This window comes from Anabrus simplex, chromosome 1 (genome assembly GCF_040414725.1).
Source record: "Anabrus simplex isolate iqAnaSimp1 chromosome 1, ASM4041472v1, whole genome shotgun sequence".
Taxonomy (NCBI): Eukaryota; Metazoa; Arthropoda; class Insecta; order Orthoptera; family Tettigoniidae; genus Anabrus; species Anabrus simplex.
In genome coordinates, this window is record NC_090265.1 from 400,732,890 (window position 1) to 401,774,786 (window position 1,041,897).

General features: G+C 39.2%; 2 protein-coding genes across 2 annotated transcripts; one reads left to right on the forward strand and one right to left on the reverse strand.

Annotated features, from left to right (window-relative positions):
* The first annotated feature begins 241,056 nt into the window (after positions 1–241,056).
* Positions 241,057–749,733, forward strand: mus101 (mutagen-sensitive 101). The gene is made up of 26 exons (XM_068224988.1): positions 241,057–241,216; positions 294,404–294,521; positions 298,823–298,962; positions 332,498–332,630; positions 342,328–342,435; positions 353,484–353,685; positions 375,571–375,792; positions 390,539–390,709; positions 409,185–409,267; positions 428,960–429,123; positions 469,568–469,700; positions 494,621–494,771; positions 511,989–512,153; positions 525,814–525,998; positions 549,226–549,392; positions 568,079–568,290; positions 578,330–578,784; positions 583,965–584,033; positions 598,616–598,747; positions 618,363–618,412; positions 649,658–649,833; positions 650,014–650,060; positions 693,136–693,192; positions 711,911–712,111; positions 740,675–740,907; positions 749,355–749,733. The coding sequence occupies exons 2-26, from the start codon at positions 294,414–294,416 to the stop codon at positions 749,563–749,565; spliced, it is 3,975 nt and encodes a 1,324-aa protein (XP_068081089.1). The 5' UTR covers positions 241,057–241,216; positions 294,404–294,413; the 3' UTR covers positions 749,566–749,733.
* A 128,236-nt stretch (positions 749,734–877,969) lies between these two features.
* LOC136866581 (protein takeout) lies at positions 877,970–976,964 on the reverse strand. The gene is made up of 6 exons (XM_067143680.2): positions 976,872–976,964; positions 950,276–950,368; positions 913,902–914,049; positions 899,647–899,780; positions 885,287–885,439; positions 877,970–879,457 (listed from the first exon to the last, which is right to left on the reverse strand). Exons 1-6 carry the CDS (start codon positions 976,948–976,950, stop codon positions 879,306–879,308), a joined length of 759 nt encoding a protein of 252 aa, XP_066999781.2. The 5' UTR covers positions 976,951–976,964; the 3' UTR covers positions 877,970–879,305.
* Positions 976,965–1,041,897: the final 64,933 nt, after the last annotated feature.

Sequence of the window (1,041,897 nt, forward strand, 5' to 3'; positions counted from 1 at the left end):
AATCTGGGGATGGTCTACTTCAACTACCAGAGGTAAAATGTCATCTCCAATGTTTGTAGTTGTAAGTGTCCGAAGGTGAAGCAGCGAAGAATCTGCATTCGAGTGCATTAGCTGTTCTTTATAAACTTCATTGCGGTCAAGACGTTTTCGCATGCGTCTATGCTGCAGAGCTTCGATGATGTTTCACACAAAATTTACAAAGGTTTGGAAATTATTTATTTTAAAGGAGTTTGCGTAGTATAAAGGAAACCGTCGCCTTGCACATTACACAATTCATATCGAAGTGGAAGTTCTTGTTCTTCGATGGCGGGTCCAAGAGAATCTGAATAGCTGGATACTGCATTTAAGTTCTTCAGTGTTCTTTTTTCTTTACTCATTGTTTTACGTCGTACTGACACAGCTGGTCGACGATGGGGTAGAAAATAGTTGGGATCGGAAAAGAAGCACCCGTGGTCTTAAGATGTATTTGCCTGGTGTGAAAATTAGAAATCATGGAAAAACCATTTTCAGGACTCCGACAGCAAGTTTCGAGCGCACTATCTCCCGAATGCAAGCTTACAGTTACATGAACCAATCCGTTCGGTCTTTAAATTAGGGGTCGTAAGTTGCATCCCCAGAGCCTCTGTGGTTCAGGTGGTAGCGCCCTGGACCCTCACCGCTGGGTTCCGTGGTTCAAATTCCGGTCACTCCATGTGAGATTTGTGCTGCACAAAGTGGAGGCGGGGTAGATTTTCCTCCGGGTTCTCTGCTTTTCCCTGTCATCTTTCATTCCAGCAGCACTCTCCAGTATCATTTCATTTCATCTGTCAGTCATTAATAATTTCCCCAGAGGAGTGCGACAGGCTTCGGCAACCGGCACAATTCCTATCCTCGCCGCTAGATGGGGGCTTCATTCATTCCCCTGACCCGGGTGAATGACTGGAAACAGGCTGTGGATTTTCAAGTTGCATTCCCAGGTAAAAATATCCCATAAGTTGCGTCCTATCTTTACCTACGGATAAGTACGTTGCGTTCTGTGGTCCTCCAGCGTTAGGGGTGTCCATGCGCATTAATTAATGTATTTATTTATGTGTTTTTGTATTCAGTTATTACTTAATGAACTGTATTACTTAACAGTAATATCTCATAGGTATATAGAACATGTATAAACTGAGTGTGTCAAGAACAGCATACAGAATTACAAGCAAACATTCTTCTTCTCAATTACTGACCTTAACACTGGAAAGTTTTGTACATGTTAGTGATATGGTTAAAAAGTGTGTAATTCAGTTTTATATTAAAATGTCTGTACAACCCATGGGCACATTGTCACTTAAAATGATTAAGCTACATTTGGGTTTTATTGGACTGTAGTCTTGAATTTTGTAGTTGAAGTGCGAGCGTTTGCTTCTGCAGCAACGTTTACATAATTGTGATACTTCTTGATGATATATTTGTATCTCATTGGATGCCATATCGTACACTGACTGACAGAGCAAATGCAACACCAAGAAGGAGTGGTCAGAACTTTATGCCAATTGCAGGGTAGACTGACGTCACTGAGGTATGCTCATGATGTGAAATGCGCCGCTGTGCTGCGCACGTAGCGAACGATAAATGGGACACGGCGTTGGCGAATGGCCCACTTCGTACCGTGATTTCTCAGCCGACAGTCATTGTAGAACGTGTTGTCGTATGCCACAGGACACGTGTATAGCTAAGAATGCCAGGCCGCCGTCAACGGAGGCATTTCCAGCAGACAGACGACTTTACGAGGGGTATGGTGATCGGGCTGAGAAGGGCAGGTTGGTCGCTTCGTCAAATCGTAGCCGATACCCTGTGGCGAAGATGGTTGGCGCAGGGACATGTGGCACGTGCGAGGGGTCCAGGCGCAGCCCGAGTGACGTCAGCACGCGAGGATCGGCGCATCCGCCGCCAAGCGGTGGCAGCCCCGCACGCCACGTCAACCGCCATTCTTCAGCATGTGCAAGACACCCTGGCTGTTCCAATATCGACCAGAACAAGTTCCCGTCGATTGGTTGAAGGAGGCCTGCACTCCCGGCGTCCGCTCACAAGACTACCATTGACTCCACAGCATAGACGTGCACGCCTGGCATGGTGCCGGGCTAGAGCGACTTGGATGAGGGAATGGCGGAACGTCGTGTTCTCCGATGAGTCACGCTTCTGTTCTGTCAGTGATAGTCACCGCAGACGCGTGTGGCGTCGGCGTGGAGAAAGGTCAAATCCGGCAGAAACTGTGGAGCGCCCTACCGCTAGACAACGTGGCATCATGGTTTGGGGCGCTATTGCGTATGATTCCACGTCACCTCTAGTGCGTATTCAAGGCACGTTAAATGCCCACCGCTACGTGCAGCATGTGCTGCGGCCGGTGGCACTCCCGTACCTTCAGGGGCTGCCCAATGCTCTGTTTCAGCAGGATAATGCCCGCCCACACACTGCTCGCATCTCCCAACAGGCTCTACGAGGTGTACAGATGCTTCCGTGGCCAGCATACTCTCCGGATCTCTCACCAATCGAACACGTGTGGGATCTCATTGGACGCCGTTTGCAAACTCTGCCCCAGCCTCGTACGGACGACCAACTGTGGCAAATGGTTGACAGAGAATGGAGAACCATCCCTCAGGACACCATCCGCACTCTTATTGACTCTGTACCTCGACGTGTTTCTGCGTGCATCGCCGCTCGCGGTGGTCCTACATCCTACTGAGTCGATGCCGTGCGCATTGTGTAACCTGCATATCGGTTCGAAATAAACATCAATTATTCGTCCGTGCCGTCTCTGTTTTTTCCCCAACTTTCATCCCTTTCGAACCACTCCTTCTTGGTGTTGCATTTGCTCTGTCAGTCAGTGTATATGAATCGGATTAGATTGCATTTAGCCAGCTTATGTAGAGCTGGGAATATTCTCCTCTTCGGCTGTTACGACGCAACGTGCTACGCATGAAGTAGGGATTCAGAATAGTTGATACTTAGCTTGTTAAAAATGTTGGTACACACCTTGTGGGATGCATCTTACCTGCTCCCCTTTATATCTGGTGCTACTCTTCTCCCTGATTTCTTGAATATTTGCACTGAATTACTCCTAGAGAGGAGGTGGATTGGTACATGGATTATAACTGAACGATTTCGCTACACATTTCGGGTCACGTAGCTGTGATTTTGCATTCGAGAGATAGTGGGTTCGAACTGGAGTCCCCAGTGACCGCGTAAGAAGGTTATAGAATAAGATAGTCTGACATCCTGCTATATCGGCAAACCGCCAAACAATCCTGTCAAGCGATGTTGTCTAGTATAACAGAGCATGGAAGACCTGGCCAAGACTGGTTATTCTCAGTTCTTTCTGTCTGTGTGTAATGTGTCCCTTCTGTTTCACCACCACCACCACCACCACCACAGCTTTTTGCAAGTTGCTTTACGTCACACCGACACAGATAGGTCTTACGGCGACGTTGGGACAAGAAGTGGCTTGGAGTGGGAAGGAAGCAGTCGTGGTCTTAATTAAGGTACAGCCATTTACCTGGTGTGAAAAGGGGAAAACATGGAAAACCATCTTCAGGGCTGCTGACAGTGGGGTTCGAACCCACAATCTCCCGTATACTGAATACTGACCGCACATAAGCGACTGCAGCTGTCAAGCTCCGTAACAACATAGTCATACGGTAGGACCTATGGTGTTTCTTTCTGTTTTCATTGCCATTCTTAGTGAGAAAATCACTTAGTTTCAATAATTATACAACGGTCGTTAATTTAAATAGTAATATAATAATTTTCAATATTTAAATAATTCAAAACACGAGCATATCCCCTCCCCCCGACACACACACAGCTTATAACACTAATCTTACAGTGGCGAGTCACGAATTGGAAATGCCTACGGACAAAGTCTGTACACCTCAAGAAAAGCTTGGAATCGTTGCGTGAGAACTAGTACATGTAAGAGGAAAATTAAAATTTTACACCGGAAGGAAAGAAAGAAACATACAAAATCATAAAAATGACCCGGAAGTATTAAGAATGGGTCTCTTATAATGAAATAGCTCAGCTAATTTGAAAGTAACATTAGTTTTGTCCATATTAGTTACGCGATACTCTACCGCCGCATTTGTCTATAATTTGTTAATTATGCGGTGTTTTCTAAGCGACGGAATACATAGGGGTAAGGCTGGTCAGCTATAAAAAATTCGGCGGAGTGCAGCCGTCACCTCATGATTACTGATCGGCCGAAGCAGAATCAAGTTTCTGTAGGACTACAGTTCGAATTCCATTGTTGGCAGCCCTGGAAGTGGTTTGCCGTGGTTTTTCATTTGCACATCAGGAACATTCCGGGGTTGTACAGTCACATCCTTCCTAGTACTACCCCTGTCCTATCCCATCGCCGCCATAACAGCTATCTGAGTCAATGCGACTTAAAAAATAGCAAACATCGATTATTCGATGATAAAAAATATTTTATTACTGACTTCAAAATCAAATAGATTTATGTTATTTCTTTCTCCACGGTATCAAACAAGAGCTCGCCGTTTCTTCATTTGTAGGGTAAACAATTTTAAGTACAGAGCACTGAAATACATAGTAAGTATAACGAGAATGTTGGGTAATTTTTAAACTTCTGCTTGCCGTAATTCCACTCAGTAATATTCCTCATGCGTTGCAAAGTACGTAACTATGTTTTCAGAGCACGTTGCCCCTTATATTTCAAAAGTATCTCAAATTATTTTTACCCCGTTACTATATGAGAAGCGTATTTCCGAAAAGGTACCAAATCCACAAATAATTCAAAATTATGCCGGAGAGAAGCAGCACAATGGTATGTGTTAATACAGTAAGGAATACCTGCAAACAAACTGGGAATAATGGCCCGGTAGATCGTAAGAAATGTTGGGTGAGTGTAACGAATCGCAAGAAACGGCTTGCTTTCGCCAAATAACATATATTTAAGGACGAGGACTTCTGGAATAAGGTCATATTATTGGTCAAAAGCAAATACAACATATTTGGGTCAGATGGCAGGAGAATGGTTTGGCGGAAGAAAAATATGTAGATGCATCCGCAGAACCTTGTGCCCACAGTGAAACGCGGTCGGGGATTCCTCATGGTGTGGAGGCGCATAAGTGCAGCAGGTGTAGGACAATTACACATCATAGAAGGAACAATGGATCACATGATGTGCATAAATATTTTAAAGAAAAATTTCAACACTAGTGCCGAAAATTTGGGTCTGCAAGCCACGTACATCTTCCAACAGGGCAACGATCCGAAGCGCACAGCTCTAAATACTAAGCTGTGTCTATTATACAACACCACAAAACGTCCGGCTCCATGGCTAAATGATAGCGTGCTGGCCTTTGGCCGCAGGGGTCCCGGGTTCGATTCCCGGTAGGGTCGGGAATTTTAACCATCATTGATTAATTTCGCTGGCACGAGGACTGGGTGTATGTATCGTCTTCATAATTTCTTCTTCATCACGACGCGCAGGTCGCCTACGCGCGTCAAATCAAAAGACCTGCACCTGGCGAGCCGAACATGTCCTCGGACACTGCCGACACTAAAATCCATACGCCATTTCATTTCATGTCACCACAAAACAACTCAATACACCCCCTCAGAGGCCCGATATGAACCCAATAGAACACCTGTGGAAAGCACTGGAAGATAACATCAGGAAACGGCGAATTTCCAACAATAATGACTTGAAACAAGCTCTGCAAGACGAATGGTGCAAAATTCTATCCTCCACCACGAATAACTTGGTCCGCTCCATGCCGCGAAGATTTCAAGCAGTCATTTCTGCAAAGGGAAACCCTACCAAGTATTAATTTATTTTGTTGTGTACAGAATGGACGAATACAATATGATCTGGTGAAAAAGTGCATTTTTACGTTTTGCTATATTTGTTAAGGCTTAGAATGTATTTTTGTTTTTGTTTTGCAATAGTAATGATAAATAGACACATGTTCTACAGACGTGATCGTTTGATTGCTTATTTTTGTCTTCCCTTGTCCTATAGACGTATTTCTTTCTCATAAATGCAAATAGACGAAAACTTTTCGGAGCCACTGTAAGTGTGCCTAGTATTGAATTCATCCAAAAACTCAGTGTAAACCTGATGTACAGCATACCTAGAATTCTATGGAAGCCTGGCCGGTACCACTGAAATATCTCTATAATTTGTGCTTGAGTTACCGCTAATTTATCTGAAATATGACTTTTTATATTTGTTAGTTCTACTGATTAATCGATAAGTATCAGCTCCTGTGAACTGGCTGTACTCTAGCTGCCTCTCAACTTCAATATTTCGTCTTACTCTGCTAGGTAATATATGATCAGGTAATATATGACTAAATTTTAATTAACTTTGTCCGTTAATCGCCAAATATGTCACCAGAAATATTTTCCATAGCTTCATTATACGTCATTCAGTGCCCTTTAAAAATCCGACTTCCTCTGCCGCGTTAGAACCTGCGGGATCCGGTACAGGGCGTACTTGGTTTCATTTCCGGCTGGCTCGGTGACTAATTGTTTGTTTGATTTAAAACACACCTCGACATTTACACAACACAACACAACACAACACACTGCCAACCGTAATGAAAATGCGTAATAGTTGAATGCATCCCTCCAAACAGCGTGGTGAATACGGAGGGCACTAGGCTATAAAACTGGGTGAAGTTCATGGGTGCGACACAGATTGTATTCAGCACCCCATCAGCGTGGGGGTAAAGCGGCAGTTAATAATAATAATAATAATAATAATAATAATAATAATAATAATAATAATAATAAAAATTTGCTATTTGTTTTACGTCGCACCGACACAGATAGGTCTTATGGCGACGGTGGGATAGGGAAGGCTTAGGAGTGGGAAGGAAGCGGCCGTGGCCTTAATTAAGGTAGACCCCCAGCATTTGCCTGGTGTGAAAATGGGAAACTACGGAAAACCATCTTCAGGGCTGCCGACAGTGGGGTTCGAACCCACTATCTCTCGGATGTAAGCTCACAGCTGCGCACCCCTAAACGCATGGTCAACTCTCCCGGTAATAATAATAATAGTGATAATAATAATAATAATAATAATAATAATAATAATAATAATCCCATTTTCACACCAGGCATATGCCTAGCTGCACCTTAATTAAGACAAATACACTACCATCCCAATCCTATCAGTTTCCCATCATTGTGTTGCCGAAATCCTTCGATGGGTTAGTGCGACGTTAAACCACAAACAAACAAACAAACAAACAAACAAACAAACAAACAAACAAACAAACAAATAAATAAATAAATAAATAAATAAATAAATAAATAAATAAATAAATAAATAAATAAATAAATAAATAATACTAATAAGTTGGCCAGATCGCTGTGGGCTTATTTTTGGAAGATAGTGAGTTCGAATCCCATACTGTCGCCAGCCCTATAGTTGGTTTGCGTGGTTTACCATTTTCACACCAGGAACACCTGTACCTTGATTAAGGCCACGGTCGCTTTTTTCCTATCACATCGTCAGCGAAAAAGACCTATCTGAATCGGTGAGACGTAAAACAAATATAAACAAAATGTCGTTGAATATTTCACAGTTTAAAATATATTGCTCGTGTTTAACGATGGTGGAGAGTACCATAGTTATCTAAGAATAGTATTACGTTTCAGGAGAATATAACAACAAACTTACTGGATTTTGTAACTGATTTACACTAGAGTGATTCTGAAATCAAACTGAATTCCTGACCCATCGAGCACAGCCACCAGTGTGATATAGCTATAAATAGACTGTAGTTCCTTTCCAGCTAGGCTATTTGTTTCACTTCCAACTCACACAGGTCTTATGGCGACGATGGGAAGAAAGCGACCATGGCCTTAAGTAAGATACAACTCTAGCATTTGCCTGGTGTGAAAATGGGAAACCACGGAAAACCGTCTTCTTGGCTATCGACAGGGTGGTTCGAGCCCACTACCTCCCGAAAGCAAGTTCACAGCTACGTGACCCTAACCGCGTAACCAACTCTCTCGGAATAAATACAGTATAGTTTCTTCTATACTTGATACAGTGACATTTCCAGAAAAGGTATTCTATTCCCCGATATGGTCACACATTTCTCTTCGGAATGGCATCAAGATAACAACGGTTTGTAGCATGTCGAGGTCTCATTACTATAACGACAGTTGCAACGTATCATACTACCACATGTTGAGACGTTACGCCTCGTAATTATAGGTAGCGATTTTGAATCTTTAATTTTCGAGATCGTGCAGACCTTTTTAATTTTTGTGCCCCACTCTGTTTTCATCAACACTGACCAGACATCTGCTGGCATTTCTGGAACAACGCGCTTGGAAGTGGGAGTTATTGCACATTCTGCAGAGGCGTTTCGAAGCCAAGAATTAAGAGGCCATATGTTTCATACACGATAAGTATTGGATAAACAGCTGGTAGATAATACAATTGGCCTTCAGTTTCATATTCACGTTAAGATTACACAACATCGATTATGTTTCAAATGTTAGGGGAACACAGAAAATGATTTGTTTTGAAAGTGAAGACGCTACCCAGGGTTATACTTAGGAGTAATAGCTGGGTAGTGACGTTAAACCCATCTAACCAATACTAAATCGAATGGCAGAAAATGACCACAGTTACGCAGCTAACACCTTTATTATGCCATACTGTTTTCTACATAAAGCACGATTATGTGCCCTATGAACATGCGAATTATCTAGTAAAAGATAAGATCTTGTTTCAAACATTTTAATTACTAACCGCCACACAGTATCTTATAAAACCACTGGAGATATATTGCAGCAGGAATTATCCTCCGATACTTCTGGGAATCCATGAACTGTTGACTCAGGGTTTGCTGACTATGGTACAGAGGTATTAAAGGCCTGCTATGGATGAAATTTCGTTTCTAAGGCTGGTGAGCCTTTTTCTAATCGCTATGTTGTTGCTCATGTTAAACAAAGAGGCCCTAAATTGTTGTCTATTTAAAGTCCACATTGTATTCCTATGATGTACCCTTTAACTTTTTCATTTGCTGGGTCGGGCTGAGTGCCTAGTCAGTTGAGGCGATGACCTTAGGATTCTAACTTGGCAGGTTCGATAGTGGCTCAGTCCGGTGATGTTTGAAGGCGCTCAAATACGTCACCATCGTTCTAGTAGATTTACTGGCCCGTAAAGGATGTCCTGCCGGATAACATTCCGGCACCTCGATGTCCCCGAACACCGTGAAAACTAGTTAGTGGCACGTAAAATTATTATTATTATTATTATTATTATTATTATTATTATTATTATTATTATTATTATTATTATTATTATTATTATTATTATTATTATTACAAGCGAATGGACCACTAAGGATCACGCTACAACATTTCTTTCTCTTCGTGCGGAGTTTTCTCTGTGCCCAATACTCCTTCATGCGTTCGCTGGCCTGCTTCCGTTGTTCACCTGTCCAGGCTCTTCCGGTCTTCTTAGTTCTTCCTGCGGCTTGAACACCTTCCAAATTCTTCACTGTGTTCCTAAACGTATTCCTTTCTAACAGCTGGTCTTCCAAGATGCTTAACCTTTCCATACATATCCTTCCTCGTTGCCTTAATTCATGCTGTAGTGTTCTTTTTCTTTTTCTTCTTCTTCTTCTTTATTATTATTATTATTATTATTATTATTATTATTATTATTATTATTATTCCATTTAATGAGTAAGACTGAGATAAGGAACTCAGATATAATGGTATCAAACGTCAAATGAATGGAACTAATCATGCTTCAGTTCCTTGGCTCCAGACTTGCAGTTACGGAAGAACTTACCCTCATTCACATCAATGAAAATAACTATTCAGCAGTATTTAATGGATCACTGCACAAGAGCTGAGGCACAAATATTTCCATACTATCATGTACCCGCGGTTTCGCACGCGTTAGTTAATTCAACCAATAGATGTTTCTAAACCATTTATTTAGAAAATAAAAACTTTATACTTATTAACAGTCGTCGTTTTAACATAAATTGTATGAATTACATTATTTTATTTTTAATTATATTTTTACTTTCATTGCTTAAGATACCGGGTTGGTGGTTGATAAAAACAAACAATATAAAATACCACATTATATTAAAATAAAGCTATTTTTCCCTATAGAGTTTTCGGATAAACTATATTGAGTGTCCTTCTATTTGGAGCTAAGATGTATAGCGTGTTTGCCTTTCCAACTCCTGAACAACCCACGTACAGTTGAGCATGGGAGAAGCACGGTTATCGAGTCCTACATCTTCAAATGATTATCCTTGTGCCTTGTTGATGCACATAGCGAAACTCAAAACGAACGGAAAACAAATTGAAACGGTATATCCGAAGAGATGATTTGAGTCCGAGGAATGAATACCACCTCGCCCGCGGTATGTCATGTCATAATGGTCGCTTCAATAATATTCTACAGCAGTTTCTTGACTCAGAGTAGCGTTTCGTTGCTGAGGGAAAGAGGATTCATATTCCTGAGAAGGATAATCGGTGCCACAATCGTCCGCTCCAAGATGTTCGAGGGTACTCAGGTGACTCTAAGTTGTTCAAAAGCTTTGTCGTGCAGTTTACAGCTTTATCTCTATTACATGCCGTGTCGACAGACCTGCACATTTCTAGAACACCGAATAATTATTTTAAAAGTTACTTGGTGATGACGTTGACAACTTCATATCTTGGAGCAAGAATTGCTTTTTGACACAACCATTCAAGGTCGGTGAAATGCTGTGCCCACGTATGTTCAAAATTTCAGATCTCTGCATGCCGTAGATTTGGCTGGGCATTGGACACATACACACACACACACACACAAACACTTCCGGTTATCACGGACTGAATATGGCACCTCGTGTCGGGGGCTTGCTTTGCCATGGACTTAAAATGGCACCTTGACTGATATATGTATTACTATTCCTTGTTTATTATTGTATGTCCTATGAACTATATGTTTCCTCTAAATAAAACAACAAAATATAAGATTGAGTTAGTTGAAAGAAAATACTGTTCACGTTTTATTGTTGGTATAGTGAAATCCTCGTATTCCATAAAAATTTAGATAACAAAATAAATAATTAAAACTTATGTAAATAATTAATGAAAACGGGTATTTACCTGTTATATATTCATCTAAGAACACGCCTAGGTTAAAAATTTCAGCCATAGATTTGAATGGGCATCACACACACACACACGCGCGCGCGTGCTCTCTCTTCCTATTATTATTATTATTATTATTATTATTATTATTATTATTATTATTATTATTATTATTATTATTATTATTATTGTTATAGATTTGCGTCAAAATCGAAAAACTTGTGAGTCGCTCTGTCGTTAATCGTGCTCGTCATGAAGACGTAATGATAGGAGGATTGCTATCTTGCTTTCATTTTAAGGGAGTCGTAGACACATGCAGGAGCGATATCAAGATGCTGTGACAAGACTGAAGAAATGCGGTAAACCGGGCGAGTTGGCCGTACGGTTAGGGGCGCGCAGCTGTGAGCTCGCATCCGGGAGATAGGGGGTTCGAATACCACTGTCGGCAGCCCTGAAGATGGTTTTCCGTGGTTTCCCATTTTCACACCAGGAAAATGCTGGGACTGTACCTTAATTAAGGCCACGGCCGCTTCCTTCAAATTACTAGGCCATTCCTGTCCCATCGTCGCCATAAGATCTATGTGCGTCGGTGCGACGTAAAGCAAATAGCAGAAATGCGGTAACCCCGATGTTTTTTTTTAACTTTTAGTCCACCTTCAATCCCCATTGGTCTGACATATCTTCGTCCTAAAGCCTAATGAAACACACTTTTATAGACCAGTCATAATTTTTCGGGGTTGTGATTTTAAATGAAAGCAACTCAAATATGATATTATACATATACATATACATACATTTATTGAACATAACAGGCGACTTCGCCCCTATACATGTTCCCATGCAATAATAATAATAATAATAATAATAATAATAATAATAATAATAATAATAATAATAATAATAATAATAATAATAATAATAATAATAATAATGATAAAATGAATAATAAATAATAATAATAATAAAATGGATAATAATAATAATAATAATAATAATAATAATAATAATAATAATAAGGATAATAATAATAAGAATAATTAGCAGTCATTAGCTGAAGCAGTTCACTCACTCTGTGTTCATCCAGTGTCCTTATTATGCTCTGTACTTGCGTCACATTCTTGTTACTGACCTACACCTGATCCATAATCAAACAACAACACTCAGCATTTCAGCACTTGCATTCCATCTAACTTTAAAACAAACAGACCATGCAATCCTGTCCTCTTACCCAACTCCACCTAACTAAGTACTCAGTCCCTATATTCCCTGATCCATTAGAATTTTAACATACTATCCCCTTCCCTTATACAGATAACTATTCCACCCCCCTATTCCCCTGCCCACCCTCTAACTCACTCTCCTTCATTTTACTCTCGCAGGCCTTTTTTGTCGCACAAAAATACCTGTTCAATTCACCCCCTTTTTCCCATTGTTTAATAATCCATCTCAGTATTGCGTTCTCATCCCCTCTCCCCAATATTTCCCGATGCTCGGCACTCAATAATCCATGTCTTAACCCCCTCGTTACCTCACAGTCTCTTAGCAAGTGAAACTCATCATTTACATCTCCACAAAGTACACACCTTGTCTTATCCCTCCCCTGTAACCAGCCTGTATTCCTTGGCAAACCTAAAAGCCACCACATCATCCCATATCGTTTTGACCTATCGACGTATCTAATATTCAACCCTGCTATCTCCTCTATTTTCGTCAAAACAGTCAGCGAATTTCTTAGTCTGCTTTCCCCCAATAATTTCTGCCTATGGATATCTCTAATTCTCCTTTCCAGTATATTCATCCCTCTCACTTCTGTCCTTGACCAAACCTCCCCCCACAGGTGTCCTAATCCTATCCTCTCCAAATATCCCTTTATTTTTTCTAACCATCCACCCTTATACATGCTCTTAAATTGCTGTACATATGCTGCCTGTAAAACTCTCCCACCTTCCTGTCTTTTTAAATTCATCCAGTATCTAACTATTCTTTTCACACCCTCTGATTCCAAATCCTCCCCACACATTAATTCCGCCCCTACATTTGCTGTACACCTCGGTAAGCCCATCACTAACTTAGCAAAACTACTAACAATCCTTCTTAGTTCCTCTCTTTTCTCATCCAGCCCCCAAACTTCTGCTCCGTATAATACCCTCCCAACGATTACCGACCTGAACACGAGTCTCAGTGTTTTATAACTGATCCCCGGGTACTTGAGTAGCAAATTTCTGACTGAGGCTAAGGCTGCCAATCCTCTATATTTCACTCTTTTGATCTGGTCACTCCAAGTTCCTTTATCATTAAAAATAACTCCTAGATATTCCAACTTCCTTACCTGTTCCAATCTTTCTCCCTGAATTACCCAATTCCCTTCTATCTTTCTTCTTTTGTCCACCTGTACTACCAATATTTTAGACTTATTTCCATTAATTTTCAATCCCCATTTCCTCGCAAATAGCGTCACTGACTCTAAGGCCCTATTCATCGCCCCTGAAGTAAGCGTCATCAATAACACATCATCCGCAAATATCAGTCCTGGTACTTCCATACCATTAATTACTGGTACAGCCCAATTTTCTGCCCCAAACCCCTCTAAAATATCGTTAATAAATAAAATAAACAGTATTGGCGATAACTTGCATCCTTGTTTTAAACCCACCTTGGACTCTAATGGTCCACTCAGTCTCCCTTCTCCCAATTTTACACAAAACCTGACGTTCCTATATATTCCTTCCACTGCCCTCAACATCTTCTCCGAAATCCCTAACCTACCTAATTTCTCTAGTAGGGCCTCTCTATTCACCTTGTCAAAAGCTTTCTCAAAATCTATTGCTGCTACATAAACCGTGCTTCTAGCCATATTCTTATACTTTTCTAAAATAGTCTTTACTATCATTATATTATCCACTGTTCTTTTCTTTTTCCTAAATCCCCCTTGGTAATCTGTCAAAATTTCATTTTCTTCCGCCCACCCGCTTATTCTGTTCGCTAGCACCCCAGTATATATTTTACTCAAAGAATCCAACAGAGATATACCTCTATAACTGTTCACATTGTTCCTACTACCCTTCCCCTTGTATATAGGGCATATAATTCCTGTTTCCCATTCCTTAGGGTAATTTCCTCCCTCAAATATCCTATTGAATAGTTTAACCATGCCCTCTATCATTATCTCATTTTTACTAATTTCCTTCCAAAACTTGTTATTTATACCATTACACCCCCCGGCCGACTTCGCTCTGGCTCTGCTTATCACTCTCCGGATTTCCTCTCTTGTGATTTCTTTATCCAGGTCATAAATTGCCACTCCCCTATTCCTCCAAATTACTTCTTCTCCCGAACCTCTCCATCTATCACCCCCCTTTTTTCCTAGTAATTCATCAAAGTGCCTGACCCATTGCACTTCCTCAATACTCATTCTCTCTATATTCCTTCCACCCTTAATAATTCTATTAATCTTATCCCAAACTCTCTCAAAATTGTTTGTCTTGCAGTCATTATTTATGGCTTCCATTTGTTCCTCTAACCACGTCTTTTTTGTCTCAGAGATTTTCTTTTTATACTCCTTCCTCAATCTACAGAAAAACTCCCTTTCTTGGCTCCCACCTTTCCTTCTATATTCTCCTAACGCGTCCATCACCTTCCTCCGCAATCCTTCACACTCCCTATTAAACCATTCTTCTCCCTCTTTCTTATTTCCTTTTCTAGCTTTCACCTTCTGCGCTATCATCTTTATTGGATGTAGCAACAATTCCAAGGCTTTATCAGTATTATTCTCTTCTAACGCCCCTTCCCACCCATATTTCAGAAGATGTAGCTCCTCCTTTACTACCCTATTCCAATCCCGGCCCACCTTCTCTGTCCATTTATACTTATTATAACCACTCCCTCGTTTGTCATTTGTCTCATCTTCCTTCATTGTACACTTCTCTTCCTCCCTTTTCAGCATAACCCTCACCGGGAAATGGTGTGATTCAATCCATTCTCCTATTTCCATACTTACAACTTCCTCAATCATCCCTTCCGAACTTAAAACCATATCTATCACACTACCCCCTTTCTCCGTAACATATGTCAATTTCCCCGTCCTGTCACCCTCTATCCACCCATTCAGAATATACAAATTTCCCACAGCACACATCTCTAGGAGCTTCTCTCCATAACTATTTGTAATTTTGTCCTCACTCCTTCTACTTTCCAACAAACACATTCCATCCTCCCTACTATAAACTGGGCTCTGTTCTCCTATTCTCGCATTCCAATCCCCAAATAACAACATATCCTCCTCACCTGGATGCATTCCCCTTATCCTACCAATATCCACCAATAACTCTTCAAAAAAATATTTATTTGCATATGCTGAATTACTAGGGTGGCAGTAAACAAAAGCTAGATTTATTTTCTTCCTCCTTCCCTCACTCCCTCCCAAATTCAATCTCAGCCATATGGTTTCCATCATATCGGTCTCTATATCCTCTACTCTTTCACTAATTTCTTCCCTAATTAGAACTATCATCCCTCCTGGTGCTCGTCCCTTATTCCTCTCTTTTCTTCTATATTTATATTTTATCTCAAACCCCTTCCATGAAATCTCCCTCCCTGTTTCCAACCACGTCTCCAAGAGTGCCACAACATCAAAACTTTCAATTTCTTCCCGAACTTTCTTGTTTCCTAATTTGTTCCTTAATCCCTCAATATTCACACATCCTATCTTCCAATATAGTTATAGCTTTCCCTCCCTCCCTTCTAGGTCCCCCCCTCTATTCTTACTTCTAGTATTTATCGACCTCTCTTCCTCTGTATCCTCCATCCCTTTACGTACTTTTCCCCATATGTCTTTTAAGCTCTTACTTCTGACTTTACTCATAATTTTTTTACCTTCTTGTCGATCTGTCTCCTCTTGACCTTTCTTGTTCACTACACCACTGCACCCTGCTCTCACCCCTTCTTGCTGCTCACCCCCACTCACCCCCTCACTATTTTGGACTTCTGAATCCACCTTCCTTTGTCCTTTCTTGCTCACTGCACCTCTACACTCTACTCTCCCAGTTACTTGCTGCTCACTCTCACCGTCCACTTCACTATCTTGATCTTCTGTCTCCCGGCTGCACTGCCCATTTTCTTCCGAGATGCTCTGCTCTCCTGCCACGTCCCTCCTCCTCTTCTTTTCTTCTTTCTTCTTCCCATCTTGCCTTGTCCTCTCACCACCCTCAACCCTCTCGTTTTTGTCCATTTCCTTTAGCTTCGTCACTGAATGTACTCTAACCCATCGCCCGTTTGTCACCTCCAACCTCAGACCTCTTATTCGGGCCTTTAGCCCCTGGTTCCTCGCTCTCCAAAGGTGCCTATTCAATATCTTCATATTTTCACTTCCTTCTCTTCCTATGTCTCCTTTCACCCCTATTTTCAGTCCTTGTAAATTCTTGCTGTTCCTTAACACAGATTCTGCCATTAAGGTTGAGAAAAATTTAACCCTAATTGGCCTCCGGCCTTTGATTTTACCAACTCTCTCTACATCATCTATGTCTAACTCACTAAAGTTAATCTTCATTGCATCACGTATAACTTCCACCACCTTATATATCAGCTCAATCTTGCTCTCTCTCGCCCCTTCCTCAACTCCATATATAAATATGGCTTTTTTCAATCTCTCCTGCCTGTACCCCTCCGCTTCTTTCTTCATCTTCATCACCTCCTCTTTCAGATGTTTCACTTCCCCTCTCAATAACTCGATTTCTTTCTCATTATTGACCACTCTCCTGCTCGATTCCTCTGTCTTCGTTTCAAGCCATTTCTTCATGTTCCCTATCTCCTTTCTCTGCTCCTCCATCATGTCCTTTATTTCCTGCACCTTATCCCATTGACACTTTTCCTGCATAACTTCACTTACAACCACCCTGAGTGCGGCCAAATCCTCCGTACTATATTTTCCACTGGTATTTGGGCCTGGGTTTACTTCCACCCCCCCAATAACCAGTAGCACTGCTATCACTGTCACCACCAGCACCGCTTCACTCATTTTCAATCCGTCCGTACTTAGCACCAATCCACTCCTGGTCTCCTTCTTCTGCCTTGCCTGCCATTTCCCAATAGCGGCCCGGTACTGTTCAATGCCGACCATGTTTACAGCACGCACTTCACTACGCAACCTCTCTCCTCGACCGCTCGAGCTAGACTCCAAATATGATATTTTTAAGAAGCATGTCATGGGTAAGGTCGAAACTTACGTATCATTCACTGCATTTCGGAAAAGAGGTTTGTGCATTGTGATGTGCTTCTAATACTGGAAGAGAAACAATAAATCGCGATAGTTTTATGTTCCGAGATATCTGATACAGAATAGTTTCCAAGTCAGTATAACAACATAATATGATGCCTGATTTATGGTCCCTGTGGAGAACTATGTACAAACGACCCGGCATGAAAAATGAAATTTGCTTCAAAGGTTATCCTAAAAAAATTCAAAATATAACTTCAGACAATGCGAACGGCTTTTTTTTTATCGATGGCGTGATTAAAAATACCCATCAAATAGATAATAGGATACTGTGCTGTACAATGTTAAAATACAAATTTAACGCACATATATTGCAAATGTAGAAATATGTTCTGGTGTTAAGTCTTTCTAGTTGGCGCTCATGGGTGACCTGCACATCTGGGTATGTAGTGATGATAATTTTCTGTACATCTTGCCTTTGCTACGACTTAAAAAGGTACAGGGACAAACATTTCATAAACTTGGAATTGATTTATCCCGGTGTGTGTTTTAGTAATGGGCAGTTATACAATACGTTGCATTCAGCACAGTGAAAGAAGCAATAGATGTAAAAGTCGAGGTTGTTCCATCATCAGATCAGGGACAGTTTTCCAATTACGATAGATAGTATACAAAATATTGTACTGTAATATTGAACACCTTAGTGATTAGAATCAGCCTTTCCGATGCATTACACTTCTGAATCCTCATAAATTCTCCAGGAACCTAAAAGGTTGCTGCAAAAATATATTCAGAGTATACTTTTACCATCATCATCATCATCATCATCATCGTCGTTGTTGTTGCTACAGGCTGATAGTTTGTTATTTAATTGATATCAATAACACTATCAGATAAATCGATGGCCGGGAACGAAAGGGTTACAATCCATCATTTTTCAGGAGAAGAGTTTAAAGTTTTAGCAGTTTAAAGCATTGCCCGTCAAAAACACACCTTTTACACATTTTTTATGAAGATTGGTGTGTACGTAGTTATATAATTTATTATAGTCTAATTTGAAAGAGATTCACAACTCAAAATAACCATTTCGAATTAAAGAAACCGTTAGAAATGCTTCCTGGCATGAATACATTAGATTTTTCATTGTAACACTTTATGATGTTGGAGAGGTCAAAATAAGCTATACATTGATGGCAAAATATCAAAAAGGCATTTTCCCAAGTTATAACCCTTTCGTTCTCAGCCATAGAAATATATACATAAAAGCCTGGTTACAAAAAATCAGTACGTGCGAGGAATATTCTGGCCTTTATTTGGATCTAGGGTGATGTCAGTATCCTGAAAATACGTAAATTTTCGAGGCAATGAATTAATCAATCGTAGACTAGTGTTTTTGAAGAATGCATATATAAAGCAATTTATGATACAATAAAATAAGACTCTCTTCAGTTTCAGATGGTCCAAAACTCGGGAAAGGGAGTTATGTTGTGGAAATCATCTCATTAGTTTCGTATGATATATGACTGTTCCAGCTAATGAAAGACTCTAACGGTTATGTAATTGTACTGCTGTACCTACTCGATAACATTCAGTGCTACTCTGCCTCCTTTACAGTATATAGTCTAAGATACCGAAGGTGGTTGCGGAGGAAATTTAATAAAAATTCCGACATATTGTTGAATTCAGTAATTTTAATTTTCCGATCTACTGATATATTAGCATAACTGGAAGTTCGTTTGAAAGCGAGGTTCATCCAGCAGCTGCCAGGAACCGGATTATTTTTTTATCGATTACTGCGACACTACCAGGCCCGAGTATTGATCCCAGAGAGGCGGGGTCTGAACCCGGGGCTGTCGCGTCGTCTCGCTCTCCTGCTCAACAGAGCGGGCGGGATTGGGACTGCTCGCAGGTCGTACATTTTTAAAACCACTCCTCTTTGCTATGAGATGATGAAATATGTTTTAATTGTATTTTTGTCCCGGAAACGATAAATGATGTAATGATATAATTGCGTTTACTTCTTTCATTTATGTTTTATCCGGTTCCATGGCTAAATGGTTAGCATGCTGGCCTTTGGTCACGGGGGTCCCAGGTTCGAGTCCCGACAGGGTCAGGAATTTTAACCATAATGGGTCAATTCCCCTGCCACGGGGAAGGGTGTAAGTGCCGTCTTCATCATCATGTCATCCTCATCACGCATGCGGTTCGCCTACGGGTGTCAAACCGAAAGACCTGCATCAGGCCTCTCCGGAGGCCACCGCCATTAAATTACATTTATGTTCTATTCGTATGAAAGATGCACGTCAGGTGTTCACACCAAATAATCATATGTAATGTTATAATATTTTAATAAGAATAAACTAATACAAATATTTTTATCTGGGAGGTGTTTGTATATTAAGTGTAAAATGGGCACTATCGAATTGTTTGTGAATTATATGGAACATTGTAGGATCAATTACGAAAGTGTGAGTCCCCTTCTCTTATTTTATTTCACTCTCTTATTTTAGGTTACCTAAATCAATGTGCTGTATATAACCGCTGCTTCTTAATGGCAGTTCACCATCCATGTAGCTCAGTCGGTTAGTTGTTCAAAGTTACAATGTTTAATACTAGGACGTTCGAGTGTCGTATAAGGGCCGTTTTCCCCAAATGAGTTTATTTTAATCTGGTTAAATTCTGAGTTTAAACTAACATTCATTTTCCCCATATTGGTTTAAACTTTGTTTCAAGTTTAAACTTGGTTCAAAGTTAAACCATCTATATTGTAGGTTTAAACTGATGTTTATATTCAACCTTCTTGACATTTTATTAACGTATCTGTTATTTTCCTAATAGAAGGGTAAGTTTTGACGACCAGTACTGCAGCACTTTAACAGAAAACGTACTAAAATTACAGTAGAACGTAGTATGAGCATTAAAAAAATGGAAGAATGTATTGAAGTCTTTGGTTAAATAGGAAATCATTTTGATATTCAAGTGAGGTTAAGAAGCCACATTCCAACGAAAGTCTACAATCTTGTAAAATCGGATGTAACGGAGCGAACAGAAAGGATTGTCTAGTATCAAAGGATTCATTTAAAACGTCATCATCATCATCATCTGTTTACCCTCCAGGTTCGGTTTTTCCCTCGGACTGAGCGAGGGATCCCACCTCTACCGCCTCAAGGGCAGTGTCCTGGAGCTTCAGACTCTTGGTCGGGGATACAACTGGGGAGTATGACCAGTACCTCGCCCAGGCGGCCTCACCTGCTATGCTGAACAGGGGCCTTGTGGAGATTGGAAGGGATAGGCAAGGATGAGGGAAGGAAGCGGCCGTGGCCTTAAGTTAGGTACCATCCCGGCATTCGCCTGGAGGAGAAGTGGGAAACCACGGAAAACCACTTCGAGGATGGCTGAGGTGGGAATCGAACCCACCTCTACTCAGTTGACCTCCCGAGGCTGAGTGGACCCCGTTCCAGCCCTCGTACCACTTTTCAAATTTCGTGGCAGAGCCGGGAATCGAACCCGGGCCTCCGGGGGTGGCAGCTAATCACGCTAACCACTACACCACAGAGGCGGACCATTTAAAACGTCAACTGCACGAAATAATGCTATTCCGCTAGAAGCAATGATTCTGGTTGCTTTAAGATATTATGCAGCAGGCAATTTTCTCATTAACAACGGGGACTACAGGCCTTAAATTGCAGTCTTTTTATAATATTATATAAAATACTGTTGGTAGTATAAATATTGTAACGTGAAGCATTAAATATTCGTAGATAAAAGCTGTAATACGTCCATTCCCTTTGTGGTGTCTGGTGGCTGTGGTCGTTAAAGCGTTAAGTTAGCATTGTCCGAAGCTGTGATTAGACGGTTCGTATCCAGTTCGTCAAAAATATTTTTACCATAAGAATGTTGGCCGGCACGGTAGAAGAGGTGGTGGTGTACAATTTCTAATAACTAGATCATATATTTATAGGAACAGAAAAATAATAAAATGTTTCATCGTAACTATTGCCAGCATACCAGCAATAGAAACATTATTGCTATAGGGAGAAGAGTATTATGCATACAGTGCGACATACCGCGAACTTGGTTATGTTATAAACAAATATAGAATCAAGTAATACATCTCCTAATAATACATCCTCAGTGGTCTGTCTGCTGGATCCGAGGTTTGTGAGATTGATCCGGGCCGAGGGTGATGGATTTTAATAGGAGATTGATCCCGAGCATGCTTGGAATTTGTTTACTTTAAATTCACATAAATGTTGATTTTCTGAGGAAAGGAATACCGTATTGCTGAAAGACCAGGATTTTAATATCTCAACGTTCCCGTGTGTTCCGTAAAACAATATAGACATCAAAAGACACATATTAGGCCCACGTTAGGCCTAAAGCATGACAGAGAAAAATAAGAAATAAAAGTGCGTTCCAAGAAATTGTAGACAGCAATGGCTAAAATTGTACGACACAACACTTCGCACAAATGTAAACAATGTATTTATCAGTAAAGCTAATATCCCGCCGAATTTCTTCTTTATTCACTAAGTACGACAGCATTAATTCGCCACAAACAGCTGATATTAATACAAAAATGTCGGTCATTGAATTACTTCGCTCTGATTGGCCAATTTCAATCGACCATGCCTTCGACTATTCCTTCAGTGCAGTCAACGCTAGCGCGAACTTGACATCATTAATTTAAACGGGCGAGCTGTCGTTTAAACTAAACGAGTGTCAGAAATTGGTGGAGAAAATGGACGCAAGTTTACACTAGGTTCTAAAGTTAAACGGGTTTAATTTATACCAGGTTTAACTCGATTTGGAGAAAATGGACCTAAGAGTATCTAAATACAAGAGATGCACTAATGGATTTATTGGTTTAGGAACTTATCTGCAGGACAAAACGAAGCCCTGTATTCTGCTAAGAATGAGTATTGTAAAAGCAAGCAAGCTTTTGGTTTTACGTAACTCTTAATATCGTGATCATAAGTACAGGACCTCCAGTTTTCTGTGGAATCCGAACCACAGAGACGTTCATTTTAATTTCAAAAATTCCACATCCAATGCCCGGAATTTGAACCGTGGCCTCCTTGATGCCACTCGGCTATCAAGCTCTGAATTAGATTATCGTGTAAGAGATGGTAAACGAATAGCACTCTTATCATGATGATCGTAAGACACATGGTAGTTGAGGCCATACGATTATTATCATCATCATCATCTCATCATCATAAGATGTAACCATCAATGCAATAGTCTTCGAGAACGGTTAAGAAAAGCGATACGAACATGACTTTCACAAAATTTAATATTTTAATAGAAAATGAAAAGAACATTTATGTCTCTTACTTGTGTTGTGACAGAATTGTACCCGTTGCTGGCAATTTATGGCGATAAAGGGGATGATTACCTTTGTCAGTAAGATGCTTCAGCTCTAGGTACTTTTATTCAGAAATTCAAACCTGTAAGTGCCGTTCTGAGGAGAACTGATCTCAAGAAATAATCAGCAACAGTGAAATTTAAGATCGGTTCAATGAATAGATGAAAATGAATAAAGAATGCCCTAAGATTTTCATGACGAACAAGTGGCTACACGGTTTGGTCACGTAGCTATCACCTTGCATTCGGGATATAGTGGGTTCAAACCACAATCTCAGCAGCTCTGAAGATGTTTTCCGTGGTGTCCAATTTTCACACCAGGAAAATGCTGGAGCTGCACCTTAATATTAAGGCCATGGCCGCTTCCTTCCCACTCCTAGTCCTTTCCTATCGCATCGTCACCATTAAGACCTATATGTGTCGGTGCGACGTAAAGCAAATTGTAAAATGAAACAATTGAAAAAATCGTGAAATTCTGAGAAGGATCTTTGAAATACAGTGGAACTTCTAGTGAAGTAAATACTGCTTGACTGAAAAAAAGTATTCATGTAGAACACGGTAACACGTTTTACGATGTGGAGCACATTGATTACATTCTAATATGTATTTGAATATATTTAAATGTATCTTGCATGTTTTCACGTTGATCAACAATATGTTAAAAATTGAAGTAGATTAAAAATAGGCCTTCTAAGTATCATAATTAGGTTCAATGTTTGTGAATGGCGCAATGATGGGAGATTTTCTAGCCTGTACATGAAATAGTTTACTCTGAAATATTAAATTTAGTGTCATACTTCGTTTTCATCTCGGATTGGATGTACACACGTTCATTTTTATTTTTCTTCGTTTATGTTTACTCGTTTGTCTGTTATTTCATCACATGAAAACATATGAACATAGTATTACGAAACTCAGTACTTAGCCAAAAGAAAGGAGCGATTATAACTTCGGCAAAATAATAATATTTATTTGTGGGGAGTGGAATGGCAGTTTAGAGATGGGTTTGAAAATAATTGATAAATTATATACAGTACTTAACTTCAATCCTATCGAAGAAGTTTGGATAAAATGTGCTACAAAGTATAAGTTCAGATTCTTTACCCTTGTTATATATTCAGCACTTGATTAAGAACGGAGATACTAACGATTTATATTTTGTTTCTGACGTGCATTGTGTTATGTACGATGCTATTATGAATGTGAGTTTTTCTTTTCTTAATTATCTACATTATAAACACATTTTAAAGAAATGTCTCGGGTCTGGTGGTAGGTTGTGGAATTGTCTTTCACGGAGAGTCACGAACTTCACTTCTTTTAAAGGATCTTCCTGGGATTTCCTCGTAAATGTGTAGCCACCTTGTATGAATGCATGGGCGGATGTGAGAATAAATGATATAGTGCTTTCATTTTTTGCTAGTGGTTGAACGTAACACTAACACATTGAAGTTTTCCGGCGACGCAAGGACGGGAAAGGCTAGGATTGGGAAGAAATTGGTTGTGGCTTTGATTAAGGTACAACCTCAGCATTTGCCTGGTGTGAAAATGGGAAACCACAGAAAACCATATTCAGGGCAGCCGACGTTGGGATAGTACTTAAGTATTTCCATGTACGAGGGCTGTTTTTTCAACTTCCGATGGGCTATAAAAAGGACACATAGACATAACAAAATTATTTTATCACTCAAGTTTAGTAGTTTCATACTTCTTTTTCCACATAATTGCCAAAACAATTTAGGCATTTCTTGTATCGTGACACCAGTATTCCGATGCACTCTGCAAAGAAGTCTGCCACCAGTGAAGCAATGTGCGTCTGGACAACCTCCTGAAGTTCTTCGTTTGTCAGCCACAGATGGAGGTTTATGATCAGTGAACTTCTTACAGCAATCCCAGACATTTTATGGTCATCTCTGTACACAATTGTGACTTAACAGGAAACTTGGTTCACGTTGGGTCCCACCGATGTTGACTGAAGATCACACAACTCTGCGAATGGCGTCAGCCGCAATGTTTCTCGCGTTTTACCATAGTGAGGGGGAAGGCTTTTTAAAGTCTGTCGTTATTGGCAATGAAACTTGAGTCCTGTATGACACTCAGGAAAATAAAGAACAGTCTAAGCAGTGGATGCATCATTTTCCTCCAAACCAGCCAAAAAAGTTTAAATTGACACTGAGGAACAGGAAAACGAACAATAAAGGAGTCTTGCTGATGGACTTTATGGAGCAGGAGGCTATCCTAATGCACATTACCTCGCTGACGACAGACTTCTTTGCAGAGGGCATCGGAAAGCTGGTGTCACGATGCGACAAATGTCTAAATCGTTTTGACGATTATGTGCAAAAATAAGTATTAAACTACTAAATTTTTGTGATAAAATCATTTTGTTATGTCAATGTGTCTTTTTGTTACAGCTCACCGGAGGTGAAAAAACCAGCCTTCGTGTAATTGTAATACGACGTTCCAAGTACGTAGACCATCAGTCTGCTACGAGTTATACATGTTATATTATACGTTACTTATTTTTATTATAGTTAGTATCACCTCAGTAATCTAGTTACGTACAGAACTATGTTTTAGTCTAAAAGTTACTATTTTCTGGATTTTTAAACTACAGATTGCATGTTGAAAGCTCTTCTCCACTATCATCATCAGCTTATTTATTTAATCCAACCTGTACTTTAGAATGTGGTAAGTGTAAAAGAGTTCTAACTTAGCAATTTGTAAAGGCCTAAATAAATAAATAAATAAATAAATAAATAAATAAATAAATAAATAAATAAATAAATAAATAAATAAATAAATAAATAAATAAATAAATAAATAAATAAATAAATAAATAAATAAATAAATAAATAAATAAATAAATAAATAAATAAATAAATAAATAAATAAATAAATAATATGTGGAACGTAATGGGGTAATAAATAATTCATGAATATCGAAATGAAGGGAGAGATTATGGAAGGTGAGATTTTTAGATGTAAGTATTATTTATTCCTTAGTTCCGTTTCTTGATATGGGTTCAGGGATAAGATGAGTTGGATTTATAGCCTATGACATGTTTCTACGGCCATGTCCTTCCTGAAGCCAACATCAGTTGAAGAGCTAATTAAGATTAAATGAATGATGGAAAAAGAAATTGTATAAGGAAGTCGAAGGAATCGGCTGTGGTCTATGAATAAGAAGTGTCCCGGCATTTTTGTGGAAGTGAAAATGGGAAGCCACAGAAATCTATTCTCAGAGCTGCCGACGGGGTTCAAACCCACGCGTCTCCAGAATGCAGAGCTTGGTTCAATAACCGCAGCTCGATTCTAGATTTACCCATTTTTTAATTACAACTTGGCTAATCAGGACTGATTTAAGATTTTTGATTCAGTGATTGAATGAAACTGGAATATTAATTATCATTTCCGCTGTAATTAGTCCTGCGCATTTACTAGTAAAACTACTTTTTTCTTCTTCTTCTTCTTTGTTTGCTACTCGTTTAAGGTCGCAATAACTCAAATACTAAAGACAGCGTAGGAAAGGGCCGTGGCCTTAATTTGGGGAAGAACCCTACTATTTGTTGAAGACGAAGCATCAGGCAATGGCTTAAATGATTCTTGCATGTATCATACGACTGTTCGACATTTTTTAAACATGTATCGGGTATATTTGAAGGACATTTTTAATTTCATGAATTTTAGAAGTTCGAACATAATTTCAACCACCTTATACATTGTTTGTATGTTGCAATTTAATTTGAGTTCAAATTAAATTTCTCAATTAGTAGTATCAGTACCGAGCGAGTTAGCTGCGTGATATGGGTCATACAGCTGTGAGCTTGTATTCAGGAGTTAGTGGGTTGGGACCTCACCACTGGTGGGCCTAAATATGTTTTCTCCGTGGTTTCCCATTTTCACTGCCGGAAAATATTGAGGCTTGACCTTAATTTAGGCCACGTCACTTACCTAGCTTATCGTCGCCAAAAACCTATTTGAGTTAGTGCAACGTTAAACAACTAGCAAAACAACAAAACAAGAGGAAAGTATTATCACTGCCTGGTGGATGATAGTTAAACCAGCCAACGTCCCCCCCACCCTCCACCGAACGATACGGGTATACTGAACCGTTCTGTTCATGGACCAATAGTATAGATTTTAGTATTGGATATTGGGATTACATAAGACCACCCACGAAGTCATTGTCTTATAGTATATTTCATAAAAGAGTCCAGAAGAAGCGTTCTTGTGTGAATAGAGCTAGAGCGTCATTATGAGAAATCTCCAGAACCTCATTAAAGGGAGTTATGTCCCAAGCCAAGCCTCTTAATGAAGATTGGGGACGCTTCCCGGATCCCGGCAAAACTTACCTTCGGAGGGAAGAAAGAAGTAAAGTAATATCTTTGATTACGGAAGAGTTGCATTGGATTTGATAAAAGAATTGCAACCTGCATAATTTCTGTTTAATTTTGATATGCATTAGGGCTGCAATCATAAATGCATTCGTTAAATAGGGTACTTGACGTGCTTTGTGCGGGAAAACTTCGAGTCGCGGGCGCGCGTATCCTGCACGCGATTAAACGGCGTGGTTACGCTACCCTGATTATAAAAGCAAGGCCGCCTGGTACATCAGCCTCATTCTTTGACCGTAAGGCTGCTTGAACGAAGTCGTCATGCTGCGTGTCGGTACTGCGAACAACATTTTATCTTCGAGCTGCACATACAACTAGTACTACTGAACCTGCGAGGAAGTAAGTAATCAACTTGCATATTCAGCTAAATTCTTGATGTTACCTGTGTTGATATGCTATGGTGAGATGAGGTACTGCCTATAATAGACTGATGAACTAGTAGCTTCATGTTTCTGTGAGTTCAAGTTGTAACTGACGTAATGCTAGAATAAATATAGGCTCAGGGTAGTTCTTCCAGAACTACATGTTGTCCGAGTGGATAGAATAACAGTGTTACTAAGAGTGGTGAAGAAACTATAGTGTACCAGGTTTAAATTTCTGAACAAGACTTGGTCAATGTAACGTGTGAGACACGATAGCAGTGGAAACAGGCATCGAGTCTGGACAGTCTGTACTAAATGAATTTGTTTTCAGTTACCCCTGCATCAAGCCAGAACGAGCTTTTACATCATCATTGCGAGGAAGCCACAACCGGAGCTGAAGCCGACACGACAACGGGAATCGATCCAGGAACGTTGGCGTACCTGATCAGCGCGACGTCGAAGGGGACATCTAAGGAGCTGTACGAAGGACTCACGCAAGATAGAATGTCTCCAAGTGTTCACCAGTATCTGCTGCAACCGTCGCAGTTTGTCATGATGTGGTAAATTCAGTGGTCCACAGGGAGGGCCGCTCCGTCATGTCATCAATCACCTAAGGTCAGAGCTTTCCAATTCTGTTTCAAGCATGTCATTTAAATTTAGATAGGAATAGGGGGGCCGTCAGTCAACAGGTTAGTTATGGTAGGAAAATTCTTGGTAATAAAGAGCTAGGCCTCAAGCTCGAACCCCGTAAATTAGGGTAGATGATAGTTTGTAGATTCCTCGTTGGTGTGTTTATATTTCATTTCGATAGTATTATATTAGCGTACGTGTTATCTTCATGGGTCAGGTCGAACTCCCTTGGTCATAGTAGGTTAGTCTAACAGGCAGGCCCTATTTATTGTGTCGCGTTCAGGCATTTGTCTCTGCAGACGTAGGCTGTATAATTGAGACCAGGATTCAACCCGTAATTCACCCAGCTTTACTGACAGGGCGAGCGAGTCCGAATGTTTGAGAGATGTGAGCATTATGCATGTAGCTGACTGTATGTATTGATATGAGAAAGCCCAGCACAGTTTGAGAGTGTATTGGATGCATTGGAGGTGCCTTATTATGGCCATGTGACTATCGCTTACTGATTATATGAGAAAGCCCAGCACAGTTTGAGAGTGTATTGGATGCATTGGAGGTGCCTTATTATGGCCATGTGACTATCGCTTACTGATTTATGTCTTTGTGTTATCAAGGTTGAGCCCATGGGAGGCGGAATTAAGATTTGTTATATTGCTGGTGATATTGAGATGAGGGCGGATAGCCCAGGTGTATTTAAAAGAGTGCTTTTAGCAGCCAGCTGAGCTCGTAAATTATGTGGACTGCCGCTTGTCAAGCGTTGGAATGGTGAGGGTTGTTGTGCCTGACGTCACAATCTTGGAACTTGGTTATATTGCTGTCTGCAGCTTGTCGAGTGTGTATGGGGGAGGAGACGACTTTGATGTTTTGAACGCAGGGAGAGATTTTTTTTGTTCTGTGTGTTCTACTTTAATTTTAACACTGGCCCGTTTGATATTGACTCCTTGGATATGTTGGTTGTGTTCTTTTTATATTGTTTGTATATGAATATTATATGCCTTACTCTTCATGGGACTAGGGTTCGTGACCGAGTCAGGACACGGTACATTATGTGTTTATTTTTGTTTGCACCGGGGTTCGATGGTACGAGGCATAGTAAATTTTATGGGAATTACTGTTAGATGTGTATTTCAGCAGATATCCATTTTTCTAGATTTCATTACTTACACAATTGTAACATGCTTGTTACAGCACAGCTGTTTCGTGAAGGCAGTGAACTGGTTGTCATCGGCTCAACGTTATCTTTACCCAAGCATTTTGAAAGCTCTTACATTTGTAAATAGTTTTGTTTATGTAATAAATCCCTGATTGTTAAACTTTGAATGCAGCGATGTTTTCTGTTAGATATTTTTTTATTTTAATTTAGCTGATTCTTACCTGATTAGTCACATATCCTAGTGTTTTATCTTAATGTTGCCCATTGTTCACCCATGTTATCCCTGAGAAGTGCTCTATTGTATGATGAGCGAGGATGTGTGTTCAGGTAAGACTATGTGCACAAGCTCACGTTTGTGAGAGTTCTTTCACTACTGTACTCTGGGTTCGAGACCGGCTTTCGCCTGGCCGGAACCATAGAGTCCTGTAGGGCACAATACAGTGAGAAATTTAAAGTCCAGTACGAAGTATGTAATACAAAATAAATAAATAAATAAATAAATAAATAAATAAATAAATAAATAAATAAATAAATAAATAAATAAATAAATAAATAAATAAATAAATAAATAAATCAGGTGAACCAATTCAAATATTTTGGGAGAAATTATTCAGCCCACTGGTTTAAACCGGGAAGCAAATAAAGAAAGAATTTACAAGTTACAGAAAGCTTACAGGATCACTTGGAACAGGTACAATAAAAAAATCAATATCTGGGGAAGCAAAACTTAAACACTACAACACAGTAATCAAACATGAAGCGTTGTATGCTTCAGAAACCTTAATCATTGGTTGGGTCTCTAACCAAAGACAAAGAAAAACATTAAAGGTAAATCTTAAGAAAAAAATTAGCCCAGTTTGTATGGAGCAAATATGGAGGAAAAAATCATCCCAGAAAATATATTGTCATTCTGGAAAAATATCTCATACTTTTCGGAGAAGACGATTGAAATGTTATGGACACATTATCAGAATGAACACTAACAGACTAAGTAAAATAAATCTCAACTTAGCCCTTTCATCTAAAACCAAGAACAGCTGGCTTCGTGAAAATGAAACAGATCTCCAGGAAATCAACATCTCGGAAGACATTGTACAGGACAGATGTAAATTCAGAACCAAAATCGAGAACCACCAGTTTGAAGGCAAATCCAACGGAAGAACGAAGGGAGAAACTCAGCGAGAGGATGATGGGATTTTGGGAGGAGAAGAAGGCCAACACATCAGCTAAGGCTGGTTCAATCGAGCTCCTAAGTAGGGCATAACGATATAAAAATCAATCATCAATCAATCGTCAGTCATAAATAGTTTAGCTAGTCTTTTCTTAAACGATTTCAAAGAACTTGGAAATGGCTGGAACGTTTCACGTGCGCGTGAAGTACACAGTGTTGCTGAACAAGAAGTTCGTAGCCCCTAAAATGAAAGTAAACCAACAATAAACCCTGCTGTGATGTTAACCACATTCAAGATCCTCAGAATGTAAGTATATTCATATTTTAATACAGTACTTAACCCTCCACAGGATACCTCATACTTGAAAAATAACTGTATTTATCAGTTTCTGTCGAGAAATCCCAATATAATATCTTGATGATTTTTCCATTTTTCCTTATCATTCCCTATTACCATCTCTTAGTTGACTTTCATTCTTATGAATCTGTTCTATATTTACTTTCAATTTTCATCCACTTATCTATAGAATCCAGTACATTAATACAATAAATGTTCCCTTGTATTACATTAAAAGCATATACCGTCACACTTGAAGGATATTAGTGTCTGACTTCTGATGATCCTGAAAATTACTGCAACTCCCTTTGATTATTGCTTGTCAATTTATTCCTAAGTCCTTAATTATGGTAATTTCTGAGCAAGAATTTTCTTCAAATTTACTATGTATCTAGCATGTTCCTTTACATAGCCTCTTTAATACTTGCAAATTCCTCATCAGTTCAGAAAATGCGCTAATTCTGTTTCTTATTAGGCATATTTTGCTTTCCTTCAACTAATAAATATTTATTTTACTATCGTTTTTATATACGTCATACGTATTCACTATATATTTTTCTCCCTAAGGTAAAATTACTTCATATATTGTGTACAAATCGGAATCAATGCCATATCTCAGGCCTTCATTTAAATTTAAGACGATTGAAATGTTATGGACACATTATCAGAATGAACAGTAACAGACTAACTAAAAGAATTCTCAACCTGGCCCTTTCATCTAAAACCAAGAACAGCTAGCTTCGTGAAAATGAAACAGATCTCCAGGAATTCAATTTTTTTGTATCTTTGAAGCAATCATATATTTGGTTCTAATTGAGGTACGGTGTTCGTTTTGCCCTAAGAACACTCAGTGGATCACGTTCTTTCATTTCAGCTCTTAACTATTCAAATTGGTTCATTCTGAGTAAAGTTATGAGTGCACATTAAATTTGACGTCTCATTTCTTCAACATTGTGAAGTTATTATAATCGATTTTTTAAATTTCAATTACCATTTCCTGATTTCCTTTTCACCTTTTAATAATTTTCAGAAGAGAGTGTATGCTTGCTAAATGCAGTTATATAGGATTAAATGAATATTGTGGTTGTACTACAAGCATAACTATTCTGACACATGCAAAGTATTAAGTTCAATCTAGATCAGGGCCTCTCAAACGTCCAAAATCTCAAGCGCGCAAATCGAGGCGCAAGAGCTCCGTGCACTGTGCATCGCTCCCGCTGGACAAGGCTCGGACCAACGCTTCGTCTCTGCGCTACTCGGCTAAGCTCGGCTCAATTCGGCTCGGATTTGGAGCGCTACGCAGCAGGTGAGGAAGAAGGAGACAGGGGGAGCGAGCGAGACAGGAGTAGGGAAAGAGAGAGACGGCGCTATTGCTCCAAATCGAGGAGTGGGGGGGCCTGCACTCTGGTCAACCAAGCGAAGTCGTCTTTTGCACCGTGCACAGTGCATGCACCAAGCGCATGCACCCTGAGAGGCCCTGATCTAGATGAACGTAAGGTCGTGAATTCATAATGAATATAAACACTAGTTGAGGCTGAAAACTATTATCAAATTTCTTCCCTCTAATTTTAGATGAAACATTACTATAGAATAATGAGCAACAAGATAAGTCAACCATACAGCAATACACGCGTTGCAGGGTCCTGTCACTTAAGGCTAGTGATAGTGACGATGATGTTCAGAATTTAAAAAACTTAAGTCATACTGACACAAAATGTGAAGTAAATTCAGATATGCATACAGCACAAATAAAGGCTAATAAAATGCATGATACAATTACTCACTTCTAAAACCATGGTATCAGTTCATTATGACACTATTCGACAGCTTTTATTTTAATTTATTTGTATTAATCTGTCTGAAATTATATGTGACTCCTCAGGATCCAGATTACCACAAGAAGTCTATAAATGAATATCCTTCATCTATATATTAAAAAAAGTATGAAAACTAAAGTCAGTCAGTCCGGCCATTCTATCCGGTCGATTTCCTTCATTTTTGTTTTAACTGAAAGGTATTCATGCACAAATTTGTCATCAGGTACTATAAATCACTTAACTTCCACCTTCCTCAAATTATTTCATTTTTTCAGTTTTTTGTATCATTTAAGCAATCATATCTTTGGTTCTAATTGAGGTACGGAGTTAGTTTTGACCTAAGAACACTCAGTGGATCAGATTATTTCATTTAAGCTCTTAACTATTCAAATTGGTTCATTCTGAGCAAAGTTATGAGTGCACATTAAATTTGACGTCTCATTTCTTCAACATTTTTTCTCATTGAACCAATCATATCTTTCGTTCTAATTGAGGTACGCAGTTCGTTTTGGTCTAAAACGCTCAGTGGATCAAGCGCTTTCTTTTGAGGTAATAACTACTTACATTGGTAGATTATGAGAATAGTTATGAGTACATTTGTCTCCATGACGAAGATCTTTGAAGGACTTTTTAATAGTTCGGCGCGTAGTGTTGTTCCAAGGAACGTTTAATTCAATTTCTTTGTGTAATGTATTTTCAAGTGTTTTCTTGACACAATATTACATTCTATTACTGAAGCAGATCATGTGCTTTACTTCATTAAGTCGGAACTTTGCAAATACATCCGTGAGGATAGTAACGAACAACACCATACTTTGTACATTGCGGGCGGAGCCAGCGGGAAACTGCTAGTAACTTATGAATAAAGGAAGTGAAATATTCGTATCAAAAAGAATAAAGGAATAAGAATAAGTTACCTGAAGATAAACGAAGGGACACTTCCCTGACAATTTTAAATAAAGAAATATATCGTCGCTGCCGGGACAAAACCCCCTATGTAAAATATTTTAGCTTAGAACTTTGGCCGGTAAGGTTCTGTCATCTAAGGTGCAATATTGTGTGAATATTGCCACGGTATTCTCGCTCTTCATAATGTATGTGCTGCGGGTCAGTATATCTCCAAAAATATTATCACATAGGAGGTTTCGTCCCGGCAACGACGATATGCAGGCATGATATTGCATAATGTTTGCTAACCATTCTGTTATTTGATTTATGATAATGCTTATTTTGTTAGTACTTTGCATGTTTTATGATACACGTGTATATGAAGATTGTTACATTTTCAAGCTCTCAAAATGTTACTAAAGCAATATATCAGCCTCTGCTCAGGTGCCTTGGTAAATAAATTAAACACATGTTTACGACGAACGCATGTTGGGAAACATAATGAATGGCACTGATCATAGAAATGCTTCGTGGAAAGTTAATATGAATAAATATTGATAGTCAGTATTGTACCCGACATAGTCAGTCTGCGAACACGAGACACCCCAGGGGTGCTCAGTTCGGTGGCTGTAGGCTTATAAAATAAATGAATGTGGCAGGATTATCATAGGGTTCATCGAATAAGCACGTTCCAGGTATAGAACAAATATGACACTTTTATTTAATTAAATGAAACATTGGCCATCCTGAAGTCTGTGATTATGACTATGATCACTACGTTATGGAATTTAATATGGCTCTTGATGTAACAAACCTAGGCGCAAACAAATGGGATGGTACACGGTAGTTGTTTCCCTAACATTCTAACAGAGTATTTACATAGTTAAATTTTTTATCGTCTTTAAAGTTATTAAATTATTTATTTATTTAAAGTTGAATTAAAAATTGTCATTCAGAAAAATGAGGTCTGGGCCAAGCCTTCATCGACAATCTGGAAAAATGCAGTAATTGTAAGAATGAATATAATAAAGAAATATCCAAGATTCAAAAAGTTAACAATTATAACAAAAATAAAATTTACAGTCGTTATCTTAACAATTTTGTAATTATAAAAATGAAAAGTTGAATTTGCCTTGGTTTTCTCTAAGTTAATCCGAGACGTCGGATATACCTGTTCACGTCATCTCACATCTCTTTTCGTGAGAATTAATACTGAACTTTAAGCATCTGATCAATCATTAAACAAAATAAAACGCCTTCTGGGCTTGCGAACGTAAGTAAATGGGGAGAATATCATCCATGTGGAAATCCCGTCCACTATCAATCGATAATATCAAAGTGTCACATATTTTCAGAACAGAACACATAGAAAATAATTCTCTAACTACTAACAAATTACTACTTCTACAGCTAACTACGGAAATTATCAAGAAGACTGTGATTACTAAGAAGAAAATATCTACATTATGTACATGTCGACGAGTGTCGATCAACCGTATTACTCTCCTGTTAACAGATTTATTGAGTTCCAGCAAGATTGAGTTACCTCATGAGAGCGAAAAATTGTATCGACGAATGAGCTGGCATAGTCACGAATCAAATATTATTTAGATATTTCGTCGAAGACCTGTTCTTCAGACCTAAGGCCTTCTCGAACATTCACCTGTACCTTCTACTTGAAATTATTGAATCACTTGAGAAAAGTTGGGATATTCCCACGAATTAAGAAGTACATCGATTAACATGGACTTTCATTTTCTTCATCTGAAGACACTAATATGAGACTACACTGCATTCATCTCGAATAATCCATTAACATGTGAAAAGCTCAGTTTCACGAAGATTCATGTTATGCGCAATTATTCCATATACTCTACACGTACAGTGTACCACAATGACGACTCTAACTTGTCGCACCCTAATCTCAAATATGTGTAACCACGAAATATCAGGACCTACCATCGTCCTACAAATACATAATATCCACTTAAATGTGTCTCGATGATCAATTACTCCAATTAATTATCACATACCCCAATGCACATATTCACATTAAATTCGTACATAGAATTCAGACTCAATATCCCGATGACACGTTATCTCAAACACGAGGTACAAGTAGAAGTTCCATTACAAGGAAAATATTGAAAATATGGACAAAATATCCTACCATTAAATCCATCGGACATAAATTAATTCATATTCGTGACGAAATTCACTCAATAAGCAAAGATGGTGCCGATAACACATGGATAACTCTATCAGAACCCTCGCTGTCAAATTCATGGCCACATGGTCATTAAGTAATCGCATGTGTCAGTTTTACGACATATTCGAGCAAATATACAACCATAAAATGTGTCAAAATAGCTTACTAAGAAGAAAGAAAGAATAGAACAAAACTACATAGAACAGATATAAATGAGACGTAATCGACTTAACTTAAGGAGAAATCTTCACGTCTGGAAGTCTGGGTTCTCAATCAGCCATGCTAGGATGAAAGAATCTGCATCCCGACGCCGCCGACGGTTGTCGAAGGTTTAGAACTTCATGGTGAAGCACTGGTAATCCATAATGCGAAGTTCCGTCCTCTTCTGGAAATGATCACGTCCACGTCTTCCGCGTCCACTCGTGAGAAAGCTGAAACTTACACAAAGTGCTTTAGAATAAACTCCAAACACACACGTAACTGTATTTTGGAAATGACACGTACTTAAGGGATTAATATCTGCACGTTCGGCGTCTGATCACAGCACTGTTCTGAGTTGAATACAATTATCAGAGGTGTAGAGCACAGGAGTGAAGCCACTGTTCTTGACGACAGTATCCACGACGTTCCACGTTGAAAATCTTGCTGTCAAGGGCTCTGAGCGACTGACGATGATAGTCCAGGAACACGTCAGTGTGTGTGAGAGTGAGTACTCGTATCACATGACTTAAATATCGTGTCTGGTGCACCTGCACGGAAGTAAAGTCAATTTAGGTACTAAATTCTTCTACCATATGAACACACAACTTCATCACCATTTTAGCCACAAGGTCGTGTAAATTATTTCAAAAATTTTAGTTTTCAATTTATATCCTCTAAATGTGCTATTATTTATCCAGTTTATTTTAATTTAATCCTTGAGCCTTCCGTAATTATGCACGTCGCCACCAAAGATATTATAAGTATTTCATTCATATCGTTCCTCGCAATTACAAGTGACACACACTGGCCTCCTTCTTTCTTTCGCCAACCTTCATTTTTTTAAATTTTTATTCTGTTAGCCGACCGGCCGCCCTCTTCACGTAAAAAAACTCGTTCTCGTCCTCGCCCAAGGTCGCGCACACCCCATCTCGCCGACAAGCGAACACAAGCCAGACCAACACCTGTCAGTCAGCTGTGGCCTCACGGTCACAGTATTATCCGACTTAATGTTTTAAACGTTTATTAGTTAAAAATATTTGATAAATTTCGTATATTGTTTTCAGGATAATAAATGAAAGAGGCAGAGCCCACTTAACTCTGGTTGTGGTAGGGGTAAATGGATGGATAGGTTTATGTAGCGATTAAGTAATGTTGCTAGATTTACTTCCCTACTTTCCCTATAAATACTAGTTTTTGGAGATGTCGAGTTGCTGGAAAATTATCTTTATCTATCGATATGAAGCTGGAATATTTGAGCACTTTCAAATCCTACTGGACTGAGCTGGTATCTCAGGCTCAGAAAGCAATCGCTTATTTAGTGATTAATTCCCTTTATGTGGCTACCTCCTATCAACTGTTTTGCACTCGAAGAGTAGGCCTATGCAGCAAACGACTACGATGGCTTTAACCACCTAAAACAGACGAAAGCAATTTATTTATTTATTTATTTATTTACACTGACTGACAGAGCAAATGCAACACCAAGAAGGAGTGGTCAGAATTGTATGCCAATTGCAGGGTAGACTGACGTCACTGAGGTATGCTCATGATGTGAAATGCGCCGCTGTGCTGCGCACGTAGCGAACGATAAATGGGACACGGCGTTGGCGAATGGCCCACTTCGTACCGTGATTTCTCAACCGACAGTCATTGTAGAACGTGTTGTCGTGTGCCACAGGACACGTGTTTAGCTAAGAATGCCAGGCCGCCGTCAACGGAGGCATTTCCAGCAGACAGACGACTTTACGAGGGGTATGGTGATCGGGCTGAGAAGGGCAGGTTGGTCGCTTCGTCAAATCGCAGCCGATACCCATAGGGATGTGTCCACGGTGCAGCGCCTGTGGCGACGATGGTTGGCGCAGGGACATGTGGCACGTGCGAGGGGTCCAGGCGCAGCCCGAGTGACGTCAGCACGCGAGGATCGGCGCATCCGCCGCCAAGCGGTGGCAGCCCCGCACGCCACGTCAACCGCCATTCTTCAGCATGTGCAAGACACCCTGGCTGTTCCAATATCGACCAGAACAATTTCCCGTCGATTGGTTGAAGGAGGCCTGCACTCCCGGCGTCCGCTCAGAAGACTACCATTGACTCCACAGCATAGACGTGCACGCCTGGCATGGTGCCGGGCTAGAGCGACTTGGATGAGGGAATGGCGGAACGTCGTGTTCTCCGATGAGTCACGCTTCTGTTCTGTCAGTGATAGTCACCGCAGACGAGTGTGGCGTCGGCGTGGAGAAAGGTCAAATCCGGCAGTAATTGTGGAGCGCCCTACCGCTAGACAACGCGGCATCATGGTTTGGGGCGCTATTGCGTATGATTCCATGTCACCTCTAGTGCGTATTCAAGGCACGTTAAATGCCCACCGCTACGTGCAGCATGTGCTGCGGCCGGTGGCACTCCCGTACCATCAGGGGCTGCCCAATGCTCTGTGTCAGCAGGATAATGCCCGCCCACACACTGCTCGCATCTCCCAACAGGCTCTACGAGGTGTACAGATGCTTCCGTGGCCAGCGTACTCTCCGGATCTCTCACCAATCGAACACGTGTGGGATCTCATTGGACGCCGTTTGCAAACTCTGCCCCAGCCTCGTACGGACGACCAACTGTGGCAAATGGTTGACAGAGAATGGAGAACCATCCCTCAGGACACCATCCGCACTCTTATTGACTCTGTACCTCGACGTGTTTCTGCGTGCATCGCCGCTCGCGGTGGTCCTACATCCTACTGAGTCGATGCCGTGCGCATTGTGTAACCTGCATATCGGTTTGAAATAAACATCAATTATTCGTCCGTGCCGTCTCTGTTTTTTCCCCAACTTTCATCCCTTTCGAACCACTCCTCCTTGGTGTTGCATTTGCTCTGTCAGTCAGTGTATTTATTTATTTATTTATTTATTTATTTATTTATTTATTTATTTATTTATTTATGTGTTATAAAAATGACCCGCTCCATCGCTAGGTGGTTAGCATGCTGGCCTTTGGTCCAACGAGTCTCAGGTTCGATTCCCGGCTGGTTTGGGGATTTTAACTTTCAGTAGCCTATGTTCGTGCCGTCTTCAGCATTAGCGTTCATCTTCACAGACGTGCTGGTCTCCTAAACGGCGTCAAATCGAAAGACATCCTACGTAGACCACACTCCATTATTATTATTATTATTATTATTATTATTATTATTATTATTATTATTATTATTATTATTATTATTATTATTATTATTATTATTATTATTATTATGTCCGACTCGTTGGCTGAATGGTCAACGTACTGGCCTTTGGTTCAGAGGGTCCCGGGTTCGATTCCCGGCTGGGTCGGGGATTTTAACCTTCATTGATTAATTCCAATGGCCCGGGGCTGGGTGTTTGTGCTGTTCCCAACATCCCTGCAACTCACACGCCATGACGACTCGTTCATGAAATCATAGGATATTTACGCTGAGTGAAATGGCAGTTTAGGGGAAGGTCTAAAATTTATTTCTCAAATATTTATGTTATTATTGGTCCTATCGATAAATACTACATAACTAAAGTTATATATTAAGATATAATTTGTATGAAATAATACATGTTGTTGTATTTCATTAAATCTCTAATATACTTATTTTCCCAAGTATTTATGGTGAATGAGATTTCTGATTTTCTTGGCCAATATGAGTATTAAACACTTTGTTTTAATTCTTCCTCTTCTCTTGGTGGATTGCCTGAAGTTGCGTGTAGCACTCTCGTTTTCTTCTGATGTTATAGATCAATCTTCTGGAATTTTGGGATTTTCTTCACGTAATTTTCGCTGTATATCGGCAATTGGATTACAGATTCTTGTTGGTCTTCTCCTAGATGAGTTTCTTTCTTTCACAGCGATGATTTAATGCGATATTTTATCCTTCTAGCTTACTTGCGCGTGTCTCTCAGAAAAAGCGCTTCAGAAGTCATTTTTTCTTTTTGTTATTTCAACAATCCTGCTCCCGTTTCATGGTCATTTACACGACCAGTATGATTATATGCCTTCTGCTATGATATTAATCTGGACTTCAGTGACATTGTGTACTTATTTATTCCGTTTGATGCCGCCGCCGGCCATTGTATTTATTTCGGTCTCCTTAATATTTCCATTTTATTACTAGCGTAATAGTACAGTATGTATGTCTGTATGTATGTACGCGCATCACGAGAAAATGGCTGAAGATAATTTAATAAAAATGTAAAGTCGTGGAATGAGTCGCTACAATCTAGATCACAAATAATTTTATTCACGCTCAGTGAAATGGCAGTTTAGGGGAAGGTCTAAAATGTATTTCTCAAATATTTATGTTATTATTGGTCCTATTGATAAATACTACATAACTAAAGTTATATATTATTAAATTTCCGCTCATTTATGTCTTATACATTTTTACCGTACCGGCTATGGTAAGAGAGATATTCCTGAATTTGAATTTTTGTTGCTAAGTCTATATCAGCGCCGAGCCACGAGAAAATGGGTGAACAGAATTTAATGAAAATCGGTATGTATAAGGAACTACAGTCTACGCTATAAATAATTGTATTCATCCTGGTTGAAATGGTAGTTTAGGGGAAGGTGCCTAAAATTTAAGTTTGAATTACCTATGTTATTGGTCATATCGAAAAGTGCTACATGAAATTTATGGATAATAAAATTTCCAGTCATTTATGTCTTATTATGTTTTAGCGTACCGACTATGATAAGACTGGTGTTGGTGGTGATTATTGTTTTAAGAGGAAGTACAACTAGGCAACCATCCTCTAATCGGAGAGGAAAAATGGAAGAGGTCTCTAACACTTCGAAAGAAAGAAGGACTTACTTTACATTTGATGCCCTAATATCACAGAGTCGGAAGAAAACTAAATGGCCTACAATATCGAAAGATCATAAAACTGGTCAATAATATTAAACTGACCATTGTTTGTTGTGTTGTGCCTTGCGTCTTCTGCTGGCTTTAATCTACGATAGATGGGGTTACTGATGCGTACCGAGTATAACCTCCTGCTTGAATATTGACGGGAAGAATCTCTTCTTTAGCATGACATTTCTCTGGTTCATAAATTTGCTGATAGCTAATAGTACCTAATACACTGTTATATCATAAAATTCCAGCTATTCGATCCCTACGCTGGGGCACTGGTTGTAATGAGCAGTGTGCACACTTAACGAAATAATGGGAGATGAGTGTTCACGGCTGTCTGGGGCCTGGTAATTCAAGCTCTGGACCTTTGAACTGTTAGGTCGGCACCGTAGTACTGTTCGTTAAAAGTGAGAAAATGTGCAGTTTTTTATTTGATCAAGTATTTATATAGTAGCATTGCTTTTAATTGCGGCCTTCCCACTGACGCCGTTGTAATGACCTTTGTTGACTTCAGTTGGGAAATTCATAAAGACAGTATTTCTAAGGATTAAAGCGGCAGGTGGAGAGTGAGCGTCTGCCATTATAATGAAAAATGCCCAACTCGATTCTGACTGGCAGTAGACAAGTGGACCTATCATCATAATGAAAACTCCCCAGCTTGATTGTGACTGTTAGTAGGCAGCCGTCCTCACATGAGAAAAGACGTATGGTGACTCCCCGTCGCGTTTCTGGGGTGACGTTAAGAGCTATGCAATTGAATGCAATCTTACTCACAACATGTACACTACTTACGAGAATTCTGTATGCAGTGTAGATTTCCGTAGCGGAGCACGGGTACATCAGCTAGTCTATCTATATTATTGCTCAGAGCCACCATTCACTGTAAGAAACAAAACTATATGACTTGATGGCTAGAATGTTCAGCAATAAATTACGATTCTCTCACAGATTACAAAAAATATCCGATTATTTCGATAGGTGCTATGACTGTTGTTCGTCAGTATTATTCAGCGTTGAAATAGAAAGATGAATATAAAGGAATGTACTGTCTAAATGGTAAAGTTAAATAAATAAAATTATTACACCTACCGAACCACTGAATTCTCTCTTTAAAGGCGAACATGCTAAACACAAAGATTTCAAGCGCAATATACGTAATTACAATAACGCTTTCCAAATTACATCATTTAAAAGTCGTCAGGTTGTTGAAAGTGGTTTTATGTCAACATTTAAAGTGTAAGGACAGGTTTACCATCTGGCTGGCAGTCTACTACCATGTCGAACTGATGAACTCAAGTTTGTGGAATTTTACTTCGTTGTAGATCCTGAAACGCAAGTTAAAGGTCGATCTAACATAAATTGTCTACAACCCTTGGATGGTGCTTTGGTCAGATCTTTGCAAGATATGTTGCACTCGAATAACCTGGACATACCATCATTCAAAACAGCCATTAAAAGTGTGCATCCAAACGTATCGGATTACAATGTAGTCATTCACGTCAATAGGGTACCTGTAGGCAAACACCAAGGACACTACAATGCTCCAACTACGAGTGAAGTACTCGTTGTAATTGCTGGACAAGACTGACTGACCTGGCTGACTGACTGACTGACTGACTGACTGACTGACTGACTGACTGACTGACTGACTGACTGACTGACTGACTGATCCAAAACTACTGGATATAAAAAATAAAGTTTGGAGATACATTTATATTAGAGTGTAGGTGCTTACTAAGGGAAGATTTTTGGATATTCCGTCGCTAAGGTGGTGAAAAGGGAGGTGAATTGTTTAAATGAGTATATATCTCAAAAACTTAAAAGTTTACAGGCGCAGAAATTGGTATTTTGAATCTTCTTCAAAAATAAAGAAACACGTTTTTTTATTTTCAGAAAATCCGACTAAGGGGGGTGTAAAAAGGGGGGTTGAAAATATTTTATGAAGATACTTATATCTCAAAAACTGAAGAAGTTACATACATGAAAATTGGTATTTAGTATCTCTTTTTAAAGCAAAGAAACATATTTTTGTTTTGGAAAATCCAATTAATGGGGGGTGAAAAGGAGTGACAAAGGGGGTGAATATTTTTTAAAAGACTGTAACTACAGTACGGTATATCTCAGAAACCTAGCAAGTTACAGACATGAAGATTGGTATTTGGAATATCCTGTAAAAGTAAAGAAACATAGGTAATTTGTTTTCGGAAAATCCACTTAAGAGGAATTGAATAAAGGGGTTGATTATTAAAATGAACATTTCTACAGTGAAAATTAGAATTTTTATCTCAAATATAAAAAGTCATGTATTTTCTCGTTTTAGGACAAAAACTTAAGGAGGTGATAGAATTGAAAAATTAATTGCATTCTTTGTATGGGTATACTTATATCTCAAAAACTAAAGATGTTGCAGACGTAGAAATTGGTATTTGGAATCTCTTTAAAAATGAAGAAACACATATATGTGTGTGGGGGTGGAGTTGTCAACTTAAGAGGCGATGAAAAAAAAGAGTTGAATGCTTTTTTTATGAAGATACTTACGTCTCAATAAACTGAAGATGTTACAGACGTCAAAATTGGTATTTGGAATCTCCTTTAAAAATAAAGAATTTTGGGGGGAAAATCAACTTGGGGAGCGGACTGAAAAAGGAGTTGAATTATTTTTATAAGGATGCATATATTTTAAAAACTGAAGATAATACAGTCATGATAATCGGTATTTGGAAGCTCCTTTATAAATAAAGAAACACGTATTTTTTGTTTTCGGAAAATTCCTCTAAGGGGAAAGGGTGAAAGGGAGTGAAATAAATTGAATTATTTAATGGGGATACATATATCTCAAGAACTGAAGGTTACAGACGTGAAAATTGGTATTTGGAAACAAGCATTTGCGGGGGGTGGGGGGAATCAACTTAACAGGCGGAGGCAGGGTGTGGCTGTGTCAAAAAAGAATTAATGCCCATTTATGAGGATACTTATATCTTTAAAAAGACTGAAGATGTTACAGCCATTAACATTTTTATTTGGGATCTTCTTTAAAAATAAAGGAACACGTCTTATTTTTTTTCAAGTATTCCACTTAAGGGGGTGAAGGAATTGAAAAATTAGTTGAATTATTTGTATGACGATCCAAAAACCAAACCAAACCCCTTGGCACTACAGCCCTTGAAGGGCCTGGGCCTACCAAGCGACCGCTGCTCAGCCCAAAGGCCTGCAGATTACGAGGTGCCGTGTGGTCAGCACGACGAATCCTCTCGACCGTTATTCTTGGCTTTCGAGACCGGTTTGTATGACGATACTTATATCTAAAAATAACGAAATATGTTACAGACGTGAAAACTGGTATTTGGAATTTCTTTTAAAAATAAAAAAACACGAAAGTTTTGTTTTCAGAAAATTGACTTAGAGAGAGGGGTTGAAAATGTGTAAAGAAGGAGTTGAATTTCGTTTATGAAGATATTTATATCTAAAAAATTGAAGCTGTTACAGACGTGAAAGTTGGTGTTTCTCTTTTAAAAATACAGAAACACGTATTTTTTGTTTTCGGAAAATCCGCTTAAGGGGGAGAGGGATGGAAAGAAGTGAAGAGGAAGTTTAATTCTTTTTATGAGGATACTTATATCTCGAAAACTGAAGATATTACAGACGTTAAAAATTGTATTTTGAATCTCCTTTAAAAAAAGGAACACGTACTTTTGTTTTCGAAAAATCCGCTTAAAGGGCTGAAAAGGATTGAAAAACTGGGTGAATATTACAAATGAGTACCGGTATATCTGCAGTATATGCCCAAAACTTAACATGTTACAGACAAAAACCTTAGTACTTGGAAAGTCCTTTAAAAGTAGAAAAAGATGAACTCGTTTTGTTTTCGGAAAAGGCACTTAAACGGGGGTGATAAGAACTGAAAAAGACTGAATTATTTTTATGAGGATACGTATATCTCAAACACTGAAGATGTTACAGACAAGAAAATTGGTATTTGGAATCTCCTTCAAAAATTCTTCTTCTTCTTCTTCTTCTTCTTCCTAATCTGTTTACCCTCCAGGGTTTGTTTTTCGCTCGGACTCAGCGAGGGATCCCACCTCTATCGCCTCAAGGGCAGTGTCCGGGAGCGTGAGAGTTTGGGTCGGGGGATACAACTGGGGAGGAGGACCAGTACCTAGCCCAGGCGGCCTAACCTGCTATGCTGAACAGGGGCCTTGTGAGGGGATGGGAAGATTGGAAGGGATAGACAAGGAAGAGGGAAGGAAGCGGCCGTGGCCTTAAGTAAGGTATCATCCCGGCATTACCGAGCTCGATAGCTGCAGTCGCTTAAGTGCGGCCAGTATCCAGTAATCGGGAGATAGTGGGTTCGAACCCCACTGTCGGCAGCCCTGAAGATGGTTTTCCGTGGTTTCCCATTTTCACACCAGGCAAATGTTGGGGCTGTGCCTTAATTAAGGCCACGGCCGCTTCCTTTCCATTCCTTGGCCTTTCCCATCCCATCGTTGCCATAAGACATACCTGTGTCGGTGCGACGTAGAGCAAAATAGCATCCCGGCATTTGCTGGAGGAGAAGTAGGAAACCACGGAAAACCACTTCGAGAATGGCTGAGGTGGAAATCGAACCCATCTCTACTCTACCTCCCGAGGCTGAGTAGATTGCGTTCCAGCCCTCGTACCACTTTTCAAATTTCCTGGCAGAACCGGGAATTGAACCCGGGCCTCCGGGAGTGGCAGCTAATCACACTAACCACTACATCACAGACCAAAAACACGTATTTTTTTCTGCTTGAGAGAAGACACAAACGTGGTTTACAAAGTGTTTCTAAGGTAATAGAAACTCAATTTTTCTGTGAGATTTTATACTTTGGGGATTTTCAGATAATGTCGTAGTACAGTGCCGAGGAACGAATATTTTTATCAAACTACGAAATCCACGCAAGCGAAGCTGCTAGTTGTAATATAAGTCAGCAAAGCCCTAAGTCGTTCATCATTTAATATTAGCTGTACCACAAACTCATCAAACTTTCGATTTTTAAAATTTTTGATATAGGACATTATTTTGACGCGACGTGCATTCAGGGCCCTAACGATAACCACCATGAAAGTAAATCGTATCTCTCAAGCACTCTATATACAGTGTGATTACCGGGCGAGTTGACCGTGCGGTTAGGGTCACACAGCTGTGAGCTAGCATCTAGGAGGAACGGGCGAGTTGGCCGTGCGCGTAGAGGTGCGCGGCTGTGAGCTTGCATCCGGGAGATCGTGGGTTCGAGCCCCACTGTCGGCAGCCCTGAAGATGGTTTTCCGTGGTTTCCCATTTTCACATCAGGCAAATGCTGGAGCTGTACCTTAATTAAGGCCACGGAAGCTTCCTTCCAACTCCTAGGCCTTTCCTATCCCATCGTCGCCATAAGACCTATCTGTGTCGGTGCGACGTAAAGCAAATAGCATCTGGGAGATAGTGGGTTCGAACCCCACTGTCGGCAGCCGTGAAGATGGTTTTCTGTGGTTTCCCATTATCACACCAGGCAAATGCTGGGGCTGTACCTTAATTAAGGTCACGGCAAAATAGCAACAACAAAAAATACACTGTGATTCAGCAGCCCCTTCCAATATCGTCTGCTGCAGCCCAACTAACGTGCACGTGGTTATAGGGGTGCTAATCCGCTGTAGGCGTACTGTATGGTACTAATGTTCAGTGAGCACAATTTGCACACGATGGCCTGAGGAGAAGTGGGAAACCACGGAAAACGACTTCGAGGAGATCTGAGGAGGAAAACGAACCCCCTCTACTCAGTTGACCTCCCGAGGCTGAGTGGACCCCATTCCATTCCTCGTACCACTTTTCAAATTTCGTGGCAGAGCCGGGAACCAAACCCAGGCCTCCGTTGGTGGCAGCTAATCACACTAACCGCTACACCACAGAGGCGGACGGTTTCTATTCTACGGACATAAAATGTGATCATTTTTCTCAATGTTACTAACGTATTTTTATGTTTCAGATTTGATGTTGAAAATATGTTGCACTTCGATGAATATTCATTGTAATTCACTTGAAAACAAACGAAAATATATAATTCGAACTGGTAATTACATACAATTTGTTATAAAAGGAATTTTATATCTCCTTCAATATTCCTATGACAATCCATCACAGCATGGACAATACGAGTGTTGGTGCGCCATCTTTTATGAACTACAAAATTATTGTAGGTAATACGTATTACGATACACCCGGTAGCTGATATAACAATAATAAACTCGAGAAAACTATAATCAATTATTGTCACAGAATTCTTCCCCTTTATCTATAATTAGCCCAAGATTTATATTTTAAATCATATTATAACATAAAAATTAAAAATGCATTTCAGGATATAGTGCTAAATTCTTAGGCTATATATAATTTTTATTTCTCCACTTTTGTTTTACTTCCGCCTTTTATGCATATTACTTGGAAGTTGAATACAAGGAATTAAAATATTAAGAAATCTAATTTCACGTAGTGCAAAAATTATCTCTTCTGATTTCTACGAGCAAACTATTTTATAAAATTATTTGATATTCCTATCGTATTTATCGTAAAGACTGTCCTATCTTTCTTGTGATAGAGGGTATGCCATTCCTAATGAGCTTTGGTATTTTTCCTACCAGTATGAAGTTTAGTCCTACAGAAGGACAATGTGCCTATAGTGCTCTTAGTTTTTGAAATATAAGTACAGTAAAATCTCATTTATCTGTACCTCAGTAAGCCGAACTTCGCGAATATGGCCAGGAAAAAATGAGATACAGTTCAACCACATTTGTACGTTATTCACTTCTGCGTATTTTGCAGTTATATGCTACAATTTTTAGGCCTTTAACTTCGTCCATTAATGTTTATCCCAACTATAGTTTTTTCGGTTATATGTTTTCTTATTAATACGTCACATCTGCCTAGTCCCCATGAACAAAACATATTGATTTACTTACTCATTTACACGTTATGCAGTAGTGAGGATCTGAGAGCCACGGAGAGAAAATTTACAAGATATAATCCCAATGAATTCAATAAGTAGACGATTTTGAGATAACCTCTTTGACACTACCTGCGGGTAAAAGGGTCACCGTCGACAACGCGTTAGGCGAGGCGACAGTAGAAGCCGGCGCTCCGTGTATTTACGGCATGCATTATCGTTGCGCACGTGTATATAACGTCTAGTGTATGATTGTGTGAAAAAATCAAAGAAGCAAAGAAAAATTGATGAATGTAAAGCACCAGTACTCTTGCTGTATGCATGTACTGTACAGTACTGTACGCGAAATACTGCAGTGTGTGTGTTTGTTTCATTGATTGCTTTCCTACACAACAGTTTCAGTAATAATGCAATAACACAGTTTCATTTCCATAAGAAAATTCATTTTTACGTTTTCTCTTTTATACATCATTTTAAATGTCTTCCTTTAAAAACATATAACTGAGGTTCATCTGTACATGTGAAACCTTAGAATATAAAATTTAAGACTGGCTGGAAGTTAACAGTCGCATCTGTTATATGCCTCTGTGACGTTTGAGAATATTTACCCATTGCTGTGGATTCACACTATACTTAGTTTCTACTAAACTGTAGTATAAAATGGATCTCAATCTTGTATTTTTAAGGTACTGTATTTTACTGAACTAACGTGCCATCATTATGCCACTGAGTGAGATAATTTCTCGACAGAAATACAAACATAAGGGCTTTCCTTTTCACGGAAAATTAGCATTAAGAAGAAAACGTTAACTTAATTTTGCCAAAATATAATGTGGAAAACGAAACCTATTAAATGAAGCGAATTAGAATGCCTTCGGAACAAACACAAGTTAGTGGGACGTAAGAAAACCAATAACATTTTTAGAACAAACCCAAGATGATGTGGTTTACCCAACTACGTTCGAGTCTGTCAGCTGTCAGGGGAATTGAAATTCAAGCTACCACAGAATAACAGTTAAAAATAAACTTTCCATAGAGTTTAGGTTAGCCTTTCAGATTTAGAAGGCGCAATAACATAGTGAATATTTTTCTAGACCCATGCCCTGTAAATGTATCAAAATAAATATGTTTTTTCTGGTATAAGAGGAGTTTTAATACAATTTCTATTCTATTTCTATTGTTCTTTAGAGGTTGTTTCAGTTACGTTCTACCGTTTCAATTAATTCAATCTTCACATGTCCCAAAATAAAATCTTACGTACTAAGTTTAAAGCAACCACAAAACTCGCTTCTCGTGGACAATATGTAGTTGTCTTCAAATTGAATCATACATACACTTCCAAAAATTCCTGAGTTTTACTTCTGCGTTGTAAAATATGTATGTACCACAGTCACTTTCATATTGTCAAAGCCAAGTATAAGACAGAGAAGACCGAGCTCGATAGCTGCAGTCGCATAAGTGCGGCCAGTATCCAGTATTCAGTTTAAGATGCTGGAATATTTCCTTCAATTCTTTTTTCAGTGACGTTATCCACAACAGCAGCACGAAATTCATCGAACAGATTGTTTTGTCAACTACAGTAACTTAGGTAAGAAATGTTCTGCTCTGCATTATAGAACTTTATAACTTAGTAGTTTTTGATCTGTAGATTAAAAGAATGCCTTTGCTGGCAAGACCTAGTGTTTGCAGTGCACTATGTCTTCTGGTGAAGGCTATAATAAATTTGTTACTTTCATTCATCTGTCTCAGTATTCTTGGCTTTGGCAACATGAAAGTGACGGGTGATGCTAGTACGGTAATTCCAATCCGTATGCAGCCGGATCCCTGTTATAAATGGTGTGAAAATGTTGCTCATAGGGTAGGCTGGTGCGAGCATTTCAGTGGGCTTGGCAGACTGTTGTGTAACAGCAACTTCTGGCTCAGTGAGAAAATCAACAGGAAACTACCCCACTCCTCATTTCCCTAGTACGCTTCTTGAGTGACGCCTGGGCCACGTATGACGGATGATGGCGGAGCTTTAAGGTCCAAACCAGCCTCCGGGCTGAGCACTCAACAAATTAAAAGGAAAATTGTACCATTATTGGAGTACAAGCAATGATGAAGTGTCCTGAGTACTAGAGAGGCTACACCTACTTCAGTTGTCCACCTCCGCTCTGCCATTCTTTGAGACCCAGGCTCGATTCCTGGTACTGTCAGAAATTTAATAATGACGGGAGGACTCTTATATGATTTAAAAGGCACATGCACTTCACCTCCATTGGGTATATGCCTCAAAGAAGCTGCACCTCCTCGGTACGAGGACACGAATTTTCATCTTTACAGCCGACGAAAAGGCTGAATGAAGGTGACTGCTTTCAGTGCCTGTGTTCGATCCTTAGTCCACCTAGTAGCCCACCTCCCGATATTATGCTTCATATCGTCTAGGTATGTCAGAAAACTGTAATAGTGAATACATCCCTTTGCATAGGCTGGGCGTCAGGAATGGCTTCCGACTGTAAGACTGATCTTAATCCACATTTGTGCTGACTCCCAAATAACTGGAAAAAGGTCAATAAATTAGGAGCAAAGCAAAGCAAAGCAGTCACCTCCGTACAGGCCATGAAGGCCCTTGGAGGAGTGGAAGGTAAAGGCTTCCACCATTGTTAACATCGGCACTTGATGGGGTAGAGTGTTTAGCTCTACGCCCTGCCGCCTTTGCTCCCAGGGATTAACCTGGTACTCATTTTTGGTGTAGGCTGAGTGAACCTCAGGGCCATATGCACCTCCGAAAGTGGAAATCTCGTTTCTTAAATTTTACGACTTCCTGACGGGGATTCGAACCCACGTCCTTCCGGCAATAAATTAGGAGATTTGGATATTTTTGGAATTGCCTTTCAGGTGACCTGCGTACCAATTTAGATGCTCTAATTAAAGTGCCATCTAGCAGCAAAAGTGAAACTCTACTACACGGTTTTTAAGGCTGTGTAGTTATTTTTTTCATGTGGATGCTGAGTGGCCTACCAGAGTAAAGGAACATGTCAATAATTATGACATGAAGTGTCATTATTTTTACTTATCCTTCAAAAACTGGCTACCTCGGTCTTGGGTTCATGAATCAATCACTCTTCCCTTAAACCACTGAAGCATCTTAGGTAGATTGAAGGAAATTTACACTAAACAACATAATACTTGGTTAAATAGCGAACATGAGGGAGAAAATGATACGAAAGATATCAAGTCCTTTACGTACATTGATGAAGATATTTACAATTTCAATTATTGACTGACTTTCAGTTCAAAGTGACTCAACACTAAGGTTATCAGTTCTGGTAAATATGAGTGAAGAACATCCCGTACACTCAAATAATGTCTGAATACGAAAAGGGTCATGAAAGATGAAATACGGGACTGAAAGATAATGTGGAAGTCGGACTGATATCTATTTAACGTATCTTCATTTACTTCACTTTGAGGGGGTTTAAACATAACTCCGTGCAGTTAGCGTTCCGCTGAACAAAATTCTGATGTCCTAAAATCTAGCAATTGGAGAAATGAAAAAGGAATAACATTATTATTATTATTATTATTATTATTATTATTATTATTATTATTATTATTATTATTATTATTATTATTATTATTAGATTATATGAACTAACTGTGGACTACGAAATTTATTCAAAACATTTGAAGGTTAGGTTGTTGAGGCTTCGTGTACTTTTCCGAGAGGTTTCTTCCTTGCCCATATCCCTCAGGTTATTTGGTTTTGTTGTTGTAGTTGTTGTTGGTTATCTTCTTCTCATTTCTTTCGTCTCAATTTTTTTCTTAAACTCGGTTCTGTCATGTGTTAGTGTTTCAGGGGACTTTAAAGTTCCAACCTTGTTTGAGCTGTTTGTGCTAAAGCGATGTTATACCCTGACGTATGCTGGTTAGTCTTTATTCTTCTACCTGCCTAAGTGATTATAAAAATTATTATATGTCTGTTTATTGTACAATGAACCAATAAAGGCAGATCTTATGGCGACGATGAGAGTGCACAAATGTAGGGCTGGGAAGAAAGGACCGCAGCCTTATGTAAGGTGCAGCCCAAGTATTTGCCTGATACGAAAACGGGAAACTACGGGAAACCATCTTCAGGGCTGCCGACAGTGGAGTTCGAACCAATTATTTCCCGCTGACAGCTACGTAACACAAACTTCGTGAACAACTTGCTTGTTATTATTAGTAATATTTAACAGTGCTGTAATTTTCTCCTGAAACGAAGTTCTTAATCGTGCCGTTAAGTCAACTATAACGATAATTTAGCATTTAATGACTCTGCAATTGTAATCAATATCATGGCTCCGTGGTCATCGCCCATGCTTTACCACCTGTGGGCCCTGGATATAATTTTATTTAGCTGAAAAGAATTAACAGTCGGTGGTCCTTAAAGGCTCTATGACTAATTTTCAACCATTTCCAATCCGGTGAACCGAAACAATATCTAAGCACCCGACTACCGTACCCCTCATTTGTGAGAAAGTAAAAGTTAAAAGAAAGTAAAAATAGACATACTGAAGGCCGACAATCCCCCTCTTCCTGTAATATCTGAGCCTCGGCCCCCGATACCCAAGCACTATGACGGCTCAGATCCCCCTACACGTGTCGACATGACTCAGCACCACTTGGCTTGGCGTGGCGTGGTCGGCTACGAGTACAATACTTACCAAATTAAGTTTCTAGGAAATCAGTGCTGTGTTAGGCAGATTGCTTGTTCCTGCTACATATTTATCATATATAGCTCACTCTAACCCTCAATAAAGTTCCTCTACTCATTGCAATCGATGTCACACGTTGAAAAACGTTTTAACGAAAATGTTGAGGCTTAATTGTTGGTTTATTAATCAATGTGAACATACGTGCAAGAATAGAAATATTGTTTATCAGTAGTTCACTTTGTTTAATACGCTACACGACTGATCATAGATGAACACATATATGAAGAGTAAGAATCTTACTGCCGGGCTGAGTGGCTCAGACGGTTAAGGCGCTGGCCTTCTAACACCAACTTGGCAGGTTCGATCCTGGCTCAGTCCGGTGGTATTTGAAGGTGCTCAAATACGACAACCTCGTGTCGTTAGATTTACTGGCACGTAAAAGAACTCCTGCGGGACTAAATTCCGGCACCTCGGTGTCTCCGAAGACCGTAAAAGTTGTTAGTGGGACGTAAAGCAAATAACATTATTATTATTATTATTATTATTATTATTATTATTATTATTATTATTATTATTATTATTATTAAGAATCTTGCTTCTCTCAATATCTGCACTGATTTTAGTTCTGTTTATTACAGAAACATGTTCAGTCCACACCCGATTAATTTTACAATAAAATAACCCAGCCTTTTGATAATAATAATAATAATAATAATAATAATAATCTTTAATCTTCAGCTGTGAGCTTGCATTCGGGAGATAGTGAATTCTAACCCCACTGTCGGCAGCCCCGAAGATGGTTTCCATGCTTTCCCTTTTTTACACCAGGCAAATGCTGGGGTTGTACCATAATCAAGGCCACGGCAACTTCCTTCACACTCTGGAATGTGCACACGTACATCCCTGATCTCGATCATTTTGGACATTCCTTTCACCACTTCTAACCCCCATCCTGATTGGGAATGAAGTTTGGCTCAAACGGCATCCAGAGTGTCACGGTTCATCTCAGCTACCCGAAGACTATGAACTCGGCACTAATATCGGCCATTTTTCGGATTTTTACATTTCACCCCTTTCTTTAGGGGTACTAGGGGCTTCTTGTCCCTACAATAATTTTTCCAGATAGTAAGTTTGTTTGAGAAATACACACACACATATACTTGGACTATAAAAACTACACGTGTGACAGATGGAGCAATCTGCACACTGTTACAAAAAAGAAATAGTGACTTGGAGGATTTAGCTGGGTTTGTAACTCAGTGTTTTAGAGTACCAATACCTTCCCGTTCATGATGTCTGTTATCAATTAGAATACACCAAATTGAAGCTTGTCCATGTAGGTTAAAAGACATCAAAGTTTAAAGTCAATAGATATTTTGCACTCGTTCTTCAGTGGGTTAAAACCTATTATATTTTTAGTGTCTCAACCGTTTCATTACTAGGTTTACCATCATAGTGTGAGGTGCCAGCACACGTTAGCACCATCAGGGCCGTTCATTGTGTAATCATAATCATGCTCAATGGGTACTGAACATTAGGAATTGTTTAATACTTCGAAACGAAGGCAACAAGTTATGTTTCACAGTTCTCATGAGAGTGGAGGAAATTGGCACCTTAATTTATTTTTAGACATTCAAAATTATGTTATAAATATAATTTGAACAATTTTATCATGCATTTACATGTATCCAGTAATTTAAAATATCAGCTTGTTGTTCCCTTTTGCTGTGGGGCTGTCGATATATTTTAGTACAACGTAGGCCTATGTGATTCTACTTTTTATAATACGTGATGGGTAGTTGTTCGCGAAGCGTTTTCATACGTACAACGGCGATTTTTCCTATGTTGTTATATTTATCACGTTAAATTATCACCGTTGGTATGATACGAGTATGATCCATGTTTTTCTATCACGGTCTGAGTATTGGAGTCGGGGGTGGGAGAATGTTCTATTTCGATAATTGAAACATCAAAGTCGATTTGCTAAATTTCGTACGATTAAACACTTCTTTCCACATTCGCCAATATCGATGATAATTTGAAATGTATGTTGGAGAGACGTAACAGATTTTGCTCGGGATCTCTGATTACTCCTGGTGATCCCATAAAACTACATATCACCCCCTGTGAGTGGGGGACGCAGATGAAGAATACACCCACGGAATCCCCTGTCTGTCGTAAGAGGCGACTAAAAGGGGTCCAAGGGGCTCTCAACTTGGGAGTGTGGGTTGGCGACTACGGGGCCCTTAGCTGAGTCCTGGTATTGCGTCCACTTACTTGTGCCAGGCTCCTCACTTTCGTCTATCCTGTCTGACCTCCATTGGTCAACTCTTGTTCTTTTCCGACCCCGACGGTATTATATTATTCGAGGCTTAGGGAATATTTCATTTTCACGCCCTTTGTGGCCCTTGCCTTTCTTTGTCCGTTACTTCATTTTTCGAAGTGACGGATCACTACTTTTTTCTTCTTTCTTCCCTTTGTCTACCCCCTGTGGGTGGGGGACGCAGACGAATAATACACCCACGGTATCCCCTGCCTGTCGTAGGAGGCGACTAAAAGGGGCGACCAAGGGATGATTGGATTAGAACCATGAAACTACTTGTGATTAGTACCACCATGCGGGGAACACCATGGGTCGCTATTACTTGCACGTAGTACCACTATGTTTGGTACCAAATAGGTTTTTGATTAGTAGCAATCAGTAGCACCGTGCGGTCAGGCTTTTACGGTACCTGTGATTAGTAGCACTATATGAGCGACCCCAGGGTTCTGGCTTGCCTATGATTAGTACCCACTATATAAGGAACACCACGGGATAGTAGGAGTCCCTGTGGTTAGTACACTTATGTGATGAAAACCATAGGTTTCCGTTGCCTGTAAATGGCGCCGCTATGCGTGAAACACCATAGGTCTGTATTACATATGTGAATTTCATTACCTGTGAGTAGTACCATAATGTGTGGAATACCGCGAGTCTACCTTTCATTAGTACCGCACCATGTCAAATACCATGGTTCCACTTTCCAAGCGATAAGTACCATTATGAGAGGCCGATGACCTATATTTTGGACCCCTTTAGCTTGCAAGCATCATCGGTTCATTATTGAGCTATAGAAGCAGTCCCTTGGTCAGTATTATTATTGTTTTCCGTCAGTTTCTGAGACTGAACCATTGCGGATCGTCTCCACTGATTGTTTTAACTTCATATCCACCCGTTCATTTTTCGTCCTCCCGCTTTGAATTCTGGTCAGTGGAGGATTTTTGATTTTTATTTTGTCATTGCATTTCGTCTCATTTCGTACCATCAGGGGCCGATGACCTAGATGTTAGGCCCCTTAAAACAACAAGCATCATCATCATCATCGATAACGATTAATTTATTGGCATCTAAAGGCAAAGTAAAGTTATCTCCGTACAGGCTATGAAGGCCCTGAAAGGGAGGAAAGATAAAGGCTTCCACTATCCCTAGCCTCGGCGCTTTGTGGGGTACAGTGGTTAACACTACGCCCGGCCGCCTTTGCACCCAAGAATTAATCTGGTACTCATTTTTGGTGTAGACTGAGTGAACCTGAGGGCCATGTGCACCTCCAGAAGTGGAAATTTCGTTTCTTAAATTTTTCGACTTCCTGACAGGGAATCGAAGCCACCTCCTTCCGGGTGAACCGAGCACGCCTTACTGCCTCGGCCACGCAGCCCCTTTATTTGTACCTAACGAATCGTTTTCGAGAGTCTTCTGTATGGAATTTGGAGTCAACAGTGCAGGATTCAGTGCACCGAAAGAGGGAAACTGACTCGTGAAATTATCACGAATGAAATCATCACTTCTCTAGAGTATGACGAAATAAAGGAGCCCTGTGTATGTTTCTCAGCACCGAGCAAGTGGCCGCGCGGTTTGGGTCACGCACCTATGAGCTTGCAATCGGGAGATAGTGGGTTCAAGCCCTACTGTCGTCAGCCCTGAAGATGGTTTTCCGTGGTTTCCCATTTTCACACCTTAATTAAGGCCATGGTCGCTCCCCTCCCAATCCTAGCCCTTTCGTATAAGACCTGTTGGTATCGGTATGACGTAAAGAAAATTGTAAAAACAAAAGTATCTCAATCATGGCCATCCATCAATACTTCACATCACATTCTCTACGGTTGTTAGGTAACATCGTGTCACACATTTTATGACGCACATTTTCCGATGACCCCCAGAAATAAGATATATTTATGTCAAAGCATATTAACAGGTGTTATGTCCGGCTCCATGGTTAAATGGTTACCGTGCTGGCCTTTGGTCGTCCCGGGTTCGATTGCCATTTCATCCCCATCACGACGCGCAGGTCGCCTACGGGAGTCAAATGAAAAGACCTGCACCTGGCGAGCCTAAGTTCTCGGACACATCCCGGCAGTAAAAGCTATACGCCATTTCATTTCAACAGGTGTTATCAGGCAATTCCGTCACACATATTGAGAAGGCCAGTTTGATGATCAAGATATCATAATCTTAAAACGGACAAAAATGGACTTATCTTGTTCTCCCCATTTGATCTTCATATGGTCTGTGATGTTGAAATTCATTCATAATAACAAGTTAACAGGAAAGAATTAACGAGGACAATCGGTATATATTACAAAGACTTAGCTCATGGCTCCCGTGACCAATCTGGTATAAGAATATCAAGAACTTCAGTCAATCAACAGCTGTCTATCGCCACAATGTTATCGCTTTCATGTTATTATTTTATTTTCATCGCACTTGTTTTTACATAAATTAATCAGAATAGTGGACTGAAACATCTTCAATAATAAATTTGGTCTCAGACCACACAATTAACAAGATATAGCTGTGTTACTCTGAAGGAGCCGACATATTGGGAGACTGGGGCTTGAAGATTTCAAACGCAGAAATATTCCGTGCTGAAAGTTTTTTTCTATATAGATTATGAAGATGTATGTGGTTGATATGTTTAATATGTTTAATATTTGTGCATTCTTTTTATCATTACTTATTCAATTTTGAAGTTATTCGCGAAATAGTCCAAATAAATACAAGTCGAACTCCACATTCTCTCTAGATACATTCTGGAGCTGTCGTTATATTACTAGAGATAAATCATGGTAGACTGCGCTAGAGAATTGTAGATTAAGATTAATCTTGATTTCCCGTATAATAGAATCCATTTCTTATTAACTTTGAGGAATCTCTCCTCGAACGCTTGATAATTAGCCCACCTGAGTTTACCTCACGATGAATTCTGTAATATAAAACCATAATTATGCTATATACCAAAGGACAACCCCTTGATTTACTGCAATATACCAGAAAAAGTTCAAAATGATCAGGCAGAGTTTCAGAAACCAGGTGGTGGATTACAAACATTCCCAGGATCTGAAATGTACTCCGAACACATCTTTGTGGTCATGAGATACTGACTGAAATAGTAAAAAATGAATAATACCCAGGAGATAGGATATAGAAAATTTGTTGAAAATCAAAGAGAGGGGAAATTTTGAAAGAATGTAATGCACAGCGACTTACTAGAGAGAGAGAGAGAGAGAGAGAGAGCGTGGAAACCCCAAAAGGTGAATAATAGACATTTCTAAGAAATTAGTTGAAGAAAAGTAAACTTACATCCTCATCCCGAGGTGGTGCAGCTCTTTTCAGGCACAATGGAGGTGACATGCGCGTGCCATTTTAACAATATAAGCCTATTGACCCTCCAACCATTCTTAAATCTTTGTCTGGACCTGGAATCGAACTCGGCCCACTGAGGACAACAGCTAAAACTGTTAACCGTTACGCTACGGAAGTGGACAGGAATGAGGTAAGGAAACCTAATGAAACTATTGGTAGAAAAGTAAGATCAAAGAGGAGTTAAATGTATGGAAGAGAATCGTTGACAATAATTGGTGCAGACAGAAAGGTAATTTGAATGGTGGTTTGACAGAAGAATGTTAAAAGTGAGGTCAACAACTATATCGCCATCAAATGTATATAAAAAATATGCTGAGAGGAGAATGATTTAGTTAAATTAGGCCACAAGAAAAGGGATAGACCGATGGGACATACCTTGAGACTCCCTCAGCTTGTTCGATTAGTGTAAGTGGTGGCAATCGTAAGACATAAATATGACGAAGATATAACTCTGAAGGACGTAAAATATATAAAACAGACGAAGTTATTAAAACAAACGTTTAGCAGTAATCTATATAAATAAAGTTCTAGAGGGTCCGCTGTCTGTAATTTCCTTTGTTTTGCCAATTTTTCAGATATTTACCCCTTTTAGGTCAACTTAGGACCATATCAGTGGGTTTTTTTTATTTTTCGTGTCTGTTTGTTCCACCATCACGGCGAAACGACTGGATAGATCTCAACCAAACTTCATATTTAGAGCATACTCATCTCGAGGAAGGTTTTGATATGAATATGACTTTCAAATGTCTGAACAGACGGGGGATTTATAGGAAAACCAGAACAGTTTTCTTCCATTATCTCTTATACTATTGATTTGCTGTAAAATCTGTAGGCTATATGTGAAACGTATCTTCATTATAAAAATCTTCTGTTATGTACATAATTTCGCTTACTCTTCAAATGACGGAGAAACTATTTTCTACGGGTCTCATGCTCTGGACTGAGTGCCCGATAGACCAACAACGAACCTGCAGGTTACCATGGCAACGTCTCTGACTGCTTTCCAGCAGGAAAGTAACATATTGCCATTTTCGTCATCATTCCTGTGAACTCGTGGTTGTTCCTTGGGTAGAAAGCAAGATAGACGTTAATCGGCCATTTTGCGTGATATTGGTGGAATACCGTTGGAGGTTACAATTTTATTGTCCTCGAATAGCACTAAGGGGCGTTGTTAATATTCGAGCCGTACCGCGGAGTGTAGCCCATTATTTCACACCGTAAGGTACTTTCTGGTATTTATCATTTTTACTGTATTTCTATTCTACTTCTGTTTTCCGCTTTAGTTTCTTGCCTCTGCCTTGCCTCTTTAGGCTTACGTCATCCTCTTATCTGTTTATCTAAGAATCCATGCGCTTTCTTATAACCGTAACTCATACTGTCACAATTTATTGAGGATTATTTTATTTTCCAATACATCCACTTGGTATTTACGTATTTGCCCTATCCGACTATCCTCAGTTATAATCCAATCTCCAATTAATTTCAGCTCCCTTTACTGTATTAATTTCTTCCTTAATTTATCTGTATGTATGCAATTGCTAATCCCAAAACCTGGACACTCTGTTCTTTGAGTAAAAATTCCATGCTGTTCAAGCGTATAACTTTTGGCCCCGGAAGATATCGAAATATGGATGCATTTTAATGACGGTGCAGACCTTCATTTCGGGGTAGTTTTTCTAAACGGTAAGTCGTATTACAAAACTGATAGCACAATTGCAGTTCAATTTGGAGTGATGTACAGGTATGGTCCTATGATTCATTGTCGTGTTTCGATTGTTGTTACGTTAGATAGCGCTACATTTCTTGATTATAATCAAATAGCTCCAACTCGATTGTGACTGGCATTAGGAAAAGGGGCCTGTATTTGTAATGGAAACTCCATCTCTACTGTGAATGGTTGCAAAGTGAGTAGAAACTCTCGAACTCGATTGTGATGGTGGTAGGGAATGTGGCCTGCCATTATTATCAAAACTTCCCCAATGCCTACCTTACATCGAGAAATATTGCATGGCTTCCTCCCTGTTTTGTTTTCCGGATAGCGCTAAGAGACATGCATTTTAAGACAGTAATTTACGGAGAAATCCGTATACAATGTAGAATACCGTAGTAAGCACAGGTACATTTGCTGGTATATATATAAATGTCGTTTTATGTATGTATGTATGTATGTATGTATGTATGTATGTATGTATGTATGTATGTATGTATGTATGTATGTATGTATTACATCTCCTCCTAAACCAACGGAGCGTTTTACATCAAACTTGGTACACATACGACTTAGTATCAGGAGACGAACCGCGTGTGAGTAAGACACCCCCAAGTAACGTTAGGAGCGGGGGGCGAGGAGGTGAAATATAAAAAATATTCGAAAATAGTGTCGAATCCATACTTTTCGGGGTCGCTGAGATGAACAGTGACACTCCGGAATTTTTTGTTTTTTAAAGTCCAAGTTCAGCCCAATTTGGAGTGGGGGACGAAGGGGGAGTGATATATCAAAATAATTGAAGATAATGTCGAATCCATACTTTGCGGGGTCGCTGAAATGAATAGTGACACTCCGGAATTTTTTTAAGTCCAAGTTCATCCCTCTTTGGAGTGGGGGGGAGGGGGGATGATATATATGATCGAAAATAGTGTCGAATCCATACTATTCGGGGTCGCTGAGATGAATGGTGACACTCTGGATTTTTAAAGTCCAAGTTCAGTCCCCTTTGGGAGGGGGACGAGCGGGAATGATATTTAAAAATAATCGAAAATAGTGTCGAATCCATACTTTTCGGTGTCGCTGGGATGAATAGTGACAGTCCGGAATTTTTTAAATTTCAAGTTCAGCCCCCTTTGGAGTAGGGGGCGAGGGGGGATTGATATATACAAATAATCGAAAATAGTGTCGAATCCATACTTTTCGTTGTCGCTGAGATGAATAGTGGCACTCCGGACTTTTTCCAAGTTCAGTCTCCTGTTGGGTAGGGAGTGAGGAGGGGGAGTGATACATAAAACAATCGAAAATAGTGTCGAATCCATACTTTTTGGGATCGCTGAGATGAATAGCGAAAGTCCGGGTTTTTTATAAGTTCAAGTCCAGCCCCGATTGAGGTGGGGGTGAGAGGGGAGTGAGATAAAAAATTAATCAAAAGTAGTGTCTAATCGGTAGTTGTCGGGATCGCTGAGATACCTGATGTATGGGTAAGAAATCATTTGCAGTTACATTTTAACCATTCCATTTTAAGATCTTTTAGCCTTCGAAGGTGTGGAGGATGAATGTTGGATAAAACTGGTAGCCACTCGAGTGGCGTGGATTTGAGAGTACCTGATATTGTCCTCATTGTATCATTTAACTGGACATCAACTTTTCCTATGTGTGTACTGTTGATCCATACGGGACTAAAATATTCAGCAACCGAATATACTAAAGCGGGAGCAGTTGTACGAAGAACAGTCGCAGTTGCTCCCCAACTTGCACCGCAGAGTTTGTGAAGGATGTTGATTTTAGCTGCTGTTCTGCAGAGATGTTATCTGTATGTCAAAGAGCGGTCCAGTACAACACTCAGATATCTTGGTTGAGGGTAATACTTTAGCAGTTGACTTCTGAATATTGTACTTGAGGAATGTAGTGGGCCCTCCTATTATCCAGATGAAAGGCGTTGACCTCTGTTTTGCTGGTGGTGGGTTTCAATCGCCAAGTGTTAAAATAGCTGTCCAGTGTTAGGAGAACTCGGGTGAAATTGTTTCAGCAGTCTCAAAGTCTGTGGACTGTCAGGGCTATGTTATAATAAGCATATATGAACTTTCTGCAAGCAGTAGGTGGAAGATCTGCAGTGTAGAGATTGCAGAGAAGTGGAGCAAGAACTGAGCCCTGTGGTAATCCATCATTTAATCTATAGGAACTGATTATGTTACCATTTAGGTGTACTTCAATTAGTCGGTATCTGAGCATGCTGTTGATCAGTGAAGCTAATGCTTGCAAGGAATTATTGTCAGAAACTTCAGGATCATTCCTTTCAGCCATACTGTATAGTATGCTGACGACAGGTCTACAAACACTGCAAAGGTTTTCTGTTTTTCTTCAAAACCCTGTTCAATGTGAGTGACTAGTGCTAAAACCTGATCGCAGCAACTTCTTTCAGGTCTGAAACCTGCCTGTTTGACTGGAATGTGCTCTAGTACAGTAGCTAAGATTCGGTTATAAATCAATCACTCTAATAGTTTACTGTATAACAGATACTCAGTAGGGCAATAGGTCGGTAATCTTCCGCTCTGCATCCGCTTTTACCAGGTTTTAGTTTGGCAACAATTTTACTTCTTTTAAGAAGAGATGGAAGGTATTCCTTTCCTTAACATGTCACTAAAGAATTTGGCAAGCCAATCCAGAGTTCTAAGACCACAGTGTTTCAGAAATTTAGAGTAAATACAATCCAAGCCTGCTGCTTTTCCTGATTTTGTTTCCTTCAGAGCATGAGAAATCTCCAAGACAGAGAATTATTCTGAAAACCGAGAGTTTGTTTCTGCTCTAGATAGATTGGTCTTCATCTCATTTATGATTCGTATTGTTTCATTCTTGTTTATGTCTATTTGTTTTAGCTAACCCAACAATTCTCCTTGCTACCTGTTCAGGATTAATTTTTGGGGTCTTTCTACAGTAGTTTGGGGTACTACTGTTCAGCTTCCTAAGCAGGGACCATGCCTTCCTGCTGGAATGTTGGAAGTTCATACTATATGTCAAAGTATCCCATTTCTCTTTCCTGTCAGAGTCTAAGCAGTGTAATAAATCATCAGCGACCTCCGTCTGATTGCTGAGTTGGTATTCTTCACAAAGTTCATTACACTTTGTACTCCATCCTTGGATATAGTCTTTCCTAAATCCTCTGGAGATATTATTCTTTTCTATAATGCATATCGGCCCAGTAAAACGTGTATAATTTTCAAGAACAGGTGGTATCCATTGGATATTGCGTTCCATCTCACTGGTGAAAGAATCCCAATTAGCTTTTGTAAAGTTCCACCTACGGACAGGGTTAGATCGTACAATTGGAAATTCAATGCCAATTTTTTTAAACTGGTCTATGCTGGCTTCGTGGATAATTGTCCAGTACTTTCCTTCTACACGGGAGCAGTCTACCTTGTGCGTCTTTGGAAACAAAACAAAGGTCTGGGTTATAATCCTTATTGCATCTAGTGGAATGAAAGTTTCCCTTTTCTTTGGTATCATACACAAGAAAGACATCTTCAACCTCTGCCCATTCTAGTACACTATCACCATCTAAATTGGTATAATTATATCCCCAGAGCATATGATGGCTGTTGAAATCTTCTGGGATGACAGTAGGGCACTATATGTTCTGAATAGTTCCATTAACCCAGATTGGGTAGGTGGTTTATAGATGTTAATAACCTCTGTGCCAGCAATCCTAGTTTTGATGGTGAACATATTATTATCAGAGGTTGTACTTAGGGCTTCCACCTGTTCAATGTTGTTCTTAGCGTAAGTTGCTGAGCCATAGCTCTTACGGAAAGTAGCTGAAATAAGGCTGTATCCTGGTATTTTGCATATGGACAGTAGCTGATTCAGTTCTTCACAATGAGTTTCCTGTAAGAGTACTACATCCAATTGGTCGTCATTCAGCACTCTTGTAAGTATATCGCTGACCAATTTGCTTATGCCCTTAATATTTAATTGCAGTATTGTCAGGGAATGTCCTAGTTTGTTGTTGTTTGGCTCTGAGAAGAGCCGTTTGTGGTCATGATTGCAGTTGTGTTGTATCCTCTAATTGCTGGGACATCCGCAAGGAAATTATTTTGGTCCAGAAAAATATAAGACAGCAAAACGGCAGATCACATATTAATGTGCCGTTCATTGTTCAAGAAAAATACAACCAAATAGCTCTACGGCAAATGAACATTCGATATGATTGAACTAGTGCAAAATTATAGGCAGGAGTTAATCTCATATCTTAAGTCGGACTTAGACTGACACTAGAGTGATGTATAAAAAATCAGGTATTAATATCGGAGAAATAAAAGTCATAATAGGAGACAACAATCAGTCATCGTATACCAATAGATAATTAGAAAATGATTATGCAGGTGTATATACCTGTAAATATTTTAAATGGTGAATGCAGTATTTCTTTCATTGTAATGGAATACGATATGCTGTAAATTGATTTCTAAAAAACTCATACAAACATGATATTGCTAGTTATGTGGATAGTTTGTTATAACACAACGTGGGAGATGGGTGTGAATGTGGACGAGGAGGAGATTTGAATTCACTTTTTTTTATTTAACTGCATATATCAATATTTGACGTGGATAGTTCTGTATTTCGTGTTTTCATATTTGGTACAGAATTTCTTGCAAGTTGCTTTACGTCGCACCGACACAGATGGGTCTTATGGCGACGATGGGCCAGGAAAGTGCTAGGAGTGGGAAGGAAGCGGCCGTGCCTTAATTAAGGCCATTTGCCTGGTGTGAAAATGGGAAACCACGGACAACCATCTTCAGGGCTGACGACAGTGGGGTTCTAACCCACTATCTCCCGAATACTGGATACTGGCCGCACTTAAGCGGCTGCAGCTATCGAGCTCGGTGTCCAGAATTTCAACTTGTGCAATGTGATGGTTGGGATGTATTTCAAAATTTATTTAATTTCATACTTTCCAGTCATTGGTGAAGAATTTGTGTCTCTACCTCTTGTACAGCTACCCACATTCTATTTTCGGCTAGTTCAAGGATTTTAATCCTGATCTGAGATTTCGAACAGGATTCACCCAGTCTTCGTAAAATCAACTGAGGAGCTGTTTCATGTGGCGACGAATCCAGTCAAGAAAGCCAAGTAATGTGGCTGTCAAAGCATCATCTGACCAAATTACACACGATATGTAAACCATTTGACAGGGTAGCAGAGTTGCTTGGGCGTTGATTTCCTTTTTTAGTTTAGTTTAGTTCTCTCTGGTCTACGTTTTTTCATTTAGCTACCTTCTCCTTTTAATAATAATAATAATAATAATAATAATAATAATAATAATAATAATAATAATAATAATAATAATAATAATAATAACATATATACATACATACATACATTATCATTATAGACTGTTATGCCCTTCAGCGTTCAGTCTGCAAGCCTCTGAGAATTTACTAAACGTCGTCACAATCCTCGATTTGCAAGTAGTGTTGTGGCCTCATTTAGTTCTATACCTCTTTAAATCGTTAGAAACCGAGTCTAACCATCGTCGTCTTGGTCTCCCTCTACTTCTCTTACCCTCCATAACAGAGTCCATTACCGAGCTCGATAGCTGCAGTCGCTTAAGTGCGGCCAGTATCCAGTATTCGGGAGATAGTAGGTTCGAATCTCACTGTCGGCAGCCCTGAAAATGGTTTTCCGTGGTTTCCCATTTTCACACCAGGCAAATGCTGGGGCTGTACCTTAATTAAGGCCATGGCCGCTTCCTTCCCACTCCTAGCCCTTTCCTGTCCCATCGTCGCCATAAGACCTATGCGTGTCGGTGCGACGTAAAGCAACTAGCAAAAAAACAGAGTCCATTATTCTCCTAGGTAACCTATCCTCCTCCATTCGCCTCACATGACCCCACCACCGAAGCCGGTTTATGCGTACAGCTTCATCCATCGAGTTCATTCCTAAATTAGCCTTTATCTCCTCATTCCGTGTACCCTCCTGCCATTGTTCCCACCTGTTTGTACCAGCAATCATTCTCGCTACTTTCATGTCTGTTACTTCTAACTTATGAATAAGATATCCTGAGTCCACCCAGCTTTCGCTCCCGTAAAGCAAAGTTGGTCTGAAAACAGACCGGTGTAAAGATAGTTTCGTCTGGGAGCTCACTTCCTTCTTACAGAATACTGCTGATCGCAACTGCGAGCTCACTGCATTAGCTTTGCTACAACTTGATTCAATCTCACTTACTATATTACCATCCTGGGAGAACACACAACCTAAATACTTGAAATTATCGACCTGTTCTAGCTTTGTATCACCAATCTGACATTCGATTCTGTTGAATTTCTTACCTACCGACATCAATTTAGTCTTCAAGAGGCTAATTTTCATACCATACTCATTGCACCTTCAAGTTCCAAGATATTAGACTGCAGGCTTTCGGCACAATCTGCCATTAAGACCAAGTCGTCAGCATAGGCCAAACTGCTTACTACATTTCCACCTAACTGAATCCCTCCCTGCCATTTTATACCTTTCAGCAGGTGATCCATGTAAACTACGAACAGCAAAGGTGAAAGATTACAGCCTTGTCTAATTCCTGTAAGTACCCTGAACCAAGAACTCATTCTACCATCAATTCTCACTGAAGCCCAATTGTCAACATAAATGCCTTTGACTGATTTTAATAATCTACCTTTAATTCCATAGTCCCCCAGTATGGCGAACATCTTTACCCTCGGTACCCTGCCATATGCTTTCTCTAGATCTACGAAACATAAACACAACTGCCTATTCCTCTCGTAGCATTTTTCAATTACCTGGCGCATACTGAAAATCTGATCCTGACAGCCTCTCTGTGGTCTGAAACCACACTGGTTTTCATCCAACTTCCTCTCAACGACTGATCGCACCCTCCCTTCCAAGATGCCAGTGAATACTTTGCCTGGTATACTAATCAATGAGATACCTCGATAGTTGTTGCAATCCTTCCTGTTCCCTTGCTTACAGATAGGTGCAATTACTGCTTTTGTCCAATCTGAAGGTACCTTACCAACACTCCACGCTAATTTTACTACTCTATGAAGCCATTTCATCCCTGCCTTCCCACTGTACTTCACCATTTCAGGTCTAATTTCATCTATTCCTGCTGTCTTATGACAATGGAGTTTATTTACTATCCTTTCCACTTCCTCAAGCATAATTTCACCAACATCATTTTCCTCCTCCCCATGAGCTTGGCTGTTTGCAACACCACCATGATGATTTCCTTTTACATTGAGAAGATGTTCAAAATATTCCCTCCACCTCTCCAGTGATTCCTTGGGATCTATTATGAGTTCACCTGAATTACTCAAAACACTGTTCATTTCCTTTTTCCCTCCCTTCCTAAGATTCTTTATTACTGTCCAGAAAGGTTTCCCTGCTGCTTGACCTAGCCTTTCCAGGTTATTACCAAAATCTTCCCATGACTTCTTTTTGGATTCAACAACTATTTGTTTCGCTCTGTTTCTTTCATCTACGTACCAATCCCTGTCTGCTTTGGCCCTTGTTTACTACTACTAGCTAGGGGCTTTACGTCGCACCGACACAGATAGGTCTTCTGGCGACGATGGGATAGGAAAGGCCTAGGAGTTGGAAGGAAGCGGCCGTGGCCTTAATTAAGGTACAGCCCCAGCATTTGCCTGGTGTGAAAATGGGAAACCACGGAAAACAATCTTCAGGGCTGCCGATAGTGGGATTCGAACCTACTATCTCCCGGATGCAAGCTCACAGCCGCGCGCCTCTACGAGCACGGCCAACTCGCCCGGTGGCCCTTGTTTGGAGCCATTTCTGTTAAGCCTTCTTTTTACCTTTACAGGCTGCTCTCACGTCATCATTCCACCAAGATGTTCGCCTTTTCCCATCTTTACACACAGTTGTTCCTAGGCATTCCCTTGCTGTTTCTATTACAGCACCCCTGTATGCCATCCATTCACTTTCTATATCCTGAACCTGCTTACTGTCTGCTGTTCGAAACTTCTCACTAATTATATCCATGTACTTCTGTCTAATTTCCTCGTCCTGGAGACTTTCTACCCTTATTCGTTTGCGGACAGATTTCACTTTCTCTACCCTAGGCCTAGAGATACTTAGTTCACTACAGATCAGATAGTGGTCTGTATCATCGAAAAATCCGCGAAAAACTCGTACATTCCTAACAGATTTCCTGAATTCAAAGTCTGTTAAGATATAGTCTATTATGGATCTGGTACCCCTAGCCTCCCATGTGTAGCGGTGAATAGCCTTATGCTTGAAGAATGTATTCGTAACAGCTAAACCCATACTAACACAGAAGTCCAGCAAACGCTTCCCATTCCCATTAGCTTCCATATCTTCCCCACATTTACCAATCACCCTTTCGTATCCTTCAGTTCTATTCCCAACTCTCGCATTGAAATCGCCCAATAGCACTATTCTATCCTTGCTGTTGACCCTGACCACGATGTCACTCAATGCTTTATAAAACTTGTCAACTTCATCCTCATCTGCACCCTCACATGGTGAATACACGGACACAATTCTTGTCCTAATTCCTCCCACTGACAAATCTACCCACATCATTCACTCATTTACGTGCCTAACAGAAACTATGTTGCGTGCAATTGTATTCCTGATAAAGAGCCCTACCCCAGACTCTGCCCTTCCCTTTCTAACACCCGTCACGTACACTTTATAATCTCCTATCTCTTCCTCATTATCTCCCCTTACCCGAATATCACTTACTCCTAGCACATCCAGATGCATCCTCTTTGCTGACTCAGCCAGTTCTACCTTCTATCTTCCATAAGCCCCATTAATATTGATAGCTCCCCATCGAATTCCATTTCGTTCGCCAAGTTGTTTCCAAGGAGTCCCTCGCCTGTCAAATGGGAGTGGGACTCCATTACTCCCTTAGGTCCGAGGCTTGCTTAAAGTGTTCTGAGCTCGGTAAATTCATGAAGCAGGATGCTGCCCTACTTGCACATAGTCCAAGTGAGGATCTCTCCTCTAACGGGTTATGGACCACCGGTGAATTGTATAGTCCTAGCCGCCTGAGCACAAGGAGGGCCACGACTCAGAATATGTCCGAGATGCCCACTCCCATTCCATAGCAACTGGTATCCCGACTCTCAGGACCACTTACTAGGCCACTCAGCCGTTGCCCATGGTTCACGAACTAGGACGTGACTACAGTAACCCACAAACATGAACCACTAATAATAATAATAATAATAATAATAATAATAATAATAATAATAATAATAATAATAATAATAATAATAATAATAATAATAATAATAATCTTCCGCTTTTCTCACACCTGTAGGGTGGCTGGTGTGAAATGCATCGCACATGTGGAGTTGGCCCAGTTTTACGACCGGGCGCCCTCCTGGCGCCAACCCTTTTGGAGGGATTTATTCACAGTTGAGTGTTTCTGGGGTAATTGGTAGTGTCCTGTCCTTTCTGAATATGAAGAGGAGAGTGTCGGAACAAACTAACAGCCAGTCCCCGAGCCAGAAGAATTAATCAGACGCGATTAAAATTCCCGACCCGGCCGTGAATCGAACCCGGTCCATCTGAACCGAAGACCTCAAGGCTGATTGTTCAGCCGAATAATAATAATAATAATAATAATAATAATAATAATAATAATAATAATAATAATAATAATAATAATAATTTCCTGGAAACAGAGATAGGACGGATAGAAAGGATCAAGAAGTTCAAGTACCTTGGTGAGACGATACAGGAGAATGGATTAGAAAAAGCTGCAGTGGAAGATCGGATCTCAAAATGGAGAGAGCTTACGGCTTGACAAAAAACATTTCCAATAAGAAGTGCTTATCCTGGAATTCCAAATTAAAACATTACAACACCATGGTCAAAACAGAATGCCTGTATGCCAGTGAATGCCTGTTCATGAACTACAAGCTGGAGAAGCTAGAGGTCCTGGAAAGAAGAATCCTCAGAAAAATTATGGGAGCTGTCCAAACTGAAAGCGGATGGAAACTTCGGAGCAGCAAAGAAGTTTACCAGAAGGTAGAAAGAATCTCAGAGACCATGAAGGAAAGGAAGCTGGCGTTTCTTGGTCATCTGTACAGAATGAACGCAAACTGACTTATCAAACAGATATTTGATTACTTCTGGAGAAAAAAGGCCGCTACAGCATGGATTAATGAAACGAAGAAGACCAGCTGTTAGAAAGGAATACGTTTAGGAACACAGTAAAGAATTTGGAAGGTGTTCAAGCCGCAGGAAGTTGCAAGAAGCCCGGAAGAGCCTGGACAAATGAACAACGGAAGCAGGCCAGCGAACGCATGAAGGAGTATTGGACACAGAGAAAACTCCGCACGAAGACAAAGAAATGAAGTTGTAGCGTGATCCTTGGCGGTCCATTCGCTTGTAAATATTATTATTATTAATAATAATAATAATAATAATAATAATAATAATAATAATAATAATAATAATAATAATAATAAAATCCTTAAACACTATTTCGAATTAGTAAAGGCTGTCCTCAAGAGATAATATTTTTCAACGCTGCGATTTGTCGAGGCAGACAATCCTGTTGTTCTGTCTCTTAAAACAACGACAGCGATGACTACCATCACATGACGGGCTGAGTGGCTCAGACGGTTGAGGCGCTGGCCTTCTGACCCCAACTTGGCAGGTTCGATCCTGGCTCAGTCCAGTGGTATTTGAAGGTGCTTAAATACGTCAGCCTCGTGTCGGTAGATTTACTGGCACGTAAAATAACTCCTGATGGACTAAATTCCGGCACCTCGGCCTCTCCGAAAATCTTAAAAGTAGTTAGTGGGACGTAAAGGCAATAACATTATTATTAACCACCACCACCACCACCACCACCACCACCACCACAACAACAACAACAGTCGCCATTTATCACGATCCAGGATATCAACTGCTTTGTCAGTTCTTGATCCTAGTCGTGATAAGATTAGAACATTACGAATGTGGCTGGAACGGGTCTGACCGAGCTTCGCGAGGACTAGTAAAACGTAGCCTGACTGATGAAGTTTTAGTTCAAGGTATGAAGTGTTTGACGAATTATGTGCCGTTGTGTTGACAACACTATCACCGTAATAAACAAGCTATTTGTTGGAGGCAAAGAGCTAATATATCACATTTCACTCATACTCCTAGCTTCTGGTTGAATTGCCGGCGTAGTGGTCTTCGTGTTCAAAGAATTCCGGTTTCGATTCCCAACCGGGTCTGGGATTTTAGCCATGTCAAGTTAACTCCTTTGGCTCTATGACTGAGTGTTTGTGATAGTACTCATTTACACAACACAGCACATTACCAATAATCACAGAGGCACGCAGTAGTCGAATATATCCCTCTACGTAGAGGTCTGGAAAGACATCCGACCGCAAAAACTGATAACCTCACCATTATGTGGGAAAAGCAATACAGAAAGGAGAATCATACCGTTAGCATAAATAATCTGTAGGGAAACACTTGTTCTGAGGAATCAACATTTTAATTGACAGATTGCTTAATTTTTAGTAGCCTCTACTTTGTTTTGGACACTTCCACCTAATCAACACTTACAAATTGTGTTATACAACTTTATTCTATCTCTTTTACAGTAGAACTAGTTTCGGTTTATTGTTTAAACCAGGTTCAGATGCAATAATAAACTTAAGAACCATAAATTACAAACTATAAACAGTGATAAAAATTCTATATTATAAGTTTACATTACTTTTATTGGTGATGTCTTCAAGAATTAAAAAACACAATTTAAATGTCCATTTTGCAACAAAAAAAATTGATGTCCTGAAAATTTGCGAAAACACATTAAAATACAGTTTAAAACCTTAATCTTCACTCGATGTTTTACACCATTTTTAATGATAACTACTAAAGTTTTGCGCTACTCATTTGAATCTTCAAATCAAAGTAGCCTCTTGTTTATACTGTAATGTCGCCGATGGATAAGTGTGAATGTATAAAAACAATTATCTAAAATACAAAATACGTAAGAGGCAACAATCTCCCCTATAGCCTTGTTTTTGATTTGGGTACATTAGTTTTAAACCTACTAGCAGTTTGAGTGTTGTCAACGGTAGAAGTCCTCGAGAAATGTCTTGTTGTTTCATAAGTTAAATGCACCAGAATGAAAATGGGAAAACAGACCAAGTTTTTTCATTGGATTTCTCTAAGAATGAATGTTCTTTCTGGTTTTGACCTTCGTGCCGGTGTGTTACAAGATGACCGACTGCTGAAAATCATAAATTATGAGAATGCCTAAAGTTTATCATTTTGATATTCATCTAATATGCTTCGTTGAAAGTAAAGGTGGTCGTGGAATGAGCTTGTCAGAACGTAAATTCTAGCTCTGCGCACGGAAGTGGTATCTCAGACACCAAAAACCTTAAACAACTCCTCTTAAACATAAATTACTTGCTCAAGTAAATTTTCTGGGGAGACTTGTCAGAAGGAATCTAGCTAGTGAGTACTAGCATGCTGTTCTTAAAGAACTGGTTTGTATTCACGGTCCGAATTAACATGTAGAGGGTCAGCCTGGGGGTCATGATGGGGCCATACCGAGGTCACATTGAGTGCACCTGGCGGGCGAACCTCCCACTACACAACACAACGCAACACGAGGCACCAAACAGGTTTCATTTCTATAGTGCATGTACTGTAACAGAAAGAAGAAATCTAATTAGACACTAAGAGTGTACCCTCGTATTGACAGTATCCGCGGGGAACAACTTAATCCGTCTTCAGGAGTCTGTTTCTACACAGTAGTGGCCTTACAGGGAGACACAAGGTTCAATTGAAATGACGATCATAACACAATATTCTTAGTACTTCGGTAGCCGTTGAAATGGTCGCGTTTATTTCCGAACCGACTGATGTTGATTGTAACCCAATGTTCGAGTTTGACCACAGCAATGTCGTAGAATATTGTCCCAATAGCACGATCAGGAAGAAAAGGTGAGCACGAACTCTTGAGTCTAACAGTCTAGATGCGGATTTTTTTTTTTTTTTTTTTTTTTTTTTTTGCTAGTGGCTTAACGTCGCACCGACACAGAGGTCTTATGGCGACGATGGGACAGGAAAGGCCTAGGAGTTGGAAGAAAGCGGCCGTGGCCTTAATTAAGGTACAGTCCCAGCATTTGCCTGGTGTGAAAATGGGAAACCACGGAAAACCATCTTCAGGGCTGCCGACAGTGGGATTCGAACCCACTATCTCCCAGATGCAACTAGCTGCTGTTTAAACACCTTGGCTGTATTGGTTAGCCGGCCCCGTGGTGTAGGGATAGCGTGTTTGCCTCTTACCCGGAGGCCGCAGGTTCGATTCCCGGCCAAGTCAGGGATTTTTACTTGGACCTGAGGACTGGTTCGAGGTCCACTCAGCCTACGTGATTAGAATTGAGGAGCTGTCTGACGGTGAGATAGCGGCCCCGATCTAGGAAGTCAAGAATAACGGCCGAGAGGATTCGTCGTGCTGACCACACGACACCTCGTAACCTGCAGGCCTTCGGACTGAGCAGCGGTCGCTTGGTAGGCCAAGGCCCTTCAAGGGCTGTAGTGCCATGGTTTTTTTTTTCTTTTTGGCTGTATTGGTTAGCTGTCTGTTAGGTCATCAGCCCAGAGGCTGGTTGGATCCTCAAATAGCACCATCAAAGGCTATGAAGTTATTGGAAAACCAGTCTGGCCCAGCGGTGTAGGGGGCAAGGCGTCCGCCTGTCACCCGTCGGCCCCGGGTTCGATTCCCGGCTGGGTCAGGGATTTTTTAATTGTAAATGATTAGGCCTAACACCCCTGGCTTGGAGATTGGTTGTTTGTGTCGTCCTTAACATTCCTTTCCTCACATTCAACTCTCTACACTTCCTCCATTCCAATTACATGCATGTTCATATCACATGGTGCAAGTAGGGGCAAAAGATCTCTATAGGTCGACGCCCCGAACAAATAGCATTTTTTTTAATGTTGGAAAACCACAAAAACCAACGGCAGCGCCAAACTGAGGCTTACTAGGCAAGATGATGAGTGAGGTAGTTTGCCACAACTTTCCTCACTGAGTTTGACAGTGCTATTGTAGCACGACTAACCCTATGAGCAACACCTTTTATAACAAACAGACGCGTGCTCCGAATGCCATTACTCAGCACCACTCATACCCCAGCAGGTTCCATATTGTCGCAGCCATGGATGAGACTGAGACTTTGGTGGAAGCTACATTTTGTTCTAGCCTGTGCCAAGGGATGGATGCAAATGGTTAGCGTTACAGAACCGTACTTCCTCAACATTTTTCAGCTTACATTGACCAGTGGATGATACAATAAAACAGTCACCAGTACCATAATTGACTGTTGTTTCTGCTGGTGCTTGATCTACGAGGACTGGGGCATTTTATTGCGTGCCCCATACACTGAAAGGGAATTTTCAATTTAAATTTATTAGTCGCAAAGAGAAGCAAGCTTGTAGCTTTACGTGGCCCTTGATATCTGACCATTCTACATGGAATCATTTCAAAAATCTCACATTGGTTGAGTGGTATTTGAACCGTGAGGACCCAGCGAAAATATGAATTTGTTTTACAAGCCACTTTTACTAGTTATAATTTGCCACTGAAACTAATGACCCCCCCCCCCCTTAATGTAACGTCCTCATTTAGTGCAATATACAATGATATATAAAGAAAGTGGTACAGAAACTTAAAGTAAACATAAATATTAACTTACAGAAACAGTAGAACATAATATGTTTCATTAATCATGGAAAATCTAAATACTGTAATTAAAAGTTATATTTTGAACTGATTAAAGGACTTAAAATATAATTTACCGAGCTCGATAGCTGCAGTCGCTTAAGTGCGGCCAGTATCCAGTATTCGGGAGATAGTAGGTTCGAACCCCACTGTCGGTAGCCCTGAAGATGGTTTTCCGTGGTTTCCCATTTTCACACCAGGCAAATGCTGGGGATGTACCTTAATTAAGGCCACGGCCGCTTCCTTCCCACTCCCAGCCCTTCCCTGTCCCATCGTCGCCATAAGACCTATCTGTGTCTGTGTGACGTAAAGCAACTAGCAAAATATATATATATAATTTACAACTGGTTAATCTCAAGTATTACAATAGTTACAGAGATTCGAATGGGTTAACTTGTTTAATATTAAGAACTATATTGATAATGGACAAGTGGAGGTTGTTTCGTTTTCTTACTGCAAAATGTAAGGAATCTATTCTCAAGAAAGATAGACTAAAACCATTAAAGCAAAATTAGCTGGACTGCAGACAATTATGCTGTCGTGAACACAGTACGGTAAACATAAAAACTATTTATGAACTGATGTCAACGGTTCAAATGTATGTATGATACTCAGTTAATGCATGTACTTACTAAGAACAGTTAAGGTTGTCCAGAAACCAATTTGTTAATTGTTTTTTTTTACAGATGTAATTTTAGCAGAATTCGAAAATTTCTTATCAAAAATATTAAAAAGCCGTAATGCCGTACAGAGGTACGATTCCTTGAATTTGACAGTACATTGGATGTGAATCTCAAGTGTGGATTTTGTTTATCTCTTTTATCATGGATGGCGTTCATTAATGTGAGTAATTAGAGATAACATGGGATCTCGGTGAGAGAGAAAGCGTGCATGGTATCAGAACTGGTACGTCGTAGGTGACAGGATACTTGAATGTTAGTCCAACAATGGAGCCTGACTGATGATGGTATAAAATCAAATGCGATGCGAAGTTTAGCTATAATGAAGCGTAATTAAGCAGTAATTATACTTATTTACGAACCGAGATAGGTATTGGTACAATAATGAAAATGCCATAAAATTTAGCTGTAAATGATGATATTTCTACTAATGTTAGCTGTCCTTACATGTACTTAAACATGTTTGTGGTTCTTGATATAGAAATCCGTTAAGCAAAAACGTAAACGACAATATGCACATTGGATGAGTTACGCACTTGTGCAGTTGCGAGTTGAACGATTCTAATCTTCAGTCTCCCAGATAACATTGTCAGGAATATCAAAGGTATCACATTCAACTGGAAATGTAGATTTTTCAGGCATATTTAATCTTGATATTGAATATGGGGGGCACTGAAGTGATTATGGATAAGCGAATGAAGGTTGATCATATCGTTACGTCTCTGGAAGTCATCATCATTGTCGAGTAAAACCCGCTCACAGAAATGTTTGGCGAACTTCTTCCATTGACGAAAAAGTGAAAATGAAAATGAAAACCTACAACCTGTTTTCCAGTCTTTGACCGGGTCAGAGATGTAATGAATGAACCATATATAGGCTAGTATTACAATGGGGTCGCCACTCCCAAGGTGATTTATTAATGACTGATAAATGCTATGAAATGATAATGGAGAGTGTTGCTGGAATGAAAGATGACAGGGAAAACCGGAGTATCCGGAGAAAAACCTGTCCCGCCTCCGCTTTCTCCAGCACAAATTTCACATGGAGTGACCGGGATTTGAACCACGGTATCCAGCGGTGAGAGGCCGACGCGCTGCTGACGAAAAAGTACGCATCCAAAAGTTGAACAAGGGTAATTACACCAGGAAGTACACGTCGAAAAGTTGAACAAGGGAAGTTACACCAGGTGGAATGGCTTTTACCTGTACATGCTTATCTGGAATTGCGAACAGATTTTGTTGATGGAATGAAAATGATTCTAGAACCAGACAACATGTCCCAATATTGGAGGAGGGAAAGTTATCACACCATTGTTCAAGAATACTCTTTTCCACTTTGCCTGATTTTTAACAAGTTATATAACGTATATAGGAGGTCGGATCATGTTCTGTTGCCCAAAGGGACCAAATGTGCCACTCATTTCACGTAAGACAATGAGACATTGAGAGAAAAGTTTACCTACTATGGATACAATGGGCTGAATTGTATTTTCTTCTTCTACCGCTTTTCCCCACATCTGTTGTGTCGCGGGTGCGAACTATGTCGCACATGCGGATATGGCCCTGTTTACGGCCGGATGCCCTTCCTGACGCCAACACTGTATGAAGGGATGCAATCACTATTGCGTGTTTTTGTGGCGGTTGGTAGTGTAGTGTGTTGTCTGAATATGGAGAGGGAAGTGTTGGGACGAATACATACACCCAGTCCCCGAGCCAGAAGAATTAATTAGACGCGATTAAAAGGCCCAACCTGGCCGGGAATCGAACCAGGGATCCTCCGAACAGAAGGCATCAATGCTGACCATTCAGCCAATGATTCGGACAATGGGCTGAATTGTATACGAATGTGATATTCCAAAAGTTTATTTCACTCCGACAATCGCGTCTCGTTCACTGATGCTAGGTAGTGTAAGGTCCCTGTGAATTCCATAATTAAATCCAATTCAGTCGGCATTCATAATTTCAGCTGATGAATAATGAGAAACTTTCTTGTCAGTGAATTCAATAGCAGATGCAATCTCAGAAATTTTAATATCTTCTTGTGAATGAGCATGTTTGGTACAAAAAAATCTTGTGAGCTGCCTTGAAATGACACACCCTGGTCGTTCCATCTTTGAAGTCAGTCAGTTCAAGCGCTCTAGCTTTGTATTCGTCCACAATCTTATAACAGTAACATGCACAGCCATTAGATCAGCCCTTGCCGCTTGGAAATTAGATCACACGTACTTCAGTTTCTGACGTTTCATTCCTTGTTGTTCATAATATCTCTGATCACGAGATAGATAGATGCTGTCTTTGATCATTCTGAAGTGATGCTTGATTGTTTTCCATAAATATCCATTGTTTTTAGCTTTAATTACCTTTTTGATATGATCAAAGGAACATAGTATTTAGTTAGATCATCATTCACAGGCTCATGAACAGGCTCGACAACAGTAGTTTCCTCGGAAGGTATTTGCACCTGCTGATAATGGTATAAAATCGCATACGATGGAAATTTCGCTGTAATCAATGCTTATTGGACCAATTATTAGCACGTTTGTGGGTCTTGATGTAGAAATCTGTTAAGCAAAAACGTAAACAAAAAATAAGCACATTGTATGAATGATGCCTTTGTGCAGTTGGGAGTTGAGCAACTCAAATCTCCAGAGTCCCAGATAGCAATGTCAGGAGCATCAAAAAAGTCGCATTCAAGTTAAAATGTAGCTTTCTTCCAGACAAACTAAATCATGTTATTGAATATGGGGGTACTGAACTGATTATGAAAGTTTCTTGACATGAAGTTTCTTGATCAAACTGAAAGTAGTGTTTGCAGTTGTTTTCTTCCTGGTGTACTTTACACGAGGAAGACAGTAATTGTAAACCCTCCAACATCTTATTTATGTTAATTTTCATTGTTAAAAATACAAACACAAACGCACAATCTCAAGAATGAACTATTTATAGATCACAGTATACATAACAAACGTAAACAACTATTTTGGAGCCAGGCAGAGTGCAGTGTCACAGGAGTGTGCTGCTGCACTCAAGCATTACGTCTGCTTATCTGTAGCGAACGAGTCAGAACAGGCAATTAAATCTTACATTACTGCCATCTAGTGGATCATTTATGCCTATTTACCAAAGATGAAATTAATTCCAGCCAGCACTTCGCGAATGTTCCTTGTAAGATTCAGCGTCCAACAAATTAGTCAACTTCGAATTTCAACATCTAATACTTCTTCACAGAAAAGTAACTGTTAACACATACACTAATGTAAAGGTAAAGCTCAGGTAAAGTAGTGTGATTAAGCAGTCAGTTCGAGTTTAGTTCATTTAACAAAAGTATACAGCTGGCCTCCGAAAAACGACGTTTTACCAAAAACAAAACGTTGAATGTAATAAGGATTTTGAAATCGCTTTACAGTTCTTTAGAGTTCTTCAATCGATCTTGTTGTATGTCCGGCGCTCCCTTCTCGCTCCGCCAGCCAGCTGCACGCGCGCCTGTGTATCATTCTGCTAGCTTCGACGCGCAGCCCTCAGTGCGCGTGCCTGACCATCGAGTGTACTATAAATAGGAGCTCCCTGCCTGCTCACTTGCCCACTTGCCCCGGTGTCCAGCTCCAGAATACACCCTACGTCGAGCACGGAGGCTACTCCTCTTGAAAATGTGCTTCGACCAGGTGGACTGAATTTCTGGCAGTACGAGGTTTCACCTCTGGTCACCGCTCCCTTTCCTGTTTCCGCTGCCTATGTTCCGTAATTCTTTTACAAGCCATTTTCATTCCCTAATTTATGCAAGCTTCCTTAGTTTCGCTAGGTGGAATTTCTTCAATCAATTGAACTTGCTTTTTAGGAATTCAGGCACTTCAACAAACAAGGACTCTCATGAACATTTATGTTAGTGTGCCAGATAGTTCTCGACTATCAACGTGTCAATTCACAAAGACTATCTTTTCAAGATAGAAGTGTATATAAAGACTGCAAACCTGTACATATTGTATAAAGACAGACTTTTCTCAAGATTCAATATTCCTTTTTGCTTCAAAATAAATTTCAGTTATTTGTGTAAATATTATAAAGTGAAGCAATAAAAGTTGTGTTTTGTAAACTTCAACCTTGGTTACAACACAACTCTATGGCGACGAGGTAAAAAAGCACCAAAATACAATTCATCGACCCCAGTTGCCAACTCTATAGCAACGAGGTACACACGAAACCAACACTACAATTCAACGGGCCCAGTTGTCAACTCTACGGCGACGTGCTTAACCACAACGACACTCCCACCAGTTCTGACACACAGCTTACCTTACTCTTTCTTGCACGCATCTCACAATGGCTACTGCGGAACAACTCGCTACGGTCTTCCAAGCCTTACAACAGCAACAACAACAGTTTATGCAACAACAACAGGCAGCATTAATTCAGGCTATTCAAGCTCTTTCTGTCTCTACACAGCCATCAGCTATTCCTCCGTTCTCTGCTTTTGATCCGGCTAAGGAAGAATGGTCAGTTTATTTAGCCCGCTTGCAACAGCATTTCATCTGCCATTCTGTCACAGATGATCAACGCCGCCGCGCAATATTTCTTAGTTCGGTTGGCAATGCTACGTGTGAATTACTACGTAACTTAAGTCCAGAAGAACACTTATCTGAGGTACCCTTCACGCAGCTCTTGGCCCGTCTCACGGAACACTATACCAAAGCTCCTCACATAGTGGCTGCTCGCTATAAATTTTTTCAGAGCAGAAAGCAACCCCATCAGACACATACTGAATGGATAACTGAATTGCGTGGTCTAGCTAAACCCTGCCAGTTCATCTGCTCCAAGGACGGTTGTGGTTCATCCTACACTGATTCTCTCATTCGGGACATGATAATTTTACATACTCCTGAAGACAAAATACGTTTTGACGCTGTCAAGCAGAGTAACCCTTCTTTAGAAGACGTCCAGCGTATTGCTACGGTTTATGAGCTTACTACCAAGACTGCCGCAGCCATAGCTTCTCCACACGAAGTTGCACAAGTCTCGCCTCAGGCCCGCAAGTCCTCTGCTACAGTGAACCGTACGGATAAGGCGCTCTCCACCAAGCATTCTCGCCAGGTTCCCTCTCGTAATGCTACACGGAAGCCCAATTCTAAAAGCCCCTCGAAACTCCTGCCTTCCTGCCGAGGTTGTTTCAAGCATCATGAACGTCGTGACTGTCGTTTTTTCAAAGCTACTTGTGAACGATGTAATAAACTTGGACACATTCAGACTGTCTGTCAAAGTTCGCTCCGCCCTGCTAAGACTACTGCAGCGCGCCGGAAGCATATACAGCCCCGCCAAGACATGGAAGTTGATCAGATCAATCTTATTCTTCCCACAAAGGATTCTCACAAAATCATCATTCCTCTCTCATTCTCTGATCGATCTGTCGATTTTCAATTAGACACTGGATCACCTGTCTCTATTATTAACCTGACTACTTACCACGACTTAGGTTCACCTTCATGCTCTCCAGCTGACATCCAGCTCGTGACATTTAACAAGAAGAAAATTGACATCAAAGGTCAAATTAAGCTTCAGGCTAGTTATAAAGGAATTCAGAAGGCCATTCCTCTTCTCGTCGTTAACAACTACACTGCATCAAACATTATGGGCATGGATCTATTTAACTTCTTTGGTTTCCAGATACATGACAACATTAACGTCGTATCTACATTGCATCCTACTTCTGACGTTACCGCTCTCCTAGCGCAGTTTCCTGAAGTCTTCGACTCTCAGCTCGGAACAGCAAAAGACTATACAGCTCACATACAGCTGAAATCCGGAGCTAAGCCTCGCTTTCTCAAAGCACGTCCAGTACCCCTAGCACTTCAAGACCAGGTCACGAAAGAATTAGAAAGATGGATACAAACTGGAATTGTAGTACCAGTTACTTCTAGTCAATGGGCTACTCCACTCGTGGTAATCAAGAAACCTGATGGTAATGTTCGACTTTGTGGCGATTTTCGATCTACAGTCAACGCACAACTCGAAACCGATATCTTTCCTATTCCACGTCCAGAAGACTTATTCCGTCGTCTCTCTGGTGGACAATTCTTCTCTCGAGTTGATCTTAAAGAAGCATATCTCCAGCTACTTTTAGACGAAGAATCTAAGAAATTTCTCACACTCAACACTCCTCTCGGACTGCTCCAGCTCCAGCGGCTCCCATTCGGTGTTTCATCCTCAGCGGCTATTTTCAGCGCTATTTGGCTCAACTCACCGCCTCAATTCCCGGTTGTGCTAACTACCTGGATGATATTATTGTTACTGGAAAAGATCATCAGGAACATCTAACCAATCTCCGCCTTCTTCTCCAGAAATTGAAAGACAATGGCCTACGAGCGAATCTCGCTAAATGTACCTTCTTTCAGCCTCAAGTTCACTACCTCGGACATATACTTGATAAGAATGGAATTCGTCCTAGTCTACAGAATGTCTCCGCGATAGTAAACATGCCAGCACCTCAGAACCTCAAGCAGCTTCAGTCCTTCATAGGCAAAGCGAACTATTATAATAAGTTCATTCCACGCTTCGCTACAGTGGCAGCTCCATTAAACGCTCTACGTAAAAAAGGTGTTAAGTTTCAATGGACTCCGCAATGCCAACAGGCATGGAAAACAATCAACAACGCCTTAATTCAAGCTATACAACTCACTCATTTTCAGCCCGACAAGATCATCACGCTAGCTACTGACGCTTCAGACTATGGTGTCGGTGCCGTTCTCTCCCAGAAGGATCGTCATGGACAAGAACGCCCCATCGCCTTCGCTTCGAAAACACTTAATGACCATCAACGTCGATACTCACAGATAGAGAAAGAAGCTTTAGCCATCATCTTTGGTATTCGCCGTTTCAATGAATATCTTTATGGCAACCATTTCCTGATCATTACCGATCATAAGCCTCTCGTACACTTATTCCATCCTGGTAATAAGATCCCAGAGAATTCCCTCAGAAAGCTTCAAAGATGGTCCATGTTCCTTTCTGATTATTCCTATCAGATTGTATATCGAGCCACATCCCAGCATTGTAATGCTGATGCCCTCTCCCGCTTACTCGTTGGTCCTGATACTGCCTTCGATTCTCAAGAATCTGAATGTCTTCAGTTGGACATAGAACTTGAAGATACTGTATCCAGTTTTCCTATTGATGCTACCTGCATAGCTAAAGCTACGGATAAGGACAGTACACTTGCTACTGTACGTACTTACATCCGCAACGGTTGGCCTCTTCAGAGCACACTTCCTGCCCACCTGGCACCTTATCATCGTATGCAGCATCGTCTTACGACTCGTGCCGGAGTTGTACTACTAGAAGCAGGCACCATCTTCCGAGTGGTTATCCCACTTAGCCTACAGAAACAAGTTCTAGAGTTATTACACCAAAGCCATTGGGGTATTTCCAGGACAAAGCAACTCGCCCGTCAACACTGCTACTGGCCCGGTATTGATGCCGCCATCGAAAAGCTAATACGTCATTGTGAGCAATGTCAAACGAATCAGAACGCCCCGTCTTCTGCTCTTGCTTCATGGCCTCCTGCTACTACTCCATGGGAACGAGTTCACATCGATTTCGCAGGTCCTTTCCTCAATTCCATGTGGTTAATAGTCATCGATTCACTGTCAAACTTTCCATATGTAGTGGATATGCATTCGACTACTACAACCGAAGCTACCATTCGTGCTCTCCAGAAAATCTTTACTACAGAAGGTTTACCGCAAGTACTCATTTCGGACAACGGACCTCAATTTACAGCTACTGCTTTTCAGAACTTTTGTACACATAATGGCATTCGTCATATCCTAGCACCACCTTTTCACCCTCAATCTAATGGTGAAGCTGAACGCTTCGTACAAACATTTAAAAGAAGTATGAAGAAAGCTGTCTCTTCAGGCTTAACCAAAGACCAAGCCTTGCTCCAACTCTTAAACAACTACAGAACTCTACCCGGCGCTGATAATATCACTCCTGCACAGAAGCTCCATGGACGACCTCACAGAACTTTACTTTCTCTGTTACAGCCTCTTCCGGCCCAGCATAAGACCTCACCAACGAAGTTCTCCCTCAACGACAAGGTCTACACCAGGACATTCAAATCCAACCCACTCTGGATACCTGGAGTCATCTGCAGATCTTTGGGTCATCGTCTCTACGAGATACAAACTACGGAGAAACGTATCTGCCGCCATCAAGATCAGATACGTCTGCGCTACCGCCCCTGTCCAGCTATTGATGCTATTGCTAAACCAGATAAATCTATTGCTGAACGCGCTTTAGATCATTTAATAACAATGGGTTCCTTTCAGGACGAGACAGCGCCACTCCGCCCAGTTCCAGCTCCGGACAATACAACAGAGATCTCAGCAGCTCCGCCCCAGCATCGCAGTCGCCGCCAGCGCCACCGCCGTTTCACGCCGTACCGGCGCATTTAGGAGGGGAGGGTGTTGTATGTCCGGCGCTCCCTTCTCGCTCCGCCAGCCAGCTGCACGCGCGCCTGTGTATCATTCTGCTAGCTTCGACGCGCAGCCCTCAGTGCGCGTGCCTGACCATCGAGTGTACTATAAATAGGAGCTCCCTGCCTGCTCACTTGCCCACTTGCCCCGGTGTCCAGCTCCAGAATACACCCTACGTCGAGCACGGAGGCTACTCCTCTTGAAAATGTGCTTCGACCAGGTGGACTGAATTTCTGGCAGTACGAGGTTTCACCTCTGGTCACCGCTCCCTTTCCTGTTTCCGCTGCCTATGTTCCGTAATTCTTTTACAAGCCATTTTCATTCCCTAATTTATGCAAGCTTCCTTAGTTTCGCTAGGTGGAATTTCTTCAATCAATTGAACTTGCTTTTTAGGAATTCAGGCACTTCAACAAACAAGGACTCTCATGAACATTTATGTTAGTGTGCCAGATAGTTCTCGACTATCAACGTGTCAATTCACAAAGACTATCTTTTCAAGATAGAAGTGTATATAAAGACTGCAAACCTGTACATATTGTATAAAGACAGACTTTTCTCAAGATTCAATATTCCTTTTTGCTTCAAAATAAATTTCAGTTATTTGTGTAAATATTATAAAGTGAAGCAATAAAAGTTGTGTTTTGTAAACTTCAACCTTGGTTACAACAGATCTTTCTAAACAAACACCATCGTCCTAATCATTCTCATCAGTCGTTTTACTCACTGCTGAGCGTTATGATCACATTTTTTGCTATCTTAGTATGACATCCTTGACGAGGCGTCGCCGCCAAGAGTGGTCTTCATTTCTTCGTAGTTTAAGGTTGAAATGTACGCTGATGATCTTTGTTTGACCGAACCATCTACCTACTGCTCTTCCTCGAAGTGTTATAGTTTATAAAACATTTTCCAAATCCCGTCCTTCCCTCCTCGACGTGTACCCAAAGAACTGGAGGTAGCTTTCACTCACAAAGAAATAGAGTGGTTTTGTGATGATTCATTCTTCCATGAGGGATACGTTTGTTCCTTTTGGTCATGCTACTTGTAAAATTCTCCTCCGACACTGCATCTACAAGGCATCAATTTGACTCGTGTCGTGCCTTTACGCACCAGGTCTCACGGCCGTGCAAAAAGGAGAATCGTAACTTACTCCCAAGCTATCATCGCTAAGTCTTTGCCGTCTCCTCTGACCGTTCTAGTGGACAAAGTAGTAAAAGTCATAAACCATTTGAAATCACAATTCATAAATTCGCGACTTTTTTCTTTCTTTCTTTCTTTCTTTCTTTATTTATTTATTTATTTATTTATTTATTTATTTATTTACATTTTGTATCAGGAAATGGGATCTGAATACACTAGACTTCTGCTACATACAGAAGTAAAGTTGAAATGCATTCATAAACGTTAAGTCGGATTTCTGAACGTAAGGAGTACCTAGGCTTACACGAATTTTTAATAACTGAAGGACTGGGTGCAGATTGTGAACGAGTATCTGAAATGTTCGTTCCCTTGAAGAAGTTGAACAGAAAGATGGAAGGTAAGAATAGTTTGAAGAAGGATTTGTGACTGAGTTATATTTCTGGATACAATGCGTTGTAAGTGAATTGTCCGAGACGGTTTAGACTGTATGGTCACAAAGTAATAATAGATCCCGTTGAAAAAATATTGGAGAAATAGTTCAAGAATTATGTTGGAGAGAACGTTGAAGATTTCAGCTGGGTTTTTGATCTGTTAATTTAGAATTTAAAGCTTCTTTTGCTTAATATACAAGAGGAATGAGAATATTCAAAAGCAGACATATTGAAATTACAATTTCCTAGAGTGTCATTAGATAGAGGGGCTGCCTGGCCGAGGCGGCAAAGGCGTGCTCGGTTCGCCCGGAAGGACGTGGGTTCGAATCCCCGTCAGGAAGTCGTAAGATTTAAGAAACGAGATTTCCACTTCCGGAGGTGCATATGGCCCTGAGGTTCACTCAGCCTACACCAAAAATGAGTACCTGGTTAATTCCTAGGGGCAAAGGCGGGCGGGCGTAGAGCTAACCACTCTACCCCATCACGTGCCGAGGTTAACAATGGGGGAAGCCTTTACCTTCCACTCCTCCAAGGGCCTTCACGGCCTGTACGGAGGTTGCTTTGCTTGGCGTTGTCATTAGATAGGCGTACATTTACTTTGCCAATTAGTTATCGTAGTTTTACGTCCGCATGTACAAAACGAACTGATGAAGATCATTTCTTGCAGTAGACCACCGAAATCACCCTGAGATGTGATTCAAGGGAAGAACCCATTTTCTGCACCGTTGTTTACATGTCCTTTTCATGTACATAGTTCCCAGGAGCAAAGCAAGAGATGTTTGGAGTAAAATGAATTCCGTTACCACGTTGTTTGATTCCATTGAGGTATTAAAATATAAAACTGCGACATAGCCGAAAACCCTATTTCACCGGGCGAGTTGGCCATGCGGTTAGGGGCGCGCAGCTGTGAGCTTGCATCCGGGAGATAGTGGGTTCGAACCCCACTATCGGCAGCCCTGAAGATGGTTTTCCATGGTTTCCCATTTTCACACTAGGCAAATGCTGGGGCTGTATATTAATTAAGGCCACGGCCGTTTCCTTCCATCTGCTAGGCCTTTCCTATCCCATCGTCGCCATAAGACATATCTGTGTCGGTGCGACGTAAAGCTAATAGCCAAAACATAGTTAAAACAGGCAGTCACGATAGTAACAGTCAGAGTACGTAATACTACGTAAACTTTCTTTCTCTTGCTTTCATTCCGCGCCATTTACCAGCCATTTTCATATTATAATAATAATAATAATAATAATAATAATAATAATAATAATAATAATAATAATAATAATAATAATAATAATGTATATCTGCCTTTGCTGGCAATATGTACTGTTTACAGTGCACTATGTTCTCTGGTACGGGCTATATCAAATGTGTTACTTTCATTGACCTGTCTCAGTCTTATCCTTGACTTTGACAGTATGAAAGTGACTGAGGTATGAGCGATGCTAGTAATGCCGTTCCTCATGCAGCCAGTCCCTGTTATGGATGGTGTGAAAATATCTCTCATAGGGTCGGTTGGTGCATGCATTTCAGTGGGCTTAGCAAACTGATATGTAATAGCAACTTCGGGCTCAGTGAGTAAAGCAACGGGAAACTACCTCACTCCTCATTTTCCTAGTACTCCTGTTCAGTGACACCTAGGCTATTTATGACAGATATTGGCGGAGCTGTGGAGGATCAAACCAGCCTTTGGGCTGAATACCCAACATACACAATAATGCTATGTGCTTTACGTCCCACTAACTACTTTTTGCGGTTTTCAGAGACGCCGAGGTGCCGGAATTTTGTCCCGCAGGAGTTTTTTACGTGCCAGTAAATCTACCGACACGAAGCTGATGTATTTGAGCACCTTCAAATATCACCGGACTGAGCCAGGATCGAACCTGTCAAGTTGGGGTCAGAAAGCCAGCGCCTCAACCGTCTGAGCCACTCAGCCCAGCTTTCATAAAAATCATATTCTTCCTGGCCTTTTCTCAAGGTCGGCACTTCGCGGGGATTTAGTCCCGCTTTGCAGCCGGATGCCTTTCCTGACTCCATCCTTATGTGGAGTTACTACGTGCTCCCCTGCTAGTAGTGTGATGTGTTGTATCTAAATGAAGAAGTGTGTTAATACTAACACAAACACGCAGCCTTCGAGCTAGAGGAATTAACTAGACACATTACACACAATAAACCTCGTGATGATTCCGTATTTACTTATAAATTATGAAAATTGACTACTAAGGGAAAATTGTATTTTGTCCACCTTTCAATACAATATTGAGAAAACTATATGTAAATAATGGAAAGCTTTTTATTGCTTTTTATTTACTTATGGCGTGCAGTTTTCTCAATATATTGAAAGGTGGACAAAATGCAATTTTCTCTTAGGATTCAATTTATACAACTAGACACTTTTAAAATCCCTAGTCCAGCCGAGAATCGAAGCCGGGGCCCTCTGAATGCCACTATGCTGATCATTCGGCAAAGGACCAGGACTTTACCTTCATACAATAACACGCTTGAGATAAGCAATCGGTGCTATTATATTTGTTGCTTCGTGTAGGAGACTCGCATACTCAGCATGGTGTGAAGTCTTGTTTGATAATACCACTGTGATATCTGTCGGGGACAGTATTGGGACGTATTGGGCTGTACTATGCTAAGTTTGTCCCAGTATTTACCTGGAAATTAAGAAAATGCAGAACTCTACTTCTAGATTGACTGAGAGTAAGATTTTGACCGCCTTCTCTTCTCAGTTGTGTTACAGTGTACAGTGTGCATCCTGTCTCACTCTTTCAAACCAGTTTCTAATCGTAAAAGAACACGAAATCGAACCCAGGTCAATAGGTGGGAAGACAATTAAAATGGACTTCCGAGTGGGATAGTCACCGGCTTCTCAACAAGGCGCCAGGCTGAGTGGCTCAGACGATTGAGGCGCTGACCTTCTCACCCAAACTTGGCAGGTTCGATCCTGGATCAGACCGATAATATTGGAAGGTGCTCAAATACATCAGCCTCGTGTCGGTAAATTTACTGGCACGTAAAATAACTCCTGCGGGACTAAATTCCGGCACCTCGGCGTCTCCGAAAATCGCAAAAGTAGTTAGTGGGACGTAAAGCAAATAACATTATTATTATTATCTCAACAAGGCGACCGTGGTTTGAATCCTACCCACATGTGGAATTTTTGGAATGAAATGTCACCTCTGTAATACAACGTTTCAAACAGTTTTCTTAATGTGTCAGTAATATTTCTACAGAATTCTCATTAAGTTGATCGCGATCCGAATCACCAGTGTGATGATGGGTATTTTTCCCTTTGGTTCGGATTCTAGATAAAAACAGCCAGTCACGATATTAACAGTTAGACTACGTAATACTGGCTATGATCGTGATATCAATAGACCTTACTTCCCGAGCTTCTTAATTGGTGAAAGTAATGATTGCCTCCAAAAATCTATAAATATTAACAAATGATTTAAGAGAGTAATCAGAAGACAACCAATACAATAAGGCGAGAAAGGGAATACCCAATTAGGAAATTAAATCTCAATTTGTGAAGTTACTTGTAACGGTGAAGATTACCGGTGACATAGAACAGATTGCAGACGAGAACCAGTAAATGATATCCTTTAATGCCACGTAGTTAGTATTTGTTTATCTTAGTTTTTGTACTCAACTAAGCACGAACTCGCACACACACACACACACACACACACACACACACACACACACACACACACACACCCATGTCCAGGGACAAGCTAGAGTCGACAGCCGAACTTGTGCTCTCATTTGAAGCCAACACCTTATCCCCAAGCTAGATTCAAACCTTTTTAATTAGGAACACGGGGAAATAAAATCATGTGACTTTAAGGAACATTTTTCAAGAAATATTCAGTAATCTGTTGTTTCGTATGTTGCTTAATAATGCATGTTGTATTGGTAATAATAACACGATTATATCACCCGATCGCAATATTTCAATGCTGACGATGCGCTGTACTACACGCACAAATAAGCAATGAATATTTGGAAAAAAGTTCAATGAGGAATGCTTTATTTGCTAATGGTTTGACGTCGCACTAATTCATCGAAGGTTTTTGATGACGCAAGGATGAGAAAGTGCTAGGATTGGTCTTAATTAAGGTACAAAGCCAGCATTTGCCTGATGTGAAAATGGGAAACCACGAAAAACCGTCTTCAGGGCTGCCGATGGTGGGATCCAAACCCACCATATCCCGAATGCAGTCCCACAGCTACTAGCCCCTAACTATCGTCCGCTATTTTACCTTGGACTGATCAGTTGACTTTAATTAATTTCGTTCTGCTCTGTGAGAAATAAAGTTGTAGGAAATATTATGTGCATAAAATGATACCTTTTGTTCAGTTTGTGACTGCACTAATGGCAAAACCAGAACAGAGGATATATTGTATATACTGTAACGGTTCAAATCCCATTAAAAGGTAATATCTGTATTTTATTATTATTATTATTGCATCTGTGATATTATTATTATTATTATTATTATTATTATTATTATTATTATTATTGTATTATTATTATTATGTCCGTATTATTATTATTATTATTATTATTATTTTATCTGTGAGATTACTATTATTTTGTTATAATTATTATTCAGTTCCATTATGCAATGCTTGTCGCTTGCGTATTTGTAATTGAGTGGATGCATATATACGTATATGTAGATTAACATTAAATACCTGTACAGTGAGAGTTTCGATATATCAGATGTGGATGTTACTTTGTTATATTGTGCTATACTGCTGACATTTCTGCCAAGTCATCGCTACGTCATGGCTACGTCATCGTGAGTTTTTAGCAATGCGCTCAGAGACTCAGCCGCCCCGGGGGATTTCACCATTACATGCAATAGTTTGAGGCGTTGTGGGAGTATGTCATTGTTATTTCTGGAGATTACGTAGCTGTGTCAACTAACGTCTATAAAAGGTGGATGCATATTGTAGCGTCAGTCATTAGTTAAACGGAAGCTGAACAATGAAGAAGTCTACGAGATGAAGAGGCCTCAGTCGGTCAGTCAACGAGTGTGAACGAGAGATGGAGAAGACTCAGTGAGCCACTAATTATTGGTCATTGAGAGAGTGAGGCCAAAGTTGGTCAGTCACTTAGTTGAAGACACGGACGCAAGGGCTTACCATGGAGTCAGAGATGGATACCACCTGCCATGAGGTAATGCCATATTGACTTACAAAGAAGTCAGATGATATGGAGAAGAAACAGTCACAAGGATGTATCACCAAGTTAGGCGTGACACATCTACAGTAAACACCAGATCAAAGGAATACGTCGTAATTACACTCAAAGTGTTGAAGGTACAGTCAAGTGAATCAGTGAGGGAAATATTTCGTATAAATTGTTAAATGTCCGGTCAAGAAGAATTCAAATTCATGCCTAGTTTCTTTCAGTTGCAATGTCATAATTTCATATTCTCATCTGTTTTATCGCAACAAGACTCACTATTTTTATATATTATTTAAAGAATATATTTTGTTCTATCAAACGAATTCATAGTTTTATTTCAATGGCAGTAAAATATCTTAACCTCAAAATTAATGGGGAAACCGAACGCCAATCTCCTTTTCCCAGAACTTATATGGTATGTTGTCAAAAGTAAGCTTATTACCCCACACCCTGTTAGTTTAGTTAGTAATAAATGTTAAGAATATTTATAAGATGTTACGCAGCATAATTACCACTAAACCTATTGAAAGAGAATGTGAAATCTAAAGAAAAACGTTCTGTTTCTCCAGTAAACATAGTTAAGTCGGATATACGAGGTTTTCATTCTTAGGTGTCGACACTATCATTTTATTTCAAACCCATATTCTTATTTTGACCAAAGGTAAAATAGTGGACGGACATTCAACTGTCCTCATACTAACCACTGAGTGACCAGCGTAGTACCTTTCATTTCATATGGTGCTGGGTTCGATTCCAGGATGGGCCGAGGATTTTAGCCATGTTTGGTTAATTAATTTGGCTCGGGGTCTGGATGATTATGATCATCTTCATGTACATACCAAGCACCATAGAAAGAAGACTCAATAGTGAATATATTCCTCCATATAGGGTTGATATCAGGAAAGACACCCGGTGGTAAAACCAAGTTTAATCCACATTAGTCCACCAAAATAATTGGGAAAAGGCCAGGAAAGAGTAGAAGAAGAAGAATAAATAAGAAAAATACAAACAGGTGAGCCATTATCAAACAAACTCTTACCAAATCTAATTCATCGGTGAAATTTATAGGCAAAATCTCCGGATCCTTTGATATTAAGACAGGTGTTCGACAGGGCGATGGACTCTTACCCATTCTTTTCAAGCACGTCCTTGTAAAGGCCATCCGTGATTGGAGAAACAAAACCCTGAATAATCGTATTAGACTGGACACTGGATCCAAAGCAACGAACATCGACTGCCTTGCTTTTGCAGATGATTTAGTCCTAATGACCTCAAAATCGCCCATCCAATATTACAAGAAGTAAGTTTAGCTGAAGTTGCAGGACACAAGATTTCCTTTGAAAAAAAAGGAGATATCGATGTCTTACCTACCAAATATGGAAACGTTGCACTCATTTTAAGTATCTTGGAGAGATCATTTCCTATAATGCATGAGAGAAAGAAACCCTGAAATATTCGGCCAATCGCCTTACTTACCAGTCCCGGTGGACCTCATGGCAGGCCGAACACCGACACTACACCTAAATAGTACGTCATGAAGCCCTATATGTCGCTGAGTGCTTGACCCTCACTCACTACAGTGAGATAGAGAGAACCCGAATTAAAGAGAGGAAATTGCTATGAAAGGTCCTCGGCCCACGAGGGTGAATTGTGTTATATGCAGAACTGTACTCTAAATGATATACAGTTATCTTACTCTAAGGTCTAACACCATAATATCGACCAGAATTCTTGATCTTCTCATGATCTGAAAATGTACCAATCCACTGGAAACTTCAGCGAAGGAGGATCTGACCTGTGCCCCTGAGGCACTGGCTCAAGAAAGATGTAAGTTCAGGACCTGGATACATGTGATAAAGGATCTTCTAGAAAGAGCTGCTACAAAGTTATGTGAAGAACACAGAACTGCATTCTTCACCAAGATGAAGGAGTACTAGAAATCCAGAAAGGATGACAAATGTTAACCACATCAAAACGACATTTAATAATAATAATAATAATAATAATAATCTCACTGAAAGTCAAGGCTAATTGGATAATTGAAATTGAAAAGGACCTTCAAGAAATCAGCATAACAGGTGAAATTATTTGTGACAGGCCTAGCTGTAGAACGTTAGTGAACGAACATAATTTTGCTGTAAAACTACCACTGCATGGACGGAAGAACGGAAGAAAAAACACCGCGAGAGGATGAACAGATTCTGGAAAAAGAAGAAAGCAAATTCATCTGCTAAATAAGTTCAATCGCGCTTCTTAGTTGGGCACAACCTTGTTGAAAAATAAAATAATAATAAATATGTGACCCATGTTCTTCAAAGTGAACGGGCAAAATACATTAATATGCAAATTATTTCTTTTTTATAGATTTATCAAACACCTACTGTACGTTTCTTCAAGTATGAATAGACGTGTTTTGTTCCTACGCGCATGTAGGAAAAGATTCGAACCGGGTAAAAAAATGTTTACGTTTGTGTACTTACTACTTTTGCTTTCGAAGTCCAATTACGAAACCCCAACCTCCAACTCTGGATTTTTTAATTTTCTATGGATACTGGGATTATCATGGTCTCTCGTATACAGTTTTAAAAACCTAGTGTGCCTGGAAGTCCCTCATTAACTCCTGTCTAGGCCGGGCTCAGTGGCTCACACGTTTGACGTACCGGTACTCGCCTTCTGACCCCAACTTGGCAGGTTCGGTCCTGGCTCAGACCGATAATATTTTAAGGTGCTCAAATACGTCAGCCTCGTGTCGGTAGATTCACTGGCATGTAAAAACTAAAGACTTCTGGACTAAATTCCGGCACCTCGGCGTCTCCGAAAACCGTCAAAGTAGTTAGTGGGACGTAGAGCCAATAACATTATTTTTACCTCCTGTCTACTTTAATTTTTATACCTACCTTTATACATCACTACACTTCGATTTCCATCATATCAAAATATGATCAGTTAATATACGAAATATCAAATAATCCACTTGATAAATGCAGACTTGTGACACATTTAAATATGATAAATGATTATTTACACATAACCTGTAAATTTTAGTTTTATGACCCGTCTACAGTTAGAGATACATAGAGATTAAAATTACGGCTAAAAACATCATATCCCAGGGATTTTATACAATAATAATGTTTAGAAGCTGCATATCCGTGGCAGTAAAGGCGTGCTCGGTTCATCCGCAAAGGTTCGATTTCCCATCACGAAGTCGGAAGACGTAAGGAACGAGATTTTCACTCAGCCTGCAACAAATATGAGTACCAGGTTAATTCCCACTTACTGTCCAATTTTTGTTTAGTGGAATCCTGTACCTTTCGGCCTTCGTGGCTGGTATGGGGATAGTTTTGCTTTGCTAATAATAATGTTTAATATCCAATCTAACTGATAATGGTAAACAGATTCTGGGAAAGCAAAGTCATATCCGTACAGGCCATGAAGGTCCTCAGAAGGGTGGAAGGTAAAGGCTTCCACTATCCGTAACCTCGGCACTTGGTGGGTAGAGTGTTTAGCTCTACGCCCGGGCACTCTTGCCCCCAGGAATATCTGGTAGTCATATTTGAATGTTGAATGAGTGAACCTCAGGGCCATGCGCACCTCCGGAAATCCCTTTTCTTAAATTTTTCTACTTCCTTACGGTGAATCGAACGCACGTCCTTCCGGGTGAACCAAGAAAGCCTTTACCGCCTCGGCCAGGCAGTTCTTCAACTGATTCTTGGGGTCACAAAATTGCGCCCTGCAGAAGTTCTTTTAACATGTCGAAGCTAGCTATAGCGCTATCGTATTTGAATGATCTCAAAAGCTAAAAACCTCAGTTGGGAACAGCACAACGACTAACTGAATGCATCACTAAGGTTTATAGTTAGGTCCTTATAAATTTTTCGGTCCAGTTTTTTCTATATTATTTAGAAAGACCATCAGTACACTTAGAAGTGTATGACCACAAGGATTCTGAAATAATATTATAATAATTTTATAGTACATCGGTAAAACAAATGTACACCGATCATAAAAAGTGTTTTGCGTCACCTAGGACCAAAGAGTTCGTGACTCTTTACAAAAAGAAAAGAAAATCGAAAGAGAGATACAGAGCTATATCTGCGTTATTTACTGCCCAACAAAACAACAAATGATGATGATGATGCTTGTTGTTTAAAGGGGCCTAACATCGAGGTCATCGGCCCCAAAACAACAAATAAAAGTCTCTATAACAATACCGCTTTGTTTCCTTAATTTGAGTTCCTGAATATAAAACACACCACAGTATCGGGTAACATGTCCCCTTGCATTGGTGCATGCCTGAACGTATTGGTACACTGGCCACTAGTTCATCAAGGTAATGTTTGTCCAGATTGTCCCACGCCTCTATGGTGATTCGACGTAGATCTCGTAGAGAGGTTGGTGGTTCGTGACGTCCAGGCACGTTCTATAGGATTCATATCCGGAAAATACGGCAGCCACTCTAATCGAACGATATCGTGATCACGGAAGATGTCATTAACGAGAACTACACAATCGATGCGTACATTATCGTCCATTAAGACAAATTATCCTCCAAAATGCTGGCAATACAATGTCCCTATTGGTCGGAAGATATCGTCCGTATATCGTACAGCCCTGCATGATTAGGATTGGCGAACAGTGGCCCCACCCAGAATCATCAGAGAATCACCACCTTGTTGCACGTGTTGGACAGTGTGTCTGAACCGCGAAGCCTGGCCCGATTGCCTTCAATCACAATGCCGACGATCGTCAGGAACAAGGCTTATGCGACACTCATCGGTGAAAAGAACTTAATGCCAATTCTGAAGAGCCATTCAGAATAATGTTGGGCCCATCTGTACCGCGCCCCAGGATGTCTAGGTCTGAGAGCTCGTCCTCGCCATAGGTATCGAGAGTGAAGATGTGTGTTCGTCGTGCGACCTATTTCTCGCAGTTCGAGTTGAAACGTGGCGACCTGTGGCTGCCCGAATATCATTATTCAGCATGGTGGCATTGGCTTCAGGGTTCCTCTGAGTTCAAATTCGAAAATAACTGCCATAGATTGCAGTCGCAACCCCTGGACGACCTGCGCGAGGGAAATAATCAACAATTCGTATTTTCCTGTACCACTTCCCTGTTCGAACAACATTACTTTCATTACGACCCACATATCGAGCAACTGTCCTTATTGACCATCCTTCTTGGCATAACGTGATTATGTGTACACGTTTACATGTCGACAACGCACGTCATGCCATCCAAGACGCTTACTACACTGCTTAGAAGACACCTCTTATGTACCCTCACTAGTGCCACAACTTCAGCTAAAATGCTATCTCCCATTTCAGTGTGGCGTCCCGCCGCCTATGGGTTGGGATATATGTAGTTGTGTGGTTAAAAGCATTCTAAGCGTCGTGTTTCCAGTCTGCATAGGACATGTCACGATAGCAAAATTAAATGACACGCAGGGGAGATTTGTTCTAGTGGAAGCCATTCTTTTTCAGCTTGGACTTTGTTGACTTATAACTGTTAAGTTCTTCAATCTGTCGAAACTAATTTATGAATAAATAAAATGAAGAAAATTCCTGAAAGAAAATATTTAACAAAGGAATATACCTCAAAAAGAAAGCATGTAAAAACGGACTATGTCTGAAAGAGAAAACATTTAACAACGGACTATACCTGAAAAAAGAAAATATTTAACAACGGACTATACTTGAGAATAATTACGGAGTATACCTGAGAAAAAAATTAACAACGGACTAAACCCGAGAAAGACAAAACAACGGACTATGCCTGAAAAAGGAAATATTTAACAACGGACTATATCTCAAAAAGAAAATATTTAACAATGGACTATACCTGAAAAGGAAATAATTTAACAACGGACTATACCTGAAAGAGAACATATTTAACAACCGATTGTTCTTGAAAAGAAAATATTTAACATCGGACTATACCTGAAAAGGAAATCATTTAACAATGGACTATACCTGAAAGAGAAAATATATAACGGATTATACCGGGAAAGGAAATCATTTAACAACGGACTATGCCTGAAGAGGGAAATATTTAACAATGGACTATACATGAAAGAGAAATCATTTAACAACGGACTATACCTGAAAGAGAAAATATTAAACAGAGGACTATATCTGAATAAGCAACAACCATTTAACAACGGATAATATTCGAAAAAGAAACAACATTCCGTTTCTATTTCAGGTATAATACGTTTTTAAGAATTTTGTATTTTCTAAATTTTATTAAATCGTAAATTAGTTTCGACGTACTGTAGAACCTAACAGTTGAAGGTTACACCAGGGTGATGTCAAACTCTTTTTGATATGAGTGTGTAGCAAACGGTAATTAGCAACAACAAAAACAAAAAAAGAAGTCTAGAAAGACTTACAAACTTTTCTTTTCAATTACAGGAAGGTACAGGTACAGGAAGGGGCCGTTGCTGAATTAAGGTACAGTCCTAGCATTTGTCTGGTGAGAAAAGAGAAACCATGGACAACCATCTTCAAGGCTGCCGACAGTGGGGTTCGAACCCACTATCTCCTGAATACTGGACAGTGGCCGCACTTAAGCGACTGCAGTTATCAAGCTCGGTTACAAACATACAGCATGCCCCCATAACATTCTGAAGAGAAAATAGTTACAATTTATTATAAATAAATATACTATAATTCAATAGAAAAACAAACCTAAAAAAAGAAAATATTGAGAAATGAACCAATGTAAATTTTTGATAACCTGTGTTTTGTTGGAAATACAATCCCTAGTGAATGTTTAGCCAGGCTGACTCTCTCAGACGGTAGAATCGATGGCCTTCTGATCCCAAGTTGGCAGGTTCGATCTCGGCGCTGTCCTATGTTATTTCAAGGTGCTCAGCATCGTGTCAGTAGATTTACCGGCACATGAAATAACTGCGGAAAATTCTGGCACCTCGTCGTCGCCGAAAACCGTAAAAGTATTTAGTAGGACGTAAATATATTATTATTCCTTTGTATTCGGTTCATCATCATCATCATCATCATCTGTTTACCCTCCAGGTTCGGTTTTTCCCTCGGACTCAGCGAGGAATCCCACCTCTACCGCCTCAAGGGAAGTGTCCTGGAGCTTCAGACTCTTGGTTGGGGATACAACTGGGAAGTATGACCAGTACCTCGCCCAGGCGGCCTCACCTGCTATGATGAACAGGGGCCTCGGAGGGGGATGGGAAGATTGGAAGGGATAGACAAGGATGAGGGAAGGAAGCGGCCGTGGCCTTAAGTTAGGTACCATCCCGGCATTCACCTGGAGGTGAAGTGGGAAACCACGGAAAACCACTTCGAGGATGGCTGAGGTGGGAATCGAACCCACCTCTACTCAGTTGACCTCCCGAGGCTGAGTGGACCCCGTTCCAGCCCTCGTACCACTTTTCAAATTTCGTGGCAGAGCCGGGAATCGAACCCGGACCTCCGGGGGTGGCAGCTAATCACGCTAACCACTACACCACAGAGGCGGCTTATTCGGTTCATTTGAAAGAAAATGTTAATGAAAGAAGACTCTTACAGTACATGCAAATAAACTATGTTAAACACTTACAGGCAATATTTGTTTCATTGTGGATTAGCGGCTCCCAGACCGAGTACCTCAGGTTCCAAACCTAACGAACTGAAATAGGACCTCAATAAGTCTAGCATGTGGCAACCGACCACAAAACCTAGCCAAAACCATCAACGTGAGAATGTGACTCTTTTCAATATTCTTAACGCAATCATAGATAAATAATCAAAACTAATAACAACCTTTTAGAAATATTCGCAATAAGACCGGCATATTGTGAGGCCATACTTTCAGTGAACAAGGCTCTGAAATTACAGTTAAGCGGTTCAGTTCTGGACTACGACAAATCCTGATTGCTATTTTAAGTGTATTTTTCTCTGGGTTTTCTTTACATAATTTAGGAAAAAATTGGAGTGATTTTTAAACCTGATGCATGGTTTCGAATTTAGAGCTAAAAATATCCCAGAAACACTCACTGTACTGGATCCTAGAAAAAGAAGAACATAGGAAGTTAAGCAATAATCACATAATTAATGATAAAGTTTGCGTCATTCATATGTCTTAAAACGAAGCAACAGCAAAATAAACTGTATGCGGTAGTTTATATATCGTATTAGAATACTCGGTTTTCCCTTATTCTGGCCCAAAATAGCTCAAATCCCAATGGCTAAATGTTACGTGTTTCAAATGTTGAAATATCTTGTAAAGATAGATAACTATGTTTTATACAAAGATATGTAATATTATGTTAATTAACAGTGTAGTGTTTAATACACACTATTTAACTTATCGGATAAAGGTGATCTTGTGTAAATAAATATGTTTTACCCCACGACTATGAAAGTAAAAAAAATAATGCCCTTTCCTTTTTCCTAAATTCATTACAGACCGCTCACAGTAACAAGCAAAAGAAACAAACTGTTACAGAGTTATGTTGCTAGGTTCACTTTGTACACCGGACTTAACAGCAGTTTGCTGGCGGCTGGGCGGGCTTCGAGTCTGGGTCATAGCTCTATGCGGGCACCGTGCCGCGACTAAACAGGTCATAACGGGGAACTGTCTGAGTGCTCGGTACTCCCAGGTAGGTTAAAAAGTGAGTTTAACAACATGCGCTGCTGATCTTGTACAGAGAGATCTGGTTGAAAAAGGCCCAGGGCAGACTGGACTACCACAATTTGATGACATTTTCAAATGTTTGATTTTATTTTATTAATGCATTATTCTGGAAAGATGGCCCTCTTACACATAACGAGACTAATCTAACACTAAACACAAAATTGTGTGTGTGTGTGTGTGTGTGTGTGTGTGTGTGTGTGTGTGTGTGTGTGTGTGTGTGTGTGTGTGCTGATTGGTATAGCATATCAGTAATGAATAATATGTAGCTAAATTGTTCATAGGCTAGAAGTGTAAAAACATGTAAATTAATCTGTTTAATAAATAAATAAATAAATAAATAAATAAATACTGTTAGTGGTTAGTTGAACATTTTAAAGTACGTATAATGGTATTCTAAAAATGAACATAGGCCTAAAACTAATACCTTTGTTTTCCTTAGATGAATTTGGAGAGAGAGAGAGAGAGAAAGACCAGATAAGTTGAATTTTCAAGTATATTAATTACTCATTAAAAGTACATAGAAGAATGAATTAACTTCGACATAAAAATATTTTAACTAATAATTAATAGCCTATGTGCAATTATGAACAGTATAAGACGTTATTTGACTCGGAGAACGTAATATAGTACGAAACTTTAAATATAGGAAATAAATTTACTGAATATTATAAAAGTTGCAAATGCTTTCTAAAAGTTCGAGAACTTCGTTTAAATCCAGTATTATTTCAGAAACTTCTTTTGCTATTCTTATAAATAAAATCATTTATATACATTCAAGTTCTATTCCAGAAATGAAATATTATTGCAATGCTAATATGTTTGTATGTTTTAACGGACATCCAGAATGTTTCGGGTTGCAAACCCGTCCATTGCATTACATATATAATGGTAATGTGTATTTATTTATTTATTTATTTATTTATTTATTTATTTATTTATTTATTTATTTATTTAAAATAATTAATATCAATCATTTCATTATAAAAATAACCAATAACAGAGTATTCGTAGTTTTATACCACCTAAAGCAAATCTTTCAATGTGGTATATTACATAGAGTGAAACCATTCATGTTTACCTGTCATTTCGAAAATTACTGCAATGATAGTTGATAATACAACTTACTCAACATATTTAGACTGATGACTTCACGGCCCGTAATTGATGATAAGATTTTGGGCTTTCTCCGTGTCAGAAAACAAGGTGAAATTCTTTACCATTCGTCTTTTGCAAGTTCTCTGCGAAACGTAAAGAAGTCCACCCTTATTTTCTGACACGTCAAAAGTCCAAAAGCTTATAATCATGTCTACTCAAAATGTTATTTCAGAATTAGTACAAAGTAACTAATTTTGTTTTGGTCTTAATATATTTATAGAAATACAATATGATTTAAAAATACCGGCTCCCTGGCTAAATGAGTAGCGTACTGGCCTTTAGTTCAGAGAGTCCTGGATTCGATTCCCAGTCGGGCCGAAGTTTTAAACTTTGTGTGGTTAATTCCTCTGACCTGAGATCTGGGCGTTTGTGAACGTATTAAAACACTTATTTTCACCTAGATATAACACACCACACTACTAACCACCATAAAAACAAGGCATACTGAATACATCTTTCCGCAAAGTGATGGCGTAGGGAAGGGCATAAAGCCATAAATAAACACCGAGTGCCAATTCCAATAAATTGAAAAAATACTAGGAAGAATTATAATATAAATTGTACATTTTATTTTATGTATCTGGCCCAAGATATTTGGGTTTTCTGAATGGCACAGAATAGTGCACAATCATTTTCTTCTTTATGAAATACACGAGCAGTTAAAGACTGAATCAGTCTACAAATACATGCAGGCTGCTGAAGTAAAAGGCTACAAATTAAGTACTATGTGCGCCACACAGATGTGTCGAACTATGGGGACAAAATATTTGACAATGCACGTCTCGACTTCACCTTGTAGCTTTTTGTCGAACCTATATTTCTACCGCCAGTTTACAAATGAGTTTAGAATTTCACCCCTCACTCTAAAGAAGAGGAAAGCAACGGGAAACTACCTCACTCCTCATTTCCCTAGTATGCCTCTTCAGTGACGCCTAGGTTATTTATGACAGCTGTTGGCGGAGCTGCAAAGGATCAGACCAGCCTTCGGGCTGAATACCCAACATACATACACTAAAGAATAGACCCGTCACAACAATCTGCCTTAGATTATATGATTGTAGGAAAAAGGAGACGCAAGCTTAATGGTCTTTTTTTTTCCTTATTAACGTGGTGCACAGTTGAAAATAGCATTATCAAAAATATCATTACTGTCATTATCTGTAAACATATTTGTACAGTATAAGAAAAACTACTTGAATATGCTTGAGGGTGTTATAAATGAGCTATTTAATTTGTTTTGAAGAAAAAATTAAAGCTCCCTATCAATTGTACTGGTACGTATAAATATATGTTTCATATGACCTATACTGTATATTTCAGAGCTTAGTCGATTTCATTTTTTTTATTTCTGCACCATGAGAAAAAATCTGATGCTTTCAATCGTTTCTGAGAGTTTGACTGCGTTCATTCAGTTTTTGTGGAGGTATATTATATAAATTCGGTGTAAAATATAAATTACAGTGTGCCTGAATTTGTGAGAGTTTCCTTATTATTTTCTGGTCCCATACCTGTAATTAATTACTTTGAGTCTATTTTTATTAGAAATATACTTACATATTACAATAGTGTAGAGTTGTTAAGCATTAAGGACATTTTCTACAATCTATAACCTAATACTTGTGTACAGTCTGTGTTTCTTCAATATTACACCCAAAAGGATTATGAACTTTCTGACGTTTCTTTAGTGTAGGCCCTACACTGAGACGCCGGTCTGAGTGGTTCAGACGGTTGAGGTGCTGGCCTTCTGACCTCAACTTCAAGTCCAGGGACTGCCTATGAAACCTACATTTTAAGTAAAATGAAAAGAGAAAGCCCTACATTAAAGTTGAAAAACGCAGGTCGACTTAACCGTTACATGCTAAGAGGAAATGCTGGAATCATCCTTATCTTCAAACTTGTGTGAAGCTTTGATATCTTCGAACATTCCACTCTGGAAATTTAACAATATTAAACTGAGAAATTTCTTAAAAGATATACGGGCCGTGTAATTCCGGATGAGTCTACTCTGAGAAAGAACCATGTATCCCAATGCTATGACGATACGATAAGGAATATCAGAGAAGAAGTCTGCGGAAACAAAATATTCGTTTCAATCGATGAAACCAGTGATGCAAAGGGCCGTTACGTTTCCAGTGTTATCGTGGGTACGTTAGAAATAGGCCTGGAAAAATGTTTCTGCTCACGACTGAAGTTCTGCAATTTGTGAACCATTCTACAATATGTCGCCCCTTCGATAAAGCTATGGGCCTGCTATGGCCTGAGGGTGTAAGGTATTATGATGTTCTGCACTTTGTGACTGACGCAGTGACTTACACAGTTAAAGTTGTCAATGCAATCAAAGGATTTACTCAAAAATGGTACATGTAACCTGCCTAGCTCACGCTTTTCATACAGTGGCCGAAGTAGTCATATCAAATTTCCCTGAAGTTGACAAGCTTGTGTCCCTAACTAAGAAGGTATTTACTGAGGCTCCATCACACAGGGAATTTTTAAGATCCCAAGCACCCGACATTCCATTACCACCGCATACTTGCATCACACGGTGCGGTACGTGGATCGACGCCTGTATTTACTATTGTGACCACTTTCAAACAGTGAAGCATGTAATAGATTCTTTCGACGTACAAGATGACAAAGCCATTCATATGGCTCAAGAATTGTTTTCGGATACGCAAATGGAGGGAAAACTAGCGTGCATCAAAGTAAATTTCAGTTCCTTGTCATCAATTATTACACGTCTTGAGGAGAGAGGAGAGGCTCTAGAGAAAATGATCAGTTTAGTCAGAACAGCCACAGACGAATTAAAATGCATTCCTGGCGATTCTGGTGTGGCAGTGTCAGACAAACTGAAACGTGTTCTTGACAAGAACTCGGGTTTTAATGTTTTGTGCTCTATCTCTCTGGTTTTGGCGGGTGAAGATTTCAGCATTATTGGCATAGAAGAAGAACTTACATCCAGTGATCTAGTGCACTTCAAGTATACTGCAACAGCACCCGACGTTGAAATGAGCTTTTCAAAGTACAAGAACGTGCTGGTCAACATTCGTAGTTCTTTTTCCTGTGAGAATCTACGAATGGTCACGGTCATCTGGGTAAGCCTGTATAGCCTGTCATGTATTTTAAGTGCACATTTTTCTTATTACCTCTAATCTGATAAAGAATTCAAGTACATAACGGCGAAATTCTCTCTTTTTTGTTCTTCAGATGTTGCCTTAAAGTTCGATATACCATGAAGTGTTATTTTCCTTGAAGGAAAGAACACAGAACTTGGAGGGCCAAACAATAGACTGAAATAATAACCAGTATTTGTGTGCAAAAAATTCTTATTTGTCAAATAATAATTAAATAATATTAGGTACCCATTACAATAATTTCAACATACAATGACGTAATCTGTTTGCATTTTTGTTTCATGAAATTATGTCAGTTTCGTTCAAATTTTTAGGTCAGTTTTTTAAGTTTCCGGGTCAAATGATGGGATATTAAGTCATTTTATAGGCAATTTTTAAACATTTTTAGGTCATCAAAATCCGGACCCTGCTTATGAGTGATGCATATTTTAGATAGGCCCCTAATATTATTTACGGAGAAGTTAAGGCTTATTCTGATAGTGATGCCAGATATTTAGACGGCATGTTTCGTCTAATGAATGTCCAAATGTCTGTGGCCATGTCAAGATGCCATTCTATCTGAAACGGAAGAAGTAGTGTGTGCAAAGAAGTTAAAGAATGACGTCTTGCCAACATTGAAATATACAAGGATAAAACAAAATATAAAAATCGAAGGTTTTTTTTTTTTTTTTTTTTTTTTTGCTATTTGCTTTTACGTCGCACCGACACAGATAGGTCTTATGTCGACGATGGGATAGGAAAGGCCTAGGAGTGGGAAGGAAGCAGCCGTGGCCATCTTCTCCAGGCAAATGCCGGGATGGTACCTAACTTAAGGCCATGGCCGTTTCCTTCCCTCTTCCTTGAATATCTCCCGGAAGGCCCCTGTTCAACATAGCAGGTGAGGCCGCCTGGGCGAAGTACTAGTCATCCTCCCCAGTTGTATCCCAGGCCCAGAATCTGAAACTCCAGCACACTGCCCTTGAGGCGGTAGAGATGGGTTCCCTCGCTGAGTCCGAGGGAAAAACCGAACCTGGAGGGTAAACAGATAAATGAGAAGAAGAAGAAGAAGAAGAAATTTAGAATTAATTAAATTACGTCTACATGATAATATGGACAGGAATAAATTTCATGCTGTAGCAGGTCAGAATGGATTACGAGTATCAAGTACCCTCTTGTCCAAAGGACGGTTTTGCTATGAGATTTGCATACACATTAGAAGTACAGCCTGTTGTAACAGTAATGTTTATGCAATGCTGCCTATAAACATACTCGATTACATTCTAGCCTATTACTGCATGAAATTCCTATTCCTAAAACAATTGCAGAAACGAGGCAAACCTCACTTGTCGCATTTGTTAAATAATTCCTAGTAAAGATACACTCTTCTTTTACAGAGGAAAATCTTCTTTAATGAATTTTTATCAGAAATTTTGAGAATCGCTGTGCGTTAAATGGGAAAATAACGACAGGTTCAGTAAGTACGCATAGAGATGTGAGTAATAAGACCACCCAATACATTATCAGCTCGCATTAGGATTTTTTTAAAAATATTTGTTCGTGGCGTCGACTTCTGTAGATCTTTTGCCACTACTTTCAACACATGATAGGAACCTGCGTGTAATTGCGGAAGTGTATAGTGTTGATTGTGAGGAAAGGAAGGTTAAGGACGGCACAAACACCCAGTACCCAGGCCAGGGATATAAATCATTTACAATTAAAAAACCCCGACCCGGCCGGGAATCGACAGGTGGGCTCATTGCCCCCTACGCCACGGAGCCGGACTCGCATTAGGATACTTTTAAGGGTACTTAATCTTAGGCAGTCACGATTTTCAAAAGATATCATTGTTACCAAATCTATACTCAGTTGAAATTGCGTAGATACAAAGTATAACCATTTCTTTTTTTTTTGACCCTACACTTTACCTCAAAGTTTCTCAGAGAACCCGGTACACCTCTGTTAATAAACAGTGAAATCGAGATTTAATTGCATGTCGTCTTCTCTGTTTCAGTTCACGAGAGTCGCTGTGCTAAGCTGACCCTGCCTACTGTAGTGATCGGAAGTCGTTTTCCTCTTCCTGTATTTTGAAACTACACTAGTGTCCAAAAGTTAAACATAACTTACCCTTAAGCAGGGCAACAGGGAATAGACCGCAAATCGCACGACGTATGCACATACCAACCTTACGTGTTCTTTCTGTATAGGAAAGGAGTGTTCCCTGCTTTGACTAGCGGCGTAACCACAAGGTAAACACAGCCAGTGCCTGCACCCCATATTTCCTCAGTCGTGTTTGCCCTATTATAGCGTGCGGTGTGTAGCCTCGTGGTGAACGTGACAACATAATGGCACAACGACGCCATTTAGACCCCGTTTTGCAGGGTAGAATACTCGGCCGCATGGAAGCAGACCAGACACACACCAAAGTTACAGTATCCTTGAATGTGCCACAAAGTGTCATTTCCAGGCTTTGGAGACGATTTCGAGACACGGGAGATGTTAGTCGGAGGCCAGTACCAGGTCAACCAAGGGTAATCACCCCACAGCAGGACCGATATCTGGCCTTAACCGCCCGACGAAATCGGAGTGCACCTGCAAGACAATTTTCGGCAGAGCTTGCAGCCGTCTCAGGGGTTGCAGTTTCCCGGTAAACTGTGTACCGGAGGCTCAGAACAGCAGGGCTGTTTGCCCGACGTCCAGCAGTGTGTGTCCCGCTCACTCCAGTACAAAGACGGGTCCGTTTACTGTGGAGCCGTCAACATCGAAACTGGACCATGAATGAATGGAGGCATGTGCTCTTCACAGATGAAGCCCGCTTCAGTTTGCTGAACGATCCCAGTCGCACATTAATCTGGAGAGAACCGGGTAGCCGATACAACCACAGGAACATCGTGGAACGGGACTAGTATGGTGGTAGTGGCGTCATAGTGTGGAGCGGCATCATGTTGAATGGCCGTACGGACCTGCACATCTTCATAGGTGTTCCGAGGAACACTTTTAACGCTCGGAGATACAGGGATGAGGTACTGAAACCACATTTTCGACTCTTCAGAGGTGCGGTTGGTCCAGACTTCCTCTTAATGGACGATAATACCCGATCGCACCGCACTGCTCTGGGGGATTAATTTCTGGCTGGGGAAGACATTCATCGCATGGACTGCTCAATGAGGTCTGCGGATCTAAATCCTATATAACATGTCTGGGATGCATTGGGGAAGCGAATTGCATCCCGTCAGCCTCCACCAAGGACCCTCCAAGACCTTCGCATTGCCCTTTCGGAGGAATGGGATCGACTGCCACAAGAGCTCTTGGACCACCTGATAGAGAGCATGCTACGTCGCTGCGAACCATGTGTGGCCGTTAGGGGTAACCATACACCCTATTAACAGCATATTTTGTTGTGGAAGACATTGCCAAGTTTTGTTAGTTGTTGTCAAAGGTGTACCTTAGCTATCAGAGCCTTTCTGACCCCGTTTTTTTTTTTTTTTTTTTTTTTTTTTTTGACATTTGGTGTGTGATTCAGCTTCCGTTTCTTCAGCAATCCGTCTGACATTCCTATCAGGCGGTATGGCCTCGTTTAGTGATTATGCTTAACTTTTGGACACTAGTGTATTATAAATGTTTGGTGGCCGGGCTGAGTGCCTCAGACGGTTGAGGCGCTTGCCTTCTGATCCCAACTTGGCAGATTCGATCCTGCTCAGTCCGGTGTTATTTGAAGGTGCTCAAATACGTCAGCCTCGTGTCGGTAGATTTACTGGCACGTAAAAGAACTCCCGTGGGAATAAATTCCGGCAGCTCGACACCTCCGAAAACCGTAAAAGTAGTAAGTGGGACGTTAAGCCAATAACATTATTATTAAATGTTTGGTGGATGACAAATAATCCTAAATCATGGACCAAAAGTTGCATTTTTAAATTGTTTATTTCCTTTCTAGAATATAGCCTACTTCCTTATTTAATACTATGGAAAATAGTCTCCACTATTCCAAAACATGTATTTGTACACATGGTTTATCATAAGTGAAGAACTGTTGACGAGATATTGCATGATAGTGAATTTAACAGTGTACTCTAGACTTTTTTTTTCATGACAGTATTAGTGCAAAAAGATTAGAAGAATGAATATGAAAGGCGAGGATTAAGGGAAAAGTATTTTCTGAAGGAATATGTTAGAAACTCTAGAATATTTTCTTGATATCCTTTAATCACTGAAGCAAAATTATCATGAAAATATTCAATGAGGTGGGGAATTTATAATGCAAGCCTGATTTATATGCAAAAATGTAATATGCAAAGTTGATTAAATGCTTCCGGCCACTTGGTGCAGGGATAGCACGCCTGTCTCTTACCTGGAGGCCCAGGGTTCGATTCCCAGCCACGTCAGGGATTTTTGCCCTGATCTGAGAGCTGGTTTGAGGTCCACGTGATTAAAATTCGGGGAGATATCTGACGGTGAAATAGCGGTCCCAGTCTAGAAAACCAAGAGATGACCGAAAGGATTCGTTGCGCTGCCCAGGCGTCACCTCACAGCCTGCAAGCATTCGAGCTCAGTAGCGGTCGCTTGTAGACCAAGGTTCGCCAGGGCTGTTGCGTCGTGGCGTTTGTTTGTTGATCTAACAATTAAAGTTAATTTAAAAATTTGAACTTTATTTCATAAACGGCAATAAATGCATGTAGCAGTGTAGTTTTTGAGCTGTAAAAAGTTGAATCTTACAAAAAATTCACCTGCTTAAACCTCTTCCGTTTTCTCTCCTATTAGAGAGCCATAGCAACTATTGTGTGACCTTAGCTATGATATGAAATTGTGCTTCCATTTTGATTTGACATGTAAATCACCTGCGTGTCAATTTCAATTTTCTTCACCAGATGGCAAAGAAATCGAAACTCCATTGGACTATTTATTATTGTGTTTCAATTATTTTTTTCGGATCAACACCTAATATGTAAGCGGAGATCTGTTACATGCCAGTATCGTACGGCATGAAGTGTCGAATGGACATGCCTTTTCTGCCCTTCAACATTCCGATTAATCTTCCAGAGAGTCGATATTAAGGTTCCAGAAGTCAACTCTCTTCTAGGAATCCACGGAGAGATCTGATGTTGTGTTGAAGCAATACAACACAGTTCAAATGCTTTGGAGCAGTGCATTGTCTTATTGTAGCTTCGATGACATCCCGCTCAGTAACGGTCCTAAAGGCTATACAAAACTGTCTACATTAAAAAATAAATTGCTCACTTAAATAAGATACACGAAATATTTGGTTCTCACATCATCACGGGATAAACATAAATAGCACGTTGAATTTAATAATATAATTGTACCCTTCAACGTTTGGTTTATCCTTTAATAGAGCTAATGTCAAAACGTATTAAAGAGTTAGAGTTAGTATCGTCAATAAGGCGTTAATACATCATCATCATCATCTGTTTACCCTCCAGGTTCGGTTTTTCCCTCGGACTTAGCGAAGGATCCCACCTCTACCGCCTCAAGGGCAGTGTCCTGGAGCTTCAGACTCTTGGTCGGGGGATACAACTGGGGAGTATGACCAGTACCTCGCTCAGGCGGCCTCACCTGCTATGCTGAACAGGGGCCTTGGGGAGGGATGGGAAGACTGGATGGGATAGGCAAGGAAGAGGGAAGGAAGCGGCCGTGGCCTTAAGTTAGGTACCATCCCGGCATTTGCCTGGAGGAGAAGTGGGAAACCACGGAAAACCACTTCCAGGATGGCTGAGGTGGGAATCGAACCCACCTCTACTAAGTTGACCTCCCGAGGCTGAGTGGACCCTGTTCCAGCCCTCGTACCACTTTTCAAATTTCGTGGCAGAGCCGGGAATCGAACCCGGACCTCCGGGGGTGGCAGCTAATCACGCTAACCACTACACCACAGAAGCGGCGGCGTTAATACAAACAAAATTAACAAAACAAGATATTTGCACAACATAACTGCTTCTCCTCCGTACTCTTTACAAATTGGTATTTTTCTTGGAAGTATTCTGTTAAACACATTAATTTTTGCTTATTTTGGTGCCAAAAACTGACTGAAGTAACGTAGTAGAGCACCCACAGTATATTTATTTTGATATGCATATTCAAATTATGGTGTATATATATATATATATATATATATATCCCTTATTGAAGGAGATTTCCCTACCAATGCACTAATTCGTTTAGCATCACTGAACTAAAGGAGTTGATCGGTCTCTCATAAGAAAGCAGCCAAATGATTTAATTTGAACCTTAACTTCCACGTTTTAGTTCCGTATGATTTCTCGAAATATCTTCACATCAGTAAAATGTACCTAGGATGATATCCCATTTCTATAAAACAGAACTGCCGTTACAATTAAAACGAAATTCCGTGTGAACTAAAATATATAGAATGAAATGAGAATGGCTATATTCAAAACAAATACCTTGAATTAGAGAACGACTGTTATGTGCTGTACTTGCAAGTATTGCACTGCTCTGTGATCTCAGGTATTACGCTGCAACACGCTCATATGTTTGCCCAGACACATCTCTGGTGAAATACAGTACACAAGAACCTCGCTTATCCGAATTAAGTAGAACCGGAACTGATCCGGATTATCGAAAATCCGCAAAAACTAAAAGAACGATTACAGTGCTTGTTATATAATCTGTTAATATAAGTTGTACAGTAATACCTTTATTGAAATTAACAAAACATATAAGAAAACTTTTGTTACATTTACGACTCTGTTTTAGCAGTAAAGTAATGTGTTGTTGTTGGTTTTTTTTTTTTTTTCTGTTTAACATTTGTATAGCTTTTGCGCGCAGAACGATCACGAAGACGTTTTCCTAACACCAGTTCTGGCAGTGTGGTTTCAGTTTGAGATTCAGTTTGTCCAGCTGCGTCGTTGCCTCTCCATGAGTCATTGCTTCTTCTGATGGAGCACCGATTTCATTTTCGAATTCACCATCACAAGAGGCAATAATTTCTTCATCTGGCATTATGCCGTAGCCTGAATTACAGTCAAGTTTCAATCAGTCATTTACGTCGTTCTCATCTAGGTGCAAGCATCCGGGAATGCGTGCCCCCCGTAAAAGGAATGCTCTACAAGTAAAAATAAATGTTTATTATTTTTGATCCGGATTAATGAGGGCCGGATAAACGAGGTTCTTGTGTGACAGTGCACTTCGTCTTCTGTTGTGGACTAAAACGTGTTCATTATTTTCATCAATTGTCTCAGTCTCATATTTGGCTTTGACACTATAAAAGTGTTTGAGGTATGAGTGATGGTAGTCCTTCTGCAACCACTCCCTGTATGAAGATGTCGCTCATACGGTCGACTGGTGTACGCATTTTGGTGAGCCTGGCAGACGGGTACGTAACAGACCTTCTGGCAACGTGATACTACTTCAATCTTCATTTCCCTAGTAGGCCTCTTCATGGACGCCTAGGCTATCTCCGAAGCTGATCGTGGAGTTGTTGGGAATTCTGTCTTCTGAGCCCCAGATGGCGGGTTCGATCCCAGCTCAGTTCAGTGGTATGTAAAGTGCCCAAATGCGTGAACTTCGTGTCGGTAGATTTACTGGCACGTATATACAAATTCCTGTGGGCATATCAGCATCTCAGAAAACCGTAAAATGTAGTTAGTGGGACATTGAACGAATAACAGTATTATCTAAGAATCACTTCTTTTTTTACCTGTAGGTTGATTTATAGTGTTATCTAGACGAAAACACGTTCACATCTTTCCTCTAAAAGCAGACTGCGGCAGTCCCGCCGGGTGTTGGGAAGTAGTAGTTCAGAAACTTTGTTCTAGGATGTTTAGTGCATTTGCTAGATGAAAAGAATTCTCTCCAAGAGCTCTATTGATCAACCACTTGTACATAAACTGTGCAGTCTGAAGAGGTATTGTGTTTCTAAGCGCTGGCATAATGAGTCGAATATTGTTCGACTAACAAAGCTAGAGTGCAGCTTTCATTGAAGTCGCACAAACAGGGCACACACATCATGGGCTCTACTGGAGCGTTTAATTGCTTTCATGAGAGCTTGCGTCATAGTGCACTAGAAAATTCTATTTCCAAGGATTGAATGGCAAGATTAAGTAGATGTTTTTATATTTAACGAGGAAATGACTCCTTTTAATATTTCAACTTTCCAAGTCGGCGGGAATGGAGAGATAAAATAGCTTCTGAGATTGATCCTACCACACTAGGAAATATATTCAAGAGGGAATACGTCTGTATCGTGTATGGTGTATAAATGTGAAACTGATGGAGAACTGACTAAACTAGAAGGCATCATATGCCGTAGGCCTAATCAGCTTGTAGTTGGGTGGGTGCTATAATCCTTACAATTGGAAAGTATTCTGCAATAATCAACCATCCCCAGGAGCATGACATAGAGATTTTGATGGTTAATGTTTTATTTTATTAAATTTTGTTATATAGAGACATGCTATTAACTCCCAAATAACTTGATTGATTGATTGATAGATAGATATTTATTGTAATAATTAATTCCTACAAGCCAAAGGTTCATTCAGAGGAATTGTATAATGAATAATATATTCAATGGCGGATCTCACAAACTCCGATATGCTTACAATGATAAAATCTGGTGACTAAACAGTAAAAGTAGAGACATCGATAAAGAAAGCGTTATAAATTAATTAATCCTTACCATTCTATAGTTCCATTAATTATACTAAGATACTTAAGGTATTTCGTTCTAAAATTGAGTAACAATGCATACGATGATTGACAGAGGAAGTGGTTGTTTTTAACAAACGCCTATTTATAGTATATACATTGTTCTATGATGTATCTGTTCCATAAATTTTCCTTTGGATTTCGTTTGAAACTTTTTAAAATAGATGCTATTTTTACATCAGCGGGAGGATTGCTGTATGGTTGAATTGCTGAACATTTACAACTATTCTTCCCATACTCTGAAGAGTGGATGTGGTGGAAGTCCAAATCATCAGCATGTGTAGTTTGATACCTTTGGCTGTCTGAATCAATTAATAAATTAGTGTTGTGAAATGTTATGTTTCTTTTTATGTTATACATTAGTATGACAGAACTAAGCTCTGTAATTATTCTGAGAGGTAGAATTTTGGTCTGAATGTACAGGTCTTTTACTGGGGTGTATAATGGTAAATTAAATATGCCCCTTATTGCCTTTTTTTTGTATCACCATTAATTCGTTTAGGGAAAACTTTATGCAATGTGACGAAATTCCACATAAGTATTGCGAGTGGCTATGTACTAGTGAACAATAGAGTTGTAGGAGGAGGAGGTGTTTCGGGATTAAACAACTAAGTATTTTTAGTAACCCAACAACTAGGGTGGTTTTCCTAGTTATGTGTTCTACGTGATCATTTAATTTCAGGTTCTCATCAATAATTAAACCAAGACATTTCAATTTATTTACTTTTTCTCTTTCAGTATCGTTTACGAATAATTTATCGCAATTAGTTTGAAGTATTTTGCGTTTGGAAATAATTATGTAGCCTATTTAGTTTTCTGCAGATTCATTGTCAATTTGTTACAATGCTACAAGTGTAAGAGAGTGAGTACGTCCTGATGCATGTTTACTAAAACGGTGTCCTCATTTTCGCCTGTATAGAAGATAGTGGTGTCATCAGCATATAATGTGATGTAGCCATTTAGAATACACGATTAAATATAATTTATGTACATGAGAAATAAAACCGGACCTAATATGGAACCTTGTGGGGGCCATAATTGGCAGAATTCGAGTAATTATTCGCAGTAACAAGTTGCTGTCGTCCTCTTAAATGATTTCAAACCATTTCAGGGAAATACCACGAATTCCGGCCTTTTCAAATGTACTTAAGAGAATTCTGTCATCAACAGTATCAAAAGCTTTGATAATATCTATAAATAAGCCTGCTGCAATGTTTTTTTTATCTACGGTGGACTGAAAACTTATAATGATATTAACAGTAGCTACCTCAGTACTAGATCTCTCTCTGAACTCACATAGACCCTTATAGAAGAAATTCTTTTTGTTTAGAAAAGTCTTTTCTTCACAATTATTTCCATAATTTTCGAAACAATTGATAAAATAGAGATTGGCCTATAATCACTTAGATTTTGTCTATTCCCTTCCTTAAACATAGGTATCACTTTAGCTATTTTTGTTTATTGGGTATTATACCAGTAGTCAGGGAATCATTAATGATTTCTACCAGTAATCCTCTTATTGGATCCTTTGCTTTTTATGTTAGTGAGGTAGTAATGTGATCTATTCCGCAGCCTTTCATATTTTTAAAGTTAGTTATAATGGACTTTACTTCTGCTACATCCGTTGGGTACGGGTAAAGGGATCCAAGACTTGCATATTCAGGAAAAGACCTAATATAAAAAGGAGTTGTATGAGTCACACAGTACCTGTGTATCAGTTATTAAACTGCCTTTAATTTCAAGCGTGGTATACAAGATATTCATTACTTTTTTATTATGAATGAATTCATTCATTAATTTCCATGTGTGTTTAGGATTGTTATTATGAGATTCGAATTGGTTTGAGTAGTAGTCAAATTTGAGTCTTCTTTTAAAATTAGTTACTGTATTTCTACATCTGCATTATTGTTGCCTCAGAAGCATGCTGGTCTTGTGAGTAGGATGTTTGAGTTTAGCATCTAAGCAGTCTTGTCTCTTTATAAGGGTAAGAAGGTCATCAGTTACCCACGGAATTTTGCTAGGCTTGTTTATGCCCATTAATGTTGTGTTATGTTTATTAGGACAGCCCGTTTAATTGTCCTTTTGTTGTATTTGGTGAATGAATGAATCATACATTATATCTATGTGACAATTGTTCCCATTATATGTATCTGCATTGTATACAAAGGTGTTCTTATAGGAATATGAATAGCGTAACAGGGAAGATAATGACACAAATTGATTATTGTTTTAAATTTACTTCTGAAGAACATTAATGAATTAAGACGGGAGAGTTATGACATCTGTGCAATTCAGCTAACCATTCCAAGGTTTTATAGACATAGAAATTAACTAAAACAAATTGAAACGTAATAAACATTTAATTAAATGATGATAAATGGAATATTCAAGTAATATTTCACAAATGAAAATTGAATTTAATGTTTAATAGCAATTGATGATAATGCTTGTTGTTTAAAGGGCCTAACATCTAGGTCATCGGCTTTAATACGATGTAAGTGGTTCCAAGCTACTTCAGATAGTATTTTACAGACATAGACTATAGATTTACTGTAATACATTTGTTGTGTACCCCTTACTCCCGTTTATTGATACGGGGTCGAGGTGAGATGAATTAATATGGCGTATTTTTACGGCCAGACGTCCTTCCTGACGTCAAACTCAGTTGAGGAGCTAATGAAGATGAAATGAATGATTGTGGATGAAATAGGATAAGAAGTTGGAAGGAATCTGCTGTGGCCTATGAATAGGAACTGCCCTGGCATTTGCCTGGAAGTGAAAATGGAAAACCACAGAAAAACCATTCTCAGGATAGCCGACGGTGGGATTCAAACCTACTCGTCTTCCGAATGCAGAGCTTGTCTACATAGCCGTAGCGCGTTAACATGCGCCAACCACTCCGCTCGGTCTAAATTTTATTTAATATTAAATTAATTATAATTAGTTATTTTTCTAAGCCTGGTGGCCATGAACGTTAAGGTGTCAAGCCTGTATGGTCTGACTCCATGATTAGCCGGTCTGAGTCCCGTTAGACGAAACAAATTACACCATCAGACTGTTGGCCGGAGAGGTGGTGGTATACAATTTCTAATCACTAGAAAGTCTGGATTCATTGTCTTACTCTCCGCAGTGTCCATGTGACGCTGTTGGTAGTTATTCACCCGTCCGATAGAGACGTTAAGCCTTGAGCAGACCCCTTGGTGCTATTCGTAAGGAGTAGGCGATGAGCGGACTGTAGGTCTCATCTTCTTCCTACTTTCATATAATACATCATATATTTTATCTCATTAACTCTTCTGATGTGATTGATGTCAGAAAGGACATCCAGTCGTAACAATTCCCTACGAAAATAGATTTCGTGTCATACCCAACCCCGTAACAAAACGGGACAAGGTTTGGACATACATACAATGAATGTTCTAACACTGTACTCTTATATCAGGGAATAATATGGCGTTATATGAAAGATCAGGGTAATAGAGTTCTTGTAGCAAAGTCTTCAATTCCTGACCACTCAGGATGATATCTAATGTTGGACATCTCGGGATATGCCGTTTTAACTGGATAAAATCTTGACAACTGTGCATAAGGTAATTAATTCTGTTTATGAGTGGAATATGTCTAGCAAAGGCACGTTTAGTTCACCCGGAATAACATGAGTTCTATTTGCCGCCAAGAAACCAATAAAAATTAGCTATGTGATTTCAAATTCTGGATAGACACGTGGTTCTGGAGTTTACTCAGCTTACTACAGAAATAAGTATAGGATAATTTTTGAAACCACCGACTCGGATCCATTTGGCAGGACTCGTCGCTCGTCAGTACCTGGTCGGGCTCTAGACTAGAATCAGATAAAGTAGTTTATGATTTTTATACTCACATGTACAGTATTTTTGAACAAGTTTGGCATTTCGACAACATGTTATGGGGAGGTTAGCATAATGATATAAGTACAAAAGATCATCCTGTATTCTATGTAACCATTCTTACAAATCCATGGGGAGAGCTACTGTACTCGCAGGAGACCTTAGAGAACAGAGCAAGATGATCTGTTAAGGATATAGAAATTTGTTCATTTAACCTTCTTTGTAAGGAAATTAAATGGAATGTGCTGGTATTTCTTGGGTATAGCGTATTGTTAGCTTCCTTACGAATGATGTTATGTGCTACAAATTTAATTTTGCAGTAAATTAGGCTTATATGATTATAGCAAGCTGTTTTTATTATTACCCCTTAAGAAAATACAATTCACTGCCTTAAAATACAGTAAGTACTGTTTCGAGCTGTCAGTATAGAAATGGCTTGGAATGGCATTGATAGACGAATAAGCTTGAGGGGAGTTTTTAAAAGTAGGAAAACATCAAGAAATGAAGATAAAGGTGGAATTCAAGAGGACAAACTGGGACAAATACTTGTTTATAGGAAGAGGAATTAGAGACAGGAATAATTTATCATGGGAGAGATGTTTGAAAAATGTCTAACTTTTTTGAAAAATGAGACTACGTAAACAAAGGCAAAAAAATGATTGCACAGGTCAATATCGAATTTGGGTAAGATACACTCCCAAATATTGAACTTAACTGGAAAGTAATAGCACCATTCTTCGATCTAGAAAGGAAAGGCAGGTGTGAGTGTGTTTGTTTGTTTGTTTGTTTGTTTGTTTGTTTGTTTGTTTGTTTGTTTGTTTTGTTGAACATTCTGAGTTCACCATTGAAGTGGCTCAAGAAGAAATATGTGGAACTTCTGTGGACATTAAAGTCCCTGAAAGAATTGAGGTTGAAGCTGCTGAAGTAACTGTGAAATCTCAATGTGTAATGGATACTCTCAGGCCAGCGTCAGGTGCAGAAAACTCTTAGCGAAACGTCATTAAGTGTTGAGTGTAGTGGTACCTCAGACATTTTAACGGCTGTGTTCTTAAATGAAAATAAAAAGTATGAAAATGTTAATTCCCAGCCAATATGTCTTAGGAGTGATTCCATTAGTGAAGACACGTTTGTCTTAGCTTTGATGAAGAAATTTAAAAAGTATTGTAAGCATCTATTTGAGATAGTGAACATACTGGATGAAGATCATTACAATGCAGCTGTCCTGAAACCTTTGAATAGGCTGCAAAATGTGTATGTAAGGGCCGAGTAAAGGACTGTAGTTCTTGGTCTGGATCGTACTGTGGAGAAGTTACCTTCCCCATTGATATATGGCTTAGAAACTAACAAAAGATATCAATTTTCATGTTCACTTGATGTACCCTTTTGAGTAATCTGTTACCACGCCTGTGTAAAATGATTTCTTTCCACTTGTCCGACTCGTTGTCATGTTATACAACCCGCCAGTACCACTTACTAAACTCTAAGTATGTTTATAAATAATTGTAAGTAATAAAAAAACTGGTAGCTGCAGTTAAGCAGTGTTATTATTTGGATGTCAACTATTGATACATCATCCTGTCAACCACTGAAAATTTCAGAAGTCAGAGTGTCAACTACTGACTCAGATCAGAGCACTGAGTAATTTTATATTTCTCCTTTCTTAGCAAACGCAATGTATTTGATAAGAGGTGGTAAAGGTATGCTCAGTTCGTCCAGAAGAAATGAGAACCTGTTTGATTCCTGCGGACATAAGCGGCCGGGCATAGAACTCTAGCCCACTCAGTACTCGAGGATACGGATATTTGAAAAGTCTTTATTTTACACGTTTTCAGGGTTGTTAATGACCTTTACGGACATGACGAAAGGCGAAATGTAATACCATCCTATATAAATCTATGTTATCAAAGAACCAAGTGGTGTGTGTTTTTTTGCTCTAGTAGAGCCATATGACGTGTAGAAAGATCACAAATATTTTACTATTCATCTTACTTTGATAATAATATAATATAATATAATAATGGCGTATGGCCTCCGGAGAGGCCTGGTGCAGGTCTTTTTCTAGTAGACGGCCTATTAGGATAACCCTAATGATGCATTGTATTGAGTTGGCAGCTTAAAATCCATAGTTCAATGACCTAGATTCTTCTATGGATCAGATCTCAAGATCACGGGTTCAATCACAGCAGAGGTACAGCAGTCGGATTGATGGAGGGTGGAACTAACTCCATCACTCCATGTCGTATGATGTTGGCATTTTCTGTAAAATATCTCCAGTGATAGTCTAACTTATTTGTGTTTACCCGACAGAATGAATTTAAAAAACAGGCGCATATCCCAGTAAAGTTCCGGTTCTCTATAACCTAAAAGGCGTCAAATTAAACTGCGCCACAGTACCTTAGGTGTTATTATTATTATTATTATTATTATTATACCTAAAACTTGGGGTGAGATGAGCATGCTCTTATTTGTCTGCAAAAGACCCCGTGCAAGGAAATCTGCATCATGTAAATTAAGATTTGTTTGCAAACCAGAAATCCTTAACTATTAAATAGGCTACATAAGTGTCAATATTACAGGAGGCAAGCACCAAGTTCAAATTGGTTGTCAGCTTGTTATGTGGGTTGGTTAAAAGACAAAGTGTCTCCATTGAACATGTTGACAATATACTGTACAAGGACAAGTGGATCTCGTCGAGGCGTTCGAGAACCTTTCAGTTGCTCTTCACAGCATCCAGAGGCCTCTTAGCACCCGGTCCCTAAATACTCGTTATAAAGCTTGTCAGATTACTATAACGACAGTGTGTCAAAGTCGAGCTGCGTTTCAACACATGTCGATCAAGTGGCGTGTCTACCCTGAAGGAGTGGAGTTCAAACATAGGCTCAGGAAAAGTGTCTTAAAGAACAGAAGGCTTTGTATACGAGTTCTTCAACCCATGTTTATATTCATTTCAACGGCAACGGATACATATGAGTTCACATTTTCACACCAGGTGAATGCCATTGGTCGGTACGCTCCATCTTCTGTGAGTGAACGTAGTAGAATACATCCACGGTATTTCCTGTCGGCGTAAGATATGTGCTCCTGAGTGTGGATGTGGATCTACTGCTCCCTTAATTGAGTCTAATATTGTTTCCACTTGTCCGACTCGTTGGCTGAATGGTCAGCGTATTGCCCTTCTGTTTAGAGGAGGGATTTTAATCACTTCTAATAAATTCTTCTGGCTCGGGGATTGGGCGTTTGTGTCTGTTCCAACACTCCCCTCTTCATATTCAGATAACAGAAACACGCAATAGTGATTACATCCCTCCACATAGGATTGGCGTCGGGATGGGCATCCGGCCGTAAAACAGGGTCAAATCCACATATCCGACAAAGTTTGCATCTGCGACCCCACAGGTGTAGGAAAATCTGTAGAACAAGAAGAAGAAAAGATTGCTTCCACTTATTTGCGACAGGCCCTCCACTATCAACTTTGAACCCAACGCTATTAGATTTGCGAGGATTTACTGTCGGATTCAAAATTATGCAGAATCGAGTTTAAACCTCTTTAAATATTGAACGAGTGGGCCGAACTCAACTTAAAGTGCACAAAAATGTACCTACATTCTTTCTGAGTTTAAAAATGCTGTAGAATATGTTGACATGTAATACGTCTATGCTGTAGTTCTGGTGAGCGCTAGAGAGACATGGCATTATTAAAATAGAAAAAATTTCAAGACTACACGTACGACGATAGTGTTCAATATATGATCTTTAAAGAAGGACCAATATATCCGGCAACAAGAATCTGACTTATATGTATCGTCATCAGCTGATGCAATAGTATTGCCATCTTGAGGTACTGAAATCGCCGTACCGCGTGGCCAACAGTTAGTATAGGTCTAGACTCTTGTGTGGTAGCACATCATGTGAGATGCGAATTGATTCTTCTCAATGGGTTCTATAATTACACGGCAAAATAAAGTCAAATAGTAAACATTTTAGAACACTGCGATGCGAAGAGGTGAGGCAGATTTCTTTCTTTCGTAAAATGTCGCTAGACAATGTATAGACAATAGACGGATTAGCCATTATCGAAAAAGTATTCAACATATTAGAGTAGCTTGTCAGAATTCCAGAATTACCAATTATACCCCGTGGTGTAGGGGTAGCGTGCCTGCCTCTTTCCTGGAGGTCCCGGGTTCGATTCCCGGCCAGGCCAGGGATTTTTACCTGGATCTGAGGGCTGTTTCGAGGTCGACTCAGTCTACGTGATTAGAATTGAGGAGCTATCTGACGTGAGGTAGCAACCCGGGTCTAGAAAGCCAAGAATAACGGCCAAGAGAATTCGTCGTGCTGACCACACGACACCTCGTAATCTGTAGGCCTTCGAGCTGATCAGCGGTCGTCTGGTAGGCCAAGACCCTTCAGGGTTGTAGTACCATGGGGTTAGTTTGGTTGAATGGGTTATAGGGAAGCGTTGAGTTACAATAATAAGAAAATATCGAAAATATTGAAATAAAACAGTGCTGATTTTCGTATTATTATTTGCGTATGGACCCTTTTGGATCACGCAGTGCTTTTATGATTCGCCTTGCTGGTCTTCCATATGGCTTTCATTTTATATACTCCAGTCTGTTTGAATTTATCTGTAGCATTGACTGAGTGTGATAGAATAAGACCCAGGTTGTTTATGATTGAGAAACTGATGAATATAATATGTTTCTTGAGGGCTTTGGCTATTTCAGAATTCATAGATCTCCTTAAACTTGTCCTGTCATATAATTATTTTAAATTTGACAACAAAATATAGCAGCAGCAAGATGGTTTAGCTATGCGATCTATTTTCATCAATGACATGCAGAAAAGGACACCCACTTTAAATTAAAATTTATTATCACAGATATGTGGATGACACCTTAATCCTATTCAATGGGAGTAAATAAGAACTCGATCAACTATGCCTGCTATACAACTTACACTGCACATCAATTTCACGATAGAACATGAAATCAACATCCAGCCTCACCATCACAATCACAGATGAGACACACAAGCTCAAAAGCATCAGCAACCGCTAAAACCATACATAACTCCTCATGCCACCCAACTTCACAAGAAAATGGCAACATTTCGAGCTAAGCTGCACAGAGTATTAAAACTACCATTACCTGAAGAGCGTAGTACTAAAGAAATTCAATTCATAAAGCAAATGACCACAAAAAAATGGATACAATCTATTTATGATAAAATGCTTAGAAATATCAGGAAGAAAACAGGAGGAGGAAACCCATGCACCGAGCTTGGTAGCTGCAGTCGCTTAAGTACGACCAGCATTCAGTATTCGGGAGACAGTGGGTTCGAGCCTTCAAGATGGCTTTCCGTGTTTTCCCATCTCCACACCAGACAAATGCTGGGGATGTACCTTAATTAAGGCCACGACCACTTCCTTCCCAGTCCTAACCCTTTCCTATCCCATCGTCTCCATAAGACCTGACTGTATCTATGCGACGTAAAACAATTTGTTAATAAATGGAAAAACAACACATACAGTATCACAGCATACCATTCATACAGGTGTGTCCTCTCAGATATATACCCTACAGTTGCTGCTAAGTTTAATATTGTTTTCAAACATTCATTTTCAGTGTTATCATAGAGCATGTGTTTAGGAGCTATTAATTGATTTCTATAAATTTAAATAGTTTCTAAAATATTCAATTTTATTTCTTTTGAATGTCTGTGTAATATGGTGAGAGAATTTTGTATATTTGATACTTCATGTCCTGTGTCATTACCTGAAAAGCGTAGTATTATAGACATCAATTAATAGATCCTCAACACATGCTCTATGATAACATTGAAAATGAAGGTTTGAAAACAATATTAAACTTAAGCAGCAACTGTAGGGTATATACCATACCAATTAGCAGAGCCCTCAAGAAACATAATATACTCATATATTCTCAACCATAAACAACCTGGGTCATGTTCTATCACAGTCAATACTAGCGAAAAATTCAAACAGACTGGTGTACAGTATATAAAATCACATGTAAAAATTGTGAATGTGTTTACCTTAGACAAATTGGAAGAGAATTTAACATCAGATTTTATGAACACCTGTAGCACTTCGGCTACATAGTCTAAGCATGAAAAATCAGCAGTTGCTGCACATCTACATGACACAGGATATGAAGTATCAAATATACAACATTCTCTCACCATATTACACAGACATTCAAAAGGGATAAAATTGAATATTTTAGAAACTCTGTACATTTATAGACATCAATTATTACATCCTCAACACATGCTCTATGATAACATTGAAAATGAATGTTTGAAAACAATATTAAACTTCAGCAGCAACTGTAGGCTATGTTTCTGAGAAGGCACACAACAGTAATTGACCCAACATAGCAAAGCAAAGTCACCTCCGTACAGGCCATGAAGGCCCTGGGAGGAGTGGAAGGTAAAGGCTTCCACCATTGTTAACCTCGGCACATGATGGGGTAGAGTGGTTAGCTCTACGCCCGGCCGCCTTTGCCCCCAGGAATTAACCTGGTACTCATTTTTGGTGTAGGCTGAGTAAACCTCAGGGCCATATGCACCTCCGGAAGTGGAAATCTCGTTTCTTAAATGTTACGACTTCCTGACGGGGATTCGAACCCACGTCCTTCCAATTGACCCAACATAGATGTAAAAGATTTACGATGAACATAGCCCCTACTCTTAAATGAAATAGTTTAATATTAGTTGAAAACAATAACACTGTGTATCAAATAGAGCAACAATGAGACACCACCTACCGATGGAGCCTAGACTCTGAAATGCTCTGTGGAGGTAAGACATTTAATAAAAATTGTGATTGGCAATTTAATTATTCGTAAAGAATTAATTCACAGTCACGAACAAGGCCTACATAAAACCATGGTTACGTTTAAGATTAAACTATTCTTTCCTCATAATCTTTATGCTTCAACGCTCAACGACTAATATTTCTTATCCGTTCTGGATATTGGCTGTATTTATGGTGATCATGGTCTAGCTGGTTGATTCCCGAAATAATTCATCACATGACGTACCAAGTCATTTTCTGGGATCCTGTAGCCAAGAATGCGGTGTTTTTCTGGACCTTATTCCTAAAGATCTTCCCTTCATCACAAGTAGGAGTATGCGGTACTTCTTGTGTCTCATAACTAAAATGTCCCCGCCTCCTCTCCTCAATATATTTAAGACGTTATTTTTCTCTATCAATCAGATGTAATACTTCGACGTTGGTTACGTTGTCCACCCATGGAATACTTAATAACTGTGGAAAGACCCACGTTTTAAAAACTCCAATCCTCTTTTCAGATACTTTGATCAATTATCATATTCCAAGCGTCAGCACCATATACAAGCACCAGGAACACCTGACAGCTAGCACTTCTGATCTTCATATCGAGGGTAAGGTCATAGCAGCACAGCAGATGACGTATGTTAGTGAAGGTGGACCTAGCTTCTCCTGTATTTTCTTTTACTTCTTATTCCAACCATACGTAATTATACACTTTGGTTTAACATTATTTCTTATTTCTGCTCGTCCATCAATAATACCTTCTTGCTATTGCCATTTATTCACAAAAGAAATTGGGTCATGACGTAAAGAATTTCTATGTTGATGTTGAGATCTGCGTATCTGTGTTCGTTTGATTGACAAATTTAGATTGCGTGTTATATTTTAGTGTTCTGAAGTGTTCTGAGTACTTTAGTTTGAAATGTCGACTGGTTTGTCCAATATGGAATTTTTGGCCTACCCTGCATTTGAGTATGACAACACCACCAGGCAAGTTATACCTGACTGTGCGCTAATTGTTGTTTCTGGCTTCATGATCAATAAATACTAATAACAGCATGATCTTAGTTATTTTCCAGATGTGTTTCGGTCAGGAGAAATCTGATAACGGCTGGAGTGCAATTCGTCGGAGTACTTGGCACTGTACGATGGCAGACTTCAGACTCACTTTTACTTGCTGTATGTGGGCCAAGTGTGAGTCTGTGCCAATGACCACGCTCGAAGTTCGTTCGTCTCTACAATATTTTATTCCTTTAAAATGATGTTCAGCATTTTAACCCTATCTTACGAGAATAATCACGGCATTATTATTATTATTATTATTATTATTATTATTATTATTATTATTATTATTATTATTATTATTATTTACACCTTGAATGGCTATATGATAGTTTTTGTTGAGATCATCGAATATAGCTCTCTGCCCCACTAATTAAATTTCATAGGAGAAATTAGAATTTTTAATAGTTCAGTAGAGACAATACGTGACACTTCCGGATTTAGCCTTGTTAAAATAGGAGACAATTTGCAAGTGGCGCTTCTAGTGGCTTGACCTGGAAATTTGCGCTAAATTGAAATATCAATGGAACAGCATGTACGGAAATGGATAAATAAATTACGTCTAGAAAGAAAGTGTCATTAAGATATTAACTTCAAAGTTGGTAAAACAATTCTGGATAAACAAATGAAGAATAATTTACCAGGTTATTATTTAAAGACTGAAATTAGACATATAATCAAGGTGTGAAATGGATTGCTGTGAAATGGCTTGGTCTTACATTTATGCACTACTTGTTTTAGCGTTAGCATTCCTGTCCGAACTTTTACGGCTAGATATTTATTTTTCTCATTTAAAAAATTGTATCATCACATTAAGATGCTCTTCAATAAAAATATTGGCACATCCCTTACACACATGATTCAATTAATTAACACTTAACTTGAAGCCTACTAACAGAAAGAAAATCTATAAATTTAGCCTCAAAAACATTCAAAATTTCCCTATAACCAATACTTGCCATCACATTAGTTTAAAGCAAATTTCCATTATCATTTTGTTTCAACAAAATATGTAGGCTACATTTCTTAAGTCACCCATGTTTTCTTCAGTGCTTGACAACGCATTGCGGCATTCCAAACGGAGTAACTTGGAACACAAGTAGCCACACACATATGCACATGCATCTTCCTGAATTAAATCAAAACCCACAGTTCGTACCTAGGCCCTAAAACACATCGGTATTGAAGGTCAACTGCTACACTATACAATCAAATAAGCTTATTATATTGTAAGCCAGTTAAAATATGGGTCGCGCAGTTCAGAAGTTTAGGAACTACTATAAAAATGTCGTGTTACTTGAAGAATATGTATGCAAACACAATATTTACTTACATTTTCTTGTCACGAGGGAAACGGAAGAAAGACCACGAATCCTTCTGCACTTCATAGTTATTGCAGCCATACACAGCACATATCTTTCCACTAATGTTGAGAGGAGATATAAAGGAATAACACACGCTACTATTTACTTATGTCGACTTACTGCAAACGCATAAATATCGCCAAAAACTTCACAAAAAAATACACGTGCTCTTATGACAGAATCATTAACTCCAGGTTACTCCGCTAGAGATAACTCTAATCGCTGTCCCTCGATATCTTGCAGAGTGTCGCGTATTGTCTCTACTGTATTTGGTCTCATGGCCATGAGCATCTACTGTATATTTATGTTAATATTAATATAATTTTACAGCAGTATGCACTTTGTACAGTATTTATATTCTTATAGTCAACATGAGATACTGTATTCAGGGATTATATTCATGTTATAGATGCTGCAGACGTGAATTTATAATGGTATTATTGCATTATTATTATTATTATTATTATTATTATTATTATTATTATTATTATTATTATTATTATTATTATTATTATTACATGTGAAAGCCTCCGTGGCTCAGGCGGCAGCGCGCCGGCCTCTCGCCGGCTCAGCGTGGTTCAAATCCCGGCCACTCTATGTGAGATTTGTGCTGGACAAAGCGGAGGCGGGACAGGTTTTTCTCCGGGTACTCCAGTTTTCCCGTCATCTTTCATTCCAGCAACACTCTCCAATATAATTTCATTTCATCTGCCATTCATTAATCATTGCCCCAGAGGAGTGCGACACAATTCCTAACCTCGCCGCTAGATGGGGGCTTCATTCATTCCATTCCTGACCCGGTCGAATGACTGTAAACAGGCTGTGAATTTTCATTTTCATTATTACATATAAGGTACTTCATGATCGCCACTCGCATATGCAATATTTAGTGCGAATACACTTTCGTGTGATAAGTGTAGACCTATCGATAAGTTGTAGCCTATGTATTGATAATAAATTGAGGCTAAGATTGGGAAAGAAACAGTCGTTACATATTATTCCGACATCCATCTGGAAGCCCTGAGGGAAATCGGTCTTACTGATGCCGAGAGCGGAATTTTTAAACCACGTCTCCGTTAAATAATTAAGGACTATTTATATTACTAATGTGTTGTACATGTAGAATGGTAGTACTACGTTATTCAACGTCCATCAGTCTGTGTGAATGAGTTAACCACCTCTATAATCTTCTGTTCCTAACTATCACCATGACTTCTCCTGCACTATTCTCTGCGTTAATCGTCCATCTGCTTCCGTCGTCACCCAGTCAAATTGTGTGACGGGTTGTGGCGATCGCGAGACTCTGCCTACGTCTGGTATTTCTTCGATTTACTTATGCTAGGCCCCTCTCTTTCATTTTAATAATCTCTCTTGATCGACTTTTGTTCTCTTCTGACTCCGAATGTATTCATTTTCACACCTTTCATTAACCTTCCGTTTATTTTGCTGATACCTTCTTTCCTCGATATGCTGGAACTCTTCCACTTTTTCTCTGTTTAATGTTAAGAGGGATATGGTTGCCTTGTACTTCCTCTTAAAAGAATAATCAGCAACACGACCAGAGTTGGTGATATTATCGTCGGTTTTCTCTTGTAAACAACTACTACTGCCATTTTGACCGACTCTGTTCGTCTCCAAGAGTAATCTACTTGCCTCAAAATCGATTTGTATTCAGAGCGTGATCCAAATTGTTCACCTCTAACCCGACATATCATCATCATTATCATCATCAACAACAACAATAACAACATCATCATCATTACGTCGCCTTATCGAATATCAGTCTTGTCGGAAAAATAAAGTTCTTATCCAGTTTGTTTTATCTCCACCACTTATCCACTCAATCATCGTCGTGACCCACCCGTGTCCCGTTTGCTTGAGCCATTCTTAATCAAGTCCACTAATTGTAATCTGTATTTTTCTTTACTTTTCTTTCCATCCATACGGAATTATGCACTTGGGTTCGACATTATTGTTTCTTCTTTCTGCTTCATTAATAAAACCAAAAACCTTCCTCCTTTTAATCCCATCTATTCATTGTTCACCTCTAACCCGACAGATCATCATCATCATCATCATCATCATCATCATCATCACCATTACCATTATCATCACATCGTATAAAGTGCGTTTTAATCGCGATCTTGATATCGGAGACAAGACATGTTAGTTGGATAGAACAACCGTGTCCTTTATAGCTGACGTAAAGATTTTCTATGTTCATGTCGGCATTTGCGTATTTTTGTTCTGTTGGTTGAAAAATTTAGAGTATATTTTAGTGCTCTAACTACATTGGTTTGAAATTTCGGCTGGTTTGTAATTCCGTTGTGGAATTTGGGGCATTCCCTGCATTTGATTGTGACAACACCAGGCAAATAATACATGTTTGTGTGCCAATTGTTACGCCTGGCTTGAATTTTGTTCAAGAGTTTTGTTATTGCTCTTGTTATTCACCCTAATTTTCTAAGTTTTCAGGCAAGTTTTTGTGGTGTATTGAAATATATTAGTGTGAAATGGGTCTATTGGATGAGTAGTTTGTGTTTTTGCCTTGGAGACTATGATTGTAATTAGCAATTTGTGTGTGGGTTTTTTGTTTGTTTTCCACACAGTAATTTTCTGTGGAGAGTGGTGTGTTGTTGTATCTGTGTGACGTGAATTGAAAAATTCACCCCCCTTTTCACCCTCCCATTAATTGGATTTTCAAAAAACAAATAAATACGTGTTGCCGAACGCTTGTGTTGCGTTGCAGATCAAGATATTGGTTATAGTAGATTTTCTTCACATCTTGAATTTATTCTTCTAGTCGTTGTCCATCGTGATAGCAAATTCTACGAAGATGATTGATTTTTTGGATTCGTATTCTGCTGGGCACTGTATATTCTGTAACTTCTTGAAGAGAGGGAGCAATTTTGCACATTATCTGTTGTTTTTGTATAGTAGGATAACGCCATCAACATGCTGGAACTAGCAGCCTACATTATATTATGTGCGTGTGTGCTTGTTTGTTGTAGTAGTAGAAGAAGAAGAATAATTTTAGTGTGTTGTAGAAATATCTTAAAGCATCCCTTAAATACATGAGCCCAATTAGACTGGAAGTATTATTTTTGTGGCGTGTTCTTTTGGTATGATGTTTTTTTTCAACGTGTTTTTCAGTATCTCTAATATTTCGCCATTAGGTAGGCTATATTGCCGTATAGCTAAGTTACATGATGCCGTTTCCTCTTATGACTTTCTCCATGGATATGACTATTTGGTAGGCTCACGTATGTGTATGTATGTAGTTGATGACTGCTCGTGTTTGTATAGTTTATCTCGTTTAAGTAGTTTATGCTGGGCATTTAGTGAATGTGCAGTAGGGCGTCAGGAAATGTTTGTTTCGCTCAAGGATTATTTTAAATTGTTGGGTTGTTTTCAAGTGTTTACGATCACATCATAGAAAGTGTATTTTAATCGCGATCTTGCTATCGGAGACATGTTATTACATAGGATAACCATCCCCAAACGGCTAAAAGTACATCAGCAAGGTAACTTACTGTATTTATTGTTGGAGATAATAGTGTAGGATGACAAAGATGTAAAATTATTGTACACCGTAAGAATTCGAATCGTAAAACTGCTGGATAAACTATTGTAAGACACAAAATCGGAGAAGTTGCTTGTAAGTTATAAGCCTAAATTCCTAAAAAAATAAGTACCGCGAAATTTCAAATTCCATTTTTCACGAAAAATCCTGAGGATTTTCTCCAGAATAAATATGTTGCATTTTCTAATGACTTTAAATTTCTGAGTGAGATATATCTTACTGATAATTGTCTCAGTAATAACGGTAGGGCATTAGGTTTTAGGTTATTAGGACGCAGGAAATAATTACAGTAAATAAATTAGGAACAACCAAATAACACAGTGGTAAATACTCTGAAAACAAGATACTAAGAAATGTATTCGTCAAATTAATACAAACGGAATGTTATTTCATTTATTTTATTTTGCGTTGGACAGACAGCTAATAAAGACCCTATTAATTTTACGATTATGTCCATATAATTGTGTCAAAACGACCGTAAAAATGTAAATATAAACCAATTAAGAGGGTAAGGGAAATTATAAATACAAGGAAATCGAAAGTACTGCGAAAAATGTACACATATGGCGGTCGAAATAGCTGTTAGTGTCCCTCCCGGCCAACGATATCAAGAACAGAAGTAAACGAAAATAAAAACTGGCAAACCATAATGAGAAATGACCTTCACCGATGACAGAAATTTGCATGCACATAAAAGTTGAAACAAAGACGTTATTAATCACAGGATACAGCCAACTGGATCTTTTTCTAAAGGAAGAAAACTTTTGATATCGTAATCATAGCCATTTTCATTTCAAAATATCCCACATGTAGGCTAAATACAGTACCAAGGTTTGAACCACGGCTGCTTTAGAGAGAATCATGTGACGATTTATCTCGCATCGGTAGAACGGTCACGCTAATGAACTCCTCCGGTACCTCTGAATACCATAAAAACAGGTAATGGGCCATAAAACCAATAATAATAATAATAATAATAATAATAATAATAATAATAATAATAATAATAATAATAATAATAATAATAATAATAATGTTAGCTCTACGTGCCTCATTTCTAGACATCCCACATCGCATTTTCACAGCCATTTAATCTACGTATAGACTATGGTACTTCAACGTTGCGGCTATAAGTACTTTCAGAGTTCATATTATGGGAGAGCGTCAAGAAAGCCAATAATAACGGTCGAGAGGATTCGTCGCACTGACCACGAGTCACCTCGTAATCCACAGGCCTTCGGCCTGAGTAGCGGTCACTTGGTGGGCGAAGAATCAACAAGACGTTTTCACCAGATTAGCTTCCTTTAATTCATATAATCAATAGCACTGGTCATAACACTTTGTCTTGTAGATCAGATTAATTTTAGAGACGTTTATTATATAGATTCCGAATATAGCACTGATTTGCCAAAATTGGCTCTAAGAAGCCCTGAAGACGGTTTTACATGGTTTCCCATTTTCACACCAGGCAAATGCTGGGGCTGTACCTTAATTAAGGCCACGGCCGCTTCCTTCCAACTCCTAGGCCTTTCCTATCTCATCGTCGCCATAAGACCTATCTGTGTCGGTGCGACGTAAAGCCACCAGAAAAAAATAGTTTTAATTATTATTAATGCCTTAGTGAAAACCTTGTAGACGCCAGAAAATTAAGTACCCTATGGCCCATGATTCATAAATCGAAGGAAATTTATTATAAACCTATGCAATATTAAACAATACGTACTGTATAGAAATAATATATATAATTCCTAATACCATTGTATTCAGTACATTTATAGGAATTATTACAATATAAAATTGTCGATTTATGATTTCCTTCTATGTGGGCCATCAGAACATCACGTTGAAGTCTCCAGCAGTAGTCTGTCATAATAATTACGTCTGTCTCATTTGCCTTGATACCTTTCCTCAAGCACCTTAATGACTTGTTGGAACCCCTCCCACTGTTCCTCGCTGAAATAACCAAGACTTTATGGAAATCTTTGGAAGTGGCTATGAAGGTAGTTTACCTTAAGGATCTTTTCTTTTTTTGCTAGTTGCTTTACGTCGCACCGACACAGATAGGTTTTATGGCGACGATGGGACAGGAAAGGGCTAGGAGTGGGAAGGAAGCGGCCGTGGCCTTAATTAAGGTACAGCGCCAGTATTTGCCTGGTGTGAAAATGGGAAACCACGGAAAACCATTTTCAGGGCTGTCGACAGTGGGTTCGAACCTACTATCTCCCGAATACTGGATACTGGCCGCACTTAAGCGACTGCACCTATCGAGCTCGGTAAGGATCATATTATCACCGACATTTTTAATTCTGGGAGCATGTTTTGTACTCATTATTAGTAATTTTGTGCTTTATAATACTAGACAACCATGGCAATGATGCTCTAGGCAGAAGTTTCAATATCGGTCATGCAGTTTGTGAAATTTGAATCGTTGGTGAGTTTACGAATTTGAGTGCCATCAAATAGGCTATTCCTGATTTTCATTTTTCCAGCATTTTCATTGTGAAGGTATCTAGGAATATATTTGAAGCAATCGCCAACTTCATTCAGCGCCTAACAAATTGTTTCATCAGCCCTACTTTATAATGAGCTGAGGGAGGATGATTTTTGGAATATTAATAGAAAGAGAAAAATGAATTTTTCAAATATTTGCATGAATAAATATGCAAAACAATAATAGAATAAGGTTGATAAAATACCGTGTTTTTGCGTAAAATCTCAAATTCGGAATCTTCTATTACAAAAACTGGAGCCAATTCGACGCAATTAAAATCATTTCTGAATGCATCACCGCCGAAACACAATAAATTCTTTCACACGTCCTAAAGGTTTTTTTTTTCCAGCTCTGTAAGCATGGCAGTCTCATTGTTATCGTACGTCAAGCTTCGATCAACTTTCACCTTCAGTATCTCTTCATTTTCCTTTTAATTCCCTCACACTCAATATTGAACATTTTGCAAGTCCCCTCGTGTGGTGTAGGGGTTCGATTCTCTCCTCAGCTGTGAATTTAAGACTGGTTTCAGGAACCGGAACAGGACAAACTCAGCCCCACTTACAGTGTCACAATCATCTACTCTGTGGTTAAACTACTTGTTTCACCCCTCCCCACCGACACCTTACGTAGTCCCTTTGTCAATGTTTATAGTATTACTTCAGAATATGCTATTGCACCAGTCCTTTAAGTTCTAGAGCAGACTGATAGATAACCATCACTCCAGGTGAATTATGGGATGCACAAGGCCATGGCCTCTCCGATACGTAGCCCATATTTGTGGTTAGGGGTCAATTTTCATTTTCTAATACGGACACTAAAGTCACTCATTCCCCACATTTGGCCGATTATCTCTACATGATGCAATGTATGTCGAGTTCACAGCCTGAAGACTGGTTGGATCCTCGCGATATCTACCATCATTTGTCATAATTAGCCTAGGAAAAACTGAAGTGGAGTGCCAGAGAATGGTACAATGCCGACATCAATATTTTTCAGTTTGGTTTAGAGCTAGTGCAACTGTGTTCTTGTGAAAAGTGCTGGCACTGATTTCATAACAATTTCGGTAGGGGTGTCATGTAACACAAATAGATGAGGAGAGGCTACCTAGAGCAATAGTGGCAGGTACGAGAAGTAAAGGATGGTCTAGGTGACCATGATTTAAATCTTCCTTTAATGATCTCCAGGTTTTAAAAAAATCGTGGAATTCACAGTCCAAATAAAAGGCAATGCAAACACGTCATACACAACACGATACAGTACGGTAAAGCAGTCGATAATGAAAATGTATGAAATATACTTGTATACCGGGTAGCCCGTCCTCCATTTATTATTTAGCTTTATGTAACCCAATCAACAATAAATTTATCCCGCCTGTGTGTCAGCAAAGTAAAGGTGGCATGGACCTAGAAAAGGAAAAACGACTACGACATTCTACAAACATGCGATTTATTGCTCCTTAAAGTAATACCTGTACCGGTAATAGATCGCATTTATAGGTTATGCCACGTGATCTGTAATGGTAGAAAGTCGAACGTCGTAAACCGTGATTGAAAACTCTGGCGCGGATATTAACTTTTCGAGGTGGAAGGGACTACACTTCTAACGAGTATCATGTCTGTTGTCTTTGTGGTTTAGTCAATAATGTGCCGGTCATCTGCGGTACCTGATTATCGGTAGTGTAGTGGTTAAGCATGTTTTCTTTTATTTTTTCAACGACAGATCGTACCCCATCGTAATGGGGACACACTGTGTATCCACGCTTACTGGGTCACATTACAGCATTTCTCCATTCACTCAAGATGTATGCCAGAGACCAGTACGTTGGTGAATTGTTAATTAGTGGAGAAATAAGGCAGAACGGCTTCGAGTCGCAACACCTGTATGACGAGCGATTTCCTGACAGAAGACTACCGACTACCAACCATACGTGCCGAAACCTTGATCGACGATTGCGGTCAGCAGGGATACCTGGAAGGGTACCTTCAGTCAGAGATGCTCCTTTAACATCTGGTCCAAAGGAAGAGTCTTTGCCGGGAGGTTCGATCCTGGCTCAGTCCGGTGGTATTTCAAGGTGCTCAAATACGTCAGCCTCGTGTCGGTAGATTTACTGACACCTAAAAGAACTCCTGGGGAAATAAATTCCGGCACCTCGGCGCCTCGGAAAACTGTAAAAGTACTTAGTGGGACGTAAAACCAATGACATGATTATTATTGAAGAGTCTGTTTTAGATGCTGTCCGGAATAATCCCTGCATTAGTATTCGGACACTTCCACGACAGATCAACATCAGCCGATCGTCTGTTATGCGTATATTGGATAGTCTATCAATACATTTCACACGTGACATCTGCAATTACACCAGCAGCTTCACGGACGTGATTTCGATATTCGAATAATATTGTTACGTGCTCAAGCGACCGTCAGCCTTGTCACAGCCCCTTCGATATTACCTGAAAGGGGATGACTAAGCCAGCTCGGGAAACTTCCCAGCCCGCCCGAGGCCTTCCTGTACTGTTCACTTCATCTAGTTTCTCTATGCGATTTCTGGAAGATACGACAGGAAAGTTCGATCTCCAACCGAACCCTGAATGTTTCAGTGGCCACAAGGCCCCTGCGAGCGAGTGGTTGTTGTGGTGACGGAGAGACCAGTGAGTAGATGGACTGGAGACGACGGAACGGAACACGTGTACTACCTGAGAGTTCTGTGTGTTTGTGTATTTCTGTGAACAGAGGATCTCCGTGAGCCAGCGAGGAAACTCGCTATCGTGAGGGCGAGGATAAATAGACCTGTGTTAATGTTCGCTGTTGTATCGTCCTGCTGTTGAATACCGTTGAGCTGCATGTGACCGTATGAATTACTGGACTATCTGTGGAGTTGAACCAACGAACAGTCGTCGTGTGTCGAGTGGCCCGTAGTCCTGTGTTCAGATCTCGCGGTCTACACAGCTGCTGCATGAGGCGACTGGACTTGGGGAAGTGAAAGTAAGGATTAAGTATCCCCAGTCCCCAGGTGGAGTAACGGGCTGGACCGCGTGCTGCGCCGTAAGGAAGAGCAATTTGTAAATAGACAGTAATTAGTAAGTGTGGCCATTCATAGCTGATTAGAATTGTGTGTGTGTGTGTGTGTGTGTGTGTGTGTGTGTGTGTGTGTGTGTGTGTGTGTGTGTGTATTTACTAGGTCGTCCTGAAATAAATTTAATGAAACGGATGGAGTTTTATTCATAACAATATTCTGTCAATGCGCATTACGCAGTGTGACCAATAATAACGCAGCCTTTTTGTCAAGAGTCCTGTTTTCAGATGAATCATGACTTCAGACAAAAATGGCACTGTGAATTGGCACAAGATACTCTGTTGGAGTACGGAGAATACCCTATGGGTAAGATAGGGCGCATTACTAGCGCAGTGGGGAGTAAATGTCTAGTCCGAAATCTTGGGTGACTACCTAATCGGACCATATTTCTTTGACGGTCATTTGACGGAAGCACGCTACCTTCATTTTCTTCAAAATTAACTCACACGGTTGCTGGAGAACGTGCCACTCACTACTCGACCGATTGCGAATGTGGTTTCAGCAGGAGGGAGCCCCACCTCACGGATCAGTAGTCGTCCGGAACCATCTTCATGCTTCATATGTAATAAATGAATAGGGAAGGGAGGACCTGTTCCCTAAATTGCCTGATCACCCGATCTTACGCCACTTGACGTTTCCCTGTGGGGTCACTTACAGTATGCTCAGGAAGCTGATGCTCCTGGGCTCCTTCGGCAACTGATCTCCGAGCCATACCAAGCTGTTACAACTAAACGAGCAAGAGTGTCTGATCAATGTAGTGATGAAATCTGTATAAACCAAGGTGGTCAACATTCAGGCACTTGCTACGCTGATTATGCAGGGTATCTTACTTTTTACCAACAGATCACCATGTCGTAGTCCAACCTGGCAACTGGTAACGTAACATCCGATAAAAAAAGGCCCATTTCATGACTAAATACTGAAGATTTGCCTATGTGGCCATGTCACATCCACTATAAATGACATGAACCGACAAAAACGAGTACCAGCCTGGGAACTGAACCTGTTTCCTGGCAGCCACTTAGCGACCTCAGCTATGGAAGCCGTACTACTACTACTAAGAAACGTTTTCATTCCTCCCCTGAAGGGGGAGGCGGGCCTCTTAGACGGTGACGCCGTCTCTCAGGCTGGGAGATTTGTTACGGTGAAGGAGATGTGCGGAGAAGGTGAGGGGGTGGGCGGCCGTGGCGTACACTACGAACTGTCCCGGCATTTGCCTTAGTGCAGGAGAATGGAAAACCACGGAAAACCATTCTCAGGACAGCCGACGGGTGGGGCCAGGCGTGAAGTCCGGCACTGTGCCCCAGACCCGTCTATCGAATGCAGAAGCGTAGAGCCACGGTAGAGCCGTGGGCAACTTTCCTCTGCTCGGTTGGCCGGTCAGAGTGTAGAACTGTTGGAGCACGGACAAGCCGTGGCCTCTTAAGGGACGAAACCCACTCTGCATCTACCGACCACGGTAGCCGTGGTGTATGACGGATTTGTATGGAATCTGTTCGTACTCTTATTAGACACTTCCTGTCCAACCGTAGCCCAGTGTTATTCGGTTTGAACATTGAAATAACATTGGAGTAATGATTTCATCTAAGTTAAGTTGGTATATTCTTGAGCATGAATTCAACGGTATCTTAACTGCGGTAAGGCAATATAGGATCAGGTACCAATGTTTTTAAATTGTCTGTTTAGGTTGTCTATAATAGAATATACGAGTTCACTGGGTTGCGTAGGCCTATCACCAAAAAGTAAATACATATAAGTAGGCCTATATACAGTAAGTAGGTCTATATTCATACTGAACTACTGAGCACAGACCTATATTTAATATTAGGCATATATGATTAAGCCTACATACATTTAAAAGCATCCCTGTGGCATTTTTACCTCATTGAAATCTTTGACCTGCTAAAATATGTTATTCATCAATAATTGCAGTAAGTTTAGACATTTAATGGAAGAGAGTAACGAAGAAAAGTTGCCGCTAGTTTCTTAGAATTCAAAACAGCCTATATTCCTGAGCGCCAGGACTAAAAGAGTTACTTCCGTGGAAATTACAAACGTGGAAAAGGAAATAAACGAAAGAAGAATAATGTAAACAGACTAGAAAGGAAAGTAAATAATCTTGTTATAAGCCTTCATTATTGAAAATTTCAAGTCAAATTTGTCTTAATGTCTTTTCAATTTTATGTTTGTCTAGAAGCCATGCTTTACAGTGTTGACTTATTGACAGTAAGAATAGCGTGAAATGAGTTGCAGTCGGTTGAATCCATATTATTATTATTATTATTATTATTATTATTATTATTATTATTATTATTATTATTATTATTATTATTATTATTATTATTATTAGTAATGACAGAAGGACACAGCCGATTGGACTTTTTTCCTAAGAAAGGAAGGAACCTTGTAGTTAACGTCACTGTTTTGGGCCTATATCGTGATTACATTCTTAAACGTGACTTTTAATTTTGAAAACCCTGCAGTATTCGAACATCAGTCGGCTTAGTGAGAAGTTTATAACAATATTCTCCTCTCTACCCACAGCCAGGCCAAGTGGCTCAGATGGTAGATCGCTGGCATTTTGAGTCCAAATTGGTGGGTTATATCACGGCTCAGTCCGTCTGTCTTATGTCGGTAGATTTACCGGCACGAAAAAGAATTCCTTCGGGACAACATTCTGGCACCTCGGAGTCTCCGTAAGGAGTAAAAGTCGGGCCGAAATAGTTGGACGTTATGAAATTTCCCACAAAGTACCGTAGCTGTTTTCAGTGTTATACCTAACGAAGTATTTCGGTAAATAATTGTTGGTGTCTTATGTTGTTGTTTGGGTCATCAGTCCATAGACTGGCTTGATGGACCTTTCCGCGTTATCCTATTCTGTACTAACCTTCATGTTTAACGCAACTACTACATCTATATGCCCTATCTCCTCTAATCTGCTTGTCATATTCCTACTTTGGTCAACCACTACCGTTCTTACCGCCTACACTTCCTTCAAAAAACCAACTGAAGTCCTGGGTGTCTTAATATATGTCCTATCGTTATATTTCTTCTTTGGGTCAAATTTCGCCAGATCGATCTCCTCTCACCAATTCGATTCTGTACGCTGTTTCTTCATTCCTGATTCGATCTACCCATCTCACCTACATTCTTCCGTAACACCACATTTCAAAAGCTTAGGCCTATATTCTATTTCTTTCTGAGCTAGTTATCGTCCATGTTTCACTTCCACGCTACAGACGAAAGTCTTCAAAAACATATTTCGTATTCCTAGACTATATTCTATCATGCTCGAAGTGAGCAAATTTCTCTTGTTAAGAAAGGCCTTCATTGCGTGTGCTAGTCTGCATTTCATGTCCTCCTTACTTCTGCCATCGTAGGTTATTTAATTACCCAAGTAACAATATTCACCTATTTCCTTTAAGACTTCATTTCCTATTCTAGTATTTCCTGCATCAGCTGACTTCGTTCGACTGCACTCCATTATCCAATTAAATCGTCTCAAAAACACCAGTGTGCCATAATTCTGTCGTGAGCTGAATCATGACTCCTACGCCGGACTGAGTGGTTCAAACGGTTGAGGCGCTGAACCCCAATTCGGCAGGTTCGATCCCGGCTCAGTCCGGTGGTATTTGAAGGTGCTCATATACTTCAGCCTCGTGCCGGTAGATTTACTGACACGTAAAAGAACTCCTGCGGGACTAAATTCCGGCACCTCGGCGTCTCCGAAAACCGTAAAAGTAATTAGTGGGGCATAAAGCAAAATAACATTATTATTATTATTATGCGTGAATGGTCCCTTTCGGAACACACGAAGCTTTATTTATGATTTCGTTTGCGGAGGATCCAGGATGCTTTCATCTGTTGACGAAAGATCCTCTTCCTTTCTTCCGTCCTCTTGGTACCTGCTCTTTTTGGTACTTCATTCTCTGGAGTAACTTCTCACTAGTCAATTTTCTTTCTATATATATTTCGATTCAAAATTTCTTCAGGTTGAATTTGTGCGTTCTTCATGTCCGCTTTTGTTTGTTGTATCCAAGGGAAATTCTTCAGTTTATCAACTCTTTCAAGAACTTGGTGGGTTAGTCTGGTTTCTGGAAGCCTCTTAACATGTCCATAAAATTTCAGCCTTCTTTTCCTGAGGTCTGCCGCAATAACCTATTAGATAATATTTCTGTGGATTTCCGGGTTTGGAGTCGGTACCTTTCTCCCGTGTGTCTTGGTCCTAAATTTTCCTCATGATTTTTTGCTCTTCTTTTAGGATATTTTCCAGCTCGCCCTTTTTATGAAGCGTATAAAGCCTCAGGTTTGGTTACAGTATTGTAATGTTTAATCTTAACGTGGAGAGACATATATTTTTTGTTGTAGATTTCTCTTGTTCTTCCATATGCTCTTCTGAGTTTTTGGACACGGTTGTTTTGGGCTATTTTTTCTTGTCCGGTTAGTTCGAGGATTTCTCCCAGGTATTTGAGGTATTATTATTATTATTATTATTATTATTATTATTATTATTATTATTATTATTATTATTAACTCCTACGTACCTACAAAGTGGGAATTGTGTGAATAAAGGAGCTTGTAAATTCAGCACCGATTATCTCTCAATAGGCCTATAGGCCTTATTCACAATAACAGTGATAGGTCCACTTATGACTAGACTATCTTGCATAAAATACGTGATGGAAACAAATATCGTCTAATAAAAAATATTGCACGACTACTACTATACTATGAATTCCTTGAGTTGTCTAGATCCCTAAGTAGTATATTCTGTGAGTGAGTGGCCAACAATGTTTCTCGTCACTGAACCAAGCTCTCGGTAAAATGGGTTTGTTGCAATAAAAATCCCCTTTAAGGACTATTGAGGAAGATATTGAATTGAACTGAATATTATTGCATCACCCAGAAAATCTTTTGACATTATTTCTCAATTCGTCTTAAAAATATGGAACTAATAAACGGAAGGACGAGTGCCATTCTACAACGCACATCTTACGATTAGTGTGAGAACTATGGTATTTTGTGATGCTGAATTCATGATAAATATTTGTGTGCTGGTTGGAATAGAATAGACAGATTTATTAAAATAAATTGTCTGTCCACCCAACGAAGTTGATCGCAAGAAGTAGTACACAAAAGGTACCAAACCAAAAAAAAAAAAAAAAACAATCCCCACGGCACTTAACGCCCTTGAAAGGGCCTTGGCCTGCCCAACGACCGCTGCTCAGCCGGAAGGCCTGCAGATTACGAGGGGTCGTGTGGTTAGCACGACACATCCTCTCGGCCGTTATTCTGGGCTTTCGAGACCGGGGCCGCCATCTCACCGTCAGATAGCTCCTCAATGATAATCACGTAGGCTGATTGGACCTCGAACCAGCCCCCAGGTGGAGAGAAAAATCCCGGACACAAAAGGTAGGCAAGTGAAATTTAACATTAAATTTGAAATGCATGACATTTCCTAAGCAAAGAGGGTAAACTTTAGCAGGCCTAATAGCTTTAACACCGGGCGAGTTGGCCGTGCGGTTAGGAGCGCGCAGCTGTGAGATAGTGGGTTCGAACCCCACTGTCGGCAGCTTTCAAGATGGTTTTCCGTGGTTTCCCATTTTCACACCAGGCAAATGCTGGGGCTGTACCTTAATAAGGCCACGGCCGCTCCCTTCCCAGTCCTAGCCCTTTCCTATCCCACCGTCGCCATAAGATATTTCTGTGTCGGTGCGACGTAAAGCAAGTAGCAAAAAAAAAAAGCTTAAACAGAGGTGGAAATAGCAATAACAGTAACCGAAGAGTGTAACATTTTAAAATGATTTCAAAGTAATTATTTAAAAATGATGTTACAGTATATATCCAAATCAAAATCTGGAAATAGATTATGCAAATGTTCCAATGGCATAATGTTACTCAATATAGTATGTGCCAAAGAAAAATGGTAAATAATGTTAACATCCACATTCAAATACGTCAGCAACTTGTTGCCTGTCCTAAGCCTGAATATGATTTAAAGAGAGAAGGAAGTGGTTTCTCAAGCCTGAAGCCTACCATCTTAAAACTTTCAAGAAAGCACACGCTCAGATAGGTCCTGTGTCTCAACGTGAACGAAGTAATAAGGGAACACGCTCGGTTTTCCACCACTCTCTGAAAAGGCGCGATACCTAATCAATAAAGAGTTCTTCCTGATCTAAAGTGCAATCATTTCAAAATAAAAGGAGAAGAAGAAGAAGGAGAAATGTTAAGAATTTTGAGGAAACCATACTTGAATTTCGATACTGTACCCTAATTTAAGAAAAGACCAGGTAAACGAACGACTTGGGCGACAGCCCTAAATGCAGGTCAGAGATGACTGATTGAACGGGAATAGTAGGGGTACTAAGAAAGCTACAGCAGTTAATGACAGATCTTTCCAAACCCTTGTTTTTTATCGATGTCATGTGTTCGAGGGTTAAATATTGATGTTTTGTGTCTAACTATTTCTTTTGTAATACACGTATATTATTATTAGGGCCCGGATTTTTAAAAATGCATATGCGCATATGCAAATGCATATTTCGAACGTTACTGCATATTTTGAGCGTTAGTGCATATAGGGACATATTTTTCTCTTATGTGTGCTCGATTACCTAAGATTTCTGAACAAAATGAAAAATTGAATAACCTTTGTATGTTGTACATCCTTTGACAACATGAGAAGCCTTCCCTGATCAAGGAAAACGCTTTCAGTGTCGCAATACAAGCTGGTAGACGGATAATGACGCTTTTCGCAATTATAGCTATTTCCTTCTTTCTGACATTACTCTTTCCTCCTCCTTACAGTAGCCTCCCGAGATTTGCTTAAACAAGTGCGTTCATCTGTTAACTTGCTCTTCGTCTGCTGCAGTATTTCACCTGATCAAACTGTAAAAATGCCTGAATTTTTACCAGAAGAATGTTCTGAGCAGTCAGTGTCAATATTCAAGTATTACCCATCTACGTCCGTCGACGTAGATCGATAATTTTCAGCGTAAATTAATTCTGGCCGACAACAGAAAGTTATTGACTCCTGAAAACATTGAAAAACTGTTGGAACTTACTGACATGCATCATTTTCCAAGGAATTAAACATGTTTATCAATTTAACAAAGAGTTAAAATTAAATAATGCGTCTGGTAATTGTATTTTATTTTATTTTTAGTGCATATTTTCGTGCATATTTAAAACATTTTTAGTGCATATGAGCATGCATATTTTCGGAGTTTTTAGTGCATACGAATCCGGGCCTTAGTTATTATAGACAGTATGACTTTCTCCCTTCAGTCTGCAAGTTTCTCTGAATGAAGGATATGCTTCCATATTTCTCTATCTGCAATTAGAACTTTGCCTCTCCAGTCTAATGTTTTGAAGTACCGGTACCGTAACTAGAAATCGAAACTAACCATTGTCTTTTAGAACTAGAGTAAACTAAAGCATCTACTTACGGACCCTTGGAGGAGGGAAGGCATTAGTCTATCTTTAACCTCGGAACTACTGAGATAGATCTATACCCTCCCAACTTTGCCTCCAGGAATTAACCTCGTACTCACTTTTGATGGAGGCTGAGTGAATCTCCAGGTTAGGCACCTCTCCAGAATTGGAAATCTCGTTTCTAAATGTTTCGACTTCCTGACGGGGAATCGAACCCACATCCTTCCGGATGAACCACCTTTACATAAAGGTACCCTATGAGCAAATATTACTAAATTTTGATATGAAAAAATTGGAGTACGGTATCAAAGACAGATGCATGATATGAAATTTTCATACAAAAGTGTAAATGTAACAATTGATAATCCGGTGTTTTTAATCTTACTACTCCTCAATTTCAATGTCTCCCGTATTGCATCAGAGTCAGTCGCAGCATTTAAGAACCCTGTTGCAAGAGCTGCTTCGCTCAACAATTCACATTTGTATAGTCTGTACAGTGTGCATAACAGAGGTTTTAATAAAAACCAGAGCTTAGATTACAGTACTCCTCTCCACCAATGTATGATCAGTTTCAGAATTGGCATAATCTTGCCATAGTTAACGGAAATGTCGCCTGACTCTAGCACTGGAAATTTCAGTATAGACCTATACTGTAGATAATTAATGATAATATTGTGTGAATTGATAGATTAGTTGTTAGTAGCCTACGTTAGTAAGAAGTTTTTCAGTTTGTAACAAATATAGTGTATAACGTATGTTCGTTCTGTCCGGTTAATTTAGTTATGTTTGATATAAAACAGATAATTCATGTAATATACCCAACTTATTTGTTGAAAAGTACTATGTTCGACAGATAGCACCAATAATCAGTGAAGGTACAATGTAATTGAGGTCCCTAATAAGCACTGTTGTGTACGAAGGATAAATACTTGCTTGCTTGTTGTTTTAAGGGGCCTAACATCGAAGGTCATCGGCCCGAAGGATAAATTAATTAATTAATTAATTAATTACGGTAATTAATCAATTAAAAATAGGGACTAGGCAGCCTCTGCCTTTTAGGTCTCCTTCAGATGATGTTACCTTTCATGGTCTAGTCCATTTACTATATTATTTTTAAATATTTACATAATTTATTCGAAATAAAACTTTGTTAAGTAATTAATGTTGGTTACTTTTTACATTGATCGGATTCAATGTCCGTTTGTGTCCTTAATTACGTTTCATCAGTGACGCTTGCTTGTTTGTTTCTCTTTTATTTAACTAGGGGAGTCCTAGTTCGCCAGGGTTAGCACAACCATCTTAGTAGTTACCCCCACAGGGGCGGGGTCAGGAGCAATTCCACCCCGCAACAGCTCCGCCTATTGGAGGGAGGAGCTTGAAGTAGATCCCGCCCAGACCAGTGTACTTAAAGGGTCTAGTTTCTGGGGATATTCAACAAAAAAGGAATACGAGTTTCAAAGCATAGAGCGAAATGAATAACGAGCAAATATTTTTCTAGCTGGCAGGTTTTCAAAGTGAAGCCTCCTTCATCAAATATATGAAGCAATGATAGAAAAAGCTTTCTGCATTCATCCTTCTCGTAAGCGATTCATCACAAACTATTTCAATACCGTAGTGAATTTGCATCCCCATTGAGTACGCCTCAGAAACTACCATACAATAAAATATACACAGCGGCTTCTTTGTGAAGGAAACCTGCTGTATGTTAATGCCTATAACGGCAAGTGCATTTTAAAGAATGGTGAAGAATTTCTCCCTCCCAATAATACACGTTTGCAAGTAGATTATTCTTATTTCATTCGTGATTTTTAATATTCTTAGCAGCCTCTGATCATCTAGGAGAAAGTCAAAAACGTTTTTACGTTAAGCATTTCTATCTATTTCAGCCTACGCTTAAAAATAAAAAAGAATTATGACGATATGTATTCAAAAAGGGCCCTCAGGCTACGAAATAATGGGCGAGATTAAGTTCAAATCCTATGCCTGCTAAAAATATGTTTCTAAAGGCGATGGACTTGTCGACGCAACCACAATCCCCGTCTTCAGCTTCGTACATAATCTCCTGCTTGGTGGTATACCAAAGATTTAACATCAGATTTTAAAGGTAGACTACTTTCCAGAATATTTTCTTCAGCATAATTGGTCTAGAGTAGCCTAATAAACGAACTATAGGATTGTGAATGACTTCAAAAAGACCTCGACAATATTGTAAGATCGACAGCATAATAATAATAATAATAATAATAATAATAATAATAATAATAATAATAATAATAATAATAGTATGTCCTCCGGAACAAAGCGGAGGCGGGACAGGTTTTTCTCCGAGTACTCCGGTTTTCCCTGTCATCTTTCATTCCAGCAAAACTCTCCAATGTAATTTCATTTCATCCGTCATTCATTAATCATTGCCCCAGAGGAGTGTGACAGGTTTCGGCAGCCGGCACAATTCCTATCCTCGCCGCTAGATTGGGGGCTTCATTCATTCTATTTCTGACCCGGTCGAATGACTTAGGCTTTAGGCGATCTGCGCGTCTGTGAAAAAGGAGCCCTACCTATGATGAATTGTAGGCTAATGCTGAAGACGGCACAAACACCCAGCCCGGAAACCATTGGAATTAACCAGTGAAGATTAAAATCGCCGATACGGGCGGGAATCGAAGGCCAGCACGCTAACCATTTTGCCATGGAGCCGGACAATGATGTGATGGTAAACGGGGAGAAAAGTTAAGTTATGAACTTCACCAAGAGGCAGAGTCCCTGTCAGTTTTAGTTACCGTATTGATGGGGTGAAGTACCTCATGATGGCACTGTTTCCTTCTTTTCTTCTTAAAAAAATGTGCTTTACGTCGCACCGACACAGATATGGCGACGATGGGTTAGGAAAGGCCTAGGAGTGGAAAGGAAGCGGCTGTGGCATTAATTAAGGTACAGCCCCATTTGCCTAGTGTGAAAATGGGAAACCACGGAAAAACATCTTCAGGGCTGCCGAGAGTGGAGTTCAATCTCCCGGATGCAAGCTCACAGCTGCGCATCCCTAACTGCATAGCCGACTGGCCCGGTATGACCACTGTTAGTACCTAGGTGTTAATTTAAGGCAAGATCTCCATTCGGGTAATCACATTAACGAGATCGTAAATAAAGGTTACGGATCTCTTCATGTGGTTGTAAGAGTATTTAGGGGTCCTAGTAAGGATGTAAAGGAGGGTATGGTTTGTTTATGGGATCCACACTATGACTACCTAGGCCTACTTGATACGAGAATTGGAAAAGACTCAAAGGAAAGCAGCACGATTTGTTCTGGTTGATTTCCGACAAGAGAGCAGTGTTACGAAAGTGTTACAGACTTTGGACTGGGAAGACTTGAGCGTAAGGAGACGAGCTACTCGACTAAGCGGTATATTCCGAGCTCTCAGTGGAGAGATGGCGTGGAGTGACATTATCAGACGAATTAGCGTTAATGGAGTTATTAAAAGTAGGAAAGATCAAAATTTACGAAGATAAAGTTGGAATTCAAGAGATCAAATTGTGGCAAATATTCGTTTCGATTATTGGATTTGGATCATTTACCACAGGAGACGTTTGACAGATTTCCAACTTCTTTGAAATAAGGAATTTGGCCATCCTTTTCCCCATCATCGTGAGTAACCCTACGCCTCACTTGCTTTAGATTTCGTTCAAGAGGCTTTCATTAGATTTGGCTTTCAGCCCATCTAATCGGCGGATCATTAAATAATAAGTTAATGTTATTGGTTTAAGTCCACTAACTACTTTTACGGTTTTCGGAGACGCCCAAGTGCTGGAGTCTTGTCCCGCAGTACAAAAGTGCCAAGTAAATATACCAACACGAGTCTGGCGTATTTGAGCGCCTTCAGATAAGTACCACCGGACTGAACCAGGATCAAACCTGTCGAGCTGGGCTCAGAGGTCCAACGCTGTAACGTCTGACCTACTCATCCCGGCAAAATAAAGATCTATTCCCCTAATGTCTGTCATATTAGAGTAAATGGAAGGACGGATGTAGTACCAGGCTTACATCTTATTGACAAAAATCGGAACAATGTTTCAAATTAATACTAATTTAATTTCACGTGTCAATTTCTAGCCGGATGCAGCCCTTGTAATGCAGACCCTCCGATGACGTAGGGCGGCATCTGCCAAGTGTAGGTAACTGCGTGTTATTGTGGTGGAGGATAGTGTTATGTGTGGTGTGTGAGTTGCAGGGATGTTGGGGACAGCACAAACACCCACTCCCCGAACCAAGGGAATTAACCATTTAAGGTTAAAATCTCCGACCTGGCCGGGAATCGAACCCGGAACCCTCTGGAGGAAAGGCCAGCACGCTAACCATTCAGCCATGGAGCCGGACTCAAATTAAGGCTGATAGTTATTTAATAAAGAATCATTAGTACTGTAGTATACTTCTCTCCCAATAGGTTTAGCGTCATGAAGGGCACCCGGCAGTAAAAATGGGTTTACTTCATATGTACGCCACTCGTCGACCCCACCAGGATGTTGGAAAAGCAGTAGAATTTAGACGAGTACCGAACTTCTGCGATATGAAGGCTGCATATCAAGATTCGTAACGTCATAAATAAGAGTTGGAATAGGTTTAAGGAATATTTATCGGTAGGCCTATAGAAACAATTGACTTTTATATACAAACTAGTGTAGTACCCGGCACTGCGGAGTAGACCTACTTTATGAAATGTTTATCTGTAGTTATTAGGCCCACCTGTTAGGCTAATTGTGTGTGAAGTGGATATTTGTAGGTTTCTTTGTTGTGACATTGATTGGTATTTCACGAACTATTTTGTAGTTTTAGAATTATTGTTATGCGTGTAATTTTAAGTCCTGTTTTTTAGATTATTTTCTTTCGCGTTAAACTTCGGCCTTGTAAGAGCCCAGATTGTCTGGGAAGTACGTAATCCTTTCAAATAAATAATACACTTAAGCGATAACTGTATGTATTTACGTGTCGTGCTACAGGTAACTTATGGCGTACACGATTCTAACTGTCTTCGGGGCCGTCGCCAATAAGCCTAGCGACCCCGAAACTATCTATTCGACACCAATATAGGTCGTTTTCGAATATGTTTACATTTCACCCCGTCCCCCAAAAGTGCGAGGGGTGTCTTACCCTCACCGTATTTCTTTCCAAATAGTAAGTTAAGTGACATGCTTACCAAGTTTGGTTGCCAGCTATGCTATAACATACAGTACAGTACCTCCATAATGTAGGATATTTTAGACACTTTTTCATACAATTCTTAACATTAAAGGCAGTGTATATCAGCACACATTAAAATATTTTAATTCAAAACCGGTTTCCGGAAGCTTAGTTCCATCAACAGTGAATATACAAAATTGAAATATTAAGATCCACATAATTGTATCGTCTTGATTTTAAAATGTAGAGGCCAGTTGTGCTTATGACAGGAATTACGGAACATGCCGACTCAGCTGCGGAATGACCGCACAGCCACCAGCTCGGTAGCGAATTTAAACTAGGAACGTTGACCCTAAATGACGAAGACCAAAGTCCAGGGAAAGCAACAGGAGAAGTAGCAAATGCTGGGGATGGATCTTAAATAAGGCCATGGCGGTTTCCTTCCCAGTCCTAACCATGTCCTGCTTTATCGACGACGACCTTGAACCGACAGCAAAGGAAAAGAAATGATTTGATCAACTTTTCCCGTTTATGTTTTGAACTGTAGGGTATAGTGTGGGATAACTTTGTTCCTCTTATCATCACAGTGAGAAGCCGAGAATAGCAGTAGGCCCTAACTGTTCGCAAACATTAAATTTGTAATATGATATGATCTTTCGAACATAGCCCCTGTATTATTCTTTGTCCTGATTGTAAGGGGAGAGGTACTTTGCGAAACTCTGTCCTGGAGTACTCCAACAGGAAGTTCGAAAACAAAATACTTACAGCTATCGTCATTGTGCTAAGCGGTAAAATATTCCTCACTTTTACTTGTTGAGTACACCAGGATCTGTGTTAAATATAGTAGTTCTGCCGGTCAGTTCTTCACTAACTTAGTTCTTGATTCTGGTCAGGGTGAAATGAGCGAAGGAGAAGATGCAGAACCATTTGCTACGTCGATACAATAGGTTTATTATTAAGGTAATAGTAGCCATAATCTGGTCTCAACTACCTAGGCGCATTCTATTTTTACTTGACAGAATTTAAGCTACCTGTGATGATAACAGGTACAAAGTTATCCCACACTATAGCCATGCCGACATGCCAGAAGTAATGGTAAGATATAAGGGTCTAGCATCGGGTAGGCCTTCCTCTTGTCCAACGAAGAGAGGCAACTCGCGTGGCATCGATTCCACAAGTACCGAGCGAGTTGGCCGTGCGGTTAGGATAGCGTAGCTGTGAGCTTGCATTCGAGAGATAGTGGGTTCCAAGCCCACCTTCGGCAGTTTTGAATAGGCCTATGGTTTTCCGTGGTTTCCCATTTTCACACCAGGCAAGTACTGGAGACCTTAATTAAGTCCACAGCCACTACCTTCTCAATCCTAACACTTCCCCATACTTGTGTGGCCGAAAATCTTCGATGTGTTAGTGGGTCGTTAAACCACTACCGTAGCAAAAAAAAAAAGGAAAGTTTCTACAAGTGGATGAAATATCTCTGGAGGGATATTGACCCATGTCCTATGGAGGTAGCTACACACAGGATCTTGAGTGCAAATGGATCTCTCCACCACATCCTATACATGTTCGTTGGAGTTCATATCTGGCGAAAGAGGTGGCCAGAGCCATCATCGAAACTCTCCAGAATGCTTTTCGAACCAAATCTACGCCGATAACACAGTGTATTGCAATGCTGGAATATCGCCCATTTCCACTATGTTTTATCCATACGAGCAGTATTTGCAATTATAGCTGGATTTATTCAATATCCTTCACATCCACATTCAATGCAGATGCATACCGAGCAGGTCTGGGCACTTCGAAGACGTCACGCTACAGTGGCACAATCGGCAATTATCTCTGCATACAGCTAGCTCTCCATGACTTTTGACACGACAGGTATTATAACCAGCCTGCAAGTGATCACCAAGCCGTTCAACGTAGCGGTCAATGCTCAGTGACCTATTTTTTAATATTGTTTTACAATTTGCTTTATGTCGCACCGACACAGATAGGTCTAGATAGGTCTTATGGCGACGGTGGGGCTAGGAGTGGGAAGGAAGCGGCCGTGGCCTTAATTTAGGTACAGCCCCAGCATTTGTCTGGTGTGAAAATGGGAAACCACGGAAAAAACATTTTCAGGGCTGCCGACAGTGGGGTTCGAACACACTAACTCCCGAATACTGGATACTGGCCGCACTAAAGCGACTGCAGCTATCGAGTTCGGTAGTGACCTATTTTGTGAACCAGCCGACTCAGCCCACGTCATGTTTTGATGCGTGGCCTATAGAAAGAGGAATCTGAAAGAAACGTAAAGGGAGGATTAGGCAAATTGCCGAAGGAGAAAGAATTGAATATCGTGAGGTTAGAAACACATCAAAACGGTGTGCATTAGCATCTTTCGTCAGCACATTCGACGTTATTTTTCACCAGTCTTCAATGAATTTTCTGAGAGGAGATACAGCATATCGTTACTGGGGGCATTCCGCTGTGACTTTGAAAATGTCTAATCATATAGATAACCATAAGCTTGTAAGGACTGTCCTCCAACATTAAGGTTATGCTTCTTTTATTATGAGATAACCTTTAATGAAAAAAATAGCCACATAAAATGTAATTTATTGTTCACTTAAGAATATGCTATATTTTTAACACGCATGCTTATATTTTCAAGGACACGAGATTTTGACAAGTAATTGTGCTTCCAATTTAAATATTGTGCTAATACTATTGGCCTACATGGGCTCATTTGGGTGTTCAGTAATATCCAGAAGTCGTCTCCAAAGATTTTCAATGAGAAGTAACTTACTATACTGCAATATTGTTTTTAAATACACAGAGCATCATGCTGTCAGATTATTTTAGGGTATATTTTTGTGCTTTTTTTAATGGTGCTTGTTTAATAAGTGGCTGAGGAAGTCCCAGAGAAAGGGATGAAACATGTCACGCTAGATTTTAATTGCATTTTAGCAAGTAAATACCGGTACATTGTTTATAGTACTGAAAATGGAATTTCCTTCAAAATATCTATATCTATATATAAAATAAGAGTTTTTGTCTGTATTGCTTAGAATTTGAAAATAATGGTATTTCTGTATCGGTCATGTCCATTGTAACAAGGAAATGCACTTTTTACTTTTCCGTAATTTATGTATGTATGTATGTATGTATGTATGTATGTATGTATGTATGTATGTATGTATGTATCTATGTATGTATGTATGTATGTATGTGCACGCATCACAATAAAACGGCTGAAGAGAATTTAATGAAAATTGGTATGTAAAGTCGGGGTATGAACCACTACAATCTAGACTATAAATCATTTTATAGTATACTATTGGTGAAATGGTAGTTTAGGGGAAGGCCTAAAATTTAATTCTCAAATATTTATATTATTAGTGGTCCTTTCGATAAATAATACTGCACCCGTCCACCTCCCGAGTCCCAGACTAGCATTTATCTCAGGGGTGTCGGTTCATTATTTAAATCATCAAATATAAATATAACGGCATAATAGAACACGGGGATGAACGGAGCAACTTAAAATTAAAAGGGGGAAGGCTCGATTGTAACTTGAATTTAAGGACTCCATGATAGGACTAGGAAGTGACTATTACTTTAAAAAGGGCATCATCTAACTACAATAAAAAGATTATGAGAGTGGTTTCCTTTGAAATAATTTGCCAGAAGGAGCGGTTTATTACGCCATTTGACGTATAAAACTTTGATACACGTGGCAACAATATTTGAATTTACACACATGTTACATATATAAATCACTTGCCATACCGCAAGTGGTATCAATATCTTGCTGCGTTGCTTCTGAAATAAAATGACATTTTGGAGGTATAATTTACGGATCGATTCCATTTGAATCGAACCGTTACTCAAGGATATAGCTTCCTTCTATCGGGAGCCCGAGCATAACCCATGTTACGGTCGGCTTCCCGATTTAACTAAGATGATGTACTCCGGCTATATACATTTTTCCGAGACCGGTACTCGGGCTGGGTAATGTTTCTCGTGAAGTGCGAAAACTGGATTCCACGGACAGTTCCTATCTTACGATATCCAGCTGATACCATACCAATGAATTAGCATTTACATTTTATTTACATGTGATCTGAATTGTCACCAGTTAGCCTCAGTAGACTACTGACACAGATGAGATAACGAGAAGCGGTGGGAAATACCGTGGCCATGGCCCCCCTCGCATCGCGAGCGAAGTAAACAAACACGCAAGTATGACTGTCACATCGTCCCGTACGGAAACCGTACAATAACGCGGTAAAAGAAATGATTCTAATATTATCACTCTCATTATTCAACATACGAATAGAGGGACGTTGTCACCAAATAATTTAATCCACAAAATTATCATCCTGGAAATTATTATTATTATTATTATTATTATTATTATTATTATTATTATTATTATTATTATTATGCAACGGTTCCTGGCACTGTCACGTTTGATTAATATCGTCATTATTATGCGGGATGCAAACACAAATGGTTATTACTGTTATTATTATTATTATATCCCTCTCGTGGTTATTATTATTATTAATGAATAGGTGACCCAAGATATTATTATTGTTATTCACGTCACTTAAGAGGTTATTATTATTAATGGACCGGTCACTTCCGCCAAATTATATATTAAGATATCGGTCGCAATTACAAATTAATTCACTGATCAACCAACGACATCATTACAGTTATTATTATGACAATTATTATTAATCCGACCGCGGTGATTTAACATCGTCCTTACATTGTTATTATTATCGGTTGCATATTCTCAATTAGATTCCCGTTTAACATCGTTATCAACGCTCAATTAATTAAGGCGGTCCAATCCTTTATCTGCAATATTTATTATTATTATTATCACGACATCATGATTGTCCTCACTCGTTATTACAATGAATACAATATACGACCATTTCTGTGGAATCTGAACTCTCATTATCCTTAGATCCGTTGTATCTCAACGAATAACTGTGCAGTCTATTTATTTCGTACATGCTGTCACGGGTTCGAATTCTACCCGCTGCGTAACTCAGTATTTCTCTGTGACACTGCCCGTACATTTTACACTCATATCAATATCCTAAGTGTCTCTCGTACGGAATTTATTTTCCTCTCTATCTCGATTCATTTATTTCTCACAGAATTATCAACTGACTTATTTATTCATTTCTGACATCGTACGACCTTTTATTATCTGACTGCAGATTCTTTCACATATTCTATTTCATTTTGATCTACGCTTTAGTTCATTCTCCACAAATAATCGTAACATCTTGAAATTATATTTACCAAAATTTGACAATCATGGTCTCGTAATATTAGCACTACATGTTCCGGCTAATGAATCGCAACTTCAAAACGCGACATTTATACGTAAAAAAAATTGGACCGTAATTTAAACCACACGTTCATTAACATGTACGGATTATTAACACCGATCTACATTTGAATATTATTAATCGATCAAATTAAGTTATCACGCACTTTAATTCCAAATTAAAACGACCTCCCGTCATTAAATGATTCCCAATAAACTCAACACTTGATCACATAAATTATTATTATCTCCAAATCACATAAAAAAATATCTTCTTTAAAAAAAATTTATATTATTTATTTATTATTATTATTAATATTTAAAAAAAATAATAATTTCGCCTGTAATACGGTAGTCCACTCTTATTATGTTTAACGCATAACCCCTTTTACAAATTCAATTTATTCTGGCACTAATCACTCCAGATATGATTTACTTGGAAATTATTATATTAATCGCATCTCACAAATTTAACAACTTCACTTTGAAAATATGACCATATTAATTTCAACAAAACACTCTTGGTATGGCGAAGCTGGATTTTCCTTCCATGTCATTAAATGGCTCGTTAAAATTGACAAAACATAAAAGCACATATCGGGTCTTATTTAACTAGCATAATCAAAATCAAATGTAAAGAAAATTATCGACTACAAAGAAAATATGAATGCATGCATGACTTAACGTACTACACTATATATACAAATTTACATCTCCAACAAACTGAATACATAAAAGACCCGATTATTTACATTATTATGATTTACTACTGTCCGTGCTACAAATTTAGGATGGGGTCGTTAAGCGACCCATCTTGTTACAGAAGGTAACCAAGTATAATCAAATTATTCCCATTTTTCCCCTCACGATAACATTTCCCAAATATATTTTACAGTTTAGTACTCATCTTAGTTATCGGTATTCCATTGCAGCTTTGCAGACGAGAGGCTTCATCCAGCCCCTCTCTGCGTTTTACTCCTCCATCCTTGATGGCGTAGTTTCACAAAAGATTTCCTGGCACATTATTATTTTACACTCATATCTTGATTACCACAAACCTTCACCATTTACTACGTTAACACTGTATACTTTAATTTGGATACAACAAATTTCTATCCTAGACCCAAGAATATAATATATTTACACTATTTAATCTTCGTCCACCTACCGCACAATGGACCTGGACACGTACGACGAGGTGTCAACTATTTCGCCCGTCGCGATACGCCCGATTTATACGGCATTCTTGACGTGTTCATTACATCGGTTCGGTATAGCTAAGTACAGGCTACTACTTCCTTAAAGTACTGTTCGTCACACAGTCTATTATGTACGTACTTATAGTGATATATTTTACACTACTCTCTTGCAGGGTAATTACTTTACGTCACTGATTATTCATAAATAAAAAAAAACACTATCCTACGTTAACTATTTCCAGATTTAACATGTTGCTTGAGCGCGATCACACTTTACAAACACTGGCGGATGCTCGCGCCATTAAATGACTGTACGTCCGTAGAATTCTAAGTTACCGGCGACCAACAGTTCAGCTCCCGATATTCAATTCACGTGTGCTGGCGATCGTCAATTCAGCTCCAACGATTCAAGACAAGTGGCTGGCGATGATCAATTCAGCTCCGTATATATGGATGAAGCCTTTTTCCCGCGGATTTGTTGACGTCATACCCCTGAGGGAGGGGGTGGATTTTTAATATCGGTACTTGCACTCCGAATTGGAAGTTAAAATTTACATCAAATTAATCCACTCCGCTAGCATATCTGCTGGATAAAATATGAACTCCAGGTGATCACAGATTTAGGAGATATGGGTGGATTTCGCTCCTCACATTTCGCGCCTTCGTAAGCGTCCCTGACAACGTGGTCTTCTTTCAGCCAATGAGATTCAAGCTGTCCGGTTTCCAAGAAATCCAGCCTTCAATTTAATTAATTTGCCAATAAGTATTGATTATTTTTCCATGCGTGACATCTAATAAATTCATTACATCCATCCGCGTACTCATATTAATTTATTACTGATTACTTTTGTAGTTACGAAAATATCTCATCCATCATTCCTTAAGATGGTATCACTGAGTCTCCCATCAAATTTTTACTATTGGCCGGCAAGCGGTCACGTGATTTAAATCTCCACCTGCTCGAACTTAGGCTAGCGAACGTACACTCAGCCGTTGTAATTTTCCATGAGGTCATGGAATTTCCGTCCTACCAAAAATATCCCAAGGTCTTACTCATGTGGTGAGTTTTCTTTGTATGACTCTCCCCCCTTCCTCTTTCTGACCAAGACTTATTTGTGGACTCTGTATTTCCTTGTACGCCAACTAATGATATTCCCTGCTGTGAAGTAGCTAAAAGTTGTCGGGTTGAGCTAATCCGTCAGGCTCCAGTCTGTCGTCCTTCCTTCGCTCTGATTTCGACATTACCTAAACGAAATATTTTCAAATACACTCCTCTGTATTTCAATAAATGTACCATATTATTTTACCGATCAAATCATGACTGACTATGGGCCTAAGTCACTCGGGTTCATCTTCCTCTTGCCCAGGTAAAAAAAAATCTAGTGAGTATCATGAGATTTTTTTTTTTTATGATGTGTCCATATCATCACTATCATGATTTGACATCGGATCCTCTGTTCTGCGACGGCTGTTGATTTCGTCTCTCAACATCTGGTTCCTGAACCTTAATTCCTCGTTCTGTCTTTCGATTTCATGGATCGTATTGACAAATTCCTGCACGTCGCTGTCTATCTCTCCACACTCTGGACATGGCCTTGCTTCAATTGGTGTACGGATTACTTGGACTTCTTCTTCCCTTCCGTCATCTTCTTCATCCCCTTCTTCGACATCATCTTCTTCCGGCTCCTCATCTGCTTCCTCTCGTTCATCCTCTGCTTCCCTGTGGTCTGCTGGCGTGTGGTACAGCTTTAAATTTGCAGCGTTATAGATGTTCTCTGAACTTCCATCCAAGCTCTGAACTTTGTAAGCATTGTTGTCATAAGTTTGTATAATCTTGAAAGGTCCCACGAACAATTTGCAAAACTTGTGGTACACCTTCTGCTCTGGGTTAGATACACTAGGCTTCTTTACTAGAACGAGCTCGCCAACCCTCAACGGACGGTGGAATCGCTTATTCCTCAGCCTTCTCAATCGTCGTTCTGCTTGTGCCTCCAAATGTTCCCGTGTCTTTCTGATACAAATTTCGCTGGATACGCGTGGATCTACAGGACATGCTACTGCATCGTGCCATGGCCTGGCCGGATATCTGTTAAAGTGAACCACTTCCGGTATCTGTCCTGTTGCTTCGTGGATCGTGGTGTTAATACATTTAGTTATAATGGGCACCACGTCAATCCACCGCCAATGTGCCTCGGAACAATAGATCCTGCAGAATTTTGCAATCTCTCGCATGATCCTCTCTGATGGATTCGATTCGGGATGGCGAATCGAACTAAGTACATGCTGAATGTCTAGTTGTCGTAATTGATTTGCAAACGCAGCAGATGTGAACTGACTACCATGATCAGTAAGGATCTTCTTAGGCTTCCCCATCTGTGGAATGATATGTGAAGTAATTCCTCGTAGTACAGTTTTAGAATTTGCCTTTTGCAGCGGATACAAGGCTACCAATTTAGAGAATACATCTAAACTAACAAGGATGAATTGATTTCCCCTACGGGCCTTGGGGAGTGGTCCGTACAGGTCCATTGCGAATATCTCGCGGGGTTCAGTAGGTAACAGTGGGCGCGGAGATTGCTTAAGTAAGTACGGATTAGGTTTAATCCTTTGGCAGACGTCACATGATCGTAGTACATTTCGGACTGTTTGGTTCATCTTGGCCCACACGAATGTCTCTTGGATAGTTGCCAAGACCTTCCCTATACCTCCGTGTCCAATGACCCGGTGTACATGGTTGACTACCGGTACTTGCATTTCAGATGGTATGACTATGCGAAGTTTCGTGTGTTCCTCATCCAAAAACTTATGAAGAACCCCATTCAAATAATGGTAGCTCGCTGATAATTTACTAGCTCTGTCATACTGTGGATTGTCTGGCTGCAATGTTTTGTTAAAGAACTCTATCATCAAGTTAGTGAACCCATCTCTCTTCTGTATCGCTCCGATGTCCTTCAGATTCCTTAAGACCTCCTGGTCCTCTTCTATCAACTCAATTTGGTGGATTACGACTTCCTCCGGGTTCGGATGTCGACTCAACGTGTCTGCCAAAATATTGAGTTTCCCGGGGCAATGTTCGACTGTTAGATCAAATTGCTGGATAAATAATGCCCAACGGCTAACCCTCTCGCTTGCCATATTGGTTTTCATAATGAACGTCAGCGCTTTGTGATCGGTACGGATAACAATCTGAAAACCATACACGATCTTCTTCCAATACTGCAAAGCGCTCACGATAGACAGCATTTCCAATTCTGTGATAGTGTACTTTATCTCATGCTTCCGCAATTTCCGGCTCATGAATGCAATATAGGTTTTTATGCTTGGATCATTGGGGTTTTCCTGCAGTAATACGGCTCCTATACCTATGGTTGAGGCATCTGTTTGAATTATGAATTTGAGGCTAAAATCCGGGTATCCGAGCTTAACATTATGCAGTAATCGTTGCTTGGTCTGAGCGAACGCCTCATCACAATTATGGTCCCACTTCCATCGATTATTTTTCTTAAGCAGGTCCTGCAATGGTGCTACTACGGTTGTGTAATCGGGGCAATGATCAGCGAAGAACTGACACATTCCAAGGAACTGCCGAACATGTTTTACTTTAGTAGGCTTAGGAAACATCCTAATGGCCTCAATTTTGACTGGGTTTGGTCGCACACCATCTCCATCTACAAGGTGACCCAAAAATAACACCTCCTTCTGACAAAAATGTGATTTCGATAGGTTGACCTTGAAGTTATGCCTTCCTAAATCGGTGAGGACTTCATTAATATTTTCCAAGTGTTCCGAAAGTGTTCTTGTAGCTACCAAGATATCATCCACATACATGATAGTCGCCTCTTTGACCTTTGGACTTAGATTGCGGTCAAGAGCTCGAATGAGAACCGAACCCGCATTCTTAATACCGAATGGGAGACGATTAAAAACATAAGTCTGTTGATCGAATAAGAATCCCGTCAACAACTTAGATTTAGCTTCCAACAGTATATGATGAAACGATGACGTCAGGTCAAAAGTGGTAAAATATTCCATATCTTTAAATCTCTTCAAGATCTCTTTAATAGGCGGGGCCTGCTCATACTCTGGGACTAATCTCTCGTTGATAGCACGTGCATCAAGGCAAATGCGCACTGATCCGTCCGGTTTCCTTACTATCACTAAAGGATTCAAAAATGGCGTCGGTGACTTCGATATCAATCCACTTGCTTCCATTTCTCTAATAGCTTCGCGGACTTGGGGATAGAATTTCTCGGCAATTGGATATAATTTCTTCTTATACGGGGACCAATCATTCACGTTTAATTCGTATTCAAAATTTTCAATTTTTCCAGGTTTTGAGCCAAACGTGTCGCTATGCTTTGTTAAAATTTTGAATAAATCTTCCTTCCCCTCGGGACCTATTACAGCTGCATTAACTTTATCTGCTATAACCTTCCCACAGTTGATTTCACCTTCCTGCAATTCTGCCGCAAATAGCTTATAATCATCAGAGGTCACATGATCATCCGTCTCACTCATGACACTTTCGTCCGTCCTAAGCGGATTCACGACTTCGGTGTTCCAAATTTCTTCATGCTCTCCTATCTCCGACTGAGGGTTCATGGTTGTATCCTCAATACCTTCCCTGTGCTTAAATCTGACAGAGTTATCCCCCATATCAATCACCGCCTGGTATTCAGTCATAAAATCGGCCCCTAGGATCAAGTTATAGTTGATTTTATTCATGATAATAAATGTATGAGCAAATTTTGAATTTCCAATTTCGATGTCCAATAATGCCTGGTTCTTACATATGACGGATTTATCCGGGATAATTCCACGAATCTTCAAATTTGAAACTGGGATAATCGGGATGTTTACTTTGGATTGTAGTTCATTTAACAGAACTTGGGATACTACTGATACGCTGGCGCCTGTATCAATGAGTGATCGAACCCTCACGTGGTTGATCCTAGTGTATATCACTGGTAGTCTCTTAATTTCCTTTGAAATTTGGATTTCGGGATCGTCAATTAATTCGTCAGAGGTCACAACCCATGTATCGACCTCTGCGATGATCCATTCTTCAGTTAAAATTCGGCGTTTTTTTTTTCGCCCCGAGCCGTTCTTCAGATTCGAACGTCGGTGCATTCGGGTTTAGGTCGCTGCCCCCTTTCCTTGCTCTTTGGAATTGCAAGCTCTCCGCTCCTGTCGCTTCCTCATCACGGCCTCGATCATGGATCGCCTCCTTCCATTTTCTCTTGTTCAGCTCTTCTATGTACCGCCTAGACTCTTGGTATCTGTCATCCTTCTCTTGACGAGATCCTCCCTGGTAATATCTCGGGTTCCCTTGATTCCTAGCTGGATACGGCCTGTAATTACTTCTCTGGCATCCACGGTATCCCCTGTCGGCTCGAAAATTTCCTTGGTTTGTTTGCCGGTTGCCTTCCGCAAAATTCCTTGGTCTCGTCCATTGTCGCGGCTTCCACTCCGTATTATATGCTCGACGAGGTTCTGGATCAGTACTAGTTCCCTGGTTCTTCGTACTAGTGGTCTTCGGTTCGATTGTCCGTTCGATATTATTCACCTGTTGGTCCCTGCTCCTAATTTGTCTTGGGTTCGAATGATGCGTTGTGAGGTCTAATTGACGTAATAAAGCCTCCGCATCGACAGCTGTCTGGACATTTGACGCTATCATCATTCGTTGGACCTCGAATGGCAATTGCTTTCCAATGGCGCTAATCAATTCTGTTTCGCTCATTGGATTATCAAGCTCCCGTAGCTTGTGGAATTGTGCCACAAAGTAATCAGAGAATTTCGTTGGTGAAGATGTTGCATATCGTCTGGAGTATACTTCCAGCCTTAACTCCTGCTGTTCCTGAATACTCCAGAACTTTTGGAGAAAAGCCCGCCGAAATCCTTCAAAATCTTCAAAAGTATACAAGAAAGCCCTGAACCATACAGCTGGTGCTCCGTCTAGGAATTTCTCGACTGTTCGCAGTTGTCGCTCTACTGGTATTTTATTCTCACTTATATAACTGGCGATTTCCCGGATGAAACCTTTCGGGGTGACATGCCCACGGGCATCGAACTTTGGTGGCTTGTCATCAGACATCTTAATGACGTGTACCACCGATGTCGGGATAGCATTTGATGACGTAGACGACCCATCTCTGTTTTCAAACTTGAAACCGTGTGTATCAGCATGGGATAGGCCTCCTTTCTTATGAATCCCCTGGTTATCATGGGGTTCGTATTCGCGATATTGGAGGTTAAAATCTTGGCTAGACGCTGATGGTTCCAACCTAGCTTTCAACATCTCCAAGTCTTTTCGGATGTCATCCATTCCGTCGGGATTACAACTTGACATTTCTTTTGTGCCGGAATTTTGCCCATTATACGCCTTGCATTGTTCTAATAGGCGAACTTCCGTGTCGGCAAATGATTGGCCCTGTTCAATTAAGTCTTCCGTCCGCTGGAATAACGCTAAGTTTGCGTCTTCGCACTTAGTTATTCTCTGGCTACGGTCTTCTAAATTTATAGTTAGTTCTTCGACTTTGTTTTTCAGTCCTGCTACGATGACAAGTGTACGTGCGGCTTCCCCACGTAACTCGTTCATGCCCTTGTCATGCTTGTCCAAGGTGCCAGCTATCTGCGCGCATTTTTCTTCTACTTGTCCCCGGACGATGTCATTCTCCTTCCTACACTCATCCCGAATTTCCTCTATGTGTGATTCTATGTCTTTTTTATCAGTTAATCGCAGAGCGGCGAGTTCCTTGACACTAGCGTTCAATTTTTCCTTAATTTCTGCGCGTTCCATTTGAGCCTCACCTCTAACGCGGTCAACCTTTTCATTAACGATGGTAATGTACGCATCCATGTGCACTTTTAATTCGTCTTTCGCGAAGTGACATGCTTCCTGGACTTGAGTTAATTTGTCCCTAAGTTCCTGTCCCATCGCTACGCTCGCGGCCTGAACTGCATCTATTTGTGCCTTGAGTTCTGATTTATTTATTTCACACGCAGCCTGTACTCGGTCGATCTTATTCTCTAGTGAAACACTCGCAGCCTGTACTTGGTCGATTTTGTCAACAAGTTCATGTTTAGCTGAAACATTATCGGCCTGCATTTGATCAACTTTATTTTCTAATGAAACACTATTAGCCTGTACTTGGTCTACTTTATTTATGATTTTGTCATTTGTCTGCTTAACTGAAACGCTATCGGCCTGTAATTGATCTAACCTACGTTCCATTGGACCAATACTTGCAGCCAATGCTTGCATTAAGTCCTCTAACGTGAGAGCTTTCACCTCTCCCTGTCCTTCTACCAATATGTCCTGGGATTGCTCCCCACCGTCGTCAGACATTATAACTTTTCTTGAGAAAGCAAAAGGGCCGATCGGCCTCTCACCTTGCTGCACACGAAGGAATACGCTATTGGGTCTAGGCCCTATCCTATGACATTATACCCCTACACTAACTTTCATTTAACAAAAAAAAATTTTTGACTTTAAAACTTGTTTACATTTGCCGGTCATTCAACTTGAATGCTGGCTTGCGCCTAAGATTTCACAATAAACCGCTCCAATATAACAACAACAACAACATTAAAAAAAAACAACGATGAAGTGGGAAATCTCCTGCCCTGAAATACGTTAATTTTAATTTATACCATCTCAACCTCTTTTTAACTAATAACTTGAACTGGTGCTCAGTAATATTTTTACCATTTCAAGCCTTCCTAAACAGCTGTTTATAATATTCATCTCATGTCCACTGACATTTAAATGGAGTCCTGAATTACCAAAATAATATTAAATTTCATATGGGAAAAGAGAAACATCGAATCTTCGAGCTTATTGAATTTTGAATCATTGCCAAACTTGAAGAGATTAGCAATGGATTATAATAATACACTAGTCAAATCTAGCTCCGTTCGAAAGTAACCTTACTCTAGCATGATACTACGTTACAAGTGAACACACACTTGACCGTGATGCGGTCATCAATTAATAAAAAATCAAAAATTTAAAAATATAAAATTTAAAAAAAAAAGTATAAAAATATAAAAATTGATTAGCAATAAAATTGGCCTCTCTGCCGTTCTTAAAGCAACACTTTGCCGTTCTTAAAGCCCCACTTTGGGCCAGCCATTTTGCACCCGTCCACCTCCCGAGTCCCAGACTAGCATTTATCTCAGGGGTGTCGGTTCATTATTTAAATCATCAAATATAAATATAACGGCATAATAGAACACGGGGATGAACGGAGCAACTTAAAATTAAAAGGGGGAAGGCTCGATTGTAACTTGAATTTAAGGACTCCATGATAGGACTAGGAAGTGACTATTACTTTAAAAAGGGCATCATCTAACTACAATAAAAAGATTATGAGAGTGGTTTCCTTTGAAATAATTTGCCAGAAGGAGCGGTTTATTACGCCATTTGACGTATAAAACTTTGATACACGTGGCAACAATATTTGAATTTACACACATGTTACATATATAAATCACTTGCCATACCGCAAGTGGTATCAATATCTTGCTGCGTTGCTTCTGAAATAAAATGACATTTTGGAGGTATAATTTACGGATCGATTCCATTTGAATCGAACCGTTACTCAAGGATATAGCTTCCTTCTATCGGGAGCCCGAGCATAACCCATGTTACGGTCGGCTTCCCGATTTAACTAAGATGATGTACTCCGGCTATATACATTTTTCCGAGACCGGTACTCGGGCTGGGTAATGTTTCTCGTGAAGTGCGAAAACTGGATTCCACGGACAGTTCCTATCTTACGATATCCAGCTGATACCATACCAATGAATTAGCATTTACATTTTATTTACATGTGATCTGAATTGTCACCAGTTAGCCTCAGTAGACTACTGACACAGATGAGATAACGAGAAGCGGTGGGAAATACCGTGGCCATGGCCCCCCTCGCATCGCGAGCGAAGTAAACAAACACGCAAGTATGACTGTCACATCGTCCCGTACGGAAACCGTACAATAACGCGGTAAAAGAAATGATTCTAATATTATCACTCTCATTATTCAACATACGAATAGAGGGACGTTGTCACCAAATAATTTAATCCACAAAATTATCATCCTGGAAATTATTATTATTATTATTATTATTATTATTATTATTATTATTATTATTATTATGCAACGGTTCCTGGCACTGTCACGTTTGATTAATATCGTCATTATTATGCGGGATGCAAACACAAATGGTTATTACTGTTATTATTATTATTATATCCCTCTCGTGGTTATTATTATTATTAATGAATAGGTGACCCAAGATATTATTATTGTTATTCACGTCACTTAAGAGGTTATTATTATTAATGGACCGGTCACTTCCGCCAAATTATATATTAAGATATCGGTCGCAATTACAAATTAATTCACTGATCAACCAACGACATCATTACAGTTATTATTATGACAATTATTATTAATCCGACCGCGGTGATTTAACATCGTCCTTACATTGTTATTATTATCGGTTGCATATTCTCAATTAGATTCCCGTTTAACATCGTTATCAACGCTCAATTAATTAAGGCGGTCCAATCCTTTATCTGCAATATTTATTATTATTATTATCACGACATCATGATTGTCCTCACTCGTTATTACAATGAATACAATATACGACCATTTCTGTGGAATCTGAACTCTCATTATCCTTAGATCCGTTGTATCTCAACGAATAACTGTGCAGTCTATTTATTTCGTACATGCTGTCACGGGTTCGAATTCTACCCGCTGCGTAACTCAGTATTTCTCTGTGACACTGCCCGTACATTTTACACTCATATCAATATCCTAAGTGTCTCTCGTACGGAATTTATTTTCCTCTCTATCTCGATTCATTTATTTCTCACAGAATTATCAACTGACTTATTTATTCATTTCTGACATCGTACGACCTTTTATTATCTGACTGCAGATTCTTTCACACATTCTATTTCATTTTGATCTACGCTTTAGTTCATTCTCCACAAATAATCGTAACATCTTGAAATTATATTTACCAAAATTTGACAATCATGGTCTCGTAATATTAGCACTACATGTTCCGGCTAATGAATCGCAACTTCAAAACGCGACATTTATACGTAAAAAAAATTGGACCGTAATTTAAACCACACGTTCATTAACATGTACGGATTATTAACACCGATCTACATTTGAATATTATTAATCGATCAAATTAAGTTATCACGCACTTTAATTCCAAATTAAAACGACCTCCCGTCATTAAATGATTCCCAATAAACTCAACACTTGATCACATAAATTATTATTATCTCCAAATCACATAAAAAAATATCTTCTTTAAAAAAAATTTATATTATTTATTTATTATTATTATTAATATTTAAAAAAAATAATAATTTCGCCTGTAATACGGTAGTCCACTCTTATTATGTTTAACGCATAACCCCTTTTACAAATTCAATTTATTCTGGCACTAATCACTCCAGATATGATTTACTTGGAAATTATTATATTAATCGCATCTCACAAATTTAACAACTTCACTTTGAAAATATGACCATATTAATTTCAACAAAACACTCTTGGTATGGCGAAGCTGGATTTTCCTTCCATGTCATTAAATGGCTCGTTAAAATTGACAAAACATAAAAGCACATATCGGGTCTTATTTAACTAGCATAATCAAAATCAAATGTAAAGAAAATTATCGACTACAAAGAAAATATGAATGCATGCATGACTTAACGTACTACACTATATATACAAATTTACATCTCCAACAAACTGAATACATAAAAGACCCGATTATTTACATTATTATGATTTACTACTGTCCGTGCTACAAATTTAGGATGGGGTCGTTAAGCGACCCATCTTGTTACAGAAGGTAACCAAGTATAATCAAATTATTCCCATTTTTCCCCTCACGATAACATTTCCCAAATATATTTTACAGTTTAGTACTCATCTTAGTTATCGGTATTCCATTGCAGCTTTGCAGACGAGAGGCTTCATCCAGCCCCTCTCTGCGTTTTACTCCTCCATCCTTGATGGCGTAGTTTCACAAAAGATTTCCTGGCACATTATTATTTTACACTCATATCTTGATTACCACAAACCTTCACCATTTACTACGTTAACACTGTATACTTTAATTTGGATACAACAAATTTCTATCCTAGACCCAAGAATATAATATATTTACACTATTTAATCTTCGTCCACCTACCGCACAATGGACCTGGACACGTACGACGAGGTGTCAACTATTTCGCCCGTCGCGATACGCCCGATTTATACGGCATTCTTGACGTGTTCATTACATCGGTTCGGTATAGCTAAGTACAGGCTACTACTTCCTTAAAGTACTGTTCGTCACACAGTCTATTATGTACGTACTTATAGTGATATATTTTACACTACTCTCTTGCAGGGTAATTACTTTACGTCACTGATTATTCATAAATAAATAAAAACACTATCCTACGTTAACTATTTCCAGATTTAACATGTTGCTTGAGCGCGATCACACTTTACAAACACTGGCGGATGCTCGCGCCATTAAATGACTGTACGTCCGTAGAATTCTAAGTTACCGGCGACCAACAGTTCAGCTCCCGATATTCAATTCACGTGTGCTGGCGACCGTCAATTCAGCTCCAACGATTCAAGACAAGTGGCTGGCGATGATCAATTCAGCTCCGTATATATGGATGAAGCCTTTTTCCCGCGGATTTGTTGACGTCATACCCCTGAGGGAGGGGGTGGATTTTTAATATCGGTACTTGCACTCCGAATTGGAAGTTAAAATTTACATCAAATTAATCCACTCCGCTAGCATATCTGCTGGATAAAATATGAACTCCAGGTGATCACAGATTTAGGAGATATGGGTGGATTTCGCTCCTCACATTTCGCGCCTTCGTAAGCGTCCCTGACAACGTGGTCTTCTTTCAGCCAATGAGATTCAAGCTGTCCGGTTTCCAAGAAATCCAGCCTTCAATTTAATTAATTTGCCAATAAGTATTGATTATTTTTCCATGCGTGACATCTAATAAATTCATTACATCCATCCGCGTACTCATATTAATTTATTACTGATTACTTTTGTAGTTACGAAAATATCTCATCCATCATTCCTTAAGATGGTATCACTGAGTCTCCCATCAAATTTTTACTATTGGCCGGCAAGCGGTCACGTGATTTAAATCTCCACCTGCTCGAACTTAGGCTAGCGAACGTACACTCAGCCGTTGTAATTTTCCATGAGGTCATGGAATTTCCGTCCTACCAAAAATATCCCAAGGTCTTACTCATGTGGTGAGTTTTCTTTGTATGACTCTCCCCCCTTCCTCTTTCTGACCAAGACTTATTTGTGGACTCTGTATTTCCTTGTACGCCAACTAATGATATTCCCTGCTGTGAAGTAGCTAAAAGTTGTCGGGTTGAGCTAATCCGTCAGGCTCCAGTCTGTCGTCCTTCCTTCGCTCTGATTTCGACATTACCTAAACGAAATATTTTCAAATACACTCCTCTGTATTTCAATAAATGTACCATATTATTTTACCGATCAAATCATGACTGACTATGGGCCTAAGTCACTCGGGTTCAATACATAACTAAAGTTATATAGAATTAAATTTCCGATCATTTATATCTTATACATTTTAGCGTACCGGCTATGATAACACAGATATTCATGAATTTGTATTTTTGTTGCCAATTCCTTATCAACGCCGAGCCACGAGAAAATGGGTTAACAGAATTTAATGAAAATCGGTATAGGCCTATAGAGTCTGGGAATAAGAAACTACAGTCTAGGCTATGAACAATTTTATTCACCCTGGATGAAGTTGTAGTTTAGGGAAGGCGCCTGAAATTTAATTTTTAATTACCTATGTTATTGGTCTTATCGAAAATTACTACATAACAAAAGTTATAGGGAATACAATTTTTCGATCATTTATTCAATTTTACCGTACCGACTATGATAAGTGTGGTATTTCAGAGTCGGAAGAAAACTAAATATGAAGGCCTACAATATCGAAAGCGCATAACATTTAGCAACAATAACATTACATTGACCATTGTTTGTTGTGATGTTCTTTGTCTCTTATACTTCCACTCAGCTCCGATAGATGGAATTACTGCTGCGTACCAAGTATAACAGCCTGACTGAATATTGGCGGGAAATGGCTGGGGAGTTATAAAACTTCCTTCTTTAGCATGCCACTCCTCTGGTTCATATATTTTCTGATACTGCTGGTACGCAACATACTGGTTCATCATAGTATTTCAGTTATTCACTCCCTACTCTGACACGCTATTTTGAATGAGCACGTAAGGCAGAGGCACACTTAGCAGCAGCAGTAGTAGTAGTAGTAGGACCTGGTTTAGAACTACAATTTAGGCCTATTCCAAATTATAGGACCACAATTCACTAAATAACTCAAAATTCAAACCGGAAAAGAGCCGTTTCTTAATAAAAGCTTCTTCTTCTTCACTTCTATTAAATTCTACATTAATTTTATTCCAAATTAGCAGTGAAGAGGGCGTTTCTGCTCTGGCGTGGAGGAAACATTTGCCTCCAAGTCAGATAGATTTTTCCGCCGCCAGTGTATTGAATTGAGATTTTCCGACTCATCGGATACTCCTAGGGAGCAGATTAGTAAAAAGACATAGTTTTTGCCCTGGGAGTCTCCACTATTCGCCTCTCTCCCCCTCCCACGAAAAAAAGACGAAGAGTGTTCACGGATCATGGCTGTCTGCGGCTTGGTCATTCCAGCTCTGGAACTTTGGATTGTCAGATCGGCAGCGTTCGTTAAAAGTGAGAAAATTTGATAGACTATTTCATATGAAAGCATTGCTTTTAATAGCGCCATTCCTACTGACGCCATTGTAATGACCTATATTCATTTCAGTTGGGAAAACCACTAAGACAGTCTTTCTGAGGATGTAAAAAGACAGGTGGAGTGTGAGTGTCTGACATTATAATGAAAACCTCCCCAACTTGATTGTGACTGTTGCTAGGCAAGACGACCTACCTTTAGAATGATAATGCCCTAACCCAGTTTTCATATGAGAAAAGACGTTTGGTGAATTCCCCGTCGCGTTTCTAGGGTGACGTTAAGAGCTATGCAATTTAATACAATCTTGCTCACGACGTTTACACCACCTAACCTAGAATTCTGTTTACAAGGTGGAATTCCGTAGCGAAGCACGGGTACATCAGCTAGTCTATATATAAAAAGTAAGAGTATTGTCTGTACATTGCTCAGAATTTGTCCACAGTAACAAGGAAGTTCACTTTTCTATTTTCCTTCATCTCTGTCTGTATGCATGTATGCACATCACGACAAAATGGCCGAAGAGAGAATTTAATGAAGATCGGTATCTAAAGTCGGAGAATGAGGCACTTCAATCTAGTCTATGTTATAAATAATTGTATTCATGCTGAATAAAATGGTAGTTCAAAGGAAGGCCTAAAATGTAATTCTCAAACATCTATGTTATTAGTGGTCCTGCCGATAAATAGGCCTACCACATAACTAAAGTTATATAGAATTAAATTTCCGATCATTTATGTCTTATGCATTTTTACCGTAGCCTACAGGTATTTCATGAATTTAGACTTATATTGCTTAGTCCATATCAATGTCGAGCGTTGCTAACATGGAAATATTGTTCACTCGGATTAACTGGCCGATGGTTTTTGTCATGATTATCTTAAGGTGTAAAACCGTGTGGTCATCGGTGCATATCGCCAAGGAAAATTGTGATTATAAATAAATGAAAATATAAATGAGAAAAACGTAAATGAACGATCGCTTGAAGAATGAGACAAGAGGATTCATGAAAGAATACCCTAATATCACAAAGTCGAAAGAAAACTAAATGTGACGCCCTACAATATCGAAAGCCCATAAAACTGATTAGCAATAACAATAACATTACATTGGCCATTGTTGTGATGTGCTTTGTCTCTTCTTCTGCCACCCACCTCCGATAGATGGGAATACTGCTGCGTCCCGAGTAAAACAGTCTGCCTGAATACTGGCGGAGTTAGATAACTTTGCACCTGCTATATGATATACCCGTCAACTACGGGTACTGCAGCTAGTTTGAAATATTCTGAGGCCTAATCACTGTCAATAAGGGCATTTAATGATGACATTTATTTCATGCAATGACAATATTTAGGTAAAGAAATTACAAACATTTACAACTTACAACTAACTACCGTAAGAGGTGTCCGGATACATGGCATGCTGGCCTTTAGTCACAGGGGACCCGGGTTCAATTCCCGGCAGGGTCGGGAATTTCACCCATAATTGGTTAATTTCGCTGGCACGGGGGCTGGGTGTATGTGTCGTCTTCATCATCTTTCATCCTCATTACGACGCGCAGGTCGCCTGCGGGGGTCAAATCAACAGACCTGCATCTGGCGAGCCGAACATGTCCGGCTCACAAGTGAAGAGTGCGGGTTGGCAACCACATTGTTCCCCAGCTGTCTCACAATGTTACCACTTGCTTGAGGCAGCCTCCTTGCTTTAACCCTTCCTATTTGACTTTCCTCGGTTACTCTTGTTTTGTTCCCGTCCCGACGGTGTTAGGTTTGCGAGGCCTACGGTGTCTTCGCTACCTTCATTCCTCAAAGTGTCGGACCTCTTCCTTTTTCGATTCCGAATGATGATCATCATCGATGCACGGCTGAAGATTGTATACTATTTTGCGATTGGATAGTGGAGATTTAAAATGATCATTTCATGGATTAATGACATTATAACCACCCGTACGCTATGTTTTCACGGTATAAGTATGTAGACATCGTTGAATGAACACAGTGTTTTACTTGCCAGATATACTGTGCTGACTAGCAATGCGTCGCTAAAGAATGAAGTTCTTGGGACGTAATTGAGTAAAAGTAATGGGATTACTTGTTGCGATTCCTTTCTTAGAATGTTTATTTTTAATCGTTTCTTTTTACAAAGTATATTTTTTACTCGCTATTTACTTCTTGAAATAAAATTCTAATTGTTACATTCTAGTAACTGATAAATATCGCAAGGAAACAAACGGGAAAGAAAGTAATTTATGATGAACATAACCTGTTAAGTTCTATTACACTAGAACCAGTAGTAGCTTCCCCAGAGCTAGATGAGGTACATTCCTACCTCTCCATTATCGTACTTCCAAAGACAGCATACTTAACCGTGTATCACTGCTGGAGATGTTCTTAAAATTAAACACAGGTACCTTATTCCTTCAAGTGCCCCTGTAGGAAGTCTTTTCGTAAATGTAAATATAGACTTTACCCCAAAGAGATCATGGCTTAGCGGTGCGAATTTTAAGAAAGTTAAAGTAGGTGAGAAATTATTTGAAACGCTAAATTCACATACTAAGATAAAAATGACGGGAAAGAATTATTTCGAAAGTTCCATGGTATCATGTTTAGTCACAATGATAATAACCACTTAATATATCTACCTTCTTCTTTATCTGTTTACCCTCCAGGGTCGGTTTTTTTCCCCGGACTCAGCGAGGGATCCCACCTCCACCGTCTCAAGGGCAGTGTCCTGGAGCTTCAGACTCTTGGTCGTGGGATACAACTGGGGAGGATGACCAGTACCTCACCCAGGTGGCCTCACCTGCTATGCTGAACAGAGGCATTGCGGGGGATGGGAAGATTGGAAGGGATAGGCAAGGAAGAGGGAAGGAAGCGGCCGTGGACTTAAGTTAGGTACTGAGCCGAACTAGGGAAAAATTTTCTTGCCATGAGTGGGCGACTACCTTTTTCCTGAATCGAACGCTTAGTCCCGCGGCGTCTTTCTCCTTTCGAGCTCTACGAGTGGGTAACAATTTTTTTTCTTTAACCGTTCCTCCTCAGCAATCAAGAAAATTCAATGTTCGAACAATATCTCAGGGAATAAGTTACATCAGCATTTTTTTTTTTTTACCGTGAATCCGACTGGGATTACCATCTCTACCTTTCATTATATACGAACATCGATTGGAATATTTGGTCATGAAGACTCGGTTTCAAACTCAATTAATTACCATCATCAGGTAAGATATTACCTTAAATTAATCTTATAATCTATAAATAATATAAAATCACTTAAACTCTAAATTATTAATATTTATTCAAAATTATATCATATTTTCAGATGAGCTAAATGTTTTCTAAATATTTTGTATGTACATTGGTATTTCATCCAAACAAAAAAAAATCTTGAAATCGTCCTTGAAGTCCATGATCATTAATCAAAAACTACCTCATTATTGCCTATGGTCTCATCCTACCAAATAAATCTTCTAAAATTTTTCATGGATTTTGTTCGATGAATTCATCCTGTCTTATTATGAATTACAATCTATCTTCATATTCTCATTCTCTTATTTAAAAAAATATAATTGTATAGTTCTTTATATTGACATTTAGAAATTAATTAGATTAATGAATTAGCTTGAAATTGTGTAAATGACACACCAAGAGTAAAATAAAAGTGAAACTCTTTTATGAATAAAGTCAAATTCTCGTGAAATATAAGATTCTACTGTTAAGCTCCAGCAGAATGTCGAGTTCTGACATACATCCAGTTTCGGTTATTGATATTTTACAAAGTTTCAAACTTAAGAATCCGAGAATATTTTTTTTCTGTTTTCTTTTTTTTAACTTTTGGTAAGTAAGCTTAATTATCTGTCTGGGCTCTTCAACTAACTTTATCTTTCAGAAAACACACGCAGAATAAGAAATGTTTCATGACTGTAGCTCGTAATAGCTACCTACGTTAATATATATATAAACACACACACATATATATATCATTATTCATGACTAGATGTGATCAGAATATTCCTATGAAACCTGTAAAATCTTCAAGATAGACTCAACACCTTTGCATTCAGGTTATAATATGTCGCACCGCTTAATAAATTCAATTATATGTTTGCAATAAGTCAAGGAATACCTTAGATGACAGTTCCTAAGCCATTAATAGTGATTAGCTAACATTACGATGAAACTAATTTCATACCTGCCGACACTAATCTAGTGTTTCAGCTTAAATCAACTTAAATATCAAATAGGATGTGGAAATTTTCTTTGAGGTTGCCATAATAGCCTGAATTGTAGGTTAATTGAGATTAATTTCCGATGACCATACTTCATTAACATCCTGTAAACCCATCTTCAATTTGCCAATACGTCACATATAGATTATTCGAGGTTACGTCGCTTTAAGCATTAAATAAAACCTTAATTCTACACTGCGTTACATACACTCTCATTAATTACTTATACGTGAGATTCTTTCCTCAAACGACCTTCCATTTATTATCATTCCCCAAACAAATATTCAAGGATATCTATTATTTATTATTCGCACTCCCTATCTCATATTTCCATCATATCCTTACATCACCGCATACATAAATTTCATTTGATCTATTCAATGTAACGCTCGATTTGAATAATTCTATATCCCAATGAAATTACAATATTATGGATCGACAACATCTATTTCTGACAATATGCACTTGATTTGTCAAAATATATATATATATAAATATAACACATATTTACTCACGTTTGGCAATAAGTTGGTATTAATGATGATCTTGGTAACCTACGATTCGATATGCATTACCGGTATTTACTCACTCCAAGTACATTTGAACAGCTTGATTATGGCATAACACTTTGAAAATCGACTGACAAGACGTTATTATTGTGCTTCATTGGCGAATGCGACATTTCCTACATATGGAAGTTCTTATCTGCTTTTGAAGATTACCAAACCCCTTCATCTGAACAGCACTATCAATACGTTCGCGATGAAACTATCTTTATAAGTCATCTCTCGAAGATACATCGATCCATTCCTTACATCAACACAACCAACAAATTACTACATGATACTACACAAATATCTACTTTTGAAAAATACAGCTTTTAAACTTATCTTATTCTGCCTGTGTTTTGGGCTGGGACTGCTGTAATTTCGTCCTCTTATGTGGCGATCATCTCTGGTTTATATCTGCGGCATCTCCGAGTCTTGATCGCTGGACTTGTGTTGTCGGGCAAGGCCGGTTCGGTTCCCGTCTGTCGCCAATCCCATCTCCATCTAGCAGGCCATCACAGCGTTATCACGTACATGCATGAAAAACATAGACAAATATAACATTAATTCCACGGTCTCCATAGTTATAAAGCCTTCTTATATTCTTTAGGTTCTTATGAGGAGAATATGATGACGTAAATTCAACTATTGCAGTTTTAACGACACGAATGGTGGCTTAAATACTGTCAGGTTAATGTTAAAATGCTTCAAGATATCATTTTCATAGAAATCTACTTCAATAAACTTTCATCGATCCTCAGTTCAACCCTGCTTTCCGTTCAGTCGTCTTCTTCATTTCATGCAGTGTAATTTGCCTATGACCCTATATCTTTACGAGAAATATAGCATTTGGACTTCGCATTTTTGTTAATTCTTCCGATAATTTTAGTATCTTCTCTCTAAAATCTGCTATTTCTTTATATAGTAGCTTCTTAAAATCTTCTGTGTATATTCTTCCTTTTTACGATCTTTGAGTGTTCCTACTGTTGGTTTATAGTGAACTTTTCTTATATCACGGTTACCTGGATTCCGTTTGCCTGTATATTTTCCCTTATCAATCAATCAATCAATCAATCAATACTGATCTGCATTTAGGGCAGTCGCCCAGGTGGCAGAGTCCCTATCTGTTGCTTTCCTAGCCTTTTCCGAAATGATTTCAAGGAAATTGGAAATTTATTGAACATCTCCCTTGGTAAGTTATTCCAATCCCTAACTCCCCTTCCTATAAATGAATATTTGCCCCAGTTTGTCCTCTTGAATTCCAGCTTTATCTTCATATCGTGATCTTTCCTACTTTTATAAACGCCATTCAAACCTATTCGTCTACTAATGTCATTCCACGCCATCTCTCCGCTGACAGCTCGGAACATACCACTTAGTCGAGCAGCTCTTCTTCTTTCTCTCAATTCTTCCCAACCCAAACATTGCAACATTTTTGTAACGCTACTCTTTTGTCGGAAATCACCCAGAACAAATCGAGCTGCCACATGGATTCCATTAGTCTGTATTTCATTACTTCGAACTTTCTGCCGCACGATTTACGGAACTTTACCGCTTTTCTCGGCAAATGACGATTTCAATTCCCTGTTACTTTTTTATCAAAAATTTTATATTTAGGGTAATGAAATGGTACAGTACCTACCATCCCGGCACTTGCCTGGAGGAGAAGTGGGAAACCACGGAAAACCACTTCCAGGATGGCTACCCACCTCTACTCAGTTGACCTCCCGAGGCTGAGTGGACCCCGTTCCAGGCCTCGTACCACTTTTCAAATTTCGTGGCAGAACCGGGAATCGAACCCGGCCCTCCGGGGATGGCAGCTAATCACACTAACCACTATTCCACAGAGGCGGACTAATATCTCTATGCTAAAATAAATACTAAATTAAGTGATATATTTTTCTTGCAAAAGTTTGTACCACTCCAGCTCCACACGAACAAAAGAATATGCCAGTGACTTGCTGAGGACTGGTGTTCTGGGAAGTAGTTGTAATCTTACTGATTACTTGTTGAAAAAGTAATATGTAACTGTAATTAAGTAAAACATTTCCCAGCCCATTTACTTCTTTCTTGTACTTTTCTCATCACTGGAGACCTGTACGTAACCAAATCTGATTTTGCTGGAGAGAAAAAAAATCTGTCCTATGTTTGAAAATTGAAAACAAAATTGTACCGATTACAAATTACGATTTAAATGTTATAATAATTATATTGATTAGTACAAAACGTTGTTCTATGATTTTCATTTTGCTCTTCATTTTGCTACAGGAGATATCTGTAGACAATAGTCATAACATACCAAATACGAGCGGGCGGTGTTGATTCATTTTAAGCAATTCTATTGATACATTTTTATGTGGTCTTCGTAGAGGAACGCGGAAGCTTCTCATAGACTCAATGAAACAATAAAATAAAATTTTGTAAAAATTACAGACACAAAGTCTCCATTCTTAAACGACGAATGCATACAATCTTGAAACTAAAGCTCCATATCATGTGAAACTTTTTGATGATAATAATAATATCATGAATAAAAATATATAAATAAAATTACTCAAAACTTAATAAAATTAATAAGCATAATTAACCGAAATGTCCGTAGTATGGGCGCCAGAGTTCACCAGAATGGATCCCTCGAATTTAGATAAGAGCATGATAAACTGTATATCCCAGGGCGTGTACATAATGCTGCGTACTGGTACATCTGCTGCAGGCCTTACCTAACCTCCTGAAAACGACTAAATAGGTAGGAACTGCACCTAGGTTCATCAATAACACTGATTCTAAAATAGCTAACTATATTCTTAACAAATTCCGTGCATGAGCACCTCATCAACATACAACATTATACATATAATACACACATAAAATATTGCTGGAAGACTCCATATTTACAACAACAACAATAATAATGAAAATCCTGGGAAAACGAAAGCGAGAACTAAGTTACCATTTGTAAATAGTCCGATGAACAATGTACATGTATGAAGATAAATACCCTTCACTGTCTCTATATCAATTCGACTTACCGATTCTCATAATCGGCAGTTATCACATCACACAGATACTGTACCTTGTACTACTGTGTTCACATATTTTAACACTTGTTTTAAAGATATATACACACGTCTGTCGATCCTCAACATATAAATTTATGGAAAGTCTGAGATAGCTTTCACCAACATATAATGCTAGGCCGCCACAAGTGCTACCATACTTAATGCGCAAGCACTCTCCACAATCAGCCACTTTCCACGAACATAACAAGACTACGTTCCACGAACGTTTGAAGTCCAGTCCATTGCAGCCGTGTCACTCCAGTACCGTGTATCAGCACCACTTCCTTCCCGTACAGTGCGTCAGTTGTAGTTGTAGTTATCTTCCTTCTCGTTCCTTTACAATCACCCTTACAATGTTTCTTACAATGTCCCCAGTTGCCGCCGTATGATCAACCTTTATAGACATCAACATCCCCCTCCTCTCAGATGATACGTCTGGATTGGTGCTTGCCCACCAATCATGAGTGATCTCTAGTCAAGACCAAGCCCTGAACTACTTCTTCCTCCCAAGACAATAACAAACTCTCGGGAGTTTTACATGAATCACCAAACTTCCCTGGTACAACAACAAGCTCATCTCATCAGGCTGGGATATATACATGACTAATGGAATTTCCTGACACAAGTACATCACAACACACACTGGGGTAGCCAGATGACTCATTCAAATTACCAGAGTTATTAAAGCAATGTTTTCCCACTCGTGCAAAACAAATTACTCATACCTACATATGTGGATATCTTCCAGCTTACCAATATAAATGGCAAAATATATAAATGAAATACTACTACTACTACTACTACTACTACTAATACTAATAATAATAATAATAATAATAATAATAATAATAAATCGAATACTGACAATAATATCTCTTCCTTCTCGTTCCTTTACCTTCACCTTTACAATCACCCTTACAATGTTCTATACAATGTTCCTGGTTGCCGCCGTATCATCAACCTTTATAGACATCAACATCCCCCTCCTCTCAGATGATACGTCTGGATTGGTGCTTGCCCACCAATCATGAGCGAACCTCTTGTCAAGACCAAGCCCTGAACTACTTCTTCCTCCCAAGACAATAACAAACTCTCGGGAGTTTTACATGAATCATCAAATTTCCCTGGTACAACAACAAGCTCATCTCATCAGGCTGGGATATATACATGACTCATGAATTTCCCGACACAAGTACATCACAACAGACACTGGGGTAGCCATATGACTCATTCGAATTACCAGAGTTATTAAAGCAATGTTTTCCCACTCGTGCAAAACAAATTACTCATACCTACATATGTGGATATCTTCCACCTTATAAATATAAATGACAAAACATACAAATGAAATACCTATAATAATAATAATAATAATAATAAATCGAATACTGACAATAATATCTCTACCTTCTACGTATAATTCGGGGGTGTGATATATGTACTATCACATAACGCCCCCTTGGTGAATCGATGATATCACATATTATGATTCACCATAAAACAGAACTTCATACGTAACCTTATAATGGCATAACTGAACACATAATTTACTGTAATAATGATACATACATTGCGTCTACTGCATTGTATTCGCACACACGAATTACAATTTGTCCAAACAATAATAATAATAATAATAATAATAATAATATGTCTATGTACACACAACTCTGATTGTTTCATATACCATAGAACACAATCTCTTTTTGCTACTGTACACATACATTAAAATTGGTAATATATACATCCAAGGTGCAGATCCTATCTCTTATATCTGCGAAGGCTATAGATATTAAATGTCCCAAGGACCTTATTTTCAGCGGTTAGGAGCCTATAAGCACACTTGCCTATTCTACTGTCCACAGTATATGGACCCTAATATAAATGAAAAAACTATACATAAACTTAACATCAGCATCGATAAGGGAGGAATGCGTACAGTAATAAAATCTAAATAAATCTAGAATCCACTCTATCTCACACACAAACATTCATCCCATTCGGTCACACAAGAATTATACAAACTTTCATTCTGAACATTCATAACCAAGAAATCCCTCTTTCTGAAATGCGCGGGAATCTCACAATCTTTACTCCTCCACAAAACCATAATTAATGCAAGCAAACAGATCACATACTTTTTCACACATTCCACATCGATATCATTCAACACGTCATTCAAATCATTCACACAACTCTCAGTCTTAAATGAAACATTACACATACGCTTGGATAGACTTTCTTTCATCTCACGCACACTTCCATTCTCACTTACGCTCACTCTATTACTAAAATTCTTACCATAATACACATCGAAATTGCTGTCATTACTACTTAATGACCCAACAATTAATCCATCTTCACCACCTTTCATATCAGCTACTACTTGCACCACTTTCATGCCAACAACACTGCTACTTTCGACTCTCTTATCAGAAGTTTCATTAATCTCAAAGTCACCATTTTCACACATAATGGTCCTAACTTTACTCTCCTCACTTACACTTAAATCAACAAAAACATCCTCATGATGTATACTCCGTAAACACTTTTCACTCACAAAACAACCTTCATCAACTTCACAAAAAAATTCACTTTCAATTTCAGAAACTTCCACAAGATTACCGATCGCAACACCGCTATTACCATCACCACTAGCACAAAGTAAGACATCCGACACATCCTTCTTACTTTCATCACGCCCCCTATTCTCAAAATCTCTCTGAACACAAAGCACATGGTCATACAATAATTCCTCTTTCACGTCCACCTCGTAACTTACCTGTTTCATCGCGTGAATAGGAATTTCGGTATCGGACTGCCTATCTGACCCAACTAAGAAGTCCGATTCCGGTTTAAATTACTTGACGTGGACTGTTCACTGTTATCATTTCGCGGCACTTGATCTGGAGGTCTTTGATCCGTACGCCCCCTACTTCCTGATTCCCCTTGATTAGGTCTTCTGCCATAATATTCCTGGTGATTACCTCCTTGATTAGAATGTCTGTTTCCCCTTCCGGAATTACCACCCTGATTCCCTTGCCTAGAATGACTGAAATTTTGATTATTCCTATCTCCCCCTAGCTGATTACCTTGTCTCCCATTATCCCCGTAATTCCTACCTTCACTTTGCCTAGTCCTCCCCTGCCCTTCCAAAGCATCAAACCTCTCTAACAGCTGCTCTAATTCCTTAATCGTAACAATATTCTGCATACATGCAGCTAATCCGACCTTCTCAGGAAAATGCCTCAACATCTGGCGGACTGTATCTCTCTCCGATGCTAGACCTTCAATATTCTGGCTGATCAGAACATGCGCCAAGAAATATTCCGTCATAGACACACCTTCCTGAGGTCTATATTTGCCAAATAGCACGCGATCTCTTTCCCTTCCCTGAATAGCATCACTCCAAAATTTAGAACTAAATTTCTCCCTAAATTCCTCCAAACTCGAAATGCCCTGTCTATAAACTTGAAACCAAGATCTCGCTTCTCCAACAAATGCAATATCCAACATCTCATCAACCATACTCCACTCGATCAAACCATCGTCAAGATTCTTGGAAAACCGTTTCTCCACCGTTTTCAAGAATTCCATCGGATTAAACTGCCGACCATTAAACTTGGGTAATTCAGAGTCCTTCGTACAAGATACGTACCTATTACATATGCTGCTACCTACTTGGATTTGACTGATCTGCTGCTTTAACTTTACATGACATGCTTTAATTCCTTCTCCAACTACCATTCTGGCATTTCCTTCTACTGACTTGAGGTCATCTTTTACCGACTTAAGGTCTTTCTCCAATTTCTCATCCTTCTCATCTATACGCTTCGCTAAAACGTTCTGATTGGATTTAATTCTATCTATTTCTTCTACTTTATCTTCCACTATTTTTATTCTCTTATCACATTCCTTGCTGTTTTCAACAAATTCTTTCCTAACTACATTAAATCGGCATTCAATTTTCTCAGTCAATTCCAAGCATTGAGCTTCTACCTTATTACTGACTTCCTGAATTTCCCTGCTTTGATGGTCAAACTTCTGGTTTAATTTGTCTATTCTACCATTCACAGCACTACTTAAACTATCAATTTTACTAGACAATTCAATACTAGCTAAATTTAACTCTGCACTCTGCTTCTCAATCTTACTGGACAGCTCCGTACTAACTGAATTTAATTCACTATTGATACTGTATATTTCATTACTTATAAAACTCAGTTCACTCTTCAACTCTTTACTCTGACTATCAATCTTATTGGATAATTCACCCTTCAACTCTTCGTTCTTACTAAGAAGCAACTGAAGCATACTACGAATAGAAGCCTCCTCTTGATCCCCTACATTCTGAATTTGAGATGGGTTACCCGGTTCCTCACCTATCGTTACCGATTGATCTTTCCTACTATCAGCCATTTCGCTTTTCTCACTTAAATTAGATAAACTCAATGTGGTGGAATTCTTTTGATTTCTCTTATCCTGATTCATAGTACCAACAACTTTAACAACCTCTCTACTTCTCAATTTTATAATACTCGACTCGCTACAACATTTCTTCATATTCCAACATACATATCACGTACATATAAAACACTTTACTGACATCGTTTGTAGAATTCCATCCACACCTGACAAGTGCACCTACGCTTATAAGCCTAACAGATGTACCAATCATTCAGCCCCACGTTGGGCGCCAATTGAAACTTTTTGATGATAATAATAATAATATCATGAATAAAAATATATAAATAAAATTACTCAAAAACTTAATAAAATTAATAAGCATAATTAACCGAAATGTCCGTAGTATGGGCGCCAGAGTTCACCAGAATGGATCCCTCGAATTTAGATAAGAGCATGATAAACTGTATATCCCAGGGCGTGTACATAATGCTGCGTACTGGTACATCTGCTGCAGGCCTTACCTAACCTCCTGAAAACGACTAAATAGGTAGGAACTGCACCTAGGTTCATCAATAACACTGATTCTAAAATAGCTAACTATATTCTTAACAAATTCCGTGCATGAGCACCTCATCAACATACAACATTATACATATAATACACACATAAAATATTGCTGGAAGACTCCATATTTACAACAACAACAATAATAATGAAAATCCTGGGAAAACGAAAGCGAGAACTAAGTTACCATTTGTAAATAGTCCGATGAACAATGTACATGTATGAAGATAAATACCCTTCACTGTCTCTATATCAATTCGACTTACCGATTCTCATAATCGGCAGTTATCACATCACACAGATACTGTACCTTGTACTACTGTGTTCACATATTTTAACACTTGTTTTAAAGATATATACACACGTCTGTCGATCCTCAACATATAAATTTATGGAAAGTCTGAGATAGCTTTCACCAACATATAATGCTAGGCCGCCACAAGTGCTACCATACTTAATGCGCAAGCACTCTCCACAATCAGCCACTTTCCACGAACATAACAAGACTACGTTCCACGAACGTTTGAAGTCCAGTCCATTGCAGCCGTGTCACTCCAGTACCGTGTATCAGCACCACTTCCTTCCCGTACAGTGCGTCAGTTGTAGTTGTAGTTATCTTCCTTCTCGTTCCTTTACAATCACCCTTACAATGTTTCTTACAATGTCCCCAGTTGCCGCCGTATGATCAACCTTTATAGACATCAACATCCCCCTCCTCTCAGATGATACGTCTGGATTGGTGCTTGCCCACCAATCATGAGTGATCTCTAGTCAAGACCAAGCCCTGAACTACTTCTTCCTCCCAAGACAATAACAAACTCTCGGGAGTTTTACATGAATCACCAAACTTCCCTGGTACAACAACAAGCTCATCTCATCAGGCTGGGATATATACATGACTAATGGAATTTCCTGACACAAGTACATCACAACACACACTGGGGTAGCCAGATGACTCATTCAAATTACCAGAGTTATTAAAGCAATGTTTTCCCACTCGTGCAAAACAAATTACTCATACCTACATATGTGGATATCTTCCAGCTTATAAATATAAATGACAAAACATACAAATGAAATACCGATAATAATAATAATAATAAATCGAATACTGACAATAATATCTCTACCTTCTACATATAATTCGGGTGTGTGATATATGTACTATCACACATGTTCAAATGTTCACACTGAAAGCAAAATGTGTTATTCGTAGCAAAGGGTGGTGATTTTACCGCTGATCTTTATATATAGGCCTAGACTACTAATATTATCGAGTTTGAGAGTTTTTTAATATGGGGTGTAATCTTGGGAACCACTAAGCCGATTTCAATAATTCTTCACCTGTAGAAATCTTACTCTTTCCACATTAGGGCTTATACTATTTGGCAGCTTATCAGGGGAGCAGCTGGATTTTTTTATGTAGAGCAAGTCAGAAAAATAGTGCGTCCGGGACTCTCAAAAGTGAATAAGTGCCTGAACTATTAATTATACCCTACATTAAAATGCGGAGCCCACCAAGTGAAAATTCAATTTCTTAGAATACAAAAAAGCCGGTGTCCATTTTCTTCCTATCTGTAGTAGTTTACCCGGAAAAGTGTTGTGTGTTTTGCTGCATGTAACATAGTCTTATAACAACATAGTTCAGGATTTAGAACTAAATTTTCAATAATAATAATAATAATAATAATAATAATAATAATAATAATAATAATAATAATAATAAAAATGGATTAACAATCCTTACGACGATTTCTTAGAATACAAAAAAGCTGGTGTCCATTTTCTTCCTAACTGTAGCAGTTTACCAGGAAAATTGTTGTGTGTTTTGCTGCATGTAGTCTTATAACAACATAGTTCAGGATTTAGAACTAAATTTTCAATAATAATAGTAATAATAATAATAATAATAATAATAATAATAATAATAATAATAATAATAATAATAATAATAATAATAATAATAATAATAATAACGGATTAACAACCCTTACGATGAGAGTGAATCAGACATCAGTGATTCACTCGCCCCGGGCTCATGCCCCTCAGCTAAAATCAACCATGAATGTAGCATGATGGAAACAACAGCAACAAAGCAACTACCTCAGGCCTGAGCTGACAACAGCAAAGATAAACCTGGTCATTCGGATTCTGGGGGACCAGGACATCATGCTGGGAAGATTCGGAGCTTCCCAAAACTCCTCAAACCTAAGGAAACCAAATTCATTGGTACACTTATCGCACAGACGCTGACCAAAATAGGGAAACTCAAGACAGTCACGGATACCTGTGACAGATTTCGGATCCTCATACTTGCAATACAAGAAACACGATTTCGCGACTCCGATCATGTTGACTCCGGTGGTTACCGCTTCTACAAAGGGAATCCAGCAACAGAAGTGCCAAATAGCAACCTATATATGTTGGGAACTGAATTCCTGGTACACAATAGTATCCAGAACTCTGTGATAGACTTCACGTCACCTTCAGAACGCCTCTCTTTGCTCACAGTTAAATGCGCCAATAAAATCTATACACTAATTAATGCTCACGCTCCAGTCAACAGTGAACCTGACAAAAACAAGGTTGAGAAATTTTGGTCACAACTCGAACGGGCACTTACCGAGATCCCTCAGCATCATGTAAAAATCCTCCTTGGAGATTTTAATGCGCAAATCGGCAGAGAAAAGGAACACAGGCATATCACTGGATGTTTCTACGCACACAAAAAGTCTAACGCAAATGGACACCGTTTAATCAACACATGTGGAATGGCAAACCACCAGCTGATGTCCACACACTTTAAGATACCTCCACGAAAAATGACCACATGGAAATCGCCAATCAGTCACCTAGGCGAATACCAGATTGACCACGTAGCAATTACCAGAAAGTTTTCCCCAGAAATTATGAACGTCAGGGTACGAAAAGGTTATGTAGAGTCAGACCACCACCTCTCACAAATTAAAATCCGTTTCAGACCCAATCGAAGGAAATACCAAAAACCTACAATCGCACGCATCGACCCATATTATCTGTAAAAACATGGGTTCGCACAGTCATTGCGGGCAAATGCAAAATCATGGGATGCTCTTCTTGAGACTATCCAAGAATCATTTAGGAAACTTGGCCAATCACCCCGTAAACGGAAATATAGATGGTGGACTTCGGATTGTGACAGAGCACTGGAAACACGTATGCGAGCCTAGAAGAACTGGCACAGTCATCAAACACCAGAGAATTGGCATATCTATTCAGAAACTCAGAAGTAAATGTCCACAAGACTCAGGCGAATTAAACGTGCATAGCAAAACAAAATATTAGAGGAGATCGACATTGACTTCAATCGTAATAACACAAGAAGTTTCTACAAAACCTTTCGCGAAGAGCTGACCAGCTACAAGCCACCCACTCCTTATTTTCACCGCCCTGACGGAACTCTCGAGACCAACTCAAAGGCTAACTGTGACATCTTCAAACAACACTTCAAAAAGTTACACAACTGCGAACCACCTACTGAGAAACTCCACTTCCACATACCCACTCCAAAAGCCAGATTCACTTCCACCGACTCATCTCGAAAACAATAAAGTACCAGGAGAAAATGGTGTAATTACCGAGATGCTGAAGATTGGGGGGATAAAATGATCGACCAATTACAAGTCATCATTGCGAACATATGGGAAAGTGGACTTATACCTGTAGATTGGAAAACTGCCCTGATCCATCCACTGCCTAAGAAAAGCAACAAGATGGATTCAAATAACTACCGAGGTACAGTATTTCTCTTCTGCCAATAGCATACAAAATTCTTTCACGTGCTCTGCTTACCAGATTGGAACAACAGACAGAAGATGCGATCACCGGATACCAGGCGGGCTTCCGTCCACATCGATTGTGCGTGGAACAGATCTGCAACCTTATGATGATACGTACAGTGGTCACTTTCGTATATTTAAAAAAAAAAAAAGCATAAACTCAATAGACCGTGTTACCCTGTTCAATGTTCTTCGAGAATACGGTGTTGATAAGAAAACAGTCACGTTAATCCAACAAACCTTAACAGATACAACCTTTAAGGTGAAGTTTATAGGTGAAATCTCTCCACCCTTTGAAATCAAAACAGGCGTTAGACAAGGTGATGGATTGTCCCCACTTCTGTTCAACCTAGTACTGATCCAATGGCAACCACAAGGAATACATACAGACAAAAGATCAACACCCATAAATTTGCACCCAAGAATCCATCTGAGAAAATCTTGAAACTCAAAAACTCAAGAACACAAGAAAGACGACAGGCCCATAGCGAACGGATGAGGAAGTTTTGGGAAGATAAGAAGAACAAGAAGATGAATAATACCAGTGCTATTTAATGGTTCCACGTACTCCTTAGGGGGCTAAACGAATGTATATAATAATAATAATAATAATAATAATAATGTTGGTTTTACGTCCCACTAACTACATATTGATGGTGTTAGGAGATGCCGAGATGCCCGAATTTTGTCCCAAAAATTATTTTACGTGCCAGTAAGTCTACCGCCATGGGGCTGGCGTATTTGAACACCTTCAAATATCTCTGGACTGAGCAAGGATCGAACCTGTCAAGTTGGGCTCAGAAGACCAGCGCTCTACCGTGTGAGCTACTTAGGCCGACATTCCTTCAAAAAACTAATCATATGAACTTTCTTTACAACTATAATGGTTCGCCAGAAAACTGCAATTTTACCGTGTTAAAGGAACATTTTTTGCATGCAGCCCAGGGCACTCGAACGTCTAGCGTAGTAGTAATTAAGAATGGAAATTGTCGTTGGTATCCATCAATAGAGCAAGTTCAATAATCGTTAAGGCCTATACGTTTTCGTGGCATATGAAAGAAAACGTAAGATCAAAGGAAATCTAGGCCTGGGACCTTTGGTAACAATCAACGAGTCTGTTATTAAAATACGCATTTTTCTAAATTACGTTGCGATCAACGAAGTTTAATCGTTGTCAGGAATGAATAGCTGCATAAAATTCTGTAAAAATATGTATGTTAACAAGTTTTTGTGTGTCAAGTTACAACTTCTGTTTCTTCCTCTTTGAATCAGTCGTGTTTTTTGCGATACAAGCGTGAGATTAGTTGAGTTCGGGAAACAAGCAAGGATAGTACAAATTGTTATTTTTCGTAAATTCCCGGAAAAAAAAAAAAAGCTCCGCTATGAGTGATTAAATGTACCAGAGCTCTATTGCTGGATAGGGCCAGACAATGATCAGTTTCCAGTGAGGTACAATCCCTGGTTACCTGTATGTATGTATGTATGTATGTATGTATGTATGTGTGTATGTATGTATGTATGTGTGTATGATGATGATGATGATGGTACATATATACATACCGAGTGAACTGGCTACGCGGGTAAAGTCTCATAGCTGTGAGTTTTCCATTCCGTGGTCGGTAGATGCAGAGCGGGTCTCGGCCAATAAGTCACCACGGCTGGTTCATGGTCCAACAGCTCTGCACTTTGACAGGCCAACCGAGCAGAGGAGGGGTGGCCACGGCTCTACCGTGGCTCTACGCCTCTGCATTCGGGAGGCGGGACGTAAAGAATTTCACCTTATTTTCTTGACACGGCATAAGCCCAAAAGCCTATTCAGTATCATGAATGTAAACTTATAATATTTCAGAAATCATGGACTCTCTCTGCATTCTTTGATAGTGAAGTGAAAGGGATAAAATGCAAGTGTCGCACTACTACTTCATTGTTAACGAAAATGTTGCCACCTTTGGGCTGGGAAGACTTTGGAGTAAGGAAAGGAGAGGCTCGACTAAGATGTATGTAACGAGCTGTCAGTGGAGAGATGGCAAGGAATGATATTAGTAGAAGAATAAGCTTGAGCGGAACTTTTAAAAGTAGGAAAGATCATAATATGAAAATAAATTTTGAATTCAAGACGTCAAAATAGGGAAAATATTCATTTATAGGACGAGGAGTAAACGAATGAAAATCCACAGCCTGTTTCCAGTCATTCGACCGGGTCAGGAATGGTAATGAATGAAGCCCCCATCTAGCGGCGAGGATAGGAATTGTGCCGGCTGCCGAAGCCTGTCGCACTCACGAGGAGTAAATCATTGGGATAATTTATCAAGGGAAATGTTCGATACATTTCAGAAAAGTCTAGGTAAACAATTGATAGGGAATCTACCACCTGGGCGACAGCAGATCATTGATTGATTGATTGATTGATTGATTGATTGATTGATTGATTGATTGATTGATTGATTGATTGATTGATTGATTGATTGATTGATTGATTGATTGATTGATTGATTGATTGATTGATTGATTGATTGATTGATTGATTGAATGAATAATTGCAACGAAATATCAAAGCGATCTCCGTACTATGTATAAAGGCCCTTGGAGGAGCGGAAAGGAACCGTGGCACTAAGTGTGATGGAACGGTTAGGTCTATGTTTGGCAGGTAATTAACCAGGTAACCATTCCCGATGTACACTGACTGAGCAAATGTCATGGGATAGCGGAGCACTGATGCGCAGGTGTGTTGTCTGCGCACCACACGCCCCCTATGCCAGCGGCAGTTGTATAGGAGACCTTGTGTGCATTGGCTGTGCATGTGACAGGTGTAACATGGAACGTCGTCGTGAGCTGACACCGTTCGAACGGGGTATGGTTGTCGGTGCCCGACAGATGGAAAGTGCGATTTCGGAAGTGGTGCGGGAATTCGGCTTCATACGATCAACCGTGTCCAGGGTGTATCGTGAATGATCGAATGCGAGTGTCACCGTCCACAACAGACGAACGACCGGCCGTCCAGCCACCCTCGATGACCGTGACTGGCGACATCTGAGACGGATTGTCGATAGTGACAGACGAGACACCTTGCAACAAATCACGGCTCAATTCAACACAGGCCGTGCTAGACACGTCTCCCAGTGGACAATCCGTAGGAACATGTGTTCTATGGGGTATGGGAGCCGGCGCCGCACACGGGTGCCACTGTTATCCCAATGTCATCGGGCACAACGACGCGCATTTGTCGCCAGTCGCCAGGGATGGCCACTGGAACAATGGCGTAACGTGATATGGTCGGACGAATCAAGATTTCAACTGCACCATGCCGATGGGAGGCACCGTGTGTGGCGCAGACCACATGAAGCGATGGATCCCGCCTGCCTCGAAAGTGTGGTCCAGGGCGCTGGTGTCTCTGTTATGGTCTGGGGTGCATTTTCCTGGTATGGAATGGGCCCTTTAGTTGTTCTGGAAGAGACTTTGAATGGTACACGGTATGTTGAGCTGCTCGGAGACCATCTCCACCATTTTCGGTCTTCCAGCGCCTAGACGGATCTGCGGTGTTTCAAGACGATAACGCCCCGCCACATCGCTCCCACGTCGCCCGATAACGTTTCCAGGAACATGCAGCGGAGGTCGAACGACTGCCATGGCCACCCAGGAGCCCCGATATGAACCCTATCGAGCATATCTGGGATGTCCTGGAACGCAGGCTCTGTGGCATGGATCCTACACCCACGAACAGACCAGCATTGGGGGCCGCTCTGCAAACGATTTGGTGTCAGCTGCGTCCAGAGGACTACCAGGGACTTGTCGACTCACTTCCACGGGGTCTCACTGCAGTTCGTAGGGCCAGAGGAGGCCCCACACACTATTAAGTGACTATCCCATGACATTTGCTAAGTCAGTGTAGTTTGAACGAATCCCATGGTCGTGTGCCTTGCCAGGATTGGAAGTCTTGTTTCAAAATTTGCCGACGTAGCCCGCCTAGTAGCCATGATCGTTAAGTTGTCAAGTCTATTTGGTCTGACACCGTGTTAGACGCTTTGAGTCCCGTTGTGTAAAAGAAATAACTACCAGCATATTGACCGACAGGATACGAGAGGTGGTGATATGCAATTTATAATCACTAGATCGCGTGCCAAAAGTCTTGATTCAATTCTAAACCTCTCCGCATTGTTCAAATGAAGTGAGGGTGTACGGCGGTGTTAATGGTGATCCGTCCGTTGGATGGAGACGTTAAGCGTTGAGCAAACCCCTTGATGTTACTCGACAGGATTAAGCTATGTGCCGACACCGGGTTTATATCTCTCTACCTCATTATCATCCCACATCCAGACGCGCAGGTCACCCATGGTGTCAAATAGGAAGACTTGCATCAGGCGAGCAGAATATGTCCTCGGAACTCCTGGCACTAAAAGCTATATGTAAATAATAATTTTCCCAAGTTCTAAGGTGGAATAGAACCCATGCCTTTACCACCTCGGCTGTCCGACCAGAACTAAATTATTCTTGATGGATGCCAAATAATATAAACTATATCCATCATCATCATCATCCGACTCGTTGGCTGAATGGTCAGCGTACTGGCCTTCGATTCAGAGGGTCCCGCGTTCGATTCTCGGCCTGGTCGGGGATTTTAACCTTCATTGGTTAATTCCAGTGGCTTGGGGGCTGGGTGTTCGTGCTATCCCAACATCCCTGCAACTCACACACCACACACAACACTATCCTCCACCACAATAACACGCATTTACCTACACATTACAAATGCAGCACACCCTCATCGGAGGGTCTGCCTTACAAGGGCTGCACTCGGCTAGAAAAAGCCACACGAAATTAAAAACCACCTCGACTAGGAAATCAGATCACTATTTATAAATTAGATTTTCAATAGAAAGTGAAGAAAGTTAATAATGTTGTAAGCCATTAATGTCCTCAGCTTTGCTTGAACACGATCGTGATTAATAATATGCACAAAGGAATGCCATTATCCAGATATCGATAAAACGAAAAGTAATTAAGCGTTAGACAGGGGTTATTAATATTTAATTCATAATTAGACGTGTTAATTACTTCCTTCCTTTTTGGTGTACATGTAATGGTAACGTGCAGATGCATAATTTACTTGACGGCGACGGTATCATATTAACGAAGCATTGCTGTTGCAGGGTAAAACTTGCCTTACACTCAGGTCTTCCACCTGCTTCAGCAGCTTACCAGAGCAAAGAGATGACTGTTAGTAAAACAGGCTGTTTCTTTCCATTCCACGTTAACATACAGTACCCTAGCTAAAGCAAACTGTCACTTCGCTAATCTTCAGCCGTGTACACAATGGACGCGGCTTTGTCCGCATTTAAATCAGACTTGTGCACTCTTGGTAATAACAGAGAACAATCCAATAATATCCCATCACACTCCCTATCAAATTTCAAATTTCATTCCTGTCCTCACCCTCTACATCAATCAGCGTGTAAAAGACCGTAGCCAGGGAACATTTAGGGATGTCAACTCTCGCAGAAAATAAATCCATACACTACCAGTGTCTCAAATTTTCACACAGGTGGAGTAGGGTTTGGAGGACGGATTATTTCTTTTTGATACCTGATACAGCCGCAAATAACAATCATAAATAACAAAATAACAAAAACCGTAGTTATATTTCCCACGCGTTATTAACAAGCGCATCACACAGAATATGCCTTTATATTTTGTTTATGGTTTTGTCCATCGGTGTGCTATCAGTTACGCAATCGGTTTTTATTGAACAGCTAGCAGTTACCCGTGGCTTCGCTCGCGTCGATTTCGTAATTTGATAAAAGTAATCGTTCCACGGCACTGTACTAAGACATTATCTGAAAATCCCTAAAGTATAAGAACTCACCGAAAAATAGAGTTTCATTTACCCCAGAAACTCTTTATTAATCACGTTTGAGGTATTGACACAGAAATGTATATGTGAGAAACAGTCTTGTCTCAAGTCGAAAAAATACACGTTTATTTATTTTTAAAGGAGATTCCAAATACCAATTTCCATGTCTGTAACATTTTAATTTTTTAAGATATAAGTACCCTCATAAAACATAACTCAACTCACTTTTCAACTTCCTTTCAACCCGTTAAGTGCCTTTTCCGAAAACAAAAACGTACCTGTATTTTTAAAGGACTTCCCAACTACGAAGTTTCTTGTCTCTAACATGTTAAGTTCTTGACATATACTGTAGATATACCGGTAATAATTTTAAAAATTCACCCGTTTTTTAATTCGTTTCAGCCCCTTAAATGGATTTTCCGAAACCAAAAACATACGTGTTCCTTTATTTTTAAAGGAGATTCCAAATACCAATTTTCACGTCTGTAACTTTCAGTTTTTGAGATATAAGTTTCTCCATAAAAAGAATTCAACGTTTCTCACTTCCTTTCTCATTCCCCCCTTAAATGAATTTTCCGAAAACAAAAAATACGTGTTTCTTTATTTATAAAAACTTCCAAACACCATTTATCACGACTCTAACATCTTCAGTTTTGATATGCATTTATCCTCATTAAAAAAAATTCAAATCCTCCCCCCTCCCTCCCAAGTTGATTTTCCCTCAAAAATGCGTGATTGTGTATTTTTAAAAGATATTCTACTTACCTGTTTTAGCGTCAGTAATATCTTCAAATTTTTTAGATATAAGTACCCTCATACAAATAATTCAATTAATTTTTCAATTCTTTCACCCCTTACATGGATTTTCCGAAAACAAAAGAATCCGTGTTTTTTAATTTTTAAAGGAGATTCCAAATACCAATTTTCACTTCTGCAACATCTTTAGTTTTTGAGATATAAGCATCCTCATACAAAGAATTCAACTCTTTTTCAATTCCTTCGCCCCCTTTAAGTGGATTTTCCTAGAAAAAGAAATACGTATTTCTTTATTTTTAAAGAAGACTCCAAATACCTACCATTTTTCACGTCTGTAACATCTTCAGTTTTTGAGATATCATTATCCTAATAAAAATTCACCCCTGTTCAATCAATTTCTTTATTTTTAAAAGATTAAAGAGTATTATGCATACAGTACTATACTATGCGCACCTTTTAGTGATAGATGGACACCCTAGTGCTGAATCGGTCGACCTCGGTTATCTTCGAGATTCTTACTGGCAACCTTTGAAACACAAACTAAGAATCGCTTATGCATCGCTGTGCGACATATGGCGTACACTTTAAGTACTCGTACTGTTGTTTTTTACACAGCAAAGCCAAACTATCGAATTCATGCTAGGAACAAGATTCGCATCGTGATATGTTATATAATGTTATATAATGTGTGTATGACATGTGTATGTTGGCTTAAGTTAATAAAGATTTAGAAAATTCATATCGATCAATCATATTTTCGATTCAATTCAGATTTTATTTCCATTCAGTTGGCAGTATTACCGGAACCGGCAGTGCTCCCTCCTTACTCCTCAACCCAGTACAAAAATATATCACTAAAAAGTGTGTGCACTATACATACCGCAAACTACAAAGGTCATGTTATAAACGAGTATAGGATCAAGTAATACATCTCCAAATAATACATCCTCACTGGTCTGTCTGCTGGATCCGAGGTTTGCGAGATTGATCCCGGCCAAGGGCGATGGATTTTAATAAGAGATAAATTTCGAGCATGCTTGGAATTTGTTTACTTGAAAGACACATAAATGTTGATTTTATGAGGAAAATAATATTGCTAAGAGACCAGGATTTTAATATTTCAACGTTTCCGTGTGTTTCGTAAGTCAACACAGACATCAAAAAACACGTATTAGGCCCACGGTACTTGTTTATGTTAAAGCATGTTATAGAATAGGAAATAAAAGTGCTCTCCAAGAAATTGTAGACGACAATGCGTAAATTATACACACAACACTTCGCACAAATGTAAACTATTTATCAGTAGAGATAATATCCCGCTGAATTTCTACTTTATTCACTACGTACGATAGCATTAATTCGCCACAAACACCTGATATTAATACAAAAATCTCGGTCATTGAATTACCTGGCTCTGATTGACCAATTCCAATCGACCATGCCTTCGACTATTCTTTCAGTGCAGCCAACGCTAGCGCAGACTTGACATCATTAGTTTAATTTGGCGAGCTGTCGTTTAAAATAAACGAGTGTCAGAAATTGGTGGAGAAAATGGACGCAGGTTTAAACTAAGTACCAAAGTTAAACGGGTGTAATTTATACCAGGTTTAACTCGATTAGGAGAAAATGGCCCTAAATCTACGTAGGCGTAAATTGTGAAATTACCAAAGCTCATCAAAAAATCAGTGTTAAGATGTCAGATGCATTGTACTGTATGTACGGTACTGTTAAAAGGGTGAAAGTTATTAAGAATTTCAATATTTATCTTATTCTGTAAATGAAACTAATTATAATCTAATTGAAATTGGTACCTAACGTTTGATTTTCTAGTTTGATTTTCAGGTCGTCTACGGGTGTCAAATCAAAAGACCTGCACCTGGCGAGCCGAAGTCCTGGGACACCTCCCGGCACTAAAAGCCATACGTCATCTCATTTTCAAGGAATATACCGGTATTTTAGTACATATGTAACTATTCCGCATCAGTACTACTCGTCAGTCACAGCCTTTAAGGCAACGTCTAGAAACGAAACATTATGTAGATCTATCAGTTGTTAAAATTGATTGCTTTTTAACTTTTCTGTCATTATAATGCTGTGATATTCTATGGATTCTGCATGCAACAGATATTGACTAATGCAACTGGGACTATTAGATCATCTGGTACATCTATAAAACTGGTAATAATAATAATAATAATAATAATAATAATAATAATAATAATAATAATAATAATAATAATAATAATAATAATAATAATAATAATAATAATAATGCCACAATTCTCCTCTTTATGCTGTCTTTTTTCAATTTGCTTTAGGCCTACGTCGCATCGACAGACAGGTCATATGGCGACGATGGATTAGGAAATTGCTAGGAGTGCGAAGGAAGCCACTGTGGCCTTAATTAAGCATTTGCCTGGTGTGAAAATGGGAAACCACAGAAAACTATTTTTAGGGCAGCTGACAATGGGGTTCGAACTCACTACCTCCCGAATGAAAACTGATAGCTACGTGACCCAAACCATGCAGCCACTTACTTGATACTTTCCATTTGTTAGTAGCCTAATCCTGGTATCCTACTGTATAGTCTGCATTAGCCTACATCTTCCCCACCTTTCGGGGTCTTCCTTGAATTCACTTTCCAATTACTTTACCTTCGAAAATGTTCATTATAAATTTGTTGTATCTTAGTAGGGCCTATATGGTACCAGGCCGGCATCTTGGTGTAGGGGTAGCGTGCCTGCCTCTTACCGGGAGGCCCCGGGTTCGATTCCCGGCCAGGTTAGGGATTTTTAGCTAGACCTGATGGTTGGTTCGAGGTCCACTCAGCCTACGTGCTTAGAATTGAGGAACTATCTGACGGTGAGATAGCGGCCCCGGTCTAGAAAGCCAAGAATAACGGCCGAGAGGATTCGTCGCTTCGTAGGCCAAGGCCCTTCAAGGGCTGTAGTGCCATGAGGTTTGGTTTGGTTTGGCTCATATGACACCAGAGTTTTGCTTCGCTTTTCTATATTCTTTCTGTAAGACTTTTTCTTTTGTTTACTGCATCTGTTCAGCTACAATTTTTCGGCATTCTTTTCCATAGGGCTATCCACATTTGTCTGTCATAATAATAATAATAATAATAATAATAATAATAATAATAATAATAATAATAATAATAATAATAATAATAATAATAATAATAATTTGTTTCATCTGCGATTCCGCTATTGAGTTTGAGTCTCCCACGACAACCTCACATACACAATCTAATGAAAAAATACAAAATGACCTCAGAGTGAAAAACTCGCTTCTTGTAGCTCAGACTACCGTGGAAGAAAAGAACAATGAAGCACGGAGCAAAGTGAAGAGAGGGAGATTCTATTGGAGAATGATCTCGTTTAGTGCAGGAAATCCAAACGCACTTGCGTAAGGGGATGATGGACCAGTTCAACAGCTGACCGTATACAAAGAACTTCCTGGTTCGTGTTTACTGAGATTGATTTCCGGGAACTGCAATGGAATGCTGTTTCTACCACCTCATTGACTACTGCTATCTAAGAACTAAAAAACAAAAAACAAAATAGCCTCAGCAAAATATACTTTAAGTGGTACCCGAGAAAGGGATCAATCTGAGAGCAGGTGGAAGGGCACTTCGGTGAAGCGGCTTCATCGAAAGCATCAAATCAGAAGAGGAGCTGGCTTGTCTAGTGTTGATAAAGAGGAGCAGCATGAAGCAATAAGAAGCAAAAGTACATTAAGAAAATTTCTCCAATTTTATTAATTGCTTGAAAAGAAACAGAGAAATGAGAATACTAAATTAGGAATCATTAATTCTGCGATTTACTTTACAAACATCCAATAGAGTGTTATACAACAGACTCGCAAATACATGATTTGAACTTGTATTTTAATTATATACAATTTGCATGTATAGGCCTACATACAGTGATGTAACAATTATTTAAATCTCGAACTAGTGCTTTACCAACATATCCAATACTTCTTTGATTCGCTAACGGTGAACATCTCGAGCTGCAGTCAAGTAAGGCGAATGTTTACATGTGAGGAATACACCAGCTGTAGCGTGCATTGTAGCATAGAATAGGAAGCATAGTAGGCCTTAATACTTGTTATCAGAACAAGGAAGTGTGTGACCTCCCCCACGAAGAAATGTACGAAACCTTGAGAAAATGTTGCAAACGAAGTACAATGACCATGTACAAAGTAAGGAACTTCGCAGTCACTCCAATGGCAGGACTTTATTGCAACAATAATGCAGTGAAAACCCCTGGTATATATGGAAGCCCGCCACTTTTCATGTTTAGAAAACACACTACACCACCACAGAAACTCGCAAATCGAAGTCTTTGTCAGAAAAAGCTTTCGGTAAGAGTGATGTTTGTTTTTCCCGACTACAAATCAAATAGAACTAAAGATACCTGAACTTAGGATTTCGAAATGTTAAAGCCACTGTTGGGTAGATTATTTTACCATTAGAACAACCTTTGGTGGTGTATGTTTCTAAGATCTTATAAAACGCGTTTTCCGGATCAATTCTCAGCTTCTTGAAGACATAGGCCTATCCACACTTTCCCCCAAGTTTCTGATAACAGTATCTGCACAACACGAATACCTAGAGCCTCGTGTCTGTACCAAAGATGCTCTTTACTTTTCACCCGTTTGTGTAAAGGTTTGGTTTGCAGCCATTTCATATTCTAGTCTAGTCTAGTTGATAATGAATGCCATAATCTCTTTAATATTGTTATGTGTGATGTATTCCCTTATCTCCTAGACTAAGTCTTCATCTTTTTTTTTCAACGGTCTTCCTCTTCATTAGCTTCACGTCTTATTGCGAATTTCGTTATCTCATTTGAAGATACACTGACGTTTAAATGTAGCCACAAATTCACAGCAACCTTTGAAATCTGATATCTCAGAACAAGTTGCACGTTTTTGCACCTATGTTTCTTTATGCCAGTTATGTAAATATATCCCTTCTGTTGTGCGAGGATTAATTAGGCCTATTATTCGTACGCATATTTTCATGTTATTGCCGAGTTTCGTCTTTCTCTACACAGGTAATAATGTGATGGTTACTACTATTCTCGTTTTTTTTTTTACAGCAGACAGCTGATGTAAGTTAGAGCTGCCGTTTATTGTCTTTCTTCAGTCCCTGTATGTATGTTTAGTCCTCAGCTCGAAGGCTGGTTGGATCCTCAACACCTCCGCCATCAGCTGTCATAGATGGCCTAGGCATCACTGAAGAGGCGTACTAGGGAAATGAGGAGTGAGGTAGTTTCCCGTTGCTTTCCTCACTGAGCCAGAAGTTGCTATTACATATCAGTCTGCCAAGCCCACTGAAATGCATGCACCAACCGACCTTATGAGCAATATTTTCACACCATTCATAGCAGGGACTGGCTGCAGAAGGAATGGCATTACTAGCATCGCTCATACCTCAGTCACTTTCATTTTGTCAAAGCCAAGAATAAAGCTGAGACAGATCAATGAAAGTAACAAGATTGCTCTAGCCCATACCAGAAGACATAGTGCACTGTAAACACTAGGTCCGGCCAGCAAAGGCATCTTCAGTCCCTATCGGAAGATAATTATAATTCTCATACCGAAGTGAGTCACCTTCTAAGGTCAAAATGTTACCAGTAACATACTCTTCTCAATGAAAAATGAAAACCTACAACCTGTTTTCCAGTCATTGACCGGGTCAGGGATGGAATGAATGAAACATATATAGGCTGTTATTACAATGGGGTCGCCACTTCCAAGGTGATTTATTAATGAGTGATAAATGGTATGAAATGATAATGGAGAGTGTTGCTGGAATGAAAGATGACAGGGAAAACCGGAGTACCCGGAGAAAAACCTGTCCCGCCTCTGCTTTGTCTAGCACAAATCTCACATGGAGTCACCGGGATTTGAACCACGGTATCCAGCGGTGACAGGCCGATGCGCTGCCGTCTGAGCCACGTAGGCTCCACTCTTCTCAATATTGCATACAATTCCTTTCTTCAGCCTGGCTGTCTTTTTATTTTCCGTGGGGGTCTTGCTTTCAGAGGATGAACTTCGGCGTACGAATTACATAGTTTCATGATTTTGGAGCTCTATTTACCCACTCCGTAATTACAAGCTCAATATCCTCGAGCTGAAGCTTACATACTCGTCGCCATATCATGGAAATATCATGAAGCTTCCCGCACTACGTAACCTTGGCTTAGATCCCGACATCCTGACAACTGGAAGTATAGAAGATTTGCTGGCTTGAATACTTACCAGGTGTTGCAAATTGTTGCCAGTATCATGACATCGGAGTTGACTGCAAAGTTCTTCATTTTGCATCAGTCCATGGACGTTTTCTTCTCTCCGAAGCACATTTGATCAAATTAATGTCCACGTTGTGTAAGGACGTTAAAATCAGATGTATATGCAAAGAAGGAAAACCCCAAGTATACGTATAATGCCTATGTATAGAAAAGAGATGCAGAGATTTCATTTTGATTATGATGATGATGATTATGATGATGCTTGTTTAAAGGGGCCTATCTTCGGAGGTCATCGGCCCCAGATTTCATTTCAAGAAAATGGTTTGAGACTCGCTCATATGATAGCAAAATGTGTGAATGCGAATGCATCTTCAAATGGCCATCAGGCTTAATTTTAACTCGCTGTTTTGTCTGTTAGTCTTCATTCTTCTGGTTGCCCTATTTTTATTTCCTACATACTTTACTGTAATATTTGTGAAAAAATGTTCGATTGGTTTTGTAGCATCAACTGAACTTTTACTTTATATTCTCCACGAACCTGCTATGCTGGCGTAGCAGGGGGAGAGGTGATACTCCCACGTGGCGCGTCCCAGGTGGCGGACAGGGGGATCCTAACCGGCTTGCCGGTGGACTTGAGGGAAATAAAATACCTCTTGCGGACCAAATACACAACCCCTGTGGATGGGGGACGCCGACGAAGAATACACCCACGGTATCCCCTGCCTGTCGTAAGAGGCGACTAAAAGGGGTGACCAAGTGTAACGGTTCAAATCCCGTTACAAGATATTATTATTATTATTATTATTATTATTATTATTATTATTATTATTATTATTATTATTATTATGTCCGTATTATTATTATTTTATCTATGAGATTACTATTATTTTGTTATAATTATTATTTATAATTGAGTGTATGCATATATACGTATATGTAGATTAACATTAAATACCTGTAGGCCTACAGTGAGAGTTTCGATGTATCAGATGTTGGATGTGACGTTGTTATATTGTGCTATACTGGCGATTCTGCCAAGTCATCGCCACGTCATGGCTACGTCATCGTGAGCTTTTAGCATTTCGCTCAGAGAGTCGGCCGCCCCAGGGGATTTCACCATTACATGCAACGGTTTGAGGCATTGTGGGAGTATGTCATTGTTATTTTTGGAGATTACGTAGCTGTGTCAACCAACGTCTATAAAAGGTGGATGCATATTGTAGCGTCAGTCATTATTTAAACGGAAGCAGTACAGTGAAGAAGTCTACTAGATGAAGATGCCTCAGTCGGTCAGTCAACGAGTGTGAACGAGAGATGGAGAAGACTCAGTGAGCCATTAATCATTGGTCATTGAGAGAGTGAGGCCAAAGGTTGGTCGGTCACTTAGTTGAAGACACGGACGCAAGGGCTTACCATGGAGTCAGAGAGGGATACCACCTACTATGAGGTAATACCATATTGACTTACAAAGAAGTTAGATGATATGGAGAAGAAGCAGTCACAAGGATGTATCACCAAGTTAGGCGTGACACATCTACAGTAAACACCAGATCAAAGGAATACGTCGTAATTACACTCAAAGTGTTGAAGGTACAGTCAAGTGAATCAGTGAGGGAAATATTTCGTATAAATTGTTAAATGTCCGGTCAAGAAGAATTCAAATTCATGCCTAGTTTCTTTCAGTTGCAATGTCATAATTTCATATTCTCATCTGTCTTATCGCAACAAGACTCACTATTTTTTTAATATATTATTTAAAGAATATATTTTGTTCTATCAAACGAATTCATAGTTTTATTTCAATGACAGTAAAATATCTTAACCTCAAAATTAATAGGGAAACCGAACGCCAATCTCCTTTTCCTAGAACTTATATGGTATGTTGTCAAACGTAAGCTTATTACCCGCCACCCTAGAGATAGTCAAGAGTCTCATTCTATTATTGCTGCACCGAGTGACAGCTGGCGCCCTTCAAATAACGTATGTGTAAGTAAGCAGGTAACAAGTGTGAGTACAAGGTCCGACGAGTGTGTATTTTATTTAATGAATAATTTTCATAATTTTCATAATTTTCATGTTAAATGCAGATATTCAGATTTTTCAGTTTAAATCCAGATTTATATATGTTTCAAAAGTTAGTCAGACAGTTAGGAAAGTCTCACAAGGGATGATTGTCTTGGAACCATGAAACTACTTGTAATTAGTACCACTACGCGGAGAGCATCGTGGGTCGCTTTTACTTGCGCGTAGTACCACTATATTAGGTACCGAATAGGTTTGTGATTAGTAGCACACAGGAGCACCGTGCGGTCGGCTTTTGCAGTACCTGTGATTAGTACCACCATATGAGTAGGACCATGAGATGATAGCTACGATGGTTCTGCCTTGCCTGTGATTAGTACCCACTATATGAGGAACACGACGGGATAGGAGAAGGTCCCTGTGGTTAGTACTCTTATGTGATGAACACCATAGGTTTGCGTTGCCTGTAAATGGCGCCTCAAAATGAAAAAACATAGGTCTGTATTATATGTCGGATTTCATAACCTCTGAGTAGTACAATAATGTGTGGGATATCGCAAGTCTCTGCTACTTTTGATTAGTACCGCAACAGGACAGATACCATGGTTCTACTTTCCTAGCGATCAGTACTGTTCTGAGGGGCCAATAACTTGGATTTTGGACCCCCTTTAGACTGCAAGCATCATCGTTTCAGTGTTATGCTATAGGCCTAGCAGCAGTCCCTTGGTCAGTAATCCTATTCTTTTACGTCAGTTTGTGTGAATGTAAAGTATTGCGGGTCGCATCCACTGATTGTTTTAAATTCAAATCCATCCATTCATTCTTCGTTCTCACGCTTTGAATTCTGATCAGTGGAGAATTTGTCTTTTAATTTGTAATTCCATTTCGTCTCATTTAGTACCATTAGGGGCCGATGACCTCGATGTTAGGCCACTTTAAACAACAATCATCATCATACTTTATATTCTTACGATTTCACAGTTTTCTTCATTGACGAAACTTATAATTTTCATAATTTTATTTCTAACCTTATAATCGATAGTTTTTGTATTACCTGTTATTTTAATATTCTATTTCTGTTCACATTATGTACAGTATCTTCCTCTTTCTTCTTTTCCTACCGCTGTTCCCACACCTGTGGGGTCGCGGGTGCGAACTGCGTCGCACATATGGATTTGGCCCTACTTTACGGCCGGATGCCCTTCTTGACGCCAACCATATATGGAGGGATGTAATCACTATTGCGTGTTTCTGTGGTGATTGGTAGTGTAGTGTGTTGTGTGAATATGAAGAGGAGAGCGTTGGAACGGACACAAACAGCCAGTCCCCGAGCCAGGAGAGTTAATCAGAAGCGATTAAAATTTCCGACCCGGCTGGGAATCGAACCCGGGACCTTCTGAACCGAAGGTCAGTACGCTGACCATTCAATATGTATAATGTCATTAATTTTCGCCTCATCAACACTTTCGGACTTTCTTTCTAATTCTAGTTTTGTAATTAATTACGTGGTTTATTGTTTTGTATGTTTTACCTTCCACACAAGTATGACTTCTTTATGTAGTACGGAAAATCCTCATGATTGCAATTGAGAGACCGGGCACGCACGCACCTGTGAGCTTGCATCCGAGAGATAGTGGATTCGAGCCCCACTGTCGGCAGTCCTGAAAATGGTTTTCCGTGGTTTCCCATTTCCACACCAGGCAAATGCTTGAGCTGTACCTTAATTAAGGCCACGGACGCTACCTTCCCAATCTTAGCCCTTTCTCATCCTTGCGTCACCGAAAACATTCTGTGTGTTAGTGCGACATATATTCTTCCATCCACGCCCACAAGGATGTATTATTACTTCTTTATTTCGTCTTCCTTCTTTCTTAATCTGTTTACCGTGCAGGTTTGGTTTTTCCCTTGGAGGACCAGTATTCGCCCAGGCGGCCTCACCTGCTATGCTGAACCGGGGCCTTGTTAGGGGATGGGAAGATTGGAAGGGATAGACAAGGAAGAGGGAAGGAAGAGGCCGTGGTCTTAAGTTAGGTACCATCCCGACATTTGCCTGGAGAAGAAACGGGAAACCACGGAAAATCACTTCGAGGATAGCTGAGGTGGGAATCGAACCCCCTCTACTCAGTTGACCTCCGCAAATCAGTGGACCCCGTTACAGCCATCGTACCACTTTTCAAATTTCGTGGCAGAGCCGTGAATCGAACCCGGGCCTCCGAGGGTGGCAGCTAATCACACTAACCATTACACCACAGAGGCCGGTATTATTATTATTATTATTATTATTATTATTATTATTATTATTATTATTATTATTATTATTATTATTATTATTATTATTAATCTGCTTACCCTCCAGGGTCAGTTTTTCCCTCGGACTAAGCGAGAGATCCCACCTCTACCACCTCAAAGGCAGTGTCCTGGAGCTTCAGACTCTGGGTCGGGGGATACAACCGGAGAGGATGACCAGTACCTCGCCCAGGCGGCCTTACTTGCTATGCTGAGCAGGGGCCTTGCGGGGGGATGGAAGATAGGAAGGAATAGACAAGGAAGAGGGAAGGAAGCGGCCGTGGCCTTAGATAGGTACCATCCCGGTATTTGCCTGGAGGATAAGTGGGAAACCACGGAAACCACTTCCAGGATGGCTACCCACCTCTACTCAGTTGACTTCCCGAGACTGAGTGGACCCCGTTCCAGCCCTCGTACCACTTTTCAAATTTCGTGGCAGAGCCGGGAATCGAACCCGGGCCTCCGGGGGTGGCAGCTAATCACACTAACCACTACACCACAGAGGCGGAAAATAATAATAATAATATTTTTTTTTTGCTAGGGGCTTTACGTCGCACCGACACAGATAGGTCTTATGGCGACGATGGGATGGGAAAGGCCTAGGAGTTGGAAGGAAGCGGCCGTGGCCTTAATTAAGGTACAGCCCCAGCATTTGCCTGGTGTGAAAATGGGAAACCACGGAAAACCATCTTCAGGGCTGCCGATAGTGGGATTCGAACCTACTATCTCCCGGATGCAAGCTCACAGCCGCGCGCCTCTACGCGCACGGCCAACTCGCCCGGTAATAATAATTTAGAATAAATATTCAATCAATATACTGTACAGTACGAGCGAGCTAAAAGTATCACAGCATTAAAGAGAACTATTCCCTCATTAGGCTTTCTTATCCCTCATTTGCATTCCAATTACAGGAAGCAGGGCTATATTGTACGGCTTATCGGAAACGGACATGAAATTCTTGTTTAAAATGTAATTCTTTACTTAATTTGCAATTAAAACAAATGACTCTCTGTCCTGAGCTATTTCGATCACAATCATTTTTCATCATCTTCTGTTTCGTGTGCTTCATCTATTACTGGTCTGCACGTAATATTTCCAAGGCAGCAATAAATTTACAAGTATGGAACCTGTTAACTTAACGTCACGCGATTGTTAATTGCTACTCCGTAATTGGCTCCAGCCTTCTTGGATCTAACTTGTCTGATTGTGCACACTGATGCAGTTATTACGGGTAAAAATATAGGAAGAAACGAGAAAAAGCAGATGAAAGGAGAAGATAGTGATTTTCGAAATATCGGGATTCCGGGCTGAATGACTCAGAAGGTAGAATGATGGATTTCTGAGCGCACGTTAGCAGGTTCGATTCTAGCTCAGTTGGGTGGTATTTTATTGCTCAAATTCGTCAACATCGTGTGAGTAAATTTACCGGCACAAAATGAAAATCCTACCGTGCAAAATTTCGGCATTTAAACATCGTAAAAATTGATGGTGAGTCATAAAACCCATGATTATATTAGTGTTACCCAAATGAAACTGAGGCTTAGTATAAGCGTCGTTATAGTAGAAAGAGAATATTACGCATGCGTCGATGGATGATGTATGCCATCAGGAAGAAATCCGGTATCGTCGGAAAGGTTTGTTTTTTTTTTTTTTTTTTTTTTTTTTTTGCATCTGGGCGAGGTACTGGTCATCCTTCCCAGTTGTATCCCCCGACCCAGAGTCTAAAGCTCCAGGACACTGCCTTTGAGGCGGTAGAGGTGGGATCCCTCGCTTAGTCCGAGGGAAAAACTGACCCTGGAGGGTAAGCAGATTCATAATAATAATAATAATAATATAATAATAATAATAATAATAATAATAATAATAATAATACCGGCCCCTGTGGTGTAATGGTTAGTGTGATTAGCTGCCACCCTCGGAGGCCCGAGTTCGATTCACGGCCCACTCAGCCAGTGAATCGTGTACGGGATTAATTTATTTCACATGTTACTGTTGGGATGCAAGAGAAATGGATTCATCTTCTCGTTACAATGGTTCACATCAGTAGGCCGTGGAACAAAAGGACATGGAGTGGAATTGTTGTGGTAGGGTGAGATCGATACCAGCTGAAGGTTTTAAATCCGCAATACAATATCTGAGAGGAATCCATACAATTCGAGGTAGGCAAACTGGTCACTTTTGTTGAGAATTTACGTAAGAGTATGTGGCAATTGGTATCCCAAAGACAATTATTACATTTTTAGTAGGCAAGTAGTGCAAGCAAAGTGGTGCGGACATCAAAAGAATGTGTGATTGAGATCAGCACTACATTAGCGGAATCGTGAACATAAAGGGGATCGACGTACTTGCATTTTGCGAAGGTATTGAGGGAAACAGCCGTGAAAAAATTTCATTCTTGCGATTGCTCTGATAAATTAGTCCGAGTAGGGACGTTTAAGGTGCCAAAGTACATTCGGAACATCTGTATGAATAGTGACGTTGTGTTTTTCACGTTGTTGGGCGGTATTATGCCACTAGTTTTCCTACGCAGTCAGTTGCCGTCGACGAAGCAAGATGTAAACACATGCTGGAACTGCAGTGTATAAGTCTATTAGCCTTCAGTAGCAACTGACGGTACTACTTGTCTGCTACTCCTTTCCCTGCGATTCCAAAATAAACTTTTTCCCACACAAATTTAACTTTCTTTCCCTGCGTCTCAATTCGTTGTAACTCTTCGGTATAATCCTGTACACGATGATCAAGGATGATTTTCCTGTATTAGTATTTGTAGGCTCTGCAATGTTGATGTGGAATCGGACACCACGAAAATAAACCGCTCAGACCGAGTTGTAGCGTATCGTAGGACCACCAGAATGGGTATAAGCTCAGCCGTAAAATGGGTACTGTCGGAGGTAGCATGAATTTACCACATACATACACACATACATACATTATCATTAAAGACTGTTATGCCTTTCAGCGTTCAGTCTGGACGCCTCTGTGAATTTACTAAACGTCGCCACAATCCTCTATTTACAACTAGTGCTGTGGCCTCATTTAGTTCTATACCTCTTATCTTTAAATCGTTAGAAACTGAGTCTAACCATCGTCGCCTTGGTTTCCCTCTACTTCTCTTACCCTCCACAACAGAGTCCATTATTCTCCTATATGTCTTTTCACGAGAGTTTAATCCTGATGTAAACATGGTATGTCCACGCATCGCCAAAGAAAGAGCTGTGATTCGCTGAGCGTATAGTACCGATGTGTACCCCGTCAACATCTCGTATTCGGACGTACAGGTCTCCGCATCACATACGCAACAGTGCGATGATCTGAACTTCTGAATAAACGATTATACCTGGATTCTGTTCATTTAGTTTATTGAACACATTCACGATGCACTCCCTATGGTCACTTCTGAGCGGTTTTCCTCTTTTGTGCTTCACTACACGCGATGGTCCTACCTCTTGCTCCATTTCTCTCACTACGAACGCTGACACTGCTGCTGCAAGATGCAACATCTTATCTCCACACTGTACACCTTGGGTCTTTCCCTCACTACGAGAAGAGTTCCTGCATTACACCACGCCTTGTGCCTTCATTTCTCGTTATCTAATCACTATTTTATTAAAACAAAACCATATATATACCGGTATATATGACAAGCATATTTTAATTTGATTACATACTCTCCCAAACTCTCTAAATGTAATAAACTAAAAATAAATACGAGGTACTACTTTTCTTCAAGCTCACATACAGTCGAGTGAGTGCGACGCTTGCTTCTCCAATCAAGTACGTCCATGTTCACGTGCATAGGCAAGATGCTCCGCCTATTTGTTTACATCAGGATTCAACTCTCGTGAAAAGCGGTATAGGTAACCTATCCTCCTCCATTCGCCTCGCATGACCCCACCACCGAAGACGGTTTATGCGTACAGCTTCATCCATCGAGTTCATTCCTAAATTAGCCTTTATCTCCTCATTCCGAGTACCCTCCTGCCATTGTTCCCACCTGTTCGTACCAGCAATCATTCTCGCTACTTTCATGTCTGTTACTTCTAACTTATGAATAAGATACCCCGAGTCCACCCAGCTCTCACTCCCGTAAAGCAAAGTTGGTCTGAAAACAGACCGATGTAAAGATAGTTTTGTCTGGGAGCTGACTTCCTTCTTACAGAATACTGTTGATCACAACTGCGAGCTCACTGCATTAGCTTTACTACACCTTGATTCAATCTCACTTACTATGTTACCATCCTGGGAGAACACACAACCTAAATGCTTGATATACAGTGGTGGTCAAAATAATAGAGCCACCTGGCAAAGGTTTGGAATAAAGTGCAAATTTATTACTAGACATGTTTGTACTATGATGGAAACAAAATTTTACGTTGTACAGGAACCATTACAACAGAGTCACATTGTACCACAGTCAGTTATATAGATAACACAACTCAAACGAATCAATAATATTCAAAATAATACCAGACCACAGGGTCAAAAAAATAGAGCCAATTGACACAAATACTTTGTACTTGATCTCAGTCTTATGAAATTTACAGGAACAGTCGTTTTTGCATAGGAGTGCATCAGTACTTCGTGGGTAACCCTTATTTTTGAGGATTGCCCTGCACCTCTTACCCATAGAGTCGACTAAACGCCTGCATTCGTCGCTGCTGATCGCATACATGGCTCTCTGGATTTCTTCCCAAAGTTTATCTAAAGATGTAGCTTTTGAGCGGTCAATTCTCTTGTCTACGATCTCCCGTAAGTTCTCAATGGGTGATGCTTCAGGGGGTTGAGGTGGCCACTCTAATACTTCGATATGGTGATCTTGAAAAAACTGCCTTATGATCCTTGCAGTATGCCTTGGATCGTTATCGTGCTGAAATTTCCATTTCAGTGGCATTTCCTCTTCAGCATAAGGCAGCATCACATTCGCCAAGATGTCTTTGTACATTTCTACGTTCATTATGCCGTTGATACGGTGTACTGGACCAATGCCGTACCATGAAAAACATCCCCATACTGTAACCCTTCCGCCACCGTATTTCACAGTTTTTAAAGTGTACTTGTGATTAAATTCCTGGTTAGGTGGGAAGCGCACCTAGACTTTTCCGTTGGAGGCAAACCTATTATACTTGGATTCCTCGGACCAAACGATGTTCCTCCACCAAATATTAGGTTTTTGTTTATTTGTCCGGGCGAAGGCCAACCTTTTCCGAAGATTAGCTTTTGAAACATGTGGCTTCTGTCTCGCAATGCGTCCATAAAATCTTGCGGATCTCAGTCGTCTTTGAATCGTTGAGGTTGATGGTTGAACATCATTTTTGTCGCTAAACAAAATGGCTTTTAGTCGTGGTGTTGACAAAAATGGGCCTTTCTTTACTTCCCTAGTGATGAGTCTGTCTACGCGAGGGGTAGTTACACGAGGGCGCCCCCTGTTCTCCACCTGCGGCTTTGTTTGTTTTGCCAGTCTAATGGCGTTCTGGACTCGTGTTCGCGAAATGTGTAAATCTTTGGCTATTTGATTCATGGACATCCCAGCTTTGCTCTGCCCATCTAGAAGAATGTAAACAAAACCAAACGTCAACTTACATACAAAATAATATTGAGTGGAGGTTTGTTGACAAATAATATCGCTAGCCCCCAAAACAACTGCAAAACATCAATTTGAACTTGACTTCTATAAAACGGCTCTATTATTTTGACCCATGAGATTCTTACCTTTGTGCTTCTTTTCGCACGTCTAGCTCAAACGCTTTCTTTCGCACGTCTACAGATAGCAGCGACGTCTTTCCTGATGTTGTCTAAAAGGGACTGACAACACGGCACTCGTGGAGATTTTGCGATCTAATAGATATCCTAGTTCTTAATCCCGTCAATAGAGGTGGCTCTATTATTGTGACCGCCACTGTATATATAATATAAACGTTTACCGGTCCTAATGGATGAATATATCAACTTCAGTGGTTTTCAGAAGTGTTATTATTATATCCAACCCAAGACATATTATCCGGGCATGGGGTTCTATTATTCCTCGTCTTTAAGACCTTGATCAGTTCTTGAAGCTCAAATGGACGAAGCAGTGGATGCAACTTTTCATCATGGACATTGCAAGGTATATGAGCTGGAGCAGATGCCAGTTGTCGCAGTACCGGTATGTCTTGGCATTGTATTGTACTGAATTAGTAAATTGCTGGCAGTTATGAGAGTTTCGAAAACGACGAATATTCCGCCACAACATAATAGGAGAGATGGAGAGCCGATGACCTTCGATGTTAGGCCCCTTAAAAGAACAAGCAAGGAGAGATAGAGGAGTGAGATACAATATTGGCGCGAACACTGTTGCTTTTTAAGTTTGAATAAGCGTTTTGCATTCTCTTGAGTTTGTTGTAGGATGAGGAAGTTAACATCAGAAACGTCCTGTTTGTACTGATGAAGTGCCTCATGCCTGTCATGCAACGCAGCTTGACATTCTTTATCCCGCCTGAAAAGTATTCGAAAGCCGTAAATTAGTCAGTGGAACGTAGACCTAGCAATATTATTATAAACCCGTGGTGCTACAGTCCATCAGGATCTTGGCTTGAAAGACGACTGCTGTGCAATCACATGGCCTGCGGATACTGGAGTGCCATATGATATTTACGTATTCTTCACATCCAGCTGTCCTCAGATATTATCCTGTCTTCAGTTACAGTCAACTTCCTTTCTTAAATGTTATAATTTCAGGCTTCATTATCGTATTCTCCCAGGATATGTAAACTCACAAGATATGTATTATTATTATTATTATTATTATTATTATTATTGTTGTTGTTGTTGTTGTTGTCTGACTCCTTCGTTGAATAGTCAGCGTCGAGGCCGTCTGTTCAGAGGATTCTCGGTTCGATTCCAGGTCGGGTCAGAACTTTTAATAGCGTCTGGTTAATTCCTCTGATTCAGAACTGGAATTCCTCTTAGTTGACTGAGGATGTGTATGTAGGTGTTTGTTGACACATTTGCATAAAATTTGGTTTCAAAGAAAAACCAAAGCACTTCATCCTTACGAGCTTGTCAGTGTCCTGACCTTGACCAGTGGCCACAGATCAGACAGCTGAAGCCGGAGTCCATTTACCGTAGCATGGACAGTTCCTTTTTGCTCCTTTCGTAGCCAACAGTGCGTCGGTTACCGATCCAAGTAATTACCACGCCCAGTGTTGCTTAACCTCAGGTATCTCACGGGATTGGCCATTGATTGCGGTAGCTTGGTAGATCTTAAAATTCACCAACCTCATGTCATTATCAATAAGTTCGAGAAATCATCCGCGAGATGGAAAAAGTCGGTTGATCTCCAACAGTCTCGTCATTGTCAAGAAACCTGATGGGTCGTTGAGTTTGTCTAGACGCACGACAACTCAGTGAGAAATTTATACCCGAACGGAACTGGGTATTTCTGTTCATCCCAATACACTCCTCTCAATATACATGAAATACATCACCTAGAGAGAGACTGCGTCGTTTGGGTCACGTAGCTATCAGCTTGCATTCGAGAGATAGTGGATTCGAACCCCACTGTCGGCAGTTCTGAAGACTGTTTTTCATGTTTTGCCATTTTCACAACAAGAAAATGCTACTGCTGTACCTTAATTAAGGCCGCGGTTGCTTCTTCCCACTCCTAGCCATTCCCTATCCCATCGCCGCCATAAGACCTATCTGCGTCGGTGTGACGCAAAGGAAATTGAAAAAACCACCCACATCACATCACCAGCCACCACAGAAAGACGCAATAGTGAATACAGCCGTCCACATAGGGTTGATGTCAGAAAGGGCATCGTGCTGTAAAATAGAGTCAAATCAATATGTACGACTCAGTTCGCATCCACGACCCCAACAGGGTGTGGAAAAAGCGACATAATAATAATAATAATAATAATAATAATAATAATAATAATAATAATAATAATAATAATAATAATAATAATAATAATAATAATAATAATAATAATAATACCGAGCTCGATAGCTACAGTCGCTTAAGTGCGGCCAGTATCCATTATTCGGGAGATAGTAGGTTCGAACCCCACTGTCGGCAACCCTGAAGATGGTTTTCCGTGGTTTCCCATTTTCATCCCAGGCAAATGCTGGGGCTGTGCCTTAATTAAGGCCACGGCTGCTTCCTTCCCATTCCAAGGCCTTTCCTGTCCCATCGTCGCCTTAAGACCTATCTGTGTCGGCGCGACGTAAAGCAACTAGCAAAAAATAATAAAGTAAACTCGTGTCATCATCCTGAGGTGGTGCAGCTCTTTTCATTTACACCCCCAATGGAGGTAAGCTGCATGTACCATTTCAACCACATACCAGCCCTCCCGCCATTCTTAAATTTCTGGCAGTACCGGGAATCGAAACCGGGCCCCCGAGGACGGCAGATAATAACACTAACTGTTACGCTACAGAGGCGTACATAATAATAATAGTAATAATAATAATAATAATAATAATAATAATAATAATAATAATAATAATAATAATAATAATAATAATAATAATAGGGCCTAAACCAGCCAAAATGTCAGAAGACTTTTTTCCTTAAAAGGAGGTAGCAAAGGTTAGCAATGACTTAACTTCCACTTAAATATGCATCTGGTGTAAAACATACCTATATACGATAAGTGTAACTTTTCATTTATCAGTGAGTTACAAAAACTTACAATTTCTGCACTGTTAATAATGTATCTTGGTCAATCTTATTTTTAGCCCTCTACAAAACCCCTTCCACTTAATAACCAAGCTACATCTATGTCTCTCGTCGTTCAGTCTGTAAGTCTAAATGAACTAAACGCCTCTACAGTCCTCCATTTTCAGCTAGCCTTGTGACCTCGTTTAGTGCTCTTATCTTACTTTTTCTTTACAATTTGCTTTAAGTCGCACCGACACAGGTAGGTCTTTAGAGACGATGGGATAGAAAAGGGCTAGGAATGGAAAGGAAGCGGCCGTAGACTTAATTAAGGTACAGCCCTAGCATTTGGCTGGTGTGAAAATGTAAAACCAAGAGAAACAATCTTAAGGGCTGCCGACAGTGGGGTCCGAACCTACTGTCTCCCGAATGCAACCTGATAGGTACGTGACCCAAAGTGCGCAGCCACTTGCTCGGGAGTTTAATAATCGTACCTTGGTCTCCCTATGCTCCTCTTGCCCTTCTTGCCGAGTCTATTACTTGTATTTTCCTTCCCCTGTTTGGCGTAAGAGACGATTAAATGGGGACTCCAAGTACTTTCAAATAGGGAGCATGGATTGGTGACTAAAGGGCCGCTAACAGTCTGGCATTGTTTCCACGTATTCTAAACTTCTCATATTCATGTTTTTACTCTGGCTTCCCTTGGTCCGGCCTTGTTCTCTTCCAACTCCGTTGGTATTCGGTTACGAAACCTACGAAGTTTTTCTTTTCACGCCCTTTGCTGTCCTTTATTTCTTCTGTCAGTAACCTCTTATTTCGGAGGGTGGGACTTCTTCGACTTTTTCTCTGATTAGTGTAAAGAGAGGATGGTTGTCTACTTGTACTTCCTCTTAAAACAATAATCACAACCATCACTTCCATTCGCCTCACATGACTCCACCGCAGAAGCGGATTGCTATATGTTTGCAGCTACACTAGTGTCCAAAAGTTAAGCGTAATCACTAAACAAGGCCATACCGCCTGATAGGAATGTCAGACGAATTGCTGAACTAACGGAAGCTGAATCATACACCATATATCACATAACTTGTCCAAAAAAAAAAAACAGTGTCAGAAAGGTTCTGATAGCTAAGGTACACCTTTGACAACAACTATCAAAACTTGGCAATGTCTTCCACAACAAAATGCTGAATAGGGTGTATGGTTTCTCCTAATGGCAACACATGCTTTGCAGTGACGTGACATGCTCTCTATCAGATAGTCCAAGAGCTCTTGTTGCAGCCGATCCCATTCCTCCGAAAGGGCAATGCGAAGGTCATGGAGGGTCCTTGGTGGAGGCTGACGGGATGCAGTTCGCCTCCCCAATGCATCGCAGGCATGTTCTATAGGATTCAGATCCGCAGACCACGTTTGACAATCCATGCGATGAATGTCTTCCTCAGCCAGATATTCATCCATCAGAGCAGCGCGGTGCGGTCGGGCATTATCGTCCAGTAAGAGGAAGTCTGGACCGACCGCACCTCAGGAGAGTCGAACATGTGATCTCAGTACCTCATCCCTGTATCTCCGAGCGGTAACAGTGTTCTTCGGACCACCTATGAAGATGTGTAGGTCCGTACGGCCATTCAACATGATGCCGCCCCACACCATGACGCCACCACCACCATACTGGTCCCGTTCCACGATGTTCCTGTGGTTGTATCGGCAGCCGGGTTCTCTCCAGATTAATGTGCGACGGGAATCGTTCTGCAAACTGAAGCGGGATTCATCTGTGATGAGCACATGCCTCCATTCATTCATGGTTCAGTTTCGATGTTGACGACTCCACAGTAAACGGGCCCGTCTCTTTGCTGGAGTGAGCACACCGCTGGACGTCGGGCAAACAGCCCTGCTGTACTGAGTCTCCGATACACAGTATGCCGGGAAACGGCAACCCCCGAGACGGCTGTAAGTTCCGCCGACAATTGTCTTGCAGGTGCACTCCGAATCCGTCGGGCGGTTAAGGCCAGATATCGGTCCTGCTGTGGGGTGGTTACCTCTGGTCGACCTGGTATTGGCCTACGACTAGCATCTCTTGTGTCTCGAAATCGTCTCCAAAGCCTGGAAATAACACGTTGTGACACATTCAAGGCTACGGCGACTTAAGTCTGTGTCTGGCCTGCTTGCAGGCGGCCGAGTATTCTACCCTGCAAAACGGGATCCAAATGGCGTCGTTGTGCCATTGTGTTGTCACGTTCACCACGAGGCTGCACTCCGCACACTATAACAGGGCAAACATGACTGAGGGAATATGGGGCGCAGGCACTGGCTGTGTTTACCTTGTGGTTACGCCGCTAGTAAAAAAGCAGGGAACACTCCTTTCCTATACAGAGCGAACACGTAAGGTTGGTAGGTGCAAATATCGTGCGATTTGTGGTCTATTTCCTGTTGCCCTGCATACTCGTAACTTTTGGACACTAGTATACAGTCACTCCCATAAATATTCGGCCACTGATAAAATCCGCGAAAAAGTTATGACAATAACGCACCCATGAGCCGAATGTGAAACCAAAGGTGTCCAAGTTATGAAAATACATTTGGTTGCTTAGGCCGAAGAGAAATCACGGAACATTGATGTACAGTATGCTGTAAAAGAAAGGGCATAGTGGACATGGGTGAAATGACACGCCTCAAATATATTCGGTCACCCGAAAAGGCCGGGATTGCCGTTGTTTTCATTGACAGAGAGAGGGCAGATAGCGTTGCAAAACGTTCAGTTCAGGAGTGCGGTGACGCGAGACACGTCGTACAGAAATTATTTTGCTGCAGTGTTGCCGAATGGTATCAAATGGGGTGCAAAAAACAACACAATGCCACTTTTGAAGAACGCCAGCTCGTGATATTCCATCGTGCTCGAGGTAAATCGCATAGAAAGATATCGCAGATGCTTAACATAACCAGAACAACAATTGGAGATATAATAAGACGATGCAAAAATGAAGACAGAATTGTTTCAATTTCCCAGGCAGGCAGACTAAGAAGGCTGACACAACGAGAGGAGCGGTTGTGCTTCAGAATGGAAAACGAAATCCGAAAATTAGTGCTCCGAAACTGGCAGCAGCTGTTTTAGAGGAGTGTGGAAAGAAAGTGGGTACTGATACCGTGCGAAGAGCACTGCGAAGGACTGAGTTCTTTCGGAGAAGAGCTAGGAAGAAACCATACATTAGTGCAGTAAATAAAAACAAGCGGCTAGAGTTCGCAAAAATCTTCGTACGCAAACCCAGTGCTTGGTGGGAGGATGTATTATTTGTTGATGAGTCAAAGTTCAACGTCTTCAGGTCCGATGGAAAGCAATTTTTGTGGTGGAAACGTCATGAGGAACTGAGAACTAGCAATTTACAAGCAACGGGAAAAAAATTGTGGAGGAAGAGCAATCGTGTAGGGATGTGTAGCATCGAACGGGGTTGGTGCACTGAGTTTCATTGAAGACACTTCGACAAAAAAGGGGGCATTTGGCTATCCTCAAAAACAATTTGCGTAAATTTGTGGAACAACTTGGTATACAGTGTACTTTCAAGTTCTACCAAGATATCGACCTCAAGCACAAGTCGTAACTTGTCAGGGAGTGGCTGTTGTACAACTGCCCGAAGGTCTTGAAACTCCACCACAATCACTCGACCTGAACCCCATCGAGAAGGTATGGAGTCGAATGAAGGCAGCTCTGCAATTGCGGCGGCCAAGTTCCTTCAGAGACTTGAAGAGGAGACTGCTAAAAGAATGGGCGGCATTAAGCCCTGATTACATCAAGAAAGTTATCGCCAGTATGCCGAATCGACTGGAATAGGTCCTAAAACATCAAGGTGGACCTACAAAGTACTGAATGTGTAACACTGTTGTGAATTATGTGAGTTTATGTTGCTTTTTGTATAGTAGCCGAATATTTTTGAGGTGGCACTGGAATTATTGCTTTTATTTAATGTACGACAGAGGGCGTACTAATGACTGTCAGAAGATTTTGAATTACATCACAATGTTTGTATAACGTGTTACTATGTTTTCCTACATGTTTCGTTGTATTAAACGTTATCATTATAGTGTAAGAATAACTACCCAATAAAAGTGTGTGAAAAATCAGACTGACCGAATATTTATGGGAGTAACTGTACATCCATCGAGTTCATTTCTACTTTTAGCATTCATCTTCCAGTTTCCAGCACCCTCCTGCTATTGATCCCACCTGTTTGTATCAGCAAACTCACTACTTTGTTACTTCCAACATTTGAATACCTATATCCTGAGTCCACTTAACTCTCACTTCCTTCTGAAAATGGACCAATGTCATGATAATTTCGTCCGAGAGTTGACTTCATTGTTACAGAATACCGCTCATCACAATACTGAAAGCTCACTGTATTAGTTTTTCTAAACGCTGATTCGATAACGCTTCGTACACTACCATCCTGTTGTGTTTGGGTCACCAGTCCATGGATTGGTTTAATGCAGCTTCCATGCCAGCCTATCCTGTGCTAACTTCTTCATTTCTACGTTACAGCTACATTTTGGCATGTTCACACCGTGGTCTACCCCTACCGTTCTTACCGCCTACACTTCCCTCGAAAACCAACTGAACAAGTCCGGGCTGAGTGACTCAGACGGTTGAGGCGCTGGCCTCCTGACCCCAACTTGACAGGTTCGATCCTGGCTCAGTCCGGTGGTATTTGAAGAAGCTCAAATACGCCGCCCTCGTGTCAGTAGATTTACTGGCACGTAAAAGAACTCACGCGGGGCAAAATTCCGGCACCTCGGCTCCTCCGAAAATCGAACAAGTAGTTAGTGGGACGTAAGGTAATAACATTATTATTAAACATGTTTCCTACCATATTATCTCTTTCTGTGGTCGAATTTCGCAAATCATTTTCTTCTCACCAATTCAGTATCTCTTCATTCGTTATTCGATCTATCCATCTCACCTTCACTTCCATACATTTCCACACTCCAGACGATTCAAAAACATCTTTCTAATTCCTATAACAATGGTCGAAGTACTCAAAATGATCCAACCGTCATCCCGTTTCTCTGCGACCGGATGCCCTTCCTGGCGGCAACCTCATGAGGAGTTATTGAGATGAAATGAATCACGTGTTATATCATAGTGCGGAGCGAGTTGCCGTGCGGTTAGGGACGTGTAGCTGTCAGCTTGCATTCGAGAAATAGTGGGTTCGAACCCCATTGTCGGCAACCCTGAAGATGGTTTTCCGTGGTTTCCCATCTTCACGCCAGGCAAATACTGGGGCTGTACCTTAATTAAGGCCACGACCGCTTCCTTCCCATTCCTAGCCCTTTCCTGACCTATCGTCGCCATAAGATCTATCTTTGTCGATTCGACGCAGAGCCAGTTATAAGATATATGTATATTATAGAGTGAAGGGAGAGGGTGAAACCCATTGCTGGCAATAAGGATTAACGTCCTCATGTGATGGACGAAATCACCATCAACAGCGTCATATGTCCTCACTCCATATGGACACTGTGGAGAGGTTTAGAATGGAATCCAGGCTTTTGGCTCGCAATCGAGTGATTATAAACTGTATACCACCACCTCTTAGCCTGCCAGCCAGCATTCTTCTTCTTCTTCTTCTAGCCTATTTCAATCCACTGCTAGATATAGGCCTCTTCCATATGCTTCCATCGTCTTCGGTCTTGAGCCACTTGGAACCAGCGTGTTCCAGCCAACAGCTTTATGTCGTCGAGCCATCTCTTGTGGGGTCTTTCCAATGCCTCTCTTATGTTCCCATGGTCTCCAGTGAACAATCCTAGAGGTCCACCTGTTGTAGTCTTGTCGAGCTACGTGTCCTACCCATTACCATTTTAGTCTTGCTACTCTCTCTAGGATGTCTGTTAAATTAGTTATTCTCCTGATGTCCTCTGAACGGATCTTATCCCTAAGGCTGATCCCTAGCATCTGTCGCTCCATGGCTCGTTGTGTTCGCTGAAGCTTGCGAGCACTTTCCTTCGTCAGAGTCGTCGTTTCCAGACCGTAAGTAGCAACTGGCAACACGCACGTGTTATAAACCTTGGTCTTCAGGTTAACTGGAATATCTTTGCTGGTGAGGATGAATCTTAGTTTTCGGAATGCTGTCCAACTAATACCTATTCTGCGAGGAATTTCTGCACGTTGGTTGTCTTTTCCAAGTTTTATCTTGTGTCCAAGATAGATGTACTCATCGACAGCTTCTATATATTGGTTTCCCATTTTAAGTGGTTGACTGTCAGTATTTTTGTTTTATTGATGTTCATTTCCAAACCAATCTTAGGCAGTTTTTAATTCTTGGATCATGCTTTCTAGCTCATCTAGATTTTCAATTATGAGCACAATGTCATCGGCAAAACGCAGGTGGTTCAAATATAACCCGTTGATTTTTATTCCTTTATTATCCCAATGAAGGGTTTTGAATACATCTTCTAAGGCAAGGGTAAACAGCTTTGGAGAGTGTGTCACCGTGTCGAACTCCTTTGCCAACTGGGATTTTATTGGTGATGAGGTCTTCGTCCACTCTGACTACCATTGTTGCTTGATCATAAATGTTTTCCAGGATCTTTATATATCTTTAGTTTATCATGGCATTTTGAAGTGCCTTCATGATTGCCCAAATCTCCACTGAGTCAAAAGCTTTTTAATAATCAACGAAGGCCAGATGAATCTTGATGTTGTACTCAGTGGTTTTCTCAAGAAGAAGACGAATAGTCTGGATATGTTCAACAGTTGAGAAACCTTTACAAAATCCCGCTTGCTCGGCAGGTTGATAAAAATCCAGTTCTCTTGTGAGGCGGTTGGTTACAATTTTAGTCAGGAGCTTGTAAAGGTGTGATAACAAACTCACAGGACGATAATTCTCTAAATTTTCCTTATCACCTTTCTTGAAGAGAAGTACCACTTCAGCATTATGATGGTGAATTTTCTTCGACAATGAGACTCGAACCGGCTAACCACGGTGTCAGTCCACACAGATGATGATGATGATGATGATGATGATGATGATGATGATGATAATAATAATAATAATAGGTAATAACGTTTTACGTCCCACAAACTACTTACCGGAGACGCCAAGGTGCCGGTATTTTGTCCCGCAGGAGTTCTTTAACGAGACTGCCTTATTTAAGCACCTTCAAATACCACCAGACTCGAGCTCAGAAGGCCAGCGCTCTACCACCTGAACAACACAACCCGGCATCAACCTAATGTCCGACTCCATGGCCTTTCGTTACAGGGGTACCGGGAATTTTAACCATAATTGGTTAATTTCATTGGTACAGGGACGGGGTGTATGTGTTGTCTTCACATTTCATCCTCATCACGACACGCAGGTCGCCTACGGACGTCAAATCGAAAGACCTGCATCTGGCGAGCCGAACTTGTCCTCGGACACTCCCGGCACTAAAAGCCATACGCAATTTCATCAAGCTAACTATCAATGACTGTAAATAAATGAGCCTGATTGCTGAGATCCTCCAAGAAGTTAAGTGGAGATTTGTCTGATACTTAATTTTCCATTAACATATTTACGTCCTGGCCACAATACGATTTCTTCGTGTGTTATGACCGGAACCGGTAACTCTTATGTAATATGTGATCACAATCACGAATAGAAAAATGAAATTCCACAGCCTTTTTCCAGTCATTCGACCGTGCCACAAATGGAATAAATGAAGCTCCCATCTAGCTGCAAGGATCGGAATTGTGACGTCTGCCGAAGCGTGTCGCACTCCTCTGGGGCAATGGTTAATGAGTCACAGATGGAATGATATTGGAGAGTGTTGCTGGAATGAAATATGACAGGGAAAAACCGGAGTACCCGGAGAAAAACATGTCCCGCCTCCGCTTTGTCCAGCACAAATCTCACATAGGGTGACCGGGATTTGAACCACGGAACCCAGCGGTGAGAGGCCGGCGCGCAGCCGCCTGAGCCACGGAGCACATGTTCATTTTTAAGAAATTCTACTAAAATAGAGAGTCGAACAATGGACCTTGCATAACGTAACCACATATTTCGTTGTTTAAATATTTGAACCATAGTAGAAGCATAACATGACACATTTACTTACATTTTTTACAGCTTATTCTTCCAGTTACAGGGCAGCCGGGTGAAGTGGAAATGGTAATGTGTCACAACTCTGGAAAAAAATAAATGAAATTCTCATGTTTAGATTGATGCTTTTATGGCTCGTAATTGTAGACATGATAATAAGCTTTTGTGCTTATGTCGTGTCAAGAAAACACATCTCGACTGTTCGCGAGGAAGACTTCAATCACCAGCCGATATTTTCTTCTTAACACGCGCAGCATTCTGTGAAACGTAAATAATTTCACATTGTTTTCTTGACATGACAAAAGCCCAACAGCTTATTATAATGTCTAAAATTAAATTCTCGTTCGACGCATTACTTATGGAGCTGTCTGTACTACGTTACCAGTAAACGCTACCACTTTTACACGAATTCATCAAATCGGTTTTTTCTTTTTTTTCTTCTCCCTGTTTGTTTCCTGCAGCTGGAGGAGAGAGGCAGTCTGCACTTCTCCTGCTCCTCGGGAAACCGGTTTGAATCACCCGAGGAACGTCTTCCCGCCGTACAGTTCATGCGAACAGATCTGCAAACATTGCCCTCTATTGCAATACCGTATTAGCATCAACTGTTTCGAAATGTCAGGATTATGTCTGTAACTGAAGGAAATGTGGGGACAACGTATGTATAATGAGGTGCATATTGAAAAATATACTTAGTTGAAAGTCGGTGTATAGTTTTGTCAATGATTTAAAGATGGGAAAATCTTTATTGCAGCCCTCTCTTCAAAGCTGTCAAGTTGCAATACGAAGTAAATATATATGTTTAATATTTTGTGGAAATTATATTGTGAAAATCATAGTAGGCCTATTATTCTTTTTCCGAGAGTTGACTAATCATTAGATAATTATTATAATTTTAATAAATGTCCGCCTCTGTGGTGTAGTGGTTAGTGTGATTAGCTGCCACCCCCGCAGGACCGGGTTCGATTCCTGGCTTTGCCACGAAATTTGAAAACTGGTACATGGGCTGGAACGGGGTCCACTCTGCCTCGGGAGGTCAACTGAGTAGAGGTGGGTTCGATTCCCACCTCAGCCATTCTGGAAGTGGTTTTCCGTGGTCTCCCACTTCTCCTCCAGGCAAATGCCGGGATGTTACCTAACTTAAGGACACGGCCGCTTCCTTCCTTATCTATCCCTTCCAATATTCCCATCCCCCTGCAAGGCCCCTGTTCAACATAGCAGGTGAGGACGCCTGGGCGAGGTACTGGTCATCCTCCCCAATTGTATCCCCCAACGCAGAGTCTGAAGCTCCAGGACACTGCCCTTGAGGCGGTAGAGGTGGGCTCCCTCTCTGAGTCCGAGGAAAAAACTGACCCTGGAGGGTAAGCAGATTAAGAAACAATAATGATAATAATAATAATAATAATTGCTACGGTGTATTGTGAATGTGCAGAGGTGAAAGAAGGTACTGGGATGAACAGGTCTCAACTTACGAAATTAAAGTTAATTTAAAATTTTACAAGGTTATATTTTCTTTTCAAGATTAAGAAATAACAAGTATAACAGGAACTCATTTGTATATCCACAAGTTAAGAAAGTACAATTACAGTTTATTAATGGATTTTGGGCTTCGAGCCGCAGATTCACAATTCTTGAGCAATTAGCCCCACTTTACTAATACACCAGGTTCAACAAAGGGGCAGAAAACCCCAATCATACCACGGAGCATTTGCTCCCAATTACCCAGTTAAGCCTACTTGAGGCACACAGAAACCAACTTTAAGAAAGAGCAACCCGCTCTCAAAGTTCGAGCCTATCAAAGGCCACACCAAACTCCACCTTCAGGCTGACCTCCAAGCACATGAAAACAGGGGTAAAAATACCCAACCTACTGAGGCCTATTCCATAAAGAAACAGGACAATTACATGGCCCCCAAAATACCAACTTGAGAGGAGGCGTAACTGCACTCCTAATACATTTCTTTAAAACCTATTTGGCATTAGGCCAAACTACCATTAGGCCATACTACGGAGGCGACACGATTGAAAAATTTTATGACATTACAAGTAGAAGGGAAACGGTTATAAAAACGTAGTCACCTCAAAACAAAATGAATGGGAGCTCGAGAGGGTTAGGCACTCTCTATCCCAATTTGTAGTTAAAGAGACAGAATTTATACCAAGTGTCTTTTACATTTTAAATATAGGTTACATGAGGAAAGTTTCGAACCCGCCCCGAGGGTTAAACTGCTGAGCTGGCAAGAAAATAAGTTATAAAACGGCCATTACCTGGTGGTTGAACTGCTGCCCGAAGAAAGAGGTGCTTCCCGCCCCCTGCTACATAATTACACAAGGAAAGATGTTACTGAAGTGGCCCCGAGACCAGAAAAACAGCAGTTTATATACCCTCGCGGAAAATTCGAGACGTTTCATGAATGAGAACCCACACCCCCCTCAACTTTATTGTCTAGGGTCAAGCAACATATCCATATCGGAGAAGACACACATTATTGGTTAAAAATTAATTAAAGAAATTCGGGATTGGCTAAATTCAAAACAAGCGGAAAGAGAAGGATTATACTGCCAACCCAAAAATGACTGAAAGAAATTTAACAACGAACAAACTTATGAACACAAAATTTCTAAAAAAAAACCCAGTTCCTTCACTTCGCACCAGGGTGCACGATTGTAGTTCTTCAGTAGTGCCATCTAGAAGAGAATGTTCACACTCCTCACTACAGAGAAAACAAATATAAATCGAAAAAGACACAGTTCAGAACTCTTCAAAATTTACAATAGCGACATCTTCTGAGAAACTTTAGAATTAACATGGTTGTTAAAGTTCAGGCTTCCTCCAGTAGAGGAGTTCCAACTGGCGCCATGTTTGAATTAGCGGAGCGGAGGTGTACCGCCCGGTACAATAATAATAATAATAATAATAATAATAATAATAATAATAATAATAATAATAATAATAATAATAATAATAATAATAATAATAATAATAATAATAATAATAATAATAATAATAATATAATAATATGATTTCGACTACCGTGTGCAGGCATTTTGATTTGACGCCATTTATGCCACCCACATGTTAGTTTCGACGTTCTCTATCACATGACAATGAAACATTTCTCTGTTGGTATGCATTTTAATTAATTTTTGTCGGGTAAATATCATATGTGTTACCAGATATATTTTACATGCTGACATCGTACGATATTCCCGAATGGATTTCTTTCCTCCTTTCAAAAATACGACTACCTCTGCCGAGTTTGAAACCGTGGTCTTTGGATCCGGAGTCCGACTCTTTACAACTGGTCCATAAATGAAGCAAAAGGAATTGAAAGTATTCAATCTATTTAGGAATTTTTAATCGTGAAATTGTCAGTGTTTCGTCCAAGTATGATGGCGGGCTCATCAACTAAAATACCACACCTCTCAAATACGCTGGCGGTTAGTGCCTCGTTGGTTTTTATATTTACATGTCGGGAAATTTATGGATAAATTGATAATGATGATGATATTGATAATGATGATGATGATGATGATGATGATATTGATAAATGATGATGATGATCTAGGTCATCAGCCCCATGGAAAAATTAATGTAAATGGGAAGCTAATAAGATAGCTTATGATGGGGAATGCGTTCTTCTTTTTATCTGAATTCCTTCCTGACTGCTGTTATTACTACGTTCACTTTGGATACTTTAATATCTATTTCGTCTACTTAACGAATCACTGTTTTGAATAGACTCAGATATGAAAGCAAAGCAATCAAGCTTGTAATTTTTACCTAGGCCTAACTGTTCATACCGTCATCATAGCAACAGCGTCTCCTATTTTGCGTGGAATCCCGATCCAAAGGGATGTGAAATTTCACTTCAAAAATCTCACATGTATTAGCCGGAATTCAAACTGAAACTGTCTTGATAAGCCAATAATTATGCCTTTCAGCTATCGTGCTCCGCAGTTAGAAATGCACTTATCATTTTTTCTAGAAAAATACCATTACACATACAGCTCCTTAACGGGACGTGCCCTGTCAGACAGATGGCTTTCAATACTAGTGTGTTACGTGGTCAGCATGATTCAGTTGAAATGAGGAGGCTGAGTGAGCCTAGTTCAAATCCTCCGTCCCGGATTAAAATCGCAGGATTGGACTGGCCGGGAATCAAACGCAGAGCCTTCGGGTAAGAAGCAGATATGCTACCTTCACACCACGGAGCTGGCTTATTTTCTTAATGATAATTGAATAGTAAATATAATAACTAAATAATTATATCATCTTAATATTATTAAGTTTAGTTCCGTAATTGAAAGGAATTTGATTCCTAATAACTCTACATTTTAACACTATAACTATCAAATTTGATGGATTTTGTGTATCATATTAGTCACAAGCTAGACGTAACAAGCGTTATGGGGTATCGGGAATGATTGCTGGTACTAACAGGAGGAAATAATGGCAGGTAGATATTATTAAAGAAGGGACTGTTAGAAACGATTACATTGTATGAAACTGTGTATGAATAGCCTTAGTTGACGGATCATACGAGGCGAATAGAGGAGAGGGAAAAAAAGGTCTTGTTGGTAAACAGTAAGAAGAATCGAGGACATAAATACCAGGTCAGAGACTCTGTATATCTTGATTTCAGTCTAAGAGACAAAAATGCAGAAGAGGCTATCTGTTAATACATGTTAATGAAAGCACATGTTTCTTTACAGAAACACTGAATAGCATGTATCTACCTAAGTGCGAGGCTATTCAGGACGTGAGATCGGAAGGAAGGAAGGAAGGAAGGAAGGAAGGAAGGAAGGAAGGAAGGAAGGAAGGAAGGAAGGAAGGAAGGAAGGACATCAAGTACCTTTCTGTGGATTGAGTGACACATTACCTTCTTCTCTACATAAGCACCACCTTTGTTTAAACACTTGTCGCATGGGGACAACTTTTGTATGCCTGTGTCATTCAGTCTGCCGCCAAATTCTCGAACTACGATGTAACCGTCGTCTGACGCGTAGCGTCGTTATCAAACCGTTGTCTTGCCAGAAATCTGTTTACTTGGAGGATGAAATGAAAGTCGCTGTGAGTAAGATACGTGCTATGTGGGGGATGGTCAAAGATATCTGACCCGAATTGCTGCAGAAGAGCCTGCGTGTTTCTCGCTGTATGAGGCCGGGCACTGTCGTGCAAGAACGCTATTCCTGCACTCAGATTTCCACGTCACTTATGAAATCTCTGCCACCGACAGTTTCCTAGCGTGTAAAAACCTTTTAACTGCTATTTTCAGGGAGAGGACCAGTACCTCGACCAGGCGGCCTCACCTGCTATGCTGAACAGGGGCCTTGTGGGGGTTTGGGGAGATTGAAAGAGATAGACGAGGAAGTGGGAAGGAAGCTGCCGTGGCCTTGACTTAGGTACCATCCCGGCATTTGCCTGGAGGAGAAGTGGGGAACCACGGAAAACCACTTCGAGGATGGCTGAAGTGGGACCCCTACTCACTTGACCTTCCGAGGCTGAGTGGACCCGTTCCAGCCCTCGTACCACTTTTCAAATTCTGTAGCAGAGCCGGGAATCGAACCTGGGCCTCCATAGGGTGGCAGCTAATCACTCTAACCACTACACCACAGAGGCAGAACGTAGTCTTTCACAAAATATATAAATAACAATAACGAATGTTTTTGTAACATATACCTATTTGAATTAAGTGTTATAGTTTTTTGATTACTTGGCTGAATGGTCAGCGTAGAGGCCTTCGGTTGAGAGGGTCCCGGGTTCGATTCCCGGCCGGGTCAGGGATTTTCATCATGTGTTATTAATTCTTTTGGCTGCGGGACTAGTGGTTTGCATTTGTTCCAACACTCTTCTTTTCATATTCAGACAACACACTACACTACCAAACACCACAGAAACACGCAATAGTGATTACATCACTCCACAAAGGGTTGGCGTCAAGAATCAATCATTCAGTCATCAATGATCTCCGTTTAGGGTTGTCGTCCAGGTGGCAGATTTCCTATCAATTTATCGAACATTTCCCTTGACATTCATTCCAATCCCGTACTCCTCGTCGCATAAATGATTATTTGCCCTAATTTGTCCTCTTGAATTCCACTTTTTCTTCATATAGTAATCTTTCCTACTTTTAAAAGCTCCGTTCAAGATTATTCCACACCATCTCTTCACTGACAGCTCGAACATACCGTATAGTCGAGCATCTCATATCCTTATTCCCAAGTCTTCCTAGCCCAAGTTTTGCAAAATGTTCGTTGTCTAACCGTTGTCTTGCCAGAAATCTATTTACTTGGAGGAAGAGATGAAAGTCGCTGTGAGTAAGATCCGTGCTATATGGGGGGTGGTCAAAGATGTCCGACACGTATAGCTGCAGAAGAACCTGCGTGTTTCTCGCTGTACGAGGCCGGGCACTGTCGTGCAAGAACGCTATTCTCAACTCAAATCTTGCTGCTTTCCTCTGGATCTCTTCCAGTTCTCGTATCAAGTTTTCCTGGTGTGGGTCCCATCACTGGAACCATGCTCTAATCGGGGGTATTACCAAAGACTTATTCGCCCTCTCCTTCACATTCTTACTACAACCCCTAAATACTTCCATAAATACCGGTATGTGAAGAGATCTGTATATGCACATATGCAATACGGTCGGCACCCGCGAAAAAGTGGAATAATAATAATAAGAAGAAAAAGTGTTATAGTTTATTGGTGTGTGGAGATGAATAGATTTTAAACAGTTTATATTCGGCAATATAGTTACGTATATTAATAATTAAAGATTTGCTGACGACACTACTCTCCATGCCAGCAGCGAAGATTAACTTGCTGACTTACTAGCTAGAGTAAAAAATGTGAGCACAGTGCATGGACTAAACATGAACATTAGTAAGTCCAAAGTAATGATAAATGACCGAGGAGCACACATACGGATCACAGGTTAATTAAGGGGGCTGGAGGTAGTGCACGATTTTGGATCTTGGATCAACTAACGTTCACATGAGAATTTGTGAGGCGGAAAGCAGACAACCGTTGAATTTAGGGAGAGTTGTTATGAAGAATATATCCAGGTATGGATATAACAAACAACACAAAGGTCAGACTTGTTGAAGCTCTTGTTCTCACCGTATTTCTATATGATTGTGAAACATGGATCCTTAAGGCCAGAGACATATAACACATTAGCGCGTTCGAGATGTCTTGACGCAGAATGTTGCGTGTACAGTGGAATGAAAGAAGAAGGAATATGGTCACCATTGAGCAACTCAGCACCTCCAAACATTTTCCTTCCCGTGTCAATCAGAAGATCCTTCAGTTCTTCGGTCACATCACGAGAAGAGATCACACGTCCATAGGTTTAACCTCATATTACCCTACACGTGACCTCTGGGTGGTGCTAAGAGAGCAACAACATTGGCCGCTGGACCCAAAGCTCTGCTGTGTGGATATCCCACAAATTCAGAGTATTCATCAACTCAATACGAGAAAAATGATTTAAATCGTAAATGGCTCTTTTCAGAGCCCCACTGAAAATCATGATCCTACTCTAAACATTCTGCAGCTCAACATCGAAGGAGCAAGTCGAACAAAAAGTGACTATCTAACAAAAATATTGACTAACCACAAGGTGGATATTGTTCTTCTGCAAGAGACCCACTGTGAGAACCAGGACCATCTTTATGCCAGATGTAGGATTCCCGGATACACTGTGCTTAATGCAACGTTTCATAAACAGTACGGAACAGCAACATATGTAAAAAATGATATAGAGGAAACTAAAATAATAAGCACAAATACTGATTGCAAATACAGAAATTGTAAACATCTACAAACCACCTTGTCAACCTTTGAGCCTAAACGAGACCATCCTGAACATACAGAAACCAGCCGTAATCCTTGATGATTTTAACAGTCAGAACACTAAATGGGGCTATAACTATAAAAACAAAGAGGGGCAAGATGTGTCTGAATGGGCTGATGCCGAAGATCTTTATCTATTGTTTGATGCCAAAGAAAAGAGCTCTTTCCACTCTACTAGATGGAATAAGGGCTATAACCCTGATCTGTGTTTTGTATCAAAAGATTCTCTTGGAAGACCTTTACACTGCACTAAGAAAATTCTGAACAACTTTCCTCGAAGTCAACACAGGCCAGTGCTTGTCAAAGTCGGTCTAGAAATACCTGTCATCAGATCAGTCCCACGTCCTCGCTGGAATTTTTCCAAAGCCAACTGGTCTAAATTCACCAGCGACCTGGAACATAATGTACAGTGGACTCCTCCTACAACAGGAAATTACGAGCGCTTTGTCAAACTAACATCCGTCATCGCGAAAAAACATATCCCAAGTGGATACAGGAAGGATTATATTCCTGGATGGAAACCAAAATGCAAAGAGCTATATGAGTAATATATGTTCAGTAGTGACCCCGAAATTGCAGATGAATTGATTCAGCCTCTAGATTCATCTAGAAAAGAAAAATGGTTCAGTCTCGTGGAAAATATGAGTTTTAAACATTCCAGTCGGAAAGCACGGTCACTTCTAAGGAAACTTGGCAACAGCACTGCCAAATTCGGTCCCAAGAGCTCTAAGATAAAACCAAACGAGGTGGCAAACAGATTAGTTAGTCTGACAAGAAAACTGTCGGTACAAAGAAGAAAGAGCCAAAAAGAATTCAATAAGAGTTAAAATCGAGGATAACCCAAGCCAAAGCAGTCTCTTAGTTTTCCACTGATTCCAGAATTCCTTATACATTGTGGTCCCCGAACAATCGAATGGCTTGCCAAATTGATCTTCAACATATATACAGCAGATCTACCTTCAACTAATGCTAGGAAGTTTATATATACGCTGATGACATTTGCTTGACAGCCCAGTCTGGTGATTTTGCCGGAGCAGAATCCACACTCACTAAAAATCTCTGCAGAATAGATAATTATTTTAAAACGTGGCGACTGAAACCAAACATAACAAAAACAGAGGTCAGCTGCTTTCATTTGAGCAATAAACAAGCCAATTATGTCCCTCAGGTTCAATTCAGAGGTCATATTCTGAAGTTCAGCCCACATCCAAAATATCTAGGCTTTTCCTTGGATCGATCCTTGACTTACAGCGAACATGTACGCAAAACATCAGCCAAGATCAAAACCCGCAATAACATCCTGCACAAACTCACAGGAACAATCTGGGGCCCATCTGCATCCACCCTTCGAACTATAGCACTTGCGTTAGTATACCCAGTAGCCGAATACTGCTGCCCAGTATGACTCAACTGTGCCCATACAAAGAAGATAGACACTCAGTTAAACGATACAATGAGGACTATATTAGGAATCATCCAATCCACACCTCTGGATTGGTTACCAGTTCTTTCAAATATTCCACCTCCTCATCTCCGAAGACAAATGGCACTGAAGAAAGAATGGCTTAAATGTTGTGATAATCCTCTCCTACCAATGCATCAAGACTGCTTACATGAATATCTCAGGCTGAAATCTAGGAACCTTTCTTGGTTAGTAGGAAAGAGGCTAGCCCAAGATGAATTTCATACTAACACTGCCTGGCGCGATGGGTGGGCAACTTCAAACCCTGACAGATTAGGTCTAATTTCGGATCCAGTTGTGCAACCTCCTGGTTTCAACTTACCCAGAAATATTTTGTCATCACTTAATCGGATCAGATCTCAACATGGCAGATGCAACTTCTGGAAACACAAGTGGAAGATTATCAGTGACCCTTATTGCGACTGCTTTGACGTGCCTCAGACCGTTCAACATATCGTCACAGAGTGCTCACTCCGAAGATTTTTTTGCTAGTTGCTTTACGTCGCACCGACACAGATAGGTCTTATGGCGACGATGGGACAGGGGATGGCTAGGAGTGGGAAGGAAGTGGCCGTGGCCTTAATTAAGGTACAGCCCCAGCATTTGCCTGGTGTGAAAATGGGAAACCACGGAAAACCATTTTCAGGGCTGCCGACAGTGGGGTTCGAACCTACTATCTCGCGAATACTGGATACTGGCCGCACTTAAGCGACTACAGCTATCGAGCTCGGTACTCCGAAGATTCAGTGGGACAATAAAGGACATTCACGAAGCCAGTGATGAAGCTGTGAGTTGGATAACAAAACTGATCATTCAGCTTTAGCAGCAATGCAGATATTGATGAGTTGAAATGTACAAATATTGTTTGTTTTATTACGTACTTGTTCTGTGTGTATAGATGAAACAATTTTTATTCTTTAATTGTACATATTTGTAAATAACCAAATTGTAACAATGTATCCTCATGCCATACGAAATATACAAATATATACTAGAAGAGAGAGTGAAAATCTTGAGAACTGTATCATGCAAGGGAAGGTGGAAGGCGTAAGACCACGGGAAGGACAGCGTGCAGATGGATTGACCCTGATTTACCTCTTCAGCAGACCTTAAGAAGAACTGAAAACCGTACAGGATAGAGAAGCGTGGTTAATGGGGCCATGTCGCTCAGCAATGGGTAAAACGACTATTGATGATGATACTTATGTAAGTAGAAATAATGTGGTAAATGTAAATTTGCTGAATAATAAAACTTATTCATTTATTTATTCATTTGTGTTCACAATTTACACACATCAAAATGTTTGCATTACCCCTGTATGTCAGTTCATTGTGTTGCTGCCTTGGATTGTCCTATTTAGACTAGAAAAACGAGCCTTAACATGTTTTGTAAACATCAACAGCACGTACCTCAACCCACAGGCAGAACGCCACGCTCAAATACGGTGCAGTATTTCAGTTGAAGTTGTTGCACTAGTGAGGAAGCAGTGGTGTGTCCTAAGCAGTGTAGTGAGTGCCTAGGATGACAAGACGTACAATGTAGACATGTGAACATGTACGCATAATCACATTATGTCAAGAAGGATGGTTAACAAGTGCACGTGGTCGACGTGTGGGACGTAATCAACGTGGTGTGGTTCGAACACTGAAGAGGTATCGGGAGACAGCAACTTGCCTCGTAATGATCATCGAAGGACTACGACTGTAGTCGATAACCGTTAAGTTCGAATTTAAGCTCGGAGGAAATCTAATTTCAATGCCAATATGCAGAATAATTATAATCTTCGGGCAGCCACAGTCGCCGCGTTTCAACTAAAACTGTGATAAACAGGTCGCTCGAGGCTCAACTTCACTCTCGACGCCCATACCTAGGCTCAGCTCTTAAATCTAGACATTATGGGTCAGATGGGCCCAACATTATGCTGAATGGTATCTTCAGAATCAGAATAAAACCGTTTACACCGATGAGTGGCGCATAATCCTGGTTCCTGATGATCGTCAGCGACGTATTTGGAGGCAATCTGGACAGGTTTCACGTCTCAAACACACCGTCCAGCACATGCAGCAAGGTGGTGGTTCTCTGATGTTTTGGGGGTGGTATTGTGTGGTGGAGAAATCGCAATAACAATTTTAAGGCGAGAAATGGAAAAGATATGGGAACGTCATTCCTAGTTATGAAGGGCAATGGAACGGCTGTAAAATACATGGACGACGTTCTCCGACACATAGTGACACCGAACCGACAACATTTTGGAAGGGAATTTGTCTTAAGGGACGATGATGCGGGCATCTAACATTCTGTTTCCGTCAACTACTGCCATCGTGATAACGATTTTACTCGTCTAGAGTACCCAGACTGTTCCCGGACATGATTCCTATCGATCATGCACGGGGTAAATTTAAAGAAGGCTGTTTATGGACTTCACGACCCACAAACCACTCTGCGAGTTCTATGCCGAATCACCATTGAGGAGTGAGACTTTTTGGACCAACATAATATTGATGGACTAGTGGACAGAATGCCAAGACGAATTCCGGCATGCATTAAAGCAATATGACAGCTTAGCCGGTGTGTGCTGTATTCAGTAATTGAAATTGAAAAAGCAAAGCAGTCTTAATGTCGAGGATCCTCATTTGTTGTTTTCAGGGCAACATATAATGCTCATATGGCACCTCTGTATGTGTGTTTCGTTTTATATAAAGAGTCAGTAACACGTTAGCCCGAGGTGATGCAAAACGTATTTTGATGTATAGAATATTAACCCTTTCTTACTGGAGTTTTCTCTATGGAAACAACAGTGTTAGTGTTAGCAACGTATTAGTGAACACATTTATACGACTATTTCAAGAAAAAGATACTGAAATATCCTTACAAAACTATGTCAAAAGGCAACATTAGGTAGGTACTTACTGCAGAAATGAAAAGAAATCACCTCATCTACAAGTTTAAAAAATATTTGTTGACGGATAGACTTGAAGAATGAAGCGATAATTTTAATACAAATGAGTCAAAATACGTACATTGGTCACCAATTTTACTAACATTACAACAATAATAATAATAATAATAAATAGAAAAGATATGGGAAATGGAGGTAATCCATGAAGACTGAAAAAAGCTATCATTCATCCTCTACACCAAAAAGGTGATAGAGCAGATCCTACGAACTGCCGCGGCATTTCCGTCGCACCTGTAACATATATGACACTCTCTGAAGCACTACAGAGGAGACTTGTGGAACAAGTGGATCACCAGCTAGGCGAGTATCAAGCGGGATTTAGGAAGGGAAGATCATGCGTTAATCAAATCTGAGTTTGAAACGTGTATTAGAGAATCATCTCTCAAAGGATCTGACAGTGGTTTTTGTAGACCGTATGATTCAGTCGACAGGGAAGTGCTATTCAATATAGTTGTGGAATTTGGAATCAACGCCAAAACAACGGCAATTATTAAGCAGACTTTAGCTGGGACACATTCGAAGGTTTAGTTCGTGGGAGAGATCACCAAGCAGTTCGAAATTAAAACAGGAGTCCCACAGGGTGATGGATTGTCACCAATTCTTTTCAACTGTGTGTTGGAGAAGATTATCCGGGAATGGGAAAAAAAACTGGACAGAAAAGGATTACTTAACCAACAATACATTGGAGGGTCAAAAAGTGGTGTCATGATTAATTGCCTTGCCTTTGCTGATGACATTACGCTGCTCTCTAGGAATACTGACATAGCAATAATACAGCTGAATGTACTGAAACTACAAGCAGATAAAGCAGGACTACAGATTTCTTTCTAAAAACTAAATATATAACAAACTTCAAAATAGCCCCTCGGTACCTGAAGACAGAACACGGTAAAATAGAAAGAGTTGATAGCTTTATGTACTTGGGTGAAATAGTGCAATTGAAAAATAATGAAAGAGAAGCAAACAACACCAGACGGGAGAAGATTGCTGCGGCTTTTCGTAGGACATATCCTATATACAAGAAGAAAACCATCTCCAGACGAGCTAAACTAAGGCACTACAATACAGTGATTAAAACGGAATAACTATATGCTAGTGAATGCCTCCATATGACAGGGAAAACGGGACTGCGAGAAGCTGAGAAATTCGAAAGAAAGATCCTTCACAAAATAATGGGTCCAAAGATGTGGATGGACAGTACAGGTTGCGAGGAAGGGAAGAAGTTTACCGTGACAACGATAGGCTAACTGAGTCCATGAGAAAACGGAGACTTAAATTCTATGGGCATTTATTTAGAACGGATGAGAAGAGACTAACGAAAATATTTTTCACAATATTAGACAGAAGACCTAAAGTGTCGGACAAATGGTTCAGGAAGGTGAGAAAGGATCTCAAACAGGTGGTACTCAAACAGAACAAAGTTGAGGTCAGTGATCGATAAATTCCAGGGATTCCATGACGAACCAGAACTTAACCGTGGGTGGACGGAAGAAAGAAGACAGGCTGTCAGAGAAAGGATACTTAAGTTTTGGGCTGTAAAGAAGGCATCCAGAAACATGTAACTGTTACCTAACGTGGTCTTTAATGGCTGTAAACAAAATATAATAATAATAATAATAATAATAATAATAATAATAATAATAAAATAATAGTAATAATAGCATTACTTGTTACGGAGATTTCCGTGGAACAGAAGCGTGAGGGATGAATGGCTGGACAAAGCATAGGACTCCCATTTCGTACAGGAATGTCATTTACAAAGTTTTGGGGATAGGCTAGCCTTTCAAATTAAAGTCCCGAAGCAGAGGGAAAATATAAATTTATACCGTTAGAAGAAGAATCCGTAGCTTCTAGATACAAGCTACTAAGAGAGTAATCGAACCCTTAATGTTAAGGTTACCTTTACATCAAAAGGTCTCGTACCCTCCAACAATTTTACATATGATAACTTATATATGCTCATTATGGTCCAGGAAATAACATTAATGGCTTTGAGTCAAACACCAAACTGCATAGGGGCACTGGACGGAAAACACGTCAGAATTGAAAAATTTCCCAATACAAGTTCCACTTATTTTAATTATAAATCGTACAAATCTATTATATTACTGGCTTCCTGTGATGCCGACGGTTTAATAACGACCATTGAAACTGGATTTGCTGGAAGAAACAGTGATGGAGGCATGATTCTTGTTTCCGCAATGAGACATTGGATCACGCATGGCCTTGACATCACTGCCCCCTCACCATTAAGATACTCTCTTCATTCTTCTCTCGGATTGTCTTTCCATCTTTTCCCTTAGCAGTCGGTTTATTTATTCATCATTGGGTCTCGGTTCATTTATATCCACTAATACTTTATCCCATGGTATTTCTGGGTATTCATTGTTGTGTACGACACTTTGTATTTGTTCGGTAGATTCATGTATCGTATAATTGATGCTCTCCTCTATTACTTGAATAATATCTATCCGTTTCCAATGACAGTCTGAGCAGTAGATACGACAGAACTTAGAGAGTTATCTCATACATTTCTCTGCAGGATTGGGTGACGGATGTGTTACTGAACGTAATATGTGTTTGATACCTAGCTCTTGCATTACCTCGCGGAACTGCGTTGTTGTAAACTGAGTATCCCTGTCTGTTAGAATCTTATCCGGCTTCCCCATTCTTGGCAACATTCCTTCCTTTTGTTATACATCTCAGTACCTGTATCGAGGTGGCCCTCTGAATCCGTTATAACGAAATGTACTTGGAAAATCCATCCATAACCACGACGATGAATTTACGTTCTTTTTCCGCTGTGGGTAATTTTCCAAAAATATCGACAGCATATATTTTCCTTGCCTTCGTTGGCAATATTGCGATTGGTTGGTGCTTACTTTATAAGGTATTATACTTGGTTCTTTGACAAGTGTCACAAATTCTGATTATATCCTTGACCAGCTTTCTTAATCCTTTCCAAGTAAATCCTTCGAGGATCATTTTCGTTACCTTATCAACAACCCCGTGTCCAGTAATCCTATGGGTATGCCAGACTATTTCTCTTTGCAATCCTGATTTATTACGATACGCATCTTATTTTTTCTTTATTTACGTATTTCGCTAACATTCCGTCTCTTAATACGTATGTGCGTGTCACACTTATTTCTCTGCTGTCATCAGGGTTACTCTCTTCCAACTCCCTTGTAATATGGGTTAATTTTTCATCTTATCTCTGTAATAAGCTTATATGTTGTAATCTCTCTAATAATTCGACATGTTGTATTAATTCGATATGCTGGATCATTTCTTCCTCCTCCATGGGATTTCTACTTAATACATCCACTAGTATAATATCTTTCCCACTGCAATGCTCTTTTTTTAGAATTGTTGAGTAAACAACATCCATCATGTAATTCTTCCGCTCGTCAAGCCCGCTTTTAGTCCAAATGTTAGGGTCTTATGATATGTTCTTATAACAAGTGGATAACTGTGTATAATTTTTCTCCACTGCTGCTCAGCTTATATTATAGCTATAAGTTCTTGTTCCATCGTAGTATAATTTTATTCATGACTTCTCGGCTTTCTGCTGGTAAATGCTAAATATGTAAGCTTCATTGTGTTTTCCTTATCTTGGGGTACTTACATGCACCAATCCCCACAACACAAGCATCCGTTTGTATTATACATTCTTTTTCATAATCCGGTTATCCTAGTTTTAACCTACTTACCATCAGGTCTATCGTCACCAGAAACGCTCGTTCGGTTTCATCGTTCCACTTCTAGTTGTTGTTTATTTTGAGCAACTCAAGCAATGGTGCTACTAGATCGGTATAACCTTGACAGCGATCAGCGAAAAACTGTGTTATGCCTAAAATTGTCGCACCCGTTTAATTTTATTTGGGCGAGGAAATCACAAGTTGCCTTAATGTTTACAGTATTCGGTCATATCCCATCTCCATCTATGATATGTCCAAAATAATGTTTGTTCTTGGCAAAATTTTGACTTTGGTTTATTTTAAAACCCGTGTTTTTAAATTTTTCAGTAATTTCGCTAGTTTTTCGTAATGGTCGTCGAATGTTCTTGTTGCAAACACCAGGTCATCCACAAAACAGGTTACAAAGTCTTTAATCTCTGATGTTAAATTTCTATCCAGTGCTCGTATTAATACAGAACAGCTATTTTTAAGTCCAAACGGCAATCTTCAGTATGCGCACGTTTGGTTGTCGAACATGAAACCTGTTAATAAACTTGACTTTTCTTCTACAGTAGAACGATGTGGTGAATTGATGATGTAAAATCCATGCTCGTAAAATACTTCATATCCTTAAATTACTTCACAATATCCGTTATCTTCGCTACCTCATCATACTCAGGGATTCATTTTTCATTCAGTTGTCTCGCATCTAGACGTATCCTTAAGCTTCCATTGAGTTTTTTTACAATTATAAGGGGATTAAGATTTTTGTTTTGATTATTATGCCATCATTTAACATTTCCTGAATTAACTGTTTAACTTCTTGGAAGTGTTTCTCTGGGATGTCATACAATTTTTCCCTATATGGAGTCCAGTCGTTAACCAACAGCTTGTACTTAAAAATTGGGATTGCCGATTTATTTTGGAATATTTCCGAATAATGTTTTAGGATTCCAGACAATTTCATTTTCTCCGCTGAAGAAATTTTGGTTTCTGCGATACAACTCGATAAACATAATCTTTTCAATGGTATTCATTATCTCTTCCTCTATAATATCAATATCACTTTACCCTTTATCTTGAATTAAGCCGTCCTTCACATTATTATGCACCTCATTTCCTTCTATTATCATATGCACATGTTCTCGTTTAACTTAATTCTTTCTTTTATCTCTTTGCCTTCATATTCGTTAATAGGAAACTTAATATCCTGTTTCTTCATGTCGATTGTCATACCAGTAGCTATCATAAAGCCTATTCCCAGTATTATATTATATTTAATCCTGCTTGATTCTTCCTACCCCGATCTTCAGATATGTCTGTATTTTACATTCTACTGATTTGTCTGGGATTATTCCTCGAATTTTGATCTTCAACACCGGAATTGTTGCTAGCTTAAACTCTTGATTAATTTTATTGAATAAAGCTTGAGACATTACGCTTACGCTGACCCCAGAATCAATTAAGCAATGCGTTTTCATCTCGCTTATTCTTACGATAATGATGGGTAGATTAAATTGCTGCTTTTTCATATTAGTAGTATGATCTTCCATTAACTCCCGCGAACCTATTTCCCACGATTCAATTTGCTCGATCCTCCAACTTGAAATTTTGTCATTCTTTTTATACATAACATTTTCTAACTCCCTACTTATTCTAGAATTGACATTTTTATTTGTCTCAGGATTAATATCGAAAGATTGAACTATTGCCTCTTTTCTTGTCGTTCTTTGCGTTTTTAAGACTGCAACTCGAGACTTTCCGCTCCTTCTCCACTGACATTTTGATCTTTAATGGCATTTTTCCAATTTTCTTTATTTTGAATGGCATCTCGAAGATCTTGTACGTACTTTCTGTTTTGATATTCTCTTCCTTTGTAACCTCCTTACTCTCTACTTTCGTATATGGGATTTCCTCTATAATTGGCCCTGTCTCTGTTCATTCGAAATTGACTGTTAGGTCTATAATACGGCACACATCTGCTGTTCCCGCTATATCTCTCGCCGATTTGATTTTCGTTCCTGCACTGGCATCTTGTTTCTTCTCTTCTTCTCTTTTCTCTCTCAATCCATTCCTTCCTTTCTTTAGGGTTTCTAGGATTTCCGCTTTGTTCTCCTGGCATGTTCCTACCAGTGTCCTCATGAATTAACTTATTGATCGTTTCTGCGCCATTTGGACTCATTATCCTGCTCGTAGTGTGTATCAAGGTCATATCAAGTTGTCTCAAAATATTCCCGATTTCAGTTGCCGATTCTACATTGGCGGCTGCCAGTAACCTCTGTACATCTGATGAAAACTGTTTTTGAGTAGTTTTCATGGCTCCCAATTCACTTGGTGCTGAGTCTAGGTTCTGAAATATGTGAAAATGATAAGCGAAATAGTCACTGTAACGTGTCTGCTCCGTCGATGCGTACATGTTGGAACATAATATTAGTCTCAGGTTTTGATGTACTTCCGAGTTCCAAAAATTTATTTTTAGAAAAGCGATCTTAAACTCTTCGTAATCGTGGAATGTATATTTAAACGCCTGATACCACAGGTTGGAATTTGAATTGAGGTGTTTTTCAATATCTCTCAACATTTTGTCTTCAGGTATTTTGCTTTCCTTTCTAACATCTCACGAAGGAATCTTTTAGGTGATATCGTTGTCGTATTGTTAAAATGTTTTGGCCGGTCGTCGTTTCTATGATACATATTATCGCCGGGTTTGCATTATTGCTCCCCATTAACATATTATTACATTGACTAGCCTCGGCCGCTATCGTAGATTTCGGTTCCCTCTCAGCCATGTGCAATTCCACAACCCTTTGTCTGTCATTACAATTTGAAATAACCGACTTTGTTACCTGGTCCTGGTATCTTCTTTTCTGAATCTCTTTCTGGATTTGCTTTAGCATCTCTTCTGTTTTATTTATTCTTTCCTCAGCTTAATTCCTATTTCTTTCTATGTCCTCCTTCATTATGCCTAATTTATCTCCTATTTGGTCACAGGCTACTATAAAATTGACCTCCATCTATCATTTCCTGATACTGATCCAATTTTTCTTTAAACTCAATTTTCAGCGCTTCTATGTTCTCAGTTAATCTTTTAATTTCTTACTCCTTTAAATTCTGAATATAGTTTCTATTTTCTGATACCTCTTCCCTGACCTTCTTCATTTCTTCATATATCATCAATTTTATTTTCCATAGCTTCGATTATTTACTTCGTAATTTCGTGATGTCATTCTTGATTTCTCTTCTAATGTTTCCAATTTCCATCTTCATAATTTCCTTCTGTCTTTCCATATTTCTCATTTCTTCCATATGTTTCTGTTGCAATTCTTCTTCCTTTTGTTTTCCCCTTCTTATATTCCTAATTTCTTCCGTCTGTTTTGTTGTAATTCTTGTTGCATGTTTGTTATTTCTTCGTTTTGTGTTTTAATATTTTTTTCAAGATTCATTTCTGATCTTCATTTGCCTTCTCTATCCTTTCTCGATTATTTCTTATCACTTCATCCATTTTTTGTAACTTCTCGGCCTACTCCTTTTGATATTCCTCGAACTGCGTTCGCATCTGGCTGAGGTTTGACATATTTAGTCCCTGAATAGTTTAATTATTTTAAAGTACTCTAAATTTATTAACTTTCCCTAATACAGTATCATATCAATTCGTTTCTAATTCTTTTAAATAATTGGGTTGATTGTCCGGAGTCCACCCCACTGACTCACGTTTACTATACCAAATTATGGAAGTAACTGTCCTAAGTCTCTCATGCAACTTTTAGTTCATTTCAATATTCAATATGATTATTCATAGATACTCCTTTAAAACAGTACGTATATTACTTCTTCCAGTATTCTACCCTATAGGATCATAAAATTAAAGTTTTATGCTATTATATACATTAAATGTTTAAGTGTAGCTGCCGCAATAATTTTGTTCTTCTTTTTCAAATATATATTGTTTCAATGTTTGATATTAATTATTTCTTCTCATCCATCTTGCCATCGTTCTCTTCGAATTCCCCATTTGGAAATCAATTTTCTTTATATCTTGTCTTTCTCTTCATTCTGCTTCACATTGAGAAATCAATTTTTCTTTATATCTATCCATTCCTTTCAAGTTCAAACTTGAGGCATTAATTTTTCTTTACTTTATATGCGTACGTGTCTCCGTCTCTTCTGTTTTCATTTTGGGCCGTCAATATTTTATCTCTTTGGGTCTTCTTTTCAAGTCTGACGTTTTCTTTATATGAGCCTTGCGCATGAGAAAACTCCAGTCAACTCTTATCCCAGGATAATTATCGTAGTTATATTTTGACGCGATTTCAAGAAGACGCCGATACGTAATCAACTATCTCGTCAATTTATCATAAATATTGATTGACGTCTCTACCTAACGTATCATTTCAAAATATTGGATTAAACTATTAGAACTAAGATATAGTTGTATAGTATTCCAGTAAGCTATGAATAACACCTCAATGTATCTTAATACTATGCTTTATTGAGAAAATATGATGGATAATAGAAGAATGTAATCTAAATGGATTGAAGATACAAAATTAATTAATTAATTTGATTTTAACAGATCAATCATTGGCGTATCATTTTTATATTCATTGCTTGTTACTTTAATTTCTTACTGAAATGAACTAATATTTCTTTTTCTCATTACATTTCATAATTAAAAGGAAACAATGGAATAATTGCAAATTATCGTGGTTAAAAATTTGGATACCTTTAGCAATTAATCATATCACTATACCTTTTTGATAATTCTAACTGTAATTCTCCTTTTATTTCTTAGGCCAGTTACTTTCCTTCATTTATATACGTCGTTTCATCAAAATAGCTTCAGGAAAAAATTGGTTTCATATCTGCATAGGAAACATAGACTAATATTCATTTAAGATAATAACATTATTTGTCACTACAGTACATCATGTGTCAACTTAGTCTCCAACTTAAATAAAACATACATCATAAACAACTAAACAAATTCTCAACTACATTGAAAATTCAAAATATGACTATAAGCGACTCGTCTAAATATTACGGAATACTATGTTTAACGATATCAAATGACTTTTATTCAATTGATATTACTGGTAAGAAGTAGCATTATCTACTGAATAACTATAAACTCCTGCCATAATTAATATTTCAGAATATGTTACTTTATTGTAGGAATACTATGTTGAGATAATCATCTAAATAAATAATACTCCTTACCAGGACTCATTTCGATGATCTATTCCTGTCACACTATTATATAAGTACCACGTCATGTTGTCATTATTGTATGATATGGATTTTCACTCAAAGAAATATTGTTACTGCTTCATAAATACAATCGATCCGAGCTCGCGTTAATATTATCTACTTTCTCTTCAAATATTTCACTTACATTCATTATATTGCGCCGGTTTTCAGTATGAACTCATTGAAATCGTATCTTGAAGTCAATTATATTTATTCTCTAAAGAATGGACTAGGAAATAAATCTTATACAGCGAACGGAGATAAAGCCCGGGATTGAGGTGCAAGTGTTTTGTACGAGAGGTTAAAATGCCAACCCTGCCATAAATTTTCTCGAGGACTGACCGGGAAGAACAAGAAGAAAGACAATTGACCGTGAGGAAACAATACACTCGATTTCCAGCTTCACGGTTAAAAGTAGTGTGACTGAAGTGTCCTAAAAAATTGAAAAGGAACGCAATTGAGCCAAGTGATAAAGTCACAACAGATCTGAACTAACGTCAAAAATAGCACACAGAAAACACACACACACACACACACACACACACACACACACACACACACACACACACACACACACACACACACACACACACACACATATGACACCTGGCATTGCATGACAACATTCACTAAATAGTAGTCATTTACAAACGTCGCTTGTCTTCACATGGGTCTCCGGCAGGCTGGTATTTACCTGGAATGGGGGATCCTTGCATAATTGATTGACAGGTTTCGTCTTTCCCTTCGGTTTGCGCGCACCAGCCAGTTCACACAGCAGCTTCAGTGCAGACAGGTTTGAACACACGAGCTTTGGCAGTCAGGACACACGACGACTATTCACTTGGCTCGACACCAGACAAAACTGATAACCTGCAGATTTAACTCACACTGCTCCACATAGTGAACTACTCAACACACATCACTCGATACCAACCACTAACAACGACATAACGGAGTTAAACGTAATAATGGATCAAGTGAAACATACCGAACAAATTGATTTATTATTATTATTATTATTATTATTATTATTATTATTATTATTATTATTATTATTATTATTATTATTATTATTATTATTATTATTAATTAAAAGACCAGAAAACAGTAAATCGTGCAAACTTCATCCTGAGTCCAAGACGATGTACCAAAAACCAAGCAGAGTTAAACGTAATAATAGACAAGCCCAGAATAATAACTGTAAATCGAGAATTTCACCCAGAATCCAAGACAATTTTTAATGTAATAATAGATTAAGTGAAACACACAGTGGCGTATACTGAGATTAAGACGTGGGCTACCATTAGACTTAGGTTACCCCTTTTCGATGGTTGGTTTGGTGAACACCAAGCCTTCAGCTTTTTCAGTTGCTGCCAGTAGCCAAGGGAGAAGCCTGCTGAGATGTCACAAGTTATTAACTTGCCCTCTGCCACTGCCATTGCTCAATCCCTGAAGTACGTCCCTCTAAAAATTCAAATCATCAACCCTTGCCGCCAAACGCTAGGAAGTAGAACGCGGTAAAAATTCAAATTCGCTAGGGAGTAGTGCGCAAGAAATTCAAATCGCCGGCTATTACCACCATTCCAATAGTTTAGTTGAATGCTGACAGATGGCACATACAAAACACATCTTTAGTGCTCATACGGCTATTACTGAAATCGAGAATCCTTAGCGCTCCTTACAAGCATTCCCTTTGCTTACAAGCTGTGCAGTAAAGAAGGTTTGCAGCGAGGAATCCAGGCGGCCGAGTGTTGGACTCGTATACGCTGCTCTTTGTATACGCTACTCTTTCTTTCTTCCGTATAGAAATTCTTTGACAGATGAGATACCGTTTTATTCCTTGGTTTTTCGGGACTATTTATTATTTACTCCTTGATATTGTTCTTGGCGGTTAAATCTTAATTGAAGTCAATGTCGCAAAGTATAAACACATAAGATTAAATGTAGTTTTTTGGATGTAAATATACCGTAGTGCATAGTTAAAAAAAAAAAAAACATCATTATTGAGCAACTGTGACGAAATTTTGTGATTTTGACGTGAATGCTGTTACGGAGGTGACATAACCTTAGTGAGTAAATAATCGATCTTGTTCCTTGATGTGGTCATTGGATGAGTGCTGTGAATTAAAGGTTGCACCCGCAACACTATACGAAATGATTAATACTTCTGTTAGAAACTTCGTCTTTATTTCAGTTGTTGAATTGTAATGATTCCCAAGCTGTAAAATTCCTACCAGTTGAGTAGGCCTATTAGTATTTGTTGAACGTTATGTGGTAAAATGTTGGTGGGTTTTAAGTGTTAATCTTTTTTTCTACCTTGGGCCAGTGTGATAATGGATTGTTGGTATTTTGTGTGCCCTCTTGTATAAGATTAGGAAGAGTTTTCTGATGTGTAGGCTGTTCTTTATTTTTGCTCTCTCTTTCCCTTTTTTTACAGACAGTATATTTACAAAACACCTACTGTGACATTCCCTACGACTGTGGAGAATGAACTAATCAGCAGACATTCAGACTTTATTTTTAAATATAGACCTAGAATTGCTGATTAACAAAAATTACATCCACATTTTATTAATTCAATATTGGTTAGGGGCCTAAATGTGTTATGAGCCAGCAAGCAAACATGAAACTTGGCTGCACCGAATTTGATAACAGTAATACGGATGACAATTCAGTTTTCTATAAAAAGGTCCATTCCAGTAATAAGTATGAATAGTTAATTTGTGACAAGAAGGTCCCAGTGATAAGTTTGTTTGTTTTACGATGAAGTACAGGCGATTTGTAATTGCGTATGATACTGCTGTATTAATTTTATATTTGAAAGTCTGTTTGAATGTTGGATTCATAGGAAAACGTTTTATGATAACTTGAAGGAGCAGAGAGGAGAGATACTTTATTAATGCTTGCCAGAGACTCACTAACCTGCCCCTGGAAGTAGTTGTTCTTATGTAGAAGAATTTAAAACTGGGACTATAAATATATTTGCAGCCATTTTCTATATTACTATTGGTCAGTTTGGGTCATCTGTCATGAAGACCGTCTCCGGTAGAGCTCACATCAGTTCCCGCAAGTTTACATGGTGTGCCCCCATAACTGTACATTTTGTCATTTTGTCACTTTCTAACAGGACTCCAGGGAATGATAAAGAGGTCCCCATTGCTTTTCACTAGCTGGACCTAACCAATTCAGTCACATAGTCTTGTCACTATCCCACTCTGGGTGGGGGCGGTAGAATAACATCCACGGTATTATCCCTGCCCATCGTAAGAGGCGACTAAAAGGGGCCTCAGCGGCTCTCAACTTGGGAGTGGGGATTGGCAACCACGGGGCGAGGAGCTGAGTCCTGGCATTGCTTCCACTTGTGTCAGGCTCCTCACTTTCATCTATCCTGTCCAACCTCCCGTGGTCATCTCTCATTCTTTTCTGACCCGACGGAATTAGAGCACTCGAGGCCTAGGGAGTCGCTCATTTTCATGCCCTTCGTGGCCCTTGTCTTTCTTTGACTGACCGATACCTTCATTTTTTGAAGTTTCGGATTGTGTCCATTTTCTCTCTCTGATTAGTGTTATATAGAGGATGGTTGCCTAGTTTTTATTTCCTCTTAAAACAATCACCACCATCACCACCACCACCACCACTCTTGTCACTACCCGGACCTAACTTGTCCAGACCATATCTTAACCTATCCAGAGGGGTCGATGACCTTAGATGTTAGGCCCCTTTAAACAACAAGCATCATCATCAACCTATCCATACTAATGGCCTTGTCCAGATCAATATTTTATAGCTTTAATATAGCCTATCTTTCATCATATTTAATGTTATTCAGTTGCTGTGTATAATGCGCAGATGTTGACAAGCTTGTGAGCTCATTAGAGCTGTCGTGTTGGATCTTTTAACCTAGCCTATACTGAATGGACGTGTACGGAAGTTTAACCAACTGTTGATTTTGCCATTTTACCTTTCTTTTTATCATACATTGTACATGTTGAAAATGGCCTTTGAACAGAAACTGTCAGAAATGAAGTTGTAGACTTTTTAAATTCCCTTTTCATCTATCAGGCCTTTTCCCTTTTCTAGTTGGGTTCTGCTCTCCTAGTTGTATGTTACCAGTGGAGTGTTCTGTTCCTTGTTGTCAATATATCTTTGTTTGTTGCTTTCAGGTCTTTATTTACCAACAACATCCATGTTAGTTGGGGTCTGATAGGACCTCTTGGTGCTGAATTGAGATTTAGCACTTTCTTAGTCGTGTAGTCATCCAGTCTTTCCATCACATGTCCATACCATTGTATCTGTAATTCAGAAATGGTCTTATTTTAAAACTACCCCTTACTTAATTGTTTGGAATTTTGTCCACAATTTAGCATTCTCATTTCAGTGATGTGTAGCATATCTGCTGGTTGCTTTTTAAGGGGCCAGCATTCTGCACCATATGTCAAAGCAGGTCGTGCTGCTTTCTTGTAGATTATTTCTTTGTAATTCATCAGGATTCTCCTTTCACAAAAGATCTATGCTAACTTTCTCCATTTCCACCATCCTATATTCATCCATTGATTTGATTTCAGGTTAGTGTTTAAAAGCTTGCTGCCTAAATATTTAAAGGTATCACCAGATTTAATACATTGGCAACTATGAGACCTGTCAATGTCACACCAACTCTCCATTCATTTTCTTTTTGCTACTTGTTTAACGTCGTACTAACACATCAAAGGTTTTAGGCGACGGAGGGATGGAAAAGGGCTAGGATTACGAAGGTAGAGGCTGTAGCCTAAATTGAAGTACAGCCCTAGCATTTGCGTGTTATGATACTGGGGAACTATAGAAAACAATCTTTCTGACTTTTCATTTCTGTTACAAGTAACTTATCTCATGTTTGTTCCGTTTTGAACGGTGAGACCTGCTGCCTGATCTCATGCATTGTATATAATGGAGCTGGACCATGAGTTGTGCACAGATTATGGTTTTGTACTTTCTAGTTCGTCTGTACAGATGGCAAACTAACTTCTTGTAATGTGGGACATGCAAGGGGTACATAGGAGATAAGATAATTAAGAGATTACCGTATTCAATACGCAATGTCCATGTCTTAAAGCCCTTTATAAGAGAAAATACATACAAATATAAGAATAGAAAAATGCTTTGACTAGTAGTCCGATATTTTAGGTTACCTAACTAGCCCTGTATAAATGATGAGTGCTAAAGTTACATCTGTCTATTTATTTTGTTTTGTGTTTTTTTCCATTGCAGTTTATTTCCACCAGTATCAAATTAATGATTTCATTACTAATTATACCTTTGAGTATCTTCACAACATTACCTTTGATCGAAACAAACTACTGCATAAAGACAATAAATTTCAGTGAGGTTGGTGGTGGGTTAGAGAGTGTGCGCTGATCCTGTGCTTTACTTGTGGACGATATGACTCGCTGGGTGGTCTCAGCACACAGTGCACCTTGACACCTCAAGGCCGTACTTCGATGTATTATAGTATCTAATATATCCATTAGAGATCAGGTATCCCTGAATTTTTATTTCATTCCTAATGATTAAACTCGGAAAACAATATGTTGTCATCAGCGTGTTGAGCAGAGTGTTTCGAAGGTTCATTGTGTATTGGTTGTTGCTGTGTGAATAATTGCAATATATTTATTTTGTCTTTTGCCTGCTGATTGTCAGTGGTTGTTTTCAGAAGTGATCTCCATTTCTCCAATGTATCTTGGAGGGTCATTGGGTCACAACTTATGAAAACTATGTCATTTGCATATAAGATATGCCAAGGAGTAGGTGGTTGTATGTTAACAGTCGGGTAGTTCATTACAAGGTTGAAGAGTAAAGGAGTGATCCTTGATAAACCCCCATTTTTTGCTTCAAATTCGTCATTAATACCAGCTGAACATCACATTTTTGTTGTGACTTTGTTGTATATGTCCCACAATTTTCATGTAATGTTCAAGTACGTTGTAAGATCGCAATGCCTGTCATATGAGTGCTACTAGTGCACAATCAAATGCCTTTTTCAGGTCAGTGTATATCATGTGTAAATCTTCCTTGTTGTCTCTTTGCTTTTCCATCAGCATCCAAATTGTATGAATGGCATCGGTAGTTTGATTTTCCTGCAGCAAGTCCGCATTGGTTTCCAGTAACTTTGGCTAAGAGCAACAGCCTTTTTTTTTATTTCTCTTTCCCAGGTTTTGAAAGTGTGGGGAATCAGTTTTATCGCCCGATAATTTCCATCGAGTCTTATGTCACCTTTGTTCTTGTAGAATGGGACCAGATAGCTCTTGTCTCCATTCCTTGGTATACCATCACCGGGAATTTTAGTAAATAAGTTTGTCAAAAAGGTTATCCCTGCTGCCTTAATTTGTTCTATAGCTCAACTGCTGTATAATCAGGACCAGTAGCATTATTGGGGGCATCCCACTGACTTCTCTGTCCCTTTGACTGGGGTCAGTTTATCAAATGGATCCTGTTAAAATGTTTTATTTAGCATTTATGAGGAGTACATTTTTCACTTTTTGTTTATATCTTCATGTTAGAGGATGTCGTCCTCCATTCTTAATATGCACTGTCTGACAAAAAAGTTAAGCACCCAGGAGGAGTGGTTGAAAGTGAATGAAACTACATATGCTGAAAGATTGTGTGCCTTTATTGAACTGATTACAATATCGGATACAAGAGACAAGGCTGTTGGCAGTTACAGGTGGAATGTTGGTGCCAGGTCAGCAGGGTGTTGTCCCCCTGCGGTTCAGAATGGTGTCAAACAGCCTTTGGATCCTCTACTGAGGCAGGTTTTTCCACAGTTGTTGCAGCTGTCCCTCATGATCCTGCAGGTTGGTACTGGGACATAGTCCCCTTCCAATGTCATCCCACACGTGTTCAGTGATGGAGAGGTCCGGGGATCTTGCTGGCCACAGGAGGACCTCAAGGACCTCAACATGCTCTAGGCAGTCCATAGATACACGTGCTGTGTGTGGACGTGCATTATCTTGTTGGAACACTGTCCCAGGGTGCTGTGCCGTAAGGGGTAGGATGTGTGGACACAGAATATCGGTGACGTATCGCTGTGCCATCAGAGTCTGCTGAAGCACTATTAGAAGTGACTTGAACGCATATTCTATGGCTCTCCACACCGTGATGCCAGGGATTACGCCTGTGTGTGTATGGGCAGGATCTTCCATCTGCACTTGACGTTGCCAAACCCACACATGATGGTCATTGGAAGTTATGGAGAAGCGGGACTCATCACAGAACATGATGCGATGCCAGTCATCCTCTGTCCATGCCTCCCAGGCAAGGCACGACTGCAAACGCAGGCGTTAGTGTTCTGATGTCAATGGCAACCGATGCATGGGGTAGTAGGACCCCAATCTGGCAGATGACAGTCGTTGAGAGACTGTGCGGGAACTCACAGAATTACAAGTAACAACTCTCATTATTGTTCCGTATTGAAGATGACGTTAGGCATAGATATCAAGGATAATTTAATAAAAAACCACCCATTCAATACTTTCCACGTTTAATGTGGTTATTATCTACATGATTTTATGTAGACTTATTTGGTCAGGTACATGTTTCACCCATTATTTTGGGCATCTTCAGCCTGTAAACAACCTTTAGGTCAAGGTTTGGGACCTTTTTAACCAATATAAACATACCTATATATACACTATATACAACATATACATTATATACAAAATATACAAACATAAGTTAATACAGTTAAGTTTTTTGGTCCTAATCTATCTAATATGGAAAATGTCCAAAACTAAAATGGATCTTCTTTTCGGTGAAGAGGATTGGATATCGGGGTTTATGTGACCCCTGTAACATATTAAGTTCTTGACGTATCGTGTCTGGTGACAGGATGTGTCGTCACCAATAAGTGGAGATTTGAACTGATTGTAGGTTGGTCAAGATTGAAAATATAAATTTAAATGTGTTTTAACTTGGCAGTTCTATTCTGGTTAACTTAAAATGTTCAAAACTAAAAATAAAATGAAACGGATCTTCTTTTTTGAGAAGGGGTTGTATAAAAACTGGAGCTTGTTTGACCCACGATTTTCATTTTCATGTTCTTGACGTAACTAATATTTAAATGTGTTGTCATGCACAAGTGGAGATTTAAAAGCCGATTGTTGTAGGTAGACTGGTCAAAAACGTTGTGAATGAAACTGTTAGCGTCTTGACTTTGGGTCTCATGTAACGTCAAGGAATTGACAAGAGTACAATATTTAGCTGTTTCATAGTTTTTGGCTGCTGCTTAATTGGGAAGAAACATCCTAGACACTTGATACAGTCTTGTGTGAAAATTGTTCCCGTTGATGTGTTGCTTGGTCTTTGGGAGGGATCTTAAGAATATCTGTAATGAAGTAGAAAAATAATTATGAATTAAAAATTTTGAGTATGCGTTGTGATAAAATGTATTAAATTAACACCTCTTAACTGTAAAATGACTTACTTGTTCAGTTAATACTAGATGGACCTGTCTGTTCCGGCAGCGCCTGTCTTATCACCATTTCTACTCCTGGTGTTGTACTGGTGCGGTAATGGAGGGGCGGGGCATGGAGGGAGAGTGGGGGTAGGCTGGTCTATGGGCGTGTGTGCTGTTGCTGGAGGGGAGTTTCTAGAAGCAATATGGGCGGGTTTAACTTTTGGCATGATGGATGAAGCATTTGAATGTGGAGATTTAAATAATTGAGGGATTTTGTTTTGATCTGAATTCACGATATTAATTAATCTAGGTGTTAATTCGTACAAAGGATTTTTAATTTCATTGACGTCGTTGAGATTTTTATTTTTATTGTAGGTTTGGTCTAAAAAGATGTGTAGGTTTTCCAGTTCATTCATTAATTTCCCTTTACCTATGCTTCTAATGATGGTAAGATCTTTCTCTATGGATGTAAAGTGATGGCCCGTTTCTCTCATATGTTGGCTCATCGCTGAGTACTTATTGTGTTTTTGAGCGTTATAATGTTCCAGATATCTCGTGTTAAAGCTGCGGCCAGTCTGTCCGATATAAGAAAAATCACATTGTGTACATGTTAGTTTATATATGCCGGACCTAGAATAATGGTTGCTATTGTGATTGACCTTGTTGTGGTTAAAAAATATGTTTCGATTAGTGTTAACTGTCCTGAAGGCTATATTGATATTGTGCTTCTTTAAAGTATTTGCGATCTGATGGACGGCTGGGTTGTTATATGTAAATGTGGCGAAACTAGTTTTTTTAGGTTTTTCTGGGATGAGGTTAGTGGACAATTTAATTTTGATTTTATTAATCAAACGGTTGACCATATCTATTTTAAACCCGTTGGGTTGAGCAAGATTCCTTATGTACTTCAGTTCAATTTTTAAATTGTTGGGAGAAAGAGGAATTTTTAAAGCTCTATAAATTAAATTATAGAAAGAGGCTTGTTTTTGGGACTTGGGGTGTAGGGATGAATTCATAATAGTTAAGGGAGAGTGACGAGATCTTGGAGTCCCTAAACAAAATTGACCCCAATATTAAGTTTACTAAAGAGGATGAGGTTAGGAACTCATTAAACTTTTTGGACTTAACTATTACACGCGGACATAATACCTTCGATTTTCGAATATACAGGAAACCTACACACTCTCCCTTAACTATTATGAATTCATCCCTACACCCCAAGTCCCAAAAACAAGCCTCTTTCTATAATTTAATTTATAGAGCTTTAAAAATTCCTCTTTCTCCCAACAATTTAAAAATTGAACTGAAGTACATAAGGAATCTTGCTCAACTCAACGGGTTTAAAATAGATATGGTCAACCGTTTGATTAATAAAATCAAAATTAAATTGTCCACTAACCTCATCCCAGAAAAACCTAAAAAAAACTAGTTTCGCCACATTTACATATAACAACCCAGCCGTCCATCAGATCGCAAATACTTTAAAGAAGCACAATATCAATATAGCCTTCAGGACAGTTAACACTAATCGAAACATATTTTTTAACCACAACAAGGTCAATCACAATAGCAACCATTATTCTAGGTCCAGCATATATAAACTAACATGTACACAATGTGATTTTTCTTATATCGGACAGACTGGCCGCAGCTTTAACACGAGATATCTGGAACATTATAACGCTCAAAAACACAATAAGTACTCAGCGATGAGCCAACATATGAGAGAAACGGGCCATCACTTTACATCCATAGAGAAAGATCTTACCATCATTAGAAGCATAGGTAAAGGGAAATTAATGAATGAACTGGAAAACCTACACATCTTTTTAGACCAAACCTACAATAAAAATAAAAATCTCAACGACGTCAATGAAATTAAAAATCCTTTGTACGAATTAACACCTAGATTAATTAATATCGTGAATTCAGATCAAAACAAAATCCCTCAATTATTTAAATCTCTACATTCAAATGCTTCATCCATCATGCCAAAAGTTAAACCCGCCCATATTGCTTCTAGAAACTCCCCTCCAGCAACAGCACACACGCCCATAGACCAGCCTACCCCCACTCTCCCTCCATGCCCCGCCCCTCCATTACCGCACCAGTACAACACCAGGAGTAGAAATGGTGATAAGACAGGCGCTGCCGGAACAGACAGGTCCATCTAGTATTAACTGAACAAGTAAGTCATTTTACAGTTAAGAGGTGTTAATTTAATACATTTTATCACAACGCATACTCAAAATTTTTAATTCATAATTATTTTTCTACTTCATTACAGATATTCTTAAGATCCCTCCCAAAGACCAAGCAACACATCAACGGGAACAATTTTCACACAAGACTGTATCAAGTGTCTAGGATGTTTCTTCCCAATTAAGCAGCAGCCAAAAACTATGAAACAGCTAAATATTGTACTCTTGTCAATTCCTTGACGTTACATGAGACCCAAAGTCAAGACGCTAACAGTTTCATTCACAACGTTTTTGACCAGTCTACCTACAACAATCGGCTTTTAAATCTCCACTTGTGCATGACAACACATTTAAATATTAGTTACGTCAAGAACATGAAAATGAAAATCGTGGGTCAAACAAGCTCCAGTTTTAATACAACCCCTTCTCAAAAAAGAAGATCCGTTTCATTTTATTTTTAGTTTTGAACATTTTAAGTTAACCAGAATAGAACTGCCAAGTTAAAACACATTTAAATTTATATTTTCAATCTTGACCAACCTACAATCAGTTCAAATCTCCACTTATTGTTGATGACACATCCTGTCACCAGACACGATACGTCAAGAACTTAATATGTTACAGGGGTCACATAAACCCCGATATCCAATCCTCTTCACCGAAAAGAAGATCCATTTTAGTTTTGGACATTTTCCATATTAGATAGATTAGGACCAAAAAACTTAACTGTATTAACTTATGTTTGTATATTTTGTATATAATGTATATGTTGTATATAGTGTATATATAGGTATGTTTATATTGGTTAAAAAGGTCCCAAACCTTGACCTAAAGGTTGTTTACAGGCTGAAGATGCCCAAAATAATGGGTGAAACATGTACCTGACCAAATAAGTCTACATAAAATCATGTAGATAATAACCACATTAAACGTGGAAAGTATTGAATAGGTGGTTTTTTATTAAATTATCCTTGATATCTATGCCTAACTCATAGAATATTGTAGAGTCTCTAGTACATGTTTGCGGATGGTGGGTGCTGAAGTTATGGGATCCTGCAATGCTTGGTGCACCATACTCCTTGATTGACCCGAACCTGCATGATGTGATTGGGTGACCTCATGTACCCATTGAGTCTAACATCGGGCTGCTGTGACATCTGAATGGCCCATATGCTTGGCACTTGCATGATACGACCAATCAACCTCATGCAGTCCCACCATGCGGCCTCTGTCAAAGCTGTCAGTGGATGGACAGGCTGTTTAATGCGTCTACGAGGCATCGCAGGTGCTTTGAACTGTACGTAGTCCTCTTTGCACGTCGTGTTTAACTATCTAACTCACAGCAGCTGACTGGTAACAACTTATCAACAACAGAACTGTACCATCACAAATGCACTGTGGTGTGCGTTCTACACATTACAGATACTTATAAATCTAATCATTTATTCACACATCAATGGGATAATATTGGACCATTCCTTCTGGGTGCTTAACTTTTTTTGTCGGGCAGTGTATTTGATTACTTTTGTGTCTTGGGATTCGCAGTGTGTCTGTTTTACAATGTTAAATAGCCTAGTTGTTTGGTCTTCGGGAGCTTTAGACAATGTATCATAAAAGATCTTCCTGCTAGTAGCCTTTACCTGTGCTACTGTATATTTTGGCTCTTTCTGTGCATATTGGTAAGCAATGTAATCCTCTTCACTACAGTACTAGTTTGTTGCCAGGCCTTGACTGGAGTTTTTCCCTCTTTTATGTGGATCTTTTCTGAACTTCTGCTATCAACTTTTCATATCTATTATCATTTTAGTTCGTAAAGTTTTAGAGTTCTATCATCATTTTTTAGTTTTCAATGACAAACTGGCCATGGCCCTAATACTTGTTGCATAATAATTTACAGAGTCAGCATGGCTGGTAAACTGGTACCTTGTCAACTTAAAAACATAAGGTACTAACACTAAAGTAATTAAATACAACTAATATAAAAGGTATCACACCCCTATTTTAGGTAGGGAAAATATTTAAAAAGATACTAGGAAAGAGAATGAGAAGAAAGAATTTAAAAAGGTACTAGAAAAGAGAATGATAAGAAAGATGGAAGGACAATTACAGGACAAGCAATATCTGTGGCTTTCAAAGTAGAAGATCAACACTAGACCCCATCTTTAATGTGAGTCAGTTAATGGAGAAACATAGGGAATACAGTACTTAGAGATACGATGATGACATTCCTGGATTTAGAAAAGGCTTACAATGCAATGGAAAGAATTTAGAGAAAGAAAATATGTGCAAGCAGTGTATAAAAATTGTTTTAGCAGTGTCCAGGCTCATGTGAGGAGGACAGAGTGGTTTTGGAATGAAAGTGTACTACAACAATGAATTGTGCTGTTCCCATTGTTATTAACCCTCAAGTACTGAGGTCCGGTCACCGAGATCACTACGCCACGGTTGACTTTATATATCTAGAAACTCCGCTGTTGCAGTAACTTGTGTTGCTAGCTACCTTATCATTGGGTTCTGAAAATAACTTCAACCCCTGTAGTATGACCGTAACAATTTCAAGGTTACACGCAGTCGTCTTTGATGTTCAGGAAGTGGCCTGTGAGACCAGAGCTCAGTATTTACGTTATCAGTGGATGTGAACTGTCTCAGCGATCGGTCATCATTCATCGCATGCAAGCGGTCCGTGAAACCAGATCTTGCTATTTTATTTATCAATGAGTGTGAAGCAAACAGTTTCATTGATAACACTTAATGACTTCATGAAGGAGGTTTATGGTACAAACAGTCCTGCAGGAACTAGTGTCACAAATAATACTGTTTTGGATACTTCCAGGGCATGTGTTACAAGTGAAAGCTTTGCTAAAGTTGTGCAGGAGTGGTTTGAAGAGGACTGTAGTGATGGAGACAGTTGTGAAGACATCACTATTCATAGTGATCATAGTTCGGACTCGGAAAATAGTGAAAATCATGAGGAAGTGGTTGTTAGTGCAGTGAACGATGAGATGGAAGAAAATAGTGTGAGTGAATCTGCTGATGAAAGTAATAGTGACACAGTTCAACGTCGTCATTATTACTGGAAGAATCAGTATAAATGGTCATCAAAACCCTGAGTCCCTAAGCGTTCTCAGACACTGAAACACAATATTTTGAGACTCCCAGCTTTACTATATGCAGCTTGAAGCTGATCCCGTATCTGTATGGAATCTTCTTATAACGAATGATATTCTTGGTATCATTCTTTGATGGACAAATGTAAAGCTTACCAGAGAGAGAAGGAGGTGCAAATCACAGACAGACTTGAGAAATGTAGATATGATGGAGCTGAAAGCCTTTATAGGTTTGTTATTTTACTCTGCAGCTTTCAAATTCAATCATGGAAGCACAGTCATTTTTTGCGAATGATGGTGCCGGGAGGGAAATATTCTGCTGCGTGATGAGTAAAAAGATTGGAAACTCTTCTTTCAAACCTTAGATTTGACATCCCTGATGACAGAAGTGAATGCAGAGAGATCGATCCTACAGCAGCAATTTATAAGGTATTTAATGCATTTGTCAGGAACTGTCAAAGTGCGTTCAGTGTTGGATCCTCTGCATGTATTGATGAGATGCTGGTCAGCTTCAGGGGGAGGTGTAGATTCAAGATGTATATTCCCAGTAAGCCGTGCAAGTATGGACTAAAACTAATGTGCCTTACTGACGCTAGGAACAATTACTTCTACATTGAGTACATCTACTGTGGTAAGAACTCGGACAGGTTAACACTAAGAAGAAATACCAATATAAATGGTCCGTTATTGGACATTATAAATTTTCCAGCTAACTCATTCTTGGTTGCCAGCGTTTCGCCCTCGTGTGCTAGGGTGGGCTCATCAGTTGGTACCTAGCACACCTACCAATACGCTGGCTAGTGCATACCGTGGAGGCCACTGCGTAGGCTAACTGGAGCCACCGGCAGTGCCAATGCACTAAGAGACTTTGTCTCATCAGCAAAAATTGATGCCTGCTTGGTCATCAGATTATATAGATGTTGATTCCCATAGGGAATCTGAAATATTTGTCCTGAATGAGTAAATTTATAATACCAATATAAATGGTCCGTTATTGGACATTATAAATTTTCCAGCTAACTCATTCTTGGTTGCCAGCGTTTCGCCCCTCGTGTGCTAGGGTGGGCTCATCAGTTGGTACCTAGCACACCTACCAATACGCTGGCTAGTGCATACCGTGGAGGCCACTGCGTAGGCTAACTGGAGCCACCGGCAGTGCCAATGCACTAAGAGACTTTGTCTCATCAGCAAAAATTGATGCCTGCTTGGCCATCAGATTATATAGATGTTGATTCCCATAGGGAATCTGAAATATTTGTCCTGAATGAGTAAATTTGTAATACCAATATAAATGGTCCGTTATTGGACATTATAAATTTTCCAGCTAACTCATTCTTGGTTGCCAGCGTTTCGCCCTCGTGTGCTAGGGTGGGCTCATCAGTTGATACCTAGCACACCTACCAATACGCTGGCTAGTGCATACCGTGGAGGCCACTGCGTAGGCTAACTGGAGCCACCGGCAGTGCCAATGCACTAAGAGACTTTGTCTCATCAGCAAAAATTGATGCCTGCTTGGCCATCAGATTATATAGATGTTGATTCCCATAGGGAATCTGAAATATTTGTCCTGAATGAGTAAATTTATAATACCAATATAAATGGTCCGTTATTGGACATTATAAATTTTCCAGCTAACTCATTCTTGGTTGCCAGCGTTTCGCCCTCGTGTGCTAGGGTGGGCTCATCAACGAGGGCGAAACGCTGGCAACCAAGAATGAGTTAGCTGGAAAATTTATAATGTCCAATAACGGACCATTTATATTGGTATTATAAATTTACTCATTCAGGACAAATATTTCAGATTCCCTATGGGAATCAACATCTATATAATCTGATGGCCAAGCAGGCATCAATTTTTGCTGATGAGACAAAGTCTCTTAGTGCATTGGCACTGCCGGTGGCTCCAGTTAGCCTACGCAGTGGCCTCCACGGTATGCACTAGCCAGCGTATTGGTAAGTGTGCTAGGTACCAACTGATGAGCCCACCCTAGCACACGAGGGGCGAAACGCTGGCAACCAAGAATGAGTTAGCTGGAAAATTTATAATGTCCAATAACGGACCATTTATATTGGTATTATAAATTTACTCATTCAGGACAAATATTTCAGATTCCCTATGGGAATCAACATCTATATAATCTGATGGCCAAGCAGGCATCAATTTTTGCTGATGAGACAAAGTCTCTTAGTGCATTGACACTGCCGGTGGCTCCAGTTAGCCTACGCAGTGGCCTCCACGGTATGCACTAGCCAGCGTATTGGTAGGTGTGCTAGGTACCAACTGATGAGCCCACCCTAGCACACGAGGGCGAAACGCTGGCAACCAAGAATGAGTTAGGTGGAAAATTTATAATGTCCAATAACGGACCATTTATATTGGTATTATAAATTTACTCATTCAGGACAAATATTTCAGATTCCCTATGGGAATCAACATCTATATAAACTAAGAAGAAAGTCGTCTTTTGAAACCTACTCAAGCAGTACTTCTACTCAGTGCTCCTCTATACGGATCAAACAGAAATATTACTGTTGCCATTGATGCTTTCACTGTAGATAACTGGTTTGGTTCAATAGAAGTCGTGAAGTGTCTGAAAGACAAGAAACGTACATATGTAAGAACTCTCAAAAAGAATAAACGGGAAATTCCACCGGCATTTTTGTCATCAAAGACAAGAGAATGTCAATTCGGATTTACCAGAGACATTACTTCGGTATCAGAAGTCCCAACGAAGGGGTGAGCTGTGATTCTTGTATCTTCTATGCACCACGACAGTGCAATTGATGCTGAGACTAATAAGTCTGAAATTACAATGTACTATAACTGCAACAAAGGTGGCGTAGATGCCTTGGATGAAAAGTGTGTGGTTTATTGCACTGGATGGCACACACCGTGGAGGTCCATGGCTATTTTCCTACAGGGTCCTAGACATCAGTGCTGTCAATGCCTTTGTCATGAACAGTGCCTTCGAGGATAATCCTGTGAACACCAGGTTAGAATTTATGTTAGATCTTGCCTCATCTCCTGTGAAACCGCAGATGGAAAGAAGAGTGAACGATGTTCATCTCATATTCAAGTTGAGAGCTTGCATCCACAGAGTATAAGAATGCCTGAAGAAGAACCACAACCCTCAAATGTAAAGTTGTATAAAAGAAAAACGTGTTACCTGTGTAATCCAAAAAGAAAAGGAAAACTTCATACTTGTGCCACGGTTGCAAGAAACCAATTTATTTGGAGTGCGCTAGTAAAGTATGTACTCGCTGCATTCAGCACTAATAGAAATGAAGACGTAAGTTTCTGCCTTGCACATTTTTCCATGTTAATAATTTTCATTAATTTCCACCATTTCTGGTTAGTCATGACTGTGTTCTAAGTGAGTGCAGTAGAGTTTTTCATGTTACTTAGTGATATATCGTATTATTCCTTACTTCCTTTATTGATGTAATTTTTTTTTCTGTTGCTACCTTTCGTCATAGGCCTAATTAAAAAGATTTGTCATCAAGTGGTAGATTATTCCATTACTATTTGCTTATTTCCCCATCAGGAGAGGTCACTGTTGATTACTGGAAACGTTACTGGACAATGTCGGAATTTAGACCTATACATGTATTAGCCTAAAATGTAAAACACTTTTGGCAGTCTCGCTGACCGGACCTCGTGGTTAGTGTTACAAATCAAGACCTCGGTTCTTAAGGGTTAATAATAATGGTTATGGACGAAATTGTGAAGGAGAACATGGAGGTGAAGGTAATGAATGCTGTTTGTAGATGATATTGTGGTGTGGTGAGCAAACAGAGGAAGTACAAGGCTAACTCGACATGTTGAGTGAGACTATTGAAAATTATGGAATGGAATTCGGCATGGAAAAGAGGAAGACAGGGGTGTTGATTAGAGAATCAAGGGAGGGGAAAGGAATTATAAAAAGAGAGGGTAAAAATTCAGTAACTGCGCCACAAGTTTTATAACATTATAATGGATTTGAAATAGTACAAATACCTTGTAGAGGAGAGATGTGTTCACTGCGACAGCCAGGCCTGCCCACCGGCCCCCAGAGGTACATTTACTTTTATAACTTAATATAATTTAGCACCTGCCATTCTTCATTGCTGAAGCCTGCAGTAGCATTTCCATTGGCTGACAGACAATCAGATATGATGTCATTCCCATCAATCAAGTCAGATGAATTCCTTTACCAACCCGTACACAATAAAAACACAACTAATGGTTTTGTCACTGGCCGGACCTAAGCAGTCCAGGCCAATGGATTTGTCACCAGCCCAAATGATAATTTAATTCAGCTTTTCGTCACTGTCCAACATAGAATATGCTGCTATTACCCTATGGAATGGTAGAGGCCTAACAACCGCTTAGCAGCCCTAACCTGGGGCTTATTGCCCCCAGGCCCCCTTTGCTTGATCACAGTCCAATGGTTTTGTCACTAACTAGACCTAACCAATCCAGACCAATGGCTTTGTTGGTAGCGCAAATGATAAATTAAAGTTCAAGAGTTGGAAGCCTTGTGGACCAATCAGTCAAGTCAGTTTTGAGAAGTCCGCGAGAAAGAAACAAAGGACGGTGCAATCGCGCCTGTATGTCTCCTGAAAAAGTGGCGCACTAACTGAACTTACGCCAAATAAAGGGACAAAACCTTGAAATTGTATGGCCCCCTCTAGGGACACCATAACCTTGATGTCGGTGTGGGGGCTTGTGTGCTGCTGGTTGATCCCGAGGGCTGTGCCAGCTCAGGGTTACTCATGCTTGATTGGCCTTGGTGTAGGGCCAGACTAATAAGGTATCCCCCGAGTTGCCTGAGAGGTGTCTGTGGTCTTTATTCTTCGTTACTATTTCTAACCTTCTATTCTCACCTTCTTAAATTTCATTCCTCTTCATGTCTGGCCACCCTCTCTGCCTTGGGTAGAATAGGTTAGTATGGAGGTTTTATCCTCCCCCAGTCACAGTTTCAGGTCATGGCGTGGTGATGCATGGCTACTGGAAGAGTAGTTGTTAGCAACCCTGTCCATGTACCGGGTGCCCTCTGGAGTATATAGTCTGCCTTTGGCACATCAAGGCTCTGTCTAAGGTCGACCTCCTTATCCCGGTTACTTGTGGGACTGAAAATGGAACCTCTCTCTTCTCTCTCTTCTATTTCAGAGGGTGGCACCCTTCAAAAAACGGCATCAAAAATAGGTAAAAAAACATTAGCGGTATACTCCAGTTCCAGTTGATTATCTAAGTGACGAACGTCTTCCTCGATTCCTGGTTGCTTCCAGGGTGTATGGTAAAGGTTTCCTTGACGAATGTCCATTTATGATCAGCAATTCAATCGAAGAAATTGTTGCTGGTGAAGTCGATGAGATGCGCAAGCTCCGCGATGGATCCGTACTTATCAAGACATCTATCGCTGAATAGTCCAGACGGCTACTTAAAGTCAAGTTATTTGGAAAGGTAGAGGTGGAAATCGAGAAGCACCAATCCCTGAACTTCTGCAAGGGAGTTGTATTCCACAGGGATTTGGTTATGTCTTCCGAGGATACTATGATCCAGTACGTAGCACATCGGGGTGTAACCAACATGAAGAAGTTGAAGAGGCGCGTGGGTGATAAGCTGCTCAGTATGGGTGCTTTCATCCTTCCTTCGACGCTGAGACTGTACCTGAATGGATAAAAGTGGCAATGTATCGTCTGACTGTTCGTCTGTATATTCCAGCACCAATGAGGTGTTATAACTGTCAAAAGTTTGGCCACACCTCATTGCGATGTACTGTACAGGTACGATGACCTGTAAAATGTGTGGGAAGTGCGAGCATGCTGAGGTTGACTGCACACCACTACCTGTGTGCATCAACTGCCTGGGTCGCATGCTCCAATCTCAAAGTAGTGCCCCATATTCAAGCAGGAAAAGAAGATCCAGGAGATAAAAACGCTGGATTTGTCTTCCAGATGCCTGCAGGAAGTTCAGATCCATGACTACTCTGGAGTTCTCCATCTCCTTTGCTAAGAAGGTCGCGAAAGTGCGGATCACGCCAGAGTCTTTTGTACGGAACATCAGTGCAGATAACTCATTGACAAGTCATGGTCACCAAGAACAACTCACATGTAAGGAAACTGGAGATACAAGGAATGTGGCAGAAATAACTGGAACATCAAAATATGTGGTATTGCTGACGGTGCCTGGGAAGGGCCCTTCTCATGAATGTTCGGCTGGGAAGTCCTCCCTCACTAGGGCGGGGAGAAAGACTTTCCCAAATAGGGTTGGAAAAGCCCAGACCAACCAGGAGGAGAAGGGGAAGACCAAGACCTACCCTAAGAAATTGGAGAAACAGCCCTCTCCAACCCTGTTGGAGATCACAGGATCTCGGAGAAAGACCGGCAAGCCATCCGCCAAGTCTCCTCTAAAGAAAATGGAAGCGACGGGCAAGGGTGAGAGGCCCCGATGGTCTCTTGCTTGATCACTTTCAGGAGAACCAAGTTCTCCTGAGAAGGTTCACTGTTCCCAATCAGCTAGATCACCATCCTCTGCTGAGGAGACAATGGAGACTGAACCACTCATTGTAGTAGATGATGTTAATGACAGAAAGGATGACGACAAAAAGGGCAGAAAATGGCAGGTAGTTGATCGAAAGAAGGGCAAACAGTTGTATTTTTCCAGTTCTCGATTTGTTTCTTTTGTACCCGTTTTCCTAGGTAGTAACAATTAAAAATAGGAGAGGATTTCCACCAATCAATACTTATTTATTGCATATATTAAACTACAGGACCGGTTTTGACCTCATATACAAGGTCATCTTCAGCTGAACCATACATACATATTTATATAATGAAGCTTTGATTAAGATTGTGTTGTCTGGAGAAGACGTGCCCCATTTGTATGTGACTAAATGTACATCATCATCATCATATGCATTCCTTTAACAACACAATCTTAATCAAAGCTTCATTATATAAATATGTATGTATGGTTCAGCTGAAGATGACCTTGTATATGAGGTCGAAACCGGTCCTGTAGTTTAATATATGCAATAAATAAGTATTGATTGGTGGAAATCCTCTCCTATTTTTAATTGTGCAATTCGTCAATACGGAAATGAAGATTATAGATTACGATTCCTAGGTAGTGTCGGGCTTGTCCATAGGAAATCCCGCATACAGGTTCTGGGCCTACAAAATGTGTTTCTGCCCTCTCCTGGCCAGTTTATCTGCCTTTTCATTTCCTTCTATACCTGCATGCCCTGGTACCCATATTATTTTAACAGTGTTGTACTTTGAGAGCTTCAGGAGAAGTGAATGGCAATACCAGACAATTCTGGATATTATCCGGACTGCTTCTAGTGCCTTAATTTGTGCTTGGCTGTCCGTAAAAATGAAAATGTTCTTATCCCTATAGTTCATTTTCACATGGTAGTGTCCTGTCAACAGTCCTACTACCGATCTTATATTTTCTCTGCTGAGTTCCAACAGTTCAGTCAATAAATCAATCAAACAATCAATCAATACTGATCTCATTTAGGGCAGTTGCGCAGGTGGCAGATTCCCTATCTGTTGTTATCCTAGCCTTTCCTTAAATGATTTCAATGAGATTGGAAATTATTGAAAATCTCCCTTAGTAAGTTATCCCAACCCCCTAACTCCCCTTCCTATAAATTAATATTTGCCCCAATTTGTCCTCTTGAATTACAACTTTACCTTCATATTGTGATCTTTCCTACTTTTAAAGACACCACTCAAACTTGTTTGTCTACTAGTGTAATTCAACATCATCTCTCCACAGACAGCTCGGAACATACCCCATACCACTTAGTCGAGCAGCTCGTCTTCTTTCATCCAAGTCTTACCAGCCCAAACTTTGCAACATTTTTGTAGTGCTACTCTTTTGTCGGAAATCATCCAGAACAAATCGACGTGCTTTTCTCTGGATTTTTCCAGTTCTTGAATCAAGTAATCCTGGTGAGGGTCCCATATAGTGGAACCATACTCTATTTGGCGTCTTACCAAAGACTTGTATGCCCTCTCCTTTACATCCTTATTACAACCCTGAAACACTCTCACAACCATGTGCAGAGATCTGTATCCTTTATTTACAATCCCATTTATGTGATTACTGCAATGAAGATCTTTCCTTATATTTACACCCGGATACTTAAAATGATCCCCAAAAGGAACTTTCACCAAGCTTGATAGTTGCAGTCGCTTAAGTGCGGCCAGTATCCAGTATTCGGGAGATAGTAGGTTCAAACCCCACTGTCAGCAGCCCTGAAAGTGGTTTTCCGTGGTTTCCCATTTTCGTACCAGGCAAATGCTGTACCTTAATTAAGGCTACGGCCGCTTCCTTCCCACTCTTAGCTAGCCCTTCCCTGTCCCATCGTCGCCATAAGACCTATCTGTGTCGGTGCAACGTAAAGCAAAAAAAAAAAAAGAACTTTCACCCCACCAATGCAGTAAATAAAACTGAGAGGACTTTTCCTATTTGTGAAACTCACAACCTGACTTTTAACACCGTTTATCATCATACCATTGACTGCTGTCCATCTCACAACATTATCAAGGTCACGTTGCAGTTGCTCGCAATCTTGTAACATTTATTATTCTATACAGGATAACATCATCTGCAAAAAGCCTTACCTCTGATTCCACTCCTTTACTCATATCATTTATGTATATAAGAAAACATAAAGGTCCAATAATACTACCTTGAGGAATTCCCCTCTTAATTATTACAGGGTCAGATAAAGCTTCGCCTACTCTACTTCTCTGAGATCTATTTTCTAGAAATATAGCAACCCATTCAGTCACTCTTTTGTCTAGTCATATTGCACTCATTTTTGCCAATAGTCTCCCATGATCCACCCTATCAAAACTTTAGGCAGTCAATCGCGATACAGTCAATTTGACCTCCTGAATCCAAGGTATCTGCTATATCTGGCTGGAATCCTACAAGCTGAGCTTCAGTGGAATAACCTTTCCTAAAAATGAACTGCCTTCTATCGAACCAATTATAAATTTCGCAAACCAACCGAACGGCTCCTGGACCAGATAAAATCCACAATCAAATGCTTAAGCATTTGGGTGACAGATGTGTCAAAGATATCCTACCCTATACAACAGCATATGGAGTGAGGGTGTGTTTCCATCTCAGTGGCGTGAGGAAATTGTTATATCAATTCCCAGGCCAGGTAAAGATCCAAAAATTCTGGATAATTATAGGCCAATATGCCTCTGAATAGGCCTTTGTAAGCTGTTTGAAAGGATGGTTACCCGGCGTCTTGTGTGGGCCGTGGAAAAGGAAGGTCTCTTATCTAACTACCAGTGTGGGTTTCGCTTTCATTGGTCTGCCACTGATCATCTGGTCAGACCGAAGAGTGCCATTCAGGAGGCTTTTCTCTGGTAGGAACACCTAGTCGCCGTTTTTTTTTGACCTGGAGAAAGCTTACAATACTACCTGGAGATATGGGATTCTGTCCACACTACCCCAGTGGGGATTTCGGGGAAATTTGCCAATGTTTATTGAGAACTTAATGTTCCTTCAGCTGTTTCGAGTCCTAGTAGGGAATGCATTTCCTGAACATTACGTTCAGAAAAATGTAGTACCTCAGGGATCAGTACTGAGAAAACCCGACAGATGGGCCCTGCAACATGGTTTTCTATTTTTAGTGGCGAAAACCTCAGTTGTACACTTCTGTCGGCGTCGGCTTGTGCATCCTGAACCAGAGCTCCGCTTGCGAAACATTGTCTCACCAGTGGTAGATACCTGCAGATTCCTGGTTCTCCTTATTGATAAGAGACTAACGTGGCAGCGCCACATCTGTCAGTTGAAGGTTGCCTGCATGAAGAGACTTAACGTGCTTAAGTTTCTCAGCGGCACTTCATCGGGGGCTGACCGTGCGGTGCTATTGCGATTTTACACGATAACTGTCCTCTCCCGAATTGACTATGGAAGAGCGGCTTTTGGCTCAGCATCAAAATCTACGCGGAGCCTTTTAGGTCGTATTTATTATAGTGGAGTTAGGCTGGCAACGGGAGCTTTCCGTACTAGCCCCATTCCCAGCCTACTCGCTGAAGCAGGAGTTCCACCTTTACGAATAAGGAGGCAGCAGTTACTCCTCATGTACGCTGGCAAAATTTGTGAAATGCCGCTACATCCAAGCTGTCAGTGCATCTTTAGTACCCAATCCGCCAGAGGTACCAAGACCAGCCGAATGCGTCACAGCAGGTTGGGTTTCGTATTTATAGCTTGTGTCGTGATTTGAATATAGATATCGGTCGTTGTCTTCAACAAACTTTTAGCGAGGTATCTCCGTGGTTAGTTCCACGACCGGATATACATCTAGATCTTCCCCGTTTATCGGTGGTATTTCCAGGACTTTGTTCACCAGTATCCGGCTCCGAGACATATCTTCACAGATGGATCTAAAACTGGAGAAAATGTTCATTGCTCTTTCGTCACCGATGACATGAACACAAAGATCTCGCTTCCTAGTGTATGTAGCGTGTGTACTTTGGAGCTTCATAAGCCATCTTAGAAGCTCTGCAGTTTGCACTGGCTGACGAAAGAAGCCACTTTCTTATATGTACCGACTCGTTAAGCTCTCTGCAGTCTATTGAAGCCTGTTTCTCGCAACATCCACTGGTGCAGCAGATTAATGCCCTTCTAGCCAGGTTAAGTGATGGTGGCACCAGAATCACTTTCGCGTGGCTTCCAAGCAAAGTTGTGATTGCGGGAATCGAACTTGTGGATGAAGCTGCAAAGGAAGCAGTACGTTTACCTCCAAGACCTATCAATGTACCCGCTAAAGATATTTCTTCTCAACTACATCAAACCTTCTTGGCGTCCTGGGAATCGGAGTGGCTAGCTATCTGAACTCCCAACAAGCTGAGAGCAATTAAGAAGACAACTACCGTGTGGCAGTCCTCTTTCCGGCCTTCACGGAGAGAGGCCATAGTATTGTGGAGGCTGAGGATAGGTCATAGATGATCTGTGCACTCTTATCTCCTAAAGAGGGAAGACCTTCCAGTGTGTTCTTGTGGTGCTGACTTCACCGTGGCCCACATCCTCACAGAGTGCACCGATCTCTCTGGCCTGAGACGGAGCCTCGGCCTACAGGAAACACTCGAATGCATACTAGCCGATGACGCGACTACTGCTGATCTCGTCTTTCCCTTTATATGCAACAGTGGATTAATCAAGGGTATGTAAATTACAAGTGTACTGTTACTCAGGGAACACACGTTCCCTTTTGATTCGTCAGTATTTTTTCAGCCTAATTTAACAAAAAATTGTTTTATTTTGTACTGCGTTTCCAAATTCCTTGGTTGAATAAATAATTTTGTTTTATTTTAAATTTCTTTTCCTCTAATTTGTTCAAAGAGGATGATTAGCTAGTTGTATTTCCTCCTAAAACACACACCACCACCACCACCACCACCACCACCACCACCTTGAAATTGTGGAGACCTTGCAGTACTTGGGAAGTGAACTGATGCAGGATGCAGGGCTGGACTTGGAGATCAATAAAAGGATTCCGCAAGGATATGTGTCCTACCAGAGTGTGTGAAACCTGGTGTGATGAAAAGAAGTACCAGTGAAGTGTAGATATATACTACTATCCAATACCGACTTATGCATCAGGTAATTGGGCACTGATAAAAAGATACGAGAATAGAAACCAAGCCAGTAAAATTAAAGACTAGAAAGGTCAGAGTAAGAAATGAGGACATCACGAAGGAAATCAGAGGGGAAAAGCTTCACAACATAATGGAGAGGGATGAACGTAGATGGTTTGGACATGTTAAGAGAATGGAAGGGAGGATGATGTCAAAACTGATTATGGATACCCAGATGGAGGGAGGGCAAGAAGGAGATCTACACTAAGGTGGTAAAAAATGATAAAGAATTCTATAATTAGAACAAACCTGGATTGGATGCAGTTGGGAGGAACAATGGTGGTTGGATAGAAGAAGATGGAAAGCCCTTTCCAACCTGGTGGGAGTTGGATGAGAGAAATTATGATTATCAATACAAGATTCAAATCAGGAGAGTCCTGGCCAAACTGGGAGAAATGTTCTACTTAGCCTATTGATGTATATTTATTGTGAATGATTAAAGGTGTGTAACATCTGTTTTCTCCATAAGATTGTTGAAAGCTTTTGCCTGATTGATGACTTCTTTAAAATAAATGTACTGTATATTGAATACTCCACGTTGGCAGTTAATTCTGCTTTATTTTATATTTTTCTGTTTTGCACTAGTAGGCCTATGTTGCAAGTAGGTTTACAGTAATTCTCTTTCACAAAACCATGACAAAAGTATACATAACAAAATATGGCAGTTTTGACAGAAGAGCTTTATTTAAAGCAAACATAATGAAGAGAAAAAAACTCTGTTGCACTATATACAATGGTACTTACGTTTACAACTGTTAAGGTTATTATACCAGTAATTTTTTGAGAAGATTGTTCTTTGTCAAGGTATGTACCACATACAGTACAATGAAACTATACACCAACTCAACCATCAAGCAAATAGGAAACAAAATCAGAATCAGCTTTCCAAGTGATTCTAACATTGGTATTCTGACATGTTGTACAACAGGAGTACTGAACAAGTTAGCCATGTGATTAGGGTCACATGGCTGTCAGATTGTATTTGGGAGATGGTGGGTTCAAATCCCACCACCGGCAGCATTGAAGATGGTTTGCCGTGGTTTCCCATTTTCACACCTGGCAAATGCTTGGGGCTGTAGGGCCTATCTTAATTAATGCCACAGCTGCTTTCTTCCCAATCCTAGCCCTTTCCCATCCTTGTCACTGAAAACCTTCAATGTGTTGGTGCAATGTTAAATCACTAGCATACACCTTTCAGCATCCAGTCTGCAAGAATCTGTGAATTTTCAAAATATTCCTTCCATCTGTCCATTGATACCCTGGGATCTATTATGAGTTCACCTGATTTACTCAGAACACTATTTTCTCCCCTTTTAAAAGGTTTCCCTGCCTCTTGACCTAGCCTTTCCAGGTTATTACCAAAATCTTTGCATGACTTCTTGGATTCAACAATTATTTGTTTTGCTATGTTTCTTTCATCTAGGTACAATTCCCTGTCTACATCAGTCCTTGTTTGAAGCAATTTCTGATACAACCTTTTACATTTACAAGCTGCTCTTACTTTATCATTCCATCAAGGTGTTCGCTTTCTTCCATCTTTACGCACGGTTGTTCCTAGGCATTCCCTTGCTGTTTCTACTACAGCATCCCTGTAGGCCACCTGTTCTATTTCTATATCCTGAAGCTGCTTACTGTTTATTGTTTGGAAGTTTTTACTAATCATATCCATGTACCTCTGTTTAATTTCCTTGTCCTGGAGATTTTCTACCCTTATTCGTTTGCAGACAGATATTACTTTGTATATGTTAGGCCTAGAGATACTTAGTTCATTATAGATCAGATAGTGGTCTGCATCATTAAAACATCCCCAGTGCATATTCCTAGTAGATTTCCTGAATTCAAAGTCGTTTATGATATAGTCGTATTATGGATCTGGTGCTCCTACCTCGTGTGTTTCAGTGAATAGCCTTATGCTTCAGAATATATTATAACTGCTAATCCTATACTAGCGCAGAAGTCCAGCAAATGTGTCCCATTCCTATTTGCTTCCATATCTTCCCCACATTTGTCCATCACCTTTTTGTATCCTTCAATTCTGTTTCCTATCACACATTAGCACTATCCTATCCTTGATTTTGACCCTGACTATGATGTCACACAGTGCTTCATAAAACTTGTCATTGGGGCCGATGACCTTCGATGTTAGGCCCCTTTAAACAACAAGCATCATCATCAAAACTTGTCATATTCATCCTCATCAGCGCCTTGACATGGTGAGTATACTGAGAAAATTCTCATCCTAATTCCTTCCAACAGCTAAATCTGCCCACACAATGTGCTCATTTACGCGCCTAAGAGAAACTATGATGCGTGCAGTGGTATTCTTAATGAGTCCTTCCTATCCCATCATCGCCATAAGACCTAGGCCTATCTGTGTTGGCATGATGTAAAGCAACTTGTCAAAAAAAAAAAGTAGTTCTGCAATCAAGCGAGTTGGCTGTGCAGTTAGGCTCGCGTAGCTGTGAGCTTGCATTCAGGAGATGGTGGGTTCGAATCCCACTTTTGGGAGCCCGGAAGATGGTTTTCCGTGGATTCCCATTTTACCTCCAGGCAAATGCTGGATCTGTACCTTAATTAAGGTCATGGCCACTAACTTCCCAACCCTAGCCCTTTCCCATCCTCCATCGCCGAAAACCTTCAGTGTGTTAGTGCAGTGCATTAAACCACTAGCAAAAAAAAAAAAAAAAAAAAATCTGCATTGTCAGACGCATGATCCCATGTATGTCAAATATGAGATCCTAGAGAGGGTCTGGTGAGCACAAAAGCAGTTGAAGCCACTTTGACCACAAGTGATGACATTTCGTATCGCCCAAGATGTGATCTACGGGATTTATGTTTGTAACTTAGGCAGACTAAACCAAGTGTCAGTTAAGTATGACTGGTGGTCAATTATCGCAAAATCCAACTGAAACTAGATCATCCTATCAGGATAATGCTTTCTGAAATTCAGAACAATAATATTTTGCATGATAATCAAATATTGATCAAAATATAGATTAATCTGAAATAATGATGCTACTCCAGTTGTTATCTTCATTCAACTCTAGGCCGATAAAACGTATTGCCTTGAGAAAGAACCTACTTTTTAACTGTTCTCTGGCAACCGAAGCTTGTATAATGTAATCAGCTGTGTGGGTGTTCAGAGAATATCCCAGGAAAGAGAGGTTTCCTGTACTGGTATCTGTGATCTAGCCGTCTTCTTCTCAGGAATAGGAGGCCGTACACCTGTCCCTTGAAGCTGACCATTTTTCTCTGTCACTGCCACTGGCATTTGCAAATGAAAGCAAACTGAGATGAAATGCAGTTTGCAATTTCTACTTCAGGAACTCTGAAACAACCACACTGAATGAGAGCTAGGATGTGCTTCCTTTGAGTCTATGCATAATGGGGTATTGTGCCAAGAATGACAAGGTTTTCCTCATCGTGCTGAGATGCGCTCCAAATAATTGGTGATAGGCTTATTTTGACTGTACAACCATTAAACTGTTGGTACAGCTGTACAACTACATAGGTAAAAATATGTTACATAGGGTGGACTGAAACTTCTCTGATTGTGCAGCAGTCCAAAATGGAATCAAATTTCCACTGCAGAGTTGGTATAGCATGCAATGTTTGATTTCTGTACCATCAACCAGGGGTGACACGAAAACTGACAAATATTTAAATATTTTCATTGGATTATTATTGTTTATGGTTTGGTATTTTGGATAGACAGTCTTCATGTTTAATGATGACACTTAAGTAATTGTCAACTTTTCTCGTCTTCAGCAATGCTGGTGTGAAAAAACATGAGACTGATAGTAACCACTGGCAGTACATGGGTGATACTGAGCGAGTTGGCCATGCAGTGTTGTGTAGCTGTGAACTTGCATTTGGGAGGTGATGGGTTTGAATCCCACCATCGGAAGCCCTGAAGATGGTTTTCTGTGGTTCCCCATTTTCACACCAGGCAAATGCTGGGGCTGTACCTTAAGGCCATGGCTGTTACCTTTCCAAACAAAGTCGTTTTCCATCCTTGAATTGCTGAAAATCTTGTATGTGTTCGTGCGAAGTTAAATCACTAGCAGAGAAGAGAATATGTGGGTGATACCATTTACATACTTTTCTTTTACTGAAATTTGTTTCAAGTCTGAAATGTAAATGAATTCAGTCAGTAATCCAGGTTTTTCAAGTTAGTCTTGTAGTAATTAATAACATTAGTAGGACCCCATAGAGGGACTTCGTCCAAGTGGAGAAATACTCAGCCAATGAAGTAGTACATGTGACAGCTGTTCTGACCCTTTTTATGTTTTCACCAAATTGCACACTTTATTCCTTGTTTCTTCCAAGAAACTTTCCTGGCCCATTGTCATTGAATTGTTTTTCCTCATTCTTCCTATCCTTTTGAGATAGCTCTGAACTACATTTCAGATATCATTATATTAATGTAACAGACACAAAACTACTTTTTAACACTTTTATTGTGTACATATAGAGCATACCAACTTATTTCAGTGCTTTTGGTTAGATGCTTAACGTTCCTAAATTGACAGAATTCACTCCATTAGACATGTATACAGGGTTATAATTACATCTTTCATCTGGCCAACCTTCCTTTTTGTATTTGCCCTTTCTGATCTATCTAGAATTTGTAAGCTACAAAATAGTTAAAGATGACAAATACGAAATTCTAGGTGTAAGGCTCATTTCTAAAGATAATAGGCAACTTGATATCTTCAGAGTGTACAGACCGGGAAAGGGTAGTGCTAAAAGTATATAGGAAAATATTTAATATTTATTTCCACCTATTCAACACAATAAAAGATGTTGGCATTTAAGTTAAACATTTTTGAAATGTGAAACATGTTTTGCCTCTTACTGTGAGGCATCTTCAGTCACTAATCAAAACATTATTTTTGTCAGACAACATTTCCAAACATTCTACAGTTATTATAAAAATATTCATGAAATAACTAAAAATCTTATATAATGATAAAATTCATGTGTAGTTCACTTGATGAATAGGACGTCATTAGATGGTACAGTAGTACAGATGACGGCTTGAAGCCTTAGTCAATATTAGATTTTTAATACATAGTGCAAGGCAAATAAAATCATTTCATTGAAAATACACAATACATTTAGGTGATATTAAAATAGTAGATTCTTAGATGGTATACTTAAAAATGGAGGTATCATATAATTATAAGTGACAGTTGATGGCTTAAAGCCGTAGTCAGAGTTTGAAGTATAAGTAAAATAACTTGCTAATGTATAGCAAATGAATATGAAAAAGATTACATTGATGAATATAAAATGTAAAGGAAAAACATTCCAAATGCCGGGCAATTGTTATTGACGTTAGTGTATATTTGCCCGTAATGTATGATGGTCAACAGTTCATAGGTTATTTATAGATTGGTTCAGCAAGATTGTGTTGACATGAAGTTTATAGTTGGCTTAAATTTATTTTAAGTCATCTGAGTAAGTTTGTAGAGATGATGATGAGCTATTATTCTCGACGTTGGTATGGTTTTGACACGAAGGTTGAATGGCTGTTGTTTTCTTATCTGATTGACAATATATTTTCAAAACGTTGATATTGGAAATTTTATATTATTGAAGAATGTTGTGGAAATTTTGTTGGGGCTGTTGAAATAATGTGATTGGTTGGTTCTATGGCGTTGTTGGCCCGTTTGACTTGTTGTGTGAATCGTTGTCAGGATACTAGTGGTCGCTAACGTTAGTATCCTGACGATGATTCACACACGAAGTCAAACGGGCCAACAACGCCATAGAACCAACCAATCACAACATTATTTCAACAGCCCCATCAAAATTTCCACAACATTCTTCAATAATATAAAATTTCCAATATCAACGTTTTGAAAATATATTGTCAATCAGATAAGGAAACGACAGCCATTCAACCTTCGTGTCAAAGCCATACCAACGTAGAGAATAATAGCTCATCATCATCATCTCTACAAACTTACTCAGATGACTTAAAATAAATTTAAGCCAACTATAAACTTTGTGTCAACACAATCTTGCTGAACCAATTTATAAATAACCTATGAACTGTTGACCATTAAACATTACGGGCAAATATACACTAACGCCAGTAACAATTGCCCGGCATTTGGAATGTTTTTCCTTTACACTTTATATTCATCAATGTAATCTTTTTCATATTCATTTACTATATATTAGCAAGTTATTTTACTTATACTTCAAACTCTGACTACGGCTTTAAGCCATCAATTATCACTTATAATTATATGATACCTCCATTTTTAAGTATACCATCTACGAATCTACTATTTTAATATCATTTAAATGTATTGTATATTTTCAATGAAATGATTTTATATGCCTTCCACTATGTATTAAAAATCTAATATTGACTATGGCTTCAAGCCATCATCTGTATTACTGTACCATCTAATGACGTCCTATTCATCAAGTGAACTACACATCAGTTTTATCATTATATATGATTTTTAGTTATTTCATGAACATTTTTATAATAACTGTAAAATGTTTGGAAATGTTGTCTGACAAAAATAATAAGATTTTGATTAACGACTGAAGATGCCTCACAGTAAGAGGCGAAACACGATTCACATTTGAAAAATGTTTTAACTTAAATGCCAACATCTTTTATTGTATTGAATAGGTGGAAATAAATATTCAATATTTTCCTATATACTTTATGAAACTTTCAATACGGACAAAAATAATTTTCATCACTTGTAATAAAGGGTAGTGCTGACGTTGATTCAGAATTATTTGATAAGATAATCGGCTATCTGGGAAACGACATGGAAGGGAATGTGATTGTAGCGGGATATCTCAATTTACCAAATGTCAGTTGGGAAGGTAATGCGAACAACAGGAAGCATGACCAACAAATTGGCAAATAAGTTAATATGGGAAGGACAGCTGATTCAGAAAGTGATGGAACCAACCAGAGGGAAGAATATACTGGACGTGGTGCTGGTAAAACCAGATGAGCTCTATAGAAAAACCGAAGTAATAGATGGTCCATAACCCGTTAGAGGAGAGATCCTCACTTGGATTATGTGTAAGTAGGGTAGCATCCTGCTTCATGAATATACCGAGCTCAGAACATTTTAAGCAAGCCTCGGACCTATGGGAGTAACGGACTCCCACTCCCATTTGACAGGCGAGGGACTCCTTGGAAACAACTTGGCGAACAAAATGGAATTCGATGGGGAGCTATCAATATTAATGGGGCTTATGGAAGAAAGAAAGTAGAACTGGCTGAGCCAGCAAAGAGGATGCATCTGGATGTGCTAGGAGTAAGTGATATTCGGGTAAGGGGAGATAACGAGGAAGATATAGGAGATTATAAAGTGTACTTGACGGGTGTTAGAAAGGGAAGGGCAGAGTCTGGGGTAGGGCTCTTTATCAGGAATACCATTGCACGCAACATAGTTTCTGTTAGGCACGTAAATGAGCGAATGATGTGGGTAGATTTGTCATTTGGAGGAATTAGTACTAGAATTGTGTCTGTGTATTCACCATGTGAGGGTGCAGATGAGGATGAAGTTGACAAGTTTTATGAAGCATTGAGTGACGTCGTGGTCAGGGTCAACAGCAAGGATAGAATAGTGCTAATGGGCGATTTCAATGCGAGAGTTGGGAATAGAATTGAAGCATACGAAAGGGTGATTGGTAAATGTGGGGAAGATATGGAAGCTAATGGGAATGGGAAGTGTTTGCTGGACTTCTGTGCTAGTATGGGTTTAGCTGTTACGAATACATTCTTCAAGCATAAGGCTATTCACTGCTACACATGGGAGGCTAGGGGTACCAGATCCATAATAGACTATATCTTAACAGACTTTGAATTCAGGAAATCTGTTAGGAATATACGAGTTTTTCGATGTTACAGACCATTATCTGATCTGTAGTGAACTAAGTATCTCTAGGCCTAGGGTAGTGAAAGTGAAATCTGTCTACAAACGAATAAGGGTAGAAAATCTCCAGGACGAGAACATTAGACGGAAGTACATGGAAATGATGGATATGATTAGTGAGAAGTTTCGAACAGTAGACAGTAAGCAGGTTCAGGATATAGAAAGTGAATGGGTGGCATACAGGGATGCTGTAGTAGAAACAGCAAGGGAATGCCTAGGAACAACTGTATGTAAAGGTGGGAAAAGGCGAACATCTTGGTGGAATGATGAAGTGAAAGCAGCTTGTAAACGTAAAAAGAAGGCTTATCAGAAATGGCTCCAAACAAGGGCGGAGGCGGACAGGGAGTTGTACGTGGATGAAAGAAACAGCGAAACAAATAGTTGTTGAATCCAAAAAGAAGTCCTGGGAAGATTTTGGTAACAACCTGGAAAGGCTAGGTCAAGCAGCAGGGAAACCTTTCTGGACAGTAATAAAGAATCTTAGGAAGGAAGGGAAAAAGGAAATGAACAGTGTTTTGAGTAAGTCAGGTGAACTCATACTAGATCCCAGGGAATCACTGGAGAGGTGGGGGGAATATTTTGTACATCTCAATGTAAAAGGAAATCATCCTGGTGGTGTTGTGAACAGCCAAGCTCATGGGCAGGAGGAAAATGATATTGGTGAAATTATGCTTGAGGAAGTGGAAAGGATGGTAAATAAACTCCATTGTCATAAGGCAGCAGGAATAGATGAAATTAGACCTGAAATGGTGAAGTATAGTGGGAAGGCAGGGATGGAATGGCTTCATAGAGTAGTAAAATTAGCATGGAGTGTTGGTAAGGTACCTTCAGATTGGGCAAAAGCAGTAATTGCACCTATCTATAAGCAAGGGAACAGGAAGGATTGCAACAACTATCGAGGTATCTCATTGATTAGTATACCAGGCAAAGTATTCACTGGCATCTTGGAAGGGAGGGTGCGATCAGTCGTTGAGAGGAAGCTGGATGAAAACCAGTGTGGTTTCAGACCACAGAGAGGCTGTCAGGATCAGATTTTCAGTATGTGCCAGGTAATTGAAAAATGCTACGAGAGGAATAGGCAGTTGTGTTTATATAATAAAATTCTTCCGGGCTGTTATGCCGTGGTCCACTCCTCTCGCTTCTCCCAGACGTTTCGACTACCACAGCAGTATGACATAGATGTTGATTCCCATAGGGAATCTGAAATATTTGTCCTGAATGAGTAAATTTATAATACCAATATAAATGGTCTGTTATTGGACATTATAAATTTTCAAGCTAACTCATTCTTGGTTGCCAGCACACGAGGGCGAAACGCTGGCAACCAAGAATGAGTTAGCTTGAAAATTTATAATGTCCAATAACAGACCATTTATATTGGTATTACCACAGCAGTAGTCGAAACGTCTGGGAGAAGCGAGAGGAGTGGACCACGGCATAACAGCCCGGAAGAATTTTATTATATTGACACCGGCCGTGAAAGCCTTCATACTTTAAAGTTGTGTTTATGTTTTGTAGTTCTAGAGAAAGCATATGACAGGGTACCGAGGGAAAAGATGTTCGCCATTCTGGGGGACTATGGAATTAAAGGCAGATTATTAAAAGCAATCAAAGGCATTTATGTTGACAATTGGGCTTCAGTGAGAATTGATGGTAGAATGAGTTCTTTGTTCAGGGTACTTACAGGGGTTAGACAAGGCTGTAATCTTTCACCTTTGCTGTTCGTAGTTTACATGGATCATCTGCTGAAAGGTATAAAATGGCAGGGAGGGATTCAGTTAGGTGGAAATGTAGTAAGCAGTCTGGCGTATGCTGACGATTTGGTCTTAATGGCAGATTGTGCCGAAAGCCTACAGTCTAATATCTTGGAACTAGAAAATAGGTGCAATGAGTATGGTATGAAAATTGGCCTCTCGAAGACTAAATTGATGTCAGTAGGTAAGAAATTCAACAGAATTGAATGTCAGATCATTGATACAAAGCTAGAACACGTCAATAATTTCAAGTATTTAGGTTGTATGTTCTCCCAGGATGGTAATATAGTAAGTGAGATTGAATCAAGGTGTCGTAAAGCTAATTCAGTGAGCTCGCAGCTGCGATCAACAGTATTCTGTAAGAAGGAAGTGAGCTCCCAGGCGAAACTATCTTTACATCGGTCTGTTTTCAGACCAACTTTGCTTTACGGGAGCGAAAGCTGGGTGGGCTCAGGATACCTTATTCATAAGTTAGAAGTAACAGACATGAAAGTAGCAAGAATGATTGCTGGGACAAACAGGTGGGAACAATGACAGGAGGGTACTCGGAATGAGGAGATAAAGGCTAATTTAGGAATGAACTCGATGGATGAAGCTGTACGCATAAACCGGCTTCGGTGGTGGGGTCATGTGAGGCGAATGGAGGAGGATAGGTTACCTAGGAGAATAATGGACTCTACTATGGACGGTAGAAGAAGTAGAGGTAGACCAAGACGACAGTGGTTAGACTCAGTTTCTAACGATTTAAAGATAAGAGGTATAGAACTAAATGAGGCCACAACACTAGTTGCAAATCGAGGATTGTGGCGACGTTTAGTAAATTCACAGAGGCTTGCAGACTGAACGTTGAAAGGCATAACAGTCTATAATGATAATGTATGTATGTATGTAGATGGTATTAGTGATTATGAAGCTGTTTCCGTCGTCGTTAAAAATAAATGTGATAGAAAGGAAGATCTTAAAAGTAGGACTATTAGGCAGTACCGTGTGGCTGATAAAGCAGGCATGAGGGAGTTTAAAAAAAAGTAACTATGTTCGGTGGAAAACAATAAATGAAATTGTAAACAGACTCTGGGATGTGTTTAAAGCAATTGTTGAGGAATGTGAAAATAGGTTTGTACCTTTAAAGGTGGTAAGGAATGGTAAAGACCCACTTTATTATAACAGAGAAATAAAAAGACTAAGAAGGGGTGCAGATTCGAAAGAAATATAGGTAGAAATGGATGTGGAAGTAAGGAGAAATTGAAGGAATTAACTAGGAAATTAAATCTAGCGAAGAAATCAGCTAAGGATAACATGATGGCAAGCATAATTGGCAGTCATACAAATTTTAGTGAAAAATGGAAGGGTATGGATAGGTATTTTAAGGCAGATACAGGTTCCAAGAAGGACATTCCATGAATCATTAGTGAACAAGGGGAGTGTGTATGTGAGGATCTTCAAAAGGCAGAAGTATTCAGTCAATAGTATGTAAAGATTGTTGGTTACAAGGATGTCAGTTAAAGGAGGTGATTAATGCTAAAGAAGTATTAAATTTTACCTATGATAATAACATTTACAATAAGATAAAAAGGGTGAAATCTAGAAAAGCAGCTGGAATTGATAAGATTTCTGGGAATGTACTAAAGACAATGGGTTGGGATATAGTACCATATCTGAAGTACTTATTTGGTTATTGTTTGCATGAAGGAGCTATACCAAATGAGTGGAGAGTTTCTATGTAGCCCCTCTGTACAAGGGAAAGGGTGATAGACATAAAGCTGAAAATTGCAGGCCATTCAGTTTGACATGCGTTGCATGTAAGCTTTGGGAAAGCATTCTTTCTGATTATATTAGATATGTTTGCAAAATTATTAACAAGTTCGTTAGAAGGCAGTTTGGGTTTAGGAAAGGTCATTCCACTGAAGCTCAACTTGTAGGATTCTAGCAAGATTTTAGCAGATATCTTGGATTCAGGAGGTCAAATAGACTGTATCGCAATTGACCTATCTAAGGCATTTGATAGGGTGGATCATGGAAGACTACTGGGAAAAATGAGTGCAATTGGACTAGACAAAAGAGTGACTGAATGGGTTGCTATATTTCTAGAAATTAGATCTCAGAGAATTAGAGTACCTAGACGAAGTTTTATCTGACCCTGTAATAATTAAAAGGGGCATTTCTTAAGGCAGTATTATTGGACCTTTGATGTTTTCTTATATATATAAATGAAATCAGCTAAGGGTAACATGGTGGCAAGCATGGGATCAGAGATAAGGCTTTTTGCAGATGAGGTTATTCTCTATAGAGTAATGAATAAGTTACAAGGATATAAGGAAAGATATTAATTGGGGTAATCACATAAATGGGACTATATATAAAGGGTACAGATCTCTGCACATGGTTGTGAGAGTGTTTGAGGGTTGTAATAAGGATGTAAAGGAGAGGGCATACAAGTCTTTGGTAAGACCCCAAATAGAGTATGGTTCCACTATATGGGACCCTCACCAGGATTACTTGATTCAAGAACTGGAAAAATCCAGAGAAAAGCAGCTCGATTTGTTCTGGATGATTTCCGACAAAAGAGTAGCGCTACAAAAATGTTGCAAAGTTTGGGCTGGGAAGGCTTGGATGAAAGAAGACGAGCTGCTCGACTAAGTGGTATGGGGTATGTTCCGAGCTGTCTGTGGAGAGATGTCGTTGAATTACACTTGAAGACAAACAAGTTTTAGTGGTGTCTTTAAAAGTCTTTAAATGCAGATCACCAGTGATTGATTGATTGATTGATTGATCCTACAGAGTAGTAATAATTTTTCATTCAGACTAACATCAGATTTGTATTGTGTAGCTGTCAGCTTACGTTCAGGAGATAGTGGGTTTGAACCCCACTGTCGACAGCCCTGAAGATGGTTCTCTGTGGTTTCCCAATTTCACACCAGGCAAATATTGGGGCTGTTTCTTAATTAAGGTCATGGTTGCTTCCCTTTTCTATCCTATCATTACCGTAAAACCGTCTGTCAGTGCAGTGTACTGCAAATTAGGAAAGAAAGAAAGAAAAAAGACTATAAACTTAAACATCAAACCAAACACATTTTATTTTATTTTAACCCTTATGGTCTATTTTGGTCCATATTGACTTTTATCTAATAATCACAACACTGAAAAACCAACCGGGCGAGTCAGTCATGTGGTTAGGAGCGCGCAGCGTTGAGCTTGCATTTGGGAGATAGTGGGTTAGATTTCCACCTTCGACAGCCCTGAAAATGGTTTTCCGTAGGTTCCCTTTTTCACACCAGGCAAATGCAGGAGCTGTACCTTAATTAAGGCAATGGCTTCTACCTTCCCATTCATAGCCTTCATTTATTTATTTATTTATTTATTTATTTATTTATTTATTTATTTATTCATTTAGTTACAGGTACAGACCGAATAACAAGGAATGCAAGTGTTAAATACATTAACCCTGGATCACTAATCTCTTCCACGACAAATATAATCACTAAATATTCGTTGGTGGTACCACAAATGAAACCACCAATATCTGCAATAATTGTTGGCTTTATGCACATAATAAAAGTAAACCATAACTTGAGTTATACAAGCACAGTTTTTTATTTTTGATGTCCTAAAAGTAATTATTACATGGATCGCACTTGTTCGATTCTTGGTCTCTGCAAATCTCCATCGTATCTAATATACTCAGAAAAAGACTTTCAGTACTTTCAAAAGAAAATTGCACACATTTTCTTTCACTCTGTTCTGGATTCAATCTCTCTACCGCTGCATTTTCTCCAAAAACATCAATCAGCATCACAATGCAAACAGCAAATTTCCTTATGAAATTAAACACTGGATCATGTTTTTTTTAAAAATCAACAGCTTGGATGACAAGTGGATTTGTGTCCTACTTTAAACCTGTCTTATTAATATTTGCAAATGATGATTCACTTGAAGATCTGTCTATTTGCTCTTAACTAGCTACATATCGCTTAAACACTATATTCAGGTATTTAATTGGTGGTCACCACGTACTGCCCGACTGCAAGCAGTGCAAAAGAAGCGAATTATTCTCTGCAACTTTGAAGGGGAGAAGGCACATATTTTTATTGTTGTAGGGTTGCTCATTTCCAGGCTTGCGCATTTGTGTAGTTCTGCATTTATTTTTAGTATTTCACTTAACATTGCTCTCAACCAAATTGGCTGTGTAAGGCGGTGCTGAAGGTGAGGTGTAATCACATCATCACTCAGCTGCTGTGCATAGTCCGTTCGCAAGACTGGTTTTCCTCCTCTTCTCAAAATACTGCAGTAGTATTTTATGTAACCATTGACAAGGAACATGTTGATTATATAGAAATAAATACAAGGAAGGCAGTGTTGGGTCTTTCTTTTACAGTCCATACTCATGTTATTACTAACCATTCATTCCTCAGACAACAGCAGCAATCTACTGTTATCCATATTCATTATGTGACCAAAAAATTTAATTCTCCTCTTTGTGATCGTGTCTAACAGCCTTTCATTTTACTCATCCTTGTATAGATCTTTATTCCTCCTATATTTAAACTCTCCTTCCTTCGTTTTCAATCATCATCATCATTTCCCATTATCCAGCTATAGCCATGTAGGGGCAAATATGGTTCCTTTCCACTTTCTTCGGTCTTTCCACCACTTCTCCTCCAGCACTGTGTCCCAGTCCAGGTTTCTTTCTCTAATACTCTTTGGATTGTATCCTTCCATCTCAATCATGGTCGTCCACGGCCTCTCCTTCCTTGCATTTGCATTTCCATCACATTTTTTGGCATTCTTTTGTCACTCATTCACTTTATGTGCCCATACCATCTTAATCGGCTCTTCTCTATTTTGTCATTCATTTTTTCCACTTCAATTTCTTCCCGGATTTTCTCATTCCTCATTTTGTCTCTTCTGTATCATACTCCTCAAGAACTTCATTTTGGCTGCCTGTATTCGACTCTCATCCTTCTATGCCATTGTACAAGTTTCTGCTCCGTAAGTTGTTCTGGGTACATAATACATCTTGTACATAGTTTCCTCTGCTTCCGTTGGCACATCTTTGTCCCATAACATGTTTCTTACACTATGAAAGAAACAACTTCCAGCTTGAATCCTCTTACTAATCTCAGCATCCAGTCGAGCATTCTCCATTAATTCACTCCCCAGGTATTTGAATGTTTCCACTACTTTCAGGGGCTTGTCCGTAAGTCTAATCTGACCTTTCCCTTGAACCCTTCTAGTCATAATAAGAGTTTTACTCTTTTCTACACTTATTTTCAATCCGCATTCTTTGATCTTCCCATTCACCACATTCAAATGTTCTTGAACCTTCCTGTCGTCTTCTCCCGAAATCACAATATCATCTGCAAATAACATGTTCTTTTTCTTCCTCCATATGCTTCTTTTGCTGTTCTCTTGATGTCATCCATTACTATTGTAAACAGGATTGGTGGTAGAACACTTCCCTGTCTCAGCCCACTAGTTATTTTGAACCAACTTGTCCTGCCAACTTGGACATGTTATATAAAATAGCTTTGCTTTTGGGATTTACATAATCTCTGGAAATTCTACTGATAAATCCTACCACTTTATAAGCTTTTGCAACAGTTTAAATTATATGCCTTGAAATGTTAATCTGAAATCAAACTTGACACCAAGATATTTATATGATTTTAATACAGTTAGTTCCGTGTTTAAAATCTGATACTTAGATACTTCCGACTGGTTCATAGTATAGGCCTATCTTAGGATGGAACATTTATGTTAAAATCCAGGTGATTAAATTGAAATGCGTAATGTTATTTAGATCTTGTAATAATTTGCAGTCACTTTCCTCTCGAATCTTCTTCTTTTCCTACCGCTTTTTCCCACACCTGTGGAGTCGCGGGTGCGAACTGTGTCGCATGTGTGGATTTGGCCCTGTTTTATGGCCGGATGCCCTTCCTGACACAACCCTATATGGAGGGATGTTATCACCATTGCGTGTTTCTGTGCTGGTTGGTAGTGTAGTCTTTCCTCTCGAATACTTCTAAATATTTTAAAATCATCAGCATATAATAAGATATTTGAATTTGTGACAGATTTTTGTAGGTCATTGGTTAGCAGGAGGAATAACAAAGGTCTGAGGTAGAACATTAAGGTACACACTCATGATCTTGGATGAACACAAATTGATGTCTGTCACAGAGATATGAGGGAATAATTTCCCGTAGGATTGGCAGTCTAGCTCTTCCATTATTTACCCTATGTAGTCCAGTCCGGGCCTGCCTGTATAGTTTCTTCCCTCCACAGAATCTTCCAAAATTATGGTCAGTAGACTTCCATGCCTGATTACCGTATGCGTCTAATCTGTATATTCCTCCTTTTCCACATGTACTGTGTCAAACATGGTTGCTAACTCTATCCAGGATATCTTCAGCATTCTTTTGAAACACCATAACGTGAATGCTCTGACCCTTCTATCTGTCACCCCTAGCGTCCAGGTCTCACTTTCCTAGACAAACACGCTCCACACGTTTTGTCACGTTGTTTTCTTAGTCTCACGTTGATGCTAGACGTGAATAGCTTAACTTTATTAAACAATGCTTTCTTGCTCGGTTAATTCTGCTAACCAGGTCTATTTTACTTCTACTGTCAGCTGTTATTGTGCTTTCTAAGTTAGTAAACTCTTTCATGTTTTTTACATTGTTCCCATGCAGATTTCTTTCAACTTCAGTATGGTGCCTGCTTACCATAAGTATCCCTGTCTTGTCTGTATTAATTTTCATGTTGTATCCAGTTAGAAAGGTATTATCCATTACTTCCAACATTTTATTTAACTCCTCCTTGCTCTCTGCTATTATGGCAACATCATCAGCAAACCTAAGCACATCTATTTTCTCTCCTTGGATCTTAATCCCTCCTCTTTCCCTTAGTTTCTCTCTTATCTCATCTAGAGTTTTCTGAATATACCTGATGTAAAATATAGGTGAGAGGGCACATCCCTGTCTTACACATTGATGTTTGCTTCTTGATCATGTCTGCCTCATCTGATTGCAGCCACTTCTCTGTAGACTGCAGGTGACTCATCTTCCCTGTACTTGACTCCTGCTTCTCTTAGCATTTGAAACAACTGGCACTACTCAACCATGTCAAATGCTTTCTGTAGATCAACAAATGCTACATATGTGTCCTCGCCCTGCCTTTGATGTTTCTCCAGCACTAGCCTTAACGACCGTTTTACATCCCTTGTGCCTCTTCCTTCCTAAAACCAACAACAGAACCAACAAGAACAACAGATAGGGAATCTGCCACCTGGGCGACTGCCTTAAATGCAGATCAGTAGTGATTGATTGATTGAACCAAATTGATCTTCATTGATCAAAGTGTCTAAGACTAAACTCTCTTTTTAAGGTTATGACCGTTAGTAATTTAGAAGCATGTGATATTAAACTGATGGTGCAGTATTGTTCATACCTTTTTAATGAGGCCTTTTTTGGTATTGCAACAAGTAAGCACTTCTTGAAGTCCACAGGAATGCCTGCAGTTTCACATATCTGGCATACTAGTACATATAATGCTTCCTGCTGCTTTGATCAGTTCAGTTGGGATATTATCAATGCCTGGAGCTTTCTTATCTTTCGTTCTGGTCACTGCCAGACTGAATTCTTCCCTCAAAATTTTGTCTCCATTATCTTCATCTACTTCCTCACAAGATTCCAACATACCTAAGGTTGGCACATTTCTTCCTCAATATAGCTCCAGATACTCCTGCCTCCTTCCCCTTTCTCATCCTCTTCATATAAAAGTGCTCTATCTTCAGCCTCACTCACCCTCCTGATTCTTTTGTTTGCCAAGGAAATCCCTTACACTGGTATTTCCAGCTTTAATCTTTCCATTCATCATCTGCTCTTCAACTTCTTTATACTTTTTCTGTAAGAATGTTTCTTTTGCCTGCTTACACTTCCTGTTTATTTCTTCCATTACAGCCCTTTATGTCATCCATCTTTGTCAGGTGCATGTTTCTTGAGATCCCTGTGTAGATTTATGAGATCACCCTTCTTTTGCAATCCATTCCTTCCTAGCCGACTGTTTCTCCTTCCCAGTATATATCTTTAAAAGACATCAGTTCACAAACCGTGAATGACCTCAAGGATTCTCAGTTCTTACAATTAAGGCAATGATAGCCGAAAATATTAAAATTCTTAGACGGAAAGGAAACACTAAGTGATCTTTCATTTAGGTCTAGTTATAAGTGATGATTTAAAATTGTCACTGTATAATAATTTCCACTATAATTTTTTCCAAATTTGTGTTCTTGGTTTCCAAGTTTTTTCAAGATTTCGCATGTATGCTTAGGTACTCTGCCTCTGTGGACTTTTCAAAACCATTCTTTTTCCAGTCTTCGACACTATTCCTAAACCCATTCTACTTGTATATTGTATTCTTCAATTTTTGAAAGGAAAAGTGGAAGGCACTTTATTAAAAATACAAAAATAGTCCTATAATTGAGTGCTTCCTAGACTTAATCATCGGTTGATGTCTAACTTTGGAATTTTAAAAGGGTAGAGGTTGGGAAGACAGGGTAAATGTTTAAGGATTTTAACTGTGAAACAATCATCAAACATGGTTTGATGGTGCCGGGTGGAATGGGGACTGGATGATCCATGTTATGTATTTTGTAGGAACTGTGATGGTTGCTAGATTGTTGGTATTTTAATGCATTAGCACCTACAGTTGCCATATGGTTATAAATATCGCTGTTCTTATAAGTTTTGCTTTTCTGTGCTTGTAATGTGTATGAATACAAGTTGGTTATGCGTTCCAAGTTCATTTTTATTATTTCATCATCAGAGAAGAAATTATAGGAGGATGTTCATGTAGCAGATGTCCTGAGCCTTGTCAACAGGATAAATGTATTGACAGGACAGATTCAACCATAATACTATTTTAAGCAGTTTTTAATAAGAACAGTCATGCGGAAGATCTGCACACCAATTTCTAGGTTAGAGGAAGATGAAATAGCAGCTTTTTGTTAAACTCTGCATGCTGTATCAATTATACACATCCTTCAAATGGCCATTGTCTTGTATATTGTAACTGTCTCATCACTGTGGAGATAGTGAGGTGTATTTTAATCTTATCTATTTTATATGACTTCGAGATTCACAGGCAAGTTATGCCTGATAGTGTAATGATATCCTTTACTGCAGTGGAATGTAGATTATCCAAACTAATTAATTTAATTGTTTGGAAAATCTAAACTAGAAACTGCAGAGTGCATAAAATTTAATTATATCTCTAACATAATATTAGCATTGCTGTGTACCAGTAATATCTTTCAACTTCTTTGCTCAGGTTGTGGAAAGGGTTAAAAGTAGTTAAAATGTATTTTGCGTATAACTTAGTTTTTAGCAAATGCAAGAAACTTTGCATAGAGGTAATCATATTTCTGTTGACCAGAGTGTATTCAAAGTATTTACAAAATTATCTTTAGTCTTTTTTTCCCTGGATTAAACTAATGTATAGTGGCACTTCTTAGAATTTATTTTTTAGAAAAGCAAGAATGCTTTCTTGGAGGTTCTCTGCTTGTTGTGGACATCAGGGAACTTGCTTCTTATAGTGTTTTCAGTTTCTCAGTTCCCTTTTGGTCCATAGGTTGAATCATGACAGTGACATTCAATGGAAAGTATTTAAGGCAATTGTTAACTTCATTCAAAATTTCAATTGATTGATTTTTAATTTTGTGTCAGTTTAGAGCACATAACTAGTACAAAACATAACTTAGCATAACACGACACTTCGGTCAACATTTAAAACTAAAAAATTGTTCCCGCTTGTTTAAGTCAACGATTGACATTTTAGAAGAGAGCTGTTACCCATTATACTGTATTTATGAACAGTATCTAAGCTTTATTATTTTATAGTGATGGACAGAGTACTAGGTAGTGTGGCTGAAAGGATTGGAGAAGATAAAGTGAAAGCAATGCTGTTTGCAGACAGTCTGATGATATGGGGTGACAGTGACAAAAACAGCTGGATACATAAGAAGTAGTATGGCATATGAAATACACTTCTCAGTAACGAAGAGTGAAGTAGTCATCAAACTCAAATTAGGAATAGACCAGATTCGGAAATAACATGTGAAAGAGAGAAACTACAGACAGTAGACAGTTTTAAATATTTGAGAAGCATCATTGAGATAAGTGGGAGAAACAGGAAGGGAATAATGAATGGGGCAGAAAGACAGACCAATTCTTTAAGTGTATAAGAGGTTTAATGTGGAGCAGAGAAATGCCACGGAGGTGCAGTGAAATTTTATGTAATACCTGCTGTGCTCCCTTACTTACTTACTTATGCATCATAGACAAGGGCAACAAAGGAAAGAGTTAAAGTAGGGTAAAGGCCTGTGAGATGAAGTTCCTTAAAAGAAGGATTGGAGTGACAAGATTGGACGGATGGAGAAATGGAAGCATGATAGAGGCTGTGAAAGAGGAATCTGTCATAGGAGAATAGAAAAATCAAGATTTCAGTGGTATGGGCATATACGGTTAATGTATGAAGAAAAAGTGCCAAGAAGGATATTCACTGTGAGAGAATGGAGGGAAAGAAACTTGCAGAAAGACCAAGAGACAGATGGCTGCTAGGAGTTAAGGAGGGTGAAGAGGCCAGAGGATTGACAGTATGAAACAGCATTGACGACCTTCGAAAATTGAAAAACTGTACAGAAATTATGAATAAATATTCTTTAACGTAAACCCATACGGTGCTGAACACTACATTCACAGAATGCATGCAATAATATCAAACAGCAATTGGGAACATGCATCATTTTCAAAAATATTTTTTTTGAAAAGTACACCAACGAAATAGTACGTAAACGTATTACATTGTGGTATGTTGCCTTGTTTTCTACCATTAAAAAAATATTTAATAGTGCCTTTCCGCAAGGCGAGTGAAACGGCCTCTGACGTAAGCGGCGCGCTGTGACGTCACGATCCAGTACCGCATGGAGCTCTGCCAGCCGTTGTGCATCAGCCGTTGCTAAAAGCCGATCGTTTATTATTCATGATCGCGAATAACTTCGAAATGACAGAAGAAAGGTTCAAAACAGCACAGTCAGACAATCTACCATGTGTAGATGTCATCATTCTTGAAAAATGTGACTTTTGTGGCCGCAGAAATTAGCGGATAACAAGCAAGTTTGTAAGTGGCGTCTTTTATATATGTGCAATGTACTGTAACCCATAGTATTAGGATAACAACGAACCTGGATAGATATCACATCACTTTCAATATTTCCTTCTGGACTGATTCCCCTATTAAAGAATAACATTACATTTTCGGGCTTTCAGCATTAGTAAAGTAAGAAATCGGATTTCAGCACTAACATAAACATATAGGTAGCATTATAGCACTAGTCCGCTTCTGTGGTGTAGTGGTTAATGTGTGCCACTTCCGGAAACGGTTTCGATTCCCGGCTCTGCCATGAAAGTTGAAAACAAATAGTACGAGGGCTGGAACGGGGTCTACTCAGCCTCGGGAGGTCAACTGAGTAGAAGGGTTTCGAATCCCACCTCAGCCATCCTCGAAGTGGTTTCTCGTATTTTCCTACTTCTCCTCCAGGCACCTAAGGCCACGGCCGTTTCCTTCCCTCTTCCTTGTCTATCCATTCCGATCCTCCCATCCTCCAACAAGGCCCCTGTTGAGCATAACAGGTGAGGCCGCCTGGGCGAGGTAATGGCCCTCCTCACCAGTTTCATCACCATACTCACAGTCTCACGTTCCAGGACACTGCCCTTGAAGTGGTAGAGGTGAAATCCCTCGCTGAGTCCGAGAGAAAACCAACCCTGAAGGATAAACTGATTAAGAAAGAAAGAAAGAAAGAAAGAAAGAAAGAAAGAAAGAAAGAAAGAAAGAAAGAAAGAAAGATCATAGTACTGTAGGTCTATAACCTATCATTTCTAAAAAAATATATATTTATGGTTGGGGCAACTGGCCTACCCACTTCCGGGGCCCATGAAAGAGAATTAAATATCTTGGTGGAGGGAAAAAGTTAAACATGATGAAGATAAATATGACTTCATCTAGTTTTCACAAGTTGGGCTGAGTGGTTCAGACGGTTGAGGTGCTGGCCTTCTGACCCCAACTTGGCAGGTTCGATCCTGGTTCAGTCCGGTGGTAGTTGAAGGTGCTCAAATACGTCAGCCTCGTGTCGGTAGATTTACTGGCACGTAAAAGAACTCCTGCAGGACTAAATTCCTGCACATCGGCGTCTCCGAAAATCGTAGAAGTAGTTAGCGGGGCGTGAAGCCAATAACATTAATTACATTTGGCTTTTAACAAGCTGAGCATATCAGGAAAGAAAAGTGTCCTGGTGACATTTTAGTCGCTCAATACAGGAATGTCTTTGGGTGCTGTGACTTTTTTTTTTGTCTTTGCTGTTTGCTTTACGTCACACCGTCACATATAGGTCTTTTGGCGACGATGGGACAGGAAAGGCCTAGGAATGGGAACAAAGCGGCCGTGGCCTTAGGTACAGCCTCAGCATTTGCCTGGTGTGAAAATGGGAAACCACGGAAAACCATCTTCAGGGCTGCCAGCAGTGGGGTTCAAAACCTTCTATCTCCCGGATGCGAGCTCACAGTTGCGCGCTCCTAACCGCACGGCCAACTCGCGCGGTATTTTTACCCTTCGGTTTATTGACTTGGCTTGTATAACCTAAAACTTAGGCCAAGTTGGATAATATTTTAAACACCTACATCACTATTTTCACCTGTGTGCAATTATGTTATTTATTTCATTAATATTATGATAATTATTATAATTGAGCATTGTTAACTTATAAGACCCCAACAAACAAGCATTGGTTTTGTGTTGAGTTATACATTTGTTAAATTCACGTTGTTTCCTTTCATGATGTACACGCCTATTCTTTGTTACATTATAGACTATTTAGATATAGCCTAAATTTCTTTACCAATTAAGGTATGTATTCACGTTTCGGACCAAAATCAGTACTATTTTATCAATGTTTTTGAAATTTTTACAATGAAATACTTGCATTTACAGAAGATATTTACACTATAAAAATTTCACACTTAAGGTACCGTTTCCTAAATAATTGACAAAAACTCCAAAATTTTGCATACATTTCCAAAAATCATAGCTTTCTGGAAAATAGTTCAATTCCAATTATTTTTGCGCATAATGTATCCTAATAATGCATATAATGTGATGAACTAAACAGAATTTAAGAATTTATTGATATCATATTTTTTATAATATATTTTGCATGGCGGTCAAAATTTTAGAATATTTAGATTTGTTTTTTCATTTGGTACCTTTTTATTATAGTCTTATTTATTATTATGTTTAGTTCAAAACATTCTACTTTTAATAAGCTTCAATTTGACATATCAATGTATTCTATAACTTAAAATTTGATGACGTTATGATTTTTTGAAATATGAAAACTCTGGAGAAATTCACTGTGTGGAAAATTGAACTTGAATCTTGGAAGTTTATTTCGGGATTGAAATTACTTACTTTGGCTAATTAAAACCCTCCTGACGCATAAGGGCCGGCCCAGTCGTGTGGGGGTAGTGTACCTACCTCTTACCCGGAGGCCCCGGGTTCGATTCCCGGCCAGATCAGGGAATTTTACCTGGACCTGAGGGCTGGTTCGAGATCCACTCAGCTTACGTGATTAGAATTGAGGAGCTACCTGACGGTGAGATAGCGGTCCCGGACTAGAAAGCCAAGAATAACGGCAGAGAGGATGCTTCATGCTAACCACACGACACCTCGAAATCCGCAGGCCTTCGGGCTGAGCAGCGGTCGCTTGGTAGGCCAACGCCCTTCAAGGGCTGTAGTGCCAGTGGGTTTGGTTTGGTTTGATGCATAAGTAGGTCCCTCTTATTGTAGTATTTTGTCCTCTTTGAATCGTTTTCTTCCTCAGATATTTTCAGTGGTAACTTCAGCCAGAATCTTGACATGTTCAGTATATACTGCAGGTGCGGGCAGTGAAGGTAAATTCAAAATATACGAAAATTTTCTTGCTTCACTTCGCCCACGACCATTGAAGCGCATCCCGTACACAATTCTTCTATTAGCTTCAGGAATATGACCAATTCTCCTTGATGTACACTGAGGTTCAGATTGAAAATCACTACTACTACTACTACACACCAAACTAACAAAAAAATCCCAATTTGTTTACAGAAGTTTTTCAGCGATATTGATCCACATTTCATACAGACAGGACATACCAGCAAAGATAACATTTTTTCTACACATTTCACACTAAATATAATGTTAAAACTACCTTGAGAATCACCACAATTACTGTCATAATGCGAAGTAGAAAGTTTTAGACTCAGAAGCACTACTGACATTGGGAAGTTTATTTTTATTGTTCTCATTTTGGACTACTGTCTCAGTAATATTTCGTTTATTCATTGTATACTTATTTCCATAGCAACGACGCTTTCTTTTATAGCCACTATGTCTATTACTACCCATTATTCACTTAGCAGAAGTTAGTTACTCGATATAAACACAAATAGCACAGCACATGGCATTCATAGTTGGATTGCACAGCATTTATGCAAGATTCAACATTCCTTCTCCAGAGATATCTCATATGACAACCAATGCTATCTTTTGGTTCACAAAGGCACTACATGGGGAAAGACCAGTGCAATGTATTGAAATATAATTATGTAGAAAAATCTGCTTGAGTATGGAAAGCTAGTGAATGTTAGCACCTGACCACGCCCCCGGAGCAGAGAAATCATGAATGCAGTGGTCCATTTAAATGCAATTTACGGCCTTTCTGCATGTCTCAGGTCAATGATACTTACATATTTGGAAACTAAAAATTACAGGCTTTCATTTGACATCAAAATCCAAATATTGATTATTTTGACCTAAATCGCAGTTTCAAACGTGAATACATACCTTAAGCTCTTCAATAAAGACATACATAACTGTCCCATGCCAAGATATATTGGTAGAATTAGAGCTGTCAAAATGGTTCATAACCCCTTTGATTTATTATCTTGACATGGATCACCCAAAACATAGGTTAGGTTTGGAGAATACTTTAATAATCAGCATTATTTAATGCACTGTTTATTACTTTCATATTCCAAGATGTAATTGAAGCATTTAAATAAAGCATCATACATTAAAATTTAAAGTTTTACCACTAGAACAGCTGACATGGAAAAATGATTTGAAAATTCAAACAAATTCATCTTACGTTAAAATCTTCAAAAAAATAAACTGTAGACTTTTCCGATATATCACCAGCATTTTTCCGGCTCGCCAAAATCCATTTCTCCCTAGTTTTAGCGTCTTTGGAACATGTATAAACAATTTGTTTGGTATGGTATGCGATGTGCTATTGCACATCGGAACTCTACACCATTTATAAGTTTTCTGCCTCACTGTCTGCGCAGGATTCATTTTAAGTCTAAAATATACCACTCAGATTATTATCCGATGTATAGACCTCGAATTTAATCATACTAGACACTAACGTAAAGTAGAAATAGGCGAAGTGTATCCTGCTTCTCACAGCGCACTATGTGTTATTTCGTCTGCTAATTCAGTCAACCTGTACGATGACGTCAGACCAATGAGATCGCGTACTTGCGTGACGTGACATTTTCGTAGATTTTTATCATGTTTGGAGTTATTATTTGTACATTCTGATCACATTTTTGAATTCTGCACGAAATTTTGAATCAGATTAGCATATTTTTAATTAAAACCCCGGATCATGCATGTTCCCTATTATAGGAATAGGAAATTCCTGTTTTAGAATGCTGTAAATGGTCCATGGTTCTAAAGAGTATATTGTGTTCCACGAAAACCCCCACGAATTTTATTTTTGCACTGTTTGTTAATTTCTGAACACTTGCTATGTTAGTCTCTTTATTGAAAACAGCCTTGAATTTGCTTTTGATGGGTAACGGATACAGCCTTCATGCTTAATTCTGAGATAAATGCCACGTTTCAAACCTTATACTTTGCCCTGACCTCACATGTTGGATCAGTATGCAACCATTTGTTATACTCTTCTATATTTTCTCACAGTTGCCTGTACTTTTGTTTCCTTCTGGGTGTTTTAACAGAAAGTTTTTTTTTGTTTTTTTGTTTCGTTTTGAAGGATCTGCTTCAGAAATGAACACCATCTTTATTTATTTAACATAATTTATTAACATAATTAATACATGGTAAGCTCAGTCACACGAAACTGAAACACTGCACTGTCATGCAGAAGAATTTTTAAGTACATCACAGTATTACTCACAGGAATGACAAAATAGCATTATCCATAAAATTTACAGTTAGATGCTGCACTGTTACCCGTTTGATGTTACACCCTACTTCACATTTTTAATGGCTGGTTAAGAAATGATTGCCAGAGTTCGGTGTGAGCTGATTCAAGAGTGTGACAGTGAACGTAATATACAGGACTAAGAGATCCACATTTGATAAAGTTTGAAGTAGGGTAATCCTGGCAGCAGAGTGAGACAGAAAGTCCTTCATGTCAGATTATGCAGACGTATCATTGGACAATATGAAATCAGCTCAGACGTGAACCACAGCATTCAGAGCTTGGGAATCCCCTAGAGAAATGGAGGTCACCTCATACATATCCAGGAAATGAGGGATGTTCAAACAAGAGGAAAAAAACATTCTGCATAAAATCGTAAAATTTCCAGTAATAAAAAAAATCTTCACTTAAAACTTTTGCAGAACTGTATATAATGCTATGGCTTGACATTCACACCATACATCGTACCTAGAGGACTGAAACTGTAAATGTATGGTTGGTAATGCTGGTAAGGAATAAAGGAATAATGAGAATTTTTAAAATAGGCATGGTTCATGTTTGTGGGTTACTGTAGTCACGTCCTAGTTCGTGAACCATGGGCAACGGCTGAGTGGCCTAGTAAGTGGTCCTGAGAGTCGGGATACCAGTTGCTATGGAATGGGAGTGGGCATCTCGGACATATTCTGAGTCGTGGCCCTCCTTGTGCTCAGGCGGCTAGGACTACACAATTCACCGGTGGTCCATAACCCGTTAAGGGAGAGATCCTCACTTGGACTATGTGCAAGTAGGGCAGCATCCTGCTTCATGAATTTACCGAGCTCAGAACACTTTAAGTAAGACTCGGACCTATGGGAGTAATGAAGTCCCACTCCCATTTGACAGGCGAGGGACTCCTTGGAAACAACTTGGCGAACGAAATGGAATTCGATGGGGAGCTATCAATATTAATGGGGCTTATGGAAGAAAGAAGGTAGAACTTGCTGAGACAGCAAAGAGGATGCATCTGGATGTGCTAGGAGTAAGTGATATTCGGGTAAGGGGAGATAATGAGGAAGAGATAGGAGATTATAAAGTGTACTTGACGGGTGTTAGAAAGGGAAGGGCAGAGTCTGGGGTAGGGCTCTTTATCAGGAATACCATTGCACGCAACATAGTTTCTGTTAGGCACGAAAGTGAGCGAATGATGTGGGTAGATTTGTCAGTGGGAGGAATTAGGACAAGAATTGTGTCCGTGTATTCACCATGTGAGGGTGCAGATGAGGATGAAGTTGACAAGTTTTATGAAGCATTGAGTGACGTCGTGGTCAGGGTCAACAGCAAGGATAGAATAGTGCTAATGGGCGATTTCAATGCGAGAGTTGGGAATAGAACTGAAGGATACGAAAGGGTGATTGGTAAATGTGGGGAAGATATGGAAGCTAATGGGAATGGGAAGCGTTTGCTGGACTTCTGTGCTAGTATGGGTTTAGCTGTTACGAATACATTCTTCAAGCATAAGGCTATTCACCGCTACACATGGGAGGCTAGGGGTTCCAGATCCATAAGACTATATCTTAACAGACTTTGAATTCAGGAAATCTTTTAGGATTGTACGAGTTTTTTGGGGATTTTTCGATGATACAGACCATTATCTGATCTGTAGTGAACTAAGTATCTCTAGGCCTAGGGTAGAGAAAGTGAAATCTGTCTGCAAACGAATAAGGGTAGAAAATCTCCAGGACGAGGAAATTAGACAGAAGTACATGGATATGATTAGTGAGAAGTTTCGAACAGTAGACAATAAGCAGGTTCAGGATATAGAAAGAGAATGGGTGGCATACAGGGATGCTGTAGTAGAAACAGCAAGGGAATGCCTAGGAACAACTGTGTGTAAAGATGGGAAAAGGCGAACATCTTGGTGGAATGATGAAGTGAGAGCAGCCTGTAAACGTAAAAAGAAGGCTGATCAGAAATGGCTCCAAACAAGGGCCGATGAAAGAAACAGAGCGAAACAAATAGTTGTTGAATCCAAAAAGAAGTCTTGGGAAGATTTTGGTAATAACCTGGAAAGGCTAGGTCAAGCAGCAGGGAAACCTTTCTGGACAGTAATAAAGAATCTTAGGAAGGGAGGGAAAAAAGAAATGAACAGTGTTTTGAGTAATTCAGGTGAACTCATAACAGATCCCAGGGAATCACTGGAGAGGTGGAGGGAATATTTTGAACATATTCTCAATGTAAAAGGAAATCATCATTGTGGTGTTGCAAACAGTCAAGCTCATGGGGGGGAGGAAAATGATGTTGGTGAAATTATGCTTGAGGAAGTGGAAAGGATAGTAAATAAACTCCATTGTCATAAGGCAGCAGGAATAGATGAAATTAGACCTGAAATGGTGAAGTATAGTGGGAAGGCAGGGATGAAATGGCTTCATAGAGTAGTCAAATTAGCGTGGAGTGTTGGTAAGGTACCTTCAGATTGGACAAAAGCAGTAATTGCACCTATCTATAAGCAAGGGAACAGGAAGGATTGCAACAACTATCGAGGTATCTCATTGATTAGTATACCAGGCAAAGTATTCACAGGCATCTTGGAAGGGAGGGTGCGATCAGTCGTTGAGAGGAAGTTGGATGAAAACCAGTGTGGTTTCAGACCATAGAGAGGCTGTCAGGATCTGATTTTCAGTATGTGCCAGGTAATTGAAAAATGCTATGAGAGGAATAGGCAGTTGTGTTTATGTTTCGTAGATCTAGAGAAAGCATATGACAGGGTACCGAGGGAAAAGATGTTCGCTATACTGGGGGACTATGGAATTAAAGGTAGATTATTAAAATCAATCAAAGGCATTTATGTTGACAATTGGGCTTCAGTGAGAATTGATGGTAGAATGAGTTCTTGGTTCAGGGTACTTACAGGAGTTAGACAAGGCTGTAATCTTTCACCTTTGCTGTTTGTAGTTTACATGGATCATATGCTGAAAGGTATAAAATGGCAGAGAGGGATTCAGTTAGGTGGAAATGTAGTAAGCAGCCTGGCCTATGCTGACGACTTGGTCTTAATGGCAGACTGTGCCGAAAGCCTGCAGTCTAACATCTTGGAACTTGAAAGTAGGTGCAATGAGTATGGTATGAAAATTAGCCTCTCGAAGACTAAATTGATGTCAGTAGGTAAGAAATCCAACAGAATTGAATGTCAGATTGGTGATACAAAGCTAGAACAGGTCGATAATTTCAAGTATTTAGGTTGTGTGTTTTCCCAGGATGGTAATATAGTAAGTGAGATTGAATCAAGGTGTAGTAAAGCTAATGCAGTGAGCTCGCAGTTGCGATCAGCAGTATTCTGTAAGAAGGAAGTCAGCTCCCAGACGAAACTATCTTTACATCGGTCTGTTTTCAGACCAACTTTGCTTTATGGGAGCGAAAGCTGGGTGGACTCAGGATATCTTATTCATAAGTTAGAAGTAACAGACATGAAAGTAGCAAGAATGATTGCTGGTACAAGCAGGTGGGAACAATGGCAGGAGGGAACTCGGAATGAGGATATAAAGGCTAATTTAGGAATGAACTCGATGGATGAAGCTGTACGCATAAACCGGCTTCGGTGGTGGGGTCATGTGAGGCGAATGGAGGAGGATAGGTTACCTAGGAGAATAATGGACTCTGTTATGGAGGGTAAGAGAAGTAGAGGGAGACCAAGACAACGATGGTTAGACTCTGTTTCTAACGATTTAAAGATAAGAGGTATAGAACTAAATGAAGCCACAACACTAGTTGCAAATCGAGGATTGTGGCGACGTTTAGTAAATTCTCAGAGGCTTGCAGACTGAACGCTGAAATGCATAACAGTCTATAATGATAATGTATGTATGTATGTATGTATGTATGTTAAAATAGGCTTTTGCAGGTACTGTATTATATCTAAAGAAAACACATTGTTGGTAGGCCTACACTGTACTGTAGGTTTTAGAAGAGGAATATGCTAAAAAGTAAAACAAAGAAGTGGTGTCAGCTACTTGAAGTTTTGGATGGCTGATGTTTGGAAAATCAACATTCCACTGTATTTGCAAAGCTTTTATAAATAAATAAGATGTGAATTTATTTGCAGATCTTCAGAGATGTCTTCTATTCCAAGTCAAGAAGAAGAAACAAGTGTATATTTTATTGTACCAAAAAAATATGGTGATGAAGAACAGTGCAGTGGTGATATAAAGTTGGCATTTCAGGTGAGTTCCAAGTATTCAGCTAATTCTGTAATCTTAAATAGATCACTGGCACTCCATTGTTTCCTGCCTCTACCTGTAAGTCTTTTCCCTCTAACTCCCAGTTGAAGTATCGACTTTGGATAATTCTTCCTCCCTCGCTTGGGAGCCCATACCACCTCAGTCTTCTTTGTTCTGTTCTCTCCTCTCTCATACTCCGCATACACCTAGATTTTCTTGTAAAATTTATTGGAGTATTTATATTTACTCAATATTTACAGGAAGATTGAAGGTGTTAGATAATAATAATAATAATAATAATAATAATGTTAATTTTTTTTATGACACACTAATTACTTTTACGGTTTTCGGAGACGCCAGAGTATTGTCCCGTGGGAGTTCTTTTTTGTGCTGGTAAATCTACCGACATGGGGCTGAGGTATTTGAGCCCCTTCAAATAACACTGGACTGAGCCAGGATCAAACCTGCCAACTTGGACAGAAAGCCAGTGCCTTAACCACCTGAGCCACTCAGCCGGGTGAAAATGTTAGATGTTATATTTTATTGCAATGTTTAATGTCGTGCAGTCTAGCCAGCACATGCAGTTAGATCCAAATTTGTTAATAGCTATTTAAAGTTATTATTACTTGGAAAGGTATGCAAATATGCTGAATCATTAGAAATAGAAGACTGTATCTGGTATTTGAAATTGTCTGTTGTAACTACTTCTAGCGTGATTTTTTTTTTTTTCGGTTATGGTAGTTAAAACATGTTTCTTTTAAGGACGGTCTCCACTGATTAACATTTAACACCAACATGTTAAATTTAACATGTTACAATTGACATGTATATTTTGATTGTGTCTTCCAATCGACTTTGCATGTTAACTCAGAATGTTGAGGTTAACGCTTTTAACATGTCAAGTCAATTCGTTGTTCGTGAGATGTCGGCACAGCTTCGGCAACTTCCGTGCTGTATCCATGCCAACAGATAGCGTAGACGACGCAAATGACATGCTTCTTCTGAAGCACGATTACAGTTACAACGCACTGCAACGCTCATTCTCTTTGTTACAAGCTACAAATACAGTACATGCATGTGTGTCGTTCTCTCTGCACTACACTAAAAATTTTAGTCAGAAATGGAGTGGAGCAGGGAAGATTACTCTGGACTTAATTAATGATATAATAGAAAGGCCTTGTTTGCAGGATGTTTCATCAAAGGAATGCAGAGATAAAGCGAAGAAAGATGACAGTTTCCAGGAACTCGAAATTATCTATAAATGTTCCTGCAAGTGCATTGAAAAATAACTAGCGTCCCTCCGCTCCCAGTACAGCCGAAAGTTCAAAATTTCAGAAAAGGAAGTCAAATAGGATATTTGGTTTTTCAGAATGACTTCTCATAAACATTTTGAGAGACAGTGCCGAACTTGGCGTGTGTTGTGCTACTATTCAGAATATTGCGCCTTACTTCATATAAGTGACTGACCTACTTCTTCTAGATTTTACGATTTAAAATCGCACAGTGCCAATCCCCATTATCTTATATTGCTTCTTCAACTGTTTTTGTGAAAGACTCATTCTTTAATTTCTTATTTACCTATGCATTGTTTTTTGCATTTTATTCGGCTGATGATGACCCAGATTGGGGTCAAAACCGGTACAACTTCCGCTTATAATTAAATAGGAATGTAACACTACATTTCTTATTTACTTGTATTGAATAGATTGAACTACGTAATTTGTTATTTCAGTTTAATTGTGATACAGTTCAGTATGGAACATCATGAAATTTTTATCTTTAGATGCACTGATAGGCGGCCATAGATGTTTCCAAGACTTTATAATTGTCATTTCACTAACTTGATCCCATGCAGATGCGATCATATAAATAATGTCCTCCAAATTTATTGATATCAATACCGAAATTACGTTATATTCCCCTCTTCTTCAATTACTTTGCTGAGCAGCTGCCTCCTGTATAACCACTTGATGTTTTCCAGTACACCCTGGTCCATTGGTTACAACAAAGCTGTTACATTAGGTGGCAAGAATTTCAATCGGATATCACCACTGACCAACTCTTCTACTCCTGGATGTGACGGCGCATTGCCAATGAACAAAATGGCCTTCAGTGGCAAACCTTGTTTCGTTAAAAACCTTTTTTACGTTTGGCACAAAGTCTTCTTGGAGCCAGTTTTTGAAAGTTACACTGTTCATCCATGCATTCTGTTGGGATGTGTAAGAAATTAGCAAGGCAGATCGATTCACATTTTTAAGAGCAGGTGGATTTCTTTATTTCCCTATTAACAGGGGAGGAAATGTATGTCCTCCAGATGCATTGGCACATGCCATAATTGTAATGCGATCTTTATTTCTTTTATAACCCCTTGCCAATTCATCTAATTTAGACGCTAGTGTCTTATTTGGTAGCATGCAATAAAACAACCCAATTTCATCGGTGTTATATATCTGATCTGGCTTTAAGTTATCAGTCGCTGAAAGCTGGCGTATGCCTCGATGAGCTCTCCACCTTTCCAACCAATCCTGAGTATCTGTGAAGTTAGGATCTCCATGTTGCTAGCTTGCTGTTTAAACTAAGTGTCTTTTCGTGTAAAATTGGCCCTGAAATCGGAACACCATGCTCTCTTTTTTCACTAAACCACATGAATAATGCGTCAATTAGAGATTCATTTATTTCCTTACTGTGGGACGATTCTTCAAACTATCTTTCGTCATTTTAAAGCATTGGCCTTCAATTTCTTTTCGGTTTTTCTTCCAATCAAACACAGTTGAAGTCCCTACACCATAGTCTACAGCAATATTTTTCAGAAGTTCTCCTTTGTCCAGCTTCTTTAATGCTTCTGACTTTTTGTTCATGGAAACAACCACTTTCTTCTGTTTTGAGGCCATTTCACACTCACTCAAACAATACTTCACAGGAAAATACTGTAGCTGTACAATGTGGTGTTAACCTTCAGCTACTGATGTGGTCTCTCACAGACTGCTGGATATGATAACTCATTCCCTTCCTCTTTTATCGCCTTAAGCAATCGCACAGCGGGTCATTATTGAGCAACGATGTGAACCCAAGATAACAGCGTCTGCAGTAGCGGATGAGTGTCATAGACTACATGTCAGCAGGACCGTCATTAAAAAAGTAATTGATGAAGTGACTAAACAGTGTTTACTTAGCGGCATAGCTCTGCGTGCTGAGGCATGTTAGCAGTGCATTGCATTTAAAAGAGTGTGGGTTCAAATCCCACCTCGGCCATCCTGGGAATGGTTTTCCATGGTTTCCCATTCTCAATTCCAGGCGAATACTGGGATGCTACCTTTGATAGACTGTGGCCGAATTACTTCCAATTCCTGTCCTTACCTATCCTTGGCAGAAAAGACATTCAAGAAGAGTCTACCCCTAAAATAAATATTGTACACGTCAAAATAAATTTTATTGTTTTTGATCGGATAAACCGGAGATGCGGATCAATGAAGGCCAGATAAATGAGGTTCTTGTGTATATGTATCATGAAAACATATTCTTACGCCAGTAGAGAAATAACATTCTCGCTATAAGTTTACATGGAAATAGCCTCTCTGAAGTTTAATCGGACGTGAGAAAATATAAACTAACCTTTGAAATCAGTGATGTGCACTGCCATAATTTGAGGTGTATCACTTTCTTACTTAATTTCAGTGTAGAGTATTTAAGCAGTTGTTTATTTAGCCTTTATTTCTAACGAGTTAACAACTGCTATCGGACACATTATCTACACATTTGTTACGAAAACCTGTCTCTTTCATTTCCATTTTTCTTTACGGAACAGCAGTCGACGGGTATTACTAATCGACTCCGACATCGCCTTTGAATGACAACGAGAGAGCTCACAAGTGGACATAGCGAGGAAATGATCCCGAAGATGATTGATCGCACGGAATATAATCGCTGGGTGCATAAATGTCGGTAATGGGAAAAGATAGTGCACACGTAATTGCTTGCAATAACGGACGTTCCAGTGATAGGGCTCTTGCTGTAACCGAAGGATAATGCACAGTTTAATATAGGAATTTTGAAGGGACAGCCAAAAACTGTCGTTATAATGGAGTTCTCGTTGTATACCGTACTCGTTACTTCAGACTTCTACTGTACTTAAATAGATTACCAGTTTATTAATGCCAAAACTTTGACAATGATTCTTGCTAATACTTTCAAGAAACTGTGAGGATGTGAACTATTATTATTGCTTGTAATATATACATGTAGTTTGTGTATGTAGCATTGCCTGGTAGGTTAGGTAGTAATTCAGTTTTGTTTGATTTCTGCAGAGCTGTGTGGAGCATGATTTGTGTCCAGAATGGATTACTGAAGACTCAGCTCTAAAGCTTCAACCAGTCAAGAAAGATGTATTTGTTTTTGAAGAATTTGTTGGAAATGCATTTAATTATTTAAGGAAATTCAAATCTCTGTAAGTACTGTTCTTATCTAATTTAAAGATTTTGTGAGCTATGACCTTGGATATTTTGTGCCAAACAACAACAACAACAACAACAACTACAATAACAGAAACAATAATAAATATAATAATAATAATAATAATAATAATAATAATAATAATAATAATAATAATAATAATACTGATGCAAGTGTAATGGACTAGTATAACTTGGAAACAATATTCTCTAACCCATGGGTAAATAATGGAAATATTGAGCTTGATTTATTATTATTGTTAGTATTATTATTGTGACTTATGAAGTGTGGCTGTGAAGTTGTTTACATCTATTAGTATTTTTATTATTATTATTTACGTAGTTGTGTATGTTGGGTATTCAGCCCGAAGGCTGGTTTGATCCTCTACAGCTCCACCAACAGCTGCCATAAATAGCTTAGGTGTCACTGAAGAGGCATACTAGGGGAAGTGAGGAGCGAGGTAGTTTCCTGTTGCTTTCCTCACCGAGCCAGAAGTTGCTATTGCATATCAGTCTGCCCTGCCAAGCCCACTGAAATGCATGCACCAACCGACCCTATGAGAGATATTTTCACACCATTCATAACAGGGACTGGCTGCATCAGGAATGACATTACTGTAATCGCTCATACCTCGGTCACTTTCATATTGCCAAATATGACTGGGACAGGTCAATGAAAGTAACAAATTTATTCTAACCCATACCAGAAGACATAGTGCACTGTAAACACTACATCCTACCAGCAAAGGCATTTTACGCAGTTATGGACGGATTTATTTGGTGTAAATCATGATCGTATTATTTGAGAGGTTATGTCAGTAAACATCTGCTGTATGTATATTACTACGATTTTATCTAATGTAAGAACACTTAATTAACAGTATATAATTTATTATTATGATGTATAAATCCACTGCAATGTTGCGCAACACACAGTAATAGTCCAGAACAATGTATCTTTGGAACTAGAGAGTTACAAAAAATTCCATTCTTTGTAAATAAGTTATTGGAGACTGATAAAGATGTTGATTCCCATAGGGAACCTTAAATATTTGTTCCGAATGAGTAAATTTATAATACCAATATAGTTCGTCCGTTATAGGGCATTATAAATTTTCCAGCTAACTCATTCCCGGTTGCCAGCGTTTCACCCCAGTGTGCTAAGTTGGGCTCATCAGTTGGTAAATAGCACACCCACCAAGACACATGGCTAGTGCATATCATGGAATGAGTTAGCTGGGAAATTTGTAATGTCCAATAATGGACCAACTATATTGGTATTATTGGAGAATCTATAAATTACGAGAAAACATGTGTCATATTCTTCTAGAAGCCTGCCCAGGCAGTGTATATAAAAAGGCAGTCTTGAGGGTTGAGTGGAGTTTTTTTCGTGACAGTTATGAATGCAGGTCGTTAAGTGAGTATGTGAATTTGGTATGTTGGTAGTTGGTTGACATGCTAGTGTTGCAGTCTCCAGTCTTCTTCTTATTCTTTGTAACAGCGTTTTGTTCGAGAACTTAGTAGTCAAGTGTTCAAAATGGTGGTTTATTGATGTGTATGTATAATGTATATATAAGTTGTAAATAAAATAGTGTACACAATTGACTGCATTTCATGTGTACGTCTTTGTGGATACAGTAATAATACTATAAATTATTTCATATATAACATTAGCCTATATTCAAAATCTAGAAAGTTTGAGGGAGATAATTAGGATTCTCACAGATGACAGGACCTCAAACAACGTACTGCGTACTTTAGGTGTACAAAAGGGATGGGAAGGAAAGGGGAAGTTGTAGAAGATGGGTGGGCTAATGTTTTAAGGGGGAGGAAAGGGTAAAGGGCTCTATTCAAGGCAGAGTTCTGGATTGGCATTAGTGAGAAATTTATATGAGTCACTGAAGGTAGAACACCTGAGGGAAGATGAGGAACAGGGAACTGTTCCAGAGGACGGCAGAAGTAGGAGGAAAGGGAAATGTAGAGGATAGGAAAAGGGTTATGGAACAGGATCATGGGAATGGAGGGGTGAAGGGAGAAAAGTAGATTCTGCAGACATTAGCAAAGATAAGGTAGACCAGGATGGGAGGGGATTGAATGAGGTTGGTGGGGTTGAAGCTCTGGTCACGGGGGACTCCATTGTTAGGTATGTGGAGAACATGTGGAGAGAAAGGAGCTAGGGTAGTTTGCTATCTATTAATTTTGTTAAGGCAAATTTTGAAAAGTAGTAGTAGTAGTAGAGGATAAGGAGAAGGTGGTAGTTTTTGATGGTACAAACAATGTAAGGCAATCAAGGATGTGTGAGATCTAATTAACACAGCAGAGAAGAAATTTTTATCAGTGGAACACTGTGTAGGCAGGATACTGACTGGAAGGTGATTGGTGATTCAAATGGGACTATGGAGTGAGTATGTGGGGATCTGGGAGTGAAATTTGTAGAGTAAGGCCACGGCCGCTCCTTCCAATTCCTAGGCCGTTCCTATCCCATCGTCGCCATAAGACCTATCTGTGTCGGTGCGACGTAAAGCAACTAGCAAAAAAAACCAACAAGCATCATCATCAAGAAATTTGTAGACCCTAATGGGTGGATAGGGGGTAGACATCTAGGAGTTTTTTTAGAAGGGTTATAGAGAGTTACGTTCAGGGAAAAGAGGTGGACTAGGAAGCAGTGATAAGATTACAGGGATTACATAAAAATGTTAATGTTAAACTGTAGAAGTATTGTACAGAAAGGAATGAAATTAAGTAATTGACTAGATATAGGGTAGGGTGGGGCTATTTTGAATCATTGGGTTATTCAGATCAAAATAAACATTTTGTCCACTGTGCACTCAGGAAGTGCATGTCAGGAGTTATTGCGAGCCAGAAGGGTGTGTTGTAGGTGTGGGAAGGAGGCCTAATATGCCACCCACAATCACAACCATCATATTTCATTTGCAACATTATGGACTGTTCACATTTTAGTAGAATGTTTTAGATGGGGCTATTTGAATCATCTTTCACAGGCTATTTGAATCAGTATTTTTCAATAAGTTATATGTGTTCCATATGGAAATAATGGTTTATTTTACTTTAGTCTTCAGTACTACAAAACACTAACAAGACTATGTCCCGCATAACATGTTCTTAAGTGAGCTTAAATTAATCTGTAATTGTTTATCTGAAAAAGTCTTGGAAAAACAGTAATTATGCTTCTTACGCATCATTTATGTTTAGATAATATTCTTTAACACTGCTCATATGAATAATACAGTATATTAACTATTAGTACCTCTTATTGTTTCTCACATGGTGAATGCTCCCGTTGCACGCTTCTATAATGCACTGCACCCCTCACAACGAGAAAGGTGTTCAGATAGTATTAAGTCTAAGCCATTATTAAAATGCAGCGTGGGCTGTGCATCACGTTGTACTTCGAGTCAGAATCATTCAAGATACGCGAATGAATATGTTGTGGGAAGTATGAAACTTGTTACTGTGAGGCTGGTGTTAGAGCAAGTAAAAGAAAGCAGTTTACTTGCAGGAAACGTGCTTAGTGATCTGAGAACGGTAGGAAAACACTTATGTGAAGAAACTTATTTTCAGCGTGTTTGTTACTAGTTGTACGGACCTTAAGTGATAGAAACTGGGTGATCCAAGTGACCTGTGATCTTATTTACCCCACAGTATTGTAAAAGTGAGCTTTTGCAGTAGGTGTAATTTTTATATTTTTGCTTGTAAATAAATCAGTCCTTCGCTCTAATTGTTGCATCATTTGTTGCCCGAAACTACAGAGTACTAGACTGTATTTTGACATCACAGAAAATTTGCTTTTACATGCACTTCCGTTCATTTAAGTCTGAAATGATTCAAATAGCCCCACCCTACCCTATATTTATGAGATATTGCAATAGCAGTTAAATTGTAGCTGAGAAGTGATATTATGGATGTGGAAATTTTCTCATGGACCTCATAGAGACAGGTTAAGAATTGTAGGAGGGGTATTATTCATACTGGTGAAAGAAGATTTTGTAAGCTATGAAAAAGTTAAGGATGTGAAACATGAAATTTTAGGTGTAAGGCTCATCTCTGAAGATAATAGGCATCTTGATGCTTTTTGGGGTGTACAGACCTGGAAAGGGTGGCGCTGATGCTAATGCAGAATGATTGGACGAGATAATCAGGTATGAGGGAAATGACATGGAGAGGAACGTGATTGTAGCAGGTGATCTCAATTCACCAAATGTCAATTGGGAAGGTAATGCGAATGATAGGAACCATGACCAACAAATGGTAAATAAGTTAATATGGAAAGGACAGCTGATTCAGAAAGTGATGGAACCAACTGGAGGGAAGAATATTCTGGACGTGGTGCTGGTAAATCCAGATGAGCTCTCTAGAGAAACTGAATTAATAGATGGTATAAGTGATCATGAAGCTGTTTTCGTCGTAGTTTAACTCTTTGAGCGCCAAGGGATGATTTTTCATTCCTCCGTGAACTCGCCGAAAGTGCTAGGAATGATATTTCATCCCTCATGCAGACTCGTTTAGAGGCCATCGTAGTTTTTCCTTTTCCGTTAGATAGTAGCACATATCAGTATATTCTTATCAAGGAAGGTGTGTAGTCTCCAAATTTACCACTAGGAGCAGCATAAAGTTATTAGTTTTCTTGTGACAATTTAAAAATGTGAATGTCGGGTCTGCACATCTTGTGCACTTGTCAACAGTGAAGGCGGGCTTACAGGATGACTTATTTACAAACGATGATGATCTAACTAATTACATACATAGTTTAGGGAATGACTATGATTATGTTGAGTAAGAAAGTGAACTGGACTTCATAATAGTTTTGAAAATGCTTCTAGTGAGGTTATAGTCACTGAGTGTGATTCTGAAAACGATTTTGTACGTGGAACTCTGCCAATTGCCATGATTAGAGATAATTCAGAAAGTAACAAAGATTTCCATGGTAATATTGGTATTAACAATATCACGCATTGCCATTATTCAGTGACGTTACCCCAGATAGTGCTTTAACATACTAACCGTCTCACCCTTTCCTCGAGTTACCGAAACATGCCCCTCCTCATGATGCTGATCCCATAGCTTATATTTTGATTTTTATGACATATTATCACTCCAAATAACACAATTTTACCCAAAATGACAGTCAAAAGGCTGTACTACAAGAAATACCATCAGTTAGTATATAATACTGATTTTTAGAACTACATATTTGCCTTTAAATGTGAATTTTCATTAATTGAATTTTAAATTATTAAATTCATGATTTAGTTTAATTTTAACTATAAGTGTTTTTAGGTATAAAGTGCCATTAATTAAAAGGGGCAGTCAGTTTATATAACAGAAAGAAGTTTCACTGATAGTGGGTATAGTTGGCGGCGAGTGAGAGTAACTGTGTGTTTTTTCTCTGTGTTCTTTTAGGAGTTTTAGTGTCAAAACAAGTAGTGTGCGCAAAAGAATATAGTGATGTTCATCTAGATGATCCAGCCAGTGATTCCATGTGTTGTGAAATGCTCGAAAGTAAGTCTGTTCAATATAAACGGCTTTGTTTTTATTCCACGTGCTACGGCGGCTGCTGGCGTACCCAGGCCTCCCTTACCGGAAGTATACGACTCGCCGTCTCAAGATTGAATGTACCTCAGGTTGGAAACTGGTTGACTGCCGTTCGTCAGTTTCATTTTCCTTCACTGCCGACTGCAAACCTCCCATGCATTCTTGTAGCACCAGCTTCAGTTCCAGCCTCCAGTAAATTATCTCGGTTTTCTTCTCGGTCTACTTTAAGTTTGTTGTTGACATTCCTACTGTTAGCTGGTGATGTGGAGATAAACCCGGGACCCGCGACGGATAGTGCGATCTCAGTTTACCATCAGAATATCTGCTCTCTTAAAAACAAAATTACTGACTGTGAGCTCTACCTACAAGAACTATCTTCTTTCGATATTGTCGCCTTCTCTGAAAGTTGGTTAACTGACTGTTTCAGACACGGAAATCCCTCTTTCCAAAGAGTTTTCCATTTTCAGAACGGACCGTGGATCTCGGGGCGGGGGAGTTCTCCTGGCCGTTAAATCCAAATGGCATGCTAACCAACGTACTGATTTAAGTAGTGACTCCGAAGCCATTTGGGTAGAAGTGAAATTTCAGCATTCCAAATATCTATTTGCTTGTTTTTACAGGCCACCTCGATCAACCCTCAATTATTCTGAAAATTTTCTCTCTTCTGTAATGAAAGCCATTAATCTGAATCCTAATGTAATTATATTAGGCGACTTTAACCTCTCTATTTCTTGGAATTCCCCTGCTCATGGTGTCCCTTCTAATAGCCTTGACAAGTGGTATCTCGACCATTATATTACGGGCCTAGGCCTCCAACAGTACGTCCTTGAGAACACCTGCGGGGATAGTCTTCTTGACTACCTGCTCTGCTCCGTTGAGCCTTCCGTTATTTCTGTGGCACGAAATATTTTTAAATCGAACCACAAGTCTGTAGAGGCAACATTCTCTGTTGCCCCTCCCCGCCCCCCCGAAATGTCATCGACCCTTTACCAGGAACTGTGTACCCTTGTGGCGAAAGGTTGATTGGCAGGCTGTCAATCACACCCTCTCTCTTCTACCCTGGCACTTGCTGCAAGTGGGTGAAGTGCAAGAAGCAGTGGACCTGTTCTATGACTGGACTCGTGCTGTGATCCGTGACCTTGTTCCCACTCGTAAAACATCCGCCAGATGCCCACCTTGGAAGAAAAGTGACACCAAAATTGCAGAAATTAATAAAACGAAAGCCTGGAAAGACTGGAAAAGGTCACCTTCTGAAGCCAGCTAAAAAACTTTTTCTGACCTTCGCAAACACCATAAACAGCTTCTAAAACGGGATTACCAGGACTACATAAACTCTGCCTGCCTAGAAGTGAGAAGTAATAGTAAAAGATTCTGGTCTCTGATAAACAGCAGGAAAAATACAAAGCGTGTGCCAGACACAGTGACTTGGGGTGATAATTTAGCCAGTGGTAGTAATAGACCAGAAATTTTCAACGATTACTTTGCGTCTAATTTTGTTGCACCTGTTCAGTTCCCAGATTTTCCATCTATTGATTCTGTTCCTTCTCATAGTCTCAGTAACCTTTCCACCTCTGAGTCAGAAGTCTATTCGTTACTTTCCTCCCTCCCAGAAAATAAACCTACTGGTCCGGATGGTATCAGTCCTGTCTTCCTTAAGAATACCGCTTCGACTCTTGCCCATCCTATTGCTGTTATATTTAACCGTTGCTTCTTAGCCGGCTACTTTCCTGACGACTGGAAAATCGCTAACATCACTCCGGTTTTTAAAAGTGGAAAGAGGTCTGATGTCAGAAACTATCGTCCGATTTCTATATTACCCACTCTGTCGCTCATCTGTGAAAAGATTATCCACCAGCGCCTTCTTTCTTTCACACTTCCTTCTATATCGTCCCAGCAGCATGGTTTTCTTCCTGGTAGCTCCTGCCTAACTAATCTGGCTGTTCTTCTCCATCGTGCAACATCTGCTCTTAACGCTGGTTCTCAACTGGACGTGTGCTACATTGATATTGCTAAGGCTTTTGATACCGTAGACCACGCACTTCTTTCCTATAAACTCTCAGAACGTTTTAATATCCATGGTCGCTTGCTAACTCTCCTGCAGAGCTTCCTCAATACCAGAACTCAGCGTGTGGTTCTTGATGGGTTCAGTTCGACTCTTGTTATGGTACATTCTGGCGTCCCACAGGGCAGTGTCCTAGGTCCGCTTCTTTTTGTCTTATTTATTGACGATCTCATTAATTCTATATCCTCCGTTTCTTGTGAAATTCTACTATTTGCAGATGACTGTAAAATATTCAAACAAATCGATTCTTTATCTGACGTAAACTCCTTACAGAGTGGGCTTAATTCACTCTCTGAATGGTGCTCCACATGGCATCTTAAGCCTAATCCTGCCAAGTGTTCCTCTATTTCGATCACGCTTCGTAAATCCCCTATTCTCAGTAAATACTCCCTCCACGGTAACCCGTTCCCAACTCTAGCAGAACAAAATGACTTAGGAGTGATGTTTGACAGTAAATTGTTATTTATCCCCCATATACAAAAGATAACCGCGCGAGCAATGTCACTTCTCGGTTTGTTGTATAGATTTTCTGACATCACCGATATCCACGCCCTCCGAGCCTACTATGTATCTTGCATCCTACCGATTATTGAATTCGCGTCTCCCATTTGGTCTACCTCTTCACCCACTAATCTGAATCATATTGACCGTGTGCAGTCATTCTTCTGTGCCATTGTTAGAGCCAGAGTATCTGATTGTCGAAACTTGAGCAGTAATCAGATACTAGACAAGTTAAACCTTCACCCGTTATCTAGTCGCAGGAAAGTAGCCGACCTTAGATTCCTATATAACGCTGTTAATGGTTTATTTCGTTCTCCTCAACCTGCATCCTTCTTTATCATACATGTTCCAACTCGTTACTCGTTACGCCCCTTCATATTCCGTATTCCCGCCTCTCTCTCGTTCAAAGAAGTTTATTTATCCGCATACCAACCCTCCTTAACTCTTTATCTTCTGACAGGAACTTGGACGTTTTTTCTTTGTATGCCTCCTTTAATCGATTCTTCCTTAACTTAACCTAGTTCATTTTCTTCATATTCCTTTTTTCTCTTCTCATTGCTGTCCTCTCTTTTGTACATAATATAATATTTATTTTTTACTGTGCTATACCATTACTTAAGTGTTATGTCTGTATTTATCTTACTGTGCCTAGCTATAAGTTCTTCTCTTCGTTTTACGTTCAACAATTTTTCTCGTTTCTTTAGCCTTTATTTTTTGTTTTTGTTATGTTGTGTCTCTAATTATGTTAGTTTTTAATTTTTTCCTCTATATTTATCGTTAGATTTTTTTTCGTCATTATTCTTCCACTTTTCTTTATGCTTGCCTTGTGCTACTCTATTGTAAATATGTATTTCATTGCGGAACTCTGTAATTCGGCTTCTCGCTGTTTTGGTTTCCCAAATAAATAAATAAATAAATTGAGAGCGCGAAGATTTTTTCCTAGAGAAAATCGCACAAAAAGTGGGTGGCCGTATTGGTTAAACAAATACGCACGGTACTGAGAGGGTTAATCATTTAAAGAAGAAAAGGAAAGAAGAAAGAGAAAAACCTTGAAGATCTTAAATTTATTTAGGTATTCTCATTCAGTATTATTAAAATATTAACATTTTATGTAATGATAGTTTTCATAATATTTCACTGATGTTTATTCATTGATATGGTGAATTATCATATAAAACTTATTTAAAATTTTGGGCTAAATGAAAGATATTGTTATATTGTATTTATTCTTTGATTGGACTTCACTGGTGAAGGGAATGTTCCATGTTCCTGAAACATGTATTAATAAATCATTTTCAGTTATAAAAGCTGTATTGCAAAGGTGGACCAAACACTAAAAAAAAAAAAAAAAAAAAAGCTATTTATTTCGGGTGTCGACCTAGAAAGATCTTTTGCCCCTACTTTGCGCCGTTTATAATGAACCTGCGTGTATTTGGAATTTGCGGAAATGTAAAGTGTTGAACGTGAGGAAAGGAATGTTAAGGACGACACAAACACCTAGTCCCCAGGCCAGGTATATTAATCATTTACAATTAAAAAACCCCTGACCCGTCCGGGAATTAAACCCGGTGATACAGATGTTGATTCCCATAGGGAATCTGTAATATTTGTTTCGAATGAGTTAATTTGTAATACCAATATAAATATTCTGTTATTGGACATTATAAATTTTCCAGCTAACTCATTCCTGATTGCCAGCGTTTCGCCCCTGTGTGCTAGGCTGGTATTAATCGAACCCGGGGCCGTCGGGTGACAGGCGGCCGCGTTGCGCCCTACACCGTGGGGCCGGACGAACAAACACTTACTATTTTAAATAGTTTTAATAGTCAAAAATAAATGTGAGAGAAAGGAAAGTTTTAAAATTAGGACTATTACCCAGTACCATATGGTTGATAAGGTAGGCATGAGAGAGTTTCTAAAAAGTAATTGTGATGTGTGGAAAACATTAAAAATGTAAACGGTCTGTGGGAAGGGTTTAAAGTAGTTGTTGAGGAATGTGGAAACAGATATGTTAGGTGGTAAGGAATGGTAAAGATCTGGTATATTATAACAGAAGTAGAGAGACTGATGGAAAGAAATAGAAATGGTTGTGGAAAAATTTGAAGGAACGTACTAGGAATTTGAATTTGGTGAAGAAGTCAGTTAAGGATAACATGATGGCAAGCATAATTGGCAGTTTTACAAATATTAGTGAAAAGTGGAAAAGTATATACAGGATGTCCGAGAAGTCCCCATACCCTAGTTTCATATTATTATTTTGTTATATTATGGCATGGACAATTGAGTTTGTATAATTGGGGAATTCAATAGTTGTTTTATTGGTATTGGTATCCCTGCTGCTAGCGTTGTTGTTCAGTCTCACCATTTCAGTTGTTAAGTCATGGCGGACGTGAGCGGACACAGCTACACTGTTGAGGAGCGATTAGTGGCGCGTGTGTGGGTGCACGAACGAGCATATACGGGGTAAACAATGACAGTGATAATGAGTGCATTTAGAGATCGCTTTGGCAAACCCCCACCTCGTAAAGCTACTCTGCTTGATTGGGAGAAACATGTGTTTGCTTCAGACAGTATCAAAGACAGGCCGCGTTGTGGACATAAGAAGACATGGGAAGAAACGTGTGCCACTGTCGCTCAATTGAGCAGTCTCCATTGAAATCCATTCGCAAAAGAACAGCTGAACTTCAAGTACCACTGTCAACAATGCATGACCACATTAAAAGAGATTAGAAAATGAAAGGTTTTAGGCCGATGCATGTGAATGAATTATCTGACAATGACATGAAGCAATGAGTTGTAGCCTTCCGTGCTTTGTTGGCACAATTCCCAACTGCTGTGTCTCGTTCAAGAGTGTTATTTTCTGATGAATGTGTGATATATTGCAGTTCACATAGGAGGAATGTGGTTTTCTGGTCTAAGGAAAATCTTTATTATGTGCAAGAGTTGGAAAGGAACCCCCCCTCATGTTACGGTATGGGCCAGGATATCATCACGTCATTTGTGCAGACCGTATTTTTTTGATGGGTATGTGAATGGAAAATCTAATTTGCATATGTTACAATCTTGGTTAGTATCTCAGCTTCAAGACAAGGGAATCATGGGTCATGTGTGGTTACAGCAGGATGGGACTCCAGCACATTTTGCTATTCAGGTGTGCGAGTTCCTTGATGAACAATTTCAAGGCCGCTGGATCTCCAGCCCCGTTGAAATGGCCACCACGAAGCCCGGACCTTACCACGCTTGACAACTCAACGGTCAATGTCAGTACACAACTAATGAAGAATTGCGCCAAAGTGTGGAGGAAGCCTTTCGTTCCATAACTCCTGAGATGCTCCGCAAGATGTCAATGAGGACTTGGGGACGGATAGAACTCTCTGTAAGGCATGATGGTGCACATACAGATTCCCTGGATTCATAGTTTTTATATTTAAGTACTCCACTATAATATGAAACGTATGAAACTAGGGGTACGGGGACTTCTCAGACATTCTGTATAAGTGCTCTACGGCAGAAACAGATTCCAAAAAAAGAATCCAGGAATCATGAATGAGTAAGGGCAGTGTATATATGAGGATTTACAGAAAGCAGAAGTATTTAGTCAGCAGTATGTAAAGATTGTTGATTGCAAGGATAATCTCCAGATAGAGGAGGTGACTAATATTAGAAGTATTGGAATTTACTTATGACTAGCTGTAGTACCCTGTTCTGCTCGGGTACCTTCTTTTAAATCTCCATTGGACGCGCCTCATTTCTTAACGCCGCTGGTCGCGGGTGATTGGAGCGCTCACCAGTAATGTAATATGATTTTTTGAGGCCTTTATTGTTATTATTTTTGGTGTTATTATTTTAATTTTGATACTTGTTTATTCTTTAATTATTTTTTTGTTGATAGGTTAAGTACAATATTCATTGAAACAGAATACACATATTTATTGCAAACACCATGGTAAAGTATTTAATGCTACATGTGCCATTTTTAAATACATTTTTCTTACTATTCTACATGTGAAATATATGTTTACATATTTTACAGCAAATAAATAGGAATCTAACACTGCACAATGAATAACTACAAATTGCAATAAAAGTTATTGTTGCAAAATGCATAATTAACTTTCCAATCAAGTTAACACTGATAAATGCTTTCTTTTTTTTTTTTTTTTTTTTCGACCATGCATGCTGTGTTGTGGACTTGGGGTACATTTAGTCACTGTCTTCCATGCCTATCTCAGCACTCCCAGGGCACCTCTGACAGATACTGACAGTGTGTTGACCCCATATTGGGAGCTGGCATTTACTGCATCTTGTCATTGTTTTTTGATTCTTCTTCTTCGGGCAGTAGGCACATTTCGCCCTAGCTTGGTCTAGTTGTGGCAAAGTTGTCAGCTTTCTTGTGGTAGCCCAAGGTTTTGTTGCATTCTCATTCGAAGATCTGAATGAATGCCACTAGTAGAAGCTCTCCTTGCCGCGTGATTCTTGGTCAGATCTAAAGCCAATGTTTTCAAGAACTTTCATGTCATCTCTTCATTCGTGTTGTTTCGGAAAATGATTTGGGCATTGATTCCTCCTATATCCAGTAATGTGAAAAATATACGAAGAGGCCATCGATAGCACATCCATGCTACGGTGTACAGAGTTTTCAGCTTGTCTACTACATCCACCCCTCCCTTGATAAGGTTGTAAAACTAATGACTGTAGGCTTCCTCAAGTCACCAGAAGATTCATCGATCTTGTCAGAATTGTGCATACTTGGTATTAGTTTCACGTTCCTGTATTTTCATGGTACGTAGGATACTAACAAAGCATCCTCCCCGAATGCAAACAGACTAGAGTTTACTTCCCTTTGCCTAGTGTTCACAATTTCTGTTGGGATTGCAGTCTTGTTCTTTCTGATGGTAGCAACAACAGTAAGATTGTCATTTCTCAGCAGGTCATTCACTAGCTCCACTGAAGAGAACCAGTTGTCCCTCGTTATATTACGCCCAGTGTTTTTTATTGGTTCTGTCAATTTTTTCACTATAGCACTTGGTCTGTTATCAGTAGATACGAGAATTATAGGCACTAAAAACTGTTAAAATAGGCAGTCATATAGGCTCTTAAATTAGCCAAAATAGGCATGTAAATAGGCACTAACGTATAAAATAGGCAACAAAATAGGCATGAAAAAATACTTATAATTTAATAACACACTCAATTACTATAAAAGGAATTTGCAAGCAACTTTTCAATGTTTTCCAGCAACAATCTTATTCTCCTGTCGGGCAGACTGTTTTGTACTGACAGAAAGATGTCGCAACATCACAGGAAGTGACTGGAAAAAACTTCAATGAAGCCACTTCATCTGGTTTTAGTTCAACTGCTTCATCTACCTCCCCTCGTAGCACCCTGACTACTTTTACCGTCGCTTTCCATCATTGATTCTGCTGCAGGACTCTTATGGAACGTTTTGCTGACAGCGGCTACCTTCCCAGAGGTTCGGTCTAAACATCTCCTGACTTCTTTCACAACCCTAAATGACACCACCAGGGGAAACCACTCTTCTCCAATCCGGTGACTGCTCCCGGCAGCTTGTTGAAGTTTGAAGGTGCTCCATTTTATGCAGGGGGATATTAGCTCTCACCATTGCAGTGCACAGGTCTATAGAAAATTGTTGTTGGTCGCTGTTTACAGTGGACAGGTAGAAAAGCTGCGATGACATCACTTTCTGTACTCGTGTCAAATGCATCGCAGTATTTCTGTGTTGATCTATATGGTATCTTTTCACATTTGATCTTAAAAATAATAAAATTGACTTACATTACAATGTTCCCAAATCTTAAATTTCTACAGGTGGACTAATTGGCAATAATGCATAGTATAATCATGCATTTGTTTCATAAAAAAAAGAAAAAGGCTATTAGAGGTGATGTTTCTAGAAGTACAAGATATTCAAGTAGGAACAAGAGAATTCGTAATTTACATGGAAATATGTCCTCAGAAATGTTCAGTTATAATGTGGCAGTTTCCTGTCCAGTTCACCGGGCGAAAAAATAATAAAAATGACGTGAAATAATACCTGAGTAGCGTAGAGGGGAGGTCCTTCCTATATGATTGCCAGGGACTCGCCAAGCTGCCCCTAGCTGTATTGTTACTTATATAGGAGAATTAAAATGGAGGCACTAAAAATCTCAGATTTGTGAACATTTTATATGTTGCTATTCGTCGGCTTTGGTCAGCCGGGTCAACTGCCATGAAGACTATTTTCTGTTGCCTGCAATAGATCCTGCATCATGTGTGCCCACAAGGCTGCCAGCCTCTTTGAAAATTAGAAAGCCGCGTGATTTGAAACTGTCGTGGCATGCGCCCATAACCTTAGTTTTCGTCAGAGTTTAGCAAGACTCTAGGTGGGATGCTAGAGCTTACCCACCCCAGACTCTTTTTGCTTGCCCCTCCCCGCCAGCACAACGGTTACTAACCGGACCTTACCAATCCAGACCAACGGTCTTTTCACTGGTCTGATCTTGTAAAGATAGTCTTTGCAGTCTTGTAAAACACGCTGTCACATCGTTCAAGCCGTACCACCCTGTATGTCTAGCCTCTGTGACACCGTCATAGCGGCACCACATTCGATCTCCATCCTTTGTTTCGCGAAGGCTTAGCGGAAGCGTAATAGAGTTCACTAGAGCCTACACATAGCACTAGTGAAAGTTACTAAAGATTTTCAAAAAATTAAATTTCAGTTTTAGTTCGCGTCTGTGGTGTAGTAGTTAGCGTGATTAGTCGCCACCCACGGAGGCCCGGGTTCGATTTCCGGCTCTGCCACGAAATTCGAAAAGTGGCACGTGGGCTGGAACGGGGTCCACTCGGCTTTGGGGGGTCAACTGAGTAGAGGTGGGTTTGATTCCCACCTCAACCATCCTCGAAGTGGTTTTCCGTGGTTTCCCACTTCTCCTCCAGAGAAATGCCGGGATGTTATCTACGATAACTTAAGAACGCGGCCAATTCCTTCCCTCTTCTTTGCCTGTCCCTTCCAATCTTCCCATGCCTTCACAAGGCCCGTTTAGCACAGAAGGTTTGGGCCAGGTACTAGTCCTCCTCCCCAGTTGTATCCCCCAACCAAAGTCTCGTGCTACAGGACACTGCCCTTGAGACAGTAGAGGTGGGATCGTTCGCTGAGCCCCAGGGAAAAACCTACCCTAGAGGGTAAATAGATTAAGAAAGAAAGAAAGAAAGAAAGAAAGAAAGAAAACATTTCAGTTGTGAATCTCTATTTTTACAGGAAATGAATCAGAGTTTAAAATACCGATTTTTAATATTCATCCACTCTGTGCGTTCTAACTCCTCGTTTAGTAATTAAATGATTATTTAAATTTTAGCAATATAAGTTATTGAAAGTTCACGACTAATACAGCATTGAAACAAAACAACTTTCCACAATACGTAATTTAATAGGCCTATAAATGCTACAATGCAATGCGATCGTAGTTCAGTCACAAAAAAGGATAAAAGTAACAAATGAACTTTCCTCCTTACAGCAAGCTTGGCAGAAGACTACCCTTCCATCCGTAGTGAAATTGGGATCACCTGTGATCCACCGCTTCAGCCAGTAGGACTTCGACGATTTTTCTTTGCAATTAAGTTACAATTCTTTTTGCGTCACGCCGACACAGATAGGTCTTATGGTGCCAAAGGTATGGGGAAGGTCTAGGAGTGGGAAGGAAGCGAGCGTGGCATTAATTAAGGTACATCCCCAGCATTTGCCTGGTGTGAAAATGGAAAACCACGGAAAAACCTCGTCAGGGCTGCCAACAGTGGGGCTCGAACCCACTATCTCCCGGATGCAAGCTCACAGCTGCACGCCCCTAAGCGCACAGCCAACTCGCCTGGTGATTTTTCTTTGGGCATTGCCACAGACACACTACTTCTTCACAATAAATCACAACACGTTCTGAAGATAAAGCGTAGCGTACAACAGTTCACATAGAGAAGGAGGTATAAGGGATATGGGTTGTGCAACGTAGTTCGACATTGTCAAATTGTTCCTTGTTTCTCCTGATGGAAATTTCCCAAGAACTATTTCTGGTAACTTCCGGGAATTTCCATTTTTGTTCATGGTGCAAACAGATCTTGAGAAATGAGAAGGTAATTCTGTCGAGCACATCAGATACTGGAAGAAAATCGGCTTCTTTAAAATAGATTAAAAAGGCATCAAATAGGCAAATATACTCAAAATAGGTACAAACCCCTGAAATAGGCATTTATAGGCACTATAAAACCAACGAAATCTAGCTTAAAGGACCCCCAAATGGATTTACGGTATATCTCAAAAGCCTACGTTTCTGAACACAGGAATAAAATAGGCAAATAGGCAAATTCCCGTCTCTAGTTATCGGTAACAAATGGCCCATCCGGTTGAACTCCAGGGTAGGTCTCCATATTTGAGGTGTAAAACATCTGTGAATCCACCATGGCAAAAATCTTGAGACCATACTTTGCTGGCTTCTCTGCCATATACTGCCTGAAACTGCACTGCCCTCGAAAAGACTCGAGCATCTCATTAACTGTGACGTACTCTCCTACAGAATAGCAAACAATGCAGCGCTGTACAAAGCCCTAAAATATTTCTTGTATCGCTGCCAATTTATCGACATATTTCCTTTCATTTCTCGTCTGAGCATCATCAAATCGGAGACATCTCAAAAGTAAGTAAAATCTCCGGTATGACATCACTAGACGAAATATTTCTGGAGCTGTCCCATCCGTCGTCCACAAATCTTCAACATTTTGATGAGAGGACTTCATCACACCGGATAAGTAAAGTGATCCTATAAGAGTCCTGATTTCATCAATGTTGGTATCCGCAGCATCCCTCTCCCGAGAATAATTAGCTCTCGTAATGCGTAAGCGAACATTCGTATGAAACACAATTTTCTCCAACACAATGTCTGGGAAGTAGAGAGCCCACAATTCACATACCGTCTTCGCATTCTGTGCAACGCGTGTAACACCTGGTGGATGAATCACGATGTTTCTTTTCTTCCTATGTTTGTTGGGTTGAGGGGGATGAATATTCCACAGAGTAACGTCACCAACATATTGAGGAGCAGGCTCGACTGGCTGATGAGGAACGGCTTCGTCCCCAGAAACATCAGATGCGCTGTCGTGATCGCTGTCGTGATCGCTGTTGGCGGGTTGCTCTGTATCTGAGTACTCAGAATCTTCATTATTGCCTTCAGCTAAGAGAACTGCTTCATCATCCGACTCCTCTAATAACCAATTACAAATCATGGAATCTTGATTCATGACTTGTAGGCTAATATGATAAGAAGAATGTTGAAATTGAAAAAAAATGTAACGCTAATGGTCGCTGTTGAGCGACTCCCTCACTTATAATGCACACTGGTCATTAACAATGCCTGGTTGCTAATGAAAGTCATGCCGCACCTTACAACCTTGTTGAACTTGCTCAGGAACATTCCAAAGGTCAGCTAGTCGGTGATTAAGAAGTATAGTGCTACTTAGCTTCGCACGGCACATCTTTAAAAAGGAAGGTGAGCGCTGCGCTCACCCTGCTGCCAACGGAGGGTTAATGTTTAATTTTTGGATTTGTGTTAACTGTTTGAAATTATTATTCTTTTTGTAGATTTGTTCAATGTGACATTGACTGCGAGTTTACAAACTCTTTTGTAGATCTAGAGTTAATGTTATGTGTTTAATTTTAAGTTTTTAGTTTGGGATTATAATTTTGCGTTAAACTACAGTATTGAACCCTTGAACTTACCATTCCATCGTTGGTCGGCCACAGCTGCTGCAGTAGAGCAATATAGAACTCTTAAATCTTGGGGTCGTAGCGGGAATATTTCGGTCACGATCTTAACCAAACGATGGGGTTCAGAAGAGAGCCTAACTACTTGAAATGAGGAGCAAATATGTGCTTACTAACTTTTATTGAATCAATTAACTGCACAAAAAAAAAATTATTTATATAAAATCCTTGATCAAGAAAAAATTTAATTATGTGACGTTTCAAACGCAGTCACATTGCATAGCGTTTGTTTTATTAGTTACAGTTTCGAAGAATTTTCTTTTGAGAAAAGTAGGAATGTCACAGATTAGTGGACAGCGAAAACTAGAAAAATGGAAAGAAAACCTGAAAAACGGGCACCTATTGATCCAAACGATAACTGAGAATTAATCCACACGATCCGTGGAAAATCTGACCTTCAACAAATAGAATTCCAGATTTACTCTTAATTACGGTTATCCACCAGTCAAATACCCTGTCGGATATGGAAACACCCGCCGAATGGACCCTTAATTGAACCAAATTGACCATCAGTTGCTTTGGATAGGTTGCGAAACATTACTGGAAAGCATGGTGTTCACTACAAGTTAACAGCAGCATTTACAATTAAAAATAAAATTTCACCATGTACTGTTATCTCGTGACACCCTTAAGTTATAGAATAATCCCGATGCTGAAACGTGCGTCACCCAAACAGCTGTTCAGAAGGAACAAACAATTCGATCCAAGAGGATCTTACGTTAGGTCGTTCTGAAGGAACAAAACTGTGAAATGCAGGAAACACTTATTCATCATGCATTTAGAAGAAATGCCAAACACTGAAGTTAAATAAAAATGGTAAATCACTTGAAAATTTTTCTTACAAAACCAACTTTCAGGTTATAAACGATTACGTTAAGTTTAATAAAATTACAAGTCCACATGGTAAAATAAAATAAAAAATTTAGGAATTCTTTCCTTTGCAACGACTACCATTACAGATCCATCTACTTATTGTTTGTCCCAACAAAATAACTACAAAGTTATTGATCGACCACAATAAACTACGTATTATAAAAATGAAAGAACAACAAAAATTGAAAAATAAAATATATTCCTGGCTGACAAATCGAACCCGCATTCGTAACTCAAGTCTCACGTAAATAAACTAAGTGTCAACACGCACACTAGCAAAGCAATCGGACATCAGAATGACAAAACAATTAAGTCCATAACTAAAATAAAATACTGAAGTTCAATGAACTCAAACACGCGTGGCACACTTCAATAAATATTCAATCACCGTTAGCTCAGTACCCAATATTGCCACTAGTGGTTCCATAATCTTAGCTAAACACCTTCCAGGTGGTAAGGGCTGTGCGCAAAACATGGCCTCAATATTACTTAGCTAACACTCTTCGCATTGCATACACTACTGCAGACGCTACCATCACTCAAGTCACTTCACAAAAACACCTAATCTAAGATTTGAGTATATACAGCCGACATCCTAAACCTATTGTCACCGAGCTTGATAGCTGCAGTTGCTTAAGTGCGGCCAGTATCCAGTAATCGGGAGATAGTGGGTTCGAGCCCCCTGTCGGCAGCCCTGAAGATGGTTTTCCGTGGTTTCCCATTTTCACTCCAGGCAAATGCTGGGGCTGTACCTTAATGAAGGCCATGGCTGCTTCCTTCCAATTCTTAGGCGTTTCCTATCCCCTCGTCGCCATAAGACCTATCTGTGTCGGCGCGACGTGAAGCAAATAGGAAAAAAACCCTATTGTCGGGCCTACCTAATGTATACACACCCTAACACTAACTTCTATGTACACACACACCTTCCTTAACCTATCGTTGAGCGTAAACTGGGACGTCTTATCAGTATACTCCTAGGATAACATGTGGCGTCCTAAATCTATTGTCGAGCGTAAACTGGGTTGTCTGCGCTTCCTCTAGAATGTCAGGCGAAATCGTAACTTCAAACACACTCTTAGATATTTTAGCTCTAAACCTTGTCGAAATTAATAGCACACAATGAAACAAATCTTGCCACAGAATGAACACAAGTTGGGAAATGTAACTAAGTCCCTATCTTGTTAACAAAACGTGAAATTGAAAAATAAATAACGCGTGGCAAGCAATCCATAACTCAAACACGATCTCGACATGCGCAATGAAGTTTGGAAAAATAATAATGACTTTCAACACACGTCTAACATTACGTGAATATCGTCAAAACAGTAATCATCACCAACGCAAAAATCCACGCTGTAACTCTAGGGTGAGGCCCAAACTTTGCCTACTATCTCACTGTTCCAAATATCCATATCCATAAACCATTCAGTGAGGTGAAATTCAATGAATCTACACAGCCAAACTATCGCTTTAATAACATCCAATATCTCATCCCACAATGTTTCTGATTTAATGATAAATTACCATCTCATAATATATGAAATTTACTGAGTGGAAATTTGTTATAACAGTCAAATCATCAACCGTGTATTCAGAATGCTCTTTTACCCTTGAGGTCGCCTGTAATGTTCATTATACTGACTTTACGTAAACTCGTCACTTGGACTTAACTGCCAAGAGCTACAATCTTCAACAGAAATGGTTTTTCACTGGGGATCTTAACTTGAAATCTTAATGTGTGTCGGAGAGCTCTCATTTCGAACCAACCTTAACTCGGTCAGCTGTTCCAGATTGTTAGTGGAATATACTACAGCCTGCCCCAGAAATATCACATTTAATATACAGCTTGTCTCAAAAATTCTTCGCCATCAGCAGATATAGCCTGTCTCCAAAATTCATCCTCATCGTCTCTCACGGCGGCATTACACATGAAATACAGGCTTCCTCTGCCTTCAACATCTATGCAACTCTTATCTCAACATATCATTCCGGCACAATCCATTTTTTTTGCTTCAAAACTTTTTCAAACCTCAATCCTCTTGTGACAAACAACTTTTATAAAAATCCTTTTTCATTTATTTTTACTACAACTTTCGGACCTCAGGAATACAACAACACACCATGATTTCCCATATCACCGACATACACGATGTCACAAAATTACCTTCCCACGAAAAAAACATAACTTTATCAGACTTCACTGGATTTCGAGACAACGCAAATCTTACTGAACATAACTGTTAAATACACTTTTAACATAGAAAAATTTTATCCTGCAGAAATTATTATTATTATTATTTCGACAAAAATTTTCTGAACTCATACGATATTCGAAATTAGGGCATTCACCGCGACTACATTATCGTTGTCACCTTCCTGACTTTACTCAAACTTGAATATTATCTCAAAGAATATTAACACATTATTTAAACTTCCCATTTTATAATTTCTCAACATGAATTTTACAGCTCTGAAGAGTTTCACACGACGACCAGAAATGTAACACATTTGCCTGATCATTATCAAATGTTAATCCGACACACGCATTGAAAATGTATTGGGACAAACAAATTCTAAGTACAACATTGATAAAAATATAGTCACAGACCTGTAATTATAGCCGCCTTGGAGATTCTGGCCGCATTTAGCCAACCTATCTCGTGCTTAGCCTTTCATGGCTATATTTGACATCATCTTCTTATATATATCTTAAGCCTACAGATTTTTACAGTAGGTGTCGATTAACACTGCAAATACCGCACTTTCTTCACGTTTAACATGCGACGAGCACGCGTCTTAAATGGCGACTGCCACAGTTTTCCCAGGACCCTGCTTTCGTTCACACTACTGCTGGCCAGGTGTTCCAAACAGATAAGAAAATCAGACCTCACTGCTAGCCTCCAGACTTTCCGTTTACAAATATCAAACACATATGCATTTGTAATACGGAGAGAAACTCAGCTACGTATTTTAACCAAATATCTAAACCTTCAAAGTTTTCATCGGCGGCAGTTCAGGAAAATTTCTATCACCTTCCATTAATATTCTGCTTGAACCATTGACACAAATATATAACAAAGTACTTTCAGAACAAAACCCCGCACTTTCTTGCAGACGAGCGACGTGGGTTTCATCGTTCAAACCATCAGACAGAGTGTGAAAAATAGGCAGAGGGAGGGGTTTCTTTTGTACCCTCTGGGAGGGGCGCCACCCTATCCACGAGGCTCGGTTTTGCAATCTGCTAATTCCACATCCACTGGACCAATTTTCTTGAAATTTATTCCATACATTCGGACATATTTATAATTCACCATGGTGTTAATTTCATATTTTTCCCTTACGTGCAAGGGGCATAATGAATTATTTCTGCCCTGGAGTTTCGCGGCTTTTCTTCATGAAAATGACCTCGCCACGTGTCGCCGATCCGCGAGTAGGACGCAAATGTTCCCCCAGGCTTAACTGCATTTATATTTACCCTGGGGATTCTATCTTCACATACGGTTTATAAATAATTTAGATCATTTATTCCTGGATATATCATGTCGCCAAAATCTCTTGTTATGAAGGATTTTTTGAAATTGACAAATTATTCATTACTCGAGGTCCACCGAAGTGTCCCGGCATTTCACGAGCTCGCGGCTCTCTTGTCACGGAGAGTTCGTTCCCACGAGACAGAGGCTCTTGAAATAAAAACATGGCTACTCCCAAAAAAGTTGTTCGTAGCTGAAATAAATATTTGGAATTATTATTATAGTTTTAATTGTAGAATTATGGGTTCAGTATAACCCCTATTTTGAGTGACCTCGATTTAGCGTAAATCCATATTAAACAGAAGAAATTTCAAGTCCCGAAAATCTGTCCAGTAGTTTTTGAGCCCATTTGAGCCGAACAAACAAATATTAATTTTTATATATTAGAGTAACAAAGATATTTACAGTAAGATACAAATGCTCACAACTAGAAGAGCAACTGGAATTGATAAGATTTCTTAGGATATACTAAAGGCAGTGCGTTGAGATATACAGTAGTACCATATCTGAAGTACCTAGGTGGTTACTGTTTGCACGAAAGAGAGCTATACCAAATGAATGGGGAGTTGCCTTAGTAGTCCCTTTGTATAAAGAAAAGAGTGATAAACATAAAACCGATAGTTTCAGGCCAGTTGGCTTGAGATATGTTTCATGTAAGCTGTGGGAAACCATTCTTTCTGATTATCTTAGACATGTCTGCAAAATTACTAAGTGGTTTGATAGAAAGCAGTTTGGGTTTAGGAAAAGTTATTCTGCTGAAGCTTAACTGGTAGGATTCCAGCAAGATATAACAGATATTTTAGATTCAGTAGGTCAAATGGACTTTGTTGCTGTTGACGTATGTAAACTATTTGATAGGGTAGGTCAGTGGTATTCAAACTTTTTAGTTGGCTTACCAAGAAAATCCAATTTATTTTATCTTCATACCCCTGAAGTACAAGTATATTGTGATTATACCGGAAATAACAAATTATTGTTGCTGTATGCCTGATAATATTAACCATCTTCTGAAGCTTATCCCGCCTGCTCAGGGTCCCTGCTCGTACTGAGGCACGAAAGAGTTATGGCTGAGATTTAAGCTTGCATGCCCTTCCTGCACTATGGGATTCTCAATTGAAAATCCCACCCCAGCAACACGGGGAATCAAACCAAGGCATCACCACATCATTTAGCCTATGGGCTTTAATGTCCCAATTTTTAATGCGTACCTGTGTGTTTTAATTTCTTCAGGGAATGCTGTGTGTTAACACTACTTAGCACCATCAGATCAGTGCGTATTTTGCATGTCAAAATCTAGAGGGCTTAAAAAATATTTCCCCTCTTCAGCTGATAGTTTAAGATTAATTTTCAATTATGTGTAAATTATTCTACATTAAGTAGTTGAAGATGTCCCAAATTAAGGGACGAAACATGTACTCATTTATATCTTAGTAAACTAATTTCGCTGATTGTATGTATTGGAAAGGTGGACTATTACATCTCTTGTTTGAATATCAGTACGAAATCAAATATGAAATGCTGTATTTACTCGCCTGTTAGGCCCCCCTTTTCCCCACTTTTACAGCCAAAAAATGTAAAAGTGTGGGGGGGGGGGTGTCCAATATGTGATAACCTCAAATTTTGTGCAGTGAACACATGACTTCTAGGCTATAAAGAGCTATAAATTGTACATGCAAACATTCTACACTGTTCTTTAACAAACCTATGAATGTATTTGAGTTATACTGGGCATTTTCGTTGGGAGGCAGTATTTCTAAATGTAAAAAGTCAATAAATGGTGAACACAACTTTTAGGCCTGCATATCTGTTAGGTCATCAGCCCAGAGGAAACCCCAAAAACCAATGGCAGCACCAAAATGAGGCGTACTAGGCAATATGAGGAGTGAGGTAGTTTGCCATTGCTTTCCTCACTGGGTCAGAAAGTACTATTGCAGCACGACTGACCCTATGAGCAGTACCTTTCATAACACTCAGATGCACTAGTCATGCTCTGAATGTCATTACTCAGCACTGCCCATACCCCAGCAACTTCCATATTGTCACAGCCATGGATGTTGACTGGGACTTCGGTGGAAGCTACACTGTACTCTGGCCTGTGCCAAGAGATGGATGCAAAAAAAAGTACTGTATCCATCAAGAAATGACAGCAGGCATATAAAGTAAATATCCGTTTTAGTTACTCATATCACGTATTTCGTTTCATCTCATTAATTCCTCTGATGAGGTTGACGCCAGGAAGGGCATACGGTCGTTAAAACTTTCTACAAAGATTCGTCTCACTTCATACTTGACCCCCTAGGGTATCTTCTTATCATATTATGCAATATTGATATAAAATAACTCAATGGCCAGTCATTTGTTTCTGTCAGTTGAGCAATAAGCCTACCACACAGTAAACCTGATTACTGCTTTCATTTTAATTGTCTTGAGCCGCTTGGTCATGGCTAACTTCTTGCTTGCTACCGGTGTGTCGTCATTCCAAGTGACGTCATCTTCACTGCTATCTCGTCACCCATGCCTTGCATTCGAGACCGAGAGCGTTCAAGGTCCCGTCTTTTTGAACCTTTTAAAAACAGTTTCGTTCCCGACTATGGAGTCCAAACTGTGTGAAGCTATTCTCAAATTGTTTTTGGAGATGGTCTCTGATATTCCCAGCTGGTGTAAGTGTTGCAGAAGCCACTCCTTCTGAGTAAAGCTGTGTTGTTGAAAGCATATCAAACCACCAGCTGATAACTAGCGTGTGTTAAGAGTTGTATTTCCGAATGTAATATATAGTGACTGGAACCATTCTTTTGATAACTGCGGCTGTTGAAAGCCAGACCCTTATTTTTAAGTATATTTCATGCCTGTTCTCTACATTTATGACGTCACGATTCACCTAAACATCTGTAAATGAGATAAGAGGGACTGCATTGTTTAGGTTAGGTATTGCCAGGATAGTACCAAAAGTTCCACGATGGAAAGAATAAAAATAACAGGAAAGTTTGCCACTTTTATGGATATCTACAGGTGTGGCGGTAATGCTTTTATTATTATAATGTTTAATTTTGTAATTTCGTTATCTCCCATTTTTTAAAATTAAAGCATACCCTAATATGTTTTGTTTGGCATCTCCAAAAATCGATGAAAGTAGGTGAGGACATAAAAAAATCAATATTATTATAAATCAATATTATTATAATTTGTTAGGTATATTGGTGAGTAAAACAATTGTGATGGGATAACGTTTTAAACCTACATCTCTCCCAAAAAAACCTATATTAGCCCGAGTTACGAGATATTAAATGATCACTTTGTTAATGATCTCGCTTGCCTATAGTAATAGGCCTAGCAACAACCGTGAATATTTCTTAACTAAAGTAAACTTGTTTCCTCATCCCACGGTGGTCCAGCTCTTTTTTTAGACAGGGCCTCAGTGGAAGGGAGTTGCCTGTACCATTTTTACCTCAAATCAACCTTCCTCCCATTTGTAAATCTCTGGCAATACGTTACCGGGAATAAACTCATGCTTCCGAGAATGGCAGCCAATTGTGCTAACCATTATGCTGGCAGACATTCTTGACTACAAAACACAATACTGATGTGGGCTTGCAATGCGCGGGTCGGACACAAAACTATTCAGCTATTTGTGCAACGTAATCCGACCTACATTACGAAACACAGATGTGCCGCATGACTTTGACGCATGTTTTCATTGCGTGGGTCGTATGAACGAAACTATTCACAAATTTGTGTGATGTCATCAGAGCTGCATAAGGCTTGTACCTGCTTTGAATCATAATCGTTGTTCTTTTCTGACGAATTACATTGGGGGGTCTTATATGCAAGATTTATTTTTTCATCTCGAAAAGCCAAGGAGGGTCTAATACGCATGGGGGTCTTATACACAAGTAAATGTATATTTTATGTAATCAAACCAAGGTCGTTGGGATGCCAGGCAAGCAGCACCATCCTGTTCTCCAATATGACAGGAATGTATTGGATATATGTATATCATCGCTGGGCAGAGGAAATCTTCCGGAGTAAACTTTATAGAAGAAGCCCAAAACTGAGTGGTGAGCAATGGCTGAAGAACTTTTCCTGCCATTTCAGTAGTTAATGATAGCTCAGTTATTCGACCATTGGAAACTTCTGTTCCCTTCACAAGACTGTGTATCACCGGCTTTGAGAGGTTGCTCTGTATGCTCGGCGACCTGCCAGATACATTCTCCTTACACAAAGGCACTGGATGGCTCGTTGAATGTGGTGTCGTGCTCATCTTGATTGGACCCATAAACAGTGGGGTAGTGTCCTGTTCATGGATGAGTCACGCGTTAGCCTGGAGAGTGACTCTCACTATCTGTTCATCTGGCGCGCCCCTGGGACACATTACGATCCTGCCTATATTGTGGAAAGGGACCGATACAGCAGCGCCAGTATTCACTACTGGGGCGGTATCACGTTAGGAGCACGTAGTCCACTGCCTCTGTTTCCTAGGGATACTGTAATGGGTGCTGTCTATGACATCCTGTAACAGTACGTGCAGCTTTTACATGGTGCATATGGACCTAGTTTCCATCTCATGGACGATAATGCATGCCGACACACTGGCCTGGTGGGTGAGTACCTGCAACGTGAGGACATTGCACGTCTAGAGTGGTCAGCTCACTCCCCAGACTTAAACATGCATGGAACACTCTAGGTTGAAGGATTACAGCCCTAACACTGCCACCACAGACCATTGTTGATCTACAAAGTGCTTGTCCAGCAGTGGGATGCGTTACTGCAAACCCTGCTGGACAACCTGATCCAGAGTATGGGGAGCTGTTGTGCATCCTATATTGCCATACAAGGTTATAAGGTCATCACGTCCCCTATTGACATTCTGTATGCCACCGGTGGGGCAATACCACGCATGGTCATTTCCACCCACTGTCCATGTCTGGTTTCCTGTATACCTGTTATCAGTAACCTTGTGTCACGAGTCATATTGTTGCCAGGGCACCTTTTAGAGCACCTTTGTCTTACTATGGATCTCAAAGATCCCTCAACTTATGGACGAGTTTATATCCAAGTATAATTATTAATGGAACAATTACTATTGTACTATATACACTTCTACTGAAGAAAAATTGAAGTGAATGAGTGGATTTTGAAAAAAAAAAAAGGGGGGGGGGGCAGTGCTGAATAAATAAGCATATTTACATACCTAGTCAATGGGATTGATGGGCTAGTTTCAATGAAGCTAGGTGGTTTATGCTTGGACAAATGCTGGTGACTGCAAGGATAAGGACTGGTTCAGGATTCAAGCAATTTGTGTGTTTGTTTTTTGAGTTGTGAGCACTGAGAAGCCTTGTTCACAGAGATACGTTGATGGAAATGGAAGAAGTTTGGAAATATCAATGTCACTCAGTTCTGTGAATTCTTTGCCTGCTGAAGTCCAGAAGTCACTGATTGACTTGTCTTCATAGGATGACTTCAATGACCTGTCAACCGATGTTTCAATTAAATCCTACTTCAGTTTGAGTGGAAGTTCAGATTATTGATTGTCATGAATTCTTGTATTTCTTCTTGGTTCAGTTTGCTATGTTTCTTTAAGTTTATTTCACAGGTTTCAATGACAGGAATGCTAGGATACATATTATGTCAAAAGAGTGGATAGAATAGTGTGATTGAATCTTAATGTCTTTGATTTTGTTAACTAATTCTGTAGTATTTCTATAGATTTTTTTAACCAGAAAACCATAATTTCTATTGTATAATCTCTGGATGAATTGAGATACCTTATATAGAGAACTAGGTCTAAGGTTAATAATGGGTTGCATTGGTATGCCGACTTTCTGGATTTTGGATAATGCTTTTGCTTTTGGTAATCCTGGGTTCATATTACTGGGTTTTAGACATTCTTGATTGTTTAATAGGAATGATGTGTTTTTGAAATTTTGTTTCAAATTTTGTTGGATGCTGAGTATGGGATCTTTTTTAACTGTGTTAAATGAACTGTTGGAAAAAATTTGCTTCGTTTTGTAAATCTCATTTTTATTAATAATGACTATGGAATTACCTTTATCTGCTTTGGTGATGATGAGGATTTGTTATGGATTTGTTTTTGAGGAATTAAATTGTTATGGTTGGTAATTTTTTTGTAAGTTAATGATGTTATAACTTACTTCGTTTTAGCTTTGAATCTGACCTCGTCTTGTTTGTCTAAGGGAAGTTTACTGATAGCTAATTCATTTTCTATTGTAGTAATGATGATGTTATTTAGTTTAATGGGTTTGGGCCAGTTATGTGTTTATGATTCTTGCTCAATATTGTGGTTTCAATATCATTAAGAGCAACATTTGTTAAGTCAGTAGTTAGAGGGTGAAATTTCTGTAATGTGGTGTTAGTGGTTCGTGTCATGTGTTTGAACTTGGGAATGGATGCTGCACCTTTCAATTTATTCAATTTTCTGTCCAAACCTTGCTGTTTACGGGACAAGATGCGTAGTAGTTTTTGATTTACATGTAATTGAAAAGAATCCTATTGAAGTTTGGGTACATTTTTTTGTGACTTCTAAATGGGTTAAGACAAAGAATGTTACAAGTGTTTATTAATTTCCACATATTCAATACAAGGTGAGTTCTTGTGATTAAGAATTATATCTTGTCATATTAATTACAGGGACGTGTTTCGCCCATTATATGGGCATCATTCGCCTTAATCTCATACCTGTAGGATAAAAATCAGGATCCTGATTGTTCTTAATCGAAGTTCTGAAGAAAAAAATACATATCATAAAGTTGAGATACTTGTTGTAGGTAGTTGTTTAACATTTATGTACTAAAATAGTCTAAAAGATGAAAGAGTAGGATGACTGTTGTTACAACACTCGTACCATAAAATCTTTTTTTAAACTTTACAATCAGTCCTTATTTATAACATTTAAGAATGTCAATGGCTAAAACTGTGATATCAGGTTGCATGTTGTAAGTTGTATATGAACACTTTTTTGGTGCGTTAAATGGAACCTGGTTAAAGGTGCTCCATAGTGGTTGAGTGCGTAAAATTTTAATTAGAACATGAACTGCTTGATCTTTAGATAATGATGTAGAAAAGCATTTTAGATCACTGTTAGTGGAGGTTAAGTTGTAAAGCTGTTAGACTCTTGAAGTTGTTAGGGCTGTTAATCTCGTATGATAAGATGTTCGTTGCAGAAGTGAGGAAGGGTTCTCGACTGTGTGTAGCCATATTAATCTTAGCTTGAAGATGTGACTGCGGCTTCTTATATTGATAGTTGAAAGGGAATACTCAGGTTTGATGTAGATTAGAGCTTGGATGTTGACTTTTACTACTGAGGAATGTGTGGTGTATTGTCTGTAATGAGAGGAGAGTAAAATACTTAGGAATATTAAAGAAAGGATGAGTTTAAAGAAAAATGTTGTGTGTATATTCACTTACCCCTTCGACTGTTAAGATGTTGATCAGTTGCTATGGCAGCGTTGGAATGGCTGACGCTTGCGCTTCTAGTGTTGTATTGATGTGAGATTGGGGGGGGGTGGGGTGGATGGGAGGGTTGCGGGAAGATTGTGGGGGCAGACAGTGGGGGAGTCATGTTTATTTAAGTAGTAGGGGTCCATGATGATGATTTAAGATTGTTAAGAATGTTGTTAAATAAATAAATAAATTTATTGTTTCCAATAATTTGGGTAAAATCTCGTGTAAAGGATTTTTGACTTCACTTATATCATTGAGGTTTAGATTTTTGTTGTAGTATTGGTCTAAATATATATGTAAATGTTTTCTAGTTCATTCATCTAATTCTCTTTACCTACTCTTTTAATTATGTAAGGTCCTATTCTATAGTTGTGAATTGATGCCTTGTCTCCTTCATATGGGAACTCATAGCTGAAAATTTGTTGTGCTTGTTGGCATTATAGTGCTCCAAGTACCTTGTGTGAAAACTCGGGCCTGTTTGCCCGATAAACGAGACGTCATATTGTGTGCATGTGAGCCTGAGCCTGAGTAAATGTTACTGTTTGAATTGACTGTGTTGTGATTGAAAAATAATTTCTGGTTATTGTTTGTTGTTTTAAAGGCTATACTGGTGTTTTCTTTTTAAATGGGGTTTGAGACCTGGTAAATACCTGGATTGTTGTAGGTGAAGGTAACAAACTTGGATTTTTTGGGTCTGTCAGTGATGAGGTTTGTTGCTAATTTGAGTTTGACCTTGTTGATTAAACGGTTAATCATTTCTGGTTTATACCCATTTATTTTTGCCAAATTCTTAATATGATTGAGTTCTGTTTTTAGGTTCTTAGGTGATAGAGGGATTTTTAGGGCTCTGTAAACTAAACTGTAAAAGGTAGCCAGTTTATGGGAGTTAGGATGTGATGATGAATTTTTGATTGTTATTGGGGTGTGAGTAGGTTTCCTATATATTTGGAAATCAAAACTGTTATTACATGTTCCTGTGACATCTAGGAAATTTAAGGATCCATTGACCTCATCCTCTTTGGTGAACTTAATATTATAGTCAATGTTATTTAAAAAATCTGAAATTTTGTTGCTATTATTGAGTTCTTTATTGATTATTACGAACGTATCATCCACGTACCGAAGCCACAAGCTGAGGCCTTTTATTCTTGTCGTTATTTTATGATTTTCTAATGAATCCATATAGATGTCAGCCATGATGCCTGATAAGGGATCTCTCATAACCAGGCCATCTTGGTGGTAAATTAATAAACACTTGTAACATTCTTTGTCTTAACGTAGATTTCAATATGGACCCAAAATGAGAATTGTAACGTGCGATATTCTAAATGGATCTCATATAGCTTATGATTGAGGAAGACTTCATCCTGTACGGAAACTTTATTTTATCCCTGAGCCATATTTTATTGGTTAGGACTTGTGTTCTAGTAGGGTGAATTGAAATTCTGTGTCCCTTTTGAGCGGTTTTCAAGAAATTTGGATTTAAGTTTGATGTCTTGCACTGTTTCAAAAAGTCTCTATCTTTGCCAATTTGATCTATTCTGATCTTTAGGTCTAAATAATGGTAGGTGGTGTTTCTTGCTTGGTTAGCTTCAGTATCATAGAATAAGATAATTTATGTATTGACAAATATTCACAATTATAAGAATTGAAGGAAGGTCCACCTATTCAATACAAATTAATATTTGATGTAAGTTATATTTACATTAAATACATTATGGGACTGGTTTCGACCTGTTAAGGGTCATCCTCAGCCATTACAACTAAAATTGACAATATACACTGAGTGACCAAAAGTCATGGGAAGTCACTGAATGTGATGTTAATAACAAGTTGCTCCTCCACAAGCCCCCAAAATAGCAACAATACAGTGAGGCATTGACTCGACAAGGTATTGGAATCATTCTTTAGGGATCTGGACCCACCTGTCTCGCACTGCTACCCGCAATTGGTCTTATGTAGTTGGTGCGGGGTTCATGGAGCGTACACCAACATCAACAGCATCCCCCTGCCTGTCGTGAGAGGCGAATAGAAGGGGCGACCAAGGGATGATTGAATTAGAACCATGAAACTACTGTTGATTCGTACCATCATGCGAGGAACACCATGGGTTGCCTGTACTTGCGAGTAGTACCACTAAATTCGGTACGAAATAGGTTTGTGATTAGTAGCAGTAAAGAGACTGGCCAGGTGGGTTTCCAGTACCCGTGCGTCGTACCCATGTGAGCAACACCGCGGGTCTGGGTGTAGCCTGTGTGTTGTACCACTATATGAGCGGCACCGTGGGTCTGCGTTGCCTGTGATTAGTACTCCCTATGTGAGGAACACCACGGGGCCCTTGGGACCGGCACCCGTTACTAGTACACCTAGGTGAGCAAACTCATCGGTTTGCATTGGCTGTGAGTGGCGCTATTGTGTGGGAATCACCATAGGTCTGCGTTACCTGTACGAAGTACAATACTTGTGAGTAGTACCATCTTGTGTGGAACACCGTGAGTCTTCGCTATTTTTGATTAGTACCCAAACATGACAAATACCATGGTTCTACTTTACTCGCGACATGTACCATTTTGTGGGGCCTTAGATGTGGATTTTCATCCCTTTAGACATCAAGCATCTTTGTGCTTTAACAGTGGTCCCTTGGTCAGTAATACTATTATTTACGATCTTTTTTGAGCCTGATCCACTGATTTTTTTTTTTTTTTGTTGGGTTCATGTCCATTCATTCTTCATGACATTTTTAAAATTTTATTTTTGTCAGTGGATGAATTTGAATTTTTTTGCTATTTCATTTAATACCATTAGGGGCCGATGACCTCGATGTTAGGCCCCTTTAAACAACAAGCATCATCATCATCAACAGCATCCCAAAAATGCTTGATTGGATTAAGATCGGGGGATCTAGGTGGCCAATCCATGGTTGTAATTTCACTAGAGTGCTCCTCCAACCACCTGCGTACCACCACAGAGCAGTGAAATGGTGCATTGTCCTGTTGAAACATGGCATCTTCATCAAGGTATTCTAGGACCAGAAAGGGATGCAGATGGTCTGAAAGGATGTCCACATAATATGCACCTGTCGGTGCTCTAGTTTTCTGAATTTTTTTGAGGGGGAAGACTGAAATATGTTTATGACATGTCTCTTTCTTCTGATTTTTGGATATGCTGTGTTTTATGTTCTTTACTTTGTGTAGGAGGCCGTCTGATTGTAATATCATAGTAACCATTGAAAACTGCTGGTTACCATATGGTTGTATTTCTTCATTGTAATCTCCTGTGAAGAACAGTCAGTGTGTTGTTCTGTCAGACTGCTGAATGCTTAGTGGTTTGAAGCATTGTGATTCAGGGTGTCAATCCTTGTGGACGTAGTAAAGGGTATCATGAATTTTATGTTTCTGATGGCTATCTTTCAATATTGTAAAGTCTAGGAAACCAAATGTTATGTTCTTTTCATATTCTACTTTAGGTTTTAGTGTTCATATGAGTTTTATTTTTATTAATATGTTTTTACAGTACAGCCTCATTGTTTGTTTTTGTTTTATTGACCAAATTCAGTTTTGCTTAACTTTTATTCTTTGATAATGTCATTTGAAAATAAAGTTGGACAAAGAAAATGTAGAAGAGGTAAGGATATAAAGGACCCAAATGCAGTAGTTTAAAATGGCTCTTCCTTCATATTTTTCTTAGCCATTTTGATTTATTGCTTATATTCTGCCTTTATTTGACAATCACACTCTCTTCTTTAGTAGAATCGTGGGTGCCCGCTGTATTTTGGCTTGTCTGATAGAAGGCACGCCTATACCTGATGGAGTTTCCCCTGTCTTCACAGTTGCTATGCGGGGACTTATTGTTACTAGTACAGCATTTGATGAGCAGATCAAGGTAAGAGGAAGTTGTTTTCTGAAGTTCATATATTCACCTTATTACAGTCAAGTGAACCTAAGTGTGTGTATTCTTATGTAATGTAGGAGCGCCCTTGGAGATACTGTGTTCATGAGCATTTTCCAATACAAGTTATTATACAGGACTCCAAATAGTCTGTTCCAAAGTTTTTTTGTTGCTAAAACTAGTTAAAATTACTTGATAATTTTTTATCTAAAAAATGGAAGCATTATGTACAAAGCACTTAACTTGTTCATAGACTCTCATAATTTATGTCGTATATGTCACCACTGTGTGTATATTACTTTCCCATGTTTTCACTTTCATGTGTCACATATGAACTTGAACATTCCTCTTTGAACACACCAAGCAATTTTGGTTTCCTTTCGGGTAGAGTCCTGGTTTCATTAGACTTTCAGGTTCTAAATCAAATTCTGAAGACAGCTGATTCATCAATGACTAGAACAGTGTTCTGTGAACTTAAGACTGAGTATGCCAGAAAATAACTTACTTTTCAAATCATTATCATTGTTTTAAAATAAAAAATAATAGGCTATTCTAAGTGCAGCATCCAGAAAATCAGCGAACATTGGGGTGTAATGAAAATGACAATGGGGGGATTGACATCTTGTGCATATGGCTTGCAGATTAAATAGTAAGTCCCAAAAATTTTGATGAATTCCACTTCTGTCTGCATTATCTTGATATTTTTTATCTGTGTCAATAACACAGCAATTTGAAGTAAGACTCTGCAAGTCAAGCAATTATAAGAGCTAGTTTTGTCAGCTAATGTGACACAGAGAGCAAGGAGAGTATGCTAGAGCAGACAGTGAACGTGTTGTTGCTATCTCTCTCCCTTCACCATGAACAACTTTGTCTCTAGCACTTGCCATTACATAACACACAGATGTAATATAATTCTACTTACGAAGAATGTACAGGGGAAGAAATGTGCTAACTGCTATGCTGAAATCTCCTGAGAGTAGATACTAACGGCCATAATCTTAAATTGGGTTGAGTATAAGATAGACACTGATCACTGAAGATCAGTTTGGTTTTAGGAAAGGAGGCGGCGCAAGGGATGCAATACTGTCATTAACGCTAGTGCTGAAGTTCTAGAGAAAGGATTTGACAAGGTTGAATGGTGCCAGTTGTTTCAAATGCTAAGAGAAGCAGAAGTGAAATACAGGGACAGACAAGTCGTCTGGAGTCTCTACAAAGAAGTGGCTGTGATTCGAAATGAGCAGTAAGCACTCTCAGGCTCAGTTGGGCTTTTACAGGTCCTACCAAAAGTTAAAGCACACCTGAACACAATTGATGTCCTTAAACTTTTAGTCTCAGGCGTACGATTGTTTACGGGGAACTAGAACATATTTAGGGGAACATTTGCTGAAATTTTCATTAAAATATCGTTCTTTATTTGTTTCGAAGTTACTATGTTTTTAATGTACTAATAGTTGGAAAGAAAATAGCTATTTTTTTAATACTTGAGGAGCTTTGGACAGTACAATATGGGGATTGCATTAATAATCTTTGTTACGGAGAAACACAGATACCTGAACAATATTTATAATTGTAATAGAACAACTGAATATGTTTCCATTTAAAAATATCCCCCGTTTAATAACTCACAATAGAACCACAGAAAGTGTGAAGAGAACTAATATTCCTTGACCTTGGCTGGACAGGAGGCCCCTGAATCTACAGATCGTTTTTATGTTACGTTGTACTGTAGATATCCTGCTACACCGTAACACACAAATGATCTCGGTAGCTTGAGGAGCCTCCTGTCTGTCCAAGGTCAAATAATGTTTGTTTTTTTACCAATTTCTATGGTTCTGTTGCGAGCTATAAAACGGAAGACATTTTAAAATGTATATATATTCTGTTTCTCTATTACAGTTATAAATATTCTATAGATGTCTGTGTTTTCTCCACAACACTATCCAGATCTCCTCAAGTATTTAAAAAAAAAAAGAAAAAAAGCTGATTTCTTTCCAGTTATTATAAACAAGAACTTCATTAACTTCGAAACAAAGAACTATATTTTAATGAAAATTTCAGCAAATGTTACTCTAAATATGTTCTAGTTTCCTGTAAACAATCGTATACCTCAGACTAAAAGTTTAAGGACAGGAATCATGTTCATGAAATATGCAGGAGTCATTAAACTTTTGGTAGGACCTGTATGTGTGTCTGCCAGCCAAGCTAGGCTTGCATCATGCGACAACACAGTAGAGCTAGGCTGGGCTTGTTACATCACGAGGGCCACATCAAGGCAGTTAGGCTAACAGGGCTTGGTTTCCTTTACAGGCTGGGATTGCAAGGGCTGGCATACTGGCCAGGCTGGCTGAGCGGCGATTACTAGCGTCCTGTGTTCACTAGCAGTTTGCACCTTTCCTTTCTGAGTTAAACAAAAGAAACATTTGGTATTGTTTTGTAAGCAATGAAGTTGTAATAATCAAGATTGACCTCCGTCATAATCTAAGGATTGCGTTCTAGCTCTTCATCCATGTCAAGTGCGATTCCCGGTACAAGATGATCGAACCAAAGGAACACGTTTTGTATTGTTGGATTGCTGTCTCCTAAATTATTTGTGGCTTTGTAAGGTTCTAGGTTGTAAATTTAGTCACTCATGAATTCTTTATTGATTGCTTCTAGTTTGTTTCTAACTTTTTCTTTCTCTCTTTTGCCTACAATTAAAGCCGATAGGACCTCAATCATTTTACCATACTGGTTATGTATAGATTTTAGCATGATCAGCTTATTATTCTGTCTTGTTTGTACATCCTGATACTGATTATGCTCGACAGGACTAACTAAACCTATACGTTTGAAATAGGTCACAGCTTTCTGTGTTTTATTACTTATGTATTCTACATTCTGCACCTGAGAATTAACACCTTAAGTGCCACATATGCAGTAAAAAAATTCCATCCAAGCCTTTTTTTTTTTTTTTTTTTCCACTATAGAGTGTAAAGTAGTGCATCTTATTACAGAAATGTACCATTTAGTCATCTTGGGCCAAAATCGTAGTCATAACATTGTGTCACCATGTATCCCAGCACAGTTCTCACCTTCCTGACACACTGGTATATGTCTGCCTCATTAGCTCATGAACTACTAAAGAATAAAACTCATATGTTTGGAAAATTGAAATCTAATCGGAAGTATAATCCAACCGATGTTACTAAAAGGACTTTAGCAAGAGAAGAGACAAGAGCCCATGAAAGTAACACTGGTGTGGTTGTTAAAAAATGGCATGATAAAAGAGATGTGTTAATTTTGACAACTATAATAATAATAATAATAATAATAATAATAATAATAATAATAGTAATAGTAATAATAATGGTGTATGGCCTCCGGAGAGGCCTGGTGCAGGTCTTTTTCCAATAGACGGCCTATTTGGCGACATGCATGTCTGTGAAGACGAGGGTCTTACCTAGTATGATTTCTAATGTTGAATACGCCATACACACCCAGCCCCCTTAGCCATTGGAATTAACCAGTTAAGGTTAAAATCCCCGACCCGGCCGGGAATTGAACCCGGGACCCCCGAACCAAAGGCCAGTACGCTGACCATTCAGCCAATGAGTCGGACATTTTGACAACTAAACACACTGGTGAGATGGTCACTATTCAGAGGAGGGATGGTGAAGTGCAAAAATCATGGTGTGTTATGGAGTATAACAAATGCAAATCGTACATCGATTTATCAGATCATAAAAAGAGCTATAGTACTTCCCTGAGACGGGGAGTAAAATGGTACAGAAAAAAAGCTTTAGAGATATTGATCGGCACAAGTATAGTAAGTGCCATCTATATTTCCAATCAACTTGGGAATAAGAGTATATCTGTTACCCAGTTCAAAGAGAACATTGTTGAACAGTTAACAGTTACCGGTATCAAAGATCTTCACATTCCCCCCACAAGTACCAAAAAAAAAAAACAGGTATTACCCCACCGACTGGAGGATGTAGGCTGGCAGGGAAGACGAAGATGCAGTAAATGTTATGAAGAGATCCATTGGAAATCAGGAAGGCAATATGCCATGAGGAAGACTCTACAGTCTAAGTTCAAATGAGCAGCCTGTGAAAATTTCTTCTGTTTGGACTGTTTCTTCAAAGTACACAGATTTGTAGTGTAATTGTGAAACACAGTTTGAATTATATTTCTTCAGAAAGTCTAATTCGTTATACTTTAAATTCATATGCAGAAAGTGTACCAATTTGTGGTGTGATTGCAAATGAGACAGTTACAAATACTGTATTTTTTCTAGGAAGTTCATGTGATTTTTATGTCCTATGTTTTCAATTCGTCTATAGCTCCTGATATAAGACAATGAACAATGAATACACTATACAGTACAATCTTTTCTTATTTGTGCACATGACACGATCTGAAAACAATAAATAATGTCATCATAATTTATTTATTGTGGTTTATATAATACAGTGACGTACAGGCTACGTGGTGCCACATCGGACTTGCAGATGAACAGGCCAAGAATAGATTCATGACGGACTGGCCACCTACTTTCGTTTAACATACGTTTACATGTCAAGTGTGATGACAGTGTGGCACCATGTGGCCTGAGACTTGGAGAGTGCGCGTGAGTCCACAGTGGACTCATGCGGCCCGAATGGCATTAAGCTCTGTGAGTCAACGTTGGTCTCACGTGGCACTCAAGGTGTTAAGAAAATCATCTTGGAGTATGTGCCACAAAACTGTATTTAAACAATGCTCTACACAAGGTATTCACATAAAGCCTTTCTGAACTGCTACAGCCTTCCTAATATTCACACCTTGATCTGTTACAAACTTGTAAATCTGGAAGCTGGCAGCTGAATTTCTAACCCAGCACACTGAGTGGTAACTTCTTTCACAATGTTTTCAGCAGACTTGGGAGTGTTGGGGAAGAGGCAGGTTAAAGGGTCTCTGTTTTTTATTGTCCACTCATTAATGTAGTGAACCTTAAGGGAATGAAAATGATTTTTTGTAATCATCCATCCACATGTTTGTAGTTGGAGCACATTGCATCACAAATGTCCGATATTGTAGAGTGACGAATATTATCGGCCATTTCATGACTTCGCCGTGAAACGGTCGTCTGGTACAGTAGCCCCTTAGACCCATTTACTTTACTAAAGTTATTTTCTATATTCAATTTTGTTCTACCATTTGAAACACTGTACCTCATTTAACATTGACAGGGTGTAAGTTTATGGTACACATTTTAACACAAGCCTCTGTTATGTTATGTTTCATAGAGCTAGGGATAACTCGACTGCATGCAGTACTCATCGGACTCGAAGGAGAATGATTGCAGTTAATGCCTTGCTAATGTGCTGGAGCTTCATAAGAGACACTGTCCTATTTTGCATTGTACAAATTCTGTTTTCTGTCTCTTGTCATTAGTAAAATAAGATCGTTCCCGTACTTCATCCTTCCTAACACTTTTCTTTTAATGCATTTATGGACAGCCTTTAGAATGATAGTGCTGTTTTTATTATATGTTTCCAATTATTTTAAGACACATTAAATCAAATTCCTACCTTTAAAGGCTCCACTCAAGTTTGTTCATCTGTTAATCCCATTCCATGCTCTCTCCCCTCTGATAGCTAGGACATTCATAAATTTACGACTATTTGCATATTAGACTTCATTAAGGTTTCATTTTAAGAATACCAAAACTATTGTCAACCATTTCGCTCACCATTTGAAACACATTTCCAACATCATCTTCATATTCATATGTATTTTAATTACAATCAGGTACCTAATTAATTAACTTTCAGATTGAGATTAGGCTGAAGATGCCCTTAATTAAAGGGTGAAACATGTCCCTATAGTTTTTTTTACAGATTTAATTCTTTATTAACATCTCTTTTTATGTACTGAATAGGTGGAATAATTAAACTTTATTATTTATTTGACTTCATTGTACATTTCAATACAGACCAAAATATGAGAATTATATCATGTAACATTACCGCTTAGTCGAGCAGCTTGTCTCCTTACTCCAAGTCTTCCCAGACCGAAGTTTGGAATAGTTTCATAACACTACTTTATTGTTGTTGAAAATCACGCAGAACAAGCCTAGCTGTTTTCCTTTGGATCTCTTCCAGTTCTTGGGTCAAGTAATCCTGGTGTGGGTCCCATACACTGGAACCATACTCTAATTGGGGTCATACCAGAGGTTTATACACCCTCTCCTTTACATTCTTACTACCTTCCCTAAGCACCCTCATAACCATACAAAGCGATCTGTAACCTTTCTTTACAACCTCTTGAATATGTTTTCCCCAATGAAGATCTATCCTGACATTAATACCTTAGTACTAAAAGTGACCCCTGTGAAGTACTTTCACCCCATTATCACTGTCATTTAAACTGAGAGGGCTTTTCCTCTTGGTGAAATTTACAACCTGACTTTTCATCCTACTTACCATCTTACCATTATCTGATGAAATAGCAACCTTCGTCTAGAACGTTAAGAATAACAAAAGAGAGGATTATTCACGCTGACCCATGTACCTCTTAATCTTCAGGCCTTTGGTCTGAGCAGTGTTTGCTTGGTAGGCCAAGGACCATCAGCGATGTAGTGCGTGGGGTTCGGTTATGTTTTTTGATGATCCTTGTTTAAAGAGGTACACATAAAATAAGTACAAAATTTTAATCCACCTTCTCAATACTTAACAATCATGCGATGTTTACAAAAACATTACAATGTGCTATTACAAGGTACTAGTTTCGGTCCTATAAGGACCATCATCAGCCTAGCCAGGATACATAAGTAAATACCATAGTCCTAAAACAGAGTTATGCGGTGAGATGAAAGATGAAAGAATGGACTGGGGATGTGGTGGAATGATATACATATAAAATGGTGAATATATGAACTGTTGTAGATGTAGCAATGTTATGTTGATCAGTGACAAATAAAATCTTTTGATATATGTCTCATAAAATTACAATATTTATCAACAATTATCTCAAAATTGAATAAAATAAGCTCTATTTGATGAATTGTCTAAGGTTGCACATTTAAAAATTTGGTTATGCCGGATTTTAAACAATGTCCAATGTTTCTGTTGAGTTCTAGAAGATATGAAGTTCAACATTGGCGCAGAGGGAATTATTTTGTCCAATAAATCAACAACAGAGGTTAAATGTTGATAAAACTGTTGGACATATCTTGTGGTAAATTGAAATCTTGCTGTGTTACAAAGGAGTATTCCCACTAACACTCTGTTAGTTACACTCAACCGGCAAGCTTGTTTCACATTGTGCAAGGTTCATTTGGTTCCTATTGGTCCGAGGATGGTGATAGTGTTGCTGATTTTCCACACGTTCTCGTCCTTCCTTGAACTTTTTATGCCAGGCAGACACACGTGTCCTTGACAGTTGATCACCAAACTGTGCAGTCAATCTCTGGCCAATTTCCACCACTGTGACTCCTTCATGAGCAAGAAATTATATAATTATATATTGCGCAGTGGAGGGGTGCAACTGTTGCTTTGACATCTTGAGTGTTACTGATGAAACGGTTGGAAATATCTAACAGCACGCTCTCCCCAATCCTAACGGTTCCACCTATGCATAGCAGGAGCGCGGGGCCAGTCTACCAACTGTTGATGCTCAGGAACAAAAGTCCCATTTATATTTGATCGACCTTCGTATCAATTGTTATTAACTGAATCAATTTACACAACTATCATACAAACTTTTTATCAATTAATATCGAGAAACGATACCTTCAAGACATGAAAAGTGTGATGTAAATTTTTCCCATTCTTTTCTGTTTTCATAAAACTTTTTTTATATGAGTTATAACTGAAAAATTAAATTGACAGGAGAGAATGCGCAAAATGTGTCTTTCCTTTTCCTTTCATTTCTCTTTGAATTTCACTCTGCGCAAGTTGAAGAGAACAAATCTGCATTAATCGTTGAGGTTATAGGACACATGGCTATGAATGTCCATTGAGGGCTTGGTAATGTTATGGATTACTTGCTGCAGGTTCATTGACAGTGGTTTGCAAATTTTGTAATAGTAGAGTTGCGTGAGAAAAGGACGATATTGTGCGACGTGTTAAAAAATGAAAAAAAAAAAGGGGATGAAAAAATTCTACCGCAGTTGCTGGTCCATCTCGATCTCAGATAAACCAGATTTCTATAATGGTGCAACTGGACAGCAGCAAACACTGGAAAATTTTCGAAGACTGCGTCTCAAAAAGAATAAAATAAAACTAAAATAATGCTACAAGTCCTTATCATGATTTTAAAAAATGCTGATATTCAGAAAATAGAGACATTTTAATAATGCATGTTAATGTTAATAAAAAGATGTTAATTTTTCCAGTCCCTCGCCATTAGCAGAGATTAAAAGTATGTGTTAGGTGATATCATAACCACAAAGACGCCCACACGGGATGCTGTCAGTTCTGTACACTATTTTATTTACAAATTATATACACATTACACACACATTTATGAACCTCCATTTTGACAAACATTTGACTGCTACCTTAGTATGTCAACCGATTATCAATGCAACAAAACACAACATGAGTTCACTTGACTAACGACTTTCACTAGCTATTCTCGCTAACAACTCGAATCCAACCCCCAAGACAGCCTCTTTATACACATTGCCTGGCCAGGCTTCTAGAAAAGTATGATACAACATGTTTTCTCGTAATTTCTAGAGTCTCTAATAACCTATTTACAAATGGATGGAATGTTCTTTAACTCCCTAGTGACAAAGATACGTTGTTCTGGACTATTACCCTGTGTTGCACAACATTACATTGGATTTTTACATAATATTTACAGGTAATAATAAATTATATACATAACTATTAATTACGTGTTCTTACATTAAATAAACTCTTACTAATACACATAGCCTACAGCAGACATGTCTTGACATAACCTCACATGTTTTGTTACACAAGATACAAATAATAAATGATGATATATATAACTACGTAAATAATAATAATAATAATAATAATAATAATAATAATAATAATAATAATAATAATAATAATAATAATAATAATAATAATATTAATAATAATAACAACAACAACAACACCTACTAATCGAGCTCAATATTTCTACTATTTACCCATGGGTTTAGATAATTGTTTCCAAGTTACACTAGTCCATTACACTTGCATCATTGAATAAGTCCAAAAAATATAAAATGTGTATGTTATTGTCTTGCTCCAATTAATTTGCATGGGATCGTGCTTTATATGTAATGAGTTTTACCGAAATGTTTCGAAAGCCAGTGTGGGAATGGGGAAAGAGAGGAATTACATGTGGTGTTAATTTCGATTTATTAAATAATAAAGTAAAATTTGTAAAATTGCAATTCTTTATGTACTGTAGAATTTCATGAGTCATTTGATGACAAACTTGGATACTTTTTCATAAATATAGCAACTGTGAAATTTAATATGGATGCTATTTGAACATTTCCTTCTTGTAAGGAATGGAATTTCAGTCTGGTATCGTGTTTCTTATGGCATAAACCCAAAAGAATATTACGTCTAATCTTTGCTCACCTACTTATTCCCCCATGCCCTTTCATATAGTAAAGCGCACGTATGTTTTCCTTCTTACAAAAAATATAAGATGGATGTTCAAAGTGTTTCTAATTTTATAATTTTTCATTTCTTTCTAGAAATCACTAATGGAAAAAATAGAATTCATGGGAGGCGTATACACTGCTAAATTTCGACAGACTGTAACTCATGTTGTAGCAAAGGCAGTCGGAACAACAAAGTGTGAGGTAAGTCTAATGTTATGAGCATGTTACTGATAAAACAGTTGGTTACTGTCTCCAGTTTCACTGAGATGGCTCCCCAGAATTTACAATTTTGCAGCCAAAGCTTGTTCAGTCATTGCTGACTTTTGAACAGGATGTGTTGCCTGTTTCTGCATGACTGTTATGTTCATAAACACAAGTCTGATATTGATCTTAATAATGTTATTTGCTTTACGTGCCACTAACTACTTTTTAAGGTCTTCTGAGACGCTGAGGTGCCGGAATTTAGTCCCGCAGGAGTTCTTTTATGTGCCAGTAAATCTACCGACACAGGGCTGTCATATTTGAGCACCTTCAAATACCACCGGACTGAGCCAGGATCGAACCTGCCAAGTTGGGGTTAGAAGGCCAGCGCCTTAACCGTCTGAGCCACAATATTGATCTTAAGTAGCATGTGTATCCATTGCCTAAAAGGAAGTTTTAAAAAGTCTTGTAGGAGAGTTTTAATAGCATATACATGCAAATAATCAACTTTCTAATTTTAGAGGGACCGGGCGAGTTGGCCATGCGCGTAGAGGCGCCCGGCTGTGAGCTTGCATCTGGAAGATAGTGGGTTTGAATCCCACTATTGGCAGCTCTGAAGATGGTTTTCCGTGGTTTCCCATTTTCACACCAGGCAAATGCTGGGGCTGTACCTTAATTAAGGCCACGGCCGCTTCCTTCCAACTCTTAGGCCTTTCCTACCCCATCGTTGCCATAAGACCTGTCTGTGTCGGTGCGACGTAAAGCCCCTAGCAAAAAAAAAAAAAAAATTGTAGAGGGGGGAATTTTGAAGAAGGTAAAAAAAGAAAAACTAATAATATAGCTTCAATTTGTTCTATGACTGCCTGTCTTCTGAGTCAGTTGACCTAGATCGCCACTGTTTCTAGAAATTAGGTGATTAGTGTAGTGTTGTCTGCAAATGCCAGACGGTCTTTTTCTCTCTTGTGACCCAGGTAGACCCCACTCTGGACAACCAAATTGACGAGTTCCGTGTACCATTCTCTTCCAGCTGTTTGAAGGACACAGTTGAAGTGGAATGGGGAAATTCTGTCGCCTTGTCTGACCCAAGTTTTGATATGGAAAGTTTCCAAGATTTTGCCTCCGAATTTAACTATGGAGTGTGTGCCATTTAGAGTTTGTAGAATGAGTTTTTGGTTTTTGTTGTCTAGTCCTAGTTCCTCAAGAATTTTACCAAGGGTTTGTCTGTCCATGAGTCGTAGGCCTTCCTAAAATCAACTAATCAAATACACCTTATGGCTTCTTTTCTTGGAGTAGGCAAGTAGGTTGCAGATTTGCTCAGCACACGATTGACTCTTCCTGAAGTCTCCAGTTGACTGTCCAGTTGACTTTCTGCCTTTGTTATTAAGACCTTAGTCAGAATCTTGTACGTTATTGGGAGGAGAGAGATCTTGTTTTTTGTGAAGAGGGAGGAGAAGGTGAGGTCCACTCAGATGACAACTTCTGCATTTTCCAGATGTTCTGAATGATCTGAGCAAACTTGTTCACTGTCTTGGTACCAGCACACTTCCAAAGTTTGGCAACAGTGGAGTTCTCTCTAGTGTCATTCTTGAGTAGCTAGATGATTTGGTTAACTTCTACTGAAGGAAATTATGAGTCTGGGTTTGGTGTTGATTGCTAGTAGTTCAGATAGGAAGTCATTTGTGCACCAAGTTTGTTTAACAATTATACTGGAACATGCACACATACATCCATAATCTTGGTCTTTTGTCCCCCTGTGGTATCACCTGCCTGTCGTAAGAGGTGACTAAAAGGGGCCCCAAGGGCTCTGAACTTTGGAGCGTGGGTTGGCGACCACGGGGCCCTTAGCTAAGTTCCCCCTGTGGGTGGGGGCGGTAGAATAACACCCATGGTATTCCCTGCCTGTCGTAAGAGGTGACTAAAAGGGGCCTCAGGGGCTCTGTACTTTGGAGTGTGGGTTGGCAACCATGGGGTCCTCAGCTGAGTCTTGGCATTGCTTCCACTTGTGCCACGCTCCTCACTTTCATCTATCCTATCTGACCTCCCTTGGTCAACTCTTGTTCTTTTCCGACCCCGACGCTATTAGTTTTGCGAGGGCTAGGGAGTCTTTCATTTTCACGCCCTTCGTGGCCCTTGTTTTTCTTTGGCCGATACCTTCATTTTTCGAAGTGTCGGATCCCTTCCATTTTTCTCTCTGATTAGTGTTATATAGAGGATGGTTGCCTAGTTGTACTTCCTCTTAAAACAATAATCACCACCACCATCTTGGTCTTTTGGACATTCATTCTCTTTCAGCAATTCTCAAACTCTATTTCGACTGCGGCTGAACTATGACTTTTAAGGCATTAAGGGTGTCACAGTTCATCTCCAGCCCCCCAAACCATGGATTTGGCACTGATATAGGTCTTTTTCAATTATTTTAATATTTCACCCCGTCCCCTAGGGGTGTCTTACCCCCACAGTAATATTTCCAGATAGTAGGTTACATATGTACTCAGTTCAGTTGAGAGCTATGCTGGAGCATACACACATTCATCCATAATCTCAGTAATTTTGGACAGTTTTTCACCCCTTCTTGCTCCCATGCTGAATGGGGCTAAACATTGACTAAAACAGCATCCAGTGTGTCACTATTCATCTCAGCGAACCCGAAAACTATGGATTCTACGTTATTGGTTTTCTATTTTTTAACATTTCACCTCTTTCTACCCCTGCCGCTAGGGGTGCCTTACTCTGACAGTAATTTTTCTAGGTAGTATGTCATGTATTACCAAGTTTAGTTGAGAGCTGTGCTGGAACATGCACGCATTCATCCAAAATTTCAGTCATTTTGGACATTTTTTTTTTTTTTACCCTTGTAATTCCCATTGTGATTAGGGCTGAACTTCTATACACGACGTCCAGAGTGTTACATTTCATCTTAGCAACACCAAAAACTAATGATTTGATGCTAATATGGATCTTTTTAAATTATTTTTCATTTCACCCTTCCCCTAGGAGTACTGGGGGTATCTGCCCACGCAGTATTTTTTTCCCCCAGATAGTAAGTTATATTTGTACCGAGTTTGGTTGAGAGCTATGCTGGAACACACATACATCCATAATCTGTTGTTTTTAGGCATTTTCTTCTCACCCCCTATCCTGAGGGGGCTGAAATTTGACTTGAACGACAACCTGAGTGTCACCGTTAATCTAAGTGACTCCGAAAGCTATGGATTCGACACTTTATAATGCCACCCCCTTCCCACTCCCACCCTTAGGGATGCTACGGGTGTCATATCCCCACAGTGTTTGTCTCCAGATAGTAAGTCCTAAGTGCACCATATTTTTTGAAATTGCTGCAGTAGTTTAGCAAGAGGTGTGGAAATGTACTTCATAAAACATGGTGGCATGTTCCCATCCTCCTAGCATTTCTTAAGAGACTATCACGATACCGAGTAAGTCGCTGTTGCCTAGCAACATTCTGTCCTTCAAGGCAAATCCAATTTTAGTGCAGGTTTGTAATTGAATTAATTATATAAAATTACTCATCATAAAAATTACCTATCAGGTTTTGTTTAAACCAGTTCCTAAACCCTGTCAGAAGTATTAAGAACAAATTGTGAAATTTTCAGTAAAACTGGTCTAGTGGTTTTCGAGTCCATTGAAAAGAAAGAAACAAACAAACAAATAAAGAAGCATAGTATCACTTTAAGATTTCATAGATTTCTGCTTTTAGAATGTTTGTTTAGTTTGGATGATGTTCAAGGATATAGTATGAGATGACTAATAAATTAAAAGGTTTAATCTTTTTCTTGCTTCCTCTCTTACCAGTTTGTTACTTGTGGAGTTGTAAACTACCTCTGTGTATCAGTGTAGAGTGTCAGCCTTCAGATTCCAGGATCACAGGTTCAAACGTGGCAGAGGCAGTTGGATTTTTGAAGGGTGGAGTCCATTTGGCACCCAGTTTTATGTGATGTCAGCATGTAAACAATCTCAGGTGATACATCTGATGTTCACCCAGCAAAATGAATTTAAAAAGCTTAGCCATAGTTTGCCCAACTGAGAGCTGTTTTATCTCTAGAGTAAAATGGAACATGAATGAAATCAAATTGAAATGCCTGCACACGGTTATTATTGGTTACGTGGAGGTAAGACGGTGATGGCAATCATTGTTTTAAGAGGAAGTTCAACTAGGCAGGCAACCATCCTCTACGTAACACTAATCATAGAGAAAAGATGGAAGGGATCTGACACTTCGAAACATAAAGATATTGGCCAAGGAAAGACACTAGTCACAAAGGGTATGAAAATGAAAGACTCCGTAGGCCTCGAATGCTCTAATAGTGTTGGGATTGGAAAAAAACAAGAGTTGACCAAGGAAGGTCGAATAGGATAGATGAAATTGAGGAGCCTGGCACAAGTAAGTGGAAGCAATGCCAGGACTCAGCTGAGGACCCCATGGTCACCAGCTTATGCTGCCAAGTTGAGAGTCACTGGGGCCCCTTTTAGTCACCTCTTATGGCAGGTATGGGATACGGTTTTATTCCATCACCCCCACTCACAGGCGTTCGTGGAGGTAAGATGGGTGAATATTTGTGTGTGTTTGTTTTGTTTGATGTTTTCATACATAATTGATATACTGTATGTCATTAGAAGGTGAAATGTCATATGGCTTTTAGTGCTGCGATATCCCAGGACGGGTTCGGCTCGCCAGATGCAGGTCTTTTTATTTGACGCCCGTAGGAGACCTACGCGTTGTGATGAGGATGAAATTATGATGAAGACAACACATACTGTATACCCAGCCCCCGTGCCAGAGAAATTAACAAATGATGGTTAAAATTACCGACCTTACCGGGAATCGAACTCGTGACCCCTGTGACCAAAGGCCAGCACGCTAATCATTTAGCCATGGGGCCGGACAGAGCTAAATACTCTTCTACGGGGTGGCGCACAAATAGTTGACACATTTAATTTTAGAATAACAAATTTATTTTTCACAGAACACTAATGAAATTTTAGACACAGGTAGCTTGGATCCTGGAAATACATTTCACTATATCACATATTCAATGTGGCCTCCACTGCAGCGGACAACCTCTTCGAGATGAGTACCCATGTTTCTGATGACTTTGTGGGACAGGTCTTCTCATGTATTTCACTGCAGAGCTGCACAGTTTGAGCAAGCATTTCCATGCGGCTTTGAGATCTTTAAGCGAAGAGTTTTTCTTTTCAAATAGCCCCATAAAAAGAAATCACAAGAATTTAAATCAGGGCTTAAAGGAGGCCAGAATAATCTGCCATTATTGTTGTACTGTGGCTAACGATGAGACATTACACGATCACCAAATACTCCCCTCAAAAACTTAAGAACATCGTTAGCTGTGTGAGGTGTTGCATGATCGTGCATAAACCACTGCATATGGATAGAGAGTTCTGTAACAAGAAGTTCAGGCATAAATTCAATCTGAAGAAAAATGGTCCAATCAACCCATGACTTGACAGAGGCTACCCACACACTCACTTTCTTCCCATACGTGGTTTTTTTTCTTGAATAATGTCCGGTTTTTCTGTAGCCCAAAACCACACATTTGGTTTATTATTTGCCCTGTTGAGATGAAAATAGGCTTCATCAGAGAACCGAGTGTTAAATAGTACTTCATCTTTATCTTGAGTCCATAAGCTGTACTGCAATCTCTTCTGTCTCTGAAGACCTGTCAGCTTGTGTAGTAGGCTGCAGTCATTTTGTACGGGTACAGTTGAAGGTCACCGTGTAACTCTTTGAACTGAACGGTGCGATATTCCACTTTCTCTTGAGCTCGTCGTTTTGACTTGTGTGGGTTGCGTTGCATGGCGACCCTCGGCGAAGCGATGTTTTCAGGAGACCGAACTGCTAGTGCACATGGTCGCTTTTTTTTCCTTCCCTCTGCCTTGTTCTTCAAATTTTCTGTATAATCGAAGGATGGTGTTCCTTGCTGGTGACCACCTAGTCTGAAATAGAGCTCAAAATTTTGTGTGTGTCGCCGTAACACTTTGATTCGCAATGAAAGATAAATGTTTTGGTGCGCTGCCGAACGGAGAGTCAGCTGCGGTCGGCCATGGCAGAAAGCTCACTGGAATGCAGGCATTCAGAGACAAAGCAGCATTTTCATCTCTACAGTTATTTCCATGAAATAGGGAAGGTGTGCGCCAAATTTAAACAACATAATACATAAGTTGCACTTTATACTTGCTTTTCAAATGTGTCGACTATTCGTGCGCCGCCCTGTAGTATTTGTAGTATTATTTACAGCTGTATCAATTCATTTCGTTGGCTTTCAGATAAATTTATCATAGATAAGTGATCAAGCAGGACTATAGGTTATAATGTTGCACCTAAGAACATACGATACCAAAGGAAAGGATTTACTGCCATCGTGGTTTAGTCATGGCCAGTTAGATTCATGATGGCAGAGGCAGAAGGTCAGAGAGATCCATCAGAGTTTTCTCTCACATCAGAATAGCCTCAAAAATGGTGGAAATTTAGCTGAATGTGCAAGTTTTGGAACATGGAAACATATGCAATGACTCAAGTGTTCATTGGGAGGAGGAGTGAGGAAATGAACTTGACTGCTGACATCAATCAGCAGATAATGGAGGATCAACGCAGAGAGGAAGAACATCTTGAGACTGCCCAGGCATTGGTGAAAAGCATTCTGTTTAAGAATCTGAAAATAGAAATTCAGAGGAAGCTCTTGATGCTGGAGCAGCATGCAGGACATCCTGGAAGAGAGCTAGGGAAAATCTACAACAGAAATCAACAGCTATAGAGATGGATGAATTGTTTGTGACGCCATTAGTGACAGTGGAGTAAGCATTCGATGAGTTTGCAAAACACAAACTGGGGCAATTCTTCTTGAGTTCAATAAAGCCACACTAAATGAGAATGGGGACAATTTTAATGAATGTCTGAGAGATATTCTTGGCCGAGATGGTGTTTGATCCCTCCTGTACTACCTTGGAAATTCATGACGTGGACAGTGTGACCACTGTTTTAGATGTAGAGGAAGATGTAAGATGGGATCTTAGGAGTTTTGAAGGAGAACTTAAAAGTTTCAACTACAAATCCGAACAGCAGAGTGCAGAAACTTGCCATTATAGAGATTGAAGATAAGGAGTCTCAGAACTCTTGAAAATTAATATAGGATGGCTATATTGTAGAATTTAAAAAAGGATCATGGTGTTTTGTTGCTTTCGATGTTTATCAAATGGGCATCGTGCACGAAATTGCGAAGTCGCAGATGGAAGCAAGCTTTGTTTTAAGTGTGGACACAGCGCTGTAGGTTGCAAAGTAAAGCCACAATGTATAATTTGTACAGACATGGATGTTGAAGTTAGCACCGGGCGAATTGGCCGTACAGTTAGGGGCGCGCAGCTGTGAGGTTGCATCCGGGAGATAGTGGGTTCGAACACCACTTTCGGCAGCCCTGAAGATGGTTTTCCGTGGTTTTCCATTTTCACACCAGGCAAATGCTGGGGCTGTACCGTAAAAGAGCAATCAGAAGCAACTTCAATAATGTCAACATTCTAATTATAACATTTTAAAATAAAATGTTCAAAATTTCCCGCCTTTTTAACAATATATCACGGTTTTCTTCATAACTCTCTTACTGATTCACAGAAATTATGATTTTTGCAGAGTTTCCTCCCATGATGTTGTACAACAATCTGTACCTCATTCAGATCAATAGGATTTAAATTCAATTTTATATAACATTTCTATTTAAAAAGCTATTAGTATTTTCTGGCGCTCAGAATAAAAACGCGACAAAATTCCAAATCACAGTATGTTGATAATTGAGGTTCATTTTGTAGCTGGAGTTTTGATACACCTTAAAAAAGGAAAAGTACAAAAATTCTTATAAACTTGGAATTTATAAGGGAAACGGTGATATACTGTTAAAAAGGCAGGAAATTTTGAATATTTTATTTTAAAATATTAAAATTATTAAAATTCTGACATTATTGAAGTTGCTTCTGGTTGCCAGGAAGCATGCCAATACTGGGATATGTGCAGCAATTGTCAACAACAATTGTAGCATATTTAACAATCGAATGAATATTAACGTATTTTTTTCCTTTGTTAAGCTGGGTCTTCCCCCTTGGCCACGGCTGCTTCCTTCCCACTCCTAGCTCTTTCCTATCCCATCGTCGCCATAAGACCTATCTGTGTCTGTGCGACGTAAACAAACTGGTAGTTGAAGTTAGCCGGACTGAGTAGCTCAGACGGTTGAGGCGCTGGCCCTCTGTCTCCCAACTTGGCAGGTTCGATCCTGGCTCAGTCCGGTGGTATTTGAAGGTGCTCAAATACGTCAGCCCCATGTTGGTAGCTTGACCGGCACTAAATTGCAGCACCTTGGCGTCTCCGAAAACCGTAAAAGTAGTTAGTGGGACATAAAGCCAATAACATTATTATTATTAATATTATTACCGAGCTTGATAGCTGCAGTCGCTTAAGTGCGGCCAATATCCGGTATTCGGGAAATAGTGGGTTCGAACCCCACTGTCGGCAGCTCTGAAGATGGTTTTCCGTGGTTTCCCATTTTCACACCAGGCAAATGCTAGGGCTGTACCTTAATTAAGGCCATGGGGCTTCCTTCCCACTCCTAGCCCTTTACTGTCCTATCATCGCCAAAAGACCTATCTGTGTCGGTGCGACGTAAAGCCAATAGCAAAAGCTCTTAATATTATTATTATTATTATTATTATTATTATTATTATTATTAAGAAGAAGAAGCCAATTGAAATCATGTTCCTCATTCAGGAGCGTGCATAGTGTTTTGTGAAGCTATTGAAAAGGGTAAGATAAGCAGTAAATGATGCAGATTATTCAGGCAAATATTCACAGGAGTCGAACTGCCAGTAATCTTTTGATGCAGAATACCTTTGAGATAGGAGTTGGTATTTTTCTCCTCAGTGAACAATATCAGGACAGGGACCAGCCAGGATGGTTCGTGGATAATCTTGAGACAGCTGCAATTTGGATGAAGATGGTGATGATTAAGATGATTTTATTGTTATTATTCTTCTTCTTCTTATATATGTATATTTTTGTGATGTTAGTGAAGAGGGTGGTAGTGCAAACTACAGAAGATTCCACTGTACTAAATGGAAGGGATACTGAACAAATTGACGTAAATAAAACAAGTAATTACTAATATTACTGTATTGACACGAATAATGCCTGCATATTTAAAAAAAAAATATTGGGGTGCAGGTTTTATTTGCGTCATGGTTGGCAAGTTTTCGATATTGGATGTACAGTTATGCTTTGTGTAACTGCAGATGGAAGAAAACTGCCCCATATGTCCTGTGTACATGGAAAATAATTCAGACTTTAAATTTAAAACTGCATTTACATTTTTTAAGAAACAGTATTTTACAAAGTAATTCTAATTCAAAATTTCCCCGTGTCATGATAGAATGAGTCTTCCGGAATGTGCAAGGGTAGCTTTCTGCACTTTCTTTCACTTAGGTGTGTCGACAGTGTGTTTCATAGTTGCTAAGTTCGAGTGAAATCGTAATTCTTTTAATTCAGCGTTTTAAGGAACACCATAATATCATGTAACAGGCATTGTGCGGAGAAGCAGAATCAGCGAACACTGGCGATGCCCACAGCTGGCGAAAAAGCGTGGCTCATAATTGAAATCGGTTCGTACGCACCAAGCAGTACTGTCATTGCCAAAGAAACTGCATTGTTTTTATATATGCCTAACCAAAACAGACATTTTAAAAGGAGCTGGGATCACTGTACTGTGTTGCAATGCAGACAGAAGCGAAAGACTTCCTCTCCTCATCATAGGAAAGCTCGATAAGCCACGATGTTTTAAGGGCGTCGGGGACTTTCCATGCAAGTACAAGGCATTTAAAAATGCAAACAGTACAGTAATCCAAAAATATAAAGCACTTGCACAGGGGAACCAGCACAATATGTCCTCATCTTTAAATCATGTTTCTTTTTTTCTTTCGTTGGCTGAGGTTATATTTGCCACTGAGTTAACCAAGTGCATTATTTGAATGCTATAAATGCACCTTGTTGGGTACATTTTGGATTTTTTTCCAAGGCATTTGAAAGGTTTAAACTGTGAATCAGTGTTAGTTGCATGCAGTAACGGGTCGTAAATATTTTGTGACGCGGCAAGGGTTTGCATTTCTGAAGTACAAGTTGGCAGTTTCGAAATCATGTAATTCCAGGTCAGATTTTTGCGTACCAAAGAGTTTGAGTTAACGAGGTTTTACTGTATAGCAAACTAACATCAGTGTTTGCCGGTGTGTCCATTTTAAGTGTTTACATTTCACAAAAAGAATTAATCACCAGTGGTCGTGTTAATATCCAAATAAAAAGTGACCGCGTGTGAAAAGTGTTTTAGATATGGAGTGTGATGAATTTGTAAGTAATTTAGGAGAGGATTCTAGTGATGCAAGAGACAACAAATCATCCGATCAACAGGGAATCTTGCCTATTGCAAGTTCAGATTAATAAAATACCTAGGCCTACTTGCTTATTTTCATGGGAAATATATTTAAAGCAGTGATAATGTATTTGTATCATCTCAGATATATTCAGGCAGAGCAGGTCTATCCATAAATTTACACGTTCATATTTGCGTCAAGACCACGTGGACTTCGCGGAGTGATATGAAATGTTTGTTTATGCCTACTTTACTCCTTCATTGGAAGGAATGTTAGTTCATTTCATTTTTTTCAAAATGATCCATCCTAAAATTAGGTTGCGGGGATTATTCGCGTAAATATGGTAAATAACAGCCGTGACACAACAAGGGCAGATTTGCAAAGGTTGCTTGAAACTGCAAAGTTATGGACTACGTAGTGTCACATGATACAAACAGTTGAGAATGTTCATGCCAGTTGACTGGTGGCATGAAAAGTGGTGGTGGTGGTGGTGGTGGTGGTGGTGGTGGTGGCAGGGAATGTAGCTTTATTATTTCTTAATTTAATGTGCTGAAAAATTGCCATTATTTGTTTCTTGTTAATCGATGTTAAAATGAAATGTGCGTTTTCTGTTGCAGATAGCTACAAAAAATGGTGTTCCTATAATGACAGAAGATTGGGTATCTTGTGTATGGGAAGCTAGTCAACAAAGGAATGTTCATGCCACTGATGATGAATTCATTAAATACAAATGTCCCATTTTTCATGGACTCGTGATCACATGTTCTGGTCTTCCTCGTAAGGAGAAGGAAGCAGTAAAGGAACTCATTTCAAAAAATGGTATGCACCAACATTTTAATTTGAAGTTATGTCCTTTTAAAAGTCATGTTCGACTGCTGTCGCCACCATCATCAGTCTGTAGAGACTGGTTTATACAGATCTTGCTACCCTGTTGTTCTCTGATCCCTTTGACTGCATGGTATGTAACTACTGTAATCTGTCTACTTGAATCTTTTTAATTGTATTTAGCTTTTGATTTCTCGCTCCTCCCCCCCCCCCCACTCTCTCTCTAGGAGCACTATGACCTTGATGTCGATGATGTCTTATAGAGCCTGAGTGCTGTGTCAGCTCAGGGGCTTACCCATGCAGAATTGACCTCGGAGTAGACCCAGACTAACAACGTGTTCCCAGAGTTGCTTGAGAGATGTCTTTGCTCTTTTTTCTTCAATTCCAGTCTTTTCTATCCTAACCTCGTTAATTTTCATTTCTCTGATTGTGTAGCCAGCCTCTCTGCCTTGGGTAGACTGTTTGTCTTCTGAGTGAGAGCATGTGTGTGGATGTTTCATCCTTCACCGCCGTGCTGAGTGACTCAGACGGTTGAGGCACTGGCCTTCTGGCTCCAACTTGGCAGGTTCGATCCTGGCTCAGTCCGGTGGTATTTGAAGGTGCTCAAATACGCCAGCCTCGTGTTGGTAGATTTACTGGCAACTGTGGGACTAAATCCCGGCACCTCGGCATCTCCGAAAACGGTAAAAGTAATTATTTGGACGTAAAGCCACTAACATTATTCATCCTTCACCCATCACAATTTACAGATCATGGCTACTGGGAGAGTAGTCGCTAGCAGTCCACCTGCAGATACAAGATGACCTCTGGAATAAAACCTGACCTCAGCATGCAGAGTTTTGCTAGGAGTTGATCGTATGTTTCCCTAGCTACTTATGGGACCATGAATGGAACCTGGGGATCTTTATTTTAATTTACATAAGGCTGCCATCCTTAAAGTGGCAAAGGGTGGCACTTCAAAGCAGTGTCCAAAAAATAAGGGAAAGAGAAATGTATACGTCAAATGCTTTCAGCACAGAATGTGAAGAATGGGTACCTTGATTTCTGGTCGCTCTCAGGGTCGACGGTCAGGAGTTTTCTCCCCGAAAATTCTTTCTTTATCAGCAGTTCAGTTGAAGCTATTGATCACGGTGCAGTAGAGGAAATGAGGAGATAATGGATCTGTACTCATTAAGACGACGTCAGCTGGACAAAGTAAACAGTTAATGGAGGCTATAATGTTTGGTACTGTGACTGTCAAAATCGAGAAGCACAAATCCTTGAACTCTTGCAAAGGAGTTATATTTTTCAGGGACTTGATAAAGGCTTCCCATGGTGATATGATTAGGAACCTTGCACGTTGGGGTGTTACCGTCATGAAGAGGTTAAACAGCTGTGTCAGTGATAAGCTGCTCAATACGGGCACTCTCATAGTTGCCATGTACTGTTCAGCTTTTCGGCAATACATATCAGCTCTTAATTATGTGTTACAATTGCCAGAAATTCGGCTGCACCTCATTACATTGCGGGATACTATCCTCATTTTTCCGTATTGAAAGTCAGTTAAAGTAGAACAATAAAAGTTTGTTTTCCACCTATTCAATACTTTATAATTTTATGATTTTATAATTACGTATAAAGTATTGAATAGGTGGAAAACAAATTTTTATTGTTCTACTTTTCCACCTCATTACGTTGTCAAAGTTTGACGACCTGTAAACTGTGTGGAAAATGTGAGCTTGATGGTGTCGAGTGTACACTTCTGCCTATGTGCGTCAACTGGCGGGGTGTGCATGCTCCCATTTCTAAGGTATGTCCCCCAGTCAGGCAGGAGAAAATGATCCAGGGGATCAAAGCTCTATAATAAGCTTTTTTATTCAAAGGCCTGGAGGAAGTTCAAATCTGTGGCTGCTCTGGATTTCTCCTTCTCCTTTGCCAATAAAGTCGTGTAAGTACATGCCAGAGAACCTTGTCCCTGGAGTTAAAACCTAAATCTTTAAGTAGCCAAGAACGAAGAAAAATGGAAATGAAGCAAAATGATGGTCCCAAGAGGGTATCTGTACCTCCTCGGAAACCTGTTTGTGCATCATTGCTAATGTCATCCAGAAAGAGCTCTTCCTCAGGCATGTTCGGCTAGGAAGTCCTCTCCTACTGGGGCAGGAGTGGAATTTAACCAATGCCTACAATAAAGAGGATGAGAAGTGGAAGCCCCAGCGCTCCCCTCAAAAGTTGGAAAAGCAGCCTTCTGCAACATAAGTGCAGGTCACTATATTCCAGGGAAACCCGGCAAACCATTTGCTGGCTCTCCACCAAAAAGGTAGGAAATGGCAGAAAGGAGTGAGAGGCCCTGATGGCCTCATGCTCGATACCTTTCTGAGGAACCTAGTTCTCCAGGGAAGAAGGCCCATCGTTCCCAATCAAATGGCTCACTATCCATGGAGTGCTCAGTCGCCGTGTCTCTCTTGCCTGAGGAAATAATGTAAACTGAACCCCTCATCATGGACGGTGATATGACAATGATGCCGGAAAATGGCAGGTAGCTGGCCAAAAGAACAACAAGCAATTGTCCTAATTTTGATGTGTTACACATTCGGATAATGACACTGTTGCAGTAATAGCTATACTTGTCGCCTTGTTCAGTTGATATCTGTCTCTGTGGCCATCATAGTCTGTCTACAGGAATCTCATCCGAGACCTGGATACATCACGACTATGAGGGGATTTCATATTTACTCCATGGACAGAGTAGTTGTGGATGGCTGGGCAACTGGGGGTCATTTGTACCCTAGTGTGTTCTCGCATCTTCAGTGACGAAGTACCGCTATTAACTCAGCTGGATGCATTTGCAGTTCATGCTCCATAGCCATGATTTTCACGTGCATGAACTCTAAAATTGAATTGCTCAGTTACCTCCACTTTTCCTCTTGCTGGGAGATATGAACATCCCTAACATCCCTGGGGCCACCGACTTCTTTCGCCGGGGGGGGGGGATTCTGGAACGATATATCCACCAGTTCAATCTTTTTGTGCTCAACACAGGGTACCTATACACTTCAGCAGCACAAATGGCACATTCTCCCATCTGGACGTTGCCTTGTGCAGCTGTGTGCTAATTCCCCTGTTACGTTGGCAAGTACACAATGACCTCTGTAATAATGACCTTATCGTCGCCGTAAGACCTACCTGTGTCGGTGCGACGTAAAACAACTAGCAAAAAAAAATATATAAAAAAAATAATGACCTCTTCCTGATACTTTTCACACGCTTGAATCAAAAGTCTGAAAAACCGAAGCACTGGTAGCACTGGTTTCTTCAGTGGGCTAATTGGCCAGAGTTTTCAAAACCCGCAGTGATGGCCGAAGAGGTGCTGGGGTGCTCATTGCCGAGTTACGCCATCTCACAATAATCAGGAATACGGGCAAAGGTAAACTTTTGAAGAATTAGAGAGTATATACATTTTCTTGGACAAAACATGTAATAAAGATCGTAATCTTAATGACGACACGTAAGTCAGAAGTCTGCTATATATTTTAACGCCAATTTATTAAATACGGTCAGTCCAAGCCATAGTAAAGTCCTTCAGATATTTAAATCCTTAGATTTAAAAACTCTCAGTCTGGTGGTATTTGAAGGTGCTCAAATACGACAGCCTCGTGTCGGTAGATTTACTGGCACGTAAAAGAACTCCTGCGGGACTAAATTCTGGCACCTCGGCGTCTCCGAAGACCTTAAAAAGTAGTTAGTGGGACGTAAAGCAAATAACATTATTATTATTAGATTTAAAAACTCCCTCTATTTCACTAAATACCGACCCCACACTTGCTCTTCCAAATAACGCCCCTCCTATAGTGACAACAGCACGTGAAGCTCCGCCTACCCCCTCTTCCCCTCAGCATTCCCCAGCACCTCTACCGTATCGATACAACACTAGAGGTAGGAACTCCAAACAGACTGATGCTGCAGATACATTAGAACATACGTTACATTTGGAGAATGAGTAAGTACCCATTATTCAACAAATAGTTTTCAGTGATATACACTCGGCCTTATTACCCGCTGTCAAGTTTGCTTTTTGTTTTGTTCCAGAATGACTACATTGTTTACTACGGACTTCCACATCTACATGGGGCATTTCTGTTTACACAAAGTTGTCATTTAGACCTACCCTCTTTTATTGAGTAATTTTAGTAGCATTTCCGACAAATGCTTCAATGTTTAGTAGCGCTTCTCAGCATACTACGATTTTTATCCAACATTCCAAGATGTCTTAATCCATACCACCTCCAGTTCGACTACATATTTTCATCCTATTTTAAATAATAGACTTCAACCTCATCAAATACTGTGTGCCCATTGCATTTTCAGATGTATTACAAAATGGCGTCAAGTAAATGTATGGACCACACAGGCCAAGATTGTATCCAAGAGAATTGCAAGATATAAGTATATTAGGAGGCCATGACTATCTTGGGACGTACACTTTTAAAAGGCTGTGAAGAACAGAGCAATATCAAATGAATTGTTTAAAAAAAACAAGTAAAATATTATATATTATTAATATTCTCACTTACAAAATTGAGCTGAAGACGATAGGAAGCAAGTCGTTACTACTACGTCGGAAACGAGGAATAGTTACGATTATATCGGAATTTCAGAAGTATTACTGCTTCTGAATAAGAAAATATGGCAAGACACTTACTATAGTACAGTAAAAAGTAAAAGGACGGCGTAAAATACGAGTATTTTATTTAAATACATTCGCCAGTAGAGCTGATACGTAATATAGCAACACATCGGAGCTCATTAACTAGAAGTGTTGAAAGAAGAGAAAGATATGCAAAAATCATTCCTTGAGAAGAAGAATTAAGGAATAATTAAGTTTTTAGAAGATGAATAATTTAAAATAAGGAGATACTTCGAAGACAAGACTGTAGATACAAAGCAAATATAGATAACTGATTGTCCATAGCACAACGAAAAATAATAGAATACTTTAGAGGAAAATATTATTTTAAGAAATCTTCAAAAATGAATGGTTACTCTTGTCAAATTTGTTTGATATTGACAGCTGCAGTATGAAGAAGATGATGTCCTGCTAAACTCGAGATGGACCAACCTGGAGGGAGATATGATCCAGCCAGTAGACCAGACCTGATGTGAGAGGACTCCAGCCGAACCACAGACCGTGGCCAGTTGTGACCAGCAATGTGATGGAGAAAGAGAGCTACAGTCGGCTTACTTGATGAATGACGAACAAAGTCTTACTATAAACATATTAATCTTAATTTAGCTAGGCATGTGCATGTATTATAGATTACTATAAGTGTGAGATACTTAGAAGTGCAAGTGATACAGTGAAGTGATATGTGAATACATATAGTTAGTTGATATTATATTTAGCATGTAACTAGATCGATATCTCGAAGGAAATGGCTGTGCATTAATCAAGTGGATAATCATAGTAATTAAGATTATGAGGAGGAAGGTAGACTGTCGAACAGCTAAATATGAATATTTGCATTATGTTAAATATTATCTACGGATATCGTGAAGTCATTCAGGTTAAGATTACGTCACAAATGGATGGTATGAGAAGAAGTGAGATGTATATACGAGTTATTCCTTGTCAAATAACGTTACTAGATGCATGAATGAAATATTAAGGTTAAGCATCGATATAAGAGAAGAGAATTGATCCAGTATTAATGCAAAGAAGAACAATACGTCTTAATAAATGTATTTATGTAGGAAGAGGTTATGAGTTATGAAATGTGGTATTGATAATGATGATATTGAATTGATTGAAGGTTAAACAGTTGAGAATGAAGTTACGTGAAGTAATTTTAGAAAGGTAATGCAAATTTAGGTGCTAACAAGCTGTAAATATGCTTGGTAAATGTTGAGATATTCATAGAAGGATCAAATAAGCGATGGAAGCACAATGAAGGATACTCATCGTGGGAATAACATAATGCAAGGTATGAATGGTGGATATATGTGGTTTTTGAGAATAAATGGTTACCATAATGTCAAATACAGCTGTTGATGTTAGAATATTTGTAAAATATGACATATTCTCATAATATGTATGCAATGAAAGATATATTAAGTCGATATAGCCATCATGAACAACGTAGATAAATAATATCGGGATATCATGATGAAAATATTTGCGGAGTCACTTGGACAAGCTTGATATAATAAATATGAGCCTAGTGAGTGAGTGTATGCATATTGAGCCATATAGTAGCGAATCAAGAATTATTTGTTTAGAAATGTGTTGTAGGTTATTTCTATATTTTTGAGTGGAGATTAATAATTTACTTAATATTTTAGATGAGAGGCTAGGATGTTAGGAGCCTAGATTTTTTGGTAGGCATTAGGGATAGTAATCTTAGCCCGTCAATCATCAGAAAACATTTCTACGCCAGTGAATGAATTAAATAACAAAGTCAGATTGCAAATATAAAAAAATTTATCAATTTTTAAGGACATATGTGAGTTTTAATTTCAATGTTATTGTGCTATTGATATGAATCATGAATTTTCTTTCAAGTTAATTATTTATTTACACGGCAACTGAATAATTGAATTAATTCTCAGACATGATGAAATGTTAAAAGAGACAAGTTCATTTCAGAACCAATGAATTCATTTTATTATTTTGTTATTAAGCCAGTGCTGACTTATATAAGATATTGTGAACAGTGATTGATTTCAAACGTTGATGATGGAATTTATAACAATTCGAGTTCTCTATTCATTCATGATCAATTTAATAAATGTTTTCATTTAATATTTTCTTAATTGAGTGAGTTTTAATTTGTAGAGTTTGGTTGTAGATAGACTTAGTTGATAAGATATTTTCATACGATTTTCTTCGCATTTTTGCGGTGAATGAATGATTCATTCGAGAATGCGATAGGATGGAGACGTTCATCGATAATTGTCGCGTGCAGTCCCGGTCTCCTTCTTGGAGCTCATGTTAATTTAAGTCTAAAAAGAAAATGAGATATTTTTCTTCTAAGAAGAAATGCCCTGAGATTACATCTGACTGTCAGGAAATCCTACTGAGTCGTACCTGGACGCGGGAAGAGCGCAACTGTATCTTTTAATTGTACTATTCATGTGTTCATGTGAAGCCTTGGTTTTGATAATCTGTTCCCCAGGCATGATATACCGTATAATCTTGAACACCATCCGCCACCGAATAAGACCCGCACCCTTATTTTAAAAGAACAAAATATAAAAAAAATGAAGTCAAAATGATTTACAGTACAGTCTTTACTAACACACATCAAATGATTAGAAAATACAAATAAAAGTTAATAAACATTTCCAGAACAATATCCAACGAGTTCCTTTGCAATCTCTAATGCCTTTAGCTGACACATTTCGGCTGACACACTATATCCCAATTCCTGCCTTTCTGTCGCATGTTTATAAAGTTTTTTTTCAATTTCTGGAAACTGTACACTCAGTCCACGAAAAGCTGTACGATCACAACTACATGTTAATAACACATTTTTATTCTTTCTCCAATCTCGAATACACGACTCGTCAATATCGTACTTCCTACCAGCGGCAAATTTCTAATAATTTCGGCTTCCCGAACTACTTTCAGTTTCTCAATCGCAGTAAATGATCGCAAACGCTTTGTGGAATTCATGTTGATACTCCAAGAACGTGCGTAAGACTGACGCCAAGTGTGGAAGTGGCGTATACTGAGAGCGGAGAGAGCATTGTTGCCAAGCCGCGCCGGTGGTGATGCCCGATTTATGCGCATTCGGAAAGATAAATTTCCCAAAATTTTAAATTAAGACCCGCACCCAGTTTTGGAAGCAATATTTTTGATAAAAACAGTGCGGGTGGTATTCGAGATTATACGGTATATTTTTCAAGTTTTTTATCAAGAAGATCCATTTCAGTGTCAGACATAGATTATTTTTACAATACAATGTGACACAATTACTTTTAGATGAACGCTTTAATTTTTCAAAGTGATTTTAGTATGTGTATTTACTTTATTCAATATTTTTGTGCTGTAATTATTATGCAATCACAGTATCAATAACATTAAGTGTTCATCAATATGTTTTATATAATTTGTTAAGATTCCTCAGACCAGTGTGTGTTTTAAGATTGAAGGAGGCTGGTGATGCCCAATAAAAAGTGGGCGAAACATGTACCTTCAAAATTCTGGTAATTTTTATGTGTATTTGACCACACAATAGTGGAATAAGTTGTATCGAATAGGTGGTATTAAAAATTACTCCTTGTGGAACCTTTGTGATTAGCTATTTTCAGTATGGAATAATGACGAGAATAATAGTTTGTAATGTTAGCCACTATGTCAAGTGTTCCTGGCACCACTGCATCCCTGACTGTAAGATCAAGAAGAAGAGGAAGAAGAAATAATTTAATTTTATTAAAATATATGTTCAAATTCTTAATTTATAACTTTTTAAAAATACGTTATAAATACGTGACCACCTAATGCAACTAACTATATTTCAACCAATTATTAATTGCAAATACATTCAGTAGTTTTGCCATTTATTTGTTATGTGGAACAAAAGTTCATGTGTGACTAAATATGGAACTCTAAGTGCGTGACTAATGCAGGGTTAATTGATGAGCTTCCTGGAATAATGTTGTAAGCGCCACTTAATAAAATGTTGAAAAATGAAGGAAAACTGTGGAAGCATCAAATTTTGATAGTTTAAAGAAATTTTGTCATCGTGGGACAATGGATTTTTAAACACACATGTGCTAATTTACACAAAATATATGTAAAACAAAGAAGTAAACTAAATTCTTCCATGTCTTCAGTGAAGTAATGTTGTATAACCACCAAGTGGATTACAAAATAGTATGAACACTTCAATCACGGTTTTTAATGTAAAATTATGCTTGTTGTAATTACACCATGACACTAATTGCTACACAAATCAAATGAACAGTTCAAGTACACATTAAACTCCATAACAACATTTTTAGGGGAATATTATTTTCAGACAAGGCATACTGTGCATGAATGTCAAAATGTTTCTTTCATACACTTAGTGTTGCTACACATTACTGCGCAGGCAAATCTAAGTAAAACTTTCTAGCACTTTCATGTGGTATATAATTTGTCACTGAGACAAGATCCCTCTTTTTGCCAAAGTGATTGGTAGGGGATGTTCATATATAATCGTCCTAGTTGATTGGGTGTTGGCAGGCAAGTTTTCCATGTGATATAAATGTTTAATAGGCCTGTTCTTCACTGGTTTCTTGGTGGAATGTGTTGTCCAAGTTTGAAGAACGTGTGATACACTTGTTTGTACAGACACTGGTTCATCACGTGAGATTTGAAGCCACATTACTTTTGTGATTTTCAGCCCTGCATTTTGTTGAATACTTTCTTCCACTCTTATGAAGAGTCTGGAGAGTCTGAAGTGTTCTTGTGTCATGAAGCACTCTGTGAATGGGTTCTTTTTACAAGCCCGAATAATGAGTTCAACCCAGTCAAATGAAGCGTACACCAAAGCTGTTTTTCTTCATTTGCTCAATGAAAGCAAAGTAGCGATCACATGGCAGAAAGCTGTGACTGCTACACAAAAATTTCTGATTGACCTCGGTGAAGTATTTCAGTTGTATCAGATAGTATAGCAAACTAAATACTTTCCGGTTATTGTTCTGGCCTACACATCTGTCAGACCAGATTATCAGCTTTCTTTCAATGCCATTCTGAAGAGGTTTGAAAGTGTCTACCACATATTTCAGTATACATGATGCAATTTCAGAAGATCCACACACGTCTTCTGTTTCATGCCACAGAAACATTGTTGCCTTGTCACTACCGGCATCAAGAACGCAGAAGTTGTAACTAGCATATTATCGTTGCTAAAACACATTACTGTGACACAAAGTAGCAGTATATAACACATGCTGCAAGTCGATATGTAAAACATCCAAAGACTGGCTTACTTTTGCAGCTTCACTATCTTCTGTTAACCTAGTATAAGACATTTCAGCTCTGCTTTGGTGTGCAGAACATTTATTGTGCAGATGGTTTATCTCATTTTCATTATCTCCATTAACAATACTAACAAAATACCAGTCACAAGCGGCACATGTATCCGACCATGGCACTCCAAACTTTAAATTGAAGTCGGTATGAAAAACTTCCCTATACAGATGAAGCCTAACATTAGTCTCAGGGTATTTTTCCGTAAACAAATTGTGCATTTTCTTTACTGATAGTTCTGCAGGTAAATATTGCCTTCAAGTTTTCTCCCTACTGTAATGATTATCTTGCAGTGGTAATGACCTGATGCAGTGCCAAATTAATTCTTTATCCTCATCAGGTATTCTGTGAGATCTGTTATAATGGGTGCCTCGCAGGTCTTTCAGATCTGAATTTGTTTTAATTTTGAACCCCCTGTGGGTGGGGGATGCAGACGAAGAATACAGCCACAGCATCCCCTGCCTGACGTAAGAGGCAATTAAAAGGGGCGACCAAGGGATGGTTGTATTAGAACCATGAAACCACTTGTGATTAGTACCACCACACGGGGAACATCATGGGTTGCTTTTACTTGCGCGTAGTACCACTATGATACCACTGTGATAGGTACCAAATAGGTTTGTGATTAGTAGCAACAGTGTGTGTAGCCGGCTTCTACAGTACCTGGTATTAGTACCACTTTAGGAGCAACACCATGGGTTCTGGCTTGCCTATGATTAATACCCACTATATGAGGACCCCACGGGATAGTGTTGGTCCCTGTAGTTAGTACACGTATGTGATGAACACCATAGGTATGCGTTGCCTGTAAATGGTGCTGCAATGTGCAAAACACCATATTTCTGTATTCTATGTGTGAATTTCATTACCTGTGAGTACTACCATACTGTGTGGAATGCCGCGAGTCGACGCTGTTTTTGATTAGTGCCACAACATGACAAATACCATGGTTCTACTTTCTTAGCAATAAGTACAATTATGAGGGGCCGACGACTTGGATTTTGGATCAGTTTAGACTAAAAGCATCATTGATTAAGTATTATGCTATAGACGCAGTCCCTTGGTCACCCTTGGTCAGTAATACTATTGTTTCACGTCAGTTTCTGTGAATGCGAGACATTGAGGGTCGGATCCACTGATTGTTTTAACTTCATATCCATCCATTCATTCTTCGTCCTCACACTTTGAATTCTGGTCAGTAGAGGATTTTGGACTTTTAATTTGTCATACTGTTTCACCTCATTTCGTACCATTAGGCACCGATGACCTAGATGTTAGGCCCCTTTAAACAACAAGCATCGTCATCATCGATTTAATTTTGTTCTGTATAACCTGAAGTCATCTGGGTGTAACAGCATACATATCGTAAAGCACCTTCTGACAAAGTGGAATACCTTTAGCTTGTTCTATGCAAATGAAATAATTAAAGGCACAGTGCCTCTTGGAAACAGATTCTTGTACCCTTCTTCGCTTTATCAGTTGGATTTCCATGCATTTGTTTGCTATAAAAGCTGTTTGTCCATCATATGACATTTTATAGGATTCTAAAAATGCCATTTCCTTTTGTTCTGGTGTGAGAGTGTGTCACTGTAATATAGCAGCTTTATATTCACATACTCTAGCCTGAGATAAGTGAGTAAGGTGTCAGGAATAATGTTACTTGTATTTACGTACGCATATCTTGTTCAAAAGTGTTTTTATTATTTTTAGAGATTTGTTGATTTAAAAATCAAAATGTGGTGTTTTGTGTTTTTATAATTTTCTCAGGAAAAAAGTTAAAATTTGAAAAGCAGTCAGGTTTGTACAATAAGTGCATTTAAAAACACACAAAATTAGTAAAATATAAAGTAAAACAAAAAACAAAAAAACAAGATAGTGGGTAAACCGTTAAATGTGGCAATGGAAGAATGAGAAAATACTTACAAGGGAGTCTCATTTTTATTTTACACTAGCTGATGTACCCGTGCTTCGCTACGGAATTCTACATTGTATACAGAATTCTAGGTTAGGTAGTGTACATGTTGTGAGCAAGCTTGTATTAAATTGCATAGCTCTTAATGTTACGCTAGAAACGCGACTGGGAAGTTAGCAAACATCTTTTCTCATATGAAGACTGAGTTAGGGAATTTTCACTGTAGTGTTACACCCGCTCGCATACCATCAGTCGCAATCAGGTTGGGTAGCTTTCATTATAATGGTAGACACTCACTCTCCACCTGCCTTTTTACATCCTCAAAAAGACTGTCTTACTGGTTTTCCCAACTGTAACGAACATACATTACAGTGACGTCAGTAGGAGTGGCGCGATTAAAAGCAATGCTTTCATATGAAATACTCGATCAAATGAAAAACCACACATTTTCTCACAGGACTAAGCTGCTGATCTAACAGTGCAAAGTTCCAGAGCTGGAATGACCAAGCCGCAGATAGATATGTGCCGTGAACATCCTTCGTCCCCTTTCGGCGGGAGGGGGTCGAATAGTGGTGACTCCGAGAGCAAAAACTATGCCCTTTTACTAATCTGTTTCCTAGGAGTACCCGATGAATTGGAAAGCATCAATTCACTACACTAGCGGCGGAAAAATCTATCTGACTTGGAGGCTAATTTTTCCTCCAAGCCAGATGAGAAACCCCCTCTTCACTGCTAATTTGGAATAAAATGAATGTAGAATTTAATGAAAATGAAGAGGAAAAAGCTTTTCTTAAGAAACGGCTCTTTTCAGGATTGAATTTTGAGTTATTTAGTGAATTGTGGTGGTATAATTTGGAATAGGCCTAAATTGTTATTTTAGACCAGGTCATACTATTACCAATATAATGGTCCGTTATTGGACATTATAAATTTTCCAGCTAACTCATTCCTGGTTGCCTGCGTTTCGCCCTCGTTTGTTAAGTTGGGCTCATCAGTTGGGACTTAGCACACCTCCCAAGACGCAAGGCTAGTGCATACCATGGAGGCCACTGCATAGGCTACTTGAAGCCACCAGCAGTGCCAATGCACTATGAGAGCTATGTCTCATTTCCAAAAATTGATGCCTGCCTGGCCATCAGATGATATAGATGTTGATTCCCATAGGGAACTTAAAATATTTGTCCTGAATGAGTAAATTTATAATACCAATATAATGGGGAGGTGTGCTAAGTCCCAACTGATGAGCCCAACTTAACACTCGAGGGTGAAATGCAGGCAACCAAGAATGAGTTAGCTGGAAAATTTATAATGTCCAATAACGGACCATTATATTGGTATTATAAATTTACTCATTCAGGACAAATATTTAAGTTCCCTATGGGAATCAACATCTATATCATCATACTACTACTCCAAGTGACCCTCTGCCTGATGTATCCCCACTGCTCGTTCAAAACAGCTCGTCAGAGTAGGGATCGAATTGCTGGAATACTATGATGAACCAGTGTGTTATGTACCAGCTGTATCAGGAAATGTATGAACCAGAGGAATGGCATGCTAAAGTTTTCTAACTCCCCAGCTATTTTCTGCCAATATTCAGTCAGGCTGTTATGCTCGGTACGCAGCAGTAATACCATCTATCAAAGTTGAGAGGCAGCATAAGAGACAAAAAACATACAACAAGCAATGGTCAATGTAATATTATTGTTGATCAAGCGGCCGTGAACTTAATTAAGGTACAGCCCTAGCATTTGCGTGGTGTGAAAATGGGGAACCACGGAAAACCATTTTCAGGGCTGCTGACATTGGGTTTCGAACCTACCATCTCCCGAATACTGGATACTGGCCGCACTTAAGCGACTGCAGCTATCGAGCTCGGTATGCACTTTTCATATTGTAGGCTTTCACATTTAGTTTTCTTCCAACTCTGAAATACCACTCTTATCATAGTCGGTACGGTAAAACTGAATAATAGATGACCGGAATTGTATTCTCTATAACCTTTGTGTGGTACTTTTCGATAGGATGAATAACATAGGTATTTAAAAATTACATTTTAGGTGCCTTTCCCTAAACTACAATTTCATCCAGGGTGAATAAAATTGTTTATAGCTTAGACTGTAGTTTCTTATTCCCCGACTCTGTATACCGATTTTCATTAAATTCTGTTTACCCATTTTCTCGTAGCTCTGTGTTGATATGGACTTAGCAAGAAAAATACAAATTCACAAATATTTGTGTTATGATAGCCAGAACAGTAAAAATGTATAAGACATAAATGGTGGGAAATTTAATTCTATATAACTTTAGTTATGTAGTATTTATCGATATGACCACTAATAATTTGAGAATTCAATTTTTCGCCTTGTACTAAACCACCATTTCTCTCAGCGTGAATTAAATGATTTATATCCTAGATTGTAGTGGCTCCTTCTCTGACTCTGCATACCAATTTTCAATGAGATAGGGCTACTAATAATGTAAATATTTAAGAATTAAATTTTAGGCCTTCCCCTAAACTACCATTTCAATCAGCGTGAATAAAATTATTTTCATTGAATTCTCTTTAGCCGTTTTCTAGTGATGCATGTACATACGTACATACATACATACTGACAGACATTACGGAAAATCAAAAGTACATTTCCTTGTTACTGTGGACATGACCGATACAGAAATAGCGTTCTTGTCAAGTTCTGAGCAATGTACAGACAAAACTCTTATTTTCTATTCTGGGTGAAGCGTAATTCGCGCACTCGGGTGTTGCAGCACGACTCTTCACATGCCAGCAATAAAAAAATGTCTCTTACAAATTTTCGTCTTGCGACTATATCCAGCAGAAAAACGACGTTGAAGAGTAGCAATCTGGCAACACTCTAACCACATGTAGGGTAACTACCTCTGCCAGCAGAAGTTAGTCGTACTGTAGAGTTGGTGCAGTGGATAGAGTTTTGGGTTAGCATGCAGGAGGTCGAGTGGTCGATCCTGGGTTGAGGCGTAGGTTTTTTATTTTGTAAATGTAGTCCAGGTGGTATGGTATCTGGCATCTTAATCGTCAACAGCGATTGCAGTGGGTCCTCTAGAAACCATGTGCACTTACATACTACGATCCTAGAAATGGACGAACAATCGTTTTCGTTGGTCAACTTTGAAAGGCGCCCTTTCCACATCGTGGGCGTGAATTTATTCGTACCACTTCATCTCCTAGATGTGAAACCTGTGTTCTTTGCACCCTCCTCCAATGGTCCCATAGATTAGTACCAACTATTATTCTTGCCTCGTTCAAGTCCATTACCTTTCGTTAGGGCCTTACGTTACCAGTAGGCCTAGCAACGTGCTCTGCGAATAATGTCCAAACTCAGTTACAATTTGTATGTGTTATCACCATGGGCCCAATAATTCTGCTTTTCAACATTGCGTCTGGTAACCGCATGCTGTTTAGTACGTATCTCAATGCATTATTATTATTATTATTATTATTATTATTAATATTATTATATCGATGGGATTGTGGAAACACCATGTCTATTACTGTTAGGGAAACAGTGTAATTCAAAACCGACCATTTCACCATTTAACCATTTCGGGATGAATCATGCAGAACAATATCTGTCAGAGAGGTAATGCGTGTTAGGTGGAACAGCGCGCAGGACTGACAGCGTGTTTAGTACATAGTGTATGCGCTATCCACCAGACAGGGACTAGTGGCGAGCGCCCACGACAGACTCCAATGTACATGCGTACACGTATCGAATGTCCGTCTTATAAACTTCTAAACCACTGTGGCACACGTATGGCATACACTAACGATGAATATGTGGATATGCTTCTGGTCCTTTCTGCATCTGATAACTGGGCTGGTGTTGCCGCTCATGAATATGCTGCTAGATATCCTCGTCGACGCCATCCAGATAAAAATGTGTTTCGTCGTCTGGAGGTCCGCCTTCGGGAGTCAGGTTATCTCCTTCCACCATCACGTGACAGAGGTCGTCCACGGACTTGCCGTACTCCAGCTACTGAGGAAGCTATTCTGGAGGTCATACACCAAGAACTTCAGCGAAGTACACGTAGCGTAGGAAGGCAGCTGCGTGTCTCGCAACACATGGTCGTTAACGTGCTGCATGAGCATGGGCTGCACCCCTATCATTATTCTTGCACGCAACACCTGCATCCTGCAGATCGCCATCAGCGGGTGCAATTCTGTGAATGGTTCCAACAACAACAGGAAGCCAACGATGACTTTGTGAACACGGTACTATGGTCGGATGAAGCAGCATTCATTCGTGAGGGTGTCTTCAATTTGCACAATGTCTACCATTGGTGTGAGGTTAATCCACTCGTCACTCGCGACCGTGGATATCAAGTTCGCTTTGGTATCAACGTCTGGGCCGGAATATTGGGCGACAGGTGTCTGGGCCCCTACATGTTGCCTCACCGGTTGACTGCACGAAGGTATCATGCATTCCTCTCAAACTATCTGCCTGATGCACTGGAAGATGTTCCACTACATGTTCGGCAGAGGATATGGTTCCAGCATGATGGTGCACCTCCACACTCTGGAAGTAATGTGCGACAGTATTCGGTCAGAACATTTCCAGGGAAATGGCTTGGACATGGAGGTCTAGTTGTATGGCCACCGCGTTCATCTGACCTAACTCCCCTGGATTTCTTCCTGTGGGGACACCTGAAGGAGCACATGTACTCTACTCCACCGACAAATGTGGAAGAATTGGTAGCGCGTGTTCATGCTGCTTTTGTTATTGTGGACACAGCTATGCTGCGAAGGGTCCAGAGCTGTATGATCCGGCAGGTTGCGCAATATTTTGACGTGCTGGGAGGTCGCTTTGAGCATCTGTTATTCTGAGGACAACGTATTCTGTTGTGAAGGTCATGCGGTCATTAATATGGACAGCATTAGTGCTAATGTGCTACATCTGCGTGATCATATTACATGTAGTATGGTGGCATCTCCGAAAACCTTAAAAAGTAGTTCGTGGGACGTGAAACAAATAACATTATTATTATTACACATGTAGTATGTAAATGACAAGTAGATGTTGTGTTATTGTACTGTGCTATCATCTTTAGCATATCAAAAGTGATATTGTTTGTGTAGTTATTCTGTCCTATCACGGGTCATTTGTTTCAGCTTATTAGTCTAACCAGGTTTTGCTTGTTTCAGCATTACAAAATGTTGTAAATGTAGGATACATGTGACCTCAGAAACGGTGTCTTACTGTATTACAGTCGGTAATGTCAGATGGAAATTAGCAAATAAAAAATGCGCCTCAACCCAGGATCGAACCATCGACCTCCTGCATGCCAACCAAAAACTCTACCCACTGTACCAGCTGTACAGCACGACGAGAACGTGCTGACAGCGGTAGTTACCCTACATATGGTTACAGTGTTGCCAGATTGCTACTCTTCAACGTCCGTTTTCTACCGGATGTACTCGCAAGACGAAAATTTGTAAGAGACATTTTTTTATTGCTGGCATGTGAGGAGTCGCGCTGCGACGCCCGAGTGCGCGAATTACGCTTCACCCTGTATATATATACACCTTCATGCAGCATCTCAAAACATATTTTAATTGAATACAAGTTACCCTTCTCAGTTTTATCGGAATACTGCAGTGAAATAATTGAAAATAGATTGTGGTCAGAGTATCAGCATTTGCAGCTGTCAATCGTGACCTCCTATCGCTTAGTATGAGACTATATTTTGAAAACGACCTTTCGGAATCCACATTTGAACATGGATACCACACACATTTCAATGCAGCAGTTGCATAGTATCAGTGTGCAAGCCTTATCCCATGAGGATCTCTGGAACATTCACATAATCTTCTTGCGCAGTTGGTTCTTGATGGCAGTCAGATGAATGCTGTGATCCTCTAAATGAGACTCCATCCTCTTAAAAAATGGGGCATCCCCTTCTTGAACTGGAGCAGTTCTGTAAGAGATATGGTTCTTAGGTGCATGCTGAGGATCAAACAAAGACCCAATGGCTTCTACGAGCTTCCTGGCTGGATCCGTGGTCCTTAAAGTCCTGATTTTTACTAGAGTTGACTGCGCAACACACGTAAGCTTGGACTGAACCATTATCTTCATCTGTTTTAAGTTCTGGAGGATCATCTGGTTGAATAGTCCACCATCGCCTAATAGCTTGAGCTTCACCTCAAGGTCATCTAGCTTCCTATCGAGTACATGAATTCAAGGGCACCCATACCCAGGGGCAAGGGGGTCAAAAATCTAATGTAGTCAGGTGTTTTTCTTTCAAGAAAATGATTTAAAATTTGGTATTACGTAGAAGTTGTAGAACCGTTCCCACCAACAGGCAGGGGATACCGTGGGTGTTATTCTACCGCCATTCATTTTCCCAATTTTTTTAAATACTACGTACCCCCAGGTCTAGGCCCGCCCCCTCTATAAACTGTCAAATGGGTGCCTGCGCATTTATTGCTGGGTACATAGATCCCTTCTAAGAAATTAAGCAAGTCCATAAGAGAAGCACCAACAACAGAAACATACACTGCTTGTAATTTTATGATTTGTATTGTTGAAGTCTATGTTTGTTGGAAAAATTTGACCCCAGAATTTGAATCTTCCAGTGTTTTGAAAAATGCTACCAGATCTTCCACATATGTGGCTATTGGCATTGCAGCCTTAAACCAGGAATTCCATCTTGTACACACAGGCTTGGGGAAAGCCAGAATTTTATCCTCTTGTTCTGTGTTTTCATATTTCTCTCTTAGAAATGCGGTGTAGTTGCCTTTTTTTTTTTTTTTTTGCATATTTAAGAAGGTATTCTTTGTAAATACAATGAGCCATGAAAACCTACGTTCATTTCTTAGGTATTCTTTGTCTTTGCTGTACACGTTCAATTCGGCCAGTTCGTTTTCAAATATGCAGCCGATAAGGTTGACTGTATGAGCCCAGCACTGGACATGATTTACTTTTTCAGCCAGTCCTTGAAGAGTAGTTTTACATTTTAGCCATGTAGTGTGCAGATCCATAACTACTGCCACTACACGCTGTTCAATTTTGTAGAAGGAAATTATAAATCTTTCATTCTTATATTCTTCAAGTTTGACTGTGGCAGAAACTGCTACCTTTGGCATTTTAAAACCCAATTTTGCGATGCCGAGTAACAAACACTGTTATCACACGGTTGATTGTAATAACATGCCAGTACCGTATAATGTCGTAACCACACGCAAAATGTGTTTCTGAATTCCTTTCATAATATTTAAATTACGTCGCATCTCATCTCTGCTTTACTGCTAAGTTCAGAACTACCCCGACGAACATGTTGTCGCCAACTGATTCTCACAAATAACACATTAGCTTTGATGATAATGCACAGTTTGCACACTATTCAATTATATAGAATTCTCTACTTTCAATTACACTCACTACCGATGTAACAGGAGGCAAACGTAGTTTCCAATTTGAACAACAATGACGTAACTCTTTGGAAATAGTCGGCCAAACGATTCATGCCACGATAGAACCACTTTCAGCACTTCTCTTAGAAATGCGGTGTAGTTGCTTTTTGCATATTGAAGAAGGTATTCTTTGTCTTTACTGTACACTGCTGCGATCCAAGACCTACTCCAGTTGCCATGTAACAAGACTTTCGACACTATATCATAGTATTGATTGCCCTTCGTGAAACGATACAATCGATCATTCTTGAATTTACACCAAACAAATTTGAATATCGACTTGTGGACAATATTATTTGGAGTGGTGCGGGAAAAAATTAGGAAAATGTTTTTATTTTGCAGATTGTTGTGTTTGCGGTGTTATTCACAAAATTTGCATTATTTTGCGATTTAAATCACTCCTAAACAACACGAAACTTGTAAATACATGAAAATAAAGCCATCTTCTTCCTCTCTTTCCTAGCGTTTAGTCCTACATTGGTGCAGGGTCTGCTTTTAAACATGCCATCCTCCACTTCCTGCGATCAAGGGCGTTAGCTTCAGTGATGCCCAGAAGATGCACGTCTTCCTTGATGCAGTCGAGCCATTGCTTCTTGGGATGACCTCGGGATCAGGAACTTCCGGGATCAAATTGGAGGGCTGTATGCATTATTGAGTCTGCAGAGCTTCGGATGACAGGACCATACCATCTAAGTCATGCTTCTCGCATCTTCTCTGGGATAGGTGCCACTCCCAATTGCCTTCGGACATCTTCATTTCTGAGCTGGGTCTTGTAAGATCTAGTGACCAATGTAACATTTTCATCTCAATACCATGTAGAACCTGCTCGTGCTTCTTAGTTGTAGGCCAACATTCCGACCCATAGAGTGCAACTGGTTGGACCATGAATTTGTAGACTATTCCTTTCAGGCAGGTGGGAATTTTCTTGTCGCATAGCACGCCACTTCAGCCATGTAGTATTTACTCGTGCTCGGGTGTCTGGTAATGTCTTTCTGTCTGAAGTGATGAGTGATCTAAGGTATTTAAATTGGTTGGCTTTAAATGGGTCTTGCCCGTCGATGTGAATACTACCAGCAGTCCACAAGCTACATTGCACATACTCTGTTTTAGTGATGTTAAGGCGCAAGCCATATTTCCCTAAACGGTCTTTCCGAATTTGCAGGAGACTTTCCAGATTCCTTCGGGACTGATCCTAACCTCTAAATTTGATTTTTCATGTTATCGTTAATTAACAAAAACTAACACTTCTGCTTATGAATTATGTGTACAATTTTCAGAATAAATGTCTAGGGAAAGCCATTGAAAATAAAGAATAAGGGATAAACAACATTAATCCACTTACTGGGTTAGGTTTGGATTTCTCTAACACCATTTCTCCTTCTATATGATTTTCCGCTGCTCTTCAGAACGTTCCTTTTGTTATCCTTTCATTTTTTAACATTTATGGTTTTTTTCTTGCTTTTGTTTAACATTTTCAAAATGCCTGGAGACACACATATCTCGGAGGAATCAGTCATCTTGTGCGGATATCCAACATTATTCCAAGCATACCAACATTTGAGCAACGATTATATGAACTAGTTCACGTACTGCCACAAGAGTGCAGTAGTAAGTAAGGTTATAGATAAATAACCTTAATCCATTTAAACATCGCGTTCACAAAATGTTACATAAAATCAACTTCATGGTCCTTATCGGACTTTAACAGATTCACAACTAAGTATTTTTTTTATTTACCACCTTGTTGACACTTTCTCTCAAAGCACTGATATTTTGTCAGTGTATGAATTTTTCATTTAAACAGTGTTATGTGGCTGAAGATGTTAATAATATACGAAACACGTACCACTTTTAACCAATAAGTTGCCTTAAGCAACTAATATATCGACAAAGTGGAAAGTTATGAATTTGACAAAATGTGGCCCAACATTATTTGAGGGAAGTCTTCAGTTTTGTTTAGTCTTTATGATGTTGTCTCCTGTCAATCATTTGCCAAGTATGCTGTGACAGGGAAGCTTCTAGTTTTATCTCTCTCTCTTAATGCTGTCTAGTTATCAGTTACAAGAGTCAAGGCAACTTCTTATTATTATTCTTTTTCTTTTTCTTCTTTTTATTCTGCTTCTTCTATTTTTATTTGCTCAGCTGCTGAAATGTTAGTCTTTAGATCTGGTGTATTTAGGGCATCTCACATATCAGTTGTAATTTTCTGTTCTCACTAAGAGATTGTGCAATCTTTTATCAGCAAATCCAGACAGATTAGAATAGAGAGAGAGAGGATTTCAGGCATTTAACCAAGTTTTTAAAGTCTCCAGACCTCGGATGGGTTCTAATTGATCATCTGTACATGAACCTAGCACACTGATCACTTTGTATGAACCCCTTCTAAAATAAAATTACAGTAAATTTCAGGTTTATTTATAAAGCATAATTTTGTATAACAATTCATCATACTTGCTTGTTGTTTATTATACTATTAGGAGTATATGTTATTTCTTGGTTCATTCCTAATTTTATGTATTATTTCAGGAGGAGAATTTAGTGGGGCACTTGAAAGTGAACGTACGAAGGTTTTACTCATTTCTGAGCCTGCTGGTGATAAATTCAAGTATGCTCAGCGCTGGAATTTGCCTTGCCTATTACCATCGTGGATTCATGATAGTGTGAAAGCAGGACATGCATTATCTATTGAAGACTATCGTTTGAAAGTTGAAATGAGGAAGTGCTCAACACCGGAGAAAAATAAATCCAGTAAGTTTCTCTTAGCATATATGTTTGTATAAATACATGATATAATAATGAAGTAATTCTCCCAGTATTGTTTTTTTTCTTGTATTGACAGTCATTGATTAATCCCAAATCTGGCTGTATCAGTAACATGACAAGCCCATCTGGTGGCCATGATTATTAAGGCGTCAAGTCTCTAGTGTCTGACGCTGTGGTTAGCCAGTTGGAGTCCCATTTATGAAAAACATTTCACTATCAGAATGTTGGCTGGCACGGTAGGAGAGGTGGTGGTATACAATCTCTAATCACTAGATCGTATGCCAAAAACATGGATTCAATTCCAAACCTCTCCGCAATGTTCATATGAGGTGAGGGTATCAATGACACTGGTGACCTCTCTGTTTTTCGACTGAAGAAGGCTATTTGCTGAAACTGGGTTTCTCTCTCTCTCTCTCTCTCTCTCTCTCTCTCTCTCTCCAGGGCTTGGATTTCTATGGCCTAAAATCTCTTGAAATATGCATGCATTTATGCCCCCAAAATTAACAAAATATGACCTGAAGCCCTGAAAATATGACCTAAAAATGAAAAATATTTAACAGTTACAGATGAAATAATTCATATCTTTAATCCTTCATTTTCAATAGAATTGCATTGGATGGTGACATGCAGTTGCAAGTGGTCAGACTTGAAGGATCTCTGATCGTCAGCAAGTAGAGCCTTGTTTTGGAGAAAGTTCTTTCCACATTGCAGGGCGTAATGGGAATATACTTGAACAAAGTCAAATCATTAGCGGAAAGTTCTGGTTCATTTTAGTCAACATTTGCTTCGTTTCCACAAAGAATGTTAGCAACTTTACACAGTGTTGTATATCCTGGATTTTGTTCAAGCGTACATCATAATATTTTCCTCAGCTTGTCTGCTACTTCACCTTCTGGTCTCAATAACTCACCTTCAATGTGCTTCACACAATTGCATGCTCCCAGTTTCAAGGTGGGTGATAGATTTTTATATTGCTGGGAATGTTGGAAATACCTGAAAAAGAAAACATTAACAGGCTATACCTGAAAATGATACAATTAAAAACAGAATTTCTCCCGGTGTTGTGTTTTGCTCATTGATGACACAGTTGCTGGTTGATCCCAGATCTGGCAGAATTAATAATATGGCAAGTCTGCCTCCTGGTCATGATCGTTAGGGCGTCAAGTCTGTGTGGTTTGACGCTGTGGTTAACCATTCGAGCCCAGTTTATGGAAAAAAAATTCAATGGTATCTTGTTCGGGTATAATCTGTTAATAAATTATTTCCTGTTCAGGTATTTTTTAAATTTGTGTTATACTGAAATAGTTTCCGCAGACTGAATAACCTGATAGTTATAAATTATTGAAAATCTTAATCTCACTGTTGTTTGTGCAGTAGTTGTTTGCAGCATCAAGCCAAGTCCCCAAGAATATTAGAATGGCCTGTACTGGAAGGGACAGTGATGGCGCCTCTCCTTAGAACTGTTCTCAAAGCAGAGCCTTAATAAATATCTTCTTGCTGATTGGTTAATTTGTCCACCTCTTGGCAGTTCCCTTGAACCTCTTTAACCACACTATGTAGGCTATATGTGAAACAAGTTACAGTACGTACACCATTTGAGATATACAAAATTTGAAGACCTCCTTCTGATTTTACCATGTAAGGAGCAGCATCCATTATGAAAATGAGCACATTCTCTCCTTCCTACTATACATGGCCGCAGCAGATTCATTGCAGTGTTAAAAACGACAATGATGGAGTTGTTCACTCTATCCAACACCTCACACAACAACAGAAATATTTCTCCAGGCTAGTCATGTTTAACCCTTTGCCGCATCTAACGCTCCAGAGCGCTCGAGTTGTGTGACTCACCTGCTGTACTGAATGCTCCAAAGCGCTTGTCATGTGATCATTCGAGGTGTGTAGACAGAAATATTCAAGGGTCTTCTGAAACCGTGCTGCATTCCCATAATTCAGCAAGCTCTCAGCACCTTATTGACAGTCTTTCCTGTGTGTATTTTACAAGCAGACCTGGTACCTGTGAGTTACCTAAATGCGTTGTTAACTTTAATGAGTTTCCGGAAACTTAAATCCAGATTTATAAGCGCTAATAAACAGTACAGTTATCGTCATGTCGAGTATTTCTCGTCCTCAAATAGGTTCTATGCAAATGTTTTTAGGGTTATTTTGGTAATACCTAGTTACATGTGCTAGCAGAAGTTTTCTACAGTGAAAAATGGTTGGCAAATATGAACACAGTTATCTCAATCAATCTGATTCAACATGTAATAATCTCTCATAATATGAATATATGTACAGTCTAATAATGTAAAGATATGCTTTTTATTATTATTCACAGTACACGGACATCGTCTTAAATTTCACTTTGATCGTCGTCGTCAGTAAAATTATAAAAATACACAGCAATTACCAAACAGATCACTTTTCACTGATGCAGAACACAACAAGCGTAAACAAAAATAATCATATAAATGAAAACGTGCAGCACACTTTGGAACCTATCATTCCGGCACTGATGATGCAATATCCATTTGTTTTCGCTGCAGCTGTTGCAGATATTTTTAGTAGATTGCAAACAAACCAAAAACTTCTACTTAAAATACGCATATACTGTTTTTTCTCTTCAAGGATGCTGGACATGTATGGGAAAATTGCCGTTTCTTCAGTTTTCTTCTGTATCTCGGCACTTAGTCTTATGTGCAAATTGTTGCTTGTTCCTGCTCGGATCTCTCGGGAACTCGTTCATTTATTGTTCTTCTTTGACATAATTTGACCTGATCAGATGCCAAATCCTTTATGAATTCCAATTCCAGTTTTTTCCGGGCTTTCGTGGCACAACATGAACAGCACGAAAGCATTATAAACTGCGATCGCAAATAGTCAAAAGAAAATAGCCATATCACTAAATTTTTCATTAGTAGTTCCCTAATGTATTCCTCGAACTGAGAATTTTTAGTTCTTAATAACTCCAATGGACTAATAATTTGAGGTGTTTTACACTGACTATGCAACGTGCATTGACAAAAATACTAGGTACTGTCGTAACTGCTGACGTGAAGTCCACTTGAGAATGTCAATGGATCGTAGCGAACTAACCCTGGCTCAGGGTGTGAAGTGTGTTGACACAGATAAGAAAGTAACATAAACTACATCTCCCTGCAAGATTTTTAATTAAATACGTCCATATGTTTATGTTTATTGGGAGTCTATGAGACCTCACGTCACCGATTAAAGGATATAATAACGTTTAAAAAAAGGCAATGAAAAATCAATATTTATTATTCAGCAGGCTTATATTAAATGCATACTGGTTCCTAAGATTATTTAGTACAAATATAGATATTAATTAATGGTAAATACTCCATAATTTCAGATTTGGTGTTCACTAACTGTTGGTGAGACTCATGATTCAAAGCCTGACGAAAGAAATCTTAACATTATAGCTACACTGAAAGATCAATTTGAGCCTGATGAAAATCCGTTTGATTTGAGTTCTGTTTCATTTGACGATTCATTTCCCGTATTGGAAGATACATGTACAGTAGAGGTGTCATGCTCTGAGTAGATTGTAACCTCTGAACAGCTGGGATAGATGACGCCATACAAGTGGAATCGGCGACTAAAGCCAGTGATAACGTGGAAGTAAACGTACTGACCGAAATATTGTCGACTCCAGCACACCCAAGAACGTTAAAACTACAATGAATGACTGTAAATATTCTATAACCAGTTCATTATCACTTACTAATGTTTACGAAACTAATATAAGACCTTGTATGAAATGGTATGGAGTGGTGCCTCATACCGGTATTTGTTGGAATCACCTCTTAACATAGATACCTGCCGTTACCAGTCGTTGCAGAGATAACTGTGAAGAAGCCGATAACTGTTGTCTTGGAAACTCATTTTAAACGTATCACCATGTCAAGTCACTGATACTCATCTACAGATAACTGTCATTCCAGAAACCAGCCACTAGTAAATAACTACAGTATTTCAGTTAGAGATTATTCATATTTGAGTTCACACCATGCCGTCTATTTATCGTGGAGTAATATTAAAAGGCTTGAAAGAATGCGAATTTGGAGGTACATTATAAATTAGTGGAGATGGTGAACTTCCTTTTAAAGGTTCAGAATAATATTGTGATGAATGTAGTAGTGATAATGTTTCCGAGAACCATGAAAATTATAAACAAATATTGTGTGAAGACCAAGGGACAGGGCTACAGAGAAATATTAGCGATAATGTTATTAGTGATAATCGTTCTGATGAACTGGAAACATGGGAACCGGGTGAGTTGGCTGTGCGGTCAGGGGCGTGCGGCTGTGAGCTTGCATCTGGGAGATAATGTGTTCGAATCCCACTTTCGACAGCCCTGAAGATGGTTTTCCGTCGTTTCCCATTTTCACACCAGGCTGTATCTTAATTAAGGCCACGGCCGCTTCCTTCCAACTCCTAGGCCTTTCCTGTCCCATCGTCGCCATAAGACCTATCTGTGTCCGTGCAGGTGCAACGTAAGAAGCAACTATCAAAAAATAAAATAAAAAATAAAGCAACTAGAAATTTGGGAACACAATGCTGGTCCAAATCATGACTCACCTTCCAGGAGTTCATAAAAATATATTTTTTCAATTATTTATGGGATGAGAGCCTGTAGTAAAGTAGACAATTATTCATGCCTAATATTTAAAAAGAAAAACTGACACTTGATGATACCTGATAAAACATTACTCTGATGATATAAGGGCACAGAGTATATAGGTATTCCAATTTCTATGGGTTTGGTTTATAAATTGATGATGACTTCCTAAGAGACTTTTGCGTGTGCCCATTAGTAAGGCAGGCAATGACACCAAAATGGTTTAGGAAACTTGAGCAATATTTATATTCAAAATTAGTGTGAGTACAAATATATACACACTGATAACTTGGAAACAAAATCCACAAGAAATTACATTTATATCTTTATTTATTTGACTTCTGTATATATTTTTTTAAAAGAGTGGCATTTATACTGCCGTGTCGATTGTTATATTAATGCCCCTGTCAGAAAACATGGTAAATCTGGCCAGGCAGCCGCCCGTAAATGGGGGAAATGGGGAACAGCAAAGTGAAGAGTGTCTACAATAATATTTGCCACATATCTACCATCATTGTCAGTGGTTTTATTTAAGGAGACACATGTTTTATTGCTGCTGACAATATTTCTTATTTTGTTTATTGTATCATCAAAACAGGAAGTCAGATAGTTCTTTCTTTATGTAGACTTGCAGGAAATGGGATAAGTCCTGTACTTTTCTAAGAACTTTTGGAAACTAGGTACCGGTACTTCTATACAGTATAAAGAAATATTTGATGGAACTATCATTTCACAAAGATGCTTAGAATATTAAGATGTATTGTCCAATGTAGATGAACTGCTGTGTGACTTCTCAAAAAGCAGTTGCTGTCTACTTTCGATGGCTATTTCTGTGTTTACACAGGCTTTGTTTTTAGCAGTATTGTGATGTTGTTGCACTGTAAAACACTTCTCACCTGTCATTTTCACCTTGTCCATTTTACAGAATAAAATATTATTCATGCTCCAACTAATGATAAAAAAAAGTCCAGACATATCTTCGATGAATACGGGAAAAAAATTGATAAACTCTTGAATATTTTGTGCATCTACAGAATGGTGTGTTAATGAAGCTATGTAATATAGAGAGAGACTTTCAAAGGTGGTTAAATGAAGAAGTTATATCATGTTCAAGATCATGCTCTCACATCTCTGCACAGTATTTAAAAATACAATTTACTGTTGGTCTTTTATAGCTATTGTTGAGAGTTAAGGAGAATTTCCTGTTGTGTATGTTTATCAGGAACTCAAGGTAGACTTCATTAGTTAGTCGGAACATAGAAAGAATAATGAACTCTTCTCAGAAGAACTCTTTAAGGTTTCACCTTACTTTTTCCTGCCTGCTGGCTCTTTAGAAATGTGTACGCGTGCGTTTTGTCTTCAGGAATCATTCAAAGCAAAAATTTTCGCACTGCAAGTTGTGTGGTTAAGCTTATTTTCAATATGTACAACTTTTGCTTTCTCAACGATGCATTTGTTTCTACATTCGTCCCTATTTTTATCTCCTCGTAAGATGTGTATTGTTTAATGTAACACCTTGTGTAAAAAATTGGGTTAAATATAGGAGTTATATCATGTTCAAGTTCATGCTTTCACGTCTCTGCACAATATTCAAAATGAAATTAACCGTTGGTCTTTATAGCTATTGTTGAGAGTGAAGGAGAATTTCCTGTTGTCTATGTTTATCAGGAACTCAAGGGAGACTTCATTAGTTAGTCGGAACATAGAAAAAATGATGAACTCTTCTCAGAAGATCTCTTTAAGGTTTCACTTTACTTTTTCCTGCCTGCTGGCTCTTCAGAAATGTGTGCGCGTGTGTTTTATATTCAGGAATCATTCAAGACGAATATTTTCGCACTGCAAGATGTGTGGTTAAGGTTATTTTTAATATGTATAACTTTCCCTGTTTTTATCTCCTTGTAAGATGTGTATTGTTTAATTTCCTATTGTGTATGTTTATCAGGAACTCAAGGGAGACTTCATTAGTTAGTCGGAACATAGAAAGAATGATGAACTCTTCTCAGAAGAACTCTTAAGGTTTCACTTTACTTTTTCCTGCCTGCTGGCTCTTTAGAAGTGTGTGCGCGTGCGTTTTGTATTCAGGAATCATTCAAGGCAAATATTTTCGCACTGCAAGTTGTGTGGTTAAGCTTATTTTTAATATGTATAACTTCTGCTTTCTCAACGATGTATGTGTTTCTACATTCGTCCCTGTTTTTATCTCCTCGTAAGATGTGTATTATTTAATATAACACCTTGTGTAAAAAATTGGGTTAAAAGAAGGAGTTATATCATGTTCAAGATCATGCTTTCACGTCTCTGCACAATATTTAAAATGAAATTTACCGTTGGTCTTTATAGCTATTGTTGAGAGTGAAGGAGAATTTCCTGTTGTGTATGTTTATCAGGAACTCAAGGGAGACTTCATTAGTTAGTCGGAACACAGAAAAAATGATGAACTCTTCTCAGAAGAACTCTTAAGGTTTCACTTTACTTTGTCCTGCCTGCTGGCTCTTCAGAAATGTGTGCGCGTGTGTTTTATATTCAGGAATCATTCAAGAAGAATACTTTTGCACTGCAAGATGTGTGGTTAAGGTTATTTTTAATATGTTTAACTTTTGCTTTCTCAACGATTCATTTGTTTCTATATTCGTCCCTGTTTTTATCTCCTTGTAAGATGTGTATTGTTTAATGTAACGCTTTGTGTAATATAAATGCCTACATGCTGGCCTATTTCCCACATTTTGGCTGATGATGACGCAAAAGAGCGTCGAAACTAGTTCCAAGTGCAAATACATGTTATAAATAAACTATAACATTTTTGTATTGAAAAGGTGGACCCTTTTAAGTTTTCCTATCTTCCAAACTCTTGAATAGTCTAAAATACTATTGAAACATATTATTTTATTTGGTGCAACTGTAATGACAGGACCAAATGGCGAGTGCTTGTGAAGCACCCCTGGGAAAATGGAGTTTGTGGATGTGGATGATGATGATGATGATGATGAAGAGGAATTACCCATACGCAGTTAAAATCACCAACCCAGAATCCTCTGAACCAAAAACCACGATGGCAGCCATTTACCCAAGGAATGGATAATTCTTTTTATTGAGTACCAACACAAAATTTTCCTGCTCATTTTGCTACTTTTGCATTCTATACAGATTTTGAGGAAATTTCAAATCGTACAAATCATAAATCTCAATGCTCTAAGGCAGAGTGGAACCCTACCCAATCCCTCACATCAGTCTCTGATTTGTAGGAGAGCTGGATTTAGAACCAGGATAACATAATCATGAAGGTCATCTACTGGATATACGAAGAAGGAATAATTATTTGAACCCTTTCGTGAATTAGGATAGCTGGTACAGAGTAAAAAAAAGCCCTGAAACGTGCAAAAATGAGACAGTGATAGAATAAAAACTGTACAATTCTATATAATACATCTTTACATAAATACCGACATAAACAAAGGAAGATAAATTTAAATACAAGAGAAGAAACAGGAAAGAGCAAGAAGATGTCTAGTTTCTTGTTGATCTCTACACAACACTGGCATGGAATATCTGACCTGCGTGACCCTGTCCCACGGCCTAGTTTCACTTTCCACATACATCTCAGTTTGATAATAAATTTACGAATCGCAAACCAGAACTTAGACTCCCTGATAAATCATTTCGGAATTTAACATACAAAGTTTTACTCCACATTTCTTGACACTCATAAATGCACCTCCCTTCCAAAATCACATGCTAGACAGCATTTACAATTTTAACAATGGAGACCTACGAATCTCTCTAACACATACAAGTTTCACGTACTTGGAAACGTAGGTGGCACGGCATTATTGCACAACTCTGCACTCTATTAGTGAAATTAACAGAATATCTCAAATATAATTTCCACTTCACCTTAGCAAATAGGAGTATCAGAACATGTCAAGTCTTCCAACAGACATAATTAAATGGTTCTGAACTCTAACAAACGACTTTGAAAATTTCATGAAATACAATTTTGTCGGCTTCTCCCTCTAAATGAATGTTTAAACACAGATACAACTGAAATAACACAGTCCTTTTACAAATATCATTCTGCCCTCATGAAATATATTAACTTATACACACACACAAAACATCGCTTCCCTCAGTGATTACCCAGGAAATACAAAATCATGTCGTACATTCCTGACGTTGCAACATAAACAAATAGATGACCTAAATTTGTTACAATATTTACAAGACACGGTGACATAAAAGTTCAGTCTACCGCTAATGTGTAGTCCGGGCAGATAATAATGTGGTCGATTGACATAGAAAGATGCTATCACTTCTATGCTACTCTTTTTAATGTTGACATACTCACCTCTAAGTTGTTTTATTATCTGCAGTAAAATTTGTTTCTTCTCAGCAAATACATTTATCTTTCTCTCTTTGAATACAATAGCTCATAATATTTTTAGTTACATCCAATGGGAGTGGCTGCAGTTGTCAGTGGAAATTTCTGAGAAATGGAAATTCATGTTCCTCATGAATCTCAGTGCTCTGTGGCAAAGTGTAACCCTTCCCAATCCCTTAAACCAGGCCATAATTTGTAGAAGAGCTGGATTTAGAACCAAGGCAACATAATCATGAAGATCTTCATATATGAAGAAGGGTTCATTTGAAATTTCCTTAAAAATCTATATAAAATGCAAACATATAAAACTGAGCAGGAAAAGAAACAACTTCAAATTTTGTGTGTAGTTATTCAGTAAAAAGAATCGTCCAGCGATTTCAAGTGCGCTTCCGCAGAGCGACGCTAGTGGAGCCTAACACCAATGCTACACAGTCAGCTGCTTTAACAAAGGTTATGCTGTTGCTCAAATACCCAGATATAACACCCAATTGTTTAGATTTATGAATAATAATGCTGTCAGAGTGTTATAATTAATATTTTTAGTCCCCATATACATAGAAATATCTTTGGACTTTTAGACATGATTCTGTACTGTATAGGCTTTTGGGCTTATGCCGTGTCAAGAAAATAAGGTGCAATTCTTTACGTTTTGCTGAGAACTGTGCTCTGCGTCATCAGAAGAAAATCTTGACTGTCCACGAGAAAGGCTTCTTAGACAATGACTTTTTGAAATTTAGACGTTATAATACAGTAGAAGTGGAAATGTCAAGAATTTCACCTTATTTTCTTGACATGGCATAAGCCCAAAAGCCTGTACAGTATCATGTCTATTATAAATATGGGCTTTGAAAGCATCATTGGCAACATCTTTGGACTTTCATAAGGGAACATACATGATAGAATAAAATGGAATACCATGAAATGCGAAAGCATTATAATCCTTTAGCCTACATAATTAAAAAATGACTTTGTAAACAGAGTTCATAACACATTATACGTACACCAGATTGCAAATAACACTGTCATTTTTCTCAAATAAAGCAAAGGAAGTAAATTACTCACTAAAAACTAGTTTGAGGCCCAATTTGATAGTTTATGAGTTGGCAGCAGATTGTCGAGCTTGAAGATCTCTGCGTATTTCTCATGCTCTGAAGAATCGGCACTTTAAGCAGTGATACACCAGTTTAGGAATAATGTCCAAAGTGTGTTCAGTACAGCAGCCAGTTCCTGCTGGCGCAACTGAAATCGCCTCAGCGGAGTTGAGACACTTATAAAAAATATCGCCCCACATTGACCTAGACAAGCTTAGTTTTTCATTGATTTTATTTTCAGTCTGAAGAAGAATGTCACACACACTTTTAGAGGGATGTGTTGGAAATCTCGTGGCATTGCCAGATTCATAATCTTTCATTTCCTTAAGAACTGAAAAATCACTTTCACTTTCATGATGGAGAGAACGGACACAGGATATACACTTGATAAATTTTGAGGATTGCCTAACAACATACCTAGCCACATGTTAAGCACTTTTCAATCGAAGGATTGGGAATGAGGCTCAACTCCGGCACATCACTTTTCCAATCTTCAATATTTAAACAGTATTAAATAACTAATTTTTCTTTTATGGAAGTTTCCACTGACTTTTTTTACAGTATTGTTGCGCACTTTCGCATTTTGGGCCAACATTCACATCTGATTTACAAAGGACTTCAACACTAATTCCCTTTTTTGGCTCTGAGTTTCCTCCAGGTTATAGTGCTTATTTTACAGGAACATATATACATTGTAGTAAATGCAAATGAAGAAAATTTATTGTGGATGAATTGTTATCCGAAATGAGTGAATGCATGATTCCAAAGTGTTGCTCCAAGGGATTCTGACCGGGCGAGTTGGCCGTGCGTGTAGAGGCGCGCGGCTGTGAGCTTGCATCCGGGAGATAGTAGGTTCGAATCCCACTATCGGCAGCCCTGAAGATGGTTTTCCGTGGTTTCCCATTTTCACACCAGGCAAATGCTGGGGCTGTACCTTAATTAAGGCCACGGCCGCTTCCTTCCAACTCCTAGGCCTTTCCTATCCCATCGTCGCCATAAGACCTATCTGTGTCGGTGCGACGTAAAGCCCCTAGCAAAAAAAAAAAGGGATTCTGAGTGAATTTTCCTGTCAATACATATGCGTTACCTCTTTCCCAGAGCCACTTGCTCATCTCTAATATAATTTGAAGTGTTACCATTAAGAATTCCATGGTCTTAGATGAGGCATATGTGTTTTAGAGCTTGAAGAAACGTGAGTACAGTTCTGTGGGATGATGAGATTTTATAGAGAGCCTTGGAAGGTATGAGTGCATTGACTGCATCAGAAACATTGTGTTCAAGTCACTTGTAAATGCCTCAGTTTCCTCACTGCCCACAAATCCTGTCAGTCCCATCCTTTGGTGACCGTATCGCTGAATAGTTGAAATGCTAGCTTGGCATTCAGTCTTCGAAAGGTGGAAGGATCTAAATAAGCTCTTGTCAGCTTGGAGCAAGCTCTAAGTCTTGCATATCCAGAGAGATTTTCCTTAAACAGTTCCTTATAAAATTCAAAATAGATATTTTTGCTATTGTAAGATAGTCCTAAGGTAAATGGCCAGGTTTGTAATATGGCCAATAGGTAGTGTAGGGCGTAGCTCATAAGGTAAATGAATGATGGCACTAGCATGGTCTCCCAGATGTGTCTTAAGGGTTCTGGGTAATTGCTGCTGATGGGGAGCGAATGAAGTGTGGTCGAGCTGCCACTATCTGTAGTGGATGCTGTATGGAGAATGCACTTCTTATTTCACTCTGGTAAGTATGCGCTTGTTCTCATATCTTATCAACACTTAACTATAATTGTTTGTTTGCCTGGTAGTGCAGTTTTCTACACTGATTCACGTAGAGATATCGAGATTTAATTTTCTTTAACAAGTCATTAAATATGTAGGGCTGTTTTAAAAATTGACCTTGTAAATATGGCCAGTCTTGGCCATAATAAGAGCAGGTGGTCATATTAGCTGCATTATAGTGCAAAAAGTTTATTTGAAGCTAAGAAAGAGACCAGGAAGAATGGTAAACTAGCTACCAATAAGAAAGGTAGTCCTAAGACTGTATGCAAGCTAAGGGGAATGCTGTCCCCAAGAAAACTTCATTAAAACGGACTCTGAGCTGGTACTGTACGATGATGGTATTTGAAAGATGTGTGGTGATACATTTGGCATTTGCTGAAGAAAATTAATCAGAAGATCACACAGAAGAGATCTGTTCCTTTGTCATCTATTGGAGTTAAAATGAAACGTCAAAATTGATAAGCAGGTAGACTAAATAACGTCAAATAAAAATGTACTGTTCTGTATGCTGTGAAGATGTAGTGCAAGATATGAGACTTTGTTCTGTCTGTGGAAATTGTGTTCATGAATTGTATGTTGGGACTTACTAAGGAAGACAGACTTTTTTATTTGTCCTAGGTGCTTAAATGGATGTCAACAGAAAGGAATATACATTTAAAGATATTTCCATTTTAAAAATTTGATTCCTAAAGACGTAATAAAGTAATAATTTTTAAAATGAGTTATGTAGTGGTTTATTAATAAATAAAAATACAAAGTAGTTTTTATTATTAATATTCATGATAATTTCCACTAAATATACATTTCACAGCAGTTAAAAGTTGAAAAAATTGCATTTAATGACATACTGAACATTGGTGGCCATATTAACTTCATATGCTTTATGGCACAAAGTAAGACGTATGATAAAGATTTTCTTTCCTGTGGGTCTGATTTTATGAAATGCTTGATTATTTTGCTTCGTATTAGAAAGAATCCAAAGTATTTTGTCCCACAAAGAGTTTATACAAATTCTTCAAAATGGTGCCACGAAAATTTCACAAAGTGATGGCCATATTTTCATCACTTACCTTTCTTTATAGTGGAAAAGTTTCTTATACATTTATATTCACAAAATCTGAAAAAGGCCAGATCTTCCATTTTACATCTGCTGGATTCAGAATATAACATTGTGCTTGATTTTTCTTCCCACTAATTCCTAAAGTTTCCCAGGCTTTCTTATTTAACTATAACTACCATCACATGTGAAACTTACTACTCTCACTCCATTCTTCTCTAGCTGCAGAAAAACCTGAATTAGAATTTTAGCAAGTATATCTCCTGGAGTAGCATTTCTGCTTGAATAAATGGTGATAGGTTGTGCCCAGTTCTACAAAAGTAGTACAGACATAAAAACTAGTGCATGATTTTTCATCTGATTCTTTGACAATCTGGAGTTAGTTCACCTAAATCGACCAAGCCATTTACTTTCTCTTAGTTTAACCTCTTTGAATATAAACACTCCGTACCATTTATTCTCGTTCATTTCATTATCAAAATAATCTGAACTATCACTTATACAATGGGAATTTACGTCTTAGGAACTTCTAAGTCCTTTGCAGAGTTTTTCAAAAGGCTTTGTGAGGGGAGAGTTAACAGATTATGTCACAGGCAGTGCCTATATCCTTTAGGTGATACTATTGTACCTCATATCATTGGGAGATTTTACTTAATATAGAGTCTATAATAATTTTCTGCTTCTTACTAAGAAACAATCTTTAAAAAAAAATTGTCTTCTTAATCTGTCCCTGTAGGAAATTAATTGTAGCTTTGGCCCAGGAAAGATTGCATTTAGCTGGCAGTAATTATGAATTGCACTCTTTAGTCACTTTTGAGAGACAGTATTGGCTTTTTGGCATCGGTAAGAGAACTAGACTGGCTCTGAATTTGAATGCAACTAGGCTGAACTTGAACTTCACTGCTTACTGTTGTCATCACTGCTTTATTCACAATGTGGTTCTTGTTTCTTGTCCTTTTTATACTGTCTTCATTCCTTTTCCTACTGGGTGCCTCTTTACTTCAGTGGATAGATATTTCGGTAAATTTTGAAAAAAATATGATGTTCAACTCCTGTTTTAAATTTCCTCTTTACATGAACAAGTTCCACGTTTTCACCATTCACTCTAAAAACAATCCGCCTTTGTAATTAAATCTGCCGAAAAATGCACGTCACAGATTCTCCGTATGGCCGAAAGGTTTATCTTTCTGTTGAATAACTCTCGTCCACTTTGCAGACAGGTTATTTTTTTTTAGCAGTATAAAAATAATAGTTACCATCACGCTTTCTTTCATAACCCACACACACAAAAGGCACTGCACAGATACTATCACAGACTATCGGGAAATATTAAAACAAAAAAATTTCCTCGATAGACATTAAAATTATCACCATGACTTAATGCACGCGCGCTATTACCTTCGTCGGCAACTTGGCACACGTACTGTTGCAGATGGTGCCTCACAACTGCAGTGCCACACTCCAGCGGGGACACTTAACTACAATGCTGAGTGAGCGGAGCGATCACACTAGTATTCTATTTGTAATGGTAAAAGTATATTAGTTAAAAAGTGACAGTGTAACTTAAAACTATTGTAGATTAGTATCATATTCTCATTTTATTGCAAATTGCATAGATTTCATTGGTGTACTGTAATTTTATATGTAGATATTGAGTTGTATAACAGAAATCTGCACAAATGTAATATTCTCTTAGGGTAGATTGTTGTGGGTACTGGGTGGTGTTTTATTAGAAGAGATATGGTACTTTCTAAGTTGTATTTCTCAGTTAAAACTGATTTAATTTCTTTGTTGCAGAATTTCTTCCAGACTTTTCAGTAATGAGTTCAATCCAGAGTAGTGAGAAGTACGTTGATGAAACGTTACTAAACAGTACAGAAGCAAATGTGTATTCTCTAAGACCTTCTGGACGGATGTCTGTTAATGCACAGGAAGATGGTCCTCCGAAATCATCTGGACGAATATCAGGTAATATAACGAAAAGTTGAAATGTCTTATATCTTCCTTTGTGAAATTAATTTTTACAAACCAAGCTAACAATGTTTTTAGCAATTCTGTCTACCCTGGATTCCTTGGAAATAACTTGGTTGTACAAAATTCAATTTGGTGGGGTGCTGTTAATATCATTGTGATTTATAGAAGAATGAGAAAGTAGAACCTTACTTTCTTGCTCTCTCATAATCTGATTATAATACCATGAGTATTCTTCTGGAACTATTTTGACTTCCTCTTGTATATCATCCTGTTTTCATTTTTAATCCACGATCCTACTACGCGGGCGTAGCAGGGGGAGAGGCGATACTCCCACGTGGCACGTCCCAGGTGGCGGATAGGGGTGTCCTACCCGGCTTACCGGCGGACTTGAGGGAAATAAAATACCTCTCGCGGACCAAACACACAACCCCCTGTGGGTGGGGGACGCAGGTGAAGAATACACTCACAGTATCTCCAACCTGTCGTAAGAGGCGACTAAAAGGAGAACCATGAAACTCCTTGTGATTAGTACCACCACGCGGGGAACACCATGGGTCGCTTTTACTTGCACGTAGTACCACTATGTTAGGTATGAAATAGGTTTGTGATTAGTAGCAAACGAGGGCGCGACGGCTTTTACAGTACCTGTGATAAGTAACACTATATGAGAGACCCCATGGGATGAAGGAACTCATGGTTTTGGCTTGCCTATGATTAGTACCCACTATATGAGCAACACCACAGGATAGTATGAGTCCCTGTGGTTAGTACACTTAGGTGGGGCTCGAACCCACGATCTCCCGAATACTGGATACTGGCCGCACTTAAGCGACTGCAGCTATCAAGCTCGGTAGTAATTGAAGATATGAGTAATAATCGGTAATACTGTGTCGATGACATGTTTTATGAAGCCTATAGGAATGTGATCTGCTCCTTTTGCTTGAGGTTTAATGAAATTTAAGACTTGTTTTACTTCGTTTATATTGGCAGTTCGCAATGAGAATGTTGGTTCAATATTCAAGTAATTGCCATCTTCGTGTAACAGGAATCTGGATTGGGATCGAGTTTCTTTGATTTGTTTACCAGTGAAATGAGAGTTGAGTGTGTCCAGCGATATTGTTGGAATATGAGAATTTTTCATATTCCTCTTGGTTTTTTTTCTGATATATTTAAATTTACTGTTTTTAATTAATTGTTTCATTTTGTTCCATAGACGACAGTATTGTTCAAAATCCGTTTGCTCTTTTGTTGCTCTGTACTGGTGAAACAAAGCTTCACGGTGGGCCATTGTTGCTTTTATCTCGGTGTTTAACCACGGAGCGGGAGAGCGAGAAACCCTTGCCTGCAGAATGGGAGCATGCTTGTCATAGAGTCCTAACAATAAGGAGTTAAATAGATGTACTTTCAAGTTCACGTCGTGCAATTGCCATATATAACTTAATGATACTGAAGCCTCCACCTTATCAATACATTTATTGTACATGTATCAATACATGTATTGATAAGGTGGAAGCTTCAGTATCATTCTTATGTTGTAGCTACAATCAATACGGAAATGAAGCTAATAGATTATGATATTACAATTGCCGTATGTCGTCCCAAGGCAAATTATATGTGTCATATTGTAGTAGAGTTAAGTCTATATTTTTCATGTCTCTGTAGTTTACATACTTAGCTTTACACTTCGGCATCCGCAGTGAGTAGCACGGATAGATAAGATCGTGTGTAGAGATACCAGGGACAGAGATTTGTCTGTGCTTGACAGCCTTATGGAGATTATTTGTTACTAAGTAGTCAGTTAGAGTGTGGGTTGAGCCGTTACGTGTGTGTACGTGATTAGTTGCATCTAATGGTAAGATGGCCATGTCCATTGAAATGAACAGTCTGTGAATTCGGTCCGAGTCACTAGTCTGGGTCAGGAGATTTATGTTAACCCTCTTAGTGCCAGGCCCGATTGCTCACAGTATGCCAAGAGTGCCAGACAGATTTAGAGAATTTTGCAGGTTCTCACTCTGTGGACTATATAGTTCACAAATATTAAAACTATGACTTGAAATTTTTATTAAATGTTAACAAGAAGACATTCTTACTGCGGAACAAAATTACATCACTAAAATGCTCTTGGGTATTTTGAAAAAAAATATTTTCCAAACAATTTCAAAACACCAAAAATTAAAAATCAGAAACAAAACAGAAAAACACAGAAAATTCAACTCAACGGGAAATATTGATGACTTCTTTGAAATGTCCTATTTTAGATTAATAAACATGTAAAGTTTTACATTTTTATCTTCAATAGTTTAAGAGTTATGTACAATGGTATCGTAATATACAATTGGCATGTTCAACAATGGGATCGAACCTGTCACATGGGTTGTAGTCACGGTGACCAGATGGTGATACATTATCATTGTTCACAAGATGAAAGAATCTCAAGATCAATTGGAATCTGTTTCTTGAGAGCATATTTCCAAACCACGGAATATAACGGGAGTTTTTGACCCAATAAGAAAATATGCTCGGCCAAAAAAACAGCAATGAAAGCCTTCATTTCAGTCAATGTAACCGGGCGCCACTGCTGTGCTCTGGCATATGGCGACAAGACATGATTTCTCATATCTGCTTGTCTCTGTAGTTATGAGATTCAATAATTGAACCATGAAAAATAAAATAAAAATACGCTATTGGTTTGCGTCTGACGAAGGGGCGTGTCTCGGGCTAGGAGTATCATAATAATCAGGTTAGGGTTGGTATTTTGCATCTTGACCTAATTGAATTTCACGGAAAACAGGAAATTGTTGCTGTTGGATATTGTTACAGCCGTCATCATCATCAGTACTCTCACTCAGACGGTCATTACCACTTCCAATGTTTACATTCGGACAATGAGCACGTGGTTGAGTGTTTACAGAAAACTCGCCGTTATCACTCCCAATAACACTTTCACTTTACCTTCCTCACTTGTTGGAGGAATGAATTCCTCATCAGAGTCTTCATCATCCCCTTCTTCATTTAAAATATTAAGATATACAGCCAGTTTGTCATCGTTAACAAAATAACTTCCCCCGCTAGTCGCCATTTTACTCACGCGGCATGGAGATCATACGTCGTAGATGAAAACGGACTTTAGAAATTCAATGCATGATAGCGAATGAATTTACGCACTATCTAGCGGCGTAGTTAAAATCTAATGACAATTATCTATGGACTCGACACATAAGATGTTGCAATCTGTCGGCCCAAGTTGTACTAACTCGTATAGAATTGCACGCTACCCAAACAACGATATATCGTGGTTGGCACTTTACGCGTATATACGAAACAACGATATATCGTTGTCTGGCTCTCTACAGGTTAAATCACCAAAGATTATGATGTGTTCGTAACCTGGTTTAAGTTTCAGCAGATCCGCTTCAAGTGCGTCTATATTACTTACCTTGGGTCGCGTATATGCTACTACTATCTACACCTTCTGGTGGTTGACAATTGCCTCAAGGAACATATATTCATTATGCAGGGTGTCATTGGGGGAATATTTACACATTATTTTGCTCTTAATGTCGTCCTTACAGTACACTGAAACACCACCACCTCGTTTACCTGCGCGGTCATTCCTGTACAAAGTATACCCATCAATTTTTACAAGTACGGAACTGTTAGTCAACCAATTTTCACTCAGACCGATTAAATGTATATTTGTATCAGTAATTATATGACATGGGAAAAACTATTTCCACAATGTATCCAACAAGGCACATTTACAGTATTCAAATAATGCACATGGATAACTCACTGGCAAACATAACCTACTCACTGAAAAGAAAAAAGAAAAAAATTAGATTCAAAGACCAGGAGAAATGTATGCTGGCTTTCCTCTGCAAATGCTTTATTCGTTGGATTAATGTACTGTATGCATTTTAGATGCCTTGTACTTTCACCAGAGTACCCGATGGTCTTAAAACATCGTTGCTTATCGAACATTCCTATGACGAGGGAGGGAAGTAGGAAGTCTCTCGCTTCCGTTTGTATTGCAACACAGGACAGTGACTCTATCCTTGTACGATTTCCCACCATGGCACTTCTCTCATAATTCAGAAATGCCAAACCTTGCTGTGTTACAAAGTATTGTAAGACCCATTAATGCATACAATCACCTCGAATCACAGTCTAAACCTTTCAAATGCCATGGGGAAAAAAAAAAAAAAAAAAAAAACAAGGTGCATTCACATTATTCAAATAAAGCAGTTGGATAAATTACTGAAAAAAAAAAAAAAAAAAAAAACAAGACTTAAAGGCGAGGACGAATTACGCTGGCTCCCCTGTGCAAGTACTTTATTTCTTGGATTACTGTACCGTTTTCCATTTTTAGATGCCTTTTACTTGCATGGGAGATAGATAGATAGATAACGAATGGTTAAGCCCTGCCTTTGCAGAGCTCCACATGTAGGTCTCTGAGGACCCTTTGTGTCCCTTAAACGGGTTTGCCTAGTCCAGCCCTAGTGCTCCTATGAAGGATACCAGTGTCCGGATGTTGGCATTCCTGATGTCTTCCAGGTTCACAAAGTGTGAGCCAAGATATCGATGTCTAGTGCTTGCAAGAGCTCGCACTGACACAACACACATGCGTGGAGGTCTCTTCCTCCCTACCGCACCTTCTACACATCGGATCTTGACTGATTTTTGTGATGTTTAGGTGTCTGTGTAAGGTATTGTGGCTTGTCAACAGTCCAATTACCATTTGTATTCTAGTCCTATTCAAATTTATTAGGACCTTTTTATATCTTTGGCTGGGCCCTTTGATAAGTTCATTTGCCTGCCTTGCTGTGGTTAACCTTTTCCAAATGTCTAAGTGGGACTGGTTTGTCTGCTGGGACATTACCAGTTTCACACTTCGGAGTGATACTCCCAGGAAGGGCTCTGGTCCTATGAAAGGACCTTTTGAGCCCTGTTTCGCTAGTTTTTCAGCTTCTTCATTTCCACTGATTCCTGTGTGCCCAAGAACCCATAACAGGGTAACTGGGCTAAGTTCACACAGATTATGTGACATCCTTTGGCACTCCCGTACCATTTTGGATGATGATCTAACTGCACATAGTGCTTTTTAACGCTGCCTGGCTGTTGCTGCAAATAGTGATGCATTTTCTACGCCCAGGCATGTTCCATACATGTACAGCACTGGCCAGTATTGCATATACTTCGGTCTGGAAAACAGTAGCATATTTACCCATGGGAAGGGAGAGCCTTGTCTTAGGCCCCCAGACCCCGGCGCCCGTGCCCGTCTCTGTCCGCGAACCATCTGTGTACCATGTACAGCCCACAGACTTAAGATGGGACCCAGCATCCGTGATCCACTCCTCCCTCGTGGGTATCACCACTGTGAACTTATAGTTCAGATAAAAAACTAGGCTTCATCAGGTCCCCGATCATCATTGTCGTACCGAGCTCGATAGCTGCAGTCGCTTAAGTGTGGCCAGTATCCAGTAATCGGAAGATCGTGGGTTTGAGCCCCACTGTTGGCAGCCCTGAAGATGGTTTTCCGTGGTTTCCCATTTTCACATCAGGCAAATGCCGGGGCTGTACCTTAATTAAGGCCACGGCCGCATCCTTCCACTTCCTAGGCATTTCCCATCCCATCGTCGCCATAAGACCTATCTGTGTCAGTGCGACGTAAAGCAAATAGCATCATTGTCGTAGGCCAGGTCTGGTGAAGCCTTGTAAGAATAGAAGCATGACCTCTATTTGGATTCTTGAAAGACCATCCTCCGAGTGAGCAGAAGCGGTAAGCACTCATTCCTACCATCTCCTTAACATATAAATGTAAGGGGGGAAGGCATAGGATGGCCTCTATTGCACATAATGGTGTAGTATCCAGTTCCCCTGTTATTCCTAGACACGCAAGTCTTTGGACACTGTTTAACTTGGTGGTCACAGTTTTGCTCTCAGAACCTGGCTACCAGACTAAAGATGCGTAGGTGATCATGGGCCATACAATAGAAATATAAAGCCATTGGACCACCCTAGGTCATAGGCCCCAAGTCTTACTGACGGCCCTGCGACAGGCCCACACAATCTTGCGAGCCTTGTCCGCCTTATGGTCTATATGTGTTTTCCAACTCGGTCTTGCCTCAGGGATTACCCCTGGGTACTTGACTGAGGTTATCTTAACTAACTTTTTCCCAAATGACAGTCCGTTTAGCCTTCTCCTCCTGGTAAACACCACGAGCTCCGTTTTGTCGGGATTGACTGACAAGTCCGTATCATGGCACCATCTTTCCACCCTGCGTAGGGAGCTCTGTACGAGCTCTGAAACCGTACTGGGGAAATTTCCTACCTCCATCAGGCTAATGTCATCTGCATAGCCTTGGGCATAAATTCCTCCAACATTTAACCTGGTAAGTAGTTCATCCACTACCAGGCACCATAATGTTGGTGATAATACCCCTCCCTGTGGACACCCCCTGTCTATATTAGCTCTCAACATTACTGCGTTGCAGTCGCTTAAGTGCGGCCAGTATCCAGTATTTGGGAGGTAGTGAGTTCGAGCCTTACTGTCGGCAGCGCTGAAGATGGTTTTCCATGTTTTCCCATTTTCACACCAGGCAAATGCTGGGGCTGTACCTTAATTAAGGCCACAGCCGCTTCCTTCCCACTTCTAGCCCTTCCCTGTCCCATCATCGCCATAAGACCTAACTATGTCAGTGCGACGTAAAGCAACTTGCAAAATATTACTGCGTTGAGGGTAAACAGAACATGACTGCCCTGCAGTGAGGCCATAATCCATCTTATGAGCATCCTACTCACGGCTCTTCTCTCTAGACTAAGTTCTATGGAGCCCAAAGAGGGGGAGTAGTTAAAGACCCTTCTATATCTAGGAATACCACCATAGTAAGTTGTTGCTGACCCAAGGCACTCTCCTGCCTGGAAACAAGCTGGTGTAATGCCGTCTCAACCGATTTCCCTGATTGGTATGCATGTTGATGAGAATGCAGGGGACAATCTCTTAATACTTTCTCCCTGATATGCCTATCCACCAGTCTTTCCAAAGTCTTAAGAAAAAAAGACATTAGACTAATGGGTCTATAATCCTTAGGTCTAGTATATGATGACCTTCCGGGTTTAGGTATGTACACTACCTTTGCCTGACGCCACAAGGAGTACACGTTTGCCACGGTGGGACAGGCTCTAAAAATTCTGACCAGGTGTGGTATAAGGACCACTCCCGCTTCCTGAAGAAGCGCTGGGAAGATCCCATCCATTCCTGGACTTTTATAAGGGGCAAAAGATTCTAATGCCCACTTCACCCTTCTTGGGGTAACAATCTCTGTGGCTTCCTTCCAACCACTTCTATTGGGTCAGAAGTATCCGCTCGATTCTGCTTCACTATTCGTGACTACTGAACCTGGAAAATGGGCATCAAGCAATAAGCTCAGGGTCTCCCCCTCTGTGGATGTATATCCACCCGAGGGAGTCTCCAATGAGCCCAGCCTTGCCCCTCCATCCAAAGTTAGAATTTTATGAAGCCTTGCCGCTTCATGTTGACTCTCAATGGAGTCGCAAAACTGTCTCCAGGATTTCCTAGAAGTCTTTTTGACTTCTGACTTGTACTTCCTTTGTAATTCTTTGTAAGAATCTAACTTGCATGGAAACATTGTGGCTTATCGAACTTTCTTATGATGAGGCGAGGGAGTCGTTCGCTTCCATCTGCACTACAACACAGTACAGTGACCCCATCTCCTTTAAAGCCAGAAGTCCATTTGATCTCAGCATTAAACAAAAGATGCAGTTTCATCGACATTGACAATATTGCAATTTATAAACTTCATTATATAGGTCCATATTGATGCAACTTAATTTAGTGACAATATTGTTTGGTGCGTACGAATTGATTATAATTATGAGCCATACTTTTTTGCCAACTGCCGGCATCGCCAGTGTTCACGGATTCTGTTTCTCCGCACAGTGTCTGCTACGCGATATTGTGGCATTCCTTAAAACGCTGAATACTAATGAATTATGATTTCACTCAAACTTAGCAACTGTGAAACACACTGTAGACATACTGAAGCAAGTTAAAGTGTGGAAAGCTACCCCCTGCACATTCTGGAAGATGCGTTCTATTGTGACGCTGAGGAAGTTTGAATTGAAATTACTCTGTTAAATACAATTTTAAAAAAAATGTAAAGGCAGTTTTGAATTAAAAGTCTGAATTGTTTTCCGTTTAAATATAACATATGGGGCAGTTTTCTTCCATTCGCGGTTACACAAAGCATAACTGTACACCCATCGTCGAAAGCTACGTGAACCAGGAGTGTGTTGCCAACCTTGACTCACATAAAATCTGCACTCCAAGTTCATACCTCAAATTTCTTTAAAAAATATGTGGGGCTATTTGCGTAAATACAGTATCTCTTATTTCTTTAAATTGTGCCCTTCTGGCAGAGAGGATGACCTGCAAAAATATGTTGATACTTTACTGGGATGCTAAGTCAAATAATTCCCCCTTCAGTATCAAATTCTGAATGAAACCAAACTTGATGTAAAATGGGTTGCCACTGTAATATGTTAGGCTAATACAAAAATTGTTTAAATTCAGCATGAGAGATGGTAAATGAGGTACTTCTACAGGAAAAGATAGAAAAATCAAGGCTGCAGTGGTATGGACAAGTTAAGAGAATGGGAGGAGAAAGGATACCTGTACTGCAGATCATGTACCAAACAATAATGGTGTCTTTCTTCTGACAGCAGCTTTACCTTTGTTAATCCTGTAATGGTTTTCATCTATGAAGCGTCTCTTGAATGGCAGGAATTTTGATGTGAAATTTTTCTAGCATATCTGTGGGTTGTTTTAGTTTTCCAAGTTTGAAGAGAGTGCTTGCATTGAGAGTGCCAATGTTGTGTTTGCAAAGAGATTTAGAGAAGCTCCGACTTTTCTCCTCATGATGTTCCTGGTCACCCAGAATCCGATGACCAGGAAAGTTCAGTGCGTTGACTGCGGCCTGGGGTAGCGGATTTGTTTCCTTTTGTTCCATCATGATTACTTCAAGTTGAAGTTAGTTGTGGTGATCTTTAATAAAGAAATATAAGAGTTTTGTCTGTACATTGCTCAGAATTTGAAAATAATGGTGTTTCTGCATCGGTCATGTCCATAGTAACAAGAAAATGCACTTTTTACTTTTCCGTAATTTCTGTCTGTTTGTCTGTCTGTCTGTCTGTATGTATGTACACGCATCACGAGAAAACGGTTGAAGAGAATTTAATGAAAATCGGTATGTGAAGTCGGGGGATGAGCCTCTACAATCTAGGCTATAAATCATTTTACTCACGCTGAGTGAAATGGTAGTTTAGGGGAAGGCCTAAAATTGAATTCTCAACTATTCATGTTATTAGTGGTCTAATGAAAATCGGTATGTGAAGTTGGGGGATGAGCCTCTACAATCTAGGCTATAAATCATTTTACTCACACTGAGTGAAATGGTAGTTTAGGGGAAGGCCTAAAATTGAATTCTCAAATATTTATGTTATTATTGATCGTATTTTAAAGAAAATGGGTATGCAAAGTTGGGGAATAAATTGCTACAATCTAGGCTGTCAATAATTGTATTCGCACTGAGAAAAATGGTAGTTTAGGGGAAGGCCTAAAATTTAATTCTCAAATATTGTTGTTAATAGTAGTCCTATCTTGATGAACCTCCTCTGCGAACCATGTGACCTTGCCGCGGTGGGGAGGCTTGCGTGTCCCAATGATGCAGATTGCCGAGCCGCAGGTGCAACCATATCGGATGGGTATCTGTTGAGAGACCAGACTAACGAATGGTTCATCGAAAGGGGGGTAGCAGCCTTTCGGTAGTTGCAAGGGCGGCAGTCTAGATGATTGACTGATACGGCCTTGTAATAATACTCAACATGGCTTAGCTGTGTTGATACTGCTACACGGCTGAAAGCGACGGGAAACTACAGCCGTAACTACCTCCCGAGGACATGCAGCTCTCTCTGTATGAATGATGTACTGCTGATGGCTTCCTCCCGGGTAAAATATTCCGGAGTTAAACTAGTCCCCCATTCGGATCTCCGGGTGGGGACTTCACGAGAGGGGGCGATCATCAGGAAGATGGATACTGACATTCTGCGAGTCGGAGCGTGAAATGTTAGAAGTTTGAATCGTTGTGGTAGGTTAGAGAATCTGAAAAGGGAGATGGATAGGCTAAAGTTAGATGTAGTTGGTATAAGTGAAGTACGTTGGCAGGAAGATCGGGATTTTTGGTCAGGCGACTATCGAATAATCAACACGAAATCAAACAGGGGAAATGCAGGAGTTGGTTTAATAATGAATAAGAAAATTGGGCAGCGGGTAACCTACTACGACCAGCATAGTGAAAGAATTATTGTCGTTAAGATAGACACCAAACCAACGCCCACCACAATAGTGCAGGTCTATATGCCTACTAGTTCAGCGGATGATGAAGAAATTGAAAGAATATATGAGGAGATAGAAGATTTAATACAATATGTAAAAGGTGATGAGAATTTAATTGTGATGGGAGACTGGAATGCAGTGGTAGGCCAAGGAAGAGAAGGTAGTACAGTAGGAGAATTCGGATTGGGACAAAGGAATGAAAGAGGAAGTCGGCTGGTTGAATTCTGCACTGATCATAATTTAGTCCTTGCCAATACTTGGTTCAAACACCACAAACGACGGTTGTATACGTGGACGAGACCTGGAGACACTGGAAGGTATCAAATAGACTTCATTATGATTAGGCAGAGATTCGGAAACCAGATGTTGGATTGCAAAACTTTCCCAGGAGCAGACGTGGACTCTGACCACAACTTGTTGGTTATGAAATGCCATCTGAAGTTGAAGAAATTGAAGAAAGGAAAGAATGCAAAAAGATGGGATCTAGACAAGTTGAAAGAAAAGAGTGTGAGGGATTGTTTCAAGGAACATGTTGCACAAGGACTAAGTGAAAAGGCTGAAGGAAACACTATAGAGGAAGAGTGGAGAGTCATGAAAAATGAAGTCAGTAGGGCTGCTGAAGAAATGTTAGGAAGGAAGAAAAGATCAACTAAGAATCAGTGGATAACTCAGGAGATACTAGACCTGATTGATGAACGACGAAAATACAAGAATGCTAGAAATGAAGAGGGCAGAAAAGAATACAGGTGACTAAAGAATCAAGTGGATAGAAAGTGCAAGGCAGCTAAGGAAGAATGGTTGAAGGAGAAGTGCAAGGATGTCGAAGGCTGTATGGTCCTGGGAAAGGTAGATGCTGCATACAGGAAAATCAAGGAAACCTTTGGAGAAAGGAAATCTAGGTGCATGAATATTAAGAGCTCAGATGGAAAGCCACTTCTAGGGAAAGAAGACAAAGGAGAAAGATGGCAGGAGCATATCCAACAGTTGTATCAAGGTAAAGATGTAGATAATTTGGCTCTGGAACATGAAGAGGCTGTTGATGCTGATGAAATGGGAGACCCAATTTTGAGGTCAGAGTTTGACAGAGCTACGAGTGACCTAAATAGGAGTAAGGCACCTGGAATTGATTATATTCCCTCTGAATTACTGACTGCCTTAGGAGAAACCAGCATGGCAAGGTTATTTCATTTAGTGTGCAAGATGTATGAGACAGGAGAAGTCCCATCCGATTTTCGGCAGAATGTTGTTATACCTATTCCCAAGAAAGCCGGTGCTGACAGGTGTGAAAACTACCGCACCATTAGTTTAGTATCTCATGCCTGCAAAATTTTAACACGTATTATTTACAGAAGAATGGAAAAACAAGTTGAAGCTGAGTTGGGAGAAGATCAATTTGGCTTCAGAAGAAAAGTAGGAACACGTGAAGCAATCCTGACTTTACGTCTGATCTTAGAGGATCGAATCAAGAAGGACAAGCCCACGTACATGGCATTCGTAGATCTAGAAAAGGCATTCGATAATGTTGATTGGACCAAGCTTTTTATGATTCTGAAGATGATAGGGATCAGATACCGAGAACGAAGAATTATCTACAATCTGTATAAAAATCAGTCAGCAGTGATAAGAATCGAGGGCTTTGAAAAAGAAGCAGCAATCCAGAAAGGAGTGAGGCAAGGCTGCAGTTTGTCCCCTCTCCTTTTCAATGTTTACATAGAACAGGCAGTAAGGGAAATCAAAGGGAAATTTGGAAAGGGAATCACAGTCCAAGGAGAGGAAATCAAAACCTTGAGATTTGCCGATGATATTGTTATTTTATCTGAGACTGCAGAAGATCTCGAAGTTGCTGAATGGTATGGACGAAGTCTTGGGTAAGGAGTACAAGATGAAAATAAATAAGTCCAAAACAAAAGTAATGGAGTGCAGTCGAACGAAGGCAGGTGATGTAGGAAATATTAGATTAGGAAACAAAGTCTTAAAGGAAGTAGATGAATATCGTTACTTGGGTAGTAAAATAACTAACGATGGCAGAAGTAAGAAGGACATAAAATGCAGACTAGCACAAGCAAGGAAGAGCTTTCTTAAGAAAAGAAATTTGCTCACTTCAAACATTGATATCGGAATTAGAAAGATGTTTTTGAAGACTTTTGTGTGGAGCGTGGCATTGTATGGAAGTGAAACATGGACGATAACTAGCTCAGAAAGAAAGAGAATAGAAGCTTTTGAAATGTCGTGTTACAGAAGAATGCTGAAGGTGAGACGGATAGATCAAATCACGAATGAAGAGATACTGAATCGAATTGGTGAGAGGAGATCGATTTGGCTAAATTTGACGAGAAGAAGAGATAGAATGATAGGACACATCTTAAGACACCCAGGACTTGTTCAGTTAGTTTTTGAAGGAAGTGTAGGTGGTAAGAACGGTAGGGGTAGACCAAGGTATGAATATGACAAGCAGATTAGAGCAGATGTAGGATGCAATAGTTACGTAGAAATGAAAATGTTAGCACAGGATAGGGTGGCATGGAGGGCTGCATCAAACCAGTCTATGGACTGATGACACAAACGACAACAACAACAACATCATCTTGATGAAAATCGGTATGCAAAGTCAGGAAATAAGTCGCTATAGTCTAGGCTGTAAATTATTTTATTCACGCTGAGTGAAATGGTAGTTTAGGAGAAGGCGTAAAATGTAATTCTCAAATATTTCTTATTAGAGGTGTAATCGATGAATGCTACATAACTAAGGTAATATAGTATTTAATTTCCTATTATTCATGTCTTATACATTGTTACCGTACTGGCTATGATCACAAAGATATTCATGAATTTGGATTTTTGTTACTAAGTCCATATCAGCGCCAAGTAACGAGAAAATGGGTAAACAGTATTTAATGAAAATCGGTATGTAAAGTCAGAGAATAAGAAACTTCAGTTTATGGTATAAAATATTTTACAAATCACAGAGTCGAAAGAGAACTAAATGTGTAGGCCTACAATATAGAAAGCTCATAACTTTGATCAACAATAACATTACATTGACCATTGTTTGTCATGATATGCTTTGTGTCTTCTGTTGCTCCTCATCTCCGGTAGATAGGATTACTGCTGCGTACAGAGTATTTTTATTTGATTTACGTCGCACCGACATAGATAGGTTTTATGGCAACGATGAGGTAGGAAAGGACTAGGAGTGCCTTAGGTCTAATTAAGGTACAGGCCCAGCATTTGACTGGTGTGAAAGTGGGAAACCACGGAATACAATCTTCAGCGCTGCCGACAATGGGGGTTCGAATCCACTATCTCTCGGATGCAAGCTCACAGCTGCGCACCGCTAACCACACGGTCAACTCGCCCAGTCGTACAGAGTGTAACAGCCTGCCTGAATATTGATGGGAAGTAGCTGGGGAGTTAGATAACTTTCTTCTTTAGCATGCCGTTCCCCTGGTTTATAAATTTTCTGATAGTACTGGTACGTAACACACTGGATCATCATAGCATTCGGGCTATTCAATCCCTACTCTGAGGCACTGATTGGAATGAACAGTGTGCATATTTAGCGGAATAATGGCAGATGAGTGTTCATGGCAATCTGCGGCCTGGTCATCCCAGCTCTGGAACTTTGGACTATTAGATTGGCACCGTAATCTAACCGCAGCACTGTTCGTTAAAAGTGATAAAACGTGCGACTTTCCATTTGATCGAGTATTTTATATGATAGCATTGCTTTTAATCGCTACATTAATACTTACGTTTTTGTAATGACCTGTGTTGATTTCAGTAAGGAAAACCACAAAGTCAGTCTTTCTGAGAATCCCGTAGCGAGGCATGGGTACATCAGCTAGTCTTTAATAAAGATCACGGTAATTACAGACTTGATTGTTGAGGTCATGCCATATTTCACTGCTGCACCAACTAGGTGAATGGACGCAGACCACTATACTGCTAATAATAAGAGTTGGCGTCTGACATTTCTTAGAGCGAGGTCCGTTTACTGCCTGCCGAGGCGGGATGAAGGGAGTGGCTGTGTGGTTGCTATGGAAACGAGGGTGGGGCGACTGCGGTTGCCATGGAGATAAAACTTCAGGGCAGCTCGTCTTGCTGGGAGTTGCCAAACCTGTCACTGTCACTGATAAGAACCTGATTGTTTGTGTAAGAGTGATCGCAAATGGGACGACACAGCCTGGCCAGGTAGTCTACAACAGATCACAGCGGTCAGAATGAACGAGGGAACAAGTGAGCCGGAAGCGAGGGATAATGCTGGAATGTGGCAACATCGTGAAATGGCACGTGCAGTGCTCCTCCCTCCAACCTTACCTGTCAGACGCCAACTTTAGTTAAGTCTAGTATAGTCACTGGGTACCAGAACAGACACTAGTGGATTTTTTGACGTTGTGTGTTTGGTCCGCGAGAGCTATTTTATTTCACTCAAGTCTGCCGGCAAGCCGGTGAGGACTCCCCCAATCTGCCACCTGGGATGAGCCACATCGGAGTATCACTTCTCCGCCTCCTACGACACCGTAGTAAGTTCGTGGTTAATACATTACATTATTAATTAAATTGTGGAGTTTTAATATTTAGTAAATCAGGGGTTCAAACCATCATACGGTTACAATACACTTTCTGAAACAAATTTTATTTGGAGCCTTATATTTTGGAGTAGTGGGTTTTAAAACATTGTTTTCTTGTCACACTCTTTGACCATGAATTATTTGATGGTCACACTCGGCCATATGTGGAGAGAATGACTTTGGCTGCCATCTTGGAACACAACAACTCACTTAGACCGACTCGAGTCGAAATTCAAAGATGCAAGTTTTAACATTTGTTCTACCTATATTCACCTCTAGATTTTAATTTTCTCTTCATTAGCAGGCAATTTCACATTTTTTTCCTTATCAATAACTAGGCTATCAGAAAACAAATATGCACCATGCTAATCAACTTCACACGATTGTGTTCCTGATCCGTATCATGCAACAAATATTTGCTACCCTTCACTGTATCGCTCAAAACACAATAACTTTCTAACTTATGACTGGTATGCAAAATATAAGCACAATAAAGCTCACTGAGTTATTCAACAATCTCACTGCTAACCAGCGAGCAAATTTGAACTTTCGTTAGGCTAATGGTTTGCTCTGTGATGTTCAGGAATTCGAGGTCTCTTCCTGTTATCACGCAACTTTCCCTAACCTGCCTTTTGTGGTGAGGACTCTTGTCTGTGTTGGAAATCACATTCCTTTTGCAAGAACATTTTCAGGGCTAGGAAGGATGTGATCGTACTAAGCAGTAATAGTGAAAATATGTGACTCGATAAGTGAGATAGTGTGGTGATAACCAGGACTTCGAATTTACAATATGCTAAGCAAGAAAATATCTTAGTTAGGACCGTACGAATGAGGTGTCACTGTTTTACCATATTTACCAGCATAATTTTCCCACCCATAATATTGAAAAATATGACAAAAATAAAACTTCGCATAATTTTCCTGCCATGATTATGTAGAAGTTTTCCATCATCATTAACTTTTCTATTGTTTGTTATTTCGTGTGGCTATTTCTAGCCGAGTGCAGCCCGTGTAAGGCATACCCTCCGATGAGGGTGGGTGGCATCTGCCACGTGTATGTAACTGTGTGTTATTGTGGCGGGGGATAGTGTTATGTGTGATGTGTGAGTTGCAGGAATGTTGGGGACAGCACAAATACCCAGCCCCCCGAGTCATGGGAATGAACCAATGAAGGTTAAAATTCCCAACACGGCCGGGAATCGAACCCAGGACCCTCTAAACCGAAGGTCTGTACACTGACCTTTCAGCCAACGAGTCAGACACTTTTTCATTACTGTATTATTTTGCAAAATCTGTGGTCATGAAAACATTAAAGCGTTTGTAAATTTAACATTCATCCATTAAATAATTTGTATCACTCAAAACACAATAAATTTCTAACTTATGACTGGAATGCAAAATATAAGCACAATAAAGCTCACACACGCACCTGATAGTATATGCAGGCTGGCTCACTTAACTGTTCACCTCTTCTTCTAAACATTTTGAGACACAGTGCCGAACTTTTCGTGTGTTGTGCTACTCTTCAAAAGATTGCGCATTACTACATATAAGTGACTGACCTACTTCCAGATTTTACAATATAAAATCGCGCAGTGCTAATCCCCATTATCTTATATTGCTTCTTCAACTGTTTTTGTGAAAGACTCATCCTTTAATTTCTTGTTTTCCTATGCATTGTTTTTGTATTTTTATTCGGCTGATGATGACCCAGATTGGGGTCGAAACCGGTACCGCTTCCGCTTATAATTAAGTAAGAATGTAACACTACATTTCTTATTTACTTGTATTGAATAGGTTGAACTACGTTATTTGTTATTTCAATTTAATTGCGGTACAGTTCAATACGGAACATCATGAAATTTTTATCTTTAAATACTAGCCGAAGACACGACTATTGCTGATCTTGTCATCTGCTTTGTGTGTGACAGTGGATTAATCAAGAGTATATAAATTACAAGTGTACTGTTACTGAGGGAATGCACGCATGTTCCCTTTTGATTCGTTAGTAATTTTTCGGCCTAAATAAATTATTTTTTGTTTTATTTTGTACTGCGTTTCCAAATTCCTTTGTTGAATACATAATTTTGTTTTTATTTTAAATTTATTTTCTACTAATTTGTTCAGAGAGGATGATTACCTTGTTATACTTCCTCTTAAAACAAAAATTTACCACCACCACCACCACTGTTCTGGTTCCCACCTAATATAACAAGTATCGTTTTCACATTCAAATCATAGTATAGGTACTTTTTAATGTATCTTTGATCGTGCATATGGAAAAGGCTGACAGCTTGTACACCATAGCAAGATTTGTGTCACTTCTAGATGCAGTGAACTGAATTGGAGGATTGGACTGGCTGTAAAGCAAATTAAGGCAGAAACGGTGAAGAAGTAGTTGAGCAAAGTGGGGTTTGGAGAGAGTGATAATACAGGTGATGGAACAAATGAAGCTCTTGAAAATGTATCATCAATAACTAACTTGTGTCAAGTAAGAAACATTCCCTGTGAAGCAGAGAACTTTATTCGAAGTGATGAACAATACATCACAACTCTTTCGAAACAGCTACAGCCCTTTTAGCAGTGAGGTAAGCCAAGAAAGAGAAGGAGACTAGCGACAAGATGAAGATCAAAACTAGGTTCAAACCCACAAACAGACCCTACAGTGCATTAGTGACATAAAGCAATTTGCCATTACATCTAACTCTTCCATGCTTCTTGAACTAATGTACTTAGTTCAGGACTGCATTCAGAGACGTTAGAAAGAAGAGGAAACAAGTTTCTTTGTTTGATCTCTGGAAGAAAGCTTAGTGTTGTGAAGTACAGTACATTGTGTTGTGATGGAAATAAGTGAGTGTTGTGAAATAGTGTAATATAGTGTTGTGATACTGTGTATCATACTGTATGTAATAATAAAGCACAGTAATAATAATAATAAATAAATCAATGTACTACATCATTACGTACATCAATCTTGATAGCTGAGTGTCATGTGTAGACAGATTCAGGTAAGCTCTAAATAATATTTTATAACACTGTGTATTGTATCACGTTTTGTTTGGTGATTGATGTTTGCAGCAACAAAAAGAATGATTTTTGAGTAATCTAGAATCATGTCTAATTTGGAAAAGAAATTAGATTCTTGCGATTCTGCTTCAAGGAAGTTTTACTGGTGGTTGGGATTATGGTGATTGTTGTTTTAAGAGGGAGTACAACTAGGTAACAATTCTAGAGGAAGTTTTACTATACAGTAGTTATTTGCTGCCTGGTTGGCTCATTTTACATTACTGACATGTAGGTAGCAAGCAGAGCAATATTGAGCTAAAGGATTAGCAGTGTTCATGAATTTTAAGGGGGCTAGTGCACCACTGTGTATTACTGGTAATTGAAAGTGCTGTCTGTATTCAGGTCTAAGTTCATAATTTATTTTTTAAGAGTATTTCAAGTTCTGGTTATTTGATTTGTGTTTTGTATGCTGTTGCAGATGTTGATAAGTATATGGACATGGTTGACAAGCTGGATTTAACAGAAGCAAAAAAAGCAAAAATATTTTTGGATGGATGCAATGTAAGTACCAGATAATTTATTTTGTGTTTGCCAGTGTTAAGTAAATTGCTTCTTTACTGTAGCTGCAAGGTATTTCATGATTATGGTCAAGTAGGTTTTTGGAGATGTTCAAGTAGCAAAGGCTGGGGCACTAGCACTATCTCTCAAATGCAAGCTTATAGCTATGTGACCACGAATGCATCACCAACTCGGATGATGTTTGAATTGGGTCTGCTTTAGTTCAAACTACCATGTACAGATCACAAGGAGTTTTAAGGAGGTTCAATAATACAAATGCATATTACGGTACCAATGAATTACACAGTCACCACCATCACCACCATCTCTTTGCTCTAGCAAGCTGGGTGCAATTGTGTACGAGCCTCCTCCAGTTTGTCCTGTCCGTCCACAGATGTACTGTATAATCCTGAATACTTCCCGCCACCGAATAAGACCCGCACCCTAAATTTGAGACGACAAAATATGGAAAAAAATCAAATAACTTACATACCTATTTAATTTTCTTAAAAAGTACCGCAAATATAAATTCAAATAGCTTACAATTAATAAAATCATCACAAAAATCATAAATAAAATTGGTCCAATACTCAGATCATTCGCAATTCACCCTGGTCATCTGCAGTTTCATCACAGGAACTTTCACCGCTGGCATCTTCCTACAAATAGTCGTCCTCACTACCGTCCACTGAATTTGAAATTCCACATTTCTTAAAGCTTTTGGACACTGGATCGTTGGGAATGCACGCCCATGGGGTCTTGATCCAGCTGTATATTAGTCCCACTTTAAGCCTCTTCACTCGTCCGGTTGGTGTTAACGCGTGATCACCATCAGACATCCATTCGGTGTACAGCTGTTTCATTGGAATTTTGAAAGGCCGGTTCACGCACACATCCAACAGCTGTAGAATAGAAGTGAGTTCTCCGGGAATTATCGCAAAGTCGGTTTTTCCTTTCCTCATCATATCTTTTACGGCGTCAGTTGTATGTCCTCAAGGAACTGTCCAACACGAGCATGTTTCGTTTTTGTAAAAAAGCTCCCAGGTGACGTTGCCAAACGCACTTCATCCAGTCCTCAACTGACGCACTGTCCATCCAGCTGGACTCGTGTGTTCTAACAGTAACACCGGATGACAAGTTTCCTTTCGGAATTGTTTTCCTTTTCAGAACAACATATGGAGGGAGTTTGGTTCCATCCGCTAATACACACAACATCACCGTACATCGTTGCTTTTCGTTACCACCTTTTCGGATGGTTACACTTTTAGAACCCTTCGTATCCACTGTATTTTCCAACGGCATTTCCAAATAGACAGGTGTCTGGTTAGCATTCCCAGTTTGCGATAGCAAATAAGAATTTTGCTTCCTCAGATGAATAACGTGACGCTGAAAGGCTGTTAATTTTTCTTCATACGCCCCAGGGAGACGGCGTGAAATATATGTACGTTTCCGAAAGCACAATCCCTTTCTCCAATGAAAGTTTCGGATCCATCCGCGGCTTGCAGTAAAACCCTGTGTTTTGAGTTCTTTTGAGATCTCTAGTGCTCGACAAGAATAATTAAAGAACCACCTAATTGATACTTTTTTTTTTTTGCGTTGGGCAAAATTAAATAAACATTATCACTCACAAAACATGTTTCAACCACTTAGTGGTCATCATCAGCTGTATAAGGAAAGTTAGATGAAAAATATTGGACAATAAGCACAATCATTAATCTTTAGGTTATGGAAAAAATATTTGCTGTGTTGATTGACTGGTAAAAGTTCTTTGGTACCTTCTTAGTTAAAAGTGGCAGTCATCTGGTTAGGGCAGCTTGCCTTACGTTATATATCATATCTTAGAAAGATGTTTAATCTGTGCTGCCTTGGGGATCTGTCTTTGTGCACAACCTAGTGTAGTAGCGATGTGACACGGTTTGATTGTTCGTGCAATCCATAGGAGAAAAGGGAAGTGGAATTGTGTCGTCATCTAGTACGTCACATGAGGGAGGAGGGAGACTTAGCTGTGCTTCCGCGACGTCGTGCTTGATTATTTAACTTGTTCGTCTTACTTGTCTTCTGTCAATCCATTCCATATATTTACTGATGTGCTCGTATAAGAGGTTTTTTTGCTCATTCATTTCGTTAAGATTCCATTCCCCGTTCTCTAATTTATCAAGAAGAATGTGGATGTTTTCTAGGTTGTTCATTAACGTCCCTTTATTGATCTTACTTATGATTTGAAGGTCTTGTTTGATATTAGTGAATTTGTGGTTCGCTTCTTTCATATGAGCTCCCATAGCAGAGAATCTTCTGTACTTCTCTGCATTGACGTGTTCCTGATATCTAATTATGAAGTTCCTTCTTGATTGTCCCACATATGTTTTTTTACACTGAGTACATTTCAACTTATAAATGCCAGATTCTTGGAAATCGTCATCTTGGAAGTTTATTGGCTCTATTGTGATTAAAGAATCTATGTTTCGTATTGTTTTTGCTTGAAATGCTACTTTGGTGTTGTATTAAACAAATTCATGATTTCGTAAATCCTCGGGTTATTAAAGGTGAATTTGACATACCTCTTAGTCTTTTCTGATTGCTGCTTAAGTTTAATTTGTTGTTGATATTTGCATTTAGAGATGATTTTGTTGATGAATTTCAGACTGAAACCATTATGCAGGGCTTGTTGAAGAATGAAAGTTCTTTCTTCCTGTCAGTTTCTGTTAGCGGTATTTCAAAGGCCCTGTTGCCGAAACTATAGTAAGCAGATTTCTTTTGTGAAATGGGATGTAAAGAATTGCTTTTTATTGTGGTCATCTTTCTAAGATATGATATATAACGTGAGGCAAGCATTCCTAACCAGATGACCGCCATTTTTAACTAAGAAGATACCAAAGAACTTTTACCAGTCAAACAATCAACACAGCAAATATTTTTTCCATAACCTAAAGATTAACGATTGTGCTTATTGTCCAATATTTTTAATCTAAGTTTCCTTATACAGCTGATGATGACCATTAAGTGGTCGAAATATGTTCTGTGAGTGATAATGTTTATTTAATTTTGCCCAACGCAAAAAATAAAGTATCGACTAGGTGGTTCTTTAATTATTCTTATTGATTATACTTATCGATACAGTCATGAAGTGGACTACTTGCAATATCTCTAGTGCTTTCAATTGACACATTTCACTAGAAACACCACATCCTAACTCACGGTTTTCTATCACAAATTTATGGAGTCGTTCTTCAATTTCCGGGAACACTGCACTCCGTCCGTGGAATGCTCTGCGATCACTGTTACTTTTTTATTTTTCCTTCTTCTTCCGCCAATCACAAAACACGATTCATCAATATCGTACTTTCTGTCAACAGCACGATTTCCATATATTTCAGCTTCGCTTACAACTTTTAAGTTTCTCACGCACAGTAAATGACCGCAGACACAGCTTTGAATCCATCGCTTACTATCGAGGCAGCATTTTCATGGGGCAGATACGGAATTATCCTGGAGATATTTATGCATAACAGATACAGAATTCGAATGTGAGCGAGGTAGACTTCCTTAACCAACAGTCTCGACTCTCACAAAGTATGATATCCCGCGAGATCAGCTATTCGCGCACCCAGCATGCCAGTAACACTTGTGAAACAAATGACGATCAAGCATCCACAGCAGTGGCTTTCGTATTTACTGCATATTTTCCCATATTTTTTGATTTACTGTATTTCATTACCTTACATTTCGCGTTTACATGCCACTGTAACCATATTGAGAGAAAATCGATCTTGTTTTCTAGAACGCAACTAAAACACAATAAGACGTGAATGCCCATTTACGTGTGGTATATTGAGTACGTTAACCGTATTCAAATCTGTTTCACTACTCCATGTAAACGTAGTAAATATTTACGATAATGAATGGCTTGAATACGACCCGCACCCAAGATTTAGAACCAATATTTTTAGGAAAAAAGTGCGGGTGGTATTCGGGATTATACGATAGTTCATGTATGTAAGGCCAGTTTACATCTGTAATTTCATGGCTCCCAAACATCATGCGCCTTCCTCTTGGTTTCTTCCTAGGAATACTGTGGTCAAAATATGCTCGAGGATTTCTGTGGAGACCCATCCTTTCATGTGACTGTACCATTGCAATCTCTTCATTCTATTGTCTCCAGCAAGCTTCTTTCCAATTCAAGCTGCTGTCAGATATCTACATTCCTTATTTTATCCATTTTTTTATTTTAGTAGACAAGAACAGAGGAACTTAATTTCCGTTGCCTGAAGATGACTCTGTTGATCCAGTGAGTGTTGCTTCTTCCAGACCATACACCAATACAGGTTTCAGATATATTTTGTACAAGCTGATCTTGGAAACTAACGGAAATGTTTCATCCCAAAGTACGTGCAGCGCGATAGAATGTGGAAGCTCTCTGTATTTTGTTGCTAATCTCTTTATGTATGTTATTGTCTGAAGACATAACATTACCTAGATACTGGAAGTTGTCTACAATATCCATCTTCTTATTTCCAATTCTTAGATGAACAGTTAGAGAGTTTCTACTCATCACCAAGCTGTCTTGGTTTTGCTGATTTTGAGAGGTAAGGTTGTAAAGTTTCATGGCAAAGTTCTAGTCTAGCTTGTACTTCTGCTTCCATCTCGCCCCATACCATTACATCATCAGCAAAAACCAGAGCATTAGTTGTTGGATCCTTTGTTTCACCTTCTTTGTAAATTTCATCCATCACTTGAAGTTCATAAGCAATGTGACAGTCTTGTACACTCCTGCTGTGAGCGTTGAAATCAAATATAATGATGTTGAATTAATGGATAAGAACGAGTTAAGGGACTTGATTCAACACATTAAATCTTGAGGGTTGCCTTGTTATATTGTGATAAAAAGGATCTTGAAGGATGCAGCTTGTGTACAGTTGTTGCTGGGCAAGGAATAACATGCTTTTGTTTTATCGGCACGTCCAAAGGTGGATAGCGACATATATTAACTTCTAAGATATATATTGAAGGACCTAAGTTCCTCAGTTCGATGTAGATATATGAAGTCTATAGAAAAAAGGAAAATTAGTAAGAAATAAAAACGGGGGAAATTGGTAAGTTAAAAAACAAGTAATATTATGAGACTCACCTTGTTCAGCTTGCTGTGGAGGCTAGACATGTTTAGAGGAGCTAAAAATGAAGTATAAGTGGAAGTAAGGACAGATAATGAACAGAGGTAGGAGAAGGGGGAGGGATTAAGGGATGTGGGGGTAAGGGGAGTTGTCTAAGGTGGATGAGGGGGGTGTTGTGATAGGGGCAAGTAGCGCGAGAAGGTGTTGTGTATGTCGTGAAAGATCGACCGCCTACTTGTCAACTGGAAGCTTTTAAAAACCAAGATAAAGAAGTCAAAAAGGATGTTCGGTTACTCAGATACGTCATTAAGGCTTAGGTTAGGATTAAAAAATTGATCGAGGTGTATAAAACAGTTTTCAGTGATATCAAGAAGAGGACCTTTGTTTAGGACACTGAGAATTTCAGCATTGGTTCCTGAAAAAGATTACGTGACACAAATATTCCTCAGCACGATTATATCATAAAAGAAAATCCAAACAAAACATCGCAATATTAAAATCTTTTATACTGCAACAACCGCAGTGACATGGATGGATAAAATAGAAGAAAATCATCACGAAGTATAGGCCACTAAAATAAAACAAAGGCCCTCTTCTTGATATCACTGAAAACTGTTTTATACACCTGATGCTTACTTCAAACGTATTTTGCTAGCTTCTCTAGCCTCTCGCCGGGCTTCTGAAATGTTGGTCCTGGCCGTTGGAGTTCCATTGTTTCCTTGTTCTGCTTTGTGTACGTCATGTCGAAATCCCTCCTTATAAACATAGCTGGCGAGCAAATTGACCTGGGCTCAAAGCTTCCTGTAGAAATTGCGATGTGTACTGAGGAATGCGGATGTTCCTTGCCAGTTACCAAGACTTAATAAAAATGAAATATACTCAGTACATTCAAATAAATGACATTAATTAAATGAGCACTTAAATAAGGGCTCAGTATGTACAGACATGCAAGCCTTTAGATGTTGTGTATGTAGATCATCATCATCATCATCATCATCCTCATCCAGATATTACCAAGTATTACCTTCTACAATGAAATGTTCTACAGCAAGTTTAGATGATGAAATGCATAATGTGGCTGGTGGGGAAGTTGTCCTACTTTTCGCACAACTATTTTAACATCGACAGGACATCTCTGATTAGCAGATGCTTTTCCCAATCCATTCCTCCCAATAAATTTAATTCCCAAACTGTTGTCCTCAAGATGTGGATTCCTGATTAAAACATTAGCAAACATGCTTGTTCCAAATTCAATAAAAATGTAACGTTATGGCCAGTGGAAAGGAATTACAGCTGTATATCGTCATCAAGGAAAGTTTTGAAAGTGCTGGACAGTTTCTGATTGGGAACAAACAGTAAATCACACATTTTTTTCTATTTTATTTATTACGAGTTCAGCTACCCAGTATTGATGGGAAGGCACAGATTTGCACGTAACATAGCTAATAATAATAATAATAATAGTAATGATGTTGTGGCCTCCAGAGAGTCGACACCCGTAGGTGACCTATGTGTCTGTTAGGATGTCTGCATTCAGGCCAGTCTCACGTTCCGAAGCATTGTCAGACACCCTAGACATGGACTGTTGTTTATAAGCTTTGAACAATGATTTTCCAAGTGTTGCTCATTTTTGGTGGCTATAGTAAAAGGCATCAACTCTCAAAAGTTTTGCATCCTTGACTCTAAATAAGTTCCAGTTAATGGTATATCATGTGACTTAATTGGCAAAATCATAGACTGCGAAGGAGAAAATGCATGAAAGAAAGAGTGCATAATATCACTCAAAGAAAGGAGGGTTCAGGTTTCAAGATTAGCACTCCCATATGTATGGAGAAATTAAGACAGGTAATTGGAAATTTGAAAATAATTTATTACAGGAAAATATCTGAGAACAACCAGATTGGACATATATGTAAATACCATGTGGATGTATTCGAAAAATGAAATATTACTCACTAAATACTGATCATACGAGTTACTGATTTTTGAAAGAGGTAACAGAGGAAAAATTCAGGCGCAGGGCTTGTTAACTATTCAGATAAGATGATGATTGGTGGTTTTATTACTTAAGCAAAAAGAGGCAAGGAAGAATCGATAAATTAAAGCGGAAAAAAGAAGTAGAGGAGGAATACAGTAACAAGTATAGCAATTGCCAGAAAACTCCTTACACTGTGAAATAATGGGCTACACTCCACAGTACTATTCAAATATTAAGAACCACATTTAGCACTATGCGAAGACGATTATAATCTGTAACGGTATTCTTCAAATATCCCACGAAATAGCTGCTCGATTCCTCTCTTGCCTACTACCAAACGAACAATCACGAGTTTATAGGAATGAAGACGAAAATGGCATTACATTACTTCCCAGCTGGCAAACAGACTGAAACATTGTCATGGCAACCGGTATATTTGCTGTCAGTCTGCGAGCATGTTTGTCACTCGTGGTAGAACATAAAACCAGTAGTAAACGGTATTTTTCTCAGTCATTTGAAGAGTAAGCAAAGTTTTGTGCAGAACAAAAATTGTTGAAAATGAAGGGATGTTTCACAAATAGTCTCCAGATTTTACAGAAAATCAGTAGTAAATGAGAAAATACGAAGGGGTACCCAATAACAACCGGAATGACATTGCCGTGGGCGAAGCTTGTGTAGTACACATTTGTGCTGCTAGGCGTGTATAGCGCAACTCATTGCCAGTTCAGTGCCGCCTGTATTGTCGACCTGGCTTGTTCTGTTCATGTGCAGTGATTTTTTTTTTTGCTAGTGCTGTTTTGTTTTTGTTTCATTTTTTATGATGGCACGTTTAAGTGAACAATGTGCAGCTGTGAAATTTTGTTTTCTGCTCTGTAAAAATGCTGCTGAAACTGTTTTAATGTTAAAAACGGCTTACAAAGATGACGCTATGGGAACAACTCAAGTGTACAAGTCGTTTGCTCGGTTTAAAGATGGAGACATGTCGATTGATGACAAAACCTCTTTCTGGACATCCATCAACTGCCCGAATCGAGGAACATCTTGAAAAAATTTGAGAGCTTGTGTTCTCAGATCGCCGTCAGACAGTTGGTCAACTGTCAGAGATTAGTGGGTTATCTTGGAGCTCGGTTCAGTGAATTTTAACGGAAGATTCGGGAATTAAAAGGGTTGCTGCCGAGTTTGTTCCTCGGGTTCTGACTGACAATAAAAAAGAACGTTGAGTTGAAACGTCGTGTTTTGAAACAACAGCTTGAAACTGATCCAGATTTTCTGTCAAAGCTCATGGATCACATTGCATTTAAGTGTCCTTTATGTGCTTATAGAGGCTCTATAGAGGACCTACACTGTGTCTCAAGCGAAGCTCTTTTCTGGCTCTCAACTTTTGATATGGAATTTTAGTTATGAACTTGAGATGGTAGTTGTACATATTGTATATAATATTGTATTCATCATACGCTGTTTAGGGGTAGGCAGGAATATCATTCTTCAAAAGCTGGCGGGTGCATCCTGGGGTGCTAATGCTCAAATCCTGAGATCCACTGCTGTTTCACTTTCTTATTCCATTGCTGAATATTGCTGCTCAACCTGGCTTAACAGTGTTCACACTGGACTAGTAGACACCTAGCTAAGCCAAGCAATTCATATCATTATAGGATGCATCCGACCAACTAACACACACTCGCTTCCCACCCTAAGGCTGGTTTCACACCAAACACGTCCAGTTACATCAAGCCCGTCCAGTCACGTCTAGTCCGTCAACAGGAAAATCCAACATGGAAATCTCCCTTTGTTTTAGGCTACCACAGCTATATTTCATTCACACAGACCACGCCTGAGTGAAGTCAAGGTTAAACCAGTCCCGTCAAGTGGAAGAGGAACCAAACTGGGCTTGATTCTGATGCATCAGTCCAGTTCAGTCTTATTGCTTTAACAACACGAGTCACATTCTGAGCAGTGTAGTTATTTAGCGGTTTTTCCTTCTTTCGTTTTGTGCATGAATCTGGAAAAATAGATTGCGAAAAACTAATTGAACTAGTGAGAGAACAAGAGGAGCTTTACAATGTGCGCACCCAAATCACCGCAAAAGGGATATGATAGCTGCCATGTGGAAGGAAATAAGAGATCAGCTGAAAACTTCTGGTGAGTAAAAAAAAAAAAAAAAATTAATAATACCTTTTATTTCAAATATTTTTAACAATACCTTTCATAATTCATGTCAGTGTTTTCTGTGTTTTTAAACTGGAAAAATAAAAAAAAATGTAGGTTAAACAAACTGACACAAATTAGCAACCAATGCAGTCATTTTGCCAAGGCACAGATCCTGCTGGCGAGATGAAATAGTTTTTCAATGATTCCCTGATTTTCATGGCTTCACAAGTACCTCTTCGATCGGAAGTTGGATGGATAGCGGGAAACTCGTTCACTTCTTTCATATCTTCAAGAAATCGATTTTTGAACACATTATCCCCTTCATTTTGTCAAATATAGTTATGTAAAACACAAGCACTTCAAATCGATGCCTCAGTCAGTTTTACATCAGTTGCAATTTGTTTCTCGAAAATACCAAACTTTTTTGCCAGTATGCCGAAAGCACATTCAATAGTGCGACATCTAACTGAAAGCCTGTAGTTAAATATGCATTTAGAAAAATCGTGTTGTCTTCTCGCATACGGTCTCATTAAATTGGAGTGAAGCGGGAAGGTTTCGTCACCAACTAAATAAAATGGGATTGTCACAGTTGTTCCAGGTATTTCTTGAGGACTAGGAATATGTAGTTTATTGCGTACAAATGCCTTTCCCATAGACGACTCATTGCAAATGCTGCTGTCATTATTTCGGCCATAACCTCCAACATCAATCATTATAAAGTTGCTCTTTGAGTCAGCGATGACCATTAAAACAAGTGAGTGAAAATGTTTGTAATTGAAATACTGAGAACCTGCTTGTGGAGGACATTGAATGGCACAATGTTTCCCATCTATGCTGCCAATGCAGTTAGGAATTTGACACATTTTACTGAATGATTCTGCAATCCTGAGCCAGTCCTGAGACGTTAGTACAGCCATACATATCGGTTGTAGAATGTTCCATATTGCTTCATTCAGGTCCGAAACGATGCCATGAACGATGCCCCCACTTGAAAGGTGTAGCTGAGGGATGTGAAACTTTCCCCAGTTGCCAAATATCTGAAAATAACAAATATAATGTAATAAAGCTAGTAGTAGCAATTAAAATATTAAAAACAACTAAAAGGATAACTGAAACTAATACAATAAATAATATAATAAAATAATACTTAAATAGTCAAAAAATATTTTTTAATAGATTTATTACATTATAATCTTTATTGATTATTGATATCATTGTTCCAGATGTGGAGGCGAAAAACAAATGGCATAACCTAAGAAGCAATTTCATGAGGGAGCGACGTAAACTAAAGTCGGCAATTTCAGGGTCTGAGGCAGACGGGGCACTAGTCAGTTTGCCATTCTTCATTGTGATGTCATCTTTGGATGAAAGCTTTCGAATGAGGAAAAGCAAAGGAAATGATCCAGACAAAAGTGAAAGCGAAGAGACAGCGACGATTGGGACTGCCCATGAAATTGGAAATTTGCAAGTAGCAAGCAATAACTGTGTGACTCCTACAGAAATCCATGCCAGTTGTGATACCTCAGGTGACCCACAGCTACAAGTCAGACCGGGAAATTCAAGGTCCACTGCTGAAACTACCGTGTCAAGGGGGAAGGAACGGAAGCAAACTACTTCTGAAGATGAGGTAGACAGGCGATAATAGAACAATAGAGAAATTGTCGTCGGCTGCTGGGGACAATAACGACCCAGATCTATTATTTTTCAAACGTTTGCTGCCACAAATCATACTATTGAACTTAAATGAGAACTTGAGTTATAAAGTCGAGGTCGCCCAACTTCTTCTGCGCAAACACCAGCCAGTTGTCGTCCTTCACCTTCCTGCGAATCATTCCAATCTTTGACCTCTAGTACTTACAAAGAAACCGGCAATTTGCAAGATCAACACATAGATCAATTGTTCTCTTTCCCCAACACTATTATGAACAACAACAACAACAGCAGCAACCCCCTAAGTAATAAAACACTCCTCCTTGAACTCAGCAGTTAGTAGTTTTTTTTCTTTCATACAATTTTCTTAAATGTTTGTGCGTTGTAGTTATGTTGTAATTATAATTATGTTAAAATCATTTGTATTGAAATTAATTTGTGTGGTGTAATAAATACTAATTTGCATTAAAAGTTGTATTTGTGTTAACTTACCTTAAAAATATTGCTAGCCGAAGTCCTGGTTGTATGGCCTTTTGGTAATTAGTGTTTTGCTTTTCAACTTCCTTCGAATGAGGTCATTAATCTTCACAAAACTTTCATATCTCATTCGGAAAAAAATATAAAAATTGAACGTATCGTCCACAAAGTCGGGAAACAAATGAGAGAAGGCACCATAGATATCCCTCCTGAAATTAATACGATGAACCCACAATCGCGATCTTATTTTTTAATTTTTTTCGGCGAACTATCTGGCGCGAAACTATAAGTTTAACTAGCTCACCTTTCATTTCCAAGGCAGAAGGAAAACTGAATTCTATCCACACCTTGTCCTTTCTTCTGGGGATGTGACTGTACTAGACGTGCTTGGTTTGAAACCACAGGACTTAACTAGACGGGCTTGGGCTTGGCCTTGACGGACCTAGATGTACCCGGACGTGACTGGATTGATTTGTAAAGACTTCCTTGGTGTGAAACCAGCCTAAGCCACATACCATCTCCATCCCTAAGATCACAGTCACTGCTTAACTTATGGAAGAAAATAGAAAACATCATTCTGACATAGCAGCTTCTCCAGCTAAACGACTGAAATCCAGACACCCTTCTTGGCGTACTGCAATGAATCTACAGGACACCTCCTTTAATGTATCGGACGCCTGGAAAGAACAATTGCAACAGCAATCCTCGTTACCACATCATTACTTCATTGAGAACCACTGCATGTGCCCAGGTGGATTTTATCCTTCCCATGCGGCAATGGAGAATGCTAAACCAAATTCGGACCGGCCAAGGTAGATGTGGAGCCACACTCTTCAAATGGGGATGGAAGACATCACTGCAATGTGACTGTGGAGAAGTGGAGCAGACAGTGGATCACATTGCATTTGAGTGTCCCTTACATGCTTGTAGAGGCTCTATAGAGTACTTACACTGTGTCTCAAGCAAAGCTCTTTTCTGGCTCTCAACTTTTGATATGGAACTTCAGTTATGAACTTGAAATGGTAGTTGTACATATTGCATATAAAATTGTATTCATCATATGCTAAGTAAATAAATAAATAAATAAATAAATAAATAAATAAATAAATTACAAATGTTTCGAACCGTGGAAGCACTGGTGGGACAAATGTATTAGTTGTAATGTGGAGTCACACTCTTCAAATGGGGATGGAAGACATCACCGCAATGTGACTGTGGAGAAGTGGAGCAGAAAAATTTGAAGATATGTACCTTTTTAAAAATAATTCAGTATTTTTTTGGTACCCTCTCGTATCATATAACTCTTTTGGTCTTCATAGAAATCCCCAGACTTTTCAGTGATTTTAAAATCAAATGCATATCAAAACCTACTCCTAGATGATTAGACTCTGAATATGAAATTTGGTCGTGATCTATCCAGCCATTTCCCCATGATTGTGGAACAGACAGACTCAAAATCTAAAAACCACTGATAAGTTCTTGAGTTGGCCTAAAATGGATAAATTTTCTTTAAAAAAAATGGCAAAATAAAACAAAATTAAACACAGCAGTACTACAACTGTATTTTTATAGGTGTATTCAGTTCCACCAAAAAAGTTTAGAGGTAGGCTGGAATTTAATGATTATAATTCATTTTCCCCATATTCTTAGGTAGTTTTGTGTTTTTTTCTATTTCTTTATGTAGCTACTTAATGGTACACCAATGTATTTAGGTAGGGTTTTGCATATTGTAAGGAAGAGAAGGGCTTGAAATGGAAAAGTAACTACTGCAACTTTAACTAAAGCCTGCTGTGAATATGGAAAAATCATGAGACAAGGTAGAGGGGAGGATAGGTACAAACACACAGATAATGAACAAAATTGCAATCTCTTCTCCTTATTGTTGAACTTCTCAATCTTAACATTTATCTGGGCTTCAGTTCAGTATCTAGTTGGTCATAAACATAATTGAGTGTATTAAGGGGATGTGGAGAAATGGTTGGAGAAGAGCTGAGATTGATGAGGAGAGAGCTATTGAAGATGTGGAGATTTTCCTTGACCTTTGATGTATTCACAAAGACGCACACAAAATGCTCTGTTGCGTACACTAGTTTATTTACAAATTATTACACAAATTCTATTTACATCCTCTATACACATGCGCTATTGACCTGCCATCATGAAACAAAACACTACTACGAAAGAATAAGAAGAGACTGCAGCAAATGCATGTCAACTACCAATCCAACAAAACCAATTCACATGCTTGACTTGCTAATATGACTTCCACACAAGTCTCATCAAAACAATTCCTGTTAAACAACAACTCTCACTCACAAAACTGCCTTTCTATGTATATTGCCTGGCCAGGCTTCTAGAAGGATATACATAACATGTTTTTCTCGTAAATTTGCGATTTTCCAATAGGCTAGTTATAATGGTTTTTTTTTTTTTTTTTGCTTTACGTCGCACCGACACAGGTAGGTCTTATGGCGACGATGGGATAGGAAAGGCCTAGGAATGGGAAACAACGGAAATACATCTTCAGGGCTGCCGACAGTGGGATTTGAACCCACTATCTCCTGGATGCAAGCTCACAGCTGCGCTCCCCTAATGGCGTGGCCAACTCTCCCAGTAGTTATAATGTAAAGAAGCTTCTACAACTATCTAGTGCCAAAGATACGTTATTCTGGATATTACAGTGTGTTGAACAATGTTACATTGGATTATACATCATAAAATTATATACAGGTAATAATAAATTATATACTATTAGTTACGTGTTCTTACATTAAATAAACTCAGTATATACAGGGTGAAGCATAATTTGCGCACTCGGGCGTCGCAGCGCGACTCCTCACATGCCAGCAATAAAAAAATGTCTCTTACAAAATTTCGTCTTGTGAGTATATCCGGCAGAAAAACGACGTTGAAGAGTAGCAATCTGGCAACACTGTAACCACATGTAGGGTAACTACCTCTGTCAGCAGAAGTTAGTCGCACTGTACAGTTGGTGCAGTGGATAGAGTTTTGGGTTAGCATGCAGGAGGTCGAGTGGTCGATTCTGGGCTGAGGCGTATGTTTTTTATTTCGTAAATGTAGTCCAGGTGGTGTGGTATCTGGCATCTTAATCGTCAACAGCGATTGCAGTGGGGTCCTCTAGAAACCATTCGCACTTACATACTACGATCCTAGAAATGGAAGAACAATCGTTTTCATTGGTCAGCTTTGAAAGGCGTGGGCGTGAATTTATTCGCACCACTTCATCTACTAGATGTGTAACCTGTTTCTTTCAGCTGTCTGTTTCTTATTAGTCTAACCAGGTATTTGTTGTTTCAGCGTTACAAAATGTTGTAAATGTAGGATACATGTGACCTCAGAAACGGTGTCTTACTGTATTACAGTCGGTAATGTCAGATGGAAATTAGCAAATAAAAAATGCTCCTCAACCCAGGATCGAACCATCGACCTCCTGCATGCCAACCAAAAACTCTACCCACTGCACCAACTGTACGGCACGACGAGAACGTGCTGACAGCGGTAGTTACCCTACATATGGTTACAGTGTTGCCAGATTGCTACTCTTCAACGTCCGTTTTCTCCCGGATATACTCACAAGACGAAATTTTGTAAGAGACATTTTTTTATTGCTGGCATGTGAGGAGTCGCGCTGCGACGCCCGAGTGCGCGAATTACGCTTCACCCTGTATACAGCACGTTTCATGACACCTCACAAATAATACGATCGTCCGTACATAACTATGTAAATAATAATACCAATACTAAATGGATATAATCACTTCATAGCCATATTTCACAAGTCATAATGATGATAATAATAATAATAATTCAAGTTTGATATTGGCATCATTTACTCATGGGTTATAGAATATTGTTTTTAAGTTATACCAGTCTATTACACTTGCATCACCTTTTATGTTCATCCTTTTCTTCCCTATATGTTGTTTGCTCTTCCCATACTGAGATGTGACCGTGTTTTTCCAGCTCTCCCTGTGTATCAGTGGTAGTACTGATACGTCAGCCTCTGATCCCAGCATTGCTGGTTCAAACTCAGCAGGGTAGTTTGATTTTTCAAGGGTGGTAAAAGTTCATTCAATACTCGATGTCTTACATTGTCGGCATGTGATTACATGACAAAATTAATTAAAACTCCTCCATAGATCATCCAACAGGTCCTGTATTCTCTACCATCTGGTAGAGTAAAAGGGAATGTTGAAATTGACGTGGAGGCAGTCTAAATGATGTCAAAGTAAAATGCCTGCCCATGATTACTACGGCCATGTGATTATTATTACCTGTTTTTATTGTGTTTATCCTAATTTGTGTGCCTATTCATGTTCCTACCTTTCTGTGAATGCCTTGATTAGTCACTTTTTTCCCCCTCCTTACCATTACTTACAGTGTAGGGTATCTAAGTAAGATATGTGTCTAAGATAGCAAGGTTGAGACGGTGAAGAAAACACACACTGGTTAAGGGGAAATTAAAAGCCCTATGCTTATAATGTTAAATTTACCATATTGATGACCCATTTTCTCATAAACTAGTTCAGGTAGAGACTTGAAATTTTTAATGAAGATTATTGAGTACTTATGATGTACACTGATCTACACTCAATATGATAGCTTACTTGGGAAATATGTTTCAATTTTTTTTTACAAATTACTTTTTTTTTCCAAAAATTTGGAACGTTTATTTACATAACTCCCAAGATATAAAAGCAATTTACATGAGTGTAGATCCATTGTACTAACAGATGTTACTTAGCTATATCTGAAGATTTCAAGTGTCTATCTGTTATAGTTTCTGAGATAATGGATCATTTGTACAAGAAAAACATGTTTTTCAGAAATGAGGATTTAAAACTTACACACATGATTATAGTAATAAATGTTCATACAATAACTAGAAGCACCCTGCTCCATAGTCTGGATCCTGTTTCTTATCTTCCACACCAAGTTTATTGTTTCTTCTTTCTCTCCTAGCTCTTTTGGTCATGTTCTGAGCTGCAATTTCTGCCTTTTGTGTCCGTAATCGATCCAGGTCTTTGAAACATCTGACAGTATTTTTAATTATTCAAACGCCAAGTTCCTGTAGGACTTTATTATGTCGTTTCTTGAACATTCCCTTTGATTTAGTCATTGTTGTAGAATATACAAATCTAAGTAACTTACTAATGTTTCACACCACAACCAAATAATATTGAAAGTAAAAATACTGAGAAGGTACACACTCATTATGACAAATATAAAAAAATGTCCTCCATTACTGTTTTGGCAATCCTGCCAACCTAAAATGAATATACCATGTTACCTGTTTTGGCAATCCTGCCAACCTAAAATAAATGAATATACCATGTCTTCACTTTCTACATAAAATACTTTCTGAGACAAGCTTTAGAAAAAAATGTTGCAGTATGGTGTGCCTCACAGATAAAAATGAAGCATTGTAAGCCATATTTCAATATTATTTTTAAAATATTTAGATCCATCATAATTTAACAAATGATACAACAAAATGAGCAGAAAAGACCCTGCTATAACTTGAGGCAAAAAAAAAAAAAGAGAAAGTCATATTTTCACCAGAATGGCTTTTAACCTTCCCTTAAGCACAATGGCTATCACATGTGATTAGGAGGAATGACAGCTTTGACTGACTGACTACTGTGCATACCGTGGAGGCCACTCCGCAGGCCACTTGGAGCCACCGGCAGCGCCAGTGCACTTGAGAGATTTTGTCTCATTACCAAAAATTGATGCCTGTCTGGCCATTAGATGATATAGAATTTGATTCCCATAGAGAACCTGAAATATTTGTCCCGAATGATTAAATTTATGTAGTAATATAAATAGTCCGTTATTGGACGTTATAAATCCTTCAGCCAATCCACTCCTGGCCGCCAGCGCCCCACCCCAGTGTGCTAAGTTGAGTTCATCAGTTGGCAAATAGCACACCCACCAAGACGCATGGCTAGTGCATACTGTGGAGGCCACTGCGCAGGCCACTTGAGCCATTGTTTTTATCAGTAACATTCTGCTGATGAACTTAATACCTTGCTTCTCTAGTACATATGTTAAAATGTTAGTATTGTACTTACCAGCCCTCTGTGTTTATCCCCGTTCGGTATTTACTGGAAGGAACTAGTGAATCAACTGGGAGTTCTCAGCTGAGGGATATAGTGACATCCTCTCTCCGCTATTGTTATCCCCATCTGGATTCCCCATGCACCTTCTGGAACATGAAACTGGAATATTCCCAGTCCGGCCGAGCCCCAACGATTCTAGTATTCAATCATCAGGATATAAAAAGGAGGCTGGGCCGATGACCTTAGATGATAGGCCCCTTTAAAAACAAGCATCATCATCACAACAAGCAAAAAGGAGGTTGGCCGCAAACAGTCAGTAGTTTTAGTGGGATGGCAGTAGTGCTGGCTATCATCATTGTCGGTGTGGAGTGCTGAGCTTTGTCTGTGTGTGCTGCCTTGGAGTACTGAGTGGAGTACTGGGCGTGTACTGCCTTATAATACTGAGCATAGTACTGTGTTCTGCCTTGGAGTACTGAACGGAGTACCGTGTGTGCTGCCTTGGAGTACGGTGTCTATACTGTCATGAACTGTAGACCAACATGGAGTCCGTGTGCGAAACAGTTGGTGTGAGTAGAGTGGTGCAGGTATGTTATGAGCAGTATTGTAGTGCTCATTAACACTGTTGAGTTTGCTATTATGCGACCACTGTTTAGTCATAATTTTTGAATAGTCCACTGTGAGGAGCAGCCACATGAATTGACTGTGTTGATTGTGTGGGCGGCAGACCTCCACTGAAGTTGAGCGAAGGATCAGTCATATGTTGTGGTGCTCAGCAGCTCTGTGTTCAAACCTGTCTTTGTGCAGCTGTGGTGTGTGAAGTGATGAAGCGCGTGGAGCGAAAGTGAAAGGTAAAGCCTGTTAGGATTACAGCCCTTTTCAGGCAAAGGCAGCCTAGCTCAAGCCTGCTGTGAGAGACTTGTAAATGGACAGCATTATTTGAATGTGGTCATTCATGGTTGAATATAATTTTGTGTGTATATGTATGTGTGTGTGTGTTCTAACTGGGTCATAATGAATTAGATTGTTGAAACAGACAGTGTTTTATTTGTAACGGTGTAAGAGAATGTGTAATATGTTGCACTCCACATGTAATCCACCAGATATACAGTAAAACTTGCTCAAAACGGAATCGCAAGGGAACACTTTTTTTTTTTTTTTTCCCTCTCCGAATTAGACAAGTTTCTGCATTACACCTATATATATATTGCCTTAAAGTAACAATCACCACTGTTGTTACATAAAACATAATACAGTCTACAGTACTTTAAAGTATTATTTAGAGCTTACCTGTATCTGTCTATGCATGACATTCACCTATCCAGATTGATGTACGTAGTACTTTAGTACACAGAACAGTTAATTACTATTGAGTTTTTAACTATATACAGTATGATACACAGTATATGTTTTTTTTATACTATCACAACAGTATATTACACTATTTCACAACATTGTATATATACTCCTTAAACTTATTTCTATCACGATACTCTATACAGTATGTCACAACATAAAGCTTTCTTCCACAGATCAAACAAAGAAACTTGTTTCCTCTTCTTTCTAATCATGGCTTTCTGAATGCAGTTCTGAGCTGAGTACATTCGTTCAAGAAGAATGGAAGAGTTAGATATAATGGCAAATTGCTTTGTCACAAAAGCACTGTGGGCCTCTTCATGGGTTCGAATCTTGTTTTTGATCTTATTCTTCTTCTTATTATTATTCTTCGTCAGTTAGAATGAAGTTCTCTGCCTGTCAGGGAACATTTCTTGCTTGACACAAGTTGGATACTGCTGATGGGTTTTCACACACTTCATTCATTCCCCCATCCGTGTTACCACTCTCTCCAAACATGTGCATCAGTTTGTCCAGACAATGCCATCGATCACACAACCACCTGAAGTGGACAATCGTATGTAGGACTACATTAGTTCTTAATATTTTCCACATTGTACAAGTAGATTTTAAAGAATTATTGTATTTTTAGTTTCTATATCCATGTTGAGGAAATTTCACATTATACAAAAGTAAGAACATTATAATGCCATAATCTTCGCGATGACTGAGAGAAAGGAGACAAGTTTCCACTTTATTCAAGTTCCGCTTTTAGCATGTTTTACTGTATGAGGAATTTGTATGCTCTACAAGATATAACCTATGTGTGGTTGGTGGAAATTAGTGGGTAATTGTTAATGGTCTAAATTGTTTACTAAATCCAAATCTTATTTAACTGACGAGTTTCATATTTAATTAGGTTTACTTGTCTGGATTTAATGCTGAGAGGACAGAGAAGCTGCGGCGGGTTCTAAATGGTGGTGGAGCGACGAGGTTTAATGAAATTTCTGATGCCGTGACTCATGTCATTCTTGGAGAATTTGTTGCTTCAGATATAAAACTACTGAAGGAGAGTGGTCTTAGGTGAGTGTTTTTTGTTGTTATTCCTGTTCCATTCTGAACAGAAAAGTTATAGCTTTCTTTTTGTTAATGTTGTAATTTTTATGGTAGTTTTTATATGTTAATTTTAGTTTCATTGTACAAATCCTTAAAGTAAATTTAGGGATACTGCTACAGGGTAATATAGCAGTTCTTGGCTGTATACTTCCATCAATAGTCTATCAGACTCACCTCGTCATATTTTGTGCTGTTTGCTCTTTCATTTTCTTTTTTTTCAGGAACATCTTCTATTTATGCTCATGAATACCATCTCTTTATAATATAATGGCTTCGTTCATTATCATATTAGTCATTATTCATTATTATGCGCTTTATTTTCACATTGTTACGCTGACACCCAGATTGAGTCTAATGGACTCGCAAGTATTGTTTGGGCCATCTAGAATATATTGGCAGTATTCTGTTGGCTGTTCTGTTGCGGCAGTGTGCTAGTTTCTCAAATAATAACTGGCTCTTACAAGCAACCATTCATTCAAGAAGAGTAAGGAGAAGCTGACAGAATCTGAAATTGGTGTGATTTTAGATAGGGAGGATGATTCGAATGAAGGTGTTTTCAGTGAAGACAAATCAGACTATATACCAGAAAGTGATGAAAATGGCAGTGAGGAGGGAGAATCATCTCACGAGGGAACACATACATGTGTTTCACTCGGATTCGGTTGAAATTTGGTAGGAATATTCGTGGGAGGCAGTAGAATGCTAAGGTCAAAACTGCTTGTCCCCAGTGCCAGTTTAAACGCCAAAATAGAACAAATAAATAGTCGTAAAATTAGAAGTGCCGTGGGAGTATCTGGGTGTGGCGGAGAGGGAGGGAGGAGCGAAGCAACGGATGTGAGCAGCGTATAGTCAAGCTGCTCGCTCAAAACAAACAAACTACAAAATACCTGTAAAAAAGACACATTATTAAACAGCGCTATTAAACAAATCAGATTCTATCAAGTCTCACTCAGATATTTAGAAATAATGTTTATTTCTGTTTAATATTTAGGAACTTAAATTCTGGAACTTATCTTACTAACATCCTGATTTGTCTCCACCCCAGCATTAACTGCGAGGTGTTTGGATAACCGTTGCTCAGTCATTGGCATGGGTCCAATATCTGTAGTTTGTTAACCTACATTCACCACGTCACATCCCTTCCCCTGCCACATCATGCCCCTCTCCTTGTCACGTCATCGACACGTTTATATTTATTCCTGTTGTTGATATTATTATTATTATTGTTACCGTGTTTTTGTGGTAGGTAGAGGTGAAAGAAGGTGCGGGGAGTGAACAGGTCTCAGGCTACGAAATTAAAGTGAATTTAAAATTTAACAAGGTTATATTTTCTTTTCAAAATTAAGAAATAACATGAATGGCAGGTACAGAGTAGCAAGGTAACAAATTACAAATACAGTATTCACAAGATTTGGGCTTCGAGCCTCTTGGGCAATCAGCCCGACCTTACTCCAAAATAAGTTTTAACAGAGGGGCAGAAAACCCCATTGATGCTCAGGAGCACTTGCTCCAAATTACCCAGAAAAGCCTCCTCGAGGCATACAACACTCAATTTTCAAAAGGAGCCACTCGCTCTCGACCTTAAGCCTGTCAAAGGCCACACCAAACTCCACCTTCAAGTTGTCCTCTAAGGACATATACACAGGGGTAACGTACCTAACCTACTGAGGTCTATTAAGTGAGAAAAAGGTTAATTACTTGACCTCTAAAATAACAATTGAGAGGAGGCAATCTGCACTCCTAATACACTGTTTAAAACCTACTTGGCACTAGGCCGTTAATGCAAGGGCTAATCCCATACTAAAGAGGTGACTTTTAGAAGGAACCAATTTACGTTACATTAGAAGGGAAGAAACGGTTGTGAAAATAAGTTCACCTCAATGCAATATGAGTGGGAGATCGAGAGGGTTAAGCACTCTCTATCCCAATATGTAGTTTTGAAAGAGAATAGAGGCTAAGAGTCTTTACATTTTAGGGAATGTTACATGGTAGAAACGCTTCGGACCCGCCCCGAGAGTTAAACTGCTGAGCTAGCAAGAAAGGAAGTTATTAAAAGGCCATTACCTTGGTGTTGAACTGCTCCCCGAAGAAAGAGGCGCTTCCCGCCCCCTGCTATGTACTTTACACACTGAAAGATGGTACTGAAGTGGCACCGAGACCCGAAAATCAGCAGTTTATATACTCTCGCGGAAAGTTCGAGGCGTTTTTGGAATGAGAACACCCTCCCACAAGGATTTTATTGGTTCATCAAGAAACCCCCTACACAATACGAAGAAGAAACATATTATTGGTTGAAAATTAATTCGAGAAATTCGGGATTGGCTAAATTCAAAACAAGGGGAAAGAAAGGGTTAAAATTGCCAACTTAAACAATGACTAAAAGAAATTTAGCAAAGAACAAACTTTTGAAATTAAATTTTCTCAACAAAAACAGTTCTTTCACTTCGCACTAGGGTGCACCGTTGTAGTTCTTCAGTAGTGTCCTCTAGAAGAGAATGTTCACACTTCTTACTACAAGCAAAACAAAAATACATCGAAAACAACACAGTTCAGAAACTTCAAAATTTCCAAGTAGTGGCATCTTCAAGGTAACTTGAAAATTAATACATAAGACAAAGTTCAGACTTCTCCCAGTAGGGGAGTTTCAACTGGCGCAAAGTTTAAATAAGCGGCGTGGAGGTGTACCGCCCGGTACAGACCTCCCTCCCCCAAAAGTTCCTCCAAGGGGGTAACACGGAAGAACATACACTTTTGTTTGAAAACAAGGTCCAAGTTATGATGTTGCTATGGAGATTAATTGCAGAAGCATTTATCAAAATAGTGAAAATTTGATTTGATCCAGTTTCAAAAATTCTCGTAGTAACTACTGAAGTAATGTCTTTATGTTTGTAGAAGTTGAATTCAGAAGAAAAACTTTTAATACTTGAAAGTGAAGAAAAATTTTCAAAGTCCACCAAATATTGCTGTTGAATTCCCAAGTGTAGTAATTGCTGATAGTAAATGTCCATGTAGTTGATTAAATATTTCGATGTTGATTAAGTTGGATGGCCAGACCGGCCGTTGCAGCTTACGTCCAAAGGCGGCCGCTCGGACCCCTCAAGTACCCTGAGATACCGCTCGCCCGCACTATGAGGGGAGCAGTGGTGTTGAAGCACGCCACGCTCGCGGTGAACATATACAGGCTGCGGGCAAGTAGCAGGTCGTGCGCCTCACATCAGCCTTGGCCGGGAGGAGGGCTCCGGCTCGCCGTACACTGGTCGACCTCGCTGGAGGAGAGGGGGCCCTTCCTCTATTCCAGCAGCGGTACGGCGCCGCGCGGCTGCGGGGGCACTGAAATATTAAAGCTAGGCGGCAGAATTTTGTTGGACCATCATCTTTTCTGAGGGCACAGGCTTTGTGGAGAGGTTGAGGGGCCAGCGGCGTGCAGATATCCATGGCATTTTATATAAGCAAGCCACAGTGTGTGGAGCAGGAGACGGGAGCGTGGTAATGGCCGTGGTAAGGACAGAATGGCAGTTTAACGGTTCGGGACAGGTTTTACAAAAATGCTTACATATAAAACAAAATATTATAGAAGGGGCAGAATGCCTTAAAAGTGAAAACTCAAAAAAAAAATATAACCTTCATATTCCTTTCAAAATAATATGAAGCAAGTTAACACAGAAATTACACCGGTTTCACCTGGGACAGGTGAACCCTAAATATCCTCTCGGTGGCTGGATTGCTTAATAACAACGTAACCGGCGTAAGGAAATCAAGAATGACACACGGCCCATGAAATCTGGGAGCAAGCTTGCCCACGGGAACAAAATTCTTGACCATCACTTGGTCGCCTACCTTCAAATTGGTGGGTCTCCGTCCACGATCATATCTTTCCCTAACCTTTTCATGAGACACCTTAAGATTGGCTTTAGCTTTCTTCCAAAGATCTTTGATATTATCCGGATCTATTGTCTCAGGTAGAATGTCACTCAGAGACCAGAGGTTAGAGAGCGGCGTGTTGGGAACAAACTTGAACATCAAAGAGGCTGGAGTAAATTTATGTGATTCATGAACCGCCGAATTCAAAGCAAAAGCTAACCAATGCAGGGACGTGTCCCACCTGGAATGATCTTCATGATGATAGGCAATAAGCGCGGACCTGAGATTACGGTTAACCCGTTCAGCCAGAGATGGTTGAGGATAATAAGCAGAAGTAGTTACATGAGAGATGGACAAGTCAAAACAGAATTTACAAAAAAAGTTTGATGTGAACGCCTTAGCATTATCAGACACAATATATTGGCACGGACCAAAAGAAGCAAAAATAGAATTTAGGCAAGTAATGGTGGACTGAGCGGTAGCCAGCTTAGTCGGAAATAACCAGGAAAATCTTGTAAAACCATCTACGCATACAAAGATGAACTTGTTAGCATTTCCCTTCGACTGGGGGAAGTGTCATACATAATCAATATACAGGCGTTCCATGGGGCGCGACGCTTGATGAGAAGACAAAAGGCCTACCTTGGTGGACATGGTAGGTTTACTAAGCAAACAGGATTTACAAGCCTTTACTAGTTCACGGATTTCACCGTCCTTACCCTTCCAGGTGAACATTTCACGAATCTTCTCACGAGTTTTAAAGATGCCTAGGTGCCCTCCTAATGGGGTCTCATGATAATACTTGAAGATCATAGGTACAAGAACAGCTGGAACGACAACTTTCATCATCTTATCATGCCTCGATGGGCAACATAAAACACCATTCCTCAGAGCATAAGGGACGACATGTTCCCCCGAAGAAAGGGTTTCCATTATCGGAGCCAGCGTCGGATCTTCACGTTGGTATTTCTCGATATCCCTAAAGAGCATGGGAGCATCTGTTAAGATGCCATTAACATCAGATAGCATGGACTCGGGAGGTGAAGAACTATCGACCGGATCATTGGTCTCGACCTCGTTAGAAAACATACGGCTGAGTCCATCAGCAACAACATTTTCGGTCCCTCGGATATGCCTCACATCAAATTGGAAGGCAGAAATACGGATGGCCCAACGGGCTATACGACCAGTACGACGCGGCCTACCTAAGACCCAGCTTAAGGCTTGATTATCTGTCTCCAGGTCGAATTTGACATGTTCCAGATAGAGACGGAACTTTTCTAAGGCAAATAAGACTGCCAAACCTTCGAGCTCATAGATGGAATACTTAGCTTCTTGAGCCGATAGAGTCCTAGATGCATAGGCGATGGGTCGCCTCCCTAGTTCAGTCTCTTGAAGAAGGACTGCAGCTACTGCTGACGACGACGCGTCAGTTTGGACAATGAATTTCTTTGAGAAATCAGGCATAGCAAGGACAGGGGCATTACAGAGAGCTAATTTAAGATCTTCAAAAGCGGCTTGTTGAGAAGGTCCCCACTCGAATTTGATGCCTTTCCTACGAAGAAGGTTCAAGGGCGCCGCTCTATTAGCGAAGTTAGGAATAAACTTTCTGAAGAAATTCACCATACCAATGAACCTGGCGATACCTTTGATGTCCTTAGGGGGTTTAAAATCACGGATGGCCTGTGTTCTCGAATGATCGACTGCAACACCATCAGGTGACACAATATGCCCTAGGAATGACATAGAGGGCTTAGCAAAGGCAACCTTGGACAACTTAACAGTTAACCCAGCCTTACGAAGGCGATTGAGAACTTCTCGCAGATGATCTAGATGTTCTTCAAAGGTCTCCGAAAATACGACGACATCATCCAAGTAGTGATACAAGTACTCAAATTTGATGTCGGAGAAGACCCTATCTAGCAGCCTAGTGAGTACAGCTGCTCCCGTGGGGAGCCCGAAAGGCACGCGGTTGTATTCGTATAAATTCCAGTCCGTGTCAAACGCTGTAAGATGTTTAGACTCTTCCGCTAGGGGAATTTGATTGTAGGCCTGATTCAAATCCAAGATGGTGAAGAACTTGGCCTTACGGAACCATGAAAAACAAGAATGAAGGTCGGGAAGGGGCACAGATTGTAACACCACCTTCCGATTGAGAGCCCTATAATCAATGACAGGCCTGAAGCCCCCTTGGGGTTTCGGGACCAGAAAAATAGGTGACGAATACGCCGACTTAGAGGGCCTAATAATACCATCCTTCAACATCTGATCGATGATTTCTTTCAGAGCCTTCATTTTAGGTGGAGATAGCCTATAAGGTGGAAGACGGACAGGAATTGAATCCGTGACCTCAATTTTGTATTCAATAAGGTCAGTAACACCAAGAGTATCAGAGAACACCTCTGGAAATGACTGACATAATTTACGAATACTATCAGCCTGCTCCTCAGGTAGATGTCTAAGGTCTAACAACATCTCATCCTGGGTAGGCGAAATAGATGAACATGATACAGAATTACACTTTAACAAGGGGATTTTACAATTGGACGCAAATTTGAATGTGCACGACTTACTCTGAAGATCGAGCACAAGACCAGTGTGACAAATAAAGTCAGCTCCCAATATGATAGGGCAAGACAGGTGCTTAGCCACAAACAATTTGATTTTCCATGTAAATTTAAAAATACGAATTTTGACATTTACAGAACCTAGAATTTCCAATGGAGATGAATTAGCCGAAAGATATTGAACAGGGGATGAGTCATAGTCAGGTAGTTTACAAACAGATTTCAATTTAGAATACCATTGGTCCGAAATAATAGAAAAAACACTGCCTGAATCTAATAGAGCTGTTATTGGTTCGTTATTTAACTCAATCTTAAGAAAAGGAACAGGTGCGGGGGTATCCGCCGCAATCCTAAGACACTCTTTAGGGCATTCAAAAGATGAATTTGCAGAGTGAACGTTCCCTGAAGTTTTGATCCGTTTACCAGGGGCTGAGCCTCGGAAAGATGGATTAGTCGACTCAGCCGCAGCCACTAGTCACTTTTTATTAGTGACATTGGTGGAAGTTGCACCAGAAGTTGAGCAGGAGGGGGTGCTATTTGAATTTGGGCAATTCTTGGCGATATGTGAGAAAGCCCCACATTTAAAACAGCCTTGTCATGAGCCAGCCCCATTATTTGCCCTACTAGATTTGATCAATGGACACTTGTTGCGAAGATGGTCAGGCGACCCGCAAGCATAACATTTACGGGGTGTGACTGGTCGGCAAGGTGGAGGTCGAGGATTACTAAACGAAGGAGGGGGTTCTTTCGCGACACGCAAGGAATCGGCGTATCTAACTCCTTCCGCTGAGACGGCCAATGCTTCAAGTTCAGAGAAAGTTTGCGGGCACGCCGCGAAACATAAATATGACCTATAAGATGGTGAAATTCCTTCTACAATAGCCTGTACGATCTGGTCTTCCGGAAAATGAAGCACAAAAACCCTAGTATAAAACTTAATGTCTTGTATGAAATCCGCCAGATTTTCGTCCAATCTCTGTACACGATAATAGTACTTCTGAATCAGAGATGACCTCGCGCGGGCAGGAATAAAATTTGCAAGCAAGTGTGCATGAAAATCTTCAATAGATGACTGTTCAGCTATGGCTCTTACTATTTTGTCAGAGAGAATACCAATAGCATAAGGATAGATGATTTGCAATATTTGACATGGAGAAAGAGAAAAAACAAGGGCATGATCCTGAAATTCAACTAAAAACCTTAAGAAAGAAATAACTTCACTGGTGGTGTTGACAGAAAACTTCGAGATACCTCTGAGCAACATTGCCAGTGGATGAGGCAAACTGCTGAACCCAGGTGACATCGTCGGTAAAGGTTTAAGTGGCAAAGAAGCTAATTCAGAACGTACATTATTCAATGAGTTACGGCGTTCAGACTCGTTGTCCAATGGGGCAGAGATAGTTTGAGCAGCAACGGTTATCCTATTGACTTCTCCCTTAGGAGGCTCTTCCTCACTACCTACATTCACCGTGGTGGGTTGATCGATTTTGGGAGGAACTTCCCCAGTTAACAATTGAGTTACCTTATTAGATAATTCAGAAATATTTTCAAGCACCGTACTAGCCTCCTTCCTCTGAACGTCATTCAACTTTAGAGACAACAGATCGTTAACTCTATTTGAAAAATGAAATAGCCTGGCTTGCACACGCTTAATTTGATTAGGAGAAGGATCATTTTCATCAAAAAAACTAACTACAGATGCTAGCCCAGTAATATTCTCGATGATCGTGGAAAGAGAGTCGTCAATTTCTTTGTCTCCCAAAGTGGGGATGGAAATGGGCAAATCAAGGGACTCTCTAAGCCTGTTTGTGTCTACTGCAACCGTGCCTCCAGATTCTACATTTCTAATAGTCAATTCATAGATCAACTCCTCCTTGCGCAAATAGTTAAGATGGAGGACATCGCGAGGGCCGGGCATGATGACAGAACAATTTTGAAAAAGGAAAATTTAAAAATTCCAGCAACTGAGAAAATTGTTAGAGTTGGAATCAAAACAATGTTTAGCCGTCGAAGGGGCTAAATTGAGACCCATTCAACCACGCTTTGCTACCACTTGTTACCGTGTTTTTGTGGTAGGTAGAGGTGAAAGAAGGTGCGGGGGGTGAACAGGTCTCAGGCTACAAAATTAAAGTGAATTTAAAATTTAACAAGGTTATATTTTCTTTTCAAAATTAAGAAATAACATGAATGGCAGGTACAGAGTAGCAAGGTAACAAATTACAAATACAGTATTCACAAGATTTGGGCTTCGAGCCTCTTGGGCAATCAGCCCGACCTTACTCCAAAATAAGTTTTAACAGAGGGGCAGAAAACCCCATTGATGCTCAGGAGCACTTGCTCCAAATTACCCAGAAAAGCCTCCTCGAGGCATACAACACTCAATTTTCAAAAGGAGCCACTCGCTCTCGACCTTAAGCCTGTCAAAGGCCACACCAAACTCCACCTTCAAGTTGTCCTCTAAGGACATATACACAGGGGTAACGTACCTAACCTACTGAGGTCTATTAAGTGAGAAAAAGGTTAATTACTTGACCTCTAAAATAACAATTGAGAGGAGGCAATCTGCACTCCTAATACACTGTTTAAAACCTACTTGGCACTAGGCCGTTAATGCAAGGGCTAATCCCATACTAAAGAGGTGACTTTTAGAAGGAACCAATTTACGTTACATTAGAAGGGAAGAAACGGTTGTGAAAATAAGTTCACCTCAATGCAATATGAGTGGGAGATCGAGAGGGTTAAGCACTCTCTATCCCAATATGTAGTTTTGAAAGAGAATAGAGGCTAAGAGTCTTTACATTTTAGGGAATGTTACATGGTAGAAACGCTTCGGACCCGCCCCGAGAGTTAAACTGCTGAGCTAGCAAGAAAGGAAGTTATTAAAAGGCCATTACCTTGGTGTTGAACTGCTCCCCGAAGAAAGAGGCGCTTCCCGCCCCCTGCTATGTACTTTACACACTGAAAGATGGTACTGAAGTGGCACCGAGACCCGAAAATCAGCAGTTTATATACTCTCGCGGAAAGTTCGAGGCGTTTTTGGAATGAGAACACCCTCCCACAAGGATTTTATTGGTTCATCAAGAAACCCCCTACACAATACGAAGAAGAAACATATTGGTTGAAAATTAATTCGAGAAATTCGGGATTGGCTAAATTCAAAACAAGGGGAAAGAAAGGGTTAAAATTGCCAACTTAAACAATGACTAAAAGAAATTTAGCAAAGAACAAACTTTTGAAATTAAATTTTCTCAACAAAACAGTTCTTTCACTTCGCACTAGGGTGCACCGTTGTAGTTCTTCAGTAGTGTCCTCTAGAAGAAAATGTTCACACTTCTTACTACAAGCAAAACAAAAATACATCGAAAACAACACAGTTCAGAAACTTCAAAATTTCCAAGTAGTGGCATCTTCAGGGTAACTTGAAAATTAATACATAAGACAAAGTTCAGACTTCTCCCAGTAGGGGAGTTTCAACTGGCGCAAAGTTTAGATAAGCGGCGTGGAGGTGTACCGCCCGGTACAGTTATTATTATTATTATTATTATTATTATTATTATTATTATTATTATTATTATTATTATTATTATTATTAATATTTCAGTTCTTTATGTAAACTATGCTAGGGTTCTTAGTGAGCACCTTAATGAACATGTAATTTACATTTATGTGAATGGCTTAATATTTTTTTATTACCATCAGTTTATTTATTTTATTGATTTATTTTGGGATACTCTAATGAGCTTTCTTAACAGGTTGGTTAGTTTTTCTTTAATTTTCACTTTTGTTTTTGTAATGTAGGCTATGTTTACATGAACAGCTTTTGTAAAACTTTATTCGACCCCAGGCGATTTGGCCGTGCGGTTAGGGTCGCGCAAGTGTGAGCTTGCATTCAGGAGATAGTGGGTTTGAGCCCCACTGTCTTCAGCCCCGAAGATGGTTTTCCATCTTTTGCTATTTTCACACCAGGCTGTATCTTACGGCCACGGCCGCTTCCTTCCCTCTCCTAGCCCTTTCCTATCCCATCGTCACCATAAGACCTATTCGTGTCGGTGTGACATAAAGCAAAACATAAAACAAAAAGACTATGTTTGTAGTTTTTATTATTATTAAGGGGTAGTCTAATGAGCTTTTTAACGGAACGTTTACCTTTCCTTCAATTTTCCGTTGTGTAGTTTTACATTTACGTGAACTGCTTTTGTTGAATTATATTCATAGTTTTTATTATCATCTTTTTTTTTTTTTTTTTTGTGAGATTTTATTTTATTTCAAGATCGTCTTGAGTGGCGAGGACAGTGCGTATGTTTTGGAGAACTTATTGCAGATAAGGATATCCTAACTCACATTTACATTAGCACTTAATGAATCCCACAGGAGGTAATCTCTGACTTAAACGCCTGGAATGTGGGTTGGGATATTCTTATAAGTTGTAAGTTCTCCAAAACTTAACAGTCTTTGCCAATCGAGACAATCTTTAAATAGATTATCAGGTATCACTAAAATAAAATATCACAAAGACTCTAAAAGAAAAAATGATGATAATAATCTATCTATATATATATAAAAAAGTGTTTGTCTGTCTGTGCGCGATGCCCAGCAAAATCTACAGCACATAGATATCTGAAATTTTGAACATAGGTACCGTAGTTGGAAAGGGGTCCGAATGCACCTCGAAGCCGGAATTTTCATTTTCGCTTTCGTTGGTGAGTTATGAACGAAAAAACATCGGAAAATCTGCATTGGGATATGACAATCCAACGTACTGTCACCAAGATTAAATGCATAAGAGTCGCTGTCGCTAGGCAACGTACATAAGATAGGTAGAGAACACAATATTCAAGGAGCCATTTTATGTCCAGGACGTAGGAAGCTGTTTTTGGTCTTATATGGTGGGAGGGCATATGACGGTGTTGATGATTCGTCCGTCGGATCGGGACGTTAAGTCTTGAGCTATTCGAGAGGAGGGGCATATGTGCCGGCGCCGGGTTTCATCCTCTTCATTCTTGCTATCATATATCATGTCATTCATTTCTTTCAACAAGCCCCGATGTTCTACACAGTTACAAGTCTATCGACCATCGAAAGACTTGGAGTCACCTGGAGTACCCTCGAACATCTTAGAGCAGACGATTGTGGCACCAATTATCCTTCTTAAGAATAAGAATCCTGCCCTCTGCAATGAACACGACTCTGAAACTGATGACTAATATTATTGAAGCCATTCTCATTATTGGGCATGCCGCAGGCGAAGTAATATTCATTCCTCGGATTCGAATAATTTCTTCGGATATACAGTTTAATTTTAGATGTCTGTAGTGTTCAAAATAAAATTTCTCTATGTAGTAATAAAGCAAGCATAATCTTCTTCTTCTTATATATAAAAATGGATGTATGCATGTATGTGCGTATGTAAATGACACATCTCCTCCTAAACTACTGGAGCAATTTCATCCAAACTTGGTACACTTATGACTTACTATCTGGAGATGAGCACTGTGGGGGTAAGCCATCCGTAGCTCTCTTAGGGGTGGGGTCGGGGGGGGGCAAGGTATAAAAATAAACGAAAAAAGTGCCGAATCCACAGTTTTCGGGGTGCTGAGATGAACAGTGACACTCCCCATTTTTCAAATGTCATAAAGGGGGGAGTAGTATATAAAATTAAACAAAAATAATGTCGAGTACATAGTTTTCGGGGGTCGCCGAAGTGAATTGTATACTCTGGATTTTTAGTATCAGGAGACAAACAACGTGGGGGTAAGAAAGCCCATAAACCCTTAGGGGTGGGGGAGCGAGGGGGGTCATATAAACAAATTAACGAAAATACTGTCGAATCCATACCTTTTGGGATCGCTGAGATGAATAGGGACACTCCGGATTTTTTTAAAAGTTTAAGTTGAACCCCCTTTGGGGTTGGGGGAGGGGGAGTGATATATAAAATTAAACGAAAATAATGTCGAGTACATAGTTTTCGGGGGTCGCCGAAGTGAATTGTATACTCTGGATTTTTAGTATCAGGAGACAAACCCCGTGGGGGTAAGACAGCCCAGTAACCCTTAGGGGCAATAGGGGGCGAGGAGGCTGAGATATAAAAATCATCGAAAATAGTGTCGAATCCATACTTTTCGGGGTCGCTGAGATGAACAGTGACACTCTGGAATTTTTTAAAGTCCAAATTCACCCCCCTTCGTGGTGGGGGGCGATGGGAGAGTGATATATAGAAATAATAGTGTCGAATACATAGTCGCTGAGGTGAATAGTGACACTCCGAATTTTTAGTATCAGGAGACGAACCACATGGGGGTAAAACACCCCAGAAACCCTTAGGGGCAGGAGGGGGGTCAAGGGGACTGAGATATACAAATCATCGAAAGTAGTGTCGAATCCATACTTTTCGGGGTTGCTGAGATGAATAGTAACATTCCGGATGTTTAAAGTCTAACTTCAGCCCCCTTTGGCATAGGGGGTGAGAAAGGGTGAAAAAATAAATGGTCACAAATGACCGAGATAATGGATGTGTGTTTGTTCCAGTATGACTTTCAAGTATGACTTACTACCTGGAAAATGTACTGTGGGAGTAAGACGCCCCTACAACCAATAGGGAAGCAGGTAAAATATTATCCACACTAATAAATGGAAGTCTGTTTGGCGCAATATATATATAATATATATAAATTAAGGCATAAAAATGAAAACAGACGTAAATTAGTGAGACCATTCTAGGCATCTTAGAAATTTAAAACTTGGTACCAGGCAACGTGATGACTTCAGGATCCCTGGAAAAATCTCAAATTCTCATAATTCTCTGAGGGGTACATGCTGGAAGTTTCAAACCTGCATAAGAACACAGTCGGTGATATTTATCCAGAACCTACAGGTTTTATGGGCTTAAAAAGTCCTGATTTTTAACCCACTCCCCTATATCAAGATCGCAGCACAATCTCCCAGACAAGTTAGAAAATTGAAATTTTGCAAATTTATAGCTTTTAGCATGTAACCGACGGAAAATTTACGAGATGTTGAAAAATTTTATTTTTTACCCTAGAAAAATATCCAAATATGGAGGCAATTTTAGTCCTTCCTTTCGATGTATTTCGTGGCTAAATGGTAAGTCGTATCACAAAACGGATGGCACAATCTCCATTCAATTTGGAGTGATCTACAACTTCGGTCCTATGACCTTTTGTCGTATCTCTATCCCTTATACATTAAATATTTCTCTATTTCTGGATTTACCTAAATTTTGCACTTTGTACACGTACAATTAACGGTTTGATTCACTTATAGGAAATATGGGAACATCAAATTCTACACGATATTGGCCCACCCAGTAGCCATATGTGGGCCAAATTCTATGTTTGAAGCTGTCGCATAAGTATCTGAAAAGTAATGCACTGTGTGAAAATCTTACACAGATTTCACTCTATTCAACGTTTCTAAAACATAATGAATTGAGGTAGACAAGTGCACCTGTCGTTATCATCACAACTCCACAACTTACACTTTACATTGGAAACATCGTTTGCGGACCTCCCTATGCTTTTTCTCGGATAACGCCAATTTACATGCAATTTAAAAATTATTATTAACTTCATGTACAGTAATTTACTTCGATATCTGTATACAATCTGGAATACCGTAGCGAAGCACGGGTACAATTGAAGACATGCTCGGAAAAACGCGCTAACCCACACTTTAATAAAATGGAGAAAATTTGAGATTTGTGAATGAGGCTGAAAACCCAAGATCTTTTGTCTCTTGTATTTAACCCAATATGGTCCCTGGAGGATAACCCGATATCACAAAAGGTAGCTCTCGTATCGGACAGCAGATGGCAGCACATAACTCAAATATTTTAATTTTGAGGGTTAGCCCGTTTTTCCGGGCATGTCTTCAATTGCTAGTATTATATAAAATAAGAGTTTTGTCTGTACATTGCTCAAAATTTGAAAAGAATGGTATTTCTGTATCGGTCATGTCCATAGTAACAAGGAAATGCAATTTTTACTTTTCCATAATTTCTGTCTGTCTGTCTGTCTGTCTGTCTGTCTGTCTGCCTGCCTGTATGTATGTATGTATGTATGTATGTATGTATGTATGTACACGCATCACGAGAAAACAGCTGAAGAGAATTTAATGAAAATCGGTATGTGAAGTCGCGGGATGAGCCACTACAATCTAGGCTACAAATAATTGGATTCACGCTGAGTGAAATGGTAATTTAGAGGAAGGCCTAAAATTTAATTCACAAATATTTATATTATTAGTGGTCCTATCGATAAATACTACATAACAAAAGTTATATAGAATTCAATTTCTGATCATTTATGTTGTACATTGTTACCGTACCGGCTTTGATAACACAGATATTCATGAATTTGTATTTTTGTTGCTAAGTCCATATCAACGCCGAGCCACAAGAAAATGGGTTAACAGAATTTAATGAAAGCTGGTGTACCACAATTCACTAAATAACTCAAAATTCAACACTGAAAAAAGCCATTTCTTAAGAAAAGCTTTTTCGTATTCACTTTTATTAAATTCTACATTCATTTTATTCCAAATTAGCAGTGAAGAGGGGGTTTCTCTTCTGGCTTGGCGGAAAAATTTACCCCAAGTCAGATAGATTCTTCCGCCGCTTGTGTAGTGAACTGAGATTTTCCGACTCATTGGGTACTCCTAGGAAACAGATGGGTAAAAAGGCATACGTTTTGCCCTGGGAGTCTCCACCATTCGACACCCCCACCCGGCCGACATAAGACGAAGTGTGTTCACGGATCACGCCTGTCTGCAGCTTGGTCATTCCAGCTCTGGAACTTTGGACTGTTAAATCGGCAGCGTAGTACTGTTCGTTAACAGTGAGAAAATATATGGTTTTTCATTTGCGTATTTCTTATGAAAGCATGCTTTTAATCGCGCCATTCCTACTGACGTCATTGTAATGACCTATGTTCATTTTAGTTGGGAAAACTACTAAGACAGTCTTTTTGAGGATGTAAAAAGGCAGGTGGTGAGTGAGTGTCTGCCATTATAATGAAAACCCCCCAACCTGATTGTGACTGCTGGTAGGCAATGGGGACTACCATTACAATGAAAATTCCCCTAACCCAGTCTTCATATGAGAAAAGACATTTGGTGACTTTCCCTATCACGTTTCTAGAATAATGTTAAGTGCTATGCAATTTAATATAATCTTGCTTACAACGTGTACACTACCTAACCGAGAATTCTGTATACAGTGTAGAATTCCGTAGCAAAGCACGGGTATATCAGCTAGTAAAATCTATGAATAGAGTTCCACAAAAGCAGTTCATGTAAACGTAAATTACACAACGGAAATATAAAGGAAAACTAAACAATCCGATAAAAAGGCTATTTAAACTACCCCTTAATAATAATAATAATAAAAACTATGAATATAGTTCAATGAAAGCTGTTCATGTAAACGTAGCCTAAATTACAAAAAAAGTGAAAATTAAAGTAACGCTAACCAAACCATTAACAAAGGTCATTAGACTATCCCAAAATAAATCAATAAAATATATAAATTTTCGTTAATAAAAAAAATATTAAGCCATTAAACGTAAATTACATGCCCATTAAGATGCCCATTAAGGACCTTTGCTTAGATTACATAAAGAATTGAAATACGAGAATCGATGATGATGATGATGATGATGATGATGATGATGATGATGATGGTAAGAATAAAAATATGAATACAGCTCCACGAAAGCAGTTCACGTAAACGTAATTTACATCAGAAAATTGAGGGAAAATTAAACAATCCGTTAAAAGGCTTGTTAGACTACCCCTTAATAATAATAAAAACTAAGGATATAGATCTGCGAAAGCTGTTCATGAAAACATAGCCTAAATTATAAAAACAAAAAGTACATAAAAGCTAACCAAACCATGAACAAAGGTCATTAGACTATCCCAAAATAAATAAATTGTAGGCAATAAAAAAATTAATCTATTCATGTAAACGTAACCTACATGTTCATTAAGGCGTTCCATAAGAACCCTTGCGTAGTTTACATATGATGATGATGATGATGATGATGATGATATAAATTACATGACAAGGAGAGGGACATGATGTGGCAGGGGAAGGGACATGACATGGCGAAAATAGGCCAACATACTATGGAAATTGGGCCCATGCCAATGATAGAGCAAAGGTTAAACAGACACCTCGCAGTTAATGCTGGAGTTGAGAAATCAGGACGTTATTAAGATAAGTTCTAGAATTTAAGTTCCTAAACATTAAACAGAGATAAACATAAATATTATTTCTAAATATTTGAGTGTGACTTGATAGAATCTGATGATGATCTTTTAAGAATGAAACATGCCATTCTTTGTTTAATAGTGTATATTTTGTCCCTTTTTTAATAATGTGTTTTTTTCAGGTATCTTGTAGTATAATATATCTCATATTTAACCTGTGTTGTGTGTTCAACAGACTGAAGAGCTTTTAAGTTACGTTTAGTTGTAGGTAAATGCAATAGCGACTTTTTGGAAAAGTGGTCTCGCGAAGAAATCCGCTCAGATATTCGATTTCTGTGGGCAAAACATGTCTCAGCGGGTGAAATTCGCCAGCTGCTGGTAGAGGTTTATGGAGAGACTGTAATATCTTGTCAGCATGTCACAGAAAGGCATTGAAAGTTTGAGGCCGGTAACATGATCCTCCTGTTGTCCTGAATCAGCTCCTCTATGCGAGCTGTGTTCAAATCCGTTGATGGCGTGCTGAGTCTGCCACCACAATCCCCGTCAGTGACTGTCGAGGCATCAATTTTTGGTAACGAGACAAAGTCACTCATCATTTTTCACCTTTATTGCCAAACATAAAAAATGGATAAGCAGAATGAGAAGAATGATTAACTTGCAGCAAAAATATGCACAGACCTTGTAATTGCCTAAGCTCATTCATTTCATTTTAATTTCCCCTTTGTCCAGCTTCCGCTGGGTCGGGGTGTTGATGGCACTTCTCCACTGTTGCCTCTCCTTCCACCAGTTCAGTAATTATATTCCAGTCCAGTCTCCTCTTTCTTATCCTGTTCTTGACAGAGTGCATCCATCTTGCTCTGGGCCTCCCTCTTGTCCTCTTTTCTTCTATTCTAGTATCCAACACTTGTTTTGGTATCTTTCCCTTGTCTGTCCTCATAACATGTCCAAACCATCTCAATTTATTCTTCTTCATCCCATCACTTTTTTTTTTTTACTCCGATCTCTTTTCTGACCTCCTTGTCTTCCCTACCATACTCGTCAGGAACTTAATCTCACTGGCCTGAATTTTACTCTCATTTCTTGCTATCAAAGTCCAAGTCTCTGTTGCATACATTAATATAGCGGTGTAGTAGGCCTACATCTTGTACATTATCCCTTTAAATTTCATAAGAACTTCTCTGTTCCACACCATATTCCTTACATTCTGGCAGAATGTACTTCCTGCTTGTACCCTTTTGTTGATCTCCTTATTATCCAGCCATGCATCTTGCATTATTTCACTTCACAAATATTTGAAGTATCCAAACAACTTCAAGGTTTAGTTCCCTGATACTGATGATTCCTTTTCATTCTCTTTCTCCTCTTGTCATCACCACTGTTTTGCTCTACTCCATACTGATTTTCATACCATATTTCTCAATATTGTCATTTAAAACCTCTTAACAGGATTGCACTTCTGTATTGTTGACTCCCCAGATCACTATGTCATCTGCAAACAACAATATTTTCATATCTTGCGTTTGTTTCTGTTAGAATTTCATCGATAACTATTATAAACATAAGTAGAGGTCAATACACTTCCCTATCTTAGTCCAGTTTGGTTTTTAAACCAATCTCTTCTCCCCACTGGCGTCTGGACACAAGTGGAACAATTCTTATACATGATATAGTCTTTTGGGCTTATGCCATGTCAATAAAATAAGGTGAAATTCTTTACTGTGTTCTGCGTCATCAGAAGAAAATCTCGACTGTCCATGAGAAAGGCTTCTTAAACAATGAGATTTTTAATTTAGACGTTATAATAGAAGTGCAAATGGTGCGTTCATTTGTTCATGTTTTACGATACCTGAAGTAGCAGAGTGGAAAGATCCTTATTTTATGCTTGCAAGGGATTCCGCAGCTCATCCCAAGAAGTTTTCTTCTTACTTGTATCGAGGAATCGAAAGGAAAATAGCGTACAACATTGCCCATATAAGTAATTATCAAATGTGTCCTCTTCCTTGATGGACTCTTTAATATTCTTAAATATTCTATGTGCTAATAAGATTGAACTAACATGGATATAGATTGAGGTGAAGTGCAAGCAGTGGTTAAGTTGGAAACTACAAACATGCCTTCATCGAACTCTGGTAAAAATATTATGCATGTAATAAGATTGGATGAATAGTGAATGAAAATTGAGGTTGTGGAGTATAAGCAGTGAACACAGCTCAGGATGTAAAGCGATGACAATAGTTGTTGGTGTATTTATTTACATGTTATGGTCTCACTCATGCGGAAATGTATTTTATGATAACAGGATTGAGCGAACTGTGAATGAAAGTTGACGTTATGTAATTAAACCTCACATGTGGCGCGTGTAGTAAATATCAGTTTTGCACCGATTAATGACTATGGGACATAAACTTGAAATTTAAAGTAAAAGCATATGAAACAGTTAACTGCATCCTGAACACCAAAACGAACTGACTACCAATTTAATTAATAATGCTAAATTATTAACAAGAAAGAAACTCATAATAATAATAATAATAATAATAATAATAAGCAAATTCACTGGCATGGTACGATCACCATTACACATAAATAAACTGAGAGCTCTTCCTGCACAGGCCAGGCTGAGTGGCTCAGACGATTGAGGTGCTGGCCTTCTGACCCCAACTTGGCAGGTTCAATCATGGCTCAATCCAGCAGTATTTGAAGGGCGTCAAATATGTCAGCCTCGTGTCAGTAGATTTACTGACACGTAAAAGAACATATAAATAATGCACAGTAGAGGTTTCCACCTATTCAGTACTAAGTTGGATTTACAATATTTACATTACATGGGACTAGTTTCAACCCTACTCTGGGTCATCATCAGCCTTATTAAAACATACACAAAATATATGGCAAAATCCTAAAACATGTTTTCTAGCAGTAAGAGTCTTATGAAAAATGTAATTTTACAATATGAAGTGTGGTTGAAATGTTGCAAATGAAAATGAAATATTACGTGTGATGTAGGGGAGTAATAATTAATACAAGTACATTATACATGCTAAGAATTCTGGAACAAAAGTACAGATAAGGTGCTCTGTGTTGTTAAAATTTATAGACTCATGGAATTCAGTAGGTCCTGGTGATACATAACACAGTCCAACAATATGAAGTTCATAACTCTTAACGTAAAAGAACTCCTGCGGGACTAAATTTCGGCATGTCGGTATCTCCGAAAACCATAAAAGTAGTTAGTGGGACATAAAGCCAATAACATTAACTTCCTGCACGTGGGTCGGATGTTAGGTAAATTAATGTAGCCATGGTTGTTCCCACGGTTGACTAATGTACAAGTATTGATTAAGAATTGAAACTTAACTGCTTTTTGAAGTTAAAAGTGAAGCTAAATGACATTAGATGACGTACATGTAAAGTTTATACTTTAGGAAAAAGAAAGCTGTTCCAACTAATTTCCCAAGTGTTTTTATTTACTTTGTCTCCCAGTTCATTTCAGATACAGTTAAGTAATAATTTTCTAATAGAAGAGTCCCTATATTGAGTATGTTGTACTGTACTTGTAAAAGTATTGCAAGAAATTTTCTTTTCAACTTAAAATGACTATAATCCAGGCTGAAAACTAGATCCGATATGGGGAGGATTTAAAAACTTCTCACTACTGGTGCTCGGTTGAAGATTGCGCATGAAGCTAGCTGAAAGCAATGTTCTTTACAAATATTAATACATACATACATGCATGCATGCATGCATACATACATACATACATACATACATACATACATACATACATACATACATACATACCTGGTGTATTTTCATTATGGACTGTTATACCTTTCAGCGTTCAGTCTTCCAGGCTCTGAATTTACAAACTGCCGGCACAGTCCTCTATAACTAGTTCTGTGGCCTCGTTTAGTTCTATACCTCTTATCTTTAAATCGTTAGAAACACAGTCTAACCGTTGTTGTCTTGGTTGTCCTCTACTTTTCTTACCCCCCATAAGTCTACATTATTCTCCTAGGTAATTTATCCTTCTCCATTCGCCTCACATGACCTCACCACCAAAGCCAGTGTATGCATGCAGTTTCATCCATCGGGTTCATTCCTAACTTACCCTTTATCTCCTCATTTCAAGCACCCTCCTGCCATTGTTCCTGCCTTTCTGTACCAGCAATCGTTTTCACTACTTTGATGTGTTACTTCTAACTTATAAATAAGATATCCTGAGTCCACCCAGCTTTCACTCCCATAAAGCAAAGTTGGTCTGAAACAGGTGTAAAGATAGTTTCGTCCAGGAGCTGACTTCCTGCTTCCAGAATACTGTTGATTCACAACTGTGTTCTCACTGCATTATGTTTGCTGCACCTTGATTCAACCTCACTTAACTATACTACCACCGTGGGAGAATACACATCCTAGACACTTGAAATTCTTTACCTGTTCCAGCTTTGTATCCCCAATCTGGCATTCAGTTCTCTTGGATTTCGTACTTACTGATAGCAATTTAGTCTTGGAAAGGCTAATTTTCATACCATACTCATTGCACTTATTTTGTTTTCAAGTTCCAAGATATCAGACCGCAGGCTTTTGGCACAATCTGTTATTAAAACCAAGTTATAAGCATAGGCCAAACTCATTACTACATTTTCACCTAAATGAATTCCTCCCTGCCACTTACTACCTTTCAATAGATGATCCATGTTAACTATGAACAACAAAGGTGAATGATTATAGCCTTGTCTAACCCCTGTAAATAACTTGAACCAAGAAGTCTTTCTACCATCAGTTCTCATGCAGCCTAATTGTGAACATAAATGCTTTTTTATTTTAATAATCTACCCTTGATCCCATAGTTCCCCAGTATGACAAACATCTTTCCCCTCAGTACTCTGTCATGTGCCTTGTCTAGATCTACAAAACAACTGTTTATCCTCTCGCAGCATTTTTCAGTTACCTGGGGCCTGACAGTTCCTGACCACACTGGTTTTTGTCCAACTTACTCTCAGCCACTGATGGCACCTTCTTTCCAAAATCCCTTGCCTGGTATACTGATCAATGAGATACCTCAATAGTTATTGCAATCCTTCCTGTTTCCTTGAGTATAGATGTGTGCAATTACTGCTTTTGTACAAACAGAGGCTACTTTACTAATAATCCATGCTTATCTTATGTGAACCCATTTCATCTCTGCCATCCCAATATATTTAACCATTTTGGGTCTAATTTCATCTATTATTCCTTCTGCTGTAGTGGCGTTTATTTACCATCCTTTCCACTTCCTTTAGCCTCAACATAATTTTCCTCCTCCTCATGAACTCTGTTGTACAAAGTGTCACTAGGAAGATTTCCCTTTATGTTGAGAAGATTTTCAAAACGTTTCTTCCACTTTTCCAGTAATTTTCTGGGATCTATTATTAGTTAACCAGATTTACCCAACACACTGTTCATTTCCTTTTTCCCTTTCTTTATTACTGCCCAGAAAGGTTTCCCTGCTGCTTGACTTGCCTAACCCATGTAAGTACCTTGAACCAAGAAGTCTTTCTACCATCAGTTCTCATGCAGCCCAATTGTGAACATAAATGCTTTTCGATTTTAATAATCTACCCTGATCCCATAGTTCCCCAGTACGACAAACATCTTTTCCTTCAGTACTCTGCCATGTACTTTATCTATATCTACAAAACATAAACATAACTGTTTATTCCTCTTGCAGCATTTTTCAATTACCTGGAGCCTGACAGCTCCTGAAATTTATTACAAAAATCTTCCCACAACTTCTTGGATTCAATAACTGTTTCTCTCTGTTTCTTTTATGAGTGTACCATTCCCTGTCTGCATCAGTCCTTGTTTTGAACCATTTCTGATATGTCTTCTTTTTACATTTATGTTCACTTCATCATTCCATCAAAATGTTCACCTTTTCCATTTTTACACACAGTTGTTCCTAGGCATTCCCTTGCTGTTTCTACTATAGCATCCGTGTATGCCACCCATTTACTATTATATCCGAAACCTGGTTACTGTCCATGGTTTGGAATTTTTCACTAATCATATCCATGTAGTATAATTTCCTCATCCTGGAGATTTTCTACCTATATTTTTTGCAGACAGATTTCACTTGCTCTGTCCTAGGCCTAGAGATACTTAGTTCACTGCAGATCAGATAGTGGTCCGCACCATTGAAAAATCCCCGGAAAACCTGCACATTCCTAACATATTTCCTGAATTCAAAGTCGATTATGATATATAGTCTGTTATGGATTTGGTGCCCCTACCCTCTCATGTGTAGCAGTGAATAGCATTTATACTTGAATGTATAGGTAACTGCTAATGCCATAATAGCACAGAATTCCAACAAATGCTTCCCATTGCTATTGGCTGCCACATCTTGCCCATGTTTACCAATCATGCTTTCATATCCTTCAGTTCTATTTCCAAATCTTGCATTGAAATCGCCCATTAGCACTATCCTATCCTTGCTGTTGACCCTGATTATGATGGGTGATTTCCGACAAAAGAGTAGCGTTACAAAAATGTTGCAGTGTTTGGGTTGGGAAGAATTGAGAGAAAGAAGAAGAGCTGCTCGACTAAGTGGTATGTCTCAAGTATTATTACAATATTATAAGTCCACCTGTTCAATACAATACAATATGATCCACTATTTCATATGGTCAAATATTTTTTTATACATAATACATAAAAGTCAAAGGTACATGTTTCACCCTCCTTACGCAGTCTTTATGATATTATAAAAATATGGATCCATTTTAGTTTTAAACTCTCAAAATTTCATGTTTAATCACGTTTTAATCTTCAAAACTGTTAATTCACTCTCTTTTAACATACTTTGGTGCATTATCGTTGTTTTAGATGTTATTGTATAATGTTTTACGAAATCATTTTTCAACATTTTAACCTATAATTTATAAGTATATGTATTATTTTTAAGATTGATATAGGCTGATGATGCCCGTCAGGAGGGTGAAACATGTACCTTTGACTTTTATGTATTATGTATAAAAAAATATTTGACCATATGAAATAGTGGATCATATTGTATTGTATTGAACAGGTGGACTTATAATATTGTAATAATACTTGAGACATACGTGAACTTCAATACGGAACCAAAATGAGAATAGTTACTTGTAAGTGGTATGTTCCGAGCTGTCAGCGGAGAGATGGCGTGGAATGACATTAGTAGACGAATAAGTTTGAATGGTGTTTATAAAAGTAGGAAAGATTACAATATGAAGATAAAGTTGGAATTCAAGAGGACAAACTGGGGCAAATATTCATTTATAGGAAGGGGAGTTAGGGATTGAAATAACTTACCAAGGGAGATGTTCAATAAATTTCCAATTTCTTTGAAATCATTTAGGAAAAGGCTAGGAAAGCAACAGATAGGGAATTTGCCACCTGGGCGACTGCCCTAAATGCAGATCAGTTTTGATTGATTGATTGATTGATTGATTATGCTAAAAGATAAGAACGGAGAGATGGCACATAATAATAAAGATAATACACAAATTCTAGCAGACACATTCAATAAATTATTGAATTGTGAAGAACCAAAAGAACTACTTGATATAAACACAGACATGCCCATTAAAACTCCACCAGAAAATATCGATCCACCCAGCTTTGATGAAGTTAATCAAGTCATTAAAGAACTGAAAAATTATAAAGCTTGTGGTGAAGACCAAACATTTGCCGAGTTGTGGAAAAATGCAGCGGAATCAATTAGAGAATCACTTCACCAATGTTTGATTCAAATTTGGTATGATGAAAAATTACCGGACCATTGGACAACTGCAGTAATCCACCCTTTACACAAAAGAAAGGAGATAGAACAAATCCTGATAACTATAGAGGAATATCACTCCTGGATGGTACTTATAAAATATTCTCGCGAATAATTTACAATCAGTGCAAATATCAACTGAAAAAAGAATTAGGAAAGTACCAGGGAGGATTTTGACCATGGTGTAGTTGTCCAGATCAAATCATAACACTAAAATTATTAATGGACATCTACAAAAGAAGACAGAAACAAATGATTATCACTTTCATTACTTTCAGATGATTGCATTCACCCACCTTTAGTATTAAAAATATTACAAAATTTTGTATTACATCCTAAATTAGTTAAAATGATAAGCTTAACGTTAACAAACACTAAATCAAAGGTGAAGTTTAGAGGAGAATTATCCAAAGCATTCACAATCAGAACAGGACTAAGACAAGGTGATGTACTGTCACCACTTTTGTTTAATTGTACTCTGGAATACTTGATGAGAGAATGGTATAACGACAATAACAAAAATATAAAAATTGGATACACGAAAGATGAAATTAACCTAAATTGCTTAGGATTTGCAGATGATCTGGCACTACTAGCTAATAACCGTAATGAAGCTCGGAATCAAATGACAAGTCTCCAAACTATTGCTGAAAAAATAGGATTAACCGTTTCATTTGAAAAAACTAAAATAATGGCAATAGATCCCCTTTTAATAAGCAGTGTTCTGATATGTGGGAAAGAAATAGAAATTGTAAGACAGTTTAAATACCTTGGAGAAACTATAACGTACAATTTAAATGAAAAAATTTCTTGGTCATAGAGAACAAATAAATTATCCAGAGCCCAAAAAGTAATGAGAAATACACACAACAAGAAATGTTTGCCAATAAATACAAAATTGAAACATTATAAGACTGTAGTCCAACCTGAAATAACTTATGGAAGTGAAACATTATTTAAACTAAACCAAAAGAATAAGAATAAGTTCCTTCTCAACCCTTAATCTCTGTTCTATGATTTGTTCCATTATTTTGAGTGCATGAAATAGAAGAGTGATGCCTCTTTGGTTGCTGGGTTTCTGTCTGTTTTCTTTCTTAAATAGAGGGACAATAACTCCTTTAGTCCAGTCTTTGGGTAGCTTTCCTTCTTTCCAAATGATCTTTCTAGGAGTCAAAACAACCATTACAATCTTTGTACTCCAGCAGCCTTGATCATGTCGGCCCTCACCTCATCTGTGCCCGTTGCCTTGGCTGCACTCATGTTCTTTAGAGCATTTTCCACTTCCATCCCTGTTATAGGGCCCTCCATATTTTGAATATTTTCTTTTACTGTTATCTCCTGTTGTTCTACTTAAATTTTCTTTTTAATTTTTCAAAATACTGTCCCATCTCATCTCATGTTTCAGTCTTCTTTCTCCAGGGCCTTTATTCCTTTATAGTCTTTTTCTTACTTCTCACCATTTGATATATCAGTTACTTGTTGTTCTTGCTGTCCTCTTCTAGTTTCTATGGAAATTTAGTCCAGGTTTTCTCTGTCTCATTAGAAATGATTCTTTTCACTGTAAGTTTCAGAGGTCTGTACAGCTGACAGAGTTCTCCTAACTTATCTTCATCTTCATTCCTTGCCACACCTTTCTGACATTCTCTCTTAGTTTAATTTCATTTCTCTCCTTTATTGCTGTTTGGACAGTTTCGTACAATCATGAGATTTCCTTCTCTCTTACTCTGCTACTTGTTTTGCCAACAATAGTGATTGCAGTGTCCACCAGAGTTTTCTTAAATCCAATCCATTCTTCCTCATATGTTCCTGGTTTACATTTGGGCAGTTGGTCTCTAATTTTCATCTGGTATTCAGACTTCTTTGATGTTTTTTTTCTTCTTTCAAATTCTTAAACTTTTATTATTATGGGTTTATGCCTATTATTATTCTTTTGTTGACGTGATGTTTACAAAGGTGGCTACTAGTAACATGAGGACGCTACCTAGACTTTCTCCTGGCAGCACTTTCACATCTCTAATAATTGTTCCAGCCTTTTTTTGTTCATTGACATAGTCAGAGATTTCTGTTCTCCATTCTGGCTGTACCTTGTGATCTTACAGCTTAGTTGCTTTTTGAACCAGGTGTTCGTGATTACTAGGTTGTTTCGTGATGCAGAAATCAAGGAGACATTCACCCTTGTGGTACGTATTTCCATATTTCAAATCAAATCAAATCAAAATCTCTTTATTTGCAAATGAGGTGTCTACCTCGGTGGCAAATGGTACACTAAAATACATTATTGTCAAGCACTAAATATTAAATTAACAAGAGAAGAAAATTTTCCTATAATACAATAATATACAATTTACGCTAACAATTTTTTCTATTAAACAGCTCATCCTTAATAAATTTATATTGTTTCCAAAATTCTACTTATAATATCTCCTGTACTACTTACAAATATAGTCAACTGATATACAGTATGTGGAATTACTTCAAATGACACTGTACAACTGGTATAAGATTAAAATTTACATTGCATTTATTTACTTTTTTTTCCCCCCCCCTTTACCCATTCTGGAACCTAAGTAGCATAACGACCTGCTGCGTCTTAACCAGAGCCCCTTTTGCCACCACTTTTCAGAGTTCCTGAAGAGCCTTCATAGCTACCGTAGCGGTCCCAAGGCCCTCGAAGTCCCCACTGTACTTTACCCCTATAGGCAGTCCCCTACTTTGGCTGTCCATACTCCTTAGACCAGGGGATGGAATTAATTTATTCACACACATTTTTTATTTACATTAACCTGCACTAGTCGAATGCACTCTAACATTTCATTTATTTTCTCTGTTGCTGTTTATTCTCTTCTTGAATATCTGTACAGATTTTGGAAAAGGATCAAACACTACCCCTGGTAAACTGTTCCACTCCTGCGCACCCTTCCGAATGAATGAAAATTTACCCCAATCGCTTCTGCTAAAATTCCTTATTTTATATTTGTGGTCAGTCCTGCCGATATAATTATTTTCCAACTGAAGCCTCTCACGGATATCTCCCCATGCTGCTTCTCTTGTATAGGCTCTATATAATCCTGTAAGTCTAGTTTTCTCCCTTCTCTTACTTAAAGTTTCCCACCCTAGTTCCTTTAACATTTCTGATTCACTACTCTTTCTCCTGAAATCCCCTGTTACAAATCTTGCTGCTTTCCTCTGCACACTATCTATTTCTTTTATTAGGTATTCTTGGTGAGGATCCCAAACACTGTTTGCATATTCCAATAATGGACGAACCATACTTAGGTAACTTTTCTCTTTTAATTCTTTGTTGCATCCTTTAAGTAGCCTCATTATGGCATGTAACGATCTGTATGCTTTCCCAACAATGTCATCAATATGACCCTTCCAGTGCAAATTACTTTCAAATCTTACACCTAAGTATTTGCACTTGCCATCTTTTGGGATAACTACCCCATCCAAAGTATATTCAAATTCAGTATTAAAACTCCTGTTTGTAAATGTTGTAACAGTTGATTTGCCTCCATTAACCTTCATATTATTCTCTTCAACCCATTGTTGGATACTCTCAAGGTCCCTTTGTAATTCTGAACAGTCCTCAATGGTATTTATTTCTCTATAAACAATTGTATCATCTGCATGCAATCTTATTTGTGATGTTATATTATTCCCTAGATCATTTACATATATTAAGAAAAGTAACGGACCGATTATACTACCCTGTGCAATTCCCTCCCAAACTTTCTCTTCCTGCGATACGTTATTTCCTACTTTGACTTTCTGAACCCTTGAATTTAGAAATGTTTTTACCAAACGTCCAATCCTGTTCCTTCCAATTTCTTTAATAATATTCCATGTTCCACTCTATCAAAGGCTTTGGAAAGATCTATGGCTATGCAATCTAACTGGCCTCCTGAATCCAACTGATCTGATATGTCCTGCTGAAATCCCACCAGTTGTGCCTCACAAGAAATTATTTTTCTAAATCCATACTGGCTCCTCATGAACCAATTTTTATCATCACACATCCCTCTGATGTACTTTGATATTAAACTCTCCAGTATTTTACAGACTATACTGGTCAGGCTGATTGGTCTGTGGTTCTCCAGTTTCCTTTTATCACACTTTCCTTTATAAATTGGTATTATTATAGATTCCTTCCATTCCTTTGGTATTACACTATTATTTATGACATAGTCAAAGAGAAATTTTAAATAAGGCACTATGTACCACCCCATTGTCTTTAACACCTCCCCAGTAATTTGATCACTTCCTGCTGCTTTTCCTTGCTGAAGCAGTTGGATTTCTCTGAAAATATCTTCATTTGTGAATGAGAACCTTCTTGTTTCCCTCTGTGTCCCTCCCTCTGTATCTTCTGATTCGGTTTCCAACTCCTGACAATCATCTACTGAATCTCTGAATTCCCTACTAAAGAGGGAGTATCCATGAGGACCGATCACTACCTCATATCCTGTCCTTACAGTTCCCACCTGAGCATTTTACGTCTTCCATAACAAGATTTTTATCTTGTTAAACATGGTCCTCTAATTCTTGAAGAAAGTCATCTTTCTCTTCGTTACTACACCCTGTCTGTGGAGCATAAACCTGAACAATAATTGGGTATTTTTGTTGATTTCAAGTCATAAAATCACCCCCTGCTGTGCAAGCAAAGGGCCATAAGATCAATCATATGCTGATATATTTGCAAGCCGGAGGGTATCTGTTGTCCGTCTCAGCTTTAGTGTCCTTCAGATGTCGCTGCAGTGCTAGCGTGCACGTGCCAAAGTCAGTGTTGTGCGGTATATGTAAACCTGTTTAGCTGTTGTTTGTGTAGTATTCACAAGCGTGCAACTGCAGTAATGGCAAAGAAAATTGAACTCTACTGGGAACTCTATATTATGGCATACCTGCCAACCCTTCCGATTTACCCGGAAACTTTCCGGTTTTTAACTCGTCTTCCGATTTTCCGATTTATTTTCACATCTTCCTATTTTTGACCAATATAACCTCTAGTACGGCCAATACTCTTCCCCTATGATAAAAGATAAATTCTTATGTGCTTGTTTAATTTACGAAACCTCATTTTTAAGCGTATTTATTTGATGCTTTATTTCATGAGTGTTTCCTGCTCACCACAGCAGCGTGTGGACTTAATACAGCTGGGGATTCGGGGCGGCAATCGTCCTGCAAGCAAGAGAGGCTAGCGCGCGCTGGCGACTCAGTTAATCCGGACGAAAGAAAGAATTTCTTATTGTGTTGTTCGCGCGCTGTAAACTTCGTTTCTGTGCGTAGTTTCGTCGGAGTTGTAGGCCACGTGTTTTTTCTTGCATCTCTATGCTTTCCCCCTCTGTCAAAGTTGTATGTTAATACTGTATGGGACACATTGAATTGTTTTGTATGTGGTAGTTTAGCGTATTTAAGTGCATAATTTTAATGAGTTGAATGTTTTTAAGGGTGTTGTGTCAGTGACAGTTTCTGGTATTTTCTTTTCTCGTAATGGCAAAAAAATATAACAAAGGTTATCTGCAAGTGTTCAGAGATACCTATAAATTTCCGTTCATGTTACCGCCTGATAAAGGAAACTACCGTATTTTCTCACGTAATTAACGCCCTTTCACAATTTACGCATCCCAATATTTTTGGGTCCAAAGTGGAGAAAAAGAAATGGTCACTTATTTGACGCACCCACAACTTCAGACATCCATTACGCAGCTCCGGATGCTTTCCGAAATAAATAGTATGTCAACTACTCAAGTAGCAGGCTTCCTATTGCGAAAACGGGCATTCCGAATACAGGGCAATGTGCTGTTATTAGTCGTTAGGAAATCCCACTGCCCTAGTTTTAGGAGTGTTTTGGGTACGGGACATTCTGTGATCTCAAACTTGTCAGTCCACAGTATTCGAGTAATACTGGATCATCCAAACTCGCGGTGATCAGTTACGCTGAAACATACGGGAATAGGGCAGCAAGTCTTCAGTGTCCAAATGAAACGTGCGTTACCGCGGTAACAGATGTGCACTTCAAGCCGCCAACAACTCTCGCAAAGCATTTCGCGGACCAAAAAGCGGCAAGTTTCCGCATGTAGAAGAGGATCTGTTTAATTATATGATTTTGTTACGCAACGTTGGATAAGCCATTTCTCACGTAATGCTGTACTGTATTTTAAAGAATGAGAAATAGCTGCTGCACATGGAATCAGTGTCTCTGATATGAAGGTTAGCCGAGGCTTGATTAATTTTATGAAGAGATATGGACTTTCCTTCGACGAAGAACAACATTGTGCCAAAAAATGACGAATGATTTTAATCATTTTCATCGCTTTGTGATTGAGAAGCGTAAAGTGAAGGAATATTAGATCTCCTGTATAAGAACCGCAGGTCAGACGCCAGTCAGTTTCCATATGCGACAAAGTCGAACAATCGATAAGAAAGGAACATCGTACGCGCTACTGTAAGCAAAAAAAACAACGATGTACTGCAATGCTTGCTGTAACAGCTGATGGCAAAAATCTTACAACTTACATTGTTCTAAAATGAAAAACAATGCGTAAAGCAAAATTTCCGAGAGTGATCCACGTTCGTATTCAAGAAAAAGGGTGGATGGTCACATCACTCGTACAAGATTGGATACGAACGGTTTGGGGTAATGTAGCAGGGTCCCTCCTTCGATGACCATATTTTATGTAGCCTATCTTTAAAATGTAAATGAATTGTTAATAATTGGTAAATATCTGAATTCCTTGAATAATTTACGCATTTGAAGTTTTCGCCTGTATTTTTCGTCAAAAAAAAAAGCGTTATTTACGCGAGAAAATACGGTATTATGCATTTTGTTGTGTGTGTCGGTGTGACAAATATTATTCGTACGTAAGTGTTATAAATGAGAATGATTAGGTACATTTTCTTGTAACCATTTTTATATTTTCTTAGTTTAAGATTTTAAATTTAATGGTCAATTCGCATTGCAACTATAGGATATGTATGCCTTTTATCCTGACCTTTTTTTCACCTAGACCGTGGTGGATTATATGTGATGAAATCCAAGAATTTAAAAAATCTTCCTATTTTTGGTTTCTAAAAGTTGGCAGGTATGTTATGGCCCTTCATGATGCAAGCCATAGCTATTGTTTCATTATTGAAGCTTACAAGAAGTAGAATTTTACAGTGTCAAAGGAAGGGACCAGCTGTAAGCTGAACAAGACAGGAAAGACTCTCAGAGGATTAATTCTGAAACGCAAGAAACAGGCAAACCCATGACCTGCAACAAACCTTTATTTTAGAGGTCGTGTGGAAGGTCAAGACCCTTATCTCTGCCACCAATCCGGCAATACAACGATCCATTGCAAATAAGTTTGGGGCGTCTTTAAAAGCTGTTAAACCGAGCGAGATGGCCACGCGGTTAGGGGTGAGCAGCTGTGAGTTTGCATCCGGGAGATAGTGGGTTCGAACCCCACTGTCAGCAGCCCTAAAGATGGTTTTACTTGGTTTCCCTTTTCACACCAGGCAAATGCTGGGTCTGAACCTTAAATAAGGCGACAGCCGCTTCCTTCCCACTCCTGTCTCTTCCCTTTCCCATCATTGTCAAAAGACCTATCTGTGTCGGTGTGATGTAAAACAACTTATTTAAAAAAAAAAACTGTTGACAATATTATCAACCAGGATTTGAACTTGAAATGTAAAAAGAGCAGGTTTCACTAGTTATATTGATCATCGCGTTGCAGAACTGTGCACAAACAGTAGAAAACTCTATGAGAATCATCCGGCACAAGAACGATGGTGACACAGAGATGCCAACTACTACGGATTTTCCATAGTTTCTACGATTTTCTCACTTATACTGTGGCAATACGGAAGTGGTACTGATTATTACAGGTTTCACAAAATCAAAATGCTTTTATAAGTTCTTCATTTTGCCTCTGAACATTAAAGAAAAACAGAAACTTTCCATAAACAGGAGACTTGCTGTTAGAGAACAATTAATGCAAAAAATGACTAGGTAACAACATTTGTCTACAAACTTTAACACGGAGCATAACATTCAGTAGCATTCTTTCATGAATGCAGATTCCCAGCCTATGTGCTCAGTTTCTGTTCTGATTTAGTAATTGCCGTGCTGATTAACATTTCTGTTGCCTGGTTTTGTTGCAGTTTTATGTCGTATTGTGCAAACATTCATTCCATTGAAGTAAAGAGCAATGTTAAATAAAAATAGCAAGATGTGTAAAAGTAAAAAAAAAAACCACGAAGAGCCGAGCGACTGTAGAAAAAACGATTGGTGAAGAATCGGTATTCCTGAAAGTAGTACACGGAAATGTTTTCATGCCCGGCACCATTGAAATTTTACCAAGGCACGTGTTTTGTGATTCAGATTTATGATTTTTCAGTTAGCACAGAGGACGCGATGACTGTCCACACCATGTGAATTCTTAAAATAAAAAAATGATGTGTGTGGATGCACCGACGAGCAACGCAGGATGCTACAAAAAGTGACAATAATTGTGTCACAGAGGCTGAATATTATTTTTTGCGTTTCTTGGCTGAACATAACCTTCCCTTATCTGTAGCAGCTATGAACAACCATTTTGTAGGTTGGAGTTCCTGGTCACATTAGTGGAAGTGTGTGTCTAAGCGACTGCAATAAACCTGGTGCAATTTACTACTGGTTGAAAGGTGAAAAAGGTAATCAAAATGGTAAGAATCTTTTTCCAGGCATTTTATGGTTATCATTGGATATTGTTACAATGGGAACTTCAGCTATTCACTGTGTAGCTCTAAAGGCCAAAGTTACTGTCAAACTGAAGTCCTGACTCCAATTTAGCACTTTGAGATCCTGGCTCTGTATGATTACAGACATCTTGTGAGGGGGTCAAGATAAGGTGTCATATGTCTGGTTCGATCCTCCTACTGTTAGAGGGAATGGAAAAAAAAACAGAAATAGGCCTATATTCTATACCCTTCAGAGACATTCCAGTGAAATCACCTCTATGATTCCCCCATGGACTTTTGTGCGTTTGGACTTCTGGAAAGGGCATTGGGAAAAAGGCGTCCATATACTGTGGAAGGCTTATGGAAAGCCTGTAAGGAAGAGTGGAAAAAGATGAACATGGTTGTGTTCCGTAGGAGTCTTCTTCAATGGCAATTGAAGCGCAGAGCTATAGCTCGTATGAAGCGACATCGGGTGGAGCAGGATCAGTGGTGGAGATTCTTTTCTTTTTTTTTTTCCTAAGGTACGACACTAGATCGTAAATTGTAACAACACATCATTCCGTGGTGGGATAGCAATTCAAAATACAAGATTAATATCACAAAAACAGAGCTATAGCTCGTATGAAGCGACATCGGGTGGAGCAGGATCAGTGGTGGAGATTCTTTTCTTTTTTTTTCCTAAGGTACGACACTAGATCGTAAATTGTAACAACACATCATTCCGTGGTGGGATAGCAATTCAAAATACAAGATTAATATCACAAAAACTTTTTTGTAGAAATGTCGCTAGAGTGCAAAGGCTAGTCTTGAAGGTTAATAATTGAATATTTATTTAGCACAGTGTGCATAACCGGCCCCACGGTGTGGGGGTAGCATGCCTGCCTCTTATCCGGAGGTCCCGGGTTTGATTTCCAGCCGGGTCAAGGTTTTTTTACCCGGATCTGAGGGCTGGTCCGGGGTCCACTCAGCCTATGTGAATCTGATGGTGAGATGGCGGCCCCGGTCCAGAAAGCCAAGAATAACAGCCAAGAGGATTCGTCGTGCCGACCACATGACACCTTCTAGCTGAGCAGCGGTTGCTTGGTAGGCCAAAGCCCTTCGGGGCTCTTGTGCCTTGGGGGCGCGGGGGGGAGTACAACGTACATATATAATATAATGTGAAATCTACACAAGCATTACATACTTTATGTAATATCCATAGATATATAGTGGATCATGTACATCATTCACAATTCTTTCACCTCTCTTTAGCAAATGCACTGAGAGATTGTGTTCTGTTGGAACAGGTCATTAAGTGATAACGAGAACAGGGCATGTCACAAAATTGGCTGACACAGTAATCGCTTGGGGTGTGAAATCTATTCATCAGACATGTTTTTCCCATGGAACCCATGGATGGTAAAGCATGTGTATATGTGGCATGATTTGTATTTAGGCTCTCTCCAAGCGCTAGTCTTTGCTACTTCCGCGTTAAAGAACTGTGCTGGTATTTGTTGTGCTTTGTAGTCTTTCTTCTAGTACCATATGAATAATAACACAGTAAAGGTTTCCACCTATTCAATACTAATATGTATTTACAATATTTTAAATTACTTGGAACTAGTTTCGACCCACCTAGGGGTCATCATCAGCCATATTAAAGCATAAACAACTCTTGTCGAATCCTAAAACATGTTATTATTTTTAACGGTAATAATCTTATAGATTTATAATTTATAAAGTGAAGTGTGGTAATGAAATGAGAAATGTTAGTATGGTACAGGTGAGTAGTAATTAATAATTATACGAGGAATATACATACTAAGAAGTTTGGAACAAAGTACAAATGGGGTGCTTAGTGTTGTAAAAATTATATACTCATGGATATCAGTAGTCCTTGTACTAAAGAATACAATGTAAAATGACACATATAAAAATATATACAAGTATGTAACAAAGTCTGGAGAGTAAAAAGTGATATTCTTTTTATGCAGAGTCAGCTTGACACTGATCAGCTTAAGCAGAGAAATTAGGCATTTGGTGTATTAAAGCTGTGTTGATCGGCAGCATTGTTGATTGTTGGACATGAAGTTATTTTTGAATTTCTGGTTAAGAAGAAGGTGGATACTGCGCGTGGATATATTAATTCTCAGTTCTTAGCGGAAACCAAATTGGACCTGTTAAAATGGAGAAAGCCAGTAAAAAACAAAGAACACGGAGATAGGAAAAGGTTACCATAAAGTGAAAGGACGCTTACCTTGCGCTGCGGTGTGTGTAGTTTAGCTGATGGTGTGCGACTGGTGGCGGGAAGAGAAATGTGGGCAGAGAGGAGGGCAGGCGCGTGCGGGTTAGGAGGAGGATTAGGAAGAGTTTGGGTGGCTTGGGGCGACAAGGGGGGTGGGAGGGGGGCCTTAAGGCGGGTCTGAAGGGTGCGGGAGAAAGGATAATTGTCTCGGAAAAATACCTTTGATTAAACTTAGGATTGAGTTTTGGTTGGCTGCATTATTGTTTCTGAGGAAAGTGATAAATAGATCGAAGAGTATGTTGGGTTTCTCTGAGATTTCATTGAGATTGTGACTGGCGTTGAAGTATTGGTCTAGGTGTGTGTAGTAATTTTCCATTATGTTGAGTAAAGGGCCCTTGTTTGCTAATTCGAGGATGTCCATGTCCTGTTCGATATTGGTAAAATTATGGTTATAATCTTGCATGTTTGGCCGATGGCTGAAAACCTGTTGTATTTTATTGCGTTAGTGTGTTCGTGGTATCTGGTATTGAAGTTTCTTCCGGTTTGTCCAGTGTAGGATTTTTTGCAGGTGTTGCATTTGATCCTATAAACTCCTGATTTTTACAACACTAAGCACCCCATTTGTACTTTGTTCCAAACTTCTTAGTATGTATATTCCTCGTATAATTATTAATTACCACTCACCTGTACCATACTAACATTTCTCATTTCATTACCACACTTCACTTTATAAATTATAAATCCATAAGATTATTACCGTTAAAAATAATAACATGTTTTAGGATTCGACAAGAGTTGTTTATGCTTTAATATGGCTGATGATGACCCCTAGGTGGGTCGAAACTAGTTCCATGTAATTTAACATATTGTAAATACATATTAGTATTGAATAGGTGGAAACCTTTACTGTGTTATTATTCATATGTTATTCTCAGTTCAATACGGACCAACAACATGAAATTCATAACCCTTGATTTATTCTAGTACCTCGAAGAAAAATGATTTCGTAGCCATTGCATATGTGAATCAGTTTTCTGTATATTTTGAAGTATGAAGAATTCGTTTCAGAAATCTGGCTATTATATTTTCCAGTCTTCTCAAGTTTGGAGCAGTAAATTTTCATCTTATAAACTTGATACCATACATTATTACTGGTGCAATTTTAAGTTTGAATAGAGTCATTGTGGTATCTTGATAGATGCCAGAGCTTTATTTGCTGCTGCAGTTTTATCTTGTACATGCAGTGTGAAGCTTGAGCATGTAGTTTGGAGCATGATTCCTGAGTATTTAAACAATGGTATGATTCCCATATTGTGTTACAAGTTATAAATCTCATCGTTGGGTCCGTATTGAGCAATGTATACTTTCCTAAAAGAATTTTTATTTCTTGAGCCCATCTTTTCAATACATTGATTTTTAAATTATTGATTTACATAAATATTTTTATATTATTGCTATGTCATAAGCAGGACATGTTTCGCCTATTTTTTAGGCATCTTCAGCTGCTGTTCCTACTACCTAAGATCAAAATAGTCAGGACCCTGGATTTTGTTTAATAATAATTAATAATTGTATGTCCTGAGCTATCGTGTGCAGACATTTCAATTTGACGCCATCTGGCTGTCTGCTCATCAATTTCGACGTTCCGTTTTACTTTAGGCCCACTAGATGGCAGCCCGAGTAAACCGAAACTCTTTTGAGCGTCTATGGCTGAGATTTTTAATGAATTTTGTCGAGTAAACACCAAATATGTCACCAGAGATCTTTTACATGCCGACATCGTACGACGTGGAGTGTCGAATGGACTTTTCTCCGCCCTTCAAAAATCCGACTTCCTCTGCCAGGTTTGAACCCGCTATCTTGGGATCCGGAGGCCGACACTCTACCACTGATCCACAGAGGCAGCTATTTTGTTTAATAAAATACATAAAATGGTTAAGCTGACATGTATTGTTTTAACTAAAACTATTTTTGTGTTTATTATCATCTGGCTGATGTGGATAGTTATGACTAGTGAATTGTTTTAATAAGTACCCTATATAAAAATATTTAGTTTGTATATAGTTGCTCTGTAAATCAATAAAATAAGAATTCTACGAATTGTGTGCAGTTGCAGGTGAACACATCTGTTGTTTTAAGTTTCCCTCCCTTTCTGAATTTTATTACCTTTGTTTCGGTATTGTTAATGCTAGGCAAGTTACAATCTGCCCATTTCTGGAGGTTGTAGAGTGTTAACTGAGCGATGGTGTGGCCTCGAGCCAGCAAAACCACGTCATCTGCATACATTTAAGCTTTACCTCTGATGTCTGTAGTGCATTTACAATGTCTGCTGTCATGAGGTTGAATAAAATAGGGCTCATTGGGTCCCCTTGCAAAACTCCTCCTGTCTGTGTTAATTGCGGTGTGGTAGTAATTCCATTGTAAATTTTCACATAATTTAATTGAGTGTGACCTTTATCATCTCTGCTTCAGGCTCCAAGTTGGCCATGGTTTGCTCGAGTTTCTCAATAAGAATTTTCCTGTGAATGCTATCGAAAGCTTTGGCATAATCGATGAAGATGACATCGAGAGGAGTGATAACATACTATATATTTCCTCAGACTTCCCCAGTGGTTTGTAATGTTGATTCTCCTTTCATGAATCCAAACTGCAGTGGGTGTATCTCTTTCACTAACCTTGGACTAATATGATGTAATAAAAGTTTTTAGAATAGTTTGAAAATGTTACATTAAAGTACTATTCCTTGATGTGAGCTGGGGTCCTCCTTATTTCCTTTGCCTTTATATAAGGAAATGCTATTAGATTGTCTCCATAGTCGAGGAATTCTTTTACTCTTCAAGCATTCATTAAATAATACCGTCAGTACATCTAAAATGTCTAACCTTGAATTTACTGTACCTAGCACTGTTATTAAAGGGAGCATATTATCCGCACACTTTATCTTGGTGCATTTACACCCTAGTGCTGAATCGGTCGACCTCGGTGATCTTCAAGATTTGTACTGGCAACTTTTGAAACACAAACTGTGAATCGCTTAAGCATCGTTGTGCGACATCTGGTGTACACTTTACATACTAGTACTGTTGTTGTTTACACAACAAAGCCAAAGTATAGAATTCACCTTAGGAACAAGATTCGCATCGAGAAATGTTTTATAATGTGTATGTGACTTAGTTGTTGGCTTAAGATGATAACGGTTTAGAGATTTCATATCGATCGATCATATTCTCGATTCAATTCAGATTTCATTTTCATTCAGTTGGCAGCACCAGGCAGCACTATTGATACGGGGACAGCTCCCTCCTTACTCCTCACCCCCATACACAAATGCACCAAGATAAAGTGTGCGGATAATACTATGAACATAAAAGAAAAATGGGGGGGGGGGAAATAAAACAAAAATAAACTACAATGAAGTAGTATTCATTAAGAAAAGATCAAAAGCAAATAACATGAAGGCATATAATAAGAAAGCGTAAAGGCAAAGAGAACCGTGGACATAAGCAATGTTGGAAGTAAATAATATACATTAGCAAAATAAGCAGCAAATCAAAGACAAGCATCTAAGAAAGCAGGTGAAATTGCAGAGGCCAAAATTTTTAAGTTACTGATTGTGGAAATATATTGTACCAGGAAGTGCCCATACCTTTTAGCTTGAAGAGCATGAGACTGAACGCAGGGCATGTACAGCACATTCAATTGGAGCGGGTACAGGGAGTGAGAGGGTTTTTTTCTGAATGAGGTTCATATATTTTAAAACTGTTCGTTTATTATGCAAAGTCGGATCATATCACCTCAGTACAATTGTAGTTAGGTTTGGCAGAATGTTATTCTTTCCTGCTTCTGGCGACGTCCTGCGTTGTACCACTACTCCTCCCGTCCTCAACACAGAACAATTCTCGGTACCATGGGACCACATATCAATCCCATGAAGACAGCTGTGGACTGGCTTGAGGCTGTAGAAATTCTAGACAATCTGGAAGGTCTCGGAGGTCTTGAGGTTCAAATCGCAGGGTTTGCTCACTTGGAATGACTTGCGAATGTTTGTGGCCATCATGATAAAGTTAATAGATATTGTGCAAATACACGCCTAAGTCCTCTGGACTTGTTGGATGGATGAGTAATGAGGTGTAATTTAGAAATGACTTTCACTGTTCCATGAAGGGATTAAAGAAATGCTGGTACACTGTGCTGAATATCAATGAAATCGAACATGAGACACTTCTTTAATGTGTCTTGCGCTGGTCCTCTGACTTGAGACAAAATTAAAGAAATGAAGTTATATTCTTGCAGCCTAATGTTCATGAAATCAAACCTGCACACTTCCTAACATAACTTGCAATTAACTCATACCGTGAGCTTGCTTGCTTGCTTGCTTGCAGAATTTTGTAATTTCAATCCCTTTGCCAAGAAATGTAAGAATAATTCAAAAATTAATGATTCAGGTTAGAGCTAAATTATTACAGTTGTAGGTTTGATTGGCCCTTTAATAATTTTTTGTAAATTAATTCAAAAGACGTAATGGAGCATAACTCTAAGTTACTCTGAAATCTGATGTTGGGAAATTTACAACTAAAAATTAGTACAAAGTAGCATCACACAAATCAACTTGTATGCAAGATGAAAAGTTAGAACTTTACAAGCAAATTATGCAACATTTTCTTTACAAAGTATATTAAACATATTGAAAAATAGAAAATAGAATGGAAAATGAAAGCAACGGAGAGTAATCAAGATCTTCGGTTCCTTGTCCAAGTTCTTGAAGAATTTTGTTTACTTAAATAGCGGACTCTTAAGAATTTTAAATGATTGAGCAAGAGAAGGTAGTTACTGAGAGAGTAAGGTGATTGTAACTTTAGAACTTATCCTATACATGTGCTTGAATAAGGTGTTTGATGCAATGAGAGGATTTTATTTTTTAATTTTTTCCATTTTTATAATAAACTGTTTAGATATTATAGGTATAAATGACTTTCTTTCTTTCTTTCTTTCTTTCTTTAAGTCTGTTATTTTCAATGATTGCTCCATTTCCAGACCTCATGTGGTGACTGTTGAGTGGCTTCTCCAAAGTATCAAACTACGAAGTCCTGCCCCTGAGGAACAGTTTTCTTGTTTTGAGCATTCTTTGTCACCACGTGCCGAACCACCTTCACCACTTAGCAAAAAGGTTGGTATTGCTCTGTCCTACTATAAAGTAATTTTAAAAAGAAATTAGAAACTAGAACACGCCTGTAATCCTCAATCATCAGCAAAGTTGCAATACTGCACATCTGCAATCTAACAAATATAGAATGAAAGAAATGGGGAAACAGACAGAAATACAGGCATTATATGAACCACTAATTAAAAGATAGCAAAGAACTAATCCTGGAATAATTTGAAATTCCTGCAAAACGTTTCAGTTACACAGTATTAACATATCTTTGGATCAGGGATAGAGTGCTGAACTGGTGATTCCTAGGTCAGCAGATGGGATCTGATTTTTAAAGGATGGAGAGAGGTTCATTCAACACTCCATGTCATATGATATTGGCTTGTAAAAGATATCTGGCAACACATTTGGTGTTTACTCGACAAAATTATTAAATCTGAGCCATAGATCGCCCAACAGAGATCCACTTGTCTGCCACCTGCTAAGGCAGTGTTTCTCAAACTGGTTCGTCTACCCCTAAGAATGCTTCTGAGATTTAATGGGGTATGCAACCAGCCCTCAAGGAAAAATTTGAAGAAAAATTAGTCTGGAAAGATACGAAGAAAGTTAAACATATACAGTAGTAGTCCACTGTAGCGAGTACTGCATATAATGAGAACCCCGTTATAATGGACATTTTTTGCTGTCCCTTCAAAATTCCTATATTAAACTGTTGTTGTTGTTAAAAAATGGTATTATCCTTCGGATACAGCGAGAGTCCTATCACTAACACATCAGTTATTACGAGTGATTGAACGCACATGATTTTTTCCGTTACCGGTATTTTATGTCCCCCAGCGATTATGTTACATGCGATCGATTACCTTCTCTATTGTTTCCTCGCTATTTCCACTAGCGAGTTCTCTCATCAAAATTCAAAGACGATGTCAGAGTCGATTAGTAATATCCGTCGACTGTTGTTCCGTAACGAAAATTTTAAATGAAACAGGGCATATTTCGTAATAAATGCGTAAATCTGTCCGATAACAGTTGTTAACTTGTTAAAAATAAAGGCTGACTAAATGATCGCTTAATTTTAATGTGAAATACTGCAATTGAGTAAGAATGGGATACACCTCGAGATATGGCAGAGTGCATAATTGATTTCAGAGGTTAGTTTATATTTTCTCACATCTGGTTAAATTACAGAAAGGCTATCATCGTGTAAATTTATAGTGAGAAGATTATAATTTTTCTACTGGCACTTGAAGTGTGTTTTCATCATACGTATAGTATGGTTAAGTTAGGATAGGTGATTCTGTTTGAATAAGAAAACTGAAACATTTGCCGCAAAATGCGATCGATCATCTTCGGTGCTGTATAGTTTTCTCACTATGTGCATTTGCAAGCTCTCTCGTAGGCATTCTAAGGTGATGTTGGAGTCGATTAGTAATACCTGTCGACTGCTGTTCTCTAAAGAAAATTCGAAATGAAAGAGGATAACACGTTTTCGTAATAAATGCGTAAATAACGTGACTGATAGCAGTTGTCAACTCATTAAAAATGAAGGCTGAAGTAAACGATCGCTATTGAACATTTTAGAGGAATTTGCCAAACTCGGACTGAAACAAAGTCCAAATTAAATTTATGGGAGAGATCTCAGATAAATTTGAAATGAAAACCGGCATCAGGCGGGGAGATGGGCTTTCCCCGATTCTGGTCAATATCGTCCTGGAAAAGGTAATAAGAGTATGAGAAGAAAGACTTAAGGAAAGGGGACGCCATCATGATAAGACTAGGTTCAAAGCACAAAGGGGTTGGTGTAAACTGTTTGATCTTTGCTGATGATATAGCAATCCTCTCTGGAAGTATAGAGACTGCCTTAGAGCCAATCAACCATCTGAAAGAAAGCAGGAAAAGTAGGACTTCAGATATCTTTTGAGAAGACTAAATTCATTTCAGATATTAGGAATTCACCCACAGCGCTAAAAACACAGTACAGGAAAATCATCAAGGTTAATAAATTTAAATATCTATGTGAAATAATTCAGGTTAATGGACTCGATAAGGAAGCAAGCAGATCAAGAGCAAGAAAACTGGAACTAGCAGACCAACTGACTAAAGATACCTACAATAAGAAGAATCTCTCAAGGAAAATTAAAATCAAACACTACAACACTGTAATCAAACCAGAGAGTCTGTGTGCCACAGAATGCATGTTCTCTATGAAAACTGTTAAAATAGAAGAGATGGAGATGAAAGGAAAATATTGAGGAAAATGTGGGGGGCTTTAAAATGCTAGGACACCCTCTCTCCACGTGTCATAAATATGGAGGGCCCTTGTACTGGGTTATGGGTGAAGTCCTCAACGGCATCTACAGCGGACAAGATGAACTCCGGTATGGTGGAGATGGCGGAAGGGGCAAACCCGTAGCGTCTGTACTCCAGAGGAGCAGCTATAAAAGGCGTCTGTCTCCATGTTAGGGGCGGCCTAATTTTGAACCTGGCAGTAGTATAAAATGCCTTTGGATGTGGGGAGCCCATCGTAACAATAGCCTATATGGATAAAACAGATATGGTGCTTCGGAAAAGGTTAGGGCATACCCTGCTAAAACCGACGCGCGACTCTTTGGGTGTTGGGGGAACTGTGAGAAGTGGCCAACCAGCACCAGATTACATCAAGATTGTGACAGTAAATGTCCTAACACTGACGGGAAAGACAGAAGAACTGGTTGACTTCATGAAAGAAAAAGATATAGCCATACTTGGACTGTGTGAGATCAAGAAGAGGGGTATGGGAGAGATTCCGTTGAAAGAAGAATACTGCTATATTACAACGAAAAGGATACAGGCTGTATTACAGCGGAGGATCTGAAGCAAAAAATGGAGTGGCTATCTTACTTGAGGTGTCCAGAAGCAAAACTCTGTGAGTGCACGAAAACATTTTTTTTTTTTCAGGAAGCATGAAAAACGTCTTACTTCCTTTGGCTGGCAGATATTCATCAAGATTCCTTTTCATTGTAGATTTATATTCACTTAGGGACTATTTTTCTGACAATCTTTAAAATATTGGGGTTTTATTTTTTTAGTTATTATCTAAAATGGTTTGGATTCGCAACCTTGCAAGTCCTGTCCTGTTCCATCGAAATTACACAGGCAACTCATCGTCTTTTGGATGAATTTCAAACTCTGAGTCATCCTCTGCATTGTTCGCAGCTGATTGAGAATCGATCAGATTCTTATAGAAAGCAAGGTTCTCGATTTCTTCCCTAGTCTCGCCGAAATGTTTTCCTAAGCAGAAAATCAGTGTCCCTAACTTCCACTTCCTTTAAGACTTTTCCACTCAGAATAGCATTCGGCTTCACAGACGAGTAGGCTTTGCCTCGTCTGCATATCCCTCTCCCTTCACCAGCGTCCATTCTGTAGGCCACTTCACTCTTAACAGTGCGTTTCCGTGTTTACTCCTGGTGATCACAACCCTTTATACAGGAGCAAATTTGAAGTGTCGCTGACCACAGGGCTTGATGACATCAGCAACTGCATCTTTCCAACACCGATTGACAGCATCTGCTCCCTGTTGTAAAACTGGGTACTCACTTGGTAATATGACAGTAACATTTGACCTGAGAACTTTTTCTATTCAACCAAAAATTCTATCGGGTGGTAAAAAAGAATATCCAACCATTGGATAGAAGATCTTCACCTGTTTAACACTGACTGGAGCTTCTTGTTTTGCCCTCAACAGTTGCCCAACATTAGGTGGATGGTGTGGATGCCATTCAGATCTGTTGATGTTAACCTGTGATGCACACAGGACACAATTTCATTAGATCCCTTTACAAAATTGGTTTCTTTCCACGTGTAAATAAACGTATTTCCCTGGTTTTGCCGCGCACATGATTGGCCTTGGCAGATCATAAAATTGTACACATACATTTGGCGTGTATAATAAGCACTTTGATCTCAACTTCGACAATGTAAGCTTTCTGGCAATGAAATGTGAAGGTTATTTCTCCATTGTCCTCAACTTTCAGTTTATCATAAAAAGCTTTTACCTTAGCTTTGTGTAAAGCAAGTTGTGTCGTCAGCTCTTGTTTTTTCACCTCATCTTCACCTGATCGCATTTGCTTTATTTGTTGCTCTAAACTGATACACACTGAGCAGCAGTCGGTTTCTGAGGAAGAGAAACTGATATTATAATCAGATACCAAGATAGGCCTGAAAAACTCGTACGTAACATTATCTACAGTTTTCTCTGGATCATCATTAAACATTTTCCAGAGCTTTGAAATTGATAATTCACTGGACATAAACAATCCAGTAATATTTCTTCCATGGCAATAGTGTGACTGAGCTGGTTTCAGCCTTTCAATAAACCCTTTGACAGCGCCCTCTTTTCCCTGATAACTATTTGCCATTGCATAAAATGAATTTCATTATAAAGCCCGTATTGTCATAAATATACTTTAAAGGTATGGATGGTCAAATGTTCCACCTTTACAATACTATAAGTTTTATTATTTAAATAACATTTTTAAAAAATATAACGGAACATGTTTCATCTATCTTGTAGATATCATCAGCCGAAAAGTTTTAAGATCAAGCACAAAGGACAAGGACAAAAAACAGCACATTAAAATCATTCGGTTTGTCGAATGCGTCAGTTAAAATAGTGAAGAATGTGCTGGAATGTTCTGAGCATAACACTTGAGTACTGTTAAAAGTGAAATTAAGAAATTGTACACATGAGATGATTCAATAAAATTGGTATTGAAGTTCTTCTTGACTTGACTTGACATACAGTATTCTGATGTGTCGGTAAAACTTGATGATAAGGAGCACAATGTTTAGTTCTAGTAGAATAAAGACGATCGATAAACATGTGATAAACATGAGTGAGGATTCCAGTAAAAAGATATTGAGATCGTCTTATTGGCGTGATGATGTTGACAATTCTTGTTAAGAAATTAGGTGGACTATCTGATCGTAATATCGTATGTAGAATGCCTTAATACCGTATTTCCCGGCATAATCGGCGCACTTTTTATACCAAAATTTTCGAAAAAATAGTAGGGTGCGACCATTATATGAAGAATTTTTAATACCAGTATTTGTATTACTCAAAAAGTGTATTTAGAACTAAATTGTATTTTATACAAATTTAAGATGCACGTAATACTCGCGTTTATACATCAAAATAATTAAAATAGTCTAAAACAAAATTCATAATTATTCACAACAATTCGGCGAACGTTTTTCCAACCTGAAAATAAAAATGAACGTATTAAGTTAATTGTCATTAGTTTGAGTATTAAAGTTAAAATATTATACTTGCAAAAAATTTTCACTTTGTTGTGAAATACGGACTTACCGGTACACAATTTATTCCAAATCTTCTGTGTCGCTATCGCAGGTTTCGGTATCTGATGCGCCATCCTCGCCGCTGTTAATACCAGTATCAGATTCTTCGTCTCTGTCACACTTTGTCATCTTCGGATCCGTCTAGTGCATTCGAAATCCCAGTCCTTTTGAAGCTCTTGGAGACTAGTTCAGGTGGTATAAGATCCCAACTCTTCATCACCCACGAGCATAACAAGTCCAAGGGTGGATGCCTGATATTTCCAGCGGGCGTCAATTGCTGATCGCCGCTCATCATCCACTCGTAAAATCGACGTAAGTTGTCTTGAAAGGGTTTATTAATACATATGTCTAGTTGCTGCAAGGCAGATGTTAGGCCACCAGAAATGACTATCTGTTGTGTCTTATTTTTACTGAGAAGTTGCTTCACTTCGTTCACAAGGTGACCTCGGAAACTATCTAAAACAAGCAGAGCTGGTTGTTTTAGTAGTGCACCGGGTCTTCTATCCCACACAGTTTTAACCCAGTCCTTCATGAGTTCTACGTCCATCCAACCCTTTGGTTGCACTCGTACATGAATTCCACGGGGAAACTGTATATTCTTAGGCATCATTTTCCTCTTGAAAATGATCTAAGGCGGCAACTTTCTTCCGTCAGCTGTAATGGCTGGCATTGCCGTGCATCGCAACTTCTCACTACCGCTGGTTTTCATTAATACACTCCGTGATCCTTTTAGCGCGATAGTGCTGTTGCGAGGCATATCAAAAAAGATTTGAGTCTGTTCGGCATTACTGATTTGATAAAGCAAGTACGAAGTTTCCTTGCGCAAACATATGACAAATCGGTGAAAATTTATGATCTTGTCCGTGTAATCAGCAGGCAACTTTCGGCTTAGTGTTCTCCTTCGCACTGACAGATTGTGTCGTCGCATGAACCCCTTAATCCACCCACGACTCGCCTTAAACTGAGTTATGTTGTGTTTGCGCGCTACCTCCCGTCCCTTAATGTGTAACATTTCATATGATACACTGCAGCCTTTGCTGGGTATTTCATTGACGTACATAAACACTTCTTCGTCAATTATAGGAAACTTCGCTGTTTTAGGACCTCTAAACGCGTGTCTAGAAGAGTTTGTGCTTTTCAGCTTGTTTTTTAATTTCCGCCAGTCACGCACCAACTTTTCACTCACTGAAAATTTTCTTTCTGCAGCTTTGTTCCCGTGCTGTTCAGTGAAGGCAATTACGCTTAGCTTGAAGCCCGCAGAATAGTTTCTATATTTACCCATAATCACTTATAAATGCTTCACACGTTAATGTTTTGCAACATAAATAACTTTCCGTAATTGTTCACTATTAAAACAAATTATTTCTACAAACACCCCAAACACAAATTAAAAACTTAAATTCTCATGCACACATTTCTACAGTAATCATATCTGTCACAAACAAATAAATGCATTTGTGATCTGTCCATTCCAGCGCAGCCAATACTGTTAGGCAGCAAGGAAGCATGCAGCAATTTGTTACCAGTTGAGCTCGTTGGTTGCGACACACTAGTGCACTTGCACAAAGCTCACAAACCAGAGCACGGGCGTCTTCATACATCGCTCTAGCTAACGCGGTGTAGATCTACTGTAGTTGAACGCGTTCCGAGACATCAGTAACAAACATTCATTTTTCAATTTCTTTTAAACATACGGTAATTAGTTAAAAGAAATAAATTTCATAATGATAGATCCGTATTGAACTGTGATTACAATAGAGTAAATTAATATATTATTTTGGGTCCACCTTTTCAATACAAAATGTAAACAGTTTAAATTACATAGGGACTAGTTTCGACCTAGTAATAGGTCATCATCAGCCTGAAGTAAATTAAAGCGTAAATATCGAAGAAGAAATAAACAATGTAAACACAAGTACAGTCTTTTTAAAAGTACATACCATGTGGGATATTGAGCAGCAATATATTAAAAATAATAACTCTTCCAATTGACGAAGCACTGAGCGGAAGTTATGTTGTTTATTTATGAATAAAGTTCAGTGCGCCGTATAGCATTAAAAGTCCAGTGTGCACTAAAAGATGTTATAAAGAAGAATTATCAGTTGAATGCTGGCTTCTTGAGTTTGCTGTTGTATATTCGAAGAAGTTACATCATTTTTTTAAGGTATTCATAGACGTCAAAACACATGGATGTAACATGTAACAGTTTTGGCAGGCATTTCATAGATAGGATAGTCAGAAAAATTGTTAACAAATCACACCCTTCTCAGAGAAACAAAAAAGAAAACTGATAACTACGCCACATTCACATTGAATAAATTGAATCACTTTATCAATTATTTCAATAACTGTAACATTCACTCACACCAATAATAGGATTTACGAAATCACCAATATTCTTAAGAAACATAATGTCAATATTGCCTTTAAAACAGTCAACAATAATACTAATTTATTTTATAACCAGCATAAAATCAATAACATTGTGAATAAATACAACAAATCAGGTGTATATAAGTTTAATTGCAACCAATGTTCCGCGAGCTACATTGGGCAAACCGGAAGAAGTTTTTTAATTAGATAAAAAGAACATGTTCACGCCACCAAGCACAAAAAACTCCGCCATGAGCATTCATATAACAGAGTCCAATCATTCCTTCACTTCCATAGAACAGGACTTAAAAATTCTTTATTTTCATAACAAGGGCAATTTATTCAACGTTTTAGAAAACATTTTTATTAATATAGACCAAAAATGCAATCCTGCTTACAATTTCAATGACATTTCAGAAACTGTGAACCTAATTTTCGAGGCATTGCTCAACAGTTCCTATTTTGACAAACCTTCTAACAAGCTTCCACGCAGTCGCTTCCCGCCTATTGGTTCCAGCCTTCCCCTACTCTCCCCTTTTACCAGCTCCCATCACACACGGCCTCCATAGTTCGCCTCCAGTTAGTTACAAACATCCATACCACGGTGAGATAGTCATTCTTGGGTAGGCGAGAATGTAAGTAATCAGATGTGCCGCATTTTATTTTCATTCATTCTTCTTTTGTATTACAAGATAATTGAAAAACTTGCCTACTTTTAACGTTAATAATAACCTTCATTCTCGGTCTAGGGCCCTCCGCTGCACATTCTACATACGATCTTACGCCTAATTTCTTAACAAGAATTGTCAACATCATCACGCCAATAAGACAATCTCAGTATCTTCTTACTGGAATCCTCACTCATGTTTATCACATATTTATCGATCGTCTTTATTCTACTTTAACTAAACATTGTGCTCCTTATCAAGTTTTTACCGACACATGGGAATGTTGGGTATTCAGCCCGAAGGCTGGTTTGATCCTCTGCAGCTCCGTCAACACCTGTCATAAATAGCCTAGGCGTCACTGAAGAGGCGTACTAGGGCAATGAGGAGTAAGGTAGTTTCCCGTTGCTTTCCTCACTGAGCCAGCCGTTGCTATTACATATCAGTCTGCCAAGCCCACTGAAATGCATGCACCAACCGACTCTATGAGCGATATTTTCACACCATTCATTACAGGGACTGGCTGCTTAAAGAATGGTATTACTAGCATCACTCATACCTCAGTCACTTTCAAATTGTCAAAGCCAAGGATGAGACTGAGACAGGTCAATGAAAGTAACAAATTTGATATAGCCCATACCAGAAGACATAGTGCACTGTAAACACTACATCTCGCCAGCAAAGGCATACATCGGAATAGTGTATGTCAATACATCACCATCAAGTCTGTTACCGTGTTTTAGTGGTAGGTAGAGGTGAAAGAAGGTGCGGGCGTGAACGGGTCTCAAACTACGGAATCAAAGTTAATGTAAAATTTAACAAGGTTATATTTTCTTTTCAAAAACAAAGAAATAACAAGCATGGCAGGTACAAGGTAGCAAGTCCAAAGGGTAGTTACAATATTTACAGGATTTGGGCTTCGCGCCCTGACTTCACAATGCTTGGGCAATCAGCTCAGTTTTACCCCAAACACAAGTTTCAACAGAGGGGCAGAAAACCCCATTCATGCCTAGGAGTCCTTGCTCCAAATTACACTGAAAAGCCTCCACGAGGCATACAACACTCAATTTTCAAAAGAGCCACACGCTCTCAACTTTAAGCCTCTCAAAGGCCACACCAAACTCCACCTTCGAGTTGTCCTCACTGGACATAGACACAGGGGTAAAATACCCAACCTACTGAGGTCTATTAAATGAAAAGGGGCAATTACATGACCTCTAAAATAACAATTTGAGAGGAGGCGATCTGCACTCCTAATACACTTGTTTTTAAAACCTAATCTGGCTCTAGGCCACTAATGCTAGGGCTAATCCCATACTACAGAGGTGACTTTAGAAAAGAGCAATTTGTTTTACGTTAACGAAGAATAGGTTGAGAAAATAAGTTCACCTCAAAACAATGTGAGTGGGAGCTCGAGAGGGTTAGCACTCTCTATCCCAATATGCAGCTTTAAAAGAGAATAGATGAAAAGATTGGTTACATTTTAGGAAAAGGTTACATGGTGGAAACGCTTCGAACCCGCTCCGAGAGTTAAACTGCCAACCTAGCAAGAAAAGAAGTTATTAAGAGGCCATTACCTGGTGTAGAACAGCTGGAGAAGAAAGAGGCGCTTCCCGCCCCCTGCTATGTACTTTACACACTGAAAGATGGAACAGAAGTGGCCCGGAGACCCAAAAATCAGCAGTTTAAATACTCTCGCGGAAGGTTCTAGGCGTTTTAGGGAAGAGAACACCCGCCCACAATCACTTTATTGGCTAGGGTACAGAAACATATCCAAGTTGGGGGAAGATACATCGGATTGGTCGGAAATTACTAAAAGAAATTCGGGATTGGATAAATCTAAAACAAGGGGAAAAAGAGGGGTATACAGCCAACTTAAACAATAACAGAAAGAAATTTAACAAGAAACAACCTTTTGAAATAAGAACTTCTCCAAAAAAAATAGTTCTTTCACTCCGCACTAGGGTGCACTATTGTTGATCTTCAGTAGTGTCCTCTAGAAGAGAAAGTTCACACTTCTTACTACAAGCAAAACAAAAATACGTTGAAAATGACACAGTTCAAAAACTCCAAAATTTCCAGGTAGAGACATCTTCTGAGAAACTTGAAAATTAATACTGTCCATAAAGTTCAGACTTCCTCCAGCAGAGGAGTTTCAACAGGCGCACATTTTAAATTAGCGGTGTGGAGGTGTACCGCCCGGTACAAAGTCAAGAAGGATTTTAATACTAATTTTATTGAATCATCTCATGTGTACAATTTTTTAATTTCACTTTTAACAGTACTCAAGTGTTATGCTCAGAACATTCCAGCACATTCTTCACTATTTTAACTGACGCATTCGGCACTCCGAATTATTTTAATGTGTTGTTTTTTGTCCTTGTGCTTTGTGCTTGATCTTAAAACTTTTCGGCTGATGATGTCTAGAAGATAGATGAAACATGTTCCATTATATTTTTAAAAAATGTTATTTAAATAATTAAATAATAAAACTTTTAGTACTGTAAAGGTGGAACATTTGACCATACCTTTAAAGAAAAACCAAAACTATTTGCCATTCGGTCTCCACCTCTTCTTTCAACTGGAGCATCTCCTGTTTCGAAGTACCGCTTACAGGCTCTCTGTACTGTTATTGGTGATACACCGAGAACACTGATGAACATCTTCTGGCACACACACAATTGTCCATTTTGGTTACCTACTATCATATGTGGTAAGTAAGTAGTACCTAATGGAAGTACTTATGTTATCCCTGGAGTCCGCTGTTCCTACCCGCCGCTGCCTCGCTGATTTGACTGCTGTGTGTATAAGTATAAACTTATCCTGTTGAATTTTGTCTGGGACTTCATGAAAGGCTTGATGTGCTCTCCTTATATCCTGCATTGATAATATTTCACACTGGTATGCTGATGAAGTCCCATGCTTGCAGTGAGATCGAACCGAAAACCCACTTGAAGAACATCTAGAAAAGAGCAGTTCCAGTAAGGAGAAAACCTAGATAATTATTTCAGATATTCATGTACAGCATTTTACAAAATACATGATTACTAAATGCCTCATTTTTAGTCCATTGGAGGAAATCCTTCCTGTTTGTGGCCATATGAAGCAACCACTTTTGACATTAACTTAAAATCTAATACATCATAGTGTAATATGCAGTTTACAGATAATGCTGCTAAATGAAGTTCTCATTATTTCCATGCAGTGGAATAGCGCGAAATATTACCGTTAACGATTTATCCTTACCTCATGTGTTTTGCTTTGTTCCTCTTCCAGTCAGTAGGATTTGCTAATTTCTTACAGCCTTTCTCCCTTGGAACTCTTTGTACACGTATTCCATTATTAAACTCCATTATTGTGGAGGAAATGATAACACAATGTTTATATTTTGCCCAACAAAAACACTGGAAACTTTCTTAATGCATTCACGAACAAGCCAAGAAAAGCATGCGCCAATATGACTAGTTAACAACTGGCTTACTACTGTGCCTTCTTGTTTCATGGCTGTGTGCAGTGGGGCCAACTTGACACAAGCTCAGAACTAACATCCAGGGAGAAAAAAGCTTGGAAAATAGTATTATTCAAACGCAGGATACAGTGTGTGTTAAGCTAGATTTGCACCTGCAAACCATCTTAACCCGTATGTGCCCACTGTCGACATTTGTCGACGTTAGTCGACGTTAATATCTGAATATTGTCGATCTTATATCGGTAAACCTGAATAATATTTTTGAGCTGCATTGTTTACAGTTCATAGTTTGATACTTACTGCATAGCACGAAAACAAGAATCACTCGTTTTCGCGCCATATATCATGGCTGCGTATGAAATATCATTCCGTATACACTCAAGAGGATGAAGCTTCCGTCGCGGTGAGTAATATTTTCTTATAATATTGTTACAGTTGAAAGTAAGATCGGACTGTTGTGGTAAACGTAATAACGAAACATGCCTTTAACAGGTTTTGAATTCATTTATGGCTGATTTATAGTTGCTTTTGTCTAATAGAGCAAAAAATTTCCACGTCGACATATGTCGACAGTGGGCGCGAATGGGACTGCCTCAGTACTGATATACAATTTTCATTTATTCTTCTCAGAGTGACCGTCGAGCAGATCGTAATCATCCTAGAGGAATCACAAAACATCCTAGTTGCTAATATATGCATAGAACAACCTGAAAATGCTTTCCATAGTGACGGGGCTAGCGATGATGAGTCTTGTGGAGATATTTACAGACTCTCTGGTAATCATCTCCGGGCTGATGCTGAACTAGTGTGTACAAAAATAAGTGAAAATGGTACAATGGTAATGCTGAAATGAAATACATAACAGTAATTCAGCCAGCATGTATAATTCTGCATAATATGCACATGGGGAGCGTCGATCAATTGGATCAAAATGTATCTTGTTACCGCATCAACATCAAAATCAAGAAATGGTACTGGCCTCTAATTGTGTTCCTTCTGAACGTCTCCATGGACAATGCATGGCAACTTTACCGTTTGACCCCAATTTAGACCTTCTCGGCTTCACACGCTACATCGTTAGGACATATATCCTATCTCGTGCTGCTACACGCCCTAATGCATGAAGACCGAGTGTGAAAGTATCTTCACGCGTGTTGCGAGAAGTGCGTTCCGGTACCTCGAAACAAGAGGGAAATAAGTGCGGTGCGCTCACTGTGGTAAGGCTGCCAAGAAACAGTGCAAAAATGTAACATTAGCCGCCACGTCCTTTGCTTCGAGTCATTTCACTCACGCTAAACCAGACTGGATGAAGAGAAGCAGAGTGTAACCTCAAAACGCAGACTAAACTGTTTTGAAATTCTACTCGTAGTTTTACTTTTTTGCTATTTTCAGAGTGATCATACTTGCTCAAAATTTGGTATTGTGTGTATAACAAGTACTATAAACATACGAATATTGTCCTTTTGTTTTGAAACAGTATGCATTCTAAATTGAGACGAAACCGTTCCTCATTTATGTTTTGAATCATGTTTTTTAAATATTTTCTGCTTATTCAACACTTATGTGACTAATATTCACTAACTGATTAATTATTACATTCATATAAGCTTAAAATGCGAAGAAAAGTTCCTTTTTTGAGCATGTCTCTTGCCCTACCAGTTCATGCTCACTGTCGACATATGTCAACACGGTAAATCTCCGCGAAAATGTGTTAATGAAACCTAAAATCATCATAAGCCTTTCATTTAGGTTACAAATATCTGTACTTACAAAATATATCACAATATTCCACGGAAAAATAATTTGGGCAGATATGGGTAAATTAATGGCGCTTGGTAAGGATACACCAAGTTCTGCTTCTTTATGATGAAAATGGATTCACTCAATTTTATCTTTGCAAACAGAAGTGAATACACACACTTTTGCATCTGTAGGCTGTTTTCAGGGTGCAATTTAAAGCAGACGGAAGCAGTTTTCCTTGAGTTATAAGGGCCTTATAACAGACGACAGCATAGGGAATAAAATGGTGGCATCAACTCGTTTTCAAGCAAAAGTGGATTTACTGCATTTTGCATCTGGACGCCTCACTTAAAAAAGAAATCCAAGAATATGTGGAATCTACAAAATGCGTCAGCGATAGGATGATGGTGATGAGACTCCAGTTTGAGAATGGCATGAAAGATCTATTTCAGTTGTATGCCCCACAAACGGGTTGCATAGATGAACATCTAGAGGACTTTTTAGTGGAAGTGGGGAGACAGATTGAAGATAAGGAAGTGCTATTGATGGGAGATCTAAATGCACAAGTTGGAATGGAAAGACAAGGAAATGAAGATGTTGTAGAGCCCTTTGGATATGGAAATGTAAATCCAGAAGGTGAGTTGTTGGTGGATTTTTGCATGAGGAACCAAATGATTGTTGGTAACACCTGATTTAAGAAGAACAACAATCAGAAGATTACAATGTATGGTTGGGGAGACAGACGAACAAAGACCATGATTGATTATATAATGATAGAGAAAGAACACTGGAAGAGCCTTTTAGATGTTAGTCATGCCTGAAGAAGCCTTTGGTGGAGATCATAGATTTGTGATAGGAAAACTGAAAGTGGGAAAGATTGAAAAAGAAACTCATTAAGAAGAGAGAAAAGAATTAAAGCATGGAAGTTGAAGCAGAAAAGCATACAAGAAGAATTTCAAAGGGAAATAATGGAGATCAGGAATGTTGAAGATGAATGGAAAAGATTTAAGGAAGCTCTGGTTGGATTTGCAGAAAATGGCAGAACACGTATGTGGCAGAACACCAGGAAATGTGAAAGACAAAGAGACACATTGGTGGAATGATAGGGTAAAGATTAAAGTGAAAGAAAAGAAAATGGCATGGAAAGCATGGAAAACATCTAAGACTGAAGAAAGTAGAAGAAAATATGTGGAGGCAAAGAATTTGGCCAACAAAGTAGTGGAGGAGGAAAAGAGGGAAAGCTGGCTCTTATTCACACAGAAATTGAGAGATGATATGTAGGACAGCAAGAAATTATTGTATAGTATCTTAAGCAACAAAAAAGAAAGATCAAGTAAACACCAGATTTGTGAAGGATGAATGCGCCATAATATTAACAAAGCCAGAAGAAATAAGAAATAGATGGCAAGAGTATTTTCAGAAGTTGCTGAACATGAGAACTAATGACAGTCATTCAATAGACAACCAGGAAAGGCAATTAGTTGATGAAGAAATGGATAAAGAAATTACAATGAATGAAATATTGAAATGGCAGTAAGAAAGATGAAGAATGGAAAAACTGCTGGAATAGATGAAATTTCAGTGGAGACGACAAAGGCAGCTGGTGCTGTAGGTCTGCAGTGTACATATCGAGTTCTCAGGATTGTCTGGGAGAATAAGGAGGTCCGTGAGGATTGGCAAAAAGGAATAATCATCCCAATTTTCAAGAAAGGTGATAAGAAAGTATTGAAGAACTACAGGGGAATTACGCTGATATCCCATGTTGCTAACATAATGGAGAGGATACTGGAAAGTAGGATAAGGTTGAGGTTTGAAAATCAGATACAGGTAAACCAGTTTGGTTTCAGAAGTGGAAGGTCAACAATAGAGCCCATTTTCATTATGAGACAAGTAATGGAAAAGCAATGGGAGAATGGGAATGATATGATGCATTGACATGGAAAAAGGCATATGACAGTGTCCCCAGGACTAAAGTTTGGAACAGCCTGGTGCAAAAAGAAATTGGACAGAGATTAATGAAAATGATCATGGCATTGTATGAGGAATGTTGTAGTTGCGTACAAACACAAGTTGGCAGGACAAGTTTGTTCAAAATCACTAGTTTACAATTTTAATGGATGACATCATGAGAACAGCAAACGCAGCATATGGAGAAGAGAAATGAACATGTTATTTGCAGATGATATTGTGATTTGGGGAGAAGAGGACATGCAGGTTCAAGAACAGTTGGATGTGGTGAATGGGAATATCGAAGAATGTGGATTGAAAATAAGTGTAGAAAAGAGTAAAACTCCTGTTATGACTAGAGGGGAGAAAGAAGGGAAAAGTCAGATTAGACTTGCAGACAAGCCCCTGGAAGTAGTGTAGACGTTCAGATACCCGGGGAGTGAATTAATGGAGAATGCTGGACTGGATGCTGAAATGAGTAAGAGGATTTAAGCTGGAAGCTGTTTCTGTCATAGTGTAAGAAACATGTTATGGGACAAAAATGAGCCAATGGAAGCAAATGAAACTATGAACAAGATGTGTTACGTACTCATAACAACTAACGGAGCAGAAACTTGGACATTGACAAAGAAGGACGAGAGTCGAATACAGACAGAGAATGAAGTTCTTGAGGAGTATGAAGCAGAAGAGTAGAAGAGACAAAATAAGGAATGAGAAAATCTGGGAAGAAATTGGAGTGGAAAAAATGAATGATAGAATAGAGCCGACTAAGATAGTTTGGGCACATAAAGCAAAAGAGTGATGAAAGAATGCCAAAAAAGGTGATGAAAATGCAAATGCAAGGAAGGAGAGGCTGCGGACGACCGCGATTGAAATGGAAGGACACAATCCAACGCAGTATTAGAGTAAGAAACCTGGACTGGGACACAGTGTTGGAGGAGGAGTGGTGGAAAGACCGAAGAAAGTGGAGAGGAATCATATTTGCTCCTACCCGGCTATAGCTGGATAATGGGAAATGATGATGATGGTGGTGGTGGTGGTTGAAAACGATGGAGGGAGAGTTTAGGTATAGGAGGAATAAAGGTCTATACAAGGATGAATAAAATGAAAGCCTGATAGACACGATCAGAAAGAGGAGAATTAAATTTTTTGGTCACATAAATGAGTGTTTAACCATGTTTACAAGAGGAAGAATGGCAACCAGTGGATCCAAGGAGTAAAAGAAGAGATAACAGAGATTGAAATATCAGACAATGTAATACAAGATAGAACCATTTTCAGAAGATTGATACAAAATTTCAAGTGTTTCCAGCAAAAGGACAAGAGGAACGTTAATAATAATAATATCTTAACACAAGAGAGGAGGAAACAGCAAAGTGAAGGATGAAGAACTATTGGAAGTCAAGAAAAGAAGGATTAAGATGAAACCACTGGGTTACTTTCCGTGGTCCTTAGATGGCCAAAATCAAAGAAAGAGGAAGAAAGTTTCTTTAGGTTTGCCACATATGCATCAGAACTAATGGTGCTTGTAAAGGCAATACAGTTTGTAGCAACACCAGTCACTCAGCCACTACAGACCATTGCAGTCCGCCTGCCTTGTGCGGGCACACTAAAGAAGCCAGGAAAAGAGCATTTGTCTAGCGCACAGTCAGGTTGCCTGTTCGTGACTTGTCCCGGCGTGATCCGGCAAAACTATACCTGGCACGACTGGTACCTGCTGTGTGCACCTCAATAGGCGACTGGTCCTCTATGGAGTTTGACCGTTCCAGTGCTTCTCATCCCAACCTACCTGCCAAATTAGCCAGCACAACCAAGGAATATGGACAACCCTTGTGGATTGAGTAGCTGGGGCCCATATTGTGATTTCACCCAACCTTTGACCGTTACCTTCAATCAAAACCTAAAACATGACCAAACCAATTACTTTGTTATAGCCTGCCCCAATCTTGAAAATGACTTACTACATTTCAGAAAAATGCTCGCCACCAAATTCCGACCCTACACCCACCTCATCCACGAGAACAAACCCACCTCATCCACCGCATCCAAAAACACGGAGTATTCTACTTCCTTTTTACCAATCATCCAACCTACAATCAAGAAATTGACAGCATCCTAACCAGCAACAAACTCAGCTTCCAATTTCACGAAAACCAAACCCCAGTACAAGAAGAAACACCTGAGGAAGAGGCAGAAGAAGAGGAGGAACAACATGACTTTGAACACCCCTTCTACTACACCAGGCATAATACACCCTTTCTTACATCTCAGAAATGTGACATCCTTCTGCTACCCCTAACAACTCCAGGTCCCATTCCACTCACCCGCAAAACCATAATTGAAACTGTTCAGCCCATCATCAGCCGGTATATTGCAGTTATTGAGGAGGCACATAACTGTCATCTCCTCATCACCCCAATCAAAAATAAATTCATCCCTGATATTCTCAACACCCTACAAAAGGCAGGTATCCCAACTCCAATCAAAATCCATCCAGTAACCACTGAAACAACAGAATCATCCTCTCCAACGTTCCCTCCCCTTCCCGCCCTCTCACTCCACCATCCACGTCCACCAAGAACACGCAGACAGACGGGACAGAGGCAGAAACTATCCTGGAAACAGCCTCTAACCTACCCGCATGCACTGACACACAACATACCCCCCCTCCCCCCTCAAACAACCACCGAGCCCGGGCGTGGGATCTCATCAGCCCCACCACCGAGCACGGAAACACAGCACAAATACACTCAGACTAAGAGCAGGCGTAAAAAACCTGCTCCCAAGTCCAATCATACACCAGCACCTCACTCAACTACAGGAACTCGAACCCGTCACCCCCCAGACCCACACTTGTAACTCAGTGCTTTAACTGCCTCAAACTTCACCACTCAGCTGCCAATTGCACTGAATCTACCCGCTGTAATAGGTGTGGTGGTTCTCACCGCCACACTACTTGTACGGTACCACGGGACCAGGCGAGGTGTGCGAACTGCCAAGGCAGCCACGCCGCCTCGTTCCCTGGATGCCCCTTCATCAAGGGGGCAGTTAAGGCACACCACAGACACTCACGACACTTATTCACTCACAGCACACCAGTCCCTCCTCACTCGAACCCAGGACCTAACACTCCAGAACAACCCATCCAGTCAAACCAGGACATCTCAACCTTAATCAACCTTTTACTTCTCAAACTCCTTACAACCCAGAATCAGATTACAAATCCCATGCCCACTAGACAGCTCATCGTTAATTAATCCCCCCTCCCGCCAAGAAGAACCATGCCAAGTACTAGTCCTCACTTCCTAAGCACTGGAACTCGGGTACAGCCGAGGCGGTGTGCCAACAACTGCACATATCAGATGCTAATTACTTTTCAAAATTTAACACCTGAATGCTGTTTCTTCACTTAACATCCGCAATAGCTACTATTTATTATACAAAATAGTATGCTGCGAACGTAAATACGATGTAGCGTTGCAGATCTCCGAAAGCAACACCAGCTACGCAAGCCCTATAATAACAGGGTGAGCAACATCGTACACACAATAACTGTGCTAGCCATGATCACTGAATGAAAGATTCGCCAGGCAACCAACACAATTACAACACTACCACTCAGACGCACCACACATACACATACACACATACAGACAGTTAAGCAACATCGGGAGTGGTCACCCACTGGATGGGTGACCACAACACTCACACGTACCTAAACCTACAACACGATATCAACCAATATACAAGAATGTAACACACAACTGACAAATTATTTTGTATTAGAATAACACACAACTGCATAAATAACATTAAAGGCCGACAGAGGAGTCTCGAAGAGACACCGGTATCGGCATAACACAAACACCTATCTCTGGAGATAGGTGTACCATACTGAAACCTGGGCGAAATACAGTTTGTAGCAAATAGTTGATATGGGGTGGAGAAGAAGGCCATTCAGAACGGTTTCATTACTTGTGGCTACAAAAGTTCAGGCGCTGGAAATTTGCAAGACACAATCCATGAATCAAATTACACACGTGGAAGAATTTTGGTCATATATGAACTCTTGCAGTGCTAAGATAGAAATGAGAATATGGGTATCATTACCAAAATTGTAGCTGAAATGGCTGACTAATGGTACTACTGATAACACTCGAGACAACACTGATCAGTATTGATGAATATTGCGCACCACTATCTAAACATACCGGGTAGTACATGGAAACTTTAAGACACTATTTCTTACAAAAAGAAATATGACAGCAATACTATTAATATGTTGAAAATTGGTTCTCATTTTCTCAGATCTGAATGTGTTCATGTTCATGGTTCATGTATGTGGGTTACTGTAGTCACGTCCTAGTTCGTGAACCATGGGCAACGGCTGAGTGGCCTAGCAAGTGGTCCTGAGAGTCGGAATACCAGTTGCTATGGAATGGGAGTGGGCATCTCGGACATATTCTGAGTCGTGGCCCTCCTTGTGCTCAGGCGGCTAGGACTACACAATTCACCGGTGGTCCATAACCCGTTAGAGGAGAGATCCTCACTTGGACTATGTGCAAGTAGGGCAGCATCCTGCTTCATGAATTTACCGAGCTCAGAACACTTTAAGCAAGCCTCGGACCTATGGGAGTAATGGAGTCCCACTCCCATTTGACAGGCGAGGGACTCCTTGGAAACAACTTGGCGAATGAAATGGAATTCGATGGGGAGCTATCAATATTAATGGGGCTTATGGAAGAAAGAAGGTAGAACTTGCTGAGTCAGCAAAGAGGATGCATCTGGATGTGCTAGGAGTAAGTGATATTTGGGTAAGGGGAGATAAGGAGGAAGAGATAGGAGATTATAAAGTGTACTTGACGGGTGTTAGAAAGGGAAGGGCAGAGTCTGGGGTAGGGCTCTTTATCAGGAATACCATTGCACGCAACATAGTTTCTGTTAGGCACGAAAGTGAGCGAATGATGTGGGTAGATTTGTCGGTGGGAGGAATTAGGACAAGAATTGTGTCCGTGTATTCACCATGTGAGGGTGCAGATGAGGATGAAGATGACAAGTTTTATGAAGCATTGAGTGACGTCGTGGTCAGGGTCAACAGCAAGGATAGAATAGTGCTAATGGGCGATTTCAATGCGAGAGTTGGGAATAGAACTGAAGGATACAAAAGGGTGATTGGTAAATGTGGGGAAGATATGGAAGCTAATGGGAATGGGAAGCGTTTGCTGGACTTCTGTGCTAGTATGGGTTTAGCTGTTATGAATACATTCTTCAAGCATAAGGCTATTCACCGCTTCACATGGGAGGCTAGGGGTACCAGATCCATAATAGACTATATCTTAACAGACTTTGAATTCAGGAAATCTTTTAGGAATGTACGAGTTTTTTGGGGATTTTTCGATGATACAGACCATTATCTGATCTGTAGTGAACTAAGTATCTCTAGGCCTAGGGTAGAGAAAGTGAAATCTGTCTGCAAACGAATAAGGGTAGAAAATCTCCAGGACGAGGAAATTAGACAGAAGTACATGAATATGATTAGTGAGAAGTTTCGAACAGTAGACAGTAAGCAGGTTCAGGATATAGAAAGTGAATGGGTGGCATACAGGGATGCTGTAGTAGAAACAGCAAGGGAATGCCTAGGAACAACTGTGTGTAAAGATGGGAAAAGGCAAACATCTTGGTGGAATGATGAAGTGAGAGCAGCCTGTAAACGTAAAAAGAAGGCTTATCAGAAATGGCTCTAAACAAGGGCCGAGGCAGACAGGGATTTGTACGTAGATGAAAGGAACAGAGCGAAACAAATAGTTGTTGAATCCAAAAAGAATGTCATGGGAAGATTTTGGTAATAACCTGGAAAGGCTAGGTCAAGCAGCAGGGAAACCTTTCTGGACAGTAATAAAGAATCTTAGGAAGGGAGGGAAAAAGGAAATGAACAGTGTTTTGAGTAATTCAGGTGAACTCATAACAGATCCCAGGGAATCACTGGAGAGGTGGAGGGAATATTTTGAACATCTTCTCAATGTAAAAGGAAATCATCATGGTGGTGTTGCAAACAGTCAAGCTCATGGGGAGGAGGAAAATGATGTTGGTGAAATTATGCTTGAGGAAGTGGAAAGGATAGTAAATAAACTCCATTGTCATAAGGCAGCAGGAATAGATGAAATTAGACCTGAAATGGTGAAGTATAGTGGGAAGGCAGGGATGAAATGGCTTCATAGAGTAGTCAAATTAGCGTGGAGTGTTGGTAAGGTACCTTCAGATTGGACAAAAGCAGTAATTGCACCTATCTATAAGCAAGGGAACAGGAAGGATTGCAACAACTATCGAGGTATCTCATTGATTAGTATACCAGGCAAAGTATTCACAGGCATCTTGGAAGGGAGGGTGCGATCAGTCGTTGAGAGGAAGTTGGATGAAAACCAGTGTGGTTTCAGACCACAGAGAGGCTGTCAGGATCTGATTTTCAGTTTGCGCCAGGTAATTGAAAAATGCTACGAGAGGAATAGGCAGTTGTGTTTATGTTTCGTAGATCTAGAGAAAGCATATGACAGGGTACCGAGGGAAAAGATGTTCACTATACTGGGGGACTATGGAATTAAAGGTAGATTATTAAAATCAATCAAAGGCATTTATGTTGACAATTGGGCTTCAGTGAGAATTGATGGTAGAATGAGTTCTTGGTTCAGGGTACTTACAGGAGTTAGACAAGGCTGTAATCTTTCACCTTTGCTGTTTGTAGTTTACATGGATCATATGCTGAAAGGTATAAAATGGCAGGGAGGGATTCAGTTAGGTGGAAATGTAGTAAGCAGCCTGGCCTATGCTGACGACTTGGTCTTAATGGCAGACTGTGCCGAAAGCCTGCAGTCTAACATCTTGGAACTTGAAAATAGTTGCAATGAGTATGGTATGAAAATTAGCCTCTCGAAGACTAAATTGATGTCAGTAGGTAAGAAATCCAACAGAATTGAATATCAAATTGGTGATACAAAGCTAGAACAGGTCAATAATTTCAAGTATTTAGGTTGTGTGTTTTCCCAGGATGGTAATGTAGTAAGTGAGATTGAATCAAGGTGTAGTAAAGCTAATGCAGTGAGCTCGCAGTTGCGATCAGCAGTATTCTGTAAGAAGGAAGTCAGCTCCCAGACGAAACTATCTTTACATCGGTCTGTTTTCAGACCAACTTTGCTTTATGGGAGCGAAAGCTGGGTGGACTCAGGATATCTTATTCATAAATTAGAAGTAACAGACATGAAAGTAGCAAGAATGATTGCTCTTACAAACAGGTGGGAACAATGGCAGGAGGGAACTCAGAATGAGGAGATAAAAGCTAATTTAGGAATGAACTCGATGGATGAAACTGTACGCATTTTCACACCAGGCAAATGCTGGGGCTGTACCTTAATTAAGGCCACGGCCGCTTCCTTCCAACTCCTAGGCCTTTCCTATCCCATCGTCGCCATAAGACCTATCTGTGTCGGTACGACGTAAAGCCCCTAGCAAAAAAAAAGAAACTGTACGCATAAACTGGCTTCAGTGGTGGGGTCATGTGAGGCAAATTGAGGAGGATAGGTTACCTAGGAGAATAATGGACTCTGTTATTGAGGGTAAGAGAAGTAGAGGGAGACCAAGACGACGATGGTTAGACTCTGTTTCTAACGATTTAAAGATAAGAGGTATAGAACTAAATGAGGCCACAACACTAGTTGCAAATCGAGGATTGTGGCGACGTTTAGTAAATTCTCAGAGGCTTGCAGACTGAACGCTGAAATGCATAACAGTCTATAATGATAATGTATGTATGTATGTATGTATGTATGAATGTGTTACAAAATACAAATTGCTTTTAATTTGTTGTGTCTGAAGATTTTGTCTGTATGTAGAAATTTCTTGCGTTCCTGATTAATGCATATTTATATTCATTTTTAAAAATCTGAGACTGCAGAAGGTCTCGAAGTTGCTGAATGGTATGGATGAAGTCTTGGGTAAGGAGTACAAGATGAAAATAAATAAGTCCAAAACAAAAGTAATGGAGTGCAGTCGAACGAAGGCAGGTGATGTAGGAAATATTAGATTAGGAAATGAAGTCTTAAAGGAAGTAGATGAATATTGTTACTTGGGTAGTAAAATAACTAACGATGGCAGAAGTAAGGAGGACATAAAATGCAGACTAGCACAAGCAAGGAAGAGCTTTCTTAAGAAAAGAAATTTACTCACTTCAAACATTGATATAGGAATTAGAAAGATGTTTTTGAAGACTCTCATGTGGAGCGTGGCATTGTATGGAAGTGAAACATGGACGATAACTTGCTCAGAAAGAAAGAGAATAGAAGCTTTTGAAATGTGGTGTTACAGAAGAATGCTGAAGGTGAGATGGATAGATCGAATCACGAATGAAGAGATACTGAATCGAATTTGTGAGAAGAGATCGATTTGGCTAAATTTGACGAGAAGAAGAGATAGAATGATAGGACACATCTTAAGACACCCAGGACTTGTTCAGTTGGTTTTTGAAGGAAGTGTAGGTGGTAAGAACGGTAGGGCTAGACCAAGGTATGAATATGACAAGCAGATTAGAGCAGATGTAGGATGCAATAGTTACGTAGAAATGAAAAGGTTAGCACAGGATAGAGTGGCATGGAGAGCTGCATCAAACCAGTCTATCGACTGATGACTCAAACAACATATTCATTTTGTTCCATAGTGTCTTCTTATATGTAATTTCAGTACTCGAAGTATTCTGCAATTTATTTAAGTACTAATTTCTCCTATGCTCCATGAGAGTAAAGTATGGTTTATAGGACGAGTGGGTTTTTACGACCAACTTAGCAGATCTGGATATGGTCTCATTACCAGAATGTGCTGTGTATGTTGACAGTTTTGATCATCATTATACTTTCAAGACTATAACAGCTGCTGAGCATCAACTGAATCAAGTCTCATCGGAATTTGAATAGATCATGGCATATAATTTTTGTCATTAGGATCTGGCCTGTCCAGTTTTGTTGAAAACTGACAGAAATGCGAGTTACACATACTGTAAGTGTTAGTCCTCTTAAGCTAAGATGTTGAATATCATGGAGTACCTTTTGCTGCATTCCGTGGGCTGACTGCATAGCTTGTCTAATTTTATGTCTCCAATTTTTGGTTTTATGATTGTGTGGTGTATAGTGTAGCTCATGTATAGGTCTTACAAAGACTAGTGAAAATGCATAACAGTTAAATGTATTATGATAATGTTTCTAATGCTCTATTGTCTTCTGTTACATTGCCTTGATGTTGCTGTTCTCTACTTCTTCTTATACAGCATAATATATTTTTACTTTAATTATTCTTTATATTAAAAAATACAATTTGTAAATGGTTGAATATTTATATTGAATTTCTGTATTTTGCTGCAGGGTCTTCAGCTGTTGCAGAGTGCACCTAGTCCCAGCATACGTCCCCTTAACATTGATTCTGAACCACAAGCAACTGATCTGGTGAAGCCACCATCAGCAACTGTAAAGCCTAATGAATTGGTTCAGCAGTATCTACTGTCAAGTCAGTCAGGTGATTTTTGTTTTATACTGGTCATCATCACCTGGAGCATTTTCCAACCATAGGCTAGATCTGCTTGAAACATAAGCCTCTCCAGCATTTTCTGTCCATCCACCATTTCTTTTCTGTCACTGTCATTCAGTTCCCTCTTCTTGCCTCGATGTTCTTCTTTACACCTTTCAGCTATCTGTCCCTCGGTCTTCCTGTAGGTTCCTTCAACTCCATTTCTAACATCTTTCTTGGTATCCTCTCTTCTCCCATTCTCTTAACATTTTCATACCACTGCAACCTTGATTTTTCTATCTTTTCCTGTAGGGGTACCTCGTTTACAATTTCCCAAACTCTCTCATTCCTTACTCTGTCCATTCTTGTTAAACCTACTCAACACCCTTTGAAACTTCATTTCCACGGCTTGTATTCTACTTTTATCCCTCTCTTTCATCATCCACGTTTCTGATCCATACGTCAAAATCAGCACAAAATAAGTTTTGTAGATAATTCCTTTACATCTCTGTGGTACATTTGTGTTCCATATTAATTCTCCCACACTCTTAAAGAATCCACGTACCCACCTTTCTCTTATTGATTTCCATCCTGTTTCCTCCATTTTCTTCAATTCCACTTCCCAGGTATTTAAAGCTTTCAGCTCTTTTCAGCTGCTAGATTTTTAAAGAATTGTGGCGCAACCAATGCAATCCATGCTGCACGGCTCTTGATTAAAAAGCATCGTGAGAAGAACAAGCCGATCCATCTAGCTTTCCTGGACCTTGAGAAGGCCTTTGATCGCATACCGCATGACCTGATATGGCTAGCACTGCGAGAGCATGGCATACCAGAATACCTTGTCAGTTGGTTCAGCTGCTTTATGTAGACCCATGGAGCTATGTTCTAACTGCCGTAGGAGCATCCAGCGACTTTCCCATCACTGTTGGTGTTCAACAAGGTTCAGCGCTATCGCTGCTCTTGTTCATTCTAGTGATGGACACTGTAACAGCAGACCTGCACAGTTCTATGCCATGGATGCTTCTCTATGCAGACGATGTCATGTTGGCCCCTGAGACCTAGGCTGATTTGTAGTGCAAATCCAAGAATGGAGTGATCGTCTGGTGCAATATGGCCTGGGTCTAAATGAAAAGAAGACTGAATGTATGACATCAGATCCACAAGCAATCAGAATCATTCAGGTTGAAGTATCCACAAAGACGTACACAAAATGCTGTCAGTTTGTACACTTATTTACTCACAATTATTTACAAATTAAAAACACATAACCTTAATCACTGCCGTCGCACACAAAACACTTCAGTCCGGAAATATCAACAAACTACCATATTAACAACTGCCTATCACTAAGCACATGCCAGTAAATCTACCGACACGAGGCTGACATATTTGAACACCTTCAGATACCACCGGACTCAGCCAGGATCGAACCTACCAAGTTGGGTTCAGAAGGCCTGCACCTCAACCGCCTGAGCCACTCATTACGGCGCCCCCTTCATACTATCATAAATACTGTACTTCAATAAATATTTATGGGATCAGAAAAATAATAAAAGTGGTTTCATGCTTGCTAGTAAACTAGTAATAAAATAACTTGAAATTAAATAGTTAAGAATGTTTCATCCCAACTATTGCCAGCATACCAGCAATAGAAATATTAATTTTATAGGCAGAAGAATATTATGCATACAGCTCTACATACCACAAACTAGGTTATGTTATAAATGAGTATAGAATCAAGTACAGTGGAACTCTGTTAAGAAGTTTTTCAAGGGAAAAAAAAAAAAAAGAGCTTCTTAAGCAGGAAACTTCTTAAAAGGGGTAATGCCCGAAAACTTATTCTGTACTTTGACATACATGTGAAACTCACAGCTAACAGATTTCCTTGTTTCTGAACAGTACCGAAATAGGCTGATATATAAGAGCTGCTAAAAGAAAGCCACAATATAAATACAGTATTAGATTATCATGACATGTATTTTTAGAGATAAAGTAAAATACTGTAATTGAACATATTGTATTATATAAAACCTTGCACAAGAGATAAAAGAAATACTAAGAACATTAAAACGGTAGATGGCGTTACGTAAATTCCATACTGCATTAGACATTCAATACATTTCCAAACACAAAAGTCTAGGCTCCTACTTGGAAAAGAAATTGTCCAGGGTTTACTGTTTTTAGGTGTTTACTGCTTTCTTGAACTATAAACCACCGAGCTGGATAGCTGCAGTTGCTCAAGTGCGGCCAGTATTCAGTATTTGGGAGAGTGGGTTTGAACCCCACTGTCAGCAGCCCTGAAGATGGTTTTCCGTGGTTTCCCATTTTCACACAAGGCAAATGCTGGGGCTGTACCTTAATTAAGGCCACGGCCACTTTCTTCCCATTCCTAGCCCTTTCGTGTCCCATCGTCGCCGTAAGACCTATCTGTGACGGTGCGACGTAAAGCAACTTGCAAAGAAAAACAAAAAACAAAGAGGGACTATAAACCTCTCCATTTCCCACATTGCTTTCCATATGTTCTGAGGCACACTGACTGAACCTTCCATAAACCGCTTCAGTTTTTCACACCCCCCGACATCTACTTCAAGTTAACGGCAGCAGACGGGACATCGGCAACTTATTCTTAGAGATTCTTAGAACCTATGCATAGGCCTATATCGCCCCTGCATTCCTACTAGTTGTCACGGCCACAGGCGTAGTTTCTGGCTGTTTCGCAAGTACCGTATGGACAAGCCGATATTGAGTTTATTTTCCTGCTTTAATTCTCTTCATGCTAAAGGTAATGAAGAAAAGAAAAGCAGGTTCAAAGTTACAGAAATGAGTGCATGGGAAAGTATTGGGTGATAAAGGTGCAGTAGCAACACTAGCACATCTAAACGTAAACAGTTTCTTTCCCCGCGAAAATTTTATTTCATGTCTCCTCATCCTTGTGCTGCGTTCTAATAATGCGATGTAATAATTACGAGTGACACAATAATGCAATGTTTAGCTCGTACAAAGGTAAAAATAAAAATAACTTTCAATTTTATGCCAACACGTGGTATCGCAATGCCTTTGAGTGCGTGTATCCGCGTGTATCAGGCGCAGGCCCTCTCTCTCACCAACACCCAGCTGGTTATCAACATTCGTTCAACTTCGTAGACGACCGGGATTTTTTGGCCGGTTGTTTGCCGGGATAATATGTATTAGCTGGCAAGTCGGCTGTTTCCTGCATAGAGTCGGGATGTTCCTTTGTTTTGTAATAGTTTATTCACCTAACTACTAATGGACTTGAAAATCTTATCAGTTTAGTTCCAAAACGTAATTTCCTCTACGACAAGACCCATAAGCATTATTGCAACAACAACGTAAGAGAGAATGTATGGAAGGAAATAAGCAAGGGAATGAAAACAGGTTAGAATATTTGATTTTGTAATAGATTAGGTCTATACAGTACTTTATTTCGCAATTGTTGTTGACCTTATTTCAGAATCATATTATCATGTTGTAGTCCATATACAGTACAGTACAGTATGTCAGTACGATAATTGACATGGCTTGTAATGTACAGTATTTACCGTGAACAATTTTGTAAGTGACATTCCCTGCGGTTGTCGTTCATGTATTCCTAACAAACAGTATGGTGATGCATAAGAAGCTGCTTTGTTGTGGACAAATACATTTTTCGGTTTTTAATTAATGTTGATGCCACCTCGATTAATGACTTCACCCTGAAGCGGCACGCGACTTACTGCATTAATGTTTTATCAAACCATCCATTGCGTGCCTTGTGTTTCCCCTGTAGATTCCCATTTGATTCAATTCTGCTTGATGTATATGGTTGAGTGGAAATTGCGACTGATAGGTTCGATTCGATTCCACAAGGTGAGGATGAGCATCTGGTATTGGTGTTGTCATAGCGTGATGTCATATGGCCTTGGCAAGCCCGGAGAGGCTCCATGACAGGTGCAAATGGTCTAACACAGGGTTCAACTTGCACAGGGACTGGAGGGTTCTAACCATGAGCTGCTTGAGCGGACGTTTTCTATCTCAAGGGGCTCTAAAATTTGAACTGTTTAACTGGGAAATATATTTACGACAGAACACTTTAAGTGGGATAAATATACATATATCTTAATGCAACCGACCAAGGGACCAAGAATATCACACTTCTTAGGCGGGAAAACTTCTTATGCGGGAAACTTCTTAACCGAGTTTCACTGTAATACATCTCCAAATAATAAATCCTCACTGGTCTGTCTGCTGGACCCGAGGTTTGCGAGATTGATCCCAGTCAAGGGCGATGGATTTTAATAGGAGATATGTCTCGAGCATGCTTTGAATTTGTTTACTTGAAATTCACATAAATGTTGATTTTCTGAGGAAGAGAATATTGCTAAAAGACTAGGATTAAAATATTTTAGTGTTCCCATGTGTTTCATAAGACAATACAGACATCAAAAAACACGTATTAAGCCCATGATACTTGTTTATGGTAAAGCATGTTAGAGAATAATCAGAAATAAAAGTGCTCTCCAAGAAATTGTAGACAACAATGGGTAAAATTATACGACACAACACTTCACACAAATGTAAACTATTTATTTATCAGTAGAGCTAATATCCCGCTAAATTTCTACTTTATTCACTACGTACGATACCATTAATTTGCCACAAACAGCTGATATTAATACAAAAATGTCGTTCATTGAATTACTTGGCTCTGATTAGCCAAATCCAATCGACCATGCCTTTGACTATGCTTTCAGTGCAGCCAGCGCTAGTGCAGACTTCACATCATTAGTTTAAACGGGCAAGATGTCGTTTAAAGTAAACAAGTGTCAGAAATTGGTGAAGAAAATGAACGTAGGTTTAAACTAGGTACTAAAGCGGGTTTAATTTACACCAGGTTTAACTTGATTTGGAGAAAATGGCCCTGAGAAAGAAGAAAAGGAAGATAGAAATTAGAATAACAAATAGAATGTGTCTGTTAAATGGGTTGTGATCTATTGTGTGTGTGTGTGTTACTTATGTGCGAGCTGGATATGTCATTGAGCATAGTCGGGAGCGTGCTGCAAACTGATGCGTGTATGTCATGTAGCTGTTGTAGCATTAAGATTGAGAGGTGGTGGGGAGGGGGAATCAGCTTGTGGAGGGGGTGGGGTGTGTATTTTGTGGGGTGTGTCGATAGGTGCAGTTGCTTAATTGTGGCCAGTTTCCGGTATTTGGGAGATAGTAGGTTCGAATCCCACTGTCGGCCGCCCTGAAAATGGTTTTCCTCCGTGGTTTCCCATTTTAACACCAGGCAGGTGCTGGGGCTGTACCTTAATTTTTTTTTTGCTATTTGTTTTACGTCGCACCGACACAGATAGGTCTTATGGCGACGATGGGATAGGAAAGGCCTAGGAGTGGGAAGGAAGCGGTCTTGGCCTTAATTAAGGTACAGCCCCAGCATTTGCCTGGTGTGAAAATGGGAAACCACGGAAAACCATCTTCAGGGCTGCCGACAGTGGGGTTCGAACCTACTCCACGGCCATTTCCTTCCCACTCCTAGCCCTCTCCTGTCCCGTTGTCGCCATAAGACCCATCTGTGTCGATGTGTCGTAAAGCAAGTAGGAAAAAAAAAGGAAAAAAGATATCATATGATGCTAGAATGAGGTGTTGCTCAATTTTCAGCTCTTTAGTGATGTTACAGAATTGTATTGAATTTCGTACAGATTTCTTGGCAAAGAAGGTGTAATGTTTTTTGAGAATTGTTTGTATGTGGCATGATAATTTGTAAGTCGGGCTTGATATATAATTTATAACAGGCCTCATGGGTACTTTACCGGAATCTTTGTGGATTTTAGAGTATGCCTTCACAGTCGTCAGTTTAGGATTCATTATGGTCAGCTTTGCAGTTTCTTGCTCACAACGCACACACACACGCACATGCACACACACACACACACACAGTTTGACTTTACCTCGGTAGAATACAAGTATGATGAGAGGAGCTCTCGCACTTACTATTTCAATAGGTTATACACTGCAACTTATGCCTCAACAAGATATCTTAGTATAAATGAGCATAGCGCTTGTAAAACAAGTACAGAACCTCATATTTACTGAACATAACGTTTCCCGCATATTTACGGCCCAACAATGCACCTTTGTATCTACCCTGCACAACCGTTGGACATAATGCTGGCATTGCAGCATAAGATATTTGAACTTGACACAGTGATATCAGTGTCACTTTAAACTTTAAGAATTGTTTCCCATTTTAAACATTATAGCAATAGATAATTTTTTTTGGAATATATGGCATTCATAGGACTCCAGGATGATAAAGCCTTTTAACTTCAAAAACTGTACCATATGTATATATTTTGACATTAAGCATTACATTTTATTAGAATAGTGGCATTCTTGTTTAATGTTAGTAATGTTTTATTCTGTACAGTCTAAATTGAATAAGCAGGCTCATCAACAGCTGACGGTGACCTATTTAACAGGTTGAAACCGGTACTGTGTTTTAATGGAATTTAAATTATTAGACACTTTGTATAATAAAGTATTGATTAGGTGGAAAACTCTCATCCTTCATACTTGTGTGGTCAAACTATCAATACGGACAATGAAGCTGATAGATTATAGTTATGGCAGAGTTCTGTCAACAATCGTACTACCCATGTTATATTTTCTCTGCTGAGTTTCAACAGTTCTTTAGTATGCTTCTTGTTTGGTCCTTTTATCAGGTCCTTTGCAAGCCTGCATCCTGGAGTATTTTTCCAGTTCACCATTTGTTTCTTTCATACCCATTTTCCTATGTAGTGTCGGGCTTGACCTTAGGAAATCCTGCATACAGGTTCTGGCCGGCAGAATATGTTTCTGCCTCTTTTCTGGCCAGTTTATCTGCCTTTTCATTTCCTTCTATACCTGCATGCCCTGGTATCCATATTATTTTGATAGTGTTGTACTTTGAGAGCTTCAGGAGAAGTGAATGGCAATACCAGACAATTCTGATATTATCCGGAATGCTTCTAGTGCCTTAATGGGCACTTGGCTGTCCGTAAAAATGAAAATGTTCTTATTCCTATAGTTCATTTTCAGATTTTATTCAAGATATGTTGTGATAGGTATCACTTCAGCTTGAAAGACTGTAGTGTGTTTGCCTAGGCTCATATGGATTCATCTCTCAGGTCTTCCCGTGTTGATTCCTCCTCCTGTGCCCTCTACAGTCTTTGAGCCATCAGTCCAGCACACTAAATCTTCTTTTTTAGTATTATATTTTTTGATATCCCAGTCTTCTTTTTTTATTATCTGGGTCTCAAATGGTTTTTCAAAGTTGTACTTTGGTATCATATGATCAGAAGGTATCTTGTTATTATTCTGTTAATTTTACAGTGCCCTAGATTGGGTCTTTGTGCATTCCAACACACTGATTGTGCCAATCTATATGAACTCATTCTAGCCTGTCCTTTTATGAAATTGCATAGTGATGGGAGGTCTAGTAAAGTATTCAAGGCTTCTGTTGGCGTAGTTCTTATAGCCCCAGTTATTGCTATGCATGCCCTTCTCTGTAGGCTATCCAATTTACTGCTGACTTTTCTTTGACTTACTTTCTGCCACCAGATGATTGCAGCATAGGTCATCAAAGGTCTAATGATCATTGTGTATATCCACATTACCATTGATAGTCTTAGGCCCCTTATCTACCCGGCGGCTCTTTTACATGCATACAGCAAGTTCTTGGCCTGGGTTATGTTCCATTCTATATGTGGATTCCAGGTTAGATTTTTATCTAACACTACACTTAGGTGCAGTACCTGTTCTTCCATATATATATATCTTGTCCAGAGAGCTTCAGTGATCTCTCTCCATCTAATTTTCTCCTTGTGAAAGGGACCAGAGCTATCTTGTTCAGGTTGACTGATAGTTGTTCTTCCTGACACCAGTTCTCCACAAGGTTAAGTGATCTTTGCATGGGGTCCTGGATAACACTCATCACCTTACCTTATACCTCAATCATTAGGTCATCTGCATATCCTTGTGTATAAAAGCCCTGTTCATTGAGCATAGCTATGATTTTATTCACCACGAGGTTCCACAACAGAGACAAAAGAACTCCTCCCTGAGCACAACCTCGGGTGGCCCTAACCGTCAGCATTTCTTCAAACAGGGTTGCTTTTATCTTCCTTCCGCCTAACATGGATTTAATCCATTTGACGACGGTTTTATTCACCTTGCCCTTTTCCAATGATTTGTTCATAGAGTCATAGGTTGTATTGCTGAAGGCTCCTTCCATATCTAGAAATGCCGCCAGTGCAATTTCTTTATATTCTAGGCTTCCCTCTGGTTTACAAACCAACTGGTGGAGTGCTACTTCAGTGGATCTCCCAGGTCTATATGCAAACTGATTTTCATGTAACGTTGAGTTCAGTTGCACCGTTCTTCTGATATATTTATCCAGAATTTTCTCCATTGCTTTCAGCATGAAGGAGGTTAAACATAATGGTCTGTATGCTTTGGCTTGGGCATAATTTGCCCTTCCAGGCTTAGATATGAATACTGCTTTAGCTTCAGACCACAATTTCGGCACGTACCCTAAAGCTAGACTAGCTCTGAAAAGGTCTGTCAGGGCATTGAAGAGTATGTCCCATCCTTCCTGTAGGAGTATCGGAAGTATCTCATCTGGCCCCAGGGCCATAGGATGAAACGTGTCGATTGCCCTTTTTTTTTGCCTATACGTCGCACCGACACACATGTCTTATGGCGACAATGGGACAGGAAAGGGCTGGGAGTGGGAAGGAAGCAGCCGTGGCCTTAATTAAGGTACAGCTCCAGTATTTGCCTGGTGTGAATATGGGAAACCACGGAAAACCATCTTCAGGGCTGCTAACAGTGGGGTTCGAATTCACTATCACCCGAATACTGGATACTCATCACACTTAAGCGTCTGCAGCTATCGAGCTCGGTGATTGCCCATTTTATATGGTCATGTTTTATTATTCTGTTGGCACAGTTCCAGTCTTCTCTTCGAGCTCCGGTCTCTGTTCCAACCGTTTCTTCTTCTGTCATCTCCTCACCCTCAGGAAAGTGACACGCCATTAGAATCTCCAGCGTGTCCCTACTCGCCTGTGTAAATGACCCATCTGGTTTCTCCAGTGTCCCTACTTGATTTATATGGGTTGCTTTCAGAACCTTCTGGAGCCTTGCTGTTTCATTGTTTTATTCCGCTTTGTCACAGAACAGTCTCCAAGATTTTCTTTTTGCTTTGCGTATCTCTAGATTATACTCAGTGAGTTTCCTTAAATATACATCCCACGTACCATTTCTAGGTGATATTCTATACAACATCCTAACCTCTTTGTTCATTTTGGCTAGTTTGTTGTTCCACCACCTTACTTTTTTGGTGTTTTTCTTTTCGTTGAGAGAACAGTTGTCATGGAATGAGTTTATAATGGCCTCTTCTAACAGTTCCACTGCCTCATCCAATTCTTTTTGTCCTCTCACGTTGGAATTTTTTGTGCAGCCTTCCCTGGAACTTATCGTTATCTATCCCAGTTTGTTCTTTTTGGGTCTCTGTACATCTCAATCCCACATAGTCTCGGATCTATTGCAAATTGGATGTGCTGGTGATCTGCCGGTAATGGTTCCTCCAGCACCTTCCAGTCTTTAATAAAGTTTGCAAAATGCGTAGTGCTTAGTGTAATGTCTATTACCTCCCTACGATTTTTATTTATAAATGTAGGCTTGTTTCCTATGTTTAGTATCATCAACTCAGTTCCAACAATAGACTCTTGTAAAGACTCACCTCTTGGATTGCAGTTCATGCTGCCCCATGCCTGTTGTGTGAATTTGCATCTGCTCCGAGGACTAGGTGTACACCTTTCCACTTTGCATTGCAGATTAGGTTCTCAACTTCTTCTGATGGGGATAGATTAGTTGAGTCATATGGGAGGTATGCAGAGCGTATGGTTACACTTCTGGGCCCCTCCCAATTTCCAAGTCTAATCTTGGCCACGGTTAAGTCCTGTGAACAGTATTCCTGCAACATAAGACATTTTAGTTTCCTGTTCACAAGAAGACATGTTCTGGGTATTTCGGATGTTGTATCGTACATCAGCTTACCTCCAGATTCCGCCAGTCCTGCTACTCTGCCGTTGACTACCCAAGGCTCTTGAAATAGGGCCACGTCAATAGCCCCGGACTTGAACTTCCTGGCGAAATTGGCCACAGCTGGTTTTTTATGCTGAAGATTGGCCTGAAGGACCTTCAGCACCATTTTTATCAACATTGGGTTTCGTTTCTCCCCTGATGACCTGAAACGTGATCTGCCCAAGTCCGAGCTTAGCTTTAAAGCTTCTCTTTTTGAACTCTTCAAAGTCTCTTTCACCAAGGACTCTGTTATATAACTCGTAAAAACTACTGAATTATAAGAGGACTTCACCGTCATGTTCACAATATCACGTTTTATTATTATTAACTCGCACATTCGTCACAGAGTAAAAAGGTAACTATATACAAATGCAAAGAATACATATATATCATTTAGTTAACGTAACCATGTCAATCCTTGACATCCTCCCCACCCTGGTCTATCTCCAAAGGGATGACCAGCTGCACTGGCCGAGTAATGAGCGGGCTGTCAGGCTGCCGCAGAACGACCGTTCTTGCACATCCGTCTCTCCCTGGTCGCATCTCTTCTATCCTCGCTTTCTTCCACATGTGGCGGGGTCTGACGTTTTCTTGGAGGAATACGATGTCTCCGATCTTGGGCAATTGGTCTTTTGATTTTTGATCTCATGGTGACTTATCAGTTGAAGCAGATACTCCTTTTTCCAGCGTTGTGAAAAGTCCCCCAAGACCTTTTGTTGTAATCTGTATTCCTTTACGAGATTTTTCCTTGTGCTCGGTTCTGGCCCTTTCGGGATGGATGTTAGTTTTCGTCCAACTAAAAAATGGCATGGTGTCAGGAGATCTCCCGTGTCTGTGGCCTGGGTGATTGGCCTTCTATTCAGGGTGACTTCAGCACTTGTCAGTATTGTATTGAGACTTTCTTCGTTCAGCTGGGAATGGCCGAGTACCTTTCTTACTGTCAGATTTTTTATTATGGACACTTGAGTTTAGGCTTTAATTACAAACGAACTAATAGGCCTATTGCAATGCGAGTTATACCAATATTTTCCTTGTTTAATTCTATATTAGCGTATATAAGACATTGTTTTCGACGTTCATTAAATATTTTTTATTTGTGATTCTAATAAATATTGCCCAGGTTTTTGGCTTCTTCTCTAGGAAGCGCTCGCTTAGGAGTATATACAAGAAAAACTACTTGTCTGATGGTAATGAAATTTTTATATGTTATAACCACATGTGTTTGTAGTGTAATACTCAAGTTACAATTTTTTTCAACCATCGCGAAAAACGTTCTTATCATTCTTCTAAAGCAACTCTTTCTCAGTCCAGGATAAACGTACAGCAGCAAACTTGGGCTTGTTTTGAAGCACTCATTCATGGTCATCAGAAACTACAACAACTGTAATCGTACTGTGCTGTACCGAATTTATGAAAAGAAATATTGAACAGAGGTTTTGTGAACGCCGGACCGTGCGATTACAGCAGGCCGGGTGGAGAAATCGGGCGAGTGTTGCCGCGTTCAGCAGTAATCAGGCGCGCAACAAACGCAGCTTTTCGTTTACTTTCAACCTTTAATTTTATTTCCTCTTATAAATTCCACAGTTGCTGCATCCCGGCATATCTACCTTAGACAAATTAGAGAGTTAAGAGCACAGGTCTGCAAGATCTTCTTTACAGACGAAACCTGGTGCGGACAGAACCATACTATGAAATATGGGTGTCAAGAAAACATGGTTGAAGCTTTAGAAAACAACTTTGACAACTATAATCTTCAAATAGGGTACATTCAGCAAATTTATGGATGGCGTAGAGGGTTCAAAACACCGTCTGGAGCTGGGAACGCATCATAATTTTACACATCGGAAGTGAAGAAGGATTTCTTGACGGTGCAGAACTTAGTTTTATTGGCAAGGAAGGAAGTGGTGATTACCATAATGAGATGGATTTGACTCATTATGAAGAATGGTTCACGAAAGTACTGAGTTTATTGCCTCAGGGGTCGGCTGTCGTTATAGATAATGTTTCATATCATACGATGGTCGATCATTCATCTAAAAACCCGAACATGTCATGGCTGACACCTGAAATTATATCTTGGATAACATCAAAAAATATTTCACTACCACCTGGAGTTGACGATTATAACAAATTAACTAAATCAGAGATGATTGTCCTTGCCAGACCTTATTTTCAAACACCAGTAAAAAAGCTGGAACAACTGACTAAACGACTTCGACCAGATGTACAGCTTGTTTGGTTACCAGTGGCCCGTTGCGAGCTTATTCTACTCAAGCTCATTTGGGCTTACGTAAAAGGGAATATAGGAAAAACAAATATGGCTAACACATTAGAAAATGCTAGTAGTATGGAAGCAATTAACGCTTTATGCTTAGTAGCCTTACACACAGTGACCCCTGAACTCTGGAAACAATGTATTAAACACGCTAAGAAAACTGAAGACCACTACTGGGAAAAAGATGGACTGTCTGTAAATGTCCCTTATTTCGAGCCAGTCATAATCAACATGAATGACAGCAGCACCAATTCATCGGAACACAGTGATTTTCCGGGCGAAGAAAATTGATAGAATTAAATATTGTAAATATATTATGTAAATAATAATGCAAATTACTCTTGTAAAAATTGTACAGTGTGATATTTCTAAATTAGGAAGTCAAGCATTTTTAAACCTGTCATTGAAGGTCCAAAGCCCTTATGAGAATAGGTGATGGCAAGTGGAATTTATAAGAGGAAATAAAATTGAATGCTGAAAGTAAATGAAAAGCTGTGTTCGTTGCGCGCCTGATTACTACTGAACGCGGCAACACTGCGCCCGATTTCACCACCCGGCCTGCTGTAAATCCCACGGTCCGGCGTACACAAAACCTCTTTTCATATTACTTTTCATAAATTCGGTACAGCACTGTACGGTTACAGTTGTAGTTTCTAATGACCATGACTGAGTGCTTCAAAACAAGCCCAAGTTTGCTGCTGTACATTTATCCTGGGCTGAGAAAGAGTTGCTTTATAAGAATGATCTTTTTTTGGGATGGTTAAAAAAATTGTAACTTGAGTATTACACTACAAATACATGTGGTTATAACACATAAAAATTACATTATCATCAGACAAGTAGTTTTCCTTGTATATACTCGTTAGTGAGCGCTTCCTAGAGAAGAAGCCAAAAACCTGGGCAATATTTATTAGAATCACAAATAAAAAATATTTAATGAACGTCGAAAACAATGTGTCTTATATACGCTAGTGTAGAATTAAACAAGGAAAATATTGGTATAACTCGCATAGCAATAGGCCATGTAGTGGCGATGGTTCTTACCTGAGATGGAAATCACATTTCTTTCACAAGGGACAGCAATACCATTTTCAGGGTTAGGAAGAATGTGATCGTACTAAGTGGTAATTACATAAAATCAGCTTCATGGTCCGTATCGCACTTCAATAGATTCACAATTAAGTATTTATTATTTTCCACCTAGTCGATACAATGATTGCTTAAGGCAATTTAATGGTTAAAAGTGGTACATGTTTCGTATGTTATCAACATCTTCAGCCACATAACACTGTTTAGATGAAAAATATATAAATTGACAAAGTAATGCTTAAGAGGAAGTGTCCTTAAAATTAACATAAGATTGACAACATTAAAACAAACAAAAAAATCAAGAGAAAATATATAAATTACAACACTTTAAGAGCCACATTGTGATATCTGGATTTCTTCATTTCGGCAATTACTTATAAATTGTATAATTTTTAATTTATAAATTGACCTTTTTTCATGAATTATTAAGAAAAGAATATTCATCTAGGACATATTCTCTATGGAACATTGTACAAGTGTTTCCTTGACGACTGCTTTCAATTGTAGAAATAATTTATATATTTTCTCTTGAGTTTTTTGTTTGTTTTAATGTTGTCAATCTTATGTTAATTTTAAGGACACTTCCTTTTAAGCATTACTTTGTCAAATATATTTTTCATCTAAACAGTGTTATATGGCTGAAGATGTTGATAATATACTAAACATGTACCACTTTTAACCATTAAATTGCCTTAAGCAGTCATTGTATCGACTAGGTGGAAAATAATAAATAATTGTGAATCTAAGTGGTAATAGCAAAAATTTGTGATACGATAAGTGAGGTATTCTGATTTAGATTTAATACGATGAGAATCGAGACTTCAATTTTACGATGTGCTAAGCGGGAAAACGTGTTAATGAGAAACGCATTAACAAGGTTTCACTCTGTCATTTATTTCTGCAGATCAGATATATACTTAGACACATTTTTATTATTACAAAATTCTTCCGTGCCCATATTTATTCAGGTATCCCTTACTGTATAACATGTTCACTACCAGCTCCTCAGTGGGTGCTTCAGACCTCTATGTCAGCCTTTTTAAATACCCTCAGCTCTCTAGCGCACTATTTTACATTAAACATTACTGTAAGGAAACAATCGTAGGTACAATATTGAAAATTTCAACATACCTGGAGAATGATTAGTAATAGTACTTGAGGCTATGGTACTGGGTTTGACACACCACAGAACCACTTGGTTTCACGTCGGATGTTGCTTTTTGCGCACACCTTGCACCGTCTAATTGGAAAATTGTCTGACTTCATGCCTGGGAATTTATGAAGTATATGCTCCTTTATTTTCCCATCACGTCAAAATGGTGGAGCATTAGCCAGAGTTCGCTTGGTGTTGCATCGGCAGGTATAGATGCTGATGAGCCTACTGAAGGCTGAGATGGGACTGGTGACACAGAAATATTGGAGGTTTCTGATGGTTCTTCATGTTCACTGTCTTGTAGGAAGTTTCTACATATTGTCTGCATGAATGTCAGAAAAGTTATTTTTGAGTTTAGATTGGATTTTTGGAGAAGTGCAATGAAAAAGGTACGCTGCAAAATATAGAAAAACTTTCTTCGGCCAATTCACTGTTTTTTGCATGAATGGATACATTGCCAAATACCGATCGGCTGTATCCACTCCGTACATAAACTGATTATAATCAATAATGCTTACAGTTTTAATTTTAATTTTTCCAAATCTGTTCAGAACTTCAGCCAATTCTGCAGAATTTACTGTTGAAACAATGGTAATTATTTTTTTGTCCTTCCATGAGCATAGCAGTACTTCATTGTCCGTATCGAAAGTCATTTCCCCTGTTTTCAACTTCTTTTGTCTTTCACTGAATTCCTTAGAAAGTCTCCTATTCTGCCTTATTGTCCCACATACAGCCGTTTCTCGTTCACGCAGTTCCTTGACTAACCTTACAATATTGTAAAAGTTGTCCATGTACACTGTATACTCCTGGCCGAGGTAAGGATCTATCAAGTCAAATATAGTGTCTCGGATGTACATACCACTTGCATCATAGATCTTCGACTTAAGTATGTACCCTGTAGGGAATTCACACACCATCCTTACCAAAATCCCATACTTGGTTATTTTTCCTGGATTGTAAACTTGGAAACGCAAATGGCCCCTCCAAGCTAACATTCCTTCATTAAGGGCGATTTTCCGATCTGGAGTGTACAAAACTAAAAGCTGGTCGCTGAGCCTTTCAAGAATCGGCCTAGTTTTGTATAGAATTTAAGGATTCCCCTCATAATGACTGCTGTCACTAAAGTGCAAGAACGACAAGAGGTTTTCAACCTGGGTTCATGCCATGGTTTTTTAAAAAATCGGCGACCCAAAAATAGTGTCCTCCGTCAAGTACATTTTCAGATCTGGTTTTTGAATTATTCCCGTTGCAAACATTAATCCTAAAAACTTTTTCATCTCATTTACATCAACCGGTTTCCACATCTGTCAAATAGAATATTTAATGAATGGGCACGGCACTGTGCTAATAACTTGTTCCTTGTAAAAGTTTGTTTGATGGCATATGTACTCAAGGAAATCGTCACTTACAAATATAAATTGACAAAAGACATAATTTATTTGCTATTTTTGATCCTACCCGGCCATTGAAATTGATTGCAGCTTGGCAATAAGATGGATGTGTAACGGTTATTTGAATGTGCTGAATTTCACTTTGCCCGGAGTCTAGTATATCATTATGGGAATTGCTATCGCTATCACTGAAATCTGGGATGAGTTCATCACCAGAATCATCCTTCAGTAGTATGTTTTCAATTTCCTCACTTCGAATACTGCCTTTGTAACTCATTATCTTATCGCAACACAATAACTCACTTCACTACAAACCCTCGCAAGAACATCACCATTTTCTTAGGTCAGTGCTTACTCTAAGAAAAATAAAGAAAGCATTGGAATATACCGTATGTTCAGGTAGTCAAGGTGAGGGACTGTTCATTTGTATGCCATTTATGGTTTTCAACATGAACTATGACTTCGTACGAATTTAGCGCTAAATTCGAAACGACTCTTACATCGTTTAACCTTAAACACCTTATCCGAATTAAGATGTTTAAAAGCTGCCTATCTTTAGGTGTCCACGGGAGTGAATGTGTTAGTCTAAATTTTCTGTAACAAAAACATGACCCACTAAGTTGTTTTCCTTATTCAGTGTTTGTCCTATGTTCCTTGTCATTCCCCATTTCTTGGCATCTTCCTTTTTCATGTGTTATCCATATTTTTTTTATTTTTTTATTTTTTATTTTTTTACTTGTATCCAGCTCTGCTCACATCTTGAGTGTTCTTACAAATGGTTACTTATATGGGTATAGAAGGTTCCACAACCTCGCTCTCAATCAATGAAACTGAAAAGTAGAAATAAGCTAGCGGAATGCTGAGAAAAAATGGGATTGGTTAGCTGAGAGACATTGCGTGGAGATGAAGATCATGTCTTTGTTCTCTCATGTTTATCCTTTCCTGCACTACATAACCAGACTAATGGGACTGAGTCCAGTTTACCATCCAGGCTTCTGCCCACACTGGCACTTTTATTGCATCTGTCTTTTTTATATGTTCTACTCATTTTTCATGCCTTTGATGTATATTCATTATCTTTATTTACGTTCAGGTCAGCATCTCACATGTCCTTTCATTTCATATTATTGTGTGGATGAAGATTAATTAATATATTATTTTTGTATGCTTGTAATAAATTTGTAATCTTTCAGTTGCAGAGAATTGTGTGCAAAAGATAGAAGTATGTCCTGAACCAGAGTCTAGGAAAGAGATAACAGCACCATGTAACCCAGATCCTACAACACAGCCAGACTCTGATACTACTAATGCTACTCAGTTTACTACCCAAGCTTCTGCAATTGCAGAAATCTTCAAAGGTGAGGCATAAATATATATGTTTCTTTTTCCTCTTTCTTTTAACCCTTAAAATTCATGAAAGATGCCTCTTTCTCTCTTTGATGTACATTCATGTGTTAATGTTTATACACTCTTATTCTAGTGAGCTATCATAATATGACAGATAATACCTGATTACCTAATTACACCAGAACTGCATTATAGTGATGGTTGAGCAAATTGTGAAGAATACTTTAAATTAAGAGTACTCGCAGTATCTGAAAATGCTGGTACTTCAGTTTTTGTAATTGTTTTATAGATTAGTAGCAGTTACCCGGGGCTTTGCTTGTGTAGATTTTGTAATTTGATAAGTGTAATCATTCCTCGGTATTGTACTAACACATTATCTGAAAATCCCTAAAGTATAAAAACTTGCAGAAAATTTGAGTTTCATTTACCCCAGAAACTCTTTGTAAACAACTTTTGTGGTATTGCCTTGGAAGCCTTTCGTGTGGATAGTCGAGATTTCTTCTGATGATGCAGAGCACAGTTCTCTGCGAAACGTTAAGAATTTGACCTTATTTTCTTGACACGGCATAAGCCCAAAAGCTTATAGAGTACATGTCTATAAATAAATACGTGTTTATTTTTAGTGGTGATTCAAAATACCGATTTCCATGTCTGTAACATCTTTAGCTTTTATAGATATAAGTAACCTTATACAAATAATTCAACTAGTGTTTCAATTTTCTCACTCCTTAGGTGGATTTTTTGGAAACAAAAGATGCGTTTCTTTATTTTTAAAGGGGATTCCAAATACCAACTTTCACTTCTGTAACACCTTTAGTTTTTGAGATATAAGTATCCTCATACAAAGAAAGCAACTAAGTTTTCAATTCATTTACCCCCCCCGTTATGTGGATTTTCCGAAAACAAAAGAAATTTTGTTTCTTTGAAAGAAGTTTCCAAATACAACTTGTCTGTAACATCTGCAGTTTTTGAGATATAAGTACAAGAATTAAACTCCTTTTTCACCCCACCCCCCAGAAAAGGCACGTATATTTATGAGATTCCAAATACCAATTATCACGACTGTAAAATCTTCAATTTTTTAGATATATGTGTCCTCATAAAAGGAATTCAACTCCTTTTAACCCCCCCTCCCCCAGTTGATTTTCCCCCCAAAATGTATGTTTCTTTATTTTTAAAGGAAATTCCAAATATCAATTTTCATATATGTAACAGCTTTAGCTTTTATTAGATATAAGTATCCTCATACAAATAATTCAATTAATTTTTCAATTTTCACCCCCCTTTAATTGGATTTTCCAACATCAGAGGAATAAGCGTTTCTTTACTTTTAAAGGAGATTCCAAATACCAATTTTCACGTCTATAACACCGTCAGTGTTTGAGATATCAGTATCCTAATAAAAAGAATTCCACCCCCTTTTCAGTCCTTTTTACCACCCTTCACCCACGTGATTTTCCCGAAAACAAAAAGTACATGTTTCTTTATTTTTAATAGAGATTAAAAATACCAATATTCACTTCTGTAACAATTTAAGTTTTTGAGATAGCATGGTGTAGATATGCTCATTTTAAAATTTCACTCCCCTCTTTAGTTTCCATTAAGTGAATTTTCTGAAAACAAATCACCTACGTTTCTTTACTTTTACAGGAGATTCCAAATACCAGTTTTTACTTCTGTAACATGTTACATTTCTGAGATATACTGTAGATATAGTCTTTCTAAAAATTCACCCCATTTGTCACTCGTGTTTATCCCCCATTATTTGGATTTTCCAAGAAACAAAAAAATGTGTGTTTATTTTTAAAGGAGATTCCAAATACCAATTTTCATGTCTGTAATATCTTCAGTTTTTGAGATATAAGTATCCTCATAAAAGATATTCAACCCCTTTCTCATCCTTTTTTGCCCTCTCCTAGTGGGATTTTCCAAAAACAAAAACAAAAAAATAAATGTTCATTTTCAAAGGAGATGCTAAATACCAATTTAAACATCTGTAAACTTTTAAGTTTTTGGGATATAGAAACACTCATTTTAAAAATTCGCCCCCTTAGTGACGGAATATCTGAAAATCCTCCCTTAGTGATCACTAGAGACGAGAATTATAGGCACTAAAAACAGCTAAAATAGGCAGGCATATAGGCTCTTAAATTAGCCAAAATAGGCATGTAAATAGGCACTAACGTGTAAAATAGGCAACAAAATAGGCATGAAAAAATACTTGTAATTTAATAACACACTCAAATACTATAAAAGGAATTTACAACGAGCAACTTTTCAATGTTTTGCAGTAGCAATGTTGTTCTTCTGTCGGGTAGACTGTTTTGTACTGCGAGAAAGATCTCTTAAAATCACAGGAAATGATTGGACAAAACTTCAATGATGCCACTTCAGCTGGTTTTAGTTCAACTACTTCATCTACCTCACCTCATGGCACCCTGACTGCTTTTACCGCCGCTTTCCATCATAGATTCTGCTGCAGGACTCTTATGAAACTTCTTGTTGACAGTGGCTACCTTCCCAGAGATTCGGGTCAAAACTTCTTCTGACTTCTTCCACAACCCTAAATGATACTAGCAGGGGAAAGCCACTCTTCTCCAACTCGGTGATTGCTCCCGGCAGCTTGTTGAAGTTTGAAGATGCTCCAGTTTATGCAGGGGGATATTAGCTCCCACTATTGTCGTGCACATGTCTATAGAAAATTGTTGTTGGTCGCTGTTTACTGCGGACAGGTAGAAAAGCTGCGATGACACAGCTTTCTGTACTCGTGTCAAATGCATTGCAGTATTTCTATGTCGATCTATATGGTATCTTTTCACATTTGATCTGAAAAATAATAAAATTGACTTAAATTACAATGTTCCTACATCCTAAAAATTTCTGCAGGATGGCTAATTGGCAATAATGCTTAGTATAATCATGCATTTGTTTCACAATAAAAGAAAAAGACTATTAGATGTGATGTTTCTAGAAGTACAAAACTTTAAAGTAGGAACAAGAGAATTCGTAATTTACATGGAAATATGTCCTCAGAAATGTTCAGTTATAATCTGGCAGTTTCCTGTCGAGTTCATCGGGTGAAAAAGTAATAAAAATGACGTGAAACGATATCTGAGTAGCGTAGAGGAGAGATCCTTCCTATATGCTTGCCAGGGACTAGCCAAGCTGCCCCTAGCAATATTCTTACTTATATAGAAGAATTAAAAGGGAGGCACTATAAATCTCAGATTGTGAACATTTTATATGTTGCTATTCGCCGGCTTTGGTCAGCTGGGTCAGCTGTCATGAAGACTATTTTCAGTTGCCTGCAATAGATCCTCCATCATGTGCGACCACAACGCTGCCACCCTCGTTGAAAATTAGAAAACCGCGTTATTTGAAACTGTCGTGGCATATGCCCATGACCTTATGTTTTGTCACAATTTAGCAAGGCTCTAGATGGGATGCTAGAGCTTACGCATCCCAGACTCTCTTTGCTTGCCCCCACCCCCAACCAGCACAACGGTTACTAACCGGACCTCACCAATCCAGACCAACGGTCTTTTCACTGGCCTGATCTTGTAAATATAGTCTTTGTAGCCTTGTAAAACACGCTGTGACTTCACTCTAGCGCCACCACATTCCATCATCCTATGTTTCGCGAAGGCTTAGTGGAAGCGTAATAGAGTTAACTAGAGCCTACACATAATGCTGGTGAATGTTACTCACGATTTAAAAAAATTAAATTTCAGTTGTAGTCCGCCTCGGTGGTGTAGTAGTTAGCGTGATTAGCCACCTTCCACAAAGGCCCGGGTTTGATTCCCGGCCCTGCCACGTAATTTGAAAAGTGGCACGTGGGCTGGAACGGGGTCCACTCGGCTTTGGGAGGTCAACTGAGTAGAGGTGGGTTCGATCCCCAAGCTCAGCCATCCTTGAAGTGGTTTTCTGCGGTTTCCCACTTCTCCTCCAGGAAAATGCCGGTATGTTACCTACGATAACTTAAGAACGCGGCCACTTCCTTCCCTCTTAGTTGCCTGTCCCTTCCAATCTTCCCATGCCTTCACAAGGCCCCTGTTCAGCATAGAAGGTGAGGCTGTCTGGACGATGTACTAGTCCTCCTCCCCAGTTTCATCCCCAACCCAAAGTCTCGCGCTCCAGGACACTGCCCTTGAGACAGTAGAGGTGGGATCCTTCGCTGAGTTCGAAGAAAAAACCTACCCTGGAGGGTAAACAGTTTAAGAAAGAAAGAAAGAAAATGAAGAAAGAAAATATTTCAGTTGTAAATCTCTATTTTAAGAGGAAATGAATCAGAGATCAAAATACCGATTTTTAATTTTCATCCACTCTGTGACAAGAGACCACCGGCGTTATAACTCCTCGTTCAATAATTAAATTTAAATGATTATTCAAATTTTAGCAATATAAACAATTGTAAGTCATGACTAATACAGCATTGCAACAGAAAAACTTTCCACAATACGTAATTTAATAGGCCTGTAAATGCTACAATGAAATGTGATCGTTGTTCAGTCAAAAAAAAAAAAAAAAAAAAAAAACAACTTACCTCCTTACAGCAAGCTTGGCAGAATATTACCCTTCCATCCGTAGTGAAACTGGGATCACCGGTCATCCACCGCTTCAGCCAGTAGGACTTCGACGATTTTTCTTTGCAATTACAATTTTTCTTTTTACGTCACGCCGATACAGATAGGTCTTATGGTGACAATGGGATGAGAAAGGCCTAGGAGTGGGAAGGGGGTGACCGTGGCATTAATTAAGGTACAGCCCCAGCATTTGCCTGGTGTGAAAATGGGAAACCATGGAAAACCATCTTCAGGGCTGCCGACAGTGGGGCTCGAACCCACTATCTGCCGGATACAAGCTCACAGCTGCGCGCCCCTAAGCGCACAGCCAACTCGCCCGATGATTTTACTTTGGGTATTGCCACAGACACACTTCTTCTTCTTCACAATAAATCACAACACGTTCTGAAGATAAAGCATACGCATACAGCAGCTCACATCGAGAAGGAGGTATAAGGGGTATGGGTTGTGCAACATAGTTCGACGTTGTCAAAATTGTTCCTTGTTTCTCCTGACGGAAATTTCCCAAGAACTATTTCTAGTGACTTCCGAGAATTCCCATTTTTGTTCGTGGGGTAAACAGATCTTGAGAAATGAGAAGATAATTCTGTCGAGCACATCAATTACTGGAAGAAAATCGGCTTGTTTAAAATAGATTAAAAAGGCATCAAATAGGCAAATATACTCAAAATAGGCACAAACCCCTGAAATAGGCATTTATAGGCACAATAAAACCAACAAAATCTAGCTTAAAGGACCCCAAAACGGATTTATATCTCAAAAGCCTACGTTTCTGAACGCAGGAATAAAATAGGCAAATAGGCAAATTCCCGTCTCTAGTGATCACCTACATTGTAATATAAATGTATCCTCACAATTTCATTTCTTTATGTCCAGTAGTTTTGGCTTGGCAATGATGAATCAGTCTGTCAGTCAGGACATATTATTTTCTTATATAGATGAGGCACCTTTCAAACTGATAAACACACAAAAAATGCAATAATTTAATAAAGGTACAGTATGCACACACAATTTATTACAGAATATTGGCTCTGTAGGTAGTTTAAAAATATTACAAACAACATAATACACTACTCTCAAATGCTCATAATGTTAGAGGTACAGTAAAGGATTTCTGAGAATTTTTTTTTTTTTTTTTTTTTGCTAGTGCCTTATTCTGGAGATGGTGTAAGGAGCTTATAATAGCTTAATATTTAGGATAAAAGTCACTCTTAGTGGTAGTAAGTTGTTAATTTGACATGAAAAGATAGTCCGACAAACTTCTTGAAGCACTTAGGAGCGAGGACAAGTACTCGTCAGAAACGTAGCTATTTTTGTAATTAGCTGCTAGACGTGGTTGTAGCTTCTTGTATTAAAAGTCCAAAAGAAAATTTGTGAGGTTTTGTAGTGCTTGTGGTGTTATGTTTCTTCGATAGTTATGTTAATTTGGTTAAAGATGAGGTAAAATCCAAAGTTGTTTGTCTGTTTAAGTTGTTAATCTTATATGAAAAGATAAGATGACAGATTTCTTGAAGCACTTAGGAGCGAGGACAGGTGTTCGTCGGAAAACGTAGCTATATTTATAATTAGCTTGTAGCCGTGGTTGTAGCTTCTTGTATTAAAAGTCGAAAGGAAAATATGTGAGGTTGTGTAGAGCTTGTGGTGTTATGTCCCTTCGACAGTTGTGATGTAAATTTGGTTAAATACGAGGTGAGTTGAAGAAAATATGTTGTGTGTGAATTTCATTTATCTTTTCAACTGTTGTAATGTTAATTAGTTGCCATGGCAAGGATCCTGCTCTATCTTTCTTTCAGGTATGAGATTTTTAGGCTGATGATGCCCTCATTATGGGTGAAACATGTCCCTATATCTAATATGTTAAGAACTATTTCTTAAATTTAAATAAGAAACTCTTATGTATTGAACAGGTGGAATTTATAATCTAGTATTATTATTTGACTTTATAAGTACATTTCAATACGGATCATAACATGAGATTTGTAACATGTAGTGGCTTTATGTCTCACCGACACAGGGATAGGGAAGGCCTAGAAGTTGGAAAGAAGCAGCCGTGGCCTTAATTAAGGTACAGCCCCAGCATTTGCCTGGTGTGAAAATGGGAAACCACGGAAAACCATCTTCAGGGCTGCCGACAGTGGGATTCAAACCCACTATCTCCCGAATGCATGCTCACAACTGTGCACCCCTAATCGCACAGCCAACTCGCCCGGTAGTATCAATTTTAACAAATAAATTGAATACACCTGCAAGTTTAGCACGCCGTTACACAATGATCCTCATTAACCCCCGCTGCTGTTACTTCATCCAAAACACTTCAGGACAAGCACAGACCGGAAAAACCAATATACTGATGGCAGAATATCTTGCCTCCTCGCAAGCGGGCTTATGAAATCTTATGTAAAGTATTTACCTCTGCAAACGTTCAACACAATTAAGATTTTGGAAAGAATCATTGATATCTAATTGCTGAATAACTTTCTTAATAGCTTGTAAAGATTATTGCTTGATGTCATTAAATTTTTTAAAGTCCTCTGTAGACACGTTGGTTATAACTTCCAAGGTTTCCAATACTGCTTTGTTTAATGGGAACACTAAGGCCTGTCCTTCCATCTTCATCATCTGAGCTAGTATTCCTTTTTGCATAGTACACTATTAATGTTAGCATCAGACAATTTATCATATACTGATGTTGATGTTAGATACCGTATTAACCCCTGAACTGGCAGCTTTCGAATATTTGACATGTTTATATTTCTTAACATAATTTTCTCAGTTCTTCTACAGGTGTCATGACAGTCTACCTTTTTTCATTCCCGATGTCCACAGCAGCCAAAAGTTCAGTTTCATATTATCACTTCGCATATTAATCACCTCTAACTCACATTACGAGGAATTTGTTCTACATTCCACATGTCAATAAATCATCCTAGCTAATAATTCACTAGAATATCCAAGTTACATTCCTAGAAGACTTTAGAACTTATACCATTTGTACTCACTTGGTTTTGACGACCCTCACCGATCCACCGGCACATATTTATCTATTCTCATTTTGGTTCCGTATTGAAGTTGACGTATGTCTCAAATATTATTACAATATTAGAAGTCCACCTATTCAATACAATACAATATGATCCACTATGTATTATGTATAAAAATTTTGACCATATGAAATAGTGGATCATATTGTATTGTATTGAATAGGTGGACTTATAATATTGTAATAATATTTAAGACATATTTATCTCTTTTGATGTTCATAAACTAATACCTTTGGTTATGAGAAGAATTTAACCCTCATAAATCTGAACAAAAGCTGGTTCATTAAATTTAAATACACTTGACTTAATTCTGATTAGCTCTGAGGATATTACACAAATCAGTTCAATGTAGCACACATTCAAAAGATTTAGCTGTGATATTACATATTCCATATACACTATGTGATCACAAGTATCCAGACACCTGGCTGAACATGACATACAAGTTCATGGCGCCCTCCATCGGTAATGCTGGAATTCAATATGGTGTTGGCCCACCCTTAGCCTTGATGACAACTTTCAGTCTCGCAGGCATACGTTCAATCAGGTGCTGGAAGTTTGCTTGGGGAATGGCAGCCCATTCTTCAAGGAGTGTTGCACTGAGGAGAGGTAGTGATGTCAGTCGGTGAGGCCTGGCACAAAATCGGCATTCCAAAACATCCCAAAGGATTCAGGTCGGGACTCTGTGCAGGCCAGTCCATGACAGGGATGTTATTGTCGGGTAACCACTCCACCATAGTTCGTGCATTATGAACAGGTGCTTGATCGTGTTGAAAGATGCAGTCGCCATCCCCGAAGTGCTCTTCAGCAGTGGGAAGCAAGAAGGTGCTTAACACATCAATGTAGGCCTGTGCTGTGTTAGTGCCATGCAAAACAACAAGGGGTGCAAGGCCCCTCCTTGAAAAGCATGACCACACCATAACACCATCGCCTCTGAAATTTACTATTGGCACTACACACGCTGGCAGATGACGTTCACCGGACATTTGTCATACCCACACCCTGCCATCGGATCACCACAATGGGTGGTGTGAATAAAAATGAGTCTAAGCGAGTGAGCGTGTGCTCGCTGAGTGCCTGAGTGTCTTCCTGGCGATGAGCTTCCACTCCGCATTTGCGGTGAATAAAAATATAGAGCGGAAGCACAGCGTACACGCGAGTGTCTGGAGCAGCCACTCAGTGTCACTGTTCGAGGTCGTGCACATGCCGTGTATATAACACCTTAGACTGTGATAACACTTCGATGATTTCCGGTTAGTTCAATGCTTAACATGGCAGACGACATTGTGGAATTCCAGTCCGCTTTATCTCCATTTTAAAGGAACATACAATTATGTTTTCAAAGTCACTGTTATCGGATAAGAAGCACAAGAAAACAAGTGCAATTAATGCAGTTCAGTGTGAACTACTCGCTAAATTTAACTTAAACATTTGCGTCCAACAACTGTCTGATTGGCTGAATGGTCAGCATTGAGGCCTTCGGTTCAGAGGGTCCCGGCTGGGTCGGGGATTTTAATCGCCTCTGATTAATTCTTCTGGCCTAGAGACTGGGTGTTTGTCCCAACACTTTCCTCTTCGTATTCGCATAACACACTACGCTCTCCACCATCACAGAAACACACGCAATAGTGATTACATCGCTCCATCTAGGGTTGGCGTCAGGAAGAGCATCCGGCCGCAAAACAGGGCTAAATCCACATGTGCGACACAATTCACACCCAGGATCCCACAGAGGTGGAAAAAGCAGTAGAAGGAGAAGAAGAATTTCCAACCAACAACTGTTGTTAAAAAATTACAAAACATGAAAACAAGACAAATATAAAGTAAAATTAAAGTGTACGGGAAACAAATGCATATCGTTAAATTAGTGTGAGAAGCAGCTGATGAATCTGATGCAGGGGGAGAATAACCCTACCATCGGCCATCTGAAAGGAAGGAAATCATAGCCTGAATATTACGACATTAATAAATTGAGGAGTCCGCCTCTGTGATGTAGTGGTTAGTGTGATTAACTGCCATCCCTGGAGGCCCGGGTTCGATTCCCGGCTCTACCACGAAATTTGAAAAGTGGTATTGAAATGTCGTATGGCTTTTAGTGCCGGGATATCCCAGGACGGGTTCGGCTCGCCAGGTGCAGGTCTTTCTATTTGACACCCGTAGGTGACCTGCGTGTCGTAATGAGGATGAAATGATGATGAAGACAGCACATACACCCAGCCCCCGTGCCATTGGAATTAACCAATTAAGGTTAAAATCCCTGACCTTGCCGGGAATCGAACCCGGGACCCTCTGAACCGAAGGCCAGTACGCTGACCGTTCAGCCAACGACTGAAAAGTGGTAAGAGGGCTGGAACATGGTCCACTCAGCCTCGGGAGGTCAACTGAGTAAGGGGGAGGGGATTTCGATTCCCTCCTCATCCATACTCAAAGTGGTTTTCCGTGGTTTCCCACTTCTCCTCCAGGCAAATGCCGGGATGGTACCTAACTTAAGGCCATGTCCGCTTCCTTTCCCCTTCCTTGTCTATCCCTTCCAGTCTTCCCATCCCCTCACAAGGCCCCTGTTCGGCATAGCAGGTGAGACCGCCTGGGCGAGGTACTGGTCATTCTCCCCATTTGTCTCTACCGTCTCAAGGGCAGTGTCCTGGAGCTTGAGGCTTTGGGTCGGGGGATCCCTCGCTGAAACCGAGGAAAAAACCAACTCTGGAGGGTAAGCAGATTAAGAAAGAAAGAAAGAATAAATTGAAGAAAATGCTAGGCCTATAACGTAAAAAAACAAACATTTACATACATACATACATACATACACACATACATACATTATCATTATAGACTGTTATGCCTTTCAGCGTTCAGTCTGCAAGCCTCTGAGAATGTACTAAACATGGCCACAATCCTCGATTTGCAACTAGTGCTGTGGCCTCATTCAGTTCTATACCTCTTATCTTTAAATCGTTAGAAACCGATCTAACCATCGTCCTCTTGGTCTCCCTCTGCTTCTCTTAATCTCCATGGCAGAGTCCATTATTCTCCTAGGTAACCTATCATCCTCCATTTGCATCACATGACTCCACCACCGAAGCCGGTTTATGCGTACAGCTTCATCCATCGAGTTTATTCCTAAATTAGCCTTTATCTCCTCATTCCGGGTACCCTCCTGCCATTGTTCCCACCTTACGAAGCCTTGAAGCAACCTGAGACACATTCTCAACAATGACGCAGACATTCCGAGGCGTCTGCATACCAAGCCGACCAATCAATGGATTGAACTACGATTCCTTCAAGGAAGTATCAAGAAATATAAACAAACATTAATTATAATGAAAATAATATATTGACAATTGAAGGAGCCAGATCTGCAGGACGGAATGAGTTGGCCATGCGGTTAAGGGCACGCAGCTGTGAGCTTGCATCCGGGAGATAGTGGGTTCGATCCCCACTGTCAATAGCCTGTTCAATCATCCAATGTTTTTCCGTGGTTTCCCATTTTCGCACTAGGCAAATGCTGGGGTTGTACCTTAATTAAAGCCACGGCCGCTCCCTTCCTACTCCTACGCCATTCCTATCCCATTGTCGCCATAGGACCTATCTGTGTCGGCGTGACGTAACCAAGTTGTAAGATCTGCAGAAGTTGTCATCCCTTCGACTTCCTACAGAGGCATCATAACTGCAAATATTGGAGTTTCTCCAAATTCGGGAGTCATAGACAGAGTCAGGCCGTGATACATTTCCACTGGTTTAATTCTTCCTTTCCATTGCAAGTGACCTGTACATTAATGCTAGGGATGCCTTTTCTGTAAATGTAGTCATTCCCATGAGCATGTGGCTTCTGAATTTGTACATGAGTACAGTCTACAGTTCCGACAACATAAGGGAAGCTCAAATGTTCTTGCTACTTAGGCCGTGCTTCCTGCATCTAAGCAACATTTGTTGGAATTTTATCTAATAATCTGCTTTTGTTTCTGTTCATGTCAAAACCTGTGAAAATGTTTTTGACACAGTTCTCTGAGATATCTTCACCAACTTCACTCTGAAACCCAGGGTCATCAACATAATGCAAGAAGATTTACATTTTTTCTTCATTTGTTAGTGCACCACCTCTTGTTTCTTTGGAGTGTCCAAAGAAATGCTCCGCTAACCATTCACCATGCTCCTTGAAAATCCACAGCCTGTTTCCAGTCATCTGACCGGGTCAGGAATGGAATGAAGGAAGTGGTGAGGATAGGAATCATGCTGGCTGCCAAAGCCTGTCTCACTCTTCTGGGGCAATGATTAATGACTGACAGATGAAATATAATGATATTGGAGAGTGCTGCTGGAATGAAAGATGACAGGAAAAACTGGAGTACCCGGAGAAAAACCTGTCCCGCCTCCGCTTTGTCCAGCACAAATCCTACATGGAGTGGCCGAGATTTAAACCACGGAACCCACAGGTGAAAGGCTGGCGTGCTGCCGTCTGAGCCACGGAGGCTCTTCAGCATGCTCCTTATTGGACCTTTATAACACTCTGTAATCAAGTTGAGATGATTTTCTGCAAAGTTTACATAATTTTCTTTTCTGGTTAACCACCACCATTACCTCTGGCATGCTATTGAACTTGACACTATCATTTGGAGTCACCTACTGAGTTAGCTCAAGGAAACATGAGCAGGTGCTTACCGGAAAGAGTGCCTGCTTTATCTTTATTCACCAGAAATCTGAAGCTCCCACTCTGCTACCCGAGCGACTGGAGTGTGTGCTCAAGATCATCACAGCAGGTTTTGTAGGTCCGTCTAACCGAAGTGTAGCCAGTACTCTACTCCCTCTGTGAGGGCTTTAGCATCAACCGATCAAAGCTTTGGTATACCATGAAGCTAAAACTATAAATATAAATGCTAAATGCTTTGTGGGTGCCTCTCCTCCTTTATCCAGGCTTGAGACCTGCTCTAGAGCTAGAGGCAGAGCACCCTGAGGGGAAGGAAACTTGCCCTGTTAATTTGTCTTCAAAATGTTGTGTTGTGTCTTGCAAAATTAAGACAAGCACATGGTAGAGAAATACGTGTTATAATCCAAATAGCAAATTCTTTATCTGAAGATATTTCGAAATCCAAAGCAAAGGTCTAATCCATACATCTCTCCATATGTACTGAATACGACCTAATAGGTTGAAAGTTTATTTAGAGTACAATGTGGTCATGAAAATTCAATATTCATTAAAGTAATTGAAATAAAGAAATGATGACAAGTCTCTGTTACAGGACTCTAGTTGTATTACATAAACATGTAATATTAGTAGCTTTTAAGAAAATAATTGTTTGAATGTTATAACTTTTATTAACGAAGTACTCCTCAATATGATTCTTCTCTCCACAACAAGTTACAACATTTCACCAAATTATCGGAAGAGTGAACACAGGTTTTAACATAAAATTTATCAGTCAGTAAGTTTTTTTTTTAAAGTGTGTAATTTGATAGAATCTGTTGTATTCTAATTTAATTAAGTTGTTTCCCTACCAGGTATAATCTGTTAATATGTATTTTCTTTTTCAGGTATTTCCTAAATGTTATTAGTTCTGACAGACTGAAGAACCTAATAGTTACAAATTTGATCTCTGCTGGTGCACTCAGTGTCAACCTGTGAAATTATATTAACCCAGTTGAATTACACTTTCATTGCTAGCAAGCAGCACAGTCAGAATGTCAAAATTGGTAGGCATAGTTGCTTAGATGGTACCACTTCAGAAAGTCTGAAGTCAAGCAGCTGTGCACATACTACTACTACTACTGCTGCTGCTGCTGCTGCTGCTGCTGCTGCTGCTGAATTGTTACTTTTAAACAGTAACTTGAAGCACACACAATTAATTATTGCAGACAATATATCTGCAGACTTGAATTAACATGTTGGATTACATCTGTGTGCGTCTAATTCATATGATCAGGCTGCTTGATAATTTTTGTTGTTAAAATCAGACACTTTATAGAACAGAACCACATTAGATTTTCAGAATGTCTTGATCAACAAACAGAAAAGATTTAAATGACTACTTTTTATATGCTTTTCTGACTTTTAGGAATGATGTTTGTTATTTCTGGCTATCCAGAAAATCAGACCTCTGAGATGGAAGAGATGATAAGAGAGTGTGGTGGCCGTCTAGTAACTCGAAATTTTAAGGGTGTTGCAGATTATGGTATTGTTCCCGTGTATGGTGGAACTTTAGTGCAAGCTACCAATGAGATAGTTACACATCGATGGCTGGTGAGTTTTTCATTATTTGCTATGTTTTTTTATAAATTACATTCTAACTTCAAAGTTCAACACTGCTTAGATTCAACGATGAAAAGATATAAACCTTGCCTTCTTATTCAGAAAATTAGGGCACAAAGTGATGTGGAAAATTTCCATTCTGTATATTTGTGTCTTGTGTCTAGAAAATAGTTGGCAGATGCAGATTCTGTTTTATGTTTGAGTTTCATGATGTGTTTTGTGTATGATATGAAATTTTTATCAGTCTATCGAATGTAGTACATGGAAGTTCTACCACTTTTGAATTTGTAAACTCAAGCTATATATATATCTCCATGTGCTGATGTTCCTAGGTTGATTTCACTTGTTTTGTTCTTTATTCTGTATATTTTCTTGTAGTAATCTTCTGTGGAAATCTGTATTCTTATAGGAAACAGATGAATTGTGATTTACCATGTAAGCAAGCTTGGGCAGAGTAGCCTACTCAGAAAAGTAAGACATGGGTCCAAAATTTGTTGCTGCAGCCTTCATTTGTGGAGGATAGAATAAGAATGGTAGTGGTCATTGTTCAGAAGTAGACACTATTTTGAGGTAAAGGGAGGGAGAGATAGGAAGACAAGAGAATGAATATAAGGAACTATTTTCTAACATTAATGTAATGTTTCCTGGACCTGAACACCAGTTGATGTCAAACTTTGGAATATCTAAGGCAGGAGGATGGGAAGTTGGGGGTAAATGTTTTAGGACTTTAACTGTAAAACGATCATCAAACATGGTTTCATGGTACCGGAAGATCCTTGTTGTAGGCTTTGTAGCACTACATATTCATTTGGCTATAGTGTTGGTAGTTAAGCCAGTGTAGAAAGCTCTCTATGAACCATACCAACCAACACCCCCTTCTGGCCCTTTCCCCTGTAAACACAACCACTGTAAAACCTGTAGTCTACATTTACCCAGCACTGCTTTCACCAGTAACATCACCAGAAATATCTGTGGAGACATAATGTTGGGCAGGGATTAGAATACTCGGAAACCACTTGACAAAACCCAGAATCATTCAATACCAGAAACAGATTAATTTTTGAAAGATAAAATGGCATCTTTTGAACTGTTCATGATTCTAAGATGAAATAGCTGAAATTGTGACATCTTTTCCCCCCCATCGGCTGCAACTCAAATCCCAGTTCTTTCGATGGCTGCATTAATAATTTTTGCTAGGATGACCAACTCATGAAAGATATACATACTCGGCTATTTGTATCTGAAGAGACATAATCCTAGGATTTCAGGGGGGACCTGGGTGTCAATCCCATTACATTAAATATTTGTAAGGAAGTAAACGTTTTATTAATTCCTTAAACATTTAAAACAGAGTTAATGATCTTTGGGGACACTCTTTTTATATACAGTAAGTTCCTTTAATGTGGAATATTAACAAAAATATTATGGGAATCATTAATGCAAATATAGGAAATTTGGAACTTGGTACATAAAAATTACTCTAAATCACCTGCTTCAGGGCAACTGACACATTTTATAATTCTTTTCGAGTGTGCTTTACGAACATATCTCTGACGATGTGCACAATACTGCTTTTGTTTGCCCAAAATGTTCTATTTGTCTTTTCTGGTTTTAGCATCTTTCACGCAAAGTAACACTGGCCTTTCCGTGCAGGAGGTTGATCTTAATGGGCTTGTTCTTGCTTGATTTTTCTTTTTAGGATAGATTCCATAGACTAAACAGTTTGCTTTACATATGCACTTCTGTCTTTCACTTCTTTTACTTGACTTATGCACCTGGTAGTGTGTAAGGAGCAGTGAAGACTCTCCATCTGGTCCTATTGGCAGCCAGCCACTTTACTTCACTCTAAGTTTTCTCAGTTAACATGTCCTTTTCTTCAAGAGTTCTCCTCTGGGTCTTTCTCAGGTGACCACTTCTCTGTATGTATTCCAGCCTAGTGCAGACCTTTCTGTATCTCCATGTAGCTTCCCTAATGTGTGCCGATCCAATGCCACTTTCTCTCTTTAGTCTGGGCTTTTATTGGCTGTTGGTTTGTTGCCTTTCACATGCCCTCATTTAATATCGCATCCGGCTATCTAAAAATTTATAATATTGGTGCAGGTTCCAGTTAATAAATGATCTGTAATCAGTTTTCTGTCTGTTTTGTGGCCTTCCAAGCTTCACATCCATACAAAAGAACTGACTTCACACTGATATTGAACAGTCAAAGTTTTCTTCTTCTTAAGGTGTTCTTGTTTTGCCATACAGGGCACAGTTGCTCAAAGGCTCCATTTGCCTTCCAGATTCAGCTCTTAACATTGTTGTCTTCTGCTCCTCCATTTTTCTGAACAGTGCTGCCAATCAATCAATCAATACTGATCTGCATTTAGGGTAGTCGCCCAGGTGGCAGATTCCCTATCTGTTGCTTTCCTAGCCTTTTCCGAAATGATTTCAAAGAAATTGGAAATTTATTGAACATCTCCCTTGGTAAGTTATTCCAATCCCTAACTCCCCTTGCTATAAATGAATATTTGCCCCAGTTTGTCCTCTTGAATTCCAACTTTATCTTCATATTGTGATCTTTCCTACTTTTATAAACGCCATTCAAACCTATTCGTCTACTAATGTCATTCCACGCCATCTCTCCACTGACAGCTCAGAACATACCACTTATCTTGATTGATAAATTTCATTTTTATTCCGTATTGATAGTCACCATAAGACATAAATGAAAGAAAAGTTCCACCTAATCAGTACTATTTTATTGTCATTTATGTAGGACCGGTTTCGACCTCTCAAAAGGTCATCCTCAGCTACACTAGAATTGCATTTACATATTACGCCTCCTATTGAGAGCTAATGACATACTCTAGAATTCAACGATTTTAAAGTGGTTATATCCATGCTGAGAATTCATTATTATACAATTACAAAAATTAATTGCTCTTATTACGCTCAATGCACGTATGTAAGAAACTAATATGAGTTCATATTTTCTATAACGTGATGAGTATGTCAGAGTGTTTTTTTTTTTTTTTTTTTTTCTTTTTAACATAGGCATTAGTCAGTTGAATTGATCTCCAATTTACGAATATTTAGTCCTATGTGAAATGAACTTAGTTGAACAATTGTAAAATAATCAGTATTATAGTCGTTTTAACAATAAATTACACTAAATGTAGAGATATACATGTTGATAGTTCAATAAAACAAGTAACTAGCCAAAATAAAATATTAGTAAATGTAGTTTAACGTGCTAGACTGCACTGTTGATTGTCTAATCTGGCAGGTAATAGTGGTTCTTGTGTTGTACAGTGTTATATTAGAATAATAAGAAGTCAGCACATAAACAAACACTTAAACACATTAAAACTATAAAAGTCACAATAAAAATTAGTGGATATGGTTTAACTTAATTGCACTGTTGACTGTCTAAATCGGCAGATAATAGTAGTTCTTACGTTGTTGCAGTGCGTATTATGTTAGAATTATGTGAAATAACTCATAAGCAAAACTCTTTAAACACATTAAAACATTAAAATCACTGTAATGTGCGTTGGATGTAAACTTCAGTTGACAGTCCAAATTAATAAGAGACAGACACCTTATGTTATTTGCAAGTTTTAAGCTTAAATTATTGTAACAATTGCCAATTTGTATTGAAAATTACTCAACCACTTTCCAATTTAGTATTTGTAACTTTTGGATAATCTATTTGTTTGACGTTGATTAATGTTCTAGAAATTGTTCACTTGTTGAATCCAAGGTCGTTAATGGTGGCTCTTTCCTTTCTTATGATGGTGAATATCTGCAAGTCAAAATGATTGAATTAGAAATTCTGATTGAAATAAATAAATAAATAAAAGTTGAATACTAGTGTGAGTTCTATGAAAATTACTTACTGCTATGGGGTGGTTGAGATGTTTGCTGTTTGGCTGTCTGTCGCGTATTGTACCTTGTATTTCTGATAATGTTGTCGGCTGTTGTGGAGGGGTTGGAGGGGTGTGTGGGGGAAGCCTTGTTGTGTGTATGGGCGGGGCCGGGCGTGTCCGCTCTCTTCGCTATGGCTGGCGTATGACGCTGTTTGTTAACTAATTTGATGTAATCATTCTTTACAATTGGGATAATTTTATTAAATAAAATGTTGGTTGTCTCAGTTAGTTCGTTGATATTATAATTGGGATTTGTATATTGATCAAATATTATGTATAACTCCTCGTATGTATTAAGCAAAGGGCCTTTCGGATTTGTATTTAATATTTTCAAATCATTTTCTATATCCGTAAAGTTATGTTTGTAATCGTGCATGTGCTGTCTTATAGCAGAGAAATGATTATGCTTAATAGCGTTGACATGTTCATTATACCTTATCGCAAAATTTCTTCCGGTACGCCCTTGTAACTTGTTAGGCAGTTGTTACATCTAATTCGATATACTCCTAATTGAAAATATTTTTTGTTATTGTTGACTGATTTGGTATTATGTATAATACAAGTTACATAAAGCTTCACTTACTCTAATTCTCTGAGATCTATTTCCTAGAAATATAGCAATCCATTCACTCTTTTGTCTAGTCCAATTGCATTCATTTTTGCCAGTAGTCTCCCATGATTCTCCCTATCAAATGCTTTAGACAGGTCAATCGCGATACAGTCCATTTGATCTCCAGAATCCAAGATATCTGCTATATCTTGCTGGAATCCTACAAGGTGAGCTTCAGTGGAATAACCTTTCCTAAAACCGAATTGCCTTCTACCAAACCAGTTATTATTTTCACAAACATGTCTAATATAATCAGAAAGAATGCCTTCCCAAAGCTTACATACAATGCATGTCAAACTTACTGGCCTGTAAGTTTCAGCTTTATGTCTATCACCCTTTCCTTTATACACAGGGGCTACTATAGCAACTCTCCATTCATCTGGTATAGCTCCACCAACCAAACAATAATCAAATAAGTACTTCAGATATGGTACTATATCCCAACCCATTGTCTTTAGTATATCCCCAGAAATCTGATCAATTCCAGCCGCTTTTTTAGTTTTCAACTTTTGTATCTTATTGTAAATGTCATTGTTATCATATGTAAATTTTATTACTTCTTTGGCCTTAGTCTCCTCCTCTATCTCAACATTATCCTTGTAACCAACAATCTTTACACACTGCTGACTGAATACTTCTGCCTTTTGAAGATCCTCACATACACACTCCCCTTGTTCATTAATTATTCCTGGAATGTCCTTCTTGGAACCTGTTTCTGCCTTAAAATACCTATACATACCCATTCCATTTTTCACTAAATTTCGTATGACTGCCAATTATGCTTGCCATCATGTTATCCTTAGCTGCCTTCTTTGCTAGATTCAATTTTCTAGTAAGTTCCTTCAATTTCTCCTTACTTCCACAGCCATTTCTAACTCTATTTCTTTCCAGTCTGCACCTCCTTCTTAGTCTTTATTTCTCTATTATAATAAGGTGGGTCTTTATCATACCTTACCACCCTTAATGGTACAAACCTGTTTTCGCATTCCTCAACAATTTCTTTAAACCCATCCCAGAGTCTGTTTACATTTTTATTTACCGTTTTCCACCGATCATAGTTACTTTTTAGAAACTGCCTCATGCCTGCTTTATCAGCCATATGGTACTGCCTAATAGTCCTACTTTTAAGACCTTCCTTTCTATTACTTTTATTTTTAACTACCACAAAAACAGCTCATGATCTCTAATACCATCTATTACTTCAGTTTCCCTATAGAGCTCATCTGGTTTTATCAGCACGACATCCAGGATATTTATCCCTCTGGTTGGTTCCATCACTTTCTGAATCAGCTGTCCTTCCCATATTAACTTATTTGCCATTTGTTGGTCATGCTTCCTGTCATTCGCATTTCCTTCCCAATTGACATCTGGCAAATTCAGATCTCCCGCTACAATCACATTTCTTTCCATGTCGTTTCCCACATAGCCGACCATCCTATCAAATAATTCCGAATCTGCGTCAGTGCTACCCTTTCCCGATCTGTACACTCCAAATATATCAAGTTGCCTATTATCTTTAGAAATGAGCCTTACACCTAGAATTTCATGTGTCTCATCTTTAACTTTTTCGTAGCTTACAAATTCTTCTTTCACTAGAATGAACACTCCCCCTCCCACCCTTCCTATCCTATCTCTACGATACACACTCCAGTGCCGTGAGAAAATTTCTGCATCCATTATATCATTTCTCAACCATGATTCAACTCCTATTACAATATCTGGTAAATATATATCTATTAAATTACTTAATTCTATTCCTTTCCTTACAATACTTCTACAGTTCAACACTAACAATTTTATGTCATCCCTACTTGATTTGCAGGTCCCTGTTCCCTCATCACCGCTTCCTAGGCCATCATTAAATCACTTTGGTCTTCTACTTCCTCATCCACTACCAGCTTTGTCTCAGTTCTGGAGTTTTCCATTTCCTTAATTTATTTTTAGTCTTACTTCGTCAGGTCCATGCTGCAGTTTTGCCTTTGTTGCTTCCATGACCCAGAATCTCTATGTGAGTAGACATACATCATCTGCAAATTCAATGTCCTTAAGCCTATCTTTCATTCCCCATGGAATCTCTCTCTTCCAATCTGTTATAATCTTCACCACTCTATCAAAGACAAACAGGAACAGTGTCGCTTGAAGTTTACAGCCTTGCCACACTCCAAAATTAATCTGAATGGGTTCCGTTTACTGCCCATTGTGAAAAACTTGGCATTCTTACATTTCCTTAATGATATTAATCATTTTTGGTGGGAAGTTTTCTTAGCCCATATATATGTACATATTTAGCCATTTTTATTGCATATAAATCATCTTCATAAGCTCCCCAACCCGAAGGATGGTGGATAACGTGCATGTCTTCCAAGCTTTTCCGTTCTTTGGCCAGCAGCTTCAGGTGGCAATAAGTGTGCTTGCCTTAAATGTTGTCGATAAATTACACTGTAGTTCTTCCTTTGGTCCTTCTGTCTTCCATTTTCCCTTCAAGCAGGGTGGTTCACTAGTCAGTATGTTGAAGCAAGTGGCAAACAAAGCTATTTCTTCTTTTGTTTAAAGTTTCAACCAAGGTACGTCTCATTTGCTCTTTTGAGAAAATTCTCGTTTGTCATAATAATTTTATTAACCCTGACAGTAACACCATACGTTTTTCTGACGTGTTGTGCGAATGAATGCCATCTATTCCTCGTAAGGAGGGGAGAGTTATCCCCTCCACCACCTCTATTCCTTGTTCATTCCATCTGGTAACTTTAATGTAACTTTAAATAATAGGCTTTGATTGACACGTCTTCGAAACGTGTGGTGTAACTAAAGCGATATTTATAGACGTGTTACTTCTCAGGGTTAAACACAATGTGCACAATGTGCATTTGGTTTTCACCAGTCTTTTGTCAGTGTGTTTAAAGATTGAGTTCTGTTTCCACATTTCGCTAAATGGTACTTGGGGCATGGTTGGTTGCATAGTTTGCAGACGCAGTCCTCCTTGGGTTCGTGGTATGCTTCATTCTGGCATGTTTTCCCCTGGAAACCGTGGGCATCAAATCTTGTGTAGAGATGGCGGAACTGGGAGCTCGGTCCCTTCTAGGTTTCTGTTTACCCTGTAGAAGTTTGGGTCATCCTTCCTTTCCCTTTGTAGATCACGGTTTTAATTGTCTGTCTTCTTTGTTCTGGGATTTAATTATTCTTTAGGCATTCATTGAACAGGCATGTTAGCAGCTCTAGCTGGCTTGGAGTGTGTACTTCAGGTGTTCTATGAATATTCCATCATGTCCGGCTGCTTTGTTGTTTTTCCCCTTTCATATGAGTTGGTTGACTTCCTCTGTTGTAATTGGGCTGTTGTTTGTTTGCTGCATTTGGTGTAAAGCAGTTTGTCATTTTACCCTTCTCTCCAAGGAGTTTGGTGAAATGGGCTTCCCATTGTTCCATGTTTACAAGTTGGTTTGGTGCTTTTTTTTTTTTTTTTTTTTTTCGAGAGCTGTAGTATTCTGTGAGGTTTTGCTGCTGCCTCATTTATCAAATTCTGTTCTGTAGAGAGATCATGCTTCAATAGTCTTTAGTATTTCAGATGTTTTTCAGCATATTCTTCTAGTGCTTCCCCTCCGTGATCTCTAGCATTATGGAGAAGTTGTACAGAAGTTGCAATGTGCTTTGTCTCATGATGTAACACTCTTCGTCAAACCATGGGTTTGCAGTGTGTTCATATGTGGATATTTGAGTCGTGGCACGAAGGATTGTATCATTCATTGCTGATACCGCTTCATCCAGATACCCTTGCTTCAACATATGCATTACTTTTGGAAGCTCCTCTTTGTACGCTTGCCGCCGGGCTGAGTGGCTCAGACGGTTAAGGCGCTGGCCTTCTGGCCCCAACTTGGCAGGTTCGATCCTGGCTCAGTCCGGTGGTATTTGAAGGTGCTCAAATACGTCAGCCTCGTGTCGGTAGATTTACTGGCACGTAAAAGAACTCCTGCGGGACTAAATTCCGGCACCTTGGCATCTCCGAAAACCCTAAAAGAGTAGTTAGAGGAGACGTAAAACAAATAACATTATTATTATTTGTACGCTTGCCATCTTTCCTCATCTACGCGCCTTGAGACTTTTGGTTAAAGGTTTTCACCTGCTTGCTCCTGTATTCTAGTTGTTATTTGGACTTCACTGGGAGGTGTTTTCTGACAGCAGGTTTTTTTGTTTTTACCTGTGTGTGCCCTTAGATATTTGTAAAGACTAAGTCAGTTGTGCTCCTCTCATTCGGAGCTATAGACATGTAGTCCTCTCTATTTAGCAGTCTTAGCTGGCGTTCCATGAGCAAATCCGTGACCACTTGGGTTTTCGGGCTCTATTTATCTATACAGCAGTTTAAGTCCCCTAGTGGCATGGTAGACTTGTCGCTTTCTATGTTCTCCATTACCTTACCTAGCTCGTCAACGATGACCTCTGGTTCTGTGTTTGGTGTGAAGTATACTCCTATTATGTTAATTTTTCTAGTGACTACTATTACAGTGTTGTTTGTACGAGCAATTGAGCTCATGGGTTGCAGGTGCAGAAGGTGTTCACCGTGTTGTTGCTGTAACTGTGTAATCTTCTGTCCTGATAGCTTCTTGCGGGGATAGGTAGTGCTGGTTTCTGACCTTCAGTATTGGAACTGAAAGGGGCGAAATGCGGTGCCTTTAGGCCAGAAGTTTTCATTCTCCACTGTTTATTTGTCTTCTTCCTGGATTGCTATTTTGAATGCCTTATTCCTCCTTCCCATTTGAATGGCAAGGCATTCCATAACTTTGGTGAGGCCCTTTTCTGTCATCTAGCCTTTGATATCTTCTGTTGTGTCCTCATCTAGGTGGCCTACATACAGCCAGTACAAACTTTTTGCTGGTTTGAGTCTTCCTCCAGTGTTGTTTCCCTTCTCCCTTTTGGGTGGTGGAGGATGGAGCGCTTGTTGAGCATATCGTAACTAGTGGCTTCTATTTTTGGTTGACATTCTCATTTCTGGTGTGACTGTCTGGTTCCTGTCAGATCCATCAACTTGTTACTGTGATGTATCCCATGTTGTGTATGTCCTTCTCCAGGATTGTTTGTTGACTTCCTCTCTGGTGGACGGGTTTCTGTTCATTTTGTAGTTCTGTTGTGTGCCAGGCTGCTTCCTTTATCTCTTCTCTAACCATTGTTTGGATATTTTCTATCATGGACTCTATCTGCAGGCTGATTCTCCCCATGATTTTCTTCTCTAGTTCTACCTCTGTGGATGCCTCTCTTTTTTGGGCAGTGTGATTCCTTGGGAGCTGGGATGTGGCTTTGTCTTTTACTCTGTGCCGGCCTGTTCTGGTCGGTTGCTCTGGAGATGATGGTATTAAGTTGTGGGTTTGTTCATTAAGTGCTACTATTAGCTGATCTTTCAGGTCTCCACCTTCTCTAGACTGTTCTGTTCCCAGTGACTGATCTCCTGATGTCATTTGGGGTTTGTTGATTTGGCCGTTGGGTGCCTCTCTTGGCTGGGGTTCTTCCGGGACAATAGATGGCGACACCTGTCTCAGCGGGTTGCTGCCTCCATCTTGCCGTACAACGTCCTTTTGGGTTTGCTGGACCTCTTTAGAGGTATTTTCTGTTAGCTGTGTAAAAATTCAAATTTTTTGTATAGACCGTAAGAGTTCTTCTATAGGACTAATACATGAAAGGATGATGATGAATGCAGTTTTTATTTCAGCAAAACATATTCTTATGACATTCACTGCGTTTCGCATGTCTCTTTCTTGAGTAACCCCCTATTTCCGCGATATTTTCAGTGCTTTTGAGAGCTGAATCCATAAGGTTTACAGTCTCTTGTACCACGATTATTGAGATGTCTGCGTGAATATTTTAAGACAGGTGATATATGCTTGTCTTTTCGGTGTCCGAATGCCTATCCTCGTTTAGCACACAAGTCAAATCTTCATCCCCTATGTGTCTGAAAGTCTTACCACAGTGCATGCATGAGTACGTTTCTTTGCCTGAGTGAGTGAGCAAGTGAGATGAGAAAATGCTACACCTGCCTCACACTTGATGCATAAGATAAGCGTTTCTCTTCTTTGTGCAACTTCCTGTTGCGTGCGCTGGTAGTGCTGTAGTCAAGTTGTTTTGCTGTCCAACAGACCAGCATGTAACTCTAGCTTTTTACGAAATGTTTTCGTACCTCCATGCAGATAGTCTTAGATGTTAGTAGGGACTTTTTTTTGAGAGAGCTCCCTTCGTCTGTGCAATCTGGGTGTTTACTTCTCTCATACATTTTCCGTTGGATGTTACCAGTCTTCCTAGATATTTGAATTCCTGTACTTGATTTGATTTAGGGCCTTTTCCATATCTTTTTCATTTTCAGTTACCAGTACCAGTGCTTCATCATCTGCAGATCATGTAGTACTGTACAGTTTGCCATTAATATGTAATTTATTGAGATTAGGAGCCTCCAGATATTTTGTGTACCGATCTTATAATTTCTCCCATATATTTGGGTTTTCTAGTTGTTTTATTCCATTGCTTTATTTCCTTGTGATTGAACAGATAGTATCTAAGTATGTAAACAGTTCGTTTACCACTTTTATTCGCCCTATTTCCAGGACCGCCTGACACACGAATGTTGCTATATCTTTAATTTTCATTAATACTTCTTACAGCTGTTCATATCTTCTACTTTATCATCAGTGTGTCCAGATGTGGGTATGTAAGTTTGGATTAATACTGTATCCTCATGCTCCGTCTTTAGTGTGATCACGGGACTGAATGGCTCAGATGGTTGAGGCGCTGGACTTGTAATCCCAACTTGGCAGGATCGATCCTGGCTCAATCCGGTGGTATTTGAAGGTGGTCAAATACGTCAGCCTCATGGCGGTAGATTTACTGGCAAGTAAACTCCTGCGGGACAAAATTCCGGCACCTCGGTGTTTCCGAAAACTGTAAACGTAGTTAGTGGGACATAAAGCAAATAACATTATTTACTATTATTTAGCGTGATTATGATAATTCTTTTGATAAATCCTCATATGCTAGTTTCCGTTTTAATATGAAAGCAACACCTCTCGTTGCTTTTTTTAAAAATTCATCTCACTTCTCATAGTCTAGTAAGTCAATCTCTTTTTGACATTTTGCTTTACGTCACACCGACACAGATAGGTCTTATGGCAACAATGGGATAGGAAAGGGTCTAGGAGTGGGAAGGAAGTAGCCGTGTGCTTAATTAAGGTACATCCCTAGCATTTGCCTGGTGTGAAAATGGAAAAACCATCTCCAGGTCTGCCGAGATTGAGGTTCGAACCCACTATCTCCGGGATGCAAACTCACAGCTGCGCTCCCCTAACCGCATAGCCAACTCGTCCGGTAGTAAGTCAGTTTCAAGCCTCTCCCTTTTTTTCTTCACATTTTCCAGTGTTTTAGTTCTTTTAAGCGATCAAACATTCCATATTCCTGTTCTAAAATCTTGATTATTTCTTTGCATCTTCTTACGTTGTTCCCTCCATAGTTTTGAGTTGGGGACTATTTAACCTCCAGACACTATTTTCTATTTTGTTTTTCCTAGTTGCTTTACGTCGCACCGACGCAGATAGGTCTTTTGGTGACAGTGGTACAGTAAAGGTCTAGGAGTGGGAAGGAAGCGGCCATGGCCTTAATTAAGCTACAGCACCAGCATTTACCTGATTTGAAAATGGGAAACAATGGAAAACCATCTTCAGGGCTGCTAACAATGGGGTTCGAACCCACTATCTCCCGAATACTGGATACTCGTCACACTTAAGCGACTGCAGCTATCGAGCTCGGTGATACTAATTTAACTTTGAAAGATATCATCATGAATGTTTATTCTTGGGATATCCTATGGATCTTTAATGCAGTGGTTTCCCCTTGCCTTCTGCATCCTATGCTGTTGGCCACCTAGTGGCTCTTCCGCATTTAGGGGTAGGGACAAGATTCTGCCCTGGACCTCTACCTGCTCATCTGCCCTCCAAGGTGGCCGTTGACATTTGGTAGAGGGGTGGTCACTTATAGCGGTGATCAGTCAGTCTGGGGCGCGGTTTAACGTCATAAATTATGCTGAACAACTACTAAAGGTGTTCCTTGATAGATAGGTTTAACTGCATCTCTACTTGGCGATAAAAATAATCCTTATCTACTAAATGCACAATACGGTCACAGATATTCAGATGCAGTTACGTAACGAAACTAAACCACATTTATAAAATGCAAGCATGTTAAGTTTGTGTGTTAACAGAGCAAATATTGGGCAAGGAGTATTGGGTTTACTGGACGTATTTTAACATGGTGAGACTGAGGTTATGCATTAGTTTGAATGAGTATTACTGAAACTGGAATGTCAACATTTTTTTCGTGGTTAAAATATGTTTCATCAGCTAGAGTAGTACATACACATTTGGTCACAGTAGCCATTGATTTGATAAACCAATAAACTCAAATGGATATGTAAATATAAATCATAGCCCTGATAATGACCTTCTCTGCTGCCTCTTCAATGGTGTTTTTTAGAGTGATCCACTCTAGTTCATCCTCTTTTTGTGTTGACCGGATTTTTATTTATCTGATCTGAAAGAGCATCTTGGAAAACATATATGCACATATGTACATATATATGCAAGTTTTCCTCAAATATGTAAAAACATGTACTAAAGCTGGAAATATTGCCAAATATTTTTAAGAATATTTAAAATCATTCCCAGTATCCTAATTTATAAAGATATGAGAACATTTTAACTGTAGCTATTAACACGCGAGAGGTCGCACCCGCGGCAATTTGCCGCACTTTTAAATATTTGTTAATAATTTTGTTGTTAGCCGCTGTAGGGCTTAGGGCTCTCGTTTCATCCCTCTTCTCCCTCTCTCTCACCTGACGTTGATTATCGTCAGTGAATTGCCTGCTGCGTTCCGGAGTAGTTTAAGTTTTCTTTCACTCCTGCATCTGCCGCGGCATATTGCCTTCATGCAACCCCTCGCGTAGTGCATTCTTACATGACTGCATTTCCAAGAAAGTTTCTTAAGTAAAGTTCATGAGGTTTATGGTGGCTTTCAGTGAAGTGTGGTACTGTAGTTTTATCTTGAATTGTGACCAAATCATTCATTGAAATGTACAAATGGAAATGTTGCGGCAATTTGCTCACGTGCGACCTCTCGCTCTTTAAAAACTCTCGTAACTTTACCAGATTTTGCGACAAAATTCATTAATTTTTTTACATTGCGAAAATATTGTTACTGGGTAATTATGTTAGTGCTAGTCGAAAGGCAGTTACACAAGGTGCATATTAATAATTTTATCAGAGCATTCACCGCCAAAGGAAAATAGCAGCACCTTAAAATATGAAGCGTGAGCAATTTGCCTTCGCGCGGCCTCCCGCGTTCTAAAACGGGTGCGACCTCTCGCGTGTTAAAAAAACAAATATGTATTTTGAGAGAAAACCCAGCCCTGGCTATTATGTAAGGAAGGTGAAGGACTGGTTCAACAATAATAATTTAGAGATTAAGAACGTCATTAGTGCCAAGAGGGATGCATACGTGTCTTTCAAGATCCAACTTCTATGGAGAAGAAAGGTTGCTTTCAAGAGGTCAAACAAAAATCCCAGAATGAAATAAGGGAAGTGAAAAACTGTTGGCAAAAAAAAAAAAAAAAACCCCCACCAAGTCTGTCAGGTCCCAGAGATCTGCAGAACTTTTATGCTGGGATAAAGGAGCTATATGGTACCGTGAAAGCCACTGACAATTCTACCATTCTTGATTATTTCTTTGCATCTTCTTACGTCGTTCCCTCCGGAACCAGTGGAAAGAAAACTTCAGCTTACTCTTAAACCGAAGTTCTACTGCTACTGAAGACTTCCTCCACGGCATCCTCCACAACCTTGGATGGCAGTCCCGTCTACTTTTCATGAAGTTCTGTGCGAGATAACTGCAGAAGAAGTGCAGAGAAAAACAAAAGCCTCTTCGTTTAGTGATCTACAATGTGGAAAAGACCCTTGTTACAGTACCCAGGCAAACAGTGTGGTTGGTTTTAAGATGTTTTGGCTATCCTGAACACTTTGTTGGACTGATCAGACTCCTCAGTGATGTTATGTTTAGACAGGTGTCGTACCAGAATGAAACATCCCCATCACTAACAGGCTTCAACAAGGTTGTGTACTTGCACAAGCACTCTTTGTCCTGTACCTGGCACCAATGCTATATGAAACATTGTCTGCGAACAACACAGGCTGCAACTTAACTCATTGAGAATGAACCCAGAATGGAGGCTGCTACCCATGTAGACTGGATAGTTTAAGTCTCCAAGAAAAATATTACACTGCTGCACTCAAACTACTGTAACTCAAAAAGTATTCAAGATATCAACCTCAAACTTGGAACATGTACTCACTAGGTTGCTTGGTAGTCTGTACAGTGTGATACCTTTCAAAGCAGTACCATTTAATACTACGCCTAAGCACAGTGTAGTAGGAATGCCCTGTTTGTGCCTTTCATGTACTTACTCTATTCAAGTATGCAAGGATTTCTCTTTACAGTTACTCCCCATGTAGTGTTAGCCGCTAATCATTAGAAATATCCAATTCTCTATCACCCAATACAGTACCTATGATAACCGGTTTGCATATAATTAATCACAAACATTGGTATCCATCAGCAACTTAATGTGCGGCACCATGTTGACAACCATGATGAATCTCCAGGGAATAGCTATACATATCCAATATTATTTTGTGAACTACATGAAATATATTGCAAACCAGTTATCATAGGCACCACATTGGGTGACAGTGAATTGGATATTTCTAATAATTAGTGGCTAACATTAAATATATGAAATGAAATTTATAGCTTGTAGATACATGAAGGTTTAAAGAAAAAAAGATGTAGCGACAATTTGTATTCCATAACTATGCCGTTTGGAACTCATAATCCCGCCCACAATTGTGTGATGACCAAGGAAATACGAGGTGCATAAAAGCGAGAATTCTCATACTCTGTCGCCTACTGTCAGCTGAGAAACTACGGGAATTCTCAGGGCTTGTCACCCATGTGGCACATCATACAATGAATCTGCATATAAATGTTGAAATCTTTGTCGTCAGACAGGGCACGTTGCCGTGGGCACGTCTTGTTGACAATTGTCTCTAGGTGTGCACATAAGATCGCCTGTGTATATAGGTTCTTTTCAAGTGATTATAAAAGATATCTGCACTAACATCATTGATCCTACTACTCCATGACATGATGGCAAATAGTTCAAACTCTAGCTGACAGAGAGCACAACAAGCTGAAAACTAAGCCAGTACTTAAGAACAGAGATTTCTGGGGCCCGTTCACAACCACTGGCTGCAGTAATACGGAGATCTCCAGGGCCAGTCTTCAATGTGTTAAGTATAGATTTGATGGACAACTATGTAATCAAACCAGATTCCAATCAGAAGGCTTACACAAAACGAGTTGCTCGTACAGTTAGGCTTGTTTCACACCTACCCGGCTGCCGGGTAACCGGTGCCGGGTACACGGTTGTCAGGACAAGAAGTGTACGAGACGTTTCACACTTGCCCGGTAAAAGTCGTTGCCGTATAAACGGCACCCGGCTGCCGTGCTATTGTAGTAGGAAGCCGGCAGCCCCCACTGTACGAGCCGGCTGCCGGGTGAAAAAAACCCAGATTGGGATGGTAGTGGGAGCTGTGAATCAGTGGAAGTTTACACATCTAGCCAGCACGGCAGTGTCTAGTCTTCTCGAGTGTTGCGTTTCCTTGTTTTTACGCTCTAGTGTATTACGTATTTGTTCTTATGGCGGAAATTGACACAGAAAGTTTGCACACTCATCTTAAAATAGTTGAAAAATTTGTCACTGTCATTTCTTAAGTCTTCAAAAAGTATAAAAAATGCTCCAACCTCGTCTCTTCCCATATAGACTGGATTCACCCATAGCAGTCTATTTTTTCTCCTTTTCTTCAAACGCCTATACAAGACCATAAACGCTAGTAATTTATTGCGATCCATTCCAACACGCGATGTGTACACAACTGCTGCCGTGTTCTTGCCGGGTATATGTGAAAAGGATTTCCATTCTTGCCGGAGCTGGCTACTGGTTACCCGGCAGCCGGGTAGGTGTGAAACAAGCCTTAGGGTCAGGCAACTGTGAGCTTGCATTTGGTAGGTAGTGGGTTTGAACCCCACCGTCAGCAGCCCATTTTCATACCAGGCAAATATTGGGGCTGTATCTTAATTAAGATCACGGCGGCTTCTTTCCCACTCCTGTCCCATGGTTACCATTAGACCTATCTGTGTCTGTGCGACATAAAGCAAGTTGTAAAGAACAGGGAGAAAAGAAAAGAAAGGCTTACAAGTCTTATCCATGTAACTGCAAATGGCATTGTTTCTCCAGCTCTTACACTTGATGGGTTGCAACCGTCTGTTAACTGCTTCAATAGGCCATATGCTTGATTTGACCTTGAAGGTACTCACACCGCTTCCTGGAACTGCCCTCCCAAATGAATTTCAATATTTCCATCTCCAACATGCCTTTGGAACAAGCAAATCACTTTATCCATCTGTCTACAGTATATGCTCATCAGAGAAGAATTCATGTTGCTGCCATGTAACTTTTGGACGTCTCACTCATCGAATCTTCCTGGATAAAGATCTAAGACCATACACCAGACTGTGGTGTATCAAGCAATTGTCATCTCCACCTTGCTCTATGGATGTAAAACCTGGATTCTCTATAGCCGTGAATGCTTCCACCAACAGAAACTCAGATCCATTACAAACATCAAATGAGATCACTAAGTACCAAACACAACAATTCTTGAGAGGGCAAAAGTGGACAGTATAGAGGCTACCATCATTGGTCACCAACTCATATGTGTTGGGCATGTCCAGCGTATGAGGGGTGACAGACTTTCTCAACATATCCTGTATAGTGAACTTAGTACAAACAGGAGACCTCATGATGCCCCTCCAAAACGCTGTAAGGATTAATTGAAGAAGACCTTGAGGAGTACAAACAAGTACTTGGTGTGCCATTGCAGAAGGTCGTACTCACCGGCGCACAACCACTTCAGCTGCTGTTGCATAATTTGAACTTGAACGTTGTAGATGTACACTATGTTAGGCCCAGCCAGAATAGACGCCTTAGTTCACACCAAACCCACCAACCATCAGCAGTATGTTCATTATAAGTTTTCAGCCATTTCACACAAAATGATCTCAACCATTCAGCCTGGCCATCCTGGTCAAACAGATTTGTTTCAGCCTCTAAAGCCTGTGCCTCCTACAACAATGCAAGGAAGGCATGTACTAATAGGAGTTACCCCATCCAGTTGGTTGACCACCAGATCTCCTGGACCATGAACTTTGAGACTCCCTAAGCAACCTAACCCCGTATCCTTAATTTCCCTTCATAACCACATATATGATCCCAGTCTGCACAAAATAAATCACATTTTAAAACAAGCATGGCATCTTCTCTCATCCTCAACCTACTCCAGGTTCTTCTTCCAAATAGCCCCACAGTCATTTTCAGGCACCCACATAATCTCAAAATCATTCTCACTCACTATGAACCATACCAACCTCCAGCCGCTTCGGATCTTTCTGGTGAACACAGTCGCTGTAAGACCTGCCGCTTACATACGCCAAGCACCACTTTTATCAGCAGCATCATGAACAAGTCTTACCCAGACAAAGTTGTCATAACTATACTTCAACATTATCTACCAGTTTTAAAGCAGACTCTGCCCAGTTTTCTGCATGTTTCACAGTTGAAGTCCTCAAACATTTACCCCATACTTCCCAGCCTACCACCCTTAGAGATTCTGAAGTGGGATATCAACTCGTGCTCAATGTCCAGGAAAGCACCTGGCCTTAAAATTAGATAACCGTTCCTTTTTCCTATTCCATTCTCTTGCCTTTCTGTCCCCCCACTCCCCTTAACTCACACAGTGTCTGCTTGCTAATAGTGGCTATTATCATTCTATCCTCAACTGACACAGGCTGCAACCAAAAAGTTTGGACCAATGTTTTCCTTTATGTATACTCTATCTACGTTGTATTACATGGCAAGTTGCTACTCTTCATCTCTTTCCTATCAGCCTGTTACCTTAGACCTTCAATTGAAGCCTCTCAGAGGTTGTGTGCTTGGAATTACAATGTACACTGGTAGCTGCAGAGATATCATTATGGAATTAGCTGAAGCTTTGGGAGTGCTGCAAGTTGACTCTGTGTTCCTATGGAAATGTGTTGTTTATGTTGGAAGTTACCGGAGTTACATTAGATACATTTCGGCTATATGTTGTGTATAGATTGCCATGAAACTTACTGTATCCATGCGAATAATCCTTGCTGCGTATTTAAAAAAAAAAAAAAAAAAAAAGAGGCACAAAATTGGGGTGCAGATTTTATTTGCGTCAAGGTTGGCAATACGCTCCTGGTTCACGTAGTTTCTATGTTAGGAGTACAGTTATGCTTTGTGTAACCGCAGATGGAAGAAAACTGCCCCCATATGTCATTTTTAAACAGAAAACAATTCAGACTTTTAATTTAAAACTGACTGTACATTTTTTTAAATAGTATTTTACAGAGTAATTTGAATTTGAATTTTCTCGGCGTCATGATAGAATGCATTTTCCGGAACATGCATGGATAGCTTTCTGCACTTTCACCCGCTTTGGTTTATCTACAGTGTGTTTCATAGTTGCTAAGTTTGAGTGAAATAGTAATTCATTTGTATTCAGCGTTTTAAGGAACACCACAATATCATGTAAAGTAGCAGGCAGTGTGCGGAGAAACAGAATCCGCGAAAATTAACGATGCCGACAGTTGGCGAAAAAACGTGGCTCATAATTATAATCAATTTGTACACACTGAACAGCATTCTCAATGCCGATGAAAGTGCATCATTTTTTAATGCCGAGATCAAACAGACTTATGGTTTTAAAGGAGATGTGGTTACTGTACTGTGCTGCAATGCAGACAGTAGCGGAAGACTTTCCCCCTCGTCATAGGAAAGTTCACTATGCCACATTGTTTCTGTGCAAGTACAAGGCATCTAAAAATGCAAAGAGTACAGTAATCCGCACAGGGGCACAGGAGAGCCAGTATAATTTTTCCCCGTCTTTGAATCTTTTTCTTCTTCTTTTGTTGCATGAGGTTATGTTTGCCAATGATTTATCCAAGTGCTTTATTTTAATAAGGTAAATGCACCTTGTTAGATACATTTCAAAAATAGTTTTTTTTTTTTTTTTTTTTTTTTTTTTTCATGGCATTTGAAAGGTTTAAACTGTGAATCAAGGTGATTGCATGCATTAATGGGTCTTAGGATATTTTGTGATGCAGCAGGAGTTGGCATTTTTGAATTACAAAAGAAGTGCCATGGCAGGAAATCATACAAGGATAGAGTCACTTGTCTTGGTCACTGTCCTGTGTTACAATGCAGATGGAAGCAAGAGACTTCCTACTTCCTCCCCTTGTCATAGGAACATTTGATAAGCCACTATGTTTTAAGGGCATCGGGTACTTTCTGTGCAAGTACAAGGCATCTGAAATGCATACAGTACAATAATCTAATGAATAAAGCACATGCACAGGAGAGTCAGCATAGATTTCTCGTCGTCTTTGAATCTTTTTTCTTTATCTTTTCTTTCATTGCATGAGGTTATGTTTGTCAGCAATTTATCAAAGTGCATTATTTGAATACTGCAAATGCGCCTTGTTGGATACATATTAAAAATAGTTTTTTTCATAGCATTTGAAAGATTTAAACTGTGAATCAATGTTAATTGTATGCAATAACGGGTCTTAGAATATTTTGTGACGCGGCAAGGGTTGGAATTTCTGAATTACGAGTTAGCGCTTAATTCGAAATCATGTCATTCAAAGTTACATTTTTGCATCCCTATGACTTTGAATTAATGAGGTTTTACTGTTTGTATCGCAAAAGTATCAAACAAGTTCTCAGGTGTGTGTGTTTCAAGTGTTTACGTTGCATTAAAAGAATTATTGACCACTGGTTACTATTCAATGAATCAATCAATCAGTCAATACTGATCTGCATTTAGGGCAGCCGCCCAGGTGGCAGATTCCATGTCTGTTGCTTTCCTAGCCTTTTCCTAAATGATTTCAAAGAAATTGGAAATTTATTGAACATCTCCCTTGGTAAGTTATATTTGTCCCAGTTTGTCCTCTTGAATTCCAACTTTATCTTCATATTGTGATCTTTCCTACTTTTATAAACGCCATTCAAACTTATTCGTCTACTAATGTCATTCCACGCCATCTCTCCGCTGACAGCTCGGAACATACCACTTACAAGTTACAAGTAAAGTATTGAATAGGTGGTTTTTTATTAAATTATCTTTGATATCTTTGCCTAACATACCACTTAGTCGAACAGCTCTTCTTCTTTCTCTCAATTCTTCCCAACCCAAACATTGCAACATTTTTGTAACGGTACTCTTTTGTCGGAAATCACCCAGAACAAATTGAGCTGCTTTTCTTTGGATTTTTTCCAGTTCTTGAATCAGGTAATCCTGGTGAGGGTCCCATACACTGGAACCATACTCTAGTTGGGGTCTTACCAGAGACTTACATGCACTCTCCTTTACATCCTTACTACAACCCCTAAACACCCTCATAACCATGTGCAGAGATCTGTACCCTTTATTTACAATCTCATTTATGTGATTACCCCAATGAAGATCTTTCCTTATATTAACACCTAGATACTTACAATGATCCCCAAAAGGAACTTTCACCCCATCAACGCAGTAATTAAAACTGAGAGGACTTTTCCTATTTGTGAAACTCACAACCTGACTTTTAACCCCGTTTATCAACATACCATTGCCTGCTGTCCATCTCACAACATTTTCGAGGTCACGTTGCAGTTGCTCACAATCTTGTAACTTATTTATCACTCTATAGAGAATAACATCATCCGCAAAAAGCCTTACTTCCGATTCCACTCCTTTACTCATATCATTTATATATATAAGAAAACATAAAGGTCCGATAATACTGCCTTGAGGAATTCCCCTCTTAATTATTACAGGGTCAGATAAAGCTTCACCTACTCTAATTCTCTGAGATCTATTTTCTAGAAATATAGCAACCCATTCAGTCACTCTTTTGTCTAGTCCAATTGCACTCATTTTTGCCAGTACTCTCCCATGATCCACCCTATCAAATGCTTTAGACAGGTCAATCGTGATACAGTCCATTTGACCTCCAGAATCCAAGATATCTGCTATATCTTGCTGGAATCCTACAAGTTGAGCTTCAGTGGAATAACCCTCCCTAAAACCGAATTGCCTTCTATCAAACCAGTTATTAATTTCACAAACATGTCTAATATAATCAGAAAGAATGCCTTCCCAAAGCTTACATACAATGCATGTCGAACTTACTGGCCTGTAATTTTCAGCTTTATGTCTATCACCCTTTCCTTTATACACCGGGGCTACTATAGCAATTCTCCATTCATCTGGTATAGCTCCTCTGACCAAACAATAATCAAATAAGTACTTCAGATATGGTACTATATCCCAACCCATTGTCTTTAGTATATCCCCAGAAATCTGATCAATTCCAGCCGCTTTTCTAGTTTTCAACTTTTGTATCTTATTGTAAATGTCATCGTTATCATACGTAAATTTTATTACTTCTTTGGCCTTAGTCTCCTCCTCTATCTCGACATCATCCTTGTAACCAACAATCTTTACATACTGCTGACTGAAAACTTCTGCCTGTTGAAGATCATCACATACACACTCCCCTTGTTCATTAATTATTCCTGGAATGTCCTTCTTCGAGTAAAAAGAGACTGCGTGTGGGAAGTCTTTTAGACATGGAGTGTGACAAATCTGAAAGTAATTTAGGAGAGGATTCTAGTGATGCAGGATACAAAGAATCTTCCGATCTATAGCGAATCAAGCCTATTGCATTTTCAGATTAATGAAATACTTTTGCATTTTCAGATTAATGAAATATTTCCCACGTAAGCAGGCTTACTTGCTAATTTTCGTGGCAAATATATTTTATAGCAGTGATAATGCACTTTTACCATCTGAAAATTGTTCAGGCAAAGTAGGTATGTTCCTATTTGCGTAAGGACCATGTGGAACTCGTACAGTGATATTAAATGTTTGTTTGTGCCTACGCTATTCTTTCAATATATCCGGAAAGTAGTTCATTTCATTTTTTTCAAAATGATCCTTCCTAAAATTAGGGTGTGAAGATTATTCAGTGGTGGAGATTATTCGTGTAAGTATAGTACTTTTAGAAGTAGTGCTGTTTTTAGAGATTTATATTAAGGAAGCAAATGGTCAGTTTTATCATTGTGGGTTGGATAGATGGAAGTCAGATTTCCATCAGCTGCTTTTGTTAATGACTTGTGAAAATTGGGAGGAAATAAAGGTAGAAAATGTTACCGTATACCATTAAATTCTATGTATAAAAATGGAAACCTGTATTACTTTTCAGCTGTATTAAGTTTGAATGTACCCATCGAAAGAGAGGCTTGCTAAATATCGCTCTTTAAAAATTCAGTTCAATGAAGTTAAGCTTTGTAGAAGTGCATCTTCCTTCTCATTTCTTTAAAAAGAAACAGCACTCATGGTTAGATCAATTAGTCATATCACTCTCTCTCATATAGGCTTTTGTAGTTAATTTCTGTCATTGAATTGGAGTGTCTAAATATATTTGTTTTGTACAGGGAGATTGCTATGACAAGGAAGAAGTTTTACCAGTGATGTTCTACCACCAACCTGTTACTTTAGACCTTGAATTGAAGCCTCTCAGAGGTTGTGTGCTTGGAATTACAACGTACACGGGTAGCTGCAGAGCTTTCATTATGGAATTAGCTGAAGCTTTGGGAGCACTGTAAGTTCACCTTATGTACTTATGGAAATGTGTTGTTTATGTTGCAATGGAAAAGGAATTACATTTCTGCTATATGTTGTGTCTAGATTGCCATCAAACTTACGAGGGCCATCCGGAAAGTAGTACCCGTTAGCGCCGCATGGAGCGCTGACGACTCGGGTAGCCGCTGGGCAGGGTCAGACCGCGTCAGTGGCTTGTCTGTCTGCTCTGTGCAAGGTTGCGCGAGGCTAGCATTGCCTGTGTTGTGTCTGTGATCGTTTAAAATGTTTAAACAAATTGAGAACCCCGCCAGTTGTTAAGTGAGGGCCGTGATTGAATTTCTTAATGCACGAAACGTTTGACCTTGTGATATTCATCGCCAATTAATGGGGGTGTATGGAGACAATGTGATGGACGAGTCGTCTGTTCGACGCTGGTGTCGCAACTTCAACCTGGGGAGGGGGAATACACACGACGATGAGCGTTCAGGGAGACCATCTGTCATTGTAGACCAACTGCTGAGCGCAGTAGACGAATGCGTGAGGAACGATTGGCGCGTCACAATTAATTGATGAACTCTGTGAACATTTCCCAAAGACCATCTGCATTATTAAAAAATCTGTGCAAGGTGGGTCCCTCGCATGCTTACAGAGGAGCAAAAAACCAAGCGTATGGCTGCAGCACTGACATTTCTGGGACGTTATTCCGATGAAGGAGACTCTTTCCTGACTCGCATCATTACTGGGGACGAAACATGGGTTTGTTATGCATCACCTGAGAGTAAACGACAGTCAATGGAGTGGCATCATGCTCATTCACCAACCAAACCAAAAAAATTCAAGACTGTTCTGTCCACCAGGAAACTCATGGCAACTGTTTTCTGGGATCGCCAAGGTGTACTGCTCATTGATTTTATGGCCCGTGGAGACACAATCAATTCTAATGCGTATTGTGAAACATTAAATAAATTACGGCGGGCAATACAAAATCGACGGCGAGGTCTATTGTCTACAGGTGTCATTCTCCTTCATGACAATGCCAAGCCTCGTGCAGCTGTGATAACACAACTTTTGCAGCAATTCAAGTGGGAAACCTTCGACCATCTCCCGTATAGCCCGGACTTGGCCCCTTCGGATTTTCATCTCTTTACGAAGCTTCAAGACTTACTGATGGGAAACAGATTTGACAGCGATGAGGAACTTAAACGAACTTAAACGAATCCTCACTATGTATCTCAATATGCTGGCGGCGGAGGACTATGATGCTGGAATACAAAAACTCGTCCCACGTTATGACAAATGCCTAAATTTGCTCGGAAATTATGTGGAGAACTAGTGTAAAGTATGCTCTTTCCAATAAAAATGTGTATATTTGTGAATATTTACTCCTGTGTCTTTATTGCGCAAACGGGTACCAGTTTCCGGATGGCCTTCGTACTTTTAGAAGTAATGCTGAAACATGTAATTAAGCTAATATATTACTTGTGACCACCCTAGCAGTGCTACCCAGTATAGCCATCAAGAAAAAAGTAGTACTGAAAACACAGTACTAAAGAGTACTCTGCAATAACCCAACCCTGAAAATATGAAATACAATACTGATGGTTGAAGTTTTCAGATACTCGCAGATTAGTAACACAAACATAAACAAAGTAACTGAGAAGTAATGACAACAAATTATTTATGTTTTTTTTCTTTTTCTTTTCTGAGGAATTAGGATGGGAGAGTTATGAGTTCCTTATATAGACATCAACAGAATTCAGTTAATCATTCCAAATAGATTTTTTTTTCATTTTTTTTCATTTTTTTTTTTTTTTTCATTTTAGGTTTATTAAACACTGGCTGGTGTACCCGTGCTTCGCTATGGAATTCTGCATTATATATGGAATTCTAGGTTAAGTAGTGTACACGCTGTGACTAAGATTGCATTAAATTGCATAGCTGTTAACGTTACCCCAGAAACACAACAGGGAAGTCGCCATACGTCTTTTCACATGTGAAGACTGGGTTAGGAAATTTTCATTGTAATGGGAAGCCTTCTGGCCTACCATCAGTCACAATCAAGTTGGGCAGTTTTCATTATAATGCCAGACACTCGCTCTTCACCTACTTTTTTATATCTTCAGTGGTTTTCCCAACTGAAATCAACATACGTCATTACATAGACATCAGTAGGAATGTCGTGGTTAAAAGCAATGCTATCATCATATGAAATACTCGATCAAATGAAAAACCACACATATTCTCATTTTAAACGAACAGTACTATGCTGCTGATCTAACAGTCCAAAGTTCTGAGCTGGAATGACTAGGTCGCAGACAGCCGTTAAGTGTACACACTGCTCATTCCAATCATTGCCTCAGAGTAGGGATCAAATAGCTGGAATACTATGATGGACCAGTGTGTTAGGTACCAGCAGTATCAGAAAATGTATGAACCAGAGGAATGGAGATGCAAAAGAAGAATTTTTTTTAACTCCCCAGCCATTTCCTGCCAATATTCGGGCAGGCTGTTATACTCAGTATGCAGCAGTAATCCCATCTATCGGAGATGAGTGGCAGCAGAAGAGACAAAGAACATTGCAACAAACAGTGGTGAATGGAATGTTGTTGTTGTTGATCAATTCTTTGAATTTTTTATATTGTAGGCCTTCACATTTAGTTTTCTTCCGACTCTGAAATACCATTCTTATCATAATTGGTACGGTTAAACTAAATTAAACATAAATATCAGAAATTGTGTCCTTTATAACTTTTGTTATGTAGTACTTTTTGTTAGGATCAATAACATAAGTATTTAAAAATTAAATTTTAAGCCACCTTCCCCTAAAGTACCATTTCATCCAGGATGAATAAAATTATTTGTAGTCTAGACTGTAGTTTCTTATTCCCCAACTCTACATACCAATTTTTGTTAAATTCTCTTCAGCCATTTCGTCATGTGTGTATACGTACATACATACAGGCAGACAGAGATGACTGAAAATGCGTACTGGCCTTTGGTCACAGGGGTCCCAGTTTTGATTCCCAGCATCGTTGGGAATTTTAACTAAAAAGTGCATTTCCATGTTAGTGTGGACACATCCGATACAGAAATACTGTTCTTTTTAAATTCTGAGCAATGTACAGACAAACTCTTATTTTGTATATAGATAGAAATGAACTAGAACAAATGTAAATGTAATCAAAATAGTCCTTACATTTATTTTAACTGGGCTTTGCAGTTAGAGGCGCGTGGCTGTGAGCTTGCATCCGGGAGATAGTGAGTTCGAATCCCACTGTCGGCAGGCCTGAAGATGGTTTTCCGTGGTTTCCCATTTTCACACCTTAATTAAGGCCAAGGTCGCTTCCTTCCAATTCCTAGGCCTTTCCTATCCCATCGTCGCCATAAGACCTATCTGTGTTGGTGCGACATAAAACCACTAGCAAACAAAAAACAATTAATTTAATGTTTAAAATAAATGAAAAAAGCTTCCAAACTTCTTCAGCCAATATTTTAAAAAAAAGTTTAATATTTAAAAGAAATAAAATGACGTGGTTCCAAGCTACTACAGCTAATACAGTAGAAGTCTGCTATAGCGAGTGTAGCATATATAGAACTTGCATAAATAAAAAGTACCAGGTTGAATGAGTCTGGAGAATCCTCCCCAGTGGAACTCTCTATTAAGTGATTGACCCATTTACCAGCATGATGGAGAAGAAAAGAATCTCTTATTTCTTTCACATCTTACGATTACCAGAAAACAGGTTTTTATGAAAATTAGCGACGAGAAATCTGGGAAAGAAGAAAGGAGGGCATTGGATCAAAGAAATTCAAGAGGATCTCAAAACAGTTAGACTCAAAATTACAGATGCAGAGAACAAAAATAAAATTACCACCTTTCTTAAGAATCACAAATTTTCAACTGAAATGATGCACAGAAGGCCTGTAATGAAACACCTGTGAAAACATACATACCTACTTGGATCAGCTTGTCAATAAGGATAAATAAATTAATTAAAATGTTATTGGCTTTACATCGCACTAACTACTATTTTTATGGTTTTTGGAGATGCCGAGGTGCTGGAATTTAGTTTTGCAGGAGTTCTTTTACGTGTCAGTAAATCAACTGACACGATGCTGACGTATTTGAGCACCTTCAAATACCACCGGCCTGAGCCAGGATCGAGCCTGCCAAGTTAGCGTCAGAGGGCCAGCGCCTCAACCATTTGAGCCACTCAGCCCAGCTATAAAAAATTTAATGATAGGATCCAGTATAAGAATCCTCTTTATGAATACATTTCAATTTATTTGAAAACATTAATCAATCAATCAATCAATACTGATCTGCATTTAGGGCAGTCGCCCAGGTGGCAGATTCCCTATCTGTTGTTTTCCTAGCATTTTCCTAAATGATTCAGTTTGTCCTCTTGAATTCCAACTATATCTTCATATTGTGATCTTTCCTACTTTTATAAACGCCACTCACACTTATTCATCTGCTAATGTCATTCCACGCCATCTCTCCGCTGACAGCTCGGAACATACCACTTATGATACAATTCCTTTAGTTTGCCAATTGCCACCTGTTCAATACAATAAAAACATGTTACAAACTTACATATTTATTATGATGTTTACATTGTACATGTTTCGCTCCTTTTCGTGAGCATCTTCAGCCAAACTATCATTAATCTAAGATTGTGTAAGATCATAAACAATTCTTTGGTTCAAAATTACTCTTATAAAACTAATTGACAATCTTATAATATTTTAAAAGTCACACTACAATAAAATTATGTCTTAAGTTAACACTTTTTGTCTAAAATCTTCTTCAGTCTAAACATTTTATCGCCGTAACTTATCCGGTGAACATCTTTTAAAATTGTTTAAAATGAGAATAAAATAAAAATAAAAATAAAAAACTTTGAAATCTGGCTAGTTGTGTTGATTCCCGTTGCTTAAAACTTCATAACAGTATTGGATATCTTCTGCAGTTGATAATTGTTATTATGGATAATAGACTTGTTCTCGTTGCTAGAGTAACATTTATAAAATTTATTGGTATTAAATTTGATTATCAATGGGGTAAAATTGTTTGTGAACAAACTTGTTGATAAAATACTTTTTGATGTGATGTTGGATTCAAAATGTTCTCGAACGTTCCATAATGACTCGGTGTATCTGTAATGAAAGATAAAAATTATATGTTTATGGTTTTGATTGTATTTCTGTATAACATCTTATTGGAAGAACTGTCACTTACTCTCCTTTCTGCTGCTTGATTGTTTGGTGTTACTCCTAGCTTCTTGAGAACTATTTGTTATCCTGTTTGCACTTCTTGTGTTATATGTGTGAGTGTGGATGATTTTACGTTTTGGCGGGGAGGGTGAAGGGGAAGTTAAGGTAGGCGGCGCATTGGTAGCTGCAGTAGACTGTGGAGGGGATAGTCTAGGGGAAGTGAGGGGAGGAGTTGAGTTTGTTTGTGTCAATAAGCTATTAACTTTTATCGGATTAAAATATTTATAGAATTTATTTATATCCGATTTGAGTATTTGTATTAGTTTTGGTAATTGTAATAAGATGGGATTCTTTATTTCTATTTCGTCATTTAGGTTTTTATTTTTATTGTATTGTTGATCTAAATGAATGTATATGTTTTCCAATTCTGTCATTTCTTTTCCTTTTTCTACTCTTCTTAAGATTTTTAAATCCCTTTCAATAGTTGTAAAACTGTGTCCAGTTTTTTGCATGTGTGTACTCGTTGCAGAATGTTTCCTATGTTTGGCTGCATTTACATGTTCAAGATATCTTATTATAAAGCTTCGGCCAGTCTGGCCAACGTATGAAAAATTGCACTCTGCGCACGTGAGTCTGTATATTCCAGATCCTTGATATTGATTACTATTAGTATTAACTTTATTGTGGTTGAAGAAAACGTTTCTGTTCGTGTTTTGGGTCTTGAAGGCAATGTTAATATTTTGTTTTTTGATGGTATTAGTGATTTGGTATATAAAATAAATTAGACAATAATATAATATTCACTAAGGAAGATGAAAGGAACAATTCATTAAGTTTCCTAGATATAAATATAAAGAGAGCAGGAAACAAATTTGAATTCCAGATTTATAGAAAACCGACGTTTACTCCAGTAACGATCAAAAACGAGTCACTCTACCCCAACTCTCACAAACAGGCAGCATTTTTGAGGTTAGTTTACAGAGCCCTAAAAATTCCACTAACAAACAAGAATTTAAAGAAAGAACTTGATTTCATAAAAGATCTAGCACTCAATAACGGTTACAAAATAGAAATGATTAACAAAATCATTAATAAGGGGAAAATAAAATTGGCCACTAATCTTGCACCTGATAAAAATAAAAAATCAAAATTTGAAACTTTCACATTTACTAACCCAGCGATATACCAAATCACTAATACCATCAAAAAACAAAATATTAACATTGCCTTCAAGACCCAAAACACGAACAGAAACGTTTTCTTCAACCACAATAAAGTTAATACTAATAGTAATCAATATCAAGGATCTGGAATATACAGACTCACGTGCGCAGAGTGCAATTTTTCATACGTTGGCCAGACTGGCCGAAGCTTTATAATAAGATATCTTGAACATGTAAATGCAGCCAAACATAGGAAACATTCTGCAATGAGTACACACATGCAAAAAACTGGACACAGTTTTACAACTATTGAAAGGGATTTAAAAATCTTAAGAAGAGTAGAAAAAGGAAAAGAAATGACAGAATTGGAAAACATATACATTCATTTAGATCAACAATACAATAAAAATAAAAACCTAAATGACGAAATAGAAATAAAGAATCCCATCTTATTACAATTACCAGAACTAATACAAATACTCAAATCGGATATAAATAAATTCTATAAATATTTTAATCCGATAAAAGTTAATAGCTTATTGACACAAACAAACTCAACTCCTCCCCTCACTTCCCCTAGACTATCCCCTCCACAGTCTACTGCAGCTACCAATGCACCGCCTACCTTAACTTCCCCTTCACCCTCCCCGCCAAAACGTAAAATCATCCACACTCACACATACAACACAAGAAGTGCAAACAGGATAACAAATAGTTCTCAAGAAGCTAGGAGTAACACCAAACAATCAAGCAGCAGAAAGGAGAGTAAGTGACAGTTCTTCCAATAAGATGTTATACAGAAATACAATCAAAACCATAAACATATAATTTTTATCTTTCATTACAGATACACCGAGTCATTATGGAACGTTCGAGAACATTTTGAATCCAACATCACATCAAAAAGTATTTTATCAACAAGTTTGTTCACAAACAATTTTACCCCATTGATAATCAAATTTAATACCAATAAATTTTATAAATGTTACTCTAGCAACGAGAACAAGTCTATTATCCATAATAACAATTATCAACTGCAGAAGATATCCAATACTGTTATGAAGTTTTAAGCAACGGGAATCAACACAACTAGCCAGATTTCAAAGTTTTTTATTTTTATTTTTATTTTATTCTCATTTTAAACAATTTTAAAAGATGTTCACCGGATAAGTTACGGCGATAAAATGTTTAGACTGAAGAAGATTTTAGACAAAAAGTGTTAACTTAAGACATAATTTTATTGTAGTGTGACTTTTAAAATATTATAAGATTGTCAATTAGTTTTATAAGAGTAATTTTGAACCAAAGAATTGTTTATGATCTTACACAATCTTAGATTAATGATAGTTTGGCTGATGATGCTCACGAAAAGGAGTGAAACATGTACCATGTAAACATCATAATAAAATATATAAGTTTGTATCATAATTTTATTGTATTGAAAAGGTGGCAATTGGCAAACTAAAGGAATTGTATCACAAGTAGATCTTCAATACGGATGAGGAAAATGAAGTTTATAACCTGCAACATACCACTTAGTCGAGCAGCTCTTCTTCTTTCTCTCAGTTCTTCCCAATCCAGAATTTGCAACATTTTTGTAACGCTACTCTTTTGTCGGAAATCACCCAGAACAAATCGAGCTGCTTTTCTTTGGATTTTTTCCAATTCTTGAATCAGGTAATCCTGGTGAGGGTTACATACACTGGAATCATACTCTAGTTGGGGTCTTACCAGAGACCTATATGCCCTCTCCCTTACATCCTTACTACAACCCCTAAACACCCTCATAACCATGTGCAGAGATCTGTACCCTTTATTTACAATCCCATTTATGTGATTACCCCAATGAAGGTCTTTCCTTATATTAACACCTAGATACTTACAATTATCCCCAACAGAAACTTTCACCCCATCAACGCAGTAATTAAAACTGAGAGGACTTTTTCTATTTGTGAAACTCACAACCTGACTTTTAACCCCGTTTATCAACGTACCATTGCCTGCCGTCCATCTCACAACATTATCGAGGTCACGTTGCAGTTGCTCACAATCTTGTAACTTATCACTCTATAGAGAATAACATCATCCGCAAAAAGCCTTACCTCCGATTCCACTCCTTTACACATATCATTTATATATATAAGAAAACATAAAGGTCCGATAATACTGCCTTGAGGAATTCCCCTCTTAATTATTACAGGGTCAGATAAAGCTTCACCTACTCTAATTCTCTGAGATCTATTTTCTAGAAATATAGCAACCCATTCAGTCACTCTTTCGTTTAGTCCAATTGCACTCATTTTTGCCAGTAGTCTCCCATGATCCACCCTATCAGATGCTTTAGACAGGTCAATCGCGATACAGTCCATTTGACCTCCAGAATCCATGATATCTGCTATATCTTGCTGGAATCCTACAAGTAGAGCTTCAGTGGAATAACCTTTCCTAAAACCGAACTGCCTTCTATCGAACCAGTTATTAAGTTCACAAACATGTCTAATATAATCAGAAAGAATGCCTTCCCAAAGCTTACATACAATGCATGTCAAACTTACTGGCCTGTAATTTTCAGCTTTATGTCTATCACCCTTTCCTTTATACACCGGGGCTACAATAGCAACTCTCCATTCATCTGGTATAGCTCCTCCGACCAAACAATAATCAAATAAGTACCTCAGGTATGGTACTATATCCCAACCCATTGTCTTTAGTATATCCCCAGAAATCTGATCAATTCCAGCTGCTTTTCTAGTTTTCAACTTTTGTATCTTATTGTAAATGTCATTGTTGTCATATGTAAATTTTAATACTTCATTGGCCTTAGTCTCCTCATCTATCTCGACATTTTCCTTGCATGTAGGATGCAAAAAGGTTTGTTTTTTCACCTATTCAATACATATAAATTTTATAAATTAGGAATTTATTATTGATTCCACTTGAGACATGTTTCGCCCTTCATTGAGGGCATCATCAGTCAAAATATCACCTCAAGGTAAAAAATCAGGTAACTGGTTAGTAGTTGACATGTACAAATTAATACATATTATTAACACACATACAAAAATTAAGTATGGGAAATAGTTGTACAAAAGTGATGGTTGAACATATAGGTTTATAGATGAAAAGTCAGCACCAATGCCTAAAATTAACATAGTAGAGTTCGGCAGTGGTGCTCTGGATAAACAGTTGACGCAATCATAGGAAAATAAAAAGTTTAAAAATATTTACATTATAACAGTTAAGGGAGAAAAGGTGTAGTGTTCGGCGTCCATGTTTGTAACCAAAAATTAATTTCAAAGGTTGGTAACTATACAGTATTTACATTGTTCAATTGAACAGTTGAGATGAAGTTTTAAAAATATTTACATTATAACATTCAGCGTAAATGTTTGTAATAAAAACTAATGTCAATGTTTGGTAACTATATAGTAATAACATTATCTAATTGAATAGTTGAGAATTTACAATTATATACATAATTACACAAGAGCAGCTGGAGCGCAAGGATAAAAAATTTTAGTACCAAGTGCGTCCTGATATTTTAGAGGTTGGAAGAAGGGATTAGCATTGACATTTCAGAAATATGTAGAGCAGTTTATTTTAGTTAAAATCACCGGGGGTAGGGAAATATTTCATAGCCAAATGAGGTTTTATAGGCATCAAGCTGAAAGTTTTCCAGTTGCAGCGCCGAGATCGGTACGGAGACTGGTCAGTGTCGGTGGAGATTCATGGGTATTCCGTGCGTTTGAACGGCAACAATGGTGACAGTTATTAGTGGGTAATTGCTAATTAGGAAAATGTTGCGGGTTGAAACTTTCGCTTATTCTTTTAGTTGACTTCTGTAGCATCGAATGTGATGTGAAGACATCGGTGTGAAATGCCGGTGAGACAAATTGATATTGTTCCGTGGAATAAAGTAAGGCGGACTTCGGGATGAAGTTATTCTTCTTTACTGGTCTGGTGAGATAGAATAGAGTTGCTTGTGTTGTGGACTGCTGTGGAGAGATTAGAAAGTATACGGCAACTGCAGAGTCAGAGCGTTAAAGCTGGGGTGAGGCATCTTCTCATTCTGACTGCGAAGAAGAGCCGTAGTGGCACGCCATATTTGTGCCGATGTGCGCTGGGTTCCGGCGTGTTGTTGAAAGTTGTATTGTATGGAGTGGAAGTTATCTGATGTGTCGCTGAGAGGTAATTGTTGATGAGTATTGGTGGACTATGAAGGAGGCTCAGTCACCGATGTCTTCACATCACATTCGATGCTACAGAAGTCAACTAAAAGAATAAGCGAAAGTTTCAACCCGCAACATTTTCCTAATTAGCAATTACCCACTAATAACTGTCACCATTGTTGCCGTTCAAACGCACGGAATACCCATGAATCTCCACCGACACTGACCAGTCTCCGTACCGATCTCGGCGCTGCAACTGGAAAACTTTCAGCTTGATGCCTATAAAACCTCATTTGGCTATGAAATATTTCCCTACCCCCGGTGATTTTAACTAAAATAAACTGCTCTACATATTTCTGAAATGTCAATGCTAATCCCTTCTTCCAACCTCTAAAACATCGGGACGCACTTGGTACTAAAATTTTTTATCCTTGCGCACCAGCTGCTCTTGTGTAATTATGTATATAATTGTAAATTCTCAACTATTCAATTAGATAATGTTATTACTATATAGTTACCAAACATTGACATTAGTTTTTATTACAAACATTTACGCTGAATGTTATAATGTAAATATTTTTAAAACTTCATCTCAACTGTTCAATTGAACAATGTAAATACTGTATAGTTACCAACCTTTGACATTAATTTTTGGTTACAAACATGGACACCGAACACTACACCTTTTCTCCCTTAATTGTTATAATGTAAATATTTTTAAACTTTTTATTTTCCTATGATTGCGTCAACTGTTTATCCAGAGCACCACTGCCGAACTCTGCTATGTTAATTTTAGGCATTGGTGCTGACTTTTCATCTATAAACCTATATGTTCAACCATCACTTTTGTACAACTATTTCCCATACTTAATTTTTGTATGTGTGTTAATAATATGTATTAATTTGTACATGTCAACTACTAACCAGTTACCTGATTTTTTACCTTGAGGTGATATTTTGACTGATGATGCCCTCAATGAAGGGCGAAACATGTCTCAAGTGGAATCAATAATAAATTCCTAATTTATAAAATTTATATGTATTGTTAGGTGAAAAAACAAACCTTTTTGCATCCTACATTCAGTATCTTCAATACGGATAACAATGATTTTTATCATTTTCCTTGTAACCAACAATCTTTACATACTGCTGACTGAATACTTCTGCCTTTTGAAGATCCTCACATACACACTCCCCTTGTTCATTAATTATTCCTGGAATGTCCTTTCTGGAACCTGTTTCTGCCTTTAAATACCTATACATACCCTTCCATTTTTCACTAAAATTTGTATGACTGCCAATTATGCTTGCCATCATGTTATCCTTAACTGCCTTCTTTGCTAGTGTCAATTTTCTAGTAAGTTCCTTCAATTTCTCCTTACTTCCACAGCCATTTCTAACTCTATTTCTTTCCAGTCTGCACCTCCTTCTTAGTCTCTTTATTTTTCTATTATAATAAGGTGGGTCTTTACCATTCCTTACCTCCCTTAAAGGTACAAACCTGTTTTTGCATTCCTCAGCAATTTCTTTAAACCCATCCCAGAGTCTGTTTACATTTTTATTTACCGTTTTCCACCGATCATAGTTACTTTTTAGAAACTGCCTCATGCCTGCTTTATCAGCCATATGGTACTGCCTAATAGTCCTACTTTTAAGACCTTCCTTTCTATCACATTTATTATTGACTACGACAAAAACAGCTTCATGATCACTAATACCATTTATTACTTCAGTTTCCCTATAGAGCTCGTCTGGTTTTATCAGCACCACATCCAGGATATTTTTCCCTCTGGTTGGTTCCATCACTTTCTGAATCAGCTGTCCTTCCCATATTAACTTATTTGCCATTTGTTGGTCATGCTTCCTGTCGTTCGCATTTCCTTCCCAATTGACATCTGGCAAATTCAGATCTCCCGCTACAATCACATTTCTTTCCATGTCGTTTCCCACATAGCCGACTATCCTATCAAATAATTCCGAATCCGCGTCAGTGCTACCCTTTCCCGGTCTGTACACTCCAAATATATCAAGTTGCCTATTATCTTTAGAAATGAGCCGTACACCTAGAATTTCATGTGTCTCATCTTTAACTTTTTCGTAGCTTACAAATTCTTCTTTCACCAGAATGAATACTCCCCCTCCCACCATTCCTATCCTATCCCGTGATACACACTCCAGTGCTGTGAGAAAATTTCTGCATCCATTATATCATTTCTCAGCCATGATTCAACTCCTATTACAATATGTGGTAAATATATATCTATTAAATTACTTTATTCTATTCCTTTCTTTACAATACTTCTACAGTTCAACACTAACTATTTTATGTCATCCCCACTTGATTTCCAGTTCCCTGTTCCCTTATCACCGCTCCCTAGGCCACCCTGTTTCCCTGAATATACCTCCCTATTACCCTTCCAAACAAATTTCCTAAGCACAGTCCACGACAATCCAGTGAATAACAAAAGATGGCTCAAGTCCCTAGGTTCCCAATTAGTTCCTTCCCTCGTGAAGCTCTAATGGACAGTAAACAGGCCCCCTCCTCCATTCTACCCACCTCACTGCAGTAGCGAGCAGGTTCCAGTGGACAAACAATATTACACCAGGCATAAAGCTGGAGCTACAGATATTTGACCACTGCCAAGGTAGCAAAGATAAAAGGGGCAGTTCATTTATTAAGGGTGAGTTTACATCGATTCTTACGTAAGTTACTTTTGCAGTAGCTGGTCAAACATCCTCCCGTTTTCATTCCTTGGTTGTAGTTCGAGTTGCAAACCAACAACCGCACCAGTGCAGTCATTTACATAACGTCTCACTACAACGGCTCAATGAAGTTGTAAGTCTACGTGATATACAGTACGACAAGTCTCATCACATTTGAGACGATCTACAATTTGTCAGAGGATATGGTGACACAAGAGGATGCTATATATATCTTCGCTTTTAACAGTCTGAGGTTACTCTTTTAATGGACATTTGAGCATATTGTTATGTTTCATTTTTAACCCACGATCACTCGGGCATCGACAAGTCACGCGATCACTTGCGTTGTTAGGTGGAATATAACATCTGTGTTTCTCTTATAAAATCACTAATTTTGTATGTTTCTTTTCACTTTTATTTTATTTCAATATTTTTATTGTATACTGATAATTTGAACATGTTTTATTATTTTTCATTGAATACGACATACTGTTTAACTTAAACATTACATTTATTTCAAATGGAATAGCACCAACTGATTAAGGAGCCTATGAACGTATGAGCTTACTTACTTACTTTTGTAATATTAATATTAAATTAATTAATTAATTAATTAATTAATATTAATGAAGTCTACAGTATATTGGTTTACGGTCTAAAAGATAGGCTACTTTATCATATGGTATTCATGTTGTTTTCAGCATTTTAACACAAGCAACACATAATTATTCCCAGGAAAACTCATGTGATCAACGTAATTTTCATCTAACAACCAGCTAATAATTTGCTGTCTTTGACTTACGCTCACATTGCCGGTTATAACAAAATATCAATCAAATTGTAGAAAATCACACATACGTGATCACTTGCGCTGCTGGGACTCCCCTAAAGCTACTCACTGGTTACACACACACGAATGCTCGTGCTGTGAGATAGCAACTAACACAACGTGTGACGTGCTCTTTTCCCCACTCTTTCTTCCCCTCCAAAATATCACAGCTACTACACAAATACATCATGGCATGCTCAACCGACTGAATGAGGCATTTTCAAACAGACATCAATTCAAAGCTAAGGACAAACAAATTGTAGCAAAATTTGTAAAAATGTTAGATTGAACCTCATAGCACCAGTGATTGCAGGTTAAGGAACAAAGTTTTTTTTATTCAGACGATAGATATAGTCACCCCTCCTTATACTCCCACCCTCTCCCCTTCATCACATATTCATATTTTAAATACTAGAGAATGTTTTAAGACCATATGTGAAGACTATGTATGTCTTTATATCCTTTAAGATTATCACCAAAACATGTTTGTAGCTAATGATGTTAAAAGATTAAACGAAATATTTACTACTAATTCACAAATTTGCTTGTAAAAATATATTGTATCGATTAGATGGAAAAATTGTTGTTGATTTATCCATTTATGTTATACATCGATACGGACAGTGAGGTTGATTGTTTGCAGTGAGTGCATTATTAACATCTAGTATTGTTGGTTTCCTGGTTTAGTAACAATCTGTAGCCTGTAATGATACAGTTTTCTGGTTATTGAGTGGTTTTAGATACTATATGATGCAAAAAAACATTGGGTACAGTACTTGATTTGATGCCTCAAAAGATTGCAGAGGTAAAAGCACTGATTGGCTCCAGTTTTGATACAAATCGGGAGGTTTTTGAAAAATTGGGTATACCTGAATCATCCGTGAGGCATGTATATAAAAAAAAATTTAAAAAAAAAATTGGTGAGAAATTAGTCCTTCAAAGGAAGAACAGGTGTGACAGAAGACCAGTATTTTCATCAAGATCCAAGTGCTCCTTAAAGAAGATATGCCATGAGAACCAGTTTGCTACTATAAAAGAAATTAAAATGAAACTGGAACACAGTGGCATCATTAAGCGTCGGAAAGAACTGTAAGGTACTAACTTTCACAGATGACTTATTTGAGCACCGTGTAATTGCCAGAGATATGTCAGTTTTAGTAGGAATGTAGTTCATTAATTAATGAAAATAGAGTTTCTTGTTATTTCTGTAAGCTATAAAAATGTGACACTGAAAATGTTAGTGCAATACCCAGCTTCAGATACCACCAGCCACCACTGACAAACTCTGTTTCACAGGCATCTGCACATGTGTACACCTGTGTTGATTACATACTGTGAAGTATTTTGGATGCTAATGAAGTAGAGGGTATAGTACTTCAATTCCTTCTTCCCTTACCCACTGTAGATGGGGGACGCAGACGAAGATTGCTCCCACGGTATCCCCTGCCTGTCGTAAGATGCGACTAAAAGGGCGACTAAAGGATGATTGTATTAGAACCATGAAACTACTTGTGATTAGTACCATCATGCAGGGAACACCATGGTCATCTTTACTTGCGAGTAGTACCACTATGTTAGGTATACAACAGGTTTGTGATAAGTAGCCGCAGAGAGTGGGTTCACTGTGGGTTTACAGTACATGTGATTAATACCACTATATGAGCGACACCATGGGTCTGCGTTGCCTGTAACATAGTACCCACTATGTGAGGAACACTACGGGAATATCGGAATATCGACACCCAATATTAGTATACCAATGTGAGGAACACCATTGGTTTGCATTGCCTATGTTGGCGTTATTATGTGAGAAACACCATATGTCTGCGTTACCTGTGCGACATACGATACTGTACTTGTGAGTAGTACCATAATGTGTGGAACACTGTGAGTTTATGCTACTTTTGATTAGTACCGCAGCATGACAAATGCCACGGTTCTACTTTACTAGCGATAAGTAGCATTATGAGGGCCTGTTGACCTGGATTTTGGCCCCCTTTAGACATCAAGCATCATCGTTTCAAGAATGTGCTGTAGAAACAGTCCCTTAGTCAGTTTTAAGATAGTTTCTGGGAAGGTGGGGCATTGCAGGTGGGTTCCACTGATTATCTTAAATTCATATTCATCCATGCATTCTTCATCATCACGTTTTGAATTCTGGTCAGTGGATGATTTTGTACTTTTAAATTGTCATATTTCGTCTCATTTCATTCCATTAGAGGCTGATAACCTGGATGTTAGGCTCCTTCAAACAACAAGCGTCATCATCATCATCATTCTTCCCTTTACCTCTCTGTATTCCGCATGGACTAAATAAAACTGGCATGGAAAATATTTGCAATAGGTCTAACACAGAATTGATCCTTGTTAATCACATCACAGAAGGTGCTAGAAATGGCCTCATCTGAAGACGTAAAAAACTGAGGATCCAAAAGTCCTGACTCCAGTTCACTCAGAAACCACCAGCAGGTCTCAACACGGGAAGGTTCGCCTGGACACTTTAATAAACTTAACCATGATAGGTTAATATGATTGTTTGATCCGTATTGACTAGTCTGAATGTATTACAGAACTATTTAAAGTAGTTTTATTTGAATCCGCCGTGTCAGTATACCTATTAATGAAGAAAACTATTTAATCAAACATGTTTTGGGAAGTCAACCATTCCCTTCATCAGTGGTCAGTTCAAAGAATAAAACAATATAACACAATCTTTTGTTTTTTACAATTCAAAAAAAGTATTGTGTCCTAATACACCATATCGATGAATAAGGAAAACATGTAAAATACATACAATTTTGTTGAACTGAATGAGAATACTTATATAAATGTGAGATCTTCAAGTTTTCTTCTTTTCTTCTTCTTCTTCTTCTCGTTCCTTAAATGATCATATGCTAGTCTATACAGTGGGTTATCTTCTGCACTTCTCTCATTTAAACTTGATTCAAAATTTTTTTTGTGTGTGTAAGATAAATTTCTAAATTTTCCAAAACAGCCATTAACTTTCCCTTTTTGGCCAAATGTAATAATTTCATGTCATTAGAAATGTCTATAAATTTATGATTCTTTTCAACCATAATTTCTCCCATTGCCGAATATCCTTTATGTTTGACTGCATTAACATGTTCTTTGTACCTTATAGCCAAACTTCTCCCAGATTCTCCTATGTATCATTGTTTACATGTTTGGCATGTTAATTTGTAAATTCCTGATTTATTAAATATACATTTATTCTCTGTCTTATCTGAATTGAAAATTATCTTATTAGTGTTATTATCCGTTTTGTTATTATCCGGTTGATAAGAGTGCTTATTTCAAAAAGTTAGAAATGCAGATTTCTTTTTCTCCTTTCGCTCTGCATCTGCTCTGTCGTACAGCACATTTTCTTTTTGGCTCAGACATATTAGATTGCTTCCTGAAATCAGAAATAAAAATTACCTTTAGCATTTCTCTGAATTTTTGGAGTACGTTAAGATACAATTGTTAAAAGCCTGGCTGACATGGTTTAATCTTGCACTGAGGGTACCACGTTTGGTACCCTTCATTTGTTTATTGTTTATGTTTTTTCAGTCTTCAGAGGGTCAACATTTCAAGGCATAGATGGGTACCTGAGTATTAGGGGACAATACTATTGGGTATTGAAGGATTGTTTACCTTACCTTACCTGGGATCTTTATACGTTAAAAACTAACCCGTCTAAAACTTAACACATTTTTTTCTTGCCTCATGAATAAAAATAAAAAAAGGTTAGAAATTATACGAAATATTAGTACGCCTATTTACTATCACTATTAATATATAGTTATAATGAATACAGTTAAAACGTACCGTACATTAATATTCATCACTGTATACAATTGCAAACTTAACCTAAAAAATAGTGTAAACAAATTTACCTTGTTGCTCAACCAAATCAACACATCAAGTTTAAATAGACATTATAATCACAACACTAAAACTCTAAACTAAAATGTCATAACTATTTGTGTAGACTACAAGCCACTTTTTAGTTGTAGAGTTAACCGACCCTAATAACAAACAACATAACTCTGCGAATGCCGGCAGGAGACTAAATAAATTCTCGCCCGGACCAGCGCGCTGCAATCACTTTGCACAGGCACAGACACAGACAATACACAAGCATTCAGTTTTTCAGAATCTATTGTGTGCACTGTGCACAAAATGTAAACACAATCATTTAATAAACTACTGTAGTTGTAAATATATTAAAAAGGAAACTTAATTTGACATAATTAAATTACTTGTTTGCAATTTTATTTCATTCCTTGTTTTTATACGCAAAAACTTCTCGGTCATATTGTATATATAGAAAACTGAATTATTGGCCCATCATTTTTTTCAAATCGCCCGTCGAATTTACATTTTGTCAATGTTGCCCACTGGCGTGCTAAAATCGCCCACTACTCAGCGAAATTGCCCTGTTTGGGAATCTGTGATCTAAATCCATTAATGTTGTTAGAAGTGTAATAGTGAATTCTTGCCTTTTTAACTGTAATGAATGACTTATGTGCAGAATATTGCACCATAGTATCTTCAGTGGCTTTGTGTTCACTTAGAAAGGTATGTTTTCATTTTGTGAAAGCAACTTTGATTAATTCTATAGGACTCAGGAGATGTTTGCAAGGGTTGATAGCAAAGCAAAAGGTGCCAAAGCATCATCTCATCTCATTTGTCCTGAGCCAGGAGGTCAGAAATATGCAGCAGCACTCAAATGGAAATTACCAGCAGTTACTCATGAATGGCTACTGGCTTGTGCTCGGGAAGGTCGTCGTGTACCAGAGGAACCTTACCTTGTCTTGGAGAACAGTTCTTTAGGTAAGTGAGCAATCTTCTTCATTTTCCCGAACTTCTTCTCCCTTTACATTAATTTGGGGTTGTCTTATGTTTTTAAATTACGCTTGACCACATGATTGGGAGTCTGTTCCACACATCATTTTACAGATGGACCTTGCACGTTAGGTGTTCTTCTAGCCTCGTCACGACATGCCCACCGGACGAGTTGACCGTACGGTTAGGTGTGCACAGCTGTGAGCTTGTATCTGGGAAATAGTGGGTTTGAATCCCACTGTTGGCGGCCCTGAAGGTGGTTTTCCATGGTTTCCAATTTTTATACCAGGCAAATGCTGGGGCTGTACCTTAATTAAGACCATGGCCGCTTCCCATTCTATGACTTTTTTATCCCATCGTCACCATAAGACCCATCTGTGTCGGTTACTTCAGCACTCTGCCTCAGCATTTCCATGTTAATATAATTTGTTTTCCTGGTGTTGTTTTCAGAGGCCAGCATTCAGATCCTTACGTAAGGGGTTGTCTCATGAATGTTTTGTAGATTTTTATTCTTGGTCTAAGTGAGCACAAGTCATCCAACCACATAACAATTAATTGTCTCCATTTTTTTCATTGTATCTTTATTGAATAGTTTATAATCTTTCTTTTAATTCTACAGTTTATGGTATAGTACGATGCATAAGATTTGTCTTACAAGAAACATCTGCAAATTTTTGACAGATTGATATAATATTGAGTAAGACAAAAAGTTAGGCTGTAAACTGTGTTTGATAAAGCTGAAATTTCAATTATTTAAAAATACTAAGGTTGGGGCAAAAGTCATTGCAACTATTTTTTTTTCCTTGTAGATATGCAAGCAGGATCAAAAACCGCCATTTATTGCATGGATGCTATGCAGGCGTGGTGTGTATTCACAACAACAAATGGTTGTGTGATTGCTGGTAGTAATACAGATCGCGCTGTGAAATCAGTTGTGTGGCGAGCGTCATGCGAGATGGAAGTAACCCGTGTTGAGCAGCGTGCATATATCAAAATAGCTGTTCTCCAGGAGAGAAATGCGAGAGAATGTTGCAGTGAATTGGTGGAAGCCCTTGAAAATGTTTCCCTCCCGTACCGTACAGTAGCATGGTGGGTAGGGAAGTTTCAACAAGGACTTGTGGCAACCAGTGATCAGCAACGCTCGGGACGACCAGTCACTGTGTGGAATTTATGCTACTTACATTCTATAACTCCAGTAATGTCTATCGTCTGTCTTTCTCTAGGAGCTGATCGATGACGGCACGTGCCAGTTCGAACCGCATACTGACAGGTCATCCCAAACATTGCTGATCACCGGTTGCCACATGTCCTTGCTACTACCAGTAATCACAGAGCCATCTGTTGTGAATACACACTATGCCTGCATAGCTTCTGCGCGACATGTAGCAGTCTGCGATACACTCACATATCTGCAAGGAAAAAAAATTGTTACAATGGCCGTTGGCCCAACCCTCATGTTATACCAGGCACTTCCTTATTAGAATAGGAATCTTTTGTAGGTTAACACTTAAGAAATTCGGATCCATGGCTAAATGGTTAGTGCGCCGGCCTTTGGTCACAGGGTCCCGGGTTCGATTCCTGGCAGTTGGGAGTTTGAATCACCATTGGTTAATTTCTCTGGCATGATGGCTGGGTGTATATGTCTTCATCATCATCATTCATGTTCCTCATGTCATGCAGTTCACGTACGGGCGTCAAATTGAAAGACCTGCACCTGGCAAGCCGAACATGTCCTTGGACACTCCCGGCACTAAAAACCATATGCCATTTCATTTCACTTAAGAAATTGTTCGGAATTTTAAAAAGAAAAAGAAAAAGAAAAGAAAACTTGTGAGGCTACAACGGGTCTTGGCATACCAAGTGACCGCTGTTCATCCGAAAGGCCTACAGATTACAGTTACATATGTCAACGCAACAAATCCTCTCGGCCATTATTCTTGGTTCTGTAGACCAGAGTCACTGTCTCACCATTGGATAGCTCCTCAGTTGTGCTAGTCCTTATACAGCCCTCACATTCAGACAAAAATCCCTGATATGGCCAGGAATCAAACCTGGACTTCCAGGTGAGAGCCAAGCTCTCCAGCCCCAGACCATGGGACGAGCGATTGGTCAGAATTGCTTTCAGCAACCTGAATAACCCATGGGTCTCATGGGTCTCATGAATTGTGTAAGATGGCAGTTGCAGTAAAAGAGACTGTGCCGTCACCATGAGACCTATCTGTGTCGGTGCAATGTAAAGCAAAAAAAAAAGACTGTCTCTTATGGAATTTATAGTTATTAAATGCTCGTTGTTACATTAAAAGATGATGTATGAGTATATAATATCAAAAAATAGTACGAAAAACAGGTCTTAGACTATCGCTTTAAAAACTGAGATCATGTTTACTGATCCCCGACTGGTAAATAAAATAACAATTGATGGACAGTATATCAAAATTATTGATAAATTTAAGTATTTAGGAGACAATATTAGTTATTATCTTAATGAGAAACTTGCTTGGCATAATAGAATACATAAACTGAACCAGCAAATTATATTACCAAGACTACATACGACAAAAAAGTTTAATGATAGCAGCAAAATTAAGACATTATAAAACAGTCACACTGTGTGAAATAACTTATGGTACTTTTTTAAATACAAATACAGCTGAAATAGACAAAATCAAGCGTGTCAGCTGTTACAAAGTGTCCGTAATTATTACGAATTTCATCTCACTATTACGGTATTACAGTCAAAGGGGAAATTGTTATGGAAAAGTGGCATTATCGCAAAAAAAGAAATGTACAAAAGAAAGGAAAGACGGAAGCGTTACTGATCAACCCTCGTTTCAGTGCTTGAGAGTTGAAAACGATACTTATTCGATTGTTACTTCCTTTTGCTACCCGTGAGCGTTGTGAAATTCATTGTGAATGAAGGAGCTCTACTTTGTTCTTTTCTGAATAATGTTGTATTTGCAGCATTAAGTGTACCTGACACAAACTCTCCCATTGGAAGAGTTATCAGTGTTGATATGAAAAACCAGACCATTCAGACTGACATTAAGTACATCTACATTGGAATGGCTTATGGTTCATAGGACTAAAATGTCATCACAGGGGAATGAATGCTTCAAAAGAAACCTACACTGAAAAGTAGCCGATGGGTATGAAACAAGCTACAAAGAATGTTTCATGACAGAACTAACTGGTACTATGCCAATTGTATTGAATAATGTGAAATACTTTAGAATAGATTGCTGTCAGGAAGGGCAAACGAGGTGTCATTATCTAGAAGGCAGTAGCATGCTTTGGATTTAACTTGAATATTTTCTGAAGTTGGGTGTCGAGGGGATTATTGATAACCCACTTCAAAGGTTGGCATCTCTGCAAAATACATAAAAGAACAAAAATTAGAATATGCATAAATAAACAATATCAAGTTAATGGACAAGGGAGAATAGCATCAAATCAAACAGTTTATAAGGAAATTTAACCGGTATTCAGCATGATCAGGAGAAAAATGTGTATCATTCTTTGGACATCTTATAAGAACGCCTGAGACCAGAATTAGCAGAAGAATGATTGAAAAATTGTGGAATAGCAAGATCAAGATTAAATGTATTAAGGAAATTAAGGATGATAATAAGAGGTCTAATGGAAGGGCATGTTCAATTGAAACACACACAGATACAACACGAGGTGCATAGCATTAGCCACTGCCAGTCGAACAGAAAGCATCACAGGAGCGTGCCAACCACAAGAGAAGTGAGGGGACTCGTAATCCACCCCTCTCAGCCCTTTAATGAGCAATAAGGTCCACAACAATCGAAGAACGATCTTGAAAAGTCCCTTCCTCTGACCCACATAACACCAGGTAGCCCTGTTTTACCTCATTGTATCCATCACAAGGCAATGAAGAAGGAAAAACTGACCACATCAACAACATCCCATGAAACCACAACTGAATTTTTATCTCAAAAATGAATATCACAAAAAAGTGACAAATAAGTTGATGAAGTTTCCATAGGTTGCACACACTTTGGACATTATAGACTGAACAATCCATGCCAGCCCGTCATTATAAGTAACAGTGGATTAAACTAATATTAGTTGAGTTCTTAAAGTGTAACAATCATGTCAAGGATGTTTTTATAAAATGTATAGTAATGTGTCAGGCCCGGATGTTTGACATGTCATAAATTTTTCTTTATATTCTTTCCGTGTAAAATACATAAGCTTGATATTATATATGGTGGCTAAAATTATGCAGTTTTCAATGATCATATAAAGTCTATTTTGGCCTTTATAAGGTTTTTGTCATTTTCTGGTAACTTTTCATATTGTGGTCATACTTCCATAAATTTTCGTATTTTTGTCATATTTTTATCTTGATTATTCCATTTTTGCATACCTGTTTTCAGTCGTCTCAGACATATTTTTCACATCTCCTACTTGTTGTCTGTAATTTCTTACAATTATCTTTCTTAGAAATATATATGTATGTGAATTAGAAGGGCTCTTAGAAATATGTATGCATGTGAATTAGGAGGGCAAGAGGTACAGAAAGAGACAGATGCGTAAAAAGCGACAGAAAGGCGAGCCTTTCACAATGTGTTGAATGGTGGAACATCCCTGAAACTCTGTCATGTTACATACATACATACATATCTTTATTACCCACCCTAGTAAACACCATCGGCTTACAGGTAATAAAGGCAGAGCGAAACACAGAACAAACAAACAATATTAAACGTAAGGAACTTCATCTTTTGGTCCGTATTGAACTGAAATCACAATTAAATTAGAATCTAGCAGGTTCCACCTTTTCAATACAAAATACAATGTTGTTGGATGGTATTTACAACGTTATTTATTACAGAACATGTTTCGGTGTTCAATTTTTGACACCATCATCAGCTGCTCAGAAAGTGCTAAAAAACTTGGCAATCTAAACATTAAACAACATATTGTCATACGTAACTCCTTAATATACATATATACAAACAATAGAATATTGCACTAGTTAAATCCTAAAACATCTACAGTAAATTATGCTATATTAAAACTCTAATATGTAACAAGAAAATTCTTGTAAGTCATAAATATAAAATTTCTCGTCTGTTTGATGAGTTGTCTTCACATTCCTTAATGTCTGTGATTTTGTACTATCGTACTATCGAATTCAAATGCGAACTTAAGCTTGAGGATTTAAAATTGTATGCAGTCCATTTGATGTTAAAATGTTCATTTCATGTATATAATAACCACTTAGATGGATTAAAAGCTCGTTATATACAATATGATTTTTAAAACTGGGCCGTCTTCTTAAATTTATTAAGTACAAAAACTTCGTATTTTTAATGCTGTATGCGTGGTTGGAACTGTAATTTCATTTGTCCTACAGTTGTTAGGCGGACATGTCTTCTCAGTTCAATAGAACCCTGCAATAATGAAACCCAATGTTAAGAGAAAAGCGGGAATATTGATAAAGAAAACTAATTGAATCTAACTGTTCATACGGCTGACTCACCTCTAAAGCTGTGTAATTCGCGTGACGGCTGCGGCGCGATGAGTGTGTCTGCTAGTATCTTGTGCTCTGTGATGAAGCGCAGGGAAGGAGAAGTAGGGCGGCAAAGGGGAAGTTTCTAGAACGTCGAACTTTTTGGTAGAGAGTCCGGGGGGCGTTGTGGACGAAGACAGTAGTAAGCAAAGTTGTTATGTAGAGTTCGGAATACGCTCAAATTTTCTGGAATTTTTAACTTGTTAAGTAATAGAATCAAACAATCAAATAAAATCTTGGGTTTTTCCGAGATTTCATTCAAATTCAGGTTAGCGTTATAGTATTGGTCTAGATGTATTAGACATGCCTCCGTAATGTCAAGCTTCTGTCCCTTAGACAGTGTTTCCATGATCTCGAGGTCTTTATCTATGTCTGTGAATTTATGTTTGTACTCATGGATATGCTGGCCTACCTCAGCAGTTCCTCCTGTGTCCACGATCGCGACCAATTTCTGCCTGAAGTTACCAGACACCTCCCCACTATCTTGACTCGCAATCCCTGAGCTCTAGCACACCACATATGCCGTTTATAGACATCCAACCGCATCCTGTCTTCTTTCTCTATCTCAGCCTTCAAATAAACGTTCGATCCTTTCAAATTTCCAGCATTCCTTAGAATTATATCAGCCATCAGGGTTGATATTAATCTTAACTTCACCAGCCTATGTTCCTTGTTCCTTCCCACTCTATATATATCATCTATATCAACTTCAGAGAAGTTTATCTTCATTTTGTTCGAAACTATGTCCACCACTTTTAATACTAATTCCACTTTTGATTCTGTTCCTTCCTCAGGTACACCATACACAAACACATTTTTCCTTGCTGATTCGTTCCTCGCTAACCTCACTTCTCTCTTCATTGCTGTTAATTCCTCTCCCAGTACCACCACCTTCTTTTTCAAGCTCCCTACCTCATCTTCTATCTCCGCTAACTTGTCATTTACACCTCCAATTTCTTCTTTTTTAAAAATTTTTAAGTCCTTCATCTCCTTCATTTGGGTTGCCTGGTGCTCCTGCATCATTTCCTTTATTTCTTCTCCTTTGCTCGCTTCCTTCACCACTCTCTTGATCTCTTCAATCTCCTCCCAACCGAACGGTCCCTGGTTTGGACCCGGGTTCTTTTCTATACCTCCTACCACCAGCAGCGTCGCAATAACCGTCGGACACAACATAATCTCCAACAGCCCTTTGTAAACACTAATTTCTCTTCCTCTCTCAGCTCCACCTTCCTTCCAACACCGCCTTGCACCATGCCATCTTCCAATTCTTAGCCTGTATTGCTGTAGCGTTATTCCCATATTGCGCACCTCAGCTCACTCACGCGTCCGCACTTCTCGATGTCTCGCTCGTGACTGTGGTCAGTCATATTAGTTATACGTCAGTTCGGAAATGAAAATCATAACCTACGACAAGTCAATATTGTGAGAAAATAGAATATCGTTCCTCTTTGGAAACTTTAAATGTATGTAATTTGCTATTGTAATTCTTTTTGATCGCCCATCAGAATGTGACATTTAGTTAATTCTGTGCAGAGTCGAGAGTTATGTCTGGATTGAGTAATTAAATAAATTCAAAATACCATCTTAATATGGTATGCGCCAAAATAAACACTACTCATTTTCACGCAGTGCGCATGTGCACGGCTGAGCGTCTGCGTGTTGTTATATCACCATGATGAATTGTTAGTTGTGTAAAGAACGTTGTGCTCTCTGATAGGAAGTGACAATGGGTCTCGCAACGGAGGAAAATGAGTTTATAGTGGAGTATTGTTTCCGCTCGTACGGAAACGGTTATCAAGGTGGGCCGAGTTTAAAGTTAGTGGTGGAACAATATCGTGAACACTTCAATAAGCCAGCACCTAGCAACACAGTTATGCTATCCATTGTTAAAAAAATTTCATCTTATGGGTTGTATATTGTATCAACGCAAGGGAAGGTCTGGTAGGCCAGTAACTGTGTCCACAAATGAAAATCATGGACGTGTCCTCAATCAGGTGTTGCAGTCTCCAAAGCAGTACATTGTTTTGTGTGGAAGAAAGCGGAAAAAAAATATTGATAGCTTCACAAGTCAAAATTTACTCCAACCAAAAACAGCACAAACATTGCACAAGACATGGTTCAGTGCTTGTCTCTGTAATTTCAAGACTTTTTGTCCGCAGATAAATGACATTTTCACGAAAAGCTCCTTCTTAACGCAAATACAAGAATAAAATTTCACACAACACTGGCTGGAAAATTCTAAATTCCCATGGAGGGAATTAGATATTTTTCACCAATAGAGCATGTCAAAAAACATATCAGATGTAAGGCTTTTCAGGTGTTTGCTCTATTAACCAGTGTTTCGTCTTAGGTCTGACACTAGACTCATCAGAGTGGGATGTGTCAGACCCTCTCTACCCACCGACGCTGGGGTGTATGCAGGTGAACTTATATCAGAAACCCTTATAAGCGGCACAGTCTGAGAACTACCTACGGGAGATAAATCTCCACAATGGAATTATTGCCCGCCTAGCAATTCCGAATGGAAAATTCTAAATTCCCATGGAGGGAATTAGATATTTTTCACCAATAGAGCATGTCAAAAATGTCAAAAACATATCAGATGTAAGGCTTTTCAGACGTTTGCTCTATTAACCAGCGTTTCTTCTTAGGTCTGACACTAGACTTGTCAGAGTGGGATGTTTCAGATCCTACCCACTGACACTGGGGTGTATGCAGGTGAACTTATCAGAAGCCCTTATAAGAGGCACAGTCTGATAACTGCATACGGGAGATAAATCTCCACAATGGAATTATTGCCCGCCTAGCAATTCCGAATGTTTTTGACATTTGACATTTGACTGGGAAAGTTTCAGTGTGTTTTTGCTGAAACCATGTAAGGAGAGTCCTTTCCAAATCTGCATGTCTCCATTATTGTTGATGACTACGTTTTGTTGATTTTGCACCCAGTTTTAAAAATTTGTCTCAAATAGCATTTCTTTTACTAATGACAGTGCAAAGTCTCGTATATGCAATTCTTAAATCTCCAGCTATTTCAATTTTAGTTTTATGTGGATTATTTTCCACTTCTTGTATAAATTTTGCTTTCTCTTCCAGCATGTAACTTTTCCTCTTTCTGTTCTCCATGGCTGACAGCAATGCACAATTTCTGTTAAGATAGAACCGCAGTTTTTATTTCTCTATACGGCAGATGTCCAATTTTGGCATCATTTTAATGTGTCTTTTTTTCATAACCTACTTACAATTAAAACAGAAGCATGTCCTATGCCTTGAACATGTGTCTCGTAATTTTTCTGCTTTAGCTTTATGCAGTGCTGTCACTTCCCATGACCTTCGCTACACCACCGCACCACACCCCTCCGACATTCCACCTAAGATCCCATTACTAACAATGCTTACTCTAATGTATCTCATTTCTAACTCACCTGTATTTCAGTAACAACAGGAAATTCATATGTCTATGGCATTATTTTAACTATGTTACATGCAAATCAACTGTATTCCACGAACAGGTGTCTGTCTCTTTAGCTTTCTCTTTCAGTTAAATACCGCGTAGTCACTTCCCCCAAACTTCATTATACAACGGCACCTTACCTCTCCAAGATCTGCAGCTTATGTCCCCCCACCAACAAAGCCGACTCTATATCGCATTTTGAACTCGCCTGTTTTTTTTTTTTTTTTTTTATTGGAGAAAATGCATACATTGGCGATATTAAAGCTGTATTTAACGAAAATTAATACATATAACACTGAATTACTTATAAATGGGTTTCGTGCAGGTGAGGTTTAATTAACGTGTTTTAACATTTTTTTAAATTCTATTTTTGTCAGGACCTACAGAATTTATGTATAAAAACAGAATTATGCAGAGCTAAGTTACACGTAAACCAGTCTCAACCGTATGTATTAAAAGTGTGATTTTATAGAATTGTTCTTTCAAGAACAAAACTGATCATTCTATTTTTAATGAAGTGTTGTGTTTTCAGGTGTATTCTGCTATTAATTAAATGTGTTCTTTTTTTTTCAGTTTTCAGTTCATACTGCATTAGTTCCTGTTCGAAAGACATTAAGATTCTCATACTATTTTTCCATATTGTTCCTTTTATGTTCATCAATTTCTTATCAAAAAAATAAATATTTGGGTTTCTTTTCATCAAACAAAGATTTTTGGAAGAAAAGAGCCATTTCACACAGGTTTTTTCCCTGCAGTGATACCTGTAGTACACCGAAAATATGTCTTATTACAAAGATGATGTATCCTAAAATATACAATAAACATTAATTTGCTTAGTAACTAACTGAAATAATATATACAGAGGAACCAAATCTTTGGAATTGATTTTCTAGAAACATAGTTTTGTTATATGGGTCCCTTTTCCGTTTGCTGCCTTGGTTGTGATGTGCTATATTATTGACTTTTCCAGTGATTATACTGTGTTATTTTTCGTTGTCATTGTCTGAAATGGTTTATTAACTTTGTTTCAGGTTTGGATTCAAAAGAAAGCAACTCGAATGACAAGACTAATTTGTCACAATCAAACCAGTGTGACAAACCCCCACCTGTTTATAAACGACTTCAGGAAATTATGGGGCCCCCTAATACCCCACGGTCATCTACACCATTGCCCGAATGTCATCCTAGACTAAGTGGCTCCTCTCCTGCAGACACTCGAAATTCACCAGCCAGTGACTCCTCCACACCCTGTGGAAGGGGTAAAGTTCACACTCCAGTTACTGGAAATCAGCGTGAATGGCCCTGGGATATGGACCAACCTACTCCTAAAGGTCCAAATTATATATCTACTCCAGAAACTCCATATGGGGCTGTGTTTGAACCAAATCCATCTCCTAACACTAGGAAGCAGTGGAAGAGGTATATTGATAACTTCCCGCAGTTTCCTCGAGATGAACCTTTGTCGAAGAAGCGTCGACAAAGCACAGTAAGTGCGATTGAGTTGCAAATTCTGATGTAGAAGTTTAATTTTTTATCCAGATAAAACAGTACTGAAATAATGCAATAAGTCCTCAGCTGAAGGCTATCTATCTTAAACAGCCTAGATGTCTACTGTAGTATAGAAAACATCTGATGTAGAAGTTAAATTTTTTATCCAGATAAAACAATACTGAAATAATGCAATAAGTCCTCAGCTGAAGGCTATCTTACACAGCCTAGATGTCTACTGTAGTATAGAAAACATTTTTAAGCTACTGTACCTTCCTGTATGTTTATGTAGATTTTGTTTGGATTAGTGAGATCAAATGACTTCAAAGTTATTGAGGTTTTCAAAATGGTATTTCATAATCTGGTAGTGTGCATTCCACATAATAATAAAATTTTGTCATGAATGAATGGTCTCAAAAAATGTGAAGATTTCAGCTATTACGAATAGCATTGTGTTCTATGCCATATTTTATTGCTTGTTTGGCTAGTTAGTTTTACTTTCTTTACTATCACTTTATCGTGTAGTGGATATCATGGTCAAATAACTATTGTTAGTATTGCATCAACCTTCTGATCATTATGTGAGAATGTGACATGAGTTGTTTATTTTGCAAGTTGATGGTTCATTCTCACTCCAGATTCTAAAACATTTGCATAACATTTAAAAAAAATCTATTATAGAAGAGACGAGACCCTGTACTAGTTGTAATAAAAGGAAATGTACATATAAAAACAATTAAAGGACGGAAAATGAAAAAGCCTAAACCGTATTCATTTTTGTGTCGGTCACATGTATTTGTTACTATATACAGTAATATTTCTGTGAACATCTTTACATTTCCTGATTTTAAAGTGAAAAAGATAACAAAACACAGGTTCTAATGTAGGAAAAATGTATTGGGGATGTCACTCAGTTGTATTTCCCCTTAAAACATTAATCTCCTTCACCACCACCAGTAAATATTTATATCTTGTGTCTTAGTATGTCAAGAACCAAAGTGGATAATAGTAATCAATTAGTTTGTGCAGGTAGAAGAAAGAGACATCATAGATGACTGCTAAGATAACTTTTTACCATCTCACTATCTCACAAATTAAAAGTTACCTCTACAGAGTTCCAGTAATATCGCTATGGATATTTGTCACTGCTTTAAGCTGAATGTAAACATTGATTATAATGCCTGGGACATAAACCATTGTAGACAGAGGAGTAATTGGATGGTGTTATGCATCACTTGACCAAGCGCCAAAAGTAGATTTTGAGATATTGACACAAACGCAAAATCCTTTGTATTAATTCACATTTTCTGTTAAATGTGAGGTATTCTATACCAAAATGAAGACAGAAACATAAATTTTCTTCTTAATGTATAAAATTTAGGGATATTTGAAGTATATTGTCATAATCTGAGATAATGGCGCTTGGTCACTTGATGCTTTATTGCGGTTACCTTAGTTTTTTGTTTAGCATCACTTGACCAACAAATAAAACTGTCATTTAGTGATCGAATGGACTTTCAAAAATTCAGTGCAGTGTAAAATATGATACTTGTTAACTAATGTTATTCCTTATTTAAGTTCAGGATTAAGCTATACATAACAGAATACAACATGACATAGAAAAACATGAATTTTAGAATATAGTATAGAAATTACACTGGTGTAACATAATGCAGGATTTTAAGAATTTTCGAGTTCAAAATCCATATTTCCACAATCAGACCCATCTATATCATCGTCTATTCCAGGTTCACTAAACAGGTCCTTATAGAAAGGCTTAGCATCGTTGGGAATTTGCTTCATGAGGGAGCGCAGGTCGTTCAGCTTCGCTTCTGAAACTGGTTTTCCATTGGGCCATAACGGAGTGAGTAGACCATGTAGAGCTGATCCATTTTCATTCTGAAGCCGGCGACGAACTTAAATAGATCAATGAAAATTTAAGTACATTTAGTAACGCATTTAACACACCTGAAATTCGTTTACTGCAGTCAAGTGTTGTTGGTTAACTTTTGCTGGAGAGAATGTTGTGGGATCTACACCTTCAGTTGCATGTTTCTTATCAATTGGAACAGCTTCCTCTGTTGTATTATTTTCATCGATTACAAAAAACATTTTAGGGAAAGCTAGGAAACGTGCATACACATTTTGAATTCCTTATTTACAAGTGTGCCACTCTGCAAACTATATCAACGTGGTTAGATGACTGTAGAATTTCACTGAATGTACCAAAATGTGAAACCATGATCTTTACTCTTCGACGTCCACCTCTCCCACCACCAATCTTCCTAAACGGAACAGCCATCCAATGGACGCCTAACGACAAGGCCGTGAAGTACCTGGGAGTATTCCTTGACCGTCGCTTATCATGGAAATACCATATAAATCAGAAATTAAATCTAAGTTATGCACGACTAAGAAGACTATATCCTCTCCTAAATAGGAAATCTTCCCTCAAATTTGAATGTGGATTACTTCTCTACAGATCACTGCTCCGTCCTTTATTCACCTACGCCTGTCCAGTCTGGGGAGGGGCGGCTCAAACCACTATCAGACGCCTGCAATCATTCCAAAACAAAGTTCTCCGTATCATCACCAACGCTCCTTGGTACGTCCGAAACAAACAGTTACATCGTGAACTTCAGTTAGACACTTTGGAACACGTGATTTCAATGCACGCCAAGACGTTCTTCAAGAAACTCCAAAATGTGCCTGGTGCTGTGTTCTTCGCCCTTGGAAAACGATCCACACTTCCACGACGGATTAAAAGTAGACTTCCTCAAGATCTTTTACTTTCGCCAAGAGAAGAATCTGAACATGAACAGTGAATGTTTGTGTTTATCAAAAATAAAATACATCAACGTGAACGAATTTCCACTCGAGTGCTATTGATGCTCAGTGCTTCTTTTATTCAACTGCCCATTTACTTCTCAATGAAATATTAGTATAACAAGCATTACCAAGAAAATAAGAGTTACCTTGCCTAGAAAAACTGGAACATCTCTTTGTGTTAGTGACCAATTGATTTTTATTTTTTTAAATTTTATTATCCGTGTGTGTATCTTTTCCAGCACTTTATTACAAACTCTCCTCACTTATTCTAGTTACAGAAGGGCCTACAGGAGGTCGACTTCAAATCTCGTCCTTAGTAAGTGATTATTTTTGCCGTGTTTTGTTATGTACTAAGATTTTTGTTTGTAGTTTGTTTGGTTGTTTTTATTTTATCTCTTGTCAACAGTAATCTGATATAGCATGTATTTATGCTGAACGATTAAGTACTACATTTAAAAAAAATTTACAAGTGTGTTTAACAGGATATTGTATCGTGACATATGATATCTAATAGGTGTAATGGTAACGGGCCACATCAACTTACCACAAATTCGCATAATGTAACCAAAGAATTTCGGTCATCTGTCAATGAACTCTGCGTTATGAAGCTGTTCGTCGACTGCCAGTGATCTGCGTTTATTGAAATGGGCGTAGCCTTTGCAGGTGTGATGGAACCCTCTAAAATATATTTGGACTCCTAAGATAGGAACGTATTTTAAATACATAAAACAATACATATAAGCTCTGATTTGTGAATTAACAGAAGATTATTGAAGCATCTGCCTGCTGTCATTTCTTGATGGATACAGTACTTTTGCATCCATCTCTTGGCACAGGCCAGAGTAAAGTGTAGCTTCCACCTAAGTGCCAGTCAACATCCATGGCTGTGACAATATGGAAGTTGCTGGGGTATGGGTAGTGCTGAGTAATGACGTTCAGAGCATGACTAGTGCATCTGAGTGTTATGAAAGGTGCTGCTCAAAGGGTCAGTCATGCTGCAATAGTACTTTCTGACCCAGTGAGGAAAGCAATGGCAAACTACCTCACTCCTCATCTTGCCTAGTACGCCTCATTTTGGCGCTGCCATTGGTTTTTGGGGTTTCCTTATAACCGCATAACCTTTGGTGGTGCTATTTGAGGATCCAACCAGCCTCTGGGCTGATGACCTAACAGACACAGACAGATATTGAAGCATCTGATTCTAACAAGAGAATTCGCTCAGACCGTGATATATGAGGATAACGATCCATTGCTATGTTCTTAGACTTAAGTACTTATTACCGCAATGACGGATTTCAGTGAATAGCGAAAGAGTAGGTTAACTACAATGATGACACATTGCGGAGAAACAATGCAAATTCGAAAGCTGTGTAACAAGGAAGAAAACCTGCTCGTGAATCTGCGACACGGGAATCCACATTTAGCATCATACGACCAAGTGACTGCACGCGTGTCGTGTGGTCATTTGATGCGTAATTCAGACTCAGAAATGGTGGTTGGTCACTTGATGCAAAACTTCAATTTAATGATTGTGAGGTTGGCGTTTGGTCAAAATGCATTTCCTGCGAAATCATATTGAGAATAAAAGTCCGAACCATAACCTATGTAAAGTTTACACCTTTCGCTACCAGATGGTGCAATAATCTAAAAAAATCGATTTTGGCGCTTGGTCAGTTGATGCATAACACCATCCAATTTTAAATCATGGCTGTTGCAATATCAGAGGGGTTCCAAATTAAAAATTATTTTTGTTGTGGCACTTCCAAATTTTTATTCCTGTTTCTTGCATAATGTTGACATGAGTATTCTACAAAGAATTGTCAACATCTGGGTCTAAATTGACTTTCTTCCCTGAGTGTTACTGTTCAAGCATTGCTTCCTTGTTAGGAACACTGCATCCATCTTTGTCAATGTGTGCAATTGAAATCCTAACCCCTGACATTTGCCCTTGATGTGCACCAAAGAAGGAAGTAAAATATTGTCCATAAGTAATCCTCCTTGCAAGGAAACTAAGATATGTAAAAAGTTAAAAGGAAAAGAAAAACAAGCAAGCTTGTAGTTTTACATGACTTTATTTTGTGATCATTGCTATGGCCCCTCCAGTTTTATGTGGAATCCAAACAGGGATGTGTCTTTACATTTCAAAAATCGCACATACATTGGCTGCGATTAAAAGCATGGCCATCTTGGTGAGAAACTTGTTACACACTCTATTACACTTCCCGTATAAGATGTTATAACTGAAGAAATAGTTGTCATACTTTAACTTAAATAGATAATTCAGTTATTGAACAAGGTTGTCATGGCTTGTGTGTATTATTGTTCATTACAGTATTTTATTTTTTCCAGCCTCTGTCAGAGTTAAAACGGCAATGTTGGGCCAAGTTTGGAGGAGTAAATAACTCAGAAACACCAAAGGTAAGTTTTAATGTATGTTCTTATGGATTGCCATAATATAAGATGTAATTTCCCTATATCATAAAGAGATTAACATGTTCAAATGCCGTCTTTAAAAACCTCTAAATGTTAGGCCCCTTAAAACAACAAGCATCATCATCATCATCATCAAAACCTATAAATTGCCCGAGGAGCCAATATATTATTCTTTCTATTAGTTAGAAGGCGGTTTTAACATTACATTACAGGGGAAGTTTTTACATGTACACGTGAAAAATCATTGATATGCATCATCAGCATTGAAGAACAATATAATTTCCTAGGTGCCACTAGACGCTTGCATCATCGATATGCATGTTATTAATACAGCATATTTACATTGCATTAAAAGAAAGTTTACATTATTATGTAATAATTGTTCACACCAGAAATAACCTTCAGTAACTGTTTTTTGATGAAGTTGAAGTAGTGAATATTCCTGTAGTCGTTCACATCAGGCAATATTAGACATCTTTGAAGTACGGGAAGTCTCTTGTACAGTACGGTATTATTCACCAACTTTCTTCTACATTTTGTTTCAGAAAATCCTGATCATTTCTTCCAACAAATGTTTCAACGGAATTATAACATCAACTTGACTATCTTTTAGATCCATTCGACTACCACATAATTTCCGAACTCCGCTAGCTTTGACATACGTTTTATCATTAGCAACGCCTCTACAAGAAGTTCCATTTTCTTTTCGACTTTCAGATATCCCAGCCATATACATTTTAACATGTTTATTACGTTCACACTTCCGTTTTAAATAACTGACAGTGATTTTACCATCTTGGATTCATACTTGGGAATTGAAGAAACATTCCCCTTTGATGATTGTGTTTACACTCAAGGCCATCACAGTCTTAATGATATTATAAAAAAATGGATCCATTTTAGTTTTAAACTCTCAAAATTTCATGTTTATTTAATCTTCAAAATTGTTAATTCACTCTCTTTTAACATACTTTGGTGCATTATCGTTGTTTTAGATGTTATTGTATAATGTTTTACGAAATCATTTTTCAACATTTTAACCTATAATTTATAAGATTAGAATGTCTCTATATGTATTATTTTTAAGATTGATATAGGCTGATGATGCCCGTAAGGAGGGTGAAACATGTAACTATTTAAAGCATCTTTGACTTTTATGTATTATGTATAAAAAAATATTTGACCATATGAAATAGTTGATCATATTGTATTGTATTGAACAGGTGGACTTATAATATTGTAATAATACTTGAGACATACATCAGGCAATAGCCGAAGTGTTGGAATGATTTCTTCAGTAACCAAAGCGTTTTATTGAGCTGACTTTAGATGGGCTACTTATGTTGTACAGTTCTATAATTACTTTCTCAGCATGTTTATTGAATGTACAGGGGTTTAAAAAAAAAAAAAAAAGAAGAAGAACGCATGGTATTGTATACGTTTCTTGCAGGTACACTTTTCTCAGCAATAATTTTGAATGTATAGATATATTGTTTGTTGTGGGTATCCTTGAGAGTTTGTATCTTCATGGGAGATGACAGTACCATTCATTGGGAGGTAATTGCAGTTGATTCCTTGGGCGACTGTGATACATAAACTAAGAATCACTAAATTGTACGCTTAGTGCCGATTTCAGCGGTGCCAAACATGTCACCTGTGAACCCTGGAACAATGGGAGAGCATGCATGAGTTGGAGTGACCTAGGAGTGGGAACGAAGCAGCCATGGCCTTAATTAAGGTACAGCCCCAGCATTTGCCAAGTGTGAAAGGGCTGTGGCAGTGGGATTTGAACCCACTATCTCCTGGGTGCAAGCTCACAGCTGCGCGCCCCTAACCGCACAGCCAACTCGCCCGGTGATTTTAGAGACTAGTCGCTAGATATGGAGTCTTTTTTAGTAATTCAGTGTTAGAATTTCAAAACAACTAGTGACATTTCTAGAGATTTTAGGAGCCATTTGGAGACAATTCTGTCTAATTTTAATTAATCTCAATACAAATAAAGTAAGGGTTTTGTCTGTACATTGCTCAGAATTTAAAAAGAAAGATATTTCTGTACCGGTCGTCACCACAGTAACAAGGGGAAATGCACGTTTTAATTTTCTGTAATTTCTGTTTGTCTGTACACTATGTGTGTATGTATGTATGTATGTATGTATGTATGTATGTATGTATGTATCTACGCGTGTCACAAGAAAGCGGCTGAAGAGAATTTAATGAAAATCAGTATATAAAGTCGGGGAATAAGTCGCTACAATCTAGGCTAAAAATAATTTTATTCACGCTGAGTGAAATGGTAGTTTAGGGGAAGACCTAAATTTAATTTTAAAATATTTATCTTAATTATTGGCCCTATCGATAAATACTACATAACTTAAGTTATATATTATTAAATTTCCTATCATTTATGTATTATAAATTTTTACTATACCGGCTATGATAAGTGATATTCATGAATTTGAATTTTTGTTGCTAAGTCCATATCAGCACCGAGGTACAAGAAAGTGGGTGAACAGAATTTAATTAAAATCTGTATGTAAAGTGGGGGAATAAGGAACTACAGTCTACACTACAAATAATTTTATTCACCCTGTTCGAAATGGTGGTTTAGGGGAAGGTGCCAAAAATTTAATTTATTTAATTACCTATCTTATTACTCATATCAAAAAGTATTACATGAGAAAAGTTTTAGAGAATACAATTTCTGCTTATTTATGTCTTATTCAGTTATATCGTACCGACTATAATAATATTGGTGGTAATGGTGATTAAATTGTGAAGATGATTATAAGAATGAGATAAAAGTCATGAAGGAACGATCGCTTGAATAATAACACGAGGGAGTCATGAAAGGAAGGAGGACTCACTTTACATTAGATGCTGTAATATCACAGAGTCAGAAGAAAATTAAACGTGAAGGCCTTCAATACAGAAAGCTCATAGAATTGATCAACAATAACATTACATTGACCAATGTTTGTTGTGATATGCTTTGTGTATTCTGCTGCCATTTATCTCTGATAGATGGGATTACTGCTGCGTACAGCACGCCTGAATATTGGCGGGAAGTAGCTGGGGAGTTAGATCTCTTTCTTCTTTAGCATGCCATTCCTCTGGTTCATACATTTTCCGATACTACTGGTACATAACACCAGTGGCATGTGATGAACACATTAATTACCCCACCTGCAAAAATGTGTTTTAAATATAAGCAATCTTAGCCCCACTACAGTCTCTAAAGTCAACATTACCATTTTATAAGGCTGCATTTTTCTTGGAAAGGTCTACCTGAGAAAGAGCTTTCAAGAATATTTTCAACCATACATTCGCACATACTTCCAAATCAATATTCATGGCAGTGACGACACCATCATAACTTACTGTAAGTTTAAAATCTGCTATAGATTTTCATCCGGTGGCGCTTCGTGATAGTACTGTCATGGTTTGCCACGTAAATACACTGCGACTAACAATTTGTTTGTAACTTAAAAAGCCTCATTTAAACTGAATCGGCAAAATTTAACTGATATTTTACAGTCGCCAAAGTTTTATAGTTTCACTCGCCTACGGAGTGTACGTGCATCAACGACAAACGAGGGAAAATATTCGCCCCAACGTATAATACACACACATGTTATATTCATGAAGAATGCCACAGAACTCGCAAAATCTTGACCTATAATCCAAGAGGAACTCTACAAAAATTCACTATATACCACCAACAAAGAAAACCAAGTACAAAATTCTTTTATTTTGCGCTTAGCTCTGTGTTCAAGCTGGGTAACCTAAATATTTTTCTGCAGCTATCGGAGTACATACTTTACACATGCCATCAATGAATTGCTTGAAAAAACTGTATGTATGCCAAACCCAAGAATGAAATATATTCTTCTATATTACAGTACAATTGATTTCAAAAAATGGCTCTATTTGTATTGGCAAGGTGATGTGCAAGTGGCTATACTGTTAACATATTGATATTTTTCTTGTAATCTCTAGTGTGTAGCACTGAACACTTCAAGTGTCAAGTATTAAATCTAACATACCTTATCCAAGCTAACTGGCCTGTTGTCATAAATTGCTGTTGGGAAGTGTCCACAGCCCCACCCCGGTCCCAGGATAAGGAAGCTTCAAGTGCATGCGTCAACCAAGCGACTTAAATTTCACTGGGGTAGCTCTCTTTCGCGCCAGCAAGGAAACCCAGCTCGCTGAAGAACATGAACTGCTGTAGTGCGAGCAGATTGTCGAGACAGCTGTACTTGGCTTGGTTTAGATGTTCACAATTTTTTAAACATTATAAAAAGCGTTCTAACGAATAATAAAATGTTAATACAAAGTTACTTACCCCAGCAGCGGTGGGGTAGATGGGGTTCGGTGCACGCCATTGCATAACATACTGGATCATCATAGTATTCCAGTAGGTATTGAATATCCCTACTCTGAGGCAGTGATTGGAATGAGCAAAACGGAATAATGACACGGGAGTGTTCGCGGCTGTCTGCGGCCTGGTGATTCTAGCTCTGGAACTTTGAACTGTTAGATTGACACCGTAGTACTTTTCGTTAAAAGTGAGAAAATGTGCTGTTTTCCATTTTATCGAATATTTCATATGACAACATTGCTTTTAATCGTGACATTCGTACTGACGTCATTGTAATGACCTATGTTGACTTCAGTTGGGAAAACTATAAGGACAGTCTTTCTGAGAATTCCGTAGCGAAGCACGCGTACATCAGCTAGTTATTTGATACAAATAGCATTGTGCTTCGCATAATCGCGCGGGCGCTTGATGCAATATATTAATCTATGCATTTGCTAACTAGTGGCATCTAAGTGCATGACTGTGGAGCATGAGTTCATACTATTTTCGTAAGGCTAATCAGAGACTGCTCATCTCACTAGCACACTTCCTGTGAGTGAATAGAGATGTGTAATTTTTAGCTTTGTAGCCTTATATAGCAACAGTCGGCCTTTGAGACAATAAGTGTTATAAATATATAATAGTATTGTATTGCGCAAGACATTTAGAATAAGCACTTTTGACCAATTGCATCTCCTGATTTCTCCTAATTTTTCCTGATTTTCATATCAGAATCTCCTGATTTTTGGTTTTGTGAAGTTGGCAGGTATGTGTTTATTTGGATTTAAAAGTGCCAGGATAGAACTGTCATATTTTCAAAAGAATTATGCTTAAGGATGATGTAACACTCCCAGAATGGAAGAGAAAAATAAAGTAGAATCGTAATGATGCTGGAAATAAAACTGTAGTTGTGAAGCTAAGTAAAGTTTCAGTTTCTTGGCCACCTGAAGATATGCTTCTTGAGTAAGGTAACAAACTTTTGAGTTTCAGTAACTGAGAAAATTGTTCCTTAGACCTAAACCCAGAACTGCATGTCGAGTTCTTTGACAGCTCTTAGCAGATGAAACGAGACATTCCACTGGCACCGGGCGAGTTGGTCGTGCGGTTAGAGGCCCGCGGCTATGAGCTTGCATCCGGGAGATAGTGGGTTCAAATCCCACTGTCAGCAGTCCTGGTTTTCCATGGTTTCCCATTTTCACACCAGGCAAATGCTGGGGCTGTACCTTAATTAAGGCCATGGCCGCTTCCTTCCAAAACCTAGGCCTTTCCTATACCATCGTCGCCATAAGACATATCTGTTTTCTGTTTTTGTTTTTTTGGTGAAAATTTGAATTTATAATTCCACCTTTACAATACTATAATTGTCTATATTAAAAAGACTACATTAGATTATACTCGTGATACATGTTTCGTCCTCTTATGGGACGTCTTCAATCACAAATACAAAACATTAAAAATAAAATGAGGACACATTGAAATAAGTAAATAAAAAGTGTTTGGATCCAGTGATGCGGCGTAATGGCGTCTTGTCAATCTTGAATGTTAAAATGGTGCGGCATGAACATGATATGAAGCATCAGTACAACTCCACCTCCTAATCAAAGAAGCTATTTTAATGTGGCATTACCATCACACTTGTTTTATGTACAATATGCATATAATTTTATTCGCACAGCCACTCGCGTTGTTTTATAATGGGACAATTCGTTGTTTATAACAACAGTTTAACCTGTGATTTTAACTGGACTTCATGTTTCATATCATGTTCATGCCGCACCATTTTAACATTCAAGATTGACAAGATGCCATTACGCCGCTACACTGGATCTAAAGACTATTTATTTACTTATTTCAACGTGTCCTCACCTTATTTTTAATGTTTTGTATTCATGACTGAAGATGTCCCGTAAAAGGACACAACACGTATCACGAGTGAAATCTAATGTAGTCTTTTTAATAAAGACAATTACAGTATTGTAAAGGTGGAATTATAACTTCAAATTTTCACAAGTTGATACTTTGACAATACAGGCTCTAATATGAAATTTATAACGTGCAAGACCTATCTGTGTCAGTGCGACGTAAAGCCACTAGTATTCCACTGGCTAATGAAGGTTTGAAAGGTGGAACACGGGAACACTTGGTAAATATCAGTCATGAATTGCAGATGGGATTAAATGACAATGACTGGGCATTACTACCGGCCAAAAACGAATACACTTTTGTTTACAATAAGGGGCTTAAGTACAGTGTGCGAATTCAGATTTTTAAATATTTTTTTAGTGTGGATCACAAAATAGAAGTGATTATTATCCATTATCCTCTCTCAGTATTATTTGATCAACATTGTATGTAAAGCTAGCAACACTGAAACATGAACTGCATTTTGACTGCCCCAGCATTTCGTGGTTTTACTACTAAGCTTTCAATCTTCTAATGCTTCCCTTGTAAGTGACTTTTGTTCTTGTGTTAATAGCTTGTTTTCTGTAGTTCATTTGAAGTCATTATCAAATCTTCGCTCCAGTAAGGTAACGTGCAAGACCTATCTGTGTCAGTGCGACGTAAAGCCACTAGTATTCCACTGGCTAATGAAGGTTTGAAAGGTGGAACACGGGAACACTTGGTAAATATCAGTCATGAATTGCAGATGGGATTAAATGACAATGACTGGGCATTACTACCGGCCAAAAACGAATACACTTTTGTTTACAATAAGGGGCTTAAGTACAGTGTGCGACATCAGATTTTTAAATATTTTTTTAGTGTGGATCACAAAATAGAAGTGATTATTATCCATGGAGAGTTGAATGAATACTTGGCTCCCTAGTCATCTCTCAGTAATAATTGATCAACATTGTATGTAAAGCTAGCAACACTGAAACATGAACTGCATTTTGACTGCCCCAGCATTTCGTGGTTTTACTACTAAGCTTTCAATCTTCTAATGCTTCCCTTGTAAGTGACTTTTGTTCTTGTGTTAATAGCTTGTTTTCTGTAGTTCATTTGAAGTCATTATCAAATCTTCGCTCCAGTAAGGTGGATGCAGGTGTTTACAATTTCATTTTGTCCTGCCCATCCACAGCTGCTGATCTACATTTTGCTGCCAATTAACATCACGTTTTGTAAAGATTTTGAAAATTTTTTTTTTAACCATCACAAAGTCTTCCTCTGGGCCTTCCTCTTGGGGTCCCCTTTGGAGCCATCCTTCTATACGTCCATACCCTCATAATCTGCTTAATTCTAAGATTTCCAACAGACTCTTGTTTATTTATTTGTTAGATACATTAGGGCCATTTTACAATAATGTAACAAATCAGATAACAGTCAGTATAACCAACAATATTATGTATCAACCATAAATTAACAACAGTAACAATGTAACAAGAATGGCAACAACAACTGGCAAGTGCCGGTTATAGAGTTAGCAAGAAGAGAGGTCATGGGTTGGAAGGGCAGAAGAAAATGGAAACCTGGAGAAGACTTCAAAGGAATCTTTTAATTGTGTGTTTGAAGGATAAAGGTGAGATTATGTCGATATCGGGTAGTGAGATACGAAGAATAGGGAGGCGGTAGAAGATAGAACATTGTTGCAAGGTTAGGCATAGGCTAGATATATCACTCAAAATCAATTGCTACTGATCTGCATTTTGGGCAGTTGCCCAGGTGGCAGATTCCCTGTCTGTTGTTTTCCTAGCCTTTCTTAAATGATTTCAAAGAAATTGGAAATTTATGAACATCTCCTTTGGTAAATTATTCCTATCCCTAACTCCCTTTCCTATGAACGAATATTTGCCCCAATTTGTCTTCTTGAATTCCAACTTTATCTTCATATTGTGATCTTTCCTACTTTTAAAGACACCACTCAAACTTATTTGTCTATTAATGTTATTCCATGCCATCTCTCCACTGACAGCTCGGAATATACCACTTAGTTGATCAGCTCGTCTCCTTATTCTCAAGTCTTCCCAGCCCAAACTTTGCAATATTTTTGTAATGCTACTCTTTTGTCGGAAATCACCCAGAAAAAACCGAGCTGCTTTTCATTGGATTTTTTCCAGTTCTTGTATAAAGTAATCCTTGTGAGGGTCCCATACACTGGAACCATACTCTGTTTGGGGTCTTACCAGAGACTTATATGCCCTCTCCTGTACATCCTTACTATAACCCCCAAACACTCGCAAAACCATGTGCAGAGATCTGTACCCTTTTATTTACTATCCCATTTATGTGATTACCCCACTGAAGTTCTTTCCTTATATTTACACCTAGGTTCTTACAATGTTTCCCATAAGGAACTTTCACCCCATCACCACAGTAGTTAAAACTGAGAGAACTTTTCCTATATGTGAAACTCCCAACCTGACTTTTAACCCCATTTTTCGTCATACCATTGCCTACTGTCCATCTCGCATCATTATCGTCATTTTGTAGTATTACATACATACAGACTAACGCTAATAACAGAACAAGATAGACACTCCATGGCATTCGATTCTAACCATTGAGATTTACACAACAATCTGGAAGACTACTGTTATAGCATTAACTATTTCAACTTATACATCGGATAAATTTTCAACGTATATTCCATTTCAACGTATTCTCACCTGAAAGTGTTTTACCCAATTTAACTCAAGAAATAACACCAATTGTTTATTCCTGACCTAATTTCTACAATAGGAACATATGTTTTGTACATATCTTTTTCTTCAATTCTGCTTGAAGTGAACACGACAATAACATTGACTTTCACCAAAAATTAAAAGAAGAGGATTCATTTCAATTCCAGACGAATGCCAATGTATATTTTTTAGACAATATTGTAAAAATGTACAATAGTTTTAACTTGTGTTTGTAACATTCGCATCAAACTTTCTAATCATGATATCGAAAATAACTTTTAACATCACAACATCTCATTACAATTTTATATGACCAATAATTGTAAACGTACTTAGTTGTAATTATTTGTTTTAAGGTTATTCGATTGTGCTGATGATGCCCATTAAGAAGGGTGAAACATGTTCACAACCTTTCCATCATTTATAATTATTTAACCACAAAATGTGGTATTGTAAGTTTTGACTAGGTTAACATTAAATGTATATTTTGTAAATTGTATGTAATCACTATCGTCAATACGGATAAAAAATGAGATTAATGACTTGTAATTTTGTAGTATGCCAGTTGTGTGTTGGAGTTTGGGCAGTGGGGGGGAACGGGTATGGGGAAGTACATTGGAAGAATTTTGCATTTCATATAGCCATTGATTATTTTATGTAGATAACAAAGATCAGAAAACTGTTAATGGCTTCTCAGGTCAAGTATATCCAGGTAGTTCAAGATGCTTGATTTAGTTGTGTTCTTAAAAACAGTATTGTGAGTCTTAACAATGAATTGTACTTGCTAAGTGAAAATACTATTTAGTAGAGATAGTTTGTGATAGCAGGTGAGGACCAAATAGGGGAACAAAAGTCAATACTAGGGAGAACATACTGTAGGAGATGAAGTATAATTTTAAGGGGTTAATATCGTTAATTTCAGTGAACCTGTAAAGAATGCCTAGGCTATGCTTAGCTTAGGATTTTGTTGACTCATTAGGAGCTGAAAAGGTCAGTTTCCAATCAATTATAACACCTACATCTCCTACCTGAGAAGCCAATTGCAGTGTATTTTCTTAGATGGTATAGGCAGTGTTTATTCCTGGCTTCAGCAATGAAAAAGCTATTGTGTTACACTTCTTAACATTGGGAGGAAAGTTCCTTTTCTTAAACCAGTCACTATATGAATTGAGAACTGTCTGCAATTCATGACAGTCGTCAGGCATAGACACTTGTCGTAGGATTTTCAGGTCATCGGCGTACAGGAGGAGGGAACACTGTCTATTTTGGGCACAAAGAATAATGTCTTCAATATAGAGCACAAAGAGTAGGGGTCGAAGGATACTGCCCTGAGATACACCTGACAACACAGATAACCATGATGAGGCAGATTCAGGGAGTACCACTCTTTGTTATCTGCCGGAGAGGAAATTTGTTATCATTGACAAGATGGGGCCATAGGTATTAAATCTTGTAGCGAGCTTATGAAGAAAAAGTGCGTGATCCACAGAATTAAATGCTTTGACCAGATCTATTATAGATTACATCTGAGATTTATTTTCTATTGCTGAAATGATGTGGTGATTTAGAACTGTGAGGTTAGTGAGGCATGATTTTCTGGGAGTGAATCAGTGTTGTTCAGCAAATAGATATGGCTTTGTGAAAAAGAGGAGTCAACAGTGGATTATTCTTTCAAGGGCAGAAGATAGTATTGGGATGATAGATATAGGGCGGTATGATGAAATACTATGTTTGTTGCCGGACATTCTCATTCCTTATTTTGTCTCTCTCTGTCTGTTGAAGGCGAACAAAGTTAATTTATTTCAGTGGCCTGTAGGTGACTTTTTGCAGGTCCAGTCAAACTTGCTTCATTTGAAGTGACTACCGGTAATTGAATTAGATAATCACCGTGGCTGAATCCCATGTACCTCAGGAGCTCTGAACACCTCCAGAAACGTACTCTTACAACCATGCACAGCAAAGACAGAAAAAAATATTTATCAAAGTGGTAGAATGCTGTGGTATAGAAAAGGAGAACTGCTGTTTAATTTTTCCACTCAGCAAGTCTGTAGAACAAGCTGCTGATGTTTTTACAGGAAAAAGTATTAATTAGCATTATAAGGAGAAAAGGTTATTTCGAGAGCGTCTCATACCAGTGAATTTCTAAATTGTGGAAAATAGTCTGATAAAGATTAAGCAATGCTTTCGTGTGTTAAGTAACTTATTTTCCATTAATGAATAATAGTAATTTCGACATCTTGGATATTCAGCGAGAGGGAATTTCATGATCATTTGCTTGCCACTAGAGCTGAAAAGTCCCTTTAAACGCCTATGTCAGATAGGTGATCTGAGCATGTATTATATAGGATCTATTTCAAAAAAGTTTTATAGCTGAGTGAATGAGGTTGTTATATTGGAACAAATGCTTTGTCTTCTTCTTCATTTCGAATCAGCCATCTTTAGGTACGTCAGATCAATCACTTCTTAGATGCTTGTGCTCTTTTCTTCTCCCAATAGTTCTTCATTCTAACTGATCTCCTCCTCCTTTCCTCCTCTGATGTCTAAATTGGTTTTCTGGTGTTGATCTTAACTTGGAACCTCTTAGTTTTGTCTTTGGTCACGGTTTTGGCTGTACCATTCGTTAACATGAGTTCGGTAATCTTAAAGTCTCTCAGATCCTTTTCAACTTCCTTAAACCAATAGGATTTAGCTTTTTTTTTTAAAGCCCAAGATGTGTTTAGTTAATCTGTCAGGATTCATTCGTAATATGTGTCAATAGAAATCAATACTCTTTTTTTTTTTTTCATGGTATCCGAGAGTATCTCCGATTTTACGTAGAGGGATTCGTTTCTATAAAATTCTTGTTTGTTATTTTGTAATTTGGGACCCATGATCTTCCTCAACATTTTCCTCTCCTTGATTTCCACTTTCGCCATTTGCCCTTTCCTCCCCATGACTAGTGTCTCTGCTGCATAGAGTGCTTCGGGCTTAATTTTGGTGTTCCAAGAGAGGGCTTTCTTATTGTATATTTTTAGTTTTCTGGAAAGCTAGTTCCATTTTGGTCCTTCTCGCTTCCATTCCTTTCCCTTCAAGGTTGTTCCATTCATTTCATTCCCCTAGGTACTTGAAACTCTTCACAAATGCTTCATTTTTGTTGTATTTTTAAAAAAAACCTGGCACAACAGATCTGAAGGGCCTTGGTCTACCAAGTGACCGCTGCTCAGCCCAAATGCCTGCAGATTATGAGGTTTTATGTGGTCAGCACAACAAATCCTCTCGGCCGTTATTTTTTGCTTCCTAGACCAGGGCCATCATCTCACCATCAGGTATCTCCTTAATTGTAATCATGTAGGTTGATTGGACCTCGAACCAGCCCTCAGCTTCAGGTTAAAATCTCTGACCTGGCTAGAAATTGAACCCAGGGACTCCAGGTAAGAGGCAGGCGTGCTACCCCTACACTGCGGGGCTGGCTCATTTTTGTAAAGATAGGAACAAAATGTGGAATCATGTAGTAGAAGTTTCTTCATAATTTGTCTTGTATATATCTATCATCTGTTGGTATTTTTAGTGTCTTTATACTCAACAAGATATATAGCATATGGTTTTTAGTGCCAGAAGTGTCCGAAGACATGTTAGGGGCTTGCCTGATGCAGGTCTTTCTATTTAATGCCCATGGGCGACCTGCACGTGTGGATATGAGATGATAATCATGATGAAAAACCTGGTGTCTGCACAATGTTTACTCCTATTGAATAATACCAAGGGGTCTGCTCAAGGCTTAACATCTCCATCCAATGGACGAATCACGATCAACAGCGTCTATATTCCCTCACTCCATATGAACACTGTGGAGAAGTTTTGGAATGAATCCAAGCTTTTGGTATGCAATCTAGTGATAAAAAATTGTATACCACCCACCATCTCTCCTACCCTACCAACCAACATTCTGATGGTGAAAATTTCTTCCACAACAGGACTCGAACCAGCTAACCACGGTGTCAGGCCATAGAGACTTAAAACAATATCAGTCATGACCACCAGGCGCCGATGAGAAATAAAATATTAAAACACAGAATTACGATTCTCTACATACTTTACATTCTTGCCACGTTACCACAAATTTTACTCATTATCATAAAGTGCATGAAAGGGAGCCACACACATCGAGAGAACCACACGTTTTTAAATTTGCCTTTATTTCTTGTTCATTTATATGACTTATCAAGTGATTGTTCATACTGAGTTCAATTTACTACTTCTCACCATATTTGTTCCACTCTCTTTGCTTGGGAGTACTGTGGAAATGAACACTGAAGCAGCATTCTTCTACCTCCCCAATCCCCACTTCCCCGTGAAGCCGCTCAATAAAAATGGCATGCTTAGTATCTGTTTCAGTCAGCCAGTAATGTTATGCAAATAAATTCAAAGAAACGAAGCAAAATTGCCATCTTCTTAAACAGGTTGTGCAGATATAATAATGTTTGTAGTGTCATGATTGATGTTTGTTTTTGAAGTGTTTTTTATTAATAATATGCCATGTACACTTTTATGGTCTTCTTGTTTCACCATATTCTACTGTCTTTGTAATTCAAGAAACTATTGAAAAAGTAGAATTTGAGATTTGAGTAGGTATGGTGTGCAATATTGTTTAATTCAAATTCATGGTTAACTCCATTTTTTTGTGGATGCTTCTGGTCCGAATGAACCAAGTATGGCATTTTTGTTCCTTATTTTTTGATGGAGGCTGTCAATGAGTATGTGGTTGTAACTACTGTAGTAGCAACTGCCAGACACTGTTTGGTGTATAGTTCATTGTAAACTTGAAATATGAATCATATAAATCTGAATGCTGAGTGCTTTTATTGTGTTGTGTTGAATGCTTTGATGTGTTGTGGACCAAGATATCAGACAAGATAGGCTGTCTGTATTTTGTTTCTTGTCGAATTTTGTGACAACACTGTTTGCAGGTTGAGTGATTTATTGGTTTCATATTCTTGTGTGTACAGTAAGTTTTTGTATAGTCTAATGAGTTTCACCATCCAAACAAAGTATCTTACATCTATCTGTGTTTCTCACCCTGTATCGATCAGTACAATATTAGATATAGATGTTGATTCCCATAGGGAACCTCTCGTAGTGTATTGGCACTGCCGGTGGCTCCAAATAACCTATGCAGTGGCCTGTACGGTATACACTAGCCATGCGTCTTGGTAGGTGTGCTAAGTACCAACTGATGAGCCCAACTTAACACACGGGGGCGAAACATTGGCAGCCAGGAGTGAGTTAGCTGGAAATTTTATAATGTCCTGACGGACCATTTATATTGGCAGTACAATTAGACTTCTGTGTAATTAGGCCCTGTCCATTTACATTAGAGGGGCAATTTTTTGTCTAAGCTGACACATACATTCATCATCATCCAATTTGTTAACTCAGAACATCAACTTATATTTTCACTACATATATTCTCCTGTCTCCCTTTCATACCAAAAATTGTTCTCACTACCTTCTTGATAACTTGCAATTTATAAATGAGATAGGTAGTTTGTATCCAATGAAACCATTTGCTTTCATAGAGAATTATTATTAGTGTAATTTATTTTCTTCAGTCTGAAGAACGACCAAATATCAAAGGTGATGATCAACCTCTCAGTGAACTGGACAAAGTGCGGCAGAAGCTACCTCTAGATGAAGAACCATCTGAGAATTCTAGGATAAATAATTTGGCTGCAAAATCTTTGGTAAGTTTTGTTAATTTCTTTACTTAGAAGAAATGTTTGTATCTTGCATTCATCGGCCACTACTTGTTTCTGAGAATGTTTTTCTCCTGCAATTCTTCTTAAAGTCTGTTGGCTCTGTGGAGATGTTGCTGATGACTGATCAAGCCAATCTTCGCATGAAACATGCGACCAACTACACAGGTCACATCTAAAGGTGGGTAGAAGATGGGTTGGATCTGATGTAGTTTCTGCTTTTCATGGGTTTCAAATTCTTGTCTGCAGCATGCCTGCTCAAACAGTGAGACACCTTCTGCAGTAATGTTGTGCCAAAGAAAATGGTTTTGTGCAGTTGTTGCCTAAGTGGTAGCATTTACGTTGGTGCTATTCATAGTCTTCTTAAGCTGGTCTTTATAATGGTTTGAAGGAGCACCTTGAGGCCTTTTGCCATGACCAATCTCACTGTAGAAAAGTTGTTTAGGCAGTGTGCTATCATTCATACACTGGATGTTACCAACCCATCTAAGCCGATGAGTAATGATGAAGGCTTCTATGCTGTTTATGTGCGCCTTGTCAAGAACTGCCACATTGCTTATGTAGTCATCCAATTTGATGTTCATGCATGTCCTACATTGTAGAATCTATATCCATTTTCTGTTTAATTACATGTGATATTACTTAACTCTCACTGTTTTTCTGCTTAGTTGAGCCATGTTTGGTTCCTGGCTTTGCATTGTTGGATTTAAATCATGGTATATTTTGGATCAGGATCAATTTCATAAAGACAACTGATGAGAGAAATCAGTTCAAATTACTCTCAGTCCTCTCTTCAACTTTAGGAGAATGCCAGAATGTTGACATTCAGGCCACAACTGCTCCCTTTCCAATCTTGGCTGAGTTCATTACAAATATGCACACTGACCAGCAGATAGTTGACAGACTTATTTTTTGTGCTAAGCCAGTGGTCGGTTAGTGATTCATCTCCTGTTCGATGTTATGGGAAAGTAATCCTTTGCCGTTGATTGGTACGTAAGAGTGCTTAAATGCTAAAGATCTGTGGGGAATGGATTTGCTGGCAGGTTTTAATGCTTTTCAGGTCTTTCTGAAATCTATGAAAACAAATTATCACAATTAAAATGTGGCTTTTGACCATGATCGACAAACCCTAGTGTGGAGCAACAATCTTTACTGCACACTACACTTTTTTTTTCCTACTTGCTTTACGTCGCATCAACACAGATAGATCTTACTGCGACGATGGGACAGGAAAGGGCTAGGAGTTGGAAGGAAGCGGCCGTGGCCTTAATCAAGGTACAGCCCCAGCATTTGCCTGGTGTGAAAATGGGAAACCACGGAAAACCATTTTTCTGAGCTGCCGACAGTGGGGTTCGAACCTTCTATCTCCTGAATACTGGATACTGGCCGCACTTAAGCCACTGCAGCTATCAAGCTCGGTCACTACACTTGTATTATCTCCTCTAGAGAATAACGAGTCAGCACTCATGCCATTAAGTCTTCATGCAGTAGGGAAAACCCTAGCTAGTAGGCAGACCTGCATAATACTTTTAGAACTCCAATGGATGAGACCGCTCTTGATGTCATGCACATAAGTACCATAGCTGTGTAGTCCCCTACTGCTAGTTAGTTGATGCAGTGCTGCAGTTCATACACCAAATGAGTATGTTTAGTTGTTGTTTATTGCGTAGTGTGAGAAGTGGAGTGGAAGCAGTGCTGGACAGAATTGAACAAAATGTCCATGAGCTGAAGAAAGGTTTGGTGGCAAGAGTGATATATGGGGAAAATAATATATTGTATTAATGAAAAACAGGGAGAACCCAAGCTGTGTTCATTGTTCAGGTAATATTGAAGGGAAAATGCAGCCAACATAATGTGTCATAAATGCGTAAGCAAACAGACAAAATTATACATTGAAAGAGATCAAAAGAAGACATGACGATAACGTTTGTGAACTTGTACACTTGACTAGAGATCCACTATGTGAGTGGGACTAAATTATATTCCATGTCCCCCAGTTAAGTTGGATCTGGACTTCAATTCTCAAAGGACAGTAATAACTTTCGAAATTACAATTCGATGATTAAAAGAAAAGAAGAAAATTATCATCACACTAAAAGAAAAGATAATATAACTTGGGTCAACCCTTGAAAAGATAAGAAATAAACCTTGGGATCACAATCCTTGAAAACCAAATTAATCAATTTAATTAGTAGAGCAGTAGTGGGATAATTAACGGTAAGTTGAGGCTTGTTTCTCGACACGTCTAGTATAATTCACAGAAATAACCGAAGTGGCAAATAAATGTTACCAAGATTTAGGCGAAATAGAACCCAATAGTAATTAAATTAAATCATAGGAAAAGAAGACGTATTTCAATTTTAGAATTAGTAAACTGGAGTACAATACGAGCCCACACACCGGATCAAAGATACAATCGACAGCCATCAGCTGTTTTTTTCAACACACTGAAACCATCTTTGTTTACAACAGTTCCCATAGAAACGAATCACGTGTCGCGATTAAAGCATGGCTTCAAAACATTATCAGATAGACATCGACCAAACAACTCCAACTTACCGATTTTCATCTGTGATCCACCGAAATAACGCTTAACTATCTGTTACAAGAAGTTTTGAAATGAAAATTTACCAACACATAAGAAATCTGAGTCCCGATTTTAACAAAATTACATCTTATTAACGCCAGAGTAAAGGCTACCGCGTCATAAAGAAATTCCTCTTGATAACCGTAGTTTAAAACATACTCGCAATTCAAATTTTTTGACTTGTTCAGTCCAAACCAAAAATCTTGAGGATTGTGGAGATACGTCGGTGGGAAAGGGTATTCATGCAGATTTCATCATGCAGGGTACTTACAATTTCTCGGAAGCAAATATAAGTTGATAAACAAACCACAAATCCAACTAGAATTTGTGGCCGGTTGGCCACAAATTTAACCAGGGTCGAAAATCAGCCACATCTCGCCCGTCTTCATCTTATTGATCGGGTTTCTTTTAAAAAACCAAGTATCTGCGACGAAGTTCCAACAGTTTGGCTTCACGATCTCCAACAACAACTAGAAAGAAAAAAAAAAGCAACTACGCACATATTGTCGAACTCGATAGATAATTGGCAGAGCAGCGCTGAACTTCACGCTGTGCTCACAGATGGCAGTAGGATGCAGTTCAGATGAAACGCTCAGTCTGATAGCCGACTTTTCTAATAGTAAGAACACCATAGTCTACTGTCCATCTCACAACATTATCGAGGTCATTTTGCAGTTGCTCACAATCTTGTAACTTATTTATTACTCTATACAGAATAACATCATCTGCGAAAAGCCTTATCTCTGATTCAACTTTACACATATCATTGATATATATATAAGAAAACATCAAATCAAAATCAAAATCTCTTTATTTGCAAGTGAGGTGTCTACCTCGGTGGCAAATGGTACACTAAAATACATTATTGTCAAGCACTAAATATTAAATTAACAAGAGAAGAAAATTTTTCCTATAATACAATATTATACAATTTACTCTAACAATGTTTTCTATTAAACACACAGCTCATCCTTAATAAATTTATATTGTTTACAAAATTCTAATTATAATATCTCCTGTACTACTTACAAATATAGTCAACTGATATACAGTATGTGGAATTGCTTCAAATGATACTATAAAACTGGTATAACATTAATATTTACATTGCATTTATTTATTTACTTTTTTTTTTTTACCCGTTCTGGATCCTAAGTAGCATAACAACCTGCTGCGTCTTAACCAGAGCCCCTTTTGCCACCACTTTTCAGAGTTCCTGAAGGGCCTTCACAGCTACCGTAGCGGTCCCAGGGCCCTCGAAGTCCCCACTGTACTTCACCCCTACAGGCAGTCCCCTACTTTGGCTGTCCAAACTCCTTAGACCAGGCGATGGAATTAATTTAATCACACACATTTATTATTTACAATATCCTGCACTGGTCGAATGCCCTCTAACATTTAATTTATTATCTCTGTTGCTGTTTATTCTCTTCTTGAATATCTGTACAGATTTTGGAAAATGATCAAACACTACCCCTGGTAAACTGTTCCACTCCTTCACACCCTTCCCAATGAATGAAAATTTACCCCAATCGCTTCTGCTAAAATTCCTTCTAATTTTATATTTGTGGTCAGTCCTGCCGATATAATTATTTTCCAACTGAAGCCTCTCACGGGTATCTCCCCATGCTTCTTCTCCTGTATAGGCTCTATATAATCCTGTAAGTCTAGTTTTCTCCCTTCTCTTACTTAAAGTTTCCCACCCAAGTTCCTTTAACATTTCTGATACACTACTCTTTCTCCTGAAATCCCCTGTTACAAATCTTGCTGCTTTCCTCTCCACACTATCTATTTCTTTTATTAGGTATTCTTGGTGAGGATCCCAAACACTGTTCGCATATTCCAATAATGGACGAACCATACTCAAGTAACTTTTTTCTTTTAATTCTTTGTTGCATCCTTTAAGTAGCCTCATTATGACATGTAATGATCTGTATGCTTTCCCAACAATGTCATCAATATGACCCTTCCAGTGCAAATTACTTTCAAATCTCACACCTAAGTATTTGCACTTGCCATCTTTTGGGATAACTACCTCATCCAAAGTATATTCAAATTCAGTTTTAAAGCTCCTGTTTGTAAAAGTTGTAACAGTTGATTTGCCTCCATTAACCTTCATATTATTTTCTTCAACCCATTGTCGGATACTTTCAAGGTCCCTTTGTAATTCTGAACAATCCTCAATGTTGTTTATTTCTCTATAAACAATTATGTCATCTGCATACAATCTTATTTTTGATGTTATATTGTTCCCTAAATCATTTGCGTATATTAAGAAAAGTAACGGACCGATTATACTACCCTGTGCAATTCCCTTCCAAACTTTCGCTTCCTGAGATACATTATTTCCTACTTTGACTTTCTGAACCCTTGAATTTAGAAATGCTTTTATCCAACGTGTAACCCTTACGTCCAATCCTATTCCCTCCAATTTCTTCAATAATATTCCATGTTCCACTCTATCAAAGGCTTTGGAAAGATCTATGGCTATGCAATCTAACTGACCTCCTGAATCCAAGTGATCTGATATGTCCTGCTGAAATCCCACCAGTTGTGCCTCACAAGAAAATTCCTTTCTAAATCCATACTGGCTCCTCATGAACCAATTTTTATCATCACATATCCCTCTGATGTACTTCGATATTAAACTCTCCAGAATTTTACAAACTATACTGGTCAGGCTGATTGGTCTGTAGTTCTCTGGTTTCCTTTTATCACCCTTTCCTTTATAAATTGGTATTATTATAGATTCCTTCCATTCCTTTGGTATTACACTATTATTTATGACATAGTCAAAGAGAAATTTTAAATAAGGCACTATGTACCACCCCATTGTCTTTAATACCTCCCCAGTAATTTGATCACTTCCTGCAGCTTTTCCTTGCTGAAGCAGTTGGATTTCTCTGAAAATATCTTCGTTTGTGAATGAGAAGCTTCTTGTTTCCCTCTCTATCTTCTGTTTTGGTTTCCAACTCTTGACAATCATCTACTGAATCTCTAAATTCCCTACTAAATAGGTTTGCTTTCTCAGTATCTGTTAAATAGTGTTCAGCCCCTTCTCCCACCATTGTAGGAATTTGGACTCCTTTTCCTTTTTGATTCCTGATATATGAATACAGCTTTTTCCATTTCCCTTTGTGGTCATTACCCTCTTGTAGTATGCCATTCATATAATTCTCTCTTGCTTCCTTTTTCACTCTATTCAGTTCCCTCATTAGCTGTTTTCTAGTTTCTCTACTCTCCCTACCCTTTTTGATTTTCCTGTTTACTATTCTACATTTTCTTTTTAATTTTCTTATTTCCCTTGTATAATAAACAGGGTCTGAGGTCATTTTACCCTTCTTAACAGGTACAAATCTCTTCTCTCCTTCCCAAATAATTCCTTTAAACTTAGCCCAAAGTGTATCCACGTTACCCCCTTCACTTATCCAACAACTGAATTGTGATTTAAGGTAAGTCCCAAATTCGTCAACTTTAGTTTTTCTGTACAATTTCTTGTCTTGTGTAACCCTCTTATTAAGCCTTTTTGGTACGAGTCCTACATCCATTATTACAGCCTTATGGTCTCCTATTCCTTCAATTACCTCAGTTTTATCAACAATTTCCCATGGTTTAACCAAGAATACATCTAGTAAGTTATTGAGACGAGTCGGTTCTTGTACTACTTGTGTAAATCCTCCCTCCCAAATTAACTTATTTGCCAGTTTCTGTTCATGGGCTTCACTTGCAGCTCCTTTCCATTCAACTTCAGGCAAATTTAGATCTCCCCCAATTATTACCATATCATTATTATTGTTTTTATGAGTATAATCTATTATTTTCTCAAATATTTCCATGTCTCTTTCCTCTCTTCCAGGCCTGTATGTTCCTATAATTCCCACCTCCTTCATATTATCACAAACTAATTTTACCCCTAATATTTCATCCCTTTCATCGGTAAACCATTCATGTGAGCAGTAAGTTTCCTTCACCAGAATAAACACTCTCCCTCCCTTTTTATCTCCTCGGTCTCTATGATAGACTGTGTACCCTTCTGGAAATGCTTCTCTATTACCCGCCCCTTCTCTCAACCACGATTCCACTCCTATCACCACATCAGTCTCATAAGATTCCATCAATGTACCGAATTTTAATTGTTTATTTACTACACTTTGACAGTTTACCAAGAGCAATCTCAGACCCCCTTCCTCCCTAAAACTTGACTGTTGCAATTGGGTAACTTGATATTCCTTACTATCCTGAGTTTCTTTTTCTAGTTGACTGAGCCAGCTTGAAGTACAGCTGGCTCTTTCTACTAGTTTTCCTGGTCAGTATTATAACTCAAGGGAGTTGCCTGTTTTACAGTACATATCTTAAGATTAATAAAATCTAGAACAATATTTGCTATCTTTCGTTTACCTGAATTGTTTAGATGGAGGCCATGTTTTGTATAACAGTATCTCTCAAAACTGCTGCATTCAATAACCTGAGTATTCCGAAAATGTTTACAAATTTTAACAATATCTGTATTGACCTTGTCCACTTCAATGTTCACACACGAGTCTCTACTCAAATCATGCCTGTTGGGCACGTTCACTACAAAAACGTTAGTGTGGGTCAGCTTCCCTAGTGTATGTTTAAGTTGTGATCTTACATTCTTGGCGTCGTCGCGAGCTACGTCGTTCGTCCCACCGATGATAAGCACTGCATCGCCGCTCCCGAAGTTCCTAGTTGCTGCTTCTACGTTTTCCACAACACTGCTGATAGAAGCTCCTGGATATATTTCTCCGGTTGCTGCTATATTCTCGTCGTTAATCACTCCTGCAATTCCCCTTCCTTGGCTATCACCAAACACAGCTACCTTCGCTGATTTAGGCCTAACTGGGTCTTGAATCTGAATTCTAGGCCTAAATTTTAAACTCGGCATGGCAACGGATCGCGATGATTTGGTTTCACGCGCGCGATCACTTTCTTCCAGGATTAAATTATTTAGGGCAGAAAACCTATTTCTAATGTTTATTTCCGGAAATTCAGTTGTAGATTTCTTCTTAGCCGGCCATCCACGAACTACTTGACACCACGTGCTCGAGTTTGTTACTTGTACCGGTATATCACTCGAAGAATGGTCAGTCCCAAATTCTAGCGATCGCAGTCTTTCTTTTAATTCTTGATTTTCAACTTTAAGAGTCTCATTGTCCTTTTTTAGAATGTTTATAATTTCTAATGCACTTTTATATTCCTCATCGACTGTTTTCGGTGCTTCGTCAACGTCGTCCCCAACAACAACATTCCGAACACACTGCTCACAAATCCAGTCAACATTTTCATTAGTTTTTACGTCTCTAGGGCAATTTCCGCACTTGTAATGCCACCATCGATCACATGAATCACACGACTTTCCATTTTTCACTAATTTTCGTCATTTTCCGCACTTTTCGTCACATTTTACGGTTAATTTACTCGGAGAATAAAACACTACGTCGTCATTACCGGGCGCCATTTTGAAAAAAAAATAAAGGTCCAATAATACTGCCTTGAGGAATTACCCTTTTGGGGAACGATAAATGTTCAAACTTCTTCCACTAGAACTTTCACTGTTTGTATCACACATTGCATTTTAAAAGGCACTTAGTTTGAAGATGGCACCAACACCCAATCCCTGAGTCAGGGAAATTAATCAGTGAAGGTTTAAAATCCCCACCCCAGATGGTAATCAAACTCAGGACTCCTTGGACCAAACACCACCATGCTAACCAATTAGCCATGGAGCTGGATTACCCATGACTCATCTGAATAGATAATATTTTTTTCTAAATCCATTCTTAACTTGTTGGGTTTTACTTTCACAGATGTTCACCTTATTACTTCGAAAGCGGAAGCTGACCGAACCATCAGAATCGAACGCTAGCACTGTACCACATCCGGGGAGCCATCTGGTGACGAATGAACGTACAATTTCCACTTCTATTATAACGTCTAAATTTCAAAAAGTCATTGTTTAAGAAGCCTTTCTCGTGGACAGTCGAGATTTTCTTCTGATGATGCAGAGTACAGTTCTCTGCAAAACATAAAGAATTTCACCTTATTTTCTTAACACGGCATAAGCCCAAAAGCCTATACAGTATCTTACCTCTAAGTGTTCAGAGATACCTATGAAATTACATTTCCGTTCATTTTACAGTCTAATAAATGAAACTGTCATGCATTTTGTTGCGTTTGTCGATGTGATATAAATATTATTCTTCGTATGCATGTGTCATAAAATGAGAATGATTAGGTACATTTTCTTGAAACCATTTTTGTTTTCTTAGTTTAAGTTTTAAAACCTAGTGATAATGTGCATTGTAGCTGTAGATATGTATTCCTTTTATCCTGTCCTTTTTTTTTTTGACCTACACCGTGGTACAATATATGTTATGAAATCCACGAATTCAAAAAATCTTCCTATTTTTGATTTCTAAAAATTGGCAGGTATGCATATCCATTCTGAAATGCAAACTGGGTATCATCCAGGTTTTCCTCACATTTCTTCCTTATTCGAGCATGGATAACTTTCAAGAAAAATTTTAACAAATGACTCATTAGGCTAATGAGACAATATTCACCACATTTTTTGAGGTTGATTTGTTTTGGAAGGGAAATTAAAGTAGAGGTTAGCCAATCTTTATGTAATTCTCCTGAGTTATAAATGTTCCTTCTATACTTTATTGAATATGACATGTGTGTGCTTTGCTTATACACTGATGAGTTTGAACGTCACATGTCCAACAATTGTCAACAATATGTAATTATACGACCAGTCAGAAATTGGCTTGAAAACTGCTAACTTCAAGTAATGAAATAAATTTACAAAAATTAAAATCTCTTCATAACATTTTGCTCCCCTTGAAAGGAGTTCTTTGAACTAACTATTGTAATCTTATACCCAATGTATAAAAAGAAAAATGTAAAGATACTCAAATAGTCTTTATCATGTGTATTAATACAAAGCTCCATGTACGTAGATTTTTTAATGATTAAAAGAGAGAAATATTGAACTTTCATCTCCATTGACAAATATCACAAAGTTAAGAAAGAATTGTAATAATAATAATAATAATAGCCTCTGGAGAGGCCTTGTGCTGGTCTTTACATTAGGTATAAGACTACAATAGTTAGTTGAAAGAACTCCTTTCAAGGGGGACTAAATGTTATGAAGATATTTTAATTTTTTGAAAATGCTTTACTGGCTCTGAGTCCCACATTTATGTTGATCGGTATCATACTGCTTGATGCGTTTTTGCAATTCCTGCAAGCATTCCCGCTGCTATCTTTGCCACGACTGCTGCCAGATTTTCTGCAATTGCAGGAATTATTTAATTCCGTTCTTATCATTATCTTTTTCAGTAGGAGTGCATATCTTCTTGATGCTTCGGGTGAAAGTTCTTCTAGCCATCCGAACGGTGACAACCCTCACCTCACCATCTCGTCCAGGGTGAACTTGAACTATCCTACCCCTAGGCCTGTTTAGAGGTGGGATGTTATCCTCAATTAACAGCACCAAAGAATCGACATCAATACGTCGATCGGTATCATGCCACTTGGTGCATTTTTGCATTTCCTGCAAGTATTCTCGCTGCTATCTTTGCCACGACCACTGCCAGATTTTCTGCAAATGCTGCCAATATAACAAGTGGTTATCAGGTTCTCAACGCATCCCTTTGCACAGGTTGCATGATCGAGTCACTTAGAAGAAAATGTGTAGGTGTTAGGACTTCTAAATCATTTTGATCATTTGACGAGGGAGTACGGGGGTGTGAATTTAGTTCAGCCTCAATATCACAAAGAATAGTGTAGATTTCCTTGAAGGTTAGCATGCATCCCTGTGTTTCAGTTAGCAAATGTCTTTTCATCATCTTTATAGCTGCTTCCTAGAATCCCCCAAAGTGATCGGGGAGGAATGAAACTCCACTCTTATCTGCTGCTGAGCGAGTGAGGAGGTAATGCTCATTGACCACGTTTCCAAAAACGACTGGATATCTTGTAGTGCATTCGCTGCTCCGATGAAATTCTTCACATTATCAGAGAAAAAACTGCTTGCACAAACCTCTTCTTGCTGTAGAGCGTTGCAGTGCACTAACTCTAAATGCACTGCCTTGGTACTGAAGCATGTAAATACAGCTACATAACTGTTGTAAGTATTAGTGCAACCTCTTCTGTGGCTTTCTCTTACAGATATTGGACCTGTTACTCCTGTGGTAACAAAGCGCTTAACAACTAACCTGACCTTTTCTTATGGTAAACCTGCCATGCGTACCTCTGGAACTTTAGGATGTCAGCAAAAGCACTTTAGACACATCTTGACAATCTTCTTTGCTTCTCTTCTGCCACTGATAGACCAATACCATTGTCAAGTTGCATGTAGCAGTTGCTCTGGAGGACAAGAAGACGATGTTCATTTTCCGTGATAATCCTGGTGATATGATAATTTTGTTGTTGGAAGTGTAGAATATCTTTGTTCTGATATTAGCTATGAAAAACAAAGCCTTCTTCCAACCTTAATAAATCCGTCGCTATCCAGAACTGGAGTGAGTGACTTCAAGAACTCTTCTTCGGGAGGTCTTGATTGTTAATTAAGCAATATAGTACTTGAGGGAATGCTTCTAATTGTGTCCCATCTGACTACCTGTTTCTCTGCTTTACAAGTTTCTTGTACTTTTAGTGATACTTTTTTTTCTTTCCGGCGGTTTGAGTTTGCAATTTTATAAATGAATCGTTTGTTGACAATATGCTACTATTACATAAAATCAGCTTCATGGTCCGTATCGCACTTCAATAGATTCACAATTAAGTATTTATTTATTTTCCACCTAGTCGATACAATGATTGCTTAAGGCAATTTTTAATGGTCAAAAGTGGTACATGTTTCGTATATTATCAACATCTTCAGCCACATAACGCTGTTTAGATGAAAAATATATAAAATTGACAAAGTAATGCTTTAGAGGAAGTGACCTTAAAATTAACATAAGATTGACAAGATTAATTTTAAGGTCACTTCCTCTAAAGCATTACTTTGTCAATTTTATATATTTTTCATCTAAACAGTGTTATGTGGCTGAAGATGTTGATAATATACGAAACATGTACCACTTTTGACCATTAAAAATTGCCTTAAGCAATCATTGTATCGACTAGGTGGAAAATAAATAAATACTTAATTGTGAATATGCTACTATGCGGCATGACTTCGGTAATGATGAACATTTATTGAGTAGAATGCTCGTTGATGTTGCTGTCAACGTAACTGCTATAACCTTCAGCTCTGGTAGTTCTGTTTCAAATTCTTCTGAATGCTCTGGTTGTTGACACCACAAATGGAGCCAAGAAGGCACGGTCCACCAAAATATTTTGTCTTCTAGATCTGCTGAAGTGATTCCCTTGAGAGAAGATCAACTGAATTTTCAGTCAAAGAAACATGATTCCAGGTGGTTGCATCAGTGGCTTCTTGAATCTTTGCAATTCTGTTTGCCACAAATATGTTCAGCAATCGTAGCTAAGTGTTCAAACATTCCACAACAATTGTGCTGTCACTCCATAATCTGATTTGACCAATTTTTTCCTTCAAAGCGCTCACTGGTTTTTTTTTTCTGACGGACGAGTTGTGCGAGAAGAAGGGCTGCCTCCAGTTTGAGTCTTGGCAACAAAATTATTTTTTAAAGCAGCTACTTTGATCTTTGCACAAAGTAAATTGGAAACATAGAGACCACTTTGCATTTTACAAATGGCATAAATGCAGGCTCCAAAAGCTTTCTCTAAAGCATTGCTAAATCCAAACAAATCAAAACAGCCAGAGCGATTTCCAGGATTTACGTTTCTCATGATTCTGATGTTCTGTCTTTCTAATGACGTATTGTACTCGTTCCAAATCTGAAGGTGCTCTGGGGACAATGGCTGATCCTAAGCTAATCTATCTACCCATAAGTGTTGCAACAACTACTTCCCTTTGATCGGTACTGTACCCATGGGTCCTAATGGATCAAAAATCTGAGTGAATTTGGAGGCGCCTTCTCTTTTGGATTTTGGTGACTGCTTTGCCCACAAACCTCAGAACTGAAGACAGTCTTGTGCTGAGTCCCAAGGGAGTCCAAGATCTTGCTAGCTTCACCTTTGTCTGTAACCAGTAAAGTCCTTTTGTCGCTTTTACTGTCCAAATCCTGCAAGATACGTTTACTGTTGGACCTCTATTTCCTCAAATATAGCCAGATTATGCCTTCTGCAATGTCTCCTTCACTTAAGCAATCGTCCATATAAAAATCATTGCGAATAGCCTTTGCTGCTGCCAGAAATTCATTTTCATGAAGAGTAGCCAATTCATTTAGACATTTTATGGCATGGTAAGATGCTGATGCTGTTCTATATGTTACTGAGTTTAATTGATAAATCCTTACAGGGGCTGAAGATTCCTCTTGCCATAAAATCTGTTGTTATATTCAATCTTCCAGGTGAATGAGGATTTGTTGAAACATCTTTTCTACATTTGATGTCGTAACATACTTATGGCTGCGAAATCTAAGTACTATGTGAAAAACTTGCTGTAAATTAGGTCCTGTCAAGAGCTTGTCATTGAGTGATGTGCAAGCGATGTCCTCGCCAAGGCATCAAACACTACTGACCTTTGTGGTGTCACTATCTGGCCATACTACTAGTCGATGGGGTATGAAATATGAATTTTATGCATCTTGTTTTTGATTTCAATCAAGCTCATGTGCATAAGCAGTCTTGAAGAGTTCTGGTTGTCTGCTTAATCTCTTGACTAATGATTCTAGTCTGTTTAGTGTGTGTTTTCGTAATTCTCCTGCCAGGCTGAGTGGCTTAAGATGGTTGAGGCACTGGCCTTCTGATCCCGACTTGGCAGGTGTGATCCTGGCTCATTCTGGTGCTATTTGACAATGCTCAAATACATCAGCATCATGTCAGTACATTTACTAGCACATAAGAGAACTCTTGGTGGACAAAATTCTCAGTATTTCTGAAAAAACCTTCAAGAAGTAGTTAGTGAGACATAAAAACCATAACATGATTATCTTGATTGTCTGAGGATTACATCAGGCTTGATAGGAAGCCTTACAGTGAATCTATACCTGTTGTATCTCTCGGAACTGTGTTCGTGAACTGTCTTTCACATATTCTTTCTTCCTATGTGCAATTCTGAATTTCTGGAATTGCCTTGTTTCCAGAATTTTTCTATCTTATCTGATAATTGTTGATTGCTAATTTTCTTCTCAAAAACTTCACCTATAATCCAGCCTAATTGGGTGTTTTGCACAGCTGGTTGTCTTTCAGCTTCATTATTGGGTGGACCTATGGCTATTTTCCAATGAAGTCCAGTACCAATCAATATGTCTGTGTCTCCAGGCTTGTTGAACGTGGGGTGTGCTCACGTTTGTTTTGTTTTGTCTCCACTTTCGAACAATTGCCTCCTGTGATTTGTCTGTTTCTCTCTGTGTTTGGTAAACCAAGCTTCATGTACAGACCTTCTTTTATTAGATTCAACTGAGATCCCAGATCCAGTAAGGCTCGACATGTTGTTCTTCTTTCGTGAGCACCCTTCACGTCATTAAAGCCATTGACAAAAGTATGTGTGACATCATTTCACCAAGCTCATATTCAGAGAAGCTGGTGAATGCTGAAATTCAACACAAAGGTTTATAGGCACTTGTTTTTCGTTACCATTTTGTTTCTGTTTATCATCACCTTCCTCTGCATGTAAAAGTCCACATTTCTTGCGTTTCAAGGCTACAAGTTTTTTGCAATATGTCCTGGCTTTAAACAGTTATGAACACTGTTCTTTTTCTCGGAGCAGTTTCCTTCTATCTTCGGCTGATCACTTAAGTAATTCTTCATAGTTAAAAATGGGATAACTTCCACCAAACAGATAAATTATAGCTTGCCTGAATGGTCATCCTAACAACTTTCTTGCTAGGTTGTTTGTCCTTCGGATTTGCGTTCGTGTTCATTGTCTTGTTTTTGTTGTGATATAACAGCATATATGATTGGGAATGTTTGGTTAAAAATTTCAAGAAATCATCCAACGTTGGTATCTTCTCTGGAGTGTTGCCTTTCCCCCTTTCATGCCAGTCTCTTTGTTCAATAAAATCTGTTTCTTTGCTAGATGAGTAACCAGTTTATCCCAGTATTGTACTGGTTGCTTCATTGCTTTTAATGAAGCCCTGTGAATTTGAATATGAAATTGTAATTGCCCAAGTGATTCAGAGATTTCTTCTCTTTAGAAACTGCAGGAAACTTGAGAAATTCATCTAGATGTGTCTTGATTATCATACATATCTACAAGTAAGTTCTGGGCTCTTGTGTAATTTTCTTCTGAAATGGAAACCTTGAATTACTTTGTGTGCCTCACCCTGTGGAAGACCAATCAGTTGTGGATATTTTTGAATATTTTTCAGTTGAGTATCATTATGAATGGTTGACTCAAAAGTGTTTTTAAAAAGCAACTATTTTGTGAATTGGCCATTAAATTCTCATAATTTAATTTCTGCTAATTTCTGTTTTCTTCCGTTGTTGAATGACGTTTTTTTACTGCCGTGTTCATTTGAGCTTTCAAATTATTTTTAACATCCTCTGCTTCATCTGTGATTGTTTGCAGTTGTGTAACTGCACTGAAATAAAGATTTTCAAGTAGCTCTCGCTCTCCCTTATATTTTTCTTGAAACTGTTGTGCAGAAGTTTCATCAGTGATCTCTGTTTCCTCTGTTTTCACTTGTACTTCTTAAAAAGAATTCCACAGCTCTTCACATTTTTTAATTCTAACCTTTGCCTCTGATTTTGACATGTCAACTGTAATGGACTTTATTGTTCTTGCTAGCGTGCATTTTACTTGACCACGTGATTGCTTCAATTTTTCTAGTTGCGACATATTGATTGCTTCAATTTCATTAGTTGCGACATACTGAAATTAAGGTTATACTGTATGTACAAATTTGAAGGGACTGCTTGAAGGTAATGTATAAATTCAAAGGAATCGTGTTACTGAATTGAGGTTATATGATGAAGGAAACCAGATCTTTTACATGTATGAAATTAGGAGAATCAGTGGACTTTCAATATTATTATCTTACTATTACAGTATTTTTATATTATGTAAATATATGTTAAGGGAAGGAGGCTAGAATCTAAGAGCATGTGTACCGGGCGAGGTGGCCGTGCGCGTAGAGGCGCGCGGCTGTGAGCTTGCATCCGGGAGATAGTAGGTTCGAATCCCACTATCGGCAGCCCTGAAAATGGTTTTCCGTGGTTTCCCATTTTCACACCAGGCAAATGCTGGGGCTGTACCTTAATTAAGGCCACGGCCGCTTCCTTCCAACTCCTAGGCCTTTCCTATCCCATCGTCGCCATAAGACCTATCTGTGTCGGTGCGACGTAAAGCCCCTAGCAAAAAAAAAAAAAAAAAAGAGCATGTGTAGCAAGGATGGTGTATACTGTATGTCAGAGAGAGATTCATGCATGAGCAATGAGAAGAATGTGAAGTCAACTTTGAAGACTTGTCTTTTCTTCTTTGTATGTATGTACATTGCCTCGAATTGTACTTGCCTAATAACTGATTTATGCTGCACTCCGTTGAAGGTGGTGGCCTCAGCATTCTGATATTCGTTAGGAACAAGAATACACTATACATGAATGATTCCACCAATTCGAGATGGGTTGCTTTGTTACTCCCCTGCTTAACCTCAATGGCGACGCATTGTTTTCACTTTTGCATTTATTGAAATTGAACAACTCAGGTTATTGGGAGCCAAGCTGTTGTGCGCACACTCGGTAACAGCATGAGAATAGTGTTCTCATTGGCACATGACAGGCATTTTGGGAAATTGGCTTTCTGGTGGAATTTCTGATGTTTCCTTCACTGTCCAGTGCCTAGAGAAAGATCCTATATTCCCCTAACTGTTTTACTTAGTTTTTTTTTTTTTTTTTGTTTTTTTTTTTTTTTTTTTTTTTGTTTTTGTTTTTTTACCCACCGTACATCCTACTGCAGGCAAGAATGTTGCTGAGGAGGCTGTGATAAATTTGCTCTTTTGTTACCTAAACAATGGGTTCAAAATATTCCTAGGAAAGACTGAGTTCCCCAGAACTCAAGCAGAGTGTTTATTCATCAGTTTGATTCAGAATATATACAACATGCCATTACGTGTGAGGCACACCCCCTCCCATCGCGGAAACAATCCCAGCACAAATAAATACCGTGAGAGATTTGAGGCGTAGATCGGAACTAGGAAAGGCCAAAGAAAACAGCCTTGAACTAAAAAAAAAAGGGCCTCATTACCAATAAAAAAAATAGTAAGAGACTAATTCTACAAGTAATAAAATTCAAGTACACGTAATGAGGGTTTATTAATATAGTAAAATAAAGGTAGAAGGAAAGAATAAAAGAAATCAATTAAAAGGATGAGAACAGGTACATACATGAATAGACTTGGTCCAGTTGATGGCATAGCCTTGTTATGTGAGCATGACGTTATCAAACCCCAAGATAAAATTAAACTTTCGGCGAGCTCACTCAGTTAAATACAACGTCGTTATTGAATATGCCAGTATTAATATTAGTGTCACAGGTCAAGCAGATCGTTCTCTCCACGAGTTTAATATCGTATCATCTTTCACACACATCATATCAACTCCACCCTTATACCAATAATCACCATAGATCGTCAAACTCCCACGCATCAAGGAAGAAAAAGAAACCCGAGCAGGAAAAAATAAAATAAGTAAGATATCAGCATGTCAGAAAGAGAAACATCTCTGGACGAAGGAAACAATATAAATAACCAAAGGGAAAATCCCAGGCACGTGCATAGCCTAAATATAAGAAACATAAACATGGCGGCCCCATGGGTAAGTGAGCGGCCAAGACAGGTGCGAAAGCAAAAGAAATAGCACCGTACGAAAATGCAAAAATAAGATACAGAAACAAGATTAAAATGTAAATTTAGCTGACCGATACGTCATTCCTTCGCTTCGCTCTCATACCAACATACGTGTACACATACAGACACACCCCGGGTCGGCAACCAATGTGAGCACCAGCGCCAGTTAAAAGGCGAACTCAATTTCATATAGCATGACTCCAAGGTCACAAATGAGGTCTCATAAATATCAGATGTTGCATGCACAGCACAAAAAATTAGCTGTGGGATCAGAGGTCATGCACAAACCCATCAGGGTTCGCACTTCGTACGACACGAGTGGAAGCTTGCGCCGACATGAAGGGCAAACAGTCATTACATTAGAATGCAGTGCACATGAAAAGAAGTAATATGAGACCCAAGTGTCAACATATCATAATCACAATAACCACAAGAAAACATGCAGCTCATTCATACTGCGGAGCGAAAAGACGCATTTCAATCAGCTATGAATAATAGAACAAATATTACGAAAGAACAGTCGAACAAATAACAATATGAAAGAATTACCATACCTGGAATATATTAACCAGCAAGGTAAGAAGAAGGATGGTAGTATAGGCTAAGTTTGAATCGTTTAAAAACCCTTCTGTAAGTCAAAAACGGTACTCCGATCTGCGTGGGGTCCATTTTTATTCTTCTCTCTAAACCAAAACAAAGATTCGAGTCAAACAGATAAAATTAGTTTCTCGTCGGAAAGATCGATCATCCGTGTTCACCATCGAGGGAGCTGCCCTCTCTAGTACAGTCATGGAAATAGTTAAGTCATTCAAGGTGAGGCTGGAAGAGGCCATTAGCAATAACAGAATAGTTACATTTACGAATTTACCATGCAGATATGACTCACGTGTGAGGATTCCAGTGATGATGGTGTTATGATTGACCAAAATTGAAAGCTGATTCTTTACTACTATTCAATCAATGACGTACATGTCTGTCCATGATACCATTATTAAAGAGAGAAATTCATGACAACTGGAAATTGATGAGAGACAAAAGCAGGACAGGGTACTGAAAATGGTAGCTGAAGGTGGTATGACCCATACAAAAGTATTTATTGGTGAGAGTAGTTATCTGAACTTGTTGAATTTGTTTTTGTCCTTTTGTTCCCTTATCTACCTTTCCTTCTCTTTTTTGTTCCTCTCTACATCCACAATAGCCTGTTATTGTGTTTATTGTTAGTAATTTATGTACTTAACTATTGTATCCAAACTCATTATGGAAGATCTTGAAGTATAGTGAGGTCAGGTTATCTTTCAGCCAGGGCTGCCACAGTGCTCAACAGGGAGCCGGAACACAGCGGTTTGAATGTCACACTAGTCATGTTTCTTGCACCTGGCTGGCTGGAAGTGCTGCTATCGGGTGGTTTGTTTCACAAGAGTATGTAGTGTTCTTTATTTCTGTGGTTTGTTAAGTTTAATTATGTGTGTAGTTGTTATTATCCAAATGAAATGGCAGCCAGAAAGTTCACATTAGAATGAGTTCTCATGCATGACACATATATGAAAACCAAATCGTGTAGAGAGGCCCGTTGGCAATTTCCACAGAAATAACCCTGTTCAAGTTCGAAACAGACACTATTAGGTGACTGGCTCTTAGATTGTGAGAGACTGGTTTGCTAAATGGTAGACTTTGTAAGCAAAAATAAACAGTATTAATGGAAGAAAAACTGGCGCAAACTGGGGCAACATTTGAATGCGCTCTAACAATAACTTATGTCGTATGTCCCAAGAAGAATTACTTCAAAAGGATCATTCTGCGCAACACTGTGCCAGCCTGTTCTCAGCTGAAAGATAACCTTACTTCACTGTACGACTAATACAGTACCCAAATATTACTCACACCTAGAAATGTCTGTTAAACTACATACATACACACATCCGTATATATCTTCATTTTTGCCTTTCATTTTTCGATCCGCAAGCCACGTCAACCACCTCCATAATCCTCGGTTCACAGATAATATTGTAGTTACTTTTGCTTTCATATCTTGAAACACAGAGTTAACAGGAAAATTTCATGTCTTATTTATGGTATGTCCTCTTATATTATCAAGTTTTAATTCTTTTCATTGTAGGAAAGTAATCAGTCACCAAGGAGTTCATCGGCAACTATTGGAATCAATACGTAAGTAGTTTGTGAATGACTTGTGTAGAGAATTATCTTGAAGTTGTCTCTGGACAGTCAATTAAGTCTTGCCACATTTAATTCCTTGATGTTCATCATTCTGCTTGTCTCCATTTTTTCATTCTATCTTTATTCAATAGTTTATAATCTTTCTTTTAATTCTAGTTGTTTTTACACTTGTGGTATAGTATGATGCATAAGATTTGTCTTACAAGAAAGCAAAGTTTTGACAGATTGGTATAATATTGAGTAAGACAAAAAAGTTAGGCTGTAAACTGTGTTTGATAAAGCTGAAATTTCAATTATTTAAAAATACTACGGTTGGGGCAAAAGTCATTGCAACAATTGTTTTTTTTTTCCCTTGTAGATATGCGAGCAGGATCAAAAACCGCTATCTATTGCATGGATGTTATGCAGGCGTGGTGTGTATTCACAACAACAAATGCTTCTGTGATTGCTGATAATAGCATAGAGAGCGCTGTGAAATCAGTTGTGTGGCGAGCGTCGTGTGTGGTGGAAGTAACCTGTGTTGAGAAGCGTGCATACATCAAAATAGCTGTTCTCCAGGAGAGACATGCGAGAGAATGTTGCAGTGAATTGGTGGAATCCCTTGAAAATAATGCCCTCCCATACCGTACAGTAGCATGGTGGGTAGGGAAGTTTCAACAAGGACGTGTGCCAACCAGTGATCAGCAACGCTCAGGACGACCTGTCAGTGTGTGGAATTAATGCTACTTGCACTTTCTAACTCCAATAGTGTCCATCGTCTGTTTTCCTCCAGGAGCTGCTCGATGACGGCACGTGCCACGTCGGTCCGCATACTGACAGGTCATCCCAAACGTTGCTGAACAACGGTTGCCATACGTCCTTGCTACTACTGGCAATCACAGAGCCATATGTTGTGAATACACACTGTGCCTGCATAGCTTCCGCGTTACATTTAACGGTCTGTAATACACTCGCATATCTTCAAGGAAAGAAAATTGTTACAAAGACTTTTGGCCCAACCCTCATATTATACCAGGCACTTCCTTATTAGAATGGGAGTATTTTGTAGGTTAACACTTAAGAAATTCGGCTCCATGGCTAAATGGTTAGTGTGCCAGCCTTTGGTCACAGGGGTCCTGGGTTTGATTCCTGGCAGGGTTAGGAGTTTGAATCACCATTGGTTAATTTCTCTGGTACGGGGGCTGGGTGTATATGTCTTCTTCTTCATCATTCCATCCTCATGGCGTGCAGGTCACCTACGGATATCAAATTGAAATACCTGCACCTGGCGAGCCGAACATGTCCTCGGACACTCCCAGCACCAAGAGCCATACCCCATTTCATTTCATCATTCTGCTAATGGATTGCTGATCGTTATCTAACTGCATTCTCATTCCTGTATTTGCAATAAGTACTTTTTTTAAGAAGTATAAGCTGTTAAGTGCATGATTGGCTATAAAAAGGTAGAAATTTCTCGAGGAAACTGTTGATAATGGGGAGCATGCAAGTGACTGCTAGCGCTGAAGGTGGTGACACAGTAAGGTAGTGTGCAGCCTATGTTGTTTTAACTAACACACAACTGCGATGTTGATTGACAAAGATTTTATTTTTTTGTCTGTGTAATAGTATATTGTAACACATAATTCACATATACTGTAGAGGCAATATGGAATGTCGTGTTTCATGTTCCCATGGAAGGAATACAAAAAATAAAGAAGGAAAAATGGACATTGGCAGTGAATCAAATGCAGTATCATGAAATAATACCAGAAACATTTAATTCATACATAATTGACACCATGACAGTGGTGTAAGGCATCATTAAATCAGACATTAAAAACGTCTCATATGTTTCTTGTCCCTGCTTATTACAATGCTAAATTCATATAATCCGATAATTAATTTTGTACCTACTCCAGATTTCACTCTTCCTTTAAATAAATCCAAATTCATTCCTGCAAAACACATTAAGGTGAATTATGACTGAATTTTGAAACTCTTGATTTTATTGTTTTGATTCTGCTTTTTACCAAATTTAGGTTTTCACATTCAGGTAGGAAAAATACATACCGTATTTTAGCAAATCAGAGATGTATGGATGTATTGGTTCAAAGTTTTTTTTCTTTTTTTCCTCTTATACACTACTATATTAGAAAGATACCTGTGCTTTGCAACAGTTTTTAAATTGAAAGTTTTCATTCAAATTTTCGAGAGTTCTCTGTTGGCTAGCCTATAAAATACACCTTCAGTTCGTATGTCAAACGGTTTTGGAAGAATGATTATTTATTTTCGGTTGTGACCAACCTGCGAAATTTTGGCTTCATACATTCAGTAATGGGGGAATAAAATGTAAAAAGCACATTTTCTAACCTAGTTATAACAAAACAATGCTTGTCGATAGACACTAGATCCAACACTACAAAACTGTAACTTTGCCCTAAGCTACTTACGCCTATGAAACCTTGTTCCAAATTAAAAATGAAAGAACTCATCAACTCCTCAAAACTGAAAGAAGAATTATTAGAACTTGCATAAATAAAAAGTACCAGGTTGAAGCATTCTGGAGAATCCTCCCCAATGCAACTGTCTATCGAGAGATTGACCCTTTTACCAGCATGATGAAGAAAACAATCTCTAATTTCTTGCACATCTTACGATTACTGTAAAACAGGATTTTATGACAACTAGTGATGTGAAATGTGGGAAAAAAGACAGGAGGGCATTGGATCAAGGACATTCAAGAGGATTTCAAAACAGTTGGACTCAAAATTACAGATGCAGAGGACAAGAATAAAATACCACCCTTCTTAAGGATCACAAATTTTCACCTGAAATGATGCACAGAAGGCCCATAGAGATTTCAGGCGAATTAAGAATATTGCGATCAGATTGAATTAAGAAGTACTGAGCAGACAAGAAGAATCAAACTGTACAACCTTCAAAGAAAAAGTGTACATGGAAGACTCGAGTGGTCCAATGTGGCCAATTAAGTTAATAATAATAATAATAATAATAATAATAATAATAATAATACACTGACTGACAGTGACAATGCAACACCAAGGAGGAGTGGTTCGAAAGGGATGAAAGTTGGGGAAAAAACAGAGACGGCACGGATGAATAATTGATGTTTATTTCAAACCGATACGCAGATTACACAATGCGCACGGCATTGACCCAGTAGGATGTAGGACCACCGCAAGCGGCGATGCACGCAGAAACACGTCGAGGTACAGAGTCAATAAAAGTGCGGATGGTGTCCTGAGGGATGGTTCTCCATTCTCTGTCAACCATTTGCCACAGTTGGTCGTCTGTACGAGGCTGGGGCAGAGTTTGCAAACGGCGTCCAATGAGATCCCACACGTGTTTGATTGGTGAGAGATCCGGAGAGTACGCTGGCCACGGAAGCATCTGTACACCTCGTAGAGCCTGTTGGGAGATGCGAGCAGTGTGTGGGCGGGCATTATCCTGCTGAAACAGAGCATTGGGCAGCCCCTGAAGGTACGGGAGTGCCACCGGCCGCAGCACATGCTGCACGTAGCGATGGGCATTTAACGTGCCTTGAATACGCACTAGAGGTGACGTGGAATCATATGCAATAGTGCCCCAAACCATGATGCCGCGTTGTCTAGCGGTAGGGCGCTCCACAGTTACTGCCGGATTTGACCTTTCTCCACGCCGACGCCACACTCGTCTGCGGTGACTATCACTGACAGAACAGAAGCGTGACTCATCGGAGAACACGACGTTCCGCCATTCCCTCATCCAAGTCGCTCTAGCCCGGCACCATGCCAGGTGTGCACGTCTATGCTGTGGAGTCAATGGTAGTCTTCTGAGCGGACGCCGGGAGTGCAGGCCTCCTTCAACCAATCGACGGGAAATTGTTCTGGTCGATATTGGAACAGCCAGGGTGTCTTGCACATGCTGAAGAATGGCGGTTGACGTGGCGTGCGGGGCTGCCACCGCTTGGCGGCGGATGCGCCGATCCTCGCGTGGTGACGTCACTCGGGCTGCGCCTGGACCCCTCGCACGTGCCACATGTCCCTGCGCCAACCATCTTCGCCACAGGCGCTGCACCGTGGACACATCCCTATGGGTATCAGCTGCGATTTGACGAAGCGACCAACCTGCCCTTCTCAGCCCGATCACCATACCCCTCGTAAAGTCGTCTGTCTGCTGGAAATGCCTCCGTTGACGGCGGCCTGGCATTCTTAGCTATACACGTGTCCTGTGGCACACGACAACACGTTCTACAATGACTGTCGGCTGAGAAATCACGGTACAAAGTGGGCCATTCGCCAACGCCGTGTCCCATTTATCGTTCGCTACGTGCGCAGCACAGCGGCGCATTTCACATCATGAGCATACCTCAGTGACGTGAGTCTACCCTGTAATTGGCATAAAGTTCTGACCACTCCTTCTTGGTGTTGCATTTGCTCTGTCAGTCAGTGTAATAATAATAATAATAATAATAATAATATTAAAATAATGAAAGAGCAAGAAAACATCAGAGTTGTGACTTTAGAGGATTGTGAAAATGGGCTCAAATACATGGGTACACAGTTTGAGTTTTAAGTACAACGTAGACTTATAGACCGACTGAACAAGCAGGCAGGCTTGAAGGCTCACTGTGGGTAGCTCACAGGGTACACACATACACACCTCTACCAAGTCGCAGTCAGACTCTTAGTATGGGCCCATTGCAAGATAGACATCAAACAGCCAGCCCACAGGCTGTCTGTCTGTGCAGACCTCTAATTCCACCTTATGAGGTCAGATGTTCCATTGAACTGTTAAACTGAAGCCTGTTTACTATTTCTTAATTTTTATTGTAAAACTAGCAGGTAAAATTAAATTAAATTCTTTCAAGATCCACCTGTTCAATACAATGGCATTTTATTGTGATTCAATCACATGTCAAATGGTCAAATGGTATTAGTTTCGGCATCTATGTGCCATCATCAGCCTTAATTACAAATTAAACAATATCCGTCTTACTAATAAAAAGTCCTTATACAGTTTTTAACTCTTGTATAGTTATACAGTGAATAAACCCTCTGTAAGCTTTTAACATTTTTCTTACTAATAAACGAAGTATACACATTGTAGTACTATACAGCACGTATACACTCATTCCAAGGCGTAGGAATCTCATCCTGCAGTTCACTGACTTATTTCGCACGTTCACCGCCTTTATGATCACTTCCGCTGGTTATCTACGAGCAAAACTTTCCGGAAAGTCGCACAATAGCAAGGTATATCGAAAAGGCAATGGCAACACTAAGTGAGACAGCTGGAAATTGGCTTATACTGATATCAACATTACTTCAGCTTGCTTGTGTAATGAACAAAATAAAAAAGGCTTAAGAAAAGATCAATAGCTCCTAACTGGGATAGTACGGAAAACGTATGCAATTGTAATTGAATTGGCGAGTTGAAAAGGGTACACATTCCAAAATCCTTACTTTTCAGGAGAAAGGAAAACCTGTTTTGTAGCTGAAAGAAAGGTTTGATCAAAATAGTTTCTTTTAGGCATTTACACATCATATTTCTGCGTATTCAACTAAAAAGTACGGAAATCATATTACGTACGGTTTTCAAGTTATACCATTTTTTTATGTTGAGGAATATGTCCCTTTTTATACCCAAATTTGAGAAAGATCTAAGATCTTTGTAGAGGCAAATAATGTATAATAAACTCGCAGTTTCAAAAGTCTATTAAGCAGTAACACATTATTACACAAACATACGCCCAACCATCATTTCTTTTGTAGCTATTCATTGTCATTCCGTGAGACAGCTGGAAATTGACTTATATTGATATCAACATTTCTTCAGCTTGCTTGTGTAATGAACGCCAAAAAAGAAATGGAAAAGCTTAAGAAAAGATCAAAAGCTCCTGAATGGGGTAGTACGGAAAATGTAAGCAATTTTAATTGAATCAGCGAGTTGAAAAGGGTACACATTCCAAAATCCTTACTTTTCAGGAGAAAGGAAAACCTGTTTTGTAGCTTAAAAGAAAGGTTTGATCAAAAAAGTTTCTATTAGACATTTATACATCATATTTCTGTGTATTCAACTACAAAGTATGGAAATCATATTACGTATGGTTTTCAAGTTATGCCATTTTTTATCTCGAGGAATTTGTCCCCTTTTATAGGTACTCAAATTTGAGAAAGATCGTTGTAGGGGCAGTTAGTGTATAATAAACTCGCAATGTCAAAAGTCTATTAAGCAGTAACACCACATTACACAAAATTCATCCAACCATCATTTCTTTTATAGTTATTCATTGTTATTCCGTCTCTTTATAAAGTGTTTTACTTTACGAAGATGTCTAGCCTCCATAACCTCTGAATGATGTATGTCTTCTATGTTTAAAATATCGTGAAGATCATCAACGTTATCGTCCATTCTTTCAATGTGCGTTCAATATTAAATGGATAAGTCGAATATTTCACCATGATTATATTACAGTAGACAATAAATACTACAAAAATAAACTGCTCACTCGTTTCTTTTTCCGCTACTCGCTGCTATACAACGCTTATAGAAGGGTCCTGGTCTGTATAAGCAATTCAATGAATAACTATAACAGATGTATACACAGGAGGCTTATACACGGTTTATTAGTAACGAATTTCACATAAATGGTGTATAAACCTTGTATAAAAGTTATACACCGTTTATTAGTAAGATGGTATATATATTCCTAAAAACATTTAAAACACATTTTAACACAATATAAAATACAATTACTGTAGTGATACATGAGACAAGTTAAAGTTATGTACAGTTGAGTGCTGTGATATAAAATTCTTAAAATTCCGGCTGTTTGTTACATAGTTCAGTCTGTGTACATCCGAGATAAGTGAATTTGTGCTGTTGTATGCTGTCTATGTGAGTGACATTTATTCCCCTTGATATTAGGTGGTTCCATTGAAGTTTACTTTGATCATGTAAGATCGTGATATAAATAAAGATGAATTCCCACTTCAATTTAAACCTGAAGGAGAAAATAGCCAAGTTAGACGTTGGAAGCAATGTATGGAAGTTACTAGATTCATTAGGATCATTGAATGATGATTGACTCACCGTGAGCAGCATGTTAAACGTGTTGTTACACAGACGGAGCTGGACGAAGTGTCTGGGCAGCGGTAAAGGAGGCGAGGGGAAGGAAGGAGGCGGAGCACCTGCGGGGGAATGGAACTAAGGTGGGGCGGAAGGATGGGGTAGTGGGGGTAATTGACAGGAGTGTGTATTCCAGATTACTTGGAAAATCAAACTGTTTTTCGATATTTTGGTATTTTTAAGTCAATCGATTAAAAGATCGAAAAGAATATTGGTTTTCTCATAAATTTCATTTAAATTATAATTGGGGTTGAAGTATTGATCGCAGTTGATGTAACAACTGTCAATAATATTCATTATGGGTCCCTTGTTTGCTGTTTGAAGAACTTCCATATCTTGTTCAATGTCGGTGAATTTGTGATTAGTGTCGTGCGTATGTATACCCATGGCGGAGAACTTATTGTGCCTCATCGCATTGACATGTTCTGAATATCTAATCATAAAGTTGCGTCCTGTTTGACCTATGTAAGAGTTGCTGCATTCATTACATTTTAGTCTCTATATTCCAGATTTTGAGTAGATACTGGGGGTATTGATTGATGCAGAGTTGTGTAAAATTTCAGAGGTTCTGTTGTTAGTTTTGAATAAAATTCTTACATTGTGTTTCCGGAAAAGGATGGTGATTTTGTAGACGTCGTTATTGTAAGCGAAGGTGGTTGAAATAGGAGTTTTTTTCCCTTTTCTTTTATGAGTTTGGTTTTAGGTCGGTACCTATATTTGTTTATAATTTGTTCTATAAACGCCCTGTTGTACCCATTGAACTTGGCAATTGCCCTTATGGTATTAAGTTCATTATTAACCTGGCAGTGGTATCGTGGGGTGTGACATACCCAGGTGGACATAGTTTCATTTGTTTCTCACAGAGGGTGGGAGCTGCTAGAATCAAAACTTGTATAGCTGCAGGCAGCGACCTTGAGAGCATATGAATCGTACTTCCGGGAATTAGTTTCAAGTGAGCTTTCTTTGTGACTAGTCTGAACGTGTGCCGGGTATTTCACACCCCACGATACCACTCGTGTCCGTAAAACAGGACAAATGCAAGGTAAGGGTTTAATGAATTTCACACAATATATTTGACAAAAACGGAGTTCCAAAATAAAACCACATCCTCATTTGTATCATTCAATAACTTTACTCACTTATCGCCCCTGATATCGCGCTCAGTTATCACTTCTTTTTCATTTCAAAACTTGCAGATGGATCTCCATGCTGATCATGCAAACAGAATTGCGAAGTGGTTGGAAGAGGAGGAGGAAGCTGTTGATTCCGATTCAGACAATGATGCGGATTTTGTATATAGTAGTGACCACGACAGTGAATCAGAACTGGACGAGTCAGAAATCAAACGTGAAGATAATTCTACAAACTATTTTCTAGGGAAAGATGGTATTACGAAATGGAAAAAAGAGTGCCCCCAACCTAACGTTCGAACGCGTAGGCACAATATTGTAACTCACTTACCAGGGGTTGTAGGAGATGCGAAAAGGGCGAAAACACCATTAGAATGTTTCTCACTTTTTATATCGGCAGATATAATGCAACAAATTGTAATCTGCACTAATAAGAGAATACTCAATCAGAGACAGAATTATGGTACATGTCAATCGGTCACGCGAGATACAGATGAATGTGAAATAATGGCAGTTTTCGGTATTCTCTATCTAGCTGGTACAAAGAGGGCCAATCATGTAAATCTAGAAGAACTGTGGGCAACTGATGGAACAGGCATAGAAATTTTCAGGTCTGTCATGAGCCTAAACCGTTTCCAATTTTTGCTTCGCCATCTGAGATTTGATGATCCTGTAACAAGGGCTGCTAGAAAAGAAATGGATAATATGACCCATATTCGTGAAGCTTTCGAAACTTTTGTTGCCAATTGTGAAAAACACTATTCCTATGTAACACTGGATGAGAAGGTTGAGGCTTTCAGAGGACACTGCCCATTTCGGGTCTATATGCCTAATAAACCTGCCAAATATGGCATAAAGGTATTTGCATTAGTAGACGCAAGGATGTTTTACACCGCAAAGCTTGAAATATATGTGGGCGAGCAACCAAAAGGCCCATTCCAGCAGAGCAACAAGGTCCAAGACCTGGTCGAGCGCATGATAATCCCTATATCAAATTCAGGGAGGAATCTGACCACTGACAATTGGTTTACAAGCTACAGCTTAGCTCAGACATTACTAGAAAAGCACAGAGTAACTTTGGTAGGAACATTACGGCGCAACAAGAGAGAAATCCCTCCTGACTTCCTCAGTACAAGTAATAGACGTGAATATTCAAGCATGTTTGGATTTTCAGGCAACACAGCACTGGTGTCATATGTAGCCAAAAAGGGTAAAGTTGTACTCATGTTGTCTACAATGCACCACGATGCCAGTATCGATGCTTCGACAGGAGAGAAAGCCAAACCTGAAATGAATACATTCTACAACACAACTAAAGTTGGTGTAGATGTTGTTGATGAACTATCAGCAACATATAATGTTGCAAGAAACAACAGAAGATGGCCTCTCACAGTATTTTCACAATGCTGAACGTAGCAGGAATAAATGCAAAGATTGTGTTTGAGGCCAACTCTAAACAAGAAGTTGTAAGAAGGATATTTTTGAAGAATCTTTCCCTGCAGCTCCTTCAAGGACAGATTCAGAAACGACAACAATTGACGAATCTGCCGCGGGAATTAGCCAGTAAAGTCAAGAGCAGTAGTTCCAATACGCCAAGTGCAGGAGAACCGGCAGCGAAGAAGACCTCAGGAATGCGGCGCTGTCACTACTGCCCACGAGGCAAGGACCGAAAATCCCGTTATAGGTGTGTGAAGTGTGATGTTTCCTTGTGTATGGAACACATAAAGCCCGTGTGTGTACAGTGTATTCAGGTCGTGGGAGAAGAGGAAGTGTGAGCTGAATTTTCCCTTGTATGAATTGTGACATATTTTATAAGACATTGTTACTCTGTTACATTGAGATGGTTTTTGTTTCTGTTGTTTTGTGTCAATTCAAGAAGAGCATAGTGACACTGTGTACTATTCATAATATCTTTGTTGTTCATTAAATGTGTTGTACAGTAAATTGTTTAAGTGGGTACCACATACCCCACGATACCACTCACGAAACATTTCATAGCGATACCACTGCCGGGTTAAGATCTTTCTTTGCCATGGGTATAGCAAAAGCTCGATATACCATGCTATTGTATGCTGCACGTTTGTGCATTATGGGATGTATGGAATCTTTGTGGATAGTGTTAGCAGTTTGTGTAGGTTTCCTGTATATTTTGTAAGACAGGCCAGATATACAGGAAACCTACACAAACTGCTAACACTATCCTTAAAGATTCCATACATCCCATAATGCACAAACGTGCAGTATACAATAGCATGGTATATTGAGCTTTTGCTATACCCATGGCAAAGAAAGATCTTAATAACGAACTTAATACCATAAGGGCAATTGCCAAGTTCAATGGGTACAACAGGGCGTTTATAGAACAAATTATAAACAAATATAGGTACCAACCTAAAACAAAACTCATAAAAGAAAAAGAAAAAACTCCTATTTCAACCACCTTCACTTACAATAACGACGTCCATAAAATCACCAACCTTTTCCGGAAACACAATGTAAGAATTTTATTCAAAACTAACAATAGAACCTCTGAAATTTTACACAACTCTGCATCAATCAATACCCCCAGTATCTACTCAAAATCTGGAATATAGAGACTAAAATGTAATGAATGCAGCAGCTCTTACATAGGTCAAACAGGACGCAACTTTATGATTAGATATTCAGAACATGTCAGTGCGATGAGGCACAATAAGTTCTCCGCCATGGGTATACTTATGCACGACACTAATCACAAATTTACAGACATTGAACAAGATATGGAAGTTCTTCAAACAGCAAACAAGGGACCCATAATGAATATTATTGACAGTTGTTACATCAACTCGCGATCAATACTTGAACCCCAATTATAATTTAAATGAAATTTATGAGAAAACCAATATTCTTTTCGATCTTTTAATCGATTGACTTAAAAATACCAAACTATCGAAAAACAGTTCAATTTTCCTAGTAAACCGGAATACACACTCCCCGCCGTAGTTCCATTCCCCTGCAGGTGCTCCGCCTCCTTCCTTCCCCTCGCCTCCTTTACCGCTGCCCACACACTTCGTCCGGCTCCGTCTGTGTAACAACACGTTTAACATGCTGCTCAAGGTGAGTCAATCAACATTCAATGATCCTAATGATTCTAGTAACTTCCATACATTGTTTCCAATGTCTAACTTGGCTATTTTCTCCTTCAAGTTTAAATTGAAGTGGGAATTCATCTTTATTTATATCACAATCTTACATGATCAAAGTAAACTTCCCCAGAACCACCTAATATCAAGGGAATAAATGTCACTCACATAGACAGCATACAACAGCACAAATTCACTTATCCCGGATGTACACAGACTGAACTATGTAACGAACAGCCGGAATTTTAAGAATTTTATATCACAGCAATCAATTGTAACATAATTTTAACTTATCTCATCTATCACTACAGTAATTGTATTTTATAATGTGGTAAAATATGTTTTAGATGTTTTAGGAATATATATATTGTTTAATTTGTACTTAAAGCTGATGATGGCACATAGATGCCGAAACTAATACCATTTGACCATTTGACATGTGATTGAATCACAATAAAACGTCATTGTATTGAATAGGTGGACCTTGAAAGAATTTAATTTAATTTTACTGTAATCCCACTTCAATACGGAACCAATGAAATTCATAAGTGAAACTAGCAGGTGCCCGCAGCTTTGCCCGCATTTATAAATTCAACTGCGTAAGATTTTCCTAAACGGTTTAATTAAATGCAAAAGAAAAACTATATTAACATAACATCGATTTCAATTTTAATATTGGCTGTTTTCTATTATTTTAATATTTCACCCCCTTTCAACCCCCGCCCGTAGGTGTGTCTTACTCTATAGTTTCTTTTCCTAAACAGTAAGTCATGAGTATCATGGTTGATTGAGAGCTATGCTGGAATATGCACACGTACATCCATGATCTCAGTCATTTTGGACATTCCTTTGACCTCTTCTAACCCCCATCCCGATTGGGAATGAACTATGGCTAAAACGGCATCCAGAGAGTCACATTTCATATCAGCTACTCTAAAGGCTCCTCGCCACTAATGTCGGTCATTTTTTGGATTTTTACATTTCACCCCTTCCTTTAGGGGTCCTAGGGGTTTCTTGCCCTTACAGTAATTTATCCAGATTTTAAGTTATATCTGTATTCAGTTTGATTGAGTGCTATGCTGAAACATGCACACACATTCACCCATAATCTCTGTCATTTTCGACATTTTCTTTCTTCACTCCTCACCCTCTATGCCATGGGGACTCAAGTTGGACTTTTCATTTTTATATACCATCTATAAAAGAAGAAGAAAAAAGTTTTAAGAAATACATCATAATCTTTACCTACAGTACAGTACAAATACAGTACCCATGTTTTATTATTTTGCTTTCTCCGTATTTTATATCTCACCCGCATTTATCGTTTTCCCACATCCATCGTCATTTTCCCCCTCTCCCTTGAAAAACGATGCATCAAGGTTTTACTGTATATAGATAGGTTGATTTCCAATCTTTCTACTGGTGTACACCTCCCTCACACAGTAACTGGTGATTTTAATATCTTTTTCAAATGCGTGACATACTTGTAGGTAAATCTGCCCTGAATAGTTTGCTGAATATAAAGTAAAATGGCTGTTTTTATAATACTTGGGTCAGATATTGGGATTTTAACAATGTAATACAAAAGAATATCCAGAGGATGAAAGCAAACAGATTACAAAGTATATATATAACTTACAACCTGTGGATAAGAGAACACTCTGACATCTTTGAAGTACAGGAAAAATATGATTGGAACAGATAGAGGGACTTCATGTGCTTACCCATGGAGCCCTGCAAGAATTTAGTGTCTTGGCAGATGTAAACTGTGTGGCAGTGCAGATAATTCTCCTGATAATTTCTAAATAATAATCCTTATTGATTTTCACTCAGGTATACTCTAGAAATCTTGACAAATTAGTTTTTCATGCATTTCCTGCTCGAGGTGATGCAAATGTAAAAAGAGCTTTGAGTCCATAAATCCGTAAATCTGACCCAATCCTTAACTGGCTCCTACCCACAATTTATGACAGAAAGGAACAAATGTCCTGAATGAGAACCACTCAGTATGTTGGTAGTTGTCTTAAGAGGAAATCCATCATATACCTGTCACTGTAGGGGAGCTGGTATCAGGTATCAGGCCCATTGTATTATGTTAACAGATCTGTCCATTTCAATAACTTGGATGTGATATAGTTAAATAGCTGCAATATCCACGGATAACCATTTGTGGATGCGAGTGTGGATGAAGGAAGTCCAGATGCGGATAATCTTTTGTATATCCGTGCAGGGCTCTAATTAATAGTCCCCCCCACATATTTTTTTCAAAATTTGGTGGCAGAAAGTTGGGGCTGCATTGAGGTTAGAACAGTGCTTCCAGTGTACAGAAATCTGCGAGCTTTTATTTTTCTGCCCCCTCTGTTGTAAATCTGTTCCCACCAAATGTGAGAAGCGAGCCACGTATATGCTGCGTCACTTGCATAGCATTAGTTTAAGTATTATTGCATATTTTTTGTCCATATTATTGAAGAGGCAAAGGAAATTGGTAAGTTGCACTGCAGGGAGAAAGTACAATGTGGACACAAGTTCCATACATCATTGGAGGAAAATGAAGCTGGTCTTGGACAGAGAAGCAGTAACTGCTTGGCATTTTGCAAATGAAAAGCAAAGTTTCCAGAAATCAAAAACAGGGTGTACAAATATGTAATTGAAAGGATGATTGATTGATTGATTGATTGATTGATTGATTGATTGATTGATTGATTGATTGATTGATTGATTGATTGATTGATTGATTGATTGATTGATTGATTGATTGATTGATTGATTGATTGATTGATTGATGTGCGGTCACAAGTGAAATTTGTCTGCTGAAAGCTATAGCAAAAGCAAGAGAGCTAAAAATTGTGTGTTGTGATTCTAGCCATGGATGCCTCATGAGTGTTTTTGAATGAAATAACTTCCATTTTTTGTCAGAAAACCTAGGGTTGTACAGTGCCACTCAGGCAATTATGAAGAAAATTATATGAATTTCCACAGATTTGCACTATTATCGGTTTGCACCAGAGAAATTTGTATTTACTCCTGCAAATAGATAATACAGACCAGAAGTATTTATTTGTACTGTAGTATTTGCTCTTTTCAATAATAATATTTAACAAAGCTATACAATTACAACTAAAACGTTTTTCAAAATTTCCCTTTTGTAAATTAGGTTGCAGGATTATTTGCATGTGTGTTGTATATGGAGCTAATGATCAGAATGTTCGAAGCCTCTTACATGCAGCAAACAACATATTTGTCCCTTTGTTGTTTTGAGTTACTCCTAGCCTTCTTACCTGCATCTTTTCTTATTTCTGCATGTATGAATAAATGATGTATCTTGACAAGTCCTCATTAAAGTCAAATATTATTCAGTGAAATTGGTTCTGATTATGGTGTGCTCTGTTTGTTCAGTAGGGCTACCTACAACTAGCTGAATTACTGTTGTTTACTTTCTAATCTAAATCATCATTAACTGTTTTGTTTCATTATCTTTATATACAGTACTAATGTATTTACAAAAAAATTGCTTATTTTGCTTAGTCTGTTATATTGGTTTTCTTCCCTGTCACTGCATGGAAATTTTGTTTAGGTGGGCAAATTGCTATCTGTTGTTTCCTCATACATTTTACTTCCTTCTGATTTTTCTTCTTTTAAGAAATTGTGTTATCAGTGACGTTAGTGTCACTTCCTGGTGCATATTGAGAACAGACAGTACCATTTTATCTCTGATTTCCTTTTCTGGAACATTGTGTGTTCATTAAGGCATAATGAATTAAGTTCAACTATATGTCTTTCCGACTAGTATTAAATCATTGCATGCAAACTTTTTGACAAAAACTCGTAGTTTACCAACTTACTATGTTAAAATTTTCACCTTGATTTTCCATCTTCAGGAAGGAATCTGTGGAATTATAGTTGTTTAGTATAGTATTTACAAATTTGTAAGCTTGAACCTCACTACTGTAGTACAGTAATATACTCATACCACAATTCTTATGTAGAGTCATAAGTTCTTTTTATACATACTGAAATTAATCTGCTCTGGAAAACCAAGGAAAATGTCTGAGAGAATTACAGTGAAACTCTGTTCTTTTTCAAAGAACCACAAAAAAGAAAAAAAGCTTCTTTAGCAGGAAACTTCTTAAAAGGGGTAATGCCCGAAAACTTATTCTGTACTTTGAAATACAGTACATGTGAAACACACAGCCAACAGATTTCCTTGTTTGTGAACAATACCGAAATAGGCCGATATATAAGAGCTGCTAAAAGAAAGCCACAATATCAAAATTTGATTATCATGACATATATTTTTAGAGATAAAGTAAAATAATTGAACATACTGTATTATAAAAATATTTGATAAGAGAAGGGAACATATTATATAAAACCTTGCACAAGAGATAAAAAGAAATACTATAAACATTGAAACGGTAGATGGTAACTGTTCATTATGTATATTCCGTACTGCATTAGATATTAAATACATTTCCAAACACAAAAGTCTACACTCCTACTTGGAAAAGAAATTGTCCAGGGTTGACTGTTTCAGGTATTTACTGCTTTCTTGAAGTATAAACCTCTCCATTTCTCACATTGCCTTCCATGTGTTCTGAGGCACACTGGCTGAACCTTCCATAAACCGCCTCAGTTTTTCAAGGCAGATGCTTGCCTCACTGCAAGATGGTTTTGAGGGATTCTCTTCCTCCACCTCCTCCTCTCCTTCTTCAATCTCCTCATCTCCTACCTGAATTTCCTTGCAGATCTCATTATGGTCTGCTCCTCGCAAGTGATTACCATATCATCAATGGCAGTGAAGTTATTGAAACTACTGGTTAATCTCCATCTTCTCCTGTATAGTTTTCCAGCACCGTGGCTCTTCATCACCAGCTTCCATAACAGTGCTGTTGGTACCACTACCGAAGCTTGCTTTCTTGAAGCAATTTGCTATTATGACAGGCTCCACTGAATCCTAGGTTGAGGTAATGAAATGCATTGTGTCCAAAATAGATGGTTTGTAGATGGGTTTGCCTGCTTCCATGCGTAGCAGCATATGGCGCGCAACTGATTTTTGGTACCTCTGCTTCAATACCTTAATGATTCCTTGAACCTTGGGCTGTAGTACCGATGTAGTATTCGGTGGAAAAAATTGTACCTTGATGTTCTCCTTGGGATGAGCAGAGCAGTGGTCCATAAACACTACAATCTTCCTGTTCTAGCTCCCCATTTTGGCATCTAATGCCTGCATATACTCTTCACACAGGGAACTTGTCATCCAAGCTGACTTGTTGCTGGTGTACTTGCACGGTAAAGTCCTGATATTTTTGAAACAACGTGGCTTCCTAGACTTCTCTATCATCAGTAGAGGTAGTTTTTCAGTTCCTTCCATATGAGCACCAACCATTACCACAACTCTCACTTTACTTAATTTTCCCCCATGGCTAGATTCTCCCTTCAAAACTAGAGACTTATCTGGGATAAGCTGGTAAAAAAGTGCGAATTCATCAAGACTGAAAATGTTGCAAGGTTTGTAACTACTTATTTTTGCAGGAAGAACTGTTTCCTTCCACGCTCCCCTTTCCTCCGCACTTACACTCTCTGCTTCGCCACAAATTGTTTTGTAAATGATGCCGGCTCGGTTTTTAAAGCGGTCCAGCCACCCGTTCGACGCAGTAAAAGGTACCTTTAATTTTCACACAATTTCTTCGGCTTTTTCCTTCACAATAGTCCCGCTCAAAGGAATGTTTAAAATTCGCTGCTGTTTAAACCATATTAGCAGAGCTTGTTCTACTTCATCGTACTTTCCAGATTTAACTTTCTTGCAATTTGCTGAAGTATTCCCTGCAGAAGCCAAGATCTCGTCTTTCTTCGCTATAATGCCGTTCAAAGTAGACAGCGGCATCCCCCGCTCACGTGTAATATTATCACGTGTTATCCCCAGCTCCTTTGCCAAAGCAAAATGGGAAAGTGTAGATGACTCCACTTTCCTTATAATCTCCACTTTGTCTTTAATTGTTAGTGCCTTTCGCTTGATCTCTTTCTGCTGAGTTCCGCTCATTTTCTCTTAAAACGTTTGTACGTTGATATTACAAGTACAACTAACTTCACTGTCTTCTATTCACACTAATTACGACGCTACACTAGTACTACCGGGCGAGTTGGCCGTGCGCGTAGAGGCGCGCGACTGTGAGCTTGCATCCGGAAGATAGTAGGTTCGAATCCCACTATCGGCAGCCCTGAAAATGGTTTTCCGTGGTTTCCCATTTTCACACCAGGCAAATGCTGGGGCTGTACCTTAATTAAGGCCACGGCCGCTTCCTTCCAACTCCTAGGCCTTTCCTATCCCATCGTCGCCATAAGACCTATCTGTGTCGGTGCGACGTAAAGCCCCTAGCAAAAAAAAAAAAAAAAACACTAGTACTACAGTTCGTTAGCATATGCTTTCTATTTTCCTCACCCCCTCCCGACCCTGCTTCAAGGTTAACGGCAGCAAATGGGAAATCCGGCAACTTATTCTTAGAAATTCTTAGAACCTAGACCTATATTGCCCCTGCATTCCTACTGGTTGTCACGGCAATGTGCATAGTTTCTGGCTGTTTCGCAAGTACCGCATGGCCATGTCGGTATTGAGTTTATTTTCCCACTTTAGTCCTCTTCATGCTATAGGTAATGAAGAAAAGAAACACAGGTTCGAAGTTGCGGAAATTAGTGCATGGGAAAGTATCTGGGGTATTATGTTCGAGTGATAAAGGCGCAGTAGCACCACTAGCACATCTAAACGTAAACAGTTTCTTTCCCTGCAAGAATTTTATTTCATGTCTCCTCATCCTTGTGCTACGTTCTAATAATGCGATGTAATAATTACAAGTGACACAATAATACAATGTTTAGTGCGTATAAATGTAAAAATAACTTTCAATTTTATGCCAACAGGTGGTATCGCAACGTCTTTGCGTGCATGTTTCAGGCCCCCTCCCACCAACTCCCAGTTGGCTATCAACATTCGTTCAACTTCGTAGACGATCAGGATCTTTTGGCCGGCTGTTTGGCGGCATAATGTGTATCAGCTGGGCTGTTTCCTGCATAGAGTCGGGAATTTTTTGTTTCATAATAGTTTATTCACCTCATTAACAATGGACACAGAAAATCTTATCAGTTTAGTTCAAAAACGTATTTCCTCTACGACAAGACCCATAAGCATCATTATAACAACAACAACAACGTAAGAGAGAATTCCTGGAAGGAAATAAACAAGGGAATGAAAAATCAAACAGGTTAGAAGTGTTCATTATACAGTATTTTCCGTGAACAATTTTATAGTGGCATTCCCTACGTTTGTCGTACATGTATTCCTAACAAACAGTAATGCATAAGGAGCTGCTCTGTTGTGGACAAATACATTTTACGGTTTTTAATTAATGTTGAGGCTACCTCGATTAATGACTTCACCCTGTCACGGCATGCAACTTACTGCATTAAAGTTTTATCAAACCATCCATTGCGTGCTTTTTGTTTCTTGCGTAGAATCCTGTTCGATTCTATTCTGCTAGATGTGAATGGTGGAGTTCAAATTTCGATTGATGGGTTGATTCGATTCAACAAGGTGAGGGTGAGCATCTGGTGTTTGTGTCGTCATAGCGTGACGTCGTATGACCTTGGCAAGCCCTACAGGCTCCATGACACCAGAGTAACTTCATACACATACACACCATCGGCAAGTATGTAAATTATAACAGTTCGTGACAGGTAGAACAACCAACAGAATTCTTTAGTATTGTTCATGTTTAGTGTTGTTACCAGGCCTGGTAGGGTATATAGGCGTTATGAACAGCATCAGATGTTGAATAGTCACTGTAAAGGACTCTTGAGATGCCGCATACTCGTGTGAGAGTGTTATGAACTCCGACAGAAATTGGCCTCAGTGTGGATCTCCATTAGGCTGGCCGGTCGAATCGTGCAATATCAAGATTTGTGGGCATTCAGATGTGACAGTGGCCCGATGTTGGACTGCATGGGAACATGAGAGCAAGCATACTCATCATCAAGGTTCCGGTTGACCACATCTGACACTACAAGGGTGGATCACTGTATCATGCACCAAGCAATTCGTGACCCCTTCACATCTGTACCTGCCATCTGAGAACAAGTAATGGATTCCCTGCAACATTTCTGTGTCATCCCGCACCATTGGTCGGAGACAAGCAGCAGCTGGACTAGGGAATTACTGTCCCATGCGTATGCTGCTGTTAACACCGCAATACAAAGGGCTGCGTTTTGAATGGTACCATGACCATGAAACATGGACTGCCAGCGAATGGCATTACGTTGTGTTCAGTGATGTATCGTGGTTCTGCACTACCCTCCATGACCTTCGTCTGTGAGTATGATGGCAACCTGGGTAAAGGTCCCATTCTTCCAATGTTTTGGAGAGGTACAGTGGTGTTACTTCTGGCATTATGGTGTGGAGAGCCATTGGTTATATTGGTTATGACTTCAGGTCACGGCTGTTAGTGATTGAGGGAATTCTGACGGCACAACTGTACATCATGGATATGCTGCATCCTCGTGTGTTACCTCTTATGGAACAGTATGGTGGTGCTATTTTTCAACAGGACAGTGCTCATCCACACACAGCACTTGTCTAAACAAACTGTCTGCATGATGTTGAGGTACTACTGTAGCCAGCAAGATTCCCAGATCTGTCCCCAATAGAACATGTGTGAGACCAGCTCAGGCGTCAACTCCGTCTCCCAGTGCCAGAATCCAAGATATCAAGGACCAGTTACAATACTTGTGGGCCAGCTTGCCTAAGGAGAAGGTATTATGCATTTATGACTCCCTTCCCAACTGAATCAGTGCATGCATCCAAGCCAGAGGGGTGCAACGTCATGCTGGTAAGTAGGCCTGTACTGCCACGTTCTTTGTAAATTTGACTCTATTTTGTATTCATTGAAATAACATCACATACCCTCTCAACATGTGAAGTTTAATTTCATTTCAGTAAGGCCAAGGCAGTGGTGATGAAGGTACAGAGAGATGACGAATCACAAACCAGACTAAATGACTCCAGTTGGAGTGGGTTCCAAATTTTATGTACTTGAGTAGTATAGTACCAAAAGGCAACCTTGCTAAATATGAGGTGGACAATCAAATTATCAAGGCAACTCAATATTGCCACCAAATAAGACAACTGCTGTGGAATAAACAAGTAGGATGACATTATATAAATCCTATTGTATGCCCATCCTCACTTTACAATGGCGAAAAATGAAAGTATCCTCCTATTCAATACATCATATATTCCGTCATTAGACGGAGTAAACAAGTTCAGACAAGTTTCGGCTCGTTTGAGCCATCTTCAGTGAAAAAATTAGGGGGGTTGGAATAATTTACATAATATGAGTTGAAAAAATGCTAAAAAACATAATGAAAGCGCAAATGAAAAAACAAACAAAAGAGAGCCTAGACGGAAACAAAATTAGCATAAATATACAATATTTACATCAATATGCAGAGCAAAAAACAACTTATTGCGACAAAATTCAGTGAAACAGGTGTTAATTGGAAATAATAATTGATACTAAAAACTGCGTTAACCTAAGAAACAAGGGAATGAGAAAACAAATGATGCAGATGGAAATGAATAATAGTAGCACATGGTGAGGTTGTGGACCTCATAGTTTACAAATTATTGGTTTATAAAAATGACAAAACAGTTTGAAATCGCTGTCAAAATCATCCTAGTGGAAACCCATCACATCAAATTGGTCAGGAGGAGAGCGGGAGCAAACGTTTTGAGAGAAACCAAGCCTGAATTAACCTGCAGGCGAAAAGCCTGTGATAAGGAGAAAAAAACACCATGAAATTTAAGGCTTTAGAAATAGCAGCATTCTCAATATCTTCTCAATCTAGCGGTCCCTTTCTTCTTTATTGTTTCATAATGTTGGCTGGTGTTTTGCCTTACTATAGAGGGGTCGGAAGGGCCGCATATAAAAATATGAGAAGCTGTGTTAGGTAGAAGACAGATGCATAGTAAATTGTAGTAATCTAGTGGAAACCGTCAATGAAGTTCTAATCTGTAATGGAAAAAAATGAGGTTGTATGCGAAACATGGGTTGATAAGTAAAAAGTGTGGAATGGTTGTGAAGAAAGCTTAAACTTACGGTGTGCAGTAGGTGGTTGTCCTCTCTAGTGGCCTGGCTTTCTCTAATATCTTGTAATGCCCATCCTCATGTATTGCCTGGAAACTACCATGTTAACGAGACAAGACAATTCAAAACTCCATGCTGCAGAAATGAAGTTTCTATTCACCATGATGCAGAAGACCAGGAAGGACAAGATCAAGAACAAAAAAGTCCAGGAGGAGGTGGGAATAGGAAACTCCCTACTACAAAGGATCCAGAAGGCAACGAAGGCATCTTGCCTTCTGAAGTGGTTTGGCCTTATAGGAAAGATGAGTACAAGAGGGGAATATGAAAGAGAAAAAGAAAAAGACCAGTGGGGTGGGCAGACCCAGATAAAAATGGACCAGTCTAGTAAAGAAAGATGTCAAGGAGAGAGGACAAGATTGGGAGAAGGTTATGAGTGAACAGTGATTCATGGACAGACAAATGGGGAGGGAGGGCCTCATACACCACACCTGGGCAATTGGAGATTAACATTCACTCAATTTCTTTTACATTTGCACTAAAATGTTTATTTCAGCTGAAACTATTTTTGGCTGCTCCAACAGTTGTTCATTAGTCAAATGGTATTTGTATTTTGACTTGACTTGGTATAGTTCATTTTATATAACATTTGCTCGCAAAAAAAAAAAAGAGAGAGAGAGAGCAAACATAGCCAAAATTTTAGCTGCAAATAATATTAATTTCATGTGCTTAGCAATGAAAAGCCGGCCCTGTGGTGCAGGGGTAGCGTGCCTGCCTCTTACCCAGAGGCCTCTGGTTCGATTCCCAGCCAGGTCAGGGATTTTTACCTGGCTTTGAGGGCTGATTCGAGATCCACTCAGTTTACATGATTAGAATTGAGGAGCTATCTGACAGTGAGATAGCGGCTCTGGTGTAGAAAGCCAAGAATAACGGCCGAGAGGATTTGTTGTGGTGCTGACCACACGACACCTCGTAATCTGCAGGCCTTCAGGCTGAGCAGCGATCGCTTGATAGGCCAAAGCCCTTCAGGTCTGTAGTGCCATGCTGTGTCTTTGTGGGATTACATTGACATGTTAATTAAAATTGTGCATGTTTCGCCTTACATACAGGCATCATCAGCCATGGGTTTAACCTTGAAATAAAATCAGGCACCCGATTTATATATAAATAAAATAAAACTGATTTATAAGAAAACTTTCAAGAGACTTGAAAAAAATGCTAAAGACTAGTACAATGTTGGTTTTAAAGATATTGCTATGAATGAGAAGTTAACAATTGGTGAAAGTATTTGCATAGTCTACCAATGTCAATATTGCAAATACTTTCACCAATTGTCAACTTCTCACTCATAGCAATATCTTTAAAACCAACATTGTACTAGTCTTTAGCATATGTTAATTTTTTCAAGTCTCTTCAAGGTTTTTTTATAAATTGGTTTTATTTTATTTATATGTAAATCAGGTGCCTGGTTTTATTTCTAGGTTAAACCCGTGGCTGGTGATGCCTGTACATATGTAAGGCAAAACATGTACCATTTTAATTAACATGTCAATGTAATCCAACAAAGACAAGATTTATTGTATTGATGAGGTGGTCAAATTAATAAATTAACTTATTGTTATTATTTCAATGTGCCATGACTACTTTCCAAGTGGGCTGGTGCCCAACACCAGCTGTTTAGGTTTTTGGTGCGAAAGAATGACGGAAGAGTGAACAGTATAATTTCTTATAGCTTGTGTAGTTTGCTCGAAGTTCAAGGACCACTAGTGGTTTGTGAACCAGTAATGCCCATGCTTGATGTAGCCCTTCAGCGCTAGGTACAAGGTATTATAAGACTTCTTGTTTGCTGTCGTGTTCAACCATACTCCTTTTCTGTGTATTTCTGTGTCTCGTACGACAGTCAACAGTGTCACGAAAGAACTGGTAAGCTCAACTGTATCTCAGTTCTGACCGTAATATGATATGGCAATGTGTACAGTTATGCAAGAATATAAGTATGATTAGTTTTCAGGGTAATGCTGTTGCTTTGATAGTGTACTTCAGCTAGGCATAGCATTACATTGGCAACCTGATTAGTCAGCTGGGCTGAGTGGCTCAGGCAGTAGAGCGTTGGCCTTTTAAGCCCCAGTTGATGGTTTAGATCCTGGCTAGTCTGGTAGTATTTGAAGGTGATCAGATATGTTAGTGTTATGTTGGTAGATTTACAGACTAGTAAAAGAACTCCAGTGGGATCAGATTCTGCCATATTAGTATCTATGGAAACCATAAAAGTAGTTCCTGGGATGTAAAACCAATAATGATTTTATTATTATTATTATTATTATTATTATTATTATTATTATTGTTATTATTATTATTATTATTATTATTATTATCATTCTTCTTCTTTTTCTTATTCTTATTGTTTCATTTCAGCCAACTAAGGACCCCTTCATTTCAACTGTTTCCTTTGAGCTTTAATGTTGGTCCAGTATTCATTCGTAGACAGTGTTGCTCCTTTTGCTCTTTCGTCCGTGCCTTTCCAGTTTTCAGCTTCGGCTTTGGTTGGAAACTGATGTATTTGGAGTTTTTCCTTAAGTGGGTCACGCTCCTGGATATCTTCAAATGAGATCCTAATCTCCTGCAGATCTATCTGTACCTCATTGAACCATGCCCCCTTTGCCTTTTTCTCTCGGAGGAAAGTGAAAATGCGGTTGGTTAACCATGTTGACTTCATTCGGGCCATGTGTCCATTAAAAAAATCCTCCTTTTCGCATCACATCGGGTATTTTCTCCACATGTGAGTACAACTCCTGATTGTACCGTCTCCTAAACTTGCCATTGTCTCTAACTGGACCTAAGATTTTCCTCAAAATCTTCCTTTCCTTAGCCTCCAATTTCTCCATCATACCTTTTTTGTTCATGGTGAGACATTTCGCTGCATATAGAGCCTCTGGCCAGATGACAGTGCAATAGTGTTTGATTTTTGCATTCAGAGATATAGATCTTTTATTATAGATATTTTTAGTCAGATTGTAAGCCATGTCAATTTTATTCATGCGTGATGCAAAGGCTTCCTTTTCGGACATGTTAGGTTCTATCCTTTCACCAAGATAAACTTTTCAACCCACTTGATTTTTCTGTGAGTCCCCTTCTAGCTCACTTGGCAGCAGTTTGATGTTTGTAATGAATTTCGTGTTCTCAGAGGAGATCTGGAGGCCCGCCTTTGCATCTTGTGTTTGAAGCTGGTTGATCTGATTCGTGGCTACATCCAAGGAATCGGCAAAATCTGTGAGATCGTCTGCAAATGCTAGACAGTCAATTGAAAGGTTCTTGTTCTTTTGGCCTAGTCTGACTCCACTTTAGACTCCTTCATAACTCATTTCTCTGCGCCATTCACGGATCACTTTCTCAAGAATGCAGTTGAACAACAGAGGTGAGAGACCATCTCCCTGCCTAACTCCTGTCCGTATTTCAAAGGCATCTGAAGTCTCTCCTCTGAACTTCACTTTTGAGATGGTGTTGGTGAGAGTCTGTTGGATGATCGCTCTTGTTTTACCGTCCAAGCCAAATTCCTTCTAAGATCAGAATTAAGGTAGTTCTGTCAATTGAATCAATTAAAGTCGATGAACGTTATTACAAAAGGCTTGCTCCATAGTTTAAGATATGAACAGACAGATTTCAGATTCATAATCTGCTCCACACAATACCATCCTTTCCTGAAACCTCCTTGGTAATCACCCAACTCTGGATCTAGCTGTTCTTCTGCCCTGATTTGAAGAGCTTTCGAGAGAATTTTGTAGGTTATGAGTAGGAGGGAGATGCCGCGATAGTTGTTAACATCTGACTTTATTATTATTATTATTATTATTATTATTATTATTATTATTATTATTATTATTATTATTATTATTATTATTATTTACAGTTTAAATATTTGTTCATGAATGAAAAATGTACCAAAGACTTATCTATTTTGAGTGATACTTTCAGGGATTAAGAAAAACTCACACCACAGGACAAAAGTACAATGCTAATGCAAATATACATACCTTATTAATGTTGTAAACAGTAAGGATTGCAACAATGTATACAAATGTGAAATAACTACACCGGCAGATAAGCACATCAAGTGCTTTGCAGGTGTAAATAATTACAAAGATAATGTATAATATCCTATTGCATATTTGCAAATGTATTTTAGATAAGTTATAAATAAATAAATAAATAAATAAATAAAATTATTATTATTATTATTATTATTATTATTATTATTATTATTATTATTATTATTATTATATATAATTCGCTGGGGCCATCAAGGACCACGTTAAGTCTTGTTGCATTTGACACTGAACTTGGCCTTCTTTAGAGCCCAAATTTCCCTCATTCTTTGTGAGTGGGCCTGCTTACGCTCCTCTGTCCAAGGGGCACCGTGTCTTCTCTTCGGTTGCTCGTCTCGGTTTAGCCCATTCGTCAATATTTTCTTGTGGAAGAGATCTCTGTTAAGGGCGTCTTTTCAGGTCTTCTTTGGTATTTCTAAACCAGGTAATTGTGGTTTTGGGGTTTGAATCAAAAAAGTGAAAGATTTCTTTAGTTAACTTTCTTCCGTCCATTCTTTTCATATGACCGTAAAATCGTGCCCGTCTTTTTCTTATTGTGTCCGACTCGGCTGAACGGTCAACGTACTGGCCTTCGGTTCAGAGGGTTCCGGGTTCGATTCCCGGCCGGGTCGGGGATTTTAACCTTAATTGGTTAATTCCAATGACACGAGGGCTGGGTGTACGTGTTGTCTTCATCATCATTTCATCCTCATCACGACACGCAGGCCGCCTAGAGGCGTCAAATAGAAAGACCTGCACCTGGCGAGCCGAACCCGTCCTGGGATATCCCGGCACTAGAGCCAAACGACATTTTTTTTCTGATTGTGTTGGTAATTTTCTCTATTTTGCTGTAGACTTCCTTGTTGGATCTCTTTTGATGGATTCCATTTCTGTACTTTGATCCCAAGATTCCTCTCACAATTTTGCATTCTCTTTTCTCCAGTTCTTCAAGGAGTCCTCTGTTGGCATTTAGAGACAGGGTTTCGGCTGCATATAGAACTACTGGCTTCAGAACTGTTTCATAATGACGAATCTTGGTGTTTTGGGAAAGGCATTTTTTGTTGTAGATTGTGCGGGATGTTTGGTAGGCTATTTCCAGTTTGCGTACTCGCTCCTGAAGTGCTTCTTTGTCCAGTCCATTTTTCATGATGATCTCACCCAGGTATTTGAATTTGTCTACTCGGGTGATGTCTCTGTATTTTGTGTGTAGTTTTGGTGGAGCCTCTTTGATGTTAGTCATTACTTCTGTTTTCTCAAACGATATCTGCAAACCAGTTTGTTCGGCAATTTCCTTTAAAATTTCAACTTGAGCTCTAGCGGTTTCTATGTCGTTTGAGAGAGCAGCAATATCATCGGCAAATGCTAAGCAGTATGTTGCGATCCCCTTGGATTTGGTTCCTATTCTCAATGGACTGTAGTTGGTTTCCTGTAATCTCACCCGCCAGGTTCTGATGATCTTTTCAAGAACACAGTTGAAGTGTATCGGGGATAGCCCATCACCTTGTCGGACTCCTGTTTTGATGTCAAAGGAATGCGAGAGATATCCGTGGAACTTCACCTTGGATTTTGTATCGGTCAGGGTGGCTCTAATTAATGCCAGCAGTTTCAAATCAACTCCAAATTCACTTAAGATGTTTAGCAGGACTTCCCGGTCAATGGAGTCGTACGCTTTCTTAAAGTCCACAAAGACGGACACATACTGCTTGGACCTTAGTGTACAATATCTGATGATCGTTTTGAGATTTTGGATCTGTTCAGCTGTTGAGCGACCTTCTCTGAACCCTCCTTGGTATTCACCTATTTGATGTTCGACTTGTGCTTCCAAACGCTCCAGGATGGCAAGTGATAGAATTTTGTAAGTCACGGGTAGCAAAGATATTCCTCTCTAGTTGTTGATGTTCTTCATGCTGCCTTTTTTGTGTAATGGATGGATCAAAGCTATTTTCCAATCTTTGGGTAGGGTCTCCTTGTTCCAAATTTCTTCTATTTGCTTTTGCAAGATATCAAGTGATTCCTCTGGGGCATATTTCCATAGTTCTGCTACTACTGAGTCTTCCCCCGGCACTTTGTTATTTTTGAGACGGGCAATGTGGCGCTTTATTTCATCTCTGTCGGGTGGTCTGGAATCTGGGTACCTGAGTAAGGGTTCCTTGGTCTCAATGGCGCTTTGCGGTTTAGAGCAATTAAGTAAATTCTTGAAGTAATCTGCCAGAATGCTGCAATTTTCTTCATCTGACGTCGCCAGTGTGCCATCCTCTCGCTCAAAGCATAGAGATGGTGGTTTATAGCCAGTGAGTTTGCGTTTGAAGGCTCTGTAGTACTCTCTGCTTTCATTCTTCCTAAAGTTTTGCTCTATCTTTTCAATGAGAGATTTTTCGTATTTACGTTTCTCAGTTCTGAACACCCTAGCTGCTTGGGCACGTTGGGTTTTGTAGGTTTCCCAATCATTTTCTGATTTCGTAGAGTAGTACTGTTTCCACGCATTGAGTCTTTCTTGGAAGACTGATTTGCAGGTACCATTCCACCAGGCATGCTTTTTGCTTCTCTTGATTTCTGCAACGTCTTTGGCGGCCTCAAGAAGGAGACTTTTGGCGTTGTTAAAGTCAGTCATTTGGTCTAGCCTTCTCCTGGAACTCCTCGACCCTTTGCCGAAGTTTATCATTGTCGAAGCGTGTGATCTGTTTGGTTGTCTTCCTTGTGTTTGCGGGAATTGGTTTGAATTTGATAAGAGACATATAATGATCTGAGGCCACATTGATGCCTTTCTTTACCTTGACATTCATAATCTCAGGGCTGTTTCTCCTGGATTTTGCAACATGATCAATTTGGAACTCTCCGATAGCTTGGACGGGAGAACACCAAGTCATTTGCTTTCTGGGTAGATGGCGAAAGTGGGTCGACATGACCTGCAGGTTGTGATTTTCGCAAATGGACACCAGTCTTTTGCTGTTGGGATTGGTTCTTTTGTGAGCAGGGTAATTTCCTATAACTTTCTTGTACTTCTGTTCACGACCTAGTTGGGCATTGAAGTCACCCAAAAGAAGCTTGACATGGTGTTTGGGGATTTTGTTTAATTTTTCATCCAGTAGGTCCCAGAAATTATCAACTTCGTCTGGATCAGACTTGTTCTTATCGTTTGTAGGAGCATGTGCGTTAACTAGGGCGTAGGTTTTGTTCGCGCATTTAATTGTGAGTATAGACAATCTGTCATTCACAGGTTCGAAATTTGCAACCGATTTAAGGATCTTGGTTCTAACAGCAAACGCGGTTCCAAGCATCACAGCTCCATTGAGGATTGCTCTTTGCGCTTTGCTCTTGAAAAATCGGTAGCCTTCGGATTCAAAAATCTCTTCATCTGGGTACCTTGTTTCCTGTAGGGCCATTATGGATATCTGATTTTCGTGAAGAGCTTTGGTGAGGGTTTTCATCTTGCCAGTTTGTGTAAGTGAATTTATGTTGAAAGTTGCTAGAAAGGTTTTAGATTTTGGCCTGAGTTTTTGACTCTTCGGGGTACACCGAGACGCTCCGACTTGTCTCTTGCATGATGTCGAGTCTCCCCCAGAATCCGAACGAGACTCGTGCGCCGTGGCGTTCACGACGAGGGATTTATCCGAAGATTTACCCCCTGGGGTATGTTTCTTGAAATGTTGTGCCATCATGCTTTTTGACTTGACTTTGCTTTGGACGGGTACCCATCCTTTTACAACTAGGGTTGTTAGCCCTAGAGGTTGCCTCAAAATGTTTTCTGGCTTCTGGTCATTTACCAGTCTTCGCTGTAACCCTGGCAAGGGACCAGTTTTTTTTTCAAGGTGGTATTTTATTTCCCTACTACCCTCTGACTCTGCGGGCGGCAGAGCCAGCGAGCTTCCCCAATTCCAATGCGACGCGCCCGATGGAGGTACCCGGTAAATCCCCACATGGGTATTATTATTAGTTTTTTGGGGGGGGATAGTGCAATGGAAGTCCAGGAAAGATTGAACGTCTGGAATGATCATTTGAAAAAATATGGACTGAAAGTAAGTGCTGCAAAACTGCTGCAATGTCTGTTAATAGACAGAGAAGTAAGGATAATAAAATGCTGGAGGGTATACAATTGGAAACAGTAAACAAGTATCAGTACCTTGGATGTATAATGTCAGGTGACAATAGAATACAGCTTGAATTAAATAACTGTATTCAGAAATCTAGGAACATAATCACTCAGCTGGGTTTTGCTTCCTATGTCACGATGAGAAGGGCTGTTGAAGACCGTGGAATGTGGCTGCAGCAACAAGGCTTAGCCTTTAGGTGGATGGATTCAGAAATCTAGTCAATTCTGTCAGCAAGTTCGATATCTGCTCTGGAATAAACAAGTGCCACTAAGATCAAAACAAACTCTGTTTCAAACATACTTTGTCCCTGTTTTGACTTATAGGTTGGAAACCTGCACAACTACCAAAAAAGATGACAGAAGACTTCAGAAATGAAGTTTCTAAGAAGCATGCTTCAAAAGACTAGGAAAGACAAAGTATGAAATGAGAAGATTAGAAAACAAGCTGGAATAAATCAGTCCCTGAAGGAGACCATAACTAGAGCACGTTTGCGATGGTTTTGTCACGTCATACTTATGACAGAAAGAAGAATTGCAAAACAATGGTTGCATACTGAGATTACTGGATAGAGACCTGTTGGAAGACCTAGGAGGAGATGGCTGGACCAAGCAAAGGAAGATATTACATCCAAAGGAATCAACTGGTATGAAGTCTTTAAGGAGCAGTGGTACATGAATACACTAAAATGGAAAGTGCTCGTAAACCACACCCGGGAAACTTAATGATGATGATGATGATGATGATGATTATTATTATTGTTGTTGTTGTTGTTATTATTATTATTATTATTATTATTATTATTATTATTATTATTATTATTATTAGATAAACCTTTTCTTATTCCACAACTCCCCTTCCAATGCTGTGTTCCAGTCGAGGTCCCGCTGTCTTGCGTTGTTTTGGATCAAGTCCATCCATCTCAGACTGGTCGTCCTTTGTCTCTCTTCCCTTTCATTTGCCTTTCCATAGTCTGTTATGACATCCTTTTATTATGTCCAGACCACTTAAGACTCCTTTTCTCTATTTTATCACATTTTCTGCTCCATTCTTCTCAAGAATTCCATTTCTACCACCTGTATTCGGCTCTCCTTTTTTTTGTCAGCAACAATGTTTCTGCTCCATATGCTGTTATCGATAGGTCATTTTACACAGGATTGCTATAGCATTCACTGGCAGTTCTTTATCCTATATTAGGTTTCATCCACCTTGATAGGAACATCTTCCAGCTTGAATCCTTTTGCTTATGTCAGCATCTAGTCTTGCATTCTTCATTGACTCAATTTTCAAGTACTTGAAAATCTCTTCAAGCTCCAGATCTTTACCTTCAAATTTTTGACCTTTACCCTTCTTTCATTCCTCACTTCATCACCAGTATCTTGTTCTTTTTAGCACTGATCTCCAATCTTAAACAATAATTATCCTTTAATTTCTACGTTATTATTAATGGTAGTCTGTGCAGACTTAATACTTTTTTAAAGTGAGGTAAAGTGGTCCTGTCTTTATCTCAATAGGCCCTTTTTTAGTAGTCTTGATCCAAGATTACGAGCATTTGAAATATGTCTGCTTGGTAGCCAGCTGATGGAACTGAATGAGATTCTGACATCAGCCTCAAAGATGGAGACACTGAGGAGTACCAGAGGAACAAGCTCCATAGCAGGAACACCACAGACATCTTCTGGAGAGGAGAAGATTAATAATGATCAGCCTGCTTCTGCTTGTCTTCCTGAGAGTGCAGATCTTAATGCCGGTATGTGACATTAACATATTTGAAAAATATTCCTCTTATGTAAGAAGGGAAAGTTATGGTGAAATATGTATCATTTTAAGTCCAAATATGAGCATATTTTAAACTGTTTGCTGCTGTCAGCATTCCTAATACTAACTCTTCACTGCAAGTTCATGTGCTTCATCTCTCTCTACTTTCCAGACTGTGTGGAGTGGGTGGATCCTGTTATAAGTCATAATACTCAACAGGTATGTTATTCATTATCTAATCTTGAGGAATAAACTTGCACATATGACTGCTTATGTTATTAAAGCCTATTTCTTTTATGTATTTAGTTGTTCTTAACTATGAAAACACTAGAAAGAGGTTGCAATAACTTACTGAATTTTAATTCTTTCTATGCAACATATGTAAAATGATTAGCATGGTGCTGTATCATGATTTTTAAGTGAGCGATATTAAGCATTTAACAGCATGGTTTTGGGTGACCCTGTTAGTACTTAAGTTACCAGTTGTTTGTTGAAAACATTAAGCCATTGACATACTATTTTTATGTACCAAGCATGTGCATGTACATCGTGCGTTCCATAAGTAATGCGACCAATTTTTTTCTGACGCAACTGTACACCGCAGCGTGTTCTAACCTGCTGGGCTACGTGGAAGGGGGGTGTTAGCTTCAAACGCTCTTTGTCTCATTCGGCAACGAGCTGCCGGAGAGTCAGGACATGTGTTTCCATCAAGCCTGTTTTGAGTTCATGTAACACGGCACAATGGATCGTTCTGTAGAGCAGCGGTACGCTATCAGATTTTGCGTTAAACTTGGGAAGTCCGCCACCGAAATGTTTCCATTACTTCAGCGGGCCTTTGGGACTGATTGCTTGTCCAAATCACAAGTTTTCCGATGGCACAAGTCGTTCGTGGAGGGCCGAGGGGCCGAGAGGAGATCACCGACGAACCTCGCAGTGGACGGCCATCAACCTCATGAGTCGACGAAAATGTGACGCGTGTGCGCGATTGTTTGAACTCTGACAGACAGCTGAGCCTTCAATTGATAGCACAAACTCTAAACATGGCAAAAACAACAAACAAGTGCTCAAAAGACTGAACAGGAGGGTCTCGCGCTGCCGAAGCGACATCAAGGACCCGTGGAAAGTTAATCACGACAACGCGCCGAGTCACAGCGCCTTCATTGTCAATGACTTCCTGGCCAGGACCAACACCCCATTGGTTCCCCAGCCTCCCTACGGTACTGACCTGGCTCCTGCTGACTTTTTTTTTGTTTCCTCGGTTAAAAGGAGTCATGAAAGGAAAACATTGGGACACGATTGAAAGAATCCAGGCGCATGTTACATCGGCTCTAAAGGACATTCCGGAAAAGGCCTTCCAGGCATGGAAACACCGCCTCCAGAAGTGTATCGACACAAGAGGGTGCTATTTTGAAGATTTTTGATTATTTGTACGAATATATTCAATAAATGATTTTTTATGAATTTGGTCGCATTATTTATGGAACGCACCTTGTATACCATTTTTTCATGCATAAGGAACAGTTTTACACTACTAAGATTTATACATGTAATCCACAACATACTGAATTTTAATCATACCATTGTTTGATGTGATTATTTAAAGTTAAGAACTTCATTTTGGTCCGTATTGAATTTAGATTTACACTATAAATTGAGGATAGTTATGTCCACCTTTTCAATACAAAAACAATGTGAGGTCATTAACACATCACATATTTATTACCTTTCAAACATTGGGACCGGTTTCGGCATTATTTGTATGCCATCATCAGCCATAGGAAACTTAGTGACAAGGCCTAAGTACAATATTAACATAACTTACAACATAATTATATGTATATATAAAAATGAACATATTCTTACAATGACTATTAAAAAATGTTTGGTGTACACCATAAAACCTTATATTAAAATTGGTAGCATATTTTATGCGATATATTATGACTTTATACAATTATTTGACTAAAGTTAAAGCTTATTGTCAGTTTTTCTAAATATTACCAAATGTTAAAAGAGCATCCAGATAACAATTTTCAATCTTTAAAAACTTTTTTAACTCCTAGGCGTTAAAGATAATAGTACATTTGTTTGGTCAATAGTGCTAAATTGACATGCATTAAAATGAAATCGCCTACTGTCAGATGGGAAACAGTGACCTATTTGTACTAGGTATGGAGATAAGTTACATTATAAGTCTGTAGTAATTCTATAACTTGCGTTAATATAGTTTGGTTATTTAATAACAAGTCGAATAAAATGATAAATTCGGCTGATATTTTAAACTTTAAAATATTAATTGTCCATTGTAGAGGTCCCTTTTTCAGAGAAGATATATAGTGAGTAAAGCAGTTCCTCTTAGAATTGATTGCAGGTTCACTCTATTTTAGGTGGATTTTGGGTTGAATAAATTTCTTATTTCGCAATGTAATGTCGTTAAGCAATGATCGTAATGTAATACTTCCGTCATTTATGCTAATGTTGATAAAATGTAGATCGACTTGGTCGAAGTGGACTGGTGAATCAAATTTTCTTGGACCATAACATTCAAGGTCTTTGAGGTTCTAGAAATATCTCGATCCAAAGAATATATATACTATGTATTAGCGTAAGAATAACTAAGTTTAATAGGCATTATTTTCGTTTAAGTAGAAACTCACCCTAAGCACTGTGTTGTCGAGAATGAAGCCGATGAGGAACTGTCTACCGGAAAGGCAGAAAGCAGACTACGAGTATTAGAAGAGGGGCGGAGCATGTTATGTAGGGGAAGGGGGATCGCGATAATGCGAGGTTATTGGTCGGGAGGGCGTGGATTACGGAGGGGATGGTATATGAGCATATTGCGCACCATTTTGTGTACTGGTTGATTTATTGGTCTTTTTAGACTGTTGATCACTGAAATGAGCGTATCAAACAATATCGTGGGTTTTTCGGAAACCTCATTCAGATTATAATTCGGGTTAAAATACTGATCTAATGATATAAAACATTGTTCCGTTATGTCAAGTAAGGGCCCTTTTTCCATTATTTCTACGACGTCAATATCATGGTTGATGTCATGAAAACTGTGTTTATAGTCATTGATGTGTTGTCCTATAGCTGAAAATCTCCTATATTTGATGGCGTTGACGTGCTCATTGTACCTAACCTTAAAGGATCTCCCTGTTTGTCCAATGTATGTACTATTACAGCTGTTACAGTGAAATCTGTATACGCCCGATTTATCATATGAGTTTGGTGCGTTGACCAGTTTAGCGTTATGAAATATGTCGAGATTTCTGTTGTTGGTTTTAAAAGAGATGCTAATCTTATTCTTCAAAATGTTTGTGATTCTATAGACATTAGGGTTAAATGTGAATGTTGAGTAGACTTTTGGTCTAATTATTTCTTTTTGTAGGTTTGATTTCGGTCTGTGCTTGAACTTATAAATTATTCGTTCTATGAAACTACGATTATAGCCGTTATGGGCTGCAATACTACGTATTGTTTTTAGTTCTCTATTTAAGTCTGATTTTGACATGGGAATGCTAAAAGCTCGGTGTATCATACTATTATAGGTTGCTCGCTTTTGGCTGGGTGGGTGTATGGAGTCCTTATGAATGGTTGTAGCGGTGTGTGTTTGTTTTCTATAGATCTTATATTTAAAGGAATGCGGGAGCCGAGTGATTGTTAGATCTAAAAAGTTAAGAGCTCTGTTGTCCTTGGATTCTATTGTAAACTTAATATCTGGATCAATATTATTAAGGTGTGCCAGGGTGGTAGGTGCGTCTGAAAGATGCTGGTCCATAACTATAAACGTATCATCAACAAATCTGATCCACAAGAGAATGTTATTAAATTTCTTATCATTTTCTATTCTAGTATGTTCAAGAAAATCAAGATATATATCAGCCAAAATACCAGACGCTGGTGACCCCATGGCCAGTCCATCTTGTTTGTATATCACTTTGTCGAATGTAAAGTAATTGCTATTAACCAACAGTTTAAGGATGGTCATAAAATCTGCTATTTCTAATTGACTGAGTTTGCTGTAAGTACGTAAGTTTTTTGAAATTATTGGTAGTAATTTTTCTGGTTTTATGTTTGCATACATGTTGATAATATCAAATGAATGCATCGTATAATGGGGTTGCATTTTAAAGTTGTCTAGTTTTTTAACTAATTCTAGAGTGTTCATCGCGGATTTGTTTGCTTGGAAAGTATAGTGTTTTCTTAGGAACTGTTGTATAAATCGCGCTGTCTTGTAGAGAGGGCTCGGTCTAAAATTTACTATGGGACGTATAGGTACTCCTTCCTTATGGATTTTTGGTTGGGCTTTGACCGTGGGGAGATCAGGATTCATGTTGATCAGCTTGTTTTTTTCGCTATCAGTCAACAGGAAGGTTATGTTTTTTAGTGTCTGTTTTAACTGTTTTTGAATAGATTTAGTTGGATCTTTTTCTATTATTGTAAACGAACTGTCAGTAAAAAAGTTTTTTGTTTTGAATATATAATCAGTTTTGTCCATTATAACAGTGGTGTTTCCTTTGTCCGCTTTGGTGATGATGGTTTTTGTATCTTTAATCTTATTCTTAAGCTGTAGGATCTTTTTCCGGTCTTCGTGTTGCATTGAATTAGTGGTGTAAATTGGTGCATTGAGTATACTGTTTAATTGTTTCTTCGCTTCATATCTAACCTCATTCTGAGTATCAATAGGTATTTTGTTGATTGCCGCTTCTGTTTCTATTACTAGTTGTTTAGTCATGTTCGCTAAGTTATAGTTAGGCCAATTATACTTGGGGCCTTTGGAGAGAATAGCGATTTCTTCTTCGTCAAAGTTAGTGTTGGAAAGATTAATGAGGGGTGGGTGAAATTGAGCTAAAATTTGGCTATGCGCGTTATTAGGGGTAGCGTTCCTGGACGGTCTATTTTCTGTATTTGATTTATTGATTAGGATTTGGAATTTATGGTCTATTGTATGCTGTTTCTGAGAAAGTGTAGTGGTTAGCTTGCTGTGCACTTTTTCTTGAAAAATATTCCATTGTACATTGGTCAGCAACGCAGTGACTTCAACGTGGGTTTCATATAGGCGATTGTTTAAGAAGGATTTTTTCTTGTATAGAAACTTAAGTTCGTTTTGCAGCCAAAGTTTGTTTGTTTTTTGGTGTACTCTTCTCTGATGTGGTAAAATATGTTGTTTGTTATTCTTCAGAAAATTTGGCGTCAGGTTATTTACGATACATTTTTTAATAAAGTTTATGTCCTTGCCTAACTTTCCTATTTTTATTTTTAAGCTCATATAATGTTAAGCTTTAATCTTTGCTTGGTAAGCTGTTCTATTTAAAGTTAAGAACTTCATTTTGGTCCGTATTGAATTTAGATTTACACTATAAATTGAGGATAGTTATGTCCACCTTTTCAATACAAAAACAATGTGAGGTCATTAACACATCACATATTTATTACCTTTCAAACATTGGGACCGGTTTCGGCATTATTTGTATGCCATCATCAGCCATAGGAAACTTAGTGACAAGGCCTAAGTACAATATTAACATAACTTACAACATAATTATATGTATATATAAAAATGAACATATTCTTACAATGACTATTAAAAAATGTTTGGTGTACACCATAAAACCTTATATTAAAATTGGTAGCATATTTTATGCGATATATTATGACTTTATACAATTATTTGACTAAAGTTAAAGCTTATTGTCAGTTTTTCTAAATATTACCAAATGTTAAAAGAGCATCCAGATAACAATTTTCAATCTTTAAAAGCTTTTATAACTCCTAGGCGTTAAAGATAATAGTACATTTGTTTGGTCAATAGTGCTAAATTGACATGCATTAAAATGAAATCGCCTACTGTCAGATGGGAAACAGTGACCTATTTGTACTAGGTATGGAGATAAGTTACATTATAAGTCTGTAGTAATTCTATAACTTGCGTTAATATAGTTTGGTTATTTAATAACAAGTCGAATAAAATGATAAATTCGGCTGATATTTTAAACTTTAAAATATTAATTGTCCATTGTAGAGGTCCCTTTTTCAGAGAAGATATATAGTGAGTAAAGCAGTTCCTCTTAGAATTGATTGCAGGTTCACTCTATTTTAGGTGGATTTTGGGTTGAATAAATTTCTTATTTTACATATTTTACCACATCAGAGAAGAGTACACCAAAAAACAAACAAACTTTGGCTGCAAAACGAACTTAAGTTTCTATACAAGAAAAAATCCTTCTTAAACAATCGCCTATATGAAACCCACCTTGAAGTCACTGCGTTGCTGACCAATGTACAATGGAATATTTTTCAAGAAAAAGTGCACAGCAAGCTAACCACTACACTTTCTCAGAAACAGCATACAATAGACCATAAATTCCAAATCCTAATCAATAAATCAAATACAGAAAATAGACCGTCCAGGAACGCTACCCCTAATAACGCGCATAGCCAAATTTTAGCTCAATTTCACCCACCCCTCATTAATCTTTCCAACACTAACTTTGACGAAGAAGAAATCGCTATTCTCTCCAAAGGCCCCAAGTATAATTGGCCTAACTATAACTTAGCGAACATGACTAAACAACTAGTAATAGAAACAGAAGCGGCAATCAACAAAATACCTATTGATACTCAGAATGAGGTTAGATATGAAGCGAAGAAACAATTAAACAGTATACTCAATGCACCAATTTACACCACTAATTCAATGCAACACGAAGACCGGAAAAAGATCCTACAGCTTAAGAATAAGATTAAAGATACAAAAACCATCATCACCAAAGCGGACAAAGGAAACACCACTGTTATAATGGACAAAACTAATTATATATTCAAAACAAAAAACTTTTTTACTGACAGTTCGTTTACAATAATAGAAAAAGATCCAACTAAATCTATTCAAAAACAGTTAAAACAGACACTAAAAAACATAACCTTCCTGTTGACTGATAGCGAAAAAAACAAGCTGATCAACATGAATCCTGATCTCCCCACGGTCAAAGCCCAACCAAAAATCCATAAGGAAGGAGTACCTATACGTCCCATAGTAAATTTTAGACCGAGCCCTCTCTACAAGACAGCGCGATTTATACAACAGTTCCTAAGAAAACACTATACTTTCCAAGCAAACAAATCCGCGATGAACACTCTAGAATTAGTTAAAAAACTAGACAACTTTAAAATGCAACCCCATTATACGATGCATTCATTTGATATTATCAACATGTATGCAAACATAAAACCAGAAAAATTACTACCAATAATTTCAAAAAACTTACGTACTTACAGCAAACTCAGTCAATTAGAAATAGCAGATTTTATGACCATCCTTAAACTGTTGGTTAATAGCAATTACTTTACATTCGACAAAGTGATATACAAACAAGATGGACTGGCCATGGGGTCACCAGCGTCTGGTATTTTGGCTGATATATATCTTGATTTTCTTGAACATACTAGAATAGAAAATGATAAGAAATTTAATAACATTCTCTTGTGGATCAGATTTGTTGATGATACGTTTATAGTTATGGACCAGCATCTTTCAGACGCACCTACCACCCTGGCACACCTTAATAATATTGATCCAGATATTAAGTTTACAATAGAATCCGAGGACAACAGAGCTCTTAACTTTTTAGATCTAACAATCACTCGGCTCCCGCATTCCTTTAAATATAAGATCTATAGAAAACAAACACACACCGCTACAACCATTCATAAGGACTCCATACACCCACCCAGCCAAAAGCGAGCAACCTATAATAGTATGATACACCGAGCTTTTAGCATTCCCATGTCAAAATCAGACTTAAATAGAGAACTAAAAACAATACGTAGTATTGCAGCCCATAATGGCTATAATCGTAGTTTCATAGAACGAATAATTTATAAGTTCAAGCACAGACCGAAATCAAACCTACAAAAAGAAATAATTAGACCAAAAGTCTACTCAACATTCACATTTAACCCTAATGTCTATAGAATCACAAACATTTTGAAGAATAAGATTAGCATCTCTTTTAAAACCAACAACAGAAATCTCGACATATTTCATAACGCTAAACTGGTCAACGCACCAAACTCATATGATAAATCGGGCGTATACAGATTTCACTGTAACAGCTGTAATAGTACATACATTGGACAAACAGGGAGATCCTTTAAGGTTAGGTACAATGAGCACGTCAACGCCATCAAATATAGGAGATTTTCAGCTATAGGACAACACATCAATGACTATAAACACAGTTTTCATGACATCAACCATGATATTGACGTCGTAGAAATAATGGAAAAAGGGCCCTTACTTGACATAACGGAACAATGTTTTATATCATTAGATCAGTATTTTAACCCGAATTATAATCTGAATGAGGTTTCCGAAAAACCCACGATATTGTTTGATACGCTCATTTCAGTGATCAACAGTCTAAAAAGACCAATAAATCAACCAGTACACAAAATGGTGCGCAATATGCTCATATACCATCCCCTCCGTAATCCACGCCCTCCCGACCAATAACCTCGCATTATCGCGATCCCCCTTCCCCTACATAACATGCTCCGCCCCTCTTCTAATACTCGTAGTCTGCTTTCTGCCTTTCCGGTAGACTGTTCCTCATCGGCTTCATTCTCGACAACACAGTGCTTAGGGTGAGTTTCTACTTAAACGAAAATAATGCCTATTAAACTTAGTTATTCTTACGCTAATACATAGTATATATATTCTTTGGATCGAGATATTTCTAGAACCTCAAAGACCTTGAATGTTATGGTCCAAGAAAATTTGATTCACCAGTCCACTTCGACCAAGTCGATCTACATTTTATCAACATTAGCATAAATGACGGAAGTATTACATTACGATCATTGCTTAACGACATTACATTGCGAAATAAGAAATTTATTCAACCCAAAATCCACCTAAAATAGAGTGAACCTGCAATCAATTCTAAGAGGAACTGCTTTACTCACTATATATCTTCTCTGAAAAAGGGACCTCTACAATGGACAATTAATATTTTAAAGTTTAAAATATCAGCCGAATTTATCATTTTATTCGACTTGTTATTAAATAACCAAACTATATTAACGCAAGTTATAGAATTACTACAGACTTATAATGTAACTTATCTCCATACCTAGTACAAATAGGTCACTGTTTCCCATCTGACAGTAGGCGATTTCATTTTAATGCATGTCAATTTAGCACTATTGACCAAACAAATGTACTATTATCTTTAACGCCTAGGAGTTAAAAAAGTTTTTAAAGATTGAAAATTGTTATCTGGATGCTCTTTTAACATTTGGTAATATTTAGAAAAACTGACAATAAGCTTTAACTTTAGTCAAATAATTGTATAAAGTCATAATATATCGCATAAAATATGCTACCAATTTTAATATAAGGTTTTATGGTGTACACCAAACATTTTTTAATAGTCATTGTAAGAATATGTTCATTTTTATATATACATATAATTATGTTGTAAGTTATGTTAATATTGTACTTAGGCCTTGTCACTAAGTTTCCTATGGCTGATGATGGCATACAAATAATGCCGAAACCGGTCCCAATGTTTGAAAGGTAATAAATATGTGATGTGTTAATGACCTCACATTGTTTTTGTATTGAAAAGGTGGACATAACTATCCTCAATTGATGTGATTATGTGCAGCACCTTGAAGAACAATCTGAAAGCTTTTAATAGCGTGAAACAGCCTATAACACTCCGGGAAATTCAAAGCCACCAGATACTTTTCACACTCGTATCTCATTGCACTTTTCTTGCCGGTCTTGCTTTCATCTCGATCACGACCTGGTTTGGGGTTATAAACCTTGTGAAATGTGCCCAGTGAACTCGTACAGGGCGAGTTGGGATTTTTTTTCTATGAACAAGTAATCTGCAAATCTGTTTCTTTCCCATAAAGAGTTGTAAACCACGTGTTGAGAAATTCTGAAGGGGAGGGATTCGGAAGGAGTGTCCCGTTTATGATGGATTTTATTCCAGAATTTCATATCAAACCATATTGGGAAGGTTTATCACCTGTTTTACTCCATTACCAGCCAATTTTTATTATTTTTTTAAATTTATTTATATATATTTTTTTTTTAATGCAGGATGGACTTCATTATCATCGTCACCTTCAAACACGTCATCACTCTCACTTGAAATTTTTGTTCTGCTGCTGGTAACTTTCAATGCTAGTTAATAAAATTGTATAATTTTCTAAAACTATATAACTGCCCAATTCACTCTGACTACCCCATAATACTAATAGATAATAGATAATAATGTTTGATTTTATTCCTTGTAATACAATGTTTACTTGCACCAGCCATTTCTGCTGATTATCAAGTGGGTAATCATCCTACGTGGAGAGCGATTGCCTGCTGTGTTATGCAATCTATGACGTTCATCCCAACTTCAAGACGGTACACTGCATTTCATGTCATCTATGGACAGAAGGCTTGAACTAGTTGCAGAAAGCTTACCTCTCAATAGACCACCTGCCAGGTGTCTGTGTATGAATGTTCACTGCATGTGCGGCCACCTGGCAGGAGGCAAGGTATGCCAATGAGTTAATCATGTCCCATTAAGTTAAGACATTTGTACTCTCAACGTGAGTTTGAAAGATGTGCATTGTTGGCATACGAGAGTGTCACCATTGAAACTGTGCAGTTGATGAGGTGTAGTGTTTCAGGCAACGGAATATTGTTGCACATCCAGCTTGCTTTAGAAGGATTTCAAACATTAGGGAGCAGTCCTGATTGACCATGAATTCAAATGGAAATCAATGTGACCTAGACTGAAGCATAGAATTGGATAAAGAATGGTGGAAAGATTCCAGAGGAATCATATCGTGTAAGTGTAAGAGAGGGCTGTGAGCCCTAACTTCACCACATACAAAGGCATAAAATAAATAAATAAATAAATAAATAAATAAGCTAGCTGCATCCTGGATAGGGAAAATTATGGTGGTGGTGATTATTTTAAGAGGAAATACAACTAGGCAACCATCCTCTATATAACGCTAATCAGAGAGAAAAATGGAAGGGATCTGACACTTTGAAAAATGAAGGTATCAGCCAAAGAAAGACAAGGGACACGAAGGGCACGAAAATGAAAGACGCCCTAGGCCTCGACTGTTCTAATACCGTCAGGGTCGGAAAAGAACAAGAGTGAAGAACCCGGCACAAGTAAGTGGAAGTAATGCCAGGACTCAGCTAAAGGACCCCGTGGTTGCCAACCCACGCTCCCAAGTTAAGAGCCCCTGGAGCCCCTATTAGTCGCCTCTTGCAACAGGTAGGGGATACCGTGGGTGTTATTCTACTGCCCCAGCCCACAGGGGGTAGGGAAAATAGGCATTAATGATTCTTCCCTTTGTTTCCTAGAATTGCAACTCAACTCTTTGTCTTGAATGAAATCTTTCATTCCCAGCATTGGCTAATATAGTTTTCTAGCCAACAGCTGCTCCAGGCAAGTGGCTTGTTTAAAAAATGAAATGTAGTTTCAACCAAAATATGAATAATATTGTAACATTTTTCATCTGGAAACATATTAATTTTAACCATATGTTTTATGGATTCCAGCAAGATATAGCAGCTATTTTATGTTCAAGAGTTCAAATGGACTGTATCGTTATTGACCTACGCAAGGATTTTGATACAGTAGACTGTGGGAGACTACAGATGAAAATAAGGTCTATTGGACTAGACACAAGAGTGGTTCAATGAATGGCTAAATTTCTACAAATAGATCTTAGAGAATTAGAGTAGGTGGAGCATTACCTGACCCTTTAGTGATTAAGAGGGTGGGGGGTGTCCTGCAAAGTAGTATTATTGGACATTTATGTTTTATTATATTTATAAATTACATGAGTAAAGAACGGGAATCACAGATAAGGTTTTGTGCAGGTGATGTAATTCTGTATAAATAAGTGCTAGGATTGTGAGCAACTACAAAAATACCTCTACATTGTCCTCTGCAGAAACATCCTAACAAGCTTTTACCAAGTGAACTAATCTCAGAAATCAGTCATCCACTCTGCACCATATTTTGAGGTGTATCACGTTCTTACATAGCATTAAAATGAAGTGATTGTTTTCTTCAGCGTTTCTTTCTAACGAGTTAACTACTGGTATCGGCCATGTTATTCATGCATTTGTTACGGAAACATGTTCCCTTTCATCTCAAATTGTGTTTACATCACATCAAAGGAAATATTAGAAGAAAATTGCAAGGAATGATGGATACACTTAGCGCAGTTTATACTGGGATATTAGCAAAAAAGAATAATAAAATGGGGCAATCAACCATTCATATTGCTTTATCTACATTATTATTCTCTATCATATTTTCAGTACATAATTTCAAAATTTCTAGTGCCCCCCCCCCCCCCCCCCCCCCTATCATTCTCTCATTCCTCTCTTACAACTGCACTGGTACACTGAGAGTATTTTACTCTATATGAATTGTTGAAAAATCATTAGTAATGAAAAAATTAAATGGCATATGGCTTTTAGTGCTGGAGTGTCCGAGGACAAGTTTGGCTCGCCAGATGCAGGTCTTTTGATTTGACGCCCGTAAGCAATCTGTGCGTCGTGATGAGATTGAAATGATGGTGAAGACTACACATTCACCCAGCCCCCGTGCCAGTGACATTAACCAATGATGGTTAAAATTTCCGACCCTGCCGGGAATCAAACACGGGACCCCTGTGACCAAAGGCCAGCACACTAACCATTTAGCCATTGAGCTGGACATTACTAATAGCTGGCAATGAAATGGTTGTAAAAAAGAGAAGGGAAAATAAACACAACTTTTGCCATAATGATGATGATAAGAAACAGAAATCTGAAGTGATAAGTACATGAAAAGAATACAGAAATGAGGGGATCACAGGAGTTAAGGATAGAATTTTGTGGAAAAGGAAAGAGTGCAAAGCTGTATTGAATGAAAATAGAAAAATTTAGTAGGCCACAGCGATAAAAGTATTAAATAGATAGTGAAACCAAGAAAGTATGGAACAGATTGTAAAAAAAAATTGTAAAGGAAACAGAAGTAGTAAACAAGCAAACATAAGCAACGAAGTATGGATGGAGTATTTTAAGGGATTACTAGCGGGTTGTATGAATGACCTGCATAAGCAGAAATGTATCTGGAAGAAGACTAGGGGGTTGTGATAAATGGAAAGTTAATAAAAATGAGACTGGTATACTTCGACATACGGAGAACACTTTGCCCTTACAGACAATCCAAGAACTACGGATGAAGTACTAGAGTTAATGAAGAAAGGAAAGGGGGGAAAAGTCAGGTGCTGTTAGTGAAATTACTTATGAATTTTTGAAAGACTTGAATAATAAAATATTTAACATAATTTTTGATGGCAGAAAAAATCCACGGTATTGGCAAGAGCGAATAATATGTCCCATACACAAAAGAAAGGGAGAGAGATCCATTACAAATACGAGAACGGTTTGAAAAGTTCTCGGAATCACCGCTAAAGTCAGTGCTAGAGCAACGAGGTTCCCATGCAATAATCACACATCCTTTGTGAGTGAACACGTGGCGCGTCATTGCTCTAGCTGCAGGAGTGTGGTAGTGACGACTCTTTGTTGTTGTTCCCGCGTAGTGATTTGTGACAATGGAAAAAACAGAGATTCGAGCAGTGATTAAATACTTTGTAAAGAAAGGTATGAAAGCAAAGCAGAGAGCGGCTAGGTCATGACGTGCAGTACACGGTATTCCACGCTGAGCGGTTAATCAATGAAAACGTCTCTGATAACTTTATGTCGCAGTTAAATTAATCAATTAATTGATGTAAGCACTTGAAATTATTAACTTGCTTAATCGGCATTAAATTATGTGATCACATGATGTTAGGATACTGTTATATCTGAAGACAGTACTCCTTATTTGAAATTATTAAATGCCTTAATTCAAAATTTATTCCTGGCGTCACTTGGTTTTGTTTTATAGAATTATCTCAACGTGGAATAATCCTTCCAAAATTTAACACTTCTTGTCGTTAAAATTTTACAATCCTGGTCTAAATTTACAATCTTTGTCAAAATTCTCAATCTTTGCTTTTGCCTTTGAAACTATATATCTTATTCATCTTTAACTTCAAAGCATAGAAATTTTAACTCTATCATTAAGTTGACGTAACTTCAATAAACACTTATAAAGACATAAATCAACAAATGCAACGCTGAAATAATCTGGACCATCGTGGTGAACACATGGCCAGACTAAAGCACAATGTTCAAAATCACATCAGAAAAATATCTGTAACTATGACATTCACATAACCCACACACACAATGGATACACAAAATTTATTTACACTTGAATCCTCGGTGAATGCTTATTAGTTCATGTTTTTTATCATAATTAGAGTCGATTGGATCAGTTAGATGAGCCTTTATTCATAAAACATGCTCGACATAGTACGTGGCACGTGATGGAATTTGAGTTATCACTTTAAAGAATGTAATAATTACATGGCAATGACGATTGAGTAGAATTGAAGGTTACTATCCAAAGATCTGATAGAAAACAATCATCACACACATCATATGGGTTATCTTCTTAAAATCGTCAAACACATGGTCGATAAGCACCAATTAATTTATTATTATTCTTTAAAAAAATGTAGAAATGTGACTCTGACGTGCTCCACAATTTCATTAGAATGCTGTGTTCCCAAGACACACGCTTCCAAATTAGTATAATTATCCCGCAGCATCACCAAATACATAAAATAAACAGCACACCATAAATCATCTATAAGAATAATCTACTCTTATTTGTTGCTCATGACCTTTCACTTCATATTTAACAGATCTCATAATTTATGATTATTATTATTATTAGTGATTATTCGGTTTATTGACAATATCCGGATTAATCTGAAAACCTGCTGACACAATCCTAAATAATCATTGGATAAATGCGTAAGATGAAACTCAGCTCAATCTAGTAAAATGAAACATTACCCAATTCTATCTTACATTGTTTCCAGAAGTCAAAATTATTATTTAAATCCATTATTAATCGAGAGGTTAGTTATTAACAAAGAAGTAAACTTAAAAGGTCCACCTTTTCAATACAAAATTTTGTTCAATGCAGACACAAGATGAAATTCTTAAATTTAAATAAAAGGTTAATTATTATTAGGTCTTATTTCAATTATTACTGGCATAAGATTGGAAAAACACTGTGATAACAAACTACAGTTAGCTACACTAATAGAATTCCAACTCTCGTTCGCACATGTAACAAGTCTACCATGACACCACCAAGATTGGAAGTATGAAATATGGTTAAATATTGCAAAACTAATAAAAATACTGGCTAAGCGAAGGCTATCATCTAGTTTTCTACACCGGTGGACAGATCAATTACATAAAATGGTACTCACATTTTATGATGGAGTTCCATCCTCGGTATGTGTCTTCATTCTCCCAGCTCGTCTATCTCGTTCACCCTCTTGAAGCTAGAATTACCTCACATGTCTAGCAACTCATGATGGCTGGAAAGTTGAAGTAACACGTCGAATATGTTGATCCTGTTGATGTTGGAAGACACATCCTGAAGTACGCGACAATTTCCAGTGGATTTGTGGTCCTCTTCTCGTGCAAAATTGGAATTATTTGCAACTGACACAACAAAATTTTAGAAAGTGCACGAGTCTCGTGAACTTCACTGATTTGTTGAAAACAACACTTAACTTCTGGGCTTGATGCTTTTAGATGTGATAGCAAGGTACAGTAATATTCCGTCAGAATAACAAGAAAGTGAGACACAATAAGAGAGTGATTTACGGTATGCTGGGGGTTTTACAGCCTCGGGTTCGGAGGTGTGTGATTAATTTTAACGGACTATTGGATTATAGCTCGCCACATTCATTGGTTGAGACTATTCCAGAAACCCTTAGCGAGCAAGCAGATATGCACAGGCACAGTATTTAGCCTTGAGAAATCCAGTCTGTCACGTGACTATCATATGGTCACGATGAAAGGGATGGCAAACTGATCAACACCTTGCCTCGCTAAGAACTCATCAAGCCCCTTGTTGCATGCTAGCACGGCTCGCTGATAATAAAATCTGGCTCTTCTCACTCAATAATATAACTTACGCTGGCTGTTGTGGGCATGTAAATAAATGTTAATTAATTACCAATTTTGATGGGTACAACATATTATCTAGGATGAAAGTTAAAAAAAAGGGGGGGGGAGTAATAATTAGTAGAAGTCAATAAAAACTTATGTCTAAGTATACTTTAATGTAGTAACAGATATAAAAAACTGTAACAGGGAAAATTCAGTTGCATGTACCAAAAAAAAAAAAAAAAATGCAATAAATGAATGCTCTCTCCCCAGATTCAGGTAATCTAGAATTAGGGAATGGGAGTATTCTATTCACAGGTTATGTGAGTTTTTAGGAGTTATAGTAAGGATGTAAAGAAGAAGGAATAAAAGTCTTTGGCATGACTCCAATTGAAGTATCGTTCCCACACTAGGATTAATTCAAAATTCAAAAATGTCCAGAGCAAAGCAGCATTACTTTTTCTGGGTGATGTCCGACAAAAGAGCAGTGTTATGACTTTGGGCTGGGAATACTTGAGAGTAAGGGGACGAACTACTCGACTAAGTGGTATGTTATAATACCAATATAGTTAGTCCGTTATTTGACATTATATACTTTCCAGCTAACTCTTTCCTGATTGCCAGCGTTTCGCCCCAGTGTGCTAATTTGGGCTCATCAGTTGGATTAATAGCACACCTCTCAAGATGCATGGCTAGTGCATACCGTGGAGACCACTGCGTAGGCTACTTGGAACGCACCAATTCCATAGGAAGCCAAGCATCAACTTATATTTCCTCCTGAATATCACCTCACCAAACTTGTCTGCCTGAGTGAACATGTAAGATTACTACACGCACGACCTCAATAACTCATTTCATCGCTGCGACAGAAATATTGGATACCGAGGATTCGCCAAATTGTTAAGAAATGCAATCATTCATGCTACACATGCTTCAGACTGAGAAAATAAGCAGCTCAACAGAAAATAGAAAACCTCCCAAGATTTAGGGTTACTCCTACTAGAGCCTTTATGATTGTTGGAGTAGACTACACTGGCCCATTCCTAATACGGATAGGCACACGACGAAGTAAGACGACAGGAAAGGCTTATGCTGGATTATTCACATGTCTTTCGATCAGGGCTGTGCACATCGAAATCATCTCTGATCTTACAACAAGTGCATTCATGGCAGCACTACGTCGTTTCACCTCACGTCGAGGTTGTCCTGCCAATATCTATAGCGACAATGGCACCAATTTCATTGGTGCATCGAGGGAATTAAAGGAACTTCAGAAGTTCTTACAAGATCCGAAGCAAGAGAAAGAAATTGTGAAGATCACAGAAGGAATAGACATTACCTGGCACTTCATCCCTCCATCTGCACCTCATTTTGGAAGTGCTTGGTAATTCGTGGTAAAAGCATTTAAATTTCATCTTCGAAGAACAATGGAAACAACAATACTCACCTTTGAAGAATTAACTATGCTATCATCACAGATCGAAGCTTGCCTGAACAGTCGCCCTCTATCCAGACTTAGCGATGATCCGACAGATTCATCCTATCTCACTCCATCACACTTCCTTATCGGTGAGCAACTCACGGCACTTCCCAACCGCGATCTCAAACCTTGTCCCATCAATAGTCTCTCTAAATGGAGACACATACAAAGAATGACTCAAGACTTCTGGAATATGTGGTATAAGGATTACCTCAACACACTATAGCAACGTTACAAATGGTCACAAGAGCATCCTAACCTACGTCCCGGTGATCTTGTGTTCATCAAGGATGACAACCTGCCTCCTCTTCAATGGAGAAGAGGATTGGTGGAGAAGGTCCATCTCGGAGATGACAGTCTCGACAGAGTAGCTACTGTTAACACCACTTCTGGTGCCATGATGCGTCCTATCAACAAGTTGTGTGTATTACCAGAAACGAACTGGGAATGATCATCAAACTACAGTTTGCTTGGACATTATCAATGTATTGTTATAAAAATCGTGTTTGCCCTATTGACTAATGCATTTTTGTGTGCATATGTTCCATTTTATTATTTTTCTGCAAAAGGCCAATACCTTTTGGTGGGGCGGTATGTTAGGTAAATTTTTTTTTTTTGCTAGGGGCTTTACGTCGCACTGACACAGATAGGTCTTATGGCGACGATGGGATAGGAAAGGCCTAGGAGTTGGAAGGAAGTGGCCGTGGCCTTAATTAAGGTACAGCCCCAGCATTTGCCTGGTGTGAAAATGGGAAACCTTAATTAAGGCCACGGCCGCTTCCTTCCAACTCCTAGGCCTTTCCTATCCCATCGTCGCCATAAGACCTATCTGTGTCGGTGCGACGTAAAGCCCATAGCAAAAAAAAAAAAAAAAAAAAAAAAAAAATGGGAAACCACGGAAAACCATCTTCAGGGCTGCCGATAGTGGGATTCGAACCTACTATCTCCCGGATGCAAGCTCACAGCCGCGCGCCTCTACGCGCACGGCCAACTCGCCCGGTTTAGGTAAATTTAATCCCTATAGTAGTCTTTGTAGGTTGGCAGCTGTATAAAATGGGTACATTATTAAAATACAAGATGTCAGAAAGCTTAGTTCACATTTATTTTAACAGCTGAGTATGTTTAAAGATCGATGAGTCGCAGTCCTTACCATAACTACCAACATGCACAAAAACAAATCGGTACTTACTATCTGCAATGCCCATTAACCCTTTGGGGTCCAATTGATTTTCCACCTGCATCCTGCACAGGTCCAATTTGACATTAGGCAAATATGGGAAGGAAGTACATAAGTAAAAAGCTGAATTTTTACATTAAGAATATGAACTGCAATTTTATTTATTATCATTCGATTTAACCACATTATCGCGATCTCAAACCTTGTCCCATCAATAGTCTCTCTAAATGGAGACACATACAAAGAATGACTCAAGACTTCTGGAATATGTGGTATAAGGATTACCTCAACACACTATAGCAACGTTACAAATGGTCACAAGAGCATCCTAACCTACGTCCCGGTGATCTTGTGTTCATCAAGGATGACAACCTGCCTCCTCTTCAATGGAGAAGAGGATTGGTGGAGAAGGTCCATCTCGGAGATGACAGTCTCGACAGAGTAGCTACTGTTAACACCACTTCTGGTGCCATGATGCGTCCTATCAACAAGTTGTGTGTATTACCAGAAACGAACTGGGAATGATCATCAAACTACAGTTTGCTTGGACATTATCAATGTATTGTTATAAAAATCGTGTTTGCCCTATTGACTAATGCATTTTTGTGTGCATATGTTCCATTTTATTATTTTTCTGCAAAAGGCCAATACCTTTTGGTGGGGCGGTATGTTAGGTAAATTTTTTTTTTTTTGCTAGGGGCTTTACGTCGCACTGACACAGATAGGTCTTATGGCGACGATGGGATAGGAAAGGCCTAGGAGTTGGAAGGAAGTGGCCGTGGCCTTAATTAAGGTACAGCCCCAGCATTTGCCTGGTGTGAAAATGGGAAACCTTAATTAAGGCCACGGCCGCTTCCTTCCAACTCCTAGGCCTTTCCTATCCCATCGTCGCCATAAGACCTATCTGTGTCGGTGCGACGTAAAGCCCATAGCAAAAAAAAAAAAAAAAAAAAAATGGGAAACCACGGAAAACCATCTTCAGGGCTGCCGATAGTGGGATTCGAACCTACTATCTCCCGGATGCAAGCTCACAGCCGCGCGCCTCTACGCGCACGGCCAACTCGCCCGGTTTAGGTAAATTTAATCCCTATAGTAGTCTTTGTAGGTTGGCAGCTGTATAAAATGGGTACATTATTAAAATACAAGATGTCAGAAAGCTTAGTTCACATTTATTTTAACAGCTGAGTATGTTTAAAGATCGATGAGTCGCAGTCCTTACCATAACTACCAACATGCACAAAAACAAATCGGCACTTACTATCTGCAATACCCATTAACCCTTTGGGGTCCAATTGATTTTCCACCTGCATCCTGCACAGGTCCAATTTGACATTAGGCAAATATGGGAAGGAAGTACATAAGTAAAAAGCTGAATTTTTACATTAAGAATATGAACTGCAATTTTATTTATTATCATTCGATTTAACCACATTATCAGCAATATTTTTTCAAAGTATGGTACTTCCGGAAGCATTTGTTCGGGTGTAGTCCTGGGTTCCCTGGACAGGTCTCACAAAAAAATTATGTCTCTTTTCTTCCTCCTTTCACTTTCCTGTCGGAACACACTGCACAGTCCTTGTTTTTTTTGTTCTGACGAGCATCTATGATGTGTAGCTTCCCATTCAGTCGAAGTTCTTTGTCACAGCTGCTCCGTCGGCCGCGCTTACGGGCATTTTTGTTCCTAACGTCCCCAACAAGCCCCATAATAACTCGATCCCTGAAAGACTTGTGATTCATCTAGGGCTTATTTTCTGCCTTTTGTTGCAAGTTATACAGGTGAAAACTGTTCACCAAAGCTACCTCCAACACCCAGAAGTACAATTTCCTCTACCACTTCAGACTTTTCACTACAAAACCATAAGATGAGCAATAGTGATCAGCACGATCGACCCCTCCCATTTTGCCTGTGTAATCTATAATGGCAACAGGCTTCAAAATTCTTTCTTCTCCTTGCCCATTATGGTTGTGTCTGACTACCTCCACCATTGATGGGTTGTGCCATGTACTAAGAACTGACACAGTGCGCTTGTCTTTCCACAAAAATACCATTAACTTTTCTTCCTTCCACAGAGCACAAATTTCATGCTTCTTCAGATTTAGTCTCCTTTCAGCTGAGGTGGTAGTCCCTTCCGATTCAATAGCACAGTCCCAGTTAGGTGAATTTTCCTTTTCAACAGTTCTCTTGCCAGTTCCATACTAGTGTAAAATCGATCAGTAAACAAATGATAACCTACAGCTTGAGTAATTTGAAGTACGTCTGTTACCAGCTGTAAAACTATTCTACTGCTAAATGTCAAACCAGGGAAGAGTAAATTTAGCGTAGTGCACCGTACGGGGTACATTATTCGTATTGTGCCTTTTCCCTCACTGCCTCAAATACTCCGGCTAATAATCTAATATAAAATGTTGGATGGACAAATAAATATAATCATCTCCTAAAAATTCAGGACGACACGCAGGTAAGAATAAAATAATTACATCAACTTAGGTCTGCGACCAAATCATATTACCATCATCTGTATCTGCAAAAAAAATCATTTGTATATTCCATCCCATCCAACATGTGCATTCATTTATCTACACCGATACTGGCTTATTTCGGTGAATAACACATGAGAACCATATTTTATCATCAAATCATATATTCGTTCGCTGCACAATACCTTTCAGGGATACTCATTTCAATTAACCTTTTTTTTTTTTATCGTGGACTCAGCTGAGAAATGCACAGCCTTTTCCCCAAATCCGTCCGCAAAACCAATTCCAATTAATTGTAGCCAACAATGAAATAGATCTTTGACTTTATCTATTGATTATTTATAAGTACTCCATCTAATATCTCTTCCAATGATGTATTGAATAAATAACAAGAATTCCAGTTGAAATCCTTATCTCCTATTTTATTGAAAGTTCGTTGTACTTGGAGTGAAGTATAATTACAATTACATATTCTGTTACACTATTAGGAATTCCAATTCCAAATTGAAATACAATTCAATATTTTCTTATCATATAAAAAATCATTGACATTAACATTACAATCTCGTTTCAATATTTTTGAAATATTATTAATTCATCGAAATATTATTGAAACCTTATAAAATATCCCCTAAACATTGTCGAGATGTCGTTGGAATGGTTGAAATACCTTGGAATATCGGTGAAAATCATGTTTAGATATTCCTTAAAAATTATTGAAAAGTCATCGAAGTGACTGAAGCACCTTGAAATATCGGCGAAATAATGTTTAAATATTGCTTAAAAATTATTGAAAAGTCACTGAAGTGACTGAAGCACCTTGAAATATCGGCGAAATAATGTTTAAATATTGCTTAAAAATTATTGAAAAGTCACTGAAGTGACTGAAGCACCTTGAAATATCGGCGAAATAATGTTTAAATATTGCTTAAAAATTATTGAAAAGTCACTGAAGTGACTGAAGCACCTTGAAATATCGGCGAAATAATGTTTAAGTATTGCTTAAAAATTATTGAAAAGTCACTGAAGTGACTGAAGCACCTTGGAATATCGGCGAAATAATGTCTAAATATTGCTTAAAAATTATTGAAAAGTCACTGAAGTGACTGAAGCACCTTGAAATATCGGCGAAATAATGTTTAAATATTGCTTAAAAATTATTGAAAAGTCACTGAAGTGACTGAAGCACCTTGAAATATCGGCGTAATAATGTTTAAATATTGCTTAAAAATTATTGAAAAGTCACTGAAGTGATTGAAGCACTTTGGAATATCGGTGACATAATGTCGAAATATCAAGAATATTAACTAAGTACCATTCAAATATCAACTAGACATCATTAAAATATCATTTGAATTTCATTGAATATCCCTTCAAAATTCATATGTATGATCTTTGCTTTCTTTGTTTTCTCAAGTCTTCATTGTGTAATAACGAAAACAACATAAGTAAGTTCCATAAATATGGTTCAAAAATTACCATACAGCTATATATCGACTCAAATAAAACCGAAAATAAAATATTCTTTATACTAGGTAAACTAATTTGGTCATAAAACCATCTGAAAAATAAATAGGAGTAGCCTATCATAACATACATGTGCAAACAAGCTAATCAAACATCTAGGAATGCAATACTTCCATTCGTAAATAAACATCTTTCTGCGAAATTAAAACAGAAAATGGTATCGGAAATTTACCTGTCCACAAGCAGTAGTCATTTTAGTCATGAAGACGTTTCCTCCCTCCAAACATGCGTTTGACAGAACTTCAACTTAAGCTTAGCTTATTATGTGAGATTCAACCGGAAAAAAAAAAAATATGTTGACTTTCAATCGCGAATGCCTTGTTTTAGGATATAATTTTTGATGACCGTATACCATAAGTAGCCTGTAAGTTCATTAACCTCTTACAATCGTATGCATGTGCCACATAACCCGACTTCGTATACTGCTACGTAATTCACATGACGAAAACATCAACTATAACGTAACATTAGCATTATGTTGCTTAAATATTACCAACTGCTCAAATCTAGTCGTATTTCACCGAATACGCATTTTGTCAATAACAATTCCTCATTACTTATACACTTCCCTATCTCCATTATATTAGCCTATAATCTCTTAAGATTATCGATCATAACAACGATTCCACCTAACGAAATCATTCGTTGCTTTAACTGTAGTGCAGTATACGTATAATCCATTCACATAATCTCATCACCTATCATGGTTTTACGGTATTCCGTAACACAAGCAATCACGTATTCTCAGCAAAACAATGCGAGTGTTAATATTTCAGGTTCTACTTACTTACTTTTGGTGTCAAGTTATCATCAAATTAAATTCTATTAATCTAGAAGACGGTCTAATACCATTCTGCATTGCACTGGAGTTGAATTACCCAATGAAAGGCATAAATCTTCAGAATTACATCGATAACGTCGGTTTTCAAAGCTTCACATAAAATAAACAAGCACTCCTACTCGATTATAGATTTGAAACGTCAAAGACTACCTAACTCCATATCTTAAATAAGCTATAAGGATTCCTTTTTAATGACCCTACTCATAGAATTTTTATCTTGAAGAATTAAACATTAACCATATTGCAATCATATATTAAATTAAATATTTACTATCGTTCATTCAAATATACGTAATTTTAACTACGAAAATTTAAATATAAGGAACTTGACTTATCTTGCTTTCGTTATTCAACTGGGATGGTCTTCATTCTGGATCTCCCTTGGCTCCCGACTCGAGTTGCGGTTCACGTCATCGTTGGTTACTGGTGACTGGCCTCGGGTGTGGGTGATGACGGCTGGCAAGGGCTCCCACCGGATTGTGATCCCATTCTTCTGGTTTAGTCAGCCATCGTATCTCCGTCGATTACGTGCGGTAAAAACATAATGAAGGATAGCATTAGGGAATAAATAATTTTGAATATATATTTTAGCTATCTAGTAAGTTATTCGTAAAGATGCAATATTTAGCCCAATACTTTAGGTATTTCTTGTTTGTCGCTAGCTTAAAGAATAAGCTGCCGATCTCTAAATCTTCTTTAAGATTTCGGCTATGAGTTTGTGTTGGCAAATCTTATGGGCGATTCACTTCTTTCACGCCCGATGCTTTTACTTCGTACTTTATGGTTTATATACCGCCGTAATTATACTATTAGCAGATTTCTTCTGTGAATTCAACCTCTTCTTTTCTTGAATACCAATTCTTGCTCACAATTTCGTTCCGATGATCAATACGATTTTTTTAAAAGTGTCGTCTTTTTTTTTTTTACTCGGGACAACAATCTGATTCTTTTATCACGGCCATTTGGATTGCTAAGGTCCGATCGTCGCAATATCAACTCATGGCCTACTTGACTGGTTATATCTGCATTTTCTCTTTCATTATGTAACCTCCGTCATTTTTATCGTGATGCATGGCAAGTATTAGGGATGCAACTCCCGATCATGACGCAAATCGGGCAATGAAATGGTACAGTAGTAAATGAGCCAAAGTAAGGAATCATGGACAAAACATACCCATTCAATGCATCAGCAATAACATATCCTAATCCCCCACTTTGTTGGTTTTTGTGGATTATACATTTTGAAAAGGACATGCCCCTTGAAGCTTACAGTCGATTCGTCAGCTGACAGATACTGACTTGGCCTATAAAATTCCAAGAATGACTTCCCTACACATTCTAAGACACTTCTAACGTTACTCGTTCTTGTTACCATTGTTGATGCACTTGATTGTGGAGGGGGTGAAACATGAAAGCCCCAGAATATCTGAAGAAATCGTTTCCGAGAAAAAATGTCCTTACAGAAGGTCGATGAATAGAGCCACAAGTCTGAAAAATGTTCTTTTAGAGTTTTCCTTTTTGTACGTGCCATATTGAGAAGAACACCATGAAATGCCATCATTTCATCGACGGTAACATCGACCCAGTTCCACCATATGGAATGTTGCTGCAACGGCATACGTTTGGTAATACATTCTCTTACACACCTGTTAGTTTCCTTACATATTTCGGAGAACAATTAAACCGGGAACAGCAACAAAAAGAAATCCAAAGGAGTTACTGACTTCTTTCCTGTAGTAGGAGGTATGTATCCCATAACACTGTTGTGAGAATACTTCGAAAAATCACGGTCACCTTCTTCATAAACTTTCCATTCGTCACCCACTACATCAGCGCTTTCGCCACTATCTTCCATGTCATCTTCTTCCTCACTCGAAATATTCTCAGATTCAGGAATACTAATGTCACTATCAGAATCCGTCAACAAATCATCGTCAGTATTGCCACTGTCACATAACTGTTCGTAAATATCATCAGGCTCCATGCCACGGCTGGTGGATGCCATGTTGATAACGAAAGTAAACACAGCTGTGACAGGGAGGAACTATCTCCACAGAAATCACAATTCAGCTTAAAGGAATGAACAGCAGATAGCAGTAGGCAAGAGAGAAAAGCCAAGGCTGTATACTGTGTAAAGCTCGGCGCCATTTCTGCTCCAGCATACGAAATATATAACCTTAAAGATGTGTCGGACTAGGTCCGACATAGGACCGGAACTGAATCAGACATTGGACCCCAAAGGGTTAACACAATTGAATGGTAGTCTTCATAATTAAAATACATAGATCCACTTTTTATTGGAATCACGAAGCGGATGTGTTTCCCATCTACTGCCCCTATACAATGGGGAAAGTTTACTTTGTGTTCAAATCCATTTGCTACTGATTCCCATGTTTCTTTTGTAAGGGGAGGTATGCACTCATTTCTCATAACCTCTCACACTGCTTGACAAACATCTTTAACTAACACCCTTGCTGTTGAGATTTCTACTCTGAAGGAATAATGAAGGTCGGTGAAAGTACATCCACTTGCTAGGTATCTGAAAATTTAAAAAAACAATTAAATTACAAAGTCAGTGTCAGTTAGACAGTAGGCTACTTTTCTTTTTTTTGCAGGTAAGGAAGTGATGAAACGTTGGAAACATCTACATGACACCTTTGCCAAGGCTGAAAAGCATGCTAAAGGCAAGAATATTACTTGCTCACAAGCTACCAAGAAATGAAAATACATATTCAGTGATGAACTGCAGTTCTTAAAGAAAATATACCAAGATGCAGACAGCATGGAGAGTTTCATTGTAGAAGAAGAGAACAATTAAGGCACATCACAACAAACAGTTAATTCAGTACAAGAAGAAGGCCTAAGTAATGCAACAAAGAAAACAGCAATTCCTAGCCAACCATGGAGGAAACACAAGAAAATGGATGAAGTAGATTTGGAAATTTTAAAGGCTTTAGACAAAGAACAATCACCGAATCACCAAATGTCCTTCTTTAACAGTCTACTTCACCATACACAGAAGTTTAACAGCGATGAGTGGTTTCAATTCCAAGTGGAGGTTCTTGGCGTAGTTTCCGATAGCAAGAATCAAAATATTGCAGCTCATCACTATCAAGGATACAGTACACAATCGTCTACACAGTTGCAGCAGCATATCCAACCAACGTATTACAATCCCCAACCACAGACCTTTCCATAACCACTTCAACCACTTTTCCCTATGGCTGCAAATTACTCATATCCTCCACAACTCCCACCTTACAACCCACCATTAATTCCCTCTGTTTCCACACAGAACGAACTACCTACCCCACCATGCCAGCCAAGAAAATTTTCTCGAACATACACAACTCTGGCTCCACACCCATCACAAGAGTACAAACCACAGTAGCTGGACATTTTGCCAAGTACGTTGGCGAAGAAGAAAGTGAAAGATGTTCTACACCAAGTTCCCTCAATTCATCAAGTACAATGGATGTACATTTCTAGTTGTAAAAATATGGAGTGTATTATTGTATTGTATTATTGTAGTCCATATATTCTTGAGAATGTTTCTTATTACAGATGTTTAGAAAATGATTATCCCTGCTTCTTATATTATCCTATATTATTTTCAACTTTATAAGTTATTTTCACTTACCTCAGTGTTATTGCCAACATTTCTACTGGTTGAATGCAGTTCTTGTTTTTGGTATTGTAATGGTCATAGCGTCTGCCATGTCAACTGGCAGTGAGCCCGGCCCGGCACCGTATAGACCCACCCCTCACAGTTCAACTGCGCCAGTCACTAGCAGCACTTAAGTGCTAGGCCAGTCCCACTCGCTTCCGCTCGCAGTCGCGTAGCAGAGGAGTATGGAAATGACTCCACAATTAATCTGGAGTGTTCCATCTCGCGATGTTCCTGGATCCATCCAGCATCCGGACGATTCCAGAAGAGCCAGCGCAGGTATATAAGAGAGGAACGACCTGCCTGGAGTTAGTGAGAGTTAGACTGAGTTAGAAGTTGGGGTGGTTCAGTCGTGAGCGACTGCCAGTGTAGTGGAGTATGTGAACTGCCGTGATTATCGGACTAGTGTGCTACAGTGCGGACTGTCGGCGAAGGAGAGACCGTGTAGCCGTACGACGCGGGACCTTGTGTGTGAGTATAAAACTGTGTAGTGTGGGAACAAGTGAGAAACGAAGGGAGAGAGAGCGCGTGAACTGCGTAAGTGTGTGTTATGAGCAAAAGTTGTGTGTAGTCTTGTGTAGTTTAGTGCCTAGCTAATAAATCTTAGTATTGAAGCTAGCAGTGTAGTGTTAATTGATCCTACTATCCCGCCACCTCGTTACAACTGGTGTCAGAATCGGGATCGACTGGTAGCAGTAATTTTGTAACTAGGAATTTCTAGTGAATCGTAAAATGGATAGCGAACAGTTTCAGGCTCTCCTAAGTAAGTTCACCGAACTCTCATCCAAACAGGACGAAATCAAGAGCGAACTGAAACTGTAATTAAATGAACTTAAGGGTGGACAAGGTAAATTAGAACACGAAATGCGCTCTCTCTAAAGAAAATTAAAGGGTGACATTATGCAGGACGTACAGGAACTGGTTGAAAAACAAATGAAAAAGAAAGTCAGGGGTTCGAGACCTGAAAGAAGAAGTAAGTGCCCTGCGTACGGGAGTGACAGCCGTGGAGACTCGTGCTAGGGCCACCTGCAGCGATAGCGGCTCCAGGGCCGGGAAAGTAAAACCCCCGTGCTTCGACGGGACAACATCTTCACAACATCTTGGCGGACCTTTCGGGCCCAATTCGAGACAGTGTGCGGGCACAACAGTTGGACATCGGAGGAAAGGGCCGTATACCTAATCGCCGGACTGCAAGGACCAGCAGCGGAAGTACTACATAGCCTTCAGCCGGGTGCCACTTATGACGAGATCATTAGAGCGCTCGACAGCCGATACGGTGACCACCAGCTGGCAGTCGCCTACCGAGTCCAGCTAAGGAAGAGGACCCAGCACGCTAATGAGATGCTGCAAGAATTCGCACAAGGTAGAGCAGCTAGCCCACAAGGCTCTGGATGGGCTGCCTCTGGATCACATTCAGCGGGAGGCAGCCTATACATTCATTGATGGGCTCCGCGACACTGAGATCCATCAAAAGCTGATGCTCAGCGGAGAGCATGACCTCATAGAGGACCTGACATTAGCCCTGAGGGTGGAGGCAGTGAAGGGAACAGCGGCACCGTCACCAAGAATACAAGCCGTGAGAAGCAAGGACGCGCCGGAGACCTGTGCCATTACGGGAGAACAACGCATGACGCTCCTGAGACGCTGACGCACCAATGAGATCACCTGTTGGAATTGCGGCGAGCGTGGCCACTTGCGGAGGAACTGCCGTATGAAGGCAGCCCCTGATCAGGGAAACGAGTAAGAGCCGACAAGGGAGGGGCTCGTCAGCACCGTCACTACTGTCCCCTCGTTTCACGCTAAATTTGGTCACCGAGTGGAGCGACGACAGCTTCATCACTCACCGCTGGCTCGGAGACAAGCCGTGCCGAGTCACGATAGACATGGGGGCGGCATTGACAATCGCCAGGCCGGACATCGCTGAGGGACAGCCAGAGAGGAACCCCACTGCCCTTATCTGTTGCGAACGGCCTCAGGAGACACCATCCCTGTCTTGAAAGAGGCGCTACTTCAACTGACGCTGGGACAACGACTCCTACGAGTCTGGCCCTTCGTTGCCGACATCACGGATGAGGTCATCCTGGGCCTAGACGCGGTACGGAAATACGAGGCAACTGTCAACGTGGGACGAAGTGTATTGTGGCTCGGCAAACAAGAGGTAATGCTGCGACGCCCAGGGATGCAACCTCGAGTAGCGCAGTTAACGCTGGCCAGCGACGAAGTGATACCAGCCAACAGCGAGGTGATGGTTACGGCAGGGTTAGGGGAACCCATACAAGGGGACCACCGATCAAGGACTCTACCTGGCCAGGACGCTCGTTCCTGCACGAAGCTGTGTGCTGGTACGAATATTGAATTTGACGTCACAGGAGCAGAGGGTACCCAGCGGGACCGAGCTTGGGACTTGTGAACCAGTCACGTGCGTCGTGGCAGTGGACGACGAAGACACACAGACCCTGGAAGCAGGCGAAGGATTGGATAAGCTCCGGAAGATTATATCCGATGCCCGGGAACATTTAGAGGCGAGACAGCTCAGGGAGGTTAAGGAACTAATCCATGAGTTTCAGGACATTTTCACTGCTACCGGAGGTGACTATGGAAAGACGGACAGAGTGTACCATCGCATTAACACCGGGGATGCCACTCCAATCTGACAGCCACCTCGTAGAGTACCCCTGGCGAAGAAGGTGGAAATTGACCAGATGCTAGATGACATGAAGCAGTGGGGAGTCATCGAGGAGTCGAACAGCCCGTGGTCATCACCAGTCGTCTTGGTGAAGGAAAAGAACGGTGAACTCAGTTTCTGTGTCGAAAACCGGAAGTTGAACGACGTCACGAAGGACTGTTTCCCGTTACCGCGGATAGATGACACCCTGGACACATTATCTGGAGCCCAGTGGTTTTCAACTTTGGTCCTGAAGTCTGGATACTGGCAAGTAGTGCTCCATCTGGAAGACAAGGAGAAGACGGCGTTCTCAACCGGCCAAGGGCACTACCAGTTCACCGTGATGCCCTTCGGCCTCTGCAATGCGCCGGCGACTTTCGAGCGACTGATGGAGGCTGTGCTGAGAGGGCTAACTCACGACGCTTGCCTCGTGTACCTGGACGACATAATTATTGTGGGACGCACGTTCAAAGAGCACGTGGAGAACCTGCGGAAAGTGTTCGAGAGGCTACGTGGGGCTCACCTAAAGTTAAATCCCGGTAAATGCAAGCTGTTCCAGAAGGAGGTCCGCTACCTTGGCCACATCGTGTCATCGGAGGGAGTAGCGACAGATCCGGAGAAGTAGGAAGCTGTCAGGGACTGGCCGGTGCCAAAGGACAAGCGAGAACTAAGGAGTTTTCTCAGCCTTTGCGCGTATTACCGCAGCTTTATAGCTGGCTACGCAGACATCTCGAAGCCTCTTACACGGCTCACCGACGAGAGGAGGTCTTGCCAATGGTCAAGCGAGGCGGGGGCTGCCTTCCGGAAGCTGAAGGAGTCGCTGTGTACTGCACCCATCCTCGGATATCCCAAGCCTGGGGAGAAGTTCATCGTCGATACCGACGCCAGCGGCGTGGGAATTGGTGGGGTACTCTCACAAGCGCAAGACAGCCAGGAGAAGGTGATCACCTATTTCAGCAAGACGCCAGGAACTGTTACCTACTCCTGGCTATGGACTACTTCACAAAGTGGCCGGAGGTCTACGCCATCCCGAACCAAGAGGCATCGACAGTGGCCGACGTCTTGGTCAAGAACTTCTTCTGTCGATTCGGTGCCCCGTTTTGGCGCACCAGAAGGAGTGGGACGAGAGGGTCCCCTTCTTCTTGATGGCCTATCGAGCGTCCACCCATGAGACGACGGGCATGACACCTGCCAACATAGTCTAATGTTCGGGTCTGCACCAGACCAGTAACAACCAGCAACAGACTATGCATGGGAGTTGGTGGATCGGCTCAACGACATCCACGATTATGCCCGACATCATCTAAGGGTAGCCAGCAACCGGATGAAAGCCCGCTACGACATGCTCGCGAACTCTGCGGGTTTCCAAGAAGGTGACAGATTGTGACTGTACCGTCCGGTGCGGACGAAAGGGAAGTCACCGAAACTGCAGCCACAATGGGAAGGCCCATATACAATCGTCACCAGGATCAACGACGTCGTCTACCGGATCCGGTGGCCTCCCCGAGGGAAGATGATGGTGGTTCACCTGGATCGCTTGGCACCGTATCGTGGAGCAGCTCGGGACGAGCAGCCTTGAAGAGGGGGCAGTGTAATGGTCATAGCGTCCGCCGTGTCAACTGGCAGTGGGCCCGGCCCGGCACCGTATAGACCCACCCCTTACAGTTCAACTGTGCCAATCACTAGCAGCGCTTAAGTGCTAGGCCAACCCCACTCGCATCCGCTCGCGGTCCTGTAGCAGAGAAGTATGGAAATGACTCCACGATTAATCTGGAGTGTTCCATCTCGCGATGTTCCTGGATCCATCCAGCATCCGGACGATTCCAGAAGAGCCAGCGCAGGTATATAAGAGAGGAACGACCTGCCTGGAGTTAGTGAGAGTTAGACTGAGTTAGAAGTTGGGGTGGTTCAGTCGTGAGCGACTGCCAGTGTAGTGGAGTATGTGAACTGCCGTGATTATCGGACTAGTGTGCTACAGTGCGGACTGTCGGCGAAGGAGAGACCGTGTAGCCGTACGACGCGGGACCTTGTGTGTGAGTATAAAACTGTGTAGTGTGGGAACAAGTGAGAAACGAAGGGAGAGAGAGCGTGCTAACTGCGTAAGTGTGTGTTATGAGCAAAAGTTGTGTGTAGTCTTGTGTAGTTTAGTGCCTAGCTAATAAATCTTAGTATTGAAGCTACCGGTATAGTGTTAATTGATCCTACTACCCCGCCAACTCGTTACAGTATTTTTGCGCTGAATGGTATCTTTCAACCGGCCATGCAATTTGTAAAGGAAGGTATCGGCATTCTCAAATAATTGAAGAATTTTGTGTCATCCTGCCTCAACTCTTTAAATAACGTGTAGAAAGTGCCAACCTCATCTCTCCTTTCAGTAATTGGATGAACCCAAATCAGTCTATTTTTTCTTCTTTTAATTTGATAACGGAATTACAATAACGCTAGAAGCTGCTCTCTGTTCATTTCAAACTACACAAGCGTCAAAAATTTGAACATCTGATGAGGAAGTGAGTTGGTTTCAGAAACTACACTGCACCTACTCGTACGATGGAAATTTTTCCGCCCAACAGCGGCTGTTACATCTCCGACCAAAATAATCCGCTTGGAAAAATGCGCCGTGTGTGTAACCACATACTTTGTAGATTTTCAGTCCAAATCCTGCCATTTTTTGAAGGATTGTACTGGACAGAACCTAATCTACTTTGGAACTTCATGAGGCTTTCATCAATACAGTAGAACCTAGATAATTCGAAATCGGTTAATTCAAAATCTTGCCTAATTCGAAGCAGCTCTCGTTCCCGGGAACATGAGGTATGGTTTTGCATGTTATTTTAATTGTTTAATTCGATATACGGATAATTAATAATTCGAAGAACAATATCTGTCCCATTACTGAAATTCAGATTTTAATTCAAAACTGCCTTTACATTTAGTATTTTACTGAGTAATTTAAATTCAAAATTTCTCCACGTCATGAAAGAATGCATCTTCTGGAAGCGATAGCTTTCCGCACTTTCACTCACTTCGGCATGTCTACAGTGTGCTTCATATTTGCTAAGTTTGAGTGAAATCATAATTCTTTTGTATTTAGCATTTTAAGGAACGCCACAGTATCACGCAAAGAGAATGTGCAGGCAGTGTGCAGAGAAGCAGAATCCCTGAACACTGGCGATGCCGACAGTTGGCAAAAAAGCGCGTGGCTCATATAATCAATTTGTGCGCACTGAACAATATTGTCATTGCCAATGAAACTACATTGTTTTTGATTGGATTTGTGCATATTCATGCAATCGCAATTTTTCCGATATAGACAAGGACTTACAAATTATTGAAATTATGGAAAAGGGACCTCTGCTCAATATCATGGAAATGTTTTATATATCGTTGGATCAACAAGTCAATTTTAATCACAATCTGAATGAATCCATTGAGAAACCAAACATACTTTACGAGGCCATCCACCCCCTTATTCTCAAGATGTATCTAGGCAGAACAGCGCAACAACGGATCACTCCCCCACTCTCTCGCATCCCCTCCACACCACATCCAATCCAAAACAAGTCACTCCCCCCATTAAAGCCAGCAATAAGCTCCACGCAGACCCGGACGAGCTGTGCATCTCCTACTTTTCTAGCGGCAGGTTAACGAGAGTGAGGAATAAGGGAATAAGTACTGTCAAACACTTTCCAATAATTTAATCTGAATACACACATTAGTTCTCATTTCTTTTCTTCTTCTTCCTCAGACATCCACCTTTTACGACACTCCGCCATACAACAAAGGCCAAACCATCATTCAACATTTACTTCAACAACAACAATAACAGCAACATTTTCAACAACAAAGCAGATCTTATAAAGCAATGAAGGAAGTTCCCCCAACTCCTCAGCAAATCGTTCTAACTGCGAATTATCTTAACATCGACACTTTATAAGATCGTCAATTTTGATACATGCTTTTATCCTTCATCGATTCAACTAGGAATATTTGAACATTTTTAACAAAATTTTTTATATCCACAGTAACAAATAAGAACCTCACAGTAATCCTCAACTTCAAGTTTATATATATTATCTTAAAGCTCTGTTCAACATTGTACAAACGCACTGCAGTTATCTGTGACCTGGGTCCTAGGACGTCTTTACATTGTGTTTTATTGTCATATAACACATGTCAACCATTTTAAATGTATTGGCAGATTTCACGTTGATTGTTGTTAAGATCCTTCGATTTATTTATTTACCGTGAACTGATGATTCCAAGGGAATCGAAACGGGTTTTCACTTGATGAATGTTATGTATTATATATTGTGTTGAATGGTGGAACATCCCTCGGTTAATTCCTATTATATAAGTTATATGTCAATGCGGAAATGAAGATTATAACTTATGATACTCTGGTAGAGTGTGCTTCCCTGTTAGATCTTTTTACTGATCTCCATGTTAGGCCTTGCATTCTGCATTAGTTCGCTTTCCAAATACTTGAAGCTCTCCACTCGCTTCCACTAACAGGTTTATTATATGTATAGAATAACTAGGAAATATCAATATTGTCTGTGTATACAGGGAGTATAATTTAAGACTTCATATTCAAGTATCAAGGCATAGGAGCACAGTGTCCACAATAGCAAATGGACATAATAACATTCAAAAACAGAGGTAAGGTTATCCACCTGTTCAATACTATTTACAATGTGTTATCATTAAAATATCACATTTTATTATTCCATTTGGTGGGTACCGGGTTCAGCATTATATAATGCCATCATCAGCCCAAGATTTAAGCAAGCAAGGACACTTAATAAAATACATATATATGTACATAGATAGCTAGCAATGGAAGTCGCATTACATCATAAAACATTTGACCGCATAATGTCTCTAAAAATACATTAAAATTCTGGAATTCTAGATTTAAGATAAGAGTTTTTTATATGTACGGTTCAATATGTTCTTATCACCCAATAATGTTGATTAATGATTTCTATGTATAGAGTTACAAGTTATGCAAGATCTTCATTTTTTTCTTTTTTTACCATCTATATAGTTAAATGATGATTATTCTATTCCTCTTGAACACCATATAGAGTCCTTGAGAACATTCTAACGTATAAGGTTAAATCCTATATACATAATTAACACATTTTAGAGTATTACTGTACAGTACAAAATAGAGAAGACCATTGTACATTCAATGTAAATAAAAATAGTTCCTCTTGGTAAAACTCAGATAGCCATTGTAAACTGGTTAGATGTTTAGAGCAGGTGGACAGCTTGTTCTTAGTGTAATTGTTGTTGGAATCATACTGGTATGTCTTAACTTGATGAGTCATATAATAATAGAGGCTAAAATTTCAGTAATATCTTCAAATATAAGTGGGTTGAGGCCGAAGGTTGACTCTGACAGAGTCCTGTTTTAACCTTTCGTTGATAGTGTGGTGCTTGAGGTCCGGTTGAATTAAGATCCTCTAAGGTTACATTTGAACATTGTAAACATCGTGTTTCATTAAAAAGTCAACCTTCGGCCTCAACCCACCTATATTTGAAGATATTACTGAAATTTTAGCCTCTATTATTATATGACTCATCAAGTTAAGACATATCAGTAAGATTCCAATAACAATTACACTAAGAACAAGCTGTCCACCTGCTCTAAACATCTGACCAGTTTACAATGGCTATCTGAGTTTTACCAAGAGGAACTATTTATTTACATTGAATGTACAATGGTCTTCTCTATTTTATACTGTACTGTAATACTCTAAAATGTGATAATTATGTATATAGGATTTAACCTTATACGTTAGAATGTTCTCAAGGACTCTATATGGTGTTCAAGAGCAATAGAATAATCGTCATTTAACTATATAGATGGTAAAAAAAAGAAAAAATGAAGATCTTGCATAACTTGTAACTCTATACATAGAAATCATTAATCAACATTATTGGGTGATAAGAACATATTGAATTGTACATACAAAAAACTCTTATCTTAAATCTAGAATTCCAGAATTTCAGAATTTTAATGTGTTTTTAGAGACATTATGTGGTCAAATGTTTTATGATGTAATGCAACTACCATTGCTAGCTATGTATGTACATATGTATGTATTTTATTAAGTGTCCTTGCTTGCTTAAATCTTGGGCTGATGATGGCATTATATAATGCTGAAACCGGTACCCACCAAATGGAATAATAAAATGTGATATTTTAATGATAACACATTGTAAATAGTATTGAACAGGTGGATAACCTTACCTCTGTTTTTGAATGTAAATCTTTTTTCAATACGGACCATTACGAAGTTTTTGACGTTAAATGGACATAATAATCTCAAAGAAGCAGCATGATTACACCTGTAGAAGTTAAATAAAACTGAATTCACCAGCTACGTACATGCTTAGTACAAATAAATAAATAGATAAAGCAAACAATTAAACTAGTAAATGGAACTGAACTCACCAGTATTTACAAAAGATGTTGAAAGTAATCTTCTTGAGCTGTGATGCAAGCTTCACATCTTGTAACGAGGTTTCAAAACACATTTTGCAGTTCATCAACACTCATGGAACGCACAGGTTCCTAATTTCACTTTTTCATTCTTCTGCAGTTCAAGGATTATTTCTGTAAACTTTTCCTTAGTTGGCTCTGCCTCCTGTCCCCGCTTGACGACTGCTCCAGAGCCAACTCGCCCCTCGCCTTATATAGCCGATTGGCCTGGCGCGTGTAAGGGGGAGATAGCACTGGCGCAGCCTCACCGGTACGAGAGGCTACAGCCGTGAAGTCCCTCCAAGGAGATGACAAAGAATGAAAATGTTACAAGACATATAATTAAACAAAGAATAAAGGTACATCCCTGCTGCCTTACTGGAATTTGTCCGGTGGTGTCTTGCGTCTGGGGCTGCGTCGCAGAATAGGTCTGGATTTCTTCCGCATTCTCTGGAATCTCATCACCGGGGTCTCTCGTTCCAACGGCGTCGGAGAAGGCAATGGACTCCGCCTGATCCAGGGGAGAAGCTCGGGCGGGGGCAAGATGGTGGACGCATCTACCGTTGAGCAGCTGCTGGAGCTTGAGGTACTGCCTCCCCTCTTCCACCACGAGTGCCGCGATCCCTCCCCCGAGCCGGTGGGGTGCGGATGACCGTCCGTCGTGGTAGAGGCTGGAATTGGAAGCCGGCTGGGAGCTCCGCAATTTCGTCTCCGGTGGCCTGGTCGAGTTGAATCGCCGAGTTCCATTCCCTGGAGAGAGCGACATAGAGGAGGTTTGCTCTGTTGAAGGCGTATTTCCTCTGGGCTTGGTCGAGAGAGTACCACGCCGAGAGGAGCCAGAGCATCGTCACCACATCGTGATGTGAGATTTCCCCATAGCTAAAAGTCACATGTGTTTAAATCAGGTGAATGAAGGAGCCCTAAGCCTTTGCTGATGATCTGATTATCATCAAACACTTCCTGCAAACATCACATGGAGCTACACGCAGTATGGACCGTCAAACCCTCCTGCTAGAAATAGCCATACCGTTCTTCTTCTTCAATCATTTCAGCAAGTATGGTTTGGGAATGTGAATATAATGGTCAGAAGTAATAATGTCCTGAAAGAATATCAGGCCGATAATTCATCGGGAACTACAGTAATAGCGCACCTTACACTCACCTTCACACCATGAAGAGGTCTCTGATGTAAAATATGTGGGTTCTCTGTATCCCAGATAATCTTTTTCTGTCCGTTGACATATCCTTTTAAATTAACCTGGCTTCATCACTCATAAAAGGAAAGTGCAGATCCATGATACCATTGTGAACATTAGACAATTTCAAATTCGTATTCTTTAATGAAATCTATTGGCTCTATCATATGGAGTAAATTAGTCCAGTAAGATCATAAATGTAATACCGTATTTATGCAAATAATCCCCGTATATTTTTTAAATAAATTGAGTCACAAAATTGGGGTGCGGGTTTTTATTTGCATCAAGGTTGGCAACACGCTCCTGGTTCACGTAGTTTTCGATGTTTGGTGTACAGTTATGCTTTGTGTAACTCCAAATGGCAGAAAACTGCCCCCATATGTCATATTTAAACGGAAAACCATTCAGACTTTTAATTCAAAACTACCTTTGCATTTTTTAAAAAGTATTATTTTACAGAGTAATATAAATTAGAATTATCTTGGCATCACAATAGAACGCATCTTCCGGAATGTGCAGGTGTAGCTTTCTGCACTTTCACTCGCTTGAGTGTGCCTACAGTGTGTTTCATTTTTGCTAAGTTTGAGTGAAATCGTAATTTGGTTATATTCAGCATTTTAAGGGACGCCACATCATCTCGTAACAGACAGTATACAGAGAAGCAGAATCCGCGAACACTCGCGATGCCGACTGTTGGCAAAAAAGCGTGGCTCATAATTATAATCAATTCGTACGCACCAAACAATATTGCCAGTGCCGATGAAACTGCATTTTTTTTAATGCCGAGATCAACGGACTTATGGTTTGCAATGCAGATGGAAGCGAAAGACTTCCTCCCCTCGTCATAGGAAAGTTCAATATGCCACGATGTTTCCTTGCAAGTACAAGGCATCTAAAAATGCAGACATTACAGTACAGTAATCCAAAAAAATAAGGCACTTGCACAGGAGAGCCAGCATAATTTGTCTTCATCTTTGAATGTGGTTTTTTTTTCCTTTCGTTGCATAAGATTATGTTTACCTGTGATTTATCCAAGTGCTTTATTTGAAAAATGTAAATTTACCTTGCTGGATACATTTTGGAAATAGCCTTTTTCCATGGCATTTGAAGGGTTTAAACTGTGAATCAAGGTGATTGCATGCATTAATGGGCCTTAGAATACTTTGTGACGTGGCAAGGTTTGGCATTTCTGAATTACGAGAGAAATGCCATGGCGGAAAATCATATAAGTATAGAGTCACAGTCCTGTGTTGCAATCCAGACTGAAGTGAGAGACTTCCTACTTCCTTCCCTCGTCATAGGAATGTTCGATAAGCCACGATGTTTTAAGGGCATCAAGTACTTTTCGTGCAAGTACAAGGCATCTAAAATGCATACAGTACACTAATCCAGTGAATAAATCACTTGCACAGGGGAGCCAGCATAGGGGTTCTCCTCGTCTTTGAATAAATTTTTTCTTCCGTTGCCTGAGGTTATGTTTGCTAGTGAGTTATCCAATTGCATTATTTGAATACTGTAAATGCGCCTTGTTGGATACATTCCGGGAATAGCCTTTTCCATGGCACTGGAAAGTTTTAAACTGTGAATCAATGTTAATTGCTTGCAGCAACGGGTCTTGGAATATTTTGTGATGCGGCAAGGATTGACATTTCTGAATTACAAGTTGGCAGTTAATTCAAAATCATGTAATTCAAAGTCACATTTTTGCGTCCCTACGACTTCGAATTAACGAGGTATTGCAAAACTAAGAAGCGAGTTCACAGGTGTTTCTGTTGCAAGTTATGAATCTCATTCCGTATTGACGGTTATCACTTTACAAAAGAAAATATTTATAAAATCCTCCTATCAATACAATTCAAGTCATCTGTTAGATGAAACAAATTCTATACATGTTTCAGCCTAATCTCCAGCATAGGGGTTCTCCTCGTCTTTGAATAAATTTTTTCTTCCGTTGCCTGAGGTTATGTTTGCTAGTGAGTTATCCAATTGCATTATTTGAATACTGTAAATGCGCCTTGTTGGATACATTCCGGGAATAGCCTTTTCCATGGCACTGCTAAGACGAGAGGACTTAGCACCTCAATGTGTTTTTAACTCACTTATCATGATCACTGTCACTTCACATCATTACGTTTTTAAATTTGTTTGTATATTATGTAACAATCGTTTTACTACTGAAGATGGCCTTGAGATTAGGCTGAAACATGTATAGAATTTGTTTCATCTAACAGATGACTTGAATTGTATTGATAGGAGGATTTTATAAATATTTTCTTTTGTAAAGGTGTTTCTGTTTCAAGTGTTTACAGTGCATGAAAAGAATTATCCACCACTGGTCGTGTTACTATCTGAGTAAAAAGAGACCGAATGTGATGAATTTGTGTGTAATTTAGGAAAGGATTCTAGTGATGCAAGAGACAAAGAATCTTGCGATCTACAGCGAATAGAGCCTATTGGAAGTTCAGATTAATTAAATATCTGTCACGTAAGAAGGCCTACTTGCTAATTTTCATGGCAAATATATTTTATAGCAGTGATAATGCATTTTTATCATATCAAATATGTTCAAGCAAAGTAGCTATATCCGTCATGTTCATATTTGCGTGAGTACCACATGGAACTCGAGGAGCGATATGAAATGTTTGTTTATGCCTACGTTACTCTTTCGATGGAAGGAATTTTAGTTTATTTCAGTTTTTCAAAAAGGTCCTTCTTAAAATTAGGGAGCAGGGATTATTCGGCAGCGGGGATTATTCGCGTAAATACGGTAATTTTGTTGCATTACATGCTGACGAATGTGAAATACTAGTTTCCTGAGTTACTTTCTGAAGCAACTGACTTGCAGTCTTGCCTGTATATTTTCTAACCTCTCCTGTGTGAGAGCTCTTCTCCCTTGCTGGTTTTTCGTATTATTAGAGCCTGGATTCTTATGTAATTACATATTCATTCCTTTATTTGTAGACAACTGAAAATTAATAATTTTTTTTTGCTATTTGTTTTACGTCGCACCGACACAGAAAGGTCTTATGGCGACGAGAAAATGAAAAAAGTCGGCTAATTGTGGTTCTGATATGGTTATACCTGTGTTTCATTTTACATATTTTTACATATTCTCAGTAATATTACCTAGTTTCACATATAATGTGAAGAAAGTAACAATTTTGTACATATCTAGGTAATTATTCAACTTTTTTTTTAGTTGTGTCAGCTCGTTTAATTTTTTACTATAGTAGAATACTGTTATTGGCGAATTTCATCTCATACAGAATATATATAAATTGCAAAAGTTGGCTTTAAAATTGGGATTTCAAACCCTTCTTCTGTGAAATACCTTAGGTCCGAGTGCCTCAACTGCATAAAACAGCACTAAACTTTTATCAGATTATGGGATATCTAGGTGCCTTTCATTGGTCAAACCTTCTAACAAACTCCTTGTTTTCTTGAAACAAAATCCAGATTATTCAAGCTCTGTATCTGTTTGCAAAATTGTTAGTGGTAAACAAGAAGAGCCCCCGGAAGCTATTTCACCCAGCAGGTTTTATCTTCTAAAATATGCACCGGTGACTTCCTCCGATGTTGAACGGTCCTTTTCAGCCTACAGGACAATTTTGTCAGATCATTGCTAAAATATCACGATGATAAACACAGAAAAGTATTTTCTGACACACTGCGTTTAAAGACAGATTCTAAATAAACTTTATTTAGTAACATTTATTTTTCATTTTCATGGCATGAGAGCAACAGGAACTTTAGGTACAACAATGTATTGTATAATATACTCCACAATTCACAGTGCATAACATTATTTTTAATTATTTGAAGTATTTTAATTATGGGCTATTGAATGAAATCCACAAGAGGCTAGAAGAAGAGGGAGACCAAGGATAACATGGCGTCGAACAGTGCAAGCGGAGGCGGCGTCAGTTGGGAAGTCCTGGAAGAATATCAAAACTGTGGTAACAAATTGAGCCAGTTGGAGAGCTCTTCTATGTGCCCTATGCTCCATACAGGAGTAATAGGAATTAAGTCATTTTAATTATGCCTTTCCTTTGATTATTTAATACTGTCAAAATTAGTTAACAGTAGACTATATTTCTCCAGATCTTCTGCAGACTCAGATAAAATAACAATATCATCAGCAAATCTCAGGGTTTTGATTTTCTCTCCGTGGATTGTGATTCCCTTCCCAAATTCCTATGATTTCCATTACTGCATGTTCTATATATAAACATTAATAAGTAGGGGGAACAAACTGCAACCTTGTCTGACTCCTTTCTGGATTGCTGCTTGTTCTTCAAAGCCCTTGATTCTTATCACTGCAGAGTGATTTTTATACAAATTGTAGATAATTCTTCTTTCTCGTTATCTGATCCCGATCACCTTCAGAATCTCAAACAGCTTGGTCCAATCAACATTATCAAATGCCTTTCAAAAATCTACAAACGCCTTGTGTGTGGGCTTGTCCTTCGTAATTCGATCCTCTTAGATCAGACGTAAAGTTAGGATTGCTTCACATGTTCCTTTATTTCTTCTGAAGCCAAATTGATCGTCTCCAAACTCTGTTTCAAATTGTCTTTCCATTCTTCTGTAAATAATACGTGTTAAAATTTTGCAGGCATGTTACTAAACTAATGGTATGGTAGGTTTCACACTTGTCAGCGCCAGCTTTCTTAGGAATAGGTATAACGACATTCTGCCGAAAATCAAATGGCATTTCTCCTGCCTCTTATATCTTACACACTAAATGGAATAACCTTGCCATGCTGTTTTCTCCTAAGGCAGTCAGTAATTCAGAGAGAATGTCATCAATTCCAGGAGCCTTGTTCCTATTTAGGTCTCTCAAAGCTCTGTCAAATTTTGATCTCAAAATTGGATCCCCTATTTCATCAGCATCAACAGCCCCATCTTGTTCCAGAACCATGTCATACCTTGATACAACTGTTGGATATGTTTCTGCCATCTTCCTGCCTTATCTTCTTTCCCATGAAGTGGTTTTCCATCTGAGCTCTTAATATTCATACACCTAGTTTTACAAGCATTTTTATAAATTTAGTGCATTAATGCTATTACATATTTTATGAATATTACATATTTCACTGATATTTACTACATTTTAATGTACATATTTTGCTCTTTGTTATTACATAAAAATCCAGACCCTACTTACTAGTTACAGAACCAGTAGTAAACCACTTGCGAACGAGTTGTTGCATGTAACGTTTTGATGGTACTGCGATCTACAGACTTTCCATAGGCACCTTTTAACTGGTTTCTTCTTCTTGTGCAAATAATACTCGACCAAAAATATTCTCAGCACTTTAGTGTACTTAACTTTCACGATGATAACCTCATAACACCTTAAAAGTCCAATAGTTACTAACGAACTGCTGTGTCAGCTGTCAAGACTTCTTTATCGCGCCAAGCTTGACACAAGCCATATGGCACTCGCTTAGGAATTCCCATGGCATGTGAGCGGAAGTAAGTCTTAAATTATACTATAGATGTTGATTCCCATAGGGAACCTGAAATAGATGTTGATTCCCATAGGGTCCAATAACGGACCATTTATATTGGTGTTATTAAATTATACTCCCTGTGTATCAGAATGCATCCACTTGTATTTTTATTCATAGCTATGTAATTCATATTATTATTTCAGGAATTGAGACCTGGCAGTAACAAACGTTCATTGAAGATAATGCTCTCATCTGTTGAGGTAAGTAAAATTTATAATAAATTTTTCATATATTTTATGTGTGTTTATTTCATTCTGAAACAGAAATCTACTATTTGGTTGATATGTTATGACTGGCAGGTAAAGATTAGGAGTTGTTTTACATTTTATTGCATTGATATCTCTAGATTATAAATAGTGGGAGTTGAATGTTCCAGTTTAATTACTGGTATGACAGCCAGGACTCAAGATGGTCAGAGGGATAAAGTTAATCCCTTCTCAGCTGATCTCTGTGGCACAATCGGTTAGTCTCTCTCTCTCTCAAGATAGTGTGTTTTATCAGGGATGAGGATGGCATTTGAGGTTGTCTTAATGCAACAGCTTTGTTGTTGGCTTCTGGTGTGTTAACCCATTCACATACCGTTTAATTGAACTGATCTATGCCTTGGTGTACCATTTATTTTTATTACTTTACATTATATTATCACCGACACTGAAAAAAACCATGTTTTACAGCAACCTAATAAGAGGAAACATCCCGAATTGATCCGGAAGCTGGTAAAGCGTACTCACTTCTTGTCAGGGTTGAGGAGGCATTGAATGATGTTCGAATTCAGAAGTGTCATGTCTAGTATGTAGAAGTATATATTTTTTTAATCCTTTCACATACTTGCTCATCGAGAGGAATGATGCGAGTCTCTGGTTATGGGAATCAACACCACCCATTCCACAGTTGTAGTCAACAACAAGATTAGGTCTGAACTTCTTGTCATCATACCTTACCACTTCTAGGTAATCTGGCCTGCTACGTTGTGTAGAGAGCATGTGCACCACTTTCTTTTCTACCCGTTTCACAGCCAAAATCCCATTACTGGAAACGAAAGTGAGTTCTCCCCTTTTCAGGTTTGTGCTGCTGAATTCCTTGGACATGAACTTTCTATTTGGTCTCACTCTACCAATAGCATGAGTCCTATTATCCAGTAAATTTCTGAATAATGTTGGTGAACCATACCAGTTGTCTGTGTACAGCATTCTCCAGCAACCCAAAAGCTCTCCACGCATTTCCATAACTACTTTTTCCACTTGAAAATAATACCACTGTATGTACTTCACTGCCATTCTCCTTCCTGGTATAAATTCTGAAGTTCCAAGAGTACCCGTTATCAGATGCACACACCGTGCATATTTTGATGCCAAACCTGGCTCTCTTTGATGGGTTATATTTTATGTATGAAAGCCTACTGTTGAACTTCATCAGACTTTTATCTATAGACACTTTTTCTCCAAGCACACAGACCTTTTGAAATCTATTTTATAGTAAATCAAACACAGGCCTTACTTTCCTAAGTTCATCACCAGCAGTTTCAGGGACATAACTAGATAAGTGGAGGAAATTACTTATAGATTTGAACCTCTTGAAAGGCATGGTTCCTCCAAAAATTGGATTCTCCATTACCCTGCACTTAGACCAATTGTCTTGGAGTGAGGACTTCTTATTTTGTGACTAGCTGATGTACCCTTGCTTCGCTACGGGATTCTCAGAAAGACTGACTTGGTGGTTTTCCTAACTGAATTCAACATAGGTCATTACAAAAACGTCAGTAGGAATGTAGCGGCTGAAAGGAATGTTATCATATAAAATACTCGATCAAATGAAAAACCGCACACTTTCTCACTTTCAACGAAGAGTACTACGGTGCCGATCTAACAGTCCAAAGTTCCAGAGCTGGAATAACCAGGTCGCAGACTGCCGTGAACACTCCTCTGTCATTATTCCGTTAAATATGCACACTACTCATTCCAATCAGTGGCTCAGAGTAGGGATTGTATAGCTCGAATACTATGATGAACCAGTGTGTTACATACCAGATATATCAGAAAATGTATGAACCAGAGGAATGGCAAGCTAAAGAAGAAAGTTATCTTACACTCCAGCTACTTCCCGCCAATATACCGGCAGGCTGTTACAGTCGGTACGACCAGGCGAGTTGGCCGTGTGGTTAGGGGCGCGCAGCTGTGAGCTTGCATCCGGGAGATAGTGAATTTGAACCCCACTGCCGGCAACTCTGAAGATGGTATTCGGGAGATAGTGGGTTCGAGCCCCACTGTAGGCAGCCCTGACGATGGTTTTCCGTGGTTTCCCATTTTCACACCAGGCAAATGCCGGGACTGTACCTTAATTAAAGCCATGGCCGTTTCCTTCCACTTCCTAGACCTTTCCTATCCCATCGTCGCCACAAGACCTACCTGTGTCGGTGCGACGTCAAGCAAATTATAAAAAACCTCGGTACGCTGCAGTAATGCTATCTATCGGGGATGAGAGGAAACAGAAGACAAAAAACACATCACAACAAACAATGGTCAATGTAATGTTATTGTTGATAAAGTTTATGAGCTTTCTATATTGTAGGCCTTCACATAAGTTTTCTTTCGACTCTGTGATATTAGGGTGTCTTACAAAGTTATTCATTAAGACACGACCACAGTTCCTTATTCTCAGACTTTACATACCGATTTTCACTAAATTCTGTTTACCCATTTTCTCGTGACCCGGCGCTGATATGGACTTAGTAACAAAAATCCAAATTCATGAATATCTCCGATTATATGCAGTGCGGTAACAATGTACAAGACATAAGTGATCGGAAATTTAATAACTTCTTACATAACTACCACTAACTTACGACATAACTAAAGTTATGTTAGTTATGTAGTATTTATGGATACGACCACTAATAACATAAATAACTTATTTGAGAATTACATTTCAGACCTTCCCCTAAACTACCATTTCACTCAGCGTGAATAAAATAATTTGTAGCCTAGATTGTAGTGGTTCATCACCCGACATTACATACCCATTTTCATTAAATTCTCTTCAGCCTTTTTTATCGTGATGCGTGTACATACATACAGACAGACAGACAGAAATTACAGAAAAGTAAAAAATGCATTTCCTTGTTACTGTGGACATGACCGATACAGAAATACCATTCTTTTCCAATTCTGAGTAATGTACAGACAAAACTCTTTATTTTATATATATATATATAGATTTATCGATACGACCACTAATAACATAAATAACTTATTTGAGAATTACATTTCAGGCCTTCCCCTAAACTACCATTTCACTCAGCATGAATAAAATAATTTATAGCCGAGCTTGTAGTGGTTCATCACCCGACATTACATACCGATTTTCATTAAATTCTTTTCAGCCGTTTTCTATTGATGCGTGTACAATTATACATACATACATACATACATACATACATACATACATACATACATACAGACAGACAGACAGACAGACAGAAATTACGGAAAAGTAAAAAATGCATTTCCTTGTTACTGTGGACATGACCGGTACGGAAATACCATTCTTTTCAAATTCTGAGCAATGTACTGACAAAACTCTTATTTTATGTATATAGATTACATTTCAGGCCTTCCCCTAAACTACCATTTCACTTAGTGTGAATAACATTATTGATAGCCTAGATTATAGCGACCTGTTCCCCGACTTTGCATACCAATTTTTCGTGAAGATACGACCACTAATAAAATAAATATTTGACAATTAAATTTTAGGCCTTCCCCTAAACTACCATTTTTCTCAGCGTGTATAGTCTATATTGTAGTGACTTATTTCCCATCTTTGCCTAACGATTTTCATTAAGACACGACCACTAATGACATAAATATTTGAGAATTAAATTTCAGGCCTTCCTTTAAACTACCATTTCACTCAGTGTGATTAAAATAATTTATAGCCTAGATTGTAGCGGTTCATCACCCGACTTCACATTCCGATTTTCATTAAATTCTCTTCAGCCGTTTTCTCGTGATGCGTGTACATACATACAGACAGACAGACAGACAGAAATTACGGAAATGTAAAAAAGTGCATTTTCTTGTTACTGTGGACATGACCGATACAGAAATACCATTCTTTTCAAATTCTGAGCAATGTACAGACAAAACTCTTATTTTATATATATAGATGTTAGAATACACAGAGCAAAATGGGCCCTCATTTCAACCACAGATACAGGAAATCAGTGTTTCTTTTCATATGGCATTGCCCTGTTTATATCCTTGGCAGCTGATACAAGACATTTACTTGCATAAGCATTTGTCTCTTTGGTTAGATGTTCCCAAAAGTCTGCTGTTAGAAATCCGTTCACAACTTGCAGTTTGTTAGGGCATCGTCCTAGGCACCTTTGAACAACAGTATTTATTTCACCAGTTGCGATGCATGAATGATACTCTGGAGTTTTTACTTGCGTGTTCCCAGTTCCATTCCTTATCATGTAAAAGATGATTATACTCCGACCGGCCTTACTTCTAAATTGACCGGGCGAGTTGGCCGTGCGCGTAGAGGCGCGCGGCTGTGAGCTTGCATCCGGGAGATAGCAGGTTCGAATCCCACTATCGGCAGCCCTGAAGATGGTTTTCCGTGGTTTCCCATTTTCACACCAGGCAAATGCTGGGGCTGTACCTTAATTAAGGCCACGGCCGCTTCCTTCCAACTCCTAGGCCGTTCCTATCCCGTCGTCGCCATAAGACCTATCTGTGTCGGTGCGACGTAAAGCCCCTAGCAAAAAAAAAAAAAAACTTAAACTTCTAAATTGAAGTTTCGTAAAACAAATGAGCATCGCCTTCCCTCTGTTGCCAGCGTGCTACGCCTGCGAGAACAGCTGATGCAATATGACCGCGGTAAACAACCCTTGTAAATTGTAATACAGTACTCAGAAAAACGAATGAATATGGATTGAAAACAAATTCACAAGAATTACACTTTCTAACAAGATCTGGCATGAAAGGAGAATGTATTATTAACAATAAAAGAGAATGAGGAGATAACACATCACTAACGGCTAATGGCTGGGACAGAAAGGAGGTTATGGCCTACAAAGGGAACACACTACTGATCTCAGAGTCACTGGAACCCTCCAACAATATGACAAACACACTAAATATTGAAGGAAAATGCAAAAGATCGCAAACCGTACCGAATACCATACACGCTGAGCGAGGTAGTTTAACCACGTGGCGAATGTATATATGAGAGTTGGCAACTAGGTTTCGAGATCGTGCTCTGCCGATATAAATCGATATGAATGGCAGCTTGGGATTGGTCGGATGTCTATGCTTCAGCACATAACCACCCGACAGAGCCAAAATCTGCTAAAACGTCAATTTAGAAGTAGAGCCGTGTGGAGTATAGAAGCGGTTGGTGTAGCATCAGATATAGGTCTACAATTCAGTGACACACATGACGGCAAAACAGCACATTGTTCACCCCTACCAGGGCTCACGTCAGTCACACGACCTACTTTCATTGCTTTCACTTCCACTAAATTCTTCGTCGCTTATTTCTGTATCAATGTAACTCTCTTCTAAAAATTCTCTTATAATCGCTTCATCACTCAACTTGGAGGCAGCCATGATTTCACTTACGATGAGGTTGCTAAGATACAGGTTATTCTTTCCACGGAATAAGTGCACAGAAGTGTTTATCGAATGCATCAATGGAGTAAAACAGTGCTTCCTTCTGTCAAGAACAAGAATTGACCAGGGGAGGTCAGATAGGGGGAGCCTGGTACAAGTAAGTGGAAGCAATGCCAGGACTCAGCTAAGGGCCCCGTAGTTGCCAACCGATGCTCCAAAGTTCAGAACCCCTGGGGTCCCTTTTAATCGTCTCTTATGACAGGCAGGGGATACCATGGGTGTTATTCTACTGCCCTCACCCACAGGGGGAGAGCTTTCTAGGCCTGATAACACACTTGCCAACTCAAAGTTGCCAGAACAATTATATTATTTCTAAAACCTATGTATGGGGACAAATTATAGTTTTAATTGACGAATTTACTCACAAATTTTAAAGCTTTTCATTTTCTATTGTTCATTTTAGAACATGGGCAGAGGTAAAAAGAAAACTGCCCATTTCGAAAAGTTTGTTGCCATTAAAGCAAAATTGGATAAAGCAACTGCCTCTGAATAAACTCATTGAGTCAATAGAGCCAGAAATTGACAAGCTAAGGCAGAAACTGGATAAAGTTAAAAGTAAATATGAAGCATAAGACATGGTCCTAAAGAAACATAATGCTATACTTTGAAGTCCCAACACAGAAAAAAATGAAAACAAATAAAAACAATCACCCATAGTGTAATGCAGAAATACAGAAGGTATTGTCAATTTGTTTCACGCCAGGGCAAATTTGGAGCGTGGTGAACAGAATAAGACAAGCAAAATGGGAAGCAAAGGATATTACATATTATTAACTTAAGGGATCTTTCTAGTAATAATAATAATAATAATTTATCCGCGGCACCAACAGCCGCAAAGGGCTATGGCCTACCAGGCGACCACTGTTCAGCCTGAAGGCTTGCAGATTACAAGGTGTCGTGTGGTCAGCATGAATCCTCTCGGCCGTTATTCTTGGCTTTCTAGACCGGGCTGCTATCTGACCATCCGATAGCTCCTCAGTTGTAATAATAATAATTTTGTGTGGCTATTTCTAGCCGAGTGCAGCCCTTGTAAGGCAGATGCTCCGATGAGGGTGGGCGGCATCTGCCATGTGTAGGTAACTGCGTGTTATTGTGGTGGAGGATAGTGTTATGTGTGGTGTGTGAGTTGCAGGGATGTTGGATACAGCACAAACACCCAGCCCCCGGGCCATTGGAATTAACCAATGAAGATTAAAATCTCCGACCCAGCTGGGAATCGAACCCGGGACCCTCTGAACCGAAGGCCAGTACGCTGACCATTTAGCCAACGAGTCGGGCAGTTGTAATCACATAGGCTGAGTGGATCTCAGATCCAGGTAAAAGAAAACCTGACCTAGCCAGGATTCAAACCCTGGAGCTATCCCTACACGTCAGGGCCAGCAATAATAATAATTTATCTCCAATGATCACCAATTAGAGACATAAGCTAGAAAGAAAAATAAAAGAACTCTGCCGTTCATTCAAGTGAGGATGTTACCGGGTGAGTTGGCTGTGCGGGTAGGGGCACGCAGCTGTGAGCTCTCATACGCGAGATAGTGGGTTCAAACCCCACTGTTGGCAACACTGAAGTTTTTTTTTCTGTGGTTTCCCATTTTCACACCAGGCAAATGCTGGGGCTGTCTGTACCTTAATTAAGGCCACGGCTGCTTCCTTCCCATTTCTAGGCCTTTCGTATCCCATTGTCGCCATAAAACCTATCTGTGTTGGTGCAACGTAAAGCAAATAGCAAAAAAGAAGCGAGGATATTATGAACCAAGCCATCATACCTGATGCACTGAAATATATTGCAGGGTATATTGCATTTACATGAAAATTAGTTACCTTGACATAATGCTATACATTGAAGAATAACAGAACAGTGCAGATTTCCACAAGATGCTTGAAATGACTGGATACTGATTATATCTTAAGGAGTCCACCTCCATAACGTAACGGTTAGTGCTATTAGCTGTCGGTCTCAGGGGCCCGGTTTGAATCCCAATTCTGCCAGGAATGTGGGACTGGCAAGAGGGCTGATATGTGGTTAAAATGGTTTATGCAGCTCACCTCAATTGATTGAACACAATAACTGAATTTGAAGAAATGTTTTGTGGTTTTTATGGACCTGGAACTATTTCAAAATGTAAAGCGGTGATTAAAAAACTTGTTTCGGTGTTTACAAGTCAGTGGCAAAATCGTTAGTCTTTATGTGAAAACCAGGATACTTACTAGCATTACAAATGTAGAAAGAAAGCTGGTAGTCCATGCAATGCAAAAATATGCTGCAAAGGAGAATTAGCTGTAAGATGTTTCATCTGCATAAAATTGATGTAATTTTGATGATCACTTTCACACTGGAATGTTTAAAGTTGACAGGAATAAGTGAATGTAGTCTTTCTCTGCGAATTCAATTAGTGCCTAATGCAGTCCCGTAAAGTGTGTACAGTATTAGTATGCGAGTTGGAGGTACTGCCACATCTCATCATTCGTAAATAGCACTCCAGTCCTCACAGTGTCATCACCCGCCTCTCATCCAATGACTGCTGTTTCTCGTGAATCTCCCTGTATGGTCGAGTCTGTGCTTATCCATTAATTTTACATTGATTATTATTATTATTATTATTATTATTATTGTATTTGACAGATAAATTGAATGAGTGCTGAGTAGTGAACACGGTGATGCTCGAAGCAGTACTGAGAACTCTGTGTTGCCACACTCGCTGATTTTCTCACGCTTAGCACTGCACTGGTGTCAGAATGTTTCATCAGCTCTGTTTCATATGGGAAATAATATTTATAATAATATCGATCATTTCCCATAACTTTTTTAGTATACGGGCTTTGGACTTCCACTACCAGGTTTATAAATGGAAATATGCTTTTCGATATAAGACATTGTCGTTAATGGCTCTTCTTCTTCTTCTTCTTCTTCTTCTACTACTGCATTTCCCACACTTGTGGAGTCGCGCAGGTGCGAACTGTATCGTACATGCGGATTTGATCCCACTTTCACAGCTGGATGCTCTTCCTGATGCCAACCCTGTGAAGGGATGTGATCATTATTGTGTCGTGCTGTGATAGTAGTATAGTGTGTTATCTGAATATGAAGAGGAAAGTATTGGGACAAACACCCAGTCCCCAAGTCGGAAGAATTAATCAGACAACGATTAAAATCTGCCATATACAAGGAATCCTCAAGACATTGTCGTTAATGGTTCTTCTTCTTCTTCTTCTTCTTCTTCTTCTTCTTCTTCTTCTTCTTCTTATTCTTCTTCTTCTTATTCTTATTCTTATTCTTCTTATTCTTCTTCTTATTCTACTACTGCTACTACTACTACTGCTACTACTACTACTGCTACTACTACTACTGCTGCTTCTTTTCCCACACTTGTGGAGATGCGAGTGCGAACTGTATCGTACGTGCGGATTTGGTCCCAGTTTTACGGCTGGATGCCCTTCCTGATGCCAACCCTGTGAAGGGATGTGATCATTATTGTGTTGCACTGGATAGTTTGTCCCAATACTTTCCTCTTATCATTGTGTGATACAGTGCCGCATCAATGATAATAGCTTAAATGGCTTCAAATTTTCCAAAAACACTCCTCAAAACAGAAAGAGTGGTGTTACTGTACAGAATAGTGGCGAGGTAGGTTAGAGCTTTCAATGAGGGTTGTGAAAGCATGGGGAATATGGATCAGAAAACATTGTGTACCATCACTGAATGCAGAAAGAATGCATCTACGGTGTGCTGTAATTAGATTTGGAATTAGTCCACCCATTTGTTTTTTTAATCATCGTTTAAACTCAAGTAGCCATCCTTTTAAATCTGACAGTAGACCCCCTAAGGAATGGTGATGTGATAAAAACACTTAAGGTCATCCCAGTTGTATAGAAATAAGGTGAGATTTACATGTACAATGGAATAGGCATATAATTCATAGCAGCAACAGTTGCTGCAAGATCACCTGTGAACTGAACGCAGTGGGTTGCTGGCCTCAAGGATAGCTCCAAGCACATTGAGTGGAGAGGCTGAAAAGCTACGTGTCCTTCAGAAAACTCACCCCAGATATCACTGGATTAAAGAATCGAGAAGGTAGTTCAAGTATTTAATAATAATAATAATAATAATAATAATAATAATAATAATAATAATGTACCTTGTTCATTATTGCATATGATAGAAATCTGTGTTCACTAGAGAGCAGATTTTTATGTAAATACATTTTTAGCATTTACCACAATTTACAAAGTTTATTATTTCTATTATGTATCCCCAAATGTTTAAACCTAATCTTATCACGCATAAAAACATATTTTCACAATTTTTTATGTAAATACATATTTTAAGAAAATCCACCATGATAAGCACATAAATCAGCAATATTTGTTACTCAGTAAAATTTAAATTACTACTATGTTATAAAATGGTGCTCATATTCAAATTTTATGATTACGGTCTTGTTTTTTAACAGTGTATCTTAAGTCATTTTTCTGAATGTTCTGTCTATTTATGGACTTCCCTACAGAAGTTCGAAAACTTGCTGGTCACTGACTAGATTTACCTTAGGTAGCATTCTAACTCACTCATATTAATCACCCAGCTCTGGTTTTGTTTATAGAATGTCAGTGAAAGGCAATCACAGAGAGATAAGGTGACGGGGAATACCGTAAATTAAACTGTGCACTGGGGACTGGGAAGATATTCTCAGTGGAATTGTGTCACTCGTAAGAGTAAGTAAGGTTAGTTGTTCGGGTCCATATATAATTCGTGTGCTCATGTGATTTTTTTTTAATTTCTAAGAGAGAAGAAATATTTCTTTTAGTGTCTGCTGCTACTCTTTTTTAGTGAAACAGTGATTCACCATAAATGCGTGCGTAACCTGCAAAGCCATGCCGAAAGTGAAGTCTAGTACAAGATTGCATCTTCAGCAATACGTTGAGGAATTTAAAAAAATTTTCACTGCCGATAGAAAAATATTGTTTTGCCAACCGTGTGGTAAAACAGAAAGTGCAAATCAACGTTCTCAGGTAACGTAGCATTTGTCTGGAAATGAGCACATTGCAGCTGCTTCGCGTTCATGTTCGCGACAATTACTAATAGATGAACCAGCTATTTCAAATGTAAGCCCATCCCAGTATTATCTAGATTTATGCAGAGCATTTGTTTGCGCCGACATTCCTCTTGGCAAAATAAATAATCCGGGACTGAGACATTTCCTAACAAAATACATTAACTTTGAGCCTCCAGATGAATCCACATTAAGGAGAAACTATCTTTCAAAATGTTACGAAGAAACTTTACAAAGAATTCGGGCAGTATGTGATAGTGAAAACTGTGGATGAGCATTGACAAAACCATTCATTCAAGTGGCAGAAAAGTAGGAAATGTTGTAGTTGATGTGTTGAAAAATGATAAAACTGCTTGTGAACATTCTTATTTGCTAGTGTGTAAAGAATTGCCTGCTGCAAACCATGTCACTGTAGCTAGGTGGTTTAATGAAGCCATGCACTTTGGCCAAAAGGTGTAAAATACGACAATGTATTGCTTCTACTTACTGATAGTGCAATTTACATGAAAAAAAAAGCAGCCGAAGGCCTTTCTGTAAGCATTCCGAAAATGATACATGTATTTTGCATAGTTCATGCTCTACACAGGTTATGTGTAACTGTACAAGCTCAGTATCCTAAAGTGGATAAATTAATGTCTGATGGCAAAAAAGGTCTTTGTAAAAGCACCCTCAAGAATCGATCTGTTTAAAGACAAAAATCCAGGTCCTGCACTTCCTCCTCTGCCTATTGTCACGTGGTGGGGTATCTAACTTAGCGCAGTGGTATAACTAAGCAGGCAATTTTGAAAGTTTTGCATCCATTGTAAATGCACTAGATAAAAACAACTCGTCTTCAATTGAAATTCTTCAAGAGTTACTGAAAGACAGCTCTTTGGAAGGTGATTTGATGGTTATATCTACCAATCTAAGCTTCTTGTGTAAAACCATAGACATACTAGAAAAATCCACTAACCTGTTGTCCAAAACAGTGAAGAAAGTGTGTGCTGTTGAAAATAGATTCACTCTCAGCTTCGCAAGTACAGGGACTGTTACAGGCCAAATATCAACATCTATTCTGTAAAAACAGAGGATTTAAAAAAGTGTGCGAAGTTGCTCAAGTATTGGAGGGTGCTCATTTGGTGACATTCCTCTCTTTAACTATGCACGTCTGACGTCCTGTGATACGGAGCGATCATTTTCGCAGTATAAGGCGTTCTTCAGATATAATCGGCATGCATTTATGATGGACAATTTTGAGATGACCTTTGTTATTTACTACAATTCTGAGACTACTTCTAGCAACTAATATTCCAGCGTGTGGTTGGTGAGTATGAATTAGTACAATTTTTTCAAAGATGATAGGTTGTTTTTTCTATAGTTAAACAAAACATTGCTGTTTTTGTAAATACTGTACTATCTAGTCAGGCACATCAAATAATTAATATACTGTACTGTACATTTCCATATACAGACATTCATTTGCTTTAAGGAGCACGTTTGGCAGCACCATATTTGAATACAAAACTGTATATTTATTTACCTCTTGAAATTGAGTGGTTATGTGATATTTAAAGCAAAATATTTTTAAAGTTTTATCAAATATTTTAAAGTGTTTAACACATAAATAAATATTTTCACTTTTTAAGCACATAAAAATCTGCTCTCTAGTGATCACATTGATGTTCACTGGCATTTTAATCCAGTTTATGTACAAGAAACACTGACTGTAGCTAGCTACTGCGCCAAGGCCTATTAGTAAGAATAGGACATTCCCATCACCAACATTTATTTGTGTGTTAGCGTTTCTTGTAACTGATGTTCTTGTGGTGGTTGTAGCAGTGTATGTTCCGTAACTGTAATTGTTAGGACTAGCATTTTCCTTAATATAATAGTGATAATTGTCTGGCCTCAGCTACCATTTGCAGGTATTCTAATTTGACACCATTTAGGGTTCCTGCATGTCAATTTTGATGTTCCAGTTTACTCTACCTGATGGTAGGGGAACAGATCTCTGATAGACTGAGTTTTAATTAATTTTTTTAGGTAAGAACTAAACATGTCACCGAAGGTCATGTATTTCATACGACAGTGGCCCTTTTTCTGTCCGTCAAAAATCTGACTACCTCTGCTGAGTTTGAACCCACAGTTTCTTTCTTCCTCAGTAGTCTTATTATTGAAGATTATATATTTTCACTTGAAACAGTTTTCTGCAAATATACCATTAATGACTCGTTCTACCAGGAATTGAATTGAACAGGAAGTGTTAAAAAGTGTCAGTTGCAAGTAAGTCTGTGTTTCAGACCAGTGATCAAGGCCTAAGGCAAATATCTGAATCCCACTGAGCATATAATATTCTGCAATACCTCATGGAGGAGGTTTACCCAAATGATGACTGACATGGCATCATGTTACTACCTTGGCAACAAAGTGAGCAGTTATCAATCAGCAGACTCTATGCCAAGCTGCATGGGAGCTATTCGCTCCTGGCAGAACATTAATATGCTCTGTTATTTCAGTAGTAAGTAAGAAAGTGTATTGGCCAAAAATTGTTTGAAGTAAATGAATGTGTCTTTTATAGATCCAAGGCTTGTTAAAACCATTCTTGTAAAGCAAGAAAAGTACTCAGTAATTTTCATGCAGATTTTAATTCAATGCATCAAGATTAAGTTTGGATACCTGTTCAGTCTTTGCTGTAAAAAAACAAACCTCGATATTCTCTCGTACCTTTCCTCTTACTTCTGATTATTCAATTTACTATAGTACTTTCTGGTTGCCCTTGCTATCTCCTTTCATCATCTCACGAATTTTAAGTTTCTAGATTTATCACAAGGTGTAGATTAGTATCGAAGTTAGATTAGTGAGGTAATTGTGTCCAATTTAAGGCAGTTTTTTCCTGAACAGTATTCCCTCTCAACTTAGAAAGATGGTACCATGATGAAATAATCCTTTAAGGTAGGCCTGCCCATTGCAGCGCTAATACATTTTAGTGCCCTCCAATCACAGGTTTAATTGTACCAGCTTTTAACTTGACTAAAAGTTTAGGATTTTTTTGAACATACAAGTAATGGTTAAATTTTTTTCCCGACATTCCCACAGTTGTGATTCACATCTTTCTATTCTTAGTTTTTAGTTGTACTCAGTTCACAGACCACACCCTAGGATATTTTAGAATATTCTTTCAGGTGTTGTATGCTTTTGAAGTACACTGTGTATTGTGGCAGCTGTGTATATTTTAATCCCAGCTTTCTGTTGAGTGCCAGGCATTATAGAGAAAGGCTGGGGGGATAACAAGGATTCGTTGACACTTGGTATTTCCCAGGTAGAACAGTTTTCAGGAAACAGTCACATTGTGAATATTTCATAAATTCTTCCTTCTCAACATTTTTACAAAGCATCTGCTGTTCACGGCTGTGGAACAGGTAGTTTCACGGAGTCCTCAGTTGAATTCAGATCGTGTCATTACAAGAAGCATTGTGCTAGTTATCTATGAGTGCATTTTATTTGCTTCTCTTTAACCTGCAGACTAAAACTTAATTTATATTCAATGACGAATTGAATTTTCACAACCTTAGCTTTCAATTAAATTAATTACGTAAAGCAAGATAAATAGAATACGTAGTGTGATCACTCCGCTCTCTTATCCAATGATATCCACAATTGTCATCGGTGGCCCCGCCGGAGTGTGGCGCTGCAGTCGCAGCGAACCAGCTGCAACAACACATATGCCAAATTGTTGACAAAGGTAATAACATGCGTACTTGAAGTCATGGTAAAAATTTTAACGCCTTTCAAGGGAATTTATTTGTTTTTACATTTTCCAAAAGTCCGTATCAATATCTGTGCAGTGCTTTGTGTGTGCAATCAACTAGTTTTCTGTTATTTCGAGAAAATGTCTTACTGTTTTGTTCCTATTTGTACATCTAGTTACAGAAGGAAGCATGATGGTAGACGATTTTTTATACCGCCAAAAGAAAATAATCTGTTTGTGAAGTGGACGAGAGTTATTCCGCGGAAAGATAAACAATAATTATTATCAGCCAAAAGCAGAATATATGACCTGCATTTTCCAGCACAATTAATTAACTTATAAAGGCGAACTGTTTTGTTGTGAATGGCAAAAACGTTGAACTTCCTCGTGTGACGTGAAAATTAAAACCAGGAGCGGTGCCTCATATTTTTCCAAATTTACCGAAATACCTATCCACTGAGGTAAAATCGCGAAAGGCACCAAGTAAAAAAAGGAATGAAGACAGTATCAAGAGGATAAGGAACGAGAATCACGATGTAGGTAAAGCAGTAAGCAACAGTGAGCGGTAAGGTTCAAGGTCAGCCTAGTTGTAGTCAAATTCACGGCCAGTCTAGTTCTCTTACCGATTCCCTAGAGCCAAGAGTGTCTCTCAAACAGCGACTTAAGAACACAACTCGTAATTTAATGCGAGGTAAATGTCTCTTTCCTAAGTGAAGGCTGGAATTAATTTCCTGCAGGGGCAGATTAAGAACATGGAATGTTTGATGTTTTATGTGCTCTGTTTAAAAAGGTTCTTTTTTAAGTATGTAATTGCTTTCGCTTTTCGGAATGTTCCATTTTATCTCATGTGTTCTCTTATTACAGTCCAAAGATATTTCTTCGTGGGGACTGAGTATATTATTTACTACTCTTTGACAGTATTATTCATGTCTAAACAATTGGGTGTTGTATTTGGTTATTTGCGTATCAATGTAATCTCCACTAAAACAGCTGATTGTGTAGCATTGATGATTGGCTCCACTAGCGCCATTCTGCGGGAGCGCATTTTAACTAGGTGAGTGATTTCACTAGGTATTCTGTTTGTCATGCGTAAAGTATACATCGGTTTTGATTCACAGTATTGTTTTATACAGTGATTCTAATCAGGTCTAAATGGTTACAAACCTACAGTTTTAATAGTGAATGGTAGGTGCAGTACTGTTCCTCAGCTTGTGGTGTACATGCAGTGCCAGATTTCACACTAATTGTATAAGTAACTTATGTTTAAAAATATTCAGTCAATATTACCCTACATATATTTACTACTACTACTACTACTACTACTACTACTACTACTACTACTACTACTAATGTAATCATTAGGGAGCGGATTTTTTTGTGCTAAAAATGTGAAAAATATTTATTTTTTATGTGCTGAAAACTTTAAAATATGTGATAAAAACTTGAAATTATTTTCCTTTAAATATCACATAACTACTCGCGCTCAAGAAGTAAATAAGTATAATGTTTTGTATTAGAATATGGTGCTACCAGACGTGCTCCTTAAGCAAAATGATGTCTGTGTATGGAAACGTGCTGTATGGTATATTAATTTTTGATATTCCAGAGTAGATATTATGAATGGTTATTTTTTAAAGGTAATCATTTGTTTAAATATAGCAAAAGCAACCTATCATCTTTGAAAAAATAGTACCAGTTCGTACTCACTCATCACACGCTGGAATATTAGTTGCTAGAAGTAGTCTCAGAATTGCAGTGAACAACAAAGGTCATCTCCAAATTGTCCATCACAAATGCATGCCGATTATCTCTAAAGAACGCCTTATACTGCGAAAACGATCACTCTACATCACAGGAAGTCTTTTTTTTTTTTTTTTTTTTTTTTTTTTTTTTTTTTTTTTTTTTTTTTATTTGTTTTACGTCGCACCGACACAGATATGTCTTATGGCGACCATGGGATAGGAAAGGTCTAGGAAGTGGAAAGAAGCAGCCGTGGCCTTAATTAAGGTACAGTCCCGGCATTTGCCTGGTGTGAAAATGGGAAACCACGGAAAAACATCTTCAGGGCTGCTGACAGTGGGGCTCGAACCCACTATCTCCCGATTACTGGATACTGGCCGCACTTAAACGACTTCAGGTATCGCGATCACAGGAAGTCAGACGAGCATAGTTAAAGAGAGGAATGTCACCAACAATAACGCCATCAATTTCGCCAACATGGGCACCCTCTAATACATTAGAAATTTGGCACATTGTTTGAAATCCTCCGTTTTTTCTGAACAAATTTTGATATTTGACCTTTAACAGTCCCTGTACCTGCGAAGCCGGGAGTGAATCTAATTTATTTTCAACAGCGCACACTTCCTTCACTGTTTCGGACAACAGGTTAGTGGATTTTTCAAGTATGTCTATAGTTTTACACAAGAAGCTTAGATTGGCAGATATAAACGCCAAATCATTTTTCAAAGAGCTGTCTTTTAGTATCTCTTGAAGAATCTCAATTGACGACGCGTCGTTTTTATCCAGCACGTTCACAACGGATGCAAAACTTTCGAAATTGTCTGCGTAGTATACCACAGCGCTAAGCCAGGTACCCCACCGCGTAAAAATAGGTAGAGGAGGAAGCGCAAGATCCGGGTTTTTCTCTTTAAAGAGATCGATTCTTGAGGGTGCTTTTACGAACACTTTTTTGCCATTAGACACTAATTTATCCGCTTGAGGATACTGAGCCCGCACAGTTTCACATAACGTGTGTAGAGCATGAACAACGCAAGTTACATGTATCACTTTCGGAAAGCTCACAAAGGCCTTCGGCTGCCTTTTTCATGTAAGCTGCACTGTCAGTAAGGAAAAGCAATACATGGTCGTATTTTATACCTTTTGGCCAAAGTAAGTGCATGGCTTCATTGAATAACCTAGCTACAGTGACATGGTTTGCAGCAAGCATTTCTTTACACGCTAGCAAATAAGAATGTTCGCAAGCAGTTTTGTCATTCTTCAACACACCAACTACAACATTTCCTACTTTTTTGCCACTTGAATCAGTGGTTTCGTCAATGCTCACCCACAGTTTTTCGCTATCACATACTGCCTGAATTCTCTGTAAAGTTTCTTCGTAACATTTTGGGAGATAGTTTTTCCTTAATGTGGATTCGTCTGGAGGCTCAAAATTAATGTACTTTGTTAGGAAATTTCTCAGTCCCGGATTATTTATTTTACCAAGAGGAATGGCGGCGCAAACAAATGCTCTGCACACATCTAAATAATACTGGGAATATTTAGATGGTCCTGCATTTGAAGTAGCTCGTTCAGCTATTAGTATTTGTCGCGAACGCACACGCGAAGCAGCCGCAGTATGCTTATTTCCAGACAAATGCTGGATTACTTGAGAACGTTGATCTGCACGTACTGTTTTACCACACGGTTGGCAAAATAATACTTTTCCATCGGTAGTGAAAATGCTTTTAAATTCCACTACATATTGTTGAAGACGCGACCTTGTACTCGACTTCTCTTTTGGCAGTATTTTGCAGGTTACGACACACGCATTTACAGTGAATCACTGTTTCAATAAAAAGAATAGCAGCGGACACTGAAGGAAATATTTCTTATAAATCCATACAATATTACACGACCATGGGAATGATATATGGACCCGAACAGCTAACCTTACTCTTAGGAGTGACAAAATTCCACCACCTAATGGTGGGGCAATATTCTTCCGAGTCTCCCATCTCGTAACGGAATTGCGTCACCTTATCTCTCCGTGATTGCCTTTCGCTGATATTCTGTAAACAAAACCTGAGAGGGCTGACTCATAAAGAGTTGGAATGACGTCATGCAAGGAAACATCTTGTGCAGCAAATCAAATCGCTGTCTAAATGTAACGACATAGCCAGTGACCAGCAAGTTTTAGAACTTATGGAGGGAAGTCCATAAATAGCCGAAACATTCAGATACATTATGTTAAATACACTGTTAAAAACAATACCACAATGAAAATATAAGCATTGTTTTATAACACAGAAGCATTTTAAATTTTATTGATCAACAAATATTGGCAATTTATGTGATTATTATAGATTTTCTTAAAATATGTATTTACATTTAAAAAATGTGAAAATATGTGTTTTTATGTGAAATAAGATTCAGTTTTTACACTTGGGGATGCACAATAGGGATAATGAACTTCGTAACTTGCGTTAAAACTTACGCAAAAAAAATATGTAATTACATAAAAATCCGCTCCCTAGTAATCATCAAATGCCACCCATGCCTCCATAGTGAAGTCACGTGCACCCCAGTACATGAAAAGGTTGGATATCCCTGTTTTAAGGACACTTGCTCACTCACAGAGACCTGCTGACTGAACATTGAAAGTATCTAAATTGGGACTCTTCATGTTTATCTATGAGTTTAATAAACATATAAATAATCATATCATGGATTTTTCTTTCTGTAATTTTAGGACCGGGAGCAGTGTGAGAATATAATCACAGCTTTGGGTGGTACAGTTACCACAAAGGTGAACTATGATCCTTCTGCCAGCCATCTGGTATGCAACCGTCCAGCTCGAAGTGAAAAGTTACTTTGTAGTATTGCTTCTGGAAAGTGGGTATTGCACAGGAGCTTCTTAGATCGTTCTCAGCAAGAAGGGCACTTTTTGCAGGTATGATTTTATGTTATATGATTGATTTATATTTCTCGACAAATGTGTGACAAAATTATAACGTGTCGGGTCACTTTAATATTAATATAAATAAATTATATCTCATTGTTTCTCCATAAAAATATCCCATGGGCACCAGCCTTCAAGCTTATGGCTTGAAAATGAAAGTTGATAACTAATAATAATAATAATTATTATACGTAACGAGACTCGAAAAACTCCCAGGGGTGGGGTGACGGAACACAAATCATTAAGTACACTAACTTGGAATTTAAGGATCATTAATAATAATTTCAGAAAATACAATTAAAACAGCTATTTATTAAGATGAAAAATGTGACGTAATGGCATATTAACGAAATCTGAACTTACGGGAGCGAAAGAAAAATTGAATGAAATGAACTCTAAGAACATGAATTGTAACGTGTAGAGTGCAGTAATTTATGCCATTAGCTCACCATTTGTAGACTCTGTTATGTAGAAGCTGATGATTGATGGATCTCTCGTTCCAACGGTGTCATCTGTTGTTGTGGATTCCAGTCCTACTTCTGCTTTGTGCATATTACACTAGCTGTAATACGACTTTCCTGCCTTTAACACTTCCTACTGTACTCCTTACATAAAGATGTAATGAGTCCTAATTTCAAAAGCAAAACCACCATGGGTTATATTCATGGAGAGAATACACTTGTATTCTTCCATATTACAGAACAGTAGCTTAACTAAATTCATAACAACAGCTCTCGTGCCCTATACCAGTCAGAATCGGTCTCCCGTTGACTTTACCTCTCGTCATTGAGATGACAGGTCCCAATGAGAGTAACTTTTGAGTAGTATATGGTCAGATGCGAAGTGAACTAAGTTAAAATCTTCTCCGATGTGCAGACGTAGAATTGTAGTAAGAGTGTCTTCCAAGAGTGTCTCTGTGTCTAAAAGTAAGAATAAGAATGTCCTCTCCAGCTCTTGTCTTCGAAGTATATAGGTTCAAAAGTCTCCCTCCATCAGCCATATCACATGGTCCAGTAAGATTCGAGGTCTCATCCCTTCTCCTATGTATTGCTGTGAATCCATCACGTTGCTTCATTACGTCTTTTCACATAGGCTAAACTTTCCCGTGAAATCAAAGCGTCAGGTAGCGAACTTCGAAAAGTCGGCGTTCATAATGCTTCAACTGTCTCTTCATAAGGTGGAGAGGGTAAGGTCTCTCGTAACCTTGATGACGTGCATTTCCTGGTAATGGGCTGAAATTAGCCTGCTGACTCGGCCACCTCACTACGACTATTGGAAAATTTACTGCAAGCTATTAATATGAATGATGTTGAAATACTTTACACAATAAGTTGTTCGTTCAGAATACATTATAGCCGCAGTACAAAGAAATGAAATGATGTGAAATGGATGATTAAAACCCTACATATATATATATATATTATTTTTAAAATGACCTACCAGTGATTAAATATATACATCTTATCAATTAATTATATAGTTCAATAATTTAATTCATGCAGTGATGTCCCTAACATCACATTCGCCCCTCTGAGCCCGAAACAAGTAGCAGCTTTACATTCACTCATTATACAACATAACAATATTTTACAAAATTACATCTTGGTCTCTTCTACGACCAACTGTTTGTCATCTTGATGATTCCAACTACAACTTAATTACAATAAATAATATTTAACACTTCAAAATTTCCTAAAAAACACATTATTATAACTTAGCGAGTTTCTGATATCTCACTTTCTCAAATGTTCATCATCTCTTGCTGATTTTATGAATCCAGTGTATGCAACACTTGACAATTCAATTTAGATCTGTACAAAATTTACACAAACAAAATGTATCATATTACTCTTTCAAGTGTTTTATACGTTCTTGCTGTATGACTATCACTTCACACACACTAACACATTCACGTGGTTTTAGCCTAGGGTAAAATTATTGCAAGTCTTTAGGATGACTTCATATAGTCTACAGGGAATTTATAAATTTTACTCTGCAATATTAATGATCCTCGTTATATCAAATCAATTACTAGATTACCCATACATGGCATTACATAAAGAGGACAGACGTAACCTTGATAATGAACTCGTGTCAATCGTATACACACACATCGTGTAGACAGCAAAACAAAACTTGGGAAACTCCACAGCACAGAGCGGTCACACCTTGCTGCGACAGGTATATTATATAAGAGATAACAGTGGCCTGGCCTACTGACCTATATTCCAACTCTACGGAAAATCCACCAGACTCGTAATATATTTACGTAAACTCCTAATGTTGTACGATCCCAGTAAAATGCAATCGCCGTCAGATAATTCTTATGTATACGATACGGTCCTTGATATAAAACTCCAGCCAGGTCACCAATATAAACCGGGCGAAATCATCTGTATCATCACCTAATGCAACATTTAATGCTCTAATTGAGGCTGCAGAACTTGTCTTCGTCCCGTAGGGAACGCGCTGAAACTGATACAAGCTGTACTTATGACTAAATGCTGTAAGAGGCCTGTCCTCTACTCTCAAAGGAATCTGCCAAAAACTACTTCTTAAATCAACAGATGAAAACCATTTTTTACCCTGAAAACCCTGAATTAACTCTTCAATTGTCTGCGATTTTAACTGGTCAGCACAAATACGTCTATTCATCTCTCTCGCGTCAATAGTCAGTCCAACGCTTCCATCAGTCTTAGGCACAACGATTAAAGAATTTAAATACTGGCTATTATACACTTCAATAATCCCATTGGCTAACATAGCTTGTATCTGATCGTTAACTGCCTTGGCGTATTTGTGTGGTACAGCATACCGTGGCTCGCTGAAAGGACTGTCATCCAGCACAGAAAAAGAATGTTCATAAACATGTGTTTTACCGGGTTTCTTAGAAAAAATCTCAGTGTGTTCACATAACACTGCCAACAATTCATCCCTCTGGACTTCCTCTAATTTACTGTTACTCGCAGCTTCAAAAAAGGCATCCTTCTGAGTCTCTTTCAACCACAACTGGCATAAATTAAACCCTTCACTGGGTTTCTCCTCATATCTAGAAACCTCAATAACACTCCACATAGCACAGACATTCGTTTTCCTCTGAATTTCATTTTTCAGTTCGAGTTTGACATACTTATTATCCCACTTCAGATTTACCACTGCATCTTTGTAATCTGAGTCGATTTCAAAGTCAACCAGTCACATCCCAAGATGAGATCAAATACCAGGTGAGGAATAACCAAACATACCTGTACTGAAATTAAACCCTCTATACAAATCGGTACCGCGACTTGTTGCAGATTTGTTTCGACTTTTCACCAACAGCTGAAATAATGAATGTTGACTTAACAGGCATATCTTCCATCATAATACCCTGTTTAACTAAAGAGTCATACCATTCTGAGCTAATACATGATTTCTGACTTCCTGTATCAATTAACGCATTAACATACGCCCCCCAAACTTCTTTTTTTTTTTTTTTTTTTTTTTTTTTTTGCTAGGGGCTTTACGTCGCGCCGACACAGATAGGTCTTATGGCGACGATGGGATAGGATAGGATAGGCCTAGGAGTTGGAAGGAAGCGGCCGTGGCCTTAATTAAGGTACAGCCCCAGCATTTGCCTGGTGTGAAAATGGGAAACCACGGAAAACCATTTTCAGGGCTGCCGATAGTGGGATTCGAACCTACTATCTCCCGGATGCAAGCTCACAGCCGCGCGCCTCAACGCGCACGGCCAACTCGCCCGGTAAACTTCTAATTGAACCACAGGATTAACCCCTTCATCACCCAAATCTAAATAATTATGATCTGATTCACACTTAAGATCTTCCTTAACATCTAGGTCATATGGCAATAGTTTCTTAACACAATTTCTAACTACTTCCTGGTAAGGCTGGAATTCTGACGCTTCATTACAGCCTGCATTTAGTTTAAATGTTCAGACGTAGAATCGTTGTAAGGGTGTCTTCCAAGAGTACGAGTACGAGTGTGAATCTCGTTCTGAATACGAGTAAGAATCTCCTCTCCAGCTCTTGTCGGCGAGTATATAACCGTCAAAATCTCCCTCCATCAACCATATCCCATGGTCCAGTAAGATTCGAGGTCTCATCCCTTCTCCTATGTATTGCTGTGAATCCATCATCTTGCTTCATTACATTCATTCACATAGGCTGAACTTTCCCGCTAAAATAAAGCATCAGATAGCAAACTTCGAAAAGTAGGCGTTCATAATGTTTCAAGTGTCTCTTCATAAGGTGGAGAGGGTAAGGTCTCTCGTAACCTTGATGACGTACATTTCCTAGTAATGGGCTGAAATTAGCCTGCTGACTCGGTCACCTCACTACGGCTATTGGAAAATTTACTGTAAGCTATTAATATGAATGATGTTGAAATACACACAATAAGTTGTTCGTTCAGAATACGTTATAGCCGCGGTACAAAGAAATGAAATGTTGATGTGAAATGGACGATTAAAACACTACATATATATACATATTATTTTTAAAATTGCCTACCAGTTGTCACGTTGGTGACAAGTTTTAGCTCTCCCTAACCATATTTCGAATCTGCATTCATGCAATAGAAATTATTTCCGCCTTGTATTCTACTAGTACTTTCTATGTGGCTTTGCCCACATTATTTATTTGATACCGTCTCCATCATTGTAACGATGAGATTATATTACTTTAATGTTTACTCTTGGTCTGGTACAATTACGTGCCCTAAGTTGTAGTGTCTTCTTGTGGGCGAGTCTATGACTCTCTCTTTCCGTGTGGTGGGCCATGCTGCTTGTTGGCGTGAGTCGCCATGCTTGAGTAATCACTGGAGTTTAAAGATAAAAATTTCATTGTTCCGTATTGAAATTATTGATGTTAAAAATTAAATAACTGGAGGTTCAACCTGTTCAATACTCAAAAGAAAGAAACGTAGCAATCACATTTCTATTTAAATGGGACCGGTTTCGACCTTAGTCTAGGTCATCATCAGCCATAAAAAACATGTAAAATGTTTAAGAATGTTGGAGGTCAGTTTTTCACTGTTAGGCACAAAGACACGACATCACATTCTGTTCTGCACAAAGTCACAACATTAACAATCAAATTGCGAAGATCAAAAAGGCTTGAATTCGCAGACGAACAGATCTGTAGAAGAAAGCTGCCAGCTCCCGGTGACTACGTGGCACACTCAAGGTCACGCGCTGCGGCCAAACACCAAAGTAGAGTGGAGAAAGTTTCGAAGGTCCAGAACCTGTCACGGCTGCGGGAAGCCAAGTACGTATATAAAAGTATACGATGCCAATTAGTATAACCGAATGAGCACTCGTACTCCAGCTAAGATCTTGGTAAACAGTTGACTTGTAAAAACAATTGTAGAGAGAAGAAAAAAATGTAGTAAAAAGCGCAATATCGGAAAACAAATGAAAACTTATATGCACAGTGCGCTATTTTAAAAAAAATTTTTAGGTTATGATTGAAGTAGTCGAAGTTGGCGCAAGACAAAAATTTTTTGAATTTAAATGACATTTCTGAAAAACCCAATATCCTTTTTGACTTCCTAATTCTTCTTCTCAAAAATTCCAAATTCCAAAACCCCAATTCTATTTTCCATGTCTTACATAGTTCCCACCCACATTTTCTACCTCCAATAACCCACCCTCCTAACCCACCTTAAACTACCCCTCCTTCATTTCCCTATCTTATCTTTCCTCATTACCATCTAACTTCAATTTTCTTTTATTCTTTCTCTTATTTCACTATCACTCTTCCTCGTTTAATTTATTCTCCTCTTTCAAAAAATTTTTGTCTTGCGCCAACTTCGACTACTTCAATCATAACCTAAAAATTTTTTTTTTTTAAAATAGCGCACTGTGCATATAAGTTTTCATTTGTTTTCCGATATTGCGCTTTTTACTACATTTTTTTCTTCTCTCTACAATTGTTTTTACAAGTCAACTGTTTACCAAGATCTTAGCTGGAGTACGAGTGCTCATTCGGTTATACTAATTGGCATCGTATACTTTTATATACGTACTTGGCTTCCCGCAGCCGTGACAGGTTCTGGACCTTCGAAACTTTCTCCACTCTACTTTGGTGTTTGGCCGCAGCGCGTGACCTTGAGTGTGCCACGTAGTCACCGGGAGCTGGCAGCTTTCTTCTACAGATCTGTTCGTCTGCGAATTCAAGCCTTTTTGATCTTCGCAATTTGATTGTTAATGTTGTGACTTTGTGCAGAACAGAATGTGATGTCGTGTCTTTGTGCCTAACAGTGAAAAACTGACCTCCAACATTCTTAAACATTTTACATGTTTTTTATGGCTGATGATGACCTAGACTAAGGTCGAAACCGGTCCCATTTAAATAGAAATGTGATTGCTACGTTTCTTTCTTTTGAGTATTGAACAGGTTGAACCTCCAGTTATTTAATTTTTAACATTAATCACTGGAGTACGATGGAGGCAAGACGTGTTTCGTCCTCACTTCTAGATCACTTTCCGATCTACCACATGGATACTGGATAATAGTGTTTCTGCATACGGATTTAGTCCTTAGTGCTCCTTAATCAGACTCGGGGAACGTCTTTCTTTTAATTATGAATTTAGTAGTTTCAGGTATATTTCTTTTACGTGAGTAATGGATACTAGCATACGTCTGCAAACTTCAACAATGCAAGTAAGTCTCTTCTTCATTTCTGTCTTGGATCTGGTTCCTGCTACGTGAGGAAGTATGAGTTGAAAATCCTTCGTCTTGAGTATCGTCGTGGGTCTCAGTTTTATTATGTCGTCCTGTTTTATTTAGTTACCTTAGGTTTTTCTAAGTTGGTTTTCCAAAATGTACCTATTTATACATCCAAACCGTTTGGTAAAAAGAAAGTGCGCTTAATTAGAAGCAATTTATTTAGTAATTCTATTGAGTAACTTTGAAACTTCTCTGTGTATAATTTTAAAGCTACGCGAGATTTCACTTGGGTGCCAGTCATTGATTCGTTTTAATTTCTTGTTTACCTCTGTTTCTGCTTATTTTATTTTGTCCGTGTATTTGTGATTCTTCCTTTTAACCTTCATTTTTTCTTATTGGAGCCGCGTTGTTTTGGTTCTTGTTTCGCGGTTGCCAAGGTCTCTTGGCGTGTTTACGTCTCCATGGTAACTGGTGCTGGTTGTGATAGTGTCTGTTTGATGTTGTTTGGTGACGTTGAGATTCTTTTAAGGATGTGTGTGGATATTGTTCCGCTTCTTGGGGATTTTTCATTTAGTTATACTTGCTTAAAAGTAATTTTATTTATCCCCCCTACCTTTTCATTCTTATATTTTTCTGGCCTTCTGCCGGGTTATGTCTGCTATTTTCTCATCCGCGAGGCAAGTACTGGGGGCCGTGTGAAATCTCTGTGGTAATCAACCGAGGTGTTTTCTGAGGAATGAAAATGTTTATAAGTTGAAGAAATATCATGAAAAGAAATATTTCTGGAAGACATGTTAAAAATTTCACACGAAGTTTGGTTGTTTTGAAGTTATGTAAATGTAGCATTTAAATTTATTTCTCCGTCCGGACGGTTCATTAAGGTTTTATCACTACATTTAATTTTGTAACCCAGTTCGTGTGGTTTTAATTTTAGACGTTTTCCTTGATAATGATGGCTTAATTTCTTTTATTTTTAAATAATAAATACGTAAGTTATGTTCATAATTAAAACTTGTTCTCTTTATTGTTGACTAGAAATTTACTGCCGTACCAACACTTAATTTGGTTCATGGTCTCTGGGTAACTGATTGTTGTAACTAAGGTAGCGGTAAGTGTTTGATGGTAATGAGTTATTTTTCCTGTCACCTTTAATTTCTTGCCAATGTTTAACTTCTGCTGCTGATAGTCGGTAAGGCGGGAGACCCGTGATTAAATATATACATCTTATCAATTAATTATATAGTTCAATAATTTAATTCATGCAGTGATGTCCCAAACATCACATCTTTGCTTCATTGAGTGTCCATCCAAATTTATACATGTACTTGAATACAGTAGCAGTAATGGAACCTTGATTATCCATTCCTGGAAATGACATTTTCCCAGATTATTTGTTCGATTTCCCATGAGAACCTCTTCCAGGTTAGTAACTTTGATCAGCCATGTTCATTGAAAAATATGCTACTAAATAACTCCAAGCCAAGTAAGAATTGATCACAAGTGTGTTTTAGTTCTCTAATCTAACAAAATAAAGCAATCATCAGGACAGAGGCACTCTATTGTTAAGAATACCTGATACTGAATAAGAAAATGGAAATTGAGGAGCTAGAGAAGAGAGAAAGAAAGAAACTAAAATTGTAAGGAAGGTCCTAGGACCACTTAACGGAAAAACAGGCATACTGAGAAGATAAAACACAGCGCACAAGAGAAGAATGGAATTGTATGGATACCTTATGAAAGTGAGTGAGAGTAGGTTGACAGAAAAAATGAAAAGAATGTTCAGGCTTATCACCAAAGCAATGATGACCATGAAATGAGTTCAGGAGACGAAAAAAAGATATAGAAAAGGTTGAGATGTGTACAAATTAAATTTGAATTGAGGAGTGTTTCAAACTAAGGTTGATAAATTCAAGGGGTTCCAGAAAGAGTATGAAAAGGCCAAGACCATCCATCTGATCAGAAGAGAGGAAGAGGACCCTCAGTGAAAGGATGAAAAATAATTCTAGGAGAAAAAGAAACAATGAAATAGTTTGTCGCGGATTGACATTGGTTACGTCAACGATGTGATATATGTATTCTTTGTATTTGTGTATAGTTACCTTTTTTTTTACTCTGTGACATGTGTGTTGTTGATAACAATAAATGTGATATTGTGAACACAACGGTGAAGTCCTCTTATAATTAAGTAGTTTTTAGGATTTATATAACAATACATTTGGTGCCGAAACCTGCGGGATATTACCAATTTAACATGACACGAGTGAACAGAAGAGGATCTTCACATCACGGTCACGGATGTTGAGCGACTTAAATCTCGACATATCTACGCATCTCTGAGGAGAAGAAAGGATCAGCAACACCGAACTAGCTACAACATCAAACGCAACAGATAAAGACGAAACACAATTACAGTATACGTAGTGTTAACCGTAGCTTGGTAATTTTTTTCTGAACATTTTATGCATAAGTTCGAAGGAATTACGATATTACTCGATATTACTCGTAACAAGAAATATAACTCCACCCACGTCAAAATATCCGTAATGGCTTCCATTCCAGAGAGATCTGTGCATGCGACACTCGAGTAGAATACTAGCGCCGTCTGTTGAACAAAGAGAGTAACTAAGCTACAACCTTGAACTTTTAATACGACATTCTCCGGCACCCATTCATTGACAATGGTGTATGACGTAACGTTGAACCGCTCAATCATTTCACATGTTTATTTTTTTTGTCTGAATATTTCAAGGAGTAATAGTTTTCAGATCAATGAAGAATTAATCTACTAGCTGGAGACATTATGGAAGGCAGTATAGCGAATCAGCTCACGAATTGAAACATAGACGAGGGACTCAACGTTCGAACACTACGCGCTTTATTAATCAAATTCATTCGTTGACTTAGATGAAGTAGAACATCCGCGAGCGTCTACAGGAAACGTTAGCGTCCTTAAATGCATTAAATGACAGTATCCAAGATTTACTCGATGACGCGGAGTACGAAGACGACGTGGCAGCCTGTGAAGAATATCTGGACAACTCCAAATGGGCGATTAGAAAGGCCACGGGCCTCATACAACAGAAAAGCGCGAGGAATGAGACCAACTCCACCACTACGTATCCGAGTGTCCTTGTTTGACCCACCATTAAACTGCAGTCATTCTCAGGGAACGTAGAAGAATGGCCGGGATTCTGGGAGCAGTTCGAATCTTCCATTGACAAAAATTCTTCGGTGTCCATCGTAAACAAACACGTGTTTCTCCGTGGGTACTTGGAGGGAGAACCAAGGCGTCTTGTAGGCAGTATATCTATAACGGCAGACACATACGAGCAAACTAAAAAAAATTCTGATAGAACGATATGGTGATAAGAACAGAATTATCCAGTTTCACCTCGATTACTTGGAGGATCTCAAAGTTGCAGTTTCGGAGGCCCTGGAAGTATTAAACACAACCTACATTGAATGCCATCGCCGGTTACAAGCATTGAGGGCACTAGGTGAAGACGTCGACGCATATGGTCGAATTTTAGCACCCAAACTATTACAAGCCTTTCCAGAGAACATCTGTCGCCATTGGCTTGTCCACGCTAAAAGACTACAAGAAGGGGACACTACCCGACTAATGGCGTTCCTTAACTAAGAAGTGGAAGGAGCTCTTAACGCTCAAAAGATATGGGGTGACGCCCCAATAACTACCTCTTCAATACCCACAGCAGCCACTCTTTACGTAAACACAAAACCAGACAAACAAAAGGGAAAGCAGACAACGCGACCACACCCGTTCTGTGTGTACTGCGAAAACCGAGGTCACTGGGGTCAGGATTGTCAGCAGATGAAGGATCCCCAGGTGAGAGTCGAGAGACTGAAAGCCACAAACCGGTGCTTTCTTTGCCTACACCGTGTGCACAAGACACAGTGTTTTGACAAAGGGAAGGCATCCTGCAAAAAATGTCGAGGGTCACACCCTTTATCCATTTGTACCGAGGGCAGCAGTCAACACACTTCTGTGGGCAAGATAGGGGTAATCACGTCCGATTTCACACACCTGCAAACGACCCGTGTATGGATCAAGGGGCCGACAAGGCGAAACTAGCTAACTTGCTGTATCCTGGATGCAGGGAGTCAATCGAGCTTCATCCACAATTCTCTGATTGATTCGCTGCAGCTTAATGTTACTGATCGCAAGACTCCACTATGTATGATATTAGACGGAAGGTTTGTTGCCACATTATGGGCTACTCAACCAGAGCTCAAGTCTCGATTACCGCCTTTGAAAGTCACAGCTCCTACACTTTCAAACCAACTGCACCTCAAGACATAACCACGCTAGCATCGCTAAGGAAGATGAAGCTGGCTGATCCGAGTGACGACTTTGACAAAGATATTCCGATCGAGGTACTTATAGGTGCGGATTCATACTGAAAGATAGTAACAATGAAAGAACCTATCAGAGTATCAACATCACTGGTTCTTCTTCCTACTATCTTCGGATACATTCTCAGCGGAAGTAGATCTGGCACTATGATCAACCAAATAATGGTCCGTCATGTCTCACTCACAACGGATCAGATAACTGATGAAAGCGTGCGACGGTTCTGGGACTTGGAAACTATCGGAATTTTGGATAACCAAGAGCGAAAATTATCCATTAAGGAAAACACTATTTTTCAAGAGTTTCGCAACTCTTACCTCATCGAACATGGATGGAGAGTTGTATCATTACCTCGAAAGGGGGGCATTCCCTTAGTTGACAATCGCACCACCGCTGAAAAACGATTCACCCTGTTAGAGGCTAAACTGCAGAGAAACAAGGACTTGGAACACATCTGTTACAACCATATGTGGGACTACATCAGACAAGAGCACGTGGAAGTTGCACCCGAGGACGTCACTCCTAATAACGTTTACTATATGCCACACCACATTGTAAAGAAACAAAGGGGAGACATCACAAAATACAGAATTGTCTTCGATGCATCGTCACATGAACCAGACTTGCCTTCACTGAACGACACACTGGAAATAGGTCCTAACTTGCTCCCCGAAATATTGGGAACCCTGCTACATTTCAGGAGCCACCCGAAGGCTATCGCGCATGATGGTCACCAAGCATTTTTGCAGTTAGCGTTAGACAAAAACGACAGAGACCTCGCGCGGTTCCTGTGGTATTGCACCGAGAATGCAGGAGATGATGCTTACAATTTCACTGACGAGGTCATAGCCTAGCGTTTCAAACGTTTGCCATTTGGACTTACTTCGAGCCCATTTCTTCTGTCCGCTAGTCTTAGGGAACTGGCAACACTGCGTCAAGACTTCTCGATAAATCAACATTTATGGATGACTTTATAACAAGTGTTGCAGACGACATCCTCGCGATGAGGTTATATCACGAACTCGTCAACCTTTTGATGGAGTTCAAACTCCCACTCCGTAAGTGGGCTACCAATTCACTGACCTTGAAGGAAGCCTTGCGCAACAAGGGAGTGGAAATGAGATCCGTAACGAGTGTGCTGGGTATCGATTGGGATACCTCTGAAGACATCATTTTGACCGACAAGGGGGAAATAGCAAGAGACATGGTGGACAAACCAGGGACGAAGAGGAACATTCTACGTGCCACTACCAGATTCTATGACCCTCTTGGACTTTTCGCACCTGTGGGGATCGTAGCAAAACTTATATTCCAAGACACGTGGCTCCGAGGCCTATCATGGGAGGAAGTTCTTCCATCAGATCTTGCACGTAACTGGTATTTGTGGACTTCTAAATTTCAGCACCTATCAACCATATCCATTCCCAGGTGGGTGGGCATTACAGGACCAGGGCATGAACCAGAGCTGCACGTCTTCTGCGATGCTCCGGAGAGAGCATACGGAGCTGTCGTCTACACGAAGTCAACGTTTAATGACACTCCGGCCACAAAACTCGTCTGCAGCAAAAACAGACTAGCACCCGTGAAGAAGTTAACTCTACCAAGACTAGAGCTGCTAGCCGCACTTGCTGGTACACGCCTTCTTCACTACTTCTGTCAAGAGACTGGCTGTGACATAAAGAAGGTTCAGCTGTGGAGTGATTCTACTGTTGCACTTGAGTGGATTCGCAGTGATCCGAATAAGTGGAAGACCTTTGTCTGCAACCGCGCGACAGAAATACATAATCACGTAAACCCCAGTCAATGGAGACACTGTCCTGGAGATCAGAACCCTGCAGATCGCCTCACTCTAGGAGTATACGCAGATCAGCTAGCCTCCTTAGAAACATGGTGGCATGGTCCTCGCTGGCTCATCAAAGACAGAGGCGCATGGCCACGTGACCCAACGCCCACCTACACGCAGTTGCCAGAAGCCAGGAAGACGCAAGAAGTTCTCATGATCACTATAGTGGAGCCCCTACTGGATATCTCGAGGTATAGCTCGTACTGTAAATTGCTACATGTCGCAGCTTGGGTACTTTGTCTCGTCAATATCTTGAGCAAGAAGACAAAATACCCCAATGCACTAACGGCTGAAGAGCTACGTGCGTCATACGCGTACTGGATCAAAAGGGTTCAAGAGGAACGGTTCACTGTTGAACTAGCTGCATTGCGAAATGGTGAACGATTACCAGGCACTTCACAGATTGCTAGATTTAATCCATTTCTACATGAAGTTATCATCCGAGTTGGGGGCAGACTTACATAAAATCAGCTTCATGGTCCGTATCGCACTTCAATAATTCACAATTAAGTATTTATTTATTTTCCACCTAGTCGATACAATGATTGCTTAAGGCAATTTTTAATGGTCAAAAGTGGTACATGTTTCGTATATTATCAACATCTTCAGCCACATAACACTGTTTAGATGAAAATATAAAATTGACGGCTGTCATCGGTTCACTGAGTTACTCATTCAAAAGACCCACATCAAACTTCACCATCTTGGAGTAGGCATAGTACTGGCAGAACTACATGAAGAATTCTGGATTCTGCGAGCTCGACAAATAACTAAGAAGATTCTGCATTCTTGTCTACCGTGCAAATTAGAGCACAACAGCAGACCAGTGGTGATTGAGGCGCCATTACCGGCAGAACGCGTACAGTTGACACAACCCTTCTCTGTAGTTTGGGATCGACTTCGCTGGACCCCTGTACGTTAAATGTGGCAGCTATGTTAACAAATCGTACATCATTCTTTTCACTTGTACCACCACCCGTGCTGTCCATCTCGAGCTATCGACAGATATGTCTACGGATAGATTCTTGATGGCCATGCAAAGATTTGTCAGCAGACGAGGTGTGCCGCACACCATATATTCTGACAATGCTCAGACCTTCCTCACTGCTCATAACGAGCTTATAGAACTCAATAAGATTGTGACAGACACCAAGGTGCACCACCAGTGTGCTCATAATGGTATTCGTTGGAAGTTTATCGCACCGAGGGCGGCTTGGTGGGGAGGCTTTTGGGAGAGAATGGTTGTCTCTGTAAAAGGATGTCTAAGAAAGGTACTCGGCCATTCCCAGCTGAACGAAGAAGGTCTCAATACAATATTGACAAGTGTTGAAGCCACCCTCAATAGCAGGCCAATCACCCAGGCCACAGACACGGGAGATCTCCTGACACCATCCCATTTTTTAGTTGGAAGAAAATTAACATCCATCCCGGAAGGGCCAGAACCGAGCACAAGGAAAAATCTCGTAAAGGAATACAGATTACAACAAAAGATCTTGGGGGACTTTTCACGACGCTGGAAAAAGGAGTATCTGCTTCAACTGAGAAGTCACCATGAGGTCAAAAATCAAAGGACCAATACACATTTGCCCAAGATCGGAGACATCGTCCTCCTCCAAGAAGACATCAGACCCCACCACATGTGGAAGAAAGCGAGGATAGAAGAAATGCACCCAGGGAGGGAGGGACGTACAAGAGCGGTTGTTCTGCGGCAGTCTGACAACATGCTCATTACTCGGCCAGTGCAGTTGGTCATCCCTTTGGAGATAGACCAGGGTGGGGAGAATGTCGTGGATTGACATTGGTTACGTCAACGATGTGATATATGTATTTTTTTTATTTGTGTATAGTTACCTTTTGTTACTCTGTGACATGTGTGTTGTTGATAACAACAAATGTGATATTGTGAACACGATGGTGAAGTCCTCTTATAATTAAGTAGTTTTTAGGATTTATATAACATAGTTAACCAGTTGTTTCCCACAATTCAAAGTAGGCAAATCGGAGGAAGAAGAAGAAGACACATCCCATACAAAAGCACCCAACATGATGGCTGTCTATTGGAAGACAACAGTGTGTGAAGATGTCATTGTTCTTTTGTATTTTCATGTTTGTCCTTGTCTTTATCTGTCATTGTTCTGTTCTTTTCTTTTAATCTTCCCTCATTGATTTAATCACAGGTATATGTAGTAAGATTTTTTAAAGTCTTCTACCACATAAGTTGCCATTAGCCTACTAGACTTTTAAAGGTAGGCAAGAGTATTTTCTTTTAATTAAATTATTTTCTGAAAAGTTTTTAATGCATTACATTCGATTTTGCCCGTCGCTAATCACAAGCCACAAATTGAAAGTGAAAATCATCAAAATTCAAGAAATTTTGTTTTATTTATGACTTGAGCTCTGCTGTGAAGTGCATCAAAACACTTGCTGCAGAGGTGGCAAATGACACTAAGATTTTAAATGTTAGACTGCAAACATAAAATAACTGCAGGTCATGTTAACGGAAATGTAAAAATTCCCTCTCTATATTTGGGCTAATATGGTAATATCCCAAGATCTCCCATGACTTTATATAACATCAAGTGCAGCATCTGTTCAGGTCATTAGAACTCAATTTTACAAAATGCCTGAGGCGCTAGAAGATCGAGTACATCATTGAAAACTGCAGCAACTGTGAAAGGTTCACCTTGGATAACACATCAAAATGAGAAAACTTGCAGGGAAACTATATTTTGTGAAGACTTCGTCCCAATTATCAGAAGTGAGCCATGATCAAGTCATGAGAGCTTCCAAGCATATTGCTAACTCAAGACTTAAGTCAGATATCCGACCTCATTAAAATACTGAACTCGTGTTAGGAAGGAGCAAGTTTGATTCCTCTCTGAAAGCCCAGTGACTAGAGTCGTGATCGAAGTGCCGAAAACTTACTTGTGATACAATTGCAAAAAGCCTGTCAGTAATGAACATCTAACCCTGGACGTAACATAGATTTTTTTTACGTATGAAATTCACTCTTCATTTAGAGCTGTCGGAATGAGCTGTGTCTCCTTTCAACTATGATGGCCACTCTGCTTTATGACTTCTGTGGTTTTTCCTAAACAATACAATGCAAAAATGGTCCCTTAAGCAATTTCACAACTGATCGCTTTTCTGATACTTGCTCTAGTTACCTCAGTGATGGGACTCTAACGTGAATATCCTTAGATATGACATAGCAGTCCTTTCATTCAAAGGTTATGTTGCTCACGAGAATATGGTTTTGAACTTTGAAATGCAAGTATAGATTCTCGAAACTTCTTGAATGCATTATGTTCGATTGGGCCAATCTTGAAAAATGCCTGTCTTTACACACAGTCGTTCCTGGGCATTCCCTTGCTGTTTCTACTACAGCACCTTTATGTCACCCATTCTCTTCCTATATCCTAAACCTGCTTACTGTCCACTGTTCGAAACTTCTCACTAATCATATCCATGTACTTCTGTCTTATTTCCTCGTCCTGGAAATTTTTCACCCTTATTCGTTTGCAGACTGCTTTCACTTTCTCTGTCCTAGGCCTAGAGATACTTTGTTCGCTACAGATCAGATAGTGGTCTGTATCATCGAAAAATCCCTGAAAAACCCGTACATTTCCAACAGACTTCCTGAATTCAAAGTCGGTTAAGATATAGTCTATTATAGATCCCCTAGCTTCCCCTATGTCGTGGTGAATAGCCTTATGCTTGAAGAATGTATTCGTAACTGCTAAACCCATACTACTACCGGGCAAGTTGGCAGTGCGGTTAGGAGTGCGCAGCTGTGAGCTTGCATCCAGGAGATGGGGTTCGAACTCCACTGTCAGCAGCCCCGAATATGGTTTTCCGTGGTTTCCCATTTTCACACCAGGCAAATGCTGGGGCTGTACCTTAATTAAGGCCATGGCCATTTCCTTCCCATTCGTAAGCCTTTCCTATCCCATCGTTGCCATAAGACCTCTCTGTGTCGGTGTGATGTAAAGAAAAAAACAAAACATACTAACACAGAAGTCCACCAAATGCTTACCATTCTCATTAGCTTCCATATCTTTCCCACATTTACAAATCACCCTTTCATTTCCTTCAGTTGTGTTTCCAACTTTCGCATCGTAATCGCCCATTAACACTATAATGTCCTAAAACTTATCAACTTCATTCTCATCTGCACCCTCACATGGTGAATACACTGAGACAATTCTAGTCCTAATTCCTCCAACTGACAAATCTACCCACATCATTTGCTCATTTACATGCCTAACAGAAACAATGTTGCATGCAGTAGTATTCCTGATAAACAGTCCTACCCCATACTCTGCCCTTCCCTTTTTAACACCCGTCAAGTACACTTTATAATCTCCTATCTCTTCCTCGTTATCTCCCCATACCCGAATATCACTTACTCCTAGTACATCCAGATGCATCCTCTTTGCTGGCTCAGCCAGTTTTATTTTCCTTCTTCCATAAGCCCCATTAATATTGGTAGTTCCCCTTCGAATTCCTATTTCGTTTGCCAAGTTTTTTCCAAGGAGTCCCTCGCCTGTCAAATTACAGTGGGACTACGTTACTCCCATAGGTCCGGGGCTTGCTTAAAATGTTCTGAGCTCAGTAAATTCGTGAAGCAGGATGCTACGCTACTTACACATAGTCCAAGTAAGGATCTCTCCTCTAATGGGTTAGGGACCACAAGTGGATTGTATAGTCCTGGCCGCCTGAGCACTAGGAGGGTCACGACTCAGAATATGTCCGAGATTCCCATATTCAATTAAAAGTAATTCTCTTCAGGGCAAAACCCATATTCAGCCTAAGGAAAGGTTAAAATTCTCAAACATTTATTTCTTCGTTTTGGTTATGGGACATAAAGAACCACCAATGAAGATTTCATAAGCTTGCTAAGGATAATTCAGGGCAGAACGCAGACCTTAGCGCTAAAGTGTATGTCAGGCTCACACACATCCAACCACAGCTGTTGTATTATAGTGGAAGTTCGCTGTTGCACGAACCTCGTATCAGTATTTTTATGCCCCTCAGAAATTCCTATATTAATCTGCACAGTATCCTTTGGTTATAATGATAACCCTTTCACTGAATCATCCATTATTACAAATAGATTTGGGCGTGTTAGTTTTTTGCGTTATCGATATTCATGCACTTGATTCCAGTGTTTATATGGGATATAATTTATCATCTTCCATATTGATTTCTTTCTACATGCACAAGTGAGCTCTCCTCAACATTCAAAGGTGTTGTCCAAAGAGGATATATAAGATATGAAACTCAATAATAAATGTTGGTGTCAAGCAAGATGGCAGACCTGTACTGCTTGCCTGTAATCAGAGATGGTGCAATATTATATATTACAGGGTGGCCCACTTAAACCTTTCACCGCAGATATATCTGGAACAAGAAGATATATTGGAAAATGACTTTCATGGGCATGAAGGCAGGGAAGGGGCTAATTAAAGTAAATACTATGAGCCAGTCAAAAACGTAGGAGAATAGTATTTTCAACATCAAACGTTTTTTTAAATGGACACCCTGTATTATTTCATGCACAATCGTTAACATGAAAAATCACATAAGTAATGGCGTTTGTTTCATCGCAATAGGTCAATTACATCCCGAGATATTGCAACGTGAAGTTGACGCTTGAGATAAACGGAACGCGCAGCAGTTGCACATCCCAAGAATCAAGCGTGAACCTCACGGTCCTCTTACTCACGATATGATTGCCGTACTACGATGCAACAGGCACTGTACTTAATGCTATTTGCACTGTTATCAAGAGGGATGAAAATAAAAGAAGGGTTTCCTGCCACAGCAAAAGGATATGTAATTAACAGTTTCTCTCTTGCGTGTTTTATTTACCTACACAGTACATTGCAGTACTCTGTACTGTACTACTTCAGAATGTACATAATTCGTACAGCAAAGTTACTGTAACTAAATTCTCTTATTTTCATCCCTCTTGATAGCAATGCAAATAGCATTAAGTATAGCGCCTGTCGCATTGTAGTACGGCAATCATATCGTGAGTAAGGAGACCGTGAGATTCGTGCTGGAATCTCGGGATGTGCAACTGCTGCGCGTTTCGTTTATCTCAAGCGTCAACTTCACGTTGCAATATCTCGGGATATAATTGACGTATTGCGATGAAACAAACGCCATTACTTATGTGATTTTTCATATTAACGATTGCTTACGAAATAATACAGGGTGTCCATTTAAAAAAAGTAATTTGATGTTGAAAATACTATTTTCCTACGTTTTAGACTGGCTCATAGTATTTACTTTAATTAGCCCCTTCCCTGCCTTCATGCCCGTGAAAGTCATTTTTCAATATCTCTTGTTGTTCCAGATATATCTGCGGTGAAACGTTTAAGTGAGCCACCCTGTATATGCTATACCTTACCATTACTATTAAAAGAGAGTGCAGCAATGTAACTTGATAGTGCAGCGATGTAACTTCTGACATTGCCATACACATCCGGCCATGCTCTCCTCAATTCCACTTCCCTCCCCCCACGTTCTACAACTTCCCCTACAATTGTGATGCATTGTCCTTTTTACATTCTTACTGCATAATAATTCATGTACTTTTATTTTCAAGTAATTATTATATTGTAAATAAAGATCGGATACCACTCATTTGTATGATATTGTTAAGAGCATGACCTCACACCACAAAGTAGGCTTACATTAAAATGAACAATTGAAACATTGACATAAAGCTGATATTATGAGTAATAATACATCTGTTCTAAAGCATGACAGCAGAACACAGCACATGCAAGGTATTGGGTATCACATCAGTATCAAAGTACCATATTATATAAAAGAAAATAAAAATATAAAAATTACAAAACTCTGGGACAGGAAATAGACATAAATACATAAATGGAATCATTTAGTTTCCAACCCCTGAGGTGTGCTCAAACAGGAAATGCGGGATTACAGAAGATTGGTAAAGAAACACAAGAGCAAAATAAGGAGACAAACATTTATTAATTAAGCAGCAACAACTCGCTAATAGAAACAATGACCAAAAATGTAGGCTATAAAATTTAGTTCAGTACTCGCATTTACATTTAATAACCCCATCTTAAGAAGCCTCCGTGGCTCTGATGGTGGCGCACCGGCCTGTCACCGCAATTGCATTTTGCATCATGTAGCAAGTAGCTTTAAGAACTGTCAGAATAACAACAACAACAACAACACATACTGCTATATTTGCTACAGAGCTATGAATTTACATAACCCATGTATAAAAAAGATATCAGTAACGAGAATACACAAGTTCATCAAGAAGATACTGATACACAGCTTCTGAGTCCAGTCAGCAACATTAAGTCTGGGAAAGAAAAAAAAGTTCCAAAGATCATCTTATTTGAGAAGCAGTTTAAAAATATATATTCCGAACACTGAATTCAGAAACAGTGTATTCCATTATACCCTTACCTTTTAGCCGTTTCCTGAAGGTTTGAAATTCTTCACCGCTCAGGAATTGTATTACACCTTCCACTTATTTCAAATAAGCAGTCCACAATGTACAGCTTCAATGCCAGTAAAAATTGAAAACAAATGCTGAATTAGCACTGGCAAGATTTCAAAACCTATAGCACGTGGCCACATGGAGTGCAAACTAAATGAACAGCATCATGGAAACCATAGCTTGAAATCGATACATGTGAGTTCAAACGAAGTTCATTGAGTGATCGTAGTCAGATTCAATCAAACGGCATTATCTCGACAATACTTAACATATGCCCAATTCTTTTGTTAGAAGAATCTATAGATTGAGGTTCGACTTTGAAATACTTAACCTCTAGACAAACAGCCCATCATAAAAATCTCATTTCGTGCCTACTTGCCTGTCATCTGCAGAACTTGTCTACAACAACATACACGCTGTGAAATCTACCAGCAACCTTCAACGTGATCTGACAAGAGTGACAAGAACTACCTGAAGCTAACTACAGATTGTTACCAAATGTGCTATAAGAGTTTCACCCACCCAGTGTTGTCAACGTCGATAATACCTCATGACTCTGACTGGTGTAAACAAACGGGAGAACATGTTTTCACAATAAGTGTGTAAATATCATGGCTGTCAGCAGTTGTTAACTCCTTAGAAATAAAGGCTGAAGTATGCTATTGCTTAATTTTAATACTAAGTACTGAAATAAAATAAGGCTGTGGTACTTCTCCTTCTCAAGATACAGCAATGTGCATCACTGATTTCAGAGGTTAGGTTTATACTCTTGTCTGTTTAAATTTCAGAAAGACTGTTCCTATGTAAATTTATAGTGAAAAGGTTAACATTACTCTGTAGGGGGTTTGAAGTGTTTTCGTAATACATGCATGATAAACTTAGGTTAGGTGACACTGTTTGAAGTAAGAAAATTGAAAAGTTTACAACATACGTGTTCACAGACTATCAGTAATAGAAAATACCGGACTAATGAATAAGCCACTGTATGAAAAATATTCACAAAAAGTTTTGAACAAACTGATTGCTGTTTTGTATTGATATTAATGTGTTTTTATGTGAGTGTGATATCTTTTCTGACTTTTTATGGAAATTCGAATATAATCTTCTAAAAACAACCTTAAGCTGAAACAGTTTTGCATTTAACAATAAAATCTATTGTCAAAAAGAAGGATTAACCATGGGCTCACCATTATCAGGAATAATAGCAAACATAACATTGAAAACAATTTTTTAACTAAGTGACATAGAGAAAGACTGCAGCAGTCAGTTTTAAGAGGTGTGGAACTTAAAACAGGCTACAGGGCTGGTTACAAATGGACGATTGTGGAAGCAATTGGTTAATTCACAGAGGCTTGCAGGCTGAATGCTAAAAGGCATAACAGGGCATAATTAAGATATATGTATGAGATAATGATCCATCATCTAGGAACTACAATTCCCTGTGTATGTGCTGACGATCATCATCCATAGCTTTCAGCAGTTATTCAATTGGGATCTGCAAATATCATAGATCTGTTAATCTGATAGTCGTGCAAATGAACGTTTTTTAGGCTGTACCTAAGCTTTTTCATTGTATTTCTTTCTTTCTTTCTTTCTTTCTTTCTTTCTTTCTTTCTTTCTTTCTTTCTTTCTTTCTTTCTTTCTGAGCCAAAACTAGTTATGGTCCAATACAGGTTTCTTGCTTAGCAGGGGCAGTTTAACACAAGAGTGAGTGATCTTCAGCATATACAGTACAAGGTTGTAATTACAGTATAGTGTGTAGGGTACATATTGTCTTGTCTTATTGCTGTCATTATGTGAATAATGTGTAGTGGTGCAATTTATGTTAATACAACCAAAGATTTGTGGAAAAGTATGCTTTCTACTGAAACTTCAATTTAGGGTAATGTTTTTAAAAATTCAGATTTCTGCAGATAGATACGAACATTTTGATACATAACAAATATTTTTCATCTTGGGAACACACAGTTCATAAATTGTTTACAAGTTCACCTTTCACATATCAAATCCTCACAAGTGAGTTGTGGAATTAATACCTAGTCTACCATAAATACAGTTACAAATGACCCACCAAGTTCTGCCATTTTTCCCATGACACCCAACAGTACCAATATGGCTTCTCAGTGACTGTTGATGCCTGCCCTCCTGATGAAGCTGGAAAGCAGAAAATAGTTTGTTATGGGCTGACAAGAAATTAATGTAGAAGAATTGGAATTTATGAGGAGAGAGGCTATCTATATGAGGACAGCGGTTTATGAAGATTTAGGGATTGTCTTAAAGTGTTTTTGTGTTTGTCCTTATCTCATTTTCTATCACTCCCTCTTCTGATGCTGATCTGTTGTTTTGTTTATCTTATTGTGTGTTCATAATCTTGTTCCTAACTTGGTCATAAGCATAATGTATAGAAAGGAAGCTTGGTAAACTACAAGGCATTCGCAGTAGAGAAAGGTCTCAATATTCTACCAGCAATTTGCAAGCTATTGGAAATGGGGAAAGCAATACATACAGCAGATGTATTTGAGCATTTGTTGTGGAAATCTGGCACTATCTAGAAGGAAACTGAGTGCATTTTGGGCTTTGGGTAACAATCTATCTCGTCCAACTGTGAGCCTTATGGTATCTGACGATAGTTTCCTTTTGTGATTTCTGCAAATAGCCTTTTGAATCGGTGTGGTCACAATTATTCTTAACAGAAGTCAACATGATGCTAACAGGAAAAATTAACTGTGGGGATGCAGTGTTTATATAATGCTTCACAGTATATCAAATTGCATTATTTGTGAGATAATATCACAAAGTTTTTCTACAGATGACTAAGATTTGCATTTTGTACTTGGATATTGCCTCCAATGTGATGGTTGCAAAGACATTATTGAGGGCAATATTTTGTATTAGGTTAGTTGAACATAACTCCTTTTAGCCCATTTTTCAATACAAGATGTACTGAGCGGTTGTATCCATGTGAGGTTACTAGGAACTTAAACTGAGAATATTAAAAATTATTTTTAAGTGATCAGCATAGTATGAGAGATTTTCAGCTACAAAATAATTTTCAAATTGCTTTCTTTTAATTAAATTATGTCAGATTTTACTATAATACAGTAAGACCCATTTAACTGAACTAAAGGGGACAGAACCATTTTGGATTACACTTTTTTTTTTTTTAATAAACCATGAGAACTATTTTTAAAGTGAAAGGACAACTATTCTGCTTGTATGTATACTAGTGTTGAAAATCCAAAATCTCAGGCCAGAAATATTCACTTCAGGCAAGGAAATCAGTACAGCCCTCAGAACCACTCAGTACCAGCTTACACACTCTCTTTCATTCGTTAGATTCATGCGGAAGCATAATACATGGACACACCTGAAGAGCGAGGAGAGATTGAGACAGCGAATAATGGGAGATCTAACATGAACCAAGCTCCCACATAGGGGAAGATACTTGCTTCCCCGCCTGCCCCCCACCCCCCCTCTGTCATGACTTTGAATATGCGTAAGAGAGGGGAATGAAGGGAGGAACCACACAGGCTCGTTTGTCAATTCATCGTGATTCTTTTGTGCGAAGGCTGGCTTAAATGTTAGCGGTCTCGACCCTGATCTTATTGTCAAATGGCATCACGTCCAACCATTGTAAGGAAGAATGACCTTTATTTTCGTTAATATAGAACCTGTTAAATTACAGTAATAACTTTGCAAGAACTTTCAAAATATGCACAGATATCAAATTTGGACGCAAGAAATTAAGATGAAGGAAGGTAACCAACTGAAAAAAACAGAAAAGCATTCAAACAATTTCCTCTGAAGTATTTCCAACAGACTTATCAGCAGCCAATAACAATCATCTAGCAAGCTCAAGATATTAATAAAACAGAACTTCAGGTCAGAATGATTATCTGTACATTGTACTGTTTTTTGCAATTCAACATTGAATCATCATTTTGGTTTTATATGTTTGAGTGATAAAAATTGTTCTGAATTAAGTGAAATTTCCTATGGTGTAAGAATACTTAGAGGTTCAGGATCCTAAATTCGGCCTGTCCCAATATTTAAATTCCCGACTGAGGACTCAAATGTAATCAGCCTTGTGAGAGCAACTCGAGGTGCTGACTGATATGAGAAATAGTGGATTCCATCAAGAAAGCAAAGACCTGTGGCTAAGGATGTTGTCATGTTGACCACATGGTAGTGTCTGTAGGGCATCTAGCTGGGTAGCAGTTGCTGTTACAGGCCATATTCCTTAAAAAATTAGTGGTATTTTCTTCTTAAGTTGGAATCACTACAATTAATTCATGACAATTTTCTGAAAGTTATTCTATTTCTCATCATCTCATTTCTGCTCTTGAAAACCAGTTGCACTTAATTGCAGCTTTGCTTGTTATACTTCAAATACTGTATAAATTCTGCATGACAGTACTTAGAGGGCTTGGGACAGACTCTGGAGTGTCTGTTGATGTAATCTAGGGGTAGCTAGTTATTTATATTCCTTGCTCTGCCAAAATTTTAAAAATGATTTGAGACTGGAAGTAAGGCTAGAAGTGTTTTTCCATGGCTACCCATCTTAACTCCAGGGAAATGGCAGAATGGTGCCTAATACATAGACCACAGTTGATTCCTTCCCAATCCTAGCTTCACTAAAATATACACATAGTGATGCAGATACACCAGCTATGCTGCTTGTCAACCGAACTTTACTGTCCTTCATACATGAAGCTTTTGACCAAAATGACCCAAGCCCCATAAATGAAGGGTCAAAAACAGTGGAGTTAAGAGTATCCCTACATATCCATAAAATGTCACCAAGGTACTGAGAAACACCTTTTTATTCTACCCTGAAGACCCTGTCTGCATTAGGTATGACAATCATTCAAGATTGCAGGTAAAAATAAAATAAAATTTAAAAAAAAGGATGTGGTTGTAGCACTGACATGCTACTAACACATATCTTATTTCATTTGACTCGGTGAATCTTCATTGATGCTGTAAAAGATTATATCAGTGTATTAGATATGATGATGTTAATTAGGAAAGATTTGTTGGATGTTCTATTTATTAACCTATTAACCCTTTAGATTATTATTTGTTCAGTCTAACCCATTATAATTATTAATTTAGTTTTTGTAATTTAGAAATTAGCTATGTTTCACCCCACTGTGGTATGTATGTAACCTGGAGGTACATATCTCCCCTACTGTACTGTTACTGCATGTGCTTCAGAGTAGTGCTGGGAGTAAAGTACCTGCTCCGAGTGATTGAATTGGTAGTAGCGATTACAGCACCCCTCCGGAGATATCCGAGTGGCAGCAAAGTGATCAGTGTAGTGAGTGACACCGAAGGATCCGGAGGACTTTACGAGAGAAGGAGCGGTTAGTACGCAAGTGAGCCCTGTCCAGTGTCTGCACTTTTCGACTAAATGCTGCGACGTTAATCTGTAGTTCAGTTGTTCTTCGAATGAGACACAGGCAAGAAGTGGGCCAAATGTAAAGTGAGTGAGCTTGTTCATTAGAACAGGAGGAGGAACATCTAATCTGAAACGTGTTCACCCCAATCAGCTCAGTTTGGACAAGGAAGAAGTTATGCCCGTCTACCAGCGGTTTTGCAATGTGAGATACGGTCCAGGCTGAACATCTTGAAACTGGATCCCGTTAAGGACGTGATTTAAAAAAACAAGAAAGACAACATCCTTCTACGATAGATATTTCTCTATAGGCGAAAGGGTAGCTGTTTGTGACCACAGGTCTCCCAATAAAAAATGGGCCATAGGTACAGTTCTAAGTAAGGATGGAGCGCTGAACTACACAATATCTCTCAATGGTCAATTATGGTGAAGACTTATCGACCAGATGAAATCATGCGGACCTTCAGTTAAAAAGAAACTCACTACAATCTCCATGCCCTTACCTTTACATCATCCAGAAGAGAAGACCAACCATAATGACAACATCAACTCCACCACCGACACCAACAACCCATCAGATGTAAGGCTTTTCAGGCATTTGTTCTATTAACCAGCGTTTCGTCGTAGGTCTAAGTCTTGTAGTGCTCTACTAGGACGTCTTAGGTCTAAGACGAAACGCTGGTTAATAGAGCAAACGCCTGAAAAGACGTCCTAGTAGAGCACTACAAGACTTAGACCTAAGACGAAACGCTGGTTAATAAAGCAAACGCCTGAAAAGCCTTACATCTGATATGTTTCTGACATGCTCTATTGGTGAAAAATATCTAATTCCCTCCATGGGAATTTAGAATTTTCCACCAACAACCCAATCGTGATGCCCACTTCAGCCTATCTGGACTCTGCCCTGCAGCCTGCGCAGCAGAGGTCCAGCACCGGACCTAGCAATCCAGATTCGCGGCCATCCGCGGCTGCTGAAGGAGAGCAAGTCTTGTAGTGCTCTACTAGGATGGGGAGATTGAATTTGTAAGACACTTCCTTCTCTCTCTCTCTCTCTCTCTCTCTCTTTCTCCCTCTCTGTCTTAACCCTGGAAGAGAAGGGATATCATATCTCTTTGGATTCTACTATTGATTTTATTGTAGCACCATTTGATATGTTACATACGCAATTCTTTTTGTAAAAACTTGGACCTAGGTAATAGATTATAATCGAACAGAGTATTCCTTTTTACTCTTTTACCTTTACATCATCCAGGAAAGAAGACTAACTATAATGACAACAATAACTCCACCACCGACACCAACAACCCAATCGTGACACCCATTCAGCTGATCCAGACTCTGCCCCGCAGCCTGTGCAGCGGAGGTCTTGCACCAGACCTAGCAAACCAAATACATTTTTTTTTAAACACATACCTTGGCCAGGATTCGAACAGCTTCGAATTCGAATTATTGTTTTAATTCCATGTCAGGAGTGTCAAATATGATTGTCTGGTGTTATTGCAAGGCTGAGAAATGCATTACCATGAATGACATCACATTAGGCACCTCCTATAAACATATGTTCAGATCTCAGAATTTCTGCTGTAGAACCCATGTTTATTAGACATTTTTTCCTGTTTCGATGCATACTATCACCACCTAAAATATTGGGTACTTTCATTTTAACACCCTGTAAATTATGTATAATATTTGGTTAAATCTCTGTCGGTAATAATAATAATAATAATAACAATAATAATAATAATAATAATAATAATAATAATAATAATAATAATAATAATAATCATTATTCACATGTTAATCTCATATGTAGGCCTATTACACTTGCTGCACCTGCAGAATTATTATTATTAATTTAATTAATTGATTATTAATTAATTATTAATTTAAGATTATTTAATACATTTTTAATGTTCTTCAAACTGTAAAAATGCGTTATCGGTACCTATATGCCTACCATCTATAAATTACATTAATAGCATCTGCCTCTGAACTGATTAATGAAGAAAGTCAAAGTCAGTACTCAGAACATCAAATATGTGATATTACATGATTGCAAGTTGTAACCTCATTTGTTATAATTTACTAATAGGCCCTACAGCCACATCAAATATGTGATGTTCCATGATTGCGAGTTGTAACCTCATTTGTTATAATTTACTAATAGGCCCTACAGCCACATCAAATATGTGATGTTACATGACTGCAAGTTGTAACCTCATTTGTTATAATTTGCTAATAGGCCCTACAGCCTACATCCATTCATCATAACTGCATTCTAAAACGTTATACAGCATGTGTGTAACATCCAAATGACAATGCATGTAAAGGAAATAGTGACTGAAATGGAGATTTAGGAGGAAATTATTGTTTTCCTGACACGATTTCACTTGTGGTTGTATTTGGTTCCTCTGATTGAATGCATGCGAACCTCCAGATCCACTCCGTTCGTTCCCAGCACTACTTAAGAGTAAGCTTGCAGTGGTGGCTCAGTGGCACACTAGCCGCCAAAGTCTTGAAGAGGTGTGGCAATCCACATGTTGATTCCAATGCCACACTGGGGTGAAGCACTTGTAATTTCATGTTTGTAAAAGCCTAAAGAGCTTGAACACCTACATAATATTTGCAGTCAAATTAAAATTATGGGAACTTAATATTTGATAGAATAAAGATTATTGTTTCTCTGCCTTGGCATCTGGTTTTCTGAGTTTGCTTCCATGTAAAATATTACTTGTGTTCGATGAGTTTTTTTCATTATTTGGTTATGTCCAGGAAGAGTCGTTTGAATGGGGAAATCCTAAAGCAGCAGCATTGATGCAGACCCTCAAGCCAGGCAGTATAGAGTGTCTCCTAGCTCTTGCTGCACATAGATGGCGGATTAAGTTACAAAATCGATCATCAGGAGCATTTGAAGGAATGAAAGCTATCATCCACACAACGCCTGATAAATTGGAATCATACAAAAGATTGATAATTTCAGGAGGGGGAGAAGTACTGGACCTAAGGTGAGTTAGTTTCTGTACCTTCAATCCTCTCATTGAGAGATTTTTTCATGTTCAGGGAACATGTGCAGAGTGATAAGTTACCAGGTAAGAATGCATTGATAAAACACTCACAAAAAAGTATGTTTCTGTTTGACCTCTTCCTAAGAGAATAGAATAAGGATTGACATTTTCTTGCACTCACACATTTGGATACAAGATGCGATATATATACAGGGTGTCCCACCCAACTCTGCGACCCCAAATATCTCCGAAATGAAACAAAATATGAAAATTCCAATTGGCCAGGAACGTACCCATGTCAGGGGCTCACTCAATGAGAAGGCACGCACAATCCACAAAGGCAAACAAATAACACCTCCAACAGCAAGTTGCATTTTTTTAAATGGAACATGTATGTTTATTCTAGCAAAATGACAACTAGAGCTACAACTTGTGATAACACACTTGGTTCTGCTTTTCTAAACACATTTACTAGTGGCCTATAGCCTTCAGAAACTTAATTGTTGTGCAGTACATCTGGCATGGAAAATGCACCCACAATCACCAGTAGCATATTGTCCGATGAAACCGTGTCACTTCAACAGGTGTTCGAAGTGCCCTCCATTTGCATCAATACACTTTTGGAATCTGGTAACAAGATAGTGTTGCACGGATTGCAGTGTTTCTACAGATATTGCCGCACACGCCGCAGTAATACGATGTTGCATATCCTCTACTGTCGTTGACGGTTCTTGATACACTCTTTCTTTCACTGTGCCTCAGAGAATGAAGTGTAACGGCGTCAAGTCTGGGGGCCAAGGTGGCCATCGCACAGGACCTCCCCGTCCTATCCACCTATTTGAAAATGTCGCATCCACAACGTCTCTGGAAACTCATGCAGAATGTGCAGGTCATCCATCATGCTGGAACCACATTGATAAACGCGTTTCCAATCCCACATCCTCCATGAGGAGGGGTAGAGTGTGTTGCAGAAATGAAGAATATCGCTGTCCGTTTAATGTGCCCTGATAAAAATAGGGACCTAAAATACAGTTACCAATGATACCGCACCAAACATTGACTCTCTACTGTCGTTGATGAGCAACTTGGTGAATCCAGTGGGGATTTTGCTCGGACCAGTAGTGCACGTTCCGGCAGATTCACATAACCATGATTTGTAAATGAAGCTTCGTCCGTAAACTACGTATTACGTAGGAATGCTGGATTACCTTGCAACTGCTGAAGTGCAAAACGACAGAATACAATGCGGGATTCAAAGTCTGTCCCGTACAGTTCCTGGTGCAGTGGGATATGGAACGGATGAAACCGATGCCTTTGCAAAATTCTGCTCACACTACTCGTGCAATCTGTCGGACACTCACCTGAGGATTGTGCGCTACAGCAGCCAGAACAGCAATTTCGTTTCCAGTGCCAGTTGCTTTTGTGGGAGCCCAGCTTGCTGTTTCCCTGAGTTTCGTGCAGATGTTGGCAGTGGTACGAGGCGAAGGACACCGTCGATCTGGGTAGCGTTCAGCGAACAATGCCACAGCTGCGGTTGCATTTCTGTGACATTCGCCGTTAATTAAAATAATATCCAGGTATTCTTCGTTACTGAAGGCCGGCATATCGACTAGATGACACAAATTGTTACACGCCACACAAAAACACGGTTTAATGTGTCAATATGGAAAGCAATATCCAAAACGTACGTGAATTACGGTACAGTATGACAGCAGACCAGATCAGGAGACACTATTACACTGAAGCTAGAAAGTGCCGAGCTGATATCGGTTTGTTTACAGCAGGCTACAGGCCAGTGCAAGCAACCCCTGCTCTGAGCACAGAAGTACATGCGTTGCATTACATCAGAAATGGTGGCACCGTTGCCATCCTCTAACAGCCACATATTTCAGAACGTATGAGGTTTAGAAACATGAAACCACGTGTGTTAGCACCAATTGCATCTCTAGTTTTCATTTTGCTAGACCAAGCATATATGTCCCATTTAAAAAAACGCAACTTGGCATTGGAAGTGCTACTTGTTCACCTTTATGGATTGTGCACACTTTCTCATTGTGTGAGTCCCTGACATGGGTACGTTCCTGGCCAATTGGAATTTTCATATTTTGTTTCATTTCGGAGATATTTGGGGTAGCAGAGTTGGATGGGACACCCTGTATATACGTATATATATATATTAAAAGGGTGGATCAAGTGAAAACGGAATAGTGGATATATTGGGTTATGTACGTATGTGTGTGACAACAGCCCGGTGTAGAGGTAAATGGGTGGTAAGGAATCAGTTAAGAAAGGGAACTGCTGCTGCATAATGGATTGGCCTGGTGAGTACATGATACGTATTGGTAGTCAGGCAGCAGTATCATCAGAGAAGACAGGCAGGCGGGCAGTCAGATTTTACCTATGGTGGTGTTCCTTTTTAAGTGGCAGGAGGAGGTGGAGTTCACAAAGTACATCAGTGAATGAAGGCAGTCTATGGAGTACAGGTTCACCTCCGTAGCGTAAAGGTTAACATTATTGTATTGAATAGGTGGAAAAAAACAAATTTTATATAAATTACTTTCAGTACAGATTTCACAATGATTCTTATAATTTATTAGCTGCAGTCCGTTGAGATCTGAGTTGCCGTGCGCATAGAGGCGCGCGGCTGTGAGCTTGCATCCGGGAGATAGTAGGTTTAAATCCCACTATCGGCAGCCCTGAAGATGGTTTTCCGTGGTTTCCCATTTTCACACCAGGCAAATGCTGGGGCTGTACCTTAATTAAGCCCACGGCCGCTTCCTTCCAACTCCTAGGCCTTTCCTATCCCATCGTCGCCATAAGACCTATCTGTGTCGGTGCGACGTAAAGCCCCTAGCAAAAAAAAAAAAAAAAAGAGATCTGAGTTTGATTCCCGTTACTACCAGAAATTTAAGTTTGGCAGGAGGGCTGGTATGTGGTTATAAAAGTACATGCTACTCGCGTCCAGTGGGGATGTGCTTGAAAAGAGCTGCACCCCCTTGAGACGAGAAGACAAATTTACATGGAGAACATGTTCAGTCATTAACTCATGTGCAGGACTGGCTTTAGTGTTTCCACAAGGGGACTTCCCTTTAAGGTAATGATCACCACCACCACCACTTCATAATTTCTTTGTTTTTCTTGCTCTTTCCTTTTCTTTTATCTGACTCGTGCTCTCTGTGAAGGATGAAGAGTGAACTAGTCAGGCTCATGTTGTCATGGGAAAAAAAAATACATTCTACTCCTCAATCCAGAATAAAAACCTCTCAACAAACAAGGAATTGAGAGGGATGGTTGCCCAGTTGTACTTCCCCTTAAAGCAGTAATCACCACCACCTCATTTCTTCTTTGACCACATTCCAGTCCTCAATCCAGAATAAGAACCTTTGGACAAACCAGGAATTGGACTGAGAGCCTTCGGATAAAAGGGAGATACATCACCCCTACACACGGGATTTAGTTACTGTAAGAGCCTTAGATTATTAATATTGTTGTTGTATGTTGATAGATGCTAGAATGTACTGTCTCATTATTATGTACATTTACTTGCTAGCAAGTATAATGAGTGGTACCCAAGTGCACCAGAGTCATGAATTGTGGGTTCTTAGATAGTAATTGTAAAACTACAAGCTCTGCTGCAATGTTAACACATAAAAACCCGTAATGCTGTTCGTTGTTGTAGAACCTGGTGTTCATTTCTTCTGAGGAGATGGTTGCCCAGTTGTACTTTTCTTTAAAGCAATAATCAACACCAAATCATTTATTTTTCTTTTATCTGATTCGTGCTTTCATTGCTTTTGTTGAAAATGCTGTGGGTTTTCATGGATAATATGTCACCTCATTGGCCTATCTGACACTACATCCTCCCAGTTGTGATCTTTAATCCATTTAGCTGTATCCCATAGTCATTTATTTCAGAACTGCTAAGGTATCAAGCTGTTGCATTACTTCCTTTTAAAACAAACAATGCAGTGCAGAATATTGATTGATCATCCTCTCTTTCATTATTATATATTTTGAAATTTAGGATATTTGTCTCCAAATGCCTTGTTCATCTTGGCCTGATTTGGATCCAAAATTGCTCAGGTGGCAAGTAATTGAATGAGGCATCTAAGCATTAGATATGGTGTAGTAGTAGTATGGTCAGATAATCCAAGAGGAATATCTACTTCGTAGTAGAAAAGTAGCTTCAAGTATGTGAAACTATAATTAAGTTTAAGAGATGCTATTTCTAAGGGACAAAACATTCAGGGTTTCAGAAAAACTTGGCATAATTGCAGGGGTATATTCCTCACATATAGAGAAGTAAAGAAAGTGTATATACACGTGCCCAGAAATACTTATTTTCCAATTTATCAGACTCTACCTGTCTATCGGACCATTAAATGCTGTGAGCTGACATGTTGTTTGCTGCACTTTCATGGTGTGACACTAATCTAACACTAATCAACTGTATGTATAATTGCTAAAAATACCTATGCGTAATGGAAGTCTGTTAACACCCGCAAATGGATTATGTGGTTTCCAAACAAATACGTTGGAAACAGTATGTACATTTGTATTCCTGGTGATGGGTTAGAAGATTGATTGCTGTTATTGATATACTGTGGGTAAGTGTTCATATGAATCTTTAAGTTTCTTAGCAGTTGCTGAGATTGGTTATCTGTGAGTGCAGTCACTCATTGAGCTGTATTGTTTCCCATGCAATGTACAAGTTCTTCAATGCCAAGTATGAGGGCGTGCGTTTCATGTATGGTTTGGAAAATGGAAACATGGTGGAAGCATGTTATTTCTACCAAGAATGATATTCAAATGGTCATTGCCCCATTAGAAAAACATTTGAATGTGTCCATCACCGCCTACATGAACATGGCAGCTTTACATCTGCACCTGGCACCAGAGGACGGTCAAGAACCTCTACCCCTGTCAGTGTTCAAGTTGTTCTCGAGGCTGTATACACCAGAACTTGCCAGCACAAGGAGTTTAGGTAGACAGATGCACCTTCCTCATGTCAGTGTCTGACAACTTTTACGAGAACGCCAACTGTATACATACCACCTACAGTGGTTCCTCCTACAGTGCATTCCACAGCCACATTTTCCAGCATTGGTATCATGGTCTGATGAGGCAATGTTCACATTCAGTAGCATTCAAAACTTCTATACGCATCGCGTATGGGCAGATACCAATTCGCATGCCTCTGTTGAAGGGACTCGCCAACAGAGGTTCTCTGTCGACATCTGGACCGGAATCTTTGGTGAGTGCCTGTTGGGACCGTATGTGCTTCCCAACCACTTAACAAGGGAGGCCTACAGGCAATTCTTATGCACCATATTACCTACTTTCGTAAAATAAGAAGATGTACAATATTATAGGGAAGGATCCACCTTTCAATACTCCGTAGTAAAAAGTAGTTACAACCTGTTTATTGGGACCGGTTTCAACACATTTCAAGTGTCATCATCAGCCAATTAGCGAAGATCTTAAAACAACTAATATATTGAACACAGGCAAAATATTAACATTGTATCACATCGTAGCAATTCAGTTAATGTTCAAAACACAATAATCACATTAACTGAATTGCTACGATGTGATACAATGTTAATATTTTGCCTGTGTTCAATATATTAGTTGTTTTAAGATCTTCGCTAATTGGCTGATGATGACACTTGAAATGTGTTGAAACCGGTCCCAATAAACAGGTTGTAACTACTTTTTACTACGGAGTATTGAAAGGTGGATCCTTCCCTATAATATTGTACATCTTCTTATTTTTCTATTCAATACGGAACAATCATGAAGTTTTTAACTTTACTTTCGTAAAAGACGTGCCACTACAAATACGTCAGGAGATGTACTTCATGCATGACTGCACTCCTGCACATTTTATTCATTATTTCGTGAACACTTTCATGTACATCACCCTGGTCACTGGCTAGGTAGAGGTGAACCAATTTCTTGGCCTTCCTTATCACCTGATCTTAATCCGTTGGACTTCTTTGTGTGGGGTTATGCAAAGTTGTTGGTGTAAGTGATGCCTGTAGAGGATGATGCAACACTTCATGGCAGAATTTTAAGGGTCTTTCAAACCATACGTACAACACCAGGCATAATCCAGCGTGTGTGTAACTCCATGCGAAAACTAGTAGAAACCTGTGTTACGGTAGAAGGCGGGCATTTTTAACACCTCCTGTAAGATTGTGCCTAGCATACATCCAATTAAATAAAAACATGCAAGCTAGCCCACAAAACTTGAGGGTCTAGACCATGACAAGTTCTGTAGTCAAACCACACTCATGTTCATAAAAACCAGAACACCTTGAAAGACTAGAGATAAACATTCATATTCACAGGACATGTGCATTAGTATGTTCTGAAGAAATGATTAGCATTTGAACCATGTCAGCCCTCGGGTTCAAGGTCCACATCAGCATCTCGGCACACCACCACCGACTGGTAAAATGTGCCAGTGACTTGTTGTCGCTATAAACTGAATGTAATGGATCACTGTGACTTGAGCGGATGTGTAGGATGCATCACAGACATATGCAAGAACCGTACCGTCAAATGAGTGAGTTTGAAAGAGGGCGCATTATTGACATGAGAGAACGTGATGCATCCATCCGGGAACTTGCTACTCATGTGGGGTGAAGTGTGTCGGCAGTGCAACGGGTGTGTACAGAATGGTTCACAGGAGGCCATAGAACATGATGAGATGGGTCTGGTCGCACCACCCAGACCACCCCCTGAGAAGATCGACACCTCATCCTGATGGCACTGCAGGACAGATCTGCATCCTCCTCAGCTCTGGTGCAACAGTGGAACAGTGTAACACATCGTACACTATTAGGAGTGACAGTCCGTTGCTGTTTATTACAGCCTGGGTTCCCGGCACGTCGTCCACTTCTCCACCTACCTTTGACTAATGTGCATAAGCATGCTGGATTGCAATGGTATATAGAATGACGTCAGTGGGGACAGGCATGGTAGCAGATAGTGTTTTCAGACTAATCCAGGTTCTGTTTGTTTGAAAATGATGGCCAAATTTTGGTTCACCGCAAACAGGGGGAGAAGCATCACATTGACTGCATTCACACCAGACATACAGCGCCAACTCAAGGCCTTATGGTGTGGAGTGCTATTGAGTACAACTACAAATCACTGTTGGCGCATGTCCAGGGTACTGTGACCAGTTTGACCTACGTGAATGACATCCTGTGACCCGCAGCCATACCCTTTCTGCACGACACCCCAGACACCATATTTCAGCAGGAGAATGCGCGACCACATGTTGCTGCACGAACACGTGCCTTCTTGTTGTCTTGCCCTGGCCCACCCGATCACTGGACTTGTCGTCAATCGAAAATGTGCGGGATATGGTGAAAGGGCGGGTGCGGTGCTGTGACCCAATGCTAACCCCCAATGATCAGCTGTGGAACCAGGTGAATGCAGCTTGGATGGCTATAGCCCAGGACGCCATTCACACCTTATACGCGTCAGTGATATTAAATATTAAATAACAGTCAACTGTGCCGTTTAGGTAAAACTTAGGAGTATAATTATATATTTAGCTGAAGATGGCCCATGACAAGGCTGGAACTAGTTCCATAATATGACTAGAAATATAATACCGGTACATATCTTTTGTGTACATATTTTGATTAGGCAGTAATATCCCATCTTTATATCTTATGAATTAGAGTCTGATATCTAGGAAAATATGCATTTCTAGATGCATGTATGCACACTTTTTTTCCCCTTCTCTATGTGTGAGGAATCCACCCCTGTAATTATGACTGGAGGCCCTGAATTGAACTACATTTCTAGCAGGCTCTTCCTACCTTGGGTCTAGTGAAGTTTCCATTAGCTGTTTTCATTCCTATTGCTCTGAAATACCCTGTATAGAAAACTCCATTTAATTTATTTTTTATAATGCAATTATTTTCATAGGTTAAATCTTGATTTGATATATTTATTTAAATTCACATAGTGTACCCAGATGTTAAGAAATATAGAGGCATTAAAAGCCATCCTTGTTCATATTTACATTTTGTATGTGAAGCTTTCTATTTAGCTTTGTTACTCAGACATGTCTTGAAAGGTAACGTCTTGTTACATTATAGTATTTTGGAGATATTCGGTCGTGTTACAACTGTTGTAGACGATTATGTATGGTATGCTCATCAAAGCCTTTCTGATGCAACATCTATTATTTGCAAGGAGGAATGTTTGACACCTGGAATAATTTGTGAGGCAATAGAAATTGCTAAACACCCAATTAATCTCAGTAGCAAGATCGAAATGTGTCAGCCTTCAAGTTGTAACATGTGCTAATATCCCTGAAATACTTCAATGTTATTTAATGGTCATAAATGTTCATGTTTTAAAATAACATTTTGTTGCCTGCATTTTTTTCCAGCTGTTGACTCCTTGATTTTATCTTACAGGCCTCCTTTTAGCAACCCGGGTGATGCAACTGTATGTCTTATCGATCAGAACAAAGTTAATACCCCAGTTGACTTTGAAGCACTTGTGAGAAATGATGTTCCGTGTGTACTTCCAATTTTTCTGAACAATTTCCTAGTTAGTGACACTCTTCTTGATCCAAGGAGCTGTATTATTCCACAGTATAAGGCTGTTATGGAATCAAGAAAATAGCATGGTCTGTTTAAAATGTAAATAAGATATCTATTTTTAATAAGTAGTTTTATTTTTAAAACAGATATAAACCATAAATATTAGTATACAGCAGACAGATGGAAGTGTTTTCATATGTTGTAAATAGTTGTATTTAAAGCACTGTATCAGCCAAAGATAAATTATTTGACAATCCATTTTAAAGCTTTTTGAACCAGTCACTTTAGTGTTAGTTCAAGTATCTGAGTGAAAAGACTTGTAAAGTAAGTAATTAGTGTGATGTTTAATTACTTATTGTCTCCTGTTTATTAGTTGACAACAGCATTGATGTACATCGGATTAATTTTTTTTTTCTCTGATATTTAGTACAAGCTTTTCTGAATTGTTGTATATTACATTATATATGACTATCATTTGGCGTACATAATGAATTGAAATCTAATATTAAAAATTAGAATGAGAATATCATCTTTTATCAGGACAAACACAGTGACAACTCGATGTGAGAAAGAAGAGAGATAAGGGCAAATGTGAGCACACAAAAGTATTAGGACAAATGCCATGTCTTCATAACTGCCACTTTTACATATAGTACTGTGCAAATTAATGGAGACAAGGTACTTTTCCCAGTGGTTTGTAACAGTGTGCTACACATTCCTTGTTCTTACATCCCTCGTTCTCTATGCATTATTTGCGGTATTATTCATTGGTAATTAATCTGTTGATGGTTGTTTTAGTTTAAAAGTGTATTTGTTTTGATGTGTGTCACTTTTAAAGAATTTTGAGATTTCCTTGTGGATATGACTCCCAAGAAAATGTCATATGATTGTAGCATTTTCTCAGAATACTTCCTTGACCCTAAGAGAATTAGCTGCCGGTACTAAATTTGTTGATATTTGATATTTTGTTGTTTGAACCCCACTGTCGGCAGCCCTGAAGATGGTTTTCTGTGGTTTCCCATTTTCACACCAGGCAAATGCTGGGGCTGTACCTTCATTAAGGCCACGGCCACTTCCTTCCCACCCCTAAGCCAATCCTATCCCATCATCGAAATGGTGCGAAATGCTGTCCAAGTTATGCGTTAACGTTCTTCGCCAACACCATATTTCAGAAGAATTCATGTTCTTGCAGTCTGAGGCATGAAGAGTCCACATCTCAACTCCACAGAGGAAAACTGAAAATACAAGACTGGATACTATCATTTTCAGTGGTACCATGAAAGAGTATTCCTTCCATAAATGTTATAATAGTTGGGTTATACAAAATGCTTACAGATTCTATTAACACTGAAAATTCAGAATTTATAGAATGCATTTTGACTTGTCAAAGAAAGATCTTGAATTTCTGATTCATTTTCAAATGAAGTGCAACGCTCAAACTTTATGCATTGCCTAGAAAGGTTTGTAGTTGCTGTATATGAAATTTGGTCCCCCTCATTTCACAACAAAAACAAATGCACATCACTTATTGAACTGCTCCAGTGCATTCTACATCTCTTTTCTTCAGGCTACATTATTTATTGCAGTATATTTTTATAAGATGAATTTAGAGGGTTTTTTTTACTTTGTATACCTGGTTCTTGTATCTGTGCATATTGAACTTAAATTTTAATGAAAAGGTTTTTAGAAATCCCTCTAAACATTTAGTGGCATTGAGTCAAGCTCTCCATAATACCTTACGGAATTTTACCTAGAAGTCTCTGCAAAAAATGCCTTAGCACCTCCTTCCTGAAATATTGTTATAACTTATCATTCCTTAATACCAATATAGCTGGGGCTGTACCTTAATCAAGGCTACGGCCGCTTCCTTCCCATTCCTAGGCCTTTCCTATCCCATCGTCGCCATAAGACCTATCTGTGTCGGTACGACGTAAAACAAATAGCAAAAAAGTATATATACCAATATAATTGGTACATTATTGGACATTATAAATTTTCCAGCTAACTCATTCTGGTTGCCAGTGTTGGTAAATAGCACACCCACCAAGACGCATGGCTAGTGCATTCGTGGAGGCCGCTGCGTAGGCTACTTGGAGCCACCGGCAGTGCCAATGCACTATGGGAGACTTTGTCTCATTTTCAAACATTGATGCCTGCCTGGCCATCAGATGTTGATTTCCCTAGGCAACCTGAATTTTTTTTAAATTCCGAATGAGCAAATTTATATCAATATGTATGCACTAGCCATGCGTCTTTGTGGGTGTGCTATTTACCAGCTGATGAGCCCAACTTAGCACACTGGGGCGAAACGCTGGCAACCAGGAATGAGTTAGCTGGAAAGTTATAATGTCCAATAACGGACCAACTATATTGGTATTATAAATGTACTCATTCGGAACCCAAAAAAAATTCAAGTTCCCTATGTGAATCAACATCTTATCATCATGCCTTAGCAACAGTTCACCTATTGCTAGCCTCTTCTTTCCCATTTCTGTCCTCATTTATCTCTGATATATTGGCAATTGCTTCCCAAATACTAGTCATTCTATAGAATTACATCTTGTGGGACTTTTCTTTCTCTCTAATGAAGTAATGATAATGTTATTGGTTTTATGTTGTACCAACTACTTTTGTGGTTTTTCGAGACATTCCCTGTTGAAGTAGTTAAGTACTTGTTCTCCTTATTCTTATAACTTACTACAGTATAAGCATCTACTCCTGCTGTGTCCTTGAGTAGATATGTCTGATATATATCTGTCTTATTCTCATCTTCACCATGCAAGTTGGCCATCCGGTTAGGGTCGCGTAGCTATGAGCTTGCATTCGGGAGATGATGGGTTCGAATCCCACCATTGGCAGCCCTGAAGATGGTTTTTCATTATTTCCCATTTTCACACCAAGCAAATATTGGGGCTGTACCTTAATTAAGGCAACATCTGTTACCATCCCAATCCTAGCCCTTTACCATCCTTCGTCGCCGAAAAACTTTTATGTGTTAGTGTGACGTTAAACCACTAGCATCCAGCTTCATTTGGTACGTTGAAAAATGTGGTCATCTGTTTGTGTAAAAGCTCTGTCCTCTGTTCAAATTCTCAAATTTTCATTTCCATTTACTCGGCAACCCTAGTTAAAAGAAATTCAGTTGATTTCCTTCTCTTTTACTTTATGACGGGTTTTCTTACCACAGACTTGTACAGCACACAGCTTACCACTGTTGTTTTAAATGCTTCTCAGCCTTCATTTTTACTACCTTATTTATTTGTGGTAACTTTGCAGTCATCAACATTTGGTAGATGTTCTTGTTTTCTGCTTCTTTTAATTTCCATTCTTAAGCATCCTTCTTGAGCAGGTTGTAATGGTCATTTTATCTTTCAAGTCAGTTGTTTGGAGTTGTATAAGCACTGTCGAAGGACTCAAATTACCCTTCCTCCAATGTATTTTTCAGTCTTCACATAATCAGTAACTGATTAGCTTCCCCTGGCCATACCTGGCGATCTTATGGCTGCCCTGTTTCCTGAAGAAAGTGTTCTTTATGGAGAGGTTGTTCCTTACACAGAAATCTAATACATGTTCTCTCTTGATATTTCTTCCTCACCCAAGAGCACCTCACCTCTTTATAGCCAGATCTGTCTACTCCAACCTGAGCATTCAAATCTCCTATAACCATGATGTTTTTTTCCTGGATTTGATCTTCCAACCCTTGGAGGTATTCTACTTTCTCATCATCATTACATCCTTATACAATTATGAAGCTGGTTTTCTTTGTTTTACATATAGGTAATAATTCCTGACCTTGTTATCAGTAGCGGCGATTGGGAATTAACCCTGACAGTAACACGTCTATAAATATCGCCTTAGTTACACCACACGTCTCGAAGACGTGCCACTCAAAGCCATTTATTTAAAGTTATGTTAAAGTTACCAGATGGAATGAACAAGGAATAGAGGTGGTGGAGGGTATACCTCCCCCCTCCTTATAATGACTAGATGGCATTCATTCGCACGACAGGTCAGAAAATCGTATGGTGTAATTGTCAGGGTTAAAAGTGCAGGGGCAAAAAAAATATACAGACAACAAACAGTACCCGGATTGTGTGATATAGTGGGAGGAGGAGGGTATATACATCAAAACTAAAAATAAAAAAATAAAAAAACACAAAATGGCAAGTTTTTTATGCTCTCTCAGCGAATTTTGACAAGAGGTAAAGATTGACAGTTCACGACTTGTTAATAATTGGTTTTTGAGATTTGGATTCAATACTATACATTATAACTTTCACCAAAATAACAACATTACACATTTATTACAATTAAAAAGAAATTCGGCGTCATTATACAATTAAAATCATTTAGTATTTGACTATATAGTAAAAAACTAACAGACACTAAAGAACCTGCCAGACTGACTAATGCACGCGGCAAGGTGGTGAATCATACCTCAGTGTCTATGACCTTAGCAAAAAAAATATAGCCCTGGTACCCTTCCTCATAGGCATAGCACAGGCAAAGTCTCCACTATTTGCTGTGGCGCTATACATATCGGTTTTTGTATTTGTATTTTTGTTTTTGTATTTCCGCTAATGGTTTTGGTAATGATTAAAGAAAATAAAGAAAAGAATTATCTGGTAAGACAACAGGGCTTGTACAAATGGCTTTTTTTAATAATCCCTATAATTCCTAGTTTCAGCCGGCTAAAATGGAATAAAAATGTAATATTATCTCCAAAAAGTGGGGGGGAACTGTCCCGCTTGCTCCCCTAATCTCCGCTACTGCTTGTTATTACCACTTCTATGTCCTACATATCTCATATGCTCAGTATGTTCTATCATTCCGTTTTGGACTAATTCATGAACTGTGCTGCAACTTCCAAATTTGGGGAGCATTGTTTAAATTGCTTGATTGCTTGATGAATATTCTACAGTCATGTACCGATACCTTACTTCTCAGTGCAGATACAACATAATGTCAGTTTAACCCATTGCAACCCTTATAAACTATTCATCCAGAAATTTCCTATCTATTTAGTGGAAAATGAATTAAATAAGTATAATGGTAATAAATAAATATACCGAGCTCGATAGCTGCAGTAGCTTAAGTGCGGCCAGTATCCAGTAATCGGGAGATAGTGGGTTCGAGCCCCACTGTCGGCAGCCCTAAAAATGGTTTTCCGTGGTTTCCCATTTTCACACCAGGCAAATGCTGGGGCTGTGCCTTAATTAGGGCCACGGCCGCTTCCTTCCCACTCCTAGCCCTTTCCTGTCCCATCGTCGCCATAAGACCTGTCTGTGTCGGTGCGACGTAAAGCAAGTAGCATATAATAAATAAATACAATAGAACCTCCATTATACGTTCCCAGAAACTACGTTTTCCCATATTATTCGTTGAAATTATGTGGTCCCGTGAGCATCTTAATTAAATCACGTAAAAATCCCGCATTATCCGTTCCTCGAAGAAACAATTTCCCGGATCAACCATCCAGAAATTTCGGTCCCATCAACGCTAAATCCTCGATCACACGTTTTTCAAGAAACTGTATCTCATGAAAGAATGGCTACGGCACACTTGCGGATCTTGGTGTTAACGTCCCGTCATTGCTGTAATTTTTGAGGAAGTACTGTACTGGAAGAACGATCGGCTGGGCTGGGCTCATCAGTTGGTACCTAGCACACTTACCAAGACGTTGGCTAGTGCATACCGTGGAGGACACTGCGTAGGTTAATTGTAGCCACCGGCAGTGCCAATGCACTATAAGAGACTTTGTCTCATTATCAAAAATTGATACCTGCTTGGCCATCAGCCTAGCACATGGGAGCAAAACGCTGGCAACCAGGAATGAGTTAGCTGGAAAATTTTTAATGTCCAATAACGTACCATTTATATTGTTATTATAAATTTACTCATTCGGAACAAATATTTCAGATTCCCCAATGGGAATCTACATCTATACGATTATGTTATCGAGACCAGAACAGATGTTGCACCTTACATACATAAAGCCATGGGAGGTTTTGAGATTGCCTATTACTGTTTTGGTCCTAATATAAGACTGGGAATTTCACGTTTTTGTGTTAAAATGTTATAAAAACCACAGTTGTTTTATTTGCGTACGTTACATTTAAAAACCTTGTATCATTTCGCACTCGTACCGACTTGTACAGCGAGCGCGCTTTCCAACTGAGCTCAATCATTCACTACTGATCTGCATTTAGGTCAGTCGCCCAGGTGGCAGATTCCCTGTCTGTTGTTTTCCTAGTCTTTTCTTAAATGATTGCAAAGAAATTGGAAATTTATTGAACATCTCCCTTGGTAAGTTATTCCAATCCCTAACTTCCCTTCCTATAAACAAATATTTTCCCCAATTTGTCCTCTTGAATCCAACTTTATCTTCATATTGTGATCTTTTGTACTTTTAAAGACACCACTCAAAGTTATTCATCTACTGATGTCCTCCCACGCCATCTCTCCACTGACAGCTCAGAACATACCACTTATTACAAGTGATTATTTTAATTTTGACCATATTGAAATTCAATTATTAAATGTTAGACAATTAATTGTCTTATATTTTCAATAAATTAATTGTTTAACATTTAATACATACCATTTAGTCGAGCAGCTCGTCTCCTTTCTTCCAAGTCTTCCCAGCCTAAACATTGCAACATTTTTGTAACACTAATTTTTTGTTGGAAATCGCCCAGAACAAATCGAGCTGCATTTCTTTGGATTTCTTCCAGTTCTTGAATCAAGTAATCCTGGTGAGGGTCCCATACACTGGAACCATACTCTAGTTGGGGTCTTACCAGAGACGTATATGCCCTCTCTTTTACATCCTTACTACAACTCCTAAATACCCTTATAACCATGTGCAGAAATCTGTACCCTTTATTTACAATCATATTTATGTCACAAATAACTGTAATTTCGGAAGTGTTAATGATATTTTTCCTCTTTCCAATTTGATTGTGATTAGTGATGGGCAGAATTGAATATAATGCATTTGAAAACTTGAAAATTGAAATTTACATTCGAAACCGTACTGTATTCTCGAGTTCAACATAACCTTTAAAAGTCGATGTAGGCCTAATTTAAATTTACGCGGTACAAGATTTCCATGAACTGACTACCAACAGTATACTGGTGACCAAATTACAATAAAAGATTAAAAAAAAGAAAAGATTTTGCTATCATGTTGGGCGCTTTTGTATCTAACGTGTTTTATTTTATTAGATTAGAAAATTAAAAACTACTGTGGTCGATTATTGTTTGACTTGGTGTTACGGGGATTAGATTTTTCGAAGAGTTTGGCTGGTCAATGTTGCTGAGCTGAAAGAAGTTTCCAGAGGAAACTGACGAAGTTTTCCCGGTAAAACTGAATGTAAAGTTTCAAGATTTTTAAGTCGCGTGCTGGTAAGTAATGTTTAAAGCCCGCCCCACTGTTTAACTTGCCTTCCTCTCACCTAGAGGACCCGGGTTTGATTACCGGCCAAGTCAGGCATTTTTACCTGGATATGAGGGCTGGTTCCAGGTTCACTCATTCTACAGTTACCTTTAATTGAGGAGCTGTTTAATGGTGAGATGACGACTCCGATCTAGAGAGCTAGGAATAACGGCCAAGAGTATTCGTCACACTGACCATGCTTTACCTCGTAATCTGCAGGCCTTTGGACCAAGCAGCAGCCACTTTGTAGGCAGAAGGCCCATTGGGGCTGGTAGTTTGGTTTTAGGGATGTTTGTAAGATTATAAGTGTACATATTTCATTTTTGTGATGTTTAGTCAAATTGTTGATGGTTCTTTCATTCCTAGATTATCCGTTTTCCCGTGTTGACATTTTTTTCCCACGGTTCCTCCAAAAACGGAGAATCGAGGTTCCACTCTATACAGGACACGTACAAAACAATTCTTTGCATGGGTCATTGTTGCAGTGTTCATTGACTGTAATGCAGCCCTTCAATAGTGATGTATAATCATATATTTCTGGGTACATTGATGATTTTTGACAATTTCCATGACACTGTTCCTATTTGTATATTCTTCTTTGAGGATGAAGGTCATTTGCATTATTTTCTAGTGAGCTATCATTATGGTCACTTTTAAACCACTTTGAAATATCCTTGTAACTAACTGCCAGGTTTGTTTACTAATTTATTGTTGGATGTCTACCTCCTTCTATTTTTACAATAGTTTTTTCTGAACTTAAAGGAACGTTCTAGTTTGGAATCTAGTTAAACTGTTTGGAGTAAATTGAAAGTGGCTTATCCACATCCTACTTGTTACACTATCTACATGTGTCCAGAAATTCATATGGAACAATTCCAAAAATTGGCACCAGTGAGTTAAATTGTGTTTTGAGCTCAAGGCTTATCTTATGAAATACTGTCGGGAACTTACTTACCACATATGTTCAGAAAGAAAAGCATACCAGTTCCTAGCCATGTCTCCTCTTCACCTGGGGCCAAGCATTGACCTCTATGTTTAACCCCTTTTAGCAATAATCCCCGTCATCAATTTCTTCACATTGAGAGAAGAAGCAGTAAACTCACAGCAGGAAAAAAGAAAAACCTCATGAATGAAAGAGGCGTACATTTAACAGTAGCCAGGCCCTGTACATGACTCATCAGTCTGTTTATTTCAATTATGGCATTCCAAAAGTTTTTGTCAGTATTTGTCACAACTGTTGCCTTTCATCTGTCTGCTCAAACTACTGCTCAAACCATCCATGAACTGTTAAATACAAGTATGTACATTATATACATGTCTGTAAAATATATTGTTCTACCTTTGTGAAACCTGTGATGTAAAATATACTTTTGCAATTTGTTATAAATTGTCTGCTGTTTATTGTGCCATTTGTCCATTTTGCCTATGATTTGCTGCTTTTCCTTTGCTGTAATAAAGAATGTTGGCCAGACTGCTAAAATATCAGTCTGGGAATTACAGTAGGATATTACAATATGTGACACACTGGGAAGACATATTTTAATATTTTAGCGTTTGCAATCATTTTGGTCTCTGCATTAATGTTCAACATAGCCTGTACCTGGGTTGTAGATATTACACTGGAGCAGGTCATCTACTTTTTATATCTAGGAAGTATCCTCTCAACCAATGCTCACAAGATGTGGATAGGAGAATTGGTGCTGCCCACTCAGCATTTATATGTTTATCTTGTCATGTCTTCATGAATAAGGACCTTATAGTGCATACCAAGATCATGGTTTACCATGCTATTTTCATATCAACACTGCTTTACGGTTGTGAAACTTGGACACTGTACCATCAGGATATCAATAAGTAGGGACCTGAAAAATTAGTAGGCCTATATATTTGTTTCAAAATTAGCATCAATATACAAAGTTAAAATAATCGCATGGTATTATTAATTTTAACGATTCCAAATTTATGAAGTGCAGTTATGGTCCTTGGTTCACACACAATACAAATTCATTATTCAAACGAAAGCATTGTCAGCATTGCTTTTTTTTTTTCAAATTGCATCGTCTGTCTGTCTGTAACCACTATGTTGTAATGAGACAACATGCGCTCGCTATCTACATTGTTCTTTGGGGTCCTCAACAACTCAAGACAGTATTTAGTAAATATGCTGAACTCTCTGAACTGCAGTTAATGCAAGCATGACATCACATTTTTCACTTTCTTTCATCTGGGTTTGAATTGCATGTTTCAGAGAACAGTAACCAGACCAGATATGGTTTCGTGAGAGATCTGTTACTCCAAACAATTTCTCAAGCTCATATAATTTATCAGTGTTATTCAAAATTATACTTTTTGGATACAAAGCTTGAGAAATTGATACAAAATGCTTATGGTTGGTGTCTTTAGCTTTCAATGTGGCTAGCTTGCACTGTGAAGAATGAGCAGCTTTGACAAATGTGTCTCTACATGCATCCTGCTGTAGAGGAGTAAGCTTAATCAAAGCATAATTAGTTGCCACAGAAAAATTCCCCTCACAAATGAAGGTGAAACTGGCGTCAAGGTTATGCAGTTTGGGGTAACGGAGATGAGAGGTAGGATACAAAGACCCTTCATATTTAGTAAGGAGGTCAACCAATCCAACTGCATGATCTGTGACGAAAACCATGTGGGAGTGAATCCTATTCACTTCTCGGTCACTCAGATCAGTCAGGTACTTAATACCACAGTTGTTGATGTCTTTCATGTCAGACATCTTGAAAAATGTAACATCAGTAAAGTAAGCACTCAAATAGAAGACAGCCTGAAGACAGCGGCTATTCCATTGGTTTATGAAAGGTGTAGGAAAAAGCTTTACTTCCTTTGAAGCACCATACTGTGATGTTAACAATTGTAAATACAGTCGAACCTGCCCTAACGGACACCCTTATTCAGCGGACACCTCCCTATACGGACAATTTTCCTCGGAACCGATTTTATTTTACATAAGACAAGTGTTAAAGTGGCCTCATTTAAGCGGACACCTCAAACTCCAGACAGCGGACATCGCCATTTGTCCCGTCCACTTGACTTAAGCGGACAATTTACACGTTGCAGGACAATTTATTACGCCGGACCATATGTCATCCTTTCTTTTAAAACCATTCTTCAGACATGAGGAAATCCCTATTGAATGTCTGTACTATTTCGAGTGCAAGGGGAGAGAAAGTACATCGGAATTCACTTCTACCTAGTGGTGTATAGGCCTATTCCGAGAATTCTAATTGCCCAGAAATGCTGCCAGATTCTGTTGAGCCGGGCTGAGTGGCTCAGACGGTTAAGGCGCTGGCCTTCTAACCCCAACTTGGCAGGTTCGATCCAGGCTCAGTCCGGTGGTATTTGAAGGTGCTCAAATACGACAGCCTCGTGTCGGTAGATTTACTGACACGTAAAAGAACTCCTGCGGGACTAAATTCCGGCACCTCGGCATCTCCGAAGACCTTAAAAAGTAGTTAGTGGGACGTAAAACAAATAACATTATTATTAGAGTCTGTTGACTCTCAAGTTATCTGGGGATTTTCTTCCCTTCTTGCATCATTCTATTCATAACTCGGATTGTCTCTGAGCTGAGGAGGTCGAGCTCAGGTAGTCAACTTGAGAAGGAAAAGAAAAAGCATGTGCTAAATTTACACTGATGAAGCTTCACGTTTACTTCACGAAGCTGTAATGTTTGTGAATGATGTAAAATCACTTTTAATAACTCTCTATGAAATACTAACACAGAAATGGCTTAAAATAATAAAAATAAAGATATGTATATTTATATTTACGGTGGATGTTCTTTGCCGTTAAAATGTTTGATTATTTTTACAAACTTGTTTTAGTGAACACCTCTCGTAACGGACATTTTTCCTCGGAACCGACGGTGTCCGCAGAAGGGAGGTTCGACTGTAATTATATTTTCGCTTTCTTGTGTTCAAAAATGCAGACTTTATTATCGCAACCACATGATTTAAATCTGTCATCACTGTGACCCAACTATTCCCAACCAAGCTGATCTTATGTACCAGCACTGTACATGCATTAAGTGATCCCCTGTGACCACATTTAATGTTTCATAAACAGTGGGTCATGTACGGGGCACTGTCACTAACAAACACTTTAACTGCATCGTATGGTACACTATAACTGCGCAGAGCTTCTAAAACAGCACGAGAGCAAATTGCAGCATTTCCTGCATCAAGATAGTTCACAGAAACAACATGCAGCTCTTTTTTCATTCTGGATGGGACTTGGAATATGATGGATAAAAACACAACGGCCCATTCTATCTGTAGTTTCATCACAGAATATGTTGATGTTCTTGCCCACTAGAGCCTCTACTGTTCTTTTCTGCAACTTGTAGAAAGGAAGAAAGACCTCAAATTATAACAAAATAATTTAAAATTACTAGATCAGTTGGGTACGGGTAAGATAGTTCGATATGAAAAGCGCACTTAAGTTCGGTATCCTTCAATTTGCACGTGGTTTTGATGTCGTAATACCTAAACCCTACCAGATCAATGAAATCGAAACTTAACCCGTAAATATACTTCACGTAGAGTTCTCACACATGGCAGCTCTTCATTTGTAAACTCAGTAATCCAGGCTCTTAGCTCTATGCTTTCAAGCTTTTCCAGAGGTATATTTGCTTTGGCAAATACTTCAACCGTGCGTTTGAGAAGTTATCTCTGGAAATTTTTTGTCATTTACAACTATCTAACTGTGTAAGCACAGAAGATTGCTTTCTTTGAGGCGTACTAGCAGCAGAGGTTGAACTTTCATTATCGCGTCTCTTACCCATGTGTTTTTCAGATTGAACATGTTTCACAATGCTATCCTTTTTTTTCCCACCCACCTCGGCAATTACAATACTTGCAAAACACTGTCGCTGAATCTGTGGCATATAAACCATCTTTTGCATATAGCTGAGCCGTTTCGTGCGCCTCATAACCTAAACGATCATTCGACTTTCTACTCTTTACTAGTTTCAATTTCGAACAGGAAAACAACTCTGCGTCTATCTCGTTATTTCCGTGACACTCGATTTACATTTCGATAATAATCGATACGTATCTAATTTCCCTTGCTATTCCCATTGTAAATATCGATTAGTCAGCAAGCAGCAATCGATCGGAACAGTCGAAACATTTATGCATCATATTTTGAGTATTTCTGGCGATTTTGCTGAAATATGTTGTTTTTGCCAGTAAAATAGTACTTTTTTTGCAGAATTCGTACCAAAATCTCATGTGAATACTAATTTCGCATTTTGGGTCACAATTCGCATTTTGTTGCACTTCTATTTATGCATAAAAATTATTTTATTCCACATTAGAATTACCGTAGGCTTGGATTCAGTACAAGATTCAAAAATTTGCATTTATCGCAAATGCAATTTTTTTAGGTCCCTATCAATAAGCTAGAGTGCTTCCATCTGCAAAAACTCAGTTCCACCTAGAACATCAAATGGGAGGACTATGTCACCAACCTTGCAGTTCTCAAGAAAGCGCATGTTATAAGCATTGGGGCTACCATCATTGGCCATCGTCTCACATGGATAGGGCACGTCCGTTGCATGAGTGATGCCAGGCTTTCTCATCAATTCCTGTATGGTGAACTCTGCTCCTACTCAAGACTTCGTGGAGCCCTTTTGAGGTGTTTCATGGATTAGTTAAAGTATACTATGAAGACAGCTGGAATTAACACTCAAACCTGGGATTCGCTTGCTAAGAAGCATACACTTTGGTGATTGTGAATGTGGAAATGTAAACTATTGAAGATGTTTACTCGGATATGAGTTGCAGACTATGACTAAAATTAAGGCATCATCATAATCATAGTCCAGTTATCCAGCTGGTTTGCAGCAGCAGAAGCTAAAGTAGCCATAGTAATGGTATGGCAGTATGGTCTAGGGGTAGCATATTATCTTCTCATTAGTAGGCTAGGGCTCAATTCCTGTCTGTGCCATGGAGGTTTAAAAATCCTAGTATGAGGTTTGAAAGCACTGAAAATCTCTTCCAGCTATATCAGAACTTCTCATGATGTGCTATAAATGTATTTGTTTCAAATATTATTTTCATTTGTATGAGTGCTAGCAATCTCAAATGCCTGTTCTAATTTCAGTACTATTAAATTTGTTTGAAGCATTACAGACATTTGGCATTTTTGATCATTGCAATTCTGCAACTGCAACTTTCAAGAGTACAATCTTATAAACTGCATTTTCAAAGAAATGTGACCAGCTCAATTGCACAGTTAGCTCCTGTACTTAAGATTCTGGAATTGAATCTCTGCATTCCTTTTAGATAGTACCATTACTTTCTTTTTTCCTTCACTGTTGGAGGTTACGGATTTGATCTCTTTTGCACTTGTGAACTTGACCCAGTTTTATGGTTGGGTAATATTCATGACGCTAACCCTATGTAGAGGGATGTATTTACTATTGCATGTTTCTGTGTTGGTCGGTCGGTCAGTCGGTTGGTTGGTTGGTTGTGAAGTAGGTATTTAAGACGAACAGAAATACCCAGTCTCCAAGGCAGAGGAATTAACCACAGTTAAAATCCCGACCATTCATCCAACGAGCTGTCCACCTAAATATGTAACAGCGCTATTAGCTGCTGTCCTTGGTGTTTCAGGTTCTATTCCCAGTACTGCAAAAGATTTAAGATTGGCAGGAGGGCTAGTATGTGATTAGAAAGATACATCCAGCTCCCCTCCATTGGGAGTGTGCCTGAAAAGAACTGTACCGCCTCAAGACGAGGGTACAAGTTTACATTTTAGCCAACAAGCTGGACAGATAACACCATTACTGCCAACAATTAAGCAAACAGTCAGAATTTCTTTTACAACTCTAATTCTAATTTCAACAAAACTCCATGTGATAGTATACACAATTTTTTAGTTATCACACTTTATATTTCACCTACTGCAAACATTACAAGACTATAATTTGGCCATCGCTCTGGGGAAAGGAATAAACACTGTCCTCAGTTTTGGTTAACTTTGATGAAAGTACATTATTCGGCACTGATGTGATGGCCAAAGTTTTCTCCCAGACATTTACTATGAATCAGTTGAAAGAATTGTTGCCAGTGACCACAAATATTAAGTAACCATAAATGGACAATTGCTCTTGAATAATATTTCAATGATTCCTCCACATTTGTTAAAATTCTGTGCTAGAGAATATGTCTTTAAATGATACATTTTCACTTGATTTTGGTCCAAAAGGAAATTTTGCATGAAATTTGGAATTATCCCGGAGATATTAGTGTGCAACAAAATAAGGAATCTTTGAACAAAGTTGAAAGGAAAACAGCAAATTGGAGAAGTGTAAAGAATTCATAGATTGTAGGGAAGCACTGAAAATATGGAAATAATATTTTTTAAACTAACTCCATGTTAAAAGAAACCTGTTTAGCAGTGTCTCTGATCTCAGAGTTCAGAAAAAAAAAATTGCTGGTAAGTCACTGAATTGGTGGAAATTCAGCTTCATATATTAGAAAGGTAAAAATGGTTATTAAGATTTACAACATTAAATTCATTTTTACAATTTTCTTTTAAAGTATCATTTCTGAAAACCATTTCTCTGGATATTTTCCTTTTGGAAAGCTTCAGTTTCACTACACTGACTGCTTCTGAAAGAGTTAACTTTATTGATAGAATTATAACTGCCAGGATTTTAACTGCTTGCTCTTTGTGATTATTTAATTTCAAATTTAAAAGGAATTTTATAAAATATGAAGTAAAGTATTCTGTCGCAAGAAAGGAAAGGATTGGGCACTAAAAATGTTAAAAATATGCTGGCAAATAGGCACCCAAAAATGGCAAAATATTCACTAACAGGCACAAAATGATGAGAAAAAAAAAAAAAAACATAGGAACTAGTAGAATATGTTTAAATTCATGTTAATAATTTGGTTCACCGTTGTCTGTAATATTCAAGATAGGCAAGTTGTTACAAGAAATATTCATGTAATCATCATTCATTCCTTGTCATTGCCATGTTACAACAGTGTACTTTTCCAAGTTTGTGCCTGTGAAATTGGGCTTATTGTCCATAAAAGAGCTCTTGGATAAACAGAAACTACTTTCCACATCACAGGATGTGACTGGGCAGTACCTGAAACTTACCACTTCATTGGATTTAGCTGTTACCATGTACTACTTCCACAATGCTAAACGTTATAATATGAGTAGTATTTTATTTGAGCTTACCTGCCTAGAGCAGTCTGACAAAATGTAACTACCACATCTGTAGTGAAATACACATCATTACTGTTCCATTGCTGAGTGTGTGCATCACTGGATGACTTTTCATTGCCAAGTAGAACTGCAAATAAAGTAGCTATATATATTTGTTATTGGTACACCATGGATATTTAGGTAGTAACTCCCGAAGTGTCTAGTTATAAAGAAAGTTGTGTATGTGCTTTTTATGGCTAATTAAACTCGTAACCAACAGTTTTTATACTGCCGAAAAAGACCTATTTTAGGATTACTACCTGTATTTATATTTCAAGTGAAATGCCTAAAAAAAGTACCATTTTGTTGAGGAAAGTACAAAATTCACAGCTGTTTAAAAAAAATTACTGTAGTATTTTTCAAAGTGTTGCAAGTGCCTGCAAACCAGTTTTAAGGGTGAGTAGCTCTTTCCTCACATCTTTCTTTAGATGAGACAAGGTCATGCAGCCTGTTTAACAGAATAGGTTCCATTTTCATGTCAGTGCAGTGGTGAGTGGAGACAGTGCCAAAAGTAGAAAGTATGCCGTAAAACCACTACCAAAAAAAAATGTGTAGAAAGTTCCAAAACAAGTAGTATATGACAGTGGCTTCGGGAATTTCCAAACTTTACAACAGTTGGAAAAATTATATTCCTCCATGCATGTAACAAAGAGGTTAGTTCTTATGTTTTATTTGTTTATAGTTATATCTTGACTTTACTTTAGAATTACGATTCTCTTTTCGCTGGATTATTAGGTGAATGTGTTAATCCTAATATTAAAGTAAGCAGCTATCAGGTAGATAATATTTATGTGATAGAAAAGGGCTAGAAGTGGGAAAGAAGCGACCATGGCCTTGATTACAAAACAGCCCCAGCATTTGCCTGGTGTGTAAATGGAAAACCACAGAAAACCATCTTCAGGGCTACCGGCATTGGGGCTCGAACCCACTAGCAGAAGAAGAGTAGAATTTCCTAGAGTCAGTAAATTAATCTCTGTTGTGAACAAAGTTTTCATTAAGGCACCGTCGAGGATACTACTGTAGGTTTCAGAGAAGAACCAGCTCAGCCAGGTCTTACTTGATGGGATATATAGTTGAAAGCAGCAGAGCATTACAGTGAACACATCTGGAAGATCCAGAAAGTCATAAATAAGCTACCTTAGGGTGCTGCTTGTATTATTGTGGCAAAGTAGTTACAGTAGTTTACTTAGCTATAGAAATATACGAGAAGAAGAAGTCTTATAATATTCTCCGTAGTATTCAAGAGCGTAGGTATACAAATCAAAATTCACAGTCTTGATGAAATGTGGCATTGTTTTCTTTATACACAACTATAAAGAATTTCCTTTCTAATGTAATAATATATTTGTTCATCTCACATTTTAACTAAGGCAATACTTTGCATATATGCTCAATTCTACATCTAATTTCTTACAACAAAAGTGTTTTTCAGGAAATTCTAAAAACAATTATTCATAGTGTCAAACTTCTATGTTTTAAAACCATCTTTAAAACCACTGTGTTTCAGATACTCTGTTCTACACACAATATGGCTGAAGGTGACCTTTAAATAGGTCAAAACTATTCCTGTTAAATATTTATTTAATCAACAATACTTCATTTGTATTGAAAAGGTGGAATAACTCACTTATTATTTTAATTTGGTTTAATAATTTCAGAATTGGAAGGCTTAGGAGCAACTCAAACATATGAATGCTGTAAATAAAGAAGTGGCAACGTAGTTCAGACACTCACAGGAGATGGGGCATGTGCAAATAGGATATGGGAGTGGTCAGGTGGCGCTGTTGTCGATGTGGTAGTGTGCATTTGACGAGCATCCAGTTAGGAGTGTTGTTGCTATGTGGCATTGAAGTATAAAGATTGTTGATTTCACAGCTCTAAAGCATGTTTTCAAAAGCTGATCAGCGTTCATGGATTAAAATCGTGGTTGCCCATGGCAAAAATTCGTCAGAATGCTATCAAGAATTATGTGAAACCTGTAGCGACAATGCATTACCGTAAAGGGTGATTGCACGATGGGTCAAGGTGTTTTGTGCGGGTTGGAATGAAACTGCGGATTTGCACTGCACAGGTTGGCCGTCCATTCCTCAAGATCAGATTGACATTGTCAGTGGTTGCCATTGATGCTTTCACGGCCCATACTTACAGACATGATATAGGCTTTTGGGCTTATGCCGTGTCAAGAAAATAAGATGAAATTCTTTTCGTTTGGCAGAGAACTATGCTCGGCGTCATCAGAAGAAAATCTTGTGTCAATGTCATACCTTCATATGTGCGTATGCCTGTTATTTTATGTGACCCTCTCAGACTGATTCTGATGGTTCTGTCAGCTTCCGCTTCGATCGTTACCGCTGTACCACATCTGAGGAGCCATCTTGTGACAAATGAACGTACCATTTCCAGTTCTTTTGGGTAGCATCTAAATTCAAATTTCATTGTTCAGAAGCCTTTCTCGAGGCCAGTAGAGATTTTCTTCTGATGAAGGACAAAATCTCCAATTGTAAAGTTGGAACAATCCATCTTCAATATGTCACGTATGCATATGATATGGAGGGCAGCAGAAGCCAGTAAATATAGGATATGTGAAACAAAAGCCTGGTACAGTGTAGTGTGACTCATTTAGTGGAAACCGTCAGTATGTAGGTCTTATGAAGTCCAGGTGTGATCTGTAATGGAAAGAAGATGAATTAATGTGTGAAAAAGTTTAAGTTAAGAGACAGGAAACAATTATGCAGTAAAATATGTGACTTACTTATTGAGTAGTTAATATTTAGAAAATTCATGATCCGTATTGAAGTGGAATTATTGTAATAATTGAAATTAAGAGGGTTCCTCCTATTCAACACAAAGATATCCACTTCTTTTGGGTAACGTCTAAATTCAAATCCCATTGTTCAGAAGCCTTTCTCGAGGCCAGTAGAAATTTTTTCTGATGAAGGACAAAATCTCCAATTGTAAAGTTGAAACAAGATATCTTTGTATTGAATAGGAGGAACCCTCTTAATTTCAATTATTGTTATTGAGTAGTTGCTGTCTCAAACGGCCTGACCTTTAAGCAGCTGGGGTAAGGGAGGAGGAGGGGCGGCGTTGTGTTGATGAGCCGGAAGTAGGGTTCGTTCTTATTATAAAATTGTTGGCAAATAAATGGAATGAACATTTTGAGTAATGTATTCTTTTTTTTTTTTGTTCATCTCATTTAAATTGTGACAAGGGTTCCTGAATTGTTCAGTGTTGATGTGAATGCTCTCGAGAATACTAAACGAGGGGCCTTTTTGTTCATAATGTAGGATCTTCAGATCTTGATCAGTCGTTATGTATTCGTGATTAGATTCTTTATGGTGCTCAGTCATAGCCGAAAATATAAGAGCATTGTGATATTCAGCGTATCTTATTCCGAAATTGCAGCCTGTTTGTCTAACATCAAATCAAAATCAAAATCTCTTTATTTGCAAATGAGATGTCTACCTCGGTGGCAAATGGTACACTAAAATACATTATTGTCAAGCACTAAATATTAAATTAACAAGAGAAGAAATTTTCCTATAACACAATATTTTACAATTTACGCTAACAATGTTTTCTATTAAACACACAGCTCATCCTTAATAAATTTATATCGTTTACAAAATTCTACTTATAATATCTCCTGTACTACTTACAAATATAGTCAACTGATATACAGTATGTGGAATTACTTCAAATGATACTATACAACTGGTATAAGATTAATATTTACATTGCATTTATTTACTTTTTTTTTTTTTACCCGTTCTGGAAACTAAGTAGCATAACGACCTGCTGCGTCTTAACCAGAGCCCCTTTTGCCACCACTTTTCAGAGTTCCTGAAGAGCCTTCACAGCTACAATAGCGGTCCCAGGGCCCTCGAAGTCCCCACTGTACTTCACCCCTACAGGCAGTCCCCTACTTTGGCTGTCCAAACTCTTTAGACCAGGGGATGGAATTAATTTATTCACACACATTTTTTTTTTTTTACAATAACGTGCACTGGTCGAATGCCCTCTAACACTTCATTTATTTTCTCTGTTGCTGTTTATTCTCTTCTTGAATATCTGTACAGATTTTGGAAAAGGATCAAACACTACCCCTGGTAAACTGTTCCACTCCTTCACACCCTTCCCAATGAATGAAAATTTACCCCAATCACTTCTGCTAAAATTCCTTCTAATTTTATACTTGTGGTCAATTCTGCCAATATAATTATTTTCCAACTGAAGCCTCTCACGGATATCTCCCCATGCTTCTTCTCTTGTATAGGCTCTATATAATCCTATAAGTCTAGTTTTCTCCCTTCTCTTACTTAAAGTTTCCCACCCAAGTTCCTTTAACATTTCTGATACACTACTCTTTCTCCTGAAATCCCCTTTTACAAATCTTGCTGCTTTCCTCTGCACACTATCTATTTCTTTTATTAGGTATTCTTGGTGAGGATCCCAAACACTGTTTGCATATTCCAATAATGGACAAACCATACTCAAGTAACTTTTTTCTTTTAATTCTTTATTGCATCCTTTAAGTAGCCTCATTATTAGCCTCTGTATGCTTTCCCAACAATGTCATCAACATGACCCTTCCAGTGCAAATTACTTTCAAATCTCACACCTAATTATTTGCACTTGCCATCTTTTGGGATAACTACCTCATCCAAAGAATATTCAAATTCAGTTTTAAAACTCCTCTTTGTAAAAGTTGTAACAGTTGATTTGCCTCCATTAACCTTCATATTATTTTCTTCAACCCATTGTAGGATACTTTCAAGGTCCCTTTGTAATTCTGAACAATCCTCAATGTTGTTTATTTCCCTATAAACAATTATGTCATCTGCATACAATCTTATTTTTGATGTTATATTGTTCCCTAAATCATTTGCGTATATTAAGAAAAGTAACGGACCGATTATACTACCCTGTGCAATTCCCTTCCAAACTTTCTCTTCCTGAGATACATTATTTCCTACTTTGACTTTCTGAACCCTTGAATTTAGAAATGTTTTTATCCAACGTGTAACCCTTTCGTCCAATCCTATTCCCTCCAATTTCTTTAATAATATTCCATGTTCCACTCTATCAAAGGCTTTGGAAAGATCTATGGCTATGCAATCCAACTGACCTCCTGAATCCAATTGATCTGATATGTCCTGCTAAAATCCCACCAGTTGTGCCTCACAAGAAAATTTCTTTCTAAATCCATACTGGCTCCTCATGAACCAATTTTTATCATCACATATCCCTCTGATGTACTTTGATATTAAACTCTCCAGTATTTTACAAACTATACTGGTCAGGCTGATTGGTCTGTAGTTCTCTGGTTTCCTTTTATCACCCTTTCCTTTATAAATTGGTATTATAGATTCCAACCATTCCTTTGGTATTACACTATTATTTATGACATAGTCAAAGAGAAATTTTAAATAAGGCACTATGTACCACTCCATTGTCTTTAATATCTCCCCAGTAATTTGATCACTTCCTGCTGCTTTTCGTTGCTGAAGCAGTTGGATTTCTCTGAAAATATCTTCATTTGTGATTGAGAAGCTTCTTGTTTCCCTCTGTGTCTCTCCCTCTCTATCTTCTGTTTTGGTTTCCAACTCTTGACAATCATCTACTGAATCTCTAAATTCCCTACTAAATAGGTTTGCTTTCTCAGTATCTGTTAAATAGTGTTCACCCCCTTCTCCCACCATTGTAGGAATTTGGATTCCTTTTCCTTTCTGATTCCTGATATATGAATACATCTTTTTCCATTTCCCTTTGTGGTCATTACCCTCTTGAAGTATGCCATTCATATAATTCTCTTTTGCTTCCTTTTTCACTCTATTCAGTTCCCTCATTAGCTGTTTCTAGTTTCTCTACTCTCCCTACCCTCTTTGATTTTCCTGTTTACTATTCTACATTTTCTTTTTAATTTTCTTATTTCCCTTGTATAATAAACAGGGTCTGAGGTCATTTTACCCTTCTTAACAGGTACAAATCTCTTCTCTCCTTTCCAAATGATTCCTTTAAAATTAGCCCAAAGTGTATCCACGTTACTCCCTTCACTTATCCAACAACTGAATTGTGATTTAAGGTAAGTCCCAAATTCATCAACTTTAGTTTTTCTGTACAATTTCTTGTCTTGTGTAACCCTCTTATTAAGCCTTTTTGGTACGAGTCCTACATCCATTATTACAGCCTTATGGTCTCCTATTCCTTCAATTACCTCAGTTTTATCAACAATTTCCCATGGTTTAACCAAGAATACATCTAGTAAGTTATTGAGACGAGTCGGTTCTTGTACTACTTGTGTAAATCCTCCCTCGCAAATTAACTTATTTGCCAGTTTCTGCTCATGGGCTTCACTAGCAGCTCCATTCCATTCAACTTCAGGCAAATTTAGATCTCCCCCAATTATTGCCATATCATTATTATTGTTTTTATGAGTATAATCTATTATTTTCTCAAAGATTTCCATGTCTCTTTCCTCTCTTCCAGGCCTGTATGTTCCTATAATTCCCACCTCCTTCATATTATCACAAACTAATTTCATCGGTAAACCATTCATGTGAACAGTAAGTTTCCTTCACCAGAATAAACAGCCCCCCTCCCTTTTTATCTCCTCGGTCTTTACGATAGACTGTGTACCCTTCTGGAAATACTTCTCTATTACCCACCCCTTCTTTCAACCACGATTCCACTCCTATCACCACATCAGTCTCATAAGATTCCATCAATGTACCGAATTTTAATTGTTTATTTACTACACTTTGACAGTTTACCAAGAGCAATCTCAGACCCCCTTCCTCTCTAAAACTTGACTGTTGCAATTGGGTAACTTGAAATTCCTTACTATCCTGAGTTTCTTTTTCTAGTTGACTGAGCCAGCTTGAAGTACAGCTGGCTCTTTCTACTAGTTTTCCTGGTCAGTATTATAACTCAAGGGAGTTGCCTGTTTTACAGTACATAAGATGATCTGCAGGATTTACATTCTTATTTGTAAATACCAGACTTTGTGTCTCTGTTATTAATAATGTTATTGTTTTTACGTCTCACTAACTACTTTTATGTTTTTCGGAGACACTGAGGTGCCAGAATTTAGTCCCGCAGGAGTTCTTTTATGTGCCAGTAAATCTACCGACACAAGGCTGACATATTTAAGCACCTTGAAATACCACCGGACTGAACCAGAATCAAACTTGCTATGTTGGGCATCAGAAGGCCAGCGCCTCAACCGTCTGAGCCACTCAGCCCAGCAGTATCTATTATTATTGTTGATAGTATGTAAATTGAAAATTAGTCTGGGGTTAGTGTGGTAGGTTCTAATGCTATTTTAATCCCTTTTGTTGAGAAATTTGCAAATTTTGTAAATTTCTGTTATCACCACACTCTACTTAGCTACCTCTCTCCACTGTATAAGTTCTGGGACTGAGTGTACTATGCTCATAGGAATCATCATCATCATCATCAATTTTCCGCACCAGCAAGCCGGGTGTGGGTGTTTACGAGCCTCTTCCAGTTCGTCCTGTCCATCCACAGCTGATGTTCTACCTTTTGCTGCCAATTTACATCACATTTGGCAAGGTCTTTAAAAATGTACTTTTCCCAGCTATCACGAGGCCTCCCTCTGGGCCTCTTACCAACAACATTTCTAATTTCTAATGTCCTAATTGGAGCCATCCTTCTCATATGTCCATACCATCGTAATCTGCTTAATTCTAAGGTTTCCAACAGGCTCCTGTCCAATCCAAGTTGTTGCTGAATACTTTCATTCCTTATTTTGTTTCTCCTTGTTTTTTGGAGACATGACTGAAGGAACTTCATTTCAGTGGTTTGTAGGTGACTTTGTGCAGATCTAGTCAATATTGCTGCTTCCAGTCCGTATGTTAGAACTGGTACAAGATATGTTTTGTACAGCGTGAGCTTGCAAGCTTGGGGAAATGAGTCATCCCAAAGTAATTGACGAACGGAGTGGTAGAATTTTGTTGCAGCTTGTATTCTATTGCCTATTTCTTGGTTTATGGTATTGTCAGAAGAAACGAAGCTCCCTGACTATTTGAATTTATTGATACTATCTACTTTTTCATTTTGCACTTGCAGGTTGACTGCTTCAGGATTTTGACTTATCACTAAACCAGCTGTTTTAGTTCAGCTGATAATCATTCCTTCAAATTCTTCTTGCCAAAGATCTAGTTTAGCTTGAACTACTTCTGTCTCACCCCATAGCATAACATCAGCAAATACAAGTGCATATGTTGTCTGATCCTTCATTTTCACTGCTTTTATAACCTCATCCATTACAGTAATGAAGAGAAGTGGTGATAGACAACTTCCTTGTTGGACTCCGCGCTTGGTTTCAAAACAGTTTGACCTGCCTCCTTGAATTTGCACACAGCTCTTTGTCTATTGATATAGTTGTTTTAAATGTATTACAGAATTATTTAAAACTAGCTGATGTACCCGTGCTTCGCTACGGAATTCTCAGAAAGACTGACTTTGTGGTTTTCCAAACTGAAGTCAACATAGATCATTACAAAAAACGTAAGTATGAATGTAGCAATTAAAAGCAATGCTATCATATAAAATACTCGATCAAATGGAAAGCCGCACGTTTTATCACTTTTAACGAACAGTGCTGCGGTTAGATTGAGGTGCCAATCTAATAGTCCAAAGTTCCAGAGCTGGGATGACCAGGTCGCAGATTGCCATGAACACTCATCTGCCATTATTCCGCTAAATATGCACATTGTTCATTCCAATCAGTGCCTCAGAGTAGGGATTGAATAGCCCGAATGCTATGATGATCCAGTGTGTTACGTACCAGTAGTATCAGAAAATTTATAAACCCGGCGAATGGCATGCTAAAGAAGAAAGTTATCTAACTCCCCAGCTACTTCCCATCAATATTCAGGTAGGTTGTTACACTCTGTACGACTGGGCGAGTTGACCGTGTGGTTAGCTGTGCGCAGCTGTGAGCTTGCATCCGAGAGATAGTGGATTCGAACCCCATTGTCGGCAGCGCTGAAGATGGTATTCCGTGGTTTCCCACTTTCACACCGGTCAAATGCTGGGTCTGTACCTTAATTAAGGCCTAAGGCACTCCTAGCCCTTTCCTATCCCATCGTCGCCATAAAACCTATCTATGTCGGTGCGACGTAAATCAAATAAAAAATACTCTGTACGCAGCAGTAATCCTATCTGCCGGATATGAGGGGCACCAGGAGACACAAAGCACATCACGACAAACAATGGTCAATGTAATGTTATTGTTGATCAATGTTATGAGCTTTCTATATTGTAGGCCTACACTTTTAGTTTTTGACTCTGTGATTTGTAAAATATTTTATACCGTAAACTGTAGTTTCTTATTCTCCGACTTTACATACCGATTTTCATTAAATACTGTTTACCCATTTTCTCGTTACTCGGCACTGATATGGACTTACAGTAGTAACAAAAATCCAAATTCATGAATATCTTTGTGATCATAGCCAGTACGGTAACAATGTCTAAGACATGAATAATAGGAAATTTAATACTATATAACCTTAGTTATGTAGCATTCATCGATTACACCTCTAAAAAGAAATATTTGAGAATTACATTTTAGGCCTTCCCCTAAACTACCATTTTACTTAGCGTGAATAAAATAATTTACAGCCTAGACTATAGCGACTTATTTCCTGACTTTACATACCAATTTTCATCAAGATAGGACTACTAATAAAAATATTTGAGAATTAAATTTTAGGCCTTCCCCTAAACTACCATTTGTCTCAGCGTGAATACAATTATTGACAGCCTAGGTGGTAGCAATTTATTCCCCAAATTTGCATACCTATTTTCTTTAAATAACGACCACTAATAACATAAATAGTTGAGAATTCTATTTTAGGTCTTCCCCTAAACTACTATTTCACTTAGCGTGAGTAAAATGATGTATAGCCTAGATTGTAGAGGATCATACCTCGACTTCACATACCGATTTGCATTAGACCACTAATAACATAAATAGTTGAGAATTCAATTTCAGGCCTTCCCCTAAACTACCATTTCACTCAGCGTGAGTAAAATGATTTATATCCTAGATTGTAGAGGCTCATCCCCCGACTTCACATACCGATTTTCATTAAATTCTCTTCAACCGTTTTCTCGTGATGCGTGTACATACATACATACAGACAGACAGACAGAAATTACGGAAAAGTAAAAAGTGCATTTTCTTGTTACTATGGACATGACCGATGCAGAAATACAATTATTTTCAAATTCTGAGCAATGTACAGACAAAACTCTTATTTTATATATATAGATACAGTAGTTATATTTGAATCTGCCTTGTCAATACACTTATTAATGAAAGAAAAGAAAACTTGTTAAATAAATGTTAACATGTTTAATGAATGTTAAGTAAATAGTTTTCTTTCATTAATAAGTGTATTGACAAGGCAGATTCAAATATAACTATTTTAAATAATTCTATAATACATTTCAGATTAGTCAACACAGATCAATCATCCATATTAACCTATCATGGTTAAATTTATCAATAGTTGTTTTACTCGAGCTATAATCTCATATGGCACTTCTTTACGTCTCAGACATTACCATATGTGCTTGCATGGTATCTGATCATATGCCTTCTCAATATCCAAGAATATAACTATAACTGTTCTATTCTTATCCCAGTATTTTTCAAAGAGCATTCTTGTCAAAAAAAAATTAGGTCTAGCGTTGATCTGTTCGCTGTAAATCCATGTTGTTTTTCCTCAAGTTTAGGTTCAACAAATTTTCTGATTTTTCTCTCCAGGATGGTCTCATATATTTTTAACCCATGAGATAGGAGGTTTACACCTCTATAGTTGTTACACTTCTTTTGGTCACCTTCCTTGAATAGTGGAATAATCACTCCTTGCCTCCAGTCACTGGGGATTTAATTTTCTTCCCAAATTTTATTTAGTACTCTGTACAGCCATTTTATTCCAGATTTTCCAAGTGCTTTGGTCATGTCCACACTAAACTCATCCAATCCTGCAGACTTGTTTTTCATTTTACATATAGCTGTCTCCACTTCCAGCCAGGTCAAACTTTCTACATTATAATTTATAGAGTTTAGAGGGTCATCTTGTGTGTCGTCAGTTGTATTACAGTTCAGTAAATGATTGAAATATCTACTGAACTCCTGTAATATTTCATTTTCATTTCTAGTTACCTCTCTGTCTGGGATCTCTACTGTGTTGATAGTACTATTATCATTTCTTTTGTTTTTAACAGTGCTATACAGGAGCTTCTTGTGTTTGTCTTGCCCTATTCTATTGGCAAGATCGTCTTTGCATTTTCTTTTCTCATTGTCAACTATTCTTTTGACCTGTAATCTTTTTTCTCTGTAAAATGATACTTTATCCTCAATTTCACTTGGATTTCCTTGCATTGGCGCAGTACAAAGCTCTTCTTGCGCCATTTCTAGCTTTGACGACAGCTTTTACATCTTCATTCCACCGTGCTGTTTCTTTGGATTTTCTTATTTGGGTCTGCTTTCCACATACTCTTTCAGCTGTCTTCACCAATACTCTCCTCAGGTTATCCCATTCCTCATTTCCAGATCTCAGATCTTCTTGTGGTAACATCTTCCGGACATTTTCTCTAAACATTTCCTTCACTCTTGGTTCAGAAAGTCTCCATGTTTTTATTTTTGGTGTTCTTTTGTTGTAGACTTTAGGAGGTCTTCTCTTTGTGATATCTGCAACCAACAGTCTGTGGTCTCCATCCAAATTTTTACTAGGAATTACTTTGAAATAATTTACAATCTTCCAAACTTTTTGGTCGACGAGTATATAATCAATCACAGTTCCATATTGATTGTCCCAACTATATCTTGTGATCGTATATGTGTCCCTTTTCTTGAACCAAGTATTACTTACAACCATATCGTTCCTCATACAAAGATCTAGAAGATGTTCGTGCTCTGTCGTCCTATTCCCCATTCCATGAGGATCCAGGGATTCATAGCCCAGTCTGTCTGATCCTACCTGAGCATTAAAATCTCCCATTACTACCAAATTTTCACAATCCATATGTTCTTCCAAGTTGAACAGAAAGGTTTCTTTTTCTTCATTTGAACATCCTGATTGTGGAGCATAGACCTGGTTTATATGATATTTGTCTCCATTCCAATTTACTGGCACTTTAATTATTTTATCACTGACAAATTCAGTCTGGCTACAAACATCAATATCTTTATGAAGTATAAAGCCCCACTCCATTTCTTGACTCCTAAGTTATTTCCAGACCAGTATAGTTTATAGTCTAGACGGAGGTGTCTTATTCCTGTTGCCTCCTCCTTTCCATCATGTCAACTATTTCTTCACCTTCATTTGTCATTGTTAGAATATTCTATGTTCCAATCCGGCAAATGGGTCTTGATTTGGGTTTCATAGCTGGTGAAGCTTCAGGCTGTAAGCCGTCATACGCACCTAGCTGTTGTCGTCTTGATTTCTTCGATCCGAGGGTCGTATTTGTCTTGAAAGCGATTGCAATTACTCTCCAACTGACTTGCTAGGCATAACGTTAGAGTAGATTTTCTGTCAGGATTATCTCCCTTAGCCTTTAGCAGTCCCCTGCCACATCTGCAAGGCAGCAGCTTCCTATTGAATTTATGTGTCATTTCCTACACAAAGGCTTCGGCAAGCCCCCTAGGGGGTGAACTCCTCTGCCCATAGCCATTGGTTCTCCCTTGGTTGTTCTAGGTGGCTATGTGTAGAACAGTAACATTATTAACTGGCCTGCTAACCCTAGAAAGTAATGCTGGTGACTGCACTGTAAGATAAACTATTGAGGTGCATGTGTCTTGGCTGCAATTGTTCCCATTCATGACTAAGAAATAGAGATACCTGCATTGAACATTGCTTAACTTGACTCAAATGTCTGAAAGAGGGAAGAGACATTGATTTTCTGAAATAAATAGGAAAATTCCAAAAATTATTTTAGCCAGTTGTAAATTAGACACTATTGTCCAAACAAAAAATAAAGTATAAATCAACTGCAAGTGACCTAAAACATGCAGAAGGAAAGAAATGAAGATCAAATTGTTTAGACAATTAGGCAAAATCCTCCATCTAGTCATATGATTTTAAATTAACTATTGCCTGGTTGATTTATTGAAAAAATGGAAAAAGAAATTTTCAAAACTCACATTTCGGAGATGAACCTAAGAAGAATTTGATCCCCTTGCTCATTAAGGCAAGACTAGAAATGTTTCACCGGGTGAGTTGGCCGTGCGTGTAGAGGCGTGCGGCTGTGAGCTTGCATCCGGGAGATAGTAGGTTCGAATCCCACTATCGGCAGCCCTGAAGATGGTTTTCCGTGGTTTCCCATTTTCATACCAGGCAAATGCTGGGGCTGTACCTTAATTAAGGCCACGGCCGCTTCCTTCCAACTCCTAGGCCTTTCCTATCCCATCGTCGCCATAAGACCTATCTGTGTCGGTGCAACGTAAAGCCCGTAGCAAAAAAAAAAAAGAAATGTTTCAGTACTGTGTAACATACTACAAACAGCGTGTTGGAACATTTTCCCCGATAAATTCTTCCAATACTGCTTTTTCCAATCTTTTGATGTCCTAAAGACAGTTTCCCCAAAAATATATTTTCCCATTTTGTTTTCTTACTGATTATATACAGTTGTTCACAAATACCTTACAGTGTCATTCTTTGACAGTTTTCCCCCCCAAAAAATTTAAGAATAATTTTACAGGTTATTTTTCGTAAATACTGTAAAATATCATTGTTTTCTTTACATTCATCATAATTCTGAACTATAATAAGGAGATGGTGTATCAGAAGATCTTGTTAATGATGTTGGAATCTTCTTATTTCTGGCCTAGTTCAAACTGATTTATCATGGTTGCAGTGTCAGCTTCTCTCTTTTGTAATTCACAGAGAAATTTATAGAAATCTGGATTGCACCAAATACAACTTGAAAAAGACAATGTCACCCCTCTGATATCGTCGTCGTGCCAGCGAAAACTGCTGTGTGATAAAGTTTTAGTAGTAGAGCGAAAATTCTTTGAAATTACTTGCACAGTATTGAACCTTAAAATGACAGAACCTTACCAGCCGCAGTTCTAAGCTGAAATATTTCATATAGCAGTTTTTGTAGGTGCAACGATATATTGTTAGTTCTTATAGACCTCTTAAATCAGAATCAAGGGGATACCGCTTTCCTTCATCCTTAAGCAATACACCTCACAGATATGTTCTTTCAAAGTATTCAGCAATCACTTCAAAGTCATGCAGAATTAATTCACAAAATGTGTCAAAATGCCTTAATATGCCAACAAATCAGTCTATGGAAACTATTAAGTATACAACCTTGCCATATCCCAGGCAACTGGCTGTAAACAAACAAAAAAAACTTGTTTGGTATTTCACCTCCTAACCATTGAACACTGTTTACTTTCTCTGACTGCACCCTTGCCAAGTGAGCTGTTGTGAAACTTGACATACAGTGTGCAGTTCCCAGCCTATACAATACCTGTTCCTGGTCTGTGTGTGCATCTCCTGTTGTAAGGTACATGTTCTTTGTATCTGTACAAGTTTTACAGGTTCATTTGGAGTACTCTTAATGAAGTAATAGTGGCACACTTGATTCCTGCTGTTTTCCAGCCTGTATCTACACATCTCATTACATTACCCTGGTTTAGGGAGAGGGGCCGATGTATTTCAGCATTGAAGTAAACGCAGTGGGTTGCATAAAACTAGATCGCAAGGGGCAGGTGAATCACCCCATACATCTGTTACAATAAACTACATATGAAAAGATCGGCTGCTGAGAATATACTTGTTAGGATGTGGTATTTTCTCCGACTGTCCTGAAACTGGAGCTTATATTAGAGAGGAGTTAGAATTCTGGCTGTTACAGCTAGGGATTTCTCAAGAAGAAGAAAATCATATTTTTACAGATCAGAGAATTTAATTAAGCCCCTAAAACATTGCAAACATCTCCTATGCAATGCACGCATGCTCAATACAATATTAAGACATGCATGGAATGAGTCTTACCTTAGAGGTGTTGCAGGCCACTAAAAAGATTGGGAACCATTAAAGCAGACGCCATATCTGATACCTGAGAAACACTATACGAAGGTTAAAGAAGTTGTTGAAGAAATGAAAGGGAACAACATTGTATCACAATTCAAAAGTCTGTGCATTCAACTTTGATCTTAATTAAAACAGTACTGTTGTACTCTCTGGAATAGTTAAGTGATCATGTTGGAGTCTGTTCATTCGCAAATAAAGGATATAACAACAATCCTAGGCAAATAAAATCCCTGGGAAAAAATAACTGTCTATGACCAAAATGTAACTGCTCAGCTTATTTTGTTCTGACAGCCTTTCAAGATTTAGAAGAGGCCAAGGAACCAACTTAACAGCTGGTGCTGCTATGGTTTTTGTACATTACTATCACATTGTTCTGTTGAAGATGGAGTTTACAAGGTAAGTTTAAATGCATATTTTCTGCTAATGTATGTCCAAACCTTGTCCCATTTATGTGTGGGGTCGTTTATGAAGTAAGTTGAATCTTCGTAGCAAGGTTTTACAACCAGGTGCCCTTCTTGACATCAACCTCATCAGAGGAGTTAATGAGAATAAATGTATGATGTGATATATGATAGAAAGGGAGAAGGTCAATGTAGTGCATAGCCTACGCGTGTCTCTAGGCTTTTCGTCCCCATCCAACAGACGAATCAATATCACGAGCGTCATAAGCCCTCGCTCTGTATGAGTACTGCAGAGAGATTCAGAATTTAATCTAGGCTTTTTGGCATGCAATCTCCTGACTAGAAATTGTGTACCACCACCTCTCCTACCCTGCCGATCAGTATTCTGCTGATGGTGAAAAGTTTTTCACGCCTTAACGATCACAGCCACCAGGCGGTTTTTTAATTTACTGTTAATGTGTTCAGATAATTAATAGGCTGTAGTATTTACTTTGTAAAGAAATGAAAAATGAATATATATATAAATATTTTTTTTTTTTTTTTTTTTTCAGATATAATGTAAGTTTCTGAAACAAACTGCCAGCATGTTTCTGAATCAGAAGTTTAAAGGGCATATTTTTCACAAAGTTGCCACATATTTTGTGCCCAGTTATTGTCCCCTGAAGAAGTTGCCCCAAGATGGCAGGCAATTCTTGAGGAATTGAAAACAGGTTTGTACCTTAAAAGGTGGTAAGGAATGGTAAAGACTTACTCTATTATAACGGAGAAGTAAAGAGACTAAGAAGGAGGTGCAGTTTGGAAAGAAATAGAAATGGCTGTGGAAGTAAGGAGAAATTGAAGGAGCTTACTAGGAAATTGAATCTGACAAAGAAATCAGCTAAGGATAACATGATGGCAAGCATAATTGGCAGTCATACAAATTTGAATGAAAAATGGAAGGGTATGTATAAGAACTTTGAGGTAGAAACAGGTTACAAGAAGGACATTCCAGGAATTATTACTGAACAAGGGAAGTGTGTATGTGCGGATCTTCAAAGGGCAAAAGTATTCAGTCAGCAGTTTGTAAAGATTGTTGGTTACAAGGATAATGTCCAGATAGAGTTGGTAACTAATAATAAAGAAGTATTAAAATATACGAATGATAACGACATTTACAATAAGATACAAAAGTTGAAAACTAGAAAAGCAGCTGGAATTGATAAGATTTCAGGGGATATACTAAAAACAATGGGTTGGGATATAGTACCATATCTGAAATACTTATTTGATTATTGTTTGTACGAAGGAGTTATACCAAATGAATGGAGAGTTGCTATACTAGTCCCTGTGTATAAAGGAAAGGGCGATAGACAAACAGCTGGAAATTACAGACCAGTCAGTTTGACATTCATTGCATATAAGCTTTGGGAAAGCATTCTTTCTGATTATATTAGACATGTTTACAAAATTAATAACTGGTTTGATAGAAGGCAGTTCGGGTTTAGGAAACATTATTACACTGAAGCTCAACTTGTAGGATTCCAGCAAGATATAGCAGATATCTTGTATTCAGAAAGTCAAATGGTCTGTATCACAATGAGTAAAGAAGTGGAATCAGAAGTAAGAATTTTTTCAGATGATGTTATTCTGTATAGAGTAATAAATAAGTTACACGATTGTGAGCAACTGCAACGTGACCTTGATAATGTTGTGAGATGGACAGTAGGCAATGGTATGTTGATAAACGGGGTTAAAAGTCAGTCTCTGGTAAGACCCCCAACTAGAGTATGGTTCCAGTTATGGGACCCTCAACAGGATTACTTGATTCAAGAACTGGAAAAAATCAAAAGAAAAGCAGCTCAATTTGTTCTGGGTGATTTCCGACAAAAGAGTAGCATTACAAAAATGTTGCAGTTTGGACTCGGAAGACTTGGGAGAAAGGAGACGAGCTGCTCGATTAAGTGGTATGTCAATTTCTATGAAACACTTCCGCCTTGTCAGTACTTTACATTTTATTATAATTATCTACTGTACATATTTTGAGAGCTCAACTGCTCTCTTCCTCAGCAGTGCAAAAACATCAAACAAAATCCTTGGACTTGAGACACTTTTGTACAATACAGTCATCAACAAAACAAATTATAGATAAATCTTGAAATCATTAAAATATCTCTTTTGTATCTAAACTGTTCACTTACACTTACATCGTTATTTAGTAAAAACTTTTTTAAAAATACAATAATTTTCGAATCATAACGTGAATAAAACCTATTTAGTCACTCTAAACTAAAATTTGAAATGCAGTCCTCTCTGTCCTTGAAAACCTCTGCTTTCCTTATATCCTTATTTACACCTAAAATAAAACATTAAATTTAAATTTCTAATCTGTAATTTAAATACCTTATTTGCATATTTTATTCCAATAATTGTCAAATAACTTACTGCTATAGTTCTAAGACCTTTCATATAAATCGGAATTTCTCCTCTTAATCTTGTTCGATCATGCAAGCCATTTGTAAACCGTCAAGTTCCTTTGAAATAAACAACCATCAAAACCAACTTTAGAGACTTTTTTTTTTACCCAAAAGACGACAACTCAGATGACTAGATAATTTTATTTTTTAATTACATCAGTTTCAGCTGGTACCAAATTTGTCAAAATTAAAACAAAATTACACTTGTCTGAACCAAACAAACATGTCCTTGCTCCTGCGCTTGCTGCCATCGCTATGCTGCCGGTTATGTAATGGATGGGAGGAGGATCATGTCATTGAATGGAACTATTTCTCTCACTCTCTTTCCTTTTTCCTTATATGATTGTACGCTAATTTGTACATTGCATTTTCTTCATTCAGCGGTTCATTTAAATTATTCTTATTATTGCTTCTCTGGTCTACATATATACATAATTTCTCTAGAGCATCCTTAAATTTACTTTCGTTGCCATGTTCAGTATTTCCATATCTTTATCTAATTTCCGTAAAATCGTGACTGTACTCCTCCGTATGTTCACCCATTGCTGAGAACTTTTTGTGTCTTACTGCATTCGTGGGCTCCTTGTATCTCGTCTCCAAACTCCTACCTGATTGTCCTATATATTGCTTTCCACAACTTTAAGTGAATTCAGTTAAATTCTCTTATTATTGTTTTTGTCTTTTTTTCCCCTTTTTGTTGAAAATCTTTTTTATTCCATACGAGTGTCTGTTATGGAATGTTATTACCGCCACATTCTTCTTTTCTTTTTCCAAAGTTGATCTGTGTTTATTTACTAACTTGCTCTTTATTTTGTCTACATAGTTCTTTGAATATCCATTTCTATTTGCGATCTCACATATTGTATTCATTTCTTTTTAGAAAATTAAAAGGGAAGGAGGACAAGACATTGTGAAAGGAAAGGATCTCGTACACTACATACATTGGACCATAAAGAATATTTAAGGAATTGCTTACTAAAGAAAAGATTAAAAGCTGAAATTATTATATTGAGTTATAAAAATGTTTAGCACTAAATTTGTGAAATATACAAAAATCAACATCAGCGGATGGAAATGAGTTTTTCTTGATATGACCACAATGAAAAAGAGAACATCTGACTGACAGTAGTTGAAACAGATATTGCCATGAGTATGGCAAAACTGAAACCAGCAATAATGTAGGGAAAGTCAAAATGTAGTAGAAATTATAAATGCTGCTGGACCTCTGGATTCCAGTGGACATTGAAACTGCTCAACAATAATGGAAGAAGGTGGAGGCCCTAAAAGATTGATGAAAGATAATTATAATACAATGTTTTCAAGAAGGGAAACAGAAGAAGTATAGTAATCTCAATTCAATGTATATAAGTAGAAATCAACAGGGGAGTCCATTTTCACTAAGTTACAAAATATGGAAACACATACTGTATGGTGGTGAAATTCATTGATTTGCAAGAGGTCAATGATATTGTCTGAACTGCAAAACTCTGGGATCTTCAGGTATAGAAAAATATGTAAAAGAAACAATAGAAATTGTAGAGACAATGTGTTCTATCAACTACAGACCTTATATTTGCAATTAGGATGCTAATGGAAAAATACTGGGAGAAGAATCAAGCCTTTATTTCTAATATTTTTGAACATTGAGAAAGCCTAAAACAGTGTACCAAGGGAAAGAATTTGGCAATGCATGAAAGAACTTAAAGTGCGAGACAGCCTCATAGACAAAGTGAAAATGTTGTATAGTGGGAATAGAAGTTGTATTCAAGTAGGATGTGGTTTGTTGGACTGATGTGAAACAAAGGGAGGAGTGCAGCAGGGCAGCTCGTTGTCACCACTTCTATTTATTATTGTGATGGATGTAGTAATTAAATCTATTAAAAGGAAAGAACATGGAGATATCAAAGCCTTCACATTTGCAGATGATATTCCAATCTGGAGTGACTCAGAAGAGGAATTGGAAGAGAGAATGCAAAGCTGGAATGAGGAGTTTAAGAAATATGGTTTAAACATCAGTAAGACTAAGACAGTGGTGATGAAAGTGTATGGGGAAGGAGCAGAACCAATAGTCATGTTAAATGAAGCCCAACTGGACAGCATTCCAGTTTTCAAATACTTGGGTAGCGTTCTACCAAATGACAGTCTAGCAAAACTTGAGGTGAACAGTCAAATCAATAAGGCAACGCAATTTTACCACCAGGTAAGACACCTGCTGTGGGATGAGCAAATACTTATGAAAACAAAAATGACATCCTACAAGTCCTATTATACACCAATTCTTACATACAGTCTCAAAACCACAACACTGACTAATAGAGATAATTCCAAACTCCAGGCAGCTGAAATGAAATTCCTACACACTTTGATCCAGAAAACCTGGAAAGACAAGATTAGGAATGAGAAAATTAGAGAAGAAGTAGGAATAGATGATTCTCTCCTCAATAAGATTCAGATATCAAGACTGAAGTGGTTTGGTCACATGAGGAGGATGCCAGTTAACAGAACTGCAAGGAAGGAATTTGACAGAAAAGTATAAGGAAGACAACCCATGGGAAGGCCACGACGGAAATGGATAAATTTAGTTAAGAACGATATACTGCTAAGAGGTCATGATTGGGACAAGTTGGTGGAGAAGGAATGGTACAAGGACAGGATGAGATGGAGGAGGCTCATATACCACACCCGGGAAACTGGAGATGGTTTAGGATGATGATGATGATGATGATGAATGTGTTCTATATAGTAGTTATGTTAAGTTAAAAGGTGGACAAAACAAAATGATCTGATGATAAAATCAGACTTAAGTACAGAACAGTCGCTCATCTGTTATTCAGGATCATATCACACTTGTTCAATATTGGCATAATTTACAGTGCAGATGGATGCCCGGATCTTTCCTCATCACTTCACACACTTGCAACCCCTTTTGAACAGTTCAATCCACTGGTACACACTTTGCTGTGGCAAAACATTATCCCCGTATTGTACTGAAAGTCTTCTATGAATTTCCGCTCCTGGTACACCCTCAGACCACAAAAAATGGATTACGGAACACTGTTCTTCCTTAGTGCAAACGGACAGTGGTGCAGCCGTCTTTACGTTGCAACAGCGCAAGCTGTACAGATCTGATAACGCTGAAACCTACCACAGACATAGACACTGGTGCCATCTAGCAGCTAGTGAACACACAATGCCAAAGAGCCAACCTAAAGACAATTCGATCAAAATTGCAGATACTTATTGACTTGCCTACATATTTATGAGATTATTTTCACTTTATTAGTGATGTAATATATTATCAGGTACGGTATGGGAGACACATTAGAATAGCATTTTGAGCATCTATAGGTGAGATGGGAACAGTAGTAAGTGATGGATGAGAATCACCATATTCAAAATAATACACCCGTGGTATCCCCTGCCTGTCGTAAGAGGCGACTAAAAGAGGCGACCTAGGCACGGACATGGATTGCAGTTTGGTATAATGTGTTGGAACTCTTGTGGATGGGAGAGGCTGAATACATCCACAGATAATCCCTGCCTGTCGTAGAAAGCGAATAAAAGGGTCAGGTAGCCATGGTCCCCCTCTTTATTTTTTATTGTTTTTCCAAGGGTCAGTTGTAGACCATTTCAAAATTTTTCATGTGCATGCTGCTCGTTGATGGACCTCCTACGTATGCGACTAAGCTCGAAAGCTCATGTCAGTAACCACCCAGGAAGCGGCAGGTGGGAGTGTCATGTAACCGGACAGCAGTGGCGGCCGGTCAATATGTGCTACCGGGCTCCAGCATGTAGCTTGGAACTGTAAGGAATTAATTATTTTCAGTACACTTATCCTGGTGCCTTTTCTTTGTTTTGAGTACGGTATGAATTTGTGTTTTGTGAAAATCAGGACGAGATCTGACGAACACCTAGCTCTGTTCTCCCGAGGAACTCCTCTCATGCTCATGTGAAATGAGCTCTGGCCTGTAGCCTGGAGGAAGCAATATGCAGGCGCAGCCAAGCTTGCAACACTCCCCGTAGCCGGTAGAGTATACCATCAACCGGGATCAACTTTTACTGATCCCGTCTATAGTTACTTGTCCTCCCGCAAGGGGGTAGAAGTGCTCGATGCTTCCTGCTACCCTGATGTCGAAAGTGATAAGCGATCCTGCCACTAGAGAGCAGCATCGTCTGGGCTCAAATGTACAGCGAAACTGGGAGCAATCTATCGCAAACACAACGTTGTTACTAAAGTAACCAACCAATATCCATCTTCCTTTTGTGTCAAAAATAAGGAATTCGTACGTGAGTCTAAGAATCCCGCATTAGTATGTAAATTATAATAGAGGAGGCCTCAATGATTCAGTTGGCAGCACTTTCAGTTGCTTTGTGCGGTGTTTGATCTCGCGGTTATATTGTTGGTGCGTGTTTTTCTATCACTGTGTTAGTGTTAAAGCTCATATGGAGATTTATCCAATTATTTATCCACTGCAGTGTATATCAAGTGAAATTAAACTAGTGTTCTTAGTGAGGATCTATATTTCCAAGATCCTATTTGCACTGCAGATTGAAAACAGCGTATTTAGCGTTTTTTGTAGCACGTAGGACGATTTTTTCACGAGCCGCCGCTGCTGGACAGTAGTATCCACCTGACAACACAGGTCCCCGCACAGCCGAATGCCAGGACATATTCTTATTAATTATTTTTATTTATTTTTACCTATATTTAGTGCTCTGTACACGCTATGGGGTACATGCTATTGCGGATGACTGGAGGAAGGGAGTCCTCGTGCTCATTGCCTCAGTCCTCCCATATTAGGCATCGTCCAACATCGGACCCCAGGCAGTATCGGCTATGACCAGGTGGGTATTACCTTGGCTGCTTGGTTCAGCTACAGAGACCCCTGATCGGAGTGGGTGGCATTCGGGGAGGATGATTTCGGGCATGGCGTCGAAACCACTTCCGGCTGCTTCCTTGGGTAGTTCGCTACCCAAGTCTTTAACTTTTGATTCCCTAAAGGGGGCAACCCCTTGGGAATAAGAGCAGAGTATTAGTCTGGGTTCCAGCTTCCCTAGGTTTCTGGTTGCTACCAGAACTTATGGGCATGATTTCAAGCTGGTGAAATCAATTCTATTCAGTCGACACACTGAAGGTGTATACGGTGAACTTGAGGACCTTAAAAAAATGCGCAATGGTGGTTTGCTTCTAAAGACGAGCACTGCACTCCAAGCAGATCGGTTGCTTAAGTTCAACCACTTTGGCGACATCCCCGTCAAAGTGGAAGAGCACAAAATCTTGAGTGTGGTTCTTAGGGTTATTTTCCACCGTGATCTCATTCTGAACTCATGACCCACGTCCGACGTATCACACACAAAGTCAATGGTGAAGACGTTGCCATGGGTGCGTTCATAGTCTCTTTCAAATTGTCAGTGATGCCAGAGAAAATCAAGGTAACAACCTATTGTTGCGATGTGAGGCTGTACATCCCGCCTCCTATGCGATGCTATCAATGGCAGAGATTCGGTCACATGGTATCTCATTGTTCGAATCAGTCTGTGTGTGGTACGTGTGGAAGACTAGCTCACGGCACGGAGGTGTGCACAACTCCGTACAAGTGCACTAACTGCTCTGGTCTTTATTCTCCTCAAGATCGGACCTGTCCGACCTATCTGAGTGAGAAGATGATCCAGGAGATCAAGACCCTGGATGATCTTTCCTACCAGGAAGCGCACCGTAAGTTTAATTCTCTGAATGCACCGGCCAAGACACTAGACTTCAGCATGGTAGCACAGTCTCTCCCAGGTTCCTCATTTTCAACTGGAACCCCTTTCCAGAAGATCGCTGCACCCAAGGCGGCAGTTGCTCCTGTGAGCAACGCTGCAAAGAGAACAAGCTGGAAGGCGGGTCCATCCCGGCTATCGACCACCAATAAGCCTGTGCCGGCTAAGAAATTACGCCGGCACAGCAGGGGAAGAAGACAATGTCTCCTTCCCTCACAAGGTTGGCGAAAGCCACGCCTAAGTCGGAAATCTTGAGAAATTTTCGACTATACTCGATTGAACGACATTATGCTCACCGGGCTTCCGGTGGCATTGGTATTTTTGTCCATTCTCATATTTACAGTGAAGAGATTCCACTAAGAACTCCGCTGGAGGCTGTAGCAGTTCGCGTTCCGCTGCCTGTCATAGCAACAGTGTGTAATGTTTATTTACCACCAGGCCAGCCTCTTAACATAAATGATGTCACTGATCTTATAGATCAGCTTCCACCTCCCTTCCTCTTGTTGGGTGATTTTAACATATTCTCGCATAGACATAAATCTATGCAGCCAAACGTTGGTTCCGCTGTTTTGGTGGAATACACACTATGATCTCTGTGACAGTGACCATTTTCCCATCATCCTTACTTTATTGAAACAAAAATCTGTCGAGGTTCCCCCTCAATGGATTCTTAAACAGGCTGATTGGCCAAAGTATACATCACTAGCTGTCTTTAACGATGATATCAGGTGGACCGATGGTGAGGAAATAACTTACATCACTTACTGCTGCTGAGGAGTCCATTCCATCCTTCTCAGGGACTCCTCAACGAAACCTCATTCCTTGGCGGAACGAAGAAATAGCAACAGCTATCAAAGCATGCCATTGCGCTCATAAACGGTATCGTAGACAGCCTACTGTGGCCAACTTGGTAACATTTAAACAACTCTGCGCTAAGGCGTGAGTTCTTATTCACCAAAGTAAGAAAGCTTCGTGGGAGAGATATGTGTCGTCTATGACGTCACAAACTTCATCATCTCAAGTGTGGACTAAACTTCGACGTATTTTGTGTATCCAAGGATCATCTTTTGTACCGGGAATTTCCATTGCAGGCAATATCGTCACTGAATCACTCTCGATTGCTAACCATCTAGCTAGCCATTTCGCGGATGTGTCTGGCTCCGGGAATTACCATTGTGATTTCCTCGCTCTGAGGTGGGAGGCAGAACGTCATCACCTCAGTTTTGCCACTCAAGCTTCAGAGGACTATAACGTGCCCTTTATGGGGTTGGAACACCGCAGCGCCTTAGCGCTTTGCAAGGACACGTCTCCCGGACCAGACGATATCCATAACCAGATGTTGAAACACCTTAGTGAGAACAGTCTTCTGTATCTCCTTCGTGTGTACAACCGAATCTGGATGGAGGGTGATTTTCCATCTCAGTGGCAAGAGGGCACAGTCATTCCTGTCCTCAAGCCTGACAAAGATCCTAAGTATGCAGGAAGTTACAGACCTATTTGTCTTACAAACTACCTGTGTAAACTATTTGAGAGGATGGTAAATTGCCGACTTGTGTGGTGTCTGGAGAAACAAGGACTGTTGTCCATGTACCAGTGTGGTTTTCAAGCCGCTCGCTCGACCACTGACCACTTGGTACGTCTGGAGAGCTCTATCCAGGATGCGTTTCTCCGCAAACAGCATTTGGTAGCTGTTTTCTTTGACTTAGAGAAGGCCTACGATCCACATGGTGATATGGTATCCTTTCAGTCCTGCATCAGTGGAGATTCTGAGGTAACTTGCTGGTATTTATTGCGAATTTTTTGTCCTTCCGCCTATTCTGTGTCCGAGTAGGGAGGACATATTCCCAATACCACGTTCAAGAAAATGGAGTCCCACAGGGATCGGTTCTTAGTGTCACACTGTTTGCGATTGCCATAAACGGTATTGTCGCTGCTGCTGCTGGTTCAGCAGTAATACCGTCACTATATGTCGACGATTTTGCTCTGCACTATAGCTCGCGTAATATGGCAGTCGCAGAGTGACAATTACAGCAAGCTATTAGGAGAGTGGAGCAGTGCACCTTAGAACATGGCTTTCGGTTTTCTACCGCAAAGACCTCTGTTGTCCACTTGTCTACGCTGCTTGTCCTTGAGCAACGCAGCCGGTTGGAATACGCTTGGATAGCAGTTACAGATTGTTTCACGTACCTTCAGTTCCTTGCCTTGTCAGGCAACCAAGTGGGGTACCTCCATGGGTAGTACGACGACCTGAAATTATCCTGGATCTGCACACTAGTTCAAAGGAAAACATGGGCCCTTCGATTTATCGGAGGCTCTTCCTGTCCGTTGGTGGCCAATATCCAGGTTCAGTCATCGTTTACACAGATGGTTCAAGGACAGAAACGATGGTGGGCTGTTCGTTCATTGTCGACAATGATAGGTTTCTTTTTGCTCTCCTGGAAACCTGTAGTGTGTACACAGCAGAGCTCTATGCTATCTGAGAAGCTCTGCGGTACGCACTGTCCAATGAGCACCGACACTTTCTTCTGTGTATTGACTCCTTGAGCTCGCTGCAGTCTATTGATACCTGTTTCCCTCGCCACCCTCTGGTGCAGCGGGTCCAGGACCTGCTGGCCAGGTGTTCGGATGCTGGCACCAGAATCATGTTTATGTGGCTCCCAACCCACATGGGTATAGAGGGCAATGAATTAGCAGATAAGGCTGCCAAGGAGGCAGTCACACTGCCCCCGTTGCCTTACAAGGTTCCAGCAAGTGATATTCGCACTCAGCTGAGACATCTGGTTATGCCCCATTGGGAGATGGATTGGCAGGCCATTCCACTTCCAAATAAGCTGAGAGCGATAAAAGGAACAACGAAGGTATGGAGGACTTCCCTTCGGGCTTCGCGGAAGGAAGCAGTGGTATTATGTCGTCTTCGGATCGGCCTCGGTATCCTGACTCACTCCCATCTATTGAAAGGAGAACCCCCTCCGGTGTGTACTTGCGGCGATCATCTTACCGTGGTACACATCCTTACGGAGTGCGTGGACCTGGTCGATCTGCGCCGTTGTCTTAACCTCTCGAGTACAATCTCCCTTATCCTGCGAGATGACGAGCAGTCACCAGACCTTGTCATCCGCTTTATGAGGGATAGTGGCCTTTTTTTTTATCGTGTGTAATGATGTCGTTTGTCCTAGTGTATTTGTGATAATTGTATTTTTAATCCCATTGACCTCATTTTAGTTTGTGTTGCATATTTTAATGCGTTATTTTAACGTCTAACGTAAATTACATATACCGTGTGGTACAACTGCCCCTATTTTTTCCCGAATATATGCAACCAGCTAGGACGTAAATGCCTCTTAGTCCCTTTTAATGTCTAACGTAAATTATATATACCGAGTGGTACAGCTGCCCCTATTTTTTCCCGAATATATTCAACCAGCTAGGACGTAAATGCCTCTTAGTCCCATCTTGCGCAACACCTTACAGCAATGTTATGTGCAGTTAACCCGATGTAGACTTCTCCGCACAATGGAAAAATGGTACAAGAGGCAGTAAGTGAGGTCGATCTCAAAAACACTGTACCATTTTATGCAGAGCGGTGTCCAATACTCTACTAATTTTTACGAAATGTTACTATACTGTACAAACCATAAACACGCCTATAGCTGTCGGTAGAGAATTGCGCACCTGATTGGTCCAAGAGGCCATTTTCTTTTGATAGAAAGAGCGGTCGTGGTATCATAGAAAACGTGATAGGGTAAGACCAATTGCAGACATGTCAATGCACCACCATTTTGTACAGTCTCATCACATCGAAATTGATAGAAACGTGTTTTGCACTGTAGTTTACAATCTGTGGCACGCAAATGCTGTACAGCAGATGTGATAGCTTACGCCATGTAATTACTACCGTTAGAGCAATCAAAAAAGGCATAAAACGGGACCATAAGGCTGTAACTCATCAGTAACTTGTCGAAGCGGGAACTTCCGCTCTCCTCGTGAATACAGAGTTACAAGGATGGCGCTTGTACGTTGCAAATAGCTGCGCGGAATTACATATGGAAGACGTACCTCGATAGGTTACTTGAAGCAGGAAGGGTTCCAACCATTCTTGAGTCATGCATTTTTTAATGTCATTTCGTATTCGCCTAGGCATCGTTTACGAAGACCTTTCTGAAGTCTCCGATATTCTTCTACGGAAGTTATAATAAACAGGTATCATAAATATCGCCACATACGCACCGATTGTGAATACCACCTGAAACATAACGCTGGACTCATTCAACCAAGTAACGCATAGAAAATGGTTGCAACTATCTGGGCGTACGACAGACGCGATTCTTTAGTTCACTGTGGTGTTTGCACATTCGAGTTCAGAACTTTTAACATCAACGATCAGTATCGAAGCGATAGCCTAGGTAATTCCATTAGTACAGAGCTACGAGACCAATTCTTTGTCGCCTGCAGTGGCTACATGGCACCAATCGCAGCGAGCATACGATATGTTAGCAGACATTTAGAGTTCGAATCTAGTTACGAGCTTTTCAATTTTATTTTTATATTATACTTGTAAGGCCATTCGTAATAAATATTTAACGTTCTTAAGACTCAAAAGTAGTTTGCTACCTTTACAAAGAAAGCATACATACGAAAGGAATAATAACATGTGACTTCCATATGGCAAACGACTACAGGGAATGAAGCGCAGTGCACGTGTTGTCAACATTCTGACCCACCCATTCAACCAAGCAACTGCGCACGTTCGACTCGAAGACCAACTAACAGCGGTCTACACTTCATACGTAGGGCACATGAAACAGCATATCGTAATCCTAGCAGCAACGTGTGAGCATGTACTGTACGGTTAGCACGAAAGCAAACATTATGTATTCACGGGATGATTATGTGAATATGGTACTACTTTATGGAGAAGCAAGGCAAAATGCACGGGAAGCCAGACGCTTGTATCAAGAACGATTTCCTGGACTAAGGCTGCCAACTGCAGATACATTTCGACGTGTTGAAAGACGGTTGCGTGCAACGGGGTCATTTCATACATTACCCCCCGTTCGGGATGCTCCAGTGACGTCTGGAAATAACGACGAAGCTGTTCAAAATGCAATTGCATACAACCCGCACACAAGCTCACGGGACATAGGAAATGAACTGAACATCAGTCATGTATCTGTACTGCGAATATTGCACCACCATAAATTCCACTCTTTCCATCAACAGCTGCACCAGGAACTTCACGGAGATGACTTTCCAAAACAGATAGAATTTTTGCAATGGATATTACAAAGAGTTGAAGCTGATGCGAATTTCTTAATGGAGATTCTCTTTAGTGATGAATCCAGATTTCACAACAACGGAACTGTTAATCGTCACAACTTCCATTACTGGAGCGTTGAAAATCCTCACTGGATCAGGGGAGCTCGATTTCAGGTACAATGGGGCGTCAACGTGTGGTGCGGGATACTAGGTGACAAGATAATTGGATTCTTCGAAGGAAACCTCACGGGACGACGCTTTTTGGAAGATAGGAAACTTAAAAGGGTCCACCTTTTCAATACAATAAATGTTATAGTTTATTTACAACATATATTTACACTTGGAACTAGTTTCGATGCTGTTTGGTGTCATCTTCAGCCAAAATGTGGGAAATAGGCTAGCATGTAGACATTTATATTACACAAGGCGTTACATTAAACAATACACATCTTACGAGGAGATAAAAACAGGGACGAATATAGAAACAAATGAATCGTTGAGAAAGCAAAAGTTATACATATTAAAAATAACCTTAACCACACATCTTGCAGTGCGAAAATGTTCGCCTTGAATGATTCCTGAATACAAAACGCACGCGCACACACTTCTGAAGAGCCAGCAGGCAGGAAAAAGTAAGGTGAAACCTTAAGAGTTCTTCTGAGAAGAGTTCATCATTTTTCTATGTTCTGACTAACTAATGAAGTCTCCCTTGAGTTCCTGATAAACATACACAACAGGAAATTCTCCTTCACTCTCAAGTAGCTATAAAAACCAACGGTAAATTGCATTTTAAATATTGTGCAGAGACGTGAAAGCATGATCTTGAACATGATATAACTTCTTCATTTAACCTATTTTTTTTTTACACAAGGTGTTACATTAAACAATACACATCTTACGAGGAGGTAAAAACAGGGACGAATATAGAAACAAATGAATCGTTGAGAAAGCAAAAGTTATACCTATTGAAAATAACCTTAACCACACATCTTGCAGTGCGAAAATATTTGCCTTGAATGATTCCTGAATACAAAACGCATGCGCACACACTTCTGAAGAGCCAGCAGGCAGGAAAAAGTAAGGTGAAACGTTAAGAGTTCTTCTGAGAAGATAAACATACACAACAGGAAATTCTCCTTCACTCTCAACAATAGCTATAAAGTCGAACGGTAAATTGTATTTTAACAGGAACTCAAGGGAGACTTCATTAGTTAGTCGGAACATAGAAAAATGATGAACTCTTCTCAGAAGAACTCTTAAGGTTTCACCTTACTTTTTCCTGCCTGCTGGCTCTTCAGAAGTGTGTGCGCGTGCGTTCTGTATTCAGGAATCATTCAAGGCGAACATTTTCACACTGCAAGATGTGTGGTTAAGGTTATTTTTAATATGTATAATTTTTGCTTTCTCAACGATTCATTTGTTTCTATATTCGTCCCTGTTTTTATCTCCTCGTAAGATGTGTATTGTTTAATGTAACACCTTGTGTAATATAAATGTCTACATGCTAGCCTATTTCCCACATTTTGGCTGAAGATGACGCCAAACAGCTTCGAAACTAGTTCCAAGTGTAAATATATGTTGTAAATAAACTGTAACATTTATTGTATTGAAAAGGTGGACCCTTTTAAGTTTCCTATCTTCCATTCTCAGTTCAATACAGACAAAAATGAAATTCTTAGATTTAAATCTAGAGTTTCTTCATGAGTACCTCCCACTCTTGTTGGAGGATGTGCCCCTTATGACACGGTTACGGATGTGGTTCCAGCAGGATGGAGCTCCCCCACACTGGTCGTTGGCAGTACGGAACCACTTGCATAGGACATATCCTGGACGATGGATTGGACGAGGGGGTCCGGTCACATGGCCGGCTAGATCACCTGACCTTACTTCACTCGACTTTTTCCTCTGGGGTTATTTAAAGGAAAGAGTCTATGAGCAGGAGCCTGAGAGCCCGAATCATTTACGGCGGCTCATCATGGAAGTCTGTAGACAGATTCTACCACATATGTTGCAGCAAGCAATAATGTCTCTCCTCCACCGTGCTCAGATGTGCATTAATGAAGCAGGTGGTCATTTTGAACATTTGCTTCATTAATCGAATGGCCATGCATAAGCCCATCGCACCGTTGTCGGTACAATCTCACTTTATTGCAAATAGCTCTTTTAAGAGCTCCTTAAAAAACAAACATAGCTGAGTACCTGCAGTATGAGAACTGATCATGATTTAGATTTGTCGTCAACAACACGACTCTCACGAACATCAACAACGCAATAAAAATATTCGTCGTACACAGGACTCGAACCGCCTACTAACGAACACCGGTACTCTCCTCTAACTTTTAGCAAGCTCGGCTATCACGGGTTGCTGTTTAGCGCTGTTGTGTAGCTGCTACTTCTAGTCATTCACCAACAATATTCTCTGTACAGGACATTTCTGCGACACATAATTTTCGTGATTCTTTACCATCAATCGGTATTTTATCATTAATGCTGATTTGCTTGACACGAATAAACGAATTATGGAAAGCGTTGTAAGAGCAGACATTGTAGTGAGTAGTCAAGGTCAATATTTTTAGGTTCGAATATAATCTGCGGGTTGCATAAAACTGCGTGAATAGGGGCAGCTGTACCACCCAGTATATATCTGTACTTCCAGGCAATGCCTTATACCTTTGTCTCCTGTATTTTCTCTTATTTTATTTGAAAATAAGGCATTGCAAATTAGATCCACTGATTGTTTTAATCTCATACACATTTTGCTTCATCACCATTTTTTTTACTTTAGTCAGTGGATAAATTTTCAAATTTTAACTATCATATATCATGTCGTCCATCTCTTTCCATTAGAGGCCGATGACCTTTGATGCTAGGTCCCTTAAAACAACAAGCATCACCATCAATTCGAAGCCTGGGGTTGTTAGCTCGGGTTGTTCATCAGTAACATCTCATCCACGGTTGATAATAAGGTTACATTATGTGCAGTGCTGTTGATGTGGGTTCATGACGCTGACGTATGTTATATATGGTGAGCCACGTGAGAACTTGTTATTGTTGTTTTTCTGGGTCTCCTGCTCAAGCCCAGGTAGGTTACAATATCAATTACCATTACCGCTCAATTTGATTACTATCGTAATTTAATAAAATAAAAATGTACTTGCTCCATTATTAAGCATAAATTTAAACATTTTAAAAAATATTCATAAAAATATTAATTCTAGTAGCATAACTGAAAGTAATTATCACTTGACAACTTTCAGTTAAATAAAATTTACAATAAATGAATGAATAAATAAATAAATGATGATGATTAATTTATAATTTGCCGAAAATACAGGTAAATGGGCACTGGAGGTCACCATAGGATCCCTCGATTTAGAATATTAACAAGAACATTAACTACAATAAATGGTAGAGCATAAAAGATTCTACTCAGGTCATGTTCATAGACGTGCAAAACTGGTAATCTGCTGACTGGGCCTTAACTACTACCCACTGCAAACATAGGAACATGCTTATAAGGCTACCATAAATAAAGTTAGTCATTTGACTCTAAACCAACGGCCGTAGCCGTGTTGAAACACCGGATCCCGTGAGATCTCCTAAGTTAAGCAACATTGGGCGTGGTCAGGAGTTGGATGGGTTGCCACGCGCTGTTGGTGGGGGGTAAGGGAATGGAGCAGCGGAAAGGAACTGGCCACCCTACCGCACGTAAACTCCGGCTCAGGACACCTCTGCGGAGGTTCGGATCTGCCTTCGGGCAGAATAACCCTTACCTTACCTATTTGACTCTAACATATCTCTATGTTCAAAAAGAAACAAGTTCATGTAAAATTTACAAATTAATATTTACAATTTCCTGTAAAAAGGTCAAAACAACCCTAATCCCAAATATTCTCCTCTTTCTTACTACCTTTAGAATAGATGGTTACTCACTCACATAGCTTCTTGCTTCCATGCCTGGATTTGAAGTCTCATGTTGTAGAACTCCAGAACTGTCCTCAGTTGTACTTTTCTAGAGAGATAGTGCTCCAAACTCACGCCATATTATCCTCTCTTGTGCATAATATGCCTAGCCACCACTGACATAAAGTGTCATCCAACTTGATACACTTGGTAATATTTATCGAGCTATTCCCATATAGCCCTATAGACTGACAATAGCTTGTGTGCGACCAAATTGAGACAGTCCACAGTCTATCCCTCACTATACAACACTGGCACAACAAATACAATAATACCAATATAAATGGTCCGTTATTGGACATTATAAATTTTCCAGCTAACTCATTCCTGGTTGCCAGCATTTCACCCCCGTGTGCTAGATAGGGCTCATCAGTTGGTACCTAGCACACCTACCAAGACGCATAGCTAGTGCATACCATGGAGGCCACTGCATAGGCTACTTGAAGCCACCAGCAGTGCCAATGCACTATGAGAGACTTTGTCTCAGTACCAAAAATTGATGCCTGCTTGGCCATCAGATGATATAGATGCTGATTCCCATAGGGAATCTGAAATATTTGTCCCGAATGAGTAAATTTATAATACCAATATAAATGGTCCATTATTGGACATTGAACCTAGCACACGGGGGTGGAACGCTGGCAACCAGGAATGAGTTTTCTGGAAAATTTATAATGTCCAATAACGGACCATTTATATTGGTATTATAAATATGTTCATTCAGGACAAATATTTTAGATTCACTATGGGAATCAACATCTATGTCACAACAAATACACTTGCTCAACTTCATAAATATTGGATGGGAGCATTACAGTTATGGTCGACAAGCAATGAGTACGGACTGAGAGTCATCACAGAACAAGTGTACACCAAACAATATGAGTAATGTCATGCAGCCTCTGAATCCAAATAAGCAATCCTCCAGACTAACACTTTCTACATATTTATGTGCTCGCTATCCACCTTTCCTACTCCGCTCAAAACAAAATCTGTTCCGTTCCATCACTCCACGTTTTCATAATTAGGTGCTTGGATAAACCCAGCCTGCCAAGTTATCTATTCTTCATGCATCATATACATGTAACTCTGTTTATCTGGATATTCATGTGCATGGTTCTATCCAAGATGACACACATGGCCTGTCCCCAAAAAGGGTATCTGATTCTTATCACTAATATATGTATATATTAACAAATAAATATGTGAAATGCCTAATTTAATTATAATAATCCATATGTATACATTTCAGTATAAGCAATTCATTTTGGCATAATAATAACAACATGATTGCCTGCATATTTACTTACATAATAAGCTGTGATACATTAATATGTACAACAACCTAGACAACAGTGCATATATAACACGGTATATGTTACACCATAAACTTCTTATCTCTAATTCAGATAAGAAAGAACAGACTTAAGATTCATGATCTGCTCTGCACATGATTGTCTTTTCCTAAACCCTCCTTGATATTTACTCAGTTGTGAATCAAGTTGCTCTTCTGTCCAGGTCTGAAGGGCATTTGAGAGAATTTTGTATGTTATCGAAAAGAAGGAGATGCCACCTTGTCACCTTTCTTATGGTGGAGGATAATCAGTAATAATGTTATTTGCTTTACGTCCCACTAACTACTTTTATGGTTTTCGGAGACGCCGAGGTGCCAGAATTTAGTCCCGCAGGAGTTCTTTTGCATGCAAATAAATTTACTGACATGAGCCTGATGTATTTGGGCACCTTCAAATTCCACCGGACTGAGCCAGGATCGAACCTGCCAAGTTGGTGTCAGGAGGCCAGCTCCCCAACCGTCTGAGCCAATCAGCCTGGCGGAAGTTAATAATAATAATAATAATAATAATAATAATAATAATAATAATGTTATTTGCTTTACATCCCACTAACTACTTTCAAAGTTTCTGGAGATGCCGCGGTGCTGAAATTTAGTCCCGCAGGAGTTCTTTTATGTGCCAGTAAATCTACTAACACGAGGCTGACGTATTTGAGCACCTTCAAGTACCACCAGACTGAGTCAGAATTGAACCTGCCAAGTTGGAGTCAGAAGGCCAGTGCCTGAACCGTCAGCCATTCAGCCCGACAGGGCTGCTGTCTAGTCACATGGAGGTTTCTCAGTTTCCTAGATCTCATGAATGATCTCTGGTAGTTTGTTGATCGTCTTGTCACCTGTGGACTTCCCAAGTTCAGAAATTATAACATCTTTGCCATGTGCTTTGTTGTTCTTTAATGACTTGATGATCTGGTTGATTTGCTCTTTTGTGGATGGAGAAGAGTCTGGTGATTCTGGCTTATCACAGTTGAGAAGAAATTAAAAATATTTTACCAAGATCTGACAGTTGTCATTTTGTGGTCTCTGAAATGTAGACTTGGACGGTGTTTTTATTAAGGTTGCATTTGAATATTCTATAGAAATCTCTGGTGTTTTTGTTACTGGTATTGAAATCCTGTTCACTCTTTGTCAGTTGGGTTTTTTCAAGTGAGCGCTTTACCCCACGGATGCCCTTTGCAGCATATTTTCTTGCTGCCAGGAAATCCTCATACTTATCTTGATTCTTCTGCGAGTTCCATCTTTGCCAGGCGAGTTGCCTTGGTGCTATTGCTTCGTAACATCCATGAGTCCACCACGGGTGTTTCTTTTGTTTTAACAATGACATTCTTCAGTTGATCCCAATTCCCTGGATGCAAGGATTCAAGTTCATGTGCAAAGTCTCTATTGGTTGTCAGCTTTTCTGTGTCAAATTACTGGTTTTCTTTGTAATAATGATGATAATAATAATGATAATGTTATTTGCTTTATGTCCCACTAACTACTTTTACAGTTTTCAGAGATGCTGTGGTGCCAGAATGTTATCCCGCAGCAGTTCTTTTATGTGCCAGTAAATTTACTAACATGAGGCTGATGTATTTGAGCACCTTCAAATACAGTCAGACTGAGCCAAGATCGAACCTGCCAAGTTGGGGTCAGAGAGTCAGCTCCTCAACCATCTGAGCCACTCAGCCCAGCTTTCTTTGTGTGGGCTCTCCTGGTGTTTCTTGGAAGAAGCTTGATTTTGATCTTGCTTTCCATGCAATAGCGACATGATCAATTTGAAACTCACCCAGGATAGGATTTGGGGATATCCATGTCTTTTGTTTCCCTGGTAGATGTTTAAGACTGTTGATATTAGTACAAAATTGAATGCCCTATGGAGTTCTGTAAGTCTTCGTCCATTCCAATTGGTTTGTCAGTGGGCTGGGTAGTTTCCATTGATGTTTTGGAATTTCCTTTCTTTGCCAATTTGAGCATTGAAGTCTCCAAGCAAAACGATCATGTGTTAGTCAGAAATTTTCGAGATGAGATCTTCCAGCTCCTCCAGGAAGTTATCTGTTCCATCTGGGTCTTTCTTGTTTGCGTGGTTGATTGGCTTATGTACATTCACAAGCATGTAGACTTTGTTTGGAGAGCTGAAGTCAGTGAAAGAGTCTAGAATCTTCTTGCTGACAGTAAGTCCTGTGCCGAAGTGTGGAACAGTTCTCATCACATGTCTGCCAGTTTTCCCTCTGAAGAATCTATAACCTTGTGATTCAAAGGCATGTTTATCAGTAAACCTTGTTTCTTGAATTGCCACAATTATGATTTTATGATGAGAGAGGATGTCCATGAGTTGTTTGAGTTTACCAGCCTTCAAGAGGAAGTTGGCATTGGAGCAAAGAAGTTTCGGTGTTTGTGGCTGATGTTGTTTCTGTTTACTTCTATGTATTTACTTCAAACTTTTATTTGAAAATGACCACCTTTTCATTACGTTATATTTTTAATGCACATTAAAACTTTACATAGTTAATGATTCTATTAATGGGACATGTTTCACCCATATTTTGGGCATCATCAACTATGTTTCTTAATTCAATGAATCAAAATATCCAGGATCCTGGTTATTTTTATCCTTGTAAAAAATCTTTAAAATTAATGCTATGTTGGAAGTTATTTAAAAAATATGCTTTTTGTATAACCGTATGATTAATGTAGACATCTGACTAGTTCTTTGATGGCTGGTGGATTATGCAATACAATGGTAATAAGTACACTTATTCTGCTGAAAAGTAAGCATTGGTTAAAACTAAATAATTATGTTTATAAATTGTTTAAAATCTTTGGCAGGTTTAATTGCTCAGTTTCTACTGTCCACTGGTATGTTATTTCTTTGTTATTTGAACACGTACTCTTGAAGTCACATCTTAGTGCTCCCATTGGAATATTGTCTAACAAGGGGGTCACATTGAATAATGCCTAATGTTATTGTTATAAATGTAGGTTTAACCTCGATAAACATTAAATAAATCCATGCATGCCGATGTAAGCTCCCTAGAATCCAAAGGCCCACATTTCTTTCTTTATTGATTGATTCATTTATTTATTTATTTATTTATTATTTATTTATTTATTTATTTATTTATTTATTTATTTATTCATTCATTCATTCATTCATTCATTTATTACATAAAAAAACTTTTGGTTTCAGATCTTTAAATATTCTTCCATCCGAGGCTCATTCTTAGATTGAAAGCAACACAAAATAACACTCTTCTGCTGACCTGCTAAGCCTTACGCATCAGAGGATTTTCTTTCAGGGTTTACTTCCTTAGCCTTCGAGGATCCCTCCTCTTCCCACAAGGCAGTATCCCCAGATGGACGGATTACCTCCTCCGCCTGTTCAGCCGTACTGAAGACTTTTATTTTACGTCTTTACTGCCGTTTAGGTCTTCACATGTATCCCTGTGCATGGGGCCCATGTTATACCCCCAGGTTGAGAAGAAACATAAACACTGTTATAAATGGAGGCCCATCATTCAAAAGCATCCTACCCAGCCCACTGGAAGGAATTCATGATGATGATGGTCTTAAAATAAGGTTTCAATTACAGCTAAATAGTCTTTAGATGATTTAAATATTGTATATTAAAAAGATGAATGAGGAAAGAATGCTAAAATACAGAATGAAATTTTAAGTGAAGTAAGTGAAAAGCCAATGCAGACCCAAATTATGATGGATGGATCTTCGTATGAACAGCACAACTCACCTGGACTGGAATATGATAGATGAAAAGTGATGGAAATGTAAGTAAAATGTGGAGGTGCTATTTTTGGCTCAAAGTGGTTGCATTTAAATAAAGGTAAATGTTGAAGAATTGAACAGAATTGGGGCAGAAACTACACCTGGACCAGCTTTTATTTCCAGATTAAGTCCTCAAATGGAAATGCCTCCAGTATTAATTTCTTGCACCTATCTGAATTGATTAATTATAGAGTAAAAGTGAATTTAACGCTTTTCAAAATGTTCCTAGGAAAATACTGGATATTTTTTATATCTAAAATCATGAAAGTATAAACATTATTCTTGAAATTATATTTTCTTTCCATCCTATCTACTGTAACTAGTACAATAGTGAATTCTCTGTTTAGGAACATTTTGATTTTCTAAAGTGTGTTAATATTTTAGTGATTCACATAATTTCACTCTTGTGCAGTTATCACCTCAAAAGATAGTGACAGTTGCAAATATTCTGTTTCAGAAAACCTGTAACAACAGTATTGATGTGGACATTTACTGTTTATTTAAGGCTCATTTAAATTTCTCTTTGGTTGAAAATCACTTTGTTCTTAACTGTTCTGCAGTTTTGTTTGCTTATATAAACCATATTATGTTTGAAGTGTTGTTGAATAATATAACTTTGGGGTTCTTTATTTTTACCATCTCTAAGTTCTTTGTAATTTGGTTTGTTATGTACATGAAAACATGGAATTATTTAAACCCTCAACAGTTAGTGGAAATGTTTTATGTTACTCATTAAGAACAACTTAATTCCTTTTGTCATTTTAAGTAGGTTATTCTTCTTAGAATAGTTATAAAAATGTAAATCAAGCCTTCCTTCCTTCCTTTTTTTTTTTTTTAATCTGCTACATGTAAGACAAAAATTATTAGGATGCAGTCAGTACTGAACATTATCAACAATAGCAGCAACAAAAATAATCACTCTCAGTGGCATGATAAAACTATCTTAAAAATTGAATCAGAAATTGAAAATCTGAGACAAATACCTTACCTTAAACAGGAAAATTCAGATATATTCAAGTCCATAATAAGTAAACAATACTTGGACTAAGGAACCAAGCACCATTTTTGACAATTTTTAGATATACTGCATTCGCATGAGAACACATAAAAGCAAGAAACATCTAGGCTCTACTGTCTCCTGTCAGCACTTGAACCAACAGCCAAATGTTGTCATTTCCTTCATTTATTTAACTCCTCAAGCTGACAATTGAATTCCAAACTTGCTCATTTTCCAGGCGGTATTTAAATTGAAGCTGAACAGAGGTTTATACACCATCAAGTCAAAGAATTCATAACGTTAAATCTACGAAACATAATGTAATGAAAATTTCAGGGCTACTTACTGAGATTATGTCTAATATATGTGATGACTGCAGTTCAGGTTTGTCCATAACCACCCATAATATTTGCAAAAATATGTAATTTGGGTAAGTTCGACTTTTGGTATTTGTTTCAGGTATATTTACAAACCAAGCTAGATATTTACACAGTAATACTTCAGTCTACATATACACACAGGAACTAAAAATTGTTTTGCATTTACAGGACTATAATTGATTTTTATATGAAATTCCTTTAAACTAAACTCGAGACACAGCCCAACTTCACATTCCAGATACCAGTATACTGTGTCCTTCTGTTTGTTCTTCTGTGCCTTACATATAGTAAATTTCCTTTGAGGCCTGGCTTTTGAACCAGTTGATAGAATTTTATCAATAAAGTGCCTTTCCACTAGCCTTGCTGGTGGGGGGGTATTGAGGGGCATCCAGAATTACGGGCAGTTATTTGTGGCCTCAGAGTCAGTATAATTGATTTTACCAAAACCAGTCTGTATGCCAGATTATCAGTGGACTCGCTCACTCACTCCGTAGGCTTCTGAGGGACGTGAAGTTCCCCTACTGATCTCACAATCCCCTTCCGACCTTTTCGATATTGAGCCCTGCTCTTCCGAGTTATCAGTTTGGAGGAGCCGGCATACCTTGTTGAGCTGCTTCTTCCATGTGCTTTGGGGTCTTCCTGAAGGTCTTTTTCCATTAAGAGATCCCTTATATAGATCTGCTGGTCCTCTGTTATCCTGCATCCTCAGTACATGTCCAGCCCAGCGCAATCTGTTGGATTCTATCACATCCATTGTAGTGTGTTTTTGAGAGAGGGTGTAAATCTCATAATCAGATCTTTTCTGCCAGCTTTGAGAGATAGAATCAAACCATGGGCCAAATATTTTTATTTAAACTTTATTCTCAAAGACTTGCAACTGTGCTGCTCTTTCTTGGTTATTCTCCATGTTTTGGAACCATACAGAAGTACTGGTCGAATGATTGTATTGTAGATAATCATTTTTGCATTCCTTGTTAAAAACTTGGAGCCTAATATAGGGCTCATAAAGTAAAATGCCTTATTTGAACTCTTAATTCTAGTTTGGTGTTCCTGTTGCCTTTGGTTTTCCTCATTGATTAATACACCAAGGAATTTAAACTGCTCTACTTTTTTAAATATATATTTTCCAATCTTCAAAGGCAATCTGTCAGGAGGCATGATATCTGTGTCAGCTCCACTGTAAATAATAAATGACCACAGATACCCTGAAGAGGATTTGCAGAACTCAAAAGCTGTGATTCCGAATTTTGCTGCCTCTAGGGGAATATAATTTTTTATTCCAGGTCTGTCTTTCTGGAGTGTAAGCAACTCATCCACAGAAATATGTTTGTTGGGGATGCAGGCAGTCTGAAAATGTGCATGTATAGTTTTCAGGAAAGGCTGAAATTTAAAAAGCTTCTTAGGCTCCGTATATGTATCCCACGTAGAGTTGTCAACAAAATGTAAATATTGCAATATGAGTTCAAACCTGTCCCTTGCCATTTAGGTAATATACAGGGTTCTAAAAATCCATCGCTGATGAAATAGCTTGATAGCTGCAGTCGCTTAAATGCATCCAGTATTCGGGAGATAGGGGTTTCGAACCCCACTGTCGCCAGCCTTCAAGATGGTTTTCCGTGGTTTCCCATTTTCACACCAGGCACCTTAATTAAGGCCACGGATGCTTCCTTCCCACTCCTAGCCCTTTCCTGTCCCATTGCCGCCGTAAGACCTATCTGTGTCAGTTAAAAATTAAATAACTGGAAAGGAGGTTCAACCTATTCAATACTCAAAGGAAAGAAACGTAGCAATCACATTTCTATTTAAATGGGACCGGTTTCGACCTTAGTCTAGGTCATCATCAGCCATAAAAACATATAAAATGTTTATGAATGTTGGAGGTCACTTCCACACTCTGTTAGGCACAAAGACACGACACCACATTCTGTCCTGCATAAAGTCACAACACTACTAATCAACATACGAAGATCAAAAAGGCTTGAATTCGCAGACGAACAGATCTGTAGTAGAAAGCCGCCAGCTCCCGGTGACCAGCGCGGCACACTCAAGGTCACGCGCTGCGGCCAAACACCAAAGTAGAGTGGAGAACGTTTCGAAGGTCCAGAACCTGTCACGGCTGCGGGAAGCCAATTACGTATATAAAAATATACGACGCCAATTAGTACAACTGAATGAGCACCCGTACTCCAGATAAGTTCTTGGTAAACAGTTGTTTTTTCAAGTCAACTGTTTACCAAGAACTTATCTGGAGTACGGGTGCTCATTCAGTTGTACTAATTGGCGTCGTATATTTTTATATACGTAATTGGCTTCCCGCAGCCGTGACAGGTTCTGGACCTTCGAAACGTTCTCCACTCTACTTTGGTGTTTGGCCGCAGCGCGTGACCTTGAGTGTGCCGCGCTGGTCACCGGGAGCTGGCGGCTTTCTACTACAGATCTGTTCGTCTGCGAATTCAAGCCTTTTTGATCTTCGTATGTTGATTAGTAGTGTTGTGACTTTATGCAGGACAGAATGTGGTGTCGTGTCTTTGTGCCTAACAGAGTGTGGAAGTGACCTCCAACATTCATAAACATTTTATATGTTTTTATGGCTGATGATGACCTAGACTAAGGTCGAAACCGGTCCCATTTAAATAGAAATGTGATTGCTACGTTTCTTTCCTTTGAGTATTGAATAGGTTGAACCTCCTTTCCAGTTATTTAATTTTTAACATCAATAATTTCAATACGGAACAATGAAATTTTTATCTTTAAATGCTATCTGTGTCAGTGCGATGTAAAGCAGCTTGTAAAAAAAAAAAAAGCTCTTCAGGACGTGTTTCTGCATTATCCCTATCAATATTACAAGCCCTGTTTTGAACATAATTAATTGTTACAGCTGAAGCTGTTTCTTCATCATCTGTGCTGTATGCCACTTTTGCAGTAAACTCTTGCTGTGCATAGTTACTGTCCAGTCACAACCAAAAACATCACTTCCAACTTCTACTACTGTCATCTATCAAACCAATAATCTCTGTGCTTCTGAGAGAAGGCCCAGCCATTTCTTCCACAACTGAGTAGCTCTAACCTACAAAGCAAAAAATAACTGCGAAGAACACGTAAATTTCCTCCCCTGTCACTAGTTCTCCCTTCCCAGCGTGCAACCTTGGTTTCAAGAGGGGGCCAAGTGTACATTCTATCACATACCTATTTGTCTCTTGAACAATCAGGTCAATCACTTTGTTGTCAAAATACAGCAGAAAAACATCTAAAACAGACTCAAAGTGCTTTTTTTGGTACCTGGCACACCCGTGAAGGGAATTTTTTCTATGCTTGTGATAAACTCTACTTCTTGCCACAAACAGTGAACAGCAGATGGAGTTATTACAGCTGAAGCTGTTTCTTCTTCATCTGTGCTGTCTGCCTCTTTTGCAGTGACCTCTTGCTGTGCATAGTCACTGTCCAGTCACAACCAAACACATCACTTCCAACTTCCACTACTGTCATTTATCAAACCAATAATCTCTGTGCTTCTAAGAGAAGGTCCGGCCATTCTTCCACAATTGAGTAGCCTCCAACCTACAAAACAAAAAACAGCTGCGAAGAATTTGTCAGTACTTCCCCCTTTGTAAGTGGCAAGAATTTTCAAGTATCAAGGTATAGTTCACAAATCATTCTCAAGATGACAGGAAAGGACATTATACCTTCCCTCACCCTCCTTCTAAAGCAACTTTCTTGAAACTCAATAGAGCATGTTTCATGTTTTATCTCTGATTGATACAAGTCAAAAGCAATATATATTGGTCAATTTTGTATTAGTTATAATTATGAAACAGAGATGGCAGGGAAGTAACACAACTTCTTGATTCATAAGGTGAAAAGAGATCCCGCAAAGCTGCAGTATTGTTTGTGTAATAGACATTCTAACTTTTGCTTGCATCAGCCATTTGAAGTACGTCAAACCATCTGAACGAGTACAGTCCACTGGTTGTACAATGTACGTCGAACAAGCTTGAGTGGTTAAACAAACCACATCATCTTTGACAGTCGACTACCTCTGCCGGGTTTGAACCCAAGATAGCGGGTTCAAACCCGGCAGAGGTAGTCGGATTTTTGAAGGGCGGAAAAAAGTCCATTCGACGCTCCATGTCGTACGATGTCGGCATGTAAAAGAACTCTGGTGATACATTTGGTATTTACCCGACAAAATTAATTAAATCTCAGCCATAGACGCCCAAGAGAGATCCGGTTTACTCTAGGTCCGCTAGATGGCAGACAGAGTAAACCGGAACGTCGAAATTGACGAGCAGACAGCCAGATGGCGTCAAATCGAAATGTCTGCAAACGGTAGCTGAGGCCATACGATTATTATTATTATTACCTATTTTGATAACATACAACTGTTTTGAACATAATGAAACCTGTGTTGTAATTTACTAGGACATCTGAAAGTTTGCCATGGAGCTGGACATCATCTGTAGTATCGCATCAAAACTGAACATTTCGTAAAATCTGCAGAAGTCCCCTTTCAGCGTCAAGTGGTTTGTGTGAGGTATCGTTTTCTATAGCAACTAAAACTTAGTGTGCCATTCCCTCTATTTTCTCCCGTGTATAATTCATACATTTTAGATTCTGTTAGTTTATAATGCCAGGATCCATTCTGGAGAAGAAAGCAAAAATTCCTATTATGTATAGAAGGCATAGTAGGGTGAGATGCCCAGGAAGTGGGTTCCAGCTTGCTTAGCTGTTGATATTGAAGGAGATGAGATTCTGCAAGATGTGCTACAAAATTGCTTTTCTTATTTAATCAAAAGGAAAAGGCTGCAGAAAGTCATCGTTTGCTGGTAGAATCATATGGTGAACATGCACCATCGATTAGAACATGTGAGACATGGTTTAGACAACTTAAACTTGGTGATTTCAATGTGAAAGACAGTGCGCTCTGGTAGACCACAGAAGTATCATAAAAAGAAAGAAAGGTTCCAACCTTTCTTTCTTTTTATGATATTTGGTGGCTATCAATACGGAACAAAAATGAAATTTATAAATCAAGAGACCACAGAAGTGCAAGGACGAGCAATTGCAGGCGTTACTAGTGGATGACCAAACTCATACTCAATGCTATTGCCAACAAATTATTAATTTAAATCATGCATCGATCGAAAGACAACTGGAATGGGCCAGAAGACATGGCAAAGTGAACTTGTTACATGACAATGCACCATCTCACACAGCAAAACCAGTGAAAGACGCCTTGAAATCGCTTGGATGGGACGTCCTTCCACACCCGCCGTACTCCCCCGACATGGTGCCATTTCACTATGTATCACCTCTTCGCATCAATTGAGCATACGCTCGTAGAGCAGCACTTCAGCAATTTTGAGGAAGTTGGGGAATGGTTTGCCATAGAAGACAAGCAGTTTTTTCTGGCATGGTATTCATAACTTTCCTGAAAGATGGGCGAAGTGTGTAGAAGCCAATGGCCAATATTTTGAATAAACAAGAAATGAATTTCCCTTGAAAATTACATGTTTTCTTTACCACAAAAACTGGCAAGAAATTATGCATACACCTGATAAAGGTGAGGGAATATAAGTCTCTGGTAAGACCATAATTAGAGGATAGTTTCAGTGTGTGGGACCCTTACCAGGATTACTTGATTCGAGAACTGGAAAAAAATCCTAAGAAAAGCAGTTTGATTTTGTCTGGGTGATTTCCACCAAAATGTTATGGAGTTACAAACATGTTACGAAGTTTAGGCTGGGAAGACTTGGTAGAAAGGAGACGAGCTGCTCAACTGAGCAGTATGTTCCAAGCTGTCAGTGGAGAAACGGCGTGGGATGACATTAGTAGACGAATAAGCTTGAGTTGAGCTTTTAAAAGTAGAAAAGATCATAATATGAAAATAAAGTTGGAATTCAAGGGGACAAATTGGGGAAAATTTTAATATATAGGAGAAGTAATAAGAAATTGGAATAACCTATCAAGGGAAATGTTTAATAAATTTCAAAATTGTTTGAAAACATTTAAGAAAAGGCTAGTCAAACACGATAGGGAATCTGCCGTCTGGGCGACTGCCTTAAATGCAGATCTTGATTGATGGATGGACGGACGGACAGATGTGGCCTAGTACTGCTAAATGGAAGCAATGATAGAATCAGTTAGAGGTCTCATAACTGCTCCTGGATGTAGCTTCAGTTAGTATCCTCTTACAATGGGCAAGAGATACTGCCCCCACCCAAAGTTTATGCTGGGAAGACTTGGTAGAAAGGAGACAAGCTGCTCAACTGAGCAGTATGTTCTACAGGAATCTTTCTGAACAGTTACTTGATTTCATAATTTTGTAAAATGGGAATGTACGGTAACAGTTGTTTTAACAATCTGATATTTCTTAGAGGTCATGTAATTGAAATCCACTCCAGTAGAACACATTCTTACTGGTTAGTAGAACTATGTTAATGTAAATCACCTTGTAATAGCTCTTTATTCCTTTCTATAGATCATTCCGTGTTAAGAAAACAGCACTGCTCTTACGGACCTACAAGAAGTGAACACACCCTGTCTTTGACGCTCGTAATTCCTCATGATTAAGGAATATTATAATGTAATTTATATTGTATTATGAAAAAAAAGGATGAGGCATTTTATTCTATGTGAGTTTGAAAATAATTACTTAACATTCTCTATTTTATTAATACATTTGCAGGGAGGAAGCACAAAGGTAGGAATAGCCATCGCTTTGTTGCCACCTGTCATTTTCCTTATGAGCTGCTTTAGTACATGCAATGCCTAATCCGTTACCCTGTGAATTGCTGGCAGCTTATTACTGTTAAAGAGAAGTCATCTACAGTATTTATTTGTGTGTGTTCTAATATTCTTGTACTGTGCAGCAGTTGTTACTGAAAATTTTGATGCTGTGGTGTGCAGTAATATGTCACGGCATGACTTGTACTGGTACAGAAATTCTCTGATTTTTATCTGTGCTTGGTTTTGTTATTTAGCTGTTGTTTGTTAAGTGCATTTTATTTCCACCACTTTTTATAACTTTTTTCACAAACACATTTACTTTTACTTTTACATTTACTTTTTACCAATCTTTATGTGGGGGATTTACAATGGCACTGTAGAACCTGGCTCCATGTGGGCAAATTTATTAAATTCAATCAACTGCATCTCTCATCCTCCAAGCTTATAAAAATTATCTGTTGTCTATTTTCTCCCCGAGTTTGCCTTGAAATTCAATACTGGGGTTTTGTATGTGCAGTAGTTTATCCTTGTTGCTTATAAAAACCTAAATAAGCCCACTCTGCAACCCCTGTACTCTACATTTCATAATAATAATAATTTATAGCTTAGTTTCTCTCCCTTTCAACTTAAATTTAAATACAGTTTTCACAAATATATGCACCACTGTTTTTCTATTATGCCCTGGAAACCAAATGAGCTCCCTTTAAACAACCTGTCCCCTTGGGTTCATAAAAATAATTTGCAGCTTAGTTTCTCTCTCCTTTTTATCTTTAACTTAAGTACTGAGTTTCACAAATTTACTTCCTGCTGTTTTCTCGTATTGCTGTCAAAACCAAAATGAGCCCCCTCTAAACCCCCAGTCCTCTTGAGTTTCTAAAACTAATTTGCAGATTAGTTTATTCTTGAACTTAATTACTGAGTTTCACAACTTTATGTGCTACTGTTTTCCTGTGTTGCTGTGAAAACCAAAATGGGCCCCCTTTATAAACCCCTATTTCAATTAAGTTTCTAAAACTAATTTGCAACATTGTTTATTCCTCCTTTTATCTTGGAATAAATTACTGAGTTTCACAAATTTATGTGCTAATGTTTTCCCATGTTGCTGTGGAAACCAAAATGAGCCCTCTCTAAAACTTCCAGTCCCCTTCAGTTTCTAGAACTAATTTGCAGCTTTGTTTCTTCCTCCTTTTATCTTAAACTTAATTACTGGGTTTCACAAATTTATGTTCTACCGTTTTCTTGTATTGCTGTGAGAACCAAAATGGGCCCCCTCCAAATCCCCAGTCTCCTTGAGTTTCTAAAACTAATTTGCAACTTAGTTTCTTCCCCATTTTATTTTGAAATTAAATACAAAGTTCTGCCGATATACGTGCCTACTAAGATATTTCTTTTATTTACATTTATTCTCTTTTCATTGCTACCAACAACACAGATATCAACTTCTTTTTCTTCATTGAATATGTGGAAACTGCCTGAAATGGTCTTGTAGTAAAATCACCTCTAATTAAATAATAATTTTTTATCTATAGCCTAATGATGAACCTGGCCTATACTGTGATTGAGAACCATCCCAGCAGTAATCTGTTTTATAGTTAAAGCCCATTTAGTACCTTGATAAGTGGAATTGAATTAGCTAAACTTCTTACTTCTAGTTATTAACCTCATATATGCATAGGACAAGGCATGCTATGGAGTTGAGCCTACTGGAGGACTAGACCTCATTAATAATTTTGTTCAAGACACCATTTAGAGAAACTTTAACTTTCTCTTTGATTGTAGATTCCTTTGTGAAGCCATGCTTCTGTTCTTTCATAATCTACTTCATTTTTAAAATGTTGTTTAGATATGGCTTGGTGGATTTATTTACTGATGTCCAAGTTGCTCTCTTGTTTTGTAAAGCACTCTAGATAAAGAATTAATTGAACACTACAACTGACAAATGAGTGTTAATAAAATTCAAGAACTTCTCCTCTACTGTGTTGTAAATAAAAATAACTTAATTCTTTCTCTCATATAGAACTTCCATCTAGCCTAGATTGTTTCTCAGAATCTCTTAATTAGAAATTAGGTTTATAACTAACAATTTAATGGATCACTTCTAAGGAATTGCCCAAGATTTTTCAAAATCAGTTCTTCGCAGTCCACCATCAAGATAACTTGTGAAAATAATCTCATTGTTACAAAATGAACACAGTTACTTCTGCTGCTGATATTAAGAATGCGAATGAAAGTCAGCTTGAACCTATGAAGTATGGAATTAAATGTCTTCGGATAGTAGGCTGCTGGCCACATTATGATTATGATGCATATTGGAAGAATGCATTATACTTTATTTATCATTATACTTGTGTAATAATTTATTCTTTATTTCTTTCGAGTATAGTCATTCAATTTTTTTTCACTTTTGGTGATATTACAGCACTGGCAGATAATGCTAGTCTACTTGCATCAGTTATTTCCAATGGTGTTAAAATTTCTCCTTTCATATTTCGGAAAGGCGCTATTAATAGGTGTCTCCAGACATTGAAGTATGAAGTAATTCCTTTGGGGTGTGAGACGAAAGAAAAGGACACTATTATGCAGAATACAATGATACATATAAAGAAATATATGATGGCATATAGTACTATGTATTGTTACACAGTAATTTCATGGGTGTTTACTTCTGCTGTGGAAGGAATGCTCTCAGGGCAAGAAGATCTTCCCACAAATTCCAGTGTCACCAACAGAACATTGCCGTTTTCTGCTTGGTACCCATATGATGCAACAGTGTCACCTATGTACGAGTTAACTTACATACTTCAGGCTATTCAGTCTATTTTTGTTACATCAATTGCTTGTTTGACGGACTGTTTCTATTTAGCTATGGTATTTCATGCCAGTCAGCAGTTTGAAATCTTGGATTTTTCACTGAGGAATATGCAGGAAATAGCAATAACGAGACTTAAAGTCAGAGATTCAAAAAAAAGAATTCTTAATGTTGGGGTTACAGCAAATGAGGACTGGAATCTGAACCTGTTTCATCATGTAACTGAGATAAAGATACAACATTCATTTACACAGGAGGAGATAGATGTTGAGATGAGCAACTGTCTTGCTCGTAACATCAAACATCATCAATCAATTTTGAGGTGAGATGGTAGCAAAGTTGCATTTTTTGTTCTCTCATTTTGGTAATCATTCTGTTGGTTGTGCAAATATAAGTGATGTATTAAAAAGAAAAAAAAAAAAGAAAAAAGGAACTTATTGGAGACAGATCTTTAAGGATTTCAAAGACAGGGGCATCAGTGACAGCCAGGTGCTTTGTGTAGTAGGGGATTGCTTTGTTTGGATATTGGACAAATTAGGTATGTTTCTTTGATTTTTAAATTGCTCAATTATGTCATTAATCTTCAAATAATAATAATAATAATAATAATAATAATTGAACTGATTATTTTTAACACCCGTAAGTCACCAATTATCTCATTTTTATTTTGTCAGAAAATGAAAATTGCAATATAGACTCATCATCCTATGTAGAAATACTGCAAGACTGGTGTACAGAACAGATGTGGATTTGTAAAAATTGAAGGATCTAGTACGAGGAAATTTAAAGATTCTGGAAAAGTCTATATGATTGGGATATCACAGACAGGAAAATGGACTGGAGAGGGTGTTCATTTCAAAAACATTTTCTTCATAGTTTCATACAAACACATTGTATTCTGAAATTTCTCAGCATAATTTATTACTGACTGATGTGTAAATAATTTTCTGAATATATGAACAATAGAATTCAGCATATTACGGTGATAAACATGTGATAGATGAGTGGTGGAACCTGAATTTATATATAATCTAAATAATTGTGACTGGCATTAGAAAAAGGAGCCTGTTTTTATAATGAAAACTCTCCATCTCTATTGTGAATCGCAGTTGTCAACTGAGCGTGTCGTTGTAGAAGAAACTCCCGAACTCGACTGTGAATGGTGGTAGGAAATGTGGCCTGCCATTATCTTCAAAACTTCCCCAACGAGCACCTTACATCAGAAACATCGTATGGTATCCTCCCTGTTTTGTTTCTCAGATCATTTGGAGATCAAGTGATTTTGATTTGATTTGATTTGATTTAAAAAAGAAATAAGATCTGCCCTTTCCAATGTTTTATATAAGAACATGTTTTTGTACTAGCTATGGTTTAAGTGTACTGTTAATGATATAGACTGTGATGAAATCAAAAGTTTACTGAGACTTTTTCTCGAGAGAATGATAACCAGTCGCTTCGATAATGAGTCCATGTAGACTTTTGATTAAGGTATTATTTAAACATATTTTTCTTGTTACTTGTTATTTATTTCAGAAGGCCAGTATGTTAGTCAATCAGTTACTAATGATCTGCATTTAGGGCAGCCACCCAGGTGCCAGATTCTCTAACATTTGTTTACCTGTCTTCAATAATTTCAAAGAATTTTAAAATTTATCGAACACCTCCCTTGGTAAATTATTCCAATCTCCAATTCTTCTTCCTATAAACATTTGCCTCTATTTGTCCTCTTGAATTCCAAATTTGTATGCATATTGTGATCTTTCCTACTTTGAAAACACCACTCAAACTTATTTGTCTACTAATGTCATTCCATGCCATCTCTCCACTGAGAGCTCAGAACATACCGTTTATGATATAGGTTTTGATTCCCCAAGAGAACTTAAAATATTCATCCAGAACAAGCAAATTCATAACTCCAATATAATTGGTTTTTGAATGGTAATTACCGTATAAATTTTCCTGCCAACTCATTCTTGGTTGCCAGCGTTTTACCCCAGTGTGCCAATTTGGGCATATCAGTTGGTAACTAGCATACCTACTAAGTCTAGTGATGGGATATTCAATTCAGTTTACTGAATTGATTCATTTGATTCCATTCACATTACTGAATCGATACAGTGAGCCAATTCATGGCTCATTAGAGTCACCGATCCTATTGAATCTGATAAGACAGGAGTAACAACATTCAGTGCTTGCTGCTGCCATCTGGTCTTCATTCCATGAACTGCTTTCCTATGCGTCATCTAGCTTTCAGATTCTCAATCCTCCTGCAGCTACTTCTTTGCATCAAGTTTTGATGTTACAAAGCCTTCCCCCGACAATGACAACTCCATTAAATAAGTATATAGAGTTAGATGAAAAATATTTGTACACACAGTCATCAGTGATCTGCATTTAGAGCTGTTGCCATGTGGGAGATTCCTTATCAGTTGTTTGACTAGTATTTACTTAAATGATTTCAAAGAACTTAGAAATTTAATTGTATTCTCAGTAAGTACATAATACAAAATAAATAACTTAAAAATTGAAATGCAGGAAAAGATAGGTATTTGTGCAATACCATACATGCTTATTACAACACAAAACTTATGTAGTTATAATAATAATAATAATAATAATAATAATAATAATAATAATAATAATAATAATTTAAATTTTATACACTACCTTATGGTTTTCCACAGTTCTCTGAAAGTTGGAACTCTATTACATATATACAGAATTAGATGTAAAAATACCTGCGTCCACAATAGGTAGCCTACACATTAAATATAAATCAAATATGAACCGGCACAAAGTGGTCTGAAGAAAGAAAACAGAAACATAGTGAAACAATGAAGGAATATTGGGAGAAAAGGAAGGAACAACAACAAAGGAATAAGTAGCCTACACATTAAATATAAATCAAATAAGAACCAGCACAAAGTGGTCTGAAGAAAGAAAACAGAAACATAGTGAAACAAGGAAGGAATATTGGAAGAAAAGGAAGGAACAGCAACAAAGAATGAAGAATTGAAATTGGAACATGCTCCCTCGTAGGCCCTAATGCAAGAAGAAGAAGAAATAAGTGCTTTATGTCACAGGCAATGATGAGATAGGAAAGGGCTAGAAGTAGAAAGAAAGTGGCCGTGGCCTTAATTAAGGTACACCACCAGCATTTGCCTGATGTGTAAATGGGAAACCATGGAAAACCATCTTAACGGCTGACAACAGTGGGGTTCGAAACCCGAACCTCCCGAATACTGGACGCACTTAAGCGACTGCAGCTATCAAGCTCAGTAGGAGCTATTTCATCAGCGATGGATTTTTTAATTGTGCTCTAGAAATGGTAACGAGGGAATGATGTAGGAAATGTTTCCCAAAAGTAAAGATTGGCCAAAAAATCAAAACAAACTGCCCGGGTTTCACTGACGATTTAGCATTACTAGCAGTGGACATAAAAGAAGCAAAAACCCAGATATCAGAACTTCGAAACCTTGCAAATAAAATTGGCCTCAAAATATCATTTGAAAAAAACAGAAATTATGTCCCAAAAACCAACACAACTAAAAAAAGTTACCATAAATGATAATAAAATCAAAATAGTAACTCAATTTAAATATCTTGGAGAAGTAATAACACATAACCTAAATGAAAAAAAATCTCAATCCAAACAAGAACAAATAGATTAGCTAAAGCACAAAAATTAACATGGGATATCTACAAAAAGAAATGTCTATCAATAAATGTAAAAATAAAACACTACAACACAGTTATAAAACCAGAAACTACATATGCAGCAGAAACACTTTTTCACCTGAATAAACAATCAAAGACTGACAGACTTCAGAAAACTGAAAGGAGGATTGGAAGAACCTGCATCAACAAAAAATACCAGAAAGATGGACAGTGGCTGATAATGCCTAACAAAGTTGTGTACAAAGAGCTAGAACCCATTACAGATACTATGCGTAAGAGGAGATTGAAAGAGGATCTGAAAGAAATAGGCCTTACAACAGAAGGCACCACAAATAAGATAAAATTGAATACAAAACTCAAGAATACAAACCTCCACTTTACCCTTACATGAAACAAACCAATAACACGCATATTTTCAACTGAGGAAAGGGCATGAAGATCGGAGTATCTGAAGATGTACTGGGAGGACAGCAAAGCCTGAACAATCCCTTCAAAGAGGCCTGAACGATGGACTGGCTAAGTGATCCTATGTGGTCATAGAAGAAGAAGAAGAAGTGCCAATACTTCGTTAGTATTTGTCACCTGGACATTATCCTTGTAACCAACAATCTTTACATACTAGTCTTCTCTATTGATATTTCTTTTGAATATTCCTCTGCAACCAGCTGCTGAAGGATGTCATCTTAAAAAAAAAAAAAGTTTCTAATTATAAATGCCATAATGCTTCTAAATTGTATGATTGATGTATTGATGTAATTGTATGATTTAGATACAGAAAGAGAAATTTGCTGTTGCCTTCAAGCTGCTAGAGGATTATTTAGAATAACAGAACTAGCTTGCTATGTACATGTGGAAATTAATTTTGTGACCATTTATAGAAATGATGAACAATGTAAACTTACATTTTCATTGCTTAGAAATCAAAACACCGGGCGTGCGGCTGTGTGCTTGCATCCGGGAGATAGTGGGTTCGAATCCCACTGTCGGCAGCCCTAAAGATGGTTTCCCATGGTTTCCCTTTTTCACACCAGGCAAATGCTGGGGCTGTACCGTATTTAAGGCCACGGCCGCTTCCTTCCAACTCCTAGGCCTTTCCTATCCCATTGTCACCATAAGACCTATCTGTGTTGGTGCGATGTAAAGCCCCTAGCAATGAAAAAAAATAATCAAAACACACATTTATTACAGTGATCTTACATCTTCCAATCCAACTCATGTTACAGGTGAAGTTTGGGGGCAGTTTGTACACCCTAATAGCATGATAGTATCATTTTCCTATTATCTTGCATGACAACTATTTACAACAAACAGATGAAAACACATAGAAAATTGCTTTTAGTAGTTATATAACATGACGATCAACAAGAAATGCTAGTCCTGGTGCCTGCAAGTGGTACACCTCTAAAACCAAATCTCACAACAACATACGCAATGCTCGAATTACCGTAGGTAAGAATCTAAGAAAAATAAATTCAAACATCTTAGTGTAGCAACAATCAAAAATGACAGAATCTCTCAGTCAATGCTCATGTGAAGGATGTTAAAGAGTTTAGTTAAAATGGCTTTGCATTCTGCACAGTGACCAGAAGTAAACGAAGTACTAAATTCAACCACTGTTAGTAGTAAGAAACCAACATTGTACATGGGCATGGTAACAGTGGCATGTGAGTGAAGTCGCTGAACTCATTGTTCACTTCTTTTTGGCTGAGACTCTATATTCTTGGTCATTTCTAAGCTCCTACTTAAAGAATTGAGATAAAATTGAGTGTAAAGGAATTATTTCTATTTTTCAATTGATTCTCCATCAGCTTCAGCTATGTGTTCGTTCCAGTGCAGTCTCACCTCTCATCTTGATCAATATTGGGGTGAGGGTATTCCTAACATTGTCATTTCTTAGATAGTTCAGTCATGTAACATCACATTTAGAAACTACTCATGCTTCTTCATCACAGCCCAACATTCTGTCGCAATTATGATTGTGCAATACAACTTAGATTTTTGATAGAGAGGAATCTTCTGGTTGTAAAGTACACCTGATGCCACTTCAACAATCCAGCATTACCATATAATCCCGAATACCACCCGCCATCGAATAAGACCCGCACCCTAAATTTGAGACGTTAAAATACTGAAAAAAATCAAATAACTTACATACCTATTTAATTTTCTTCAAATATACCACAAATATAAATTCAAACAGCTTACAATTAATAAAATCATCACAAAAATCATAAATAAAATTGGTCCAATACTCAGATCATTCACAATTCACCATGGTCATCTGCAGTTTCACCATAGGAACTTTCGTCGCTGGCATCTTTCCACAAATAGTCATCGTCACTACTGTCCACTGAATTTGAAATTCCACATTTCTTAAAGCTTTTGTACATTAGATCGTTGGGAATGCACGCCCATGCGGTCTTGATCCAGCTGCATATTAGTCCCACATCAGGCTTCTTCACTCGTCCGGTTAATGTTAATGTGTGATCACCATCAGACATCCATTCGGTGTACAACTGTTTCATTGCAGTTTTGAAAGGCCGGTTCATGCACACATCCAACGACTGTGGAATAGAAGTGAGTCCTCCGGGAATTATCGCAAGATCAGTTTTTCCTTTCCTCATCATATCTTTTACGGTGACAGTTGTATGTCCTCCGTAACTGTCCAACACAAGCATGTTTCGTTTTTGTAACAAAGCTCCTGGGCGACGTTGCCAAACGCACCTCACCCAGTCCTCAACTAACCCACTGTCCATCTAACTGGACTCTTGTGTTCTAACAATAACACTGGACGGCAGTTTCCTTTCGGAAGAGTTTTCTTTTTCAGAACCACATATGGAGGGAGTTTGGTTCCATCTGTTAATAAGAACAACATTACCATGCATTCTTGCTTTTCGTTACTACCTGTTCTGATCGTTACACTTTTAGAACCCTTCGTATCCACTGTATTTTCCAATGGCATTTCAAAATAGACAGGTGTTCTGGTCAGCATTCCCAATTTGTGACAGCAAATAAGAATTTTGCTTCCTCAATTGAATAACGTGACGCTGAAAGCCATTAATTTTTCTTCATGTGCCCCAGGGAGACGTTGTGCAATAGATATATGTCTCCGAAAGCACAATCCCTTTCTCCGATTAAAAGTTTTGGATCCATCTGTGGGTTGCAGTAAAACCCTGTGTTTTGAGTTCATTTGAGATCTCTAGTGCTTTCAATTGACACATTTCACTAGAAACACAATATCCTAACTCATGTGTTTCTACCACAAATTCGTGGAGTCGCTCTTCAATTTCCAGAAACACTGCACTCCGCCCGCGGAACGCTCTGCGATCGCCGTTATTTTTTAGAAGTTTTTCCTTCTTCTTCTGCCAATCACGAATACACGATTCGTCAGTATTGTACTTTCTGCCGACGGCATGATTTGCATATATTTCAGCTTTGCTTACAACTTTAAGTTTCTCACGCACAGTAAATCACCGCAGACGCCATTTGAATCCATCACTTACTATCGAGACAGCACTTTCACGGGACAGATACAGAACTTGAATGTGAGCGAGGTAGACTTCCATAACCAACAGTCTCGACTCTTGCAAAGTACGATATCCCACGAGATCAGCTATTTGTGCACCTAGCATGCCAGCAACACTTGTGAAACAAGTGGTGATCGAGCATCCGCAGCAGAGGCTTTCTTTACCGCATATTTACCCATATTCTTTGATTTATCATATTTCATTACCTTACATTTCGCGTTTACATGCCATTATAATCGTATTAAAAAAAATCGATCCTGTTTCCTAGAATGCAACTAAAACACAATAAGACCTGAATGCCTATTTACATGTGGTATACTGAGTACAGTAACCGTATTAAAATCTATTTCAATACTCCATGTAAGCGTAGTAAATATTTATGAGAATGAATGGCTTGAATACGACCCACACCCAAGATTTAGAACCAATATTTTGGGGGAAAAGTGCAGGTGGTATTCAGGATTATAGGGTAATTCTTGTTCAGGTGTCTTGAAGTGTGTCACCATCAGTTATCATTCAGGAGCCAAGATATCTAAAACTTGAAGACTTCACCAGCAGCATACCATCCACTACGATCGTGCCATCTGTCTGTGCGTTGCACTCTAGGTATTCAGGTTTTGTCAGGTTTAACTGTAGTGCAGATTTGTCCAGCTGTGTTTTCCACTGGTTGATATGATGTTCAAGTCTGTTCTGGGAATCGCTAGCTAACATAACATCATCAGCATATAATAAGGTCCATGGATGTGAAGATCTGCAATCACTGCATCTATGCATATGATAAATAGCAATGGGGACAAGGTGAATCCTTGATGGACGCCCATACAAATGCTGAATGTTCAGTAATACCACCAGCACAGTGGACAGAGCTTGTGATGTTGTTATAGAAGGATTGTACCCAACAAACATCTCTGGAACATCATATGAATGCAGGACATACCAAATTAGTTTATGTGATATCCTGTCAAATGGCTTTTCAAGGTCTAGAAAGGCTAGATGAACGGTCTTTCTTTTCTCCATATTATTCTCCACTAGCAGACTGGGAGGCATAGGTTGCATCAGTAGTTCTGTGTCCCTTCGTGAAGCCATAGTGGTTTGGTAATACTGCGACGATCCAGCAAAGGTGTGCATCAGTTCGATGCTCAAGGCTCTTCATCACATGACACAGGAGATGGATAGGGTGGTGGTTTGAGCTATCGATTACATCACCTTTCCATTTGAGTGCTGTGATATCAGCCTGATGGTATCTTTGCCATTTTGTATGGCATGGATGGTAGAACGAATTTCCACGGCTATAATGGGATGTACTGCTTCTTCTACAGAATCAGTTGGATGTATTGTCATGTGTGAATATTCTTCGTGCTAGCGATTTAAACTGTTTCCAGGTTGTTAGACCAGTCGGATTGTTCAACCTTAATGTGCAAAACATGAACTATGTCTTTTGCAGTATGAAGGAATGCTGGAATGAAACCACTTCTTGAAAGCAGTCTTCTTGAGCTTTATAGTCTTTATTCCACTACCACATCCATTTGTTTACAAAACACCTTCCTTGTTTTGTCACACAATCAACACAGTCACTACTGATCTGCATTTAGGGCAGTCGCCCAGGTGGCAGATTCCCTATCTGTTGTTTTCCTAGCCTTTTCTCAAATAATTGCAAAGGAATTGGTAATTTATCGAACATCTCCCTTGATGAGTTATTCCAATCCCTAACTCCCCTTCCTCCCCCAATTTGTCCTCTTAAAGTCCAACATTATCTTCATATTGTGATCTTAAATTTATGTGATCTTAAACATCTTAAACTAATAAAATTGTCTACTCAGATAATACTGAACACTTGTTCTTCTGAGACTGTGAATGCAAATCAGCTCTGATAACCAGTTTAGATTTCTGAAGATGAAAAAATAGACATTATGTAATAGATATATTTCAATTGTTTTAAGTAATGTTATGATAATAATTAAACATCTATTTATTTTAATCAAATCATTGAAATTGTGAAATACTTTTGCTGAAGAAGAGAATGATATATTCTTGAAACATGTACGAGTAATTAACATAGGTCTATATTAAATCATTTTTTGATTAGTATTGACAAGACGGATTCTTTATTTCCTGTTTATTCAGTGCAGTAAGTTTATCACTGTAAGTCGTCAATACAGACCAATATAGACCATTAATCTGGTCAAATTTATAGATTTGTATTTTCGAAGATAGGTTTCTATTTTGAACAATCTTAGGATATATGCTTCACTCACTCTCTTTTTTTTTTTTTTTCAGTGCCTTGTGATTAATATTTCATATGACAGAGGTTTTGATATTATACTTGTCTGTTATAGATTTATTGAGATAATCAATGCTGTGATGAGTCCTGTCCTGATGAATATCTGCTTTACCATCACCCTGATCCTGTGCACAATAACATACTTTGCCTCTTCGGTAAGGAAACTTGTTGATATTAGAGTTCTGTCATTGAAAGATGAAATTTTTATGATTAAATTTAAAAATATGTATTTATGGGTAAAATAATAAAGATGATTCCTCTTTCCAAGCATCTTTGGGTTGAAATGAATATATATTAGATCTGGGAACAACATTTCCAGTCACCATTGGTGATCAAGAATTAGAAACAGGCAGCCAAGTTTAATTATTTATTTTCAAAATTGACACTTCATGAACAACAGCAGTCAATTGGTTTACATTTCTCATATTATGTTCCAATTTTAGAAACCTTGTTTCTGCATTAAGTATTTAGAAATGCTATAATGTTTGTTAGTTCAGTGTTCAGTTAAGTTGACAATCATTATAAGTGCTTTGTGTTGTTTCATTTCATATACTATAGCAAGAAAAAATAAAATAATCTCCTGTCCTTTTGTAAAAGGGCTAATATTAGTGATGCAGTTAGTATAAGGTCTTTTATAGATAATGTTTTACTGCATAGACAGTGATGGCAGTGGTGGTAATTATTATTTAAAGGAAGTACAGTTAGGCCATCACCCTCTATTAACACTAATCAGAGAGAAGAAATGGAAGAGATCTGACACTTCAAAAAATGAAGGTACCGGCTAAAGAAAGACAGGGGCCATGAAGGGCGTGATAATGAAAGACTCCCTAGGCCTCGATACCTAATACCGTCTGGGTCGGAAAAGACAAAGAGTTGACCAAGGGAGGTTGGATAGGATAGATGAAAGTGAGGAGTCTGGCACAAGTAAGTGAAGCAATGACAGGACTCAGCTGAGGACCCCGGGGTCGCCAACCCAGGCTTCAAAGTTAAGAGCCCTTGGGGCCCCTTTTAGTCACCTCTTACGATGGGCAAGGGGTACTGTGGGTGTTATTCTACCGCCCCCACCTACAGGGAGTTATGCTACATAGAGTAATAAATAACAGGATTGTGAGTGGTTGCAACAAGACCTTGAAAATGTTTTGAGATGGACAGCAGACAATGGTATGGTGGTAAACAGGGGAGAAACCAGGTTGTAAGTTTAACCCAGAGGGAAAAGTTCTCTCAGTTATAATTACCATCATGATGGAGCATAAGAACCTTATGAGGATCACTGTAAATACCTAGGTGTTAATATAAGAAAATATCTGCATTGGGGTTATCACGTTAACAAGGTTATAAAGAATGGATACAGATCTTTTCATATGGTTATAAGGGCATTTAGGGGTTGTAGTGAGGATGTACAGGAAAGGGCATACAAGTAAGACCCCCATTAGAATATGCTGTCCATGCCAGCAGGATTACTTGATAAAAGAACTGTAAAAGATCCAAAGGAGAGCAGCACAATTTGTTTTGGGTGATATCTGACAAAGAAAGTAGTAATAGCAATGTAGTTGGTCCATTAGTGGACATTATAAATTGGTATTATAAAATAATTTACTCATTTGGAACAAAATATCAGGTTCCCTATGGGAATCAACATCTTTATCAAAAGAAAATAGTGTTATGAAAATGTTACAATCTTTGTCATTTATATACATAAATAAGAGTTTTGTCTGTACATTGCTCAGAATTTAAAAAGGATGGTTTTTCTGTATCAGTCATGTCCACAGTAACAAGGAAATGCACTTACTAATTTTTCATAATTTCTGTCTGTCTGTATACTGTATATGTATGTATGTACATGCATCACGAGAAAATGACTGAAGAGGATTTAATGAAAATTGGTATGCAAAGTCACGGAATAAGTCGCTACAATCTAGGCCATAAATAATTAGTTTCACACTGAGTGAAATGGTAGTTGAGGGGAAGGCCTAACATTTAATTCTCAAATATTTATGTTATTAGTGCTCGTATCTTAATGAAAATTGGTATCCAAAGTAGGGGAATAAGTCGCTATAATCTAGGTCATAAATAATTGCATTCACGCTGAACAAAATGGTAGTTTAGGGGAAGGCTTAAAATTTAATTCTCAAATATTTATGCTATTAGTGGTTTTATCTTAATGTAAATTGGTAAGCAAAGTCGGGGAATAAGTCACTACAATCTAGGCTGTAAATGATTGTATTTACGCTAAAAACTGGTAGTTTAGGGGAAGGCCTAATTTTTTATTCTTAAATATTTATTAGTGGTCCTATCTTAATGTAAATTGGTATGCAAAGTCGGGGAATAAGTTGCTATAATCTAAGCCATAAATAATTTTATTCACGCTGAGTGAAATGGTAGTTTAGGGGAAGGCCTAAAATTCAATTCTCAAATGTTTATGTTATTAGTGGTCGTATCGATAAATACTACATAACTAAAGTATTGTATGTATGTTCAGTCTTCAGCCCTAAGGCTGGTTATATCTTCAACAGCTCTGCCATCAGCTGTCATATACAGGGTGTCCAAAAAGTCCCCATACCCCTAGTCTCATATGTTTCATATTATTATTTTGTTATATTAATGGCATGGACAATTGAGTTTGTGTAATTAGGAAATTCAATAGTCGTTTTATTGGTATTGTTATCCCTGCTGCTAGCGTTGTTGTCAGTCTCATTTCAGTTGTTAAGTCATGGTGAACGTGAGCGGACACAGCTACACTGTTGAGGAGCGAAAAGTGGCATGTGCGTGGGTGCACGAACGAGGACATACGGGGCAAACAATGACAGTGATAATGAGTGCATTTAGAGATTGCTTTGACAAACCCCCACCTCATAAAGCTACTCTGCTTGATTGGGAGAAACTTGCGTTTGCTTCAGGCAGTGTCAAAGACAGGCCGTGTAGTGGACGTAAAAGAAGACATGGGAAGAAACGTTGTGCCGCCGTCGCTCAATCACTTGAGGAGTCTCCATTGAAATCCATTTGCAAAAGAGCAGCTGAACTTCAAGTACCACGGTCAACAATGCATGACCACATTAAAAGAGATTTGAAAATGAAAGGATTTAGGCCGATGCATGTGAATGAATTATCTGACAATGACATGGAGCAACAAGTTGCAGCCTGCCGTGCTTTGTTGGCACAATTCCCAACTGCCGTGTCTCGCTCAAGAGTGTTATTTTCTGATGAATGTGCGATATATCGCAGTTCACATAGGAGGAATGTGGTTTTCTGGTCTAAGGAAAATCCTCATTATGTGCAAGAGTTGGAAAAGAACCCCCTCATGTTATGGTATGGGCCGGGATATCATCACATCACTTGTGCGGACCGTATTTTTTGATGGGTATGTGAATGGAAAATCTTATTTGCATATGTTACAATCTTGGTTAATACTTCAGCTTCAAGACAAGGGAATCATGGGTCATGTGTGGTTACAGCAGGATGGGGCTCCAGCACATTTTGCTATTCAGGTGCGCGAGTTCCTTGATGAACAATTTCAAGCCGCTGGATTGGCCGTGGCTCACCAACATCTCCAGCCCTGTTGAAATGGCCACCACGAAGCCCGGACCTTACCACGCCAGACAACTCATTATGGGGAATAATCAAGTCCCATATGGCTCAACGTCAGTAAACGACTAATGAAGAATTGCGCCAAAGTGTGGAGGAAGCCTTTCATTCCATAACTCCTGAGATGATCAGCAAGATGTCAGTGAGGACTTGGAGACACAAAGCCAGAAGTTGCTCTTACATATCAGTCTGCCAAGCCCATTGAAATGCATGCACCAACTGACCCTATGAGCAACATTTTCACACCATTCATAGCAGGGACTTGCTGCAGAAGGAATGACTAGCATCGCTCATACCTCAGTCACTTTCACATTGTCAGAGTCTCTGTCTTATCCTTGGCTCATAAAATTGTTCAACAATAACATTATATTGACCATTGTTTGTTGTGATGTGCTTTGTCTCTTCTGTTGCCACTCATCTCCAATAGATAGGATTACTGCTGCGTACTGAGTATTTTTTTAAATTTGCTTTACATCACACTGAAACAGATAGGTCTTATGACGACGATGGAAAAGGAAAGGGCTAGGAGTGTGAAGGAAGCGGCCTTGGCTTTAATTAAGGTGTAAAAATGAGAAACCATGGAATACCATCTTCAGGATTGCCGACAGTGGGGTTTGAATCCACCATCTCCTGGATGCAAGCTCACAGCTGCGCGCCCCTAACTACACGGCCAACTCGTCCGGTTGTACCAAGTGTAAGATCCTGCCTGAATATTGGTGGGAAGTAGCTGGGGAGTTAGATAACTCTCTTCTTTAGCTTGCCATTCCTCTGGTTCATAAATTTTCTGATACTGCTGGTACGTAGCACACTGGTTCATCATAGCATTCGAGCTACGGTATTCGATCCCTACTCTGAGGCACTGATTGGAATGAGCAGTGTGCATATTTAACGGAATAATGGCAGTGGAGTGTTCATGGCAGTCTGCGGCCTGTCATTCCAGTTCTGGAACTTTGGACTGTTAAATCAGCACCATAGTACTGTTCGTTAAAAGAAAATATGCAGTTTTCATTTGATCAAATATTTTATATAACATTGCTTTTAATCGCTACATTCGTACTGACGTTTTTGTAATGACCCATATTGACTTCAGTTGGGGAAACTACAAAGTCAGTCTTTCTAAGAATCCCGTAGTGAAGCACGGGTACATTAGCTAGTAGTTAATAAATTCCATATTATTCCGTATTGAAGAGCAATATCATGTAAAACAAAAGCTAAAGGTTTCCACCCATTCAATACTGTTTATTGTAACCTTAAGAAAATGAATGTCTTCGCCTAACTGCTATTTTGACTTTCAAGCTTAAGTATATGTAGGCTATTTTCTTTGCCTGGTTGGCATTACAAAATAGCCTAGTAAGCTTGAAAGTCAAAATAGCAAAGTTAGGCAAAGACATTGATTTTCTTAAGGTTACAATAAGTAGTATTGAATAGGTGGAAACCTTTAGCTTTTGTTTTACATTACAATCTTTGAGTTGGGAACACTTGGGAGTAAGGAGACAAGCTTCTCCACTAAGCAGGGTATATTCCAAGCATCAACGGAAAGATGGTGTGAAATAGCATTTGTGGGTGAATAATCTTGAATGGAATTTTTAAAAGGAACGATCATAATATGAAGATAAAGTTGGAGCTGAAGAGGACAAATTGAAGCTAATATTTATTTATAGGAAGATGAATTAGGGACTGGAATAATTTACTAAAGGAGATGTTTGAAATCATTTATGAAAAGACTAGATGAACAATTGACAGGGAATCTGCCACCTGGACGACAGCCCTAAATGTGGATTAGTGGTGCTTGATTAATCAAATCAAATCAAAATATCTTTATTTGCAAATGAGGTGCCTACCCTTGGTGGCAAATGGTACACTAAAATACATTATTGTCAAGCACTAAATATTAAATTAACAAGAGAACAAAATTTTCCTATAATACAATATTATACAATTTACGCTAACAATTTTTTCTATTAAACACACAGCTCATCCTTAGTAAATTTATATTGTTTACAAAATTCTACTAATAATATCTCCTGTACTACTTACAAATATAGTCAATTGATATACTTTATGTGGAATTACTTCAAATTATACTGTACAACTGGTATAAGATTAAAATTTACATTGCATTTATTTTCTTTTTTCCTTTACCCATTCTGGAACCTAAGTAGCATAACGACCTGCTGCGTCTTAACCAGAACCCCTTTTGCCACCACTTTTCAGAGTTCCTGAAGGGCCTTCACAGCTACCGTAGCGTTCCCAGGGCCCTCGAAGTCCCCACTGTACTTCACCCCTACAGGCAGTCCCCTACTTTGGCTGTCCAAACTCCTTAGACTAGGGGATGGAATTAATTTATTCACACACATTTTTTATTTATATTAACCTGCACTGGTCGAATGCCCTCTAACATTTCATTTATTTTCTCTGTTGCTGTTTATTCTCTTCTTGAATATCTGTACAGATTTTGGAAAAGGATCAAACACTACCCCTGGTAAACTGTTCCACTCCTTTACACCCTTCCTAATGAATGAAAATTTACCCCAATCGCTTCTACTAAAATTTCTTCTAATTTTACATTTGTGGTCAGTCCTGCCGATATAATTATTTTCCAACTGAAGCCTCTCACGGATATCTCCCCATGCTGCTTCTCCTGTATAGGCTCTATATAACCCTATAAGTCTAGTTTTCTCCCTTCTCTTACTTAAAGTTTCCCACCCTAGTTCCTTTAACATTTCTGATACACTACTCTTTCTCCTGAAATCCCCTGTTACAAACCTTGCTGCTTTCCTCTGCACACTGTCTATTTCTTTTATTAGGTATTCTTGGTGAGGATCCCAAACACTGTTTGCATATTCCAATAATGGATAATAGACTGTATCTCACATGCAAACACAAAGGTTCTGAAACAAGTTGATAGTATCTGCCTGTAACAGTGTTGAAATCAGTTCACCTTCCTGTTCTGAAAGAAGAAAATGTGGAAACGTCAATACATTGCTTGCTATTATTAGGAAGGCCATTTTGAGTGGTTATTTTATGATGATGTAGCTAGTCTTGCAGTGTAGAAATGTTTTAAATAGATGCCATCTAGTAACATTGACAAGAAATGGGGCACAGGTTTCTCTGTGTCGTTTAAAAAGAAATCCTTTATTTGCATTTTTACAGTGTATGTTGCCAGTGTCCTTGAGAAATACCAATGGTGAAATGTGTTGAAGACATGGACTAAGGAATATTTGTGAGGAATAAACTTAGTGGAAACCAAAGTATCTAGAGTGGCTACCACTTTCTGACTTCAAATTGCATGTCCTGTATTTGATCATTATTTTCCGGATGCTTTGCAAGATCTGAGATTGCTACTCAGTTTCTTGAACACATGCTCAAGTGTAGTTTGAAAAGAGTGTGAGTGTTATAGCTAAGTACTCATAGCTACTGTGCTAGTGGCATAAAGAATCCCAATGAAGCAACACGTAGTTTGAGAGAATTGATCCTTGAATGATCCAGCATGAAATTTCTGAGCATATGTAACTGAGAAATAAGTGCAAAATAAAAAATGAAATGGGATTCACTTCAACAAAAGTCTGAGCCTATTTATAAATGAAATACTTTGAGATTCCTAGCACCAGGCGAGTTGGCCGTGCGGTTAGAAGCATGCGGTTTTGAGCTTGCATCTGGGAGATAGTGGGGTCGAATCCCACTGTCGGCAGCCCTGAAGATGTTTTTCCGTGGTTTCCCATTTTCAAACCAGGCAAATACTGGGGCTGTAACCTTAATTAAGGCCACGGCCGCTTCCTTCCAACTCCTAGGGCTTTCCTATCCCATCGTCGATATAAGACCTATTTGTGTCGGTGGGACGTAAAGCCACTAGAACAAAAAAAAAAAAAAAAAATTCCTAGCACCATGAATTAACTAATGTTGGGTATTCAGTCTGAGAGCTGGTTTGATCCTGAACAGCTCCACCGTGAACTGTCATAGATGGCCTATGCAACACTTAAGAGGCATTCAGGGAAATGAGGAATGAGGTAGTTTTCCCATTGTTTTCCTCACCAAGCCAGAAATTGCTATTACATATCCTCTACCAAGTCCACTGGTAACCGACTCTGCAAGTAACAATATCAGACCATTCATAATAGGTACTGGCTGGCTGTATAAGGAATGGCAATACTAGCATTGCTTATTGTCAATCACTTTCATATCATCAAAGCCAAGAATGAGACTGAGACAGGGCAATGAAAGTAACAAATTTGATCTAGCCCAGAATTCTGTAGAAATCTCCAAGTTTTTCAAATTCAGAAGCAAGTCATTTTAAACATATTATGAAATTCTAGGTGTGAAAGGAGCAAAGGGATGTCTAAGTGAAAATTGAAAAGATAATAATAATAGTGTTATTTGCTTTACGTCCCACTAACTACTTTTACGGTCTTCAGAGACGCTGAGGTGCCAGAATTTAGTCCCACAGGAGTTCTTTTACATACCAGTAAATCTACCGACACAAGGCTGTCATATTTGAGCACCTTCAAATACCACTGGACTGAGCCAGGATCGAACCTGCCAAGTTGGGGTTAGAAGGCCAGCGCCTTAACCGTCTGAGCCACTCAGACTGGCAAAAATTGAAAAGATATGCTGAATATATCCCCATTAACATGCTTAGAGATTCCCAAGTTGGATATAACTGGCGCTCAGGTCTAGGGAAGCCTTAAAATTAGAAATTGCTCCTTTTCCATTTTCTTGTTTCATCTCCCCACTTGCCTCACAACAGTGTCTACTTGTGAATACTGATCACCACATCTTTCACTGATGAAGACTGCAGCCAAAAATTTTGAATCTATGTCTTTTTCTTTTCATGTGTATTCTATCCTTGCATGCTTGCTTACAAAGTAGTTTATAACTGTGGGCCTCTTCAATCTGTCAAAATTAATTCAGTATAACACAAAGTTAGAAAATACCTCAAAAAGAAAACGTTTATTAACAGACTAGCAGTTACCCACGGCTTCGCTCGCGTGGATTTTGTAATTTGTTAAAAGTAATCATTCCTTGGTAGTGTACTAAGACGTTATCTGAAAATCGCTAAAGTATAAAAACTCACTGAAAAGTTGAGTTTCATTTACCCCAGAAACTCTTTGCAAACCATGTTTGTGGTATTGTCTTTAGGGGCTAAGATGACCATGCGACATAGATCTATCCCGTTTCTTAGACAAGCACACAACCACTATGATAACGGCAGTAAAATTAATGAAACAAACTAGCTAGTACACAAATGAACTAGTTGCAAAAGGCAAAACAGGAAGCATAATCAGACACCCTCAAACAACATCAGCAAAATAAAACTAGAAGAAACTTACCTGAAGTATAGGAAGGGTGTCGCATGAAAACCCGTGGAAAATCAAAAACGTACCTGGTATCAAATTGCCAACTATTTAAAAGAAGAACCACATATTCTTGAAAAGAAAAAAAATAGGTTTTATTCAGTAAATAAAATTGTTTAAAATATTAGCAGGGAAGACGTCAACGCAGGAAAATTAAAAAGGTTAAGATTAAGTTAAGTTAACATACCAAGGAAAAGTTTAATATGATTTTTCGTGGTCGACCACCGCAAAGAAAATTGAACTATTCATAACATAAATTAGGCCTCAACATAGCAGTGAAAAGGGGAAATTATATAATAACATTTGTTTATTATAATTCTTTGAAATACTTTCGTAACCACAGAGTTCTCACCAAGGAAAAGATTTACCAGCAGTCCAGATTAAATAAACCCAACGACACATCACTCCGGTAGCAATTAAAACAGAATATTTAAAATAAAATAGCGCCAATCCAAGCTCAAGGTTTCATTAAAAGTAAGGGGAATTCAAACAATAATCACAATCGTCACACAAAGTTGGAAGAGTCCGAGAAAACATCGTCCACCTTCAGATTATTTTTTATCGACAAACTCAATAATCACCCGTTGACATAGTAACGCACCAGTGCCATGTACCAAGCATAACCAAAGGTTACCACGGAAACAGTAGCCCAAAAAAGGAAGAAGAAAGCGTAATATTACATGAAAAGAACAAGAAAGAACCAAGAAAATTAAAATAAGGATAGAGAAAATTAAAATAAAACTCCCGTCCTCTTGGTTAGAACTCAAATGGTTTAAAACTCAACCTAGTTGGGGTGATTTGATAACAATAAATAATGTAAACTTTACAAGATCTTCAAAAATTTTCTACATGATAATTTTAATGATTTAGCTTCATCCCAGATCAATATGGGGAAAAAAAATCATTAACTCAAAATGTTACATTATAGGAATTAAATCTTTTTTTTTTTAAGCCGAGATCATGACAACCATGACAATAAATGAAATGAAGAAAGCTTGACACAGATTTCAGCGGCGATTAGCCCAGAAAAGCAACTTAGAGTCCCATACACCACATAATAGTTTCTCAAATTCATGAAAGCCGAAAGGAGACAAAGTTCTTGAGCGTGCTGAAAAATTCCGCTGAATTTTGTTCACGCCGTAGCGCCATTTTAATACTCGCATCTTTGATGATGAAGCCATAAGGAAAATTGAAATAAACATACAGACTGGTGATGTTTCCTCGACGATATTTAAAAATTAAGACATATTGAGGGCGAGAGAGGAAGCCCTCTCACAATTTCCTTCACCCGAAGTCCATAATGTACGCCGAAAACCACTCACACCTGAGAGACGCCGAACGCAGGTCCATCTCCAACTGCACTCAACTCAGACCAAGGATCGAATATGAAGAGCTTTCATAGCAGAGAACTCTAATTGGTCAAGGGGCGGAGCATCACGGTACGAGCACTCCGTGTAGAGGTCACCACATACAAGGTCCATTACTTCCCGTAGTTTCAATGAAGAATAATGAGCGCGATGCTCAAGGTACATGTTTTTTTAATAAACAGGAGAGGGAAAGAAAAGAAATGAAGAAAGCTTGACACAGATTTCAGCGGCAATTAGCCCAGAACCAAAACGTTTGGAGGAGGTGAAGTAGAATAATTAATGACACCTCGGCGTCAGATCTGTATATGTGAGAAACAGCCTTCACTCAAGTTGAAAAAAATGTTTCTTTATTTTTAAAAGAGATTCCAAATACCTATTTCCACGTCTGTAACATCTTCGTTTTTGAAATGTAAGTATCCTCATAAAAATTAATTCAACTTTTTTTCCCCCTTTTTTTCACCCCTGTTAAGTGCCTTTTCCAAAAATAAAAAAATGTTCCTGTATTTTTAAAGGACTTTCCAAATACCAAGCTTCACGTCTGTAACATGTTAAGTTTTCGACTTATATTCTGTAGATATACCAGTACTCAATTTAAAATTTCACCCACTTTTTCAATTCTTTTCACCCCCCTTAAGTGGATTTTCCCCAAAAAAAAAAAAGTGTTTCCTTATTTTTAAAAGAGATTTCTAATACCAGTTTTCGAGGCTGTAACATCTTGATACATTGTAACATTGAGATATAAGTATCCACATAAAAAGAATTCAGCATCTTCTTCACTTTCCTCCACCCCTCTCTCCCCTTAAGTGGACTTTCCGAAAACAATAAATATGTGTTTCATTATTTTTAAAGGAAATTTAAAATACCAACTTTCATGTCTGTAACATCTTCAGTTTCTGAGATATAAGTATATAAGTATCCTCATAAGCAGAAATCAACTCCTTTACTTATTTTCACCGAGCTCGATAGCTGCAGTCGCTTAAGTGCAGCCAGTATCCAGTATTCAAGAGATAGTGGGTTCGAACCCCACTGTCGGCAGTCCTGAAGATGGTTTTCCGTGGTTTCCCATTTTCACACCAGGCATCTTAATTAATGCCACGGCCGCTTCCTTCCCACTCCTAAAGCCTTCCCTGTCCCATCATCGCCATAAGACATCTGTGTTGGTGCAACGTAAAGCAACTTGCAAAAAAAAAAAAAAAAAGAAAAAAAAAAACTTATTTTCATCCCCCCCCAAGTGGATTTTCCGAAACCAAAGAATACGTGTTTCTTTATTTATTTACATATTTTACGCCCACATTGGAGCACTGAAATCAATACATTTGAGTTAATTTCTTCTTCTTCTTCTCCCAGAACTTTTTCATCCTCTCCGACCTGGAAGCCCTTTGTGTGTCCGATATAGTATATTGTTTCCGTTCAACTGCTTTTAGTTTGAGACTTATGCTTTTGTTCTTCAAAATCCTCTTCTCTTTTCTGTCTTTGATTTGTTGCCGAGTTATACCCAATTCTTCCAAATCGTCCTGAACTTCTTTGAACCAATTATTATTGATTTTATTCTTCAAAAAGTAATCGAATAGTTGTTTCAATATCCTGGTGTCTGCTAATCTTGATATGTGACAGAAAAAGGAAATTCTTCTTTTACGCATTGTAGATATTATTGATTCACATTCACGATAGACAATGTTGTTAGGCAACAATCTCCACTGTCCATCAACTTGGTGTTTTTTATTAATAATTGTTCTAAGAATTCTTCTCTCAGTTTTCTGTAATTTGTCTGTTGTAGATTTTACATTTAATTTGAATAAAGTTTCACTAGCATAGGTTGCCTCTGGTTTAACTATGGAATTATAGTGTTTCAGCTTAGCGTTTATCGAAAGAGATTTTTTTTTATAGGTTGGCCAGGTAAGTCTTTGTGCTTGTTTAAATTTAGTTGTTCTGTGTTCTATTGCTTCTTTTTCATTTGTGTTCCATGTTATTATTTCCCCAAGATATTTGAATTTCTGAACAATTTTAATCTCTTTATTACTGTTCAGCTGAATAACTGGTAAATCAACTTTAAAAGTTGGCATCATTTCTGTTTTTTCAAATGAAATTTGTAATCCCATTTTTTTAGCTATAATTTCTAGTTGTTCAATTTGAAATTTAGCCTCTTCTTTATTTGGAATCTTCTTTCAAATACAAATTTGTATGTCTATCATCAACTCCTTTTTACCCCCCAGCCCCTTAAGTTGATTACCCCCTGCCAAAAAAATTGTGTTTCTTTATTTTTAAAGTAGATTCCAAATACCAATTTTCACATCTGTAACCTTCAGTTCTTGAGATATAAGTATCCCCATAAAAAGAATTCAATTCTTTCACTTCCATTCACCTTCCATCTGTAAGCAAATTTTCCAAAATAAAAAATTCTTTATTTATAAAGGAGCTTCCAAATATCAATTATCAGGACTGTAACATCTTCAGTTTTGAGATATATGTATCCTCTTATAAAAGAATTCAACTCCTTTTCTACCCCACTCCCACCCTATTTGATCCTCCCGTTGAAAATGCGTTTTTTTTTTTTTTTTTTTTTTTTTTTTTTTTTTTTTTTTTTTTTTTTTTTTTTTTTTACTTTTAAAGGAGATTCCAATAATACCAATATTCATGTCTATACCTTCATACAAAGAATTCAATCAATTTTTCAATTCATTCAATTCCCCCTCCAAGTTTTTTTCCAAAAACAAAAGAATATGTGTTTCTTTACTTTGAAAGAAGATTCCAGTTTTCATGCCTGTCACATCTTCAGTTTTTGAGATATAAGTATCCACATAAAATAATTCAATGCCTTTTTTACTCCTCTCCCCCCCAAGTTGATTTTCCCCCCAAAATGCATGTTTCTTTATTTTTTAAAGGAGGTTCCAAATACCAATTTTCACAACTGTAAAATCTTCAGTTTTTTGGAAAATTCACTTAAGGGGGGAAGGTGAAAGGAAGTAAAAAAGTTGAATTATTTTTATGGTGATACTTACATCTTAAAATCTAAAAAAGGTGTTTATTTATAAAGGAGCTTCCAAATACCGATTACCATGACCGTAACATCTTCAGTTTTTCAGATGTATGTATCCCCACAAAGTTGATTTTTCCTCAAAAGTGCATGTTTGTTTATTTTTTAAAGGAGATTCCAAATGGCAATTTTCGCATCTGTAACATCTTCAGTGTTTTTAGATTTAAGTATCCTCATACAAATAATTCAACTAATTTTTCAATTCTTTCACCCCCTTTAAGTGGATTTTCCAAAAACAAAAGAATATGTGTTCCTTTATTTTTAAATGAGATTCCGAATAATAATTTTCACAACTGCTGCAACTTTATTTTTTGAGATATAAATACTCTCATACTAAGAATTCAACTAGTTTTTCAAATCTTTCACCCCCCGCCAGTAAGTGGATTTTCTGAAAACAAAGAAATGCATATTTTTTTATTTTTAAAGGAGACTCCAATTACCAATTTTTACCTGTGTAACATATTCAGTTTTTGAGATATCACTCTTCTAATAAAAGGAATTCAACCCCGTTTTTAGTCCTTTTCACCCCACCCCACTAACTGTTTTTTTCTGAAAACAAAAAAATACATGTCTCTTTATTTTAAATAGATTTAAAATACCAGTGTTCACGTCTGTAACATGTCAAGTTTATGAGATGTTTTGTAGATATTCTCATTTTAAAAATTCTCCCCCTCTTTCAGTTCCCCTTAAGTGGAATTTCCAAAAATAAATTATCTTTCTTTACTTTTGCAGGAGATTCCAAATACCAATTTTCATGTCTGTAACAATTTACGTTAGTGAAATATACTGTAGATATAGTTTCTTTTTAATTCACCCCCTTTTTCACTCCTGTTCACCCCTATTAATTGGATTTTCCAAAAACAAAACAATATGTGTTTCTTTTTCTTTATTTTTAAAGGAGATTCCAAATACCAATTTTCATGTCTGTGAAATCTTCAGTTTTTGATATATAAGTATCCTCATAAAAGGTATTCGACCACTTTTTCACCTTTTCTTGCCTCCCTTGAGGGGATTTTCCCAAAACAAAAAATACCTGTTTCTTTATTTTTAAAAGGAGATTCTAAATACCAATTTTTATGTCTGTAAACTTTTAAGTTTTTGAGATATAGATATACTCATTTAAACAATTCATCCACCTTTTCACCCCCTTAGTGACAGAATATTAAAAAAATCTTCCCTTAGTGAGCACCTAGACTCTAATATAAATGTATCCCCAAAATTTCATATCTTTATGTTCGGTAGTTTTGGACCGGCATTGATGAATCAGTCAGTCAGGACATGTTATTTTATACATACATAGATTAAACTTACATGGTAACTCGCTGCTCTTCATCTGTTTCCTGTCGATATATATTTTGCTTGTGTCACCTTTCTTATCTAAGCATACATGGATTCAGGAATAAAAAATGCTGACAAAAAATATTAGTCCAGTTCAAAGTTACATAAATTAATACTGAATGATTGCATAATCAAGAGGGTGGCATCAACCCTCATTGAAGGGTGATCTTGACATATCTTGAATCTTCATATGGTAATTTTAGGCTAAATAGAAAAAAAGGGAAAAGGCAAATAAAATAGAGATGAATACAAGTTATATTTCTATCTTGCTATAACTCTAGCTAGTGCCCAGTTGGAGGAATATGGTGAATGAGGAGTCCTGTCAAAGTTCACTAAGGCAGAGGCAGATGGTTGATTACAGAGACAGCTGCCTTGATGGATCAGTAATAGAATGTCTGTCTCTGTGATCCCAAGTTCAGAGGTTCAATCCTGACTGAGTTAGTTGACAAATATTTTGGCACTCTATGTCATTGTTGTTGTCATGTTATAGTTCTCTTATGATGTACTCTGCATCGCCTGACAAAATTAAATCCTTATAGCAGTTGTCCAGTAGAATGCTACTATCGCTCTAGACAACATTACACTCTGAACATCAAAACTGGTATGCAGGCTGCCTATATGGTACCAGTCCAGTGAGTCTATAGTCCGGTAGCTGAGGTCATACACATATTTATTCATATTATTACTAGAATGAAAGTGGCAATGAAAAACAGGTATCCCAGAGAAAACCTCCACGGGTGAGCTCAAATGTCAATATGCAGTTGCTAAATGGGTCAGAGGTCCCTACAGGAAGTAAAATACAAATTTATAACATATTATTTATTGTGATATTTTTATGTACAGATTCAATCTCTCACAGCCCTATTTTTTATTCTGGTAGAGTTACTTGCTCAATTGTGTATTTTGATTGAATTGTATTGATCAGTTGGGTTGAAGATTTCCAACAGTAGCTTATAAATATTTTTAAAAATGTTTGTAACTAACTAGACTTTTCTTCACACTTCTGTTTCAGTTGTCACCTGCAAGCCTAAGGTTTCTTTCAATGCTTGGCTTTTTCCTCACAGAAATGGCCCAGTTGTTTGTCTACTGTTGGTTTTGTGATGAACTGATGTGCAAGGTACAATTTTACCATGTTTTGTATGTATCATATGTAACAAAAATTACTTTTCACTTGTAAAATTCCCCCACGTGTGATTATTTACTACTTTATTGCTGTCACTCCATTTTAGTTTTCTCATCTCCATCTGACATTGTCTTCCACGATTCTGTGTTGCACTTTTTACCTTTGAGCAAATTTCCTTTGTGTCCTCTTGAGTTTTTTCTTTTCTCTTGGACTTTAGTCTGTAGAGGGTGATGTCAGGATATGTGTGTTAGTTTGAGGTGAGATAATGGATGAAGGAGAATTACCCATAATGGTCGGTGGTGGAGAGGGTTTAAGTTTTCATTTCGGAGCCGGGCAGGGTATGGCAGGCCTCATAGACAGTAACACCATCTCTTTTGCTAGGGAGATGTTTATCAGTGATGTGATTTGTAGAGAAGGTAAGGCAGGTGCTGCCATGGCCTAAAATAGGAACTGTCCTGGCATTAACGTTAGTGCAAGAGAATGGAAAACCATTCTCAAGACAACTGATGAATAGAATAGAATAGAATAGAATAGGAGAATTTTTATTGTTGTTAGACAACTAGCAGTTGCAATGGACAGAGTCATAGGTGCATAGTTACAAAATATTACAGTATCTCATTAACCTTCCGTCGGTCGCAATATATAAAGTTTCAAGGCAGGTCGCAATGAACTTGAGAGATCCCTTCACGTATAAGTTTTTAGGAAGTTCATGTGGGCAGTAATGAAGTACTCCTCATGTTATATAGGTGTGTTTGAGCTAGTTAAAGATGGTTTAGCGAAATTCTGATCCCAAAATAAGCCACATTTTGTAACCAACTATTTTCTTCAAAATTTTAGGTATCTTTGCAGTATTTACAATTTTAATCGCAGAGAAAATCTTATGTTGGCGGAAACTATGTTCATACATCTCAGCAATAACAACAAACATGGGAAATATCATAAACAGGGCTAAACAGGTCATATACTCTTCAGTAAGGATTCTACAAGAACACTAATATTTTCGACACAAAAAAAAATCTGTGTCGTTTAAGTGGGCAGTAATCAGAGAGCACTAGCATTTATGTGATACTACACATGGTGACAACACGTGAAATAAAAATGTTTTCTTCTAACTTTTCATCTAAAGTCACATTTTCACCCAAACTGTATGATTTCATGCAGTTCTCCTCAAACTGCGTAAAAATATTTCGCACAGGCGTTAGTCGATCATGTTCCTTTCTTTCTTCACGGGTTTGGCGATCGTCAAGTCTGAAACAACGAATCAAGAACTTAAATCTCCTGAGGCTCATTACCAGTGCAAACTTTTCTAACCATCTCCATCAGTTCCCCAGAGATCTTCAAGGCTCTGCCTATTCCCTCTGTAAGATCCTGCCAAGTACAATAGACCGAAGAATGCTTTTATCTCTATCTGGTCTGTAAGCTCAGCATCCCTTTCACGAGTAAAATTTTGTTTCACGTAGTCCATGTATTGATTTGTGTAAGTTACAATAATGTCTATTATTTCCTCTGTAAATAAACACTGCCAGGAGTCAAGCGGTGATTTAGCTTGCCTTGCTAGTCCTATAACTCCAGGTAGATATCGTATGAGATTGAGCTTCATGGCACGGAAACATTGGGATGGCGGCACTGTACACCATTTTGTCTTGTCTTTCCCTTCGTAATAATTAGCACTGGCCTCTAATGCTCCTTATTCATCAGCATCACTGTTGTCGTCTTCTTGTTCTGTTTCCGAGTCACCATCTCTTGATTCCAGAAGATCGTCACTGCTTGTGTCACTTTAGTCTTCAAAATTCTCATGTAACGCATCATCATCTTCATCCAGCAACAGTTGTTGGGCGTCCTCCACATCTTCTGCTCTGTCTAAGTTAAAATGTTCCTTCCTACTGGCCATAATGTATGGTATATATGAAATAAAGAGAAATTGGGACGGAAATAGTCGCAATGTGTCTGTGAGGTACCGGGCTTATATTGCACTATCTACATGCTTACATGGGAAATTACACCAAATTTAGGGTAAACAAATGATTTAACTACTTACAGAACAGCAATTGTTTGCATCTCTTTGAAACACCAGTCTCAACAGGAATAGTCACAATGATCTACCAGATCAGTTGGAACACTTCCGGCTTATGGAGCGAGCAAACACAGACTGCCTGTCACATGACTATTGAACGTGGCAAGGAGCGAGGCTAGTCAGAGGATGAGAATTGTAAGTCCGTGCATTGGAGCGGTAGCGACTGATGACTTCAGCCTGTGCCTGTCAGATCAGTTGCGAGCGACGGAAAGTTAAGCACATAAAATAAATACAACTATATACACAAAAGTTAAAATAAACATAACACTATTTGTCCAAGAGAGTGATAAATAACTACTAATTTATCAACGTGTTAGGATGGCATTGGCCTTTATTACCCCCCTTGAAACAGTGTTATTTTTTCTTCAAATTCAGGTACTGAGTAGAAGCTATTGGATGTCAACCAATTTTTAAGGGTTCTTTAGAAGCTACATAGGGGCACATCCTTTACTTGGGCAGGTAGTTTGTTGAATAATTTAATGCCATTTTACTTATAGTTTTCTTGTGTTTTTCTCAGCCTAACATGTGGTAAATCTAAATCGTTCCTATATCTTGTGCCATATGAGTGTACATTGCTGCGAGTTGTTAGGTCGATGAGATTTTCTTTAGTATTAAGTTTATTATGATAAATGTATAATGAGGGAAGAGTTATAATTGCAAGGTCTTGGGACATAGGTCTACAAGACTCCCTTGTGGCCTCACCTTTAATACATCTTATTGCCTTCTTTTGCCACTTGAACACATCTTGAGCCCCTGTTGAGTTACCCCGTAACATGGTACCATATGATAAGTGTGAATGAAAGAAGGCATAGGTATGCACTCATCATCTGACTACTACTAACTGATCCTTTAAGTCTGTGAAGCAAAAATATCACTCTAGCCAGTTTTGTACATAACTTTTGCATGTATGTGTTCCAGATTAATTTACAATCCAGATACAATCCCAATAATTTGACAGAATTTTGATCATTATTACCCAGACCTGAATTAAATGGTAAATCAAAAGCTTTGCTGAGGTCTAACAGTGTAGCACTTGTAATGTGGTGAGACTCAAAGCCTTGAATTACTTCAGTCACAACAGCTTCTAAGTCTATAATGGTGGATTTATTTGTTCTGAACCCAAACTGTGCAGCATTTAGTAAATTATGCTTTTCAAAATATACGGATAGCTGTTCCTTTCTACAATGTTCTATTATCTTAGATATGATTGGAACAATTGAAATGGGTCGATAATTGCCTGGATCCATAACATCAAAATTCTTAAACACAGGAATTGTAACTGTAATGTTTAGACAGTCTGGGAAAGTCCCCTCAGCCAGTATCCAATTGATGAGGCAAGTTAGAGGAATTATTATTAAGTCAATAATTTGTTTTAGAATAAAATTACTTATGCCATAGTAGTCTTCGTAGTTTGAAGAATTTAGTTCTGAAACTATTTTGCAGACTTTCTTAGGGTTTATAACTTGCCATTTAAAGGGGGGTCTGTTATTTTCAGGAGTTACACTATTCTTTAGTAGATTGTTGTATGCAGTCATGTTCCCCACCACTTACATGCTTTCCCTCTTTGTAGAATATTGGGTCACCAATTTAAAAAACTTACTATCCTCTGCCATGTGTTCATTAAGGCTATTTTCACTGTCAAATTTTTGTAACTTGTAAATTTCTAACTTCTCAAGGGCATTAATTTGTTTACCTTTATTTAACGGGTGTAATATAATCATGTCCTGTTCAGTATTAGTGAAATGATGATTGTTTTCATATATATGTTCACACATGGCAGAGTATCTAGAATGTCTTCTTGCATTCACATGCTCTTTACAGAGTACCATCAAACTTCTTCCCGACTGTCCTACATACCTCTTTTTCACAGTCTTGACATGACAGTTCATATACTCCCGACTTATTAAAAATACTAGTGGTGTTCACGCTATTCGAATTGAATAAAACAATTTTTTTATTATTATTATCTGTCCTAAAGGATACGTTGATATTGTGTTTCCTAAACAGTTTAGCCAAGCTGTGTGATTGTTTATTAATACAAGTGAATGTAACAAAGTTGTTCTTTTCTTTCCTGTCTGCAAGTAAAGTCTTTGGTTTATTCATGACCTTACTCTGTAACCTATTGACATAACTCTTAGCATAACCATTTCTTCAGGCAATATCATGGATGATGTTCATCTCTTTATTAAATTCATTTTTATCTAGTGGTATCTTTACTGTTCTATGTATCATGCTGTAAAATGCCACTTTCTTGTGTTGTCCCAGGTGGTTCGAGTCTTTCCTGATTATAACATCTGTATGTGAGGCTTTCTGTATACTTGGTAAACCTTTTTTTTTATTATTTCTAGTTACTGTTACATTTAGATAGTTCAGACTTTTGTTGTCCTCTGATTCTATAGTAAACAGTATATGTTTATCTATGTTATTTAAGTGGTCTAACAGCTCATTTGGTTTGAGTTTCTGTTCATTAATGATAATGAACGTATCATCTACGAACCTCAGCCATAAATCCAATCCTCTTATTTTGTTTGCTATTTTAGTAGATTCCATATGGTCAATATATATGTCCGCAAGATTACCAGACGCTGGTGATCCCATGGCCACGTTATTATTAAAAATTAAAAAATTGTTTTCTAGTGTGAACATTAATAAGTTGATAAATTCATCTATTTCTACTTTACTCAACGGGGTGTGTATGGTTAAGTTATCCTTAACAGTGTTGATAGTCTCATTGATTGGAATGTCTGAGTACATATCCTTAACATCAAAGCTATGGATGGTATTCTGTTCTGATAAACATACATTTTTTTGTCGTATTACAAAAATCTATAGTATTGCAGAGACGAGGATGTACATTAAATCTATAATTTTTTTTTTTTTTTAATGTGTGTATAAATTTGGCCTATTTTTATGTAGGACTGCTTCTAAAGTTTACAACTGGTCTAATGGATGTACTTTGTTTATGTACTGTAGGCATGCCCTCAATTTGGGTAACCCTGCGTTCATGTTTACCAAGTGATTTGCTTCTTTTGACTCAATCAAAAAGTTAGTATTAGTTAAAATTTGCTTAAATTTCTTTTGCATAGTATTGGTAGGTTCCCTCTTTATCTAACAAACCTTATCCCCCTTCATTTTACTAACGTAAATTACTACATTAATCAAAACTGTGGTAATTGTGTTGTTATCTTTGATCTTCTTCTTAATTGTTTGGAGATTATTATTCATTTTGTCATCTGTGGTGGTCTTGTATTCTATTATTTTACCAATTTTCTTTTGCCCTCAAACCTCATCGTCTCCTGTTCATCTGTGGGGACCTCTGCAATTGCTACTTTAGATTCCACTATCAATTTCAATAATTCCTTATTTTGAATGGTCTTACCCAAGTGTGGCCAGTTATGTTTAAGATCTTTACTTAAAATCTCAACTTCATCATTGTTGAAATTAACATTGGTCAGGTTTTTAAATGGGGGATAGAATGTGTGTGTTATTTTGTTCTGCTTTTCCTATCTTGTAATGTGTTTGTCCTCAATAAGCTTCTATCCAAAACCTGTTATTTTTTCCTTAGTGTTGAAAATAACAAGAGGTCAGTGTTAAGTTGCACCTTCTCCCATTCCAAAACTGAAATTTGACTGATGATAAGTAGATACAATTCATAAAGTGCGTTATTTAGCTTGATTTTTTTTAGGTGTAAAAACTTAATTTCATATTTAATCCACAAGTGTTAAGGACACATCTCTCTACTTACTGTGATAAAGCCAATATGGACCCAATACTGGCCATTATGGTCAAGATTACTAATAAAAATTAATAAAAGTGATCACTCACAATGCCACACCATACAACCAAGCAAGAGACTGCGGGGTTTGGGCCATGTGGCTGTCAGCTTGCATGCAGGAGATAGTGGGTTCAGCAGCCCTGAAGATGGTTTTCCATTTTCACACCAGGCAAATGCTGGGGCTGTACCTTAATGAAGGCCACAGTCAGTTCCTTCTCACTTCTAGCCCTTTCCTCTCCCATAGTTACCATAATACCTAACTGTGTCGATGCGACGTAACGCAAATTGGGAAATTAAAAACACCATATGTTCACACCCAATTCCATTGTTGTGAAACCACACTTCATCCATAAATAAGATGGTCACTAAAGAGGAAGGATCAGTGTCCACATGATGTAGGGTCCATTGACAGAACATTACCCGGGCTTTGAAATCATGACCATGGCACTCCTGGTGAAAGTGCAGATGGTATGGAGGAAATCGCTGGGTATGCAATATCCATAAAACAGATGTTCGTCTCCTGCACAATGGCCCGTGTGCTAGTTATTCCAGGTAGCATTCAACACAACATCTTCACTGTGAGCAGGCGTCACAGGGTAATCTAAAACAGGTCGTGTCCTTCCTAGGAATGCAGTAGTCCACAGATGTCTTTCCGCACTCTGAAATGTCATGCCTGTCAGTTGTCGTCTATCCGGATAGTATTCTTGTACAGGCATTGTGCCTCGTATGCATTCTGACTAGCTTCTCCAGAGTAATATACAGTGGTGGTGGGCTCTCAGGAGCACATAAGCACGTGAACACCCAGTTTTAACGCATTTTTATGCATTCATGGATAATTTAAAACTTTCCTTTCTTTCGACCTGATTTCGACAGTCGGTCAAAAGCATTCCACTTATATCGAAGCTTCGTTACACCGACAGTTGTCCGTTTTGATTGACAGTACAGCGAGCACACTGGATATTGCGCTATTGTGCTGAAGACTATACGCATGCGCAAAGCAGATTACGTCATAGTTTCTGCACAGATATTCCCATAAGCGGGGAGCATGGTAAGGTACGTGCCTTGCCGTCTAGAGTCACCCTCAAATCCAGTGGCAGTATTACAGTTGACCACAAGGGTCCGCCACCTCCCTTATTACAGTTAGCCGCAGCCTCCTAGGAGCTACTATAGCATTACGTTACCGGCAGATTTTGCTGATAATTATGAATAGGCATTTTCTAGCTCCTTGTGAATAGGTGTTTGTACTGTTAATAAACTTAACCATGATAGGTTAATATTGTGTTTGGTCCGTATTGACTGGTCTAAATGTACAATATAACTATTTATAATAGTTTATTTAAATCCGCCTTGATCAATACACTCATTAAATGAAAGAAACATTATTTATTAAACCATACATGTTTCGGGAAATCTCAACCATTCCCTTCATCAGTGGTTAGATCAAAGAATAACATAATGACACAATCTTTTGTTTTACAATTTGAAGGAGTATTGTGTCCCAATACATCATGTCAAAGAGTAAAGAGAACTTACGAAATATTATAAAAATGATCAATACATACAATTTTGGTTGAACTGAATGAGAAACACTATACAAATTTATGATCTTCAAGTTTTTCTTCTTTTCTTCTTCTTTCTTGTTATCGAAAAAGTTAAAAAAAACTGACAAACGTGAGTATAGGCATGAGTTTAAGAGAGGAGTGTACGAAACATGCAACTGGATGTGTGGATGTAGATCTAGGAATGCACCTTTTTGTTTGCCCTGTTTATTGTTAAACAAAGAAGGAAGTGTATGGAATTCAACTGGATGCACAGATCTTGCTCATTTGAGTGCAAATATAAATAAACATGAAAACTCTCATGCACACAAAAACGCGGGTATTGAATTCTCTATGCTAGGCTGTGTCAATATCACCAAGCAGCTGGATTCTGCTTACAGTGAATCGATTAAAAAAGGTAATGAGCAAGTCGATTCAAATAGGTACATATTGTCAGATTAATCGACTGTGTGATGTTTAATAAAGTCAAAGAAATATTAATGTTTATTTATTCCATCTATTCAATAGATAAAAAGTTATTTTAAATTATAGGGACATGTTTCACCCTTTATTTAAGGGCATCTTCAGCCTAAATCTCAATCTGAAAGATAAAAAAATCAGGATCCTGATTGTTCTTAATTGTGGTTGCTTTTTTTAAAAAATAAATTACAAATGAATGTGAGGATGATATAGGAAATAGTTAAGATATTCTTAAAAATAAAGTCTTAATAAAGTCTTACAAACAAATAGACATAATTTATACACTTTCTTGAATGTCCTTGTCTAAAAATGTGGTAACAAGTTGCATTTTGGTAGTTCTATAGGAACGCAAATTGCTATGTTGAATCTTGTAAAGCGGCGCCCTGTGTTGGTTGAGGGCATTAGAGAAAAGTTTGGATCCTAAACAATGTTCCAACACCCCCCTCCCCCAAAGTGGCTTTTCCGAAAACAAACTACTTATGTCTCTATTTTTAAAGGAGATTTCAAATACCAGTTTTCACATCTTTATCATCTTCAGTTTTTGAGATATCAGTATCCTAATAAAAATAATTCAACCCCCTTTTCAGTCCTTTTTATCCCCCACCCCCACCCAAGTGGTTTTTCCAAAAACAAAAAATACGTGTGTCTTTCTTTTTCATGGAGAGTAAAAATACCAATTTTCACTTCTGTAACATGTTACGTTTTTGAGATACAAAATAAATTACAAATGAATGTGAGGATAATGTAGGAAATAGTTAAGATATTCTTAAAAATAAAGTCTTAATTTGGTAGTTCTATAGGAACGCACTTCCCCTAAAGTAGATTTTTGAGAAACAAAAAAAATACAGATTTCTTTATTTTTAACGGAGATTCCAAATGCCAATTTTCATGACTGAAATATCATCAGTTTTTGAGATATGAGTATCCACGTAAAAGGTATTCAGCCCTGTTTTCACTTTTTCACCCCCTTAACAGGATTTTTCAAAAAAAAAAGTATTTCTTTATTTTTAAAGGAGATTCCAAATACCAATTTTCACATCTGTAAAACTGTTCAGTTTTTGAGATATAGATACACTTGTTTTAAAAATTCATCCCCCCCCTCCCTTTCTCTTTACCCTCTTTGTGATGGAATATCTAAAAATCGTCCCTTAGTGAGCACCTACATTTTAATATGAATGTATCCCCAAAATTTCATTTCTTTATGTCCAGTAGTTTTGGCTCGGCGATGATGATTTTATTAGGACAAGTTATTTTATATATTTATAGATACATGTTGGTTTTTACAACTCACTAACTACTTAAACAGTTTTTAGAGATTCCGAGGTGCTGGAAATTTTATCCCATAGGAATTACTTTACATGTCAGTAAAGTTGCCTATTGACACCTTCAGATACTACCAGACTGAGCTGGAATCAAACCCAACAAGTTAAAAAACCTCTACCATCTGAACAACTTACCTTGGATTAAAGTAAATAATTTGCATTAATGTTACATATTAATTCACACCTTACAGCATGCACAAGTTGCTCAGAGGTATATACCATTTGCCTTTATATACTTCCTCAAACAGTCCAGCCACACTTACCACATTCAGCAGTGATGAGCTTGTTGACTAAATAGATCTGCTTTAAGTGCCTCAGTATTCTGATGGAGTTCAGAGCTATTTTTCTTCTCAACAACTCAATTCCACAATCAATATTCCAAAGGATTGAGGTCAGAAATTCCTAACAGTGTAAACTGCTGTTAAACTGTGAAATTTTTCCACCCAACCAACATTGTATCAACTTCACTTTGTGTGCTGGTGTTGAATCTTATTGGAATATTCAGCACTTTTACACAATCTAAATTGTATGTAAAGGCTGCACTTCCTTGGCAGTTAAATGCACGTGTTTGGTCCCCTGTTCTTAGAAATACAGTTGTGTGTTACTTTTATATAGCACATTCTACCAAACCACCACTGAAGCTGAATGTTACCCTCTTTATAGCCCATAAATTTTCTCAATAGCTCTGCAAGAAGATTGAGCATAAAATATTTTGAAGTTTAAGTTTCTCTTCCATGGTTAGTTTATTCAGAGAATATGATGCAAAATTATTTATGGATTGCAAGAAATGTACCGTAATGTGTTATTTGCAAATTTCTCTTCACTTATATGGTGTTTGAGGTAACTGGGATTTCCTACTTTATGTCTTGTAAAGCATCTTTTATAACCCATAAATTTTTAGTCAATTGATGTAGAGTTCACCATGTATATTTTGCAAATTCAAGACATTTTTCTTGTTGCAGAGTGTAATGATTCATGAAGGAGCATACTCTTGTGACTGGTACAATTGCACACCTGACTTCAAGAAATCCATCAGGATTATGATGACTCGAGCTTTGAAACCAACTAAGATCACTGCCCTTAAATTCACCACATTGTCATTGGAACTGTTTCTTGCTGTAAGTTTGATAGAATGTATCTTATTGTAGACTAGCAGTAGTCATAGCTCTCCCCTCATTGGAATATTCACCACTTTTACACAATCTAAATTTTATGTAAAGGTTGCACTTCGTTGGCAGTTAAATGCACGTGTTTGGTCCCCTGTTCTTAGAAATACAGTTGTGTGTTACTTTTATATACACTTAAGAAAATGGAAATTGCAACACCATGAAGACATTGGTCGTTTGTGTTGATTTTCAAGATATGGAACGATGCCATGTAGGTATGTAAACGATCAAAGTTTCAGACCCACTGGATTGTTGCAACAGGTCTCCACACGTGATTGGTCGCAGAGGAATCAACTCCAATATACGGACTCTGGTGTAGCGTAGTTGACTTGCAGTCTGTGCAGTGAAGTGTTCCCCGTCAAGCATGCCTCGACAACATAGAAGAGCATGCTATCAACAACTGTCGCCGTTTGAGAGGGCAAGGATAATTTGGCTGTGTGAGGCTGGATTATTGCTAAGGACTGTCACTGCACATGTTGGCCGACAGGCATCTATGGTACAAAGTGTATGGCAGCAGTGGTCAAATGAAGGTACCCACACTCGTAGACCTGGCACAGGCCCAGCGCGACAGACAACTGTGAGAGAAGATCGCCGCATCATTTGGATGGCCCGGATGGAACCCCATGCAACAGCAGCGCAAATTCGAGCAGCTGTGGCACCCCATGTTACACAACAAACAGTTGGTAATCGCCTGCGTGCAGCTGGCTTACGAGCCCGTGTCCCTGCAGAAGATGTTCCATTGACCCCAGAACAGCGACGTGTAAGGCTGGCCTGGTGTCGAGAAAGATCCACGTGGGTCGACGAATGGCATAGGGTCGTCTTTAGTGATGAATTGCACTTCTGTCTTTCCCGCAGTGATTGCCGGAATCGTGTGCACCGACGTACCGGGAAGAGGGGCCGCCCACATCTTATTGTCGAGAGGCACACAGGGCCAACACCAAGCATTATGGTCTGGGGAGCTATTGGCTTTAATGTGAAATCACAATTAGTGCTTGTTGAGGGCACTACGACTGCTCGACAGTACATTGATATGGTACTCAATCCAGTGGTTGTCCCTATGATGGCGAACATTGCTAATGGGATGTTTCAGTAGGACAGTGCCTGGGTTGTTCACACTGCAAGCATCTCCAGAGAAGCTCTCCATGACATCACAACCTTAGAATGGCCTGCCAGATCCCCGGACCTCAGTCCTATTGAGCATGTGTGGGACATGATGGGTCAACAACTGGCCAATCGTCCTCAGCCACCCACAACTCTGGAACAACTGACCCGTGCAGTGCAGCAAGCATGGGCCACAATTCCTCAGGAAGCGATCCAGAGCCTTATTGACTCCATGCCTGGACGAATTCATCAATTTATTGCAGCTCGTGGTGGGCAAATCCTGTATTGATTGTTGTCCATACTTGCGGTCAGAGGGACCTGAAAGTGTAATCATCGAATCACAACCAAACACTCATCGTGCATGTTCAATTGCAGCAATGTAGCACCACTCCTTCTGGGTGTTGCAATTTCCATTTTCTTCAGTGTAGTACATTCTACCAAACCACCACTGAAGCTGAATGTTACCCTCTTTATGTTGTTTGAGTCATCAGTCCATAGACTGGTTTGATGCAGCTGTCCATGCCACCTTATCCTGTGCTTACCTTTTCATTTCTACGTAACTATTGTATCGTACATCTGCTCTAATCTGCTTGTCATATTAATACCTTGGTCTACCCCTACCATTCTTACCACCTACACTTCCTTCAAAAACCAACTGAAGAAGTCCTGGATGTCTTAAGATGTGTCCTATCATCTTATCTCTTCTTCTCGTCAAATTTAGCCAAATTGATCTCTCCCCAATTCGATTCAGTATCTCTTCATTCGTGATTCGATCTATCCATCTCACCTTCAACATTCTTCTGTAACACCACATTTCTTGCTCTGTCCCTTCTTGTCTTTCCTATCACACTTCTTTAAAATTTAATTTCACTGGCCTGGAATTTATTCTTCTGTCTTTTTGTCAGTGTCCAGGTCTCTGCTGCATATTTCATTATTGGGCATTAGTACATCTTATATAACATCTCTTTACACTTTATTGGTACTTTCTTTCTCTTCACTAGGTTTCTCACACTGTGGTAAAATGCATATCCCTGTTGAATCCTTTTACTGATCTCCATATCCAGTCCTGCACCCTGCATCACAGGTACTTGAAGCTCTCCACAATTTCAAGGTTTGTCCCTTTATTATAATTCCTTTCTCTTCCCTTTCTCCTCTAGTCATTACCATTGTCTTGCTCTTTTCCACACTGGTTTTCATTTCATAATTTTCAATAATCTCTCTCAGCATATTGAGACGCCCTTGTACTTCCTCTCTCTTTGCTCACCACACCAAAATATTATCTGCAAATGGCATTAACTTCAACACCCTGTCCACGTATTTTACTTTTGTCTCCTTCACAATTTGTTCCACAACCATTAAGAATAACAGTCATGACAGCACACTTCCTTGTCATAGTTCACTTTCATTACAAAACCACTCTGTCTTTCTCATATGTGTCTGAACACTGCTGCAACAATTTTTCTACATTGCTTGCACATATTCTATCATTTGTTTTCCAAATCCTTCCATACCTTTGCTCTGGGAACACTATCATAATCCTTTTCTAAATCAAGGAATGCTATCACCACATCTCTTCCATATTCTTTTTTTCATTAACTGCCTCATACTGAAGATGAAAGCCATATTGCGCTTCTTGTCACTATCCTTCCACTTTCCTTCTCATTCTCTTATCTAGTACCCTTTTGAATATTTTTGTTTCCTGAAATATGAGTGTGATTCCTTGATAATTATCACATATCTTATTGTCCCCCTTCTTAAATACAGGTATTATATCTCCTTTACTCCATTCACTTGGTACAAATTTTTCCTTCCAAATACATCCAAACAACCTATACAGCCATTATAGACCAATAAGTCCTGCTGCTATTATCAGTTCCACACATAATTCATACTTACTGTCCCACGTTCATTCATTTGACAGTAGTTTCCACCTCTGCCATTGTGATTTAACCCATGGATTTTCTCTCCTAACACTCTACGTCTCTGACCTCATCTACACCTCTTCTCACATTCAAGATTCCATCAATCCTTCCATCTTCTCCTTATCTCATCTGGTTGTGTTGTTCTCTTTCCTTTTTTTCTTTTCTCTTCCTTCTTGCAAATACCGTATATATAGCTTCCTTCTACTGCTATATCCATTCTCTTCGAACTCTCATGTAAATCCTTCCCTGCTTTTCTTTACTTATTACAGCTTACAAATGCCTTCTTGAACATATCCCATTCCACTTTCACACTCTCCACCTCAGCTATAGGTATGTGTTGTTTCAATTTATATTGGAAATCTTCTTTTGATTTCCATACTTTATTTTCTTATCTCTTATTTCTTTCATTTTCACTATTTTTCTTAGTTTTGATACCACTAGTCATTGGCCTCTGTCAAAGGCTACTTCTGACAAGGATGTTACATCTGCCTTTGTCCTTTTCCCCCCAGCTGGGCTGAGTGGCTCAGACAGTTGAGGCGCTGGCCTTCTGACTCCAACTTGGTAGGTTTGATCCTGGTTCAGACTGGTGATATTTGGAGATGCTCAGATACATCAGCCTCATGTCAGTAGATTTACTGGCACATAAAAAACTCCTGCAGAACTAAATTCCGGCACCTTAACATCTCCGAAAATCATAAAAGTAGTTAGTGGGACATAAAGCCAATAACATTATTATCTTTTTCTGGATCCATAGCTTGTCATTACTTTTTTGTTTTGCTAGTGATTTAATATGGCACCAACACATCCCAGAGGTTCTTTCTGCAGTTCTTCTTCCTGAACTACATATTGTTTCACCAACTCTTCACCCTTTTCTCACACAAAAATCCACTTTCTCTCCCTCTTTTTTGCCCTTTCTGTATCCAATAGGTCCAGTTACTTCTTCTATTTCTGTTCTGCTGCATTCCATCATTACATTAGTCTCCCATGACAGTCACTTCCACATCCGTTATTTCTATCTCCAGTGTCTCCAGGAATTTGTGTATATCTTTGTCTTTGTCTTTGCATGCAGTCTGGGGTGCATACACTTGGATGAAATCCTTTACTCCAGTATCTGCCCTTAACTGTATCTTTCTTACTTTATCACTTACGTAGTCTACTTTATCTACATACTCATCTAAGATCTTGTTGGTTATTATCCTCATTCCATTCTTTGCCTTATGTCCTCCACTCCAGTAGAGAGAATATCCCTTCTTCAAATTCTTCTTATCTTTTTCTCTCCCATCACAGCAGTATTCTCCTTCTCCATTAAATCAATCACTTCTTCTGACTTTCCAGTTAGTGACAAGAGGTTGATTATTGCCACCTTCATAATGTTCTCTGCTGGTTGCATACTTCCCATAGTTCCCCTAGCAATCCCCAGCTTAAGAACAGTGTACTGCTTCAGGGAACGCTTTGGTATTTTGTGAAGCTGAGTTACACATGTCATTTTCATTGCAGGCTGTTAATATGATGGGGTTGCCACTCCCAAAGGCATTTTAGAGCTACTGTCTGCAGCTATCCACTAATAATATTTCATTATAATTATTAGGGTTGTTCAATTGAAACATAGACTCATCATCATCATCATCATCATCATAATTATCATCTTGAACCAGCTCTAGTTCCTCGGGTGCAGTGAATGAGCACTCTCCATTTACTTCTGTCCATATAGAGGTTTACTTCCATAACCTGCTGCAAATCCAGACCTCGTTCAGTTAGATCATTTCTAATTTGATTGATTCACCTCTTCCTTGGCCGACCTCATGATCTTTTGCCTGAGATTTCCTTTAAGTAGCGAATATGTAAGAATAACTTAAATATTTTATTTAAGTGGTCCACTTATTCAGTACATATATAATTGATTAAATCTAGACACGTTTCTTCCCCTAAGAGACATCATCAGCTAGAATAAATCACACAATACATAAAAGATAAAATTACATCAATAGATTGGTAAGACAAATTAAAATATTCTTTTATGCACAAGGATATTTAAAATAAAATATTTTCAAACTTGATTTAAGTTCCAAGTCATGTTGGGTGAAACATTTTGCCGTATATCAGCTGCTAAACTACAAGAATGCATCTTGGTGAGCCCACTGATCAATCTGTTCAGATCAAGCTATTGCAGTATAAAAAATTTGAAGAAAATTTGGATGAGATTGAAGTGATAGCTTGGAAAAGCTCTATCTGTTTCAACTGAACAACATTTATAAATCACTGTCAGAAACTTTAATCTTTCAGTACAGCAGCAATCGTTAGAAACCATCTGTATTGGATATCATAGTGCTTGAAATTTCACCAAAAACCTGTGGCTCAAAATTTATTACAAATGGATGTAAATCACTTGTGAATTATGCTGTGTCTCTTGGCAAAACACCTTTTAGTGTCCGATTAAATTATATATGAGCATCATTTAAGTACTGAATTCTCTTTTTTTGAAATATTATTTTTCTTCTTTCTTCCAGTTGGTGAAAATGTCATACTCATTTTATACAGTTCTACGACAGACAAATGATGTGGAAGACATTAATATGGAGTAGTTAGAGGAATCTGATGAACATCATCAAGGCTGATGTTGAGGATGTAAAATGATAACCTCACATGGTATGAATAAATCAAATTTTAGTCATTCAAGGAATTTTACGCATTTTAGGGAACTTCAACATCACAAACTTCTGGTAACTTTAAGCCTCCAATTAAATATGAATTCATAGGTTACTCTTATATTTACAAGGAAATGAAGGAGAACGAACGACTGAAAGAGTGTGTAAAATAACATTGAGATGGAATATTAAAAAAGTTTAAAATATATCAAGACATATTTGAGAAAAGGAGTCAAATATGTTTCAGAATGATATAGAGATAAAAGTATGGTAGATAGGATGACTGAGATATAGCTTAAATACTCCATACTGTAGGAGTAGAGAATGGAAATTTGTAGGGAATTTTCGTGACTATTCAAAATTAGATCTCTTTGAGCAAGCCACTAATTTGGCCTATATCTTAAGAGCCTAATGGGATTGTGTGCTGTTTTCTTATTTCTTCTCTTGTTTTATATCCTGAAGCTAGTGATAACTCTATATACTCTGTAACTACAGTATGTAGGTCGAGTCATAAGTCTATTTTTTTTCTCGCAAACAGGAGACAACATGGAAAATATAAGATATGCATTTGGAAACGTACGGTATGTACTTCTGTATGATGCCACTAGATGGTGTATGTAAACAACAGTGTGGGTCTAAGCATGCCCTCAAGTTCAGTGTGTGAGTGAGAGTGTCACAAAATGAAAGTTAACAAGCAGGAGCAACGATCGTATATTAAAATAGCAGTTCTCTGCAGCAGAAATGCACGCCAATGCCATTCAGTGCTATGGGAAGCATTAGGTGTGCATGTCATGGCCTATAGAACATTGGCGAGGTGGGTGGAGACATTCAAACAGGGTAGAGTATCAACTGCCGATTTGCCTCGCCCAGCATTGCTTACAACGGTGGAGATGGGAGGTTCTTCCACACCCGCCTTATTCGCCTGATCTGAGCTCATGTGACTAAGATCTAATCCCCCAAGTCAAGAAGCCATTATGTGGACAATGGTTTGCTCACAAAGAGGACATCGTAACAACATTTCAGAGAGAGGTGTCACACATTAGCGATACACATGCACCTAATGGTATTCAGCACCTGCCCCACCACTGGCAATGCACAGTAGAAACCTTGGGTGATTATTTCATAGGTCTGTAACCAGTGGAGACCTGTCCTTTGTATGTAGTCTTGTGTATTTGCTGTGTATACCACAATAAAACAATGTTTACCAATGGCCTGTGTTCTGTCACTTTCCTATGAGAATCTCCTGAAGTCAGAATTTGTCTTCAGGTACTATGCGTAAGTACATGCCCTACATTTCCAAATGCATATCTTAGATTTTCCGTGTTGTCTCCTGTTTGCGAGAAAAAAAGTTTCATGCCTTATGACTCTACCCTCATATATTTGTCACTTGTTTATTCCTTTCCATTACTTGTATTGTCCCATTTGTCCTTCTGTGTTAGTCCTGTGTTTCTACTCTTTTACTTGTATTCATCTTTATGTCTCTTCCCTTTTCACATGTTTATCCAGCTTTCTTCTGATCCTGCATTCCCCACATCAAGACTGCAGATCTGTCAGGATGGTCCCTCATAAGTGTTGAAGCCTGTCCTCCTAATGAAGCTGCGAAGCTGAGAAAAGCTTGTCAGAGGCTGCAAAGAAATATATGTAGAACAACTGAGATTTATGAGAAGAGAACTTATCTATTTGAAGACAGAAGTGTATCAAGATGTGGAGATTGTCTTTGTCCTTTATAAAGTTTTCATGTTTGTCCTTGTCTCCTCTTTCTACTGCTCCTTCTTCCCATACTAACCTCTAATTGTGTTTAGCTTATCCTATTATGTGTTCCTCTTCATGTTACTATCTCTCCATACAGGTTGAGTCTCTCCTCTATGGCAAAATACAGGGAGGTGACTGGGGTGATGATGAGGAGGATAGTAAGCCAGAAAGTATGGTCCATTTCACCACTACTGTTTGTGAACTACAGTTTATCGAAGTCGGAGGAGAACACACATCATAGTGCATTGCCTCTAACAAGTGAAACAGGTCTACTCAACGTTGACTATTTCAGATGCTGCCATTATGTTGTTTCTTACCTGGTCCAGCACAGACCCTGTTACATGAGGTGCACTCATCAGTAGTCCTGCCAGCAGATTTCAGTAGAGAAGGGTCTCATATACACCCACTGTTGACATTTATGCTTAAATTATGTATGTTATGAGTGTTAGTATGGAATGACAGTTGCTCTAGCATCATCAGATGCAAGCCTGGATGTACAATTCCTGTCTTAGTAGCATACAATTAGTACAAACATACTAGTGAACTGGACTATAGATCTTGGCCTCACCACCTTCCAAATCACATCCTTATCCTTGCTTTTTGTCATAGAGGAGAGACTCATCCTGTATATGTCCACCTCCCTAGTATAATGGTTAGCATTATTAGCTGTCATCCTCAGAGGCCTGGGTATGTGGTTAAAAAGGCATGTGCAGTTCACCTCAATAGGAGGGGTGCCTGAAAAGGAAATGAGAGCACAAGTTTACTTTTAGTATCTCTCTATTTACCTATTTACAAAAGTAGGTACAGTAGTAGTTTTGCTTTAATTTCTGAAATGGTAGAACATATCTTGGAGAAGACTTTCTCTCAGATCTTGCTATGTAAATAATACAAATAATGGTAGGTAGGTAGCTAAAGTTTCACAGAAAAACTATACCAGTACCTAGGCCATCATAGGAACCATAACTTTTAAATATAATTGTTTAGCAATGTATAATTGTACATTTTTATTATCATTAGACTAAGAATAAAAGTTATTTACATAAAAGAAATGCAAATACACAGACTACTTATAATTTGTAGAATGGTACAAGTGGGTTAGTGTAGCATAATCATATTACAAAATATAGGTAGGGTAATCAATTTTTGCAAATATTGTGCAGATTTTGCTCATTCATTTTCTTCTTTCACTCATTGTAATAGACATGGGATTTTTTTCTTTAATGCAGTGAGAGTATGACATAATAGTGCTAAGTGTTTTCCAGTTATTTACCTCTCAGTGATCACCAAAGTTAGAAGCAATCTTTTTTGATGAAAGAAGGGGAAAATTAAAAGCTATATACCTTCTGATACAAAGTGATCAGTTGAAAATTTTGAAGTTCCTAAAGTGGAGCAAAATCAAAAGGGAGGAGCCTATTAAGCATAGAGATTTCTTGACTAGTAATAAACAATATACTTGGCCAATAAAAGGGTGCTTTTCTATGCTTTTAGAATGAGTTTAAATTATGCTGTCACATTTGCTACAAATTGCTCTAAACACCACTGGTCACCTTCCTAACATTATAATATTACACAAGTTTATTGGCAAAGTGAGTGTTGGACAAATGTATATCACAAATTTAGAGAAGAAATATTTCATTATGAAAGACCATTGCCCAGAACAAGGTATACAAAGTTTGATGCTGGTTCTTTTATATAAGACCTGCTCAGTTTTTGAGTTAGGAAATGTGCAAAATAAATGACATTGCAGAAGACTGAAAAAGTATACTTTATATCATACTAATGCTCTAAAAATGTAATGTGTTTTACATTCCAGTTTTATCCTTAATATGATACTCTACAAACAAGACTGTTCTGTCATGGTTTCCCATTTTCACACCAGGCAAATGCTGGGCTGTACCTTAATTAAGGCCATGGCCGCTTCCTTCCCACTCCTAGCCCTTCCCTGTCCCATCATCGCCATAAGACCTATCTGTGTCGGTGTGACGTAAAGCAATTAGCAAAAAAAAAAGACTGTTCTGTTCTGTTCTGTTCTGTTCTGTTCTGTTCTGTTCTGTTCTGTTCTGTTCTGTTCTGTTCTGTTCTGTTCTGTTCTGTTCTGTTCTGTTCTGTTCTAATGAAAATATGTTATAAGAACATAACATTTCCTTCCACTCCCTGATTTTTCATGAAGACTTTACTTTGCTGCAGTGATGAAATTTCTGTAGACTTGTTCTTACAAGAGATATCTGTTGCACCATTGTGTCAAGCCACTATCCACTTTGGTGCATACAGTTCAGCTAAAAAGTTCTTTAGATTAGGTCCATTAATATATAATCATAAACAACACAGATGACTATTTAAAAATTTGTATTATCGAGCTCGATAGCTGCAGTCGCTTAAGTGTGGCCAGTATCCAGTATTCGGGAGATAGTGGGTTTAAGCCCAACTGTCGGCAGCCCTGAAGATGGTTTTTCCTGGTTTCCCATTTTCACACCAGGCTGTACCTTAAATAAGGCCATGGCTGCTTCCTTCCCACTTCCAGCCCTTTCCTGTCCCATCGTCGCCATAAGACCTAACTGTGTCAGTGTAACGTAAAGCAACTTGCAAAAAAAAAAAAAAAAAAATCCTGTATTTGGTTAAAGAGTATAGACAAGAAGCACATTTATCTTTACTAGATGGGGCTGGAGCTTATCCGGATTAACGGAAATCCAGAAATAAACTAATAAATGAATACAAGCTATATAATCTATAGAAACCATTACTTTGCCACAAACATGAATAAATCATCACATTTTAGGCACTTAAACTCAGTACCGTACTCATTTTTATTTACTGAAATACTGGTAGTGTTTAAGTACGTAGGTGGTTTGAAAAGTTCTCGGAATGTACTAGAATTATCTTACCTCGGTAGAACTGCTTTTATTTTTCAACATAGTCTCCCTGTAGACTAATGCATTTGGTCCAGCGATGTTCCAATACCTTGATCCCATCTCAAAAATGAGATTCCTCCAGGCCTGCAAAATACCTCTCCAATTTGGCTGTCAGTTCTTCCCTTGTAGAAAATCTCCGTCCACCGAGGAAAATTTTCAGCTTGGGGAATAGATGAAAGTCAGATGGTGCCAAATCAGGTGAATAAGGTGGATGTGGCAACAATTCGTACCCAAGTTCATGAAGTTTTGCCATGGCAATAACACTTGTGGGCAGTGGAGCGTTGTCCTGATGAAAGATGACCTTTTTCCTTGCCAAACCAGGCCTTGTTTCGCGTATCTTTTCCTGTAGTTGGTCTAGGAGGTTTGCATAGTATTGCCTCGTAATTGTTTGGCCAGTAGGAAGATAATCTATCAGCAGAATGCCTTTTGCATCCCAGAAAACTGAAGCCATGACCTTTCCGGCCGAACGCACTGCCTTTGCTTTCTTTGGTGGTGGTGAATCAGCAGGTTTCCACTGCTTTGACTGCTGTTTTGTCTCTGGGGTATAGTAGTGGACCAAAGTTTCATCTGTAGTCACAAACCGGCGCAAAAATCTTGTTGGTTGCACTGAAAACGGGCCAGATTTTGTTCGGACATTTCCAATCTGGTGCGTTTATTGTCCAATATCAATTATCTTGCGGATAATTTTTTCATACCCAATTCTTCGGTTAAAATATAATATACCCATTCAGAAGACATCCCTACAGCTTCAGCAATTTCCCGCACTTTCAGTTGATGATTCTCCATGACCATTTTATGCACTTTGCGATAAATTCTGGGGTCGTAACAGTTTTTGGCCGTCCACTACGCGGATCATCATCCAAGCTCTCCCGATCAAATTTAAACTCACTGGTCCACTTGGCAACAGTTGAAAATGAAGGAGCAGAGTCCCCCACTGTGTTCTGAAAGTCGGCATGAATTTCCTTTGCTTTCATACCTTTCTTTACAAAGTATTTAATCACTGCTCGAATCTCAGTTTTTTCCATTGTCACAAATCACTACGCGGGAACAACAACAAAGAGTCGTCACTACCACACTCCTGCAGCTAGAGCACTGTCGCGCCACGTGTTCACTCACAAAGGATGTGTGATTATTGCGCGGGAACCTTGTTGCTCTAGCATGGACATCTAGTGGTGATTCCGAGAACTTTTCAAACCGTCCTCGTATCTTTTGCTTCAAATTTGTGTGACATTTGAGCACAGTATGATAGTATAATGTTCACCGACATCAGCTCTGCTGAAGTCCCAACACCAAATTATGCAGCAGTTTGCTTTTATCTATTCTGTTTAGTAATTCCAAATTTTTGTTCATGGATACAACCACCTCCTTCAACTTCAGTGCCATTTCACTCATGCAAAATCAAAACATGGGAGCAAAAGAACATCTTCACTCTGTAAGGAACAGACCCAAATTGACCTTTCAAGATAATGGTATCTTGAAGTGTGAGCCCAGGTAGTAGTGACAACATAACAGTGCAGCAGTTTCATAGTTATTATTCAAAGAACATGCTGTATGGGTTGTATTAGAGGCACGGCAGCAAGGTTTATGGCGTGCAATACTTTGTTTCAACAGATATGAAGTAGGTAGTCTATAATTGTTAGGTTCTTCATTGTGTCCAATAATAAATCAGGATAAATAAATTTAGAAAATGCTTGAAAAATAAAAATATTAAAATAACATATTTTGTAATACATCATAATGTTATACACAGAAAACAACAGAATAATAATAAAAAAACAAGCAAAGGGAAGATAAACAAAATATACAAAACAAGGACGACCAAAGGTAATATGAATAGATGGAGAGCAAGATGTGGAAGATGCTGGTTGGACCTGCCAGGAATGTAACTTGGTGGTGCTTGTTCCCTTGAATAAGACTATCAGGTTCCTTGAAATATTGTTTATAAAACATAAAATTCCTTAATATCCTTAAAGTATTTGATGTTAAAACATACATAGCTTGACTGTATTAACAGACACTGACACAATGCTCAACAGCACTCTTGAAGATATTATTTATGTTTATTAATATATGTTAGGCCCTATTATTAATTCCAAATGATGATGTTATGATCTGGGGAGAAACTGAGGAAGAAGTACAGTCGAGGCTCAGTGAATGGAAGGTTAAGTTTCAGGAGTTCAATCTCAAGATAAGCAAACTCAAAACAGTAGCGATGGCAATAAACAGGGAGGGACGACCAGTGAACATCATGCTAGGAAACCATCCACTAGAAAGTGTGGAAAGCTTTACGTACCTTGGCAGTGTAATATCTTGAGATACACTAGCCACAAAGGAGGTGGCAAATAGAGTGCAGAAGAGCTCCCACTTTTACCAACAAGTACGAACACTCCTCTGGGATCCCAAAGTACCAGCAAAATCAAAGCTGGTGATGTTCAATCAGTACTTCATACCAATCTTAACCTATGGTATTGAAACCTGCACCCTCACTAAGAAAGACTCATCAAGGTTGCAGGCATCCGAGATGAAGTTCCTTAGGTCCTCAATTCAAAAAACCAAATTGGACAAGTTAAGGAATGATGTAGTTAGGAAGGAAGCTAGGATTGTTACATCATTGTTAGATCAGGTCAGCATGTCCAGACAGGTGGTTTGGGCATGTAATGAGGATGGAGCCAACAAGGACAGCATAAATCGTCCCCACTCTGGCAAACTAGCGAAAGTGACAAACTAGGGAATCTGTACTTCTGAAGTTTTGGTGTAGATTTTATTGGTTAAATATTGTCTACCCTCTGACAAAGTCTCACATCTGCAACTCATTCTTTATGCTTAACACATGAAACCAATCATTAAATATAAAAAATGATTTGACATGAGTAATCACAACTTCTTTCAGCTCCTCTAACCTTTTGACAATTTGCAGATTCACTAGTTTGCCAGAGTAGGGACGATATGTTAACTTGGAGAGACATGTGGCAGCATGGGTGCTCGCAAGGAGGGGGGGGGGGGGGGCGCTTGCACCCCCCTGGAATTCTGAAAAGGTTGATGTTCAATTGTTTAATATCTACCAGATTATTTCAGAAACTGAACTTACTGGCAGTCATCTGGCATCTGCTATAACCAGAAATTTCTGTAAACAATTTAATGTTGCTGATGATATATTGGATTTTATATTCAAGAAAATTGTTAATGTGCCACCCCCCCGCCTGGAAAAGATCCTGCGGGCGTCCATGTGTGGCAGGGAAACGGATGGTGGGAAGACCAAGAACCCACTGGGTGGACATCATAAAGCTGGACATTGCAGATCGGGGAAGGACACTGGAGGACGTCATTAACAACAGAACATATCTCAATAAGACAGAATGGAAGAGGCTCACCAACAGTACCCAGAAAACTGGAACTGTAAAATGATGATGATGAATTCCAAATCATTTCTTGACTTACAAATAAGGTGACCATTGAGGTCTAGGACTATAAAACAATAAATGTTACATTCAGATACTACCTTTAGAAAAACATGAACAATTGAGGGAGATCCATCAACTTGACAGCCATGCTCACAGACACGTGAGGGTTGGTAGTCCTGCCCTCAGAACCTGAGTGATGTTCTGTGCACCAAATAACTGCCGTTAGGTTCAAGAGTGATATCAAAGGAATTTAAAATTTTAGAAATTAGAAAATTAGCAAATTAGAAAACATAACTAAGCTATGTTACGATTTTATTATCTTTAGCATAGATCAGTTCTAAAACACGTTTTCTCAAAAAAAGGAGAGGAGAGTCTCCCTCAATCATATGACAGAGCACAAAGTCTACGTGTCAGGCCAAGCAGAGTAACTGGAAACGTGCACGAGGCAGTGCGCAGTTAGTCGCGCAGAACACAAATCAACGCCCTTCCCCAGAGGTATTCCGTAGTAGGAGGATAGGAATGAAAAGGGGACACCATACAAATAATAAGCCCAAGGGATCAGGTTTTAAGAATCATGACATATATTGTAACAACATCAAAAGAAAGCTTGTAAACACGATACATAGCAATTAAAACTCATAATCCTTGGTATAGGTCAGGTACTGGAATAGTAGACATGTTAGAAGATTGTTAAGAAAATAAGGCATATGTACAAGTGCTTTGTGAAAATTATAAACAGATGACAAGATTCAAATAGTTACAATGGTATCAATATCGTAGCAAGGACGTACCCTGAATATACTTCAAAAAATAATATTACTAGTGGAATGATACATTCAGTAAACATTCGGATAGCAATGCGAAGAAACCACCACATTGATCTTTTACAATATTTAATCCCCCGAAAACAAATTCCATTTAACTAGAAGAACAAGTTGATATTAATTTTAAAACCATTAAATAGAAGAACAGTTATGAAAATTCGCAGACCATTACTAATCTTTTAGTGCATTATTAATTTCTCATAGAAGAAGAAGAATAGGTAGCAACAAGGGCATACACCGGTAGAAGGAGAGGTAGGGAAAATGGATAAAGAAAAAACAAAACACAGGTAAGGGCATTAAGGGAACAGGCAGGGATCAGGCTGCAAAACCCCGTTGAAGGTTAAGTTCATTTCAACACACGATGTAAGGTTCGAGCTTGCTTATTGGTCCGCCAAGGAAAACTCCTCAATCACAATTATCAATGTTCACAGAAATGAAGGAAGTGCTCCACAGTGTAAGTAAAGTCCAAAAGGGACCAAAATTTTCAAAACTTGATATTTGTAACAAAGTCTGTGAGGAGCTAGAAAGAATATCCACATGAATATGTAAAATAAAACATGAGTCTGCTCACCCAGCGAGACGTAGAAGGTTCCCATACAGGTTAAATAAGTCAGCACGGACCAGCCGCGGATGATATAAAACTCCCACTGCTTACAATAGCATAATGCACACACCTGATCGCCGATCAAGGTAAAACGGCAAGTTTATATAGGCCGGAGAGCCAGGCGTGGAATGTGCGGGAACAATGATGACGTCAGGGGGTGGCAAGCACACACACAGTCGTGAGGCAGACAAGGCAGCAGATGGATGGTAAACGTAGCAGTCCAATGTCACTAGCGATGAATATACACGAGGTAAGAAAACATATATATCGGGAGCACGTTACATACTCCCACAACCCAGAAAAAATCCGAAGGATTGGAGCTGAAAGGTGATGAGACAGCACGCCGTAGTAGAAGATGAAGATAAGGGTGGCACAGTATCCAAGGTAATGGAGATGAGTAGACGTAGCAGCGCAGATCCCACGAGGTAGAGAAGATGAAGCAGGAGGAGAAGAGATGAAGAAGAGGCAGATCCCACGCTGTTTCCAAAGAGGCGCCATCTCGGAGACAGGCAGGAGGTTGCAGCCAAAGAAAAAGGAAAACCAAAAAAGAAATGAATACCAAGTACAAAGAGAGAAAAGGGGTGGAAAGAAGGGAAGGAAGAGAATAAGGAGAAGAGGAAAAGGGAAAAAAAGGGAGGGGGGAAAAACAAGGGAATGATCCGGATCGCTATAATAAGAAATAGAACATAGGTTGATCTGCTAAAAATAACAAAATATCAATAAAAATGATTAGTTATGAAATACTATCCCAAAGGGGGATAATTTTAAAGTGGCATATGCAATAACAAATTCAAAAAAGGGGGGGAGGATCAGGCATGAAGGGGTTAAGCAGTGGGAGTAGGGCTGGGTGAGCAGAGACATAAACATTTAACCAAATATGAGAAAAGAGAGTGATAGACCGCAAACCAATAAGGGAGGAAAAGAAAGAAGAAGAAAAGGGGGGGGGGGGAAGCAGACCTGATCCATACCCATCTCCCACCCTAAGATAAAAAAAGAAAAAAGGGGGAGGGGAAAAGCAAAAAAAGAGAACTAGGCATAAAATGGTTTCAGCAGTGAAAAATGAGCCTTTCTTAAGTCGGTGGGGGTTTGAAGAGATTGAAGCTGGGCAGTGTTAGGAGAAGGAAAAGAAAGAATCCGAAAAGGACCGAGCCAAAGAGGAGAAAGTTTAGCCGACAGATTATGGGATGCAGAACTAACCGCATGATTTTTGAGCAGAGCTAAATCAAACAGCTTAAATTTAGGGATTGCAGCACAAGAATTACAGGCTTTTTTGTGTACCTCCCTGCCCTGAAGGAGCTTTTGATATGCAAGTTCAATTAAATTAAATAATCAAAGATGTGAGACTGCCCACGAAAATTCCTGCAAATGACAAGGTTAAGTTAAGACATGTTCAAGAAAATAAAACTTACATTATCCCATTACCTTGGCTGGAACTCCCGGGGTGAAGTGAGAACTTGGAACAGACACGTCTGCCTTGAAAGAGAACCAAGATCAGAATCCAAGGTGCTAATTCCTGTCTTAGGATATAAACCCCTCAGTTTTCACACGGCACCCTTCCAAAACAAGGGACTCAATTGACCAATCACATGCAGAATTTTGCCAGGGCAGCATTAGTGTCTTTTTAGACAAGTATGGACCATTCTTACACCCTCTGATATTGACCAGAACACGAGTAACAACGGTTCTTTCTGGCGTCATTCCCATACTCTCTGATATTCTCCAGAACACCAGAAACAAGGGTTCCCTCTGGCGCCAGCAGGATGTGAGAATGAAATAGCCTGGCCTGCCATAGGGCGTTCAAACACTCTTTATCACCATTTTACTGCGCAGAACCAGGATTCCCATCCTTTACACTCACAACGCAAAGATAATTTTAGATGTATTCTATAAACTGATACAGATTATACCTGGAAAAATACCATTAATGAAAAACAGAATGACATATTTCATTCTCGAAAGAACATGATCATTCTCTATGAAATCACATTTTAAATTATTGTTCTTTTTCTTCGTTTAGGCCTACGATGGACCACGTGGTTCTTAACTTTGGTGAGCTTTTTTCTTCCTCTTAGCCCAGTATTCCTTTGTTCTAGCGCTATGGATGTCTTTTCTTTCTTGAGTCCATTTCACTCCTATTCCTGGATGCAGTGATTTAGCTGTTACCGACTGGAGAGAGTCAGATGTCTTGATTAACTTTCTGAACTTATCTCGGTTGTAAATGTCAATGTGATCAATGTTTAAGTATTGTAGGTCTTTCCAAACTAAATTTGTCCATTTGGAATTTGTTGCTTTCCCTCTAGAACAGTGTTCAAGATCCTTGAAATGAGTCTCTGGCTGTCCATCCTGAGTATGTGACCATAGAACATTAGTTTTCTCTTCCTCATAGCTGTTGTAATGCTCTCTATTTTATTGTATAGTTCCTTGTTGTGCCTGATTCTGTATCCATCTCCTTCTTTAATGGGACCCATAATCCTTCTGAGGATCTTTCGCTCTTTCAGATCCAGTTTTCTGAGTTGTCCTTTCCGGGTCATGTTTAGGCATTCTGAGGCGAACAGTACAGATGGGCTTACTATGGTGTTGTAGTGTCTAAGTTTAAGATTCAAGGAGAGGGATTTAGACTTGTATATGTTCTTACAAAGATGAAAAGCTCTTTCTAATTTAGTGCATCTATTGTTCATTGCAAGGTCCTCATTAACATTTGGGGTTATCCATTCTCCAAGATATTTGAATGAGTTGGCCTTGTGTATTATTTTGTCCCCCAAAGAAATGAAGTTGGGTGCTTCTTGGATGTTGGTCAGAAATTCTGTTTTGTTGACAGTGATCTTCAGACCTACTTTAGCTGCTATGTGTTCGAGGGTGGATAGCTAGTATGTAGCTTCTTCCATACTTGAAGCTAAGAGTGTGAGGTCATCTGTGAAGGCTAAGCAAGTGACTGTTAACTTGTCGCCAATTTTTAATCCAGAGTTGTTAGCTAATGTGTTCATCCATTCCTGAATGACCTTCTCCAGCAGACAGTTAAACAGGATGGGGGACAAACCATCTCCTTGTCTAACACCTGTTTTGATCTCAAAGCCTTTTGATAGTACCCCTCTGAATTTGACTTTGGACATGGTGTTCATTAGAGTAGCCTTCACAAGATTCAAAGTCTTCTTATCCAGTCCCATTTCAGTTAATGCCTCAAAGAGGGACTGTCTGTCTACTGAGTCTACTGAGTCATAGGCCTTCTGGAAGTCAACGAAAATTGTTACATAGGGTGAGGTGCTGAGGTTTTTGTAGGTAAAGATAGTTTTGAGGCTCAGAATCTGCTCTGTGCATGACCTTCACTTCCTAAATCCAGCTTGGTACTCTCCTATGCAGGAGTCTAATTGTGCCTCCACTTTTGTAAGCAATGCTTTGGAGAAGATTTTGTAACTCACTGATAGGAGAGAGATCCCTTTATAGTTGTTAGGGTCTAACTTGTCTCCTTTCTTGTGCAGTGGGTGGATGATAGCGGAAGTCCAATCCCTTGGTGGTGTTTCTGCTGTCCAGATGTCAGTTATGATTCTGTGGATACTGTCAATTGACTCTTCATTTGCATGTTTCCACAATTCTGCAATGATCAATGATGCCATCTTTGCCTGCTGCTCTGTTAGATTTCAGTTCAGAGATGATCTGTTTGATTTCTTCTTTGGTAGGAGGAAGGGAGTCAGGGTTAATAACATTCTTGGGTTGAAATTGTAGTTTTTTCTCAGGTTCTTCTGCATTGAGGAGGTCATCAAAATATTTTGCAAGGGCTGTAGTACAATCTTCATTGTTCGTTTCCAGTTCTCCTTCTGGTCTTCGAAGGTGAAGTGTAGGTGCTGAGTAAGCATTTGTCGGAGATTTTAGAGTTTTGTATAAGTTACTGGTGTTGTTCCTTTGAAAGTCTTTCTCTGCCTGATCTATGATGTTGTTATATTGCCTCTTAGCATTTCTGATGGTTTTGGCCGTGTTCTTTCTGACTGTTAGGAAGGCTGTATGATTTTACGTGTTTTTCTTGCAGTTCCATTTCACCCATGTCTTTCTTCTCTCCTCATTGCCTTATCACATGTTGGTGTCCACCATGGGTGCGTACTCCTTCTGGTTGCAAGGATGGTTTCTGTTGCTGCATCTATCAGTGGCTTCTGTAGGTTAGGCCAATCTGTTTTATTCTGATTATTAGGACCTTAGTAAAGTTGTTGTTGTCTTTCAACTGGGCTGGATTAAATTTTGAGATTCTGGACCTAGTGTAATTATTGTTACCTCTGCACTTCGTGAGTGGAAAGAAATTTGCTTTGACCAAAGATAAGTAGTGGTCTGAATCAATATTTGCACCTCTCAATACCTTGACGTTCATTATTTCCTTGCTATTCCTTCTATTGATGGCAACATGATCTAGCTGGTACTCTCCTAGCAAGGGTTTGGGACACCTCCAGGTCTTGGCTTTTCAGGGGAGATGTCTGAATGCTGTTTTTAAGAACAAGGGTGATTCTTACACAGATTGATCAGCCTCTCACCATTACATTTGGTTCTCTTGTGGGCCGGGTATTCTCCGACTATGTTCTTGAACCTGCGCTCCTTACCAATCTGGGCGTTAAAGTGTCCCATCAAGATGATCACATGATGTTCTAGAATCTTATCGATTGTCTCTTCCAGTTCTTCCCAAAGGTATTCAACACTTTCAATATCACTCTTATTAGTATCATTGGTAGCTGCATGGAAGTTAACAATCATGTAGGCTTTGTTGAGACTTCTGAAGGCTATAGTGGACGTTCTCCCATTTGGTGATGAGAAGGAGATAATGGAGTTGATCATTTTGTTGTTGACTATGAAACCTCCACCCAGGTGAGGCATATTCTTCATCACTCTCTGACCCGGCTGTCCCTTGTAGATCCTGAAGCCTTGTGACTCAAAAGGTTCTTCGTCTGTAAATCTTGTTTCCTGTAAAGCCGTTATAAGGATGTTGTGTTTTGTGAGGACATGTATGTTTCTGTTTTCCCATTTGTACCTGTTCTTTGCACAGGAATTTGCAATGATTGCATGTTTCCTTCATAAATTTATGCATAGTTACATGCCTCTATCCACACATTTAATAAGGCATGCTGACATATTTTTCTCTGAAAGCACGTGGCAGTAATGTGAGGTACGATAAAGCTAAACAAAGGTGAGACAGAATGAGGATGATCTCAGAATTTGTTGTACGGTACAGTTCCTGTTCCAAAGTTGTGAGAAATTCTTCCTGCTTCTCAGTTACTTTTTGTTGTTTCCCTGACCACTGGCGTGATACAGTGAGCAGTGTCTGAAGACTCATGAAACTCCTCTTTGATGCACGGCCAACTTGATACAAATGCTAGTGTGGCAACCACCAGATTGAGGTGTAACATCTTTGGAAATAACTGTGATGACAGACACCAGAGAGTAACAAGTGATGTATGTTCTTTGTAGTCTGATTGAATTACTTGTTCATTGTTATTAGTCTTGTTCTACATTTTGTTTTGACTATATACAACAAAGTAGATATCTCATTTTGGTGTACCAGAGATCATCACCACCAACCGTGGAAGGCAATTTGAATGCCAGCTTTCCAAGAGTCAGCTATGACCTTGCATTTGGGATATTCTGGGTTTGAACCTCACTGTCAGCAGCCTTGAAGATGGTTTTCCATTTTCATACCAGTCAAAGTCTTGGGCTGTACCTTAATTAACGCCATGGTCGCTTCCTTCCCACTCCTAGCACTTTCCTATCCCATCAACACCATAAGACCTATCTGTGTTGGTGCAATGTAAGGGAGATTGTAAAAGAAATGGAAATGCATGGATTTTCAGACAACAGAGCTGAAATATAAGTACATTTAGAACATATCATCTAGATTCTGAAGTGGGGAAACATCTTTTTTTTTCCTGGTTGCTTTACGTCGCACTGACACAGATAGGTCTTATGGCGATGATGGGACAGTAAATGGCTAGGAGTGGGAAGGAAGCGGCCATGGCCTTAATTAAGGTACAGCCCCAGCATTTGCCAGGTGTGAAAATGGGAAACCACGGAAAACTATTTTCAGAGCATAGCCCCAGGGCTGCCGATAGTGGGGTTCGAACCTACTATCTCCCGAATACTGGATACTGGATACAGGCTCATTGAACACCCTCTGCTGGTTTATATTAAGGTAGGTCGTGTATATTTTGTGAGAAAGTAAAATAACTTTTTTTAGTCTTCCTTTGCATCCCCAGTCAGTTCCAGGATTTTGAAATGTTATGGACCTTAAAAGTTTGGTTAAAATATTTTCCGTAGTTTTTCTGTCTATAAGAAATCTGCTCTATGTGCACCTGCTTTTGGGCTATGTCCTCTAGGAGTTAAACTGTAAAACAGTCTGTTAATGATATGTCCCTTATTAATTATCCTATCAAAAAGGTGTACATGAGGAAAAACAAGTTGTAGAAATTGATTTCCATTAAGGTTGGTCATATAGACTGTATTTTGTGGGAGAGTGAAATCTGTTTTGATCTTCCCATAAATCCCCAGTTCGTTCATAAATTTAGAAATAAAATTGACCCTAAAACCTACTCAAGAATAGGTGAATACTAAATGTGAAGTTTGGTTAAAATATTTCCAGTAGTTTCCCAGTTATAAGAAATTTATTGTATGCTCATTTGCTTTTGGGCTAAGTCAGCTGGAACTTAGACTGTAAAACCCTCTGTTAATGATATCTCCCTTATTAATCCTCCTGTCATAAAGGTGTACATGAGAAAAAAGTTTCATTAAGAATGGACATTTAGAGAGCAAGTCAATAAGTATCGGTAATCTTTTTTATAATTTAGTACAAAAAGAGTACACACTTTTTATTCACATCGTTTTTCAACATAGTCACCCTGCTTTTCAGTGCACAAAATCCACCATTTCACAAGCTTTCTGATACCCTCTGCAAAAAAATGTTTTTGGTTGCGCAGCAAGCCACGTACGCACCACTTCCTTCCCCTCTTGATCGGAGCTGAATCAATGGTCTCTTAGGGCATTTTTAAGTGGATCAAACAGATGGTAATCTAACGGGGCAAAATAAGGACTGTACGCAGGATGCTCCAACACCTCAAAATGTAGCATCTGAAGAGTTTGAGCGGTGTGGATGGCGGTACGCAGATGCGCATTGTCATGCAACAAAAGAACTCCTTCCAACAATTGACCTCTGCATTTGTTGTGAATTGCAGATTTCAGCTTGTTTACCAGCATATCACTGTAATGTTCACTGTTTACTTTTTCCTCCTTTTCCTGGTAATGTTCCAGGATTGGCCCTTGAGAGTCCCAAAACACTGTGAGTATCATTTTTCCTGCAGAAGGTTGACTCTTGAATTTATTTTTGACTGAGAATCCGGAATGCTTCCATTCCATGTCTGATGTTTGCTCTCTAGTTCGAAGTGGTGAACCCATGAATCATCTCCAGTGATAATCCATTTCAGAAATGTTTCACCTTCGTTAGCATGACGGTCCAGTAGGTGTTGACGGATTCTCACACGATGCACTTCTTCTCTTTATTGAGTTGTTTTGGAACCCATGTCGAGCAGGCTTTGTGAAAGTTAAGCCTGTTATGCATGATTTTATATGCAGAACCATGGCTAATGTGTATATGGTTTGCTACATTATCGACAGTCACTTGTCTGTTATCTGGATCATATCACGCACTTGTTCAATATTGGCATCCGTTACGGCTGCAGATGGATGCCAGGATCTTTCCTCATGCTGAATGCTCGTGCGGCCCTTTTTGAACTGTTCATTCCACTGGTAAACACTTCGCTATGGCAAAATATTGTCCCCGTATTGTGCTAAAAGTCTTGTATTAATTTCCGCTCCTGGTACACCCTCAGACCACAAAAAATGGATTATGGAATGTTTGTTCTTCCTTGGTGCAAACAGAGAGTGGTGCGGCCATCTTTACATCACAACAGCGCAAGCTGTACTGATCTGATAACGCTGAAACCTACTGCAGCCATAGACAATGGTGCTATCTAGTGGCTGGTGAGCACACAATGCCATAGAGACAATCTAAAGACAATTAGAGCAAAATTTCAGATACTTATTGACTTGACTTTGTGGGAGAGTAAAATCACTGTTTCAATTTTCTTATAAACCCTCAGTCCATTCAGGGATTTGGAAATAATATTGACCTTAGAACCCACACAAGGTTAGGTGGATTCTAAATATGAAATTTGGTTGAAATATATCCAATAGTTTTTCAGTTATAAGAAATCAAGGCATACAGACATACATCAAAGTTTAAAAAATTTGTACTAGGTCGTAGGTAGATAGGTAATGAGCAGGCCCTTACTCCCCAAGCTAAGGGCATGAGTGCTATTAGAGCCAAGAGCAGCTGACTTCTAATAGTTTGTGCTGCAAAGACTAGATGGCGATATGTGGAGTCAAGGTGCAAGCAAAGCCACAGCATTGCACCTAGGTGAGTATATTATTTTTACGGAATACAATTGTATAGTTTGTTTGTTTGTCGTTCATTGTAAGAGTCTTCGGAATCAGCACTGATGAACTCATGGACTGTGGGCTAAAAGCTTCCAGGTAATCTATCCTCATTTTGAGACATCATCAGTTTTGTAGAAATTATTTCTCAAGTTGTTCTTATAACTTTTTAAGTGCCAGAGCTGAAGCACTGCTCATTGAGCCGAATTATGTACTAGATGGTCATTGTTAATTACACCTAAAATGGGTAACTATAAGAAAATTTTGCCAAAATAATCAATATAAGAAAATTATGCCAAAAATAATCAATGTACAGACACGGTCGTTATGATTTGATTTATACGAAGACCATACTGAAAGTCATGAGCAACATTTTTTCTTTAATCACAGTCCTTTAACATAGAATAACAATGCACATCATCTCAATCTTCAGACTTTCCGGAACACTTGCAGGTATGATCAGAGTATGATGTCATTAGCTTTTATCACGTGATCACAGCTAGGAGTTACAAAATGGCTGACATTGATGTTTTGTCCCATCAACATGCTGTGATTGAATTCCTTGTTAAAGAAGGAATTCCTGCTGCTGAAATTCACCAGAGACTTCAGCGTGCTTATGGGGGTGTGTGTATGGGTGCTAGCAGTGTTTGGAGATGGGTGAAACATTTTAAAGATGGAAACATGAGCAACCAATATCAATTCACTGATGAAAATCACTGTTATATTTCAGCCCTGTCAATACTTTATAATTCTTAATTAATTATTCATTCCAAGATCAGACTTGAACTGCCTCCACTGACTGCAACACGAGAAGAGTTAATGATATCATTAAAGAAGACAGAAGTGTCACTGTGAGTGAAATTGTGGCAAGACTTGTAATAGGACACAGTGCAGTGCAGGAAATGATTTGTGAGTTAGGCTATCGAAAAGTTTGTTTCTGCTGGGTCCCACGTTTACTCACCACACATTACAAAATTCAGAGACAAACCATCACTCAGAAACTTCTTCAGAGATGGAAATTAGGGAGATGATTTTTTGATGTGTATTGTTACGGGGGATGCAAACTGGCTCCACCATTACGAACCAGAAATGAAATTTGAATTTGCCAATGGAAAAAAAAAAAAAGCAAAGGCAGTGAAGTATGTCGGCAAAGTTATACACACCGTCTTCTGGGATACAAAGGTTGTCATTCTGACTGAATTTCTCGAAACTGGGCTAACCATAAATACTGCCCATTACACTGAAATACTTCCCAAGCTTTGCCGTGCATTGCGTCACAAAAGTCCTGGAAATAACATTATCCAGCAACTTGATAACACCCGCCGTTTCACCAGCGAGAACATTGAAAAATTTGCATGGGAAGATATGCCGCATCCTTCCTACAGTCCCGACTTGGCACCCTCCGACTACCATCTTTATGGTTTTGTGAAATAGCAGATGAGAGGCCAGCACTATGAGACACAGGAGAACTTGAAAAGAGCAGTGCATCAGTGCCTTCGGCATGCTGGAACAGACTTTTACTGTCAAAGGATTTTCAAATTTCCACAACGGTAGGAAAAATGTGTCCAAAGGAATGGAGTATTCGAACATAGTATTTCAGAAGCACACTTATCCAGTGTATCAATTATCAATAAACATGTTTTTTGAATGTTGCTCATGACTTTGGCCCTCGTATATACGTTGTAGATGTTGTAGATGAATATAATGCAATTGCATAAATATATCGTATATATTTAGGTTTATAAACAGAACTTACGCTCAATGCTCATTTCATTCTGGCTGTGCTGCCATCTCTTTCACCTTCCCAATTGGCCCAGTTTTCGCTAACCAGTTCCACAAATATGGAAGCCCTACAACCTACATCCCCTTTTTTGGGGCTGTGTAACATTCTCTCTGGTAGAATAGACAAACAGTTACATACAATATGACCTAATTTATTGTAATAAAACATGGAAGCAAAAAATACAAGTATTAACAGTATGAGCGATGTGTGCTCTGAAACAGTGGGTGCTGAATCACCATTTTCCCATGCTGACAGAACACTTCTTTTACCCTGTATAGGATAATGCACATCACAAACACAAACCTAAACTCACACAGGCTCCTTATGGAGGAGCCTTATCGGTCAGGTTAGCAACCGAGGTTTTTTTGAATGGGGAGCATGTCTTCTTCCTCCCTGGGGTAATCTCCCAACCCTGTCCAAAAACTAGGGAAGGGAGAAGATAGTGACTATACATTGCTCTTATGGGACTAGGGAGGTGGTGTAAGGCCCAATATGTATGCATTTCTTATATATGAATTTGGAGGGTGACCTCAGGGACTCAGAGCTGAACTTGGGATTCTGAACAAGATGACTACCATGCATTGTTTGTATGGGGTTAGAGAGGTGGCTAATACCTATGCATTGCTTATATAGGAACAACTTTGGAGGGCGACCTCAGTGCCTCAAAGCTGAGCTACTACTTTTGAATAAGATGATGGCCATACATTGTTCTTAAGGGACTAGGGTGGTGGTGTAAGGCCTAAGACATATGCATTGCTTACATAGTAATAACAGTGTATTTATACTTTAATAAAACCGACAAACTGCAGGGACTGATTCCTGACTGGAAATGGAGGGGAAAAAAGTCCTACAAACATGTGTCCGGAAATGGACGGTGTGCGTGCAATGACAACAAATAGTCCTAGAATACAGTACATAGCTGAATCGCATCCACGTCACAGCAGATGTTCAAAGTGGCCTCCATGGGTTGCAGTGCACACATTCAGACTTCGTATCATGGATTGCCTCACTCTTCCGCACGTTCCGGCCTCTCGCCGTATAGCGTCACAGGTAGATGTAAGGCTTTTCAGGCGTTTGCTCTATTAACCAGCGCTTCGTCTTAGGTCTGACACTAGACTTGTCAGAGTGGGATGTGTCAGACCCTACCCACTGACGCTGGGTGTATGCAGGTGAGCTTATCAGAAGCCTATATATGAGGCACAGTCTGATAACGGCATACGGGAGATAAATCTCCACAATGGAATTATTGCCCGCCTAGCAATTCCGAATGGAAAATTCTAAATTCCCATGGAGGGGATTAGATATTTTTCACCAATAGAGCATGTCAAAAACTCGTCAGAGTGGGATGTGTCAGTTTCAGTGCCATCTACCGTCGCAACGATGCATTTCCGGACACATGTTCATAGGACATTTTTTCCTCCATTTCCAGTCAGGAAAAAGTCCCTGCAGTTTGTTGGATTTATTAAAGTTCACCCTGTGTTATTCTTTAGGAGTTTCCCCCGATCATCGTATTTTAAAGTTTTACATTTTAAGTCTATACTCAAGATACTAAAAGTACATACCTCTCCAGCTTTTGAAGAAAGAAGATCCCTTACATCAGATTTTTTATATGAAACTTGAACATTGATATGTTGAGGTTTTAACCCAACATGAAGGAATATTATATCGTATTATTTATTATCATCAAGTTTTTTATTTTGTTTATGCCAAATTTTGTATCTTTTTAGCTAAAGATTTTCCACATTAGGTATGAAACATGTACTTTTTAATATTGTAATTAGATTTTAAGTTGTTACATAATTACATAGACTAGCAATAACAAAAAGGTAAGTATTGGAAGGTGGGATTCTCCATTCAACTTAACCTTAGTTAAGCTGCATGTTTTAAGCTGTCAGAAGAGAGCTGGAATGGAATGACATTAGTAAACAAATATGCTTGCTTAGATGTTTTAAAAGATGAAGATTGAGTTTGTATTATGAAGGAAAAATTGGAGCAAATATGCATTTTTATAGGGAGAGAAACCAGGCATTGGAATAATTTACCAAGGGAGACATTTAAGAAATCCAACTTCTTTGAAATAATTTGAGAAGAGACTTGATAAACAACTTATAGGGATTCTGCCACTTGGGCGATAGCTCTAAATGCAGATGTGGTGATTGACTGTTTGATTAATTAATTAATTAATTAATTGATTGATTGATTGATTGATTCATTCATTCATTCATTCATTTTCTCCTCAGTTTGAGATTATTGAGAACTAGAGGATGGGAGTATTCGAACATAGTATTTCAGAAGCACCCATATATTGAAAAAAATATGTATATACACAACCTTTCTGCAATAAGTATGCTTTTCATCATGTTGTAGTCCATTAACTTCAATGTATTGTTGGAGTTCAGCATCAAATCTTACTTGTTGTCTATTAAGGCATATGCCCGGAGTGTGGTTGGGTCGTCAAAATGTACCACCAAAGGTTATGTGGAGGGAAGCCGCAAATACCAATGGCTGCATCATAATGTGGTGTACAAGGCATGATGAGGAATGAAGTAGTTTGGCATGCTTTCCTCACTGGGCAAGAGAGTGCTATTGCAGTACAACTGCCCTTATGCAAAGCACCTTTTGTAACATTCAGATGTAGTAGACATGCTTCAATGTTATTTCTCAGCAGCACGCACACCACAGCAGCTTTGATACTATCACAGCTATAAACGAGGCTGAGATGTGAATGGAAGCTTTATTTTGTTCTGGCCTGTGGTGCCAAGAGACAGGGGCCAAAATACTCCATCCATCAAGAAATACAAATAAGCAAACTTGTACTTCAATATTCACATTTTATTTTAACACAAATTACATACAGTATCACTTCATGCATCATAAAGTTTTGTTTGAACTGTAGTAGGATTTTCACTTCTGCTGTTTGGCTGTCACATGTATGATGGTGGTGTTTATTAAAACGTCTGATGGAAGAAAGGAACTGTAAATCACCCACATGACATGGTTTAATTTTTATGTCTTCATTCATTCTTCTTATAAAATAGTCGTGCCTTCAATGACAAAGATATTCAGTGCCTGGAAAGGAATATTCATGGCCTTACATAACATAAATTTCATCGTAAAGTCCGTATTGTCGTACGTATACTTTTAGGTTAAGTCAATATTCCACCTTTACAATACCATAAGTTTATTGTCTATTTATTTAAACAACATTATTAACTATGACGGGACACGTTTCGTCTAACTTGTAGACATCATCAGCCGTAAGATATTTAAGAAAAAGCACAAAAAAGAGAAGGACAGAACAACACATTAAACATTCAAACAAGCTTCCACATGATCGCTCCCCATCTATTGATTCCAACCTTCCCCTAATTTCCCCTCACACCGGCTCCCATCACACACGTCCTCCAGAGTTCATCCTCTGTCAGAAAAAAAAAACCTATGCTAAGCTAATTACTCTTTGAGAAGTGAGAACGCAAGTAATCAGATGTGCCACAATCTTCCTTTTTTCATTCTTTTGTTTTTATATTGTAAAAGCTTGCTTAATTTCAAGTTTCTCAATTTTTATAATAATCTTTATTCTCATTCTAGGGCCGTCCACTGTATTTTTATGTACGTCATACAATCTGATATTCCACCTAGTTTTAATAAGAAATGTCAACCTTGCACCAATATGACGTTCTTTACATCTTCTCACTGGATTCCCTACACATACTCGTTGATCGTCTTTTTTCTGCTACAAATAACATTATGCACTTCATTATCAGCTTTTGCCGATGCACCTGAATGCTGCATGTCAACGGCACCCTCAAGAAGAACTTTAACAAGCAAGCTTTACTGTATCGTTTCATGTGTATGATTTTAATTTTGTTCATCAACAGCTTTTGAATGTTTGTACTTGGAACAATCTGGAACATACTTGCTATTTTGGTTGACATGTTCGGCAACCCGATTTATTTTAATGTGTTGTTCTGTCCTTGTCTTTTTTGTGCTTTTTAAATATCTTACGGTTGATGATGTCGACAAGTTAGACGAAACATGTCCCGTCATAGTTAATAATGTTGTTTAAATAAATAGACAATAAACTTATGGTATTGTAAAGGTGGAATATTGACTTAACCTAAAAGTATTCATGGCCTGTCGTTCTTGCTCAGTCTAAGAAAATGTCTTTCATGGGCACTTTACTAAACAGGCGGTGAGCATACTCTCTGAAGACAGCTGAGAATGTTTTTTCGAAGGATGGCCTCAGCTCCGCCCACATGTCTTTCCAGTTTTCATTCATAATCTTGTTCATGGACTCACCTGAAACATGTTAAAACAAATATGTAAGTGATTTGGGTTGTACTGAAGCATCCTTCTTTAAAGACCAATTCTTTGGCAGTTCAGTCAATGACCACTCAGTTGGCCTGAGCCATGCCAAATAAACTATGCCAATTGGTGAACTATCCTTAAAAATTAGGAATATACTGCTTGGAGGGTTATGAGTCGGGTCTTAGTAAACAGCTGAACAGGTTAGTATATTGGATGTGTTAATAAGATTCTAAAGTGACTAATGCTAGCCTGGTGCAGCCGTTGATAGGCCTCTGGTTAGGAGGTATGGAGGATGGTTGCTCAGTTGTACTTCCTCTTAAAATAATAATCACCACCACCACCACCACTGACAAGGGGGACAGTGTCTGCTATTTATAAGAAACTACATGTTAGTATGGTGGAGGATAGTGTTGTGTTTAGTATACAAATTACAGAAATGTCAGAGACAGCATGAACACCCAGTCCCTGAGCCAAAGAAAGTAAATTTTCCTGATTAATATCCCTTGACCCTGCCAGGAATTGAACCCTGGGCTCTAACAATAACCGAAGGCCAAGATGGTGACCACTCGGCCATGGAGTTAGATGTCCGATATGATGATGTTATGAGATGGTCCGGATCACCTAAAGAAGGCTACGACCGCTTACACTAAGTTCCCATGAGAGAGGTCACTAGTTTACAAAGTTGGTTTATATTTGATGATGGTTATTTTACCTACATTCATGAGTTCAATTAGACGGTTAGCTCAGTCTGCAAGGACCAGTGGTTGGTTTATTCCAGTGAGAGTTAACATTTTGTGGATAATCATTTCATGATCAGTTTAGTCTGCGATGATAGTGCGTTAGCTAATTTTTATTGATGTTGATCACTAAAGTTAAATGTTTGATATAAAAATGTAATTCTGTTTATGATAGTATTGATCATAGTTTTAGGGGCTGCCTGGCCGAGGTGGTAAAGGCGTGCTCGGTTCACCCGGAAGGACGTGGGTTCGAACCCCATCAGGAAGATGACAAAGATGTTGATTCCCATAGGGAATCTGAAATATTTGTTCCGAATGAGTAAATTTATAATACCAATATAAATGGTCCACTATTGGACATTATAAATTTTCCAGCTAACTCATTCCTGGTTGCCAGTGTTTCGCCCACGTGTGCTAGGAAGTCGTAAAAATTTAAGAAACGAGATTTCCACTTCTGGAGGTGCATATGGCCCTGAGGTTCACTCAGCCTACACCAGAAATAAGTACCAGGTTAATTCCTGGGGCAAAGGCGGCCGGGTGTAGAGCTAACCACTCTACTCCATCACGTGCCGATATTAACAATGGTGGACTCCTTTACCTTACACTCCTCCAAGGGCCTCCATGGCATGTAAGGAGGTGTCTTTGCTTTGCTTTGATCATAGTTTTGAATAGCACATTTCTCTAATGGTCAAGATGATGGATGTGATTACTGAAACAAACAACGAATAGTTCTCTTATATGAATGAGACGTTTCTCCTGGTTTCTTACCACAGTAGTGGTCATGATTATTGTAATGAACTATGTTTTCCACTTTTGATGAAGACCATATGTTTAATAAATTCACATTAATTGTTGTTGATAACATGCTGATGCTTATTATGACACCATCTATTGACGTTACTCTTTTCAGTTCAGTTTGTTGGTACCGTTCAAAAATGTTCAGATCAAATCAGTTTAATTATTATTCAGTGAAGCGATAAGATTCATGTTCTGAAATCTGTGCTTATTGGTTTGTTCAATTTAAATTGGTCTATTATAAACTAACATAACCTGAAAGTTATTTGTGCATTAACTTTAATGTAAACTCAAGTTTTTAATTATATTTTATAAATATTGCAGTTCAGTGGATCAATATTCTATATAATTTCAAATAATTAATTAACTTTATTTCTGGGTGTCTGGTGGTGACAAAACATGGTGCGATCATGTATGTTACAGAGATATTAGGGATTGATAACATTGAATTTTGGAGCACCATGCCTTGCCAAGGAGCAAGTTAACTTGCGAAGTAAATGAGGGCGCGCGCGCGCGCGCGTGTGTGTGTAATGAATCGGTTCAGATATAACCGCAAGTTGTTTTGGTTCGATTAAGGGTCCATTCGGTGGCTGATGATATTCTATGTGTGATAACCTTAGTTAAAGACAAATTTGGAGTCCGGGTATGGAAACTGAATCTTCATGGACTAAGTGAATCACCCAATGGCATTACTTGCAATCTGATAGTAATTTTCAGGTTTCTCTCTTTTCATTTTTTATTTGTTATTGAATTCTATTCTGGAAAGGACATTAATGTTTAACTTAACAAAATAGCAAAAAAAAAAAAAAACAATTTTTCCTGAGGTCTTCGTTTTTACCCACATTGACCACAAATTTCTGCCAGCTGTTTTATTAATACCAAAAAAAAGTTATTTGATGCTTCACATCTATTGGACGTAGTATGAATTCTTTCTATAATGAATCCATTTTAGCCCATTTCTTAAATTTTATTTCAAGTGATAATTAGATTTTTGAAGAATGAATGAACCGGCAAATGAAAAGGGAAGGGCCCGAAGGTTGTGGAAATTAAAGACTTCATAGCTTTTGCAAACCTAATACCGTCAAGGTCAAACAAGAATTGACCAAGCAATGGGAAAGAAAAAAAGTGACGAGCCTGACAAAATTAAGTGGAAGCAATAATGGACCACTTCGTCGCCAAGTTCAGAACCTCTAGGATCTGCCTTTTAATCACCTCTTATGACAGGCAGAAGACACTGTGAATTTATCCTTTGTCCTTGTGTAGAGAGCAAACATACATACTACCTCATGAGGGGTTGGTATTGTCAACCTGTCGTAAGACACAACTGAAATGGGTAACTCTCATGGGCTCTCCTCTTGTGAGCATGAATTGGCAATCACGAGGCCCCTAGCTGAGTCTGGCCTTATTTCCACTGAAGAAGGAGGTGCAGATTGGAAAGAAATAGAGTTGGAAATGGCTGTGGAAGTAAGGAGAGATTGAAGGAACTTGCTAGGAAATTGAATCTAGCAAAGAAGGCAGCTATCTATAACATGATGGCAAGCATAATTGGTAGTCACACAAATTTTAGTGAAAAATGGAAGAGTATATGTAGGCATTTTAAGGCAGAAACAGGTTCCAAGAAGGACATTCCAGGAATAATTAATGAACAAGGGGAGTGTCTATGTGAGGACCTTCAAAAAGCAGAAGCATTCAGTCAGCAGTATGTAAAGATGGTTGGTTACATGGATAATGTCCAGATAGAGGAGGAGACTAATGCTTAAGAAGTATTAAAATTTACATATGATAACAATGACTTGTACAATAAGGTACAAAAGTTGAAAGTTAGAAAAGCAGCTGGAATTGATAAGATTTGTGGGGATATACTAAAGACAATGGGTTGGGATATAGTACCGTATCTGCAGTACTTATTTGATTATTGTTTGCATGAAGGAGCTATACCAAATGAATGGAGAGTTGCTATAGTAGCCCCTGTGTATAAAGGAAAGGGTGATAGACATAAAGCTGAAAATTACAGGCCAATAAGTTTGACATGTGTTGCATGTAAGCTTTGGGAAGGCATTCTTTCTGACTATATTAGACATGTTTGTGAAATTAATAACTGGTTCGATAGAAGGCAGTTCGGTTTTAGGAAAGGTTGTTCCACTGAAGCAGATATCTTGGATTCAGGAGGTTAAATGGACTGTATCGCGATTGACCTGTCTAAAGCATTTGATAAGGTGGATCATGGGAGACTACTGGCAAAAATGAGTGCAATTGGACTAGACAAAAGAGTGACTGAATGGGTTGCTATATTTCTAGAAAATAGATCTCTGAGAATTAGAGTAGGTGAAGCTTTATCTGACCCTGTAATAATTAACAGGGGAATTCCTCAAGGCAGTATTATTGGACCTTTATGTTTTCTTATATATGTAAATGATATGAGTAAAGAAGTGGAATCAGAGGTAAGGCTTTTTGCGGATGATGTTTTTCTCTATAGAGTAATAAATAAGTTACAAAATTGTGAGCAACTGCAATGTGACCTCGATAATGCTGTGAGATGGACAGCAGTCAATGGTATGTTGATAAACGGGGTTAAAAGTCAGGTTGTGAGTTTCACAAATAGGGAAAGTCCTCTCAGTTTTAATTACTGCGTTAATGGGGTGAAAGTTCCTTTTGGGGATCATTGTAAGTATCTAGGCGATAATATAAAAAAATATCTTCATTGGGGTAATCACATAAATGGGATTGTATATAAAGGGTACAGATCTCTGCATATGGTTATGAGGGTGTTTAGGGGTTGTAGTAAGGATGTAAAGGAGAGGGCATATAAGTCTCTGGTAATACCCCAACTAGAGTATGGTTCCACTGTGTGGGACCCTCAGCAGGATTACTTGATTCAAGAACTGGCAAAAAAATAGAAAATAAAGAATAGCAGTTCAATTTGTTCTGGGTGATTTCCGACAAAAGAGTAGCGTTACAAAAATGTTGCACAGTTTGGGCTGGGAAGAACTGGGAGAAAGGAGACGAGCTGCTCGACTGAATGATATGTAATACCAATATAAATGGTCCGTTATTGGACATTATAAATTTTCCAGCCTAGCACACGGGGGCGAAACGCTGGCAACCAGGAATGAGTTAGCTGGAAAATTTATAATGTCCAATAACGGACCATTTATATTGGTATTATAAATTTACTCATTCGGAACAAATATTTCTGATTCCCTATGGGAATCAACATCTATATCATCTGATGGCCAAGCAGGCATCAATTTTTTGTAGTGGGACAAAGTGTCTCGTAGTGCATTGGCACTGCCGGTGGCTACAGTTAGCCTACGCAGTGGCCTCCACAGTATGCACTAGCCAGCGTCTTGGTAGGTGTGCTAGGTACCAACTGATGAGCCCAGCCTAGCACACGGGGGCGAAACGCTGGCAACCAGGAATGAGTTAGCTGGAAAATTTATAATGTCCAATAACGGACCATTTATATTGGTATTATAAATTTACTCATTCGGAACAAATATTTCTGATTCCCTATGGGAATCAACATCTATATCATGAATGATATGTTCCGAGCTGTCAACGGAGAAATGGCGTGGAATTACATTAGTAGATAAATAAGTTTGAGTGGCGTCTTTAAAAGCAGGAAAGATCACAATATGAAAATAAAGTTGGAATTCAAGAGGACAAATTGGGGCAAATATTCGTTTATAGGAAGGGGAGTTAGGGATTGGAATAACTTACCATGGGAGATGTTCAATAAATTACCAATTTCTTTGAAATCATTTTAGAAAAGGCTAGGAAAACAACAGATAAGGAATCTGCCACCTGGGCGACTGCCCTAAATGCAGATCAGTATTTGATTGATTGATTGATTGATTGATTGATTGATTGATTGATTGATTGATTGATTGATTGCAGTAGAACTTCTCCTAGGTTCTTTACTTTCACCTCTCCTATCCGGCTTTCCTTTGTTAATGCTTGTTCTTCTCCCGCCCTGGCGGTATTAGGTTTGTGACGCTAGTGAGTCTTTTACTATCACGCCCTTTGTGAGACTTATATTTCTTTTGAAGGTACCTTCATTGTTTGAAGGACTGCTTTTTTTCCTTTCATATCTGATTAGTGTTTAAGAGAGGATGGGTGCCCACTTTTACTTCCTCCTTAAACGATAACCACCACCACCACCACCTTACATACATACATACATACATACATACATACATACATACATACATACATACATACATACATGTCATCTCGCGCTGATTATAGCCTAAATAGGAATTTTAGGTATGGTGTTGAATATACCCACCGAGAGTTTTGTCACCATTGAAAAGATTCTCGAAGTTAAAAGAGAGTTTTCCCAAAGAAAAGATATCCAGTTTGAAATCTGTGACGTCAAAATAACTATCTCCATTCTTCTTGGTGGATTTGCCTTTAGGACCAAGCCTCGTTTCCATATCATCTGGAACAAGAAAGCAAGACAATGTTATGCTTTGTGTTCTCAAATCTTTTGCAGACATTCTCTGAAGGTTAGGTAATGAAGAAAACGTCTTATTTGAGGGACTTATTGAGAAATTTCCATTTGTAAATATTTTACATACCAGACCATACCAAGACAAATTCTCAGCAGAGTAGGTTGTCTAGTCTCTTCTTAGAATAATATGGTCTCACTAAGTGAGATATTTTAGATTTTTGACTTAACATAAACGTAATATTACAGTAGTTATCATTACAAAGTTCACTTAACCCTAAAGTGTAGTACACATACAGTACATACGCTTCTAAAAACAGCTGCTGTAAAATAGGCCTTCGAACTAAGGTCTCAGTTCCAATTTGGTATATCGTGTACACTGTGAGATCACATATAAACCAGTTTTATAATATAAGAGTTTCAGACTTGTTTCATGTCAGAATATATGTCAAAATCAAATCAAAATCTCTTTATTTGCAAATGAGGTGTCTACCTTGGTGGCAAATGGTACACTAAAATACATTATTGTCAAGCACTAAATTTTAAATTAACAGGAGACGAAGAAAATTTTCCTAGAATACAATATTATACAATTTACGCTAATATTTTTTTCTATTAAACACACACATCATCCTTAATAAATTTATATTGTTTACAAAATTCTACTTATAATATCTTACAAACATAGTCAACTCATATACAGTACGGTATGTGAAATTACGTCTAATAATACTATACAACTGGTATAAGATTAAAATTAACAATGAATTTATTTACCTATTTATATTTTACCCATTTTGGAACCTAAGTAGCATAACGACCTGCTGCGTCTTAACCAGAGCCCCTTTTGCCACCACTTTTCAGAGTTCCTGAAGGGCCTTCACAGCTACCGTAGCGGTCCCAGGGCCCTCGAAGTCCCCACTGTACTTCACCCCTACAGGCAGTCCCCTACTTGGGCTGTCCAAACTCCTTAGACCAGGGGATGGAATTAATTTAATCACACACATTTATTATTTACAATATCCTGCACTGGTCGAATGCCCTCTAACATTTAATTTATTATCTCTGTTGTTGTTTATTCTCTTCTTGAATATCTGTACAGATTTTGGAAAAGGATCAAACACTACCCTTGGTAAACTGTTCCACTCCTTCACGCCCTTCCCAATGAAAGAAAATTTACCCCAATCGCTTCTGCTAAAATTCCTTCTAATTTTGTACTTGTGGTCAGTTCTACCAATATAATTATTTTCCAACTGAAGCCTCTCACGGATATCTCCCCATGCTTCTTCTCCTGTATAGGCTCTATATAATCCTATAAGTCTACTTTTCTCCCTTCTCTTACTTAAAGTTTCCCACCTAAGTTCCTTTAACATTTCTGATACACTACTCTTTCTCCTGAAATCCCCTGTTACAAACCTTGCTGCTTTCCTCTGCACACCATCTAGTTCTTTTATTAGGTATTCTTGGTGAGGATCCCAAACACTGTTTGCATATTCCAATAATGGACGAACCATACTTAAGTAACTTTTTTCTTTTAATTCTTTGTTGCATCCTTTAAGTAGCCTCATTATGACATGCAACGATCTGTATGCTTTCCCAACAACGTCATCAACATGACCCTTCCAGTGCAAATTACTTTCAAATCTCACACCTAAGTATTTGCACTTGCCATCTTTTGGGATAACTACCTCATCCAAAGTATATTCAAATTCAGTTTTAAAGCTCCTGTTTGTAAATGTTGTAACAGTTGATTTGCCTCCATTAATCTTCATATTATTTTCTTCAACCCACTCTTGGATACTGTCAAGGTCCCTTTGTAATTCTGAACAATCCTCAATGTTATTTATTTCCCTGTAAACAATTATGTCATCTGCATACAATCTTATTTTCGATGTTATATTGTTCCCTAAGTCATTTGCGTATATTAAGAAAAGTAACGGACCGATTATACTACCCTGTGCAATTCCCTTCCAGACTTTCTCTTCCTGTGATATATTATTTCCTACTTTGACTTTCTGAACCCTTGAATTTAGAAATGTTCTTATCCAACGTATAACCCTTACGTCCAATCCTATTCCCTCCAATTTCTTTAATAATATTCCATGTTCCACTCTATCAAAGGCTTTGGAAAGATCTATTGCTATGCAATCTAACTGGCCTCCTGAATCTAACTGATCTGATATGTCCTGCTGAAATCCCACCAGTTGTGCCTCGCAAGAAAATTTCTTTCTAAATCCATACTGGCTCCTCATGAACCAATTTTTATCATCACATATCCCTCTGATGTACTTTGCTATTAAACTCTCCAGTATTTTACAAACTATACTGGTCAGGCTGATTGGTCTGTAGTTCTCTGGTTTCCTTTTATCACCCTTTCCTTTATAAATTGGTATTATTATAGATTCCTTCCATTCCTTTGGTATCACACTATTATTTATGACATAGTCAAAGAGAAATTTTAAATAAGGCACTATATACCACCCCATTGTCTTCAATACCTCCCCAGTAATTTGATCACTTCCTGCTGCTTTTCCTTGCTGAAGCAGTTGGATTTCTCTGAAAATATCTTCATTTGTGAATGAGAAGCTTCTTGTTTCTTGTATTTTGAATATTTACTTATGTTTAAACTGATAAACATTATTTTGATATGCCAATTAGAATTTCCATGGAAAATTGGCACGAAGTTCAATTTTATCCTTTATCTTTTGGAAATATACAGAGCAATATAATGATTTTAATCTTACTCATACTATGGAAGAATGCATTTGATGTATTTTAATTCAGCTATGCTCTTATTAATAGGCTTTTTAATATTCTATTTGAGAATTGATAGACATCTTTCTCAAATGGTTACTTGCAAGAATAGGATCTGGATGTAGAAATCAAAATCAAAGTCAGATTCGCAAGAGGTGTGCTTCTTAACATGTTCAGTGCGGATCATGCGCTGGGCGCGTGATGCTACTTTATAAGCACGTGCGGAGCATGCGCCTAGCGTGTCATGGGACGGTTGTTAGGAAATGTGAATCACAGGTTTCCCGCATGGTAAGAAAGGCTCTGACTGTCATCGCGCACATTGTGTAAGTCCAGTCTACTAGCAGATTCATCCGTAGCCATATGTGCACAAGGGTATTCCATTTCCTTCGTATTTCCTCTCCAGAGTTGTCGTCATACGTCATCATTCATTTATAGGATCTTTGAGCAGGAAGATCACTTCAATGTGAGGTAAGACACTGCATTTTCTGTTTGTTATTACTTCAAGAGAATTACGAGTGATTCCGCTTTTGAAATAAATAAATTCCACTACTGTAGTATGTTCAGTAAAAGAACTGAACTTGTAATTGTCATTTATTTGTGCATCATATATGTGTATAACATGAAAGAACTTCTAATTGTCATTTATTCCTGCATCATATTTATAAGTAACGTGAAAGAACTTGCAGTAATCACTTTTGACTGCGTCGTGATGCTTATGTTATCATTTTATTTATATTTTGTTCAGATGGCCGACAGTGTGGTTCCTTTAATATCAGGAGACCCACCCAATAAGATGGACAAATTTAACTTCTAGACGGCCATTCTCTTCATTTATAGTTTTACTTTATTGCCATTGTTGTAGTTCCCACTGTTCGCTAAAGAAAGACTGACTGTTGTTACATTGATTTATTGCTTGTATTAGCTATAGGGTTTCATTCTTGTTGTTATACTGATCACTTATATTTGTCAAAGTGTTTCATTTTTGTTTGTCACATTCTGTATAGAGAAGTGTAAATATGAATATATTTATGTTTGTAACATATTTTAAGCATTTGTTTGCTATCCGTGGTAAATAATGCACAGTAATTTACCAACATGTGTGGCACGTGATCTGTCTGGTGACCAGTATTACTTCTCAATTACAACCACTGCGCAGGTCATGCACCAGGCGCATGAATGGGATAAGTCCACGAGTTCGATAAAACTCGTCCTACCAACGTACAAAACTTCGATAATTACAACTTTTAAAGAGTCCCACACAAATATTTTGCTCAGGTTGGCGGGTATGTCACGCTCTGCTAATACGCAGTGAATGTGTTAAACAGCTTGTATGCAACCGTGACTTCAGACACGAAACTCGCTAACGTGTTGTGAAGTGTTTTTTGTTAGCGGTGTCCAAGGTTGGCACTACAGACTTTGTCAGTGTGTCTTTACTCTGATAGATACCTCAGTCACTACACCTGAAGGAGTACTATATTATAATATGATACGAAGAAAGGGGACTGAAATTTCCTTTTGAACCTGTAACCCTCAGCGTATCATTCAGAATGCAGGTGATACCGTGATACTGGTTGATAATTTTGAAGATCTTAAATTATTCCTTCTGAACAGGCTCGAAGGAAGCAAAGAGTTTGGTCGCAAGTGAAACATTACAAAAACAAAATTCATGGTTATCAAAATGCAGAAAATAAACAATATTATCATCCTGGATGGAAACACTATTGAAAGGGTGCCACATTTCAAAAACCTAGGAGGATGGCTAATGCAAGAATAGGATCTGGATGTAGAAATCAAGACCAAAGTCAGATTTGCAAGAGGTGTGTTTCTTAAACAGCTTGTATGCAACTGTGACTCCAGGCACGAAACTCGTTGGTGTTACAAGTTATAAGAATCATTGTGAAATCCATATTGAAAGTAATTTATATAAAAAAATAATATAAATTTTATTTTTCTTTGCTAGTTGCTTTTTTACGTTGCACCGACATAGATACGTCTTATGGCAACGATGGGACAGGAAAGGGCTAGGAGTGGGAAGGAAGCGGCCATGGCCTTAATTATTTTCAGGGCTGCCGACAGTGGGGTTTGAACCTACTATCTCCCGAATACTGGATACTGGCCGCATTTAAGCGACTGCAGCTATCGAGCTCGGTTGTTTTTCTTCCACCTATTCAATACAATCAAAACTATAGACTTTGTCAATGTGTGGGGCCTTAGTCTGATAGATCCCTCAGTGCGCTGATGACCTTAGATGTTAGACCCCTTTAAAGAACAAGCACCAACAAGCAGATCCCTCAGTCACAACACCTGAAGGAGTACTGTATTATGATGCAAGGAAAGGGGACTGAAATTTCTTTTTGAACCTGTAACCCCCAGTGTATCATTCAGAATGCAGGTGATACTATGATACTGGTTGTTAATTTTGAAGATCTTTGATTATTCCTTCTAAACAGGATTGAAGAAAGCAAGGAGTTTGGTCGCAAGTGAAACATTGGTGTGTCGTGAAGTGTTTTATATTTGCGGTATCCAATGTTGGCACTACAGACTTCGTCAATGAACCGATGTATCACAGAATATTGAAGATCCCACAGGTAGATCACATCATCAACGAGGTGAAACTCCATCATACTGGGAAGTCATGTTAAATCTTAACCTTCAAAAAATACAGAAGAGCAGGTTATTTCAGTCATGTCTTCTGAAATGGCAAATAAACTCTGATAAAACATATTATAATAATAATTGTTCCAGGGTTTCCATGGTTCACAGAGGAAGCGGAAGCTTCTGAGTTTAATGGCTGGATGAGGAATTACTTAGTGCAGCATTTAACATAATAAATTTGGAAATTTTATTTCTTTCCTTTCTTAATATTCAGAGATAGAAAATCTGAATGAATAACAAAACAATAGAACAGGTTAATAATGAGCTTGTCAGCTCTAACAATATCTGGGACTTAGAAGTCCTGAAATCGGGTACAAAACTTGATATAATTACCAAGTTGTTAATTTACATGAAGTAGAGCATTATTTCTCAGGACAGGTACAGTATTTTGCAAGAGCAAGTTTTGCTCCAAGCAGGTACACTACACAGGAGTCTGAGCTCCAAAATACAAGAGTCTAGCCTCAAACAGGCAATCAGTTTCTCATGACACACTTAAAATAAAATTGCACTAGGCAACCCATCGGGTGACCACACATCAAAGTGTTCATCATTGCTCAACAGTAATAGCAGTCACTGTTCCCAAAGGGAACTAAGACAAGGAACATTTATCTTTTGAATAATACAGGATAAACAGGGGCATAATTACCCATACTACATGGCCTTAAGAGTAAAGAGGAAAGGCTGCACATAACCATCCATTAACAAAAGGCAACAAGGGGAAACACCAGCGCTCCTTATAGAAATTACTAAAAACCTTAGACTTACGGCCCAAAGATACGGAGGCTAATCCCATACTACAAGGGGGTGACTGAATGAGGATATAGGCTCCGGGAGGTTTTAGGAGGAATAGCAAATATTTTGGGATGCAGTAATGTGGCCTATTTCAAGTGTAAAAATCATGTAAACATGTGTCCAATGTGCAATGTGTATCGAATTGCAACTGACCAGGCGAGTTGGCCGTGCGGTTAGGAGTGCGCAGCTGTGAACTCGCATCCGGGAGATAGTGGGTCCGAATCCCACTGTCGGCAGCCCTGAAAATGGTTTTCCGTGGTTTCCCATTTTCACACCAGGCAAATGCTGGGGCTGTACCTTAACTAAGGCCACGACCGCTTCCTTTCCATTCCCAGGCCTTTCCTCTCCCATCCTCGCCATAAGACCTATCTGTTTTGGTGCGACGTAAAGCAAGTAGTAGAATTGCAACTGTTTGTATGATACATTTGTAGGAACAACCTTACAAAAATTTAAAGATGCACAAATGTCTGATTGACATATTTATTGATGCAAATGCAAACTCGTGTCCTCATTCCGAGGTGGTGCAGCTCTTTTCAGGCACACCCCCATTGGAGGTGAGCTGCATGTACCATTTCAACCACATACCAGCCCTCCTGCCATTCTTAAATTTCTGGCAGTACTGGGAATCGAACCCGAGCCTCCCAGGATGACAGCTAATAACATTAACCATTACGCATTGGAGGCGGATGTATATCGATGCAAAAACCCTACATAATGTGCAATAGTTCAGCCCATGTGACTTATTGATAACCAGGGAGAATTTTATTTCAATCAATCAACACAGTAAGATGTGGAAGAAAAAATAACTTCATGGTTCACACCCCCCCATAAGCTAGTCCAGCATTATGTTGATCCTGTATTGTCAAACTTATCGCCGAAATATGGTTCACTTTTTTGTGAAACTGAGGGATTGGTCATTGGAATCCAAGACCGTGCCATTGCTACAAGGAACTTCAGAGGGCAAATTTTAAAACAGAATGTGTCAGATGAATGATGCAGCAGATACACCTCAGGACTAGAAACCATATGATTGGTGACTATCTCCTGCTGGCTGGTGTAAAATGCACTAAGAGGCACAATGATGTAGCCAAAATCCTGCATCAAGAACTTGCAGTGTCATGTGGACTCCTAGAACCGAGTGTGACATACTAAAACCATCAACTATCCACATGTCTGAAAACGATGAACACAAAATATATTGGGACAGATCGGATTTTAACTGACCAGACAATCTTGGCAAATCGTCTGGATGTTGTCCTTCTCGATAAGGGTACCAAAGTGGCCTATTTTATAGACATTGCTGTCCCACTGAATCACAACATTCAAACCAGCCAGGCAGAGAATATTAATAAGTAGGCCACAAATCACTGGGAGAGGAGATGAAGAAGATTTGTCGACTAAACCGCAAAGAGTGATATCCATGGTGCTGTCAGTGATAGGTATCATCCTGAAAGTGTTAATAAGAGGTCTGGAAGAAGTGCTACGAAACATCTAATGGTAAGAATGCACAGAGAAGTCTTGATGGACACGTGTCATAGTCTGATTGTTTCTGTCACAACAATGATTCATAGTCTATGAGATACTTGATTGTATAATCTGTATTATGCATATTGAGTTACACCATATTTATATGTTATATGTATTGTTGCAATTGGTAATATATGTATATATATACTTCAAATGAATATGACTTATTCAGTGTGGAATGCAGCGTGAGATAGGCAGCCAAACCGATCAAGTCAATCAAATAGTTACCATAAATTTAAAAGGCCTTTTGTTTTCAAGTGTTTGAAAGGAAGTCAATAATAGCAACAGCAGAGTGGAGAAGCAGTGCTGGGAACCAAGAGGATTCCGTGGTAGGTACAAGGTAATAAATAATTTTATAGGAACCATCAAATAAAGAAAATACCAGGAGAACAGGCAAATTCTAACAAAATACATTACAACGCATATATTTTGATCTGAGAAAATGTTTTCAACTCTTAGAGAACAGTAATACAATAACAGTGACTAGAGTGCATAATAAGGATTTTTACAAACTTGGCAACAAAGATTAAAAAATTAAGGCCACAATTAAATTACACCTCCAGGGTGTTATAAACATTCTTCAAGTGAAAACGTAGAATAAAAGAGACATCTATCCTCGAGAAACCAATAGGAAAGGAAGGGGAGAGGTGGAGAAAAGGGAGATCGAATCCTGTATAAGAGTATAGCTGCATTAAAAATAAGAGAAAACATAAGAACATGATGCACAGATTTAATGTGAATTTCAATAGAATGTAACTTTTTGACCACATCTGTTGTAAAGTAGGTATATACTAAATTTAAATTAAGTTCTCACACCAAGAAAGCAAACACACATCAGCAAAAAGAGGAAGATTGAAAGTTTTTGTGTCAGTAGATGCAGAGTGGGTTTCAGCCCATTTCGTGGCCACGGCTGGTCCGTGGTTCAACAGCTCTGCACTCTGACTGGCCAACCGAGCAAAGGAGGGGTAGCCACGGCTCTACCATGGCTGTACACCTCTGCATTCGGGAGATGGGACGGGGCTGAACCTCACGGCTGGCCCCAACTGTCGGCTGTCCTGAGAATGGTTTTTGGTGGTTTTCCATTCTCCTGCACTAAGGTGAATGCAGGGACAGTTTCTAGTATAAGTCAAGGCCGCCACCCCCCCCCCCCCCACCTTATCTGCGCATCTCCTTCACCGGAATAAATCTTCCGGCCTAAGAGACGATGTCACCGTCTAAGAGACCCACATCCTCCTTCCAGGGAGGAATGAAAGTGTTTTAGTAGTAGTAGTAGTAGTAGTAGTAGTAAATTTTTGTACTTCATCCTATTCTTTGCCTCTTACCTACACAACAGAACCACCTGTATATCCATCCAAGGTCGGCTCTCTCAATCCTTCCCGATGTCTCTCTGGGAGTTCCTCAAGGCTCTCCGCTCTCTCCGTTGCTTTTCATTCTCTTTGTAGCTGATATCCCGCAACCACCCTCCCCCGTCCAGCTTCTCCAATTTGCCTTTTTTTTTTTTTTTTTGCTAGTTGCGTTACGACGCATCGACACAGATACGTCTTATGGCGACGATGGGACAGGAATGGGCTAGGAGTGGGAAGGAAGTGGCCATAACCTTAATTAAGGTACAGCCCCAGCATTTGCCTGGTGTGAAAATTGGAAACCACGGAAAACCATTTTCATGGCTGCCGACAATGGGGTTCGAACCTACTATCTCCCGAATACTGGATACTGGCCGCACTTAAGCGACTGCAGCTATCGAGCTCGGTTCTAATTTGACAATACAGCAGTCCTTTTTCCCCTCCCATCAGTCCAACCCATGAACTGAATTCTTCAATCCTACCTGAAATCCTTTACTTCCTGGTGTAGCCCTGCGCATTAATCCCTCCAAAACCCAATCCATCTTACTCCGACCCCATCGTGGCCGCCTATCCACCACCCAAAATCCCGCTCATATCCGCCTCAAAATCAAAAGGCCCCTCCTTCGTCCGCAACCAAATTTGAAATACCTAGGCATCACCATCGATCAACACCTGTCCTTTTGTCGTCACATCCTTACTACCAAATCCAAAGCCGCCTGCCGATTACGAAATAGTTACCCGCACTTTTGATGGTGCTATTTGAAGTTCCAATCAGTCCCCGGACATCTGACAAAACAGACAGGCCTACCTATAGAACTTACACACACATCCGCGATCATGTCTTGCTACTACATGCTTGTGCTGCTGTTAGAATACAATACTTTTTCATAACTTTCCGAGTATGTACATAGTTTTGGCTTCTTTATGATAAAACAGTCCATCTTTAAAAATGTCACTAATATTACACAAAATGAACTAACGTGCAGCTCACAATCCCGTCACAGTCTTCCCAACACTGCAAGTTAAATACAGTACATTTCTCAAGCACGGTACAACCCGATAATCGCGACCACGTAACATTGTTGTTTCCAGAAACCGAGTTTATACAAAAACTGACACGATGTTGTAAGCTTGCAACTGTTTCTGGCCGTGGCCCCCGTTATCTCGGTGGTCACGTTTCGGCCCCCTACAGGGTAATCCCTTGCTAATTGCCCTTCTCATCTTTTGACATTTGTCAACTCGCGGTTATATTCCCAATACTGAGACTTCTACAGGGGAATATCCCCGCGCATCACAATGCTAATTGCTTTCCTTCCATTCAAGCAGTACAGATATGGAGAATTATGTATGGCCCAACTGAGCCTTGCTAGTAGATCTGTTGTCGCTACGTTCATTTAACATTTTGGCGTAAGTTCTTAATTTGTTCATACCGTACGAAAAACAACGGCCGATCCTCACTCTAGGTTCAGGAAATTTGTTGGAGGGGGGGCGTCCGGCCCCTGCCTATGCCAGTGAGTAGCACAATGTAGTACCGTAAGTAAATTCCAGTTCCACTCATCCTAATTACATGTAGGTGAACTCCACCCTGCGATTCTCTTTACAGAATTCCCTTGTGACATCACTGCAGAAGTCCTCACGTGTTTTCATTTCAACAAGAAGATCCTTTTCTATGAACATCATTCCTAATGCAGAGAGATGACTCTGACTTATAAAGCTGTGGAGATCACTGGTCAATAGGAATTTCTGGATTTGAGCCACAGTCTTATCTTTGAACTGTTCACAAGTGAACATTGCCCTCAATTCCGATTTAAGTCGTACTATATAAAAATATTTCCCATAGACTTCAATCACTTTACTGAATTGCTCTTTAGGAAAATCGCCAGAAAAAGTAAAAATTTCTTACACTCAAGCATTTCAGCGAAGGACAAACCTCCTAATGAACAGAAGCGATATTTTAACGTTGCTAGAATAATATCGTGTATTTCCAGGTAAACCCTCCTATAGGCTCCACTCATCTTTAACTGAAAATGAAATTTCTTCCTTTCTTTTATCATTGATGGATCAAATGTCTCTTCTGTTCTGTCCCAAGCATTAGCAAATCCACTGTTTCGCATTACTGACACTTTAGTTTATATTCACTTCTCTGGTGCAAAATACGATGTCTAGGGTCTTAGTTTGAAGTATGTTAGGCCTATATGTGGTATCAATCAATGAAAACATTTCATTAAAATATTCAGAAGAAAACTGAACTGAAATTCGGTTAACTTCACAAGAAACCCGCTTGCCTCATTGATTGTAATGTTTTCCCAGGTTCCTCCAAAATACTTTCGTAAAGCTCTTGGAGAGGAGCACGATATTACGCGACGGTCTCTACTAATCGGCTGGAATAGTTCCACCTTGTTGGAGAGAGCTTAGGAAACCTTTTCCTGAGGACACTGTCCAGCAGGTTAATTCTCCTAGAAGAACTGCTAAAAAAATGTCGCAAAACCACTCGTCGTTGTGAAGAACGTACGTACGACATTCTTTCGCACATGACAGCTTGAGAAAGAATTAAGTTTGTGCACGTAGCAGTGGGTGAATACAACCTCAGGAACCACTTCTTTTAATTTAGCTTGCACACAGTTCAGCTGACCTGCAAGCACCGCCGCTCCATCGACAGTCTGCGCAACTAAGTTTTCGCGGCAAAGTTATCCAGACACTCAATAGCAAGTCTCACCAATACATTCGCTGCTCGCATTGTTGGAACCAAGCAATCTTTCAACAACATGAAACTATGTGAGAGCCAAGCAGTTTTACTGTAAGTTTCTGGATTGAAAGTGCAAACATAATTATTTTCTTTTTTCTTAAATTTAAATGTTAAATTTTCATCAAACGAATGGGTTGTAAAAAGCTTTTCAGAGACCTTTCTTTTTTTATTTATTTCTTAATCCGTTTACCCTCCAGGGTTGGCTTTTCCCTCGGACTCAACGAAGAATCCCACCTCTACCGTCCCAAGGGCAGTGCTCTGGAGCGTGCGACATTTAGTTGGGGAGACAACTGGGAAGGAGGAGTAGTACCTTGCTCGGGCGACCTCACCTGGTATGCTGAACAGGGGCCTTGTGGGGAGAAGGAAGCGACCGTGGCTTTAAGTTAGATTCCGACCCGGCATTTGCCTGGAGGAGAAGTGGGAAAACACGGAAAACTACTTCAAGGATGGCTGAGATGGGAATCAAACTCAGTTGACATCACTAGGCTAAGTGGACCCCGTTCCAGTCCTCGTACTACTTTTAAAATTTTGTGGCAGAGCCGGGAATCGAACCACCCGGGCCTCCGGGAGTGACAGCTAATCATACTAACCACTACACCACAGAGGCAGGCCGTTTTAGACTCGCCCATCGTTAATACAACCTGTGAAAATAAAGTTCGGTGAATAGTCCTGGCTGTACTATCAACACAGATGAACAATGCACTACAGTGATCTTACTGTCCTTCGAAATAGTCCCCTCCCATAACTATGCACTGCTGAAATCGGCGATACATGTCCTGGAAACTTTGCAAGAAGGCTTTCTTTGGGATGGTGTTCAAAAGCCTCGTCACGTTTCGTTGGACGTCAGGAATGTTGTCAAATCTCTTTCCTTTCAAAGCGAGTTTGAGTCATGGGAATAGGAAGAAGTATGTAGGATTGAGATCTGGCGCGTATGTGGCTTGTTCAAGTTGCACCACCCAATTTTTTGTCATGAACTGAGACACCAGGTTTCATCCTCAGTGACAAGACAGTTCAAGAAATTTGGTGTCGCATCCGCCGTTTCGACAAAATCATGTGAAGCCTCTAAACATGCCTGCTTCTGATCGTCAGTCAAGTGATATGGCACAAGACGAGAACACGTTTTCCTCTTCCCTAACTTCTGGGTAACGATTTGTCACACGGATTCACGGTTAATCTGCAGTTCATCCGCTATCGTGCGCACAGTTAATCGCCGATCGTTCGTGATTAATGTCCTCACCTTCTCAATGTTTTCGTCACTACGGCGGTCGCCGGTCTTCCGCTATGAGGGTTGTCAGAAACACTTTCCCGGCCTCCTCGAAAACGGGCGAACCACTTGTACACACACTTCAAAGACAGTGCTTGATCTTCATAAACACGTACCAGCATCGCATGCGTTTCTTTCGGTGTCTTGCCAAGCTTAAAACAAAACTGTACATCGATCTTTTGGTCGTTCATATTCCTGTTCGCAGTTCAGAACCAACGCACTAAACACGCACTGTGTCAAACACACACGATGCTCAACTGAACAACATTGGGAACAGGTGGTCAAAACTTGCTGCTACGCAGGTGCAGCGTTGCCGGATCGACCATTCTGACTTCATTCACCGAACTTTATTGTCACAGGCTGTACATAAAACATCGAACACGAGGAATACAGAAACAACACACAATTAATGAATTCACTAATCAACAAAACACAATGAATGAACTCCCGAGTCAGCCACTACTTAAGCACTGAAAGTAAATCACCCCAGTGACAGTGGTAACTTTCGTCAGGTTGGGTTCTCGCTATGGGATAGGCCCTAGTCAGTGGTTACCGCTCGCTGTAAGCTTGGACATGGCGACTTTCTCCAAGTTGTTAACAGATGGCAAATGGTAGCGCATGGATGGTGACTAGATTTCAATTGCAGCGACATCATTTGGAGAGTTTCAGAACTATGTCTGCCACCGAATGCTATTTAAAGATTGAATGCGTTACGTCCTTAACTTCTCAGTTTGCTTTCTCTTTCTATCTACAGTGGATTAGATGATGAGACTACACCAGCACCACACGTAAACAAGCAACGGAACTAGTGCAGTCGCGCGGAAATTTTGAACTTCTGAGAGATGAAATTGTCAATACTTGACATGAAACAACCTCAAATCGTACTTCAGACAGTTCTTCACCCTATCATAACTCATGCAATGAATGCCTTGCATGCAAGGAGAATACGGCCCCTGGATGCCACACACCCACTCAAGGTATATTCAACCCATTTAATATGACTTCACAGCAGTCTAACAGTAAGATCTTATTCACGAAACATCTATTAGGTAGACGTAGAGTGAATATCGATATGTGTTTGAGTATATGTATTTAAAGCGAATTTCTCACCACTTACCGAATGTGATGTTACAGCGACCTTTCCCTGTCACTGGCAGTACTAGGATTTTGCCGTCCATCTCGTAGTCAGCCTCTAGTCGTACATATGGCGCAAAGCCGCCGAACTCCAGCATGAAGTTTTTGAGGTCAGCTCTGCAATATAGAAATTCAGACATTATTTTGTGGAACTTCTTATTTACGAGCCATGTAAAAAATGAAGTAATGCAACATTCTTTTTTGGACATAAAGTCATTGGAGATAGTTCATGTCGATATAAAGTTTGTTTCCCATGGCTTTTTTTATTGAAGAATTGAATAGTAATTAATTGTATTTGTCTAAAACGGCCTCTGCGTTGCTGGTTTGAAATTACTAATCGCTGCAGATCTTTGTCGTGAGGCGAGGTGAACCGGATGTTGATGGCTGGTGGAGGAGTGGGAAGAACGTGTCAAATTTACTGCAAGTAAACATTTCTCTTGCATGAGCCTTGAAGTAAACTGAGGTACCGTACATGGCGTTTGCTTATTGACATGCACGCTCAATTAGGGATGAGGGAAGGGAATACTAACCACGGCGTCCAACCTGCAAGATACAGTACTGTACGTTTTTTTTTCTTTAACGTTGATCAACTTGTCAGATATACTCCAATTAGCACATAGTCAATTGAAAGCAACTTTTAAGATAAGTCAAATTTTGGATTTGGGCATTAATTTTCATTCAAACTCAAGTTTCCCAGTTTCTAGGCAGGTGAACTTCGGCTGTCTTACGTAACATGAGAGAGGGTATTTATTTGCTTATTCGTGTCAGAAGCAACATTATACTAATATTTTAAAGGGGAACGCGTAAGAAAATAAGCATTACATTCTGGTGCTTAATGTAATAACCGATATAATAAAACATATTACATGAATTGAAGGCAAGGAACGCGAGGAGAGTAGAGCGTTAAATATTGATACATAATACAATAAACACATGTGGCTCAAACAAAAAAGGACATTGATCAAAAAGCATGACATTTGTACAGTATTTAATAGATAATTTAAAAAACGCAAACAAAGAAATATTAATGGCATCGGTATCCGCTCAATATTTTGCCAAATGATGGGCATCAGCTGTGGCCTTCACCAAATCCATTATCATACAACTTAACGTTCACACTTGTGGGAGAGCATCAGAAAATCCCCGATTTATTATGCAGATTATTGATTTACCAACTGTTGACGAGATCTGAGTAACTGAGTACCCGTTTATCAGTTAGGCGGTTACCCGAAGAGAAGATACCCAGTACTCGTTACAGCGGGGACAGATACCCCAAATCCGGGTACCTGCTTAGACGTTACACCTAGTAACAGTCGTACCTGGTGATAAGTTGCTTGCGTGTTCCTAGCGATGTGTTTGATTCCCTTACCCGTTCACAGTATGCAATTTTTCCGATGTTGCTGGATAAAAATAATTTTCCGACTTTCAGATTTGGGTTGAAGCTTGTACTGACTTACGTTCTTGAATGCACAAGGAATGTTCGGAAGCATGACTATTAAGCCTTCTTATGACTAGATAGTATAAACAAATCCCAACTGCTTCACTCGCTTGCTGTTATTCTTCACTCGCCGTGAAGTTAGCTATCGTATTTACGCGTGTATAGGCCGCACTTTATACTAAAAATAGGTAGATAAAATGGGGTGTACCGGGCGAGTTGGCCGTGCGCGTAGAGGCGCGCGGCTGTGAAGCCTGCATCCGGGAGATAGTAGGTTCGAATCCCACTATCGGCAGCCCTGAAAATGGTTTTCCATTTTCACACCAGGCAAATGCTGGGGCTGTACCTTAATTAAGGCCACGGCCGCTTCCTTCCAACTCCTAGGCCTTTGCTATCCCATCGTCGCCATAAGACCTATCTGTGTCGGTGCGACGTAAAGCCCATAGCAAAAAAAAAAAAAAAAAAAAAAAAAAAAAAAAAAAAAAAAAATGGGGTGTGGATTTTAAAAATTAAGTGCAGTAAACACCCTTTAGTTCAGAACACTTTACTAGTATTAAACATTAGTATCTACATACCTTATACCCTATTGCACGCAGAAGTAATTAAAAATAGTTTAAGGGACCTATTCATCATCGCTTGACCGGGCGAGTTGGCCGTGCGGTTAGAGGCGCGTGGCTGTGAGCTTGCATCCGGGATATAGTGGGTTTGGATCCCACTGTCGGCATCCCTGAAGATGGTTTTCCGTGGTTTCCCATTTTCACACTAGGCTGTACCTTAATTAAGGCCACGGCCGCTTCCATCCAACTCCTAGACCTTTCCTATCCCATCGTCGCCATAAGACCTATCTGTGTCGGTGCGACGTAAAGCCACTAGCATCACGCTTGACACTTCATCACGGTCACTGCCGCTGTCAGATGATGTGCCCCACACTGCGTCGTCGTCGTCGGTCCCCTCCGTTGCCTTGGAAATCGATGTGGTTTTGAAGCTCTTGGTTATCATCTTTGCTGGAATTAATTTTCACGCATCCAGGATCCATTCACACATTTGAGAAATTGAAGGCTTCTTGAGTCGTCCGCACTGTGTCATTTCCTTAGAATTGCACCTCCATTCACGGTCGGTTGATGGAGTAATGTAGGAGTTGCAGCATTCCCATCATTCCACCTGGAATCACAACCATGTCACATCACAGTTTTCTCATTATATTTTTCACTTTCTCTGTCAAGTGACCACCAACATGGATGGCCGACGTAACAGAGCACCAGGACGACGAAATCACACTCTTTATAACCAGCCCATGTAAAAAGTCTGTGTTCATCCATTCCTTTTCCTGCACTTTCACTTGCATCCCTCGGGGCAGCGTTTTCTTCGGCATTGTTTTTCGCTTAAATATTGGGAAAGGCGGTAGCTTGATCCCATAAGCAGTGATGCACAACATTACAGTAAAACGCTATTTTTCCGCCCCTGCAGTTCGAACTTGAACGGTTTTCTCGCCTGCTTTGTTGACCGTAGTTTCCCTAGGTATTTCCTATTGCTCCCATGCTGAAATTTCATGCGTCTTCCTTAAATTCAAGACATGTCGCTGAAATGCGAGCAATTTCTCCTGTTATGTTTCGGGTAGCCACTGAGCCATTTACGTTCTTCTGCGAATACCAACTCATGTCGTGCCATAAAATGCCTTCGTCAACCATAACTTGCTTTAAATTGACTTTCAGGAATTTCCATTCTTTCAGCAATTTTTCGTCCTTCAAATTGTAGCATTTCAAATGAAATAGAAAATCCGTCTCCTCGTGTTTTACGTACGTACGTACTCCATAAGATCCGTTTCCAGTTCTGAATATTACACTTTCTTCCCGCGAGATGCTTCCCGCTTCTCTATTACAATTTTCTTCGGCGTAACACACCACTTGTAATTTAAATTTCGGAGTGTAACTTACTCTGACACGATCTATGTTCCTAGAGGATGGTTGCCTAGTTGTACTTCATCTTAAAACAATAATCACCACCACCACCACCACCACCTCAGTTCACAGCGGTCAACTGTCGAGCAAATTCAGCCCTTCAGCTAAGGCTGTACCTCATACCGTTGGGCGAGCTTTGAACTCTAAGGAATATACAACATTGCCACATTTCGCCGAACGGAATTTAAAAAAAAGAATCCTAACAAATGTAATCTCAAAAAACAGGTGCGGCTTATACATGCGTAAATACACGGTATGTTAGCAGACCTGCAGGTGATACTAAATGAGTGATCTTTATAAGTGGAAGGCGTGGAAATAAATAATAAAGACATGTAGTTGAGCATGAGGTGAAAAACATCGTTATGGATTGTAGTTTGACCCTGCAAAGAAGATTACCGGTACATTATAAGATGTGAACATAAAATTGTTATTTTCGTAACATTAACATCAAATATACACATATAAAATAAGATGTCCTGACTGACCGACTCATCGTCGCCGAGCCAAAACTAGTGGACATAAAGAAATTTTGGGATACATTTATATTAGAGTGCAGGTGCTCACTAAGGGACTATTTTTGGATATTCCATCGCCAAGGGGGCGAAAAGGGAGGAGGTGAATTGTTTAAATAAGAATCTCCTTTAAAAATAAAGATAAAAGTATTTGTTGTTTTCGGAAAATCCCATTAATGGGGTGAAAACAGGTGAAAAAGGGGTTGAATAACTTTTATGAGGATACTTATTTCTCAAAAACTGAAGATATTACAGACATAAAAATTGGTGTTTGGAATTAAAAATAAAGAAACCTGTATTTTTTGTTTTGGGAAAATCCAATTAATGGGGGGGGGGGGGTGAACAGGAGTGGCAAAAGGGGTGAATTTTTATAAAAACTATATATACAATATATCCCAGAAACGTAACATGTTACAGACGTAAAAATTGGTATTTGGGATCTCCTGTACAGCAAAAGTAAAGAAACACAGATACATTGTTTTCGGAAAATTCACATAAGGGAAACTAAAGAGGGGGTGAATTTTTAAAATGAGCGTATCTACAGTATATCTCAAAAACTTAAATGTTACAGAAATGAAAATTGGTAATTTTAATTTCGTTTAAAATTAGAGAAACATACATTGCTTTGTTTTCGGAAAAGCCAATTGAGGGCTCCGTTAAAAGTGTACGTATTTTGTCTTTTCGGAAAATCCGCTTAAGGGGGGCTGAAAGAATTGAAAAATTAGTTGAATTATTTTCGTTATTTGCTTCACGTCGCACCGACACAGATAGGTCTTATGGCGACGATGGGACAGGAAAGGCCTAGGAATAGGAAGGAAGCGGCCGTGGCCTTAAGTAAGGTACTGCCCCAGCATTTGCCTGGTGTGAAAATGGGAAACCACGGAAAACCATCTACAGGGCTGCCGACAGTGGGATTCGAACCCACTATCTCCCGGATGCGAGCTCACAGCAGCGCGCCCCTAACCGCATGGCCAACTCGCCCGGTGAGTTGAATTATTTGTATGAGGATACTTATATCTCAAAAACTAAAGATGTTGCAGACGTAACAATTGGTACTTGGAATCTCCTTCAAAAGTAAAGGAACAAGTATTCCTTGGATTTCGGAAAATTCAATTGAGGGAGGTGAATGGTTGCCGGACAATTGCGGTCACGGACATTTGCGGTCGCCGGACATTTGCGGTCGCCGGACATTTGCGGTCACTGAGATAAACTTGTGCCCACTCACAGAAATTCCCCTGTTGTCACAGGACATTTGCGGTCACTGCAGCAGGAGGTGGGCCTCATTACCCTAATCTCAGGGTATCACCGCTAACCTGCCTGAGCAACTGCTCGCTCCTTGCAGATCAACATTTTTCTCCCGCGGGCATTATTTAGAGAATGATACCTTCAGCCACAAACACAATTCTATACAGAAACTTTCTGGTGTGAGTACTGTATTTACTACTGTGTGCTGTAATGGAGATGACAGTTATTAATCAGGGAAGTCTTTGTGCACTTTACAAATGTTATATGTACAGAAAGTATACGGAGAGTCAACCTGGTATCGTCACCTTGTGTGTCTGAAGGAGAAGAACAAGACAGTGTAAATGACGGCTGAGAACAAGAGGCGAAAAAGTACTTCATACTGTCGTTCATCAGTGTGGACCACCTGAAGAAGCGGCCTTCACAGTGAAAAAGCAGGTTCAAGAGGCAAAGAAGACAGCAAGAGAAGAAGCGACTCCACTATAACACATTTACGTGAAGGAGTTGGGTGATCTGCACAACAGGGGCTACGACTTTGTCACTGATATGCCAGCTCAAGAAACTTTGAAAAGAACAGTGGGTCGGCAACAAAATCATGCACGCTACTTCAAGTAGAGCCAAAAACAAATGTTCAGGTAACTCTTAATGAAGAGGCATTAAGGATGAATTGTGGCAGCCCGTTTCTTTTAGCTGATGACAGCATGGGAGAAAGAGTTATAATTTTCAGTGCCGAAAGAGGTAGAGAAAATCTTAGGCACTGTGCACTATTTTTTATGGATGACACGTTCAAGAGTTTCAGCAAACAGTTCGCTCCGATATACACCATTCACGCAGACCTTGGAGGCCGGAGTGATGAAAGCAATGTTATCCAGTCGTCTTTGCGTTCCTGCCTAACAAAGAGAAAGAAACATATTCGTTTCGTTCACCTTATCTTGGAAGCGGTTCCCCAATGGAATCCTAATAAAATTACTATTGACTTCGAAGCAGCTACCATATCAGCCCTACGAGAAGTATTTCCGTCAGCAGAGTTAAGTGACTGCTTTTTCACATGAAGCAATGTATGTGGTGAAAAGTACAAGAACTTGGCCTAACGAGCGACTGCAAGGAGAACGAAGACACGGTTACTAGTCTAGTAACCGTGGAACGAAGATGTACGTCTCCACATCCGAATGTGCGGTGCTCTGGCATTTTTGAAGCCAGATGACGTCAGTGAGGGATGGCTGGTGATACATTCTCAGGCTCCTTCTACAGAAAATCTTACTGGCTTCTTCGACTATTTTGTAGGCGTATGGCTTGAAAATAGCGAGATACCAATCACTATGTGGAGCTGTTACAAAAAGCTATATCGAACAACAACTCTTTATTTGGAAATCCACATCCTCGATTCGACGATTTGGTGGTTTGTTTAAAGAAGGAAGCAGAAGCGACGAACTGCATGTACCGGAAATTGGAGCTCAGTCTTGAAGGTAAGAGGAGGAAGACGAAATATGTGAAGAAACATGACAGGATTGAAAGAACCCTTAAGAAATGTGAAGAAACCAGCGACACCAGGTCCTGCTTAAGGGCAATTTCTTACATAGAAAAACTAGCATAATCTTCTTGCTACTTCAGGTATTCCTAATGTAAATAGGTATGTACAAAGGAACAAAGTTATAACGACGCTTACCTAAAGGCGACAAAAATAATTGACGAAGCTTAGTTGCAGCTGATTTTAAACACGCCAAATTATTTTAATACAATAATTATGCCAGTCTAAGGCCTGGATAAAGTGTGATGGGAAGCAGCATTTTCAAAGATATAATTTACTGTCCACCAAATTATTGTATGTACTCGAATTTGGAGGTTGTTCCCCCCCTGTGGGTCGGGGACGCTGACGAAGAATACATCCACGGTATCCCATGCATGTCGTAAGATGCGAGTAACCCGGGCGCTCACAACTTGGGAGCGTGGGTTGGCAGGATCGAACCTGCCAAGTTGGGGCCAGAAGGCCAGTGTCTCAACCGTGTGAGCCACTCAGTCTAATTCTTTCCCATCCCATTTTCTCCGAAAAATATGTTAGCGTGACGTTAGACTACAATAAATAAATAAATAAATAAATAAATAAATAAATAAATAAATAAATAAATAAATAAATAAATAAATAAATAAATAAATAAATAAATAAATAAATAAATGAGTTAATTTAATTAATTAACGATGGATTAACTTTTGTTTTTCTAAAAACGAAGGACTGGTGTGGAATAAAACAGTGTCTTATACCTGGGCCTACCTTTAATTATTCCACGATAAATAAATAGGAAACCTAGTTTTTGAATTAGCCTCTGATGTTTGAATATAAACATTCACTTTGTGTCATATTAAAATTTAAATATCAAATATACGAGTTTGTATATCTGCGTGACTGTTAATATCGTGGTAGTGACGGGACCTTTTCGTGATGGTGGTGATTACTGCTTTCTGTGAGAAATTAGAACGGTGCCACATCCTCCATTAAAACTAACCAGAAAAAAGTCGAATAGATCCGACTCTCTTTTAGGGGAAAAGAATGGAAAGGCCACGAAGTACGTTAAAATGTAAGACTGCCTGGGCTTGGCAAACATCGTACCGTGGGGGTCGGAAGAGAACAAGAGTTGACCAAGAGAGGACGGATAGGAAATAGAATATATTTATTTATCATCTACAGAATTGTATGTTACCAAAAACATGACATGACTTATTCTTCTACTTCAGACACACCCAGGTGACGATTTCATGTTGACCTTCCCTATACTTTCTGTACATATAACCAGTTACCTCATTAGTGAATGTCAAATCCATTACAGCATCCAACAGTAAATACTTACACCAGGAATTTTCGATATAGAATTGTGTTTGTGTCTGAAGGTATCATTCTCTAAATAATGCCTGCGAGAGAAAAATGTTGATCTGCAAGGAGCGAGCAGTAGCTCAGGCAGTTTAGCGGGGATACCTCGAGATTAAGCTAATGAGGCCCACCCCCTGATGCAGTGATCGCAAATGTCCTGTGACAACTGGGGAATTTCTGTGAGTGGGCACAAGTTTATCTCAGTGACCGAAGAGGTCCGTGATTTTGTGATGACCGCAATTGTCCGTGACCGCAAAAATCCGGATACCGAATGAATTGAAGAATTAACTGAATTATTTGTATGAGGATACTTATATCTAATAAATGCTAAAGTTGTTACAGACATGAAAACTGGTATTTGGAATCTGCTTTAAAAATAACGATACACGCATTTGACAGGGGGGGGGGGGGGATCAACTTAAGGGGTGTTTGAAAAGAAGTTAAATTCTTTTTATGAGGACACATCTATCTCACAAAATGAAGATGTTACAGTCGTGATCATTGATATTTGGAAGCTCCTTTATAAATAAAGAAACACTTTTTTTGTTTTCGGAAAATTCACTTAAGGGGAAGGGTGAAAGTAAGTGAAAAAATGGAATTCCTTTTATGCGGATACGTATATCTTAAAAACTGAAGGTTACAGACGTGAAAACTGGTATTTGAAATCTCCTTTAAAAATAAATTAACGCGCATTTGGTGGGTGGGGCAATCAAGGGGGGTTGGGTGAAAAAGGAGGTGAATTATTTTTATGAAGATACATATATCTCAAAAACTGAAGATGTTACAGGCATTAAAATTTGTATTTGGAATCTTCTTTCAAAGTAAAGAAACACGTATTCTTTTGTTTTCGAAGAAAACTCACTTAACGGGGGGGGGGGGGGGGAGCGAATGAATTGAAAAATTAGTTGAATTCTATGAATGAGGATACTTATGTCTCAAGAAACTGAAGATGTTACAGACGTGAAAATTGGTATTTTGAGTCTCCTTTGTAAATAAATAAACACGCACATTTTTGTTTACGAAAACTCCACTTAAGTGGGGAGGGGGTGGAAAGAAGTGAAGAAGCAGGTAGCCGAGCCGTAGGTGCAACCATATCGGATGGGTATCTGTTGAGAGACCAGATTAAAGAATGGTTCGTCGAAAGGTGGGGTAGCAGCCTTTCGGAAGTTGCAAGGGCGCCAGTCTAGATGATTGACTGATGTGGTCTTGTAATAATACTTGACATGGCTTAGCTGTGTTGATATTGCTACACGGCTGAAAGCAGCGGGAAACTACAGCTGTAACTAACTCCCCAGGACATGAAGCTCTCTCTGTATGAATGATGTACTGATGATGGTTTCCTCCCGAGTAAAATATTCCGGAGGTAAACTAGTCCCCCATCCGGATCTCCGGGTGGGGACTACGCGAGAGGGGGCGATCATCACGGAGATGGATACTGACATTCCGCGAGTCAGAGCGTGGAATGTTAGAAGTTCGAATCGTTGTGGTAGATTAGAGACTCTGAAAAGGGAGGTGGACAGACTAAAGTTAGATGTAGTTTGTATAAGTGAAGTGCGTTGGCAGGAAGAATAGGATTTTTGGTCAAGCGACTACAGAATTATTAACACAAAATCAAACAGGGGAAATGCAGGAGTTGGTTTAATAATAAGAAAATAGGGCAACGGGTAAGCTACTACGACCAGCATAGTGAAAGAATTATTGTCGTCAAGATAGACACCACACCAATGCCCAGCACAATAGTGCAGGTCTATATACCTACTAGTATAGCGGATGATGAGGAAATTGAAATAATACAGTATATGAAGAGATAGATGTAATACCTACTTTGTAAAAGGTGACGAGAATCTAGTTGAAAGAAAATAGTGTGAGGGATTGTTTCAAGGAACATGTTGCACAAGGACTAAATGAAAAGGTTGAAGGAAACACAATAGTGGAAGAGTGGATAATTATGGAGTGGATAATTATGAAAAATGAAGTCAGTAGGGTTGCTGAAGAAATATTAGGAAAGAAGAAAAGATCAACTAAAAATCAGTGAATAACTCAGGAAATCAAAGAGGAATTTGGAAAGGGAATCAACAATCCAAGGAGTGGATATCAAAAACCTTGAGAAACCAGCATACCAATGTTATTGATGAACGGCGAAAATACAAGAATGTTAGAAATGAAGAGGGCAGAAAAGAATACAGCTGATTAAAGAATTAAGTGGATAGAAAGTGCAAGGTAGCTAAGGCAGAATGGCTGAATGAGAAGTGCAAGTATGTCGAGGGTTGTATGGTCCTAGGAAAGGCAGAGCTGCATACAGGAAAATCGCTATTGGGTTTATGTCACACCGACACAGATAAGTCTTGTGACGACGATGGGACAGGAAAGGGCTAGGACTGGGAAGGAAGCGGCCGTGGCTAATTTAGGTACAGCCCCAGAATTTGCCTGGTGTGAAAATGGGAAACCACGGAAAACCACCTTCAGGGCTGCCGACAGTGTGATTCGAACCTACAATCTCCCGAATACTGGATACTGGCCGCACTTAAGTGACTGCAGCTATCGAGCTCGGTACAGGAAAATCAAGGAAATCTTTAGAGAAAGGAAATCTGGGTGTATCAATATTAAGAACTCAGATGGAAAGCTCGGGAAAGAAGACAAAGCAGAAAGATGGCAGGAACATATCCAACAGTTGTATCAAGGTAAAGATGTAGATGATTTGGTTCTGCAACAAGAAGAGGCTGTTGATACAGATGAAGTGGGAGATCCAGTTTTCAGGTCAGAGTTTGATAGAGCTGTGGGAGACCTAACTAGGAACAAGACACCTAGAATTATTGATGACATTCCCTCTGAATTACTGACTGCCTTAGGATAAACCAGCATGGCAAGGTTATTCCATTCAGTGTGTAAGATGTATGAGACAGGAGAAGTGCCATCCGATTTTCGGCAGAATGTTGTTATACCTATTCCCAAGAAAGCCGGTACTGACAAGTGTGAAAACTACCGCACTATTAGTTTAGTATCTCATGTCTGCAAAATTTTAACACGTATTATTTACAGAAGAATGGAAAGAATAGTTGAAGCTGAGTTGGGAGAAGATCAATTTGGCTTCAGAAGAAATGTAGGCACACGTGAAGCAATCCTGACTTTACGCCTGATCTTAGAAGAGCGAATTAAGAAGGACAAACCCACGTACATGGCGTTCATAGATCTAGAAAAGCCATTCGATAATGTTAATTGGACCAAGCTATTTGAGATTCTGAAGGTGATTGGGATCAGACACCGAAAACAAAGAAATATCTACAATCTATATAAAAATCAGTCTGCAGTGATAAGAATCGGGGGCTTTTAAAAAGAAGCAGCAATCCAGAAAGTAGTGAGGCAAGGCTGCAGTTTGTCTCCTCTCCTTTCCAATGTTTACATAGAACAGGCAGTAAAGGAAATCAAAGAGGAATTTGAAAAGGGACTCGCAATCCAAGGAGAGGAAACCTTGAGATTTGCCTATGATATTGTTATTTTATCTGAGACTGCAGAAGATCTCAAGAAGTTGCTGAATGGTATGGAATACAAGATAAGTCCAAAACAAAAGTATTGGAGTGCAGTCGAACATGCAGGAAACGTTAGATTAGGAAAAGAAGTCTTAAAGTAGATGAATATTGTTGCCTGGGTAATAAAATAACTAACGATGGCAAAAGTAAGGAGGACATAAAATGCAGACTAGCACAAGCAAGGAAGAGCTTTCTTAAGAAAAGAAATTTTAATATAGGAATTAGAAATATGTTTCTGAAGACTGTCATCTGGAGCGTGGCATTGTATGGAAGTGAAACATGGACGATAACTAGCTCAGAAAGAAAGAGAATGAAAGCTTTTGAAATATGGTGTTTCAGAAAAATGCTGAAGGTGAGATGGATAGTTCGAATCACGAACGAAGGGAGACTGAATCGAATTGGTGAGAGGAGATCGATGTGTCTAAATTTGACGAGAAGAAGAGATAGAATGACAGGACACATCTTAAGACACCCAGGACTTGTTCAGTTGGTTTTTGAAGGATGTATAGGCGGTAAGAACGGTAGGGGTAGACCAAGGTATGAATATGACAAGCAGATTAGAGCAGATGTAGGATTCAATCGTTACGTAGAAATGAGAAGGTTAGTACAGGGTAAGGTGGCATGGAGAGCTGCATCAAACCAGTCTATGAATTGATGACTCAAACAACAACAGCACTTATATCTTTAAAAAAACTGAATATGATACGAACGTGAAAGTTGGTATTTTGAATCTCCTTTAAAAATAAAGAAACATGTACTTTTTCTTTGTAAGAAATCCACTTAAGGGGATGAAAAGAATTTAAAAAGTGGGTGAATTTTTAAAATGGGTACCGGTATATCTACAGTATATGTCAGAAACTTAACATGTTACGGACATGAAACTTGGTATTTGGAAAGTCCTTTAAGAATACAGGAACATTTTTTTTTTCGGAATAGGGGCTAGGCACTTAACAGGAGTGAAAAGAAGGATGCTTATATCTCAAAAACCGAAGATGTTACAGACGTGAAAATTGGTATTTAGAATCTCCTTTAAAAATAAAGAAACATATATTTTTTATTTTCGGAAAATCCACAGGTGGGGGTGGGGGAAGGACTGATAAAGGGCTTGAATTATTTTTATGGGGATACTTATATCTCTTATGCCTTTGCTGGCGAGATGTAGTGTTTACAGTGCAGTATGTCTTCTGGTATGGGCTAGAATAAATTTGTTACTTTCATTGACCTGTCTCAGTCTCATCCTTGGCTTTGAGTTTGCAAACGGCGTCCAATGAGATCCCACACGTGTTCGATTGGTGAGAGATCCGGAGAGTACGCTGGCCACGGAAGCATCTGTACACCTCGTAGAGCCTGTTGGGAGATGCGAGCAGTGTGTGGGCGGGCATTATCCTGCTGAAACAGAGCATTGGGCAGCCCCTGAAGGCACGGGAGTGCCACCGGCCGCAGCACATGCTGCACGTAGCGGTGGGCATTTAACGTGCCTTGAATACGCACTAGAGGTGACGTGGAATCATACGCAATAGCGCCCCAAACCATGATGCCGCGTTGTCTAGCGGTAGGGCGCTCCACAGTTACTGCCGGATTTGACCTTTCTCCACGCCGACGCCACACTCGTCTGCGGTGACTATCACTGACAGAACAGAAGCGTGACTCATCGGAGAACACGACGTTCCGCCATTCCCTCATCCAAGTCGCTCTAGCCCGGCACCATGCCAGGCGTGCACGTCTATGCTGTGGAGTCAATGGTAGTCTTCTGAGCGGGCGGACGCCGGGAGTGCAGGCCTCCTTCAACCAATCGACGGGAAATTGTTCTGGTCGATATTGAAACAGCCAGGGTGTCTTGCACATGCTGAAGAATGGCGGTTGACGTGGCGTGCGGGGCTGCCACCGCTTGGCGGCGGATGCGCCGATCCTCGCGTGCTGACGTCACTCGGGCTGCGCCTGGACCCCTCGCACGTGCCACATGTCCCTGCGCCAACCATCTTCGCCACAGGCGCTGCACCGTGGACACATCCCTATGGGTATCGGCTGCGATTTGACGAAGCGACCAACCTGCCCTTCTCAGCCCGATCACCATACCCCTCGTAAAGTCGTCTGTCTGCTGGAAATGCCTCCGTTGACGGCGGCCTGGCATTCTTAGCTATACACGTGTCCTGTGGCACACGACAACACGTTCTACAATGACTGTCGGCTGAGAAATCACGGTACGAAGCGGGCCATTCGCCAACGCCGTGTCCCATTTATCGTTCGCTACGTGCGCAGCACAGCGGCGCATTTCACATCATGAGCATACCTCAGTGACGTCAGTCTACCCTGCAATTGGCATAAAGTTCTGACCACTCCTTCTTGGTGTTGCATTTGCTCTGTCAGTCAGTGTATTTCAGTGGAGCCACACAGGCCGACAATTGGTACAGTTGATAAAAAGTAGGGGTACTAGAACGCTTCCTCGAGGTAGACCATTCCTTTACAGTCTCTCTCTGCTTCACTTGTCCTAAGATTCAACGAAGAATTTTACATTTGCCAGCAACACACTTCCACGATTTCATAGAAAAGCACGTTAATAACAAAAGAACAATGGTGTTTACTATGTCTTCGTTCATACAGTTACTATTGGAATTTTCTTATGAACTAGATTAAGATATATCTCTACCTACTGTAAGTCTTGAGTTACCAGTACGATTGCATTTTCTAAAGGCATACTTACTTACTATCCCGAACGATTCCTTTGCTCAGTCCATAAACTTTTACATTGCGAAATTTCAGAGCCACAGCGACTGGGCCTGTTCCTTGAGAAATGTCTATGGATGACACTTCTAGAGGATCAATGGATAAGACACCAAGGTTGGGAATACCTGAAAAGAAAAGAATAATGTGACACAAAGCATGGTCTTAGTGTTCTCCATATTACTCTACGGCTGTGAAACTTAGATAGTCAAGACAAGAGAAAACAGTGTATTGATTCATTTGAATTGTGGTACTAGAGACAAATGCTTCAGATTGTATGGACAGAGAAAAGGACGAATGATTCCTTAATTTTGGGTATTTGTTTACGTCGCACAGACATATACCGGTCTTATGGCGATGATGGGATAGGAAAGTGCTAGGAATGAGAAGTAAGTGAGCGCGGCTATATTAAGGCATAGCCCCAGCATTTACCTGGTTTGAAAATGGGAAACAACGGAAAACCATCCTCAGGGTTGCCGACAGTGGGGTTCGAACGCAGTCTCCCGAATGCAAGTTGACAGTTACGTGAAATCATCCTCAATAAAACTAGTTCAATAAAACGGACAACGTAGCAAAAGTGATATCAGAAGTGGGGACAGAACCCATGTATCACACATCATTGTAATCGTCATGAATCAGTGGACGAGATACTGTAGGTTTCGCCCGACATCGGTAGCATTCCAAACATCTTTGTATAGTGAGTACACACACACACACACACACACACACACACACACACACACACACACACACACACACACACACACACATAGTCTACACCGATGAGCCATTACATTATGATCACATATTTAATGTGATGTAGGATCACCTTATGTCTTTTTAAAAATGTTTAATTTTAATCCACGAACGCTGATCACCATTTGAAAACATGCTATAGAGCGGTGAATTCGACATTGTTCACTTCAACGCCAGACAACAACAACACTCCGAACTAGATGCCCGTCAAATGCACTAGCGCTGTGAAGAGGAGGCGGATAATACGATTACAGCGCTCCTCCGGAGACCTCCGGTAGTCCTCCGATTGCATTCACTGGCGGAAAATTCAAATGCTTTGATGTGGGCAATGTTGCAACGGTGATCTTAGGAGGAATTACAATTTAGATTTCAGTACTAATTCCACAGATGCATGTGTTCCCCTACGTTTGTCACTCAAATGATGTAGTCGTTTCAAGATCGCCGCATTATTTGTTACGTTATGAATAACAGATTTTGATCTGCTGACGTTCAGTTTGCAATAGGTGCAGGTGGATAGAATACTGTAGATTGAATATTGGCATATATTATACTGTTGCAAATGCGTTAACAATATTATTAGTCATCATCATCTGTTTACCCTCCAGGTTCGGTTTTTCCCTCGGACTTAGCGAGGGATCCCACCTCTACCGCCTCAAGGGCAGTGTCCTGGAGTTTCAGACTCTTGGTCGGCGGATGAAACTGGGGAGTATGACCAGTACCTCGCCCAGGCGGCCTCACCTGCTATGCTGAACAGGGGCCTTGTGGAGGGATGGGAAGATTGGAAGGGATAGGCAAGGAAGAGGGAAGGAAGCGGCCGTGGCCTTAAGTTAGGTACCATCCCGGCATTCGCCTGGAGGAGAAGTGGGAAACCACGGAAAACCACTTCCAGGATGGCTGAGGAGGGAATCGAACCCACCTCTACTCAGTTGACCTCCCGAGGCTGAGGGGACCCCGTTCCAGCCCTCGTACCACTTTTTCAAATTTCGTGGCAGAGCCGGGAATCGAACCCGGGCCTCCGGGGGTGGCAGCTAATCACGCTAACCACTACACCACAGAGGCGGACAATATTATTAATACTGGTAGTAAAATAGTTTAAGTGGTAATTATATTCCATTGCATGTAAACATGTATTATATACGATGTTCTTACATTAATTATACTCGTAGCTCATTTATTACGGAACAGTACATCCGGCTCCATGGCTAAATGGTGAGCGTGCTGGCTTTTGGTCACAGGGGTCCCGGGTTCGATTCCCGGCAGGTTCGGGAATTTTGACCTTAATTGGCTAATTTCGCTGGCGCTGGAACTGGGTGTATGTGTCGTCTTCATCATCATTTAATCCACATCACAACGCGCAGATCGCCTAAAGACGTCAAATCAAAGGACCTGCATCTAGTGAGCCGAACTTGTCCTCAGACACTCTCGGCACTAAAAGTCATACGCCATTTCAATTTTTACTGAAGAGTACGAACTGATTGAAACTGGTTATATGCTGTACCGGGCTGAGTAGTTCAGACGGTAGAGCGCTGGCCTTCTGAGCTCAAGCTTGCGGTTTCAATTCCGACTTTGCTCGGCGGTACCTGAAGGTGGTCAGGTGTACCGGCAGTAGCGGCGATTGGGAATTAGAAGTAGGGGTGAAAAATGTAAAGACAACAAAGTACCCCAGTTTGTGGGATATAGCGGGGTGGGGGTCTATACGTTATACATTAAAACTGAAAAAAAAGCTACTAAATGGAATTTCGACAGAGAGGTAAAGATTCTCAGCCCACCAACTTACCTGTGTTGATAATATTTATTTGAGATTTTGATTCAATACTATACAATAAAACTTTCACGAGAGGAACAATATTACACATGTATTACAATTAAATAGACGTACGGTGTGATTATATAATTAAAATCATTTAGTATTTGACTACAAACTAAAAAAAACTAACTGACACTAAATAGACTGCCAGACTAACGAATGCACGCGTACCCTTCCTCACAGCACATACAAAGTCTCCACTACAGTACTCGCTGTGGCGCTATACAAATCGGTTAACCGCGTGAACGACTTTGTTGCGTATTTCCGCTAATAATTTCGTTATTAATTAAAGCAAATAATTAGCTGATAAGACAACAGGGCTTGTACAAATTGCTTGTTTTAATAATTCCTATAATACCTTGTTTCATCCAGCTAAAATGGAATACAAATGCAAAGTTTTCTCCACAAAGTAGGGGGCGACTGTCCCCTCTCGCCCCCCCCCCTAATCGCCGCTACTGTACCGGCACATGAAAGAACTCCTGTGGGACAAAATGTCGGCACCTTAACGTCACAGAAAACCACAGAAGTGGTTATGGGAGTACAATAATAATAATAATAATAATAATAATAATAATAATAATAATAATAATAATAATCCTTCCATCAATTTACCCTCCAGGGTTGGGTGTTCCCTCGGACGCAGAGAGGGATCCCACCTATACCGCCTCAAGGACAGTGTCCTGGAGCGTGAGACTTTGGGTTTTGTTTTATGTCGCACCGACACAGATAAGTCTTATGGCGACGATGGGATAGGGAAGGTTTGGGAGTGGGAACGAAGCGGCCGTGACCTTCAGTTAGGTACCATCCCGGCATTTTCCTGGAGGAGAAGTGGGAAACTACGGAAAACCATCTTCAAGGCTGCCGACAGTGGGATTCGATCCCACTATCTTCCGGATGAAAGTGGGTTCGAACCCCACTGTCGGCAGCTCTGAAGATGGTTTTACGTCGTTTTCCATTTTCACGCCTATAAATTACTCTCCTTAGCCGTTCCTATCACATCGTCGTCATAAGATGGCATGACGTAAAGCAAATTTTTACAAAAGTAATCGACAAATGAAACACGAACGATAAATGAGAATGTATATATTTCCTATATTCTCCTTCGTCATACTTATAAAGCAGTATTTACTATGTCGCTAGCACATCCGTTGCGCACCACGGATGGAACGGCAAGCGAGGCACACATTCAGTACTGTTGCTCCGTCCTCCGCTCGCGTGCCGAAGCACCAATTGGTTTCCCAGCAACAGTTTACTACCGGAGAATACCGGAGGGAGCGCTCACTCGCACTACCGATTGCAATCATAGGAGCAACTGCTCCGTTCCCAGCTCTATTCGCAACAGTAGCTCCGAGTGTAAGGACTTAGTGGGCTGTAATTTCAAACTTACGTCCATGAATGTAGGCGCCCTATAAAAATCGTTACCTACATAAACAAAAATTGATCTATATCACCGATATTCCATACAATACCCCTTAACAAAGAACGTATAGTCATTCAGAATAATTAATGCATCCTCTCATTTGTTATCAAGAAAATGCAATTATATCGACATATAATACATACCCCATATACATGTAGGTATAAACCCTGTAGATACAACAAACAATATATCTTAATAGGTTCAGTTGTTCCTCAGAAAAGTACAGGCCCTACCTGTGCAGAACTTACACAGTGGTTCGTTCATTATTATTATCATTATTATGGAAATATTCCCATTATATTGGCGCTAGAATACAGTAATTTCAAGTTAAATTTGAATTCGTTTTTAATTTCTGGACGTATGTAAAACACGTGAAAGACGTGGCAGAAGTAAGGGATGATTATTTACGAGCGGAGGGAGGAGTTCAAGCGGTTCAAATCTGTAAATGCTGCGCTGTAAAACATGGCACAAATGACTCCTAACCACTGGTCTTGCGGTGTAGGTGGCAACGCGTCCGCCTGTCACCCGGCGGCCACGGGTTCGATTCCCGGCCAGGTCAGTTTTTTAATTGTAAATGATTAATATCCCTGGTCTGGGGACTGGGTGTTTGTGTCATCCTTAACGTTCTTTTCCTCGCATTCAACGCTTTACCCTACCGCCATTTACATAATACACGCAGGTTTCCTCATATATGGTGCAAATAGGGGCAAAGGAACTTCATAGGTCGACGCCCCGAACAAATAGCATTTAAAAAAGTTAAAGAAGGAGTGTAGTTTCGCGCAAAAACAGCGACGTCATAAATTCCTGTGAAAATGCTCGTTCATTCCTCCCGTATGAAGTTCACACTACGCGCTTGTCATTCAATGTTCTTTTTTCTTTGCTAGTTGTTTTACGTCGCACCGACACAGATAGGTCTTATGCGACGATGGGATAGGAAAGGTCTAGGAAGTGGAAGGAAGCGGCCGTGGCTTTAATTAAGGTACAGTCCCGGCATTTGCCTGGAGTGAAAATGGGAAACCACGGAGAACCATCGTCAGGGCTGCCGACAGTGGGGCTCGAACCCATCATCTCCCGAATACCATCTTCAGGGTTGCCGGCAATGGGGTTCGAATCCACTATCTCCCGGATGCAATCTCACAGCTGCGCGCCCCTAACCACACGGCCAACTCGCTTGGTCGTACCGACTGTAACAGCCTGCCTGTATATTGGTGGGAAGTAGCTGGGGTGTAAGATAACTTTCTTCTTTAGCATGCCATTCCTCTGGTTCATACATTTTCTGATATATCTGGTACGTAACACACTGGTTCATCATTGTATTCGAGCTATAAAATCCCTACTCTGAGCCACTGATTGGAATGAGTAGTGTGCATATTTAACGAAATAATGACAGAGGAGTGGTCACGGCAGTCTGCGACCTGGTTATTCCAGTTCTGGAACTTTGGACGCTTAGATCGGCACCGTAGTATTGTTCGTTGAAAGTGAGAAAGTGTGCGGTTTTTCATTTGATCGAGTATTTTATATGATAACATTGCTTTCAATCGCTACATTCCTACTAACGTTTTTGTAATGACCTATGTTGAATTCAGTTAGGAAAACCACCAAGTCAGTCTTTCTGAGAATCCCGTAGCGAAGCACGGGTACATCAGCTAATAATAATAATAATAATAATAATAATAATAATAATAATAATAATATTGGCTTTACGTCCCACTAACTACTTATAAGGTTTTCGGGGACGCCGTGATGCCAGAATTTGGTTACGCAGGAGTTCTTTTACGTGTAATTAAATCTACCAACACGAGGCAGACGAATTTGAGCATCTTCAAATATCACCGGACTGAGCCAGAATCGAACCTGCGAAGTTGGGGTCAAAAAGCCAATGCCTCAAACGTCCGAGCCACTCAGCCCGGCATGCAATGATAATAGTATTAATTATTTCATAACGAAGTAATTTACAGTCACGGACAAGGCCTAAATTATAACATGTTTATATTTAAGAAAATACATAATTATGTTTGTACGTAAGAATGCTATGTGTAATATCGATAAATAGTTAAGGTATTAACTGACGGGCCTAGTTTCGCACAATAGTAGCGACAAGTTTTAAATTCCTGAGAAAATGCTCTTCCATTTCTCCCGTACCAAGTTCACACTACGCGCTTGTCATTCAATCGGAGGTTCTGTTACATAATTATTATGTCTGTACGTAAGAATGCTAGGCCTATTTGTAATATCGCCAAATAACTGAAGTATTAACGGAGGGGCGTAGTTTTTCACATTAATAGCGACAAGTTATAAATTCCTGTACAAATGCTCGTTCATTTCTCCCATGCCAAGTTCAAACTACGCGCTTGCAATTCAATCGGAGGTTCTCCGGAGGCAAACGATTGAAAGCGCCCGGAGCCTCCGCTCCGTAAACAACCGCTCCGTTAACAGCGCTAAAATGCACACTATACATTGACAACAGCGGCACCTGACCGCTCCCATATCCTACTTGCGCATGCCCGATCTCCTGCGAGTGTCTGGACTACGTTGCCACTACTTTATTTATAGCCCTTGTATTTTGCATGTCGACGCGAACACAAAGTTCCCAGTCGAAGGACCACCGTGGATTTCGAAGGAAACTGGAGACGTGACGCCTGGATGGAAGCGCAGAGGAACTGGGATCGTTATTTTCCTCTGTTTCTCTTGGCATAGCAGTCTACATGAGACCACGAGATGCACACTAGAAAGGACGTTGTTTGGAAGAGAACTGCGCGCTCCGGTGGATTTAGCGTTTAGCCGACCATCCTGCCCCGACCGACCAATACTGCCCGGATTGGGGAAGGAAACTGGAGGATGTACACGTCGCTGTCCAAAAGAGATTGAGGATAGGAATAAAGGTACGATACGACGAACGAGTGGACGCTATCGGATACCATGGGGTCGACCTAGTGTGGCTGCATAAGCCTATATGGAAGAGAGGCTTGTCTCCTAAACTTCAGAAGACGTGGGAAGGCCCTTGCGGTGTTCTTTAAAGAGTAAATGACGTCATCTATCGCATGAAACGGAGCCCAAGATCCAAGATCCGAATCGATTGGCACCTTATCGATGAACACCTGTCAGCTCTTAAAGAGCGGACAAAGTTGCCATGCGGCCATAAGCCTTCAGTGTTTCCTGGAAAAAATGAGTGTGTCAGGTTTGGAAACTCCCGTCCGGCGTGAGGACATATGACGGGCCACGCTTCTATTGTGCTTTTCGTCTTAAGGTAATCGCCCACTACACCGCGCCGCGCAGCGCAGCGCAGCCGAGAAGAAATTTCAGTGGTCTGCTTCTTGTGAAATGAAATGGCTTAACGCCCACTGCAGGGAGCCGCGCCGCGCCGCGCGGAACAAGCTTGTGGAATTTCCGCACCAGAAGCGGTTTCTGGAACGGAACTTTTTCCTTTCGGCGCGCTTGTATGGGCGAGGGTAGAAGGAAGGAATAACGGAAAGAATGTGGTTTCGTGGCGTTTCGGCAGTCTTCGTGAGTCCTCGACTAGTGCCAGCACGCTCGTACCTTCACGCGGTTAGTGGTATTGTGCACTGTACGCCTTTCTCGGCGAAAGGTGATATTATTTTCTCGCTCTACACACGGCTTTTTTATTTGCTAGTTGCTTCACGTCGCACCGACACAGATAGGTCTTATGACGACGATGGGAGAGAAAAGGACTAGGAGTGGGAAGGAAGCGGCCGTGGCCTTAATTACGGTGCAGCCCCAGCATTTGCCTGGTGTGAAAATGGGAAACCACGGAAAACCATTTTCAGGGCTGCTGACAGTGGGGTTCGAACCTACTATCTCCCGAACACTAGATACTGGCCGCACTTAAGCGACTGCAGCTATCGAACTCGGTACACACGGCTTAACTAGGTTCAATAGTTCATAGAATTTTTCTTGGGACATACGAAAGCAGTGGGAAAATTTACTTCGGTCCTTTTGTAGAACAGGAAATAAATGGTGAAACTCTCCGTACGTTTCCCTTTTCTCATAAATGTTGTGGACCCAAACTTTTCTTTCGCGTTTTTCTTCTTCCTCATTTGCGAATATCGCAACCGCAAATAATAAGTCCTCCTCGGAACTGGAACTCCTATTTCTGTGTGAGCTGCACTTCCCCAACTGGAGAGAGGCGGCGCGGTGAGGTGTGCTGTATGGGCGAAGTCTCGGAAAATGGCCCGTGGAATGTTCCACAAGGTTGTTCCGCGCGGCGCGGCGCGGTTCCCTGTAGTGGGCGATTACCTTTATGTCCCCGTGGATTTTCTGGGTAGCGAAACTAGAATGCTTCTACTCTTGCCGCACCCCGGACGTAGTAGAATTTCACCATCAAAATGAAATAAGGTTCACCGCAAAAAGGCAGTCGTATTTGAGTTGATGTTGTTGTGTTTTATTCTTGTGGTAAGTGTTGAGTAGTCAGTTATGAGTCATGGGTCAAGAGTTCAGGGTGAGAAGCGGTCACGTGAGTTACTTGTGCTAGTTCTCGGACTTGTCTAGAGTCGAGCGAATTGCACAGCGGACGAGGATTCGAACCTGTCTACATGGAACTGCTGTGTGAAATGACTGGTACGTGCGAAAGGAAAAGTGAGACCTTACAAGATTAGTAAGCATCGCTGTTCCAGGTAAAGACTGGCAACCAGCGGCCCGCTGTGAGGACAATAGGCTTTCGTAAATAGCCGCTAATTAGTGAAGTGTGGTCATTCAATGTCGAGTATAATATTGTTTACTGATTGTGTCATCCTCGTTTGAATTAGTTCAGTAAAACAGTCAGTATTTTTTATTCGTAACACCGTTTTTTCAGTAAGCGTCAGCGGAACCCAGTGGTCTGTAAAAGCGCACTTTAGGAAACTCTGGAAACCATTATATTTGAGTGGGATAGGTAAACATTATCATAGTCCAGATTAAAGTTTGAATGAGGTAGGTGTAGCTTTAGTATGCATCCGGAAAGTGACCGGGCGTATTTATGTATGAATGAGGAAATGTTCAATCTTTTAGATATGGAGCAAAGTAAAATTAAATTGAAGTGAGGTCGCTAATATTTTCATAGTTCCGTCGTTAGCATTAATTACATTAGTTTTGGCAGCTTTCGATTCTGTTCAATGACCACTTTCCACCGTTTAAATGGACGAAACTCAAGTTCTGACCTGGGGACCGAGTGAGCTGGCTGCGTGGTATGCGTTATGAAGTCGTGAGCGTGCATTTGGGAGATGATGGTTTCGACCTCCACCGTCGGCATTCCTGAAGATTATTTTTCTGAGGTTTGTCATTTTTAAACTAAGCACATGCTGGGACAATAACTTAATTAAGCCAAGGTCACTTCGCTCCCAGACCAGCCCTCCCCCGTCCCAGATTCACCAAAAATTTATAGGTGTTACTGGGACGTTAAACTACTATCAAAAAATACATGATTACGGGAGATGCGGAAGAAACCATCAAGCTTTTTTCTTTGCTATTTGTTTTTCGTCGCACAGACAGGTCTAATGGCGACAGTGGGATAGGACTGGGCTAGGAATGGGAAGGAGGTGACCGTAGCCTTAAGGCACACCTCCAGTATTTGGTTTAAAAAGGGGAAACCACGCAAAAATCATATTCAAGTTTATAGCTACGTAACCCAAATCGTGCAGCCAACTTGCTCGGTAAAGAGCCATCAAGGATTCTCACAAGGAAACAAATGTACAGAACACATACGAGGATTACTTGAGACGAGAACGGGAAAAGATCCAAAGGAAAGCAGCACAGTTTGTCCTGGGTGATTTCAAACAAAAGCAGGGTTACGGAAATCTTGTAACACTTGAGCTGGGTAGATATGAGGGTAAGGAGACAAGCTGCTCGACTAAGCGAGTTGTGACGAGCTATCTATCAATCAATCAATCAATCAATCAATCAATCAATCAATCAATCAATTGTACCTCGTCGACCGTCATTTCCCGTGGTGACTTTCTCAATTTGCCACTCGCATGGGTGACAATTAATGCTCACAACGGGGTACATTATCCGTATCGTGCCTTTTCCCATTACTTTATCATAAACTCCGGCCAACAATTCATTATCTAATGTTAGGCGGCCAAATAAATATAATGAATTCCCGCACACTACAAGTTATCATACGGATGGGAATGAGACATGAGGACATCATCCTAACTCTGTGACCTTATATGAATATAAGTATACAGTCTTGTCCTAATATTTGAATATTTCATCCCGTCCGATATAAATACTCCTTCGCCTTCATCGATTTTTACTTATTCTGTGAAATATCTCTTACTTTTCGTGTTATGATATCAATTACATATATATTCACTGCACGATACCTTTCAGGGATAAAATTTGTGATAAAAGTATATATATATATATATATATTTCCGTTTTTTTTTTACGTGGACTCAACTGAAGATAATGCACAGCCTCATCCTTAAATCCATTCGTAAACCATCACAGCTCAATTGTAACCCATAACTAAGCAAAACTCTAGGTTCATTTACCAAACAGCTAGTTCATATGCCTCCAAATACCTTTACGAATTATAAAATAAAGAAATAAATGAATGAATAGTAAGAATTCCAATCAAAGTTCTTATCACCTAGTTTATTGAATAATAAAATGATAGTACTTGGAAAATAGTAAAGGAAATCATCTACATGCTCATTTGTATTCACTGAATTCCAATCCCTAAACAAAATATTGTAAATATTTCTTAAAATATTATCTGAATATCATTAATAATAATATTAATTACCATTTAAATATTTTTCAAATATCAATCATCGATGTTGTAACATCTTGTATTACTGTTGAAATAACATCTAAGTATTATTCAAATTTAGGTTAAATATCAAGAATGATGTTTACATATTGTTCAATTGTCCTTTAGAATCATTATACCATATTAAAAAAAAACTGTAGAAATATTTTCAAAATATTATTTAAATCCCAACCAAGTGTCCTCAATTTTCTCAAATGAATTAAATATCTTTCCTCAAGAGTTTCTGACATAGCGTAAGCAACATAAGCGAGTTCCAGAAATCATGGCTTAAAAATTGCCATTCATTATCATATTATCGTAAATCACCTTAAAAAAAAATATGTCTATAAAATGAACTTAAATATCCATAATTTTTCCTAAAAGTGTGTAGGAGTAACCTAACACAACATTCATGTGTCAACAAGCAAGTTATTCAACTGATAGTGTCATACCATGATTCAAAAATAACAATAATCTATCTGCGAAAGATTTCGAATAAAATCGTAAATGAAAGTCATCTATTAATGGATGGTAATTTTATGGATCATGAAAACATTTCCTAGTTCCAATCATGTCTTTGACCAGAAATCAACTTGAAGTTAGCCTAGCATGTGAAATATTTCTAGAAAAATACTAAGTTTCTCTCGTAAATACGTTACTTCTAGGATATACTCTTGATGATCGTACACCATAAACAGCCTGTAAGTTTAAAAACCTCATATGGTTGTATTCGTATTCCATTTAACCCAACATGACATGCTACCGTATATATCGCGTGACAATAACAACAACATTAACCTAATATCGGCGTTACGCTGCATAAATTCCACCAATTATTAATATATGCCATATTTTCGCCATATACGCAGCTTACGTCTCATAATTCCTCATAAATCATCTTTACTACCATAAATCCAACCTATATTCTTGCGCACAATATCCTCATTTCATTGTACATATCGACATTTTCATTCAATTACTTCAATTGCTGCTTTACGAGTGTCACGAAGTACGTATATTCCACTAAACACAATATCATAACATGTCATAAGTTTATGATATTAAATAACACAAGTAACTATATTCCTCCTGCAATTAAAGGCATGTATTAATAATTCAGGCTATGTTACTCACGTTTTTTTTATGACGATTAAACATCATGTCATTTCCTTCTGTCTTAGAGTACGATCTCATTTCATTGTACATTGTATTAAGCTTTATTTGCATTATGAAAGACGTATAATCCTGTCACAACGTTGTAATACTGATTTTCAAAGCTTTCCTCAAGTAAACAAACATTCCTATTCTGTTCTGTTCGTGAAGTTGATTTGGGCTCGTTATTTCACCCTGACACAATACTGTATTATATTTGTATTAGCTCTACACACGCACACAATTAAACATGCCTATACATGGAGTATAAATTTTTGGTTTGTCAAAGACTAACTAGATCCGAGTTCTCAAACGATTACATGGATTATTTTTCAAAGACACTATTCATGGAGTTTATATCTCGATGAACCAGATATTAACCTTGCTGTACAAATATTTCAACTTAAACACACACTATTATTCGCACAAATCTAATAATTTAACTACGAAAATTAACTATAAGGAACTCCACTTATCTTGCTTCCGCTATTCCGCTGGGCTGGATTTCATCCTGGGTCTTCTTTGGACAGCATGTCGCGTTCATGTGCTCGTCATTGCCGGTAACTGGACTCGGGCTTCGGGCATGCAGAACGGTTGGTTAGGGTTCCTCCAGATTGTGACCCCATATCCTTGAATTACTCAGCCATGATGTCTCCGTCGATTACATGCAATAATAAAAATATATTGAAGGTCGTCATTAGATACATGTTTCAATTATGAACTGAACAATCCAGGGTATATTCTCTATCTTTTTAGCAAACACTAAGAAGGTGTAATATTTTATATAGTAGTCAAAAATGTTTTCTGCTTGACGCTGATTTTAAAATGTAAACTGGCGACTTCTCCTGCGAGATCAGATCTTCCTTCCTTGCTCTTCTTCCGCGCCAGATATTAATAATTCGTATATGAAATTTGATGTAATTTACTTTACTTTTCGCATATGGTTGTAACTGTATTAATAATTTCTCTTCTCCAGCTTCAATCCCTTCTCTTCTTGTATAGAATCTCGTTCGATACTTCGTTCCGAAATTGACTTCTTTTTAGATTTTTTTAAGTGACTCTTGTTTTTTTAGCTCGGGATAACAATACAATTTTTTTTTTTTCACGGCCGCATGGATTCGTTAGGTCTGTCCGTCTCAAGATTTATTCACGTCCTACTCGACTTGACACATCTGCAGTTTTTCTCTCGACGTGTTCACGGCCGCATGGACTTCTCAAGTCCGATCGTCACAACTGTATTCCGCGGCTTATTTGATTCTTTATGTCGGTGTATTTTCCTAGTAATATATTCTTTTTTTTCATACAATTTTCATCATTCCATCGCGATGCATGGCAACTGTCAGCGATATAACTGCCGTTCATGACGCAAACTGGGCAATGAAATGGTACACAATCAATCAATCAATCAATCAATACTGATCTGCATTTAGGGCAGTCGCCCAGGTGGCAGATTCCCTATCTGTTATTTTCCTAGCCTTTTCTTAAATGATTTCAAAGAAAATGGAAATTTATTGAACATCTCCCTTGGTAAGTTATTCCAATCCCAAACTCCCCTTTCTATAAATGAATATTTGCCCCAATTTGTCCTCTTGAATTCCAACTTTATCTTCATATTGTGATCTTTCCTACTTTTAAAGGCGATTATGCGGTTGTAACTTTTTGATGATAATAATAAATAAAATCATGAATAAAAATATATAAATAAAATTACTCAAAAACTTAATAAAATTAATAAGCATAATTAACCGAAATGTCCGTAGTATGGGCGCCAGAGTTCACCAGAATGGATCCCTCGAATTTAGATAAGAGCATGATAAACTTTATATCCCAGGGCGTGTACATAATGCTGCGTACTGGTACATCTGCTGCAGGCCTTACCTAACCTCCTGAAAACGACTAATTAGGTAGGAACTGCACCTAGGTTCATCAATAACACTGATTCTAAAATAGCTACCTATATTCTTAACAAATTCCGTGCATGAGCACCTCATCAACATACAACATTATACATATAATACACACATAAAATATTGCTGGAAGACTCCATATTTACAACAACAACAATAATAATAATGAAAACAGTGGGAAAACGAAAGCGAGAACTAAGTTACCATTTGTAAATAGTCCGATGAACAATGTACATGTATGAAGATAAATACCCTTCACTGTCTCTATATCAATTCGACTTACCGATTCTCATAATCGGCAGTTATCACATCACACAGATACTGTACCTTGTACTACTGTGTTCACATATTTTAACACTTGTTGTAAAGATATATACACACGTCTGTCGATCCTCAACATAAATTTATGGAAAGTCTGAGATAGCTTTCACCAACATATAATGCTAGGCCGCCACAAGTGCTACAATACTTAATGCGCAAGCACTCTCCACAATCAGCCACTTTCCACAAACATAACAAGACTACGCTCCACGAACGTTTGAAGTCCAGTCCATTGCAGCCGTGTCACTCCAGTACCGTGTATCAGCACCACTTCCTTCCCGTACAGTGCGTCAGTTGTAGTTGTAGTTGTAGTTATCTTCCTTCTCGTTCCTTTACAATCACCTCTACAATCACCCTTACAATGTTTCTTACAATGTCCCTTTACAATGTCCCACGTTGCCGCCGTATCATCAACTTTTTTAGACATCAACATCCCCCTCCTCTCAGATGATACGTCTGGATTGGTGCTTGTCAGCCAATCATGAGTAAACCTCTTCTTTCTCCCAAGTTATAAACAAACACTCGGGAGTTTTACATGAATCATCAAATTTCCCTGGTACAACAACAAGCTCATCTCATCAGGCTGGGATATATACATGACTAATGGAATTTCCTGACACAAGTACATCACAACACACACTGGGGTAGCCAGATGACTCATTCAAATTACCAGAGTTATTAAAGCAATGTTTTCCCACTCGTGCAAAACAAATTACTCATACCTACATATGTGGATATCTTCCAGCTTACCAATATAAATGGCAAAATATATAAATGAAATACTACTACTACTACTACTACTACTACTACTACTACTACTACTAATAATAATAATAATAATAATAATAAATTGAATACTGACAATAATATCTCTAACTTCTACATATAATTCGGGGGTGTGATATATGTACTATCACATAACGCCCCCTTGGTGAATCGATGATATCATATATTATGATTCACCATAAAACATAACTTCATACATAACCTTATAATGGCATAACTGAACACATAATTTACTGTAATAATGATATATACATTGCGTCTACTGCATTGTATTCGCACACACGAAATACGATTTGTCCAAACAATAATAATAATAACAACACAACTCTGATTGTTTCATATAGCATTGAACACAATCCCTTCTTGCTACTGTACACATACATTAAAATCTATATATATAAAATAACTTGTCCTGACTGACTGACTGATTCATCATCGCCGAGCCAAAACTACTGGACATAAAGAAATGAAACTTTGGGGATACATTTATATTAAATCGTAGGTGCTCGCTAAGAGAGGATTTTTGGATATACCGTCGCTAAGGGGGTGAAAAAGGGGGTGAAATTGTAAAATGAGTGTACCTATATCTCAAAACTTTAAAAGTTTACAGATGTAAAAATTGGTACATAGAATCTTCTTTAAAAATAAGGAAACAAGTATTTTTTTGTTTTCGGAAAATCCCAATAGAAGGGGTGAAAAAGTGTGAAAAAGTGGTTGAATGCCTTTAATCAGGATACCGGTACGTATATCTCAGAAACTGAAGATATTACAGACCTGAAAATTGGTACTTTTGATCTCTCTTAAAAATAAAGAAACACGTATTTTTTGTTTTTGGAAAATCCAATTAATGGGAGGGTAAAAAGGGGGGTGAATTTTTAAAATGAGTGCATCTATATCTCAAAACTTTTAAAGTTTAACAGATGTAAAAATTGGTATTTAGAATCTTCATTTAAAATAAAAAATCACGTATTTTTTTGTTTTCGGAAAATCCCAATAGGAGGGGTGAAAAGGGATGAAAAATGGGTTGAATGCCTTTAATGAGGATACTTATATCTCAGAAACTGAAGATATTACAGACGTGAATTTTAGTGTTTGGGATCTCCTTCAAAAATAAGGAAACACGTATTTTTTTGTTTTTGGAAAATCCAGTTAATGGGGAGGGGGGTGAAAGGGGGGTGAATATTTAAAATGAGTGTATCTATATCTCAAAACTTTTAAAGTTTATAGATATAAAATATGGTATTTAGAATCTCCTTTAAAAATAAAGAAACACGTATTTTTTTTGTTTTCGGAAAATCCCGATAGGAAGGGTGGAAGAGGGTGAAAAAAGGGTTGAATGCCTTTAATGAGGCTACTTATATTTCAGAACCTGAAGATATTTCAGACCTGAAAGTTGGTATTGGGATCCACTTTAAAAATAAGGAAACACGTATTTTTTCGTTCTTGGAAAATCCAAATAATGGGGGGTGAAAAGGGGGGTTGAATTTTTAAAATGAGTGTGTCTATATCTTAAAACTTTAAAAGTTTACAGATGTAGAAATTGGTATTTAGAATCTGCTTAACAAAGAAAGGAACACTAATTTTTTTTTTTTGTTTTCGGAAAATCCCAATAGGAGGGGTGAAACAGGGGTTGAATGCCTTTAATGAGGATACTTAAATCTCAGAAACTGAAGATATTACAGACCTAAAAATTGGTATTTGGGATCTCCTTTCAAAATAAAGAAACATTTTTTTGCTTTTGGAAAATCCAATTAATGGGGGATGACAAGGGGGGGGGGTTAATTTTTATACAGTACATCTCAAAAACTTAACATGTTACAGAAGTGAAAAATTGTATTTTTATCTCTGTTAAAAATAAAGAAACGTGTATTTTTAGTTTTCGGAAATACCACTTGGGTGGAGAGGGGTGGTAAAAGGGACTGAAAATGGTGTTGAATTATTTTAATTAGACTACTGTTATCTCAAAAATGAAGTTGTTACAGACGTGAAATTTGATATTTGGAATCTGCTTTAAAAGTAAAGAAACACCTATTGTCGGAAAATCCAATGAATGCGTTGGGGGGGGGGGGGGTGAAAGAATTTAAAATTAATTGACTTAATTGTTTGAGAATACTAACATCTAATAAAAACTAAAGTTGTTAGGGCCTACAGACGTGAAAATTGGTATTTGGTTCTCCTTTAAAAACAAAGAAAATCCTGTTTAGGGGGGGGGAATCATCTTGGGGGGCGGGAGTGAAAAGGAATTGAATTCCTTTCATGAGGACACATAAATAAAAAACTGAAGAAGTTAGAGTCGTGATAATTGGTATTTAGACGATCCTTTTCTATTAAAGAAACAAGTATTTTTTGCCGGAAAATTCACTTGGAGGGCGGGGGGAGGAGTGTGAAAGTGAAAAATGTGAATTATTTTTATCTCAAAACTAAAGGTAATAGACGTGAACATTGGTGTTTGGAATCTCCTTTAAACATAAAGAAACACGCCTTCTTTTAGTTCTTTGTTGGGGAGGGGGGTGTAAATAAACTTAACGGCGGTGGGGTGTAAACGGAGGTGAGACCAATTGATTTTACTGTTCATAATGTATTTATAAGGAGCCTCCGTTGCTCAGGCGGCATCGCGCCGGCCTTTCACAGCTGGGTTCCGTGGTTGAAATCCTGGTCTCTACATGTGACATTCGTGCTGCACAAAACGGAGGCGGTACAGGTTTTTCCTGTCACCATTCATTCCAGCAACACTGTCCAATATCATTTCATTTCATTTGTCATTCATTAATCATTGCCCCAGAGGAGTGCGACAGGTTTCGGCAGCCGGCACAATTCCTGTTGTCGTCGCTAGATGGGGGCTTTATACATTCCATTCCTGACCCTGTCGAATGACTGGAAACAGGCTGTAGATTTTCGATGCACTTATTCTGATCATAAACCGATCATTATTAATGTTTCCTGGGTTCGTTTTCAAGAGCCATCTTTTCCTTCGGAGAACGTTCTTAGATTACAGTAGATTCTCCTGATATATAAATAAAAATTTAAACACATTTGAAATAAACGATAGGAATGAGATTGACCGTCCTATTTTTCACCTCTATAATATGGTCAATAATTTACGGAAGTATGTGATTCGTATCGCCAGAAATCCCGCACACTTGCCTACGCGCGACAATGGTGTTGGTCATATTCTCAACAATGACAATGGCAGCATATGTAATTTACCGCCAAGTAGCGGTCTTAATAATAATAATAATAATAATAATAATAATAATAATAATAATAATAATAATAATAATAATAATAATAATAATAATAATAATAATAATAATAATCATGTTCTGGACCGTCGTCAAATGTGCGGACCGTGCTGGAAACGGGTCCTGGACGGGTAATGACTAGGAATGCAGTCCGACCGCGGGTTCAGTACCGCCAAGGCACCCAAGACGACACCACCCCGGATCTGCTGAAGGATTAGATATATATCAAAAATGCTTATAGGAAAAGATGGCAAAGATTTAGGGACCCAACTGGCCGGGTGGAATACCTGGACATAGCCCGGGAAGTACGAAATCGATTGCTGGAAAGAAAGATTGAAGGATGGGAGGAAACTTGCCGTAATCTATTAGAAAACGAGTCAGATCGCGAATTTTGGCGGATTCTCTCAGAGAACGAGCCAGATCGCGAATTTCGGCGGATTATATGTAAAACAATAAGCATTCAATTATAAATTTCAGTATAATACCGTAGCGAAGCACGGGTATCTTGCTAGTTGATAATATATACATCCAAGGTGCAGATCCTATCTCTTATATCTGCGAAGGCTATAGATATTAAATGTTCCAAGAACCTTGTTGTCAGTGATTAGGAGCCTATAAGCACACTTGCCTATTCTACTGTCCACAGTATACGGACCCTGATATAAATGAAAAAACTATACATAAACTTAACATCAGCATCGATAGACGAGGAATGCGTACCGCAATACAATCTAACTACGTCTAGAATACATTCTATCTCATACACAGACATTCATTCCATCCAGTCACACAAAAATTATACAAACTTTCATTCGGAACATTCATAACCAAAAAATCCCTCGTTCTGAAATATTCGGGAATCTTACTATGTTTACTCTTCCACAAATCCATAATTACTGCAAGCAAACAGATCATATACTTTTTCACACATTCCACATCGCTATCACTCAGCACGTCATTCACATCATTCACACAACTCTCAGTCTTAAATGAAACATTACACATACGCTTGGATAGACTTTCTTTCATCTCACGCACACTTCCATTCTCACACACGCTCACTCTATTATTGTAATTCTTACCATAATTCACTATAATGTTGCTATCATTACCACTTAATGACCCAACAATTAGTCCACCGTCACCACCTTCCATATCAGCTCCCACTTGCACCACTTTCATGCCAACAACACTGCTACTTTCGACTCTCTTATCAGTAGTTTCATTAATCTCAAAGTCACCATTTTCACACATAATGGACCTAACTTTACTCTCCTCACGTACACTTAAATCAACAAAAACATCCTCATGATGTATACTCCGTGAACACTCTTCACTTACTAAACAACCTTCATCAACTTCACAAAAAACTTCACTTTCAATTTCAGAAACTTCTACAAGATTACCGATCGCAACACCGCTATTACCATCACCACTAGCACAAAGTAAGACATCCGACACATCTTTCTTACTTTCATCACGCCCCCTATACTCAAAATCTCCCTGAACACAAAACACATGGTCATACAATAATTCCTCTTTCACGTCTACCTCGTAACTTACCTGTTTCATCGCGTGAATAGGAATTTCGGTATCGGACTGCCTATCTGACCCAACTAAGAAGTCCGCTTCCGGTTTAAATTACTTGACGTGGACTGTTCACTATTATCATGTCTCTGCACTTGATCTGGAGGTCTTTGATCCGTACGCCCCCTACTTTCTGATTCCCCTTGATTAGGTCTACTGCCAAAATATTCCTGGTGATTAACTCCCTGATTAGACTGTCTGTTTCCCCTTCCGGAATTACCACCCTGATTCCCTTGCCTAGAATGACTGAAATTCTGATTATTCCTATCTCCCGCTACCTGATTACCTTGTCTCCCATTATCCCCGTAATTTCTATATTCACTTTGCCTAGTCCTCCCCTGCCCTTCCAAAGCATCAAACCTCTCTAACAGCTGCTCTAATTCCTTAATCGTAACAATATTCTGCATACATGCAGCTAATCCGACCTTCTCAGGAAAATGCCTCAACATCTGGCGGACTGTATCTCTCTCCGATGCTAACCTTCAATATTCTGGCTGATCAGAACATGCGCCAAGAAATACTCCGTCATAGATACACCTTCCTGAGGTTTATACTTGCCAAATAGCACACGATCTTTTTCCCTTCCCTGAATAGCTTCACTCCAAAATTTAGAACTAAATTTCTCCCTAAATTCCTCCAAACTCGAAATACCCTGTCTGTAAACTTGAAACCAAGATCTCGCTTCTCCAACAAATGCAATATCCAACATCTCATCAACCATACTCCACTCGATCAAACCATCGTCAAGATTCTTGGAAAACCGTTTCTCCACCGTTTTCAAGAATTCCATTGGATTAAACTGCCGACCATTAAACTTGGGTAATTCAGGGTCCTTCGTACAAGATACGTACCTGTTACATATACTGCTACCTACTTGGATTTGACTGATTTCCTGCCTTAATTTCACATGACATGATTTAATTCCTTCTTCCACTACCATTCTGGCATTTCCTTCTACTGACTTGAGGTCATCTTTTACCGACTTAAGGTCTTTCTCCAATTTCTCATCCTTCTCATCTATACGCTTCGCTAAAACGTTCTGATTTGATTTAATTCTATCTATTTCTTCGACTTTATCTTCCACTATTTTTATTCTCTTATCACATTCCCTGCTGTTTTCAACAAATTATTTCCTAACTACATTAAATCGGCATTCAATTTTCTCAGTCAGTTCCAAGCATTGAGCTTCTACCTTATTATTGACTTCCTGAATTTCCCTGCTTTGATGGTCAAACTTTTGGTTTAATTCATCTATTCTGCCATTCACAGCACTGCTTAAACTATCAATTTTACTAGACAATTCAACACTCACTGAATTTAACTTCTTACTCTGATTCTCAATTTTACTGGACAATTCCGAACTAACTGAATTTAATTCACTATTAATACTGTATATTTCGTTACTTAAAAAACTCAATTCACTCTTCAACTCTTTGCTCTGACTATCAATCTTACTGGATAATTCAATACTATTATTATCGAGTTTACTAGACAATTCAACATTATTATTATTATCGATTTTACTGTTAACGGCATTTAATTCAACACTCAATGAATTTAATTCATTACTCTGACTATCCATCTTACTGTACAATTCACCCTTCAACTCTTCGTTCTTACTAAGAAGCAACTGAAGCATACTACGAATGGATGCCTCCTCTTGATCCCCTACATTCTGAATTTGAGACGGGTTACTCGGTTCCTCACCTATCGTTACCGATTGATCTTTCCTACTATCAGCCATTTCGCTATTCTCACTTAAATTAGATAAACTCGATGGGATGGAATTATTTTGATTTCTCTTATCCTGATTCATAGTACCCACAACTTTAACAACCTCTCTATTTCTCAATTTTATAATACTGGACTCGCTACAACATTTCTTCATACTCCAGCATACATATCACGTACATATAAAACACTTCGCTGACATAGTTTGCAGAATTCCAACCACACCTGACAAGTGCACCTACGCTTATAAGCCTAACAGATGTACCAAACATTCAGCCACACGTTGGGAAGCCAATTGTAACTTTTTGATGATAATAATAAATAAAATCATGAATAAAAATATATAAATAAAATTACTCAAAAACTTAATAAAATTAATAAGCATAATTAACCGAAATGTCCGTAGTATGGGCGCCAGAGTTCACCAGAATGGATCCCTCGAATTTAGATAAGAGCATGATAAACGTTATATCCCAGGGCGTGTACATAATGCTGCGTACTGGTACATCTGCTGCAGGCCTTACCTAACCTCCTGAAAACGACTAACGACAGCCACTTTCCACAAACATAACAAGACTACGCTCCACGAACGTTTGAAGTCCAGTCCATTGCAGCCGTGTCACTCCAGTACCGTGTATCAGCACCACTTCCTTCCCGTACAGTGCGTCAGTTGTAGTTGTAGTTGTAGTTATCTTCCTTCTCGTTCCTTTACAATCACCTCTACAATCACCCTTACAATGTTTCTTACAATGTCCCTTTACAATGTCCCACGTTGCCGCCGTATCATCAACTTTTTTAGACATCAACATCCCCCTCCTCTCAGATGATACGTCTGGATTGGTGCTTGTCAGCCAATCATGAGTAAACCTCTTCTTTCTCCCAAGTTATAAACAAACACTCGGGAGTTTTACATGAATCATCAAATTTCCCTGGTACAACAACAAGCTCATCTCATCAGGCTGGGATATATACATGACTAATGGAATTTCCTGACACAAGTACATCACAACACACACTGGGGTAGCCAGATGACTCATTCAAATTACCAGAGTTATTAAAGCAATGTTTTCCCACTCGTGCAAAACAAATTACTCATACCTACATATGTGGATATCTTCCAGCTTACCAATATAAATGGCAAAATATATAAATGAAATACTACTACTACTACTACTACTACTACTACTACTACTACTACTAATAATAATAATAATAATAATAATAAATTGAATACTGACAATAATATCTCTAACTTCTACATATAATTCGGGGGTGTGATATATGTACTATCACATAACGCCCCCTTGGTGAATCGATGATATCATATATTATGATTCACCATAAAACATAACTTCATACATAACCTTATAATGGCATAACTGAACACATAATTTACTGTAATAATGATATATACATTGCGTCTACTGCATTGTATTCGCACACACGAAATACGATTTGTCCAAACAATAATAATAATAACAACACAACTCTGATTGTTTCATATAGCATTGAACACAATCCCTTCTTGCTACTGTACACATACATTAAAATCTATATATATAAAATAACTTGTCCTGACTGACTGACTGATTCATCATCGCCGAGCCAAAACTACTGGACATAAAGAAATGAAACTTTGGGGATACATTTATATTAAATCGTAGGTGCTCGCTAAGAGAGGATTTTTGGATATACCGTCGCTAAGGGGGTGAAAAAGGGGGTGAAATTGTAAAATGAGTGTACCTATATCTCAAAACTTTAAAAGTTTACAGATGTAAAAATTGGTACATAGAATCTTCTTTAAAAATAAGGAAACAAGTATTTTTTTGTTTTCGGAAAATCCCAATAGAAGGGGTGAAAAAGTGTGAAAAAGTGGTTGAATGCCTTTAATCAGGATACCGGTACGTATATCTCAGAAACTGAAGATATTACAGACCTGAAAATTGGTACTTTTGATCTCTCTTAAAAATAAAGAAACACGTATTTTTTGTTTTTGGAAAATCCAATTAATGGGAGGGTAAAAAGGGGGGTGAATTTTTAAAATGAGTGCATCTATATCTCAAAACTTTTAAAGTTTAACAGATGTAAAAATTGGTATTTAGAATCTTCATTTAAAATAAAAAATCACGTATTTTTTTGTTTTCGGAAAATCCCAATAGGAGGGGTGAAAAGGGATGAAAAATGGGTTGAATGCCTTTAATGAGGATACTTATATCTCAGAAACTGAAGATATTACAGACGTGAATTTTAGTGTTTGGGATCTCCTTCAAAAATAAGGAAACACGTATTTTTTTGTTTTTGGAAAATCCAGTTAATGGGGAGGGGGGTGAAAGGGGGGTGAATATTTAAAATGAGTGTATCTATATCTCAAAACTTTTAAAGTTTATAGATATAAAATATGGTATTTAGAATCTCCTTTAAAAATAAAGAAACACGTATTTTTTTTGTTTTCGGAAAATCCCGATAGGAAGGGTGGAAGAGGGTGAAAAAAGGGTTGAATGCCTTTAATGAGGCTACTTATATTTCAGAACCTGAAGATATTTCAGACCTGAAAGTTGGTATTGGGATCCACTTTAAAAATAAGGAAACACGTATTTTTTCGTTCTTGGAAAATCCAAATAATGGGGGGTGAAAAGGGGGGTTGAATTTTTAAAATGAGTGTGTCTATATCTTAAAACTTTAAAAGTTTACAGATGTAGAAATTGGTATTTAGAATCTGCTTAACAAAGAAAGGAACACTAATTTTTTTTTTTTTGTTTTCGGAAAATCCCAATAGGAGGGGTGAAACAGGGGTTGAATGCCTTTAATGAGGATACTTAAATCTCAGAAACTGAAGATATTACAGACCTAAAAATTGGTATTTGGGATCTCCTTTCAAAATAAAGAAACATTTTTTTGCTTTTGGAAAATCCAATTAATGGGGGATGACAAGGGGGGGGGTTTAATTTTTATACAGTACATCTCAAAAACTTAACATGTTACAGAAGTGAAAAATTGTATTTTTATCTCTGTTAAAAATAAAGAAACGTGTATTTTTAGTTTTCGGAAATACCACTTGGGTGGAGAGGGGTGGTAAAAGGGACTGAAAATGGTGTTGAATTATTTTAATTAGACTACTGTTATCTCAAAAATGAAGTTGTTACAGACGTGAAATTTGATATTTGGAATCTGCTTTAAAAGTAAAGAAACACCTATTGTCGGAAAATCCAATGAATGCGTTGGGGGGGGGGGGGGTGAAAGAATTTAAAATTAATTGACTTAATTGTTTGAGAATACTAACATCTAATAAAAACTAAAGTTGTTAGGGCCTACAGACGTGAAAATTGGTATTTGGTTCTCCTTTAAAAACAAAGAAAATCCTGTTTAGGGGGGGGGAATCATCTTGGGGGGCGGGAGTGAAAAGGAATTGAATTCCTTTCATGAGGACACATAAATAAAAAACTGAAGAAGTTAGAGTCGTGATAATTGGTATTTAGACGATCCTTTTCTATTAAAGAAACAAGTATTTTTTGCCGGAAAATTCACTTGGAGGGCGGGGGGAGGAGTGTGAAAGTGAAAAATGTGAATTATTTTTATCTCAAAACTAAAGGTAATAGACGTGAACATTGGTGTTTGGAATCTCCTTTAAACATAAAGAAACACGCCTTCTTTTAGTTCTTTGTTGGGGAGGGGGGTGTAAATAAACTTAACGGCGGTGGGGTGTAAACGGAGGTGAGACCAATTGATTTTACTGTTCATAATGTATTTATAAGGAGCCTCCGTTGCTCAGGCGGCATCGCGCCGGCCTTTCACAGCTGGGTTCCGTGGTTGAAATCCTGGTCTCTACATGTGACATTCGTGCTGCACAAAACGGAGGCGGTACAGGTTTTTCCTGTCACCATTCATTCCAGCAACACTGTCCAATATCATTTCATTTCATTTGTCATTCATTAATCATTGCCCCAGAGGAGTGCGACAGGTTTCGGCAGCCGGCACAATTCCTGTTGTCGTCGCTAGATGGGGGCTTTATACATTCCATTCCTGACCCTGTCGAATGACTGGAAACAGGCTGTAGATTTTCGATGCACTTATTCTGATCATAAACCGATCATTATTAATGTTTCCTGGGTTCGTTTTCAAGAGCCATCTTTTCCTTCGGAGAACGTTCTTAGATTACAGTAGATTCTCCTGATATATAAATAAAAATTTAAACACATTTGAAATAAACGATAGGAATGAGATTGACCGTCCTATTTTTCACCTCTATAATATGGTCAATAATTTACGGAAGTATGTGATTCGTATCGCCAGAAATCCCGCACACTTGCCTACGCGCGACAATGGTGTTGGTCATATTCTCAACAATGACAATGGCAGCATATGTAATTTACCGCCAAGTAGCGGTCTTAATAATAATAATAATAATAATAATAATAATAATAATAATAATAATAATAATAATAATAATAATAATAATAATAATAATAATAATAATCATGTTCTGGACCGTCGTCAAATGTGCGGACCGTGCTGGAAACGGGTCCTGGACGGGTAATGACTAGGAATGCAGTCCGACCGCGGGTTCAGTACCGCCAAGGCACCCAAGACGACACCACCCCGGATCTGCTGAAGGATTAGATATATATCAAAAATGCTTATAGGAAAAGATGGCAAAGATTTAGGGACCCAACTGGCCGGGTGGAATACCTGGACATAGCCCGGGAAGTACGAAATCGATTGCTGGAAAGAAAGATTGAAGGATGGGAGGAAACTTGCCGTAATCTATTAGAAAACGAGTCAGATCGCGAATTTTGGCGGATTCTCTCAGAGAACGAGCCAGATCGCGAATTTCGGCGGATTATATGTAAAACAATAAGCATTCAATTATAAATTTCAGTATAATACCGTAGCGAAGCACGGGTATCTTGCTAGTTGATAATATATACATCCAAGGTGCAGATCCTATCTCTTATATCTGCGAAGGCTATAGATATTAAATGTTCCAAGAACCTTGTTGTCAGTGATTAGGAGCCTATAAGCACACTTGCCTATTCTACTGTCCACAGTATACGGACCCTGATATAAATGAAAAAACTATACATAAACTTAACATCAGCATCGATAGACGAGGAATGCGTACCGCAATACAATCTAACTACGTCTAGAATACATTCTATCTCATACACAGACATTCATTCCATCCAGTCACACAAAAATTATACAAACTTTCATTCGGAACATTCATAACCAAAAAATCCCTCGTTCTGAAATATTCGGGAATCTTACTATGTTTACTCTTCCACAAATCCATAATTACTGCAAGCAAACAGATCATATACTTTTTCACACATTCCACATCGCTATCACTCAGCACGTCATTCACATCATTCACACAACTCTCAGTCTTAAATGAAACATTACACATACGCTTGGATAGACTTTCTTTCATCTCACGCACACTTCCATTCTCACACACGCTCACTCTATTATTGTAATTCTTACCATAATTCACTATAATGTTGCTATCATTACCACTTAATGACCCAACAATTAGTCCACCGTCACCACCTTCCATATCAGCTCCCACTTGCACCACTTTCATGCCAACAACACTGCTACTTTCGACTCTCTTATCAGTAGTTTCATTAATCTCAAAGTCACCATTTTCACACATAATGGACCTAACTTTACTCTCCTCACGTACACTTAAATCAACAAAAACATCCTCATGATGTATACTCCGTGAACACTCTTCACTTACTAAACAACCTTCATCAACTTCACAAAAAACTTCACTTTCAATTTCAGAAACTTCTACAAGATTACCGATCGCAACACCGCTATTACCATCACCACTAGCACAAAGTAAGACATCCGACACATCTTTCTTACTTTCATCACGCCCCCTATACTCAAAATCTCCCTGAACACAAAACACATGGTCATACAATAATTCCTCTTTCACGTCTACCTCGTAACTTACCTGTTTCATCGCGTGAATAGGAATTTCGGTATCGGACTGCCTATCTGACCCAACTAAGAAGTCCGCTTCCGGTTTAAATTACTTGACGTGGACTGTTCACTATTATCATGTCTCTGCACTTGATCTGGAGGTCTTTGATCCGTACGCCCCCTACTTTCTGATTCCCCTTGATTAGGTCTACTGCCAAAATATTCCTGGTGATTAACTCCCTGATTAGACTGTCTGTTTCCCCTTCCGGAATTACCACCCTGATTCCCTTGCCTAGAATGACTGAAATTCTGATTATTCCTATCTCCCGCTACCTGATTACCTTGTCTCCCATTATCCCCGTAATTTCTATATTCACTTTGCCTAGTCCTCCCCTGCCCTTCCAAAGCATCAAACCTCTCTAACAGCTGCTCTAATTCCTTAATCGTAACAATATTCTGCATACATGCAGCTAATCCGACCTTCTCAGGAAAATGCCTCAACATCTGGCGGACTGTATCTCTCTCCGATGCTAACCTTCAATATTCTGGCTGATCAGAACATGCGCCAAGAAATACTCCGTCATAGATACACCTTCCTGAGGTTTATACTTGCCAAATAGCACACGATCTTTTTCCCTTCCCTGAATAGCTTCACTCCAAAATTTAGAACTAAATTTCTCCCTAAATTCCTCCAAACTCGAAATACCCTGTCTGTAAACTTGAAACCAAGATCTCGCTTCTCCAACAAATGCAATATCCAACATCTCATCAACCATACTCCACTCGATCAAACCATCGTCAAGATTCTTGGAAAACCGTTTCTCCACCGTTTTCAAGAATTCCATTGGATTAAACTGCCGACCATTAAACTTGGGTAATTCAGGGTCCTTCGTACAAGATACGTACCTGTTACATATACTGCTACCTACTTGGATTTGACTGATTTCCTGCCTTAATTTCACATGACATGATTTAATTCCTTCTTCCACTACCATTCTGGCATTTCCTTCTACTGACTTGAGGTCATCTTTTACCGACTTAAGGTCTTTCTCCAATTTCTCATCCTTCTCATCTATACGCTTCGCTAAAACGTTCTGATTTGATTTAATTCTATCTATTTCTTCGACTTTATCTTCCACTATTTTTATTCTCTTATCACATTCCCTGCTGTTTTCAACAAATTATTTCCTAACTACATTAAATCGGCATTCAATTTTCTCAGTCAGTTCCAAGCATTGAGCTTCTACCTTATTATTGACTTCCTGAATTTCCCTGCTTTGATGGTCAAACTTTTGGTTTAATTCATCTATTCTGCCATTCACAGCACTGCTTAAACTATCAATTTTACTAGACAATTCAACACTCACTGAATTTAACTTCTTACTCTGATTCTCAATTTTACTGGACAATTCCGAACTAACTGAATTTAATTCACTATTAATACTGTATATTTCGTTACTTAAAAAACTCAATTCACTCTTCAACTCTTTGCTCTGACTATCAATCTTACTGGATAATTCAATACTATTATTATCGAGTTTACTAGACAATTCAACATTATTATTATTATCGATTTTACTGTTAACGGCATTTAATTCAACACTCAATGAATTTAATTCATTACTCTGACTATCCATCTTACTGTACAATTCACCCTTCAACTCTTCGTTCTTACTAAGAAGCAACTGAAGCATACTACGAATGGATGCCTCCTCTTGATCCCCTACATTCTGAATTTGAGACGGGTTACTCGGTTCCTCACCTATCGTTACCGATTGATCTTTCCTACTATCAGCCATTTCGCTATTCTCACTTAAATTAGATAAACTCGATGGGATGGAATTATTTTGATTTCTCTTATCCTGATTCATAGTACCCACAACTTTAACAACCTCTCTATTTCTCAATTTTATAATACTGGACTCGCTACAACATTTCTTCATACTCCAGCATACATATCACGTACATATAAAACACTTCGCTGACATAGTTTGCAGAATTCCAACCACACCTGACAAGTGCACCTACGCTTATAAGCCTAACAGATGTACCAAACATTCAGCCACACGTTGGGAAGCCAATTGTAACTTTTTGATGATAATAATAAATAAAATCATGAATAAAAATATATAAATAAAATTACTCAAAAACTTAATAAAATTAATAAGCATAATTAACCGAAATGTCCGTAGTATGGGCGCCAGAGTTCACCAGAATGGATCCCTCGAATTTAGATAAGAGCATGATAAACGTTATATCCCAGGGCGTGTACATAATGCTGCGTACTGGTACATCTGCTGCAGGCCTTACCTAACCTCCTGAAAACGACTAACGACAGCCACTTTCCACAAACATAACAAGACTACGCTCCACGAACGTTTGAAGTCCAGTCCATTGCAGCCGTGTCACTCCAGTACCGTGTATCAGCACCACTTCCTTCCCGTACAGTGCGTCAGTTGTAGTTGTAGTTGTAGTTATCTTCCTTCTCGTTCCTTTACAATCACCTCTACAATCACCCTTACAATGTTTCTTACAATGTCCCTTTACAATGTCCCACGTTGCCGCCGTATCATCAACTTTTTTAGACATCAACATCCCCCTCCTCTCAGATGATACGTCTGGATTGGTGCTTGTCAGCCAATCATGAGTAAACCTCTTCTTTCTCCCAAGTTATAAACAAACACTCGGGAGTTTTACATGAATCATCAAATTTCCCTGGTACAACAACAAGCTCATCTCATCAGGCTGGGATATATACATGACTAATGGAATTTCCTGACACAAGTACATCACAACACACACTGGGGTAGCCAGATGACTCATTCAAATTACCAGAGTTATTAAAGCAATGTTTTCCCACTCGTGCAAAACAAATTACTCATACCTACATATGTGGATATCTTCCAGCTTACCAATATAAATGGCAAAATATATAAATGAAATACTACTACTACTACTACTACTACTACTACTGCTACTACTACTACTACTACTAATAATAATAATAAATCGAATACTGACAATAATATCTCTAACTTCTACATATAATTCGGGGGTGTGATATATGTACTATCACACGGTTATAGTGAAAACACAAAAACAAATGGTAGGTCATGATGAGGCGTACAAGCTATGATGAGTGGAGAGATGGTCTAGAATTACATTAGTAAACGAAGATGAATTTAGAGAGTAAAATAATTTATTAAGGGAAATATTCGATTAATTTCGAACTTCTTTGAAATCATTTCATTAAATAGAGACTAGGTAAACAACTAACAGGGAGATTGCCACTCGAGTCACAGCCCCAAAATGGAGATCCATGATGATTGATTGATTGATTGATTGATTGATTGATTGATTAATTGATTGATTGATTGATTGATTGATTGATTGATTGATGATATACTGACACCCAGCGGGACAAAATTTCTGGCACCTCAATGTCTCCAAAAACCGTAAATGTAGGTAGTAGGACGTAATTCCATTATTATTATTATTATTATTATTATTATTATTATTATTAATTACTATTCTGTCTGGTAAGTCTTCACCCCAGTTGCTTGAAACGCACTATCAAAAGTTATGCGGTTATAGTGAAACCACAAAAACAAATGGTAGGTCATGATGAGGCATACAAGGTATGGTGAGAAGTGAGGTACTTTGCCTTTGCTTTCCTCAGTGGGCCAGAAGGAGTGATTGCAGCATGAACAGCCCTACGATTAACACCTTTCATAATGTCTAGACGCTCTCGTTATGCCCCGAATGTAGTTGCAACTCGTTTTGAGAAGCAGCGGTATGTGCCTGGAAGTGCGTCTAGACCCGGTGACGTCACAACCCCACCCCCCGACATTTCCGCCTCTATAGCTCATTCCACGTTAAGAAAACTGTACAAAGGGCACTAGCAAAATTCTGCAATACGCAAAAACGGTTGGTTGGACACCCCTGTTATGGTGAGGGATGAAAAGAGGGGTGAAAACCGGTCTAGAAGACAGCAAGGCGCGATCTTCACACCAGTTGTTACCAAGCAGTGGGATTGAAAGCAAGTTAAGATGTCAGTGTGGTTAAAGGTGAATATCGCGCAATTATCCGCTACAATTTTGCTCGTGGATTAACTGTTGACCCGTGCCTGGAGGAAATGACTCCTGTGCTGGGGAAAGACTGTCCACATCGGACAACAATTTTCCGCTGGTACAAAGAGTTCCAGAGGGGAAATTTTGGGGTTGAAGACGATCCTCGTTCTGGACGACGTCTGAATCGGTGACTGAGGAACACATTGAAGCTGTGAGGAAAATATTGCAGCAAGAGAGGTGGTTGACATATCGGCAGATAGAAGAGACCCTCCACATCCCTGCACCACCAGCTATTCATTCAGTTCTATATTATCAATTACTCCTCACTTTCGCAGAATATCGGCAATTAATTCTGATAAGCCCGATACAGTCTTATCAATCGAAACATAATAAAAGCCCATGAATCTTTCTGCGTTATCCTGTTTTGAGCAGAACCGGAATAATACACCAACTTGAGATATATTTGATAAATCTAAGGTCTCATGCGCCTGAATACCAATGAAATCACAAGAATCTAACTCTGCTTTGACCGTCTCCTGAATTATGGTAGTTTCAGACTCAAATCCTCCCCCTGCGAACCATGTGACCTTGCCGCGGTGGAGAGGCTTGCGCGTCCCAATGAACCAGATAGCCGAGCCGCAACCATATCAGATGGGTATCTGTCGAGAGACCAGGCTAACGAATGGTTCATCGAAAGGGGGATAGCAATCTTTCGGTAGTTACAAGGGCGGCAGTCTAGATGATTGACTGATATGGCTTTGTAATAATACTCAACATGACTTAGCTGGGTTGTTACTGCTGCAGGCTTAAAGCAACGGGAAACTACAGCCCCTACAGACTCCCGAGTACATGCAGCTCTCTCTGTATGAATGACGCACTGATGATGGCTTCTTCCCGGGTAAAATATTCCGCAGGTAAAGTAGTCCCCCCATTCGGATCTCCAGGTGGGGACTAAACGAGAGTTAAACGAGAGGGGGCGATTATCAGGAAGATGGATACTAACATTTTGCGACTCGGAGTGTGGAATGTTAGAAGTCTGAATCGTTGTGGTAGGTTAAAGAATCTGAAAAGGGAGATGGATAGACTAAAGTTAGATGTAGTTGGTATAAGTGAAGTACGTTGGCAGGCGACTACAGAATTATCAACACAAAATCAAACAAGGGAAATGCAGGAGTTGGTTTAAAAGTAGGGCAGCGGGTAAGCTACTACGACCAGCATAGTGAAAGGATTATTGTTGTCACAATAAACACCAAACCAATGCCCACTACAATAGTGCAGGTCTATATGCCTACTAGTTCAGCAGATAATGAGGAAATCGAAAGAATATATGAAGAGATAGATGATTTAATACAGTATGTAAAAGCTGGCGAGAATCTAATTGTGATGGGAGACTGGAATGCAGTGGTAGGCCACGGAAGAGAAGGTAATGCAGTAGGAGTATTCGGATTGGGACAAAAGAACGAAAGAGGAAGCCGGCTAGTTGATTTATGCACCAATCATAATTTAGTCCTTGTTAATACTTGGTTCAAACACCACAAACGACGGCTGTACACATGGACGAGACCTAGAGACACTGGAAGGTATCAAATAGACTTCATTATGATTAGGCAGAGATTCAGAAACCAGGTGCTGTATTTCAACACTTTACCAGGAGCAAGACGTGGACTCTGATAACAACTTGTTGGTCATGAAATATCATCTGAAGTTGAAGAAATTGAAGAAGGGAAGGAAGCTAGCGAGATGGGATCTAGACAAGTTGAAAGAAAAGAGTGTGAGGGATTGTTTCAAGGAACGTGTAGCACAAGGACTAAATGGACTGAAGGAAACACAGTAGAAGAAGAACGGACAGTCATGGAGAATGAGGTCAGTAGGGATGCTGAAGAAATGTTAGGAAGAAAGGAAAGATCAACTAAGAATCAATGGATAACTCAAGAGATACTAGACCTAATCGATGAACGACGAAAATACAAGAATGCAAAAAATGAAGAGGGCAGAAAAGAATACAGGCGATTAAAGAATGAAGTGGATAAGAAGAGCAGGGCAGCTAAGGAAGAATGGCTGAAGTAGTTCACGGATGTGGAAAGTTGTATGGTCCTAGGAAAGGTAGATGCTGTATACAGGAAAATCACGGAAACCTTTGGAGAAAGGAAAACTAGGTGTATGAATATTAAGAACTCAGATGGAAAACCACTTGTAGGGAAAGAAGACAAGGTAGAAAGTTGGCAGGAACATATCCAACAGTTGTATCAAGGTAAAGACGTAGATGATATGGTTCTGGAACAAGAAGAGGCTGTTGATGCTCATGAAATGGGTGACCCAATTTTGAGGTCAGAATTCGACAGGAGCAAAGCATTCCCTCTGAATTACTGACTGCTTTAGAAGAAACCAGCATGGCGAGGTTATTCCGGTTATTCGATTTGGTGTGTAAGATGTATGAGACAGGAGAAGTACCATCCGATTTTCGGAAGAATGTTGTTAAACCTATTCCCAAGAATGCTGGTGCTGACAAGTGTGAAAACTATCGCACCATTAGTTTAGTATCTCACCGGGCGAGTTGGCCGTGCGCGTAGAGGCGCGCGGCTGTGAGCTTGCATCCGGGAGATAGTAGGTTCGAATCCCACTATCAGCAGCCCTGAAAATGGTTTTCCGTGGTTTCCCATTTTCACACCAGGAAAATGCTGGGGCTGTACCTTAATTAAGGCCACGGCCGCTTCCTTCCAACTCCTAGGCCTTTCCTATCCCATCGTCGCCATAAGACCTATCTGTATCGGTGCGACGTAAAGCCCCTAGCAAAAAAAAAAAAAAAAGACAGTTTAGTATCTCATGCCTGCAAAATTTTAACACGTATTATTTACAGAAGAATGGGAAGACAAGTTGAAGTTGGGAGAAGATCAATTTGGCTTCAGAAGAAATGTAGGAACACTTGAAGCAATCCTGACTTTACGTCTGATCTTAGAGGATCGTATTAAGAAGGACAAGCCCACGTACATGGCGTTCGTAGATCTAGAAAAGACATTCGATAATGTTGATTGCACCAAGCTATTTAAGATTCTGAAGGTGACTGGGATCAGATACCGAGAACGAAGAATTATCTACAATCTGTATAAAAATCAGTCTGCAGTGATAAGAATCGAGGACTTTGAAAAAGAAGCAGCAATCGAGAAAAGAGTGAGACAAGGCTGCAGTTTGTCCCCCCTCCTTTTCAGTGTTTATACAGAACAGGCAATAAAGGAAATCAAAGAAGAATTTGGAAAGAGAATCATAATGCAAGGAGAGGAAATCAAAACCGTGAGATTTAGGATGATATTGTTATTTTATCTGAGACTGCAGAAGATCTGAAGAAGTTGCTGAATGGTATGGACGAAGTCTTGGGTGCGGAGTACAAGATGAAAATAAATATAAGTCCAAAACAAAAGTAAAGAGGTGCAGTCGTACGAAGTCAGGTGAGCAGGAATTTTATATTAGAAAATGAAGTCTTAAAGGAAGTCACTTGGGTAGCAAAATAACTAACGATGGAAGAAGTAAGGAGGACGTAAAATGCAGGCTAGCACAAGCAACGAAGGCCTTTCCAAAAAAAAAAAAAAAAAAAAAATCTCACTTCGATCAGTGATATAGGAATTAGAAAAATGTTTTTGAAGACTTTCATTTGGAGCGTGGCATTGTATGGGAGTGAAACATGGACGGTAACTCGCTCAGAAAGGAAGAGAATAGAAGCTTTTGAAATATGGTGTTACAGAAGAATGCTGAAGGTGAGATGGATAGATCGAATCACGAATGAAGTAATAATGAATCGAGTTGGTGAGTGGAGGTTGTTGTGGCTAAGTTTGACGAGAAGAAGAGATAGAATGATAGGACACATCTTAAGACACTGAGGACTTGTGCAGTTGGTTTTTGAGGGAAGTGTCGGTGGTAAGAACGGTAGGGGTAGATCAAGGTATGAATATGACAAGCAGATTAGAGCAGATGTAGGATGCAGCAGTTATGTAGAAATGAAAAGGTTAGCATAGGATAGGATGGCATGTAGAGCTGCATCAAACCAGTCTATGGACTGATGACTCAAACAACAAGAACAGAAACAGACTCATTTAATTCATTCTGTATTTCGCTTGATGTGCCTTTAAAGCCCAAGGTGCCGGACTGAGTGGCTCAGACGGTTGAGACGCTGGTCTTCTGACCGCAACTTGGCAGATCGGGAATTTTAATGTGAAATGGCTCGGGGACTGGGTGTTTGTGTTGTCCCCAACATCCCTGCAGTTCCACACACAATACTATCATCCACCGCGCAGTTTCCTATACACGGCAGATGTCACACACCCTAGCAAAAGCCACATGAACATATTTTTAAATGATTAATTTAGTAACACAGGTTATTGGATAGACTTCACACATGCAGTACTTAAATAGTGATGGGAACCACGGTGATAATAATAGTCCCCACCCAAATCCCATGGCGCAACAGCCCCGAAGGGCCTTGGCGTACCAAGCGGCTGCTGCTCAACCTAAAGGCCTGCAGATTACGAAGTATCAGCATGACGGATCCTCTCGGCCATTATTCTTGGCTTTCTAGATCGGGGCTGCTATTTCACTGTCAGATAGCTCCTCAATTGTAATCACGTAGGCTGAGTAGACCTCGAATCAGCCCTCAGATGAAGGTAAAAATCACTGACCTGGCCGGGAGTTGAACCCGAGGCCCCCGACTAAGAGGTAGGAACACTACCCCTACACCGTGGGGCCGGCGTTAATAATAATAATAATAATAATAATAATAATAATAATAATAATAATAATAATAATAATAATAATAATAATAATAATTATACTCTATACACTGTAATTTCCTATTATAGAAAAATAAATATCTATAGTGTAAATCACATAGGCCTATATACTTACCATCGACCAACTGGGGGACAACTGCCTGGACTGCGTTTTTGAGACATGTGTTCAGGTTAGGGTCCGATTTCTTGCATAATGGATAGCTTTTTGCTGAAAGGAAGAACGTAAGAATTACTGTGAACGTAGTCCATCTACAATCTCTAGTCATACATACATACATACATACATACATACATACATACATACATACATACATACATACATACATAGTAATAATAATAATAATAATAATAATAATAATAATAATAATAATAATAATAATAATAATAATTAAAGTGATTTACCTTAAATACCTTCTGAACAGTTAAAGATATCGATATTCTGTTTTCATGGAGGTAAATAAAATATGGTAATGAAGTACATTTTTTAAATGCAACAAATACACTGCCGGAAAGAAACATTAGTACACCTGGAAAGACGACATCGATTTTGATCCAATGACGGCAGATGCCGACTGATAATGGTTTCAAAGTCGTCCGCCAACAGATAGCGTAGTGACATAGCTGCCAGTGCGTCATCTGCTTGTACACTTTAATAGGGAATGTTTACAGCCATAGGCTCAGTGTGAAGCAAACATGCGCCATGCCACAGAAACGCACTCATGTTTTCTACAGCCAACTGAGCGAGTTTGACAGGGGTCAAATTGTGGCCTACCGAGTGGCGGGATGGTCCTTTCGGAGAATTGCCACACAAGTTGGACGTGCTTCGTTAGTTCCGCAACAATAGTCACTTGAACATTCTCACAACCGTAGACGGGGTTCTGGACGTCCGCCAAGATCTTCGTATTTTAAGGGCGGCAGTGGCAGATCGTACAGCTACCACACCACAGATAAGAGGGTTTGTGAGCTCAGAAGTGTCAACACGAACTGTTGCCAACCGGTTACTAGCGGCGGGACTACGGGCATGTACACCTCTAGCCCGTCTTCCACTCACAGCTCTACTGGTGCAGTCAGAGGATCACTTGGAAGATGGGAGGGTGGGCCGTGGTCTTCAGCGATTAAAGCAGATTCTGCCTGCACGAAGTGATGGTCGTTTGCACGTACGACGTAGACTTGGCGAGCGCTGTCTCGTAGAGTGAATTCGTCCAAGACATACTAGCCCCACCTCAGGCCTTATGGTCTGGGGTGCAATGAACTACAACTCTCGTTCACCTTTGGTGTTTGTGGAAGGAACGCTGACCAGCGCTCGGCACATGCAGAATGTTGTAAGAGCCGTTCTTTTGCCATTCTTGCAACAGGAAGGTGATGTGTTGTTCCAAAAGGATAATGTTTGCCCACACGCTGCGCATGAAACTCAACGTGCTCTGCAAGACGTGCAGCAACTTCCCTGGCCAGCACGATCTCCGGACTTGTCTCTCATCGAGCACGAGTGGGATATGATGGGACAACTGACACGTGCGACTCGTCATCCCACAACTCTTGCAGAACTACGTGAACAGGTCGAACAGGCATGGAATAATGTATCCCAAGACAGTATTCGCCATCTGTATGATCGAATGGATGCTAGAATCAGCGCCTGCATTGCCGCCCATGGAGGATGTACCAAATACTAATATGCGTGTTTCAGCATGGATCGACATCTGGTACCTCAGTGCCGCTTGATCTATTAATCTGTAAATGTAATCATTTCATGTACTCCATATGCACTCTTTCAACAAGAAATCTTGAGTGAATTGGAAAACTCTAAGAGGGTGTACTAATTTTTTTCCGGCAGTGTATAATACGACTTGCTGGCGTTGTACTCTAAGAGGATGTACTAATTTTTTTTTTCGACAGTGTATAATACGACTTGCTGGCGTTGTACCTGGCTGGAAATATGAGTTTAATTGCCAGCAGGTAGCCTAATTACCTACTTCATTAAAACGTTCGTGACTGGGTCACCGCCGCGATTTTGGCTTCTCAGTTGGCAGTCATTGCAGCAAGTAATAGGTGCGTTTGACTTGGAGTTATATTCTAAAATTCCCATTTTATAAAAACATACGTGATTTAAAAAATAAGCACACCCTAAACGAAATATTCATGACACACTATTTCTGTACATGTGTATGTTGAGTAGTAAGCCCGAAGGCTGGTTGGATCCTCAACAGCTCAGTCATCAGATATCATATATGGCCTAGGCGTCTCTGAGGAGGCATACTTGGGAAATGAGGAGTGATGTAGTTTCCCGTTGCTTTCCTCCATACACGGTATTTTTTTACACCATTCATAACATTCATAACATTCATCACATTACTAGCATTGTTCATACCTCAGCTACTTTCATTTTGTCAAAGTCAAGGAGAGACTGAGAGAGGCTCAATGGGAGGTTTACTCTAGCTTATACCAGAGGACGTAATGAACTGTGAACACTACGACTAACCAGCAAAATAATGTTATTTCTTAGGTAGACATTATTCAAAAAGGTAAGTTGCCCTTACCTCAGTAATTAATACAGTTACGGAAAAGTGGTCTCCATTGATGTATGAGCCCCTCATGACCGTTTATTTGTGAAAGCACCATATCGATATAATTTACTATTTAAAATATTTTTAATTTGAACGTATGAGGTATCATTCTGTAAAACTGTTTCAGATTTTTTCACTGAACGTGCTCCTCATACTGTACGTTCATAGGTCATGCACGTCATCGGAAACGATATAAAGTGGAATGTTGTTTATTTATTTATTTATTTATTTATTTATTTATTTATTTATTTATTTATTTATTTACTGCACGCTACAGGATTTCTAATCCCAATTATAATGTCAATTGTTTACATGTGTTTATTTTTCAATGTTTCAAATCAGTCTAATAACTTAATATCTAAACAATTCTAGTATTATATATACAATGAGAAAGAAACAACATATCATATCTAATCTAATTTAATATTTACAAGAAAGAGTAAAATTTAAAAAAAAAACGTAATCATATTTCAAGTATTATTTTCTTCTATTTCTAACACTTATAATTATATTTATGGGATAGGGCTTAATGTAGATGGTTTGAAGTACATTTTGTGGTTCAAATCAGCATTGCACGTTATTTAGTCTAGAGGTCTAGAGGTACACAGAAGCCTAAAGAATTATTTTTCTGAACAACACTGTTGTAGACATAGCATACATAGCCTGTACAGTGGGGAAATTTTGTGAGCGATTGTTCTGACCTTTTTATTCTGAAATGTTATATTCTTCCTCCCATTAAAGCGGGGCAAGTGAAAGCTCAAGAGACATAAAAAGTCACGGTTGTCAATAATATAATTTAAAGTTTTGTACAGAAACTTCATGTCATCCTTTTGTCTCCTGAGTTCCAATGAAATGTCGTATGGCTTTTAGTGCCGGGATATCCCAGGACGGGCTCGGCTCGCCAGGTGCAGGTCTTTCTATTTGACTGCCGTAGGCGACCTGCGCATCGTGATGAGGATGAAATGATGATGAAGACAACACATACACCCAGCCCCCGTGCCAGTGGAAATAACCAATTAAGGTTAAAATCCCCGACCCAGCCGGGAATCGAACCCAGAACCCTCTGAACCGAAGGCCAGTACGCAATATGAGGCAGGCTTGATGGAGTTGATTGTGAAGAAAACTGGGGAGATGAGAGTGAATGTGAGTATTATGCTAAAGTTCAACGTCAGTGAAGACAAGGTAGAACAATTGGACGTACTTCGGAAATATGTGACAGAGATGGCGGTGCAGAGGATGAGGTTAAAGTATGCGGCAAAACAAGCGACACCGACAATTTATTTCATTGTGTTGGTACAGTATGTGTTCAAAATTCATAACATTTCTGAATATTAGTGAACATGTTAAAAAGACAAAGCATGCTGTAAGGACACAAAAAATCTTCTCGCGTATTTCGGGAATGCTTGTAGGTCTTGAAAACTAATCCTTTAAACTCATCCCATATTTAGGCATCCGAGGAGCAGGAAGGGTACGGGAATGGAGAGGCGATCTCCAAAGTGTCATTGCTGAAGGGTGACTCCCCCACGTTGTAAGCTGTAGTTCCATCTTCCTGCATCCATTGTCGTAGGAGGGATAAGTTTCTGGCGCGACAAAAACGGCTCAAGTCCCACATCAATGGAGTAATAATTTCTCTGTAGACTACTTGGTCCACTGTGTTTTTGGATTCTGTACACCATCTTCCACGAAATAAAGGCCCAATATTCATGGCTGGACACGCTTTGGAGATTGTAACACATGTGGGAGAAGTCGTCCATGGTTCTCGTTTATGGTGACGGTTCTTGGGCACCCGTTGCCCTCTTTCGTTCACGTAAGACTGACCCTATATGATGAAACTTGTCGACGACAGCTAACATTGTTCTGTTATTTGGTGCCACCCCGATGAATCTCCCCTCGTACTTTCTTTAACGTGAAGCAAACTGACGTCCCACTCCGTCTGACCGGAAATAATGTTCCACGATAAACATCTTCTACTATGTTGTGTGAACCATAATAATTGTAGAAATAACACAATACTGAATTCACAACATGTCGAACTCTTGTATGTATGTCTACCCCAGGCGCGGTTCTGCCTTTAGGTCACGAGGTCACGTGCCCCTCCACCGATTAAAACTATTATAAAAATCAGAACAACATTATGCACGATTACTGTCACGACCACTTTCAGTGAGTTCAAGAGGCTATGGTTCACCATGGTTGTTCTTGTTCTAGCAGCCCTGGACTAAACTAGGCAACATAGTAAAGGTCTAATCCTGGATGGGACCGACTCGTTCTTATACCAGAACATCATCCCATCATTCTCTGAGCTGTGAGGGGTGAGGGGGGTTATGGCAAATTCCATTGACCCGGTCACAGTATTTCTACGACGTGACACTTCAGCGCTAATTCGTATTTTGAACTTACTTCTCTTACAGCCTATTAGATAGCACCCTGCTACACTTTCTTGTCGGCATATGTATTATTAACGCGCGCAAAAGTATATAGTGTTTGTAGCAAACCTGTGTCTGTTTCTGTTAGATTAATCGTGTCCATCGGTATCGATGTTCATTGTAAGTCTGAAAAGTGTGTGAAGATTAGTGTGATGTATCTGGGTGTATTCCTGCGCGAGCATAAGTGTTTTTAAAACGAATCAAGTGAGCTATTTACAAACAAAATCTCTTAATTACGAAAACAGATTATTAGCTAAAGAAATGGCTTAGCATAAATCGTTCAAAGATAAAAATAGAACCTACAATCGCAGTTTTATATACAAGAAATAAAAAGGTAAGATTAATTTAATTGATTTAATTGATTCCTAGTGTTCCTAATATGTTGAATGTGCCCAGTAGCGTAGCCAGGATCGGCCAATGGGGGGGGGGGGGGGGTTACAGTTACAAAATTAAGATATAACATAATGAAAGTTCAGTTTACAATCTAAAATCTAATTTTCGAGGCTTCCTAGAAAATAAATTTAACACATCTGTTGGTTTTACAACTATGTCTCTGTGAATGTTCAAGGGAGCCAACCCGTTGAGTCGACTTTCACTTGTGGTATTTCTGAGGTAGATTTTAAGGCGTCTTAATGTTGAAAATGATCTCACTGGCTGCAGTGGTGACAGGTAGGGTGGCAAACACTCTCAACAAGCAGTAGATTGCAGGGAGTTTATCTTGATCACATAAAAGAAGTTTATTGTTTACTGTCAGTTTCTATTTATTTTCTTTTTGTGAAAGTTCAATGGGGGGGGGGTTCTAACCCCCCAGTAACCCCCCCCTGGCTACGCCCCTGAATGTGCCCTACCCATTTTTATCATCACAAGCCGCCACTGGTCTACCCCTTTGTCCGTTTCTTGATACAGGGTCAGGCATGAGGTGAGATGAATTTATAAGGTATATTTTTACGGCCAGATGCCCTTCCTGACGCCAATGAATGATGGTGAATGAAATTGAGTAAGAAGGGGGAAGGAATCGGTTTAGGCCTATGAACTGGAACAGTCCCGGAATTTGCCTGGAAATGGGAAACCAGAGAAGACTATTCTCAGGACAGCCGACGGTGGGGTTCGATCCCACGCGTCTCCCGAATCCAGTGCTTGGCTCCATGGCTGTACTCCGCTCGGTATGTCAAACTATTAATGCCATAAACAAATACAGTAATTCATCACTAGGGAAACGTACACTGCAAATCAGCAATAATGAGTGTCGTTTGTTTTGACACATGCCGTACAACTATACTCTTTCTCAATCAATCAATCAATCAATCAATCAATCAATCAATCAATCAATCAATCAATCAATCAATCAATCAATCAATCAATCAATCAATCAATCAATCAATCAATCTTCGTTAATATTTATATATGTGTATACGTGTACGTGAGGGGCTGCCTGGCCGAGGTGGTAAAGGCGTTCTCGGTTCGCCCGGAAGGACGTGGGTTCGAAGCCCCGTCAGGAAATCGTAAAATTTAAGAAATGAGATTTCCACTTCCGGAGGTGCATATGGCCCTGTGGTTCACTCAGCCTACACCAAACATGAGTACCAGGTTAATTCCTGGGGGCAAAGGCGGCCGAGTGTAGAGCTAACCACTCTACCGCATCAAGTGCCGAGGTTACGGTTAGTGGAAGCCTTTACCTTCCACCCCTCCAAGGGCCTTCATGGCCTGTACGGAGAAGACTTTGCTTTTTGCTTTGCTATACTTGTATGTGATTGCGCTGTGATTATTATGCTACAGTACTCGGAATTTAATGTTTTATATTGATATATATATTGTAAATATTGAATGAACTTTAGGATGAATACATTGTAATTATGTTACAATACTTGTAATTTACGTGTGTAAATATTTTAAGTTATTTTCTGTAAATTTCGTATGGATTCCTTTGCGACTGCTTTTAATTATTATCTTAAACTTGTAAGTAATGTTTAATTGCCATGAATTGTTTCTTGTTTTAATGTGTTTCTCATTTTATTATTTCTCCTTCTTTAATACGAAATGTCTTGTTTTAATGTAGTCCCCTTTAATAATTTGTTTTCATTTAATTGTTTACTTATTTTTGTTGTTGTTATATAATTTGTGTTTTAATTTAATTTCGTTGATATACTCCTGTAAGCAGACTTTCCACACGGATATCTCCTAATTGTAATTTATTTAATAATAATAATAATAATAATAATAATAATAATAATAATAATAATAATAATAATAATAATAATAATAATAATAATAATAATTGAACACTTACGTAAAATCGGTCTTCTATGTTAAAACTGGTTAATAACAAACACAATTATTAAACAAATGCAAGTATTTGTTAAACGCTCCTTGCGCTGTATTTTGAATGTACAATGGCCAGGTGTTTTCTCTTTTTCAAATATAGGCCAGTGAGAAACTACAAAGCAGGATCCAGTAGCAGCTGAAATTACGGACAAAGTACAAAATTCTGGATTGAACACGTCGTAAGAAAACCAGAAGGATCTACTGACTGAAACTGTCATCGTTCTTGTTCCTATTAGAAACTGTCATCGTTCTTGTTCCTATTAGAAACTGTCATCGTTATTGTTCCTATTTGAAACTGTCATCGTTCTTGTTCCTATTAGAAACTGTCATCGTTCTTGTTCCTATTAGAAACTGTCATCGTTTTTGTTGCTATTAGAAACTGTCATCGTTCTTGTTCCTATTAGAAACTGTCATCGTTTTTGTTCCTATTAGAAACTGTCATCGTTTTTGTTGCTATTAGAAACTGTCATCGTTCTTGTTCCTATTAGAAACTGTCATCGTTTTTGTTCCTATTAGAAACTGTCATCGTTTTTGTTGCTATTAGAAACTGTCATCGTTTTTGTTGCTATTAGAAACTGTCATCGTTCTTGTTCCTATTAGAAACTGTCATCGTTTTTGTTCCTATTAGAAACTGTCACCGTGTTTGTTCCTATTAGACTACAAAATATTCACAACTTGCGTGACACTGATGATCACTTATAGCTAGTTCACACGATGGCACTAGGTTTCACAACTAATTTTATGAAATAGATTTTATGAAAAGAATTACGTGGGTGGTTGTTCACATGGAGATAGGCCTACTAGGCTTACTCTAGTTTTATGATATCTGCTGCATTTGACTTCAGTATTATCTAATTATTTTAGATGTTCCCATCCTTGCAGCAACTACAGTCGTGGCAGAAATGTTGTTAGTGGCTCCAAAGGCAGAGGAAAGAAACATTTGAATATGGAACAGGGAATGGATAAATAGAAGATCGCTTTTAGGATGTCCTGGAATCTCACTGAAAAAGATAATTGTAGAGAATTGAATCTAAAAAGAAAATATCTAACCCTATATCTTAAAATTACATTTTGTAAACGTTAATAAATCATACGTAACCAATTTATAGGACTTATTTTGCGAACTGTTTTCGTCAAGACGGAATCAGCAATGTTGAACTAGGGAATTCTAGGCTTATAAATTTATTCCATGCCACTACTGGACTTCTTACTATTCTCTATCTACTTATTTGTAAGTTCATGCGTACAGGCATTCCTAATATAATGGATTTTGTTTTTGAGTTCAACTGCCATTCTGTCCATATTACTAACCTCCAGAGTAGATTCAACACCAGTAGTGCATTAGACTTTATTTTTAAAATAACATCGTTAAAATCCCATAAACACGCCTGGACTGCGTACAAGACGAGACATTTCACTATTTCTTCACATCCCCACTTCATTTGGAAAACAAAGTAACGGATCAAAACGTTTATAACCTCAGAATTACCAGTTCTGTTTCACGAAAAGTGGGAAGTAGCCGAAAGTTGCTGCTCTCGTAATTTAGTGTCGCAACTGTAATCCACGAATGCGCATTCAAATAAAAGCCAGTTGCGAAACTTACTTGTGAAACCTAATGTCACGGTGTAAACTAGAGCAGGTAATCGAAAGATATCTCTCAGTTTGACGTACATAAGTTGTTGGTCGGAGCATCAGTTCATAGACTGCTTAATTCTACTCGCCACAGTCTTATGATGTGCTAATATATTCGTATCTACATACGGTATGTTGCATCCTACATCTACAATACTCTAAGCTTGGCCTCCTCTTCCATTTGTACCTACTACACTTCTGTGAGTCAAAAGTCTTCTCAAAAAACACTGGCAGTCTCAAGATGGGTCCTAATAATTATTCTAGTCAAATTTCACCAGATCGTTCTTCTGACACTAACAGAATTCCGTACCTCTTTTTTGTGCTCCTGTTAGAAAGTCAGTGGAGAGTTGGCGTGGGATGATATTAGTAGACGAATAAGCTTGAGCGGAGCTTTTAAAAGTAGGAAAGATCATAGTCTGAAGATAAAGTTGGAATTCAAGAAGACAGTTTGGGGGAAATATTCATTTATAGGACGAGGAGTAAGAGACTCGAATAAATTATCAAGGGAAATGTTCGATACATTTCAAGTTCGTTGAAAATATTTAAAGAAAAGCTAGGAAAACAATTGATAGGGAATCTGCCACCTGTAAGCCCCTTAATTTATTACAGTATAAGAAAAACAACAACAACAACAACAACAACAGAAATCGATAGACTGGTAGAATTCCTTGATTGACGTTTCTATTGTACATATTACATGTAACATTACATTGACGGGAGCTCCGTTTCATTCCGAGATTATTCCCTTGCGGAACTAGAAATATCAATCCGTTTCCGCGTAGGACACGTTCCGTTTTAGTCTGCATTAAGTGCCATATAGCCTCATGAGATCAAAGAAAAAGTCCGTTTAAAGGAGGTTTCCGTTTCATTCAGGCTCTGGTTTTAGTGGAACTTCCATGGCTAAATGGTTAGCGTGCTGGCCTTTGGTCACAGGGGTCCCGGGTTCGATTCCCGGCAGGGTCGGGAATTTTAACCATAATTGGTTAATTTCGCTGGCACTGGGGCTGGGTGTATGTGTCGTCTTCATCATCATTGGATCCTCATCACGACGCGCAGGTCGCCTACGGGTGTCGTATCAAAAGACCTGCATCTGGCGAACAGAACATGTCCTCGGACACTCCCGGTACTAAAAGCCATACGCCATTTCATTTCATTGGAACTTCCACCTATTCCAGGTATCGACTACCAAGGAATGAAGCTCGGACATTGCGTTTTTGTTTAACCATTTGCAATATGCGTATAATATTTATTACTGCTATTACTTTTATTGGAATATACAATATTATTGTTTGTCCTGGCAGTTTAAAATGCAAAAGTAGATAAACGAAAAATAGCCAATTTTCACACTCTGAAGTTACACTTAAAAATAGTTTATGGTAATTATGAGTACACGCGTGCACTTTACTGCTGTTGATATGTCTGTGATCGAGCTCGATAGCTGCAGTCGCTTAAGTGCGGCCAGTATCCAGTATTCGGGAGATAGTAGGTTCGAACCCCACTGTCGGCAGCCCTGAAAATGGTTTTCCGTGGTTTCCTATTTTCACACCAGGCAAATGCTGGGGCTGTACCTTAATTAAGGCCACGGCCGCTTCCTTCCCACTCCTAGCCCTTTCCTATCCTATCGTCGCCGTAAGACCTATCTGTGTCGGTGCGACGTAAAACAACTAGAAAAAAAAAAGATATGTCTGTGTGCCACTTTCGGCCATGTAGGTCTTCTGAAATAATGCATTCTAAGTTAAAATAATTATGAAATATATTATATAAATATTACTAGTAACGGAAACATTGCATATTATGCGAGAGTAGAAAGACTGCGTGCACTCGTGGAAATGAGAACCCTCGGCCTTGCCTAAACTCTCCACTCGTGATTAAATTTACAATTTACTCTCTTATAACCTAAATAAACAGTATTTTTTTTAAATAATTACCTTAAATATTTTGATGAAGATTAAAGAGACTGGCCAAAATATCGCCACGTTTTCTACACTCATCAAAGAAAAAATTAAGCATAATTGCACTTTATCCACCAATGTCTAGTTTCATTTATGGTTAGAGAGTCCGGCTCCATGGCTAAATGGTTAAGGTGCTGGCCTTTGGTCACAGGGGTCCTGGGTTCGATTCCCGGCAGGGTCGGGAATTTTAACCATAATTGGTTAATTTCGCTGGCACGGGGGCTGGGTGTATGTGTCGTCTTCATCATCATTTCATCCTCATCACGACGCGCAGTTCACCTACGGGTGTCAAATCGAAAGACCTGCACCTGGCGAGCCGAACATGTCCTCGGACACTCCCGGCATTAAAAGCCATACGCCATTTCATTTTATTGTTAGGGAGTACAGGCGTGCTAGCCGGCCAGTGTCTTGGGAAGGTGCAGTATCCAACTGATGAGACTGTGCCGTACTGAGGCGAAACACGTAATTTTTGACGATAGAGTTTCCTGAACTTTACTGAATAATAAGTACATTGTTTAAATAATGGCAATCTTGCCTTCTTCACAACTAGGTATATTCTCAACTTACGACTGGTAAATAAATCGAGCACACTACAGCTGAGGTGATGTACAAGCAAGGTTGTCAGTGTGTCTCGCTTCTATGCACTGTGTATTAAAATGTCTCGTTATACGCTGTCTGTGGCACATCACATCAAAATATTAACTTCGATGTAAGAGAACATGAGACAAGTTGACGTCGCCAACATTGTTCCCGTGAATCAAAATGTTATCCTCAGGTTGTGAAAAAGTTTCAAGACACAAATTCTGTAGCAGATCGACATCGCGCGGGCCGTCCACACAAAACAACAGCAGCTCCGGACCGGTATATCGTCGTTGCGTCTAGAAAAACCGCTATGCAATAATATTTCAGCTTAGAAATTTGATAGGTTCTGTCATCTGAAGTTCAGTATTTCAAAGAATGTGCTGCGAGCCAGTATTTCTCCCCTCAATATTGTCACATAACGGTATTTCGAGGGGCAATGACGACATACTCATACTGCGCCACGAGCTTCGAGACACTACAGGACTGTAAGTACCCAAACTGTGCGCAATAGACTTCATGATGGGGGGCTGTATTCAAGAAGAACCTTCAGAACTCCTCCACTTCGATATCATAGGGCGGCTCGCGTTCGATCTGCTAGAGAACTTCAATCTCTAGAGACTTAGACACTAGATCATTGGTCCAGAACGTTGTTAACTGATGACGTGCAAATTGTTTTACACCCTGGCGACAACTCTCTGAGCATACGGAGGGTAAGAGAGGGACGTTACAATGGACCATTCTCAGTAGAACGTCACCAACAGCTTGGAGATTCAGCAATATTCTGGGCACGTGTCGTGTTCGGCCGCCGTACACCACTGGTTCACATTCAAGGAAACATGATGACCACAGTGTACGAATGCAACATTCTCCGATCCATAGTAAGTGGTTTTGCAGAGACTGTAGAAGATGGCTTGACTCCACAGGACGATAACGCTTGTCCACACCATGTAGCAGCTGTGAATGGATACCTGAAAGAACGTGGGATCCGCAGAACAGACTGGCCAGCGCCTTCCCTGGACATGAACTACATAGAGCATGCGTGGAATTTTCTTAAAAGAGCAATTTATAATCGTCAACAGCCACCACTAACGATTCTGACCCTAAAAGACGCTGGAACTGTTTGCCTCAAGAAATGCTCAATGATTGGTACTGAACATGCCCCGTTGCATTCAAGACTGCCTCAATGTTTGTGGAAGACCAACACGTTATTGACTCATGTGACTGCATTGAAAATTGTCTTTAATTTGTGATGTTCTAACTGAGGAGGTTCCTTAATTTGTTTGATTTAGTCACGTACTGAGTGTTTTTCTTTTCATACTGGGTCCAAAGTTACAGAGAAGTTTAAATTTCGTTGTATTTATTATTCTGATTTTCGCATTAAACAGTATGACAGGACCGAATCTGGCATATGCTTCACTTATATGGATATTTTTCCTTGTACTCAATAGTTAAATTTATTTACAATGAAAATCCACAGCCTGTTTCCAGTCGTTTGACCGGGTCAGGAATGGAATGAATGAAGCCCCCTTCTAGCGGCGAGGATGGGAATTGTGCCAGCTGCCGAGGCCTATCGCACTCCTGTGGGGCAATGATTATTGAATGATTAATGAAATGAAATGATATTGGAGAGTGTTGCTGGAATGAAAGATGACAGGGAAAACCGGAGTGCCCAGAGAAAAACCTGTCCCGCCTCCATTTGTCCAGCACAAATCTCACAATGGAATGACCGGGATTTGAACCACGGAACCTAGCGGTGAGAAGCCGGCGCGCTGCCGTCTGAGCCACGGAGGCTTCATTTAAACTTATTTACGCCTAGTGGAAACTATTAGCGCCCTTGACTGAAGTCAGTTGTTGAGCAGCTGGGATAGCGATCATATCAATGTTCCTTGTTGAGCCGCTCATCGCTAGGCAGTGCGCCTCTTCCTCCACACAGAGGTTTCTTGATTGTATTAAAGATCACAAACCTTGATCTACGGAATAATTACATATAATTTGTGCTCATATTGTATAAGCGATTCTACTGCTTGTTAGGTGATAGAAGTATCCCTTTATTATGAAACGACGCGAATTCCGGTTCGGCCGGCCGGTGTTGCAATTGCTCTCTCGTAACGTGATCATGTAATCCATGTTGCAAGGGATCGGATAACAAACATTTCCTTGTGGCCAGGGACCTTCCAAATAACCAGAGGCCAGTCAAGCGTTGACACATCCGTTTCTTAAAATAACTGATTGATAGACACGCATATAGATAACGACATTATTTGAGGAGAATGTATGATTCTAGAAGCCCCCCCTCCCCCCCCTACACACACACACCTCTTACACTTAACTTCAGCAGCTCTGAAAACTTTTGTCCGTGGTTTCCACATTTCATATCAGTAACATTCTAGTGCTATATCTTAATTAAGGCCACAGCTATTACTTTTCCAGTCATAGCCATTTTCTATCACACCGTTGCAGAAAATCTACTTTAACTACTACTACAACAATAATGTATGTAGGCTATGTATGTATGTATGTATGTATGTATGTATGTATGTATGTATGTATGTATGTATGTATGTATGTATGTATGTATGTATGTATGTATGTATGTTTGTTGAGTCCTTAGCCCTAAGGCTGGTTGGATCCTCAACAGCTCTGCCATCAGCTGTCATAGATGGCCTGGGCATCACTGAAGAGGCGTACTAGGGAAATGAGGAGTGAGGTAGTTTCCCGTTGCTTTCCTCACCGAGCCAGATGTTGCTATTTCATATCAGTCTGCCAAGCCCACTGAAATGCATGCATCAACCAACCCTATGAGCAACATTTTCACACCATTCATAGCAGGGACTGGCTGCATAAGAAATGGCATTACTAGCATCACTCATACCTCAGTCACTTTCATATTGTCAAAGCCAAGGATAAGACAAAGACAGATCAATGAAAGTAACAAAATTGCTCTAGCCTATACCAGAAGACATAGTGCACTGTAAACACTAGCTCCTGCCAGCAAAGGCATACAACAATATTAATAGGTCTATATCACATAACATGGCATCATCGTGGCAAGGCCCGTAGCGTAACGGTTAGTAATATTAGCTGTCGTTCTCAGGGGCCCAGGTTCGATTCTGGGTACTACCAGAAATTTAAGAATAGCAGGAGGGCTGGTATGTAGTTGAAATGGTACATGCAGCTCATCTCCATTGGCGGTGTGCCTGAAAAGTGCTGCACTACCTCGGGATGAGAACACGAGTGGCAATTTAGACCTGGTTTTAAATCACTTCCGTCAGTTCGAGTTCGAACTTCATCCCAGAACAAGAGAATCCTGAGCCGAGCTGAAACCATATAGATCTACCGTCTTACTAACAAACGGTGTATTACTTTTATACAAGGTTTATACACCGTTTATGTGAAATTCGTTACTAATAAACCGTGTATAAGCCTCCTGTGTATACATCTGTTATAGTTATTCATTGAATTGCTTATACAGACCAGGACCCTGTATAAGCGTTGTATAGCAGCGAGTAGCGGAAAAAGAAACGAGTGAGCAGTTTATTGTCGTGGTATTTATTGTCTACAGTAATATAATCGTGGTGAAATATTCGACATATCCATTTAACATTGAACACACATTGCAAGAATGGACGATAACGTTGATGATCTTCACGATATTTTAAACACAGAAGACATACACCATTCAGAGGTTATGGAGGCTAGACATCGTCGTAAAGTAAAACACTTTAAAGAGACGGAATGACAATGAATAACTATAAAAGAAATGATGGTTGGGCGTATTTTTGTGTAATAATGTGTTACTGCTTAATAGACTTTTGATATTGCGAGTTTATTATACATTATCTGCCCCTACAAAGATCTTTCTCAAATTTGAGTACCTGTAAAAGGGGACATATTCCTCAAGATAAAAAATGGCATAACTTGAAAACCATACGTAATATGATTTCCATACTTTGCAGTTGAATACGCAGAAATATGATGTATAAATGCCTAATAGAACATTTTTTGATCAAACCTTTCTTTTAAGCTACAAAACAGTTTTTCATTTCTCCTAAAAAGTAAGGATTTTGGAATGTGTACCCTTTTGAACTCGCCGATTCAATTACAATTGCTTACGTTTTCCGTACTACCCCAGTTATGAGCTTTTGATCTTTTCTTAGCTTTTCTATTTCTTTTTTGGTGTTCATTACATAAGCAAGCTGAAGAAATGTTGATATCAGTATAAGTCAATTTTCAGCTGTCTCACGGAATGACAATGAATAAGTAAGTTATAAAAGAAATGATGGTTGGGCGTATGTTTGTGTAATAATGTGTTACTGCTTAATATACGTTTGAAATTGCGAGTTTATTATACATTATCTGCCTCTACAAAGATCTTAGATCTTTCTCAAGTTTGAGTATAAAAAGGGACATATTCATTGACATAAAAATGGTATAACTTGAAAACCGTACGTGACATGATTTCCATACTTTGTAGTTGAATACGCAGAAATATGATGTATAAATGCCTAATAGAAACTTTTTTGATCAAACCTTTCGTTTAGCTACAAAACAGGTTTTCCTTTCTCCTGAAAAGTAAGGATTTTGGAATGTGTACCCTTTTCAACTCGCCGATTCAATTACAAATGCTAAAGTTTTCCGTACTATCCCAGTTAGTAGCTATTGATCTTTTCTTAAGCCATTCCATTTCTTTTTTTGGCGTTCATTACACAAGCAAGCTGAAGAAATGTTGATATCAGTATAAGCTAATTTCCAGCTGTCTCACCAAGTGTTGCCACTGCCTTTTCGATATGCCGTGCTACTGTGCGACTTTCCGGAAAGTTTTGCTCGTAGATAACCAGCAGAAGCGATCATAAAGGCGGTGAACGTGTGAAATACGTCAGTGAACTGCAGGAAGAGATTCCTACGCCTTGGAACGAGTGTATACGTGCTGTATTGTAATACAATGCGTATACCCCGTTTATTAGTAAGAAAAATGTAAAACGCTTATACAGGGTTTATTCACTGTATAACTAAACAAGAGTTAAACAACTGTATAAGGACTTTTTATTAGTAAGACGGCTAGAAACTAAAACCAAAAACCCCATGGCACTACAACCCTTGAAAGGCCTTGACCTACCAAGCGACTGCTGCTCAGCCCGAAGGCCTGCAGATTACGAGGTGTCGTGTGGTCAGCACGACGAATCCTCTCGGCCGTTATTCTTGGTTTTCTAGACCGGGGCCGCTATCTCACCGTCAGAAAGCTTCTCAATTCTAATCACGTAGGCTGAGTAGACCTCGAACCAGCCCTCAGGTCCAGGTAACAATTCCTGACCTGGCCGGGAATTGAACCCGGGGCCTCCGGGTAAGAGGCAGGCACGCTACCCCAACACTACGGGGCCGAATATCTAAAAACTAGAAGATAGCATATTCAGATTCTATAACTGATCAATATCTCCATCTCAAATCTTGGCATTATAGGTTACAACCGTACATGGTATCTAAAGCATAAAGGTGCCACGAGAGTTTACCGGAATTCAAACTGGGTCACTTCGATGCGAGGTTCATGACGATGCCATTGATCTATTAAATATTCGCTCTAAATCTCTTTAGAATACGTAGTTGGATAGGTGTATTAAGGAACTTACTCATTTATAGTGTTTGGATTTTAGTGCCGGGAGTGTTCGAGGACATGTTCGGGTCGCCTGGTACAGGACTTTCTATCTGACGTCCATGGGCGACGTGCAAATCTGGGTGTGAGATGATGATAATGAGGTAGGGAGAGGGTGAAACTCGGTGTCAGCACATAGCATACTTCTGTCGAATAACACCAAGAGGTCCGTTTAAGACTTAACGTCCCCATCCGACGGACGGATCACCATTGAGAGCGTCCCATGCCCCCACTCCATATGCATACTGCGGAGAGGTTTGAAATTGAATCCAGGCTTGTTCACGCAATCTGGTGATTATACATTTTAGACTATACCACCATCTCTTATACCCAGCCGGCCTACATTCTAATGGTGACACTTTTTTCTACCAAAGAGAGTCGAACCAGCTAACCACGGTGTCAGGGCACAAAGATGATCAAGGCCACCAGGCGAGCTGTGAAGGGACTAATTTCACATGCTGAAGACCTGAATGTGCATTGCAGGAAGTAGTGTATCTTCTTACCGATGGGCAGCTTATTGACATCCTGCTGGCCAGAGATGCAACCTCGGTTAAGATAAATGTTACGAATGAGTTTGTCCACAGATCATGCATATTTAGAAAGCCAAGCCCAAGATTTACACTACTTATTAGCATCTCCAATGTTACATCACGACTGAAGCTGTGTTTTGTAACGCTCTCTTAGTAAATGTCATTATGTTACATTATGGCAACAGCTACAAAGAAGAAAAGTTAAAAGAACAACTAGTGTTATCTTTCACTGGGTGATGGCGCATAGAAGAGACTTAAAATAAAAGTCACTACATGTGAGAAGAAGAAGAAGCGCTAAAATATTTTTATGACAATAAATATTCTCCTCTTCCTATCTGATCATCAACAACACAATCTTCATCGTCATTTCATCATCAAGACACTTAGTTTATGTAGGGAAGATCCAATTAAAAAGCACTGATATCAGAAATAATAATAATAATAATAATAATAATAATAATAATAATAATAATAATAATAAACACAAACGACGAATGTATACGTGGACGAGACCTGGAGACACTGGAAGGTATCAAATAGGCTTCATTATGATTAGGCAGAGATTCAGAAACCAGGTGCTGGATTGCAAGACTTTCCCAGGAGCTGACGTGGACTCTGACCACAACTTGTTAGTCATGAAATGACATCTGAAGTTGAAGAAATTGAAGAAAGGGAGGAATGCAAAGAGACGGGAAATTGAAAGGAAAGAGTGTGAGAAATTGTTTCAAGGAACATGTTGCACAAGAACTAAATGGGCTGCTGAAGAAAGGTTAGGAAGAAAGGAAAGATCAACCAAGTATCAATGGATAACTCGGGAGATACTAGATCTGTTTGACGAACGATGCAAGTTCAAGAATGTAAAAAGTGAGGAGGACAGAGTACGGGCGATTAAAGAATGAAGTAGATAGAAGGTGTAGGACAGCAAAGAAAGAATAGCTGAAAGAGAACTGCAAGGATGTTGAAGGTTGTATGGTTCTAGGAAAGGTAGATGCTGCATACAGAAAAAGTAAATGAAACCTTTGGAGAAAGGAAAACTAGATGTATGAATATTAAGAGCAAAGATGTAAAACCACTTCTAGGGAAAGAAGACAAGCCAGAAAGATGGCAGGAACATATCCAACAATTGTATCAAGGTAAAGACGTAGATGATATGGTTATGGAACAAGAAGAGGCTGTTGATGCTCATGAAATGGGAGACCCAATTTTGAGGTCAGAAGTTGACAGACCTTTGCGAGACCTAAATAGGAACAAGGCACCTGGAATTGATGACATACTCTCAGAATTACTGAATGCCTTAGGAGAAACGAGCATGGGGTGAATATTCCATTTACTATGTAAGATGTATGATACAGGAGCAGTACCATCCGATTTTCAGCAGAATGTTGTTATACCTATTCTCAAGAAAGCCAGCACTGACAAGTGTGAAAACTACCGCACCATTCTAACAGGTATTATATACAGAAGAATGGAAAGACAATTTGAAACTGAGTTGGGAGAAGATCAAATTGGCTTCAGAAAAAAATGTAGGAACACGTGAAGCAATCCTGACTTAACGTTCGACCCTAAAGGTTCGAATCAAGAAGGACAAGCCCACGTACATGGCGTCCGTAGATCGAAAAAAGGCATTCGATAAATGAAATGAAATGGCGTATGGCTTTTAGTGCCGGGAGTGTCCGAGGACATGTTCGGCTCGCCAGGTGCAGGTCTTTTGATTTGACACCCGTAGGTGACCTACGAGTCGTGATGAGGATGAAATGATGATGAAGACGACACATACACCCAGCCCCCGTGCCAGAGAAATTAACCAATGACGGTTAAAATTCCCAACCCTGCCGGGAATCGAACCCGGGACCCTGTGACCTAAGGCCAGCACGCTAACCATTTAGTCATGGAGCCGGACGGCATTCGATAATGTTGATTGGACCAAGCTATTTGAGATTCTGAAGGTGATCGGGATCAGGAACTGAGAAGGAAGAATTATCTACAACCTGAACAAAAGTGAGTCTGCAATGATAACGATCGAGGGCTTTGAAAAAGAAGCAGCAATCCAGAAAGTGAGGCAAGGCTGAAGTCCCCACCCTCCCTCCTTTTCAATGTTTATATAGAACAGGCGGTAAAGAAAATCAAAGAGGAATTCGGAAATCCAAGGAGAGGAAATAAGAACCCTGTGATTTGTTGATGAATATCTGGAGAAACTGCTGAATGGTATGGACAGAGTCTTGGGGAAGTAGTTCGTTCGTTCATAATCTGTTTACCCTCCAGGGTCGGTTTTTCCCTCGGACTCAGCGAGGGATCCCACCTCTACCGCCTCAAGGGCAGTGTCCTGGAGATTCAGACTTTTGGGTCGGGGATACAACTGGGGAGAATGACCAGGACCTCGCCCAGGCGGCCTCACCTGCTATGCTGAACAGGGGCCTTGTGGAGGGATGGGAAGATTGGATGGGACAGGCAAGGAAGAGGGAAGGAAGCGGCCGTGGCCTTAAGTTAGGTACCATCCCGGCATTTGCCTGGAGGAGAAGTGGGAAACCACGGAAAACCACTTCCAGGATGGCTGAGGTGGGATGGCTGAGTGGACCCCTTTCCAGCCCTCGTACCACTTTTCAAATTTCGTGGCAGAGCCGGGAATCGAACCCGGACCTCCGGGGGTGGCAGCTAATCACGCTAACCACTACACCACAGAGGCGGACTTGGGGAAGTAGTACAATATGAAAATAAATAAGTGCAGTCGAATGAAGTCAGGTGATGCAGGAAATATTAGATTAGGAAACGAAGTCTTAAAGGAAACAGACGAATTACTTGGGTAATAAAATAACTAGCGATGGCAGAAGTAAGGAGGACATCAGTAAAATGCAGACTGGCTCAAGCGAGGAAGGCCTTTCTTAAGACAAGAAATGTGCTCACTTCGAACAGTGATATAGGGATTTTTGAAGACTTTCATCTGAAGCGTGGCGCTGTATGGAAGTGAAACATGCACGATAACTAATTCAGAAAGAAAGAGAACAGAAGCTTTTGAAATGTGGTGTTACAGAAGGATGTTGAAGGTGAGATGGGTAGATCGAGTCACGAATGAAAAGATACTGAATCGAATTGGTGACAAGAGATAGATTCGGCTAAATTTGACGAGAAGAAAAATTAGAATGATAGGACACATCTTAAGACACCGAGGACTTGTTCAGTCGGATTTTGAGGGAAGTGTAGGTGGTAAGAACGGTAGGGATAGAGCAAGGTGTGAATATAACAAGCAGGTTAGAGCAGATGTAGGATGTAGCAGTTAACACAGGATAGTGTGGCATGAAGAGCTGCAGCAAACCAGTCTATGGACTGATGACTCAAGCAATAATAATAATAATAATAACAACAACAACAATAATAATAATAATAATAATAATAATAATAATAATAATAATAATAATAATAATAATAATAATAATAATAATAATAATAATACAGTATGTTTTGTTTTACTCTACCAAAGGGAAGAAAAAAATAAATGCTAAGCTTTAATTAATTTTGTTGGATCGACACTGAATGTATGATCTGAGATCCTTTATATGCCGACATCGTACAGCATGGAGTGCCGAATGAACCTTTTCCAGCCCTTAAAATATCTGTCTCAGCTGGGTTTGAACTCGCCACCCTGGAATCCTGACATTAGGTTATAGGCCTATTTGTATAATATTGTAGATAAAGCCCAGTTCTCTAGTTTATGTTTCCTAGCATGGGCAAGAAGGGGCTGCCTGGCCGAGGCGGTAAAGGCGTGCTCGGTTCGCCCGGAAGGTACGTGGGTTCGAATCCCCGTCAGGAAGTCGTAAAATTTAAGAAACGAGATTTCCACTTCCGGAGGTGCATATGGCCCTGAGGTTCACTCAGCCTACACCAAAAATGAGTACCAGGTTAATTCCTGGGGGCAAAGGCGGCCGGGCGTAGAGCTAACCACTCCACCCCATCACGTGCCGCGGTTAACAATGGTGAAAGCCTTTACCTTCCACTCCTCCAAGGGCCTTCATGGCCTGTACGGAGGTGCCTTTGTCTTTTGTCTTTGTAGTATGGGCAAGAACAAGTACTGTATGCTAACTATTATTGAGCTCTTTGGCTCTTGCATTAAGCTATAAATGTGGATGACTTGTAAATTAAGAGAAATAGTAGTACCGCTATTCGTTCTCTCTCACTGGGCCTAGTAGACTGATAGGACCCAAACACGTTAATAGTACCGTCTGGGTTGCTAAGGACTTAACTGGGCTTTCATTGTCAGCTATGGAACTGGGGCCATGATAGATCGGACATGGACAACATCCAATTGTGAGATGAGGCAAGAAGTCAATATTTTGATGTATGGCGAAGACCTCTGCTTTACATCCTCAGAATAAATGAATCGCCCGATGCAAAAAAGGGCTTCAGTCACGATACTGCCGAAATCGAGGTTAGTGCAAAATCTCTCTCTATATAGCCTACATTCTGAATGATGATGATGATGATAATAATAATAATAATAATAATAATAATAATCGTGGCACCACAACCCATAAAGATTGTGGTCTACCAATACGACTGCAGCTCAGAGTATTACGTGGTCAGCGTGACGATACACTCAGCCTATTATTTCGGTTTAATGACTAAACCGTTACCTTTCGTATCAGATAGCTCCGCAGTTCGTCTCTCGAGGATGAATGAACCCAGTTCCAGCCCTCAGTTCAGATTGAGAGTCCCTGGACTAGCCGAGAATCGAACCTGAGGCAGACACGCTACTCCTACACCATAGGGGGTAACACTACTTAATACTACTTTTCTTTTTTTGCTATTTGCTTTACGTCGGACCGACACAGATATGTCTTATAGCGACGATGGGATAGGAAAGGCCTAGGAAGTAGAAGGAAGCGGCCGTGGCCTTAATTAATGTACAGCCCCGGCATTTTCCTGGTGTAAAAATGGGAAACCACGGAAACTATCTTCAGGGCTGCCGACAGTGGGGCTCGAACCCACTATCTCCCGATTATTGGATACTGGCCGCACTTAAGCGACTGCAGCTATCGAGCTCGGTCTTACTACTACTACTACTACTACTACTACTACTACTACTACTACTACAATACTACAGTAACTCTAAATACATAGGGTCGGAGTGGCCCTGGGCAGATCACTGAGATACAAAATGCATGGAAATGAAAATCCACAGCCTGTTTCCAGCCAGTTTTGACCGGATCAAGAATGGAATGAATGAAGCCCCCATCTAGCGGCGAAGATATGAATTGTGCCGGGTGCCGAAGCCTGTCGCACTCCTCTGGGGCAATGATTAATGACTGACACATGAAATGAAATCTCAAGCTAACATTAAAACCCGGAACAACATATTACAGAAGTTAACAGGGACCACCTGGCTTACCAATGCAACAGTCCTTATATCCACAGCTCTTGCTCTTTCATCCTCAGTTGCAGAATACTGCTGTTCTGCATGGTTAAGCAGTGCTCATACTAAAATAATTGACACGCAGCTCAATCAAGCAATGCGCCTCATCACTGGATGTATTCGATCTACTAACACGCACTGGCTATCGGTTCTAAGTAACATTCCACCACCACCCCTAAGAAGATCTCAGTCATTGTTGAACGCATGGAAGAAAATTGAAAACAACCCACTGTTGCCAATATCTTCAGATTGTCCAGTATTATTATCTCAGCGATTAAAGTCCAGACAACCATCGTGGCGAACAGCAATCAATCTGCATGACAATCACTTCAAAATACTAGATGCCTGGAACAATCAAGGGCAGAACCAAAACAACACCTTGACACATCATTACATAATAATAATAATAATAATAATAATAATAATAATAATAATAATAATAATAATAATAATAATAATAATAATAATAATAATAATAATGTCCGCCTCTGTGGTGTAGTGGTTAGCGTGATTAGCTGCCACCCCCGGAGGCCCGGGTTCGATTCCCGGCTCTGCCACGAAATTTGAAAAGTGGTACGAGGGCTGGAACGGGGTCCACTCAGCCTCGGGAGGTCAACTGAGTAGAGGTGGGTTCGATTCCCGCCTCAGCCATCCTGGAAGTGGTTTTCCGTGGTTTCCCACTTCTCCTCCAGGCGAATGCCGGAATGGTACCTAACTTAAGGCCACGGCCGCTTCCTTCCCTCTTCCTTGCCTATCCCTTCCAATCTTCCCATCCCTCCACAAGGCCCCTGTTCAGCATAGCAGGTGAGGCCGCCTGGGCGAGGTACTGGTCATACTCCCCAGTTGTATCCCCCGACCAAGAGTCTGAAGCTCCAGGACACTGCCCTTGAGGCGGTAGAGGTGGGATCCCTCGCTAAGTCCGAGGGAAAAACCGAACCTGGAGGGTAAACAGATGATGATGATAATAATAATAATAATAATAATAATAATAATAATAATAATAATAATAATAATAATAATTTTCCGGCCCCGCGGTGTAGGGGGCAACGCGTCCGGCTGTCACCCGGCGGCCGCGGGTTCGATTTCCGGCCGGGTCAGGGGTTTTTAATTTTAAATGATTAATATCCCTGGCCTGGGCACTGGGTGTTTATGTCGTCCTTAACATTCCTTTCCTCACATTCAACACTCTACACTTCTGCAATTCCAATTACACGCAGGTTCATATCATACGGTGCAAGCAGGGACAAAATATCTCTATAGGTCGACGCCCCGAACAAATAGCATTTTACAAATAATGATAGCCTAATAATAATAATAATAATAATAATAATAATAATAATAAAAATAATACAGGTGACCTACCTACCGATTTCAGCATTCGTATTGTGTTGCTATGAAACAACGAAAGGAGAATTCTACTGAAAGGTTCCTATGGCTGAGTTAATGAACTTTTTCGAGTGACAATATGTCCCACCGATATGATGCATTTTCAGTATATGTGGAGGCCATGGCGAGAACTTTCATCGGTTGAAACTGCAAGGCTAAACTTCCGCCAATTTCCAATAAAATACGATTTGAAAATGTTGATAGTTCTGCACAAGATCCACACTGATTGTGTAGCACATCAAACTAAATCAAATCGGTGGGGGCACGTTTGCGAGGTCTCCCTCCTCGCGAGCGTGCCACGGGAGACCTTCATTATAAGAGGTGCCAAGATTTTAGACCGCCCTTCAAGAATCAATTTCCTTAGCCAGGATCGAGTCCGCGAACTTGGGATCGCGAATCCAACAATCAGGGGCGTATGCAGAAATTGTTTTGGGGGGAGAGGTAAGGTAAGGGTTATTCTGCCCGAAGGCAGGTCCGAACCTCCGCAGAGGTGTTCCTGAGCCGGAGTTTACGTACGGTAGGGTGGCCAGTTCCTTTCCGCTCCTCCATTCCCTTACCCCCCACCAACAGCGCGTGGCAACACATCCATCTCCTGACCACGTCCAATGTTCCTTAACTTCGGAGATCCGGTGTTTCAACACGGCTACGGCCGTTGGCTTTTCGGGGAGAGGGGTAATATTAAATATTAAAATTTGAGGACTTCTACAAAATAATGTTGGGTGCATATTGTGAAATTAGAAACATTAAATGAAAACTTTCAAAATAACACGATTATTTAATTAAGACATATTTGTACTCATGTTGACGATTATAATAGCAGACGTCTCCTCGATCCTCGATGTTTTGGCCAGCTCATGGATTATATTTTCTGCGGCCTCATGTTTTCCTTTGTGTATATACAAAACAGCTAATCCATCCAATCTTTCATGTGCAGTTATAATCTGCAAATGACCTTTTAAATATTTCAAGATCCACATTTTGTAGCACATCAAACTAAATCAAGAGAAAGAGCGTTCTGGTGTGGCAGTGGTTACTAGTAAGACAGCAAACAGTTTCAGTACTCTATGTATTGTTGGTAAAATATCACTGTCGCAAAATGAAATCCATTGGTTCAGGATGATTGCTTTTAGAAGAAAAAACTTATACATTATATTTCTTTATTTTCTTTCTTATCTGTTTACTCGCCAGCGTTGGTTTTTCCCTCGGACTCAGCGAGGGATCCCTCTTCTACCGCCTCAAGGGCAGTGTCCTGGAGCTTGAGATTTTTGGGTTGGGGATACAACTGAGAATAAGGGCCTGTACCTCGCCCAGGCGGCCTCACCTGCTATGCTTAACAGGGGCCTTGTGTGGGGGAGGAGGGATGGGGAGATCGGAAGGGATAGACAAGAGAGATGGAAGGAATCGGCCGTGGCCTTAAGTTAAGGTTTTTTTTTTTTTTTTTGCTATTTGCTTTACGTCGCACCGACTATGTCTTATGGCGACGATGGGACAGGAAAGTCCTAGGAAGTGGAAGGAAGCGGCCGTGGCCTTAATTAAGGTACAGCCCCGGCATTTGCCTGGTGTGAAAATGGGAAACCACGGAAAACCATCTTCAGGACTGCCGACAGTGGGGTTCGAACCCACTATCTCCCGATTACTGGATACTGGCCGCACTTAAGCGACTGCAGCTATCGAGCTCGGTCTTAAGTTAAGTACCATCCCGGTATTTGCCTGGAGAAGAAGGATGGCTGAGGAGGAAATCGAACCCCCTCTAATCATTTGACCTACGAAGGCTGCGTGGACCCCATTCCAGTCCTCGTAACACTTTTCAAATTTTGTGGCAGAGCCGGGAATCGAACCCTGGCCGCCGGGGTGGCAGCTAATCACACTAAGCACTACACCACAGAGGCGGACTATATGTATTTATGAATGGAAGCATCAACACACTGTTGGCAAGTACGTAGTTCAAATTAAAAGCAAAAACAACGAGCTACGTAAATCTTTGTTTACATGGTTGCCACAATTAATCATAAGTTTTAAACTTCAATATTTCGGGGGAGGGCGGTTATCCCCGCAAAACCCACCTCTGCTACGCCTATGCCGATAATCTACCATTGAGTCATGGAGGCAGTTGCCAGATGGATAAAAGAACAATATTACTCACACGCGGAAGACAGAAAATGTTATATATTGCATTATTTATGTATGATATGTCTTATATGACGTTCCACTTCAATCTATTAGTCGTATGTTTCCTACTCGTACTATAGTAGTGAAGTATTGAACTCACGAAGATGTCCAGTAGCAGCCTCTGTCGGTGAAACGGCGAGCAGACTGACGGCAACAACTAGCACGAGAGAGAGTTCCATGACTGTCTGGTAGACCAACCTTCACTCACTGGGCTTTTATAACTTCTCTCCCAGAGCAGACACGTGGTGAGATAATTGGAGAACACTAAATAGCCTGTTCTCCCGAGGACGAGAGTTAAATTATCGCGTTACCAGCAAACAGTTGATATTCCTAGAAAAATAACTCTGCGCATTCATTAATTGAGGATTGACTGTTTCTTTAAGGGACATAACGCTGTGGTTAACGACTCTATCAAGCGAAAAATATCCCTCTGCGGATCAGGGGTACAGTGTCAGACTTCGTATCCCAAGATCACGGGCTCAAACCCGGCAGAGATAGTCGAAATTTTTAAGGGCGGAGAGAAGTAAATTCGACACTCCATGTTGTATAATATCAGCATGTAAAAGATTTCTGGTGACACACTTGCTCTTACCCGGAAGTCCGGCTCTACGGCTATTGGTCACAGGGGTTCCGGGTTCGATTCCCGGCAGGTTCGGGAATTTTAACCATCATTGGTTAATTTCGCTGGCACGGGGGTTGGGTGTATGTGTCGTCTTCATCATCATTTCATCCTCGTTACGATGCACAGGTCACCTACGGGCGTCAAATCGAAAAATCTGCATCTGGCGAACCGAACTTGTCCTCGGACACTCCCAGCACTAAAAGCCATACTCCATTTCATTTTTTTCTTAGCCGGAAAAATTAATGAATTAAACCGAGCGAGTGGCTGCGCGGTTTGCGTCACGTAGCTGTCAGATTGCATTCGGGAGATAGTGAGTTCGAATCCCAGTGTCGGTAGCCCTGAAGATGGTTTTTCATGGTTTCTCATTTTCACACCAAGCAAAAGCTGGGGCTGTACTTTAATTAAGGTCACAGTCGCTTTCTTCCCGCTCCTAGCCCTTTCCTATCCTATCGTCACTATAAGACCTATCTGCGTCGGTGCGACACAGCAAATTGAAATAAAATAAAACTCTGCAATAGTTTATACACCAGACACAGTGGTAGAGTAAAATGGAACGTCGAAACTGAAACACAAGCAGTCTATGGTAAGGGTGTATTCTGCCCGAAAGCAGGTCCGAACCTCCGCAGAGGTATGTCTGAGCAAGAGTTGACGTACGGGAGGGTGGCCAGTTCCTTCCCGCTCCTCCATTCTCTTACCCCCCACCAACAGCGCGTGCCAACCCATCCAAATCTTGACCACCCCCAATGTTGCTTAACTTCGGAGATCTCACGGTATCCGGTGTTTCAACACGGCTACGGCCGTTGTCAAGCAGTCTAAATAGCGTCAAATTAAAATACTGGCACAGTGTAGCGGGTGCCTTATGTTGTGTTATATTACACTCAACAAAAAGAGTCTCTTTACAGTTTACCCACCAATGTCTAATATTTGTTTCATTTATGGTTAAATAGTAAGTACATTGTTTAAATCATGGAAACCCTGCCTTCATCCGCATCTGCGCTGTAGTGGTTAGTGTGATTACGCTGCCATCTCAGGAGGCCCGGGTTGAAAAGTGGTACGAGGGCTGGAGCGGGATCCATTCGGCCTCGGGTGGTCAGCTGAGTAGAGGGGGATTCGATTACCTCCTCAGTCGTTGTCGAAGTGGTTTTCCGTTGTTTCCCCACTTCTCCAGGCAAATGCCGGGATGGTATGTAACTTAAGGGCACGGCCGCTACCTTCCCACTTAATTGTCTATCCCTTCTGATCTTCCCATGCCCCCCCCCCCACTCCACAAGGCCCCTGTACCTGTTCAGCATAGCAGGTGAGGCCGCCTGAGCGAGGTACTGGTCATTCTCCCCAGTTGTATCCCACGACCCAATGTCTCACGCTCCAGGACAGTGCCCTTAAGGCGGTAGAGGTGGGATCCCTCGCTGAGTCCGAGGAAAATACCAACCCTGGAGGGTAAACTGATTAAGAAAGAAAGAATAGTATGAAGAAATGTGTAACCTTTATTTACAATCCCGTTTATGTGATTACCCCAATGAAGATCTTTCCTTATATTAACATCTAGGTGCTTACAGTGTTCCCCATGAGGTACTTTCATCCCATGAGCGCAGTAATTTAAACTGAGAGAAATTTTTATTTTCGTGTAACTTACAACCTGACTTTTCACCCCATCTGTCCATCTCAAAACTTTGTCGATTGACGATTAAAAGTGCGGGGGCAAAAATATATACAGGCAACAATCAGTACCCGGGTTTGCGGGATATAGCAAATGTACAGTAAATGTAAATGAAATGTCGTATGGCTTTTAGTGCCGGGATATCCCAGGACGGGTTCGGCTCGCCAGCTGCAGGTCTTTCTATTTGACGCCCGTAGGCTACCTGTGCGTCATGATGAGGATGAAATGATGATGAAGACAACACATACACCCAGCCCCCGTGCCATTGGAATTAACCAATTAAGGTTAAAATCCCCGACCCAGCCGGGAATCGAACCCGGGACCCTGTGAACCGAAGGCCAGTACGCTGACCGTTCAGCCAACGAGTCGGACAACAGTCCTGTAACATTTATCGACACCAGCGCAACCTGACCACTCCCATATCCCGTTTGCGCATACCCGATCTTCTGCGAGTGTTTGGACTACTTTGCCAGTACTTTATGTACATCCCTCGTATAATGAGTTGAGTAGAATTCAGTAGCGGCGATTGACGATTAAAAGTGCGGGGGCAAAAATATATACAGGCAACAATCAGTACCCGGGTTTGCGGGATATAGCAAACGTTGGGGGGAGGGAGTTTTGGAGCCGGCCCTGTGGTGTAGGGGTAGCGTGCGTGCCTCTTATCCGGAGGCCCCGGGTTCGATTCCCAGCCAGGTCAGGGATTTTTTACCTGGATCTGAGGACTGGTTCGAGGTCCACTCAGCCTACGTGATTAGAATTGAGGAGTTATCTGACGGTGAGATGTGCTGACCACACGACACCTCGTAATCTACAGGCCTTCGAGCTGATCAGCGGTCGCTTGGTAGGCCAAGGTCCTTCAAGGGCTGTAGTGTCATGGGGTTTGATTTTTAATAATAGTTTTTGAGGTTTTGATTCAATACCATACAATAACACTTTCACCAAAGGAACAATATTTCACATGTATTACAATTAAATTGAAGTGCGGTGTGAGTATACAATTAAAATGAAATGAAATGTCGTATGGCTTTTAGTGCCGGGATATCCCAGGACGGGTTCGGCTCGCCAGGTGCAGGTCTTTCTATTTGACACCCGTAGGCGACCTGGGCGTCGTGATGAGGATGAAATGATGATGGAGACTACACACACACCCAGCCCCCGTGCCATTGGAATTAATCAATTAAGGTTAAAATCCCCGACCCGGTCGGGAATCGAACCCGGGACCCTCTGAACCGAATGCCAATACGCTGGCCGTTCAGCCAACGAGTTGGACAATTAAAATTATTTAGTATTTGACTATACAATAAGAAACCAACAGACACTAAAGCGACTGGCCGACTGTTGAATGCGCGCGGCAAACGCCTTGGCAAAAAATATATCCCTGCTACTCTTCCTCACAGCACATGCAAAGTCTCCACTACTTGCTGTGGCGGTATATAAATAGATTAGCCGGGACAAACGACACTTTGTGCGTATTTCCGCTAATAATTTTGTTAATAATTAAAGAAAATAAACGAAATAATTAGCTGATAAACCAACAGGGCTTTTACAAATTGCTTTAAAAAAAATTAATTCCTATAAATCTTAGTTTCATCATCATCATCATCATCATCATCTGTTTACCCTCCAGGTTCGGATTTTCCCTCGGACTTAGCGAGGGATCCCACCTCTACCGCCTCAAGGGCAGTGTCCTGGAGCTTCAGACTCTTGGTCGGGGGATACAACTGGGGAGTATGACCAGTACCTCGCCCAGGCGGCCTCACCTGCTATGCTGAACAGGGGCCTTGTGGAGGGATGGGAAGAGTGGAAGGGATAGGCAAGGAAGAGAGAAGGAAGCGGTCGTGGCCTTAAGTTAGGTACCATCCCGGCATTCGCCTGGAGGAGAAGTGGGAAACCACGGAAAACCACTGCCAGGATGGCTGAGGTGGGAATCGAAACCACCTCTACTCAGTTGACCTCCCGAGGCTGAGTGGACCCCGTTCCAGCCCTCGTACCACTTTTCAAATTTCGTGGCAGAGCCGGGAATCGAACCCGGACCTCCGGGGGTGGCAGCTAATCACGCTAACCACTACACCACAGAGGCGGACTAAATCTTAGTTTCACCCGGCTAAAATAGAATACAAATGTAATATTTTCTCCACAAAGTGTGTGTGTGTGTGGGGGGGGGGCAACTGCCCCCTCCCCCCCCCCCCCCCCTAATCATCACTACTAGAGTAGATGATTGTAATTTTACCAGTGGCGGCTCGTGACAAAATTTTCAGTGGGTTCACAACAAAATGTGTGTTCACGTCTCAAATATACCAGAGTAGAATGCAAATCAGTGCACAGTAACTTACGTAAATAATTTCACTAAAAGTTCCTTGCACGCTTGCTTCTCCACTCATAATTTGGTAGAACCCCTCTAACCGAGGATGCATTTTTTCGAGACTAATGAGTGAGTGGACAACAAAACTAAAATTACGACTACCGGGCTGAGTGGCTCAGACGGATTTCTGACTCCAAGTTGGCAGGTTCGATACTCAGCTCGGTACGAGTAAAATTCGCAGCAACTTTGCTACAATGCTGTATTGTAGCGAATATTAAAAGATGCGAACACTATATTTGGATTTACATAGCACGAAGTTCACGTAAGTATGACAACAAGCATACAAGTAGTGCGTGCAGTTAGCACATTTACCAGTACTCAAATTAATTGAAATTGAAACGATTCTCCACCCATAACGTTAAGGAAACTTCTTCCCGTGATTACGAACCCCGTTGAGAATTGCCTACTGGCGAAATCTTCCGGCGAAGTAATGCAATAGTAACTTCTGGGAGGTGGGGCCTACTGTAACAGGGGTGGTGGCAGACCCTTGTGGTCAACTATAATACTATCACTTGTTTGAAGGTAGTTTTAGACGGAAAGACACGTACCTTATTGTGCTCCTCGCTTATGGAGATATCTGTGCATAAACCATGACGTCACCTCCACGCGCATGCGTGTAGTCTTCAGGCTCGTAGCAAAATCTCCAGTGTGCTCCCTGCATTGTCAGTCGAAACGAACAGCTGTTAGTGTAACGGAGCTTCGATATAAGTCGAATACTTTCGATCGATTGATAAAATCAGACAGAAACAAAGGAAACCATTTTGAATTATCCATGAATGCGTGAATATGCATTAGAACTGGGTGTTCACGTGCTCATGTTCTCCTGAGAGTCCACCGCCTCTGAATTTTACTAGCAGCATTTTTCTACTATCATATTATGTAATTTGCACATGTGAGAGATGGCTAGAGCAAATAGAAGCAAATCAATCATCAGTTGGTCGATACAATAGGGCTATTTCTTACATAGACTCAACGGAATAAGCACCAGCTATCTCCATAAGATGGATGTTCATACCTGCAGCGCATGTTAAATAAGTGATCTTAAAGCAAGAATTGGAAAGAGGAAACTAGACGTGTCGTCTCATCTCCATTTTGCCCAGGACTAATTTCACGGACGGAAAGCCAAGTAATGTGTTTAGAATGTTGTCACGAGGACTAATTTCACGGATTGGTCAGGAAAGGCAAGCGATACGTCTGAGGGTGCTGTCACGCTGACCTCGTACCCTCCCATATTTGCTGGTCACCTGGTTGGGCAGTAGGTGTGCTGGTAAACCACGGCCTAAAATGGGATATATGTGCAACGGGTTTCTCTTCGGGACGGAGATTTAAGTCTAGTAAAGGACTGACGTCCAGTTCTCTGAATATCTTGTAGTCTTTCCAATTGTCTTTTTCTTTTTCTTGCCACATCTCAGTTCAGGCCTAAATGTCGAACAAGATACAATTTGTTACTTGGGATAATTATTCTGTCAACATTACTAATAACGCGGTATTTCTTAATTAGAACATGCCCTTCTTGTCAGATGTAGTAATGAGTGATTATAATAACAGTAATAATAGCCACTTACGCTTTGTCGAATGACTTACAAGGTGACTGGTGGGAATAAACAATACTTTTTAACACCAGCTGTTGGAGTAAACATCAGAAGCCTTTCCAGTTTATAACACAGAGAGATACGATGTCCGCACCGTAGATTGTACGGATTTATAGATTTTCCATTAATCCGATGTGTGTTTAAAAATATTTTACACCAACAGTTAACAAAAGAAAGAGTTTTGCGAGACTACATTTTTATAAGAAGTTAAAACGTCGGAGATGCGACTTCCTATTTCGAAATCTAGGAATTTGAATCACGACTACGAGTACCTTTGTGTGAAGCTAGCGACGAATTCGCTAAGGTATTGCACTCTTTTGCCTCGTCAGAGGCTATCTCTTGGGCTTGTTGTAAAGGACAATAAATTCTAGCAGAACTAAGCAAATGTATTCCTGAACCGCCCACCAAGGTCTCTGGAGGAATGGGAAGATTACCTTTCACTATTTGTAACCTTTGCAGCAAGAGTGAAAGACCTCTTCGAAGTCTAATTGGTTAGCAGTTTGTCTCTCCTGTTAGACCTGGGATTTAAGGCTATAACAAAATTAGTTTTCTGGGCATTCTACAGCCGTCTCGGCGACTTTCTGAAATGTAAGGACGCACGAGTGTGTACCCTTGTTTCCCTTATTGACTTCGTTTTCTGGTGAATATCTTTAATTCTAAATGTTTCATCCCGGCTTCTGACTTGAACATCTTCGTCACCAAGTAGTATAGCTTATACTCTGTGTCACCGGGCCTTAAGCCCTAGTAGGTTTTTAATTTGTCTTGTACTAGGAGTGCTTGAGTGGATTCAGTCAACACCATCTAGATTAGAAGGCCTCTGCACTGAGCAGTGCTCCTGTCTTGTCCACCCAAGAGCAGTTTCTAATGGTATGTACTTCTAAAAATGCTTTTTTTTTGGATCACAAGAAATAAACCCGTGTATAGTTACGAACATGTGTATAGACCTAATTTATTTATTTTTCCCCGCGATAAATTTCTGGATTTCAACGTTCCTTTCAACAATCAATGATGATATATTAATGAAAATAATAATAGTATAATACAAAACTGCCAAAACAGTTACACAGCTATTTTCTTGTGCTAAGTTACGTACAAACTGAAGGTTATGCCTCACGTTATTAACTTCATGCTATATATATACAGTATAAGAACTTATATTTTTGTTGTTTTGCCGATTGTTAATTTTTCTCTTTGGATAGCCTGTTTCTAGTTTTTCTATTAACTGTTCTTCCTTTGGAAATGAAAAACCTTGCATTTTTGGTCCTTTCGGCTAATTTCTTTTACACCCTGTCACACAACATCTGTAGGGAATTTTGCCTCCTGTTACTAACACCAATTTGAACTGTGCATCACATAAATAACATTAAAAACAACTCATTCACACTCATTTTTCATATTCGCTCTTCTAAAACGGTCTCACTGTGAAACATTGATGTATTCCCAACCTCAGCATAATGCCACACAACACTAGTCGTTTGCTGTTGTTATGACTACTTTTGTTATACCCATCATCCTGGCCGCAGGGAGTGCACAGGCCTTCTTAATCTAGGTGGCGTTGGTTCAGCTTCCATTTCATTTTGCTATCGGCCTTTCCATTAACATTTGTTTTCCATTTCTTGGCCGTGTAGTATGAGTTTTAACTCCTGTATTTTCTGGATCTTTCGATCCGCGTTTTGGGTGTGGCTCCCTTGTAATATAAGGGCAGCGAATGTGAAAGCTGTTTAAGCTTTTAAGAGCAGAAAGTGGAATTATATTAAATGTAACTAGAGGTGTTTTGACGTGAAGTCATTGATGTAAATTCATTATTCGACTAATATGAGTTCGAGGTCCATGAGGACATTGTAAATTGTAAAATGTAGTTCAGGGTTCGAGATCCATATAAAATGTCACTCGGAAGTTGACAGTTTCGATTTTCCTCGTGGTAAATTAGATCTGGAAGCTTCTGCTTCTTTCTATTATGAACGAGTAGTCTACTATACTACTGTATATTTTCTGTGCTGAGGAATTACTTGTGTAAAGGCTAGTACCAAGTCTTATGCCAAAGACTTTTATTTTATAAGACCTACGGGTATTGGTCCAGTTTCGATTCTAAGTCTTGTACGAAAATGGGAGTCCTTTCTCCCCGCTTGTAAACTTTCTAGCTTCTAAGGTTGTTTGTTAATTTTCTGTTTTTATACCTTTATTGTTGTTCTCTTTTGACAAGTTTTTCAAATAAAATAAAATAAACTTCAGCAAATTCTTCTTCTTCTTAATCTGTTTACCCTCCAGGGTTGGCTTTTCCCTCGGACTCAGCGAGGGATCCCAGCTCTATCGCCTCGCAGTGTCATGGAGTGTGAGAGACTGGGTCGGCGATACAACTGAGGAGGAGGACCAGTACCTCGCCCAGGCGGCCTCACCTGCTATGCTGAACAGGGGCCTTGTGGGGGATGGGAAGATTGGAAGGGATAGACAAGGAAGAGGGGAGGAAGCGAAATTTCAACAGGGACATCGGCTATCAATTAAGTAATACCTGATTGCCAGCCATTAAGAATTTACGTAGGTAGTTCCCTTCCCGGTAGCTTCACTGTTGTAATTTCGTCTCGGTGTTTTCCAAATTCGTACGTTCCTCGTCGCCAGATGTTTCATTCCAGGCTTGTGTCTATGCCATACACCTGCCAATGTCATGTGTTATGCAAACACGTTATGTGAACCGCTTAGACAGATTGTGATGGTTCGGTCAGCTTCCACTTCGAACGCTAGCGTTGCCACGTCCTGGGGGCCATCTGGTGGCGAATGAACGTACCATGTTTCCACTTCTATTATGACGTCCAAATTTAAAGTGTCATTGTTTAAGAAACCTTTCTCGTGGACAGTGGAGATTTCTTCTGAGGACGGAGAGCACAGTTCCCTGCGAAATGTTAAGAATTTCACCTTATTTTCTTGACACGGCATAAGCCCAAAAGCCTATACAGTATCATGTTTTTAAGTACGGGCAGTGAAAGCATTAATGACAACTTGTTCCTTACAACGTAAATCAACAATGACGTGGATTTGTGCGTTCTTTCACCATTTTCTGCTTCTATTTCAAACTCTGGTATCGCCGCTGTGATCGAGAATGAATGGGAGAACTTCGCCCAAACTTCAAGGCCTGTGACGTAACCACCACGTCACTGTGGCACAATAGGATACACTCATTGCCTGCCTGCCCGCCTGCTTATTGTGCTGAATACCCGCGGGATGAAATGCCCAGCGTGAGCACCTCTGTCCTAGAGCACTGTGCTAAGAAACTGAGAATATCACCTGTGAGACTCCTTACTGCTTTGCTTATTGAACCACCTACGTACTAGCTTGTTTGTTAAGCTATTTGGATAGCATTCAGCTCGTTAGGTAAGAGCTGTTACGTCGACAGGTGACAAGGACCATAAATGTTCTACCAATAAGAAATTAAAAAAAAGCATGGTGACGGATCTTTCGTGACGATATCTCCCAATCATTAGCAGCCTTACACAAAACACTGTAGACCCCGAGGTAACTCGGTTATTACCAGCTTTCTTACTGAGTGACAAGGATATCGTGTTAGTCTCTTTCCTAACAATCCTGTCGAATATCTGCCTGGTAATGACAATACTGTATAATTACCTTTGCTTCTGGAGTCCTATATTCTTTGCAGTAACTGCAAATGTACTCTGTTACAAACTACAAGGCAGAGAATTTATTTAAGTGTAGCATTTTTTGTCAAGCAGAACAATCAAAGTCACATCCGTACAGGCCATGAAGCCTTTGAAGCAGTGGAAAGTAAAGACTTCTGCTATCCGTAATCTTGATGCTAAGTGGTGTAACAGTCGTAGTCGATGATTACATTTTTCACCCGATACCTCCATTTTTACTCGTCGTTGGGCAGCCTAGTTAGACGAAATGGAGTCGCTCAGCGGATACCTCAGGGTTTTATTATGGCAAGTAAGACATGTAATCTTACTATAGAATACGCTTAACGTGAGTTCAAGAGAATCCCAACTCACGGGTGACACCTACAGACACTCACGACGTAATAGTAGTGATCGTCGACAAATTTAATCTGAATTATTGACTACGAGAGAACTTGTCATGATTAAATGGAACACTTAATTACTCAGTACCTCTCTCAGCTATCAACTATCTTATGAACTAGACAGTAATGGAAGAATTCATGACACATGCAATTATAGAAAATAAATAAGGTATTTATTGATAAAACATTGAATTATTAAATTAGCATATTATTCGAGGCATTATTTTAAATTGCGCAAAATAAGTATGGATAATGAGTCAGCGCTGGCTCGTAAAAACGAAAATAATATCCAGTATTTAAATTATGAAGATCAGTTCCTTTGTGAAGTAAAAGTTAAGTATCTACACATTTACAATAGATCACAGGACATCTGAGGTCCACGTTGCAGTTGAGACGTAAGTGTAACATCAACACAATTAACTTGTTACGATAGTTCATTTCCTTCGTCTGATTAAACGAGTCTCACTTAGACACAATGTTAAGCCGAAATGTATCTCAAATCCACTAATAAATTAAGTCTGATTAAATCTGAATACATCTAAATAAATCTGATTAAATCTGAGTAAATCAAAATAGATCTGAGTAAATTCGAAGTCATGTTTTTGTTGCTAGGTTCTCGTAGTGCATGGATAACTACTTACGAACTAAGGCATTCGTTCCTAATGCCTGATAAATACGGCTCCTACTCTAGCCTTTCCCTAGCTGTAGTTCGTTAAAAGAAATGTACGTTCAAACGGAGAATATTAATCGATTGAGCTATGTAACTAATTTCAACATAATCCTTGGCTGTCATACACATGTCCTTTTAGGTTCAATGTCCCTTTTTTTCGTTATATTCCAATAACATTCTACTTCAATGCAAGCTACTTTTCTCTTTCGCAATTACTATGGAAGCGCTATGCTGCGAGGTTCAGAAACATACTCTCATATACATCGGTGTCGTAAATGCATTTGGTTAAATACTGCTATTCAAAGTATCATAATATCCCGATGTTCATTACAACTCATCTACATTGACATACGATTACGTCACGAGCATACATCTACAATAGTAAATCCTGTTCATACCTTGGCTTGGGTAGCTCCAGCGGTGTGGGCAATCTTTCGTAAACGAATCATAAAAATAAACTTGTAGTGTGGCATATCTTAACTTGCAGGTACTCGATGGTCCCTGCATCGTAAGAAACTTCTCATATCACTAAATATAACTCGAACCTTTCATCAAATTAGCATAATCGTATCCTTATTACAACATCCATCTAATATATTAATATCGTAGCTTCAATAATAACTCGTCGCGTTCCCAAATTCACGACTACGTCAAAGTACCACACTGTTTCTTACGACAACATATAAAAGTCGCCGTTTCTCATAACCTATGACTGAGTTCAATGCCCTTCCTATGAAGCAAACAATGCGTAATTCCATTTGTTTATTTCTACACCGCGCACAACCAATCGTGACGTCAACTTGTAACATTTTCCTCTATGAAATCTCTATAATCTCCCAGTATGTCATTATAAACAGCTGTTTCCACACTTCTCTTTCAAACCTCACGCTTCATACGAGTATTTTGGTCGATATACATTGAAGTATATATCCATTACATCATAAACTACTGCTATATTGCTAAATCATGTAACTGCGAACTTAAATATCTCACACTTCGTTGGTAATCTTCACTTGCATTGCTTATGTATCGGTCTACAATTGGCCCATCGGCACATACCTAAGGTACATGTGTAGGCAAACCAAAAATTATGTGATTAAATATTGTGAATGACTTAGCTCGCTCATTGTTGTCCCTGGTCCAGCTGTTCCGTTCCCAAATGGATGTAGTTGGGTCTTCGGTTAGGTCATGGGTTGGACATCTGGTAAATCATCCGCTTCTTCATTATGGAAGTACTATCTGGATTCCCGTCGCCTTCCTCGACATGGCTCGGTCGGATGGTTTCCCGTCGCCTTCTTCATCATGGCCCGGTCGTATGGTAAGATGCTCTGTTCCCAGGTTGGTCCATCATGTGTATTTAGCACATTATCCTCATGATCTTCTTGTCAGTCTCGAAATTGAAGATTACAATGCAGTGTACAGCCATTATATTATTCTTTTTTGACGTCTGTAATCCTTAATTTTTTTTATTTGTTCTTCGTGGCTCTCCGACGTATCCGCGATTTCGTTGGTAATGAATTCAGTGCGTCGATTCTCTGTCTGCACTTCTTGTAGATCTTGACGAAAACTTATTTTTTATCCTGATTCAACCGTTGGAGATATTTCTCTTCTTATATGTGATCCTTTGATTCTCCTAAAAGAATTATACCGGAGACGGTAATTGCGTCCTCTCTCTACGTTGTGAAAATTCAAGATGAAGTTTTTTAATAATCAAGTTTTTTCTATTTTTTTAAAAACAATACAGTAGACCGTCCACTGTCCGTTTCACCCTGAATACTTGACCATTCCATGACGTATATGACCCTCTGTGTCATCACAACAGGTGTCTATTCCTTGCTTGCTATAGATTACATGGCCCATACCTTCAGTCGGCGCCATTTTGTAATCTGTCGCGAACGTGTGAACGGGCACAGTGGGTAGCTCTATGCCCAGCCACCTTTGTCTTCAGGAATTAACCTGGTACTCCTTTTTGGTTTAGACTGAGTAGACCTTAGGGCTTGTGCCTCTCCAGAATAGGAAACCTCGTTTCTATAGTTTTCGACCTCCTGACAGGGAATAGAACCCACATTCTTGCGGGTGAACCGAGTACGTCTTCACAGCCTTGGATAAGTAGCCCTTAGCAGCTGGTACCGTAATTGCCATTTATATATTTTTTTAAAGTTGTTTTACGTCGCACCGACACAGATAGGTCTTATGGCGACGACGGGATAGAAAAGGGCTACGAGTATGAAGAAAGCAGCCATGGTCTTAATTAATGTACAGCTCCAGCTGAAAAAAAGCCACTCTTTCAAAATGTGGCAATTATCATTTGACTGGCTATTACTGTTATCTCCCCTTTTATTCTCCGTATCCAAACATTATTGCTGACAAGTAAGTTTCATAATAACAGTTTTCTTGACTAGTGACATCTAATGCTGCACACTGGTTGTCTAAACTGGATATTAATATATCCAATAGTAATTCACTCTTTTTATATAATGCACTTACAGTTTGAAAAAGCTTAACAAAATCATAGGTACTATAAAATAAACAATAAACCATATTTAGACCAGAAGGAAGATTTTTTGCACCGCAAACATAATTATTTAGACAATTATAACGAAAGAGCGAAAGAAGAATACATACGAAGTCCATTCTATGATTTATACGTTATGGAAGAGTTGAATGTATTTACGCCATCCCACGGCGCACTTAGTACCGTTTGGCTCCCTGTCGCTAGCTGAGGTAACGTTTGTTTGATTTCTTTCAGGTATCATTTCAAAGCTAGACCAATTCTTTTGTACAGCATTGTAACGAAACCAGAACCATAGCTGCTGAGATGAGACTCATGAGACGAACAGCAGGATACACATGATGCAACCATAAAATGAACGAGGAAATGATAAGAGAACTGAAGATTGAATCAGTGATAAAATGCATAGGAAGATGCGTGAAGAATTGGAAAGACCATATCAACAGAATGGGAAGAAAAATAATTCCATAGCAGACCTTGTGATACCAGCCCAGGGACAGTCGCTGTAACAGACGCCCAGCTGAGAGATGGATGGAGAACATTACCTCTTGAGAGGCAGGTCTTTCGAGTTGATGCCCATAGGCGGCTTGCATGTCTGCGAGGATGGGGTCCTATCTACAGGGACATTATTTTATCTATTCCGGGGATTCTCGCTCGCCCGGTCACCTGCGCTGCGAGTCTGTCTTTCGCCAAGCAAGTTACCGTTATGCGCTCCTCGGCGCCACAAGCTCCCCTCCTATGCAGTCTGCTAAGAGCTTTATGTGCGTAAGGTTCAGTTTAGCCAATTGTTCACGTGTTTAGTGCTCAGTGTGTTGCTCCAATGCCATTTTCATTATGTGAGCGTGTGTATATACATAATGCCTTCATAGTGCACAGGAAATCTTGTGCGAAAACACGCGCTTACCGCATTACGGCAGAGAGCTTGGCGGGAGAAAGGCTCGCAGCGCAAGCGACCCGGCGAGTGAGAATCCCCGAATAGATGAACTAATGTCCCTGTAGGATGATATTTAATGTTAAAGACGACATAAAAACTAGTCCCCGAACCAGAGGAATTAACCAATGAAGCAGGACTGTTTGGACGATGACGATAATTATGATGATGGTGATGATGATGATGATGGTGACGACAATAATGACCAATTTTCTTGAAGATGGATATGCAAAACTCCTCTCTACAACTAGTATGATAAATCAGCCTAATCTGGTGTTTTTTAATATCAATTGGACAGTGAACGTACTAGACCGTAAGAGTACAGCCTGAAACATGTTCGAATAATGCAGAAAATGCAGATAGAAGTCACTCCTACTAGCGACAATGGTTGTATGTTTGTTTTTGTCAATATAAAAAAGATTACGAGGATCACCGTTGGTATTAGGTCTGTTTAAAAGGTACATCTGCTCCGTACCTTTAAACTGAGCACCTTTTAGGTCATCTGTAATATGAACCTTGAACTGTGTATCAGAAGAAGTTCCGAACTTAATCTTCTAATGTCTGTACTGTCGACTTATGTGCCCCATCTGTTGGGAGGATGGACAATTAATTTTCAAAAGAAATGTTGTATTTATAAGTTTTCTAAACTGAAGTGTTTGTAGATTGTTTTCGTGTTCTAAGGTTACTAGCACTTCTATCTCCTTCTTCTTCATGAAATTATTAGCCAATCAGAAATTTTGGATATTTATTGAATTCTCCAATCAACATTGAGAGTATGAACAGGCCTTCGGCCTAGAGAGTTCTGGAACCTTCCCTTTCGCTATAAAAGCTGGGACTTTGTTGGGGCAAGTTGTCTTTCCATCGCTCCAGTCAAGAGGTTTATAATAATAAAGAGGAAAAGCGCACAATGTGCAGAAAAACAACAACAACAACAACAACAACAAATACAGTAGTTAACAATAGTTATTAGGATAGTCTCTCACTGCAAAGCATTTTCAATGAGCACTACCTTTCACTGCATATCATTGCGTGATATCGATCACAGCTTCTGTTGCACAAAGCACAAACACAGGTGACGTCTGGATCGTGCTATTTGCTGGTCATGCACACCTTGAAATGGAAGCCATGAACGGCGTAGCGTGACACTAAATGTCTCAGCTCATAGTTCCCTTGTTGCCAATCGCTTTAGATCATAGCGTCTGTAGCGTAGAACTCTGACCATATTTCATTTTTCTTTTTCCAATGCACTTCCATGAGGCCTTTATATGCAGGAGTTGCTGGCAAAAGTAGCTGTAGTCGTAGTTCCTCAATGAAGAAAGGCTCCCTGGTGAGCTCGTATGCGAGACGAGAGGGTGTGAATTTGGAAAGGCATAATTTTTTTTTCAGAAAAGTGGCTTTCACTTTCTCAATCTGTTCCAGATTTCTCTGTTTATAGTGCATAGGAGGAGGAAGTAGCTTCTGCAGCAGTGAGAGAAGATAGGGGTGACCAGGAGGGGAGGGGATCAGATGAGGTGGGGAGGGTTGATGCTCTGGTCATGGGGGATTCCATCGTTAGACACGTGGGGAAAGTGTGTGGAGGAAAAGGAACCAGGGTAGAATGTTATCCAGGAATTAGGTTGAGGCAGATGTTGAGGAAAGTAGAAGAGAGGGAGGAGGGGAAGGAGAAGGTGGTAGTGTTTCACGTTGGTACCAACAACACAAGGCAAGCTGATATAAGTACCAACATAGTTGGAGATGTGTGGGATCTGGTAAATGCAGCACGGGTGAAGTTTAAGAAAGCGGAGATTGTTATTAGTGGAATACTGTGTAGGACGGATACTGACTGGAGGGTGATTGGGGATTTAAATGAGACTATGGAGTGGGTATGTGAGAGACTGGGAGTGAAATTTCTAGATCCTAATGGGTGGGTAGGAGATAGGGATCTGCGCTCAGATGGCCTTCATTTAAACCGCAGTGGTACATATAAGTTAGGAAAATTGTTTGGAAGGGTAATAGGGAGGTACATTCAGGGAAACGGGATGGCCTAGGGAGCGGCGATAAGGGAACAGGGAACTGGAAATCAAGTAGGGATGACATTGTTAGTGTTGAACTGTAGAAGTATTGTAAAGAAAGGAATAGAATTAAGTAATTTAATAGATATATATTTACCAGATAATGTAATAGGAGTTGAATCATGGCTGAGAAATGATATCATGGATGCAGAAATTTTCTCACGGCACTGGAGTGTGTATCATAGAGAAAGGATAGGAATGGTGGGAGGGGGAGTGTTCATTCTGGTGAAAGAAGAATTTGTAAGCTACGAAAAAGTTAAAGATGAGACACATGAAATTCTAGGTGTAAGGCTTATTTCTAAAGATAATAGGCAACTTGATATATTTGGAGTGTACAGATCGGGAAAGGGTAGCACTGACGCAGATTCGAAATTATTTGATAGGATAGTCAGCTATGTGGGAAACGACATGGAAAGAAATGAGATTGTAGCGGGAGATCTGAATTTGCCAGATGTCAATTGGGAAGGAAATGCGAACGACAGGAAACACGACCAACAAATGGCAAACAAGTTAATATGGGAAGGACAGCTGATTCAGAAAGTGATGGAACCAACCAGAGGGAAAAATATCCTGGATGTCGTGCTGATAAAACCAGATGAGCTCTATAGGGAAACTGAAGTAATAGATGGTATTAGTGATCATGAAGCTGTTTTTGTGGTAGTTAAAAATAAATGTGATAGAAAGGAAGGTCTTAAAAGTAGGACTGTTAGGCAGTACCATATGGCTGATAAAGCAGGCATGAGGCAGTTTCTAAAAAGTAACTACAGTATGATCGGTAGAAAACGGTAAATAAAAATGTAAACAGACTCTGGGATGGGTTTAAAGAAATTGTTGAGGAATGCGAAAACAGGTTTGTACCTTTAAGGGTGGTAAGGAATGGTAAAGACCCACCTTATTATAATAGAGAAATAAAGAGACTAAGAAGGAGGTGCAGACTGGAAAGAAATAGAATTAGAAATGGCTGTGGAAGTAAGGAGAAATTGAAGGAACTTACTAGAAAATTGAATCTAGCAAAGAAGGCAGCTAAGGATAACATGACGGCAAGCATAATTGGCAGTCATACAAATTTTAGTGAAAAATGGAAGGGTATGTATAGGTATTTTAAGGCAGAAACAGGTTCCAAGAAGGACATTCCAGGAATAATTAATGAACAAGGGGAGTGTGTATGTGAAGATCTTCAAAAGGCAGAGGTATTCAGTCAGCAGTATGTAAAGATTGTTGGTTTCAAGGATAATGTCGAGATAGAGGAGGAGACTAAGGCCAAAGAAGTAATAAAATTTACATATGATAACAATGACATTTACAATAAAATACAAAAGTTGAAAACTAGAAAAGCGGCTGGAATTGATCAGATTTCTGGGGATATACTAAAGACAATGGGTTGGGATATAGTACCATATCTGAAGTACTTATTTGATTATTGTTTGGTCGGAGGAGCTATACTAGATGAATGGAGAGTTGCTATAGTAGCCCCTGTGTATAAAAGAAAGGGTGATAGACATAAAGCTGAAAATTACAGGCCAGTAAGTTTGACATGCATTGTATGTAAGCTTTAGGAATGCATTCTTTCTGATTATATTAGACATGTTTGTGAAATTAATAACTGGTTCGATAGAAGGCAATTCGGTTTTAGGAAAGATTATTCCACTGAAGCTCAACTTGTAGGATTCCAGCAAGATATAGCAGATATCTTGGATTCGGGAGGTCAAATGCACTGTATCGCGATTGACCTGTCTAAAGCATTTGATAGGGTGGATCATGGGAGACTACTGGCAAAAATGAGTGCAATTGATCTAGACAAACGAGTGACTGAATGGGTTGCTATATTTCTAGAAAATAGATCTCAGAGAATTAGAGTAGGTGAAGTTTTGTCTGACCCTGTAATAGTTGAGAGTGGAGTTCCTCAGGGCAGTGTTATCGGACCTTTATGTTTTCTTATATATATAAATGATATGAGTAAAGGAGTGGAATCGGAGGTAAGGCTTTTTGCGGATGATGTTATTCTCTATAGAGTGATAAATAAGTTACAAGATTGTGAGCAACTGCAACGTGACCTCGAAAATGTTGTGAGATGGACAGCAGGCAATGGTATGTTGATAAACGGGGTTAAAAGTCAGGTTGTGAGTTTCACAAATAGGAAAAGTCCTCTCAGTTTTAGTTACTGCGTTGATGGGGTGAAAGTTCCTTTTGGGGATCATTGTAAGTATCTAGGTGTTAATATAAGGAAAGATCTTCATTGGGGTAATCACATAAATGGGATTGTAAATAAAGGGTACCGATCTCTGCACATGGTTATGAGGGTGTTTAGGGGTTGTAGTAAGGATGTAAAGGAGAGGGCATATAAGTCTCTGGTAAGACCCCAACTAGAGTATGGTTCCAGTGTATGGGACCCTCACCAGGATTACCTGATTCAAGAACTGAAAAATATCCAATGAAAAGCAGCTCGATTTGTTCTGAGTGATTTCCGACAAAAGAGTAGCGTTACAAAAATGTTGCAATGTTTGGGTTGGGAAGAATTGAGAGAAAGAAGAAGAGCTGCTCGACTAAGTGGTATGTTCCGAGCTGTCAGCGGAGAGATGGCTTGGAATGACATTAGTAGACGAATAAGTTTGAATGGCGTTTATAAAAGTAGGAAAGATCACAATATGAAGATAAAGTTGGAATTCAAGAGGACAAACTGGGGCAAATATTCATTTATAGGAAGGGGAGTTAGGGATTGGAATAACTTACCAAGGGAGATGTTCAATAAATTTCTAATTTCTTTGAAATCATTTCGGAAAAGGCTAGGAAAGCAACAGATAGGGAATCTGCCACCTGGGCGACTGCCCTAAATGCAGATCAGTATTGATTGATTGATTGATTGATTGATTGATTGCGTACGTAGTGGAGGCAAGCCTTGCCATTGTCGGAAGACCCACCAGCTCAAGGTAGTGGCAGACATCTTTTAATTATGTGATAGTTTCAGAAAGCTCACTTGAGGGGAAGGTTCCAAAACTCATTCTTAATGTAAATTCTAAAGTTTAACATCTTCTAAATGTAAAGTTTTAAGCAAGTCTAAGGACTTTATTCTAATTTACGGAATGCAGAGTGTTCACCCTCTTTTGATTCCCTTTCAACTTGGTATTTGGGGTGACTATGACTTTGTAAAACTTTAAAAACTTTATCTCTTCTTTTGGAACTTAATATTTTTCTCCATCTAGTCACCCTCTGTAGTATAGGCTTACTCTCTGTGACTTAGGGCCATAAGCCCACATAGGATATTAAGTGTTTTAAGGTATATTTCAATACGAGTGCAAGTATTTCGCCTCCTATCATTTTGTTTATGGCCGATATCTTAAACCTTTTCTGTTAACCACGAAGGCCATTTAGTATGGGCACTTATTGCCCCTGGTTAATTTCTAACTATTCATAGTAAGGTGTGAATCAGACTGTCGAGCGCGTGAGACTGTAAAAACTGTTTGATAATGATCTAATTTTGATTAGAAAATTGTGCCTTGGAGAGGCTAGATTGTAATAAGTTTTGGAGCGCCACCTCCTGCAGTATTAATTGAATGGAGCAATGGTGCTCTTTTGAATAATGTAACTTTGGAGTTACAGGCTTATCCTACAACTTATTGTGTACCTGAACTTTGATTATTCCAGTCATTTGAGCCGACGAACTCTTGCATTGTTGTTATTGTTTAACAAAGTTTAAAAGTCAGAAAAAAAGGAAATAAATAAAATTTCAAATTTTAGTGTTTTTAAATTATGCTTTGACTTTTTCTCTGTCCGCCTATTCACACCTGCACCTTCTTACACCTCAGCGTTCCACGGTATCCCCGCAACAAGGTCAATTCCATCCAACGACAGAAAGCATTCAAGGCACTTCCATCCAGGAGAATTGAATCCAAATAATGCCCATATTGCACAGAATTATGAACGATTAACCAAAAATACGCTTAAAATCATCCCAACTACCACGAACTGATTTACAACCTCTCAAACTATTCAGTGTAACCACAAAATGGAGTTAAAGGTGGCATATGCGTACTCCACATGGAGCTCACCTGGTTAAGAACCCTACTACTACACACGAGGAAGATTACTCTCTTCCTCAGCACGAGTACAGTAGCTCAAACTCAACCGAATAAGAACAGGGCATACGATGCGCGGATAAGCGATGAAGAAATAGTGATTTAAAAGTATTTCTTCTTGTGATTGAGTGCAGAAGACCTTTTTTCTGATGGTTTTAACGTCACACTAGCATATCGAAAGTTTTCGGTGACGCACGTAGTGAGAAGATACCGGACGTGGCCTTAATTAAGGCACAGCCTCACCATCTCCCGAATGTAAGATCACAGCTACGCAACCCTAACCGCACCGCCAACTTGCTCGGTCAGTGCAGAACAACAAGCAATTGTGAAAAAATGCAGTGGCTGTACCACGGCCGGTACTTAGACATTTCGCATCTACTTAGGACGTATAAGTATAGACTGGAGAGTCTACGTACAGCGACATCGAATGCTGCAGAAGGGTTGTCACAGTCACCGGTTCAGAGGATTCCGGGTTCGATTCCCGGCCAGTCTGGTTAATTTACTTTAGCTCGGGACTAAGTGTTCGTGTTTGTCTCACTACACAGCTCTTCATATACACAAAACACACCACACTTCGAGCCACCACAGAAACTCGTAGTAGCGAACACAAAAGTATCATTCATTACATGACAAATCATTATCGGCCATAAAATAGGGCCGTGCGTGACACTTCGCATCCGCGACCCCACCAAGATATGAAAATGGCGGAAGAATAAGGAGATGTGTACTTGTGTCATGCGATAATAATAATAATAATAATAATAATAATAATAATAATAATAATAATAATAATAATAATAATAATAATAATACATGTACCGGGGGTACACCTTCTCCGGCCAGTTAAACTGCGCGCCTTCTATAAGGCCATCTATGTAATCTAAATTGAACTGAGATATTACCAGATATTTTGGTTTACAACCGTTAGATGTCTCTATCATCGGTTTAATTGCTCCCCCTAGCGGATCGAAGTCTAATTAATTTATTAAGAAATGTGTATTTTCACAGTTGGTAAACCTTAGGTTCTGAAGATTGTTTTGTTCATGTATCAAAGTTGTCAGAACTTCTGCTGGTTCCTTCTTCAATAGTAATCAACCTATCAGAAATTTGTAAATATTTTCACAAGCCAATCAAAACTGGGGGTATGTACAGGAATCCAGTCTATCAGTAAAGAGTTCTGGAATCTTCCCCTCAAAAATACTATAAAAGCTGTGCGCTTTAGGGCCGTATTGTCTTATTTATTGCTCCAGTTAATTGTGTGCGGCGTATCCTAACGGAAGCAGGGAAAGCGGACGGCGTTCGGAAGACCCAGCAAAGCAAGGTAATGGCAGATTTTTCGTAAGCATGTGATAGATCCTGCAGATAGCTTGAGGGGAAGTTTCAACCTCTTTTATTTCATGTACATTTCTAAATCTGGTGGCTTAAATGCAGTATTTTCGGCCAGTCTGAGGACTCTGTTCTATTCCCTACTGGGAATAATGTAAGGTAACAAAGAGTGATTACCCTCTGTTGATTCCCATTCAACTTCGTGTGGGATGACTACAGTTTCTAACCCTCTAAAATTCTTAACGCTCTTTTGGTATTTAATGTTTCTCATTTAGTCACCCCGGTGTAGAATAGGCTTAGCCCCTCTATCATTGGGCCATAAGCCCACTTAGGGTTTTAAATATTTCTAGGAGTGCAAGTGTTTCGCTTTCTAGCCTTTTGTTTACGGTCAGTCATGTTCAACCTTTTCTTCTTACATTAAGGCAATTTAGTATGGGAACACATCGCCCCTGTTTATTGGGTAATTGTTTCTGGAACAGTGTGTTACCAATTGTTGAGCAATAAATGAGCCCACATCAGGGCATCGGTGTGTAAACACTTTAATTAAGGATAACCGACAGGTTGTAAGTGCTCAACGTATTAAAAACTGATGCCTCTGCGAGGCTGGAATATGATAGAGCTGAAGCGCGGACTCCCCTGTAGTGTAAAGGATAGGAGCAATTCGTGCTCTTGCAAATCTCGTAACTGTCAAGAGCAACCCAGCTCTTTTCTGAGTAAAATAACATTTATAATTCTCTGAAGTTTTGTACCTGATTTTTGGACTTTAAGTCATTGTTATTATTGGAGCTGACGAGCTCATCATATGATTGTTATTAATTCAAATTTTCTATTTATCAATTTTAAATTCATAGGAGAAAAGGGAAGAAAGAAAATTTCAAAATTTGTTGTGTTAAATTTTGCCCTAGTTAATTCCTTGTACACTCATTCACTCCTCACGCTTCTCACACCTCTGGTGAACCACAGAATCCCCGGAATAATAATAATAATAATAATAATAATAATAATAATGAAGAAGTTCACAGCCTCAGTGTTGAAATTATGACATGGAGAAAAGGATTTTTACATTTCTCTGGCATTTCTTCAAGCTAGGAAATATAGGGAGAGCTATAAAGAGACAGTAACATTGTGCTGAATAATTTCTTCTCGACTAAGCGACTCTGTGCAACAAAACGCAAACTGGAAAAATTAACCAGGATGATGTCCGATTGCGTATGGGTGCTTGCCCTCTTCCACCTCCCCTCTCACATCGCTTCGCGCATCTCGCCTCAGCGCCCCTATTGTCAAGGTGGCCTTGAGGTAGTGGCGAGCGCATTGGCCAATCAGAATGCTATATACTTGAATAATTTTAAAATATACGGCAAGAAATGTTTACGCTTTTAAAGACACTCTCCATATCAACAGACCAAGAGCTTTCGTCGGAATGCTTTAAGATGTCAATCGGTTCTCTCAAACTCACTGTAACAAAAATCAGCCAGTGTTTTAAATACAAAAGATAATAACATACAATCAGTTTCATTACAGACTGTTATGCCTTTTAACGTTCACATTTTAAGAAAAAACATTCTTTCCAGTTATATTTACATTTTCACTCTGTCGAACACGAGATAGAAAATTTAAAAAAGCACTATAACATACATATAAGAGAAAATATTTTAATAATACTATATAGACATGTTTCATCCTCAAATTCTATCAAATCACATTAACATGCGTATATCTATATACGTAAGAGGTTAAGTCTGACTGAATGTAATCAATGCCCAGCCAAAACTACTCGACATAAAGAAATTACATTTTGGGAATACACATTACAGTGTCGGTAACTCACTAAGGGAGGATTTTTGGACATTGCGTCCCTAAGGGCGAGAAAAGGGGGTTAAATTATTTAAATGATTATATATATTTTTTATTTACAATTTTTTTGCAAGTTGCTTTACGTCGCACTGACACAGTCAGGTCTTATGGAGACGATGGGACAGGAAAGGGCTAGAAGTGGGACAGAAGAAGCCGTGGCCTTATCTAAGGTACAGCCCCAGCATTTGCCTGGTGTGAAAATGGGAAACCACGGAAGAACATCTTCAGGGCTGCCGACAGTGGGGCTCGAACCCACTATCTCCCGAATACTGGATACTGGCCGCACTTAAGTGACTGCATCTATCAAGCTCGGTACAATTTGTTTTACGTCGCACCGACACATATAGGTCTTGTGGCGGCGATGGGACAGGAAAGGCCTAGGAGCAGGAAGCAAGCGGCCATGGCCTGATTTAAGGTACAGCCCCAGCATTTGTCTGGTGTGAAAACGGGAAACCACGTAAAACCATCTTCAGGGCTGTCGACAGTGGGGATCGAACCCAACATCTCACGGATGCAAGCTCACAGCTGCGCGCCCCTAACTGCACGGCCAACTCGCCCGGTATACATCTAAAACACTTAACAGTTTACAGCCGTAAAATATGGTATTAATAATCTTCTTTACAACTAAAGAAACAGTATTTTTTTGTTTCCCGAAAAACACTTAAGGAGGGTAAAAATTGCTGGAAAAGGGATTGAATTCTTTTTATTAGGATACTGATATCACAAGAACTGAAGATGATACAAACATGAAAATTGGCATTTGGAATCTGCTTTAAAAATAAAGATACACGTATTTTTTGTTTCCACAAAATCCACCTAAGTGAGAGTGGGGGTGGGATGGAAAGGACTGAAAAACCTGTTGAATATCTTTTATGATATTTATATATAAAGAACTAAAGATGTTACAGACATGAAGTTTCGTATTTTGAATCTCCTTTAAAAGTAAAGAAATGCATATATTTTATTTGTTTTCCAAAAATCTTCTTAAGGGGAACTTGACAAGAAGTGAAATAGGGGTTGAAGTATTTTTATTATGATACTCATCTATATAAACTGAGTGACCAAAAGTAATGGGAAGACACTGGATGTGATGGATGTTAATAACGAGTTGCTCCTCCGCGAGCCCTCAATACGGCGGCAATACGGTGAGCCATCGACTCGACAGGATGTTGGGAATCGTTCTGGAGGGATCTGGACCCACGCATCTTGCACTGATACCCACAATTGGTCTTGTGTAGTTGGTGCGGGGTTCATGGAGCGTACACCAGCATCGACAGCATCCCATAAATACTCGATTGGATTAAGATCGGGGGATTTGGAGGGCCAATTCCTTGGTTGTGTGCTCCTCCAACCACATGCGTACCACCACAGAGCGGTGACATGGTGCATTGTCCTGCTGAAACATGGCATCTCCACCAGGGTACTCTAGGGCCAGAAAGGGATGCAGATGGTCTGAAAGAATGTCCACATAACGTGCACCTGTCAGCGCTCCCCGCAGCCGGACGATGGACTCTAATTACGACCACGAGAACGCCGCACAGACCAGAACTGAGTCACCTCCCGCCTGGACACAACCTTGTTGACACGCAGGATCCATAGCAGGGCTTCTCAGGGTGCATGTACCAGTGCATTGCGCGGTGCACGGTGCAAAAGACGAGTTCGCTTGGTTGATCAGAGTGCAGACCCCCACTCCTCGATTTAGAGCAATAGCGCTGTCTCCCTGTTTCCGCACGCTTGCCTCCCTCTTACTCACTTGCTCCGTAGCGCTCCATATCCGAGCCGAGTTGAGCCGAGCTTAGCCGAGTCTCCCCGAGACGACGCGCTGGTCCGAACCGAGCCGAGTGGGACCGATGCACTGTATACAGAACCTCTGCGCCTCAGTTTGCGCCCGTGAGATTTTGGGCGTTTGAGAGGTCCTGATCCATAGTTTCATGGGGCATAAGCTACTCTCCGACGCACCCATCAGCTCGATACAACTGGAACTGGGATTCATCGGACCATACCACACACCGCCACTGTTCCATGGTCCATTGCCGATGATCGCGGGTCCATGCACATGGTTGAGCTCTGTGCTGAGCAGCAAAGGGACACGAGTTGGTTGTCGGCTGGTGAAGCCTATGTAGTGCAGTTGCCTCCTTACAGTCCTGGTAGAAATGGGTTCCTGCCTTTCAACATCTGACTCACAGTAGCCCGTCGAGCACCCAGTATAGTTCTGCGGAGGTGACGTGATGTCCGTTCGTTGAACTCCTGTGGTCTTCCCGTGCGGCGGTTTACACGGGTGGTAACATTCTCCCTACGATATTGAAGATCCACCCTCGACACTGTTGAGCTCAGAAACCCGAATTCGCGTGTAATCTCCGCAATGCTATGACCCATGCGCCGTGCCGCTATGGTCATCCAACGTCCAGAGTCGGTTAACTCATGACGTGTTGCCATCTTCACGACACTGGTGACTGTGACAGACTGCTCAGCTACGCCGCAGCTAGCCGCAACGCTCAGGGTACATACACGGCACATTTTCTAATGGGACACCCCTTAGCCACTCAGTGTGTATAATAGGCAATACCCTGACTGATTGTATATCAGCGCCCATGCAAAACTACTCTACATTTAAAAAAAAAATGAAATTTTGGGGATACATTACTATTACAACGCAGGCACCCACTATGGAAGGGTTTCAAAAAATTCCACCTCTTAGGGAATTAAACGTGGGTAAAACATTGAAAACCAAAATATTCATTACTCTCAAATAAAATTGAAATATCACTCAATTTATAGCTCCTTTATGAACTAGATGTTAATTAACACACGTTTAGAAACAAAATTCATTGGGGGTTAATATCCGAAAACAAAAATATTCATTTCTCTGAAATCGAATAGATTTCTTACATTTTGAATAAAACTTGGTCTTAAAATAATACACCTCTAAAGAGTTCCAATTGGGGGGGGGCGGCGGAGGGGGCTGATAACATAAATATTAATTTCTATCAAACCATTTGGCATACGAGTTTGAAATTTCACATGACGGTTGCACGTAGCCTATATGTCGTACATCTTAAAAAGAAAAGTTGTCTTAAAATAATTCACCCCTAGGGGGTTTTTACTGGGAGGGAAATGCCTAAAAGCATAAAAATTCATATCTCTGAAACTGACTGAAATATGAGATTGAAATTTCACATTATGGTTGTCCTTATTTGGAAGATATTTTAAATAAGAAGTGGTTTTAGGACAGTACAACTCTAACGGTGTTTGACTGGAGAGGGGTAGCTGACGACATAAATATCAATTTCTCTCAAACCGTTTGACAAAAGAGCTTTAACATTCGCATGATGGCTGCTCCTGTATGTAATATATTTTAAATAAAATGTGGTCTTAAAACAATACACCTCCAAGGGGTTTTGACTGGGGATGGGTGTGAGGCCCGATGACAAAATAATCAATTTTCCTGACCTCGCTTGACATACGAGGTTGAATTTTCACATAGTGTTTACTCCTCAAATTTTAAATAAGAAGTGGCATTCAAGCAATGCACTGGGGGGTGATGTCCGATGAAAAAACATATTTGTTTCTCTCAAATCGTTTGACATACGACGTTGAAATTTCACACGATTGTTGCTTCAATACATCTTAGATTTTAAATAAGAAGTGGTCTTGAAATAACATATTCCTAAGGGGGTTTTGACCGGGGTTTTAGGCCTGATGACAAGAATATTAATTTCTCTGAAATCTTTTGTCGTACAACGTTGAAACTTCACATGATGATTGCTCCTGTACGCCTTGTATTTTAACTAAGGAATGGTCTTTAGTGGAGGTTGTAAGCTGTTTTGGGTTCAAAAAACCCATTTTTAGATTTTTGATAATTTTGGTAGCTGGAGGAGGTCCGTTTAATAATGTGCATGTGTTTTTTTGCTGAAAAACACCCCAAAAACTATTTAAAATCCATTTAAATGCCACGTGACGTGGATCTGTTCCTTCAGGCCTGGGAATTGCAATATTTTTTGTCTTCCAGATTAGTTCCTTTTAAATATCTAGGGGGATGGGGACAGCAAGGCTTTTGCAAGTGTTGTCCAAAAGAAGCCTTATGGGGAAATAATTATTGAGAAACTGGAATGTATAGGTCATATCCAGAAACGAATGGGGTCCCGTCCCCGGAGACTGCGCAGTGAGTACAAAGGGAAAAAATGGAAGATGGTAAATTACTATCACGAAAGGTTAGGCTTAGTGACAAAGAAATAGATACATTACAAAACTGTTATGGAATGGCTATAAGAAGAAACACCAGTAGTGTGGAGAAAGTGAGGAAAGCTGTCTGAGCAATTTTCTTACACAAAATTTAACACTAGTTGCAAATCGAGGATGAAACTAAGTCTTCGCAACAGCCAATGTACTCGACCAAATTGCCGATTTCTCTTCTTATTGCCAAAAAGGTTTATTAAAACACAGGAGTTTAACTGAAGTAAAATTTAGTACACAACTGGAGGAACTATTTTTGAGACTGTATACCATAAATGGTTCCTATGTAAATTCTCAGCGGCTTGCAGACTGAACGCTGAAAGGCATAACAGTCTATAATGATAATGTATGTATGTATGTAAAATTTCTACAGATGAATTTCCCCAGCACTGTCTTTGTCCCAAAGGTTTGTCCTCCAGGTGTAAATATAATAGGTCCAAAGTTACAGGAGAAAGCTATTCACATAAACATGGCAAAGAGGGCCAGGCGGCTGCAGAGGTCTCGGTAGAGAGCCAGAGATGATGAGGACAACAGTGGAAGTCCAGAATATGGCTTCGGCATGCACTCAAGGTACTTGCAACTTTAAATCAATTTTTCTCAAAATATTACCATGGTAACATATTATTGAATTTTTTCAGGAAGTTCTTTACCCAGATGTGTGAAATTTTGTATAGTTATTCTATACTTAGCTATGGTGTTATTGACTTTCTATTGTTTTGTTCCTAATTTAATCATGGAAGTTATCCAACATTTTTTGGCAAAATATGGGGAAAATTCAGTGTATTTAAAAAAAGCATATAGAAATTAAACTTTTCACTAGGCATTAAAACAAAAAAGTCAATGTATTGGCAAAGCATGTATGCAGCATTGCGCATAAGTTCAACCTCATAGGTTTATTAGTTTTTGAAATAACTGCAGTCAAAGTTAGCCAGTTTAACATTGCTAGTATAGGGCTTACAACCTGCCCTTAAAATAACACACCCTTAGCGGGTTTTAAGTGGGGGTTGAGTGCTGATGACCAAAAATATTCATTTCTATGAAACCGTTCGGCATACGGGATTAAAATTTCACATGCTGGTTGCTCCTATACGTTTTAGATTTTAAAAATAACAGGTCATAAAAATACATACCTCAGGGATATTGGTTGGGGGCGGGCGGAGGTGTAGACTTGTGACAAAATTATTCATCCCCCCAAACCGCTTGACGTATGGATTTGTAATTTTACAAGAACTTCGGATGTCGTAGAACTCACATATGATATAATTCAAAATATTTCACATATATAAGGATTGGGACCATGCAAAAGTTTTAAGTTCTGAAACTAAGTCTTCGCAACAGCCAATGTACTCGACCAAATTGCCGATTTCTCTTCTTATTGCCAAAAAGGTTTATTAAAACACAGGAGTTTAACTGAAGTAAAATTTAGTACACAACTGGAGGAACTATTTTTGAGACTGTACACCATAAATGGTTCCTATGTATTCTTGCTCACGTTGAATGTCTAAAGATTTAAAACTCTCAAATTACTTACCAAATTCCACAAGCTTAATACATATACGTACTAGACCTAAATAATAATGACCGAGCTCGATAGCTGCAGTCGCTTAAGTGCGGCCAGTATCCAGTATTCGTATGATAGTAGGTTCGAACCCCACTGTCGGCAGCCCTGAAAATGGTTTTCCGTGGTTTCCCATTTTCACACCAGGCAAATGCTGGGGCTGTACCTTAATTAAGACCACGGCCGCTTCCTTCCCACTCCTAGCCCTTCCCTGTCCCATCGTCGCCATAAGACCTATCTGTGTCGGTGCGACGTAAAGCAACTAGAAATAAATAAATAAATAAATAAATAAATAAATAAATAAATAAATAAATAAATAAATAAATAAATAAATAATAATGCAGGCTTCATCTCGATTTTTATCATAGATTGGTGCTGCCCTCTATAAACATAAAATTCTGATTTAGATTTTAAATCAGAAGTGCATCTTAAAACAATACACCTCTTAGAGGTTTTGACTAGGAGGGTGAAGAATGATGAGAAAAATATGCACATTTATATGAAATCGTTTGCATTACGAAGTAAAAATTTCAAATGATATCCTAGGTGTTAAATAACAGAAGTTTTAAAACACATTTAACCTCTCAGAGAGTTAAATGGAGGTTAAGATCCGTAAACAAATATTTTCATTCATTCCTCTGAAACGGTTTAACGTACGAAGACACAATTCCAAAGAGCGGTATATATTTTAAAACCTAGGTGTGAAATAGGAAATCCATCCTGACCGTTATTCCCGTGGTGTATGGTTAGCGTGCCTGCCTCTTACCTGGCCAGGTCAGGGATTTTTACCTGGACCTGAGGGCTGGTTCGAGGTCCACTCAGCTTACGTGATTAGAATTGAGGAGCTATTGACGGTGAGATAGCGGTCTAGGAAGCCAAGAATAACGGCCGAGAGGATTCGTCGTGCTTACCACAAGACACCTCGTAATCTGTAGGCCTTTGGGCTGAGCAGCGGTCACTTGGTAGGCCAAGGCCCTTCAAGGGCTGTAGTACCGTGGAGTTTGGTTTTTTCCATCCTGACAGTGTTAAATGGGATTAGCTCCGTAAACTTAAATTATTCATCGCTCCAAAACCATTTGACGTGCAAAGTTGTAATTTTGCGAGAAGGTTCTTCTTCTGTGTCCTAGGTGTAAAATATCGTATACTTCAAAATATTTCACCCGTGAGGAGTCAACACAACATCCATTCTTCCGGAACCGTTTCAGAGAAAAACTTAAAATTTTACATGAAGGGTTGTCTTCTATATCCTAGAAGTTATAAATATTTAAAAACATTCACCCCCTAAAATAAGCATTCATTCCTCCATTACTGTTCGACGTACAAAATCAAAATTTCACAGTTTGGTCGCTTTTAAGTCCTAGATGTTAAATAAGATAAAAACATTCCAATTCTTCAATGCGTGGTTCAAATGAGTATTAGATCAGAAAATAAATACTAATTCCCCCAAAACCGTTTGACGTACGAACTAAATGCGTATTTTACAGGCTTAACCGACAGCGGACGCTCCAAAATGAAATCTTTGAATAAAACTTTCAGTATAAAACCGTAGCGAAGTACGGGTATTTTGCTTGTGTACACACACACACAAAGAGAGAGAGAGAGAGAGAGAGAGAGACCCAATTGTTTATGTTATGTAAATTTGTCAATTGCTGTGCTCAAAACACATGGTTTCTCAAACAGGTAAGATTTGCGCTGGACAAAGCGGAGGCGGGACAGATTTCCCTCCGGTTACTCCGGTTTTCCCTGTCATCTTTCATTCCAGCAACACTCTCCACTATCATTTCATTTCACCTGTCAGTCATTAACCATCGCCCTAGAGGAGCGCGACAGGCTTCGGCAGCCGGCACAATTCCTATCCTCGCCGCAAGTTGGGGACTTCATTCATGTCATCCCTGGCCGGTCATTGACTGGACAACAGGTTGTAGGTTTCTCATGAGGTATTTGCCGCGTCGGTCAGTTTGACATCACTTTTAAGGTCGGTGGTGTATAGACAGCCCTTGTAGAAGTGAGGTGACCGTGGTATTTCTACTATTGACTGCATTCGAATTGTGACATAGCTCCAAGTGACAAGTGAATGTCACCGCTCATGTTGGAGTGAGGAACAATAGGCCCTAATGTGTCTAGAGTGTGGAAAAAGTTCAGAGAGACGCAAATGTCCTCGGAAGACAACTTATTTGTTGCTTTTCACCACGTCGTACGTCAACTGCTACTGCCAATTCGTTTTGCTAGAATCTTTGGAGGAATACTGGAGGGAACGTGTCAGATCAGACATTGAGAAATCGGCTGCACGATGGAGGATTGATATCAGGGAGGTGTGTGCCAAAAGCTTCTCTTAAACCACGTACTAGGGAAGCTCGTATGAGGTGAGCAACAACGCATGGTCCATGGCATCTGGAACAGTGGAAGCGTATAGGCTGTTTTCTGATAAGATCATATAACAAGGGCATTAGAATCTAGAGACGATCTTATAAGAGATGGGACGATCCCTTCATCCTGGATCTCCATCAGTAGCAATGGCATTCCCTCATGTTTTGGAGTGGGATCATGTTTGGCCACCGTAGGCTTCTAATTCCTATCCAGGATAACGGTCTGTTATACAAAGAAAACATCCTCCAACATGCAGTTACAGGATTTTCTGCCGCTGCGCTGTGGGCGAGGGCTTTACGCTAGAGGATGAAAAGGCTCGTGCCTGTCGAGTCAGGGTTGTTACATATTTTGAGGTCATGAACCGTGTTGAACATGCATGGCGTGGACTGAAGAGAATAGTGCTATTTGCTTTACGTCCCACTAACTACTTCTACGGTTTTTGGAGACACCGAGGTGGCGGAATTTAGTCCCGAAGGAGTACTTTTATATGCCAGTAGATCTACCGACACAAGGCTGATGTACGTTATATGAGCACGTTCAAATACCACCGGCCTGAGCCAGGATCCACCCTGCCAAGTTGGGATCAGAAGACCAGCGCTTCAACCGTCTGAGCCACTCAGCCTGGCGAACTGAAGAGAGCAATTCCTCAGTGTCCTAACTCTCCTGTTAACATTCAGCATCTGATTGAAGTTGCTATCCAAGAGTGAGATAATTTTCCCCAAAAAAAGTTGGATTATGTAGTATGTAGTTTTTTTGGGGGGCTCGAGGTGGCCATACACGATAATGATTTCACACGTTCTAAATCCTACATTACCAACTTCGTGCTTCTGTTGTTCTTGCGCAGCTGACTGAAAATTGTTCTTCTTTGTATATACCCTTCGTAATAAACGAAACGAAACGAAACGAAACGAAACGAAACCCAAACTCCTTGAGGAAACCAACAGCAGCATCCCTAAATATCATGTGAAGATTTTACTAGGTGACTTTAATGCACAAACTGGTGGAGAAAGAAAGAATGGATGGATCGTAGGCCATCATCCAGTACATTGGAGGACAAATAAGTATGGTGAGCACCTAATAGATTGCCGTAAATCCATTAATTTGCGACTCATGTCTACATATATCTCCAGGCTTCGACACAAGAAGAAAACATGGAAATCACCAAATCCCTTATGAGGGGAATTCCAGATCGACCATGTAGCAGTCTCCAAACAGAACACGTGTGAAATCAAAAATGTTAGAGTACGTACGGGAGTGGTTGCTTCTGAGCACTACATAACCCAAGTCAAAGTGAAATTCCAACTAATAGACCGAAGCCCAAATTCCATATATTAGCAAGAGTGGATCCTGAATACCTTAAACAAAATGCATTTTTCAGGGCATAAAATAACAAGGTCCAAAGGATTGACCTGACTTACGATATACAATTCTAACATCGGCACAGAAGTTAGGACATCCCCGAGGAAACGAAAACACAGATGGTGGAATACGGCCTGTGATAAAGCAGTTGAAGAATCAAAGTCTGGAAAAAATGGAACGGTCACCAGATCGCCAGGTGAATTAAGACTCAGAAATTAACAGCCAAGATAATTCGCAGGGAAAGCGCGTATACGACAGAAACAAACTTATAGACACTGTGACCGTCCAGGCTTCTCCAGCCCTACTAATTTAATATAATATCATTTTACGCGATATCATTTGATATCAAGTTGATCCGCCATCGGCAATTATTTGTAATAACATATTTATTCAACGTCAATCATTTGTAATCAAGGCATTTTTGGAATCATATTGTATATATGATAACATCGTTTTATTATTTAAATTATTATATTATGTAGGATAAGAATTCATTATGTTGTAAATACGGTCAATATGTTGAGACATAGTTGTTTTCATTTCATCTCATGTCTGTGTATACGGAGGGTTATTCTTGAAGCTTGGGATTTTGCGTGAGTCATGGGTTTATTTTATGACCAAGGCTAGTAAACAGCGACCCGTGCGCGAGGCTTGCAAGCTGGTCAGCTATATCATCGCCACGCCTTCTGGACTTGTCTGTACCGTATAAATAGTATAGCTCAGTTGGATTGAGATTTCTACTAATATGGAAAAATTCATATCTCTGAATTTTCTCCTCTTACGATCAACGCTGATCAGTTTTTACAAGTATAGGGCCAATGTCTAATTTAAAGACTAGGCAAGCAGGGAGTGCTAGTCCATATAGCCCGTACCATATCAGAGAAGGAAGGAAGGATGTCCATGGAGCAAAGTCTACATCGAGAAGAAGAGAACGAGTAACCACGGAAACCAGATGACTTCAACGGAAGCTGCAATTGGTGAGCTTCAATTAGATAAAGCAAGCAATAAGTAAATTCAGTAAATTAAATTCTAAATTCCTGCACGCTTTAAGGAAACTTTTCCGATTCATCTCATTTTTTTGTATAATAAATTCATTTGTATTTTATATTGCGTTAATTTTCTTTCTTAAGCGATACTTAATGGTTAATTATTTAAAATCCTACCCCTGTGATTTAAGTGTAAGTCTCTATGCTAGTAAATATAAATTTTGGTTTAACCATGGCGCCCAAACATTACATAGAGAAATGGGGAACCATGGAATGTTGATTGTTTCTATTTGCGTGGCAATTTGCGGGCAAGCCACAAATAGTTTATTTAATATTCATGTGTCCCAAGATAAATAACTTTCATCTCCTCAAGTGTCTTGACGAGGTGGAACAGTTACAACACAGAACAGGATTTCATCAAAAACAACCGTAGGAATATCTACAAGACATTCCTTGAGAGTCTATCCAGTTACCAGCCTCCAAGCATATGTATCCGTAGATCAGTTTGCACACTAGAGACAAACACCAAAGAAAACTGCAAGATCCTAGCAAATTATTTTCAAGACCTACTCAATTGTGACCCACCAAAGGAGAAATGCACTTTGAAAAGCCAACGCCATACCCAGATTCACATTCACCGACACTGGAAGAAACAGCAGATATCACTCTAGCTCTTAAAAATAACTAAGCACCGGGATAAGATGGAATTGCCTCAGAGATGTTAAAACTTGGAGAAGAGCTTACTAGAAGAATTCACTCAATCCTAGCAGAAAAGTGGAAAACAGAAGCGATCCCGCAGGACTGGAAGTGCGCGTTGATTCATCCTTTGCATGAAAAGGGTGACAAAACAGATCCGAACAATTACAGAGGTCTATCCCTACTACCCGTTGCTTATAAAGTTCTATCTAAAGCCCTCCTGAACCGACTAAAGAAACAAACAGATCGTTTGGTTGGGGAATATCAAGCGGGTTTTTAGGAAAGGACGTTCGTGTGGAATCTGAAAATGATCCTGAAGATCTGCAGAAGCAGCAACACAATCGTCACATTGGTGGACCTGAAGAAGGCACATAACTCTGCGGACAGACAGACCTTGTTCGGCACGCTAGAAGAACTTCGAGTGGGTTAGAAGACTAGAGACCGAGCTCGATAGCTGCAGTCGCTTAAGTGCGACCAGTATCCAGTATTCGGGAGATAGTGGGTTCGAACCCCAATGTCGGCAGTCCTGAAGATGGTTTTCCGTGGTTTCCCATTTTCACACCAGGCAAATGCTGGGGATTTACCTTAATTAAGGCCCTTTCCTGCACCACCGTCGCCATAAGACCTATTTGTGTCGGTGCGACGTAAAGCCAACTGTAAACAAATAAAGACCAGAGAACTGATACGAGAGACCCTCACAAACACAAATCTAAGGTGAATTTTTTGGGGTAAAATTTCTGACCCTTTTGAAGCACACACAGGTTTTCCTCAAGGAGATGGACCCTCTCCCCTTCTGTTTAACTTGATTTTTGATAAAGTCATCAGAGAGTGGGAAAAGGATATCAAAGGCATAACCATCGGGACTGGAGGGGACAAAATTAAAGTGAAATGCTTGGCTTTCGCAGATGACCTAGCTATTATCATTAAGAACAAGGAGGAAACTAGGTATGCTAACGAGACATTACACAGAATAGCATCACAGACAGGCCTTCAGATATCATTCGAGAAAACCCAGTATATGCAGAATTTTCAGCAAAAGTACAAAAAAAGATCAAATTGAAACGGAATATGTGACAATTTCGCAGGTATCTTATTTTTAATATCTTGGATAATTCTTCCTTCAGGATTAGACAGTCTGGTCTATATGGATAGGGCCTCAAAACATCAGAGGGAATTTAGACTGACACGGGATCACTACAATAAACGAATAATATGATGTATTCTACCGGAAGCTCTATATGCAACAGAAATCTTAACTTTAGGAGGTCATTCTCAAATTGCAGATATTGAAAAACAGGAATGTAATATTCTTGAAAGAATTTTCGGCCCCATACAAGAAAATGGAATTTGGCTCAAAAGGCGAACTGAAGACCTCTATAGACACACAGATAGTTTAATCAATACTGCACGGAGGAAACGTTTGAAATTTTAGGACACTTTTTTAGGATGAATAATAATAGATTCACAAAAAGATTATTCATTGTAATAAATTTCCAAAACAGTTGAATGAATTGACTGGAGGAAACAAGAGGAGACTTCAATGAATTGAACATTGGTGAAGACATTATGAAAAATCGCCAAGTCTTCAGGACCTCAGTAAATAAACACACATTTGTGGTCAACACTAGCAGCAGGACTGGTACAAAGTGGTCAGAAGAACAGAAGAGACAACACAGTGAGTTCATAGAGAGATTTTGAAAGAACAGGAAGGCGACAGTCATCAAGCCAATGAACAAGTTCCAACGTGCTCTATGAATAGGCATAACGAAATAATAAATAAATAAATAAATAAATAAATAAATAAATAAATAAATAAATAAATAAATAAATAAATAAATAAATAAATAAATAAATAAATAAATAAATAATAAGCTTCGTGGTGACCTAGTGAGGATAAAACGAATGGCGAAGACGTCGTAAACACCCAGTCCCCAAGCCAGGGGAATGAACAGTATGAGGGAGTTGATTATGAAAATTGAACCCGGCCCATCGAACCAAAGGCAAGCATTCTATCCATTTAGCCACAAAGCTGGCCTTCAATTTGCTAAACCTATCTCGACTGATCAGGTGTTGAGTATTGGCAGTGGCAGAGACCAGGACAGTAGCTTGTGAAGCAGCCTTGACAGCACAGCAGGCTTCTCCGTTGGCTATTGGCTGCAACTAAAAATGCTTAAGGCTTGACGTTCACTAAACCAACTATCGAAAGGAGGTAACCTAAGTCCAGTGATAGCCCACGTCTTGATCCCAGCATACGCCACTGCCTCACATGGTGAATACACAGAGACAATTCTTGTCCTAATTCCTCCAACTGCCAAATCTACCCACATCTTTTGCTCATTTACGTGCCTAACAGAAACTATGTTGCGTGCAATGGTATTCCTGATAAACAGCCCTGCCTCATACTCTGCCCTTCCCTTTCTAACATCCGTCAAGTACACTTTATAATCTCCTATCTCTTCCTCGTTATCTCCCCTTACCCGAATATCACTTACTCCTAGCACATTCAGATGCATCCTCTTTGCTGACTCAGCCAGTTCTACTTTCTTTCTTTCATAAGCCCCATTAATATTGATAGCTCCCCGTCGAATTCCATTTCGTTTGCCAAGTTGTTTCCAAGGAGTCCCTCGCCTGTCAAATGGGAGTGGGACTCGATTACTCCCATAGGTCCTAGGCTTGCTTAAAATGTTCTGAGCTCGGTAAATTCATGAAGCAGAATGCTACCCTACTTACACATAGTCCAAGTGGGGATCTTTCCTCTAACGGGTTATGGACCACTGGTGGATTGTATAGTCCTAGCCGCCTGAGCACAAGGAGGGCCACGACTCAGAATATGTCCGAGATGCCCACTCCCATTCCGTAACAACTGGTATCCCGACTCTCAGGACCACTTACTAGACCATTCATCCGTTGCCCATGGTTCACGAACTAGGACGTGACTACAGTAACCCACACCATGAACCACCGGGGAGGAAAAATGAGAGGAGGGAAAGGAAAGAGGAAGGGGAAGTGGAGGAGGGAGTAGAAAGAAAAGAAAGGGGAAGGGGAGAATGTCGTAGAGTGAGAAGAGCAAGAAGAAGGGATAGAGGAATAAGAAAGGAGAAGTAGAAGAGGAGAGATGCAGGAAAAAGAGGAGGAAGGGAGGCATGAAGTGGAATGAAAACATAGAAATGAGAGGGGCAAGAGTAAGGGGAATAGGAATGAGAAGAGGAAAATGGAGTGGAATGAGAAGATAAAGAGGGAGAAGAGGAAAAGCGACTGGAATGAGAATAGAAAGACGAATATTGTAGAATGAAGAGGCATAGGGAGAGGAAGGACAAGAAGAATCAGAGGTGTAAATGGAATCGAAAGAGATAACGAAGAGTGATGGGAACAAGGAAAGGAAGGCTTGAGAGAGTAGGTTCGAACCCCACTGTCGGCAGCCTTGAACATTGCCCCCCTGGGTGGGCGCAGTAGAATAACACCTACGGTATCCCCTGCCTGTTGTAAGAGATGACTAAAAGGGGACCCAGTGGCTCTCAACTTGGGAGCGTGGTCTGGTGCCCACGGGGCTCTTAGCTGAGGCCTGACATTGCTTCCACTTACTTGTGCCAAGCTCCTCACTGTCATCTATCCTATCCAACCTCCCTTGGTCAACTCTTGTTCTTTTCAGACCCCGACGGTATTAGGTTTGTGAATCCAAGGGAGTCTTTCATTTTCACGCCCTTCGTAGCCATTGTCTTACTTTGGCCGATATCTTCATTTTTGGATGTGTCGAACCCCTTCATTTTTTCTCTTTGAATAGTGTTAATAGAGGATGGTTGCCTAGTTGTACTTCCTCTTAAAACAGTAATCACCACCATCTGAAGATTTTTTCTGTCGTTCCCCATTTTCACACCAGGCAAATGTTGGGGCTGAACCTTAGTTAGGGCCACTGTCGATTCCTTCCTGATCCTAGGCCTTTCCTATCCCATTGTCTGCATAGGACCTATCTGTGTCGGTGCGGCTCTAAAAAAAAAAAAAAAAAAAAAAAAAAAAAAAAAAAAAAAAAAAAAAAAAAAAAAACAAGGTAGGGAAAGTGTGGAATAGGAGGAAAAGGAAAATACAGAGTTCCAGTTATTAGAAAAAGAATGTGGTGGGGCATGAAAAATGGTTTATGCAAGACACTTCAGTCTTATAAAGAGGAACGATTAGTTGGCCAGCGGGCTGAGTAGCTCTGACGGTACAACGTTGGTCTTCTGAGCCCAATTTGACAGGTTCGATCCTGGCTCAGTCCGGTGGTATTTGAAGGTGCTCAACTACATTAGTCTCGAGTAGGTAAATTTACTCGCAGGTGGGGCAAAATTCTGGCACCTCGCCGTCTCTGAAAACCGTAAAAATATATGTAGCACTACGTCACCCAATAACATTATTTATTGGTAAATGGGTCCAGCACAAATACTGGTATGTGAAAGCTATGTCAGGCCTAGTTATTGTTATACAGTCCGGCTGCGTGGCTAAATGGTTAGCGTGTTGGCCTCTGGTCACAGGGGTCCCGGGTTCGATTCCCGGCAGGGTCGGGAATTTTAACCATCATTGGTTAATTTCGCTGGCACGAGGGCTGGGTGTATGTGTCGTCTTCATCATCATATCATCACGACGCGCAGGTCGCCTCAAGGAGTCAAATCAGAAGACCTGCCCTTGGCGAGTCGAACATGTCCTCGGACACTCTCGGCACTAAAAGCCATACGCCATTTCATTTCATTGTTATACAGTACATGGTTCACTATGAACTGAAAAATCAAAGTAGGACTAGGTATTGTATTATTTTTCCTTTAGTCTACTGTCCAGTTTCCCTTGTATGGAATTATGTACCAGCATTCTCGAACTAATCACCACCAGCCACGTGTTGTGATAGTTGTCCTTGAAGCGAGAACGTTGAAAGCGCAGTATAATGCCATTAACTGCCAAGGTCCTTTCTTGTTTTCAAGTTCAATGTCAGTACCTGACCAGAAAGTTGAGGACTTGTGTACACAGCTTGCTTTTTAATTCTGGTAGTTCGGTTACGGGTTGTCTGCAGTATATACTCCATTACACAAAACCGTAATGACTCAATTCTAGATTATTATCAGAGTAATACACACAATGGTTTTCAGTGGTTTCCCATTTTCACACCAGGAAAATGCTGGGGCTGTACCTTAATTAAGGCCACGGTCGCTTCCTTCCCACTCCTATCCCATCGTCGCCATAAGACCTATCTGTGTCGGTGCGATGTAAATACACACTTAATGGGTTTTGACGGGGTGGTGAGCTCTGATGACAAAAATATTCAATTCTCTGAAACCGCTTGACATACCAGGTTGAAAATTCACATGATGTTTGCTCCGTCATGTCCTAGGTTTTAAATAACAAGCGGTCTTAAAACAATACACCTCTAAGGGATTTTGACTGGGGCTGAGGCCTGAAAACAAATGTTATCTCTGAAACTGTTTGACGTAGTAGGTTGAAATTTCACATGATTGTTGCTGCTTAATGTCTTAGATAGTAAGAGTGGTCTTAAAACAATACATCCGTAATGGGTTTTGACGGGGTGGTGACCTCTTATGACAAAAATATTCATTTCTCTGAAATCGTTTGGCATACGAGGTTGAATTTCCACATGATGGTTGCTCTTCTATGTCTTAGATTTTAAATAGAAAGTGGTCTTAAAATAATACATCGGTAAAGGGTTTTGACTGAAGGGCGAGGCCCGATGACAAAAATATTAATTTCTTTGAAAACGTTCAACAATAGGAGCTAGAAATTTCACATGAGGTTTGCTCCTGTATGAGATTTGAATTAGGAAGTAGTTTTTAAACAATACACCCTTAAAGGTATTAAACTTCCGACGGCGGGGGGGGGGGGGGGGGGGAGGTCAGATGACAAAAATATTATATTTTCTCTGAAACCGTCTGGCCGGCCCTGCAGTGTAGGAGTAGCGTGTCTGCCTCATATCAGGATACCCGGGGTAAAAATACCAGGATGTGATGGCTGGTTTGAGATCCACTCAGTCTAAGTGATCACAATTTCATGAGACATCTAATGGTAAGATAACGGCCCCGGTGTAGAATAACAGCCGAGGGGATACGTCGTGTTGACAACATGACACCCCGTAATCTGCAGGCCTTCCGGCTGGGCAGCGGTAGCTTTGTAGGCCATGGCACTTTGGGACTGTTACGCCATGGGGTCTAGTTTGTTTTGAAACAGTGTGACATACGAGGTTGCAATTTTATAACAAGGCTTTTCTTTTAAGTCGTAGTTATGAACTATGATATAATTAAAATATTTCATCAAGGCTTCATAACAACCGGCCGGCCCCGTGGTGTAGGGGAAGCGTACCTGCCTCTCACTCGGAGGCCTCGGGTTCGATTCCCGGCCAGGCCAGGGATTTTTACCTGGACCTGAGGGCTGGTACGAGGTCCACTCAGCCTACGTGATTAGAATTGAGGAGCTATCTGACGGTGAGATGGCGGCCCCGGTCTAGAAAGCCAAGAATAACGGCCGAGAGGATCCGTCATGGTGACCACACGACACCTCGTAATCTGCAGGCCTTCGGGCTTAGCAGCGGTCGCTTGGTAGGCCAAGGCCCTTCAAGGGCTGTAGTGCCATGGAGTTTGGTTTTGCTTTGGTTCATAACAACCGAAATATTGGACTGAATTTCCGACTCATTTTCATCATTGCCAAAAATACTTATTTGTAAAGCGGAGCGGTTTAACTGAATTAATCGCAAACTTTGTACACGACTGGAGGATCAGTTTTTGCAACTCGATACCATTAATGATACATGCATATTCTTGCCCACACTGAATGTATATATGTATATTTGAAATAGTACCGAGCGAGTAAGCCGTGCGGTTAGGGTCACCCAGCTGTGAGCTTGTATATGAGAGATAGTTGGTTTGAATCCCACTGTTGGCAGTCCTGGAGATGGTTTTCCATGGTTTCCAATTTTCAGGCAAATGCTGGGGCTGTACCTTAGTTACAGTGGCGGTCGTTTCCTTCCCACTCCTAGTTCTTTCCTATCGCATCTAATACCTATCTATGTAGGGGCGACGTATAGCAAATTATATATAAATAATAATAATAATAATAATAATAATAATAATAATAATAATAATAATAATAATAATAATAAATAATGAAGGGGGCGTGATTAGTTCATTGGCTTAGCTGTTTGCTTCCCACATGAAGGCTGAGGTTCGAATCCCGGCCAATCCTGGGTCGAAATTTTCATCCCAAGAAACACATGGCTTCAGGATTTTCATCCGGTCTTAAAAGCCAGGCCAAAACGAAAATGAGCCTGGCTGACTCCAGCGACCCCAGAAATAACTGGGATATGCTGAAGAAAGGTTTTCATGATAAGTAGAGGACCAGTGCTGCTCCCAAGAATTCCTTATAAGTACCGGTAAGTCAAAAACGTCCGCTTCTGTGGCGTAGTGGTTAGTGATTAGCTGCCAGCCTCGGGGGCGCGGGTTCGATTCCCGGCTCTGACACGAAATTTGAAAAGTGGTACGTGGGCTGGAACGGGTTTCTCTCAGCCTCGGGAGGTCAACTGAGTAGAGAGGGGTTGGATTCTCACCTCAGCCATCCTCGAAGTGGTTTTCCGTGGTTTTCCCACTTCTGCTCCAGTCAATTGCCGGGATGGTACCTAACTTAACGTCACGACCTCTTCCTTCCGATCTTTCCATCCCTCCACAGGGCTCCTGTTCAGCATAGCAGTTGTTACCGCCTGGGCGAGGTACTAGTCTCCTTCCCTGTTGTATCTCCCCGACCCATAGTCTCACGCTCCAGGACACTGTCCTTGAGGCGGTAGAGGCAGAGTCTGAGGGAAAAACCAACCCTGAAGGGTAAGCGGATTAAGAAAGAAAGAAAGAAAGAAAGAAAGAAAGAAAGAAAGAAAGAAAGAAAGAAAGAAAAATAAATTAAATAATGTGTCTTGATATGAAATTGCTCCATGTGTTGCTCAGGAACATTTTGAATGTTTATTTTTGGGATTTATATTAGCTGTTAATTTTGTGTGAAGTGCATTTTAGTACATGTCTTTATTGTGACGTTAATTGATATTTCACGAATATTTTGTCGTTTTAAAGTGATTGTTGTGTGTTTAATTTAATTTTTTTTGTTTCGCGTGGAATTTTGGAATTTTGTCCATGTTGCAGCCCATATTGTCTGTGTTGTAGATGATACTTTCAAACAAATAACAAAAATAAGCGAATATTGTATGGATTGATACATTGCGCCTTAGATAATATGATGTACACGATTCTAACTCTCATTGAGACTGTCGTCAATTAGTCTAGTGAACCCGAGACCTGTGGATTCAACACTAATCTCGGCCAGTCTGGACATTTGCTTTTTCAACCCTTCTGACCCCCATGCCGATTAAGGCTGAACTTGAACTTAAACGGCATCCAGAGTGTCATATATTATCTCAGTGACCCCGAAAAGTATGGATTCGACTCTGATATTGGTCGTACTGGTTGATTTTTACATGCCACTCCTTCCCAACCCCCAACCGTAGTGATGTAGGGGTGTTTTATCCCCGCAGTACTTTTCTGCAGATTTAAGTCATATACCAAGTTTAGCTGAGAGCTATGCTGGAACATACACACATACATTCATAATTTCTGTCATTTTGGTCAGTTTCTTTTTTACACCTTTTTACCCACCAATCCCCCCTCCCCCCTCCCACACCGATGGAGACTTAAACAGCATCTGGAATGTCAGTATTCATCTCAGTGACCCCGAAAGGTATGTATTTGACACCAATAATTATAGTTTTCGATTAAATTTTCATGTCAGTCCCTCCCAACCCCGAACTGTAGGGGTGCTAGGAGTGTCGTACCCCCCATAGAATTTTTCCAAATAGTAAGCCATATGTGTACCAAGTTTGGTTGAGAGCTATACTGAAAGATACACACATACACCCATCATTTCGGTTATTTTGAACTTTTCTTTTTCACCCCTTTTCACCCCCAATGTCGATGGAGACTTAAATGGCATTCGGAGTGTCACTATTCATCTCAGCGATCGCGAAAAATATGGATTCGACACTAATATTGGTCCTTTTCGTTTCTTTTTTATGTCACACTCTCCCAAACCCCAACCGTAGTGGTACTAGGGTTGTCTTTACCTTAAGTATTTTTCTTCAGATAGTAAGTCATACGAGCACCACGTTTGTTTCAGAGCTATGTTGGAACATACAACCTGTGACAATAAAGTTCGGTGAGTGAAGTCAGAACGGTCGATCCGGCAACACTGGCGACACGCAACGCTGCACCTGCGTAACAGCAGGTTTTGACCACCTGCTTCCAACGCTGTTCAGTTGAGCATCGTGTGTGTGCCGTGTAAGACCTGTTTGACACAATGCGTGTTTAGTGCGTTGGTTCTGAACTGCAAACAGTAACATGAACGACCAAAAGATCAATGTACAGTTGTTTTAAGCTTGGCAAGACACCGAAAGAAACGCATGCGATGCTGGTACGTGTTTATGAAGATCAAGCACTGTCCTTGAGATGTGTATATGAGTGGTTCACCCGTTTCGAGGAGGCCGGGGAAGTGTTTTTGACAACCCCCGTAGCGAAAGACCAGCGACCGCCGTCAGTGACGAAAACATTGAGAAGGTGAGGACATTAATCATGAACGATCGGCGATTAACTGTGCGCATGATAGCTAATGAACTGCAGATTAAACGTGAATCCGTGCGACAAATCGTTACCCAGAAGTTAGGAAAGAGTAAAACGTGTTCTCGTCTTGTGCCACATCACTCGACTGACGACCAGAAGCAGGCACGTTTAGAGGCTTCACAGGATTTTGTCGAAACGGCGGATGCGACACCAAATTTCTTGAACTGTATCGTCACTGAGGATGAAACCTGGTGTCTCAGTTCATGGCAAAAAATTGGGTGGTGCAACTTGAACATCCCACATACTCGCCAGATCTCAATCCTCCAGACTTCTTCCTATTCGCACGACTCAAACTCGCTTTGAAAGGAAAGAGATTTGACGATATTCCTGACATCCAACCAAACGTGACGAGGCTTTTGGACACCATCCCAAAGAAAGCCTTCTTGCAAAGTTTCCAGAACATGTATCGCCGATTTCAGCAGTGCATATTTATGGGAGGGGACTATTTCGAAGGACAGTAAGATCACTGTAGTGCATTGTTCATCTATGTTGATAGTACAGGACTATTCTCCGAACACAAATACATACATAAACTCGGTCATTTTGGAAATTTTATTTTTCACCACTCCTCACTCCCCGTCCCCTAATTATCCGATGGAGACTTAAACGGCATCCGGAGTTTCACTATTCATCTCAGCGACCTCGAAAGCTATGGATTCATCACTAATATAGATTATTTTTTATTATTTGTACATGTCACTCCCTCCTCAGTCCACCCCTAGAGGTGCTAGGGGTGTCTTACCCTCACAGTATTTCTCTACAGATAGTATTAAGTCATATGTGCACCAAGTTTGGTTGAAATTGCAAGTTTGTCTAAAGACGCCTGTCATTTTTAATAGTTTAGCTTCACCAATGTCTTTGCGTGAAGCTGTTGCTCCTTAATGTGTGCAACCGTCCATGTACAGAATGTTTTGCGGGCTTGAGTAAGCCTTCGCCAGCAATTATTATTGGAGTGGTCGTTTAGTGAATTGATTTTAGGAAGTTGACTATGCTTCGAGTCCTATCAGTGCCTGGCGATTCATTGGCAGGTAATTCCGGATAGAATAAAAAAGAATGAAGCGAATTAGTCCAGTAGAACGGCCGGACGGACTGGAGAAAGATGCTTTTAGTAGACAGATAATACATAATAGATCATAGATAATAAATAAGTAGTGTTAAAATAATACCCACTAAAGGGTTTTTGACTGGGGGGTGAGGCCTGATGATAAAAATATAAACTTCTTTGAAACAGTTTTATTTACGAAGTTAACATTTCAAGTGATATCCTAGGTGTTAAATAAAAGGAAGTGTGATAGTACATATATCACACCCTCGCACTGTATTCAGAAGTAGGAGATATTATTGTCGTTATTCGCATTATTATTTCATCTGTTTATTTATTCTTAATATTTTAAGGCTGGAAGCTATCCATATGTGATATGAGTGATTTTTTCGTACAAGCGGATGGGAAAACAGTGCTATTTACAACTCAGAAACTTTGTATGAGTCATATGGAACACTCCAGAGTTCGTTGATGTTGTTATTGTCTTGGGATCCGGAAGTGGTTCGGGGCGTGATCGTGGAATGACAAGAGAATCTTCCATTCGTGATTGAATGGCCAACATCAATCTAGACGTATCATGAAAGAGTAGAGGGAAGCTGAGGTCTATATAGGCATGTGTGAAAACAGCGGAGGAAGAGGAGATGTAACTTTGGTGGAACGTGGTCTTATAATGTTTGTGGTATGTGAAGTGTTGTAATAACGTACAACTGTGGAATGCTTAGGCACTTGGTATTGTATCACTTGTGGCGGCTTGGTATTATATGTTAGTAAAGTTATGGGGTACTCTATCTCCCACTTTCCAGAATTTATGTTTTGGTACGACAGGCGTGTGTTGCTCGAGTGAATGTACCTTTAAACCAAGTGTTAGAGTCAGTGAACACAGTATTATGAAGGTACAGTAACTGTGTGATATAATAAGTGCCAATAATGAGAATATGCAAGTTGTGTTGATACACAGGGACAGCGAAGGGTATTCGTACACACACACATATATATTGTAATGAACTTTCATCGGGCTGACTGCAAATGGTAGCATGGTCCTCGCTTTTGGTTTACCACTGTTTTTGTTTTTGTTGTTGTTGTGAATATGGAGTCTTCCAGCAGTATTTTGTGAGTGTATTTTATGTATATTTTGGTGAGTTGATGAGGTGCTCATGCACGGATTTGTTTCAGAATATAGTTAGTTATTTTAGAAGCAGTGAAGTTATTGATGAACCTTGGTCCAGTTCCTACCTATTTAGTCGTTTTCAGGTTAGATAAGGCCTGAGCAGATGTACCAGTACGCAGGTTTAGGTACACGCCCTGGGAGAGAGAATTATCATGCTTTATCAAAATTCGAGGGGTCCTTTCTGGTGAACTCTCGCGCTCATACTACGGACGTTTCAATTAATTATTTTTATTAATTTATTTTAGTAATTATTCAGTTATTTATTCATATATTTGGAATTAGATTACAACTGACACCCAAGCGTGAGGCGATTATTTTATTTTAATCATATTTGATTATTTCAATCATATTTCAATGGTTATTAATTATTATTATTATAATCATTTTTATTAATTTTGATTTTATTTCATTATTATTATTATTATTATTATTATTATTATTATTATTATTATTATTATTTAAACAGATTTCAGGGGTTTGAAAAAGCGCTCAGTGTTTTAAATGGGGGTTAAGTTCCGAAAACAACAAATATTAATTCTTCCGAAACTGTTTAACGTACGAAGATATATTTCCAAATGGTGGCATACATTTTAAATCCTAGGTGTGAAATAGGGAATATTTTCAAACCTTCCGCCCGTTAGGAGTTTAATGGGGTTAGCTCCGGAATCGAAATTACTCGTCGCTCCAAATCGTTTGACGTACGAAGTTGTAATTTTACAAGAAGGTTGTTCTTTTATGGCCTGGGTGTAAAATATCACATAATTCAAAATATTTCTCGCCTAAGTTGTTTAGATGGGGGTTGCCTCTGAAAATCACAATATTCGCTTTTTCGAAACCGTTCCACATACGAACTTAACTTGTACATGAAAGTTGCTCTCCTATATCCCAGATGTCAAATAAGAATTTTAAGAGTTCTATCCTTGTAGTACTGTTCGATATACGGGGTCAAAATTTGGGAGGTTGGTCACTTCTACGTCCTAGATGTTAAATAAGATAGGGTTTTAAAACATTCCCATTGTATGCGATTCGGATGAACGATAGATGCAAAAAAAAAAAAAATCATTCCTCCAAAACCTTCTGAAGTACGAACTGAGGGAGTATTTTACAGGCTATCAATATACATGTACTTGTATATACAAAATAACATGTCCTGACTGACTGATTCATCATCACCGAGCCGAAACCGCTGAATTTCTCAAAAGTAAATCCCTAAAAGGTTAATAAAGGGTGTTCAAAGTTTATTTATTTATTTATTTATTTATTTATTTATTTATTTATTTATTTATTTATTTATTTATTTATTTATTTATTTATGACCTTCTGTACATAATATATTGAGCAGTATAACTACTTAAAGTTAAAAGTAAATTTAATATAATTTAAAGTTAAAGTGAAATGTAATTTAACTGAAATTTAAAGCACTGGTATCATAAAATAATTTTAACATTTTAAAATTAATTTATAGTAGGCCTATTTACTGTTATTAAAACTATATCACGAAAAATTTGAACTATAATGTTGCTAAAATTACAATTACATTTCATTAATTTAACTTAAAAATATACCATTTGAGGGTGCTTCTTAAAGTAAATTAAACTCAATTTGGTAAAATTTCCAGCACATTCTTCTGAATAGCTTTGGGTTGCTCATGTCTCTAATTTCAGCTGGGAGAGTATTCGAGCAACTTATGGTTCCTGGTACACATGAGTTGTTATACGACAGAGCTCGATAGCTGCAGTCGCTTAAGTGCGGCCAGTATCCAGTTTTCGGGAGATAGTAGGTTCGAACCCCACTGTCGGCAGCCCTGAAAATGGTTTTCCGTGGTTTCCCATTTTCACACCAGCCAAATGCTGGGGCTGTACCTTAATTAAGACCACGGCCGCTTCCTTCCCACTCCTAGCCCTTTCCTGTCCCATCGTCGCCGTAAGACCTATCTGTGTCGGTGCGACGTAAAACAACTAGCAAAAAAAAATGTTTTTATACGTACTACTGTGGTGAGTGGGGATGGACAGCAGGGATCGTACTGATGACCTTGAGGGTGATCTACTTGAAGGAGAGAGGTAGTTGAAATCTATTCTGAGGTAATCTGGTTTACTTGTTCGCAGTATTTTGAGCAGAAGACAAACAGCATAGTACTTACGTCTATCACATAATATTAACCAGGGCAGCTGATGGAGGAATGGGCTGATGTGGGAGTGGAGCGGAACATTTAGAATGAATCGAATGCAGACATTATGCGCCCGTTGAAGTTTAGAACCAAGTGAACAATTTAGGTTATTATAGACTACATCACCATATTCAAATATGGGTAGTATTAGTCCTTGAACGAGCAGTTTCCTGGTTTTGACAGGAAAAAGTCCCTCATTTTGTAGAGTGAGTGTAATGAACCTAATACACGTTGACAAATTTTTGTTACGTGCTCTGACCAACTTAAATGAAAATCCACAGCCTGTTTCCAGTCATTTGACCGGGTCTGACCAACTTAAATACTTATCAACGTTTATTCCAAGGTTCTTAACGGAGTCCTTCAGTGTTATAGGTGTTTCATTGACCTTGATAACCGGTATCCTGATGCTTTCTAATTTGACATGCGCTTTGTTAGATCCTATTATGATGGCTTGCGATTTTAATGGGTTTAACTTCAGGCAGTGTCTACTAGTCCATTCGTTAATGTTACATAGGTCTTCGTTTAATTTCATGGTTTCTTCTTGTACGTCATTCGGTTTGGTATTAATATACAATTGGATGTAATCTGCGTATAAGTGTTCTTATAGTTCGCCAGTTGTTCTAATAGGTCATTCATGAACAGGGAGAACAGAAGGGGTGATAGTACTCCATATAGACATATCATCTTCCACTGACGCACACTGTTTACGTCCACTGAGGTAGGAACGTACTCAGCATAATACATTATTAAAAAGTTTCATCATTTCTAATTTGGGTAGCAAAATGTCTTTGTCTACTCAGTCAAACGCCTTTTTGTGGTCGAGAAGAAATAGAATTGTCATTCGTCCGTTAACCAATCATAGCTGAATGTCGTTAGTTACTTTTAATAATGCTGTGTTGGTACTGTAATTTGATCTAAACCCTGATTGATATTTGTCGAGTAAGTTATGTTGTAAGAGACAGTCTGTTATTTGTTTGTGTACTACTTTCTCCAGTTCTTTTTCTTGTACAGAGAGGATACTAACAGGGCGGTATTCGTCAAGGGTTGTGAGGATGGTACTTTTCGGCAAGGGTCGGATAATGGCATTTTTCCAGTTCTCAGGAAAGATTCCCGTCTTAAGAGAGGTGTTAATAATGTGCGTTATTGTAGGAAGAATTATATCTAGAATTATTATTTTTTTTTTTGCTAGTTGCTTTACGTCGCACCGACACAGATAGGTCTTACGGCGACGATGGGACAGGAAAGGACTAGGAGTGGGAAGGAAGCGGCCGTGGCCTTAATTAAGGTACAGTCCCAGCATTTGCCTGGTGTGAAAATGGGAAACCATGGAAAACCATTTTCAGGGCTGCCGACAGTGGGGTTCGAACCTACTATCTCCCGAATACTGGATACTGGCCGCACTTAAGCGACTGCAGCTATCGAGCTCGGCAGAATTTTTCTTAAAATGGACAGGTTTATTCCGTCGTGTCCAGTAGACCCTGATTTTGTCATTGAGCGCGCTCTTTCATCACCTGGAGTCACATGAGAGAAGTAGAATGTTTCTCCGCCATGCTTTCCCTTTTAAGATATTCTGTCAATAGCGGCTCTCTTGGTATTTTCGTTCGTCTGGACGTTTCTTGAGCTAAAATAACCGTTCAGATCATCCAAAGGTACTTGAAAAGTTTCTATCCGTTATTTTTGTTTTATTTAGATCCATATCGCGGAGAGTTTTCCAAACAACAGCAGTGTTATGTGTATTTAAAATTCCGTACGAGTAGCGTATTTTAACGTTTCTTATCATCTGCGCTGTTTTATTTCGGATTTATAGTTCTCAAAATTGTCTTATGCTGGATGTTTCACATAGTAACTATAGGCTGCGTCTCTGTCTTTCATTTGATCTCGAATTTCTTGATTTAGCCAAGGATTAGAGGATCGCTTTACTCGAGCAGTACGTAATGGGGCATGTCTGTCGTATAAAGTTAACAGAACTTCGTTAAAATGAGATACTATGTCGTCAATGTCCTTTATATACTGAATTGTTGGCCATGGTGTGCTCAGAGCGTCCTCAATGAGGGCTACTTCGTTCACATTTTTGAAATCCCTGTATGTGATTATCTTAGGCTTGTATTTTGGACACTTCAAAGAGTATGCAGCGTAAATCATATCATGGCGGGAAAGGCCTGGCACAGACATCTGTCCATGTGAAAATATACGGTCATTATTATTTACAATGATTAAGTCGAGGAGTGTGTGCGAGGTTGCAACATGGTGTGTGGGTTGTAGGGGCAGAATTGTCATATTAATGGATTCAAACATGCATGTTAGTCGCCTAGTCTCAGTAGTTTCATTTTATCAGGCCAGTCATTAAAATCACATGTTTATACCTGGATATTCAATCTTGTAGCGCTTCCTCTAGATCCGTGATGTTTCCATTCATCGATGGGCGACACATTTCACCGAGTAAACACTTCGTACCACGAACTTCAGTTTCTTCGAACAAGAACTCCGGTCTTGGAGATTTAAATATTACCTTATATTTCAAATCATCACGTATGAATATTCCGACTCCGCCTGCAGGCTTTCCCTCTCTATCGTTCCTAATTAAAGTGTGTCCACTCATTTTAACCAGTGCTGAAGGGATAGACTGACGCAGCCATGACTCTGAAATCATTATAGCATGCAGATTACAGGTTGAAAATATTTCGGAGAATTCTGTGAAATGTGGGACAATGCACTGGCTTTAATGTGAAATCACAATTAGTGCTTGTTGAGGGCACTATGACTGCTTGACAGTACGTTGATAGGGTACTCAATCCAGTGGTTGTCCCTATGATGGCGAACATTGCGAACATTGCTAATGGGATGTTTCAGCAGGACAATGCCCGGGTTCACACTGCACACTCCAGAGAAGCTCTCCACGACATCACAACCTTAGAATGGCCCACCAGATCCCCGGACCTCAGTCCTATTGTGCATGTGTGGGACATGATGGGTCGACAACTGAGCAACCGTCCTCAGCCACCCACAACTCTGGAACAACTGACCCGTGCAGTGTATCAAGCATGGGCCACAATTCCTCAGGAAGCGATCCAGGGCCTTATTGACTCCATGCCTGGACGAATTCATCAATGTATTGCAGCTCGTGGTGGGCACGTCCTGTATTGATTGTTGTCCAAACTTGCGGTCAAAAGGACCTGAAAGTGTAATCATCGGATCACAACCGAACACTCGTCCTGCATGTTCAATTGCAGCAATGTAGCACCAATCCTTCTGGGTGTTGCAATTTCCATTTTCTTCAGTGTATATGATCCCATCTCTAGACCATACTTCTGGACGGTAAATTTTACGACTGCGTCCTGAAGAAGTCGGAGTCTTGCTGGAGTTAGGTCCTCACGGATGGTTTTACTGGAACACTTAAGTTTCTTTTTGTTCGTGAACATAGCGTTTATCTTAGGTATGATAAATACTTGACAATTATAGGTCGGGAACACCCGTTCTGGTTTTTTCCCAACCCTGCGGCGAGACCTATCAATGCCATCCTCAGAAAGACTGACCCCGATTTCTTTCGCAATGTCAAGAACTAAGTTGTGAGTGTTCTCGTACGCAGTTTCAGGTATACCGAACACACGTGTGTAGGTACTGCGTTATTTGATACTGTTCCAAACAGTCAGTTTTATCCTGCAGTTCAGTTTTTAAATCACTGATTGTTTTGTCCCGCTCCTCCGGAGCCCTCCTAAGTTCTTCAATTACACTCGTATTACAATTCATTGTCTCCTTTAATTGTCCAACAACTGAATTTGTGACGTGGTCCTGTATGAGGTTGGCAAGCGTACCAAGTGTCTCCTTGCTACTCAGCGCTTCCTGTACGGCCTGCTTAGCTATGGCTTCCATTGGCACTTGCTTCACCTTGCGTGGCATTATTAATTTACTAAATTTTTGCCTTTTGCTTTCACCAATCACTTCACTAACACTCACTCGGAACCACTGCACTGGTAGAGATAACGCAATACACTATGAGCTGCCACCAGTGGCGGTGGGCTCTCAGGAGCACAGGAGCACGTGAACACCCAGTTTTATTACATATTTACGCATTCATTCTTTTCTTTCGACCTGATTTCGACAATCGATCGAAAGCATTCGACAATCGACTTATATCGAAGCTCCGTTACACCGACAGTTGTTCGTTTTGACTGACAGTGCAGCAAGCACACTGGATAATGCGCTATTGTGCTGAAGACTATACGCATGCGCAAAGCAGATGACGTCATGGTTTTCTGCACTGATATTCCCATTAGCGAGGAGCACGGTAAGGTACGTGCCTTGTCGTCTAGAGCCACCCTCAACCCAGTAGCAGTATTACAGTTGACCGCAAGGGTCCGCCACGTCCCCTATTATGGTTAGCCACAGCCTCCCAGGAGCTACTATTGCATTACATTACCGGCAGATTTCGCTAGTACCCTAATTCTGAATAGGCATTTTGGTGTCTATTCAGACTCTTTTCCAGAAAGAGAACTGAATACAGTGGCGCATATGTATCCCTGCCTAAATAAGACACAGCTGAAGACTGAACTAGAAGTATTGTATATGAGAAATGGCTTTCAGAAAGATGATGGGGCCATTTTCATGTTGCAGTTTCTGCTTGACAATGAACTAGATAGGGACACATTTCCACAAGTATGCGAATTACTCCGAATTGTTGTCACAACCCCAATTACGACAGCGGAGCCCGAGAGGTGCTTTTCTACTTTGAATACGAATTAAAACGTTTCTGAGGAACACCATGACTGGAGAACGACTGTCAGCGCTGGCTATGCTTGCTATTGAGAAGAGATTTGTCAACATCATTAGTGACTTCAATCGTAAAGTGATTGAGAAATTTGCGCGATTGAAGGACAGAAGGATTGCTTTCCTGTACAAATAATCAGCATTTACGTGAGTTGCTAATCTAAATCCTATCATTTAAATAAGCATGATCTAGTATTGTTGGTTGTACTGCATGCTAAATTGTTTAGAGTAGTGGCTATAATTTGCAAAATGAGAATAATTACCATGTGAAACAGTAGAACCTGACTAACCGAGATAATGTGGAGACTATTGGGGTCAATTCGGAAATAATTATTTAAAAAAAATTACCGGTAAATGCGGTACACATTCCTTCTATGCTTCTCGTCATATCCAGGTGAACTTCGTGCTGTTTAAAAACCAGGAATAGTGCTCGCATCCTTCAGTGTTCGCAGTGCAGTAAAGCTATTATGAATTTTGCTACTGTTCTACACTAAGACAGCCTGCCCGCGGTGTAGGGGTAGCGTGCCTTCCTCTTACCCGGAGGCCCCGGGTTCGATTCCCGGCCAGGCCAGGGATTTTAACCTGGATCTGAGGGCTGGTTCGAGGTCCACTCAGTCTACGTGATTACAATTGAGGAGCTATCTGACGGTGAGATGGCGGTCAAAAAAGCCAAGAATAACGGCCGAGAGGATTCGTCGTGGTAACCACACGACACCTCGTAATCTGCAGACCACCAGGCTGAGCAGCAGTCGCTTGGTAGGCCATGAGGTTTGGTTTGGTTCTACACTAACACCCAGGTGAAATTCGTGCTGTTTGAAAACCAAGAATAGTACACGCATCCTTCAATAATCTCAGTGTAGTAAAGTTATTGTGAATTTTACTTTTGTTCTACACTAACAAATTAGTCTCGTATAAAATTTATCCTCGGTTACAGGGGTTCTACCAAAGTATTTGTGAAGAAGGAACCGTACAAGGAACTGTTAGTGAAATGATTTATGTACCTATGTTACTTTTTTGCTGATTTGAGACATGAACAAAAATGTTGTGAACCCCCTAAAAATTTTGTCACGAGCCGCCACTGGCTGCCACACTACGAGAATTCACCTTCTAATTCACGTTCGCCACGAGCTTCGTATTCTGCGTCTATGCACTGTCCGCCATTACTTCCAAGCTTCCACGTTTATATGGCGAAACGTTATTTAACGCGTCTACTGACTTACATATTAGTAAAAATACTCCAAAATTGAAATAATTATACATGTATTTTGTTGTTGTTGGAAATTAACCTCTAAAGGGGTAAAAGCGGGGTATTAAAAGTCTGTATTGAAAAAAAAAAAATCTTTTGGTCGGATTTTCTTGAAACAGCATAAATACTCCACAACACAAACAATGAAACATGCATTTCAGCATGGTCTTAAAACAATACACACCTAAAGGTTTTTGAGCGGTGGGTGAGGCCTGATGACATATTTAACCATTTGCTTTACGTCGCAGTGACACAGATTGCCTTTATGGCAACGGTGGGGGCAGGAAGGGGCTTGATAAAGGCACGTTCCCAACATTTGCATGGTGTGAGAATAGGAAACGACGGAAAGTCATCTTCAGGACTGCTGACAGTGGGGCTCGAACCCATTATCTCCTGAATGCAACCTGACAACTGCATGATTCAAACCGCGCAGCCATTCGCTCGGTGTAATAGTTTTTCTGAAACCGTTTGGCATACAGGGGTGAAATTTCACATTATGTTTCCTCCTATATGTCTTAGATTTTAAATACGAAACGGTGTTAAAACAATAAACCCGTAAGGAATTTTGACTGGGAGGGTGAGGCCTAATTGCAAAAATATTCACTTCTCTGAAACAGTTTGATTAAGAAGTTAAAATTTCACATGATGGTTGCTTCTCTATGTCTTAGTTCTCCTGAATGCAACTTGACAGCCATGTGACTCATACCGCGTATCCAACTCACTCGGTCAGAGGATATTGTTGGATGAGGTTTCGTAATGGCATGTATTGGAATGTAGAGGCCTATCGTTTGAGTGGGGTAGCAACTAAAACATCTGCCTACAGCCCTCCCCACCCTATTGGACCGGCACCGCTGATTTCTAGAAATTACTACCATATTTCGAGTTGGTTCCGTAGCCGAACTTCCAAAACTCGAGTTTGTTCCAGTTAATTTTTGCTCTTGAATTTAACATTACCCGATTTGGTTCCCGTAAGTTATGGGCTTCAGTTATATCGGGAACCGATAATAATAATAATAATAATAATAATAATAATAATAATAATAATAATAATAATAATAATAATAATAATAATAATAATAATAATAATAATAATAATAATAATAAAAATGTATATGTTGTAATTATTTCTGTTGTAAATATTTGTACATATATGTACCTGTAGTTTCATAATCAAGAGGGTGACTCCTTGCTTAGGCCGAGTCAGCCCATTATGTTACCGGCACAAGCCGAGCCTTCCTAAATTGATACAAATAATAATAATAATAATAATAATAATAATAATAATAATAATAATAATAATAATAATAATAATAATAATAATCGTTATTATATTAGATGGTAATTGCATTTCCCTATATTTTTGGAAGATTCAGGAACAGAGTTCATTCAAATTTATACTATAATCGATCTGCTGCGAGGGTTCCTAGAGGAAATACCACAACAAGATGCCGTGTTGCCATCACATTAGATAGTTAATGTTACTCAACTTGTGCGTGGCTTAACTTGTACCATAAGCTAAATTAAATTAGATAGTAGTGATATTTTCATATCTGTAGGCTGAGTATAGGGAAAAGATGTAACCAGGCCTTAAAAATGTAAATGAAAAGTATGTATGCTGAAGTATATTGAGAGGTTAAAATAAGGTAATATAAACAGATACCCATAGATACAACACGTTTGTTAAATTTTCACCATCTACCACTAAAACGTTATTTCGGACTTGCTTATTTAAATGCATTATTATCTATTTTACGTAGAAAATAAAATTCAAGAAATGAGATTTCCACTTCTGGAGGTGCAAATGGCCCTGTGGTTCAATCAGCCTACACCAAAAATGAGTACCAGGGTAATTTTGGGGGGCAAAGGCGGCCGGGCGTAGAGCTAACCACTTTACCCCATCAAGTGCCGCGGTTACGGATAGTGGAAGCCTTTACCTTCCACCCCTCCAAGGGTCTTCATGGCCTGTACGGAGATGACTTTGCTTGCTTTGCTTACGTAGAAAAGGGGAATTAATGTAGATACTTAATAACTGTATTTTTAAGCATATCTACTGCAGTGGCAATAACAGCACACGGTCATGAGTCTGTTAAAAATGGGAAGGAAAATGTGTACCGAAGAGCCGACAACTGTACTGACCCTTCAACAGTCTGGGAACCACCTGGAGTGTCTAGTGGAAAGTGGTTGGGAACGAACTCCAGTCAAGTCCTTAATATTATATTTCTTACTCAATATTACCCGGTGTTAAAAAAAGTGAGTCGGAATATAATAGCCGAGTGACATAATCACTGGCTTCTCACCAAGGTGATCGCGGGTCAAATCCAGTCCGATGCATATGGGTTAATTGAACAGACAAGTATAGTCCAAGTGGTTTGGATTCCATGTGAAACAGGATCTCTCCGTGGCTATGAGCACGTTAGCAACAGCCACATACAACTACAAGCGTGCTTTCTTAAAAGGCTGTGAAGTCACGAAGGTCCCTGGGATAGTGGGAGGCACCGAGCGAATTGGCTGCGCGATTCGAGCCGTGGTCCTGTTTACTTGCATTTGGGAAATGGTGGCTTCAAACCCTACTGTCACCAGTCCTGAAGATCGTTCTCCACTGTTTCCCATTTTTACACTAGTCAAATGGTGGGTCGCGCTCGCTTCCTTCCAAGTCTTAGCCGCTTTATCACAACATTCCCATAAGACCTGTTTGAGTCGGTAAAAGCAAAAACACTGTTTGTGATCCCGTCACTATGTGGAATAGAACTTTACTCCCATGAATTAGCCTGATACTCACTCCTGTTGTGGGAGAGTGCCTCGGCCTGACAGAGAATCGAACTCATGTCTTCCCGAGTGAAGCGAACACGTGCTTACCACCTCGAATGTGCAGCCTCTTTACTGGTTGTTTAATATACAAATAAACTGAATTACGAGCAAAAATGATTTAGCTTCTCCCTCACTAGAGAGGTAAGAGGTCGTCGCCATAAGCTCCGTAAGACCTCTCTGTGTCGGTGCGACGTAAAACCGATAGAGAAAAAGAAAGTTAAGAGATGTTAACTTAGACCCTAGACTGAGAGTGCTGCCAACAATAACGTTATCATCACCTTGCGACACACAAGAAAACATCAGTTCTTAATGTACGCCGTGTAGGAAATACCACAGTGCCTGAGCTCATTAGGTTTGTTTTTACATTCCTTAACGGTTATTTGTAAGTACAGTATCTTAAATATTTTTGAAACTAACTTTCGTCACTGTGTATATGTTTTATATACATGCTTTTATTGTTTATTATTATATATCAGTTGGAAGTTGGTAAATCTTCTCATAACTGCAACATTTCTCATCTAGTAACCCCCGTGGTTATCACTGTAGCTTCCTGTCTATTTGATGCGGCATCGAATCTCGGCTATGGCAAAACATTGGGACTAGTCTGAGGGCTAGAAATGTGTTCCCTCAATCTCAAGAACACAGTTGACGAGAGAGGTGGGTTCAATCCAACTTCAGAAAGTACTAGAAGTGGTAGGCCCTACTTCATACTCTTCTCGAAATTCTAGTGAACTTTTGGGATGGTACTTAATAAGTAGTTCACAGTCGCTTTTTTCCCCATTTCTACACGAAATTAATAGAAAGTACATCTCCAGTATACGAGGGTTGTAAATCAAGTTGTGGTAATATTGATAGGACGCAATATTTAATGTACTAACAAGTACACTTGCATTGCATTCCTTCACTGCAGCCAAGTCTCGGGAAGCTGTAGGGGACCATTAGCAAGGCGTTTTCTGCTGATGACAGGGACGGAGCGCCCTACAGATGCCACGTCAGGAAATCGGCGGCCCCGGAGGGGTTCCTTCAACTTTGGAAACCGGTCGGAGTCACAAGGACTCATGTCTGGTGAGTACGGAGGGTGTTTCAAGACCTCCCACTGCCACCGTTGCAATAAGAGCTTGGCATTGTTTGCGACATAACAACACGATAGGGCGATCGTCTCTCAATAAACGTGGACGCAGATGTTGCTCCAGAAATCGGCAATAGTGGTCACTGTTGACGGTTTGCCCCTCAGGCACAGCAAGCGTAAGAGTAACACCCTCGTAGTCGTATGCCGCAATCAACGTAAGCTTCAACCGACTGGGTTTCTGTCGAAATTTCTTTGGAGCCTGGGTGACGCCATTTATTCGACTGACGCTTTAATCCAGGCTCGTAGGCTCGTACCCGTGTCTCAAATACGCTGCAGAAATGCGTCTCCTTCGTTGCGGAGTCTGTCCAGGCGGATGCCAGTCAGTGCTTGCCGGTGACATTTCTGTACGTCGGTGAGTTGATGTGCAACCCAATGGGACGCAATATTCCTCATGTTGAGACATTTCGTCAGTAAGTACCACATCGTTTGATGACTGAGACCAACCTCTACGGATAATTCCTGACAGCCCATCGATGATCAATGGAAACAAGACCACTCACGATGTCAATCTGACCTTGAGAAATGGACGGCCGACCTGTGCGGCGCAAATCCGCAGTCTCATTTCGACCCACACGAAACACCTTGACCCATCGTGCAACCACCCTTTATGATAATGCATTCTCGCCACGGGTTTCATGTAATCCTCGATAACATTCTGATGCACTTTTTCCACGGGCGACCTCGATTTTAATCCACGAACGCTGATCACCTTTTGAAAACATGCTTTAGAGTGGTGAAAGTGGCATTCTAGACTTCAACGCCACACAGCAAAAGCACTCCGAATTAGATGCCCGTCAAATGCACATTGCACATGGACACCAGCGCCACCAGACCGCTCCCATATCCCATCTGCGCATGCCCGATCTCCTGCGAGTGTCTGGACTACGTTGCCGCTACTTTATGTACAACCCTCATAGACACCGCGGGCACACAAGTATCAGGCAAATAACGTGCAAAAACTACAAAAGGATGCCCTTAGACGGGACAATTAACAGCAGCAAGAATAAGAAATCAAACAACAAAAAATCAATTTATTTGTAAAACTTCAGATTATGCATACCTTATTTACTCACTGGAAAGAAACTTTACACTATACTTATTTTAGTGGAATGGTTAAAAATTCCTCGAATAGAAATACGATGTTGAGGGTGATCGTCCAAAGTCATAGTATTGAGTTCGATGAATTCCACAACACAGAGGTTTAGAAAATAACTTTTAAACTAACAAATATTCAGTTGTTTTTGTCGAGCCTTGTTATAAATCACACGGACTCTCTCAGTGCACCCAATGTCAAAGGCACGGCAACACATATGACATTTTCAGATAGTAGTTGTTTTCTGGGGGTTCTGCGGACTCTTCACTCCTCATGTCGTCTTCACAGCGACGTCACACCTTACTTAACCGTCTGCTCTTCCCTACACCGACTTAGGCTACTCGGCAAGATGGCTGCTATACATGGCCTATATGGGAGGTTCTGTGCTCTGTAGGAGTGCAGGCTTAACCTGGAGACGAATGCGTCGGATTATATTATGGACGGAGGAAAGGCCGAATAATTCCTTAATTTTGGCTATTTCTTTACGTCGCACCGACACACCGGTCTCCATAGCGACGATGGGATAGGAAAGTACTAGGAATGGGGTAGAAGTGACCGTATTCTTGAATAAGACATGGTATGAAAATGGGAAACAACGGAAAACCATTTGTGTCTACTTGAGACATCGCCAACTCTACTCTGTTGTTCCGTAAACATTCTACAGAATCTCACGAACTTACCCTGGACCTGGCCTGTTCCACGTCTCCTTACTTCGCTAGCTACACTGTACACTGTGTACAGACTGCCTGCTGTCAGCAGTACTGTGACGTCACTTCGTCACATGTCTCAACTTACGGCACTTAGTTCCCGAAACATTTGGTATTCTCTATGCCCTGCCTTGGTTTATAGAAATACGGGGGCAGTTGTTCTGTAAAGGGGAGTTCGGATGTGACATCATCGTGACTACGAGCGGAGTTCTCCTCGTAGTGTCTCTGCGGTACCTACGCTGTAACTTCTGGTCATCATGCCAAGGCAGGGGAAAGAATGTGGTAACTCAAATTAACTAGCTTCTTCAAGCTAAAATACTTATTTTTAAATTTGCGTCCTACTTCTGTGTTATGTTTCCGGCGATTCAATATCTAATGGTACAAGCTGGACTTCGACTTGCTTAACGCAAACAGGCCGTCATTTAAACATATATATATATTTTGCAGCCTGCTTGTTTCTAACATTTTCTGTACCACTCTTCCCTTACTAGCCTGTTTTAAATGAGAACCGATAGGCGCTTGAGTGTCTCTGAAACTTAATTGTATGTTTTGTCTTTGTTAAGTGTACGGCCTAGTGTTTACAGTGCACTATGTCTTCTGGTATGGGCTAGAGCAATTTTGTTACTTTCATTGATCTGTCTCAGCTTTATCCTTGGCTTTGACAAAATGAAGGTGACTGAGGTATGAGTGATGCTAGTAATGCCATTCCTTCTGCAGCCAGTCCCTGCTATGAATGGTGTGAAGATATTGCTCATAGAGTCAGTTCGTGCATGCATTTCAGTGGGCTTGGCAGACTGATATGTAATAGCAGCTTCTGGCTTGGTGAGGAAAGCAACGGGAAACTACCTCACTCCTCATTTCCCTAGTACGCCTCTTCAGCGATGCCTAGGCCATCTATGATAGCTGATGGCGGATCTGTTGAGGATCCAACCAGCCTTCGGGCTGAGGACTAAACATACATACAAGTGTACGGCTCCATGGCTAAATGGTTAGCATGCTGACGTTTGGTCCAGTGGGTCCCGGGCTCGACTCCCGGCTGGGTCGGGAATATTAACCTTCATTGGTTAATTCTCATGGCTCAGCGGCTGGATGTGTGTGCCGTCTTCATTATTAAAATTTGTAACAGGTAGGGCCCCATCCTCACAGATGCGCAGGTGTCTATACGTCGTTAACTCGGAAGACCTGTACCAGGCCTCTTCGGAAGCCAGGCGCCATTATTATCTTGATATGATTAAGCCCTTGTTTACAAAGCACAAAGGCCAGGAATTCGGTGGTATAAAAGGGTGATGGAATGGTTGGTTAAGTATCGATGGATGCAGAGTGGGTCTCGGCCCACAAGAGGCCATGGCTGGTCCATGGTCCGACAGCTCTGAACTCAGACCGGCCAACCGAGCGGACGAGGGGTGGCCACGGATCTACCGTGGCTCTACGCACTGTATTCGGGATTCGGAGGGGGGCCGGTTCACACCGTCGGCTGTCCTGAGAATGGTTTTCCGTGGTTTCCTCTTCTCCCGGTGGAAGGAGCATGAAATTAGTCTACCTACTCCGTCAGTAATTTCCAGATGTAATGAATAAAGCGGGAATGCTTTTAACGAGCCGTAGGAGTTAGCTAGACCCAGACCAAGTCACTGTCTTGTTATTAATTCATAACAATCATAACAATAAATAATTAGTTTGCAATTCATTCCCAAACTGGAGCTAGATTTTTGAACCAGCCACATCTCCTTGAATAGAAACCATGTGCAAGGAAGATTAAAAAATTGAGGTGTATATTTAACTTTATGTGATATAATGATTAATACATTTGCACAGTTTGTATAAAATGTCTTTGGTATGGCTAGTAGAAAAATATACGAGTTGTGCATTAATAATGTGTATTTAGTTTCCGTATACAGAGCAGCGAAGTACGCTAGCCAGGAGGAATACACGTGGCAGAACGTGAACTTCATTGACCATTTCTCAGACGGGAATGATGACTGTTTACTACATTATTTCCAGTTTTGCTTACACACGAGGCAGAAACACAGTCTAAAAATATGGGTAACTATTGGCATTTTCATGTCCAGTCATGAGTCCCTCATTGTGGCAATAGCATAATGTTTCGAGAGGTAAAGGTAAGCGAGACAAACGTGAGTACAGCTGAACAAGGACGGAAGGAGGCGAGCACATCTCTCTGTGACTGAGATAGCGTGTGAAGGAGCGAGTATCAAGGGACAAGGTCGAGCGAACATAGCTCGCCTCGCCTCAGAGAAGCGAAGTTCGGTCATAGCTCTTCTCGACAAATATGAACCGAGCATAGGGCGTGTTTTTAATGATACTAATACATACATGCATACATACATACATACATCATGAAGGAAATTTGAAGATCTCATTTCCTTCTTACTCTGTATACAACTAAGGAACAAACACATGCTATCGAAGTTCTTCAAAACCAGTTTTTGCGGTATGTGCATTATAAAACAAATAAGGCATTTTGCCATTTTGATACATCATCAACACGGTATTTAGGAAGTAACTAACCTCACGTCCTTGCGTAACAGAATCATTATTATCTCGTAAAGACGTTAAACAAAATTGTAAACAGTAAATTTAATTCCATGGGACTGTTGAATTTTATCTTCTTTCATGTTCCACGAGTTAGAGCTCGCAAGAACACAGTATTTCACGTTCAAATATACAGAACATCTCATCACTTGAATTCACGATTTATTAAAATCTCACACTGTTTTTAATACTCGTTTAAAGGCCTGTGTTTCTAATTTTTAAATTCAGAATTTTTATTTTAATAATAAGCTATGTATTTTTATAGTCACTTATTACTTTAGTTATATCTTTGTTTTAATTCCTATATTTTCATGGTATAGAAATATCCTTCACGTACTTTAGACCGCTATTTCCCCTGAATATGTATTTTCTTCTTCTTCTTCTTCTTCTTCTTCTTCTTCTTAACCTGCTTACCCTCCAGGGTCGGCTTTTCCCTCTGACTCAGCGAGGGATCCCACCTCTACCGCCTCAAGGGCAGTGTCCAGGAGTTTCAGACTCTGGGTCGGGGGATACAACAGGGGAGGATGACCAGTACCTCGCCCAGGCGGCCTCACCTGCTATGCCGAACAGGGGCCTTGCGGGTGGATGGGAAGATTGGAAGGGATAGACAAGGAAGAGGAGAGGAAGTGGCCGTGGCCTTAAGTTAGGTACCATCCCGGCATTTGCCTGGAGGAGAAGTGGGAAACCACGGAAAACCACTTCCAGGATGACTGAGGTGGGAGTAGAACACACCTCTACTCAATTGACCTCCCGAGGCTGAGTGGACTCCGTTCCAGCCCTTGTTCCACTTTTCAAATTTCGTGGCAGAGCTGGAAATCGAACTCGGGCCTCCGAGGGTGGCAGCTAATCACACTAACCACTACACCACAGAGGTGGACCTTTATTTTCATTACTTTTTATTTTGTAGTTATTTTTACTTGCAGATGTATTATAGGCATTGTTGTTTTAAGAAGGTACTGTATTGGGCCTACTGCCTGTGTGCTTTCAAAGAGATAAATAAATAAATAAATAAATAAATAAATAAATAAATAAATAAATAAATAACCTAACACAAATAACAATTTTTAAGAATTATGACCAAAGTAGAGAAAATTATTATTTTCTTTCCTTTTTCTTTTCTTACATAGATACTTATCATTTACACAACACACACTCATAAGTGGTTAAAATAATGACCTAGAATATAAATAGAATTTAAATATGGGGATGCTTTAAATAACATTAAGAGTCGTTTAGAATAACGACGTTCGTTTTATGTTTTTTAAATTCAGTTAGGCCCCTGACCAGCATAGCAAGGCGAGGCCGCCTGGGCGAGATACTGGTCATTCTCCCCGACCAAATGTATCACACTCCAGGACACTGCCCTTGAGGTGGTAGAGGTGAGATCCCTCGCTGAGTCCGAGGGAAAAAACCAACCCTGGAGTGTAAACAGATTAAGAAGAAGAAGTAGTAGAAGAAGAAATTCAGTTCAGTAAACTTCCAGGGGATGCTAAGAGCAGCTCTAAGAAGTTCCCAATTCTAGCTACAGATAGCTTCCGGGATATGCATTTTCTTGATAGAGCATTCGAACTCTCATAATATTAAAATTAAGGGGCCATATAAACTTTCCAGGGTAAGAAGTGGGTCATTAAACAGAAAGTAATTTTAACCTTTACATCTGTGAAATAAAATGTCAAATATCTAAAAGATACTCCCATGTGATCAGATTTCCTCGCCAGTCTGCAGCCTGTGGTGCACTTGTTTTCTCAAAACTATGTATATTATTTAGAACAATTTACATCGTACTTTTCTTAGTTATAAAAATAATTGCATGGAATTTTGTATGATTCTATTTTCTAGTGGTATCTTCTTCTTCTACTTCGTATTTATCTGTTTACCCTCCAGGGTCGCTTTTTCCCT

What these genes read in the sequence shown, in the direction of transcription:
- mus101 (XM_068224988.1), top strand. Translation starts at nt 294,414, where the DNA reads ATGTCTTCTATTCCAAGTCAAGAAGAAGAAACAAGTGTATATTTTATT. An exon ending in CTTGGAGAACAGTTCTTTAG is followed by an intron (nt 568,291 to 578,329) that starts GTAAGTGAGCAA and finishes ACTTTGTTTCAG; the next exon opens with GTTTGGATTCAAAAGAAAGC. An exon ending in GGAGAAGTACTGGACCTAAG is followed by an intron (nt 740,908 to 749,354) that starts GTGAGTTAGTTT and finishes TTTATCTTACAG; the next exon opens with GCCTCCTTTTAGCAACCCGG.
- LOC136866581 (XM_067143680.2), bottom strand. Translation starts at nt 976,950, where the DNA reads ATGGAACTCTCTCTCGTGCTAGTTGTTGCCGTCAGTCTGCTCGCCGTT. An exon ending in GGCTGCTACTGGACATCTTC is followed by an intron (nt 950,369 to 976,871) that starts GTGAGTTCAATA and finishes TCTTCCTTTCAG; the next exon opens with CAAAAAGCTATCCATTATGC. An exon ending in CAATGGTGACAAAACTCTCG is followed by an intron (nt 879,458 to 885,286) that starts GTGGGTATATTC and finishes AACATGTTTCAG; the next exon opens with GTGAGTCCATGAACAAGATT.